This window comes from Mastigoproctus giganteus, chromosome 4 (genome assembly GCF_048544385.1).
Source record: "Mastigoproctus giganteus isolate SK-2022 chromosome 4, ASM4854438v1, whole genome shotgun sequence".
In the NCBI taxonomy this organism is placed as follows: Eukaryota; Metazoa; Arthropoda; class Arachnida; order Uropygi; family Thelyphonidae; genus Mastigoproctus; species Mastigoproctus giganteus.
The window spans coordinates 139095464-140248896 of record NC_143578.1 but is presented as its reverse complement, the minus strand read 5'-3'; the positions used below and the strand labels follow the sequence as shown (position 1 = coordinate 140248896).

Below are 1153433 nucleotides of genomic sequence, written 5' to 3'. Positions count from 1 at the left end.
TTCTACAACTCAGTCTTGTCTTATATCTCTCAAAAAGAATCCTTCTGCTCCTTTGCTTATCATTAGTGACACTCCGATTTCTAGACAAAAATGATACATCTCTTTTGGGAATTACCCTCACTTCTAATCACTCTTGGCACAAGCACATTACAAACATTGCTTCCTCTGCATCTAAAAAACTTGGTTTTCTCTTTCGCTCTCGGCGTTACTTTTCTTCCAAACAGCTGCTCACTCTGTATAAATCGCAAATCCGCCCACCCTAGATGTTCCCACATCTAAGGTGGTGCCTCCAAAACCTCTCTCGGGCTTCTTGATTCCATTCAGAAGAAGACAGTTAGGTTAATTAATGATTCATCTTTAACAAAGTCCCTCCACTCGCTGTCTCATGGACGTACTGTTTCTGCTGCATGTCTCTTCTACAGATACTTCCATGGGCACATGTTCTTCTGAATTGGCTTCTATAATTCCCGCTCTCTCTTTGAAAACAGTCCGAACACGGGCCACCACCAGCCAACATCAATTTACCGTCCAACACCAAACTCACAGAACCAACTTTTCATCTTCCTCGTTTATTCATTCAAGTGCCGTTTTCTGGAACAACCTTCCTTCATACGTATTTCTTGAAAATTACAGTCTACTGAAGTTCAAGTCCAATGTCAACAAATAACTTCTTTCGCCTTCTCAACCTCCAACCCAAGCACGGTACTAAGTACTATAGGTTCTAGTAACTGAAGTGTTTGGGGTTTACATAAAAAAAAAAAAAAAAAAAAAAAAACTCTAGATGGAATCAGATTGGTCCACTTGATATCGATGGGTCAACTGTTGATGATCCTGTGCAGGTAGCTAACAAACTACATGAATATTTTGCACCGACATTCACACATGAGGTGATATCAGCGAGGGGAATGCCCGAGGTGTATTCAAATCTGGCAGTAAGCTAGAGAATCTTGTGATAACTGAGAGTAAAATGGAGGAGAAATTGTTGAAGATAAACAGAAGAACGACAACTGGGGTGAATGGGATCTATACAGTTATATAAAAGGAGGCAGAAAAGGAAGCAAGCAAACAATAAGCCATAATTATGAGAGCTTCCTTCGACTCAGGGGAGGTACCCACAGACTGGAGATGTGCAAATGTGACTCCAATTCACAAAGGAGGATCAAAGGCTGACACAAGTAATTATAGACCTGTGAGTTTAACTTCTTTTCCAGGAAAATTAATGGAGGCACTGGTTAAAGAAGCACTGCAGGATCATCTAGACAAAACTTCAGTTATAGCTCGGACACAGCATGGTTTTATTAAGGCGAAGTCTTGACTGAACAATATGATTGGATACTATGATGCAGTCACAAAAGAAATGGATGCAAGGAATAACTTTTATATTATATACTTGGATCTTAGAAAGGCTTTTGATACTGTTGCACATGGAACACTGCTGCACAAGTTAGGCGCCTCCGTAGCCAGGTGGGAAGGAGCAGCAGTGCGTAGCACACGCTTCTTGATTAAACCGGGGTTCGAGCCCGTCACCGCCAAATACGGAGGATGCGGAAAGGTTAAGGAATGACCACCGCATATACCCGGAGCAATATGGCCTTAGTTGCTAATGCTCCTAAAAAACCAAATAACAAACAAACAACAGCTGCACAAGTTATAGCAGTGTGGCTTTGGAGGCAAATTGCTGCTATGGATAAACGGTTTGTTGAGCGTAAGAAGGCAGAGAGTGGTAATCAATGGACACTGCTCATCGTGGACTAATATTATGAGTGGAGTCCCTCAGGGTTCAGTGTTGGGTCCATAATTGTTTTCTGTACTTAGGAATGATATTGATGTCCAAGTTTCCAGACGATACAAAGGTTGGCTGGGCTCTCAAGGACACTGCCGACACTATGCTTCTGCAACAGGATCTGGAAAGGTTGAGCAGATGGGCTAAGAGGTGGCAAATGAGGTTTAACGTTGACAAATGTAAAGTACTACGTATGGGAAACAGCAACCCCAGAGCAACGTATCGACTCTGAAGTACTACACTGATTGTGGTAGAGAATGGAAAGGACCTGGGGGTAATTGTGCAGGCAGATATAAAGTTCTCTGAGCAGGATAGACGGGCTAAAATGTAGGTCATGGTGTCTTGTCAATGATATACAGTAATTTTCTAGCAGGGATAAGGAGGTGGTTATTCCCTTGTATAAGGCAATGGTCGGGCCACACGTATAGCACTGTACACAAGTCTGGATGCCTCATTTCAAGAAGGATGTAGTGCTGCTGGAACGAGTACAGAGAAGGGCAACGAGATTAGTGAATGGAACAAAGGGGTGCTCTTACGAAGAAAGGCTTAAGTTTTGCAAATTACAGTGTCTGGAGACTAGGCACCGGCGAGGTGATCTGATAGAGGTGTATAAATCCTTGAATGGTTTGAGCATGCTCAATGCTGATGGGATTCTTCCTCTTGCTCAGAATAATCATCTGAGAGGGCATAAATTCCAATTGAGGAAAGACGGATATAGGATAGACGTACGGAAATTTACCTTTAGCCAGCGGGGTGGTTGTTTGGTGGAACAGACTTCCATCCCTTGTCGTGGAAGTTGAGAGCCTAAATAAATTTAAGGCTCAGCTGACAGGTATTTTGAAAGAACACAGGGGTGAAGTGGGTTTTATTTTTTTTTTTTGGCTGGTGCTCCATAAGCTTGCTTTCTTGCATCATATGCCTCTATTAATGCTAATATAAAGTGCTGAGGCGCTTGTAATCCTCTTTATCAGTAATATTATAGTCAATACTAAACTGGTCAAAGTCAGCAGGTATTCCAAGGACGTCTGCGATGTCTCAGGAAAGAATGTACCATTTCATATTTAATGGGCAACTTGCCACAGATAGTAAAGGGGGCTGCAGTAGAAATCGTCCGGCGGGCCCTGGACGAAGGAAATAAATAGATTCTTTGCGCCTGTTGAAAAAGTCTGCTAACAACGCAATGACGAATGCAAGTAGCCGAAGCCCCAGCAGCGTAACATACTGTGGGGAGAAAAAGGTATTTATAATGAATTAATAGAGTAGAAGATTTAATACTCAATTTTTCCTTACAACCCTTTGGAGTTTACCTGTTAGCACTCTAATTTTGTCTCGGACGTATCTGGCGTGTTGAATGAAATTTAGTTTTTCATCCAAGACAACACCCAGGTATTTATATGAGTTTTCAAATTTAACATTCGCTGTTCCAGTGGGAAAGATTATATTGACTCGCAATATGACAATCCCATGGGGAAAGGCTTTTGTGCAACGCTCTTCAATCTATTAAAGATCCAATGTTTTATGTCCACGGATACGATGTGGCCAGTGCCAAGGGTTGTTCGTGTTCTGTTAGGCACAGTATTTTAACTTATGATCAAATTTTGGAGAAAAGTAAACAGTAGATGTGACTTACAATGAGAATCTGTTGCCTTTGAACAATAATAAGTGATTAGGTTGAATTGTTCAGTTAACAATGGAATGTACATTTGACATAATACGTTACGTCACTGCTCTAATGTATATATACTGTGGGTGTAGTTGTCTCCTTGACTTGCTACTCGATATTCTGATTAGAATATCGAGGCTGCAAGTGATATCCAGTGGAGTGAAAGAGGTGACGCGAGAAACTTTAATGGGCTTTTTTCATACCGTGGCTGAGTTAGTCGGTCTCGAGAATAGAGAGCAACGTTTTTTCCCCTCCCCACAGAAACTGGAGTTTTTCGTCCAGCAAAAGAGAGAAATCGACCATAAAACACACTCATTTCCCAGACATAAGACACAGAGCGCGGCGGACAAATTTAATTATTTCGGTTGGCCCAAAAATAAGTTTTTTTTTTTTTTTTTTTTTTTTTTTGGAGTTAAACCGGTGATGAAATTTGGTCGAATAATGTAAATCTACTTGTTTTTCATACTACATCTGTGTACAAAACTTAAGGACCAACACTATTTCTAAAGGCTACAACCACAAAATCTTTACTTAAAATACTCTTTGCTGGTGAGGGTGGATTCAGTCTCCGCAGCGATTCTGGACGTCAGCTAGTCTGGAGAGAAGTTGGCACACGGTATCACCCCGCAAGCATCAATGAAAGGGATCGATATGGCGGTTCTTGTCTGGGGAGTCGTTATCTTGGATGGACGTACGCACACCTGCAGATACTGGAAGGCGGTACTGTAACCGGTGCACGCTATTGTACTGAGGTAAACCTTCCCTACGTGCGTCTGTTCCGAGTTGCCACGGTAATCTGTTCGGTCCATAAGATTTGTGTATCGCTGTATTTGTAAGCGTACATTCAAAATTAGAAGTTGTATGAGTGGAATCACCTTCAAATCTTAGTACGTTTCAGGTGATTTATTATAACAATATCATGTGGGAGGGTGGAGCAGAACTCCGTTGAGGAATTGGCTGACGAAATTGTGCAGTTTGGCTTCAGCTGTTCAATTTTGTAGTCTGAGGTTGGGAGAGGTATATTGGAGTTGGAGGAGTGGCGAGGGTTTTCTGCATGTGGTAATTAGTGGCGAGGAAGTGGTGGGCAGTTAATTTGCGTACATTTCAAATTTCACAACTCTTTCTTTGTCAGTCTTTTATCTGCAGGATTTTTGGGTAGGGCGAAGATGTATTTGAATGTGTATTTGCGAATAAGCGGTTCTTCGAAATCACCTGTGCTGTGCTGTGCACGTTTGCTAGCAATCATCGCGATTCTTGAATGGAGTGCTGGATTTCTCAGCACGATATTAGTACAATCCTATTTCCGTTACACAGTGGAATGTCGTTAATACAAAGTTCAAGGGACCTAAATTTTCGCGTTTTGTAATAACGAGATTTGTAGTAAGGAGGTCTCCCAAAAGTGGAAAGACATAAAAAATGTTTTTTATTATTATTTTTTTTGTGGTACATAACTGTATATCTAAGAATAACAAAATCGAAAATTTATTTAGATTAAAAAATAAAACGATGAAAATAAAATAAATAAAATTATGTACCCAGAATAGTACACTGGCGTGCAAAATATTAGGACCAGTCACGTTTTCACCTGTAACTTCTCATAGGAATGATCTGGATATGCGAAAAGCATACCAAAGGAGCCTCGCGAGGTACGGAAATGATGAAGGAAATAACAACGGAAACAAAACGTTACAGAGGGCCTTTGTTCAAAAATGGCAACATAGCACTGGCTGCCATGATAGAGATGAATCACTGCCAAAGATGGAACAAACGGAAGCGGTGGTCCTCAGTAGGAGTTGTGGCCATCGAGTTGTGTCGATGCAAGCTTTGCACCGCCCGTTAATACTTAGAACAATGCTGTCGAGAATTCCTTGCGATAATATCGTCCATTCCTCTGTCAGCGTTCGCGCACAGCAGGCTTGTCCAACCCGCGGCCCAGGACGGCTATGGATGCGGACCAACAAAATATTGTATACAAACTTTGCGACTAAAAATACCATTAATAATACTACAAATACAATTTTAACACGCTATTAATTTATAAGCGATGAATTTTTGAATTTAACACGTTCTTTAGCAATGAGAGATTCATAAAATCATTCTCAAATAATTGTATTTATTCAAACTTTTATCTGTTTATAAAAATTTTATTTAAATAATATTCTGGATGCTTTGGCGATAGACAAAAGTATTGATGCAACTAATACAGCTCAATTGGAAATTTTTATTAGAGGTATTCATGACGAATATAACATCACTGAAGAAACGGCTTCTTTCGTGCCATTAAAAGACACAACTAAATACGAATACCTTAAAGCGATTTTCTTATCTGGTACAGTTACTGACGGTGCCCCGGCGAGCGATGATAGGTAAAAGAGATGGACTTGTAAAATTAATAGAAGATGATGCAATTGCCTCCCAAAATTTACGTATGATGAAATATCACTGCATTGTACACCAAGAAAATTTATGCGCAAAAGCTCTAAAGATGGATAACGTCTCATGCAGATTGTCAGCATCAAGACTGTAAATTTTATAATGGCCAAGGGATTGAATCATCGCCAATTCCAGGAATTCCTTAAATTTATGAATGCTGACCATGGGGACATCATTTACTTTTCAGAAGTAAGATGGTTAAGTCGAGGTAAGTTGGTTAAGTCGATGATTTAAAGATTTTACGATTTGCGAAATGAAATCAGGTCGTTTATGGAATCAAAAACAAAATTTGTGCCAGAACTGATCAGAGAGAAAACTGGACAGCCAGTTACTAAAAACAGTAGACAAACCATAAGATGGAAGCTTGTTTAGAAGACCTTTATGCCAAACGCGATCGAAAAGCCTTTGAGATGTCAAGAGCAACTACATGTGTTTCACCGAACCTTTCCCTTGACTTAGTCCACAAATGGGTAACATAAGCCAGAATATCACCAGTGGATCGACACTGACGGAATCTATACTGGCGATCGTTGGTGAGTGGAGAAGAGTTGGCGGTTAATTGATTTCTCCCTTACTTTAGAAAGAGTAGAAGTAATTGCAATGGGACGATAATTGGATGCGAGGGATTTGTCACCCTTTTAAGGAACTGGCTGGATATCAGCAAATTTCCAAGCAGAAGGAAAAACACCTTTGGGAAAAGAAAGTGAAAAATGGCTGCAAAGAATAGGAGTAAGTTCCGGAGCAGAGGTTTTGAGAACAAGTGGAGAAATACCATCGGAACCCGGAGCTTTCGAAGCACCAAGATTCGTCTAAATCCTTTTGGCATCCTTTTCACGGAAGACCACAGGAGACATTGAATGGAGCGTGTTTGGGAATGGTGGGAGGTGTTTTACAAAGATCATTAATACATGAGTTGGAAGAAAAATGGGATGCTAGCAGGTCAGCCTTATCCTTGGCTGAAGTGACAACAGAACCATCTGGTTTGGACAGAGGTGCGAGCAGAGATGGGCAAAAGTTGCGGCCAATAGCTTTGGCAAAGACCAGAATGCTCGGCTACCATTAGGGCAAGAAGCAAGTTTAGTTTTCTACTCTTTGCCTTTTCAAACTCCGGTTTGGACTGATTAATAACTGCTTTACAATTGTTGCGAGCTTTGGTGTAGGCAGAAAATGAAACTGAAGAATTAGAATTAAGCCAATTACGATATGCAACATTCTTCTCTTGAACAGCCTTAGCACATTTATTGGAAAACCAAGGTTTAGATAAAGGACGAGATTTTAAAGTGGAGTGTGCGATAAAGGATTCCATTCCTACAAGAATAATTTCACTGACACGATCTGAGCAAAGGTTAACATCAGAAGTTTTGAAATAGTAATCCGACCAAGGAAAAGAAGAAGAGAAGTCTCGCAGATCATCCCATTTTGCATTCTTGTAATGCCAAACAACACGAGGTTGGCAATAGCCATGAGATAAATGTTCCATGGGAGAAGAGACAATCACCAAGTTGTGATCTGAAGTGCCTAAAGGACCTCTCACTTCAACCGTGTACTTAGAAGGGTTGTTTCTGAGAAAAAGATCAAGCATATTGGCTGTATGATTAGAATTATCCGGTATTCTTGTAGGTAAATGAACAATCTGGGCAAGGTCATTATTAATTGCAAAAGCCTCAGCATCTCGACCAGCTGGGTCGGTGGGGTAAGATGGTTAAGTCGATGATGGATAGATTTTATGATTTGCGAAATGAAATCAGGTCGTTTATGGAATCAAAAACAAAATTTGTGCCAGAACTTGACGTGAAAATTGGCTCACAGATTTGGCATTTTTAGTAGACTTGACCGCCCACTTAAACGAGTTAAACATTCGTCTTCACGGTAGAAACCAACTAATCAATAGAATGTTTCAAACTATAAGAGCGTTCGAAATGAAACTGTGAACCTATGGCAATCTCAATTAAGGCAAGCAATTTTATGTATTTCGACACGTTGGCTAAATACGGTCCTGTGAACAACGAAAAATATGTAGCCTTCTTTTCGATTTGATACAGGAATTTGCGAACTGGCTTCAAGATTTCCAGTAAAATCATCAATCTTTTGGTATATTTGCGACCCCCTAAACATATTACCTGCCAATTTTTAAACAGAATGCTGAGCTCTACAATCTGACATTCAACCTAGAGAAAACTTTGATCATGACTCTTCACTGGACTTGTATAAAATATATCTTCCCAGAGAAAAATATCCCTCGCTTTACAATCATGCCTTATTCATGTCATCGCTATTTGGAAGCACCTACATTTGCGAGCAGCTATTTTCATGGAGGAAGCGCACGAAGAATAAAACTAGATCCAAAATATCTGATGAGCACTTTGAGAACTCACTGAGAATTGCAACTCCTTATGTCGAAGCATTAGTGTCTCAAAAACAATGTCAAACATCTCTCTAATTTCATGTTGCTGTCCTGTCTTTTACTTTTATAATAAAAGGTTCGCGAATTAATGAAGTTAGATGTTAACTGTATATTCCCAAAACAACTCGTCTTCTTCCAATGTGGCCCATGGAAGCTAAAACGTTGGATGGATACCCCTGGAGTAGAGATTTAATAAATAAATTATTAAATAAATATTCATTTATTGCAAATACAGCAAGCCCATCACAGCACATGGCTAGGTGCAGATAAGAATACAAAGGAAATGATATAAAGTATATGTACATAGCAAATTTTATATAGATATTAACAATGGCTAGGAATTTTAGTTTGCAGAACAGGGCATTTAGCTTTCCATTGCAATTACTAGGTTGGATTGTTTTTCTTCATTTCATCGGGGATCTGACTCCTGTAGGCTTCAGAGTTGATTAACCTGTTGCAATCAATGTTGTGATGATTTATGAGATGAAGAGATGCATTGGGGAACATTCTGTCCATTTGTTTGAGCCTGGAGAGATTGGATTTGAATCGCTGGTTTCTTGCATTTTCCCTGTTGGGGGCAGCTATTATATTGGCTAAGTTTTGGTGAATCGCATGCAGAGGTGATTAACTTTGCAAGAAGCATGACTCCAGACTCGTTGATCATCTGTTGCAGAGGCCTTATTTTTAGGTTTTTATAAAGCTGTTGCCTGGGTATTGTATGGGGAAAAGAAGCTTACTATTGAGCCATCTAAGAACCCAATATTGTAGGGCAAGGAATTTCTTGACGGTTACTTGAGGAGCACCAGACCAGATTTCGGAAGCATAGGACAGAATGGGAAAGATGCATCTTTGAACATGCGTAATGACTGTTTTTCTGTCTTGAATCGCTGCTGTTTCTTGTTTGATTAACCATTTTGCTTTTTGAACTTTTTGAGCAACATATAAATAGTGGGCATTAAAGGAGAGATTTTTATCAAAAACAAATCCAAGGCCTTTGTGAGCGTAAACATTTGGGATTGGGACATCTGCAATTTTTATTTCTATGTGGTTGGGTTGTTTCTGAAGGGAATAAGTAATTTGAGCAGATTTGCTTGCATTTATATTCAGATTGAGATCTTTCAGATACTTGATGATTTCACAAATCTGTGAATTCGCATCATTGATAACTTTGCGAATTTCATCACTGGCTTTGGAGGTTATAAATAACTTTAAATCATCAGCATATGCCAGTAGATTTGGATTTTCTTGTAGAAGTGGGTGAAGAGATGCTGAAAATATAGTACTGGAGAGAACGGCTCCTTGGGGAATGCCTGTTGAGGTTGTGACGAGAATATCGTCAGTACTAGTGGGGAAGAGGAGAAGTCTGCAATTCAGACTGTATTGAAGATAGGAAATAATCATTGTGTCAACGAGAAAGTGATTTTTTAGTATTTGAAAAGCTTTTTTGAGATCTATGTTGTCGAAAGCACCTCTGATGTCAAAATAAAATACATCGCATTGTGCCTTATCTTGAAACGCAGTTTGGATGCGTACAATGGTGTCAGCTAGGCTTGTTGTTGTGGAGCGCCCTCTGGGACCAAAATGCATATTGACAGGTACATTGGCGAAGATTGCATGTTGAAGATATGGGAGCATGATTTTTTCAATAATTTTAGTGATTATTGACGAGACAGCAATTGGTCGATGGCCGGGATGTTTATTTCTGCAAGCTTTTTTAGGAATCAGCGTAATCCTGAAAGTTTTCCACTGTCTTGGAAGGAATGGCTGGCAGATGCACCTGGAAATGATATGCACTAACGAATCAATGATGTATACGCATGGGACAATCTAATAATAAAACCAGGGATGCCGTCAGGACCTTCACTACTATCAGGGCGTATTTGGTTTAACTGCACGCTGAACTGTATTTTTGTTCACAAGTTGGTTAATTAGCAGGGCTTGATTCGGAGACACATCATGTTGCACTCTGTCTGCTTGTTCATAGGAATTAAATGATATAAATCTCTTTTGTATACCTTCAGTGAAAATGTCAGACCTGCTTGTTTCCACATTGCATCTTATCCATTCAAAAAATAGATCATGCTGTAAGGTAGCTGCTGTTCTTGTAGAAAGTGCTCTTTTATTGTGCTTTAGCGTGGACATAACATAATTTTTGTATGACTGAATTTTTTTGAATTGAAACAAAGCTCTGCTCTTTTTATATTTTATGTGTTCTGATGAAGTGCCGTATTTCTTCCACTGTCTGTCTGTGGTATTTTTGCTTACTTTTAAAGTATGGTTTCAGGTGGGATTTGAACCAAGGTTCGGAGTGAGAAGATATTCTAACAAGTTTGGATGCCGACTCCGTTTTCAGTTGATTCAGCCATTTTATAAGAAGAAAGGTGGCGTCCTTTATAGGAATATTTTTGAGAGCATCCCATGGGTAGTATTTCAACAGCTGCAAAAACTTTTCTTTCTGAAGGAATTTAATTGATGATATTCCTTTAGTGATTTCCAGAGGGGGGGGAGGGGCGAGGATTCTCGCAGCAAACTGTTGCTTGCAGTTCTATACTTTTGTGGTCAGATTTAAATGTAATGTTCGCACTAAGTTTTTCATGCAGTGAAAAGTTAGAGTACACAAGATCAAGCGCTTGATTACCTCTTGTAACAGGGACGTTGAATTTTTTTGCTCCTAGAAATAAAAATGAGTCGGACAGCAGCTTCATTTGTAGATTATATTTGGGCAGGGGAAGGTTAAAGTCGCCCATTATAATGATTAGCGTGAGGCTTAAGAACAGTGGTGATCCAGGTTATTACTTCATTAATGATGTCATCAGTAGGTCCAGGCGGAATATAAATATTATAAATTTGAAGCAGAGAATCCTTAACTTGGATTAGTAGGGAAATTCCTTCAGAGTTGTACGTGTTCAAAACTTTAAAATTGGATTTTAAAATTATTGCTGTCCCACCACCTCTACGATTAATTCTTGATGCCATCAATGGCGTGTAGCTGAGATTCTTCGGCAGTAGGAAAACATCTTGTAAATATTCCTGCGTCCACGTTTAAACTAACCATATGATGTCATGCGATTCTTCAACCATTAATGAAATAAACGTAGATAGGATGTTTGCAAACAGATGTATTAGATGGCAAGTTAAATGATGGATTAGGATGAGAATTAGGAATATTATTCTCTAGCTATGCAGAGAATTCAGCAGATTGAGAATTAGTTGGTAACTTTTCACTAGAGTTGTTGACCGATCCTCCAATAGCTCCATAAAATGGCATGACGAGTAGACCATTTGGCCAGATATCAGGATTTAGATAGTGTTGTAGGTCACAATCCTTTAGCTCAATTCTAAATGATGAATACGTGGGATGTGTGGGGGGCGGGTTATGATTTTCTTTTTCTACCTTATATTCCCTTTAATTTTTATTTATTATAATTTATCCCCTTGTTATATGTATATCCCCGTAGTCAAACCTCCCACTTTAGCACCTGACTTGTTTGTTTTCAGAAGATTCCCAGACTCAAAGGGGACCCCAATTATATTAGGTATTCCTCCACTGGATTGGCTGAGTTTCGTAATGACAGACACAAACACATGAATGTAAAATAAAACAATGTTTATTAACATATCATACAGAAAACTAGCAATAGCATCTAGTCAAACAATATTCGGTTGGTAACTTGTTATTACACTAACCTTTATATGTGTAAATATCTTGTTTTAAACTCAATTATTTCATCATCAGATATCCTATACTAATACACATTATTATTCATTATGCCATGGTGTCTCTTCATGTTCTTTACAGGGACTTCGATAGGTCGTGGCATTCACTTTACATAAATTCTTCCCACTCTTCTTCTGAACAGTCTGTATAGTAAACCAACAACTACCAGCCAATGAACTGGCTCACAAAAGCCCTTCAGAGTTCGTATCCCAATTTGTATGGAAATGCATTTATTCAATCAGGCACATTTCATGCAATTAGGTTAACAGGAAACATTAATCAATTCAATTTAACAATACCCTTCGGAACCGTTAATCCACAATTCCCTTATATATCACCTATTAATCAGCCTCTACTCAAATCAGATATACTCTCCATAAATCAACTCATAATAAATTAAAATACAACCTTTAATTTCATACTAACTAGAAAAACCTTTCCCAATCTTAAACAATTCTCAGTTAACTATTATATCCTCTCTTTCTAACAAGCATTAATATGTGGGACTTCACTTCAAATTACAGGCTACGTCTGTCTCAAATACATTACACTTTATTACATATATTCATTACTTAAACCTCCCTCTTTAACTATATATCATTTCTCCTAAAGTCCTTCCCTTATTAAATTAGGTACACCTATTTCAGTAAACTCTCTAACACTTACGTGGTTTGCCTGGACCTTTCCTCCTTACTCTGCTTCTTTTCATATCGGTCATTCGGGTACTGGAATGCGGGGGCGCTCATTCGGGGATCTCGGTGATTTTATGGTGTTTCCCTACCGGGTACTGCGCGGCTGGAATCAATCAATCAGGATCGCATACCCGTTACTGCTCGGCATTTCTTCTTCCTCCCTACGGTTTCCATGTCTACAGGTGAACATTCCTTAGTGCTGTCGTGTTACGCAGAATTTCTATCACTACTTTCATCTTCCTTAGGGCTGCAGCTATCACCCAAACTGGACTACTACTCTGCTTTGTATCGTTCTCCAACTCATTCAAATCATTCTCCAGACTGCTCCGAGAACTTCTTCCGACTGCTCCGAAAACTTCCACAGAATGCTCCGAGCACTTCTTCCGACTGCTACGAAACCTTCTTCCGAATCTCCCTCTCAAAATTCCCTCCACTTTCTTCCTGGCCAATAGGAGATCTGCGCATCATTTTCCCTGTGTTCTCATTTGTCTCCTCTCCTCTTCCGTGGGCGGGTCTTCCATACTCTTTGTGTCCCAACTTCCGTGGGCCTCGAACATACGAGAACAATCCAGAAAGGGAAGCGGAAGTTCCTGTCACTTGAGAAACGTCACAGCTCTTCCCGTGACCTCACGCTCGCATACCTTGCGACTTCGCCCACACCTGCTATCGTTTCAAAGTGAAATTTTTAAGAGGGCCAACTTAAGCGCTCTTGGCCCTTACTATGGTGCATCTGCCTCTGTCTTAATAGGGATTTGTCACGGTTTATTACTTTTACTGACTCGTCAAAGAAATTCCATACAAACAAGCTACAACTAAACAGGGAGTGTCTGGAATGTACTTTTGAATTCCAGTGCTCCTTAACCCATGTTGTTTTGACCAGAAAACCACTATTCACATTACAATTAAATTCTCATAATATTTAACCAATTTTATTAATTAATGTAAGGACGGGTCCTTACAGATGTTTCGTTCTTATTTTGAACGCTCTACCTGAAATTTCTAGCTCTAATAGAAGCTGGTCCATCTTTCGCCTCAAATGTGGTACTTGCGCACATGTCCATTCTGATATTCTCTGTCAGAGACTTGGCAATTTGGACTCTCCTCCCTTTCATCTTCTCTGGCTTAACATCTCTCTACCTCATTGTGTCAAATTCATCTGTTGACTCTACCGTTCTCCCAAATCCACTAATCACTTGGAGCTCTTTGATTTCCTCTCTTTGCAACTGGACTTTCTCCAGTCCAACTTTCCTAACAGTGAGGTAATTTTCCTTGGTGATTTTAATGTTCACAACTTCAGCTGGCTTCCGTTTTCTAGTCACATCGACCCAGCTAGTCGAGATGCTGAGGCTTTTGCAATTACTAATGACGTTGCACAGGTTTTTCATTTACCTACAAGAATAACGGACAATCCTAATCATACAGCCAATAAGCTTGATATTTTTCTCAAAAACAACCCTTCTAAGTACACGGTCGAAGTGACAGGTCCTTTAGGCACCTCAGATCACAACTTGGTGATTGTCTCTTCTCCAATGGAACCTTTATCTCATGGCATTTCACAACGTCGTGCTGTTTGGCATTACAAAAATGCAAAATGGGATGACCTGCGAGACTTCTTTTCTTCTTTTCCTTGGTTGGATTATTATTTCGAAACTTCTGATGTCAACGTTTGCTCAGATCGTGTCAGTGAAATTATTCTTGCAGGAATGGAATCCTTTATCCCACACGCCACTTTAAAATCTCGTTCTTTATCTAAACCTTGGTTTTCCAATAAATGTGCTAAGGCTGTTCAAGAGAAGAATATTGCATATCGTAATTGGCTTGTTTCTAATTCTCCACTTTCATTTTCTGCGTACACCAAAGCTCGCAACAATTGTAAAGCAGTTATTAATCAATCCAAACCAGAGTTTGAACAGGCTAAGAGTAGAAAACTTGCTTCTTGCCCTAATGATAGCCGAGCATTCTTGTCTCTTGCCAAAGCTATTGGCCGCAACTTTTGCCCATCTCTGCTCGCACCTCTGTCCAAACCAGATGGTTCTGTTGTCACTTCAGCCAAGAATAAAGCTGACCTGCTAGCATCCCATTTTTCTTCCAACTCATGTATTAATGATCTTGGTAAAACACCTCCAACCATTCCCAACACGCTCCATTCAATGCCCCCTGTGGTCTTCCTTCAAAAGGATGTCAGAAGGAGTTTTACGAATCTTGATGTTAAGAAAGCTGCAGGTCCCGATGGTATTTCTCCACTAGTTCTCAAAACCTGTGCTCCTGAACTTACTCCTATTCTTTGCCGCCTTTTTTCACTTTCTTATTCCAAAGGTGTTTTCCCTTCTGCTTGGAAATTTGCTCATATCTAGCCAGTTCCTAAAAAGGGAGGGTGACAATCCCCTCCCATCCAATTTATCGTCCCATTGCAATTACTTCTACTCTTTCTAAAGTAATGGAGAAATCAATTAACCGCCTACTCTAAAACTACCTACAAACCTTCCGTCTGACCAACGGTCGCCAGTACGGATTCCTCCAGTGACGATCCACTGGTGATATACTGGCTTATGTTACCCATTTATGGACTAATTCAATGGAAAGGTTCGGTGAAACACAAGTAGTTGCTCTTGACCTCTCAAAGGCTTTCCATCGTGTTTGGCATAAAGGTCTTCTAAACAAGCTTCCATCTTATGGTTTGTCAACTCTTTTTAGTAATTGGTTATCCAGTTTTCTCTCTGATCGCTCACTGAGGGTGATGTTTGATGGCACTCTGTCTTCTAATTTCTCCACTAATGCCGGTCCGCCCCCCAAGGTTCAGTTCTTTTCGCCACTCTTTTCCTCTTGTATATTAATGACCTCCCATTGACTGGAAATCCTATCCAGAGTTTTGAGGATGATAGCACATTGCATTCCACTTTCCAATTCGAAAAACCTTGCCCTGCTCAATCAGCTTTAACTTCTAGAAAATTTGCTACCAATTCCTTAGATGCCGAACTTCAGATAAAGGGGCAAAGACAACTTAGTTGATTTCAAACCTTCTACAACTCAGTCTTGTCTTATATCTCTCAAAAAGAATCCTTCTGCTCCTTTGCTTATCATTAGTGACACTCCGATTTCTAGACAAAAATGATACATCTCTTTTGGGAATTACCCTCACTTCTAATCACTCTTGGCACAAGCACATTACAAACATTGCTTCCTCTGCATCTAAAAAAACTTGGTTTTCTCTTTCGCTCTCGGCGTTACTTTTCTTCCAAACAGCTGCTCAGTCTGTATAAATCGCAAATCCGCCCACCATAGATGTTCCCACATCTAAGGTGGTGCCTCCAAAACCTCTCTCGGGCTTCTTGATTCCATTCAGAAGAAGACAGTTAGGTTAATTAATGATTCATCTTTAACAAAGTCCCTCCACTCGCTGTCTCATGGACGTACTGTTTCTGCTGCATGTCTCTTCTACAGATACTTCCATGGGCACATGTTCTTCTGAATTGGCTTCTATAATTCCCGCTCTCTCTTTGAAAACAGTCCGAACACGGGCCACCACCAGCCAACATCAATTTACCGTCCAACACCAAACTCACAGAACCAACTTTTCATCTTCCTCGTTTATTCATTCAAGTGCCGTTTTCTGGAACAACCTTCCTTCATACGTATTTCTTGAAAATTACAGTCTACTGAAGTTCAAGTCCAATGTCAACAAATAACTTCTTTCGCCTTCTCAACCTCCAACCCAAGCACGGTACTAAGTACTATAGGTTCTATAACTGATGTGTTTGGGGTTTACATAAAAAAAAAAAAAAAAAAAAAAACTCTAGATGGAATCAGATTGGTCCACTTGATATCGATGGGTCAACTGTTGATGATCCTGTGCAGGTAGCTAACAAACTACATGAATATTTTGCACCGACATTCACACATGAGGTGATATCAGCGAGGGGAATGCCCGAGGTGTATTCAAATCTGGCAGTAAGCTAGAGAATCTTGTGATAACTGAGAGTAAAATGGAGGAGAAATTGTTGAAGATAAACAGAAGAACGACAACTGGGGTGAATGGGATCTATACAGTTATATAAAAGGAGGCAGAAAAGGAAGCAAGCAAACAATAAGCCATAATTATGAGAGCTTCCTTGGACTCAGGGGAGGTACCCACAGACTGGAGATGTGCAAATGTGACTCCAATTCACAAAGGAGGATCAAAGGCTGACACAAGTAATTATAGACCTGTGAGTTTAACTTCTTTTCCAGGAAAATTAATGGAGGCACTGGTTAAAGAAGCACTGCAGGATCATCTAGACAAAACTTCAGTTATAGCTCGGACACAGCATGGTTTTATTAAGGCGAAGTCTTGACTGAACAATATGATTGGATACTATGATGCAGTCACAAAAGAAATGGATGCAAGGAATAACTTTTATATTATATACTTGGATCTTAGAAAGGCTTTTGATACTGTTGCACATGGAACACTGCTGCACAAGTTAGGCGCCTCCGTAGCCAGGTGGGAAGGAGCAGCAGTGCGTAGCACACGCTTCTTGATTAAACCGGGGTTCGAGCCCGTCACCGCCAAATACGGAGGATGCGGAAAGGTTAAGGAATGACCACCGCATATACCCGGAGCAATATGGCCTTAGTTGCTAATGCTCCTAAAAAACCAAATAACAAACAAACAACAGCTGCACAAGTTATAGCAGTGTGGCTTTGGAGGCAAATTGCTGCTATGGATAAACGGTTTGTTGAGCGTAAGAAGGCAGAGAGTGGTAATCAATGGACACTGCTCATCGTGGACTAATATTATGAGTGGAGTCCCTCAGGGTTCAGTGTTGGGTCCATAATTGTTTTCTGTACTTAGGAATGATATTGATGTCCAAGTTTCCAGACGATACAAAGGTTGGCTGGGCTCTCAAGGACACTGCCGACACTATGCTTCTGCAACAGGATCTGGAAAGGTTGAGCAGATGGGCTAAGAGGTGGCAAATGAGGTTTAACGTTGACAAATGTAAAGTACTACGTATGGGAAACAGCAACCCCAGAGCAACGTATCGACTCTGAAGTACTACACTGATTGTGGTAGAGAATGGAAAGGACCTGGGGGTAATTGTGCAGGCAGATATAAAGTTCTCTGAGCAGGATAGACGGGCTAAAATGTAGGTCATGGTGTCTTGTCAATGATATACAGTAATTTTCTAGCAGGGATAAGGAGGTGGTTATTCCCTTGTATAAGGCAATGGTCGGGCCACACGTATAGCACTGTACACAAGTCTGGATGCCTCATTTCAAGAAGGATGTAGTGCTGCTGGAACGAGTACAGAGAAGGGCAACGAGATTAGTGAATGGAACAAAGGGGTGCTCTTACGAAGAAAGGCTTAAGTTTTGCAAATTACAGTGTCTGGAGACTAGGCACCGGCGAGGTGATCTGATAGAGGTGTATAAATCCTTGAATGGTTTGAGCATGCTCAATGCTGATGGGATTCTTCCTCTTGCTCAGAATAATCATCTGAGAGGGCATAAATTCCAATTGAGGAAAGACGGATATAGGATAGACGTACGGAAATTTACCTTTAGCCAGCGGGGTGGTTGTTTGGTGGAACAGACTTCCATCCCTTGTCGTGGAAGTTGAGAGCCTAAATAAATTTAAGGCTCAGCTGACAGGTATTTTGAAAGAACACAGGGGTGAAGTGGGTTTTATTTTTTTTTTTTGGCTGGTGCTCCATAAGCTTGCTTTCTTGCATCATATGCCTCTATTAATGCTAATATAAAGTGCTGAGGCGCTTGTAATCCTCTTTATCAGTAATATTATAGTCAATACTAAACTGGTCAAAGTCAGCAGGTATTCCAAGGACGTCTGCGATGTCTCAGGAAAGAATGTACCATTTCATATTTAATGGGCAACTTGCCACAGATAGTAAAGGGGGCTGCAGTAGAAATCGTCCGGCGGGCCCTGGACGAAGGAAATAAATAGATTCTTTGCGCCTGTTGAAAAAGTCTGCTAACAACGCAATGACGAATGCAAGTAGCCGAAGCCCCAGCAGCGTAACATACTGTGGGGAGAAAAAGGTATTTATAATGAATTAATAGAGTAGAAGATTTAATACTCAATTTTTCCTTACAACCCTTTGGAGTTTACCTGTTAGCACTCTAATTTTGTCTCGGACGTATCTGGCGTGTTGAATGAAATTTAGTTTTTCATCCAAGACAACACCCAGGTATTTATATGAGTTTTCAAATTTAACATTCGCTGTTCCAGTGGGAAAGATTATATTGACTCGCAATATGACAATCCCATGGGGAAAGGCTTTTGTGCAACGCTCTTCAATCTATTAAAGATCCAATGTTTTATGTCCACGGATACGATGTGGCCAGTGCCAAGGGTTGTTCGTGTTCTGTTAGGCACAGTATTTTAACTTATGATCAAATTTTGGAGAAAAGTAAACAGTAGATGTGACTTACAATGAGAATCTGTTGCCTTTGAACAATAATAAGTGATTAGGTTGAATTGTTCAGTTAACAATGGAATGTACATTTGACATAATACGTTACGTCACTGCTCTAATGTATATATACTGTGGGTGTAGTTGTCTCCTTGACTTGCTACTCGATATTCTGATTAGAATATCGAGGCTGCAAGTGATATCCAGTGGAGTGAAAGAGGTGACGCGAGAAACTTTAATGGGCTTTTTTCATACCGTGGCTGAGTTAGTCGGTCTCGGGAATAGAGAGCAACGTTTTTTCCCCTCCCCACAGAAACTGGAGTTTTTCGTCCAGCAAAAGAGAGAAATCGACCATAAAACACACTCATTTCCCAGACATAAGACACAGAGCGCGGCGGACAAATTTAATTATTTCGGTTGGCCCAAAAATAAGTTTTTTTTTTTTTTTTTTTTTTTTTTTGGAGTTAAACCGGTGATGAAATTTGGTCGAATAATGTAAATCTACTTGTTTTTCATACTACATCTGTGTACAAAACTTAAGGACCAACACTATTTCTAAAGGCTACAACCACAAAATCTTTACTTAAAATACTCTTTGCTGGTGAGGGTGGATTCAGTCTCCGCAGCGATTCTGGACGTCAGCTAGTCTGGAGAGAGGTTGGCACACGGTATCACCCCGCAAGCATCAATGAAAGGGATCGATATGGCGGTTCTTGTCTGGGGAGTCGTTATCTTGGATGGACGTACGCACACCTGCAGATACTGGAAGGCGGTACTGTAACCGGTGCACGCTATTGTACTGAGGTAAGCCTTCCCTACGTGCGTCTGTTCCGAGTTGCCACGGTAATCTGTTCGGTCCATAAGATTTGTGTATCGCTGTATTTGTAAGCGTACATTCAAAATTAGAAGATGTATGAGTGGAATCACCTTCAAATCTTAGTACGTTTCAGGTGATTTATTATAACAATATCATGTGGGAGGGTGGAGCAGAACTCCGTTGAGGAATTGGCTGACGAAATTGTGCAGTTTGGCTTCAGCTGTTCAATTTTGTAGTCTGAGGTTGGGAGAGGTATATTGGAGTTGGAGGAGTGGCGAGGGTTTTCTGCATGTGGTAATTAGTGGCGAGGAAGTGGTGGGCAGTTAATTTGCGTACATTTCAAATTTCACAACTCTTTCTTTGTCAGTCTTTTATCTGCAGGATTTTTGGGTAGGGCGAAGATGTATTTGAATGTGTATTTGCGAATAAGCGGTCCTTCGAAATCACCTGTGCTGTGCTGTGCACGTTTGCTAGCAATCATCGCGATTCTTGAATGGAGTGCTGGATTTCTCAGCACGATATTAGTACAATCCTATTTCCGTTACACAGTCGAATGTCGTTAATACAAAGTTCAAGGGACCTAAATTTTCGCGTTTTGTAATAACGAGATTTGTAGTAAGGAGGTCTCCCAAAAGTGGAAAGACATAAAAAATGTTTTTTATTATTATTTTTTTTGTGGTACATAACTGTATATCTAAGAATAACAAAATCGAAAATTTATTTAGATTAAAAAATAAAACGATGAAAATAAAATAAATAAAATTATGTACCCAGTAGAATAGTACACTGGCGTGCAAAATATTAGGACCAGTCACGTTTTCACCTGTAACTTCTCATAGGAATGATCTGGATATGCGAAAAGCATACCAAAGGAGCCTCGCGAGGTACGGAAATGATGAAGGAAATAACAACGGAAACAAAACGTTACAGAGGGCCTTTGTTCAAAAATGGCAACATAGCACTGGCTGCCATGATAGAGATGAATCACTGCCAAAGATGGAACAAACGGAAGCGGTGGTCCTCAGTAGGAGTTGTGGCCATCGAGTTGTGTCGATGCAAGCTTTGCACCGCCCGTTAATACTTAGAACAATGCTGTCGAGAATTCCTTGCGATAATATCGTCCATTCCTCTGTCAGCGTTCGCGCACAGCAGGCTTGTCCAACCCGCGGCCCAGGACGGCTATGGATGCGGACCAACAAAATATTGTATACAAACTTTGCGACTAAAAATACCATTAATAATACTACAAATACAATTTTAACACGCTATTAATTTATATGCGATGAATTTTTGAATTTAACACGTTCTTTAGCAATGAGAGATTCATAAAATCATTCTCAAATAATTGTATTTATTCAAACTTTTATCTGTTTATAAAAATTTTATTTAAATAATATTCTGGATGCTTTGGCGATAGACGAAAGTATTGATGCAACTAATACAGCTCAATTGGAAATTTTTATTAGAGGTATTCATGACGAATATAACATCACTGAAGAAACGGCTTCTTTCGTGCCATTAAAAGACACAACTAAATACGAATACCTTAAAGCGATTTTCTTATCTGGTACAGTTACTGACGGTGCCCCGGCGAGCGATGATAGGTAAAAGAGATGGACTTGTAAAATTAATAGAAGATGATGCAATTGCCTCCCAAAATTTACGTATGATGAAATATCACTGCATTGTACACCAAGAAAATTTATGCGCAAAAGCTCTAAAGATGGATAACGTCTCATGCAGATTGTCAGCATCAAGACTGTAAATTTTATAATGGCCAAGGGATTGAATCATCGCCAATTCCAGGAATTCCTTAAATTTATGAATGCTGACCATGGGGACATCATTTACTTTTCAGAAGTAAGATGGTTAAGTCGAGGTAAGTTGGTTAAGTCGATGATTTAAAGATTTTACGATTTGCGAAATGAAATCAGGTTTTTGAATTTTGAGAAGGAAAAAAAAAAAAAAAAAATGCATCTGATAGATGAAATATGTAATTAGGTGTGCATTAGTGTTGTGTTTGCGTTGTGTGTTAGCCGGCACCTGGCATTTAGCAGTAGGGGGCTGTGGCAGGTTTGTGTCACAGCCCCTCACTCCCATCCCTAGCCACATGGAGGCAGCCAGGATCTACTTTATCTTAGGAGGACACGGACTGATCCGGTCCTGTGGTTAAGTTTTTGGATGTCTGATGTCCCATCAAGTTAATCCTGTGTGGCCGGGTAATGCATCAGGGAAGGTCCCCTCAGAATTACCAGGGCACACTTTTTTGGTTTTTTTTATTTCCCCTTAGATATAAAATAAAATAAAATAAAGTAAATAAAACAATTAAAATAAAGTAAAGTAAAATAAAATAAATAAAACAATTAAAATAAAGTAAAGTAAAATAAAATAAGATAAATAAAATAAAGTAAAATATATTAAAATAAAATAAGTAAAATAAAATAAATTAAACTAAAATAATATAAGGACGATCATTTACTTTTCGATATCCCTATACCCCATCTCTCACAGGGCTCAGTCCTGGCCAAGAGTGGGAGGGATGTACTATTCCATCTCTTGCAGGGCTCAATCCTGACCAAGAGTGGGAATGATGTGATCAGTTCATATTGGTACGCAATCTGGCATGGTAGTGTCCATTTCTTCTTGTCTTTCTTTTTCCCCTCTCTTCCATTTTCCTTCTTCTTCTTTCTTCCCTTCTTCCCTCTTTTCTCCTTCTTTCCTCTCTTTTCTTTCCTCCTGGATATGTCCTTGTGTGTACCGTTTCCTATACACTCTAGATATTCCTTTGGCTCAGGCACTGGCAGATTCATCTGGTCTTGTTAAGCCTGGCACTTGTGATTTATGGTACATACAAAGTTTATGACCATTGTTATGGTTCTCTGAGATGTTAGGATTGTAGGTAACATCAACATGCTTTGTTCTCATTGGCACATAACCTCTTGTAGGTGAGAGTGCTGTAATGCCTGGAACTTGGATACTGGGGATGTAGGTCTGTATCTTGCCCCTTGGTTTTATTTTTGTTGTTTTCAATGTCATTGTTCGTGCAATACTACTGTGATCTGGGATTATTCTTCACCATTACCTATACACTCTAGGTGTTCCTTAAGTTCAGGCACTGACAGATTTACCTGGTGTTGGTGAGCATTGCACTGGTAGTTTATGGTTCTTTCGTAGAAAGAGTTGTGAAATTTGAAATGTACGCAAATTAACTGCCCACCACTTCCTCGCCACTAATTACCACATGCAGAAAACCCTCGCCACTCCTCCAACTCCAATATACCTCTCCCAACCTCAGACTACAAAATTGAACAGCTGAAGCCAAACTGCACAATTTCGTCAGCCAATTCCTCAACGGAGTTCTGCTCCACCCTCCCACATGATATTGTTATAATAAATCACCTGAAACGTACTAAGATTTGAAGGTGATTCCACTCATACAACTTCTAATTTTGAATGTACGCTTACAAATACAGCGATACACAAATCTTATGGACCGAACAGATTACCGTGGCAACTCGGAACAGACGCACGTAGGGAAGGCTTACCTCAGTACAATAGCGTGCACCGGTTACAGTACCGCCTTCCAGTATCTGCAGGTGTGCGTACGTCCATCCAAGATAACGACTCCCCAGACAAGAACCGCCATATCGATCCCTTTCATTGATGCTTGCGGGGTGATACCGTGTGCCAACCTCTCTCCAGACTAGCTGACGTCCAGAATCGCTGCGGAGACTGAATCCACCCTCACCAGCAAAGAGTATTTTAAGTAAAGATTTTGTGGTTGTAGCCTTTAGAAATAGTGTTGGTCCTTAAGTTTTGTACACAGATGTAGTATGAAAAACAAGTAGATTTACATTATTCGACCAAATTTCATCACCGGTTTAACTCCAAAAAAAAAAAAAAAAAAAAAAAACTTATTTTTGGGCCAACCGAAATAATTAAATTTGTCCGCCGCGCTCTGTGTCTTATGTCTGGGAAATGAGTGTGTTTTATGGTCGATTTCTCTCTTTTGCTGGACGAAAAACTCCAGTTTCTGTGGGGAGGGGAAAAAACGTTGCTCTCTATTCCCGAGACCGACTAACTCAGCCACGGTATGAAAAAAACCCATTAAAGTTTCTCGCGTCACCTCTTTCACTCCACTGGATATCACTTGCAGCCTCGATATTCTAATCAGAATATCGAGTAGCAAGGCAAGAAGACAACTACATCCACAGTATATATACATTAGAGCAGTGTCGTAACGTATTATGTCAAATGTACATTCCATTGTTAACTGAACAATTCAACCTAATCACTTATTATTGTTCAAAGGCAACAGATTCTCATTGTAAGTCACATCTACTGCTTACTTTTCTCCAAAATTTGATCATAAGTAAAAATAATGTGCCTAACAGAACACGAACAACCCTTGCCACTGGCCACATCGTATCCGTGGACATAAAACATTGGATCTTTAATAGATTGAAGAGCGTTGCACAAAAGCCTTTCCCCATGTGATTGTCATATTGCGAGTCAATATAATCTTTCCCACTGGAACAGCGAATGTTAAATTTGAAAACTCATATAAATACCTGGGTGTTGTCTTGGATGAAAAACTAAATGTCATTCAACACGCCAGATACGTCCGAGAGAAAATTAGAGTGCTAACAGGTAAACTCCAAAGGGTTGTAAGGAAAAATTGAGTATTAAATCTTCTACTCTATTAATTCATTATAAATACCTTTTTCTCCCCACAGTATGTTACGCTGCTGGGGCTTCGGCTACTTGCATTCGTCATTGCGTTGTTATCAGACTTTTTCAACAAGCGCAAAGAATCTATTTACTTGCTTCGTCCAGGGTCCGCCGGACGATTTCTACTGCAGCCCCCTTTACTATCTGTGGCAAGTTGCCCATTAAATATGAAATGGTACATTCTTTCCTGAGACATCGCAGACGTCCTTGGAATACCTGCTGACTTTGACCAGATTAGTATTGACTATAATATTACTGATAAAGAGGATTACAAGCGCCTCAGCACTTTATATTAGCACTAGTAGAGGCATATGATGCAAGACAGCAAGCTTTTGGAGCATCAGCCAAAAAAAAAAAAAAAAAAAAAACCCGCTTCACCCCTGTGTTCTTTCAAAATACCTGTCAGCTGAGCCTTAAATTTATTTAGGCTCTCAACTTCCACGACAAGGGATGGAAGTCTGTTCCACCAAACAACCACCCCGCTGGCTAAAGGTAAATTTCCGTACGTCTATCCTATATCCGTCTTTCCTCAATTGGAATTTATGCCCTCTCAGGTGATTATTCTGAGCAAGAGGAAGAATCCCATCAGCATTGAGCATGCTCAAACCATTCAAGGATTTATACACCTCTATCAGATCACCTCGCCGGTGCCTAGTCTCCAGACACTGTAATTTGCAAAACTTAAGCCTTTCTTCGTAAGAGCACCCCTTTGTTCCATTCACTAATCTCGTTGCCCTTCTCTGTACTCGTTCCAGCAGCCCTACATCCTTCTTGAAATGAGGCATCCAGACTTGTGTACAGTGCTATACGTGTGGCCCGACCATTGCCTTATACAAGGGAATAACCACCTCCTTATCCCTGCTAGAAAATTACTGTATATCATTGACAAGACACCATGACCTACATTTTAGCCCGTCTATCCTGCTCAGAGAACTTTATATCTGCCTGCACCATTACCCCCAGGTCCTTTCCATTCTCTACCACTATCAGTGTAGTACTTCAGAGTCGATACGTTGCTCTGGGGTTGCTGTTTCCCATACGTAGTACTTTACATTTGTCAACGTTAAACTTCATTTGCCACCTCTTAGCCCATCTGCTCAACCTTTCCAGAACCTGTTGCAGAAGCACAGTGTCGGCAGTATCCTTGAGAGCCCAGCCATCCATTGTATCGTCTGGAAACTTGGACATCAATATCATTCATAAGTACAGAAAACAATTATGGACCCAACACTGAACCCTGAGGGACTCCACTCATAATATTAGTCCACGATGAGCAGTGTCCATTGATTACCACTCTCTGCCTTCTCCCGCTCAACAAACCGTTTATCCATAGCAGCAATTTGCCTCCAAAGCCACACTGCTATAACTTGTGCAGCTGTTATTTGTTTGTTATTTGGTTTTTTAGGAGCATTAGCAACTAAGGCCATATTGCTCCGGGTATATGCGGTGGTCATTCCTTAACCTTTCCGCATCCTCCGTATTTGGCGGTGACGGGCTCGAACCCCGGTTTAATCAAGAAGCGTGTGCTACGCACTGCTGCTCCTTCCCACCTGGCTACGGAGGCGCCTAACTTGTGCAGCAGTGTTCCATGTGCAACAGTATCAAAAGCCTTTCTAAGATCCAAGTATATAATATAAAAGTTATTCCTTGCATCCATTTCTTTTGTGACTGCATCATAGTATCCAATCATATTGTTCAGGCAAGACTTCGCCTTAATAAAACCATGCTGTGTCCGAGCTATAACTGAAGTTTTGTCTAGATGATCCTGCAGTGCTTCTTTAACCAGTGCCTCCATTAATTTTCCTGGAACAGAAGTTAAACTCACAGGTCTATAATTACTTGTGTCAGCCTTTGATCCTCCTTTGTGAATTGGAGTCACATTTGCACATCTCCAGTCTGTGGGTACCTCCCCTGAGTCCAAGGAAGCTCTCATAATTATGGCTTATTGTTTGCTTGCTTCCTTTTCTGCCTCCTTTTATATAACTGTATAGATCCCATTCACCCCAGTTGTCGTTCTTCTGTTTATCTTCAACAATTTCTCCTCCATTTTACTCTCAGTTATCACAAGATTCTCTAGCTTACTGCCAGATTTGAATACACCTCGGGCATTCCCCTCGCTGATATTACCTCATGTGTGAATGTCGGTGCAAAATATTCATGTACTTTGTTAGCTACCTGCGCAGGATCATCAACAGTTGACCCCTCGATGTCAAGTGGACCAATCTGATTCCTTCTAGAGTTTTTTTTTTTTTTATGTAAACCCCAAACACTTGAGTTACTAGAACATATAGTACTTAGTACCGTGCTTGGGTTGGAGTTTGAGAAGACGAAAAGAAGTTATTTGTTGACATTGGACTTGAACTTCAGTAGACTGTAATTTTCAGGAAATACGTATGAAGGAAGGTTGTTCCAGAAAACGGCACTTGAATGAATAAACGAGGAAGATGAAAAGTTGGTTCTGTGAGTTTGGAGTTGGATGGTAAATTGATGTTGGCTGGTTCCGGCCCGTGTTCGGACTGTTTTCAAAGAGAGAGCGGGAATTATAGAAGCCAATTCAGAAGAACATGTGCCCATGGAAGTATCTGTAGAAGAGACATGCAGCAGAAACAGTACGTCTATGAGACAGCGAGTGGAGGGACTTTGTTAAAGATGAATCATTAATTAACCTAACTGCCTTCTTTTGAATGGAATCAAGAAGCCCGAGAGTGGTTTTGGAGGCACCACCTTAGATGTGGGAACATCTAGGGTGGGCGGATTTGCGATTTATACAGAGTGAGCAGCTGTTTGGAAGAAAAGTAATGCCGAGAGCGAAAGAGAAAACCAAGTTTTTTAGATGCAGAGGAAGCAATGTTTGTAATGTGCTTGTGCCAAGAGTGATTAGAAGTGAGGGTAATTCCCAAAAGAGATGTATCATTTTTGTCTAGAAATCGGAGTGTCACTAATGATAAGCATAGGAGCAGAAGCATTCTTTTTGAGAGATATAAGACAAGACTGAATTGTAGAAGGTTTGAAATCAACTAAGTTGTCTTTGCCCCTTTATCTGAAGTTCGTCATCTAAGGAATTGGTAGCAAATTTTCTAGAAGTTAAAGCTGATTTAGCAGGGCAAGGTTTTTCGAAATGGAAAGTGGAATGCAATGTGCTATCATTGGCAAAACTCTGGATAGAATTTCCAGTCAATGGGATTGAGCAGGGCAAGGTTTTTCGAAATGGAATGTGGAATGCAATGTGCTATCATCGGCAAAACTATGGATAGGATTTCCAGTCAATGGGAGGTCATTAATATACAAGAGGAAAAGAGTGGGGAAAAGAACTGAACCTTGGGGGGGGCGGACCGGCATTAGTGGAGAAGTTAGAAGATAGTGTGCCATCAACCATCACCCTCAGTGAGCGATCAGAGAGAAAACTGGATAACCAATTACTAAAAACAGTTGACAAACCATAAGATGGAAGCTTGTTTAGAAGACGTTTATGCCAAACACGATGGAAAGCCTTTGAGAGGTCAAGAGCAACTACTTGTGTTTCACCGAACCTTTCCATTGAATTAGTCCATAAATGGGTAACATAAGCCAGTATATCACCAGTGGATCGACACTGGCGGAATCCATACTGGCGACCGTTGATCAGACGGAAGGTTTGTAGGTAGTTTTAGAGTAGCCGGTTAATTGATTTCTCCATTACTTTAGAAAGAGTAGAAGTAATTGCAATGGGACGATAAATTGGATGGGAGGGGTTTGTCACCCTCCCTTTTTAGGAACTGGCTGGATATGAGCAAATTTCCAAGCAGAAGGAAAAACACCTTTGGAATAAGAAAGTGAAAAAAGGCGGCAAAGAATAGGAGTAAGTTCAGGAGCACAGGTTTTGAGAACTAGTGGAGAAATACCATCGCGACTTGGAGCTTTCTTAACATCAAGATTCGTAAAAATCCTTCTGACATCAGCAGGAGTGGGGTCACTTTGAACCAAACTGACACCAAATACGGAGGATGCGGAAAGGTCAGGGAATGACCACCGCATATCCCGGAGCAATATGGCCTTGACCGGGGGACGGCCGCTAAGTGGCGCTGCAGTCGAAACATTCCCCGCCCACTAGAGGGCGCACCAAACTTACCAGGGGCGCGGCCGCTTGTTGGCGCTGCAGTCGAAATTTTTCCCCTGCCAGCTAGAGGGCTCACTAAACTGACCAGGGGGGCAGTCTACCCTGCCCGATAGAGGGCGCACCAAACTGACCGGGGGCCGTCTACCCCCGGCCGCTAGGGGTCGCATTAAACTGGTTGGGGGAGGTCTTCCTTCACCCGCCAGGTGGCGCTCCCATCGAAACACTTTGAACCGATTTTGTCAGCGGGTGGTCTTCCTCCCTCCCCACCAGGTGGCCCTGCCATCGAAACACTTTGAACTAATTTTGTCAGCGGGTGGTCTTCCACCCTTCCTCTCCACACCTTCGCCACCAGGTTGCGCTGCCACCGAAACACTTTGAACAAAACTGACCGTGGGTTGTATTCCATCCCTCCCTCTTCTCACCCCTGCCGCTAGACGGCGGCACTGTTGCACAATTTTAAAACATGCATGGTGTAACATGTCTTATGACGTCATAATCCTTTCTAGTAATTCTTGGAATTCAAAGAGAGGGTTTTGTTCCCCCATGAATATGAAGGCTATTTTAAACATGTTATTTTTGGGCAATAAATTAATTAGTGCTATTTTGAATTGTTTTTACTTTAAAGTTTTCATGAACAAATCAATGGTATTATTTGAACATAATTAAAGCAGTTTAACTAATGGTATTTTTTAAAGTATTCATGAAGAAATCAATGGTATTATTTGAACATAATTAAAGTATTCATGACCAATATTTTAAACATGTTATTTTTAGGTAATAAATTAATTAGTGCTGTTCATGAACAAATCAATGGTATTATATGAACATAAAATATTATTCATGACCAATATTTTTAACCAATGGTATTTTTTAAAGTATTCATGAACAAATCAAAGGTATTATTTGAATATAATTAAAGTATTCATGAACAATATTTTAACCAATGGTATTTTGTCAGTTGAAAGTGATTTTAAATATAACTTTTAAGGAAGACAGAATTATAATGAACGAAGTCTTTTATTGAACACTGTTAACAAAATTATTTACAAAGGAATCATTATTCTGATAAAATCTTGACACAGCTCTCTTTTCAAAGACAGTCCACAATTCTCCCATTACAAAAAGTATGAAAAGTACTATATAGGTAAGTATCTTCTGTTGCAAGGTTAGTGTTGTTTTACCTGCAATAAAGAGAACATGTTAGAAGATTATTATAATCCTACTGTGGTGGGGAGCTTTGCTAGTGTTAATGCTTTACAAAAAAATACAAAATTACCCAAACATACTGTGAAAGAATGTTTATCGGGACATATGTGAGACACAGACAGCAACGAAGAAATTTTCCTCGTAACCAGATGAAAGTTTCTGGTCTTCACCACACATTTCAATGTGATTTAGCCAACATGTCAAATCTTGCTAAAGCAAATAATGGTGTTCATTTTCTTCTCGTGTGTATTGATTGCTTTTCACGATATGGTTGGGTAAGACCATTAAAATCTAATCATTCAGAAGAAGTAGTTAAAGCTTTAAATCTATTTTTAAAAAAGAAGTACCATTTAATATTAACACTGACCAAGGAAAGGAATTTACTAATAAACAAGTGCGTGCATTATTCAAATCTAAAAATATCCACTTTTACTCCACTAGAAGTGAAAAGAAAGCTTCTATGGCAGAAAGATTTATTCGAACATTAAAAGAAAAATTTATAAATGGGTTACATATTCAAAAAATGATAAATATATTCATGTGCTGCAAAAATTAGTGAAAACTTATAATGAAACTGTACACAGATCTATTGGTATGGCCCCCTGTAGATGTCTCCATGCATAATGAAGAAACAGTTTATGCTAAATTATATAGACCCCATCCAAAAGTTTCGGAACCCAAGTTTAAAATCGGTCACCATGTTGTTCTTAGTCATGGTAGCCATAATTTTCGAAAAGCGTTCAGAGGGAATTGGTCTGAGGAGGTGTTTTTCATAGCTCAGGTAATCAAAAGGCGCCCTGTAGTATATAAGGTTAAAGGGAGAGATGATGAGGTGATAAGAACATTTTATGAACATCAGCTACAGAGAGTCAGTTTTGATAACGAGATACCTGAAAACGTGTATCTGATTGAAAAAGTACTTGGGAAGCGTAGTGCGTGGCCAGAGACAGTTACTTGTGAAGTGGCTTGGATACCCTGCATCCTACAATTCTTGGGTACGAAGCAAAGATGTTTTACCTAACCCTACCAAGTAATGCAAGTATGGACATGTATCCCGATAACACCCAATCACGTTTCAAAGTTCAATTACCCCAGGAAATTAATCTGAGTGGGAAGTGGGTGGTGGCACTTTCTCAAATCCATCTACCAGAAGTGTGGAACAATATCACAAAAGGATACGATGAATTTAGTGTACTTCGTGATCATTATGACTCTGAACAAATTTTACATGTGCTTTCTTTAAAGTATAAAAATTATCAACATCTTTTAGATGAGTTGAACAGTGTTCATCCCCTTATTTCATTTATAGTACAAACAAAGACTGTTGCAAAATATCAATTTTCAGTGAATGTGCATGGAAAAAATAAAATACAACTGCCCGAGAAACTAGTAAAATTATTTGGCCTTCAAAAAGCAGGTGTATGGGGGAAAGGCTGCCGTGTATTTTCAGATACATCTGTAGGTGAGAGTGTATTACCTATCAAAGGTCAAATTTCTTTTGCCCCAAGTGCAAGAGATGTTGTTTTTACTCTTGTTACTGGTGGCAGTTACCAGATGTGCGTGCTTCCACACGGAAACTATAAATCCATCTCTAGTATTCTTGATGCAATGTTGAGTGTCTGCCCGAGTTTAAGTGGAAATTTTAATTCAGACGATACCCTGACTGTACACATACCAGAAAACTTTTCATTAGTGTTTCCACAAGATTCCCCAGGTTTAGGTCTTATGCTTGGCTTTCACCAGATTGGTACTAAATTGAGTGGAGCTGTCAGTGGGAAGTACCCTGCAGATATAAAACGGGGTGTCTCAGCGTATTTTGTTTATTCCAACCTGATTCAGGACCAGATTGTAGGCGATACGTGTGCTCCACTGTTACATGTTGTTCCCTGTATTGAACAGAACACATTTACATATGAAAACCCAGACTATTACCCCCTTTTGAGACACAGGTTTCACACCGTGTCCATCAGTATTTGTACAGACAGTGAACAGTTTCTAGAGTTCAGAAGTGGGAAGACTTTAGTGAAGCTTCATTTTCGCAAAGATGAGTGAATACATTGATTACTACACGGTACAAGCGGGAGGTGGTAATACATTTGCCGGACAACCTTTGCAGCGTGGGTACGGACTTGGTAGCATTTTTCGTTCAGCATTCTCTTTTCTAATACCACTTTTGAAACCCGCTGCCCGTTTTGTGGGTAAGCATGTTTTAAGAGCAGGTCAAAAAGTGATTGGTGATGTTTTGGAGGGAGTGCCCCTCAAACGATCCTTTATAAACAGAGCATCGGAAGTCGGTCAGTCCATTTCAGACAAGGTTCTGAACCAGAAAGGAAGAGGGAAGAAGAGGAAGCGCAGATATATTTTTTAAACATGGAGCTTATAACGTCAGAACTAGACCTATTTCAAAAACCGGCTATTAACCTATCTATCGAACGTTCATCTTATGTGACTTTTCAACCACTAGGCAGTGTGGATAGTGGAGGCCCCATCGAATTTTTTATTCCCGGTACTTCCGAAGAATATTTAGATTTTTGACAAAACATTTTTACATCTGAAAGTTCGTGTTACACATAGTGATGGGAAAGAGATAGATTCCACATCTGTGAGTGTGGTGAACAATTTTTTTCATTCCCTTTTCAGTCAGGTCAATCTGTTTTTAAAAGATAAATTAATCAATGCATCAGCAGATACTTATCCCTACAGGGCATATTTAGAAAAACTTCTGAATTATGATCACGGTGCCAAATGTACCCAATTAACAACAGAACTGTACGTGAAAGATGACGTTGCAGATGTCAGTGAAATGTTCACCAAGACAGAATGCAGGATATGTAAACGACAGGATTCAATTGCAAAATCAAGGAGTGTGGAACTTCTAGGTCGCCTACATCTGGATTTGTATCACCAGGCAAGATATATCATTAATAATGTGTCACTACGTATTCATCTAGTGCGAAGTAACCCAGAATTCTGTTTATTGGCCATCACCACAGACATGAAATGCAGAGTTCATATTCAGGAAGCAACCCTCTTCGTGCACAAAGTAAGATTAAATTTAAAGTTCTGTTAGCCCACTTGACTGTGCTTGAAAAAAATCCTATTCACTACCCCATAAACAGGGTGCAAGTCAGCTATTACTCGATTCCTAAAGGTATGAGTGATTCTACAAGAGACAACATCTATCTGGGCGACATTCCTTCTCGTTTAGTTATAGGTCTAGTTGCAAGTGAAGCATTCAATGTTCGTACAGTCGCAATCCATTCAATTTTGCCCACTTCAATTTATGTTATCTGGTAGTGTCAGCTGATGGTATTCAGCATCCAAGTCAACCTCTGAAACCAAATTATAAAGAGGGTCATCACACCAGATCATACCTCTCTCTTTTCACATCACTGATCAAGTGGACACGTGATGTGGGTAATGATATTTCCTATAAAGGATACCTAGAAGGTAATATGTTGTATGGATTTGACCTCTCTCTTGACCATAATGCCGTAGGCGAACACATCAATACTCATAGACGAGGAAGTGTACGTATCGAACTGAAATTTTCTGCTCACCTACCAGAGAACGTTACAGTGGTGTTGTTCGCAGAGTTTGAAAACATCCTTTCGATCACCAGGGATCGCTCGGTACTTCTGGATTATTAACACTGAACAGATTGAACAGATTTTACAGATGGATGTCTACACACGGAAATTTCCATTGGGAGTGTGTGCACATGATGAACTACCTACACGGATGCAACCAAAACCGTGTCTCCTTGTAGTCAATACAGATCCCTCACATCTACCTGGGCAGCACTGGTGAGAACAGAGAGGGTGGAATACTTCCCTGGTCAGTTTCGTTCAAAGGGTTTCGATAGCAGCACCACCTGGTGGCGAAGGTGTGCAGAGGGAGGGAGGTAGACCACCCGCTGACAAAATCGGTTCAAAGTGTTTCGATGGCAGTGCCACCTGGCGGGGGATTAAGAGCACCCCGGTCACTTTCGTGCGCCCTCTAGCGGGCGGGGGATAGACCGCCCCCTCGTGAGTTTGGTGCGCCCTCTAGCGGGAGGGGGGAAATGTTTCGACTGAAGCGCCACCTAGTGGCCTCCCCCTGGTCAGTTTATTTCAAAGTGTCCCCACTCCTACTGACATCCTTTTGACGGAAGACCACAGGGGGCATTGAATGGAGCGGGTTGGGAATGGTGGAAGGTGTTTTACCAAGATCATTAATACATGAGTTGGAAGAAAAATGGGATGCTAGCAGGTCAGCTTTATCCTTGGCTGAAGTGACAACAGAACCATCTGGTTTGGAAAGAGGTGAGAGCAGAGATGGGCAAAAGTTGCAGCCAATAGCTTTGGCAAGAGACCAGAATGCTCGGCTATCATTAGGGCAAGAAGCAAGTTTTCTACTCTTAGCCTGTTCAAACTCTGGTTTGGATTGATTAATAACTGCTTTACAATTGTTGCGAGCTTTGGTGTACGCAGAAAATGAAAGGGGAGAATTAGAAACAAGCCAAATACGATAGGCAATATTCTTCTCTTGAACAGCCTTAGCACATTTATTGGAAAACAAAGGTTTAGCTAAAGAATGAGATTTTAAAGTGGCGTGTGGGATAAAGGATTCCTTAAATAATTTCGCTGACACGATCTGAGCAAATGTTGACATCAGAAGTTTTGAAATAATAATCCAACCAAGGAAAAGAAGAAAAGACGTCTCGCAGGTTATCCCATTTTGCATTTTTGTAAGGCGAAATAACACGACGTTGTGAAATGCCGTGAGATAAAGGTTCCATTGGAGAAGAGACAAACACCAAGTTGTGATCTGAGGTGCCTAAAGGACTTCTCACTTCGACCGCGTACTTAGAAGGGTTGTTTGTGAGAAAAATATCAAGCTTATTGGCTGTATGATCAGGATTGTCCGGTATTCTTGTAGGTAAATGAAAAACCTGTGCAACGTCATTAGTAATTGCAAAAGCCTCAGCATCTCGACCAGCTGGGCCGATGTGACTAGAAAACGGAAGCCAGCTGAAGTTATGAACATTAAAATCACCAAGAGAAATTACCTCACTGTTAAGAAAGTTGGACTGGAGAAAGTCAAGTTGCAAAGAGAGGAAATCAAATAGCTCCAAGTGATTAGTGGATTTGGGAGAACAGTAGAGTCAACAGATGAATTTGACACAATAAGGTAGAGAGATTTTAAGCCAGAGAAGATGAAAGAGAGGAGATTCCAAATTGCCAAGTCTCTGACAGAGAATATCAGAATGGACGTATGCACAAGTACACTTTTGAGGCGAAAGGAATCACACAGCGAATGATTTGGGCATCTGAGATGAGCAGTTGTTGAATCAACCGGTAACTGAGATTCTGTCAGAAAAAGTACATGGGGTTTGGTCGACTGCAAGTGGAAATGGACATCGTTGAGATTAGAATTGAGACAATGTATATATGTGAAATGAATTAGAAAATGTTTGGGAGGTTTAGATCTTTTTGCAGATAAGCTTGCTCAATAGCTTATTCAATAGTAAGAAAAAAGTGACTGGGCCATACTGTATGAAGTAATGAAATTTTTTGGATTTGGCGTACACATGGTAAGAATATACCCAGATCCATGACATAACGTGGCCTCGACAATGCTCCCCGCATACACACTATTCGGACTCCCTCCACTCACTGTCTGGCAGAGTAGAGGTAGCAAGATTATACACTAGCTGATCCGGAAGCCTCCTAGAGAGTTACCAATAGGTTCGGTCCAGTGTACTAACTAGCGGTCTGCCTGCGAACACCGTTTTAGAGCTGTACCCTCGAAATGTAAGGAATATTGGTTCTCGCCACGATGTTCAACATAACCTCAAAAGTCATCAATCATACTGCATGTTAGAAGAGATCGGGAAGGGTTGACCGGAACTTAGCTCTAGTGAATAAACATAGGTTTCACCACTTCAAGCCTCCAATAAGCAAAGTGGTGGTATTGCACCGGTTGATGAGAGTCATCTACCTCCTACTACTGCCTGGTAACATAGAGGGGCGGCATTCCTCCATGTGGTTTGGACGCCACACCTCGACCGCTGCTTACTTTGGTTCACATCTGGGTGGTCACCCACCATATACTTGTCCATGGAGGTTATACCCAGGATTACTAACAGTCCCACCATCGTAAAGGTGCAAGCAGTGGATTTGGCCACCACAGTCCGTCCGGACGTTTCTGAAATTGGGTGCACTTGACTTGAGCGTCACCCGAATATCAGTTCCATCAGCGTTTTAGACTTCCCGGTAGCAAGTACAGCTTCTCTGGCATAAATAAGAGAATGTTTGTGACAACCTCAAGGACCAACATAAATTTACATAAGTAAAGAACTCTTTGTTGTTTTTCTTTGCATCCCTTGCTAAAGATTTCTCGTAATCAGCCTTCGCCCGCCTAACCTGCTTTCTAACTTGGTTACGGATCAACTTGTATCTATCATAGACTTCTGTGTCACATGTTAATTTATATGTATCCCATGCATTCTTCTCCTCTGGCATATGTCTCATTAGTTAATCTCACATCCATCTAGGCCTAAACTTTGAACAATATTTCTTAGTTGGGATGTAAAGCCTAGTAGCTTCCTAGATAAGTTCTTTGAATGCTTCCCATTTTGAATTTGCTGTAGGTAACATCATCAGATGGTCCCACTGTATAGAATTTAAATACTGTCAGACCATCTTAGTCGCCTTTACGAAAGCAATAACCCTTTCCTTTACCCCTAATGGTAGTTACCTTTTTGAGTAAATCCCACTTCAGCACACTGCCACCTAGTGGTTCATTTACCTGCAGATTTTTAATGCATGAAGAATCACTGCTGATAATGAAATCAAGAGTATTACTCCCTATAATTGCCTCCCGAACATGATGACGTAGAAAACAATCGTCCAATAAATCCACAAAAGCCTTGCTAGTGTGTGAGTGACCAACCCACAAATTCCACTCAATATCTGGGAAATTAAAATCCCCCATTATAAGACTCTCTGATTTACTGGCCCACTATTTTCCTGTACAGTTTCTTATTATAGTCATTAGGCCTATAGCACACTCGTACTCTCAATTTTGATCTCCCAATGCTTATGTCACACCAAACTGACTCGACACTGCACTGCCCAGCAATGTCCACTGGCTTCACTTCCTTGGATTTTATGTGTTTCTTAACTAATAGCATAACCCCTCCTCCCTTCCTATCCTGTCTATCCTTTCTGTAGACGTTGTATTCCTCAAATTCCAGTTCTGCTTTCCTTATATCTGTGTGACACCACGTCTCTGATATCCCAAAAATATCTGCTTTTGATGTTTTGAGGAATACCTCAAATTCATCAAATTTATTTACCGAACTCCTAGCATTGGTGTACACGCAAGTATACATGTACCTGTTCCTATTCTTAGCTACCCTAACACAACCCACGATGACTCCCAGCAGTCTCGGAAATATCCTGCCTCTTGTTTTTCAGGCTTCTGCCATTCCAGTAGAAGCAGTGCAAGAATCACTTTCACCTCTGCCAGTGGCTACTCTTAATCTTTTAGTCCTTGTATCCACCCAAGCTAGCAGTTTTCCGACCCACCTAACACTGCGTCGATAGCATCAGCAAATATTCTTGCACCCTTTCTCTTTAAGTTTATCCCATCCTTGTAGAATATGTCTCTTCTTGGCAGACCGAATGGTCACATAGATCGACTGGTCGAATTACTACCTTGTTTTTTCCCAGTGTTCAGGAAATTAATAATAAAAATAAACCCTGGCTGCACCCAGGTTTGTATACTACGTTTTTGCTTTCCGGACGTGGCAGTCTAAATTCAAAGCCATTTGCTCTGGGTTTGACTGTACATGTAGTACATATTATGATTGTACATATTATGTAGATATTATAATGCCTTTTCAATTATAAACTGATGTTTATAAAGTTGGAATTCCAGACCTTTTTAAGATTTTTGCCCGTTTTGCAGACTATATTTTCTGCAGACGCAAACGTGTTCTAGGTCTACCAGATTAAATTAAAATGTAAATAAATGTTTGGTACTGTACCTTTTCCCTTTAATTTTAATTCCCCTAAATTAAAACAAAAATTTAATTTAGTTTTTATCTGAATCAGTTTTTCAGATATTTAAAGTTGATTTTACTAAAAGAATTTATTTTCAGTGTAATTCTGTTCAATCTTATGTGGCTGGTCTTGCTGACCAATTGTTTTTCTGGGCTTGAGATGTACATTGCCAATGAAAGCTTTAATTCTGATGGTAGTTTGATTTGATATCAGGAGATTTCCGTTATCGTAGGCTACGATAATTTTAATGAAATTGTGTGGCTGATGTTCTGATCATATTCTGTTTATAGGCTCAGATTTATCGTTAATTTCTTTCGCAAGCTCTAAATTGTAGCTTAATAGATTAATTTCAGGATGTTTTCCTGTCTCTGTTAATATATATGAATAGTTATAATGAACTGTTGTGGCTGGTCTAGCAGACCATATTGATATCTCACAGACTGTTGAGATTTTGTCATAATGATTTTAAATTCAATCCGCAACTTAACTGAGTGTTAGTTTAGTGTCCAGTGTGACACATTTCTTTTATACTCCCTGTTTTAATTTTTTGATGTACCCAAAGATATATCAATTACCTTACTACTTCATATTCAAAATTCTAAATTCATTAGTAACTTTTATTTTAACTCTTCATTCTTCCTTGGGAAACTCGGTTTTCCGATTCCTCGATTGTTAAAATTCGCTAAACGTTGTTCCTGGCTGCCTCCTCGTGGCTAGGGATCGGAGTGAGAGGCTGGGACGCATTTTGTTATCAGCCTCTCTGCTAAATGCCAGGTGCCGGCACACACAGAACATAACCAGACACACAAGTCTTTATTCTTTCTTTTACTTTTAGAGGAATTTATTAATTTTTTTTTTTATATATATATATTCCGGCAGTTGGCGTTATGCCTTACATACGGAGGATATAAGGGAAACCCTGGATGGCTCCAATAACGTACATAAACACTTAGAAACTTAGTCCTCCTGGAGTTCTGTATCCGTGGTGGTACTGGTCACATCATAAACAAGGACTGATGGATCGGCGGGTTGCTGGACAGGCCAGCTGCCTGCAGTGCTGGTGCTGTGTAGATTTTCCTTGTTGATGGCTTCCAGGAGGATTCCTCGGTTGCGAATGACTCGTAGCGATTTTCTTTTAGTGATTTTTAGGGTGGATTGGACCAAATCTTTGACCTACTTGCTTGTCTTAAGTTGGGAGCATTCAGATGTACGCAGCAGGAGAATGCGCTGGTCCTTTTTAGTGGCTTGTATCCGCTGGAGGACTGCTTATGGTTGCTGACTAATGAGGGATGGGTGTGCTGACCCCAGGACAGCAGCATAGGATTTTGGTGGAATTCCACTTTGTTTCTCCTTGATCATCTTGATAGGCTCTGGGCCCTCACTTGTGGGCAAGGGTAGCTTTGAGATGGTACCAAGGACTTGCTACAGGATAACCGTATATGAGGAAACTTCCTCATTAGCAGTCTTCAGCTTAGCATTTTCAATAAGGAGGGCTGTGGCTATTGACTCTTAAGTTTTCCCACTTCTCCTGAATGGAGTTGATCTGGCGAATCTGTTTGTTTCCTGGTTCAGAAAGTTTTCCAGGCTCTTGTGCAACATGGAGTCGACCTGGTGGAGTGAATCTGCATCACTGGAGTCCAGCCCAGGCACTGAAGCAGTATCAGGGATGGAAAGTCTACTAGAAGCTGGAAGGCCTGAAGCAATCAGTTCATCCAGGGTAGTGGGAAGAAGTGGAGCTCCAGATGCTGTGGCAGAATTTGCTGGAGCAGAAGATGTAGCGAGAATGTGAGCAACTGGTGGGGCCAGGATTGGATGTGAGGACTCAACCAGGGAGGCTATCCGTGTCTGTTTCTGCTAGTGATGAATTTGTTGCAATAGTGGCAGCTGTCAGAATTAAACTGCTGTGATTGGGGTCTGAGGGCTGCTTGATTGGATGAGTGGGTGGGGAAGCTGGATAGAGGACTTGAAGATGGGGAACAGGGGCTGCTGAGGCAAGAGATTCCAAGACGGAGGCAGCAACAGGGGTTCAAATGCTAAAGTCTATCTCAGCTGGGGGAGGCTGGAGTGGATCAGCAGTAGGGATCTTGCTGTTTTCACCTTCTGCAGGCAGGTTGTTTAAAGACGAGAGAGGATGGGCCTGGGACCTTCTCTTGGATTCTTCTTTCCTCCACCTTGGTTTACCTCCTTACTTAGGTGAGAGGAGGTGCTAAGGGTCATAGGTCACTGTCTGTCGCAGGGTTGGTACAGAAATTGCACTATCCCCGTTCGACAGTATCAAGAGTGTGTCGGGAATGCTGGTGGATGAACGTGGCATCTACGTCTGTCTCGCATTATTTCAGCCAAACAGAGACACGTGTTATTGTTAGAGCGGCTCCTAGAACGTTACTTCAAATCCATCTCGTATTACTGCAGGTGTCAACTCATTCTATAAGCTAATGTGATGTTTGTCTATTTTATATATGATGTGTTGTTGTTAGTGCTGGCCTCTAGGCTATGTAGATACCGCTCTTGCAAAGAATTTGCTGATTTATAATTGGCTGTGCACTAAGTGATACATAAAATAAATAAATCCAGTTGAAATTATTATTTTAGGGCTGCCGTATTTGAATACATTAACCCGTATATGTGACTCTTGATTGCATGTGTTCTGTGGTTGATTTGCCTGTTTTTCTGGATGAAAAAACTTCAGTTTCTTGGAAGAAAACCTTGCTGTCTACGCCTCAAGACCGACTTACTCAGCCACGGAGTGAACAAAACCCATTAAAGTTCCTTGCAACATCGACGGGCTTCGATCCCGTGCCTTTTCCACCCGGTGTGGGGAGAACGATGACGATACCAACGTGCAACCCTCGCAGACAATAAAATAAATAAATAAATAAAAACTCGTCAATTGTATCTACAAACACCACATTAATCCGAGTTAATTATCCAAAGTTAAAGCAGTTTTTTAACTGTGGAAGCACACTTCTTCTTAGATCAAATGCAGCTTTAGCAAAGGTTTGTAACAGCTGAAGTTTATCTCGTTCCATCAAGAGATGAAACGCCTGTCCAGGAATCAAATTCACCAGATCACTAATTATTGATCGCGGACTATCATCAATATTACATTCACACAAAACGTGAAACCAATTTTCCTGGCTCCACAAAAACACAATTCACTATTTGTTAATCCCAGAGCACATAGTTTCTCATTCAGTTAGACATGGCCTATTATTATACACCAATATATTTTTCATGAAACCCCCAAACATGAAAAGTATCAGTACTTAGTACCGTGCATAAGATACTTTTGAATTGTCAGGAAATATCTGTGAAAGAAGGTTTTCCCAAAAAAAAAAAAAACGTAAGTTGAAGGAATAAATAAGGAAGAATAAATGTTCGAATATATATATATATGTTAAATGTCATTTAAAGTCAAAGTTACAGTTGATGGAAAATAAAAAACAAAAATGAATAAACGACGTGTGGAAAATGCATTAAAATGCGCAAAGCAGCAGGAAAGGATGTAAAAGTATAAAACCATATAAGAATAGATAAGGCTGATAAAGTTTGCATAGATGGAGGTAAAAATTACAAAAAATGCCAACGACAAAGGTAAGGACAGTAGAAAAGAGAAGTAATCTAGATTTTAAAAAAGTGAAAGAATGTTAATATCCTAAAAGTTATGATAAATTAAGAAAATTGTGGGCAAAATTGCAAAGTAAATTTATAAAACGCTTAATGATAGTTATTCTAACATTCTGATTATTAAAATTTTACGCTTTTCATTTATTCTAATCAGCTTCTGCAATAAACGCAACTGATCCCAGCTCTCCTCATTAAAGATATCCATACTAAATGTATAATATTGACATTAAATAAAAAAGTGGGCAGATAATGCCCACTTTTTTTTAATGAAACGTTTTAGTGGTAATTATTAGCCTTAAAATCAACAGATGCAATTAACTTTTCTTTTTTTGGTGTTTACTAGTTCTGCCCGATTCTGATTTAAAAAGAAAGGAGCTGCTGCGAACGAATCAGAAGTAATATTTTCTAAGAAGATTATGCCTTAGTGGTCCTTTTGTTTTCGATACGAACGGTGATTGCTGCCATTGTAGTTGCAAAATACTCCTTAGCATGTCTTTCCCGGCTGATAGACGGAATCAGATTAACACATCAAGATACAAACATTTTCTTCTTCAGAACCCAGAATTCCTTTTCACGAAAAAGAAACAAAAAAGACACGATGATTGTACATTTTAGACAATGCAGTTAAAGGTATCTGAAGGCAGTTGAATGTTGAATCCAAGCAGACTGGCTCACTAAACACGATTGAAATAAGTATCGAATTTAAAAATTGTTAAATGTGCTAGGGTAAGTCAATATGACGAGTATTCTGTAGTATCATTATGTAATTACAGTACCTATATACTAACTACATTTCTAAATTATTGAAGTTGCCATCTTGTTTCACTCTTTCTTAATCGTTTGTTATCTTTTAGTGTTCATCTAAAAGTCATCATATCATATCTGAAAGGTGTTTGAATGAAAACCTAAGTGGGGGTCACAAAGGGTATGAAATTGCATATTTGGGCAATAAAGATTTATGCATTTAAATATACAAGGTGATTTGGAGTTCAAAATTTAATGGAGTTCAATTTAAAGAAGTTGTTCTCCACGAAAATATCAACAAAATTCCGAAGATATTTTTGATCTAAAGTTTCGCTATATGTGAAAAATTTGTGACGTCATTTCTGCTATTGAATGCCCGTGCATAAATCACTATTGCTTCTCGTACATGTCCGATCAAACAAATAAACGCATTAACTGGTAGGCGTGTCAATTTTGTAAAGTACTTCTTTTACGATCAGGAATCAGTGTTATGATTCTTTCCTCCCTAAAGAATGGGCAACGATCCTAAAACCAATGTGCTAGCTGCGAGGTTGGCATGTTTTGAAGACATGCAGTCATATTAACATGCACATCGCACACAGAAAATGTCGCAATATACAGACGAAGAGGACAGGAAGAGATGAAGATAAAGAAGGTGGATGACAGTCATCCTTACTGTCATCCATCTAAAAATATGTGAGTCCACCAGACGGGAGTTGGAGTAGGGAGACTGGGATTGCAGGGGATTAAAGTTATAGGAACGGAGCGCCCTATGTGGCAGGAGAAGGAGATCGCACTGTGGACATGCAGTACTTCTCTGTTATTAATCCCACACCGGCCAGGCAAGCTGAAGCCGGTATCAGTAAGTCCCATGTCATGCATCAGAATAGGAAGCATGACAGGACAGGGGTTTCCTGTTAGGTTGTCCCCTCTGCAGTTAGAACAGCGCACACGCTATACATGCACTCAGCCCAACTAAACACTTATCATACAATTGCACAATTACGGGGTTTTTTTTAATAAACATATTTAGAGGCGGACTGAAAGATCCTCTCACACATTTATCATCTTACTTTCATCGTCGTGCAGATAGGCAGGACAAAAGTAGAACCTAACATTCATATGGTCACCGCAGTTTACACAGGTGACCTAACATTCACTCACGTTTACGGAACTTAACCTTCAAGGATAGCTAAGAATATATACATAATCATGATACAACTTTTAACACTCATTCTCCATTTTTACACACTTATCCTACTCAGTACAGTACCCTGTACTAGGTACCCTGAAAAAAAGAGAGTTTTACTGATTACTTTTCTAAGTGGGGGTGTCACACTCTGGATATTTGTAGTATGGTTACATCAAAAACATTTGATGAAACATGGCCATGTAATGCGCTTGGTTGAAAAGCAAGCAAAGCCAGCAAGGTTGAAAAGGATTTGAACCATCTACGAATAGGAGTTACCATGCAGCAGAGCAACGTTCATTAGGACCAACATAGCGATGTGAAGATATATGATTCACAGTTGCCTACACTTTTCTCCTCTGATGGAATGGAGAAACTGGTCAGTCCGAGTTTACTGCATTGAAAAAATTATTCAATTTTTTCCGATTATTCCCGATTCGAATCCATAAAATTCACAATTTTGCGCAAGTCGTCCTTAACACTGTATAGAATGTCTAGGACAATTAATATCTCTACTTTTTAACCAAAAACAGGTCCAAACCATGCTGGCTGAAGACAGCTAAATCAAAAATTTACCACAACATCTAGATTGTGCTTTATGCCCATCGTTTTATACCCATGGACGAAAAACGTCGGAGAATAAGAATTAAATCACGTTCTTTTGAAGTTCAAATTTTTATCTTGGCAGTGTTTTCATTCCACCTTAATATTCTGCTGTGTCAAGAACTTTATGGACCTCTCTTTGCCATTACACCTAAGATGTTTCCTTCTACGCCCACAGCGCAGCACTTTGTTTTTTTTTCTTTTATTTTGAAATGTGCTGTTGCCATCAAATTGAATTCTTGAAGACATTTGGTGTGATCCTGTCTTCACGTCTCCAACTGCTGTCCAATTTAGGTCGGTTTCCATCGCAAATGCTTTTCCTATCAGTGTTCCACTTTTCCAATGACAACTTACAGTTCCCAACGAAATGCGATATTACCTTTGGCCCTGTTGCACGAGATACATTAGAAATCTCTGACATTTCTTTATCAAAGTTGTGCCAGTAGAAACCCATTCTTTCGGCATTCCTTTTCGAAAGTGAAGTATTCGAAAACTACGACATTTTGTAGAGGCGTTCGAAAAATCAAAGTTTTATAGAGCGAAACTGTAGTCAGATTTCTGTTCAGCAGCTTTTCGAGAGAAAAACACTTGTACTTGTGGTCGATAAAAATAAATTTAACTAGTTATTTTTGAAACAGAAATAACTAGTTGAATTAGGAAATAGCATTAGAAGAAACGCTGATCAGTATAATCAGCATTTCTGAATTTAAGAAATGCTGAATTATTTAAACTTGATTTCAGTGTATTTGAGGGTGTATTTGTATTTCTTTATTTGGCTGATAGTTTTAAATGTTCAAAAATAAAGAGTTACACCGTCTAAATTACTACTTCGATTTAAGTACGAAATTAAAATTAATTTAATTACACTTAAATTTAGGAACTTAAGGGGCTTCATTCGCTGAATATTCTCTATTTATTTGAGTGTCCTGTCGATAATATTCTAGATATTATAACTAGTGACAAAACTGATACCGAAGTGGTGGTAATTTCTGCGTGAAGATCTATTGGAAAACCTAAAAGATAAGTTGCACATAAACTAGGGCACTTGGGCACTACGTTTATTTATTAGTATTACGGATGGAACAAGTCTCCTGTTGCTGTGCTGCTCCTTCATGAATTACGCTGATGCCTGTAATTATAATTTACATAGCATTTAAGACCACAATTGGATCGATTTGCAAAATCGAATTCGACCCAATATTACAGCATATTACAGAATAATTTAAGAGATAAAACTCGGCCCCTCCACCTGAGATCGGCTAACTGAAGCCCGAATTAAGGAACCTATTAGAATTTCTCCTGTCCATGATGGGATTCGAACTAAAACGCGTGACAAGTGGCAAAACTCCTATATTATCACGGAGGGCAAAGAAAGTCTGAATTATTGTACCATCTGCATGGGGGGGGATTTAATCAGCTTTTTCCACCCAGTGGCTAAGTTTGTCATTCTTGCAAAGAAAAACAGGAAGACCCGCAATGTATTGCGGGTCTTCCTGTGTCGCGGGCAAAATTTAAATCAATTTATGATTCACATCAAACTAATTATTGAGGACATCTTGAAAAATTCCATTCTCTGTTCAGAATGTTTGTCCAAGTGTATCCGTAACCACATAGGAAATACGAATAACCAGGGCTTATTCGTATTCAGAAGCATTGTCAAAAGATCGGTTTCTTTTCTCATGTAAGGTTCTTATGTCTTTCTAGGGAAAAATATGCAAGTATTTCAACTGGTTTTTGATTGTATGTTCTGACAACTTCAGCGAAAGGGGGAAACTTGATAAATGTAGAAGGATTATAGAAACAGTTTATCAGCAATAAATTCTTCCTACTGAAATAGTTTGTATAAAGGATATAATTCATATCTCTTATCTCGCATGTCACGTAATAGCATCATTTAGATGATAAATGGCTGTAAATAAATGCAGTGAATGTGCGGAATGATGGCAGTGGGGAAAAATAAAACTATGTCAGCCGTGGGAGAGAAAAAAGCTAAAATAACCACCGTGAAGTCATTTATGTCCGAGTTCAAACCATCAGCTATAATTAGTAACTTATCTTACAGGAATTTTGTTGCCATAATACGACATCCCCTTTGAATAGGGAGAAAGGGATTGCTAGAAAACAAACTTCAGAAGTTTTTCCCGTGCAATAGATTATTTGCATTTTATAGCGGACTGTCAATTCACCACACAGAGAAAAATGCTTTTATTATTGGAAGAATATTTCCATTATTTTTCTCTTTGACAAATGACTACAAATAATATGAAGACCATCTATTTTAGAAAATTGATTTATTTCTGGTTAGAGTTGGTCTGGTATTGTTGAAGAGTGATGTGGTTCTGTTCGGAAAAATATTTCTTTTTTTATGTCAGCTTAATAAATAATGCCTTTCAAAACAGAAGAATAGAAAATATTAAACACGCATATCTTTTTCAGTTTTATTTAGACCATAAAATAATAATCCCACTGCGAAAATAACTTTAAATTTAATAACACTCGTAATGATCAGGGAACAGACTTCTCCCACGTTTTATTGCAGCATTTGTTGATTAATAGAGTCATCTAATTTAACATACACACTTATAAATAAAACATGGAAGAACAAATCCCACAATCTTCAACCGACCTTTCTGCTGCATTGTTTGATACGCAACAAACACAGTCCCTTCCCAAAACATGGAAGAACAAATCCCACAATCTTCAACCGACCTTTCTGCTGCATTGTTTGATACGCAACAAACACAGTCCCTTCCCGGATCTGAAAGGCCACATGTGGCTAATATAGTAGGTTTTCTTGGCCTTGTGCCCACATTTTTTGGGACAGATGAAGACCCATCTGTCCAATATTTTTTTGAAACTTTAGAAAGCGTAGGGGAACTAGCATATTGGCATGATTTTGAGCTCTTATCTATTTGTAAACGAAAAATTTCGTTCATTGGCAGCGGAATTTCTAGCACAATCCATTGAATTACGTAAGGAAAAAAATTATAACGTGTTCAAAAATGCTTTCTTGGCCCATTTTGAGAAAACGGAACCCATAGTCACTTGCTTAAGCGAATTCACTAATACTGTGCAAAAACCTATGGAAAATGTGACTAGTTTTGGCGCCAGAATTACGAATTTGGCAAGAAAGGCGTTCAACATACAGAATGAAACTCCCAAGGCAAAAATGATTTTAGATCAGGCAATGTTGGCCCAGTTCCTTAGGGGTGCTTCGAATAAAAGTAAAAGAATGGTGCTTTCACAAAATCCATTAATTTTCCAGCAAGCAATTATGATCTTGAAATGTGAGGAGATAAATGAACTTCTTACAGAAACAAAACACAGACCAGTCAATGCCATGTATTGTCAATCTAATAATGAAGCAGTAGGTAGCCAGCAGGAAAATTATTTTGAAAAATTTATTAAATCTTTGCAAGATCAGATACGAGACCTACAACAATCGTTATATACTCTATCAGTAAATAATGTTATGCAAAATAAGTTAGAAATGCAAGGTAGTACTAATAATGGAATTAATCCATGTCAAAAATGGAGCACTAGAGCATTATGCATCTTCCCCTTCTTGTGACCGCGAAGCATTCCCTGTAAGGCACTTACAGTTGAACAGGGCGTTGCCAAGAGACGCTAGCAATACTCGCGATTACAGATGCTACGGAGGGCCGAGTTATGCCGGGAAGCAAGCATTCCGTAACCAAGCTAATGCTACAAAAGGCAGCGGCTGTTGTTTTGCTCGATGCGGCCGCCGATGCAATGCTTGCCCGATGCCAAATTGTTCTCCTCCCCAGTGCGCGAGGTACACTGCGCGCGAGTACACTACCTTACAAAATATTGGACGCCTTATGTTAATACACAAAGTGGTAATTTTGATGGAATTGGGTTTAGAAATGCAAATAAAATGTATTATAATAATCGAAATAGGACTAATATGAACTCTTACACAGGGGTAAGAAAAGAAATACCTAGAAATGAGTTTAATCAGGTACAAACTCATCCTAAAGCGATTTTTGGTAGGTTAATGAACCAGGTAGGCAATGTAAGTTACAGACAAGGGAGGGATAGAAATTTCTGACATAAAAGTGTGTCTGAAGTAAATAGAAGGGACTATCAACGTCATAGAACTGTTTTACCACGTCAAAATTATTATAGAGGAGATAAATCTTATGCCAACCACAAAAATGTACAACATAAAGTTTATATTCTAGATAACGATTCTCAATTGCCGTTGATCATGGGATCAGTTCAAAATGTTGAGGCTAAATTTTTGGTAGATTCAGGCGATAGCATAACATTAATAAGTACAGACTTATTTAATAAAATTAAACATGATAAATCTCTAAATCCAAGAGCTCCAAACTTGACTGTAACTGGTGTTTCAGGGTATGTAGTACACATCCATATAGAAGTTACAGTAAACATTAAGCTGGACAGTGAAAGTTTTTAAGATAATGTTTTGGTAGCTAATGGGAATTTCAAAAACCAATATGATATAATCTTGGGATTAAATGTTTTGAGACGTATTTCTTTCATAATTGACTTAGGCAAAGAAATGGTTCAATCAATCCCATTGAATGTTTAAGAGAAGTAGGTGTTAGGGAACGAATTATGAGTTCTAAACCTGTGATAGCTAAGCTCACATGTAAACATGTGCTACCAGCAGCTTCCGAAAGGGTTGTGACAGCCTATTGTAACCAGCTTGCTGTTTCCACAGAACAACTGGTGTTAACAGAGCCTAATCATAACCTAGGTCATGAGGACTTAGCTGTCCATTGTTCAGTGGACAAAGTACGGTCCGATGGATTGGTATCAGTCCTGGTGGCAAATTTGTCGACTGAGCCATTACATCTTCCAAAGGGGATGGGAATTGTTAGTCTGGAAAGGGTTGAAAATAATCCAGTTACTTTTGCAGGTAAGGAAGTAGAGGAAACTAAGACATCTCCTGTGACTTTAGAAGATTTTGATCTTGATCATTTGACTGGTGATCAGAAGCATAAACTATCAGATTTGTTGTATGAATATAGAGATGTTTTTGCCAAGTGTCCAGCTCAGCTAGGAAATTCAAAGGTATTTAAACATAGAATTAAGCTGACAGACAATATACCACTTAAGCAGTCAGCTTATAGAGTTCCTTTCTTCTTGAAAGATGAAGTTCGAAGGCAGGTGAATGAACTTTTGGAGGCAAACATCATTCAACCCAGCAACTCCCCATATTCAGCGCCAATTGTTTTGGTTCGCAAAAAAGATTCTAGTTATCGTCTTTGTGTGGATTTTCAGAGATTGAATGTGAAAATGGTTTCAGATGCATATCCGGTCCCGGATTTGAATGAAATTCTTCAACTTCTAGGAAAAGCGTGCTATTTCACTTCGCTCGATTTGCAAAGTGGTTTTGACCAAATTGAAGTGCACCCCGCGGATTGTCACAAAACCGCTTTCACCACTGGTGAATCGTTATTCGAATTTTCCTGAATGCCTTTTGGCCTTCGTAACGGAGTGGCATCGTTCGTGAGAACTATGTCATTGGTGCTTTCTGGCCTGGAAAATCAATCGATATTTGCTTACCTCGATGATATAATTATCGCTTCATCCGATCTTGATTCACATTTTTTTGAAGTTGCGAAAGCTTTTCCAGCGTCTGAGAGAATACGACCTTAAGCTAAAACCTAAGAAATGCGAGTTCCTGAAAGAACAGTTAAAATATCTTGGGCATTTAGTCAGTTTTAAAGGCATTCGTCCCGATCGAGAAAACTTAGTCAGCGTTCGAGACGCTTGTCCCCTGCAGAACGTAAAACAAGTGCGATCTTTCCCAGGAATGGTGGGATTCTACAGGAAATTCATTCCCAATTATGCGGAGATAGTGAGACCCCTCACTTCGCTAACAAAAAAGAAACACCTTTTGTTTGGGACTGTTCCACGCAGCAAGCTTTCGATCAACTGAAAACTGCCTTGACAACTGAACCTCTGTTTTTTCCCTGACTTTACAAGACCATTTCTCTTATCAGCTGGCTCCTCGGTATACTGCGTAGGGGCCTGTCTGGAGCTTCAGATGGATGAAGATTCAAGACAGCCAGTTGCCTATGCTTCTAGACTATTAAAGAAGTCAGAATTGAATTATAGTACGACAGAGAAAGAAGCTTTGGCTATTGTTTTCACAGTAACAAAGTTTAGACCTTTTTTAGTGTCCAATCATTTCACCCTGATAACAGATCACCAACCCTTGAGTTATTTGCTCAATGTGAAGACTCCTTCCCCCCGCTTAGCGAGATGGAGCATGCTTTTACAAGAATATGATTTCCAAATTCAGTACCGTCCGGGTAAAGTACATTCAAACGCAGATTTTCTTTCAAGGCCAGTGTTAGAAGAGGCTGAAAAGAAAAAAAGGCCGAGGAAGGCTAAAACAACTGAGTTAGTTGCTCTCATATCAGCTGATTTCACCATGGAGTCACTGGTAATGCCCCAGCAACAAACCAGAAATTTAATTAAAACCCTGCAAAGAGAAGATCCAGTTTTACAAATGTTAATTGAACAGTTGGAAGGAATACCCCAGGCATCAGCAAAAATCCCAGATTCCTTCTATTTATCCAAAGAGGGAATACTATATCACTACACTTTATCTGACCCTGGAGCGACAAGAGAAGAGCCAACAGAACAATTAGTAGTCCCCGTTGGCTTGAAGACAGAGGTATTGAAAGCATGCCACGACAACACTCTTAGTGGCGGGCATTTGGCTCTACAGAGGACATTAGAGAAGGTAAAAAAGAATTTTTTTTGGATTGGGATCTACAGCGACATTAAGAACTATATTGAGTCATGTCCATCGTGTATGGAACGTAAAGGGTACAATCCTAGAGCGAAAGCAGCTCTGATGAGAGTTCCCAGTGAAAATTCACCTTGGGTGCGAGTGTCATTAGATATCCTAGGACCACTTCCTATGTCCTTGAGAGGACACAAATATCTATTGTTAGCAGTGGATAATTTCACTCGTTATGTTGAAGCAATTCCACTCCAAACTCAGAAGGTAGATGAAGTAGCCACAGCATTTATAAACAATGTGATTGCAAGACATGGAATACCTAAATACATTCTCACTGATCAAGGTACAAACTTCATGTCCTCATTGTTGCGACAAGTGTGTGAGAAATTGGACATCCATCAACTCCGTACATCTAGCTTCCACTCACAGGGAAACGCAAAAGTTGAACGTTTAAATCGTACCTTAGCGAACATATTGTCACATGTGGTGAATCAGGCTCAGACGGATTGGGATCAGATGGTTCCATTGGCTGTGGCTGTATATCATGCGGAAACTCATAGTGCTACTCAAGAATCCCCCAATTTTTTAATCTATGGCAGAGATTTAGTGTTACCTTCAGATTTATGGCATGCAAAATTAAGGCAAAGTTATGCGTCATCGGAGAACTATTCAGAACAAATGTGTGTACGACTTAATAGAGCTTATGAAATTGTCTCTGAACATTTGGAGGAAGCAGTGCAGAAGCAAGAACAACGTAGAGCAGCAGTAGCTGTTCTTCTCTTTCTTGGTGATTCCTTTCTACTTCTTTTTCTCTCTCCGGGTAACTCGGAATTTTTTTTTTTTTTTTTTGCTGGTGCAACATATGGATAATAATAATAATAATAATAATATTCGAGTAGGTTGTCTTGTTTACCTTTTCACTCCTAAGGTGAAAGTCGGTACCACGAAGAAACTGGCTCGCTTGAGTACAGGACCTTACAGGGTAATCAGTCAACCTTCATTGGTCAACTATGAAATACAGAATATAAATAAGCCTAAGGACAAGCAGATTGTACATGTTGATAGATTGACAAAGGTAGTAAATAGAAAAGTTTTTCCTGAACTTAAAGTAGAAGAGTCAGAAGAATCAGAAGATGAACTACAGGATCAGTCTTGTACAGAGACAGTGCCAAAAGAAACATGGATCTTTGATGAACCCATCATTGAAGAATGTGCTTTAATCCCACCCATAGACCCCCAACCTGTGTATTTTCATCCAAATAGAACTGCACCTATTCCAGAACCTTTGACGACATCTTCAAATGAGAACCAAAATAGGCCGTCAGTGATAAAACAGTCTGAAGAGACAGTTGAATCCACCCATAGGCCAGCACAGACACATGACTATAATTTGCGCAGTCGTAGTCCTGTAACTCACACACCATATGTGGTAACCCTTAATCCACCGTCACAAAATGAAGCCAGAATTTCTGAATCAGCTTCTAACAGTAGAGTGGAAACAGAACAGGGAAGCTCTTCTCATGAAACGGAGATGCAGAAAGATCAACCAGCAAATCAAAATACTGAAGAACAAGGAACTACAGATCAAGCAGAACAACTGAGTGGTATAGATAGGAATATTCAGTGGATGCTAGGTCCACTTGCTTCGAGACTGGATTCACAGAATAGTGATCAGGGCTTTGATTTGGCAGGTATTATCAGAGATGCCTGGAAAGATTAAAAAAAAAGTAAAATTGAAATTGGTGAGAAAGAGAAAACAGTATGAGGAAAAGTTTTGTTATTGTGTTTCATCCGTCTTTAAAGTAAAGGAGCCAGTTCTTAGAAAGGGAAAGTTACACAAGAATGATGATTCCAGTATCATGATAAATTGATTCATAGTGTCATGAGATGAATATTGCATTCGGCTGGAGATGATTTGATTATAAAGTTAGGAGATGCATTAAGTGAAGCTTCTGATTAATTAAAGTATCAGACTCATGAAATTTATACTTCCTAGGGGAAAAGAAAGGATAGCTTTCATCAAACTCTATCATTGTGTTTCTCAGCAGTTTTGTTGTGGATGATAGAGTGAGTAAAGAGGATTAAAGGATGAAGGTGAAAGCACGGAAAGAGATTCTGGATTTCAAATAAACGCAAGAGTTATTTTCAGGAGTCAAAAAAAAAAATTAAGGGTAAAAGAATATAAGTATAAGAACTCCTATTCAAATTTGACCATTGAGAGAATATTTTCTTATGGAACCTATATTATCACCCTCTTCCCACAAAACATGTTGCAATTATAGGCCAATGTAAAGAGGAAGGTTGCAGTTGGGACTAGGGCCTTATGGGTGCACCCCCTAGTTTCTTTTTGTTTTCTCTCTCTCTCATTGCATGGCTAAAATTTCAGTCCAAGAGAAATGATCCTGAAAAAAAAAAATCTATATATATTTCGGTGTTTTCTTCTGAAGATTGGATGAAATAAGTGGCCTGAGGATGGTTGGTTCTGTCCAGTTACTGCTTGTTTTGTCGTTCCTCAGGAAGAGAAGAGTAAAGTTTAAGAAATAGTAACACCTGTATTTCAAGATGAAGATAAGAGGATCTTTCCTTGTACCATTCTTAAAAGAATACTCAGCCTCATCCTGAGTTAAAGTTTGGAAACAATATAAATCAGAGTAGTAGTTCCATAAATAATTATTTTTTTTGAAAGAAGTATATCCACTAATTGCAGTTTTATCACATATGACGTTAGAAGAGTAAGTGATATTGTGTTAAAGTAAAAAGGGTTTAGACAGTACACATATTGAGTCTATATCAACTACAATAAAAAGAAATTGGAAATCAAGCTGTTGAAGTATCAATCTTGTGCTCTTGCCTTTGCAAATCCAAACAGCTGATAATTAAAACAGTGCGTGGATTGAGCAGATCAGAGCTCATTTTTCAAGTTTAGAGAATGGTTTCCAATTCCTTTTTATGGGAATCTTGTTAATCTGTCATGAGTGACTAGTGTGTTTCAGTTTCACAAATAAAGTAAGAACCAAATTTTGAAAATAAATGAAAGGAAATAAGAAAGTGACAGTTTTGGAATGTGAACAAGTACAGGAAGAGTGAGTGGAAAGTATGTAGGTGAAATGTAAATGACTTGAGACCTCACCCCCTCTCCTTCAAGTTGAAACAAAAAGCGAAAAGATGAATAAAGGTTGTGAACCTGTCATTTGAACATATTGAATAGAAAGAAGAAAAAAAAGAGAGAGAGAGTAAATGAGATCCACTTAACATTTTACCCACTTCTTTCTCAGTTGATTCGATGAGATTTTTCAGGATGTCTTAGTTTTTTTTTGTGCACGACGGTTGATTTTCTTCAGAATGCAAGAAGTTCTCCCATTCAGAACAGTAGTGACTTTAATCTTTCTCCTGCCCCGACATGACGTTCATGCCAGCCGTGAAGGGTTTTTTCCCAAATCACTCAAGGAACATTATGTTGTCTTCACAGCCGACAAGTGTACTCAGGCCTGAACTTAAAGGATTTGTCAAGCCAAGAACTCTTTCGATCCAGAGAGGTAGTTTGCGACATCAGAAGGTGCTGAACTGTTAAACTGTACTGGTCAGTTGATATAACTGTCTAAATTTTTAGAGTTCAGTTTGTAGTCTTATAACATTGCAAGTTATAAGTTGGAACTTGCAGCCATATTTATTCAATGTATTCTTTGATTTTTTGTTCTTCTTGCAAATAATATATAGAATTTGCAATTATATTTGAGGATTTGTATTATATAATCACTTAGTGTTTGATGTTTGCTATGTTTTCCTTTTAAAAAAAATAAATAAAATAGAATAAGTGAGAACTGTTCACGTGTTAGAAGAATATTTTTTTTTGCTGTTTGCTTGATATATTTACAAATGCATTCATTATAAAAGAATGTCTAGTGTATTGTGTACTTGTATTGTCTCGGTTATTAAATGTCATAATGAATAGTATGTCTAGTTTTATATTATACTAAGTATGTTAAAACAAGAATAGATATTGATTCTTTGATTTTTCTGTTGCATGTAATGCTATTGTGTCGAGTCAATAATACGATTTAAGGAATTGTGTCCAGAGAATTCTTTGAGAAGAAGTTCCAGTATTTTCCCGACCAACAATGAACAATCCTATCAGTATTACAGTGCTTCAATTGTCCAGTTCATGGAGAACATTCAGTGCAACAATATCTAAACAATGTTAAAAAAAAAACAGAAATAATTGAATAAAATAAACATTGTTACAATATAGACATTGCACATATGATAAACATCTCTTAACTCTTGTGAAAATAGACTTTCTAGTATGTGATATTTGTTTAAAGTCTGTGGAGACCAGGTTGTCGGTTCAACCATGGTAGGATTGTTGGATGTGAAAATTTACATAAAATTATCATTGTTTGTTATTAGAGGACTCAGAGGATTTTAAAAAATTGTTGTTAGACACATTATTTCTTTTTTTTGGGTACCATTTATTATAGTTAAGAGCAAATTAATTTTGTAAGAGGAGAGATGTCTGTGACTACATTTTTTTTAATACCAGAAGATTTCATGTTTCGAACTTACTTCATAGAAACTCATAAATTTTGAGCATGTAAAATTATTTTTTTTCTTAGGCACAAAATTTATCGCGGTAGGATAGAGGAGTGTAAAAAGGCAAATATTTTCATTTTTTAGCCCTTTTACTTGCTTTTAAGAAGTAATTTCACCTCATAGTGCCAAATACTTTTTTCAGTGACCTGTACAACTAAAGGATATAGCGATAGCATCACTTTGACGGAGCTTAAGCTTTACTTTCGTTTTCATTCACCCCAGGGGTTTCGGTTGCTGTAATAGGACACCACAGTGACATCACCTGTTCTCCTGTGAGCGGACAAGAGCGTCGATCACGCAAGGTCCAAGAACAGAGTAGATTGATATATGAGTAGAAATTAGCAGGACAAGACACAGCATGTCTTGTGTAATGAGACCTTTATAAACATATTAGCTGTCACTTTGACACTCCGTGCATGGTACAATATCCATTTAATTCCCCCCCACATAGTTGACTCGTGAGAAGAAAACAATTCTTAGGGAGCTCAGAGAGGGGATGCGGAGGTATATATATATATATATTGGAGAGGGGAAAAATAATAGGAATGTTCATGGGTGAAACATGACAGGAAGAGAAGAGCAGTGAGGTTTTGGCCGATTTTTCTCATTGTGTGAAGAAGAAGTAAAATAATAATTACTAGGAAAAGATGAGAAAAGAACCATATTGATGTCTAATACAGATTTCACCCCCCCCCCCCCACCGAGGCGGTGCAGAATATTTTCGGGTAAGTCAACCCTTATTGTTTAATAACAAACTGTATTAAATTACCCAAAAGCCGAACCTACCATCTGCATACGTTTTAATGCATTTATAAGACATCTTTCCTCACATGTATATATATATACCCAGACAATTGTTGAATCATTTTCTTAGTACTTAGTTTTAATAGATAATGTGACTTATTAATTTAGTTGTCCAAATACTAATTACACTATTAAGTTAATATAATTCCCTGTTCTAGTATTTGAACAGTGTTATGTTATGACGAACACAAATTATTTTGTTCTTGCTTGAGAATTAATGTAAAAGCCCCATGAAGAACATTGCAAAATTATAATATTGCTAAAGCAAGATACTGCTTGTATCCAGTTAGTTTATCTAACAATTACATACCAATTAATCTAACTTATGTACCAGTTATATTGTACTCATTTGTATACATATATGTTAAATAAACCTTGTTTGTTTGTTACTATTTTGTTCCCTGACCATTCTATCTAATTACATGCAATTCACTGAAAAAACTTGTAGGAGAACCATTAAATGCAAAGGCCAATACACAAAAAACTTTGAGTTTGAACACAACGCAATTTTGTTGCTGCGAGTTCGCTCACTCTGACATTTTGAGTGAGACTTGAGGGCGCAGGATTTTATCCTAATTTAAACTGCTAGATAGATCATTTAAAACCCAGGGTTTTCTGGAGTCACATGGTATTGTGTGGTCTTGCTGGAAGCCGAGTGATTCACGAGTACATTGATAGGCAAGCGCATAATATAAGGAAAACTCTGTGGAAGATTTCATGAAAAACTACTTGCTCCTTCGACTGGAAAGCTCCTTGGACAAGAACTATCACCGCCTTAATTTGTCAGCTGCTAAAACAGCAAAATATTTAGTTTCTTTGCATTTCTTTCTACACGAAACAAGGTGTGAACATTCAAAAACAGGTCCCAAAATTGTAAAAATAAACATAACCATTTAATACCGTCATGTTGTTTTAATTAAATTTCTTGAAAGGGGCAATTTATTGATATTAACCAGATCAACAGTCTGGATCACAATTACGAAGGCTTTCACAATTACCTAATAATATATGCCCACTAATGACATCTGCACTAATGAGTCTAACCTCTGTTACCTCCAATATTTATGGTTATTGCTCAGAGTTAATTAGGTTGGACCAATGAGAATTTGTTATCTAAATAACAATAACGAAACGCTTGAATTAAGAGCAGTCTCATCTCATTAATTTACGTGCCTTAGATGAAGAAAATGTTTTACAGGGGCACCAGTCATTGTTTTCCTATGTAAATATATCCTTAAAGTAATGACTCGACTACAACACCGATCAGAGATCTCGTGACTGAGAATAATGGAGCAGCTTTTGTTCCTGGTAGCACATAAGAGTGCAAGAAGTGGATTTTCTTCGATCTTAAACGCCATATTTCAGGCATTTAATAATCAAATCTGTGACGGCTGCTTATACCAGTCTTCTGAAACAAGTCTTCAACCGGACCTTGAGAATTGCACTTTAACAACAAAGAATAAAGTTGAAGAACAAAGTTAATGAGCAATATCCTCGTGGGTCATTAATGATTACACTGAAAGTCTCGCGATAATTGCTGACCCATCAAAGAGAAAGCAATCAGTTCTGCAGTCTGTGAAAACAAAGTGCCAAAATGTGCATTTCCTTCTGATACTTCAACTTCGGAATTGATTAATAACTTTCACATTTTGACACTCAAACATTGACAAACACGTTAAGCCCTTGTTCTTCAGTGAAAAAAAATTGTTTCTCAACACATTTGAGTAGAGAAAAGTAGTCCCAAGTACTAACACAGCAATCTGAGAGGATGCAGAATTTCTGTTTTCCTCCACTTTAATATTTTCTCTGCTTTCATCTTTGTTTTTTCAATATACTGCCTGAGCAGCATGGATCCAAGTAGTTTGTGCGAAGATTAATAAAAAAACGTACTTCAGCTGACCTTATTTCGTAGGTTTTTGCGAAAGAACATTTTTTTTTTGTCGCCTGTAAATCGATTCTGTAGCTATCTCCTAAATTTCACCCCATGCATTACAGCCTTAACTTGAAATTGGTTTTTGATTGTCTTGTAAAGCTTTTTCCCCCTTACAATGTTTTAATTTTTTTCGCTAATCCTACGCACGTGCTTTTTAATTAGACACCTAAGTGCAGTTGTCATAGCAACGGGATGTAATAAACGCGGAAACTATGGAATAGAACGAAGTGACTTAGGTGTGAGTTAAATTTACAGATATCGAGGTTCCATATATCCTCCGAGACGATAATTACATCAATAATAGGCTATTTACAATGAGTTAAGGGGTTTACTATCCAATACATCACCATCCACGGGACGGAGAGTCTCCAGGGAATGATGGTGTTTTGATTATCCCCTTTTCCATGTTCAAAATGCGGGCACAGCAATTTGCGGAGAAGTAGGGAATAAATCTCGTTGGACACATAGTGGACAGCACCTTATACTGCCACCGCGTCAATTATCCTGATAACGTGCGTGTGTATGCTTTTCATATTTTATTCGCTTGCCTTTCGTCTGGAGTATTCGTTGCTGACAGAGTTTTAAAACTGCATCCATCAGAAATGTTGATCTCTTCAACAGAAATTCAACATACTAAGATTTGTTGAGTTCTGATCCACGGATTCTTAAATGAAAGAGTCCATGGGAGGTGAGAAGTCGTCCGAAAATTGAGTTTTAGGACCACCTATTTCATTTATAAATTTTGAAACTAGCGTAAATGAAGTGAACAGAGTGGAGGACAAAATTGGAGGGGAAGGAAGATAACTGTAAGAACCTCCCCTCTTGTACTATCGATAAACGTTCATCGGATCATTCATACGGAAGTGTTCTACATATCATATTGAGGTAAACTTCTCTTATTCTTTTACAAACCATCGATAAATGTATCACTGTTAATGAGGAACTTAAGGACACGTAAACTCTTCTCGTCTGAGGCTTTTAGCCATAAATCCTATACGCATGACAGAACTAAGAATACCAACGTTGTTGAACTTCTTAATTCAGTCATACATGTAGGATTTGTGGCTCATCAGGGAGGCTAATCACTTTCAGGGCTGTTTGAAAGAGTTGATATAGAAGAATGTGTTAAGGATGTCTTGAAAAGGAGAACCCATCTATCCGATTTAGAGTCAGATGCACTACAGGGATGTGGTTTCTTCCCAACAAAATGCAGTCTTCGGACAATAAACGTAGTGAACTTACACGACTCATGTCCTGAACTAACGTGGCGCTGATTTAACCACTCTAACGCTAACTATATTCCATTTGCTTTTAGTTTTTTTTCCAATGTAAACAAGGTTTGTTTATTGATTCCAAATGCTTGGTTATTGTTAGGATAACAACGAAAATCCATCAGTGAATTACGGATTGGTTTGGGGGACTGTTCAGGGGTGATCATTAATTCTTCAGCGTGGACTGGAGTAGCAAGTGGAGTCACTCAGGGATCAGTGCTCGGGCATCTCTTTTGTTTCTCGCTTTCCTAAATGATACTGTTGGCAGGGTGGCTACCGATCCAAACCTGGCTATGTGGCGACAAAATGATTTAGACGGACTGCGTGTGTGGTCTGGAAAAATGGAAATTAGCGTTCTAATTCTCCAACTAATACCAAGTGGGAACATGCAGATATGAAAAGGAACTCTTTTTCATTTGTGCTAGTTTCATAATTTTATATTCTTAATTCTTTTCTTACTTTTTTTCCTTTATCAAAATCAGTGAATATTTCGCATTTGAGCACTTATTTTCAGAAAAAACGCGGCAGAACGGCATCAAAGATCGCATTTCATTGATAACATTTCCAACATAAAAGTTTGATTCTTATGTTATGAAAGGAAATGCAGGAACTGTATATTTCTTTCGTGAGTTTGAAAACAAAGTCACGTTTTCTTTTTCTTCATTTTCACTGTTTACTTCTTCGACCCAAATCCACCTCGGTAATCATTCCGGGCTTCTTTTGGGATTATTTTAACGGCTTTGGCTTATGATTACTTCCCTTTCGTCCTTCGTGCCTTATTGAAACAGTGGATCTCGGCTAAGCTTTTTTTTACGTCTTATTGAAAGCTTAATTAATGTGTCCTGTCCTGAAAATACTAGCGCAGTACGCACAAAGATTCCGCTAATGCAAGGTCCCCATTAATTTTCCTCAAAAATGCAGTCGTTTTTAATTTCAGCTATTTCTTTAGGGCTCTGCTTTTATTTTATTGTTTCTTTTTCCAGAAGTTTCTAAAGTCGACGTATAAAAGAAGCCTTTCATTATTTTGGTTTTAATGATGCCTAGTTATGCATCGATTAAAGCTCGACATTCGCATAGAAATTGTTGAAAACACTTTTTCAAATATAGAAATATAAGGAAAATCATTGAAAAACAGGATCACATTACAATAATAAAAATGAAACGACTTCTTAAGCATGGCTTTCTGTTCACTTATTCAATATAAAATATATATTGTCCAGCCAAAATATTGGAAACTCAATCCAATTTTCAAGACTCGATGCATATGCGTCAGCTGTTGTTTTCTTGTTTCTTTGGAAGCATCAGCTGTTGTTTTCTTGTTTCTTTGGAAGCATCAGCGACTTACGCTGCCTGCCTCATCTGGACACTTACATTTCTACAAATAACCTTCATTCACAGAAAAATTAATAACATGTGTTGAAACCTTTACTTTAGCTTTTATGACAGTCTCTATTCTATTCTTCGTCGAACACTCTCTACCAGTTTTCTGTAAATATCCTCCGATATTTTTCGCCATTCGATCTTCAAAACGGGGACAAGTTCAGCTCTCTTTCTGGACACTCGCTCCACATAATGAACCCGACGATCCACCTCAACTCAGAGGTTCTCGACAGTATTGAGGTTAGGTTCATGTCCTCAAACCAGTCCGTCACAATGCGATACACCTCACAACACTATAGATAGCCTTCAGTATTCATGGTTTTGTTGAAAACACCAACGGTCCAGAGCAGTTAGCTTTCGCTGGACATTAACCAGTCTGATAGCACGACTATCAGATGGCTAGACTACGTATAGTGACTTATCACTCCAAAGCATAGCTTTAAATTGTTGTAAGGTCCAGGAAAGGTGGACCTTACACCACGATACACAGAGTATAGTATTGGTCGGAGTGGTTAATGGATTGTTGTGGACATCTGCACGACTGTGGTAACCCATATCATGCACCGTCCTAAGCACTGTACTGGCATGTAACCCAATTGTCTCGATGACAGCCTATGTTGCCGTAACAACGTTGACCTGTTGATCTTAGAAAGGCTTTTGATACTGTTGCACATGGAAGACTGCTGCACAAATTGGAGCAGTGTGGCATTGGAGGCAAATTGCTGCTATGGATAAGGGGATGGTTGAGTGGCAGAAGACAGAGAGTGGTAATCAATGGACACTGCTCAACGTGGACTAATGTTATTAGTGGAGTTCCTCAAGGTTCAGTGTTGGGTCCGTTGTTGTTTTCGGTGTTTATGAATGATATTGATGATGGGATATCAAGTTTAATGTCCAAGTTTGCAGATGATACAAAGGTTGGCAGGGTCGTTAAGGACACTACTGACGCTATGCTGCTGCAACAGGATCTGGAAAGGTTGAACAGATGGGCTGAGAGGTGGCAAATGAAGTTTAACATTGACAAATGTAAAGTATTACATATGGGAAACAGTAACCCCAGAGCAACGTATCAACTCTGCGGTACTACACTGACAGTGGTGGAGAATGAAAAGGACCTGGGGGTAATTGTGCAGGCAGATATGAAGTTCTCTGAGCAGTGCAGACGAGCTGCAAGAGTAGCTCATGGTGTCTTGTCAATGATATACAGAAATTTTTCTAGCAGGGATAAGGAGGTGATTATTCCCTTTTATAAGGCAATGGTTAGGCCACATCTTGAGTACTGTATACAGGTCTGGAGGCCTCATTTCAAGAAGGATGTAGAGCTGCTGGAAAAGGTACAGAGAAGGGCAACAAGATTAGTGAATGGAACAAAGTGTTGCTCTTACGAAGAAAGGCTTAAGTTTTGCAAATTACAGAGTCTGGAGACTAGGCACCAGCGAGGTGATCTGATAGAGGTGTATAAGGCTTTGAATGGTTTGAGCATGCTCAATGCCAATGGGATTCTTCATCTTGCTCAGAATAATCATCTCAGAGGGCATAAATTCAAATTGAGGAAGGACGGATATCGGATAGATGTGCGGAAATTTGCCTTTGGCCAGCGGGTGGTTGGTTGGTGGAATCGACTTCCATCACTTGTTGTTGAAGTTGATAGCCTAAACAAATTTAAAGCTCAACTGGACAGGTATTTCGAACGAATGGAGGGTTGAAATGGGAGTGGAGTTTTTTTTTTTTTTTTTTTGGCTGATGCTGAATAAGCTTGCTTTCTTGCATCATATGCCTCTACTAATGCTAATGCTAATGCTATAAGCATAGAAGTCTTTGCTGGTTTTCTTCTCATTCTTTGCCATAGACTTCTCATAATCTGCCTTAGCATGCCTAACCTCCTTTGTGACTTGATTACAGACTAATTTATATCTACCATAGGCTTTTTGTATGCATACCATGTACTTTTCTTCTCTGCCACATGTCTCAGTAGTTCATCTGACATCCATTTAGGTCTACACATTGAACAGTATTGTTGGTATGAAAAGCTTAGTAGCTTCTTTGAATACTTCCCTGAATGCTTCCCATTTAAAATTTGCTGTTGGTAACATCATCAGTTGGTCCCACTGCATAGAATTTAAAAACTGTCTGGGACCACTGTAGTTAACCTATCAAAAGCAAAAGCCTTTCACTTTAGCATTGAGAGTAGTTATGTCTTTAATAAATTCCACATTTAGTACACTGTGATCATTGTCACTCCTTGGGTCTTTTATCTGCAGATTATTAATGCATGTAGAATCATTGCTGATAACTAAATCAAGCATATTGCTTCCTTTGTTGCCTCTTTAACATGCTGCTCTAGAAAAGTCATTCAAGAAATATAAAAAAAGTCTTCATAGTGTGCGTGTGTGCGCAACCAAGCCAAGCCAGAAATTCCAGCCAATATCTGGAAAGTTAAAATCTCCCATTATAAGACATTCTACTTTACTACCATACTCTGTTTTGTTGTTTGATATACTCATCACACTGATGAGGCTTATAACACACTTCTACTCTCAGTTTTGTTTTCCCAGTGATTATATCACACTTGACTGGCTTAGCATTGCACTGGTCACCCATGCCGACTGGATGCACTCCTTTAGGTTTAATATGCTTCTTAACTAAGAACATAGCTGCACCACCCCTCCTTTCCCGTCTATTCTTCCTGTATGCATTATACTCTCCATATTGAAATTCTGCATAACTTGCTGCATAATGACTGCATTATCACTGCATTTGATGACTGAGACAGTACTTAAAATACATCAAATTTATTTACAATGCGCCTAACATAAGTGTACAAGCACATGTTCTTACTCTAAGCTATCCTTACACCATACATTCACTGATTCCATGATGACCCAGAGCAGGGCTTGTGAAATCCGAGACACTTTGCTTTCCAGGCTGCTTCATTTTTCAATAGGAGCAGTGCAAGAATCACTTACACTTCTGCCTGCGGCTCTAGTTAATCTATTAGTTTGTGTATCCCGCCAAGCTAGGAGTTTTCAGACCTGCCAATCTCATGCCTCTATGGCATCAGCAAATATTCTTGCATCCCTTTTATTTAAGTGCATCCCATCCCTGTAAAAACAGTCTCTCCTGTTAAGAAGCATAGACCTTAACAGGAGGTCTATGCTTCTACCCCATGAACCTTGCATATTCTCTCCAGGGCCAAAATGATTGAAAAGGCTATCAACATGTACTCCCTCCAGATCCATATCTGGCCAGAATTACAGACACTTTCAAATCTAACCCTAACTCACACCATGTTCTCAGCATTGCTCTGTACGTATAAAATAAGTCCTCAGATCTTCTACTCTTAATATTTTTGATTCCAATGTGTACAACAATATCATCTTTTGTGCCTTTAAAAATGATATCTGCTCTACAACATCATCTACTTTTGGCCCTGGGAGACATACCATGGTCCTATTCCACCTATCCTTCTTGGACAACATATTTTCCATTTCCCTGACAAAGAGTCACCGACAGTAGTCACCTACTTTTGAGGTGCCTCCATAGCCAGGTGGGAAGGAGCAGCAGTGCGTAGCATATGCTTCTTGATTAGACCGGGGTTTGAGCCCGTCACCACCAAATACGGAGGATGCGGAAAGGTCAGGGAATGACCACCGCATATCCCAGAGCAATATGGCTTTAGTTGCTAATGCTCCTAAAAACCAAAACAACAACAACCTACTTTTGAACAAGCACATTCTGTCTTCGAGATTGCCTATGTGTTGCCTGATGCACAAGTGTGAGCTCTTGGATTGAGTTGGGCAGCTGAGAACTTGATGGATTCCAATTTTAATTCCTGGAAGGGCATCTACCTTATCTTCAAGCACTCATAAATGCTAAGCTGGTGCCTATATTGCTCTGCTTTAAGGTGATTTAGTTTTATTGGGAGACTGTTGTCAGGGAAACGTGTAATATTTTTTGTAATAATAAAGATAGGTGGACCAGAACCGGAGTATTTTACCAGGAGCAACAATTGATGATGTTACCAGGTTTTAAGGGTGGTAAGAGAGCATTATTATTCATGTGAGGACAAATGATGTTAAACAAATACAACCTGAAAAAAATGCCACAAGTTAGGTCAGAATGTTTACATGTCTGCAATTCTACCCAGACATGGTAGGAGGGATTGTATGCTTAAAGCCTTGTGGATTAAGTTGAGACTTGAGGGAATCTGCAAGTGTAGCCAGCACTTTTAGGTACAAGGAACCTATTTTGGACAGATGTTATTCATTTGAACAAAGGTAGTGTAACTATTTTTGCCAGTGTCATTGAGAATACCTTAAAGGTTCAGCGAAACTGCTAGGTAGGGGCAGAGATGGGTAATATAGATCTACTAGAGGGAGAATATTCTTGATCTCATAATTTCATGAATTAGATGACATCACAGGGCTTAAAGAACATGAACCGTTGGCAGGTAGTTATCATGCAATCATCAGTTGGAAGATGAAGAAATGTTGCAGTAGTTAAAGGCATGGGTTTTAATTTTAGAAGTGGGACTTTGACAGTTTAAGTTGCTGTATGGCATCTATTAATGTTGTGAATTGCAGAGTGAGGGAGAATACACGTGAATTATGAAACCTGTACAGCAAAAATCACAGAACACATACATAATTTTAAGAAATTATTGCAGCAGGAGGAGGAGAAAGATGCTAAAACGGATGATTCAGAGCTGGCCTCAAAAAGAGCAGAAAAAGATAGCATGGGACATTTACAGAGTGATCCTATAACAGCTGAACTTTGATTTGTATTAGCACCACAGATAAGTTTATATAGGCCAAGGCTGTGTATTGTATGAGAAAGCACTGGCTAAGAGAGCAAAGATTGGGCAGAAGGAATTTTTGAAGTATGTGAATGCAAGGAAAAAAAAGGTGAATTGGATTGGACCTTTGTGCACTGCATGTGGGAAATTTTATACAACCCAGCTGATGTTGAGGATGAATTCAGCAGGTACTTTTATCTGTCTTTACTGAAGAAAGAACCCTTCATGCTGAAAAGAGGCTACCCTAATGCTCAAAGTGAGGCTGAGTCATATGAAATTAGTGATTTCTAAATTACAGATGATTGTCTATTAGAAAAACCTTTGAGCATTAGGGCAAGTAAGGCTCCTGGAATTAATGGCATACACCAATTAATTTTGAGGGAGGCCACCAAAGAATGTATTGAACCATTGAAGTTGATTATGAGGGCATCTTTTGACTCGAGAGATTCCATTAAATTGGAGTAGTGCCAACATATCACCAATACATAAAAGCAGCTCCAAGAGCAAAGTTGGTAACTACATTGGTAGGGATGCAATGAATAAGAGCAATCCAGAGACATTTAGATAGATATGGCATTCTGAATAACACACAACATGGTTTTGTTAAGGGAAATATGTTTAACTAACTTAGTAAACTGTTTTGTCAGTTACTCATGAGTGGATGTAGGGAATAATTTCAACATAGTTTATTTTGATTTTAGCAATTTATTTGACTTAGTCACTCATGAGAGTTTATTGTATAAGCTGGAACATGTTGGGATTACTGGAAAAATTCTAAGATGCATTGCTGGGTGGTTGCAGGACAGAAGGCAGAGGGTTGTCATTAATGGATATCCTTCATATTGGTGTAAAGTCAGAAGTTGGTTCCACCCAACATTCGGTTCATGGACCATTGTTGTTTCTGATTTTCATAAACAAAATTGGCGATGGGATAGAAGGCTTGATGTCAAAATTTGCAGACAACATAAATATATTGGTAGAGTAGTTAATGATCAGTACCAAGCAGTGCTCCTTCAAGATGACTTTGAACAGTCTACAAGAATGGTCAGAATAGTGGCAGCTGTTTTAATGCAGCAAAATGCAACCCTAGGTGCCAAGTGATATAATGATCCAGTGATTTTCTAAATGATTTCTAGAACATTATCTGAAAGAATACAGTTTTGTTCAGTTGTAAAAGTTTTCTTACTTTCCAATTAATTATAGTAAACTGAGTCTTATGAACTGTAAGTAAGTTTCAGAAAGGAAAACCACTGTTCTCTTTTTTCCTTTAAACTAACATACTAACTTTTGTACTACTTGGTCTAGCAGCACTGTGTCTGGCTCCCTGTGGCAGGGCCAAGAACCTGGTTAAAGAAATTCACTCCCCAGGGCTGAAAGAAGCAAAGATGAATAACACTGTGTTTCCACCTTTATCACCATCGAGCCCAAGACTAGAGGAAAATGATAAAAAAAAAAAATTACTTTTCTCAACCCAAGAGATTGAAAACAACCCCTCAAGAGGAGATATCAGCATTCCTCATTCTGCACTCTCTATTGGCCCCAAGTGCCAAGCGAAGTGATCTAGTGATTTGAAAGCATCCTTTCTATAAACGAGTAGTTTAAGAGATTTCTAGTCTTTTCTTTCAAAGTTATTTATTTTTGGCTGCTCCTAAATAAAGAGGCAAGCTTTATACCAAGAAAGGAAATACACCTTTCTTTTGTATTTATATAACTAACTTCTCTAGCACAGTAACCACTAACTTCTTATTGCTTGGTCACTGGTCTCACCTCTCCTGCCTCCACATGGTGGGGCTGGTAACCTGAGTATAAATTCAATACTCAGGGCGAAAAGGAGCAAATGTGGATCCCTTAATATATGACCGACTGTAGAGCCTACATGCTCACGTGAACTTGAGTCATCTCAAGCAAAAAGAATCAAAAAAGATGTTTCTTCACCTGATCTGCCTGCTTTCCTAATTTTACATTCCTTGTCTATAAAACCTCTTAGCAGCTTCTATTTTTGGTGCAGAAAAGCATAGAGAATGTAGCAGGACTCCAAAAATAGAACGACTTTGCTCAGGAGATCTCCCTATAGAAACATCTAATCACACTCATTCTAGGCAGCTCCTTAAGTAAATGACCTTTGGAGGCCTTCCCATTTCATTAACCCCACATAGAACATTAAACACCTCAAAAGGGATAATTTCAGAATGGGATCTCCTTAATGTTCCCGAGGAAGAAATTGCTGAAGAACTTAAGGCACAACGCATCAACAGTGCCAAAAGAATAATGACCAAACAGGATGGTGTCTTTACACCCACAAGAAATGTTATCCTTACCTTCAATACCCAAAATTTCCCAGCATCAGCTAAAACTGGCTATGTTTCCTGTAAAATCCAACCATATATTCCAAATCCACTTAGATGCTTTAAGTGCCAGAAGTATGGTCATTCTTAAACAGCATGTCAAGGTAAGATATTTGCCCCTTGTGTGGCTCACCAGACCACTCCCAAACAATGTACAGCAAAAAACAAAATGTTCCAACTTCCAGGGTGTTCACCCTGCATATTCTAGAACTTGCAAATCATGGAAAATAGGAAAAAAAATACTGCAGTACAAGGCAGGAAAAAATGTATCATACCAAGAAGCATGTAAACCATTGAAAGACAACTACAATTAGCAATAAATAAAATTTAAACTTGGACAAATTGCAACAGCTGTCAATTAACTGAGGGGAAAACAGCAGCAATACACTTCTGTAAATTGCAATTGCTTCATCCAGAACCTGTATTAAAACTGAAAGGCAGAGAAATACCGATGATAGACTCGATAAGACTATTGGTTTGATTTTTGATACCAAATTAAATTTTCATAAACGTGTAACCTACCTACAAACTACGCGCCTCCAGAAGTTAAACATCCTTTGTGCAGTATCCCCAACGTTTGGGGTGCTCACTGGCAGTCATTGCTGAATTTATATTGTGCTCTAATCCATTCACGATTAAATTATGGAGCTATAGTATATGTTTCAGCTAAAAACAGCATCTTACGATCTCTGAACACCATCGAACACAGTGGCCTTTGATCCACACTAGGTGCCTACAGAACCTCACCCTGCGCCTCCATAGTCAGGTGGGAAGGAGCAGCAGTGCGTAGCATACGCTTCTTGATTAGACCGGGGTTCAAGCCTGTCACCACCAAATACGGAGGATGCGGAAAGGTCAGGGAATGACCACTCCATATTCCCGGAGAAATATGGCCTTAGTTGCTAATGCTCCTAAAAACAAATAACAACAACAGAACCTCACCAGTTCAGAGCTAGTACATGGAATCCCCCATTCTGTATATTAGAAGACAAAGCCTACTATGCCAATATGCTGTCAAAATAAGAAGTTCTCCATATCATCATTGTGGGGTATACCTCAAACAGGCCTGCTGGGATGCAACTTCAAGAAATAATACAGAAATGGGAAATTGATCTCAACAAGTTTGAGCAATGTTCAAATATGCCTTTACCTCCATGGGTGAGAAATGATATGGACATTGATCTATACTTCGCTCAATGGTCAAAAATGGCCTCCCGAACTATTTAGCATTAGCATTAACAAAGGCACATGATGCAAGAAAGCAAGCTTATATAGCATCAGCCAAAAAAAAAAACACTCTTATTAGCATTAGCATTAGCATTAGTAGAGGCATTTGATGCAAGAAAGCAAGCTTATGCAGCATCAGCCAAAAAAAAAAAAAAAAAACCCACTTCCATTTCACCCCTCTGTTCGTTCAAAATACCTGTCCAGCTGAGCCTTAAACTTATTTAGGCTATCAACCTCCACCACAATGGATGGAAGTCTGTTCCACCAACCAACCACCCGCTGGCTAAAGGCATATTTCTGCACGTCTATCCTACATCTGTCTTTCCTCAATTTGAATTTATGCCCTCTCAGGTGATTTTTCTGAGCTAGAGGAAGAATCCCATCAGCATTGAGCATGCTTAAACCATTCAAGGCCTTATACACCTCTATCAGATCACCTCGCTGGTGCCTAGTTTCCAGACACTGTAATTTGCAAAAATTAAGCCTTTCTTCGTAAGAGCACCCCTTTGTTCCATTCACTAATCTTGTTGCCCTTCTCTGTACACGTTCCAGAAGCTCTACATCCTTCTTGAAATGAGGCCTCCAGACCTGTATACAGTACTCTAGGTGTGGCCTGACCATTGCCTTATACAATGGAATAATCACCTCCTTATCCCTGCTGGAAACATTACTGTATATCATTGACAATACTCCATGAGCTACTCTTGCAGCCCGTCTGCACTGCTCAGAGAACTTCATATCTGCCTGCACAACCACCCCCAAGTCCCTTTCATTCTCTACCACTGTCAGTGTAGTACCACAGAGTTGATACGTTGCTCTGGGGTTGCTGTTTCCCATGTGTAATACTTTACATTTGTCAATGTTAAACTTCATTTGCCACCTCTCAGTCCATCTGCTCAACCTTTCCAGATCCTGTTGCAGCAGCATAGTGTCAGTAGTGTCCTTGACAACCCTGCCAACCTTTGTATCATCTGCAAACTTGGACATTAAGCTTGATATACCATCATCACTATCATTTATAAATACAGAAAACAATAATGAACCCAACACTGAGCCCTGAGGGACTCCACTAATAACATTAGTCCACGATGAGCAGTGTCCATTGATTACCACTCTCTGTCTTCTCCCCCTCAACCACCCCTTTATCCATAGCAGCAATTTACCTCCAATGTCACACTGCTCCAATTTGTGTAGCAGTCTTCCATGTGCAACAGTATCAAAAGCCTTTCTAAGATCCAAGTATATAATATCAAAGTTATTCCCTGCATCCAGTTCTTTTGTGACTGCATCATAGTATCCAATCAAGTTGGTCAGGCAAGACTTCCCCTTAACAAAACCATGCTGTGCCTGAGCTATAACTGAAGTCTTGTCTAAATGATCCTGCAGTGCTTCTTTAACCAGTGCCTCCATTAATTTTCCTTGAACAGAAGTTATACTCACAGGTCTATAATTACTTGTGTCAGCCTTTGATCCTCCTTTGTGAACTGGGGTAACATTTGCACATCTCCAGTCCATGGGTACCTCCCCTGAGTCCAAGGAAGCTCTCATAATTATGGCTAAGGGTTTGCTTACTTCCTTTGCTGCCTCCTTTAATATAACAGGAGAGATCCCATCCACCCCGGGTGCCTTTCTTGTGTTTATCTTCAACAATTTCTGCTCCAATTTACTCCCAGTTATTTCAAGATTCCGTAGCTTACTGCTAGAGTTGAATACACCTCTGGCATTCCCCTTGCCGAATAACTCCTCATGTGTGAATGTCGATACAAAATATTCATTTAGTTTGTTAGCTACCTGAGCAGGATCATCAACAGTTGACCCATCAATATCAAGTGGACCAATCTGATTCATCCCCTTCCTTCTAGAGTTTACATAAGTAAAGAACTCTTTGCTGTTTTTCTTTGCATCCCTTGCCAAGGATTTCTCGTAATCTGCCTTCGCCTGCCTAACCTCCTTTGTAACTTGGTTGCATATCAACTTGTATCTATCATAGGCTTCTGTGTCATGTGTTAATTTGTAAGTATCCCATGCATTTTTCTTTTCTGCCATATGCCTCATTAGTTCATCTGACATCCATTTTGGCCTAAACCTTGAACAATATTTCTTAGTTGGTATGTAAAGCCTAGTAGCTTCCAAGATAAGTTCTTTGAATGCTTCCCATTTTGAATTTGCTGTTGGTAACATCATCAGTTGGTCCCAGTGTATAGAATTTAAATACTGTCTCAGTCCATCGTAGTCACCTTTACGGAAGCAATAACCCTCCCCTTTACCCCTAATGGTAGTTGCCTCTTTGAGTAAATCCCACTTCAGCACACTGTGATCACTGCCACCTAGTGGTTCATTTATCTGCAGATTCTTAATGCATGAAGAATCACTGCTGATAATCAAATCAAGAGTATTACTCCCTCTAGTTGCCTCCCGAACATGCTGATGTAGAAAACAATCATCCAATAAATCCACAAAAGCCCTGCTAGTGTGTGAGTAACCAGCCTTCAAATTCCAGTCAATATCTGGGAAATTAAAATCTCCCATTATAAGACTCTCTGATTTACTGGCCCACTCTATTTCCCTGTACAGTTCCTTATTATACTCATCAGTCATTAGGCCTATAGCACACTCCTACTCTCAATTTTGATCTCCTAATGCTTATGTCACACCAAACTGACTCAACACTGCACTGTCCAGTGATGTCGACTGGCTTCACTTCCTTGGTTTTTAAGTGTTTCTTAACTAATAGCATAACCCCTCCCCCTTCCTATCCTGTCTGTCCTTTCTGTAGACGTTGTACTCCCCAAATTGCAGTTCTGCATCCCTTATATCTGTGTGACACCACGTCTCTGATATCCCAACAATAACTGCCTTCGATGTTTTCAGCAATACCTCAAATTCATCAAATTTATTTACTAAACTCCTAGCATTGGTGTACATGCAAGTATACCTGCACCTATTTCTATTCTTAGCTACCCTAACTCAACCCATGTGTTTACTTGTAACGCAATGGCTCCCAGCAGTCTCTGAAATACCATGCATCTTGTTTTTCAGGCTTCTGCTCATTGTAATAGAAGCAGTGCAAGAATATCTTTCACCTCTGCCAGTGGCTACTGTCAATCTATTGGTCTTTGTCTCGCCCCAAGCTAGCAGTTTTCCGACCCACGTAACACTGCCTCGATAGCATCAGCAAATATTCTTGCACCCTTTCTATTTAAGTGTATCCCATCCCTGCAGAAGCAATATCTCCTGTTAACAAATACAGTCCAGGCTGAAAAAAATTCTACCCCTTGAGCCTTGCACAATCTTTCCAGGGCCGAATTGATCGACAAGGCTCTCATCATATACTCCCTCCTATCGTGTCTGGGCAGAATTGCAGACACTTTCAAATTCAACCCTAATTCTCGGCTTTTGTTCAACAGTGACCTGTACTTGTTAAGTAATTCTGCCGGTCTCCTACTCTTAATATTATTAGTGCCAACGTGTACAACTATATCACCTTTTGTGCCCTTAAAAGATGATATTCGCTCTACAACGTCATCAACCTTTGCCCCATGGCAGACATACCCTGGTCCTGTTCCACCTAACTTTTTTTGCAAAGCATGTTCCCCGTTTCCCTGACAATAGAGTCACCAACAACTACTAGTTATTTCGGGACCAGCGCATTCTGCCTTGGGGGTTGTCGCTGTGTCACGCGATGCCCAAGTGCAAGCTCTGGCGTTGATGTGGGCAGCTGAGAGCTTGATGGGCCCCTCAATTTAGTTTCTTCGAGGACATCCACCCTGTCCTTCAAGCTCTCATATAGGCCCACAAGAACGCCAGGTTGTTGCCTGATATCGATACACTCCTTGCATCGCACACACAAAAAGACATCCCCGTACCCGATTGCTCTGCAAACATCAAGCAAACAGTGCATTTTATAAGGCTGTGAGTCAGAGGACAACTGCCCCCTCAGTTCTGCTCTGAGCCACAGCACTTCCATTAGCTTGAGCCTTTTGCTTTGCTGCTCCGGTCTGAGTCAGGATTCTATTAATTTATTAATTAATTATAATTAATTATGTTATGTTATTAATTATTTTAATTAATTAATTTATTTATTTATTTATTTATTATTTATTTATTAATTAATTAATTATTATTTCACTCATTTACTCGCTCCAAATGTTTGTCAAGTTCTGCCTTGAATCTATTTAAGCTATCATCTTCTACAAGGACAGATGGAAGTTTGTTCCAGAAATCAACCACCTGCTGGCTAAAGGCAAACTTCTGCACATCTATCCTACAACTGTCTTTCCTCAATTTGAATTTATGCCCTCTGAGATGATTATTCTGAGCAAGAGGAAGAATCCCATCAGCATTGAGCATGCTCAAACCATTCAAGGCTTTATACACTTCAATCAGATCACCTCACAGGTGCCTAGTCTCCAGACACTGTAATTTGCAAAACTTAAGCCTTTCTTTGTAAGAGCAACTCTTTGTTCCATTCACTAATCTTGTTGCCCTTCTCTGTACTCGTTCCAACAATCTACATCCTTCTTAAAATGAGGCCTCCAGATGGTTCAACCTGTATACAGTACTCAAGGTGTGGCCTGATCATTGCCTTATACAAGGGGATAATCACCTCCTTATCCCTTCTAGAAAAATTCCTGTATATCATTGACAAGACACAATGAGCTACTCTTGCAGACCATCTGCACTGCTCAGAAAACTTCATATCTGCCTGCACAATTACCCCCACGTCTTTTTCACTCTCTACCACTGTCGGTGTTGTACCACAGAGTTGATATGTTACTCTGGGATGCTTCCCATATGTAGTACTTTACATTTGTCAATGTTAAACTTCATTTGCCACCTCTCAACCCATCTGCTCAACTTTTCTGTGTACTGTCAGTGTACTGTTTCGCAGCAGTGTACTGTCCTTAGTACACTGCTGCAACAGGAGCAGTGTACTGTCATTAGTGTCATTAACAACCCTGCCAACCTTCGCATCATCTGCAAACTTGGACATTAAGCCTGATATACCACCATCAGTATCATTTATAAATACAGAAAACAACAATGGACCCAACACTGAACACTGAGGGACTCCACTAATAACATTAGTCCACGAAGAGCAGTGTTCATTGATTACCACTCTCTGTCTTCTCCCCCTCAACCATCCCTTTATCTAGCAGCAATTTGCCTCCATTGCCACACTGCTCCAATTTGTGCAGCAGTCTTCCATGTGCAACAGCATGAAAAGCCATCCTAAGATCCAAATATATGATATCAAAGTTATTCTTTGTATCCAGTTGTTAGCATTAGCATTAGTAGAGGCATACGATGCACGAACGCAAGCTTATTCAGCATCAGCCAAAAAAAACAAAAAAAAAAACACACCACTCCCATTTCACCCCTCCGTACGTTCGAGATACCTGTCCAGTTGAGCCTTAAATTTGTTTAGGCTATCAACTTCAACAACAAGTGATTGAAGTTGGTTCCACCAACCAACCACCCGCTGGCCAAAGGCAAATTTCCGCACATCTATCCGACATCTGTCCTTCCTCAGTTTGAATTTATGCCCTCTGAGCTGATTATTCTGAGCAAGAGGAAGAATCCCAACGGCATTGAGCATGCTCAAACCATTCAAAGCCTTATACACCTCTATCAGATCACCTCGCTGGTGCCTAGTCTTCAGACTCTGTAATTTGCAAAACTTAAGCCTTTCTTTATAAGAGCAACCCTTTGTTCCATTCACTAATCTTGTTGCCCTTTTCTGTACCCATTCCAGCAACTCCACATCCTTCTTGAAATGAGGTCTCCAGACCTGTATACAGTACTCAAGGTGTGGCCTGACCATTGCCTTATACAAGGGAATAATCACCTCCTTATCCCTGCTAGAAAAATTCCTGTATATCATTGACAAGACACCATGAGCTACTCTTGCAGCTCGTCTGCACTGCTCAGAGAACTTCATATCTGCCTGCACAATTACCCCCAGGTCCCTTTCATTCTCCACCACTGTCAGTGTAGTTCCGCAAAGTTGATACGTTGCTCTGGATTTACTGTTTCCCATATGTACTTTAGTACTTTACATTTGTCAATGTTAAACTTCATTTGCCACCTCTCAGCACATCTGCTCAACCTTTCCAGATCCTGTTGCAGCAGCATAGCGTCAGTAGTGTCCTTATCAACCCTGCCAACCTTTGTATCATCTGCAAACTTGGACATTAAACTTGATATACCATCATCAATATTATTCATAAATACAGAAAACAACAACGGACCCAACACCGAACCCTGAGGAACTCCACTAATAACATTAGTCCACGTTGAGCAGTGTCCATTGATTACCACCCTCTGTCTTCTGCCACTCAACCATCCCTTTATCCATAGCAGCAATTTGCCTCCAATGCCACACTGCTCCAATTTGTGCACAGTCTTCCATGTGTAACAGTATCAAAAGCCTTTCTAAGATCAAAGTATATAATATCAAAGTTATTCTCTGCATCCAGTTTTTTTGTGACTACATCATAGTATCCAATCAAATTGGTCAGGCAAGACCTGCCCTTAACAAAACCATGCTGCGTCTGAGCTATAACTGAATTCTTGTCTAGATGATCCTGCAGTGCTTCTTTAACCAGTACCTCCATTAATTTTCCTGGAACCGAAGTTAAAGTAACAGGTTTATAATTACTTGTGTCAGCCTTCGATCCTCCTTTGTGAATTGGGGTTACATTTGCACATCTCCAGTCTATGGGTACCTCCCCTGAGTCCAAAGAAGCTCTCATAATTATGGCTAGGGGTTTGCTTACTTCCTTTGCTGCCTCCTTTAATATAACTGGATAGATCCCATCAACCCCAGGTGCCTTTTTTATGTTTATCCTCAACAATCTCTCCTCCACTTTCCTCTCAGTTATTACAAAATCATATAGCTCACTGACAATGTTTACTTTACCTATGTCATTCTCCTTCCTGAATAACTCCTCATGTGTAAATGTAGATGCAAAAAACTCGTTTAGACTGTTAGCCACCTGAGCAGGATCCTCAACTGTTGAACCATCAATATCCAGTGGACCAATCTGATTCATCCCTTTCCTTCTTGAGTTTAAATAGGTAAAGAACTGTTTTCTGTTTTTCTTTGCATCCTTTGCCGAGGATTTCTCATAATCTGCCTTTGCCTGCCTAATCTTCTTTGTGACTTAGTTACAGACCAACTTATATCTATCATAGGCTTCCATGTCACCCATTAATTTGTATGTATCCCATGCATTTTGCTTCTCTGCCACATGTCTCATTAGTTCATCTGACAACCATTTAGGCCTAAACCTTGAACAATATTTCTTAGTTGGTATGTAAAGCCTGGTAGCTTCCAAGATTAGTTCCTTGAATGCTTCCCATTTTGAGTTTGCTGTTGGTAACATCATCAGTTGGTCCCACTGTATAGAATTTAAATACTGTCTCAGACCATCATAGTCGCCTTTACGAAAACAAAAACCCTTTCCTTTACCTCTGATGGTATTTACCTCCTTGAGTAAATCCCACTTCAACACACTGTGATCACTTCCACCTAGTGGTTAATTTATCTGCAGATTCTTAATGCATGAAGAATCACTACTGATAATCAGATCAAGAGTATTGCTCCCTCTTGTTGCCTCACGAACATGGTGATGTAGAAAACAATCATCCAATAAATCCACAAAAGCCTTGCTAGTGTGTGAGTGACCAACCCACAAATTCCAGTCAATATCTGGGAAATTAAAATCCACCATTATAAGAATCTCTGATTTACTGGCCCACTCTATTTCCCTGTACAGTATCTTATTATACTCATTTGTGTCATTAGCATTAGGCCTATAGCACACTCCTACTCTCAATTTTGATTTCCCTATGCTTATGTCACACCAAACTGACTCGACACTGCCCTGTCCATCGATGTCGACTGGCTTCATTTCCTTGGATTTTATGTATTTCTTAACTAATAGCATAACCCCTCCTCCCCTCCTGTCCTGTCTATCCTTTTTTTTATACACATTGTATTCCCCAAATTCCAGTTCCGCATTCTGTGTGACACCACGTCTCTGATATCCCAACAATATCTGCCTTTGATGTTTTGAGCAATACCTCAAATTCATCAAATTTATTTACCAAACTCCTAGCATTGGTGTACATGCAAGTATACAAGCACCTGTTCTTGTTCTTAGCTGCCCTAACACAACCCACGTGTTTACTTGTTCCTCGATGACTCCCAGCAGTCTCTGAAATATCCCGCATCTTGTTTTCCAGGCTGCTGCTCATTTCAATAGAAGCAGTGCAAGAACACTTCCACCTCTGCCAGTGGCTACTGTTAATCTATTAGTCCTTGTATCCCCTCCCAACTAACATTTTCCGACCCACCTAACACTGCCTCGACAGCATCAGCAAATATTCTTGCACCCTTTCTATTTAAGTGTATCGCATCCCTGTAGAAGCAGTCTCTCCTGTTAACAAGTACAGACCAGGCTGAAAAAAAATTCTACCCCCTTGAGCCTTGCACAATCCCTCCAGGGCCGAATTGATCGACAAGGCTCTCATCATATACTTCCTCCTATCGTGTCTGGGCAGAATTGCAGACACTTTCAAATTCAACCCTAATTCACGGCTTTTTTTCAACAGTGAAGTAGTTCCTTTGTGACTACTTCATAGTATCCAATCAAATTAGTCAGACAAGACTTCCCCTTAACAAACCCATGCTGCGTCCGAGCTATAACTGAAATCTTTTCTAGATGATCCTGCAGTGCTTCTTTAACAAGTGCCTCCATTAATTTCCCTGGAACAGAAGTTAAACTAACAGGTCTGTAATCACCTGTGTCTCCCTTTGATCCTCCATTGTGGATTGGGATCACATTTGCACATCTTCAGTCCATGGGTACCTCCCCTGAGTCCAGGGAAGCTCTCATTGTTATGGCTAAGGGTTTGCTTACTTCCTTTAATATAACTGAATACATTCCATCCAATCCAGATGCTTTTTGTGTTTATCTTCAACAATTTCTCCTCCACTTTACTCTCAGTTATTACAAGGTTATCTAGCTTACTGCCAGAGTTGAATACACCTCTGGCATTCCTCTCCCTGAATAACTCTTCATGTGTGAATGTTGATGCAAAATATGCATTCAGTTTGTTAGCTACCTGATCAGGATCATCAACAGTTGAACCATCCCTATCAAGTGGACCAATCTGATTCATCTCCTTCCTTCTAGAGTTTACATAAGTAAAGAACTCTTTGCTGTTTTTTTCAGCATCCTTTGCCAAAGATATCGTAATCTGCTTTCGTGTGCCTAACCTCCTTTGTAACTTGGTTACAGACCAGCTTATATCTATCATAGGCTTCTGTTTCACATGATAATGTATATATATCCCATGTATTTTTCTTCTCTGTCACATGTCTAATTAGTTAATCTGACATCCATTTAGGCCTAAATGGTGAACAATATTTCTTTGTTGGTAATTAATTTTGATTAATTTTTGATTAATTATTTATTTTTGATTAATTAATTTTCATTAATCTTGAAAAGCCTAGTGGCTTCCAAGATTAATTCTTTGAATGCTTCCCATTTTGAATTTGCTGTTTGGTAACATCATCAGTTGGTTCCGACATATAGAATTTAAATACTGTCTCAGGCCACCGTAGTCACCTTTATGAAAGCAAAGACTCTTCCCTTTACCCTTGATGGTAGTTACCTCTTTGATTAAATCCCACTTCAGTACACTGTGATTACTGCCACCTAGTGGTTCCTTTATCTGCAGATTCTTGATGCATGAAGAATCACTACTGATAATCAGATCAAGAGAATTACTCCCTCTAGTTGCCTCCCGAACATGCTGCTGTAGAAAACAATCATCCAATAAATCCACAAAAGCCTTGCTAGTATGTGAGTGACCAACCCACAAATTCCAGTCAATATGCGGGAAATTAAAATCCCCCATTATAAGACATTTATTTACTGGCCCACTCTATTTCTCTGCACAATTGCTCATTATACTTATCAGATTCATTAGGCCTATAACACACTTACTCTCATTTTTCCTTTCCCAGTGCTTATGTCACACCAAACAGACTCAACATTGCATTGTCCAACATTAATTGGATGCACCTCCTTAGATTTTGTGTTTCTTAACTAACAGCATAACCCCTCCTCCCCTGTCTATCCTTTCTGTACACATTGTACTCCGCAAATTCCAGTTCTGCACTTCTTATGTCTGTGTGACACCATGTCTCTGATATCCCAATATCTGCCTTTGATGTCTTGACTAGCACTTCAAGCTCATCGAATTTATTAACTATACTCCTAGCATTGGTGTACATGCAAGTATACATGCAACTGTTTCAACTCTTAAATACCCTAACATGGCCCATGTATTGACTTGTTCCACTATGACTCCCAGCAGTCCTGGAAATTTCCATTGCCTTGTTTTCTGGGCTGCTGCCCAATTGCATTTTAATAGAAGTAGTGCAATAATCACTTTTACCTCTACCAGCAGCTACTGTTAATCAATTAGTTGGTGTATCCCCTAAGCTAGCAGTTTTCCATATCATCCTTTAACATCCAACTGCTTCATGCCAACCATACTTTGGAACACACTGGGAAACTCTTAATCTTACGGATGGCTCTGTCACACTCTCATGTTGGTGCAGCAGCTATATTCCCTTTACATGTGATTTCAAAATCTCTTCCTCTTGCGTACAGCATACTTTCTGCAGAATTATATGCCATCCAACTTGCATTAAGTGAAATAGGCCAACAGTCATCACTTTCTGCCCTAATATATTCTGACTCACTCAGTGCTGTATCTGCCATACATTTTAAACATCATTCTCGTCATCCTGTCCTACCAGATTTTGACTGTACTCAACATCTGTCAAAAACCACTCTAAAATAACTCGCTTCTGGATCCCAGGACACTCTGGATAAAAGGCATTTAAAACAGCAAGATCAGCTTCTGAACTGCCAAACAATACAAAGATAGTTCCATACTCTAATTTTAGACCAGTAATTATTAGATCATGTGAAGCTGAATGGGCTCAGATATGGAGAAATCAAATCAACAGTAAACTGCAGGAAATTAAACGAAATCCATGAACACGGGGCTCAAGCATCAGGAAAATCGCAGAGGAGAAGAAGTAATGCTTGGCAGACTAAAAAATGGCCACACCCACTTGCACATTTTCATTTACTAGCTAATAAAAATCCCACTCTCTGTTTTCAGTGGCAAGTTCTGCTTACAGTAAAACACATCCTTTTTGTATGCCCATGCTTCAGAAATTCCAGATTCCTTTGCTTCAACAGATATTAGACAACTCTGCAAATCTAGATGAACTGTTTAATTTTATTCGACAAATCCAATTTGATAAACAAATCTGAAAAAAAATTGATTTACATAAAAAAAAAAAAAAACCTGGAAAGACACATCTTGGCCTTTGTTGCCCTTGTTTCTTAAAACCTTTAAACAAAACAACATCCCAGCCCCGAGTGCCAAGCGATAGTGACAAGCGATTTTCTTTCTGTGATTTATAGTGTGCTCTCTAAAATGATAGTTTTGATTCTTTTGTAGTGTATTTATTCCTTTGTTTACTTGAATTGGTTCTGCACTTTAGAGGTCAAAAGTAAGAACCAAGAAAGGAAATCCACCTTTCTTTTCTTAGTCTTTTTATATTTATTATTAACCAACTCTACTAATTTAAACAACCATTTGGTCACTGGTGGCACTGCTCCTGCCTCCACATGGCGGGGCTGGTAACCTGGGTGATAAACCAAACCTCGGGGCTAAAAGGAGCAGAGATGGAAACAAATGACTTTCCACGTTTAGAGCCAAAAAGCTCTCAACCAAATGACAACCGTGACACTGACCATGACTTCTCTCTCTCTCGAAGAGAATGAAAAAGGACACTAGCATACAGGAATCACCAGCATTCCTAATAATACATTCTCTGTCAGCACAACCTGTGAGCAAGCTCTCCCCTTCTTCATTCAGAGGTGCCTCGAACATGCCGCAAGTTCACCAAAAATGGTAAAATGTCTCCAATCTGGAGATTTATTAATAGAGACCACCAATTCTCGACACTCTGAACTCTTATTACGTCTGACATCCTTGAGTGGATTCCCAGTTCAAATCACACCACATACCATCCTCAATCCTTCAAAGGGAGTGATCACTGAATGGGATCTATTGAACGTTTCTGAAGATGAAATAGTCCAGGAACTCAAAGAACAAAAAGCCACTCAGGCAAAAAGGATCATGATCCGAAAACATGGCAGTTTAGTTCCTACCCGGAGTATAATTTTAACTTTTGGTTCTCCAAACCTACTAGCTTCAGTCAAGGCAGGATATTTAAACTGTCATGTTTGGCCATATATCCCGAACCCCCTAAGATGTTTTTAATGCCAGAAATTCAGCCATTCTCAGATAGCATGCTATGGAGACACATCATGTGCAAACTGTGGGTGTAAAACTCATACGTAAACAGAATGTAAGGTTTCAACCCCAGTGTCCGAATTGCAAGGGCAACCATCTGGCATATTCCAAAAACTGCAACCTCTGGAAGTTGGAAAAAAATACAAACAAAGTATAAAATTAAAAATAAAGTTTCCTACCAAGAGGCAAGAAAACAAATAAAATTAAGTATGCCAAAATGCACCTATGCTTCTGCTACTTACAGTCACCAAGCAGTAGCATGTCAGACAAAAGTGTCCATCCCTCCAGACCCATCGCTCTCAGACTGGGCTCGATCAGTCCTCTCGGTCCAGCATCCATCTTCACCAAACGTAGTAGGCCAATGAGTAATACGTCACTGACAGTTCCATCGCAGAGAGTTCCCCGTTGTCAAGCAGTGGATAAATTACAGAAATCTAATCCTGTTGGGGTGATGCAACCTCCCCTATCAAGCATGGACACAGAAGATACCACCAACTTAGAAGACCTGCTTGAAATACATGCAGATGGTATATGGAAGAAGGCAATGACTCAAGATGCCCAAATTTTTCAAGAAAAGAAAAATCAAAACCCGACAGATATAAACAAGCCACTCACAAAAAACAAACAGACTCCTCTTCCGCTCACAAAACCAAATAATGGAGCAAATCGTACAATGGAATTGCAGAGGTTTTTGCAGCAATATTGATGATATCTATGAACTAATTCACCATTATAATCCTGCTGCCTTATGCTTGCAAGAAATGAATCTTGTAATTGGGACTAGGTCAACAAATGACCTAGTCCCATAAACTGATTATAGACATAATATACGAATCTATGGAACAATGTCCATTGTTCCATAGATGTTTTTCTATGGACTATGCTTACTAGACATTTCTGTGGAAAATGCAACCAAATAATAAGCTATTCCAAATAAAACCTGAACAACAATTATGGACTTCTAGCCTTCGTAAAAATAGAAAAGAAGAACTAATCTTAGCCAGAACTCGTATAGGTTACACATCTCTATCTGCTTACAGGAAATGATCCTCCGCAGTGTGCGCACTGCTCACAACCACTTACAGTAAAACATATACTCCTTGAATATAACTTGTTCAGCAATGCCCGACGAATGTCTTTTAGTTTCATTACCGATCTGCAGCGACCTCTCTCTCTCTCTCTCTGAATAGCATAATAGGTAAAAAAGGAAATCTCTCTGAATTCTTTTTCTATTTAAAACAAATAAAAATGTATGACTGTTTCTAACTGCTCACAGTGCATTTATCATAAGTGACTCAATTAATTTGGGAGGCGCAATATGGCCTAAGTAGCCCTTATGCCAGAAAACACCACAACAACAACAACAACCCTCTCTATCAGATCAGCCCCTGAGTAAATTATCTCCATTCCTTGTGTAGATATGATTAAGTTTGCTGCAAGTTCACCGAAATCATAAAGCGAGACCACGAAATCCCAATACTCTGTGAAGCTATTAAAGCTGACTACTTTTGGTGGACAACCAATAAAAGTTACTCCCCATGTCACTCTAAACTCCTCAGAGGGAGTAATTGTAATATGGGACTTATTAACTGTACCAGATGAGGAAACTATGTGAACAAAGAGTCATCCAAGCAAGGAAAATCATGACTCAGATACAGTATTCTTGTTCTGACTAGGAGTATAATTCTCACTTTTAGCTCTCCCATCCTACCAACATCTGTCAAATCAGGCTATTTCCATTGCCATGTTCATCCTTACATCCTGAACCCCCATCAGGCGTTACAAGTGCCAAAAATAAGGACACTCCTAAACTGCATCTCGAGGTGAGACAGTATGTCCTAACTGTGGATCAGAGGAGTACAATCAATATGATTGCACTTACCACTACTCATTTTCATAATTGCAAGGGTAATCACCCAGCATTCTCCAAAATATGTGAAAAACAAATAATCAAAACAGAGCCAAAGCTTACATATCCTGCAGCTTCTCAGCATTTTCTCTCAATAGGAGGTATTGGAACAGTTGTTACAGTCCCTCTAAATTGGCAATTGGCAATCCCAATTGGCAATCGGGACATTCCTTTGCAATCCAGTAATACTCCAATTACCATTTCAGCTGATGTATGTTCCTCCGATATCAAAACTAAAAGTAACAGAAACCAAAAAACTGCACCCACTGCTTTCAACCACTGGAATGGATATTGATGAACAGAACAAATCAGATGATTGAATTTTAGAGCTTCGTGAAACAGGTATGATGGACATGCCAGACACGTCCCTTCTTTCCTAAGAAAGACAAAGCAAAGGTAGATCAATAGAAGCAAGCTACAACTAAAAAGCAGTCAGAAACAAAAACTACCAAGAATGGAAAGAATACACAAAAGATGATTTACATGATCTTATCAACTATATGAACCAGCAGGCATATGGCTACTGTTAACTTATTTAAATACACAAGTGTGTCCTACCATTAAAAATTCACTGTCTTGAGACGAAATAGGAGTACTGATTGCCAGCCTGTGGAAGGGTGACAGTTCTTGTTAGAAACAATGTTCCATCTGAACATGTCTTCAGACTCCTTTCGAAGTAGTGCCACTGCACGCTGTAATTAGTATTACTCTTACTATAGCATCTATATGTATTCCTCCTAATTTCTCGTTATCCTCAAATGATCATGATCTAAAAAATCTAATAGACCAGCTGCCATCTCCATTCTGCTTACTTGGAGACTTAAATGCTCGTCATCCATTGTGGGTATCTCCAACAATTGACAAGAGAGGTAAACCAGTACTTCTTTATGCTTGTCAACTTACCCTCTTGAATACTGGTGAGCCTACATATATTAATTTTTCTACATGATCCATAAGTTCAATACACCTTTCAATCTGTTCTCCTTCCATATATATGGTAGACTGTTCAATAACGGAACATTCGAGCTAATGGCACATTGAGATTGGATGTTTACATGCAGAGCAGATGTCTTGCAATGCAAAAAAAAAAAAAAAACCCGTCAAGTCGTGATTACTGTATTTGTTTACATTCGTCATTTTGAAAGTGAATTCTGTACTGATATCATGGATTATAACGCTGTTTTCATTTAAATTAAAAACCCCTCACTATCTCTCCTAAAGTTAATAAACCTCGTACAGAGAAGAAAAGAAGAACAACATTAAAACTTAGTGACAAACTTGATATGGCCCAAACTATTACATTAGGGCAGTTGTCAGCAACGAGGCCTACTGACTCTTTAACTTTTAGCCCGCATGAAGCACAATATGAAATGGAGTTAGAGGACTTAAAAATCAAGCTAATGTAGGCTAAAAGTGAATGAGTCCCAGTTACATGCTAAAATGCCTTAAAACTGAAATTGAGGATTTGGAGAGGCAAAAGACCCTTGCAATTCTACACAAATGGATGGTGATAGATGAGTTGAAAAAGCAAGACCAAATTGTGTTTGATGCGTGGAGTAGCTTACCAAACACACATAAATTTGACAATATTTGCATTTGGACTTCTCTCAGTTTTTGGTTTGACAAATTTCTGTGGGAAAATATTTTTGAACATGAACTAGATTAAAAATAAATCAAGCAACCGTCTGAACAATGCGAGTCTCTCGGCATGTTTAAAGATGAAAATTATGGCATATTCGCATGATGTTGAGAGTCTCTCTCAAGGAGTTCAGCAACAAAAGTAACATTGATTTGTACGTAATTGTATGTTTGTTACGTTTTTTCAGTATTAATAAATATTTCAAAATATATTTTTTTTTAATAAAACACCTTCCCACTCTGTTCCATTTCTTTAAAAAAAAAAAAAAAAAAAACCTCCCCCAAGCTTGAATGGAGGTGTGGCTCTTCGGATTCTCTTTTTTTTTTTTTTTTTTTTAAATTAGATCAAAAAATGGCTCTTCACTCAAAAACGCTGCCAACCCCTGCATTAGGGTCACGTGGGAAGTTAATTCGTATTCTTATATGTATTGTGTTTGTAAATTGCATGTATTCTCTGGTTGTCCAGCTACTTTGCTGGACAAAAACCCCAGTTTTTCCCCCGGGGGGGGGGGACCTTGCTACGAGACCTACTGACTCAGCCATGAAGGAAAAAGAAAAAGCCCATAAAAGTTTCCCACGTCATCGACAGTATTCGAATCCGGACCTTTTCCACCCAGTGTGGGGAGGACAGTGACAATACCACTGTACTACCACTCAGATTAAACTTGATATAAAAAAATAGAATGGGGCATAAGCAGGAGTGTATTAATGGCAGATTATACATTGAATCATCAACATGTTTATGTTTTTTATGTGCAGTTAATAAAATTGCATTCCTAATCTATTTCTTATTTAGCCTCATTATTTCTGCATTACATATATTAAAAATAAAACTTTCTAGATAACGGAAAAATCGAAATAACAGCATCTTGAATCCCTGAAGGTGCCATTCTGAAAGTCTACAGTAACAATATAGAGTGGTCTATTCTTGATAACCCACTAAATAGTGATCATCTACTGATTCTCTGCAAGCTCCAAACATGGGTAACTCTCCTACATCACATTACTCCACTTGGAAATTTCGTAGGGCACAATAGAATGAATATGCATCTCATGTCCAGTTTGATGAAATAGTCAAATCCCATCCCATAGATAATGTCACTGAACATATAACTAATCCGATATTATAAGCTGCTGTCTCTGCAATTCCAAAATCCTTAAACTGAAAATCCTAAGAGCCGTGTCCACTGTGTCCTAGGTTGCTGATAGAAGCTCCCTCCTACATATCTATAGAACCTTAATTGATGAATAGGTAATTGATGAATAGGTAGTTGATGAACCATCGTATTTACGTTAATTGGTACATTTTTTACTTGTCCAATGATCCCATATTGTCCATGTTCATAAGGTAAACGATGAATTTGCATAAAGGGTAATCGTGATGATATCAACCGCTCAGTTACAACATCAAGTGGAGGCAAATCAGTAGGATACGTTGGATATATAAATCCATTTGACGTGGCCATAGTTATCTGTCCCTCTTTTAATGAGGTATGACATGTTTACACATCATGAAAGTACTCACTTCTTGTAAGCCGATCGGGCTAGCCGGATGGGTATAGTGCCTGCCTGGCAACCCAAAGGTTGCAGGTTCAAATCCCGTTTTGGGCTTGGATCAAAGTGCTGCAAAAACCTTGGGAGGTGCATTATGACCACAGAAGCCGATGTGCCAACAACTACCAAAAAAAAAAAAAAAAACTTCTTGTAAAGGAAATTCATTTTGAAGTAATTCAAGTGAAGTTGTTGGAAATGCTTTCAAATCTGATTCAAACCATAAACGACCACAAACATTACAACTAAATTCAAATGGGTTTTTGTACACTAGTTTTTCAAACTCATTGCTAGCTCATTGTCACTACACTTGTTGCGTAGACGCTATAGAAATGTAATCAGGAATCTCATTATTAGCTATTTCTAACTTTGCTTTTTTTTGTGCATGATATTCCTTCATTCGTTCTGCTGGAGTTTTAAATTCCTGATAAGTATCAGGCACAGTAGAACTCTGTAGTTGAATTTTATTATGATTCTGAATAGTTTGAATTTCTAATTTCCTTTTCTTCCTTTCATGATATTCCTTCGTTATTTCAGCTCGAGATTTTTTGGGTGCAGTTTGAGAAGTCCCAGGCATTCTTGTTGAATTTCATCTGGATTCATATTTCTGTCCAGTTTTCTTTTCTTTCTTTCTTTCACGATATTCCTTCATCTTTTTTTTTTTTTTTTAGCTTGTTTTCTTGTGGACAGTTTCAGAAGTTCCAGGCACGGCGAAACACTGTTGTTCAATTTACTTCCCTTTCTTTCTTTCATGATATTCCTTCGAATGATGGGCTGTAGATGTTGGCACAGTCAGCCACTCAGGTATTAATCATTATGCTGATATAACGGTACAACATAGCACGTCACTGCTCAAATGTACTTGTTGTGTCACTGCATGCAAAAAAGGCACCTCCGTAGCCAGGTGGGCAGGAGCAGCAGTGCGTAGCACATGCTTCTTGATTAGACCGGGGTTCGAGCCCGTGACCACCAAATATGGAGGATGCGGAAAGGTCAGGGAATGACCACCGCATATCCCCAGAGCAATATGGCCTTAGTTGCTAATGCTCCTAAAAACCAAATAACATAGCATGCAACAAGTACAATGCATGTGCCCAAAAAAAGATGTTTTTAACGTCAGGTACAATGCATGTGCATCAGGCTTCGGGATGATTTTATATAACAATTTCTAGGTAATGTAACGTTTTTTTTTTCCAAATAACGCCGGTAAAGACATCTTTAACATCAACAACAGCAGCATCAAAATGCAAAGTTTTACACTTGATGGGATTGAGTTAAAAACAGTAGATGAAGAACGGGATCTGGGAGTTACAATACAGGCAGATATGAAGTTTTCTGAGCAGTGTAAACAGGCATTAAGGAAAGCTCATGGTGTCCTATCAGTGATTTATTGAACATTATCCTGTAGAGATATAGAGGTCATAGCCCACTGTATAAAGCAATTGTATGGCCACATTTGGAATATTGTGTTCAATTATGGAAACTTCATCTGAAAAGAGACATTGAGCTTCTTGAAAAGGTCCAAAGATTGGCAACTATATGGTGAGATCAGAAAAACGGTGGCCATTTTTCTGATCTCAGGAATGACTCCATATATGTGGGCTGCAGAGCGTAGTAACTTTGCGCTTCAGGGGTGACCTGATTGAGGTTTATTAGTAAAATGAACAAAGGCAGAATTTTCACTGTTATAGAGAATTACAGAACTTGGGAGCATAAATTCAAATTACAGAGGAAGAGGTTCAGACTACATTGTAGGAAGTTTTCTTTTATTCATCCAGTCATTGATTGCTGGAACAGGTTGCTTTCATAGGTAGTTGAGGCTGACAGTTTGAATAATTTCAAAGGTCCACTGGAAAAAATAATTTCAAAGTTAAGTTGAATTTTTTCAAAATAATTTCAAAGTTAACTTTGAAATTAAGGGGGGTAGCAAAAATTATAAAATGAATTATAGTGTGTTATTGCAATGCTAACACATGTTAGTTTATTTTAATTTTTATTAAAATGTCAATATCAATTTTTTTTGCATATAAATCTCCCCCCCCCAGCACGCTCGCTCGCTCTCTCTCTCTCTCTCTCTCTCTCTCTCTCTCTCTGTGTAGTTATGAGCATTTATGAAATTATTTTTAATAAATTTCAATTAATTTTGTAGAAGTAGAAAACTACAGCTTGGCTCAGCATGCATTTATAAAATCTGCTATGGTCGAAGTAAATGTGAGTTGTAATTTTTTTTTTCTACCTTTATTTTATTTAAAACATGTTTGCTTGAATATACAAATATTGTAACAAATATCATACCTGGTATGATTTTAAAGTAATTAGATTTATTTTATTGTACAGCCCTACATTTGGATTTGGAGAGTCATAAAATTGAGTGATAATTTTTTCAGAAGAAATTATAGGAAATTCGTATATGGTGTTATGACATGGTCCAAACATTAAAACTGGTTTATGTAGGTGAAGTTTTATTCAGAGTATTTAAATGGTTTAAACAAAAAAGACAAGGTATTAATGATGATATATGAAATGGATGTCCAGCAACTCATAAGACTGATAAAATGTTCCAAGGATGAAAGATTTAATACTATTTTAACTTTAAATATACCTGTTGAGTAGTTAAATATAACTGGAGATTTGAGTCAAAACTAAAAGCAGCAAAATATTGAAATTTGTTTTGATCTTTCTAGCAGAGTTTAAGAAGGTGGTTACCTTTTCTAGATATTTATAACTAGTAATGAAATATTGGGTATATTGCTATGACCCAGAAGCAGAATGTCAGATTACTCAAAAGTCAAGAAAGCTTACATGAATTCTAAAATCAGAATTGAAGGCAATGTTCATTTGTTTGCTATCCGGCATTTTTCTGCTATTCATCTGTGATAGTCAAACAGTTCATCAGACGTACTATTTGGATATAGTAAAACGGGTAAGGAATTCTATTTAATGGGACTGAGAACACTTTCTGAATGGCAGATTTGTACAAAAAATTTTAAAAAACATGCAGTTTTGTTATTTTCTTCTTTTTTTTTTCTTTTCCAAATTGTCACACCGGTTTCCCCAACAGTGTTATTCTATTTTCAAAATTTTAATTGAAAGGAAGAGTGTGAAAGTATGTTCCCCTATTAAATCCTTTGGGTATCCAGTTAAAATGTAATCCTTCCCAAAGGAATGACTTTGAAGGAGATAAACTTGATTGCTGTATGCTTATATAAAGGTATGCTTATTATAAAATTACTCTTGTTACTTTATGGTTGCACCTCATTAAGTGTTGGAAAGTGTTGTAACATTTCAGTAGAATTTTCTGTTCTTCTAAGAATGAACTTAGATAGCTGAAATTAAAACCTCAACTTAACCATAATCTAAAAAGGAAGATCAGTAGCAGTTGGAAAAGTAGGATCAGTAGCAAAGGAACTCAACAGCAAACACAGGAGTATAATATGTCTGACTCAAGAAGTTTCAAAATGTTTAGATAGTAGGCATTTTTAGTAACTTTGGCCATTGGGCATGAATGTGCACAATTCCCTTGCTCTCATAGAAAGTGATGAGCATGGTTTTGATTTTTGACCTTTCTTGACAGACTTTTTTGGCTTTGGGGGAGTTTTCCGACTTCCAGTTTGCCATTTGTCACTTTGTTGTGGGATTGCACTGAAAACCACTTCCCATCAGTGGTGAGCTCTGAACATTTTAATAATGGGATCGCAGTTTTGCTGACTTTTTTGATGTGAAACATCCTTGGAGGGGGGGGGGGTATTTACCAGGTAAATCTGGTTGGCCACAAGTGACATCATCCAGTGCATCTGCCAGAGGTGCTTCCCATGATCACACTCACTAGTCATGTGATTAGAGCACATGATGCATTTTTCGTGATCAGTACGATATCTCGAGTTAACTTTTTAGAATTTTTGAATATTATGATGTCACAATCATACTTCCAGCAGTTACTACTGCAGTAAGTATGATTGCAACAATACAAGTATTTGTCAACAATTTCTTTTTTTCATTTTGCATTTTCATTGCATTCCATTGTTAAGTGCCCCCAGCAGCTGCACATTGCTTCAACTACAGATCGTGTACCTCAATCGACACTGTTTTTCAGAGACATTTAGATACATTGCAGTTGTAAGTATACGTCTCTTACTTTAGTTATCATAAATCCATTGTACCTTGTCTTCCACAAATTATGGAAATGTGTGAATGATGAATAAAATATTTACAATACAAAAGCTCTTATTTTGTAATCAATATATACAAATCCAAATACCTAAAAGAAACATGGAGAATGTTTCGCATAAAACCATCTACTGCACTTGCTCATCACACATGCCACTTTTTATTCTTTTTTTTACAACTAGGGAAATATAATGAGTACATTTTTTTCATGATAAAATTTTAATATTGTCAATAAAAAGTAAGAAATATTTCCCACATCACAAATAACATAAACTATCACAAAACATTCTACAGTATAAAAACAAATATTACATAAGAAACAAACTATTCTAGAAAGGGTTCACAAAAGTCACGGATAACATGAAAAAAATTATTACACAAATATTCAAGAAAAATTTATTCTAAAATTTGCTATATAGAAGTTACTTCTTTATTAATATTTGTTGTTGATCTTTTGCTTTGTTCAATAGCTGAGCGATGACTACAGAGGAAAGATTTGACATAATGTTCTGGATCAAATTGAAGCAATAGCTTTCCATTTAGGTGTATGATCATCATACCTGCAATGTATTTAGTTGTCAAAGATGTTCTTTTTATTGTTACAATATTACTCATTACGCTGAAAGCTCACTCAGTGCTGTTAATCGCAATGGTTTCAAATATATTTCTGGCTTTTTTAATTGAAAATGGAATTTCACTCAATTTTAAACATAAACTACTTTCGACAAAATCTCTAAAATCATTAATTTTTATTTTATATTTTATTAGAAAACTTAAATTTCTTATTCGCCTTTTACCCTCTTGCCATAGAGATGAAAGTTCTTTCATGCTCCATGTTAGCATATGTTTAAATTTTTTTTAAATTCCTTATTGTCAATGATATCATTATTTTCTTTATTTAATTTAAAATGACTCTGTTGCATTAATAACCGATCCTTTAAGGATAAAGCAATGTAGTTTAATAACTTGTCATGACGTAATTTTTTAAATTTGTTCTTACTTTCGATTTTGATTCCTTCAAATTCTTTGACTTCAACGTGCTCTCAATTTTAGCTTCATAATTTCCTTCAGAATTTTTAAGATTAGCAATAGCATTGATGGTTTTCATTTATCTGCTTTTACTATAGTGACACTGTGACTTTGTAAAGCTTCTGAAAGGTAAGAGACCTCCTGTAGGATGTCGATCATTACTGCCAAATTGTTAAGAAATTCCAGATTTAAAAGTTAATTTAATAATCCTGATTATTTAACTTCTGATTCAAAATGTTTGCACAAAACAGGATAATTCCTCCAAACCACAATTGCCATCCACAAGCTACAAGCTGCTTATCGAGGTCCAAACACATGGTCGATCTTTATAATTTCCGCATCAAGTTCTTTAGTAATCGTCCTTAAATCACACTGGTTTCTTGGAGATCGATGATATTATGCATACGGGTTTTTTTTTAATCATTGCCTGTATGCCATTATATTTTGGAATATTTTCTTCACAGTGAACGCCTTGATGCAGCTTCAAAATCTTGCAACATTTTATCTTCAGAAAGTTTATTTAATATCTTATTTGTCCTCATTCCCCCCCTTTCAATGTCGCTACTGTCACTAGTTCTTTGAATACAGTACTGTTCAAACTGTCGGAATCACTTGGATATTCAGCTACTGTGACTGTGTAAACTTAGATAGGAGAAATTTACTGAAAGGCGTAGATCACTCACTTCTCCAAAAAACAGATGCCTGCTTTCCGGAGTAAAGGAAGACCACAAAACAGGTTGACCAGAGACTATTATCCTTGTCAGAAATACATCTTAATCTTCTGACTGGCTATGGAAAGCATACTGACTAGCGTGACTTCTCGATAGGTAGGATGTGTGACTGCATAGATTTTACGGGCACCACTAACATTACGGAACAATAATCCCTTTAACCCTTAATTTGTGCTTTCTATCTGCCTAAATTGCCTAAAGGCCAGAGGCGAGAAAAAATGCATACAAAGTTAAGTCTCTCATAATTTGTTCATTATATGGAAATTTTCTTCATTCTACAGAAACTGTTTTAAATGTAATTACCAAGGGGGAATTCAAAAAAATTCATTATAAAGAAGTTCGTTAAACAGAAGTTGTTGTTGACCATCATGTGGAACAAACCGTACACAGACCTTCATTTTCTTCAAATCTTGGGTTATTATTTGTCAGATGGTTTCCTTATTAACAATTGATCTTCTGAAATCATTCAGAGTGTCACATATCAGTCACTTGTAATGGTCTCTCACACCTTTTCAATCAACTCGGGCATTCAAACCATTTTTTCTCGGCCCAGATGTTCATAATCTTCCAGTGATTCTCTTCCATGGTTGAAATGTTTCTGTCATTCAAACACACATGCACAAGACAGGCAATTCTCTCCATACACTTGCTTCATCATTTGAAATTTTTCAATGGCACTTTTGCCCAGTTTTCCAAACACGAATCTCAGTGTTTGCTTTTTGTTCCATTGTCCCTCCACAGCACAGACACAATACAGATGTGCAATTTAGCTTTCACTGTATTCTGAAATGGTGTAAATTTCCATTTACCTTGAACTGCAATGCTTGAAGAACAATCACTCTTTCATTTCATGTTTACTTCTAGTAGATGGCAGCACTCATCGCATAACATCAGTCTCGTTTTCCAATTGCTATACTGTTTTAGTTGCAAAATTAAAACATGTGCTAGGTAGCATTGTTTACTGTAATGGCTATTATTTCCTCAGACTTGTGTGGTGCACAGTTAATTCGGTCTTTCAGTAGGATACCAAAGAAATATGTAAAATTTCAGAAGACATATATGCAAGATTATCCACGTATTGATAAATCTGAAAAAAGGGTAACATGTTTGCTTTGCGTATCATATGTAAATTGGATATTTCAAATTGTGGGAAAGGTGATATAATTGGATATTACAAATGAATAATCATAACAGTGTTATGCTTATTTCATGTTGCCCTTCATGGTGACAATGATGTTCTACATGTCAAATAATGATGTCAATCATTATCACTATATTTGCATATTTTGTTAGAGAAAATAATCACTTGGACACAAAATGCACATAAACAATACATAAACTAGAACTGGCTGGTAACCAAAACTAAACTAAAACAACATTACTGAAAGTGTGCAACTAAAAGCAACTCCTTTCAGAAAATAACAGTCCCTAAATAAAGTTTTATAAACAACACTTCAATAATCTTCAATTAATAAAAACCACTGAGGAGCACTCCCTTTCCCATAACACCACCACCAACACAGTAGAATGTATAAAGTGTATATTTTTGTAATGTGCAAGAAATTGTACATGTTACAGTAGTATTTTACAGGCATGTATACTGGAAACTTGTGCCAATACAAACAGCTACAAAAATGTCACTATTCAGATCAAAATGTTCTTCTGTCTGCAATTCTGCTTATTCACAATAGGAGGGATCTTAATGAGAGCCTTGAAGATTAACTCGAGACTTGAGGAACTCTACAAGGCTTACAGGAAGAAATTTTTCTCAACTTTTCCTGTCTTAAATGGTAAAGCAAATTATTTAATAAAGATTATATTCATTTGGACAGAGGAGGAGCAAGGGTCCCTGCAAAGTCATAGCAGAAGCTTTAAAGATTTAGGAGAACTGCTCACTCACTGAGGAGGGACAGGAGATCTACTGAAAAGTTGATTAATGTCATGCATCGGGGTTGCACTTTCATTCTCCCCAAGGGTATTTGCAAGAGACCCCCAATGTAATGAATGTACGAGAAGAAACACATTAACCAATAAAATTTGCTTATGCAGTTATAAGGGTAAAAAAGTAAAAAAAAATTAACCTGTTTATGTAGTAATGCCAGTAGTGTTTTTAGCAAAATGAGTGAATGTCAGCTGCTGGACAATTCTTCTAAACCTAATATTGTAGAGTCAGCTGAGGTGGTGCCATCCTGAGATTAGCAACAAGGAACTTTAATTATGGTGATTATAATGTGTTCAGGATAGATCAAAAATTGGGGGAATTTAGCTTCTTAGTGAATTGAAAACAGTCAGATTGTTACCAGTCTTATCATTTCATTCTGCTTATTCAAAATAGGAGTCAAAAATGGATGTCTTTAACTTACCTCTTATTCATTGGAATTTATGTTCAAATAAACAAAGCAGGATCAGTTTCTTGAACAACCTGGACAACTTTTTCTCTGAAATTTTAAAATTTTGGAGCAAGTCTGGAAGGCCCAAATATCCTCAACAAGCTCACTGAGATATTATCAAAGAAAGAACAGTGAATGAACCATTTACAGGTAACTGCTACATTCTACAATGTCATGAAATGGGCAGTGGCTGAGGAAATTTCAGTGATCAAAGGCAAAAGAGAGGGCTTCAAGATTAAGAAATAGGACTATAGAATGCTGAAGGTACAAGTGTTTTAAAAGTCACAAACATATTTGTTCCAGGGTAGAGAATAACAAAAGAAGGATGCCAAAATGGATGACAAGAGGAGTTGGCAGATCCTTCACAGCTAAAGAAGGAAGCATATGATAGTTACAGATTATCATATAACACTGTTACATATGAGAACTATAAGCAGATAGATAGATAAGGCTCCTCTGTAGCCAGGTGGGCAGGAGCAGCAGTGCGTAGTACACACTTCTTGATTAGACCGGAGGTTCGAGCCCGTGGCCACCAAATACGGAGGATGCGGAAAGGTCAGGGAATGACCACCGCATATCCCCGGAGCAATACGGCCTTAGTTGCTAATGCTCCTAAAAAAAACCAAAATAACAAAAAAATAATATAAGCAGATATGTAAAAGTACTGTAGCTAAGTGAGTACAAAGATATGTGAATGCAAAAAGAAGACAGTAAATCATATAGGTCTCCTCTGGGACCTCTGAAATCAAAATGTCCAAAATGGTGAAATCATTGACAATTGGGCTACAATTTTAGTTGAGTTGAACAGATACTTTGCATACATTTTTACAGTAAATTTTTTTAAATTTTATGCTTTTACACATTTGAGCCAGGGGTAAACAGACAAGGGGTGTCAGATTGCTGTGAGATTAATGATTCCTGAGAGACATCTGAAAAACTATTGAGGATGACAGTCGGTGGAATTCATCCAGTTATATTAAAGAATGCAGCAGTAGAGTGCATCATACCATTCGTAATGCCACCTAAATCATCACTAGTCTAGGGTGATTGCTTTGGACTGGAGAAGTGCAAATGTCTCGTCCATTCATAAGAGACCTTCACCCCTCTTGTGAGTGAAGGACTAAGGTGGAGATAAACCACCATAGTTAGACTTCTCTGGTGGGTAGGGGCTCACATCTGGTATGGGCTTGGCACACCCAGGGTCCTGAGCTGGATATCATCATTCTTCTCTTTCTTGGTGATTCCCTTCTCTCTCTTTTGCTCTCGGGGTATTTCAGAATTTTTTTTTTGTCTGGTGCAGCATAAGCCTCAGGCTTCCTTACACCATATAGCTAATAATAATAATAATGTAATATAGGAACACCTTGATAAGAATGAAATCCTAAAGAGATCACAGTACAAGTGTGCAAATCGAAAGTCTTACCTGACAAATCTAGTTAATTACTGTATTGAAATCATAAAGCATTTAGATTCAGGAAACAATTTCAGTAATGTATACTTAGATTTAATTAAAGCTGCTGTACAAACTGGAGTGACTGGGAAGACCCATCAATTGATCAATGACTGGCTCAGCAAAGGAAAAAACAGGAGTAGTAATCAGTGCACATTATTCAGAGTGGACTGCTGCAATGAGCAAGGTCCCTCAGAGTTCGGTTTAGTGTCTCCCCACTTGATTCTGATTTTCCTCAATGATATTGATAAAAGTATGAGTACAAAGAAAGTTGTCAAATATGTTGATGATGTAAACGTACATATAAAAGAAATAAATGATTGTGACCAGGCTACGCTGTTTCTGGATTAGATTGGCTCATTATGGCTTAGATTCGTAACGTGTATCATCCAAATTATGGCAACTGAAGTTTAATCCTGCTAATAAATGTTTACATCACAAGATGTGATCAAGTTCTAGTCTGCTGGTCTCTCAGCAGCACACTTGAAGCCATCAGAATTACTAGCAGTATTTCTGTAACTCATATCTAAAACCTTGGTACTGTTCTGATGGCTATCTGTATGGTTAAGAGAATTTTATGGCAAACAGCACAATTACTAAATCTTGTTCCTTTTCAAATATCCCAAAGTATTTTAAGTTTACCTGAGTTTTAGTTGAATCTGAACTGTTACACAAGTGTAGAACTTAGATTTAATTTATCACCATTTTATTCTAATTGCCATTTTTGAAACCATCTAAACAATTTATCTAGGGAATTTTGAATCTGTATACCCATTTTACTCTTGTAAATTTCCCTTGTATCATCAGCAAATGTTGAGATTAACTTTATTATGTCCTCATTAGAGTTACTAATGAATGTTAATACAATAATGGACCAAGTACTGGACCTCATTGAACTTATTTTATGACTAATCCAATTCAGAGCAGTAGTTGTTTTATATGTGTACTTACATTTATGACTACAGGAATTCCGAAAAACTTTCTAATTTGTGAATTTTCTATTACAGTTTTACTGCACAGCTGTAAAAATATAACTTGAGTATTTATTTGTGTTCCAGAATGCTGAGGCCTGGACTAATCTTGGAGTGTTGTATTTAATAAATGAAGATAACAAGGTAACTGTAATTAATATTAATTAATTCTTATTGGTTTTATTGAAAGTTATTTTTTAATTCTATTAAAGTATTTTTTTTATTGTCCACAGTAAAATTTTTACTGTGGACAATTTTACAGCAGGTAAAATTTTTACAACTTGACTATAAAAGCAGCTACTATGACATTGCTTAGTTAACAATGGTCCGTGCATGCCATTGAATGCTTGCAGTATCCCAGAACTGTAGATGGCCTTTAATTCCCCCAGCGAGTGTGTTGGGGTATGCAGTTCACTAATAATTTTTAGTGGGGGGGAAGGCAAGAAATAGTTTAAATTGGGGGTATTTTAAAATTATATTATGAATTTTGATACTGTATTCAATCATAAGAATAAATAATATCCTCTGTAACAACAGTCTTGTTATCCTAAAATAATATATTTCTCCTGAACCCTTATAGTCAGGTCTTTGGAGAGCAAAATAGCTGTAATGAAAAGGAAATTGAATATCTAAGGAAAGTTAAACACAGGTGCAATGCTGTTTTAAGGATTTTTTTACATCTATAACTTTCTATTTAAAAAATAATTATTGGTGGAGTGGCTAATCATATTTAAATTTTTAGAAACCCTGTTCATAGAAAGTCATTACCCATTCATTCGTTTGAACTTTAAGATTTGTCCTGAGATGGGGAAAAGAGAGAAAGAGAGAGAGATTAGTTTCTTGTGCTTCTGTTTTATTCTGTTCTGTGTTACCTGTTGGAAATTAATGGTTCTTAATAAAGTGCAGATGCATATTAATAAAAAATGTTTTTATTGTTATATTGAAAATAGGTGAACTTCAACAAATTGGTGATTAATAACACCATGTAACAAATTTTTATTTATCTTTGTTTCTGTATAAATTTAGGTATGTTGATTCCAAATTGCATAGCATTAATGGTTTGCTGAGAAATGAAAGAAAAGTAAATATGCAATAATACTATATCAGATTTATTAATAATGTTAAACTTCTGTACTAAATTGATTATTAGTCTTTGCTACAAGTAAGCAACAAGCTAAAAAAAATCATATATTAAAAAGATAATTAAAATTAAAAATTTATTTTAAAAATAAACCCACCAAAGGTTAATCAAAATAAAATTTCCTTAAAAATGTATACAGCAGACTCTCGATTTACTGGGATCAGATTAACTGGGACACTTCAAGATTCCAAATAAAAAAATAAAAAAAACAACCAGAAATCATAATATTCAAGTAATAAATAGAATAGGTATAAACAGATGTTTTGCAAGTTGTAAATAAGCGACAAGTGGCATTATAAGTCAAAAAAAAGAGACAAATGTTTAGTTTGTTTTAGTGCATTGCATCGATTGTTGTGTTCCGTTGCACCACAAAAATACAAAATTTGTTTCGTTATTTATGTAGGGATGTCAAAATTTTTTGTTTAGAAATCGCAAAAATGATGGGTAAACGCAAAAGATTTGTGCTTTCAGTTGAACAAAAGTTTGAAAACAGTGCCACCATTAAATCTCCAATGAACCATTATAATGTTGGGGACCAAACCATGTGCAACATCGTAAAAAATATAGGAAAGCTATAGACTTAAAATCAACATCGCAAAAAATAAAGGGAAGCATTGTATTGGACATGCGAGTAGTGCGTGGTAAGTTTTTTATCTATTGCCATATTTTTTGACGTAGGTTGCTGAACATTTTTCAATACAGTAAGTCCCAAACTTATGCAACTATGGATTTATGTATTTTTTTTTTCAGGTTTGTAAAATTTAAAATAAACAAAAAAATTAAATAAAATAAGCAATCAATAACAACGATCACTGCACGCACAAATGGGATACAGAGTAACAAGCAAAAAAATAGGAAAGAAGAGAAGATTCTTACAATTTATTTATGGGTTTTTTTTTTTTTTTTTTTTTTTTATATGACTGAAGATTTCAGTGAAGGGGACACACATTTCACCATAATACATAAAAACAGAATTCCAGCTATTGGTATTATCGCAAATTCAATAAGATCAAGTTTACTTCACATTTATAATTAGATGCACGAACAGAAAAGCCCAATAACATGGAAAGAGCAAATTGTTTTTATGGTAGTGACCTCCAGAAATGTGCTTTAGCAAAATGTGAGCTCTGGTGGGTGACAGCGCTACTAGTAAATCTACCAACCAAAGGAAAGTGATCGATTTGGATCAGAAAATTAAACTAATAAGAATGTATGCAAATGGTCAAACATTAACAAGTATCGCGCGGAATTCAGATATTGTCAATAATAATATAATAGCAATATGTTACTAGTCATTCCCGAGTTATGTAAAACTCAACGAAGTAAGAAGTCCTGGAACGTATGTCAGGGACTTCTGTATTTTTGGATTAACCGGGAAATCGATTATCCAGGATTTATTTTTTACCATCTATCCCGGAAAATCGAGAGTCTACTGTATTTGAATGTCTTTGTCTTTCGTGATCAGTGCAACCACCCTAAACCAAGAAACAATTCTGGTCACCCATCATTCCCTCCATTACATTTCCTTGATGCCTCTTTTTTAATTGACTCTGTGTCCTGGTGAAATCTCTCCCTATGCTCTTCATTAGTTTCCCAGATTCAGTCTGAAAAAAATAAGGTGAAAATGCAAATAATGATGTTTGCCTGACATTCTGAATCCATTTTTCTGTAATTGTAATTCAACTCAACTAGTTTTCTGTAATTTTCACTCTTAATGTTATTACCAAGAAAGCCATTTACTGCAAGGGCTATTGGGCATTTCACTCAGCATCAGTTATTTTGTCTTCCAAGTCTTATGAGGTGAATATCTGCTTAGCTTCACTTTTGCATTAGAGAATATGGAAACGTAGATCATCTTATGCTTGAAGGTACCAACTTGTGATGTTTTAACAAGTTGTTTGACATATCCCAGCTACATATGGAGTGGTGGTGGTGGTGGCAAGATTCTTTCTCTGAACCAAGGGATTGTTTACCACACCATATGTGCTAGGCTACAACTCAGTTCTGGCAGATGACCATTCTCCCCTATAAAGGTAAAGGTAAACTGCAGCCATTATCAACCCACTACTGCAGGATGGAAGCCACCTCAACGATTCATGTTGAGGGAAATGGACCATATTTAGCAGTCAGGGGTTTGAACCCCGGTCTACTCGAAGAATGTGTGTGCTACTGCATTCCCGCTCCATAGTACTGATCTACTACCCTGCTGTCCCTTAAAAGTGGAGAGTCCATATTTAAGGGAACTTACTGAAACTATCTTGCAAATTTGAGAAACCTTGAGAAACCACAAATAGCTTCAAGTTCTCAAATATCCACTACCAATTCCTTAAATGCTGATCTCCAAGCAATTCTCCAGTGGGGCAAAGATAACTTAGCTCATTTCAATCCTTCTAAAACTCAGTCCTGTCTTTTATCTCACAAAATATTTTCTGCTTATCTTTGATGACACTAATTTCTAGGCAAGATCACATATCTGTTGGGGATTACCCTGATTTCTAATCTCTCCTGGCATAAGCACATTACAAATATTTCTTCCTCTACATCTAAAAATCGGGGTTTTCTCTTTTGCTTCTCAGAGTTGCTTTTCTTTCAAGCAGCTATTCACTCTGTACAAATTGCAAATCTGCCTTACCTTAATATTGTTCCCACATCTGGGACAGTGCCCCAAAACCTCTCTATTCCGAAGAAGGCAGTTAGGCTAATTAATAACTCATCTCTGAGTCTCTCCACTCTCTGTCTCATAGACATTCTGTTTCTGCCACATGCCTTTTCTATAGATACTTCCATGGGCACTATTCTTTTGAAGCGACTTCTATAATTCCTGCTCTCTCTTCCAAAGCAATCCAAACATGTGCTGCAACCAGTCATCATCATTTTACTGCCCAACTTCAAACTCACAGAACCAAGTTTTCTTGTTCCTCATTTATTCATTCAATTTCCAATTTCTGGAATAACCTCCCTTCATATGTATTTGCTGAAAATTACAATCTACAGAAATTCAATTCTAATGTCAACAAGTATATTCTTTCATCATCTCAACCTTCAGCCCATGCATGGTAATAAGTACCATACATTTTAATGCCTGTCATATTTGGGGTTTTTATTAAAAAAATAAATAAAATAAAGAAAGAAAAGAAATCCAGAAGAAAAACCCCAGAATATTTTAGTACCAGTAGACATCCCTTTTATTTTGGTCATACTTGATCATCTTTAACACATGCTTAACATTTCTGCAGTCTTCTTTAATATGAATACTGCACATGAAGAAATTGACAACTATATATTCCCATTGCGACATATCTTTCAAACTTTTACTCTAACGTCTGTAAAATAGTAGTTGGATTCTGAACTGTTTAAAAATATTCATAAGTGACATGGGTTTTTCCTATATGTGCAAGTCCAGCAGATTCCACTTTTTTTAAAAGAGTTGTCAGCAGCTCTATATTGGATTTGGCGAAACCCAAGACCTCCTCACTAAGTCATCTAGTTGTTGCTGATTAGAGACATGTGGCATTTTGCTTGAACAGGGTTCTGAGATATAATTCCAATAATCATGTTCACATAATACATTATCCATTTCTGAAGATATTCTTCTTTGGAAGGTGGATTGGGAATTGATAGATCTTCATTGTGAGGAACCGAAGCAATAATGGATAGCACATTAGGATACACTAGAGTTTTTCAATCTGCAGACTTTTTAAACTGATATATCTACAAAAAATAAAACTCTCTCCAAATTCAAGTATAGAAAAAGGCACATGCTTTATACTACTGCAAAACCATCTCTCTAATGTTGACTCACCACTACTGCATCAGAAATGAAGTGCTTACAACCAGTCTTGACCAACCAGGCATACCAAAATAAGCCTAGTATCCACTGCAAAACTTAGTGCAACCAACAGTTTTGTGTTTTGCCTGCTTCAGCCCTATAAATTATACAAAAAAAAAGAGAAAACCTATTATAGAAATACTATAAGTGCTTCTATATCACAATATTCGTATGTATAAATGTTGCATAAACATACAAATGTAAAACCTTCAATTTATGCCAAAATATTGAAACTAGACAAAATGACACTGTTGGATTAAGCACACAAAATGTATCAAAACATATAAACATAAATAATTTTTTGGGTTAAAGTTTACAAACAGGTACGGACACCTACCTTGAATGTTCAGTGGGCGTGGCCTGCCTGATGCCGTGTTTGACAGGCGTTGATTCTATTCCTTCTATTCTATTCCATTTTATTCCTAGTACCCTTTGTACATTGATTTTAGCACTACTTCGCATGCCACTACTTCTATATCACAATATTCGTATGTATAAATGTTGCATAAACATACAAATGTAAAACCTTCAATTTATGCCAAAATATTGAAACTAGACAAAATGACACTGTTGGATTAAGCACACAAAATGTATCAAAACATATAAACATAAATAATTTTTTGGGTTAAAGTTTACAAACGGGTACGGACACCTACCTTGAATGTTCAGTGGGCGTGGCCTGCCTGATGCCGTGTTTGACAGGCGTTGATTCTATTCCTTCTATTCTATTCCATTTTATTCCTAGTACCCTTTGTACATTGATTTTAGCACTACTTCGCATGTCACTACTTCTATATCACAATATTCGTATGTATAAATGTTGCATAAACATACAAATGTAAAACCTTCAATTTATGCCAAAATATTGAAACTAGACAAAATGACACTGTTGGATTAAGCACACAAAATGTATCAAAACATATAAACATAAATAATTTTTTGGGTTAAAGTTTACAAACGGGTACGGACACCTACCTTGAATGTTCAGTGGGCGTGGCCTGCCTGATGCCGTGTTTGACAGGCGTTGATTCTATTCCTTCTATTCTATTCCATTTTATTCCTAGTACCCTTTGTACATTGATTTTAGCACTACTTCGCATGTACAAGTGGGTGCCCGCATTTTCTCAGACTGCTATTGCTGACATTCGAAGAAAGCAGCAGTGGAAGAGCGCCATTGATGTACATTCTCTGAGACTGCCGGTTGCGAGTTCGAAGAAAAGCGCAGGCATAACGCCATTGATGTCATGTGACCAGCTTACTAGAGCAATGCGCAGTCTCAGAAGTTGTCTCCGCACGTATGTCACATGACCAAAACGCCATGGGTCACGTGATCGGAAGTGACGTCATAATCATCACGTGACCTCTCCGGGGAATCAACGCCTGTCAAACACGGCATCAGCCAGGCCACGCCCACTGAACATTCAAGGTAGGTGTCCATACCCGTTTGTAAACTTTAACCGAACTTTCGTCCAACTCTATATTACAGGTAAAATTTTATTGTCATTTTTCTGTTGAATATATTGCAGACATCACAAAAGGCTTATCATAACCACAGTAAGCCATTCTCCGAGTAAGGCTAAACTGTGTATGTAGAAACTTCACGAGGTCAAGGTTGCCACACAATAGCACCGTTTTAATCCCTCAATCAGTAAGTGGGGTAAATTCCCTAGTGGCCTCCTCCCTAACATCTAACGGCCTGGAAGTTCAAATAAGCCCACTGAGTGTTGCCTTGGAAAATCGTCTTAAAGTAACTACTATTCGTAGCTTAAACTTAAGTCATTTGAAAGCAAGATATTTTACGTTCACTATACTGTAGAAAATTTGTGGAATTTAACATGCCAAGTCCTATTCAGAAGAATACCATATGCGCCGCAAAAAGCACGTGCAGCCAGTGCCAAAAGCCTGTAGCGTTCACCGTGCAATGTGTCAGCTGCTTACTCAGCTTAGGGGCTTGTTGTGTTTATAATCTTTCAAAATTATCATTAACTAAGCGAAAATCCTACTTGTGCCAAGCTTGTAAAACACCTGTACGTAAAAAAGTACAAGCAAATAAAAAGACGAAATCGAAAGGAATTGAGACCCAACACAATAACTCCGCTAATATAGATAAAGCGAAGCTGCTGTCAATAACAAACGATGGGAACAGTAATGTCAGTCCTGCTGTTGTGTTAATCTCAGAGAACTATGTAAATGAAAACGAAACTCCATGTGAGGAGCCAACCATCAGTGAAGATTCTATGCATGGAGACGTACTAATTGGGCAGAAAACAGATAGTTTGATATTGGAGAAAACACCCAGGGTTTATACTAACGACAAAAAAGCTGGCGAACACAGTACACCTGCCATTTCTACACCAAACTGCAATGAATTTTAATACTGGAATACAATCTCCCGTAAATAAGAGTTATGTTGTTAATGCTAATGGCAATCTTACAACCCACACTAAGCCAGTTGTCTCCAGAACACAACTCCACAGAAATCGATGTAGAAGACGGCATAATAGTGATACTATTGTATATGCCAGCCGTCATGATGTAAACCTGGCTGATGTTGGTCTTAACAGTGAAAAGAGTATTGTAAACTTAAATGAATTTCAATATTCAATAAGGCAGTCCCAAATAAACAACAGTGCGAGTCTAGATGTCCCAAGTGAAACACCGAACTCGGTTGTGGAAGCTTGCCTAGAAACCAAGAAAAAATCTGACCATCGACAAGCAGTTGCCAAAAATCTAGATCTAATCGTGAATGAAATAAGGCATCTACAACCACGAAATCAAGCTGAAACTGAGCATAATTCAGAACGTGACACTTTATGTTTAGCCCTTCCAAACTTTGAAGGTCGCCCACTGGAGGAAACATGTCTCTTCCCTGAGAGTATTGGGCATATAACCTTCCTGATAAAACGTCTAGGGGCACAAACTGAAGATCTCAGGGATGAAGTTTTATGCATGAACAAAATAAAACCGTCAAGCATATGATAACAGACCTCTTTGAACTATATAAGTCTCACAACAACCTTGAACAGGAGCGATTGGCAAATCCGAAGCACTTCATTCAAATGGCTGAGACTAATGACGTGTCACAAAGAGAGAGCCAGCATCATCTCAAAAATGAGAAAGGATAAGTGAGCCTATCGAAAGTTAATGATCGACTACACAATACTTCTTCCAGAAAAGAACACCCTACCTCTATACACACAATTGCCTGTCCTGACCACCTAGCACAACTCTCAGGGCACCTTAGCCGGTCGGAACGAGTGCTTAGGGAGCTGACCGTACCACTGCAAACCAACTTTAGTAATCTAACTAAAGAAAACCAACATTTAAGATTCCAAAACCAAGTAATTTTAGACAAACTAAATGACATAGCAACACAACTGCATGACTTCAAACAATTTGTTAGTGAAATGGCAATTCCAACAAGTCAACATTCACTAAAACCAATATTAAACCATACTAACCCCAACAAGCCTCAAGAGGATAGTATGCCCACTCTGGATAGTATGCCTGCTACCACTGAATTTCCGCTCCAAGTGAATGTAGGAGAGAATGCAAACGAATGTAACGAACTTCAGAAAAGAACAAAAACATGCCAACAACAACTCGCTAAACAAAATTCCTACTCCACTAGGCTACCATGTCAGCGAAGACGTGATACACCAGGTTCCCCAACTGAAGCATCATGTGCAAGAGGAATCATAGTCTGCACCCAGACCTCTGAAAGCCCTAAAACAAGCATAACGGATTCGACTTTAATTGAGTATCCCACATGTGCGGAGACAGTCCAAATTCCCGTAGTCGAAAACCAAAGTAAAAAATTTAAGCATGTCCCATCTAAAGCTAATCTCTCTCGGTGAACTACTAATGTATCAGTTGATACGAACCTCCCATTGATTACTCAGGAAAGAAGACTGGCGGACATATACCATATATCAGCTGTTCGCACCAGAGAAAGGATCTTCGTATCCAGACTGGGCCCCAAGACAAGAACAGAGAGTATCAAAAGTCTCTTTTTGATGGAATATGGGTTTGAAGTGGACGTAAAGAAATTAAGAACGAAACACCCATGCTATGCCTCCTTCCTAGTGATATGCACATCTGACGCGACTAATACTGTCATGAAACAGAAGAACTGGCCTCCAGGAACACTGGTAAAGCCTTTTAAAGAAAGATGCCACGTGAGGGCGCACAGACAAAACTCACAATCTAATCCAACGTAGCAACTAATGACTAGTTTGGAGACGGAATCAAAAACTATGCAATGGCGATATTTCCTACAAAATGTCAGGAGTTTATCTAATAAGCTCCACTCCCTCCAAACGCTTTTAACTCTAAGAGAAACTGATCTCATCTGTTTAACGGAGACCTGGCTGACAAATGAGCGACAAATTGATATACTTCTTAAAACTACCCCTTACAAAGGTATCGGAAACAGTAGAGGTATGGGAAGAGGAGGGGGCGTCCAAATATTCTTTCCAATCCAGTGGCAGGCGACTAGAGTTAAAATAAGCCAGTCTAACAACTTTGAAGCTTTGTGTGTAACGCTGATGAACCGACAAATGAAAATACAACTCTGTTTGGTTTACCTCCCTCCTGACCATTCTGAAGTTACACGGATTGAACTTCAGACCTGGTTAGTAACAAGCTTAGCTTCTACTCAACAAACTGTTGTAGGTGGAGACTTCAATATGCCAGACCCAAGACATGTAAAAGCTCTACAAGACTTAACGTTAACCTTGAATTCTTTAGACCATAGGAGACATATCACACTGCCAATGAGAAAAGGCCAAGCTTTAGACCTAGTATTCCATAACTTCCCCAACTGTAATAACATACCCAACCCCTTCACATTCTCATCAGATCACTCATCTATCACCTGTACCTTCTCTATACCAACGTTATCGGAAAAAAAAAATTAGAAATTACTATTCGGATACTCACTCTGATCTGATTTTTTCTCCAAAATTCCTGAAACCTGATATAGTTATCAACCATCTCTCAACCATTAATTGGGTTAATTTATCGTCGCTATCTGTTGAAGAAGCAATCCAGACCCTAGTTGAGCAATTGAGACATATCGCCACGATCAGAGCGTCTAAACAAGTCAGAATTACTGAGAGAACCCAGCGGTGGTTCCATTCGGATATGAAAATTGCCTTTAGAAGTAAGCAGAGGGCACATAGAAAATGGTTAAAACCGAGAAGCAGTACAGACCACAAAACCTTTAAAAGAGAGAGAGCTCGTTTCCTTCGCTTCAAGAGAGGAGCACATCAACAGTATATATTATCCCAAATTACAAAAACCAGGAGAATTTTCCCAAAGCGCAACAACCATCTCAACATGGATGAAAAGCTATTTGAGGAGTGGACTCGCATTTCTTTCGATCATCAAGATGCGACCACTGAATTTTCGCCCCTACCTAGTGTAAACCAGAACACTCTTTCTGCCATGAATGATGTTATTAGCACTAAGCAGCAGCTCACTGACGCCATAAATGGCCTGCTCAACAAAGCTACTAAGGGCTCTGACGGTATACCGCTGTTTATAGTTAAGGTGTGCTCTATGTACATAGTGGATCTTCTCTTAAACATTTTCCAGAAGATTCTAAAGACAGGCACCATACCGGAAATCTGGAAATCTTATTATGTCAAACCTGTCCCTAAAATTGGAAATCCCAAGATGCCTAAGGACTTCCGTCCAATCTCCATAGGATGCACATTATTAAAGATATTTGAAAAACTCATACACCCAGTGATTATTCAACACTGTTTTGCTCACAGACCACCCTACCTCCACACAGTCCTGCACCATAGGTCCACGACCTCTAATCTCCTCGATACTCTCTTCAGAGCACAAAAAGCCTTGAATGACAGAGAGCCCAACTAGACATAATCTTCTTCGATATCAAATCTGCCTTCGATACTGTCTCCATTCCTACTCTTATACGCATCTTAATAGAATATTTCAAAGTATCTAACCAAATTGTCAGCATTCTGAAGTCCTTACTACAGCGGAGACACTTAATTATAACCAACGGAACTCACCAGAAAACAACTTATGCAACGAGGGGTGTACCTCAAGGTGGGGTGATGTCGACAACCCTCTTTGCAATCCTACTTGAACCATTCCTCGCAAAAAATCCAAATTTCAGTTCCTTCGCTGATGATCTAAAATTCTTTATCAATTCAAAAGACCCCAAACAGATCATCATCATCATCAGCCATTTTCAATCCACTGCAGGATGAAGGCCTCTCCAGCAACTTTCTAGTTCCTTCTGTTTTGAGCACTGGCCATCCATTTACTACCCAAAAGTTCATGAATTTCATCTATCCATCTCCGCCTTTGTCTTCCAGGTTTTCTTCTACAGGTTTTCTTCTAGCTCCTCTTGGGTACCATTCTGTTCTTTTCTTAGTCCATCTGTCATCATGTCTTTGAGCTATGTGTCCTGCCCAAGCCCATTTTAGTTCTTTAGTTTTGATAAGAATGTCCTTTACTTGAGTTTGCTGCCTAATCCATGTGTTTCTCTTCTTATCTAACAGTCTGATTCCCAATATAATTCGTTCCATTCTTCGCTGTGTAGTTCTCAGCTTCTCTTCCATTCTTTTGGTGAGTGCCCAAGTTTCACTTCCATAAGTCATGGTGGGGAGTATACATTGATTCATTATTTTACATTTCAGGCAAACTGGGATATTGCTCTTCAGTATGTGACTATATTTCCTGAATGCTATCCATCCAAAATTTATTCTTCTCTTGACTTCCAGCCATTAACCCAAACAGATACATGACATTAACAATGAAACCTCCAAGCAAATTCAACAGTTAATTGACTTTTTACAGCAAGCTGGACTCCAACTCAATAATGCCAAGTCAGCGCACATTACAATCACAAAGAGGAAGGTCAAGAATGACATCCGAGTTATGGTTATTGGTGAGTCAGTCCCCAAAGTTTCATTTCATACTGACCTGGGACTAACGTGGGATGAAGACTTAAATTTCGAGAAACACTTCCTAAAGGCAAAGAAGAAGACCTATGCTGCTTTCTGGGCTATCCGCCAAGAGCTCGCAGGCCGTCACGACACCAAACTGATTGGACAATACATTAATAGATTTCTCACACCCATACCACTATATGCCCCAGAAATCTGGTCCTCTGCATCTACCTCTCGATGTAATAAATTTCTATCAATGGAATATTGGATTCTGCGGTGGCTGAACCGTCTGGGAGGGAACCCCTTCACAATCTCGAAATCCATTCTCCTAGTCAACCTAGGCATGACCACCTGGAAGCTCATTGTCCTCAAAAAAAAATCTGTCAACGCTTACCAAGCTGCTAACTCGCCATATTGATGCCCCATCAATAAAAGATATCATTGCACCAACAAGAGGAAGAAATAGAAGCCATCCCCCACTTAGGATGAAGATATCAAACTTGGGCTCCCTAAAAGGAATGTTCCCATGTAACACCATTGAACACTTCAACACCTTCTCCATTGATCCGGTAAAGTTTGAAGTCAACAAAACCTACAGAAATTATAGACCAAATCTGGCCTAAATCACCAGGATTGCTGTGAAAATTGAGCAGTTTTTATTAGAAATTTGATGATATGGCCAAATAAAATGCAATAATGTAATGAATAAATAAATCTGTTATGTTAGTTACTGATAAAGAAGTCAACCTATGTATTTAACTCTTCAATTATCAAGATCTATGTTAATTCAAAGGGAATACATTTAGTAAATGTATATATCTATTTAATAGTTTTTATTATACAATAATTATAAAGTAAAGAGCTGAAAATTTGTACAAAAGTGTATAATGTATATTTTATAATTTCTGTATACCCTTCTAACCACTTGCTGTACAGGGGGTGAACCTTGTGTTAACAAACTGATAGTAAATAAAAAAATAAAAAAATTATTTACACTAGTTCAAAGATTTTCTAAAATAGTGGGATATCAAGAAGATACTATTGAGGTTGAAATTACTAATTGCATCTTCATGTATCAAACTAAAGATGGTGAAAGAAGATGAACCAGAATTGCTTTTGATGAAACAAAAACTAGAATTTGTCATTAATAAAAAAGGTCTACAAAAAAACTAGTCCAAAAAGATCTCAAAATTACCAAACAAGAGATGAGATTATTTGAGGAGGCAGAAATTAGAGGGAAATATTTGTAATTGGCATATCGATAACTCTTCATCATTCTTCCAACAAGTGTTGATTTAGAACGAACTTTCTCTGCTGCAAGTAATATTTGCACAAAATTTGCTCATGGGTGAACCTATCAGTGCACTTTGTTTTCTAAGATCTCATTTTTTAAACAAAGGTATGAAATAACGTTTGTATTTTTCAAAATAATTATATATGATTATATCAGTAAACATGTTAATTTCTATCAGAACGAAAATTTGTTTTTTATGTTATGTTATAGAACTTTACTTGTTTATATATTTTTTACCCAAAATAAATATTTTGTTTCACATACCTTTTCTATTTTGAATTCGATTTTTGTTATGAAAAATACTAGTTGCAAAAAAAAAAAAAAAAAAAAAAAAAAAAAAAAAAAAAAAACGAAATTCCGTTTTTTTTTTTTTTTTTTTATTGCAATCACTAGTGTGTGTGCGTATGTATGTGTATATGTATGTATGTATGTATGTATATATATATATATATATATACACATACTCTACTACTCTCCTTCATTATTTGTCAACTAAGAAAACTAAAAATTGTTTGTGTATAGTATCTGTTCGTTCATTTCTGTTTGTGCATTCTATCATAATTTTCTCATATGTAAGCAATCAACAGTAACCTTCAAATGATTTAAATAGATAGATATATAAAACAACTACTAGCTATTTGTGTACTAGCCTACACTATGACCATCAGATGAGTAGCAAGCAACCTTCTTACCAAACTAGGCACCTCCGTAGCCAGGTGGGAAGGAGCAGCAGTGCGTAGCACATGCTTCTTGATTAGACCGGGGTTCGAGCCTGTCACCACCAAATACGGAGGATGCGGAAAGGTCATGGAATGACCATCGCATATTCCCGGAGCAATATGGCCTTAGTTGCTAATGCTCCTAAAACAAAAAAAAAAACAAATCTTAACAAACTAACAGTTATAGAGTTCTTTGGTATTGCCAAATATACCACAGATGTTCTTGTTTATACTCTAGCATGAACACTATACTATGTCAGAGAAGTTTACAATTATTTTGACAATGAATACAATCACTAACTGTAATTATCAGTCATGCAAGTCATGAACCATAATCCACTCAACCACACATGTATTACTTCACTCTCATGCTTGACTACTCAGCTCCATCAGGCCTTCAAATAGTTCTTGTTTCTACTCCAGCATGATCACAAGGTCAGAGGAATTACAATTAATTATTCTAACAAAAGAATATTGTTATTAACTGTATTTAGCAGTCATGCAGCTTAAACCATGGTCCACTTAAATACCTGTGCAGTACTGCACTCTCACTCCTGACCACTCGGGCCAAAAATGTTCTTATTTATACTGTGGCATAACTGCTAGGTCAGAGGAGTTCATAATTATTTTGATATGAATACAGTTGTTAACCATTTTTAGCAGCCATAGTGGGCTTGAGCCACGGTCCACTGCAATGTGTGTGCATTACTGCACTCTTGTGCTTGACTACATCATATAAACTCTTGGCTATATCATTTTCAGTGGAACAGAAGTTGAGCCAAAAGGTCTGTAATTACTCATGTCATGTTTTAATTCCCCTCCTCTTTGTGAATTGGGAATACATTCGCACATCTCTAGTCCACATGGAACTCCCTTGAATCCTGTGATGAAAAAGTGCATTCCTCCTTTGATTAATCCCAAACTGTAATTGTCTTCAATCTTGGGCATGAATTCTACAGCTTTTGAATGTAGTTGTTTCTGAGAAAGCCTGAATTACATGGCCAAATTAATACCCATATTAATATAAAATGAATCATTCAACACCCCATTATCTTAAATCTGTGCATGCATTTTGAAAGGCTACAATCCTCTGGCCCACTTTTTTTTTAGGCAGCATATGGGAAAATATAAATGGGTGAAAGTTGCTATGGGGATCTAAAAGCTCTGAAAACATTCACAGAATAGTAAATGTTCAGTAAATGGTTACCTGAGCGTAATACTACATGTACAAATTGCGAAAGTGAGTAATACATCACTTATTATCAATAAGTTGACTGCTTCATGAATAGCAATTATTTTTTTTTTCCTATCCACCTTACATAACCAGAAACAATATGCTGCTTTTGCAAATGGCTAGATGGAGAACTAAATTTGTCAATTCTTCAGATAATTTTCATTTTCCCAGCCTACAAAATTTACCCACGAAATGGGTACTACTAGATAATGGATTGCTAGATTTTGGAGCTTCATCTGCAAACATTCATATATCCAGATTATATGAATGCTTTTCTACTTTCTTTATGGCAGGTATTGCTAAGAAATTTCCTCATACATATATATTAGTGGCAAACAGAATATGGAAGAACCGTTCTCATTGACACATGGCCAGATATACCGATGTGGATGTACTGTACTCAGACCATTGATGTAAAGCTAGTTTATTTTTGATAAGAGTGATATCAGTTTTTTTTTTTTTTTTAACCTGAACCTTCTGTGTACATGTCCCAAATATCTTTTCTTGCTAATTTTCTTTAAATGATGCAATATTTTTATTGTGATTTACTGCAAATTATAAGAGATTAATGTTGAAAGTATATTTAGATGCAAAGAAAAAGTAAATAAGCCTGCCTTTATTTGATCATCCACCCTGATGGGTAGAAAGTTACCCGAAGAAAGGGCTTTGAAAATTGTACTCATATCAATCACATATACTGTTCTGGAATTTTCATCCTGCAAACCAGAATTCCCTGTTTCTGAGGTCAAAAATCAGATAATAGACCAAGGTTAAGATATAATAAAAGAATGACTGGGGGGGGGGGGGAAGAGAGAAAAAGCATAAAGTCTGAAGTGAGAAGGGGAGGTAAATTATTCAAATCCTAATAAATAAAAACTGCTTCCAATTCAACAACAATAAAAGAGATCCAAAAATTAAATTTTATAATAAAAATGACATCTGCATTTGTAGCTGCAAGTAGATGTTGCCTAAGTGGCTATTTTATTCAGGTGCATGTGTAATGGTAGATTAAATTTAATCCTGAACAATGTGCAAATTTATTTGCTTATATATATATATATATATATATATTTTTTTTTATGTACTGCAAGCTACAGCTTTCAGAAATATTAGTGATAAAAGGACAAGATGGAGACAGATATTTCACACACACAGCTCATCAAAGAATGCATTCCTTCATGTATAGTCAATCACAGAGGCTAGTCCATGATCACGTGTTTGCCACTGAATAAAAAAAAAAAAACGTAAAAAGGATAATACTTATGATTTTACATCAGATAGAATGTTTAATTAGAATTGCCGAAATAGCACCTTCATTTGAATGGAAAATATTTAAACTAGGAAATGGTACCATAAATGCTCATAGTATTTCAAAGACTAACTTTTAGAAAGTGTAGAATAATAAGCAGCAATTTATTGCTTTTCTAATGCTCAGCTCTTCGGACACAACTTTTTAAGAAAAGTTATTGGTGCATTACACTCTTTGCTATTAAAGCTCCCAACGTGAGAAAAGTTAATTTTAAAAGTCACTGGCCGACCGGGCTAGCAGGGTGGGTAAAGTGCCTGCCTGGCAACCCAAAGGTCGCGGGTTTGAATCCCACCTCGGGCTTGGATCAAAGTACTGCAAAAAAAAAAAAAAAAACCTTGGGAGGTGCATTATGGGCACAGAAGCCGATGCGCCAACAACTGCCAAAAAAAAAAAAAAAAAAAAAAAAAAAAAGTCACTGAAATAAATATCCTTGAAATTGTAATCTGTCCCAAGTTCTGTTTTTGCTTTCCAGTCAATTTCAGAAATCTTAGTTTTACTAGCCTTAAGATACAGTATAGGTTGGAAGGGAAAAGTGAGTATACCATACCCAGTACAGTATATTTTGTAAGAGGAAATAATTTTAGCTTTAATGTACTGTACAGGTAGTTCTCAGCTTTGTGAGATAATTCATTCCTAGCATGCGCTCGTAAAGCAGGAATTTATTTCCCATAGACATATGGTTAAAAATGGGAGTTACGTTCTCAACAATGAAATTAGTTAGCTAATTAGTTTGTTTAAACAATGATTGATTTATCAAAAGAAATGAAAACATAGCCTGTAAAATCAAGCAAATTATAATAATAGAGAAATTATTTACGACTTACAAAAATGTTAGTAAACTTATAAAAATGTTAAACAATGTTTATTCTTCATCATCATCGACTAATGCACACTTGTTGATCACTCATTATTGGCTCGGCACTCGTTGGTTTGTTGCGCAAGGTCTTCTTCAGAAATGCTTCATGAGGCGTTTATTTCCAAGATAATCTTCTCTTTTCTTTATAAATTTCAATAGCGTGCATAAGCATTTTAACTAACACGATTCGCGTGGAGTAACAAGTTTACAAAGCTTAAAAAAAGGAATGAAGGGAAGATTCTGAAAATTTATTTATGTTCTTTATATGATTTAAGATTTCAGTACAGGGGAAACACATTTCACCAAAATAACGTAAAAAACCACACAATTCAAGCTATCGGTATTTTTGCAAATGCAAAAAGATGGAGTTTACTATCAGTTTATAATTGCTTGCAGTAACAGAAAAGCCCAATAAACCGGAAAGTGCAAATTGTTTTTATTGTTTTATGGTCGTGACCTCCAGAAATGTGCTTTAGAAAAATATCACAAAGGCGTTTAAAATTGATTCTTATAACAGAACATATGATAACAATGAAAGTGTAGTGCATCATTTTAATGATTTAAATTGGTAACTAATACAATTTACAAACCATGCTCACGACCTTTTATATGGCCTTAAGGTCATGCTCGTGACCTAAAAATGACATTTAAGAGAGATAAATAGTTTAATTATATAGCGAAAATTTCAACTTCCGAGATCTTGAAACGAATTACAAAAAAACACAGTGTTATTGGGTTCACATTACGATATTTTAATGTTAGGATGGTGTCTCTGGAACTGATTAATATCGTAAAGCAGGGTACACTGTATTGTATAGCTACGCACGTGGTTTGGAATGCGGTATTTATGAATGTTTAACATTAATTTTTTGCAATTAATGTTCATATTTTCGATTTTGTTGATACTTGGGGGGAAAAAAAAACTCGTAAACCCGGGAACTCGTAAAGCAAGATCTGCCTGTACAATAGAGTATGTAAAGCATATTTACTGTATTTTGCATGTTCACGTTCTCTCTCTCATATACGGTACTATGCACAATAGTTTGCAGTATAAAAATTCTATATATAAAAAATATATTAGAATGATGATTAAAAAAATAAAAATAATGCCAGCAGCATGGCAAGACAGAAAGAAGAGTGAAAATTATCAAAATTAAACATAATGATCGAACCAACAGGGAGGGAAGAGAAGGGTAACAAGAATAGAAATATTGCAGTAGAAACTCCAAGATAGATTTTCTAAATTAAATAATAATCAATTAAATTTTGAATGCCAATTAAACAGAAATTTAATGGCGCGCCCCCTCTGACGGGCACCAAGTCCAAATTTATGTGAAATATCACCAGCAGAGATGTAAACCAACTACAATAAAATAAAACAAAAATAAACCAAAAATAGACTGACCATTATGCCCCATCTCAACAGAAGACCACAAGGCCAATAATGGTCAGGGAATCACTGCATGTCGATCGCTAGACAAACTGCCGCAAAGGCGAGTCAATCGAAAGATTAGTCCGCCACCCGATACCAAGATCGAACCGCAAATGCAGAGGATGTGAATAGCGGTGGTCCTGATGCAGCGAAAATTAAAAATAGGACAGATACAAGCACTCCAATGCAAAGCCACACCACTGACAAAAAGTAATCTTCACCAGATTATCCAGTTTTTAAAACAATGTCTTTCTGAAAATTTAATACCGAAATTTGCTAAATTTCGGCTAAGTTTGAAAGTCCAAGGAATAAAACAATTAGTCCTTACTCCATCAAGCAACATAGTAAAACTAGCTTTAAAATCTCAATTTAATCTGAAAAAGATATATTTTAAATAGATTCAACGTTATCGCAATATTTTTAGAAAACACCTAAACAGTATTGTTTGGAATAATCTAAAGCAAGCCATTCAATTAAAAATTGACACCCAATCCACCACATTAGGGAATAGACATAACCTAAAATTACAAGCCCTTAGGGGTTTTCCTCATAACAGAGGTCATTATTCGACACGTAATCGTTTTGAGAATCAGAGTGCATACCGAAACACCAAAAATGCAGATAAAAATTCCCACACCTTTCCCAATAGAAATCTACCACATATTAATGACTTCCGGGTGAACAAACAAACAGACAATGTCTATTTACACACTGGTTCCCATAACGACCCTAATCTATCAGATAATGTAAAGAACTTATCATCTGTTATGCTAACTTCTCAGCAAATAGCCCTATTAAATAAAGGTTTAAATTATAATTTACCACACAGATTCCCCTCCCCCAAGAAACAAATGATTATTGATCTTGAGTTCGCTCTTAGAGATTTGCCTCAAAAAAACGTATTAATCCAACAGACTAATCGAATCATAAACCAAACTAAACTATCTCCTCAATATCAAAACGACATAGAGAAGAAGCTAAAGCTTTACACACTTAGACAAAACCGTGATATCATTATTCAAAAGGCCGACAAAGGCGATACAGTAGTTATTCTCAATAAAGGAGACCATATAAATAAATTATAAGCCATTTCAGACACAACGACATATGAAGAGGTTGCACCATCAGAGTTTAACAGCCTAGTTAACAAATATAACAAAATGCTCACCAAGTATAGGAAAGATGACCACATCGCTATGGCCCAACTTAAACAAATTAAAGCCCACACATACAATATCCCAACCTGATTCGGCCAAGTAAAATTACACAAAACAGGATACCCAATACGTCCAATTGTGTCATATAAGAATTCAGCTTTTGCTTCCTTAGCCATGTTCATCTACCCAATTCTAAAACCACTTCGAGAACTCCTAACATATAACATAAAAAACTACGATGCTTTATTCATGAATCTTAAAGATCTCCATATCAAGGAGGATATGAAGTTATATTCACTGAATGTGACTTCACTATACACTAACGTTTTTTTTTTTTTTTTTTTTTGGTAGTTGTTGGCGCATCGGCTTCTGTGGCCATATTGCACCTCCCAAGGTTTTTGCAGTACTTTGATCCAAGCCCGAGGCGGGAATCGAACCCGCGACCTTTGGGTTGCCGAGTAGATACTTTACCCACTCGGCTAGCCCGGTCGGCTATATACACTAACGTAAATGTACCTTATGCCTTAGACATAGTCTGGGCCTACTTAAACGATGATAACATAAAAATTAATAACACCAGAATCTTCGAACTAACAAAACTATTAGTAAATGCTAATTACATTCTCTTTCAAGAAAAAAATATACAGACAGATTTTCGGCCTCCCAATGGGCCTAAACATCAGTGGACTCATTGCTGAACTATACTTAGACAAATTAGAAAAGATCCATCTTGATCCATTTATACCACAGATCATATATTACGGAAGATATCTGGATGACATCCTAATTATCACAGATCATTTGACCATAAACAATATTCTACAGGTTTTTAATAACATTCATCAGAGATTAAAATTTGAATTAGAAATTGAAGCAGAAACCCACCCCATAAATTTCCTTAATTTTACCATAAACAGATTAGACCAAAAACTAAATTTCAGCATATATGGAAAACCCACTAATAAGGGGATGCTTTTGCAGTTCCACAGTTATCATCCCCAACCATACAAAAAAATCGGTCATGCTGAATCAATTTCTTAACGCCTTTAAATATTCTTCCACCCAGATTTCTCTAACAGAAATAAAAGAATTACTAGAAGATTCTCAAATAGGGGTTACCCGCTAACCTATATAAACAAAGTTAAAACAATAGCCCGTGAAAAAATAAACAACAACCTCGCAAAAACATTGCACAAAAATCCAACAAGACCAAAATATGTTTTATCACCATTCCATATGTCGAGTACTGGTACAATAAACTTAAACAAATATGCAAGGGAACCGACATGAAAATCATAGCAAAACCCATGAACAAATTATACACATTCTTCAGAAATCGACCTTCAAACACCACATTCCAATCACAGCATGACCTGGTATACAGCATTACATGCAAAAACTGCGACGCTGTTTATGTAGGATCTACCATGGGAGTGGCACAGCTTTGAGCAAAACAACACGAAGCTTCTGTGCGGGTGGGTTGTTCAAATGCATCGGAACTTTCGTTCCACGCAATAAATGAACGACATTCATTCGGCTTTAATGAAACAAAAATTATAAATATTCAACATAACTACCACAACCTACTTATTACAGAAACCTTGGAGATGAAACTTCAATCAATATCCATAGACCTTTCCTATTGTCTGACGATTGGTCACTTATATGCATGAGTGAAGAACAAACACTACAACATAAGACAAAAGTTTCGGATTAATTGTGAGTTGCTCTATTCCTGTGAACATGACGCCCCAAAAAGTTCTAGTTCAACTTAAGGAATGTAGAAAATAATCCCCCCCCCCCATATCCATTAAACTTTTTAGACCCCTAAATTTAACTCTAATGTCAAGCTACAGGACCGAAGAAAATAATCGGTCCATATTTATTAAGCGGTTTAGACCTTCAAAATTTAATTTTATGTCAATCCACATAATGGTTTCCTTGCTGCCAGAGGCATGGTGTTTGAAGACAGAAGTCTTGAGCGCTCAATGTTGAGACCGAGGGGTCTGAACACTACGGTTCTGACAGTGGGGAAGATGCCCATGTTTTGTAAAATTGATATCACCTTCCCAAAGAATTATTAGCACGTTGGACTAAGAGAGTTGGTTGGAAAAGAAGCTTCCTATATCTAAAATAAAGGTAATCCCTGTTGTTTCATAATATAATAGAATATAGGAATTATCGAGCACTTAATAGCTCTCTATTATCAAATATAATACAGCATAAGGCAATGTTTCGGGCACTGGAAAGACAAGGCATAGATACCCCATATATTATGATTTTGAAGAAAATATATGAAAATGCTATCTCCTTTATTAGACTAGACAAAGACAGTAGCAAATATAAAATTGAAAAAGGAGTTCGACAAGGAAACACAATATTTCCGAAGTTGTTTACTGCTGCCCTTGAGGAAGCTTTCAGATTAGACTGGTCGCAGAAAGGAGTCGATGTGAATGGAGAGTACCTAAACCATCTACGATTTACAGATGACAATGTGATCATAAGCTATGATCCAAAAGAATTAGAGGAAAATCTTAATCAGTTATGCAGAAGCAAGGATTTCGGACTAAAGTTGAATATGGCTCAAACAAAAGTAATGATGAACAAGTATGCCACACAGAAAAGGATATAATCATTGAAGGAGCAGTAATTGAAAAGGTGGATTCATATACTTATCTGAGCTGTAATAATGATAAATGGCTGGAAGTTAAGAGAAGAATAAATTTTGGATGGATAGAATTCAGGAAGTATAGTCATACACTGAGGAGCAATATCCCAATTTGTCTGAAACATAAAATAATGAACCAATGTATACTCCCCACCATGATTTATGGAAGTACAACTTGGACAAACCAAAAGAATGGAAGAGAAGCTGAGAACTACACAGCGAAGAATGGAACGAATTATATTAGGAATCAGACTGTTGGATAAGAAGAGAAACACATGGATTAGGCAGCAAACTTAAGTAAAGGACATTCTTATCAAAACTACAGAGCTGAAATGGTCTTGGGCAGGACACATAGCTCGAAGACGTGATGACAGATGGACTAAGAAAATAACAGAATGGTACCGAAGAGAATGACGGAGATGGGCAGATGAAATTCATGAGTTCGTGGGTAGTAAATGGATGGCCATTGCACAAAACAGAAGGAACTGGAAAGTTGTTGGAAGAGGCCTTCATCCTGCAGTGGATTGAAAATGGCTGATGATGATGACGACATTTAGGTCATTTTCCCTTCTAATGAGTTCTAAACCTCTGGTCCCTTGAAAAACTTTTCATCTGGGTTCTATTGCACACACACTCCTCCCCCCCTTCCTGTTACGTTACCACCCGAAATCTGGAAAATTCCAATATCTGGATCAAGTCTGAGGTTGCTGGAATTGGGAGGTTAAAACTATACACAGACCACCTTTTGCCTGTGTGACAACTTCACCACTGACATTCTCACAATATTTAACAACTTGCTTGCATGAGTTGAATCCAATAACACCAGTGCATTTATGCAAAAATCACTTTATATAATTGATTAAAACAAAGACTGTGTTAATAGTTATTTAAATAATTCGTACCCTATGATTTCTCATCATTTTGTGGATATGTTATTTTACCGAATAAATTTATTGATTTTCAGCAGAAATTCACAAGAAGGCCATTTTGTACTTACTCTTGTTTTGGAATGCAGATAAGATGCTTTCCCTAGGGTTAGTCAACTTGTAAACATGCCACTTATTTGATCAATGAATAAAATATAAAAATCACCAACAGCTATTTTGGCAGCTTTTTTCAACATAGGCATTAGGCAAACATTTTTTTTAAACAAGCATTAAACAATTTGTTCCATGTACACTCAAATATAGGAAGATCCATTTTGATGAATTTGGAACAGCCTGGAAAGGAATTTTTCATTCCATGTGTGTTTCAGTGAACCGTAAAAAGGACAGCTGTGATACTAATGGATGGATAAATAAAAGGTGAAAACCTAAGAATTCATACCTACAATTTTGTGTCACGGATCATTTTTGTGATAATCAAAAATATCCAATGTTTAGTATTGGCAACATAATGCAGAGAAGCAAAACTTAATACAATACCAGCCAAATAAATAAAATATTCATTCCCATACCACTCAGCAGAAGTTTATTACAACAATCAACTGCACTTTGGTGAAATGCAAATTTATATGAACTTCCTTTTCCAATTTGTGCCCCATCTGAGAAAGAGTAAAGGTGTCATCAGCATTTAGTTTGCTTATACACTTCAAATTAGGTCCCCAATTTATGGCAAATTGGCCTCTTAATTTTATACTACTATACTATAAACACAAATGGTAATGCATTTGTTTAATGGTACAGTAATATATTTACTAAGACAATTCGCAGTTAAGGTGAGGTTCATTCTATCACAAAACAATTAAAATTCGTGGCATTGGTATATGGTAGTATCTCATGTTATATGAGATATTGTTTGCAAATCAGTATATTATTCAATGACACAGACCCATTTTCTTTTTAAAAGTTGAAAGTATTAGTTGCATTTACTTGACAGTTTAAAAATCTGCTGGCCAAAAAAAATACGAGGGGTCAAGAAAGCCTTATCTGCATAATTTTGAAAAGGCCAAAATAATATTAACCATTTTATAATAATAATAAAAAAACTTTCTACTATTTATTTTAGTAATATATATATATATATATCAGGTCTAATAAAGGTATTTAATGATAACATTATTTCATATATTTTATAATTTAACTGATCTGCAATCATAGGCATTAGGCAAACCTTTCACAATTAGAAAACATTAAAGATATCTGGCTAAACTAATCATCAGCATAACATTCTTTGTCTTTATTTTATTTTGCATTAGTATTAGCGATGTGGTGGTGCTTTGCGTCATTCTGGCTAATGAAAATACTCTTCACATATTAGCTGTTATGCGTCATGTATAAAAATCTTACTTTCATCAAAGTAATTATGACTACTATTCATATTATGCAACTGAATGATTTTTCATAATCAAATGAATTGTATTTTTTTTTTTTTTTTTTTGGTAGTTGTTGGCGCATAGGCTTCTGTGGCCATAATGCACCTCCCAAGGTTTTTGCAGTACTTTGATCCAAGCCCGAGGTGGGAATCGAACCAGCGACCTTTGGGTTGACAGGTGGGCACTTTACCCACCCGGCTAGCCCGATCGGCAATGAATGGTCCATCACTACTCACACCACACAGACTTAATATGCATGGTTAGTTCTGAATCTGGGAATGTGGTTATCGTGTATTGCTACATTTAACAAGTAACATGATGAGCCCTTCATTCCATTGCAACATAACATAGTCCCCTATTTCAAAAGCATTTCTATTAATCCAGTTATGTTGGCATTAGTTATCATAAACAGAAATTAAAATACATTTTAGTGACAACACTCCTCCTGACATTGCTGTTACCCATCTGTCGACAAATTCAGAGGAAACGTTTTGTGAAACTTACACTTGCTCGACATTTCAAATATCATCTTTGGCATAAAACTCTTCTAAATAAGCTTCTGTCACATGGTTTTCCAACTGTTTTTTTGTAATTGGATATCCAGTTTTCTCTCTGGCTACTCACGGATGATGGTAGATTGCACTCTGTCTTCTAACTTCTCCAGTAATGCTGGTGTTCCCCGAGGTTCAGTTTTTTCTTCCACTCTTTTCCTCTTGTATATTAATGACCTTCTTCCATTGACCAGAAATCCTATTGATGATGATGATAGCACATCGCTATTTTTTTATTTTTTGGACTTTTTTTTTTTTTTTTAGCATCAACCAAAAAAAATAAATAAATAAAATAATTCTCATTTCACCTATTCATCTCCCACTGCAATAGTTTGTCTAGTTCTTCCTTGAATTTATTCAAGCTATCAACTCCTGCAACAACAGATGGAAGTTTATTCCTACAATCAATCATCCTTCCTCAATTTGAATTTATGCTGCCCCACGTGTGTATATTCTAAGCAAGAGGAAGAATCCCATTTCAATCCAATCGCCGTGCAGGTGTATAGTTTCCAGACACTAAAATTTGCAGAACTTTGGATTTTCTTGGAAAGAGAACTCTACTGTTCCCCTCACCAATCTCGTTGGCCTTCTTTGTACCCATTCCAGTAACCTAACATCCTTCCTAAAATGAGGCCTCCACGCCTGTATTGCAGTACTCAAGATATAGCCAGATCATTGCCTTATACAATAGGATAACCACCTCCTTATCCCTGCTACTGCTACCAAAGTTCCTCCATATGTCATTGAAAAATCGCATGAGCCATCCTGGAAGCCTCTCTGCACTGCTCAGAGAACTTCATATCCGACACAGCACAATTGCTATCAGATCTTTTTCATTTTCCACTACCCTAAATGTAGTACCACGTAGCTGGTATGTTACTCTTCTATTATAGCTGTTGTCAGAGAAATAGGAAATACATGTGCAAAAAGGATGAATGGAATAGGACCAGGGTATGTCTGCCGGAGGCAAAGGTTGATGGCATATAGTAGATATCATCTTTTAAGGGCACAAAAGGTGGTATTGTTGTATATGATGTCTCTAGTTAAAAGTAGCCAACATTAAGAGTAGGAGATTTGAGAAATTATTTAACAAATACGTGGCAATGTTGAGAAAAATCTTGAGTTAGGGTTAAATTTGAAAGCCTCTGCAATTCTGGCCAGAGACAAATAGGAGGGAGTACACAGGGAGAGACTTGTCAATCAATTTGGCCCTGGAGAGATTGTGCAAGGCTCGTGGGGAAGAATTTTTCTCAGCGTGGTCTGTGCTTGTTAAGAGAGAATGCTTCTACAGGGATGAGATATACTTAAATGAAAAGGGTGCAAGGATATTTCTTAGATGATGTGAGAGGCAGGATTAGGTGGGTTGGAAAATTGCTAGCCTCTCTTGGGGGAATACACAGACTAATAGATTAAAAAGAGTTGCAGGCAAAATTGAAAATGATTCTTGCTCTGCTTCAATTGCAACATGCAGTGGCCCAGCCAACAAGGTACCAGTGATTTCAAGACCTGCTGTGGGTCATCATGGAAAAGGAAATACATGGGCTGTGTTAGGGTAACTAAGAGTAAGAATAGATGTATGTATACTTGAATGCAGGCCAAGTCATCAAATGCAGACATTCTGGGGATATCAGCGATGTGTCATTCAGACATAATGGATGCAGAATTTCAATATGGAAAGTACAGGTATACAGAAAGGATAGATACACCAATGCTAGGAGTATAGTAAATAAATTTCATGAACAAACCCCAATAAAGAATGAACAAACCCCAAGCATATAAAAAATGCAGAATTTGAAAGAGTACAATGTGTATAGACAGGATAGGAAGGGATGAAACACAAAATCTAAGGCAGTGCATCCAGTTGACATGGGTGGCCAGCACAATGTTGAGTCAGTTTGGTGTGTCATAAGAACTAGAAAAGTAAAAATGAGAGGAGGAGTGTGTTACAGGCTTAATGACTCTGATGAATACAACAAACAACTGTACAGAGAGATAGTGGGCCAGTAAATCAGAATGTCTTATAATGGGGGATTTTAACTTTCCAGATATTGACTGGAATTTGTGGGTTGGTCACTTGCACACTAGCAAAACTTTTGTGGATTAACCAGATGGCTGTTTCAACAGCAGCATGTGCAAGAGACAACCAGAGGGAGTAATACTCTTGATCTGATTATCAGTATGGATTATTCATGCATTAAGAATCTGCATGAAAAAAGAACCACTAGGTGGCAGTGATCACAATGTACTGATGTGGGATTTACTTAAAGATAAATTAACATCAGGGATAAGGGTTTTTGCTTTTCTAAAAGTGATTATGGTGACCTCAGACAGTTTTAAATTGTATACAGTGGGACCAACTGATGATGTTTCTAACAGCAAATTATAATTGGAAAACATTCAAGAAATTAATCTTGGAAGCCACTAGACTTTTCATACCAACTAGGAGATACTGTTCAAGGTTCATATAAATTATCAGGAGACACAGAAGCCTATGGTAGATATAAACATTTGTAATCAAGTCACAAAGGAAGTTAGACAGGCAACAGCAGATTACGAGAAATCTTTGGCAATGGATGCAAAGAAAAACAGCAAAGGCTTCTTGTGTAAACTCTAGAAGGAAGGGGATGAATCAGATTGGTCCATTTCATATCGATGGTTCGACTGTTGATGATCCTGCTCAGGTAGGTGACAAACTGAATGGGTATTTTGCATCTACATTCATACACATTAGGAATTCTGTAGAGAAGTGGAGGCCAGAAGTTTATCAAACTTTGTAGTGAGAAATGACTTTGTAATAACTGAGAAGAAAGTGGAGAAGAAATTGTTAAAGTTAAACATAAGAAAGGCACCTGGAGAGGGATGAGGTCTATCCAGTTATAATAAAGGAAGTAAGCAAATCCTTAGCCTTAATTATGAGAATATCCTTGGATTCAGGGGAGGTTCCCATGGACTGGAGAAGTGCAAATGTATCCCAATTCACAAAGGGGGATCACAGGGTGACTCACCTGTTAGTTTAACATATTTTCTGGAGAAAGTAATGGAATCGCTGGTTAAAGCACTGCATGATTTTTTTTTTTTTTTTTTGATTTGGTAGTTGTTGGCGCATCGGCTTCTGTGGCCATATTGCACCTCCCAAGGTTTTTGTAGTACTTTGATCCAAGCCCGAGGCGGGAATCGAACCCGCGACCTTTGGGTTGCCGGGCAGGTACTTTACCCACTCGGCTAGCCCGGTCGGCTCCACTGCATGATCATCTAGACAAGACTGCAGTTATAGTTCAAACACAGCATGGATTTGTTAAGGGGAAATCTTGCCTGACCAATTTGATTGGATACTATGATGTCACAAAGGAACCGGATGCAAAAAATAATTTTGATATCATAGGAGTAGGAGTGTGTTATAGGCCAAATATTGGATTTCAGGAAAGTTTTTGATACTGTTGCTCTTAGAAGGCTGCTGTACAAACTGGAGCAGTATGGCATTAAGGGAAAATTTCTGCTATGGATAAAGGGATGGTTGAGTGTGAGAAGACAGAGTGGTAATCAATAGACACTGCTCTTCGTGAACTAATGTTATTAGTTGTGTCCCCCAGGATTCGGTGTTGGGACCATTGTTGTTTTCTACATTTATCAATGATATTGATGAAGGTATAACAGGCTTAATGCCCAAGTTTGCAGACAATACAAAGGTTGGCAGGGTTGTTAATGACACTAACAATGGTATTTTGGCTGAGACAGAATCTAGAAAAGTTGGGCAGATGGGCTGAGAGGTGCCAGCTGTGAAGGTTAACATTGACAAATGCAAAGTACTCAATATGAGTAACCCTAGAGTAACGTACCAACTGTGCAGTACTACACTAAGGGTAGTGGAGAATTAAAAAGACCTGGGAGTAATTGTGCCATCAGGTATGAAGTCTTCAGAGCAGTGCAGACAGGATTCCAGAGCAGCTCATGTGGCCGTGTCAATGATGTATAAGAGCTTTGCTAGTAGGGATAAAGAAGTTATTACTGCTTTGTATAAGGCAACAGTCAGGCCACACCTTGAGTACTGCATACAGGTCTGGAGGCCTGATTTAAGGAAGGATGTAGAGCTGCTGGAACGAATGGAGAGAAGGGCAAGATTGATGATGGGAACAAAGGGGTGCTCTCACCAAAAAAGGCTTAAGTTATGTAAATTGTAGTGTCTGGAGACTAGCCACATGTGAGGTGATCTGATTGAGGTGTTTAATGCGCTTGGAATGATTTAAGCAAGCTCAGTGCTGTTGGTATTCTTCCTCTTGCTCAAATTATGCACTTGAGAGTGGGCATAAATTCAAATTATGGGAAGTGTGTTTTTTTTTGGCTGATGCTGTATAATCTTGCTTTATTGCATCACATGCCACTACTAATGCTAAAGGACAGGGAGTGGTTATGCTCTTAGTTAAGAAGCACATAAAATCTAAGGTAGTGCATCCAATTGACATGGGTGGCCAGTGCAATGTTGACTCAGTTTGATGTAGCAATAAGCAGTGGGAAAACAATGAGGAGTGTGTTATAGGCCAAATGACTGTGGTAGAGTACAACCAACAGCTGTACAGAAAAATAGAGTGGGCCAGAAAATTAAAGGAGAATTTTAACTTTCCAGATATCAACTGGAACTTGTGGGTTAGTCAGTCACAGACTAGCAAGGCTTTTGTGGATTTATTGAATGACTGTTTTCTACAGCAGAGAGCAATACTCTTGATCTGATTATCAGCAGTGATTCTTCATGCATTAAGAATCTGCAGATAAAAGAATCACTAGGTGGCAGTGATCACAGTATTGATGGGATTTACTTATAATGATGTAACTACATCAAGGGTAAAGAAAAGGGTTTTTGCTTTCATAATGGAGACTATAGTGGTCTCAGGCAGTTATTAAATTCTATACAGTGGGACCAACTGATGTTACCATCAGCAAATTCTAAATGGGAAGCATTCAGGGAAATAATCATAGAAGTTACTTGACTTTTTTGTACCAACTAAGAAATAATTTACAAGGCTTAGACCTATGTCACACCAAAATGATAAAACGTTGCACTGGCCACTCATGTCAACTGTATATACTGCCTTAGATTTAATATGCTTCTTAGCTGGGAGCATAAATGCCCCATCCTGTCCGGTGTATCCTCTCTGTATTATGTTGTGGTCTCCATATTCAAGTTCTGCATCCTTTATGTCTGTCACATCATGTTTCCGATATCTCTCAACCTGCCATTTGAAGACTTAATCTGCACTTCAATTTCAGAAGCTGACAATATTTTAAATCAAAGTTTGATTTAAAATATTGTCATTTTGTTTCAACTGGATTTTAGAGTTTTTAACAGATTGAATGTTTATTGAGCAGCTGCCATCTCAAAACATGATGAATGCCACTCATAGATATAAGTATCCTGATGGGGGGAGACATATATACACTGAGTGATCACTGAATTATGACCACCCCTATGAAAACCGAATGCGACCCGTTGACCACATGAGGTACGAGAGTGCAGAATTAGTCAACTTCATAGCATAGATAAGGTTCAGTAGGTAGTGAAATTCCTAGCGTGATGGTTAAAAGGAAGGAAGGAAGAAAAAAACACGTTATTGTACAATAAAAACTGATTTGTACTTCGTAACCTTAGTTATTATAGTTTTTGGTGCCGACCGCTTCTCGTATTGTCTTTCTACTTTATTATTGTGTTCACTGATAAATCTGAATTCTGCACGACACTTGTTAATGTTTGGCCATTTTCATACAGCCTTATTATTTTAATTTTATAATCCAAATAGATTGCTTTCCTTTTCTTGGTAGATTTACTAGTAGTGCTGTCACTTATTCTCTTAGTCGGCACCATGATAACAGTCAAAATTAAATCTTCTGAAAAGAACTTCACAGGGTTAAGGCGAAAACTCGCTATTATCACCCCACGCGAGCTCACATTTTATTAAAGCAGATTTCTGTAGGTCACTGCCATAAAACAATTTGCAGTTTCCGGGTTACTGGGCTTTTCTGTTAGTGCAATTAATTATAAACGGGTAGTAAACTTGATCTTACTGCATTTGCGATATCGATAGATGGAATTCTGTGGGTTTTTACATTATTATGGTGAAATCTTCAGTCATATAAAAAAAATATAAATAACATATTCCCAGGGGCTCACATCTGATGAGCATGGGCTTGGCACACCCAGGGGGTCCTGAGCTGGATATCATCATTCTTCTCTTTCTTGGTGATTCCCTTCTACTTTTTCTTTTTCTCTCTCTCTCTCTCTCTCTCTCTCTCTCTCTCTGGGTAAATCAGAAATTTTTTTTTTTTTGGCTGGTGCAGTATAAGCCTCAGGCTTCCTTGCACCATATGGCTAATAATAATAAGTAACATAAGTTCTGAGTTATAAGTTGGGGACTTACTGTATCGAAAAGTGTTCAGCAACCTAGCGATAGATAAAAACAAAAAAAAAAAACTTGCCACGCACTACTCGTGTGTCCAATATGCGAGTAGTGTGTATTGGATACACATTTATTCTTTACGATGTTGATTTTAAATCTAATAATTAAACTTCCCTTTATTTTACACATGGTGTATGGTTTGGTCACCAACATTATAATGGCTCATTAGAGATTTTACGGATGCACCGTTTTCAAACTTTTGAATAATTTCAAGTTTTTTGTTTAACTGAAAGCACAACTTTTGAGTCTGCCCATCATTTTCGCAATTTATAAAAAATAAAAATAAAATAAATAAAAAAAACAATAGTTACTATAAAAAAAAAATTGGAAAATAAATCTCAGTCACAGTTCTACTCTAAAAAGATTCAGAACCTCCCTGGCTATCCACTGTACTTTGTCTCCAATCTTACAAAATTGGGAAAAAATAATATACCCAGTCACTATTCAGATGTTACATGCATTCCTCAAAATAGAAACAGTCATCAGAAGGTAAAGGTGAGGAAACAGATACAGCAGAACTATATGCTTTTAAACTAGCATTAGATGGTATTAGTAACTATCATTTTTCTACCCTCATCTATACCAACTCTTTTAGAACAATAATCCTTCCTCACACTCACTGATACTGCACCTTAAGATTCAACTCGATTTTAAAAAAAGGGAAAAAATAAGTTGCTAACTGTTGGATTACTACCCACGTTGAAATCTCACAGATTGAGCTTCAAAAAAAATCTATATCAAGATAAGTGTGATAACTTTCAGTTTGTGCCCTATACAAATTATAGCTATATATAATATATATAGCTATAATTTGTAGGAAGTATATACTTGCTACAATTTTCGTAGGAGTATACTTCCATTTGGGCATATCTTTCTAGAGATCAAGTGTAAAATAAACTCTATAGAATTAAAAAGATGTTTTATGGTCTAATTTTCATTAAAATCAGCGAGAAGTCATATTGGCAAGACTGTTTTCTAGGTACACCTTTCTTATGCACAACGCTTGCTCCTAGGGAGAGTTACTTCTCTTTACTATGTAAGTCAGGTAAAACTTACATTCCGATAGATCATCCATCATTATTAGCCATCCAAGCTATCACCTAATCATTGGCAAACCTGCAAAGTTAGGCAAACTTGCTGCATATCTTAAATTTCTTCAAATGATTGATAGATTCTCTTTGATGATTTAACCATCATTAATTAAAATATATATAGAAATTGGGCCTCCACAGCCGAGTGGTCAGGAGGAGTGCAATAGCACATCCTCCTTGAGTAGACCAGGGTTCAAGCCCCTGACTACTAAATATGATTGATCTGCCAATCCACACTGGACCAATGTGGCAAATTATGGTCCATTTCTCTCAACATACATGTTGAGGAGACCTCCATCATGCAGTGGATTGATAATGGCTGCATATTTATATTTGTTTATATACAAAATTATTCTCTGACAGATATATCTCTTCCTTATTAGCCATTGTGCCATGAAATTTTATTAACTTCTAGATGCTTATGTCATATAGCCATTCTTTATTTGTAAATTTCATTATTTATAATCAATGCAACTTACATTCACATCAACATCCCTGCATAAATAATATGAAATGCTGTGATTTTTTGTTTTCATTCAATGGTGACTGTCTCTAAGTTTCAATAAATCATGTCTGTACATCCTCTACAAATGAAAAAAAGAAAGAAAATAAACCTGAGGATTAACTTCCAGCACTTGTTAATGAAATGAAATAGTAACACGAGGTATGCTTCAATGTTTTGTTATCGAAAAGTTGAGCAGCAGTTCAAAAGACATTTATTCTCATTTTACCATATGTTCTAACAGTACAAAATACTAAAATGCTATCTAGAAAAAGAGGGAAAAAAGTATGTAAAATATCTTAGAGAATTAGATGATAAAATTTTTTTAATCACACAAGAGGAACCTAAATATTAGGTTTCTTGAAAATGCAAGACCACTTCATCCTTGTGTAATTCTACCAAATACTAAAAGCTTAAAACTAACATATTAAATGAATCTGTTGTGTTGTGCTGGTCAATTTATACAGGGACATTATATTTATTACCAAGAATATATTGTTGACACACACACACACACACCACTATTGCCAGAGATCAGTTAACTACAACAAAAAAGAAGCCTTTAAGCATTCTTAGTTTCTGATGGGAGTTTAATCTAAAAACGTGACAAAACCACCATATTGTCACATAGAATCCATAAATGCACATCTGTCAAGGATTGCGTGCATTCAAATTCAGGGCGAATCTGAATTCATTTGCTTTGAAGCATTCTGCTTTCATTATTTTCAAATATTTGGAATAAAATGCATCACAAATGTAAAAATGTTAATTTCCTTTTTTATTAAAATATATACTGATGACTAAGTTTTGGTCCAAATATGAAATACACTGAGGTTTTTTTTTGTGATTGCCTAAAGCAGGGCATTGGCAACCTATGGTGTGCAGGCATAGGTTGCCAACAAGGTCTACAATGTGGTTTCACCTGGCCCACCAGTCCATCTTGTAAGAAAAATATATATTTCAATGATTTCCCCTTCTTGCAGTCTCACAGTGAATTAGCATCTGTCGTGCAAGTATTAGATTTAAATGTAGCTTTGACAACTTATTCACTAACAATTATAACTAAAAAAAAAAAAACAACCTGCTATAATAGACTTCCAGATGCACCATCCTTCCTGCTGCAGTGGGCATGTCTAATTCCACAGGCGCTTCCGTAGCCAGGTGGGCAGGAGCAGCAGTGCGTAGCACACGCTTCTTGATTAGACCGGGGTTCGAGCCAGAGACCACCAAATACGGAGGATGCGGAAAGGTCAGGGAATGACCACTGCATATCCCCGGAGAAATATGGCCTTAGTTGCTAATGCTCCTAAAAACCAAACAACAACAACTAATTCCACATTATCTCTGTACAAACAGGAGAAGAACTGAAGTCATTAGTAAAATGAAAATGAAGTCATTTTCATGCTTAAAAACATGTCAATCTTATACTAAATTTTGCTTGCTCTTGATGAAGGCAGTAACACTGCTCAGTTATTCGTATTCATGCAGGGAATCAATGCAGAATTTTACACTGCAGAAGAATAGTTGGACTTCCGAGGTTAAAGGGGTGTTTTCAATAATTTTTTATATTTACAAAAAATATTGTAAAAATATTTTTTACAATATAATATTTTCTTAAACTTAATGAAACACAACAGTCTTCACTTAAATAGGAAGACTTCTTTCCTATTTAAGTCTATTTCCTAATGACTGGTGGTGTATAAAACATGGTTGGAAGAAATTCAACTGTGCACATCAAGACTGCAATGGAGTATTCTAATTCAAATTCTGTCCAATGCAAAGTTTGCTACTTCATACACCAGCAAATATTATGCAGAAAAGCTACAAATTGGAAATCTGTAATGGATACTGTTGTGCTAAATGTAAATTTAATTAGAAAATATGCACTAAACCAATCCCAACATTTTTATTAGAAATTGAAATAAGGTGTCAAGTAAAGGGAAATTACAATAGTTTTTTTTTTTTTTTTTTAACTCCTCCATGAAATTCAAATTTTCCTCACAGAAAAAGGAAAGTTTAATTGGAAGCTATCTGGTGCAGATGTTTTGGGATGTAGTCTTTCTAGAAAATATAACCCAGCATCAAAATAACCTGAACTCCAAACTAGATGAAAGGAAAACTAGTTTGTGACATTCTTTCACATATAACCTTTCAGACCTTTTGAACTGAAATTGGAACTCTGTTAAACAGTTGAGTGAAGTAAATCTGTTCTGTTTCCTTGTTGCAAAAGTATATCACAAGAAAGAAGTAGCACAGCTCCTCACCATAGATTTCAGAGTAGTTACAGAAGGAATATCATATAGGATTTCAGGATTTTGAAGAAACTTCCAAAGAAATTTGCTTTTCAGAACCATTTGACTTTTGAAATAGAAGCATCCGAAATTTATCAGCTTGAAGTGTTTGATGTGTAAACTAAAAATGAACTGAAAGAAGCCTTCCACTCAAAATACTTGGGAAAAGTTTTACAAATTTCTCTCAGATTCCAAACATGCTAATATCAAAAGATGATGCAAAAAAATATTGACATATGGTGAGCAAATTTTCAAGAATGAAATTTGAAATCGAACTTTTGTTTAATACAAAAGTTTGATTACAAATTTTTGTAATCAAAAATACACACACACATTGCCAACTTTTCAAAAGATGTCTATTTTCTTGCTGATAAATTTTAGCAGCAATTCTCTCAAATACAATGGAACATCAAGGTTTTTAATTTATTCAAGATGTTTCTTTGAGTTTTTTGCTATATAAGCTGTAAACATTTTAGTGCAAACGATAACACAAAAAAAAAAAAAAACTTAAGCTGTTGTATGTATTTATGTATGTGCAATTAGAGACAAAATTCTGTACTGCACAGACTTAACATATCTTACAGCTAGATCTGTCTTACACTGTTTAGTTCCTATTTTGTTGTTTAACAAAAAATGAACAGAAATGGAACACTATATATTTGATAAAATTTTGCTGCGTTCAGTTAAGTGTAAAACCCACATGTCCCTTCATTTCTCAATAGTGAGATCCACTGATAAAAAAGCATTGCCAATCCCTGCATGTAATGTTATATTAACATAAAAAATACTGCACTCCAACTAAGGAACCCACAATAACTAAGTATACCATAAAATAAATAATAATAAGCAATTATTTATAATAAATAATTACAATTTATTGACCTCGCAAAACAGTTCATATTAAGGTTTCAAAAAATTTACTGACCTTTCCTAAACTTTAAAATTCTTATTCAATCCTGACAGAGGCGGATTTAACGGTGGGTGCACCCCCTGGGCCCCGACTTCTGAAGGGCCCACGCAAAACCCCAACAAATTAGTTGAACTAATATGTTCAACTATTAGTTCAAAATTTTGTGATTATTATTATGCTATTATTAATTATATTATACATATATTATATTCAAATTTTATCGGAAATAAAACATTAATAGTACATAATATTTTTTATTTATTTAAAAAAATGGTTAACATGTGTTTTTATTTTCCCTGTCTCTCTCTCTCTTTTTTTAAGGGGCCCAATATTTTCTTCTGCGCCCAGGGCCTCAACCGACCTTAATCCACTATTGAATCCTGAATCTGTGAAGGAATGGAACACAATTCCTTCAGAGTCCCAGATATTAATTATACAAAATAAGCTTATTTATAATATTATTAATTTTCTTATCTTAATTTTAAATAGATTTAAATGCATACAAATTGAGTATGGATAGAGGAACTACAAATGAAATACTGTAATTATTTCTTTACTTTTATTTATTTTTAGAACAGCAATTTCTCTTTCCTTCTTTCCCTTACCTTTAGGAGGACCTACATTTTGGAAAATAAGGGAGGGAGAATAAAAGCTGTTGTAAACTTAGATTCTTAGAAAAGGCTTTTAATTCATAAGAATGCATACCCTGCAGTTTAACCAAAATTTTTAAAAGGAGAAATTAGGCCAAAACTTTTCTTGAAAGGTACTAGTAAGCTATTGTTGGGAAAAGTGATTTATGAATGTAAAATTCCTAGAACAGTTTGTGGGATTGAGACTTACCATACAAATCTTCTTAATGGGTTAAGCACTAATACAGATTGCTGCCAAAAGTGTATATTATCCATCAATGCAAAAGTGATGGCTTTTTTTAAAAAACAATATATACAAAATGATGTTAAAAAATATATTTTTTAACATTATCATTTTATAATGTTAAAACTGACAGGTAACTAATTTGACTTTGAAAAAGGATGGCTCACTAGTTACAAAGCATTGAAGTCCAGAGGATATAAATACATAAAATACTAAACATCCTTGAACTGTACAAAAAGACCTTGAATCACTGGAAGCATCACTGTAATGATCATTACATCTTCTTAAGCATCACAATTTATGTTATCTTAAATATGCTGCTACTTATAAAGCTTTAATTACATTAAGCAATAAAGAACAACAGCTGGTACAAAGCTGTAATGTGGGCTGGGGCATTTCAGTCAGATTGCTATCTAAATTTAATGCCAGCCATCCAAATACATTGAAGTTTTTTACAGACTGTACTCTGATAAAGTGGTGCAGCACTCACCAGAATTTTCACTCAGTAACTCCAAACAGTACAATGCAGGCAGGCACCAACTACAAATGCATATGCTAATTTCATGAAATATTGTGCAGCCAAGCAAGCCCAGTGTCTTCTTTTAAGTGCAAATCAGAAATAAAAATTTTATTAAGTGATCCCCATTTTCCTAAACTAACCAACATAACAATTTCATTAATATAAGTTAGGTGAGGAGAAAATATATATATATGTGCACTTATTTTTTGAACTCATATAACATGGTCCAAGTATGGAGATTTCACCTAACAAAAAGACACCCATATGAGGAAAGACTGAATATGTGCGCTGCAGCAAGGCACCTCAGAGGAAGGGAGACCTTGTTGAGGTCTATAATGCATTGAGGAGGGGCAAAGTAAAATGAATGAAGGCAAAATTTTCAGTTATGATTCCAAAACTAGAGGCCATAAATTCAAATTACAGAGAAAGATTTAGACTGGATTGTAGGAAGTTTACTTTTACCAGTGAGTTGTTAATTATTGAAATACAGTAGAGCTTCAGTTATCCGGAATAATTAATGTCAGACTTTTGGATAGCCAAATTTTCTGGATAATCAAACCTAAGGTAAGATTAAATAAATTCTGTTATAATGTATCAAGGTAAAAAGACTTAAACATCGTGAAATAAAAAAAAAATTATTTAATTAAAAAAATAATAATAACTTATACATAGAAATGCACATATTTACATATGTCTGTACCAGATGGTTATAAAATAAGTTTCCCTATTCAAGAGACCCTAGTGTCAAAACAGATAGAGAGATAGCGCTGTAAAAATCGGTGGGTATGTCATTTAGGTTATGGGGAAGCGATTTGTAGAAGAAAAAAAAAAAAACGTTCAAATTTCTGCCACCAGGTAAAAAATTGGCACTGTAAACATAAGATGGAATACTTAACTTAGGATTAGATTTTAATATCAGAACTTAGAAATCTACAGATATTGTTCTATGTGCTTTCCTTCACTTGAGATGACATTCTGAAAACGGAGGACTGCATGCAACAGAGTTTTGCTTAGCAACTCATTGGGGATGTTGGCTACATGCTGTTTAATGCTTGCTTTCAAATGGACAAGCATCTGCATGCCACCACGGTAAACTGTCTTTCAGGTATCCCCATAGTCAGAAATCACAGGGATTGAGATCGGGCTGGCCAGAATTGCGAAAAGTCTCTAGAAATTATGCGATCATTTCTGAATATTGAACAGAGCAGTTCCTTCACTTGTGGATCAATGTGGGGAGGGGTATCATGAACAACTCCAAGCATTGCCTTTCTTGCAGAGTGGGAATAATGTGATCTTTTAGAAGAGCGCACAGTCCCATGCACTATTTACCGTACACCTTATAGGGCCGTGAGGTGTAGACTCTTCAAAGAAAAATGGTCCAATTATAAACTCTGCTGTGAATCCACACCATACTGTAACGTATGGACTTTGTAGTGGCCTTTTATACACAGCAGACAGACAAGAAGTTCCCCATATTCTGAGTTTTGTGCATTTACAGCCTCACGAAGAGTGAAATGTGCCTCATCAGACCACAAGATCATTCTAGCCTATGTATCGTCAAGTTCCATACGACCCAAAAATCACAGAGAAAAAGCTATTCGTTGTTGCTGATCACAAGACCTGTACAAGGTCTTGTGATCAGCAAGATAATTTTATGTACAGTAGACCAAGGAAGGTTCAAGTCTCTTGACACACCTCTGGCACTACTGACTGGTAGTGTTTCACATTCTGACCATTGCAACCACCACTTCATTGACTACCTCCATTCGGATATGTGATCGTCTTCTGCCTGGAATTACACCTAACTCCCCGGTCACTTCAGATTTCTTTATTAGTTTTCGAAGCCCACTGATGTCAAAGGTCCTTTAAGTTTCCAATATTCACGTAGTGCTGCATTAACATTACTATTATTCTGGTAGAACAGTTTTACTAAAAGAGCATGTTTCTTTTTTGTAAGAGCCTTTCTGCTTTTGTCTAACAGGATGTAATTTTCATAAGCAGTGTGTCTTGAAGTAAATGACAACTTTTACATATATGCAGCGGCATTTTTTCCCTGATGGTGAAAATTTGAACTAATTTTTTTTCTTCTACAAATCTCTTCCCCATACCCTAAATGGCATACCCACCGATTTTCTCAGCACTAACTGTTTTGACACTAGGGTCTCCTGAATAGGGAAACTTATTTTATAACCACCCAGTATATTTGGATAGGTATTTTACTGCAAATTTTATGTATAAAAAAATTTAAAGTAATTTTTAAAAATAATGTTTGATCATTTTCGGTTTCGTTTGTTGTGACCTTATTTTTTGATACTAAATTTCAAGTCCTTAATGATATCACTTTGATTATATTGCATTCTTCCTGTTTTACTGCCCATTTTAGTGCTGTTTCTTTTCGTTGACTGTAAAAAGACCGAGAAAAATAATAAATTGCACAGTCTCGGGCTGATATTATACTTATTGAATCAGGAACTAAACAAAACAATATGAAATGAAGAGAACAAAATATGCCATGGAAAATTGGGTTCACGGAAGCGATTGACTAAACTCTATCACTTGTGGTTTCCTAATCCAGCATTTCACCAGATATACAAAGTAAAAAACAGATAGAAATACTCTCATAACATAATAAACATTTGTCTCAAATACTACCATTAATAAAAAAAGAAGAAAAATCAAGCCTTTCAAATTATTCCGGATAACCAACATTCTACTGTAAGTTACTTCCATGGCTAGTTGAGGCTGACAGCTTGGAGAAATTCAAAGGTCGGCTGGATTACATATTCGTGGTGGAAAACATAAGTTTGCTTATTTTCTTTTTTTTATATATATTTATTATTTATTTTATTATATATTTCTTTGGCTGGTATAGCAGAATCCTGTGGCTTCCTTGCACTATATAGCTAATACTAATACCTTCCCCCCCTAATAATACTAACACCTAGTCTTAACAAAAGTTGTATCATTGGTAACATTGGGAAAATTTTCTTGGAGAGTGGCACTCATTTCCACATTATTTCACAAATGTTCTTCAAATGCAAATGCATAAAAAATCAATATTTATTACAATAGTAGAGCATTAATTATTGTACAAGTAGGTCATAGTCTCATTCTGTACACAGGCAAACTAGGTTTGCTACTCAGTGCATCAATCTCAATCATCAATTTCTTAAATAAATGGCAATATACTTCTGCATTGAAGCAGTTGAATACCAAGATAACTTGTGTCAAAGCACTTTCACATGTGACTGATGCATTATCTGTATGATACTGCTTTGCCGTTCTCATAGCACACAGTTGTGCCCTAAATTTACTTGAGTTTATTTATTTTACCTGCTGCACCATCTCAGATCTCACATACTGGATACATCTCATCACTGGGATGTTCTGATCTTCACAGTGTCTACCTGTCCACTAATGAGATCACAAACAAAGTCAAAACATGATAGACTTATCATAACAGAGATAAGCTGAAATTGATATGGTTCGCTTCTTCTGTTTTACGTTGTATTTTCTCTTCTCACATTCTCTCTCTTTCCTGGCTTCAACCTGTTTGTTTTTTTTATCACAAAATTAAAACTGCAGTAGTGACACACACTTTAAATAAACAGCAATATTCTTCCCCACTGGACCTGTGCAATACCAAGGCAACACTTGGCAAAAGTGCCTCCACAATATAAGATCAAGGTAAAAAGGTAAACTGCAGCCATTATCAATCCACTGCAGGATGGAAGCCTCCTCAATGATTCATGTTGAGGGAAATGGACCATAATCTGCCACGCTGGTCCAGTGGGAGGTTGGCAGATCGACTGTATTTAGCAGTCAGGGGCTTGAACCTCCGGTCTACTCAAAGAGTGTGTGCTACTGCACTCCCACTCCTGACCACTCGGCTACGGAAGCCAATAGCTACTAAGTAGCAAACCTAATTTGCTTGTTGCTTTGTATAGAATGAGGCCTTTGTTTTAAATTTACTCGAGTATTTTGTACTATTAGATTATAACTGGTTGTTTTCACAGCAACATATACAGCACTTGCTTTATTTGCAAGGTGATTGTTTGTATTTCACCATACATTTTAATTTAGCAGCATCCAATTAGTATTTTTCATTTGTTACAAAGTACATTTACTACTGCCAGCCAAAACTCAGTAAAGTGGTTTGCCATTGTTGAGCTGAGTGCTGTTTCAAAGAATGTCAGGCTATTCAGGATAACTATACCAGACAGTTTTTGAGCCAAAAGAGACCCAAACTTGGTATGTAAGAACCTCATATAATAAATGTGACAGAGTACACTTTTGGCAACAGTGTGTTGGCAACAAAATCAAGCCCAAAAAAATCAATGTGTGTCACAGTTTCAGAAGTTTTATTTTTATTACAGATACTCACTACGTCATTATCAAAAAAATCAGTTTGAGGATGTTTCTACACCTAGAAATTACATCCTAAGTGGTTTTGAAAATTAAAAAGAAGAAAATAAGAAATTATATACACATATAGATAGATAATTGATGTGACTGATATATAGATAGATAAAAGTATTCAACCACCTCAAAAGGTACAGAAGAATTATTTTTTTTCCATCAGGCTTATAAAGTATTTCATGACTCCAATTATGCACCAATAGGCACAATTCGAGTCATGAAACCAAAGTTATAAAATAAGATCTATTCTACAGTAAAGAAGTAACTTCTTTGCTTTCCAAATTATTTTAAGAAAAATGATTTACTGCCAGTCATTACTTATCATAAACTATCAGTATATACAATAGCAGCAATAATTATTCATAAATATTGAAATTATAAAAATAAACACATCATACCACTTGTAAGATGTGATGCACCAGCAACTAGGTCGTTACTAGCAACTAGTGTCCTTACAAAGTATGCTTTGTAAGGACACTACTACTACTGCAGCCAATATTCCAAGTTAACTCACTGATGAATGGGAAATAAACAAATAAAAAGTAAAATATTTTTAATTTATTTTCCATTCCATCCATTCTTTGTAGAAGTTGATAGCTTAAATAGGTTCAAGGCAGAACTAGACAGACATTTGGAGGGAGTGGATGGGTGAAATGAGAAGGGTGCTTTTTTTCTTTTTTTTTTGACAGATACTATATAAGCTTGCTTTTCGCATCATGTGCCTTTATTAATTCTAATGCTGAAAAAAAAAAAAATAAATAAATGAAAAAAAAAGATCAGTAAGTTAGCTTGAAATATAAATATAGTTAGGTATTTATAGCTTAATCTAGTTGCTAGCACTTAATTTCTTACAAGTGGTATAATAATACTTAATTACTGTATATATTTTCAATTTTTAATCATAAATTACGTTTGTCTTATACATTTTATTCATAAACACCTCAGCTATACAAAACTTCTCAATGAAAGGAAAAAAATCTTTGGAGATGAATTTGTTTTGTACATGAAGAGATTTCAGTTCTCTCAAGACTTGATTAACCTGAAAAAAAAAAAATTATCAAATTGAAATAACATAAATAGTGATGTATTAGAAAAGATTACAATTTTATAAAATATGGAAGTTCATTCAAGTTCACTTGATAACTGTATAACCACTGTGGTCCTGAAAGAGATGTTCCATGAAGTGTATCCAGCCATTGTCCTCCAGGAATATAGATATGTCTAGATCGAGCTGCTTTTTCCAATACTGGGGCCACCAGAATATTATTACCAACAAGAAATTCTGAATCAGTGGACAGTGCACTAGGATCATCTGGCATAAGCCACCAGAGTGGCCTGATTATAGGAATACCATTAGTGATACTTTCCTTGGCAAGTTTTACTATTGTACCTGAATACTTTTTATGTAGCTTCACAATATTTCTAGCTATCTCAGTTACATTTTCGTCATAATCCCAAGGGCAAATAGAAAACTGCATCGATGGTAAAAAAACCGTTGCTTGCATCCACCGTATAAACAGTTCTTTGTCTGGAAGGACTGCTGAATCCCAGTTGTTTCCTCCTATCATGTCTGGAAGTATGAATGGATATCCAAATAGTGAAAAGTACAATGCAGTAGAAATAACAGTTTTGAGCCCATTATCATAATTCCATGAGGACATTCTATCTAGCATTCTTACAAAAATTGGCAAATTTTGTGTTTTGTGGGCTGTTTCAGCATACAACTGTGAAAATTTATTAGGCATATGATGTACACCAACATCATGAAAAACAAAGCCTTCAGAGAGCCAGGCTACTTCTCCAGCATCAAATTTAAAGCAGTCTATACCATATTTTTCCTGCAAGTTCTTTAATCTTAGGATAAACCAGTTTCTTGCAGCTGGATTGGTAACATCAAGATAGCCACCAACACCATTCCACCAGTAAACAAGTAATGGTTCACCAGAAGAATTTTTTATCCAGAAGCCATGTTTTTCACCTTCTTTAAAAATATCACATTCAATATTACCAAATGGATGAACCCAAAGGGTTACTCTAAAACCTAACAATTTTAGATGCTTAATTAAATCAGCAGGATTAGGAAACTTTTCATTATCGAAATCTAATTCACCATAACATGTTTCCCAATAATCATCTATCTCAATTTGACTATTTGGAAATTCTTGATACACAATTTCTTTAGCATACTCCAGGACTTTTGATTGATTAATATCTCTTTTATATCTGGCCCATGTTGACCATATGGGATATTCAAACATCTGTTCATTTGGTATATCACGAGGTTTTTGCAATACAGAGTTCATAATATGCTGATAGACTTCTTTAATACTGTGACCAACACATATAGTATATTTCAAAGATGTCTGAACAAGTTTCATAACATATGGAAAGTGACCAGTAACTGCAGCAAAACAAATTTTCACTGCCACTACTGTTGAAGCTTATAAACAGTGGACTAGTTTCATTAACAATAATAGCAAAGCCACCTGATGTTAGCCAAAAATGATCAATTACACCACCAAAATGATGGTGATAAAAATCACCAGTAACATAAGCGGACATTGGATAAGATTGATTTTGTAAAGGCCAGCGTTGTCCATTCATTTCTCCACCTCCAAACCAGTTTTCATCTCCAAGTATGAAACAATCCATAAATTCTGAGGAGTAATTATCCCAGTTTATATCATAGCATGTGACTGAGTCATCTACTGATTTTTTCAATGAAATACTCAGCCTTTCTTTTGAGGCATATTGAATACAGATTTCATCTTTACTATTATCACATTCTTTATATTTAACTGGCTGTCTTGGTGGAGGTGAACCTAAATAACCTCGAAGTATAGATCGAGAAGGAGCCTTCACATCTAGTAGCAATTTCTGAGACAAGGTTAGTTCCAGACTACCCAAATTCAAAGTTTTTGGTAGGTGAAAAATACAATTATTGCTGAATTCTGGATGGCATTTCTCATGATGATTTCCGTGGATTCCAGCTAACAGCAGTAATTGATATATCAAAAACTCCAGGAAAGGCATTCCTGTAATCATACACAAAATAAGTTATAATATAATATACAGTATAGAGAATATAGTAACAAAGAATATGAATATTTATAAAGAAGGTAGAGCAATGCACTCACTTTCACTGTAAATATTTTTCAAATATTAATTAAATATACATAAGATCTAAAGTAAGGTACTCAACCTTTTTTGGGTAGGGGCCAAAACAGATAAAATGTTAAAGGGTGGGCAAAAACAGTGGCCATGTAAATGGTTCAATTATATGTTTTAATTTTTAAATGATCAACATTTATATTTACTGTTAAATACAAAAATCCAACAATTATTAGGTGACATTAGTATGTATAATAATTGTTGGAAAAGTGTCATTATTGTAATAATATTCATAAATATTGAGGAGATATATAAAGCATCATGAGAATACAGTACACAAAAATCAAATGCAGCAGTGCCTCGCAATTCGACTATAATCTGTCGCTGAATTAGAGTCGAATTGCGGGTCAATATTTTCCATATAAGTTTATGGAAAATTGATTAATTCGTTGTCAGAGAGAAATACACAGTATTATTGACTTTACTTCTACCATATAACAAACGAAATTACAAAATACATAATGAGTACATACATTTCATTGAGCCTTAGATGTTGGAAGGATGTTTTATTTATCTTGTTCTACCCTTTCTCTTCTCCTCTTGGCTTTAATGGGGATGAGGAATTGATCAAGGGTGGACTGTCTCTCCCTCTTTTTCAAGATAGCCTTGAAGTGATGCATAGTAGCGTTGTTAAACAAGTCTGTCATTCTAGTTACAACAGCAGTGTTGGGGTGCCATTTTAAACAAGCAGACTGCACCTTCTCCCAGTGGAATAAAATTTCGTTAATGGCAGCTGTTGGCATCGGCCCTTTTTCCCTGTCTTCTTCTTCTTCAAGTGAAATTTCCTTTTCTCTCTCTTTTGCTTCCTGTTCGCTGAGTGTTTTGAGTTCTTCCACGGTTGGTTCGTCATCGTGATCCTCCACAAGCTCTTCCACATCAGCTTCATCAACTTCTCCTATGTCGAGGTTCTCCGCCGTCGAAATGATTTCTCGCATGGCCGCAGTTGCTTCTGATTCTTCAGCGGCTTGGACTACATTGTTGTCATCCCGAAAAAAGGAAGGAATGAGTTTCTTCCATGATGCGCAAAGGGTCCTCTGTGTCACTCCCTCCCAGGCAGTTTTAATAAAGGAAATGGCGTAAAGAATATTGAACTGTCTTCCATAACTCCTTTAGTGTCTTATCAGAAGAATGAGTCACGTCAAAAAGCTGTGAAAACAAAGCCTTGGTGTAAAGTTTATTAAAACAGGCAATTACTTCTTGATCCATGGGTTGGATTAGTGATGTGGTGTTTGGAGGCAAAAACTGGACTTTGATGAAATCAAAGTCAATTTCAAGAATGTTTGCCAAGTCTTGGGGGTGGGCACTAGCATTGTCAAGAATCAGTAGTGCTTTCAAAGGTAAATTGTTGTCAATGAGGATTTTTTTTACGCTCGGGGCAAACTCCTCAAAAATCCAATCTTTGAAGACTTTCTGGTCTACCCAGGCTTTTGCATTGGATCTCCACATCACTGGCAGTTTGGACTTGATGATTTTCTTCCCAAAGCAGCAAGGATCAAGAAGTGGCTTTACTTTAAAGTCTCCGCTTGCATTTGCTGCCAATAACAAGGTAAGCCTATCTTTCATAGGCTTATGTCCTGGGAGCGTCACTTCTTCTTGCATGATGTATGTTCGATTTGGTAAGCGCTTCCAAAATAACCCAGTTTCATCCCCGTTAAAAATTTGCTGCGGCAAGTAGCCTTCCTTCATGATTAAATCTTCAAATTTTTTCACAAACTCTTCTGCAGCCTTTTTATCTGCACTAGCTGCTTCCCCATGTCTGAGAACACTATGGATACCTGTTCTACCTTTGAATCTGTGAAACCACCCACGACTTGCCTTGAACTCATCGGTTTGATCTGAGATACGTCCTGGAATTTTCTTCTGCAATTCATCAAAAATTAGCCTTCTGCAATTCATCAAAAATTAAATTAGCCTTCTCACAGATCATTGCCTGAGTTACTGGATCTCCTTTCATCTGTCTTTCTCTAATCCAGGTAAGAAGCAGCTTTTCCACTTCTTCATTGATTAAAGATCTGTTTCTGTCAGAAATTTTCATTGCTCCAGCAAACACCTATAATCTTGTCTCTTTGTTGCCAAAAAGTTGCCACGGTTGACCTAGGGACGCCATACTCTTGAGCTACATCTGTAATTGTTCTACCTTTCTGCACTTTTTCTATAATTTCTTTCTTCTTTTCTATGCTCAACCAAGTGTGTTTCGTTCCTGAATTATTCCGCTGTTCACTTCTCTTTGGACCCATTATCAAATTTCACTCAAAAAATAAATAACTGCCAAAGCACAAAATTTTTTACTTTATGAGAAATGCAAAATTATAAATTAGCACAAACAACTAGAGCAAACGTGAACTCATACTACGATTATTAACGAGATACTAACCCCGGGGGCTCACATCTGGTGAGTATGGGCTTGGCACACCCAGGGTCCTGAGCTGGATATCATCATTCTTCTCTTTCTTGGTGATTCCCTTCTACTTTTGACTTTCTCTCTCTCTCTCTCTCTCTCTCTCTCTGTCTGTCTGTCTCTCTCTCTCTCTCCCCCTCTCAGGGTTACTTGGGAACTTTTTTTTCCCTGGTGCAGCATAAGCCTCAGGCTTCCTTGCATCATATGGATAATAATAATAATAATGTTGTCTCATAACTGATGGCATACCTGTGAGGGCGGCTAATATAGCTGAACGATTGAGGGATCTATTCTCGCTTTATCTATCATTGGTTAAATGTTACTCCCGCTCTTTAATTAATACCATTGGTTAAAATGTATGAAGCAGCCGTCACTATTTAGTGCTATTTAATAACGTTAAACGCAGTTAAGTAGTCCAGTAAAGAATTCTATCGTGCAATATCATGTAGCATTTTCGCCGGCCCGCGAAATCCGACTGTCGAATTGCGAGGCACCACCTGTACACTGAATTCTGGTTATTTATAATCACAACAGGAAGCCAAAAATTGATTCAATTAAATGGATAATTCAATTATCTGGAATTTTTTTTTATTAAAAAAAAATTATTTTTTATTTATTGTAATTATAAATTTTACAAATCACATGTAGTAAATTAATTTGAAAGAATACAAATATGTATAATAAAATAATACAAGCCAATAACAGTTAAAGAAAAAAATAGGTACGGTATCTTGCTGAGAACATGGATGAAATGATACATAATTTTTTAATTTCATGTTTGTCAGTCACAGCTAAATCCTTTTTGTTCTGCTTCAACATTTACAACCTGTGAACCTTCTGCACCTGTGTCTCTTTTGCGTATTCCATAATATGTTCACCGGCCAATTTGCATGTTGTGTGGACTGGAAAAAAATAATAAAAACAGGGGGGGGGGGGCTACTCTGCCTGATATTTTCTAACTCAACCTTAACTGAAGCAGTGTGTTAGAAATTCCACTGGTCTGTAATGGGACTTGAACCCAGATCTCTCCAAACAAATGGCAAATGATGTACTATGCCAATTATGCTGCAGCCATTGCAGTTAACATGGGGTTTGCAATCATCATCCTTCCACACCACATGGAAAAAGCCTAAGTTAAAATCCTGACTTAACAGGGAGAAACTTTTATTTGCTTTTTGTAATAACGTTACTTTGTTAATCTGTCTCGGCTGAGAGTTATGGTTTTATCTCCAGGAAGCTCTGGTTTTTCATCCACCAAACAAGCAATCCCTGTGAAGAATAAGCACAATTCAGAAACATGATATACTGATGCCTCATGGCCTTAGTTGCTGTGCTGCTTAACACACACACACACACACACACACACCACCAAAATATAACAGAGGATGTAGTTATCCAAAACTAATATCATATGTGTCACAACTTACAATACTCAACTGAATAATAAAGTATAACATACAAAATTTGTATAAAGGGTGTTTCAAAAGTGATGGTCAATAATTTAAAGGTGAACTGTACAGACTACAATATGGGTCCTTAAGTGAATCGTTTTTGAGATATTGCACATTTCTAGTTGGGATCCACCACTGATAAGGTGAACTGTACAGAGTTGGGATCCACCACTGACTTGTTTGTTTAGGTTAGGTTATGCTCATTCTCTCCCTTTCCCCTCTCTCAATGCTCTAAGATTTAGCAGGTATACTAGTACTTGTTAAAGGATAGCCAACATGGAAAGAGGTTACAGCAACGAAGTGTATGAATACATGCATTTCATGTATGGTAAAGCTAACTGGAGGCTGCACATTTGTACCAAGATGCATTTCCCCTCCGAAGGCAGCCCAACAGGCACACATTCATCAGGGTACATCGACGCCTTAGAGAACATGGGCACTTCGCACATGGAGTACGAGCAGGTAGGCCCAGAAGCATAACACCTGATGTTGAGAAAAGGGTGTTAGAAAGAATAGAACAAAACCTAGGAATTTCGACAAGGAGGGTTGCTCTGCAAGAGCATGTACTGAGTCATAGCAGTGTGTGGCGAATTTTATATAGCCAATTACTGTACTCCTACCACATCCAGTGTGTACAAGGTCTCAGCAATACAGACTACCCTCCCAGAGTGAACTTCTGCCAGTGGATGCAACAACTGTGTGTCCTGAACCCCCAATTTTTAAACAACATTTTGTTCATTGATGAAGCTGGGTTTACTTGTGATAGTATTTTTAATTTTCATAACTGTCACGTTTGGTCCGACGAAAATCCTAATACAATTCACGAGTCATGACATCAGCAACGTTTCTCGTTGAATGTCTGTGCAGGACTACTAGGAGACCGTCTAATTGGACTACATTTTTTGCCAAACAGGATAACAGGAGAGCTGTATCTTCAGTTGCTGCAGAATGTTCTTCCAGACCGCCTTGATGATGATAATGTTTCACTTCAGCAACGCCAAAACATGTGGTTTATGCACGATAGTACACCGGCACATTTTTCTCGAGTTGTGACTCGGTATCTAACTAGAAGGTATAGTCAGTGATGGATAGGTAGAGGTGGGACTGTAATATGGCCTCCCAAATCACCAGACTTAAATCCTATGGATTTTTGTATCTGGGGTCATGTAAAAAGCTTGGTATACACTTCTGACATTAACACAGTTGAGGAATTGCAGTGTTGGGTTGAAGAAGCCTTTCAGCAAATCAGAAATGTCTGAGAGGATTCACAACTCAATGCAGGGAAGACTAAAAGCTGCATACGGATGCAAGGACAGCATTTTGAACACCTTTTGTAACGTCCTATAACATGTAACATCTGTAAAATTCTGTGGTGTTGAAACCAAAAATTAAAAATGTATTATCTTATGTTTAATGAAACCACCCTTAGCAAAGGATTCACAGCTTTTTGCTAAACTAGTGCTCCCATAGCCAGTGGTGGATCTTAACAGAAAATGTGCATTATCTCGAAAACGATTCATTTGCAGCCTGATGTTCACTGGGACTTTTTTGCTTATTTTAGTTTGTACTTTTCACCTTTAAATTATTGACCATCATTTTTGAAACACCCTGTATAAAGGCAGGTGAAAGTCAAATTGTGAATAGAAAGGTCATTTTAAGAAAAGCGACTGTTATCATTAGCAATCTAGAATTAATTTAATTACATTCTATAAATTCCATTTATAGAACAAAGGCAGCAGATGGTAAAGAAACACAGGATGGTTATCATGTGATCACTTCTTACAGATAGAGTAAGATATTGCATTCAGGCAGTGGGAGCAAACAACATGATTACACACATACACTATATTGCCAAAAGCAACTTCATATCTATGTGTTTCAAAGAACCTTTTGATAAAATATTTATTAACATGGATAATAAAAATTATGCAGTTATCATTGTTACAGACAATCAATTTTATTTAACAGTAAGCTAACATTTTAGACCATTCCTCCTTCAACAGACTGCTCAATTCAGTTACCTACTGATTGCAAGCTGATCTGACACTAATGTTCCAACTCATCCCAAAGATGTTTGATAGAGGCTAAGGTTGGAGCTCTGGTTTAAAGAAATGAACAAACCTTTGCAGGTACATGTCTTCAAAACCAAGTGAAAAAAGATTGCAGTATTACATCATAACTGTTCAGAATGTCGATGCACCACATGGTCTGACCAATGGTTCGAGTCAAATTCAAGTTAAAACTCAAGAAACAACCCCAGATGATGATAATGGCATCTATGCTTTTGATTATTATTTGTAGTAGTAATGGAAAATTATGCAAGGAAGCAAGCTTATATACAACATCAGTCAAAAAATAATATGTCTAATCCTTCCTTAAATTTATTCAAACTATCCATGAGAAGTTTGAATAAATTTAATTTCCACAACACCAGATGGTAGCCTGTTCCAACAATCAGTTACTCTCTGACTGAGTGCAAATTTGTGCAATCTGTCCTGCAGCCATTCTTTTTCAATTTATGTTTCCTGGTGTGTGTTGTCCAAGAAAGAGTAAGAATATCATCATCATTAAATCACCACACAAATGTCTAGTTTCCAAGCATTGCAATTTTCAAAACTGAAATATTTTTGTGATAAGGGCACCACTTTGTGTTCTTGACTAATCTGATTGCTTTTCTCTACACCCATTCCACGGGGTTCAAAAGTTTTATTAAAATGAGGCTTCCAGATCTGTATGCAGCACTTAAGGGTGCAGCCTAACCATTGCCTTATACAATGGGATAATTACCTCCTTGTCCCTGCTAGCAAAGTTCCTATATATATCATTGACAAAAACCCCAAGAGCTTTTCTAGCAGCTGTCTGCTCAAAGAACATCTCAAACTGTACAATTACCCCCAGGTCTCTTTTGTTCTCCATCATCCTGCATGTGGTACCACCTAATTGGTATGTTATTCTGGGAATACTGTTGCCCATATGTAGTACCTTGCATTTAAAAATGCCAAACCTCAACTGCCCCTTCTCAGTCCATACTATTGCCACAAGACCTAATTTTTTTAGGTCTTGTGGCAATAGTATGCCTTGATTCATGTCATTAACTGCCCTGCCAACCTTTGTATCATCTGAAAACTTAGACATAAGCTTGATATGCCTTCATTAATAAATATTGCAAATAGTAAGAGGCCCTGCACTGAACCCTGAGGGACTCCACTAATAATATTAGTCCAAAAGCAGTGCCCATTTATAACTACCCTTTGTCCATAGCAGTAACTTGCCCCTAATGCCACAATACTCCAATTACACTGTATTCTTTCATGTGGAAGTTTCAAAAGCTTTGTTTAAATCTAAATATATGTTGTCAAATTATTGTTTGCATCACAGTCACTAATCAGACAAGATCTCCACTTAACAAATTCATGATTCCTATATAATTCCATTCCTGATAGAATGATCGTGCAATACTTCTTTAACCACAGACTCCATTATTTTCTCTGCTTACAGTTCAATAATTGCACATTGTCCTTTGATCCTCCTTTGTGATTAGGAAACACATTTATGCACCTTCTTTATCCAGCTTGGCTGGATTCAGAAGTTTCTTCTCTGAATCATCAATAGTTATGGCATTCATATCTAGTTGGGCAAATATTTTTCATCCCTTTCCTTCTGCTGTTAACACGTGCAAAGAATTCTTTGCATTTTTAGGTAAAGAATTCTTTGCACACATTAACACCTTTTACTAATCTTCCTTAGCTTGCCTAACCTCTTTAGTGATCTGCTTGCAGGCTAGTTTGCACTTACTACATATTTCCTTCATGCGGTGTGCTAAATTATAATCATCCCATGATTTGTCTTCTCTGCCAATAGTTTCATCAGTTCATTTGACATTTATTTAGTCTAAATGCTGAACTATCTCTTTGCTGATATAAAAAGCTTAAGAGCTTTTAGATTACTTCCCTGAATGTCTCCCATTTAAAATTTGTTGTTGGTAACATCATCAGTTGGTCCCGCTAAATAGAATTTAAAAACTGTCTGAGACTATGGATTCCACAAGATGATGCAGTGTCCTGTGGTAATGTTATTTGTTTGTTTGTTTGTTATTTGGTTTTTAGGAGCATTAGCAACTAAGACCATATTGCTCCGGGATATGCGGTGGTCATTCCCTGACCTTTCCGCATCTTCCGTATTTGGTGGTGACAGGCTCGAACCCCGGTCTAATCAAGAAGCGTGTGCTACGCACTGCTGCTCCTTCCCACCTGGCTACGAAAGCGCCCCTGTGGTAATGATACCCATGTGTTGCACAATGTGTCTCGTAATGCCTGCACATTGTTAGGTGGATGGTCATAGCAGCATTAAACATTATTTTCCAGTAGATCCCAAACATGCTCGATTGGGTAAGTTGGGTGGCAATAGAACGTTGAAGAATTCGCTGTAATGTCCCTGAAACCAGTTAGAAACCTGGTGGACCTTGTGCCATAGTTTGTTATCTTGTTGATAGACACTGGAGTTGTCTGGATACACTGTCACCATGAAGGCTGATGATAAAATGGTAGGTGTTCCCATCAAGCCATGGTTAACAGTGATCAGATAACCCGGGGTGTGCACGAAAACAGTCCCCAAACCACCACCACCACCACATCCATCCTGCCGAAAGAGTGCATCCAGATGCCATGGCTTCATGTTACTTTCTCCAAATGCAGATACATCCATTCAGCATCTCTGTTGTGCTGAATGGATGTATCTGCATCCATTCATCTCTGTGGTGCTGAATGGATGCAGATACATCCATTCAGCACGACAGAGATGCAAATAGGATTCATCAAACCAATCGACAAATTTCTACATGTTGGTGGTCCAGTGTTACAGATACTGGCCTTGGTGATTCCCTTCTACTTTTGACTCTCTCTCTCTCTCTCTCTCTCTCTCTCTCTCTCTCTCTCAGGGTTACTCGGGAACTTTCTTTTTTTTTCCTGGTGCAGCATAAGCCTCAGGCTTCCTTGCATCATATGGATATTAATAATAATAATAATAATAATAATAATATAATAATGCTAGACTGTGTGGATCTCCTTTTTATGATTGATGTTTTACAAGCACTGAAAAGGAAAACCTTATCAAAATTTCTTGGCCAAATACTGTTTCTCCTTCAACTGATTGTGAGGTGGTTCAGTCCATGTTTTTCATGTCCGACACAGAAACAACTGTGCTCGGTGTCTTTGCGTGAAGTACCTGGGTTAAGTGCAGAGTCAACATGCAAAATCCCAAAAACCTTAACATTGAGATCAGTTTCATCCAGGCTTAAAAAGAAAGTTCTGGAATTTCAGCAGAATAAAATTTATTGCTCAACAGGGTTAAGGATAGCTTTACTGCAGCACAATATGCATTCCTTTTATCCCAAATTTGGTCATGTGCATGTAGTTTGAAAGACAGAAGGTGGACAACCATAGACAAGGCTTTTGGTCTTAATATTTATCTTCATAGCCCAAGTACTAATATTCAGAAGGAAGCTGAATTTACCAAGCAGAAAACCCCTGAAGCATTCAAAATTGAACACTGCTAATACACCTGGATTCTGCCCTGTTTAAGGAAGCAAATAACAGCTATGCAGAAAAAAGACAAACTGTGCATACAAATAAAAAAAAGTGCATTATCTAATTGTGAAGATAATGATGCTGCTGCTGTTCTTCTTCTTGGCTTCTCGAACGATACTCCTGATACTTTGCTTGGATCACTTTCACGAGGATGATAATGATCCAGTAGGTCTAGCTGACAAAGTGAAAGAGTCAGAATCGACCAGGTACAGTGACGATATGGATATTTATGATGAAAATGCATTGGCATAGGTCTCAGGTTACCTAGCCAGAAATATTTGAAAGAGCAACAATTGTGAAACATATAAAGATTTACTATTAGGCCCAAAAGATCTTGATATGTCAGCAACCTTGCCATCTCTCCCTGTAGTGTTTAGTGAATTTTGGGTACAATGCCGTCTAAAAATATGCAACCCTGCTCGAGCTGCGAAAAACTTTCCGACTGCCTAATAAAATGTTCTTCATTATCATGCCAGCTTCTTTTTTGCAATTTTTGTAGTGGCATTAAAGACCTAAAACGGACTGCGCAACTTAGGAAATCAAAATGGAGATGTGTAATCTGCCGCAAGCAAAATAGGGATTCATCAGATACAGCTGACATATTAGCTGCTCCCTTAGTGCACCTGCCTCCCTCCCCCACAGTCTCTCCCTGTAGAATGCTGAATGTTGGTAATGACGTCACCACACAGATCAATTCCACTCTTAGTGAACCCGCTACGAAGAACAAGTTTTTGCCTGGAGTTACTGATAATTATCCTCAAACGGAATCACAGGCTCAAGTCAGCTGCGCTTTCTGCGGATGTAACACTGAGAAACTTGAAACTATTGAAGGCATTCTAAGAAAACTGTATTCAGAAAATAGCTCGCTAAGGGAACGTCTGAGCCAGCTCGAAGATTATCAACGAAAGTCCTTGAGCCTACTACAAGGTCTCTTGCCCGTGAACACTAGGCTCCCTTGTCCGGGCCCACTGGAACGCCATCTCCCACACCTGAGTCATCCCTACTACCCGAAACGGATATAGTTACACTCTCTAAAGACAGCACCTATAGCGCCATGCTAAAATCAACGAAAAGGAACTCTGACAATGCAGGCATGAATGGAGCACAGCAAGGCCAGATGCCCGGACCTCAACCTCAACCGCCGCAAGCATCCCCACGCCAACGGTATTCCAGAAACAGCAAAACCACCTTGATTGGCACGAGAGTAGTTAACACTAGCCTCAGAATACGAGATCGCCAAGATACCAGCAATACTCATGCAAATATCTTCATTAGCAGGCTGGATCCGTTGACAAAAGTTCAAGAAATTCAGGTACTGTTGATGGAACTAGGCATACCCGGTAAGCCTTTCAAAATCAATACCAAGCATCCGTCTTATGCTTCCTTTAGGATTCAGATTGATGGGCCTAATTACCAACAATACCTGAATGCCGAATACTGGCCCAGAGGGCTGTTGGTAATGCCGTACTATGGGACACCAAAGACCAAGAACTTATCAAGCCCGAACCCCATTCCACAACAAGGCATAACTACAACAGCATAGCTACCTGTCCTCTCTAGCGGAGTCTCCCAAATTATATCCGAGAGCGAGTGCAACTTACGGATGTCTAACGTGGAGATGACGAGCGAACATCGGACCGATCGCATTCCAGTCAGAATATCCAGTAAGAGGGCTCATCCAACGCGACATCGATCCCGGGATGAGATTTCAGATCATTATGTGAAAAGCAAATACGGTTCCAAGAGTAATCTCATCTTAGTACAACCTTCTGTCGAAATAAAAATTCGATGTTTCCTACAAAACATCAGGAGTGTCAAAAACAAATTGGATGGCCTACTTGATTTGCTTTCCTGCTCAGACTACGACTTCGTCATTCTGATTGAAACCTGGCTCAGAGATGAAATGGAAATTGCTGCCTTCACCTCAAATCTTGGCTATCACACGCTGGCTGCTAATAGAATTGGGAGACGTGGTGGCGGTGTAGCAATCTGTCAAAGGAGTTCACTACCCCTGATTAAGGCATACACTTATCCAGGAAGTGACATAGAAGCTGTTCGTGGAATCTACCGAATTGCTGGTTTGTCGATCTCTGTGTGTGCCGGGTATTTACCTCCACCAGTTTCTGAGGATTCTGTCCTTAATCTGACAGCATGGCTGTCATCCACAACCAATCATCGGCAAAAGCTCATCATCCTCGGAGACTTTAACCTTCCACTGCCAGCCACAAAGAAGCTCCTAGATACTCTGTCATCGAACATGTCGGATTTGGGCATTGGTCTTATTCATGTTCCTCCCTCACACGGCGATGTCACCCTGCAGCGCATCTTCTCAAACTGTTTAGTAAAGGAAACCCTGACCATAACTGAGAACTTCCTCCCGTCCGATCATGTTCCGATTGCTGCGATGATATCTATGCAGGCACCGAAGGATGAACGTAGAAAAGTACAAACTACAAACACGGTCAGGAGAATATACAATCCCAAATACATCAACATTGGAAAAGTTACTACCCTTTTCCAACTTTACCCATGGAACATACTGGCTGAGCTTAACATAAATGAGGCTGCCTGCTGGCTTTCGAGATGGATGGAATTCATTACAAGGTCTGCAATGTCCAAAACTTGCATCCTAAGTCCCCACTCAAAGCCATGGTGGAATGACTTCCTGACCAAGGCCTTTAGGGAAAAACAGGCAGCCCATGCCTCTTACAAGAAGTCGCCTTCACAAGAGTCATACGCCAAATTTTCCAAAGCAAGGATGGATTTCCAGAAGACGAAACAATTTTCTATTGACAAGTTCATGAATGGCTGGCTATCCAGGGGAAAACGTGTGTGGTCCACTAGTCAGACTTGCACCCCTCCATCTTTTGATGTCCAGGAATGGTGTGAGCATGTGCTGCGTATTAAGCGAGATCACCGTGAGTCCCAAGCATATCCTTGGAACGAAGCGTTTAACATTTCTTCACCTACTAGTATTACAGAAATTTCCGAAGAACAACTAATAAAAATAATAAATTCTCTACCTGACAAGTCCACCATAGGAATTGACGCAATACCTCTTTTTAGTCTAAAAATTGCTTCTTATTTCATCAGCAAAGAGCTCACTCAACTCTACAACAAAGTTCTCAAATTTGCACAGGTACCTTCAAGCTGGTTAGCATACAGAGTCGTGGCAGTTCCGAAAAAGCCTCATGCGAAAAGACCGGCTGACTTCAGGCCAATATCAATTGCCTCTCCCTTCCTGAAATGCCTCGAGAAGTGCATCTATAAGGATGTAGCACTCGCAATCTTTGCGCATAGGCCAGAACATACCCATTATGCCATGCCTAATAGATCTACCGTAACCTGCCTACAGTCATTATCACAGAAAATACTTCACGCCTGGAATGACAACGAAGATCTTCACACCATTTTTCTCGACATGAAATCTGCTTTCGACTCAGTCCAGATAACACCCCTTCTTGCCTTACTTGAAAGATTCTACGGGATATCCGGAATTATGCTCGAGATCCTCAATAATTTGCTATCTAGGAGAATGCTTCACTTCAAAGGTGATGGCATTACAGTCACTAAAAGCGTCGAAGTCGGGATCCCACAAGGTGGTTGTCTCTCAGCCTTGTTATTTGCAGCAATATTCGTTCCACTAATGGATCAAATTCCAGCCTTCCTATCGTATGCTGATGATATTGTTTGCTACTTGCCATGCAAACGCCATGTTGGTGATTCACAAGAAAGACAAACCTCCTCTGAATCTGTAAACAGCTACCTAAATACATTCTATAAGTATGCTAAATTTTTTGGCCTGTCAGTCAATCCAGAGAAGTCAAACTATCTCATCTTTACGCCAAGTCGAATGACTTCTACTGATACTACATCTTCTCTACGTCCGGAACTGGCAGGAAAGGTCCTGACTCCCACAGACAGCGTCAAATTCCTAGGAGTAATCCTTGATGCCAACCTCACCTATAAAAAACAAATCCAAGCTCAGTATTCCAAAGCCCTGAGAGCGTTCTGGGGAATGAAAATTGATCTGTGCAAAACGCACAATAAGCAAATAATCAAGAAATACCTTTCCACTTACTTCTGTCCTGTACTCTCCTATGCCGTGGAAGTTTGGTCGGCGGCACCACCCACCAGCCTCAGGAAACTATGGGGCCTCGAATTCTGGGGGCTGAAGTGGGCCAACTCGTGGTCGCACCAGATCTACACAACATCTAAATCTACTCTCTGCTGCAACCTGCAATATACGCCCATAATCCACAGAGCCCATGTGCTAAAAATAAAGTCATTCCTTCATCTGTGCTCAGCTAAGCAGGATCACATCAACATCTGGAACACGGTTGGTTGGCGTTTGCAAGGCAGACATCTCCGTAGTACTCCCTCCCTGTGCTCAAGGCTCCAGCGGTTACAGAATTTCAGGAGACACTTCCCTAATGTGACTCTGGACACTCTCAACTCGCTCAACATCGACATCGACCTGTGGACTATAGACAAGGCATATCGCGATGGCATCTTGGCCCATCTTGCTGTTTGTGAAGGACATTTATGTAAGTGCCGATCTTAGCTAGCCGATGTCATTTCATGTTCTGCTCAACTTGTAGTCAGCTTTCGCTGTAATTACTACTTCATTCATTTTACATTCTGATTATCATCTTTGCTTTGATCTATTAATTATTATATAGTTATTGTTATTTTTATTATATATATATAATTTTTTTTTTTTTTTTTGTTTTATATAAAACAAAATCACTTGTATAAACAACAAATTGTAAGATTCCTCTGGATTTCTGTGTACGGAATCATTATTGTATAAAATTTATGTTAATAAAGAATCTTATTATTATATTGACAAATTGTTGTTGTATTTTAAAAATTTTATTGTGAGTGGGTATGGATTGAAATGGCCATCAAAGGAATTGTTGAATACAATGATATGTGTATCAAATATCATATTTTCTGAAGTTGATTTGGTATTTCATAAAGAAAACTTTGTGAAAAAACTTTATGATAAACCTGTTTTATTGACTTGCAGTGGATTGGGAACCACAAGCACAAAGATAATATGCAAAAAGTGCTTATTCAGTCTTTTTTAAAATTATGTTAAAACAAAAAGTGGAAAATGTGAACTTGGCTTACCGGTCTAGTCAAGCATCAAAATCCTTTCAAAAAATTCAAATATGTTAAACACATGTAACTGGGAAATGTTAAACTTGTGCTGTTAAAGCTAGAGGGAAAAATTGTGTCCTGATTTTTTATTAGAGATCAGTTGTATCAAAGCAATATCAACTGATAAATAATTGATTAACTGACCATTCTGAACTACATAAAACATAACAAATCCACAAATAAGATACTGTACAACTGAATAATTTGGATGGAATTCTATTGTCTGGTGAACTCCAAATCACTGAACTGTCTTCTTCTAGCTTTCAGAGACATTCCAAAGTAATCTTCAGAATGTCTCTGAAAGCCAGAGACCTGAAGAACATTGTAAATATAAAAAATACCTGTTAACTTTTTATAAAAATAAAAAAAAAAAAAAAGGTTCAGAATTGGCATCATAGTTTAAAAAAAAAAAAAAAAGGTTCTGATATTTCTTGAAGATTACAGCTCCCATTTGTTTTATTATTATTAGCATATGGTGCAAGGAAGCCTAAGGCTTATGCTGCACCAGACAAAAAAAAAAAAAAAAAAAAAATTCCTGAATTACCCTGAGAGAGAGAGAGAACAAGAATCAGAAGTAGAAGGGAATCACCAAGAATGAGAATGATGATGATATCCAGCTCACGACCATGGGTGTGCCAAGCCCATACTTACCAGATGTGAGCCCCTGGGGTTAAGTCTAGTGAACTATCCACAAGAAAGTCTTTATCATGTTTCAAAGTCTTTATTTGTATCAGTATCTTTCTTACAACTCCAGTATCAAAATTATCTGAAAATTATGCTGGAGTTGTAAGTAAGATACTGATATTTGTATTTGCAAAGGAAGCAAAGCTTATCTCTCAGTAGCAGCATGTCATAGCATCTTTACAGTTTATGAAATCACTGATTGTATTAATAGATTTCAGAGAAATTTCAAGTGTTCATTTGCTAAGTTATTTATTTTCAGCTCTTCTAAATAAAGAAGTAAGCTTTTCGAAAAGAAAGGAAAGGTACCTTTCTTCTTCTTGTATATAGAAATAACATACATAACACACTAACCACTAATCTCTAATCGCTTGGTCACTGGTGGCACCGCTCCTGCCTCCACGTGGCAGGGCCGGTAACCTGGAGGAAAAGTTATCCTCTGGGGCTAAAAGGAGCAATCATGGATTATGACAACTTTCCAGTACTTGAGCCTAGACGCTCATGTCATGACTTAAATGAACCCGAACGTGACGAATCACAATCTAATATACTAGGCAAAAATGAGAATCAGCAGGAATATCCAGCGTTCCTCATATTACATTCTCTTTCTGCCAAACCTGTGAGTTCACTTTCACCATTTCTAATCCAGAAATGTTTGGAAAGTGTGGCTGGTTCACCGAAAATGGTGAAAAGACTCCGATCTGGAGATCTTCTAGTCGAAACAACTAAGCACCAGCATTCTCAGTCTCTACTGAAATTATCAACTTTCGGCGGAATACCAGTACAGGTCACCCCTCATGCCACTTTAAATAGTTCTAAAGGAGTAATAGCAGAGTGGGACCTGATGAATGTCACTGAAGATGAGATAGTGGAAGAACTAAAAGATCAAAAGGTAGTTCAAGCAAAACGGATAATAATTAAAAAAGATGGTGAACCTGTTCCCACTAGGAATATTATCCTCACATTTAGTACACCAACCTTACCATCATGTGGATACCTTAATTGCCGAATACGTCCCTACATTCCGAACCCAATCAGATGTTTCAAGTGTCAAAAATTTGGACACTCGCAAACAGTATGTCGAGGAGACGCCATCTGCCCAAACTGTGGTTCTAAAGTTCATGCACAAACGGACTGCAATGCAGAAACCCCACAATGCCCAAATTGTAAAGGCCAGCATCCAGCATACTCAAAATCATGTGAACTCTGGAGGGTAGGAAAAGAGATTCAGAAATACAAAGTTGAGCAAAAGGTCACCTACCAGGAAGCTAGGAAAAAAGTTATGCTCAGTATGCCAAAAATTACCTATGCTGCGGCAGCCAAAAAATACCAGTCAGCTGCAACACAAACGGCAGTCACAGTACCTCCATCCATCTCAATTGCTGATTGGGCTCGATCAGTGCTGTCGTTCCCACAGCAGCCACCTACAGAACAATGTAAAGTGACTTGTGCTAACAATACTCCGCTAACAGTCCCACCAACTGCAACTGATACTCTACCAGAAAGTGTGAAATTGAAAGCATCATCCCCAAATATTGCACAACAACCATGCTCAGGAAATATGGACATTGATGCTGGTACCCTGCATGATGAGACAATATTAGATTTACATGCAGAAGATGATATGGACATTGGGCGTCCTAACTTCCCAAAAAAAGAAAAGATGAAACCAGAACGACACAAGCAGGCTGGATATAAAAAACAGACAGAACCATACCCAATCCCAAAAACTAAATAATGCAGAATATTATACAGTGGAACTGTAGAGGTCTACGGAGCAATATATTTGATATTAATGACCTAATCAAACAGCACAGTCCGATCAGCCTCTGCTTGCAAGAAACCAATTTAACCCCACAGGTGACTCCAGTGATTAAAAATTATAGTATCTGTCAACAAGACAGAAGCAATACTAACTCAACCAGAGGAGGCGTAGTCATACTAGTTGACAACAAAGTTCCTACAAAACAGATCTCCCTGCAGACCACATTAGAAGCTGTAGCCGTACGTATTGTTTTAAATTTTACTTTAACCATTGTCTCTGTATACCTTTCCCCAAACAAAGAATTCACAGCGAAAGAACTGGAAGACCTTATAAAGCAGCTTCCATCTCCTTTCATTCCACTAGGAGATTTCAATGGGCATCACACTATGTGGGGATCTCCCCAGATAGACAAACGAGGAAAACTTATTGAAACAGTTCTTGACAGCCAGAATCTCACATTATTAAACACTGGTGCTGACACTTATATTCATTTTCCCACCGGAGTATCTACTGCCATAGACTTATCAATATGTTCCCAAAACTATTCCCAATCATTCAGTGGATAGTTTCAAGTAACCCACTAAACAGTGACCATTACCCAATTATTTGCAAATTGCAAACAAACAGAACCACACATATAGCCAGCCGCATAAAATGGAAATTTTCAAAAGCAGATTGGAACAAGTTCACAGATTCAATTTCCTTTGATAATGAAGTTATCAAAAGCCAGTCCATAGATAAAGTTACAGACCACATTACTGCACAGATAATAACAGCTGCAACCTGTGCTATACCAAAAACCACAGCCGGTCCTCGCAGACATGCCAATATCTGGTGGAATGATGCATGCCGTGATGCTAAAAAGAAAAGAATAAAGCATGGAATCGATTTCGCAAGTATCCAACAACTGAAAACCTGATTAATTTTAAGAAACTTAAAGCAAAGGCACGTTATGTGCAGAAAAAAGCCAAAAAAGACTCTTGGATCCGGTTCGCTTTCACTATTACTAAAAATACAGAGATTAGAAAAATCTGGAATAAAATCAAAAAGCTGAATGGTAAACTGTTCCCCGACAAGTGGTAGATGACTTTCATCAACCGGTGAAATACCACCGCTTTGCTTATTGGAGGCTTGAAGTGGTGAAACCCATGTTTAGTCTCTAGAGCAAAGTTTCCGGCATCCCCCCCCCATACTTCTCCTTCAACCCATTTAACCAAAACATGGTACCAAGTACTATAGGTTCTAATACCTCTCGTGTTTGGGGTTCACATAAAAAAAAAAAAAAAAAAGAATCAATGCCCATTATAAGCTGGAAAGGGAAAGACTTCTCCTCTCCAATAGAAATTGCAAATGCCCTGGCAGATTGCTTTTTCCAAATCTCTGCAGCATCAGCATATGAGTCTACTTTTAAACAGCTAAAAGCTAACGCAGAAAAGCATAACCTGAACTTCAATACAAGGGCATCTCCTCCATATAATCAACCTTTTACACCATTTGAACTAGAAAGTTGTCTAAATAGGTCGGGTGATAGTGCACCAGGGCCGGATGGGATATTCTATATAATGCTTAAACATTTAAACAAAACAAGCTTTGAATTCATTACTAATATACTTCAACCGGATATTCTCAGATGGCTACTTTCCTCTTTCTTGGCGTCACTCAATAGTTCTAGCCTTTGCTAAACCTGGAAAGGATCAATCAGATCCACGAAACTATCGGCCAATATCTCTCAGCAGTTGCCTTTGTAAGACACTAGAAAAAATGATCCACGCCCGTTTAGTATGGTATCTAGAATCTCACTCGGTGATGAATAAGAATCAGTACGGATTTCGGAAAAATCGGTCAACTCTAGAACTTATGGTCAAGGCAGAATCCAACATACGCAATGCTTTTATCCGTAAAGAACATCTAGTCATGATTTGCTTGGATATCGAAAAAGCCTTTGATACCACCTGGCGGTACGGCATACTTCAAAATCTGTATGCCACAGGGCTCCGGGGTCAGCTACCCCTTATCATACAGAGTTTTCTAGAAAACAGGACCTTTCAAGTGCGTTACTGCAATTCACTCTCCCGTACATTTGTCCAAGAAGAAGGGGTCCCACAAGGATCAGTTCTGAGTGCAACGCTCTTTGCAGTTAGGCTAAATAATGCAACAGAAAATATTCCGGCTAATGTTGACACCTATTTATATGCAGATGACCTTACTATATCCTATCATTCACAAAGCATGCGCTCCATTGAGCGACAATTGCAGCTCTCGATAAACAAAATAGAGTCGTGGGCATCCCGCAATGGCTATCGTCTCTCTGCAACAAAAACAACTGCTATCCATTTTTGCAAAAAGCGTCAGCTCCACCCAGATCCGGAGCTAATATTAGGAACCCAAAAAATACCACTTAGCAAAAGTATCCGGTTCTTGGGCCTTATACTTACCTTTCAGGCACATATACGACAAATACGAACTCAGTGCATGAAAAAGATAAATATCCTCAAAGTTATCTCTTCCATGACATGGGGAGCCGATCGCTTCACTCTTCTACATCTATATCGAACCTTAATAAGATCTCGTCTAGATTATGGAGCCCCAGTTTATGATTCTGCACGAAAGACAGCATTGGCTTGGCTCAATCCGGTCCAACATAGTGCTCTTAGGATTGCCTTAGGGGCCTTTAAGACATCCCCAGTGCAAAGTATGTATATAGATGCCAATGAACCTCCACTACATCTTAGGAGAAAAGTATTGCTTCTTAGTTATGCAGTCAAATTACGTAGTCACCCGTCTCATCCCATCTGGACATATCTTTTTGAACCGCAGTGGGAAAACTTATATAGAAATAAACCCAACGAAAACAAACCTGCTGGTATTCGGCTACAAGAGGTAACTCAAAATTGGAACATCTACCTTGGAAATATTTTTCAAGCTACAGATGCAGTACAAGCACCATGGGCAATGTATATACCTCATTGCGACGACTATTTTCTTTAGTGGGGAAAACACTCCTTATCGAACCACAATCTTAGACAACTACATGCGAATCATGCATTGACCAACGCTCACAGTCTTCAGATATACACGGACGGCTCCAAAACTGGTATATCCGTGGGAGCTGCAGTAATGAGTCCTACATGCACTGATTCTGTCCAATTACCACTTGAATGCAGTGTTTTTACGGCCGAACTATACGCAATCAAAATGGCTTTAAAACTCCTTAACGATGTTCCAAACACCCAAGTAATAATATATACAGATTCTTTAAGTGCGGTGAATGCCCTACAGAATAAATCACAACATTTGCATCCATTTCTCTCACAAATCAGGTCACAGTTATGCCAACTGAACAAAAATAAGCGGACTGTCACGTTTTGCTGGATACCGAGCCACGTTGGAATTCCAGGAAATGAGCGTGCAGATGAAGCAGCAAAACACCCCACTTGCTTCGATTCCATCCCAGTTCCTTTTTCTGATTATAAAGCAGTCATACGGCGGATATGTACTGAGATGTGGTCTGAAATGTGGCATAATCAAACAGGTAACAAACTTCTTAAAATAAAACACAATCCACAGCTGTGGAGATCCAGTTCCCGATCAAACAGGCAGGAAGAGGTCGTGCTGGCAAGAGCGCGAATTGGCCATACACATCTTACACACCTATTTCTACTGCTAGGAGAAGATCCTCCACTTTTCCCGCATTGTAGTTCCATACTTACTGTAAAACATATTATCATTGAGTGTACACATTATCATTCAGCTAGAATCGCATGTTTCAGATCTTTAATTAGCTCACAAAAACCTCTGCAACTAAGCCACATACTTGGAAATGATGCCACTTTATCAGAACTATTCACTTTTCTAAAAATGATCAACGCATACAATCACTTCTAGAATAGTTTCCTTTCCTATATTGACAAACACTCCAAAGTAACAGGCGCAATATGGTCATAGCAGCCCTTGCGCCAGTAAATCCCACTCCAACAACAACAACAACAACAACAAGCTCGTTCATACGAGAGTATTTGCAACAACGGGGATATTCATTACCAAACAACACTCGAGTAATGGATCTCATTCATACGTTTTATGACAAGGGCAAACGTGAAACTATAAATGAATTGGATTGTATTAAGAAGAATGGGAAAAAATTTTCTATAACTTTAGATGAGTGGACTAGCAAAAGATATCGCAGATATTTGAATATCAACGTACACCATTTTGCGGAAGATTTTATAAAAATCTTCCGCAACGGAAGATTTTTATAAAATTCTGAGATGCCACAAATTTTTAACTTGGATGTAGCAACCGACATGTAGACATGTATAGTATCTTACGTAAGGCCGCTCCCAAACGCCAGTTCAACTCCGTCATGTTACACTGTGATGTAACAAAAATTCCGCAGAAAGGCCATGATTGTGTATAATGCTATGTTCGTGCCGTGTATGTGTTTGTTATGTTGTTTAGTTGTTTCTGGCCGCTTTGCTATCAAGAAGCAACAAGCACCAGGGTGGTGCGTCCTGATAACCATCTACGCCGCGAGCAGGCGGGCCACAACTGAGCGCGAACCGCGGCAAACCTCGAGTGTCACATACTGAATGTCGAAATCATTCAAAATATGAACAAATAAAATTAAATTTAACAGTAAATTTAAAAAATTCAGAAAAATTAAAGATAAAAATAAGTAAAAAAATAAAATAAAAATAAAATTCTGTAAAAATAAAGATAAAAATAAGTTAATAAAATTGAAAAAAATAAAATAATAAAATAAAAAAAAGGAAATAATAATAAAAAAAATCATCTCGCACCAGTGTAAGGTGGTGCAAGCAGATGACCCCGCCTCAGGACCAGCCTGAGGTTAGCAGTAAATAGAAGTCAAGAAGACACAGTGATGTCACTCGGCGTCATACACGTTTGTTAACCAACTGTCCAAGTCGAAGATGGTACTTGAGCTAAAAAAAATGGTATTAGTGACGATGGTGGTATCACGAGAGGCGATGATAGAGATGCTGATCTGGACTGGAGCTAGAGCTGGAACAGGAGTAGTTCCTGAAATTGGGGCACTACTGATGATTTATCCACGTCTGGCAAAGGCTTTATGTGCAAAATCTTGCAGAAGATTAAATTTTTCTTTGGAGTCCAAGAGAGAAGACTCATTGCCTGGGGAGAATAGTTGACACATAGCAGACAGAGGTTGACGAAGATCCAAGTAATATGGACAGATGAAAAGAATATGCTGCCAGTCTTCTGGGCTGCCACAGTTACAGAGGGGAGAATCAGACAGGTTAAACTTAGCAAGTTTAGCACGAAGGGAACCATGACCAGTTAGAAGAAAAAGAGTGCGGAGACTCGGACTGTACCATTTTAGAATAGACTTGTAAGGCAAAGGACACAGATGGAATAAACTTTCTTTTGACCATACAAGTCAACTGGAATGCCATGTCTAAGGTAATAGCAAAAACCTCGATAAGCGATTGGGAAATCCAGAGGTAGGCAACCGTTTAAAACCTGGAGCGCAGCTGTTGAGACAGTGCGACAGGTACGACTCATCATTAAGAGCATACGTCTTTGGATAGAGGAGAGTTTCTCTTGGATGGCAATCTTCTTAGTATACCAAAATCAGGCGCCAGTGCCATAGGTACAAATCGCAACAAACACCACTTTGTACAAAAGACGAAGGGTGTGATGGTTAATACCCCAGGATTGATGCGAAAGACGGACAAGCATGGATGTATACTTCGCTATTTTATCATGAAGGTGCAAGATATGTTTCTGGAAGTTTAACTTACGATCTCAAATAATATCCAAAAATTTATGTGAGTCAACCATGGAGAGAGAACGACCAAAAGGTTTAACAGTCGGAGGCCTGAAAATGTTAAGGTTGCCCTTAAGATAGAGAAGCGTAGTCTTGTTAGGAGAAATGGTAAGTTCATTAATAACGGACCAAGAACACAGATAATTCATAATTCTACTGGCAGTAGTTTCCAAAGAAGCACGAGAATTACCAAGGACAAGAAGGGTTAGATCATCCGCATATGCTATTTTAGACGCATTGGGAGTTGAACGGAGAAGCCACTCATCTAGAACCAAATCCCAGACGAGTGGACCAAGTACCGAGCCTTGTGGGCATCCTCGAGAGACAGAACGCCCAAGTTGCTGAGTTCCAGAAATGACTTGTACAGAACGGTGGAGAAAGTAGTTGCAGGTTTAGTTGTAGAGTTGTGAGGAGCATCGAGCAGCCCTGAGGCGAGCAAAGAAGCTGTCCCACCAAAGGGAGTCAAAGGCTCCAGAGAAATCTACGAAAATAGCCATAGCATATTTAAAAGCGCAGTTGTTTACTCTGGAGAGAAGTTCAACCAAGGCCTCCTCAGTTCCACGGCCTGTACGAAAGCCAAACTGGTCAGAGGACTTTAATGAGCGTTCAGTAAATAGACAATCTAGATGGGCAGCAATGAATCGCTCAAGAGCTTTACCCACGTTGCCATATTACGCAGTAGGACGATAGGCCTTAGCAGAAATAGTACTAGGTTTGGGAATTAATTTTAACAATGCCATCTTCCAAAGGACAGTAAAAGTTGCCTCGTTCAAGCATTGTGACAAAGACAGAAGGATAGAGTTTGTGTAGTCACTTAATAAAAATGCCCTAGAGGTTATCAATTCCAGGAAAGTTATTATTATTAATTTTGGAGATTGCGAAATCAACCTCTGCCTGGCTGACGCAGGGAGTGGATTCAGAAGAAGGATAGGCACTGTTGAGAGATCTAATTTGTTAGTGAATAGGAAGATCGCAGCAGGGGTCATCTGAGGGAAGAAGTGCATCAAGTATGGCATTGATAAAAAAAAAAAGAAGTCCAGTCCAAGTCAGAGTTTCAGCATTGTGATAATCAACAGACTGGTAAATTTCTGGAGGGTGAACCTTGTTTCTAGAGAGATAATGAACCAGACTACAAGGGTCAGAGTTACCTGAGGTTAAACCAAATGTTCTCCAAGTGGATCTTTTACTGTCCTTTATGGCCTTGGCATATTGCCTTTTGAGGTTGCGATATTCATTTTTTAGCTGCTCAACGTCTGTGGTTGGCCAGCTCGTACGATGTCGTTGGACCAGCGAGCACGATATACACGACGGCGTAAGATGGACGAGTCGTGACTCCACCACGGTGTTGGATGTTTAGGCAGCTCTCTCCTCTTAGCAGCACGAGAGCAGACCTTAAACAAAGCATCCTGGACACACTTTGCATAGTCAGATGCAGAGTAATTAGCATAGTATTTATCATAGAGTCCGTGAATGAGAACTGAAGAGCATCATCAAAACGAGGCCATAATATACGTTTAAAGGAGAAGCGGCGAAGGTCCTGCAAAGGAAAAGAAGTGTCTGGAGAGGAAGACTTAATCACAAAGGTAATAGCTCTGTGATCACTAGAGCAAATGCCACAGTTAACAGACCAGTGAGAAACAGTGGTAGCGTTGACATATGCAGGCAGTTATGTCAATATTGCTCTCTCCAGATGTAGACCTGAAGATACAAGGCATGTCAGGCTGGTTGAGAGTAACAAGGTGATAAGAGAGTAGGAATTCTTCGATGTCTGCCTTTAGAGTCAGAGGAGGATGAGAACCAGAGTAGAGACTTCGCATTGCTATCTGACATGATGAAAAGATTTGTAGATCCAACAGTAGCAATAACATTATCAAGGTATTGAAGATAAACAGTGATATCAGAAGTAGGTGGACAGTATAAATAAACTAGGAAATAAGAAGTGCTAGAGGTCGAAATATGAATGCAAACAGCATGCTGTGTGGTAAGGCTATTGATTTTGACAACATTCAGATTGGCGTTTGTGATAACAAATGCAGAGCGTGGCTCAGCATGATCGGGCTGAACGACACTCATGGACAGAGGATAGCCAGAAACTTTACCTTCATGATAATATGGTTCTTGAAGGGCCAGTACAAATTGGTGAAAATCCAGGTATTGCCACTCTGGGCATTAGGTATTAGGTATTAGGTATGTTCGGGGTCTGACGGCACCTGGGATTTCTCCCATCTCCGCGTATGTTCTCTGTATCGGACAAGCCAGAGATTTAAAAGTGTGTGGGATATGTACTGTGTAGTTTGTTGTGCCCATTGTTCGTCCGGCCTGTTAGCCGCCGGGCCCCTAGCGAGACCCGACGTTACCAATACCCGCCACGGGGAAATTGCGAACAGAATGACTGGAGTCCTTCTTTCTAGATTTGCAATTTGCACATACTGGAGGTTCAGATATACTTGGGCATTCGCTAAACACATGGCCACTCTTGGAGCAGTGACCACAAGTGGGGGACTCCTGGAAGTGGGGGACTTCCACGTGTCCCCCACGTCTCCTGGGGGACACGTGGAAGTCGTATGGCCGAAGCCTAGGCAAGTGTAGCATTTTGTCACCACCACAAAAGATCTAAATTTGTGGGCAGTAAACCCAATGGAGAGACGCTGTAATTTGAAAATTAATTTATATAATTAATATATTTATGGCCCAATGTACATTATTTTTGGATATAGACTTAGTGATAAATCGAAAAGACAATTCCTTGGTAAGATCCTCAAGTGTAATATCGAAGTCTTGCAGATTTTTGAAGTGAAGATCTTCAAGAAACTGTTCTTTGGATAAACCCTTCTCCACGTCAAAAATATGTATGGCGGGGTCAGATTTTTAGTGGGTGATGAGAAGATCCCCACTTTAGACAAGGCTGGTAGAGATGCAATCTTTGCTGCATCAGCCTCAGAGTCAGTTTCTTTAACAACGCCCTTATTACGAGTAAGCCTCATAGTTTTTATTTTAATGTCCTTCGCATTTTCCTTCAATGCCTTGGTCACTTCAGATTTGACAGCTTGGCTTGTACCCAGATTAGAGTTTTCTTCTGCCTTTAGAATAATAATATTCTGTTGGGCAGGAGCCGAAGCGGGCTTAGTTGCAACAACCGACAGGCAGTGGAATTTTTTGCTGGTATGCAGTGGAATTGATTTTTCCTCCAGTGGATGCGAGATTCTTACCTGTCACTTTCGTTTGACAGTACGCGTATTGTTGTGGCGCGCCTCCCCGTGGCGCGGACGGGCACTAGGAAGCATCCATCCCGGCGATCGCTGCTCCCTAGCAGCCAAGTGGCCAGATCCAACAAAACAACAGAACAAGACACTTCGCAGACATAACACCACACTCGTATCTGGCCATATCACAGGGCTCTGTACTCATTATGGTGCCGCTGTTATGAAAAAAATTGGCCAATTATCACCTATAATTATTCAACTATGCTATTCACACGCCATACACTTAGCAGTTACTGATGTGTTATATAAAAATAAAGAAATTGCTGAAACCGATGTATACCTTACAAGTGAGGAACCGGAAGATAACGTAGGGTGTAAAGATGACTATGGCGAAGATTTTTAAAATTATTTTGATCTAGATAACGACTGTGAATTCCCTATGTTGTCTTACAATTACAAACAATCAATTTCCCAAATTAGAAAAATTTGCAAATTTTTTAGAAAATCTCCCGTAAGAAATAGCATACTTCAGAATTATTATTATTATTATTATTATTATTATTATTAGCTACATGGTACAAGGAAGCCTGAGGCTTATGCTGCACCAGCCAAAAAAAAAAAAAAAAAAAATCCCGAGTTACCCTGAGAGAGAGACAGAGAGAGAGAGAGAGAGAGAAGTAGAAAGGAATCACCAAGAAAGAGAAGAATGATGATATCCAGCTCAGGACCCTGGGTTTGCCAAGCCCATACTCACAGATGTGAAATTATGTAAAACAAGAAAAAGGAAAGGAATTAAGTTTGATTGTTGACTGCCAAACGAGATGGAATAGTTTAGAGGTCATGATTGAAAGATTTATAACATTAAAAGAATGTGTTGTTTTAGCTTTGAATGATATTGTTGCTTCTCATATGTGGAATGAAGCTCAATGTCCTAAAATTATGGAGCTTCTTAAAGTGTTGGGACCAGTACGTCTAGCAGCTGAGACCTTAGGGCGGCGAGATGCCAGTTTATTAACAAGTGAAGGCATATTTGAATTTCTGTTAAATGAACTAAAAAAATTGAAGACTGAAATTACTTCCAAATTTCCAAATTATTAAATGCGGCAAGTTACCACAGCGCCACTAGTGTGAAAGTCAAGTAAAATGTGCTCCTATTTTTTGAATGTGTTTGTGCGTCTTTAGCAACCCCTGAGCTGGAAAAATATGTGTCAGTGAAAATATATGAGGTGGTGAGTCTAGAGGTTAAGTTTTGGGAGTTGGGGCTGAATATTTACTCAGAAATAACTGATTTAAATTTTACAACAATTTGTGCTCTCATTTCATATAGAGAAACATTGCTCCATAGGAAAAGCATTGTAGAAATCCTATAGTGAATTTTCCCATAGAAATTGCATTGGTCCATAGACTTTACATGGGACAAGATGGCTGCCTGGCTTTAATTCTTTTTTTAAGTGTCCAGGGATACACCATAACAGGGATAGCGACACCTATCTGTGGTAGTTATATAATATCAGGTGGAATTTTGTTATAAAAATTTCAATATTCAATGTTTTCCTATGGATGGACTTTTTCCCATAGGTTAACATAGGATTTATGGTGGGCTGGTTTTGGGCTAAAATTAGCAAAACTTTAAAACTCAATATCTGCTTAACAATTGGGATTGAGGTTCTCATCTTTGGTAGGTGAGTTCTTAAAGAAATTACTTATTTTCAAGATTTTTTCTAGCTCCATCTGGTGATTAGGAGCTGAGAGACAGGAACTAGGTTCAGGAAAAATCAAAACTTTTTTGCTGATTTCGCCCATTGGTTAACATTGGAAAATATATATATTTTGAACCAGATTTTTATTGTAGGTGAGAGGTAAGTGTAAGGAATAACAGGACAGTCAGGCAGAAGAGGATCCCTTTAATAAATAAATAAAAAACTTTTATTACAGGAAGAAGAGCACTTATTAGAGATAAGGAGAATCGTGGTAGTTTTCTTTAAACAAAACATACATTATGGATATAGAATCTAGTAGGGAGATAGCTGGGGATTTGGATATAGAGGGGGGTGTTCTCTGGCGAGTCTGGGGATAAACTAGAACCCCGTAAGAAACAAAAGGGTAAAAATGTTGTTACATCAATCAAGGGAAGTTCTAAGGGTGATAAAAGTAAAACTAAACGGAAAAAATCTGTTTCTATTGACGTGGAAAAAGGTAAACGCGATTCTGAGGGAGGTACTTCTACTGACTCGGAGTCATCAGCGTTAAGATCACCTGAGGTTTTTAAAACATTAAAAGGTCGTAAGGTTCCTTTGACCCCTAGGGTGGTGCCTCATGGAGACAGGGATATAATCAGTAATATAGACAAAGATAATGTAGTTTGCCCCCCTAAGCTAATTGTGGACTCATCCACGTTAACGGAGCTAGAGGGAGTAGACCTGTCTGATCCTTCCAGTTCATTTGTATCAGATAAGAATCGGAGAGAAGTGACACAGAGATGGGAATCGATATTGAGCTCCCCACTTGATGATGATCCCGTTTCTGGACAGGTCCAGGAGGTCTCTGGAATATGTTCTGCGGTTTCAAGGATTAAAAAAGGCCTCACAGATTTTTTGTTTTCTGAATCCAGCAGGGTTACTGCTGTTGCTGCTAGTCGCATCTTGGGCTTTTGGGCAGATGTGGAAGCAGTGAATACGACTCTACTAGTGGACAATGAACGCTTAAAGGTACGCTCAGCCGAGCATGAGACTTGCGCGGAACTTTTTAGTAATTTGTTGACGACGCAGACTGAGTCAGGAAGTTTGAATCCTAGATATAAAACATTTGCAAAGGTTGTTGGAAGTGGTTTGATTGGAGAGGATGAACCAGTTTTATCGAAGTCAGTCGGGAATCGTGAGAGTGCTCGCGGTTCTGTTCGCGGGACTCCTGAATCCCGGTCTGACCCTAATAACTTAGTTATTTTTCGTCCATCAGAAGGCTCTGAGATTGACTCTAGTCTGAGCGGGGGAACACGTTCCGAAACTGAAGCAAGGGACCAACCAGAGAGTTTGCCATCTACAAAGGACACCGGAGAAGAGAAGTCAACAGAAGTTCCTTTGGATCCTACCTTGCCTGAAGGCACAGTGTATGAAAAATCTCTAGCCTTGAAGACGGCATTAGAGAATGTTTTTAAAGAACCATCAAACAGAATTACAACAGGTATTAGATCGCGGATTGCAAACATTTTCAGTAAGATGGAAGCCATGCTGATAGAGACCTTCCTAGAAAATGAAAAGGCAAACGTGAAGATACAAATCTACGAACAATGTGGGGTAAAACAAATGCAACAGCGTGCCCCCACATATGTCCAGGCGCTGAGGAATGGTTTAAACCAGTTACAACCAAAGGAAGAAGGGCAACAAGAAAAAAGGCAACCACTCTTGAAAACACCAAACTTGGTGGTTCTCAGACCGACAACTCTGGAAAACACTGAAAATGTCCAATCCAGCGAAGAACTAAAGGTTAAATTTATGAAAGAGATGAAAGATGACTTGAGGACTACTAGAATTAAAACAATAAGAAAAACAAGAAGCACAGGACTAATAATAGAAACAGAAAATAAGGAAGATATACAGGCAATAATAGAAAACCCAAAACTTGTCAAGTTAGGGCTAACAGCGGAGCCGCCAAAAAAGGTGGGCCTTCAATTATAATATTTAATGTAGACCAAGACGTAACGCCTGAACAACTAGCAACTGAAATTGTCACCAGAAATCTAAGGAATTTAGCCCAGGAAGAACAACAAAAATGCATGGTAACACCAAAGTATTCAACCGGTACCAGATCGGGAACCAATAGGAACTGGGTAGTTGAACTAGACCCATCTGCATGGCAACAGCTGAAAAACTGCAATAGAATATATATAGAATGGGGATCCCACCGGTTCCGGGAGCATGCAGCGGTGCCGAAATGCTTTCGGTGCTGCAGGTTCGGACACACAACCCACACCTGTACTCAGACAACGCCTACTTGCGGCCATTGCTCTGGCAAGGGCCATGAGTACAAAATTTTCCCTAACAGGGAACAGGATCCAACCTGTGCCAATTGTAAAGCAGCCAAGATGGAATACACACATTCGATCAGAGATCCAAACTGCCCGGTCTATATCAAAGCAAAGGGTCAATACCAAAAGAGAATCGACTATGGAGACAAACAATAAGAAATATAATACATCCAAAATAGAGATCATCCAACAAAATGCGCAAAGAGCCAGAGCAGTGGCAGAACAGCTAAGGATAAAAGCTGACGAAATCAATGCAGACATTCTCATACTCCAGGAGCCGTACACCCACTCTAAACAGGTGTGTGGATACCCAATCACATATAAGATAGTACACGAAGAGGAAGATACCCCTCGGGCGGCGGTAGTGGTACGCAACCCAGACTACACAGTCACGAAAGTTAAACAACTATGCTCGTCATGGGCAGCTTGTGCCCACGTATTGACGCCGCTAGGCCAGTTCTACATAGTGGCACTGTACTGTAGACCGGGGGAGGACATTACCCCAGCTACACAATACCTTCAAGTTTTGGTAGACATGCTCCCGGACCAGAAAATAATCATAGGGGGAGATGTCAATTGCCGATCCCCCACCTGGCACAGCCTGACTCCGGACAGAAGCGGAACTCGGAACGGGCAAATACTAGACGAATATCTTTCCAACTCCCCGATCATGGTACTAAATAGGCCGCACCAACTGCCCACGTTCTGTAACACACTGTGGGAGGCCACGATCGACGTCACGCTGTCCACTAGGAACGTCGCAGGCTATATAAAGGATTGGCTTGTTCGGGATTCGTGGACAACGTCCGATCACAGAGTGATTACCTATCAGATAGCAAGGTCACTTGACAGAGCCCCAATATCCAAGCAAATACAAAGCCGCTATGCCATTCGCAAAGCAAATTGGGAACGTTTTAAGGAAATCCTAATACCAGCAACGGCCCAACATCTAACTGAGACAAATCAGCTCGAGGAACCCAATAAAACCCAAACTAAAGTAACCAAGATAATAACAGAAGCCAGCAATGTAGCAATACAAAGAAGAAGCCCGATCCGGGGGGCTGTCCCGTGGTGGACCCTTGAAATTCAACAGCTCAGACGGGAAACAATTAAAAGAAGAAAACAATTCCAACGGGCAAGGCGCACATGGCCGGCCCATGAGGTTGAAGCTTTAAGGGAAAGATATAGAGAAGCCAGAAACAGCTACACAAATGCGATCGTCAAGAGCAAACGCAAGGCCTGGGAGACCTTTGTTAGCACAACAGGGAACACCGAACCCTGGGGTGTGGTATACAAGATAGTGACGAATAAACTTCCCAGGGGGGAAGTCATTTCAACCACCCAGACACCACAAGGTGATTATACCACCACGTGGCAACAATCTATAAGCAATATATTGGATGCCATCTTCCCGAAACCAATAGAGCCAACACTGCCAGAGCAACTTATCATCTGTCAAGATAATGAAGTTTACTCAACAGACACTCAGGAGCCACCCTTCACACGGGATGAACTACGACAAATGGCAACCCTGATAAGAAATAATAAATGTCCAGGCCTGGACTACTTAGAACCCGAAATTATTAAGAAGACCGTGGAGATCGTTCCGGACCTCCTCTTACACCTATATAACAGCTGCTTGGCTAAGGGCATCTTCCCCAAAAAATGGAAGACAGCAAAGGTAAAATTAATCGCCAAAAATTCGAACAAACCACCCCACCTGCCAAACTCCTATCGGCCAATAGCCCTACTGCCGGTTGCAAGCAAACTGCTTGAAAGACTACTCTGCACAAGGTTAAATCAGCATTACCAGGCAGCGAAACTCATAGAGACATCGCAATACGGATTCAAGAAGGGTTCGTCTACTGTGGAAGCCTTGCGTAGCTTATCGGAATTAGCAGCAAACTGCAATAATAAAGATCTTCTGGCCATCTCCGTTGACTTCGCTGGGGCGTTCGACACCATTTGGTGGCCGAGCGTACTGGCAAGACTAAGGCTGGCACAAGTGCCGATCAACTTATACTCCATAATTAGGTCATATCTCTCCGAGAGACGCATCATTGTGGAAGCACCTTATGGTAGAGTGAATCGTGATGTCCACAGGGGCTGTCCCCAGGGTTCTGTTCTGGGGCCGCTCCTGTGGAATATGGTGTTGGATGGGTTCTTGGCTTTGCACCTCGGTGAAGTGCGCTCCCAGGCCTTTGCTGATGATTTGGTCCTCACCATTGCTGCAGATAGTCGGGCCCAGCTAGAGGAAAAGGCCAATCAGGCAATGCTGTTATTGCAAAACTGGACAAGAACCCACTGCCTGATGATATCAACAACAAAGACGTCCTCCATCCTGCTAAAAGGCAAGCTTGATATACGTAGACCGCCACAAATAAAGGTGGGACCAACCACAATAAAATTAGTGACCCAGTTAAAATATTTAGGAGTTATACTGGATGGTAATCTTACCTTTAAACACCATCTAACTTATATCAGAGCCAAAATCAAAAGATACTCTGGATTGGTGGCTAGGATCGTCAGGCGGGACTGGGGGTTAAACCAACGCACCCTGTCATTGTTTTATAAAACAACCTTCCTACCGATCATCACTTACGCCTCAGCAATATGGTTTTCCAAAACAGGAACTGTAGTAAACCGACGCATCCTTGATGCAACGCAAAGAACAATCCTACTGACAGTTACACGTGCTTGTAGGACAACCAGTACCCACGCGCTGCAGGTCTTGGCCGGAGCTCTTCCCCTTGACTTAGAGATCATGCGTAGGGGAATGAACTACCACATAGAGAAAGGAATACCTTGTACATACCATGGCTATACTGTGGACGTTAATGCACCACAAAAAATTGAAAAGACAAGGCTGCAAAAACACCTGATGCAAGTTTGGCAGGAGCGCTGGGCCAACTCAAATAAGGGAAATATCACCAGGAAATTCATTCCGAACATCGACAGGATGTACCCCAGTCCCCCAACTTGGTTTCAACCTGGCTTATACACCACCTATTTATTGACTGGTCACGGGGCCTTTAGAGCCAAGCTGGCAGCTCTGGGGATTGAGGTGGATCCGAGATGTGCCTGTGGGGAGCTTGAGTGCTGGGAGCACATTATGTATGATTGCACCCATTATGAGGACCTCAGGTGCAGACTGATCACTGCAATACACTACCTCCCCAAGAACTTGGAATCACATCTATTGGACTCACTTGAGGAATACAGGGAGCTAAAGGAATATGCCCAAAAACTATTTGGTAGGCGTAAAACACTGATAGCCATCTACAGAAGAAGATAAATAAATAAATAAAAAGTGGCACAGAACACGCGTGGAGAGGACTGAAGGAGAACCTCGCCCAGGAACCTGCTTACTACTAAAATCAGCGATCGCAAGAATAACCCCATGGAGCTGGGGATTTTCCCATGATGAAGAGAACCACAGCCATAGCTAACAGACCAACAATGGACCTGACTAGTGTTCATAGCTGAGGAAAAATATGGCTACCAATGACAGAGAAGATAGAGAAACTCCAAGTTGCTGCCTCAACGGAGCCATATGGCTCTATGCTCTGCACTCTCTTGTGCAGTGCAATTCTTTTACTCCCACACCCGGCAGGGGAGGGAGGTGACGGCTTGCTGTCGCCTCTCTTCCCTGCCACACCATTTCTTCCCTCTGGTGGGGCATGGGCATGCCTCACTGAAAAAATTGGGGGTCACATACTCTATCGACCCTCTTCTTCCTATTTCACCCCCCAGCCTTCACTCTCCCCTCCCAGCACTTTTTCTTGCACAGCGTATAGCCCTACACGTCCAAATTTAAAATACACCAAAAAATTTCGCCCAACCTTTTAGGCACTTCAGAAACAGGCTTTCAGCGTTAAACCCCATATTAGTGCTTAAATGTAAGTGATTTAAAATCAACCGCGGTCATAGTGCTTAAATGTAAGTGATTTAAAATCAACCGCGGTCATTCCTATTTTATTTTAGGTCCTAGCCACTAAAATCCCAGGAAAGTAAGTGGCAGGACCTGCCAGAGTACAATTGACTCAATGGTAACACCCGGCTAGCCTCCACGTGGCGAGGTATGGACAACGTCTGGTCCCATTAGGGGCCTGGCGGCCAATTAGCCGGATAAACAATGGGCACAACATATAACACTACTCATGACCCACACACTTCTGAATCTCTGGCTTTGACAGGGTACTGTCACCGATACATAGAACATTCGCGGAGATGGGAGAAATCCCAGGAGCCGCTAGACCCTCAATATACCTCATACCTCATACCTCATTATTAAATGCTTTAGAAGTACGAATTCAAGAAAGAAGAAAAGTTGGATTGGTAACTATTTTGCTATATTTGCAGAATCCACAAAACATTTCAACAAAGAAATCTAGTGTATTTCCACTAGTTTCAAAACTCGATATTATTAATTTATTTGGAAAAATATTGCCTAGAATATATCCAAATTCTTGTATGGAAACAGATTCCGATGATGTATATATCGAAGACGGAGAAACTATTAATCAGGGCAATGCTCTAAAAGAAGTCATGGAAAAATCAATTCATAGGTTTCTTGAGGAACCTGAAGAAATAATATCAAATACAAAAACACTGAAGGCCGAATTTTCAGTATTTGAGGCAACCAATAAAAGAACAAAGAATTTAGATTTATTATTTGACGCCCTGGAAACGATAAAACCAAGTTCAGTAGCCAGTGAGAGGCAATTTTGTACCTAGAATAAGAACAAGATTAAGTAATCCTTCAGTGGACATTTTAGGTTTTTTGAAATCATATTTCCTGAAGAAAAATACTAAATGAAATAAAAATTTATAATTTATATTTTGTACGGATTTTAGCTATTTTAGTTTTTTTATTTGGTTTTGTATGGAGTATATTTTATTTTGTTATATTTGGTTTTGTACGGAGTATATTTTATTTTGTTATATTTGGTTTTGTATGGAGTATATTTTATTTTGTTATATTTGGTTTTGTATGGAGTATATTTTATTTTGTTATATTTTTGTAGTTCCATAAATATTAATTCAACTGAAAAATTTTTAAATAAGTATAAATACTTTTTTACTGTTTTAATTATATATATATATATATATATTTGTTTTTTTTGGTAAAACTTCGAAAACCGGTTTAACCGGGTTTTTTTTGGAAATACTGGAATTCGAAAACCGGTTTTGTCAAAAGTCGGTTTTCGTATAAACCCTTGTAAAAACAAAACTAATTTCCACGCAAATATCAATGCTTCTTTCTATCATGCATTTGCCACGTACAGTCTCTAATAATGCCCTGCAAGTGCTTGCTGGCACACTTCCTTTAAATCTACATATTGTTTATTTGGGCATGTTAAGTAAATTAAAAAAGAGCTTGTCTACTACCCAACTAGACATTACTTCAGACCCGGCTAATAATCTCAAAAATGAGAAAACAAGGATCTGGACTTGCTTGGTAGAAGTTTTGCAACAACGCTGGAATACTGGTGAGTATGGAGAAGTAACGAGAAAATTCATTCCGAAGGTTGAATTATGTGGATTTTAAAACTATGAAGCTGTGGTTTTCTCCCAGTATGACTCTTCATATTTACTGACAAGACACAGCTCACTCAGGTCAAAACTGTTTGAGAGGGAGCTCGAGCCAGATCCTTGGTGTACATGTGGAGAAGCAGAAACTTGGCTTCACGTTTTGCTTCACTGTCGTCTCTATTCTGATGCAAGACAGATACTAATGAGAAAAATTCCTGAATTGTTAGACAATAATATTCACCTGCTTGTGGATGGTCCAGGAAATTTTGAAACCTTCCAGGATTTTGCGACTAAAGTGTTTCTCAAGAGACTTTAACTAAGATCCCAAATGGTAGATACAAGTTAAGTGGATAATTGTTCCCTTTCCTTGAGTTTGGGTTACCCTTGTCGCATTGAGAATTTACCCTGCTTTTCCTCCAGCGTTTTTATCTACAGTTAAGTTAAAAATTTAGACCTTAACTTCTAGAAACAATTACAGATTTTGTTTTTAATCCTGTTTGCTGAACAGTTGGTTACAGACCAGTAATAGTTTGTATGGTGACATACTGAAGACTGAAAAAGGGATAGTACTTAAACATGAACACTATTAATTTAATCCGATTTTTATTTGTGTTGGATGAATCTTAAACATTGCAGATATACATATCTGGCTGAGCTAGTTCAGGTAGATATGTAACTCTATAGTTTTACCTCAGAGGTGAATGATTGAATATTAATTTATAACTGACTTTTAGCAGAATGTGTGGCAAGGCTTCTTTGTGTGACATAAAATTTTGAATAACCTAAAAATGTGATACAATGGAATGTGACATTTGTAAAATTTGAAAATACTGCGGCCTTCAAGTTAGAATGATTAAAAAAATCATTGGCTTTTTCTTTCAATTATTATGACTAGTACTATATACGATCTCCGCAGCCGAGTGGTCAGGACCGGGAGTGCAGTGCATATGCTCTTTGAATAGACCGGGGTTCAAGCCTCTGACTACTAAATAGGTCGATCTGCCAATCCGCACTGGACCAGCGTGGCATATTATGGTCCATTTCCCTCGGCATGAATTGTTGAGGAGGTTTCCATCCTGTAGTGGGTTGATAATGGCTGCACTTTACCTTTTTTTTTTTTTTTTTTTACTATATACGAAGGGCCTCTCTTTTGTGATTCAATCAAAATCAGGTGGGGAATTTATAATACACATCCAAATGTATCATCCCTGTTTTCACAATCTATTGGACCTTTCTGGATAAACATGCGACTCGGACTGGTTTATAAGGAAGGCTGTTTGTTTGTTTGTTATTTGGTTTTAAGGAGCATTAGCAACTAAGACCATATTGCTCCGGGATATGCGGTGGTCATTCCCTGACCTTTCCGCATCCTCCGTATTTGGTGGTGACGGGCTCGAATCCCGGTCTAATCAAGAAGCGTACGCACTGCTGCTCCCTCCCACCTGACTACGGAGGCGCCTATAAGGAAGGCGTATGAACTACATGAGTTATTTGTTCTCAACATGGCATAGAGACGACCAGACTGATTTCAAGAGTGCTGTTATTGTCGTGCGTCACATAACACGCTTGGCGTTCCGTGGAATTCGATAATGTTATGATGGAATGAAAGAGTGACAGTACCACGAGCGTTCAACAATGCGATAGTACCAACACTGTTGAGAATCGAGGGCGTGTTGTTACTTCAATTGACTAGAGGGTACTCGAAAAGGTCGTAGGCAATCTCGTCAGATATCCATGGGAAACTCGATTAGGAGTTTAAGTCACGTGTTCCACCAAGGGTCTAAATTGAAAAAAAACAATTTCAGGCTCTTCATGAACCTCATAAGAATAGCCATAACCTGTACTTTCAATACACCTCCCCCATGTTTCGTGGAGGTGCCATAATCGTACCTGTAGGATCGGGCCGGATTTTAAATGAAGAAGGGTCGCAAATCCGTTACAACTACACACTATTCAGACACGAGTGTTAATGGAAGACACCACACTGAAAAAAGAGAGCACATTATTGTTTAGGTGGATAAGTGAGTTTTGAAACAGAAATGGCGTTTGGTAATCCAAGTTTTTGAATGTAATCCATATTTTAGATCAATGGCTTTCAACCGGAAAAAGAGTAGAAACGATTGAGGAAAAAATGAGAGTATGTCTCTTTGATATTCCACCTGATATCAAAAATATCTGTGAATCACACCAGGCACAAATATTTAATTGAAAAGTTAGGTAAACTAAATGTTTAATACCTTCCATTGTATGGTGTTTAATTTTGTAGTGATGATTGATAATTGATGTTTATTTAGTACCTCTATATAAAGAATAAAATTATTATAAAAGTATATACAGGGTGTTTCAAAAGTGATGGTCAATAATTTAAAGGTGAACTGTACAGACTTACAATATACAAAAAAAAAAAAAGAAGCCTAGTAAACATGGGTCCTTAAGTGGATCGTTTTCGAGATATTGCACATTTTTAGTTGGGATCCACCACTGACGAGGTGAACTGTACAAAGTTGGGATCCACCGCTGACAAGGTGAACTGTGCAGAGTTTGAATCCACCACTGACTTGTTTGTTTAGGTTAGGTTATGCTTATTCTCTCTCTCTCTCTCTCTCTTTCCCCTCTCTCAATACTCTGAGACGTAGCAGGCATACTAGTACTTGTCAGAGGATAGTCAACATGGAAAGAGGTTACAGCAACGAAGAGTATGCGGACATGCACTTCGTGCCAACAGTAGTACACTCGAGGCTGCACGTTTGTACCAAGAAGCATTTCCCCGCCGAAGGCAGCCCAACAGGCGCACATTCATCAGGGTACACTTAGCACATGGAGTACGAGCAGGTAGGCCCAGAAGCATAACACCTGATGTTGAGGAAAGGGTGTTAGAAAGAATAAAAAAAACCAAAAAAAAACCCAAACTATTATATTTAGGCCACCCGAATAATTAAATTCATTTGCCGTGCTGTGTGTCTTATGTCTGTTAATTGCGTATGTTCTATGGTCGATTTGGTCTGTTTTGCTGGACGAAAAACAGCAGTTTCGGGGGGAGGGACCTTGCTATCTACACCTGAGACCGACTAACTCAGCCACGGAGTGAAAAAAGCCCATTCAAGTTCCTCGCGTAATCGACGGGATTCGAACCCGGGCCTTTTTCACCCGGCATTGGGAGGACGGTGACGATACCAGTGTGCTACCCGCGCAGACGATGTTAGAAAGAATATGAACTCAAACTCAAACTATTATATTAGGGCCACCCATTATTTCTAATATATGCCCATATATGTTATATGTTATTTTGTCTGTAAATTGCGTGTTTTCTGGTCGATTTGCCTGTTTAGCTGGACGAAAAACCCCAGTGTCTTGGGGGGGGGATAACCTTGTTATCTACGCCTGAGACCGACTAACTCAGCCACGGAGTGAAAAAAGCCTATTAAGTTCCTCACGTCATCAACGGGATTCGAACCCGGCATTTTCCACCCGGTGTGGGGAGGACGGTGACGTTACCACTGTGCTACAGTGCAGACAAGTGTTAGAATGAATAGAACAAAATCCAGGAATTTCGACAAGGAGGGTTGCTCCTGCAAGAGCGTGTACTCAGTCATAGTAGTGTGTGACAAATTTTACACCGCCAGTATCTGTACCCCCTACCATATCCAGCGTGTACAAGGTCTCAGCAACACAGACTACCCTTCCAGAGTGAACTTCTGCCAGTGGATGCAACAACAGTGTGTCCTGAACCCCCAATTTTTAAACAACATTTTGTTCACTGACGAAGCTGGGTTTACTCGTGATGGTATTCTTAATTTTCATAACTGTCACGTTTTTAATGCAATTCACGAGTCACGACATCAGCAACGTTTCTCGTTGAATGTCTGTGTAGGACTACTAGGAGACCGTCTAATTGGACCACGCTTTCTGCCAAGCAGGCTAACAGGAGAGCTGTACCTTCAGTTCTTGCAGAATTTGAGGAATTACAGCGTCGGGTTGAAGGAACCTTTCAGCTAATCAGAAATGACCCAGGAATACCCGAGAGGATTCGCAACTCAATGCAGAGAAGACTACAAAGCTGCGTACGGGTTCATGGGCAGCATTTTGAACACCTTTTGTAACATCTGTAAAATCCTGTGGTGTTGAAACCAAAAATTAAAAATGTATTATCTTACGCTTAATAAAATAACTCTTAGCAAAGGATTCACAGGTTTTTGCTAAACTAGTGCTCCCATAGTCAGTGGCTGATCTTAATAGAAAAGGTGCATTATCTCGAAAACGGTTCATTTGGGGCTCGATGTTCACTGGGACATTTTTGCTTATTTTCGTTAGTATTTTTCACCTTTAAATCCATCATTTTTGAAACACCCAGTATAATTTGTATTATGAATTGCAATTTTGTTTATAATTATATTTATTTTTTTATTCAAGTAAAAGAAAAGGAAAGGTTACATCCACCCCTAGACAGCAAACATTTGCTAGGTGAGTAAACATAACGATAACAGATTAACAATATATACATTAATACAAATCAAATTAATTACAGCAGGCCAAGACAATGTTTAAGATAAATGTTCTACATAAATTCAGCATCTCTCGAAGCACGGTGCGGGAGAGCAGGCAAGTTGTAGAAGGCTGTCTGGAACAGGAGGGGGAGCGCAGTTTATCCTCAAACACAGAAGTCTACGGAGAGCGGAGGAGACTTGAAACATCTAAAATTGCAACGTTGCGTTGGTATCGCAAAGACTTTGGATCTGTAGATCTTGTCCACGCAAATTGCCTCGGGGTTAAAATTTAGGTCGTTCAGGAGTCCAATTGTGTTTGCTGGAAACATATCACTGAGAGATGTGATTTGGTTGAGGTCGGATCCTAGACATTTCGTGATTAATTGTTCTTCTGTTATCTTTGTGTAGAATGATTAGCCTATAGATGATGGGAGCATCTAGTCTACCCGAAATAAGCTTGGAGAGAGTAATAATATTTCGAGTAGTGATTATTTGTTTCCAGGGACGCTCATTCCATGCAGTATGGCCCTAGAGATAGTAAGGATATGTCCTGAAGTCCTATTGAGGGATCGCAGCAGCCAATACTCAAGCCAAGAACTGCTGCAGGTAGGTTGGAAGAGCGGAGGACCAGATTTCCAATGCGTAGAGAGCAACGAGTAGAACACAAGTTTGGACAAATCTAGTTATTAGCTTCTTATTACCGTAACCAACGAGCTCCTGTCGAGCAGACCAAAGGGCTGTGAAGAATTTGATTTTTGCTTCCTTGAAGTGCTCGAGAAAAGACAGGTTCGAATCCCAGACCAAACCGAGGTTCCTATGGGAGTTGACAAGCTTGATTTAATATCTATTTATGAGGCGTGCATTGGGATTATTCGTTTCCTCTTTGCGAATGTGATCCGAGCAGATTTTTCCGCATTTAGCTGGCGTACAATGTAATGCAGAAAGGTGTTTATCTCATTTATTTGTTTTATTGTATCTGTTTGGACTGAAAGCGTTTGTTCTGAATGATCTGAATGAATGAGGAGCTTCAAATCATCGGCGTACGAGATCATGTTTTGGAAATTTGCCAGCAGAGCTTCCAAAGCAGCTGCAAACAGTGCTACTAACAAAACGCCATCATGTGGAACCCCTCTGCACATAGTAAAGGAACGGGAGAGACCATTGTGCTCTAGAAGGAGCCGTCTTTTCCGCAAAATTTTATTGAGTACGGCGAGGAGGTTATCGGAGATACTGAAGTAGTTCTTCAGGATGTTAAGTAAAGATGTGATGGAAATACTATCGTATGCAGATTTAACGTCAAGATAAATTGTCAAGCTGTGTTCGAGAATTCAATGTTTCTTGTATGTGAAAGAGAGTTTGAAGGAGATTGGTGATAGTGGATCTTCCAGTGACCACATTGTGAAGGTGGCAAGGTCTGTGATGGAAACGGTGCTACATAAGTTGAGTTAGGATTGCCTTTTCAAAAACTTTAAGGAGCGAAGACCCCACTGAGTTCGGACGAAAATCTTTCGCAGTTTTTGGCCAGGGATTCTTCGGAATTTGTTTGACGCAGTAGTGTGTCCAAATCTGGGGTACGGTTGAGGTTTGCAACATTTCATTAAAGATGTGTAAAAGAGCAACCACAATGAAGACGCCGGATATTTTAATGATAAACAAGGGAAATCCACCAGGCCCGACAGTAGCTGTGTTCGATAACTCGTTTATTTCTTTCATCAGATTGGAGGATGGAGATGGAGATGAGAGGATTCGATTCTTTCTTTACACGACTCTTGTCAAAGGTATTATCGGCCCACTCAATGAAAAGGCTTTCATCCATCTTAATATCTTCGTAATGCTTTGCAAATGGCCGCTTTGAGCATGCTAACCTATTAGCCATGTATCTATTGTTGGCGTGTCGATTTTTCTTCAGGAAAAATGCACGTTTCTTTTTAAAGCTAATAAAATCACTTGTAGATTCAGTACTCTTCCATTTCCTGAAGCCGCGTTGCTTGTCTAGAAAAGCGGGCTTCAGAACTCTTGAGAACCATGGTTTTGTCCATTTAGAGATTCTGATTGTTTTTGAAGCTCTTTGAAGAGGCATTGCCTTGCCTTCAGGAAGGAAGTAAAACATTAGTGGCTTCTTCGATCGGCAGGATGGAAAGTGCTGCCCAGTTGGCTGAGGCGAGAAAACTCATTATGGCATCTTGCTTGATGAAATTAACTGAGAAAATGGTTTTCTCAGTTAATTTAATTCATTTTCTCGGTTCATAACTGAGAAAATGATTTCATCATCCCTCTTTTACGTTCTCGACGAGAACGTAAAAGCAAACGTGAGTGGCTTATAGTCCGAATTAAAAGTGAAGCTCGGTGTTGTGGGCATCAAATCTGCAGTACGATAAAATAATAGGTCTAAGGCTTTAGTCACTTTTTGTAGGCGTGGCTCAAGGAAATCCAACCCTAAATTTTCAATAAAGGTAATGAAGCCTCTTCTAGTATCCGAGTATCTTGGGGGTGGGCATATTGAAGTCCCCTGTAAGAAAAGTAGGTTTATCAGAGGCGAGTTAGGTCGCAAGCTGTGATGAATTCATCGCTGGAGTCTTGTGTATGATCAGGTGGGAGTTAAATTAGACAAATTTGGATCAGGTGATTTCCGAATGTAGCATTGGCATACAAAGTGATCAGAACTGCTGGTTCCAGGCAAGAGAGTGAAAAATTAGAATGGTAAATAATCATAACATTCCCCCCCCTTCCCATGCGATCGTTAGTAGCTGCGTGATAAGATGAGTTTCTGAACGACATGTCGAGCTGTTCATTGAATGACAGCCAGGTCTCTGTAAGGCAAAAAGTCCCAAATTCCTCAAGAAACAAGAGTGGTTGTAGGGAGTGGAGCTTATTGCAGATTCTCCTGACGTTTTGAGTAAAAATTGAGCAGAGTCTACCGGTTCTAACGTCCTCTGATTCCTTTAGTTGCTAGCGAAGATTTCTGGCGACAGATATTCGAGAATTTTCCCGAAATTCCCTGACCCTTCAGCCGAGCGGCCACAAGTGAGGGTTAAGAATAGAATCTAAATCAGAGGCGAACAAGTTACATCGAAAAATGCATAAGAAGAGTGTTTTGTACGCATTTTACGGACCCTGGTGTGCACTGGTTTTACGGACACCTGGTGTCCAGTCTTGCTTAAAATCAAATTCCAAACGTCGTGCGAGGCTGTACCAGGGTCAAGACTAGTTACAAAAAGATGCGCTAATCCAGGGGCCGATGTGATTTCCGAAAAGCCGCTACCTACTCCCAGGATGAGACCATCACTTGTGGTTATAGTCTCTACTCTCTTGTCGATGCTGGAAGTGGACGTAACTTCGACGTTGGGCATCAAGGAGAATGTGGCATCAGCAGGAGCCACTTCATGAGGTGGTGGTGGGAGAGACCAGACACCCTCGCTCATTGAAGGGAGATTCACCTTCACACAATTCGATGCTGTTTGTACTAGATTCTCCTGATCGGTGAGCAAGAAGGGCTAATTTTTGCTGGAGGTTGAAGAGCAGCTGGCCAGGAGCACCTAGGATGGGGAGGAAGTGCTGCAATTTGAGCCCAGGTGCCAGTGAGGAGCTCGTTCAGAGGTATATGGCTAGGTAGTGCGCCGGTAGGGTGAAGCTGGCTGGAGGGAGCAGCTCTCCCATCGATTCTTTTGGTCTGGGAAGAATCGATAGCAGAAGGTCGTCTTATTGAAAGAGCATCCGGATGTTTGGCTGTAGCAGAAGACTGCCTGGTACGAGAAACAGGAGATGGAGAAGCCCTGGTAGGGATGGCCATTGTTGACTGCATGTGGAGTGCACTGACTCGATCGGGTTTCCAATTATGTGGGGAAACCCGATCGAGTCAGTGCAGTTATGTGGGGAAACCCGATCGAGTCAGTGCAATTATGTGGGGAAACCCGATCGAGTCTAATGCATGAAGCATTAGATATAATCTAATGCCTCATGCAGCTGTGTGTCAGTCAGGTCCATCACCACTTTATCAAGCTGGCATCTTTTCTCTAAAGACTTCAAGAATTTACAGTATTCTGTTTCATTAAGGAGTGATTCTAGGGCACTTTCATTTACACATGAAGCCCCGTTAGGATTATTGGAAATCTCCTTGACAGAAGTGCTGGATACTTGTCCCTACCGAGTGGGTCCTGTCTGAGGGGCTACATTTAATTTCTTGGTTGGGCTGAGGTTATGACAGCTGGTAGGTTGCCTGCTAAGGGTTTCCTGTAGAGTACAGTACTCGAAATTCTATAGAGAACATCATACAGTTTGCCTGTAGCTTGCTCAGGTGATGCGGTGTGTTTTCTCCTAACATCCTCCTGAACTCAAAAAAATCAAATTATTATACTGTATGAGGGTTACCCGTAAATGATTACATTAACCCGTATTCGTGTCTGTAATTTGCGTAGTTCTCTGGTCGATTTACCTGTTTTGCTGGACGAAAAAAAACCCAGTTTCTGGGGGGGAAAAACCATGCTAGCTACGCATGAGACCGACTAACTCAGCCACAGAGTGAAAAAAGCCCACTAAAGTTCCTCGCGTCATCGACAGGATTCGAACCCGAGCCTTTTCCACTCCGTGTGAGGAGGACGGTGATGATACCACTGTGCTACTGGCACAGACCCTCCTGAACTGTCTGTATCATTTGCATAAATTCCTTTTCTTTCTTAAGTACATACATGTGTTTTCATCAAGGTAAGATCTTTGCGCATCACTACCAGGTCCGTTTGTTGGGATATAGTAGGAAGTTATATATATATATAATGTATTTTATAGGTGCGAGGTCCAGTCGGTGTTACCTGTTCAAAAAAATATGGTCCAATCATGAATGTGGCCGTAAATCCACACCACACTGTCACTTTTGGAGAACGCAACGGCACCTCTTGGATAACTCGAGGGTTTCTGTTGCCCAAATGCGACAGTTGTGCATATTCACTTGTCCGTTTAAGCAGAAGTGGGCTTCATCACCCCAAAGGATGTTCCCTGGCCAAATGATAGTCACTGTCATTCGCGCCAGAAGCTGAAGTGCGTATGTGAAACGATTATCTGCATCACCATGCTTTAGCTGCTGTTGCATGTGCATTTTGTAAGGATAGCACCGCAACACCTGACGCATTACTAGCCTTACAGTGGAATACGGCATGTCCACTTCACGAGAAACAGCTGAAACACTTGCGCTACCACATGGAGATTGACTCGATAAATCCACGACAGCCATAGCCACATCTTCAACACGAGAGGAGTTCACTCGTTTTCGACCTCTACCTGGTTGAACATAGTGGCATAGTGTTTTGTGGAAGGCGCCACCGGTGGTTTTCCACATTTGCACCATGATACTTTATGAAGTATCACGGTGGAAAGTATGAAGGGGCCTCCGTAGCCGAGTGGGCAGGAGCGGGAGTGCAGTAATACACGCTCTTTGAGTAGACCGGGGTACAAGCCCATGTCTGCTGAATACGGACTGCACCAGCGTGGTAGATTAAGGTCCATTTCCTTCAACATGAATTGTTGAGGAGGCTTCCATCCTGTAGTGGGTTGGTAATGGCTGCACTTTACTTTTTTTTTTTTTACTTTATGAAAAATTACAGAATCTCTGTAAAAGCCAGTAAAAGTGTAATGTCTGGTTTGTGACAGAGTAGTGCTATGTTCTGTTGTTCTGTCTCTGGCTGCTTGGCCGCAGGGCCCCTAAGGGAACCCCACGTTGCCCGCCACCACCACTGGGAGATGAGCCAGGCTGCCCATTATACTCTGGCTGGCCTCCGCCAGGGTTGCCTGAGCTTTCTGACGGAGACCAAGTAAAAAAATAATAATAATAAATAAAAAAATAAATAAATAAAATAAAAAAAATAATAATAATAAAATAAAATAATAAAATAAAAATAAAAATAAAATAAAAAGTTAAAAAAATAAATAAAGTAATACATTAAAAAAAAAGAGAGAGAGAGAGAGAGCTAGAAGAGAGGATTGAAGGGGTAATGAATTTGGGTGGGTTGACGGGAGAATTAATCCACCCTAGTTTAGGCGAAGTATAGGAAAGAATGTGGGTTTAAAAGTCACAGGGGACAGGCGCCCCTGTGTAATTGCCAATAGCATAGTGCCTGTAGATCCCGCACTAAGGTGTAAGGTGTAAGGTGTATTTAGCGTCAGACTGCACCAGGGGTTTCCCCCATCTCCGCGTAGTTTTCATTGTGGGTGTACCAGTTCACTGGAAATGCCAGAGATTTAAAAGTGTATGGAAATTGTATATGTGTAGTGCCGTGTACCGTTGGTCATCTGGTCGTTTAGCCGCTGGACCCCTGCTGAGGCCCAACGTTGCCCAACCTTCGCCCCGTGGAGGCAGACTAGGAACCCAATAGTTTTAGATTAACTCTGGCAGGTCCTGCCATCTAATTTCCTGAGATTTCAGTGGCTAGGACCTAAAAAAAAAAAAAAAAAAAAATTTTATTGTATTTATATTGCATGCCTATATGCGTGCATACAAGCACATGTATACACACATGCACATATGTACAGCATACATGTACCAACGTCAATCGTGGGGTTGACGTCACGTGAGTTGGGTGTATATATGTGTGCATACAAGTACATATATACACACATGCACATATGTACACACAACGTGCATACACATACCAACGTCAATCGTGGAATTGACGTCGCTTCAGTTGAGCCAGAACGTGGGTGAAGATATTTTGGATGTTTATAAATTTAGGTGTGTGGGGCTTCGCTAGCGTGAAGATAGAGAGGGGGGAGGCTGAAGACTGGGGGGAGAAAGACAGAAGTATAGAGCCAATAGGGAAGAGAGCCCCAAGTTTCAGTGTGGCATGCCCATGCCCCACCAGAGTAGAAATAAGGGGGACGACGAGGGAATCGTCTCCCCGGGGGAGTAGGGTTTAAAGGTGAAGGGGGCTAGGGTGCCCTCTTCAGGCGGCCGTGAGGCTTTGGGAGCTAGGCTGCAGTTTGTTGTTTGTTGTCTCTATTTTTGTCCACTTGATTCAGATTGGGACACTCATGAGGCAATCCCTGTCCTTTTTTTTTTTTTTTTTCCGTTGATTCTCTTTTCTTCTTCTTTTCTTTATTCCTTTCTTTTCCATTCATTTTCTTTTCTTCCACAGTTTTCTTTTCAAGGAGTTGTCTCTGCCTTATGCGATTTATGTTACTGTATTATCAGTCTCGGTGTATGGCAATTAACACCCTTCTCCTTGTGAAGAGATCCTGTGCATACTGGGAGAGCGCGCGGTACTCCTCTTCCGTGTCAATGAAGTGATGTTCAAGTCCTTTGGGGAGATAATGGATTTTCGTGATGAGGGTGCATCTGAGGTCTTCGTATTGTGGGCAGTCGTAAAGCAGGTGGTCCCAACTTTCGACCTCCCTGCACGTGCAATTTGGGTCATCGACGAGGCAGAAGCTGAAAGTTTCTGGTTGAAGGATCCATGTCCTGTGAGTAACGAGGTCAGGTGCAAGCCCGGGAAGAACCAGCCCGGTTGTCTTGGGTATATTTTGTTCAGTTCTGGAAAGAATTTACGAGTGATCTCGCTCTTTGTCGTCTCTGTCTATCTTTGTTGCCACTCCTGAAGGAGGTAGGTCTGTAGCCGTGCTCTTTCCGTTTTTTGACTGCTTGCTGGGTTGATTGTGAAGTCCTGATGATTTGCGGCCACTCCCTTTGAGTGCACGTAGAGCAGTCCTGCTTTCACAGCTTCTAAATCCAGGGGTAGCGCTCCAGCAAGCACCTGCAGTGCAGGTGTGCTTACCGTGCGGCAAGCTCGTGTGGTTGTCAATAGGATGGTCCTATGTGTCATATCCAGGATTTTGTTGTTGGTTACTAGTGATGTTTTGGTGCACCATACTGCAGCTGCGTAGATTATTGCTGGGAAGAACGCACTGTGGTCAGTGCCAGCAATCCCACACCTAGATCGGTGCCAGCAATATATCTTATCCATTTCGGGTTTGCAAAGACTTTTAAATCCCGCACTCCGAGGAGTGCCAGCATCCCGCACCTTGGATAGTGCCTGAAATAAATCCTACCGTATTCGGGTTAGCATGGTCTCCTAAGTGCAAATGTTTCCTGAACGTAGGTGGTTAAGGCCTTATAGGTATCTTCCTCGAGTAGCAGAGTGAATTCTTGATTGCGAGGATTTCTCTGTATTGTGGAATTTAAGCCTAATGTTGTGGTAGCTGGGCACTCATACATGAGGTGCCCCCAGGACTCCTCTTCGCCGCAGTGGCAACGTGGATCATTCACGATTCCCATGGCCGTCAGTTTTTGTTGGAAGGATCCATGCCCGGTTATGATAAAGGTCACATGGAGGCCAGGCAAAAACCTGGGTGGAGGTTCTGGATGAGTTGAACTTATAGATGGCAGGAATCGTTTTGTGATGGCCCTTTTGTTGTAGTGTCCTAATCGTGTCGCCATATCTCTTGTAGATGTTGGGTTATCCGTTGTCTTTCCTGCTCGGTGCCGTTTGTTGTGTCAAGTTGAAAATTAAGCAGTTGGGTTGAAACTCCCTTCCATAAATTATAAAATGCCCTCTTTTAACCACTTTTAAGTACAGTGGCTGGTATCCAGTTAATACCTGCAGAGCAGGGGAGCTGATGGTGCGGCACGCCCTGCAAATTTAAAGGAGCATGAACCTCTGGATTGAATCCAGCTTACGTTTGTTTCTTGCTAGGATGGCTTTTCGGTCCCAGTTGGCACGTATACCGCTTGGTATTTGAGAGTAGGAGCGTTGTGTTTCAGCCCCCAGTCTGCCCTGCTGACCCACCTTATCATAGCACTGTACCTTGAATTTTGTTGGCTAGATACTTTAGGTGGTGGTGGAAGGTAAGACCCGAGTCTAAGAAGATACCTAGGAGCTTGACTTCAGTGTGCAGTCGTATGGGTGTAATGTTTAATTTTATTGTAGGCGGTCTTGTGATTTGTAGCCTGCCTTTAATGAGTATGGATTTTGTTTTCTCTCCTGAAATGGTAAGGTTGTGTAGGGCTGCCCAGTTCTGGAAATTCACCAGTGCTCTATTTGCCATTGTCTTCATGGTCGCCCTGGTATTAGCACATACCAAAAGGACAAGATCATCCGCGAAGGCCAAGGGCTCAACTCCCCCCAGATCCATGCCCAGGAACTCGTCCAGCCAATAGACCAGAGGAACGGGTCCTGCGGACAGCCTCGATCGATGTACCTAGTCACTGTCTGGAATCTGTTGGCAACTTGGACTTTTCTACCACTTAGACATGACCTTAAGCTGTTATATAGGTTGTTGGAAACATTTAATTGCCGAAGCTTCCGAAGAACACTGGGCCACCATAGTCGATCAAAGGCCCGGCGAAGTCTACCATGATTGGAAGGGACTTAAAGGCTGTGTGGGTTGCTTGAGTGATTAATCTGTTGATGGCATCTTCTGTGCTGCAACCTGCTTTCAATCTAAATTGCTTGTCACTCGGATGTTTTTGTTTTTCATATCTGGCGGTTAAGCGAAATAGGAGCAGGCGGTCTTGTAACTTGGCCATTATAGTGCTCTCTATAAGGCAATCGGACGGTAGGAAGTTGGAATTTGTAGTGGCTTGTTGGGATTTTTCAATATAAATTTCAGGGTTGCCGTTTTCCAGGATGTTGGAATGGTGCCTTCTGTCAGGCACCTATTTAGAAGGCTTAGGAAAGTAACAGGATAATATTCTGCAAATTTTTTACCCACATCCACTTCCAGCAGATCTGCACCAGGTGTTTTTCCTTCTTTCATTTTGTTTATTGCCAAGTACATCTCAATGTTAGTGTAGGGAGATTCCACAGAGGCAGGATGATAGTTGTGATTTTCATCTAATATTTCTTGTTGTTGTTGAGTCATAGCTGCAGCTTCAATGGGATAAATGGTGTCTAGAATATTGTTAATGCTATTCTTCCAGGTGTAAGTAGAGGAGCCATCCATCTTTAGTGTCGTGTCGAGTACCTCTCCTCGCTGCAGTTTGTTTGTTACGATCCTGAAAACGATGCCCCAGGGGTCGTTATTCCCAGAAGTGGATATCAGGGTTTGCCACGTTTGCTTTTTACTTTTACGTATTAGCTTTGTGTATTCATTTCTGACAATGCGGTAAGCGTCCCTGGTGGCATCTACGTCATGGGGAGGTAGCCTTGATCGAGCCTGCTGAAACATTTTTCTTGCATGGTGGACTCTTCTTCTGAGATCCTGTAGTTGGGGATTCCACCAGGGAACTGCATACCGGTAGGGCCTTCTGCGTGGGAAGAAGAGATCACATGCAGAGCTTATGGCAGTGGTAATAATCCGTATGCAATCGTCTAAAGGGAGTGCTTCAGGGAGTGGAGTGTCTTCAGGGAGTCTTCTTGTTAGCTCAGTCCGAAAGCGTTGCCAGTCTGCCTTTTTTGAATTGTATCGTATCACATTTCGTGGGATCGGAGGGATCCGTTCTACAGAACGAACCAGAGAAAATGATATCGTTCTGTGGTCCGACGTGGTCCAGGATTCTTGTACAGTCCATTTGGCTAGTTTGTTGGCAATATCTGGGGTGGCTGCTGTAACATCTATGGTGCTCTCCCAATGGGGGCCGCTGTAAGTTGGAAGTTGATCTGGACGGTTTATTTCTTGTCTTTTATCTGTCAGGAGTGCGACTATGGCAGAGCAGAAATCTGTAGTTTGCATCCATGGTTATTAGTAGTCTTCCCCCCGGGAGGGTCTCAAGAGCCGTATGAATGGTTGAGATCGCTGGGGTGATGTCTTCACCAGGGTGAGTATATATTCTGAGTATATATACAGGACCAAGGACCCTAACTGATTTATGATTTGTACACAGGCACTGTTGCAGTGCAGAGTGGTGTAATTTTTGTTGTGCTGATTTCTGGGTTCCTGATGAGTGTTGCTGCCCATGGGTTGTCGGTTTTAGAGTAGAATATTTTATAAGATGCAGGGTAACCTGTGACCACACCTGAGCGAACATACGGTTCCTGCAATAAGGTAACATCAATTTGGTTTTCCTCTATTTTAACTTTTAGTTGGTCAGCTACCTGTCTAGCTCTTTGCGCGTTCAGTTGAACTGTTTTTATTTCACCTGGTTGAACACCAAGATGTCCTGCGCCGACCGGGCTAGCCAGGTGGGTAAAGTGCCTGCCTGGCAACCGAAAGGTCGCGGGTTCGATCCCGCCTCGGGCTTGGATTAAAGTACTGCAAAAACCTTGGGAGGTGCATTATGGCCACAGAAGCCGATGCTCCAACAACTACCAAAAAAAAAGATGTCCTGTCGCTTCAAATTTCGCATCATTTTGCAGACAGCACAAACAGTCATAGATCCACGCTTTATGCGCTTTTGACGCCGGAGTTCTCTGATAACCGCAGCTGCACAGTTGCGTTCTGATAGTACATCTTCACTAATAGCGCCTTTTCCTGCAACGTTGTTGGTATTGCTGCTGTAGTGCAGGCAAACATCTACTATGATTTTGAAGAGACTGCTTTGCTTTTATACAGTACAGTAGAGCTGAGTAGTGGTGCTGTGGCAATAACTTACGATTATGCAAATAACGTAAGTTATTTGCAGAATCGTAACTAGGATAGTTACGCGCGATACAATGACAAATTTTATAACTGTTTTTTTTTTTTTTTACCAATAAATGGCGAGCGCAATTTTTATTGTACCTGTTGTCCAATTTTTTCTTCAGTACGAGCTTTAGAACTCGCTCTAGATAGGGATCGCCCTCTACATAGAGATACTTTAATTTTAACAACCTTGTATATATATATAAAGAGATTAGGGAATATGAAAGTCAAGAAGTTTAAGCTTGTAATTTAAAATTCGGATAGAGCTCGAAAAATTGAATAAGACCAGCATGATAACTTATTTTTCATGTACATGCTGAATGGTCAGATGTGAGAATGCAAAAGCATTTGCATTTGCGTGAACGCGGTTCAAGTGTACATGACTACTCAGGGGCGGGCCGTCCCGAGGTGAAAGGGGTGCACTGCACCCGGGCGCCAACGTTCAAGGGGCGCCCAAGAACCTGAAACTTGCATACACATACGAAAAAAATTTTAAAGGGGGCGCCAAATTTCGATTGGCACCTGGACGCCACATACTCTAGGAACGCTCCTGTGACTACTAAACACGGGCAAAGTTCTTGTTTTTTATCGTGTGATCTCCTCTGATCTTATGTGGAAGTCTTCTCAGTAGAAACAGAAGAATTATTATACGACAAATTACGTGTATAAGACGAGTTTTGCAATGGATGGTTTTTTTTCCCTTCATTATAAATTACGAAGTATTAAATGAAATTACATTGAGGAAATACTGATTTGCTTATGTAGAGTCGGTCTATTTGAGATGGTGAAAGCATAATTTTTTTTTTTCTGTTTTTCTAGGCGTTTTTTTTTTTTTTTTTTTGTCTAAGAGTCGTTTTATCAATGATATAAATTTACGAGTTTGATTTATTTGATTAAACATAATTAATTTGTAACAGGCATTATTGTAAGTTTACTTATATTTTGATTAACATAACAATGATTATACTAGTATTTTTTGTGATGATCTCGACGGTCGAAATCACTGCAAAACTTCATACACAGACTTTTGTGGCAGTCCCAGAATATAAACATAAAATGTTTGTTGCTTTTATTAATGTGTACTTAGGTTTATTGTGTTATCTTGTCATAATTGCATATGCCAGGAACAACAATTCATGACCAATAATGAATGATACACGTTGAGTAATTCAAAATCTAGCACATGCACACCATAAAGGACTTCTACCCCCTCCCTGTAGATCCAATAAAGTCGTCCGTTATAAATTATCTACTTTAACTCTTCGCATAGCACACTACAATTCGAAATTACGATGCAGCACTGGAAGAATGAAATTTAGGTATAACTCGAATAACGCACAGCGTTGCCTGTATGCGTGTAGCTAAGTATTGTGGACTGGTTTTCTTTGTCGTTCGAACACCCTTCTCTTCACAATGCGCCTTCACAGCACATAGTTGGCACGGAGCTTCCTCTCTGGGCTGTTTTTATTGTCTGTCGTATATTTTTGTAAATATTTCTTACGTTCGAACAACCTGCTGTTGGCTGTGCTCAGCCCCTTCCCATCCCTTCTACTCTTGCCCTCTCTGACAATGCTTCGGTAGCGCAAATCTCACTTCTCCGCGGGGCGCCAAGCGCACAAGCACATCACGAATCGCGAACCACATCGCTACATGCTTATTGACGTCGTCTTTACCAGGGAGTAAACGCTGAATTTTTGGCATCTTCCCGCGCTATTTTTAGATTCCATGTTCCCGCCAGTTGGTTCTCTGCTGTTGCTGTCTGCTAGTGCGCGCTTCTGAAGGATGCTTCTCCCGTAACTGGTTGAAACGGACACCTACCTTCTCGCCACCGGAAGAAGCTATTACCTGTCGAGCAAGTGGTAGTGGGGAGTGCCGCCGCGCTAGTCGAGGAGCTTGATGTGGCAGTGTCTTAGCCGTAAGCAGCGTGGTCTGCTCCGCGGTTGAGTTTGTTGGTCGCTAGCCACCAATCAGTAGCCATAGATATTGAAAGAGGGAATGATGCTCTTGACATCTTCTCGCAGACATTAAAACACGTGCTCTGCATCAGTGTCTCTGAAGAGTTTTATCTTTCTTATGCGTGTTCGTTAAGTCTCGATATTCGTCAAACTGGAGGAGGTAGAAGACAAATTAAAGATGACAACGAAGACGAAAAAGAGAAAGCCAAATCTTAAGTCAAAGTCTAATGTATCAAATAAGGAGAAGGGGGCTTCTAACTCCATGAGTAGGTTGCAGCTTTCCCTGCTCAATAGTGGATTACTACCTGCTGCCGAGGAGGAGAAAGCGACAGCACTCATCCCTCAAAAGCCAATCGAACTGTCAAAATTTCCTAAACATGTGGCACTCCTCCGGAAATACGAGGTTCTATTGCGTATCGAATTTCAGGTACAGTGTTGTTTCCTTTGCTTTAAAGTGCTTAGATAATAAACCCTACAGGTAGTTGTGCATTTATCAAATCTGGCATGCCTTTCTCGAACAGATGACAGTTGTTGTGATAAATGTGCAGTTACCGTATATAAGTCCACATTTGAAGCATTAAAATATTGTAAAAAAAATTTAAGATAGACTTATACGCTGAGCATAAAATTCTGAGCCTGAATTAAAGGTACGTGCGAGGTTAGAAAGACACGAATTAATACTGGAATTTTACAATTTATTGTACGCATTTTTACACATATACACATTGTTGCTCACTTTTTAAAAATTAAGGATTTGTTTTAAATAAGAAGAAAACAGTTAATGGAAGTCGTTGGAAGTTATATTTTCGGGTTTACTTTTCAAAAACTGGAAAAGTAAACTTTATTAATTTTTTATAGCAAGCGCACTTCCATATTGGCCTGACGTAGCCGAGTGGTCAGGAGCGCGAGTGCAGTAGCGCACGCTCTTTGAGTGTACCCCGGTTCAAGCCCGTGACTACTAAATGACGATTAACGTTTGTATTGATTGATTTATTGTAAACTCCTCTGATCTGGTGGCGTGCCGGAGTATAAACAAGAACATATCGAGGCATTAGTTACAGAAAAATCAATTTGTAGTACAACACTAAACAAGGAATGACTCGGTAACATAACCAGTGCCTCCTAAATACACTGAAACCTGCAAATTTTGGTTTCTTGACCTTCTACATTAGCGAGTGCGGTATACGCTTACCACTTTCTTTACAGTTTACCGCTCAGTATAATAAAATTAAGAGGCCTCCGTATCCGAGTGGTCAGGAGGGTGAGCACAGTAGCATACGCTCTTTGAGTAGACCGGTCACTGATTGATAAATACGGTCGATTTGCCAAACCGCACTGGACCAGCGTGGCAGATCATGGACCATTTCCCTCGACACGAATTGCTGAGGAGGTTTCCATCATGCAGTGGGTTGATAATGGCTGCAGTTTACCTCTTTTTTTATTTTTTTATTTATAACAAAATGTAACAATGTAAATTTTTAAAAGAAAGAGGCAGAAATAATTGAAGTAATGAGCAGGCAGTGATTTTTAAAGCAGGTTTTACTGTCATACACCGCGCACAATGCAAAAGATTACTGAAAAAAATGGGGGGGGGAAGAGCTGCTTATACGGCGAATATATGAATTATTAGGAATTTAAGGTAAAAAATGTAGGCAAAAACAAATATGGAGGTCTATTTATACAGAGGAATATACGGTAAGTGACTCGAGAACCATATTTTGTAGACTTGATTTTTTCCTATTTTTAACGCGTTTGTGGTGTAGTGATCTGGGGCTGGAGTGGTGTCAAACAATAAAGTTCATTTTTCTTTACAGACGAGAAAACATGATATAAACAAAATTGATGCTTTTTATGAATAAAATCTCTTTCGCTATTCGGGATTCAATAATTCAGAGGCTGGCCGTCCCGACGGTGCACTGCACCCGAGCGCCAACGTTCAAGGGGCGTCAGAAAACCTGAAACTTACATACACATATTAAGAAAATTTTAAAGGGGGTGCCAAATTTCAATTAGCACACGGGCGCAAAGTTGCGATTGGGGCACGCGGGCGCCATATACCCCAGGAACGCCCCTGCAATAATTTATTGGTTTCGCTTGTTAAGTAGAATCAGTGTTTCTCTCCTAGACAGTGATTTCTGACAGATTTGAAAACATGATAATTTTAAATTGCCGTAAATGATATTAGGGATCAATGTTTTCTACCATTGTACCAAACGCAACTCCAGACTTAAAATCTTTGCAACCGAATATTTTTATTTAAGCTAGGTTTGCGTTAATATCCAACTTTACCAGAAGAAATAAAAAATTGTGTGTACCGAGCACGCGTAGCGGAAGTTAAGTGAAATTTCTTTAGGCGAACATTTATCACTTGACCAAGGATCCCATATTGACCGTATGAATGCCGCAGGCGACGAAACTGCACGAATAGGAGTCTCGGAGACATGATACTTTCCATTACCAAATCTAGTTTCGGCAAGTGCTGTGGCATTGGATGATATTTAAAGCCATTCGACTTCGACAGAACCGGAATCACTTTGTTCTTGTGAGAGCCACGACAACTGTTACAGGCCGACATTTGACTTACATCCTCATTTGGAAATGCTGTTTGAAGAACAGAGTGATCTCGAGCTGCTACAGTCTCTTGAACCAAAGACAATATCTTGAACCAAAGACAATCACACACGGAACAGACTGAACCGAAATAATTATTCAGGAATGTACGCGTAAATTGTGCGTGGATGCTTCGGTGTTTCTTAAAATCCTGTTATTTACGCCCGGTAGTACACGTTGAACGATTTGGTGGAGTTCTTCTGGCTTCGCTTTTCGTTTACAACTGGGCTTCAAGGATTCCGTCGTTTCCACGACTCCTTCCAAATTCACTTCTAATATTTCTGGGGAGATGTAAGGCTCTGAAGATGTGGATGGGTTCTCCGGTTTCTTTGTTCAACTCCATCGCACGCTGTAATTTCTTCCCCTGTCTAAATAGCTTACATCTCTCCTTTGTACTCAATGGAGGTGGTTTCGGTGGTCGCATTGCACGTATATGTGCACTACAGGGTGTCTCAAAAATATTGGTACAAACGTTTAAGGGAGGTAGGTAACATCTAAAGGAATGTGAATCGCATAGGAACCCATAACCGGAAACATCACAGTAAGTCGGTACACGGCGCTGTTCATCAGTTCGCGAGATGGAAAATTTCCGGTTTACTCATTCAAGCAGTAGTCGCCGCACGAAGAGCATGCATCGATATACGAACTGTGAGCTGGCAGACATGCACCTAGTGTATCGATTAGCAGAGGGCCCACACGGTGTGCGCCCCCATGCGGCACATAGTGGATAATGTTTTGTGGAGGGCGCCACCGGTGGTTTCTCACATCTGCACCATGGTACTTTGTGAAGAGTTTACAGAATCTCAGTAAAAGCCAGAAAAAGTAGGGTGTCTGGTTTGTGACAGAGTAGTGCCATGTTCTGTTGTTCTGTCCCTGGTTGCTTAGCCGCAGGGCCCCTAAGGGAACCCCACATTGCCTGCCACCACCACTGGGAGGTGAGCCAGGCTGTCCATTATACTCTGGCTGGCCTCTGCCATTGTTGCCTGAGCTTCTTGACGGAGACAAAAAAAAAAATAATAATAAAAAAAAAATAATATATATATATATATATATATATATATAAATAAATTGAAAAAAAAGTAATAAATAAATTGAAAAAAAATAAAAATAAAATAAGAATAAATAAATAAATAAAATAAATAATTAAGGTAACAGATTAAAAAAAGAGAGAGAGAGATAAATAAATTGGAAAAAAAGTAATAAATAAATTGAAAAAAAAAAAAATAAATAAAATAAGAATAAATAAATAAATAAAATAAATAATTAAGGTAACAGATTAAAAAAAGAGAGAGAGAGAGAGAGAGAGAGAGGCATAGAAGAAGAGAGGATTAGAGGGGGAATGAATTTGGGTGGGTTGACAGGGGAGAATAAATCCACCCTAGTTTAGGCGAAGTATAGGAAAGGGTGTGGGTTTAAAAGTCACAGGGGACAGGCGCCCCTGTGTAATTGCCAATGGCATAATGCCTGTAGATCCCGGACTGTGGTCAGTGCCAGCAATCCCGCACCTAGATCGGCGCCAGCAGTATATCCTACCCATTTCGGGTTTGCGATGACTTTTAAATCCCGCACTCTGACGAGTGCCAGCATCCCGCACCTTGGATGGTGCCAGCAATAGATCCTACCCTATTAGGGTTTGCAGGATTATGTCTGCTTTGTTCCGGGGGTATGGAGAGTTATCCCACCGGTCCAGTTTATTTCTTGGGCTCTGAGTTCTGCAATTTTAGCTCGCTTAAGTGCAAATGTTTCCTGCGCGTAGGTGGTTAATGCCTTATAGGTATCTTCCTCCAGTAGCAGAGTGAATTCTTCGTTGCGAGGGTTTCTCTGTATTGTGGTGAGGAATTTGAGCCTAATGTTATCGTAGCTGGGGCACTCATACGTGAGTTGTCCCCAGGACTCCTCTTCGCCGCATTGGCAACGTGGATCATTCTCGATTCCCATGGCGGTCAGTTTTTGTTGGAAGGATCCATGGCCGGTGATGATAAAGGTCACATGGAGACCAGGCGAAAACCAGGGTGGAGGTTCTGGTGAGTTGAACTTATAGATGGAAGGAATCGTTTTGTGATGGCCCCTTTTGTTGTAGTGTCCCAATCATTTTGCCATATCTCTTGTAGATGTTGGGTTATCCTTTGTCTTTCCTGCCTGGTGCCGTTTGTGGTGTCAAGTTGAAAATTTAGCAGTTGGATTGGATCTCCCTTCCTTAAGTGATAAAAAAAAAAGCCCTCTTTTAACCACTTCTAAGTATAGTGGCTGACATCCAGTTAATACCTGCAGAGCAGGGGTGCTGACGGTGCGGCACGCCCCGCAAATTGAAAGGAGCATAAACCTCTGGATTGAATCCAGCTTACGTTTATTTCTTACTAGGATGGCTTTTCGGTACCAGATGGAGGCACCATAACACACAATTGGCACGTATACCGCTTGGTATATGAGAGTAAGAGCTTTCTGCTTCAGCCCCCAGTCTTCCCTGCTGACCCTCCTTATCATAGCATCGTACCTTTTGAATTTTGTTGGCTAGATACTTTAGGTGGTGGTGGAAGGTAAGCCCGAGTCTAGGAAGATACCTAGGAGCTTATGGGCATAAAGTTTAATTTTACTGTAGGTGGTCTTGTGATTTGTACCCTGCCTTTAAGGAGTATGGATTTTGTTTTCTCTCCTGAAATGGTAAGGTTGTGCAGGGCTGTCCAGTTCTGAAGTTTTACCAGTGCTCTATTTGCCATTTTCTTCAGGATCCATGGCCGGTGATGATAAAGGTCACATGGAGACCAGGCGAAAACCAGGGTGGAGGTTCTGGTGAGTTGAACTTATAGATGGAAGGAATCGTTTTGTGATGGCCCCTTATGTTCGTCCTGGTGTTAGCACATACCAAAAGGATAAGATCATCAGCGAAGGCCAAGGGCTCAACACCTCCCAGGTCCATGCCCAGGAACTCATCCAGGACAATAGACCAGAGGAAAGGGCCAAGCACAGAGCCCTGCGGACAGCCTCGATCGATGTACCTAGTCACTGTCTGGAATCTGTTGGTAATTTGGACTTTTCTACCAGTTAAATATGACATTAAACTGTTGTATAGGTTGTTGGAAACATTTGATTGTCGACGCCTCCGAAGAATGCTGGGCCACCATAGTCGATCAAAGGCCCCAGCGAAGTCTACCATGATTGCAAGGAAGTACTTAAAGGCTGTGTGAGTTGCTTGAGTGATTAATCTGTTAATGGCATATTCTGTGCTGCTACCTGCTTTGAATCCAAATTGCTTGTCACTTGGAAGTTTTTGTTCTTCATATCTGGCGGTTAAGCGATATAGGAGCAGGGGTTCTTGTAACTTGGTCATTGCAGATAGCAAGGTAATCGGGCGGTAGGAGATTGGAATTTGTGGTGGCTTGTCAGGATTTTTCAATATAAATTTCAGCGTTGCCGTTTTCCAGGATGTTGGAAAGGTGCTTTCTGTCAGGCACCTATTTAGAAGGCTTAGGAGAGTAACAGAACAGTATTCTGCAAATTTTTTGATCACATCCACTTCCAGCAGATCCGCACCAGGTGTTTTTCCTATTTTCATTTTTGTTTATTGCCAAGTCCATGTCAATGTTATTGAAGGGGGATTCCACAGAGGCAGGATGATAGTTGTGATTTTCATCTACTATTTCTTGTTGTCGTTGAGTCATAGCTGCAGCTTCAATGGGATAAATGGTGTCTAGAATATTGTTAATGCTATCCTTCCAGGTGTAAGTAGAGGAGCCATCCATCTTTAGTGTCGTATCGAGTACCTTTCCTCGCGGCAGCTTGTTTGTTACGATCTTGAAAACGATGCCCCAGTGGTCCTTATTATCGAAAGTAGATACCAGGGTTTTCCACGTTTGCTTTTTACTTTTACGTATTAGCTTTGTGTATTCATTTCTGACAATCCGGTAAATCTCTCTGGTGCATCTACCTCATGTGGAGGTAGCCTTGATCGAGCCTGCTGGTACATTTTTTTTGAATGGTGGACTCTTCTTCTGAGATCCTGTAGTTGGGGATTCCACCAGGGAACTGCATACCGGTAGGGCCTTCTGCGTGTAATGGAGAGATCACATGCAGATCTTATGGCAGTGGTAATAATCCGTACGCAATCATCTGAAGGGAGTGCTTCAGGGAGTGGAGTGTCTTCAGGGAGTCTTGTTGTTAGCTCAATCCGAAAGCGTTGCCAGTCTGCCTTTTTTGAATTGTATCGTATCACATTTCGTGGGTTCGGAGGGGTCCGTTCCACAGAGCGAACCAGAGAAAATGATATCGCTCTGTGGTCCGACGTGGTCCAGGCTTCTTGTACAGTTCATTTTGCTAGTTTGTTGGCAATGTCTGGGGTGGCTGCTGTGACATCTATGGTGCTCTCCCAAAGGGGGCCGCTGTAAGTTGGAAGTTGATCTGGGCGGTTTATTACCTGGTCCCCATGCGGCACAACATCGCTTCGCAATAAATGTGTGGGCAGGTATGGTCGGTGACTGCTTAGTCGGCCCATACCTGTTACCATCCCGCATGAACTTCGCTAAATATCGGATCATTCTTGAACGAGTTCTACCAGGGCTACTTGACGATGTTCCAGCAAATGTGAGACTCAACATTTGGTTTCAACATGACGGGGCGCCTGCCCATTATGGAAGGTGTGTTCGTGACCATTTGAACAGGCGTTTTGAGCGTCGATGGATTGGCCGTGGTGGATCCGTTGCCTGGCCCCCACGCTCACCTGATTTATCGAGCTTTGATTTCTTTTTGTGGGGGGAGGGGCTCAAATATATCCTGTATGAATCGCCTGTGGAGACGGAAATGGATCTCGTGGTGAGACTCGTCTGCGCTGCTGCTACTGTCAAGAAACTCCAGGTGTGTTCGACCGTGTGCGCCAATCCATGCTGCATCGGTGTCACGCATGCATTGCGTCTCATGGTGGAACCTTCGAGCATCTGTTGTAACATCATGAAATGCATCCATCTCGTACTCCATTGTTAATATAATGTCAAATAAATGTTTGCCACTAATTACTGTCTTGTGTCATTTCTGCTTCTTGTGCCTCTGCTACTACTTTCACGTGCGTTTCCGGTTATGGGTTCCTATGCGATTCACATTCCTTTAGATGTTACCTACCTCCCCTAAATGTGTGTATCAATATTTTTGAGGCACTCTGTACACGCCTTACAACGCTGACTATTAGTCTTCGGCATGTTGAATTATAAACTCTTTTCTGTCGAAATTTTTTATTAAATGCGGTGGAGAATGACGAAAGAAATAGCATGGCGCAATCAGTAGGGGTACTGATTGGATCATGCGTCGCTCGCATGATCGGAGCGACGCATATTAAATGGCGGGACGGATGAATCATTTCGTGTCGCATTTTCTTGGCTATTTTTGTCAATCCATGGACGCATTGCACGTGTACGTACTCTATACTCCTTACAACGCTCACTACGGTGGACTCCCGCTTTACGATTGGATCACTTTACGACGGACACTCCATAACAAAATACCGTTCACTATACGATATGTGTGAAGTAAGTGCCGGTCATTGTGATCACGTTTACGAATTGAATTTTAATTCTATTAACAGCGATTCTAATAAGCGAAAATAGGAGGAATATTATCCACAGGCTATATTTAGTTTTATAGATTTACACTTAATTATCTTACCAATTAAAAAAATTAAATGATACGTAAAAATCGGAAGAATATTTTTCACAGGTTAACAAAAAAAAAAAAAGAAGGCAAAAATTAAACCGAAGACCTATGCAGCAATGTGGCTGGGTACGCCAAGAGCTCACAGAAATACATGCTCCTCAGCTTATCATTTGATATGTCCAACGTTGCCTTTATCCCATTTCATTATATTCCTCCATCATCTAGTCCTCAGCGCTAATACCCACTTTATCAAATTTCTTGGGCTAGAGCAGGGGTGGTCATTTATTTTTCCTCTCGGGCCGGTCACCTATCTGCACACCTGTTCGTGGGCCTGTGTGTGTGAAAACTTCCCCATCGTCTTAGTTTTTCATTAAGTGTGTTTGCATAAGTAAAATACAGTACGTAAAATAGTGCAGCATTGATATATAGCATTATATAATTAAATATAGCATAATTATTTAGCTGTATCAGTTCCGATTTATTTTTCTTTGAACAGAAAAATTAAAACCCTTTGTTTTCCGGTAACAGCATGTGGTTGTATGCAGAAATTCGATTTTGATATTTTTAAGAAAGATTCGATTGAAAAAGGGCGAATTCAATGAAAAAATACATTAAGTAAACAATTTATTTATTTTTATGGAATTTGTTTTTCATACAGAAAAATACATAATTCGGTGTTCAATGAATTTGAACTTTGATAAATAAATTTAAAAAAACAAACACATTTAAGATAATATCGAATTTTAAACGTGTTAAGGCAATCTGCGGAAAAATTAGCTTTATTATAAATACTTAATGCGATTTGTGATATCGAAGATTATCCTTTACTATTTTATCTACGTCAAAGTTGAGTCCACTTGAAATTCTTAGAAGTGCTTGAAGGTTGGAGTCTGTCATTTGTGATCGATATCTACTTTTGTTAAAATTCATGTTGGAAAATGTTTTACTCACCCTTTAGACTCTGAAGGGTGAGTAAAACATTTTATTTTATAGTTCCTGGTGCTTTTCAAACCTCTTTTACATTTCCAATCTTCAAATCTCTTTAACTAAACTGGGCTACGGGATTTTTTTTTCGTAATCTTTCAAAGTCCCGCGGGCCGGATAGAATGCCACAGCGAGCCGTATCCGGCCCGTGGGCCGCCTTTTGCCGATCTCAGATGGAGGGAAAATTGGCAACATCTTATCCACGAATGCGCCTGCTCTCAAGACATTAGGAATGAGCTGCGAAATGAAGTTCCATTCTTCATCAAATTGACCAACTTGTTCTGAGCCCACATCACCTGTCTGCACTGGAGGCTTTTGCAACTGCCAGAAGGAAAGATATGCTTACAACTAATGCGGTATCCCCATAACCTCAAGCACCATTCAAAGATCAACCTATTGACCTTTTCAGGTATATTATTATTATTTTTTTATTTCCTCGTCCTTTTTCTGTTTTTTTTTTTCCTTTTTTTTTTTTCACTGGTTGGGTTTTTTTTTTTTTTTTTGCTGTTGTCCCTCTGGAATGGACCCCCTCTTGGCCCACCTGCTGGCAACACCAGGTGGGTCAGAGTCTCTTTTGAGATAGGTACGTGCTATACTGGGACTAGCCCATCTTCCCTCGGTGTGAACGAGGACCCAGAATCATCATTCCAGACACATTTTGGCCGTTTTCAGTTTATTATTATTAACCATAAGGTGCAAGGAAGCCTGAGACTACTTATGCTGCACCAGCCAAAAAAAAAAAAAAAAAAAATTCACAAGTTACCCTGAGACAGAGAAAGAGAGAGAGAGAGAGAGAGAGAGAGAGGGGGGGGGGGAGTTAGAAGTAGAAAGGAATCACAAAGAAAGAGAAGAATGATGATATCCAGCTCAGGACCCTGGGTGTGCCAAGCCCATACTCACAAGATGTGAGCCCCTGGGGATCTTGGTTCTGGTCTTCACAGAGACACGAGTTGGAGCTGAACAGTTGTTCCAGGTGCAGGCTTTTACGTATATACATGTCCATATGTCTGCCGTGAGTTGTTCGGAGTTTCTCAGCCCGCACAACATGCAAATAACTCGTGAAAACAAGCTTCTGTGTACATAATAGACATGAGCATATCGTCTGAGATGCTGAAGTTTCGTGAAAACAATAAAAAATCGGACATCTATTTCAATATAGTCTTCTTCGCTTCTGATAGACCTCTTTCATCGCGAAGCTAATCCCTGGACACTATCACGATTTCTTTCGTTTCTTGTTGAACAACTTACGCTCTACTTTTTGGGCCTCGTCATATGAGCGGAAATGCTTTTCCCTAACGCCACTTTGGATAAAAAAAAAAAGAAAAAGGCGTTGTATGGACGAATAAACTTTGCTGTTCATGCCTGAGACCGAATAACTCAACCACGGAATGAAAAAAGGAGAAAATAGCCAATAAAAGTCCATTGATGGTGGGATTCGATCCCGGTCCTTTTTTACCCGGTGTGGGGAGGACGGTGATTATTACCACTGTGCTACCGCGCGGACACTCTTTTTCGAGTAGTCTCTTGGGGACATGTTAGGAGAATACGACAGCACTTCAAAACGAGACATTTAATAGGTCCTTGAGGCACTGTCACGCTATAAACAAATCCCTTGAACCGGCCCTTGCTGTTTAGTCAGGATCGCAGGTTCGTAACCATCAGAATATGAAGACTGGTGCAAGTTACCTCCGTCTTCGTAAAACCCTCCGAATAATCCTAAACATGGCTGACATCGCTTTTCCAGATGGCATTTTTGGCTGCAAGAAGCCTTATGTGATGTCACTCTTTATTGGCTCGCGTACTTTCAAGCCGAAAGTACTCAAAGATAATTTATTCTCGTTCTAGGAAATCGTCTGCCTTTAGCGTTTCAGCTCATTTGAGAGTTCACGAAGGATCATCCAGGCTCGTTCTTTAGTGAATCTCAGCTCGTTATGGATATGATAAATAGATCTGATGCTCTTACAGGGTTCTTCATTCACGTCTTTTAACTTAATGCACTAGTTTGTACGAATGAGCCTTTCCACAAAAAAACGTTATCTGGCTTGTAGTCGAGAAGAATCTTGTAGAACCTGGGCCCAGTTTTTAAACTTTTGGCCATACTTATAGGCGTGAGTCATTGTGACAAACCGTTCTCATCGTTAATATCAACCATTCTACGATAAATTTGGATGATTTTTATCTCTTCTACATTCAACAATAGTATAACCGCTCTCATCTTCAACTTAATACAACTTTACTTACACTGAGTGGACAGAAATCATGGGATACCTACCTAATAACGGGTAGGCCCACCTTTCGCCCGAATAAGGCCAGTCACACAGAGAGGCATTGAATTCACTAGTTTACGAAAGCGTTACACAGGTATTTCCATCCATGCTTTCTGCACAGCTGTTCATAATTCCGTCGCATAATTCTGGGTGGAGGATCCAAAGCTCGAACGGATCTTTCCACAGTATCCTAAAGATGCTCCATAGGGAGTATTGTCCTGCTGGAGGAGTCCATTGCCCTGTGGGTGCCCGATGACCATGAATGGGTGCAGATGGTCTGCAAGATTGGACGCGTAACCTGGATCGTTCAGAGATGCGTCTAGACTTACGAGAGGTCCCAACGTGTGCCAGTTGAACACGCACCAGACCATTACCCACCATCCACTTGCCTGAACAATTCCTTGTTGACATGACGGGTGCATAGCTTCGTGTGGTTTCCACCAGATACGTACCCTCCTGTCCGCTCGAAATAACGGAAAACGGGACTCATCGGACCAGGAGACCCGTCTCCAAGGGCCAGTGCCGATGTTCTTTCGCCCCAACCTATTGCGGCTAATGATCGCCTGATGGTCTTGGTGGAGACATTCTGGCATCTCCCTCGTTGAAGTCGGCGGCTATTTGTGCCACTGTCGCTCTCCGGTTAGCTCAAACAATGCGAGACAGACGTCGACGGCCACGTTCAGCCACTACCTTTCTCCGCCCACAGCTCTGTCCACGGTGATATGTTATTCATGAAATGGCGTATTCCCGATACACTCTTGATACTGTACAACGGGGGTAGTGCAATATCTATACCACCTCCGTGATAGAATAACCCATGCGTCGGACACCCACTATCATCACTCTTTCAAAGTCGGTTAACTCACGACGTTTTTCCATTCTGACATCGAATTGCCATCTGCATGAATGCAGTGTACCTATATACCTGCCAAGCGGTGGGTTCGTCCACTAGCGAGAGGGGGGTGACAGCGTCGCGTTATCAGGTATACCATGAATTTTGTCCTTTCAGTGTACAATGCCACTTTGAATCGTGCAGTTGCAGTTTATATGCTGTAATAACAAATGACAGTGGAGAAGCTTTTTTTTATTCCGACTCTTTCCGTGGCCCTCAAAATAGTCTAATACATAAGTTTTCAGGATAACAGAAAAACTGTTCCTCGTGGTATCTGATGTTTGATCTTCAGTATTATTATTAGCCATGTAATGCAAAGAAGCCACAGGCTTTTGCTGCACAGCCAAAAACAAACAATTAAATATATAAAAAATTAAAAAGAAACAACCTATTTTTTTCTATCTGACCTTTGAATTCCGCAACCTGTAACCTCAACTACCCTCAGAAGGTAATTTATTCCAATAATTAACAACTCGCTGACTAAACAAAAAAAAAAAAAAAAAACTCTTCCTACCATCTAGTCTAAACATTTTTCCTTGTAATTTGAATTTTTGGTATCTAGTCATGGAATATTTTTATAACAGTGGAAATTTTCGCCTTTATTCATTTTACTCTCTCATCTCAAAACCTTATATATCTGAATCAGGCCCCTTCTAATGTGCTTGAATAGCTTTTCAGCCCACATATTTGAAGTTATTATTCATATGGATGCTCTTTTGCAGATCTCACAAAATAAGTTGCCTGTCTTTGGATACTTTCAAGAAAATCGATGCCTGTTTTCAGGCGCTGTTTCCAAACTTGGACACAGTGTTCCAATTGCGGTTCTACAATGGGAAGTGTATTGTTTGCAAACATGGATCCACTTCCTACAATATGAGGGAAGTGCATTGTTTACAAACATCGGATCCGCTTCTCGCTGTATAAGTGGAAGTAGATTTCTTACAAACATCGGATCCATTCAGAACTTTGTACATCAAAACTTGTAACAGATCAAAGGTTAAATGTCACAATTAAGAATATATGGCTAGTTATAACTATTAAAATGCTCATTGATGATTTGAATCCTCCTGATGTGCGGGAAACCTGAATCATGCTGTTCAATCGAAACCTGCCCACTGAGCCAGCAAGCAACGCCTTCAACTCTGAAAATTTCTGCCAACACACGCTACCTGCAGTGCAAGCTCTCAACAGTGACTTTCATAGATTTGTTAGGAATGAAGTCTACAGGCGAGAAGTGCTCATAGCCTGCAACCAGTAGATTAAAATAATCCATGACACATTACAGATCAAGGCCCATTATGCCCAGTACGTTTGTAAACTTGTTTGCATCTGATGTGTATTGTTGAGACTACCATTGTATTCACCAAGGTCAGATATTTCGATGTGAGCCTGTTCTTTTAATTTTCCTTGTTTAATTTTACTTAAATCAGAGAAATAGACTCCCGGTTCTTTTTAATCAAAACATTCCGTATATTACAATCATATCCGTCGTTCTAACATGTTACAGCCTATACAGTGACCTCTCCTTAGTCAAATGCTTTGCTAAAGTCGAAACTATTTTCTACATTAAGTTCATGACAACTGGGTCAAAACAGCTAACCAACCCATCTCTTAGGAATTTTATTTCTGTCTAAATGTCCCTGTATTATCCTCTGCCATTTCCACCCTGATTTTCGCTACCACTGAAGTTTGATTGATCGATGGTTACCACTTCACTCTTAGAACCACCTTTATGCATTGGTAGTGTACGTTGGCCCTTCTCAAATCAAGAGGAATCTTTCCTGAGTCCGGTGATCAGTGATTCCTCATAATTAAGATTACTTGACATCATCAGCTCCAGTAGCCTTACTTACCTTTAGGTGCACGCGCATTTAGCTGTAATACAATTAACTGTACGAGAGCAATTGTTTGCTATCTCGTCATGCTACAACACTTTTGTTGTTTGTTGACCAAATGATCTTGTGTCATCGTGGAACGGAGATAATTTTGATTAACTTCACGTTTTTAAAAGCGGCCTTCCGCGCTGACCATTGATACTGGCAACCTTACAAGAATTCCCAGCGCCACAAAAAGATTTGCCAATGATGCCGTTAAATTATTTGGGCACATCAGTTGCAAGATTTCCGGTTAAAATAACTGTTTTCGAAACGGTTCAAGAATATTTTAATTCTTCGTATAAAACGATGACAGAAAGAATTTCTAAATCAATATTGGAATTGATCGTCATAATTTACGATCAACTGAAACCCTTCTTTCAATTACTGGATTGCTCTATTTAAAAATGTTGAAAAAGCGGATCCTAAAATTTTCTTTATTTATCATTTCAACTTATTCTTGGTTCATTATTAAGCATTCTTTATCGGCAGCGAATTTTTATCAAATTTTTTTTCTCAGATTCAGTTTTCTTTTTCTTTTTTTTTTCTCAAATTCAGACTCAGTTTCCGATTCAATTGCCAATTTTATTTCCATTGGCATTTAGATTTATTCGAAATCTAAATAGGCATTTAGATTTATTCGAATGATTGTGAAAGCAGGGGAACGGCTTGTGACAAGTTCAAATTGACCTCTTTGAGGGCTTTGCTTGTAGTGTTTATTTTGTTCAAAATGTCATACCAAACAATTAGGCAGCACATAAATTTGCTTTAATAGTTTTTTCCCACTGTCAAAAATTTGGACCATAATTGCTAATATAGAATTCCTTTTTCAACCAGTTCATTTGCGTCTTGTTGATTGAGAGCTATTTTCTGTTCCTCTTTCAATTTTTGGCGCTTCTCTAATCTTCGGCGCCCTGAGTCAATGCCACTTTGGCTCGCCCCTGTCGATCAAAAGCCTTTGAAATGTCAAGGGCAAACAAGAAATCATTATACGAACAGGGGATACATATCAGATACTAGTGAACCGCTCTTCACATTCCTGGAAATGAATATGGCCCTGGCCAAAACGAAGGAGGGTAAAACCGAAGGCTTGGATTTGCTGGAAGTTGACATAGCAAAAAAGTTCGCAGAACACTATCCTATAACTCTCTTAAGTTTATTTAATAGATGCCTAGCTGAAGGAACATTTCCTGACTTCTGGAAAATTTCAACAAATTTCAAAAGTTAATCCTAAAACACCCGAAAAAACCACCTCAAGTACCGACTTCTTACAGGCCAATAGCCCTTCTTCCTGCTTTGGCCAAACTCCAAGAACGTGTTTTGCTCTCCCGTCTCACCGACTACTACAAAAAGTAACAATTACCATCTCCGCATCAATTTGGTTTTAAAACAGGCTGCAGTACAGAAGATGCTATCCACAGATTAATCTCTCTAGCTACCCAGACAGAATCTAAATACGCTCTAGCCATAATGGTGGACTTTGCGGGGACCTTCGATCGACTATGGTGGCCCAGCATACTTCAAAGACTTCGGCAGGCCAAGACGTCCAGCAGTCTATATAACAGTATAAAGTCCTACCTCAGCAATAGAACAGTGCAGGTAACCAACAAATACCAAACAGTCACCAGGAATATACTGCGAGGCTGTCCTCAGGGCTCTGTTCTTGGGCCATTTCTTTGGTCCATTGTCTTGGACGAGTTCCTGGGGATGGATCTCGGCGAGGTGATCTCGTACTGGTTGTTCATTCTGGTACAAGAGCCGCATTGGAAGTACAAGCCAACTTTGCACTGGGAAAACTTCAAGACTGGGCTGCCATACACAAATTAACAATCTCCAGTGAAAAAACAAAGTCAATCCTTCTAAAAGGAAAGCTCCAAATCCGACGGCCACCAGTGATGAAAATTAACAACACCCCAATCCGTCTCTACACAGAAATCAAGTATCTGGGCCTATATCTAGACGCCAACTCATCCTTCCATCCCCACTTAAAATACCTGTCAGCTGAAATCCGAAAATACACTGCAATGATAAGGCGAATTAGTAGAGCGGATTGGGGCCTAAAGAATAAAGCTCTATCATTAATATATAAGGCAGTATATGTCCCGATTGTGTGCTATGGAGCCTCCATCTGGTGTGAAAAGGCAATCCTGGAAAGGAACAAGCGCAAGCTTGATTCCATTCAAAGATTTATGTTATTATCGGTTACCAGGGCGTGTTGTACTGTCAGCACCTTTGCATTACAAGTAATTGCAGGATACTTACCTCTCTATCTGGAAGTTGTCAAGAGGGGTCTCTTCCAGCGCCTGAAGAAGGGAATCGCAACGCAATTGTTAAACCTGCAATTGAACCATGCAAATGACCCTAAGAAGGAAAGAAGAAAAATTGCAGACCACCTACAAAACTTCTGGCAAGAAACATGGGACACAACGCCTAAAGGTGCAATCACCAAAAGGTTTATTCCCTCAATTAGTCGGACTTCCCCAAAGCCTCCTCCCTGGTACTCGCCTGGATTGCAAGTCACCTTCCTGCTTACAGGCCATGGACCGTTCCAGCAAAAACTAACAGCCATGGGAATAGAAAATAACCCATATTGCCACTGTGGTGAAGAGGAGTCCTGGGAACACCTTATGTACGAGCGTCTCAATTACGACAACGCCAGACTTCAATTTCTCACAGAGATTCAAGGAAACCCCCGCAATCAGGAGTCAACTTTACTTCAAGAAGAGGCCACATACCTAGCCTTAACACGCTACGCCCAGGCTGTTTACAATTGTAGAAGAGCAAGACTTGCGGAACTCGGGGCAGAACAGAATAACGTGCAACCCCTGCGATTCCCTACTGGGATAGGATAATGCAATTTACTCTGGGTGCAGGATACTCACAGGAGCACCTGCCCCTGTAATTTTCAACTCCCTTCTCCATCCTCTTCCTTAGAGTGGACTGCCTTCCCTCTTTGGTCCACTCCAACTACTGTTCCCCACATTTGACCTCTTCTTCTTCTCTTACTCCCCCCATATGCTCTCTTATCTTTTTATTTTATTTTTTTTTACAGCCTCAACTTTTTTTTTTTTCACTCTTCACTTTTTTTTTTATTATTATTTTTATTTTATTATTATTATTATTTATATGGCTTCTGTCAGGAAGCTCAGGCAACCCTGGCAGAGGCAGCCAGAGTATAATGGGCAGCCTGGCTCACCTCCCAGTGGTTGTGGCGGGCAACGTGGAGTCCCAGTAGGGGCCCCGCGGCCGAGCAGCCAGACACAACGACAGAACAAAGCACAATACTACATTAACTAGACATTACACATTTTTTTTTTCTGGCTGTGCAGTAGTTCTGCATTTCATCACACAGTACATATGGCGCAGATGTGGGAAACCACCGGTGGCGCCTGAACCTAAATACTATGCCACTATGCTACTATGTTTCAGTTTCACCAAACTTTTCCATTGAATTTGTCCATAGAGATAACATGAGACAGAATATCATCAGTGGATCGACACTGACGGAATTCATACTGGCGATCGTTGATCAGATGGAAGGTTCCCAGATAGTTTAAGAGTTGGCAGTTAATTTATTTCTCTATTACTTTAGAAAGAGTAGAATTAATTGCAATGGGACGATAATGTGTTAAAAAAAATCACTGATTTCGTACGTGATTTTTTTTTTTTTCATGCACATGCTAAAAGAATAAACCTGATGTGAATTAGTATCCTACAGTTATCGTTTTTAGGTGATTGGTCTATTCGTAGGTTCGTTCTACACTGCTACTTTACGTTAATCCTGATTGGCATGCTGCCTAAATATTCTAAAACATGCATGCATTTCGAATTTTCACGTTCCATAGACGCTTCGACTTCTCGGAGCCTGTAATATTAAGTTAAGTTAAGTTTAAGTTAATACAAATGCTATGAAAGAAAAGTTAAGTCTTGCAAAGGGACATTAACGACGCTCCTATTCCCGTTTAAATTTTTTTAAATATTCATCCATTTTAAGTTGTTCGCCATTTATCAGGCTAGTCCAAATAATTTAAGGGTCAAACTTGAAGTGAAGCTTGTATAACAGATCCTTGGCAAATTAAAAGGCGAAGGTGCCAAACAACTGTTACCGGAGGCTTTATATATATATATATATAATCACGTGGATAAAGCGATGTTGTTACTGATTACAGACTTGCTTCTTAAATTTAAAAGCATGCATTTCGAATTCTCAAGTTGCGTACACCCACAGAATTCTCGAATGTTCGTAATATTAAGTTAATATTAATCTTTTCCCGCTAGTTGGGTATCTCTTACAAGCAGAATAGGAACGGCATACGGAGCCCGACGTGCCACTATGCTGTTCGGGTAGAGAGACTCAGACGTTGCAGTATTAATAAAGTATGTAGTTCAAACACGGTTAGGACATTTTTCGAGAGTAGTTTTTTGCATCGTATCTTGTCATCGCTGTTATTTAACTACCTGTTGTTGCGCTTTATGAGGGACTTCAATGCTAAGGTTGAAAAAAGACAAAGCAGCGCAGAAAGGGGAACTATAGGAAATTTTGGAATTGGTGAAAGAAATGAAAGAGGTGAAAGGCTTGTGGAATTTGCAGAATCTCAAGGACTGTCAGTAACGAACACTCTTTTCAAGAAAAGGGTGAACAGAAAGTGGAAATGGAAGAGTCCAATGGATTAACTAATGAAATCGACTTCATCCTCACTAACAGAAGATATATTGTGAATGATGTTACCGTCCTGAATAAGGTAAATGTTGGAAGTGATCACAGAATGGTAAGATGTACACTTGATATAGATAAAGGAAAGGAAAAAAACTGACTCGAGTAAATAATACAAAGGTCTTTGAGATAACAGAAGAGGAGAAAAAGCAGTATGTACTGGAACTTAAGAATAAGTTTGAGCTTCTGCAGACTGCTCAGGACCAAGATATCTACGAGGAATATTACAACTTTCTGAAAGTGATAAAACCCAAGAAACCTATAGGAAAAAAGAAATCCAAAGAAGAAAAAAATAGTCAAGAAACACTTGTCATGATGAATCGAAGACGACAAATGAAGAGTAAGAAAAACACTGACAGGGAGAAAATTGAGTATACTGAGTTATGCAAAGCCATTAGAAAGAGACTCAGAGAGGACATAAGAAAATTTAACACAAGAAAAGTAGAACAAGCATTAAGGGGAAACAAAGGACTTAAATCAGCAGGCATGAGCAGTAATACAGAAAGACAAATGATACTGAAACTGAAGAATAGTGATGGTGTACTTATAAACAGCAGAGAACGCATAATTCAAATAGCAGAAGACTACTATAGAGAATTATACAAGGGGCGGGGGAATGATACCAGCAGTGGGGAAGATGGATTGCAAAATAGCAACACATACGACATACCCGATATTCTTCCTGATGAGGTAGAACATGCATTGAAGAAAATGAAGAATCGGAAAGCCCCAGGGGAAGATGAAGTTACTGTAGAGTTGTTAAAATTGGGAGGAAGAGACATAACACAAAAACTGGCAAGGCTCTTCACAAAGTGCATTAGAAAAGGTGTGACGCCTAAGCAGTGGAATAATGCAATCATAGTTTTGCTGCATAAGAAAGGAGATAAATCAGAAATTGGAAATTATAGACCAATTAGCTTGTTATCCCACATCTACAAGTTGTTCACAAGGGTCATTACTAACAGATTAGAAAGAATACTTGATGAGAATATTACAGCTAATGGAGAAAGCAAATAAATATAAAACACCATTATGCTTGGCATTTGTGGATTATGAAAAGGCATTTGACTCCATACAGCATAAGGCAATGTTTCGGGCACTGGAAAGACAAGGCATAGATACCCCATATATTATGATTTTGAAGAAAATATATGAGAGTGCTACCTCCTTTATTAGACTAGACAAAGATAGTAGGAAATTTAAAATCGAGAAAGGAGTTAGACAAGGAGACACAATATCTCCGAAGCTGTTTACTGCTGCCCTTGAGGAAGCTTTCAGAAGATTAGAATGGTTGCAGAAAGGAGTCAATGTGAACGGAGAGTACCTAAACCATTTACGATTTGCAGATGGCATTGTGGTCATAAGCCACGATCCCAAAGAGTTAGAGGAAAATCTTAATCAGTTACTCACAGTTAGTAAGGATTTTGGACTAAAGATGAATATGGCTAAAAGAAAAGTAATCATGAACAAGTATGCCACAGAAAGGGAAATAATGACTGAAGGAGCAGTAATTGAAAAGGTAGAGTCATATACTTATCTGGACAAGTAATTAGCTGTAATAAAGATAATTGACTGGAAGTCAAGAGAAGAATAAATTTTGGATGGATAGCATTCAGGAAATATAGTCATATACTGAAGAGCAATATCCCAGTTTGTCTAAAACGTAAAATAATGAACCAATGTATACTCCCCACCATGACGTATGGAAGTGAAACTTGGGCACTCACCAAAAGAATGGAAGAGAAGTTGAGAACTACACAGCGAAGAATGGAACGAACTATATTGGGAATCAGACTGTTAGATAAGAAGAGAAACACATGGATTAGGCAGCAAACTCAAGTAAAGAACATTCTTATCAAAACTAAAGAACTAAAATGGTCTTGGGCAGGACACATAGCTCGAAGACATGATGACAGATGGACTAAGAAAATAACAGAATGGTACCCAAGAGAAGCTAGAAGAAAACCTGGAAGACAAAGGCGGAGATGGATAGATGAAATTCATGCGTTTGTGGGTAGTAAATGGATGGCCAGTGCTCAAAACAGAAGGAACTGGAAAGGTGCTGGAGAGGCCTTCATCCTGCAGTGGATTGAAAATAGCTGATGATGATGATGATGTTGCGCTTTAAAGAAATAAACTAGATTATTGAAACTGCTAACTGTGTTTTCTTAAGAATTTTCCATGAATAGCATATGTCATAAAATCATATATACGCTAGTTTATGTCATCTAGTTTGCTTATCTTAACATTTTATTTGATTCTCATCCCTCCTTATTCTGACCAGATAGACAAAAACTACATGCCACTCTCCGAGAATATGTAATGAGATATAGTATCTTTTATGCCCCCTCCCACATTCACAGTTCCCTAGAGAATTCATAGACCTCTCTAGAATCCTGGCTTCTCTTCCAAGTCCTTGTGGGTAGTGAGAACAGTGTTGCTGATCTCTTACATCACGTGTAAAAGTTTTGTGTTCGATACCGTGACATCCAAATTAAGAAATACTATCGTGGCTATGGGAGAAATTTTTTATAGAATTTGTCTGTCATTTCTTGGTTTCCGCATTGTATTTTATGTCATCTATGAATATCAAGTGTGTGTGTGTGTGTATGTGTGTGAGAGAGAGAGAGAGAGAGAGAGTGCAGGTGTTTCCTTTCTTCTTTAAGGGTATATCCGTATTTGCTATTATTGAGTATAGTGGACAGTGGGTTGAATTAGAACCATAGTGGGCTTAGGGAACTCCCTGGAAGATTCCCTGCTCTAATGGGGATCAGTGTCGTCCTGATGTTCTCGACTTTAATAGTGGTTCTCCACAGTTGCTTCTAGAATTGTGTCCGTGTCTGGTTGACTTTGTAGATCTTAAGCGTGGCCTGTAAGGATAAATTATATGAGCTTTGGCTCTGCAATTCCGATTTTCGTGAATCTAATGCGAAGGAGGACTGGTCTCACCGGGCTCCCTTTCCCGGTGCCTTTCCACCCTCTGCGCCTTTCTCCCCCTCTAGCGCCCCCTACTTTCTCCTGGTGAGGCATGACTTCTGGGGTTGCCTACACTATCATCCCCATATTTCTACCTTAATCCCCCAGCCTTCAGTCTCCCACCCAATCTATCTTTATGCCAGCGAATGTCCCCCCCACACAAAAACTTATGTCCAAATTACCGTTCGCCCATATTTTCGGCCTTTATTATGCAAGCGATATCCCCCTCACGTAACGATCATCAAAACGGACGATGATGGATACATGTATCGCATATATATGGATCTGTCTGTATGTACGTGCATATAAAAGAGCGCTCTGCCTCCACGGGGCGAAGGTTGGGCAACGTTGGGCCTCAGCAGGGGTCCAGCGGCTAAACGACCAGAAGAACAACGGTACATGACACTACACATATACAATATCCATACACTTTTAAATCTCTGGCATTTCCAACGAACTGGTACACCAACAATGAAAACTACGCGGAGATGGGGGAAACCCCTGGTGCCGGCTGAAACTAAATACACCTTACACCTTATTGTTTGACTATGCGCTCTCTGAAGATTTTAGACGCATTCTACCTTCAGCTGTTCCGGACTTTTCTGCAGGACATTATTCTGGGCAAGAGAACATCTTTCTTATCTTCAAGACTATGCCTCCGCTGTGTTCTCTCGTCGTAAATCTCTTCATCCTGCCAACTATAATGCAAATAACGTGAACTGTTCCTAGGTTTGTGAATACTATATACATGTATATATATTAGGTTTTGCTACGTACAAAGTTAACAACAGCTTCGGGTTTTTTTCCCTTGGGGAGAATTCTCATGTTTTTTTTTAACCTAACGCCACATGATTTTTTTTTTACTCGTATGGAATGGCCCCCTCCCCTTCCAGAGGAATTTACCTAAACATTTGGCAATATCAGGTGGGACAGAGTCTCGAATTGAGACAGTTCGTTCTCTACTGTGACTTGTCCACCTTCCCGTGGTCTGTACGAGTACCCAAAATCATGCCTTCAGGTGACTGATGATTTCGCGTAGCCAAGCGGTCAGAACTATAAAACAGCACAACGTACATAATACACAGAAATCTATACTAATCACGTATTTGGTCCATTTGCAGTGATACTAGCCTTCACAGAAACATGAAGCGGATTTGAACTGATGTTCCAGAGCCGCCCTTTACAAAACATGTATTCCTGGTGTTGACGACATGGTCTTGGATGGCAAGCATGAATCCTTCGGTTTCGGAGCTGCGCTTCCAGTTTGTAAGACATGCGGTGGAAACCGTCTTATCTATGTAGTCTTGATGAAGATCATTGTAGTGTCTATCATGGAGTTCCTTCTTCGCCCCCATCTTTCTGTCTTTGTTTCTTCTGTCTCTGTGAGTGGGGTCGCCTTGTTAAGGTTGCGTGTTAGTGTGCATAGTGTTAGGGTCGGGCCCCACCTGTGGTTCCCACATCTGCGCCATGCGTACGCTGTGAAGAAATACAGTACTACTGTAAATGCGAAAAAAGTGTTGAATGTGTAATATTATGTTGGATTTTGCTGTGTGTCCTGGCATTTGGCTGCAGGTCCCCTTGAGGAACACCACGATGCCCGCACACACCACTAGGAGGTAGCCAGGCTGCCCATTATTTTCTGCCATGGTCGCCTGATCTTCCTGAACGGAGGCCAATTCAAAAATAAGGTAGAGTGCGGTAGTACAGGGTATACGGAAGAAGAGGATTGTCATTGGTTTTTAGAAGCATCGACTACTTAGCCATGTTGCTTCGCGTACACTGTCTATGAATTGCGTGTGTTCTGAGGTCGATTTTCTGTTTGCTGGATGAAAAACCCGAGTTTCCGGGAGAAAAATCCATGCTACCCTCGCCTGAGACTGACTAACTTAGCTACGTTGTGAAAAAGACCCATAAAAATTCCTCCAGTTATCGACGGGACTCGAATTCAGGTCTTTTCCACCCGGTGTGGGGAGGACGGCGATCCTACCAACTGTGCTACGTATGAGGGCAAGAAGAGGGGGGATGAAAGTAAGAGTAACGGGATGTAACGGGAAGGCATCCGACCATTGGAACCTACCCAACGATGTGGCTGGGTTAGCAGGCAATCCTACCCTGAATGTTCCAGGGTTAGCAAGTAGATGTTGGTAAAAGGTCGAGTCGAGATTATATTTCCGATTTGGGCAAGTTCTTCACGGGTTTGTATCCCTGGCTTCAGTGGGATGTAGAGTCCTGCGCCTAGGAAAGAGGTTCTGTGTGTACTCCGTTAATAATTTGTAGCATTGTTCGTCAGAAATGAACAGGTGCTCTTGTCCTTGAGGTATCGTGGTTTTTTTTTTTTTTTTTGTTCTTGAGTCAGGGTGGCACCTAGGCAAATGCCCATCTCCACCTTGAACACCTGCGACAGTACAAAACCTCTGTGAAACGGCCTGAAAGAAGTGTGTCAGGCCTCTTCGAACTAGCGAGCTGCCAACACCTGGGCAGCTGCCGCCTAATGCTCGTCCCAAGGTCGAGGAGCCAGGTCCGGGTTCATTATTCATTGTCAGTGCTCAGCCCACTAAAATCCCGGACCCGCCGGATATAGTGCAATACCGGTGGGTGCCAGGTATCGTGTTGTGTGCTGTTTATTTACCTTTCTCATGGCTTGGTAGATTGCTGCTGTGTTTTCCTGGACGCAATCCCGGAGGTTTTTAATCGCCGCCTTCTCTTGTTCAATGAGGTCAGTCAGATCCCCCCCCCCCTTCCCTTCCTCCTCCTTTACGGACTATGGTCAGTTGGTGGCGCTTCGTCATCATTATCCTGGTCGATCTCATTATCTTCTCCAGCTCAGTGTTGATCCAGTCTAAAAAGACCCATAAAAATTCGATTTTATGTTTGCTGCGTAAGTGCTGTGAGGTTCCCGCCATTTAGCTTTGATTTTTGTCATCAGTCTCTGTTAGTATTTCTCATCCAGGCAGGCCTTGATCTCCTTGTGTTCTAACTGATGATGAGCCTGCATCATCCCCAGATATTTGTAGTTTCTCTCCCTCTGTTATGGTGTCAATATCTTCACCGATCTTCATCTGTTAGTTTCCTCTGACCGGATGTCCTTAATGCAATCCATTGGTTTTGCATTTGTCTAAGCCAAATGATTGTTATTGAGCATGGGTGACATTGGGTTGAGTGGTAAATAGAGCCATGGTGTGCTCCAGGCCTCTTTTGAAGGGGATCAGTCTGTTCTTGATGTTCTCGACCTTGATAGTGATTCTCCATTTCTTCGTGGCTGCTTCTAGGAAGTGTGTCAATGTCGGATTGATCTTCAGCTTCTCTATCAGCCAGCTATTGGGCACGGAGTCGAAGGCACTGCGTTAGTCAATGTACAGGTTGCAGTGCTTCGTGTAGGCTTGCTCCATAATGCAGCGTCAGTGGTCAATTTCTCCTTGCATCCTTTGCTCATCTGCTTACGTCCTTCTTTTGATCGGCCATGATATCCCGGCTCTATAAGTGGTCTGAAATCTTCTTAGTTTTGCAGCTCATCAGGACCTTGTACATTGTTGAGAGACAGCTGATTGGTCTGTTCTTCAACGGGTTTGTGGTGTTTTTGTCCTTAGCCTTCAGGTAGGTAATTCTTTGAGTCAGAGACTCTGGCACTGTGCCAAAGTGTCTTATTATCTGGGTGAACTGCTCCGTATGTTCTTGTCTCATCCTTCCTTCCTTCTTTTTTAGTGTATCCGTACCATGTGTGCAGCTGAACTTATTTTACCAGTAGTTATAGATGTTATCTGTTCCTGGGGTTCGCTAATTGTGGGACTTCCTGATCGATTGTTATACTTCTTCCTCCCGAATCTCCCATTCTGTCAATTCTTGTACATCTTTGGTTTTCTTCTTTTCTAGATCTATCCAGGGGATAGATGGCCGTTATGGCTAACTTCGTTGCTCTATAGGTTACTCGAGAACTCCTCGAGCGCCTTCTGGTTGGGGAGTCCGTTGCCTTCCTTGTTCGATTTTCCTGTAGAAGTCGCTCTGATTTTCATCAAATTATCATCATTATTATTATTATTTGCAGTAGTACTTTAGGGGCCCAATCATTTAAGGAGTGCAACTTTATTTACATTGATGTCTTACATGAAAATAGAGTTAAATCATTTAATATGGACAACGTCTTCGCAATTATGAAGTATATCGATTCACTTAAACTAACGGAAAATACTTTCATACGAGTAAAAATGTCTACAGTTAAAGTAACAATTAACAATAATGTAATATAGACATAAATATATCAAAATACCAACAATTACAATAACAGATTTGACAACATCGAATTTTAAATTTAATACAGTATATGCACTGAGTGATCACTGAATTATGACCACCTACCTAATATTTCGTAGGTCCTCCTTTTGCCCTCAGTACAGCAGCTATTCGAAGTGGCATTGATCAACAAGATGTCGGGAGGTATGGCCAACCAAGCTGGGTGTAATGCGGTCAGCAGTGAAGGTGATTGGTGTATCCAGACGCCTGATATGCTTTTCAATATTGTCCCACAAGTGCTCTATGGGATTGATATCGGGGGAAGTTCGGAGGCCAATCGATATAGGTATAGGTATATTTGGGTCTAACGGCTCCTGGGATTTCTCCCATCTCCGCATATGTACACTGTATCGGACAAGCCAGGGATTTAAAAGTAAATGGGTCATGTGGTATTTAGCATGTTGTGCCCTTGTTCATCCGGCCTGTTAGCCGCCGGGCCCCTAATGGGACCCGACGTTACCATACCTCGCCAGGGGGAGGCCGGCCGGGTGTTACCTATATAGTACTCTGGTGGGTCCTGCCACCTATTTTCCTGGGATTTCAGTGGCTAGAACCTTAAAAAAAAAAAAGTGCTGTTCGCGGTTAGTTATTAGCATTTGGTAGAATAATTTAGATGCTTGCGAGGGGCTATACTCTGAAATAATATTTTCTATATGCCTAAATGGGTCGGGCAGGAAATTTTGATGTAGTTAAATTTGGACGCGTAGGGCTGAAAATGCTGTGAAAGTCAACAGTAAAGGGGGTGTGAAGACTGGAGGGAAGAAAAGGAAGTAAGGGGCCGATAGAGAGGATGGCCCCGCGATTGCAGTGGAGCAGGCCCCTGCTCCACCAGAGGGAAGAGATTTGGGGAAGGGAAGGAGTTGGGGCAAAGCCCCCTCTCCCCACGGGAAGGGAAAGAAAGCACCGTTCAAGAGAGAAACAGTGTATGTTGAGTCATACAAAGGGTACTAGGAAAGTTTTGCAATACAGCTTTGTTTATTTAATTTTTTCAAAGTAATTTCCTCTACATTCAATACACCTCTCCATCCTCCGAAACCAATCTTTAAACCAGTTCTGCCAAGTTTCACTAGGGAGTGAAGCACACTCGTTTTCCCAAGCCCGTAGAAGGTCCTCATCACTGGAAAACCGCCTCCCTTTTAGCTTCATTTTCACATTCGGGAACAGTGCAAAGTCGCAGGGAGCATGGTCTGGACTGTAGGGAGGGTGCTCGAGAAGTTTCAGTCCTGTCGTGGTCAAATATTCGGTGCAGGCTTTGGCGCGGTGAGCTGCAGCATTATCGTGATGGAGGTACCAGATGTCCATTCTTGACTTTGGCCGCAGGTTCTTCATAGATCCAATGACTTTAGGCAGGCATTGTTCAGTATACCACTTAGCTGTGACTGTCTTCTGCGTGTCCAAAACGACACGTTCCACAATTCCACTCGATTTGAAAAATACAGCTATCATTTTCTTCTTTACAGATCGGGATTTTCTGACAATTACGGGTGTGTCGTCATCATCAAAGACCCAAACTTTGTTTTGAGCCTTGGTCGGCAGATCGTAATAGTACAGCCAAGTCTCGTCACCTGTCACGATGTTGTTCACATACCGAGATTGTCCCTTATCAAACTTTTTTAACATCTCCCGGCACCAAGTCACACGCCGTGTCATCTGCTCTTCAGTCAGTTGATGCGGCACCCAGAGAGAACAAAGTTTCTTCACGTGCAAATGATCTTGCAGAATCGAACGAATTGCTGGTGCATTTAGGCCCAAAGTATCCTCTATCTGTTGGTAGGTCACTCGCCTGTTTTCGTCAAGCATTTTCCTCACAGCAGTAACGTTTTCCTCCGTAACTGACGTTCGTGGCCTTCCCGGCCTTTCAGAATCCTCCAGAGTGAAATTTCCCCTTTGGAATTCTCTATACCACCTGAATATCGTTGTACGATGTGGACAATCATCATCTAGTGCAAGAGTCATTTCTTCTAAGCACTGGTCTATGGTTAAACCACGCACGAAATTATACCGCAAAACTGTCCTTATCTCATTTCGTGACCACGATGCCATCGCAAGCACTTTACACTCTCACTACTAATGAATAACTGAGCCCATCGACTTGGCGCGGTGGCTACTATGCACGTATGAACATGTCTCAACATGCAGCAACAAGCAGCTTCCTGTGATTCATTGTTGCGTCATATTGCAAAACTTTCCTAGTACCCTTTGTATGACAACCTTGGATGTCCTTTAGTCCAGGTGCCCAACAGGGCAAGATGAGGTTCTTCTGGTCTTCTATGGTGTCTTTGAACAAGTTGAGTCAGAGTCTTAGTTGTGTTTCCATTACTCTGGGCCATTGAGGGATGGCTGTTGTCTCGTGATTTGTGAACTTTTGGAATACCTCCACTCAAGGGGAGGGCAGGGTCCGTTGTCTTGTGAACAGATTTTGCGCAAAAAGTGTGAATCCTTTGTAGGTCTCTTCCTCTTGTAGAACGATGTCCTCCTGGTTTCGAAGAAGCGAGTGAATCTTGGTGTATAGTTGACATCTGAGGTCCTCGTATTGGTCACACTCGTATACCAGGTGCTCCCAGGACTCCTCCTGTCCACAGGAGCACCGCGAAGTAGCTGAGATTCCAATATCATATAGCCTCTTTCTAAATGAGCCATGTCCGCTCAGGTAGTTTTGAGTCCGGGCGAAAACCAGGCTGGGGGGAGTGGATAAACTTGTCCTACATCCGGTATAAACTTCTTAGTAATGGAGCCTTTGTTAGTGAGGTTCCAGCGATTTTGCCATAGTGATTTCACGTGTTGCAAAATCCGTCTGTTCTCCACGGTTTTAGATTTGTTGGGTCTGTGGTGAATCCTATATGAGAGACTATTTTTCCTTTGGAATGTTGGTACAGCAACCCCCAGCACGCAATCTCCAAGTCCAGGGGAAGGCATCCCGCCAGGACCTGGAGCGCGTGGGTGCTCACAGTGCAGCAAGCTCTTGTCATTATGAGTAATATCGATCGGTGTGTCATCTCTAGTTTTTTCTTGTTGACAGCTGTGCTAGTCTTTGTGTACCAGGCCCCAGCTGCATAGGCTAGTGCTGGGATAAAGAATGCCTTATAGAGGACATCGAGGGCCCTCTTCTCCAGGCCCCAATCTTTCCTAGTGACTCTGGCCAGTAGGCTCGCATATCTTCTTATTTTTGTTCTCAGGTAGCAGAGATGTGGTGGGAAGCTAAGGTTTCTGTCAAGTATCACTCCGAGGTATTTTATTTCTGTTAGCAATTTTATGGTTTTCCCGTTTATCTTAATCTGCAGTGGTCTTCTAGGGTCAAGGAATCCTTTGAGAAGTATTGAACTTGTTTTTTCTGAGGAGATAGTAAGGAGATTTGTACTAGCCCAATTTTGCAAGTCGCTAGTGGCCCGGTTTGCTATGATCTCCAGTCGTGCCCGGCTGTCAGCCTGCAGCATCAGAACCAGGTCATCCGCATATGCCTGGGTTTTAACATTTGGAATATCCAAATTAAGGAACTCGTCTAGGACCATGTTCCACAAGAGCGCCTACCCCAGGACAGAACCCTGAGGTAGCCCGTGTGGACCGGCCTAGAAACAGAGGCGTATGGAGTGGTAACAGTGATTCGCCTGTTTTCAAGATAGGATTTGAGGCATCGATATAAGTCTCCTGTGATATGAGCCTTCCGGAGCCTGCCCAGAACAGCAGGCCACCAGAGAGAATCAAAGGCCCCTGCGAAGTCAATCGATATTAGAAGGAAGTATTTTGTGTTGCAGTTTTTAGCTGTTTCAATAATATTTTCCAGAGCCTCTACAGCCGAGCGCCCTTCCTAAAGCCATAGTGATTAGGCGACATGAGGTTTGATTCTTGGAAGTGGTTCTCGATTCTTTGGTAGAGAAGGCGCTCGAAGAGCTTGCTGAAGATTGACAGCAAGGCGATTGGCCTATACGACCCTGGCATTCCTTGTGGTTTCGTCGGGTTTTTTAAAATGAGTTTTATTCGTGCCGTTTTCCACGAGGCCGGGAAGTGGCCCACCGAGAGACATCGGTTGAGGAGTCCCAATATTATGTTCGGTATAGTTTCTACCACCACCTTGAGCATCTCGGGCTCAATTTGATCTATACCAGGGGTCTTTCTATTTTTAATTCTCGCTGCCGCTATGCTGAGTTCCATTGGTGAGAAGGCAGGTTCAACAGCTGTGGTTGTGTATGAGTTATTGTCCTCACATAGTTTTCTTTGTTCCTGGGTTTGAGGCTCGGTTGCAGGAAGGAAGGAAGTAAGATATGGTCCAAAACATTGTCTATAGAGGATTTCCATGTTCTGGTATAGGTTCCCTGAGCTGTCTCGTTTGCCGTTACGACTTGACCTCTGGGGAGTTTGTTTGTGGTCACCAGATACACCACTCCCCAGGGGTTAGCATTTCCTTCTGTATTTACTAGGTTTTCCCATGAGGCTTTCTTTCTTTTCTTTATTTTAGCTGTGTAGTCATTTCTGACCTCACGGTACTGTTGCAGTAGTACATCGACCTCTGCCTGTGGCCAGGATCTACGCGCCCACTGAAATGCCGTGCGGGCACTATTTACCCTTTTCCGGAGATCTGTGAGCTCTTGCGACCACAAGGAACTGCTTTGAGGGAAGGCATCTTCTTCTTGATGGCTATATCTGCCGCTTCTGTGATTATTTTTGTTACCTCTCGCTGCTGCCGGTCTAGGTTGAATTCATTGGAGTGGAAGTTTTCTGCTTTCTCCGTCAGCAGCTGCTTAAAAAGTTTCCAATCCGCTTTTGATATGGCGTAACTTGGTAATAAAAGTCGTGTGACGTGTTGCGTTTGGAGTGATCGGTGGAGGTTGTAAGTTAACACTCTGTGATCTGAAGTGGTCCAGTGTTGTTGTACCTCCCAAGGAGAGAGGTGTCCTGCTATGGAATGACTTGCAAGGGTTAGGTCGATATTAGCTTCCCACATAGTGTTCGAGAAGGTGTGGGGCTGGTTTGGTCTGTTTAGAATGGATAGGTCGCTGCTTGATATGTACTCCTCTAGGCGCTGGCCTTTGTTTGTTCCTCTCCGTTCTGGTGTCTCACTGTGCCAGGCAGGTGATCTGCAGTTTGCATCAAGGCCTAATATAAGTTTGGCGTTTGGTAGTTGTTGCTGCAGATTCTGAAGATATTGTATTGTAGGAAGTGTCTTCTCCTGGTCGGGCATAGATGGACACTACGTAAAATTCCCCTAGGGATGATGCTATATGGGCGCAGACTGCCCAGTTTGTGCACAGGTCTGTTATCTTAGTTACAGTGAGGTCAGGATTACAAACAGCGATGGCAGCCCGAGGAGTTTCACCATCCACTTGGACAATTTTAAACTATAGTGGGTACCCTCTAACTTGATATTTATGTGTATAGGGCTCTTGTAGAAGAAGTAGGTCTAGCTTCTCTTCTTTAGCTTTCTTAACTAGCTGTGCTACGACAGCCTTGGAGCGTTGCGCATTGTGTTGTGCTATCTTCACCTTTGACATGTTATAGTAGTTGTTATTCGATATTTCATTCATTCATTCATTTATTAATTACACACAATATAGTCTCAACATTATGTACATAAAAGTATATACATGATTTATATACAAGATATATTTACATATAATTATATGCTCTGACAAACATTAAACTCTCGTGTGTGTGTGCAAGTATGTTCTTATTCAGGGTAGCTCCCAGGCATAAGCCCAAATCTATCTTGAGAACTTGGGAATATGTAATCTTTACAAAGCAGTCCTGAAAAAGTGTGTTAAATTACCTGAGTCTGATTTTACTGTAGCGCAATTCGCACTTGAAATCCCGCACCCACTGGAGGTAGTGCAATACCAGTGAGTGCCAGCAATCCCGCGCCCCGGGTTGCCCATACCAGGGAGCCAGCAGGAAAAAAAAACACATATAATAAAACAACAATAATATTCAATAGTCTGGATGGCACAACTATAAACCTCAAAAATCACAGTTCAACTAAATATTTCCTCAGTTGCTGTTTCACGTGCACTGGAACCTCCAAAACCAACAACGGGGCTATCCAGCAAATCTCCAACTTAACGCCATGGATAATATAACCTTTAGATGACCAGACCCGACACAATGAATCAGATCAAGCACCCCAGAATCCAGAATGGAGCATCCATGATCGCAGCACAAAAGACAACTAACCAGAGCACCAGACCCAACACCATGAATCAGGTCCAGCACCCCAGCTGCTAGCCAGATGTAGAAACAAATAGTGAAACTCCATAAGACAATCAAGTCACTAGGTTTGCCTCTCAAGAAAGGCTCTGAGAACAGTTCTTCTTGCAAAAACAGCAGCTGAAAACTCCTGAAATAAATTAAAACAGTCACGATTTGCAATAAGCAAGTGAACTGTATCAGATGATAAGTCAGGAATATGCGCCATCAAAATCCGCCTTTGGTCTTCATACTCCCGACATAAAAAAATTACATGCATCCAAGTCTCCTGCTCGCCACATGTACAGAAAGGATCTGTCTCCAACCCTCTCTCATATAATTTGGCCCTAAGTGAGCCGTGTCCTGTTAACAAATAAGAAGTGTACATAGAGGGCATAAACCAAGATGCCACGGTTTTTGCCAATGCATAGTTCACCTGGGGAATATATTTCCTCGTCACAGCTCCAACATCACCACTTTCCCATCTGGTCTGCCATAAATCCATTAATTTGTTCCATATTCGTTGTTTTTCTTCTTTAATATTATTCTCCAAATCGATTGTAATATCCAAAAACGTTATTGATGTACCCTTTTTCAATTTGTACAAAAACCCTCTGTAGACAATAAATAAATTCAATGGCATGGTACCAGCAATTACCTGTAGGGCGTTTGTAGACGCTGTTCTAGGTACTTTCAATAAAGTTAATAACATAGTTGTTATTCGATATGCTGGAAGTCAGAACTGTGTTCCTCAAACGATTCCTGCACGAGTGCAGGATGGCTCGGCGCATTGTCATCTTGGAAGACACCATCGCCATTCGGGAAAAAGTGTAACATAGCGGGGTGTACATAGTCAGCAAGCAGTTGACGATAGTGGAGACAAGTGATACATTGTTCCAAGTTACTCAAGTTACTGCCACTGAAACATGCCCCCCACCATACAACCGTCTCCACCGCCTGCACTTTTGATACCATGCATGATGAATGAAGAGCCTCATGTTGTTGACTCCAAATCCGTACACGACCATCCACGGTGTGGAGTAAATAACCTGACTTATCCGACCAGCACATCTTCTTCCAGTCTTCTAACGTCCAACTTGCATGCTCATTGCACCAGGCTAGTCTTTTACGCCGATGAACCTTGGTTAGGCGATGATGCCGTTAGGGTCGTCTGCCGGTATAGCCCATACGTGCGACGCATGGTCGTGCCAGAAATTGTTCCGGGTTGGCCCATGTTGTATTGGGTAGTCAACTCTTCAACAGTGCTGCGCCTATTCGAGTCGTCGGAGCCGGCGCTCACCTCTAAAATCAACCTTTCGCTGACCTATGCAGTTTTGCCGTCGGGTCGTTGTTTGACCATTTTGGCTCCAGTACTGGTACACTTTAATAACGGCGGCTCTCGAACACCCCACAGTTCAGCCGTTTGGGAAATCGAGGCACCAGTTCGTCGAACACCGACAATCTGTCCTTTATCAAAGTCCGATAAATCCTTCCTTTTACCCATCACGCTTGGAATTTTACTACCTATCGAACCACTGACACCTTATCTCTGGTACGTAGGTCGACTAACTGCGCACTCTCGTACCTCATGTGGTCAACGGGTTGCATTCAGTTTTCATAGGGGTGGTCATAATTCAGTGATCACTCAGCATATATATATATATATATATATATATATATATATATTTTTTTTTTTAATCCGAGAAGTAGTTAGGTAATATTATAAATGGATCCAGTTTGTATTGTTCTTTTAGATTTAATTGAGTAAGGATGAGGTAAACTGGCAAGGTTATGACAGACCTGTTTCCTTTTGCTATGCGCTGATCCGTCGATGCTCCTATTCTTCTAACGTTACCATAGCCTTAGCGACCTGTCAAAATAACTATTTGTACCCTCTGTTGTCAACTACTACCAAACTTTTAAGTTTACACACAATGTACTTGGAAATAATGCAAATTTTGAAGCACTGTTTAATTACTTGATCATAAGCATAAATATATATAATCGCCTCTGATAACCATAATAAGCAAGACTCAGTGATAAGTTAATAATGAAAAGGCAGCATATGGCCCAGAAGGCACTTGTGTCAAAAAACCCACAACAACAACTGCTTCCAACCGTTCGAGCATCATAACCCCCCATATGAACGGCGATTTGTCGTTTTGACAACCCAATGATCTGACCTATTTGAACGTGCATCAGCTGTACAGAATCTCGCCTTACACCTGCAAAGATATTCCACGCTCTTAGATTGTCGGGCGCCTCCGTAGCCAGCTGGGCAGGAGCAGCAGTGCGTAGCATACGCTTCTTGATTAGACCGGGGTTCGAGCCCGTGCCCATCAAATACGGAGGATGAGGAAAGATCAAAGAATGACCATCGCATATCTCCGGAGCAATATGGCCTTAGTTGCTAATGCTCCTAAAAATCAAATAACAACAACAACTTAGATGGTCCCTCGCTCACCATTTTGTATGCCTGATAATGTTTACAAACATTTTTATAGTACTTTCAGATTGCTACGTTAGGTTACTTACAGATAGAACGTAAACCCCTGGCTTAGTGCCGTGAAGGGTTTGTAAAGGTAGGGTACCTCCGTGTACCTAGGAACCTTACAATAAAGATCATATTTATTTATTTATTTATTTATGTATGTATGTGGCCTGCTTTCCGGGATAAAGAACTTTCTTGTAGCTTAAACGAATGATTTAAGTTAATGGTTGTGTTCAATGGCGTGTTCAATATAGGTGGTTGTGTTCAATGGCGGTCTCAGGTAGGTAGGGGCTTAGGAAGCTATAGTCGCCTTCTGATCAAATTAATGTGAATTTTTTTACTGCTGCCTGATGATTAACGCTACATGATTTCCTGTAACATTGATAGCCCCCCTCCCTAGCCTTTGGAAAATCCTGATTCCCCAGAAAAGTGCTTTAGCCTCTCATTAGAAAATCCTGGAAAACCGCCACTGGCGCTGGTCAACCTGATTTCTGCATGCAACGGCCCTACCCTTTGAGTGGTAACAGACGCGTTATTGGATATTCTACTGCGCTGATCATGCCAATAGTTTACATCCATTTTTTTTAAGGTGGGGAAAATTTCAATGTCGATCAGAGTATAATACCTATAATTTTGTATTCTCGGGAGCAATTTCTATTTACAGATGCTTAATTTAGATGCATACTTCCATTTGCCTCAGTGTGAGTATGGGCTTGGCAAACCTAGGGTCCTGAGTTGGATATCATCATTCTTCTCTTTCTTGCCTTCTAGGTGATTCCCTTCTACTTCTGACTCTCTCTCGCTCTCTCCCACCTCCCCCCTCTCTTTCTCAGGGTAACATGGGAAATTTTTTTTTTTTTTTGGCTGGTGCAGCATAAGCCTCAGGCTTCCTTTGCACCATATGGGTAATAATAATAATAATAATAATAATAGATCTAGAACGCAGGAAAACCAAGGACGTAGAAGAAATGAGAGGGTGGGAGATTCGGGAAGAAATAAAACAGACGATCAAGAACTCTCACAACTGGCGAATTCCAGGTATAGATAACGTTCACAACTACTGGTACAAGAAGCTCACTTGCACACACAAGCACCTGGCAGAGCAATTCACTCGAATGATAAGGCACCGAGAGACAATCCCGAAGTTTCTCATTCAAGGAATCACATATCTGAAGCCTAAAGACGACGATACAAGAAACTCAGCAAAATATAGGCCCATCACCTGCCTCCCAACAATGTACAAGATCCTGACCAGCTGCATAACCAGGAAGATATCAGACCACTTGGAGAGCCAGAACATAATGACTGAACAGCAGAAAGGATGCAAGCGGCTGAGCAAAGGATGCAAGGAGCAGTTAACTACAGATGCCGCGGTTATGGGGCAAGCCTACAAGAAGCGCCCCAACATGTACACAGCCTACATCGATTACCGCAAGGCCTTTGACTCCGTGCCTCATAGCTGGCTAATAGAGGCGCTGAACATCTACAAAATCAATCCGATAGTGACAAACTTCCTAGGAGAAACGATGGCGAAATGGAGTACCACCATTAAGGTCGAAAATATCACAACTAGGCCAATCCTAGAGAGGTCCTCTAGGCACTTCAGATCACAACTTGGTGATTGTCTCTTCTCCAATGGAACCTTTATCTCATGGCTATTCCCAACCTCGTGTTGTTTGGCATTACAAGAATGCAAAATGGGATGACCTGCGAGACTTCTTTTCTTCTTTTCCTTGGTCGGATTACTGTTTCAAAACTTCTGATGTCAACGTTTACTCAGATCATGTCAGTGAAATTATTCTTGCACGAATGGAATCCTTTATCCCACACTCCACTTTAAAATCTCGTCCTTTATCTAAACCTTGGTTTTCCAATAAATGTGCTAAGGCTGTTCAAGAGAAGAACGTTGCATATCGTAATTGGCTTGTTTCTAATTCTTCAGTTTCATTTTCTGCCTACACCAAAGCTCGCAACGATTGTAAAGCAGTTATTAATCAGTCCAAACTAGAGTTTGAACAGGCTAAGAGTAGAAAACTTGCTTCTTGCCCTAATGGTAGCCGAGCATTCTGGTCTCTTGCCAAAGCTATTGGCCGCAACTTTTGCTCATCTCTGCTCCGACCTCTGTCCAAACCAGATGGTTCTGTTGTCACTTCAGCCAAGGATAAAGCTGACCTGCTAGCATCCCATTTTTCTTCCAGCTCATGCATTAATGATCTTGGTAAAACACCTCCCACCATTCCCAACACGCTCCATTCAATGCCTCCTGTGGTCTTCCGTCAAAAGGATATCAGATGGATTTTGATGAATCTTGATGCTAAGAAAGCTCCAGGTCCTGATGGTATTTCTCCACTTGTTTTCAAAATCTGTGCTCCTGAACTTACTCCTATTCTTCGCCGCCTTTTTTCACTTTCTTATTCCAAGGGTGTTTTTCCTTCTGCTTGGAAATTTGCTCATATCCAGCCAGTTCCTAAAAAGGGTGACAAATACCTCCCATCCAATTATCGTCCCATTGCAATTACTTCTACTCATTCTAAAGTAATGGAGAAATCAATTAACCGCCAACTCTTAAACTACCTAGAAACCTTCCTACTCAACGATCGCCAGTATGGATTCCGTCAGTGTCGATCTACTGGTGATATTCTGGCTTATGTTACCCATTTATGGACTAATTCAATGGAAAGGTTCGGTGAAACACAAGTAGTTGCACTTGACATCTCAAAGGCTTTTGATCGTGTTTGGCATAAAGGCCTTCTAAACAAGCTCCCATCTTATGGTTTGCCAACTGTTTTTAGTAATTGGTTATCCAGTTTTCTCTCTGATCGCTCACTGAGGGTGATGGTAGATGGCTCTCTGTCTTCTAACTTCTCCACTAATGCCGGTGTCCCCCAAGGTTCAGTTCTTTCCCCCACTCTTTTCCTCTTGTATATCAATGACCTTCTTCCATTGACTGGAAATCCTATCCATAGTTTTGCCGATGATAGCACATTGCATTCCACTTTCCATTTTGAGAAACCTTGTCCTGCTCAATCAGCTTCAACTTCTCGAAAATCTGCTACCAATTCCTTAAATGCCGATCTTCCGGTAATTTTCCAGTGTGGCAAAGACAACTTAGTTGATTTCAACCCTTCTAAAACTCAGTCTTGTCTTATATCTTGCAAAAAGCATAGGAGCAGAAATTCTTCTGCTCCTATGCTTATCTTTAGTGACACTGCGATTTCTCGGCAAAATGATATATCTCTTTTGGGGATTACCCTGACTTCTAATCTCTCTTGGCACAAGCACATTACAAATATTCTTCCTCTGCATCTAAAAAACTTGGTTTTCTCTTTCGCTCTCGGCGTTACTTTTCTTCCAAACAGCTGCTCACTCTGTATAAATCGCAAATCCACCCTGCCATGGAATATTGTTCCCACATCTGGGGTGGTGCCCCCAAAACCTCTCTCAGTCTTCTTGATTCCATTCAGAAGAGGGCAGTTAGGTTAATTAATGATTCATCTCTAACAGAGTTTCTCCACTCGCTTTCTCATAGACGCACTGTTTCTGCTGCATGCCTCTTCTACAGATACTTCCATGGGCACTGTTCTTCTGAATTGGCTTCTATAATTCCCGCTCTCTCTTTCAAACCCACAGAACCAACTTTTCATCTTCCTCATTTATTCATTCAACTGCCGTTTTCTGGAACAACCTTCCTTCATATGTATTTCCTGAAAATTACAGTCTACAGAAGTTCAAGTCCAATGTCAACAAATATCTTCTTTCGTCTTCTCAACCTCCAACCCAAGCACAGTACTAAGTACTATAGGTTCTAATACCTCTCGTGTTTGGGGTTCACATAAAAAAAAAAAAAATCCCCATTAGAAGAGGAATCTTTCAGGGAGATGCTTTGAGCCCACTGTGGTTCTGTCTAGCACTCAATCAGCTATCTACCATGTTCAACGGATATAACCTCAAAGAAGGAAGGAAGAACCTGTACATCCTCACCCACCTGATGTATGGATGACATCAAGCTCTACGCGGGAACCGAGAATCACCTTCAGAACTACTCCAGATCACCGAAGAATTCAGCAATGATATTAGGATGGAATTTGGTCTAGACAAGTGCAAGACCCACGGATTGCGTCAGGGAACATTAGTCAACCGAAACTACCAGCTGCAGAGTGGTAATTAGATCGAAGCCATGGCAGAGGGAGAGGCCTACAAATACTTGGGGATGATGCAGGCTCAGCAGTTAGAGCACAAGGAAATTAAAGCTTGCCTGACCGAAAAATACTATCAGAGACTGAGAAGCCTGCTGAAAGCAAAGCTGAACGCAGGGAACATAGTTAAAGCCATAAACACCTATGCAGTCCCAGTACTAACGTACTCCTTCAGGGTCATAGATTGGACTAACACCGAGCTGGAAGATATCATGAGAAAGAAAAGGACAATGATGACCAAGAGCTGTCAACACCACCCAAAATCTGTCGTGGAGAGACTGACAATTGCCCGGGAAGAAGGAGGAAGAGGCCTGATAAAGCAACAGAAAACAGCGATAGTTAACCTGAAGGATTACTTCCAGAAACACAAAGCAGCACTCCACCAGGCCATAAGGAAGATAGGCAAGCGGTATACCCCACTCAACATAAGCGAGGAGTCGCCACCCTCCCCCACAACCAGAGTGCACAAACGAAGCTAGAAATATGGGCAGAGAAGACACTCCATGGCAGACACTACAATGATCTCCATCAAGATCACATAGATAAAATTGCTTCCAACGCATGGCTCACGAGCGGGACGCTCTTCCCCGAGCATGAAGGATTCATGCTCGCCATTCAAGACCAGATAATCAACACCAGGAACTATAGAAAATACATCGTCAAGGAGCCCGGAGTGTCCGATGACACATGTCAACGATGCCGCCTGGCCTCAGAAACGATCCAACACAACACTGCGGGATGCAAGGTGATCACCCAGACTGAATCCACTCATAGACACGACCAGGTAGCCAGGATAATACATCAGAAGCTAGCGAGGAAGTACCAATTGATTGAAGAAAGTGGACCATACTACCAGTACGAACCCCAGGCAGTACTAGACACCCCAACCCACAAGCTGTACTGGGACCGCGCCATAATAATGGACAGGACAATCCTGCACAACAGGCCGGACATAACCCTTGTGGACAAGAAGGAAATGGCTACATATCTGATTGACATAGCGGCACCCAACACTGGCAACCTACAGAAAACCCATGGGGAAAAAATCAGAAAATACACGAACCTAAGACAGGAGATCAAAGAGATGTGGCATGTGAAACAATTAACGACCATCCCGATCATTGTGTCAATCACAGGTATGGTGGCAAAGACTCTACATAACAGCCTAGCAGCAATAGGTCTCCCAGCGAATGCCTACAAGGAACTCCAGAAAGTAGCAATCCTGAACACCTGTAGGATAGTCAGAGAGTTCTTCGACAAACAGTAACACCATACATAACAACAACCACCCTGTGTAGTTTGTAGCAATACCCGTCACGAGGTGAAACCCCCAATCAGGGAGAAATAATATAAGAGCAACAATAATAATAATTTAGTACAGAGAATTTGGAAAGTATCATTATTATTAGTAGCCATATAGTGCAAGGAAGCCTGAGGCTTATACTGCACCAGCTAAAAAATAAATTTCCGAGTTACCCTGAGAGAGAGAGAGAGAGAGAGAGAGAGAGAGAGAGAAGAATGATGATATCCAGCTCAGGATCCTGGGTATGCCAAGCCCATTACTCACCAGATGTGAGCCCCTGGGGATAATGGGAAAAATGTTGAATTTCTATTGGTTTGATTATGAAATTTGTAATGGTTCGTCATACCTTTCTAAAAGAACTATATGTAAAATTTAATGAAACTTCAAAAAGTTCTTAAAAATTTGACAAGAATGGGTGTCTTGAATAGATCCTAGCATGGGTTCGTTAAGGGAAATCATGCTTGGCCAATCGGGTAAATGATTGTGATGTGGTCATTAAGCAGTTAGATGCAGGTGTCAATTTTTACATTATATATCAAGACTTTAATAAAGCTTTTGATTCTGCCCCTCATGAAAAGTTGCAATATAGAGTGGAAGAAGCTGGAGTTATTGGTAAAATTACTGGCTACTGGTAACTACAGGCTGGATTACAGGCTGGCTAAAAGAGAGGAGACGCAACAAGTGGGGATCCCACATGGATCAGTGTTGGGTCCCCTCATATTCCTAATTTTCATAAATGATATTAAAAAGGGTATTCAAGGTAAGCTGTCGAGGATAAGGATCCAAGGCAAGCTGTTGATTCATAATCTGAGCTATGCCGCTTCAAAAAGACTTGGATCGGTTGCATATATGGTCTGAAAAATGGCAACTAAAGTTTAAAGCTTCTAAATCTAAGGTTATGCATTTGGGGAATAGAAATCCTGGAGGTTACGTATAAGCTAGGCGGAGAGGAGCTAAAAATCTGGTTTAAGACTTAATTGTTATAATTAAATCTGGCATTAAATTTTCCATGCAGAGTAAACAGGCGGCTGGGAAGGAACATGGTGTCTTGTCTGTGATTTTTAGGGCATTATCCCTCTTTACAAGACGATGGTTAGACCAAATTGGAATATTGTCTTCACGTCTGGAGGCCGCTCATAAAAAAATGACATAACGTCTGGAGAGGATTCCGAGAAGGGCGACCAGAATGATGAAGAGTGCAAGACAATGCATATATGAAGAACGGCTTAGAAGGTGTGAACTGCAAATTTTGACAAAGACTTCTGAAGGGCCATCTGTTTGAGGTGTGTAAGGCACTGAAGGGATTGAGTAAAATGAATGAGGTAGAAGGTGTGTTCTCCCTCGTAGGTGAGATACCAACCAGGGAATACAAATTTAAAATATCAGGGTTAAAAAAAAAAAGCCTGGATCTCATGAAGTTCACTTACGAGCAACAGGTTATTTAATGTTGGAATAAGTTGCCTCCAAGCGTGGTGGAGGCAGTGAGTCCGGTTATATTTGAAGCAGATTTAGACGATTAACTTGGGGAATGGGCATGGTATGAAGATTCTGTTTTATTTTATTATTTATTTATTTTTGTCTGATCCAAAAAAAAGTTCGATTCCTTGCATAATTTTACTTACTAATACTAATTTGAATTTAAATTGGTGGAAGAAAAAAAACAAACAAACTACAAGCTGTTCTTCGAGGTTAATTTCCATGCTCTGTTTATATCGTTGCGGTTCTCGACAGGAATCCTAATATTCATATTTTGGATAAAAACTCATTTGGACTAGTAGCGAAAGGTAAGTTGCCTTAGCATAACGAGGCTGAAATTCTACTTTATTAGAGTTCATCATTGGTAGACTTTCAATGAAGGGAGTTTCGCATAACGGGTCTACAAGTTGTCCACGCATGCTGTGTTTTCAGCTGCTGCGAAGTTACAACTATAACTCAACCTTACTAGTTATACTTGCATAATTACGCATCTAATAGGTTTTTAATTATACTGCCCAATTTACTCCCCTTGTCATTATCTGAAAATTGAGATTAATGATGAAACTTGAACGTTCAGAAGAATTGTGAATTTTATGGAGGTTCAGCAAACGCACTTCAAGTGAAAATAGTTTAATAACAGATAACGGCCTTTCATATTAAGGCCGCACTTTTGGGAGGAAAAGAGGATGATACATGGTTATCCATAACGAAGTACGAAATGAGAAGACACTAATTAAACTAGATAAGTAACTTTTTAATTTATTGTGGGTAAGAGGTTACAGTCCAAGTCAGCTTCTCAACAATCATGTGTCCTTCTTGAATACAATAGTTTCCCCACTTGTCACTCCTTTGGAGAGGTTTAGATTTCACTCCTGTCAATGACTTGGCAGAATTTCTCAAGTCCTGTTTAGTTGAGGATGTCTTCAGTATTTGTTGTAGCAAGGTTGTGCAGAATTAGCATATAAAAAAAAAATTAATAATAATAAAATGAAAAAAAAAATAATGACCTATTTTTTTAAGGTCACTGAAATCTTTTAAATAATGTCTTTTTCTCTGGCCTTCTTTTGCCTTTAGTTGCCAATGGGCCATTAGTGACAAAATCCATACCAAATCAAACCAAATCCAAAAAAAAAAAAAAAACACATCTCTTATTGTCTATCTATTTAGCTGACAACATCAGACGGAGAGGCTCCGGTTGCCAAGCGTTCCGTGGCCAAGCGATTCTAGTGCGTTTCTGAAAGCATTTTCTATAAAGAGCATTTAAGCGAACAGTTTCTATTTTTAGTTTCAAAAACCGTTTTCTTGATTTCTATATCAGAGTAGCTCTTTCGTACTACAAGAAGTAGGCAGAGGCCCAGAAAGGAAAACCACCTTTCTGTTTTTTTTCTATTAGTACTAACTTACTAACTCAGCCGCTTGGTCACCTCGTGGCACTGCCCCTGCCTCCCCGTGGCGGGGTCAGAAACCTAGGTAGTAAAGCAAACCCCTAGGGCCAAAAGGAGCAAAATATGGATTTCGACAACTTTCCATCGATTCAGACAGCAATTCAATGGATTTGCACCAACCAGATGATGATGCAACCAACAGAAAGAGACTGAAGACGGATGCTTCCAGAGTAGAACATCCAAGTTTCCTGATCTTGCATTCTTTATAGAATCAGGCCATAGGCAATCTATCGCCATTTCTCATACAGAAGTGTCTAGAAAGTGTATCAGGTTCCCCGAAAATGGTGAGACGTCTTAAATCTGGCGACCTACTGGTTGAGACCAGCTCCAAACACTGAGTCCCTTCTCAAACTCACCACATTCGGTGGAATTCCAGTCAAAGTGTCACCACATGCTACACTCAATACCTCCAAAGGTGTCACTTCAGAATGGGACCTAATGAATGTCTCAGAGGAGGAAATTGTAAATGAATTACAAGATCAGAAGCAAAAAGAATTATGCTGAAGAAAGATGGCGAACTTATCCCAACTCGCAGCATCATACTGACATTTAGTTCACCAAACCTACCTTCATCGGCGAAAGCCAGGTATCCGAACTGCCGCATTCGCCCGTATATTCCAAATCCAATAAGATGTTATAAATGTCAGAAATTAGGACACTCCCTAACGGTCTGTCGAGGTGATGCTGTAGGCCCTAACTGTGGCTCGAAGGAGCATGCCCAAGCTGATTGTAAATCATCGTCCTTTGCCCTAATTGTAAAGGCAACCACCCAGCCTTCTCTAAAACATGTGACCAGTGGAAATATGAAAATAAAATAAAGAAGTACAGGATAGAAAAAAAAAAAGTCTCATTTTCATAAGCAAGAAAACAAATACAGCAACTGATGCCAAAACATACATACGCTGATGCTGCTATAAGATTTCATACAGTATCAGTTCAGACTGATACATCAATACCATACCAAGCAGCTCTATTTATGAATGGGCTCGATCTATACTCTCTTCCGTACCCCAGTCCTCAAAGCAATAGACTTCAAACAGATCTAGTAACACGCCAATAACGGTACCACCTGAACCCGTTAACAAACAGCATGCCGAGTCTATTTCCCCTATGGACACAAATGAGACTTGCAATCAAGAAGAAAATTAAACCATTCTGGAAATCCATCCAGAAATCAAATAGATACCTGTTTTTTCAAAGAGAGAAAATGAAAGTTGACCGCCTGAAACAGACTTCCAAAACGCAGACAGACACAACTTCTCCACTTAAATCCAAAAATTTGAAAAACATCGTCCAATGGAACTGCAGAGGCGTTCGCAGCAATATTGACGACAATCACGAGATAATTATGAACAGTTGGAATCTATCTGCTGTCCGATCCTTTTCCCTAGTATTGAGTGGACAGCTCTGGATGATCCGCTCAACAGTGACCACTACCCAATAATCTGTAAAATACAAACTTCACACTGCATAACTTCAGAAACCAGCACAAAATGGAAAATTTCCAAGGCAGATTGGACAAAGTACGCTTTTCATGTATCCTTCGACAATCGGGCCATTGAATATCACCGAATTGACAAAGCTGCCAACCATATTACAAAACAGATCCTAGCAGCTGCATCTGTTTCCATCCCACAATCACAGTCGAGCATCCATAGACGCAGAAACTATTGGTCGAATGAGGACTGTAAGAATGCAAAAAAAGAAAAAAACCGTGCGTGGAATTTATTCCGCAAATATCCTACCACTACTAACCTTATAAACTACAAGAAAACTTACAGCTAAGGCCCACCATATTAGGAAGAAAGCAAAAAAATACGCTTGGGTTCGATTCGCAAATGAAATTAATAAAAATATTGACATCAGAATTATATAAGGCAATTAAATGGAAAATGTCCCCCATTGTCCTCCCCACTTATCACCTGGATTGGGCTGGAGCTATCTACTGCTGCAGAGATTGCAGATGTCCTGGAGACAGAATTTTCACAGTTATCTGAATCGACGGCATTCGTACCATCATTTCAGAAGATTAAGACTTCAGCCGAAAAATCCCATCTGAATTTCAGAACCAAATCTTTTCTACCGTACAATCAACCACTCACTATGTTAGAACTTCAAGAGGCTCTATCCAATGCAAAGAACAGCGCTTCTGGCCCAATCACTATCTTCGCTACTAATCTTCTGTAATCGCATCTTCATGGAGCATTCATTCTCCAGTTCCTGGCTTCACTCTTTTGTACTGGCAATACCCAAACCAGGGAAAGATCTCTCTATTCCTAATAATTATAGACCTAGAAAAAATAGACCTAGAACCCTAGAAAAAATAATACACCGTCAATTAACACGGTTCCTAGATTCACAAAATATGATATCCGATAATCAATTTGGTTTCAGAAAAAACCGATCATCCCTGGATCTCATGATCAAAGCAGAAACAAATATCAGGAATGCATTTATCCAAAATAAACATCGCGTCATGGCATGTCTCGATATAGAGAAGGCCTTTGACACCACTTGGCGTTTTGGTATCCTGAGAGATATTCATTCCCTGGATCTGAAAGGTCACTTACCTTACTTCATACAGAATTTCCAAAGCAGAGAACCTTTCAATTTCGCTATCGGCAAGTCCTTTCCAAAACATATATACAAGTCCTTCAGGGCTCTGTTCTTAATGCAACCTTGTTTGCAATAAGAATAAATCAGATGACCAAAATTATTCCTCATACAGTTCATACCTTTATGCTGTGACCTGACTGTCTCTTGCAGTTCGCAAAACACGAGCTTACAGTTGAGAGGCAACTGTAAACATCAATTAATAATATCGAACTATGGTTGGCACAGAATGCCGACTGTCTTATCAGAAATGAAGTGTCATCCATTTTTTTAACAAATGAAAGATGCATCGAGATCCGGAAATATACTTAAGAAATCAACCTGTCACTGTTGTGAACACCATTCGTCTTCTTGGTGTGATTTTTGATAATAAATTGAACTTTTCAGAATACATCAAACATCTACGGACTGTTTGCTAGAAAAAAATGAACTTACTAAGAGTTATCTCTTCTACATCATGGGGTGCAGATCGTTACACCTTACTTCACTTGAATAGAGCCCTAATCAGATCTCGCCTTGATTATGGTGCCTCGGTATATGATTCTGCTAGGGAAAGCGTGCTAGCACGGCTTGCCCCTATAAAGCAATCTGCCCTCAGGAATGCTGTAGGTGCTTATAGAACATCGCCAGTACAAAGTCTTGAACCTCCCCTCAAACTCAGGAGAAAGATATTACTTCTGAACTATGTGGCCAAAATTCAAAGTCTAACAACTCGCCCCATTGAGCCAATACTTAATGATTCACAGTTCTCAATGCACTATAGAAATAAAACTAAAGCAGCTCAACCTACAGTATCGGATTGCAGGCATTATCACAAACCTGGAATATACCCAGAGAAACGTACCAACTGTGTGGTACTACACTTAAGGTGGTAGAAAATGAAAAATACCTGGGAGTAATTGTGCAGTCAGATATGAAGTTTTCTGAGCAATGCAGACAGGCTGCCAGGGCAAGTCATGGGGTTTTGTCAATGATAAATAGGAATTTTGCTAGCAGGGAAATGGAGGTGATTGTCCCTCTGTATAAGGCAATGGTCAGGCCACGCTTTGAGTACTGCGTACAGTACAGGTCTGGAGGCCTCATTTTAGGAAGGATATAGATTTGCTTGAGCGTGTACAGAGAAGGGCAACAAGATTGGTGAGGGAAATGAAGGGATCCTCTTACCAAGAGAGGCTTAAGTTCTGCAAATTGCAGTGGCTGGAGACTAGGCACCTGCGCGGTGATCTGATTGAGGTGTATAATGCCTTGAATGGGTTGAGCACGCTGAATTCTGTTGGAATCCTTCCACTTGTTCAGATTACGAACCTAAGGGGGCATAAATTCAAATTAAGAAAAGACAGATGTAGAATAGATGTGCGGAAATTTGCCTTTAGCCAGCGGGTGGTTAATTGCTGGAACAAACTTCCATCTATCGTTGTGGAAGTTGATAGGTTAAATAAATTCAAGGAGGAACTGGACAGGCATTTGGAGGGAATGGTGTGATTTTTTTTTTTTTTTTGGCTGATGCTGCATAAGCTCATACACTTGATTTCTTGCATCACATGCCACTACTACTACTACATCTTGACAAAATCTTCCAAGATTCAAACAGTGCAGATCCTCCATGGTCTTTTATTACAGCATCCTGCGACAGCTATTTCCTAAACTGGGGAAAACATTCGCTTGCAAATATCAATATACAGCAATCCATACTGCTCTCACACGAAATTATCCACATTTTACGAAAGTATACATTGATGGATCAAAGACTGAAAGTGGAGTCGGGGCTGTAGCAGCACCTATAACACTATCTCTGTTTCCTTGCCCACTGAATGTAGCAGTTATACAGCAGAATTATGTGCCATCAAGCTTGCCTTAGAAAATATTCTCCATCTATCCATCCAAAAAGTGTAATATATATACAGACTCATAGAGTGCACTTTTATCCTTGCAAAATTATTCCTCACCAACACATTCTGTAATAACAACAATAAAAACTCAGCTGATGCATATCCATGAACACCAGCAAGTAGCTATCTTTTGTTGGATCCCAGGGAATGAAAAAGCGGATTATGCAGCAAAACAATCATCCAACAAAGCACCGACAGATTGTTACGTTCCATATATTGACTACAGATCCTATATAAGACATGTGCGTATTATATGTATCTAAGGAACAGTGGACACTTCTATGGCAAGCGCAACTGCAGAACAAGCTCCTTCAAATAAAATCTGAACCACAGTTATGGGCTTCCAGTTTCCGTGTAAACAGAAAGGAAGAAGTCCTCTTATCCAGAGCACGAATTCGTCACAGTCATCCCACCCATCTTTATCTACTCACAGGAGACGATCCTCCGAAGCGTACGCACTGCAACTCTTTTCTCACAACCAAACGCATTCTCGTTGATTGTACACTATACACTAATGCCCGAGAAGCCTCACTCAGTATTCTACGAAATCTTCAAGAACCTTTAGCACTTCGTCATATCATAGGCAATGATGCAAATCTTCCAGAATTTTTGTTTCCTTAAAGGGATACAGCTATATGATCGCCTCTGACATGGTTTTAATCACTATGTCTGACCTCCATACCGTTGATAGGCGCAATATGGCCCTAGTAGCCTTGCGCCAGAAATAACAATACCAATCAGGCGAAGAGAATAGGGCTTTTCATCGAGAGTTATTTTTGGTTGTTTCAGTCCACATAACATGCGGATTAGCCTGTAAACACGGTGGTGAAATTTGGTCAAAGTCGTTGATACCCTTAAAAACTAATAATACATCTGCTAAAACATTGGTAACGTTTCTGGATTCCAGTTGAATCCTGTCATCACTCCTTAAAACGAATAAAAAGTCTGATTGACTGATCCCATCCATAGGCTTTTTTCAGGCCTGATGACAGAATTCAAGATATAATACAGAAATGTTGCTAATTGTTAAAGTAGATTGTTATTTATATAGCGCATTAGCATCTTAGGCCACATGGTGGTGTGTGTGTGTGTGTGTGTTCAAGGGTTGATTTGCATGTTGTATGGGCTAAAAACCCGGAATAATTCATGGGGGAACCCCACCTGAAATTGCTAAGCACATCCCTGATTGAAGAGGCCTTCAAGAATTTCTCCAGTTTCCGACGGGATTCCAACCGAGTGACAAATTGTGAAATCTCTTTATCGAAATATATTTTTCAAAATATATTTTATTCATTACAGCCGTTACGTAGACACTTCATCGAAACTAGTTTTAAAACCTGTTTGCAGAATAAGGACCCTGAAAAACACGATTGCTTCAGAGGAGCTGGGATTCTGTGGGCCTGATCCAGCCCTCGGAGCAGTTTTGTTAGGCCTGTGGCTATATTTAACTTAATATCCATCTTGTCGAAATGACTGACTTTGTTTTTATCTCAAAATTGCCATATTTATTTTAGAATACTATGAAATTATTATAATCTTTATTTTTAGTTCATCACAAAGAAATAAATTTTTTAAAATACTTATTTAAATTTTATATACCTTTTCTTTCTAGAAAAGGTTTTAATCTTTCTCTTCTTTTCTTTAAATTCTTTATAAATCACTGCTGGAAAATTTTAGTAACATATAAAAAGAACCAACATTTTATTCTTTTAAGTGCTGTTTCTTTATATTAAGGTCTGCTTCCCGACGATCATAATGAGTTAAAAGATTTCCTGGGCAGATATAGGGAAACGATTTGGAAGTGGTTAATCCAAAATTCAATAACATCGAGTAATTCCTTTTCTTAAAACCATGTGTTATAGCGATAATGTGCTTTTTTTGTGTGTGGATGTTATTTCTATTTGGCCCAAAATTGGCAATATTTTTCTAAACTTAATTTTTGTATGGCGGCTACATTATCAGATATAGTCTGAGCATATTATCCAGCTCTATGTAGAAATGCGTAATACAATACACTGAAAGGAAATCATTGGATACCTGGTTGTTGGTCAACGCTACGCTGTCACGCCTCTCGCTAGTGGACGAACCCACCTGGCAGGTATATAGGTACACTGCATTCACGTAGATGGTAATTCGCTGACCTTATGGATAAACGTCGTGATCAATCGACTTTGAAAGAGGGATGAGAATGGGTGCCCGACGCACGGGTCACTCTATCGCGGATGTGGTATAGAATTTGCACTACCCCCCGTTCGACAGTATCAAGAGTGTATCTGGAATACGCCATTTCTGGAATAACATCTCATCGTGGGCGAAGATAGGTGGTGGATGAATGTGGCCGTCGACATCTGTCTCGCATCGTTTCAGCTAACCGGAGAGCGACAGTGGCACAAATCACAACCGACTTCAAAGATGTAGGTGTCAGAAACGTCTCCGCCAAGACCACCAGACAATCATTAGCCGCAATAGGTTATGGGAGCCGCCGACCTGGGCGAAAGAACATCGGCACTGGACCTTGGATGACTAGAGACGAGTCTCCTGGTCTGATGAGTCCCGTTTCCCGTTATTTCGAGTGGGCAGGAGGGTGCGTATCTGGCGGAAACGAAGCTATGCACCCGTTATGTCAACAAGGAACTGTTCAGTATTTTCTGTCGGATTTTTTTTGTCGACGGTTGGTAATGGTCTGGTGCTTGTTCAACTGGCACACGTTGGGACTTCTGGTACGTCTAGACGCATCTATGAACGGTCCAGGTTACGTGTCCAATCTTGCAGACCATCTGCACCCCTTCATGGTCATCGGGCACCCACAGGGCAATGGATTCTTCCAGCAGGACAATGCGCTTCCCCACAGAGCTATGTCGACTAGAACATGGTTCCAAGAGCATTCCGCACATTTTACCACTATGTTGGAATAGCCTCCTCGTTCACCGGACATGAACCCTGTGGAGAATCTTTGGGATGTTGTGGAAAGGTCCGTTCGAGCTTTCGATCCTCCACCCAGGAATGCGACGGAATTATGGACGATTGGAAATCAAGCATGGATGGAAATACCTGTGGAATTGTTTTGTGAACTAGTGGACTCATTGACTCGCCGTCTGACTGCCCTTATCTGGGCGAAAGGTTGGGCTACCGTTACTAGGTAGGTATCCCCAGATTCTGTCTACTCAGTATACAGTAGTTCTAATATAGAACTACATGAGGGGGAAAATATCCTTAGTGAATTAAAGTGAGCTATGCAACTTGATGCTCATAATAATAATAATATAGAAACTAACTGAATTCTCATTGCAATAGTATTCGTATTAATCCAGAAAATGTCACTTGGAGAGTAGTAGTCAATAGAGCTTTTGAAGATACTGCTCCAAGAACAGCTACAAAAAAGCCTTATTTCTTAACATGGTTTTATTACTTCAGTTATTATTTTCTGTCGGATTTGTTTTGTCGTTCTTTTCCAAATGACATTGCTTTGTAAGCCTCTGAAGGCATATTGTGCTCGAAATATGTCATCATACGTACGCATTCATTTATTTAGTAAAGTAAATAACTTTGTTATAACGGAAACTCGCACTTCCACGCCTTATCACACTCTTGTCATTCCAGTAGATATAATTTGTTTTAAGTTGAGTTTTCAAAGGAAGAGTTCCGAAAATTGAAAATAAAAACAACCTCGTTGTTTGTTGTAAAAATTGTCGTAGCAAATATGATAAGGGAGTTCGGTGTTCGTTTTATATTATTTGTTCATGGGCGGCGGTATTCTGCAATTTTTTTTTTTTTTTTTTTTTTGTAACTATAATGAACAATACAGAAGAGAAGAGTAGAGTTACTGTTCCGTTCTTTTCTTTTGAACACCTCATTAAGTGAAGTCTAGCAGGAATCGCCCAACGTGGAACGGTTTAATTTACCTGTGTAGACATTTTTTTTTTCTCCTAGAGGTAAAACCGTTTCATCTGCTCTCGCGTTACGATTACCTTCCTTCCTTCCACAATGGTTACTATTACCTTCCTTCTACACCGTGTGGAAAAGACCGGAACTTTTGTTGAGTACCTTCCAGAGGGGAGGTACTTTCATGGGTTTTCTTCTTTTTCATACCTTAGCCGAGTTTATCTGTCTCAACTGAGGTTTTTACGTTTTTTTTTTTCCCTGAGAAACTCGAATTATTCACCTTGCAAAGAGGCGAACCGGCCATAGTACACACACGCGCGCTGTTTGTTTGTTGTTTGGTTTTTTTTTTTTTTTAGGAGCATTAGCAACTAAGGCCATATTGCTCCGGGATATGCGGTGGTCATTCCCTGACCTTTCCGCATCCTCCGTATTTGGTGGTGATGGGCTCGAACCCCGGTCTAATCAAGAAGCGTGTGCTACGCACTGCTGCTCCTTCCCACCTGGCTACGGAGGCGCCTCACACACACGCGCGCGCGTGATTTACAGACATTATACATGGATGCCTCATTGCCCTTAGCTGTTGCCTTGATAAAAAAAAAAAAAAAAAGAAAGAATAAAATAAATAAATTAATATTGGAAAATAGTAGTAAATAGAACTTTTGAAGATCCTGCTTCCCCCCCCCCAAAAAAACAAACAAATACAAACAAAAAATAAATAAATAAAAAGAAAGAAAGAAGTCTTATTTCTTAACAAGATTTGTTTAAATTACTTCAGACACTTTAATTCGTATTTTCTCTTTGGATTTGTTTCCTATATATTCTCATCACTAACATTGGTTAAAGATATCTAGTGGCGAAATTGAAATATTTTATTTTAATTTTATTGATATTGGAGACTATTCATCTCGTTCCTTTTCATTAGCCAAAATTTCTTTTTTAATATTATTATTTTTTTTTGAGTGACGGTTTACTTCTTTCCTCCTGTACTCGAATTGAGCTGGAACACACATGAATGCCGTTTGCTTTTCCTTTTTTTTTTTTTTAATTAAACTAAAAGCTTAATTTGCACGGAAAAAAAAATAATGAAATCGAAATGTCAAACATGGCCCGATTACAAATTTGGTAATATATTCGAATATCTTCTTAATATATTATATAATTAATTTTGAAAACGAAATGCACAAGGCATAATCCTTATGAGTTTTGATAATTAACTATATAATATCGGTGTAAATACACCGTAGTTAACCCATAAATTTGAACTACGTATGTAGAGTAAAAGGCATCGTTTTAATTGTTCAAAAGCTTCGAAAGTTCGCCTGGGTGGTGGTGGCATCCTCTGAAAATAAATAGCAGTAGTCTTCTCTACTAGAGAAGCGTTATTTATCTGAAGTAGTGCAATAGCAGCTATCTCGTTGTGAAGGCAACCACAATACGAGATACAATTAAAACGATGCCTTCTACGCTACTTAAGTAGTTCAAATTTATGGGTTAACTATGGTGTATTTACACCGATATTATATATATAATTAATATATTCTTAATTAATTGTAACCTGAATTTCAGAACCAAGTGTATATTTTTGTATAGTTGGTTCTACTTTCGACAAAAAAAATCTCTCATTTTTATTTTCAGCTAATGGCATTTCAGTTATTACCTGACAAATTTTTAATATCTGAAATTCATCCTAATTAAAATAAACAAATAATACTTGCTTTGATTTTCGATTTTTTTTAAACAAAACTGCACTACCAAGACTTTTAAGTAATTCCAAATTCGACTTAATTTCTTCACCACTTCAATTTCCCAAATTAAAGAAACCTTTACATTGTTTCCTAAGTGCAGTAAAAGCCTTCTTATCCGACGTGATCGGGACAGGTAGTGGGTTCGGTTAATCGATAAAGTCAGTTAAAGCGGAGAATCATAAAAAAAAAAAAAAAGTATATGTACATACGTACGTTACGAATTTTGAGAGTAAATGGGCCTATAGTACTGTGATCCATTGCTTAAATATAAATACGTATGTATTTATATTTAACGAAGAGCCTAAACGAAGGGGCCCGTTTAGCCTCGAAAGCTACAAACCGTTTGTAATTAAATGTGTATTAAATTTTTTTACTGTACATACGTATTTATATTTAATAATTTTATTTTCAGGTAAAACATATACATGCCCATTTATTTACATGCAGTCAGAAATTTTTAGCTATTAAAAAAATGTGAAATAATGCTACTTTTGTAGCATATTTACTTTTAGGGTCCGTAGTCTTTTAGGGTCTACAGGACCATTATAATGCACTCGGTTGTTTGTCTGTCTGTCACGGCATTGTATCTCTGGAACCACTCAACCCATTGACTTGAAATTTTGCATGGGTTTGTACATTATGTGGTCCAACATAACGCCATATTGATCGTTGTTGAGTATTTTTTTAACAATTTTCAAAGCTGGAGTTGTCCTGGCAAGGAGGTACTCAGAGAGCCAGTGTTGAGGCGGCGGTGGTGGGGAGGCACCTGCGCAGAGTCTTGCACGGCTCTCACCTGCCCGTCACTTCTCCCCCAAGACTTTAATCGCTTCTCCAGGAAGAAGGCGGAGTCGCTTCTGCAACCCTTGTCATTGACAACAAATGGAAAGACTCAAATGACAAAGTTTTCGTTGGTTCCTTCCTCAGTTTTAGGCCAAGCCGGGATACTAGAAACTTTTTTCAGTTACCATAAAGCTCTCTATTTGAGATACTACACTAACGACCACTCGTGACTATGGACCCTTCATCCTGAGTGCCCGGCACTCAGTAGTTGACCATTTTTTTTTTTTTTATTCTTGATATTAGAAACACTCAACACTGGCCATTATTGGATATAATGTAAAGCTGTATCTAGCGCGTTTTTTGCGGCTGCATGAGGAATTAATACTGGATGTGAATTAATCTCATATTTAGATCCATCTGTTTCTGTCGCGGTGCGCGCGATTTCTATATTGTCCATAATTTCAAATCCCAATGCCACAATGCCTTCCATAATTGGAAAGCATTGTGGAATTAGGATTTTAATTAATTAATAAACAATACTGGCCATTATTTATTAACTGATTGTTTATTAGCTGAAATCATTTAATAAACTGCATTCTTCCATTATCTTCTTACAGTTAAGGACTTTCGTTAGCGTTGTCAAAATAGGACTAAAGTTTTCTAAAAATTCAATAAATGTTGAACTTGGAATTTTGTTTCCATACCAGTGCTATTGTAAGCACACCTTTGACGTTGATGATTTTTAAGGATTTTCTAAGGCCTGTCTTCTGTTTTTCCAGAAACTGACCTCAAAAACGTCTTATATAAACTCTTCTTTAAACGTTCTAACCCTCCCCTCCTCCGCTCCATAGGCTCTCGTAAGGGAATGTTATCCAGAAAGTGAATAGTCAATTTAGGCAGGTTTATTTAATTCAAGTTTCTTTACAGGAAGCATAAATTCATGAAAAAAAAAAATTCTCTGAATAATGCAGACTCCAACCTTGTTGGTTTTTGTGAGTAGTAGTAACTGGCAGAAATGAACGATTTATATTTTTAAAAAACTCTAGGATGCAGGCCGCTACCTTGTTGCTCCCCTTTGATTTTTTGCATCCTGGTACGCCACGCTCCACCTTTTTTGCCATCGTTTTTGTAGGTAACATATAATTTAGATCTGTTTCATCCATATTGTGTAGAGTCGTTTTCCAATAAATATTTCTCAATTGATAAATGATCTTATTTCTGTAAATTTTTGAGCAGCAGAGTAATCAGCGGATAATCTCTACCGCTAATACTCAATGTATGAATACCATGACATTCTCTCTAACGTTCTAAGCCAATCTTCCCTTGTGAAACCTTCTGCTCAGTCTTTTAATGGAAAACCGAGGCCTTTTCTTTGATGCTGCCTTGATGAAATTGGAGTCCGCTGATTGGAGTTCCGCGTCGCCTTTCTTGCAAAAACCACAGCCATAATGCATTGTCTCTGCTAATCGCTGATTTTGGTTTCTTCAAAGTGCAGTAAGAACCTAATGACGCTTGTGAAATAACCTGGATGCAAAATCTTAGATTTTTTATAGTTTTTATCGAATCTTTCACATTTATCTCTACCACATCTAATTTAACAGCAATTTTTAGAGACTCGACATTGTAAGCCATAGTGTTGGGAGCGTCGGTTAATCGGGCGATTCGGTTAAGCAGTTAAAAGGGCTTCTACTGTACCTCAACTGAAGATTTTTTTTTAGACCGAGCTTATAACGTACCTAATCGATAACATTTCACGTCAAGCTTATTAATCCTTTTACTTTACCCTTTGTTTTTTGCAAAATTTAGTAATTTAATTTTAAATTGTTCCAAGTACTGGTTATGTAATTGAAACATATATCTATATATAAGGACAACCAAGTGAAACCTCGATTTACCACATGCACGTAAAGAGGCAATGAAATCGGCCTTTCGATTACCAGTACGCACATGCCATAGAGAAAAACTTAAGTACCTATAAGGGATGCACGGTGTACCGTGGTAGTGAACAGTAATAAAATATATGTCACTTGTCTGAAGGGCTGGCTCGTGTAACGAGTCAGTGAGGCACTAGCTTCAAAATGCAAAAAAGTACGAGAATAAATAAAAATACCAAGATAATCCTTGCTTGTTATTTCACACTTTCTAAGTTTCTCCATATAAATAAAATTCAAACAATTTCCAGGAACGATCTCCGAACTGCCTTTCTTATTTCATATCAGTACCTACATTCTCCTGCAATACAGGAAAAATTATGGAGAGAAATTATAGAAAATAATGTGTTACAGGGGCGGCGAAATTCAGATGTTCCTCGGCGAGAAAATACCTGGCGCCTCCACTGCTTGTTTGTACAATAATGTCATGCGTGGTGCGAACAAAATAAATGAAATTGAGCTTCTGATCATGCAAACAGTCCCTGATATTGTTGGGCTCCTGAAAAAACAACCATTTTGAAAAATAGTGCCACCCAGACATAAGCGAAGAAACATGTTTATGGCAAGATGGACAAGAATGATAGGGATGTACAAGGGAAGGTTGTGTTTATAAAATGCTGCCTAAAAGGGACCGGATTATGGGGACTAAGAGTTCCCATAATCTATGTATCCCCATGATTGCCAGTTGATCCAAGTCAATGGATCAACTGAGTGATTGCCATTTATTCCAACATATGTTTTTTCTCTGTATATAACTCATGTCCTCTAGCTGCATAGCTGTAAAAGGACATTTCTTCGGAAATAAATTGATATTAATAATAATAATAATAATATTGTTCACAGAAAGAACACTGGGCTCAATGTCCCTGGCCTGATTCTTGCCAAGGCTCTAGGTAATATCAAGGATATGATAGTGCGGGAACCGATAGCGAATACGTGTCGTAAAATGCGTACTGTCCAAAATAAACTTTGCCGTAAAGAAAAGGCGAAAGCAGATTGATGTATTCCTTGGACTCGATTAATTGGAGAGACAACTGTGTGGTATGGGACATGAATGAATTTTTAGGAGAGTTTAAGGGATTTATCCTGAAAGCTGCAAAATAAAGATGCTAAAATGTATGTATGGAACTCAAACCCTTGTGGGTAGCACAGTATAATTGCCGTCCACCTGACACCGGTGGAAAGGACCTGAGTTCGAATTCCGACAATAATGCGTGGAATTTTTATTGGTCTTTTTTTCACAACTTGGCGATTTTTTGAACTTAGGATCTAAACAGATCTATTTATGAACGAAAAATTGAAACCTGTTCCGGAACTGTCAGATCTCAAATGGTTGCGGAACCTTGACTTTTTAACAGATATATGTGAACACCTGAATTTTCTTAATATCAAACTACAAGGACGAGACAAACTTGTCAATGAATCGTATTATAATGTCAAAGCATTTTAAACAAAACTGGATTTATTTAAAAGTCAACTACTTCAAAACAATTTTTCACATTTTCCACGTTGCAATAATTTATCTCAAAATATGCCTACTTGTAATTTTCCACTGAAAATTTTGTTCAAAACGTTGATTTGTTGCAGGAAATTTTGCGGCTAGATTTTCTGATTTTAAAAATAATCCAATGGTGTTTGTACTTTTTCGAAATGCGTTTGACGTACCCGTCAACGATGTTGATGAGAATTTCACAATTAGAGTTGGTAAATGTTTAATCTAATGATGCACTGAATACAATATTTAAAAATGAAACTCTAATTCAATTTTATTCAATATTATCTGAGTAAGATTATCCAAAGATGAAAAATTTTGCAAGAAATGTTACATCAATTCTGGGAACTACATATATATGTGAGCAGACCTTTTCAAAAATGAAATATGTAAAATCAAAAATACGATGACATCTAACCGACCCGCATTTAGATGATTTTTTAAGAATTGGAACTACTACTTTAAAACCTGATATTGCGAAACTTAGTCTCATTCATCGCATTAATTAAAATTTTGTTGTATTACTAGATGTATTTTTGTGACTAGTACAATAAATGAATAATAATTAAAATTTGATATAAACAAACTGGTATATTTTATATTACATATCCATCGATTTATTTTTGAATCTGTAGATTAGTTTAGTTTATCTATTATGAGTTCTTCTTGACATGTTGCCTGCCCATTTCAGATTAAAGCGCTTTGTTCTTTCAGTGATGTTACCGATGTTGGTTTGTTGGCGAATCTATGCACATGTTTTTCAGTTTCTTTTGGTTATGTTCAAAATTCACTTCTTACTCAGTCTCTGTAAAGTTTTGACATTCAATGTCCATGTTTCGTAACCAAACATTAGGACAAGGAGGATATATTGATCAAAAACTGTTCGTTTGAGGCAAGTCTGTCTTGAAGACTATATTTAAACCCTCCAAATACTTGCCATACCAATTTTATGCCTGTTAAATTTCCATTATAATGGTTTCATCTGTTGAAATTTCTTGTCCAAGGTAAACATCCTTTCCACTTCTTTCAGTTCTTGTCCATCGGCCATGATTTTTGTTGGTCTGGTAAGTGTGTTGAACATAACCTGTGTTTTATTGATATTCATCTTCAAACCGAACTTCTTGCTTTCATGCTACAGTTCTTCGGATCATTGGCAAAGAGAATGATATTATTTGCAAATACTAAGTGATTCAGGTAATCTCCATTTATCTTTTAGTCCTTTATTATCCCAATTTAGCTTGCAAAACATTTTTCTTCCAAACAGGCAGAAAATAGTTCTGGGGAGATTGTCTCATTGTCAGACGCCTTTTTCTATATTGATCTGAACTTGATCATTGTTGACCCATATTGATGCAGTCGTCTTTTCACATATTGATTGAAAAATATTGACATAAGCTCTGTAACCTGGGTTGATTAGGGGGTTGATTATTGCTTGTTTTGTGACTGAATCGAATACTTTTTCATAGGTTATGAAGACTGTACATAATTGAAGATTGTATTCATTGTGCTACATTAATTTTGCTGCAATAACTTGCTACATTGTTTGGATGTGATCCATTATACTGGAGCCGCTTCTGAAACCTGCCTTTTCTTTGGGTTGTACCACATTAAGTTGTGGTTATTCTTCTTGAAAGTATTTTGTGAAACCTTGTAGATAACTGGCAATAGGCTTATTGGTGGTTGTTTTTTAAATCTGCAGGGTTTTTTTTCACAGGTATTTTGTTAAGTAGAAGGAATTTTGAAAACAATCTGGTTAGAGCTTTTAAATACAGGCTGGCCTCCAGCTTTGAACATTTCTACAGTGACTTTATCGGGTCCTGCTGCTTTGCCATTTTTCATCGATATTATAACATCTTATACCGAAATTTCTGGTAGAGCTTCTGCATCTTTTATTGATTCAGTAGTTGTCCTTTATCTTTATAAAGATTTTAATACAATTCTTCCACTCGTTTTAGTGTTTGTTTTTGCGCAATCCTCAAGCTTCAAAGAAACCATTTGGCTCTTGTGTGTCACCATTTTTCGTTGTACTTTCAGTCCTTGATTTTCTTCTAGTGTTCCTCTGACAAGATCAACTTTGAACTTCGCATTTCTTCTTTAATGCGCTTTCTTATGGTCTTGCGCATTTTTACATATTCTACCTTGTTTCTTATGTTACCATTTTGCTTCATTTCTCGTTGTTGTTTTTGTTGTAGGGTTTTAGGATCATCAGCAACTAAGGCCATATTGCTTCGTGTATGTTGTCGGTAAAATGATTTATTTCTCTTCGTTTTTTTTTCATCATGGAGATTGTTTCTTTTCATATTCTCATTAGTTTTGATTGTTTGACAGTTGGTGCAAGGACATAGGCAGTGTCCATAATAGTCTCAATGACTTTGTCATTCTCGGTTGAAATATCTGTCAGAAAGGTCTTGCAGCACACGATAATGATTGGGCCGTCTAGTTTGAAGTTTTGATGATTTTTCAATAGTTGGTTAGTTTCGAGCTTCTTCACTTTAGTTAACTTGACCAATTTCTTTCGTTCTTTCTGGCAATCAATTTTGATTTTTTCTCTCAATAACCGATGGTCGCTTCCAACATTAACATGGTTCAAGACTGAGCAGTCCGTGAATATCGTTTGTCAGTATGAAGTCTATTTCACCAGTAGTTTTCGTTGGGGGCCTTTTTCTTGAAGAATAATTCATGATGAACAAATTTTGTCCCTTCGCAAATTCAATTAGTAAGATTGCCTCCGTCATCTCTTTTTCCCAGTTCCATATGGCCCGACTGATCTTTCCCTATTTTGGATCTTACCTAATTCTCGCATTGAAATCTTCCATTACAGTTTTATAGTGGTAGTCGTCTCTTTGTAAAGGCACAATATATCATCATAAACGTCTTTAACTTCCTCATCACTATGGCTGCTTTCAGGAGAATATACTGGAATAATTTAAAGAGAACAGCGATTATTTATCTTAACAATACAGCAAGAATTGTTTTGGTAATACTCTCTACTTTTATAGTTGAATCTGTTAGTGTTTTGTTGATCAGGAACCCAATTCTACCACCCAGTCCATTATGTATTCCTTTGTAATACAGTCAATGTTTGACTAAATCTTCGCCTTTTCTTTGAATTTCACATACACAGTGATGTCCTAATTATTCTTTTTTAGCCTTGTAATAGTTCTTCTAGGCGTGAGTCTGTACTCACAGACCGAATGTTAAGTGTTCCAAAGTCCAACGGTAGCATGATTCAGCCCGGAGATTCTAAGCACCCTTTACCATTGAGCTGCACCCCTGCCTTAGGTAGTAGTTCTCACCCCTGCCTTAGGTAGACCTGTCGGGAATGAGGGCCGTATATTATTATTTATTTTTTTTTTTGTTAGTTGTTGGCGCATCGGCTTCTGTGGCCATATTGCGTCTCCCAAGGTTTTTTTTTTTTTTGCATTTTCTACTCTGATCCAAGCCCGAGGCGGGATTCGAACCAGCGACCTTTGGGTTGCCTGGCCAGCACTTTATCCATCCGGCTAGCCCGGTCGGCGGCCGTATATTGTTGTGAAGCCATGTTGAAGGAATATACCGTAATCTGCCACGCTGGTTCAGTGCGGGTTGGAAGATTGTGGATCGATTTAGTCTGGTGTCTTAGCTTTGATCTGTTCATCATGGGTGACCCTGCTTGGAGTATACGCCCCCAACTGCATAGTTCTCAGCTTCATTGATATACACAAATATTTCCCCTGCGATAAGGCATCGATCTATGAAAGTGTATTCTAGTCGTATGTGTGTGACTGCGTGCCACAAATGATGCACTATAGCAAAAAAAATCGTGTGAGTGTGTGTATATGATGCCGAGTGTGTGAATATGATGCTTCGTTTTTGAGAAAATCGACTTTAAATATTAGTTGAGTACGACACCGTTGAGCGGATCTCGACACCGACCACTATTTTCTCTTCTGTTTACAGGGTCCAGTGCGTACTTTAACATGGAACATGTAAATTAAAATGAGACACGATATTTCCTTTTATTAGTTTCAGAATTGTTGGAAATGTTGCCCATTCTGTTGCATACAAAGCTGGGCTCTTCTTACTAGATTATCTTTAAGCCTTTTCAGTGTGTTTCGAGTTTTTAACGTTTCGAACGCCAGTATAATCCTTTCCTTCAATTGTACAAGACTGATGATGATTTCGGAATACGAATGTTTTGATATTACCCCATAAAGTAAAAGTCTAAAGGTGTCAAATCCGACGACCGTGGTGTCCAAGCGATTGTTCCCCCACGACTGATCCAACGTTCGTATCGCTCATTTAAAAAAGTTCCTCACTTCTCGAGTAAAATGAGCTGGGGCACCATCATGCTGGAAAATCATAGTTCTTCTAGTATCCAGAGGTACATTTTCTAATAGTCCGGGTAACTCGTTGCATAAGAAGTGTAAGTACGATGTACCCCTTAAATTATCTGGAAGGAAATAAGGTCCCACGATTTCGTTACCAATTATACCAGCCCAGACGTTCACGCTCCACCTTTCTTGAAAATGCGTTTCAACAATAACGTGAAGATTTTCAAGTGCCTATCAATGCGTATTATGTACGTTGAAAATTCCGTGTCGTGTAAATTTGGATTCATTAGTCCATAAAATTCGTGATAAAGTTGTGGATGCATAAGTAACCATTGGCAGAAAGCCATTCGTGGAACAAAATCACGAGCTCTTAGTCCTTGCACTCTCTGGACATGAAACGGATGCATCCTGTTCTCACGTAGTATGCGAATAATTGTCGATCTGTTTATGCCGAAAAGAAAGATTTCTCGTACTAAGACGAGGATTATTATTGACATCCGCCATAATTTCTTCTTCTTCTGTATGATTAGGCAGCCGTCGACGACGTCTGTGATTTTGATGCAGAGAATGGAACGAACCACAGTCGGACATCGTTTGCTCTACTCTTTGAATTACTCACCTGTGCTGGATTACAACGATTGGGATATCTGTCTCTCTGTAATCATTTGCTGCAGCAGAAGCGTTCCCAGCACATGCTCCTAATTCAAAGAGCATGTCCCTGTATTCGCGATTACTGTACCTTGCCATATCGATGGGTTGATAGAAACTGATCGTGAATACTGATAATAATTAAGATACTAAGACTGATGATAACAAATGATGACATTGTATCATAAACACGCCGCCAAGTTGGGACATTGTATATAAACAGAAGAGTAAATAGTGGTCGGTATCGAGATCGGCTCAACGATGTCTTAGTCAAGTGCACGCGTACTCAACTAATATTTAAAGTCGATTTTCTCAAAAACGAAGCCTCATAAGAAAAAAATTTATTCTGTAATTTCGACTTATTTTTTATTCTTTTGTATTTCTTCTCGTCTTAGGCCATTTAAAGGATCAGCCTCTTGCCTGTTGTACCACGAATTACGGACCACCCTATATATATATATAGGGTGGTCCGTATATATAATATATATACACACACACGCGCACACTAAACTTTCAATTGGCTTTCAAAATAAGTTTGCTTGTTTTGTTATCCAAGAATGGAACACTTCAGACTATGAAGTGTCGGTGCATTTGTCTGTAAATTGCATGTATTCTTTAGTCGGGTTCCTCTTTGTTTGCTTAATGAAAAACCTGAGTTCCCGGAAGGAGCATCGGCAAGATCAGTGTTGAAGAGAAACGATCGTAATCGCTGTGCTATCCGCGAGAGTGAAAAGCTTCAGTATTTAAATAAATAAATAAATCTTTATTATTGATTTTTCCACAGCGACAGGCAAGGCTAGAAGCATCAATTTCCCTTGCAATCTTAAAACTCCTGTTCAATTCCTCCCCTCCCATTCTTTTTGCCAATTAAAGCTGAAGTTGCATGGGTGTCATAACAAGTATCGGGCTTTTTTTTCTGTCGTTATCCATTACATTAATTCCCAATTGTTTATTATTTCTTCTACAGTACATTACGACAAATTTACATAAAAAACAATGAAATACAGAAGAAGAAAATAAATTCCTTTACTGATTTCAAACGTACGTTCCTTGAAGAAATGGAATCCAAGACGAATTCGTAAAACTGCCTAATTAAATTATTAATAGCTTAAAAGCTTGTTGTTAATTTTTATGTGCGTCAGCGAATTGGGCCATATATATCCCCTTCGAAGTGGAGATTATTATACACTTGCGTAATCGATGAAACCCACTTGTTGAACCGCTCCCTGAAATAATTTCTTGATGAGTCGTTGTGGCCACAGATTCTCGACCTTCCTTCTTTAATGCACGTGTTCCATTTGAAAATTTCAGTTTTCTTTGAACACTTGTCACCGTATAAACTGACATTTCTATTACCAGTCTCTATAGCACTACTACCATGTCGAACACAATAGCGAATAACAAAGCATTGCTCAGTTAGTCTTTCATTATGCAGCTCACACTAACAGCAGGTAACTTAAGACCACTTTGCAACTATTGGACAACATGTCAGAACTTGAAACTGTCAGCGTATTTTTGGATATACACTTTTTCCATGAAATATCGTTCATCTCGCGGACGAGTAGTCTGATTTAAGGGTTAGCTATATTCTGTTAATATTCGGACACCAGTGCTTTCAAAAAAAAATTAATGTTTATTAAAGAAAGTCTACTGTTACTACTTACTGGTGTGGACTTACAGCAACATTAGACCTACTAATGTTGCTACTAAGGTGTACTGTTGCTCATGGTGACAGTTGCGATTCTTCTGGGAATATTTTCAACCAATTTATTGTAGTAGGCTTGATATTTTGTCCCATCCCCTCTTTGAAAATGAAAATCAATCCTCATTAATACAGTCAAAAATAAAACAAGTTGGCCCTGTCTTCTACTGCGGCATTATTATTCTGTTTAATAATGAAATAATAAACTCTTCTAGAATCGAGCTCATCCCAAAGATTCTCTGGATTTAAGTCATAACTTAGCTGGCCAGGCAGATCCAACGGCTTTCTCCTCAAGCTGGTCGTCTACATGTTTGGGTTGCTCTAAATATCTTTATATTGGCAAGGTCCATTGCCATTGTAGTGCCACAGTGTAAGTAGTATGGAACTTTTCACAATACTGATATAGAATATGAACGAGAAGGCTCTAGGCCAGTGTTTCCCAACGTGGGTCCCACGCCCCACATGGGGGCAATTTGATTGTTCAGGGGGGCAATTCAAAAATTGCTCGTCTAGAGTTTAAAACAACCGCCTACTATGATTTAACTTGTACAAAAGAAGAATTGTTTTGTACAAGTTAAAATTGTTTTCCTCTCCTCGAATTTGCAGGAGAGGAAAAATAAACTTCACACTCTCATATAAACACGCATATACAGTGAAACTTCTCCTAACGGACACCTCTCGTTAACGGACATCTCTCTACAACGGACATTTTCAAATTCCCCAACTCACCTCCATTGGTTTTAACGTGTTTGCAGCTTCTGTCTAGCGGACATTCTCTGTAACGGACGCGGACAGGCAATCTGCACTGTTTCGTTTAGATTAGCACTTAATTTGATCTCCCCTTAACGGACAGCGGGCGAGCTCACGGCCCTTTTTCTAGGAACTTTTCTTCCACGTATTGCCTCAATCGTGTGTTTATTTTCTATTTCCGATTCTCTGAATTTTATCAAGGTTTACGTCGCGGTTCTAAACACTTTTTCAAGAATTTTAAGGCACATCAAAACTTCTGATGAATTCGGTGTGTGCAGGGAGGGGGGAATATGGTCGGCCTTTCGTCTTTTCAGTTTTGTTCAGTGTCGTGTGAAGTGCACAATGTCTTCTCGTAAACATTTAACTTTAAAAGATAGTCGAACTCATTAATGCGTATGATCGGCAAAAAAAGTGTGTGGAAAATTCAAAATCGGAAAGACGCAGGTAAGCGACATCCTAAAGAAAAAAAAATGAACTGCTCAAACAATTTTGGCAACACGTAAATGATCAGGTTCAAAAATCATTCCCGAAAACTGTTGGACTTCAAATTTGTCGCGCACTTGCTAAAAAAATTCCCATTAATGGGCCTGTTATTAGGGAAAAGGCTTTGGAGGTTGCGAAATCTATGGGAGTAAATGAGTTCAAAGCTTCTGTGGGATGGCTAGACAAGTTCAAAACTCGGAATAAAATTTCTTGGAAAACCGTAAGTGGTGAAGGTGGATCTGTTGATACTGGGGTTGTAACAGAGTGGACCATCAAATTGGAAGATTTATGTCGTGATTTTGAAGCTAAGGATATTTACAACTGTGACGAAACAAGATTGTTTTTTAAAGCTCTTCCTGAAAAAACAATGAGTCTAAAAAACGAAAAGTGCCAGGGCGGAAACATTTCTAAGGAACGCTTGACTGTACTATTGTGTACAAATATGCTGGGAGACTTTGAACAACCTCTTGTTATAGGAAACCCGCAAAATCCTCGTTGTTTCAAGGGCATAAAGTTGAATCTTTTGGATGTTGACTGGAAGTCTAATAAAAAAGCGTGGATGACACGAGATATCATGAGCGAATGGATAAGTCACTTTAACCAAAACATGATTCGTCAAAACAGAAAAATTATTCTTTTCATGGATAATGCTGGATCTCACCCGCACATTGAATTGTCCAACATTCAAATCGTTTTTCTGCCACCAAACACATCTGCAGAGTGTCAGCCCTTGGATCAAGGGATAAAAAAAAAAATTTAAACTTCACTACAGAAAACGTGTTTTAAGACATCTCATTGCAAACATGAACGATGTAACATGTGCGAGTGACCTTGCAAAGAAAATCAGCATCCTAGATGCGATTCAATGGATTTCCTCTTCAGTAAACGCAATTAGAAAACAAACTGTCGTGAACTGTTTTGTAAAGTCTGGCTTCTCAAACGCAAAAATTGAAGTTGTGAACAGCAATGTGGAGCACCAAGAAGAACAAGAACTTCAACATCTATTGATAATGTACGATACTTCCGCTACAAGTGACCCTGGCTACAAAGATATAGACTCAAACCTCACTACAGAAGATGGTGCTCTAGATATCAACGACATTATCATCGATATTTTTCAAGAAGTTCCTCATGAGGATGACGAAATGGAAGGAGGTCATTCTGTCGAAGAACATATTAACGACGAACCACCGATGAAAATAGAAGAAGCGCTCATACAAATCAATCGTTTAAAAATGTTTTTCGCCTCTGAAGAAGATACTGAAGGACTTTCGATGGTTTCTTCACTCCAAACAAATGTTGAAAACAAAATTATCAGCCGGAAGAAGGTGCAGAAGAAAATAAGTGATTACTGTATGTATTTTTCTTAAGATAAAATCATAATATGTATATTATTTACAAAAATATTGTGCAAAATCTGTATATAATTTAATTTAATTTTACATTAAACGTTTAACGATTTTTCTTTATCTCTTGTGTATGTAATTGTATATTATTTACAAAAATATTGTTCAAAATCTGTATATATTTTAATTTAATTTTACCTTAAACGTTTAACGATTTTTCTTTCTTTCTTTTTTTTTTTCTCCCTCAGACTTCTTGTTAGCGGACACTTCTCTGTAACGGACACATTTTCGTTCCCCATGGCTGTCCGTTAAAGGGAAGTTTCACTGTATTCGAATATACAAATATTTATTACTCACGCTAAAACTACAATAACGAAGATAGCTGCGTGTCACATAATAGTAAATAATAAATACTTTATTATAGTGCACTTATCTCATTTTTGACAAATTAGACTTATCTGCTTGTTCACAGAGACCACAGATTTAATAGCCCGAATTCAGTAATTCGTGTGATTTATTCATTCAAAAAGCGTACTAATAATTAATTTTGATATATTAAAATAAAATTAAATTAACTGTAATGCATAGTTTATTTTTAGTTTTTGATTTATCTTATATTTATTTCTTTCAGTTGCGCAGTAAAATGAGTAGTGCAAGTAAAAAAAAAGTTCGTCAGTATTCAGAGGAATACTTAAAATTTGGTTTCATACCCGCTGTCCACGATCAAAGGTCACCTTTTTGTCTTTTATGCCAACAATGCTTGACCAACGAATCAATGAAGCGAGGTCGTCTTGAGGCGCATTTGAAGGCGAAACATAATGCTCATGTAAATTCAGATTTAGATTACTTTCAAACTTTAAAGAAGAATTTTGAAAAAAGAGCAACATTAAAGTCTCTGTTTATTGCTCATACTGCAACTGTCAATCGTACTCTTGAGGCTAGTTATGAAATTTCTTTACTCATTGCTAAATCTGGGAAAAATCATACTATAGGAGAGAATTTAATCAAACCATCAATATCAGCATTTCTTAAAACAGTTCTGGAAAAAGATGACAAAGACGTGAAAGCTATGCCACTCAATAACAATACTGTTAGCAGAAGAATAGATGAAATGAGTGAAGATATTGAAATACAACTTGTTGGAAAGCTGAAAACAAGAAAATTCTCAGTGCAAATGGATGAATTAACTTTGAGAGACAGTGAAGCCGTACTGATAACTTATGTGAGATATATTGATAAAGGTAATTTTGCTGAAGAAATGTTATTGTGTAAATCATTAGAGAGCACCACTACCTCCAGAGATATATATAATAAGCTAAAAAATTACTTAGATGACAATAATATACCAATGAAAAATATAACATCTTGCGCTTCAGATGGTGCTCCTAATATGATGGGCAAGAAAAATGGCTGCTTAAAATTGATGAAAGATGAGAATCCAGAAATGCTTCTTGTGCATTGTGTTATTCATAGGGAAAACTTGGTAGCTAAAAATATTTCGCCTGTTCTTCATGAAGTACTAAAATCAGTTATAAAATGTGTCAATGCTATTAAAGCTAATACCAAATGTGAGCGTCTCTTCAAGCTTTTTTGTGAAGAACAAAATGGAGACCATGTGAGACTTTTACTTCACACTGAAGTAAGGTGGCTCTCGAAAGGGAACTGCTTGAAAAGATTCATGGAACTATTTGATACTATTAGTGACTTTTTAAGTGACAAACCTGAAATGAAGCATCTGTTAACGGTCGATGGTAAAGCATTTGTGAGTTATTTAGCCGATATCTTTGAAAAACTAAATATATTAAATAAACAACTTCAAGGAACAAATAAAACTCTCGTCGATGCAAAAGCGAAGATATTTGATTTCATTACATTTATTGAATTATGTCAAAAATATATTTGTAACAAAAATTTTGAACAGTTTCGTTGGCTGCAAAAATGTGAAGTGACTGATACCGCTGTACTTGTTATTGTCGATCATCTGAAAATTCTGTCCGCTGATTTAAAAGAAAGGTTTTCTGATTTAAAACAAATTGATTTTCCAACCTGGATGATGCAACCAACGTTAGTGGATTTGTCTGATGTATCAATGCAGTACCAAGAAGAACTCTCAGAAATGCAAAATGATGAGTCAGTTAAAACTTTATTCAATATAAAAGGAGCGATGGCATGGCTTTGTGATGAAACAGAAATTAAATACCCAAATTCAACCAACTTTGCAAGAGAGCTATTGTTACCGTTTCCAACTTCATATTTAGCTGAATGTGGATTTAGTGCCATAAATGATTTGTTCCTAAAGAAAAGAAATCGACTGGATATCACAAAACGGGGAGACTTGAGACTGAAGCTGACTAAATTGGAGCCCAATATAAAATCTCTCTGCGGCAAGCATCAAGCACAAGGGTCTCATTAAATTTAGTGCACTCATCTAGACGTGACTTCACATGGAATGTTGAAATTCTTAAATTATTAAACAATTAAATAATAATTACTAAAAATTAAAATATTATAAAAAAATCTTTCATATAAATTATTTTGTACTTGAATTTTAGTTGTCCATTATATGTTTTGAAAATTTACTTACTGTTTTTTTCTTAATAATTTCCTAATGATTTCTTCCTAAAACCTAAGTTTTGTGTCCTGAACAAGTTGTAATTAGGCTTCATTTAGGGAATAATTCAATTTTTGAATATAAAAAATATGTATATCGGTGTTTCCCAACGTTACATAGGGGGCATCAGAATTTTAGAAAGACTTAGGTGGGGCATGGTAAAAAAAAGGTTGGGAAACACTGCTCTAGGCACCACTACTATGATACCAGTCCAAATCAAGCTGTCCCACATCTTGGGATGCAGTTCCAGTCAATCCTATTGATATGTATGGGCTCTGATCTCGCTGTTTGTACATAACTGTAGATATGATGTAGTCATTCTCTCCAGAGATCATCACTGCTGTTAGTAAGCAAGAAAAACTGACTGACAAAGCACCCGGCAATTCAAATTTCCTTGACATTCCAAGTTTTGAACTGCGATCTTGCATTAGACTCTAAGCTGAACAATTTGTGATGCAACTCGTCGATAATAGCATCTGTGAGTCTTTACACTTTAAAGCAGCTCGTTATTTGCGTATCACATATCGTTCTTATTTACTAGCATCTGAAGGATGTCCAAATACTTTTAAGTGTGTAACTTAATTAGGAATTTATTTAAAATGCGGTTAAGTTTCAAACTTTTCCCTTAAGTGCAGCATTTTGGAAACTGTTTTTAAGTATTTTACGCACTTAAAAAGAAGTTTCCCAAAATTGGTGAATTCTTTATTAGAACTCCTTTTCGTTAAATACTGGTGAGTGCGTTTAATTCAATTTTCTCATCCTTAAAATTAATATTTTGTCTCTTGCAATTTTCCGAGTTATTTCATTATGAATATTTCTGCCAGTGCCTTAATACTGGCAACGATCTATATCTTTCATTCCGGATTTATTTCTGGTCTTCTAATGGACTTGATTCCAACAGCGCCTCTCCATGCCGTCCTGTGTAGTGGAGCCGTATGGTCGTCAGAAATGATACGAGACTGCCAATTTGTATAACAGTCAGTACATTCAATATGTCAAAGGAGGATCGATATTTGGTACGTCTCCAACTTCCTTTTTATCATTTATTTATAAAATTATGTGCGCATATCACAGGCCATTTAAAGAAATTTCAGACGGATGCTTCGCTCTGACCTTTTTATGAAAGTACTGCTCTTTCATTTGTTTCCCTCCCCTCTCTTCATTTTCCATTACTTTTTACTTTCCATGTTGGTTGTAAATTGCCCGCCCAATGTGCAGTCATCTTTATGGTCACATTTATACATTGCGAGTAGTTCTTTCCTTCATATAAAGAATTCATAATGAGCTAAAACGACATTTTCATGTCCTTAACTTATATTTTGTATGTCTTGATAAGCACAGTCATTGTGTTAATACGTTGTAGTAAAATTATGCGTAGACATACATCCGTTCTTAGTAAAAACCGTAATTTAAGTGTCTCAAGTTCTTTCCACTGTTGTGCATTATTTGTAAAGGGAAATTTCCAAAGTTAGTTGCCTGTTTTGCAGTTTAAAATGCCGGCGTTCCCAGCATAAAACACTATTAAATACGACTGATTTTCAATCGCCTTAGCACTTGACGAAAAAGTTCCATTCGAAGCGAATTCATAACATGAAAAACTCATTTTTCAAAATTAGAAGTCTATACCCTTCATATATTTATGTTTGTAGTCTCCATAATACACTGCTCGACAAAATTAAGAGAACACGTAGAAAACGTGATGTAACTCGTGCAGCTTGCGATGAAGCCGGAACAAATTTGAAATGGTGGTGGTGTACCATAGAATAAATAAGAAATGAGCTGACAGCGAGAAACTTCGGGCAGGTATAAAGGACATTTATAGGAGTTGTATAAGAATTACCAAAAAAGTCATATTACAGAAGCCGATACAAGAGGCTCGAAAATATGGTCACGTGACATCAGTACGGCGTATGATCCCCCTCCAACGGCTAAACAGGCATTACAAGGGTGTCTATAAGATTCTGTTGTCACAAATATCATTCTTCCACCAGCACCAACTTTAGCTCACCAAGTGACCGAGGAGTTTGCTGTTTGCATGCAATGCGACGCCCAAGGGTATCTCACACATGTTCGATTGGATTTAAGTGTAGCGATCGTGCTGGCCATGGCAGTCGTTGGATATCTTCAGTTTCAAGATGTTACTCCCCTACTTGAGCTCTATGTGCATTGGTGTTGTCGTGCATGAAAAGAGAAAATATGGGCCAACCGCATCCCTAAAAGGTTGCACATTGGGTTCGTGGATCAGTTCTCGGTGCCACTGCGCGGTCATAGTACCTCTATAAAAAAACATGGAGGGGTGCGACCGTCGATCATTATTCTGCTCCATCGTAAGCGTCTCTTTCTCCGATGGTTTAGGGATGGTACCGCATTCCTCGTTGTCTCCAGATGAAATTACGTCTAGAATCTGTTTGTGGGCTAAAACAGGACTGACCAGAGAACAGAACTGTACGCAATTTTGTCCTACTTCATCGTAAGCTACACGAGTTTCATCACTTTTTCTAAAAGTTCCGTAAATTTTGTCGAGCAGTGTATAACTGTATAGTTTAAAAGCAGTAAAACTATAGTCCTTTCAAAATTTTCTCCAAGAGCTTGAAAGTGCACAAGATTAAAAAAACGTCAATTCCGCTTTCGGATGAAATCGGAATTTCATCCGAAAGCGGACTTGATGTTGTTTTTACCATCGAAGTAATCAGAGTCGTTTAATGAATTCTTCTTAGGTCTAATATTAAATCGAAGGCATTATCGTTTAGTAAAGATTAGAATTATGTAGTTCTTGCGCTATAAATCAAGAAATGAATTTACGCACTTAAAAAGTGTTCTAGGGAAGCGCTATAGACTGAAAAGCTGATGCTTTTGATTTACAAAAGAGCTTGTGTTAGGATATTATCCATAAAATTAATGAAATATAGAGATCACGAAGAAACACCTGAATTCGCTAAGATTGGAAAAGGTTGAACACCATCTACACCAGCCGCCTCCGTAGCCAGGTGGGAAGGAGCAGCAGTGCGTAGCACACGCTTCTTGATTAGACCGGGGTTCGAGCCCGTCACCACCAAATATGGTGGATGCGGAAAGGTCAGAGAATGACCACCGCATATCCCGGAGCAATATGGCCTTAGTTGCTAATGCTCCTAAAAACCAAAAATAACAAATAACAAACCATTTACACCAGCTAAAACGTGGGTAGACCTGAAGCATGCGATCCGATCGAGGAGTAGAGGAAGAGGATTTGTGAATTAAGAAAAGAACATGGATTACCTTGCTTTGGTGTAGATAATCATGGATGCTATGGAAAAGATAGTTAAGTTGGAGGATGTGGAAAGTTTGGGCATGAATTTAAATTGAGAAACACATTGAAAATAGGCACTTAAAGCAGGTTATAATTATAATATACGAGTGACTGAAATACTTCAACACGTGGAAGGAGGTTCATAATTTTTTAGTGTTAGAAATGTCCGTTTTTTTTTTTTTTCTTTTTAAAGAACATACAAGATTGTTTTATTATTTTTTTTATGTAAACCCCAAACACGAGAGGTATTAGAACCTATAGTACTTGGTACCGTGCCTGGGTTGGATGTTGAGAAGATATTTGTTGACATTGGACTTGAACTTCTGTAGACTGTAATTTTCAGGAAATACGTACGAAGGAAGGTTGTTCCAGAAAACGGCAGTTGAATGAATAAATGAGGAAGATGAAAAGTTGGTTCTGTGGGTTTGAAGTTGGACAGTAAATTAATGTTGGCTGGTGGCGGCACATATTCGGACTAGTTTGGAAGAGAGAGCGGGAATTATAGAAGCCAATTCAGAAGAACAGTGTCCATGGAAGTATCTGTAGAAGAGGCATGCAGCAGAAACAGTACTTCTATCAGAAACCGAGTGGAGAGACTCTGTTAGACTTGAATCATTAATTAACCTAACTGCCCTCTTCTGAACAGAATCAAGAAGGCTGAGAGAGGTTTTGGGGGGCACCACCCCAGATGTGGGAACAATATTCCATGGTAGGGAGGATTTGCGATTTGTACAGAGTGAGCAGCTGTTTGGAAGAAAAGTAACGCCGAGAGCTAAAGAGAAAACCAAGTTTTTTAGATGTAATGTGCCAAGAGAGATTAGAAGTCAGGGTAATTCCCAAAAGAGATATATCATTTTGCCTAGAAATCGGATTGTCACCAAAGATAAGCATAGGAGCAGAAGAATCCTTTTTGCGAGATATAAGACAAGACTGAGTTTTAGAAGGATTGAATTCAACTAAGTTTTCTTTGCCCCACTGGAGAATTACCTGAAGATCGGCATTTAAGGAATTGGTAGCAGATTTTCGAGAAGTTGAAGCTGATTGAGCAGGGCAAGGTTTCTCAAAATGGAAAGTGGAATGCAATGTGCTATCATCGGCAAAACTATGGATAGGATTTCCAGTGAATGGAAGAAGGTCATTAATATACAAGAGGAAAAGAGTGGGGGAAAGAACTGAACCTTGGGGGACACCGGCATTAGTGGAGAAGTCAGAAGACAGAGAGCCATCTACCATCACTCTCAGTGAGCGATCAGAGAACACTGGATAGCCAATTACAAAAAACAGTTGGCAAACCATAAGATGGAAGCTTTATGTCAAACACGATCGAAAGCCTTTGAGATATCAAGAGCAACTGCTTGTTTCACAGAACTTTTCCATTGAATTAGTCCATAAATGGGCAACTTAAGCCAGAATATCACCAGTGGATCGACACTGACGGAATCCATACTGGCGATCGTTAATCAGACGGAAGGTTTCTCGGTAGGTACAAGATTATTTCTTAAACAGACGTTAAAACCTTGCCGTGAGGGAAGATAAACGCGATAATGTGTTTATTATAGAACAGCAGAGGACCCTCCGTGAGAGTATAGTGGTTCATCACTCGATTGGAGAGATCTAGGTTTGAATACCTCGACGCCTTGGAAGAATTCTTATAGGTCTTTTCAGTACCCCTTCTCAGGAGGAGGGATCGTCCCTATGAGTTATGGTTTTTTATCCCGATCAACATGCAAATTGGCCAATTAAGAAATAAGACGTGATATCTACTTAGGTATCCAGATAACGTGTAGAATAGGCAATTAAACTCGATTTTATTTGCCAAGATAATAGAAAAGATGCTAGTGAATAAATTGCCCTTTCACAAGGTGAATTGTCTACTGATTGGTGGAATCCAGTGATGTTGAGATATAGAACGATTTTTGAAATCACCAGAAGGGTTTCACGTCATGAACGCTGCTATTTTCAATGAAACCAAGAACTAAGAATATATCTGTACTGCAATTTGGGAAGAAGTTTGACTTTTCTTCGAAGCGAAGAGAAAACAGGTAATGCTGAAACCGATTCGTTAAGGATGAACCGCTAGACGATTCCCAGTATCTCTTATAGTGTAATGCTAAAAATATTTAGAATACCCAATAGTTTTTCATAGAATTATCAGAAGTAGTGAAAAGTTAGTAAACACCAAGTTAGCAAAAAGAAAAAAAAATTAAATTACAATGCGACTTGGTTTATAAACAATTTGGAATGTAATAACTGCATTTGATTTACAGATATAAATTTGTATTTTTAAATCACAGAGATTTTTATTTGTTAAAAGACACGGAGACGAAAAATTAGAAGACGTCATATTCTCCTCTTTTAGCCTTCGAACGAAATCGTTGCGATGTGAAGCGTAGTATCGCCACAAGCACGTATGACGTCCAATGTCATACTTCGTGTACTCGCTACTAATGCAATCGACAAGGATGCTTGCCCTGGCATCCATCATATGTGCCAATTTTAGCGCCCTTTTTTTGCCATATCTAACTGCTTTTTGCCCCATGATTGATTAAAAGCTGCCTCTGCGGTTAAGGATTAATCGTATTGGCTATTCACTTCTGTACAGTAAATTTTTTTTTTTTTATTAATCCTCAAATGGAAAAAGTGCAGGTGTTGCTTTCCAATAAACACGATTTATAAGTGCCACGGTTTTTATCGTAATTATTCCTTTCGCTCTTGCGTGTAATATTCAGAAATCTTGACCACAAGTTCTTTTCTAAATTACAACTGAGTAACACTCGGAAGCGCTCTTTTATTTAAAGGACACCTTACTAAGTTCTTTTCATCTGTAGAGCGAAAATAATTCCAGGAATTTTTCTTAATTTTATAGAAACTAATTGAGGAGCTCACTTGATCCGGAACTACAGTGCACGTTTTTTGGAGGGCGGTGCTGTTTCACGGATCACTGCTACATGTTAATTAAAGCATCCAGTGGTGGTCACTATCCTTCCCCCAACCCCGGGGTTTCGAAAATAGCCTTCATCTACTAACCAAACACGCGAATAATAAGATGATAAAGTTAAATTTGGATTGAGGATTATGTAATTATTAATTAGTTTTGCGTACTCCTTTCAACGAAATTTCGTTATAAGGACAACCGAAATTTACCACCAATATTCGGTTTGCGAGATCCCTTACTTCGTTATGATGACACTTTAAAAAATTAGTTTCTAGAAATGTTAAAATAGAGCGTCGTCAAATAGCAGCCTTACAAACCGATTAAAAATTATTAATCGTGACTTTTCTCGCCAAACTGAAGTGTCATTTAGTAAGTAGAAGCACTCTACATGTTATTTTCAATTGTTTCTGCTTACGTTGTTTATTAATTGGTTTCCTTTCAATTGTCCATTTTGAAATCGGTCTAAAACTGTCGTGAAAGAAATAAGCGGCGTGGAAAGAATAAAAACATCAAAATATGACAGAGCTTGACGAAAATTGTCGTCGTCGCTTGCATTGGTACCTAATCGGTGTGCTGCAAGATTCCAGTGAGTTCAATGGCAACCACTCTTTGGGTGTGCGCACAAATAAAGCACCTTTTTAAAAACTCGTGCAAGAAAAAGTTGGAAACAACTGGTTTAGTGGTATTCAGGATTTGGAGAGCTGTCACACGATGTACATAGAAACATGTGGAGACTTCAATAAAGTCTGTACTAATGCAGCAGTACCAGAAATCAATGACACCTAACGGCATGTTACAAGCTTTTTGCCATTTATAAGCTGCAGTGACCGTCTTTGTTGAGAAAGAGGAACACATGCAAAGGAGCAGCACAGTAACCGCATACGAATGGTACTAGCTATTACAAACCAAAGAAGAAGAGTATGCAGATGTTAAGAGTCTTACGTTTTAACCGACTCAACCACCTACACAGGAGAGGCTTCATTGTCTGTGACCATCTAAGATAAAAAATGTATTTTTATATTCTACGATTTTCCTTTTTTTTTTCTGAATGTCTTAACAACTTATTACGCAATTTCGAAATGAACAAAAAAATTCGTATTTCGAGAAGGAAAAATCCTATGAATAAATAAAATAAAGCACACGACAAATTATTATTCACTAAAATATACACTGTGCTGCCACGTTATTAGGTACACCTACCTAGTAGCTTGTTGAGCCTCCTTTAGCCTTCAAAAGGGCCTGAATTCGTCTAGGCATGGATTGAACAAGATGCTGAAAACGTTGTGCAGGAATGGAGTACCATGCAGACATGAGTGTGTCACGCAGTTCCTTGAAATTCGACGGAGGTTGTAGGCTTGCAGCGAACAGCCCTTTCCAGCTCATCTCAAAGATGTTCAAGAGGATTGAGATCCGTGAACTGAGCGGGCCACTGCAGCAAAGAAAAATTATTGTCGTGTTCCTGGAACCATTCCATAGTGATTCGGGCTTTGTGCACCGGCGCATTATCCTGCTGAAGTAAGCCCATTAGTTGTAGCCCATTCGCGACAAAGTGCGACTAGTGGTCCGTTGCGTTATTTTGTTCTGTGCACCAAAGTTATATTCTGACGTGATGTGCGACATTGTGGCCCGTCTGCTTTGCTTGCACAATTATAGCCATCCTCCTCTGACCTCTCTCATCAAAAAGCGATTTTCTTCCACAGGAGTGCCGTTGAGAGGATGTTTTCTGTTCGTTGCGCCATTCTCGATACACCCTTGAAACTGTATTGCATGAAAAGTTCAAGAGAACTGCCGTTTCAGAGATGCTTTGTCCAGCACGTTTTGCACTTACTACCATGCCACGTTCGAAGTCCAGTAGATCACTCCTTTTCCCCATTCTTGCTACGGTTTGTACGCTTTAACTGATACTAGAAAGGTTGTTCTGCTGCATTTATATCCACAAGTGTGGTCATGTGATTTGCAACGTTGTGGGACAAACCATTTGTGTGCACAGCAGGGGTTTACCTAATAAAGTGGCAGCACAGTGTATTTGGGTTCTCTCTTTCATCAATGTCGATTTAACCAAATTAACTATCGGTAACGTATATCTTTAATTATTAAATAATTCTTGAAAACATTGGATTCGTGTTCTTTTACTTTTTTAAAAGTGGAAAGTGACGTTACCTAAAGATATCTAACTCACCTAAACCACATTTTCGATCGTTTCTTTCTTAAAATTAAGTACACCATTGAGCAGAGAAAGTGTTCTAATTTATTTAATATCGCTAATAAAATCATCGAAATCCATCCAAAATATATCAGTTCCAATTAAAAATTCAGAAAATAAAGTTCACGAACCGGATGAAAGCTGGGATAAATTTGTACTTTTAGGTCTCGTACATTCACATATGTTTACTCGAAGCTAGGGTTTAGGGCAGTCACCAAAATCTGCAGATGAAACTGTTTCTGGTGTTGGTTTTTTAATTGCAGCCGGCTTGTTTACATTTTGCCGTCAAGATATGGAATCTAGGGAAAGGAATGCAATCTTCAGGGCAGCTCCTGAAAGTTAGTTAAACTCTGCCTTGGTACACTGAGATTATTGTTATTAGCCATATGGTGCAAGGAAGCCTGATGCTTTTGAAGAGGACTTTGGAAATTCTCTGGTCTTAGACAAGAATCGAACCTAGACCTCTCCAAATAGGCAATGAGTGGAGAAACCACTATACTGTCAAAGAAGACAGTAAGTAATTTTTTTCTTAATTGGGCTCTCTTCATGACGATAAACGATTGTTTGGGAAAGTGCCCACTTAATTACTATTCATGGGATACCTACCTAGTAACTGGAAGGCCCACATTTCGCCCGGATAAGGGCAGTCACACGATAATGCATTGAGTACACTAGTTCACGAAAGCGTATTCCACATGGGTATTTCTATCCATGCTTGCTGCACCGCTGTCCATAATTCCAACGCATTCCTGGGTGGAGGATCCAAAGCTCGAACGGACCTTTCCACAGCATCCTAAAGATGCTCCACAGAGTTCATTTACGGTGAATGGGGAGGCCATTCCATAGTGGTAAAATCTACGGGGTGCTCTTCGAACCATGTTCTAGTCACCACGGCTCTGTGGGGAGGCGCATTGTCCTGCTGGAAGAGTCCATTGCCCTGTGGATGCACGATGACCATGAAGGAATGCGCATGGTCTGCAAGGATGGATACGTAACTTGGACCGTTCGGAGATGCGTCTAGACGTACCAGAGATAACGTGTGCCAGTAACCCTTGAGTCGCGCACCCACTATCATCCCTCTTTCAAAGTCGGTCAACTCACAACGTTTATCCATACTGACATCGAATTTCTGTCTACGTGAATGCAGTTATGCAGTGTACCTATATACCTGCCAAGCGGTGGGTTCGTCCGCTAGCGAGAGAGGTGACAGCGTCGCTTTGTCCAGGAACCAGGTATCCCATGAATCCTTCATTTCAGTAAAAATTGCCCATTATGTAGTGAGTTTTGGAACATTTCTTGAGTGCGATATGGAATCTTTTAATTTCTGAGTCTGAATGCATCATATAACTTGTTTGTTTTTAATGGTAGTCATTCAAGTCGCAAGATTAAAAACACTTGGCCGTCGAAATGCCGATAATTGAAAACGCCAACTGGTTAAAACACCGACAGGTCAGAATGCCAACGCATGTAATAGGGAATAACGCAAGTTTTTTGCTAGTGGTCCTGACTATTTCATCACTTGCCAGTTGGATTTGTATAGTCTATATCATTCTTTTAGAAGGTAAACTTTTATTACCCTTTTTGTACTGAAATTTGATTTGCAGACAGCGTGATGTGGCAGTGATAATAGAAAGCGGTTTTACTGCTTTCTATCATCACTGCCGGGTACCTTCCACGATGCTAAGCGGGGACAAGCTGCGGAAGTAAACTCAGTCCAATTCTTGTGTTAAGTGCGAATTGCGGAGAAACTGCTTGTATACAGTAATTGATTTTCTTATCTGTGAGCATAAAATGCCCGTTTATGTAGACTGGGAAATACAGCATGATCCCAAAACCAGAAAAAAAAGCTACTTGGGCTTTTGTGATGCGTAAACATGTAAAGAACAAAAATCAACGTGGTGGCTGATGTCTTACACATTCTATTAAAGAAATAGGAGATGATTAACAGAAACTGTTCAAGGGGATCAACCTTGGGTCATTTTGTCCTGAATTTTTGATCCATACTTTTCATACAACAGTGGAAACCTGCTGTTAAATAAAAAAAAAAAAAAAAAAGATTTTTTTTTTCCTGTGCAGTGTGATTCATAGCGTGCGTTCCGTACTTTTCAGGTTCTTTCAAGATGCGAAAAGGATGGAAACAAGTTAGTGCACGTAGTGCTTTACCTTCTGGCACGTTCGTGTTTTGTCCTTAAATTTCTTGATTTTTTAAAAATTTTTCTGTGGTTAGTAGAAGTGAAGTCTGGATACACCAATCGCCTCCATACCTGCATTGCTGACCGCATTACACACAGCTTGGTCAATTAATTACTATTTATAAGGAGATAACTAGTTACCATAAATGAAAACATACGTTTTAAATTATAGTAAGTAGTTACTAATTCTCTAAACTTAGCCGTTCAATTTAATTACAACTGTATAATATTTATTACTCTTCTCCCATATCCTTCTAAGTTTCTTCTCTCTCTCGTTTATTTGTTATTTGGTTTTTAGGAGCATTAGCAACGGCCATATTGCTCCGGGGATATGCGGTGGTCATTCCCTGACCTTTCCGCATCCTCCGTATTTGGGGGTCACGGGCTGTATATATATACACTGAGTGATCACTGAATTATGACCACTTAACTAATACTTCGTACGTTCTCCTTTTTCCCTCAGTACAGCAGCTATCCGATATGACATTGATTCAACAAAATGTCGGAAGCGTTCGGGAGGTATGGCCAACCAAGCTGTGTGTAATGCGGTCAGCAATGCAGGTATGGAGGCGATTGGTGTATCCAGACGCCTGATGTGCCTTTCCATAGGGGTTGTTCGGAGGCCAATCGATATGCTGGAAGTCAGAACTGTGTTCCTCAAACCATTCCTGCACATCAAATACCCGATGGCTCGGTGCATTGTCATCTTGGAAGAAACCATCGCCATTCGGGAAAAAGTGTAACAGAGGGGGGGGGGGGTGTACACAGTCAGCAAGCAGTTGACGACAGCGGAGACCACTGATACGTTGTTCCACATGCACCAGGTGTCCAAGTTCCTGAGCCAGTAAAACATGCCCCACACCATACAACCGCCACCACCGGCCTGTCCTTTTGGTACCATGCAGGCACCTCCGTAGCCAGGTGGGAAGGAGCAGCAGTGCATAACACACGCTTCTTGATTATACCGGGGTTCGATCCCGTCACCACCAAATACGGAGGATGTGGAAAGGTCAGGGAATGACCACCGCATATTCCCGGAGCAATATGGCCTTAGTTGCTAATGCTCCTAAAAACCAAACAACGAACGAACAACAACGATACCATGCATGATGGATCAAGAGCCTTATGTTGTTGACGCCAAATCCGTACATGACCATCCACAGTGTGGAGTAAATAACGTGACTCATCCGACCAGCACACCTTCTTCCAGTCTTCTAATGTCTAACTTGCATGCTCTTTGCACCAGGTGAGTCTTTTACGCCGATGAACCTTGGTTAGGAGAGGATGCCGTAGGGGTTGTCTGCTGGTATAGCCCATGCGTGCGACGCATGGTCGTGCCAGATATTGTTCCAGTTTGGCCCATGTTGTATTGGGTAGTCAACTTTTCAACAGTGCTGCGCTTGTTCGCCTGTACGAGTCGTCGGACCCTGTGCTCGCCTCTAACATCAACCTTTCGCTGACCTTTGCAGTTTTGCTGTCGGGTCGTTGTTTGACCGTTTTGACGCCAGTCTTGGTATACTTTAACTACAGCGGCCCTCGAACACCCCATCAGTTCAGCCGTTTGGAAAATTGAGGCACCAGCTACTTGAGACTGACAATCTGTCCTTTATCAAAGTCCGATAAATCCTTCCTTTTACCCATCACCCTCGGAATTTTACTACATACTAAACCACTGACACCTTATCTATGCTACGTAGGTCGACTAACTCGGCACTATCGTACCTCACGTGGTCAACGGGTCGCATTCAGTTTTCATAGGGGTGGTCATAATTCAGTGATCACTCAGTGTATATTACTTGCTAGATTTCTATTGGTCCAATATTAATGAAATTTGGTATGCTTGACAAATATTTTTAGAATAGAAGGACAAAATATAAAATTTCATGAAAATCCGTCCACTGGTGGTCTCTTTGTTACATGCGGAAGGACGGAGTGGTGAAGAGAATAGGCGCATATACACTGAGTGATCACTGATCGCTTGTGCGATCGTTCGCACGGATAAGAGCTGCTATTCGCCTAGACATTGACTCCACTAGATGTCTGAAGACGTCCCTAGGGATTTGCAGCAGCCATGCTGTCTGCCGGACTTTCCAGGTACTGGAACAGATGACTGTTGTGCCTATACGCCACCGACAAGACGTCGTTTCCAGTATGGAAATAACTGCCGCACAAGTTCTCACAATCAGGCCCTTTTCTGAACTGCATAGTTCGCTCTATAAATACTGCGAGCTATGCAGCATAGTCCATTACCGATGGTGTGCTCAAAATTCAGTGACCACTGAGTGTATATATGCTAACGTGCCTAAAAATTGGCTGTGGAGTTTTGAACGATAAAAAATAAATAATTCCTGAACCCAGTGCTCTGCATTGAAACTACATCTATTATCCCATGGAACATCTTAGATGGTTGCGAACTGAGCATCGCAATCGATCTAATGACCAGATGGATCCACACTAATGCCTTTCATATCGCTACCAAGGTCGTTACCATCACCCCGCGCTCCAGAGCGTGGTGGACTTCCCAACTCAACAAAAGTTTCCACTCTAAACAATCACTACACGCCAAATGGAAAGAATCTGGTGACATCCAAGATCACATTGCATTCTCCAGAGCTAGGGCCCAATTGAACAGACACAAACCAGCGGAAATCAAGGAGCAACTTGAAAGAACCCTAAAAAAGAGGAACCGTTCTACAAAACAAAGGCTCGTCCTCCCAATAGCATCGACCTGATTGAGTGGCTTGACTACGTCGCCAGATTTTCTAAACAGCTTCCAGCTCTATCTAACCTGCCAGGCTTCAGTCACTCTCATCCCACTGATGGTCTCGCTAAAATCCGAATTTCCAAGAAACAACAGAAACAGGTTATTAATGCTCTCCCTTTCACAGCAACCACCGGTGACGATGGCATCCCTCAGTTCATCATCGAATGCTTAAGTGTCTTCATCGTCGATCTGCTCTTCAATCTATATAACAGATGCCTTGAAGATCATTACTTTCCACCACAGTGGAATAGGTACGGGCCTCTTCCTAAGCATCATCAATCAGCTCTCCCTAGTCAATACAGACCCATCCCTTGCTCCTCTGTATTGCTAAAAATTCTGGAGAAAGCACTACTACCATCTTTGAGGGAGAGACACATCACTGCCATAAATAGAATTTCCAAAGAGACCTTCCAAGGTAACAGGGGAGTCCCACAAGGTGGTGTCCTCTCTACTACTCTCTTTGCAACAGCACTGCATCCTTTCCTGACCCAAAATCAAAAACAATTTGTCGTATATGCAGACGACTTGAAATTTTTCATCACCTCGAAATACCGAAACACATCCTTACAACGCAACAACGAAGCAAACTCTAAAATCGCCGAGTTGCAAGAATACCTTAATTGCATGGGGCTCCGACTAAACGAACACAAGACAGCACAAATGGTTTTCACCAACAAGGTATTAAAGAACCACATATCAATAAGCGTGAATGGCAGCGTGGTCAAAAAAGTCAGGACACATATTGATCTTGGTCTGAAATTGGACGAAAACCTAAACTTCACACCCCATTTCGGATATGTAAAGAAGAAAACTTACTGAGCACTATGGACCTCCAGACAGGAACTGGTAGGTATCAGGAACCCTGACCTTGTAAAACAATATATTTTAAGATGCGTCATCCCCTATCCCGCTCTATGCATCTCAGATTTGGTCTTCTGCCCTAGATGCTACCATCAAGGCTTTCCTGGGTTTAGAGTACTGGATGCTGAGATGGTTAAACAGGATCACTACGCAGCCATTTACAATCTCAAGAGCCATATGCCAAAAAAAAAAAAAAAAAATCAAATTACTATATTAGGGTTACCCGTAAATGATTACATTAACCAGTATTCGTGTCTGTAAATTGCGTGTGTTCTCTGGTCGATTTGCCTGTTTTGCTGGACGAAAAAAACCTCAGTTTCTGAGGGGAAAAACCTTGCTATCTACGCCTGAGACCGACTAACTCAGCCACGGAGTGAAAAAAACCCACTAAAGTTCCTCGTGTCATCGACGGGATTCGAACCCGGGCCTTTTCCACCCGGTGAGGGGAGGACGGTGACGATACCACTGTGCTACCCACGCAGACAGAGAGCCATATGCCAACTTGGATGTCACACCTTGGTCTCACATAATTGTCATCAAGAACATTCTCACGCTTGCAAAACTGCTGACCGGGAGACTCGACCCGCCGAAAACTGACTACCTGCTGACTCGGTTACGTATGACGCAAAGGTGGGCGAAAGGACACCATCCCCTCCACTCAGTAGCGCGCTCACGCAGCTGGGAAACCTTCAGCGATTTTTTTCCTTTTAACACCATTAAGATGTTCAACCAGACCCAGAAAAGCTTTGCACAGAGAAGAGGTACAGGACTGAAATGTTTCAAAATGCATTACTCCACCTATAAATGTTGAGTGAAGCCCACAGATGAAAACAAAACAGAATGCAGGAAATGAAGAATGAACTGGTCGGGACTGTTTATGCTCCTGTTATGTTTACATTATACGTCTTATCTTTCTGTGAACTCGCTGTAAATAGTGGTGTAGATGTGAACATTCTCTAATTCCTAGTAAAATTACAAATTATGTTTGTGCTCTCTTTCTATCTGCCCGTCATGTAAAATAAGGCAATGATATGTGTAATATAATTTATTAAGACAGTGATATGTATAAATTATAAATGGATAATTATGTATATAACTTATATTTGTATATATGAATGTGCACCCCCTGGTTAATAGCCGTAAGCGGGTGTCTCTTAGGAGAAAATAAAGATAATAATAATAATAATCCATCACCCACCATATTCCCTGTGACAGTCCTGAGCAAATACACTACGGGATCTCTGGAAGATCAACTATAACTAATCTTCCAACGACCACACTGCACATTTTAGAAGAAAGACAGGAGCTGCCAATTATATACCTTGACATCCATTCTGCATTTGACGCCATCTATATACCCCAGCTCCTACATCTGTTAGAAAGCTATTTCAATTTCCGCGGCGATGTTCTCTGGTTCCTAGAATCTCTTCTATCCAAGAGAACCTTTGTGCTAAAGATCGGAAAGAAGACCTTCATGCGTCAGATAACTGCTGATGTGCCTCAAGGAGGGGTCCTGTCCGGCGTTCTCTTCACAGCAATTTTGGTGCCTTTTGTGGCCAACAGATGCAATTGAATCATATATGCTGACGATGTCAAGCTCTTTACTAGGATATCGGCAGCTGAAAGCACTCAGCAAATCAACAGGAAACTACAGGACATAGCTGACTACCTCAACGCATTCCACCTCCAAATTAATCCTCTGAAATCGGCATAAATCATTATCTCACTAAAGGACAGCCCAACAATGTTGGAGCCTATGCTCAATGGCTCCTCAGTTCGAAGTGTTCAGACGCACATAGATCTCAGGGTCGTTTTCGACTACAAGCTGTCCTTCACCGATCACGGTAACTTTATGCATTCGAAGCTGACTTCATTACGCTGGGGAGCCAAGAGAGCTTGTTTTTAGACACGAGGCCCATATCATATCAAATCTATCCCCGACAGTACTGTATGCTTCAGAAATATGGGCCTCGGGTCTAAAAACAAGCTCTTAAGGTTATACTTTGTTAAACAGATGAGTACATTTCAACCTGAAGAGGCGGACAGTCTTTTTCATTCATTGCTTGTTTTTCAATCCTATTTAAATGTTAGCCGCATTGTATATTACGTTTGTAAATACCCTTTACCTTTTCAATTATAATTCAAATTCATTGATCCCTGAACAAACATATAAACCCCTGGCCTGTGGCCCTGATGGGTAGGTAGCAACATAAACTGTATTTTGTATATTATTATTATTATTGCAATAAAGATTCTTCTTCTTCTAATACTCATTTTCTCTGAATGAATCTGCTTATTATTATTTTTTATTTTTTGACATTGAAAACTCCATAGCCACTTTTTAAAACTGTAATAGCCACTGCTACGTAACTTTTCAGATTTATATGAACTTTTTCATCGTTTTCGTGCCCTGATTCGATTATGAACCTACTGCCCACATTTCGTGAATCACTACCCTGCGTGCCTTCTTTTATTCCATTTCCCTCAGGAAATGCAAAGTATTACAGCATCCATGAACTTGTACACCGACACAGGACTGCTAAGTAGAATTTTTTTTTGTTCGTTTTTCAGCTGGAATCAAATGAATCCTTTAAATGAAAACTGGGGAGGGGCTGAACTATCTTTTAATCGGAAAATATTCATAGAATTTTTCGTGAAAAAAATTAACTTGTGGCTGATGTGCACTTCGGATATTTCGAGGTGTACGCAATCAGCAATTCATCATTTCTTCGCACATTTGTCAGTTATGTTAAGAAAGCGGACAGTTTAATTGACTACTCACCAGTAATGTCAAAATGTAGGGCGTTTGTCCTTAACAGATGAGGCATATTTGGATGTACTGAAGGGATCAATAAACAGAATTGTTACGCTCTCCAATGCAAGTATGTCTCATCGAAAGCTGAGAATATCGCCATTTTCCTGGCTAATATCAGGAGCAGACTCGTAAACAAAATAAATGTTTCTTAAGTGTTTGCTTGAATTTTCTGAGAAACATGAGAGGAATTAGCAACTACCTGCGAGGGCAACTTGCTCCAGCTATTAACGACTCGCTGGCTAAAAGAGAATTTCCAACAATTTAATCTAAATCCCAACCTCCATAATTTGAATTTATGACCCCTACTTCTGGAATTCTTTAGAACAGTGTGAATTCCACCTTCATTCATTTTAATAATCCAACTCAAAGCCTTGTAAACCTCGATCAGGTCACCACTGAGTGCCTAGTTGCCAAGCTCTGTAGCCCACATAATCGGAATCTTTCCTCGTGTGTGGGGTGATTGATATATATATTCCACCTACAGTTTCACCAAAGAGGCCTCTTGTATCACTTTCTTGCGTACTCCGATGCCACTGTGAATAAATGAGTCCACGCAATATAAAATTAACTGGTACTTTATTTTAACTGTATAATTAAAAAGCTATAAAACTGCAAAAAAGTCGTAAAATAAAATTAAAGTAATGACAACTCAGGAGCTTTCCAAATCTTAATCTTTCTTTCTCAGCAGACAAACGTTTGTTGCAATGTACATTAAATATTTTACAGGAACACAGGCACCCCCTCCCCCCGTCACCACAGCGACAAAAAGGGACTCTCAGATTCCTACTACCGTACCACGGGAAACGACTACGTTCAGCTGGCTGCCAACGAACTTCCCTCTTGAGAACTACAGATTCAAAGGCTGGATCCGTATGCATCCTCAATTACGGTTCATAACCCGCTCTTCTATTGTAATATGAAGGCTTTCAAGTCACTTCCGATCATAAAACTTATGCGCGCTGCCGAAGCCTATTATGGCCGTGTTGCCCTTGCGCCGTAAAGCCCATAAACAGACAAACAGCGCTCTGTCGACAGAAACTTTTCTCCCACACAACACATCATCTGAGCGATCAAAATTGACCTTTCTTTATGTTCCTTCACGAAGCCCTATTTCTCCTGCATACTATTTCCCCCGGTGCGAGTATCTCTCCTACGTACTGTCTCGCACTGGGGAAATTCTTTTTATACTCTTTTAGTCCTCTTTTTTTCTTCCCATTTTCAATTTCTTTGCTATCTCATCTTCTCTTTCTATCAGTACCCCACTCACTTCCAGATAGCCTCTGGCTATTGAAGGTGAGATGGAGCCTGCTTCTCCCTCTCTCTTTTCCCCTTTTCATCCTGCCTGTGTTCTTTCTTCTTCTCATCTTCTAGCCATTTTTGATTTTGATCTTTATCTTTTCTGCGTCTTGGTTCTTCTGCTCCTGTGAAATGTAGAGGCCATGCACGCGTGTCACATATAGACGAAGGGTGTGCACACGTAGAAGGCAGGTAGCCGCTTACCGGAAATCAGCAGCGACATGCAGCTGCAGCTTCTAATTGACTATGAACGCATAGAAAGCAGTTGACCAGTTCAACTTTTCGGTAAGCGATGGGGTAAAGTTTTACACTGGTCAACTGCTTTCTGTGTATTCATAGCTAGTGAGGAGCTTCAGCTGTATGTTGCTGCTAGTTTCCAGTAAGCGCCTACCTGCGTTCTACGTGTATGCACCCGAAGGCAGGAACATTCCTTGTGTTGCTCTTCCCTGGTTGCAAGGTGGCCAGTCAAACAAACATATCATAACACTGCTCGTCAAAACCCCATTAGAACACGACTGGCTTAGCAGTGTTCCTAGCTTATGTTCCTAAATGTACCTCGCACTCTGTGCATTGGACCTTTTGTAAGACCACAGTGCAAAGTTTTGTAAGAGGAAGCTCTACACAGCACGTATTATTCAGCTACAGATTTTTGCCAAACTAAAAACCTAATTATGTGTACCTAGAAATGCAAAAAAATCAAAACATTAATAGGCTTGGTTCAAAAAAGGTACGCCTAACAATGGCAATTTCGAGTTGTCATAGTTACGCGTTCGAATAGGAAAATTTTTCTTTTCTACTTTCAGCGCTTATTCGCACATAAAGCTTTCTGGTATTCCTCAGCTGAATCGAATTTCGCATTTTCTAACACATTGTGTAGCTGTTAATTAAATAGTTGTTTTTTATAAAAAAATATATTTTTCTTTACTTTTCTCTTACACAGCGATATCACTTACACAACATTCATGCAACGTTTTCCAGTCAATGCACATTTTTTACTTTTACGAAAGTACGAACTGATTGTGTTCCTACAGGCCGATAACGTTTTTAATTCTACATTAACGAATAAAGTTTAAGATTTCGATTTCTCGAATATGTTTCCCATGCATAAACATAAATATAACGCGATGCATACAATGTATTTGTGTTCCCCGTTACGTAAGTGCATATGTGTGTAGCCTACAGTCAGTTGCACTTTCTTCAATCAAGAACACTGAATGCATAAGTTAAAACATACAGTATTTTAAACATTTTATTTTTACCCGGTGATGTCACAGAAACGGAAGACTTAACTTTTAGAGAACAAGTCGCTGTTATCAAGGACTTCACCAGTAAGCTGTCACAAAATGAAATAAAAAAGAAGTGTGGATCACTGAGTGATCACTGAATTATGACCACCTGCGGTCAGCAATGCAGATATGGAGGTTATTGGTGTATCCAGACGCCTGATATGACTTTCGCCTTTCCATAGTGTCTCCCACAAGTTCTCTATGGGATTGATATCGGGGGGGGGGGGGGTCGGAGGCAAATCGATATGCTGGAAGTCAGAACTGTGTTCCTCAAACCATTCCTGCACAAGCGCCTGATGGCTCGGCGCATTGTCATCTTGGAAGACATCATCGCCATTCGGGGAAAAGTGTAACATACCGGGGTTTACACAGTCAGCAAGCAGTTGACGATAGCGGAGACCACTGATACGTTGTTCCACATGCACCAGGGGTCCACGTTCCTGCCAGTGAAACATGCTCCACACCATACAACCGCCACCACCGGCCTGCACTTTTGATACCATGCATGATGGATCAAGAGCCTCATGTTGTTGACACCAAATCCGTACACGACCATCCACAGTGTAGAGTGTATTTAGTGTCAAGCGGCACCAGAGGTTTCCTCCATCTCCGCGTTGCTTTCATTGTAGGTGTGCCAGTTCACTGGAAAGGCCAGAGATTTAAAAGTGTATGGGTATTGTATACGTATAGTGTTATGTACTGCTGTTCTTCTGGCCATTTAACCGCTGGACCCCTGCTGAGGCCCAACGTTGTCCGCACTCAGTTCCGTGGAGGCAGGCCAGGTATACCAGAATTATAATTATTTACTCTGGCAGGTCCTGCCACCTAATTTCCTGAGATTTCGGTGGCTGGGACCTAAAAAAAAAATTTGATCTTTCGCGTGGGGGAGGGGTAATAGCGCTAGGATTTGAAAGGCCGAAACTATTGTTTGGACATAATTAAATTTGGACGTGTAGGGCAATCGTTTGTGTACAGATAGGGTAGGGGAGGGAGACTAAAGACTGGGGGGAAGAGACAGAAATATGGGGTCAATAGGGAAGGCAACCCCAATAGGTGTAAGTGGGGCATGCCCCACCAGAAGGGAAAATGGGGGTGGCGAGGAGGGGAGGAGACAAGAGGACAGTCACCTCCCCCCTGCCAGGGAAGTAGGGTGAAACGAAAGCCAGGAAAGAGTGTCCAGCTCAGTCGCCAATTGGCGCACTGGCAGCAAATCTAATGTTCAAGGTGGGAAAAAGATATGGGTCCAACAAAGCAGTCGGAACCAGTGCCCCCCATGTCATTCATGGGTCATGTATCCATCCAGGTAGGTTGAGTTGTCACGTTTATGGGTTATATACCCGACCAGGGTAGAGCGTCTCTTTTGCATCCCGGAGGCGTCTGGTCCGTTGATCCTGTTTCCGTCATCAGGGAGGGCGGTCCAATACCTTTTCCATCAACTGAGCCCATCGTTTCTGTGGTGTGCGTCCTATTCAAGTAGGTTGTTTGGGTCAGACAATTTGGGTTTCGGTGCTGGAGTATTTGCTCAAAGTCCGGTTGTTATCGAAGTTTAATGTCTGCTATAAGGCATATTGCGCCCTCAGTTCCTGATTGCAGAACGGGTCCATCCACGGTGTGGAGTAAATAACGTGACTCATCCGACCAGCACATCTTCTAACGTCCAACTTGCATGCTCTTTGCATCAGGCGAGTCTTTTACGCCGATGAATCTTGGTTAGGAGAGGATGCCGTCTGCTGGTATAGCCCATATGTGCGAGCATGCGACGCATGGTCATGCCAGATATTTTTCCAGATTGGCCCATGTTGTATTGGGATAGTCAACTCTTCAACAGTGCTGCGCCTGTTCGCCTGTACGAGTCCTCGGCCCGGCGCTCACCTCTAACATCAACCTTTCCCTGACCTTTGCAGTTTTGCCGTCGGGTTATTGTTTAATCAATTTGTTGCCAGTCCTGGTACACTTTAACTACTACGGCTCTCGACACCCCACCAGTTCAGCCGTTTGGGAAATCGAGGCATCAGCTCGTCGATCACCCACAATCTGTCCTTTATCAAAGTCCAATAAATCCTTCCTTTTACTAGCATGCTCGGAACTGTACTACCTACTGAACCACTGGCATTATCTATGCTACGTAGGTCAATTAACTGCGCACTCTCGTACCTCACGTGGTCACTGGGTCGCATTCAGTTTTCATAGGGGTGGTCATAATTCAGTGATCACTCAGTGTATCACAATCGCAAGTGTCGTGAATCAAAACAAATTAGGAGGCAATCATGGATCAATTTATAGGAAAATGCTAAACCGAGCAAGAAAAGACAAAGAGAATCAACCAGAAAAGATGTCTGCGAACGAAGCCCTATTTCGCTGGTACATCCAAGCCCATGATTTTAGGACTTCAATTTCCAGTTATTCTCTTCTAAAAAGAAGAAACTTTAGTTAAGCAACTGGATGTTTAAGGAACATTTAATCGACAATGGATTCATGGATGGTGTCAGCGTCGAATGATTCAGTTCAAAAAATCACATGCTGAAAAGTAAAGTCACGAAAAAGGAGGCAGCGGAACATTAGCTACGCAATGTTTGGCCTGACAACCATGACCACTACAAAGCGGAGGACATCTATAATTGTGATGAAACTGGGGTCTGTTACAGTGCTCTCCTGGACTGTCGTCTCGTGTTCTCAAACAGGAACAGATAAGAGAAAGCTGGTCATCATCGGTGAATCAGCCAATCCAGTATGCCTGCGTGAGTGACAGCGAATACCAGTGAAACACAACTGCTGTGCCTGGATTATCCCTTCTGTATTTAAAGAGTGGCTCATAGAATTCAACAAAGACATGGCTAGCGAGAGCGTAAAGTATGTGTCTTGATAGATAATTGCGCATCCCACAGAACTGACGTTAAGACCCAAGCCGTGGAAATTGTGTTTCTCCCCACAAATAGGACCAGCGCCACATAACCATTAGATCAAGGAATTATTAAAAGTTTAAAACACTATCACCATAGTAGTATGATGGCAAATTTTTTTAGCCAGACTGAGAGCGGGAGATTTGATAGTGCACCAAAACTTGCAAAGTCTGTTACAATACTTGATGCGATTCACCTCCTGTCGAATGCATCCATTCTAGTTAAAAATCGAAACAATCCAGAATTGTTTTATATCTCGCCTCGCCGCTGATGCGTCCGAAGTTTTTGAGGGATTTTCAGAGGAGAACGTATCCGAAAATATGGATGAAGAACTGTACAGAAGATACGCGGAAGTAGACGGCGAGGCACCAGCAGAAGGGGAAATCACGGATAAGGAATTGTGTCGGTCTTGGGAACCAGGAAAGTGAAGTAAAAGAGGGAGGAGAGGAGGAAGAAGCTGTTACTGATCCATCAGTACAACTGAGCTGTGATGGAAACGGTAATCACACCATCGGGAATCATTAATGCTAGAAGACTGCTGCAACTGGGAAATTCTTTGGCCGCTTTAGAAAATGGGATAAGAGAAGAAATGTGAAAATCTACTAAGCAAAAAAGCTTTATTAGATTTTTTAAAAATAGATATAAAAGACCATCAGCTATTTTCTTACTGAGAATGATTTCAATATTGTACAAGTTCGTTAGGGTGAAATTGGAGGTTAATTTAAAAACTTATTGTATCGTTTAGTCATTTTGTAGACAATGTATTACCTTCATTATTAATTCGCATTACTTGTAGTTTCAATGGATTTACTTGTAGTTGGTTTCTGTATGTTTTTTTTAATAAACGAAAAGATACGAAACATTTCTTTATTTATGCTATAAATTTAATCTATCATTACATGAGCAAATCACTATGTATATTCGTACGGAAGATATTCATTCTGTTAACACTTATATCTTTGGAGCTGTGGCAACTCTCAGCTCGGGAACCTGTAAGGTCCGTCCCGATAATCGCATATTTTACTTTTAAAAAATCGCTGCGCAATTTAAGCGTTACAGTCTGGTCTGTATTAATTGTAAAAGTACAGCATTCTGTTTGAGACTATCGGTTGGACTGTTTACTTATAATACACAGACGTATCACTATGTTCGAATTGCTTATGTTCTAAGGCCAGTGTCTTTTTGGAAGAGTGAAGCACATGCAGAAAAAGTGGGCTTCTTTGCATTATTCGTCCTTACCAATATTAATTATCGGGATAAGGCAAGTTGTTTTTTTTTATTTTAAACTTTTAATTTGCCAAAGACAATTATAGTTTTGATCAAGCTAAGGATGCCACTAAGCATGCTTTGATTTGCAAACATCTTTTGAAAAAGTGAGAAGAAAACCAATTTTGAAAGGAATTGTATTCGATTAAAGCCTTAATTGTACAGGCAAACTGTACAATATCGACTCTTGTCTGCATTCAGCGTAGGAGGTATTCGTTATACATTATTCCTTAATAAATTCTTTTATTCGTTGATGAATTTCAGTTTTTTCTTTTGTAATTCTTTACAGGATGTGTGTATATGTAAAGGGCGTCTCCTAGAAAGCCAGTTCAACTCCGCCTCGTATCTCTGAAGAATAGTACCACAATAAAAGGGCCAGAAATGTGATTGGTGTAGGTTTGTGCGTGTGTTCTGTTCTGGCCGCTTGGCTACCCAGAAGCATCAATCTTCTGGAGAGATGATTCTGGGTACTCGTCCACACCACGGGAAGGTGGTGTGGGACGAGTCTATTTAAAGTCTATTTTTGTCCATGTAAAGCGCGTACTGTCTCAATAGACTCTTATCCACCTGGTGTTGCCAGAAAGTAGGCCATGATCCTCTGGGGGTTCATTCCAGAGGGGGGGGAACTACCCATGGTGCTGGATACGGAAAAGAAATGAATAAAAATGAAATAATTAATAAAGTAGAACAAAATAAAATATGTATAATAAAAATAAGATAAAAAATAATAATTATTATAAAAATAAAGAAAGAAGGTAGTGGTGCTGCTAAAAAAAGGAGAAAAAAAAGCCGGTGACTCTAATACGAAAAAAAAAAACAAAACACACTTAATTTTGTCTGCGGGTCTAATCCAGAGGAAAAATTACACTTCTTCAGGATTGGAGTTTACATATTCAACAATTATTAAAGCAGATCTAACCAGCTATGCACCAACAGGGCCATCGTGCTGCCTCCTGTTGAGATCTGTCGACACTGAAGAACGCCTTCGCAGAAACACGCCTTGAGCGAAAGCCTGAAGAATCTGATATGACTCCGAGATCCACACGAACAGAGGTCTGTTTGTGATAAATTGAACCTAAAATGACTCTGGTTCATTGATCCATGTCCTGTCAACAGGTAGGACGTGAATATGTCCATGCAGAACCACAATCGAACTCATTTATCCAGGAGAAATGAATGATAGGATGCAGTACTAACGGGAGCTCCGTCCCATCGCGACTGCCAGATATTAACTAACTCGTTCCACAGTCTCCTTCTTTCTCTTTTAGTATCATCTTGGAGGTTAATAGTTATTCCCAGAAATTCAGTCTCAATCTGTTTTTTCAGTCTGTATAAAAATCCTCTATAAGTAACCTGCAAGTCTAAAGGTAATGTTACAGCCAGTACCTGCAGAGCTTGCTTCGGTACTGTCTTGCATGCCTTGACTATACATCACAAGATGGTTCTCTGCTAGGATTTTATATGAATTATCTGAATTTTATATCCTTTACGGGATATAAAATTCAGCTGCGATTTTGTTATTTATAGTTCGGTATGTTAATCTTGATGTACGTGACGTATCTTACTAATATAAAAGCGCCGTGAAAGTTTGACTTAACAACTTCGGCATAGCAGCTGTGTAAATATTTAAGCTTTGCGCACTCCCTGCGAGCCCAACGCTTTTGTGCTTTTTTTTAATGATTTATGGCATGAACAGTTGTTGGTTGTTCTTGGACTTAGTCCGCGTTTTGTGGGAGAGAGATTAGTGGCTGTGTGATAATCTAATTGCAATTTTGAATAACTGTTTTTTTATCCTTCTGCCTGCTGGGGAAACTTACTCAAACTTTTTTAAGTAGGACTGAATTTGTCTAATGCGGTGATATAGATTTCCCACCTCCCTTCTTCCGTAATTTTCTGTTTTTTCTTATTGAAAACAGACAAACTGGCCTTGAGCATAAGCATTTTAGACAACATGTGATGGATGACACTTCATCTCTTGTCGTGGTGCTAATACAGAACAGCTTAATACTACCTAATAATAATAACAGCTTAATACTTAAATAGACTTAAATTAATGTCACTTGTGGAGCTTTTATGGGTGATGTTAGGAGCTGGGAGATAGGAATGTTTATATCATCCGTATAGGTGATGATGTTCTAATTGTTGCGGACGAGGGGTGCGATGACTGTAAATAATAATAATTCAGATAGGACTGCCCCGTCCCCTTAGGGCCAGGGCAGAAATAGCTTTCTTTTGGGTTTGGCCACAGATGTCAATTGTATTACCCTGTTATTAAGAAACGATGCTAGGACCAGAGGCTACTTCCATGGATCAGATAGCAGGACTCAAGAAGGCAAAAGGGTGCAGGGACATTGATGGCTTCAAATGAAGCTTCGATATCTAAGTATGTGATGTACACATAGCTAATATGATAGCTAAGGAGTAAGTAGTTAAAGATGCTGCCGAGTGGTCAGGCACGAGGGCACAGAAGTGTGCTTTCAGTGAACGCGGTTCATGTCTGCATGACTGGCAAATACATTGCTGTTTCACGCATTCTCTAGCTTGTGAACTTCTCTGAGCGTGGTCATCCCAGAGTATAAACAGATTTATTTATTGAGGCTGCCGTAACTGAGTGGTCAGGCACGAAGGTGCATAAATACGCATGCTTTGAGTGACCGGGATTCAAGTCCGTTACTACTAAATACGGTGCCCTCTGTTTGACCGGAGTATAAACGGAAATTTTACTTATTTTTAGTAAGTAGCTACATCTAGTAAAGTAGTAATTAGTTAAAGTAGTAAGAAGCTACATGCAGCAATGTAGCTAGAGTAGTAAGTAGCTAACTACATGCAGTAATGCAGCTAAAATAATAACAATGTGATATATTCGATAAGCGTAATATCCTCGGAGAAATACGAAATGTGGAGGACGATCTAATATTAATATGCCGACTATGCAAAGACTATACAAAACTGATTCTGTCGTTTCATGCATATATATTCATTTCTGACAGGTTTTGGGCCACATTACTTAATCGAGGGTAATTTTCTGCTCCTTCAAAAGATCGACGTCAAGAATCTGGTCTTATGCCCAATTGAAGTTGGACATAGGACCAGGAAAACTTGGGTATAAGACCAGATTCTTGGACATAAGGTCTTAGCATTGATCTTTTGAGGGAGCAGAAAGATTCTCGTGATCAAGTACCTGAAGCAGTAATGCACTTCAAATTGCTTATTTTTTTTCTGCGTTAAAGTATCCCCTGCAGTCCCATATCATTATATCAATTTTTTTTCGTCATAGAAAAATTTACTCAAAAAATATTTACCCAGTCACAGCAGTTTCTTTGGAAGTCATTGCCCTAAGTGAGCAGTTTAAATCCTGCTGGCTGAACACACACACACACACCAAAGTACGAATTATCAACAACGAATATAAACTTATTATATTCGTTGTTGATAGTTTAAGAGATAATAGGAGAAAGAATGGAATACTTTTTACTAATAGTAAAGCTCGATATATGATTCCGTGCAATTTTTTTAACATTGTACATTATAATTTTTTAAAATGTGAGGCTATGTTGTTTTATTAACGAGGTAGATAACATTTCGAGTGACTCTTGTATATACAAGGGTCACTCAAAACGTTATCTACCTCGTTAATAAAACAACACCAGATAAAGGAAGAACCAGATAAACTTATTGGAGCGGATAGACATGTGATGTGGGAAGTTTTTTTTTGTTTTTTTATCGATGCAAGAAAGCAGATATGCTGTATAATTGCTTTCTTGCACCATTAGACACTATTACTAATAACATTAATCCAGTGTAGATAGCGAGAAATGAGAAAACGAAAAATGTGGTGACTGAATAAATGAAAGCGTGATTTGAGAAGAACTGCAATCATACAGGAACACCTGTATATGTATTAGCCGCTTACCCGAGTTGTCCAAGCCATAAATTTCTAAGCGTTAACCAATGTGCTTTTTCTTAAATTTTTCGGTTACTATGCCGTATACATTTAGATGTATAAAAATTTAAACCGATTTCTTTATGTGGATATGTACAAAAATAGCAAATTGAAATAAATTAATTTCGTAGTTCAAAGTTGGAAAATAGCTGAAATAACAGGCAGGTATTAGTATATATGAGAAAAATGTAGCCGAGTTGTCCAGTGCTAGGGTATCCTGGAAGTTGAGGAATCGCGGTTCAAGCTCGCTTAATTACTAAATACAGTGCTGTTCTTTCATTCTCTCTATCTTGCGAACTCTTCTGACCTTATATAGTCATCCAAGAGTATAAACAGATTTATTTATTTATTTTAGAATTACGTAGAAGTGACCTGTGTTTAAAGGATATTATGACAAAAGAATCCTTGCCTGCTGGTAAGACTACCTAGTAGAGATGTTTCTCTGGGGACATTAATTTAATAATATATCTGAGCGAAAAATTGCACTTAACAGCTGCGGATATTTACGGTAATTATCGCCGAATATAATTACCCTAATGATGCAATAATAACGTGACAGCAGATCGTCTAATATTGAATTTTGCGTCGGATTTCCTGAGGCTGCGTATTCTGCAGGAATAATGCTATAATGGAATTACAGCGTTATTCCTGCACGAATCAGTAGCCTCATCAATGCAGTATTGATTATTACTGTATATGTCGTATTTAGCCGCATATTTTTCCCCTATTGTAATTCTTCCCTCTCTATTAGGATAGCGATAACAAAAATAGAACAAATGTTAAAAGTGTTTCTTTGATATAGGCAGCTAACCAGGGCCGACGCTAGTCTATAGCGCCACAGGCAAAAGAAATCCTTAAGTGGTGCTGAAAGGAATCTGTAATAGGACGCGTAAATGCGCCCCTAACTACGTGCATTTAATTTTTAATATATGAAACCTTGCTAGATAGGAGTACATTTGTATGTAACTTGTTTTCCTTCGTTCTTTCGCTCTTTATTTTATTTTATAAAATGATCTCCAATTCTTAGTTTTTCGTGTTCGGAAACTTCAATCCAGCGGCGCACATCTTTAAATACTTTTATTCTGAGAAAACCGGATGTTGAAGTATGATAATATTTTAGGTTGTTTTTATTTATTTATTAAAGAATTTTTAAACGTATCTACAGTTCAAGTAGCATTTGGACCGCCACAAGTGAGAGCCATTTCTCAGAGTACGTAATACTTAACAACATCGGGTTGAAGTGGTAGCGTCACTGAATAGAAATGCCGCGCAAAAAGTCTGCTAAGTGTAATTACATTCTTGAGATTTTTCTAAGCCTGGCTCATTATTATGCTGTTTGTGTATCAGTTGAGTTATGATCCCCACTCCAGCGGCTTGAATAAGAGCTCGTGTAACAACTAACAGCATAATTCTTCCTTTCAAAATATACAGCATGTGGCAGGTAATGAGGCATGGATTCGGAAACCCTTACTCCGAAAGTACAGGCGGCCGACAGATGTGTCGGAATCGCCGTCACCATGCTGTTGGAGAGCGCGCGCACACCGTACAAGCGAGCGCACATAAATGCGTCATTTTTTTTCTCTTTTTTTTTTGTTTCTATATTTGGCTCTTTGAAATTAGCGTTTATCCCCAAGCGTTATCTCTTTCGGTACTGCCGTGATTTCAAAATAAGCTTTTTTCCTTTCTCTTTCTAATAGGGACTATAACTGTAGGTTACTTACATAATGAAGGGCTGCTCTTCTTCTTTATTTGAAACTACGACAAAAGCTTTACCAGCTATACCTCCACAAGCTATGGCATTATCCTTTATGTTTTGTTAAAGGCTTATTTTTGTTATCTTACTTTTCCCAGCAATGCCCAACGCCTTCATGTTTTAAGTTTAGATATTAGCAATTCGATGCCTGTCGTAATACATAGCTTATTTTCAAGTCATTTGGAACGAGAGATTTTAAAAGTACAAAACGTGTATAAAGTGATACCCAGTTTTCTTTATTTCATATTTTTAAATTTGCATCTATAGCTAACTTATATATTCTTACTCGATATGCACCAATGGTTGAAACCTGGCTTGTGGAACTCTCGAAATAGCTTGAATCATATAAGATCCGAACTGCATTTTCCGTGATTATGTCTCGTGCCTCAGTTTCTCTTCTTTCAAAAAACTGAAATCGGATGAAGAAAATCCAGAAACTTGCACTTAGTATGAGACGTAATTTTTAACTTAAAAAATGTAAGTTCAATTTTAGCAATGAGCAGTTTTAAAAGTATCCATTTTATTCATAAACTTCATATGCATAATGCCTTTTTTATTATAACCGGAAACACAAAAGGTATTAAAACCTATAGTATGTGAGTGGGTACTAAATACTATAGGTTAAGAAGATGAAGGATGATACTTGTTGACTTGAATTTCTGTACTTTTTGATGGTCTCTTCTCCAATGAAGTTTTTCTCTCGTAGCCATTCTCAACCTCGTGTTGTTTGGCATTACAAGAACGTAAAATGGGATGATCTGCGCGATTTCTTTTCTTCTTTTCCTTGGCCGGATTACTGTTTCAAATCTTTTGATGTCAACATTTTCTCAGATTGTCAGTGAAATTATTCTTGTAGGGATGGAGTCCTAAATTCCAACACCACCTTAAAATCTCGGCATTTATCTAAACGTTGGTTTTCCAAAAAATGTGCTAAGGCTGTTCAAGATAATGTTGCATATCGCAATTGAATTGTACTCAAATCTCCAGCTTCATTTTCTGCCTACACCAAAGCTCGCAACAACTGTAAAGTAGTTATTAATCAGTCGAAATTATATTTCGAATAGGCTGAGTAGAAAACTTGCTTCTTGTTCAAATAGTATTCGAGCATTCTGGTCTGTTTGCCAAAGCTATTGGCCACAACTTTTGCCCATCTCTATTCCCACCTTTGTCAAAACCAGATGGTTCTATTGCCACTTCAGCAAAGATAAAGCTGACCTGCTAGCATTCTACGCTTCTTCTAACTCGTGTATTGATGATCTAGGTAAGCCATCTAATACCAATCCCAGTACGCTCCATTCAATGCCTCCTGTGATCTTTCGTCAAAAGGATGTCAGAATAATTTTGAATAGTTTTGATGCCAGTGGCGGCTCGTGACTCTGATGTACGGAGGTGCTGCTTCTTTTAAGAAGCAGCACCTCCATTTACATTAAATTGCCTTGGTTATAAGACATGTAGACATAGATGGTAATAATAATAATAATAAGCAAGTTAAAAATACTACAAAACATTAACTGGACCCTTACCATTAACAGACTTCGGTAATCTCGAAATTTTATTTAAAAATAAAATCCATTGTTCGGTTTTGATTAATAATAACTTTTTCATTCGTTTGGTTCACTGTTCAAATAGGCACTGCTCTCTTCGCAGTTCCTTTGACTCGTTTAATCAGCTCTAAAAAAATGCGTATTGGCAACCGGCCCAACTAGCAACCATTGACTCACAGGAGCTAAAATGTGGAACTGTGTAGCGCACAGTTTCACCTACGGTTAAACTTCAAAGTTGAAAAGTATTTCATGTTTTTATTTGTTTATTATTGAAATGATTATTGGAAATAGAGGATGAGTATACTATATGCGGGACCTGTTAATAAAAATATTCATTGCGTTGCATTGTTCTTCACAAAATTTCATATAACACTGTTGACTGTATATTTAGAATTAAAAAGCTGGGGGTGCTGCAGTTCCGCAGTGTCTACCAAACAGCCGCCCCTGGTTGATCCTGAAGCACCAGATCCTGATGGTATTTCTCCACTTGTTCTCAAATCCTGTGCTCCTGAGCTTACTCCTTTGTCGCCTTTTTTCACTTTCATATTTAAAAGGTGTTCCCCCTTCTGTATGGAAATTTCCTCATATCCACCCAGTTCCAGAAAAGGGTGACAAATCTCTCCCATACAATTATCGTCCCACTGCACTTACTTCTACTCTTTCTAAAGTAACTGAGAAATCTATTAACCGCCAACTCTTAAGCTATCAAGAAACCTTCCATCTGATCAATAATCGTCAGTATGGATTCCCTCAGTGTCGATCCACTAGTGATATACTGGCTTATTTTGCCCGTCTGTGGACAAATTCACTGGAAAAGTTTGGTGAAACACAAACAGTTGCTCTTGACATTTCAAAGGCGTTTGACCGTGTTTGGCATAAAGATCTTCTAAATAAGCTTCCATCTTACTGTTTTTTGTATGCCGACCGGGCTAGCTGGGTGGGTAAAGTGCCTGCCTGGCAACCCAAAGGTCGTGGGTTCGATTCCCGCCTCGGGCTTGGATCAAAGTACTGCAAAAAAAAAACCTTGGGAGGTGCATTATAGCCACAGAAGCCTATGCGCCAACAACTACAAAAAAAAAAAAAAAAAAAAACTGTTTTTTGTAATTAGGTTTCCAGTTTTCTCTCTGTCCGCTTACTCCGAGTGGTGGTAAATGGCTCTCTGTCTTCTAACTTGTTCACTAATGCCAGTGTTCTCCCAAGGTTAAGTTCTTTCTTCCACTGTTTTCCTCTTGTATATTAATGACCTTCTTTCATTGACCGGAAATCCTATCCATATTTTTTCTGATGACAGCACATTGCATTCCACACCCCAATTTTAAAAACTTTGCCCTGCTCAAACAGCTTCATATTCTCGAATATCCACTACCAGTTTCTTAAATACTGATCTCCAGGTAATTCTCCAGTGGGACAAAGGTAACTTAGTCCATTTAAATCCTTCTAAAACTCAGCCCTGTCTTATATCTCACAAGAAGGATTCTTCTGCTGCTGTCTCATCTTCGATGACACTCAGATTTCTAGACAAGATCACATATCTCTATTAGGGATTACCCTCACTTCTAATCTCTCTTGGCATAAGCACATCACAAATATTGCTTCCTGTGCATCTAAAAAAACTGGGTTTATTCTTTCGCTCTCGGCATTACATTTCTTCCAAATAGCTGTTCACTCTGTATAAATCGCAAATCCGCCCTGCCATGGAATATTGTTCCAACATCTAGGGCGGTGCCTCCAAAACTTCTCTCAGGCTTCTAGGTTCCATTCAGAAGAGCGCAGTTAGGCTAATTATTGACCTATCTCTACAAAGTCTGTCTACTCTCTCTTCATAGGCGTTCTATTTCTGCTGCAAGCCTTTTCTATAGATACTTCCATGGGCACTATTATTCTGAATTGGCTTCTATAATTCCAGCTTTATCTTCGAAACTAGTCCGACCACGTGCCGCAACCAGTTAGAATCCTTTTATTGTCCGTCTTCAAACTCACAGAACCAATTTTTGTCTTGCTCATTTATTCCTTCATCTGCTGTTTTCTGGAACAACCTTCCTTCATACGTATTTCCTGAAAATTACAGTCAATAGAAATTGAAGTCTAATATCAGCAAGTATCTTCTTTCATCTTCTCAATCTTCAACTCATGCACAGAGGTATTAGAACCTATGGTACTAAGTATCATAGGTTCTAATACCTTTCGTGATGTGGGGTTTTAATAAAAAAAATTATCAACTCAGTAGAGCGTATGAATCCTCCCTGATAAAATACTTGTTCCGCAACATTGGAGGGAACAGTTTTCACACAAAATGGAATGTCTTAGTTGTTATTGATTTGGAAAACTCGCACCTTCAGAAAGAGTGGCTTCGGTGAGAATATCATTGTAAAACATGTTCCAGTAAACGAATGTGATAGCAACATTATGAGATGGGATACTCTGAAGGGGCATATCGATTTGTTGCAATTTGTTAAGGTTGATAATGATGCTGCTGTTACGCAACACTTGAAGAGCTTCTGGACGCCAAGAAAAATTAAGTTTTGTTATCATTGATGAAAGTTAAAAAGCACATACGCTACTTTCTAAAACCGAGCTACAAAATGAATTTAGCATATTAGAGAACGTTTGTGGTTTGCAGTAACATTGATAACAAAATATCGGTTGCATTTGATAATGACTGCGCCGTAGTTAGGTTAGGTTAAGATTTCAATTTAATACAGCAAATTTAATTGGAATCCTTCTTTAAATTATTAGATAATTTATTAAAGAGTTAATTGGGTTTTGTGTTTCCTTAAATACACATGCCGTGTTTCTAATTTCACTGTTTTTGTGATGCTAATTATATACTGTGTTTTCATTTCAATTATATTGTTTCTTTTTATCGTATTTCTCTCGAAAAAAAACTAAACAAAATATAATTCGTATTATTATTAGATAAAGTTGAAATTAAATTTAAGGTTAGTTTAAGTTAAGCTGTATCTTGTTATTGTATACTAAAGAAACTGGTCAAGTTCTGACGGCAGACCTCATTATCACGAACTATGTTATTACAAAACCTGAAACTCTAATTCCCTTGAAATTAATATTAACGAGATTCTACTGAAATTAATTACATTTTTCCTAAATTTAAATATAAACGAAAGAGAAATCTTGAGTAGTCCTTCGTTACAGATTTCTAACCGGACAGTTCAGATGATTTATTCATGCTCTGTTGTTTTCTAGTTTCTGCATCCTTTATGGATGTTACTCTGATGTTGCCAAGTCATTAGGGAAAACGAAACACAGGCCATAGTCAGAGATGCTGTATGTTCGTTGATAACGTCACAATGATAAATTCATTTGACTGTATCCGCAAAGAAAAACTCAAATGCGAAATGCTGGAGGTTTGTGGTAATACATTTTCGATATTTACTGCCACACAAAAAATGCCACTACGATATTATCTACAGAGAGATATGGGATATCCATGAAATATTGTAGGGAAAGAGTTTTAGGAATTATTGATAAAATGTGAAATATACACTATATTGTCAAAATAATTAGAATATTAACAACCGTCTTCTATAAGGTCAAATTTCATTCAATCGGAATAAATCTGCGATTATGGTCATCTCGTTAAAACCGTCCTTACAGCTATTCAACTAATATGCGAGAGTACACAAACCACACTTCATAGTTTCCGATGTTTTAAACTAATAGCTGTTTTTAACTCAGTTGTTTACTGATTTTAGAAATGTTATTCATGTTTTTTTCTATCACGTACTGTTTTTTCACAAATCGCTTAAGTTGATGCCATGCGTTATTGAAATATTAAGTTAGAAGTAAATGTTGGAAACTTATAAACTAAATCTTTATATGTTGGCAACGCTGCCTTCAGTCATTTGTTTCTTGTTTGTTTGTTTCAGGCATGTTGCCTGATTGTATTATTATTATTATTATATCATACGTCCACACAATAAAGATCTCTCTCTCCCTTCCCCTCCCTCTCAATTAGGGCATCATCATTATCATATGTATACTCAATGAAGTGTTTCCTGGCGCAGTAAGCGCAACAACGCAGTTAAACTATTTACATCGACCTATTTAGCCTTCCCTTCTAAATTCCAGCAGAGAAGTTTACAATCCCTAGCCCCGTGGAGGCAGGTCGCTACTACCCTTTAAATTTACAACTTTATACACTGTTCATATAAGGATCTTGATTGCTTTGATCCAATGACAATCAAAACTCTAAATCAATTTAGAAGTCAACAAATTTAACGATTCAAAAACCAGAGATCAATTGCACCATATTTTACAATAATATTCATAAAAACTTATAAATATACACAATTATACAAGCAACGACAAGCAGTTGCAACACAATACTAACATCCGCAACATGCGGGAATAATCACTTATCGACTGAAGTGTGCCAAGCACAACACACTTATATACAGTACTGTACATTTTTATAACACTTAGGAACTGAGCCTGACTATTGCCAAGAGCAGCTCATATCGGGGGAGCCCAACAGTCAAAAGGAGCCCAACACTGCCTTCTGAGCAGCAGGAGGGACTGACCAGGAGAAAGCTGTACCAAGAGTTAGTTGTTATGGAAACTATCCATAGACAAACTTGCTTTTTATCACCTCTAGGTAATTTTTGTAGATAGGGCAATCCCTACTACGAACGGTCAGTAGCACCTCCGCGCTTCAAGCAGTTCGCACAGGTAGGCCGCTCCGCCTTTTTAGGGCAATCCTTCAGAAAGTGGCCCTCCCTAGCACAATGGCCACACACTGCTTTAAATTTACAGTTCTTTGCTTGATGTCCGAAAGCAAGAAATTTTAAACATTTCACAGTGAGGTAGATGTCTCGGACCTTGTAAGACGACCAGTGCAGAAATACTCTGCCTTTCTCGATCAGGATATTCCGCAGCTCTGTGGGAACCTCGATGATCCAATTCTGGGTGTCTTTGTTTGCAACCTTTGCAACTGACCGAACAATAGTACTCGACTGGAAATGTGCTCTATCAATCCCACAAGAACTGAAGTTCCATTCGAACATCTCAGACAGGAAATCTTCTTTTTAAACATAGGGATCTACGCCATAGATAATGAGACGTTTGCCTGGTTTCTTAGGGACTTCAGTCTTCATTCCCTTTACTCTTATCGTCTTACAGTTTAAGACTTTCTGGGCATCCTCTTTACTGGCTACTTCCAGCACCACTCCTGTGTCCTTTATGGTTTTCAGACGACGAACATTAACACTCTTCAGAACAGGCTTTACAGACTGTAAAACGATCTGTTTCACATCCTCACTGGTCTTTAGAGAATCTGTGTCAGACTTTATTAGAACGGCGTGCGCTTCTGTCTTCTTAGGTACTAAGCTCGTCTGGCTTCGCACGACATCCGCGTACGATGTGGGCGCAACGTTTACTGAGGACTGACTCATCTTCAACATCGCCTTTAGCGACTGGTCCTCGGCATATACGTCGATAGCCTTGGCTTCCAGCTGGTCCCACATACTAAGAATTTTATACATCGACGCTCTATTGACTTTGTTCGAGTCATTGAACATGTAATCATGGAGCTGCTGGCGCACAACTTTTAAATCTTTAAAGTTTTCCTGTGGATCTCCATCCTCATCGGAGGAGTCCTCTCTGAGCCGCTTCGCGGCAGTTCTCTGGATCGTCTCGATAACCGACGAGTCATTGGAAGAGTCTTCCTCCATAAAGCATGCACGGTCAGCAGCAAGTCCCTCGTGCACTACAACGTCCATCACCTCACTGCTCTGCTTATTTAGACTTAGCTTAGCCCTTTGCTCAGCTGTAACTGTCAGTTCCTTAGACATATTGCAACAGTACTTTTAACAATATGGTTTAACAGGCCTATGGAAACACAATGTCCGATTCCAAGAGTCCCGCACTACACTGATCACTTTTGATCGAAAACGTCCGCCGATCAAGGCCTACTTAGCCGACCAGGACTCGCTTGGTCGCCCACCCCGGACTGCGTGGAAGTAAGGCCCACCAGATAGCAGTAGTCACTGCACAGTATAACAAGAAGTCTCTTGTGGAAAGCACTAATCACTCTAATAAACGCTAGATCAAAGCAACAAGAACACTGTGCACCCAGACCGCCAAAATGGTACCGGGACTCTCAATTAGGGCAGAGAGAGAGAGAGAGAGAGAGAGAATTTTTTTTTTTGTTTTGTTAATTGGGCCACTGAAAATCAGGGTTCCGAGAAAGCGCTCGTACATTAGCCGTCACATTTTTCTTCTAAACCAAGCCCTCGCATTCCGAGCATCATTGTTTTGTGGAAAAATACAAGATCCTGCACCATAAAATACTGCATCAATGTTGGAAGAACGTAATTATCAAAGATATCATAATATCGCTCCTTCTGCAAAACACTAACACAAAAAGCATCAGCCCAACACCAACCATCCGTCCCTGCCATCAAGATAGCCAATATCGTGCTTCAACAGTTCGAAGAGTACAGTTCGTTTTAGATATTATCTGTATTGACATCATACCCAATTTCTTTTCTGATTAAAACAGCGTATATCGAGATTAGTATTTCCACCTTCCAAGGGTGTCCACTAAGCATTATGCCCATCGCTATTAATGAAATTCAGTGAAAGGTTTTCGCGCTGCGACTCATCCGTGGAGCCACGTTGATGCAAGGCGTACAGTACATACAGTGATAACTACCTCTCTGCATTCTCGACTTCTCAGGTAATGTTTTGGTAACTTTGCCTTTTTTTTTTTTAACAACAGGATTAAGTGTTTTAGATTTCTTGTCAAAGCCTTGGCACGAAGAATTGCTCTCCACTTGAGAATCTTCTAGTTTGAAGATCTTCAGAAAGCTGGCCTGTGCCAATTACGTCACCCGTCCACATTCAAACCACATGGCATACTAACTGTAAATACATTACATCTACGTTTTGCAGTTTGATTTATATTTATTGTTACTTCACTGCGTATCCAATAATTTGCATAAAATGTACTGTTTTTCTCCGTATTCTTGGAAACACTGCATTTAACTATTTATAAAACACTTTTATATTTCTCTAAGCTTAAATTTCAACAATCTCCTCTACACTCCGTAATATTATATTGCTATAAAAACACTCAACGATTCAGAATTGCATTAAGCTAAATTTGCTCCGCGATGGGGATGAAAAAAAATAAAGGACTTTACATTAACAATAAAAATAAAGAGTACCCATAAATAAAGCGATGTTCAGAACGTAGGCTGCTGAACAACCAATAAATTAGAAATGTTCAAAGGCCTGATTTATGCAATAATTATACGAATCACCTTTGTTCATTGTTACTGTTACAGAAAGAACAAGACAATGAGATAAAAATATTACTCGACAAAGAATTTTCATAAATGAAACACTTTTTTTTATTTTTAAAAATAAATTTATACTTGAATATCATAAAAGAAGCCGTGCCAGTGCAGAATTTCTGTATTATAAGCAATAAATAACCTCTTCGTTTATAAAATTAAGATTTCTATTCCAAAAGAGAAAAAAGCAACTTTCATTCTTACTGTTTTATCTATAATTTGCCATTTGCCATTCTTCAATGAAAACGAGTTATTTATACTGCCAGCATAAATTAAGTTCATTGATAATAATTGTACCGTTGGTGCTTGCGCACCTTTTCTTTGTGTAAATTATTTATTTATTCAGTTGATTGCAAGTTACAATCGTCTCTTGTACGGCGTGCAAGTCAGAGGGGTATATTTACAATACAGAAGATAAATTTACAAAAATATTTACAGTTTAATAATAAAGGAAATACAGTATGTATATTAATATAAAAAATTTTGTTCTTCATTGCTGGATGTCTTCGTAGAGGAGCATTCGCAACGCTAAAATTTATTAACTTCGTACCCGAATGTCGTGATGACAGCAAGTAACTAAAAGACGACGGGTTCCAGCTAGTAGTGTTGCGACTCAGTTGTTGATTGGTAGGTAGTCTTTCTGTAGGCCTTATTGGAGCATAGTTTTTCACAGTTAACCTGAAACCAGTTTAGGGTTTCTATGGTATTTAGTGAGAACATCCTGTTTAAACTTTTCAAGGAGTTTAGATTAGAGCGAAGTGGCCTAATTTGCAGGCTGCATTGCCTAATTTGCAGGCTGCATTGCCTAATTTGCAGGCTGCACGATTGCCTCTGATTTCTTGGATGCGAGATGATGCCTGTAAGTACTGGGGCATCATATCTTCCTGTCAATAGCTTGGCCAGGATACGAATATATTTTTTGTCCAAATGACAATAAACATCCACAGTGTCCACTCCATATTTTCATGGGGGAAACCCCTGGTGCCGTTTGATACTAAACACACACACACTTCATGTTTTCATACAAAATTTCCCCTTCACTGTCTCCAAAATGCCTCTGGAGACAGTGAAGGGGAATTGGAAAATCTTGTTTAGCCACCTGAGTATCCAATATTCTATGTTTAGGAAGGTTTTAACGTACGTTTCAGGAGCTGAGGACCAGATGACCGAAGCGTATAAGGCAACCGGGGCAACGCACCTAACAATATATTCCTTCACCAGTTCAAAGGCCGCCGTAGCCTAGTGGTCAGGCGCGCGGGTGCATAAGTACACGTGCCTTGAGTGACCGGGGTTCAAGCCCGTGACTACTGAATACGGTGCTGTTTCTTGTATTCTGTCTATCTTGTGAACTCCTCTGACCGTTTGGTCGTCCCGGAGTATAAACAGAAAATTTATTTTATTTTATTTTGAACCCCAGATAATTGAGAGCCAGATGGCGGTTAGTGTTTTCTTACTGGTGAGAGTGAAATGCTCAGTAAGGGATACCTTGTCGCAGGTAATTCCTATATCCTTGTGATGATCGACTTTTTGGATGGGTCTGTCATTTAAGAGAATGGTGATGTTATGTATTTTATACTTTCTGGAAAAGGACATCTGGCAGTTTTAAGAGGGTTAATTTCGAGACGAGGAAGTCGGCCAGATTAGTTATCTGCTGTGTAGCTTGTAGAGCAACGTTATGCTCTCTATCATTACTGCTGAATGGGAAGAATATTTTCAGGTCGTCCGCGTAGGTTAGGATGTTATTGCAGATTCAGAAGAAAGGATCCAGGGCTGCGGCGAATAGTATCGCAGAGAACACACCTCCTTGGGAAACTTCTCTAGTTACTGTGTAATTGACGCTGAAATCTTCATGCTATACTATTATGATCCTCTCTGTAAGTAAATAATAGTAAGTTTCCTGTAATGCAATAGTGAGATTCCAGGAAGTGGAGGAGAGGTTGGATCACTCTCCTGTCATAAGCGGCTTTGATGTCCAGGAATACGACATCCATTTGGCTTTTACTGTTCAGGGCGGTATGGATCCTGCAACTTGTCTCTAGGAGGTTAGTAATAGTAGACCTGTTTTCAATGACTGAGTGAAGATAAGATGGACGATGGCCAAAACATTGATTATTTATTTGTTTGATTATGGATTTCTTAAAATTTTTTAATAGGTTGCATCCTAAGGATATAGGTCTGTAGTCTTTCCAGATTTTAAGTCTACTGGTTTTAGGTATTGGTTTTGTGTGGTACGTTTTCCAGGCATTAGGGAGAGTGGCTGTTTCAATGATGCTATTGAAAGTATGCGCTACATATCTTAATAATGAAAAGAGGGAATTTGTTTGAGCCTGTGGTGCACTTGTTTGGTAGGCCCCTGTGACCGCTGCTATTTCTCTACTAGAGATAGATAGCTTATCAAGGGGGTCCGATTGGCTATTGAGATGAGGTTAGCTTGAGCAAGGTGGTATATTACCATAATCTCTAAAGGTGTAATGTGGAAGCCTTGTTTCGAGTTGTTAGGTATTCTCTTTCCTACTGCAAGTTTTTCATAGATTATTTTATTAACGGGCCTGTCGTCTAATTCTATTGAATATGACTCTTTTCATTTTGAAAAAAAAGTACAAGATTTTGGGGTTCGTGATTTTCGCCATTCTCGATAGGTTTTTTGCTTGCCATTGAAAGATGATTTCATTTGCTTGGAGAACCAGGGCCTGGTCCACGAAAATTTAGAATGGGCGAATAATTGGCGGGACACCCAATTCTATATAAACTTCATTACTTTCAATGCAAAAAAAAAAAATGTCTTCATGATTAGAAACAAAATATTACAATACAAAAACTTGTTTTCAGTATATATATATATATATATATATCAGTGCCGGATTAAGGCCAATTGATGCCCTAAGCACCCAACTCAATGGTGCCCCCTCAACCTCGGCTTCTCCATTGCTTAACTTAGAAGACATTAAGACTGGATAAGTGCTGAACGTGAAATAAGAGTTTGAAAATTTATAACACTTTTTCAGTTTTATTCCAGCCATGACCCCACAACTATATTAAATAAAAACTTTTGGTTTTTTTAAATTTTTATTTTTTTAACAAAAACACTAAGTAGCAGTAAAAAATATAAGAAAAAATTTACTTATTAAAAAATTTACTTCTTATTATTTATTTACTTTTTAAAAGGTTTTCTTCTAGATTTTTTAATTGCAATGTCTTTGATCAAGACCTCAAAACTAATTTGGCGTAACAAATCTGTTTCTATACTTAGCAGAGACAACTCATCCAATTTGTCTTGTCGCTTAACTGTTCTCCTGGGATTTTTAATGTGCTTGAGTTGAGAAAACGAACGCTCAGCTGTGCAATTTGTAACCATTAATGTTCAAAAAATACGTAAGGCAATATCTACATTTGAAAACGCACAATTCATTTTGTCTTCTACAATTATTTTATAAAGTTTAGCATGACTGAATCTGGTTTTCACATTTTTTGTTGCACTGAGTTTATGGCGCACACTTAAAATCAACATCTGGTAGTACTGTATTTCCTTTACAAGTGCTTCAAATCTTTCCAAGTCATCTCTTAAAGAGCATAGTTGGACAGCTAATGACCCATACAGATCTGCACATGTTTTTAAGTTCACATCTTCACTTTGCAGAACTTGACTTGCTCTATGAAACTTTTGCAAAATCTCATCCCACACGATCAACATGAAAAGAAATTCTACCTCTTGCATCCTATTTGCAATATTGTCTGCTTCTCTTCTAGTGTCTCCCTTTTGTGGCTGGTCTTCAGCTAAACACTCTAAAGCTTCCAATATCTTAAAGAAACACTTCAAAATTGCTGCTGTTGCCATTGCATATACCTCCCATCTGGTATTAGAGAGGTATTTTAACACGGGTTCATTTCCAAGACAAGCTTTAAGAATTTTCCACCGGCTGGTTGAGGCTGAAAAAAAAAATGTATACAGCAAATGCACAGAAGAGAAAAAAATAACTGTCACCTGACAGCAGTCAGCAGCACCTACCAGATTTAGTAAATGGGCTGCACAGGGTATATATATATATATATGGCAAACTTATTTTCTTCTAAAATCTTTTGCTGCACCCCCTTATGACCAGACACCTACATTTTGAAAAATTTAGTTTGCAAATTTCACGTAAGAACTGCAATACCTGATTTGCCATTTCCTCACCAGTATGGATTTTCGGTTCCAAAAGGGTTAAAAGGCGTTTAATAGGCTGCCTATCTTTTAAGCATCGAAGTACACCTAACTGATCTGTATGTGATAGATTTGGTATTGAATAAACTGACATGATAAAATAACCAAAAGAACTTACTTCGTCAATAATGAACGCGTGAACCTTTTGAGCCATTAAGTACAATGAGCTCCTCACAGGTAGTCTTGTACAGATAAGGATTTACATATTTCGAAATGTGCCTTGCTAACAAAACTGACTTATGAGCTCAAGCAGCCCTGAAAGATTTCCATTCTGCAGCGAACCAAAATTTTCATCTGTTCCTCGAAAAGATAGGCCACGTTCTGCTAACGTACGAATAACAGCTGTTACACGCTCTAAGACATGTTCTCAGTAATTGATTTCTTTAATTGTTTTTCAAACTCTTCGAAAGCCCAGACCTTGTCTGCGAGTTAAGTATGTTAGCATAGAGTCTCGGTGAGTAGTGCTTCTTTCATTATGAGCAATTACACTAGCATTTCGCCAGTCATTGAACCCTTCTTTTTGAACAAAACACGAGGAACATTTAGGAGAAAAAAGTTTACAAACAAAGCAGTAAACTGACCCTGTTGATGGTGAAAACAATAACCACTCTCTCTGGTATTGCTCACCATTGGCTTTTACCCCAAAGAAATGTTTTTGTGAACAATATCTTGTTTGTTTACCACTTTTGAAAGTTCGGAAAGATTTGTCATATGGGCCATTGTGGTGTTGACAGTCACTGGATCCGCAAACAATCCAATAAACCACATCATCAGCAGAAAAATCTATCTCGCCACAACCCTGGATCTTTTGCTTTATTTGCTTCATCTTTTTCAGACTGAATCATTTCACCTTGGTACCTTTCATTTTCAGCAATCTTTTCAACTTCAGTCAGTCTTGTAGAGCAACTTGCCTCAACATTTACACTAGATATATGAAGAGGATTTACGGGCAAAGTGTGGTCAGTAGGGAGACTCGTGCCAGTTGAGCCAGCCTGTGACACCTCAACATCATCATGATGTTCTGATCTTGAAGTTCACCGAGCGGTACTGATAAGTGTGGAACTTTGTTCATCTTCAATCTTGTCTTAGTCAGATAGTTACAAGTCTTAGTCACAAGCAAGTAGCTTCTGATGGCGGAGATCCGTTTTGATTTGGAAGCTCAGGTTGCGTAACTTTTGTGAAGAAATTAGTCAGCTTTCCAGTTTTGGCCACTAAATCCAAAGCCTTTTGTCGATTCTTTTTAGCTAGTTTTCTCTTTTTTGCACAACTTAATTGAACATGTTTCGTCTTGGGTCTGAATATTTCAGAATAATATAATCTTAACATATATAATAATTAAATATATTAAAGATAAAATGAGTCACAAAAGAGCATATTATATTGGATTTTCCAGGATGACACCAAAAATATCAGTACTCTATGGGGATAAAAACTCCAACTTAAAATATGATGATTTTGTCCTTAAAACAATAAATGCTAATTTGCCGTTGAAAATTTAAAATTTTAAACACAGATGAATTTTAAGAAGTATTTAAACGTAAATTGAAATTTTAGAATATAAATATTAAAAGAAAAAAGTATATAAAGTGCTAGTCAAAATTTAAAAAAGGTCTCAATTTTATTTAAATGACTGAAATAATATCCAAGCCCATGATCCGCTTAAAAACTTGAGAGTGTGGAGCCAAATTTGCAATGTGAATTTCTTTCTACTATAGGTTTAAACCTGTTGAATTGTTAATATTCTTATATAACTAGCATTTTCAGTATTTTAAGTCGTTGTTCAAATTTTTTTCATTTCTTTTCAAACCAACCAATTAACAACTTAGGTTGCTCACAAATGACATGTTACTAATATTCAATATCCCCATTCCATCCGGAACACTTCTTAGCAACAGCTTTATCCATTAGTATTAACGAAATACTTGAAGATTTTTTTTAATGAAAAAGCTTGTTACATAACATTCATAAACTCTCCAGCCCTCCTCACCTCCTATCTGTAACGCACCGTAATATCTTATGACCCCTCTCTCTCTCTCCAATTAATTTGTGAATAGTCTTTAAGAACTGCATTTAAGTAAAGGAACCAGTCAGTAATACTTTCACAATCCTCTGAAAACAGTTGTTGCGAAAACAGTGTTTCTTTTTCTTAGAATTTTCAGAATTTCACTTGAAATTGACCCCCTCAAATATTTGATGAGATTAAATTAACTTCCACAAAGAAAATATGGACTCGAACTTTTTTCCAACACGCTCTTTTGTCACTCTTGTTTGTCTCGCTAACCACGCGTGCATTCCTCGTGTACATTTAGAGCATGACCATTCTCGGATTTCGGGCTTGTTGCACAAGTTGTTTTTAAAGCAGACCAAGCATTCTTTGAGTGTACTAAAAATTGCAGTTAGTATAATATCGGGTTATTTTTATAATCTTATAATTAAAAAATCACATGAAGTGACGATTTTGAATGCATCTAAAAGCCATAACTGATATTATTACTTTATTGTAAACTAATTATTACGAATACTTCCTATTTTTTTCTGATTTCGCTTTCTCAGTTCAACTTGTCCAAATACAGAAAAATCATAGATAAGATTAATACCAGTACAGTTGCTTTATTGGCTGATGAATAAATTAAGTGTGAATGGAGGTTATGTTTCAAAACTGAAAGTTGCAGCTAGAACTGTAGAATTAGATCACTCTGAATAAAGCCATACCTTTTTTCAACGTTACTCATCGCAGATTTGCTTGTATTCAAGAGTAATCGAGGAAAAATACTCTGAAAAATAAACTGAGGAATGGAACTCTCTTTTTTTTCTCTCTCTCTTGGAAGCTATTTTTTCTGAGATTAACGAGGGAGCATATCCACCATTTCCGAAAGGTTGGAAATGGTAGATGGTTCATCCGAAAAGAAGTAACGATATTTTCGAAAATATTCAGCATTAATTAGGCTGACTGTTTTTATGGACACGGATTATGGTTGTTATCAGAGGAACAATGTGACCAGTGTCGTTATCTATTATGTTCTAATATTTTTCAGTTCCACTGCATCAGCAGGAGTAGATTGACACCAGAATTTGTGCGTGGAATGTATGCAATCGGCCTTATAATTACTGGCTGTCTTTTAGTATTTGATTAACAGAGTCAGTTCGGGTTCCACCATATGGGAATATATCACATTTTCCAATTTAATTAGAGACTCTCATCTTGATTATTGGCCAATCATGAAAGAGACGCTCGATCGAATGGCTTATGAAAAGCATTTGAAGCAAATTTACTTCCTTCTATCAGCGTTTACAGAGATAAACAAATTATCTCTAAAGAAAACCGATACCTTTTATCAAATGACTTCGAAAAAGGGGAAATTTCGGATTTTATATCTCACTTTTTACTTTATTTCATAGCTTTTCAACATATACACTAGCTTTTATAATATAGATTCCCACCCTTTCCCTCATTCACCAGAAAACTTTCTAGAGGTGTTTATTATGGACAATTATTAGCACATCGAAAATATTACTGTCCTGCAAGGAAAATTTAGTTATTATGCTTTTCTCTTAATGTTTACTTTTACTCTTGAAAAGCTTATTTTCCATAATATAATAGTAAGGTTTATTGACATATCTAAACAGGTTTTCCATTAAGGGTTAAAAGAGAAAATTTACTCAAGATACATGCATGTTCTTTATATATGTACTGAAGTTTTAATGTATGCATATAAATTGAAAACTAATAAACGTATTAATTTTTTGGTGCACTTTATTTGGTTTTTCTGAAATATTGTAATCAGATTGCCGAAGGAAGGCATACGCCGAAAATGGCTGCGAAGCAACCGTATTTTTCCTCTGTCTACATAATCTGCTTATTATTGATAGAGTTACATGAATATATAGCACACAATGTGCTATATATTCATGCAACCATTAGCGCCGCTAATGGGTAAGTGGCACATAAAACCAATGATACTGTCAATTTCTCATTCTTTGGTTTAACCAACAAAGCATTAAGAATATGGTGAAAGAGGGCAAGTAAAAGAACGCCTCTTAATGATCAAGTTCCTTTGTTTCGTATTGATCGCGCCAGTCTTTAACCGCCATCTACTAGTGGTAATGGGTTAATGGCCTCGCTGTCCATCGCGACCTCACAATAAAAAGGAGAAAACTGGGGCACCAAACAGTTTTAAATGAGGCAATTCTTTCAACAGACCAGACTTTGCATTTAGATTATCTAATGTATGAACAATGCATGTTCTACTTAAGGACAGGCAATGTTAACAAATCAGAAAGCTTCAGCTTTCTGATTTGTTAACATTAATCTGATTTGCTTAGATCAGAAAGCTGAAGCTTTCTGATCTAAGCAAATAAATACGCACGAAAATAAGAGGTGCCAGAATGCAAAAAATTAACACTGCTTTTCAATACGTATTCAAAGAAGAATGTATAAATAGACGACTAACGAAATAAAAAATAAGCATTTAAAGAAATACAGCGAATTAAATATTTAAACGAAAGCAAGGGAAAAAAAGTACGGTGTGCGCTACTCAATGACCACAATCAATTAATTTACAATCATACTCAATGACCACAATCAATTCGTGGAAATGCATATAGGATTTGTAATAAAATATTGAGAACACAGCTTTGAAAATGTCAAGCAAAAGAAATGCAAAATTACCGTTTATTTAAGAACTGTAAACCTAGAATTTAACTAAATCTAGAAAATGAAATAAAAAGAAATGTCAAAATAAAAAGAAGAGAAGAGTAGAGTAGTATTTATAACTGTGTGCTGTTCCAGGAATTAGACGTGTGGATAATGATATCAGGCGAGCTCCCAATAAATAGAGCACCTTAAACAGGAATGAATTTACAGTTGGGCCGAATAACAACGAATTATATGGTTCGTCAGCTTTGGCTTCAATTTACACGGAGTTGGTTGGTACTTTATATCCGTACACTTTATGCTGAGTTGGACGCATCAATCTTTGAAGGTTCAAGTTCTGCTGTCCTTGACCGTTCAGCAGAAGGAAAACAGCCAGACATCTATGCCAGCTATTAACCAATAAGATAAAGCGTATTTAATGCATTAGATTAAATGCACGGCATCTGTGCCTATATAATGGATTAATCTTCGTCAGCTCTTCACAAACAGCTACAGAGCACCAGCAAAATATTTTGTGTTTGTAAGGGAAACAGATAAAACTATTTCCAACTATGTTTCCGGTAAAGGTTGACATATAAACAAAATGTTAAAGAATATTTTTAAAACGTTCTTCTCCATATGGGCTTTTATTCAGCCTCACGACGTGTACTGGTACCAAATGTGTGGGGTGGTTGTTATGTCCGGCTATTATTATTCGTCGAGGAACTCTCTAACTATCTACTGGTGTTCGGAATTGCAGTTTTCTGAAGTTCCTTGCAGGTGCTCTCTGAGAGGCCTATTGCTGCTAGGTTCTTATGTAGGCTTTTTGGCACCATACCGGTGGTTGACATTGGGATCGGGATGGTCCTTACTTGTTCCATCTGCCACATCTTTTTGACTTCCTTTTTAAAGTTTGTATACTTCCTGATCTTTTTTCTGATCCTTATTATTGTTATTATTATTATTATTATTAAGTTTTTTCTTTTATTTATATTGCTATTGAGATTTTAATAATCCCTGCAATTACGACAGCATTACGACAGCACTATATTCAAAAATTAATACCGTTCAGATGAGAATAAAAATCGGCTTTGAGCACTGCTGTTTGTAGACCTGGGAGTTCGGCAGTCCTCTTAGAACAGTTCATCAGATGTAAACTGCGCTGGTGTATTTGTGGAATACTACATTCCCAAACTCACACCGTGCTATTTCTCTTTTGCGCCCTTTTATTTATTTATTTGTAAATTATAAAGATCTACTCATACCTTTTGATAGGAAAATTCTTCAGCCTCAAATTGCTCACATCAAATTGCTCCAATTAATACATTATGCGAAAGGACTAAATTTATAACAATATTATGCTTTAAAATATTGTTAATATATATGGGTTTCTTAAAAACTAATCTTGTATTCAATTTCCATTATCTACTCACTGCCAAAAGGAAGAGCAAAGAATAGCCGATGTACATCAACCCACCCAAAACTAAACCAGTCAGCAATATCAGACTGGAAATAGAAGTCAAAATTACTTAAAATATTTTTGACTAAAGTTCTTTATAAGGGACTAGGTTATTTCGGTATGATCCGTGCTCACAAGAAGTAAAGTGACACACTTAACAATTTAGTCCTTTCACATAATGTATTTGATGTGAGCGTCGGGCTGAAGAATTTTTCTATCAAAAGGTCTGAGTAGATCTTTATAGTTTATAAATAGTACTTAAGTAGGAAGGATTGAGCTTCATTGCTCTTATATTTTGAAATCTAAAATTATTTATTTATATACAGTATATACACGTTTGTCAAACACAGGGCACATCCACCCTAAATAAAGGTGAGAACGCTAGGAGTTATAGAAAATACAAAACAGTAATAATTAATACAAAACTAGAATTAAAATATGTACAAAATTTACATTAAGAAAATAGAGTAAGGAGCAAATTCATATAGATAGATGGATTAAGAGTAAAATCAATATTGTAATTATTCAATTCCTGAAGGAAACGAAACAGAGGACTACCAAGTAAGTGATGAGTACGAGGCAGTGAGAAATTAATTTCATAACGAGAATTCAAACGGGGTATAGAGAAAGGTATTTGTTCAAGAAGAGATGGAAAATCGATAACAGAGTTTGTGATATTGTAGACAAAAAGAGACCCATGGAGTTGTCGTCTGGAGTGAAGAGGAATGATTCTGAAGTGACTACAAGGAGCTCCATAATTTCTACAGTGAAAGGCAATGTGATTTCGATAGCATAAGTATTTAATGAATTTAATTTGAATTCTCTCAAGTCTGTGAGAAAGATATTCCTGTTGTGGGGACCAAATAATATCACAATAATCAAAAATGCTGCTTGTAGAGAAGAATTATAACTTTGTCACTCTTGAAAACAGAGGAAGAACGCTTGATTAATCCAAGAAGTTTAGAAGTGTAGTGTGTGTTTTGTGTCAAACGGCACCAGGGGTTTCCCCCATCTCCGCGTAGTGTGAGATATTATGTGATCAACGTGGGAAGAGGGATGAAGGTCAGATCGAAATAGTACACCTAAATCCTTGAACGTATCAATTTTCAATTGCAAGTATATACCTATACTTGCAATTGAAAAAACTACATGACTTCAGAATTTCAGACTCACCCCGCTGCCACTGTGGAGAGGATCAGACGTGGGAGCACCTTGCCCACAGCTGTGAAATCTACGAGGACTTCAGGAGGATCCTAATAACGAAACTACGCTTCAACTACCAAAATCAAGAACACCTCACCCTACAGAATGAAGAAACTTACCGAGCTCTGACTCAATTTGCAATGGACCTATTTACCAGGCAGAAAGCGCTACCACCACCTTAGTTTCCGAATCAACAGGTCATAACAACCATGACTGCCAATTGTTGCTACGCATCATTGAGCCATGGATGCTAACGCCTTGGACCAACTTGTACAAGACTTGACCAGCAGTACAATCAAAGACAGGGTCCACACATACCTTGACAAATTCCTCATCATTGATTTCTGGACCAACTTCTTTCGACCAGATGTGACACATCTCATCAAGAAAAGGCCTACCATCGATCCCTGGACTTGACCATCAATCTTGGACTCCCGGTTTTGACCACTCCTACTATTCGTTATCACGGACTACTGGACCAGCCTTCAGTCTGGATGCGACACAGACTCACCAAATGGAGTCCCAATGACGACACCTGAACTAGACCTTACTGAACATGACCCATCCACCATAGCAGCACTCACACTGCTGGATTTCCAGCAAGTTGTCAGCTCCAACTGACTGGCCGTGCTAGCTGTACCTACCCTGAACTTGCGGGGTATATCTCTCTCTCATTTTTTTTTCGGCTTCTTTCTTCTGTTTCCTACCATCCGTTCTTTTACTCCCCCCCCTATTTTTCTCTTACAGAATGTTTTTTTTTTTTTTTTTTTTTGTGGGGAGGTGGTTTTCGTCTACCCGCCACCCCACTCTTCTCTCTGGTGAGGCACTGGGCATGGCACACTGTAATCAGGGGCCATCTTCCCTGTGGGCCCCTTTCTTCTGTTTCCTACCCTCCAGTCTTCTGCCTTCCTCCCTTACTTTTCTCTTGCACAACGTGTTTTTTTTTTTTACATATATATATATATGTGTGTGTGTGTGTATATATATATATATATATATATGATCCACAGGTCTAAATCTAAAAACATCAAAATTACTGCCTGACCTATTTGGCCCTAGAACAAGTTATCAGCGAACAACCCTACGCTCTGTTAAAATTGCAACCGTTGCTCAAGAAACAGCGATCATCTCATTCTCAAATCTGGTCCTAGCCACTGAAATCCCAGGAAAGTAGGTGGCAGGACCCGCCAGAGTACTCTAGCTACAGTGGTACACCCGGTAAGCCTCTCCGTGGCATGGTGTGGTAACGTCGGGTCCCACTAGGGGCTCGGCGGCTAATAGACCGGAAGAACAAAGGGTACAACACAATACACAGCACATGACTCCCACACACTTCAAATCTCTGGCCCCGATACAATGTACACCCGCGGAGATGGGAGAAATCCCAGGAGCCGTTAGACACTAACATACCTTATACTTGCAATTGAAGAGTTTCCAATATAATAATCAGTAAAGACGGAAGGTCTACTACACAATTCGAGCGAAAGCGACATAATTTATAATTTAACGGGTTTAGAAACGAGTTATTTTTATCGAGCCAGAGTGAGAGGGAATCAAGACAGGACTGGAGTTCATCGCTGTCAGTTGAAGAACAAATAACTGTGTAAAATTTAATATCATCTGCATAGAGTTGCCACTCAATATTAACGGACTGAAATAAGGTTAACAGGTCATTAGTATAAACAATAAAGAACAGCGGACCAAATTGTGAGCCTTGAGGAACACCTTGCGAAACAGTAAACGGAGTTGATGAAGTACCATCAATTATTACAGATAGTTTACGATTTCTAAGCAGTGAATCAAGCAAATCTAGTAAAGGGGATCGTAGACCATAAGATGACAGCTTGAACAGCAAAAGATCGATGTGGACAGAGTCAAATGCATGTGAAATATCAAAGAAAAGCGAATGAATTTGATTTCCTTTTTCCAAATTAGTTTGTAGGAAATGAGAAAACAGGGCAAGATTTGAAACAGTTGATTTCTAGGAAGAAAAGCATACTGATTACTGATGATTACTGATAAAAGGGTGAAGATAGGAACTAAGATATTTATAAAGTAGGAGTTCAAAGCTTTTCGCAATTGTATTCAGTATAGTAATAGGTCGGTAGTTATTAGGCTTAACTTTATCACACTGTTTTTTATAAATCGGGATGACATAAGCCTCTTTGAACGATGAAGGGTAACAGCCATGAAGAAGACAGTAATTGAAGAGATTTGTAAGAACTGGAGCTAAAGACAAACTATTTTTCTTGAAGAAAAGAGCAGGGAGGGTATCGAGACCAGAAGTGAAATCTTTAAGCCGAGAAATGGCTGACTGGACGTCATCAGTAGTGAGAAATAATCTATCGAAACTGTCATTACTATTATATTCAAACGGATAACAGGGAATAGAACGTTGCTGTTCGGAAGAAACAGTGCGTAGCAAAAATAAAAATATTAGCAATACCAAGAGGACAGTTGATAGAGATATTTGAATCATTAATTAGCACAGGAATTCTAGAAGATCTCAATAGCCTTTTGAGATAGGACTCCAATGGTCTCGAATTGAAATTCCGAGTAAGTTCGGCTTCAAATTAGTGAAAATAATGAAAATATTGAGATTTAGTAATTCTCTTAACATGGCGTCTGAGTTTTAAATACTTTTTGTGGAGGTAATTTTTGCGACGAATTAAATACACAAGCTTGTTCGACATCCAGTGAGGGAAGTTACTACGATTAGCGGAAGAGAATTTGATGGGAACGAACTCAGAAATTACAGAATGGAGGATTAAGTACTGATAATGAACGTAATGATCGATCGATTCAAAATTATGGATTGGAATCCAGTCAAGATTGCCCAGACATTGATTTAACGAAATCCAGTTTATGTGCCTAAAGCTAAAAAGTATTTTAAAAAAGAAACCACGGGATAACACAGTGGTTGCGATAGCTGTCCTTCCCTATTATGTAGAAAAGCCCCGGGTACGAATCCCACAAAAAGGGAGGAATTTTTTTGTAATTTTTCCCCCCTCTTCTTCTTCACACTAGCCGATGTAGTCGGTCTCGAGCGAGGGTTACACGGAATTTTTAGGCTTTTCGCTGATCATGTAATACGTACATTCAACTAACAGACACAATATGCTGCTACTCCATAACCTTAGTTACTTTGGCGAAAATCCAACAATGTCACAAAGAAACAGGGGAAGAAGTTTTACTGTTTCCGGAGAGAGACAGCGTGGAGAGATCATCCGTTTTAGCTCAACGTTTCATACGCGTATTAAAGCAGTTACGAGTATGAATACAAGCGAACCACGTCGGTAGTTTCGACGTCATACACCCAGCTTGATAAGCTGGGTACATATCACATTATAGCTGTGCAATCCATTTATTATTTTATTCAAGATATAAATAACTCCATTCTGGGAATAAGACTTTCCTCTAGACTCAAAACATCGCAAATTGTTTAAATATGAAGGCAACATGCAGTCTAAAGGGACTCCTCCTGTGATTCCGCTGTTTTATGTTCCGTTAAAGACGAAAATAGCATAACACAGGACTGTATATTGAGTCTGAATGGATGGACGGTTTTCCACTGCATTCAAAAGCTCCTTTGATTTTGTTTCATGTCGGTTTTCAGCTGTTTTTCTTTTAGACGTGCATTCTTGCCAACGTTGCTACTACGGTAGTAGACTCTATGGATATTACCAATTTATTCTAAAATTTACATTATCTCTGTTTCAAAATATGGGACGTGATGTGACATAAATTCTCTATTCATGTTTATTGTTTAGAAACATCCATATGTGAGTAGATTGCTTTGTGTGCGAAAAATCTTCCTTATAAATCTGTAAAATATCCACAAGCAATGAGAAGAAGCATAAAGTTCCTTTATGCTTCTTCTCATTGTTTTTGATCTGTCAGTGGAATAAATATACCTTAATGCTATTTGATTCAAACGATGTAACATTTCAATATATTTTTGATAGTATATGGACTGTTTGTAAAACCCACTTCAGGGTAAAAATTGTTTACTTTTATTTGAGAAAGGCAGCATTAATTTTTAAATAAAATCTCTGAGACTGAAACATTAGATTACACGGAATTTCCATCATACAATCTAGTCATCTTTCCTTTATTGCTTCCAAGGGATCTAGAACGCGTTTGGCTCAGTTCCACCGCCAAGATCAGTTCCAATAACAAAATTGTGCGACGTCAATTTGGCGTCACTTCATTTGTGTAGCATTTAGAATATTTTATTACTAATATAGTTGAAAAATCATGCGTTTCTCCACGATTTTATTCTTTAATTTCTACAAAAGTAAATAAGTTTAGTTAAACTTACACTTTACAGAGCTGCTTTTCAGTTGTTTCTCGAAAAATAACCGTTAAGTTATTTAAAATTATAAATAATTCTTCTAAATAATTCTAAATAATAAATAATTCTTAAATAATTATAAATAATTAGAAATATTTCTTTTAAAATAATTTTAAATTAAATAAATAAATAAAGACAAATATTCGATAGAAAATGTAGAATCCAATGATTTGAAAGAGAAGAGACTCCGTTTTCGGAGTCCCAAGTATTTTCCAGGGAAATATTGCCTGGAAATATTTCCAGGTGGGGCAGCATATAATGAGTAAACCCCCCTTAATTTAAGGATGTCAGTTTATCTATTGTGAATACTGGTAAGCCTTTGAAGGACGCTCCTCCTCCTCCTCCTCCTCCTATTGTAGAAATCTTGAACAAAGGTTTTATTTCGTTCTACTTACGTTACTTTTTTGTATTAGTTTTTATTTTTGTATCAAAGTGACTTTTAACTTAACTCGCTTTTTTTTTTCTCCAAGTAACGTAATAAGTTCTTGTAAAAGTAAGAGATTCATATATTCGTGTTAATTGAGTTCAGAACTAATCCTTATATTTTTTCAAAATAATTTTTACCCTTAACAAAAAATCTAAACGAAAAGTATATTTAAAAAAGCCATTAATCAGAGGATTAGATGGGATTTCTGGATCGTAAATGTTTTAGGCCTGGAAAAATTTTCAATATATTTTTGAAATTTATCCCATCAGTTTATCGCAGCAGTAAACGGAGATTAAAGCGTTTTCAAAATAGATTTACTTGGTTTTGAAAAAGTACAGTATCCTCGCCAGAGTACGGATACTGTATTTAGACAGCAATTCTCTTTCAAATCATTGGATACTATATTTTCTATCGAATATTCTCCTTTATTTATTTATTTTTTGACTAAAAAAAATAAGTGTGTGGATATGGTATATGTGCAGCATTGTGTATCATTGTTCATTTGGCCATTTAGCAGTTGAACCCCTCTTCAACGGGGCCCACGGTTGCCCCCACTTAGCCCCGTGGAGGGGCTAAGTGTGTGCAACCAGATACCCAATAGTTTTGTATTTTACTCTGGCAGGCCCTGCCACCCTAGCCACTGAAATCTCAGTGGCTAGGGCCTATTATGAAAAAAAAAAAAAATGGGGTAGACGCTAGAGGTTTAGATAAGGCCGAGATGCATTTTAAATGAAGATTATGTTAAATTTTGAGGTTGGAGTTTAGCAGCTTTGCATTTGGGACGTTCACAGTCGGTAAAGGTAGAGTGGGAGGGAACATTGGGGGAAGAGGTAGATTGTGACTGAAGGTTGGAGGGAACAGGTAGAAGTATGGGGACGAAAGAGAAAGCAACCCCAGGAGTGTCAGTGGGGCAAGCCCCACCAGGGGAAAAAGGAGGAGGAGGCAGGGGAGGAGAGGACACAGAGGCCCGTATCCTCCGCCCTCACTGCCTAGGGATGGGGTTTTAAAGGTGAACTGGACGAGGAAGCCCAGTTCAGATCGCCAGGCGACGTGCTGGCAGCAGAGCTGCTGTGCTCGTGTCCAGTCGTTGCGTCGCACATGGGAGAAAGAGTCCCGTCTGGAGAGATTGTTGTCTAGTAGGGTCCGCATAGGTGGAGATGGGCCGTCTATCCTTTACGATGGAGGTTCAATCCTGGGAGAGAGAGGTCCCACCGCAACGGTCATAGTCTGGTCCAGTTTGGATGCTCAGTTATGTGCAGGGACCCCTCGGCTAACGGCGCTCATCATTTATTGCGATTTGTGTTCTCTTTCTTGCATATAAGTCTTGTGTAAATTTGGTGAGCGCACTATACTTGTAGAAGGTCCAGGAGATGGTGTTCTCCGTCCTGAGGTAAGTAAGTTTTTCTGTTAATTAGGATTCCACGTAGATCGTCGTACAGCGGGCATTGGTGTATCAAATGTTGCCAGCTCTCACGTTCCCTGCATGGGCAGATCCTCCAGGAGTCCAAAGGCTGCAAGTTTTTTATTGAAAGTTCCGTGACCCGTCAGGAGATAAGTGGCGTGCAGTCCTGGGTGAAGCCAAGGCGGTGATTTAGGGTAAACTTTGTGTATATCCGAAAGAAATTTCCGTGTCACTTCTCCTTTGGCGGTGTTTGTCCAGCGGGTTTGCCATTCTTGCTTCAGATGCTCCAATAATCGGTCTTTTCGGTCTTTCTATCATTTGCAGGTTCGATGGTGTACCCCATGAATGTGACGGGCATCCCTTTAGATAGGTAGTATGACAGGCCACATCTGACAATCTCCAGGTCCAGCGGGAGAACCCTGCCAGCACCTGCAGCGCCTGCGTACTGACAGTCCTGCACGAGCGGGTTGTTGTTAGAAGGATTGCTCTCTGCATTGAATCAGTGAATCTTTTATTTACGGCCATGGCTGTCTTGTGGAACCAGATTAGAGCAGCATATGAGATCGCTGGTATAAATGTAGCCCTATAGTAGAGAGAGAGAGAGAGCCCCAGTCGCGTTTTGTAACACGGGCAACCAGTGCAGAATAGTTTCTAATTTTTATTCTTACTTGCTTGAGGTGATGTTGGAAGGAGAGGTTGTTGTCAAGGATGACACCTCGATATTTCATTTGAGTGGTGAGCTTTATCGTGGTTCCTTTTATTTTAATTAGTGACAGTCTCCTGATTTTTAAGGCTCCTTTGAGAAGGATCGACGTTGTTTTTGTCGGTTCAATTTGTAGGAAGTTCTTTTCCGCCCATTGTTGTAGTATCTCTAGGGCGTAGTTTGCCTATATATCTCCAGTTGGGCCCTGGTGGCTGCCGCCACCATCAGTGCAAGGTCATCTGCGAAATCTTGACACTACTTCCCCCAAGTTTTGTGTCAAGGAAGTCGTCAAAGACTATATTCCAAAGCAGGGGGCCGAGAACGGACCACTGCGGATATCTTCTATGGATATTTCTTGTTATTCTTTGGAAGGGCGCTATGCAGTGGCGTAGCTACCATGTAGGCAGACAACGCAATTGCCTCCGGGCCCGGGCCCTTTAGGGGCTCGGCGTCTTTGGCTGTCTCCTGTTTTTGTAATTTTCATTAATTAAGTAGGGACCCGAACATGTTCTTTGCCTCCGTGCCCGAAAAAAGCTAGCTACGCTAGTGGCGCTATGACTTCAATTCTTCTTCGGGAGAGGTATGTTTTGATGGTATTGTATAGGTTTATGGGAACATGCGCTTTACGGAGTCTGCCAAGGACGCTCGGTCACCAGAGGAAGTCAAAATGGGTATAAGATCTTGAAAGTTTCGCTAGTTTCGCCTAGTTATTTTGTAATGAGTATTTGTTATTTAATTGTGGTCGATTTGTAGGGTTTTATATTGTTCAAAAGCAAAACCTTTGATAACCCTGGGTTAGAGAGGCATATCAATCAGTTGCTACTAACTCCGTTTTAATTATGGGGACAGGAGTTTGATATATATCAAGCTCAGAGTATCAGAAATTAATTAATTCCTATTTAAACTATTACTGTACAAAAAATGTGCAATATCTAAGGTCGAGTGGTGATTATCAACGGACGTGACGTGGAAGTCTTCTTAATACAGTATCTATCCTACCTTTTAAACAGATACCAACGTCCCAGTAGCTGGGATGACATCATGACCTGGAAATCCAACCATCCTACAAACTGGTTTCTTAGTCATCTTCCTCGAATGCATAGCAAAATAAGCGTGACGTTCGTTATGGTTAGCCAAAATCAATTCTGTGATGCAAAAAATGGAGCATAAGCTTCACCGAGGTTTATGACTGTTCCGAAGGGACACAATTAAGAAGCATTACGAATCAAGTGGTGACAGATATGACGTTCGTTCACGGAAGTTAGGTGATAAGAAACTGAGTGAATTAGAACAGTTATTGAGAAAGCAATAATTAGCCATATGCTTGTAACACGAAAATGGAAACAGCGAAAGTTAGAAATATCGACTTTCTTTCCAAAATTCTTTTTTTCTTCCCTTTTCAAAGTTTCGTGGGAGCTAGTGGCTAATAGCCATTTACTTCCCACACAGGGGCAGTTCAACTGTGTCTGACTGTTACCTCCACTCAAATGTATAAAAGGTAGTTCGAAATTAGAAGGATATTTCATAGACGTTTTACAAGGTTTATAAGGAAAGGGCTAACATGGTTTGCCCTCTTGGAAACTTTTTTTCTTATATCCCTTAAATTTATTACAGAATACAATGAAATTCACAGACGCAGTATGTACCGGGTGGTTATAAAATAGTTTCCCTATTGAGGAGACCCTAGTGTCAAAACGGTATGGGGAAGCGATTTGTAGAAGAAAAAAAAAGTTAAAATTTCCGCCACCAGGGGAAAACGGCGCTGCATATATGTAAAAGTTATCATTACTTCAAGACACGCTGCTTACGCAAATGACATCCTGTTAGATAAAAGCAGAAAGGCCAACGCCATCGTCAATAACCATTATGGCTCTTACAAAAACGGAACGTGCCCTTTTTGTAAAACTGTTCTACCAGAATAATAGTAACGCTAATGCAGTACTACGTGAATAACGGAAACTTAAAGATTTGCGTAAAGGACCTTTGACCTTGTCAGTGGGGCTTCGAAAACTAATAAAGAAATTTGAAGCGACCGGGGAGTTAGTGTAATTCCAGGCAGGGGAAAGACCACGTATTGGAACGGAGGTAGTGGATGAAGTGGTGGTTACAATGGTCAGAATGCGAAACAATACCAGTCAGTAGTGCCTGCCAGAGGTGTACCAAGAGACTTGAACCTTCCTTGGTCTGTACGTAAAGTGCTTTGAATAATTTTACGCTGGTTCCCATACAAGATTCACGTAGTTCAAGGACTAGAGTCTTGTGATCAGCAACAACGAATAGACTTTGCTCTACGATTTCTGGCTCGTATGTAACTTGACGATACATGGGCTCGATTGATCTTGGAGTCCGATGAGGCACATTTCAATCTTCATGAGGCTGCAAATGCACAAAACTGCCGAATATTCTAGTCCATCTGCTGTGCATGAAAGACCACTACAAAGTCCATACGTTACAGTATGGTGTGGATTCACAACAGAGTTTATAATCGGACCTTTTCTTTGATGAGTCTACACCTCGTGGCTCCGTAAGGTGTACGGTAACTAGTGCACGGTATTGCGCTCTTCTAAGAGATCACATTATTCCCGTTCTGCAAGAAATGCAATGCTTGGAGACCGTAGTGTTCATGCTAGGTGGTGCCCTTCCCCACGTTGGTAGACTAGTGAAAGAACTGCTCTATTCATCATTCTCTAGAAATGATGCGATCATTTCTAGAGACTTTCCGCAGTTCTGGCCAGCCCTCAATCCCACAGATCTCAATCCATGTGATTTCTGGCTATGGGGATACCTAAAAGACAGAGTTTACCGTGGCGGTACTCCTAAGTTAAGTATTCCATCTCATGTTTGCGGTGCCAATTTCTCCCATGGTGGCGGAACTAATTTTTTTTCTTCTAAATTGCTTCCCCATACTCTAAATGACGTACCCACTGATTTTCACAGCGCTGTCTCTAACTGTTTTGACACTAGGGTCTCCTGAATAGGAAAACTTATTTTATAACCTCCCGATGTATACCTTTAATGTAAGGCGGCGGCGGCGCTCGAACGCTAGCCCGTTCTCCACTCATAGACAAAACATATAGATACAGTCTGCACTTATTTGACCGCAACCTCATACTGTTCCTGGAGATTTCTTGGAATAACGTTAAAAGATAACCGCTATGCGCTCCCAGGCAGTACGACAAAAGAGGTCTATGGCCACTAGCAGTATAGCAGCTAATTCGTGACTTTTCGATAATTTTTAAAGGTGGCAATGCATTTTACTATTTTCAATAGCAGTTGATGATAGCGCAGATGTGGATGACATTGCATGAATAGCTTTGTGTTCCCTCGAATATGAATATGACATGACTGTCAGTGAAAGACAGTTCACCGAAAAAGGATATCTTCAAACTACAGTTCGGTAATTTAGATGCCAACTGGAAAAGAGCAGTGAATGCCGAAACTGACAGATTTTTTTGGAGTAAGTAAAAGTGGAATGCGTGGTTAAACTTTGGACAATGACAGTGCAGGTCGTGCATATTCTGCACTTCATTGCACCTTGAATCACAAAACTTTTTCGACTAGTAATTGTCTGTAGTGGCATTAAACCAGCGAATTTTTAATAGAAATCAGCTTCAGGCTTGAAACCATTAGAATTTCAATCTTCGCTTAGAGGAGAATTTTCTTTAGCATAGTATTGAATATTATGATTTTAAAATAGCAGTCATTAGCTACAGTTGTTTAATTTACAATATTTGATAATTGCTATTTTAGTAATACAAGTTCGAAGAATGTGTACTAACTACAGTAACGAAATCTTTATCATGAATGATACGAAGCAGTGTAAGGAAATGGCTAATTTACTCCTGGTTAGTGTTTTAGCTTTAATCAGAAGATTGGAGGGAATTTGGAGGGGAGCCTCAGTATCTCGACCCAGCAGGTCGAGATACTGAGGCTTTTGCAATTACTAATGACCTAGCACAGATTGTTCATTTACCTACAAGAATACCGGACAATCCTAATCAAACAGCCAATACGCTTGATCTTTTTCTCACAAACAACCCTTCTAAGTACACGGTCGAAGTGAGAGGTCCTTTAGGCACTTCAGATCACAACTTGGTGATTGTCTCTTCTCCAAAGGAACCTTTATCTCATGGCTATTCCCAACCTCGTGCTGTTTGGCATTACAAGAATGCAAAATGGGATGACCTGCGAGACTTCTTTTCTTCTTTTCCTTGGTCGTATTACTGTTTCAAAACTTCTGATGTCAACGTTTGCTCAGATCGTGTCAGTGAAATTATTCTTGCAGGAATGGATTCCTTTATCCCACACTCCACTTTAAAATCTCGTCCTTTATCTAAACCTTGGTTTTCCAATAAATGTGCTAAGGCTGTTCAAGAGAAGAATGTTGCATATCGTAATTGGCTTGTTTCCAATTCTTCAGTTTCATTTTATGCCTACACAAAAGCTCGCAACAATTGTAAAGCAGTTATTAATCAGTCCAAACTAGAGTTTGAACAGGCTAAGAGTAGAAAACTTGCTTCTTGCCCTAATGGTAGCCGAGCATTCTGGTCTCTTGCCAAAGCTATTGGCCGCAACTTTTGCCCATCTCTGCTCCCACCTCTGTCCAAACCAGATGGTTCTGTTGTCACTTCAGCCAAGGATAAAGCTGACCTGCTAGCATCCCATTTTTCTTCCAGCTCATGTATTAATGATCTTGGAAAACACCTCCCACCATTCCTAACACGCTCCATTCAATGCCTCCTGTGGTCTTCCGTCAAAAGGATATCAGAATGATTTTGATGAATCTTGATGCTAAGAAAGCTCCAGGTCCTGATGGTATTTCTCCACTTGTTCTCAAAACCTGTGCTCCTGAACTTACTCCTATTCTTTGCCGCCTTTTTTCACTTTCTTATTCCAAAGGAGGTTTTCCTTCTGCTTGAAAATTTGCTCATATCCAGCCAGTTCCTAAAAAGGGTGACAAATCCCTCCCATCCAATAATCGTCGCATTGCAATTACTTCTACTCTTTCTAAAGTAATGGGGAAATTGATTAACCGCCAAATCTTAAACTACCTAGAAACCTTCCGTCTGATCAACGATCGCCAGTATGGATTCCGTCAGTCTCGATCCACTCGTGATATTCTGGCTTATGTTACCCATTTATGGACTAATTCAATGGAAATGTTCGGTGAAACACAAGTAGTTGCTCTTGACATCTCAAAGGCTTTTGATCGTGTTTGGCATAACGGTCTTCTAAACAAGCTTCCATCTTATGGTTTGCCAACTGTTTTTAGTAATTGGTTATCCAGTTTTCTCTCTGATCGCTCACTGAGGGTCATAGTAGATGGCTTTCTGTCTTCTAACTTCTCTACTAATTCCGGTGTTCCCCAAGGTTCAGTTCTTTCTCCCACTCTTTTCCTCTTGTTTATTAATGACCTACTTCCATTGACTGGAAATCCTATCCATAGATTTGCCGATGATAGCACATTGCATTCCACTTTCCATTTTGAGAAACCTTGTCCTGCTCAATCAGCTTCAACTTCTCGAAAATCTGCTACCAATTCCTTAAATGCCGATCTTCAGGTAATTCTCCAGTGGGGCAAAGACAACTTAGTTGATTTCAACCCTTCTAAAACTCAGTCTTGTCTTATATCTCGCAAAAAAGGATTCTTCTGCTCCTATGCTTACATTTAGTGACACTCCGATTTCTAGGCAAAATGATATATCTCTTTTGGGGATTACCCTGACTTCTAATCTCTCTTGGCACAAGCACATTACAAATATTATTCCTTTGCATCCAAAAAACTTGGTTTTCTCTTTCGCTCTCGGCGTTACTTTTCTTCCAAACAGCTGCTCACTCTGTATAAATCGGAAATCCGCCCTGCCATAGAATATTGTTCCCACATCTGGGGTGGTGCCCCCAAAACCTCTCTCAGGCTTCTTGATTCCATTCAAAAGAGGGCAGTTAGGTTAATTAATGATTCATCTCTAACAGAGTCTCTCCACTCGCTTTCTCATAGACGTACTGTTTCTGCTGTATGCCTCTTCTACAGATATTTCCATGGGCACTGTTCTTCTGAATTGGCTTCTATAATTCCCGCTCTCTCTTTCAAAACAGTCCGAACACGTGCTGCCACCAGCCAACAGCCATTTACTGTCCAACTTCAAACCCACAGAACCAACTTTTCATCTTCCTCATTTATTCATTCAACTACCGTTTTATGGAACAACCTTCCTTCATACGTATTTCCTGAAAATTACAATCTACAGAAGTTCAAGTCCAATGTCAACAAATGTCTTCTTTCGTCTTCTCAACCTCCAACCCAAGCACGGTACTAAGTACTATAGGTTCTAATACCTCTCGTGTTTGGGGTTCACATAAAAAAATAAAAAATTTTTTTCTTTTTATCAAGAAAGAAAGTCTGATTCTTTGGTGTGAATGATGAAACAAATCACGTCGTAACCGTAAGTCTTAAATTTATGTTTTCGTCAAAATATTCCTTATGTATTTGTATTATTATGATCGTTACTGAAGATGTTTGCAATTCAACAGAAAATATGAGACAAAGCATTGGAAACATAGAAAATCCAGTCTTTAATTAGATTGATATACACTGTCAATAAGTATCTCAGTCCGAAATAATGCGTAACAACTAACTGGGCTTGAAGCCAAAACCTCTTGGTGGCAAACTGAAACATATCAAAAGTTTGCACAAATGAAGACCTGAGTAATTTTTGCAAAAACGTTCCAGTTAAGGCCCGGTGTGCTTTATTTTTGGATATGAAGCTTGCTTTGCTTCTGCCTCCTTTTCAGTTACTTGTCCTTTGATTTTCAACTTTCAAAAAGTATTTTCAACTTGCTATTTATTTATCTTAATTTCTGGTGTAGTATAAATTATAATGAGATTTCTAAGTCGGTGCCACCGATCACTGAGGAAACTGCCATCCTTGTAGCTGCCAAATACATTGTAATTTTCTAATGAGGGGCAGTCCTCGTAATATTTTGCACACACCATCGATGAAGTTACAGTAGATCTGTAGCATTCTAATGATGGTTGTCTGCGGTAACGAATGGAAACCTTTTTTTTTTTTTGGCTGAATGAATAAAATTATTATTTTATTTATTTATTTTTTGTGAACTTCGGCTTGTCATTGTAAAATTATTCTGAAAAGTTTAAAGAAAAGTTTGAACACGTCAGGAGCAACGAAAAGAAAAGAAAAAAATATATTTTTCTTAACTCAAACTATGTATTTAATGACTCTACAGGTTAAATGAAACTAAATGAATTGATGTCTAAACGCTCATGAAAACAAAAAGCCCGAAATTTATACAAAAACATTGTACTCTTTGATTCAGGCACAGCAGTTAATGGGAAAGTGAGAATGATAAAAATCGTTGTGGCATCATCATCAATCATAAGCCTAAAGCGAAAGATGATATAAAACATTTTTTTTGTTTTTTTTCCCTCTCTCGTAGTCACTGGGATGTGAAGGCCAATTCCTTTCGTTCCAACACAGCATGAAAATGAGACTCGTTACATTAAATTGGGCCATGCTTTATTCGATGCAGACATTAATCAAACAATATCAGATTACAAGTATACCCCTTATCAAATGCTTAAGAGGATATTGAAAATGCATTAACAGTAATGATTGAAATTTTAAACACGCTCAAATCAGAAAGTAATCGATGAAAACAATTTTGACCTATAAAACTAAATTTCTCAATAATTGATAGATAAAAGCAGTTGTAGGCTTATCAAACTAGCAGTCAGTTGGTTGACAGTGATGGATTTATGGATTAATATTTTTCATTTGCGTGCTTCATGACTCGCACAAATGAAATTACAATAAATGCCCAATTGTTTAATATTTATACCAAGTTTGAAAAGTGCAGTACAACTCAGTACATAATATAGTAACTTAAAATACCGTTTTTCTACCAGACATTTTGGACACGTAACTTCTCATTGTCGTCTTCGCGAAAATAAAATAATTTTTTGTTCAATTTTTCCTTTATTTACTTTACTTGATGGTATGTTTGTCTGCTAGAGGAAGAGGGGAGAGAGAGAGAGAGAGAGATTCTTCCCGAAGTGGGCAAGTCATGCTGCATCAGCTAACACGGCCATTTGGATTAAAGTTAAATTAAAAACAACATTCATGTCGCATAGAGACTGCATGACGTTAAAAGATCGTGAGCGGTCTTTTAACGTCATGCGTTTTTGTTCTTAAAAATATACATTTGTTTATACACTATATATAAACATACACAAAATAAATGCAAGCATATCATTCACACAAGAAATTTCTGAGGGTTTAACATTAAATGTTTTCATTGATGTTTTAGGTTGATTAAATGGAAGTTGAAAGGCTCATAATAGCTTGACTTCATTAGATTTCTTCAGAAAGAGTCACAAGCTTAGTTCTAGCGAAGCTGGACCATTTTCTGTGTCATCAGAAACTAGTTAAGCTTTTCTAGAATAGGTAGAATTGGATTTATATAATATTATCAGAAACAAAATGACTTTAATTATACGTTTAAGAGACATACATGAATATCATTTTAAGCTAAACAACATGTTCTTTATTGCTGCTATTAAACCTAATCACTGAAAAGTGGAAATATAATTACAGTATTTTCTTTTCTTAAAGTAAAAGCAAGCAAAGCAACTTAAAATTTAACGTAAATTTTAAAGTCAAGATTCGCGACAAAAAGAAATTGGGACGCTATTGTTCTAGACCAGGGGTTTTCGAACTGTGCGTGGCATTTCTTTTTTTAAATTTTGCCTCAGGTTTTAAACGTTCGTTTTTTTTTTTTTTTTTTTGTTTATTTCCAATGCAACAGTTTTATTTTATAAAGAAGTGAAGCTCTGTCCCTGTTTTATTTGATATAAAGATTGAAATTTTATTAAACGCAAGTGATATTTTAGTGACATTTTTATTTCTTGTCGAACTATAGCCCAGATGAAATCATTCGTTTTATTTATGGGGGTGCAAGGATTGACAAATTCATTTATCATCATAGAGGGTAGCGGTATAGCAAAGTTTGAGAACCTCTGTTCCGGATCAATGTTCAACTGTAGGTACCCGAATCTCTAAGACCTTCAAGCTTATTTAGTAAACCTTGGTTAACTCTTTGACAGTTTCATGACGTACCGCCACGTAGCCTCTAAGGAGAATGGCTCCCATAAATTGCGGCAACACATTTTTGACTCAGTGTACTCAGAGTACTGAGTCAAAAATTCTTACCGGGGAAAACAAAGAGCTCCGGCCCACTGGGGTTTCCCCGGTAAGTCTTATGACCAGTCCTCCTCTGCGCGTACTCCTGGAGGCCTAAGACTGACTAATGCGTCTCTATGTTATCAGATGGTACCCTACATCGTGCATGCTATAGCGGACTCCGAAGGTACCTAGAAATTTCGAAAAGGTGGAGTGTAACAAGCTATGTTTTGCCTACCTCATATGCTGGCGTGCTTACTAACAGCCCTTCTAGTTATACCTACGTCCCATCTGGAGATATACAAAACTCCCTCATTCCAGCAGCCAACCCCGCCCCATATTCCTCAGGATGCCGCCGAGCTACCAATATTGATCGCCCTCCCCATCATGCTATTATCACTAACCAGGCCTCTTTATCCTGCCAAGTAACAGCCTCCAAATCTCGTCTGACACTGGCCGAGAAATATAATATCTCCGTCGTTCCCACCAAAGCCAAGATCTTCGCCTCCAGATTTGGACCTGGAACCTCTCCTGAATCTATTAGGAGAATGTTTATTAAGGAGCATAACCTCTCAGTTCAGGTTAAACGGCTTAAAAGTCGGCAAACATCCTATGCCTCCTTCCTTATAATGTGCTCACCCGCTGTCTACAAAAAGGTTGTAGATCCTGCCTCTTGGCCCCAAGGAATTTATATCAGACCATTTTCTGAGGAAAACAGACCCCATCAACAATCTCAACTAATTCATCCTCCTCTATAGCAATCAAGGCCTCAAGGAGACAAGTATGAATGCTTCACGCTCCGGGTATCGTCTCAAAATGTGCGCAGCATAAATCGCAATTATACTAGTGGTGAACCACATCGGCATCATCAAACTGATTCCATCAGCCTGCGATCACCAGTAATAAACAGTTCGGGAATGCTCATCCCAACATGGGTCACGAATCGACGAACTCGAAAGCCTGACATCAATAAAAACAAGGCATGTGCCTTAAAAAAGATCCCCCGGAATTATGCAGTCAGAGTCTTGTATTGTCAATATTTAGAAGCCTTCGCAATAAGCTGGATACCGTTGATCAAATTCTCCTAGCCAGTGATATCGATATCCTCTGTGTCACCGAGACCTGGCTGGATAAAGAGCAGGAATATTTTATATCCTGTGTTCCAGCTGGATATAAATCTGCTTTCACTTCCAGAGTTGGGCAAAGAGGAGGTGGTGTGGCAATTTTCTTTAAGAGCTCACAAACCTCACTCATTCATCAAGTCTCTAGCCAAACATCAGCGTACGAAGCGCTTGCTGTTACTCTCAGCTACCATAGGGTTCTCATAGATGTAATTGTTATATACATACCCCCAGCACCTTCCTACCAAGCCATCCATGAAATATCTAACTGGATCATCGACCAGCTTCATCCTTCAGCCTTGCACTTCGTATGTGGAGATTTTAATCTTCCTCCTCAGCTAGCTAACCTTCAGCAAATGCTCCTATCAAACTTATCTTGTACAGGGTTACAAATGATCAACGATCTCCCGACAAGAGGTAACAACCAATTAGATCTCATCCTTGCTTCTTTTCCCTGCACACCTGATTACCTGCCAGAGACTTATTTCAATTCGGACCACAAGCCAATTGGTGTTCTTTTACACATACCTGCTCCAAACTTCAATATTGTGAATTCGACTAATACCAAAGTAATAGTAAGTCCCAGGTTTTTGAGTATTTCTAAATGTGTTGAGGCTGCCTCTGTCATCCCATGGACAGTCTTAGAAAATTGTGACCTAGAAATTGCAGTGAATTTGCTGACTAGCTGGCTTAAGACTATTGCGACATTTGCAGCATCAAAGAGAATTTCCATCATGCCTCGGTCCAGAGCATGGTGGACTCCCCATCTTAACATGAGCTTCAAGTTAAAGCAGCATCTGCACAAAATGTGGAAGCAGTCGCACAGTATCCATGACAGGATAGCCTACTCCAAAGCTCGCGCAACATTTAATAAGCAGAAGTCAACAGCAATTAAGCATTATATGGATAGAACCCTTCGTAGCGGAAAATGTCCCTACTCTGAGCGGCCTTCTGATTTCCCCTTAAATCTTGAACCTGACCAGTGGCTTGACTTCATATCAAGATTTGCTTCGAACACGGAACAATGTCCTGATCTTCATACTCCAACAACCAGAATCCCGACTGACACTCTGTCGGCAGTATCAATCTCCAGGGAACAGCTTATTGCTGCCATTAATTCTACATCAGCTTCTGCGACGGCAGGTGCTGACGGAATCCCTCAATTCATTATTAAATGTCTCAGCCCATATATTTTGGATCCCCTTCTAACTATTTTTAATGCTGTTTTGTCAACCCACTTCTTTCCCCACCAGTGGAATATCTACCTTGTGAGGCCTGTCCCCAAAACTCAATCTCCTTCACTTCTTAAGCATTACCGGCCAATCTCCAACGCCTCAAGTCTTCTAAAGCTCCTTGAGAAGGTACTTCTCCCCGTTCTAACTAAACAACTTCTTTCACATCAGCCTCCTCAAATCCATTACTCCCTTCCTCATAGATCCACTGTGACTAACCTCTTAGCCACCACCAGCTCTATCCTCTCTGCATTTGAATCCCAAGCAGAGCTTGCAGTCACCTATGTAGACCTTGAAGCAGCTTTCGACTCTATAAACGTTCCTGCAATGCTGAAGCTACTTTCAGACCACTACCAGATCAAGGGAGACACTCTACAGTTCCTCACGTCACTCCTTCGAAACAGAATAATCCAGGTCCATGGGCACATATATGAGCGAAGTATCTCTTCAGGCGTGCCACAGGGTGATGTCTTATCTGGGCTCTTGTTCACAGCACTTATCTCTCCACTTGTTGAGTCCAGGTATGATATCTTATGTTATACAGATGATATAAAGCTCCTCACACCGATTTCTCCTTACGATGATCTTCTCATGATAACAGGTTCAATTAATAATACACTGACGGAAATTAAAAACTACCTCAACCAGTTCGGATTAAAAATAAACCCAGAGAAATCTGAATTTATGATATTCTCTTTAAAGAAAACGCCTTCTTATATTCAGCCCATTCTGTGTAATTCTCCAATTCCCATTGTCAATAAGCATACTGATCTCGGGGTTGTGTTTGATCCTAAGCTCTGCTTCAGTTACCATATAGACAAGCTCCTCACCCTGGCAGCTCGACTCCGATGGATTGCCAAACAGCATCTACATTATATAAATGAAGTCACAACTACTAGAAAATATATAAAAACCACTGTATGCTCTCCGCTTTTATATGCTGCAGAGGTATGGGCATCAGCTGCAACTAGCACAATCAGGCCACTTTTTTCTGCTGAGTATTGGCTCTTAAAATGGGCCATAAACAAACACAAACTGCCTCCACAGCTCAGGACAACTGAAATGGCCAGCTTAATTCAAATTCACAGGCTCCCCACGCTGATTAGGGTGAGACGTCTTACCACGACTATCAAAATGATGGTTGGCGAGATTTCGGCACCATCATTCTGGGACCTGTGCTCATGGAGAATCCCTCAGTCTTCCCTCAGAGCGACTCCAACTCTATGCCCACATCACAGCCGTCTCCACCTATCAGATAGGTTTCTGCCTTTTCAGCTACTTTCGTGTGCCCAGTCCTTGGATGCTGACCTTAACAAGTTCGCTTCTGACAGAGAATACAGATGTCGCATCCTTGAATTGTACTTCCCTGTCCCTGATCCTTCTCCTCGAAGCTCGTCTTAATGCTGCAAGCCATCAACACCACCTGATGTGAAGATGGTATACTAACTCTTCAATATGACAGTTAGTAATTATGGACTAACTACTTCTGTTCAGTGCAAAGAACGTTGCCTGCTTATACTACTATATGTATATGAAATTATCCGTTTCCGCCCATATCTTCTTTATATATTGTATTGTAAATAACTGTATGATACTTGGAGTTTGGAATTGTACTTCCGCATATGCATTTCCTATGTTTTATATATCAATGTTCCCTATTTATATTGTATTATTACTGTTAACCCCTGGCCTGGTGGCCGTGAAGGGCAACATTGCAATCTATCGAATTGTATCATTATTATCATTATTATTGCAATAAAGATTTCTTATTATCATAAATAGTGATGATAGGTTACCTGTGATAACTATCAGTAAGGTTCACCCCACTTCGCGTCAGCCGTGTACAGTGATCAGTTCCTGTTGAAATAGAAAAAAATTCTTAAGTATCGTTCTTAGTGGAAACATGCCGTTGTACCGCTGACCTCTACCTTTGAATATTTTGTCTACTGACCTCCATTTTGACAATATTGCTGGCTTCACCTTTAGTAACTGGTCATAGTAATCCGCATCTAAATCTTTCTATCCATAAGAAATCGATGAAATTGACATGGTTTTCATTCAAAAATTCACAACGTTCTTCTTTGCCACATTTTCACGACATTTATTGAAGGAGTTTCACTATTTATACGTTTGTGATTGTGATAAATATTTATGGCCATACGGAGCTTTAACCCTATTTGGTAAACGTTTTTTGGTACCCTATTTGGTAAACGTTTTTTGGTACCCTATTTGGTAAACGTTTTTTGGTACCCTATTTGGTAAGGTAAACGCTTCACCCGATTTCGCATTTTCGTTCGACAAAAACTTTATAACAGTGCTCTGAGCAACAGAACTCGGCAATTCCCTTTCAGTGATGCCGAGTACGGATTAAATTAGTCTTGTCATTCCTACTGGTTATCCCCCCTCCTAACTGATGGTTACTTCTCCATCCTGAAATATCACCGTTGTTGAATCTACATCTGTCTTTCTTAATAAGATTCAATAAAATACATTCTCAATCATATTCGAGCCACTCTCATTTCATTAAGTTTACATGCCGGAGAAATGTTAAATAAGGAAAAAATTTTCAATACTATTAAGAGGTGGCAAATTACAGTTTCTCGAGAAACGGAATCTTTTATTTATTTGTTGTTCCAAAGAAGCCTTTCATTTTTCAATGGCTGTTCTATTGAAAAGTTATCCTGTGGAGATGGTTTCATACGATTATTTGATTCCACGTTACACATTTTCATTCGTGGATCTCTCTCTCTCTCTCTCTCTCTCTCTCTCTCTCTCTCTCTCTATAGTAAAAAAGAAAAAGCAGAACCACCGAGCTGTGTTAGACATAAGCCACTTGTTTCTCTGCTTAGCCACCAGTGCTAAAAATAGACTGTAGTCTGTGAGTAATCGCCACGTTGTTCGATATCAAGGAAATGTGAAAACAGGGATCTTGCGTTCAATGCCGATATTGTTCACGCTTTTGTTTTCGGTTTACAAATAACCCGTCTAAATATATTCATGCTTTAAGACCAAGAAGAATTTTATTACACTACTTCACTGCTCTAGTTGTTTACTAGTTTATTACACTAGTTGGTTAATACAAATGCTACACTATAGGTTAAGTCGATACCACCAAGAATGTGAGGAAAGTATCATTGTACCTTCAAAAAGCTTTAAATGGAATCCTGTAAAAAATTAATTTACCACTTTGAATTTTAGTGAAATTGCTCTGTGTAAGATTTTGCCAGAATTAATTTATCCGAGTGAAAATGTTACATTAAAGATTTCCTACGTTGTGCGTTTCGATTTCTCCCGTCCCCTCAGGGTCGTTGGAGAGTTCATGGCCTTGATAAAGATCTAGTTGTGAATAAGGACGAAGGTTTTAGATAGATATTATCTACGTCTTCAAATGAGCCGAAATCGCTGGAGCATCTTCTTTATATCAAAAGCATCTTCTTCATATCACAAACCCAGCCACTATCAAGAAATACATCCAGACCGCCATTTTCCAACGAGTTCTCTACGGTGTAGAAATTTGGGGTTCCGCGACCAAAATTACATTAAAACCATTGTATGTAGCCGAGTTTTGGTTACTCAAATGGACCACATGGAAGTCACAGTTACCTTCAGAGCAGGGAACTACAGCGATGGCCACGACTCCCGGTCTGTAATGATTGCCAGTGAAGATGGAATTTCACTGTGAAAACCCTCAAGGAAAAGATCTCTGTCCCCAACATCTGAGACATGATCTGCTGGAGAGTTCCTCCTCATGCGCTGAAAGCAAAGCCACAGTTGTGCTCGACCTATGGGAGACTGCACATGACTGAAAGATTTCTTCCCATACAAATGCTGACAATTATACAATCTCTGGACGTTGATCTGTACCAGTTTACCTGCGACAAGCAGTAAAATCTATCTTTGAACTGTGAAGAAACTCGAATTCCTGTAATCTAGATGTATGGTGAAGTGGTTCACATGGTATCTGTTCCTTTGTTGATTCAATTTTGTTATCATTATTGTTATTATTATTAATAATTATCATTGTTATTATCTGCTTACTATATCTTATAGGTTTCACATGGGCAGGGGTTTCACATGAGCAGCCATACTATCCATGTGAAACCCCTTGCAGCATGCTGTGATGGGTACATTGTATTGTACCTTTACGTACAATAAAGAGTAACAAAACACTGTTACTGTTATTATTATTATTATGCGAGTTTTTGTCGATCTCGAGCTTCTTTACTTCGTAGTAGGATCGTCGTCTTTTCCACACCGGGTGGAATAGACCCGAGTTCTAGTCCCGTCGATGACGGAGAAATTTTTACGGGCATTTTTCACAACGTGGCTGAGTTAGTCGGTCTCAGAAGAGGGTAGCATGATTTTTTCTCCATGGAAACTCGAGTTTTTCGGACAGAAAATCGACTTCAGTCAATTTACAGACAATATATAGGGTGCAATATAGCCTTAGTCGTTGATGCTCCTAAAAATCCAACTACCACAACAACTTCGTAGTATGCTCGCATGATTGAAGTGTTTATTTCGATGCTCCACTTCATGCATTGGCTTTTTCTTTCTTTCATGGGTTGTCACTAGCGCAGCTGCGCAGGTAGCATTTCCAGTTAGTTGGGATGGACGGTCATGCCCCTCGCTTGTGGCAGCCATACGTCAGACAGTGCCACCTGCTCCACTGTCGTCCGCCGGAGACTGTCTCCGACTTTTCGAATCGACCCTTCTACTTAACACCAGTGACTTTATCCTGCGTCACACTCGATGCAGTATGTTAAATATTTCTATTTCTCACCCTCTTTCCAGCTATGGATATGGACCTGTTTAACTTTGGCTTTTGCAACTAGTGGTGGGTGGTAGTTATTGGGACCGCACTCATTTGTGCTCTGTCTGCGGCTTTCGCGTTTTTTTTTTTTTTTTTATTTCTCTAGCAATTTTTTTTTTTTTTTAATTTTAATTTGGATCCATGATGTTGGTGGTGGTCAGTTCAGTCTCGTTACCACTGGGTTAATCCTGCCCCTTTCTATTATTATCAACTGTCATCATCATCATCTGTTTGTTTATGATTTTGTCCCTACACAGCCTGACAGCAAGAAGGGAATGATACTAATTTAATTGTGTGCATTTCTGGAAGATTCAAATATGGATCCAAATTTGAATTAACGTTAATATGCAGATTTTCATGGTAACTTCGTTTTACGTTATCCTGATCCCTCTTACTCTTTACTATACTGGTATACAAAACTTAAGGACCAGTCAGGTTTTCACCTGTAGCTTCTCATAAGAGTGGCCTGGATATGGGAAAAGTATACCAAATGGACCAAAGGATTTCTGAGGTACAGAAATGATGAACGAAACACCACCGACACAACAACGGAAACAAAACGCTACAGAGAGACTTTATTCAAAAAGGGCAACATAGCACTGGCTGCCATGATACAGATGCATCGCTGCCAAAGATGGAACAAAGGAAAGAGATAGTCCTCAGTAGGAGATATGGCCACCCCTAATATCGATGCAGGCTTTGCATCGCCTGTCCATACTTAGAAATATGTTGTTGATAAGTTCTTGCGGTAACATCGTCCATTCCTCTGTCAGCGCCATCTTCAGCTGGTGAACATTTTCTGGTGGGTGTGGACGTGCGTCTAGGCATCTCCCCAGAGCGTCCCATATGTGTTCGATGGGATTTAGATCGGTGATATGGGCAGGCCGATCCATACGAACAATGTCCTCACTTTCCAAAAGCGTATCAACAGCTGCAGTGCGATGGGATGTGGCGTTATCATCCATAAACACGAACTCGGGGCCAATTGCACCTCGGAACAGGGCGCCTCCGTAGCCAGGTGGACAGGAGCAGCAGTGCGTAGCACACGCTTCGTTTTAGACCGTGGTTCGAGCCAGTGACTACCAAATACGGAGAATGCGGAAAGGTCAGGGAATGACCACCGCATATCCCCGGTGCAATATGGCCTTAGTTGCTAATGCTCCTAAAAACCCAACAACAACAACCACCTCGGAACAGACGCACATGGGGAAGGATTACCTCAGTACAGTAGCGTGCATTGGTTACAGTACCGCCTTCCAGTATCTGGAGTTGTGAACGTCCATCCAAGATAACGCCTCCCAGACGAGAACACCTCGACCGCCGTATCGATCCCTTTCAGTGATGTTTGCGGGGTGATACCGTGTGCCAACCTTTCGCCAGATTAGCTGACTCCTACAATCCAACAAGGACCGACACCAGACAGCGGGATCCATTGCAAACCAGCTGCAGAGGACGCAGGATATCGCGATTTACTGTGGTACCTTACCCCATTGCGCTGCTGTCTCCAGTCCTTGTGTTCGATGCACAACTGTAAACGGCGTCTCCGATGGGCAGATGTTAAAGAGACACAGCAAACTGGCTGTCGGGCAAACAGTCCACCTTTGTGGAGTCGCCTGGCCACAGTAAACCGCGATATCCTGCGTGCTCTGTAGCTGGTTTGCAATGGATCCCGCTGCCTGGTGTTGGTCTCTCTTGGCCTGTAGGAGTATATAGCGGTCATCATTGGGCGTTGTTTTTCGTGGACGACCACCACTGGTCCTTCGAACAGCTGTACTTGTCGTTCTGAAGGCTGACCACGCACGTGAGACGTAATGCTATGGGCGATACCGTACTCTGCAGCCACCCTCCTCGCACTTCGACCTTCCTCGAGCTTCCCAATTATTCGACCCCAGGTAAAGTCATCCAGATGTTGTCTACTGGCCATGTCGTTGTCTGTAGCACTGTATGAAACCAATCGAACGTCTGTAACAATCGTGCTCACCATTCGGTAATTTGCACATAACTGCTGCTTTTATCTGTTTATGTGAGTCCTCTCATCACGATTCAAATTTTTGCACGTGCACCAGCTTTCTACTGAACGGCCACAGTTATGCAAATCGCCACAGGCTGTTTCGTTTGATTTTGTGGTTGTAACCTTTAGAAATAGTGTTGGTCCTTAAGTTTTGCACACCAGTGTATTATTACTGTTACTATTATATTGGTCAATGAGGTCTCTTACTATTACAGGTGTTAATTTTTGGGTAGTCAGTTGGTCAGAAAATTAGAACGTGTAGTATATTTTATGATGCGACTTGTCTCCAGCAGAGTAATATTTTAAGGTTTGGCAAACGCATATTTTCATATCGTGAAAGGTTTTCTGTTCACGTTGTTAATCTACCTGAATATTTAGTATTCAGTTGTAATACATTATTAACTCTTTCTTTTAGTCGTCACTGTACATTTGGTTGTTTTTTAGGTAGTAAAGAGATTAATTATTATTTATTGGGGAGTAGTAACTAATAACTTAATCAGTACATTAGTTTTACCAATGCAGTAAAACCTTCTTCTCTTTGATGTATCAGCAGCAGCACTCGTATTGAACAGGAGCTCTTTCGGTTCGTAATACGTATCAGTTAATACCATGTACATATTTGAATATTAAAAATAAGTTATTTTGTTAACGAGTTTTTCATTTCGACCGTGTGAACCAGAATGAATCGCGTTATTATAACATGGGGTGCCAATTTAGAATGGTTACTAAATCGCCCAAGTTTCGTTAGCAAGATAAGATACAAATTATTCTAAAAAGGCCTTTACCCATTTTTCGTTATGAAAATATTTTCAACGTGTGTTGTGTAAAAATTAGTTTTTTTTCAACTTTCCTGGTTTTTAATATAAATCCATGTAAATGTTTTTTTTTTTATTATTATTCTTTTTCCTCTTGTGGTTTCATTGCTACATATAATCGAGTCAATTGTATAATGCAGTTTATGAGAAAATTGCTTGTCAAAAGATTTATATTTCATGGTAAGAACACAAAGTGTAATAAAGTGTATTGATGTCTAGCGGCACCAGGGGTTTTCCCCATCTCCGCGTTGCTTTCATTGTGGGTGTACCAGTTCACTGGGAAGGACAGAGATTTAAAAGTGTGTGGATTTTGTAAATGCGTAGTGTTGTGTATCGTTGTTCATCTGACCATTTAGCCGCTGGACCCTTGCTGAAGCCTAACATTGCCGACACTTGGCCCCGTGGAGGCAGACCAGGTACACCAGTATTGAGAAATTATTTACTCTGGCAGGCCCTGCCACCTAGTTTCCTGAGATTTAAGTGACTAGGGCCTGTGAAAAAAAAAAAAACGCGATGCTCGGTGGGAGTTTAGTCAGCTGAAGTAGAGAAGCTGAATGGAGTTATGAGGCGCAATTAAGGTAGAGTGGGAGCGGAAGGATGGAAGGAAAAGACAGAAATATGGGGACGATAGGGAAGGCGACCCCAGGGAGGATCAGTGAGGCATGCACATGCCCCACCGCAGAAGGAAGATAGGGGGCAGCGGGGAGGGGAGGAGACGGATAGACCGTGCCCTCCACTCACCCGCCAGGATAGGGAGGGAATTGGGCCAGGAAAAGTGCACAGCCCAAATCGGCAGCCGGCTAAGCTGCAGTCACAGTCATGGTCGAGGAAGTGTCCAGTCCGGGTAGATCACATTTTGACTTATAGTAGGTGCCGTCCAGCGTTGTCTTGTATGGTAGTTTCCACTCATTTGTGAGTTCGAGGTTCCTACTAGTCGGGTCGTTCACAGTAGTGGTTAATCTAGAACATGTGGTGACCGGTTTCAGGCCTATGATTCCTTTTGTGGTTTGGTTGTCTGATTTCTGTTGGTTCAGTTTATCAGTTGTTTTGCTTGTTTATTTATTTTATTATTTATTTATTTATTGTAAGGCGGTCCCAGCTAGCTTTCCTGGCATCCCCGCCACTAATCACAATACTGTACAGATATTTACAGACTTAATCACTAATTCCCGCTCCATTACAAGATATTAAAGTTTTGCACTTCATGTTCCGGCACAAGTATAAGAGATTGAAGAGCTGCAGTTCGTATAAAATGAATTTGGAGTCGCTGCTACGGAAAGTAGTTAGTGAGAAATTGCCGTCAGTGCATACAATTTCAATGTAATGTCCAGTCTGAGAAAGAAAAGTCTTTTTAATAAATGAAATATTACTAGGAGAGCTGAATTTCACACCATGGAAGTATTCTCCAAAGTAAATTGCAGTCAGGCCGGAAAAGTATTCTTATCAGTAAATTGTAGTCAGAAGATGAACACAGATCTGTTGCAAATGCATCATCTTCATAAGCGTTGAAATATGTTTAGTTAGAGGTTGACGTTTCCAATCGACTCGTCCAGTACAGACTTAAAAGACCACTCAGTGATGAAATGCACAACCTGAATCACCTATCCTCGTCGAGTACTCAGACTTGAAATACCAGGGAACCACCTGTCCTCGAATACTCTGCCTTGAAATACCACTCAGCGAAGAACCTGCCCTCGAATACTCTCTGTGAAAGAGCACTCAGTGATGAAATGTGGACTAACCAGGGATGCTTGTCTGGCCTATTTGTACTAGTCCTCTTGAATCATTAGTGATTATTTAGCAAAGCTCGTGCCTGTAGTATCAGGAACTGCATCACACAGCTGTCGTTCGCGGCACAAGGTTGCTGTAATCTAATGATCTGTAATCTCCTTGCTGTAATCTAATGATCGATATATGAAACAGCTCACTTTAGGACATCATGTTGTAGGAACTGGTGACACCTTGGAATTACAATTTCAGTATGATTTAGCCGGAGGGTCAACTCATGCAGCAAGGATCATTCAAGAAAATTTTATTGCTGTCACGACATGATTGAAATTATTTTCAATATGATGTTGCATGGTTCACGTTTCAAGGAAGAAATAGTCACCTACTACTGAAGAGGATGAGTCCTAGTTTGGTTCCGTAGTTAGGTCCAATTTTGTTTGCTTCCTTTTGGGGTCTAGGCTGTCAGTCACTCCAGCCAAAGCGCTCCAGTTCAGGAAGTATTTGCTTATTGTCCTACATGGGGCAATGTCCCGTCCGAAAATTTGAGTCCTACTTGGAGTGTGACCTCATCCAGGTTTACCAGAGTGCACTAGTTGTATTCATCGGAGTCTCTGTCAGTTGGAGGGTGGAAATAGCATTGTCAGGTGTAGGCTCTTGGTCTGATGATTCTTGGCAGTATTATGGTTGCGGCTCGATCCTTTTTCGAGTGAAGAGATCCTGGGCAAAAAGCTCGAATGCTTTGTAGTTGTCTTCATTTTTCGGGATACGTGCTCCTGGATCCTAGGTGAGTACTGTAGTTAAGTCACAAGGCGACAGCGGAGGTCGTCGTAAGGGTGGCAGCCGTACATTAAGTGGTTCCAAATCTCTCGTTGGCCACAGTGGGAGAAGGCGGTTTCCCTTAGGCCAAAGCCAACAAGCTTTCCTCTGATGGCACCATGCCCCGTGAGTAAGTAGGTGGCAAAAAAAAAAAAAATTATGATATTAGGGTCCCCTGTAAATGATTACATCTACCTATATATTTATTTTGTTTGTAAATTGCGTGTGTTCTCCGTTCGATTTGGCTGTTTGCTGGACGAAAGAACCCCAGTTTTTGGGGTAAAAACCTTTCTATCTACGCCTGAGACCGACTACCTCAGCCACGGAGCGAAAAAAGCGCACTAAAGTTCTTCACGTCATCGACGGGATTCGAACCCGGGCCTTTTCCACCCGGTGGTGGGAGGACAGTGACGATACCTGACGTAGCCCAGTGGTCAGGAGCGAGAGTGCATAGCACGCGTTCCTTGAGTGGACCGGGGTTCAAGCCCGTGACTACTAAATACGATAAATACTTGTATTGACAATTTATTGTAAACTCTACTGACTTGGTTGTCGTGCCGGAGTATAAACAGAAATTTTATTTATTTATTTATACCACTGTGCTACCGCGCAGGCAGTAAGTACGTGGCAAAGAGCCCGGCGACAGCCAGCATGGGTGCTTGGGGTAGATCATTTGGATATTTGGGACAAATTTTCGAGTGATTTCCCCTTTTGCCAAAGTTTCCCATTTGGTTTGCCAGACCTGTTGTAAGTGATCGATGAGGCGTCATCTTTCCAGTTTCATATAATTTGCAGGATTAGTTGTGAAATTCAGGTAGATGGCCTGGAATGCATATTTAATATGCTGATTTTGCGTCACGCTTTGTTTTACTCTTTTATTTGCGCCTTTGGTTGTGGGCGTAAGCAATCGCAGACATTTGGTTAAACGATAGGATTCCAGCATAGAATTTGCAATCTCACCGATCACTTACATGGTACGAATGTTAACTAAATCAGTCGGAAGTCACACATGAGCTGTAGTGACGTATCCCTCTTTCTCTCTCTCTGTTTTGTTTGCCGTTATGATATTAGACCTTGAAGCCTAGAACGAGTTTTATCGTTTAGTAGATTGCTTGCATGATCTAGAATAATGCGCCCATAACTGCACCAGTTATTTTAAGTGTTATCAGTGGAAGTGTTTTATGCCATTCCCACAATAGCTATTGCCCACCATTATCGATTTTTTTCTCAGCTTTCATTAATCCAAATAGTTAGCAGTTTCTGATTTCTCCCTTTCTTAATGGAAGGACAGTTTCGTGAAGAGTTCAACGTAACCATATCTCAACCCTCAGAAATGGTCTCTTAGCAGAACTAGCAACGACAACTGAAACTGAAGGAGTGCACTATACGATACAGTATCTAACACTGATAGCTCTGTGTTAGATATTGTATCATCGAAGCTCTCCTTGACCTTTAGTGAACTTCTTCTGATTATGTGAGTCATTAAATTATGCCATTAGACTCGAAAGATTGGAATTAGAAGGAAGAATAAATATTTAATATAGTTAGAGAAGGCTTGTATCGATGGCTTGTCCTGTTTTGTATCACAGATTAGGTTAGAGATCAGTCCTAAACCCGAAGATGGAATTCAAAATAAAATTTAAACTTAGTATTCTGTTTTTGTTCTACTTGGGAATTTTTTGTACGTTAGCTACTCAGGCCATAGTGCGGTTGTTCCTACAGTACTGCAGTTCATGGTTTTATTGTGCATTATATGTAAGTGTTCTCGCTCTGGTCTGCATGATATGCGGTTTAAAAAAAAAAACCACACACAGCTAACTGCACTTTACATTATTCCTTAATAGCAGATCCCAATCCTTATTACTTACTTCTATCTAGGCAATGGTAATCCAGTTATTTAAATTACTAGAATCGGTGTTGAATCCAAACCTTTGAAAGAGGGGAATAAATCCCAGGGCTCTTTCCCCTCTATCTTTACCATTTCAACAGTGAGCCAAGTTTTATTGCATATCTGAGTAATTTTGAATATTTATATTCAAGCTTGATTTTCGTAGGTCCACAGAAGCGGTATTTTATAAGTGCTCTATAACGTCTGTCTCTTACTACTTTGCGTAACTCGCAGCTTACGTATTTCTCTGGCAAATTTTCAACTTTAGGTTAAGAATTTAGGCCTGAACAACGAATGTGCAGTAGTGACGACATGAGAAGTCACTAAATTATAGGCTCACTGTGGGGTAATATGTTGTTTAGCTTGGCTGCTTCTCTGCTGTGCCATTGTATGTGTAAAAACTAATTTCTAGGAGGAGAGGAAGCTGTCATTTTTCAATTTATACTTCAGCTTTTGAATAACTTACCAAATCAGAAACATGGAAATAAAAACAAAATAAAAATATTCTCCAAGAATGGACCAAACACAAGATTGTCGAGAACCACCGTCAATTCCCAAATAAGTATGAAGTATTCAACCACATTTAATGAAACTTCTGCCAAAATAGCTAATTCCAAAGTCAGCTTTCATATTCTTCCGATATCACTATTTGCTCGGATAAAAATTCTCATGATAAAGTCAGTTCTTGAATCCAGTTATCGATCCAATTATTATGTGGTTGATATCTCGCACGCAGAGGAAACGATGCCCTTGAAGAAACCTATTTAAATATCATTTATCGTATTTAGAACCTTATCCTGAAATCGCATACTCAGTGACAGGAGAGTAATTTATGGAATTTATCTTCATGTCGGCAGAATATGGGTAATGATACTCAAATTTAGCATTCGGTTTTAGCATTTTCAAATTCTTCGAATTCTTTTAATATCGCTGAGTTGACATTACGTTTCAAGTAGAAATATTAATGATGAATTCTGTGATTAGTCCATGTGGAGTCATGTAAGGAATATTTAAAAACCGATTGGCCAGTGAGTAAGGAAACTTCCATATTAACGTTTTTTTCGATTACTTTCACTTGCAATTTTGAATGACTTTGTGTTATTTCTAAAAGGCTGTTATACAATAATTATCAGATTACGTTGAGCGTATTCAAATAAAATTTATCCGACTTATGTTATAAGAAACAAATATTAAAGTGGGGGCACTTTGTAGGCGCAGTCGTTACACGGGCCGCAGAGGGGGGTGTCTGAACTAAAATGCTGCCCTTCTACGAATTTAGATAAATCAGAAATGCAAAGAAAGGGAGAAACAAATACATATAGCGTTAGGTTCAGGCTCCATCTGTGGTTTCCTTTACAGTGCAAGGATCGGGTAACCTCGGGATCCGATCCTTGCCAGACTTTGGATTTTTCTCGAATTTGGGTGGTGTTTAAAATAAAGGCCGCGAATAATATTGCGAAAAACATACAAATGCAGCTTTTTTTTTATTTTTATATTAAACTGCGCTAAAAATGTAAGAAATGTCCGTTTTCTGTGGTACCTTAATCTTAACTTAAGCATGTCTAACAATAATAAGAATAATATTCTGCATTGGATTTTATTCTGTTTGTGAAAGAAACTAGGAGAATATGTTTATATGTTTCTATTTGTGAAAGAAACCACGAAAATATGCGTTTCATTTCAAGGTAATTGATATGAAAACATAAAATTAGCATAAAATAAAATAGTAAACTCAGAATCACAGTATTAATATTAAAGGAAATATTAAAGCAGTTAACTCTTAAATCAAATTTAAAGAAAGATTCGAATTTAATTTCCACAATTTATGTCTTGTGTGCATTCTGAACAACGACGCAGTCATAATCTTAATAGAGCACCTCAATATGCACCTTAAAAATTCAGACAGAGGAGTTTGCTGTTAAAGTAGCAAGGTTATAAATAAAAAATTCAGACAGAGAAGTTTGTTGTTAAAGTAGCAAGGTTATAAATAATGTCTTAATCCAGTCACTGCATAAAACTGGTGGAATCAGGAGGTACGTTCTTCAACTTAATTGTTTCAGTAAAATATGCTGTATAACAATCTAGATTTATTAAAATATTCCTTTATTTATGAAGTCCCTCCTGCTCTTAATAACCCAAGGGTGAAACGTTACGATCACCAGTAGAGCACTTCTATTAATTAATAATCGCACGAAAGTTGACTAAATATATTTCAAACCATCTTGGTTTGGAAAATTTCCCAATCTCCTGTGGGTTCAGTTCTGTATGCTATCTGCTAAACTTAACGGAACAATGATTCTTTCTGCACCTCATTTCCACCGTTTCTTCTCAAACAGCAAGCTATGACCGTATTTTATGTGGTCCCAAACTCTTCTTATAGAATATGTATGGAATATTTCATTTAATCCATATATATTCATATATCATCCGCATATAGTATAACATTTATGCTACCTCAAGACCGCCGTGGGCTTCACGTACCGTTATGTCACCGAAATTTTGTAACCTCGTGACTCTAACAGGGATTCAGAGTACTATACTGTTCGACAAAAATAACAGAACAAAATTTTTTCATGAATATTTTATTGTGAATAGTGTCACTAAAGGCGAATATTTGATATAACAGGCATCTTGGCATGCAAATTCCGAATATCCCATAGAAATCGATGTAAGCCCTTACAGAGCCGCACATTATACAAATTATTCGTGCTTATAAAAACACGGGTTGCGACCACATCACCTCATTCCCGTTTTTTGGCTTGCTCTGTGGGCAAATATGTTAAACGTGTCTAATATATATTTCTGCTCCGTAGTGCAATTTAGTTGCAATAAAATTTTATGTTATCATTACCTAACAACTGTGCATTGTATAGCATCATGTTTGTACACAGCTATAACAATTACAGGCAAACCAAAGCTTGCACATGGGGTATCATTATAGAGTATATCTCATATTGTGAATCACTTCACAATGAGTTATCTTACTTCTAAACGTCAAAAAAGTAACTTATTTGAACTTACTTTTTTAATTAACTAGGTTCGTTATTTGGAAATTAGTTACTTTTAAAAATAACTTATTCGTTACTTATTCTCAGTGGAGCGCCATCAGCCAGACGCCACTGATAATTTCAATTCGAAGCCCACCATTTCTGAATTGGCAAAGAGACTGGAATGCACCTTTTAGGTGGTGCATGCCAATCTCTTAGGTCTCCAGTTTTCTCCAGGTTACATTCTAATATAGTTGAATCTCTTGTATTTCACCAGGTAGTTCTGCACAGGTGCTAGATAGTTTGGTATGAAATTGAATATCATTTCGACATCCTTCGGATCACAAAAAGAGCCAACACGGAAGCCTATTAATGTCTGTGTGAAAACGTTTTGAGTTGTTCTTTCAACCAAAAAAACCTTTTCACTTTATTTATACAAAGACAAACGGTTTATTTAATAATACTGTATGTGCCCACTCCACTTTCAATCTATATTGAAAGCTTTATTGCAAAATAAGGCAATAAAGGGCAACTTATGCGGCATCACCCAAATATATATATAAACTTGCAGCTATCATTTTTTTATTTAAATTTATGTTTTGTACGTCTCCTCAGATATATTAAACGTGATATCAGCATGTAGCTTACTTAATTATTTTTAAGCCTTAAATACTTCGCCTTGTTCACTACTCAGATGCCTGGTTTCCAGACGCTACAATTTACAGAACCAGTCTTTCTTGGTAAAAATATTCTTTTTCGCCTACAACTAAGCCTTTTACTTTTCTTCGCACCTTTTCCAACACAGTTTTGTCCTTTCCAAAATGAGGTTTGCCAACCTGTAAATAGTATTCCAAATGTGACGTAACTATTACTTTATATAACTAAATAATCACCTTCTTTTACTGCCAAAGTTCGTGTATATTACTGAACCTCATCATGGACCGTATGTCCAAGAAGCCTGTTTGCGCAGCTCAGAGAATTTCATATTGGATTATACAAACACCATTAATATCTTTTTATTCTTTTTCAAGTTTGGTGTTAACGAAACGTATGTTATTTTGGGATTACTGCAAGTCAAATGCAGCACCTCGAATTTATAAATATTAAACCTCAGTTGCCATTTTTCTGTCCATATGGCTAGTTTATCTAGATCTTCTTGAAGCAGCAGACCCTCATTAATGTCATTAACACACTGCCTCTTACCACCCCTCTATTCATAGTAGAAAGGTACTCTAATGCTGCATTGCTGTAGTTAATACTAGCACCATTCGTGTGAACGGTAATAAAAGCTTTACTGAAATCTTAATATATGACGTTAAAACTATTATTTACATCCGTTTCCTTTGTGGCGGTCTTATAGTAGCTAATCATGTTGATCAGGCGGGATTTCCCTTTAACAAACAATCCATGCTGTTATGGTTCTCAACAAGTTACTTCTTCAACTATTGACCGCATTATTTTCTCTGACACAAAGTCAGCCCAGAGCAATTATCCAAACAAGGAAACATTGGGCGAAGAAAAATCCCTCAAGCGACATCTGTTCAGCATCTCGGAATGATGACATTTCAAATCCCAAGTTTCGAACAAACCAGGAGCTATTCCTACAATCATTTTTCAGTCAATATATTGCGCTTTATACAGTATGCTGAAATATTCTGTATGCTTTTAGTTCTGCTACTGCTCTTGTGAAATTTAATACACAAGAGCAGGAGCAGAAAAAAAAACACAAGAGCAGGAGCAGAAAAAAAACACAAGAGCAGGAGTATATTATAGACGAAGTAACGTGACTTGTATAATGAAGTGCGTAACAACAGACGTGTAATTAGGCCCTTTATTCATTGAACCACTCCTGTGAATGTGGATGCAAAATGGTCTATTCAGTTTGTCAACAACCTGGACAGGTCATCAATAGCCTCTCTCTCTGCCATGCGCATCCATTGAAACAGTGCGATTCATCCGTTCATGCAGCAGCAAAGAATTCTTTGATAGAAAGAATTCTTTGATAGAAAGAATTAGAAAGAATTCTTTGATAGAAAGAATTAGAAAGAATTCTTTGATAGAAATAATTATAAAGAATTCTTAGAAAGAATTCTTAGCAAAGAGTGCAAAAAACGTAGCAAAAGTAGCAAAGAATCTTTGCTACTTTTTTGTATTCTTGGTCAGAGACTTCTCATAATCTGCTTTCATGCTTACCTCACCGAGAAACTTGATTGCGGACAAGTTTGTACTTAATTTAGGATTCTTTGTCTTCTAACAATTTAAAATCATCTCATCCATTTTTTTCTCTTCCACTAAACTCATCAGTTCATCTGATCCATTTAGGTCTAAATCTTAATTAAAAACAATAAGAGGGCTCAACTGTCTTATTTGGTATAAACAAGCTTAGACCTCTAGTATTACCTCTCTGAACATTTGATCCTTGTGTTTCATCTAAAACAGAATTTTAAAAAGTTTGAGTACATTACAATCATCTTAGCGAAAACAAAATCCTTTTCGTCTACCCTTGACAGTAGTTATTTCTTTGAACAAATCTCACGTTAATATATTATGAGCATTTCCGCCTAGTGGCTCACTTAATTATCGACAGTGATTCATCATTTAGGTGATGAATCACTGCTGACAATTATATCAAACATATTGCTTTCTCCTGCAGCCTCTCTAAATGCTGGTATAGAAAATAGTCATCTGAAAGTGCAGAAATGTTTTCACGCTGAGTGAGTTGCCAAATTACGAGTTTCAATCTGGGAAGTTAAAATGCTTTTTATAAGACATTCTAGTTTACTGATCCATTCTCATTTACTCGTTGCGTTATTGGGCCTATGGTATCTCCTGTTCTGATTTTTTTTTTTTTTTTCGCGTGGCTTATGTCACTCCACACTGATTCAATATTAAATTGCAGCAAACTGCCTTTACTTGTTGTGCTACTTAGGATCTGGGTTTCTTAACTCTCCCCCCCCCCCCCCCCCCTTGCAATAATTTCTGTACATACTGAATTGACGGAAAAGTGCTCGTAGGGATAACTCTTGATTGGTTTGCAATTTGAGATTTTGAAACATTTTTCGGAAAATGCTGAACGGCTGTGTGGCCGAAATTAAATTAGTGACCCTCACCTGACCGGATGGTAATTTTCCCGGGATCTTTATTCCCTCAAAGACACAGTCCTGGTTTGGATTATTTCTCTGGGCTACCATTCATGCGGTGGATTTGCGGTTCGGATACTTGATCTGGACTGGGAGTCCTGTAACCCCTGTCTTTCTGTTAGAATCTGGTGCTCTGGTATAGATTCTTGTACTGGACTGGGCCATGGTACTGGATTACAGTTGTTTGCCTTCAGGATTGCTTGGGGTTGCTTCCGTGCTTGGGATTTGCGCCGACAAACTCTTGATTGTGCTTCCTTGTATGATGATCGTGTTGGATTGCAGTGCCTGCTGGATAGGGATGTCTTCGTTGCTGAATGTTCGACTCAGGTGTTGCTTTAAAACGAGAATTGTGTTGACGTGTACATTACTGGCCATCATCTGACCGGATGGTAATTTTCCAAGAGTTAGGACTGTGGGATTCTGCTTCTAATAGTGCTGTCGCATGTTTCTGGCAACAGGGACGTACCTGTACTCTCTTTCCGGTTGCTCTCGTCTTCTTCTTGTTGGGTGATTACTACGTACATACCGCTTACTCTCTGTTATTTCTCCTGTCCCTCTAGACTGTCTGAGTGGGTAGCACAGTGGTTATAATCACAGTCCTCTCCACACCGTATGAAAAAGGTCCGGGTTTGATTCTCGTTAATAACGTGAGGAACTTTTATGAATTTCTTTCACTCTTGCGAGTTAGTAGGATTCAAGCATAAGAGAGCAAGATTTCTTCCAGGAAACTCGGGATTTTCGACAGATAGGCAAAAAATTTACTAGCAAACATTCACAACTTATAAATATAATACACATGGGCATATAAGTTAGTTCTTCAGTTGCCCTAATATAACAGTTTTTTTTCTCCTTCTAGACTTGCTTTCTTGTCGACTTTTTCTTTGTTGATATTTTCTTCTTTTCCTTGTTGATCCTCTTGGCAGTACGGGATGGGATTTACTTCTGTAGGAATCAACTGTACAGACTTACCTATGGGTTTTTTTTTGGGTGCGGGTTAGTTCAGCTGATAATTCGCAAGGACGGTGAACAGGAGATTATGAGTTTCCACAATCAAGAAGATTACTCTTACAATCTGACTTGAAACCCACCTATTTCTAAGTTTAGTTGTACTTACTTGGGCTTCATTATTTCTTTAGGATAATGATAAGGTTTATTATTATCTCTCTTTTTTTAAATTATTTTTATTTCTTTTATAATAATAATTATTGAAGGAGTCTACTTGGGTAATGCACACACATCATTTCTACTACCAAGATAGTACTAATGCATCGTTTTACATATATCTCATATTGCGAATACCTTCACAACGAGTTGCCATGGCATTGCACTACCTCGAATAAGTAACTCTTCGCCTATGGAGAAGAATAGCGTTACTTGTTCTCGACGGATACCACCACCACTCAGACAGCACCATTTAGAAACTTATTGGATTCTCATCGGTGGGTGGGCAGGTACCTTGTTGTTATAATAGTGACAACCTAGTTATGAAGTATAACTCCACAATATGAGAGAAGCCCGATGGTGTGCGTGGTTTAATCTAAAAGATATTTATTGGCTAATTGCTTAAGAGCATGAAGGAGTTTTCATATGCATTGGTAATGCACATACATCATTTCTACTACCAAGGTAGTTTTAATGCATCGTTTTAACTTGTTATTCTCTCATTCTCAAACTTGTTAAACTGTGCTGGTAGTAGAACTACTTTGGTAGTAGAAATGATACGTGTGCATTACCCATGCATAAGTAAACTCTTTCATACTCTTAGGCATTTAGCCAAGAAATATCTTTTAGAATACTAATTATTATTTTAATTAATTATTTCTTTTTATTATTATTTTTTTTAAAAAATGGATTTCATTGTTTTGTTTTATTTTTTTAATCTAAATTTAATTATCGATTATGCTTTGTCCATTTAAGGACAAGGTTCTTTTACATTTTTAATGCTAACTCTTTTGGACAGGATTCACTGGTCCAGTTTATTAGAGACGGTGTTTTCACCTGCTCGTACTCTGACTTGGCTTCCTGTGTACGGGAACTGCTGGCATCCACTGGTATTGCACTATCTTCAGTAGATGCAGGATCCTTTGTGGCTTTGACGACCTTATGTCATAATAGGCCATGCGTTATTGAAAAGGGCGGTTCCCAGAACGTCAGCTGAACTCCGCTTCTTGTCACTGTGAAGTACTACCGTCACTACAGTACTACCGTCAATGGGCCAGGCATGTGATCACTATGTAAATAGCAATCACCCGGAAAGCTGCTTCTGAGTACTCGTCCACATCCACACCACGAGAAGGTTAGCGAATACATCAAATAACTCTCAATGTGTCATTTTTGAGACGATCTTCACCTACAGGACGCAATGCCATACCAGTGGGTGAAGCGGTTATTCTCTGGGGGGGGGGGCCCATTCCAGAGAGAGAGAGAGAATAGGATCCCATGATATTAAAAAATTATATCATTAATTTGGGTAGCTACCCTAGAAATTAAAAAAAAAATCACACATCCACTACAATTAACTTTCTTCAATACAGTATTGTATTACTGTATTGCACTTAAGCAGCCAACAACTCATCTTCTAAGGACCTCGTTAATCAAAATGTTCACTTCATTTTCCCCACAACAAAGATGAAACTGTTGCATCTTCAAATATGTGCAGTGCAACAACTTCTTAATAATCATGTAATTACTTGGTTCTTATCATTCTCCAACTTGTTAATTATAATAAAACAATGATCACTTCATCCATAGTCTAATCAGAAACTGAACAGACGCATGATCTCGGGGGAAAAAACAAACAAAAAAAACATGAGTGTTCATTTCCAGAATAAAGCACTTAAGAGCTCAAAATACTTCCGTTGTGTTCATTATCATTCTCTAAATCGTTAGTTCCAGACAAAGCTGTCTATGTCGCATGTTCACCCACTGATTTAGCTGCTATTCTTAACTCTCATTTGTGACCTCTTGGCTCAAGGGTCAGGGAATTTCGGGAAAATTCTCGAGTCTCTGTCCCCAGAAATCATCGCTAGGAACTAAACTGTGCTCAATTTTACTCAAAACGTAAGGAGCATCTGCAATAAGCACCAATCCCTATGATCACTCTTGTTCTTCGAGGAATTTGGGATTATGTTCCTCACAGAAACCTGGATGTCTTCCAATGAACAGCTCGACACGTTGTTTAGAAACTCATATTATCATGCAGGTACTCATGATTGTTTCGAAGAAGAGGAGGAGGTGTTATGATTATTTTCCATCGAAATTTTCCACTTTCCTGCTTGAGGAACAGCAGCTTTGATCGCTTTGAAGTTTTGTGTGCCACTGTAAACATGTGGAAATCACTTGATCCAAATTTGTCTAATTTATCTCCGACCTAATCATACACAAGACTCAAGGGATGAATTGCAGTCATGGCTCGCTACCCACCTGACCTCTGATTAACATACTTTTCTTACAGGAGATTTCAATATGCCCAGCCTTAGTCACTCTGAAACTAGACGAGACTTCATTACCTTCCTCGGAAATTTAGGGCTGGATTTGCTTGAATCACAGCGTACAAGGGGAAACCAGACGTTAGACCTAGTAGTCCATCGTACTGCAGATTTTACTCACACAAATACCGACCTTTACTTTTCATTCAGACCACAAACCACTCAGCTTTGCTTTTTTACGTTCCCGTTGATGCGTCCTAAGGATGATGAAGTCCTAACCAAAACCATTTTCTCAGTTAATTTCATCAAACAAGATGTCATAATGAGTTTTATCACCTCGACCAACTGAGAAGCACTTTCTATCCTGCCGATCGAAGAAACGGTCTTGCTTCCCTCCTGACGGCAATGGCAATTCAAGAAGCTTCAAAAACCGTCAGAATCTCTAAATGGGCAAAACCATCATGGTTCTCAAGAGACCTAGCCCGCTTTTCTGGATAAGCAACGTACTTTCAGGAAATGGAAGAGTAATGGAACCACAAGCGACTTCGTTAGCTTTAAAAAGAAACGTGCATTTTTTTTCTGAAGCAAAAAAGGCAAGCTAACAATAGATACATAGCTAGCAGGTTGGTATACTCAAAGTGGCCATTCGCAAAGCATTACAAAGATACTCAGATGGATGAGAGCATTTTAGATGACGGGGGGAACAATACTTTTTGGTGAGAGTCACGTAAAGAAAGAATCTAATCCTCCCATCTACATCGAGATGGGAGAATTCGAAGCTGACGTCGGGCCTCATGGATTTCCCTTGTTTATCATTAAAACATCCTGTGTCTTCATTGTGGATGTTTTTTTTACACATCTTTAATGAAATTTTGCGAACCTCGTCGGTGCCCCAGATTTGGACACACTACTGCTTAAAACCATTCCAAAGAATACGAGACCAAAAACTGCGAAGGATTTTCGTCCGATCTCAGTGGACTCTTCGCTCCTTAAAGTTTTTGAAAAGGCAATCCTAACTAAACTTATTGAGTACTGTTTTCATCACAGACCTTGCCACCTTCACATCGTGATCCCTGAGAAAATACTACCACCAATCTCCTTCAAACTCTCTTTCACATACAGGAAGCTTTGAATTCTCGAACACAGCTCAACATAATTTTTCTTGACGTTAAATCTGCATGTGATTAATAGATTTGGACAAATCTATTAACTGGGACTTTCCAAACTTGTGTTGTACCAGTAGCTCTCTGCGCATCGGAAATCTGGTCTTTCGCCCCTCCAATCTCCTACTTCGTTCTTTTGAGCTTGAGTATTAGCTTCTACGATCCCTTAATAGGACTTCAGGGCATCCTCTTACTATCTCTAGCACTTTACTACATTCGCTGCATGGAATGACCCCTTGGAAACAAATCATCAGCACTTGCAACTCTCTCCGAGCTTATTTCGGGTAGATTATATGCGCCCAACATCGATAGCCCCATCACCCTGCCCAAGGTTAACAGAAAAGTATCTAACCTCCAAACATCTATGATCCGACCTGCCCTCAACTAAATCAGCTCTCTCTCTCTCAATCATATATTCCATAAAATACGATTGGACTCCTGAACGACTTTAATATTAACCCGGAGGCGATTTGCGTGATCAAGACCTACATATCAAAAGTTTTTGCTAACACTTACGCCATCTTGCAATTTAGATGCTTCAATTCTCCTTCGCTCTCCGCGGGCTTCTGAGTTTGAGGATGACCTGCGCTCCATCTCCTATTCCGGACAGCTTTCTACAAATTTCCAGCACCCCTGCACCCTTCTTGGAGGGATGCTGAATGTATTTAGAGCTGTATTTAATTTGACTAGATCTCTGTATCTTTTATATTACTCAATGTATATATTGTTTTAATCTCTTACAGTTGTGTTATCCTCCTAGAAAATGTTTGCTGTCTAGGGGTATATGTATAACTTCTCCTTTACCTGAATAAATAAATAAATACTGATGCCGTTAAAAGACGTTTCCTTTTGTGAAACGCGTCTTTCACAAATGTGTGAAAAGCGTTTATGCTTGATGTATTTTCAATTATCAGAGATTCCTAAACCAGAGAAGCCACTCCAATGCAACTTCAATGCGCGTCCTTATCTCATTATAACACAGACATTCATAAAGCACATGACTCCAATTTTCTATTCCTCCGCAAAAACATAAAAGCGTATGGTTTAAATCTAGTTTATGCAACTTCTCATTTAGTGACTCATGCCCAGAAATTAAACATGATATTCAACAAATAAGAAACTTTTGGGAAATTTCCAAAAAATTTCAACAAATAAGAAACTAATATCTACCATTAATTTCTTAAATTCTGATCCTCACACGATTTTCCAGTTGAGTCATGGATAACCTCGTTAATCTGAATACTTTGAAAACTAATCATGTTTTAATAAAAAGAAATATTCCCATTCAATAACCGTGAGATTAGACAAACCAGTTTTGATATTTGAAACCTGTCTTAGCATCAGACATCCAAATATCTTATGCTGAGACAGGTTTAAAATATCAAAACATCCGAATATCGTTTTCAACTTTGTTACTTGTATATTATTTCTTCTTGATTGGGGGATCCACCACGTGACGGATATTGCTACCAAGTACACAGGGTGGTTGCTGTTGTTATGTCGGGGGTTACTGTTGGTCGAGGAACTCTGACTATCCTACAGGTGTTCAGGATTGCGACTTTCTGGAGTTCCTTGTAGGTGTTCGCTGGGAGACCTATTGAACCAATCCACCATCCTATAGTAATAAAAGTTCAGCAACCGTTTTCGTTCAGATTTATAAAATAGTATGTACCAAGTATTTACGTACTACAGTATATAAAATTCAGCACAAAGTTTTGGACATTTGAGCAATGACTGAGACCATAAAGCGAAGGTCCTCTTCCACCAATATTGCTTTGGATAACTGAGAATTGGCAAGAATTTTGCACGTAGCTAAAAACGAACTTAAGTTTGTTACCAGTTTCATATTGCGAAGCAATTCGCCACGAGCTACCTCAGTCTTGCACTTTAAATAAACAGCACTGCTACCTCAGGAAAATAATATCGCAATTTATTGGCATTTAATATTACTACTCAGATGGCCGTTTCCGCGTATCTTTTCGTGGGAATTTAGGCATCACCGGCGTAGAACGTCGTTGCCAACTCACGTACATTACCGATTAACGAGGCTGACGTAAGGGTATATTTAGTTCAGTAATAAATAAATGAAAAAGTTAATGTAATTTTTTATAAAAAGCTTCAAAACTTAACGCTTTTTTTTTCTTTTTATTCTGCCTTTTCCACCACCACCATCTTACAGATTTTTATTTCGGCGTCAGGCCGTAATGACGAGACAGATTTACTCACCTGCCGACTAGGGAGCTTTTTTATAGCAGAAACGGAATTTTTTGTCTAGTTAACGGCAGCTTGCCATTTTATATTATGCTCCAAGTGTATATCCTGCCAACAGAGACGAGCTCCTTCCGTAACTAATGGATCACTGGTATACGATACTGGTGTGAGCTTGGTATATAACGCGAGATTAATTCATAACTAAGTACGCTTTAGTAGACAGCGTGGCATGTTTGCGTAATTATAGGATGTCATGTGAAAGTGCACAGTCGGCAGAGCGAGTACATGGCATCCTGCAGAATAGCTAATTAATGGCTACAAATTAATTATCTAAGAGTGGAAAAGTTTGGATAGGCAATTAATATTTAAATAGAAGAAACAACGAAAGAATAATAATTAAAATACGCACCAAAAGATCTGTAATAAATAATATTTCTGGGAGTTAAAAGCGCTTTGCTGTAAGTTGTTTTTTGTGCGTTGTGCGTGCACTCGTGAGACGTTGGCATGAACGTCAAACACACCACGGACAACAAAATAATAAGTAAAATTAAATAAATTGGGTTGGAAATTGAAGTGACTCAAAATCCTTGACATCTAAAGAATTTTCAGATCGTTTCACAGATGTGAGCAGTGTTTTTTGTTGTTATTTTCAGTCACAATCCCCCATAATCCGCAAAATCTTCTTTATTCGACTAGATAAAGGGGATTTTGAGGCCTGAACGTTGTTTTATATTAACTGAAGATGGGTAATTGGTGGTGAGATCTTTCAGGATAAATACCATTTTACATTAGAAGCCGTACTAAAATCGAAACAGCAGTGTGAAAGTTATAAAGGAGTTAGAAAGGAGCGGTAATTAGCCTAGTGGTCAGGCGCGCGGGTGCATAAGTACACGTGCCTTGAGTGACCGGGGTTCAAGCCCGTGACTGCTGAATACGGTGCTGTTTCTTGTATTCTGTATATCTTGTGAACTCCTCTGACCGTTTGGTCGTCCCGGAGTATAAACAGAAAATTTATTTATTTATTTATTTTATAAGCTGTACGTATCCAAATATTTATATACATCCAGATTCATAAATAGCGGTTTCTTTATTCATCCCTTTTCTCCGTTCTACGATAATAGGATTACTGTCCTTTATTTTGATATCTAATTTCAGAATTTTTATAAGACTGCATCTATTTTTCATAAAGATTTATGATCATAAAGATTATACAAAGTCCAATATGTACGAATATTGTCATGTAGTACATCGTTACATTGAGATTTTTTGCTACGCTGGTGATTTTAAAATGTACTAAGTGATTAGCAGTATCATCTGGAATTCAAAAGAAAGGAGAGTAAATTTTGAAATACTCCTGGTAACAAAACTTTCGTATAAAAAGAATGAAATAGCTTCTTAATTATTGATATCATTCGTGTTTTCGTTTATTGATTTGGATGTTATTTTATGCACTTTCTAATCTGCATGGAGTTCTAAAATTGGAAGTGTACGATGTTTTTTAATATTTGTTTATTTTTTTCTATAAAAACTTATAAAGCCTTTTGGCTAGAAAGGTTACATTTCCACGCAAAACAGTATCTGAACACAGATGACTAGGTTGGTTAATTCTTTGTGGTATTTAGCATTAATACACACTGAAATACCGTCGTAAATTAGTAATATTATATTAATCAGTTGACTGGATCACTGCTATAAAATCGTAGCATCGATACACAATTGGTGAGATGGGTTGCACTTACAGTATGATAGTCCGAGACCAGGAAGAGCTGGCTTTCCAATATATTCACACCGCCACATGAGCGTTGTTATTATCTTCAAAGTAAATCATGATCAGAACCAAGGAAATGTGAGAATGTGCGACAATACTTATCTGTATAACATTCTTGTACATCTTGTTAACTTCAAGGCAGAACGTGACAAGGGAATGACGTTAATCGGGAATTTGTTTAAGGCAATCAAGGTTGTTGGATTTAGTGTGCCAATGAGCATTCCAAGTACTGATGAGCTCCGTTCTTCATGATGGTCTACTAAGGGATGTCAATTCTGCATGTTGCTAGTTGAGAAAAGGCAGAGGTTCTTAGCAGCAAAATATTGGTTCCAGGGAATAGTTTGAGTGTTGGTGGGTTGGTTAACAGGATTCTTCCTGTTATCTCAGAAGTATCCTACAAACCAACTTGAAGGAAATCTGTTGCCTGGTCAAATTTTGTCTTGATAATGGTTATCCGAAGTTATATGCGACTAGTCTACATTAATGCAATATTATTTAGTATATTGGGCTTAACTTTTGGTAGAAAATAGGCTTGTCTTTTCTCTAAGTCAAGGGTTGACTATTTTAAATTTTTGAGTATTTATCTCAGTAATACCTTTCACACGGTATTGATCTGTTTTATGCGTTTTGCACTTGATTCACTGGTTTTCGTTGATAAAACCCGTATTGTTAAAGTAATAATTTGAATTTTTTTCGACTATGGACCGAAACAGATAAAAGGTCACGGATCCCATAGCTTCTCGTAGGTATGGTCGAAGGCTGCAAGAACAGTTTCTTTACAACCAATTATGTATTTTTCGAAATAAATTTAATTTTCTTTATCAAAATTTATATTTAAAATTATTTTTTTATATATTTAATAATTAAATACGAAAATCTAACAATTATTACAAGACACTAAAAATATTCTATGCTTATAATAATATTGCTAAATACTGAACAAGCTGCGTAATACCTCATATGGTTTCAGATTGATTTTTTCAAAACGGATATTTTAAAAGTCAATTTGAAATTATAATTTGAGCCAAAAGCTGGAATGAGAAGGAATAAGCTACGAAAATTGAATGAAATCACCAAAAGATTTGTTATGATTTTCGTTAATATAATCGAATGACTGAAATATGATCGAAATAATCGAATGATTTGCTACGATCCAAATAATCGATTGTGATCTCTCGATTCCCGACCATCACGAGTTGTCGCTGTAAATTGTACGTGCTAACGTGTTCGTTTGTGGTAAAAGAAAGATAGATCTCTGCTAGAGACTTAAATCAGAGCCGAGTGAAAAGACCAGAGCCTATTTCTTCGAATATCAACGGGAATGGAATCCAAATTTTGATAAATGGATGATAAGTGGCGGCACCACTTTACTTCCACGGAGGCTACTTTAATGATTTAAGCGCGAGCTGCATTTTAATGGATTTGAAAACTGGAAGTCGCTTCTGAAAAAAGTATGTCGATGTCGCCGAATGCAGCTAATTAGCGCGCGTTGCACTTACTGGTTTCTCTCTTTGCAAGCACGGTCGACATATTGACCTTTCATCAAATGGCAGAGAAATTTAAGATCGGAGAATTTGTCATTACAAAATGCTTCGTGCGATTTGAGAGTTATACCCATCCCAGTGCTAGCCTGTACCTTTCTCTTTTCTTTTCGCATTTTATTTGTGAGTATTTCTTTTCGTGTGGTTTCCGACGTTCACTCGAAAATTCCGCTGATTTACTCCGAGCTAAAATATTTCGGGTCAAGAAGGGAGCAACAAATAAAAGGATGCCTTACGTAACCTGATTCAGGGAGAACTCTTACATTGCAATAAAGTAGGTCGTAGAATTCTAGCAGCGAGAGCAGATGGAGACCTTGAGTCTGTCGGATAAACAGGACGAGTTGCGTGTATTGACACTGTGACTCAGCTGAAGGCGGCGTGACGGTACGTAACACCGATAACACACTAGAACTCAGCGTTGTGCTTATTAGAGGTGGTATTTTATCTCACTACCTGCACTTTTTCCCTTTCACTGCATTGTAAATTATAACGTGTGGCAGTTAATGCTATTCAACTTTAATAAAGACAGTTGCCTATTTGAACTTCATATTTAGTTCTACAACTGAAAAAAACAAACAAAAACATAACCTTAATTTCTATACAAAGATTCAAGGTTCAAAACCTTAATTGCGATGCAAAAATTGTCTTCAGTTTGACATACGTACGTATATCACGTGACAATTTCCAAATTTTTCAGAAATATTTTTCAGTATTTGTTATAAACTAATACATTAACTAGGTCTCCACCTCTCTGTGCAAAAATATCCAGGCAGGCTAAAAAAAATAAAGTAGTTTTAAAAGTACAGTATCAAACAATAGGTTGTCCTTTTAAAACTGTACTTCCCCACAAAGTTTGACTGTGATCTCTGGTTTATTGACTATGTATGATGTACTGATATGAAGCAGACAGCACAATATTCATAGTTCAGTGCATTAGTTTGCATTTTTAACATTCAAAATTTTGTATTGTATGATTATCTGTAATTCGGGATTTTCTGCTGCGTAATTTTTTGGTAATACAATAATAACAAAAAAGGTACGCGATTAGTCCAGTGGCTATGACGTTGAACTCAAATATGATGTATCCAAATTAGAATTTTTTCCCGAAGCGGGAAAAAAAATCCCGAGGAAAGAAAAAAAATTTCGATGGAAAAATCGCGAAAGTCGCTTCACAGGACCTACCTCCCCAAAAGATCAAAGTGAGGGCTGAGGCAGAGAGTAACGCTATCTGATGTCGCTCCCAATAAATGTCACCCATCAATGGCTGCAAAAGCCAAAACTAAACAGGTCCACCTCCACAGCTGGATGAAGAGAAGTAGAAATATTGAACATACTGCATCGAGTGTAGCGCAGAATAGTCACTCGTGTTCAGGCCTTAGGCAGAGGGGTTAGTTCGAAAAGTCGGATACAGTCTCCGAGGGAGACAGTGGAGGGAGAAAGCGGTGCTGTTTACCCTATGGCTATCACAAGGAAAGGGCAAGACCATCCAGCCCAGCCAACAAACAAAAAAAAAAAAAAAAAAATCCGTAAAAGCGAAAAAGTTTAAAAATTATATTTTTAAACTTTCCTCTCCAAGTGCATGGAGAGGTTGGTTTTGTCCAGTTAATATTATTATTATTACAATTGGTCGAGGAACTATTTCATTATCCTAACAGGATCGCGGCTTTCTGGAGTTCCATCATGTAAGTGTTCTTTGGGTGTCCTATTGCTGCTGTATTTTATGAAGGCTCTTTAGCAACGGTTGTTGACCTCGTGATCGTCATTAATAATAATAATAATAAACATAACAACAACCACACTGTGTACCCATCCAGGTCCGCAACACCAGATGGAAGGCTGTTCCAACAACCAACCACCCGCTGAAGGGAAACTTCCTCAACTTGAATGTGTGCCCCCTTATGTAAGTAGTCTCAGCAAGTGGAAGAATAACATTAACAATCAGCTTACTCAAACCATTCAAGGCTTTAAGCACCTCAGTCAGATCTCCCCGCAGGTGCTTGGACTCGAGACGCTTCAATTTGCGGAACTGAATCTTCACCAATCTGGCTGCCCTTCTCTGCACCCGTTTCAGTAGTTCTACATCCTACCTAAAGTGAGGCCTCCAGACCTCTATACAGTACTCAAGATGCAGCCTGACCAGATGCTCATGTCGTTATACAAACGGATAATCACCTCCTTTTCTCTGCTAGCAAAGTTTCTGTATATCATTGAAAAAAATTCCATGAGCTGTCCTGCACTGTTCAGAGAATTTCACGAATGACTGCACAATTATATTCTCCACTACCCTGAGTATAGTACCAAAGTCGATTAATCTGGGTTACTGCAACCCATTTGCAGTACCTTGTATTTGTCAATGTTAAATTTCCAATTCCATTTCTCAGCTCATCGACCCAATTTTCCTAGATCTTTTTGCAGTAGCTCACCTTGATGACTGTCGTTAATCACCCTGCCAACCTCTGTATCATCTGGAAACTTAGACATTAATCCTGATGTACCTTCATCAGTATCATTGATAAATATTGAAAACAACAATGAATCCAGCGCAGAACCCTGGGGAACTCTACTAATAACATTAGTCCACGAAGAGCAGCGCCCAATGCCGCATTGCTCCAGTTTGTACAAAAGTCTCTTTTATGTGCAACAGTACCAAAAGCCTTCTTGAAATCTAAGTATATGATGCCAAAATTATTTTTTTGCATCTAGTTCCTTGGTCACTGCATCATAGTAACCTATCAGACTGGTTTTACAAGACCACCACTTGATAAATCCGTGCTGCGATTGCAGTATAATTGCATGTCTGTCCAAATGATCCTGCATTGCTTCTTTAACCAGTGATTCCATTATTTTCCCTGGAATAGACATTACGCTAACAGATCTGGAATTGCTCATGTCGCCTTTTCATCCCCCTTTATGAACTGGGGATATATTCCCATTCTCCAGTCCATAGGGACCTTCCGTGAATCAAAGGATGCTCTCATAATTATGGCTAAGGGTTGGCTTACCTGCTCTGTTGCCTCCCTTAATATAATTTCGGATCCTTCAATTTCGTGTCGTGTTAAATTATGAGAGAGAGAGAGAGAGAGAGAGAGAGAGAGAGAGAGGGGCTTAATTAAAGCAGATTCTGTAGGACAAATTCCTAAGATAACTTTCTATACTCTTATTGCATTTTGAATAAGAGTATAGCACTCCAAAAGTGATAAAAAAAACGTAAATACATATCCTCTATAAATAACTTGTTATAATTACTAAAAATCTTAAAAGCGAATAAAAAATATATTCTGTATAGTAGAGTAAAAAGTCCAAGATCAGGCTTGTAGCGGAATGTAGTACTTATCACTACAATAGACAAGTAAGCGCGTGTGAGAACGAATAAGCCCGAATTTAACAGAACACACAGATATTCGTGGTTTTCTAATGTCAGCATGTTGGAGAAGAAAGCGCATATTGTTCTCGACACTAAATGGGCAGATAGCCAGCAACATGCCAGGCGCACAAAAGATATCAATGCCTTCTTGTTACGTTCATTGGCAAAGTTGTAACGCAGCTGTTCCGCTGTGAACCGGATCTTCTACATGTAGATGTGCACGTCGTATTGTGAAACAACACTTGGATTTAGGCAGATAAAACTCGGTGACGAACCCGACCGTGACATCTATAACTACGGTTGTGTACTTTACATAAGTGGATCATATGAATTTACCTAAATTTTCACTTTTTTCCAATTTTACTTTTTTACAAATTTAGGTTTTTATTAAACTGCAGATTTCGTAAAGAAAGAAAAGGAGAGGGAAAAAAAAGCCTAATGGCATATCACGATACGTCTAATAACGTTGATTATAACTGGGATACTGAGTTAAGTCTCCTTTAATTAGTGTTAGTATTTAATATAATAGATATAATACCTCTCTCTCTCTCTCTCTCTCGTTTTATTCCCGTTGTCAAAAGTCGCCTATCCGATTCTCTCTTCCTTGTGTTTTGGCAATACGCTCTGCCTCGGCGACCCTTTCAGACCAATTTATTCCAAAATTCTATAACCTACTGCCCGAAAGTAAACTTCATGAGATCAGATCTACTGTTACTCCTTAAGATTTTACCGCACCACGGGTTGGTTTTTTTCCCCTCTGTCGCTCCTTTCTTTTCTTCTGGAATGGGCCACCATTCCAGAAGAAAAGATGTCTCCAAAGTGTCCAGTTGTTAAGCTTTATAGACCCATGTCTTCTTACCTGCTCCTCATGGGAATAATGCTTATCCGCTCTTCACCAATTTCTTTGCACTTTCTCCAGAAGCTCTGCATTTTTTAGATGCGGCTTCCAGACATCATTCTCAATTTGGTCGCACCATTCTCCTTCTCTCAACTTGAAAAACTCCGATAAATCAAAGCCAGAACACCATGTGCTCTTTAGCGGCCAGCTTACAATGTACGTTGAATTTCATGTTTCTGTATCATAACCTCCAAATCTCTCTCTCATCCTGTACATCATTTAGCTCGTTTCCGCCTAATTTGAACTCCTGGGTGTCTCTTCCTTAAGTGCAATGCTTTACATTTAGAAGCATTAAAATTTAACTGCCAATTTTTAGACCATACATACAGTCAGTCCAAATACTTTTGAAGCAGCATCCTCTCAACCTTTAAGTTGCCAGAAAACTTTTACAACGTCCTCTATTTCTTTATCAATGATCACTCATGAAGATAAGAATGGGTTGAGTAAACTCAATGTTCATGGAACCCTTCCTCTTGCTCAGACTACACACGTGGAGGCATAAATTCAAATTGAGGAAGGAAGGATGTGTGGAAATTTGCCTTCAACCAGCGGGTAGTCGATTGTTGGAACAAACTCCCATCTTCTGTTGTGTAAGAGGGTAGCGTGAATAAATTCAGGGAAGAACTAGACAAAATTCGAAGGGATGGGCGTATGAAATGGGAAGCGTAGGATTTTTTTGCTGATGCTTCATAAACTTTCTTTCTTGCATCATTTGCTACTACTTCTACTGATACTTAGAAACAAGAGAGGTCCGAGCACCGATCCTTGAGAGAACCCACTTGCCAGTCCACTCGGAAGAATAGCCATTTATGATCACTTTCTGATTCCTGTCTTCCAACCACCTCTAATTCACTGATAAATCTTTCTATCAGTTATCCCGATCTGCCCTAATTAATTACTTCTTATGGTAACTGTATCAAAAACCTTGCTAAAATCCAGATGTATAATATGAGAATTGTTTCTTGCGACATCGGTGTAACCTCGTCATCGTAATTTAACAGATTTGTCAAGCAAATCTTCCATCAACGAAACTATGCTGGCGTAATTTAGAATAGCAATCTTATCGAGAGGGTCCTATCGCGTCTTTAGCCATAGATACCAAAATCTTAAAAAACTACAGAAATCATTTACTGATTTATATATATATTCTTTGACGTTATGGAGGTGTGGAGAGGGACGTAATATTTAGTGCATTCTCGCAAGTGACACCAGGGGTTCCCCCAATTTCGCGTTGTAACTCTTGTGAAGTATACAGAACTCTGTAGAGGCTAGGTAGTGTAGTGTTAGTTGTGTTGGTCGAGTTTTCGATTGGCCACTTAGCCTAGGGGGCTCTTGGAACACCACCGACCCGTAGTTTCCGTCCACCGGCAAGGGGGGATCGCATTAATATTACTAATGATTGGATTCGGTCCAGCCTCCCTTTTCAGTATTAGTAGATGACGATCCGTCTCCGGTGTTTACTCTCTCTCTCTCCGCCTCAACAACTTTTCGGATACCTCTCATACCATTATTATAAACCTCCTCTCCTTTATAGAATTTTTTTCCACCCCGTGATGGGTATGGTACCAAGTGCATGGAGTGGTTGGTTGTGTCCGGTTACTATTATTATTTTTATTACTATTGGTCGAGGAACTCTCTTACCATCCCGTGATGGATATGCAGTAGCCTCCCAGAGGACACTTAGATGGAAATCTAAGTGTTCTCTGGTAGTCTATTGATAGGCTCTTCACTCTGTGTTACTTGCTCTGACAATATTTCACAGGATATGTTGCCAGTGAATTAAAACGGCTGACTGCTTAGTTTGGAAAGAAATTCTTTAGATATGAAAGGTTGGACAGTACAAAACGAAACGTAAGAAAGGGTTACTATTACTGCGTCCAGCACGTGGAGTAGAGATAAAGCCTTGAAGACTAGGGCGTCAGTTACACCGGTAAGCATTGAGAAAGAAGAAGAATATTGCTGGATGCTATGCGAACTTGCCAGGGAACGATATTTAGATTTGGTATATAAAACAGTTCTGGATATGGTGAATGGGTTGCCCGTAACCTATTCATCCATCGCATTATCCGATGCTCGAGAGGAATCTATTCACATACGAAATCTATTACATACGGCGAAGCAGAAGACCAGACTGGAGATGCATAAAGTAATATAGTGTTTTGTGGAAGGCCCCGCCGGTGGTTCCCCACGTTTTCGCCATGCTACTTTGCGAAGGAATAGAGAATATCTGTAAAAGCCAGAAAAAGTGTAATACTGGTTTGTGTAAGTAGTATTTTATGTTCTGTTGTTGTGTGTCTGGCTACTTGGCTGCAGGGCCCGTAGTGGGACCCTGTATTGCCTGCCACCACCGCTGGGTGGTGAACTGAGCCCGGCTGCCTATCGTACTCTGGCTAGCCTCCGCCAGGGTTGTCTGAGCTATCTGACGGAGACCAAGTTTTAAAAAAAATTGAAAGGAGTAAGTAGGGAAATAGTGAAGAAAGGTGTCAGAATGTGGTTAAATAAGAGTAGGTCAGGGAGAAGAGTGCTTACTATAGATAGAAACAAGGTGGAGTGGGAAGGGGACTGGTCCCAGAGGGGAAGTCATGGGAGACAGATGCTCCCTTGGGAAGAGTCATATGGGGTCCGTCACACTCTGTGTGGGTACTCCAGTGGATTGCCAGAAGGAGGGGTTAGGAAGAGATGATCCCACACTCTTATCGATATGTCAGAAATTCATTAGTTGATAGTACATAGTACTGTGGTCTCAGAGATTTTCGGTACTCCAGTTGGTCTTAGTAGGGTTGATCCCGTCACAGAACTTGATTCGTGTTTGCACTTTGGATATTGCTCAGGTGGGTAGTTTGTCTATCTCCTTTGAAACACGGGCTGTAGTAGCGTCTTTCTGTGAGGAACAGGTGCTCAGAGTTTCATGGATTCTGGTGATGAGTCTGGTCCGGCATTCATCATATTCAGGGGAGAGGTACATGACGTGCACCCAGGTCTCGCCTTCACCACAAGTGGATTGCGAGTCATTCTCAACAACAAGGGCTGCTAACTTGTGTCTAAAGGACCCATACCCAGTAAGGAGAAACGATACCTGGAGCCCTGGGGCTTACCAGGGAGGAGTCTTTGGGCTAGTGAGTCATGGTAGAGATAAATGTCCTTATGATAGAACCTCTGGTCGTTGTAATCCAGGATTCTTGCCATGCTTTTTGTTGTAGCTTGCAAAAATTCTTTTCCTCTCCTGTTAGGGATCTTTTGTCAGGTTCAGTTTGATTCGAGCGACATCGGGGGGAACACATTTCTTCATTCTATAGAAGACTCCTTGTTTGATGACCTACACAAACCCAGCTAGGACTTGGAGGGCAGGGGTGCTTACGATGTAGCAAGCTCCTGTGATTATAAGAAGCATAATGCGTTGTATTGAATCTAGCTTACTTCGATTTATATCCAGGGTGACCTTGGTAAACCAGAATATTGGCAGAAAAATTGCCTTGTATAGTAACTTAAGTGCTCGTCTCTTGAGCCACCAGTCCGTCCTGCTGATCCAGGAAATCATAGCCATATACGTCTTTATCTTAGAGAATAAATATACAAGATGTGGGTGAAATGTCTCTTCATATCTATTACTGTGCCAAGGTATTTGACTTCCACATGCAATCTGTCTTGATTGTTGGTAGTAGTCTAGAGATCCCTTAAGAGAATTGATTTGGTTTTCTCCTCGGAAATAAGCAACCGATGTAGGGAGGCCCATTGCTGTAGTTTGTTTAATTGTTGGTTGCTGCGGGTTCCGAGCTGAGCGTTTGTGTCAGCGTGGACGAACAGGTCATCAGCAAAGGCAAGGATGTCATACAATCAGTGTCATCCCAAGGAATAGGACGATTGACCAGAAAAATGATCCCAGGACCGAGCCATGAGGGAGAAACCTCGAGTAACAGGACTAGATAGTCGATGGAACCTAGCAGCTATGGTTATTAATCTCTGGGTAAGGTATGTTTTGATGGTATTGTAAGGGTTTCCCGGAATCTTAGAGGACCGGAGTCTCTGAAGAATGTTGGGCCACCAGAAGCGCTACGAAGTCGACTGTAATGGCCATGGAGTACTTTGAAGTTGTATTAGTGGCAGTTGTTAAGAGGAAATGTAAGACATCTACAGTGTTGCATCCCTGTTTGAAGACAAACTGTGATAGAAACGCAAGACTGGCTATTGAGTAATACTTCTCTAATCTAGAAAGCAGTAACCTTTCCATGAGTTTTGCTAGAACCACGAGGAGGGCTATCGGTCTATATGATTTCGGGATTTTCAAGTCTGGGCTTTTTAGAATAATTGATGTGCATCTTTCCAGACAGAAGGTTCTGGGAACTAGTTTCATTCAAGCAGCTTTTGATAATCAGCAGAATTCCCCCTCCCTAACTCCTATACCTTTTCGCTATTCCCTGTACACAATGTACTAAATTAAATCCATCTTCTTCGATATAGTACCATGTTTCAGTTATTCTTACAATATCAGTATCAATTGATCTGACCAAAGCTGAGGTTCGCTCATTGTATTCACTTATAGCTATCACCTGTCTATGTAGTATTACTAAGCACACATACACATACACACACGCATACACATACACACAGGTTTATTTTCGTGTTTTTTCCCTAATACGTCTTGTGTAATTATTATTATTATTTGTTGTTGTTGTTGTATGGTTTAAGGTGCATCAGCGACTAAGTGCTCCGTGTATATTGTCTGTAAATTGCGTGTGTTCTGATTTTCCGTTTGATGGATGAAAAACCCGAGTTCCCCGAAGAATAAACCGTGCTACCTCGCCTGAGGCCGACTAACTCAGCCACGTTGTGAAAAAGACCCATAAAATTTCCTCCCGTCATCGACGGGATTCGAACTCAGATCTTTTCCACTCGGTGTGGGGAGGAGGACGGCGATCCTACCAACTGTGCTACTCACGAGGGCCTCTAATTATTTACCCACGTCCATCTCTGTGAATGTCACCTTCTCTTCTGAAGTTTGTTTTTCCTAATTCATTGGGTCTTTCCATCTGTATAGAATACGAATTATCCCACAAGTACTCTCGAGTAGGGTGAGAGTATTACACTGGTTGAGCCCCTTAGCTGAATCTTACTAGAGACTTTTTTAGCTCCCCTTGGCTTTTGTTGAACCTCTCTTGTTCAAGTTAATTCCATCCATACAATATAAATTTTATCAATTAGAACTTGCAGTAAGTTCAAAAGAAAAATCAAAATATTTCTGTTTTCAAGGTTTTTGAAGAATAATTATTTTCAGATATTTTACAGAAAAATGATGTCTTGATCACGACGTCATTTTTCTGTAAAATCTGGATTTATTACTAAAATCGTCGTAGGCAGACAACAGATATAACTCATTGATTCTATCAAACTGGATCCGTCCCCGAAATTACTGTTTACGAACCAAGATAATGGACCAGATATTTTCTTGTATTTCATTCGCCCTTCGTAACATTTCCAACGCTTGGACATAATACAATATCTAAGTATAAAGATTCAATTCAGAACAGTAACAGCGCACAGTAATCAATGACTTTCATCCTCCCTTTAAGTTTTCGTTTCCACTAGCGGTACTCACGCAAAGGACACTCTCCCACAGCTCATACATTCACTCGCCGTTGTTGAAAGAATTCTTTCTGAAACCACAATGAGATTTTGTTTTCTAAACCACCCATCTACCGTTAGGGTTAACACATCCACAACCATTCTGACTGTGAACTCTGTACAAAGACTCGCACAGAAAACGAATTCAGTAAACCGCGTACCGTAGTGATTTTACAGCTGTGTCTGCTTGTACTATCTCCTTTCGCATCCCTGCCTTTTTATCTAGTACAGTTGTTATAATCGACGTCTTTCCACACTTTGTGGAAAAGGTCTGAGTTCCAATCCCATCTTGAAAGAAAGGGACTTTTTTTTCGTTCCATGCCCGAGTTAGTTGTTTTCGGATGGGGGGATGTTTTCTTCCTCTCGTGGAAAGTTGGAATTTTTCATCCAGTCAAATAAGCAGCAAGCAAACTAGCCATAAGATATGCGAAATTTAGGGGCACAGTCCCATGACGTTTCATGATTTTGGTTAGTTCAGGGAAAGTTTGAGTACAGTTTCTCTCCTAACCTACTGTATAAATATCAACTATTATGGTCAAGCTAAGGTTTTTATAAAACCAGGGTAGGTAAAACATATCTGCTAACTTTTAAATAACTAGTTCTTCGTATAAAATAAGCCTCAAACCTCGCGCGCTATCAGAATTATATCCTACTACATTATTCTTAACAAACATTAAATTTAGGCGCATGCTTTTATCGTAGCAAGCGATAACTCTTTAATGGGGCACTAACGTTGGATCCATAAACGACCTTTAACAAGTTATTGCATCAATTTTAAGCATGCATTGAGCGCCAGGATAATTTACTTAAAGGAGCTTAAAGAGAATAATAATATACATGCGTTTCATAATCTATTATGACTGTTCGGTTCTTTGCCGCGGACAAGCGCGAGGCTACATAAGTACTTGTGCTTCAGTTACCATGGTTTCCAGAAGTCCCCAAACATTTAGAGAAGCGGGCCACATGAATTTTTGGAACATTTGACCGGCCAGAGAAAATTCCTAATTACTGAAAACTACATTCTCTGCATAACTTTAAAGTTATGCAGAGAAAACAAATTTTATACCTACTTATATCCACAGATTCAAAAATAAATCGATGTATATGTAATATAAAATATACTAGTTTGTGTTTATAAAATTTTAATTATTACTTATTTATTGTACTAATCACAAAATACAATCAGTAATACAACAAAATTAATTATTACTTATTTATTGCACTAATCACAAAAATACAGCTAGTAATACAACAAAATTATAATTAATGCGATGAATGTGGTTGTAGAGTGCGATTAAGTTTCATAATATCTGGTTTTAAAGTTCCAATTGTTAAAAAGCGGGTCAGTCAGATGTGATCGTACTTTTGATTTTACATATTTCATTTTTGAAAAGGTCTGCTCACATATATATGTAGTTCCCAGAATTGATGTAACATTTCTTGCAAAATTTTTAATCTTACTCAGATAATATTGAATAAAATTGAATTAGATTTTCATTTTTAAATATTGTATTCGGTGCATCATTAGATTAAACATTTACCGACTCTAATTGTAAATTCTCATCAAAAACGGATTTTGAAAAAGTTCATACACCTTTCAATTATTTTTAAAATCAAAAAATCTATCCGCAAATTTTTCCTGCAACAAACTAAAGTTTTGAACAAAATTTTCAGTGGAAAAATTACAACTAGGCATATTGTTAGATAAATTTCCCCAACGTGGAAAATGTGCAAAATTATTCCGAAGTAGTTGACTTTTAAATAAGTGCAGTTTTGTTTCAAATGCTTTGAGATTTCATTGGCAAGTTTGTATCGTCCTTGTAGTTTCATATTAAGAAAATTCAGGTGTTCACATTTATCTGTTATAAAGGCAAGTTTCCACAACCATTTGAGATCTGACAGTTCCGGAACAGGTTTCAATTTTTCGTTCATAAATAGATCTATTTCGATCCTAAGTTCAAAAAATCGCTTCAACACATTACCGCGACTCAACCATCGTATTTCAGCGTGGTACAACGAACCACCGTATTTAACCTCAATTGTTTAAAGAAAATATTTGAATTGCCGACGGTTCAGACCAATCTTGAGAATAAAATTTACAGTTGACATGACTGAATATACGCTCAAAATTTTTCTCGCAAAGACTGCTGGTGATTATACAATGAAATTGCATTGTTTTTTTTTTATATTTTTACTCTCAAGATATTTATGAAGCTGACCCATGAACCCAATTTTAGTACCGACCAGATTTTTTTGCGCCATCCCTCGTAACTGCTTATAGCAAATCCCAATTCAATTTGAGGCCGTCTATTGCTTCTGACACACTTAAAATATATTTTCACCTGTTGTTGTATCTTTCAAGCTTTTTGATGCAACTAGTTCTTCAGTTACTGCAAAATTTTGATTTACACCTCGAATATAAATTAGTAATTGAACTGTATGGCTTGTATCTTCACTCTCATCAATTGCTATTGAAAAATGTGTGAATTCACTAACTTTGTCTACTAGTTGATTTTGAATATCGGTTCCATAATCTTCAGTTCTTCTCGTTACAGTTGATGAAGATAAACTTACAGACGCAAAATTCTTTAATTCTCCATCCGTAAAGGCCCTTCCTTCTTTGGCAATGATTTGGGAGGTTAGAAAACTAGCTCTAACTGCAGATAAATTTTGATGAGTAAAAGTTGTAATCTTCTGTTGTTGAGTTTGAAAAGTTTGGGTTAGTTCTTGGAGCTTTTTCTGCCGCAAAGATCCTTGAAATTTATCGTAATTTGAGGCATGTTTTGTGGTGTAGTGTCTTTCACATTATATTCTTTGAACACCGACAAGGCTTCATCGCAAATAAGACACGCGCAAGTATGATTGAACAATGCAAAAAAGTAATTAATTGGCCACCGCTCATTAAAAACTCGACACCCAGCATCAACTTTCCTTTTTTTCGACATCAACTTCGACATGATTTTTATGGGGTCACTGGAATAAAAAAAATACTCGTCAATATTGAAGTAAGCAAGCACTGTCGTGTCTTAAAAATTTATGGAATAGTTTAACATAAAGGTTATTATATTCATATCACTCTTATATCACGTGAAATTAATATAGTTTATTATGCTGTTTGCCTAACAAACTACATTATTATAATATAAAACTATATTGTTAATTATAATATAATTTAATAAGGTGACGTTTCGGGTATCTTACTGATACCCCACATGAGACTTTGCTGATACCCATCATCAACAGAAAGGGCTACTAATATTTTAGGATATACAGTTACAATTACTAATAATACAATTACAATTTTTGAATTACGATTCTAAAGTACTACGTTTTGAATTGTTTTTACAATAGAAAACAGGAAATCTAAGGCACACTAAGATTAAATTCATATCAGTCGACAGCCTCCTCTTGCTGATGCTACCAGAAACTTTATGTGCATACAGACTGCCAGCAGTTAATTTAGAGCAGAGGGATTAACTCCATTAACTAATAGGATAGTGTCATGTTTTTTCATACATCAGGGATTCTTGTATAGTAGAAATCAGGGGTGACTTTTGCTCCTATACTCTGTATATCAGGGTTCATGTGCCGGCTGGTTCAGGATCTTACCGATACCAATCATCAGACCATGCTGCTGGTGCCAGGTTTTATCCTGGATCCGGGACTCCTTTGTAGTGGAAGCCTAGGGTGACCTATGCTCTTGTACTCTGAACATCAGGGTTGGTGTGCTGGCTGGAAAGGGATTAGGAAATCCTTAATTACTGTCTCTAACGCCTATTGCTATTTAATGACAGGGTCAAGATTAACGGATTACTTTAACAATGTTTCAAAGAGTAGCTTTGAGTGGAAATAACAGAATTAATATCTAACATGACTAAGCTGACAACACAGTGGCGTCAACCCTATTGATTAATAATGTTGATTATCAACCAACGAATGTTAAAATAATCTGTAAAATGTGTTTTTCATAAATTTTATTGTAATCTAATATAAACGTTAATTTTTACCATATAATTGAAATATCCGCGGGCCGGATAAAATTCTTTCGCAAGCCGTAGTTTGGGGACCTCTGGTTTAAGCCAATGTGAATACTAAATACAGCGGTGTTCTTGTATTCTTTTTTACTTGTATTTTGTAAGAGGACAAACTGATGTTTGCTCAGAAAGAAACAAAAGTTGTATCTATTAACTGTTGTTTTTATTACTTGCATATTCTGCAGAGGTACTTTAGCACGTATTACATATTGAGAAAGGATATCTGTGCTCATAAACATCTGAAAGCAATAGCAGTTCCACGAAGCGAATGTTTTCCTCTTGTTCATCAGAGAGAAGCATCTTTGGTCTTTGTGCAAACTGTTTTTCATATCATTTCAGTAAAGGCAGATGAAAAAAATGCTTTTTTTTAATGTAAAACTGCTGATTTATTTTACGTTATCTTTATAAATCGTAGATATCTCCATTTTGTTTTTCATTTTAAAAAGAGAGACATTATCAATTTATAAAGGCGTCTCCACGGGATATTTATTTAAGATGACATCATTTATTTAAATTTAAGTTAATTTTATTTGATACACCCAAGATGGACTCATTTACCAATCTCATTTAAGAGTGAAGCATATCATCAAACTAGTCAGTAGAACATCGAACTTTACCGAGTCACATTAACGTTCTCTTAAAATCGAATTGAAGTTCAACTGAATAATGCCAAATTCCAGTAGTTTATTGCATTATCTGTTCACTCAGAGATTACCCTTCCACCTCAGAGGTAGGCCCTCTTTAATGACAGGGCCAAGAGAGGGCCTACCTCTAAAAAAAACGAAGGGTTTTTTTTTTTTTGGTTGGACTCCAGTCCTTTTTAAGAAACTTTTAATTAAACGAAGTTGGTAAAGAAGCCTGTTATCTTAGATCCGCATTTAAGAACTGATGAAACAATGGTAAAAGTACACCGAGTTATCCCGAGTAATTTTCTCTAAAATGCACTAAGAACATTCGTTATCTGTACATGATGTGGCTACAATTAATATCTAAAATAAATTTATAATAGAAATTATGCCTAACCTTTATATTACAAGACCTATTTTGTACAAGACGAGAAATACTGTGCTGTCGAAAATTTACAGAGTTATGTAGAGAAATAAAAGAAAACTCATAATACTTCTCTCGTTCTCTGCAATCCGTACCGAGCAACCAGAATGATAGCCCTTTCCGAAACGATTATCTAAAGATAACCCTAGTACGATTGTCATTCCTGACCGGTGTCGACGGGATGAGAATAAACGGTGCTGACAAACAGACTGACCTATTTGTCAGTAAAATCTCGCATTGTTCTACTCAGAGAATCTTCTCAGAGGCAGGCCATCTGTAATTTACTACATGATTTCTTAAAATCGTCTCATGTTCAAAAGAAAATTTAACTTTAGATTTTATGAAAAATATCTCATTAGCAGATTCAAAATTGACACTAGTAGGGTGGAAGAATAAACTTTTTAGGAAAAGTTTAATTAAAAGATGTTGATGGAAAGAGTTAATCTGTAATTTGAGAACTTTTTACCAATTTTTTGGTTTCTTTTTTGTAATAATTTTGTAAAACTCTCACGTAGATTGTCTCCATACAAAGCTGTGGTTATCTGATTTATCGCCTTATGCTAATAAGGAATATTTCCCTTCTTCATCTAAGTTAAAGAACAAATAATTCATTTTTTCTGTCTCTCGTTAATTGTATTTCACGAAGTGGTCGGCTCTTTTTGTCCCACTAAAAAAATGGCTACAAAGCGCGAGGTGTCTCATCAGTGAAACATCCAGCACAATCAAGGCCAGTAGGATCTACACGATACTCCGAGTATCGGGCAATCAGTGTACTGTACTTTTATAAAGAGAAGTAACTTCTATTCGTATTGCAATACTGAAGATGCATGAGTATACTCGTAACTATTTATGTGGGTACTGTACCCATAAATTGTCTAAAGCGTTCAGGGGAGCCTATGAAAAGAAAACACGGAACTTACAAATTGCTAGCATTTGTTTCCTTCAAACAAGCTGTAAGTTGTTTCCAGCGAAGTAGTTCTGGAATACTCGTAAGTGCATTTCCAGCGAAGTAGTTTTGAAACACTCGTCATCATCATCATCTTCTGTCAAGGTCTTCTGAATGGCTTAGTCACTTTTTCTAGGGGGGGGGTGACAATTTGACCGCCTGCTGTGTCCTAATATAGAAAATTATGTAGTAGAGTAAAAGCCTTGTTTAATGTAATAAAACCTCGATTTTACGATTCATTTATTTTTAAGTACATATTTTTAATTTGAGTACATATTTTTATGTTCATATTTTAAGTACATACGTATATTTAAATTTAGAATTTTCATTTCCTGAATCTCACATTTATTTGCCATGTTTGTCATCACTGGAAGAAAAGTAACAGAAAATAGCATTTAAACTGTGTTGTGGATCTTCTCTATGGGTACTTTTTGTTATAACTGTATCAAAACAAAACCTATATCACTCCTTTTTTTGGTATTGTCTTAGCATCATCAATTGAGTTTTTTGGTATTGTTTTAGCATCACCAATTGATCAACCAGTGGTATATATAACTAGTGTTAAATATTTACTGTAGGCTTACTTTTTGTGACTATTTTTATTTTTAAATAAAGATTGCAAAATGGTCATCCTCTTTTGACCATCAAGAGCTCGTTCCAGGAGTTGGATTAGTGACACCTTTTTTTTCTAGGAGGCATATTTTGAAGGCCTGTTGTGTTCCAGCGTGTCCTCCCCCCCCCCTTTTTTTAAATAAAGTGTTGAAGGTCTTTTATTTTAATAGAGTAAAGTGTGGATTGGCCCTGGCCAGTCTACCCTTGCCCGTAGAATAATCATGACGGTTATATTTCACTTAACGATTACCAGTTTCAACGCACTGTGATGAGGACGGATGTGTGCCCCCTTCCTTATCTTCAGCATCTCGTCTTCATCATTAATACGGCAGTACCACTTCAATGCGCGTATTTATTTCATGATTCAGCGGTTTAACACGTGAACACGCAATGTGTAGATGCGACTATCAGCACGCTGTTGTGTTTTGGAGTAGACTTTAACGGTCACTCGTTGCTGCCTATTTTCGCACATATACTATGATGAGGTGATGCGTGGGAAGAAACGGAAAGGCTGTTTCCCCCAGCGATGAGAGGATAACCTGAAGCGAAAACATGCATGGAGGGCGACAAAGGATAGTTTGCTTTCCTTAATCCTGTTGAAATTAAGAAAGAAAAAAATCCCGGAACTCTTGGATCAGAGATTGTGTGTTTTTGCAAACATAGGTATTTCACCTATATGGTTTCATCACTTATTTAGTGCTTATTCAGACACCTACAAAAACAAATCCGATATTTATACGCATTATACAAAATAATTCAAAAGTAATGGAAATTTATTTATATTTAAAATGTATCATTTAAAATAATTTATTTAGTTCAAATCAGTAATTAAACATTTGGTATCAACGTATTGTTTTTAGTTTTAAAATTATTGTTGCGTGTGTCGAGTATATTAGGCTGTTTTACAAAGATGGTATCGCCATTAAAACATTGCACTAGGATTAAGCAGCACTTAAGAATTCGATTTTTAACTGTATTCAGAAATCTAGTACGATAGGTGTGTTGACGAAATAAAATATTCCAAAACAAAAGCGTTTGTATAGTAATCACACGACCTGTGAGTACCTGTAGCATGTACTCAACAAGAAATGAACTTCGGGGAATCGCCTGAGGGAATTTCCATTGAACGAAGTATTCGATGTGGATTTTGTAATAACCATTATTAAGGTAAACATTAAACTAACAAAATATTAAAGAATGGATTTTAAATCAACAAATTATTAAAGAAACGAAAACTATATCTACAACTGATCTTGAAATTTTCAAAATTTAAGATCAGTAATAGATCTTAAATTTTGAAAGTACTTTTAGTTGGGTTCACTTTTCGAAATATCTTTATATCATGGATATTTCGCAAACTCCTTATGTCCTTATATCATGGTGTAAGTGTTTATAATCATTACGCCAGAAGAAAGATGATAACGACTATTTTTATTTTGAATGAATGATTCAGTTCAGAGTTTAAAATTCTTCCCGATTTTGTCTGTTCTTGAACTTCTTTGTTGTAATATTCTGTTTTTCTAGTCATGTACGTCTAGACGCAGTAGATCGATCATGTTTTACATGTCCCGAAAGGATGTGCAAAGCAGTGATAGATAAATGGACAGATTGATTTTTCGAACATGTAGAGAAGATATAAGAATAATAATAATAGGGAAAAAAGCTTTAAATAGAGGGTTTAATCAATAAAACCATTAAAGGAAAACAAGATAGATACAACAATAAAATTTAAAAAAAAATTTATATATATATAAAAGTGTGTGTGTAAAAGATAAATTTATAGAATCCCCTCAGACGTAATGGAACAAAATAAATTTGCGTATATATCTACCTAGTATATTCGTGTGGCTCGATATACCTTCATTGGTTAACGACCCGCATGAATCAAAAAACATAAAACCGTTAGTTGAAGAACCATTAGTTCCATTACCGCACTAACGGTTCTTTTCGAGACAGTTAAATTCCATCTGAACAGTAAAAATTATATGCGACCCTAAGAAAGTAGAAAACAAGTTATTTAATGCACGTAGTCCGTTACATTTCAGAAGCATTAGAAAACAGCAATAATTCATGATCTTTAAACAAAAGAAAATAAAAAAACAATAAAAAAGCAAAGTTGTTTATTATTATTATTATTATTATTATTAGCCATATGCTGCACCAGCCAAAAAAAAAATTTCCCAAGTTACCCTGAGAGAGTGAGTGAGCGAGAGAGAGAGAGCGAGAGGAATCACCAAGAAAGAGAAGAATGATAATATCCAGCTTATGCTCGAACTGAGAGAATTTCGTTCCTGAGCATCTACCATATTGGTAACTCAATTTTGTCCTCGTGGGTAGCACAGTTGGTAGAACCGCCGTCCTCCCCCGACAGGGTGGAAAAGATCTGAGTTCGAATCCCGTCGATGACGGGAGAAATTTTTATGGGCCTTTATCACAAATTATATGATTTAGTCGGTTCCAAGGGAGGGTAGCATGGTTTTTTCTCCCGGAAACTCTGGGTTTTCGTCCAGCAAACCAAAAATCGACCTAGAACACACGCAGTTTACAGACAATATACACGGAGCAATATGGCCTTAGTTGCTGATGCTCCTAAAACCCAATAACAACAATTCAACTTTCCAATTAGTGCACGAATAAACATAATATCCAGTGCTTCAATATATATGGATAACCTACATGACATGTATAAAACAATAAATAATAATTGCCGATAATGAAATTTGAAATGTATCGACAAATCGTTCTAATAGGATCAAATATAAATTTTTATGAAAATCCATCCAATGGAAGTCGGATTCTTAAATGGGGACAGATGGACAGTCCGATTTTAATTAAATTTGGGAAAGCTCGAGAAATCTTCCTAAAAGAGCCAACTATGAAATGTTATGAAACTCCATCCAGTACGAGTCCAGTTATTATTACATAGACGAAGACAATAGGTATATTTATGCATATATACTAACGCGCCTAAAAAGAGCTATTTTATCAGTTGTAATAAGCATTCACTACAGTTGGAAAGAATGGAACAAAAATTGATCAAACGCGGTACCATAACTAAACCCGTAAAATTATAAACTTTATAAGGTTGAAAAGTTTAAAAATAGGATTAGCCAGTGTTAATGGCTGTTAGAATAAATCCCACCTACGTCTCCGTAGCCGAGTGGTCAGGGGCTGGAGTGCAGTAGCGCACGCTCTTTGAATAGACCGGGGTTCAAGCCCCTGACTGCTAAATACAGTCGATAACCCGCACTGGACCAGCGTGGTAGATTACGGTCAATTTCCTTCAACATGAATTGTTGAAAAGGCTTCCATCCTGCAGTCGGTTGATAATGGTTGCAGTTTACTTTTGAGGAGGCTGGAAATTTAAATTTAAAGAACTGGACAGGGACTTCATAGAAATATTAAACCAAATGAGGGTAGATGATGTACTATTACCACACTCAGAATATTTGATACAAATATCTCGATCCTTGCATCGTAAAGCATCGAAATTGGGATTTATCGATCCTTTTCCCAAAACACAGATCGACATAAAACTTAATTCCAGCATATTGCTATTTGTACCTAGGATATGAGAATTCGTAGCAGGATAAATATTTAAATATTCCTTTACTATTTATGTATGTATAATAATAATAAGGGGAGCGACGACACAGTGGTCTACCAGCCTGATGGAGCCGGGTTCGAGTTTCGTCTTGGCGGGAGCGAACTTGTGAACATCACACTGGGAGTCCGGCATCATTATAATTTAAATAGTAATATTATAATTTAAATAGTAATATTATAATTTAAATAGTAATATTAAAATTTAAACAGTAATTAATAATAATAATAATAATAATAATAATAATAATAATAATAATAATAATAAGTATGAGTGTCTGATGAATGGCAGCACCTGGAACGCCAGTTCAACTCCTCCGTATTTCGTTGCGTGATACAGGACATGCCTGGAGGTAGAAAACAAAAGTAAACATGAAAGAAACCATTTCAGGTTAAATTAGGAATACAATTTGAAGAAATTTTGTTTCCAGTTAGATTTTCTTTAAAAATAGGAGAACCATTAGAGATAGATAACCTGAAAATTATACAACCTTAAAAAAAAAGTTATGCAAACTTTTTTAAAAAAAGTTATGCAAGAAAAAGAATTTTGCAGATGTAAAATATGGTCTCAGGGTCCACTACTTTCGGTAATTGGATGAACTTGAGGGCTTTTTAATAGCGCCAGCCCTTCCCCCGTGTCGGCGGAATACCTCGCCATTCTGCCACTCGTTTAGAGAGGACTGGGTTCGATTCCCGTCAAGGACTGGAGGAATTTCTAAAGTCCTCTTCAATCGCGGTTGTAGCTAGCCGATCTCAGAGAAGGGAGTAGGGTTCCCCTTGAGTTATTCAGGGTCTTTTCAGTCCCGCACAACGTGACAGCGCCATGTCGCTGTCTTAGAGGGAAGAGGATAATGTAGCTTTTGATCCATCCTGCAATCGTCAACTAATAGGTTGTATATACGATTACTGTCATCACGAATGAATGACTTAGCGTTCAGATTTTTACTGAACGTTTCAAACTGACTGATGAACGGCCCTGTCTAAGCTATTTGAGCCAGTTCAGTCATAATAGAGAATAATCAATAATCAAAATTTCGTGCATTTAGCATTTTTGGTAATCTTTTATGAACATTGCTATGATTCCGGATCCGTTTGTCATTGTAGGAAAGGGCTTTTAACTTAAGAACAGTGGGGTTTAAGAAAAATCAGTGTTATAAGATAGTTTAGTTTAAGTGCATCCGACAGGTCATGAACATATCCGTCCTTGCAAATACACTGTTACCAAAAGTATTGGAAACTAAGAGAAAACCGTAATGGTAATTCACAAATTACATTTTAATACGGTGTAGAGCTTCTATTGGCTTCTGTTCAAGAAATAGTTTTGGTGGTCAATTTCCACCTGCATCATATTTCGACAAAATTGTATATCCACTCCTCCAACAGTTTTTAATTGGGAAAATGATGTTAGAATCCATGCCCACCCTCGTCAGTTTTTTTTTTTTTTCCATGATTTTTTCAGTCCCCGACTGAGACTCTCGGTGGGCCATTTCATCCGTATTAGTTTATTCTCTCTAACGAAACATGTCTCACGCCGATGTGACACTCCTTCGCCTACCCCCCTACACACGCTTTTATTTTAGTGAACCATGAATAGCCAAACTAATGGAAAAAAGTCCATCCATAAATCTCTTTTCTGGGTCTTTTCAGTATTAAACAAATCGAGTCTGAAACAGTGAATTATCAAATTCACTGCTCCATTGATAAATTCCATTGAGTTGATAATGCCATTCTTCCGAAAATTTCAAAATTTCAGAAGTATCACATTTTATTTCTTTCATATTTCAAATTAGAAATATGAAAGACATACCGGTATTTTAAATAAATAAATTTTTATTATTTTCTTTTATTTTCAGATTTCACTTCATGCGTCTGATTTTTGGTGGATCTATTTTTCGACATGCAAATACTTAACCTTCAAGGACACTGATTAACGTTCAAATACTATTATTAAACTAAACAAGAGCCAAGTATAGTTATCCAACATGTTACCTCTCTCAATAAACAAATAATATTCTATAATCCAAATACTTCTAATGTAAGAAAATTGCTTCATTGCTTTGCGAAACATTTCGAAGTGAAAAAAATAACATTCCACATTTAACTACTACAGCTTGCCGAAGTAGGATGAGGCACGAAGCTGCATGCGATGTCTAAATTGCTCAAGGTTAGAAGTTAATTCTGAAATGGGAATATGGAACACTATCCAAATACTCATCCATCGTCTGTGACCTCGGCCCTGATTTTATTTCTCCTCATTAATGGGAATGTTTATTTACATACGCATCTTCACAACGATAACATCTTTCTCGCAACGCAAACTTGAAAAACTCTGAATCACTTAGCTGTCCAAAAACTTCAGCGTGGTACACGAAACTTTTTTTCAGGAAAGCGTTGCTCTAAGTCGATAATTTCCTGCGGAAGATTCTTTGAAACCTCATCGACATCGTAGAAAAAAAGAAAAGACAAGCGAATTTCTTTTTCGATTTTTTTGAAGTCCTAGAAATGACGGGAACTTCTTTGTATAGGTCTCCAAGTACGTCGCTGTACGTTTCAGCTTTCTTGAACTCATTCCAGCGTTCTGTATGGAAGAAATATATTATTTTTCAAGTGTCTGACTAAGAAGAATTTTAAGAATTTTGAGGGAGAAAGGCTTTTACTAATCGTCCCTGCTCCCCAAATATCTTGGAAACAAAAACACCCCGAAATTTCAGGTTCAGTTCTACATTGCCAACATGTAAAGTCATTACGTTTATTTATTCGTTGATTCATGTATACTGTATGTTAATTTACGTTGAAAATTGAGATCTGCGAGTCCCATTTTTATGTTTCATGTGATACTCTCACGGTTAATGCAATAAATAAGCATCTCTCTCTCTCTCTTTCTCTTTCTTGTGTAAAACGTTTGCGTTCGATTCTCATTGCTATATGAAGTCGATATTACTTCCTAACAGGACAGGAAGAACTTGATGGACTTTTTTTTTACATAATGTCCGAGTTGGTTGATTTAAAGCAAGAGTTGCATGTTTTGATTTTTGTTTGTTTTTTTATCTCCCAGGAACGTGGATTTGAATCCCGCAAAATAGCCATACTGATCATAAAATCCATGCCATTTACACTCAGGATTTACTAATTGATTTAAAACAAGCCCCCTCCTCCCCAAAAATCCATGCCTTTCTAGTTAGAGAAAAGAAAACATAAGTAAAAACAAAGTTAGCCTTTTCCCATAAATAATGTTGGGTTTTAGGTGCATCAGCAACTTAGTCCATATTGTCCCGCATATAATATGTCTCTAAATTGCATGTGTTTTGTAGTCGATTTGAAAATCCCGATTTTCGGGAAGGGGGAAACATGCTACCCTCGCATGAGACCGAGTAACTCAGCCACGTTGTGAAAAAGACCAATAAAAATTGTTCGCGTCATTGATCGAATTCGAACTCGGGTATTTTCTACTCCGTGTGGGGGAGATGGTGATTATACTGACTATGCTACCCACGAGGGCCCATAAATGAGTGTAGATGAAACGCATGTTATATATTAGAAAAGGTTCAAGAGCTACCAAATGAATGAAATCATATACATTATTTTATGGGAGAAGATGGTCTGAGTATTTTAAAATATCCTCGGCAATTTTTAATGTTCGGATTGGGAACTTTGATCTACTCAGTTTACCTTGTTCTGTTGAAACCCATATTGAAGATCTGCGAGCGATGGAAGCAGATCCCCAGAGAATAACTGAGGAAATTATTCAAATGCTCAATAAAAGATGTATTCATGCTCAGCTCAGCAGGTTTAGAAAAGCCAAGTTATAGATGACTGAGTTTCCTACGAAACTTAGGAATTTTCAACTAGTATTTCTTCGGGAAAAGCAAGCTTCTAAAATATTTATCAAACAAAGTGGACTGAAGAAGAGAAATAGGTGATTATGAGAGCAATTATAATAAAAGGTAGTAGCTCGCAAAGATCTCAGGATGGTTCCCTTTGCTACAAAAAAAGCCAAAAGGCCAAGTAGCATCAGAGGAATGCTTCTAACAGCACGGTCAGCCTTTCAAAAAAACCCAACTTAGACTACTAGAAGCTGTGTTAACTGTATATGTGGAGCTGAAAGTTTTCATTCGTGCTATCAGTTAATATTGACCTGTTGCAAACATATTGTTTACCCAATACGCAAGAGGAAACATATTTGCAGTCGACGATGTCCATACAGAACTTGGAATATATGTTCTAGACATAAGTTCCGAGAGATGACTGTGAATGATATTGATAAAATTAACATATTTGCTTTGTAGCTAAACAGTCGCTTAATTATGTAGTATCATCGAGTATACCAGCATGACTTATTGTTAACCTAAAACTAATTTCTAATATTGCAACTCTCTTTGTTTCATTTTGATATTCTGGGGGTGGAATGTGTAGCTTCATTTGAGTCACTTTGTTCACGCAATGGCCTAGTCAGTCGGTATCCGGAAAGAGTTGCATGGTTTTTCTCCAGAAAAGTTCTTTTCATCCCGCAAAAGAGGAAACCAACCACAATTTTCAAATGTAGTACAATGATGCCGCACGACTTCAGTTGGCGTCTATTATAAATAATTTAATACATGATCGTTTAGTGCCATTTTATTTGCCACGCATACTGAAAAGGATGCTGTTCGAGTCCCACTGATTGCAGGAGCTCTTTGCATATTGCGAGCCAATTAGTTGGTCTCGGTCAGAAGCTTATGGTTTTTTACTCCGTGAACCCCGCGTTTTATCCAAAAACAGGATAACTGCATACAATAGACGCCTTTTAGACGTCATATACCGATTCTTCATAGTTTGTTTTGCTCGTTTAAGAGGAAGCAACTAATTTATTACTTTCACTTTTATTCTCTGAAAAAAGACTTTAATTCACGAAAATTATGGGGTACTGTGGCTGAATGGATCAAATCTACAACAGCCTGAAGGAAAAAAAAACATTTATTGAGGTCTTCGAATCGTGTAAACAAATGATGGATCTTCGAACACCCTGATATTTCGTGCCCTTGGCGACAATCTTGGTGAGAAACTTAACCTTATTATCAAAATTAGTCTTAGAAATTGAAATGCAGTTCGTGCAAGCTTCTAGTATTTATTTTCACTTGAACTGTAGAATTAAACCATGAACAGTGTTAAAAAACAATACAAGTACTGTCCTATTGCGTACTCTCTGAAGTTTTCACATTTTTATATTCAAACCATTAAATAGTCTCTTCTATCCATCAGAAATCCATTTTATTTTCAGTGAGTACAACTGGAGAAGTATACTTGTGTATTACGTCTTTATAAAAGTTTCCAAAGTCTTTGATAAACAGTTAACTGCGACTACCATAAAAAAATCTTGACTATTAACCAATTAAAAAAAATATGCGTCGTCGGAGTGACGATGTAGAAGGCAAGTGGAAAAAAAAAATTCTTTCAAGGAATGCCGGAGAGATTGATTTGGCTGATGCTATTTATAGCATTCTGACGAATTCACTAAGCTAGCGATGCGTGCAGTGAGTAATCATGCTATACTTGTGACCCATTCAAAATGTTTAGACGTTCATAGTTAACGTATTACTTGGTCAACGTAGCACAAATTGTAACGCAAATTTTTGCTATTTTCAGTGAGTTGAATTGAGTACCAGTGGAGTTTAATCATCACTTAAACTCCTATAAGTGCTCAAATTAACCCACACGTCTAATTTAGTTTGGTTCTGTTATGCGGTACTTGCGAAAGACGCGATTAGAATTAATTTGGGAGAAAATTGTAAAATAATTTGCATTGTGTTCGTGGGCGCATGCGTCTTCAGTGAAGATAACCACGCAATGAATTTTTTAACCGCATTCCCTGCCCTTTTCTATTTATGTTTTCTCGTTGCTGTTTCCTGCCATTATTTCAAAGATGTATTACCCCGAGGAGTCACTACATCATCTTGGATGTTAGTAGACTCATTCGTAAGTTAACAGGAAAACATTAAACTGGTGAACAGCGCTTCGTCTGCGTAAAGCGAATTCGTAATGTTATATTTACTTGTGACCCATTTTCATCTCATTTTCTTCTTTGAAAACAAAGAGCATGATGTTATATTCACAGTGAAGACTGACCTTTCTCTTGTTTGGAATGGTACACATCTTTTTAAGTTTATGAAGACTTTGATAAATATTTAGTGAATGAATGAATGAAAACTCTTGAAGAAATAACAATGTAAGCATTCATCAGCGTGAGGTTTCCTCAGGTATAGAGCCCTGTGGCATACAAACAGGCCCAGAATGCAAGCAGAAAATTTACAAACACAATGCGAGGTGTGACCAAGAAGTTTGGGAATTGAAATCATATTCTTGGAATAGCTTACCAGCTATTCTGATGGAACTCCTTGACATTGTGCACCGATTCTAACGCTTTTGTAAGCATTTTTGATAGCCTTCTTTTGGAATTGTTAATGTTTCGTTCTGAATAATTTCCTCAGTCGTTGCCAATCTGTGAAATGATTTTAACTTCGGGAACAAAAAAAATTGCTGCGAGCTAAATCCGGCGAGTGTGACCTATGTAAGGCCATAGTGTTGGAGTTTTCGCAAGAACTCTTGAATGGAAAACGTCGAGTGTGCAGGAGAGTTGTCCTGATGCAAACATTTCTCCGAACGGCTTTGCGTAATTGCCGGAGATCTGTTTTAGAGTATTCCCGGTTCATTGCTTGACAGGACAAATTCATGATGAACAATGAATCGAGAAATACGATAAACACGTTCTTCATTTCTGATTGAGATTGTCTTGTTCTTTTGAGCCTTGAAGATAATGAAATCCTTTTTTTGGGAGGATGCAGCATTTGTTTCCGAGTCATAGAGTACCCTCACGATTCGTCACTAGTAATGATGAAAGAAACAAAGTGTGGGTCAGCATCACGTAGACGAATATCCTTACATGCGAGAACTCCCGGCTTTCTGTGATCATCAGTGAGGATGAGAGGCAAAAACTATATGAATCCCAATTCTTGTACGAAAACTACAGACAATATCCCATAAGGAATATCGATTTCACTAGAAACTTCGCGAATAGTTAAACATCAGTCAGTCCTAATCAAATCACGAACACGAGACCGAATCATTGATTTTTGAAGTTGAAGGGCGGCCAGATCGAGTATCATCTTCTGCGGACAAACGGACTTCTTTAAACTTTGCGAACCACTGAAAAGTCTTTGAGTTACACATAGCATCTTTTCCGAAAGCTATTTTTAACAGTTTGTGGGTTTCTGTTGGCTTTTTTTTTTTTTGCACTGTAATTTAAATGCAAATTCGCTGCTCAGTAAAATCACTCATTTCAGAATGGAGAAACAAAAGAAACAGGTGATTCTCAAGTGTTATTATGTCTAGATGAGTCAATGAACGTGTTTCGGCAAGTTAGCAGCTTGTTGCAACATGTTCAACCTTACAACTTGTTGGATGCCGCAATATCAATGTACGAAGGCAATCTTCTCTCTTTTTGCTTTAAACAGCCCAGCTAATTCCAGAGTCTTGGGTGTTGGAATGGAAATGCCTTAGATTACGAAGAGAAAAGAGAAAAAAAACTTAAATTAGTCGAATCTTTATTACAAATTAACGAAGTTATTTCTGGTGACTATCTCTCAACATTTCGTAATATATTGCATTTTATAATAAATTCAATTTTATTCTGAAGGTATGTTTTTATATCAGAAGTGGTAGAACTTTTCGTATGCTAGTGATTTATTCTTTATTATCCTGGTTAATTTATAATTGCTTTTTGAATATTAGCTGATTCCAGATAGTAAGGCATTTACTAAAGTTTGGAAACACTTTTTTCGGGAGCCAAAATGCTCTTCCACATAGGACTCGGCTGATCGAAGTATTCTTCAAAGTGAGGACAATCTTCGATGAAATGCTACTCAAACATCCACTCTTAAATCTAATTGAGCATTTTATCGTTATAATTTAACTTGTAAATATCCTAAAAGTTAAATTATTAAAGTTAAATTAAGTCTCTTTAAAATTTCAGCATATTGGTCTGAAATAAAAAAAAAATATATATGAAAATTTGCGTATGAGCTTTTATATAATCCTGATATTGTTCAGAGAAAGACTGTTCTGCTTACGAATAGAATACGCAAAATTAAATCCCTGGTTTTAGAGGGTATTTCGCTCGCTTTTTGAAAGCAGCTATTAGCAAGGGTAAAGAGCCAAAAGGTAACAGTAAATGACATTTCATTCTCATTCTGAGGCAACGAGAAATATCTCTCAGAATTTAAAAGAAATTGTCTTTATCGCAGTTCGTTTCTGAACCAGCCTTAAGAAATTGTGTGGATAAGTGTTTCTTTGAATCGTCATTAACACGGCCTGCTCTGACGCAAGTAGCGTTCATTCTTTGCACCCCCAACTCTATTTTCTACAATAAAGTTTGCAACTTTCTCAGTTTTTTAAAGGTAAGCGGTCATAAATTCTTTTTCTCTAAAGAACCGTTGGTCGTAGCACTGAGTCTTTTCTCCCGAGTAACATTTACAGGGCATTTATGACTGCCCGAATACGTACACTTAAATGTGAAGACGGAATACGTCTTCATATTTAAGTGCGAACTAAATATGAAGCCGAATTGAATTGTTTTTCTTACCTTTTTTATCTTGTTACTCTGAGAAGCAACTTAACGACAGACATAATGCAGCTTTTTCTTTTGTTTAGACAACATAAAATGCATAACCATTTGTGGGCACTTTTCAAAGTATTAATTTCTATCTTAAAATCGATATTATAATTCTTCAGCTTCAGCATAAAGAACTAAAATAAAATAAAAAAGCAAAGTAAGATCTAGTCTTCTTATTTCCTGATTATTCCTCTCTCTCTTTTTAATGCTGTAGTAGGCGTGGATTTAAAATTGGCATTACAGTATATGATAACATCCGAAATTTTATATTTGTGCCTCCTCCACAGTCTTGTCACACCCACGAGGGAGAACAGAGCTTCCTCATTCATTTTGTTAATCCCTTCAGCGCTTTATCCATCCGATCAGATCTTCTCTTAGAGTCTAATTGTCAAACTTTACGTGGGGGTGGATTTGTACTCGTCAACAATCTGGTAACCCTTAGAATCCTTTCTACAAGTTCTGTGTATTTTTTAGGTGTGGTCGCCGCAGTAACAGCTTTCGTCGCAAGGACTGTTTGTAAGAAAGAATATTTAAATACCTTCGACATTGTAATTTCTTTTTAACTAGAAATTTAAAGTAAAACTTTTAGATTTTCATAATTATTTCATATCTTGCATTATTTAAATTAATCTGGAAAAACTATAGGTATGTTATGAAGGGCATGTAGCGACCTATAAACAGAACGCATCCTGTGTCTCACTAGAACAATAAATAAATCACCCTTGGGTAGAAACAGTCGCAAAGAATTAGATTATAGCTTCAGACATAACTGTTTCCTTCAGACCTAACCGTTTCCGTTTCTTTTTTGCTCGTTCTGGATTCCTTTGACGTCATCAATAATTTGCTGGTTTATGTCTCTGCTGGCCAGCACATTCAAACTGAGAGCTACGTCATTAGATTATTTCCCTTACTGAATTAACTTCACAATACCGACTTCAGTGTAGTCTCTTTTGAGGTTTAATTATCTAGGAGTAGAGTTATTAGTTCAATAATTTCATAATTACTGCTGATATGTTTTCTACAAGGTTTAATCGGTATGGCAGCCCTCGATTAAAGTAAGATTTATCTAATTCTATATTACACAAAGGACGTGCTGTTGTCATTGCCCCCTTCTTTTGTATTTTCATCGTTCTGGTTCATTCTGTTAGCGAATTGTTGAATATTTCACGTCCACTTTACTTGTGACGATTGCCATACTAAAATGAGCATCTGATTTCAATAAAAGAATATTTTGGATTCATTTCGGTTTGACAGTCTAGATAACAAGAATTTTGCAAGATATGGGTTTGCCAAAGATGAATGGTCAGGCGCAGATACTTAGTTCTGTACGTCGTTTGTTCGAGTCTCCACGAGGCCACAGAATAAGCAGTCCATTATTAACAGTGTGTGTAGTGCTGATGCTGCAGACAGGCTGTGTGGAATTTAACTATTGTTAAAATCGTTGGCTGAAATTGTTAAAATCGTTTAACTATTGATTAAAATCGTTGGGCTGTGTGGAATTTAATAGTTAAATTCCACACAGCCAACGATTTTAATATTGGTGGTAAAAACGAACTTGGCAATCTTCGTTATTACGTGCGAAAATTTGTATTTAATCAAAATACATTATTAAAACCAAAATGTCATGTAAATTAATAAAAGCTGCACACACGTCTTTAAAATAACTCTTCTTCTTACCATTAGTACCTTACTTTTAGTCATAAATGCTTACAGGTATAAATAAATTTTCAGTTAAGTGCTTAATATTCTTCTTATTCCTTAGGAAGAATAATTATTCTTTTATCCTCCAATGCAGAAGTATTTTTTCTCTGAAGCACATTCATTGAAGTTCTTTCTGCTACACCAGGCATGCATTTAAAATTGGCAGTACAGTACATGACAAAATTTTCTCTGACTTTGTTTTTTGTCATTTTCTTATATTTAAATGCATTGAACCATTGTTTAACGTTTTACCATTAGTACCTTACTTTTAGTCATAAATCTTTACAGGTGTAAATAAATTTTAAGTTAAATGCTTAGTATTCATTGAAATTGGTTCTACAAACCTGTTCGACCACTAAGTATACTCTCTCACACCCCGAATGTGTCTGATATATTAGTAAATATCTGTGATGCTAATATTTTTAGCTGCACTATATTTTGTGTGATCTCAGAGATCACCAAAATTATTCAGGATTTCTTACCACAGGTGCTGCTTAATTTATTTAGAATATTTAAGTGAACTTTAATAATATTTACATTTATAACTCCTCCCGCGAAAATTTTATCCAAGAGTCCAAAAATGTGTTCTACCTGTCTTGTTTCCATGGTAACCAGACATGAGTGGGATGGACGACTTTATGGATACTGTATATATGCCGAGATGACACCTAGTCAATCGCTTCAAGTTATTTTGCTTCTTATATTGTACATTAGAAGTGCATAATCCTGGTACTTTTTTAACAGCAAAGCAGGTATGAGTAATACAGACTTCCCCCTTCTTCGTCAGATGCCAAAGAAAGGGGGGGGGGGATACTATTACTGATAACCTTCTGCGCATTGCATTGCGAAGTTACAATGCAGTGGTAGTCTAGGCAATCTTCCTGCTGATCACTCGATCTGCTTATCCTACTAAGTGATGTTGCCACCTGTAATAGTATATTGCATAAATCTTCAACCGCCGTTGTAAATGAATATCGTGGACCAAGGAAAAATCGATACATATTTAGTCGGAAACTTATTCATATTTGAATGATACTGTCTAATAAACATATAACCACATAATAATTAGTTTAGTTTCCCAATTCTACACACTAAACAAAAATAAAAATTAGTATTACAACAAAATTCGCATTTGTTTGATTCGTTGTTTCAAAGACACATTTCAGGGGTTCCTACTTAGATAAGTTTAATCTGCTTCGCTTCCATTATTTTTTCGATATACATTAGGAACCATTATTCTTTAAGAAACTAATGATCGAAACGCCAACAATGCAATTTCTCTAAATGGCCAATCCAAACTCCCAAAAAATGATCGAATATTTAAGTCGCAATTATATTGTATTTAAAGTTCGGACAACGCTTCTACCACCTCTAAATAGTTTATTGCATCACTGAGCTGGGTCCACTTTATTTATATTAAGCGCTGTTTACCTTTTTTTAATGCATTTCTTCTTGAAAATATGAACTTAGCAGTTGTCTTCTCACCAACTTTCATTTATTCGTGTGCTATCAAAAAACCGACACAATCTGGGGAAAAAAAATGTCATAAATATATAAATAAACGAACATTTTCAATAGAAAAGTCATGAAATTTCTTTGACATTTGACTTAGAACGGGCGAAACTTTTATGCGCTTATTGTTCACACCATGTGGATGAGTTAGTCGGTTTCAGACCAAGGTTGCACAAATTTTCTCCTGGTAGCTCTAGTTTTTAATTCCTTAAACAGGCAGCCGACTTTTACGTAAAATACGTGAGATTCTATGTTCTGATGCGAGCTTTGGAACATTTAATAAAAATCGCAACCCTCGCGAGCCTAAAGATGTGTGGAACTTTGCCTTTAACCCATGGTGACTGAATGCTGGAACAAAGTTCCATGTGATGTTGTGGCAGTGGAGAGCTTGTATAAACTAGGCAAGCTATTGGAGGGGTTGGATAGGTGATATATATATATATATTTTTTTTTTTGGCTGATGCTATATTAGTTTGTTTTCTTGCATCATTTTCCGTCATTAATACTATTATAAGTTATCTTATAGGAAAACAAGTCGTCGTTAGTACCATCACTTGAACTTGCAATGTTCCGATGAAATTTACTGACTTTGAAAAACAACAGTTGGAATCACAATCTTCCGGGATGAATATCAACTTTATTTTCACGAATCGAGTGAACATTTAAAAACAAAATTATATGAATTATATGAAACAGTGTCCAGGAGGAAGGAGCTGAGTTATAAAAGCTGGAACTCACATAGTCCATTAGGTTCGGTAATGCTGATTTGCTGCTTACAGAAACTTACAGGATAAAATATCGCTGAATTCAGTGATATTTTATACTTGCGTTTCTATGCTTTTTTATTTTGTGTTTTTATAGTCTTTTTTCTTTATTTATATTTAGCAAATGGGAAAATCTACGTTTCCACAACTCCATAGCCTTTGTTATAGGATTTTAGGCGCAGCAACGACTTTGACCATATTGCACCGTATATTGTATCTATAAATTTCGTGTATTTGGTGGTCGGTTTTCTGTTTGTTGGACGAAAAACCTCAGTTTCTGGGAGAAAAAACCATGATACCTTCTCCTGAGACCGACTAACATATCCACGTTGTGAAAAAGCTCATAAAATTCCTCGCGCCATACGAACTCAGGTCTTTTCCATCCGGTGTGGGGGAGGACGATTACACCAACTGTCCTACCGACGAGGGCCAACAGCCTTTCTAGTAGCAGTGATGAAGGTATTCTAAGCTTTTCTTTAGATACTTTTAAATGTGTTGTAAACCGTTGATCTTTAAGGTTACAAGATAAATACTGTCTTTCCTCAACGTAATAGGTGGTATGCTATTTATCTCCTCTAAAATCTGCCTTCTTGAAGAGATAACAGCATGCCGGTTATAAATTTATAATCAACTTAACAGCTAGGAAATGAATTTTCCAAGATGGATGTTCACAGCTTTCAACAGCATTCCCTTTAAGGATGTAGGCACTTAGAATTTCGTGTAATATACCCATATTTGATCTTGCCTCAATCATTTGGACTTTAACCTTTGAAACTGTGATTCTGTATACCTATGTTTGCAGAGAAGCAGTGCAAAAATTTAGAGAAAAAAGCAATTCTCTCAACGTATCCTCAAACAAAAGAGTAGCAATGATGTGCAGTGTGACTTAATTGACTTTAACTCTTGATAAATTCAACTATTTAGAATGCTTTTAAGTCGGAATCATATTAGTAATGTTGTAACATAACCATAATCATCAGCACTTGAACGTATGATTATTTTTTTATTACTATCTGTTGTAGTACATATGAATCGCCTGGCACGTACTCCATGAAGGGTATTTGTCACTTACCAGTATATATTTCATTATTATAACCCTATGATAAGAAAAATAAAGATTATTTGTTTTTAATCCATTATACAAATCACTGGTGATACTACATTTTGAATACTGCGTTTAGATCTGAAGGCCGCATCTGAAGAAAGATATTGAATTTCTTGAATAGATCCAAAGACGGGCAACTCACTCGTCTTTTCCCCAGTTGTCTGGTGGAAATAGAAGAGGGACGTGCCTATGAAACGTAACTACAAAGATGTGGGTTGCGGAGCCTGGAAACCAGATATCTCCGGGGAAATTGATTGAAGCTTACAGGCGCTGAAAGGGGGGACAAAATGAACAGTGGCAGAATTTTCACATTGAAATGGGACACAGAAACCAGGCGGGACATAAATTCGAAGTGTTGGGGGAAACTAACAGACTACATCTAAGAAAGTTTACGTTTGGCCTGCATGTTGTCGATCACAAGGAATAAACTACTTGCTTCGTTTGTCGAGGTTGGCAGTCTAGCGAAATTTAAGGAGCAGATAGATCCGTAACTGGCAGGGTGGGGGCAGTATGATACAATGGATATGTAGGTTATATCGACAACTTTATTTATTTATTTTATTTGATCGTTTTTGCTGATGCAGCAAAAGCCTAACTTTCTTGAAACTTTTGATTTTTACTAAGATACAATAATATAAAATTTTACAAAAGCTAAAAAAGGTAGCATTAAAAAAAACTAGATTACTATTTTGGTGTCGTCGTTAGAACTTCAGTTCCAGGAAGAAATTTAACAGACTTAAGTTTCTTTCCTAATCATTCCATCGACGTTCATATCAATTTCAATAGTCCAGTCACTTAGAATGGCTGTTCCCTTTTTCCAATTTTCTGAACAAATTATTCCTTCCCTCATTTTGTAACTGTGTATAGATTATTACTTAATGCCTATTTAGAAAGGTCTGGGTTCGAGTCTCTCATATAAAAATTTAAAATTGAATGCAAAAATGGGGGTATTGAAGTTTCAAGAAGTTGTGTAGCGTGTGTATTCTCCTGAACGAATAAGCACATTCTACACATGTCACTGTGAACTTCAAGAACATTTTCAGCTATTTCATCTTTATGAATAGTGACGTAATATGTTGTTACTGCCATGGAAAGGAGCATATTTTGCTATTTTTATCGTGTAAGTTACCATTTTGCTTCCAAATTAGAAAACAAGCCTGGTGCATGACTGCATGCTCGAAGAGGAAATTAAGGTTTCCATTTTTTACTTAAGGCATTGTACCACTCTGCACTAATTTGTGGGTGTTTTACAAAACTTAAATGAAATAAAAATTCTTGTATACAAAACATGTGTAAGTAAGCGAGTACTGTACATGTTTTTTTTTAAATATATGTTTTCTTAAAAGAATAAAAGTCGGTGTTTGAGACCAAATTACCAGCCTCCTCTTGAGTGAACGTGCAAAATAAAATATATAATAATGCAATCAATTTTATATTTCATTTACGGTAATTTTTCGTTTCCTCATCATGTATACCGGGGTTTCCTACCTGTGGAAGAGAGATGATTGCTATCGCAATAATGTTAATGTTATCATATCGAAACAGAAGTATGTCTGTCTGATTTTCTGTACTTTGTAACTTCCTTAACATGAAACCAATGCTTTTTCGTAATTCTGGAAGTTCTGTTAAATGTGAGGATTAAATTCCTTCCTAAATTCCTTTACTTCCTTCTGAACTAAATCGTATAATGTTAATTTAACTAGCAAAGCTTATTTCATTTTCGAATCTCCTTTCCCTCCCACCACATTTAGTTATTCTCTTAATTGAAGATGCTGTGATTTTGACCACATAATTTGTTAGAACATTTTGAACAAGTAGTGCTTGCCACAAGTAGTTCGTTTTAAAGTTTAGAACTTTTAACAAGTGAAAGCTCTAGCGTTTTCCTTTGTCAGTAAGATTTCTCTGAAATCACTGAGTACAGGTGTGTTATTTAGTTCTTGTTTATACTCCGGCACGACGACCAGTTTAAGTGAACCGAGCTTGAACCCCAGTCCACTCAAAGAGCGCGTGCTACTGTATTCCCGCTTCTGACCTCTTGGCTACATCAAGCCTAGTTTTGTACGTTTGAAATGGTTCCCTTTTATATTCTCACTGAAGTTAACTGAAATGAGATAAGGTTAGTCACCTGCAGTGAGCAGTCTATACTTTATCACTCCTTCATATCTCCTGAAATCTAAATAGCTTTATTTTGTAATTCCGTCAGAATCAGAATAACGGATCTTCTTGGATAGATTAATTTTTGCGCCAAAGTCAAGTTTTGTTCAAATATGTTACCCTATATGGACCAACTTGATAATAAAATCCTAGAAAGACTAGATTGTTTTTAGTGAAATATCATAGCGAAATCACAAACATAATAATAAAATGGAGACAAATAGTCCCAAGCCCAATCGATATTAAAATTTCTTCATTGCAAACCACCTCATTGTTACTTGATGTGCTGATCGCAGACCCAATGTAACTATTTTTCAGAGCTTCCCTGCTTCCCCACCTCCGAAATGGTCGATCTTGCTCGATAACTAATTGAAATTATCAAAGATACGACAGCAGAACTCAATTTCCATTCAGTTGTACAGGGTAGTAATAAAGCTTAGTTATTTTTAAAAAATTATAACTGCAAAATTAAAGCCCGTTCAAAAATACACTTTCGTATATATACGAATCAAGTATTTTTGAAGCAAAAAATGTTTTCACCAACAGAGGGGCTAAAGTGTCTTTAATTTATAAAATCCAATATACGTATTGGCAATTTAAAAGGTTCGGAGGGAAGGGAGTAGTAATTTTAAGAAGTATGGGCATGAGACTCTTGATCACCCAGAACTTTTCTTTAGGGAGAGAGGGTGCGACTGAGAAGATCAGAGCCGCTGCGTTGACCTGGAGAAAATTACTTGTTTTTCATTTTTGATTCAATCCCTTTGGTGGGATCGGGGGGAAATGGAAGAAATATTTTTTCGATAAGATGGTACGAGACTTACATTTCAACTAATGCAGCTCCTAAAGAAACCATTCGATGATAAGGTCAATTCTAATCGATGTCCTGGATGATATGGAATTGGCCACCCTACTCGCTGGATCTGAATTCCTCTACAGGAATAACATATCGCCAAAGAACCGAAAGGTGAAATCATAGATGCTGTGGAGGGCATGTCTGAAGAAACATTGGCTGAAGTTATAGTAAACTTCAGTCACTCTCTGCGGATAGTTTTTATGCACAGAGATCGCACATTGAAAATGTTTTTACTTGAATCATGAACTGTCATGTTTTTTGTGTTAGCTTTTTACATATTTATCTTTATAAATTTTCAGTCTGCTCAATCCTTCGGCTCAATGTTTTGGAACTTTTGGTTACAGACCACTAAAAAAATCAAAAACCAAACGAATAATTTCGTGAGCGTCGTGATGTTGTTAGTAATGTGCAAATGAGAAAAAAGAAATCCAAAGTTTTAAATTTTGAACGCTCGAAAGACGAATTTAAAGTAAGCAAGGTGTGCCAAAAGTCTGACAAAAAAATCAAAAATCAATTACATCGCAGAAGAATGCAGTTTATACAATAATCCTGTAATGTAATTTTTTATGGAATCAAACTTCATTTAGTTACAAATATCACCAAAAGGGGTGATATTTGTAACTAAATGCACAGTGTGCAAATTACTCTAAAAGGCGTGATCCGCTTGATCGGTCATTCATTTTCCGATAATCATCATATTATCGTTGCCCGATCAACCCTGCTGATTAAGCTGCACTACAGGAATTCGGTGTCTGCGGCAGCTACTTTGACGGAAGTTTTCTTTCGGCATATGACAGGCGGAATCGGAACAGTATTATAACCTGGGTTATCTAGACCCGTTAATATTGGAAGCAGGACGCTAGAAAGCTATTCTACAAAAGTGACCATCAACATCCATATAGTTGTGACTGCTGCTGAAGAGCGCATCAATGAAATGGCCGCTTCAGTGATGGTTAGAACAGCCAACATACATCCATCAGGTTTCCCACTACGACACTGTGTTCAACATAGTATCTTGATAAAATGCAACAAGCGCAGCAGTTGTCTTTTATATCTGTTACCCTTATGTTAAATTCGTACGATGTAGATTGCCTCTTGCATATGTCTTGCCGCAAACGGCAGTCATATTGAACGTTTACTGAGAATATTGCATAACCAGTGGCAAAACTACCACATCGACAGATCCACCACTGCGAGGTGGTACCGAGGAGTTTGGGAACCCGATGGCTAGTTTGGTTGTTAAAGATAATGTTGCAGGGATTCATTCAGAACTCTGGCTTAGAGGCCCGGAATTTATAGTTTCACCACTGCATACAACCAAGGTTTTTGCTGAAACTTGCACTGTCGTCCTACAGACTAAACGTGGAAGCGATAACCTCAAAATCAACCGGAATTTAACTTTTAATAAATGTTATTTTCTGGATTTTTCGAGTGTATAATTTGGAATACGAGTACTGCATTCCAAATAATTAAAGAAAGAATGTGCTCTTTACATTATTTATGGTACCATGTCCGCTTTGTATCCTCCTCTTTGATATCGGAGACAAGAGTCACGAAACGTTACACAGCGTAGTTGTCAAAGGTTGTCTGGGACCGTCTACACATAATAAATAAATAAAATTATTGTATTCCTTTTCTTATCGGGAGTTCATTATGACATGCAATTAGGAATCACCCCATATAGAAGTCTCTTATTCAAAACGCTTTCCAGAAAATAGTCTCAGGGATATGGGAGAGCACGAAACGTATTACATCATTTACATTTATCAAATGGCATGAAAATTTTGACATGCTGGAAGCTGAAAGGTAGTGGCAGTTGCAGTACACACGTTCATGCGCAAAATTATGCATATCATTTTAGGTTTCCCTGGTGGTAGCAGTAAAATGGTGGTGAATATTTTGTGTGGGTGGAGTTCATCTGAAATGCTTGTATCGTTATAGCTTATTTCTGTGAGGATTTGAGAAATCAGCCATGCATGTGAGCGCATAAGCGTTTTCGCGAGGGCCGTGGTGTTAGTAATAAATCGAATGTTCACCCCTCAACTGATGCAACATTTAACTTACGCGAAGTGAGAATGACAAACGTCCAATATGGAAACGGTGGCTGGTGAAGTTAGAATATCATTTAAAAGTTGCTACACCATCCTTAATGAACATTTGAACAATACATTGAGTTTGTTAATCCAGAATCGAGTCCCTGAAGTGACTCGATTCTGGATTCTTGTATTTTGTCGATGATGCGATTGTTTTTGTCCACAAACCAAACAGCAGACATCCGAGTTAGATGTAACCTAAGCAAGAAATTTTGAACGGAAGTGAACTCAAGCAAAGTAATATTGAAAGGCTGGTGATGTTAATATATTTTCTTTCTTTCGAAAGATAAATTATCATTCTGGGAATATTTTATGTAGAGAAAAGATACAAAATGACAGGAACCGCAATCATTGACATCATGTAGTCTTTGGAGGTAGCTGTTCAAGAGAAGTTGCAGTATTCTTCTTCTTACCACTGCGCTCGTGAAGTTCTGAGATTCTTATAAGGGCTTTCCTTCAAAACACGAGTATCCCGCAATTTATATGACAAAAGTTGTTAAACGCGCGAAAGTCATTAAGCAAATTGTTAAAGTTTCACGCGCTTTTCCTAACCAATTGCGCAAACAATTTCTTTCTGTCGCGTTAACTTTTGCTTAATTGGAATTTATGTTGTCAAGTTGATATGTGTTCATTGTGTCTTCGTTCAGCGCTTTGACTGTTAACTTTTACCCTGAAAGGCCATTTCGTGCCACTGTCTTCAGGTATTTTGTTTGTACATATCGAAAGAAAGACTAAATTGTGAAACGAACGCGAGGATCTGCATTCTCTTGTGTTTTTCCATATTTTCACGAATACGGAGAGGAAGGCAGCATTTACTGGAAGTAATTTCAACGTCCCTCACGACGACGACCCCACAGTAACGTAAATCTAGAGTACGAACTCTTCCAAATGAAGATATAGACAGCGATAATGACGTTAGATTCGTTTCCTTTGAGTTACCTGCATTCCTCTGCACAAGTCTAGTTGACATGGCCGAGAGTTTCCAATTACAAGAGTGATGTGACGCAAACCGAACAATAGAAATGCTTGGCACAAGTCTTAATCACAGCGTCACGTTTCAACCAGTAACTGTAAAAAACAGAAATCGAAGTTTTTCTGTCGGGTGTTCATGCTGTGCTCTGGAAGTTTTATAACGGCAAGTACTTTTTACGGCCCTCTCACTCTCTCGCAACTTCCTCGTTTCTCTTTCTCCAAAGTCAGACTACTTTTTGCATTAGTTGAGACGTTTCGTGAAATTACGAAACTTTTTGCGTTTCCTTTGCTCCGTGTTTCTGGCTACAAACTGCATCATCTGCTCGCTAGGATAGTCTGCGTGCTCCAGATCCATCCGTCATTCACGGTTAGCGTTTCACCTTTGCCTTCCACTCTGCGTTCTTTTCCAACTAAACTCATTACAATAATTTATTAATAAGCACGCGCAAGCAGACAATATCGGAAAAGAATAAAAAGATTGGTAAACAGAGATATGAACGCAGAACTGAAGAAAGCAATTACTAAAATGTTTTGGAAGAAGTCCTTTCGTAGTTATCTCCAAGCTGAAATCCATAAGTTGGAACAATAGACAATGCTATTCAGGGATGTGCTATATGGAATGATGAAGAAGGCACGTGGGAACGTTGTGATCCACTTTATTTCCGGCTGACTAGTTCAGTTATTAGTTCGGCCACTGTAGAGCTATGTAATAAAAGTATTGCCCTTGAACACGTTCACTTTCTTGTGCTGCTCATTTAAGCTACGATCAAAACCAATCGAAATGCTTCTAAATAAAACTCCGCTGCACTTTGCTCGTGCAGCTATACCTTACAACTGGAAGATGTCTTTAAGCAGCGAAACACAAGACAAGCAGCAAAAATATTTACGTACGTGATGCACTTAAGTTTTTTGACGTAAATTTACTTTATGAAAACTCCTCAATTTTGTAGTTTGCTGTTCGTCCATTTGTGTGCTTGAAGGTTGCTTCTACCTTTACTTTAATTACAACATAAATTTTGTTCACTTCCAAAACTACTTTTTTTTTTCATGTTCCTTGTACCTTCTTGATATTTTTAGGCGCGTTAGCATATATACATAAAGCGCCCATTGTCTTTACGATGACCGTTCGTCTGTCTATCTGGCCGTCCGTCTGCGTGTAGTAACTCGACACCCAGTCGATGCATTTTCGTGAAATTTTATATTTGGTTCTTTTGGAAAGATGTATTGAGCCTTCCCAAACCAAAGACCGTGACTCTGTGCGCGCGCGAACAATCTGAAGGCTCTTGGAAACATCTACAACTATTCGTATAACTTGAAACTGTACATTATTAATTTCTGCTCAGTTAATGAATTAGAACCTTCCAGTTACCCGGAAATTATGTCTCCATTTCCGAGAGGAATTCAAGCTTGCGATATTTTTTAATTTCTGTATTGTGTTCTTTTGACAGTATTAAATACTTCTGAGAAAGTTAAGAAGACAGTTTCAAACACGAGTTCGAGTTAACAGGGCACTTGCAGTACCATGGAACTATTATTAGTTTTCCTTCGTTTAATTTACTTAAAAAACAACTAAACTTTCCAACTTCATTGCCAGCATAGTAGTTGCGACTTTTGTTCTTCCATTCCGCGGTTGGACAAGAGGAAAAATTTAGGTTCCCTCCCCCCGTGACTGAAATCTATTTGCGGATTTCCATGAGGGTTGCATGGTTTTTATCCCTCAAAACAAGAAAGCAGAGAATACACTACACGAAATAAAATTTTTATCCATATTAGAGATATTTGTATAGGCATAGGATGGCGTTAAAGGCAGAGTACAGTATGTGGATTTTATATAATGAACATTTCAAGTGCGCACGTGTAAGGTGGGCAGGATGCATTAGTCAAAATTAGCGCAGCGTGACGTAGTGTAGTTACCAACTGCAGGAGGAGAATCTTCACCTTATATTTTGCATTAAATCTGTGTACTGGAGAAATTGACCGAGATAAACAACAGTAAAACACTGTTGCCAGTCCACCGCGGGCTTGCCAAGACCCGAGAAACACAATGAACTCCTCTATACAGGGACGGCTGCGAAGGTGCTTAGACATGCTCACTACAGTTCCGATCTTTCCCTGCCATACATCTTTCCTTAAAACAGTTATAAAAAGTAAGCGCTTTCATGCTGATTACAATAGAAAATCTGGGAACGATGTATTTTATTAAAAAAGCCTGAATCCGAAATGAGTTTCCCACTAAAGGAAATTGATAGCAAATTAATAATCGCGATGCACAGATGAAAACAAGGATTCGCTTGTTCCCGTTTTCTCTGATGTATCTAGTCGGAATCGGTATTCTCACAATAACGTTCTCATGTGACGTTCAGCATTCCGAGTGAGCAGCTCCCACACCGCTATGAAATCTACTCTGTCAACGTCTCAGTCAAACGGCATACATTTCTTAGTGTGACTGAGCCGTCCATTTGCGGATTGTTGTGTTGATCTAATTGATGCCGAGACTGGCTGGCGTGCCAATATTTTTTGGCAGAAGATCTCTGCAGTCAGCATTTTCTTTCTAACCGTTTGTACTTTCGGCCTAGCTGTTACTCGGAGCTGTGGTTTGTCGCGATCCGAACAGACAACGATGATGACGTTGTGCAGACTATTTGCTCTTCTATACCACGGAACTCATTTGAATTTACCACCTCCTTTCAAGAACCGTTGTTTTTGTTATACAGCGGTGTATCAGTAAAGTCACTTCCACGTCGTCCTGAAACTTCGGAAAATTGCATACATAATTCTGGAACATCCAGGACTTTTTTCTGGATGTTTATAATAATTCTGGAACATCCAGGACATACAGGTATACGCATTTTTTAAATACGTATACCTGTTATAAACTCAAATCGGTGCTACTTTGCCTTTTGGGGCTTCCTCGTGAGTGAATTTGTCGCTTACCACCTACCTACATAAAAAGGGTCACAGTTCATATAACATCAGAAATAGAGAATCTTACTTGAGTTCTTTACAAAGGTGCTGAATTAACTTTTTCAGCTGGAGGGATTACCCTAGAAATGCAGTAACTCCTCGTGGCCTGAATTATCTTAACATGTATCCAACCAGATAATCTGTCCTCAACGTTTGGATATGTTTTATATATTTTCTGACTTGGAGTTCATGTTATGCATATCGTGTTTTTGAAAAGCTGTTTGGGGTTATGGCCTTTTAGACTGTGACCTCAACCAACGCCATCCACAAAAATTTCGTAGTCCATCTAGGAACACTACCGAAGAGTCAACCAGCTGTTCGATGGTAACAGTTGACCTTTGTTGATATCGTCACTTTTCTATCGCGTTCATGACGGTGGAACACATATCTGTAATTAGAATCCATGACGTGCGTAACTCATGGTTCTTGCGCATTACGATGATGATAAGTCCATTCGTTTAATAGCTAGTAATAAAGAAACATTGAACAATGCTTTCCGGATGTGGTGTACTTAAAGAACACTACATCTGGACTGCCTATATGGCTTATGATCACATGAAGGCCATATAGACCGTCTCTGGTCCTAAATGGCAATCCATGTATAAACAAAATTTAAATTTATTTAGAAAAAATTCGTTTTTTCTAAATAAACAGACCCCTTTCCATCATTTCCTTTCTCTCTCTCTCTCTCTCTCTCTCTGGGTATCTGTGAATATATGTTCTTTGTATAGATAAAAATATACTGTTTAAATATATTTCATGCCTGTATTAAATTAAATCCATTTTTCTGAAAGAAAGTGCGAAAGATGAATGAATTCATATATTTCAGAAAGATATTCAGGGAATATTATACAGTACAACTCTAGATAACATCTATGATATTTTGCATTTTACTATTAGTTTTATTAAAATTTTAACATGAGATACCGTTTGAATTCATATCTCCTGTGAGGAAATTCGTGAGAATATGATCCCTTTGCATAGGTAAAGTATTAATTGTAATGCACTTATTCAAATAGAAACTTTAATTTGAGAATCCTTTCCTTATTTTGCCTTTGAAAGATTTTATGCAATCTGAATTCTTGCCAAACTGCTTATAAATTTTATCTGTTTTGCTTCTATTGCGTATTATTCTATTCCCAAGGTTTTTTATTGTTTTGTAGTTTTTCATCTGGTGTGAATAATATCAGGTGGTAATCTAGCCGTTTTTGACGATTTATAATTACAGAAAATAAGCTCTCAAGATTTATCGCTACTCATACCAAATACAAAGAATGGAAATAGTAAAATACAGAGGTATACAATTAAAATGCCATCTAGTTTGCAAGACAACAAGATTTTATCAAAACGAATACATTATGTAATCTTACTCAAACTGTAGGAAATGGAAGAAGTTTTTCGTTCACCTACTTGTTTTGTGAAAATGCTGCACGGTAATGCAGTGATCAGTTGTCTTATTTCTTCATACATTGCTCACATAACAGGATTGCCCAATGACAATGCAGGTTTAGGAATCCTACATTTCTTGCGCATTATGAAATAAATAATATAGATAATTATATTTACTGATTTTTTTAACCTATTTAAACAATTTACATAAACTGTAAATTAAACATGTGGTCTTTCTCACGATCAAATCGAGACATAATGCAAAAAAGAACGATTGGTGTAGTCGATAAAACAACGTCCTACATATATAGATAGTAAATTAGTATTTCCGATTAACTCAATGCCTTACTAATACATCCAATAAGACATGGAGTTAAGCGGTTCAGTTTTTGGATTCCACTTTTATGGGATTCCTCTGAAATTCTTGAATGTTTGTGAAATTTGGAGTGGAGGAATAATGGTGCGAGCTGTAATTAAATTATGGAGGAATTTTATATCTTGAATATTATTCTTTCCTCTAGTGGTTGAATATTGAAAAAGTTGAATATAATATCTTTGTATAAACATTGCTTCGCGATTTGTGAAATGACTGAAGAATTTCTTTTGTAGTTTTCTAATTTTTTTTGTTGTTTTTTTTTTTTTTTTTTTTTGCTTGATAAGACTTACCTTTGGCACGGGCCTGTTTGGATATTTATTACTGAACGGCCTCCGTAGCCGAGTGGGCAGGAGCGGGAGTGCAGTAGCACACGCTCTTTGAGTAGACCGGGGTTCAAGCCCCTGACTGCTGAATACGGTCGATCTGCCAACCCGCACTGGACCAGCGTGGCAGATTATGGTCCAGTTCCCTCAGCATGAATTGTTGAGGAGGCTTCCACCCTGCAGTGGGTTGATAATGGCTGCACTTTACTTTTTTTTTTTTTTACTGAATGTGTTTGGCATTGGAAAAATGATCTGAATGGAACGCACGTTTATTTTGATGTTACAAAATAAACACATTCTTCTCAACGAAAAAGCCCATGGCACGCGTGGTAACTGTTTTCATTTGTATACATGCAAAATAAACTCTCGCTTCTTTTCTGGACTTCGGAAATGACAGATAGCATGCACTGACCCAACCAAGCTTTTCGTCCGTAAGATCCTGATGGCGTACCTACTTTAGTCTGATGGTATTTTGGTATTTACTATCAGTTAAAATACTTTCATAGCCAGGGTGCATGCCAGGATTTTCCTCACCATCTCCCTCCATTAGCGCGGGACACATCAACAGGGAGTCACCTGAACTTTCATCTAGGATACTTGAGGCACTCTAGACTCTGAATAGGTTTCAGTCTCTTCGTTCCGAGTTTCCAATACCACTATACGACACAGCCAAATTTCAAGCTCTTCTGCTGCAAAAAAATGAGCATTACGCATGTGATGTTTTCGCGTACAGCACGTTTTCGTAATATTCTAACAACTTCGGCGACCATATGCATTTCTTTTGAGTTTAACGGACAGTCGGATTTAGTGAACAGACCCTTGTATAATCAGTTAAATCGAGGTTTTATTTTATTATTCATTCATACTTTGCTTTCAATGATAATTTTCAGACCTGTGACGCAGGGCATCCTTCTTAGATACAGCGTGCTTCCTATTAAAAAAAAATCAAAATTAACATTATCATCAACTGCATCTACAAGATAGAAAATTTTCACCTTACCAAAGAAGATACAGAAGATTATTCAAATCACAACCAAGTCATCGACTAGGTTGTGATTTGAATAATCTTCTGACATAGGAATTAGGTTTGGTTCAGGTATTAGCATAAGAATTAGCTAATATTATATGTATTAGCATAAGAATTTTCATGTTATTTTTTCCCATGACCCAGTACTCAACATTTAAGAAGTTTAAGGTGTATTTAGAGGTAATGCATATCTTAAACTTCTAAAAACGGATATATTCATTTTGAGATGGATATAATGCATTTTTAGAGGTTTTTCCAGATTTTGGTTTCGAATCTCGTTATACCTCCCTACCTCTCCCCTCCAGAAATTCTTTTATTGGCAGAAAGACTACTGACAGTCTTATACCAATCTTAACTTTTTAAAGGCTTTCACTTTTTTAATGCCTGTCCTTTATAGAAGGAGGTCGGCAGCTCGTATTTGAACAGTTTTTCTATGTTTAGGGGAAAGCCGATCCAGCGAATGCGTCTAATGAGTACATCGCTTTTATCATCTGTTTTAATAAACATTTTCAAGTTGTTTCGAGGATTCTCAGGAAGATGTTGTATTGCAGTCTTAAAGCTTAGTGTATATTCAATAAAAAGCACCAAGTTAGTTCTTCCTTGTTGAGTTTTTTCGAATTATACGCATTGTTTCTAATAGTGACCCTATTTGTAATTTGGGATGGTGTGGAAACAGTGAACGGATAAAACTTTGAGATGATTTCTTTTTTAAACAGTTTGTGAAGCGCACAATCTATTGAAATCAGTCTACAATTCTTCCACGACTTGGTTTTCTTCTGATTCCTCTTCTCCCCTTGTTCGGATCGGTGAGCTCCTGTTTAGTTCAATATTTTTTCAAGCTGTGGGAAAAATTGACTGTTTGAAGAATCTTATTAAATATTATATACACGAAGCTCTATAATAAAGTGACTGCACTTGTAGCTCTAAATTTTTTAAAATAAAGACAGGAAACCCGTCGAGGCTTGCTGCTGTGGCTTTATTTGGGAGTTCATTAATCATGTTCGTTAAAAGAAAGCCTTCAGCTGGAAACAGTTTCCGAAAACTCATTTTAAAAGCAACGATTGCCATTCATCAATAAATATTTCAGCTAAGTGAAATAACTTGATTACAACGTCGCTTCCATTATCGTGACCTAATTAGAGATGCCTACATTCAGGTGTGGTTCACCAAAGTTAAAAACAGCTGTTTGTCATGAGATTAAACAGTATTCCTAATTTCAACCGAATCGGCTATAAACTGAACATTTTAAGCGTTCCTTTTTGTGGATGGATACAGTGGCACGTCGATTATTGAAGCGAAATATGTAATTTAAATATCGCCTTCAGCAGGTACTATACCACCCAAATATAGATCAGAAAATCGATAATTTTGGCAAGGAGATTAGGAAATCAGTACAGTAATTAAGAACATCAAGGAAATCAAAGAAATCAAAATGGTTTAATCCACAGTTAGTGTTGATAATTGGAAATTGAACCCATTACAGTTAGAATTGTCTGTATTTCATTTTATTTCAGTTTTAAATCTTAATAATATAAAATAAGCTTACAGATGTGCAATAAAAAATAATCTAAGAACAGCAGTTTCCATAGTTTAATCTTTGTCCTTTAGAAATCAGGATTTATTTTAGTGAAATTAGTGGATGTATCCGGACTTTGCCCGAATTATTTATTATTGTACATCAGTATATACTATCGTAAATATTTTATAGTTTATACTATCGTAAATATTTTATAGTTTATACTATCGTAAATCAGAAAAAGAAAAAAAAAAACATGCAAGTAGATTATCACTAAAGCAGTTCGAAGCATCATTTTCGATCATACAAACACTGAAATGCATGGTTTAACTGTAAAATGTTCCATTTACAGTACGTCACGCTAAACAAATATCGAAATCAGATTATTCCAATAAATTTTATAGTATAGGAAGATGTCATAGACGTGATATAATTATTAGCTGCGTGATAAAATAATTCATCAGTAATTTAGAATAATTCTCACAAGCTCACTTATTTGAAAGTTTCGTTTGAGTCTTAGAATTCTCATTCACCTCTTCAGAGTACGATTCCCACCATCTGGATAAAATTCATTAAGAATATAAGCGGATGTGAGCAGCGGAAGACTGACTCGTGTAACGGACAAAAATTGACTGCTTCGCTAAATTTATTTCTGCCTGCTGGCTGCGGAAATGTCACTACCTTAATGCCGGTACTGTGTGGGTTGTTGAAACTCTTCAGAGGTACTTAATGCTAATAGAGATTGACACACGCGCGCTCTCTAACTACCCCTCAAAGCGGCACCGAAATGCAGCGCTGTGTTTCTTTAGTTATTAATGTATAACTTGTTGCATTCTAATTGCGACGAATCCGTTTTTCTTTTATCAGTTACCCACGTTATTTTTCAAATATTATGTATGATATATATTTTTAAATATATCAATTAACAAGAGGGACAGAAGAAATAGAAACAGTATCTTTTTCTTCTGTTTAATCGTTTGTTAATCATAATAACATCACCTAAAGTGACTAAGTCACTAGTTCTTATGGTATGTAGATAACAGCAATTAATTGTACAAGGTATCCGAAAAAACACCTTTCTTAATAGAAAATTCCATAAGTTTTGAACAGATGCATATTTATATTAACTGTTTTCACAATTGCAATTAATTTGCCCAAAACGTTTTTATGTAAATCAATTTGAATGTGTGCCCTCCTTGTAGCTCTGAGGATGGCAAATCTGCACACAACCTTCCGCCGTATCTTACGAGAAGTTGAGTACAACATTAGCATTTCGGGTGAAATCGAAGATATGGCTTCAATTAATCTTTTCTTCATTGTTGGAAAATTAGGAACTGTTGTTACGAATATGTAACATAAATTGCCAATATCCTTAACAAAACTTCACATGAAAAAATCAAGCGGAGTTATGTCCGGTTAACGAGGGGGCCATTCAATGGATCCACCACGCAAGTTGGAAAAATAACATAAAGAGCGTACAAACAAATACCAACAAAGCATGACCCCCCCCCCCCCCGCCATCAACTGATATTCCTCCAGTTGTGGAAGCATATAATTCTCTAAAAGGTTAAGACCGATTGTTACATTAATTGACTTTTTAGAGAAAACAAATTGGACCAATAATCTGATCACGACGAAGCCCGCACCACATGTTCACCTTCGAACTATCACATATTTTTTTCACGCACAGCATGCGGATTCTAACACCGCAATATGCGAACATTGTGCTGAATGACTCACACGCCCTTCAGATTCAGCTCAGATCACGATATCCAAAAGAGAGAATTAAAAACGATATTCAAATTTTTGTAAGCGGCGAACAGGTCCAATGTATCCAGGCCTCACCTGGGACGAAAGGCCCACTTGGAAAGTGGGCCTTTCGTCACATCGACAGAATTAAGAAAGAAGACCTACGCGACATTGTGTGATGAACGAGCAGAGAACCAACCTCCTACTTAAACAGATATCGAATGAATTAATTAGCATATTGGGTATTAAGATGGATGAACAGGGCGGTGGGCAACCGTATTACCATTTACACCCCCTTAACTTCCTGGCATACTCTAGTAATCTCGTCTTGTTTTCAATAATGTTTTCCGTTTTGTCAAATCTTCTTTATTTATGTTTATCTTCACAGAACCTAACGCATGTCATCAAAACGGTCCCCACTTCTACCACCATCCCGAAATGTTGACACCTGACATAGTGGGTCCATTGATTGATGCCGCTATCCCCATACCTTTATTTTCGTCAGCATGGAACTGTTGGAATTGATTCATCGGACCAAATGACCTTTTCATACTTCTCGAGTGCTCAGCGTTCCTGTGACCGATGTATCCGTAGCCGCTTGTTTCTAGCTGACAAGAATGTAACCCGGTTAGGTTGTCTACTGTACCCTATTAATGAAAGAATCCGACATATTTTGCATTCCGATATATCCCTTTGCACACCACTGTTGCAGTGCACGTTTCCCAACAGCCTGGAATCAATATATTGTCCAACCAATCCCCAAAACACAAGGAGCGACATCAATTTCACAATTCAGGCCAATAATGAAAGCCTCATGTCTCCTCAAAGTCATGGAGAAATGCCTTCTTCCCATCCTAATCAACCAGGTTCTGCTATGTGAATCACCATTCATTCGCTATGCCTTGAAACGCAGGTCCACCATTACCAACCTACTGCAAATCACCAACACCATTCTGGGGGCTCTACAAGATAGGGCTCAGTTGCAATTGTTTATCTGGATATCCAGTCTGCATTCGGCAGCATAGACATCCAGCCCCTTCTGCAACTTTGTGAGGACGGATAACAGATAAAAGGCAATATACTGGAATTCTTGAAGTTGCTACTTACGACCAGGGTCCTTCACTTGACTGTGAATAAAAAATCTTTCACAAGGAAAGTTTGTGTAGGTGTTCTCCAGGGCGAAGTTCTTTCATGGCTCCTCTTTACGGCTGCCATCCACCCATTCCTGTGCCAGCAAACAGAATTTATCAGTTATGCAGACGACTTGAAGCTCCTCTATCGGATCAACGGGACCGCTCGACCTGATTCTGTTTCTGAAACTATTGTTAACAGCCTTAAGAATCTGATTACATACTTGGCACAGTTTTCTCTTAAGATAAATCCACACAAATCTGCACAAATTGTGTTTTCACTCAAATCAAACACAACGCAACTAAACCTGGAAATCCACGGAAACCCCATCACCCCAGTCACCAAGCACAAAGATCTCGGCGTTATATTCGACCCTAAACTCAGTTTCAAACACCATGTTGCAGACATTCACAACAAGGTCTGCAGATCAAGATGGCTTGCTAAACAACACCCCCTTCATGTCACAGAGCCTGAGTACACGCTCCAATACATATATCGGTTTCTGCAGCCAGTCATCACCTACGGTTCAGAAATCTGGGCGTCGGCAACGAAAACGACTTTAAAAACCATTGCATCCGATGAGTACTGGCTTCTTCGGTGGGTTCTCTTCAAGCATAAACTGCCACCACTTTTAATGTGTTTTCACTCACACATACTTCAGATATTACCCAACTTCTAAATAACAGAAAAGTCTCCAAACGGATATTCGCCCTCTGCCTGCTCGTGTCAATTAAAATGACAGCGTGTGAAGCCAATACGCCAAATTTTTGGCAGATGTGCAATTGGAGGATTCCCCCGAAACCCTTAAGAGCCCTCCCCTCTCTGCAGTCTGTGGCATGGAGGCTCAGGATAGGGAATAGATTCCTGCCCATGGAGATGCTCCACAACGTCCAGGAGATGGACGTGGACTACAAAAAGTTCATAGAGTAGAGAATGAACAGAAATCGTACAGAAGACGCATCAACAGGGAACAGCTTTCGTCTTCAACCGAGTGACCGCCATCGTTTTTTCATCGCTTTTAATGTGTTTTCATTTCCATGTTAATATCAATTTTAAATGTAAATTATGTAATTATACGTTTTATGTTCAAATATATGTTTTATGTAATTTTTCCTGTATTAGTTAAACCCCTAGCATTGTCGCTGTTGTGGGTATTATTGCATCAGGCAATCATGTAACCATTCACCGCCTGCAATAAAGATATTAATATTTGACCCATTATTGCCAGTGTTATATCATACGATTCTTTTGACTCTTCGTCGGCCCCTGACATCAGCAGACCATTTTTGGACACACGAGTGCCGTTAACTGGATGGTTTCTAGTTGTTGGATCATTCTAGACACTGTTCTGCATAAATACCATAAACGATCGGCAGTGTATGTGATGCTTGCACCGGCATGTCTGGCACCGACTATCATAGCTGCATTCAAAGTCAGTTAGGTCGCACTGACAGCCCATTCTTTCATGAATTTCGCGCTATCCATCGGAACAGAATCCAGTAGTATCTGACCACCTACTTTTAGCATGTGCTGTCTCTGACACTGTGGTAGAGTCCTTGAATGATGGAGGTATACCTAATATACTGCCCACTGAGGGTATATTTGCGTTAATAATAATGTGAAGAACAAAATAGAATGATGAGCGATGGAGTAAAAATTCTGGAATGTTACAAACCAACTTAAAACGCTTTAATGCTGGTAGGCGAGCTAGTCAGTCTCAAACTGGGGTGTAGGATTTCACACGGAAATTTACACTCCGATATGCAGGCAATTTGCAGACAACTTATATGCGGACTCCTCGTGACCTTAATTGCATCGACGTATATCCAAAATATCGATTAATCAATCCTTAAGTCAGCACAATCTTCAATTCAATTTCCATAACAATGAAACCATACAAATTGTTTCTTTATGTACTAGAACATCAGATTATCCAACAATCGTCAAAATATGCAACTTCAGGGAAACGTAATCATGGTGAACGTGTACAGGTATATACAGCTTCAGGGTGAACGTGTACGACTTTTAGGTACCCATTCTAAGTCTGTGATTGATTTTTCTTCATCACGTCAATCTCTGTATAAATGAAAAATTAAAAAAAAAAAAATTTACTATCAGTAAAAAATAAATGTTTCGAAAATTCAGACAGTTTTCAGTACAGGATATTACGAACAAATGCTAATATGCACAGATCACCTCACTAAATCAGTATTTTATTTAGTGGTCGCTTTTTGTTTTGAAACTTTTCTGCTCTTCATATGATTTCGTTTTCAAACACTAACAATAGTCTTACATTATTGCCTCATTCTGTTCCTGGTATACCTTTCTCCACAGTACTGTATTTATATCTTGGCAGAACCTTTTACCCTCCTCTTCGGTCACAACACCAAGGTTCTGTGGAAAGTATTCAAGATGGCAGAAAAATAAATCTTCCCATTTATCTTGCACAACCTAGTTTTATGAACCAAGTAAACATTGTTCACAATCTTCCCCCTAGTCATTTAATTTATAATTGCCTAAAAATGTTTTTCACAATACTTTTTAAAGCTAGTCATACATTTAATTTTAAATTCCTCTCATTTGCTTAAAGCCTACTTTTTGCTACAAATTGCCACACAGCTCTACAACTGAGTATTCAGTAGAATCGCTTTGTACAATTTTACACAATTTTATATTTTTGTACAAAGATATTGTTTGATTACAGTCATTTTGTTTATCGCAAATCAAAGGCCGTATTACGTCATATAACGCTTCTATTGCATCAGACGGTAATTGCAAAGTATTGAATCAGCCGTTTCTATAAATACGGCGTTGGAAGGAAGGGTATACACACTCATTATATCCTGTTTTGCGGAGGTGTAAGCATGGCTCCATATGTTCGGTTGACACACCAAAAAAAAAAAGTGTAGCTGTTGCTCCGTTCCAGGAAGGGCTTTCTACGCGTGCTATAATAAAATAGGCTGCCACCAGTTAACACTATCCCCGGTGCTGAAATCACAGCATAAAACCTGTGATGTGAAGAGAAGACCTGGATCAGGCTGTAAGAGAATTACAACGCCTTTCCAAGATCGATATTTGAAACTTCGCAATCGCCATGCTAGTGCTGCTGATCTAAAACTGGCCTTTGAGGTGGCCTCTGGTGTTGAAACAAGTGCACGAACTATCCAAAGATGGCTTTCGGAATGTGGTCTGCATGCCTATCGGCCCAAGAAGAAGCCTTTGTTGACTCAACGAATGAGGAAGAAGTGACTTGCTTGGATTAAAACGCATGTTTCATGTACAAAAGAGCAATGGGACATCGTCATCTTTTCTGACGAATCGAAATTCAACCTGCGTGGCTCGGATGGGAAGCGATGTCAGAAGACAAAAATCGGAGGCATACCATCCTGACTGCATAACACGGACTGTAAAGTCATCCCCCCTTCCAGGTCAGAATGTCTGGGGATGCATAACAAGCAAAGGGGTGGTGCGAATTAAGTTTATTAACGGAACCATTAATGCAGAAACCTACACTGCTGTCTTGGAGAAGTGCCTGAAAGCCGTTATTAGGGATCACCACACAGACGTCCGAAACTGAATTTTTTAACAGGATTCAGCACACAGCAAAATTGGTACGTTTTATGCTATTTAGATTTAATGATGAGTTTGTCTTTTCATCTCAGGAGGCTTAAAACATACACCAATGTTTTCCCTCGTTTTTCTCCCTTAAGGTGCAGTCATACCACAGAAATGTTGGCATTACAGTGTTGGACTGATCCGGCACCGGTGCAGATTTGAACCATATTTAAAACTGCTGGTACATAATGTCGTCTAAAATTGCTCAGAAGCCAACAAGTAAGATTCAGCTTCAGGAGAGCATTGTAAGGGTGTGGTACCACGAAATTAGGCAACCGTATATCCAGAAGTTGATTAACTCTATGCCATATCGTTGTAAGGCTGTAATTGCAGCTCGAGGAGGAATAGCAAAATACTGAGGACTTATTTTGCTGATTTACAGTACATAATACTATTAAGACGTTAACTTGTCATTCAGTTTGTTCACGTAAATGCAATAAAATGTATGTTTGGTTGTCACGATTGCCATTTGCATGATTTCTCATATTCCCATTAATTATCCATTTTACCCTTTGGGAAGATATTAATGGCAATTAGGTATATGAGGTGGAGTCGTTTTATTGGATTTCGTTCAGAGATATATGTCTCATCTAACAAATGCATTTCGAAAATTTCTGTTCCGACTAAGTCAGACATGTTTAGAAAAAAAGGCCCTTAAAAGTTCTTCGTGTCATCGAGAAAATTCAACCCAAACCCTTTTCATCCGGTGTGCAGAAAATGATGATTATATCCAGTGTGCTGCTACCCTGGAGAGCACCTCCCAGAAAATGTGGTTTTTCATCCAGCAAATTAAGCAAAATGACCATAAAATTTACTGACAACCATAGCTTTAGCTGTTTCAGTACAATCAAGTCTGTAAATTCTCCGTGAAAACTGCGACAGCACATTAAGGCTATGAGGCTTTCTATCAGAAAAGACAGAGTTAAGACCCTTTCATTGCATTGTGGTTGCTACAGCACAGATAAAGAAAAAATCGGCACAGCGTACGATTTATAAGATCACAATTTACAAAGATTTCAGAAAATTAGTATTCATTTTCATCAGTGGTACATTCATATATTCAAACCGAAAAGAAAGATTCAACTTGCAATTATAATAGTTTATGTACAAGTTGATGTAATAGTTTATGTATTTACTAGTGACATAAGGTGACATTTGCTACTTGCATCATTTTCAACGCCTGCCATGTTGGATTATTACAGTAAAACGTCCCTTATCCGCTGTGAGTAAAACAGTTATCGTATCGTTTTTAGGTTGCTGAAATACTTTACAATGACATGTAAAGTTTGATGTTGTGAATCTCTCAGTCCTCGTGAAAAGTGTCATATGTTTGTGTGTTCGGTACTATCTGAACCTAATTAGGAAAGTTAGCTAGATTGGCTAAGAAGTCGAAATTGAAGTTTAACATTCAAAAATGTGTGTTAAACTTTAATGTATATAGGTTGCTTTATATGCGTATCAGTAATTCCAGATTAACGTACCAACACTGTGGTAACACACTCAGGACAACAGAGAATGAAAAAAACCTGCGGATAATTGTGAGTCAGATATAAAATTCTCTAAGGAATGCAAACAGGCTGCAAAGACAGTTCATGCGGTTTTGTCAATGATATACAGGAATTTTCTAGTAGGGATTAGGAGTGATTACCCCATTGTATAAGGCGATGGTTAGGCCACATCTCGAGTACTGCATAGAGAACTGGAAGCTTAATTTTAGAAACGATATAGATCTGTTGGAGCAGGTGCAGAGAAGAATAACAAGATAAATGAGGCGAACAAAAGGAATTGCAGCGTATATAAACTAGACTCTTGCGAGGAAATCTGATTGAGGTGTTTAAGGCATTGAATGGACTGATGGTCTGGAATCATTCCTCTTGCTCAGACAACACGCACATGAAAAGAGATACATAAATTTAAATTGGAGGATAGATGCAGGATAGATGTGTGGAATTTGTCTTCAGCCAGAAGATAGTTGATTGTTGGACCAAACTTCCAAATGATGTTTTGTAAATGAGTAGTTTGAATAAAACCAAAGAAGAACTAGATGGAGTGTTGGAGGCGGGGAAGTGAACAGGTGATACGGAAACGGTTTTTTTTTTTTCTTTTTTTTTTTTTTTGGCTGATGCCGTGTAAGCCTAATTTCTTACGCCATTTGCAACTACTAACACTGTAAATTAGCAATTGGCTCGCAAAAAACGCTTCACAGGCTAAAGTTTACGGAGTGTAGTCTTTTCAATGTCTCTGACTATTTTGTGATATAAATAAGCTTACTCAAGGAACGTCAGGAAGGCGTTGATCTAAATGGATTCAACTTACACAGAGTAGCCTTAAAATTTCAGACTCGGAGACTGCAACCAGTACTCAGTTTATGAATAATAAAAATGAGTACTCACAATAATATGATCACGTTTATTTATCACCTGCACTTAAAAATCATGTTCCGAATTGCCATGAAACCACTTTTCTCTAAACTTTTTAAAAGTCGTATATTTCTTTTTAAGCCAAGGTGCCGTTTGTAAAATAAGTGAGCTTTTTCATTAATTCTTAGTCGTGTCTGCTTCAAGAAACTAGTCGGAGACCTACAGTGGAACCTGTGCATATCATCATCCCTTTAAGGAGTTGCGAGTCGTGCAACTCATTTAAGCACGTGCATGCCGGGAGACACCATTTATCAAAATCGGTTCTCTCTCTTCGAATGGAAACATTAGCTTTAGTGCGAACGTTCTTGTGTCATGTGATAGATATACGTTTTGAATTGCTGTTTCATGTCTCGTGCATTCAGTCTAACCGACTGATCGGCGACGGCTATGTATGGCCAATTCATATCTTCTGCGACCCGTGTAGTTTTTCTCTTACTTTTAGCATACATCTGTCCGGTTTGTTGGATTAAAAATCCTGGGAGAAAAAGCCTGAGGCTAGTTCAGCCCCACTCAAAAATAAAAAAATAAAAACCTTTATTAGTTCCTCCAGAGCCTTTATTAGTGCCTTAAATTCCTTTGAAAATGTGAAAAAATTTGTGCTGTTTCAAGCCTACAATAATGTATGCCGAGATCAGTTGGCATTTTCCTAGATCTAATAGCTGTATTTTTGTATGGATGGGATAATACAAAAACATTAAGCACCATTAACGTGTATCGTTAAGAATATGGAAGAACAGCTATATTTATGCTAAGAAAAAGAGAAAGAGACGTACATATAACATAACTCACAATGAAGCGTGCTATTTAGAGTTCGTTGTGGGGTCACGATTCTCAAACTGTAGCATTAGAGCTACTCTCCAATGGCATCAATATTTGTGCCACATTAAACACAATGCACTCTTGTGGCGAAATGAAAATGTACGAACACATGGTTTCAGCTTTTAGCTGTCAGGGTGCAGTTAAACACACTAGTCAACAATTTTTCGGGACGGTTCGTTGATTACAATCTCAGTCATGTGGATAGAAAGCTGGCAACTCTAGCGCCAGTCGAAAACTCATCTGTCACTGCAGTTATGTGAGACCCAGCATTGTCTTGATGGAAACAGTTGTCTCTGGACTGTTGACCTCTACGTTTTGACATTATTGCCGGCTTAGCCTATCCTTTATCCCAATAGCAATCTACATTAATAATAATAGCCTTCGGCACAGTAAGAAAATCAAAGATGACATCTTTTATATCCCAGAATTCTCAAACGTTCTCGGTTTCCGAGCATGGATTTCATTTGACACACTTTCACACCTTCATTGAAGGCTGTGCACTATTCGTACGCTTGCGATTGTGATAAATATTCAGCGCTACTGCAGCTTGAAACCTGGTAAAACTGTTTAAAGCCGTTTCGTGTTTCCATTCAACAGAAACTTGAAAGCAATGCGTGAACTTAGCATCCTGGAAAATAATTCTTGATCGTTAAGGAAATCAGACTGGACTGAAATCTTTCACTCCAGAAGAGTACCCCAACAAGTTGTCTTAAGAAAAACTAAACCTGCAATATCTCAAAGTCGGCGAATCCATAATAACTCCTGCAAAAAAAAAAAATAATAATCACGAAATCTCTTACCAGGGATAAGGTTGCAAATCAACTCGATGTTATTCGATATGAGGGAGTGCATGATCGTGTTATCTTAAGACTTCTTAAAGATTTCTTAAAGACCTTTTCAGTTGGGGCCGTAGTTAATCGATTTCAGACTCAGGCAGTAGGTTCCCCCACACTCCCACCCGTACAGTAATGGCGTGGATCTCGTCCAGAATAGTGGAACTTCTAAGATCATTTCTGAAATAAAGTAGTTAGACTGTGTGTGCGGAAATGAGTATCCAGCAAAACAAGCTACTCGTTATACGAAGGGATCTCTACCAAGAGATCCCTTCGTAGCTGATGTAAGCCTTTTGGAGAAAGTGAGGGGGGGGGGGAGAGTGGTCAACGATTCGAAATTTTTCTCTCCAGTGCATCACATACATCTTCAATATATTCCTGATCCGAAGAAAGTCCTTCACCGATTGAGCTTTGAGGTAGAATTTTATCATCTGTTAGATGAAAGGTTAGAGCAGTGCTACATATTATGTTGAAAATGCGTCACGGGCCACTTAGGTGGAGGGGAATCCGCAAACTACCAGAATCACTATCCTCTTCCTCCACAGATCAGCTCTTGATGCTATCAAAACTACGTAAAGGAAATTTATGCAAAGCGCTTGTAATAAAAAAAATTAAAACAATTTTACTTTTATAAAACAAATTTAACATAGGTTTGCGAGTAAATGTTTGGTTTTTTGGAGTTGATGTCATGAGAAGTTCATTGGTGACCTTGTTTTTCTGCGCGATTAAAACTAAAGGTCAATAAATATGAGCCGTTAAAAATAGAAAAATAGAAACGCGGATCATTTCTGTTGAAAAAATAAAAGTGGAATCTAAACTGCATTGTCAGGACTTTCCAAACCTTTCTGCGGCGCTGTGTATCTGCCAAGAATAATTTGACTATTACTTACCTTTCTAAGTTGATGATGCGCATGCATCGGTTTTCAACTTCCTTTGTGCCGGGTAAAAAACTGGTAAACAAGAAGGGAAGATGAGCGTTAATAGTTTCAAGCATAACCACGACTATTCGAAATTGACTAGGTTGAGTATTAGCTTTCAAAGAGAAAGAACGTGTCCACAGATTATTGAATTACAATTATGAATTACGTGATGAAATAAATATAATTTTCATTTTTATTAATCAGCATATAAAATGACAGGAAATAGGGAACGAAAACAATGGTGATCGTTGCCAAAATATGGCGACATACTTTGGATGTTCTGCTGTGGTATAATGTTTTGGCTCATCGGTGTAGATTTCACCAACGTTTCTTGTTTGAATCCGCTATTAAAAGTAAAAATTCCAAATTATCCAACGTAATTTGGAAGTATTCAAAATAACAGTTTAAATATTACAACTGTGTTTTTTTTTATAATTACATATAGTTAACAGCCATACCTCACAACTTGGTAATCCTTCGGCTAAGATATTCACATACACACTGTTTACTTGGCTGCAAGCGCTACTCCAGCAGACGTTTACTCCATTTAAGTAAGGTTAACTGAGTTCATTCGTTTATCCAAATGTTCTGAAAATGGTGTACGTTTGATTCTGAAGTTGATGTTTGCAATGTTAGGATTTAAAAGAACCAGACGGCTCTTTTATGTTTTTTTTCAGGCTTCGTCGACTTGGATTTTCTTTTAAAGATGATTTTCGAGTTCAACTGTCAATATAAGTCGTGATTTTATATTTAACTTTGTTTCAGATGTAAGAAAGGCAGTGAAAACCTCAAAAGTCATTCTTTATATTCTAATATCATTTTACCTTCATCTCACCTTTTGCTGGGTTACTGTAATCTGTCCGACTTTCAATGTACACTGCAGACCGAACTGAAAAAAATCTCTTTTTTTTTAAATAAACGACGCTAACCGCGAAAGGTATCTTTCATGCTGTATAGAAATGGACTAGGTCGAATTCCCATGGCATCTGAAGTTGAGAAGTACTTCCCATCCCAATGGGATGTATTTCTCAACTTCAGATGCCATGGGAATTCAACTTTGGCTTTTTCCGCGAACAAGGCCAAGTTTGTCGGTCTCCGACGAGGATTATGGGGTATTTTCTTTTCTCCGAGAAATTCAGATTATATTTTTAGATTATCTTTTCTCCAGTCTTCAGATTCTTCAGATTGTATATTCAGAGCAATCTAGGTGACGTTTTCAGGAGTCAAATATCAAGACTGGAAGAAAAAAAACGAAGGTAAGGGGGTTTTCCCTGTTTCCTGATAATCAATATGCCATATGTTTATATGAAAAAAATATATAAATAAATAAATAAATATATTATCCAACATAAGGAAAACTTATAAAATTTTGTAAATTTTTAATATTTGTAATTTTATAATTTTGTAATTTAAATTTATATGTACGAAAATTTTGCAATTCTTTTCATATACCTTAACATTTAGACCGGATAAATTCTTTTCTATAGAGCCATACTGCATATTGATTGTCACCTAAAGAAATAAACTCGTGATCATTGTTTTTCCCTTTTAATTTAGACTGTAGGTATAATTTAACATTATTTTACTTGCGTATACACCGTTGATTTATCCTGGGTATTTCTTTCAAATAAGCTTTACTGTTCTTTACTATACTGTGTGTGTGTGTGAAGTCCTTTCCTTTAAGAAAATTTAAAACTCCTCGATGATGTTCTAGAAAAGGAAAATAAAAATGAATTTTAAAACGAAAATGTCAGGCACAAACTCAAAAAACGTACAAAACTTTGACAATAGATACAGATAAAATAATTCAGATAACTGTAAAGGCTTATTATCATGGTGGATGTTTTTGACGCATTTTAGATTAAATTGATAATCTGAAACAGTTGCTCTTTCTACATGGATGAGTTCGGTCTGAAGCCTGTGGGTGAAGGGAGGCGGAGAGATAGAGAGAGAGAGCGAGAGATGAGCTGTAGCTGTCTGTTAAAGATGGGGCTTGTATTATAAGACCCACCAAGGTCACAGAAAACTCGCAACACTTGGCACACTGATGTGCTGTTGTTGTTATTACAATTGGCAGGATATTTGTCGGGATGGAGATCTTTCCGCTCTTACTGTGCCTATTTTAAAGTATAGGTTATCCCTGTCACAGCTGTAAATGTTACAGTATTAAAAGACATAGCGAGGAACATAGCTTTCTGGTGCGGAGTATAAGTTCTGCGTGTGCCAATTATCACCAGTTTTTTTGTCTTTTTATTTTTTATCAGGAGCACTTGCCAGGAGTCCTTGTGGTTAATAGTGTAGCAAGATCTCTGAACTATATTCGATGATATCCCTTTATATGTGAAGTGGAATGTTAAGTGCAAGCCCGGTGTACAGTCGCTTACTAGAGTTGACAGTTGTGACTGTGTACATGTTTCATCCACAGTACGCATTCCTTTAGAAATTCCATCTGTGTCATGTGACTACACCTCTTAAAATCCTCCTGTTTATGCGATCTTGAGAGGGAAAATGAGGCTGAGAAATGCGAGTAAGTAGAGGTATTCCTTTGCTGCCAAAAGAAACATCACTAGAAAATTACGAAACTCCAACAACATTTTCCATAACTCTGAAGTGTACGTACGAACTTGGGTTTTGCTCTTGAGTCGTGGTAAAGTAAATAATACTGATTATGGAGAACCAGAGATCGCGCATACATCGTGGAGGAGCCCTAGTAGCCATGTACGGGTGATAACCATGTCCGCATGATGCAATGCTGTGTAGTCACGGCTGTTGACATGTTTCATCTCTCTCCTCAAGAGCCACTGCACGTAAATCTTCTTATATGCAAACAAAACACTTCGAGCTCATTTTACTCGGAATTCAAAATTTCTTCTAAATATAAACTTTGTGACGTGCGCATATCCAACTGATATAAGTGTTAATGACATGATAAGGATAAACTAGTTGCTTAATTATATCTAATCGCTTTCTCACAATTAGACTTTTCCATTACGAAACACACTTGTCGATATACTCTTAAAAGTGTTTTAACCTTAGCTCATCTACTCAAGTGGCAAATAAATTTACAACAATAGTAGTCTCTGACGCACAAAATATTTCTGTTCTTGGACATGGTTTTGATGAGCGTAAAAGCCTCCGCAATTTAAGATATTTGTGCACCCTAATATTATAAATTATAGAGGATTAAGCTTAAAATAAAAATATCAAATGCCTTATTTTGTTTTCATGGTACAGGGAAGAATTTTCTAGCGTTCCAAACTAGAAAATTGAACCACGGACTAAGGAATTTGTTTCATAACGAGGTACGTTTAGCTAATAATCCTAGAAATTTGGAGGAGCACTTGGAAATCAATTCAGAAAGATCAGTAATATTCCATAGAGTGAATTGGTTCTCATAATAAATAAGTATCTAACATAGAGAAAAAACGACTCTTTATGGAACCTTGACTAGCTAATCGAAGCCTCAGGTACAATTATTTCACTGCTAAATAAAAATATTAATCTTTGGTGAATATTTAAAGAAGGACATTCTTCTTCTCTCAGTGGGTTTTTACAAAGTATATGACAGCATAAATGAGAGATTGAACGGTTCCTAATAATAACAGTCTTTTGATTTTATCTCTTTGAAAGTCGCGCTGATTAATTTTGAAATCCATCACTGTCGATTTGCCAATAATTGATTTCAGAATATTGTAATTAGTTGTTTGATAATTCACACACGTACAAGAGTTCAAACTAATGCTTTCTACTGTTCACTAGCTACTTAATGCAGTGTTCGTAAATTATAAGTGATACGTTGCTGCCTGCTTATAATTGATGAGATGTTATGTGCAGTTAATATTACGTTCATTATTATTTACAATAATAATAGTTGCACAACACCCACAAAGAGGTCAAATTATTCATATCTCTCTCTCTCTCTCTCTCTCTCTCTCTCTCGTGTGTGTGTGTGTGTTACTCCCCATATCCGAGCTCGAACACTGATGGATTTATAAATCCTTTCAAAACATTGTGTATTCTCCACCACCTCTTCCGTGGCAGAGTAATAACTCAACCAACTGTTTTTAATCTTATGTAGAAAGCCCTGGCTTTTATGTGCGTCAGAATGGTAGGCACATCATCCGAAGAGCTATACAAGCAGATTAGAGATCCGATATACTAACGTCCCACGATCTTTATAGCCTCGGTACTTATCTGAAAACATTACAAATTAACTCAAAACATTATTATCGAGATTACAGTGTGTTTAATACCCACTGCCATGCCACCCCTTGCTGCAACTGGGATTTGCCGAAATGTAAACTTATATATGAATGGCTCGAGTACTACAATTGTACTGTACTCGAGACTATACAGTAGGTGGTAGGCTGGCAATGCCTATCACATTATTAAGTATTTACACACTATTTAAAAATTTTAAAAGCTATTCTAGGTGAAAAAGTGTTAGATAGTTCCCGAACCATATCGTTTAGTGTTCAAAATCTTCTACATTTCCGCGGCCAGCTGGGCTCAAGTAAAATGTCATTTTCAAACCATCCTGCAAAAAGAAAAAGTGGTTCATAACGCTTGTGCATCTTATTGGAACTTAGATACTGCAAGGTTTGTGAAGAATGATGTTGCTTGGAACATTTCCAAGCAGCTTGATCAGTCAAGTAAAGTCAGTTAGCCTTGATTTTCTTGTAATAAACAAAATAAAGAAAAAGATTTGAATTGATTCTTTCACTGCATTTGATAAACTTTGTGTATTTCCAATACTATGATTACATGCATTTCAAATAAATTCCAAGGCACATGCTTCTTTAGGAAATATCTCCTAATTGAGTTAAACATTTAGTAGATACATGAAACCGAGGTGCAATAATTTCTTGTTTGTGAATTTTTGACACATCGACTACTTTTGCCCTAGTGCGTCGATTCATGTTGTTTTGTCGTTTATTATGTCCGTATAAGTGTGTTCGTGGACCGATTTAACAGACCGGACATAACCCTTGTGGACAAGAAGGAAAAGGCTACCTATCTGATTGACATAGCAGTGCCCAACACTGGCAAACTCCAGAAAATCCATGACAAAAAATCAGGGAGTACACGAATCTAAGAGAGGTTATCAAAAAGATGTGGCATATGCAAAAATAACGAACCATCCCGATCCTCGTATCAACCGCCGGTATGGTGCCAAAGACCCCACATAACAGCCTAGCAACAGTAGGTCTCCCAGAGAACACCTGACATAACAACGACCCTGTGTACTCGGTAGCAATACCCGTCACGGAGGAACCCCCAAACAGGGAGAAATATTATAAGAGAAGCAATAATAATAATAATAATAATAATTGTTATTATTATTATTCCAACAAAACAGAATATTTTTACTGCTCCCATTCCAACAAAGGAACCATCCAATGCCGACAGGGCTAGTCGGGTGGGTAAAGTGCCTGCCTGGCAACCCAAAGGTCGCGGTTTCGAATCCCGCCTCGTGCTTGGATATTACGAGGTGCCGTACTCTCCGGTTGGATCTCCCGGCCACGGTACAGGAAAGAAGCAGGGAAAAAACTGGTTCCTTCGTGTATTGCTCACATCATACGATTAAAAACAAAAAAAAAAAAAAAAAACAAACGTCATCCAATTCCGCTTTGAATTTAGCCAGATTCACTGAGTCCATCATATTGAAAGGAAATTTATTTCTTTGTTCTACAATCCGCTGCTAATAGTTGAACTTCATGAGATTCATTCTTTTGTTATTCCTTGAGATTTTATATTTGTTTCTCGTCCACAAGGGAAACAGATCTTTCTCGTTCATTTTGCTCAACCCCATTAGTGCTTTATACACCTCAGTCAGATCTTCCCTTAGACGTCTCGTTGTTAAACTTTGCAGTTCACTACTTCTAAGCTGTTCTTCATATCCATCACTTTACACTTGTTACCACCAACTGGTAGTTTGTAATATTTCTCTGAGCTCTCTCCAGACGTAATTTGTTTTTTGTTTTTTTATAAGGTGGGTTTCCAGACCTGAATACAATATTATAAATGCAGTCTGACCATCGTCTTGTAAAGATGGATAATGACGTTCTTCTCCCTAATAGTAAAGCTCCTATTAGAAATCACAGAGAGGACACCATATGTCTTCCTTTAGAATTATGAATAATAATTATAAGGGATGAATTCATAAGAGGAATTATTTTATTCTTAACAAGACAACGTTTCATATACTTTACAAAACTCACCTTAAGACTAGAACTGGAAATGAATTACGTATAAATAGAATTATGAATACCGTTTTTGTAGACATGCCACTTCATTTTTATCATCGGGAAAAGTCCGAATCAATTCCAACTCAATTACTGCTTTCCTTTTTGTGTCCTTCAATAGATTAAGTCCTTTACTGTGTGCCCTTGTGACTAGCACAGTCGCTATAAACCCTGTCCTTCTACATTATGTGGAAAATACCTTGAGTCGAATCCTATTTCGACGAGAGGAACTTTTGTGACCTTTTTCACACCGTGATAGCTGGTCATAATTTGTTCTCTTAAAATTTTTCTTTAAACATATTCTTCAAAGAATGGTTTTCTTTGTGGGTCAGATTCGGCAAGTACAACAGATAAATTACGCAATATGCTATGATATCAATTCTTTTACAATGGTATTTGCACTTTTATGGGATGTGTGAGCAACAGAGGATATTTATTATTTTTTATCCGTCTGTTGCCTTTGCTTGCAATCACGGAATTGATACATCCAATAATTTCTTATGTATGGTCTTAAAGAAATTATAGGATGCAAATACCATCAACGAATAAATGCTCATTAAAGATTTCCATTTAAAAATTTCCATTTCCATTCTATTAAATAAGATTTGTTCTATTACCTACAGGAAGATGCTCATTTTCCAGCACCGATATAAAAGAGCTAATAAAGCCCCGAAGCTCCAGTGATGTCCCACTTTCAACTTGAAGTTCGTTACTGGCTCAATTACATTTCCTGCCCTGAAGTGTTTAAATATATTTTTCCGTTGTATAATTTTCTGAATTTAAGGCTAATATAAGAACAGAAAACGAGTCTAATAATTAGAGAATTCTGAAGAGTGTGATACGAATAAGCCTAAGGCATTGAATTTCAACAAATATTGCAAACTGAAACGATGCATGTGTTGGCTGCTTCTCGTCATCATCTTACAATCATCTTTCCTCAGCCGTCTTGAGATTCTCATTTGCCTTGCGACGTTTCAATTTGCATTAGACCCAATGCTTCGAAGTAGTGTCGCTGATCTCATTACGAATACCGCCAGCAGGCAGAAAGTTATGTTAGTACATGTGGTTTTCGCAACACATGAAGCCTTTGTATACTTTTCTTTTTACCGAAAGGGATTCTAATAAACATATACTCTCCATCTTTTTCTCCCTGTTCCGCTTTAAGATATTATGAATTCTATTCTGAATGGGAAAGAAATTATGGCACTGTTGAATTTTTATATAGATGCAAGTAAATGCTATCTCGCAAAGGAGAATAATAATAATAATATATTATTATTTTATTATAAAATAATTATTATAAATATTATAAATAATAATAATTATTATTATTATAAATAACATTGTATTAATTATTATAATATATGAAAAATAATAATAATGAATTTTACACGGTTATTTGATAAACTTAATGTCGTAGTGACTTCCCTGATAGATAATGTTTTACAGAAAACCTCGTGGTATATACCCCTCTCAAAGTAATCTGTAAAAACTTGCATTTTCCGAGTGGTCAGGGGCGAGAATGCAGTAGCACACGCTCTTTGAGTGAACCGGGGTTCAAGCCCATGACTGCTTAATACGATTAACGTTTGTATCGATGATTTATTGTAAATTCCACTGACGTTGTCGTGCCGGAGTATAAACAAGAACTTACCCCTTTCGAGATAGCTTGTTGGACATCCTCTTAGTGAATGAACAGCTTTTCAGAATTATGTTTTCCTAATACTATTTAGCACATCACCACGTATAAACCAACAGTCGGATTTGCGTGTCAGTTATGGTATTTGTTAGGTCCACATTTGGAGAGGAACTCCTCAGTCATAATTCGATTTATGCTTGACTTCCTACCTCTCGGTTTTGTCTAGATTTTCAGACGAAAATTAGAGTCCTAACTGTATAGGGATCACTCCGCAGTCTTTGAGTTAGAGAATTCAATATGACGAAGTATTATTAACACTTGCGAAATCTGAAGGCGTTTTCCTCATTAATTTTCACTCTAATTTTTTGCTAGACAGTTAGGATTTTAATCTTCCTCTGTAAACATACAATTTCTCTTTAATTACGCAAAACGAACAATACCGCTCGTATTCCAAACACGTCCATGTCGAACTAACCAATGTAGATTTGTAGTTTGACTTTATACGTGTTCTCTGAATAATTTTATAACCATCTTCACTACACTATGGACATTGTTTAGGCATCTTCTGGTATTATTTTATTCTAGAAACTTGTGGTTTGAACTTATTCGCAATAAATGCAGTTTCTTTTAATTCTTTATTGATTTATTAGCTAATCATGATAATACAGTTCTTACTATATATGATAAGTTATCTTTGTATAGTGGTTAAAAGTCATTACGTACGAGCGAGTAGGTTAAACTATTTTAAAGTGACATTTACCCCCCCCCCCTAAACTCCATGAAGTCTAAACCTTCAGAAAAAATGAAGATTTTTTAAATAATAACAGCGTGTTTCGCTGTGAACATTTTTTCTGGCTGTATGTCAACTTAAAGCGTTCCGTTCATATTTACCAGTAATTAATGCGATTTTCGTATATCCTAATGTTAAAAATGTCGTCAGCATTAATATTTCATACTTAGATGGTACAGCGTAGGAATTAAACTTCTCACGTACATGAATGGCTAATTGAGAAAATAAAGTGAAGAGCGAAGGCTGTAAATCGTGACATTAAATGTAAAATTAATCACGGCGTACTACTTTGCGTGTTTTTTTTTTTTTTTTTCTCCAGCGTTACCACATATTTAATAATATCAAAGCACGGGCTTAATTAGTTGTCGCAGAATCCGGGTCATTGCCCGTCTTTATTAAGGAGGAGTGGATTATCGTGTTTACTTCTCTTTGAATTGTCCTTTCGTGTTTTACGACAGCACGGGCAAGGTTGCCAGGAATGCGGTAGGATCAAAGTGAACAGTGTAGAATTCCAAACACTTTCTGTAGATGGAAAAATTCCACATGTTTATCCGAGCAATAATAATTAAAGGCTGTTACGATTAATCCGCAGCCCTTACTTTTTTGGGGCGTAGCGATCAAATAAAAACAAAGAATATCTGAAACACGAGCGGCAAAGTGGGCGTATTTGCACTTATCTAATGAAAACGAAGCAAAGAAATATTGTTTCCAGTATCGCTGTAACGGAAAAAAATTTCGATTGTTTTTTTCATTAATTGATTGATCTGTGGTTGTAAAGCTTTTCCTGGATGGATTGATTCCGTTCTTTTTTCTGAAAATCTAAAAAAAACTCACGTGTACTATAGTGTTCACAATATTGAGGTCTCGTATGGAATAGGTTAGGATATTCCAACGGGTTACTTGTGGTTGGAGTTAGGAAGGGCATCGGTATCCTGTTATCAGAGACCCCTACCCTTCCCTTCACGAAATTTAAGAATCAGTAGAAAGAACAACAACAAAGAAATAGGTGTATCTCATAGAAAATTATTGTAGTCAAGTGACATCCGTCGTGTTTTATCAAAAAATAAATAAAAATAAAATAATTTGACGGTGTGTAGGTGTAAGGAGTCGCCTTTTTATTTGAAGTATCTAAGTCTTTCGAGAGTTTACCGCTCTCTTTTGTGGAAGAGGATTCATTCACTCGCTGTTCTGATCAAACGAAACCCTGTTCTCTTATTTAGAAACCGCTAAGATACATTTTAATATGCAGTTACAATAATATTAAAAGAATGAAGACAAAATTTGCGCAACAGTCAGAAGATAATGAGAAATGGTTATGATTATAGTTTTGTGATGAATCTTAATGAAACTCGTAATTTAGCTTACAAAAATATGTAAGATTTGAAACGGACATTTTATGAAATGGTGAGTTTGGACACGGTTATCAGTTACTAGGAAGAAAAATAACGCTGAGAGCGAAGATTGAACAAGGATTGTAAATGGAAGTTCCAAATGGAAAAAAAGTATGTTATCTAAAAATATGATGCAACTGCAATCATATATATGCGAAAGCATTTTTGTGATAAATAAAATAGGTTTGGGTTTTAGAAAGATTGACGTTTATCTTGTCCAATGCAAAATATTCTATTGGACTGTTTGTACACTACCAGCTGTGTGAGAGTTTTTGATTTACAAAAAGAAACGAGCAGATGAAAGAAGAACACCTTGAGGTGCTTTTCTATCAGCATAGGGCTGAGGGTACAATTTATTTAGAAAGTCTTTATGCTAAACACAGTGCATTGCCATGGAATTTCATGTGCTTGAGTTTCTCCAAACTTTGACTCATGAGTAGTCGCTGAAGAAATCCTGCGAATCGGCCGCAATATCGGCATTTATATTCTTTTCATTTTCTTTCTAAAGTACACAACGTCATATTTTTCACAAATTCTCACAAATAAAATGCCACCTTATTTTGAGCTTATCTGTTTTTCTTTTACATCTGATGTATTTACATATCCTACATTTCACTTCGACTGAAGGGAAATACTCTCAAAAACTGTTTTGGTGGTTTATTTCCGCTACTCGTTATTACTTTAATGTAAAATAAAATTATAACGATCCGAATTATAACGTGCCTCAACCGAAGACGATAATAATAATTTTCGCTATGGTTTTTATCACGCCTTCAGCATTTATTGTACAGACAATGTTTCTGAGAGTTCGGTATTTTATGATTTCATTTGAAAAGGGTTTCAGATATTTTTAAAGATGAATTTAGATTATCGATTTCAGGAGCGTTGTTCGCATTGAATTTCAAATGCATACGATATTCGGAAATGAAACGATCCTTCATTGGACAAGTGGATGGTCTCTCTTATAATTCTTAAGTCTCAAATTGTAAGTGCAGTAAAGATTATTATTATCATCATATTAAGGATCAAATACAACATTTAGACCGAGCTGATATTCTGCGGAATGCTTTGAGAAGTGTTCCCTTCACATTTACTGGATTAATGCGACAATCTCTTGTACACTCTACACCATGTTAAGATGTCGTCAGTGTGATAATTCGATCTTCAACACCGGAAATAAGCTGTTAATTTATTTGCAGACGTTTTCTTACTCACTCTGATGTTGATCGCTCTCGATTTTATAGAGCCGATGTTTCTTAACAGCAATGATTAGTCGCAGCAGATCGTATCATCTGGAATTGAATACTATACGTGTTTGAGGATAACAAAAGTAAATTGCTGAAATACTAAAACATTACTTTGATTATTAAAGTAATGCATAATTTTTCAAAATCGAATATCTTTAATATGTATCTGAGAGAGAGAGAGAGAGATTTGGCCTTAGAACATACGCAATTTACAAATACGATATATTTATAATTCATACTTTAAGTTGCCTTGGAGATAAATGAATACAACCGCATTCCGATGGTTTTGACAGCTTATTTCTGCTGTTTAATTTTAAAGAATTGAATATATTATTTAATAATGAGGCACTGGATCTACATGTAGTTATTTTAAAGAAGCATTTATAAACCACGAATTAAAATAATATTATACTGTTATCATTAGTTGGTAATTTGCTTATGTTTGGCGTCTGGACAATTTATTTCGATCGATGACGACCTGTATATTGAATCTCTTTTATTCAAATTTAAATAAATAAATGCAGTCATCGTGTGTATGTGGCATATACAAAAGCTCCGATAAAAAAGTGTGGAGCTACTGCCACTTAATTTTGTTCACTAGCAATGAGGAGAGGGAAATGATCTCATCGGATTCAAACGATGTATAATTGTCGTTGCAAGCCTTACGGTGCAAATGATTTGTCTAGTGTTCCAAGACTGCTGTTTGAGTATACCAAAAAAGAAAAAAAAACCGACCGACAGAAAATGTAGAGCTAGGGTGACAGATTGAGATATGTATATATCGCGATTGGAATAGATTAAGTGGCAAATGCTTTCAGTTCATGGAATTCGCAACCCGTCATGTCCAAAACTTTGCAGATAACAGACTATGATAGTAGAAGACTCCACACCTTTGACCAGAAGAAAAGCTACAATGCAGTGCTAAGTATGAAAAGACTGAACTCATAAGGAATGGAGAATGGTCATGTAGTCCGTTGAATCTTACTTTACACTGTTCCGAAGTATGGATGAAACAGTGGACAAACCTTATTGAAGTAATTAAGCAAAGAACCACTAGTATATGCTTTGGGGATGTGAGCATATTTTGTCGTATTCTTGTCCGCCGGTCCCACTGTAGAGAGTAATGTGGACAAGACAGTTTACAGAGTTTACCGAACATAATCGGAGGCCAAGTGCATCCAGCAATGATTATTCTATCCTAAACGCATAAACGTCGATTTTTGATTTTTCGTGGGGGGGATACAATCTAAGAAATATGTTTAGAATCAGTGGGAGAAGCGAAACAGTACTTTCGTGTTAAGCAGGCCGTGGGGGATACTGCTCTTCTCCATCCTAAATTGTCACCTATGATCTTAAGTCAGCTGGAATTTTTTATATGGATAGTGAATATAAATATAGTGATTTTTTCTTTCAAATAGGCCCAGTAGTGTATCCCCAGCTTCTTTAACAAGTGGTTTACTTCGATTACAATTTTAGTGCAATTTAATAGCAACAGCACATCTCTAAAATATTAACACCTGTTCTACCGGATCGATGCGAATCGGTGAGTGATGTTACTCACCGATTCGCATCGATCCCCCAACACAGAAAGAATATTTGCTTAGCCTTCCAAAAATTTTATATCTGCCACTGTTAAAGAAAGAGAAACTTTCTCTATTCCCCCTCTGCGTTATATGCACTTGAGTACCACTGCTGGAATTGTGTTGCACAAGGAAGATTGAAGTAATTCCTTCACCTCCATTATCTTTAATTAAAAGCAAGCGAATATCAAGTATTCTGTTCTCATCGGTACTTTTGCGCAGCGATTTTAAGAAGCAATATTTGGAATTAAACCACGACTGCCAGAACGATGGAGAAACATGGTGAAAAGAATAAGGAACTCTCACTTTAGTTTTTCTTAACAGGTGTTGCTGAAATCTTCTCGTCAGTTAAAATCAAAATTCAAGAACATCTGAAACGTTTTTTTTATGAGGATAAGCTGTTCTAAGTCCTTTCTCGAACGCATCCAGCTGAGATTAAATCAACGAGTTTGTTTTACAGTGGCGAAATTTTAAAATCTTTCTTTTTTTATCGATGGGTTTTGTTCAAGAGAACGTCCAGAATGTGGCGACAGAATAATCCGCGAAAGAGGATAACTCTTATCGATAACCCACTTTGGTGAGATGTGGAAGAAAGTAGATTGGCTTTTCGCCAGCATCAAAGTAGGCGAGTGGCTCTTAAAGCATTAGCGTTGGCACCATATGAGTCAGTATTTGGCCGAGATCACCGTTTTGGCTGGCCCCATCCCTAAACTTTAGTACAGCAACTAGAGAGAGTGAATAAAAAGAAATTGTTACAAACAGGCATAAACTTTCTTGTCAACAGGAGATAAATCATTTTTCTATAGTTTAATTGGTTTTTGCTTAAGGAACAAGATTTGTTTAAGGTTTTTTCATTATTCAAAGATTTTTTTATTCCAAGTATCCTTTTTTGAAGGCATATTGTTCTTCTTAATTAATTGTGTTGGGAATAGGACATTATTAAAAAGTGTGGTTGAATTCGGTAATTTTTCCCGGAATAGAAAAACTAAAACTGCATTAGAAATTCAAAATGAATAGAATTTTTCATCTTTAATTTCCGCATAGAGCACACACACATTCCAAGATATGTATTGAACATATCTCGGAAGTATCTCACATATAATTTTTAAATCGCCAAAATAAAAAAGAAAAGAATAGAAAAGAAATTATACAAGCATCATACGGAAATTACACGGCATAATATGGTATGGTTGGAATCTGAGTCTACAAATATCAGGAACTATGGAAATCAGGTAATCCTGATTTCCATAGTTCTTGCTAATTGATTACTATTCTGGAAAAGTAACTGAGGTGGAAAGAGGTGACTACGGGAAGGAACCTCACGGGAAGGATAATTGGTGGATACTTTCACCCTAAGCGAAAATCAGCCCACATTTGCCCGAAGAGTACTCAAAGAACTGGAGAGGTTCGGCAGCCGTCATCCTCTCCATTAACCATATGTTTTCAGCCAAAAATCGGAAGCAAACTCCAATGGTATTTGAGTGTGGAAGCAGCTGCTTGAGTCGATGATTTCTTTATCGCCAGTACTTTATAAGATGTAGAACGTTTTCACGAGATGAACTGGGGGCACTAATGTGTCTGAAAAAAAAAATTCGAATCGCGTATCCCTTATAATATTTCATTTTATTCAGGAGAAGACCACTTTTAAGCTGATAATGCGTCTATCCATCACTTTGGGCCTGTCTATGAGTGGTTCGAGGAAAAGCGTGGTGAATTTATTTACCTTCATATTGGAGTCTCATTGAAAATCTCTGATGCGTATTAGAACGTGCTTTTACAGGAATGACATCATTGCAGTGATCATTGATACAGCAGTGCTCAAAATTATACTTCGGCCACTGCTTGGATCCATGAGAGGTCAAATTCAAGTTGTACTTCAGATACGGTGGAGGTCTTAGAAGATAATGAAGATTTCTGAAATAAATGCAATTGCGAGTAATTATATCCAATATAGAAATGTTTCCGTTTTGTAATTTTGAGTATGTTTAAAATATTAGCTATAACACAGCGATCAGAATAACCTCTGAGGCTTTTGATATCCCTACTCCAACGCCTTGCGAAAAATCGAAGGTTATGAAATGGCTTCAAATGTTTGAAATACTCTTTTCTATATAATACCTAATGTTACATATCACACAGTACGACTGTTTTTTTTAAATAATATCTAATGAAATTTAATTCTCTCATTTCATTATAAACTAATCTTATTTCTCTGTCACGAAGAGAACATTAAGAATAAAAATGTGTTTCTTCTCATCTCATCTGTTTGCGCATCTTCTTCATTTCGCTTTCTCTTAGACATGTCGCTGTAGAATCCTAATTAGTTTTGGAAATCTTAACAAAACAAACTAAAAAAGAAAGACTGTTCGAAATTGTGAACGAGACAACTCCTCTACGAAAACCAAATAACCGTTAGACGAATGGTAGATCACGTTGACTTCTTTATAAAGTGGACAGGTAACGTGAAAAGTTTGTGAAAGAGAAGTCGTAAAGAGAAGTTACTAAAGAAATAACGGCTTTTAATGTCGCACTGTAAGGAATGTATACCTCAATAGAGAAGTAAGTGCGCAGTATTCTAGCTGAGCTTGTGGCAAAAATAGAAGTTTCGTTCATAACTTACATCCTAAGTGTTTCCACTAATACAGAGACAGGCACGAGTCGCTGAACTTTCAGACCAAGTTATTAAAATTATTGTATAATTTGAAATAAAAATGTTTATTCGTCGTCAATGACAATAAGTAATCATCCACTGACATCTCTCAATTTTTAAAATGGTTTACAATACTTAAATCCTCTCGTTTCACTATTTGTTCACATATCATGTTTCTTGTACGTGGACACCACACTCCAGGTTTTTTTCCTTCGAATAAGCTTCAGCTCTTCCTCTATTGTAAATGGTTTTTAATCCCTACTCGTGAAAAATGACCAAAATCAATTTACACGCATGGATCATGTTAGTATAGAATAAGGTTCTTTGTCTACTTGTTACTAATATGATTACGGTTGCTCGGTGTGACAAGGACGGATGGCTTTATCATGAGCTGTCATTTCCTCCATGATAGCTTGGCCTTTGTACTCGTTCCATTACTCATGTGGTTGAAACTCCTCGTACGATCGGTGGTAATAGCCTTATTTCCTCGACTGTCATCGGTATGCCATAACATATATTACAACAACGGTGGAACAAGGGATAGATTATTGGTTTTAAATAGATTTTGGGACCTGTCAATTCGTACTACACATTTCTCGATTTTAAAAATTTAATGGAAAAACTCTATTATATTTGTCAGCTAGGCACAATGCATATCGACGTAAATTTATACAAGCTTGATAGAAAGACATTATTTATGTGAAATCCTTACGAGAAATATTTTACTGGAATGTCACATAAACAATTCCACCGATGAACCAAGAGTTTCGCAGAATTTTTGTAGAAGTTTATTGTTTGCCAAACATATTCTGCTGAACTCACTATTACAATTGAAATATAGTAATGTTCCACTCTTACTCAGACTAAAATCTCTTATATTCAGCATCGCATACTGATGAGAAACTCTCGATGTCCTCTCGCTACTAAATTTATTGATCATTCTAATTGTTGTTTCACTGTTCTCATCCCATGAAGTATTAGAGATGGTACCGCCAGTGTCATTATAATTGGCGACCACTTCGTTCCTGGTACTACTGTAAGAATGAATGCAACACACGCAAATGTCTCTAATTTATTTTATTTATTTATTCGATTATTATTTTACAGAAGATGAGAATAGCCTCTCAACCTGATCACTGCGTACTTCTTTATCAGGTTTGAGTGGCTACAAATGCAGATTACAGCGATAAAACTGCTTTCTCTTAATTGTTTTAAGTTCCTAATTTGGCAGAACGACAGTATTTGTCTCCTCATTGCTTTCTTTTTCCCCTTTGATGTGTATCTATATTATTGGATTGACACGCACGGTCTTAATTCCAGAACAAATTGAGATCTTGGAAATATTTTCCCCACATCACACGAATTTGTCGAATTCTTGTCTTCAGCACTCTCGCGGCATTTAATCTTTGTGCGAACAATAATTTCTAGTTCCTTTCGCATCAACAGAATTTCTCACCTACCTTCATCTTGATACCTTCGAATTCCATTTGAAACTGTGGACAAAAAATCTAATGAATACACTGAAAAGGCAAACCGACATTCTCTCATAATATCCTTTTTAAACTTAGTTTTGCTTCGACGATTAGGACTCTCACAAGTATAGTACAGCCATCAGAGCACTTTCATGAAATCAGAGCGCAATGGTTATATGCCTCCTTCTGTTTCTCATTAAACACGAGTAACACCAGCAGTTTTCAGGTACCCTACTCATTCAGGCACTCCATTTATGTCGTGAATTCCAAAATGGCAGGCCATTAGCTTTCTCCTGTTATTACTGGGAAGCATGTAACTGACAGAATTTAAACCGTTTCGGTAGCATAATTCTGCGAGAGTTCACGAATGAACTTGGTACCAACCACACTCCAGCAAATCTTGTATTTTGGGATATCGATTTTACTCTGAGAGTTGAACAGTTGCTGTGCATTGTGTGAAAGTGCCTTTTGCAGTTTGATGTGCTTCCTAGCGGGAACCAAAGCTTGTTTCTAGGCGTAGTTTATTGTAGTTGTTTTGAAATTCTCTTTAAGACCAAAAGCTCATAAAAAGAGACACTCGGAATACAAATGTAGGTGTACTTGATTGCGTAATCGCCAGCGTGAGGTTGCTTTGTTCTCATGCTGGCAGTAGCTCTTAGGTCGAACTTTCTCACCGTAGGTTTGCATAAAAATAATTTGGGAGAGTCACTTAGTATTGTACTTTCCTATGTAAAAGATGACGAAGTAGACAGAATAATGACACGTTCATTATTTCGTATTACTAATTAGCTCTTTTGAAATGAACTATATTAGGAAATTTCTTGGAAATCTTTATTGGAATAATACTAATATATACAAGACACTGCAATATTGCCCTTCACAGCCAACAGGCCAGGGGTTAACGTGACAGTGACAGTGACAGTTCCAGTTCAAAGTGCACTACAATTATAAACAACACAATAAATACAATATACAAATAAAATATACGAGTAGGTGGGTAAAAATAATTTTATTTTGCAATACAAAACAGGTGAAGATACAGAATAAACCATTGCTGTTCATAGAGAGAGAGGGAGAGAGTCAAACGACGTGAAAATGTTAGCATAAATACAAAGTGTATCATTACTCATCATCATACTGAATAAGTTAGTTAGCAGATATTGTTGGCTTTAATTAGCAATAAGATAAGATAAGCTTAGAGGAGAAGGATCAGGGACAGAGATATACCAACTAAAGGATGCGGCGTCTGTATTCCCTCTCGCAAGCAAACTTATTAAGGTCAGCATCCAATGACTAGGCACTTGAGAATTTCTGAAAAAGCAGAAACCTATCGGACAAGTGAAGGCGGCTGAGATGTGGACATAGATGTAGAGTCGCTCTGAGAGAAGGCTGAGGGACTCTCCAATATCACAAGTCCCAGAATGATGGTGCCAAAATCTGGCCAACGATCATTTTAACGGTCATGGTAAGACGCTTCACCCTAATCAGCGTGGGGAGCCTTTGAATTTATTTGTAGCAAACTGGCCATTATAGGTGTCCTTAACTGTAGAGGAAGTTGTTTTGTTTTTGTTTATGGCCCATTTTAAGACCCAAAACTCAGCAGCAAAAAGTGGCCTAACTGTGCTAGGGGCAGAAGATTCCCATACCCCTGAAGCATATAAAAGCAAAGACACTACCGTGATTTTTATATAGTTTATAGTAGTTGTGACATCATTAATTATATTGTAAATGCTGTTTGGCAATCCATCGGAGTCGAGTTGCCTGGGTGAGCAGCTTGTCCATGTGATTAAACAAAGCTTATGGTAAAACATAAAACACAACCCCAAGATAAGTATGCTTATTGATGATGGGGGACAGGAGCATTATACAATGTTGGCTGAATATGGGAAGGGGTTTTCTTTAAGGAGATCATCATAAATTCAGACTTTCTGGGGTTATTTTTAGTCTGAACTGGTTGAGGTAGTTTGCAAATTCCAGAAGTGTGTTAATATTTGATGAACTTATCACAAGAAGATCATCGTGTGGAGCATCTTCATGTTATCAGCATAACATAAAGTATCATGATTGAACTCAACAAGTGGGGAGTTAAGTGCTGTAAACAAGAGTCCAGATATGACACCACCCTGTGGAACGCCTGGAGAGATATATCGCTTGTATATTCGCTGATGGACAGTAAGCCGAATTATTCTATTTTGAAATGACGTGAGGAACTTTGCATTCGAATTTAAACTGCATATCATAATTTAGAAGTATAAATTAAAGTATATCATCTCCAAAATTAATGCCATACTATACAAACCTTAAAAGCCTTTAAATCCTTTTGCTGTTCATTTTGAAGTGCAACCAAACCAAACTAAATAATACAAACCAAACTAAAAATAATACCCGAAATCTCGTTAATTCGATATCGGATAATTACACTTTGCATGGATTTTACTTTTACTTCCAAATACTGCTAATTTTTAATTCTAATGTGATAATCAACTCCATGCACGGCTCTGCAACCTTTTCATGTTCGACATACCAATTGAATCCGTGCTTTCCACATAAAGGGAGGGAGGATTTTTCAGCTTCCCTGCTGTACTTTATTATTTCTATAGCAGGAGTCTGGTAAAGTCAGTCCTCTGTATAGGCTGAGTGCTTTACTGTTTTGTTTTGTTATCTGTGTGTAACGTCGATTAAAACTGGCATATGGTTGTCGTATTCGGTATGTTTTCTTCCGCAAAGCTCTCCACTGAATGCTCTCAACTGGATTTTATTGCACAGCTGTAATATCCAACCAGTGTTGTTTAAAATCTTATTTAGTTCTCCATACATTTTTATTTATATGAGCACCATAGAAAGCCTCTGGTCAGTTCGCAATGGAGTTTTACTTTCATAAGGTGCAATAAAGCGATATTTTGGACATGAACAGTATTCTGGGTGAAAACAGTGAACATAACTTAGGTCCAATGACTCTGCGGCATCGAAAGGATTTTTCTGTTCATTAAAGTAGTGAAAAAAGATTTTGCAAGTGAGGAAAAAAAATTTAACTACGTTCAAAAGTTAAATTTACAATATTCATTTATTGTAAATTAAATAAATTTTGTGAAAAAGTTGAGCGTTTTTGAGAAAAAAGTTGAGTTTGCGAAGTGGTTGGGTTGGGATGCTGTAATGGTCTTACGTTTGCGAACTAGTCTCACGTCTGCATTTATATTGTGTTAGAAAAAAGTGATCTGCCCTTTATTGACGTAACTCTCATTCAGTAATTAGTTTTATAATGTGATATCTTTGCAGAGTTATAAACTGGAATGTGGTTGTTGTTGTTGTAGGTGTTTTAGGCGCATCAGCGAGTAAGGCCATATTGCTCCGTGTAAATTGTGTCTGTAAATTGAGTGTGTTTTATGGTATATTTTCTGTTTTGCTGGACAAAAAACCCGAGTTTCCGGCAGAAAAAACCATGCTACCTTTGCCTGAGGCAAACTAACTCAGCTATTGTGAAAAAGACCCATAAAAATACCTCCCGTTATTGGCGGGATTCGAATTCAGGTCTTTTCCACCCAGTGTGGAGAGATTCTACCAAATTTATTACCCATGAGGGCCGAGGGCGGAAAGGGTGGGATAGACACTACCTCCAGTACCTGAAAATTCTTTCTAGCTCTTTGAACAGCAATGTGATCTTTCTAGCTCTTTGAACAGCAATGTGATCTTTGATCTCACCTTAAAAATTAGACTGTCGGGTTATTCGAACCCGTTTGATTCATTTGCATCCTTCGATTTCGAATTAACTACTTATTCTTAACTTTTTATTGAACCTTGTTGAACCTTTTTTATTCGTGAACCTTTAAATAGTAACTATACTGCGAGTTCTACATTCACTAGGCTGGATCATCTAACGGCATAACACTGGCTGTCCAGTACTTTGTTTTACACCGAAGAGGTGCAAGCTGCATCGACTTGGTCCACTCTACAACTTGATCCATTATACTTTGTATAATGAAAGGAATACACTTCATCCCTCTTCAGTTTGTTCCATACATAAGGAGGTGAGGCTGAAATATGTTCTTTCTGTACCGTTTTTATGTATCACACTTTTGTGATGTATTGTGTCATATTCACATTATTCACCTACGAAATATTTTCAAAAAGTGTCATATGTAAATTACTCTTAAGATATATGAGAGTACTACTTTAGAGCCCTCGTCAATCAAGTTCCATGTTAAATACAGGTGTCCATAAAGTTCCTATCTATTTTTGTGAAATAACGATAGAGGGTTAACATTTACTGAATAATTAACAATTCAACTTGTGTCCCATCAGTATCTCTACCCAGCTCAAACCACAGCATTTCTAAACACATCTTGGCCATTACGATGCACTGACGTAAGTTTTGCAGACTTACATGTAACCTTCATTTGATAGACATCCGATTTAATAAAGCTCCATGCAAAGAAATCTGAGGGGGTTAAATTTCTGAGGGATCTAAGGCGGGGTCTGCGCGATGTGGCACGAACAGACGTGGGTGGCTCTTTCGTGATGACTCCTCGTTTCTGCATCCAATTTTCAATTTGTTCAACAATTCGCGTATTGTCTTGTCTGTTGTTCCTTCTTTTTTAAATCTTCTTTTGAACCTCTCTCTCTCTGATTTCGTTACATTTCTTTCCCTGGATTCTCAATATTACCACCATCACAGGCTCCTCTACTTTCAGGGGTTTCTGCAATAAAAATAAATAAATTTAAATTATTTCACAAAAATAGTTGGGGTTTTATGGACACCGTATGTAAAATATTGTTTGCTTATTAATTTATTTCTATAATACCAGGCCAAGCAAATGTGTTTGCTTGGCCTGGTATTATAGAAATAAATTTATGATCCAAAGAAAAATAACAAATAAGCACAGTGTCCTGCTGACGTATTACTGAACTGTTCAGCTGCATTGGAAACCTTAGCTACGTCTTTGACGTCATCAGCGGAAGTCCAACAGCGCAACCTACCTGTTTTCGCGTGGTTATGAAGTTGGGGGAAAAAAGTCAGCTGATAGCAGTCTAAGTGTGTCTCGTGAGAAATTGCGATCCATGCGTAAACGCTTCATGTAGCAACCGCCCAGTCTAAAAACAGCCCGAAACGCTGGGAATCCACGTCTTTGTCCTGAGAAGGGAGGAAGCGAAGTACAGCATACAATACAAGACACGAAGCGCTGTGGGGTTCTTTAAAAATGTACTTCTTTCTTATGGAATTTATTCGTATGTATGAAAGGAGAAGAGCGTTTGATGAATTTGGGGAATTCGCGGATTAAAGAGAAACAGCTCTGAAAGACGAATGAAGCGAAAGGTGTGAACACATTATCCTTCTCCTTTTCCCTGTAGTCTCACTAAAAATGTTTCTATTCGCGCTATTTTCGGTCTCTAGGGGGATTTTATTGCATTATACCAACACCCTTTCGGTCCTCGCAGGCTTATTTTCTGAAAACAAGTGGAGACAGCTTGTTATAGTAAGAATAAAAATGCATCATCTGAAAAGTTGTCAACCAAATATTATTCAATGATTCCGAATTTATTGAAAGTATTGTTTCACGGCAGTAGGAAAATAGGCACACATTCTTGTTGAAAATTATAATGGCATTTAATTAACAATCGAAACACTTATCTAAAACAGACTTCCTTAAAATATAAATTAGTTAAGTCATCAGGATCTTGTTCTCTGTAAAATCCTGCTGTTGATATCAAAGTACCAGAGACAGTATAAGTTTTGTGAGGAATTTTTAGCGCATTGATTACTGTGGTCGTTATTAGCCGAATTGAAACTATTTATCGCGTTGTATTTTATTGTCTTGTTGTTGTTGTTGTTGTTGTTGTGAGGTTTTTTGAGCATATAAGGCAATATAGCCTTAGTCAGTGACTAAGGCTATATTGCTCCATGCGTGTGTTCTCTGGTCGATTTTCTGTTTGCTGGACGAAAATCCCAAGTTTCCGGAATAAAAAATACATGTTACCCTCACCTGAGACCGACTAACTCAGTCACGTTGTGAAAAAAGTCCATTAAAATTCCTTACTTCATCAACAGGACTTTAACTCATGTCTTTTCCGCAGTGGGTAGGGAGGACGACGATTCTACCAACTGTGCTGCCCACAAGGGCATTTTATCGTGTTTATTATGTTTTTAAAAATGTACGTTTTTTCCAAACTGAAAATCGTGAAATAGCCATATTCCCTCGGTCTGAGTGCGGTATGTCCCTTACAATTAATTCCTTGTGTCATCAGAAAGCATACGGATAATGGAAAATAAAGCTGAAATTGCTATTTCCTGTCAAATACTCAAAAGAGAGAGAGAGAGGGGGAGGGTTGATTTGTATTACACACAAAATGACAGAAAGAACATTTCGGTACTGGTTAATTTAAATGATTTTAATAAACGCTTCAAACACTAAAATTTTCTGGGTGCTTCTGATGGAAATTTAATTTAAATTAAAAATTTAATCTAATTGCAATTAGCAAGGGTGAAAAGAAATTCTTAAAATTTCTTAAAATGCGAGATAATCTTCAGATCTCAATTAAATTTCTTAGGGTTTGAAAATCTCTTTGTCCACGCGCGAGCGACTGAAACGAATGTTTCACATAAGCACATGCAAAAATGGTGCATTTAGGCTAAAAAGATATTTTGACTGGAAAGTCAGAACACTAGAGTGTTCAGCAGAGGTGAAATTTGAAATTTCGTCCTTCTCCGTTACATTTTTGAATGGGCGCATCTTGCACTTCAGCAACCATTCTACACTACTTGACAAAATTAATAGAACGAAATGTTTTTCATGAATATTTTATTGTGAGCAGTGTCGCCGAAGACGAATATTTGATATAATAGGCATTCTGGCATGCAAACTTCTATCGCTGATGCTCCTGAAACCCTATTGCAACAACTCCACAGTTTGTCGCCATACCCGCCATCTACTGTCCACTCTGCACAAGAAACGTGATTCATCGGAAAGGCCAGCTTTTTTCCAGTCTTCAATGGTTCATATCCAAACTTTAAGCATCATTGACGATGGGTAAGCATGGATATCTGACAGGGCGCCTATAACAGGTTCATACGGGGGGGGGGATATTCGTTGGATCATGGTCCTGAACACCGTTGATTGTTCCCTGATTAAAGTCCATGGTCTTAAAAAAAAACTGTTATATTAGGGTCACCTGGAAAGTAACTTTCAACTACCCATGTGTACGCCTTGAGTAGAGGATGTAGAGTTGCTTGAACCAGTACAGAGAAGCGCAACAATATTGGTTAGGGGAACGAACGGGTGGTCTTATCAAGAAAGGCTTAATTCTGCAAATTGCAGCGGCCGAAGACTAGGCACCTGAGGTGATCTGATTGAGGTGTATAAGGCTTTGAATGGGTGAGCAGGATCAATTCTAATGGGATTTTTCCTCTTGTTCAGGTTACGAACCTGAGGGGGCATAAATTCAAATTTAGAAAAGACAGTTATTGAATAGATTGTGCAGAAATTTGCCTTTAGCCAGTGGGTGGTTGATTGCTGAAACAAACTTCCATCTGTCGTTGTGGAAGTTGATAGCTTAAATAAATTCAAGGAGGAACTGGACAAACGCTTAGAGGGGAATGGACATGGAAATGATTTTTTTTTTTTTTTTGGCTGATGCTACATAACCTTGCTTTCTTGCCTCACTGCGCAATTTACAGACACAATAGTAGTAGTAGCAAGCTACTACTACTATTGTGTCTGTAAATTGCTTGTATTCTCTGGTTGATTTTGCCTACTGATGGACGAAAACCCCCAGTTTTTCCAGTGGGAGGGAACCTTACTATCTACGCCAGAGATGGACTAACTCAGCTACGGAGTGAAGAAAATCATTAAAAGTTCCTCGCGTCATCGACAGAATTCGAACCCGGGTCTTTTCCACCTGGTGTGGGGAAGACGGCGACGACACCACTTGTGCTACCCGCGCAGACAAAATCCACGTTTTTCTGTTCCTCCGGTTTCCCCACTATCGGCTCGCATAAGGTGGAACAGTCCACCTTCCCCATGACCATCGATGAGGCGTGGACGCCCGCCATTGACCTGGCGACTTGTACTCTGTCCGCTGTCCATCTATTCTGGGAATACCTTAACTGCATTATTCCGCGAACAGCCCACTAGATTCGCAGTTTCCGTAATACTGCCAGCCTTTCACTGTACCCAACAATCATCCCTTTTTCGAAGTCAGTCAGATCACTTCCTTGCTCATGTCGATCAAGTACTTCATATGGACCGAACCTTAGAATCACATTTACCGGTTCTTACCGCGATACATATGCCACCATGTGGTGAGAAACGGCTGATTGGTAAAATACGAGTGTGGGCGTGGTCATAATGTTTTTACCAGATAGTGTACAGTGCCACGGACTACAATCAATGAATAGGACAGGTTTACGAATAACAGTGTATGCATTACTATTCTCAGTTTTATTGCGCAAAATATAAATTATACTGTCAGCAGGTTCGGATCTTTTTCTCCGCACATAAAGGAAACCCTTCACAATTGATGTAATTTACAAAAAGAATAAAATAAATAAAAAGGAAACTGTGATTCGATCCTTTCCCTAGAAGCAGGTCTACCCCAAGCAGCATGTCGTACGCCACGAGAGCAATCAACAAGCGCACTCAGTGGAAGGGAACTCCCAGTAAACTCTCCGGCTCAGGCACCTTTGCGAAACCTACAACCTCACAGCTGTGACTACCCGAGCCAAGCTGTTCATCACTAGGCTGGGGCCTGCTACCCAGGCCACTGCTATCAAAAGCTTCCTAGACAAAGAGCTCGGCATTAAGGTATATGTTAGAGCCATCAAAACCAAATTCTATTCTTCAAAATCCTATTCTTCTTTTGTGCTTTCTTGCCCCAGAGCTCACCTCCACGAGGTTCTTAACCAGCAGTCTGGCCGACAGGTGCTTTAATTAAGCCATTTATTGAAACAAAAAATGACACCAACCACCAATAGCAATCAATTTTCAAGAGACAAATGGATGGCACACAAATGTCATTAACACTCTTTATATAAAACGTTAGGAGCCTCGCTAACAAGCTCCATACCTTGCAAACCCTGCTCCTTCAGGAAGACATAGATTTCATCTGCATCTCGGAAACTTGGGTAGATGAGGGGAAGCACCCCGAGGTCTTATCTTTTCTGGAGTTTGCTAGATAGTGATAACGCGTGAAGGAGAGGAGGCGGAGTTAACATCTTCTTCAAGATCTCTTTCAGACAGCTACATATTCGCAGCAGTAAAACGCCACACTACGAAGCAGTCATTGCAATTTTCAGCAAGAATGGAAAAAGGATCCAAATCGGTTCGTGTATCTCATGCCAGGACACACCCCATCAATCAAAGAAGACCTTTTTGCATGGTTATCCTCCCATCTTCTGGCGGAAATCCAAACAACCATTTTAGGGGATTTTAACATGCCTTTGCCAAGGTTCAAGGAGGCAAGGCAAGACATGAATACCATGCTTATCTTGGGGCTTACCCTCCTGGATGCTCCACCGACCAGGGGTAATCAGGTCCAGCGTCTTTCACAATTTCGAGAAAATTCAAATCATTCCCTATAATTCCAAATTCAAGTCGGACCAGCTCCCAATTGTTATTGAATCTGCTCAGGCACCTGCAACCTCAGTCTCAGTGAGCAAATTCCCGGACCCAGTGCGTATTGTCACTACGTTCTCAACTGACGTGATCAAGTCAAATGTTATCCTCACTGAACTGAAAGCATTCAATTGGAACAACCTCTACTCCAAACCTGTGGACGAAGCAATAAATGCTCTTTCTAACAAATTGAAACACATAGCTCTCATTGGTGCGTCGAATGCATGCAAAACCTCCCCAAAACGAAGCGGTGGTTCTGCCCTGAAGCAAAGCATGCTTTCGATCTAAAACAAAAAGCCTATAGAAATTGGAAAAGGTCCGGATCCCTGCAAGACCACATCAATTACAGCAAAACAAAGAGCGAATTTCCTGCGCGTAAGGAGGAGGGGCTCATCTTCAGTATTCTCAAAGAAGGCTCAGGCATTCTAAACGCATCGCTACTACACGTGGACGTTGAGGTGGTACTGGATGAAGAAACCTTCAAACAGTGGATACAGTCAACTCTGATCTGGAACAACATCCTCCCCTCCCTATAGCGACCATCACAGATACAGCTAGGACCTCACTTACGTAGTTACGATCTCGCGAGATATGATAATGAAAGCAATTAACAGCCTACCCAAAAAACCTACAGTTGGTCCCGACGGATTTCCGCTCTTCATTCTCAAAATTTGCAGTGCCTAATGTGATCGACCTTTTGCATACCATATTCAACCGCATTCTACAGTCTGGTTTCACACCGACAATGTGGAATATCTATTACACCCTACCAGTACCGAAAACTAACAAATCGAATGTCCTAAAAGGCTACAGAGCAATCTCCATATCCTGTGGGCTGCTGAAAGTCTTGAAAAATCGACCCAGCCCATCTTAGTCGAACACTGTTTCAACAGACGACCATAGCATCTCCATACTGTTATTCCTAGAAGATCCACAGTGTCTAATCTCTTAATGACCAGCTGGGCAATCCAAAAAGCCCCAAATACTAAGAAACAACTCGAAATCATATTCCAGCTTTTGACACACTTTGCACAAGAGAGCTGGTGAAAATTTAGAAACATTACTTCAGAATCGAAGAAAACCTACTTGTTATTCTAAACCAACTTCTTAACAACAGGAAAATTATTATCGAATATAATAATATATTGGAGAGTATCATCACGACCTCTGTCGGCATCCCACAAGGGGGAGTTCTTTCCTCGTGGTTCTTTGCCACTGCTTTAGAACCCTTCCTTGCGAAGCACCCAAACTTCCTCTCATACGCTGACGATCTCAAGATGCTCGTCGCATTAGATGATCCAGCAAAGGTAGATGCAGTCGTCTTTAAAACACAGAACATCCTGGTTGAACTTCAGGATTATCTGCGATGTCTCAGACTAAAGTTGAACCCTCAGAAAGCAACGCAAATGACCTTCACAAAAAAGGAAGACAAAGAATGAAATTACACTGAAAATCAACGGAACCGTCATTGAAATGGTAACCTCTCACACCGATTTGGGGTTGAAGTGGGATGACAGACTAACCTTCAAAGACCATCTGAAAATGGCCAGGCAGAAAACGCTTGCTGTTCTCTGGGAAATCCGACAGGAGCTGATCGGTCTTAGGTCTCTAGAGTTCATCTTGGATTACGTCCAAAGAAATTTGATTTCCGTACGCTCTATGCATCTGTGTTTTGGTCAGGGGCTCTCCTGCTCAACTGAAGAGATTCCTTGGGACAAAGTACTGGCTCCTGAAATGGTTAAACAGGATGATGGATCGCCCTTTTACCATCTCTCCGAGCGTGCTCTATGCAAACCTCGGCCTGAAACCGTGGGAAACCATCATCAAGGAGAGGAACCTGCACACATTGGCTCAACTTCTTTGTGGCCTAATGGATTCACCCGACATCTGGGAAGTGACGACACTTCCCGTTCAAGCATATTGATTATTTCAATAATCGACCAATTAAGGACCAATTTTTATGAATGCGATAAAAAATCGTAGTTTAATAGCGCACGCTGTAATTAAAATATGAGTTTTTTTTTTTTAATGTTGAACTTAATTACCTTTTTGGGATTTAACCGATCACCATCAATGTGCGTCGAAGGGTAATAACTTAATTTGTTCACTCTTTCGGTTAATTAGTTTTTTTTTCTTCCTTCCTCTAAAGACAGATGTTTGCTGGATTTTGCCTATTTTTTCTCTCCCCAAAGAAGACTAAAGCGTCAAGACTAATGAACAATTAAATTAAATTCCTTAAAAAAAAAACACTTGCAATTATAAGACAGATTAACATTCTTTACTCTATATGTAATAAATAATTTTTTTCGAAGAAGTTATGTTTATCTGCATTTCTTAATATTTATTTATGAATTTAGGTACGCTGATTTCGAATATGACCTTTGTTTTTGCAGAGCATCAACGGTTTACCTAGAAACAAAAGAAGTCAAATAAGCATTCTATTATACATTATAAAACAAGGACGGTTTTATAATGAACCTGTTCATGGACCTATTCACGATATTAGCGTCAAGTTTTGCATCTAAAAGGATATATCATTCGAAAAGTTTCAACCAATAACTGAATGTGTTAATTTTTAAATACAAAATTCAGTAATGACAGAAAATTTCAACGAAATGCTCTAATTGAGGGATATAAATAAAAACATGTCACGGAAAGAAATCAATTTCCTTCCAAATTCCACAGCAATGTACGATATATTTGAATCACAAATACCACAAACAATTCGATTACAGAATCCAGCACACCTCCGGGTAAAGTAAAATGCCTGCTTTGCATATTAATAACTCTTAACATTTAGAAAATTGTTTTTTAAAATATCTTTGAAATAAGTCGACTTTTTAAAAGCATTTATTACCATAATAAACCAACGCAAATCAGTACTTTGAACCTTAATCCGGTTACAAAATAGTAATCTTTGCTGCAAGTAAACAAGCTAGAAAAATCACAAATTAAAAAGTACAAACCTTCCTCGGATTAATCTAAAAATTTCCTTAAAAATGTACATTTGAACGAAGATATGGAACCACTACTACGTCAAGCCTGTGCCTAAATCGAAGAACCCGAAAGAACCCAAAGACTTCCGACCAATAACCATTTCCTGTATTCTCTAAAATATATTTGTAAAAAGCCATACAGTCCGATCTAGTCCAAGAAAGATCCACTACCACCAACTCGCTTGACGTCTTGTTGGAAACTCAGCATGCACTCAATAATAAAGCGCAGCAGGACATCCTCTTCCTGGATATAAACGCGGTCTATGATTATTTGGCATTACCTGCACTAATACATATACTCAAAAGCTACTTTAACATAGAGAAGAAAGCACTGGAGATTATTAAGACGGTCATTAGCCCTGGATAACTAAGTTTGAAATAAGTCGACTTTTCAAAAGAATTTTTTACCATAAATTTACCCATAAAAACCTTCAGGCAGCGTACACAAATAACAGAGGAGTATCTCGGAGGATTTCTCTCTGTGACCCTATTTGCAGTAGCGCTGTAATCTTTTTTGGCCCATCTCCGGAATCCACTTCTATTGCAGACGACATATGTTTCTTGACATAAAAAGATGCTAAGCAGATTCCCAACTTGCAGAACAGACAAATCACCAAATTCTTGGCGATTTCTTACTTAACCTCAATTGAACTGGAGTTTAACCCATTGAAATTTGCTAAACTCGAAGTGACAAAAAAAACAGGAAAGAAAAACAACATTGACACCCAAATAGGCGGCGCCCTAGTGAAGAAAGTTTCCCCCCACACGGACCTGGACCTTACGTGGGACGAACTTTTGGAAGGTACTTTTATTACATAGATATACGCAGCCATGTGGGCGATTAGGCAAGAGCTGGTGGGGGAGGAGTAAGGAATCCTCCCCCACCAGCTCTTGACCTTTGGTACAATACATCCAAAGATGCCGCTTTTCGATCCCAATCTATGCTTCGATATCTGGTCCCCTGCTCCAAAAAGAGCTCAGCAGATACTGTGGGCAAGAATACTGGATCCTGATGTGTATAAACCGGTTAACTGGGTGACTGTAGTTCTCCACCCTAATCTCGCTCTAAACGACAGGAGTGAAGGAACTGTGACAACCAGTTTATCATAAAAAATAGCATCCTTCTGCCAAACTTCCAGTAAGCATGCTGCGGTACTCTTTGCACCTGCAGAAGGTGCATAAGCACACGTGCCTTGAGTGACCGGAGTTCAAGCCCGTGACTGCTAAATACGGTGATGTTTCTTGTATTATCTCTACCTTGTGAACTCCTCTGACCATGTGGTTGTCCCGGAGTACAAACAGAAAATTTTCATGTTTATTCTCAGAGAAAAAATAATAACACACACGCAACAACACAGAGTGGTTATCCATTTATCGCGCAACCTATTCAACTGCAGGTCAACTGCTACCAATACATGTGCTCTGTTGCCATAGTTGCTTCGGTAATTGCGTCACAGAGCTCATGATGTCATCGTATATGGAGCGCGATATTTCATACGGCAGAGGGCATGTTTTTTTTTTTTAATTTAGTTAAAGTAAAAGTTACATTGACCTCTAGACAGCAATCAAATGCTAGGAGGGTATATTTTTTCCGAAGTTAAGTGAGTTATAGAGAACGTATAATATTTTTTACACTTGTATTACAAACTTGAATTATACGTATACTGTACATCCCTTTATTTTAACATTAAACGTTGGTACATCTTTTGATGTAGACGTGATAGAGGCTTGTTATGGTGATTTTCGGAATCAGCACGTTTATTTCCTGCAGAATCATATATTTTCATTGAGATAAAGATACAATATGCCCCAAATAATATTTTTGTTGGCTAGTGTAATCCAAGCTTAAAGCAAAATGTTGAGAACTATATTTGCGTCATTAATGAACGTACTTTTCTTAGAATTGCATCAGACATATGAGTGAAACATGCTCGTTAAAAGTTTTAAGTTCTGTATTCGTATTTAATAAAATTTTGCTGTATTTAAAGTGGGTTGCATTTTAATGAGTTCATATGAAAAATTAATTCCAGACCCATGATTCCCGTAAAGTTTGGTTTTTAATCCAGCAAACAGGCAAAATGACCAGAGAATGTATTGATGTCTCATGGTCTTCGTTGTTGCCTTAAAGCATAACTCAATCAGTCGGTCAAATACTAACCAACTAGTCCATGTATTTTTAATACATGGCAAGTGAGACCTGTGTTAAATCTCCACAAACACGACTCTCTCTCTCTCATTTGTATCTCCTGTCTGCAGTTCGCTCATTAAAATTTAACTAATCTAAACATTCAACAGTAAAGCAATTTACGATTTATAATGAACATTTCACATACCAAGATCAGAGCTATTACCAGACCAGATGTAAATTCTTCAATTAAAACTTAAGTTCTTTTTCCACCTCACTAATCAGGTAAATAATTTAAGACAATGGCTCTCAACGGTAGATCGCTAAGTAACAAAAAACAAAAAAAAACACGTCATGTTAGGTCCACCGAGAACGATCTCATCTGCCTATGTGTCATGTCCATAAATTGCATGTGTTCCTTTGTGGTTTGCATGTTTTATTGGACGAGTCCAATTAACTCAGCGAAATCCAGAAAAATTTCCTCACATCACTGACGGGATTCGAACCCGTGCCTTTTCCAACCAGTGTGGGGAGGGACAGTAATTATAACTACTGTGCTACTCGTACAGACAAATTCAGACGAAGACGTGTGCAATTACCTTTCTTGGGGGACAATCACTGACTTTCTCAGTAGAAGACTGACAAACGTAGTTAAAAGATATTGCCATATGCTTACCCTATTGCTATATTTAGTGAATAATTAATTTTAGTTTAAAATGTACAATTTTTGAATATGTCAGCAATAGCAGAGGAATCTCCACTAGGAAAGGAAGGAGGTATTCCGTAGTTGAGTGAGCAGGCATCTCCGGAGATCAAGGACATGACGAGCAAATTCTTACAGGGACTGGAAATTTTCTCCGGTGCTCAGGAAGTCCGGTTCAGTTTCAGGGTAAGTGACACCAGTGAAGAGAAGGTTCTGTCGAAGATCTAGGTGATAATAGTGGTATAGAATATGTTCCCAGTCTTCTGGGGCGCAACAAGAACAGAGTGATGATTCAGCGAGGTTGAAAGTTTAGCATTAAGAGAGCCGTGACCACAGAGTAAGAAGAGAGTGTACAGACCAGGGCGGAACCATGAAAAACGTGACGTCAGGGATAAACTTTAAAGTAACAAGCCCCTTAGAACTTTAAAGTAACAAGTCCCTTAGAAGTAGCGGACCATCTGTCTTGCCAACGCTGCATCAAAAGATTCCAAAAGTATGTTTTCTCAGCCTTGGGATCTGGAGTGATATTGATATTAATGCCTAGGTAGGTCACAGGGACCGATGCCTGATGTAGAATAAAATAACTAGAAAGGCAGGAGATATTATTATGGACAAATGGACCAATCTTGTGACAGTAACAACAGCCCTCCTGATAGAAAATGAAAACCTGAAGGTCATTCATCATGAAATTAATACACGAGCTAATCTTCTAGACAAAGTAATACAAATCTTTTCTACCTTGACTCCAAATAAAATAGGTTATGTTCAAGAGCCAGAAGTTCAGGCCTCTGCTGTTGGGGTAGTCCAAAATTGAGAACCCTCTGTTACATGGTGTCCCTTCTGTTAGATCTTATGCTGATGTTGCCTGTAATGGACTACAGTGAAGGAACAAATAGCTAAATCTAGTGAGAATGTACTGACACTTAGAGCGTTAGAAAACAGAAACCTTAAAACCAATTTGAAACAGTCAAAATAAAATCAATTAGATTAGAACGCAACAAAGGCGTGGTTTTGGAAACAGCCTCTATAAGTCGGATTTAATTAGTATCGCTTCATCTGATTTCTTATCCTCTGCAGAAATCTCGACGGGAGTTCCCAAAAAAGGTAACTCTTCCATACTGATCATGGTTGTTAAGTACTATTTTATAGTATACCGGTTTACATACAAAATTATTAGGTTAACCCTCGAAATGCAGTCAAGTGTTTTTAACTGGCTGCCGATCGACATAATTGCTTGCCTCTGGTATAAAAACGATGGGGCGTGGCTTGTTTTAGAGCAGATCAGAACCGATTATTCTGATGGATGACAATAAGGATTACATTGTAAGGTATTTATGGAAAAAAATTTTGAAATAAGGTTTTTCTTTTGAACGGGGCATTGCATAGTCTAACTAGAATTAGAGATATTTCTGATCTTTGAAATTTTTGCTGAACTTGACCGTTTTTCTCTTCGGGGTTAAATATTGATGCAACGTTTAGGTTCTGTATCAGTTATATGTAATGCCCTAATAAACTCTCCGGAGGAATCCATCAGTACAGAAGAAGTTCAAAATAGGAAATCATCGTACAACATCAGAAAGCCTTTTACTGCATTCATTTTCAGAATGATTTCGTTTAGTAGACGTTCTGATCGTGAGTCAAGTAAACGTTCGAAGCGCAACTTTCCAATGCTTTCTTGAGGAAAACGCGAAAACATTCTCTTCCTAATTATTGAATGGGAAGACACATGTCCGTGGGGATCCATGAATACGTAGCAAACTTCAACCTGACTATATTGGAGTGTGGTTTCAGTAGAGGTTTGCACAAAAAATAAAAACGTATTCCGAACACGAGGGTTTGTGTATTGTATAGTTTGACTTTGTTAACCCAGCTGTAACTGCGTTATCAAAACCAAAACTGTATATAGTGGGTAGTTAGCCATATTGCAAAATGTACTTGGTTATAACAAGCGCTATAAATGCTAGCACAAATAGACCACACGAAAAGGGAAGCCAATAAAAATGTTCTACTAAAAGATAAAAGCATTTTCTCCTTCTATATACCAAACTCGTGGTAGGTACCTAATCAACTCTATCTCTAAACTGAAAGTGCTGCACAGCGCTCAGCATAATCAATAGAGTTCTTGCAAAATATATCTCTACTATATTAACGTACCATGATGTTACGGTTCAGTTATTGAACCGATACATAATACGCGTCTTAATGGGATTGTGCCATTTCGTGTTCATGCCAGAATTACTCCCATGTATGAATGCAAAATAGTTTCATGCATTTATTCAAGTTGAGAGCAGGGAGATGGATATAATTTATTTTTAACCGGTATAAGCAGTAATTATCTTTATATTTTTTGTGCGATTAGTAAAATATGACCTCTAGTGAAAATAAAATTTTGTCTCTCTCTGTAAGAGAGAGGGCTAAGTCCTGAAATTAATCTCCGAACATTTGAGCCATTCGCTGTGGAAAAAAGATGTGGAACTATTCGAATGATCCATGAACGTCTATTTTCAATGTGAAATCACAAATCTTATCTTCGCAACTGAAAAAAGAGATAATATAAGGTTTGTCTTTCTCATCCTGATTCAGTCTTTAATTCCACTCACATGGGAAGTCTGGGCACCATTAATGGTAAAAGCTGTCCACGCTCTCAAAGCATTTCCTCCAAATCTTTCTATTTCATCATCATGATGTTATTACGTGTTTTCTCCAAATGATCGATTGTCCATAGACGATCAGTTTGTGAAAAACCCCATACATATACATCATGTGATATGTTGATGACTTCGCTTCAAAGACTTTTTAAGCCGGAGTTAAAGCAATTATATACAGTTGCTAAATCCCAGAGAAAAATCTTTTATACAAACACCTTGTATACACACCTGAATCATGGAAACAACCTACCCGGAAACGATCCTTCATTTGATAATAGTAATTTCTAATTCAAGTTGATGTGCAGTTTATTTCATATGATGTCATAGCAATATTTCGATCGCGAGTGACGTCACATTTTCTGGAAAATTTCCTACATAAACTGCTTACTGCATTGCGACACTTAGCCATCTTTCCACCTCTGGCTGAGTTTGGCATGCTTCCATTCTCTCCACTGCCCACCATCCATGGAATCATCTAAACATAACCTTAATTTTAAAGACATGCCAATGTGACAAAACTTAATGATGCTTGATTTCAAATGATGTGATTTTTATGATTGTTAGTTTCTCACCTCCGAAAGAAGTTGTAAATTGATTCAGTCCATTATATTCAAGCATAGTTTTATCTATACGCCCAACTCATGGTACACATAAGCCCCTATTTTTATAATATAACTTATATTAATTTTTACAGAACAAGGAAATTTAATAAAAAGGCTTTAAAAATCTTTTCAAAAACGCATTTAATTCCAAATTGTGATGCTATTGTGATCATCGTGAGTCACTATAATGAGGAGAAGAACAATAGGAGGTTCAAAAATCATTCACTAGGCTTACCGACTCCATACTCACTATGACCTTGAAACGTTTATTTTTTCCCCTCCTTATTGAAGAACTTGTCTTTCAGTAAGCATTGAAATGATAGTCTGGGCTATCTGCATTACGAATAAGTAGTCACACTTTCGTAGTGAACTATTTCAGTTACTCAAAGTGTGAAAACCCACCACTCAGTGATGGGTCACACTTCGAGTGCCTTTCAAAAGTCCGTTGTTCCTCCGGCCATTTAGCTGCAGGGGCCCCTAGCAGGAACCCCACGTTTCCCGTCCATGCGAAGAGCCCATCCTCCACTGGGGGAGACTGTTTCGAACAGGAAAATATTGATCGTGGAAGAGTCCACCGGGCGAAAAAGTTGGAATGGGAGGTGGAGAAGGGAGATAGGGATCGCAGTAGACTAATATCCTAGAGCCAGGGTGCCCTATGTGGTGGGGAGATCACACCACGGACATACAGTGCTTCTCTGTTAGTAATCCCACACCGGCCAGGCCAGCTAAACCGGTGTCAGCAAATCACACGTCATGCCTCAAAAGAGGGGACGGTGAAGTCTGCAGGGCAGGGAGGGAGTTTCCTGGTCGATCTCCTGCGCTGTAGTCTAATTTGGGAACCTGTTAGAACAGCACACTCTACATGCACTCAGCCCAATTTCACACCTGTCATACTTACATTTACACAATTACACTGTTTTTTATATGCGTATTTAGGAGCAGACCGAAAAACAGCACATAACACAGCACTGTCTCTCACACATTTATCATCTTACTTTATCATCGTACAGACAGCAGGGCAGAGATGCCCCCTAAATATAACAAGTACGAAGACACCACTTTTTTTTTGTTTTTTTATACTAATTACAAACATTTATTCAGGTGACATAATATTCGCACACATTAATATAATTTAACCCGCAAGAATAGCTAATTTAAAGGATAAAGAACATCGTGTATAGTCTTATTTGTAATGCGGCTCTGGGGATTTCCTGCAATTCCTCGTCAGGCAATGTGATGAATTTAAAACTCTGTAAAGGCCAGGTTTATGTAGGTTAATGAGTGCTTGTGTAGTATTAGTGTGGGGGTTTGTTGGTTGCGTTGTCCTTCCGACCTCTTACTTTAGTGGCGTGTGTTTTCACACAAACCCTCTAGTTTACCGTCCAACGCCACGGGGAGGGGGGCCGGGGAGTAGGGAGCGTAAAATATTGGTGAGGCAAACCCTGTGGTAGCCAAGGCTACAGACAGGGAGAGCCCCAGTAAAAAAAAAAGTGGAAATAAACGGTATTAGTGGGAAGACAGTTGGAGGGGGGGTAGAGAAAAAGAGGAAGTCAGTAGTGTAGGCGCCTGGTTATATATAGGGACCCAGGACTGGATGCCCATCCTGCACTAGGGGTGGGAGTTTACAGGTGGTGAAGTTACCCACTAGGCGAAAAGGGGAAGAGTACCACTCAGATTGGGGGGAAATGCTCCCTTAAAGGTGTAGTGAGAGAACAACCAACCCAGGTGGAAGGAGAGAAAGTTCATACGGAAAGAGATCCCTATGATGGAGCGCCTCTTTGCTGCTCACACTGGTCAGGGATAAGTCCTGCTGACAAGTTTCTGCGTCCCACACCACACCGGCTAAATAGATACGACGTGGTATCTGCTTGGAAAGGCAGGGAGCCATGCTAGTCCATTTGCCCTCCATTCAGTTCAAGGGGGGGGGGGGAAGGGGAAGACAGGCAAATTTTACCCATTCAATGGTCATTCGCTCTCTGCTCTCATTTTGTTTTTTTTTTTACCTTCTGATTTTGTTAAATTTAAGTAACTTAAAGAGGTATAGAACAAGAAGTAACGTAAGTAGTAAACTTATAAATATATGTATTTTATTCTTTCACAATCACAGGATACTCTCATTCATTCTTCTAGCATTCATCTCATTTGTTCGGCTCCTTCTTACTGGTCTGCGCTCCAACTTACTAGTATTTTTCAGTTGCCGTGCAGCCCCGGCTGCATTTCATGCAGGCTAGGAAGGACTACAGTGCGTTGGTGTTTTTAGTACATCGATCAGGTTGCGTTAGTAGCTTAAGCTAAATAAATTATAAATATATATATATATACATTTTTTTAAACAGTGTATTCATGCAGCCAGTTACATGCAGTCCTTCACAGCACACGCTTCTTGATTAGACCGGGGTTCGAGCCCGTCACCACCAAATACGGAGGATGTGGAAAGGTCAGGGAATGACCACCACATATCCCGGAGCAATATGGCCTTAGTTGCGAATGCTCCTAAAAACCAAATAACAAACAAACAAACAAACAGCATTCCTTCACTCTCTCCCATTTACTACAACACTCATTTACTCTCTCTTCCTCCCTTATTGAATCACTCTCTTTCACCAAAACTAACATTCATTCTCTTTTACCACAACTTCTTTTTCACTCAATCATTCAGTGTCCAGCACATTTACTCAGTCTTTCAAACTCTTTCACTCATTTAATTCATTCATACTTCTTTTATTCTACATTGCATCCCCTTGCTTACTAATATTTTTCAGCTAAGTTCCTTCCACAATTAGTAGTGCTCCCCCCCCCCCCAAGGTCTCTACACATGACAGGGTGTTCCTGGGGTAAAGTCCGGTCAATCCGATTTTGTCAAGTCAAGTATCTGTCAGAAAGCTAGGAACAATTACCCTGTCAGGTTAAAATGTCGTCATCTGGGCGTTGTGAGGAACAGGGCATTTTTTGGTTATTGATTATTGTTTGGCTGCTGGATTGGGGCTAAATTGCTCTTCTTTGGATGTTCCTTCGCATTTCAAATATTTTTGTTTGAAATTTGTGAAAGATTTGTAATTATCTTCTTCTATTATAAACAAGTGTTCTTGTCCCTTAGGAAGGGGGCCAATTTCTGCTATTAATTGGTTTCTTGGTATGTCATATATTATACATTTATAGAGAATGTGTGTCCAGTCTTCACTCTCGCCACAGGTGCAATTTCGGTCATCATTGAGCCCTAAGGAGGTTAATTTCGTCTTTAGGTAGCCGTGACCTGTAAGTATAAAGGTAGTAAAGAGTCCAGGGGCTAACCATTGTCGCTGGTTTCCTGTTCTCAATTTGTTTGTCATAGCACGTGGAGCTTTGTGGCTATTCTTTCCCTTTCAGCCTTGATGTTGTTGGCTGTGTCAAGGGCTTTCCCCAGAAATTCTGTGGGTATGCCCCTTTTGAGTCTATGGTATAAGCCTCTTTTGGCTACTTCCAAGTAAAGTGGGAGAGCGCTAGCCAGCACCTGCAGCGCAGGCGTGCTTACAGTACAGCATGCTCTGGTAATAGCGAGAAGTATTGTTCTCTGAATTGATTCTATTTGTTCCTGTTTCTGACTACTGTATGACCGTGCGGGTAAACCACGCACCGACTCCATAGGTGATGACAGGAAAGAACACTGCTCGGTATATGATTTCCAAGGTCTAACCATAAAACAGTTTATTTAGTCTTCTTAAGGCGAGTGTTTGATGTTTACTAAATTTGCGCTCTTTTAAATTAGTATTTTCTGTGATTTTCGCTATTTTATCTACAATCGAATAGAAATGCGCAGTACTTCCAGATAATTCTGACTGCTGCCAGCTCTATAAATTTTGTCATTATAGCAATTTCATTTTATTAAAAAAAATGTCAGTTAGTATCAGAAATAAGTAAGTCTACTTAAGAGTTCATAAATAGTTTATTCATATGATAATATCGACTGTATGTGTCCCTAAATTAGCGAGTTCAAATTACTAAACATCAAAACCGAATATGTACACTGAAAAATGCCGACAATTCAAAACTCAGAAGTACAAAGTAGTTAAAACTCGAGCTATTCGGGACACCAAATGTTCAAAACATCAACTGGTTAGTACCAACCCATTTCGTTCAAGATAATATTTGATTGGTTATAAATTCAAATCTTCGCCATTATTCCCAACCGTGGCGTGTTGTCTTTATAAAGATAGGCGGAGGAGATTTTGTCTGATATATTTTGACTGCAGTATTAATACATACATTTTGCGTAATGATGGCCATCCGTTGACATTTTAATGTTAGATTAAAAATGGCAAAGATTGTTGCTGTCAAAATTTCAGCATACTCAGGAATTAACCCACGCCTAACTGTTTTGTTTTGGTCGTCAGCAATTGAATTGCTGACAACTTCAGGAAGAGGAAATGTGATTTCATTTTAAAATCACTAAACGTTACTGAAGTAGGCGTTGCTTTTAAAAAAAATGCCAAATTGTTAGAAATTCCAGTAATAAATCAATTCAGACATTTTAGGATTCTCCTCTAAATTCATTGCTTCATTTGATCTGATATGAATTATAGTCAGCTTTCAGCTCCTCCAGGAAGAGGTGCTGACCGTTAAGTTATAAATTTCTCCTGTGGACTACCAGCAATAGTAAATGAAATCAGTTTTCTAATCTTTCCTGCTGTTGAACAGGTACGCAATATATAAAAGTAATCTGACTCCGTGGAAGTCAACACTTATTTTGTCTGAGAAAAGTTCGTGAGTAACTTTTACTGACAAGACAACCATAAAAGCTCAAATGTAACTTTTCCATTAACTTAGTGGGAATCCTACCAACGTTTTAAGGAAAATTATAAAGTGAACAGAACTTGTCCGAAAACATCGGGTAAAGTTCTTTTTTTAAATCTTCTTTTTCTGTGGTCTTAAACCGGGATCTTCGCGTGTTTTCTCTTCGTCGAAGGAAAACATCTATCGCCCGACAGTAGTCATGTTGAGAATGAAACTGTTAGGATATTTTTTTTAAACGCTACCTCTCCTGAGAAAATGTACACAGTAAAGAATTTAATAAAATGTCTGTGTTTTTTTTTCTGAGCGTGTGAAAATTGCACTTCCGTTAATTAAAGAAAACATTTGATAGCAGCTATGTTTTCACTTCGCTTCGTCTAAAAAACTTACCGAAATGTACTTTACTGTCAAAGGAATGCTTATAATTTATTAGTAAAAGCCACGTACCACTCAGACTGATTGATTATCTCCTAGAATACTCTTCGTTTTCAAAACACAGCTCAAGGTGTGTAATTCCTAATCCCATCCATCATCGGTAATTCAGCATAGGATTTTAATAAATTAACGATTGAAATCGCTTATTTAAATATTTAGATAGCTGAATAATACGATAATGTTTTCCTTTCTGATTAGTTCTTTAAAGTCAGAAAAATCTGTGGTGTTTTTGTACAGAATACTAAGAATTGATACTGCGCTAATTGCACTTTTAATGTTATTCGGGGATTTATTCGCAACATGTTAGTTCCTTTAATTTATTTCTTCTTGGATGGTGGATAAACTGCAAGAGAATAATACCATCATAAAATGGTTTTGCAAAAAAAAAAAAAAACTAAAGTCAATTTCCATTGGGACGCTGTTTTCTCAGCATTTTGTTAAAAATTTCTCCAGTTCTTATTTATGAAGCCGTTAATCTTCATTTGATATTTAATCGGTAATTAAAAAAACGACAAATTCCGCCATTACTCTTGTTTTTCAAACTGTTTTTTATGACGAAATCTGAATTTAATTCAAACTGAAGTATGTCAGTTCGAAATGTTTTCCAAATTGGTGGTAAATCAAACTTAATTGAGAAACTTGTTTAAAGTACAACGCTATTAATCAGCAATGTAATGTACAGTTGTCCTTAAGAAAGTGTGAACTTCACTTACTTCGATGCACAACAGAAAAGTTTCCTGTGGTTGAAGTAATAATAATAAGAATAAAAGATTTTTGTCTCTTCAGTTTGGAAGCCATTAGGAAATTTAAAAGGACTGGTGATTTTTCTTTTTTTACCTTAATTAGACGTATTACAGATTTGAAACTTGGAATTTTCTTTTTAATTTATCCAGTATCCATTATTTCAACTTTAAAAATGCTATTAATAGATGTTAAAACTTTTCAATCCCTTCGCGTTCAGAGTTGGCATCGTAAGAAATGGCATCGCAAAATTTTTAAAAAAAATAGGAGAAAATGAAAAACTTTCAGAAGGTGGTTAAAGTATGCAAAAGTAAAATAAATTTAGTTTTTAAATTCAGATTTTGTATCTTTGATTTTTTTTCTCTCATCCTCTGATAATTATTGTTTGATTTCAACTAACCAGAATGGCGCTGACACATCGGATTTTTATATTTTATTTTAATAAAGCAATTAACTTATTTCAAATGATAATGCTTTAAAATGCTAATGTTGGCATTCATACTTTTTTATAGCCGTTCGGTGATAATTTTTCATGTCTTTTAATTGGACCTTAACAATATAAAAATAAGTAGCTTTTCGTATAACAAAAGCTGGCCATTTTTAGATTAAATTCTCTTAATACAAAATGCAAATTCAGATTTGGATTCCTAGTATTCTGATAATCATTTATGCAAATTATTTCAAAGCATATAAAATGAATGAATATAGTTTTTGTTTTTAATATTTCAAATTTAAATACGAAAAAACTGAGTAGATAAAGATTAACTACATAAAAAGTTAAGGAAATGGTATAGTTTTATTTTAATTTCTTTAAAATGAGTTTCATATACAAAAAGGGTGCTTTGGCAAAGCCATTTATGGTCATTGAAGAAATAAGCAATATTTAGAAAAATACTGCTTCTTTCAGCTCCTGGAGGATTCAACTCTTTTCCCAAACTTAATTCCATCTTGATTTATCATATGCAGGAAATTTCCTCTCCAGCGAATGCATCCAAACGTTTGTCGTTTGGCAGAGATGTTGAAAATCCTTCCATATGTATGTTGTTTGTATTTTTCTGTTGTTTCGCCAAAGCAGCTAATGTTGCTTGGGCAATATGTTGACGTGATAGCGTCAGGTATCAACAAGTTGGCAAACGTTGGCGGCGGAGGCTGCGAGTCTGATTAAGTTTAAAGCAGAATTCGATGATTACCTTGTGGGAATGAGAACAGTATAAATATTCTCGTATTTGAATTTTTATTATTAATGTTTTATTTATTTATTTTTGTTTGATGCAGAAAATGTTCGCTACATAGCATTATTCGTCCTTATTAATACTGTTATGCTGAAGGTGCGATCAACAGAGCCTATCAAATGGCCCGATGAGGTGGTATTTATCAAAATTATTTCCACAGGATCCTTTGCTATATAGCTATAAATGTTTCAGGTTCGTGCGTTTTTATTTGCTAAATTTAAGGACGACCTGAATAATGAGAGAGTTTTTCTTCGTCCTGTTAGAAGTGTAGCAGCAATGCTGATAATCAAACAAGACCAGTTATTTTCCAATTACATAAGCAATTTTTTTTCACGATAGCGAATTTGCCAAACTGATTGTCCCTTTCGAACATCTAATATGGGTAATTAATTGAATTAAAGCTTTCTTTAATTCAAAACATGGACTCTCTCATTTATAATGTTGCTAGTAATTAACATATCATATTGATTTAATTAATTGTGCCTTCGTTTGCTTATAACACTGACTTTAAAAAATTCCACAATTTTCAAGCAACTCGATTTAAAGTTTTAGTCAACAATGAAAGTTTTTGGAGAATAAAACGGTTATTCACATTAAGTTACTTTCTTGTAGATTGCCCTTTTATTTTTTGTTATTACTTTATTTTATTTATTTATTATTATTATTATTTATTTTTTTTTGAATAAGCACAATCGACCCGAACATTTAATGAGAATCGTCAGTCGATTTAAAGCTGTCTTTCATGTACAATATCAGCTTTGATGAATATTATCACTTTAATGCTTCTCTATTTCCCGTTTAAAGAATTGAAATATATAAAAATTCAGTTGATTCTATATAATCGTGATGTTAACTAATAACCTACGTTTTCATAATAATGTATTATTTAGTTGTGTTATTAATTTATATTTTCTGTTCAACGTTCGCACACTGCCTTAAGTGGGTTTCTGTTTTTATAAATACCTGTACTCACTTTTCCAACTAATTCTAGGAAGCTTTCTTTAAACACAATATCAAATGATTGAAATGTCCTCTAAACTTGTGAAAGTTTCATTAGTAACAATAAGTGTTCTTCAGTATCAAGAATACCGATGAAATCACCGTTTTGTTGTTTTAATTTTACTTCATTTCAAATACCGAAACAGCGCCATGAAAATATCGTTCTGCTCAGTAGATCTTTTATACACAACTGATTGAAAATAAGTCGTTCAGTGTGCGGATCTTTAGCTGTCCAGCGGAAAGTAACTGTCGTCACTGAAGAGCAGAAAGGTCGCGTCGAAGTCACGTCTATCCTGTGGGAGGAGTGCCTTGGTCTACTTGTTACTTGATGACATTTAATGCCCAGTTATAAATTATAGACATAAATCATTATTAAATGTGTATTCTTCACGTATCGTTGACCACTGTTTTGTCTTGCCATTTATTATTTTCACTAACTTTTACAAACAAAAAGTAAAACCAGTATACTGTTATGGACCACAACAGTATAATGGTTCCGTGATTCAGTTTCCGTCGACGATTGGAGAAATTCCTGAAAGACAATCCTCATATCGTAGAATCCAAATATAAAAGTAAAATTAGCTACACAAGATGACTGATGGCTGTTATCTGTTTTAAAATATATGTTGTTAAAACGTCTGGTTTCTCTATTTATGCTAGTACAAGAAGGCCTGAGCCTCAATCTGTGCTACAACTGAGCTACTAAATTTGCTATCGAGTGCATCGATCGAAGTGAAATTAAATAGAGAGACTATTTAGTCTCGCTATTTAAATAGATACTTAAAATTAGATACATTAAAATATATACATAGTTTTTTTTCTATTATTTGGTCTCCAACCTCGTTGAACAGTATGGCGGGACTTATAGAAGACACCTTAAAAATCACTTTTTATTACATAAAAAATATTTCCTTGATTTGTTGAGCTTTTAAAATAGAAATTTATAAGTAATTCCGATGATTAATTAATCAAGTTAAGTTTTTCTTTATAATTATATGATAATAAACGCATTATCATATTATATGGGTCTTAACTACTCATGAGTAATAATAGACCAATATCAAAGCTCAATTCTTTTGCAAAAATATTTGACACAATAATATATGCATACCTTTCTCAACATCTCGAAACATACATCGGAGAAGAGAAACGTAGGTTTTGTCAGAGATACGTTATTTGTGAAAAATCTCACTGTGTTTTGGCAGTTCGTGACTGAAACCGTTGATCTAGGCTATTGGGTCGATGTGGGTTACCATCGTGCTGTTCCAGACGTTAGTACTGCTCATTTGGGACCAATCAGGCAGTTTGACGACTAAGCAGATTGAGAGTGTGGAAACATTTTGCGCGATATCTCTTCAACAGAAATCGACTACTTTACAGGACTAAGCTGAAACTCACTGATAGTCTACTTTGGTCTTCAGCCTCTGATTACTCGCATAAACAAGGTTGATATTATACTGCTTTACCAAACATTTACAGGAAACCACACCTTATCCGGACTTCTACAGAAGGTACTCAGGCAGGTAATATCTTCAAGAATCGTGCGTTCCAAACTAATTTGGAAAGAACAGAATCATTAATAGGGACTGATCAATATTGTAAACATGACTGAAAGCGTTAGTTCATTCCAAGAACGAGTTAACTTCCTTCAGTAGTTGAGACAACTCAGAAATGTTGTCTATTTTAGAATATTTTCAAGTACATAATAATAAATTGTGTCATTTTATCCGATTCTTTTTTCCCTCTTTTAGTAATTTATACCTGTTTATTCCATTATATTGTATATTATACAATAATGTTTTATATTTAATATATTTATTTACTAGAATACCACTCTAATTTATTATATTTATTTAATTTTTATGTTCTGTTATCCTGAACTCGTATCGTACGCTATCGTTGACTTTACTGTTATGTATGATATTATCAATAAAATGTATTTGTTAGTTTAATTTTATTTACATTTAGTGTTCATTATATTGAGTTTTATGAATTTTGAAACCATTGCTGCTGTTTAGATAGAATTGTATTGCGTGTTGATCAGTACTCTCATTGAAGTAACAAGCTTGAGCACATTTGATCAAAACGTACATTTGGATGAGAAAATGCAACATTTTTGGAAACGTTTTGGGTACACCTTCAAAAGCCTATTAGCGCCTTTTTGATGATTACTTTTCCGATTTTTAAACAAGGGTTTATGGGAGATATATTCTTTCCCAAAGGGTTGTTGGGGGAACAGTTCGAAAAGGGAAGTAAAGATATTCTCAAACCTTTTTCACATTACCAATTCATTCCCTTTTCTGGTTTTTCAAGAACATGTGGGGGACATATCTCCTATCCCAAAAGGTAATAAAAATCGTAAAAATATTTCTTTGTGCTGTTCAAATTAGTTTCGCTATGAAGTCAGAATAATAATAAAGTTTCTGTTTTTCAATAAAATTTCAAAATCTGTGGATATCATTTGTGGGTTGAATTTGTACGAAGTAACTTTGTCTGTTCTTTTTTATTTATTTATTCAGCTTGAGGCAAGGGCCTCATTCGGGAGGACAGGAAAATGTGGTAGATGGGCTCACATTAGATTACAGTAAAATTAATTATTTAAAGTACAACAATATTACAAATTAATTACAGTATAGCTATTTACAAATGATATTTATTTTATCTGTAAATATTTATTAATATTTATTCAGAGATAAAATATAAACAACTAACATATAATTAGGATCACCTCATCCTTTTTGTACCATTAGAATTCAACTAACGAGAAGATCCGGAGGCTGGTTCTGTACCTTCTATCCGAGCAAAGCCTTTCGGAATCAATTTGTAGATCGTTGTACTGAGAAACTATGTTAGTAGGTAACATGAAATGCAGGAGATGCAAGCTAAATTGTGCAGTGCTACGATAGTGGATCGTCGCACAATGCTGACTTCTCTCCTCTTCCTGCTAATTACGATGACGTCATCCATGTTCGGAGAATCAAGTGCATGAGCTGACTAAACGTCAGGACAATGCGAGCGAGCCAGCACCAGAAATTTCTACGGCGCAAAATCCAGGCTGGAGTATAATTCTGGTGTGAAATTGTGAACGGTTTCCTTGCAGCCTAGTTTAGCCATCTCATGAACCAATATTCGAAGTTTAGGGTGTCGCCTCAGATGAGATGGAAAGGCAGACAGACGCCCAGGTCACTGATGAGTACAGCATTGTAGGGACCACGCATCTCTAAGCACAGTGGACAATGAGTCCTGGTCGCAACAGCCAACAGTGAGTTCTTGTTTGATGGACTACATAGCCGCGCAGTATTTAACCTTCAAGTCTTTGGAGGAACATCTAGGAACACGATATCTATTCGCGACTTACTACTAAAAGATTTTTGAATGCGGAGAAGGGTATCCAGAAGATTGGTGATTGTTGACTTTCCGCTTAACACAAAGTACAAGTACAGAGGTCTGTGGCTGAAGCAGTAACTGGTCTGTGCTGCTTGAATCACCTCAAATATTTTAAGCAAGTCCGTCTTATTGAAATGTGCCAAAAATACTTCGGCGTCTTGGATTTCTGGCTTTGGAAACAGGTCTGACAATTTAATTGTTTCAGATTCTGGTATATGGGCACACCTAATTATCTGCTGAAAGATATGAAAGGAGGAGTGTATCTATGGCGATGGTGCTGCACACCTTGATAATGAACAAGAGAAAGCTGTCAGGACCGATTGTTAACTTGTTCTGCATTTTGTTTATGATAGTAACAAGCAGCCTGCCCTATCAATAGTGTCGTTACTGTCGAGAGAGCAGGCTGGTTTGAGGATTTGACAGTTTGAATGATGAGTAGCTACAACTGCTAAATGCATGTTGAATCCACTCATTAAATATGGATTTATTAAGACACCCTTTTTTGAATTGTTTAGAGATTTGATTTGTTTGAATTGTTTCAGACGACTATATATCGTACGTGGGTGTGCTTGCCGTGTAATTTCAAGAAGTTTGCCCTCACTTTCTTGAAGGCCATGCGGTCTACGTTTCAGCTGGTACTAACGTTTTCGGAAAACTCTCTGCTTTCTTTCCAAGGTCTCTTTTAATTCTTTATTGAATCAGCAATCATTCAATTCGTTCTTGGGAACATTCTCACTTCTTTCGAGGCACCAGCTAATGCAATTCTGGGCAATTCGTTACAAAAGTAATAATCGCTTCCTCAGTGAAATGATCTTATATTTTCTGATAATTCGCTGCTCTTAAATGCCGAAAAATTATAACCGGCTTCATAAACTCTTAGAGGTCAGAAGACCCCCCCCCACCCTACGTTCAATTATTGGAGGGTCCATTAAAATATCAGCAGGAAATTTTCAAAGGTTACAGGTTGGTGATAAGAGGTTAGCTTGAAGTTCCCGTAGAGAATGAAGAGACCAGGAATGTTTATATGAGATCAATAGCTTGATTTCCCCCTGTTGGTGGGATACAATCCTGGGAAGCCCCAGAGTTTGTCAGAGTTTCATCGAGACTTACTTTGGTTTCATGATGCCTGAGTTGTGGAATGTTATAGTCTACTATAACTAGAGTTGGAAAAGCTGATAGGAGGGATTATCCAAGTGAACAGTTCAGTCCAGTCCCCCTCATTGTGGTCGGACGAGGAATAAATAAGATCAGATTTGTATGATGAAGTTAGCTACTTTAAATGAAATGCACTGGGACATGAAGGCATTGGAAATGCTTTTAGCTACTCTGAGTTGTTGGGACGAAGTCGAGTAAAAGAGAATGGCGCTCCACCTCGTCAATACTGATGTAGTTGTAGCACGATAGTTTGATGAGGATATCCGGTGTTTTTCTTGTTGAGCTAGGATTCTGAGGCACATAAAAGCGAAATCTGCATGAAACAAGAGTTTTCTTGGTCAACTAATTGCTACCTGGTGTTGGTCTCAGTCGGGTGATCGCTCTCCACTTTGAAACTCTGGAACTAAGTGGCCATATTAATGCGTGGCTACATTAATGGCCATATAAATAAATAAATTTTCTGTTTATACTCCGGCACGACAACCAAGTCAGTAGAGTTTACAATAAACCGTCAATACAAATATTTATCGTATTTAGTAGTCACGGGCTTGAACCCCGGTCCACTCAAGGAACGCGTGCTATGCACTCTCGCGCCTGACCACTGGGCTACGTGCGTGGCTATATTAATGGCCATATTAATATGGCCATTAATATAGCCACGCACAGAGCAAGATTTCTCTGTGCGCTGAGTTTGTTTGAGGCGGAGGTAAATTTTAGAGATTTCGACTAGAGCATAACCGTCCCTGAATTTTTTTTATTTTATAGTGCCTCCTAAAGGAAAAGCTAAAATAACGCTCCCGTTGAAGTTCATTACAAGAATTCTTTGCTGTTATCCAAATATGTCAAAACAAAAAATTACAGTACAGAAATCAAAAGAAATATTCTTCAATGCAGGATTAAAGAATATTCTTACTCCAGTATAAGTTTGAATAACTTTTTATTCAATTAATGTAATATTTTTGAGTAGATATCATGAAAATAAGGCTTCATAATGATAACCTTTGACATAGGTTTCTACTCGTTTTCATCAGTCTTTATTAGATTTTAAGTGAGCAATGTATCTGCTTCTCAAGTTCACCGACTCGTGTTATGATACTATGCCGAAAACGTCAGTTACAAATCTGCGTTAACACAGTCGCGTTCAAACAAAAATACGAACTTGTCAACAGCCAAAACTAACGCTCCTCTGAACAAGACAATTGTAATTAGTGTTAGTTAAAATAGGTAGTTAATTATGATTATATCAAGTATATGAACCATAAAATTGGCAAATAATTAACAACTGGCAAATAACTAATAACTAAACTAAACCATGGCAAATAAATAAACCATAAAATTGGCAAATAATTAATAATACAGCTGTATGATACCCGACATTTTTCTTCCAGATGAAATGAGTTATAGGATATAAAGGAAAAAATCGCTTCCGTTGCACTTTGTGTATCTCGATAACGAAGTACACTGCTCGATAAAATTAACAGAATGCATATAAAACGTAGTGCAACTGGTGAAGCTTGCGATGAAGCGGGATAAAATTTGATATGGTTGTGTACCATAGAATACGATAAAATGAGGAGTCAACGAGAAACTTCGGACAGATATAAGAGCAATTTTTAGGGTGGGTGTGTATAAGAATTACCAAAAAGGTCACATTGCAGAAATATTGTCACATAACATAATTACGGAGTATGATCCCCTCCAATGGCTAAACAGGCCTAACAGCGGTGAACTATGCTCGATATAAGGGTGTATATAAAATTCTGTGGCAACAAATCCAATTCTTCCCCCAGCGGACCTTAGCTCAACAAGTGACCACACAAGTGAGTTAGCTCGACAAGTTGACTGTCGGCGTGCAATGAGACACCCAAGGGTGTCCTACGCATGTTCGATCGGATTTAAGTCTGATAATCGTGCTGCCACAGCAGTCGTTGAATATCTTTAGTTTCAAGACCACTTGAAACTAAAGATATTTAGTTTCAAGTGGTCTTGAAAAGGATCCCTCCACCACTTGAACTCTATGTTCAGTGACGTTATTGTGCATGAAAAGAGAATCTGGGCCAACCGCACCCCTAAAAAGTCGCACATAGGGTTCGAGGATCTGTTCTCTATACCTCTGTGCAGTTACGGTACCCCAATCAAAAAAATGAAGAGGGATGAGGCCGTTGATCACTGAGAGAACACTGCCTCCATAAATGTCCCTTTCTCTGATGTTGGAGGGATGATAGGCTACAACGGGACTCATCAGAGAACAGAACTGTACCCCAATTGCCAGGACTCCAAGTCACATGTTAATGGTACCAGTTTCGACGAGCTCTGCGGTGGTTTAGGGTTAATGGGTTACACACCATTGATTTCGTTGAGTAGAGTCCACTTGAATTGAGCCTTCTTAACACAGTCCTGTTGGAAATGTTTCACCTGTGGCCGCAGCAACCTCACGAAACAGTTGATGACAGGACATCGTAGGGTTCCATCTTGCTGTTAGAGCCAGATAGCGTTCTGTTCTGGTTGACGTAGCCCTCGAACGACCTTAGCCAGCTCTTGTTGTAATGGTTCCTGTCTCCTAAAACTGCTTCCATAGTGCCGAGACGACACTGCGTGGCACATTAAGTCAACGTGCCACTTCCGCCTGCGACTGCCCAGCTTCAAGTCGTCCAAAGAATCATCTAAACGACGATGATTTGCCACCTGAGTACAGTACTGGAGATGTGGCTATCTCACTGACTAAGCCAACAAACGGAAATGAAGTGATGTGGTCGCAACCTGTGTTTTTATACATATGAATAATTTTGCATAATATGCGGCTCTGTAAGGTGGTAGATCGATTTCTAATGGATACTGGGAATTTGCATACTAGAATGCCTATGATATCAAATATTTGCCTTCGGCGACATTCTTCGCAATAAAATAAGTTTTTAATAAATTCAAATAAGTCTTAACATGCTTATGTAAAAAGAATCCAAAAAAAAAAAAAAAAAATTGGAAAAAAATACCTCTGTAAAAAATATCTTGGAGAAGAATATCTGGTATCCGGAAAGATATCTGTTTTTTTTTGTTTTTTTTTTTAATTCATTATATACATAAACTCCCGAAAATAAAATATATTTACGAATACTGTACTGAAATGTTGAGCTGGAATTTAAGAATTTAATTTAAAAGTTTTAACAATCAGCAAAGTTGTTGCTGATTGTTAAATAACAGTTCGGGATGAAAAGGGAAGTATTCAAGTGTTGAGGAGCGGACCCTAAGGTTTCCCCCCATTAGCCTGAAAAGGGAAATAAAGTGTATTCAGGGTCAAACGGCATCCAGGGGTTCCCCCATCTCCGCGTAGTTTTCATTGTGATTGATATAGTTCGCTGTAAAGGCCAGAGATTTGAAAGTGTATGGATCTTGAGATGTGTAATGTCGTGTACCGTTGTTCTTCTGGCCGTTTAGCCGCCAGACCCCTGTTGAGGCCCAACGTTGCCCACACTTCGCCCCGTGGAGGCAGACCTGGTACCCAATAGTTTGAATTTTACTCTGGAAGATCCTGCCACTTAGTTTCCTGGGATGGATTTCGGTGGCTGGGACCAACACACACACACACACACACACACACACACACACACACACACACACACACACACACACACACACACACACACTTTGTTGATCGATTGCATGGGGAGCAGTTTTCTTGAATTTGAAAGGCCAAATTCAAGAGAGACAAATTTCAAAAGTGTGGGCGAAATCATAATTTGGAAATTTAGATTTAGGTGTATAACAATTATTTAGATTTATGGTGTCAGGTGGGGCATGTCCATGCCCCACCAGGAGGAAACTTGGGGGTAGCGAGGAGGGGAGGAGACAGGGGAGACCGTCTCCCCCCGCCAGGAAGAGGGAAAGACAGGCTAGCCAGGCAAGATCGCCAATCATGCTTGTGCAGAAAACTCTTCTGTCACTTTGTCATGTGGAGGTCATCTTGGGACAGTGTCCAGACCGTACATTCTAGGAGTCCAGTTTGTTGTGTGGTCGAAAGTAATTCATGGGATAAGTCCCGTCCGTGGAATATTCTTGTTTTGCTCCCTTTGCTCTCTTCTGTAGTCGGATGGCCTTCTATGTGGTTTCCGTTCAGAGGTCCTGAGTGGCAGATGATGCCGTTTTCTGTGAATCTTATTGTGTGATGATCAATAATCATGGGACAGGTCCCGTCTGTGGGGTGTACTTGTCTGCATTTCAAAAATGTCCCACATTAACAATACATTTATTTTTCAGATGTCATGCAAAGTAATAGGGGATAAAGATCCAATCGCTGAAACATTTCCTATCGTTGGTAACAATTTAAAAAACTAATATTTTTCCTGTTAAAATTGTAAACTGTGAATAGTATTATCCCTATACGATTCCAACCTTTCAAGTAATTTTTATGGATAAAATAATGAAAAAAAAAAGGTGAAACACACTAACGCATTTCCTTTTTAACATGAATAGAGACTGCCCACATTTTTTACACTTTAAACTAATTTATCGTCCCTTTATCTTCTATAGGTTGCATCAAAGGGAGAGAACCACAGTACAAGACATGCTTCGAAAGAAGCCAACGAGCCAAAGAACAGCAACAGAAGACTATTACCTTGTAAGTAATCTTCAAAATAAGAAATTTTAATAGAAATCTTTATTGCAATAATAATGATAATGGTAATACAATGGATACATTGCAATAAGCCCTTCACGGCCACAAGGCCAGGGGTTAACAGTGATATTACAATATGTAAGAAAGGAAATTAATAATTAAATATAAAATACATATATGAACGAATCAAAAGTAAATAGAGCCCAACACTCAAAGTATAACACAATTATAAACATCACAATGAACAAAGAATATACAGGTGGAAAACTACAAGGTTCGTTGGTAAGCCATCTTCATGTCGCATTTCTGGATTGCGGCGTTAAGGCGAGCTTCAAGGAGCAGAATCAGGGACGGGGAAGTACAATTTAAGGATGCGGCGTCTATACTCCTTATCACTAGAAAACTTATTAAGGTCAGCATCCAAAGACTGGGCACATGGAAGTAGCTGATATGGCAGAAACCTATCGGATAGGTGGAGACGGCTGAGATGTGGGCATAGAGTTGGAGTCGCTCTGAGGGAAGGCTGAGGGACTCTCCAAGAGCACAGATCCCAGAATGATGGTGCCGAGATCTTTCCAGTGATCATTTTTACAGTTGTGGTAAGGCATTTCACCCTAATCAGCGTGGGAAGCCTGTGAATTTTTATCAAACTGGCCATTTCAGTTGTCCTTAACTGTGGAGGAAGTTTATGTTTGTTTATGACCCATTTTAAGAGCCAAAACTCAGTAGAAAAGAGTGGTCGAATTGTGCTAGGGGCGGCAGATGCCCATACTTCTGCCGCATATAGAAGCGGAGAGTATACCGTGCTTTATATATCTTCTGGTGATCGTTACTTCATTAATGTAATGCAAATGCTGTTTGGCCATCCATCGGAGTCGAGCTGCCTGGGTGAGCAGCTTTTCCATGTGGTTACCAAAGCAGAGCTTAGGATCAAAAACAACCCCCAAATCAGTATGTTTCTTGACGATGGGAATAGGAGAATTGCATAGTGTTGGCTGAATATAGGAAGGCGTTTTCTTTAACGAGAATATCATAAATTCAGACTTTTCTGGATTTATTTTTAGTCCAAACTGGTTGAGGTAGTTTGCAAATTCCAGGAGTATATTGTTAATTGATGCTGTTATCACAAGAAGATCATCATGTGGAGAAATCAGTGTGAGGAGCTTCATATCATCAGCATAGCATAGAGTATCATGCCTGGACTCAACAAGCGGCGAGATGAGCGCTGTAAATAAGAGGCCGGATAAGACACCACCCTGTGGCACGCCTGAAGAGACACATCGCTCGTATGTTTGGCCGTGGACAGTAAGCCGGATTATTCTATTTTGAAGGAGTGAAGTGAGGAACTGTAGAGTGTCTCCCTTGATTTGATAATGGTCTGAAAGTAGCTTCAGCATTGCAGGAACATTTATTGAGTCAAATGCTGCTTCGAGGTCTACATAAGTGACTGCAAGCTCTGCATGAGATTCAAACGCAGAGAGGATAGAGCTGGTGGTGGCTAAGAGATTAGTCACAGTGGATCTATGAGGAAGAGAATAGTGGATTTGATGAGGCTGATGTGGAAGAAGTTGTTTAGTTAAAATGGGGAGAAGTATCTTCTCTAGGAGTTTTAGAAGACTTGAGGCATTGGAGATTGGCCGGTAGTGCTTAAGAAGAGTAGGTGATTGAATTTTTGGTACAGGCTTCACAAGGTAGATGTTCCATTGCTGGGGAAAGAAATTACTTGACAAAATAGCATTAAAAATAGTTTGAAGGGGACCCAAAATGTATGAGCTAAGACATTTAATAATGAATTGGGGTATTTCATCTGCACCTGCCTTAGCAGAAGCCGGTGTAGAATTTATGGCAGAAATAAGCTGTTCCCTGGAAATTGATACTGCAGAAAGCGTGTCGGGGGGGATTTCAGTTGTTGGTGTCTCAAGATGAGGACATTGTTCCGAGTTCGAGGCAAATCTGGATATAAAGTCTAGCCACTGGTTAGGTTCAAGTTTTTGTGGGAAATCAGAAGGCCGTTCAAAGTAGGGGGTTTTTCCTCTACGAAGGGTGGTGTCCATATAGTTCTTAATTGCTTGAGATTTCAGCCTGTTGAATGTTGCACGGGATCTAGAGTAGGCTATCCTGTCTTGAACACTTTGCGACTGCTTCCACATTTTGTGGAGTTGCTGTTTTAATTTGAAGCTCATATTAAGATGGGGAGTCCACCATGCTCTGGACCGAGGCATAATAGAAATTCTCTTTGATGCTGCAAATGTCGCAATCGTCTTAAGCAAATTAGTAAGCAGATTTACTGCAATTTCAAGATCACAGTTTTCCAGGACTGACCACGGGATGGCAGAGGCAGCCTCAACACATTTAGCAATGCTCAAAAATCTGGGACTAACTATTACTCTGGTGTTAATTGAATTCACAACATTGAAGTTTGGAGCAGGTATCTGTAAAATAACAATAATTGGCTTGTGGTCCGAATTAAAATAAGTCTCTGGCATGTAATCAGGTGTGCAAGGAAAAGAGGCAAGGATGAGATCTAGTTGATTGTTACCTCTGGTCGGGAGGTCATTAATCATTTGTAACCCAGTACAAGATAGGTTTGACAGGAGCATTTGCTGAAGGTTAGCTAGTTGGGGAGGAAGATTAAAGTCTCCACAGACAAAGTGCAAAGCTGAAGGATGAAGCTGGTTAATGATCCAGTTTGATATTTCATGGATGGCGTCATATGAAGGTGCTGGGGGTATATATATGGCAATTACATCTATAAGAACGCTATTATAGCTGAGAGTAACAGCGAGAGCTTCATATGCTGTTGTTTTGCTAGATACTTGATGAACAAGTGAGGCCTGTGAGCTCTTAAAGAAAATGGCAACGCCGCCTCCTCTTTGGTCAACTCTGGAAGTAAACGCTGATTTATACCCAGCTGGAGTACAAGATGTGAAAAATTCTTGGTCTTTATCAAGCCAGGTTTCTGTAACACAGAGAATATCGATATCACTAGCGAGCAAGATTTGATCAATGATATCCAGTTTGTTGCGGAGGCTTCTAACATTCTGGTACAAGACTCTGATTATGCAAGTTTTTTGGATCTTTTTAAGGCATGTGTCTCTAATATTTTTATTCAAGGCAGGCTTTCTAGTTTGTCGATTCGTGACCCACGTTGGGATGAGCATTCCCGAACTGTTATTTATTGGTGGTTGAAGGCTGATGGTACCAATGTTTTGATGCCGCTGTTTGTCACCACTTGTATAATTTTGATTTATGCTGCGCACATTTTGAGAAATTGCCCGGAATGTGGGGCATTCATGCTTGTTCCCTTGCAGCGTTGATTGCTATCGAGGAGGGTGAATTAGTTGAGGTTGTTGATGGGGGCTCTTTTTCTCAGAAAATGGTCTGATATATATACCTTGGGGCCAGGAGGCTGGATCTATAACGTTTTTATAGACAGCAGGAGAACACATTATAAGGAAAGAGGCATAGCGTGTTTGTCGGCTTTTAAGCCGTTTAACCTGAACTGAGAGGTTATGTTCCTCGTTAAACATTCTCATTATAGATTCAGGAGATGTTCTAGGTCCAAATCTGGATGCAAAAATCTTGGCTTTGGTGGAAACTACCGAGATGTTATATTTCTCGGCCAGTGTCAGACGAGATTTAGAAGCTGTTACTAGGCGGGGCAGGGAGATCTGGTTATGAATATTAGCGTGATGGGAAAGGCAATCAATATTGATATCAGAAAGGCATCCAGAGGAATTTGAGGCAGGGTTGGCTGTGGTAATGAGGGAACTTTGTTTATCTCCAGATGGGACGTAAGTATCGCTAGAAGGGCTGTTGGTAAGCATACCAGCATATGACGTGGGCAGAGCTTGATGGGCGTTTATTGAATTACTGTTTAGTTCTGGGGCTTGTAGGGAGTGTTTACTATTTTCTGGTGGTTTCTCTGGTTGGGGTACTTCTTCATAAGATTGCAGCTGTGGTTGGTCACCAGCCTTCTGCTGAGGGCGTGATTGGGCCCTGTTAATGTGCTCAGTCAGAGTGTCTGGAGATCTATCTACTGATTGTCTCGAGTGAATTTGAGCATGGGAGCCAGGCTTTATAAGGCTAGGAGGTTTGACAGTTTGTGTAGATTTTGTCCGTTTATTTATTATTGGTGGCTGAGATGTCAGCTTTCCATTTTCGCTCACCAAAGAGCAGAGGTCAGAGAGCATATGTGTGATATGTTTATTTTGGTTCCTCAGCGAGTAAACTTCATCCTTCAGATCCTCAATTTGGGATCTCAACTGGTGAATTAGGAGGACCAAGAAGTCTACGCTGTCTGACTGTAGAGGAGAGGTCGACACTGTAGCTTCGGCGTTAATTCTTGGAGATTCATCTTCACGTTGAAAAGTACCTGTTGTGACTAGCGTCTGGTTTGAGGTGGAGGACACATTAACGACCGAGGCACAATTTTGATCATTAGTTTCCGGTGGAGACTTGGACTGATTAGCGCTGCATACACCGTGGTTGGCAATCCCGTCAGGTAGTGTTCCGTTGACCACTGTTTCGTCGCATGCGATGGTCATAAGTTCAGGCAAACCAGTAGTTGAATGTTGAATGAGATCAGTTAACATCTGGTCGATAGGGCTAGTTTCAGTCTGGGATAGAGGAAGTTCAGATACTTCAGCGTCTTCTCTAAGGCATTTATCACATGCGAACCTTCTCCGACGTAGTTTAGAAAGATGTGCGATGTCTGTTTTAACTGAGTGGGCACAAAAGTTTAATTTGCATACATGACATCGAATGGTTGGTTCCTTCCCGTCGCGGCAGGCTAGGCAGACGAATTGTTGCAAGTTACTCTGTTTCTGTGACATGCCTGATTTAGGGTCTTTAAATTGCTTGGAAGTAGTGAACAATGTTCAGTTTTATTAGTTAGTTTTTAATTCCGAGTAGTTTGTTTGCTCTGGCACTATTAAGCTTGCAGCTTTTATATTCGCGTTTCCAAAGAGATTACTGAGAAAACACAAGAAAACATAAATGGTTGTGACAGGTGTGCTAAGCACAAAAGACAGAAGAGAGGGCGGATTTCCCTAGGGAACTCAGTAGTGGCGATGCTTTCTAACTTGGTCAAGGTTGACTCATTGTCCACTTAAGCCTTCAGGGTAGTGGGGCGTTTGCTAAATTCTTGAGGGCTAAAGCGCTGTGCATACATCGTAATGAAGAACTTCAAACGTGAGCAGAATAATTAAAAATCAGAAATACCTGTTTATTATATCACAAAGATGATACCACATCAAGCTTGAGCAGAGGAAGAGGAATTCATTGGTAGGCGAATCATTTCATAACGTCAAGTATAACTAATCTAAAACTTAATTAATATGAGGAGCGTAAACGAACACCACATGCCACAACTCGCGCACGCGCATAAAAAATTACATTGCCACTATGCCTTAAGGGGATTCCATAAGTAATGGCACGTCTGTTAGGTTAAACAATAAAGAATGGATCAATTAGGGCTGCCATTTTCTGTATTACACGGAAATTTCAAAATTGTATCTATTATAAGACCAGTGAATCGTGTTTATTTAGAATTACGTGGTCAGTGCGCATCTTGCTAATTTCTTAGCTGTAAGACAGGCTTTGGAGCTCTTATGATATGTATTCTCTGTTGTGCCTTAGGAAGATAATAAATCACCTCACGTGCAATGCCGGAAGTCCATATGATGTTAGTTTTTCTTGATTTTAAAATAAGTTTCTTGTAGAAACGCATTAGTTTCTTTCTTTTTTTTTTTTTTTTTTTGACAAGAGATACCATAGATGTTTGTTGTTCAAGTAAGATTATCTAGACGGACACTGGTGGTATTGTCACTATAAATTCACTAAACTGACTTTAGATGCATAAAATATCATTCCATGAAATAATCTATCGCAGGCTTTATTGCGAACTTTTGCATATTTTAGGGCTTTCTTTTACAAAAATAAAGGAGGAAGCCCATCTGCCTTTTTTTGTTTTCACAAAGAGAAGCAGACTCATAAAACCGAGGTCTTTTAAAGGAAACGTATGAGTGCGATTAAATGTACGGTGTTGGTTGATCACAAGTAATGAAACCAGCTGTTTCTTATGTGCTCGCTTCAGGTCGATGGCGGAGCAGCAGCAGACCGTAACTAGGACGCGGTGATAAACTAGAGATTGATAAACTGGGATGGCAGAGACATATATGAAGAGTTCCGGATATATTAAGTAACTGCTGGTGATTTTAAATGAAGATGTGTGATTAGCAGAACTTGACAACTAAATCGTTTATTTGCCTGGAGTGTCGGAGAAGATGGAAGAGGCGATTAAGTTCAAGACGCTTGGCTGGAAATATGAGCCATTTCTGCTTTTTTTAAATCTTTACTTTTACTACTTGTCAATAACTTAAACCCAGCTTTCTAAGCCCACAGCAGTCTGAGATCTGTATCGAGTAAGAAAGTAAGTTTAGTAATCAGAATCATGTTTTAAACGAACTAAGCTGACTTCGCTGTTTTTAATCAAGTACAGATGCAGAGGCATTACTGTATTGTATAAATTATTCCTAATGCAATAGAGGACAACAAAATTTTTGAAAGCAAACAAATTTGCTCAACAAAACTTACTTCTTAATTGGGAAAGAGCAATAAGTCGTAAAACATTTCACGCAACAAATAAAGCCATATAATATTTGCCTTAAACTCAAAAACTCTCAATAGAGTATTAAGAGATGGCTTTGGAATTAAAATTTCCGTCCAATATTAATTTAAGAGAATCATTTTTGCGTTGTAACTAACTCAAATTGTCAGATCAGGATGGATTGCGGTTTCCATTTCTCTCCTCGCCGCAATGGAGATATCCACTTCTACTATGGTAGAAGGTTAAACAATTCAGGATGATGTTTGCGCATTCCAAACGTGTGCTTCTAATCCTTGAACAATGTATTGGCGGCAGTATTCATTAAAGTATCCCAAGCGATGAGACTAAACCCGCATAGAAACAGTGCGAATACCAAGAAGGTGTATCGTGAGCGTGCACTGCGAATGCAGCGAGCAATAGAGAGGATTTCCGAATCCGGCTCAACATGATCTACACAATCACGCGCTAGTAAGGCTCTTCCACGAGAGTCTATCAGTATTCTCCTATGTACTCCTTTGTTATAATGCCTCCCCTCCAACGGCAGTTTCCTTATTAGGGGACTAATCGAGAAGAAAGGGATATTCCATCTGGAGGATGTTCCATCTGAGGGATCTTTTTTTTTTTCCTCGTCCATAACACAGTGAATGCGTTTATCAGATACGAATCGTGCAGCATTATAACCCTAAAGACACTCGCTGGAAGAGCTTGACACTGTCCAAACTACGGAAATGCCAACTCCAGCTACGGCAGAATTGGATAGCGCTTGATGTAAATTTCCAAGCAGTACGGCATTTTTAAAGTTCAAATTAAAAACTTTGAAACTTTTGAAAATATTCGAATGCTGCACTACTTTTTAGTTTCATTTCAGTTCGCTTTATACAATAAAGCATTAAATATAATTGCCAAGTCGCTTATATTTATTAAAACAATCATTTAAATCAAAATAAAAACGCACGCTAATGCACACATAATGGTTAACGTGTGCAATCACAGCAATACCCACATTAATCATAATGCCTACTGATCATTGTGGAAGTACAATTGCTATATGTTTTAACTGTGACTTACGCTGTTTCATGCAAGATACGCCATATATGGTGCACGTATTTGTATGCACACCAAAATATAGTGTATAATGAAATGGACGATGTAGCTGAAAAACTACCTCCCCATCTCTAACTTGGAAGATCTAACCGTACATAATCCTTTATGGAGAAATTCCGATGAGGTCATATAGCATAATAACTCATTGAAAACAACAACTCAGATGATGGATTACCTGAGTATATACACTATAGGCCGACCGGGCTAGCCAGGTGGGTAAAGTGCCTGCCTGGCAACCCAAAGGTCGCGGGTTCGAATCCCGTCTCGGGCTTGGATCAAAGTACTGCAAAAACCTTGGGAGGTGCACTATGGCCACAGAAGCCGATGCGCCAACAACTACCAAAAAAAAAAAAAAAACCTTTCTATAGACACTAGCACTGCTTTTGATGTCACTATACGTTCCCTCGTCTTATATTCTATTCTAACAAGGAAAACAGCCAATTGGACAATGATCGCTGTCCAGTCCACTGGACAGCGATCATTGTCCAATATTCGTTATCTTAAAAGCAGGACTCCTCTAACGCTAAGTTGAAATTCAAAATGTGAAACTTGAAAAAAGAGCTGCGAAATTTAGCTCGCTTTTTCATGTGTTTTGGATGTTTTTTCCATGAAAAATATTTGAAACACACGAAATACTGAAGATGGCGCTTGGATATCAAAAAATGGGCAGAACTCAAACTTTTGAGGGGTTTGCAAAATTCGAAAATTGGTTGACCTCCCTTCAAGATGAAAAACGTTCTGGAAGTATCAGATCAGATTTAAAATTACACGAGTTTATCAGCTGTTTCGCTCGCGAGGCGTCTCACCATCCATGACCTCACAGAACTACTGGAGACGGTGGGGTAGTATTACATTACGTTTAGTTCTGGAGTTAAAGGTACTTGCATTTTGAAGAACGTTTCGTGGAAGTTTGTAGCAGTTGATCTACCACCGGTAATATGTTGAAGGTAGACTGGTATTTGTCTAAAATGATGCTCTATTATCGTCTTGTGAATGGCTTTTGAAAATGAGCAGTCGAGAGATAACGGTCCGAAATCTTTAGACGATTTAAAGCCTTAAATTCTTGGGGAATAATTTCACAACGTATGTATTCCAAATAGATGATGGCAAAACCAACTTGAGAATGTTGTTAGAAACGTACAGGAGAGCGTTAATTTCAAACTTTCTAAATAGAACAGCGAGTCCTGTATTTATTTTAATTTGACATTTTATTTATGAGAGCTTGTCATGTAATATTAAGGGCTCAAAAGGTTGATTGGAGGGTGCTTCAAAATTTAGATTAAAAGAGATTTCTTGAGTTTTCTGAAATTTTTCTGTCCATCAAGATAACCGCATTCATTCGTAACTAAAACTTTTTTTTTTTCATAGGGCACACTTTACTTTTACTCGCGTGATACACGCTATACCAAAACTTCTGACTGCCCAACTGATTAAGTGAAACAGCCTACTGTTTCAGTTCAAACCAAATTGTGAGTATATCACTTACTCTCAAGAAAGAGCACGCCCTTCGTCGACGACTGTTTCAAGGGGAAATACAAATTTTCTAGTAACAGAACCTGCTTAATAGTAATGTTAAGTAAAAACACTCTGTTGATCCGCCCTCTCAATGGCAAAAAAAAATTAGGCACATTTAAACATGACCGACGTTTTATTATCACGATAATTTTCTAATTTATCTACAAAATAAGTTTGAACTTAAAACAACAGAAGTGAAAGTTATAGATAATTTTCAACAGTCTGAACAGCTCAGTTAGTAAGCGATCATGGTTTTATTGATATTCTACTGAAGTTTGTGATTAAGGGGGGTGGAAAGGAGAGGTCACGTACTAGCAGACTACTAATAACACTGTTTAAATAAACTACAACCTTAATAAATCATTTTTTTCTCGTTCCAGTCGACTACAATCGTGTTGTGTTGGAAGCGCTTCCTGGGATCCCAGACTCCGACTACATCAATGCATCTCACATTGACGTAAGTACCTCCTAGGCACCTGTTTCGTTCACACAAGTAGGCATAGCTCTTACTGTAGCTATTAAGAAAACGAATAAGTTTGTCTATAGAAATAACAAAAATGAAGGACCCATAATATATAATCATTTAAGGGCACGGACCAATCATTAATTTGTTCAGTTTCGTGCAGTGGCGAAGTAAGAGAGAAAATAACACGATTCTGCTTCTTCGTTCACTTAAGTTCTTCCAGTGCGTTTCATTTCCATTATTTTAATGAGTTTCGTGTGGAAAGAAAGAGTCTTCCGATTATTTTTAGCCCGGAAGTAAATTAAACGAGGCATCAAATCACGTAATTTGCAGATTCGTTACCCAGGGTTGGGATGCGTCCAAGAACCACGCTTCACATGTTCTTTCCTGTGCCAGATATTTGGCTCTTCTTGAAGCTTACCATAATGGATTTGACGAATGATTCCTTCTCATAGAAGATAAGAAAACTTTTGTTATGTGAAAAATTAAATAGTGAACAAACTTTACATGTGTTGCGTAAAACAATCATTTTGAACGTTTCTGAGATTAAACTACAGAGTAGGTTATCCCTAAGTAATGTTGTCTTTTCGCATTAACAAACAAAAAAACATGTCTTATTTTTACTTATATCTCCGCAAATCATGAGGAGGTTTTAATGAGTTAATTTATACGTTTTATGCTTTAAGGACGTGAGAAGAGTCTTCCTGTCGATGTGGGCTACCGGAAGATTCTTCTCACGTCCTTTTTGAATGCTCTATTTACGAGGACCTAAGATTAGCTCTTAAGGCAAACAGTTCCAAACTCGCTTCTTGGATGTGAGGAGATACTCATATCTATCAATAATTTCCAGGCCCTTCAAACCGTCTGCAATGCTGCCTTTAGTCGCAGGAAGACTTTCAACCTCAGTGTTAATTCTAGAAATCAAACTGAAAACACATCATAAATCATAACACAGCTTGTTGCTTCGTCTGTCATCCTGACGACGTCATCTACAAAATTGTTGTAGTTGTCAAGAACACGCAAATGTTTTAACAAATTCTGCACTTTTCTGGCTCATCCTTTATCAAGCCTCTCTGCAACTAAATCCTTCCTCTGCTCAGTGATGCCGTCATCAACCAGTAATTTCTGTTTCAGATCTTGTTTTTAGATGACATTACTACTGCTGTTTGACTGTACACCTCTTCTCTTTGTGGACTACTTTGGGCAGCATTGGATACAGACAAAGACATGGATAAAGACATTTATTTTTTTATTTAATTTTTTTTTTACTTTATGCTATTTTTTCTTCATTTCTTCGTCTTCTGCTGCCTGTTTTTTGTAATGCCTGATTTTTACAAACTTGTTTCCTCACATCCAGGAAACAAGTTTGGAATTGTTTGCCTTAAGAGCTAATCTTAGATCCTCATAAATGGAGCATTCAAAAAGGACGTGAGAAGAGTCTTCCGGTAGCCCACATCGACAGGAGACAGCATTAAAAAGTCTGAATTGGTAAAGCGTTAAAAGAACCATGTACAGTTAGTATGTAGGAGGTAAACAGTGAGGATGAAAACCATTTTGTGGTGGATGATGAAAGTAGTGTACTTATGCAAGGAACGATTTTTTTTTGTAATGGCTCCTTATTCTGTAGAAATCCATCTATTCTGCCAGGTGTTGACTAACAAATTCCAGCATCCGGTTCGTTCAGTTTTTGGATCAGCATGAGGGTTAACAATGATTCCCTGAAATTCCGTAGAAATGCCTCTGCGGATGTAAAAGCAAAGACCTCTAAATACAACATGCAGATCAAGCGGTATAGTTTCCGCAAGTCTTCAGAGCTGGAGTTGATACTGTTCGACAAACGTGAAGTAGGCCAAGAAGAAAACAACGTTGAATAGTGGATAACTTCGTTTGTACAGTTTTCAGTGCAGTACGTCTAAACCAAAGACTGGCAGCATAGGTTGTAATTGGGATTATGGCAGCATTATAAAAAAGATGTAGGATTTTGGTGTTCAATCCCCAGTCTTGTCTGGTAATTCGGAGAAGCATTGCGGTAAAATTTTTAACTTTGACGGACAGGCATTGAATATGTGCAGTAAAGGAAAAGCGGTCGTCGATGATGACTCCTAGAAATTTGGTGCTAGGAGTCATCATCGACGACCGCTTTTCCTATAGTGCACATATAAGTGGTCTGCAATATTTCTTCTTTCCTGTTTAGGGTCATTTGTATGGTCCAAGTGCAGATTCAACAGTTGGGATTCCCTTCTTCAGGCGCTGGAAGAGCCCCTCTTGACAACTTCTAGATAGAGAGGTAGGTATGCTGCAATGACTTGTAATGCAGGGGCGTGACAAAACAGCACACCCTAATAACCGATAGTAATATAAATCTTTGAATGGATTCAAGCTTGTGCTTGTTCCTTTCCAGGATTCCAGAGTTTTGAGGCTGTAAAAAAGTGCCTTGAATGCACTGTTTCTTCAAAAGCAAAAGAATTTTATAAATATGGTGATGTACTTTATAAGTATTAACATGCTTATTGGAAGGTGACATAAAGCCATAGAGAACATAAAAATATATACATGAATAGATGTAATTGCTTTTTTTCATTTTTTTAAAGATGTTTATGGTGAGGAAATTCTAAATGCGAGAAAATTCCAAATGCAGTTCTAGATGTGACGTACATGAAAGCATACAGTGTTCTACTTTTTGGCATAATCACCCATCGCATTCAAGCACTTTGTCCCTGGCATTACTTTTGCAATGACCCTATATACTGCCCTATCATTAATATCCCGACACTCCTCCATGGATGGGGAAAAAGGTCTTATGTATGCAACACGTCACAGAACCTCCTATAAATATGCACACTGGGCTTCGACAGACAATTGCAAAATTGGACTTGCAATATGACACGTTCAACAGAATTACTTTTAACCGTTCAACAGAATTCCTTTTAACAGTTCAACAGAATTTATTACCTCAACAAATGCTAGACCTCCGATTAACATGGTGCAAGGAGCGCGAATTCTGGACTGTAGAGCAGTTGGAAAACAGTCTATGGTCAGACGAGTCGAGGTTCGCACTCTACCATTATCGACAAAACCATGAATGCTGTGCAATACCAGGACAGCCTGGACAATTGTGCACTTTCAACATTATGGCAATACTTCGGGGAAGGCCCATACCTGTATCGGCAAGACAGTGCACCATATCATACTGTTTGGGTTGTAACAGAGTGGTTTGAGGACATGGGTGTGGAAAAGTTGGATTGGCCAGCCCAGAGTCCTGATCTGAACCATATCGAACATCTTTGGGATTATTGGATCGTCGGATACGTTCACGTGGAGATCGCCCAAAGAACAAGGCCGTACTGGTGGCTGCGTTAAAGGCCGAGTGGAGGAACATATCACCTGGTATTTATAAAAAGCTGGTTGAGAGTACGCCGCAAAGATTGAAGGCCGTCATAAAAGCAAAAGGTTTCAGCCCAAAATATTAAATAACACAATAAAAGCTTTTTTTTTTGCCTAATAGCAGGTTTCCGGATATTAATGGTAGGGCAGTGTATATCAGAATGGCGGCAGAAACTGCGTGGAAATAATCATATCTACTAAAAGAAATCTTTCAAAAATGTGTTTCATGCTAATGATTCGAATTACGATGTGAAGAACTTATGGTACTTAATAACACTGAGACGCTTTTCCACGTGATTTGTTTTAGTTTATTGGTATGCTAAGGACAATTGGTACAATACATCACAAATAATACCAATGCAGCCAGGAATAACGTACAAAGAGAAGTTAACAAATTTTGTCAAGTTAATTTTTAGAACCTAAAAATCCAGACCTGGAGACGGATTTCTCTATTGAAATCCGAAAGGTAGTCAATTTATTTAGTCATTAGGATTGTTTGTGATCTAATTGTAACAACTACCCTTTGCGTACCAATAAACTAATTAAAATACTTGACGTGAATACTCTCTTTATTAAATCTTTCTTACTTAACAGTACTACTCTACGTAATGTCCTTTTAGAGTTTAGTTAATTGAGTAGGCTTATCGTTATAGGGACAGAACAACCATTTAGCAAATATCGTAAACCAACACTTATCTCTTTAGAGATGATTACAACCGAGAAAAAAAAATCTGCTGCGCAAAACAGAATCCTAATGAAATAAACTATCGGTAAGTAATGATGTGTTCTTCTGATGCCAGATGTACCGAAGATTATTCAGATATACAGAAGAATCTGTAAAATAAATATACAGAAGAAACTGAAAATAGCACCAAAAATCATTACACTTGATTATGATATTATTTTGAAGTGCATACGTATGAAAAACCGATTACTAATCTTGTAAAATAACTGAATGATCTCACAAGACGACTATCATATCACTTTGAAATCATGTTTTAACGAGTTAGTATGGTAATAATACAGAATGGCAAAATAACGCTCACCGTTGATCGGCTCGTTAAAGAACGTGCTGTAGAGTCTCTTTTGTGCATTGTATACCAGACTCCAATTTTCCACATTTCTCTTTAAATTCCTGTCGATTGTCCTCAGAGCTCATAACGTACTTTCCGAAATATACCGCAGAGTCCAGTTAGCATCTCTTAATTTGCTCTTAGTTAAGAAAAGTTTTTGTTAGAGAAGTTTTTCTTAATTAAAAATTATCCTATTTTGATCACAAAGATATTTAACGACTGTTCAACTTTCTCTTTTGTCTGGTGATTAAGGTCGTGTAAAAATGTAATGAAATCTACGACTCAAACTAAGTGTAGTTTTAAAAGTCAAACCCTTCCATGTTCCCAGTTGTAACAGCTCTCTGTCTAAATTAAAAGAATTAGTTTTCGAGCGATTAAGAATGATTAACGGGCCGGTTAATGTTATCAATCCTTTAGACTTTTCCAACTAATTTTGGCAAAGTCTAAAGGATTGATGGTATTTGCTGTCAAAGTTCAACCACACTGAGCATATTCAAAGAGGTTTTAATTATATGATGACAGCAGTGGAAAGAGAAATTTTCTTTTCGTTTCTGCATTGATGCTACAATATCAGGAAGCGGCTTTTAGGAAAATGAAATAGGAAGTCACGTTAGAAAGTCCTTGCTGTTCCTCTAAAAGTTCTAAATTAGAGGAACTACAAAATTTGGTTTAATGAGGTTTAAATGAGAGCAAAATGAAAACGTCAACTGTAATCTTCTTACTGTATTTACCCAAAATTTTAACCCCTCACAAGAACATCACATCTTTTTAATATTTTTCTTAGCACAGAAATATTTATAGGGAACAAAATTTCTCAAATACTTGTAGTTTAAAGAAACTACATCACGCTAAAACTACGATAGTGTTGAATACAGCGCACCTCTCAGTTGCAGCTAAGTTAGTAACTCAGTTGGTGGCTCAGTTAACTCTGAATAACTCAATAACTCTGAAAGACAAAAATAAATTATCACTGTCAGCATATCTTACTGCATAAATTCTATTTCACTCACTCATTCCCTCGTCAGATTCAAACTCGACTGATACACTTTAGCCTTAGAGAAAAAAAAGCCCAAAATGGATAGGTTTCTGGACTCTGGCCCATAAACATCTTACCAGGTTTCATATCGAACACAAATCTATCATAAAAACGGACATGTGAAAAGCAGTGGTCACACATATCTTAAAATTAACTCAACAATAAACTTTTATAAATAAAACCCGATCAAGTAACCAAACGCATAGATATGAGGATGTTGTTCTTGGAGGAATACTCGTTCAATTCATCTGTTTACTCACAAAAGATAAACTGCCGCAGTGTTCTAGGAGTAACATCGAACTTACAGTCAATCAATGGCGAGAAATGTTTTTTAATAAGAGTCTTTCATTTCAACAGAAAAGTAAAGCCACGTGCCTTAGCACACCTAATAGGAGATAATACAACTCAGAACAGACTATTTACGGACAAACCTTTGAATAAGTGGTCAGTTTTCTAGGTATACCCATCATCACGTGTAAAGCAATAACTGAGATAACGAGGGGACAGTATGTGTGTGTGTGTGTGTCTGTATGTGCAATTTAGCAAGAGAATGAGCCTAAGTGGCTTTGAGCGCAGTATGATATTTAGCGCCAGATGTGCTTCTCCATTCACTTTAAATTTATAAAACAAGCGAACTGTGGAATGGCTCCGAAATACACTATCCTCTAACGTTTATTAAAACACCTTATTCGTGGGAAGTAGACGTTAATTTCAGAGGTCACATGACAGATATACAACAGTATACCATATAACAACAGAATATAAAATCACGCACACTCAGTGATAGGGAGATGGAACACAATGGCACGACTGTTTAGAAACATCGAACAGCAAACGAAGGCAGAAATAACGAGGCCATTGGTCCCAAACCAGACAGTCCATCGATAATACCCTCCTCAAAATATATATCGACAATGAAACGGATAGCGAGAGGAAATCACAATCACTATTAATGAGCTGACAGTTAAGAGAATTGGAAGTGTAGGACAAGCAACCATCAGAAAAGCACCTCATAGAATGGTTATCATGGTAGGCGCAGCTCGTCGTAAGTGGAAGCTATCTCCCAGCAATCAATAAAACCCCCCAGAGTATGTCGACAATGGATTCGGATAATGAGAGGAAAACGCAAAGACACTGAATCATGTCAGCTCATTAATGTAGAGTGATGAATCGCACTGCACAATCCAGGTATCAAATGGATGCAGCAGATTGCGGCGTATTCCCAAAGAACGGTTTCTTTCAGAATGTACGAAGAACGAAATTCAATGGAGGCAATGTGATGGTGTAAGCTTATTTTACGTGGATTGAACTTGTTGAGCTGGCTGTCATCGATGAAACCAGGATTGCAGCTGTCTGAATTTGCATTCTGCACAATTTTTTTTCGCATTGTGGCAATGTTTTGAAGTGGGCCTACTTGTAATAGTATGACAACGCTCTGTGGCACAAAGCACGGTCAGTACGTCAGTAGTCTTAGTGGACAATAATTTAGTGAACCCACTAGTTCGGAGCCCAGATCACCTTTTAGATATCTCGAACAACTTTAGAATGGTTTAGGACAACAACAATTGAGAACCAGGACAAGAAGCCTCAATTGACGCAAAGATCTAGCTGCATGTTTAGGGAAGGAGTAAAGCAAGGCTCCACATACCAAAAAACTTGTAGAAGGTATCCTCCAGAGAGTTACTGATGTTAAAGTCAGTGATGGTTGACATTAAAATTTATTTTTTGACTAGATGTTCTTTCATTTAGTGCTCATTTTGTTTTTTAATGTTTTATTATTTTTATTTAGATGATTTTTCATGTAGTACTGTTGTAATGAACATTCTGGAGGATAGCGCAAGTTCCAAATAACCCGATAACGTTGCCCCTAAATTTTGGACACTCTTTGCGATCCGTTATCAAGTCAGATACACGTCCGAAATTGTTCTTCTCTGCAAGCAACCAAATCAATATTGAGAGCAACACTATCTAGTTATTTGGCACTAATTTCTGTCATTGTACTAAAAAAAAAACTTACCTAACATTTCGGTCAGTTGTTTTAAGTTACCAACGCCATGCCTTTCATAAAAGATTTCTTTATACATTTGGTTAACTTGCAGTAATAAAACTCCAGTATTGGGTGGAGAAACCTACACCTCCACATTGCCCACATTGCGTTTTTAGCTGCCATAATCCCTTTTATCTTTAACAACTGTAGCCTCTTTCTTCATATTCCACTTAGAACCGCATGGTACTTTCTGTTAATGGCTCCTGTGCTGTTAGCCCTATGACATCAGGTTCGTGGGTCTATGTGGTTCATGGGTAATGACCAAGTCTAGAATATTCTTACCCCTAGTATTTTCTCTAACATGCTGATACAAATAATAATTACCTCGTTGATTTAAAAAGTTTTGGCCGCCATGGTGAATTTCCCTCCCGCTTGCTCCAACTAATAAGGGGCAAACTGAAATCACCGATATGACATTCACGCTTGCTAGCCCATTTCATTTGCATGTAGAGTCTAGTCATGATCTGCTGGTCTGTAGATTATTTCCACTGTCCTTTTATCTTTGCTTCTATCACATCTAAAAGATTCTGTGTTGGCATACGTAAGTTCTGAAATCTGGGAAAGCTTTCTTCGCGCTCAGGCTGTTTCTGCTAAGAAGCATGACCCCTTCTATTTTTCCTATCCTTCCCAAGTACTTTATACATACCACAATGAAACTCATCATTCTCTACTTCTGGATGATCTCATTTCTTAGTCCTGTTAGGTCAACGTGGCCACGTGTGAAAAAAAAATGCCCATAAAATTACCTTCGTCTCGACGGGATTTGGACCCAGACACAGGCCTATCCACATAATCATAACTGCAAGGGTTCCAATTCAGCTGTAAAATGATAATGGAACAATAGTCTTCGACATTAATCTTTAATGAGTTATAAACAATTAAAGTTGAGCTATATTAATACATTTTTCCTTTTCTTCTCCGTCTAAAAAAAAATACTTCTAGAAGAGTTTACACATTCATAGGGATTGCATATACAGTAAAATGAATTATTAAGGCCAGACGAACTTCTAGCACTACAGTCACAATGGGCCGCGTATTATTTATTTTATTTTTTTATGTGGCAGCGTACGGGCTCGAACCCACCACCTCCTTATTTGTGACCGCACACTCTAATAACTGGACCATGGCCCTATACGTAGTTAAGTATCAGGTGGGTGGTGGAGCCATTTAACGAGCAGCAATATTAAAAAGATGTCTACACGCAGTGATAAATGACATCATTTCGTAGTCCTTTAAAGACTTTTCCATAACTCAAACTAATTACGTACTTGAGGCAAACTGCATAATTAAATGTTCCTTTGTTCGTCTTGTTGCCAATTACCTTTCGATGCGGATGAAGGAGTGCGCTAATTTGACTCGCATTGGCTCCGCACGCGATACGTTGCTACTCGAAGCAAAGCAACGTTACGTGTTATCCCTAAACACTATTTAAGTTGCTGTGTTCTGCTGCCTTGTAATTGCATGTCTAGTTCGCTTTCTTGGTGGGATCAGTAATTTCAGATTACAGAATTCATAGCAGAATTGGGCTCTCTCTCTCTCTCTCTTTCACGCACTTGCTGGATCATTATGCTAATTTAGTTGGTCTTGCTTGATTTTAAAAGAATACTATGATAAATATGATATGTTACTAAGATCCACACGTTAGCTATTAAAAATACTGTACTGAAGCTGTAGGGGTATAAAAGAAGAACCTTGCTACACTAAGTAATCACCCGTAATTGACTAGCTCCATAGCTGGCAGTATAAAATGCCGAACGGCTAGAGAAGTGATAATTTGCATCTGATCGCGCAAGTCAAACTCATAAAGTAACAGTTATGGTTAAGGTGTACAAAGAATGGCGTAGAACGGTACAAACCACCTGCCGCCATAACAGAACTGTAAAGGACTATGTTTGACGGATGTTCTTGGTGAGCGAAGGGTGCAGCGCGTTATACGGACTCAACGACAGATCACTGTGAGAAAACTGACAACGCAGTACAATATGAAGAACAATATCCCAATGGAAGAACAATATCCCAAATGATGATGCGCCGCACACTCAGACGTATGGGAACGTCCACAGCAAACGATCCAAGATACTCTCTCTCTCCTCACCGCTGATCATCATCGATGGCGAATGCTGTGGTGTCATCAACATGGTGGTTGGACACTGGAGGACTGGAAACGAGTGTGCTAGTCGGAGGAGTCCAATACTTGGGGAAACACGCTGACGGACGCCTTTGTATGTGGTGCATGCAACACGAGTCCTTGTATCCATCATTCATGGTTTCCACTATTGGAGGTAGTTGCTTAATATGGGGAACGTTTTGCTAGCGAGGACTAGGGCCCCCAGTAAGTGCTGACCAACATTTCAACTGGTTATGTCTACCGGAAGCTCTTAGAAGACCATGTGTACACTGCCATGTTGTTTTTTTTTTTTTATCCCGGACAGAAACAGGTCCTTCCAAAACTATAATACGCCGCGTCATCCGGACCGCACTGGTTCGAGGAACACAGTGAAAACATCCCTCATTTTTATTGGTCTCCAAATTCGCCTGACCTCAATCCAACTAAACACCTGTGGGTTGTTTTGGAACGGGAAGTGAGGCGTGTGGACACATCATCCGTCATCCATTCCGACACTGTGTGTGTGGAAAGCGTTGTAGGCAGCATGACTGTTGATCCCTACAGACATCTTCAGACATCTAGTGGAGTCAGTGCCTTGGCGAATGGTGGGTGTTATCCGTGCGAACGGTGGTCCAATGGGATATTAGGTAGATGGTCATAATTCAGTGTATGTTTATTTTCTTATACATTTTATCTTTATTTTATTCTATCAATTCCTTTACTACCTTTTCTTTAGTTTGTTCTATCTAGAATACCCTTCTCATTGGTTAAATGAGAACACTTTCGTTGGATCCCTGCTCTTATACAATTTCATTATAAAGGAACGACGTGCTGAACAATGGCAATGCATCTTAAAAAGCCAATAAGAAAGATCTGAAACTATGGAAATCCAGTGTCTGTGAGAAGAGATAGGAAGGAGTTGTACTAGTTCGACGATGAATGATCCACCACAATGCACAAACTTCAATATCCAGCTTACTGTCCAACAATAATTATTGATTGATTGCCCCTTACACAACAGGAGATGTCAAACTATTTACGTCAAACATGGCCAAACTCTTTACCATCTTCAAACGGGGATAACTTTACGACGCGGTAGAGTGTAGAATGTGTTTAGTGTCAAACGACACCAGGGGTTTTTCCCATCTCCGCGTGCTATACATTGTGGGCGTGAAACAAAACACTGTCAATGCCAAAGGTTTAAAAGTGTATGGATTTTGCACATGTGTAGTGTCGTGTACCGTTGTTCCTCTGGGCATTTAGCCGCTGTGCCCCTAATGGGACCCAACGTTGTCCACACTCCGCCCCGTGGAGGCTGACCAGGTACACCAGTATTATAGTTATTTACTCTGGTAGGTCCTGCCACTTAATTTCCTGAGATTTCAGTGGCTAGGACCTAAAAAAAACCGTTATAGATAGGGGTCAGCCAAAAGGAGTACTATTTATGCGAATTGATATTATTAAATTTTTGGGTGTAGGGCTCGAGCAATTTAACAATGATTCGGACACTAGTAATTGTAAATTAGAGAAAGGGGTGAGGAGACTGAAGGCTGGGTCCATAAAGAAGATAACCCCAAAATCAGTGTAGCAGGCCCATGCCCCACCAGAGGGAAAACCAGGAGTCACCTCCCCCTCCCGGCCGGGGAGTGGAGGAAAAATACCACGCAAGGGAGCGTGGCTAGGAAGGCCTAATGGCACTATCTGAGCTGTGCTCGTGGTTGTGTCACTCCTGGGACGAATCAAGGAAGAAGATGTATGGCACTATTCCCGTGGAGATTTACGGTTGAGGTAAAGTTCGTTGCCTAGCAAAAAGGTCTTGGGCAAACTTGGAAAAGGCGTGGTAGTATTGCTCGTGTTCCAGAAAATGGTTTTCTTGATCCTGCGGAAGGTAATGAATCTGTGTAATGAGAATGCGTCAGAGATCTTTGTAAAGCGGGCAGTGGTACATAAGGTGGTCCCAGGTTTCCTGGGATCCACAGTTACACAGAGGGTTGTCTGTTATATGGAAATAAATCAGTTTTGCACGAATGGAACCGTGCCCTGTGAGAAGGAAGGTGGTTTGTAGGCCTGGGGAGAACCATGTCGGGCATTTGGGATAAACTGTTTGGACTTCTGGAAGAAATTTTCGGGTTATGGCCCCCTTTGTAGACTCCATCCATCTAGTCTGCCAGACCTGCATGATAAATCTCTTTTCTTCTGCAGTCCTTTTGTTGAGTTGGTGAAGTCTAATATTGTGTCCGATTTTCCTTTGGAGAGTTGATAGAGTAGACCTGTGCGGAAAATTTTTCTAGGTCTAAAGGTAGTACACCTGCTAAGACTCGTAGGGCATGGGTTGAGACTGTGCGGCAAGATCGTGTTATTGTTAGCTGGATGGAGCGCTGGATGGTTTCTAGCTTTCGGCAATTGACGACGGTCTGCGTCTTTGCGACCCACGCCCCGGAGGCGTAAGTGATGGCAGGGATGAAACTGCCTTATAGAAGAGGGCCAGGGTACGCTTTTTGAGGCCCCAGTCCCGCCGGATTACCCTGGCCACTAGGGCAGTGTAGTTTGTGATCTTCTTGCGTAAGTTGACAAGATGCGGTAGGAAATATATATTTTTGTCGATGACTACTCCAAGTTATTTCATTTGGGCTTGCAGTTTTATGGTAGTGCCATGGATCTTTATCTGCGGCGGTCTGATTAGTGCAAGCGGGCCCCTCAGTAAGACAGATTAGGTCTTAGCAGGTGAGATGTTCAGTTGGTTATGAGTAGCCCATTCTTGTAACACTGTCAGCGCACAATTTGCATAGGTCTCTAAGAGAGCCCTGGGGTCTGGCCCCAGCATCAAGATCAAGTCATCCGCGTACGCTTGTGATTGGACTTCTCCAAGGTCGATGTTCAAGAAGTCATCCAAGACGAAGCCTCGGTATATATGTCTTGAAACGTGAGTGTACGGGGTCTTCACCATGATGTTTATATCTGAAAGATAGCTACTGATGCAGTTATATAGGTTCTCGGCGATGTTGGCTCGTCTGAGTCGACCCAGGACACTCGGCCACCATAAGGCGTCGAATGCCTCGGCGAAGTCCACGGATATTGTCAAGAAGTATTTATTGTTGCAGTTTGTGGCTGTGGCTATAATATTTCCCAGTGCATGAACATAGTGGACATAGTGTTAGTGTTATGCGGTTCCCGTGGTTTCCCACAAATCCGCGTTAAATACTCTGTTAACATAGCAAAGCCAATCAGTGTGGGTTATGTGTGAGTAGTGTGTTGTTTGTGTTGTTTGACTGGCCTCTTCGTTACTGGGAGGCGCGATCACCAGGAAGGAGCCTCCCAGCATCTGTCCACTGGCACGAGGAGCCGGACCCGGGAGTAAAAGACATCTGGCGGGTCGTCCACACTCCTGCAGAAGCGAGAGTGGGGAAGGTCAAGGAAAGAGCAGAGAAGAGACTGGAAAGTGGAAGACAGGCAAGATAGCGAGGATGACAGAGCGTAGGCATCCTCCCAGGCGAAAAGAAGCAGGAAGAATGCTAGGTGCAGTTCTGGGAGTCCTGAAGAAAGACTGTGGGTAAGAAGAACAGAATAGGTAAAGTTCAAATTAAAGAGTCCAGTATCGTCACAATGGAGAATCACGGAGCGGCGTCGACAGGGCTGGCCGCAATTTGCAGTTTCATGTCTGGAAGTTTCCGGTGCTGGGTATCAGTTGCTGTCTAGAGGAGGTTATCCAGGAGTAGTGTTCAGGAGTTGCAGGTGATGCCAGCGACGACGAAAGACCTCGTTGGCATAACTGGTCAATGCACGGAAGGCATCATTAGATTCCAATAACTTGGTTTCTGGCCGAAGTGATGTAGTGTGGAGGTCTAGGAGTAGTTGGATTCTTAGATCTAAGTATACGTTGCATGAGTGCATCACGTGATCCCAGTCTTCAGGTTCTCCGCAGGTACATGAACAGTTGATTTTCCTGGCTTGAAACCAAATTGGTTTGGAGCCGCCAGCCCTGGTGGCTTTCTAATCTCTGGCGAAGGAGCTGCTCAAATACTTTGCTCAGGACGGACAGCAGAGCAATAGGCCTATAGGATTCTGGCTGTTCTGGTGGTTTGGACGGATTCTTGAGTATTAGGAGGACTAATGCAGTTTTCCATTCTGTATGGAATGTCCCACGTTTCAAGCAGTGGTTATAGAGGTTTAGAATGAGATCAGGTTCATACTCAATGACTTTTTTGGCAATTTCTGGCTCAATTAGGTCTTTTCCGGGAGATTTCTTAACCGCAATTCATATTGATAAAACTGTACATTTAGCTTTACGGTATTTAGGCGTATTATGGCCTTGTTGTCCTTGCCTCATGAACAGTCCTAGCAGCCTGTATGAGGTACTGAAGATGAGGCCTTGCCAGTGGTATACAGAAATTAGCGAATAGGGACAATAAAGGAATTATGTCGTGTGTAAGTCATTGATTAGGTCTCATCTTCAGTACCGCATAAAGGTTTCGAAGCCTCATTTCTGGAAGAATATGAATCTGTTGTAATGGATACAGAAAAGAGGCAAGATCAGTTAGATGAACAAAAGGACAGTATTATAAAGAAAGACCTCAGTTCTTTAAATTATAGAGTCTAGAAACTAGGCAGCTTTGCAAAGCGAACTGACTGAAGTGTTTAAGGCTTTAAATAGGTTTAATTAGTAAGCGAAATGCTGATGCTATCCTTACTTGTTTTCGAATAACAAACAAGGGGATATTATTATTATCATTATTATTATTTTAGGGTTACCCGTAATTAAATACATTAACCCGTATTTGTGTCTGTAAATTGCGTATGTTCTATGGTTGATTTGCCTGTTTTGCTGGACGAAAAAACCCCAGTTACTGGGGAGAAAAACCTTGCTATCTAACTCAGCCACGGAGTGAAAAAAGCCCATTAAAGTTCCTCGCGTCATCGACGGGATTCGAACCCAGGCCTTTTCCACCCGGTGAGGGGAGGACAGTGACGATACCACTGTGCTACCCGCGCAGACAACAAACAAACAAGGGGATGTAAGTTCAAATTGGAAAAGGACAAATGTCCGTAAATTTGCTTTTAGATAGAAAGAGAGTGATTAATTGTTGGTACCGGCTTTCGCCTAATGTTATAGAGGTGGATCGTTTGAATACATTTAAAGAAGGATTGGACAAATTATTGGAAGGGATAGGGAAACGAAGTGGGTACATTTTTTTCACTAATACTGTATAAACTTTCTTGCGCTACTAATATTAATAATGTGAATAATGCTAAGTATAACAGGTTCTGCTCGTAATACGCACTGCGTGCTGACTTAATAGTATCCTATATCTCCCGTTGTCTTCCAGCAGAACGATATTAAAAAAAATCCTGAAACTTCATACATGTACTCCCCACCCCCAACTTCCACCTCATCTATATCAGTGCATCAAGAATAGCCAAACTAATAGAACAAACTTATCTGGGAAAAGAAGTAAACCTCACAAAAAGCTTAAATATACGTGGCCTCACTTTCAGTAGGAATGACGTTCATTCCCATCTATGGTTTTCAAATCCCACATAATTTTACTGAAAAAATTTGAATTATCGATTTCCTAAAATACTGTTCATCTTATTGCTCCTAATTGTTCGCTCCGTTCGCTTAAAAGGCGTCCTGATCTGGAATTTCCTCTTTTTGATCTCCTCTGGCTCAAAACCACTCTGTCGCCTTCTGTCAAATTCATCTGTTTCTACTATCTTTCTCTCAAGTCTATAAATCAGAACTTTTTGACTTTCCATCTTTAAAACTCAGCTTTCTTCGGTCTAACTTGCGTAATAGTGAAATAATTTTATTTTGCAATTTAATTTTGGTAACTCCAGCTAGAGTTATCTTGCACCGACTCAGCCAGTAGAGATGCTGAGACTTTTGCATTTACTAATGATCTTATAGATCTTTTCTTCGCCAACACAGTTAATATTGGCTACTACACAATATACAGTTAATATTGGTTCTCATATATACACCAGTTCACAATGGCGCCTGTCTCCCGGTGGCTATTTTCAGCCTCAGGAAGGTTCGCATTACACTAGTGATAATTAGATTGATCTACGCGGTTTCCATTCCTCTTTCCATTGGTTAAACTATTTTAAATCTTCTACTCTTAATCTTCTACTGCTAACCTTGGTTTTCTAATACTGTTCAGAATAAGAAAATAACGTATTGCAATTATCTTACACTCTGTGTGCTAATTGTAATATGCAATTAGCTCATGGAGTGCAAGAGGTTGCAACACCTCTTGCAGGAGAAATGATTGAAAGTGCATGAAATCAGCAGGCAGATGAGTTGCACTGAGATATATAAATGATTGAAATATGTGAGCAATCGAGCGAAAGCTTCGGCTGATAAAAACAACCTTAGCTCGTGCAGTTCAAAGCAATACTAGTGACGCAGTTATCAGGTTTCTGTTTCTCAGGTGCATGGAGATTATTCTGTTTCTCAGGTGCATGACTTCAGAGTGCATGGAGATTGTATAGAATGCCGAGACGTCACGTTTGACGCCGATATCCGCAACTCAGCCACTTCGACAGAGGGAAGATTAATAGTGGCTGCGGAAAGGTACGAGTGCTCGTCGAATAAGTAGACAGAAGACACTACAGAACGGCAGAGCAATATGGCCTTAGTTGCTAATGCCCTTAAAAACCAAATAACAACAACTACAGAACGGCAGGATCGTCTTACCGTCGACAGGTTTACACCGCACCTACAACCACGCTGGCTGCCATTCAATCAGCTGTGACATCAGGGTATTACCTCATCACCTGTCAAACCACTGCACCCCGATTGGTAGAAGGCGACTGCCGTGCATTCCGGCACTGCGTCGATTGCTCCTGACCACCTCCCATCCCCAGCAGCGTCGGAATAGTGCTGCGCACGGCCACCTGGGATACAAAGTAGCATCAAGTGATCTTCAGCGATGAATCCCGCTTCTGCTTGGGGCCCGATGATCGCCGCATACACGTAGTGGTAAACATAATGATCCTAGAGCCATTGTTGAATGCCATGCTGCACGCCCAGTTGGTGTTATGGTGTGCGGAGCAATCAGTTCTGACAGTCGGTCGTCGTTGGTGTTCATCAACGGCAGTCTCACTGCTCGCCACTATGTCGCAGAGATTCTTGAACTCGTCGCTCTTCCATTTCTTACTCGGGTGCCTGATGTCATTTTTCAGCAGGCAAATCCCGAAAAAATACCGCAGGGGTTTCCTCTGAGTGTCTTCCTGGTTTTGACATATTGTCTTGGCCAGGCAGGTCCTCTGGTTTCTCTTCCGTCGAGTACGTGTGGATAATGATTGGAAGACATCTACAGATCCAGCCCCAGCCATCACAGACACGGATGTTCTGTAGGAGCAGGTGTAACAGCCTTGGTGAGAATTGCCGCAGGAGACTGTTGGCCACCTGTTCTACTCAATGGCCGCTAAACTAACAGAATCAACTTTTTCTCATTTATCCCTTTGGTTTCTATTCTTTGGAACAATCTTCATTCACGTATATTTCCTGAAAATTATAACCTACAGAAAAACAACACTACTGTCAACAAATATCTTAGGCAGCAATACACGGTACTGTGGATCCAAATCGCTTTTCTATATGTCGTGTTTCATGTGCCATATTGATTTTCAAAGCGTAGTTCAGATTTGCAAACGAATTAAAACTGTTACAACATTATGGGCTGAAATTTTGTGACGCCTCGTATAATTTAACTGCCATAAAAAAATTGGAAGCACGAATTTCAAAGCAGAAGGTGTCAGAGAAATTTGGTTACTGATATAACATACAATTTACTATTTGCGACTGATGTAAGATGCAAATTAATATGAAAAAGTTTCTATTTTTATTCTGGCACAAGTAGATCAGAGGGGTTTACAAATAATTATTTTGACAAGATGTCACTAGCCATATTTAACGGTTACGGGACTCCAACAATGGCCAAATCAAACACGGGTACACATTTCAATTTAAATAAAATAATAATAAATTTTCTGTTTTTCCTCCGGGACGACCACATGGTCAGAGAAGATAGAGAGAGAATATAAGAAACAGCATCGTATTTAGCACTCATGGGCTTGAAGCCCAGTCACTCAAAGCACCTGTACTTAAGCACCTTCGTTCCTGATCACTCGAACGAAGGTGCTTAACTCTGCTATGTCAGACCAAATTAGTAATAATTAATATGCCAAAAAAAAGTAATAATCTGCACAAAGATTATTTCGTATTTCAACAAAAGAGAAGTAGTATCTTTTAACAGATAAATGTTGTATGTTTGTAATATGTTTCATGCATGTACAGTATATATTTATTTGAAAATGAAATGCACAAGACATAATCCTTATGGGTTTTGGTAATTAACTATATAATATCGGTGTAGATACACCATAGTTAACCCATAAATTTGAACTACGAATGTAGTGTAAAGGGCATCGTTTTAATTGTATCTCATATTGTGGCTGCCTTCACAACGAGATAACTTCGAAACGATCGTCTGGGTGGTGGTATCCTCTGAAAATAAATAGCAGTAGTCTTCTCTACTAGAGAAACGTTATTTATTTGAAGTAGTGCAATAGCAGCTATCTCGTTGTGAAGGCAGCCACAATATGAGATACAATTAAAACGATGCCCTTTACACTACATACGTAGTTCAAATTTATGGGTTAACTATGGTGTATCTACACCGATATTATATAGTATATATTTATTACTGTGTAGTCTCAGAAGAAAGTTGTTACTCGAAGTAATATTCTTCTTTTTTTTCCTTCTGGCGCTATAACGCAGGGTGGGTCTTAGCCTTTTCAACGATGTTCCACCAGTAAGCCCTCCCAGAAGTAAAACTTCTCCAATTTCTTATTCTCATGACTTTAAGTCCTCTTCTACATCATCCATCCATCTTTTCGGCGGTCTTCCTCTTGACCTCCTACCGATAGGTTTCCATTTCGTTACCCTCTTAGTTTTTCTGCTGTCATCCATTCTCATAACATGTCCCAACCAGGCAAGTCTCTGGCTCTTCGTAAATCTGACGATGTCCGCACCCTGAATAAGAATGTCAATTTCATGGTTCATTCTGATCTCCAGGATCCATCAACGTCTTGTACGGGCCCAAAGACTTTTCGCAAAATTCTACGCTCGAACACTCTCAACAACTACTCATCTTTACTCGTTACTGTCCAAGCTTAACAACCGTAAGTTACAACTGGTCTAATGAGCCTTTTATATATTAATTTTAATTTTAAATGTCTGTTCAATACTCTGGACTTCATTAGTTTTTCATGTGCATAGAAGCATCTGTTTCCACTCAGGATACGCGACTTAATTCATTAGTAATAGAGTTGGACTGGTTTATCTGCGAACCTAGATAGGAGAAATTTTGAACATGCTCAAACGAGAAGCTGCCTGGTTCTTAAAATTTCCGTTGTTATCTGCCGTTCTCTCCGGACTTCCATATATTTTGTCTTCGCTTCATTTATCATAAGTCCTCTTCTTTGTGCTTCACTGTCCACTGGACACTCTTTCTTCCAGTGCTTCTTTAGGCCTACTGATAATAGCGACATCATCAGCATATACACAGACCTGCGCTATCTTTGTGTCTATGTGTCCAGTCACTTCTAATTTTCTGACAGACGCCTCTAAAACCAAGTTAAATAATATAGTAGAGAGTGCATCGCCCTGTCTAACACCAGCGTTAGACAGGGCGATTAATCTACATTAACGCTCAGCAATGTAATACCTCTATAGTTAGAGAAAAGCAGTTTATCACCCTTCTTGTGAATCGGCTGTATGATTCCAAGTGTCCATTCATCGGGGATTTTTTCCTCAGACCATATTAATAGTATCAGATTATGTATTCTTCTCCATAGTGTCACTCCACCGTTCTTGAGCAACTCTGCAGTTATTTCATTAGCTCCTGATGCTTTTAAGTTCTTTAAACGCTTAATAACTTTTCGAATTTCTTCGAAGCTAGGGTCTTCAATGCATGGTTCTACTGTATAGTACAATAACTGTTTTGTTTCAGTCTTACCTCCTGTCAAAATGCTCTCAAAATACTCTTTCCACCGTTTCAGAACCTCCTTTCTCTCAGTCAGCAAATTCCCTTCACTATCGCTACATGCAGTAACTTTTGATGGGAATTCCTGTGTACTTTCTTTAATCTTCTTATGAAACTTTCTACTTTCCTTCTTGTTGTAATGTTCCACTATTTCATCGACCTTCCTTCTCAAAGCGTCTCTCTTTTTCTTTCTACATATCCTAGCTGCGGAAATCCGTTTTTCCTTGTAGTGTTCACTATTCGATCTGTTATTCCGCTGTAAACATTTCACCCTGGCTTGTCTCTTCAATTCTACTGCTACTTGACACTCATCATCACCATTTCTCATTTATCGGCCTTGAGGTCTTGTGCTGCACCCAGAATTGCAGCCTTTATGCAAGTCCATTCATCTTCAGTCTTGTCACCGTTTTCCTGTTCCTGCAGTGTTCGGGCCAACTCTGCAAGGTACTTCGTTTCAACAATCCTATCTTTAAATTTCTCTACATTCCATCGCTTAGTTTTCCTAGCCTTTCCTCTTTCTACCTAGAGCTATTTTATACTTCAGTCTGGCTCTCACTAGAAAATGATCAGAATCGGAGCTGGCGCTCCGAAAAGAACTGACATTTTCAATTGCAGTAGCCCACCTCTTAAAGACCAGTACATGATCAATCTGATTAGCCTAATTTGTACCAGGGATTTTCCATGTACCTTTTTGAATATTCCTTCTTGAAAATCAGGTACTCATGACCTTAAAGTTGTTGGCAGCAGCAAATTGTGCTAGAGCTATTTTATTATTGTTTGTTTCTTCATGGAGGTTGTGTCTCCATGAAGAAACAAACAATAATGGTCTTAGAGCAGCTTTAGAATTGAAGTCAGAGATAATTACAGTCTTTGAATTCTTTCACACACACAGCCTGGAATTCATCGTAAAATCCATTGCAAAATCGTCATCCGCACCTTCAGTTGGAGCGTACACATTAATGAAGGTTACATTATGGTTTCCTTTAATTCTAGGGCTACAAATTCTCCCAAACACTGGTGTGAAGGCAAGTACTGATCTGCGCATTCTCTTAGAGATCAGAAATCCTACACCCCCTGTTCTTCCTGTCTGTCATCAATTCCAGAGTAATACATTGTAAATTTCGACTTATTAATCACACCTTTACCTTTCCACCTAACTTCTTGGAGAGCAACAATATCCATCTTAGACTTTTCAACTTCCTATGCTATGTTGTTCATAGCCCAAGCCTGCAACAGGGTACGCACATTCCGAGTTCCAAATTTCAATACCAAACTCGTGCATTATTTCGAGACCTGGTCTGTTTTCGTAAGGGCTGTCCGGTTTCATTCGTCAAGTTATACGTAACGGTTAGATTTTTTACAGGGCAGGGTTGTCAGCCATGCGCCCAATCCCCAACCTGGAGGATCAGGATATCTCTTTTCGTCTGTCTCTTCACCTTCGATCTGTTCGGCTTGGGGCCTTACCAGTAGCTAAGTTACCACCGACATAGCTTTCAGGATCACTAGAGCTCACAAGCCCCACCACCACGTCAAGGTAGAGATACCATTGGTGGGGACTCGAAGTAATATTACAATTGGGAAATCACTTTCAGTAAAAGAAAGACATTTCCATATCTGCTCATTGTGAACTGAGTGGTTCCATAAGCGTTTATAACGATATCTGAATAGTAAAAAAAAAAAAAAGATCCCTTAAGGAAAGAGAAATCTTGAATTTTATCTTAACAGTAAAATTTATTTAGCCTCATCTCTTTTGTGTTGGCTTAATCTACCACAACTTTTTTACTGGTTTTTCAAAGTAAATACTGACCAAATGATTTTCCAAACTAATCTGAGTGAGCGCCGAGATTTAAGTTTTGATTAAAAAAAGTTGTAGTAGATATTAATACATTAAGTATTAACATCTAGTTTAAGTTTGGCATTACACTGTAAATCGATAATATCCAATTGAAATTCCGCAGCCACTTGTGTTGTGTTTTAGTTGTTTTCAAAGGCCAATTTCAAATTTTCAAATGTAGTTTGATATTTCTTAAAATCCAGTTTTAAAAAGTTTCATCAAATGTTTTCATCTGATCGATCCGAAAACATAGATGAAGAATAATATTTATTCCCAGCGAAACTGTACTGCCTTTGAACTCTGGACAATGATTTTAATCGTTTTTCCCAAATCTTCTCAGTTTGAATGATTTTGTCAGCTGACATGACTTTGACACACTCAAATTCTCCTCGAACCTTTTCATGTAGCTTGTGTAGATGTTCTGATGTCCACCAGAAAACACAAATACAGAAGATAATTAGAATTAGATCTGATACAGGCGATTTCTGAAAGTTCGTAAATTAACTGATTTCATCGTTCAGTTCCAAAAATATTTTGGAACTATCTCACTTGTAAAAACTGCACAGTATTCGTTATTCCAAAACTAATTCCTTTAAATACTCTTAAATTTGGCAGTGAACTGAATTTAAATTGATTTTTTATCACAATACTCATAAATAAATCCGTAGTTAAATTTGGAACACTCAGATTTTCCAGTTGAATGATGCAATGAAAAGAAGTAACTACAAAATTTCTTTAAGAGTTAATGCCTTCAGCTTTCACTGGGGAAAGCTTAGAGATCTATTTTTAATTCTATCCTCGCCTTTGTTTCAGTAGTGGCGAGTCTTTAAGCGTCAGGAAAATGATGCGAGCCGATTGCCTAGGGCTGCTTTCAGTAGTTTATCCGTTCTTTCTGCTACGTATCGAACTATACCGCTTTATTCTTAATACGTACAAATAATTGCGAAGCCTTGCTGTTTGCCAGCTGATCTTTCGCTTCTGTAAATAAAGCCTTCTATTTATATTGCTTGTAATCTGCTTCGTGAAGCATTCCAGAGTTACATATAGCAGTTATTTTTCGTGACAAAAAGGAAAATTTAATGCATACTAATCAGTGTCAGAATTTAAGAAGCAAAGTAAACTTAGCCTTTAGAAATATTGCGTGCATTAAAAATAAAAATATAAGAATTCCCATATGATCGAGTTTATAAAAGATCCAGTAACTCGTGAATATTAAAAAAAAAACCTATTGTCTTAACTAATCAGCAGTTATTTCCTCGTTTACTGTGTGCACTGAATTTTCTTTTTACCGTCAATTACATGGGACGTCAAAGTACACGAAACACTTCGGGAGTGAAATTCTATTTAAATATGTTTCATTGCCGAATCCGGAAATGATTTCTTTTAACAGAAGATTGTGTTTGCCAGTCGCTCAGAAAGTTGAAGTGCGTATCTGAATGCTTCTATTCGACAACAACAGAGGCGAGGTACACTCACGTTAGTTTGATGCGATAATCCTCCCTCCTGGAGGTTTATTGCAGAGTTATTTTTCCTAAATTGACAGAAAATCCGCTTAGTCTGTCATATACGAAATATTAAAATCAGGTTTATTTTTAAAAATGCTATTAAAAATAAGACTGTTCCTGCTTATATTCATACAACAGCATTAGTCAGGTTTTGAACCATATTTTGAACTAATTATTTTTTTTTACAATGAGTATTATTATCATTAATCGTATTCAACGATCATGTGAGCTCCAACCACGGTAATGTTGTTGTTGCTGTTGGGTTTACAACAAAATTGTCAGATTGCACCCGTCCCTGTGGAGAGACACTGTACAGATTAACAAAAAAGAGTTTAGAAGAGAATATATTAATCAGTTTTAGACAGTGGGAAAACTCAGATAAATTGGAGTTTTCCCCAGTAATTTGTCTAAGTTGAAGAGACTCGATTAAGTTAGAGAGAGAGAGAGCGGAATGATGTTGATCTTTCAGACTGATTTCCATAGCTGTGGATTCTGTTTTATATTTCGTAACTTGTTATTTAACTGTTTATGCCAAATTTCTATCCATTTTTCATTGCATACTCGGCGTATGACTGGTTTTTAGTCTGTGTAAGGAATCTGGATATGGTCATTGTCAACGGGATTTCTTGATGGGGAACCCCCAGGTGCCGTTAGACCCTAAACACACTTTACCTGGTATTTTTGCCCTGGGATCTGATATTTGAGTTCTTGTTTGATTTATAAATGGATGCTGAAAGCGAGAATTGCCATGGAGGGCTGTCACTGCACTTAAAGAGTCTGTATAGTCTTCGGAGTGAAATTATTAGCAAGAACGGTCAAACCCATCTTAATAGCATAGAGTTCTGCACTGAAAACACTGCATTCCTGTGGTAATGAGGCAGAAACTGTTGATGTTGGTAGGACCACAGCTGTGTCACTTTTGGAGACGTCAGTATAAATTTGAAAAGTTATGCATTTGCCGAGGAGTGGCTGATATGTATTTTCTAAAAGGTTTGATTGTTCAGGGAGTGTTTTCCCCCAACGTCGGAGGTTGTCATCGCATGAAGGTACAGAGGCGTAGCGATGGGGGGGTTCAGAGGGGAGCAGTTGCTCCAGGCGCCAAGCTTCGGGGGCACAAACTGAAGGAATTTCTATCACATTCACATTATATTATCACACTCAGGGGCGCCAGGAAGTATGTTGCCCCCGGGCGTAGACGATCCTAGCTACACTAGTGTGAAGGTATGCACTCTTTCTATGGAGGTTGTACATTTTCTCTGTCTTGATGAGAATTGCAACCGTTAATGCATTTGAGTTCACGTGGTTCGGCCTATATTTATATTTAAAAATATATTATCTTTATATAAGATTCCTGCCTTTGAAATAATCTCCTCTTTCCATTAATTTTTATGGGGATGTTACCCTCCCCATTTGGAGCACATTCATCAATTAAATCGAAGATGGGAGGGGGGAGTACTTGGTCAAATGAATTGGCTCTTGTAGACGGATTCCTGTAGGTTTGTTTTCATGAGGTTTATTTCTAAAAGGGTGTATCCATTGAGGATCACAGAGGCGTGACCAGATAGGATGAAATGGAAGGCTATGTATTTTAATCGCATAATTGAAGAGCAGCATCTTTCTCTGAAGGTAAAGTGGAGGTTCATTGGCTTCTAAGTACTGTATAGGCTTTGGACTGGCGAAGTCTTGAACGCCCCAAGAGCAATACTGAGCGCATTATGTTGTACTGGGTTGAGACATGCTAACAGAGTCTTTCGAGCGGAGTCATAAACTAGGACACCATAACCTAATCGAGATCTGATTTCGGTATTGGCCGAACCACGGTGAACTCGAACGCATTAACGGCTGCACTCCGGCGTTGACCATTCTTCTACGTCAATATTCTTATACGCCATTTTTAAATAGAAAGATTCATATTTCATCCTGCTGTTCTGTAGCATATTTTTAAATCTCCCAAAACTCATCAACCATGATTGATGAGTTCCTTTGATTTTATAAAAAAAAATAACAAACACATCTATAACAAGTACTCCCCCCACCCCACTTTCGATTTAATTGATGAATGTGCTCCAAAAGAGGAAGGTAATGTCCCCATAAATATTAATGGAAAGGGGAGATTATTTTAAAGGCAGGAATCTTATATAAGCATAATATGTTTTTAAATATAATCAATTACAATACTGTATAAATAAAATATCTTAAAATTAAAAAAAGGAATAAGATATTAATTTAAGATTTTAAGAATAAGATTTTAAGATATTTTATTTACACAGTATTGTGATTGATAACTAGTGGATGATGTGGTGCACCTCCCCCTCCTCTGGGCTAAGTTTTTTTTTTTAAATTACGCTTTCTTAATCACGATTCTTAACTTCCGATTTTAGTTTCAATCAAAGATTTCCCACACCACTGTTTGATCATTCCTATAACCATAACGGATTATTGAGGTGAATGCCGTCTTTTTATGAAACTTTGACTAAGTACATATTTCTTGTCACGAACTTCGGCATTTTAAGCTTTTGCTAACTCTAATCACGGTAATATAATATGTTTGAGAAATATAGAATGGCAAATTCGAATGCTTAAATAACATCAAAAGCGCTTTTCCAGAAGAAAACGTGGTAGCAAAGCGTTTAATAAAACTAAAATCAAGAAATAGGAATGTCTGCAGTATTCCATCACAACACAATTGCCAGATATCAAATTGGCGAAATTTTTTAAGAACACCAAGCGTGTTCTTAAAAAATGTAGGTTCTTTTCATTTAATCAAAATTCTTTTTGTTGTTTGTTTCCCTTGCCAATTCTTTAAACTCTATACCAATAAAGTTTGATACTGAAGGTAAGATGGATCACATATTCTCAAAACAAAGTTGTTTAAGTCTTTTCAAGCTCTAGGAGTTTTATTTCTCTTGCGCGTGCGTCGATGCACATTCAATGAGGGTACTGATTCTGCGTTTAAAATAGTGTTCGTCGTTGAAGGTAGCAGCTTTACAGCGAAGCCAGAAAAGCAAACAGTAGATCTGATCTATCGTTTGCCATTCTGCTACGCTCCCCGGCAGTCTTTTAACCAGACATTCTTGAGTTTGTTCCCCTGATCGAACAGGCACAATTCTGTGCATTGCATACTCAGACAAAAAGAGAAAAGAAATTCAACCAGAATATTCGGGAAATCTTCTCGTGATTTTCCCTTTAAAAAAATAAAACTCGAATGAAATAAAGGGGTACATCGTGTCTCGAAATATCCCGTAAGATATGCTCGCATGATTAATGAATTAGTTTGCACCTGCACCGAAGTTCTAATCCTGGAAAGTTCTTTCTGCGTGTGTGAAACAGCAACATTATTCAGTCGTATTTGTGCCCTTATTAATCAAAAAATTAAAACTTGAATACAGGGTGTTTAAGCCGCCGATTGCTTACACTTTAATTATCCCTGGGTATACTTTAGAGAACAACATATAGTTTCGTTTATGTGCAAATCGGAAGCTACAGATGGCAGCGCACAACGTGCTTATGCGATGTCACGCAGTAACACCATTCACTTCCTGAACAAGCTCTGCTGCACAGACGCTTTATTGTAAAGCGATATTTCTGAAATAGACAGTATTTCAAGACACAAGGGTTACCAAGTAGGTTCACCACTATGAGAGTCATTTAAAAATTTCGTAAGGGTTCAGCTAATGGCCTGCTTGTGAGTTTGATGTTATCATAACTGGTCTGAACGTCTACTACTACACATAAACACGTTTCGAACGTTAAAGTACATTCACTCTAAAAGGCCATAAAGCTTTATTTCCACCAAGTAATCCAAGCGCGGTCGGTTTTGTTTAAAAAATTAAGGATTCAGCAAGGTAAAAAAATTATTTCGTTACTTACTTATACAAAACAAGCCTAATCAATTATATCAATAGTTTTGGTACGTTTTAATTTTTTTTTTTTTTTTGTTATACTTGTTATATTAGACAGATTAAAAACAAAAAAAAAAATAAAATAAAATTACTACTGCATTAACGATTATTTTAAAAAATATATTATCTTTAACAGAATAAAAAAAATAAGTTGCAGGCTAAACAAGCTTTAATGTATAAACTTTTGTACATTAAAATTATTTTTCTTTAATTGATTTTAGGTTTATTAAATTAAGCAAGCACAAATTATGAAAATGTATTTTAAAGTCTTATAATATTTATAATAATATATTTCAAAAACTATTTTAAATATAAACATTACATAAAAATAAAAGATTACCATAAAGATCCGAAAAAAATGCAATAACTTTATTCATAAAGGACAAAGATTTTACTTCGGAGTGAGATCTTTGTCCTGGGCTTAATAAGACATGAGATTAAAAGGCACGACATATATGGAAGGTTGATTCAGCCTTTTGATAACGATCTTGACATTAATCCTGCTTGTGACGTATGGCAGCAATGTAATTTTTTTTTTCCCACAGGCGCAGTCCCAAACCTTATGAACAGATGTATCAGTTGTAGAAGTTTTAATGTCGATATGCCTCGGAAATTGGACCCATGGTTGGAAGGTTACATAACCGCACTTTCCGAAGACGAGTACAGTAATGCGAAAATTATTGATAGGTGCAAGTCGAAAAATTTTAGTGTATCGAAGTTCGGTATCCATAAGGTTTTGAATGGCAAAGGAAAATTCCGCGAAGCTGCTGCAAGTCGGCGGAAAACACCGAAGAAACTGCAGCCTGCTCCAAGTCGAACGAGGGAGGTAGTACGAAAAGTGCAGTCGCTCGTTGTCGGTGAAAATCCAAAAACCCAAAGAGCTGTAGTGTCACGTGTGGGAACATTCCAGTCAACCGTTTGTCGCATAATGAACGAAAATTTGCAACTGGAGAAGAAGCACAAGGCCCTCGTACACTACCTAGGAGCAAGGCACGTTGCAGAGGGGTGGATCAACGCTCGAAAACTCTACGAAAAATATGACAGCTGAAAGGTAGAAATTCGTAGCAACATTGGACGAAGCGTGGGTATATCTCTCCTATTGCAAAAAAATTCGGGCAATTTATTACCGTCCACAGGGTGACAAGGCCTTTCCAACATGGGCGCATCAGTGCAAGGAAAGTTTTGGCCGAGGTTTTATGGTTGTAGCCGGTTTTTGTTATAACGGCAAAATTTGAGTTGCGTAGAGTCGCTAAAAACGTGAAAGTCAACTCAGTGTATTACCAGACTGAAGTTTTACAGCCGTTGTTTGAATGTGAAATGCCCACATTGTACGGTTCTGACGCTGAAAAGGTCTAGGTTCACCAGAATAAGGCATCCAGCCGCAGTCACGTTCCACCCATGCTTTTTTGCGGGAAATGGAAGCGGTGACAGGTATTCGTTCAATCCCGTTTGAAGATATACCTGTTAAATCACCTGACGCTGCACACATAGATTTTTGCGCATTCGAACTTTTGAAAAGGGCTCTCGGAAACCGCCACCCCAGAACTGTTGAAAGTTTTTGGAAAGTCTGCCAGCAGGAATGGGACAAGATTGACTTGGCAGTTTTGCAGCGGGCTTTACTTCAACAGAAATTGCGATGCCGTGCGATAATCCATGAGCAGGGAAAACAAATAGAACACATTCGGTGGTGGCGGCACGGAATTTCGTAGTTTTAAAGGACTGTCAAAATCGTTATCAAAAGGCTGAATCAACCCTCCGTATATCAGGGCAGATCTCTGTGCAGCTAGTAATTGCCTCTGTACCACTGTTTGGCTGACAGCGAAGCCCCATGCCCCACATGCATAAGTGACAGTCGGTATAAATATTCGTTTTATAACAGATATCAAGTGCTTTCCCTTTTATTCTCCGCTCAGTTCTCTCTATTAATTTCTCATATACATATTACCTTCTCTCGTATATATTTAGCATGGGACAAGAAGCTCAGTTTGTCATCAAACGATGCACCAAGATACTTAACCTCAGAAACATAGTCAATAATCAACTCTCTCAATCTTATTGTAGGATTTCTATTTGAGCTCAAAGAGCCATTCAACAACATGCATTTTGTTTTAATACGAGGTATGTCAAATATGTGTTGCTTCCCAGCTTGTATTCTGTTCAGAGCTTTCTCTGATTTTCTTTCTAATGCCAGTCTAAAGTTCCATTAAATTACCAATAATACATCATCCACCTAGCTACAAAGTCATAATCTTCCCGGTCCTGATTTAATAACTCATCTAGTAAGTAATTCCACATATAACAGCCCAAAACTGAGCCCTATGGAGCTCCACTTTTCATGTTCTTTTCAACTCTTACAAAATTATTTATTATTTGCAGAATAATCGGGTTTTTCGTCCAGCAAACAGCAATTCGACCACAGAACACTCGGAGTTTACAAACATATTATATATGGCTCAATATTGCCTAAGTTGCTGATGCGCCGTATAGGATATGTCTGTAAACTGCATGTGTGCTGTGGTTCATTTGCTGTTTGCTGGACGGAGACAGAGACCACCCAACTCAGTCTCCGACCAGTGTGAACCAGAGTCGATCAAGAAATGGCTCTCCATTTCTTGATTGACATCGTAAATTATGATTTCAGATCCAGGCTTCCGTGGCACTTCCAGCTTTATTCCTATTTCCTTTATTTTTCCATAGTCACTGATCGTTTTAATATCATCTTTTGTTTACACTTCAATAACGCCTCCTTTATCTCTTATTGTCTGCATTCTTCTCACTTTTCCTAATGCTGGTTTAACTGACTAATATTCCTTTTTCACATCGTCACTTGTTTCTAGTTTATCACTGTCTGCCTTAATAAAGACAGAATGAACTTCCTTATTCACTTCTGGCTCTCTACTTTGCACTACAGTCACAAATGAATCCTGTACTTTTCCTATGATTTCACAGTCTTTAATGCGAGCTATCAAATCTTGAATTTCAAATTGTTGCATTGTGCTCGTGTGAATGGTGCATATATTGAACCAATTTTGTAACAGTTTCATATGGATCCAGACTTATGAGATTGTTTCACAGTTCCCCATAGTTCTCTGTGAAACAGGGAACTGTCAATTTTAGATTTGGTTTATTAGTGAGATATATATTCATATATATAACACTAAAATTAATTTATTAGAATTTACGTGTGTAAAGTGTTTCATTTTATTAATTAAACAGATATTAATTATAAAATTAGGGTTGCACAACTGACATCCAAATAAATATTTTTTCTGAAAAAAAAAAAAACAGGAAACGTTCTTTTTTATTCTTTTAGTATCTTCCAGCTATTCCCTAGAGCATTGCGATATATGTTTCGCAAAACGTAGAAATATATAAGAAATTTCTGACAATGTACATACTCCTCAATAGAGGAGCGTGAGAAATTATTCCGATGGCATACGGATCCTCGGGCTAGCAAAGGTTCAGACGGAATTCAGACGCACTAAAAGTATAAAAAAGTGTGGCCTACATCGTCTACTATGACGAATACATGCGTTTGGTGCAGTTCCAATATCAGCGCAGTAACGATTACATTTACGACTGAACTGAGTAAATATATATATATATATATATATATATATATATATATACAAATGTAGTTATCGCACTTCCGAACTTGACGTTTAAAACGAAAGGAATCTTTTCAGAACATTTTAAAATATTTTGTATCTTGTTAAAGAGGTTATGCACTTGACAACTCGTTATCTGAATTCACAGTACTGCCACTAAATACTGTGGAATGGTTATAATTAAACTGAACTCCATTAGAAGCACCTAAACAGAGTAATTTGAGTGCTAATAGGACGTAGCCCAATGACATCGATTTGAAAATTCATATAAATGGTATAGGACAATGCGAAAATGAATCACAATTTTGTTTTAAGAATGATAAGAAACACTAAAATAGCCGCTATACTTAATCAGCATACCAATGAAATGCAAGCGAAGAGGACACGTAGTGGGGGGGGGGATAAAACAGCAGGTATGAACATCACAACCCACTCGATAGATGATTACAACAGTACTTCGTGGATGTACAACTGAGTAAGTTCACGAAGAACAGGAACTCCTGTGATTCTTGAAATATGACACTTAAAAGAATGAGATTGAGTGTTTATTCTGCCAAAATGATGAGCAGATGATATGTGTCTGCAGCCCGTAGTGGGGCAAGCCCAGATTCAGGTTTAGTTGCATTCTGATCTACAGGTTATTGTCTGCCGGCCATCACACGATTATTTTAAATCCAAAAATCTCGAACCATTATTACCTGGATAAAAAATATATGAATGAAATAATTTGGGACGATAAAATAAATTTTTCTAAACAAAAAAAAGCAAAATATTCAACTTATATCAGTGTTATCTATCTTTTTTTTTTTACTTACAAAGCATTAACAAAAATACAAGAAATGAACAAAAATATAAGAAATCGGTCGTAAAAGAGACAGCGGAAAACAAGGAAAATACAAGTAAAATCAATAAAAGACTTTCATCCCAGATTTTTTAAAAAGTGGAATCGGTTTATTATATGGTCATAATAAAACTTTATGTTCGTTTTCAATAGCCCAGAGTAGTAACTAGGTATTCCTGCTCCCCCGTCCTTGCCTAAATTTTATAAATGTACATTTATTTATAATATTTATAAATATTATGAATTAGTAATAAATACATATATATATTCGGTCTGTGATAGCCAGTAACGATTGATAATTTATAGGCGTACTTGTTTATTATCCTTCCGTCTGTAGTTACGAAGTCACCACTTTAAAGGTGCAACCTTAGTCGTCATTAAACATGCACTAACTACAAATGGTAAGTACACGTGGCTGATATCGTGAGGGAGGATAATAAACAAGTACCGTACAAAAATGTATGGGTTCCATAGATGGCGCAAGAGCCAAGCATCTGGATGATTTAAAGAAGCCAAACACATTTGCTCCCACGGCTCTAGTTGGCTTGAAATGCCTCAAAGGATTCTGCGAAGGGCTAGTTTCGGTGAATGCCTGTAATTGTCGGATATGGTGTAAGGTCAATTAGCTTAGACATTTGGTTCAAAAGATTCATTTCAAATATTATGGCACGATGAATGGAAGCAAATTAATAATTCATCTTTGTAGGTTTCTGTATTCAGATTCCGACGGAAACGATGCAACTTCAAGTTTAATTATAAAAAACGAAATGTTGTGCAATATATCGCAAACTAAGGCAAACTGGAATACGATAAGATCTTTGATAGCGGCATGCAATAACTGATAGCGTTATTGCCGAATTGCGTGTACGCATCAGCAGTTTTTCGTAGAAGGTTTTTTCTAAGAAGCAGATCTTCAGAAAAGAATTGCTTGTCTGGAGAAGTTTCTGTCGTTGTTCAAAGAGGTTTTCATGTCCACGTGATAATCTTGCTAAAACTAGAGATCCAAACTGACTGTTGTAGCTAATGTTTCCTCTGTTTCGATAACTGCACCGAATAAATCACCGAAAGTAGTCGTAATGCATAAGCAGTAGGTAGGCAGATAAGCGATTAGTAATGACTGTAACCTAATCGTAAATTGGGTTCCTGGAATTAGTCGATAGGAAAAGAATGACGCATTAAGAAGGCCACCGTACAACTTATTCACATCCATCACTTCTGTTGATTCAGTGTGTTACGCTTCTATCCTCGTTCTCCCGTCCTTTTTGTAATGTTAATGATACTTAACTGAAAAGTGTTTGACGGTGAAAGTAACCGCCAATTCCTTTTGTTTCATATAACAGACCGCAGACATCCACGTACAGAACAAAGCCTGTTAAGTAATTCTGAAAGAATATGAGAGCTGCTTTGTTTAAACTAGTTGATTAATCCGATGCCATCGAGCCGCTGGTTCTCCAAAGTAAAGATTATTCATCATCTTCTGGCTTCTCAGCGAGGTGGTGTATTTAACCTTTACTCTTTGCAGGAAATCAACGTACAACAGAAACTTTTGCTCTTGCTAAAGCATTTCTAAAATGCGCAGTTAAAGCAAGCTTTGTTTTGGTACCACTACACTCACCCTGCGACAACCAGCAATTTTTGTTTGTCAAATATCCTACAAAGGAGTGGATATTCACTTTGAAAATATTCCACTGTTAGAGAACGCTTGTTCTATTTCGACTATAGTGAAAATTTGGTACGGTGTGTGATGCTATGCTTTGTATGATGCTATGGTTGCTATGATTTGTAACCTTCCACAAGTTAAAAAGTATAGTCACCTGCTCTCAAATACGCCACACAAAGAATCGTGGACAGGCTTGTGCGAGAAGGTGAATCATTCTTGAACTCTGCGCTTTGAATAGTATTCTATTGAAGCTTAATATCTTAGTTATAAGAAAATATATCTTCGAGGGGTATTCTTGAATGGTCTGTCACCAATAAATTCCGATTTGTTAACCCTCCTTTGTGGCATTCATACTTGCTATAATTTGCTCTGATAATGACAGAACAAAAGAAAAAAAACCTGGTGCAGTTCTCAGCCTCTCATTCCACATGAAAACTCATAGGTTTTTTACTCCATGGAAGTCAACATGAATTATTTTATAAAGAAAACATATCACTGAACCATTTCCTCCCAACGCATATGTTAAGTGAAAGGCAGAGATGGCGATAGGAATAGGAATAGCAGTCGATCCCGTTTATTAGGAATGCATATTTTGAATCCTTTCCACACTTTCTACTCTAAACCAACAAGTCTGCGCAATTCTTTCAGCTGACACATTTTTTACTGAGCATATGCAAAATGATTGGAAATTTTAAGGGTACATTTCTGCTAAGTTGAAACACTTTGTAGATTGAGTGGCAATTGATATCAAGTGAAATGTATCCTTAAAGAGGATCTTACTGGCCTAGCTGGCGCTACTTTGCCTGCCGAGTGGAATGATCTTTCTTCGAATACCGTTGATGAAGGATGAGTTTCTTTTCGGCGATTTCTCACGTTAGTAAGTTTAATTGATCTCAGACGTAGGTCGCTGAATTTTCATCCTGCAAACGTAAAAAATAGACCTTTACAACATATGCAGTTTACAGATACCGCATTGAGAGCATGAGTTGTCATCAAGCTAATAGGCCCAAGCAACCTAATCGTTCATTATTATTTTTTTTTATTCTGGAAAGTGGAATGATGCTTCGTAATTGATAATAGTTTGGTCACAAATTTCAGTGGAAACGGTACAATGTAGATGGCATAAACGGCAATTACAATAACGGGTCATTAAAATGTGAAAATATAAAATTGCACTGATCTTTTATACATTATTAAAAGTAAACCATGCACTCCAGCCCAACTGTTTACACAGCCCCTTGCAAGGAGATCATCAGGAAATCAACACAAGGCATGTCATAAGTGGCATCAGAAGAAAACATAACATCTAGTAGCGGATTTCAGGTAAACAGGGCGTTGGTACCCACATTATTATGGATCCTGGAACACTTTATGACTTCAGTTAGAAGCGCTCAGGCATTCCTAAGGTTGGTGAGGCAAGCATTTTAATGATCAAGGAAAGAGCATCCCACGGAGCGAAGTACGTTTATGTGGTTCCTCTAATTTTTATCTTTCATAAACTTTTGCAGGTAGTCGTCTATTTTATAGACTATTTCGAGAATCTTGTTCTGAAAAATTCTGTCGAAGAGGTCTAGTCTACTGGCGTGAGTGACTATTCTCGAAGAGGAATTGAGTGGCGGTTGTAGGATCCTCCAAGAACACGAGTCTGAGATATTGGATATTTTTTCCATGAATACCATTTTCCTTTCATTAATGAACGAAAATGTCCATCTGATTGGTAAGGTAACTATCATATCAGTGGCCAATGCTAAACTATATTTCAATCACGAATCATTGGTGTTGGGATCGAGTTTGCTTTGGCCCATGTCGATAGCCAGTACTCTTGGCGTAGATTCTCTTCAAGTAAGAGGGGGTTGCTGAGGTCCAAATTTCGGTACCGTGTGCGGTGTAAATTGTGGTAATTTGTAACCTTGGTAGGATGGAGGGGAGGAAAATCCCTAATATGAAGCAGTTACTATTTTGGAGTTATCATGAGTTGCTATTTTGGAGTTATCATGGAGCTATTTGGAGTTTGGAGTTTCCAGTTATCATGATGTGGTTCATAAATGATATTTGGCATCAGTGACCACTCCGAAGTCAGCGTAGCTTGAACATGAGGAATGCTGGTTCTTCCACGGTAGAGACTCAGTTGTGAAATGCTGGATTGAATGAGATGATCTGTGCAGATTTTAGATGATTTATTTAGAGTTTAATATGCCCGTGCACTGATAATTGCAGTTTTCTTTAAATTTTCTTTAAATTTATTTATTTATTTATATTTATGGCAATGAAAGTAGTCTGCTTCTTTCCATTAATTTAACTAAATACTAAATCTCTGAATTAAGCGTATATCTCCTGATTTTTCGGATGCTTTTAAGGGCAAGGAGTTTTTCTAATAAAGTAAGTAGCCAAACGCAACCAAAGCATCAACTTTACTACTGTGGTAGGGTATGCAACATTTATAACTTCCCACGGGATGTTGCACGACTAATGGCTTTATACCTTAGTTTCCAATATGCGCACAAAGTGCTTTTGTTGTGCTGAAATTCTAACTTATTGACCCACTTTTACGCCTTTGAAAACATTAACCATGCTCAGATACGTCACTTGGAGGAAGAGATAATGCGAAACTATTGTAACCTTGATCTCTGAAGCTCAAGCTAGTCTTTCTGCTAATGCATTTCTATAATCATTCAGTGCTATTTCACTTTGTTTTCCCAACAGATTTTTGTTGAGAGGCACATTATTTAAAGGTTTTCGATTAATTTTTAGAAATAAAACTATTCGTAAAAGCAAAAGTGTCGTAGGAAGAAGCTTTATATGACATTCAGTAACAAAAGAAAGAAAGAACATTTCTCTTCTTTTTTTTTTTTTTTTTCGAAAGTATGAATTAACATTTCAGGCTTCCGAAAAATATATTAATTCTTATTGTGTAAAAAAGATCGCTTGATTTTATTTATGTATCAGACTGCTATCATAAAAAGATAAATCTATTTTGCAATAGAGGTAAGAGAATCAAGTTTTCAACCGTATGGCCGAAACTTTTTGCGTTATTTTAGGGTTAGATTGTTTACAGAGCTCTGTTTTTCTGATTTATATTAAAAAATACAGTGAACATTAAATAATGTACATTTATTCTTATAATTATTGTTTTCCATTTTTTTCCCAAAACTTGTAGGATCTTTTTTTTTTAGTTAAAAGCAAACAACTTTTGGCTAAGGCAATTGAATGTTATTTCTCAGGATAGAACAGTGATACATTGTATCTTCTCTTTTATGGTAAAAATATTATTGGAAGGTGACCTTAAGATTTCAGCCCTTGACCTATCACCTGATTACCAATATTTTAAATTGCCACTGATCTGTTGTATATTACGGCGTATAAGTCGACCTTTGAAAAGCTAAAAAAATCATATGAAATTTTAAAGTAGACTTTATACGCAGAGGACAAATCTTTTATTTTGAATTAAAGACACGTGCTTAAAAGTAGAATACATGAAATTTATTAAACATATATTTTTTCTCACATTGTTTTCACATTGTTTCTCACTTTTTAAAACCGAAGAATGTTTTTTTTTTTATGTGAACCCCAAACACGACAGATAATTAGAACCTACAGTACTTAGTACCTTGCTTGGGTTGGAGGTTGAGAAGACGAGAGAAGATATTTGTTGACATTAGACTTGAACTTCTGGAGACTGATATACGTATGAAGGAAGGTTGTTCAGAAAATGGCAGTTGAATGAATAAACGAAGAAGATGAAAAGTTGGGTCTGTGAGTTTGAAGTTGGAAAGTAAATGGATGTTGGAGGCACGTGTTCCGACCGTTCTGAAAGAGAAAGCGGGAATTATAGAAGCCAATTCAGAAGAACAGTGCCCATGGAAGTATCTGTAGAAAAGGCATGGAGCAGAAACAGTACGTCTATGAGACAGCGAGTGGAGAGACTCTGTTAGAGAGGAGTCATTAATTAACCTAACTGCCCTCTTCTGAATGGAATCTAGAAGCCTGAGAGAGGTTTTGGGGGCACCGCCCCAGATGTGAGAACAATATTCCATGGTAGGACGGATTTGCGTTTTGTTCAGAGTGAACAGCTGTTTGGAAGAAAAGTAATGCAGAGAGCGAAAGAGAAAACCAAGTTTTTTAGATGCAGAGGAAGCAATATTTGTAATGTGCTTGTGCCAAGAGAGATTAGAAGTCAGGGTAATCCCCAAAAGATATATATCAACTTGCCTAGAAATCGGTGTGTCACCAAAGATAAGCATAGGGGCAGAAGAATCTTTTTTGGGAGATATAAGACAAGACTGAGTTTTAGAAGTATTGAAATGAACTAAGTTGTCTTTGCCCCACTGGAGAAATTACCTGTAGATCGGCATTTAAGGAATTGGTAGCAGATATTGGAGAAGTTAAAGCTGATTGAGCAGGGCAAGATTGCTCAAAATGGAAAGTGCAATGCAATTTGCTATCATCGGCAAAACTATTGATAGGATTTCCAGTCAATGGAAGAAGGTCATTAATATACAAGAGGAAAAGAGTGGGGGGAAAGAACTGAACCTTGGGGGACACCAGCATTAGTGGAGAAGTTAGAAGACAGAGAGCCATCTACCATTACCCTCAGTGAGTGGTCAAAGAGAAAACTGAATAACCAATTACAAGAAACAGTTGTTGGCAAACCATAAGATGGAAGCTTGTTTAGAAGACCTTTATGCCAAATACGATCGAAAGCCTTTGAGATGTCAAGAGCAACTGCTTGTGTTTCATCGAACTTTTCCATTTAATTTGTCCATAAATGGTTAACATAAGCCAGAATATCACCAGTGGATCGATACTGATGGAACCCATGCCGGCGATCGTTGATCAGATGGAAGGTTTCTAGGTAGTTTAAGAGTTGGCGGTTAGTTAATTTCTCCATTACTTTAGAAAGGGTAGAATTAATTGCAATGGGACGATAATTGAATGGGAGGGATTTGTCACCCTTTTTTCCAAGCAGAAGGAAAAAAACCTTTTGAATAAAAAAGTGAAAAAAGGCAGCAAAGAACAGGAGTAAGTTCAGGAGCATAGGTTGTGAGAACAAGAGGAGAAATACCATCAGAACCTGGAATTTTCTTAGCATCAAGATTCGTCAAAATCGTTCTGACATCCTTTTAACGGAAGACCACAGGAGGCATTGAATGGAGCGTGTTTGGAATGGTGGAAGGTGTTTTACCAAGATTATAATCTTGGTAAATCACCTTCCACCTTCATGTATTAATAATTATTAATGGGATGCTAGCAGGTCAGTTTTATTCTTGGCCGAAGTGACAACAGAACCATCTGGTTTTGACAGAGGTGGGAGCAGAGATGGACAAAAGTTGCCGCTAATAGCTTTGGTAAAAGACCAGAATGCTCGGATACCATTAGGGCTAGAAGCAAGTTTCCTACTCTTAGCCTGTTCAAAATCTAGTTTGGACTGCTTAATAACTACTTTACAATTGTTGCGTGCTTTGGTGTAGGCATAAAATGAAACTGAAGAATTGGAAACAAGCCAATTACGATATGCAACATTCTTCTCTTGAATAGCCTTAACACATTTATTGGAAAACCAAGGTTTAGATAAAGGATGAGATTTTAAAGCGAGTGTGGGATAAAGGATTCCATTCCTACAAGAGTTGCGCCTCCGTAGCCAGGTGGGCAGGAGCGCGGTCTAATCAAGAAGCAGTGCGTAGCACACGTTTCTTGATTAAACCAGGGTTCGAGCCCGTCACCACCAAATACGGATGATGCAGAAAGGTCAGGGAATGACCAACGCATATTACGGAGCAATATGGCCTTAGTTGCTAATGCTCCTAAAAACCAAATAACTAACTAACTCCTACAAGAATAATTTCACTGACACGATCTGAGCAAACGTTGACATCAGAAGTTTTGAAACAGTAATCGAACCAAGGAAAAGAAGAAACGAAATCTTGCAGGTCATCCCATTTTGCATTCTTGTAATGCCAAACAACACGAGGTTGGGAATAGCCATGAGATAAAGGCTCCATTGGAGAAGAGACAATCGCCAAGTTGTGATCTGAGGTGCCAAAAGACCGCTCACTTCGACCGTGTACTTAGAAGGGTTGTTTGTGAGAAAAAGATAAAGCGTTTTGGCTGTATGGTTAGGATCGTCTGGTATCCTTGTAGGTAAATGAACATTCTGTGCAAGGTCCTTAGAAATTGCAACCTCTCGACCAGCTGGGTCTATGTTACTAGAAAACGCCAGCCAGTTGGAGTTGTGAACATAAAAATTACCAAGGAAAATTACCTCACTGTTAAGAAAGTTGGACTGTACAAAGTCAAGTTGCAAAGAGAGGAAGTCAAAGAGCCCCGAGTGATTAGTGTAGTTGGGAGAACGGTAGAAAAAACAGATGAATTTCACAAAATGAGGTGGAGAGATTTTAAGCCAGAGAAGATCGAAAAGATGAGATTCCAAATTACCAGTCTCTGACAGGGAATATCGGAAAATACCACCTTTGAGGCGAAAGGAATCATACAGAGAATAATTTGAGCAATTGAGATGACCACTAGTTGAATCAACCGATAAATGAGATTCTCTCAGAAAAAGTACATGGGGTTTGGCAGACTGCAGGTGGAAATTGACATCGCTGAGATTAGAATTGAAACCACATATATTTGTGAAATGAACTAGGGAGTGTTTGGGAGGTTTAGATCTTTTCGCAGATAAGCTTATTCTATTAGTTTAACAATTCATGGTGTATGTATTCAATAGTAAGAAAACGTCGGGGGGGGGGGGACATGCTGTATGACGTAATGAAATTTTGGATATGGCGTACACATCGTAAGAATATTAGCATTAGCATTAGCAAGGGCGCATGATGCAAGAAAGAAAGTTTATATAGCATCAGCCAAAAAAAAAAAAAAAAAACACCCCCTTCTCATTTCACCCATTCACTCGCTCCAAATGTTTGTCCGGTTCTGCCTTGAATCTGTTTGATTCAACTTCTACAACGACAGATGGAAGTTTGTTCCAGCAATCAACCACCTGCTGGCTAAAGGCAAACTTCCGCACATCTATCGTACAACTGTCTTTCCTCAATTTGAATTTATGCCCTCTCAGGTGATTATTCTGAGCAAGAGGAAGAATCCCATTAGCTGCTCAATCCATTCAAGGCCTTATACACCTCAAACAGATCACCCCGCAGGTGCTTAGTCTCCAGACTGTAATTTGCAAACTTAAGCCTTTCTTCGTAAGAGCAACCCTTTGTTCCTTTCAGTAATCTTGTTGCCCTTCTCTGTACTCGTTCCAACAGCTCTACATCCTTCTTAAAATGAGGCCTCCGGACCTGTATACAGAAGTCAAGGTGTGGCCTAACCATTGGCTTATACAAGAGGATAATCACCTCCTTATGCCTTCTAGAAAAATTCCTGTATATCATTGACAAGATTCCATCAGCTACTTTTGCAGACCGTCTGTACTGCTCAGAAAACTTCATATCTGCCTGCACAATTACCACCAGGTCCTTTTCATTCTCCAACACTGTCAGTGTAGTACCACACGCATATACCCAGATCCTTGACATAACGTGGCCTCGACAATGCCTCCCGCATACACACTACTCGGACTCCCTGCGGTCACTATCTGGCAGAGTAGAGGTAGCAAGATTATACACTAGCTGATCCGGAAGCCTCCTAGAGAGTTACCAATAGGTTCGATCCGGTGTAATAACTATAGTGGCCGGCCTGCGAACATCGTTTTAGAGCTGTACCCTCGAAATGTAAGGAAGATTGGATCTCGCCATGACGTCCATCATAACTTCAAAAGTCATCAGTCATACTGAATGATGGAAGAGATTGGGAAGTGTTGATGTTCCTCATTAATGTTCCTCATCAGACTAAAACAGTTCATGTAATGTCAAGAGTTACATTTTCAGGTATCGTGCATTCTTTGATTTCTTAAAAAGTAAACTTTCCAGATTGCCAATTTCTTATAACAAACTCGCTTCCATATTTCCTTTACAGAGTAAACATAATCAACACCTGCTATGTAAGATAATAACATCAGTTAGAATCCCTCCACTGTCATTTCTTTCTTTTTTTTTTTAACTTTTGTTGTTTACGATTTCATGATATTATTAATCATTCTATAGTAATAATAATAATAATAATAAAATTCTTTATTCATAGAAATGTAGGACACGATTCCCGCTACAGGCAACCAGTGGAATCTTACAATTAAGTGGACACATTACATTCAATACATAAAAAACTCTGTGGGTACACAGCAAATACATAGAATACATAGACAGTGCAATATACATAGCTAATATTGCAATAAATAGATTTTATAGTTATTATAAAAGATTGATTATACAGAGCTTATATTGCATTATAGTACATAGATTTTATAGTCATTATATAAAGATGCATCACATTGAGATAGTCTGAACACTTTCACTGGGAGTTATGACTAGTTCCGCTGATAACTGCAGGAATGCTGAATGCACTTGACTATGGATTTGCGCTTTTCTTCTCTGTAGAAGAGAATCTCTGGACCACACATCCAAATCAATGTTTGCGGAGCTCAGCGCGTCGATGATGCTGTTTGGGAAGTGCAGCTTGAAGGTCAAGAGCTTCTGCAGGTGAGAACAGAGCATTGGACGGTTTCTGAGGGCTCTACCAAGAATCTCCCATCCTACGATTTCCCAGATATTAATGAAGTCGAGAGCAGCGGAGCACAGACTAAGCGCCATTGTGAGCTTCCTTGCATATGCCAGGTGCTGGGCCGGGGTGTATCTCAGATTTATGCAGAGCTGTGATTTGAATGTTGTATGGGGTAGGTGAGCCCAATTGTTGGCCCACTTCAGGACCCAGAATTCCAGACCCCAGAGCGTCTTCAGACTGGCCATAGGAGCAGCCGACCAAACTTCAATACCATAACTGATCATAGAACTAAAGTAGTAGAGGAGAAATTTTCTGACTGTTTCCTTGTTGTGCGCTCTACAGAGATCAAGTTTCATACCCCAGAAAGCCCGTAATGCTCTTGAACGCAGTTGCTGGATTTGTTCCTTATACGTTAGGTTTTCGTCCATTACCACTCCTAGGAATTTTACTGAATGAGTGGCGACGAGAACATGCCCCGCAATGGAGGGCTGCAGAGAGGCTGCGGGATTGAGGTCTGCTTGTACTCAAGGTGAGAAGATGACATATTTGGATTTTTCAGGGTTTAATTGAAGCCCAAAATAGGTAGCGTGCTCATAGAAAGAGGAGAGATGTTTGTTCAGGATGACAGAATTCGATAATTCCTCTGCCTGATCTGGTGAGGTGTTAGCCGGGCTTGAGAGGTAACATACAATGTCATCAGCGTAGGCCATAAACGCAGATATTTCATTCATTAGTGGAATAAATATCGCTGAAAAAAGCAGTGCCGACAACGATCCACCTTGGGGTATACCGACTTCCACCTGTTGTGTGATGCAGTTATTCTCTTGCTGGAAGATAAGGCACCTCTTGGTCAGCAAATTTCTGAGGAGCTTCGAGACATTACCCGTCAAACCGTAGTAGTTCTCCAGGAGGCACATAAGTGGCTTAACTTGCACTGAATCAAAGGCCGCTTTCAGATCAAGAAAAACAGCATGCATCATAACATAGCCTTGCTCCCAGGCTTGAAGGGTTTTCAAATTCAGAGCCTGTATGCATGTTATCGGCGATCTTTGTGAGAGCGCGTAATGTGTATGCTGAGGTCTCTGGGCAAGGATCTGATTGGCAACCACTTTAAACAAGCACTTCTCCAGGCATTTGAGAAAAGGAGAGGAGATTGAAATAGGCCTATAGTCAGCAGTAGAGGTCGGATTCTGCACCTTTGGAATTGGGATAACTCTATAATTTAGCCAAGCGTTTGGGACGACTCCCTGTTGTAAAATTCAGTTAAACAACTTTGTCAGCTCATCACTGATGAAGTAGGAGGCAACTTTAAGGCAAAAGGTGGGAACAGTCACTTCCCATTGATTTCTTATTGGACAGAGAGTTGATGGCTTCGATTAGTTCCTCTTCGCCAATTGTCACTTTAGTGAGATTAGTTATGTCGTAGTGTGCACTGTTCCAGGTGGGGAGTCCGCAGCTGCACTGTCTGTTTTGAAGAACCGGATTACATGACCGCACCATTCGGCCAGGTCTAACGATTCTGCTGACCGGATGTGATTGGCCGACTAGGATCGCTGGCCACACGCTATCCTCTTCTCCATGAACGAGTTTATAGCTTGTTTCTTGGATTTCTGGAAACTGTATCTGACTATTGAGTACGCTGAATATGAACTTTCTGTGGGTGACTCTTGAATTGGGCATGTAGCCGTTGTTTTTCTTTAAACTGGTGCATAAGAATGCTGGACCACCACGGCTTCGAGTGTGGGCAGATGACGCAAACTCTTGACATGGCCACTCTAGCAATGAAAGACAACCATTTCTGAAGCCAAAACGCAGCTTCCTCTATATCGAGCCTAAAGAGATCTATTTTGCTGTTTCAATTTTTAGGTATTTTGGATCATATACAGCACTCCTTATCTTTTCAATCGAGTTCAATTGGTTTGGTTGGTTATAGCATTCTTTCAACAGGATGAGAGAAGCTTCAGTTGGCCTGTGGTCGGAGGGAAATGCCGAATTAGAACTGATTACAGCTTCAACACTCCCATGGCTGGAAAAGATTCTCTGTAATGTGGCTTCTCCGCTAGAGGGGGGACATAGATGCAATGGATGTTGAGACTCGACAGATCCGAAATTAACTGATCGAGGAGCTTTGATGCAGCTGGCAGGGGCAGGTGCTTCAACCTGCTTTCTGGTTGCACTTTCTGGTTGCACTTAATAGAGGTAAGGAGCCATGCCCATCACTAACTTGAAGCTCTTTTGAATTGAAGTATTTGTAGTCAATATAGAAGAGAATGCTCTGGATTAGTTTCAGTGATTTGCTTCGAGTGTGAGTACATATCAATTTTAGTTACTGACGGCTGTCGTGTGGTCGCGTGCTTGTTCACAGGTTTGTGTATTGCGCCTTCAAATCCACACACATACTACCAGGAAAAATTCAGGGCCCATCGTAGGGTGTGGTTGCATAACATTCAGCTGTTAACCAGTTATCATTTGGCTATCCTGTCGCATAAATAGATACGCTTATGTATAAAATGTATGCACATGGGATGTAATTTTTAATAAATTACATCCCATGTGCATAATTTTAATTTTTTTATTATTATTTTCAACATGTAAATGAAACGGAAACTCAATTATTCAATATTGAAAGTACAAAATCGACACAGCGATAGTAGGAACTATTAAAAAAAGTTCTTCTGTAGTTGAAAGGAACAAAAATTGAAATACGTCGGCAAGATTTTGTCGTCCTAATATCTGCTCATCAGCATCGGTTTATTTTTAACAAGCTGGGAAAAGAATGAACTTCAGAGATTAAGTTCTATAGAGAAAAATTGCTATTTCTGTAACTGTCACAGATGGCAGATGTGCTTGCAGCCATAGGAAAGTGAATTAGTATTAGTGCAATGAGCATTATTGATTAGCAGCAATCGGACAGGACGTAACCTTCCTTAGCTTAACGAGTGGTAACTGGGTTAAATGTGATCTTCAACTCTATCACAGAAGAAAAACCAGCTTAACAAGCTCTCCTTTCTTGCTGTCATTGATTATCACTCAGTTCGTCTCATCCAAGTTTATAAAAACTGATCTTTCGTACTTTTTCAGTCGACACCAGCTGAATACTTACGGGATAAGTGGATTTGGCACTTAAAATTTCTGTCAAATAAAGAAACATTTAATTTTTTATTATTATTTTCAACATGTAAATGAAACGGAAACTCAATTATTCAATATTGAAAGTACAAAATCGACACAGCGATAGTAGGAACTATTAAAAAAAGTTCTTCTGTAGTTGAAAGGAACAAAAGTTTGCTTACATTCAGAGCTTGCCATATGGCAAGAGGAATGTAGACAAATTTATTGTTCATTATTATCAGCCATTTTCAATCCAATGCAGGATGAAAGCCTCTCCAGCAACTTTCCAGTTCCTTCTGTTTTGTGCAATAGCCATCCATTTACTACCCACGAACTCATGAATTTCATCTGTCCATCTCCATTGTTGTCTTCCAGGTTTTCTTTTAGCTCCTCTTGGGTACCATTCTGTTATTTTCTTAGTCCATCTGGCATCATATCCTCGAGCTATGTGTCCTGCCCAAGACTATTTCAGTTCTTCAGTTCTTCACTTCTCAAGACCATCTCAGGTCTATTTATTGTTACTGCCACTAAAAAAAGATGCCTTTTCCACTATCCGGCAATTTTTACGAATCCCTCCCAGAAATAGAGTAATAAATCGTCGTGGAATGTTCCCTCGCGAATAGCACAATTAATATAATCACCGTCCTCCTCAAACTGTGCAGAAAAGATCTGAGTTCGAATGCTGTCTGTAACGCGAAGAATTCTTGTGGGCTTTTTCTCAATGTCGTCGATTTATTCAGTCTCGGATGACAGTTTTTCCTCCCGGAAATTCAGGATATTTACTCAGCAAACTGGCAAATCGACCACAGAATCACGGAACTTACAGACACAATATTCTGTCGCCTCATAGCCTTAGTTATTTTGATGCTAACATGCACTGACACACACATACACATGAGGGAGATAAAGCGCTTGTGACACGTGACTGTTTGAACGTATAAATATTGATCACAAATATTAACATGGGCAAAGCGTAAAACCAGGTTTACATTTGAGCATTGGCATACAGAAACCGTACGACGAATGTTCAAATGGAAACATAATTTTAAATTTTAATGTAAATTTTAAAATATACATGTAACTGTCAATTTTAAAATTTAAATTGTAAATATAAAAACTGTAAATTTTGAAATATAAATAAATATAAATTTTAATGTAAATATTTAAATATCATTGTATTGTGTTAATTATTTGTCTCTGTTTGGTGTGCGGCGCTGTCTACACGCATGGTTATCGGTTTTTTAACAAGAGGCCTTCTTAAGAGCTTTGTTTAACAACAGGCCTCGTTAAAAAAAAAAGTAACATGATATGCACTTGTGGGGACAACCGTTTTCAGAACACTGCACTTTGAATCGAAACGTGCTCAACAGTTACTAATAAAGTTTTTATACGGCAGTTAAATAATTAAAATGGAGTGGAGTGGAGCAATGAAATAATTTTTCATTTCATTCATCTGTATGAAAGCTGTAGGATGGCATATTCTTACCACGATTTACGAACAAATAATGGATGATTGTAAGCGCGCACTCCGTTAATGCGAATGCTTCTGGCGTCAACACACTTCCACCCTGACACTCGTAATATAACGTATATGAAAGAATAATCATTGGACATAGCTTTAGACCTTACAGAATTCGACAGACGTCGCATTATTGGAGCTCCTGTGAAGGTGATGAAATCCAATAGAAAATCAAAGGGCGAAGTCTCTCAGGTATATTCAGGATAGTTACGAACGCAGAAAATGTTTTCAGAAACACGGAAATGGAAGCCAAACTAGCCAAACGGTCAAAAATATAATAATGGGGGAAGAGTTCAAAAGGTATTGGAAATTTGCAGGTGGTTCAGGAGCAGCAACATTAAAAAGAACTAATGTGTAAGGAATTGAAATATGAGTTTGCGAATCTGGAAAGAATCGAAACCTCTCATTTCACCACTCAGCAGAGTACGAGAACTACCGAGAATTACCTCACCTACCCGTGTGCTCGTATATTATGTCTGTAAATTGTGCGTATCCTCTGGTTCGTTTAGCTGTCTTGTTGGACAAAACCCTAGTTTTCGGGAAAGAGAACCACGCTGTCCTCGCCTGAGACCGAGTAGCTCAGCCACGGAATGAAAAGTCCCAGTGCCTTCGTCACACCAAACTGACAGAATGTGCACTGGCCATGCCCATGTCATACCGATAAGAATGTGCCATGTCCATGTCTCTGTCACGTTTTCATGTTATGGCTTCGTGCTTCTTTTTTCTTTCCAAAAATTGTGAATTTTACTTATCTAAATATACTTGACTACTTTCCTTGTAAATTAATTGCTTGAAATATAAATGACGACCAGTAAACATTACAAATGGATAAAAAATAAAATATTTAAACTTTATGAACACCTATTTGGATTTAAGTAAGCAATTAACCCATAAACGTGGAGGCAAAAATAGGAAATCGTACTACTTGCAGTTATTTTTTCCTCTTATGAGCAGAATGGTCCTCCCTTATCAGAAACTAGCAATAGTCACTCATCTTTGCTGGATCCCATCGTCCTTGATACCACTGTTCCATAGTGTGGATATCGTGGTGGAATCGTTCCCCCTGCTCGTCACTGACAGATCCCAAGTTGCCCGGAAAGAAGTCCAGGTGCAATGTAGGAAGTGTATCATCTTCAGCGACATTCGGCATCCTAACATTAGACAGTTATGCAACAATTCTTCTATCAACTCTTTATAGTTCTCTACTTTTTTATTCCCTAAAAACCCGCTAACAAAAACTTTGAAGAATTTCCACGCAGCTAAATGCAGTGGCGTTAAGTTTAGTTTCAAGGATTTCATCCTTTAAAAGCGTCTAATTTGTGGGCCTACGAATATACTATCCTTCAACTTTGCATCACTAATTTTTGGAAACTGGTTTTTTAAGTACTCGAAACCTTCATTATTTTTGTCTAGAGTTTTTACAATTTTTTTCATGAGACCCAACTTAATGTGCAAAGGCAGGAGAAGCACCATTTCAGGTTTCACCAAAGGCTTGAATTTGATATTTATTTTCCCAGGAACGTATTCTTCTTTGATGGGACATTCCTTCACAATATGTTCTACTGCTCAACTGTCCAATAAACACAGGAAACAACAATACTTAGTAAAATCACCCTGTAGTCCAAGCAACAAAGCGATTACTTTTAAATCACCACAGATTTTCCAACAATATCCCTTATAGTTTAAGGCGTTTAATAGCAATGACATGCTATCATAGGTTTCTTTCATAGCCACTGAAAGAGCCACTGGGACTGACGGTTTGATATTACCATTGTGTAGCAAAACTTCTTTTAAACTGAGTTTAGAAGAATCGATGAATAGTCTCCATTCTTCAGGATTGTTTTCAAACTCTAGCTCATCCATCAATCCGTTTACATCTTTGCAGACACAAAGAGAACCTTCCATTTGATAATAACCCGCAAACTTTTAATTTCGGTTTCTGAACACAGAAATCCTCGTGGTTTTTACCAACAAATTCCACTGTTGCATCCTAATAGCTCAGCCTGTTGCTTTGAAAGATTTAAATCCCTGACCAAATCATTAAGTTCATTTTGTTCAATTAAATGTAAGGGTTTGTCATTTTCAGGATTGTAACTAGGATAGTCAGACGTTGAAGGGGCAGGTATGGGCTCTAGTGACTCTTGCTCTTCTTCTGGAATAGTGATTTCTTCACAACTAGATGGAGGAACAGGAATGGGGAGCTCCAGTGTGTGTGGCACTGGTCTTATTGCAGGTTGTGGTATTTTATTTTATTATTGCAGACGGAAGGTTGGGGTATTTTATTTTTAACTTATTGCAGATGGAGGGTTTGGGTATTTTATTTTAACTCTATTTTTACTTGAAAACCCTTTAGTATTTGTGAAGCAGAAATAACAATCTTCGAGGTGACTTGTTGGTTCTCGCCAGATCATCGGAACAGCAAAAGGCATTTTAGAATTGTTCCCCTTTATTCATTCAGTCAGATTTACATAGCACGTTATATAGCACACGTGCGGTGCCCACCTTTTATATTTATCACTCACGTGACAGCCAAAATAAAAATAATAAGCTTGTTTCAGCTTGTCTGCGATTGATAGTCGTTGCGCCTTCACTGTAAATTGCCCACAAACATAGCGAAAACTGTTTGGCGAATTAACGCACGCACTGCGTTTTCGCTCCATTTCACGAATTTTAACAAGACCAAAACGGAACTTTATAACACCACAACCTACCACTAGATCTTACAAATCGACTCTAACCCTAAAAATGTAAATTTAAGGGCTAAAGACAGCTTGTAAATGAGTTGCCTTTCACAGAGGCGCCTGGCTGCCAGAAATATAGTAGAGTTCAAACATGCTACCGCATAATAAGAGCAATATCACTTACAGCAGCCACTCCTCGGGACCATAAAACTAAAAAGAAGTATTAGTATACCATTAAACAACACATTTATGTCTCTTTTGTTACAATAAATTCGACCGGGAAAGGTACAGAGTGTGATATTGGACAATTTTCATTTTGAAGCTATTTTACGTTTTTTTTTTTTTTTTTAACTGTTTTTGCATTTTTCACAAAAAATGTGACGTGATAGAAACTTTTTTACTGTCGTATTCGTAATCAGCACATAAAAATTAACAAAAAATGCTTACTTTCACCCGTGTTAGCAAAACCTTGTTGACCAGTGCATGCTTATTTGTTCCATGATGAACCACAGTAGGGTTTGAAATCCCCGGTACCTTGTTTACTGGGCTGCTGCATGTCCCAATAGGAACATTGCAAAAATCACTGCTGCCTGCGACTCTAGTTAATCTATGCATCCCCCACAAGTTAGCAATTATCCGACCCACTTAGCACTGTCTTGATAGCGCCAGGAAATATTCTTGCACCCCTTGTATTTAGGTCTATCCCATCCCTGTAAAAATAATCTCTCCTGTTAACAAACACAGAGCACAAACCTCGCTGTGAAAAATCTACTCCATGAGATTGAAGAGTCTCTCCAGGACCGAAATGATTGATAAGGCTCCCAAGGTGTACTCCCTCCTATCGTGGGACAAAGAGGAATGGCGGTTCTGGTTCCAAGAAAAACGAAAAATGGCTGTTTTGTTAATTTTACTCTCCACAGTAACCTAAGAAATCGCCCTCTCTGGCATTAATTTCTACATTAATTAATGTTAAAATTGTACCGTGTATATCATTAATCAATTAAAATTATTAATAGGTTACCGTATATATCATTAATTAAAGGCAGCATGCAATGCTTCAGAACAGTGCACTGTTTCAAAATATTTCATGATGTATATACAGATTAATCATTTGTGCATACAGTTCAAAAAATAAGATTAATAACTAAAGGAATGATTTTCTTTGTATCCGTGTGTATTCACCATCCTGGAAGGCAGGTGATAACGATTGCTTACGGTTCCGGAAGGGAAGTCACACGTACAACGAATGCGAAGTGAATTGGTACGCTTAACGATTTTGGCATGCCTACTCGTACGCGTTCGTGCCAGTAATTATTGGCAAGGACTACATCATTTACGGAACCTGGCCCTCACCTGTTCTAGCAGGACACTGAACTTTATGGCAACGTAAACTGTAAAAAGAGCCAATTGTTGAAACTGTCTTCCTGATGATTTCAGCAAGAGGCGGAAAACAGTCTGTTTTGAAAGCCTACTTGTTGATTTGCAGAAAATACCCGTTATTAACGTAGCATCAAAGTTCTTGGTGACAGGGTAGTATAACCGGCCATTTTCGTTACAAAATTCGGAATCCATTTTCAGCATCAACAAAGCCCTCGTGGGTAGCACAGTTGGTAGGATCGGCGTCTTCCCCACATCGGGTTTTTCCACCCGATGTGGGGAAAAGACCTCGTTCGAATCCCGTCGATGACGGGAGAATTTTTATGGACAATCCACCTTTTTCAAAACGTGGCTGAGTTAATCGGCCTCAGGCGAGGGTAGCATGGTTTTTAATCCCAGAAACTCGGGTTTTTCGTCCAGCAAAACAGAAAATCGACCTCAGAACACACGCAATTTACAGAGAATATACACGGAGCAATATGGCCTTAGTTGCCGATGCTTCTAAAACCCAATAATAATAATATTCAGCATCAACAAATTCTTTGAGTTACTACAAAATCAATAAGCATTACGACCATATGGCTACTGAGACAAACTACACGCAACACTAGCTGAAGATATCTTTTTTGTTTTTTACAGCAAACTTTCTAACGACTGTCTTTAGCCTGAAAGGTTTAAACAGGGATGTAAGAACAATAAATTAATTAATTCATGTTAATTTGGTAACATGAATTGCATTGTTGCCACAGCATCCTCAGTGGAGAAATATGAGCAATCTTAAAATAGATACAAATACCAAATGGAATCGCAGTTGTTTGATTTAAATAAAAGTTTTCAGCCATTGAAGTCGAATTTATTGATATGGGTTTCGTTTATGTTCAGAACAATCGTGCTGTTATTAGGAAGCGCTTAACAGTAATGTATTTTCAATCTCCATGGATCACTCTGACAACGATATGGATTCGTTCACCTTTCATAGTCGACTAGAAGTGTGTGTGTGTGTGTGTGTGTGTGTGTGTGTGTGTGTGTGTGTGTGTGTGTGTGTGTGTGTGTGTGTGTGTGTGTGACTGCTGGAGCTACCGGGAAATAAAGTATAAAAAATATATTGCAGTAGACATTCCAACTAAGATACGACTTACGTTATGAATCCAGAACACCGTTAACTGAGGGAAACGGCACATCTCACGAGGAGAAGCCTCTTTCCTTCGATGGTTTCAAATAGTCAGCAATATCGATGAAAATCTCTTATTGAAATATTTGGCTTTCGGCTCAGATTTGAACTGCTATCAGCTTCCGGATTTATCATACCTAAATCACAGTTTATGACAGCCAAGTGGATCCTCGAGAACTAGTCTAACACGATGTGACAAATTATTCTTATAAGGTTATTTTGACATTGAGCAAAACATTAAAATTTATAATGGTCGACAAAAGATGCGTAGAAATATCCACATAGTTTACATGAGATTTTAAGACTATTATAAATTTCGAAAGAGCAATAAACATTAAACTCTTTTTTTTCTAATTAAAAAATCCTTACACGAAATAAGAATTTAAAATCAAAATTACAATTTATTTCATTTTATGAGTGGCATAAGTGCACAGTCTTTTCTAAAAGAATCAACTGCTTCTCGAGAGTCCATAATTAAAACATCATTTTGAGATTTATATTATTAACGATGATGTGCTGTCTTGCGAACAACTAAGCAAGAACTGGTAGTTTTTCCGAACAAAAAAATCCTAAGGCAGTATGCCACTATAAGTAACATACCTGATTTATAACCCAGATAAGCATCAGCTTTATGCATCAGCTGTTATTGTTCATGATTCAGCTTTTTTTATGTCACTTAAATTCATAATTCTAAAGCTGGTCCTATATCCATCAAAATAGAATTCAACAGCCATTTCATTCAATCCAAAGATGTGCACTTTCGCAGTAGACTTGCAGTTCTCTTCACTTTCTGTAACAATACGGAAGTTCGTAATACAGGAACTCCCCGACTTACGTAAAGTCGACTTTACGTAAGTTTTTGCCAGCTGGTGAAAGCTTAAAAAATCGTGGGAACGTATTTTGCATCCCGTAGGAATAAATGGAGGTATCGTGAAAATATCGTATTGTGAACCCAATAACATATTATTTTTTTTTTGTATTCTTGGAAGTTGAAAATTTCGCTATATTACTAAGCTATTTATCTCTCTAAAAAGTCATATTTATAATGGACATTGCACTACACGTTCATCGTTATCATATGTTCACATTATAAGAATAAATTTTGAATGCCTTTGTGATATTTTTCTAAACGTTTCTGGAGGTCACGACCAAAAAACAATAAAAACAATTTGCAGTTCCCGGTTTATTGGGATTTTCTCCTAGCGCAAATCTGTTATAAACGGGTAGTAAACTCGATCTTATTGCATTTGCGATAACCAGATAAGTGGAATTCTGTGGATTTTTACGTTATTATGGTGAAATATGTTCCCATTCTGAAATCTTCAATCATATAAAAAAGCAATTTTCAGAAACTTCTCTTCATTTCTATTTACGTATTACAATGGTGAAGGGAAAGTGCAAGTGGTGGTAGTGCCAGGAAACGAAACAAAATTGACTTAGAAATGAAGATGAAAATGATTAAGAAGTACGAAGCAAAGACAAAGTTTGTCATCTATTGCAAGGGAATTAGGTCTCGCTGCTTCAACAGTGAATACTATTTTAAAGGACAGTGCGCGTATAAAAGAACATGTCAAAGGATCAACGCACTTAAGATCAACAGTGATCACAAAACAGCGTTCAAGTGCTATATCGAAGAAGGAACAGCTGTTAATAACATGGATGGAAAATCAGATTCAGAAGTGAGTGCCCCTGAGTCTAATGACCATTCAAGCAAAAGCAACAAGTATTTATAAAGATATTAAGGATAAGTACGGGGAACTCCAAGCCAAGTTCGTGGCAAGCAACAGGTGGTTTAATAGCTTCGCATTAGTTTCCAAAACATTAAAGTATGCGGTGAAGTCGCCAATGCCGATTCTGCAACTGCACAGAAATTTTGTGATGTGTTGGAAAAAATTGTTGATGAAGGCGGCTATTGAACGCAGCAAATTATTAACACTGACGAGACTGCTCTGTATTGGAAAAAAATGCCGGATCGAACATACACTGCCAAAGAGGAAAAGACAATGACAGGTTTCAAGGCATTAAAAGATAGGGCCACGCTCTTGCTTGGGACTAATGAAGCGGGAGATTACAGATTAAAACCACTGCTTGTGCACCATTCTGGAAATCCTCGTGCATTTGCCCTTAAATGCACGAGGATTTGCCCTTAAATGCACGAGCATCAATAAAGCCACTCTACCCGTGCATTTCCAATCGAAACAGAGAGCATGGATAACAATATCTCTCTTTGAATATTGGTTTTAATGCTACTTCATTCCCGAGGTTGAAAATATTTTAAAGCCAACGACGCTCCTTTCAATATTTTGCTTCTATTAGATAATGCTGCTGGACATCCTACGCATCTAGATGATTTCAATTCGAACGTGAGAGCCATATTTATACCGCTAAACACGACTTCACTCTTCCAACCTATAGATCAGAGTGTTATTTCGAATTTAAAAGCATGCTATTTACGCACACCATTTACTCAGGCATTGTCTGCAGTAGACGGTGAGAAAAATTTTATGTTAAGAGACTTTTGGAAATCTTACAATATTTACCACGCCATCTTAAACATTAATAAAGCCTGGGCGGAAATTACTAAAAGTTGTTTAAATGGCGCATGGAAGAAAATATGCTCACGGTACGTAAAAGTGTTCGAAGGATTTGAAAAAGACGAATCATTGGTTGCAGAGCTATTTCAGTTGGAGGTTGATGCCAAAGACGTGGAGGAGTTAATAGGGGAAGAAGAGAATGAATTATCTAATGAAGAACTTATTGACTTGCAGGCAGCGATAGTGAAAGAAGAAAATGTTGACGAAGCTCAAGATGAACCAAATGAGAAGCCGAGACGCTTCATCACCAGAGAGATGGCAATGGCATTTCGTAAAATTGCATTGTCAATGGCGAGGTTTGAGAAGATAGATCCTGACAGCGAACGATTCTTAAAAGTTAACAGAGGGGTGAACAAGCAAGATATCTTGCTTGCTTTGTAGCAAGCAAGATATGCTTGCTTGCTACAAAGAAATCTACGATGAAAAGAAAAAAGACACCGTCCAGTCATCCATTAATATGTTCTTTCGTAAGGTTGAGCGGCCGACTCCTTCTAAATCTCCACAGCCCTCAATCTCCGCAGCGGCGTACTTATCAGCTGAAGACGTCGATTCCGGCAACGATGCTCGAGAGGTAAAACGTACTGACGTATGCCTATCTCCTCTATTTTTTTTGTGATTTTATAATTTTGAAATTTTTTAAATTGCACGCTTTTGTAATTTTTCCTGCGCATGAGATAAAAATTGAATAAATACAATAAATTTCTATTTACATGTTCATTGAACATTTCTTTTTTTTATTCAATCAATTCAGCGAGCACAGTTGCGAGTGCTGCACAAGCATGGAGGAAATTCAGACTTACGTAACGTTCCGCGGAACGCAACTCTTGTGTAAGTCGGGGAGTTACACAATACGCATTTAAGGCGCTTTCGATTTTCATTTCTCAAATTAATTTATTTTTTATTTTCTGTGATTAATAGATATTACATTCGCTCAACTTTTTGTAATGCACTTTACTCATTTTCTTCTGGATTTTAATAAAAATTGAAACTCGACACACATTGCACGCTTTCTGATATAATAAATTAAACATATAGCAAAATCAAATCACTGGGTGTGTTGTCAACACTTTTGTAATACATTTTACTTATTTCTTCCTGTGTTTTAATAAATTGAAAATATAACACGTATTTCACGTTTCTGCTATGATTAATATTATAAGCAAATAGTAATAATTCATGATTTGTATGTTTAGTAAACTGATAACAAAACGACTTTCTCAAAAATAAATTTATTAAATTTATTTTTGATAAATTTAATAAAATTAATAAATTTATTAAATGCATTAATAATTTAATAAATATTAATATATTTCTTTATTAAAATAATGTACGTCTGCATCTTGCTAGGGGTGTTGCGACACTACCGTGTTGGTTGTGTGCAGGAAGTTGCAGTCAGTGGTTTCAATCTGTCATTTCCTTGCTGCAACGGGCATATATTCCAGGCCACCTGCATTTTCTCGTTGGTTATTTTGTTTGCTATAGTTGTTGTGGCCATGGCAAGCAAAATAACAAACTGGAAAGCAAATATGATTTAGTATCAGCTATGCAAAACATAACTATTACATTATGGTCACTCGCAAAGTTATTTTCATCTACACATGTGTACTGTCTGAGTATGTTCTCTGGTCGATTTGCCTGTTTTGCTGAACGAAAAGACCGAGGTTTTCCAAGGGGGGGGGGCCTTGCTACTACGCCTGAGACCGACTAACTCAGCCACTGAGTGAAAAAAGCCCATTAAAGCCCAAAAAAGCCCGGGTTCGAATCGCGTCATCGACGGGATTCGAACCCGGGCCTTTTCAACTAGGTGTGGGGAGAACGGTGACGATACCACTGGCCTACCCGCGCAGACTATGCCCGACATAGCTGATACCCGGTGACTGCCCGCATTTTCGCTAATTCTCACTATAACGTGGTTCGTATAGATCGCTGAGGCAGGGGAAGTGCTAATTACGAGTACCTCATGTTTAAAATGGCTTGTTACTGTTATTGCTGTACCCTTCTCCATATAACTATATCAACAGTTGAAAATGTCTATCATACTATCCGTGAAATCTTTATTATCGTTGCCACTAAATCGTTTCTTATAATCGTTAGTGATTTTAATCTTCCGAAAAACAACTCAAGGATATTATTGTATTGTAAATTCTTATATTTTATGACTATACTAAATTTACATTTATAATATATAGCTACCACATTCGGTGCTAACTGTATAAATGTCGTTTTTGTCTAATGAAATACTGAATTGTTTTTGAAAACCTCCAAACGCAAAAAATATTAGGAGAACGAAAGATACATGCACGGTAATAGGACCATAATACTATGGTACTTCGCTCCATTGGTTCTAAAACCGGTTAAATATTGAGACAGAAGAAAATACTCGTTTAATTACACTTCAATTTCTGTAAATTGTAAATTTTGGGAAAAAAATGCAAAGAACGGTTGTTCCAAAGAACTAAAGTTGAAGAGATAAATGAGGAAGAGAAAGAAGCTAGATCTATGAGTTTGGAGCTAAACAGTGAATGGATGTTGGCTGGTTGATGCACGTGGAAGTATCCAGAGTTTGGATAGAAGGAACTTTATAAGAAATGGGTCATTAATTAACCTCAAGGGCATCTTTTGAATAGATATCAATATTTTTTGGTTATGGCAGTTTTTCCCTCCCTGTATATGGGCAAACAGGAGAGGGAGTTTATCAGAGTACTGCTAAATTATGTGTAACTGACAGCGGGGTTGCCATTGGTTGGCTGGGACCGCTTTAATTAAAAAAAAATTAAAAACTTTGAACAGAGTCTAGAACCTGAGAGAGAGAGAGGTTCTAGGAGTCACACCCCACATGTGGGACAATGTTCCATGGTAAGGCGGATTTGAGATGTGTACAGAATCAATAGCTATTTAGAAGAAAAGTAAAGCTGAAAGCAAAAATAAAACCAGGTGTGTTTATGCAGAGGAAGCAATACTTCTGATGTGCGTATGCCAAGAGGGAGAGAAACATGAGAAGTCAGGTAATCCCTAATAAAGATTTGTGGCTTTGTTTAGAAATAATCGAGTGCGATGAGCAGTAATCTCTTTATTCCTTGCAAGAAATAAGACAGGACTGATTTTAGAAGGATTGAAGTTAACTAAGTCTTCTTCGACCCATTAGAGAATTACTTAGGCATCAGCATTTATGAAATTGGTGGTGGATATTATCAACAAAATTATGGATAGGATTTCCAATCAATGGAAAAAGGTCGTTAATATACAAGAAGAAAAGAGTGGGAGAAAGAACTCCCACTTGCTGGAGGAACACCAGCATTAGTTAAACGAATGCGATATGTGGGCCCGTCACAAAGAAGTTGTCAATACGGCCGTTGCCGTTTGGCAGTCTCGGAGTGTATACGTAAATATATAATTGACCAAACTGAGCCGCCTTCTATCTTGGTACTAAAAATTTAAAACCAATACATCTAACAGATAGTAATATATTTTGATAGCATTTATTGCTTCTAAGTTTAATGAGATTTAGTGCCAACAAGAGCCAACTGACTCTTCCCATAAGTATAATGGGAATATAAATGTGATTATATTCACAATAAGAGCAATGTACGTTTCATTGGCTATCGACTTTTTGAAGGTACAAATAGCATTCTTCGGGGAATTTGCTCTGTCACTCCACTGCCCTTAAATACATACGTCAGAAACTCATGGAACTCAGAGGGTAAAAATGTTTAACTATAATCAAGGGTTTACAGTCAAACACTCCTAAAGGACTTGAAAGATTTTAGATGGGTAAAATTAGATGGCGTTTCTAAAAACTAAAATTTCTAAATTTTAGATTTTAGATATCGGAGAACTTCAAATTATATAGATAAATTGTTGGTGATTGTTTACGTTCGAAAATGTAAGTATACATTAAATATATGTCATGATTGAATATATGTCAAAGTTCTTTGTCGGGATAACGTCATGGCAGAAAAAAAGTGGGGGGTTTTTTGTGTACAGGTCTTCTGTTGCATGTTGCTGTAGTTCTGGCCACTCTGGGATGAAATTAACGATGAATCCGACGCGTACTTATGTAGATTTACAAAAAAAATGATATGTCGAATAGCCACTGTGTGCGAGTGAAGGAACAACGACATTCTGGATACCATGTAACCAATTTGCAAAAAAAAACGTGATGGAAATCACGAGGAAAAAAATTTTAGATTTAGCTCTGTTCGAAGTCTATTTTCTGTTGTTCTGAGCTCAATAATTATTGTTATGTTTGTTAACACTCTTTAGCAACACATTAATTTTGTATGCATTAACCTGATGTTTCCATTCTTTAGGGAATCCTCAAACCAAATGCTTACATCGCTACTCAAGGTGAGTTGTTTTCCAACGTTCATAATTCTCATTTAAATATTCAATCACAGTAGCTCTTTAGCTACAGGGTTATAATTATCTAGTAACCTCGAGCCATTTTTTTTTTAAATTCTCGCTAGAATACACCTCTATCCTTTTGTAAACATTTATGTAACCAGTAAATTAGCAATTTTAAGTAGCATTTTCCCCATTTATCCAAAGTTCAACACGAAATTTTATATTTTCTTCATTACACAAGATTTTTAAAAAACCAGTGCTTTGTATAATTATAAATATTACTATGCCTTTCTGATTACATCTTCATAACTCGAGTTCCTCATTTTATTATGGTCAGTGGCTTATTTGATTCTCTTTCAGTTGTCGTTCTAATTTAGTCTCCTTTAGTTAATAAACTGCCATGAGATGAACGTGGGATGTCATTACGAGCCTCCATTTTTGCTAAAAGCTATGTCTGATATGATCTAAAACTAGATATATGCGACATGGCTGAAATAGCAATACAATAGAGAGTTCTTATAATAAAACTTTTATTACAAGGGGACAATCAGCTATAGAGAACAGTCTAAGTATTTTGACTCTTTATCAAACATGTTATCTATCAATAACTAAGCATTTTGAGATAAGAAGTGCTGTAATAATCCATCCCTAAATCGGATTATTATCTCTTGGTTTTCCTCAAAGCGGAAAACCAAGCTCAAACAGAAAATAATACTGGGGATCAGATAAATCTTGCTGCTGTCTCTTTCTCCGACCTCTATTATGTCTGCCAAATTATCAAAAACTGAAGATCAGACAGTTGAAGGAAGAGGATGAATCAGATTAGTCTACTTGATATCGATGATTCGATTGTTGATGATCCTACTCGGGTAGCTGACAAACAGAATGAGTATTTTGAATCTACATTCACACATGACGAGTTCTGTAGGGACGAGTTCTTCCGCAAACGTTTATCAAACTTTATATTAAAGGAGGCAGCAAAGAAAGTAAGCAAATACTTCGCCACAATTATGAGAGCATCCTTGGATTCAGGGGAGGCGCCCACAGACTGTAGATATGCAAATGTATCCCCTATTCACAAAGAGAGTTCAAAGGGTAACACGAGTAATTACAGACCTGTTAGTTTAACTAACCGTGGATTAATGTTATTAGTAGAGTCCCCAGGGTGCAGTGATAGGCCCATTGTTGTTTCTATATTTCTCAATGATATTGATGAAGGTATATCAGGCTTAATGTCCAAGTGTGCAGACGATACGAAGGTTGGCAGGGTTGTTAATGACAGTAATGACAGCATGCTGCTGCAACAGGATCTAGAAGAGGTGGGCAGATGGGCTGAAAGGTGACAATTGAAGTTTAACATTGACAAATGCAAAGTGCTGAATATGGGTAGCAGTAACCCCAGAGAAGCCTACCAACTGGGTGGTACTACACTCAGGGTAGTGGAGATTGAAAGAGACCTGAGGGTAATTGTGGAGTCAGATATGAAGTTTTCTGAACAGTGCAGACAGGGTGCCAAAGCAGCTCATGGGGTCTTGTCAATGATATACAGGAATTTTGCTAGCAGGGAAAGGAAGTGATTATCCCCTTGTATATGGCAATGGTCAGGCCACACCTTGAGTACTGCGTACAGGTCTGGAAGCTTCACCTTAGGAAGGATGTAGGATTGCTGGAACGAGTATAGAGAAGAGCAACTAGATTGGTGAGGGATCCATATTGCTTTGGAAGAGAGAATGGTAATTATAGAAGCCGATTCAGAAGAACGGCTCCCGTGTAAGTAGCTGTAGAAAAGGCATGCAGCGAAATCCCATCAGCATTGAGCAGGCTCAATGATCGGCTTCTCCCTCTTACTCAGATTGCACACATGAGGAGACATAAATTCAAGTTGAAGAAAGAAGTTGTAGAATAGATGTGCGTGTAAATTTGCGTCATATGCCTCTACTAAGGCTAATGACAACTGTAGGAGCCTAATTAATAAAATCGATATAGAATATCGCTTTTCTCTCTGTAATTCGATGCTTACACATTCTTTCTAAAATGTGGTTACACAGTGAGATTTTGCATTCGGAAGTAAGCTGTTTGGGCTATACTGTTCTCAAAAGAGACAGGTTGAAGGAGAAGTGGAGTCGCCATCATTATCTCAAACAAATATATGATAAAAATGCGTATGACTTTCCAGAATCTGGAAGGGATCTTTTGTCAGCTGACCGTTCATAAATAATTATTCTCATTTCAGCTATGTACCTTCCGCACCCGATTGATTTACTTACAGTGACATGACAGAGACAATTACAATCGCTTAGTGAGTTTCAAACGTTTTACCATTTTCATCAGCCTGACGAGGTTTTCTTGTTTGGAGACTTCAGTATTCAACATTATCCATCGGGCATTGAAGAGTTACCTATTACAGCAAGGTTGCTCTGTGACACTAAGTCTGAATTTGGTCTTAATCAACATAACAAACTCTGCCCTAGAGGCAAGGCATTACTATATCTCATCTTTCTTGCAAGCAGATCTTAGCTATCGAAGTAATTTCGTTACTTCCATCTAATCACAAGGCTGCCAAATAAGCATTGCACTGGAAGCTAAAATAATTGCTACTGTCGCAGCCAAGCTAAACTTTAGAAGAGCTGACTGGCAATTAATAAATCGCACTCTTGATAGTATTGATTTTTTCTCGTATCCACTTATAAATGACGTCGATGCGACTACCAATTATCTGAAGAACACAAATTCCTCTATTGTAAGGACTTCGTACCTCTCAATAAAACTATAAGAACAGATTTCCACATTGGTTTACGGCAGACATTATTACTAAAATCCGATCTAAAGAACATTGCAGAAAAATTTTCAGGACGACACAGGAATGAACCTTACATGTTTTTATGAAACTCCCAAACACGAGAGGTATTAGAACCCACAGTACTTAGTACCGTGCAAGGACTGAAGGTTGAGAAGATGAAAGAAGATTCTTGTTGACTTGAATTTTTACAGATTATAATTTTCAGGAAATACATATGAAGGAAGGTTGTTCCAGAAAACGGAAGATGAATGATTAAATGAGGAAGAAGAAAAGTTGGTTCTGTGAGTTTGACGTTGGACAGTGAAAGGAGGGTGACTGGTTGCAGCACGTGTTCGGACTGCTTTGGAAGGGAGAGAGAGAAAATGGGAATTATAGAAGCCGATTCAGAAGAAAAGCTCCCATGGAAGTATCTGTAGAAAAGGCATGCAGCAGACACAGAATGTCTATGAGACAGAGAGTGAAGAGACTTCGTTAGAGATGACTCATGAATTAACTTAACTGCCCTATTTTGATTGGAATCTAGAAGCCTGAGAGAGGTTTTAGGGGCACCGCCCCAGGTGTGTGGGGACAATATTCCATGGTAGAGCGGATTTGCTATTTGTACAGAGGGAACAGCTGGTTTAAAAGAAAAGTGACACTGAGAGCGAAAGAGAAATCACAGTCTTTTAGATTCAGAGGAAGCATTATTTGTAATGTGCTTATGCCAAAAGAGATTAGAAGTCAGGGTCATCCCCAATATATGATCTTGCCTAGAAATCAGATTATCATCAAACATAAGCATAGGAACAAAAGAACCCTTTTTTGCGAGATATAAAGCAGGACTGAGTTGGCCGTAATATGGTATTTTTTTACACGTTCGTCTTAATTTATCGAATGTTTTTATTTGAGAATTGGCATTTAAAACGGCGTAAAGCAGGTTGTTATGTTTTACGCCGTTTTATAGTCTGGCTAAACATTTAATACTTAGCCAGATTTTAGATAACAGACAATATGTCTGATGTTTGTAATCATTTACGTCTTGTTAATTTATATAAACATATTTGAACTAGTCCTTTCATATTTTGTGATATATCTCTATTCATTTTGACATGTGGTAACCTGTTTATAGATTTCAGTCTTTTTTTTTTGTTTTTGTTTTTTAATTCTGACTGGGCACGTTATTGCATAAACAGCCAAAGTACCATTAAGTGCGCAGCGTGACACTACCGTCACACTGATGGAAACCTGAATGTAGTACCGTCACGCTACTAACTCATTATACTCATAAATCACCGGCTGTTGTCTTTGGATGGTGTTGGCCATCCGCAATTGCACAAATCGACAAACCAACAACGTGACATCCAACATAACACCCCCACCCCTCTTGAAATCAATTAGGTCTGGTCTATGGCACGTACACCAGAATAACTGACTTGTATGGCTCGTACGCCTCCTTACATACCTGTGTAACTCAATTGTTTATCTTGGAAAGTCAGATATACTATGAAAGCAGTGAGGTCTGGATACTTTTTGTAGGCTAGTGTGTGCTACAAAGTCGGTGTTTTGCTTAAGTGTTAAAAACCAGTGTGTGTGGTGACACCTGTCATAGAACTGCTTGGGCGTGGCCATAGCTGGTCCAAGACAAGAAGGTAACAAGTGACTGAAGATTGTTATTGCATACATCAAGATCCCAGTGAGGTTGTGTGGGGGAATGAAATTACTATTAGTCCAGGATCCCCCAGTAACCTTATTTTAGGGCCTTTAAAAATGTGTGCGCCAGGGTCCTAGACTAACTAAATTCCCACATTGACTTTCTGTATTGTTCCTCCTAGAGGAGCATTTAGCCAGGTCTTGTTGACACTCTTGAAGTATTGCCAGATATTACCAGAAGTTGTCAACTCTTCAAGAGTGGCAACTCATGATAATCACCGTAATTCTCACACCAGGTGGAAAAGGTGCATTTCAATACCATCAAAGAGCAAGGATGAGGAAATCAGTCCCAGGCGAAGGCAATTAAGTTTTCCTCACGGAAAGGTTTTACGTCCAGCAAACAAGGGAATCGACCACCAGAACACGTAATTTACAAAAATTGCGTGTTCAAAAATTTACAAAAATACGGTGCAATATGGCCTAAGTTGCTGTGCCTAAAATTTATAAAAACAATATTGTTTTGATTTCAAGTAATTCGAGGGACAACTGCCTTTACTCCACCACCCTCTTTCTGAACGTTCTTGGTAGAAGGAAAAAAATGAAAATAACTGGAAATTTTTCGTTTCTAGTTCGGCTGATTGGCTTTTGGAAGTTTTCAATGTAAACACAGCCACCTACATAGACGAGATGCACCTACATAGATGCAAACATAGACGAGGCAGTTCTGGTTTGCCTTCTTTCTGTTTCCTGACATTTGATCTCGAGGTTTATTGTCCTCTGTAAAATTATTGTCTTTACCTCCAGGAGATGTATTACTTTCTGTTCGTTGTTAAAGAGTAACGCAATTCTGCAGTTTTTAGTTTCTATTTCAACTGCTTTTCTGATTTCTTTCTGAAAGTGCAATTGTTGTTCCAAAACATTTTCATTGACCCTCTGTAGAGGTGAAATCCTAGAAATGTTTGCCAAATTGAAAAAAGCTTGTGAAACTTACGTGGCAACAAATTAAAGTTTCTTTTCTTTAAACTAATTACCTACAAAATGCCTAAGATATCGTTTTTTTGTACTTCAAAATTAGCCAAACCTACGAAATAATTAAAATGCAATCATAATATGTTATTTTCATTGTTTTTTTCAGGCCCCAATGAAAATACTATTGCGGACTTTTGGAGGATGGTGTGGGAACAAAAGTCTTGCGTCGTAGTAATGCTAACTAAAGTCTTTGACTTCATAAGAGTAAGTTCCATTTTTCAAAGGAAATTATTTTAGTAGTTGTGTCATGTTATGTTTAGGATTTCTGTTGTGAGATTAGGTAGAAACATAAAGGAGCATCAACAGATTACAACGTACATTTCATACGTTCGACAATAATATATTAACATTACAATTTCATATGTTAAACTAATAACATTAGTTGGGTCCCCCAGGAAGTGAATGAAAGGTATAAATAAAGTTGCACGAGAGGTATCATCTACACTTTCATCTACGAGAGGTATCATCTACTACACGCCAACTAGAAACATGCTTAGTGAGTTTGTTTTCTGTGGACAGGAATTGTCATGGAAATTCTGAATACACTTGTCTGTGGTCTTCACTTCAATCTGTGAAGCGAAGACCACAGATACGCAGAATTTCCACGACAACTGGTATTACTCCAACAAAGGTATGGAGGATTTTGCACAATAGCAGGTTTAATACATATCACCCCCAAAGAACATAGAGATCTTACCCAGCGATCACGCCAGCCAAGCAATTTCGAGAAAAGCTGCAACAGTTACAAATTCTGCTCACGGATGAAGCTTAATTTACCCGTTATGTTATTAATAACACAAAGAACTCTCAAAAGCTTGTAGAGAGAGAGAGAGAGAATGCTTTAAGGAATGTATTTAAATGGCTAGTTACTAAACCATTTAAGTACTGTACATTCCTTAAAGCATTCTCTCTACAAGCTTTTGCTGCTGAATTTAGAGTAGTTCTTTTGCACTAAAAGAAGTAGGCAGAGGTCCTTAAAATAAAATCACATTTCGTTATCTAGTGTATGCTAGATAAAGAAAGGTAATTTTATTTTAAGGACCTCTGACATACTAACAAACTCTCTCATCTGTTTAGTCACCTTGTGGCATTGCTCTGCCTCCCTGTAGCAGGGCCAGAAATATGGGAGATAAAGTGCGAAACTCCAGGCCGAAAGGAGCAAACAATGAACTATGTAACCTTTCTACCGATTAACACTCCAAATCCAGCTTGCATGGATTTGCATCAACCTCGCGATGACCTGTCTAATCCAACGAGACTAAGAAGACGGATGCTCCTCCAATGGAACAAGTTTCTTCATATTGTATATTTCAATAAACAAATCCGTAGACAATCTACCACTATTTTCTATATAGAAATGTCTTGATTTTTTTTTTTTTTTGGTAGTTGTTGGCGCATAGCCTTCTGTGGCCATAATGCACCTCCCAAGGTTTTTGCAGTACTTTGATCCAAGCCCGAGGCGGGAATCGAACCCGCGATCTTTGGGTTGCCAGACAGGCACTTTACCCACCCGGCTAGCCCCGTCGGCTAGAAATGTCTTGAAGAGTGTAATTTGTTATCTGAGAATGGTATGACAGCTTAAATACCCAAATACCACAAACATTCTGAGTCTCTTTCCCAATGCACCGCGTAGGATGTAGTCCCAATCAATGTCTCCACATCACACTCAATACTTCCAAAGTGTCATTAGCACACTGGTGTGCAAAACTTAAGGACCAACACTATTTCTAAAGATTATAACCACAAAATCTTTACTTAAGGTACTTTTACTGATGAGAGTAGATTCAGTCTCAGCAGCGATTCTGGACGTCTGCTAGTTTGGCGAGAGGTTGGCACACGGTATTACCCCGCAAACATCACTGAAAGGGGTCGAGGTGTTCTCGTCTGGGGAGGCGTTATCTTGGATGGACGTACACAACTGTAGATACTGGAAGGCGGTACTGTAACCGGTGCACCCTACTGTACTGAGGTAATCCTTCCCCATGTGCGTCTGTTCCGAGGTGCCATTGGCCCCGAGTTCGTGTTTATGGATGATAACGCCACACCCATCGCACTCCAGCTGTTGATATGCTTTTGGAAAGTGAAGACATTATTCGTATGGATTGGTCTGCCCGTTCTACCGATCTAAATCCCATCGAACACATATGGGACGCACTGGGGAGGCGCCTAGCGGCACGTCCACACCCACTAGAAAATGTTCACCAGCTGAAGATGGCGCTGACAGAGGAATTGACGATGTTACCGCAAGAAATTATCAACAACATTGTTCTAAGTATGGACAGGCGGTGCAAAGCCTGCATCGACATTAGGGGTGACCATATCTCCTACTGAGGACCACCTCTTCCCTTTGTTCCATCTTTGGCAGTGATGCATCTGTATCACTGCCAAAGTTGCCATTTTTGAATAAAGTCCCTCTGTATAGTTTTGTTTCCGTTGTTGTGTCGGTGTTGTTTCCTTCATCATTTCTGTACCTCACGAGGTTCCTTTGGTATGCTTTCGCCATATCCAGGCCACTCCTATGAGAAGCTACAGGTGAAAACCTGACTGGTCCTTAAATTTTGACCTCCAGTGTATTAATATTATAGTGGGCATGGTGTGTTTGTTAGGCGGTCCTGTGGTTCCCACAAATTCGCTTTAAGTACTCTGTGATGATGCAATACTTTGCAAAGCCATCCGGTGTGGATAGTGTGGTTTATGTGAGTAGTATGTTGTTCGACTGGTCTCTTAGTTACCGGGAGACACGATCACCAGGAAAGGACCTCCCAGCACCCGTCTACGGCACGGGGAGCAGGACCAGGGACAATACAGAAACGTTTGTCGGGCTGCCTGCACTCTTGCAATAGCGAGAGTGAACGGAACTAGCAGAAAGGAGCATTTTACAGAAGCATTTTGCATATGGAAGCAGCAGAGTGGAAGGTATCCCCCACAGAGGAGAGAAAAATACTTAGTGCAAGATGGGGATTGGGGATGTCCCTATAAAAGTGCTTGGGGTGGTGTAGGAAAGAGGATGTGCAAAGGCGTGAGTAGAAGTTCTTCCTGCTGCGATGAGTCATCTGGGAAGTTGAGATATCGGTTGGCTATGACTATGGAAGAGTTGATTCACTGGTGCCCGAGACTTGTCTGATGGAATGATCAGGGTGGTGTAGCAGAGCAGAGCAGACGTTGACAGCCAGAAGGGCTTCTAATCCCACCAGGGTATACCCTGGTTAACTGGAAGAAGTGAATATGATGGTGCTTTCAGATCAGTGCCGTCATTCCTACGAGGAGAATGTCCATTTCGGTGTTTATTCAGTTCTGGTTGTGGCCTGTGATGAGGGAAGAGCAGGTGCGAGGAGTGGTAGAGCTGTTTCGAGAACGTCTGGCTTGGATGTGTCATTTGTAGGATCAGACGTGGAGAGATGATATCAGCGCTTATGAAAGACTGCAGAGGCATTCTTTCTAAAACCTTCTAAAAGCTAAAAACTTTTCTTTTTTTACCTTCTAAAAGCTAAAAACCTTTCTTTTTTACCTTCTAAAAGCTAAAAACACTTCTTTTGATTCTAACAGTTTGCTTTCCGGACTGAGTGTGGTTAAGTTTAGATCCTGTAAGATTCTACCTGGACCTACGTTCATGAGTTACTTGAGTGCATTGCGGGTACCTGTCGTCCAGTACTCCGCATTCACATTGGGCATCATTTATCAGCTCAAAGTCCTGAAGTCGCTTTTTGAACGATCCATCCCTGTCAGAAGAAAGGTACATTAGTATTATTAGCATGCTAGTAAAAGAAAGATAGTATGTACATTAGGGAAGAACCAGTCAAGTCGTTTGTTGAGGTGAGAGACACTAGGTTGAAATAGCTTGGTAGTACTGCCTTTGGTGAAATCATCCCAAAAAATTTGCCAGAAGGAGACAAGTTCCTGCCAAATACGCCAGAGTTCTTGTTTTGTAACTGCATCGACAACAGTTTTTATTCCGAGGGATTCCGCTTCTTTGTTCTTTCTGATAGCTTGGGAAGGCCCGGTGAAGGACACTTGGAGGTCAAGAGGGATGCAGCCGGTGAATACTTGTAGTGCTGCTGTTTACGTCGTTCTACATGCCCGAGTCATTTTTAATAACATCAACCGGTGCATCTGCAGGATCAGGTTTCTAGTGCTGATGATGAACAAACGATAGAACCATACGGCAGCGCCATATATTACGATCAGTACAAAGACAGCTAAATAAAGAAGATAGAGTGCACGTCCCTTAAGACCACAGTCTTTGCGGGTGAAGCGAGAAAGCATACCGATTTAATTTTTGGTCTTCTCTTTCGTGGACTTTAGATGTGACACGAAAGTTCTGCGACGGATAGATTAAGCGAGGAAGCGGATTTTCCTGCATCAGCCAAAAAAAAAAAAAAAAAAAATCTATCATTCATACTTTCCCTGTGACTGAAAAGTGGCTATCCAAATCAGCTTTGCCAAAGTATCCGTAGCCAGCATCTAATAATCTACAGCACTCTGCTCGAAAGTAAATTTCATGAGATCCAGCCTTCCAGCCTTCTATTCCTCTCAAAAGTTTTGAATTTGTGGCCCCCTTGGTCCTTTTCTCTTCTGCTAGTGAAAATATACGTCCTTCATTATTCATGCTGATATACCCCTCAAGTCCTCGTTCTCAGAGATGTCTAGTTGCCAAGCTTCCTGATTTTGGTTTGGTTCGGTTCAAATTTTGGTCTGCTTTCATTCAACACCACTATTAACCATATTATGATACGGTTAATCATTTTCCAATATGGCGGCCTCGGCTCTGTTTATCGGTTCGTTTTTCTTTTTCCTCTAATGATGAGTACCAAAGGTCAACTGAAAACAAAATTAAATTTGTTTGAAGATAATAAAGGTGTAATCTGTGAAGGAATTCTTGACAAGGAACCAAAAATTTAACAGTTCTTCTCTCTCTCCGAATGTAATGATGGAAATCGTCTCCTAACAAAGAAAAGCAAAAATAGCCCTGCGACTTCTCAAAAGTTAAGTAAATGTTTTACTGCTCAGAATCCAAGAGTAATTTATAGTTTTGTTTTATCCGTAATTAGATATTTTGTGGAGCATGTATTATCAAGAACAAGATCCGTCGCAAGTCAACTACGTAAGACTTGTGACGGATATAATATTGTTGATTCACCAAATTTCTCCTATAATGAAGTAAAATTAATTCAATCCATTCACCAAGGGGAATAACAAGTAAAGATTCTCCCTCTCCATCTTCCCGATGATATCGAAGAAGGGTTTTCTATTCTTTAAAGAAAAGAATAATAATGTAATAGACATTTCTCATATTGAAAGGCTAATGTGTTAACTTACAAACCAGATATTTTACTTCACAAACTAAGTTAAAACTAGATTTGGATAATAAGCTTTCATCTCTTGATAATGTAAACGAATTTTTAATTAAGCAGATGATAATACTTATTATATCATGAAGTTATTTACTAATAGTGACCCACTGAGAACTCTTATACCTCCTTAATAAGTAAAGAAATATTAGAATTCAACAAGTTCCATGAACAAGATAAAGCCAACTTTGGGCTTTAATCTCTAACCTTGAGAGTTGGTTCCTATCTACCCAATATTTACTCAGAAATAAGTTAAAAATTATTTGGAAGTAATGAACCAATTTATTAATGAAGAAATAAAGAATTAAATAACCAGATAATGGAGCTCTCAAATATGATAATAGGCCCTCTCCATAAGATTCAAACCAAACTTCAAGAGATTAATAAAATCAATGATATTTATGAAGAACAAAAATATTAAGGATCTTCTGCTTCAAACTGAGCAGTCCAATAAGAAATATTTAAGACTAGAAATAAGATTATATCCAATAAAGCAAAAGGAATATAAGGAACAAATATAAGGATTATTGCCCCACTCATATTAAAATTTCATCTGTATGATCATTAAGATTTTATTAAAAGGTTAATATTTGTGTTTTTTTCTGTAAGGTCAAATGTATAATTCAGTCAAAACCACTTATTTCCAGTTATGACATTGACAATGGAGCTCAGATCTCACCAGGGCTAACTTTAGAAGCAATTCCAAAAGTTAAGAACTAAATACAAACAAATCACAGAAAAAAGATAGATCCCATATCTACTTCAATGGTTCCAGATTACCAAACCAGTGCAACTCTAAATACAAGACAAATATTTACAAGTAAAAACTCAGAAACTTATGCTTCAACACTGAAAAAGGACAACAATAAACTGAATAGATGAACTCTAGAAACTTGTACATCTTAACAACAAATTGTTAATAAGGGTAATAAAACAAAATTTGAAATAGGAAAACCTGATCATGGGCTTCAGTATCTGCCCAATGCCACTAATATAAATTTCATTGGACAGGGTAATAGGGGGGGAAACATACTAGTGGATCCAAAAATGGTTTATTGGCATGGTTCTAGAATTGCACCCTCTGTGGAGGAGGAGGCAGATCTTGAACATTATTTGAAAAACAAACTGATAAACAAACTCAAGACTTAAAAGATGAAATACCTTGGCTCTAACAGAAACCTGCTATCCTACCTATTGGATTCAAAAATATGGTCAGAAAATTTTTACATAATTAGGAAAGACAGAAAGATTAAAAACTAGAGGAAAGGTGGAGGTTGAACTCTATTAGTTCATCAGAAACTGAACATTATGGAAACTATCAACTTAAAATATTTAGACTGCACTTACACCATAATAAAGATATAAATACCCTCTAAATGTAAATAAAATCAATGTGGAAACATAATTAACCAATTGGTTTCAATATATTTATCTCAACCATAAATAAAGCATTGCTTCAGAGGCTAGGACAACATCTGGAGGCCATTATTATCTCTTCAGATTGGAGAGTAAAAACTATAGTTATACCAATAGGAACAAATTGAATGTAGGGTTCAGTATACTATCCTGCGATAATAAATCTTCAGTTATTTGAAATGCATATTCAGTAGATGTAACCTGAAACAAAAATGAAACTTACCCACCAGAGAAAAGAGGCTCTTAGACTTAATCTTCAGTAACTATGAAATAAAGATAACACAGACTAATATAATTTTTTCTGTGATCATCAAACATTGCATCTGCAGTTTGAATTAAACAAAAATAAAAAAGAAGGTAAGTAATCAACTTACATATAATTTTAGAAAAATAAGCCTCCTGGAATAAAGTAAGAGGAATGATTGTGAAAACAGACTGGCAAATTTATTTTAATACACAGGGTCCCAACACCCATCTGAAGATTGCTTATGACAGATATATGATCAGGTTCTGACTGATATTTGATGTCTTGATGACATTCTGATATCTTCTGAGACTCTAAACATTATTCCCGTTAAATCAACTAGTAAACACTATGAGACATATCCAGTTTTGATTCATATGAATTTAATACCATTATCTAGTAAAACAAAATGCGTATTAAGTACAAACTGTCTAAAAATCCATATTTTCTGCTTACAATTTTTTCTTCTCATTGGGGTCATCCTTAACTTTTAATACTGATGGAAATTTCCATCAGTATTACAAATTACTCCTATTATGCCTCCTCTCAAAAAAAAGGAAAAGATAATAACCCATTCACTTTTAGACTCATACATAAAGCTAACCCTGAGAAAAATAAAATTATATAGCACATTTGAGCAAAATTGGGCCTGTTCATCCTGGTTTTTTCACTGGTAGGTAGATCCACCCTTGGATAATCTAGTTTATTTAAATTTTATATCAGTAATGCACTTAATAGGAACAACCAACCAAATTGATAGCATATACTTGGAACTTAAGAGAGCATTTGAAAGCATCCCCCATTCTTTAATTTATTCTAAAATATTTAGAGCACATTGACTGATGGAGCATTTCTTCCTAAAAAGACAAAGCAAAATACTATGGGAAGGTAAATACCCACACTTTTTTTGCATTTAATGGGAGTTTCCACAAGGGTCTTTCCTTGGCCCTCTTTGATTTGGAATCTATCTGAATGATATTCAGGATGGATAACTGGAAGCGAACTTCAAATTACTAACATATGAAGATGATCTGAAACTATACAAGAGATTTTATCTGACTGACACTGTGGAAAAGGGGTTACAAATTAACTCATGGATAGAAAGTAATGGACTAATAATTAACTTAGAAAAATGCCTACCATGTCTATTGTTGATTATTGATTCCCAAATAGATTTATTTGGGAATCCCCTTTTCATCCAATAAGGCATTGACAAGTTATATTAGCAAAATCACATCAGCTTATAAAACTTTAGATCTACTGAAGATAATGTTCTTTGACTTTAACAATCCTCATTTAATAAAAGTAGCCTTCACTATGACAGTAACCTCTACCATCTACACAGCAATGTAGTCTTACTGGAGTTACAGCATGGATTCCTTAAGGGACAATCTTGTCTGACCATCTGATTGGATACTATGATATAACAAAAGAACTGGATGCAAAAAAAATAATTTTGATACCATGTAATTGGATTTAATTTTGATAAAAATAATTGTAATTGGATTTCAGGAAAGATTTTCATACTGTTGCACATAAAAGACTACTGTACAAATTGGAGCAGTGTTGCATTAAGGGAAAGTTACTGCTGTGGATAAAGGGATGGTTGAATGGGAGAAGACAAACAGTGGTTATTAATGGACACTGCTCTTCGTGAACTGCTGTTTATTAATGGAGTACCCCCCCCATGGTATCCTGTGCTAGGCCCATTGTTGTTCTTTTGTATATTTATTAATGATATTGTGAAGGTATATTAGGCTGAATGTCTTAAGTTTGCAGATGATATAAAGGTTGGCAGGGTGGCTAATGACAGTAATCAAGGTACACTACTGTAATAGATTTAAAAACATTAGCCAGACAGAGAAATGACAGTTCAACAATTGAAGTTTAACATTAACAAATGCAAGGTAGTGCATATGGGTAGCAGTAATCACAGATTAGCTTACCAATTGTGTGGTAATGGAAAATGAAAACAAAACTGGGGTAATTGTTGCAGTCAGATATGAAGTTCTGTGAGCAATGCAGACAGGCCACCAGGACAGCTTCTGGAATTTTGCCAATGATATACAAGGAGATGATAATCCCATTGTGCAATGATTAGGCCACGTCTTGAGTACTGTATTGAGCCTGTAGGCCTCATTTTAGGAAGGATGTAGATCTACCAGAACAGGTGCAGAAAAGAGCAATGTTTTTGTAAAGTGAATGAAAGGGTGGTCTTACCAAGACAGGTTTCATTTCTGCAAATTACAGCATCTGGAGACAAGGCACCTTTGTGGTGATCTGCTTGAGGTGTTTAAGGCTTTGAATGGATTGAACAAGCTGAATATATAAATTCAAAGTATAAATTCAAATATAAAATTCAAAGTGAGAAAGGATGGACGCAGGATCAGGTGTGCAGAGGTTTGTCTTCAGCAGTGAGTAGTTGATTGTTGGAACAAACTTCCATCTGGTGTTGTGGAAATGGGCAAATTGAAGGAAGAACTATCCAAAATATTGTAAAGAATGAACAGGTAATGTGGGAGTTTTATTTATTTATTTTTGGCTGATGCTTTATAAGCTTGTTTTTATGCATTATATGCCACTACTAATACTACTAACACTGCTGCTGCTGCTACTACTAGAATATGCATCACCAGTTTGAACTCCAAGCGCCAAATGCCTCATCAAACAGTTGGAGAATGTTCAGAAATCCATGATCCTAATAACCAAATTAAATTTAGCTTTAGTTTTTAAATCATGATGGACGGTGTAAGTTTTGTAAGTTGCTTTCCATTCAACAAAAGATAACAATAGCAGATTCAAAGTTATTACACCTACGAATCAAGGGTAAACATGATGCTCCTGATTTTTTTTATTTGGTTAATTTTAGATGGCCACTCAGAAGACAGGATCTGTTTTCTGAGTTCAACTTTTTGTATACATCTGATATTCTAAAAAATGAAACGATGAATTAGGAATCACTAAAATAGTAGAGGTTGAAAAGAGGAAAGATAAAACTAGTATCCACAACCCCCCCACACTTTTCCATACTGTAATCATAAACGTTTTTAGCACCACTTTATTTGACAAATTTCAACACAAGTACTGTTTAGTATCCTAAATTCTTTTATAATTTTTAGCAGTTTAAAGTACCTCTTAAATTTACTTTTACCTTCATTATAAAACAATATACTGCATTTTATTTTATTGGAGTTTCTTTTTAATTTGTTTATATTTATTATTATTAATTTTTAAACATTTAAAACTATTATTAAACATCTACAGCGGCACCTAATAATGGAATGTAACGGAAGTTTTACAATGACGTCACACTACTCACGTGACTGGCGAGAAATGTTATGCGAAATACTGATATTACAGCGATAACATACGGGACCACGGTAGCCTTGTGGCAACGTTGCCGGCTTGCTGAATAGCTGATCGGGGTTCGATTCCAGCTGTACCCTTATGGGAATTTTCTCAGGGACATTGAGTATTGAGTTTGGCTGTCTCAAACCGTGGTCGTGAGGTTTTCCCCGGGATTGACTCCGGTTTTCCCCTCACAACAGACAAACCGCCCTTCGCGACGAAGGGTACATGAAAATTTGATAGGGGTAGGAACGCGAATAGACTGAACTCCGCAGCGGACTTTACTCTTGAAGGAAGGGGGTCAGTGGGGCAGCTGCGCCACCACCATTAAGGTGGGTTGCGGGCAGTGTATTTAACGATATGTTCTGCTCCTTAAAATAATGCATTGCATGCACTAAGGCAGTGGATTTCAGCTGCAGCTGAAATCCATCGATTAAAATGCAAATAATTATGCTGTTCAGCAAAAATCAGTTGCTGGTGTTTGCACCTGCTGCAAAATATATACAATAATAATAATAATTACAAAAGAAAAAGAAAAAAAGTTAGTTAATGTGCGCAGACCATTTCATTTCAGGCGCGTTAGCAAACGTTAATAAGCACTATTTATGCGCGGTTGTGACAATGTCACAACCATATTATTGTCACAATTATGATCGCGAAGTCATACTATTCTACAAATGGATTAAGCTAACGCCTTCCAAGCCACCATGGATGTTTTCACATAAAACATCTTTCGTGCGTACAGGGTACACACGCTTTAATTTTTTAATTTAATTTTATTTTTATTTTTTAACTATTTTATATGCATATAAACTTTTTTCACATAAATAATGCTTTCAATTACAAATGAATTTCCAAATATTTTTATCTACCTTACATATTTCTAATATTCAATGTATAAAATTACCTGTAACACCTTTTGCAAATATGTTACTTAATTTCTTAGATTTTAAGTACTTTTTTATGCATTTTAAATATTTTTTGTACTTTATATATCTTTATTTTCATGTACAGTAGTTTATACATTTTATTATTTAAAAATAACTAAATGCACAAGGCATAATACGTTAAGAGTAAGAGTTTAATATCTATATAATATCGGTGTAGATACACAACAGATAACTCTTAAGAAACTACGATGGCAGTGTGAGACGCATCATTTGCTCTGTTATCTCATATTGTGCTCTTCCTTCACAACGAGTTTCCATGATATTGCACTACCTACGCTTCACTAATAGAGAAGACTATTGTTACTTATTATTCTCACTGAGAATAAGTAACAATAGTCTTCTTATTATTCTCACTGAGAATAAGTAACAATAGTCTTCTCTATTAGTGAAGCGGACGTAGTGCGATACCATGGCAACTCGTTGTGCAGGAAGAGCACAATATGAGATACAGAGCAAATGATGCCTCCCACACTGCCATCGCAGTTTCTTAAGAGTTATCTGTTGTGTTTCTACACCAATATCATATACATTTTATTATTGAATTTTATGTAGCGTTTTACAACTTTTATCTTATAAGTATTTTTTACATTCATTGTATGTAAATTATTTTTTATTCTATTATATATGTACATATTTCTCCATTTATAAGGCAAAAGCTATTTTTGGTGGAATAAAAAATACACAAAAATCTAATAGCGTCCCTCACCATTCTGGGGCTCTTCTCTGAACCCATTCTAGAATTTCCATATTTCTCTTCAAGTGTTGCCTCCAGACCTGACCTCAATACAGTATTCTAAACACGCTCCACCGGTCTCGCCACGGAATGCCATGAAATGATTATGCACATCATACCACCAAACATCCATCCAGTACAGCCTCGCCACATATATTACCGTTTGCTGCTAGAGATCCAAAATACGAGGTGGGAGTAAAGTTTCTGGACTTGTGCAATAAAAAAGGACACAAAGTGAGGGACATCAAAAACTGTTTTATCTTTATAGTTAATTGTTATATCTTTAAAGTAATCGCCACCTGAATGATTGCACTTATTACACCGTTCTAAGTTTCTGAAAAGAGTTAGCGAAGGCGTCCAAAGAAATGTTATTCAGTTTGGCTTTACGTTTGTTTTCTTTATGCTCGCCACCTCTTGAAACCTCTTTCATTTGAGAAAGGTTTTCAGTTTGAGAAAGAAAATTCCACTATTGTTAGATCGGGAGAGTAGGGTGGATGGCTGATTTGCACAATGCCATGTTTCGTCAGAAATGTCTTCAAAACAAGCGCAGAATGGATGGTGGGTATTGTTATACAACAAGAACCAGCTGCCTTTCTCCCGAAATTGCGGCCTCACCCGCGAAATGCTTAATAGTCTTGAAAGCACCTGTAGCATTAAATCTCTCAGGTTAAAATTCCTTGTGATCACACCTTGTTTGTTGAAAAACGTGATCAGCATCATCTTGATCCTTGGCTTCTGTAAACGAAACTTTTTGGGCCTTGATGATGGCAATGTTGTTGAAGTCCGCCGCGTGCTCTGACCTTTCGTCTCCGGGTCGTACTGAAACATCCGCCATTCCTCTCTATTCGAGGAAATTAGGATTGTCTTGATAAGTCTGGATAAAGTCTTCGAATGATGACACTCTTCGTTGCTTCTGATTCATAAGGTTGTGCAGCACAGACCTTCCTTTTCCCTAAATCTTCATACAGAATTTGACGAATCGTCTCCTTATTCATATCCAACTCATCAACCATCATTCTGATGGTCAAACGACGATCTCTTTGCCGCAGTTTCCCGATCTTTTGAAAATTGCCCTCATTTCGAGATGTTGATGGATACCCACTTCTTGGGTTATCGCGAACGTCTTCACGTATGTCTTTGAAACGGTTATGCCATTGAAACACACTGGTACGACTTAAAATTTCATCACCATAAAAAGTTTTTAACATTTCGTTCATTTCTGTTGCAGTTTTTTCCAGTTTAAAGCAAAATTTTATATTCGTTCCTTGCTCCGTTGCAAAATCGTGATAGGGAAGGTTAACACCACTAACGAAATGATTGTTACTTGCAACTTGTCAGCCTACACGACATCTCTATACCAACATCTGTTGGAGGAAGTTTGAACTACATATATTATCGAACTCATTGAACGTGACACAACAGCACCAGTCCAGGAACTTTATCGCCGCACCTCATATATATAAGAACAATGGACTCTTATGTGGTGAACTGAAACATATAACAAGCTGTTTCAAACCTGAACTGCTATGGGCCTCCAGATTTCATTTAAACGGACAGGAGGGGAAAAAATATGATATTAGAGTCCCCTGTAAATGATTACATCTACCCATTATTTTGTCTGTAAATTGCGTGTGTTCTCTGGTCCATTTGCCTGTTTAGATGGACGAAAACCCCCAGTTTCTGGGGAAACGGACAGGAGGAAGTAATGCAGACCCAAATAAGTCGGTCATGTTTTCTTCTTACGGAAAATTGTCTTCAGCGGAGTACGCCGCTGGGCACCACTCACAATGAAGCATACACTTGTTGACTGCACCTTATACACTCAGTGATCACTGAATTATGATCGCTTGTGTCATATCGCGTTGGGGTCACCGTTCGCACGGATAGTAGACGTTATTTGCCTAGACATCGACTTCAATAGATGTCTGAAAACGTTGTAGGGGTCTGCAGCCATGATACCTGCAAGGCTTTCCACAGTATAGGAATAGATGACGGTTGCATGTCCGTACGCGTTATTTCCCTATCCAAAACATCCCACAGTGTTCAGTTGAATTGGGGTGAAACTAATTTGGAGGACATTCAAGATGGCTAATATCTTCATTGTATTCCTCGAACCACACGTGCACAGTGCAGGCCTGATGACACGGCACATTATCGTCCTGAAAGATACCGTTTCTGTCTGGAAAAAAATGCAATATGGCAGGGTGCGCATGGTGTCCTAAGAACTGCTAGTAGACCTCATCAGTGAAACGTTGATCCATAAGCACCAGGGGTTATTGTTCTTTCCAGCAAAACATGCCCCGTATTAAGCAACCACAACCACCTGCCTGGACAGTGAGCATCATGCACGAAAGGTACATGGACACGTGTTTTTGCACCAAACACGAAGTATGTGGACTCATCCGACTAGCACACTTGTTTCCAGTCCTCTTGTGTCCAACCAGCCTATCGTTGACACCACAGCATCTGCCGTCGACGAAGATCAGCAGTGAGGAGAGGGTGTCTCTTGGTTCGTGTGCTGTGGAACCCGATCATCTGAGTGTGCAGCTCATCGTCATTTGGGATATCATTCTTGCATTTCCCGTATTATATTACGATGTTGAGCATACAACGCGCTGCACCCTTCGCTCACAACTAACACCCACCATGAGATATCTTTTACAGTTCTGTCGGCGGTTTGACCCGTTCCGTACCATTCTTTGTACACTTTAAGCACAGTGGGCCGTGATCAACTAACAAGACATGCCGTTTCCAATATGGCAGCACCCGATGCACGAGCTCTCTCGCAATCATGCCGTTCTGAAATTCTGTGATATCTTTTACTGCGTCCCATAACGGCTACTTTATCATCTTGTACGACCAGATATAAATTACTGTTGCCCTAGCGTACGAAGCCTTTTTATACTGCGGGTTTTGTGGCTCAGTGATCACTGAGTGTACAACAATAATGACCGACATTTCTCGCTCAGTTTCCTCCCCATTCTAAAAGAATCTTTGGCATTCTGGCATATCATAACAACGAACAAATCTCTTGGAGTTTTCTGTATTCTAAAATGAATTCAATAACGAGAACGATTCTGTCTGTTTCCTTACAGAATTCATGTATTCCCTTGACAGCGTTGAAAAGCACAATACAGCCTAAGTATGACGTGAGCCAGAAATAACAGTAACAATTCTCACTCTTGGACGCAAGAAAATCCACACGAGATAGAAGAAGGCGCAATATAGCCGAAGCTGCTCTTGCGCCATTAAACCCCAAACAACAACAACAACAACAACAACGAGGTAGAAGAACGTAATTTTCAGTAAATGTGCTTTGTGGAGTAGAACCACATTTAATCGAGGAATTTTCTAGAAAATGAACTCCCGCTGTATTATGACACACAGGAATGAGAATAAAACATAGAGCATCGCATCTCCATATTCAGGCAGAGCAGTTAAGGATTTTTTGCAAGAAAATTATCAAGGAAGATATACAGGTACGGATGGACAGGTGGTACGGCCAGCTCGCTCATCCAACTTAAACCCATTAAATTTATTCCTCTGGGATTGTAAGAAGATTAGTGGCCATGGTAGTAGGCTGGAAATGAGGCAGCAGTTGGTAAAGCTCATAAACGAAGCCACTGTTGGTATCACCAAGGAACTGATGTGCAAGCGGTGGAAAAGTTTAATGGAGCCTGGCTCATTAAATATGCAGTCATAAAGTTACATTTAATTGTATGTAAATTGTAAGTACAATAACAACAAACTAAAAGTTAATTGAAACCTTGATATACTTGTGAAATTAAAGTGATAACAATGAAAGTGCTAAAATGAAAATTAATTTTATGTTCATTGCCACATCACTCTGTCGCTTAACTCGATAACGGTATTTATCGTTTATGTGGCAGCATTTTTGTTCTAAATCACTTCTAGAACATAAGCCTAAAATTTGTCCATTGTGTCGAGGAACACCCCGTATATCGATGAAATCGTAATTCGAAGTTGATTTTTTACGATTCGAATTGTAATCAATTAAATTTTACTCTTTAACTCTCTCAAACCTGGCCGCCCTGTTGTCTTCCTGTTGAAAACATTTGAAAACATCATGTTTTCAACGGGAAGACAACAGGATGAAAACATCCTGTTTTCTCTCCCACGGTTGGAAGACAACCGTGGGAAAGGTCAGGGAATGACCACCGCATTTCCCTGGAGCAATATGGCCTTAGCTGCTATGCTCCTAAAAAAACCTAAAAAAAAGAACCTTCTGGAGAGGGTTCATAAAAGGGTTGACCAAATTAGTGATGAGTACAAGTCGATGTACATATAAGGAACGACTTAAGAGGTATGGGCTGCAAAGTTTGACATCTAAGAGGTGATCGGGCTGAGGTTTATAGGGCACTAAAGGGCTTGAGTAAACTGAATAAGGAAGATCTGTTCTTATTCGTAGGTGAGACGAGAAATGGGAGCGGGCAAAAATATAAAATCTCAAGGAATATCAGAAGCTTGGATCTCATGAAGCTCACCTATAAACAGCAGGTTGGTGAACATCGCAATAAGTTGCCTCCCAAAGTGGCAGTGAATCTGAACAAATCCAGAGCGAAATTAAATGGCCACCTTGTCGAAATCAAAATTTCTGCCAACTTTTTTTTAGTATTAGTTTTCTATTTTATTTTATTTATTTATTTATTATTGTTTATTTATTTTTTATTTTGTCTGATGCAGAAGACGTCCGCTTCCTTGCATCATTCGCCTTATTAATACTAATAAATAAGGAACAAGTTAATACTAAATGTCATCAAATTATAATCAATTATATTTTACTATATAGCTTTCAAAAAATATCCTCAATCCCCTCAAACAAGCAGCGTTTCTTCTTAGGTGGGAAGGGGTGGGAATATGCCCAACCCCAACCCCTTGAATAAAAGGCGGACTCGCGGAGGATGTTTGTTCCGTATTGGTTTCTGAAGCCCTCGATTATCCTCACTCACACAGTAGAAAATTCTAATATAAGATCAGATTCTATTTAAGGCGTTACTTTTGTATCCATCCATTAGCAGCATAAAATTACAGGTCAATGAGGCCAGCATTTACAATTCTGTTTAATATTCTTGTATTTTCGAAATGGCACCAGACCATTTATTCTTTCGATATTTTCCCCACATTGCGAAAGGTTTGCTTTCTCGCTGGCTGATGTCTGTTTTCTTTTTTCCGACCTATAACTGCAACATCGGAGTTTATTACATTGCTCTGAGTTCGATAACTGCCTGATCTATCTTTTGGAACAGACGTTGCAACAAACGAGACTTCATCGGCTCACGCAAAGTGATGTTTTGTATAAGCTGATAAGCCATTCAGTGGTTCACCATCTTAAGTCGCTATTGAAAGGACTCAGACAGTGCTTACTGAAATGAGTTAATTACGAAGGTCAAATCACGGAACAATCACCAGCCAGTGGTTACCGAGACAAGCAAACAAATGAGCAACGGTCAGTGAACAGAAAGCGAAAATTTATTTAGCTTTGTATTAGTCGTACACAATTCTGCCATTAAGAAGAGCGATTGCCGAGTATTCAACGTATCTGGGCTTCATACTGGGACCCTTTCAAGACGCTCCTAACACCGGAGCCAGCTTCCCTCCAGGGGTGTAATTCTGGCTAGAGTGTGTCCTGGATTCGACAGTCTCTGTATCTTCGTAAACCCGTTTATAGGTTGGGACAGAATTAATGGACAGTTCAGCATACTAATTCGTTCTGAGACAGCAAATCATCAGCTCTCACTTGCATAAAAACATGTAACGAGGTTTAAATTACCATGGGTTTCCAATTTGAGTGATTATTACATCGTATCTCTGAATGATCTGTGTGAGTATAGTGGCTTAGTAACTATTACCGATCTGGGTTCGAATCCCCATCACAGAGCAAAGTAACTGAATTTCTGAGAGACATTTTTACTCGTACTTAACTCAGTTGGTCTGAAGCAGTTTTCCAAATGAAGGTTTGGATTCCCTCCCTTCTTTACAAATAGGCAAAACCGTTCTTGAACACACACACACACACACACAGACACGCCTAGCTGCGATCTGTACACACGAAAGGCGCTTGGAAACTGCCTTATTAATCTGCATTTCTCAGGAGTTAAAGGACCTGCTTTTGATTGGTGTGAAAATGAATGAATTGTTTCTCGATATTCGTTTTGCCTGGATTACTGAGTGAATATAATTAGCGACCAGTAGCTACTTCTAGTACATGAACCAACCAATGAGGTGATTCATAGGCCAACACAGAACTACACGCTGTTCGATTGGCAACCGCCAAAAGTACGAAAGATAACTACGTTTCGTGTTAATTTGTTGTCTCTCTCTTCCCCCCCCCCCCACATCAGTTTTCGTAACTGCTAACGATGATGTCACATCTGGATTCCGAGTGAGCTATTTGCTTATTAGAAATACCAGGTTGATTCATATAATTAAGATAAAACTAATAATGGTGATAATTACCCATTTTGTTGCGTTGAATTCCAATATGTTACTGGGATATTTCACAGTTAGATAATCGGATTATCTTGGCGCAATTCATGAATAAAGACTTGTCAGGGAATAAGGATGTACATACTGGGGTATAAAAGTAGCAGAATTTTATTGAAAACGCGAATTAGTAAAAAAAAAAAGCTCTTTTGGAAAAGATTCCTGCTCAAAATTGAGTTTATCTTTCTCACCACCAACAAAAGGATTTTGTTCGAAGAGAAACCGAGACTCTCATCAGACCTATTTTTCTTTTTGTAAACATTATTGTGCCCTCAATCACCGCACAAAGAAACACCAACTTATTTTTGGCTTCTTTTTTTTTTTTTAAATGCGATGGTGAGAATATTATGATGCGTGTTGCTATAGCAACAGTTCGGGCTCAGCAGCAGCTTCGTGATGCGAAGAGTAATTTAGCGTAGATTGCAGTTCGTTTAATACAATAATATTAATCATAATAAATTAGCGATAGTATATTAATCTTCATAGTTTTGATGAACCTGAATTATAATTAATGTCATCTGGGTCTTTCTTTCAAAAATTAACTTGCGTAGTAACGCAGGAAAACGCACTGCGTCGCTAACCCATTTTTGACATGGCTGATATGGATGCACCTGCTACATTGGTGTTTGAATTGGTGTAGGTGCAATTTTCGTGTCAAGTATAGCGGCATTTATACCTTGGAAAGACTGCTCGTCCTCCCTTAATATCATTTCTGGTAAAATTACTTTTTGCTAACCGCATAAAATTTTGAATGCATCCTTCTGCTCATTCCGCATTCAAAAATTATATCAGCTGAGACTCTCACGTTTTAAAATGGCATGCAAAAAGCTTCCCTTTAAGAATTTACACTTTTGCCTTTTTTACAGTAGTGCAGAGCTCTCTAGTCACCTGTAAGAGAAAAGGTAATGCAGCTCTCTGTCAAGGGAGCGCAAGTAACGGTTACTGATGAAGATCGATATGAGATATTCTACTTTCTATTTATAGCTCGTTCTCTCCTCTGTCATACCGTAGACTCTAGTTCGGCGAACGCTGAACCATGAGAGTGTACTGAACTAGTGCTAGTGTTTGTATCTATTTATAGACACAAGCTCGTGTTTCTTGAGCTAGGTCATCTAGAAGTAAATTACATGTGGCACAATTTGATGCATTTTTATTGCCTTGTGAGCAGTTGTACGTCCTTTGTCGTACAGCTTCGGAATTGCATCGAAGCCATATTGCCGGTCATTTTGCTTTGCAGAATAAAGAATTAATTTAATGGGGCAAAAATGCACCGGGTTGCACACGAATTTCTAGTACGAAAATGTTATAGTCGGATGTTTGCATAAATGGACATTTTTTTTTGATTAAATGAAAGATGTACCTATTGTGTACAGATGCTGAAGCAGTGATATTGTATTCATTTATGATTCAAGAAGAACTCTATGTACAATGCTGGTCTGATAGCGATCAATACCGAACTGCAACGAAATGACCCGATTTAGAAAGTATATAAAAAAACTGTTAGGTTACTTAATCTTGAAAAAAAAATGGAAACTTCTACCTCACCTCGATTCTTCCAGAGCACTTCCCCATTCTTTGGTCTAGTTTTTAAAATTTACAAAGATGAATGATCTTTCTGTCTACTTCATGAGACCACCAAACAGTGCGGAAACACTCGAGATGATAGAGGGAATTTTTAGGGAAATGAATAACGTAAGAATTTGTTTTCTGTAGCTTAAATTATGGTCTGATTTTACGACATGTGTGTGTGTGTGATTCTCTTTAATCAGAGATTTCATAATAGAATTTTGGATTATGCAATTCTTAATACTGAAAAATGTACAACATTAACCAGCAGGAAGTGTTTTAGTATTTATTGAAACGGGTCGCTCATATCTGTCATTTTCAGTGCACTCTTATCTTCAGTCTTCTTACCTCTAATACTCATATGCACATGCATCGAAAGAATTGAAACGTTCTAGAATAATAAATAGTTATTTTTTATCCGTCTTCTGTGAGAAATTCAGCATTTTGGTATGTCATATTATCAGTTTAATCAAACACATAACTTCACTCATAATGTCACAACCCTGAGACGTTTGATTCTGATGCCCATGCGCTCCATACCACCCATCATATTCTAGGCCACATCCTGAATACGTCAAGAGTTTCTTCTCTCGATGTATTATCTCTAATATTGAGATGATCTCTCTTTAATAGAGCATCTCGGGGGGATACTATCGAGAATTAAATTTACCTCAGCAAGCTTAGAATAGAAGCACAGTAAGTGTGGAGAAAAATATTGTTTGTCTCACTGATATGAGGGGATAAACCATATTGATGTTGCTCGAGAGTAAATTATTTCATTTTGACTTGGAAATATAATCATTTTTGTTGTGGATAAACGTTGCTATGCATGATTTAATATCAATGTATAAATTCATTCTGGGGTGCGTCAATTTCAACGACCCGCAGTGTACTTCAGAGGGTTATTGGTATCAAGTAAAGTTCATGGGGCTCATAACTGATATTAAAATTTATTTTTTTCCCATTTATTGTAACAGTACAGTGTGGGATGGCGTACACTCTGCTTGGCTTCTTTACTAGGATTGACGTTTGGACCATGGAACAATCTATGGAAAAATATATAAATCGAAGAGGTCACATGGCGTGTGATTAAAAGAGCTATAAAGCCATCTGATGCAAGTAGTCCACAAATTGGTAGTACACCAGCAACGAAGAACAGACAGGATCCCATGGACTTTTAAAGAGATATAATCGTCAGTGCGCGATTAGCAAATTATGTCTACAGTAGGGTGTATGGTTTCACTCAGTGAATGTTGAAAGAAAGACTGGCCCATTTGAGTCTTTAACAAGGGCAAAACCGCCTGGAAAACCTCTACATGAACAGCTGCGGCCGAAAATATAAGGCGAGGGAGGGAGAACTCGATGTCTTCAGCGGATTATCCAGTAACATGTCTGACATTTTTAACTTTTTAAAAAGGCCCATTCAGGACTTGGCATCGTTTCTTGCCCAAACCTAATTTTGTGTTGCTACCAGAAACGCAAAGAATGGACACAGGAGGCACTTAACGTTTCGCGATGAGTTCCGATATGGAGGAAGCCGCACAAAGCACTGGAGCTATTTTGTTTTGTATTAACGGTATCGTTTGCTTTATTGAGGGAGGCGATAATGACGTTGAACACGTTTTCCAGGTTTACCCTTATCCTCTTATTCTGTTGGAGGATGAGGATCGTAAATGTTAAAGCATATCTGAACATCGTTGCGGATCAGCTACACCCGGCAATGTTACTCCCCCCCCCCGTCCTCGTGGACTTTCAAAATGACAATGCAGTCATCTACTGTACCAAATGAATCGGTGGAGAAAACGAGGGAGACTTTAAGCACTGCTATGCACATCCCAATTTCTGCATGTTAGTCCCATTGAACATTAGTATGATGAATTGGAGAGGGATATTCATTCACCCCAATTCTTTGCCCATATCATGCCAGGAAGTGAGAAGAGTTTTGTTTCATGAGTAGCCCAGTATACCGTGTCATTTTCAACTATCCTACGTCGGAGCAGCGATTCAGATCAACTGCGGTAGAAAACACTATGTAGCTCATGGTGCTGGTAAAGCGTCAGGCAGTATACCATCCAGTGTCTTGGTCTTGCAAATTTAGATTTTGATTAATTTAATATACTGTATTTGATTTTACTATAAGCTATGTTATGTTCATTTCATATACACGCAAGCCTATGTATAATTATGTGTTTTTGGCAGGTTATGTGTGTACAATATTGGCCAATGGAGTGTGACCATCCTGAAACTTTCGGAGATATCGAAATTACTATGCTTTCTGAAGATAGTCTGTCTAATTATTTCGTTCGTAGGTTTCGACTGAAAAGAGTAAGTATGAATTCTTTGCAGTTATAATTCCACCAAATATTCAATTGGAAAATTAAAACTTGGTTCGCAAACTGAATAAATGACAGTTTATTCGGTTTGGTTTTAGATTATCTCCTCGTATTGAATCCCTCTACTAAAATTGGAATGTCTGCGTTTGAACTTCAACTATATTAATTTTATTGCTTATAATTGCGTTCTGAATGATATAATTTTTTTTATTATCAGGGATGTTTTTCTTAATATCGCCATAAGGCGTTTGTAGCTACTTTGGATCACATTCGATACACCCATGCACAGAAGATACTTTCGTTCTGTTTCCACAGCGGTCCTTTATTGCTCTTTGGTTACATAACTAGGAGTGCCGAGAAAACAGATTTTTAGTGGAAATCCTTGGAAACGATTGCAAATAATAGACGACTGGTATGATTATTTTCTCAATGAATAGTAGCGCGTCATTGGAAGACACTTTCAAAGCGCTTATTTTTCGTAGTTATTTATAAGTCATGTTCATATTAACCACATTGACTTTCGCTTATTTTCGTTAAAAGTGTTGTTCTTGTGCCATGATTGGCTACGTATAATATATGTGGATACAAATTAAAAACAAATTAGGGGCAAAAATAGTTATCTTTATTTAATTCATTTAATCGTCTTTTGTATGAAATCTGTTATGAAACTCTACCGAATATTTTTGTCTTGTATATTGAAATTCACTAGCGTATAACTGTCATATAATGATGTGAAAAATTGTGAGCAAAAATCCGCCCTACTCTGGATCTTTTTTATGTATACACACACATATATATATTATTTTGTTTTGCTTTATCATCTCTATTGGGCAAATTTTTCTAACCTTATGTAGATGTCCCTGGTGAGATGAGGTGGGGGGTTCTCCAATTCAGTAAATCGCTGATGAAAGGTCCAGTTGCAACCTTTTCCTCATAATTTGAACTATGACCCCTAGTTTTAGTGTTATAACCCTGGAATTTCATCTTCATTCATTTTACTCAGGAGTTAGCCCTCAACAAATTCTTTCCAATTATCTAAATGGATTTTGATTTATTTCCTTTGAGCTATAGCCCGTGCATTCATCGTATGGGTGCCCTTTCATTCACCAAAGCGCTCGCCCATCTTTGGGTTTTTTAAAGAAGCCGGATGCGTTTTTAGGTGCAGGCCCAATAAATAAATACAATATTCGAAATGGAGTCTCATCATTGCTATCTTCAGTGGGAGTCCTTCATTATTTCGAATAGACTCGCCCTGTGGATGCTCTTCCTCATAATAACCCATTGTATCTGCTAAGAATAAATAATATAGCACTGTTGTAAATTCCGATGTGTTCTTTGAACTTTCTACGTCTGGAATTGTGTGGTTCTAACTTTTGACTCTGCAACCAACACGGTTCTTATTCTTTGATGTTTCATTACTCCCATTTTTGTTTGAAGTCGTATTATCACATAAATTTGCATTGAAATTGAAAAAAAATATTGCATACACAAAATGTAAAATATGCTGAATAATACTTGAGTATGTGTGGCAGGTATAGTGTAAAGGAACTGAATGTGAGACCTTCTCCTAATGAGACCACGGTCTTTCTGAGGACAAGTGCTGTACTCTGTGAACAATCAACGAAACCTGTGCGTAGCGATATCTTGAGGTCACAGTCAATTTGTTGTTTGTATCTGAAGCATATTCATCCCCTTATGCATGCTCAGGTAAAATTAAGCTATCCAACTGGATTTTTGAGGCCTACTTGTTCATATGGAGGCGTCATTTTAAATCATTTTATTGGTCATTTAATATAATAGATTTTTTTTGCATTTCTTTGCGTTTTATATCAAGTTAAAAAAAGTCATTTTTGTCATGTTATAGAGTTTGGAAAAAAGGATCCCCCCCCCGTACCGCGTTTCCCCTTATTCTGATATAAGGGTAAGGCTTTGACATAATTATAAAAATTGCCCTTTGTATCATATTTAAAGAAGCAACTGCTTCACATACCACTAAGAACTTCTCAAATGTCGCGTGCCATGACAGTAGAGCTTGACCACAGATTTACTTTACATCCAGACAGACGGACAATGCTATGTCTTGACATGATAGGACAGAGTCAGATGTTATCGAAGTTTCCATTATGGCCAAGAGTTGCAGAGTTGGCAAGCGTGATATATAGAAATATTTGGACTTTTATCGTACTACTATTACCATTTTAGTACCCGCGAGGACGACTTCTATGGTAATAATTTTATTAACGTACTTAGTGTTTGCGGGCAAACATCTCGTGGCCGTATGGAGGATGTTAATGTTATTATTGCATCCATGAAACAAAGAAACTGAAGATATGAGATACTAGTGTGTCAGTTGGTATACCTGTTTTCTGGATGAAAAACCCGACAACAACTAACTTGGCTCCACCCCAACAAGATACTTTTTAATGAGAAATATAAATGTAAAACAAGAATTAGAATCTTTTACTAGATATCTGTATTATGACAATTCGAAAATTGTAGATCTCTTAAAGTACCATTTATAACTGACACAATATAATAGCGTAGCTATGTCTTGACATGATAGGACAGAGTCAGATGTTATCGAAGTTTCCATTATGGCCAAGAGTTGCAGAGTTGGCAAGCGTGATATATAGAAATATTTGGACTTTTTTCAGAACTATAATAAATTAAATTAAGCTACGCTATTATATTGTGTTAGATATCTGTATTTAACATTATAGTTCTGAAAAAGTGAACAGTGCGGGTGTGGCTTCGGTAAGTTCGTAATTGGTCACCAATTGGTGGATACATATGCTATCGTATGCCAAGTTATTTCAGTGGCACTACAAGGAGGAAAGCTGCTTTGCTAGATTTTCATTCATTTCCATGTGAGGCTAAAGCCTGATAAGGGATTTAATTCGAGTTGGACTGGTTCCACAGTGTGTAGCCTACCATGGTGTCTGAAGAATGTTTCTTGATAATGTTATTCTAAACAAAACTGATAAACTTCTGAGATAGCTCTTTTGATTTATCCGCATAAATGCTCAAGCGGAATGAGATACGGGATGTTGACTGACAGCGTAATTCTCTGCCGTTTTGCCAGTCGTTGACGACGAACTCACGATTTTCCTGGCACTACGTTTGTGATTATATACAGAGTGCGCGTGCTGTTATTTTTATTTATTTGTTTTTTTTTTATCTGTTTATTGCAAATTACCCTGACACAACAATAAATGCTTACAGTTTTTTTTTTACTTTATAATAACAATAAATTAATATGTTCGCAGGTTTTTTTTTTCCTTCAGTACTTGTTACAAAAGAAATTTAGTCTATTTCTTTCCTTTCCTTTTACGTTGAAGTTGCCTATTCTTTATATTCCTGGTATTGCTCCTGTTTACTCTAATTTTTACGTTTATCCGTATTTCTTTCGCTTGTAAATGCATTAGTTTACTCCTCAGGCTTAAAACATTAAAGTATAAAATGTTAAAGCTTTACACATAAACATATAACATCGGAATGAAAACATTGATCTTCGCATTATGAAGTTGATATTGTTAGTTATTTTCACAAAGTTCTTTATTTAGCCAAGTATAAAACGTCTAAAAAGATAAGTAAAGCTAGTAATTATTATTTAACTCTACTTATCTTTTTAAACATTTAAAAGTCTTTCAAAGATAGTGTCCATTATTTTTTCCGACACCTGGCAGATAAATATCAACAAACATCGGGACCACCTCTGCTCCCTGATTTAATTTTATACCGTAATCCCCCTTTCACAAAGGATATGTAGAATCTCTCAACTGTCATTACATAACTTTGTATGTTTTTGTAAGTACATCCCTTCTATACCCTCTCTCCTAATTAAATTTTCTTAATCTTATCTTACTGGTTTACTAAACCAACTTTATTTTCAAGAAACATTCTCTGTAGAGCACTCATTCTTTTAAATTCAATTCCAATTTCTTTATTGTTTCTTCTGTTTTCTTCTGAGAACATCTGATTCTCTGTTAATTGCCTTATGCCACTTAGGTTCAGTGCATCAGCTTGCCCGTTGCTAGGTTTTGCGAGGGTATTTAGCTTTATTTTTGTAACCAAAGCTTCCAAGGCTTAAGGGTGAGGTTAATGTGTAATATGGATCTCGACCTGCTGTTGTGTTTGTGCTTCACTTTGTTCAACTTTGAGTAGCCGGTACTTCGCTACCAAGATCTTCGGAATCTGTTTAGGTGGGATCGATGACCATATAAATCCTTCATGCATAGCAACAGGAGGAAGACCTCTCCATGTATGGAATTATGATGGCAGTGGTTGCTGTTTTTTACAGTACATATGCATTTTATGCCATATTGCGCCAATATATGATGATTGCATAAATGTATGGTTCATGAGCTGATGTAGAGATGTGGGTTCGAATCTTTTCGGTGACTGTCCTGCTTGGCTTATTACTTCCGTCGTATTTTTAATATGCGCATATTGTGCGAAACCTGGAAAATTTCTGACGTGAATTTTTACATCGTTTTATATTTTCTGAACAGTTGAGATTGGAAAAAAATAATGGGAGTTATATTTTTGCTACGAATAAGGAATTCGATCGAAAATGATTGAAGTTAAAGATAAGAACTAAAGTTTACTAACTGGACTAAAATATTTATTAGTCAGAGAATATTCGAAGTAAAGTGATTTACTTCGAATACGTTTAATTCCAATTACTAGCTCAACTTAACACAATTTAGTTTGCAGAGGAAGTTGATAAATGTACTTGTCTGATAAGGTGAGGTTTCCTTCAAGTTTAGTGATATTGAAAACCTCCCCCAAGTACATATTGAAAATCTCCCTCAAGTACATGACAATAGAATTCTGGAGACCAAGGGGCCGTATTAACCAGAGATATTTTATGCGTTAACGAAACACCATTTTGTTATACAAAACAGTGAAATCCACCATAGAATGCATGTAATTTATAGACACGATATAGTGACCTCTAGAGTCCTTAGTGGCCTATGTTGAACAACCAAAACTCTGAGATCTTCAAAAGACTAAATTCGACACTTCAAAATATGAACAATTAATACATTTTTTTTTCATTTAATGTAATTTATTAAATGCAGATACTGTGGTGTCAACTTATTATTTTATTTTACATGAAATTCTCCTAGATATAATAACAGTATAACGAAATTATTAATTTTCTGGTTATTCTGTGATAAAATCGTGGCCTGACATAATATTAAGTTGTAATAAAATGTAATTTTTTGGAATTGAGGTTTTCTTGTACGATGTATAGGAATAAAAATGCGTATTTATTTATTTAGATTCGTTTCAATGTATCGTTTCTGTAAACTCATTGAAGTTTATGTTGTGTAATAAAATAAACTTTTACTGTTCATATAAATTTATATTAATGCTTTTTTTTTCTGTATCCTTGCGACATTAAATTCCTATCTAGAATTGCCTCCCGTAACTTTTGCTCATTTGAGACGTTAGGGAAGTGGGCCAGTGAAAACCGTCGCTGGCATTCTTCTAAGTAAAGATTGAACGACTACCTTGATATAATTTAAGTAATCCTGTTCTCTGGAATGAGCCAGAAGATTCTGCGTCTCTCCGCAATGCAGTAAAATTTAAGAAACCAATTAATGTTTCTGTTGCATTCTAAAACCATAAAATTTTATGGTCTGTAAATTTAGGTTAGACAATTGCCATTGTTTACTGGGAAAGCGTCCCCTTGAGAAGCAGCGACTCTGTATACATGGAAGTATTGCGGGAAAGCCAACAGCGAAACTTGCTGTTGACAAGTACGGTATTTTAGGACAAAAAAGCTTTGCTTGATCACCGTATTCAAGCAGGCACTGGTTTCTGTAGACGCTTTTATTATGAAGCCGTTATACTTAAAAACCCGTAGTATCTTAAAAACCTATTCACATTACAAATAAATGTGTAAATTACAATAAAGAAAGAAAACAGTTACATACTGGAACCTTACACAGAATAACTCGTAATTGAGGTGTAAACATCTCGATACAATTCTTATGAAACTCGCGACGTGTTGTAATCAAGAAAAAACAGTCAGTCATGAAGCGAATATGGCAAAATTCACTTTATATTTTTATTTAAACAACAAAGCATTGCTAAATTAGACAAGTCAATTGGTGGGCAAAGTTGCATTGTAGTAAAATATGAACAGCATATCAAAAAGACAAGAATTAACGAAATAATCCAGAAACAGTCCGGAAGAACGATACTTCGAATGGAATGTGCAGAACGTTTTGAAGACCGTCAAGAATGGACACCTGTGATAAGTGAAACAAATTTTAAGACACTGACGTGAAGAAGGATTCAAAGAGAAGACACAACCAAACCTTAAGAAGACAAAAGGTGGTTTGTTCAGTCCTTTTCGATGTTCTTGCTAAACGTCGCATCTTTAATTTAATATTAACCCGCTGTATTGTATTCACTTCTGACAATATTTGGAGAACAGGCTTTTGCAAAAATGTACTGATCCGAATACTGAATCTTAGGTGTTCGCAGCAAAAATAGATTTTTAATCACATTTATTTCGTGGTTGTTCTGGTTAATAAAGTCACTTATGTCCTTTGTAGTTCAGTTACTTGTCTGTTTCTCGTATAAATATTTATTATTCGCTTGTACCAGATAGTAGACGGTTTCAAGAAAAGATAAGCGGATGATGCGAACCGCCAGATTTAAAGGTGTTTTCTGTATTAAATATATTTCATATATTTTCTGTATAATAAAGGGAAATTGTATAATATTTTTATATAATTATATATAAAAATAACTTATACCATTATTAAGATATATATTTAAATTTATACCATTTTTAAGATAAGATATACACTGAGTTGGCTTTGCATTAGCGACACCTACCTAATACCTCGTGGGGCTGACTTCTTTCTGTAATGCAGCCATAAACGTGTTGCCGTGGCCTCCACAAGGTGTTTCGGGATATCCGAGGTAATGCTACCCATACCTTGCACAATATATCCAGTAATTGATTGCAAATTGTCAGGTGGATGATCGCAGCATCGAATTTCCTTTACCAGTAGGTTCCAAACATGCTCAATTGAGTTGAGATTGGGTAGTCATTGTAGGATACAGAATTCATTGTCGTATTCCTGACGGTTATCAACTTGCCGGGCTTTGTGTCATGGTGCGTTGTCTTGTTGATAGACGCTGGAGTTGTCTGGATATACTGCCATCATGAAGGGGCATACTTGTTCAGTGACGACAGAAAAGTAGGCGTTCCTATTGAGCCATTGGTTACGGTGAACAGAGGACCGAAGGCGTGCCACAAAAATAGTCCCTAAACCATATATCCCCACCGCTTGCAGCATGTTGAACACATGAACAGTGCATCCAGATGCCATGGTCTCATGCTGCTTTCTAGACATGCTGATTCGCCCATAAGCATGATACAGTTAGAGAGAGGACCGATCAGATCAGGCGACAGATTTATATAAGTAAGTGGTCCGGTATTGAGGTCCCGTACCAGGTGCAGTTTCTTGTGTCTCACAGTAAGCATGGGTACCCCTGAAGGCCGTCGATTTTGATGGTCTGTATTGGTCTCTCTACTGTATCGGTGGTGAAGTGGGTCGCTGCTGTGCTATCAGACGAGACACACGGTGCTCGTCATTGGCGTCGACCACACGTGGCTGTCCGACGTGTGATCTTTCGCTGGTTGTTCGGCTGCTGCTGAGCCAATCACGGTAGACTTGACACTACAGAACTCGAGCACTTAACCATATTGTTTGCTGTTGAGATACTGGAGGCTGCACGTCTTGTTCCCACTATCATTCCACGTTCGAAGTAAGAAAGATGCCGACGCCAACCCATTATTCTTCGCAGACATTTAAAAACTGATCTGTTCAAACGACAATCTTATATTAGCAGTTCCCGACTTTGAGCCTTCACCAGTGTCACAGACCAGTCCATTCTTAGACAATGGGATGTTGCTAATGCAAAGCGAACTTGGTGTATATTTCATTAATTCTGACTTTCTTAAAATGGAAAATAAACTTTGCCCATTGTTAAGATATTGATTACAAATTAATAACATCAGGAACTTGTATCATTTTCTGAACTCCAAAGCATAGCTATCACGTGATATTGTACTGTTAGATATTAAATATTATCAATTAATAGGCATATCTTAAATTTGCCATTCGAAAATAATCATGATTTCATTGTTGTCTAGATCTAAACCTACAAATTTATACTTCTTTTCTTTTTCAATTTTAGGGAGAAGAAGAAAGAATTGTTTCTCATCTTCATTATATCAGTTGGCCCACCCATACTAGTCCTTTTCCTAGTGCTCTCTTGGATTTCCGGAGGAAGGTCCGGTTGCATATAGCCAGGTACCCGAACAACGGGCCACTGGTCGTTCACTGTAGGTAAGTGTTAGTGATGTTTTTGATGAGTCAGGAAAAACAACTTTTGACACGATCTTGACGTTCATAGTAAAAACATGTTAAAAGAATTATAACAGTAAATGTTGTCGTCTGTTTTCTTTAGAAAAATGGAAGAATTATAGAAGACTGTACAGAATCACTTATTTAAATTAATGCAGTAGGAGATCTTATTATTGGATGGACAATAACGTGAAATTATGTGAAGATGATATTTACTATGCATAAATATCAGCTAGAGTGTATTATCTATCTGTTCTGGTTGCAGTATAACTATAATCTATTAATTAGCAGTGTGGAGCCTACGTATTACATTAAGTCCAGCATTCCTTTCTCGTATTAAGAACGTTTCCTTTTTCTTCAACATAAGGGCTGAATCTACAGAATTTCAGTGGTTTTTTATATTAGAGAAATCAAGTTATACATGCAGGAAATTAATAAAATTGGTCTTTAATATAAACCAAATGATTCAAAATGTAATACGAATAAAGTAGCCCGACCATCATATAATTAAGTTTGATATGATACTTTGATATGTTTTACGTGAAAACATTTGAACGAAGCAAAATACGATTTGTTTATGTTGTTGTGTAGGGCTCGATAAAGATGAGATTCAATTTTTATTTTCTTTATTTAATCATACAATCCGGTGCTTTCTGGACTGATTCCATCAAGGATATTTTATCTATCTACGTATCTACTAGATATAGTTTGAGCATTATTGATTTAATGTTTAACTTTTGTGTTAAAGGATACATAAAACGCGTGTCCTGCATACCATTTACAATACATAGCTATATACTTATTATTTATTCGTGTATATACAATAAGTGTACACTTTACAATATTTATATTATACAGAATAATACAATTTGCAAACTATTTTTCCACCACTTGAGCTACTATAAAAATAAAACAACCCTTTGAACAATAAAATTAAAGCAACGAAAATTTCTCATGCAATATCGAAACTAGCCTCTTAAGTTTGTGTTCGTATAGGTTGTCCTTTGTAATGTCCTTTGAGATGGATGTAAATCCATCCCAAAATAATTGAAATATCGTGTACTTCAAACGAAAGCCAAGTACAGCTTTTGTTCGAAGTTTTGGAGAGCCAACTCTCAATATCCCAGCCTTCCATGTGAAGAATTTTAAGAAAACCGTTGAGCCTAAAACAAACAAAATGAAAATGCTACCTGGCATTGCAGGATAAATGGAAACTTGAATTTCTCCATATTTTTAGCACAGACGATTAACAGAAGATTTTATGTTCAGCGACGAGTGCAATTTACATTCGATTGACCTTCTACAATAAACAAAATGTGGAATCTAAGGAAATTAGGAAACTACATACTTTTATGAAGCTTACACATGGAAATCTGAAGATTACTTTCTGTCACAAATAGGTTAATTTTTCTTTTTGGGGAAAGACCGTCACCGGGATCACATATCTTGACATATTACAATATTTTCTTCTAACACAGATTATTTAGGACTACCTGGATCACCAATTTGTATACCCAGAAGTTGGTGCATTCCCCTTATGTTCATGGAACTAGATGGTCCGATTTCATGTCCAACACGATCCTCAGACCTCACTTAGGCTGAACATTTTTCCCGGAACGGGGAGTCTCCTTAAAAATTATCAGTTTATCAATTAGTATTGGAAGCAGATTTATACGAATTTAATAAAGGAATCAGAGTTTCTGTTGGTCGCGTAAAACCTAACATGTGAAAGCGTGTTTAGAAGCAACATTCGCCCCTTGACTGGGATAGTTATAATGTAATCAACGATGAAAAGAATTCAAAACCAGGCTTTCTCTCAGCGTTTGGTATATTTTACTAAGTTCAAATTACAATGTGGTCGCCTGGTTACTTGTATGTGTTAATTACTAATGGCTGAATAAAGCCAATATTTTCTAACTCTTATGAAAATGGCGTCCATCCTATTTGAAGCCACAGACGGACTTAGAACAAAAATCTGACTTCACAGACCTGTAGGCTGTAGAGAGAGAGAGAGTGAGTATGTGTGTGTGTGAAACGATAAGTTAGCAGAACATTGACATAATCAACACCATATTAAGACAACAAATCAAAGGTAATGAAAGAAAAGTTTGTTCATACATATTACTAAAGAGAATATGTATATGTGACCAATTTATGCATGCGTTACGTAAATTAGTATTAGTAGTGACAAATGATGCAAGAAAGCAAGCTTACAGAAAATCGGCCATAAAAAAAACTATCTAATTCACCTGTCTATCCACTCCAAGAATTTATCTAGTTGTTCTTTGAATTTATTGTCACTTCTAGAACTTCCACCAACCACCAGCTCGCTGAAGGCAAACTTCCGCACCCATATCCTGCAACAATCCTTCCTCCGTTTGAATTTATGCCCCTTCAAGTGTGTACTCTCAGCAACAGGAAGAATGCCATCGGCACTGAGCTTACTCAATCCATTCAAGGCCTTAAATACCTCAGTCAAATCTTCTCGCAGGTGCGTAGTCTCCAGAACTGAAGCCTTTCTTGATAAGATGACATTTTTTTGTTCCCCTTACCAATCGCGTGATTATCCCATTGCCTTATGCAATGGGATAATCACCATCTTTATTCCTGCTAGCAAAGTTCCTGAAATATCCTTGATAAAACTCCATAAGCTGTTCTGGCCTGTCTGCACTACTCAGAGAACTTTGTATCTGACTGCACAATTACCCCCAGGTATTTTTGACACACTTCTATTCAAATTTAAATACTGGGAGATGAAAACAAACCTGGATTATTTTCATTTTCCACTATTTTAGTGCATTTCATACACGAATTAATCTATCTTCAGAATTGCATCAAGTATTTTGTCTATAATGTCCGATCAAAACCAGCCGATAGCTGATCGCCACACTAAAATTTACGGCGCATATTTACCTTTCGTGACCCACAATTCCCATCCATTCTCTTGATTCCGGTTCTGCCAAAGTTTGCAAATATATATAGCAAAGGTACTTTCACTCTATTTATCTTTGCCTCCAGCGACAAGCACACCACATCTCAACTAGGGCTGGGTCTCGTCGCGTGATGATTGCCTCCGTTGTCTTCACTGGTCGCGGCAGTTAATTTCCTGTTTAAACGCTCGTCTGTTGCGCTGTTCAAGTGTATGCATTCCAGATATGATTTTCAAATGTACTGGGTTAGATCACGTCAGGTGACGATTGTCTCTCCTGTTTTCAGTGAACCCTTTAGCTTAAGGGCATTACTATCCCTTTCTTTTGTTTTTTTAAAAAAAATATGTTAAAATGACGTTGAAATACTTCACTTAACTTCCCAATTAGGTTATCTACCGCTTTCCCCTAGTACCTGTATCAATCTCAGGCTTACCTGTATTACAACTGTTATTTGTAATGCTATAATATCGAATTAATTAATTGAAATTTACAACTTTTAGTGCTTCACTGAATTATTACTTTCAAATAATAACGTTAATCTTAATGTACGTACTGCAAAACTGAATTTACACAAACACTTATCGTTGACATATAACATATACTCATTTGGCCTTGCATTAGCAACACCCTCATTATGGAAGAATGGACTGGTCTGCGATGCTGGTGAAGGCTCAAAGTCGAGAACGGCTGATATAAGATTGTAGTTCGCACAAGTGGCAATCAGTTTAAGTGTTTAAGAAGAAAACTGGGTCGACTTCGAACGTGGAATGATTGTGGTGGCAAGACGTACCAGTATCTCGACAACAGCCAACGTGGTTGTTAAGTACTCCCGTTTTGTGGTGTCACGAATCAACCGTGACTGGCTCAACAGCACTCGAACAACTAGCCAAAGGTTACACGTGGGGCAGCCACATGTGGTCAGCGTTGTGTATCTCGTTTCGTAGCACAACAGCGACGCAGCACAACGCAACTGCAACTGTGCACACTGTTAACCCCCAGTTGAACATAGGAACAGCATGACTAACGATCCACATGGAGTATGCAACAGAAAATAGGTCGTACAGGATATGGCAGTCACGGGTATCCATGCTTACTAAGAGACAAGAAACTGCGCCCGGTATGGGCACGTCGACAGTAACACTGGACCACTGGCATATTTAAATCTATCACCTGGTCTGATGAATCTGGTTTCTAACTCTATCATACTGATGGGTGTGTCTGCATTTTGAGAAAGCGACACGAGGCTATGGCACCTGGATGTACTGTTGGTGTTCGGCAGGCTGAAGGCGGTCGTGTTATGGTTTGGGGACTATTTTCGTGGCATGCACCAAACCCTCCAGTCATTGTTAATCAGCGGCACGATGGAACGCCTACCTTTCTGTCGAGGCTGAATATACAAGTATACTCCCATTCATGAGGACAGTGTATCCAGACAACGTCGGCGTCTATCAAAAAAAAAAAAAAAAATCTCCAAACTCAGTATATCTGGGATCTACAGGAAAAGGTCATTCGATGCTGCGACAATCCACGTGACAGTGCGCGGTCATTACTAGACACGTGCAACGCATGGGTAGCACTACCACAGAATACTTCCAACACCTTGTGGATTCCACAAGGTGCTGCAAGTATTACAAGAGGAAGGCATAGACTTATAAAGGTGTGGAACCATTTTTGAAATGACACGTATAATTTTCAGCCATCGCCTTGTAGTTATTTCAATTCAGTCATGTCCACGTTCTTCACTTACTCTTATATATAGACGGATAATTCAAACTCATGCAAGTGAGGTACAGCTCCTTTTGTTAGTGCTAATTTAAGAAAGCAAGTGAAATGTATAGTTAGAATTTTTGGTTCTAGTTGAATTAAAATCTTGTGCTTTCAGATCATGAAGCTGATCATAGGGTATTAAAAAATGTTTTATATACAAGAGTGGACAAAATAATAGAAATACCTGTTATAAGAAGTACAGGTATGTGCTAATATGGTGTTGGGCCACCCTTTGCTGTTTAAGCAGCTTGTATTCTACGTGGAATAGATTGAAATAAATTCCTGAATTGTCTTAAGAGGACCATTCTTCGTGAAGGAACGTTTCAAGCTCCTTGAATGATAGAGGAGGAGGAAGAAATCTGCTTCTCGCTTTCCTCTCCAAATGTGCCTACAGTGGCTTAATAACGCTTAAGTCTGGTGATTGCGCAGGTCGTGCAAATGCTTAGCCTCAGTTTTATGCTCCTCAAACGAAGAATGGATGCGACTGTGTGTATTGTAGCATTATCATCTTGAAACTATGCCTTCCTCTTCGCATCGTTGCTGGGAAACCAAGTTTTCGCTCTGGGATGAACCTGGTGACTCAGAATATCAAGGTAAACGGTGGCACTAATTCGCTCGTTCAGGGTGATGATAGGACCAAAAGAATACCAAGACATTTCTGCTCAAACCATGTTTGATCCTCCTCCATATTTAATGGCACAAGAAGGTCAGGAAGATCTTCTTCCCATGGCATTCGCCAAACATGAATTCCCTGAAGTTGGAAAAAAGTGTGAATGATAATTCGCCTGAAAATATGACGTTTCCAATCATCAAGTGGCCAGTTTTTGTGGCCTTACACCATTGCATCCTTTTTCATCTCATTATCATCAGTAACGAGAGGCTTGGCAATAGCTTTATGAAGTTCTCGCCGAAATGTTTTGCTATAAACTGGATTGCTGAGACTCACATTAAGTTCTGCAGCAGTTTTTTTTTTTTTTTTTATGTTTTCGAACTACAATAAGTTTCTGTGTGCGGCAGTCTTTGACCTCTTTGGAATTCAAAGTTCGGTAATTTTTTTCGTGTACCTTTTCATATCACCTCTACATAACATCAGCTTTTATCGTTCCTTTCACAGTACTGCCTCTAAAAAAAACAAAAATAAATAAATAATAATAATCGCAGCATGTTCATGATATGAACATATCAGGTGTTTCCATTATTTTTTCCACTCCCTGTAGTTTGTATTATGAATGAAAGAATTTTTTTCTAATGCAGTGTTTTCTTGCAGTGATGGTTGTGGTAGAACAGGAGCTTATTTATGTATTGACAATAACCTGGAGCTATGTGAAGAAGATGGTACTTACGATATCTTCGGCTACACGGCAGCGTTGAAGCAGGCTAGGAAAGGCATGGTGGACACAGTGGTAAGTCAAAGCTCGCAGTTCTGTACACTCTTTAACGGCAGTGAAAAAGAAAATAAATATTTATTTTTATTCCCTCATACAATCATCCAAAAGCAGTTTTGTTTTTAGAAACCTGTGGATACTGGCTATCCCTTCTCATGTCAAAGCAAAAAGTACATACTTCAATTCATGAACTCGCGTTAATCGTCATGTGACTCGCTTTACTTTAATGAGTTAATGTTACCTTAGATTAAAACCAATGCTGTAGGTGATTTATATTAAACTACAGGGAACATATTCAGCGAGTGATTAAATGATGTACATATATACAGTGACTGATTTGCGTATTTTCCTGAATGAAAAAACATAAGTTCAAAGAAAAAACCGTGCAGCGTTCGGTAGAGCCAGCATCCTCTCATAATCGTAGGTGCATTATGTTTTTTAGAAGATTTGTATGTTGTTCGTCTAAGCAACTGGAATGACTCACGGGGAAAATCTCTACACCATGCGCGCGAGATCAGCTAAACATAGCCTTCAATTTAAAAATGTTTCCAGTTGTCGAAGGAATCGAACCGAAACTTTTTCAAAGGAGTGACAAGTGGCGAAACCACTATACTGCTACGGACAACAGCTACCTGCGAGAAAGTGAAGCGTATTCAGTGAGTGCGAGCGGCGATATCTCAGGAAGACAACCTGTCAGTCGTAGGCCACTGTGACTGACTTAAGAAGCACTTGTATAATAATATCTCTTGAGTACTGAACGCAAACTTACCTTCACTTTATCCTGAAATAATCCATAACTAAGATCTACCACCAAATTGCTCGTGAAGCGCTCAACTTTTGCTTCCCTCAGTAGGCCAGAGAAAAAAAATCTAAGAAACACAAAAGTAACTAATGTGAGGTAATTAAGAATCGATTGTGCTTGTTAGACACGTTGTATTTGTATCAGTTGACATTAGATGTTATGACAGCCATCTCATAGAGAAATGATTTATTACACTGCCGCGTGATTGTATGAAATAAAGAGACCACAACTATCTAAATAAAACACACGCTGTCCGGATTTATTATGTCGGCTTCCACAAGTCACTTTGAATTTAAAAGTGTAAATGGGCAAATATTCAACAAACGCTGACATTCACACTTAAAGCAAAAAGATACATATTCGACCAAATGTTGCTCTCCAATTGCATCCGGCTTCTAGAATTTCTTCTTAGAGAATCCCTCTGCAAATTTGAGACGAGAACCCGTCAAATGTGAAAAATTTTACTAGTTGTAAGCGTAAAAAAAGTAAATATGATAATGGGAAATATTAAATAAGAAAGGTTTTCAGTTTTATGGTCATAGAAGTTAATTTATTGTCATTGGTTTTATTAATGGATTTCTCGTACAGCACAGAATGAACCAATATGAATAGAGATGTTAAAATTAACGGTTGTTTATTGTTATTTTTTCGACTAAATAACCATATGAGTAGGCATATGGTTGTTCAGTGGTGTAAACTTTTTCTAACCTGAACAGATCAAATAATTTGAAGTTGTACGTTTTCTTTTCCTTAATAATCTAATTTTAAGTGCCTTTATGGGTCTTACTAATATTTTACAAAAACAAAACTACCTGAAGTTCATAAATTTATAGTCTTCTTGATTTTTCTCCTTTGATATCTGTCTGTCCTGAACATTAAATCTATACTACTTTACACTCTCACCAGTTGCAAGTTTACCTTACTACACATAACCTAATTTAATTATATAACAGTTCTTAAGTATGTTGACTTTCAAACCTTAATGGCAGCGTCATCAATAACATTATTCCTTTGAATAAAATAATATTTTAACACTCTGAGCATTATTTTTCAGCATACAGTTAGAATTTTCTAACTGTATGCTGAAAAGGGATGACATTTTGTTCCTGTAGTATCGTTTTGCTATCAACTCATTAACAAACTATTTTAGCCATGATGAAGTGAACATAATATTCATTTAGTTTTCGGGCCAAATACTTCTCTTTCTTTGCAGTAAATTTAAATTCATGGTTTGACCACCGTCGCTACATGAATTCGATATCCATCAATTAACGATCACACTTGTAATTGCTTCCCAACCACATCAGAAGAATATAAGTGTTGATTTCTTTCACAAAGTTCAACAATCTCTTTTTATAAATTTAACTTCTGGTAGTACTGTAGCATTTCCTGCATAGCTTATAACTCTCCTTCACTCTGAATGAAAAGAAAATATTTTCGTGATGAAAATCGCGTTGTGCACCATGTTATAATGGAAATTTATTTTGTCAATTCTAATGAATTACGAATGCACACATTTTTTAGTGAGAACAAAACCCATGTTTGTAAGCTGGCTGCATAATTTCGTTTTTAAAGCAGTTTTAAAGCCATTGTCGAAACGTTGTAATGGATACAGAGCTGTAAAGGATGTGTAACACGCATGTCCGTAGTTGGACTCCTGCCATCACATGAGCAAAAATGCTTTAACTAACATTTAAACTGCGCGGGTAAAACCACACTGAAATTCAGTTCTGTAAACATACTGTGTCTACAGCAGCAAGAAAAGAGTAGGTGATCCCCTTGGCCAATGTTAAGACTACCACACTCCTGTAGTCGGCTCGAAAAAACTAAAGTAAGCAAAAACTGCTCTTTGGAATCTATTAGACTCTAGGTAATTTGACGAGCACATAGTAAAGACAGTTATGCTTGATGGTCAGATGGCCTTAGTTAATTTATTGTTGTTAATTTTGGCGAACCTATAATGTTTTTCATTGCGTTATGGCCACCCTGCAGCAACTCGCGCACTTTTAAAATCCGGTGTGATCTTTCCTTAAACTCGTTCTTAAATAAAAGGTATTTTCTCTTTCTGAGATTAAATTCATCACATATTTCAAGCTATTTTGAAAAGAAGTGTCAATCCAACTTGGTGAAACGATGATGGAAGGTAATGGCGGAAAGCATTAAGGACTTGAATCGTCAAATCATAAGCTACACTGTAGTGTGACTTATGATATTCTCCTCCCGTTCTAGAATAGAGAAATTATCGCGTTCATTAGAATTGATAAAGGCAATCTAATATTAGAAATATTATTCTATTAATCAAGAATTTCTAATATTTCTCATTATGGGCGTAATGGCAAATATGTTATCCCTGGGAAATATATAGGGATAACGAGTTAAACTTTTCGAGAAAGTAGACATTGATTGACAGAATTAATGTTACAATGGTGGAAATAATGCAAGACTACCATCAACAGCTTTGTTTGAAAAGTTGTTGGCTCTCCACGGGGCCAAGTATGGGTACCCATGCTCCACCACCAGAAGGAAAGAGGGGACGGCAGGGAGGAGAAGACAAGGGGACCGTCACCTCCCCCCGCCAGGAGAACAGGGGAGAAACAGGGCCGTGCAAAGGAGTACGGGTTCAGGATCGCCACGTGGCATTGGCAGCAATGCTGCATGAAGTCATAGTTGGCAGAGTCCAGTCCGAGTAGGTCAAATTCGAGTAGTGCAATCCTGGGACAGACAGGTCCCGTCCGGGTAGTGAAGTCATTTCAGTAGTGAGCTGCATGAAGTTTGTATTTGGTAGAGTCGATCCGAAAGGCTCAAATCCGGGTAGTGTCAATCCTGGGACAGACAAGTCCCGTCCAGATAGTGCAGTCATTTCAGTGGTGAGTCAACTTGGTGGGGACGAGGCTGGAGCGGCAGTCATGGTAGATCGAGGTTATATTGAGGCTGCATTGTAAAGGCACGATTATTGTGCAGGTTGAAAGTCTTCACGGGGATTGCAGTATGCTGAAGCAAGTAGTGGTCTGGACACATGGCTGATTAGGCCGGTTGTCTTTGTCTGGTTGGGTCTGATTCTGAGGTTGTGGTAGGGTTTTCCGCCTTGTGAAGAGGCGCTGAGCAAAGTTAGAAAAGGCTGTATAGGTATGGTGGTCTTCCAGGAGATGTTGTTTCTGGTCTCTCGGTATGAGATGGATTTGTGTGATGAGAGACCTGAGGTCATCATATAGTAGACAGTCATCAATCAAGTGGTCCCAGATCTCCTGGGCACCACAGGTGCAAAGGGAGCTGTCGGAAAGTCCAAGAAGGTTGTTTGCTGCGAAAGGCACCATGCCCTGTTAGGAGGTACGTGGTTAGAAGGCCTGGGGAGAACCAGAATGGTGATTTGCATATGTCCGGTATAAATTTGCGGGTGATGGCCCCTTTGGTGGATTCAGACCATCTAACTTGCCAGGTCTGTTGTAAGTAGGTTAGGAGTCTGCTAACCTGCTTACAACAGACCTGGCAAGGTAGATGGTCTGAATCCACCAAAGGGGCCATCACCCGCAAATTTATACCAGACATATGCAAAGTATATCCCAAATCACCATCCTATTTCTGGGTGGTGGTACCTACCGAGAATAAGTAACAATAAACTTCTCTATTATAATGAAGCGTTGCTTATTCGAGGTAGTGCAAAACATGGTAATGCGTTGTGAAGGATGATCACAATACGATATACAGATGAAATGATGCCTTTACACTACTTTGGTAGGTTTCTCTTTATGAGCTATCTGCGGTGTTTTTACACCAATAGTAAAGAAATATATATACCCATGGGAAGCTTGAAATCATGCATAGAGTCACTGTTGGCAGAACGAGCGGCTTCCAGCTCACCCGAACAAATTAGGAGCTAATTTAAGGTCAATAAAATTTTTCCCTATAATATTTAAAACTACGAGAAAGTAGATTTCTTAATGATAGTCACTTAGTATTTTTTTATTATTATATTAATCTGTTCCTATTCTGGGAGAAGGGGTTCATGTTGAAAGAGACAGGGGTGTGATAAAGCGACTAAAAAATCTGAAATTTTATCGATATCTTACCCCCCTCACCCATTTGATTCGTAAACAATATTTAATATATGCGACCTTTTAAAATAATGTACCAATTTGTCTTTTTATTTAGGAACAGTACAAATTCATATACGAGGCATTAGAAGAAGCTCGTTACTGTGGCACCACCTGGTTTCCAGTTACTGAACTAGCTCAGCAAATGAAATATAAGTCTGCGAAGAATCCAATCACCAGACAGAACGAATATCAGCGAGAATATCAGGTGAGCTATTCACAACTTAATTGTAAATATTAATTTTGAAACTAGGAGGGAAAAAATAATAATAATAATGAAAATTCATATGAAATTCGGCAGAAAAAAAAAAAAAAAAAACACTGTTGGATCGCTGCCTGCCAGCCGTCCGAGTCGGCAGTTTAAACTGCAATGTACGTTATCAAAACTCAGACCTTTTTTGTACTTGGGTACTTCTTTCCAGAAAATAATGAGTATTTTTTTAGTAAATTTGGTTGTAAATTTCTGAGAATGAATTATGCCCTTCTTATTATTCATTACAACCTTATATAGCTGTCGAGTTTCGTAACATTCCTCGCGTTTAAAGTAGGCGACCAGTTGTTCCGATAAGCGGATGCCTTTGTTCTGAAAAAATGTCTACAGTTGATAAACAGTGGAAGATTAGAAGATACTGGAAACAAAATTATTAAAAATTTATAGAAATATAAATTTTCCATCTATTGCTGAAAATAATTTTATTGTACTATCGATTTTATCAATAAAATGCGGACATTTTTAGGCTTTTCTGATGAATCTCTTTTTTCTTATAATAATAATGCTTCTATTTAAAACGATTAATAAATAAAATATTGTTTGTCTCATTCTAGATTTTATTGCTTTCTTACAGAAAATATGCAAGATGTCATCGAAATTCTCAATTGGAGACAGAGCTGGCGGACATCGAGTAGAAAACAGGGAGAAAAATAGGAATATGGCCACTGTACCACGTAAATATGTTTTACTATTGTAAGGCAGACGAAATGAATTTTTGCATAGTAACTGGACCAGCTCCGTCCATTTTATTTTGCTGTTATCTACTTCAGTGAAGTACACATACAGTAAGCAAATGTATATCAAAATTATGCATTCATTTTAAGGCTTTTTTTTTTATTTTAAAGGATTGCATCAAAGATGTTAATTACAATTTTATTTCTGTAAAAATGGTTTTACAGATCTTTTGACTGTTTTTTACTTCAACTCCCTATTCTTTATTGGACATACCGTGCTAAATTTCCCGCCGTGCTATTAAAAATCTTCGTTTCCTTTGGAATATGCACAATAGTATCAGTAATGCAGTATAAATAGTATAGCAGTAAAGCAAAGAACCATGTTTGGTCGCATCCCTTGTTCCTTTCCAAACTGTGCTTAATGAAAAATTTTGACAACGTAATTATTGGGGATTTAGCGTTAGAAAGAGAGCAATTAGCCCCCTTAGAAATACAAGTACTGTACTAAGCAGCAAGACGTATTTACAGACAATCAGAGCAGTGGAGAATGAAATAGAAAATAAATAAAACACCATGAAGCAAAAGGAACGTAATCATATCCACAAATTTTAATTTAGTATCAGGATGAACCCAAGTTTTAATAATTATAATAATATTAAGCGTTCTTAACCGTTTGTCAAATCGAGACGGCTTCGCCAAAGGTATTTTGATATTGCATCGTAAACAAACACCGCCTTTCCTTGCAGACGCATTAATTAACCTTTATATATAATGTGATACTGTCATCCACCTTATACACTATCTACCTACGTGTATTGTAACATCTCACTCTTGAAAAGTACCAAATCAATTCCAGATGATACCTAAAATGATAGCAGCTGGCAGCGCTAGTTCAAAGCAAGATATAAAAGGCGCGCAAGGCAAGAAAACTTTCAAATTATTATTTTAACGGCACAGGAACTCATCGCTAATGTCAGTGTTTAAGTAGAAAATGTGTTATATGTCGATTTGCATGTTTTGTAGGCTGGAAAATCTGGAGTAAATTATGAGGGAATCCTACTGGCTCCAAGTGAGATGGGCTGTAGTTAGGTTTCACTAAAGAGGATTTTAGAAATTCCTCCAATCGTCGAACCAGATCTCTCCAAACTTGTGGCGGACGGCCATCTATACCGTTTCCAGTGGCGCGTTATCCTATAAGCAAAAACGACATCTGACTAGGGCCCCAAAATCGTTGTTTCAAAAACTCATTGCTGTTTTTCACTAATATTTTTAAGTGATTTTTATCGGAAACTGGACTTTCTACCTGGCAAGGTCAATGGATTTTACTTGAAGATTAATTTGAAAATTACGTTTTTTTTTTTCAAAAATGGTTTTACCGATTTTGATGAAATTTTATATTTAGTTCTTACGTCATGGAATTTGTTTTTGGTATGAAGTATTTTTGGGTCTAACAGCACGAGGGACTTCTCTCATCTCCGCGTATGTTCATTGTATCGAGGACAGTCCGCTGTCAAAGCCAGAGATTTAAGTGTGTGGATCATGTGTTGTGTAGCATGCTGTGCCCATTGTTCGTCTGACTTATTAGCCGCCGGGACCCTAGTGGGACCCAGCGCTTTCATACTTCGCCGCGGGGAGGTTATCCAGGTGTACCAGTTGTCAATATACTAGGACCTCTGGCAGGTCCTGCCACCTATTTTCCTGAGATTTCGGTGGCTAGGACCTAAATAAAATAAAATAAAGATAAAATGATCGCGGTTGGTTTTTTTTAAAACAGAAGAAATGGGTCGATAGAAGACCCCCCCGTGAGGCAGTGGAGCATGCCCCACCAGAAGGAAAAGTGGGTGGTGGTGGCAGGAGAAACGCCAGATGGGGTCGTACGCTGAAAGGTTGGAAGGAATTTTTATGTTTTTTAAATTTGGACTCGTGGGGCAATACACTGTGTAAGGAGAAAATGCTAGGAGGGGAGGCGGAAGACTGGGGGTAGGAAAACAGAAGAAATGGGTCGATAGAAGCCCCACCAGAAGGAAAAGTGGGTGGTGGGAGGAGACAGCAAAATGGCACCTCTCCCCCTGCCAGGGAAAGCCGGCTGAGCCAGATGGCTGGGCCTTGGGTGGCAGCCAATTGCTGCAGTCATGGTCAAGTATTGGTCCAGTTCGGTCCTGGTTTGTCACGTTTCGTTTGTCTTGCTCTAGGATGGTATTTTGTGTAGCTCCTGGTGATGGCACAATAGCGTCAATTCGTGGGCTCTTTTGTATGGCAATCCCCTCATAGGTTGCATTTATATTTGAGGTGATTAAATTTTAGTTATTGTATTGTCATGTTTCAGTTTTCTTGCGTTGAGATGGTCCCAATGATATGCAGGGACATGTCCAGAAAGTGCATTTCACGGTTTTGCATTCCTTGACGTTAGGATTAAGCTTTTTGTCACATTTGAGTTTTCTTGCTACCAGCAGAAGGCAGGGCAGATCCAGATGATATTTCCACGTTTGCGTTTCTTGGTGGAAGGTTTCAGTCTTTTGGTCTACAATTGAGGTTGCGGGAATGTCCTTCTCCTTTCAAAGAGATCTTTGGAAAACTGAGCAACTGCCCGGTATGTGTCCTTCTCTGTTATTACAAGGTGCTCCTGGTCTCAGAGAGAGAGACACAGATCCTAGTGATTAGCCTGCGGTTCAGGTCCTCATAGAGAGGGCAGGTGTAAAGTAAATGTTCCCACGTTTCTCGGGAGCCACAGTGATGTATCGCTGAGTCCAAAACCGTGAAGCTTGTGTCTAAATGCCCCATGACCAGTGAGCAGATGGGTGGTATAGAGCCCAGAGGCGAACCATGACGGGTATTTAGGATATACCATTTGTATTGTAGGCAGAAATTTGTGCGTGGTTTGTCCTTTGCTGGACGATTCCCAGTAGGCTTGCCAAATCAGCTGGAGGTGAGCAGAGAGGCATTTCCTTTCATTTTTAAGATCATTTTAAGGGTTGGTCGTAAAGTCAAGCCAAGTGGCCACCCGGCCTGTTGCCAGCTGATAAAGTAGTGCAGGTTGGATGATCTGCAGGTCCATGGGGAGGGATCCTGTAAGGACTTTGAGTGCGTGAGTACTGACTGTTATAAGCTCTTGAGGCTTCTAACAGTCTGGAGACAATACGGGTATTTAGGATATACCTAAATTGACCAGCTGTTGTGGCCTTGTGGAACCAGATTCCAACTGCGTACGATATTACTGGTAGAAAGATGGCTTTATAGACTGATGTATACGATACATTTTTTTTATCAAGAATCACTCAGAGGTGTTTTGTTTCAATTCAGTAGTCATCATGATAGTTACACCCTGAATCCTGATTTGGAGCGGTCCTCTGAGCAGAATGGATCTTGGTTTCTCTGATGAAATTTTTAAGTTATTGCTTGCAGCCCAGTTCTCAAGGGTGTCAATTGCCATGTATAATATCTTCTGTACAGCCGTTCTGGAACATTAGTTTAGCACCGCCATTGTGCTCTGTGAAGATAAAAGACTCTGTAGAATGGCCAGAAACTGTGTAGTGTTGTGTTTGTGCAGTCTGTGTGTTATGTTTAGTTGTTTCTGGTCATTCTGCCACCAGGAAGGCCAGGATCTCCTGGAGAGCCTACCCGGTGTCCGTCTACACCTCGAGGAGGTGGGCACGACTATGTATGTCCCTAGTCCCATGGAGGTTGATCATTGCAATCTTTGTCTGCCCCAGGAAGGGAAACGTTCCGCACCCACTGGAGGTAGTGCTATGCCAGAATAGCGGTAATCTCCAGTTGGGCTCTGGCATCCCCAGGAAGCATCAGAACCATGTCATCCGCATAGGCCAAGGAAACGACGTCGGTGAGAGCCCTGTGGGCAGCCTCTGAACACCTCTTTTGTCACGGAAGAGTATGGAGCTCGCACAGTCGTATAGTTACATATCTGTTAGATAAGTATGATTTCATACATTGGAACAGGATTTTTTGGAAGGCTGGCCTTCCGGAGCCGGCTGAGGACGCTTGGCCACCATAAGGTATCAAACGCCCCAGCAAAGTCTATTTCAATAACAAGGAAATATTTGCGATTTGTTGAAGTTGCAGCTTCATTGATGTTTTCGAGGAAATTTAGGGTTGTACAGCTTTTCTTAAAGCCAAACTGATTTTGCGATTGTAGGCCAGCTGCATTGTAATGAGTTTCAATCCGATTTTTCAGAAGTTTTTCGAACAGCTTGCTGAGTACGGAAAGGAGTGCGATTTTTGGTGTCACAATAAAAATGAACAATTTCATTTTTATTGTGACACCAAAAAAAATTCCATTTTTCCTTGGGCCACATGAAGGTATAACGCGCCACTGACCATGTCAACTTACTCTGGAGTTGGTAGCTTTGTTCTTATCAACGTTAATGGTAGCTTGGGAAAAAAAAAAGTACTTCATTTTATATCAAAAAAGCATAAAGTGATAAAAGAACTATTGTAATTGGAAATTACTGCAATTTTAAGATAAAGGATAGATTTATATTTCCTTTATTATATAATTATATTTGAAAGAATGAAAATAGACAGGCATTCTAAAGCAAACAAAATATAAGGGACTTCACTATGAGTTTGTCGAATTTTGAAAGATTCACTTACGTAGATTGAAGTCTTCTCCATTCCTTTGACGACGCCTGCAGTGGAAAGATTGTTAGGTAAATTCGTCAAAGTGGTTCTGATATTTTAATGGGCCAAGTCCAGAAAGTTTTATTACTGCTTATTCATGAGTTCTAGACTGAAATCAGAACTAACTAAAGAATCGAAAATAAGTGGTTATGACATTCACGTGTAGTATTCACGTATTGTGTAGTATGATTTCGGTGGGTGGTAGAAAATGACAAGAATAAAAATTTTGGTGAACAAAAAATCGTACAGCAGGTGCTTCAGGCATTGCTAGGCTGCTTTCCCTAATAGTAGACAGACAGCTGATGCGCACTGTGAAAATATTGTGTAGTATGATTTCGGAACCAAACATCTGAAATCTCTTCTCATGAAGAATCCCTCAAAGCACGCCATCCATGTTTACAGCACATGTCACTAGCTCAGCTCTTGATTGTGAGTTGCACAAATTTCTATGCCGTCCCCTAATAAATCCTCCTAGTTAAGGTTCATATCCAGCAAATTAGCTTGATACTAAAATTTTGCTCCCCCACCTCTAACTAATACTCTCACCCAAGACCATTCCTGGAGTATACCGTTATCTTCCCCTGGGAAGATAATGGTAGAGCGGTCATTCATTCCACCCCAGGGATGCGTGGTCGACAGTTGAAACGGACAGTAATATTCTTGCTGAAAAGCATTAAGGGTTTGAATTGAACTGAGAAAAAGTGTAGGACTAACAACCACCATAAAAACATTTCATAGAAGTATTTAATGAGATCGACCAGCTGCACGTAAGCCGATGATGTTCTCCAACAATGCGCATCACCGCCTATATTCGTACAGAGAACGAAAGCTTTGGTCACTACAGCAGTAGTAGTGACCAAAATCATCCGCGACAATCCAAGCATTGTATGCCCAGAGAACGATTCCAGCACACGAGAATCGAGGCAGTAATGAATTTCGGTGGTGGCAGTCAGAAACCATCACAACTAAACTTTAAATCGAAGCACAAGCCCTGGAGAAATAACCTGGGGCTTGTGCCATGTTATGATCCATCCAATTTACCTTTTATATATGATTTATGCTATTATTGAATCCTCCCAGACGAAGAATGTTTGTTTGGTGCAGGAGATTTTTTTGGAGGGAGGAAGAGTTTTTTAATCGGTTATAATTCGAATACAGTTAATAGTTGGAACGCACTGCGTTGGCCTTCATTAAATGAAAATCACACAGACACATTATTTAACATTGTTTTTTCATCCATCAGACGATTATACAAAATAGAATTTCAAATTACATATTCATGCTCTATAATGCAATAGTGCTTTTCAAACCTTAAATTTCAGTATGTCCTCGCACAAGTAGGCTTGCCTGCGTTCGAACAGTATTAAATGTTTTTTGACAGTAAATACTATTTTATTAAGGAAAGATTTCAAAAATGAAGTATTGTTGAAAATATACTTTAAAAATTTATATGCAAGATGAGTTTGAAGGTTCATTTCCTGCACTCCCCCCTTTGACTTTATCCAGGGAAATTTTGGAAAATATGAGAGACAGAAAATGAGAGGAAAGACGGAACGTAGCGAGAGGTTATTGTTGGTGTTTAGAAAAAGAAACCTCCGGCATAATGAATAGAAGAGGAAAAAAACACAATACGTTCGTTTGTGATCAACGTATCTAGAATTTATTTCAAGGAATCTGGTGAATCTGCAGTAAGTGCTCATGGTTGTATTAATATTCTTCTCTTCCTGAGTCCATTTTATTATAGAAAAGTAGAAATTTTATTTTCTGGGTAACTTAAATGAAAATGTATTTTCCTTTTAATCCAGCTTGTGGGAAATTCTTTCTTGAATAAAAAAAATAAATAAATTAATTAATAGAAACACATTCATTATTTCCAATAAAACAATGAAATCACTTATGAAATCAGATACACTGCACTCAGTACGCGAACTGATGTTCCTGTAGTAGTTTAAAGTATAGAACTATAAAACCGTAAGCATCTGGTTGTGCAGAATATTGAGACATGTTTGCAGAAATATCCAAATAATTCAATGTGTTACTTGGGTTTTGTTCATTCTTTTCAGAATGAATAATACCTTTAAGCCAGTCAAGTACACAGGAGGGGTATAACGTAGAAAGAGAGAAATAATATTAATTTTACTTAATCAATGTTATGTGAATATTAACTCATTTTGTTAATCAGTGTTATATATTCTAAACTTGTTTTTTTTTTTCTCTTCAGCAGACAACTTCAGGCCCTACCTCTCATCATTCCAAAGCAATGATAGTACCGACTACATCAATGCTGTCTTTGTTGACGTAAGGGATACTTTCCAAGCCTGCTCTGCCTAAGTTAGATTAGTTCTTAGAAGTCTAAAATTTGTAATAGTTTTCTCAGCCGCGATTTTACTTCGCAATGCGTCCTGGAACTGTGCTGTTAACTACTTTTGTTAATCTCCAAGCAAAAGTTAAAGTGTTAAGCATGAACAAGGGTACTTACTATACAACAGGTTAACGGAGTAATTTAAGTAGGACCACATTGTCATTAATTCTGAGTAGCTAAATTTAGTATTGTGTTAGTTTGTTTTGAAATGTTAAACACCTCAACGCTAAAAAGCGTTAATAGTTATAACAGTGGGTGAAATTTTTCAAAATTCGGAATATAAATTTGCATAAGAAAAAAATTCTCTTGTGTTCATTCTTTTCCCATCTGCTCTGGAGTGAACGTACTTTCTTTCTGGATTGAAAGTGTCTTTCTTCACAATAAATCCGTCAAAGTAAATGCCGATCTCAAATGCAGTAAGCATTATTTTTCTTATTCCAGGGCTATCCTTTACTTGAATGCAGGAAAACGTTCTGTAGATTGCCATTCTATTTCGCCGACGTCTCAAACTCAAAAGGATTCCTTCACATGCTTTAGCTTTGGGTCTCATTGCAAATGTGGCTCTGACGGTAGTGTAGCACTGCTGGGAAAAAAAAATAACAGTATATAATAAATATTTTAACCATTTGTACATTCTTTATTTATTAACTATTTGTACAAGGTATTTCAGAAGTTCTGAAACTCAAAGTTGAATTTCATTTTATATATATATCGGATTACGAGCATTCGGTTCCAAAAGTATCCGAGCTGCTCTTAATTTATTTCTTTAGTGAATGGGCTTTGGTTTATACCTGCACAAAGTAACAAAACATACGCTGAAGATGTAGTGTTTAACTGGCTTTTTCTTGTCGACTAATTCTCGAACATCTAAAACGAATAAAGAAAACGTGGAGGGCAGAGTCGAATCAGAATTGATTCGAAAATCTTCTCGAGGACTAACAAAAGAATACACTGAAAGCTTTGGTATCGATCTGACTTTCCCTTATCAAGTAACGCCCAAACATCCAAAATATCTCCATTTATCTATTTAAAAAAAAAACCCTCAATTTAATTTTGAAAAAAAAAAAGCCGAATTTCTATTGGTCCCATCTTAATGAAATGAGAGATGGCTCGACACATCTTTCTTTGAAATTTCATTGCCAAAACCCAGGGTTGTAAGTAAGCGTTTTTCTTTGTGTAATTATAGATAGTATAGCTTATGGAAAGTATTCGTCAATATAGTTATAGTGTAGTTATTTTATAGTTTGTTACAAATAGTATAGTTTAGCAGTACTAAGAACAGCTAAATCCTAATAGTTAATGTTAATTCAGCAGCGAGAGTAGCCAATTTAGACTGGTTATAATGTATAACAGTGTAGCTTTCCACATTCTAAATTTTATTTCGTAGCTTAGGATATTTCATAGATTGAAAAGTCATTTTAAGTACTTTGTACAGGGAATTTAGTACTCTTGCTATGAATCGTCCACTATTTAACAACATTTCGTTGTTCGTACATATTGCGTTGTAATGTATTTCCGAATTTTAAATTACTAATTCCCAACCTTTAGTCATTCTTTCATTTACAAGAGGCTATATCCTGTTAGGAAATACTGGTTTAATAATAAAAAGAGCACTTTCACTGTTTTACATAATGGGAAATAAAACCTCAGCGTTGTTTAACAACATAATACTTTAACATACGTAAAAATATTAAACAGTAATACTTGTGTGTACTAAATTTCAGTTTCGAAATTGTATATAAAGAAAACTCATTTTTAAGTGAGACACTGAAATAACAATATCAAACAATCAAATCCTCACGCTTCGGCATAATATCATCTAGCGATGTGATATGCACTATTGAATTTTCCGCAGAAGTTATAACAGTGGTGAAACTAACTCACCACGGGAGAAGCATAGGAATTAAGGAGCCGGGTTTGATAAAGTTGTTAAAGATTACGTGGAGTCGCTTGACTCGTGGAGGAGGCTCGTCCTGTTTGTTTACTACTGATACATGATTTAAGTGGATAGCACTGTTGTTATCCATGAAGTAAATGTTACCAAATATGAAATTGTTTAAAAATCAATTGCATATTTTGTGGATTCGAGCAAATGAAAATTAATTAATGAATGTACGTGTATGTTGACCATTCAGTAACTGGTAGCCTCAGAAATACCACCTTTGATTGTTGGAAACTGAACGTACAATCGGCAGGAGCAGACATTGCTATCAATCCTTCATGGCAGATTTCCAACGGAAACTGAAAAAAAAAGTTACGATGCTCGCATAATAAATGGCTACAATAGTAGAAGATTCTGGCACGCCAGTCGAATAATTCTGTTATTGTATAGAAATAAAAGTAAACCAAACATCACTGGAACTGAACAGAAGTATTCTGTCACCGTTACATTGTACAGATGGCAGAGCAGAGGTATTAAAAAGAAATCAAGAGTTCTAGTAAAGCATGTTTATGGACATTAGTGTAATCGCCATCCCTGGACGAGGCATAGTTTATTGGTACTAAGACCTGTATAGATGATAGTGACCAATTTTAATGGGTCACGAATCTTTTGTTACCTTTCACCGATTTTTTGTTATTAATTTACCGTTGTTGACGCATTATAGCTGTACCAATAAACACTAAACTAAACCTATGTACATGAACGTCCTCGCTGATATTCCTCTACTTTCCTGGTCCATATATCAATCGAATCTTAACCGACGAGTATTTGTGGCGTCAGGTCAGAACGGCCGTTAGTGTATGGGCCTGACTTTATCTATTTGAATCCCAAAAGCTGGACTACTCACTTTAACGTTGTATGGACGGCTGTCCACGCGTTTCCTCTATATAATGGAATCAGCTGGTTCAAATATTAAAGAACTTCCAGGTTGAATCTAACAAAGAATAACAACCTGCACGAAGGTTTCAACAACGGTATGATTTATTAGGTTTACAACATTCCGTCAACGCAGGCAGCAATCTACGAATAGTATATATTCAAGTCTTAAAACATTAATGAATTTACTTATAATTTCTTGACTTTACCAATTTTAATTACCGTTATGACACTCGAAAGCTTACTGTGATTAATAATCATTTAATTAAATATTATTAGAAGTGTAATTTCTTCAGTGTTTTTATAGAGCATTAAAAAAACTAATTAATGTAATTTATTAGCTGGTAACCAGAGTTTAACTGTACATAATTTTCATAAATTTCCAAAACTCGTTCTTTATCCATTTTAGGGATTCATGAGGTCCAAGGAATTTATTGTAACCGAGTGGCCAATGCAGAGAACTGTACCTGACATCTGGTCTTTGGTTTACGACCATGACTGTAATTCTGTTGTGGTGCTATGTAACCCTCAGCAATCAAACGTAAGTTCATCTTATATGTATACTGAAACTAATTCAATGTAGTATGCACATTTTAAAATATAAACATGTACTTTTAAATAAGCCGAATATTCCAACCTTTTAACAAAGCATTTCGCAAGCATTTAGATTCTGGTGTTATGTGATGTATTATAATTATGATTTTTAATCATTCATTTATATCATACCAGCATTATACTAAAGAAAGAAGGCATTTATGCCTTAATTCTACAATCTGCAACAAATTTTATACGTTGTGGCATAGACACCAAAGAAGCATGCAGTTAGCAAATATTAATATATACTATTCAATCAACAGTGCCTATGGTATCAAAATACTTTAACTCACCAGTGAGTGATTATAGTACACAAATCAAAATGGGAGAAAGCAAAACTAAATTCTAATTATGTATTATTAATTTATATTCCTTGATGGAATGAAAGCCACATTAAGCAAAATTACACAGTCAAAGCCTGTATATTAGCTCTGATAATTTAATGGTAATCCATAACATACCTATTTGCTGTTTTGTAGCATTCGCAAAAGCATGTTTAGGCTGGCACAGTATAGCTTTGAAATGCTCAACTAAAGACTAGTAAAGTTTATAATCCAGAATTATCTAGACAGAAGTAGATTATCAAGATAATTGTAGTTTGTTTAGGGGAGCCTCATGTTTGACATCACTTAGTATAAAATGGAACAGTAGCTTTCGAGGCAAGTTACTACGGATAGTTAAGTAGGAAAAGGTAGAGTAGTTATAGCCTAAATACCTAGTCTGCTTAATTGACTACTGTTATGAGTGTAATGCCAGTGTTCCTTACTGCTCCTAATATTTACTAATGACGTTTATGTATTTTGCAAAGTTGGTGTCTACGGGATACTTACTAAGGTGAGCCAGCCAGTGATTAACAGCAATCAGAATATGCTACTTCAACAAGCCCTCGATCAATCATTTAGATGATTTTAGAAGTGACAGAAAAAAAGTACTGGAGTTACTGAGATTGTTAGGTCTTGCAACCTGTAGCAATAATCCGAGAGTAGTATATCTTTTGGTTAGCATCTGAAGATGATTAAAGACTTGAAAGTTAACAGCGTGTTAAGAAGTTCTCTGGGCAGTATATAGATGTGCTGATAGGGCTCATCTTTGGCAGTGACAAAGAGGCAATTATTCCATCATAATGCGTCCCTCATTAGCAATTGCCATATTTGGTTAGTGTTTTGCGCAAGAGGCTAGGACGATCAGTTCATTATGGAGAGTTTCAATATTACGTTTCATGTATACAATGAAATTTTCGTGTTGTTAGCCTCTTCCCCATTCAGTACATTCTAGTCGAGTAATCTATTTTAAAATTACTGGTAGCTCCTCGTAAGTAAATATGCTTTGTATTTGAAGAGCGAGTTCGTTTGTGTATTTAAAACAGTCAGACTATCCATTCATCCTTGTACATAAGCTAAATTGGTCAGGAGGCCTACTGTCAGGCCTATTTTTCATGCACAAAAGTTTCATCCTTACAAAATAGCCGTTGTTCAATGAGCCAGTGCAGACTACTCAATTTTCGTAAGCGTTTTATGAACAATACCTGAACTTGAAAAGCAACTATTCTATGAGTGATGAAGCACATTTGAATGGTGATGTTAACAAATATAATCATTTCTTTCTGACAGGCTCTAAAGAAAGGATTATGCCACATCAGAATACACGCTTGCAGATCCCATTTTATAAAAATGGGACTCTTCAACAGAGGCCAAACTGAATGCCACTTGCAGACAGGTTGCTACAACTGACTTCGTTTTGGAGCCAAGGGTATTTTGTGAGGTGAACGAACCCAGACATCAAGGATTCGTTCATCTTATCATGTAGATGTTATTTTTCTGGTTTCTGCCGATCCAAAAAAAAAAAAAAAAAAAAAAAAAGACCAAATGCATGCAACACAATCAATGGAATATCCATGTCGTTTTGGCCCAGGATTACGTTCAATGAATTTGCAGTAGGCGTCGAATTCCTTAAAATAACAGTTAAGTATAATGTGGTTAAAAATTATTCTGATTGTACTACAATCAGTATTATTTTTAGTGATGAAAAAGTTAAGTCCTGTATGGATACAGGACTTCTCACAATGCCGAATAGCAATGCTAGATTTACTTCTCCATGATTACGTGGAGAAGTAAAGCGATAGATTATGTCACGTCGTAAAAAATAATTGCACTGTTATTAGCTGTCAAATGGCATTTATGTAAACACTGGTGTTTCAGTATTTTACAAGGTATTGTTTTTTTTCCTAAATAGAATCATCCGACTTTCTGGCCGAATGAAAAGGAAAAGAAAAGAAAATTTGGTACCGTTTTCACCATTGAAGTAGTTTCCTTTAACCATTATCCAAATGTCAAATCCTGGATATTTAGGATACTTAAGAAGGTAAATTTTGAATTTTTTATGGTTAAAAAAAAAAAAAAAATTTACACCGTAGTAAGAGGTAAATTGTTAAAAACCGCGTTCTCTGCGATTGGAAGAACAAAATAAATACATAAATTGCGCACATGTTCCGTTGACGTTTTGAACAATTTGGTGTGCTATTCGTCGAAAGGAACTTGGAAAAGCCAAAAATGGGCTCTAATAACAAGGTTGATCAGTATAATCCTAGAATTAGGTCTTTCAGGAGAATCAGCAGAACTGGAAACTTGCGCACCCTGCCGCTAAAAGAATACATGTATTTAGGCGTCAATCTTTTTTTTTCTTCTGAAAATTACTAGCTCTTAGAAGAGAGCTAAATAATGAGTCAGTATGTCGCTTGTAGAATGATGAATACTAAATCTTTGTACGAATCAATAATAGTTAAATGTATTTCGAAGATCTCGGAAAATTTCAGTTGAAAAAAAATAAAAATTTCATATATCGAAATACGCCAGCCAAGCTTATATTTTGTGATATAAAAATTGTCACAACTTAAAAATGTTTCTGAAGTAGTTCAGCTTTGTTAAATAATTTTAACAAATATAAAAAGATGTGTTGCGATTAAAAATTACAACGGCAAAAACTTTCATAATTTATAAGTTATTACAAATTTGTGCGCACGTTTTTCCTGTATGTGTAAATTTTGTTACTCTAAAAGATAGCATCTCTTTATGAAATAAAGATAAAAAAAATAGTTTCTTGCTATGATAATAAATTTTAAAAAAGTTAAGGTTTTTTCTATTTCAATTAAAAATAACTATGTACTGTATTGTAATACAATGATTAATTAATATATTGCATATAACTAAAAGATGATACTTTATAAAGAAATACTGTACATGACAGTGGACAAGGAATATTAGCTTTTTGCTTAAACGTGAGGCAAGTTCATCGCAATGTGACACTGAAGTGATCACATAAATTTAGCCCGATGCGTTCACCTCTTGGCAGTTTGTAGTCTGCCTACATCCGGTTTCGCATGGCTTCTTGAGTTATAATCAATCGAAACTCGATTTTGAGCAGGTTAAGATTACCATAAAAAACTTGCTTCTTATCCAATCAGCAGTTGAGTATTTTGTTGATTGTTAAACATTGGGCCCCAACTTCTTTTCGTCCATATTTCTGTCTTATTACCTGATAGTACTATTTCTTCTTCAGCTGAGGACAAAGCAGACTAATGGCATCCTGTTTTTCTTATAACTCCTGTATGGACGATCTTGGTAAATCGTGAGTTGTACTCTGGTAGCATTTCCAACCGAATTCTAAACGGTCTTGATTTCAAGAAAGACGCCACGGGCATCCGGAGCTTTCTCCTCCGTGTTACCTTTCTACTTTGATATTGGTGTTTCTTTTAAAACAGTGTTTTTCGTTCTACTTGGAAATATGCTCATATCCAGAAGTTTTTAAAAAGATTGACACATCCAACAAATCCATCTGTTCCAATTATCTCATTCGGATTGCACTTACCTGTAATCTGTCCAACGTAATGGATAAGTCTCACTAGCCAACGCTTAAGTTCTCTCGAAACTCACATGAGTAATTGCTAATATGAATTTTAGAGTTGATCTGCTGGATGAATTGATGGAATCCATAACATCTATAAATAAAGAAACCGAAGTATAGCAACCTTGCGATAGCTGTTATTGTTGCCGGACATCGGATGCGTTTTGTTAATCTGCCTTTCGTCATAGCTGACGAACATTGTGAAATCTGTTTACAGTGATGGCCGCCATTGTATCTAGTAATTTTGAAGAAAGTAAATTAGTAATTATCTAGAAATTTAGTTTTGTCGAGATGCGATTTAGCAGAACTCTTCGAAACCTCATAAGAATCAACGTAAAATAATTGTGGCGATCAACTGTTTAATAAAGGTCAATTTTTCCTTGTAGAGGTGATTATTCACCAGTAAATCGCCATCAGTCCAAGAAAACTTCTCTGCATCTACCATAAAGGCATTAGTAGTATAATTAATTTTCTCCAGAGTACGTTCCAAGCAAAGAACCCGGGATTGAATGTTGAAGGTGCGAAGAAGCACCACACCACAACTATCATCTATTGGTTGTTGATTATAAAGTTCATTTTAAGAAAACCTCAGTTTTAAATTGAATCCAAATGAGAGGGGGGAAAAAAATTTGAAAAATGACAAATCAGCCCCATCACATGCGAAGCTTACTTAGTATGAAGGCTGCTGGTGTCATAAGGTCAGCATGACACGAATTCACTTAAGTGGTACAAGAAGTTCCATGGAACGTCTGAGAATAATCTATAATTTTTGTATAAAAAGTATATTAAGTTCTATGTAGGTCGAAATCTTCATTATTTTACAAATTCTCATTCTTGATATATCTGCACACCATGAAGCTAAAAGAATATTTAAGATCCAAAGATTCCCTTGCAGAAAGGTGGATTGAGGAATATCATCTTGACTGATGAGCAATGATATCTGCTTTTGTTTAACTTACAAATATGATATTATGCAATACGATTGCAATTGAACAGTTTTGCAATTAATGAAACTAATGGTGTGGACTGGTAAGCCCAGAAGTAACGCAAAAATCTCCAGGTTCGGAGAATGTGCCCCTGCCCTGTAACTGAGTATTTGTTTAAACTGAAAAGCTGATTGTTCTTAGTGGGAAGTTACGCACAGGCGAGAAAGTTGGCACTCCTGTCATATGTTGACTGCATGATTTTAAGAAGCAAAATAATAAGACCGTGACTAAAGAAATAAGGTTACAAAGTAACTATAAGTTACAAAATAACCTTATTTTGTAATAACTGTTTAACTCCATAGTCAAATATGCTAGGCAGGACCCTTATATGCGAGATTGAAACCTTTTTTAAATGAAGTAGTCTCTATAGACCATTTCGCTATGAAATTTAATTGTATACATAAAGAGAAGCCTTCTTCGGAATATTTTGTTTTGTTAATATTTTAAATTGCGAGCACTGTTTAGTGCTCGCAATTTTAACCATAGCATAAAGAGAAAGATTTAATTTTCCTTAACACTCGCAAAATAAAGTACGTTAATTTGAATTTTCTTGTGACACTGTCACCAAAAGATTTTTATATCTCAGACGAAGTTTTATTAGATCCTTTAAATTGAAATAGCTTTATTCGCCTTTTTATACAATGAAAGTTTATTTAAATGTATTCTAACTACGTAAAAATAAGAAAATTCGTTCTTCCAAATTTACTAAGATTTATTCTGTTGCAACATGAATTCTAGAAATTCAACAGCAATAAGATGTGTTTCTCAATATAAACGAGAAGTAATATTAAGAAAATTCCTGATTGTCTACGAATATTGTCACTGATCATTTTTTCGATCGTATATTCCTTGTCTTCTGCTAAAGACGCTGAAACCATGAAGTGACAACTAATCGCAGCGTTCGGTCTGCTGTGCGTGTCAACCAGAATGTTATGTAGATGCTTAAATACGTGTTTTCGAAAACAGTGAATATTTAAGTGAAAACAGTTTGGAGATAGAAAAATTGTTCTCTCAACACTCATTTCTTGCTTTTACATGGCTCTTTTGAAAATCAGAGCTGACCCCGATGCCTATTTACTGGGGATACTGAAGGTTTACAAAGACAGTGCCCTACATTATGCAATTGCAAGAAGTCGGTTCCAGCTAATTTCAAAGGAACTGATTAAGAAAAATTTTGTTAACCCAGAATACACTGCAGCAAGTCAGCATCCAAACTCACAGAACCAAATTTTCCATTTTTCTCTTCTACGTGTGGAAGAAATAAAGAATTTCCAGAAAATTAAAATTTACAGGAATTCAGGTGCAATGTCAAAAAGTATTTTGTTTTCAAATCATACGCGGTAACAAGCACTATCGGTTTTAATAAAGAAAGTGCCTCAATGCACAAGCTCCACTAATTATCTCATAATTTTGGGCAGTGCTATGTAAACCTGACGTTGGCTTACATTTTTTACGTTAATTTTTACTAAAGATGTTGGACAGACAGCTTGTGTATTAGAGATCCGCTAATATTAGCTAGTCTCGAATACAGGAAGAGTATTTTGACCATATTATTTTCGATTGTCAATATTATCAAGACTGCAGGCTTGAACTCCAGTTTGTTTAGGTACCTTCACAATGGGAAATAAACCTGCACTTATCCGATCTAAAGCAGCATTTATAGCACTGAGCACGTTTGCGTCACGTGCTTTTGAAGAGAGCAGTTGAGAGTTGATGATTGGATACTCATTGTAACCAAATATACTCTGCTGGACATTGGTGTTTTTGTATATAGTGTGAATTCTTGGTGTTCTTATGAAGAACGCAGAACCTGTTTATAGAGATTGGAGTAAAAAAAAAAATTCCTGTCTCTCCGAGAAAGTGCCTGGAGCAATGTTGACATATCTCTAGAAATCTTGTTGATTCTAGCTCCTAGGATGGGAATCCTCCATGGCATAAGAAGTCGGTCCACTTCTCCACCTTTATTTCCTTTACTTCTTCTACCTATTGGAGGGTTCCTCTGCTTCATCCTCTCCTTTTCTATTCTTTCCTACCTATCCAGCTCCTAAACTTCTCTAGCCTTTTCATTTTATCCTTATTTGGGCTTTCTTGGGTCTTTTGCCCTGGGTTAGCCTAGCAGGCGATATTCATTTTATTTATCGAGTAAAGCGGTCCCTAGCCAAAAAAATCTGGCAAATCCGCCATACGTATTAGAAATTGTATTGTATAGTAAACAATTATTAACAATTGCAAATTACACTGTGCAATGGTGATCCCTCACCTACAGCACAACCTGTGCAAGTAGGCTACAACAGAAATCGATGAAGAGACCGTCCACAGATAAGCACATGCATCACATCTTAGAGACTGATCATCGCAATGGGCTGGACAAGTAGACTACAACAGAAACCGATGAAGAGTAGATCCTGGCCGCCTCCACGTGGCAGGGATGGGATGTGGTGACCAAGTGTTACTACTTTTTTTATGAAAACCCCAAACACGAAAGGTATCAAAACCTATAGTACTTAGTACCGTGCATGGGTTGAAGGAGAAGTATGGGGGGAGGGAGGCGCCGGAAACTTTGCTCTAGAGATTAAACATGGGTTTCACCACTTCAAGCCTCCAATAAGCAAAATGGTGGTATTTCACCGGTTGATGAAAGTCATCTACCAACTTGCCATCTGCTAAGAGCCAGGTACTGGCCAACAACACACTACATACAAATGGGGCCGGTTTTGGCGTAAGCTTCTACAAAAGATGTAGAACGGCAGCTAAGGGTAACCTTGAACAACACATGAATATCCCCTTAGTTTCAAATACACAAGTTGTCTGTCCAACATGTCTAGTATAAAACTTCGAGACAACAGGATTCCCATGAAGTTTTTTATACTATGTTAATTTTACTGAATGAGCCCATGTTTCGGTAGGTGAGTTAGAAGTAATTAAATTTGAAAAATAGCATTAATATCGAATTGGCTACTTGAAGTAGCCCCTTATTTTATCTGTATCTTTCTCAGCACAATGGGTACAATCGCTATTTCCACATAGCGGAAGAAAGATCCAATTGGTGCCATTATGCAATGACTTTTGCTGGCTTTTCAAATTGTGGTCGAGTAAATGTAAGCCCACGACCCCAGCAAATGAGGTTTGCATGCCGTAAAATAGGCAAAGCGACCATATAATACATGATAGTTTTTGCTGCCACAGCACTCATTGTCAACAAGTTAGATTTTTTGACCTTAACCTTTGGGAGCAGGAAAAATATTCTTTTCAGTACAATGTTAGGTGATAAATGGGAAGGAAGTTGTTTTCATTTTAAAATTGATAGAGTCCGCACTGTAATGTTTTTTGTAGGTTGTATCACTAACAGAATTGATGTCCGGCGTCAAAGCAGAACCGAAGACAACTCAGCTATTCTGCATTACCTGTTGGCCTGCAGGTCACAAAGTGCCTACGTCTACAAATTCTTTTGTAGAGCTCATGAACATGGTTGAAAGATGGAGACAAAGAACAAGCTACGGACCTATCGTGATCGTTTCCAGGTGGGTTTAGGAGGAAATTGAAATGGTTGTTAAGTGTTCAGATGAAACATAGCTTTTGTTATTTACACAGAATCAATGAGTAATGCCGAACAGATAACGATGTTCTGTTCGGCTGGCGTGGAAATGAGGGGTCAGATGCTCAACAGGGTATGGATGATATCTAATTTGAATGTCCAATATTTACGCGGACGATGTCTAGACATGGCGATAAATAGATTTCTGTTGAGCATTTATGATCATGGGATAACCTAGATTAAATATTGTGTAAAATGGTTCTTAGGGATGCAGCCTAAAACGTGGTATTTCAGTTCATCTGCTTTAATAGTACCACAGCAAGATGTGATTCGATAGCTCTCAATTTTTGCTGGGTTTTCCAATTGTCAGTGGAGTAAGTTAAAAATGTCTTTCTATGAGGGCAGATCTAACGGAGCTCTTAACAGTTGCAAGGTTGAAGCAACGTAGCTGTAGCAGCTGAAAAAGGTGGTTTTACTTTGTTATGAAAACATTACATATTGAGATACACAAGACAGTTAAGCAAGTGTTTCTACAATACATGCATAATTGTCGTGGTGCGATCGTGACTGGCTCTTAATGTCAGTCAGTTGCATTTTTAGTGTATTGCAAAAGTCTGTTTCATTTGAACTAATATTTACTAGTATGAAGTTGACATGTTAATTTGTGTAGTGTTCCGCAAACTTTGCTGAATACCTATTATTAGAAGTTGACAACATTGAAATAGGCACAAGAGTTCCCCTTAACAAACCCATAGCTCGGACAGTCAGTTGGTATGCAAAAATTAGCTTGCATAAAACCGAGAAATTTCAAAAGAGTTTAACCAAAGTTTACTCTTGAAACCTGTTTCCTTAGACTTAGGGAAAAATAACTAAAAGATTAAAACAGAGGTATTTATTTTATCTTGGGTAGATTGTACAAATTGTATTCAAAACCTTTGAATAATATCTAGTTAGTTTTATGTTTCGATTCCTCTTCGGAAGAGCTTTCGAGTAATAAATTTAGTGGAGCTTGAGTTAGGTTAGAATTTAAATTTTTAACTTTAGCCATGGAAAGCTGGATATTTCAGTAACGGCTTATTCCACCCCCCACCCATGGTCAAACAACCACAGCAACGGAATGTACAGCTACTGCCAGCAGTGACCAAGACACCGGAAGCCACACCCTGCGACAACAGGTGAATACCTCAAGGTCCGTAACTGTTAATACTTATGCCGTATCTAATGGATTATGCTTGACGCCAGCAAAAACCTCTCGCGACCAACAATAGTACGCACGCGGTCGAACAACGCTCTTACAAATGAAGCAACCGCTATTACTTCCCGGTAATTTTCGCTACCAAAGAAAACATCCTCTTAGAGCAGTACCTTACAGCGATCGCGGAGAAGGTACCACAGTTAGTTAGTTAGTTAGTTAGTTAGTTAGTTAGTTAGTTAGTTAGTTAGTTAGTTAGTTAGTTAGTTAGTTAGTTAGTTAGTTAGTTAGTTAGTTAGTTAGTTAGTTAGTTAGTTAGTTAGTTAGTTAGTTAGTTAGTTAGTTAGTTAGTTAGTTAGTTAGTTAGTTAGTTAGTTAGTTAGTTAGTTAGTTAGTTAGTTAGTTAGTTAGTTAGTTAGTTAGTTAGTTAGTTAGTTAGTTAGTTAGTTAGTTAGTTAGTTAGTTAGTTAGTTAGTTAGTTAGTTAGTTAGTTAGTTAGTTAGTTAGTTAGTTAGTTAGTTAGTTAGTTAGTTAGTTAGTTAGTTAGTTAGTTAGTTAGTTAGTTAGTTAGTTAGTTAGTTAGTTAGTTAGTTAGTTAGTTAGTTAGTTAGTTAGTTAGTTAGTTAGTTAGTTAGTTAGTTAGTTAGTTAGTTAGTTAGTTAGTTAGTTAGTTAGTTAGTTAGTTAGTTAGTTAGTTAGTTAGTTAGTTAGTTAGTTAGTTAGTTAGTTAGTTAGTTAGTTAGTTAGTTAGTTAGTTAGTTAGTTAGTTAGTTAGTTAGTTAGTTAGTTAGTTAGTTAGTTAGTTAGTTAGTTAGTTAGTTAGTTAGTTAGTTAGTTAGTTAGTTAGTTAGTTAGTTAGTTAGTTAGTTAGTTAGTTAGTTAGTTAGTTAGTTAGTTAGTTAGTTAGTTAGTTAGTTAGTTAGTTAGTTAGTTAGTTAGTTAGTTAGTTAGTTAGTTAGTTAGTTAGTTAGTTAGTTAGTTAGTTAGTTAGTTAGTTAGTTAGTTAGTTAGTTAGTTAGTTAGTTAGTTAGTTAGTTAGTTAGTTAGTTAGTTAGTTAGTTAGTTAGTTAGTTAGTTAGTTAGTTAGTTAGTTAGTTAGTTAGTTAGTTAGTTAGTTAGTTAGTTAGTTAGTTAGTTAGTTAGTTAGTTAGTTAGTTAGTTAGTTAGTTAGTTAGTTAGTTAGTTAGTTAGTTAGTTAGTTAGTTAGTTAGTTAGTTAGTTAGTTAGTTAGTTAGTTAGTTAGTTAGTTAGTTAGTTAGTTAGTTAGTTAGTTAGTTAGTTAGTTAGTTAGTTAGTTAGTTAGTTAGTTAGTTAGTTAGTTAGTTAGTTAGTTAGTTAGTTAGTTAGTTAGTTAGTTAGTTAGTTAGTTAGTTAGTTAGTTAGTTAGTTAGTTAGTTAGTTAGTTAGTTAGTTAGTTAGTTAGTTAGTTAGTTAGTTAGTTAGTTAGTTAGTTAGTTAGTTAGTTAGTTAGTTAGTTAGTTAGTACAAAGCAATGTTTCGGACACTGCATATTATGATTTCGAAAAAAAAAAAAATGAGTGCTACCTCCTTTATTAGACTAGACAAAAAAAAAGTAGCGAATTCGACAAGGAGACTATCTCCGAAGCTGTTTACTGCTGCCCTTGAAGAAGCTTCCAGAATATTAGACGTCGCAGAAAGGAATCAATGTGAACGGAAAGTACCTAAACCATTTACGATTTGCAGATGACATTGTGGTCTTAAGCCACGATCCCAAAGAATTACGAAAATCTTAATATGGCTAAAACAAAAGTAATGCTGAACACAAATGCCACAGAAAAGGAAATAATGATTGAAGGAGCAGTAATTGAAAACGTGGAGTCACTTATCTGGGACAAGTTAGCTGTAATAATGATAAATGGCTGGAAGTCAAGAGAAGAATAAAACTTTTGGATGGATAGCATTCAGGAAATAGTCATATACTGAAGAGCAATATCCCAGTTTGTCTCAAACGTAAAATAATGAACTCCCCACCATGACTTATGGAAGTCAAACTTGGGCACTCACCAAAAGAATGGAAGAGAAACTGACAACTACACAGCGTAGAATGAAACGAATTATATTGGGAATCAGACTGTTACATAAGAAGAGTTTGGATTATGGATTAGGCAGCAAACTCAACTAAAGGACATTCTTATCAAAACTAAAATGGTCTTGGGCAGGGCACATAGCTCGAAGACATGATGACAGATAGACTAAGAAAACAACAGAATGGTACCCAAGAGGAGCTAGAAGAAAACCTGGAAGACAAAGACGGATAGATGAAATTCATCAGTTTTTGGGTAGTAAATGGATGGCCAGTGCTCAAAACAGAAGGAACTGGAAAGGCCTTCATCCTGCAGTGGATTGAAAATGGCTGACGATGATATGAATCGAATACTTAAATTCATCCATATTGTACTTTAATTGACACCTCCACTACAAGTTAAAAGCACCACTAGCTTCACTTAATCTAAGAAATAAGTATTTGTACGGATTAACGTACGCCAAAATTATTGCTGTTTGAGTAAAAACTCAATGGGGAAAAAAAATAATAAACTACACACTTCACATATAAATATTGCCTAAAACTTTCTCATTCACGGCCGACCATTGCACTCTCGCATAACCTAGATAACTATTACGATTATTTTAAAATTGCAGCGTTTGTCGTATTATTGACACTTAAATTGTCAGTATCCCGCACCAACGTACTCTCGCGAACGTCCTTCAAAGTATCAGGTACATTAAGCTAGTTGTATTCGCAGAGACTACACCAAAACCGATCATTTTCTCTCATCTGATCCCTACACCAGGACCCTCTGCATCATTCCAAGAGTACAAAAAATAATTGTGCCAAGCACACACAGCGGAAGTTAATTGAAACTTCTTTAGGCGAACATTTATCACATGACCGAGGATCCCGTATTAACAGGGATGAATGCCACAAGCGACGAATCTGCATGAATGGGAGCCTCGGAAATATGAGACATTCCATTACCAAATCTAGTTTCTGCGACTGCTCTACCATCGGATAATATTTAAATCATTTCGCGCGCTTCGACAGGCCGGAATCATTTGTTTATTGAGAGAGCCACGACAGCTAGTTATAGGCCGGCATTTCACTAACATCATTTGGAAATAACGTTTGAAGAGCGTGAAGGAGCTGCTACAATCTTCACATCGTTCTTGAACCAAAGCCGATCACACACTGAACCGAAATCATTATCCAGGAATGTACATTTAAACTGTGCATGGATACTTCGGAGTTTCTTAAAATCCCGTTGCTGTTCATTGCGCCCGCTACGTAATGAACAGCTTGCAGTATTTTTGGCAGTCGGTTTTGGCTCCTTCGCTCACGACTGGGCTTCAACGACCCTTCATCGTTTTCATTTGCAGTATCAAATTCCATGACTCCTTCCAAATTCACTTCTAACCTTTCTGGCGATATGCAACGTTCTGAAGATCGTATGGATTCTCCGGCTTCTTTGTTCAACTCCATCGCACGCTGTAATTTCTTCCCCTCTCGAAATAGCTTAGATCTCTCCTTTGTACTCAATGGAGGTGGTTTCGGTCGCATTGCACGTATACGTGCTCCATACACGTTACAAGATGAAATGCACAAGGCCTATGGTTTAAGTAATTAACTATATAATACCGGTGTAGATACACCATAGTTTACCCATAAATTTGAACTACGTATATAGTGTAAAAGGCATCGTTTTAATAGTATCTCATATTATGGGTACCTTCCCAACGAGATAGGTGGTATTATGCCTTGTGTATTTCATCTTCTAATACATTATTATTTAAACACCATTTGCCATCTCATATTGTAGAAATAAGTTGGCAACTGATGGCATGTTGCATTACCAGGGTATCTGCCCACTCTCTGATGAAGCCAAAAAGCTTCGAAACAATCGTCTGGGTGGTGGTATCCACTGAAAATAAATGACAGTAGTCCACTACAGAAGCATTATTTATTTGAAATAATACAATACCAGCTATCTCGTTGTGAAGGCACCCACAATGACATACAATTAAAACGATGTCATTTAAACTATGGTGTATCTACACCAGTATTATATAGTACATCACAATGCTTATTATTCTTCAGCATGTTGAATTAATTTTTTTTTCCGTAGAAAATTTCTTATTAAATACAGAGAAGAATGACGAAAGAAATAGCATTACGCAATCAGTAAGGGTACTAATTCCGTGATGCGTCGCGCGTGCCTGATACCACGGTGGGGAGATGAATCATTTCGAGTCGCACTTTCTTGTCAATACACAGACGCATTGCACGTGCGCTATACAACTCACTACAATGACCCGCGCGCTTTACGATGCGTTCACTAAACGATCAACTCACTTTACAATGGACACTCCGTATCAAAATACCGTTCACTACACGATATGTAGTAACAGCCGGGCATTTAATTTAGTAAAAGCATAAGACAGTTACAATGTGCATTATTTTAACAAATCTCAAATACTAATGTACTTTAGATTTGTAAAAATCTACGTTTACATTAAATTTGAAATATAATAATTATTCAATCGTAAGTCGTGATCATGTATTCCGTTACTAATGGAATTTTAATTCTATTAACGGCGATTCTAATAAGCGAAAATAGGAGCAATATTTACCACAGGTTATAAAAGTAACGACAAAGCACAGATTAACACTATTACCTTACCAATTAAACAATACGTGAAAATCGGAAGAATATTTTCCACAGGTTAAGAGAAAGAAAGTAATTGCATCGGATATTCCCAAGTGGTCACCACTCCCAATTACTAACCGAGCCTAACTTCGGTGATCGCACGAGAACTGGGGCATTTGATAGTTAGCTGTTCATAGTGCCTGTATTGCATTACTTATGTCAACAGTCGCATTTTCATCGCGTTTTCTGCCGATCCACGAACGCAAGTTATTCCCATTTGAAAACTTGCCTAGAGCGCGTCTAAAGTAGTGTCACTTGCAAAACTAAATACCCGTAACGACAAATCCTAAATTGGAACTAAATATGAAAATTATTGCAAACCTTGCAAGAATCAGCCTCTACAAAAAGATGCTAAAGTTAATCTAACTATGGTCAATTCAAGTCAACCTTGTCCAAATCAACTTGTAAATAAAACATTTTACAGAATCAAAATTAAGCAACATTGGCATAACAAGTTTTGAGTTTTCTAATCTGATGAAGGAGTGTTTCTGTTATTTGGGGTAACCCAGTGAAGACTAAAAGGAAAGAAATAGAAGCCTCTATAAATAGTGTATTTTATACATCTATAGTAAGAAATGATGTCAATTCTAATATAGTCAGCTAAAACGTTTACAATAGTAAAAAAAAAAAAAAAAAAAACATTAAAGAGCCCACACGCTCGCCTATTTTGCTAATATTGGCCAGTTCTATCTTGTAACCTCCCGACTATTTAGTCACCCTGGAGTATAAACAAATTTTAAAAATCCCCTTTCCAGTGGGGTTACGAACAGAGAAAAACAAAATCACCTAACTCAGATTTCTTAATATGAATGAAATCCACAATATCCTCCGGTCTAGCGAAGGATGAAACGCTAACCTAACGTTAGCATGCATGCAAAAAAAAAAAAAAAAAAAAAAATACCAAGCTACGAGTATTCACTACATTACAGGATCTCACCGACTTACGTAATATCGACTCTACGTAAGTTTTTGCCGGCCGGTGCAAACTTAAAATCGTGGAAACGTATTTTGCACCCTGTAGGAATAAATGGAGGTATCATGAAAATGATTTTTTTTTTTTTTGTAATTCGTTGGCAGTTGAAAATTTCGCTATATTACTAAGCTATTTAGCTCTCTAAAAGGTCATTTTTATAAATGGAAATTGCACTACACTTTCATCGTTATCATGTTCCGTTATGAGAATCAATTTTGTGCTCATTGTGATATTTTTCACAAAGACCGTTTCTGGAGGTCACACTAAAAAACAAAAGCGATTTCCGATTTATTGCGCTTTTCTGTTAGTGCATCTAATTATAAACGTGTAGTAAAGTCGATCTTATTGCATTTGTGATAATCCCGATAACTGCAATTGTCTGTTTTTACGCTATTATGGTAAAATGTGTTCACCTCATTAAAATCTTCAATCATATAAAAAACTAATTTTCAGAAACTTCTCTTCATTCCTTTTTACGTATTACAATGATGAAAGGAAAGCGACCAACAAAAACTGCAACCGGTGTAGTGCCAGGAAACGAAACAAAATTCATTTAGAAATGAAAATGATGATTAAAAAGTACGAAGCAGGACAGTTTGTCATCTATTGCACTGGAATTAGGTCTCGCTTTTACAACAGTGAATACTATTTTAATGGGCAGTGCGCGTATAAAGGAACATGTCAAAGGATCAGCGCACTTAAGATCAACAGTGATCACAAAACAGCATTCAGGTGCTATATCGAAGATGGAACAGCTGTTAATAATATGGAAGGAAAATAAGATTCAGAAGCGAGTGCCCCTAAGTCTAATGACTATTCCAGCAAAAGCAACAAGTATTTATAAAGATATTAAGGATAAGTACGGCGAACCCCCGCCCAAGTTAGTGGCAGTCATCGCGCTGGTTTCCATAACTTTAAAGTATGTGGAAAAGTTGCCAGTGCCGATTCTGCAGAGAAGTTGTAATTTGTTGGAAAAATTTATTGATGAAGGCGGCTATATATCGCAGCAAATTTTTAACGTTGACGAGACTTTTCTGTACTGGAAAAACTGCCAGATCGAACATACATTGCCAAAGAAAATACAATGCCAAGTTTCAAGGCATCAAAAAAGGTAAGGACCACGCTCTTCCTTGGGGCTAATGCAGCGGGAGATTAGATTAAAACCACTGCTTCTATACCATTCTGGAAATCCTCGTGCATTTAAGGGCATCAATAAAGCCACCTTACCCGTGCACTTCCGATCGAACCAGAGCATGGATAACAATATCTCTGAGGATTGGTTTAAATGTTGCTTCATTAGAGGTTGAAAAATATTGTAAAGACAACGACGTTCCTTTCAAGATTTTGCTTCTATAAAATAATGCTCCTGGACATCCAACGCATCTAGGTGATTTCAATTCGAATAGAATGGAAATCTATAGATCAGGGTGTTATTTCGAATTTAAAAGCATACTATTTGCTCAGGCATTGTGTGCAGTAGACGGCGAGAAAAATTTTACGTTGAGACCTTTGGAAATCTTACAATATTTACCACGCCACCTTAAACATTAATAAGGCCTGGGCGGAAATTACTAAAAGTTGTTTAAATGGCGTATGGAACAAAATATGCCTACGGCACGTAAAAGGCTGCGAAGGATTTGAAAAAGACGAATCATATTAAGAGGTTACAGATAAGATTGTAAAGGTTACAGAGCTACTTCAGTTAGAGGTTGATGCCAAATACGTGGAGGAGTTAATAGAGGAAGAAGAGAAGGCATTATCTAACGAATAACATTGACTTGCAGGCAGCAATAGTGAAAGAAAATGCTGACGAAGCTCAAGATGAACCAAATGAGCAGCCGAGATTCTTCATCGCCACAGAGATGACAATGCCATTTCGTGAAATTGCATCAGCAATGGCGAGGTTTGAAAAGATAGATCCTGACAGCGAACGATTCTTAAAAGTTGAGAGGGGTGAATGATATGCTTGCTTGCTACAAAGAAATCTACGATGAAAAGAAAAGCCACCGTTTAGTCATCCATTAATATGGTCTTTCGTAAGGTTGAGCGGCCGACCCCTTTTAAATCTCCACAGCCCTTAACTTCCACAGCGGCGTACTTATGAGCTGAAGACGTCGATTCTGGCAACGATGCTCGAGAGGTAAAACTTACTGACGTTATGCATGTCTCGTCTTTTTTATAAATTTCAAGCTTTTGTAATTTTTCCCCTGCATGAGATAAAAATTGAATAAATAATTCTATTCACATGTTCGTCGAACATTTTTTTGATCCAATCAATTCAGCGAGCACAGTTGCGAGTGCTGCACAAGCATGGGGGAAATTCTCCTACTTACATAGAGTCCCGCGGAACGCAACCCTTTCGTAAGCCGGGGACTTCCTGTATTTCTGCGCGCATTAAAAAAAATATATACTTTGTTTATGAAACAGTGGACAGTAATTATGAGAATTCTAAAGCTGATTACTCAACATGAATCGTTGAGGAGGCTTCCATCCTGCAGTGGATTGATAATGGCGGCAATTTAGCTTTATATCACTGAATATTCCTTCACTGATACGCGAACCGAACCCGATTTGCTTAATCTGATTCACTCATTATCATCACTGCATACACATCCTTCTTGTCTCAGGTTATGGAAACAATGCAATTCAAGTAAACTAGTACAGAACATAATACACTTTAACTATAATTTTCTGATTTATTCTAGACTAAACTATGAGGTAGTAGTACTAATAAAGTAACAATTATTAGTGTTTCCCCGTAGTCCGAAACAGCACAGCAGTTAGAAACTGACTATTCGCTAGATTTCTCGTTTCTTCTTGACAGATGTATTATGCTCCTTTCCAAATCGGAGAATTTAATCCTAAAATATTGCCGAGTCAGAAGCTCGATTTACATTTTAGACAATTCTGAAAAAATAAAAATAATGTCAAAAAAGGCAACTTCAGAAATGAAATTATACAGCAAAATTAAAGGACATCCCAATTCCAGTGTTTGTTAACACGCTTAACCCTGCAAAGAGTTTTGCATAGCAAAAGGTTAGTTTAAAGAACGATTCTTCCCCTAAGTTAAAAAAAATATATAAGTACAGAGAAAGTTTACTCTGAGTGTATTTCAGTGTACAGTCTTGTTTGACTAAACGGGAAATCTTCTAAAGGACTGAAGTGAGAGATAAAAAAGGCAGGAAAAACATTTCATAGAAATAACAAACACATTTGATCACTTACCACATTCTAACAGTATTGAATGTTAATCAATAAAGAAAAAGAACTCCCATAAGAACACCCTTTTATTTACAAGACTATAACCAACCTAATTAACTGGAGGCGAGGGAGAATGTTAGCCAACAACTCTTTGCCTCAAAACCAAAAATTCGGCAATAAATAAAGCCTTAACACCAGAAAACCTACTATAAGCCAAACGACGCCTTAACAAATTTTAAACATTCAGTGACAACAGTTGAAAATTTAACCTAACAAACATGTGCTGTTTATGAAGTTCTATTATCCGATAAAATATACGAAACCAAGCCAATTTTAATTAAGAAAACTACAATTACATATGCGAACTCGTAAAAGCATTCCCACAGCAAAGGCTGAATAAGATAAGGTACATGATTGCCTCCAATACAAGGTAGAAATAACGGGAAAACGCGTGGAAATGAAGCCACTTTCACTACGCTAAAAGTTATTCAAATAAAAGACGAAACCATGGAATGTGACCAGCACATCACCGATTTAATGCGAGGCAAAGAATGAAATAGGAAAATGTACCTCAGATTTTACGAATGGTCAAAGAAGTAATTCGAACTATGAGAAAACTACACCTAAAGAGGAAAGTTCACAACCAAATGCGAACATTGAATTTACTTAAATTTAAAAAAAAAAAAAAACTTGCCTGACAGAATATTTCGATGAATGGCCGAAGACGTGTGAACAATCTGCCGAAAGCACCATCATCAACGCCAAGGACTATCTCTTGATTCTGAAACACCAAACGAATACATCCACTAGTAAAGAACAAACTGGAAACGTCCTCCATACTGTACACAATCCTCTCATTCATTAGATCTTATACTGAAAATCAACATATTCTCTATCTTCAGTGGATAATGGCCAGCCCCAGAGACTATCTCCTCCCAATCTTTATACACTTGCATTATCAACATTTAGCTCCGATATGTTTCCTGATTAACCGCCTATTTTTACCACTAACACCACAATTCGATGCACTGATAAACACTGCTCGCCTTTGCCACCAAATTGCAGAACTGACACACTTTAAAAAGGGCAGCCAAATGAACCATAAACAGAGGAGCATGCGCACAGGTCAAATACGGGACACTGTGACTTGAGAATATTTGAATAATGTAACAATGAATTTACATCGTTAAATCGATGTAAATTCATTAATGATAAGTATTCATTAATGATGAATAAAAATAAGATTAAACTGAAAAAAACTGACTAAACCAAAATAACTTCTATTATGTTTCATAAACTATATATTAGTTATACAGTATTACAAAGTAAATACAGTAACATGATTCCAATATAACAAACGAGGACAGTGCTCATGTAATAATTGATGAACAGAAGGGGAAAGGAATAAAAGGATACATGTGAAAGTAAACAAAAGCCACTTAACGAGGACCAATCATTCAAGTTTTCGGTGACGGGGATGGGGAGAGTTAAACTTCTCCCACCCCAAAAATTTCAGTTTACATACAATTTAAAGTAATAATTACACACTACTGCTTCATAACCTTAATCGCTTTGATGCAAAAAGGAGTATTTTTTAATCTTTAGCACGGCTGAGTGTGCAACTCCCCTAAATATGATATAATCCGGTATTAATAAAGCCCCGAAAATGTGCAAGGGGAAAAATGGCTTTAATGGTCCAAAAGCGTTCCCTCATAAGGCATTATATCTGTAGAAGTGTAGTTCACGGGCCGGTTTTCGTGATTTATACGGGTTAATAAACCCGGAATAACTCACAGAGAAAAACACAGTTTCCGCCTGAGATCGAATAACACAACGTCGAATGAAGAGGACTTTTGGAATTCCTGCAGTAATCGACGTTAATCGAAGCAATGGAAGCAAAAAATTAATAAATAAATAAACATCATATTAGAGCCACACGAGAATTACCTCATCTACCCGTGTGTTCTATCTGTAAATTACATGCGTTATTTGGCCAGTTTACTTATTTTGCTGAAGAAAAACCAGAGCTCCCGAGGAACAGGGGGGCATGCTATCTTCGCCTGAGACTAACTAACTCAGCTACAGAATGAAAATATGTCATAATATTCCTCGCGTCAATAAAAGCAAGCTCCTTCAAAGCAATAAAAGCTCCCTCAAAAAAAAAAAAAAAAAATGCTCTTTCCCAGCCGAAAAATTCTATTCCAGCTTTTCCTTTAAAATTGCGCAAACTTCAACCACTAAGGAAGTCACTTTATTTCAGCAGTAAATAAAATACAAACCAAATGTTAATTTCCATATACCTAAAGTGTAAATTTTCCAAACACCTTGAATATTATCCTCCTAGCCTACTTTCCAAACTTGTAACATTTTTGTAGTTTCTCGTTTATTTTATAATGGAATTATAACACAATCTCCTACTAGAAGCAAAAGATATGATAAATAATTTAAAATAATTGATAAGAAAGTGTCACTCTTCCCCGTCACCCATTTTTCGGCAATCACGCAACAACGCCCAATTTTCTATCCCCATTCAACCCCTCTCCCCTGGTACGCATCATCATGATTTCTTATTTTCCAAATTTAGGACCTTACATTTGCAAGTATGAAAACAGAACTTCCATTTCTCCAAGCAACCATGAAATCTATTAAAATCATTCTGAAGTATAGTTAAGCCTAACGTTTAATCAAGTATAGTTAAGCCTACCGTATATTTAATCACATCCCGGACGTTCATACCATCTGCCCATTTTAACATCACATCCCTTATTCCCTCGTCGATATCATTCAAAAAAAAAAGAAGAGTGTTCTGTTTAAAGAACAACATTGCAACAGCAATGTTGTATAAGCAAAATTCAAATGCTTTATTGAAGTCCAAGTACATAAAGGTCAAATTGTTTATAGCATCATTTAGCCATTGTAATCCTAATACAAATCATCATGTCGTAGTCACAACGGAGTCAGAGGCAGGGAACTGGACATTTTCTGCATCTACCAAATGAAAAATTAAAAAATAAAATAACCGTAATTTTTTCATCATAAAAAATTACCACAATTTCCACGTTCAGCTTTACCTTCTGTCGTATTATAGACCTTTCGAATAAAATACCTACCAAGGAGAGATCCGCACCTCTTACTCCCTAATATTTTATATTTGTACCCCCTGCTTCTTTTTTGTCTTCCCTACTAGTGAGAACATACCTCCCTTGTTCATTTTTCTGATTCTCTTCAGGTTTTGGTTTAAGTTTGATATCTTATAGGCAAAGAAGACCATAATGCGACAAGTACAATCTTAAAACAGTAAAAATAGGGCAAGTTTTAAAATAAAGCAAAGTACTATTAAAGTATACAATAAAATGCAGGACCGTTGAGATCAACTCGAACCTTACAGCTAAAATATATGAGGTGGTCAAGAAGTTCAGGGACTAATTTTGTATCTGAAAATTCCGGCAACATCGGAATTGCGACTCGTCGCAACATGTTCACTTAGACATAGTAACGCATGATCGCCCATTAATCTGCAGTCAGAATTAACGCACATTGCACAGAAGGTGTTTTTAGCTTCGCCATTTTAAATGAACGATTTCACTCGGCACCAAATATGTAACAAATCTGATTTCTAATTAAAGAAAACAGCAACAGAAACGCATAAAGTGTTTAAAAAAAGGCCTTCAGAAAAACATGCTGTGCGTTTCAAAGACTTTTCAAAAGTTCGTAAAGTTTACAGGGCCGCTTCTCTGCGGAAGGTGATCTTCCTTTTGGCCTCTCTTCAATCTCAAGAACCAATGATTTAATAACTCGTGTTCTGATCACAATCACGAATTTAGTAGTGAAATTGGTAATTCTCATGAGACATATTGATCAATATTAACAAGATTTGTGAATGCTATGTGTTTCAGCAAAATCATCCTCTCATCCTCACTGATGATCACAGAAAGAGACGAATTCTCGCATGTCAGGATCTTCCTCAACCTGAAGCTGCTGCTGACACACACACTTTGTTTCTTCCATCATTACCCGTAACAAATCGTGTATGCACCTGGAAACAAAGCCTTACTTCTCTTAAAGCCTTAAGAAGACTCCAGGGCCCAAAAACCAAGATAGTTTCGATCATGCAAAATGTAAAGGTTATGCTTTTTTAAATGAAATATTCCCTGACTCAGAAGGCATTTTTCATTACGAATTTGGCCCGCGTGTTCAAACCAGGAATACCACAGAATTGTTTTACAGCATTTGCGCAATGCTGTTCTGAGAAACCGCCCGGAAAAGTGAGCTCTCGGGAATTAGCGTTAACATCATGACAACGCCCCTGCACATTCGTAGCTTTTCCTTCAAGAATTTGCAAATATGTATGGCGGTAAGGGACCACAACTGTGGCCCCGTATCAATCATACTTACCACATTTAGCTGCCTGTGTTTTTTTTTTTTTTTTTGTTTTTTGTTTCCCAGCTGAAAGCGCCATTGAAAGAAAAAATCTCGAACGACTGAGAAAATTATTTACAATTATTCTTCCAATTCCAAAGAAAGCTTATGGGGAATGCTTCGAGAAGTTGCAGAAACATTAAAATCTGCTACATAGTATGATAATATTCTAAATAGCCGACAACCTTGATAATTTTCCAAATATTACTTCACTCCCAACTTTTTGATCATACCTCCTGAGTTAAATGAACTGGTACAAGTTCGCCATTCGTAAAAAGGTAAAACATCTAATACTGTTGTCGTCAGTTGAAATCTGTCTGGATGAAGAGGCGCAGGCAGCTATTTAAAAGCAGTAAATCAGACCCACTATTCATTCTGAAATATAGACAGTCCAGCACTGTACTTGAAATTAATAAAAGTTCGGAAATTAGCAGCGAAGGAACCTCTGTTACTTCCCTGCTAGTTTCCAAAGGAATGATTACTGGCCCTAATAGCATATATATATATGACATCTTTGCCACTTATTACTCTAAAATGAACAAAATGAAACTATCATCAAATCTTCAGGGTTTCTCTTGATATCGTTTCTTTTATTTATCAGTTAATCTCACTATCTGAAACTGATCTTAATAACACCCTAGAATCGTTAGCTAAGGATCAGGCATGAGTACCAGACAAAATTCCTCTAGCATTCTTTAAGTTTCATAGCACCTTACTGAGATTTTTTTTTTTTTTTTTTTTTTTGGTATAGTCAAAAATTGAACCAAAAGGTTTAGAACTTTCGTTGAAACTTAGAATAATAAGCTACCTATGATTTATCCTTGCAAGGCAAAGTCTTCTGTAAATTTCAGAATGGGCATAAATCACAGGTAAATAATTATTGTTAATTTTTTAAAAACACAATTCTTTGCGTATTGCAAAATACCCTTCTATACTCAAAGAAGCTTATAGCATTTATTCTCACACAAAAGTATCTAAGTTTCTAATTAGTAATTATCGACCTAGTTCATTTAAATTTTACAGTCAAAGTATTTCATACTATGATAATTTGCAAATTAACTCCTTAGTTTAACGATCGTTTTTCTCCTATTCCACACGATTTTCGAGCTGGGGCATCAGTCATAATAAACTTCTACTGCTTTTGGCAACATAGATTTTTTGTGCATACATCAGGATAAACGGATCGATGTGATTCACGAAGATCTGCCTACAACCTTTCGCTCCGTACTGCACGATATTGTCTTAGAGAAACTGGAATCGCATGAAATAAAAAATCCATTTTCACTGGTTTACATTCAGTCGAACTTCCTTTACAAAGTACTTTAAAAATGCTATTAGACACCTATATTAAGGACTTAGCGTTAATATCTTAATACATCAAATTATCCGTAGATATTATCTCTCCTTTGAATTTCTACTCTTTATTTTAAAAAATGTCATCTTTTAAACGTTCACATTTTCAAATGTAAAAGAAAATTAATGCCCATTGCCCATCCAAATAAAAAATCAAAATTCTATAAATACGAAATAAATAATACACAAATACACTAAGTAAAAGGTAAAAAAAAAAAAAACACTAAATACACTAAGTGCCCGTCTCTAACTCTAAGGACTAACAAGTAGTATTTATTTCCAGTGATTAATTCACCGCACGTATAGTAAAAGTCACTAAATCAGCTTGGCTTATAGAACTTTAGGATTCATTCAGATCATTCAAAAATGTTCAAAACTCCTCTCATATTTTGTCACTTATATGCAACTTTCGTGTCACCTAGAAAGAATTCAGCAAAAAGCGATATGAGTCGCATTAAGTTTCGATTCGATGAAGATTTATCGTGGGAAATTTCATTTCATATACTTACAAAGGTATAATTATGTTCCCTGTACAATCGTCGCCTCTTGATAAAATCTAGGCTTTTCTGTAAACAAATAAATAATAAACTTCTAGATCTTGAACAAACAAACTATTTAAATGTCGTTGTACCAGCTAAACTGTTGCGCACACATAATCTCTTCCTAATAAACCACCGAAAAAGAAGAAGAAAATTCAGTCCCCTTTAACCCCAGGGGCTCACATCTGATGAGCATGGGCTTGCCACACCCAGGGTCCTGAGCTGGATATCATCATTCTTCTCTTTTTTGGCGATTCCCTCCTACCTCTCTCTCTCTCTCTCTCTCTCTCTCTCTCTCTCAGGGTACTGAAATTTTTTTTTGGCTGGTGCAGCATAAGCCTCAGCCTTCCTTGCACCATATGGCTAATAATAATAATAATAATAATAATAATAACGTTTTTAAATGTGGTAAATTTTATTTTATTTAGATCTGTTTCAAGATACTACACGCTGTTTCAAAGTATTAATCTGTGTCTATGGCTTCGACGTTTTCTTAGTCATTAAGTAAGAATAACACAATTTAACTGTACGTATTTATTCATATCTGTATACAAGTACTGCCTTGTGTATATAAATATCTGACAGAATCAAACCTCTAATGTTACATTTTCAAAGAGATTTTAACTTGGAAAGTGCATTTACGGCTCCCCCACAAAAAAAAATAATAAATAATTGCAGAAGTTTTTTTTAATATATTTCTTAACGATCAATGCACAATTAACAAAATTCATTGTGGAATTAAAAGGCATAACAGCTATGTTCGATTTCAGTACGACAAGAAAAAAAAATTCTTTTATCAAAATGTTTAAGATTTCGTTTCTTTTTATTACGGTTGAATACAATTTTAGATGATAATGTAAGAGTCTAGCAATTTGTTGTAATTGATATCTTACATTATCAATTATTGTAATGTAAGAGCGTAGTAATTTATTAATCTTTATAGTGCAACCCTAATAAAAATGAGAATAATCATTCCGTTTTTAATTTTTCATTTGTATTAATTAAAATTTATAAATCTGCAAACTATTAAACTCTGGATGGCGAAAAACCTCGATTAGGCGCCTTTGTGCGGTGCACAACCTAAAACCAAACGCATCCTGCTTGGAGACTATACAGCAACTTTGATTAGGAGATACTTTGAACACTTTGGTATAAGTGTGGGTTTTCTTCTGAATCTCGGCCAATACTCTACGCTTAAAGATGTAAACATGATTGTGATCAGTTAAGGTAATCTTTTTTTTTCTTTTTGATTCCATACGCATTCAGAAAATGTTATTATATAAGTTAATGTACCTATAATATCCCTATCAGCTTTGTCAGAAATCACATCTGTGGCCCAATACATCCCAAACATTGGGTTCAGTTCAGGAGTCTGTAGGTCACTGATCGCTGTGATCTTCAGATGTTATTCTCTCCAAAGTAGACGTTCATATGAAATGCAGCTTATCGTATTACAAAGCGTAATAGACGTTTCCATGAAACTGCCCCAATATTAAAGCAAACAGAATTGTTCAGAACGTTTCTACAGGATGCATCATTTAGGGTTCAATACACTGGGACCAGTCTACCTGCTCCAGTACACTAGAAACGCCTCCAAGCCAGGCCACACAGTATGCATTTACCGGACATCCTCCGCCCTCGCGGTACCACAGCAGGCCTCAGCACACCGGGCAGAAACAGCCTGCAATCGAATCCAATCAAAAACGCGAAGAATTTTTATCAGTATGGGGCTTGGGTTATTGCCTCAGGCGAGAGTTAGTATTGATGAGGCCAAATGACTCAGGAAGCAGACTTTTCTAAGTCAACCAAAACAATGTGTCTCCTAGTTATTGTCTCGTCTACAAGGAGAACACGCCTTTTTCATTCAATTCACTCAACACTTTCAGGGCTTTATACCCATCAATGGGATCCCGACCCCCTCAGTATCTAGTTCTGAAACTTTGTACTCCACCCCTTCTGAGCCATTCTTCATATGTGCATCGACTTGCCCTCATCCATCACTAGTCTGGTCGAATTTCTTTGAACCAGCTTTAGAAGATCTAAGTTTTTTCAGCTGGGGGTCTCCAGACCTGAATATTCCAAATGAAGTCTAATCATAGTCAAAAATAGAGGAACAACGACGTTCTCCTCCCTGCAAGCAAAGTTCGTATAAAACATAGGCATGACACCATGTGCCTTCCTAGCCGCCTATTTACACTTCATGGAAATTTTCATGCAGTGAAATGGGATCATAACAGTGTTTTTCATCTTGAACCACTATTAGCTCTTCTTCTCCTAGCTTATACGTAATTCCAAGATTTTTGTTCCCCAAATTTACGTTTAGCAGCATTAAACTTTTATTTTCCATTTTTCGGACGACCATGTGTGTAATCGATCCAAGTCTTTTTTGAAGCATCATGGATCGGCACAAATTGTTAACTACCCTTCCCACCCTCAATTAATAACAAACTTTGACAGCTTCCCTCCTGAATATGAATATCATTTATGAAAAATAGAAATAGGAGGAAACCTAACACCGAATCCTGAGGAACCCCACTTGTTACAATGATCCACCCTAACGACTAACCATTTATGATGACCTCGGTGTCCTATCTATTAGCCAAAGGTTCCGGTTACTGATATTAACTTACGCTGGAATCCATCTTAGAATCCTACTAGTAACTTCAACCTCTTCCTGTTTATACAAAAGCATTTCATATGAGATGCTGGCAAAAGCTTGAATATTTTTTTTTTTTTTTTTTTTTTATGAAAACCCCAAACACGAAAGGTATCAAAACCTATAGTACTTAGTACCGTGCATGGGTTCAAGGAGAAGTATGGAGGGAGGGGGATGCCGGATTCTAGATATATATTTTAAAAATCCAGCTGTTCAATTACTCCATCACAGTAACTTACCAGATTGATCAGGCATGACCTCCCTTCGAACTCATATTGGAATCTATTCAAGATACCATTCTTGTCTAAATGATCTATAATCGCATTCTTATCGGCAGACTCCATCATTTTACTTAACAAGTCGAATTCACTGGCCTGTGTGGTTTCGATGTAAGAAGTGTGAGGATATTAGACACCAACTCAGTGTTGTTATGAACCTTTAAGCTCTCACTTTGTATTTGATCACCAGGCAACAGAGTGAAAACCCACAGGAGCTAGGAGTTGTCAATGACTATTTTCAGGAATACAGGAAAATACATTGTGCAAAAAAGGTAGGTGGAACCAGGACCAGGATATCTCTGCCGGGGTGAGCAAAAGTTGACGTCGTGGACCTGATGTCATCTTTTAAGGGCACAAAAGCTGATATTCTTGTACACGTTGGCACTAATAACATTAATATTAGGAGATCTGCAAATTTACTTAACAAGTACAAGACAATGTGGAAAAAAAGTCGAGAGTTACGATCAAATTTGAAAGTGTCTACAATTCTACCCAGACACGATCGGAGGGAGTATATGATAAGAGCCTCGTCAATCAATTCGGCCCTGGACAGACTGTGCAAGGTTCATGGAGTAAAAATTTTCTCAACGTGGTCGGTGCTTATTAACAGAGACTGCTTCTACAAGGATGAGATACACATAAATATAAACGGTGAAAGAATATTTGCTAATGCTATGAAGGTAGCGTTAGGTGGCTCAGAAAATTGCTAGCATGCGGGGAGGAATACACACAGACTAATAGATTAGATTAATGATAGCGCAGGCAGAGATGAAAGTGATTCTTCCACTGCTTCTATTGAAACGAGCAGCAGCCTGGAAAGCAAGGTGCTGGGGATTTCAAGGACTGCTGACAGTGATCATGGAACAAGTAAATACATGGGCTGTGTAAGGGTAACTAAGAGTAAGAAGAGGTGCATGTATACTTGCATGTACACTAATGCTAGGAGCATAGTAAATAAATTTGACGAATTTGCACTGCTGGTCAAGAAATCAAATACAGACATTATTCAGATATCCAGACGTAGTGTCACTCAGATATAACGGATGCAGTGAATATGGGGAGTACAGTGTGTACAGGAATGGTAGACAGGATAGGAGGGGGGGGGGTATGCTCTTTGTTAAGAAGCTCATAAAATCTAAGACTACATCCAGTTGACATGGGTAGAGAGTGCAATGTTGAGTCAGTCAGATGTAACATAAGCACTAGGAAAGCAAAAATGAGAGTAGGATTTCATTATAGGCCTAAAGACTCTGATGAGTACAACGAACAACTATACAAAAATAGAGTGGGCCAGTAAATCAGCATTCCTTTCAATGAGGGATTGCAACTTTTCAGATATTGACTACAACTTGTGGGATGGTCACTCACTATCAAGAGTTTTGGGGATTTATTGGTTGACTGTTTTCTTTAGCAGCAACAAGAGAGATTAATATGCTAGATCTGATCATCAGCAGTGATAATTTATGCATTAAGGATCTGCAGATAAAAGAACCACTAGTTAGCAGTGATCACAGTGTATTGATTTGGTATTTATTTAAAGATATAACTATAATCAACAGTGAAATGAGGGTTTTGCTTTAGTGGTCTCAGACAGTTTTTAAATTCTATATAGTGGGACCAACTGATGATGTTACCTTCAGCAATTCTAAATGGGAAGCATCCAAGGAATTAATCGCAGAAGTTACTAGGCTTTTCGTACCAACCGAGAAATACTCTTCAAGGTATAGGCCTAAAGAGATGTTAGATGAATTAATAAGACTCGTGGCAGAAAAGAAAAATGCGTGGGATGCATAATTATCAGGCGACACAGAAGCCTATGATAGATATAAACTAGTCTGTACTGAAGTCACCAAGGAGGATAGGCAAACAAAGGCAGATTACAAGAAATGTTTAGCAAAGGATGGAAATAAAAATAGCAAAGACTTCTTTCCTTGTGTAAACACTAGAAGGATGGGGATGAATCAAATTAGTCCACTTGATATTAATGGTTTGACCGTTGATGATCCTGCTCTGGTTGCTGACACGCTGAATGAGTATTTTGCATCTGCATTCAACATGAGGAATTCTTTAGGGAAGTGAATACCACAAGTTTATCAAACTCTAACAGAGGGCTAAATGATTTTTAATAACTGAGAGGAAAGTGGAAGAGAAATTGTTGAAGTTAAACGTAAGAAATGCACCTGGGGTGGATGGGATCTATCCAATTTTATTAAGGGAGGTAGTAAGGGAAGTAAGGAAATCTTTAGCCATAATTATGAGAGCATCCTTGGATTCAGGGGAGGTCCCCCGCAAATTAGAGATGTGCTAACGTATCCTCAATTCACAAAGGGGTATCTAAACGTGACATGAGTAATTAGACTTGTTAGTTTAACTTCTGTTCAAGGGAAAATAATGGTGTTACTGGTTAAATAAGTAATGCAGGATCATCTAGACAAGGCTGAAATTATACTCCAGGAAGATTATGATTTGTTGAGGGAAAAACTTGTCTCACCAAATTGAGTGGATACTACAATGTGGTCACAAAGGAACTGCATGCAAAAAAAAATAATTTTGATATCATATACAGTACTTGGATATCAGGAAATGTTTTTATATTATTGCACATAAAACACTGCTGTACAAATAGGAGCATAAAAGCCTGGGAGCAGGCAAATCGATAAAATAGGAGCAGGCAAATCGACCACAGACCATTTACAGGCATTAATGTATATGGGGCAAAAAACGTCTAACCGGTGATGCGCCTGAAACTCAACGACAACAGCAGATGCAGACAGGGATGTTGGAAATCTAGCAGATTGTGACAGATCTCTTTCCCGTCGGTAGTTTGGGAAGTGTGTTTTTAGCGCCAAACAACTAAAGCTGTAAAGCGTTAGGTAATTGTGTCTGTGTTACTTTTATGGTGTATTCTGTGGTAGATTTTCCTGTTTGCCGGACAAAAAGCCCAAGTTTCCAGGAGGTGAAAAACAATGCAACTCTCTCTCTCTCTCTCTCTCTCTCTCTCTCTCTCTCTCTCTCCCCTGACATCGATTAACTCGCCACATCGTGAAAAAAGCCCCAAAATTCCTCCCGTCATTGACGTGATTCGAAGCCAGGCCTTTTTTTATCCGGTGTGGGAAGGACGTTGATTATATCTTCAGTGCTACCGTGAGGGTCGAAAGTAGGTGGATCTGTGAATTCTCACGTTCTTCTAATTCCACCCTATTGATGCGTCTGAGTATCTTCCTGTACCCATTGTGGCCAACAGCATTCAACCGTTTGAGAATCACGATCCACACAAACGCTGATTTGCTGTGTTAACCATCCAGCTTCAGAACGGGATAGGAGAACATAACTTAACGTTCTCCTGTCCCTTTTCAAAGTTCGTCAGTCGAACATGACTTAGTCTTACTCATGTTAGTATGTTAGCATTAAAATTATATAATGATGCAAGGAGCCAACTTATTCCGCATCCGCCAAAAAAAAAAAATATCTTTCATATTATTCCCATTGTCCAAAAGTACCTTTCCAATTTCTCCTTGAGCCGGCCACTTGTTCCCACTTTCCACAACGCGCTGCGAAGGTAAAGTTTAAAAGATCTAGTCTACTGTTGCTTTAATATTTTATAGTTCTGCATGCTATTTTATAGTTCCGTCACTTACAGTGACAGTATTCTTCCTCATTCGTTTTACTAATCCTCAATCATTTCAAATCTTTAGGACCTTATACACATCAAATCTTTCCGCAGTTGTCTGTTTGCTAAGCTCTGTTGATCACATCTAAGTGTTCCTCATAGGGATAATGGTTAATGCCACGCTGTAGAATGCGCAAAGAAGTTGCCCTTCTCTTTGCATATTCTCTAGATGTTCTATATCTTTCTTTAGATTCTACCTCCAGACCTGGAAACAATATTATTGCAGGTGTGGTCCAAATCCCTTTGAAGTAACAAAGCCGATCGTTAATTACCCTCACAACTTTTAAGTCGTCAACAAATTTTGACAGCTTCTCCTGTATTCTTTCATTAGTATCATTTAAAAAGAAAAAACAGGTCGGAACACTAATTGTTGAAGGACCTCTCCTGTTCATTCTGAGGGATACTCATTTATGATTTTCTCTCTCTCTCTCTCTCTCTCTCTCTCTCTCTCTCTCTCTCTCTCTCTCTCTCTCTCTCTCTCTCTCTCTCTCTCTGTCTCATCCTTCAGTCTACCCCTGTCTCCATTGCTTTAATTTATACAGTAATCCCTCATGAGGAACCATATCAATCCAAATATATAATGTAAAAGTTTCATCCAACTTCTTTAAACCTCCGTCAAAGTATGTAATTAACTGGATTTGTCAGGCAAGATCGCCCCTTTATGAAACCATACTGAAACCTACTTTGGATGCCATCCTTGTGGAGATAGTCCTATATTACATCTTTAAACATACACTCCATAATCTTATGAATCATACAAGTCAGAATCAATGATCTATCACTGCCTATTACTTCTTAAGCCACTTCCTTTAAATTGGAAAAACGTTGGCACTTCTCTAGTCCATGGGCTCTAATAATGATCGCATTAACACTATAAATGGTTGATTGAACTCACTTTCTGTCTTTTTCGGTATGACTAAATATACACGACACACCACAGGGGTATTATGCTCTCAGCCTTAGTAGCTTTTCAGATAGGCGCTTTTCTGTTATCATCGTGTCACTGATTTTACAGCAGTTCAACAGAATATTACTGTTTCCAGTCCCACTAATGATTTCAAAAGAAATCACAATATATATTTCACACTCCTAGACAGAATTCTCTCACCATTATATTTTTTCTGCAAACATTTAAACATCTGTTCATAACATCTTCAGATTCCTACGTTATGGTAGTAACAGACGAGTTCTACTGCGCTGGTCAGCTTGGCATGCTAATCATTTAAGTTCATACACATCACAGTTATGCAAATTTTCCAGGAAATCTGACAGTTTCTAAGTGGGGAAATTTTAGTGAAAAACAGTGTATCTGCATATTTTGCAGCCATACATAATTTTCTGCAGCCAGAAGGATATCCAGGGGTATGACAGAGAGGACTTGGAGGTCTCGCACGAACCTCTTTTTAAATTTCTGAGGATTATCCGAGTTCCTTGTTAAAAAAAATATATTATTTTTTTTTAATAATAAAAATTGAACACATCACTTGAACTGGGGATGACCGTTAACTAAAATTCTCAAGCGGGCCCCTCGTTAACAAACCAGCAGGACCACCCTGGGGATATTCCCCGAATAAGGTACTTATTAGCTATCTTTTCAATCCTACCTTAATTAATGATAGCATGTTTATTTGTTGCTCACAAAAGAACATATTTTTATTGCAGTAATGGAAGCAGTCGAGCAGGTGTATACTGTGCTGCAGCTGTCGCTATAGAACAAGCTATCGAACATGGGGAAGTCGATGTGTTCACTGCTGTAAAAACTGTTCGAAGACACAGGCCACAGCTGATTGAAAACATGGTACGTAAAATATCCCTACTTTAGCACAGCATAGTTATCAAGGTGGTTATTCTCAGTAGATTTAGAATACACATGTTCAATGGCATCTCTAAAATGTGCACTTTTCCTCCTTTCAAAATTGCCTATAAAACCAAAACCAATGCGGTATTGCTTCTTTTAGGACATAAATTTGATAATTCTCTTTTCTTACTACTTGAAAGAATTAAAGATTCCGAAATAATTACAGTATTTGTATATACGCTAATGTTCGATTTTTTTTTTCAATTCGAAAATAATTTTTTAGATATCATTTGATGTCCCAAATATCGTTTCTAACACAATAAAATCAGCCATGCCATGCCATAACTCTAATACTTACATTTCGTTATAAAAAAATATCAAAATTAAAAGCAAAGAAACTAACCGAAGCATCTCAGCAACGCATGGAATGTTTTAAAATGAAACACATTATTTAACACCTGTACTTTTGCTTATGAATATTTGTTATTTATTATTATAATGGCTCTTATAATGGAATTACAGGAAAATCTTCATCAGTTATGCAGAGTTAGTAAGGATTTCGGACTAGAGATGAATATGGTTAAAACAAAAGTAATCATGAACAAGTATGCCACAGCAAGGGATATAATCATCGAATGAGCAGAAATTAAAAAGGTGGATTCATATACAGTAGTACTTACCTTGGATAAGCCATTAGCTGTAATAATGATAAATGGCTGGAAATATTCTTGTTTATACTCCGGCACGACCACCAGATCAGTGGAGTTTACAATAAATCAATCAATACAAACGTTAATCGTATTTAGCAGTCACGGGCTTGAACACCGGTCCACTCAAAGAGCGTGTGCTGCTGCACTTCCGCTACCGACCACTCGGCTACTTCAGGCCTAATCAAGAGAAGAATAAATTTCGGATGGATAGCATTCAGGAAATATAGAGGAGCAATATCCCAATTTGTCTGAAACGTAAAATAATGAACCAATACTCCCCACCATGACTTATGCAAGTGAAACTTGGGCACTAATCAAAATAATGGAAGAGAAGCTGAAACCTACGCAGCGAAGAATGGAACGAATTATATTAGGAATCAGACTGTTGGATAAGAAGAGAAACACATGGATTAGGCAGCAAACTCAAGTAAAAGACATTCTTATAAACACTAAAGAACTGAAATGGACTTGGACAAGAGATATAACTCGAAGACATGATGACAGATGGACTAAGAAAATAACAAAGTAGTAGTAGTAGCAGTAGGGGCATGTGATGCAAGAAAGAAAGTGTATGAGCTTATGCAGCATCAGCCAAAAAAAAAAAAAAAAAAAAAAATCACACCATTCCCTCCAAATGCCTGTCCAGTTCCTCCTTAAATTTATTTAACCTATCAACTTCCACAATGACAGATGGAAGTTTGTTCCAGCAATTAACCACCCGCTGGCTAAAGGCAAATTTCCGCACATCTCTTCTACATCTGTCTTTTCTTAATTTGAATTTATGCCCCCTTAGGTTCGTAATCTGAACAAGTGGAAGGATCCCATCACAATTCAGCGTGCTCAACCCATTCAAGGCCTTGAATGGGTTGAGTACAAAGTTACAAATTTAACAACGTACCCAAGAGGAGCTAAAATAAAACTAACTGAAAGAAAGGCAGATGAAATTCAAGAGCTAGTGGGCACTAAATGGATGGCCATTGCACAAAACAGAAAGAACTGTGAATTTTCTGGAGAATCCTTCGGTTTGATCTTCCTACCTTTAAATCATCAGAAAACTTTCACAGCTTCTACACTCCCTTATCGGTGTCATTAAGGAAGATAAGAAAGAGAAGTAGCCTAGCACTGATCCCTGAGAAATTCCACGTAACTACACTAGTTCCCGCAGATGAATTCCCGCTTATGACTATTCGCTGTCTCCTACCTTTTAGCAAGCCCTTGATCCAACGAAGGATCTTACTAGTAATCCCAATTTAATCTAGCTTATATACTAGCCTTTCATGGGGAACCGCATCAAAAGTTTTACTAAAGTTTTTTTCTTATATCCACATATTTTATTACTTCATAATAATTACCTAAATTAGCCAGGCAAGACTTCCCCCTTCACGAATCCATGCTCTGATCCATTAAGGATACCATTCCTATCGAGATTGTCTTGTATTTTATCCTTAATCAGAGACTCCATGATCTTTCCCACCAATTAAGGTCTATAGTTACCCATTTAGCAGATAAAATTGAAAATCTGATTGTTTATATGTGGAATTTAAAACTTCCACATATCAACGATCAGATCGCCAACTTAACGCATAATCTGTTATAGTTAAAACAAAACTAGAAACTTTTACAATGTGTACAAAAGTATAGATAAGAGATGCTGCAATAATAACAAATATCTTTTTGTTTTCTGTGTCATATTTTCCTTAAAGACATTGATGAGGGAGTTAAGAGGAAGTTTTCAAATTTTGTTGATAGTTTAAAGGCAGGAAAGGTGATTCTTACCTTCAAATCATCAAAGGTGTGGTCTGAAAAATGCAACTGAAAAAATGCAAAAAATGCAAATGTAAAAGTTTAAATTAAAAATTTTGTACCTAAGGGATAGAAATCCAGGAGTAACATTCTAGCTACTGGGAGTGGAGAGTGGAAAGCTATTCTGGGAGAAAAAGACTTAGGGTTACTATTGAGTCAGACATGTGAATTTTCCATGTAATCAGGCGACAAAAAAAAAACACATGGTGTCCTGTCTATGATATATAAGAACTTCGCAAGTAGTAGGGAAATGGATGTAATTGTCCCTTTGTATAAGACGATGGCGAGACCTCATTCAGAATATTTTGCATTTCGGACTTTTAGAAAGGCAACCTTGCAGAGGGGCACTAATCCACCGTATGGAGAACGACTTAGAAAGTGCGTACTGCAAAGCTTGGCAACTAGGCATTTTAGGTGGGGGGAGGTGGGGGAATTCTTAAGGATTTAAATTCCTTCAGAGATACAAATCTCAGAAGGCATCAATAAAATAAACGAAGGAAGTATATTTCCACTTGTTACAAGAACGAGGTAACACATTTGGGGAGTAACAGGAGACTGGATCTCATGACGTTTACTTTCGGGCAGAGTGTTGTACGTTATTTGTATGAATTACCTGCCAAAGCGGTCATGGCGGAAAGTTTGGTAAAGTTTATAGCGGAATTAGTTAGTTACTTTTTTTTGGCGACGTAGAAGATATGAATGATACCTTTTTTGTTGTTCTTGTTCTTTTTTTTTTTTTTTTTTTGGCAGATGCAGAAAAACTTCCATGCATAATTTACAATTATAATACTATTACCTGTATTTCTGCTGATGACAGTGATATCCTGGGCATATTTCCTAAAAACCTGCTTGTCCGAGAGGATTTAGTAGCTTGAGAACACTGGATGCAGTCGACTGTGTTATTCCTGAAAACGGGTTTTGAATTATGGTCGCTTTCTCACATCCCAAAATTTTCTTCCCAGTTTTCAAATAGTAGTTTCATTATTGTTAATTCGGTTTCAAAAGATAACTACTATACTCGTACTTTGTATGCTTTGTTAAATAACATATTTCTTGGCGTCCAGCAGTTAAACATTTCAACTGGCCTTTTTTCAATAACGTGGAACATTTTTCTTGATAGTTATAATACAGTTGAATGCAAATAATGCCACACACACACATGCATGCATGGCATTTTTACAGATTCACACTTTTTATAAAATAATTATAAGAATGTCACAGAATAGATGGCTCTCATCAACCGGTGCAATACCACGACTTTGCTTATTGGAGACTTGAAGTCGTGAAACCCATGTTTAGTCTCTAGAGCAGTGGTTCTCAAACTACTGAGATCTACGGACCCTTTCAAAAATCAAAAAAGGTTTGCGGACCCCTATATATAACATATGCATATATATATATATATATATATGGTCGACCACGTTTCGCGGACCTCCTGGAACGGGTGAACGAACCCCAGTTTGGGAAACGCTGCTCTAGAGCAAAGTTTCCGGCATCCCTCACCACTTCTCCCTCAACTCGTGCACGGTACTACTAGTACAGAGGTGTTATTGCAGGACTAACTAGTACCACTACTAATACTAATATAAAATATCACTAATAATGCAATACTATAATATAATATGAACATGTTCCAATACTAATACTAGATTATAGATGATTCTCAACAACCAATGCAATACCACCACTTTGCTTATTGGCAACTTTAAATGATGACCCATGTTTAGTCACCAGAGAAAAGTTTCCGGCATCCCCTCACTTCCCATTTCCTTCAACCCATGCATAGTACTAAGTGCTATAGGTTTTGATAACTTTCGTGTTTGGAGTTTTCATTCCAAAAAAAAAAAAAAAAAAAAAAAAAACGAATAATTAATTTCATCATTTTTAGCTCTCCTGGATCGGTAAAAATTATGTGGGACCATTCATTTTTTTTTTTTTTTTGTTAAGTAAAGCGGCCCCTAGCCAAAAAAAAAAAAAATCTGGAAAATCCGCCATGCATATAGAAATGGTATAGTACAGTATACAATTATTAATAATACAAATTTCACATTCACATTACAAATAAATATACTGTGCAATGATCATCCTCTCAGCAACAGCACAACAATCTGGACAAGTAGGCTACAGCAGAAACCGATGAAGAGACACTGTCCACAAGCATCACATCCTAGAGACATCATTGCCAGTAATCTCCAAAAGATAAATAGTTCAACGAACAGCCATCTACCAGCAGTCAGAGAGCTCAACAGGAGTTACCCATATTAATCAGCAAAACCAAGCTGGAAGAACATTTTATTGCAGGACCAGAGGAAACTAAAAAATAATAGAAAGTGCCAAGAACCATCGACGCGATTCGACAAGGAAAAAAAGTAGCCGCTGAGGCAAATGCAGTCAAAGAAGAGAGGGGTGTGATCAGTAAAACTCCTAAAAATCTACGAAGAAACAGAATTCTTAGTGAAGAGAAAGGATTGCAGCTTGTTTAAAGGATTAATTGAATTCAGGACGTAGATGACTTGGTTGTGGGATTACTAGAAAATTCTTATATGAAAATTTTTAATCACACACTATACCCTCGTCGATACACTCAGAACCAATTCAGCACTGTGTTTTCAGCAATATCGAAAATCAGTTTTGCCGCGATAAAAGCTTATTGTGCATGCAAGGAGTGATTAAACGAATTGTTGGTACAAAACTTCTGTTGATAACAGGACTTGTACAATGTGTTTCATTTGTACTGATTATGATAATGCGTATGGACTCAAGAATATATATCATATATATATATATCATATAAATATATATATATATCAAGAAAGAATATACAAAAACGAACTACTTTCACTTATATCCGCATTTCTCATATAAAGACATACTTTTGAACATACGTTTCCGTAATACTGCCATCCTTCAACCGGTACTCAACAATCATTCCTTTTTTGAAATCTGTAGGATTAGGTCCCTTGCCCATGTCGGTCAAGTACTTCGTATGGACTGCGTGCCACGAATCTGCAGTATCACATTTATTAGTTCTCACCGCGACACTTGTGTCACCAGACGGAGAGGAACGGCCCACTGCAAAACCAGGAGGTGGTCATAACCATGATGTTTCGACTGGACAGTGTATGTGTCCGTTTAGGCAGAACTAAGATTTTTTTTTAAACGAAAATTATGTGCACATTAGGTACTGTTATTGTTAGATAATGCAACTGTACATATTCTGAATCTACGGATCAGATCATCATTTCAGGGAGTCATACTCAGCCTTGAAGCTGTGTATGCTTCACGGCTGAGTATGTACTAGTTTTGTACTAGCGTTTTTTTTTTTTTTTTTTTTTTTTTTGGCGAGTCTGATAGTGGGAAGGACACAAAAGGACAAAAGGCATTAGCCAATATTAAAAGCTCTAACATAAAAAGTTATATTTTCAGCTTGGATACAAGTTGGAAAGAAGTACAACGAAGAACCGCATAAGTGCATGAAAAGAGAAAAACAGTAGTAAGTGCATGGGTAAAAAAAATTATTAAAAGATGGCATTGTTCTTGTTGATTAAGGTAGAATCAAATGTGAAGAGTGTCAAATATGTTGCTCACCAGTTTCAAAACGATGAAAATGAGACCAGAAATCAAATGATAATAGAAGAAAAAATCGCAACCGCAATTCAAGAGAGAAAGATCTGTTGGTGAAGCGGGAAGAAGTGAAGAACTAAAAGTTATATTACATTAAGGAAGACGCTACCTCGATTATCTTTTGAAATTTCATAATTCTTACAAGGAATTCAAAAAAAATTTTACGTTCTAAGAGAAATGAAGATTGGCGTTATGCACGTCCGGCAGTACAGCAGGAATTTTACTCAGAAAATTTTCAATTCTTCTAAAAAGACAATACTGGAAAGGGACTGGAATTTAATCATTTGTATATGATTAAATTTCTAGTTATTAACATTTAATACATTAAATAAAATGTATTGTTTAAATAACTGAAATTAATTACTAATTAATTGAAACATCGTGAACATCAAATCTGTTTATTCACCTCCCCCATTCTTCGAAAGAGAACCTCAAAGATGAGCCATTACACTGTGGGGGGGGGGGGTATAAAAATTTAAAAAAATGTTATTACTTGTCTTTTGTTTTTTGTGTTTGTTTGACTTCCACCTTACTCAAGCCACAATCCCACCCCACAAACCCAAATCTGTCTGCAATTCACAGAAAATTCTATATTCTAGGGTGTTTAAGGCGGGTGTTAGCAGAACGTTAAAGACACATTTATTTACAAAAAATTACAACCTTTAATCGACATTATATACAGCATTTACATAAAAAAAAACAAATAATTACATACAAGCATACCAATTTCCATATATTTGAACCCTACTACACTATCTCGCACTCATCAACTATTCACAATTTACAAATTATTAACATCAGTTGTATCTTACTTAATATGAATCCTCGATGATTACTCAATCATTCTCTTACATTACCAATTTTTATCACTTACATCAGTAAACTCATTTCAACTCTTATTACTCTTTCTATATTTTTGTTTCTAGCCTTTAACACAATGGTTTTCAACCGGGGTGCCGCAACAACATTCCAGGGGTGCCACGTAATTTGGGTTAAATTACTTAAACTTATTATTATTTTTTAATTTATATGTTTATTTCATTATAAAAAGGTGTACGGTATCTTTTTAATTTTGTGGTGATTTATAATTGATTATAAATTGATTACTTAGTACCTCTATATAAAGAATAAAATTCTATACTGTATAATTATATTATTGTAATAAATATTATATAACATATATATATACATATATATGTGTGTGTGTGTGTGTGTGTGTGTTATACACAGAGAGAGAATCAATCAGATCTAACAGGCAGAAAATTGAGTAGGGGTGCCGCAAAATAAAATAAATTACTTAGGGGTGCCGTTATTAAAAAAAGGTTGAAAACCACTGCTTTAACACATGAAATGTATTACCACTGGTATCCTCTTACCTCAGCAACATTCACTATAGATCACCCATTCTACCTTAATTATCATTTTAGTCATCCCTCTTTACTCTTGAGGTTTCTCTATTAATAAAATTTCTTTCTCTTTACACCTCAACTGGTATGTTATCTTGTGTTGGCACCTGGCCTAATTTAATGATATAGGTTAACCTATCCTTACAGTAACCTTAAGGATAAGTTAATCCTTAACCTATCCTTACCCTACCCCTATAAATATAATTTCTTTACTAATTCCTTTATATTATTACTTTCTTTTATTACCCCGGGTACCACAGTTTCGTTATTTCATAATCATTAGCATTCATAACAAATTATCTCAACCTTAGTAACTAACTTGCCTAATACAACATGAATGTTCCTTTTTTAAAAGGACTATCACTCAATTCCTTACAGAGCTAGATTATGAGTCCTTGAGTTCAGGGTTCAATGAAAAAAACAGGAACAGACTTACGTTCCGAAATAGCCGCTACTTCCAATTCCCTTGTGCTCAGGATTCCTTCGTGGCAGACAGGCTTTCTTCCATTTCTTGGGCACTCTGCTTTCCTTAGTGGCGGACAGGCTTTCATTCTTTTCTTGGCTCACATATCTGCACAAATTGCCACTGTCACTGCCTTCCGATGCCAGACCAGGCTTTCTTTCTCGCACGTTAACCTTAAACTTAACCACCGCCTTCACTGCCTAGCACTGCCCTCCGAAGCCGGACAAGGCTTTCCTTTCTCACGTTTTTTTACTTTTTCTTCTTCATCTTGCTACCACGAGATGTGAACTCCGACCACCAAAAAATCTACTTCACTTCAACCCGCAACTCACAACTTTCTCTCCTTTAGACCACACAGAAGTCAGATACAGAGTGGACACTCGCTCTCTTTTTTCCCCCGAACTTTTCTTTTTCCCTCAAGTTTGGAACGCCTTTCCCAAGACTCGCGACCAATCCTCATACTCTGTTTAATTTTTCATTCCTTCCTATTTGCTAAAACATCTCACCCCAGCTGTCTCCCTAGCGCACAAACCAACCCTTCTCTAGAAATTTCTTTTTTTTTTTTTTTCCACACGGCAATATGACCTTTTCGTGCTTGCGGGTCCCCTCCAAAACACTCATTTTCCTGTTCACACTTTCTCTGCTAAATATATCGAACTACCGAAATATCAGCCACCCTGACGGCGTTTTCTTTTGATGCGAACACTGGACGTCCACTAATTTCCTGTTTACTTCTTAAAGGTGGCTTAGATCAAAAGAGATGCTTCGTAATCCCGTTTCACGGTCCTATTGTTCTTGCCCTCAGCACCCCTTTCACGCCTGTTCTCAAATGGCACCCTCTACCTAGTCCTGCTGTCCCTGTTAGCTCTCTTACATTATTCGAAATTACTTGTTTCCATTTAGCCACTATTTTAATTCCCTAAAACTGTCCATTACTAATCCAGTGTTCTTCCAACTTTAACCTTTTTCTACATTCAACCTAAATATTCTATCTTAATATTTACTATCTTTTATATTAATATTCGGCCATTAATACTAATTTTCACTTTTCATTGCCCTTCCTGGATTTATTTTAGCTAAATAGATATTTCTATTATATTTGTAAGATCTTACAACACGTTGTTCCCGACACTATATAATTTATTCTTTAGTTAGTTTCTACGAAATGCAATGCTATTATTTCATCTCAAGTATTATTATCTCAATGAGTATTATTTCATCTCAAACTGCGAATTCTGCAATTGAAACAAAAAAGAGTTATGTTTAAAAAAATTCCAATTTGGAATCATTGGGTGTTGGAACATCGTGGAACTGCTTTCTTCTATTGCTGGTAATATTAATGGAAGAAATATTGACGTAATCATTCCGTGTGTGTTATCTTTTCTTGACACATATACCATATTTGCAATCCTTTTTGAATACTGAAAATTTATATTCTTAAACATAACGAAATTTATTATCTAAGAATTACTAATAACAATATTTTATGCGGTTTTTTTTTCTTTTTTGCAGACAGAATATAAGTACTGCTATGATCTTCTCCTCCATTATACAATGAACTGTCTGAACAAAGAACAATAAGGGAAAATCAGGATACTTCTTTGCTATGTAATGATCATGGATGTCCAGAATTGATTCTCATCGTTCCAAGTTCTACTGGCGATTTTCTCAATATTAGCTGTGAATCAAGATCATCAATATTTAGTGCTTGAAGATCCATTTCTGATTTGTGGAATAATTTAAGCACTCAAGCGAGAATATGGCTTCGAATGAATGTAATAAAATTACATTACCCTTTTTCACTGGACGTGCATAGCCCTGGAGTGGTTGAGTGCAGAAGGTTACAAGCATGAGAAGTCAACTTAAGTCACTCCAGCACAAAATCTGAAAGAATATGTGACGGTATTACTTTAAAAAAACATCAGACAAGTCTTTTCATTTCTCCTTTTCTTTTCAGTAATTTTCTTTTCTCCTTCTTATTTATTTATTTACATATGTTATGCTGCTCAAATCCTAAGTTAATAAGCAACTGCTTTAAATTTGTTACTGATTGTAATTTAAAATATACACCTGTGGGTTAAATTCCAAATTAAATTTAAGAAGGAAGAATAGATTTGAATAGCCTTCGTTTCAGGCAGTTGATTGTCATCCTGGGATTTGCAGTTTGGACCATCTCTCCTCCCCCTCCTCATATTCCTTTTATATTCTACGTATAGTATATATTAATTATTAACCTAGTGGTTTTCATTCTTCCACCCACTCTGCATCTATGGAATGAAATCTCAGTTATTTTGCTGTTATCCACAGCAGTCTTATTTTCCTTTCTTGTCCATATCTTTGACCTATACTATGTCTTGAGCATGCTTCCACTCGTATTTCATTTGTCATTAAGCGTCAAAAAATCGCTCTGTATTTCCACTAAAATTTTTCTTTTCCCTTCCACATTCCATAGCCTCTGTTTTCAAAATACTTATGGGGCCCTCTGTAAGTTTCGATGCCGCTTCACAGTATTTATAATTCATTTACAGACTCATAATACAGCGGCTTCAGAATGTGTCTTTCATTCTCACACTGGGAACGTAAGGAGTTATGACTGCCAAACTTCTAAGATGAATTTTTCTTATTAGCTTATTCTTTTTGTGTCCAGATGGTATCTCATGTAATTCTTCTTTTCCATATTATAAAAATTTATTACTAACCTTAAATCTGTGTCATAATGTGGCATTTTCAACTGAAATCGAACTAAAGATTTTCATTATTCAACTTTATTTCTTTGTATACTATCTTTCCTAATTTAATAATATTTCTTTCTTTAATATATATCGCTATCTATCTATATTTATATATATGTGTATCTTTAATAATATCTCTGTCTTTTCTCTTTAATAAGTATTTTATTAAGCTTGTGCTCTACACTTCAACATATGACATTTTTATTTATATACATATTTTTTTCCGAATAAACGCTCAGCTAGCTTTACTATTTTCTTTCTTTCTTTCTTTTTTCATGTCGTGTAAGTTTGGCAGTTTCCATTTCTATTCCTCCAGCAATATTACTCCAAATGAACTTTATATCTTTATTTTTTCATTACTCTGTCATAAAAACTCTTTCCTCCTTATCTCTTGAATGAGCGAACGTGTTTTTCACATTTCGTCTCGTGATGTTTTGACACCCTTTATTTTTACTCTTATACTTGAATTATTGTTTTATTTTTTTACCCATAGCTCTTTCACCTATATATCTTTCCTATAAATGAACCCAAATGTATACACCTATCAAAACAGGTGTTCAGTTTTCATATACATTTCAGCATACAACTATCATTGTAACGTTGTATGCCTGAACAATTTGATATTCAACTTTTAATGTCAAAAGTAGTCCAACATTCATAAAATCATGACAGAACTGTCAGCTAAGCGTTGACTTTTCAGCGAATCTGAAGTAGGGCAAATACCAAAGCATGAACGCCCATGAAATGTTTTAAGTTTTTATAAAACCGATAGAACTCAGTGTTTGCCCTTTCGAAAAGTGTTGAATAAAATAACCTCGCAAAGTACGTCTTTAATGTTCGTACACTAAGTGTTCCACAGGAATACTAAATTGCCACTATCCTGTAACATTCCTTTTTATCCTTTTTTGCCTTTTGTTGTTATTGTATTGCGAGCACAAATGTTTATATAACTCAAATGAGGGATATTTATTTATGGATCTCAGAATTTTAAGGAGATGGAAAACTTTATTCTATTCAATTATAATTGATTATAATGACACAGTAGATACAATTATATGTACAGATTTAAAACTATATGCGAGCACCTCACGGCTGTAATATATTAAGCTTTGAGAATTAGATTAACTTTTTGCTATATTCACAATTCAATTTACAAAGGTGATTAGTATTTTTCACTGGAAACACAGATAGTCATTTTAACACTTAACATGTATATTGAAATAAACTTTTGCTTCCAAAGCTAATAGAACTACTTTATTAAACCAAGATCGTTTATAAACTGATTGTATGATGATTCCGGATCATAATGCCTTATGAAAGAGAATCAACTTTCAATATTTTTCATTATTAATTCACCTACAAAAATTTTCGAGAGTACTTTAAATGAACAAAAACTTAATATTGTCTATTTTGGTCTTTTTGAATAACCTAATGGATAGTTATATACAAATATATATGTATGCTTTTCTAAAAATTTCAATATAACTTTCCAAAACAGGGAATTTTATAAATATTAAAAAATAAATTTTTACAAAGTTGTAGAAATAAGGAAGCTCAGAATATAAATTGCACATTTTAATTTTTCATATACAATGACCGCTTCAATAACATTCTATTGTAAATTGGATACCATATAGACCTATATAAGTATACGTAATCAGCAATTCATATGTGTTAATTTCGAAGTTTTCTTTAATGAGCAATATGCATTCGATAGTTCTAAATTCTAAATTAATTTTAATGCATTTATGTATTGTGGGAGAAGTGTTTCCCGGAATTTCTCTCTTAAATCCGAGCGACTACTTTACAAAAATCGCTTTCCTATTTGCGAACCGCTGTTCTTGTTCTGAAGGTGTACGTACCTCTGACGGTATTTGGTTAATTTTAATATTAACAAATTAGCAGAATTTAACAAATGTTTCGTATGTCTGTCAGTGACACGTCTTCCTTGTGTTATGACTTTTATAAAAGTAAGATAGATTTTTTTTTTTCTGATTTTTGGATAATAACCAGAACAAGTATCAGGCTTCCTGAATTTTATGCCCTAAGAACAAGCACACAATTTACTCACAATTGCACCTGTTGTGATTCAAGGTATTTTCCCACCCGAGGCATACTGAATTTGCTAAACTTTTATCTCCTCTGGGGAGTACTGCCATCTGTTAGGCTTTTATCAAGTAACAAAACGACCAATATATGTACAGTATTCCTTTATACTGAAAACCATAAAGTGTAAAATGACGAACAAATTGAGGAATATTTTCGTAAATTTTTATTTATTTTCACACTTTTCTGCCACTACAATTTTGCCGCCTGAGGCCAGTTTGTCAATCAACTGACTCGCCTCGCAGCTCTGTATCTTTTATACAACTAAATTTACAGAATAAACCAGTTATCACTAGTATCTTGTAATACTGGCCAGTGTATACTATATAATTTAAAGAGTATACATAATTTTTTCACTTTTTTTTTAGTATTATGTTTTTTTCTTAACGTCTCCCAGAACGGGACAAGATTCGCTTTTTCTGCCCAATAAAAACGAGTTTGTGCCGAAGCAACATACGTGGGCACCAACATTTCGTATCTGGAAATTATATCAGTAAGCCTGTTTCGAGGATAAAAAAAAAAATTAAAAAAAAAGAAGTTATTTTCACCTTATAGGAAGTAGCCAACTTTGATCGGTAGGTAACGGGAATCGAACCCAGACAACATTTCGTATCTGGAAATTCATGTATTCTATGATCAGTAAGCCTGTTTCGAGGATAAAAAAAAAGAGAAGTTACTTTCACCTTATAGGAAGTAGCCAACTTTGGTCGGTAACGGGAATCGAACCCAGACAACGACGCGATGTGAAAGAACAACTGCGCAACTTCCAAGAGCCCAGTGGCGTCGAGCAGGGCATTTTAAGTTCTTACTAGAACGGGGCTTTTAGGGGTGTTGTTATTTGGTTTTTAGGAGCATTAGCAACTAAGGCCATATTGCTCCGGGGATATGCGGTGGTCATTCCCTGATCTTTCCGCATCCTCCGTATTTGGTGGTCACGGGCTCGAACCCCGGTCTAATCAAGAAGCGTGTGCTACGCACTGCCGCTCCTTCCCACCTGGCTACACAGGCGCCGCTTTTAGGGTGACACCACAAAGGATGAATTTAGTACATGTATATAAGAGTGATAATGCGTTTGCTTGTATCACTTTAATGCAGCCAGTGTTCCACTGCAGGTTTTTAATAATTATCATTTATAATAAATAAATAAATTTATTTATTTATCAAAATTACAGCAACTATTTGCACAATGAGAGCATGCGTGAAATATGATGCCTGTAAAATTAAAATGGCAATAATATGATTCCACTAATTATGTTCAAAATATAACTCTGAAACTTCTGAATTCTGTTACTAAAATTTTCACAATAAATGCAGCTTAACAAAATAAAACGGACCGAAAATAACGAGCTTAAATATTACATTAAAAATTATTAGTTTCGCGTGCATGGACATCGGAAGGTAAAACAAAGGCAAAAAAATTAGCAACACGAACTAATCCCTGTAAGTCATTCGCTTGGATTTAACAATGAGAGTATATTCAGTGGATAGTACTCGTTCCACAGCTGAAAGAAAGAATGGATCTCAGGCAGAACCAGACTCGAAGGTTCCAACTCAAAATTGTCTAAACTAGATTTTTATTTCAACTTAAGAATAATATAATGTGACTAGTGGTCAACAGAACGACATGTTTTGAGGTTTTCGTACAATGCGCAAAGCCATTTCAGATAGCAGTGGCTGTTCGAAATTCGAATAAAATTTCCTAATTGCAATTTTGTTTGCATTATATTTTTATATTGTAAGCTTAAAATGTATCTCTTTATGGAGTGTTATTGACTGGTCATAATATCTGTGATTGCCAGTTGCAAGAACTCTCTGCGGCTTTATTATATAGGACCCGAACTTTTATATTTCCTTTAAAAACCTCATAGCATTAGCATTAGTAGAGGCACATGATGCAAGAAAGCAAGCTTATACAGCATCAGCCAAAAAAAAAAAAAAAAAGAAAACCCTTCCCATTAAACAATAAATATGAAAACAATTCTGTTATATACACTAAAAATTACTATTTTCTAAAGAAATTATCTTTTTAATTTAGTGAAGAAATTCATAATTTTAATGTCATATTCATAAAAATGAAACTGGTAAAACCCGAAATACTTTTGATGTTTACTGAAGTGTACAAAATTTGAAAAAAAAAAAATGTTTTTATATAATTTTTTTAACAAATTATGTCAACTGTCAAGGGAATGATCATATTGCCTCCACGAAAGAATATGTGCCGGTCTCTATTATTGCAATTTCAAAGTGTGCTTCTTGTTATTGACTATTACTTCCTTCCAAATCATAAAATGGGGAATAATCAGAAATCAGGGATGCTTAAAAACATAAGAGAGGAATAAACGATAACGTAGACACGTACTAACTTGAAATAATACATTATAATATATGCAAATATAAGGGATTTTATTTCTGAACGCTGCGCATCCGAACATAAGCTAACGCGACGTGATTGTTCACAATTACATAAATGGCACACAAAGGCGCAATTATAAGTTTGCAGAGTCTAAACGAAATACCTGTTTACGTAATGGTACATTTATAAATTTTTCCCTACAGATGGAATCTGTACAAAAAAATTCAAATAATGATGCTACAAACAATAATATGTAAATGTTTACCCTCCAAAAAAATACCTATAAGGATACTGCCTTTTTTATTTGTTAGCAATAAAGAAATTTATATATAAATACAATTTCACGCTTTTTTAATTAAAAATAATATAATGGCTTACTCTATTCTGGTAAAATAACCTTTCCGAGGCCTCAAGCTATGAGAGCTATAAAAAGCCATTGTACGTGTGGGGCATAGTCTCTTTCTGTAGATAACTTTGAGCAAAGTAGATTTGTTACCTAGTGCATCGATTTCATATTGTTCAGACACTTTTCTACGATTTGCCTTGGTATTGCACTACTCTAAATAAAAAGTAGTACTTCTCCAAGTATACTGCTATTTATTTAAAATGTGGTAGCATAAATTTAAACAAAGAGCAGTATACTTCTACATTTCAGAAATGCTTTTTATATTAATTAGTGCAATACCAAGGCAACTCGTGGAAAAATGCCTCCACATTATGATGAGAGCGACGCACTAAGTAGCAAACCCTATTGCAGAAGAGGCCATGCCCGATATGTACGAAGATAATGAAATTACTGCAAGAGAACTTGAGCAGAAAATTATCATGGGGCCCTAAGTATACAAGGCCTACAGAAGGAACCCAAGAGAAATCTTTAAAATAATGATATTAGAAACGTTAACTTGAAGCAATTTAAATCAAAATATGTAATAGTTTAATGGTTGTAGCATGTGCTGTGTTGTAAACCAACTGCTCTGACCAACCAACCTATTTCAAAAGACAGTGCAATTAATGAACCTGCGGTAGGAGTTGTCACGGGCCCTACCAAAATACAGATTCCGCAAATTAAATTGTTTAGTTGATACTGAATTTAAAGAGATTGTCAACCTCGAAATCAACTGATAAATACTGTGCTCTTTCTGAGTGTAAAATTCTAATATTTTTACACAGTGAAAGCTTGAAAAAGACCCAGCAAAAAGACGAGGAGGTCAGTGCATTCAATTCATATTTTAATTTCATAATTTATTTAATTTCTTAATTTCTGTGAGAACACTAATACGTCGTGCCAACTTACGCTTGTAATTACTGACTGAATTTTTTAGTTTTCTATTATACTAGGAAAATGAACTCATTAATATTGTTTTAAAATTGAATTTTAAGGGGAAGATTTTTTTTTTTTATCCTATGGATTCATCGGATCCAAGAAAAATTAAAATTTCGGAGAAGGATCTGACATAGAAAGCGACAATTTGTTTGGCATACTTATTGCCATTAGGCCTTATATGGTAGCTGGTGTATAACCAACGTTAATAAATTATACTACACATATATATCCCAAAAAAATTAGTAACTAGGGAGGAGGAAGGACATGTGAATAAGAGAAATGTTTGTAACGTCTAATCCTAAACTAACTTTTTGTTTTCTGCATTCAAAAAAAGGCCGTATAAATAAGCTGTTACTGAATTACTTCATATGTACTTGTAACTACTCACATACCGCACGTACATTATTCATAAAATAACACTTTCTAAGAGCTGCCTTATTTACAACTCATTTCATTTGCTTCGTTGACTACTACTAAAAATAGCAATCAAAAATAAACATCATTAATAGCGGCCGGCACAAAGAGTTTTTAAAATCCAGAGACTTCGATTTCGAGGTTCATTTTGAACTGAAATAACAAAATGTTCTATCGCTTGCAGTAAGCAGAGACTCATTGTTGTTAAATACGAAAATGATAATCTTACACAATTTTTTTAATTAATAATAATATTGCAATAAATGCACGTATAATTGACTGAAATTTTGTTGATGAATACTTCTGGATTTATCAAAAGCAAGCCCTTAAAATTCATATTTTTTAAGGTGAACACAGGATGATTTAAAGTTCAATCTTTCTAATTTATAACTTATTTTTGTTACCAAATCATTTAGAATCTTTGACATTTTTTGCTTATACTAATAAAAATCGAAAAAGATCATTTATATTAAGTTTTGTGTTTTGATCCCACATTTCAATTATTTTGCCCATTTGCTATTTTATTTCCTGACTTATAAAGGACTGTTTTATTCCTTATTTTATTTTTTTAAATAAACTGCAGTTTCCTTTGTACCAAAAGAACAGTTATAATTGGCATATACAGTATTTCGAAATATGTTTAGGGCTGATATGCAGTTTATCAAAATCAAAGACAACTGAAAACAATGCACGCTATTTTGCTCAATATTTATATTATATTAATTAGTTTAGCGAAATACGTAGGCTATAGATTGATATAATAATTATTATAAAATAATTTCACGCCTTTGAATATGATATTATGTGGCACAGAAAAAACAATAATCTAGGCCCTGTAGCTTCCAGCCTGTGTTAAAGCAATTGTGCCCACACATTTACCTTTAATTTAGCATTTTCTTACTGAGTATCTCAATTGTTAAATACCATGAATGAAAACTGAATTACACATATGACTAATCCAATTTTCATGATGTATTAGTAATCCTAAAATCTCAATTTTCTCAGAGTAATAAATATCACAGCATTTATTTCTGTTTTAAATTTATAAAGAGAACTGTTTTATAAGTTAGAAAATTCAGTTTCTCAATACTGCTGTACGAAACCAGAAATTTCCTTTCCATATTTTGTTAAATACTTTTCCTGTAAGTGACCTGTAAATTATGTATTTATGTGAAGATTGTACAAACGTTTTTCATGTGCCACCTAATTTGGACAGTTTTGTGCAATAAATACTTTTGAACGAAGCTTTGTTCATTAACTCAAAATTAAGGCAACTTTAAAAACTTAATAAAAATCATACATAAAAAATAATAAAATTCTTGTACTAGGGAGTGGTTACAACCTTTCTGAGTCCAGCGCTTACCTTTCACAAAGTAGTATTTTCTAACGCCCCCTCATATATACAAAAAATAATATTACTTGTACAAGTATCAAAGTGATATTACCTCGTATAAAACTAGTAAAAAAATTGATAGTGTATTCATGAATATCTAAGGATTTCTAATTTTTATTCCTGTCAAAATAAAATATATATAATCAGGCCCAGAGAGAAGTGGGGCCATTTGGCCTGGGCCTAGGGCCTAGAGGGGCCCTAAAATTTAGTCTCTTATGTAAAAAACATGATATGAAAGTGACTGAAAAAACGTTTCAAATTAACTTAATTAAAATTTATCATAAAAGGGTCATTCTATTTGTGAAGTAATGTTATAATAATATGCTTTATGATCGTTTATCGGCCACTGCTCAAAGAAGTGGAAGAGGCTTGAAGATAGAAGGAGAGAAATGAGAATGTATTCCATGCTCAATTTTTTTCTGAATCAAGTCTTGAAATTTCTTCCCAGGGTGATTTTAAAAATATTTCTATATTCCACATCTTGGAATTATTCCATGGAAACTGTTCCATTTAATATGAGCAGAGGCGGATTTACCGTGAAGCTAATGAAGCTTAAGCTTCGGGGCCCCTCACCTGCACGGGCCCCCTTACCAAGGCCCTAGAAATGTGTTCACATGGTCATATGCGTTTGTAAATTTTGCAAAAGTAAGATATTTTAAACACAATCGGTTAAGACCGATGTCTCCACTCCGACTTCCCCTCCGTCACACTTCTATCTGCGACTTTATTCAACAAAATGAAACAAGTTCCTGTAACCTGCCGTCCGTTTAACAACATTCCCCGTCAGTCGTATAACAACGCAACTGTTATGAAAAGTGAGGAAAAAGAGCTGCAAGCAGGGGCGTAGCTACCGTATAGCAAAAGTAGGCAAAGCCTAGAGGCCCTAGTGAATTAAGGGCCTACTTCACCAGGGCCCATAAACAGATGCAAGTAGGGGCCACCTCTACTACTCTAGGGCCTATAGACAGACGCAACATGTAAGTGCACGAGGTTGGTGAATGTTATGGAGGCAGTTGTCAATAATTAATTGCATTTGCAGTGACGTAATTGCCTCGCCTCCTTCTCCCATTGGCACAAATAAATATCACAAGGATGAAAACTTTTTTAATTAGCATTAGTAAAGGCATAACTGGATAGATCCCATCCACCCCAGGTGCCTTTCTTATGTTTATCTTCAACAATTTCTCCTCCACTTTGCTCTCAGTTATTACAAAATCATCTAGCTAACTGCCAGAATTTACTACACCTCTGGCATTCCCATCCCTGAATAACTCCTCATATGTGAATGTAGACGCAAAATACTCATTTAGTTTGTAAGCAACCTGAGCAGGATCACCAACAGTTCAACCATCGATATCAAGTGGACCAATCTGATTAATTCCTTCCTTCTAAAGTTTACATAAGTAAAGAACTCTTTGCTGTTTTTCTTTGCATCCTTTGCCAAAGAATTCTCGTAATCTGCCTTTGCCTGCCTAAGTGACTTGGTTATATCTATCGTAGGCTTCCATGTCGCCTGTTAATTTTTATGTATCCCATGCAATTTTTTTCTCTGCCACATATCTCATTAGTTCATCTGACATCCATTTAGGCCTAAACAATATTTTTTAGTTGGTATGAAAAGCCTAGTAGCTTCCAAGATTAATTCTTTGAATGCTTCCCATTTTGAATTTGCTATTGGTAACATCATCAGTTGGTCCCACGGTACAGAATTTAAAAACTGTCTCAGACCGCCGTAGTCATCTTTACGAAAACAAAAACCCTTCCCTTTAGCCCTGATGGTAGTTACCTCTTTGAGTAATTTTACTCCTTTGATGGTAGTTACCCACTTCAGCACATTGTGATCAATGCCACCTAGTGGTTCCTTTATCTGCAGATTCTTAATGCATGAAGAATCACTACTGATAATCAGATCAACAGTATTGCTCCCTCCCTCTAGTTGCCCCCCGAACATGCGGTTGTAGAAAACATTCATCCAATAAATCCACAAAAGCCTTGCTAGTGTGTGAGTGACCCACCCACAAATTCGAGTCAATATATGGGAAATTAAAATCCCCCATTATAAGACAATCTAATTTACTTGCTCACTCTATTTCTCTGTACAGTTGTTTATTATAGTCATCAGAATCATTAGGCCTATAACACACTCCTATTCTAAAACTTGCTTTCACAGTGCTTATGTCACACCACACTGACTCGACACTGCTCTTCCACCTATGTCGACAGGCTGTACTTCCTTGGATTTTATGTGTTTCTTAACTAATAGCATAACCCCTTCTCCCTTCCTATCCTGTCTATCCTTCTGTACACATTGTACACTTCAAATTCCAGTTCCGCATTCCTTATATCTGTGTTACACCATGTCTTTGATATCCCAACAATATCTGCCTTTGATGTTTTGACCAACACCTCAAATCTCAAATTCATAAAATTTATTTACCAAAATCCTAGCATTGGTGTACATGCAAGTATACATGCACCTGTTCCTATTCTTAGCTACCCTAACATAGCGCATGTATTTACTTGTTCCTCAATGACTCCCAGCACCGGAAAGACAAGGCATAGATACCCCACATATTATGATTTTTAAGAAAATATATGAGAATGCTACCTCCTTTATTAGGCTAGACAAAGACAGTAGTAAATTTAAAATTGAGAAAGGAGTTCGACAAGGAGACACAATATCTCCGAAGTTGTTTACTGCTGCCCTTGAGGAAGCTTTCAGAAGATTAGACTGGTCGCAGAAAGGAGTCAATGTGAATGGAGAGTATCTAAACCACTTACGATTTGCAGATGACATTGTGGTCATAAGCCATGATCCCAAAGAATTAGAGGAAAATCTTAAACAGTCAAAATCTTAAGGATTTTGGACTAAAGATGAACATGACTAAAACAAAAGTAATGATGAACAAGTATGCCACAGAAAGGAACACAATGATTGAGGGAGCAGTAATTGAACAAGTGGAGTCATATACTTATCTGGGACAAATTATTAGCGGTAATAATGATAAATGGCTGGAACTCAAGAGGAGAATAAATTTTGGATGGATAGCATTCGGGAAATATAGTCACATACTGGGTGGGGAGCAATATCCCAGTTTGTCTGAAACGTAAAATATATATATATTTTTTTTTTGTTAGTTGATGGCGCATCGGCTTCTGTGGCTATAATGCACCTCCCAAAGTTTTTGCATCTTACTCTGATTCAAGCCCGAGGCGGGATTCGAACCCGCGACCTTTGGGTTGCCAGGCAGGCACTTACCCACCTGGCTAGCCCGGTCGGTCTAAAATAATGAACCAATGTATAGTCCCCACCTACCTTCCGACGGGACACGGGGCCATTAGAGACAAAGTACAAGGATTTGGACTGAGTGATACGCCGTTATGCCTCTGTGATGAACATGAAACGTAGGAGAACCTAATGTACAGTTTCCCACTATATGAGGACCTCTATTGCAGGTTCATCACTAGAACACAGCTTAACCTCCGTAATCAAGAATACCTCGCCATAACTGAAGTTGACACATACAAGGCGTTCGCGCAGCTGGCCCAGGACCTCTTCACAAGAAAAAGGACGCTCCCACAGCCTCAACCACTGCAGTAAACAACCATGCCGTGCAGACCAGCACAAAGTCTACACAACCACGGAAACCTACCCACATGATGAACTGACACCAGGGTGAAACAACCAAGGAATTAAACCTCACAACTGAGTCTACCTGAAGTGACAATCTCTATGACAACCCACAGATGTATCCACCTGACGTGACAATCTCATTCAACGCATTAACATGATATGAATAAGGTAACTGGACCTGACCTGGAAGTGACCAACTAAAAAAAAAAAAAAAACCCGATTAGACAACCTCATCCAGCACAAGCATTTGACAACCTGATCAAGACAACAAGACTACCATGCAAGGACTCAGAGAAATGACTGCAGCACATTGCTGCCACCTAGCCATATGGCGATCTGGACTGGTAACTTTGACCAGCCTGCTTTCACTCCTATTCCTTGGCGGGGGGGAGATGGCTCGCTGTTTTCTCCTCCTCCTCCTCCCATCCCCTCTTTCCCTCTGGTGGGGCAGGGGCATACCCCACTGACTGCAGGGGGCCATCTAACCTATCGGCCCCTTACTTCTCTTTCTCCCCCCCCCCCAGCCTTCAGTCTTCCTACCCTTCTCTTGACTATACACCGCGATAGCCCCACGCATCCAAATTTAAATAAACACCAAAATTATTGCTCGCCCCATTAGGCCTCTAGAACTTGTCATTTCAGCGAACAAACCCCACATACTACCTCTTAATAGCGATCTTGCAATAATACCACCACGATTATCTTTTTTTTTTCCCCAGGAAATTAGGCGACGGAACCTGCCAGAATATAATAAATTTCAAGGTACACCTGGCCAGCCTCCTCGTTTTTTTTTTTTTTATTTTTTATTTACATACATTTTTATTACATATATACACAGATATCCTCGTTGGCATAGTACGGACAACGTCGGGTCCCATCAGGGGCTCGACGGCCAATAGGCCAGAAGAACAATGGGCACAACATACGGAAGGCCGCCGTAGCCTAGTGGTCAGGCGCGCGGGTGCATAAGTACACGTGCCTTGAGTGACCGGGGTTCAAGCCCGTGACTGCTGAATACGGTGCTGTTTCTTGTATTCTGTGTATCTTGTAAACTCCTCTGACCGTTTGGTCGTCCCGGAGTATAAACAGAAAATTTATTTATTTTATTTTTTACACAGCACATGATCCACACACTTTTGAAATCTCTGGTCTTGACAGAACTGTCCCTCGATACAGCAAACACTCGCGGAGATGGGAGAAATTCCTGGTGCCGTTTGACCCTCAACACACTTTGTACTTTGTATACTCCCCACCATGACTTATGGAAATGAAACTTGGGCACTCACCAAAAGAATGGAAGAGAAGCTGAGAACTACACAGCGAAGAATGGAACGAATTATATTGGGAATCAGACTGTTAGATAAGAAGAGAAACACATGGATTAGGCAGCAAACTCAAATAAAGGACATTCTTATTAAAACTAAAGAACTAAAATGGTCTTGGGCAGGACACATAGCTCGAAGACATGATGACAGATGGACTAAGAAAATAACGGAATGGTACCCAAGAGGAGCTAGAAGAAAACCTAGAAGACAACGGCGGAGATGGATAGATGAAATTCATGAGTTTGTGGGTAGTAAATGGATGGCTATTGCACAAAACAGAAGGAACTGGAAAGTTGCTGGAGAGGCCTTCATCCTGCAGTGGATTGAAAATGGTTGATGATGATGATGACTTCCAGCAGTCTCTGAAATCCCTCGCACCTTGTTTTCCCAGGCTGCTGCTCATTCCAATAGAAAGCAGTGCAAGAATTGCTTTTACCTCTGCCAGCGGCTACTGTTAATCTATTAGTCCGTGTGCCCGCCCCCCAAGCTACCTTTCTGTCAGTTTTCCGACCTACCTGACGCTGCCTCGATAGCATCAGCAAATATTCTTGCACCTCTATTTAAGTGCATCCCATCCCTGTATAAGCAATCTTTCCTGTTAACAAGCGCAGACCAGGCTGAGAAAAATTCTACTCCTTGAACCTTGCACAATCTCTGCAAGGCCAAATTGATCGACAAGGCTCTTATCATATACTTCCTCCTATCGTATCTGGGCAGAATTGCAGACACTTTCAAATTCAACCCTAACTCTCGAATTTTTTTCAACATTAACCTGTACTTGTTAAGTAATTCCGCCGGTCTCCTACTCTTAATAGAGCTATATTATTATAATACTTGAAACAAATGTTTCGTCAAAAATATCACAAATTAGAATAATTTTAATTATAAAGAAACAATATTTCTTTAATAAATAAACAATAATATATAGTTAAATATATATAAAAATATAAATATATAGTTAAATATATTATTGTTAATATATTTTCGTCTTTTAAAAGCAAGATGATAAACGGATTGGAATAATCAAAACATAAAATCGAAAACGTTGGCAATTATTTAATCTTTCTTTTGGCGCCCCTTTCAGCATTTAATCTGAGACAAGAGCCTCGTTCGGCTCACCGTCGGCACGGCTCTGCGCGCGCAGCTCATTCTCTTAATCTCGTAGGAGAAAAAGCTGCCTCCACAGTACCTGAAATTGTTGACTTGACTACTTCGGTATTTTGCAATAGTTATGTTTTCTCTTTGGGTTCGTCTCGTAGATGGAATATTTTAAACAGCCAACTTGGATTTTTTTAAAGAGTGTAAGTGTAACGAGATTTTTTTTTTTTTTTTTTTTGGTAATTGTTGGCGCATAGGCTTCTGTGGCCATAATGCACCTCCCAAGGTTTTTGCAGTACTTTGATCCAAGCCCGAGGCGGGAATCGAACCCGCGACCTTTGGGTTGCCAGGCAGGCACTTTACCCACCCGGCTGGCCCGGTTGGCGTGTAACGAGATGGCCTGCCCATTATCAAGCCTTGCAACAACGACATTTCAAGGACTCGTATATGAACGGTACCTTCTTTTGTCACTTTAAATTTATTCATTAAAGAACTGAAAGAAAATTCAGATAAAAAAATTAATGGAATATGAAATCTATTGATGAGATCAATAGAAATAATTCTGACATCGAGAACCGAATTGTAACAACAAAAATTTCAGATCATACCAAAAGCAGTAATTCATTAAGAGAAAGAGTTAAATTTCGAATAGAATTAATGAATAGGCTCTTGGATTATTTTATGATCTAATTTATGAAGACGAGTAAATCACATGAACACATTATAAAAAGATTTAAATTTCTTGCTGATTTGACATCGACGAAGATATCATAAAACTTATAAAATGCCATTACAACGAGGACATCGACAACAAACTGATTTAATGAGTGTCGTAGATTCAAAGAGTATTTAAGATTAGTTACTGCACAAGAAAACTTGAAATTCCCTGAAATCTTACAGCTCATATATGAAAGAAACTTGAAGGTTTTCCCAAATTTGACAACAATCCTAAAAATTTACATGGCACCAATAACGACTTGGGAAGCCGAAAAAACTTTACTAAACTATCAATAATAAGAAACAAATTTCGATCAATGCTAGAGGAAAGACTGAATTATCTTTCTATACTCTCCATAGAGAATGATATTGCAAAATCGTTGTCATATGAAGAGGCGATCAAAGAGTATGGCAGCCAAAAAATGTAGGGAAAAGGAAATATTATAGAGGTGTGTCAGGCAGTTAAATAAAAATATTATATTATTTTTCTGGATTTTGTGATGTTTGTAGTATTTGTTACCTTTTTTAAATTTATAATTTGTTGTGTTTTCTTTTCTCATTCTAAAGAAATATTCACTTTCGTACCTAATTCTTTTTCTTAAAGAGGGCCCCAAAAATTGTAAAAGCTTCAGGCTCCGCAAAACCTGGATCCGCCCCTCAATATGAGACATTTAAAAATCAATGAAATGTATGAGACAATATGAGACGTAAACAAATACATCTTATAATTCCTTATGGAGGTGGTTTGTGAGAGAATTTTTATTTTTTTTTTTTAATAAACATGGCCGTGGGAAATAAGAAAATTTCAACCTTGAACCTTCAGTATATTTTCTTTTGATGCCATTTCTTTTAAAGCTTAATCAATTTTACATAACAAAAACTCCCTCCCTTTGAATTTATAAATAAGTGTATCGAATAGTATTTCTGTTTATTTCCTTGGCTGGAAACGATATGGCGACAACCATAGAATTACAAGAGAAAAATTTGCCGAAATGAATGACAAAGAGATTTAATTTCTCTAACATTATAAGGTGCAAAGTGAGCTGATGGACAAATTCTCGTTAAAATTGATATAAGCTGCTTTAATGATTAAATCCTGCGGACCTTTCAGGATTTAACAGATGAACAAATAAAAGCCTTAGCACAAAAAATTACAACAGAAATATGCAAAGGATATAATTCATACGAAATATGCGATGAACTGATTTTTATGAAGAAAATTTACAGATCAAACTTTAGTTCAGGACTAACTCTAGCGATTTTTGCTACAAAACATATGTTTGTTTGTTATGTGGTTTTTAGGAGCATTAGCAACTAAAGCCATATTGCCCCGGGATATGCGGTGGTGGTCATTCCCTGACCTTTCCGCATCCTCCGTATTTGGTGGTCACGGGCTCGAACCCCGGTCTAATCAAGAAGCGTGTGCTGCTCCTGCCCACCCGGTTACGGAGGCGCCACATACAGAACATATGGAAACTAATCTAATTGAGTTGTTTCCAAATTTGTTCATATCACTTATAATATAATTGAGTCGACCCGCTTCTGTCACTTCTGCGAAAAAAGTTTTATCGTCATAAAGAGAGTGAAAAAATTTTAACAGGTCTACTTTAACAGATTTTGTTTGAAATAAGGCTACTGGGTCATCAATTCTTAACTTAAATTCTGACACTGCTCGGCCAAAAGAATTTTTCAAATACAATAAAGGAATTAAAAAAAAAAAAAAAAAAAAAAAAAAAAGCTCGAAAAGCATTTTAAACTAAGTTTAATTCCTTTCAAATTTAAATTTGGGTAATGTCATTCTTCGCGTAAAATTATGTCTCAAATAAATTATTTATTTATTTTATTTTTTTTATGAAAACCCCAATATGATAGACTTAGTACCGTTCACGGGTTCGAAGTTCAGAAGACGAAAGAAGATATTTGTTGACATTTGACATGAACTTCTGTAGACTGCAATTTTCAGGAAATAGGTATGAAGGAAAGAAGGTTGTTACAGAAAACGGCACCACCAAATACGGAGGATGTGGAAAGGTCAAGGAATGACCACCGCATATCCCGGAGCAATATGGCCTTAGTTGCTAAAGCTCCTAAAAACCAAATAACAACAAATACAGAAAACGGCAGTTGAATGAATAAACGAGGAAGATGAAAAGTTGGTTCTGTGAGCTTGAAGTTGGACAGTAAATGGATGTTGGCTGGTGGCGGCACGTGTTCAGACTGTTTTGAAAGAGAGAGCGGGAATTACAGAAGCCAATTCAGAAGAATAGTGCCCATGGAAGTATCTGTAGAAAAGGCATGCAGCAGAAACAGTACGTCTATGAGACGTATTGTTTCTACCATGCTACCCTCTTCTGAGACTCACTAACTCAGCCACGTTGTGAAAAAAAGCCCATAAAAATTCCTCACGTCACTGACGTGACTCGAACTCAGGTCTTTTCCATCCGGTGTGGGGGAGGACCGCGATTCTACCAAGTTCCTTGAGAATAGATAAATAATCACCAATCTATTTCAGTACCCTGACGATGTTTAGCACATTTATACAACAGACATTTCAAGCGCATTTAGACAGATCTTTCGTGAACTTTAATTGGCAAGCTCAAAATCGATGGTATTCAGAAATGCCTCCTGGCTTGGCTGGAAAGCAACTTTACTCATCGTGTACTTACTGTTATTGCTAACTAAGGATACTACATGTCTTCCTTCCGCTCGAGCGGTCATCCCCAAGGATCTCCACTAGTGCCCTTACAATTTAATGTTTATACAAATGATCTTTCTAGTTGCATATCCATTCTACATGCATGTACCCATGGCGCTGTTTGTTGATGAGGTGTAACTGTACGATAGCATCGCAGATTATACTGATTAACAATGACTTCCGCTTTCTCTAGACCAGTGTTTCTCAACCTTCAGTAGACCATGGAGCACTACAAAGTATTTCTTCTCAGTTTCGGCGGAGCACGAGAAAAATATGTACATTCTTTTTTACATTTTAATATATATAAATATTACATTAGTGTAAAAACGATCCAGAAAATTAACTAAATAACATTAGCATAATGTAATATAGAACTACTATAGCATATTAGTGAGAGAAAGAGCCAGAAAATGACTAAATCGGATCTCACTCATATTTACACAAACAATCCTTGTAAATAAATTACATAAAATATCATTTCTTATCAAAGAATCCTAAATGAAGAGTACTTCTGGAGCACCGGTTGAGAAATACTGCTCTAGACAAAGTATTGTCGAAATAACGACACATTGAGATCGGACGTATATATACAGCACAGATGTCTTGCAGTGGCGAAAAAAAAAAAGAAAACGGCAAGTCACGTAATTACTGTATTTGTTTACGTTCGCCAATTTTCAAAGTGAATTCTGTACTCCTATCACGGATGATACCGCTGTTTTACATTTATTTAAAATTTAATTAATCACTATGGCTCCTGAAGTTAATAAACCTCATACAGAGAAGAAAAGAACAACAGGGGCTCACATCTGGTGAGTATAGGCTTGGCACACCCAGGGTCCTGAGCTGAATATCATCATTCTTCTCTTTCTTCTACTTCTGACTCTTGTTTCCTCTCTCTCTCTCTCTCTCTCTCTCTCTCTCTCTCTCTCTCTGAGGGTAATTCAGATATATATATTTTTTTTTTGGCTGGTGCAGCATAAGCCTCAGGCTTCCTTGCACCATGTAGCTAATAATAATAAGAACAACATTAAAGCTTAGTGACAAACTTGATATAATCCAAACTATTACATTATGGTCACCCGGAAAGTTAATTCATATACCCATGTGTATTGTGTCTGTAAATTGCGTGTGTTCTTTGGGCGATTTGCCTGTTTTGCTGGACGAAAACCCCCAATTTCTGAGGGGGGGGGGGGAGAACCTTGTTATCCACGCCTGAGACCGACTAATTTAGCCACAGAGTGAAAAAAGCTCCTTGCGTCATCGACGGGATTCGAACCCGGAATTTTTCCATCCGGTGTGGGGAGGACTATGACGATACCACTGTGCTACAGCGCAGACTAAACTTGATATAATAAAGAAAATATAACGGGGCGTAAGCAGGAGTGTATTAATGGCAAAAATATAACATTGGATCGTCAACATGTTTATGTTTTTTATGTGCAGTTAATAAAATTGCATTCTTAAGCTCTCTATTTCTTATTTAGCCTTATTATTTCTGCATTAAATATATTAAAAATAAAACTTTCTAGACAACGGAAAAATCGAAATAACGGCACCTTGAATCCCCGAAGGTGCCGTTATTCTGAAAGCCTACCGAACATCAGCTGGCAGCTTCAAATTGCTTATCTACTAATCAACAAACAAACAGTTACTTTCTTTCTCATCTTCCAGATGAAGTCTCAAACTAAACCAATACTCAATAACAGCGGTTCTCAAAGTGTGGTCAATAATATGATCCGCGGAGCCCCTGGGGGGGGGGGGTCCGCGGATCACATTATTTTTAGGCCACCCGAATAACTAAATTCATCTGCCATGCTGTGTGTCTTATTACATTATTGTCACCCGGAAAGTTAATTCGTATACCCGTGTTTATTGTGTCTGTAAGTTGTGTGGTCGATTTGTCTGTTTTCCTGGAAGCCCCAGTTTCTGAGGGGAAAAAACCTCGCTATCTACGCCTGAGACCGACTAACTCAGACACAGAGTGAAAAAATCCCGTTGGTATCGTCACCGTCCTCCCCACACCAGATGGGGAGGACGGTGACGATACCACTGTGCTACCATGCAGAACATAATAATACTAAGACGTTATACTAAGACTTTGGGGTCCTCAATAATTTTTAAGAGTGTAAAGGAGTCTGAGACCAAAAAGTTTGAGAACCGCTGCTCTGTACTGTATTATTGCGTTCCACATTCAAAAGTGACCAAGTTAAGGATGTTGGCATCCTATTTTTTTTTTTTTTTTAACCACGAAACTTTGTTGTTGTTGTAGTGTTTTAGGAGCATCAACGACTAAGGCCATATTGCTCCGTGTATACTGTTTGTATATCGTGTTCTGTGGCCGATTTTCTGTTTGCTGGGCGAAAAACGAGTTACCGGGAGAAAAAGCCATGCTAGCTCTGCCTGAAACCATCTAACTTAGCCACGTTGTGAAAAACGTCCATAAAAATTCCTCACGCCATCGACGGGATTCGAACTCAGGTCTTTTCCATCCTAGGAAAACTGTGTGGGAAGGATGACGATTCTACCAACCCACGAGAGCAACGAAACTTTGGGATACACATTAATCATATCGTTAGCAGAGCATTTCGGCTAACAGGTTTCATTAATTAAGAACACATTCAGATTTAAAAATTACAGACACACAGTTCTGCGGTTCAAAGCTACAAGAATTCCTACGCATGAGTTTGGACCACAAAGGAAAACCAATGCACCTCTGTGGATTTTCTTATGTGTTAAATCACCTTGAACTGCTTCATTCAACAGGAACGAAGTAGTTCAACGTAATTTTATAAGGTGCACTGATTCTATAAATCTACTTTAGTATTGCACAATCTGCTATGAATCACTTTGTGCCTAATTTCATCTCAAACTATTTTACCTCAGAAGAATTCATTTCAGACCTTAAATTTCGGTCAAAACTCCTCTTGGGGAAGTATGAATATCCTGAAATACTTAAAAGCATCCGCTTTCACGGAACTTCCGACATCTCTCCATGCTTCATAATGCAGCTTTCCCATAGGCACACTGGAAAATGCTGCTCGCTGAATGGACTCTCCAATATTACAAACAAGGCCAACATAGCCAGTGGCGCGTTTTGTCTTCATGAGGCCCAAGGCAAAATGGAACTTGGGGGCCCCATATAAAGAAAAAACTAATAAAGAACATTTTCAACTTCATTTTACTGTGACAACAAAACAAATTATATGATATAAGAATCAAATATAAATTTTAATAAAAATCGGTAAAACTATTTTTGAAAAAAAAATGCAACTTTCAAATTAATCTAAAAGTAAAGTTCATTGGCCTTGACAAGTAGAAAGTTCAGTTTCCGATAAAAACCACTTAAAAATATTAGTGAAAAACAGCAATGAGTTTTTGAAACGGTCCTTGGGGATTCCCTCTGGTTGGAGCCCTAGGCAGATGGCTTTTTTGCTTGTAGATATGTGCCTATGGGTATATGCCACCAACTCTGGGAGCCTTATTAGCCTTCATGCTCAAAACGTTATTCAGTAAAAACCGATGCAAAGTACCTATTCAATTATTGTGCAACCTCAGCTGGGTTATCTAAGACCTGGGTTATGTAGAAATGCTTCCATTTCTATCTTTTGGCTTGTCTCTGAGAAGCAGTTTCGCTCTAAGTTGCCCTATATTTTTGCCACGACTATATTTAAAGAATAATAACTACACCTTACCAAAAACTATTTTTATCTGAACAAAGATGAACCCCTTGACGCCATGCTAGGGAAGCAACAATCGAAACACTATTCCACCATCATGAGTTCGACTAATTCACAGCAAGAGGTCGTCACTCGATCGAGTCGAACAAACGTCATGGATTCAGATTTCATGTAAACTATGGGAAAGTATGATTCTCAGCAGAGAAATCAAAGTAATGCCAGTAAGGAACATACCTTTGGGGTGAAGTCGGAAATTGATAACTACGGAGTGGTTGTTCTCACATTCCTTTTTAATTGTGTCGGATTTCGGCGATGGTGACAATAGTCCCTGAGATTTTCTTTTTCCCACGAAGTAGCCTTTTATCCAATAAAAGGATTCCAAACCCAGAAAGAGGGGGCACGTATATATATCGAGGGGAGACAAAGGAGAGGGGTAGGTTGTGATCGTCAGCTGGTCATTGTCATGTTGGAGTTGGAGAGTTGTTGAGCTGATCCAGAGTCGGAGCATAGGTCTTGTTGGTGTGAAGGTTGTGTCTACTGATGTGAGAAAGTTGGAAAAGAAACGCAGAAAGAAGATAATCACAAGCAGAGACATGATATTGTTATCGACAGATCGCCCTGGAGAATCCTCCAAACCTCGCAGATCGCCCTGGAGTTTGCTAGTAAGTTTGCTCCTATATTTATAACAAACTGAAGGAAACTACCAAACAATAACACCTACACCACGCCCTTTTTTTGTATTGTAATCACCAACTGACATCTCTTGTAATAAGTCACTCGTAATAAGACGCTCCTGCATGTTTGCCCATTCCAACTGCATGCAATAACTCCCGTCATATTCTTCACAATCTTCTGGTCTGCAGATTACTCACATGCTTCCGACTAAATCGCACACAACAGATTCTATGCTGGCGGACGCAATTTCAGACTCAGCAAACCTCTTTTTACACTCAGGCTGCTTCTCATAAGAAGAATGACCCTTCCACCCTTTCTGTCTTCTCTATATTTCCTTAATACATTATATATACCGTAGAGCAACCCATCATCACCAATTTCTGTGTGGCGCAACATTTCTGTTAGCACTATTATATCAGCTTAATTTTTTCTAACCAAGAGTTCAAATTCAGCCATTTTATTGACAACACTCCTGTAGATACCGTTGGTTTCCAAAATGGCCGCCTCTTACTCACACGTGCTGTTCATCGCTCCGTGAAAATGTGTCTGGATTATGCGTTTTAAGTTTAGTATGGTAATTAAATTGTGTACTGAAGGATTTATCTACATCAGTGGATCACAGTGGTGAGATTTGTTTTCAGTTTTATTGGGTGAGATAGTGTATTTCAACTCGTTTTTGATTCAACGCTGGCAACAATGTGTCAGCTCACCATGGCGGCATTGTTCTAGCATTGGAGAGAGTGGCATTCCACTTATTTCCCTGCCACCGCGGTTGAACTGCACTCTTGACTGGGGAGGGTGACCCCCTGTGTGATATATTGAATCACAATTTAACAGAAAGCTTATGAGAACTAGAACCTGTAGTGTCTGCTAAGGAAAATATGTTTAATCTAAATTTTAAGCATTTGTATATTCCAGTTAATTAACAGTTGAAACCAACAGCAAGCTTAATGTTCATTCAACGCAGCCGAACCCAGTGATATTCTGCTTAAAGGCAACACGTCACTTAAGCTCCTGGCAAGGTCAGGTGGCGACAGGGTTGTTTCTCCCCCACTCCCACCCACTGCTGCATACTTTCTCCCGTAGTCATCGAACGGAAGAAGTTCACTACCACTACAGTTACTGAACAATAACTTCTAAATATCTAATGTGCTTCCCCCACCACCCACCCCACGTGGAACCTAAAATGTTAAAGACGCGATTGATAACCATGCACCATAGACAGAAATAACACCACCGTTGTACTTGTTGACCCAAAACCTACTAAAGGTAGTCCCAGCTCCCTGGTGTTCTCCCCCCCCCCTCCTCAGTGACCTGCGGGGGTTAGCTGAAACTTTGACACGCCATATCTCGGCTTGGACTTGTGCTACGAACTTGTAGTCAACGCTATTTGCAATCTTGTGAATCACTTTCCACAACGATACGCATTACATTCGTTTATCTGGAATAGCTCGGTAATCCGAATTTTGGTTCAAGATGCCACAAGAAACTGATAGCAACACCGCCAAAATAAACACTGCTCCGCAGGAAACAGCAGGCAGTACTCTATTGGAAACTGTGCAGCTTGAGTATACAGAGGAAACGAACTCCACACCCAAGCGGAAAAATAATAAAAAACAGGTCGTCGAACAGAGCGACAGAGAGACAAGAAGCCAGCAAGGAACAAGAGGAAGTCAGAACATCCTCTGCTCTCAAGCAGAAAATACCAACAATGTAAAGCAGGACGAAAATAGCGAGTGGCTAGATCCGACTCTCCCAGAGGGGACGGTACTGGAAAAGACCCTCGCCCTCAGAACAACGTTAGAGAACCTCCTGAAAGATACCAGCAACAGAATAACTACTGGACTTCGAGGAAAAATAGTGTCCATCTGGACAAAGCTGGAGACAGTCCTACTACAAACCAACCTAGAGTGCGAAACAGCTAAAGCGAAACTAGAGGCCTTCCAATCCGTGGGAGCAGACCAAATGCCACAGCGCACTCCCTTGTATGCGCAAGCGCTGAGGACCCGACCGACTGCTGACCCAACTGCAAGTGCGACTACAGCGATGAAACGCAGGACCCTCCTGCCAACACCACATTTGGTAATACTGCGCCCGACCTCCACAGACGAAAACAGTAGCAGCGAACAGGTCAAAAATCTAGTGGTCACAAAGTTGGCAGACGACTTCAGAGATACCAAAATAAAATCGGTAAGGAAGACCCGAAACGTAGGGATTATCATCGAGACTCAAACAAAAGAGGACGCAACAAAAATCCTACAAAATGAGAAGATTCAAACACTCGGACTTGAAGCCCTACACCCTAGATGCAAAGGACCTAGCATCAGAATATATAACCTCGACGGCGCCTCCGTAGCCAGGTGGGAAGGAGCAGCAGTGCGTAACACACGCTTCTTGATTAGACCGGGGTTCGAGTCCGTCACCACCAAACACGGAGGATGCGGAAAGGTCAGGGAATGACCACCGCATATCTCGGAGCAATATGGCCTTAGTTGCTAATGCTCCTAAAAAAAAAAAAAAACTAAAAAAAAAAAAAAAAACTATAACCTCGACAATGATCTGACACCAACTGCTCTCCAGGAGGAACTGTATTACAGAAACCTCCAACACGCACATCCGGAAGAAGAACCCGCCAACTTGATTATTCCCAAGTTCAAGACGAAAGCCAGAACAGAAAATGCTTACCACTGGGTCGTCCAGTTGTCACCAGCGGCCTGGGTCACGCTTAGCCAGACCGACAGAGTGTTTATAAACTGGGGCAGTCACCGCTTTAGGGAACACGTTGCTGTCCCTAAGTGTTTCAGATGTTGCCGGTTTGGGCATACCACTCATACCTGTGCCCAAACCCACCCCACTTGTGGCCACTGTGCAGAACGTGGCCACGACTTCAACACGTGTCCGAATAAAGACAAGCCGCCGACCTGTGTAAATTGCAAATTCCATAAACTACCAGCAGAGCACTCAGTTAGGGATAACGAATGTCCAGTGTACTGTAAAGCAAAGAGCACTTTCCAAATGAGACTAGATTATGGCCACACGCCCTAAATCCTATAACATCAACAGGGTTAAATTCATACAACTGAACGCACAACGGTCCAAAATAGTAGCAGCGCAGCTCACAAAGAAGGCGAACGAGGCAAATCTCGACATATTCCTCATCCAGGAGCCATATGCATATCGCAAGGAGGTCAGGGGTTACCCCCTGGCCTATAAGATAGTGCAGGATAACAGAGAAACACCCTGGGCCTGCATATTGATTCGGAATCCAAATATAACAGCAACAAAACTAACCAACTACTGCACTTCCTGGGCTGCATGTGCCCATATTATCACGCCCCTGGGTGAATTTTATGCGGTATCGCTATACTGTCACTCAGGTGAAGATATACTTCCAGTAACCAGACATCTGAGGAGCCTCCAGACAGACTTCCCAAACAGTAAAATTGTCGTGGGAGCGGATGTGAATTGCAGGTCCCCAGCGTGGTTCAGCGAGACCACGGATAGACGTGGAGTACATAACGGGCAACAACTTGAAGACTACTTAGCAAATAGTCCGTACACAGTCCTCAACCGGCCAAACAATCTGGCAACGTTCTCTAGTTCGATGGGGGAGGCCACAATCGATGTCTCTCTGGCTACCAGATCCCTCGCTGGCCACCTAACATCGTGGACCGTCCAAGAAAGCTGGACCACGTCGGACCACAGGGCCATCACGTTTGAGCTCCAGCACTCCCTTAGTCGACACCAAGCAGTGAGGCAGGCACAGCCAAGATATGCCATAGAGAAGGCGGATTGGCCACTCTTCCAAGCCACACTGACCACAGCAGCCCAATCGTTGAATATCATTGGACTCAGCCCGGATCAGCACCAGATGACGGTCGCTGGTCTCATCACTGAAGCTGCCAACACCTCTATCAAAAAGAAAAACCCAACCCCGGGGGCTGTACGCTGGTGGTCTCCAGAGCTACAGAGGCTTAGGCAGGAGGTGCACAGGAGAAGGAAACTCTTCCAGCGGGCAAGGCGCTCCCAGCCGGCAGCGGAAGTGGAGGCACTGAGACAGAACTTCCGAGATGCAAGGAACCTATACACGGCAACCATACGCCAGCGTAAGATGCGCAGTTGGGAACACCTTGTTTCTACCACTGGGAATGATAACCCCTGGGGTGTGGTATACAGAGTAACCACAAACAAACTCCCCAGAGGTGAGACCATACCAGCGACGAGGACACGGCAGGGTACTTATACCCGGACCTGGCAGGAAACAATTATTAACATCATGGATACCATGTTTCAAGACCATCTTGCCCCCTCTACCCCAGAGCAGATAACCCTCTGTGCAGACAATGAAACCTACTACACGACTGTAACAGAAGAACCTTTCACCAAACTTGAACTGGAAACAGCTGCCATGAGGATTAGAAACAAGAAGTCTCCTGGTTCTGATCTTTTGGAGCCAGAGATTGTCAAGAAAGCCGTCGAAACCATTCCAGAGGTGCTTCTTAATCTATACAACCACTGCCTCAAAGAAGGCCTGTTCCCCCAGGCCTGGAAAACTGCAAACTTGTGCCTCATTCCCAAAAGTCCCAACAAACAACTGGACCTTCCGGGGTCATACAGACCCATAGCACTGTTATCACTCCTGAGCAAGCTCTTTGAGCACTTATTAAGAAACAGAATAGGGATCCACTACACTGCAGCCGGCTTGCAGTCACCCCGACAATATGGATTTAGGAAGGGATGCTCAACCTTGGATGTCCTGAAAAATATTACAAATGCTGCAACTACCTCAGATCAGAAATACTTTCTGGTCATAGCAATAGTCTTTGCTGGGGCGTTTGACACTTTATGGTGGCCAAGCGTCCTGGCCCGACTCCGGAAAGCCAACCTACCATCAAATCTGTATCAAGTCATCAAATCCTACCTGTCGAATAGGTTCGTGACAGTCAGAGCACCATATTGTTCAGTAACAAGAGAAGTATTCAGAGGATGCCCACAGGGCTCAATCCTGGGCCCACTCCTATGGAACTTGGTTCTAGATGGCTTTTTGAACCTGGAACTCGGCGACGACGTTCCCCTAGCCTATGCGGATGATGTGGTTCTGATGCTGCCTGGAGGATCTAGGGCGCAACTGGAGAACACCGCCAACAGAGCAATAGAAACTCTAGAGGACTGGGCTAACAACAATAACTTGAAGATCTCATCCTCGAAGACAAGATCTATATTATTAAAAGAAGCCCTAGACACCAGACGACCCCCTCAAATCAAGATACAAGGTAACACAATCAAGCTTACCACCGAATTAAAGCACCTTGGAGTCGTACTAGACAAAAACCTGAGCTTTACACCACATATAGTGCACTTACGGAAGAAAATTAGAGGATACTCCGCACTTTTTGCGCGAATCACACGCAAGGAATGGGGTTTGAGGCAGAAAACCCTCAGCCTCTACTATAAAGCTATTTTCCTGCCAGCGATTACATATGCTTCTGGAATATGGTATCGCAAGGCTACCACTGCAGTGAACCGGAAAAAATTGGAGACTACACAGCGACACATACTCTTAACCATCTCGAGAGCATGTAACACTGTAAGTACCCACGCACTCCAGGCTCTAACGGGATCCCTCCCTCTGGACCTGGAGATTGTTAAGCATGGGCTACTCTATCAACTGACCAAAGGCAGAACGGCAACATGCCTCGACTACACCATAGATCTGTCAAATGATCCCAAATTAGAAAGGAACCGTCTCTCCGCTTACCTCCAACAAACTTGGCAGCCCCGCTGGGAGACCTCCAGCAAAGGTGCAATAACTAGAAAATTTCTACCCAACATACGGCTGGTATACCCGAATTATCCACCGTGGCTCTCACCAGGACTCTACACCACCTACCTGCTGACGGGACACGGGGCCATTAGAGACAAACTACAAGGATTTGGACTGAGTGATACACCGTTCTGCCTCTGTGGTGAACGTGAAACGTGGGAGCATCTAATGTACAGTTGCCCACTATATGAGGACCTCTATTGCAGGTTCATTACTAGAACACAGCTTAACCTCCGTAATCAAGAAGACCTCGCCATAACTGAAGTTGACACATACAAGGCATTCGCGCAGCTGGCCCAGGACCTCTTCACAAGGAGAAGGACGCTCCCACAGCCTCAACCACTGCAGTAAACAACCATGCCGTGCAGGCCAGCAGAATGTCTACACAACCACGGAAACCTTCCCAGATACTACCATGCAAGGGCTCAGAGAAATAAATGATTGCAGCACATTGCTGCCACCTAGCCATATGGCGATCTGGGCTGGCAACCTTGACCAGCCTGCTTTCACTCCTATTCCTTGGCGGGGGGGGGGGAGATGGCTCGCTGTCTTCTCCTCCTCCTGCCATCCCCCTTTCCCTCTGGTGGGGCATGGGCATGCCCCACTGACTGCAGGGGCCATCTACCCTATCGGCCCCTTACTTCTCTTTCTTCCCCCCAGCCTTCAGTCTCCCTACCTTTCTCTTTGACTATACACCGCGAAAGCCCCACGCATCCAAATTTAAATTAGCACCAAAATTATTGCCCGCCCCATTAGGCCTCTAGAACTTGTCATTTTAGCGTACAATCCTATGGTAATTTCGGAGAACAAACCCCACATACTAACTTAATAGCGATTTTGCAATTATACCACCGCGATTATCTATCTTTTTTTTTTTTTTTTTTTTTTTTTTTCTATAGGACCCAGCCGTTGAAATCCCAGGAAATTAGGCGGCGGGACCTGCCAGAGTATAATAAATTTCAAGGTACACCTGGCCAGCCTCCTCGTTGGCATAGTACGGACAACGTCGGGTCTCATCAGGGGCTCGACGGCCAATAGGCCAGAAGAACAATGGGCACAACATACTACACAACACATGATCCAAACACTTTTAAATCTCTGGTCTTGACAGAGTACTGTCCCTCGATACAGCGAACACTCGCGGAGATGGGAGAAATTCCTGGTGCCGTTTGATCCTCAACATACTTTGTACTTTGTAGATACCGTTGTATGCATGGGTAGCATAATGGTATCGTCGCCATCCTCCCCACACTGGGTATAAAATGGCCCGGGTTCGAATCCCATCGATGATGACGCGAGGAACTTTAATGGGCTTTTTTCACTCCATGGGTGAGTTTTTCGGTCTCAGACGTAGATAGCAAGGTTTTTCCCCCAGAAACTGAGGTTTTTCGTCCAGCAAAACAGACAAATCGACCATAGAACACATGCAATTAACAGACATAAGACACAGCACGTCAGATGAATTTAATTATTCGGGTGGCTTAAATATAATAGTTTTTTGTAGACACAGTTGAGTCCAAGTAATCTTCCCTAGTTTACTACTCTGACACACCACTTGAAGTTATTTATGCTTGTACTCCAAGCTTTAACTTCTGCCTCATTTGAAACAGTGTTACCCTCAGAATATCTTATCAACATCAGCTCTTGTGACAATAATAAAGAATTCATGTGGGTACAAGCATTACTTTGACCCATATTATCAGACAAATGCGGATCTAAATTACCCTTCCCAGTTTGGACATGTTGCATTTCCATGACATGCTGTCTGTGAATGATCAAATTTCTGGTATTTAAAAGATCTTAGGAGGTTTGGAATAGATGACAGTTTCATTAACCTGCTTTGACTGAAGCTGGTTGGTTTGGAGAACTGAAAGTTAAGGTTATACTCCAGGTAGGGAGTAAACTGCCATCATTTTGCGTCATGATTCATTTTGATTGAGTTACTTTTTTGATCTTTAAGTTTCTGAACTAATTCATCTTCAGAAACATTTAATAAATCCCATTCAGTGATCACTCCCTTGAAAGAATTCAGTGTGGTATGTGGGATGACTTGATCTGGGATCCCATTCAGGGATTTGTAAGCCATAATAGTTCAGAGTGTCGTGAATGAGGGGTCTCTATTAATAAATCTCCTGATTGGAGACGTTTCACTATTTTCAGTGAACCTGCGGCATTTTCAAGGCATCTCTGAATGATGAAGGGGAGAACATGTCCACAGGTTGTGTTGACAGAGAATGTATTATCAGGAATCCTGTCTGGCAGCGTCCTTTTTCATTCTGTTCCAGAGAGAAATTCATGATCAGTTTGATTACTGTAACTTTGTTAAAAGCTCTTGGTCTCTAATTTGGAAATTAATTGGTTTCCACTTCTGAGCTATTTTAGCCCTCAGGTTAACGGTCTCACCACATGCAGCCAGGAGTTGTGCCAACAGTGACAAAGCAGTTGTTGAAGTTGGTAGAGTTCTTTAGTAATAAATATATAAAATAAGTAAAGAAAGGTGGATTTCCTTTCTGAGTTTTTGCTTTAGACCTTGTAATCACAGGACCACTTGATGTAAACAAAAGGAAAGGTCAGAATGGAAAAGAAACAACACTCTATCACTTTGCGACATAGCAATAGTAAAAGAGGCATGTGATGCAAGAAGGCAAGCGTATGAGCTTATGTAGCATCAGCCAAAAAAAAAAAAAAAAAAAAAATTGCACAACCATTCACTCTAAAAGTTTCTCCAGTTACTCCTTGAATTTATTTAAGCTATCAACTTCCACAATGACAGATGGAAGTTTGTTCCAGCAATTAACCACCCGCTGGCTAAAGGCAAAATTTCAACACATCAATTCTACAACTGTCTTTCCTCAATTTGAATTATGCCTCCTTCGGTTCGTAAGCTAAGTAAATGGAAGAATCCCATCATAATTCAGCGTGCTTATCCCATTCAAGGCTTTATACACCTCAATCAGATCACCTCACAGTTGCCTAGTCTCCAGCCGCTGCAATTTGCAGAATTAAGCCTCTTTTGGTAAGAGGATCCCTTCATTCCCCTCACCAATTTTGTTGCCCTTCTCTGTACACGCTCAAGCAAATCTACATTCTTCCTAAAATGAGGCCTCCAGACCTGTAAGCAGTACTCAATGCGTGCCCTGACCATTGCCTTATACAGAGGGACAATCACCTCCTTTTCCCTGCTAGCAAAATTCCTGTATATCATTGACAAAACTCCATGATCTGCTCTGGCAACCTGTCTGCTTTGTTCAGAAAACTTCATATCTGACTGCACAATTACTCCCAGGTCTTTTTCATTTTCTACCACTCTACGTGTAGTAGCACACAGTTGGTACGTTCCTCTGGGGTTACTTCTACCCATATGCAGTACTTTGCATTTGTCAATGTTAAACTTCAGTTGCCACTTCTTAGCCCATCTGCCTAAATTTTCTAGATCCTGTTACAGAAGCACACTGCCATTACTGTCATTAACAACCCTGCCAACCTTTCTTTCATCTGCAAACTTCGACACTAAGCCTGATATATTTTCATCAATATCATTGATAAATCTACAAAACAACAGTGGACCCAACACGAAACCCTGTGAGATTCCACTAATAACATTAGTCCACGAAGAGCAGCGTTAATTGATTACCACTCTCTGTCTTCTGCCACTTAGCCACTCTTTTATTCATTGTAGCAACTTACCCTTAATACCATTCTGCTCCAATTTGTACAGTAATCTTTCATGCGCAACAGTGTCAAAAGCGTTCTTGAAATCCAAGTATATGATATCAAAATTACTTTTTGCATCCAGTTCCTTTGTAACCACATTTATAGTATCCAATCAAATTTGTCAGCTAAGACTTTCCCTTAACAGACCCATTCTGTGTCTAAATTATTGCTGCCGTCTTGTCTAGATGATCCTGCAATGCATCTTTAACCAGTGACTCCATTGTTTTCCCCGGAACAGAAGTTAAACTAACTGGTCTGTAATTACTCGTGTCACCCTTCGATCCCCCTTTGTAAATTGGAGATATATTTGCACATCTCCAGTCCGTGGGGACTTCCCCTGAGTCTAAGGAGCTCTCATAATTGTGGCTAAGGGTTTGCTTAGTTCCTTTGCCGCCTCCTTTAATATAACTGGATAGACCCCACTACCCCAGGTGCTTTTGTTAAGTTTAACTTCAACAATTTCCCCTCCACTTTGCATTTGTCCCTGCGAATATAGAATATTCACTTGACACATGGGGCCACCAAGAATGAGGAAGATTTCCATAAAAATGCAATTGTTGTTTGTCTAGGAGACCAGTGATCTTATTTTCATAGCCCCCTAGACCACTTAAATCTAGCACTGCTAAGGTATTTTCTATATCTTTATGAAGTTCATCGTGAACCATTGCCTAATTTCATAAGAAATTACTTTCTTGGCGTATAAGCACCAAGGAATGGTATTTCTTTCATCGTCACTGGAAACATAAATCCGAAAATTCATCATCTACAATAGGTTGATTTTGTAGTTTTGTTGGTAACTATTTTTCAAATTGCTGCTTAGACTCATATTCAAATTAAAATTATTATTATTATTATTATTATTATTAATATCCATATGATCCAAGGAAGCCTGAGGCTTATACTGCATCAGGAAAAAAAAAAGTTCCCAAGTAACCCTGAAAGAGAGAGAGAGAGAGAGTCAAAAGTAGAAGGGAATCGCCAAGGAAGAGAAGAATGATGATATATAGCTCAGGACCCTGGATGTGCCAAGCCCATACTCACCAGATGTGAGCCCCCGGGGTTGCATTGACGACATTCTCATAACTATCGACACCTGTTCGTCTACCTTCTTTTTCTTTACCACAGACTTGTCGATTACAAATACAATTACTGTAAAAACCAATTTCAAGAATAACAATGTTTCTGCAATGCTGTTGTCACAGTAGGCCTGACGTAGCCGAGTGGTCAGGAGCGAGAATGCATAGCACTTGTTCCTTGAGTGACTGGGGGTTCAAGCCCGTGACTACTAAATACTATAAATATTTGTATTGACGATTTATTGTAAACTCTACTGACTTCTTTGTCGTGCCGGAGTATAAACAGAAAATTTAAATTTATTTAGTGGCAGTAGCTGTGTTTTTGAAGCCTTAGAGAGTAAGGCCATATTTCTTGGTGCGTATTGTTTGTAAATTGCGTGTGCTCTGATGTAGATTTTATTTTTGCTGGAGAAAAACCATGCTACCCTCGCCCGAGACCGACTAACATAGCCACGTTGTGAAAAAGACCCATAAATGTTTCTTCCGTCATGGACGGGGCTCGAAATTCGGTCTGTTGTCACAGTTTCCCATTAATCTACTGTAATTGTTGGGGTTTCACTGATGATCATTATGATCGCTTCTCACCACTCAATCGGGTATTATTCCTTCCTTCAGACCCTACTCTCTATTCATAACACTTCCTGCTGACGAATACTTTTAACTATACTAAATTTGCAACTTTTTATTTACAACACCAACACAGGTGTATGCACAGTGATAGCAGGAAGTTAAGGATGGCTAGAAATCTGAAAAAACATTTTTTATGTTAAATAATTGTACAATCATATATTGTGCCTGAAAAACTACCAGTGTGAAACATATAAGCTCCATTGCAGACAAAATTGCCGAGCGCACCACTAAACACTAATATTTCAAAAGGGAAAAAATTCTTAGAATAAACCAAAACCAACTAATAGCTCTAGGAAATACAAGAGGCAAGCAATATTACAAAGGGTAAAGACGTCGAGGAATAAAAGTAGGACATTTAATATCTCTAAGCAAAGAGCTTTCCTAGCTCTAGACTATAGCCATTGTCCCCGAGTTACCCGCTATCTCAGGGTAACTCGGGAATTTTGTTTTTGGCTGGTGCAGCATAAGCCTCAGGTTTCCTTGCAATTTTTATAGCCAATAATAATAATAAATAATAATAATAACAGAATCTCCTTGCACTCAGCAAGAGACTATGCCGATATAAAGAGGGCTCCAAGAGGAAAATACACAACTGAATCTTCGATGAGGACCAAAGCGGCATCTACAGGAATCTCGGAGAAGATGGGAAAGAAATGAACGGAACACCCGAGAAGAAGACAATTGAGAAGTTCTGGAAACATATGGAGAAGGGAAGTAAGACATAACAGCCGAGCCACCTGGATAGAACTAGAACCAAAAAAAACCAAGGGCGTACAAGAAATGAGAGAGTGGGATATTGGGGAAGAAGAAGTAAAACAGATGATCAAGAACTCTCACAACTGACGAACTCCAGGAAGAGATAATGTCCACAACTATTGTACAAGAAGCTCACTTTCACACACACAAGCACCTAGCAGAGCACATCACCCACCCGAATGATAAGGCACCCAGAGACAATCCTGAAAAATCTCACTCAAGGATTCAGATATCTGAAGCCTAAACACGAAGACACAAGAAACCCAACGAAATAAAGGCAAATCACCTGCCTCCCAACAATGTACAAGATCCTGACTAGCTGCATAGCCAGGAAGATTACAGACCACTTGGAGACCCAGAACATAATGGCCGAACAGCAGAAAGGATGCAAGGAGCAATTAACCATAGCTGCCGCGCTTATGGAGCAATCCTACAAGAAGCGCGGCAACATGTACACAGCCTACATCGATTACAGCAAGGCCTTCGACTTCGTGCCTCATAGCTGGCTAATAGAGGCGCTGAACATCTACAAAGTAAATCCCATAGTGACAAACCTCCTAGGAGAAACGATGGCGAAATGGAGTACCACCATTAAGGTCGAGAACATCACAACCAGGCCAATCCACATCAGGAGAGGAATCTTTTAGGGAGATGCCCTGAGCCCATTGTGGTTCTGTCTAACACTTAACCCGCTATCTACCATTCTGAACAGTAGCAAGTACGGATCTACCATTCTGAACAGTAGCAAGTACGGATATAACCTCAAAGAAGGAAGGAAGAACCTGTACACCTTCACCCACCTGATGTACATGGATGACATCAAGCTCTACGCGGGATCCGAGAAGCACCTTCAGCAAATACTCCAGTCCAACGAAGAATTCAGCAATGATATTAGGATGGGATTTGGTCAAGACAAATGCAAAACCCATGAATTGTGTCAGGCAAAATTAATCACCCGAATTTACCAGCTGCAGAGTGGTAAAGAGATCGAAGCCATGGCAGAGGGAGAGGCCTACAAATACTTGGGGATGATGCAGGCTCAGCAGTTACAGCACAAAGAAATTAAGGCCTGCCTGACCGAAAAATACCATCAGAGAATAAGAAGCCTGCTGAAAGCAAACCTGATCGGAGGGAACACAATTAAAGCCATAAACCCCTATGCAGTCCCAGTGGTAACATACTCCTTCAGGGTGATAGACTCGACTAACACAGAGCTGGAGAACTTCATGAGAAAGACAAGGACAATGATGACCAAGAGCCGTCAACACCACATGAAATCTGCCGTGGACAGACTGACAATTGCCCGGGAAGAAGGAGGAAGGGGCCTGATAGACTTCACTGAGCAACAGAAGTCAGTCATAGTTAACCTGAAGGATTACTTCCAGAAACACACAGCAACATTCCACTAGGCCATAAGGAAGATAGACAAGCGGTATACCCCACTCAACCTAAGCGAGGAGTCCTCCCCCAACCAGGAAGTACAAACGAAGCTAGAAAGATGGGCAGAGAAGACAATCCATGGCAGACACTAAAATAATCTCCATCACGATCACGTAGATAAAATTGCTTCCAATGCATGGCTCACGAGCGGGACGCTCTTCCCCGAGACTGAAGGATTCGTGCTCGCCATCCAAGACCAGGTAATCAACACCAGGAACTATAGAACATACATAGCCAAGAAGCCAGGAGTGTTCGATGACACATGTAGACGATGCCACCTGGTCTCAGAAACGATCCAACACATCACTGTGGGATGGAAGGTGATCATCCAGACTGAGTACACTCATAGACACGACCACGTAGCCAGTATAATTCATCAGAAGCTAGCAAGGAAATACCAGTTGACCAAAGAAAGTGGACCGTACTACAAGTACGGACCTCAGGCAGTACTAAAGACCCTAGCCCACAAGCTGTACTGGGAGCGCGCCATAATAACGGATAGGACAATCCCGCACAACATATCGGACATAATTCTTGTGGACAAGAAGGAAAAGGCTACCTATCTGAATGACATAGCGGTATCCAACACTAGCAACCTGCAGAAAAGCCATGGGAAAAAATCAGGAAATACACGAACCTAACACTGGAGATCAAAGAGATGTGGCATATGCAACAAGTAACGACCATCCATGATCATCGTGTCAACCACAGGTATGGTGCCAAAGACCATACATAATAGATTAGCAGCAATACGTTTCCCAGCGAACACCTATAAGAAACTCCAGAAAACTGCAATCCTGAACACCTGTAGGGCAGTCAGTGAGTTCGTCGACCAACAGTAACACCCCAGGGGTTCACACCTAGTGAGTATGGACTTGGCCCGCCCAGGGTCCTGACCTGGATATCATCATTCTTCTCTTTCTTGATGATTCCTTTCTACTTCTGACTCTCTCTCTCTCTCTCTCAGGGTAACTCAAGAATTTTTTTTGGCAGGTGCAGCATAAACCTCAGGCTTCCTTGCACCATATGGTTAATAATAATAATAATAATAATAATAATAATAATAATAATAATAAAGACATGACAACAGCCACCCTGTGTACTTGGTAGCAATCCCGAGTGGTGGAATCCCCAATCAGGGAGAAATAATATAAGAGCAATAATAATAATATTAATAATAACCCCTCCCACCCAGACAGTACAAGAAACGAAGTTAGAAAGATGGGCAAAAAAGACACTCCACGGCTGACACCACAATGATCTCCATCAATAATAATAATAATAATAATAATAATAATAATAAAGACATGACAACAGCCACCCTGTGTACTTGGTAGCAAGTACACAGGGTGGCTTGCAAGTACACAAGGTGGTTTTATCTATGTGACCATCAAGGTCACATAGATAAAACTGCTTCTAATGCATGGCTTACGAGCGGAACGCTCTTCCCCGAGACTGAAGGATTCATGCGCGCCATCCAAAACAAGGTAATCAACACCAGGAACTATAGAAAATACATTGCCAAGGAGTCTGGAGTGTTAGATGACACATGTTGACGACGCCACCTGACCTCAGAAACGATCCAACACATCACCGCGGGATGCAAGGTGATCACTCAGACTGAGTACACTCATAGACACGACCAGGTAGCCAGGATAATACATCAGAAGCCAGCGAGGAAATAACAGTTAATCGAAGAAAGTGTACCGTACTACAAGTACGAACTCCAGGCAGTACTAGAGACCTCAACCCACAAGCTGTACTGGAACTGCGCCATAATGATGGATAGGACAATCCCGCACAACAGACTGGACATAACCCTTGTGGAAAGGAAGGAAAAGGCTACCTATCTGATTGACATTGCGGTACCCATCACTGGCAACCTGCAGAAAACTCATGGGTAAAAAATCAGGAAGTACACGAACCTAAGACAGGATATCAAAGAGATGTGCCATATGCAACAAGTAACGACCATCCCAGTCATTGTGTCAACCACATGTGGTAGTAGTAGTAGTGGCATGTGATGCAAGAAAGCAAGTGCATGAGCTTATGCAGCCTCAGCAAAAAAAAAAAAAAAAAAACCACGCCATTCCCTCCAAATGCCTCTCCAGTTCCTCCTTAAATTTATTCAACCTTTCAACTTCCACAACGACAGATCGAAGTTGGTTCCAGCAATTAACCACCCGCTGGCTAAAGGCAAATTTCCCCACATCTATTCTACATCTGTCCTTTCTTAATTTGAATTTATGCACCCTTAGGTTCGTAATCTGAACAAGTGAAAGGATCCCATCAGAATTCAGCGTGCTCAACCCATTCATGGCCTTATACACCTGAATCAGATCACCGCGCAGGTGCCTAGTCTCCAGCCACTGCAATTTGCAGAGGATCCCTTCATTCCCCTCACCAATCTTGTTGCCCTTCTCTGTATACGCTCAAGCAAATCTATATCCTTCCTAAAATGAGGCCTCCAGACCTGTACGCAGTACTCAAGGCGTGGGCTAAGCATTGCCTTATTCAGAGGGACAATCACATCCTTTTCTCTGCTAGCAAAATTCCTATATATCATTGAAAAACCCCATGACCTGCCCTGGAAGCCTGTCTGCATTGCACAGAAAACTTCATATCTGACTGCACAATTACTCCCAGGTCTTTTTTCATTTTCTACCACCTTAAGTGTAGTACCACACAGTTGGTACTTTTCACTTGGGTTACTTCTACCCATATGCAGTACTTTGCACATGTCAAGGTTAAACTTCAGTTGCCACTTCATAGCCCATCTGCTCAAATTATCTAGATCCTGTCGCAATAGCACACTGCCATTACTGTCATTAACAACCCTGCCAACCTTTGTATCATCTGCAAACTTCGGCACTAAACCTGATATACCTTCATCAATATCATTGATAAATACACAAAACAACAGTCGACCCAACACCGAACCCTGTGGGACTCCACTAATAACATTAGTCCTCGAAGAGCAACACCCATTGATTACCACCCTCTGTCTTCTCCCACTTAACCATCCTTTTATCCATTGTAGCAACTTACCCTTAATACCATTCTTTTCCAATTTGTACAATAGTCTTCCATGCGCAACAGTGTCAAAAGCTTTCCTGAAATCCAAATATATGATATCAAAATTAATTTTTGCATCCAGTTCCTTTGTAACCACATCATAATAACCAATCAAATTTGTCAGACAAAACTTTCACTTAAAAAACCCATGCTGTGTCTGAATTATTGCTGCAGTCTTGTCTAGATGATCCTGCAATGCATCTTTAACCAGTGACTCCATTATTTTACCCCGAACAGAAGTTAAACTAACTGGCCTGTAATTACCCATGTCACCCTTCGATCCCCCTTTATGAATTGGGGATACATTTGCACATCTCCAGTCCGTGGGAACCTCCCCTGAGTCCAAGGATGCTCTCATAATTATGGCTAAGGGTTTGCTTAGTTGCTTTGCCGCCTCCTTTAATATAACTGGATAGATCCCATCCACCCCTGGTGCTTTTCTTATGTTTAACTTCAACAATTTCTCCTCCACTTTGCTCTCAGTTATTACAAAATCATTAAGTATCCTGCTACAATTTGATAACCTTCTGCCATTTTCAAACCTTAATAATTCCTCATGTGTGAATGTAGATGCAAAATACTCATTCAGTTTGTTTGCTATGTGAGCAGGATCATGAACAGTCGGACCATCGATGTCAAGTGGACCAAACAGGTTCATCCCCTTCCTTTTAGAGTTGATATAAGTAAAGAAATCCTTGCTGTTTTTTTTTAACATCTTTTTCCAAGGATTTCTCGTAATCTGCCTTCGCCTGCCTAACCTCCTTTCTGTCCTGATTACAGACTAGCTTATATGTCCCATGGGCTTCTGAGTTGCTTGATAATTTAGCATTAGCATTAGTAGAGGCATTTGATGCAAGAAGGCAAGCTTATGTAGCATCAGCCAAAAAAAATAATAATAAAATAAAATAAATAAATAAATAAAAAATAACCACTTCCACTTCACCCCTCTGTTCGTTCGAAATACCTGTCCAGCTGAGCCTTAAACTTATTTAGGCTATCAACTTCCACGACAAGGGATGGAAGTCTGTTCCACCAACCAACCACCCGCTGGCTAAAGGCAAATTTCCTCACGTCTATCCTACATCTGTCTTTCCTCAATTTGAATTTATGCCCTCTCAGGTGATTATTCTCAGCAAGAGGAAGAATCCCATCGGCATTGAGCATGCTCAAACCATTCAAGGCTTTATACACCTCTATCAGATCACCTCGTCGGTGCCTAGTCTCCAGACACTGTAATTTGCAAAACTTAAGCCTTTATTCGTAAGAGCACCCCTTTGTTCCATTCACCAATCTTGTTGCCCTTCTCTGTACTCGTTCCAGCATCTCTACATCCTTCTTGAAATGAGGCCTCCAGACCTGTATACAGTACTCTAGGTGTGGCCTGACCATTGCCTTATACAAGGGAATAATCACCTCCTTATCCCTGCTAGAAAAATTCCTATATATCATCGACAATACACCATGAGCTACTCTTGCAGCCCGTCTGCACTGCTCAGAAAACTTCATATCTGCCTGCATAACTACCCCCAGGTCCCTTTCATTCTCTACCACTCTCAGTGTAGTACCACAGAGTTGATACGTTGCTCTGGGGTTGCTGTTTCCCATATGTAGTACTTTACATTTGTCAATGGTAAACTTCATTTGCCACCTCTCATCCCATCTGCTGAACCTTTCCAGATCCTGTTGCAGTAGCATTGTGTCAGTAGTGTCCTTGAGAACCCTGCCAACCTTCGTATCGTCTGCAAACTTGGACATTAAGCTTGATATACGATCATCAATATCATTTATAAATACAGAAAACAATAATGGACCCAATACTGAACCCTGAGGGACTCCACTAATAACATTAGTCCACGATGAGCAGTGTCCATTGATTACCACTCTCTGTCTTCTCCCCCTCAACCACCCCTTTATATGCAATTTATATGCATCCCATTCTTTTTTCTTCTCTGTTACGAGTCTCATTAGTTCATTTGATAACCATTTAGGCCTAAACCTTGAACAACATTTTTTAATAGGTATTAAACTTTTAGTAGCATCCACGATTAATTCCTTGAATGCTTCCCACTTAGAATTTACTGTTGGTAACATCGTAAGTTGATCCCACTGTACAGAATTTAAAAACTTTCTGAGACCACTGTACTCACCTTTACGGAAGCCAAAGGTATGATGCCAAAGACCCTACATAACAGCCTAGCAGCAATAGGTCTCCTAGCGAACACCTACAAGGAACTCCAGAAAGTCTCAATCCTGAACACCTGTAGGATTGTCAGAGAGTTCCTCGACCAACAGTAACATCAGTCATAACAACAACCACCCTGTGTACTTGGTAGCAATACCCGTCACGAGGTGGAACACCGAAGTAGGGAGAAATAATATAAGAGCAGCAATAATAATAATAATAATAATAACTATGAGGAGGGGTGACCTGTATCAGCAAAACTCAAACTGAGGGTTGGACTAAACGTGTTTTTGCGACGCAGTGTTTAGGACTATTATATCTAAACAACCAATATTCGGTTTTGATTTATTTTGCTGTGTAGAAATTTAGAATGAACAGGTGGCGCATGATCTTCCCGATTGTTTATTACGCTTGCGGAAGGAATGATGTAGTGTGTGGTCATGAGGAATTTGCATTGAAGTACTGTATTTGGATTTACGCTGCATTAAAACGACTTCAGAACATAACGATGGAATAAAAAAAAAAACCTACGCTGCAAAAATAATGCAGGTCATCAAAAAATGAAAGAAAAAAAAAGAAAAAAACCGCTTCAAGGATGTCAATTTAAGCCTACTTTTCCGGAAGTAAATTTATTTTTGCGGAAGTAGTATGTGGTAATTCGCAAGTTACGTATAATTTCGCGAGAACGCTTCTTGGTAAGGTTTTCTTTTCTTTTTTTTTTTTTTAAGTTTATAGTGTTTTCTGATGTTATTATTTTGTACTGTGGACAGCTGGAGTTATTGAAAATGGGTTAAAATATTAAGAAGAATAAGAAGCAAATTCAAAATTAAGAACAACTATTACCGATACAATATGTTGGAGGCTTCGTTGTAGGAGTTACTTTGACAAGGGATATTCGGCCTGCTTCATGTTCTGAGATGCAGTGTGATTATATTTCATGTTATTCTCAAGATAAATACTGCTGTTCATCTGTAATTAAATCTTATGATTTGATTCAAATTTTATCAGCATTTTCCATTTAATGTCACGTCATATTTCCTCTGGAATAAAAATATTTTGATATTCATTTGTCTCTTGCCGCTGGAAAATTTGACCGAGGTACCTGTATTAATCTCTTTCAGACAAGTGAAAGTAATAGGTTTTCCATCTTTGCTCTAAGTATCTGGAATTATCTCGCTCTAAATTTACGAAACGTGCATTCTGGAACAGTAAGTATAAAAGTAAATGAAAGGCTATTTCTAGTGATATTCGATGAAACAAAGTCTGGGGGTCAGTTTTGAAGCAGGCATTATTATTGTTTTTTGGATAGACTAGTTGAAATTTTTTTGTTTACTTAGAACAGCAATGGAAGAACACAGTGTTGAAAGTTTGGCTGAAGTTTTTCGCTGCTTTATATGTATGGAAAAGCTGAAGGATGCCCATTTATGTCCGCACTGCTCAAAGTTGTGTTGCTACGTTTGTATCCGAAGATGGCTAACTGAACAGCGGTCTCAATGTCCCCACTGTAGGGCATCTCTTCATTTACATGAATTAGTCAACTGTCGTTGGGTGGAAGAAGTTACTCAGCAGTTGGATACGTTACAACTAGTCGGGGCATCAAAAAATGATATTCCTGAAAAAGAAACTTGCAAGACACACAAGGAAAAGCTAAGTGTTTATTGTTCAAACTGTAAGCAATGTATCTGTCATCAGTGTGCTTTATGGGGAGGAATGCACACAAGTCATATTTTTAAACCTCTTGATGAAGTATACGAACAGCATGTCACTCAAATAAGAGAAGAATTTTCCCATTTACAACAAAGGTTGGTAGAGCTAATTAGTTTGGTTCATGAGGTGGAACGTAATGTGGAAAGTGTCAGGGCTGCCAAAGATGAACGTGTTCATGAAATTAGATATGCTGTTGAACATATGATTTCACGTTTAGATTCTCAACTAAAAAGCAAGCTCTTAACTTTAATGGGACAGAAAAACTCAGTGAGCCAAGAAAATGAGCAATTAGAATCCTTGTTACAAACAGTTGAACAGAAGTTGAATACTTCAAGTAAAAGTGAACTCGTTGCACGTTCTGAAGAAATACTCAATATGATGGCAGAGGTACAGCGTAAACCAATGACTAGTTTTGTTACTGCCCCTGTTCCAGCTGATTTTCAGAGTGAAATGGTACCCCCATATGACAGCAGTACATTTGTTATGCATAATTTTAGTGTTCTTCAGCAACGAGCTGATCCAGTGTACAGCCCACCACTTGTAGTGTGTGGTGTGACATGGAGATTGAAGGTTTATCCTGATGGCAATGGGGTAGTTCGAGCAAACTACTTATCAGTTTTTCTTGAATTGACTGCTGGCTTGCCAGAAACATCTAAATATGAATATAGAGTTGAAATGATACACCAAGGATCAAGGGACCCAAGCAAAAATATTGTTCGAGAGTTTGCATCTGATTTTGAAGTTGGTGAATGCTGGGGCTATAACCGTTTCTTTCGATTAGATCTTCTTGATAGTGAGGGATACTTGAATACTGAGAGAGACACTTTAATACTTAGGTTTCAGGTACGTTCGCCAACATTTTTTCAAAAGTGTCGTGATCAGCAGTGGTATATCAATCAGTTACAGGCTGTTCAAGCACAATATATTGCTCAAATTCATGATTTAAAAGAAAGACTGTCAATTGAACTTTCACGAAATCAGGCAGCTGTGAGCACTAAAGGAGAATTAAGAGATATTCAACATGCTATTCAGGAACACCCAGCATCAACTACTGCTCCCCCTACCAGTACCAAAACATCATCTGCTGTGCATACAGCACTGTTAAATGGCCAGTCATCCCCAGTACTGTCTCCAGTCGCAGTATGTTATTCTCCTGTTTCTCAGTCTTTTACTGTGATACCTTCACCAACTGGTGTGTCACCTTTTTCTTTCTGTATTGACAATACCCATGTAACTCTAGATAGTAATGCAAGTGGGGAGAGAGACACTAATAATATAGACATGACTGTAAAAGGAGATGAAAACAGAGAAAAGCTTGAACAGGACAATAGTATTAAAAGTACAGATCAGTTTGCTCAAGGCCCAAATATGTTGCTTTCTTCAAACACATTTCAGAACTCAAATTCTCAGACTTATAGCCAAAATGACACAGTTTCCTCTAGGGCTACTGCAAGACAATGTGGCCAAAGTTATAAAGATATGTTGGATTCCTATGATGCATCTTGTGAGGCAGACTCATCAAGTTCAGATGATAATGAAGGTCTCAGTGAAGGCCATGGTGAAGAAACAACCACTGAAGTTGGAATTAGTGGTGCAAGAAATAATCCATTAGAAGATAATGATGAAAATGATGTTGATGTGGAAACAATGTCTGGGGACAATGATGTTGAGTACAGTGCAACAGCAGGGCTTCATCAGAGAACAAACAAGTGGAATTCAGTGTCTTGTTCAGATTCAAATACCCTAGTTCAAGTATTACCAACAGTTGGTGACACTGGCAATATTATGGGATCAGCAGTGGATGATGAATCTGTATTGCTTAGACTTTTAGAAATGCAAGACAGAAACCCAACTTCTTGCAGAGGCTGGAATTTAGGTGATCTTTGTAGACCTGCAAGTAAACAAAGGAAGGATACACTTCCATGTGGACACTCTTTATTACTCTCAACTCTTCTTGTAACAAAAGGGATAAGTGCAGAAGCTGATTCCTCATCATTTTCACAATCTTCTACATCTCCACACTCAGCTATGATGCCATCATCTCTTTCAAAGCTATCTTCTGCCCGCAAAAAATGGGATGGTGGTGTCAACTGTTCACGTCCAGCTGACTTTGATGCACTGGAACCTTCAACTCCTTTACCTGAATTAGAAGATGGCACTACAGTAGAGTGTTTTTCTCTGGTAGAATTATCACCTGATACGGCTTCTAAGTCTATTCCAAATGTGTCCAGATTAATGAGTTGCAGCAATGAAGTTACTAAGCAAGACCATTGTCATCAACAGTTAAAGAAGAGTGAAGCCACTGAAACTGGATTGCAGGGTCCAGTCAGCCTCAGTGCATCTCTACTTTCAAAAGTGGAATCAAATAATGAAGTGTTCACTTGGGCCTCCCATAAGCCCGTTCCTAGTCCAAAACCAAACTGGGCTGCATTGCAACAATCTGCCACTAGAAGAGATTTCCATGCACCAGAAAATGGAGCTGCTAGAAGCCATGGGACTGGAGGGAGTAATGCTACTAGCAAAGTTTTAAAAGATAAAGGATGCAGAAAAGAAGAGGTCATAAGCAAAAATTTGTCAAGTAGTAGTAGCTCAGTTGATGATGATGATGATGAAGTATTATCGTGTAAAGAAGAACACAGTCCATAAGTTATTCTGACTACTCAAAATATATTGGACATTTTATATATATATATATATATATGTATGTATGTATGTATAGCCTATATATGTGTGTGTGTGTATATATATATGAATGGTTTGTATGTGTCCAAACGTACAGGATAAAAATCCATGTTCATTTCAACTGTTTACCATTCTTTCATTAATTTTTATATATTTTTTCATAGTATTATTCAAAATAATTGTATATAAAAAAAAAATACTCAAAAGTGAAAGAAAAGCTTAAAACAATTTTTTTTTGTAATAACTTCTGTTTTTTCATTGTTTTTTAAATGTCCTGTCACTGTGATATGATTATTGTAATATCAAAGCTGATTGTATCAAAGCTTTACAAAAATTTACATTGAGAATAAACTTTAAATATGTTTTTTCTATTATGAATGGAAAGTCGTATATTATCTACAGTATTTATATAGTAAAGAATAATGGTTATAAGTAAGGGAATGTAAGCAGGGGTGGCTTAAATAAGGGCTAAAGGGACTATAGCCCCTTGTGCTCAAAATAATTTTAAGTTTTCTACTGTCACATGAATGATTCCCCAGGAACATGCTTTAGTTCTCCCCATTTAACTTCTTTACTCCCTATCTTTAGAAAATCTTGGGACTGCTGCTAGGGTATAAGTAAATTAGAAGTATATAATTAAAAAGAAACCATGTGGAGGGCAAAAAATATATCAGATAATTTATTGTATTATTAATTTTTGTTAGAATTTGTCATTGTTTACAGATGTTCAGTATGAGCTGCTTATAAATGATGCTTACATTTTTTCCACACTTTCTTGTAAGAAATTATGGTCATAGGTACTACAGTTTGATGATTCCGATTTCACAGATTAGTGGTTTTTGGGGGTGGGGGGATCTACATGCAATCTTTAATAAAACTAAGATTAGTAAAAACACAGAGCTGCAAGGCTCAATAACTTCTACATTGTAACAATATATTTAAAAGAGTAAGATATTACCTCAAACTGTTGCATAGAATGCTTCCAGTCAATGCTCTCCAAATGTAACGAATAAAATACAATAAACAGATAAAATAATTTAATGAATTCTTTTACTCACAGAGATATGACCGATTTGATGCGCAATGGAATCGAAAACCAAGCACTCCTCATCCGACCCCGAAACACATCAAACGAACTCAGCAAGACCACGGGTGTGAGAAGATATTGTGTCAGAACAAATAATTAAAAAATTAAAATCGGAAAACCGCTTCCGAGAATAAATAATTAAAAACACAAAAATTAGGATGAACAGGAAGGGAAAGCTGTGAATTTCGTTTAATTTGTGTGTTCATCTAAATTTTTAATCGCAATTTTAATTTTTAATTGTGTTTTTAATTATTTATGCTGTATTCTGATTTTAATTTTTTAATTACCGTATTTCCCCATGTATAAGATGCACCTTAATCTTGGGGCCTGAAATTTGAAAAAAAATGTATTACATAAAGTTATTGAACTCAAGTTTTATTCATCATAAAATTCATAACTGTCAAAACTCCCATCCATTAGCTTGTCCTCATCTGTCTGATGACGAATCACTGTCTTCATATATTGCCTCGTCCTCAGTTCCATCTATGGCATTTGAAATGCCACACTTCTTAAATGACTTGACAACGATCTCAATCTTGATATTCCAGGATCTTTTCACCCAGGTACAAACTTCTCCTATAGTTGGTTTTCTTCTCTCTTCCTGCTGGTGTCAAATTGTCCCCAGAAGACTTCATCGATTGTTTCCATTCGCCTCTCATGTCAGCTTTGAAGGGTTTGTTAATGCTGACATCAAGTGGTTGAAGCTGGGATGTCAAGGTATGATGGCAAGTTTTGTTTTTTGCTCTGCAGCAAACTTCTTTGTATTTTTTGTTATGTGTGCCCTGAACTAATCAAGCAGAAACCCATGTTTAGTCTCTAGAGCAAAGTTTCCGGCATCCCCCTCCCCCATACTTCTCCTTCAACCCACGCACGGTACTAAGTACTATAGGTTTGATACCTTTCGTGTTTGGGGTTTTCATAAAAAAAAAAAAAAAAAAAAGCACCAATAGGGCAGGTTTGCGTAAGAGCCCACCTAGTCTCCTGCTCCAAACTTTCTCAAACCAGATCTTCATCCCATCCTGATCCATCCAACCCTTGTCATGAACGTGGACAATCACTCCTCAAGGAATGTCTTCTTTTGGCATTGTTTTGCGTTTGAAAATCAGCATAGGAGGCAGCTTGGTTCCGTCGGCACAATAAGCTAGAACAACTGTATAATGGCTCTTTTCATGTCCACTTGTCTTCACAGTTACAGTTTTCACCCCCTTCTTATCAACAGTTCTGTTACTTGGGACATCAAATTAAAGGGGGACTTCATCCATATTTGCAATCTGTCCCAACTCAAACTGATGTGTCTTCCGACATTGAATGGCAAAACGATGAAATTCAAGGAACTTCTGCTCATAGCTTTCAGGCATCTTTTGGAAAAGTCTGGTGCGTCTACGCATGCTCAGTCCATTCCGTTTGATGAACCTGAAGCACCAATTGTGCCCTCCTTTGAAATCAGTAACTTCTTTTTCATCAGCAGTTCTTCTTGCCTCATGCTGAACCATCTTTGTGGACACAGGAATTCTAATTGCCCTTTGCTCCTCAATCCATATCTTCAATTCCCTCTCTAAATCAGGCAATTTTGCTGACTTGCCTCTCATGGCCTTCTGCCGTGGCGTTTTCGGTAGGGTTTCTTCTTCCCGTAGCCAGTCTCCGATTGTTTTCTCAGTTGGAGGAGGACCAAACTTACGTTCAGCAGCACGATTTCCATTCACTTTTGCAAACTGGATCACTTTTAACTTGAATTCAGCACTGTACGAAAATCTTTTCTGAGCCATTTCTGGGCAGAATGTGGTAAAACGTAACCTAATATACCGGTAACAAGTGCGAAACAATGAGCGCAAAGACAACAAGCACGAAAAAAGCGGGAAATGCGAGTAAAAAAAATCTACAACCACTGTATAAGACGCACCCACTTTTTAGACCCCAAATTTTTCGAAAAAAGGTGCGTCTTATACATGGGGAAATACGGTATTTATTCTGACACAATGTCTTCTCATGCTCATGGCCTTGCTGAGTTGGTTTGATGTGTTTTGGGGTTGAATGGGGGCTCTCGGTTTTTGATTCTGTTGCACGTCAAATCAGTCATATCTCTCTGAGTGAAAGAATTCATTAAATTATTTTATGTTTATTTTATTTTATCCGTTACATTTGGAGAGCACTGACTGGAAGCATTCAACACAAAAAATTAAGGTAATCTCTTACTCTTTAATAAAAATAAAAAAAAAAGCCCACTGCTGTCATATGAGACAATCTGTTGGGGATGGGAAAGAGCATTCTTTTACCTTAGCAGTTAACCCATCATTTAAAAAAAAAAGTAGCGTGGAATTCTTTTCTAATGTTAATGCTTGAAAGAAAAGGTGAAGCACATTGGTCTGCTTGATTTGAATTGGAAGTATATTGATAAACCTATACACATTGCTGATAAAATGAATAAATATTTTGCATAATACATTCACATGGGAAGAAGTTTTTAGCATTGGCAATACCAGGAATATATCAAATACTGACTATAACTAAAAGAGAAATTGTTACTGCTACAAGTCACATGGATGCTGATGGAATCTATCCAATTATTTTAAAGGAAGCATCAAAAGAGATAATAGTACCTTTAGCTGTAATAATGACAGCATTCACACATAGTTGTTCAGGAGGGGTCTACATACTGGAAATGTGCAATTATCTCTCAAATTCACAAAGTTGACTCAATTGGAAAAGTGAGTATCTATAAACCTGTAACTTTTGTGCCAGTAAAAATTATGGTGTCTGTAAGTAGTACAAGATCACTTAAATAGGAATGGGCCAGTAAGGCAATAACAGCATGAATTTGTTAAGGAAAGGTAATGCCCAACCAATCTGATCAGCTAGAATGAGGTTGCCATGAAGGAAATGCATTCAAAGAATAATTTTGATTTCATCTACTTTGATGAAGCTGGTAAAGCTTTTGAAACTGCCCTGCACAAACAATAGTATAAATTGGAGCAGTGTGTCAGAGGAAAATTGTTACTATAGATAAAGATGGCCACACTACCTGTTTTTAATATTGATCTGGGTTTCAAGTTTGAAGACTAAGTTTTCTGATAATACAAAGGGTTGGTAATGGCATTGATAAAGTTATGACTGCTGAAAAATAGCAGTGAAGGTTTAACATTAATACATGCAGTGCACTGCATTGAATAGCAGTAATTCCAGAATAAGATACTATTTTGGTAGTGCCAAACTCAAGCCAGATAGTATTGGCAAACGATGCAAGAAAGCAAGCATCAGCAAAAAAAAAAAAAAAAATTACCAATTCACCTATCCATCCCCTCCAATGGTGTGTCCAGTTCTTCCTTGAATTTATTCAAGCTTGTTCAATCCATTCAAACCAATAAACATCTCAATCAGATCATTTTGCAGGTTTTTAGTTTCCATATGATTCAATTTGCAGAACTGCAACTTTTCTTCTAAAAAGAGCACATATTTATATTTTTTGTTCACCTCTGTTCCCCTCACCAGTCATATTGCTCTTCTCTGTACCAATCCAGCAGCGCTACATCATTCATAAAATGGTGCCTTCAGACCTGTATGCAGTACTCAAGATGTGGCCTGCCCCATAGCCTTATAAAATGGAATAATCACTTCCTTAGCCCACTAGAAAAATTCCTGTATATCATTGACAAAACTCCATGAGCTGCCTTGGCAGTCTGTCTGCACTTCTCAGAGAACTTCTTATCTGACTGCTCAGTTATCTCCAGGTCTTTTTCATTTTCCCTTACTACACAGTTGGTATGTTACTATGGGGTTGCTGCTACCCAAATGCAGTACTGTACTTTGCATTTTGCAAAGCTTGCTCAATTAATTCAAGGCTTGAATCAATCAGATTGAGGAGATCTGATCTGATCACAGCTCCAAAGACTGCATGCAGAATTGAAGCCTTTCTTGATAAGATCATCCCTTTAATCTCACTATTCTCTGCATCAATTCCAACAGATCCACATCTTCCCTAATATAGAGCAGCATATTCAGGAGAATGGGATAATCAACACATAATCAATGGGACAATAAACAGAATAATCAACTGCTTATCCCTGCAGACAATTCCTATATATGATTGAAAAAACTTTATGGCTGTCTTGACAGCCTGTTTGTGCTACTTAAAGAACTTCATATCTCATTGCACAATTACCCTGGGTCTTTTTCATTCTCCACTACCCTGAGTGGAGACTAATGTAACAACTGTGGTACCACACAGTTGTTACATTAATCAGGGTTATTGCTACCCACATACAGTACTTTGCATTTGTCAATGTTAAATTTCAATTGCCACTTCTCAGCCCATAATTGAAAATGGATTGACTGTAATATTGTAATATGAAGTTTCTGAGCAGTACTGACAGCTCATGGGTTTCTATTAATGACATACAGATCTCTGCAAGAAGCATAAAAGTGGAGATTACTTATTCCATAGTATAAAGCAGTGGTTAGGCCACATGTCAAGTAATGCATATAGGTTTGGAAACTTTATTTTAGAAAGGGTGCAGAGAAGAATGAGGAGCACAAAGTTATTTTTAGCAAGAATGATGCACAGTCTAGAAAGTAATGGGTATCTGTGAGGAGGCTTGGCTGAAGTGGGTTTGAGTAAACTGTATATATGCTAATAATATTTTTACTCTTTCTCAATTTAAATTAGAAAAGGGTGATTGCAAAAACTCATCTTCAACCAGAAAAGTGATTGATATTTTGAAATGACCTCTCAACTAGTTTGAATAAATTTAACCCTTAACTACAGCTGTATTGAATTGCGACACTAACACAGATGCCACTCTTTTTACAACTACCTGAACTTTCCATTTTTATGTTTTATTATATGTGCATGTTGGATCCTTAAAAACCAATTATCAGTGTTTACTAACAACTTGCAGAACAGTAATTTAATATAAATTTATGCCTTTTTTTTTTTTTTTTTTTTTTTTTTTTTTAAATGAATGGATAACATGACATGAAATGTATGGACTTAGTGCAAGTACCTTCAGACTTTTTGGTTTTAGTTGGGATCATATCCTCAGAATGATCTAATTAGGATTATCTAGTTTCATTGCATTTCAATTCAGAAATCCTGTTTGAAAATCCATTACTCTGTCAATAAAATGGAATGGCAAAGAGATAACAAAAACACAGATTTAAAAAAGGCACAACTTACGTACAAACTGCTTTACAGCTGATGCTCATACATCCAGCATTATCCCAATAAACATGATTGGGAATGTAGTCCAATGTCATTTGAAGTTAATAAGTATTTAATTCTTTAACTCAAAGTAGCTCTTGCTAGGTTGAGTTAAAGTCAAAGAGCAAGAGCACTGAAAAAAAAATTGTGCTTGTCTTACAGACAAGTAGTTTATAGTTAAGGGTTAAAGGGCTAGATTAATTATGAGGCGGCAATGGGCAAATTAAGTTTTGTTTTCCCCAACCCTGAATGGTGCAGGGTTGCTTTCTGGCACCATTTTGTTAGTACTAATCTAATGACATTACAGATACCACACAGTTCATAATGTGAAATTTTGAGGCTTTCTTTACAGTTAACAAAGAACCAGGCTGGTTTATACACTTTGAAATGTATTCCTTTGGAATTTATCAGGGGAAAGTTTATAACAAGAGATAGTGTGGAAACCATGAATGGTTCCATGACTGGTGTAATACAGTGAATTTGCAAGAGAGTTATGCAAATTAGCTCAAACGTTGATTATATTTCACTGTATTATTAATGGGGGGGCATTGCTGCAGAAATTTTTTTATTGAAGGATGGTTGTTATTTCAAAGGTGAACTTCATTCAGTGCAGTGGTTTGATATCTATTCAGCAGTGAGTAGTACTGGTAGTGACATATCATGCAAGAAAGCAAACTTACTGTTCAAGATTTAGGCCTAAATATATGTCAGATGAACTAATGAGACTTGTGGCAGAGAAGGCCTGCTAATTTCTATGCATGGGATGCATAGAAATTAGCAGGTGATATAGAAGCCTATAATAGATACAAACTAATCTGTAATCAAGTCACAAAGGAGGTTAGGCAGGCAAAGCCAGGTTAAGAAATCTTTGACAAAGGATGCAAAGAAAAACAGCCAAGACTTCTTTACTTATGTAAACTCTAGAAAGAAGGGGATGAATCAGATTGTTCTACTTGATATCAGTGGTGTTCGACTGCTGATGTTTCTGCTCAGATAGCTGACAGACTGAATGAGCATTTTGCATCTACATTCACACATGAGGAATTCTGTAGAGAAGTGGAGGCCAGAAGTTTCTCTAACTCTAATAGGGAGCTAAGTAACTTTGTAATAACTTAGAGGAAAGTGGAGGAGAAATTGTTGAAGTTAAACATAAGAAAGGCACCTTGGGTGGATGGGATCTATCCAGTTATATTAAAGGAGGCAGCAGAGGAAGTAAGCAAAGCCTTACCATAATTATGAGAGAATCCTTTGTTTCAGGGAAAGTCCCCACAGACAGGAGATATGCAAATGTATCCCCAATTCACAAAGGGGGATAAAATGGTCACACAATTAATTACAGACCTGTTAGTTTAACTTCTGTTCAGGAAAAAGTAACGGAGTCACTGATTAAAGAAGCAAAGTAGGATCATCTAGACAAGACTACAGCTTAGTTCAGACACGGCATGGGTTTGTTAAGGGGAAATATTGTCTGACCAATTTGATTGGATACTATGATGTGATCACAAAGGAACTGGATCCAACAAATAATTTTAACATCATATACACAGATTTCAGCGGCCTCAGTAGCCAAGTGGTCAGGAATGGCAGTGCAGTAGCACCCGTTCCTTGAATAGACTGGTGTTCAAGCCTCTGAGTGCTAAATACTGTCGATCTACCAACTCTCACTGGACCAGCGTGGCAGATTATGGTCCATTACCCTCAACATGAATCGAGGAGGCTTCCATCCTGCAGTAGGTTAATAATGGCTGCAGTTTACCTTTTACTTGGATTTCAACGAAGCTTTTGATACTGTTGCACATAGAAGGCTGCTGTAAAAATTGGAGCAGTATGGCATTAAGGGAAAGTTGCTATTATGGATAAATGGATGGTTGAGTGTGAGAACACAGACAGTGGTAATCAAGAGACACTGCTTGTCATGGACTAATGTTATTAGTGGAATGCTCTAGGGTTCAATATTGGGACCTTCTATATTTTTCAATGATATTTATGAATAACAGGCTTAATATCCAAGTTTGCATATGATACATAGGTTTGCATGGTTTGTTAATGACTAACAATGGTATGCAGCTGCAACAGGATCTAAAAAAGTTGGGTAGATGGCCTGAGAGGTGGCAGCTGAAGTTTAACATTGACAAATGCAAAGTACTGCATATGGGTAGCAGTAACCCCAGAGTAATGTACCAACTGTGTGGTACTACACTCAGGGTAGTGGAGAATGAAAAAGACCTTGGGGTAATTGTGCCATTAGATATGAAGTTTTCAGAGCAGTGGAGACAGGCTGCCAGAGCAGTTAATGGAGTCTTGTCAATGATATACTGGAACTTTGCAAGCAAGGATAAGGAGGTGATTATTCCATTGCATAAGGCAATTATCAGGCCACACCTTGAATACTGTATACAGGTTTAGAGGCATCATTTTAGTAAAGATGTAGAGCTGCTAGAACAGGTGCAGAGAAGGGCAACAAGATTGGTGAGGGGAACAAAGGGGTGCTCTTACCAAGAAAGGCCTAAGTTCTGCAAATTGCTGCTTTTGCAGACTAGGTACCTGCAAGGTGATCTATCTGATTGAGGTGTTTCAGGCTTTAAATGGTTTCAGCAAGCTCAGTGCTGATGGGATTCTTCCTCTTGCTCAGATTACGAACCTGAGAGGCATAAATTTGAATTGAGGAAAGACAGTTGCAAAATAGATGTGGGGAAATTTGTCTTTAACCAGCAAGTGATTGATTGCTGGATGAAACATCCATCTGTCATTGTGGAAGTAGATAGCTTAAATAAATTCAAGGGAGAACTCGGCAAACTTTTGGAGTGGATGGGAAGTGGGTATTTATTTTTTTATTTTTTTTTAATTGGCTGAAGCTGTATAAATTTACTTTCTTGCATCATATGCCACTCCTAATGCATATACAGCATCAGCCAAAAATAAATAAATAAATCTTTTCATTTCACCTATCCATTTGCTCCAAACGTTTGTCCAGTTCTATCTTGAATCAATTTAAGCTATCAACTTCCACAATGACAGATGAAAGTTTGTTCCAGCCAATCAACCACTCGCTGGCTAAAGGCAAACTTCCACCCTTCTTCCAAAACTTTCAAACTTCCACTCGTTGGCTAAAGGCAGTCTATTCTGCAACTGATCCTTTCCTCAATTTGAATTTGTCTCCTCAAATCAACTGCACAATTTGAGCAAGAAGAAGAATCCCATCAGCACCGATCTTGCTGAAATCATTCAAAGCCTTACAAGACCTCAATCAGATCACCGCACATGTGCCTAGTCTCCAGACACTGCAATTTGCAGAACTTAAGCTTTTCTTGGTAAGAGCCCCACTCACCAAGCTCGTTGCACTTCTCTGTACTTCTGCAGCTCAACATCCTCGTCCTTCCTAAAATGAGGCCTCCAGATCTGTATGCAGTACTCAAGGTGTGGCATGACCACTGCCTTATACCTAAGGAGAATCAGCTCCTTATCCCTGTTAGCAAAGTTCCTATATATCATTGACAAAACTCCGTGAGCTGCTCTGGCAGCCTGTTGGTAATGGCACAATTACCCCAGGTCTTTTTCATTCTCCACTACTTCTCAAGCCATTCTGCCCAACTTTTCTAGGTCCTGTTGCAGCAGCATATTGTCAATAAGCCTGATATACTTTCATCAATATCATTGAGAAATATAGAAAACAACAATGGTCCCAACACCGAACTCTGGGAAATTCTACTAATAATACTACTAATTAGTCCACGACAAGCAGTGTCTATTGATTACTACTCTCTGTCTTCTCACACTCAACTGTCCATTTATCCATAGCAGCAACTTGTCCTTGATGGCATACTGCTCCAATCTGCACAGCAGTCTTTTATATGCAAGAGTATCAAAAGCTTTCCTAAAATTGTAGTATATGATATCAAAAATTACTTTTTTCATCCAGTTCCCCTGAGACCACATCATAATATCCAATCAAATTGGTCAGACAAGATTTCCCCTTAACAAACCCATGCTGTGTCTGAACTATAACAGAGTCTTGTCGAGATGATCCTGCTTTGCTTCTTTAACCATTGAGTCAATTATTTTCCCTGTAACCAAACTAGCAGGTCTTAATTACTTGCATCCCCCTTTGTGAATTGGAGATACAGCTCCTCTCATAATTATAGCTAAGGGTTTGCTTACCTTCTCTGCTGCTTTCCTTAAGATAACTAGATAGATCATATCCACTTGGAGTGCTTTTCTTATTGTTAACTTCAGCAATTTCTCTTCCACTTTCCTTTCAGTTATTACAAAATCATTTAGCTTCCTGTTAGAGTTGGATAAGCTTCTGGCCTCCACTTCCCTACAGAATTCCTCATGTGTGAATGTAGATGCAAAGAACTCATTTAGTTACTCAGCTATGAACAGGATCATCAACAGTCGAATCATTAATACAGTGGACCGGTCTGATTAATCCCCTTCCTTCTAGAGTTTACATAAGTAAAGAAGTCTTTGCTGTTTTTCTTTGCATCCTTTGCCAAAGATTTCTTATAATTTGCCTTCACTTCCCCAACTCCTTTGTGACTTGATTACAGATTAGCCTATATCTTCCATAGGCTACAGGCTTCTCTGCCATGAGTCTCATTAGTACATCTGATATCCATTTATGCCTAAACTTTGAACGATAATTTTTAGTTTTTATGAAAAGCCTAGTAGCTTCCATGATTAATTCCTTGAATCCTTCCCATTTATAATTTGCTGTTGGTAATATCATCAGTTGGTCCCAATATATTAAATTTAAAAACTGTCTGAGACCGCCATAGTTACCTTTACAAAAGCAAAAACCCTTCCCTTTATCCCTGATTGATGGTTGTTACATCTTTAAGTAAATCCCACATCAGTACACTGTGAACACTGCCACCTAACAGTTCCCTTATCTGCAAATTCTTAATGCATGAATAATCACTGCTGGTAATCAGATCAATTGTATTACTTCCTTTGGTTGCCTCTTGAACATGCTAGTGTAGAAAACACTCATCCAATAAATCCACAAAAGTCTTGCTAATGTGCGAGTGGCCAAAACACAAGTTCCAGTGAACTTGTGAGTTGGTCACAAGTCCTCTGTACAATATTTCATTGTACTCATCAGTGATTAGGCCTAAAACACACTCCTACTCTCATTTTTACTTTTCCAGTGCTTATGCCACATCAAACTGACTCAATATCGAACTGGCCACCATGTGAACTGGTGCACTGCCTTAGATTTTGTGTTTCTTAACTAATAGCATAACTCTTCCTATCCTGTCTGTCCTTTCAGGCCCATTTTACAGAATTTCTGTATTTCATCACAGTGACACTAGGTGGAGATGGACATTAGTCTGGGAGCAACCATAGACAGGGTATGCATACGTACATGTCCTCTCTGTATGATTACTTCTTGGCCTTTTGACTAAGTTCAAAGTGTCCTTTCTATACGCATTGTACTCCCCAAATTACAATTCTGCATTCCTTATATATGTGTTACTACATCTCTTATATCCCCTATAAGGGGGTATAGTCCCAAAAACTTCTTTTTTTTTTTTCATGTAACCATGCACTTATTATTATTATCATTAGCTATATGGTGCAAGGAAGCCTGAGGATTTTGCTGCACCAGCAAACAAAAATTTCTGAGTTACCCTGAGAGAGAGAGAACAAGAATCAGAACAGAAGTAGAAGGGAATCACCAAGGAAGAGAAGAATGATGATATCCAGCTCAGGAATCTGGGTGTGCCAAGCCCATACCCACCAGATGTGAGTCCCTGGGGTTCATGCCTGCCAGTAATCAAATATTTTTTTGGAAAACTTCCAATAAAAGGTTTCCAAAGACCTCCAAAAATTTTTGTTTTTCAATAAGTACAGTCAAACAGGTCTAGTGTGTTTGGAATTGTAATCAAACATTTCCACATGGCACGTTCAAATTCCATCATTTTTAGTTTGTATGACAATTGAGAAAAACAAGTTCTTATCTGAAGCAGCTTCATGCAACTTGGTGTGCATGCTCAAAAGATGGCTTTATAATCCTGCTCACAATTGTATAGCAGTAGCTAAATAATTGTTCAGATAATAGATAATTCTTGAATGCAATTAAATATTGCATCCAAGAACTATGTTATTAGTTGATATTTATGGATGCAGTTAAATATTGCATTCATAAATATCAACCCTTCCCCATCTCTTCCATTATGCAGTATGATTGACGACTTTTGAGGTTATGATGAACATCGTGGCGAGATCGAATCTTGCTTACATTTCGAGAGTACAGCTCTAAAACAGTGTTCACAGGCCAGCCGCTAGTTAGTACACCGGACCGAACCTATTGGTACTCTCTAGGAGGCTTCCGGATCAGCTAGTGTATAATCTTGCTACTTCTACTCTGCCAGATAGTGACTGGAGGGAGTCCGACTAGTGTGTATGCAGGGGGCATTGTCGAGCCACGTTATGTCAAGGATCTGGGTGTATTCTTACCATGTGTACGCCATATCCAAAAATTTCATTACTTCGTACAGCATGTCCCATCCACCATTGAATTTTCTTACCATTGAATACACCACGAATTGTCAAACTAATAGAGTAGCTTATCTGCGAAAAGATCTAAACCTCCCAAACACTTCCTAATTCATTTCACAAATATATGTGGTCTCAGTTCTAATCTCAATGATGTCCATTTCCACTTGCAGTCTGCCAAACCCCGTGTACTTTTTCTCACAGAATCTCAGTTATCGGTTGATTCAACTACTGCTCATCTCAGTTGCCCAAATTATTCGCTGTATGATTCCTTTCGCCTCAGAGGTGGTGCTTGTGCATATGTTCGTTCTGATATTCCCTGTCAGAGACTTGGTAGTTTGGAATCTTCTCTTTTCGATCTTCTCTGGCTTAAAATCTCTCTACCTCATTGTGTCCAATTCATCTGTTGTCTCTACCGTTCTCCGAACTGCATTAATCACTTGGAGCTCTTTGACTCTCTTTGCAACTTGACTTTCTCCAGTCCAACTTATCTAACAGTGAGGTAGTTTTCCTTGGTGATTTTAATGTTCACAACTCCAGCTGGCTTCCGTTTTCTAGTCACACCGACCCAGCTGGTCGAGATGCTGAGGCTTTGGCAATTACTAATGACCTTGCACAGATTGTTCATTTACCTACAAGAATACCAGACAATCCTAACCATACAGCCAACACGCTTGATCTTTTTCTCACAAACCCTTCTAAGTACACAGTCGAACTGAGAGGTCTTTAGGCACCTCAGATCACAACTTGGTGATTGTCTGTTCTCCAATGGAGCCTTTATCTCGTGACTATTCCCAACCTCGTATTGTTTGGCATTACAAGAATGCAAAATGGGATGACCTGCGAGATTTTTCTTCTTTTCCTTGGTTGGATTACTTTTTCAAAACTTCTGATGTCAACGTTTGCTCAGATCATGTCAGTGAAATTATTCTTGCAGGAATGGAATCCTTTATTCCACACTTTACTTTAAAATCTCATCCTTTATCTAAACCTTGGTTTTCCAATAAATGTTCTAAGGCTGTTCAAGAGAAGAATGTTGCATATTGTAATTGGCTTGTTTCTAATTCAGGGTTCAGTGTTGGCATTCGAGGTGAGCGGACGTGCTTAGTCAGGGCTCCTCAGTTAAGTGGTTTACTTTTGGATAGTGGTTTTAAATATTTGATTTATTTAGATATTGTTGGATTATTTTGTTATAGGTTTTCCTGTAACAGTTTGATTTTAATAATATAGATATAATTTTTTAAAGTTAACTTTCAATGATATTTATATAAGTTTATAATGGTAGTTACGAGATCTGCCTTAAACACATCACAGGGTATCATGACTCATACGGAAATAGCCAATGGCGATTTACGGGTGAGTAATGATTTAATTTGTTGTGGAACCTGTGGAATGTTTTCCAAGGTCCACCTGGTGACTAATCCTACCTCACCTGGGGATTCTTTTCTTTGTGATCGATGTAAGGAGTGCACTGATCTTAAATTACAATTTGGTGAACTGATGGAACAATTTGAGTCCCTAAAAAAATGGGTGCTTGCCCTCGAGATTAATGCATCTGGGAGCTCGTCAGGGACTCAAGACTCCAGCAATTTCCCAAGTGATGCACACCCGATTCGAGCCTCAAGACAGAAAAACCAAGTGCAAACTACTCTGGTTAAAGAGGACATTGTTTTATTAGGAGACTCCATTGTCAGGGAAACGGGGAATATTTTTTGTAATAAGGATAGGTGGAGTAGAACCAGGGTATGTCTGCCGGGAGCAACTATTGATGATGTCACCAACAGATTGTCAGATTTTAAAGGGGGTAAAGAGAATATTATTATTCATGTGGGGACTAATGATATTAAACGTACACGAGCTGACAATTTGTTGAAAAAATACAGTACCATGCTGAGGAAATGCCGCGAGCTAGGCCACAATGCCTATGTGTCTGCAATTCTGCCCAGACACGATAGGAGGGATTATATGTTAAGAGCCTTGTGGATTAACTCAAGACTTGAAGGAATCTGCAAGGCTTTAGGGGGGAAATTTCTATCAGCATGGCCCACACTTGTAGGTAGAAGGAATTTGTTTTGTAGAGACGGGATACACTTACACAAAGGTGGTGCAAACGTTTTTGCCAGTATTATTGAGGATACCTTAAAGGTTCAGGGAAACTGCCAGTTAGGGGGGGATGTGGGTAATACTGACATGCGTTTATCTGATAATATTGGTCAAAGTAACTCTTGCACATACCTTAAGAGTTCTTATCTGTTACCCCCAACTGGACGTATTATCTAGATGTTCTGGGGGCAGAAACGTTTCACGTGAGCGGGTAGCTAATATCAGGGAAGAGAGCCTAAAAAACTTCAAGGGTTGTTAAATATACAAGAACAGTAAATCTTAATTGTTTATACAGTAACATTAGAAGTGTCGTCAATAAAATGAGCGAATTCGAACTGCTGGTTAAAACAAGTAACGCGGACATAATAGGGCTTACAGAGACGTGGTGCCACCCGGAAATTGGGGATGATGAGTTTAAGTACGGCTTGTATAATGTATTTAGGAAGGATAGGGTAGATAGAAGGGGTGGTGGGGTGATGCTTCTTATCAGAAGCAGCCTGAATGCGACGATAGCTTTCCCGGATTCAGACATTTCACATGCTAGTATAGAGTCTGTATGGTTTGAGATAGTTGGAAACAAAGGTATAATGCGAGTAGGAGTAATCTACATACCAGGTGATTGTGAAGATTATGACAAAAGCCTCTACATGCAAATGGCATGGGCAAGTAAGCATCAATGCCTTATTATGGGCGATTTCAATTTGCCTCTAATTGATTGGAGTAAATGGGAAGGAAACTCGACATGGTGAATAAAATTTTTAAATCAACTAGATGACTGTTATTTGTATCAACATGTTAGGGAAAGTACTAGAGAAAAGAATGTCCTAGACCTCATCATCACACATCAATCAGATGACATAACAGGGCTGACAGCAGAGGAACCAGTAGCAGGAAGTGATCACGGAGTTCTACGGTGGATGATGACGAGAGAGGTAGCAGAAGTAAAAGGCAAAGGAATGGGTTTTAATTTCAGAAAAGGAAATTACGATGCCTTAAGGTACTACATGGCCTCTATTAATTGGGTAGATATTGTGCAGAAAATGAATACATTTGAACTGTGGTACGCATTTAAGGCATTAATCATAGATGCCTTGAATGCGTATATACCATTTAAAAAATACTCCACGAGGAGGGTTCAAAGTTGGATGAATAGTGAAGTTGCCACATTACTTGAGCAGAAAAAGGTGGCATGGAAAGGTTACAGAGCAATAAAAAGTACTGAAGCCTATAACAGCTACAAGGTGATGTGTAATAGAGCCACCGAAAAAGTTCGACAGGCAAAGGCAGTTTATGAGAAATCACTAGCAAACAGAGTAAAGAGGGGGGATAAAGAATTCTTCACATATATAAATGCCAAGAAGAGCAGGACAAACCAGATTGGACCTTTACGTAAGGGAAAGGGAATAGTATTAAATACACCAGCTGCCGTTGCAGATGAACTCAACAGTTATTTTGCATCGATATTTACAAATGAAAACCTTTTATGGCAATGGAAAATTGTGTGAGTGAAGTTAAAAATATGTAATTAATGATACTGAAATTTCGCAAGATTATTTAATGAAAAAACTTTCGAACCTACAGACCAGTAAGGCTCCTGGAGTTGATGGAATATACCCTATAATCTTAAGGGAGGCGACAAGCGAGTGCATTGAACCATTGAGGCTAATTATGCGAGCATCGCTAGACTCTGGAGAGATTCCCTTGGATTGGAAAAGTGCAAATGTATCTCCCATACATAAGGGTGGCTCTAAAAGTGAAGTTGGAAATTATCGACCTGTCAGTCTGACTTCAGTAGTAGGGAAAATCATGGAGGCAATGATCAAGGGTGAATTCAGGATCATTTGGATCGAATTGAAATTCTCAAGGATACTCAGCATGGTTTTGTAAAGGGAAAATCATGTTTAACAAATCTGGTTCGCTATTTCGAAAGGGTCACTCACGAGCTGGATTTAGGGAATAATTTCGACATTGTTTATTTAGATTTCAGCAAAGCTTTTGACTCAGTCCCACATGAGTGGTTGCTTTATAAGCTGGAACAGGTTGGAATCACTGGGAAAATCCTTAGATGGATAGAAGGATGGCTTCAGGGCAGGAGGCAGAGGTTTGTGATAAATGGCTATTCCTCAGATTGGGTTGATGTAAGAAGTGGGGTTCCCCAAGGATCAGTATTAGGACCACTGTTGTTTTTAATTTTCATAAACGACATTGATGAAGGGATAGAGAGCATGATGTCTAAATTTGCAGATGATGTTAAAATTGGTAGAGTAGTTAATGATCACTGTCAAGCTGAGCTTCTTCAGAGAGACCTAGATAGACTTCAGAAAATGTCAGAAAAATGGCAGCTATGCTTTAATCCAACAAAGTGTATGGTATTACACCTGGAAAACAGTAATCCCAAAATAACTTATTCACTTGGTGGAGTTCAACTAAACCCAGTACTGGAGGAAAGGGACTTGGGTGTTACGATACGGTCAGACATGAAATTCTCTGAGCATTGTAAACAAGTTGCAAGGAAGGCCCATGGTGTCCTATCGATGATCTATCGAACTTTTGCAAGTAGAGATAGGGACGTGATAATCCCATTATATAAGGCTTATGTTAGACCACACTTGGAATACTGTGTTCAAGTATGGAGACCGCACCTAAAGAAAGACATCGAGCTTCTTGAAAGGGTGCAAAGACGGGTAACTCGCCTGGTGAGATCGGCAAAAGGGCGTCCTTATGAAGAAAGACTTCGAATATGTGGCTTGCAGAGTTTGGAAACTAGACACCTTAGAGGAGATTTGATTGAGGTGTTTAAGGCTCTGAGAGGCATCAGTAAAATGAATGAGGACGAAATTTTCAAGATTATAAATGATGCTAGAACTAGGGGACATAAATTCAAGTTACGGGGGGAAATGTTTAGATTGGACTGCAGGAAGTTTTATTTTAGCCAGCGAGTTATAAATTATTGGAATAAATTGCCTTCGTGGGTGGTAGAGGCCGACAGTTTGGGGAAATTCAAAGTTCATCTGGATAGTACTTTCAGGTAAGGGAAGCGCATAGGATGATAGGTTTAATATCTTTTTTTTTTTTTTTTTATTAATTATTATTATTTATTTATTTTTTATCATTGTTTTGTTCGGATTTTTTTTTTTTTTTTTTTTGGTGCAGCATAACAATAGGCTTTCTTGCACCATGCGGCCATTACTAATACTAATTCTTCAGTTTCATTTTCTGCCTACACCAAAGCTCACAACAATTGTAAAGCAGTTATTAATCAGTCCAAACTAGAGTTTGAACAGGCTAAGAGTATAAAACTTGCTTCTTGTCTTAATGGTAGCCGAGCATTCTGGTCTCTTGCTATAGCTATTGGCTGCAACTTTTGCCCATCTCTGCTCCCACCTCTGTCCAAAAAAGATGGTTCTGTTGTCACTTTAGCCAAGGATAAAGCTGACCTGCTAGCATCCCATTTTTCTTCCAACTCATGTATTAATGATCTTGGTAAAACACCTCTCACCATTCTGTGGTGAGAGGTGGTTTTCGCCTCCTGTGGTTTTCCATCAGAAGGATTTTGACGAATCTTGATGCTAAGAAAGCTCTAGGTCCCGATGGTATTTCTCCACTTGTTCCCAAAACCTGCGCTCCTGAACTTAATCCTGTTTTTGCCGCCTTTTTTCACTTTTTTATTCCAAAGGTGTTTTTCCTTCTGCTTGGAAATTTGCTCATATCCAGCCAGTTTCTAAAAAGGGTGACAAATCCCTCCCATCCAATTATCATCCCATTGCAATTACTTCTACTTTTTCTAAAGTAATGGAGAAATCAATTAACCGCCAACTCTTAAACTACCTAGAAACCTTCTGTCTGATCAACGATCGCCAGTATGGATTCCGTCAGTGTTGATCCACTGGTGATATTCTGGCTTATGTTACCCATTTATGGACTAATTGAATGTAAAAATTCAGTGAACAAGCAGTTGCTCTTGACATCTCAAAGGCTTTCGATCATGTTTGGCATAAAGGTCTTCTAAACAAGCTTTCATCTTATGGTTTGCCAACTGTTTTTTTGTAATTGGTTATCCAGTTTTCTCTCTGATCGCTCACTGAGGGTGATGGTAGATGACTCTCTGTCTTCTAACTTCTCCACTAATGCCAGTGTCCCCCAATGTTCAATTCTTTCCCCCACTCTTTTCCTCTTGTATATTAATGACCTTCTTCCATTGACTGGAAATCCTATCCGTAGTTTTTCCAATGACAGCACATTGCATTCCAGTTTGCATTTTGAGAAACCTTGTCCTGCTCAATCAGCTTCAACTTCTCGAAAATCTGCTACCAATTCCTTAAATGCCGATCTCCAGGTAATTCTCCAGTGGGGCAGAGACAACTTCGTTGATTTCAATCCTTCTAAAACTTAGTCTTGTCTTATATCTCACAAAAAGGATCCTTGTGCTCCTATGCTTATCTTTGGTGACACCCCGATTTCTAAGCAAAATGATATCTCTCTTTTGTGGATTACCCTGACTTCTAATCTCTCTTGGCACAAGCACATTACAAATATTGCTTCCTCTGCATCTAAAAAACTTGGTTTTCTCTTTCGCTCTCAGCATTACTTTTCTTCCAAACAGCTGTTAACACTTTACAAATCGCAAATCCACCCAACCATGGAATATTGTTCCCACATCCGGGGTGATGTCCCCGAAACCTCTCTCAGGCTTCTTGATTCCGTTCAGAAGAGGGCAGTTAGGTTAATTAATGATTCATCTCTAACAGAATCTCTCCACTCGCTGTCTCATAGACGTACTGTTTCTGCTGCATGCCTCTTCTACAGATATTTCCATGGGCACTGTTCTTCTGGATTGGCTTTTATAATTCCTGTTATCTCATTCAAAACAGTCCGAACATGTGCTGCCACCAGCCAACATCCATTTACTGTCCAACTTCAAACTCACAGAACCAATTTTTCATCTTCCTCGTTTATTCAATGAACTGCCGTTTTCTGGAACAATCTTCCTTCATACGTATTTCCTGAAAATTACAGAGTACAGAAGTTCAAGTCCAATGTCAACAAATATCTTCTTTCGTTTTCTGAACCTCCTACCCAGGCATGGTACTAAGTACTACAGGTTATAATACCTCTCGTGTTTGGGGTTTACATAAAAAATATATATATATATATTTTAATTCCATTCAAGAATTATGACTGTTCACTGAACTTTTTGATCAATGTTTCACACTAAGTCTAATGAGATAAACATTGTAAGTTATCTTTCTAGGCTTGGCATGAAACTACAATAAAAAGATAGATTATTGTCTGACATGTTTTTTTTTTTCTTGGCTGATGCTGAAGCTTGCTTTCTTGCATTGTATGCCTCTAGTAATGCTAATGCTTTCTGATGTTCATTTGAAATGAAAAATAATAATAATAATAATATATATTAATGAACAATACTTGTGCTGCTTTCCTTCTTGTAGTATTGCTATAGAATCTTTCAACAAACTGGTTGAAATTGCTAAGTCTACGGGTTCATTGTCTTTCAGCAGCTCCAAAATGAACTTTACTGAAAGATCACTGATTTTTACAATCGTGTCAAATAAAATGTTGTAGAGGTTTCATCGTGCAAGAGCTGCTATGCCAGCTATCTGCCTCAGCTGCCTTTAAAGGTAAACTTATTGAGATCCTGTGTTCTGTTTGACACTACAGATTGTATATTTGTGGCAAATACTAGTCAGAAAGAGCAGTAGCCAATAGAAATAGAGTATATAATATCATTAATTTTAATGATTCCCTTTGGGTCACTTAAAACATTACCCCCCCCCCCCCCCATTATGTCTATGTTGCAAGCTTTGCAGACAACACTTTACCTGTTCCTTGTACAGATAACACTTAGCAATCTTCACCAATCTGGTTGCCTTTCTTTGAGCCCTCCTAGAAGTCGTTTGCTTTTTCAGATACAATCTCCAGACCTGTGCACAATATTCCAAGTTTGGTCTCACCATCATATATGAAGAATAATGACATAATTTGGCTTTAATAATTTCTTTAAATGAGATGTTTTCTTTTTCTAGAGATAACCTGTGCAGTCTCTATACTGAACGAGGCGACACATCGCCCCATGTCACTGGTTTCTTTTAATCAGTTTTGACTATATTCACATTTATTTGCATTTTTTTTTGTCTCTAATTGTCTGAATGCAAAGGTTTGTATTTTTTTGGCCAGTGTATATACACATGCATAGAGACAATTACATTGGACCAATAAATCAGATTGTCTTATTATTATAAGGAGGATTTTATCTTTCCGGATATTCACTAGAGCTTGTGGGTTAGTCACTCACACACTAGTAAGAATTTAATGGATTTGTAGGATGACTGTTTTCTGCAGCAGTATGCCACAGAGGCAACAAGAGAAAGCAATACACCTAGTCTGATTATCAGCAGCAATTCTTCATGCATTAAGAATATGCCGATAAAAGAAGTACTAAGTGACAGTGATCACAGTACCCTGATGCAGCTCTAACTACTGTTGAAGGCAAGGAAAAGGACTTTTGCTTTTGTAAAGATGACCACAGCGATCCCCAAACAGTTTTTAAATTCTCTACACTCAGTTCAACTGATAAAGTTACCAACAGCAAATTCTAAATATGAAGTAATTGCAGAAGCTGCTAGGCCTTTAATATCAACTAAGAAATACTGTTCACAGCTTAGACTCATATGGGTGTTAAATTAACTAATGAGACGTATTGCAGAGAAGAAATATCTTACATAATTCCTTAATTCCGAACAATATCTAGACCTAATTTCTTTGTACTGTTATTTATATACTTTCATATTCCCATTCTTCTTTGATACCTTCTTCTTGCCATTATTACTTGCTGCCTTAATTGAGATAACTCATTAGACTTCTTTTTCATTGCTATATTAACAACTGTTAGCATTAGTAGAGGCATTGATGCAAGAAAGCAAGCTTATACAGCATCAGCCAAAAAAAAAAACACCTTCCAATTTCACCCATCCATTCATTCCAAATGTTTATCTAGTTCTGCCTTGAATTTATTAGAGCCAATTGCTGCAAATCTATTCTGCAACTATCTTTTTCAGTATGAATTTTTGCCCCCTCAGGTGCATAATCTGAGCAAGAGGAAGAATCCCATCAGCATTGAGCATGCTCAAACCATTCAAAGCTTTGTGCACCTCAATTAGATCACCTTGCAGGTGCCTAGTCTCCAGACACTGCAATTTGCAGAACTTAAGCCTTTTTTGTAAGAGCAATCATTTGTTCCCTCCCCAATCTCGTTGCCTTCTCTGTACTCATTCCAGCAGTTCTACATCCTTCCTAAAATGAGGCCTCCAGATCTGTATGCTGTACTCAACTTGGCTTGACCATTGCCTTATAGAAGTGGATAATCACCTCCTTATCCCTGCTTGCAAAATCCCTGTATATCATTGACAAAATCCCATGAGCTACACTGCTCTGAAAACTTCACATCTAATGAGACAATTACTCCCAGATCTTTTTCCATCTCCACTACCCTGAGTGTAGTACTGCATAGTTGGTACATTACTCTGGGATTACTGCTACCTATATGCAGTACTTTACATTTGTCAATGTTAAACTTAAACTTTAGTTGCCACCTCTAAGCCCAACTGCTCAACTTTTCTAGATCCTGTTGCAGTAGTATACTATCATTCATGTCATCAACAACCCTGCTAACCTTCGTATTGTCTGCAAACTTCGACATTAAGCCTGATATATCTTCATCAATATCATTGATAAATATAGAAAACAACAATGGACCCAACACCAAACCCTGGGGGACTCCACTAATAACATTAGCCCACAAAGAGCAATGTCCATTGATTACCACTCTGTTTTCCTCCACTCAACCATCCCTTTATCCATAGGAGCAACTTGCCCTTAATGTCATACTGCTCCAATTTGTACAGCAGCCTTCGATGTGCAACAGTGTGAAAAGCTTTTTTTCCTGAAATCCAAGTATATGATATTAAAATTATTTTTTTCATCTAGTTCCTTTGTGATCATATCATAGTATACATTCAGATTGGTCAGACAAGACTTATTCTCAACAAACCCAATGTGTATCTGAACTATAATTGCAGTATTGTCTAGATGATCCTGCAATGCTTCTTTTACCAGTGACTCCATAATTTTCCCCAGAACAAAAGTTAAACCAAATCACCTTCCACATCTGGACACCCATGGTGGCAGACCTAATGGCTGACATGTGTGGTCTCTTATGTACGGCGGCTCCTGAATGGCAGCTCAATACTGCCGTAGTGCACTGCTGAAAAAGGGTTCTATACAATGATCATAGTGGTGTGTGTTATGTTTAGTTGTTTTTAGCCGCTTTGCTACCAGGAAGCAGCGATCATCAGGAAGGCTGCTTTTAAATAATCTGCACCACGAAGAGGTGGGCCAGAATTATACACTGTTTGTTTATTTTTTGTTGGATTTTGGGTGCATCAGAACTTGGCCATATTGGTCCATATATATTATGTATGTAAATTTCATACATATGTTCTGTGGTTGATTCTAGGAGAAAAACCATGATACCCTCACCACAGACTGCCTAACTCAGCTATGTTGTGAAAAAGGCCAATAAAAATACTTGCATCATCGACGGGATTGGAATCCAGGTCTTTTCCACCCAGTGTGGGAAGTATGCCGATTCTATTAACTCTGCTACTGCTATATACTCCAACCTAATAGTAAGTAGATCCATTTCCCCTACTGCAGTAGAGAAATGGACCTACTTACTATTAGGTTGGAGTACATAAAGCAGCCACTCAGTGTACTGGGCTAATGTCAAATATTCTTACCCTAGGAAGAGGAAAAATAATTATATGTATGCGCAATGATACCATATTACAAAGGTAGAAAAGTCTTGGTCAGGCTCAAATACAGCGATTTTTTTTCAATTTACAAACATCACACATTCCTAAGAAATATAATGTAAATCAGGCACTATTTTCTCTTTCATATAATAGAAGGACGTTTGCCGAATGCTAAATTTCATCGCGCATGCCCATCCTATTGTGTTCTTAATGCATTCTTTATTCAATGTATATTTTGCATGTGCATATATTCTACATGGTGTGGAAGAACAGTAATTCCTTCAGATAAGAAAAAGAGAACTTACATTGTATATTAATCAAATAAACAAAAAGTTTAATTGAATTAATCACTCTTTAACCATGTGAAAGATGTTTTCTGAACCTCCATTATTACATATTTAATTAACTAACCAAATTATTTAACAAAAACGTAGTTTCACATGGAAAGAGACCCTCAGCCCTTTGCAAGGTCCCATGATGTGGCTGCCCATGTTAAGCAAAGAAACTAAACAAATCTATCCCCAAAGACAAAAGCAGACTTCCAAAATAAGAAATTGATTGAAATGACAAAATAAGAATATCTTAAAAGAATAAGGATATTACAGATATGATTTTTACAGGGGAGCACTCATAGTGAACTGCTGAAAACAGCATATTATGCAAATTAAAAAAAAAAAAAGTTCAACACAAATATTCTCTGACCCCTAAGTAGCAGGAAAAAAAGTAAAAACTACAGAAAAATGAAAATAGCAAACAGGCTTTAAATTAAATTAAATTAATGCAGATCACAACTTAACACCATAAATCTATCTCTCAGAGCCCTAGCGAGCAACACAGTGCATATAAACATTATACCCTCCCACCCACATCAGCAGAAAAGGTTGATTTCGAATGATGTGAGGAATTTTTATGGTCTTTTTTCACAATGTAGCTGAGATAGTCTGAAGTAAAGGTTGCGTGTTCGTTCCCCCCCCCAAGAAACTTGAGTTTTTAGTCCAGCAAACAAGCATATCGAGAGGTCAATCAAGATGGGTGGTATCTTCACCGTGTTCCTCGAACCACTCGTACACAGTGAGGACCCAATGGCACATCTCATCATCTTGAAAGATCTTGTTTCTGTCGGGGAGAAATTGCAACATGGTGGGGTGCACAGTCTCCTAAGAGCTGCCCGCATACGTCACCAGTGAAGCTTTGGTCCATATGCACCAGGTGTCCTGGTTCCTGCCAGCAAAAACACCTCGTATTAAGCAACCACAACCACCTATAGTGGATACCATGCACAACGGATCCATGGACTCATGTTGCTTGCACCACACAAAGGTGTCCATTGGTGTGTTGCACTAGGTATTTAGACTCATCCGACCAGCACAGTCATTTCCAGTTATCCATTGTCTAACCGCCGTGTTGACAACATAGCATTTGCCATTGACAATAATCAGCAGTGTGGAGGGGGTATCTCTTGGAATGTCTGCTGTGGAACCCCATATGTCTTTGGTGTGTGGCACATCATCATTTGGGATATTTTGTTTTTGCATTCCCCATATTCTGTTGCTATATAAACTGTCACACACTATCCTGCCATTCAGCCCATACAATGCACTGCACCCTTTGCTCACCAAGAACATCCGCCTTGTATAATGCTTTACAGTTCTGTCAGAGGGAGGTGGTTTGAACCGTTCCACCCCATTCTTGTACACCTTAACCACAGTGGGCCATTACAACCAACAAGATGTTTCCAATATGGCAGAATCTGACACACAAGCTCCCACAATCATGCCCTTTTGAAACTCTGATATCTTTACTACTCCCATAAGGTAACTGCTCTATCACTTTGACTTGCACAAACAGATGCTAATTACCACTGCTCTAGAGTACAAAACTGTTCGGCTTTTTATGCAGCTGCTATGTGGCATAGTCCATTATGGATTGGGTGATCATAATTCAGTGATCACTGAGTATGTTGAGTCTTTAAGTTACATATATATACACACACATCACGATATGATCGAAGTTGGTGATGTACCTACAACCTAAATAATTATCTCTTACTGAATCATGCTATGGGACAACTGGCTTGAAAAAGAATTTACCATTCAGGCACCTGAAGTTCAGACATCCTTCAATACTAATACATGAATACTTCTCACACACTGACATGTGCTCCGTTAAAACTTAAAACGTACATTTATAGCTTTTGTACTACCTCAAAGCACACAAAGGTTGTTCCCAGTTACACAAAGGCACCATATCTCCTGTCCTATACAACTCCAGAGTTAAAACCCTTTTAAGGGATTTTGAAAAGGATGCTACAGTTGACATATAAATATCTGCTCTCGAGTCCATCATACCGTGCTTTCAGACCTTCCACATATGGTATGTAAGTTGTAACCAGTATAATTTTATTTTCTATTCTGAGATCCCACGCCAGAAAACTGCAAAAAAATCAGCTGATTAACAGTCAAGCTACTCATACCGAACCATCCATGTACAACCACCCACAACTGCTGTGGAAACGGCACAAAACGCAATTTTCAACCTTAGACAATACAGGCGCCACCTGACCCCGAACATAGAATTGCAACTGGTTTGCTGTAATCAGCCATAAATAATGCACCAGAACAGATCAATACAGAAGAGACAGAACATGATATTGCTCAGATATAATGTATAAAATTAAATGGTACATTTCCCCCTGGCATTGCTGATGCAATGGACATCATGGCGAGATCCAATCTTCCTTACATTTCGAGGGTACAGCTCTAAAACGGTGTTTGCAGAACGGCCGCTAGTTAGTACACCAGACCAAACCTATTGGTAACCCTTTAGGGTGCTTCTGGATCAGCTAGTGTATAATCTTGCTACCTCTACTCTGCCAGATAGTGACTGGAGGGAGTCCGAGTAGTGTATATGCGGGGGAGGCATTGTCGAGGCCACGTTATGTCAAGGATCTGAGTATATTCTTACCAGGTGTACTCCATGTCCAAAAATTTCATTACTTCATACAGCATGAAGTCCCCTCCCTTTTTCTTACTATTCAATACACCATGAATTGTCAAACTAATAGAGTAAGCTTATCTGCAAAAAGATCTAAACCTCCCAAACACTTCCTAGTTCATTTCACAAATATACGTGGTCTCAGTTCTAATTTCAACGATGTCGATTTCCACTTGCAGTCTACCAAACCCCGTGTACTTTTTCTAACAGAATCTCAGTTATCGATTGATTCAATTACTGCTCATCTCAGTTGCCCAAATTATTCGCTGTATGATTCCTTTCACCTCAAAGGTGGTACTTGTGTATATGTCCATTACGATATTCCCTGTCAGAGACTTGGTAATTTGGAATCTCCTCTTTTCGATCTTCTCTGCCTTAAAATCTCTCTACTTCATTCTGTCAAATTCATCTATTGTCTCTGCCGTTCTTCCAACTCCACTGATCACTTGGAGCTCTTTGACTTCCTCCAGTTCAACTTTCCTAACAGTGAGGTAATTTTCCTTAGTGATTTTAATGTTCACAACTCCAGCTGGCTTCCATTTTCTAGTCACTGACCCAGCTGGTTGAGATGCTAAGGCTTTGTCAATTACTAATGACCTTGCACAGATTGTTCATTTACCTACAAGAATACCGGACAATCCTAACTGTACACCAAAATGCTTGATTTTTTTCTCACAAAAACCCCTTCTAAGTATACGAGTTCAGAGGTCTTTTAGGCACCTCAGATCACAACTTGGTGGTTCTCTTCTCCAATGGAGCCTTTATCTCATGGCTTTTGCCAAACTCGTGTTGTTTGGCATTACAAGAATGCAAAATGGGATGACCTGCGAGATTTCTTTTCCTTGGAATACTGTTTCAAAACGTCTGATGTGAACATTTACTCAGATCGTATCAGTGAAATTATCCTTGTAGGAATGGAATCCTTTATCCCACACTCCATTTTAAAATCGCATCCTTTATCTAAATCTTGGTTTTCCAATAAATGTTCTAAGACTTCAAGAGAAGAATTGTTAGAGATCGTAACTGGCCTGATTCCAATTCTTCAGTGTTGTTTTCTGCCTACACCAAAGCTCGCAACAATTGTAAAGCAATTATTAATCAATCCAAACGAGATTTTGAACAGGCTAAGAGTAAAAAACTTGTTTCTTGCCCTGGTGGTAGCTGGGCATTCTGGTCTCTTGTCAAAGCTATTGACTGCACCTTTTGCCTATCTCTGTTCCCTACTCTGTCAAAACCAGTTGGCTCTGTTGTCACGTCGTCCAAGGATAAAGCCGACCTGCTAGCATCCCAATTTCTTCTAACTCGTGTATTAATGATCGTGGTAAAACACCACACCATTCCCAATACGCTCCATTCAATGCCATCTGTGGTCTTCCATCTAAAGGATGTCAGAAAGATTTTGACGAATCTTGATGCTAAGAAAGCTCCAGGTCCCATGGTATTTCTCCACTTGTTCTCAAAACCTGTGCTCCTGAATTTACTCCTGTTCTTTGCCACCTTTTTTTCACTTTCTTATTTCAAAGGTGTTTTTCTATCTGCTTGAAAATTTGCTCATATCCAGCCAGTTCCTAAAAAAGGGTGACAAATCCCTCCCATCTAATTATCGTCCCATTGCAATTACTTCTACTCTTTCTTAAGCAATGGACAAATGAATTAACCGCCAACTCTTAAACTACCTAGAAACCTTCCGTCTGATCAACGATCAGTATGGATTCCGTCAGTGGTGATATACTGGGTTATATTACCCATTTATGGACAAATTCAAAGGAAAAGTTCGGTGAAACACAAGCAGTTGCTCTTAACATCTCAAATGCTTTCGATCGTATTTGGCATAAAGGTCTTCTAAACAAGCTTCCATCTTATGGTTTGCCAACTGTTTTTTGTAATTGGTTATCCAGTTTTCTCTCTGATCGCTCACTGAGGGTGATGGTAGATGGCTCTCTGTCTTCTAACTTCTCCACTAATGCTGGTGTCCTCCACTCTTTTCCTCTTGTTTATTAATGACCTTCCATTTACTGGAAATCCTATCCATAGTTTTTCCGATGACAGCACATTGCATTCCAGTTTGCATTTTGAGAAACCTTGTCCTGCTCAATCAGCTTCAAATTCCTTAAATGCTGATCTTCAGGTAATTCTCCAGTGGGGCAAAGACAACTTCGTTGATTTCAATCCTTCAAAAACTCAGTCTTGTCTGATTTCTCGCAAGAAGGATTATTCTGCCCCTATGCTTATCTTTGGTGACACTCCGATTTCTAGGCAAGTTAATATATCTCTTTTGGGAATTACCCTGACTTCTAATCTTTCTTGGCACAAGCGCATTACAAATATTGCTTCCTCTTTGTCTAAAAAACTTTATGTTCTCTTTCGCTCTCGGCATTACCTTTCTTCCAAACAGCTGTTCACCCTGTACAAATCGCAACTCCGCCCTACCATGGAATATAGTTCCCACATTAAGGGCGGTGCCCCCAAAACCTCTCTCAGGCTTCTAGATTCCATTCAGAACAGGGCAGTCAGGTTAATTAATGACTCATCTCTTACAGAGTCTTTCCACACGTGGTCTCATAGACGTGCTGTTTCTGCTGCGTGCCTTTTCTACAGATACTTCCATTGGCACTGTTCTTCTGAATTGGCTTCTATAATTCTCGCTCTCTCTTTCAAAACAGTCCGAACACGTGCTGCTAACATCCATTTACTGTCCAACTTCAAACTTACAGAACTAACTTTTCATCTTCTTTGTTTATTCATTCAACTGCCGTTTTCTGAACAACCTTCCTTCATATGTATTTCAATCTCCAGAAGTTCAAGTCTAATGTCAACAAATATCTCTCATCTTCTCAATCTCCAACCCAAGCACGGTACTAAGTACTACAGGTTCTAATACCTCTTGTGTTTGGGGTTTTCATTAAAAAAAAACACCATTAAGAATAGTTCAATGCAACTGCTGGCCTTGTTCGAACAGCTGGCATAAATCGCTAGCTTCCAGAACCCCGCGACCAGGGTGCCATAGTGAGTCATGAAAAAAAGTGGTATACCATTCTACTCGGGGCCAGTAAAATTAATCCCAAAAAAAAAAAAAAATCAGGCAATTGTCTACCATTAAAATTCCTCATCACATTGTTGCCATATGACTAGATCATACAGCCTTTAGGCATCCTAGAAATACTCAGACTGATAGCTTATCCACACTTACAAGATCCATTTATAGTTATAAATGGATTTTGTGCCAATTTATAATCATAATTATAGTATGCGCACCTTATATAAACTGCAAAAAACACTCAAAAGCCTGTGCGAAATTGGTTAATAGAAGTGCCGTTCTATATTCTTATATCTAGCATAAAAGCTTGGAGCTCGCAGAAAGTGGTTATTGAAATTCACACCTTTTATCACTAATGTCGGAAACCTGAACACTCCAAACAACATCCGGGAACTGCTGCCGCCAAAACTGTACGAGCTTCCAAAAAGTCTGCCGATCAAAATATTGGGTATCAAGTAAGGATCAATAAAGGTGGTAGGATTCATTATGGTTCGATTCTGAACATCTCAGTAGCGTAATGCCATAACTAATTCCTGTGTAATTAGCAGTCGCTCCGCTCAGTCTAAAGTGCAGCAGAGAATTCCCCAATATGCCACTCTTCTCATAAACCCAGCCACTCCCATAAAAACAGTTTAAAATATGAAAGAGCTGGTCCAAGCAAAATACCCCTCAAGGATATTTAGAATTATTCGATCCACAGATTAGTAATTTACTCTGTGTACTCGATTCTTTTCCGATAAATGTCTTTTGGAGCACTGATCAAAAAAGAGACTATGGGATTATTCCCTTACTGAACTTCCCAGAAATGGACTTACGTTTCCTAGTGCATGCGTAAACTTTAATAAATCTTACAAATCTCCTAATACTAATACCAATCAACAATTCTATCTTACTCATCCCATTACAGATTAATTACTAAAACTCCCAACAAATATTAAGATATCTATCCTGACTGCATGTGTACTAAATGCTAGAGGCATAGTAAAAAAATTCTATGAATTTGAAATACTGATTAAGTCGTCAAATGCAGACATTGTCGGTGTATCAGAGACATGGTATGGCTCAGATATAAGGGATGCAGAATTCCAGTATCAGAGACTACAATGTGTACAGCAATGACATGACGTTAAGATATGTATAGTATGTACAGTGCCTGAACATTAGTTCAGCTCTATCTTATCACACTTTAATAAATACAGAACTCTGTAAAAAGCCTCCGTAGCCAGGTGGGAAGGAGCAGCAGTGCGTAGCACACGCTTCTTGATTAGACCGGGTTCGAGCCCGTCACCACCAAATACAGAGGATGCGGAAAGGTCAGGGAATGACCATCGCATATCCCGGAGCAATATGGCCTTAATTGCTAATGCTCCTAAAAACCAAATAAACAAATAAACAAACTCTGTAAAAGGCTAGAAATATGTAAATTATCATGTTTATGCAGTTGTGTGTGCGTTGTTTATTTGTTTCTGACCACATTTCCACCAGGAAGGCGATCCTTCCTGGCGGAAAAGTGGAAAGCCTGCCCAGTGCCCGTCTACACCAAGGAGGGCCACAATTAAGTGTGAATTGTGGTGAACCTCTGGTATTACAATCATTGTCGGCCCAAAAGGGGGAAATCCCGCACTCACTGGAGATGACTGTTCTATATCAGTGAGTGCCAGCAAAAATCCCATACCCATTAGTCACACAAACTAATGGTACCAGCAAAAAAAATAAATAAATTTCCATTTTTGGAACATCATTGACAAATGGATTCATATAGCACTGTATGAATAAATATAGCATGTACATTAAAGTCAACGAGTCAAAGTCATCAACAATGTTTAAAAGCTGGTAGGTTTTAAGCAGAGGTGTATTGCTAAAAAAATAGTACCAGAATGCTCGTCATAAGAAAAATAGTACCGGAACGCTCGTTCTCCAGAAGACTATATGGTAACGCCATATCGACTGTACAGTAACTGAATCAAACATCAGACTCACAGTTCATAGAACAACTAGTTCTAGCATTCAGCTCATGGTGAATCAAAATGCAGCGTTCGCACGCATCACAGTATATCTCATTCGTTGGATCTCTTTATCTAACACACTGTACTATACAAATGTTCAAGTTTCATTGTGAAATTTATATTTTTGTTTTTAAATAAATTTTTAAAGTAATCTATTAATTTTAAAAATTACTATTAATATATATATTTTAGTAGTAATGGGTAAAATAGATATTTCTCCCTCCTCTTTGATTATGCCATTGTTTCATAATATTAGGTGTATAAATTTAATGATTTTACTGTTATGATTTAGAAAAAAGTACTGGAACGTTGTTCTGGTGCGTTCCTGCCTGAAAACACCACTGGTTTTAAGTAAAAACTACAAAGTTCAGAAGTCTAAAAACTTACAGGTGTTGGCTTATACAATTTCTAGAAGTTTAGTACGGTATTAGTTAAGAGAAGTCAAGAAATGAGGCGAATGATGACGTATTACAATAACCTTAAAACATAAGAAATTCTTAACTATAAAGTGTGCGTTAGGCTTCAAGAAGCCAGGGAAGTACATAAATAGCTATAAAATAAAAATACATCACAACGAAGCACTTATATTGGGGATTTAACAGTAGCCCTTTAAAATTAAAAGAAGAAAATATATTTAATAATCAGGATTGATAAATTGTGAACGGCAACTAATCTTTTCCAATGTTTCATATACTTTTGAAGTGCCTGAAAGTTTATGGGATTTTGAAAAATTTTTGGTTTCTGACAAATTTGGATAGTTCCTGTAATTTGGAAAAGTTCAGTTTTACATATTGTTAGCGAAGGATGTGGATGTTCCGTGGTTGTTTTCCATTAATATTATTACTAAATATATTACCACTCTTATACCGCTTGAAATTCATAATATACACTGTGCTGCCACTTTATTAGGTACACCCCTGCAGTGTACACACATAGTTCGTCCCACAATGTTGCAGGTCACATGACCACAGTTGTGGATATAAATGCAACAGAACAACCTTTCTAGTATCAGTTAAGCGTACAAACCGTAGCAAGAATGGGGAAAAGGAGTAATCTAACGGACTTCGAACGTGGCATGGTAGTAGGTGCAAGACATGCTGGACAAAGCAACTCTGCAATGGCAGTTCTGAACTTTTCACGAACCCACCGCAATTTCAAGGGCATATCGAGAATGATTCAATGAACAGAAAACACCCTTTCGACGGCACTCCTATGGAAGAAAATCGCTTGTTGATGAGAGAGGTCAGAGGAGGATGGCTAGAACTGTGCAGGCAAACAGACGGACCACAATGTCACAATACATCAGAATACAACCTTGGTGCACAGAACAATATATCGCAATGGACCACTAGTTGCACTTTGTCGCGAATGGGCTAAAACAGCTGACGGCCACATCGCGTACCTTTGTTATCAACGAAGAACAAGAGAACACGCCTCCTGTGGGCACAGCAACACCAGCACTGGACTATCGAGGATTGGAAAACTTGCTCGGTCTGACGAGTCAAAGTTCCTGGTGCTGTTGTTATGTTGTTGTTATTTGGTTTTTTTAGGAGCATTAGCAACTAAGGCCATATTGCTCCGGGATATGCGGTGGTCATTCCCTGACCTTTCCGCATCCTCCGTATTTGGTGGTGACGGGCTCGAACCCCGGTCTAATCAAGAAGCGTGTGCTACGCACTGCTGCTCCTTCCCACCTGGCTACGGAGGCGCCAGCAGTTCCTGGTGCATCATGTTGATGGAAGGCTCAGAATTTGGCAAAAACAACATGAATCCATGGACCCATCATGTCTGACGACCACTGTGCAATGTGGTAAGGGCAGTGTTATGGTGTGGGGAATGTTTTCTTGGCACCGTGTGTCAAGAAAACATTGATACCCATAGATTGACATTGAATGCCACATTGGGTCCATTGATACCCATAGATTCACATCTGAATGCCACATCCCACCTAAACGTCGTGGGTGACCAAGTGCATCCGTTTATGTTGACAGTTTATCGTGTCAGATGGTTACTTCCAGCAGGATAATGCGCTGGTGCACAAAGCCCGAATCACTATGGAATGGTTCCAGGAACATGACAATGACTTTTCTTTGCTGCGGTGGCCCGCTCAGTCTCTGGATCTCAATCCTATTGAACATCTTTGGTATGAGCTGAAAAGGGCTGTTCGCTGCAGGCCTACACCTCCGTTTAATCTTAAGGAACTTGAGATTCAACATTTTCAGCATCTTGTTCAATCCATGCCTAGACTAATTCAGGCTGTTTTGAAGACTAAAGGAGGCTCAACGCACTACTAGGTAGGTGTACCTAATAAAGTGGCAGCAGAGTGGTTTGTGCATCAGGTTACTGGGAGCATCGGCAAGAGGGGTATGTCAGCAGTACGGTCTGATGATGGGTATTAGTAAGAAGCCTGAAACGTTATCTTATGAATAGTAATTTAGGCGAATAGCTTAATAAACTATATTAATTTCATGTGGTATAAGAGTGGTAATATATTCAGTTGTACAATTATCATTAAATTTCCGATAATATAGTACATGTCTTTGTGGTCTAATTGACCACACAGACAGGGTGACAAATTAAAATAAGCTAACTTAAAGTGTTCGTGTCCTGTAAAAATATAATTCACGTACAGTATAACATGGGTGTGAACAATTTTACAGTGTTCTTATTTACAAATATAACTGAAGATATAAATTTACCCCAGGGGCTCAACATCCAGTGAGTATGGGCTTGGCAAACCCATGGTCCTGAGCTGGATATCATCATTCTTCTCTTTCTTGGTGATCCCCTTCTTTCTTTCTCTCTCTCTCTCTCTCTCTCTCTCTCTCTCTCTCTCTCTCTCTCTCTCTCTCTCTCTCTCTCTCTCTCTCTCAGGGTAACGCAGGAATTTTTATTTGTTTTTTTTTTTGTCTGGTTCAGCATAAGCCTCGGGCTTCCTTGCACCATATGGCTAATAATAATAATAATAATTTATTGGTGACTGCACATTTACGGCCACCTTCCTGCCTAGCTGTCATGATCTCAAGAGATCTGTTTTCCTTTTCAGGAGAGGTATTAAAATTTTATTCCGTAAAAATTAATTGTTAGACCTTTTTTTGATGTAATAAGACAGACCAGAGTAGACAAGTTATAGATCTAGGGGTAAGAAGCCAAGTAATACCTGGAGAGCAAGAGTCGAGACAGTTTGACATGCCCTCAAGAAATCTAAAAGGAAACTGCATTGAATGGAGTTTAATTTAGACTCAGCCTGGCGCGAAGACCAATGCTCCTGCAGAATAGGTCACTACAGGAATTAAGAATGCCAAGGTGTCAAAGAAGTACCAAATGAACAGAGATTCCATTAATTTTAAAAAAGTGGCAAACGAATTTGAGACAGAATTCCTTTAAAGACTATCATTTGGGTCGTTGATACAGAAATGGTTAGTTTATTTTCAACTGATCAGTTGCAAAGTTCTTTTAGGACGTTATTAGCTGTATGTTGCCTTTTGAACTTACTGTGTAAAAAACAGTGTGAAAAAGCAAAACCAAATCAGCCACATAAGCTAGAGTAGAATAGTTTGGAAAAATTTTTGAGTAACCACGTATTTAAGACAGAATGCCAGATCAGGGGTCCAAGTATAGACTCCTAAAGACAGCCACAGAAAACATTTTTTGACAGCCAGAAAATTAGATGGACATAGTTATAAAATGATCTGAAGAGTAGTGACACACGAGCTTAAATAGATTGTAAGGACAATTTAGGGACTTTAAGACCTTGAAAGTGCTTTCCAACCAGCGAGTATAAAAAGCTCCCTCAAAGTCAACGAACATAGCTAATTCATACTTTGAAAGGACACAATTCATGGGATAACTGGTCCTGGGCAACACGACGCTGTCACCTCTCTTGCTAGTGGACGAACCCACAGCTTGGTAGGTATATAGGTGCACTGCATTCATGTAGATGATAATTCCATGTCCGTATGAATAAACTTCGTGAGTTAACTGACTTTAAAGGTGGGATGATAGTGGGTGCCCGGCGCATGGGTCACTATCACAGAGGTAGAGAAATTGCGCTGTCCCCATTTGACAGCATCAAGAGTGTATCGGTAATACACCATTTCCGAGCCGACCGGGCTAGCCGAGAGGGTAAAGTACCTGCCCGGCAACCCAAAGGTCGCGGGTTCGATTCCCGCCTCGGGCTTGGATCAAAGTACTGCAAAAACCTTGGGAGGTGCAATATGGCCACAGAAGCCGATGCGCCAACAACTACCAAATCGAAAAAAAAAAAAAAAAAAAAAAAAACACCATTTCCGGAATAACATCTCATTATGGACAGCACTGTGGGCAGAGAAAGGTTGTGGATGAACGTGGCCGTCGACATTTGTCTTGCATTATTTCAGCCACCAGAGAGCGACAGTGGCACAAATCACCACCGACTTCAAAAAGGAAGGTGCCAGAAACGTCTTCACCAAGACCATCACACAATCATTATTAGCCACAATAGGTTATGGGAGCCACCAGAGTCCCATTCCTAACACTATGACACAGGACTTTACACCTTAACTGGGTGAAAGAACATCGTCACTGGACCTTGGATGATTGGAGACAGGTCTTCTTGTCTGATGAGTCCCGTTTCCAGTTATTTAGAATGGGGTGGGTGGGTGTGTATCTGGCGGAAACTGCACGAAGCCATGCACCCGCTATGTCAGCAAGGAACTGTTCGGGCAGGTGGATGGTCGGTAATGGTCTGGGACATGTTCAACTGGCACACGTTGGGACCTCTGGTACATCTAGCTTTGAACAGGCCAGGTTACGTGTCCATCCTTGCAGACCATTTGCAACCTTTTATGGTCACTATACACCCACAGGGCTATGGACTCTTCCAGCAGGACAATGCACCTCCCCACAGAGCCGTGGTGACTAGAACATGTTTTGAAGAGCACTCCGCAGATTTTACCACCATGGAATTTCCTCCCCATCCACTGGAAACAAACCCCTTGGAGCATCTTTGGGATGCTGTGGAAAGGTCCGTTTGAGCTTTGATCCTCCACCCAGGAATGCGACGGAATTATGGACAGTGGTCCAGCAAGCATGGATGGAAATACCTGTGGAAAACTCGTGAACTCAACATCTTCTCATGTGACTGCCTTTATCAGGGCAAAAGGTAGACTACCCGTAACTAGGTAGGCATCCCATGATTTCCATCTATTCCCTGTATTTAGGTGAAGCATAGCATTTTGTATAAGACGGAAAAATAAACTAGAGCATCTTCAGCAATGTGACCCTGTCGAAATTCAAATGGATTTGATGCATAGACATTGTTTTCTGAACGTAGGTCAATAGACATTGTTTTCTAAAAATAGGTCAGTTATTTTAAAAGATATAAGGCTTTTCAGAAAGGTTTGTACATTTTTTTCCATTTATTAATACACACTGTTTACATACATTCATATATGTACAAAACTTACAGATTTATATACAATTATATATACGTTTCTATCATCCAGGGGGTGTGTGTGTGTGTGTATGTGTGGTGGCTCCAAAGCAGTAGTAGCCCATCTCCACCATTGTTCTCTGTGTTGGTGTAGAAACTCTACTCTACTTCACCACCAGGGAACAGCAAACACCTGGGCAGCTGGTGCTCGTCCCCAGACACAATGAACCTGACCTAGGTCTACTGTGCTATATGTGCTTTGTGCACAAAAGTTTGTGCAAAGTGTGTTAGTTGTCTGACGACACCAGGGGTTACCCCCATCTCCGCGTTGTGTACTCTTGTTTGTGTAGCACAGAACTCTGTGAAGGCAAGAGATTTAAAACGTGTGTGGTGAGTGGAAGGATGTATAGTGTTGTGTACGTTGAAAAGGTTTGTACAGAAAGCACACACAGGAAGGGGATATGCTCTTAGTTAAGAAGTACTGCATATTAAATCTAAGGCAATGCATGCAGTCGATATGGCAGCCAGTTAAATGTTGAGTCAATTTTGTGTGACATAAGCACTGGGAAAACGAAAATGAGAGAAGTTGTTATAGGCTTAATGACTGTGATGCATATAGCAAACCAGAGCCGGAACTAGGGTGGGGAAAGTGGGTGTCACTGCCGAGGTGGCAGACATAACGGTGTATTTACAAATTTTTGAAAAATTACAGATAAACTAAATCAACATGAGAAATCAGAGATTCACAAAGGAGCATTTAAAAAAATGTGTATGGTCAAATTAAGGCTGAAAACCCAAAGTTCTGTTAAAAATTTACTACAAGGGGAAAAAAAGAAATCAAATTGCAACTAATAGGCCTATAGTAAGCTTTCTTTTAAATTGTGTGTTTTTTTGACAAGTCTATATTTGCCATTAAGGGGCATTATCATAATGAATCACATGGAGGAAAATCTACAGGTGGGGGAAATGAAGGACATTTCTTAGAACCAATAAAATTTCTTGCTCGCTATCACAATTAGGATCTCTCAAATCATTTGCAAAAGTGTAAACACAATGAAACATAATTATGTAAGCCCCCAAATCCAAAACGACTTCATTTACTCGTTAGTACAAGAAACTTTAACATCGATTATCGCTGAAAATAGAAACGCAAAATATTACAGTTTAATTGTAGACTTCATGGTAGATATATCTAGACTGGCCCAATTTTGTCTTTCGTTATGGCTATCTTTTGCTTCACTAATCCGGATAACCCTTTCCCCCAATTAACCCGGATTAGCGAGGGTTTACTGTACATTGTGTCATACAACAAGTGCTTAACTAGAACAAATTTGCCTCAATGCAAACACACGTCATGGGCCCTTCCCTGTTAACCCAACCCCAAAAAGTGAGGAGCAAAAAAAAAAAAGAAAAGCTCAACATTACCCGTTATTTCTAAAAAAAAAAAAAAAAAATACCAGAAATATTTTCATTTTACTTTTTCTGAACAAAGAAGTAAAATACCGGAAAGATGGTAATTCTGTTAACAACTGCCTACCTACTTTTTACTTTATGTGATTATTATTTTTATTAATGGGTATTAATGAAGCGAGAATTAAATATTGATAATATGTAATAATAATAATATATCTAATAACGATCACAACATTAATAAAATACACTAAGGGGCTCACATCTGGTGAGTATGGGCTTGGCAAACCCAGGGTCCTGAGCTGGATATCGTCATTCTTCTCTTTCTTGGTGATGCCTTTCTACTTCTCTCTCTCTCTCTCTCTCTCTCTCTCTCTCTCTCTCACACACACACAGGGGGTAACTCGGGAATATTTTTTTTTTTGGCTGGTGCAGCATAAGGCTCAGGCTTCCTTGTACCATATGGCTAATAATAATAATAATAATAAAAACACAAAAGCGCAAATGATGTTAGCAAGCATGTTACTGATCATTAAAGACAATGTATGATGCATGCAATTTAATTGTAAAGAACGATGATTTATAGATATAAAAGTTAATATTTTTAAAAACATTGAATAAATACTTAAGTAAGTTGGACAATGTATATCGCGGTATTACTTTGCTAAAAAACAAGCGCCAAAATACCAGATTTCGGGGGTGGGGATACAAGGTACCTGCTGACCAGGGTCCTGCAGATAAAAGTCCCTCTGGGCGGCAGTGATCACAGTGAGTGATGTGAAATTTAAAATTTAATTAAAGGCATAACCACTGTAAAGGGAGAGGCTTTTGCTCTCGGCAAGGTGATTACAGTTGTCTCAGACGGTTTGTAAATTCTATACAGTGGGACCGTCTAATGATGTTAGCAACAACAAATTTCACAATAAAAGGATTCAGGGTAGTAATCATGGAAGCTAATAGGCTTTTCATACCAGATATAAAAAAAAGTACCAGATTTAGACCAAAATAGATATCAGATGAACTCAGTGGAGTATCCAGGTATCATCGTAAGGAGGGGGGCATTGCGACTAGACTTTTTAGTTTTTTTTTTTTTTAGAACGCCCCTGTTTTCTTTTTCTTTAATTTCATATTTTTGGTTAGGGGAAGCAGATACCCCCTCTGCCCACCCCTGAATATGCCCCTGGATGAACTGATCAGACACATGGAAGAGAAGAAAAATGCATAGGATGCATATAAATTGTCTGTGGCATAATCCTATGGTAGATATAAAATGGTCTTCAATCAAGTCACAAAGGGGATTAAGCAAGCTAAGGCAAATTACAGTAAGTCTGGAGAGGAATGCCAAGAAAAGTAGCAAAAGTTTCTTTACTTATATTAGTAGTAGAAGAACCATCGACGATTAGTAGTAGTACCATCGACGTCATGTCGATGGTTTAACTGTTGATGATCCTCCTCAGGTTGTTGAAAAACCGAGTAGGAATTTTGCATCTACATTCACGCATGACGAGTTCATTAGAGAGGAAAATTCAAAACGTTCATCAAAATCTAACAGGTAAATAAAGGGTAATGTGATAACTGAGAGAAAAGTGGAAGAGAAATAGTTGAAAGTTAACAAGAAAAATGCATCTACTGCGATGGGATCTATCGCGATGGGAAAGAGCATTTCTGGATTCAGGGGCGGTTCCTATGGACTGGAGATGTGCGAATGTATCGCCAATTCACAAATGAGGATCAAAAGGTTATATAACAGAGAAAATAATGGAGTCATTGTTTAAAAAAGTAATGCAGGACCATCCAGATAGGAAATATAATTATTCGGCAGTCGCAACATAGATTGGTTAAGGAGCAGTCGTGGTTGACCAATCTGATTGGATACGATGGTGCAATAATATAGGAACCAGATACAAAAAAAAAAAAATTGTATCATCTACTTGAATTTCAGGAAAGCTTTTCATACTGTTGCGCATAATAGACTGCTGTAGAAATTTTAACAGCGTGGTATTAAGGGCAAGTTACTGATCTGAATAAAGGGATGGTTGAGTGAGAGAGGACCAACAGTGGTTATTAACGGATACTGTTCTTCATGCAATAATGTTATTAGTCAAGTTACACCTGGGTTCAGTGCTGGGCTCGTTGTTGCTTTATACATTTATTAATGATATTGAAGAAAGTATATCAAGCTTAATGTCTAAGGTTGCAGATGATAGAAAGGTTCGCAATCTGGTTAATGACAGTAATTAGGACAGGCTACTGCAACATAACTAAAAAATTAGACATATCAACTCAGAAAAAAAGCAGTTGAAGTTTAACATTGACAAACGCAAGACATTGCATATAGGTAGCATTGATCCTAGATTAACATACCAACTGTGTGCTTCTACACACAGGTCAGTAGAAAATGAAAAAGACCTTGGCTAATCGTGCAGTCAGATTGATTTTCTCTGAACAAAACGGTCTGGATGCTATGAGAGCTCATGGGGTTTTGTCTACGATATACTGGAACTTTGCTAGGAAGGATAAGGAAGTCATTATTATTATTATTATTGTTAGCCATATGGTGCAAGAAAGCCGGCGCCTCCATAGCCAGGTGGGAAGGAGCAGCAGTGCGTAGCACACGCTTCTTGATTAGACCGGGGTTCGAGCCCGTCACCACCAAATACAGAGGATGCGGAAAGGTCAGGGAATGACCACTGCATATCTAGGAGCAATATGGCCTTAGTTGCTAATGCTCCAAAAAAACAAATAACATATATAACATAGCAAGAAAGCCTGAGGCCTATGCTGCACCAGTCAAAAAAAATTTCTGGATTACCCTGTGAGAGAGAGAGAATATCCTGTTATATGAAGCAATGATTGGGCTGTATCTTGAGTACTGGTTATAGGTCCGGAGGCCTCATTTTCGAAAGGACTTAGAACTGCTCGAATGGGTTTAGAGACAGGCAACTAGATTGGTGAAGGCAACGAAATGGCAGTCTTATCAAGAAACGCTTCATTACTGCTATTCGCAGCGTCTGGAGACTAGACACCTTCAAGGTGTTTAAGGCTTTGAATGCATTGAGCAAGCTCAATGCTGATGGCATTTTTCCTAAATTCAAATTGAGGAATGATCGTTGTAGGTTAATGTGTATCTGCACATTCATTAAAAGGGGAGGAGAAATGGGAGCGTAATTTGATATATAAGGAGCGAGTGGCGGGATATTTTGCGTCGACGAGCTCGACAGCAGTGATTTATAGGTAAATTGCAGAGTCGTTTTATCTTTCTGTACTACGTTTTAACTGTAGTGTTTATGTTTTTCACCAGCCCAATATGGATTCACCCAGGGCAGATCATGTGAAGATGCCCTCTCTGATTTGATCCTGCATCTGGAAACTTCGCAATCCAAATATGAACTCGCTCTGTTTATTGACTTCGAGGGGGCCTTCGATAATGTATGGTGGGAAAGTGCACTGGAACGTCTTCGCACAGCAGAATGTCCAAACAATCTTTACTGGCTGTTCAGAAGCTACTTCTCACAACGTACAATAGTAGTTAAGTCAAAATATCGCCAAGTCCTTAAACCCATCCACCGTGGGTGTCCCCAGGGCTCTGTCCTTGGGCCCTTGGTGTGGAATATGGTGCTCCAGAGCTGGCTCAGTAACAGTTTTGAAAAAACGAAAATCATAGCATTCGCCGACGACCTCACCATCGTGGTCGCTGGTCATTCCAGAGCAGCCCTCGAATCCACAGCACAGCGAGTACTCAACCATCTCTCTACCTGGACAACAATCAACAAATTGCAAATCAACCCTGCCAAAACTAAGATGATGGTATTTAAAAACCGACTCGACTTACGAAGGCCTTCCCAGGTCAAAATCAACAGAACCCAGCTAACCTTCGTAGAACAGACAAAAGTCCTGGGAGTAGTAATAGACAACCGCCTGTCTTTCTTCCCCCATCTACAGCATCTGAGTTCCAAGACCAAAAGGTTCTCCGCCGCAATTATACGGATCTAAAGAAGTGAGTGGAGACTATCAAAACGAACCCTTCTTCTTTATTATAAAGCTGTCTTTCTCCCAATAGTAACCTATGCTGCCGGGGTCTGGTTTCACAGAGTTCCCATCATTAAGATGAAAGAAAAGCTAAACTCTATACAAAGAGCTATGTTACTGGCGACCCATCGAATCTACCGTACAGTCTCTAGAGCAACTCTCCAAGTTATAGCAGGCACCCTCCCTCTCGACCTTTACGCAATCTACAAGGGGCTCTGCTATCGAATTAAAAAAGGTATTCCGGCAACGATCCTGGATATAGAACTCTCACTAACTACGGATATAGAGAAGGAGAAATCTCGATGTCTCAATAAACTCTTCAATGTATGGCAGACCAGATGGGATTCTTCTACTGTAGGGGTTGTAACTCGGAGTTTTCTTCCGGAGGTAACCTTTGCAACCACTAAAAATAACGCCCTATGGTTCTCCCTCAGCCTCGAATCTTCCTTTCTCATTACCGGACACGGTTCTCTAAATGAGAAACTGCATACACTGGGACTCATTGACACTCCCTACTGCTTTTGTGGACAAAGTGAAAGTTGGAAACACTTGCTTCTGGAGTGTGTACATTACAACGACATCAGAAACCGTCTCCAGAATAAGATCCAGGACTTCCCACCAGCAGATCTGCATCAACTGATATGTACCCAGAACAACCTCGAAGCCTTCCAGACCTTTGCAGCTGAGGTATTTGCCTGGAGGAGGACACTGATCGCCAATCACCGACGTGGAAATGCCGATCATTAACAATGCCAACTGAAAGTCACTCCTCCTACTGACTGTTCTTTTTTTTTTTTTCCTAACCTCCGTTCTGCACTGTTTCCCTAGAACTAGGAGCAGCCTTGGCTCACCTTTTCTTCTTTCTCACTCTGTGCAAGATAGATAACCACTCTCCCATTTTTTTTTTTTTTTCCCATTCTCTCTCTGCTGGCACCCGACTTACATCTTCCTCTTCACTGTAGCCAGGGTGTGGGATTAATATTATTTATTTATTCTTTAATTATTTTTATTTATTATTATTATTTATTTATTATTTTTTTTATTTATTATTATTATTTTTTTATTATTTATTTTATTATTTTTTTTTTTCATATACTTAGCTTCAATTTTTTTTTTTTTTTTTTTTTTCCTCTAACCTGCGTTCCGCACTGTTTCCGGGTCCTGCCCTGGAACTAGAAGCAGCCTTGGCTCACCTTTTCTTCTTTCTCACTCTGTGCAGGATAGATAACCACTCTCCCATTTTTTTTTTTTTTCTTACTCTCTCTCTCTCTCTCTGCTGGCACCCAGACTTACATCCTCCTCTTCACTGCGGGATTAAAATTATTTATTTATTCTGTGATTATTATTATTATTATTTTATTTTATATTTTTTTTATTATTTTTTTTTTATTATTATTTTTTTTTTTTTTTCATTTACTTAGCGCCATATTTTTTTTTTTTTTTTTTTTACTCGCGCTCTGTTCTGACACCTGGGATTTGGGCTGTCATTAGTGCCAGACAGCTCTCTCTTTCTTTTTTTTTTTTTTTTTATCACAGGGAATTTATTTATTTATTTTATTTATTATTATTATTATTTATTTATTATTTTTATTTATTTTTATTTTTATTTATTTAATATATTTTCTTTTTCACCACGGGGAATTATTATAATTAATTATTTTACTTATTTTTTTTTTTTCTTGCACCACGGGAAATATATTTTGTTTTTAGTTTATTTACTTTTTATTTATTATTTATTTATTTATTTTTTTCCCTCTCTGGAGTGGGCTCCCAGAGAAATCTGGCCCACCTTTTGGCAACATCAGGTGGTTCAGAGTCTCGTATCGAGACAGTACGTGCTCCATTGGGACTGGCCCACCTTCCCGTGGTGTGGACAAGTACCCAGAATCATCTGTCCAGGTGACTGATGCTTCTGGGTAGCCAAGAGGCCAGAACAGAACAACAGAACACACACATAATACACACAAACCGACGTCACACACATCTGGCCCATTTGTAGTGATACTGTTCTTCACAGAGATACAAGGCGGAGATGAACTCACGTTCTAGGAGCCGCCCTTTACAAAAACACATGTCCACATGTAGTGTTTATGTGTAACTGGGAGCACCCTTCTATACTTTGTGAAGTGATAAGGGTGAAATCAAGTCAGTTCATAGACATTAATGTGAGTATATTTCAAAGTGTGAAAGAAACGTTGATGTACTAGAATTGGAGGATTCCATAACTTGCTTGAAGCCGACTCCAGATAGCGGATGAATGATCGTTCATCTGCTTAGGCAGTTGTTCCAAGTGATGATTCAGTAAGAGATAAGATTTAGGTCTAAGTTGTGATTTGCATTAATTTAAGTTAAGATTAACAGTTTGATCTGTTCTCAAAGACTGTTTGCTCTTCTATTTTTTTTCCTGACTTATAAAAAAGTCTGACATGCATTCTCTCCTCCTCTACTATGGGTCGGAGAATGTGACTGCATTAGACTTTTTTTCTCTTCTTTTTTAAATTTTTTCATTCGTATGACAGGCAGTGGACACACGGTCTGGAACACAGAGTAGTAGTAACATGTTACTATTCTGTGGTCTGGAAGTTCTGCTTTTGTCTTTGGGGATGGTTTTCTTTGGTATTTTTACATAAAATGGGCAGTTTGTTATTTGGTTTTTAGGAGCATTAGCAACTAAGGCCATATTGCTCCGGGGATATGCGGTGGTCATTCCCTGACCTTTCCGCATCCTCCGTATTTGGTGGTCACGGGCTCGAACCCCGGTCTAATCAAGAAGCGTGTGCTACGCACTGCTGCTCCTGCCCCCCTGGCTACGGAGGCGCCGACATAAAATAGGCAGTAGCAACGCACAAAGCTCAACGACGGGTCCTAACCAAGGTGGAAGGGGTTCGTTGTTATTCAATTAATTTGGTTGATTCGTTAATTAGTTTTATTCTTATTATTATTATTTTAAATATGGTAACAGCAGCCTGCACCATTACTTTCACATGGTTTAAAAAAGTGATTAATATAATTATAATTATGTTCTATTCTAATAAATTGTTTATTAGAACAGTAATTAAAATAATCACTTAATTAACTTATAATACGCTAATCAATGACTAGCACGCGAAACAACGGGGGGAAACGGATCTTCCCTGGAAAAATTTCAGCTATGCCTAGCGCCACAGAGTTAGCGCCAAATATACTAAAGCGGAGAACTATCGCTTTACCACTGCAGAATCGTTCGGCTTAACATTTCATAATCATCTGGCTCAGAGGTTTTCGCAGGTGATTATAAGTTAATTACTGTATTTGTACCACTAAATTCCTAACAGTAAGTTGGTATTATATTTCAGATACGCAAAGATGTATTACAAAAAAGACAGATCTGTATGGTTGTCGCTAATCATATTACTTCTGAATGAAAGGGTTCTTCAAAGTTTTGCGCAGTATGTAAATAAAGTGTTACTTTTGGGACTATCACTGTGTTTATTGAAAAGATACGAAAACCTAGGAATGTTTTGCCTTCTGTGCAGCATTAGATTTTAGGCTAAGTGTCATCGTTTATTCCCCAAATGTTTAAGATGTATTTTACACTTACACTTCTTAATTAAATACACACGTCCACAGCTGGTCACTGTATACCTTTCACTCTTTCTGTCAATTGTTACCCAATTGGGAAACAAGTCAAGAAGGGCGAGATATGGAGTCTGTTTGCTGCAATTTTCCCTTTACCATATTTTATTGTTATACTCTTACTACGTAAATTTTATTAAATTAATTAAAGTTACAGAGCTATTTCCATGTTATTGCACTGTTTTCCACAAGTCCTCATTTATTTAGTTTTCTTCTACAAGGTGTCTTGATGTGTTTAATTTTGTTCAGCAATTTTGTTAAAATTAAGGAAATTACTTTTAGCTAGTAAAAAAAAAAAATGTAGTTTTATTCTCATTTCTTGGAAGATTGATTGGTGATTGCTGGAAATTAATATATTCCTTGCATAGTTTTTAAAGTATTTCTAAAAATAAAATTATAATTGTTAGAGGTGGTTTATATATTGGAATTACACTTAGTTCTTGAATTAGATGGAACTTTATCTTCCTTTTGATGACTATAACCACACTGAAATAGGTTCAGCTATCTGTGGGACATGATTATGCAGTATTGGGCTTCAGAGAGAATGGCAACCAATTCTAAGGATTGTGGGGTGAAGTACTTATTAGGCTAGTTAAGTTCATGAATTATGCTAAACAATCTATTACAAATCACATTAGTTTATATCTGCTTTCTTTCAATTTCTATGTGGAACTATCTATTGGCTGTAAAATAAAATTTTTCTGTGTAGTGTTAAGAAAAAGAGTACTTTTACTTGTCAGTAAACTATACATTTTCTATTCAACAGATATCAGAAAATTTTCAAAATTTTAAATTATCAGCATATTGGGATTGTAAGAGACTTAAAATTGCATGCAAATTGTTGTTCTCTGTAATATGCTTAGTATCATATAAATATTCTGTTGCATTAAAAAACTGCTCTTGATTATATCAAAGAATCACTGTTATATAAGAATAAACAAGGATGAAGGCAAATCAAGAAATTCTTGTATTAAACAAAATGTTATGAATTGGGCATGTCACTTAGTAATTTCTATTTTTTTTTTTTTTTACTCAGCAGGACTGAATTGTTCTCCAATGTATTGAATATGTAATCATGTTTAGTTAGATATTATGCTGCTTTCATGCCATTGCTTGCATGCAAAAAAAGGCAATTAGTCAAATATTCTATGCCATTTTTGGCTATTTGCTTTTTCTTCTATTTTCCCTATTTTTATAATTTGCAATTTAAAAAAAAAAGGGAAAACAGTAGGCATTTGTAAAGTGTTTACATTTTGAGGCCCCTCAGCTGTAAATGTAAAAGCCGTTTTAAGTCCTTTTGTTCTATAAGATGATATCAAAACCATATTTTTTTCTGAATAGGTGCCACAGCTACTATACTATTGTGCACAACAAATTAGCTATTAGTGATAAATTATATTTCACTGCACGTAGAAATGGTTGTTAGTTCAGATTTTTTTTGACAGTTTTATTTCTAGCCATAATCAAGTTGTGATAAAAGATGATCCTGTAGCACTTATTTTCTGTCTTCAAGCAGCTAATTCAGTTGGGCTCTAACAATCAGCTGCAAATTGACCCTGGAAAAATTTGCAGTTATATTAATCACAGGAGAAAATGCTTTGAAGACATATACAAATACTTCCAATTCTAAGGGTCCATGTAAAGTAAGATGCCACTTAGTTCTCACCTTAACACCTCTTAAGACCTGGAGAGGATGTTCAACAAAACATTTCCTGTTTTTCTGTTTTGTATATATTTAATTTTATTACTCAGAGTCATTTACTACTGTTCATCTTTTCATTATTTAATGCATTCTTTTGTTGATGTATTGTATCAAAATGTATTGTTTATTAGTTAAATTCAGTATCTTTAAAGCACATTCTCAACTGTTCTGAGATGATTTGTATTTGGATAAACAATAAATAAATCGATGAATTTCCTTTTCTTTTTTTTTTTTAATTTTTTGCTTATTCTGGAAATTATTTTCTGCCACTTTAGTTTTCATTAAATGAAGAATACAGTAAATGTGACATTCCCCAGATGTTCCACTTCGTAGGCAAAATGCATAGGCATTACTTTCTGTAAACACTGCAGGGACAATCCCAGTTAGAGGATAAAGGGGATATAGTCTCCATTCCTTATGATCAAACTAATGGAATTTTTTTACTGTTACAAGTTGATGAAAGCTTAATAGTTAGTCCCTAGAATGCTGGCTTAGCCCACCCTCTTTGAAAATTCTGGGGAACTACCCATGTAAACAGGTACTAGCTTATTTAGCATATCTTGAAATTACCTCTTAACTGGTAATTAAACTTTATTAAGTAATTAGTTATATGGTACAAGGAAACACTAAGCCAGGAATAGAATGCACATGTGACACAACTACCACTCATGGAAATGGCACATTGTAGTTCTTCAAACAGTGCAAAAAACAAGAAAAACTTTTTTTTTTTTTTTTCATATATTTGGTGCCAAACAGAGCTAGCTACAAGCAAAGATAACAAGTGACTGCACAAAGAGTGAGTATCCTCTTTCTCCCATTGTGCATGTTTTTTTTTTGTTTTTTTTTACTTTATTCTTCTCTCATTCGATGTTATTAAAAAAGAAGTTTAATGATTTATAGGCCCCTCAGCTGCAAATGTAAAAGCCGTTTTAAGCCCTCTTGTTCCATAAGATGATATCAAACCCAATATTTTTTTTCCAAATAGGTACCATGTGTGTGTGTTGTCAAGGTATTAATTTTTCATACTCATAAGCCAAATAAGAATCAATAAAAGGAAACTTACTGAGATTTTTGATAAATGCAAATTTAATGAAGATAAGCGAAAAGATGAGTTTCTGTTTATTGCAGCCCCAAATGGAAAACCAAAATGACCTGGTACATGGGACTTTATTAAAAATAATAACAGATTCAGTTTAATTCCTATTATATGTAATACCAGTATAACCAGGAAAAAGAAGAAAAACAAATGATGCATGATTGTAACCAACTATATCACCTTTTGAGATAAAGTATATAAACAAATTTTTGGTTTGCCAGTGGGACTGACCCCGAGTGGTTTGATATCAGAGGTCTGTCTCTCAACGATTGAGCACATACATTTGACACCTTTTCTACCCTGTATCACATAATGGCGCACTATGGTCATAGTTGCCGATGCGCCCAATAAATCCCAAAACAAACAAACAGTATCACATACTATGAGCAGTATTTAGACAATGTTCTTGTTATTACTGATAGTAGCACTATCCAAGACATTTTACATTCGTTTAATAATATTCATTTTAGACTCAATTTTACATTGGAAAGGGAGAATATGGATACTAAGTCATTAAATTTTCTAAATTTCACACTTACGCGGGACTCGAATAAAATCCAATTTAACATCCATCGTAAACCTAAAAACACCGATATGCTTCTGCATTATAACAGCTATCACTCGTTCACTTACAAAAGATCTATTATCTTTAATCGCTTTCTGAATGCCTATAAATATTCAATAATGGATTCTGCTTTGGGGTAAAATACAAAATTAACCGGCAGATTCTTAAACAGGAGTTACTCCCTGTTTAAGAATCTAAGGATAGATTCTACACCAAAAAACTACACCAACCAACAATTGTAATAATAAAAAATACTTTATTTCTATCCCATAAGTTGAACAGTGGCACAAACAGCTTAAAAGATACCAAATTTAAAATTAGGGCCAGACCAATACGGAAGTTACACACTATACTGAACAATTGCTCAGTCCTTTCCTCGTTTGCAACAACACAAATGACCTTTTCTGGCAGTGATTGCTACTCGTCTTACTAAGGTTCTACGTGGTTTCCTCTGAAATTTCGTGTTAATCAACATGCGGCCTCAATTCAGCAGCATCAGAATTAGCCTTTCATGCCGTTAACGAAAAACAAACTTTTTTTTTTTTTTTTTTTTTTTTTTTTTTTAGGAGCATTAGCAACTAAGGCCATATTGCTCCGGGGATATGCGGTGGTCATTCTCTGACCTTTCCGCATCCTCCGTATTCGGTGGTCACGGGCTCGAACCCCGGTCTAATCAAGAAGCGTGTGCTACGCACTGCTGCTCCTGGCTACAGAGGTGCCCTTTTTTTTTTTTTTTATTTAAAGAGCCAAAAATACTTAGGGTCCAATGTGATTATATGAGACTTAATTGCAGAAACAGTTGAAATTAAATTTAATTCACTAGTCCTATCTAATCTCCAATTCAAGGTCTTTTATGTGCATGCACGAAGACATTGACTTGGCGCATTATAGACTTAGATGCTAATGTGCCATAAAACTCTAAAACAAACAAACAAGCATGAAGACAAATAATCCCTATTTAAGAATCGTGCTCACCCCAATTCTTTAATTTTCATTCCTGGTCAAAAAGCATCAGCTTCAGGCAGGAAAAATGTTTTACAATATTTTCGTTAAATTATTTTAATAAATTTTTTACTTAATTTTTAATTGCATTCAATTGATTTTTAATTTTCAATTTCTTTTTTACTGTAATTTAATTTTTTTTCCGACTTTTTAATTGTTTTCAATTAAATTTTTACTGTAATGTTATATTTGTTTTAATTTCTGAAGAGTATCATACGGAAGTGTTTTACGTATCATTTTCAGGTAAACCTCTCTTATCCTTTAATAAATATTAGTATTACTACTAGTAGTACCCTCCTATGCATGGTACTACTACTACTACTACTAGTAGTACCGTGCATAGGAGGAGGATGGGATGCCTGAAACTAACATGGTTTTCACCACTTGAATCCTCCAATAAGCAAAGTGGTGGTATTGCACTGGATGAGTCATCTGGGAAACACAATTGGATTCTGTTTCCCAGATGACTCCAATTGAGAAAATAGCCAGGGTTTACTTCGCTTAATTGGGACATGCCGTTTAATCGGGGCAGGAGACTGCAGCACTCAAGATTACCCTACGATTGTCTCCGACCATACCACATGGTTCGGTTGGATTTCTGGAGGTCGCAATCAAAAAAACAATTAGCAGTCCCCTGTTTATTTGGGCTTTTCTGTTAGTGCAATATATTATAAATGGATAGTAAACACGACCTTATTGAATTTGCAATAATCCGATAGCTGGAATTCTGTGGATTTTCACGTATTTTCACGTTATGGTGAAATGTGTTTCCCCTTCCATGAAATTTTCAATCATACAAAAAACAAATTTCAGAATCTTCTCTTCATTCCTATTTTTTAAGCTTCATAACTCGTTACTCCATTCTCACTTGCGAGTATCGCATTACTTGCAATTTGTGTGTGTGCCGTCTTCTTTGTTATTGATTGCTTACACTACCCAACATGATTTTTACCTCCAGCAAATCAATGGTTGTTCTGGTCAAGTTTTATGTACAGAATTTAAAATCAATCATAAAAATTTCCTATCATGTCTCAGTTTTAAGATATAGATAGATAACTGGATTCTGTACAAAGATATCATTATTGTTTGAAATACAATTTTTAAACTTATTAACTTTTGGTTGGTTTTGTTTATTGGGCTAAAAGTTAAGCAAATACATCATTACGGTTCTTGCAATATAGTATATTTTAATTTTGGTGCACTTTACCAGACAAGTCAGTATTTTTATTAATTGTATTACACCATTCAACTGTTCAATATATAGTGTATAATAAACTATGCTACAAGAATTCACCTTCTGTTCAAATTTACCAATTGCTTTTACTGTTTTTAGGTTAATGCACTGTTAAAATGAAGAAGACAAAGCACAGAACTTGCGTTAATCACCCAGACAACTTCTGCTGTTTGTGGACACTTAACCCCAAAAACTCAGAGGAAGAAAATATACATCACAAAAGTTGCATATTCATTGTACTTCGGCTACAAGATCAGTGACCAAGAAAAAAATTGGGCTCCACATATCTGTTGTATTACTTTTACAACGAGGAGGGAAAACCCACGAAATGCTGGCGAGGTGTTGGACGACCACGGCTCATCGATGCTAGAGATAATCGAAGGCTCTCCCAGATGGTACGTGGCTGTGGCACAACTCGCCGATAATTGCAATGCTGGTGATGGGAGTAATGTGTCACAACACATACATTGAACCCTGCTGAAAATGGGGCTGTGTAGCCGCAGGCCGCTCTGAGTGCCCGTGCTACCATAGTTTATTGATGACAGGACCTACAATGGGCACGCGAGCATCGAAACTGGACTTTGAGTGATTGGAAGGAGGTCGTCTGGTCCGATGAATCACATTTCCTGTTGCACCATGTGGATGACCGAGTACGTGTGTGTCGCTTAGCTAGGGAAGTGATGGCACCTGGCTGCACCATGGGACAAAAACAAGCCGGTGGTGGTAATGTCATGCTTTGGCTGATTTATGCTGGGTACAGTCATCCATGTGCCAGGCACTCTCACATCTACCACCTACCTAAACATGCTGAAACCAACCAAAGATCACCGTAATCTACCAAATCAACCATGAATAACCTAGCCATGTAAACCACTACACAATTTCCATGGACGGACACTCGGCCAACTGAACCAAACTACTTAAGATAGGACTACATTCCATGAAAGATAAACACTGATTGGGCTGGACCAGACCCTGGATGTGACAACCACAAGCAACCCAAGGAACTGACCAAAAGCAGATATATTGCTACTACGTGACAATCACGGACTGAACCAAACACCTCGATTTGATAACCACGGACTTGACCCACGGACTCGACCAAATAAGTATATTGTCACCAAGCCTTATTGGCGATCTGTGCCAGTTCCCTTGTCTGGCCCACTTTAGCCTCCCTGGTGGCGGGGAGGTTGACAGGCCTCCTGTCCCCTCCTCGTCACCCTTCTTTTTCTCTCCAGTGGGACATGGGCATGCCCCACTGACATCTGATTGGGGATCGTCTTCACTATTGACCCCATCTTTCTGCCTTTTTCCCCCCAGCCTTCAGTCTCCCTCCCTCCCTCCCCTTTCTATCTTCACGCTAGTGTACGCCCCACACATCAAAATCTAACTTTGTCCAAATTACTTTTCGCTTACATTTTGGCCTCTCAGAGTTCAAGCACTCGCCCCACGCAATCGATTATTAAATAATCACTATATGTATATATAGATTTATTTATTTTTATTTATTTATTTACTTTTTTTTTATTTACTTTTTTTAGGTCCTAGCCACTGAAATCTCAGGAAATTAGGTGGCAGAACCTGCCAGAGTAAATACAAACTATTAGGTACCTGTTCTGCTTCCACAGGGCGAAGTGCAGGCAATGTCGGACCTCAGTAGAGGTCTGGTGACTAAATGGCCAGAAGAACAATGGTACATGGCACTACACATTCCAAGATCCACACACTTTTAAATATCTGGCCTTTACAGTGAACTGTATCACCACACAAAGTAAACTACGCGAAGATGGGGGAAACCCCTGGTGCCGTTTGACCCTAGACACACTTCACCTAAACATGCTGTACGACGCAATGCAAAAATGTATTCGGAATGTTTTAAATTAAGCCAGTTATCCAAATTGTGTGCCCAAGGAGTAATATTCATCAGTGGATCACAGCAGTGAGATTTGTTTCTCCTTTTATTCGGTGTTTTAGTACATTTCAACTCATTTTCGATTCAACGCTGGTAACGTGTCAGCTGACCATGGCGGCATTGTTCTAGCGGTGGAGAGGGTGGAAAACTACATATTTCTCTGTCACTGTGGTTGAAGTGCACTCTTGACTGGGGAGTGTGGCCCCAGTTTGTTTCTAAACAGAGCACTGATCGTGTCCCAACAGTTCTCTGACTTTTGATTTTGCTATTCTGATCATAATTATGCACAGAACTAAAACGTCCACATTTCCCTCTTGAACGAACAACGCCCGAGGACACTAAGTTGTGAGTAATCTCCCAACCCTCAACCCTTTCCTGGAAGTGCTCCCTCAGTCAAAAGTTCAGGCACTCTCCGAGTTAATCCCTGCCCGGGGCTTGACCTGTGGCAAAATAGGAAACGACTCACATTCCGTCTGAAAAACAGAAAGTAAAATCCTCCACAGGCAGCAAAGCTATAGGGCGGCTCCACTTATTCTGGCTGCCAAGTTAAAGAAATTAAGACTACCGTTCCATTTACACCAAAGAAAATGGATTCCATAAATCATTCCAACCTCGTTAATCTGAAGACAACGGAAACGGATGACAAAGCAGGAAAATCAAGAGCATCGCAGCCACAGATGGCAAACAACGAACTTCGAAATTATAGAAAGTGAGGACATTGACTTTGCACAATCTGGCTCCACTACAGCCAAAGGAAAACAAAAAATATGACACCAAAAATGGAAAGAGTGACTCGCTTCAAAAGTGAGAATAAGGATCCTGCTGAACAACCTGTGATACAGGCAGACAACATCGGGGAGGAAACCCCCGGATAAATCGCAGGGCACCCCTTTAGACCCGAAACGGCCCTGGAACAGTCCCTTGCCCTGCAAACGGCACTAGAGAGCTTGTTCAAGGAGCAAACAAACAGGGTTTCAGTGGTCCTTAGGGCAGGGATAGTCTCCATCTGGATGAAGATGGAGACGATATTAGTCCAGACGCAACTTGAAAAGGAAATTGCCCAAGCCAAACTAGGGTCCTCCAAATCAGTGGAACAAACCAAATGCCACAGCACGTTCCCACATACTCACAGGCGATGAGGAACAACATAAATACCACAAGTGTGAATACCGACACAGGATGCCCCAAAACAGGGCAGAAGTAAACCCTGCTAACAATCCCCACCTGGTAGTTTTGAAACCAGCAGCACCGGAAACACATAAGTCTAGTGAAGCAGTTAAACAGACCGTCATGGACAATCTGAAGGACGACTTTAAACACACAAAAATAAGATCCATCAGGAAAACGATAAATGTTGAGGTGATCATTCAAACTGAAACGGAACAAGACATACAAGGGACACTATAAAAACCCAAAATATCCTCGCCGGGGCTGCTTGCTGAACAGCCTAGGAAAAAAGGGCCCCGCATAATGATACATGATCTAGATAATGATATCACACCTGAAGAGTTAGTCCAAGAAATCTAAAGGAAAATCTCAATGAATTGCAACGGGACGGAACGCCAGAGCAGCGCTCACACTGAAGTTCAAGACCAGGGCCAGGACTGGGTGTGCTGTCAACTGGGTTTTGGAGCTGTCCACAGCTGCCTGGAAAGCCATAAAGCAACAGACAAGGTTATATGTAAATTAGGGCAGTCGCCGCTACAGGAAGTATGTGGCTGTCCCCAAATGCTTCAGGTATTGTCGTTTTGGTCACACAACACACAACTGCAGGCAAACGTACTCTACATGTGGCCACTATGCCAAAGATGGCCACGAATATAGAGACTGTTCAAACAAAGCTAAAGCCCTGGTCTGCATCAACTGCAAGGCCCTGAAGCTGCCATATGACCCTTCTATAAGGGATAGCGCCTGCCCAACATACAATAAAACAAGGAGTACACAACAGCTACAGATAAACTATGGGGAGTAATCCAAAACAATACAATCACTTCGGGATAAAAATTGCACAACATAATGCACAGGTTTCTAAGACAATTGCTGCTCAGCTAGTTAAGAAATCCAATGGAAAAAACCTGGACATGCTCATACTCCAGGAGCCGTATGCACATAATAAAGGAGTGAGAAGTTACCCCCTAAAGTTCAAGATTGTCCAAGTGGAAGGGGACACTCCTTGGGCGGCTGTCATAGTTTGTAACCCAGACCTCACGGTTACAAAAATAACCGACCTTTGCACAAACTGGGCAGTATGTGCTACATTGCCTCATCACTGGGGAAATTTTACGTCTCTTCGGTCTATGCCAGACCGGGAGAGGACATTCTCCCTGTCACAATGTATCTACAAATCCTACAGCGCCAGCTTCCGAGTGGCAAAATTATTATTGGAATGGATGCAAATTGCAGGTCCCCGGCCGGGCATAATGAGACGCCAGATAGGAGAGGTACACACAATGGACAGCGACTGGAGGAGTGCATAACAAGCAGTAACTTCACTATCCTGAACCTACCAAATCAGCTTCCCACGTTTTCAAGTACAATGTGTGAAGCAAACATTGATCTTACCCTTGCAAGCTGCACAATAGTAGGACACCTCACCACATCTGATGATAGGGTTATAACCCTCAGTCTGCACCGAACCCTAATTCCAAGCCAGATCGTCAGACTTCTCTCGCCAAGGTACGCCATTCCCAAGGCCGACAGGGATCTCTTCCAACGGAGGCTGATGATGGGAGCAGAAAACATCCGAACTGAAGGCCAAAACTTAAATGATCTCCAGCAGCAGGTGACAAAATTAATCACGGACGCAGCGGACATAGCCTTAAAAAAGAAACACCCGGCCCCCAGGGCTGTTCCCTGGTGGTCACCAGAACTAACTGAGCTCAGAGACAGAGCATTCCAACGAGCATGCAGAACCTGGCCACAGGCAGAGGTATCACGAGGCAAGAAATAACAACACGGTCAGGATTAAGCAGAAGAAAAAAGAAACATGGGAAACCCTGGTCGGTGCAAATGGCAATGCGGACCCATGGGGAATTGTTTATAGAGTTGTCACTAACAAGTGACAACTCTATAAACAATAGAGGGGAAGTGTTTAAAGCCACTCTGCTCCCAACAGGGGAAGTGGTTACAGCCACCGAAACTTCACCGGGAAGTTATACGAGAACCTGGAAGTCATCATTTGATAACATATTAGATCACATCTTCCTACCTCAAACTGAGCCCGAGACTGAGGAACAGAGAAAACTCTATGAGGAAAACTCCTCATATTGTACCACGGCAGTTCAGCCGCCGCCACCCCCCCCACCCCCCTTTACAATCATGGAGCTGAGCACAGCATCAGCAAACATCAAAAACAGGAAAGCCCCTGGTGATGATAGGATTGAACCAGAGATGCTCAAAAAGGCAGTAGAGAAGATGCCAGACGTCATTCTAAATCTCTTCAATCGCTGTCTTTCAGAAGGCTATTACCCTAATAAGTGGAAAACAGCAAGAATAAGACTTATACTTAAGAATCCAACCAAACCCCAGGATAAGCCAACATCGTACAGACCCATAGCTTTGCTTTCTACCTTGATCAAACTTTTTGAGCGGCTTCTATACCCTAGATTAGAGACTCACTTCCAGGAAGAGAACATGTCACTGAACCAGTTCGGATTCAAAAGAGGACGGTCAGCGGCAGACGCTTTGGAAAACATAACTGAGACAGCAAAAAACTGCGATATGAAGTATTTTCTTCTCTAATCAATAGACTTTGCTGGCGCTTTTAATTCTCTCTCTCTGGTGGCCTGGAATCCTGGCCAGACATCGGCGCACCCAAATTTCAGTCAACCTGTTCTGCTGCCTTAGATCATACTTGGCTGACAGAAGGATTACAGTGACTACTCCCTTTGCCACTCACTACGTTAGTCGTGAAAGAAGAATTGTTGCGCCATCTCTTAAATTAGTCATAAATGTAAGCTTTAACGGAGGATTCAACAAGCTTTAGTAGCATAAGCTGTAACTACCGTTTACTTTGCTCAAAGTATACATTTGCGGATTCTCACCAAAGGATAATGGCTAAGGGTTTAGAAGGTGCAAAGGACAAAGGTAAGATTAGAGAAAGAAATTTGGATGATAAGTTATCATCCAAATGTATGGACAGATGTATGGGTTTAGTTGATGATATGAAAACGTGGGAAAATACAATAGTTATGGAAACAAAGGACAATAAAATATTGTTGGGTGGAAAAGAGTGTGATTTTGATGTCAATGGGATATTGGTGAATGAGTTTTGCTCTCTCACAGCAGGGAATAATCAAGACAGTGAAGGGAAGTAACGATTGCTTAGGATCTTCAAATGACAAGGTTGTTCTATATGCAATCTGTTCAGAAAAATTGAATAATCTTGGAGAAATTAGTGGAGTTATAAATAGCGAAAGAGATATGACTGGATTTGGGGAGGAGGAAGTTGATAATGGAGAGGATAAATATAGTGAAATCTACATGTCTGTGGCAAGTAATGAGAAAATAACAGATGCAATATCCGCTGGAACAATGTAAAGAAGTTCTTGAAAGGGTAGGCCAAAGAACGTTAAGAATAAAACCGATGGAACATTAACTAAACTAGATACTGAAGAGGAAAGCAGAAGTGAAGGTTTGCAGATGACTGGTGACTTGGGGATGGTTACTCCATTATATTCCAGAAGTCGGTCTCTCGGCTGTTTTAGAGCAGTTAGTCTTCGAAATAGATCTAATAGAATGGATGACAGTTCAAGGGGCACCCCTATCTTGCGGGGCACGGCTACGTCGTCATGCAGTAGATCCCCTCAGCCAAGGAAAAGTGCCAAAGGTTAACGTGTGCAACATTCCAAAGTAACAGTTTGAAAAATACTATGCACAATGTTCAGAAGGATCTTGACTTAGCCAAAGCAAATAGGAATTTGGAGAAGTTGATGAAATGCACAACAACTGTTTCCCTTGGTTTGTCTCCATGTGATGGAACAGAGTATGCTAGATCAAGAGGATTTTTACCTGGATCGTGCGAGGGAACCTGTAGATTTAGCTGAGAAAATATCATTTAAAACATTTAGTGAGCTTTCTCTCTGCCTGCGTAAGGACCTGGAGGAATTTCGTTTTCGGGAAAAAAAAAGGTGTTGGTATGAGGATTGTAAATGGGGTACTTTCAAGATGGCGTGCACTTGAAAGTGCTCAACATGATGTTGGCATTGAAAATGAACGTCTAAAGGAGAAGGTCACTGACTTGGAGAGGGTACTAGATGTGAATGAGAAACAACTGAGAGAGAGAGAGATCCAGATCAAGGAAGACTGGCTTACTAAGGAACTGGTTAATGCTTCCTTGTTGGGAGCAGAAAATAAATGCTTAAAAGATAACATTACATCATTGGAGGTAAAATTGGAGGAATACAAACAAAAAATTGAAGGACTGAAAAATAAAGATAGTGATATGGTAAGAGAACTATATAGTAAGGTAATCCAGCATAGAACACCTCAGAATCAGGTGAACATCGAGGAACGAGGACAAACTAAGGGCAGAAATGAAAGTCAGGTGTGCTCGTCTTCCTCATCATTGGATGGGACAGGAGGACATGTTCTGATTGTGAAAGCAGCTGAGAGATCAAGATTGAAAAATAGTGATGAGGTGCGTTTAGCAGTAACTAAAGAGCTTAAAAGCAGCTTAAAGAAAATTAGGATAAGGAAGCTTCGGAAGATTAGGGATAATGGTGTGGTATTGGAGATGCAATCAGAAAAGGAGCTACAAGAGGTAAAGGAATGCGAGAGTATTAAACGATTGGGCGTGATTCTCTCAACTCCAAAAGAGCCAGGGCGAAAAATAATAGTATGATGTGGAAAAAACGATGAACAAGGAACACCTGTTAGAAGACTTATACAACAAAAATTTACTAAATATGAACATCTCTAGGGAGGAAGTGAAGATGGAGATATTTGTCCGTTTTTGTAGTATTAATAGAAGCAAAATCAGGAAATAATTGGGTCCTCCAGGTGTCAAGGCGTATTAGAAGTCATTTGTTACTGCATGGTACGATTTTCATTGGCTTCATGTCGTATAAGTTCAATGACTTTCATTTAGTTACTTTGTGCTACAATTGTCAGGGTTTTGGTCATACAGCCAGAACATGTTATCGCACAGACCCTGTCTGCAGCCACTGTGCAGGTATAGGACACTCCTACACATTCTGTACTCATCAGCGAGAACAACCGATCTGTTCCAATTGTAAGGCAAAAAATCGATCTGCAAATCATTCTGTAAGGAGTAAACGGTGTCCAGAATACTTGAATGCACTTAAGTTGGTTAAAGAAAGAGCACGGAATTTGATAACGTTAATGGCAGATATTGATAATTACTAAATTTTTAATCAGTACAATGCAAAATCGAATGGTAACCTACGTATACTACAGATTAATGCTCAGAGATCAAAATCGGTGGAGGATGAAGTTAGACTAGCGTGCAGCAGAGAGAATATTGATATAGCCTGCACACAGGAACCATACTTAGTGAAAGGTCGGCCTACAGGATATCCACTTTCAGCACGTGTACTCCGTGCAGATGAACCAGACTTAAGAGCTGCAATTGTAGTGTTTAATAAGGACATAGTTATTACTGTCATAAATTCGTTATGCTCTTCACAGATGGTGTGCATAGGGGTAGCGTCAGATCTTGCATCATTCTATCTATGTTGTATGTATTGTCATCACTCCACAGATATTAATTTCTACATCAGGTACATGGAATTGGTTCGAAATCGCTTGGGTAGTAATTCAGTAATATTTGCGATGGATTCTAACGCAAGATCAGCATCGTGGTTTGACAGAATTACAAATGATCGTGGTCGTCAACTAGATGAATTCTTGGCTTGTTGTGGATTATTTATACAAAATCTACCAAATTCAGATAGTACTTTCTTCACTGTTAATGGAGAATCAAATATTGACTTGACCATCTGTAACGTAAGGGCAGCTGGTATCATGGACGACTGGCGATTAAGAGCAGACTGGGTCTGCTCTGATCATCGGGCCATTGTATTTTCTGTCAGGGACATAACAAAACTAGCTCCATCTCAAGAAGAGTTACGACGATTTGCTATCGAAAATATTCATGTCGGACTTGGGAATCTGGGTATTTGAGCATTCACTCAGATGTGTGGAGAGAATGCAGTGGAGTTACTTCAGCGCTCTCTCTTTGAGGCTTCCAGCACATCTATGAAGCAAAAGAACTGTAATAGGATTCCAGTTAAATGGTGGTCTGGTGAGAGTTAAGCCAACTTCGGAAGCAGGTTCATAAAGCGCAGAAAAGGTACCAAAAAAGGAAGCGTAACAATGGGAGGAGGAAGTTAATGTACTTAAAGTAGAGTATCAGAGAATACGGAGTGCATACGTACGTATGATATCTAAATGAAAAGGTATGTACTGGCAAGACTAAAATATATAATGGAGATACAGCATACTCTATTGGACGTATTGACCTGGAAAGTACAAGTTGGAAAGAAAGTATGTCTGCGATTTTGGATCATCTGATTGGAGATACTATCTCTGAGCAAGACGATGAGGAACAGATGTTGATGAAAAAGCTTAATCATGCTTACTCTGGAGTACACGACTAGGATCCCTTTAAGCTGATTGAACTCTGTGATGCAATACAACGCATAAGGAATAATAAATGCCCTTCTTGGGATCCTTCTTGAAGCTTTTAATAGCTGCCTGCGTGATGGGGACGTTCCATCACCATGGAAGGATGCCCTATTAAAGCTGATACTGAAGGGACCATCTAGGCCAAAGCATGATCCACGATCTTATCGACTTATTGCCCTCCTCCCTGGATTAGGAAAGGTGTTTGAAAGGATGCTGGCGAGACGGATTACCGACTATACTGAAAAAAACTTAGGCTGGTCTGGCAGACAATATGGTTTTACTCCAGGTCGTGGAACAGAAGATGTGCTTCGGGCATTGCGAAACTATATATTAGGCTCGAACAGTAAGTATGTCCTTGGAATCTTTATTGACTTTGAGGGAGCTTTTAACTCCATTCAATGGAGCAACGTTCTTATGATGTTGAGACTTGCAGGCTGTTCAACTAAGATCTTTAGGGTGGTAAAGGACTACTTCACGCACCGTACAGTGACTGTTAAGTAGTCGGTTGATTCTATTGTACGAGAGGGGACCAGGGGTTGCCCACAAGGATCGGTTTTTGGACCACTAACGTGGTACCTAATTTTGGAGGACTGGTTGCGTAGGGACTTCGAGCATACAGAGATGGTGGCATATGCCGATGATCTTGTGTTGCTTATTGAAGCGAATACACGGATGCAACTTGAAACCAGTTCACACCAGGTTTTGTTTGAACTTAATAACTGGTATAGGTCACAAACTGTCTGTATCAGGAACCAAAGGATCAATTTTCCATAGAAGACCCCCGGTTGTTAGAATGAATGGGTCGAGCCTAAAATCGGCAAGGCAATTAAAATATCTAGGCATTATGTTTGATGGATCTTTGACTTTCAACTCGCATGTTATTTATCTATCAGAAAAGATGAGGAAATTTATTCGGATGATTACTCGAATCACTAGAGTTGGCTGGGGAATAAAAGGTAAGGCGCTGAACTTGCTATATGAATGTGTATTTATCCCCATAGTAACGTACGGTGCACCAATTTGGTTTGAACTGTAAGTGGAAACGTTTTACTAGAAAGCTCAGTTCCATTCAAAGAGTAATGCTCCTTAGGATGTGCATGGCATGCAGAACTAGTGACAGTGTTTTCTTTGATAAGCGGCATCGGTGCTTTCGCACAACTCCGCATTTGAATCTCTTGTAAAGTAAGACAGTACTGTCAAGGCCAGATAGCATATGTTAGCTTATGTTCATGTTTGCTTAGTGTGGGTTATGTTGTTCATCTGGCCGCTTAGCCTAGGGTCTGTGGAACACCACAGACTGCTAGTTACCGTCACGGGCACTGGGAGCCGGACCAGGAAAGTGGGAGGAACTCTGGCTGGCTGACCCTGGGGTTAGCCTGAGCTTCCCAGGGAGAGCAAAAAAAAAAAATTTCTTTTTTGAAATAGGAGAAGGGGTGAGAGATTGAGGAGAAGAAAGAAGATAAGCAGAACTATGTTGACCCCAGCTTTGCAGATTGTGACTGGAAAATTGCCTATTGATCTGCATTTATTGTATTGTGCATTGGCTTACTTCATCCGCCGTGGCATTCCCTGTTCTTTTCTGAATATACAGATGGACATTTTGGCATATCCCAGGAAGGAAAGGACAAGAATCTGGGATGCTTTGGTAAAAGTCTGGCAAGAGCTTTGTAGTGTTCGTGATAAAGGGCAGATTACACAAAAATTTTTCCCAGATTTAAAAAATGCAGCCTCGATAAAATTCAAATGGCCCAAACTTACAAGCTATGTTCTTATTAACTGGTCATGGTTCGATTAATGCAAAGTTGCATGATTTAGGAATTAATGAGAGATCTAGTTGCCATTGTGGCAAAAGAGACTCATGGGAACATATTATGTTCAATTGTGAGGAGTACTGTGATCTACGAATTGAATTGGTATCTCGGGTTAGTAATCTCAATCTTATGGCAGAATGCTGCGAGACAATTCTAATTGATAAACAGGAGACCTTCTTGGCTTTCCAGCTGCAATATTTCTTAGACGGAAGACTCTTCTGCATCTGGAAGCCTTGGATTTGTGATGCGGTATGGTGTATGCCGAATTACCTAGAATTCTGTGAAATCGTGGAGGCTTGAGTCTGCTATATCCACTGCAACTCCATCTCCAGCTCCATGTGCTCAATTACCTAAAGTTCTGTGAAATCGTGGAGTCTTGAGTCTGCTATATCCACTGCAGAGGAACAGAGTCCAACCGTCAAGAACCGTTTGTTCCTGTGGCTACCGCATACATTCCTTACTATCCGGGAGTTACTGAGCATCTAGCGAGAATTTTGTGTGGTTATAAAACACGCTGTGTGCAGCTTCCTGGGCGGAGGTTGCAGGTTTCCAGGTTTCTTATCGTTTCTATCGCTTTTAATCCGGTTTATTTTAGTATATTTTATTGCAAGGATTTTATTACAGTTTTAATGTTTTCACAATGTACATAATTTAATTTATTATAATATCAGTTTTTGTAAATACATAGTGTAGTAATTTTATTTATTTTATTTTAATTTGTAAATTTTTAGTTACAGTAAAATACTTATTCTTATGGTTGGTGTACGAGTTTATTTATTGCTAAGATATAGGATTAGCTTAGCTATATAGATTAGCTTATACCTGCTGTAGGCTTCTCTGACACTTGCTAATTTATACGCATTCCACGCATTTTTCTTCTTTGCCACGAACATCATTAGTTTATCTGACATCCATTTAGGCCTAAATCTTAAACAGTATTTCTTATTTGGTATGAAAAGCACAGTAGCTTCCAAGATTAATTCCCTGAAGGCTTCCCGTTTACATTTCACTGTTTTTAACATCATCAGTTGATCCCGCTGTATAGAATTCAAAAACTGCCTGAGACCACTGTAGTTACTTTTACGAAAACAAAATCCCTTTCCTTTATCCTTGTTGGTAGTTACCTCTTTTAATAAATCCCACATCAGTAGACTGTGATCACTGTCACACCTAGTGGTTCCTTTATCTGCAAATTCCTAATGCATGAATAATCACTGCTGATAATCAGAACAAAACCATTACCTCATCTGGTTGCCACTTGAACATGCCGCTGTAGAAAACTATCCTCCAATGAATTCGTCGCAAAAGTCTTGCTAGCGTGCGAGTGAACAACCTACAAGTTACAGTCAATATCTGAAAAGTTAAAATCCTCCATTACAAGATTCTGGTTTATTGGCCCACCATTTTCCTGCAAAATTGTTCGTTGTACTCATCAGAGTCATTAGGCCTATATAACACAGTCCTACTCTCATTTTCCCTTCCCAGTGCTTAAGTCACACCAAATTGACCCAATTGCACTGTCCACCCATATCAACTGGATGCATTTCGTTAGATTTTGTGTGTTAACTAATAGCATAACCCCTCCTCAGTTTCTACCCTGTCTATCCTTTCTGTACACATTGTATTCTCCAAATTCCAATTCTGCACTGCTTATATCTCTGTGTGACACCATGTTCTGATATTTCAACAATATCTGCCTCTGATGCCTTGATCAGCACTTCAAATTTATTTACTGTACTTGTAGCATTGGTATACATGCAAGTTTGTTTGTTTGTTATTTGGTTTTTAGGAGCATTAGCAACTAAGGCCATATTGCTCCGTTATATGCGGTGGTCATTCCCTGACCTTTCCGCATCCTCCGTATTTGGTGGTGACGGGCTCGAACCCCGGTCTAATCAAGAAGCGTGTGCTACGCACTGCTGCTCCTGCCCACCTGGCTACGGAGGCGCCATACATGCAAGTTACATGCACCTGTTCTTACTCTTAGAGTAAGAACAGGTGCATGTAACGCAGCCCTTGTATGTATTTGTTCCATGATGACCCCTAGCAACTCCTGCAGACCCCAGCAACTTGCTCTCTAGGCTGCTTCTCATTACAATAGAACCGGTGCAAGAATCGCTTTCGCCTCTGCCCGCAGTTCCAGTTAATCTTTTCGTCTGTGATTCCCCCGAAGCTAGCTGTTTTCCAATCCACCTAACACTGCCTCGATAGCATCAGCATTCTTGCACCCTTTCTATTTAAGTGTATACCAACCGTGTAGAAGCAGTCTCTCCTGTTAACAAGCACAGACCACGCTGAAAAAATTTCTATCCCATTAGTCTTGAACAATCTCTCCAGGGTGGAATTCATTGACAAGGCTCTCATCATATTCTCCGTCCTATCGTGTTCTGGGCAGAATTGCAAATACTTTTAAATTCAACCCTAGGTCGACTTTGTTTCAGCATTGACCTGTACTTGTTAAGTAAATCTGCGGATCTCTTACTCTTAAGTGGGATATCTACCCATGGTATACCTACGTTATCGCCCAAATGCCGCTAGCCATTGAGGATTGAAATGCGTGCCACTCTACAGTTTATAGCCATTGTCAGTTTAACTGTTCAGGCAGGTGAACGGTCGATAATGGTCTGGGGCGTTTTCAACTGGCACACGTTGGGACCTCAGGTACGTCTAGACGCATCTGTCATTAGTGCCAACGTGTACAACAATATCACCTTTTGTGCCCTTAAAAGATGATATCTGCTGTACAACGTCAACTTTTGCCCATGGCACATATACCCTGGTCCTGTTCCACCATATACACTTAAATGACGGAATTTGTAGGATACCTAGTTCCTGGGCAACGCGACGCTGTCACCCCTCTCGCTAGTGGACGAACCCACCGCTTGGCAAGTATATAGATGCACTGCATTCACGTAGACAGTAATTCCATATCAGTATGGATTAATCGTGAGTTAATCGACTTTGAAAGAGGGATGATGTAGTTGTCCTACGCATGGGTCACTCTATCGCGGAGGTGGTACAGAATTTGCAATATCCCCGTTCGACAGTATAAAGAATGTATCAGGTTTACGCCATTTGCCATTTCCGAAATAACATCTCGTTGTGGGCAGCGCTGTGGGCAGATAAAGGCGGTGGATAAATATGGCCGTCGACGTCTGTCTCGTATTGTTTCAGTCAACCGGAGAGCGACAGTTGCACAAATCACCGCCGACTTCAATGAAGGAGGTGCCAGAACCGTCTCAACCAAGACCATCAGGCGATCATTAGCCGCAATAGGTTATGGGAGCCACTAACCCACCGGAGTCCCATGCATTGCAAACACCACAACACAGGCCTCAACGCTTTAACTGGGCGAAAGAACATCGGCACTAGACCTTGGATGACTGGAGACAGATCTCCTGGTCCAATGAGTCCAGTTTCCAGTTATTTCGAGCAGACGGGAGGGTGTATCTGGCGGAAACTGCATGAAGCTATGTTGTTATTTGGTTTTTAGGAGCATTAGCAACTAAGGCCATATTGCTCCGGGAATATGCGGTGGTCATTCCCTGACCTTTCCGCATCCTCCGTATTTGGTGGTGACGGGATCGAACCCCGGTCTAATCAAGAAGCGTGTGTTACGGACTGCTGCTCCTTCCCATCTGGCTACGGAGGCGCCGTACGAAGCTATGCACCCGTCTTGTCAACAAGGAACTGTTCAGGCAGGTGGACGGTCGGTAATGGTCTGGGGCGTTTTCAACTGGCACACGTTGGGACCTCAGGTACGTCTAGACGCATCTGTGAACGGTTTGGGTTACATGTCCATCCCTGCAGACCATCTGAATCCCTCATAGTCATTTTGCATCCACAGGGCAATGGACTCTTCCAGCAGGACAATGCGTTCACTACAGAGCGATGGTGACTAAAACTTGGTTCGAAGAACGTTCTGCAGATTTTACCACCATGGAATGGCCTCCCCGTTCATCGGCCATGAATCCTGTGGAACATCTTTGCGATGCTGTGGAAAGGTCCGCTCGAGCTTTGGATGCTCCGCCCAGGAATGCGACGGAATTATGGACAGTAATGCAGCAAGCTTAGATGGAAATACCTGTGGAACGCTTTCGTGAATCAGCGGACTCAATGCCTCCCCATGTGACTGCCGTTATCCGAGCGAAAGTTGGGCCTAATGTTTGGGCGATAACGTAGGTATCCGATGATTGCTGTCGAATCCTGATGATCCCTGATGAAATCATGGGATACCTACGTTATCGCCCGAATGCCGCTAGCCATTGAGGATTGAAATGCGTGCCACTCTACAGTTTATAGCCATTGTCGGGTCGAACAATGGTAACAACCGGGTCGAAAAATTCTTGAAAATATAAAAATTGGCTCGCGCGAGCCAGCTCACCACTGGTTTTATCTGCACGTCGAGAACAGATAACATCATGGAACAAGTAAACACATGGGCTGTATTACGGTAACTAAGAGTAACATTAGATTCATGCTTATTTGCATGTACACCAATGCTAGGAGCATAGTAAATAAATTTGATCAATTTGATGTACTCATTAAGTCATCAAATGCAAACATTGTGGGGATATCGGACACGGTGCCACCTAGACATAAAAGATGGGATGCAGAATTTCAATATGGGGGAGTACATGTATACAGAAAGGACAGACAGGCCAAGAGAAAGTGGTCGGTTGATTTAGTTGAAGTAGGGGGTTTTAGGAGCATCAGCAACCAAGGCCATATTGATTATTACTGTCTGTAAATTGCGGGTATTCTGTGGGCGATTTTCTGTTTGCTGGACGAAAAAACCCGCGTTTCAAGGAAAAGAACCATGCTATTCGCCTGAGACATACTAACTCAGCCACGTTGTTGAAAAACACCATAAAAATTCCTGACATCATTGACCACAATCTAACTCAGGTCTTTTCCACCCAGTTTTGGGAAGTCGACGATTCTACCAACTGTTCTAACCACGAGTGCTCTGGGGTGGTTGCAGTTATGTCTTAGTTAAGAAGCATATTAAATCTAGCGCAGCGCAGCACATCTAGTTGACATGGGTGGTCAGTGCAATATTCAGTCAGTTGAATGTGACATAAGTACTGAGAAAAGAAAAATATGAGGAGTGTGTTTTAGGCCTAATGACTGGGAAGAGTATAACACACAAACTATATGGAGAAATAGAATTGGTCAGTGAAACAGAATTTCTTATAACGGGGAATTTTAACTTTACAGATATTAACTGAAACTTTTGGTTGGTCACTCACACACTAGCAAGACTTCTGTGGATTTATTGGATGACTGTTTTCTACACTAGTATGATAAAGAAGAAGAAGGGGGGGGGTGAAAGCAACAATCTCGATCTGATTATCGGCAGCGATTCTTCATGAATTAAGGAACCTGCAGATAACAGTCCCCTTGGTGGCAGTAATCAGAGTGATTGATGTGGGATTTAATTAAAGATATAACTACTGTTAAAGGTAAAGGAAAGGGCTTTTGCATTAGTAAGGGTGACTACAGTGGTCCAGACAGTTTTTAAATTCTATACAAGGGGATCATCTGATGACGTTACCAACAGCAAATTCTAAATGAGCGGCATTCAGAGTAGTAGTCGTGGAAGTTACTAGTCTTTTCATATCAACTAAAAAATACAGTTCCAGGCTTAGGCCTAAATGGATGTCAGAGGTCCGATGAGAATTCTAGCGGCTGAGAAGAAAGATGCATGGAATGCATACAAATTACCGGGTGATACTGGAGCTTGTTGTAGTTATAAATTCGTCTGTGATCAAATCAAAAACAGTGGGAAGGGTTTTTTTTTTTTTTTTTTTTTTGGCTGATGCTGTATAAGCTTGCTTTCTTGCATCATATGCCTCAACTAATGCTAAAAAGAGCCTAGGTAAGCTGAGGCAGATTACGAGACGTTTCTGGCAAAGAATGCCAAGAAATTCAGCAAAGACATCTTCAGTTATATTAAGAGCAGAAGGAAGGGGTTGAATCGCATTGGGCCACTTGATATCAAAGGTTTCATTATTAATCGCCCTACTCAGGTTGCTAACAAACTGAATAGGTATTTTGCATCTACATTTCCACATGAGGAATTATTTAGCGAATGGGATGACAAAAGTTTATCAAAAAGAGGAGCTAATTTTGTGATAACTGAAAGGAAAGTGAAAACGAAATTGTTGAAGCTTATCATAAAAACATATCAGCGCCTAGGGAGTATGGGATCTATCCAATTATATTAAGGGAAGCGGAAAAGGAGATATACATACCCTTAGACATAATTATGAGGGTATCTTTGGTTTTTGAGATAATTATTTATGGACAGGAGATATGCGAATGTATCCCCAATTCACAAATGCGGATCAAAGTTTGACATCACATGAGTAATTACAGACTTGTTAGTGTAACTTCTGTTTTGGGGAAAATAAGGGAGTCACTGGTTAAAGAAGCAATGCAGGATCATATCGACAAGACTCAGTTATACTGCAGACATAGCATGGGTTAAGGGGAAATCTTGTCTGACCAGTGAATGGATACTATGATGCAGTAAGAAAGGAACTGGATGCAAAAAATAATTTTGATATCATATACTTGGATGTCAGGAAATCTTATGATACTGTTGCACAAAATAGACTGATATACAAATTGGTGCTGCATGACATAACAGGTAAGTTACTGCTCTGGATAAAGGGATGGTTGAGTCGGAGAAGATCTTGATCTGATTAGAAGACAGTGGTTATTAATGGATACTTCTCTTCATGAAGTTATGTTATTAGTCAACTTCCCCAGGGTTCAGTGCTGGCCCATTGTTGTTTTATATATTTATTAATGATATTGATGAAGGTATATTAAAGACTTAATATCTAAGTTTGCAGATGATACAAGCTTCGAAAATCTGATTAATGGCAGTAATTAGGGGTAAAATCTAAAAAATTAGGCAGATCGGATGAGAAATGGTAGTTGAAGTTTAACATTGACAAATGCAAAGTACTGCATATGGGTAGCAGTAATCCCAGATAACATACCAACTGTATGGTATTACATTCAGGGTATTGGAAAATGAAAACGACCTGGAGTTAACACTGCAGTGAGATATGAATTTCATTGAGCAGTGGAACCAGGGTGCAAGGACAGCTCATGGGGTATTGTCAATGATATATGGGAATTTTGCTAGCAGGGATAAGGAGATGGTTATCTTAATTTACAAGGCAACGGTAAGGCTTCATCTTGACTACTAAAAGATGAAGCCTTACCGTAGATGGGTGCAGAGAAGGGCAACAGGATCGGTGAAGGGAACGAAATGGTGATCTAATCAAGAAAGACTTCAATACTAAAAATGACAGCATCTGGAGATTAGGCACCTGCGAGGTAATCTGATTCAGGCTTTTAAGGATTTAAATTCATTGAGCAAGCTCAATACTGATGGCATTCTTGTCTTGCTCAGACTACACACATGAGGGGGGATAAATTCAGGAAAGAGAATTTTAAATTAAAGAATTTAGAATGAGGAAAGATGGCTGCAAGATAGATGTGCGAAGGTCTGCCGTTAGCCAACGGTTGGTTGTGTTGGAACAAAATTCCATCTGTTGTGGTGAGGTAGCCAGTTTGAATAAATTCAGGGAGGAACTAGACAAATTATTGGAGTGTATGGATATGTGGTATGGGAATTTTTTTTTTGGGTGATGCTTTATGAACTTGCTTTCTTGCATCATACGCCGCTACCAACATCAGGCAAAAAGTGTTGCAGCCTTTATTTGTATTTAATTTCAAAATTGAAAGTAAGTTATTTCAAGGTTCTTTTGGACAAACGATAAAGGCCCACTGTCCAGCAGACCAGTTTGTGCACCACTTGCACCTTTTAATTGCGAATTTAAAGCTCCAGTATCGAGTGCATACGAAAATCTTTGTAGCGGCTGAGGCTGAAAATAGTAAATTTTTTAAACTTATAGTTAGGATGCGGACTGGCCGTGGTCATTGTAGAGAGCCGTAACCATCGTATTTGGCACTGTCCCGTGCGCACCAAAATCAGAGGAACAAAAATACAGTTATTTAAAAATAACAAAATGTGTATATGTACACTGAGTGAGCACTGAATTATGACCACTTACCTAATACTTCTTAGGTCCTCCTTTTGTCCTCAGTACAGCACCTATCCTATGTGGCATTGATTCAACAAGATGTCGGAAGCGTTCGAGAGGTATGGCCGACCAAGCTGTGTGTATTGAGTTGCAATGCAGGTATGGAAGTGCTTGGTGTACCCAGACGCCTGATATGCCTTTCCATAGTGTCCCACAAGTGCTCTATGAAATTGATATCGGGGGAGTTCAGAGACCAATCGATATGCTGGAAGTCAGAACTGTGTTCCTCAAACCATTCCTGCACAACAAGTGCGCGATGGCTCGGCGCATTATCATCTTGGAAGACATCATCGTCATTCGGGAAAAAGTGTAACATACCAGGCTGTACACAGTCAGCAAGCAGTTGACGACAGCAGAGACCACTGATACGTTGTTCTACATGCACCAGGGGTCCAAGTTCCTGCCAGTGAAATATGCCCCACACCATATAACTGCCTTCACCGGCCTGCACTTTTGATACCATGCATGATGGATCAAGAGCCTCATGTTGTTGATGCAAAATCCGTACACGACCATCCACGGTGTAGAGTAAATAACGTGACTCATCCGACCAGCACACCTTCTTCCAGTCTTCTGACGTCAAACTTGCATGCTCTTTGCACCAGGCGAGTCTTTCACGCAGATGAACATTGGTTAGGAGAGGATACCGTAGGAGTTGTCTGCTGGTATAGCCAAAACGTGCGAGTGTGCGATGCATGGTCATGCCAGATATTGTTCCGGGTTGACCCATGTTGTATTGGGTAGTCAACTCTTCAACAGTGCTTCGCCTGTACGAGTCGTCGGACCGGCGCTCACCTCTAACATCAACCTTTCGCTGACCTTTGCAGTTTTGCTGTCGGGTCGTTGTTTGACCATTTTTACGCTAGTCCTGGTACACTTTAATAACGGCGGCTCTCGAACACCCCACCAGTTCAGCCGTTTGGGAAATCGAGGCCCCAGCTCGTCGAGCTCTCACAATCTGTCCTTTATCAAAGTCTAATAAATCCTTCCTTTTACCCATTACGCTCGGAATTTTACTACCTACTGAACCACTGACACCTTATCCATGGTACGTAGGTCGACTAACTCCGCACTCTCGTACCTCACGTAGTCCACGGGTTGCATTCAGTTTTCATAGGGGTGGTCATAATTCAGTGATCACTCAGTGTATATCTTTATTTATTCATGCGGTTATTTTCACTTATTATTAAGCACCGAAAAACGAGTGAGCGTGAGGAACTTATTTTATTTATTCATTGTTAATAAACATTAACAATGAATATACAGGTAGGAACTAGGGTGTATAAAGTTGTTTGTTCTTCCCTGTCACTTGAATACCTAAATTTACAGGTGTGTTTTAGAGTGACCACCGTTTTGATATTAAATCTGTACGCTGTCACAAACCGGACGGAGCCTCCTGTTAAGTATGGTCTAGGAGACCATACAGAGAGGTGGTTGACGCAACTCAGCCATTCTAACTCCCCCACTTCTCCCAGATATACACCACTAATTTTTCTGTCATAATTGCGTCTCTTTTTCTAAGTTTGGGTGCACTATTCAGAAGAAGAAATATCTACAGCAGTGGATAAGCTATCATACCAGCAGGTTCGCTACTCCCGTGTAAACCGAAAGAGTTAGAGGCCCGAAGGTTGACAAGGTATGGTTGTTTTACATCATGTGGGAGCTGCGGAATTTATCATTTTACCATTGTTGGGGTGGGTATAGACAACGGCTAGTTCATACAGAATGGTTGATACAAATCACGTTGGGAGATGTTTGGAAGTATTTTGCAGCCACAATTTATACTTTGATATTGGCCGCCAAAAACGGTTCACAATAAAGTTGTCAACTCCTTAGTACTGTACTCTATTCTAACTACTGGGGGGGGGGACACACTCTCAACGATAAACAATGTATACTTAATTAATTACGCTTACGATTAAGGCAGCACCGCCTGTAATTTTAAATATACCTTCTGAATGGTTAGATCCGGGTCATTCAACTGTATAGAGGCGTGGCTCCTTAGTCTGCATGGTTAATACTGTCGTGCTCTGATTCGCGGCTCTATCTGTAAGCCTATGTCAACAGTGTTGGTGTTGTGATCTCTCATGTTCGCGATTCAGCCTTGTACTGTTTATTGTAAATACCGGTCTTGTGTTTTGAGGATTACTTGAAATATGTGAAATAATTGTTACAGAATTAATTACAGTTTATAACAATAATGTATAAATAAATGTTTCAAGTAAGTGTAGACTTTTATGATATAACTTCTTTTGGCTTATTGTTTTATTCAAAAAAGGTTATCGCAAGGTTACACACGATGGAATGAGTTGGTTGCTTTCAAACTAAACAGAATCCCCCCCCCCCCAGTAGTCCAAAATTGCTGTGTTACATAACGACGTTTTGAATAACACTCGCATCTTCCATTCTGCCAAAACTACTATAATGAGATCTAATTATGTCACACTTTAAAATTTTAACTGAAAAGGTTTTAGGCTTGGAGGAACACATTGTTCAATATTACGTAGAATTTTTTCTTAGGGATGATTTTCTGTAGTGATTTTATGCAATAGTATCTTGGAACTTGTGATGCAGTATTGATTTGGGAAGAGCGCCTTACATTTAAATTAATTTTAATTTACAATATAACTCGAATAATTTTTAAGAGCCCCTTAAAAATTTGTTTATCTGACATTAGTTTTTAATTAATTAAGGTAAACTATAACAAAGAACTGTGACTATCAAAACAGTATTGTGCTTCGCGCTGTAATAATAAATTAAGTCATTATTTTTTCAAGTTCTGGGGACCCGAGTACGAAAATTAATGTTGGGGAAAGGGAAAGAATGGTGGAGAAGTTGTTTTTTTTTTTTTGCCCCAATTGAGGTGGGTAGGTAATTGGGATTTGGAGTCCTTTACAATATGTGACCCAAGTACATTGCACCCACTGCCCTCGACAGGCCCTGAGGGTGTACAGCATAGGAGAACTGGAAAGATCCAATCCTAGGGCAAGTAAGAGCATATGAAAATTGTTCCCTTTACAGATAATGTAGAACCATGTAAAATAAATAACTCCATTCCTGAGCTGCCTCTTGATCCTTATAACATAACTTTTATGATGAACAAGAAATAACAATTACTGCAATGCAAAAAAAATAATACATTTCAAAAATCATAATCATAAAAAAGTCATGCAGCTATAATGAGAAACAAATTAAAATGTCACAGATGGGGGGGGGGGAGAAACCTAAAATACAATACAGTAAAGTCATTTAAGCATTACAATATTTTTATTCAAGAGGAAAAATATTTAAACTATCGGAGGGGATGGACATGTTATATATGGAAAAGGTTTTTTGTTTTTCCTGATGACATATAAGTTTGCTTTCTTGCATCATTTGCCACTATTAATATTCAGTTGTCGTTGATGGTTTCCTTCCCCCCTACTTTTGACAAAAGTAATGATACTGACAATCTTAAAAGAAAGTGAAACTCATAATGTTTTGTAGATAGCATTCATGAGATGAGGCTAAGTAATATTGTGCAATATTGCTAAACTTCGTGTGAACAACTAAACCTTCTAAAAGAAATCTAACTATTCAAGATGCAAATTTCTTGAGTGAATCACTAAACATTGCTAGATTTTCAAACTGATTTGTTTTTTATCACATGAATGACATGCAGAAAGCTGATTGGTGCCTCAAGGAAATTTACTAGGTGAAGAAAGACTGAACACTTAATAACAACTACAGTGTGACAATTTCAAATGATGTTGTCAGATTATGTGACAACAACTTTGCCTGCAATTATGTGGAGTGGGGCTACAGCTAAATTCACATAATTTATAAGTTTTATTCAATCTCATAGTGAAGTAAATTGTACCCAAACAAAATTAATGAAGCCGAAGTAGAAGTAGTGATAGTTGGTATTTTGAAACTACTTTGGGCACCATTTTCAAGACAAAGGAAGCTGGTGACAATAGGACTACTAATACATACTGACAGTGTACTTCATTTATCTGTCTGATGAAGCTGCCACCATTTAAAAATATTGCTCTACAGCTTATTTGTCAACTTTGTTATCTTCATCCTGTTTTTATTTACTGAAGTAGGCATGATATGGCTGTTGCAGCAGAGCTGTGCCGAGGGCGAGGCGAATGAGGCTTTAGCCTCACGTGAAAACCTGAAAAGGGTGCCAAAAGAAAGATTAAATACTGTAATTGCCAACATTGCCATCATTAACAGTAGGGTGCAATTTTTCATCTTGCCTCAGGTACTAAAATGGGGCATGGCCCTGGTTGCAGCTCTTGCATCATTAAACTTATATAACAATAACAGTTCCATCTAGAAGATTCAAAGTGACTAAGTTATTATTCTTGTCATTTTATGCAGACTTTTATTCTGCATTTTATGCAGAATAAAGTTCAACTCGTGGATCCAGATTGCTCTGATCCACGAGTTGAACTTTTAATGTCATTCAGAGGGGGACACTACTTTTGAAGATGAAATGATTTGACTATTGTATGCTGAACACTTGGTTGGTTATTTGATGTCCAGTGGCACATTGGCAACTAAGGCCATAATGTGGCAAGTCAAGATAAAAAAAAAACACATCAAAATATATATTTGATAATTCTAAACAGGTTACCACGTCAAAAGAAGGAAATGCATATCAAAAATATAAAAGGATAAATTCAAATATGCACGTATAAATTAAGGGACTGTAAAAAGTTAAAAACAGCAGACAATGTCTCTATAATCTAAAATCAGGCTGAGTGTAAATGGTTCAACCAGATTAATAAAATGTGTAAAATATAAATGATGTGCAATGGTAGAAACGGGACATTCCATGAAAATATGAATAATGGTTAAAATAGTTTCCATTCTCACACATAGGCGAGTCATCTGCCCTCAGCAAAAAAGAGTGTCAGATGACTGTGACCTATACGGAACCAAGTAAGAACAGCTTCCTCTCTTTGAACCCTGCTCAGGGAAGACTGGACTGCCATTGCTTGATTACAGGCTTAATCTGGCCATAGTTTATTTGTAGCTTACCTGTGTCAAGAACCTTGTATATAATTTGATGCGTGTTATTTGCCTCTAGTCTGTATAGGGAACCGACTGGTGATGTTATCCAGGGGAACGCACGATTTTGTGGCAGTATCAGCTGATTCATTTTCACTGATCGCAGTGTGGATTGGGATCCAGCAGAAGTGGATTTCAAATTCTGATCGAATGAGAGAAAAAAGCATCTACTGAATACAGGACAAGACTGGATGAGGTTTATACCTCACTGATAATAGAGCCTGTAACAAGCCTGATGAATCACTGTATGTAGTTTATCTTTAGTAATTGCTATCTTTAATGTGATCAACAGCTATTTCTATTGCTTGCAGCTCTGTGGTATATATGCTACTTTCTTGTGGAATCATGTTGGATACCATTTTTTGTGGGAGGGTGACAGCTGATCTCACACATGATTCTGACTTCGAGCCATCTGTGTAGACCGGCAGGAAGTCAGAATGCTCTACTCTACATAATGCAGAGTTGCTGGTTCAATAGGATTGAGATAACTTGTGGGTGGCAGCCTCTTCCCAGATCTTGAGGAAGAAATCACAAGTTGGAAGATGAGCATGCCAGGGTGGAGGAAATTGCCTTGGTGACTGGGCAGTATTGTCCATTGTCATGTTTAGTTCACTTAACAGCCCTTGGATTCAAATATCAAGAGGTTGGTTGGCAGTCTGATGGGTGTTGTAGAGATTTTCCCATCATGGCTCAGACTGATGTATACGTGAGGTGATTGGGCAGGGACTTCAATTTGAAAGCATACTGCAAGGACAACTGCTTATGTCAAAGAGAAAGAGATGGCTCATTTGCTTCAATATCGAGGGTTTGGACAGGAGATGTATAGAATGCTCCATTGGCAGTGCAGATGGCCTTGGTGATGGACTGGATCTGACCATCGATGGGCACTATCTCTAGAAGCATAAATCTGGGAACTGTAATTAAGATTAGGGTGGACAAGAACCCGGTAGAGCTAGAGTAGGGTATGATCTGCACTCCACAAACTTGATGAAAAGGCATGAAGGATGTTAAGCCCTTTGATGCATCTTGTCCTTAGCTGATGAATATGTTGTAGAAATGTCAGCTTCATCTCAAAAGTAATTCCCAGGATGTTATTGTTTGTTATTTGGTTTTTAGGAGCATTAGCAACTAAGGCCATATTGCTCCGAGATATGCGGTGGTCATTTCCTGACCTTTCCGCATCCTCCGTATTTGGTGGTGACGGGCTCGAACCCCGGTCTAATCAAGAAGCGTGTGCTACGCACTGCTGCTCCTGCCCACCTGCCTACGGAGGCACCAATTCCCAGGAATTTGATTTTGGCTACCCACTGGGATGTTGTTTTGCCTTAATGAAAGTTAGGATGAAGGTTATGTTTGCAACAAAAGTGTACACAAACAGGCTTCTGTAATAAATATCTGAACTCATTAGCCAATGACCAAGATGTAATCAATTGATTTTTGCAGTTGCCTTTTCAATGACTCATGTTTCATGAATGACAAAATATCATAAAATCATTAATTTAGAGGGCATACCTCTAAAAGTTTATACCAGTTTACCACTGGTGTAAGTTGTTCTGTGATAGTTTATTTTGATGTCAATGAGCTTGACACTTAGAATGGGTCCTTGTGAGATTCCCTCCTCTTGGCAAAATACTTGAGAGAGAATGTGTGGACCCTACAAAACTTGAAATCAGCAATTAGAAAGTTTTTAATAAAAACAGGAAGGTTACCTCTAAGACCAAAGTTATGGAGGTCTTGCAATATGCCAGATTTTCAGGCTGTGTTTCCAGGCTATGCTTTTTTGATATCAAAGAATGCTGCTACGAGATGCTCAGATTTAATAAAAACATAACAAATTATGTTTCAAGTGTGATTAAATGATCCAAGGTGGATCTGCCTCTTCAGAAGCCATATTGTCCTGGAAAGCAGACAATTTGTTTGCAATTACCATATAAGGCAAGCATTAACCATTCTTTCCTGGACCTTTCTCAAATAGCTTGTCAGAGCAATGGGATGATAGTTATTTGGATTTCTAGGATCCTTTTTGTGTTTTTGGGAAGGCAAGAACAATTGTCTTCCTCCAGGAATCTGGAAATTGTTCGCAAGAAAGTCTCTTAAATAAACTAAGAAGATTGTCTTAGATTGTCTTGAAAGGTGGTTTATCATTTCATAGTGGATGTCATCTGGCCCCACAGTGCTTCCTCATGAGAGAGAGAATGAGTGCCAAACTGTGTAAAGAGCTTGTTATACAACAAGCCCTTTTGCAGTGTGATGGTTAGTGAACATTTTTTGCTTTTCTCTTTTAGGGCCAAGAACTCTGGGAAGGGGGAAAATGAGGTTATTGCAGAGAGCTTTTTGCAAATGTTCTACAGTATTTGCAACTGTAGGTGGATCTGCAATTGGACATACACTGTGCTGCCACTTTATTAGGTACATCTACCTAATAGTGTGTTGAGCCTCCTTTAGCCTTCAGAACAGCCTGAATTTGTCTAGGCATGGATTGAACAAGATGCTGAAAACGTTGTGCAGGAATGGAGTACCATGCAGACATGAATGTGTCATGCAGTTCCTTCAGATTCGATGGAGGTGTAGACCTGCAGCGAACAACCCTTTCCATCCCAAACATGTTCAGTAGGATTGAGATCCGCAGACTGAGCAGGCCACTGCAGCAAAGGAAAGTCATTGTCATGTTCCTGGAACCATTCCATAGTAATTCAGGCTTTGTGCACTGCCGCATTATTATTCTGCTGGAAGTAACCATCTGACTGGGGATAAACTGTCAACATGAATGGATGCACTTGGTCAGCAACGATGTTTAGGTACGATGTGGCATTCGGACATGAATCTATGGGTATCAATGGACCCAACGTGTGCCAAGAAAACATTCCCCACACCATAACACTGGCCCCACCAGCTTGCACAGTAGTCGTCAGACATCACGGGTCCATGGATCCAGGTTGTTTTTGCCAAATTCTGAGCCTTCCACCAATGTGATGCACCAGGAATTTCAACTCGTCAGACCAAGCAACTGTTTTCCAATTCTCAATAGTCCAGTGCTGGTGTTGCTGTGCCCACAGGAGGCATGCTCTCTTGTTCTTTATTGATAACAAAGGTACACAACGTGGCCGTCGGCTGTTGTAGCCCGTTTGCGACAAAGTGAGACTAGTGGTCCATTGTTATATTTTGTTCTGTCCACCAAGGTTGTATTCTGACGTGATGTGCGACATTTTGGCCCGTCTGTTTGCTTGCACAATTCTAGCCATCCTCCTCTGACCTCTCTCATCAACAAGCGATTTTCTTCCACAGGAGTGCCATTTGAAGGATGTTTTCTGTTCGTTACACCATTCTTGATACAAACTTGAAACTGTGGTGCGTGAAAAGTTCAGGAGAACTGCCATTTCAGAGATGCTTTGTCCAGCATGTCTTGCACCTACTACCATGCCACGTTCGAAGTCCATTACATCACTCCTTTTCCTCATTTTTGCTACGGTTTGTGCGCTTAACTGATACTAGAAAGATTGTTCGGCTGCATTAATATCCACAACTGTGGTCATGTGACTTGCAACATTGTGGGACAAACCATTTGTGTGCACTGCAGGGGTGCACCTAATAAAGTGGCAGCACAGTGTATGTGGACAGTTGTCTACAAAAAAAAACCACACATTTTTCTACACCTGCTTCTGAATTACATTTCCACTGCATTTCTGAAGTTTATCAAACTTTGCCAATCATTGTTCGAAACAGTTCAATGATCATCTATTAGTATTAGTAACGGCCGCATGGTGCAAGAAAGCCTATGGCTTATGCTGCACCAGCCAAAAAAAAAAAAAAAAAAAATCCGAACTTTTGTTTGGATTTTAATGATAAAAACAAAAAATAAAATAAAATAAATTACTAAATAATAATAATTAATAAAAAAAAAAAAAAAAAAAGGAAATTAAACCTATCATCCTATGCGCTTCCCTTACCCGAAAGTACTATCCAGATGACTTTTGAATTTCCCCAAACTGTCGGCCTCTACCACCCATGAAGGCAACTTATTCCAGTAATTTATAACTCGCTGGCTAAAATAAAACTTCCTGCAGTCCAATCTAAACATTTCCCCCCGTAACTTGAATTTATGTCCCCTAGTTCTAGCATCATTTATAATCTTGAAAATTTCGCCCTCATTCATTTTACTGATGCCTCTCAGAGCCTTAAACACCTCAATCAAATCTCCTCTAAGGTGTCTAGTTTCCAAACTCTGCAACCCACATATTCGAAATCTTTCTTCATAAGGATGCCTTTTTGCCGATCTCACCAGGCGAGTTACCCGTCTTTGCACCCTTTCAAGAAGCTCGATGTCTTCCTTTAGGTGCGGTCTCCATACTTGAACACAGTATTCCAAGTGTGGTCTAACATAAGCCTTATATAATGGGATTATCACGTCCCTATCTCTACTTGCAAAAGTTCAATAGATCATCGATAGGACACCATGGGCCTTCCTTGCAACTTGTTTACAATGCTCAGAGAATTTCATGTCTGACCGTATCGTAACACCCAAGTCCCTTTCCTCCAGTACTGGGTTTAGTTGAACTCCACCAAGTGAATAAGTTATTTTGGGATTACTGTTTTCCAGGTGTAATACCATACACTTTGGTGGATTAAAGCATAGCTGCCATTTTTCTGACAATTTCTGAAGTCTATCTAGGTCTCTCTGAAGAAGCTCAGCTTGACAGTGATCATTAACTACTCTACCAATTTTAACATCATCTGCAAATTTAGACATCATGCTCTCTATCCCTTCATCAATGTCGTTTATGAAAATTAAAAACAACAGTGGTCCTAATACTGATCCTTGGGGAACCCCACTTCTTACATCAACCCAATCTGAGGAATAGCCATTTATCACAAACCTCTGCCTCCTGCCCTGAAGCCATCCTTCTATCCATCTAAGGATTTTCCCAGTGATTCCAACCTGTTCCAGCTTATAAAGCAACCGCTCATGTGGGACTGAGTCAAAAGCTTTGCTGAAATCTAAATAAACAATGTCGAAATTATTCCCTAAATCCAGCTCGTGAGTGACCCTTTCAAAATAGCGAACCAGATTTGTTAAACATGATTTTCCCTTTACAAAACCATGCTGAGTATCCTTGAGAATTTCAATTCGATCCAAATGATCCTGAATTCACCCTTGATCATTGCCTCCATGATTTTCCCTACTACTGGAAGTCAGACTGACAGGTCGATAATTTCCAACTTCACTTTTAGAGCCACCCTTATGTATGGGAGATACATTTGCACTTTTCCAATCCAAGGGAATCTCCCCAGAGTCTAGTGATGCTCGCATAATTAACCTCAATGGTTCAATGCACTCGCTTGCCGCCTCTCTTAAGATTAACGCAGTTAGCAGAAGCTCTTCAACTACGCAGGCTCCGGTCCTACATCGCAGAAAGAAGGCTGCTGTTCACCATCAAGATGGCCACCGGTAAAATTACAGAGCCGAACTTCTGGGATCACTGCTCTTGGCGCATTCCTCCCCCTTATCTCCGGTCTTCAGCACAGCTGCTAGCAAACCGTAACCGGCTAGTACTAACTGACAGATTCCTGCCAAAGCAAATGCTGCCCTCACTGCAAGCCATCGACGGGGACCTCCAAGAAGTGGTCAATAATAAAAAATACAGGAAGGGTATCCTCGTCGAACTGAAAATGTAAAACTGTGCTTTGTTAATAATCTGATTTATCTTTTTTTCTCATGTGTATCTCTTTTGTAAATATGTTTTGTTAACCCCTGGCACCACCATGCCGTGACGGGACTAATTGTATGTCTATCATTGCTGCAATTAAAGATTCTATTCTATATTATAGGGTATATTCCATCAACTCCAGGAGACTTACTGGTCTGTAGGCTCGAAAGTTTTTTTCATTAAATAATCTTGCGAAATTTCAATATCATTAATTACATATTTTTTAACTTCGCTCCCGCAATTTCCCATTGCCACAAAAGGCTTTTCATTTGTAAATATCGATGCAAAATAACTGTTGAGTTCATCTGCAACGGCAGCTGGTGTATTTAATACTATCCCCTTTCCCTTACGTAAAGGTCCAATCTGGTTTGTCCTGCTCTTCTTGGCATTTATATATGTGAAGAATTCTTTATCCCCCCCTCTTTGCTCTGTTTGCTAGTGATTTCTCATAAACTGCCTTTGCCTGTCGAACCTTTTCTGTGGCTCTATTACACATCACCTTGTAGCTGTTATAGGCTTCAGTACTTTTTATTGCTCTGTAACCTTTCCATGCCACCTTTTTCTGCTCAAGTAATGTGGGAACTTCACTATTCATCCAACTTGGAACCCTCCTCGTGGAGTATTTTTTTAATGGTATATACGCATTCAAGGCATCTGTGATTAATGTTTTAAAAGCGTTGAATTGTATTCATTCTCTGCGCGATATTTACCCAGTTAATAGAGGCCATGTAGTACCTTAAGGCATCGTAATTTCCTTTTCTGAAATTAAAACCCATTCCTTTGCCTTTTACTTCTGCTACCTCTCTCGTCATCATCCACCGTAGAACTCCGTGATCACTTCCTGCTACTGGTTCCTCTACTGTCAGCCCTGTTATGTCATCTAATTCATGTGTGATGATGAGGTCTAGGATATTCTTTTCTCTAGTACTTTCCCTGACATGTTGATACAAATAACAGTCATCTAGTTGATTTAAAAATTTTGTTCCCCATGTCGAATTTCCTTCCCATTTACTCCAATCAATTAGAGGCAAATTGAAATCACCCATAATAAGGCATTGACGCTTACTTGCCCATTCCATTTGCATGTAGAGGCTTTTGTCATAATCTTCACAATCACCTGGTCTGTAGATTACTCCTACTTGCATTCTACCTTTGTTTCCTACTATCTCACACCATACAGACTCTATACTAGCATGTGAAATGTCTGAATCCGGGAAAGCTATCGTCGCACTCAGGCTGCTTCTGATAAGAAGTATTACCCCGCCACCCCTTCTATCTAACCTATCCTTCCTAAATAAATTATACAAGCCGTACTGAAACTCATTATCCCCAATTTCCGGGTGGCACCACGTCTCTGTAAGCCCTATTATGTCCGCATTACTTGTTTTAACCAGCAGTTCGAATTCGCTCATTTTATTGACGACACTTCTAACGTTACTGTATAAACAATTAAGATTTACTGTTCTTGTATTAAATGACCATTGAACTGTTTCGAAAAATGATTGGCAAAGGCTTTCCCCCCCCCCCCCTTGATTTGTCTGCTGATACAGATTTATAACTTTAGCCTTGCTTATTTACTGATGATAAGTGCTGGATATTTTTGAGCTGAGCCATCCCGTTAGCATCCAAAAGTGATGTAACTCTCCATTTGCTCTTCTTTCTTCAGGTAAACAGCTCATTCACTTTTAAATGCAAATATCTTGCCTGATAAACATTTAAAAATAGCAATTTCTTTACATTAAAAGCATCATGAAACTGATACCTCTGAATCAATCCTGGCAGTTTGGAAATCCATCTTTCGTATTTGTTTCTGTTTACAGAATGGTCCTTAGATTGTTTGATGTTGTTGTTGTTTGTTATTTGGTTTTTAGGAGCATTAGCAACTAAGGCCGTATTGCTCCGGGATATGCGGTGGTCATTCCCTGACCTTTCCGCATCCTCTGTATTTGGTGGTGACGAGCTCGAACCCCGGTCTAATCAAGAAGCGTGTGCTACGCACTGCTGCTCTTTTCCACTTGGCTATGGAGGCGCCTAGATTGTTTGATATTTTAAGAAGAGACACTTCTTAAAAGTGTCTATTCTGGAAAGCAGCAAGCCGCCCTGTAAAATTCCAAATTTTAAGTATTCATGCATGATAAATTTAGCATTAGCATTAGTAGAGGCATATGATGCAAGAAAGCAAGCTTATACAGCATTGGCCAAAAAAAAACCCTTTCCATTTCACCCATCCATTCGCTTCAAAAGTTTGTCCAGTTCTTTATTGAATTTATTTAAGCTATCAACTTCCACAATTACAGATGGAAGATTGTTCCAGCAATCAACCACCTGCTGGCTAAAGGCAAATTTCTGCACATCTTTTTATTTGGTTTTTAGGAGCATTAGCAACTAAGGCAGTGTTGTTCCAGGGATATGCGGTGGTCATTCCCTGACCTTTCTGCATCCTCCGTATTTGGTGGCCATGGGCTCGAACCCCGGTCTAATCAAGAAGCGTATGCTATGCACTGCTGATCCTGGCTACAGAGGCACCTTCTGCACCTCTATTCTACAACTGTTTACAAAACAGTTCAGCCATAATTCAAAGCAAAGCTCCTAACATCAGGATGTTGTTAACTCTTGTTTAAACAAGTTAAAATGCATTTATCAACATGCTTGTTAGTAGAATAAAATTTCTTATTAATTACATTTCTACGGCATCTTCTGAAAGTAGACTTATCTTTCAGTATATGACAATGCTGGTTGATATCTTCATACCCCTTGGCAATGTCACACCTTCTTTCATGCTATTCTCGGTTTGAATGATTTGTGCCTTCTCAAATAGTTAATGTGTTAAAAACATCATTCAGTGACATATTTAATTGTTAAATGAAAACAAAATACTCTTTTATACAAAATACAAAATATACAACAATGATCAAATTGTTAATGTTTGTATGAAGGCTAATGTATATTATTATTATTATTATTCAGGTTGTTACTGGGATTTATTAATTTATGATCCTGTTCACTTTATGATGCTGTTTCGGTTATGATGACATCAGTATGTAGGAGTTCAAAAACAAAATATGAAAGTTAACAATAATCAGAAGGCTGCTATGCCTTACCTGTGAGAAGATCTACCAGCATACAGTAACCAGCAATTTATTGAGTGTTTTGTTGTTTGGCACACATACAGAGTAGTATGTATACTATTCTATGGTGAGTTCGAAACAAATATCCAGGACATACCCGAATTTACTTTCATGTTATCAAAGTTATTTTACCATATAAATGGTGCAGATTCAACAAAATAAGAAAAAAAATTCAGTTACTGATGAATTCAAATTATCCGGGATTTGAACTAAGTTTACTATGTATATATATGTACGTGCACACACAGTATGTTTAATTATAAATAATAAAAAAAAAGTAATTTTTTTCTTACTGTAATAAGCACTTTATAGTACAATGCACAGTAGGGCTTCACTGGTTGTGGGAGTTATGTTGATGAAGATGGCTGAAAATTTCAAATCCGGAAACATCAAAGTGAAAAACCTATGAGAAAAGCAGATTAAGTTCTCAATCAAGATATTTTTTGTATAAAATATATTTTAGTACTGTATTAATGTGTTTTATACATTGGATTCTGCCAAGTGCACACTGAACAGAAATCTGTAGATTTCTGTTCAGTGTACAACCTGGCAACTTAATGAACCCAAAATTCTGCAGGCCCAAAATTAGTAAAGTCAGACACATAATTCAAGATTTTGATGAGTGGCTGTTGTATATAGGAGTAAAATATGTAAAGAAATTTAAAAGCCTTTTCATCATTCATATTGCCATAATTTTAATAAATCTGCAATCCATAAATCTGCAATTTCTATTAATGAGAATGGTAATGTAGCCATTTGCAGTTTTTGAAATTGGAATCATTTTATTCAATTTGATTCATTCAAATGAACTGGATCAATTTTGATTCAGATGATTTGCAGATTTCGAAAAGTGCAAATGAAACAGAACTTGATTACCTGATAGGTGGGCTTAGAGGATAATACAGTAGCCCAGGTAAATGAGTGATTGACAAACAGATCAACAAATGCAAAACTACTGCAAAGTTTTCTGACTGCCTATAACTAGAAATTGCCAATTAGCATTAGCATTTAGTAGAGGCATATGATGCAAGAAAGCAAGCTTATACAGCATCAGCAAAAAAAAAACCTTCCCATTTCACCTATCCATTTGCTCCGAATGTTTGTCTAGTTCTACTTTGAATTTATTTACGCTGTCAAATTCTACAACTACAGATGGAAGTTTGTTCCAGCAATCAACCACTTGCTGGCTAAAGGCAAATATCCGCACATCTATTTTACAATTGTCTTTCCTCAATTTGAATTTATGTCCCCTCAGGTGATTAATCTGGGCAAGAGGAAGAATCCCATCAGCATCGAGCTTGCTCAAACCATTGAAGGCACCTTAGTCAGATCATCTCGCAGGTGCCTAGTCTCCAGACACTGCAATTTGCAAAACTTAAGCAGTTCTTTGTAAGAGCAACAATTTGTTCCATCCACTAATCTTGTTGCCCTTCTCTGTACTCGTTCCAGCAGCTCTACATCCTTCTTGAAATGAGGCCTCCAGACCTGTATACAGTACTCAAGTTATGGCATGACCATTGCATTATACAAGGGGATAACCACCTCCTTTTCCATGCTACAAAAATTCCTGTATATCATTGACAAGACACCACGAGCTACTCTTGCAGACTGTCTGCACTGCTCAGAAAATGTCATATCTGACTGCACAATTATCCCCAGGTCCTTTTCATTCTCTACTACCCTGATTATAGTACCACACAGTTGATATGTTACTCTGAGGTTACTGCTACCCATATGCAGTACTTTATACATTTGTCAATATTAAACTTCAGTTGCCACCTCTCAGCCCATCTGCTCAAATTTTCTAGATCCTGTTGCAGTAGAGTCATTAGTGTCCTTAACAACCCTACGAACCTTTGTATCGTCTGCAGACTTTGACATTAACCTGATATACCTTCACCAATATCATTAATAAATGCAGAAAACAAGAATGGACCCAACACTGAACCCTGGAGGACTCCACTAATAACATTAGTCCAGAAAGAGCAGTGTACATTGATTACAACTCTGTCTTCTTCCACTCAACCATCCCTTTATCCTTAGCAGCAACTTGCTCTTAATGCCACACTGCTCCAATTTGTACAGCAGTCTTCCATGTGCAACAATATCAAAAGCTTTCCTAAAATACAAGTACAGGTAACCCTCGTATAACACAGTAGTTAGGTTCCTATAAAATGTCGTGTTTGGTCTTTTCCTCTTCCCGCTGACCAGGAGTCTTGAAGAGAACCACTCTACACGTTCGTTGCCACCTAAGTGATGTAATAGGGCTTATACCTCCTCGATGGTAAGCCCTGTTATGTCACTTAGGTGGCAATGAACGTGTAGAGTGGTTCTCTTCAAGATGCCTGGTCAGCGTGAAGAGGAAAAGACCAAACCCTCCAGCACATGACAGTAAGACGAAACAAATGGCCCTCACTCCCCAGCGGCTTTCACTCCCCCTCTTATGGCAGTGAGAGGATCAGAGTGGAAACAGAGGGTACTAAGAATCTCTGGGTACGAACAGGCTGGCATGCACAAACTGAACTGTTAAAAAACAACGTAAGATCGCTCATCGGTGAAAACAGGATATTAGAGCTGGAAAAGGAACTATAAAATGTGAATTGGAATATTATCGGTTTGGCTGAAACAAGAAGAAATAAATGACTTATAAGTTTATCAAGTGGAAATCTGCTGTATACCAATGAAAGAAGTGAAGGTGGAGTTGGCTTTCTGGTCCATTTTGGAATTCAAAAGTACATCACCAAGTACATTTTGGAATTCAAAAGTATATCACCAAGGGTGTCAAGACTACTACTCAGGATTTATAAAGAGGTATAAGCTAAAGGTTATAATGATTTGTGCACCAACATCAAGCCATGACGATGAAGAGGTTGAAGAAATGCACCGAAATTGAGTCTTCTAGATGAACAGAAAACTCACTACACTATCATTATGGGGAGCTTCAATGCTAAGTTGGAAAGAGACAAAACAGCGCAGAAAGGGGAACTATAGGAAATTTTGGAATTGATGAAAGAGGTGAAAGACTTGTGGAATTTGCAGAATCTTGAGGAATGGCAGTAATGAACACTTTTTTCAAGAAAAGGGTGAACAGACAGTGGACTCGGAAGAGCCCAAATGAATTAACAACTAATGAAATCGACTTTATCCTCACTAACAGAAGATATATCGTGAATGATGTTACTGTCCTGAACAAGGTAAATGTTGGAAGTGATCACAGAATGGTAAGATGCACACTTGATATAGATGTAAGAAAAGAAAAAAACTGACTCGAGTAAATAATACAAAGGTCTTAGAGATAACAGAAGGGGAGAAAAAGCGGTAAGTACTGGAACTTAAGAACAAGTTTGAGCTTCTACAGACTGCTCGGGACCAAGATATTGATGAGGAATATTATAACTTTCTGAAAGTGATAAAGCCCAAGAAACCTATAGGTAAAAAGAAATCCAAAGAAGAAAAAATTAGTCAAGAAACACTTGACTAATTTTGATGAACCAAAGACGACAAATGAAGAGCAAGAAAAACACTGACAAGGAGAAAATTGAGTATATTGAGTTATGCCATTAGAAAGAGACTCAGAGAGGACATAAGAAAATTTAACACAAGAAAAGTAGAACAAGCATTAAGGGAAAATAAAGGATTTAAATCAGCAGCCATGAGCAGTAATACAGAAAGAAAAATGATACTGCAACTGAAGAATAGTGATGATGTACTTATAAATAGCAGAGAAGGCATAATTCAAATAGCAGAAGACTACTATAAAGAGTTATACAAGGAGCAAGGGAATGATGCCAGTGGTGGGGAAGATGGATCGCAAATTAGTAACACATACAACATACCTGATATCCTTCCTGATGAGGTAGAACATGCGTTGAAGAAAATGAAGAATCAAAGCCCCGGGGGAAGATGAAGTTACTGTAAAGTTGTTAAAATTGGGAGGGAGAGACATGACACAAAAACTGGCAAGACTCTTCACAAAATGCATTAGAAAAGGTGTGACACCTAAGGAGTGGAATAATGCAATCACAGTTTTGCTGCATAAGAAAGGAGATAAATCAGAAATTGGAAATTATAGACCAATCAGCTTGTTATCCCACATCTACAAGTTGTTCACAAGGGTCATTACTAACAGATTAGAAAGAATACTTGATGAGAATCAACCGAAAGAGCAAGCTGGCTTTAGAATAGGATTCTCAACTATGGATCACCTTCACGTAATGTCACAGCTAATGGAGAAAGCAAATGAATATAAAACACCATTATGCCTGGCATTTGTGGATTATGAAAAGGCATTTGACTCCATACAGCATAAGGCAATGTTTCGGACACTGGAAAGATGAGGCGAAGATACCCCATATATTATGATTTTGAAGAAAATATATGAGAATGCTACCTCCTTTATTAGACTAGGCAAAGACAGTAGTAAATTTGAAATTGAGAAAGGAGTTCGACAAGGAGACAATATCTCCGAAGTTTTTTACTGCTGCCCTTGAGGAAGCTTTCAGAATATTAGACTGGTCGCAGAAAGGAGTCAATGTGAATGGAGAGTACCTAAACCATTTACAATTTGCAGTTGACATTGTGATCATAAGCCACGATCCCAAAGAATTAGAGGAAAATCTTAATCAGTTATGAAGATTTAGTAAGGATTTTGGACTAAAGATGAATATGGCTAAAACAAAAGTAATGATGAACAAGTATGCCACAGAAAGGGATATAATGATTGAAGGAGCAGTAATTGAAAAGGTGGAGTCATATACTTATCTGGGACAAGTCATTAGCTGTAATAATGATAAATGGCTGGAAGTCAAGAGAAGAATAAATTTTGGATGGATAGCATTCAGGAAATATAGTCACATACTGAGGAGCAATATCCCAATTTGTCTGAAACGTAAAATAATGAATCAATGTATGCTCCCCACCATGACTTATGGAAGTGAAACTTGAGTACTCACCAAAAGTATGGAAGAGAAGCTGAGAACTACACAGTGGAGAATGGATCGAATTATGTTGGGAATCACTGTTAGATAAGAAAAGAAATACATGGATTAGGCAGCAAACTCAAGTAAAGGACATTCTTATCAAAACTAAAGAACTAAAATGGACTTGGGCAGAACACATAGCTCGAAGACATGAAAACAGATGGACTAAGAAAATAACGGACTGGTACCCAAGAGGAGATAGAAGAAAACCTGGAAGACAACAACGGAGAAGGACAGATGAAATTCATGAATTTGTGGGTTTTAAATGGATGGCCATTGCACAAAACAGACGGAACTGAAAAGTTGCTGGAGAGGCCTTCATCCTGCAGTGGATTGAAAATGGTTGATGATGAAAATGTCATGTAGTGCGAAACTGTGTTGTACGGGACTAAGAACCAGTACAAAAATGGGGATTGCGTTCCAAAACACACCATATTTTTATAAATTGGAAAATTACTTTTTATTAAAAAAAAGTTACAACTGAACAAACACCTTACAAACTATGATATACAGGTAGCCCTCATTTTGCACTGGTCTGATTTGCGCTGATTCGCAATTGCGCTGGTCACTAACCGCAAGGCCACGAATATTTATTTTTGAAATTTTTTTTATAAATTGAAAGTTTAAATCGTCAAACAAAATTTATCGCATCGTACTGTACTAGGTATCATGCACTGTTCACATGATCTGTACACGTGATCAAGGACAATCTGAGCCAATCACAGATAGTACATTATCAGATTTGCAACCGATGGATCAGGGGATAATAGCCACCTTTAAAGCTTATTATCTACGGCAAACATTTACAGAAATGGTAAAAGCTTTAGATGAGTTCAACATTACCATCAGAGAATACTGACGGTCGTCTGATGTCTTAAAGGGCATCAATCATATTAACAGTCTGGCAAGAAGTGACTGTCAATTGTCTAAATGGAGTGTGGCATAAACTTCTCCCAAATTTCATGCATGACTTTAGAAGATTCGAGCCACAACAGAATGTTGTAGAAAACATCAGCAGTCTAGCACGAGAGGCAGAGTTAGAAGAAGTTACAGTTGAAGATTTAATTCAGCTCTTGAAAATTCATGCAAGACTCTTTCAAATGAACACCTTGAAGCGAACAGCAGGAGGAAGACAAAGAAGAAGATACTACTCTAAAAATTATGAAGACCCGTCATCCACAACCAATTCTTGCAAGTGTAGAGTCCCTCATTAATGAGCTCTGTGACATTGATGACGACTGGGAGAGGAGTGCCACAGTTAAAAGTGGTGTCATATCAACCCTGACCCGTTATTTTGAAATTCTTAAAAAAAGGAGGAAGAAATACGGGCAATCAGCACTTGCTTCTTTCTTCAAAAAAGGCAACCTCCTCAAACCAGCGCCTTCAACAGAAGATCTTCAACCAGGACTTTCAAAAACCAACTAAAAATTCGGCATTACGCCAAATTTGTTTTTCACTGTCAAAATGTTTTGTAAATTATTAATTTTTATTTTATGTAGGTTAAAAATAAAACACTTTTTTAATTAAAAAAGTATATTTCTGAACTTTAAAGATGTCACTATTGTAAAGGGTAGGTAAAATGTTTGGTGCGTGGAACCTAACTCTGTGATTTCCCATTAACTCTATTATATCCATCCAACAAGATACACAACAGGTAACCATTAACAGATACACTGTTAATGGTTACCTGTTGTGTATCTAGTTGTTAATAAAATAAAATAATAAAAAATATAAAGGGTTCCATTTGCACCTGTCCTCCCACGAATTTAACCCCGGCGTAAATCATTGGTTACCTGTATATATGTCAGATAACGTACTTTCATCTAATTTTCTTGCTCTTCATCGCTGCTAAGCACAATCAAACAAAAACCTTTTCTCTGTTGCAGAATATCTTCACCTTCTGAACTTTCTTCTGCATCATCTACATTTCGTGTATCTTCTGCCCCCTTTAAAAAATCAGCAATCTAAATTTGTTTGCCTTTGCTTGATAGATTTTTGTAAATTTCTTGGTATAGATCAAAGCATATTCGAAGCTCCCTTTTGAACTTTGTACTCCTTTCACATGAAGGATCTGCATTCTGCCTTCCCATATGCTTTTTAGTGTAAAATTCGGAACTTCAGAATTTTGATCTGCTCTATCATCCTCTTAACTTATTTGGTTTACATCCGATGCCATTTCCACCAAATCCACTTTGCCAGCTTCTTTCTACCGGTAATTCTTGAACTTCTTCTGTGGTCTTATCATCAAAACCTTCCCCTCCTACCGACTTAACAAGTTCTACTGTCATGTCGATTCTGTTTTCTGCCAATTTAACCATATTTCTCAAATGAGGTGACTCTGGCCATACATTTTTCCAACATGCAATTAATGTTTATGGTTTTACTTCTTTGCTCCATAAAGCTATGATTCCGATACAATCCACAATTGAAAAATATCTTTTGAGGGGTGCTTTTTTACTTTCATTAAGCATAATTTGTGGCTGGAATTAAATTCACAATAAATAAATTATTCCAATACGGTTCTTAAGAACAATGTTTTAGTAATACATACCCGGAAAAATTTATAAACAATCAAATAAAAGCTAAAATAACCTTACGAAAACCTTAAAAGTCACGAACTGCACTTCGAAGTTAGTTAATTTTTTGTGGTCTCAAATAAGCACAAGTTAAATAGCACAGAACCTAACATGGGGATTTCCTAACAAAATAAAATAAGGGGATTTCCCAATAACTTTTTTTTTCATAATGACTAGTGAGTCAACATCTGGGATTCACAAAAAAGAATGGAAATGTTGAAAAATTATATCCAACATAGCAGGATTTCCCTCGCAAAAAAGCTCAAAAATGCTGTGTTATGCGAGGTTTGCCCCAATATTTTAACAGCATTAGAGCGAAACTGTGTTATATAAGTACCATGTTGTGTGAGAATTGCTGCAATTTATCCATAGTGTTAGAGTGAAACTGTGTTATATAAGTACTGTGTTGTGCGAGGATTGCTGCAATTTATCATTCATTATTATTTTTTATTAATATTAGCTATATGGTGCAAGGAAGCCTGTGGCTTATGCTGCACCAGCCAAAAAAAAATTCCCAAGTTACCCTAAGAGAGAGAGAGAGAGAGAGAGAGAGAGAGAGAGAGAGAGAGTTATAAGTAGAAGGAAATCACCAAGAAAGAGAAGAATGATGATATCCAGCTCAGGACCTTGGGTGTGCCAAGCCCATACTCACCAGATGTGAGCTCCTGTTAGAGTGAAACCGTGTTATACGGGGGTTGTCTGCATATGATATTAAAATTATTCTTTGCATGCAGTTCCTTTGTGACCACATCATAGTAATCAACCAAATTGGTCAGACAAGACTTCCCCTTAACAAACCCATGCTGTGTCTGAACTATAACTGAAGTCTTGTCTAGATGATCCTGCAGTGCCTCCATTAATTTCCCTGGAACAGAAGTTGAACTAACAGGTCTGTAACTACTTGTGCTACCCTTTGATCCTCCTTTGTGGATTGGAGTCACATTTGCACATCTACAGTTCATGGATACATCCTCTGATTCCAAGGAAGCCTCATAATTATGGCTAAGGGTTTGCTTACTTTATTTGTTGCCTCCTTTAATATAACTGGATAGATCCCATTCACCCCAGGTGCCTATCTTATGTTTATCTTCAACAATTTCTCCTCCACTTTGCTCTCAGTTATTACAAAATCATTTAGCTCACTGCCAGTGTTTAATACATCTCTGGCATTCCCTTCCCTGAATAACTCCTCATGTGTAAATGTTGATGCAAAATACTCATTCAGTTTGTTAGCTACCTGAGCAGGATCATCAACAGTCGAACCATCAATATCAGGTGGACCAATTTGATTCATCCCCAGATGTGAGTACATTACTTCCTAAACTTTACTACCTAAACTTCTAGAGTTTAGGTAGTAAAGTACTCTGCTGTTTGTATTTGCATCCTTTGTTCAAAGATTTCTCGTAATCTGCCTTTGCCTACCTAACCTCCTTTGTGACTTGATCTACCGTAGGCTTCTCTGTCACCTGTTAATTTATATGCATACCATGCATTTTTCTTCTCTGCCACATGTCTCATTAGTTCATCTGACATCCATTTAGGCCAAAACCTTGAACAATATTTCTTAGTTGGTATGAAAAGTCTAGTAGCTTGCAAGATTAATTCTTTGAATGCTCCCCTTTTAGAATTTGCTGTTGGTAACATCATCAGTTGGTTCCATTGTGTAGAATTTAAAAACTGTCTGAGACCATTGTAGTGACCTTTATGGAAAACCCTTCCCTTTACCCCTGATGGTAATTATATCTTTAAGTAAATCCCACATCAGCACACTGATCACTGCTACCTAGTGGTTCCTTTATCTGCAGATTCTTAATGCACAATAAATCACTACTAATAATCAGATCAAAAGACAAATCACAGAGACCAACCCACAAGTTCCAGTCAATATCTGGGAAATTAAAATCCTCCATTATAAGACAATCTGATCTACTGGCCCACTTTATTTCTCTGTATAGTTGTTCATTATACTCATCAGCATCATCAGGCCTATAACACATTCCTACTCTCAATTTTACTTTCCCAGTGCTTATGTCACATGAAACTGACTCAACACTACACTGTCCACCCATGTCAACTGGCTGCAGTTCCTTAAATTTTATGTTTCTTAACTAATACCCCCTCCTCCCTTCCTATCCTTTCTGTACACATTGTACTCCCCAAATTCCAATTTTCTGCATTCTCTATATCTGTGTGACACTATGTCTCAGATATCCCAACAATATCTGCCTTTGATCTTTCGACTAGCGTCTCAAATTCATCAAATTTATTTACTAAACTCCTAGCATTGGTGTATACGCAAGTATACATGCACCTGTTCTTATTCTTAGCTACTCTAACACAGCCCATGTATTTGCTTGTTCTGCGATGACTCCTAGCAGTCTCTGAAATCTCCCATTCCTTGTTTTCCAGGCTGCTGCTCATTCCAATAGAAACAGTGCAAGAATCACTTTCACCTCTGCCAGCGGCTACTGTTAATCTATTAGTCCGTGTGTCCCCCCAAGCTAGCAGTTTTGTGACCCTAACACTGCCTAGATAGCTTCAGCAAATATTCTTGCACCCTTTCTATTTAAGTGTATCCCATTGTTGTAGAAGCAGTGTCTCCTGTTAATTAAGGCCAGTTGTCTGTAGACAAGTGGCCAGCAGGCAAAGTGCAGAGTTATGCAAGGCATGTGTGAATCTGTGTGACACTATAAATTATGGTAAACTGCTTCGATCCTGTATAGCCATCCTGGATTATGATCGAGTGCCTTACTCATGATGAGCAGGTTATTTTTATTTGGTTTTTTTTAGGAGCATTAGCAACTAAGGCCATATTGCTCCGAGATATGCGGTGGTCATTCCCTGACCTTTCCACATTCTCCGTATTTGGTGGTGACGGGCTCGAACCCCGGTCTAATCAAGAAGCCTGTGCTATACACTGCTGCTCCTTCCCACCTGGCTACAGAGGCGCCTCATGATGAGCAGGTAAAAGGACAAAATGTAAGGAAACAAAGATGCTGGCTATGATCCAGAACACAGGTCTCAAAAACTTAAAATTAGCTCAAAAAACAGGCTTAAAGTGTATTGTCACATGGTCACTACAACACATTTTTCCTCAGTCCAGAAGAACAGCATGAACTAACTCAGGTGTGATTTCACTGTGCAGTGACAATTCAATATTTAATATGCTCAATGTTGTGGATTTTCACAAAGTTCAGCATCTTAAAGATTGAATTGTCACAGCTTGTTCTCAAATTTGGCATTTGAGAAGGTCCCACATGTCCAGTGTAAGGTCACAGGATTTTGGTAGCCATTCCACTTGTACCCACCATTCAATTGACTGTTGAGGGAACTGCTCATTCAGCCATTTTTCTGCAGCCATGTAACAAACAGGCAAAATGCTTCTAGCATTTTGCAGGAACCATTCAGGATATTTGCCCTGAATGGTTCCTGCAAGATGGTTGGGAACCATTCAGAATATTTGCTCTACTTATTGACAATGCTTAAAATACTTGTTCTTAAAAATTAACACCAGGTGTGTATGGGCTTGGCACACCCATGGGCCTGATTTGTATATCATCATTCTTCTCTTTCTTGGTGATTCCCTTCTACTTCTGATTTGTGTTGTTTCTCTCTCTCTCTCTCTCTCAAGGTAACTGAGAAATTTTTTTTAGCTGGTGCAGCAAAAGCCTCATACTTCCTTGCACTATATGGCTAATAATAATAACACCTTCCCTGTCATTGTGTCTTGGAAGAAGAAGAAAAGAATGGACCAATTAATGTGATATTTCCCCGACAACACTGTAATATAATATGGCTTACCAACCTCCTTGCTTCTAAATGGTCTAATCCAGTTAGGGTTACTTCTGGACCAGTAATGCATGTTTTGCTGAATAACTTCACTAGCACATAAAAATTTAGCCTCATCACTGAAAGGCACAGTTGTTTTGAAACCAGAATAATTTTGCTTTGGGTCCAAAGTCCATTTACAGAATTTCATGCATCAATGAGAATTATCTTCACTCAGGCAAGGATGTCACTGATTTTTCTTCAAAACTTAGTGAATATTGGATTTTGACTCTTCAGATTCCATAGGCATGCAGCACAGACTTGTTAGAGCCAAATCCGAACCTTCCATGAACTGCTGTCACTGTTTATATATCAGAAACTCTGTAAAAGTACACCACATTCTTTGTCTCCTTGAATTCTTCCAGCAACTTGCACAAATGCAGGAATGGGTCATTGGGCTGTTCTGGATGATGTGCATCGAATGTACTTGCAACTTCTCACAAACTGTGATCTCAGTATGTTAGAATTACATCCATATGCTCACCTTTATTCAGTGCAATCAGAAGCAGTGTATGCAGCATGTTTGATTTCTTAAGAATGGAATTTTTTTTCTGTTATTAATAAAATTGAAGGTAAATAACTAATTGTCTTATTAATCAATTAACTAAATAATTATTTTCACTTCCCTTCACTTCAGAAACCTCACAAGCTAATATTCATTCAACATTTTGTAATCGCAGCATGTGAAATACAACACTTATTGCATGCTCTGTGATATATAAATTAAACAAATAGCAAACTATCTGAGGTGTAGTATGCCAGTACTGTGATTTTATAATGCACTTTATTTTTTCCTGGATTTTAATAATTGAAATACAACACATGTTTAATGTTTTTGCTTTGATTAATATAGTAAGAAAATACAATGAACTTTAAAATTTGGCACCTTTGGGGATTGAGAGGTGCCAGGTTTTAAAATTTTTTGGATTTTAGAGAGGTAAACTAGTGATTGGGAAGTTTTAGAGAAAACGCCCAATCACTGCTCAAGCACAGTTCAATAAATATCAAGCATGAACAACTAATTACATATGTAAATGTTTATAATGGCTCTCTTGCTATTTTATCTGTTTTTTGCAGGATTTAAACTACATGGATAATGTAATGGTGTTAATTCTCAAAGAATAATGAATAATAAACAAAAGAATAAACTTGTTCTGTAATGTGTTGCCCTGGTATTGCACTACTTCACCAGAAAGCTTTAGCTATATTACAACTTTGAAAACTGATTTCATATATTATCACACAGCAGCTCGCATCAAACAACTTCTTTACAGTTGTTTTGTCTGCATATTGTCACTACACTGTGTAATATCTGATGACAGACCAGACAGCCCTAAAAGCAGTCTCAGCTTTTAAACAAATTGCTAATGAACCTTTTGGAGAGGCTGTCTGCTTAAAAGTAATGCAGTACCAAGGCAACTTGTTGCAAAGTTAAGTTTGCTCTGCTGTAGGAATTGATACCATTGCATTATTTATGCATTTTAAATCTTATTGGCCACAAAAACAGATTGCAGGCTCTCATAAAGAAGTGTTACTCTTTTTTGCCTGAATTGTTATAGACAATTCATTGATACAAATGCCAGAATGCATTTGTATCAATGCATTTGTATCACTCTAGAGCCTCTCCCTATGAACCAACACATCAAGGAAAAGGAGGGTACCCCCTACTTCCATCTGCATATAACCTCTTCCACTGAACGGATTTTCAATTTGGATTTGAAAATATATATATATATTTTTTTGTAAAATGTGCTGGATTTTAAAGAACTCCAGACTGTAAAGTGCTAGATTTTACAGAGTTTATTCTAGTGATAATTTATGATGTATATATTTAGTAAACTGATAGCAAAATAACAGCTTCTTGCAACTTATGTTTGAACTGACACCATCACATTTCTGTGCATTCACCATACTGCCCTTTCATTCCTCCAAATCAGTGCGCAGCAACAAACACAATATCCAGTGCCATGAATATGTAATATGTGGATAGCTTTTGATATATATGAAAAAAAATAAATAATAAATAAAATAATTGCCAGATTCTATTTGTCCAGTTTATTGACAAATAGAAATCCAGGAAATCTTTCTAAAAGAGCTAAATAAAAAATTTCATGGAGATCTATCCAGTGCTTTAGCTACAATATATGATATATGGATAACCTTTGTGAATGTATGAGAAAAAAAATAATTATTATTGTCAGACTTCTGTGTGTTCAATTTTAAATGGGTAAAATAAGGAATGGCTCAACAAATCTGTTTAAAGACCCAAATATAAAATTTCATGAAAATCCGTTCAGTGGAAGAGGTATTATACGCAGATGGAAGTAGGGGGTACTCTCCTTTTCCTTGATGTGTTGTTTCATAGGGAGGGGCCCTAGAGCGAAAATCAGTGTGTATAGGAAACCCATGTGCTGGAGCAAATATACAGATTACAATACGGCACAAGCCAGCCATTACAAGAATAGTGTCATTAGGGCCTTACTGGATAGGGCTGGGTCCCATTGCAGTGCCTCTGAGGATAGAAAAGAAGAAATTAAACACATCATAACAGATCTCAGGAAATGCTGCTATCCAAGAGGGCCTTAGATAAATATATCTTGGAAGTGGGACACAGACGTAGAGAGCCGTTTGCACCCATTGCCACTTTTTTTTTTTTTATGAAAACCCCAAACACGAAAGGTATCAAAACCTATAGTACTTAGTACCGTGCATGGGTTGAAGGAGAAGTATGGGGGGAGGGGGATGCCGGAAACTTTGCTCTAGAGACTAAACATGGGTTTCACCACTTCAAGCCTCCAATAAGCAAAGTGGTGGATTTCACCGGTTGATGAAAGTCATCTACCACCTTGCATACATTCCCTATTATCTGGGCATCACTGAGCGAATCGCTCGACTGTTACGCAATTTCCAGACATGCTGTGTGCAGCTACCAGAATGAAGGTTGCACACAGTTGTGTCAAAGGTTAAGGATCCCATATGTATGGAATGTATAAGTGTGGTCGTATACGAGATAAAATGCCCGGATTGTGGGGAGTGTTATGTTGGTGAAACAAAACGGCAGTTTAAAGATCGTATGGGGGAACACACTAATGTGATAAAAACCGTGGACTATGGGAAATCTGCTGTGGCTGAACATTTTTGGGAAGAGAATCATCAAATCTCTCCTGTTGAGGCTGTTATCGTCAACTGACCGTTCACACAGATTTTGGGATCGCAAATGGCTCGAGAGCTTTCAAATTAGCTCTTCTGAGCATAATACTATTAATAGGGACAGGGGAATCCGTATTCATCCCCTGTTCGAAGCTGTGGTTCTTGGATGGGATGAACAGTTCTGCGTGGCACGGTCCCGAGCCATTTCTGGTTCCAGTGCGCATTTGGAGAATACTGTCCATGCTCCTGTGGTAACACATGCTGTCTGAACTGTGATCCTGCTGATATTTAAGGATGTACTGCACGTTAAGCTTTACTGTTGATAAAGGAGGCCTATACCCCTTAAAGCTACGGTTGTATTTTATCTCTTTTATTCCATGATCTATGTTGTGTTTTAATCCATTGTATATTCCATATTTTATTTTATTGTACAGACATTTTATTTTATTATCAGCTTATTTTAATCCAGTTGTCACTATACTGTTTTATTTTAATAAAATTTTATAACGGTTGGTGTAGTATTATTGCAGTTATTATGAGTGCTATGTTATTACCACCCAAGTGCTATGTTATTCGGGAATTACTGCTACCGAAATGCAGAATCTTGCATTTATCTTGTTAAATCTCAATTGCCTTTCAGCTTGCCATACAGGCAGCTGAAAAAATGCCACTGAGATTTCCCATCCCTAGAGGCCTATTTGAAGAACATGTTGCTTGAAAATTACTTGGATTGATTGCAAATATAATCCTAAATAATAACTGAAGTATAATTCTTTTAAATGCAAGCTTGGGGAAAAACACACGTGTGCACGTATCCTGCAAATTTCCATCCTTTTCCAATTTAAATTTATATCTGTGTGTGTGTGTGTCATCTGAGATAGAATAAGAATTTTAGTCTCAGATGGGGACTAAAGAGAATACACCCACCATGGTAAAATGTGAATTTTTTTGCTGCTCTTCATGATGATGATGAATAAAGCTCAATGATTCCATATATTAATGCTTTTGCCTCCCCCAAATCCTGGAATCGTCACTGGCTATGAGCATGTTTACTCAATTCAGATGCCTAGTTTACAGAACTGAAGTTTTATTTGGTAAGAATATTTTTGCTGTACAGACAAGAACTTCTTTAACTATTACCTATATTTTTACTTTTTTGTTGTAACATAAAATGAGTGTTGCAAAATTGTATTCAAGATGTAGACTAACTATTACCTTATACAATAGATTAACCACCTTTGTTCCTGCTGGAAAAATTCCTGTATATGGGCAGAACCCCATAAGATGACCTAACACCCTGTTGGTACTGCTCAGAGAACTTCATATTGGATTATACAATTGCTCCTTGGTCATTTTCATTCTCCTTAAGTTCAGTACCACCCAAGTGCTATGTTATTCTGGAATTGCTGCTACCTAAATGCAGAATCTTGCATTTATCTTGTTAAATCTCAATTGCCTTTCAGCTTGCCATACACACAGCTAAAAAAATTCAACTGAAATTCGACATTGTTTCATCTTAAAGTGGCTATTAACAATTACAGTAAGGAACAATTCTGTTCATATGGAATGGCATACCCAAATTATTGTCAATAACTACCCAGCTCACTTTGTGTCATCAGTAAACTTGTACATTAGAGTTGATATGCCTACATCAGTAGCATTAACAAATATTAAAAATAGTAATATGCCCAAGAACAAATCCTGTAGGATCCCATTCATAACATTAGTGCACAAAGAGCAGTTGACATCAGTAACCATTCTGTCTGCTACAACTTAACCACCTCTTTAACCACAATAACTTGGCCACAATGCCACTCTGCTCCAATCTGTACAGCAGTCATGTGAAACTGTATCACAATCTTTACTCAGTAAAGTTTGTCTATATATATATATATATATATATATGTAAAATCTAAGTATGTTTGTCAGAATTAATTTTTGCATTGAGTTCTTTGTTATTTTGTGACTACCTCATAGGAACTAATTAGACTGAACAGACAAGAACTTTAACAAATTTATGATGTGATTGGTGAGTATATCATCACTCGCAGCACAGATTCTTGTATATATATTCCTGTCAAGATGATCAGGCACTATTTTAACTATTAACTCCATTATTTTTTCTGGCAAAGAAGTCAAAATTATGTCTTGATTATTCACTTTGCCCTTTCATTCCCCTTTGTGGATAGAAGAGACATTTATACATCTCCAGTCTGCAGGAACAGCCTCTAAATCTAAGGATGCCCTCATAATTATGACTAATGGTTTGCTTACATGTTTTTTAAAATTTATTTAAATAATAAATAAAAATCTAGTACAATAAATAAAGACTATTTATTGTATTAGACAGTCCCATCAGGCTTTCCTGGCATCCCTGCCACTATTCACAATACTGTACAGATAATTGCAGACTTGCAGCACAAATTCCTGCTCCATTACAAGATACTGAAGTTCTATACTTCATGTACCCACTCCATTATAAGGCATTAAAGCCCTGCAGTTCATGTAATATGAGTTTGGAGTCTGTCACGAAAAGTAGCTAGTGAGAAATTGCGGTCAGTGCATACAATCTCAATATGATGTCCAGTCTGGGAAAAAGGCTTTTTAATAAATGACATAAAATGAGTTAAAAGACCAATTAGCGATGAAATTCATACCCAGAAGCACTTATTGAGTACTCTTACTTGAAAGTGATCACCTTGACTCAGTGATCACCTCTCCTCGAATACTCTGACTTGAAAGACTACTCAGTGATGAAAAGTGTACTAACTATGGATGAACTGGCCTATTTGTACTAGCCCTCTTGAATCATTAGTGATCGTCTACAAGCTGCCAAAGCTTGTGCTTGCAGTGCCAGGAATCGCATTGCACAGCTATTGTCTGTGCCACAAAGAACTACTCTGCAGTAATCTAAAGATAGCCAAATGAAGAACCTTAGGATATCATATTGTAAGAACTGGTCACTCCTTGGAATTTTAATTTCAATATGATGTAGCCAGAGGATCAACTCATGCAGCAAGGATCATTCAAGAAATGTTGTAGGAGCTTTTTACTGCATGGTGTAAATTGTTTTCAATGTGATATTACATGGTTCACGTTTTTAGAAAGAAGTAGTCACCTTGTACTGAAGAGAATTCTAGCTTTCACCTCCACAAGGATACAGCAAAGTAGTCGCCTCCTACTGAAGAAGATGTGAGTTTTACACGAGTGTCGTCTGTGGTTAAATTACTTTTTTCATTTTGCTTTCCGCAAAATGAAAGATGTATATTCTGCATGTATCTGTTTCAGTTACAAAAAACTGGAATGTGCTAGGAAAATATCCAACGCAGCACGGAACTACAGGGGTCATCTTATTTCACACTGCTCTCACACAAGAATCCTGTTTTGCTGTGAGCGATAGTGACATTTGTGCATTTGTCTTAGAGGCAATGATTAAGATTGCAATCCAGAGACATTTAGATAGATATGGCATTCTGAAGAACAGACAACATGGCTCTGTTAGGGAAAATCATGTTTAACTAACTTAGTAGGCTATTTTGACACAGTTACTCATGAGCTGGATTTAGGGAACAATTTTGACATAGTTTATTTAGATTTTAGCAAAGCATTTGATTCAGTCCCTCATGAGAGGTTACTATATAAGCTTGAACAGGTTGGGATTATTGGTAATATTCTAAGATGGACTGCTGGATGGCTGCAGGGCAGAAGGCAGAGAAATGCGATTAATGGACATTCTTCAGTAACGTCAGGAGTGGTGTTCCTCAAGGGTTGGTTCTTGGGCCACTTTTGTTACTCATTTTCAAAAATAACATTGACAAAGGGGTAAAAGGTGTGATGTCAAAATTTGGAGATGAAGTAAAGATTGGCACAGTTGTTAATGATCAATGCCAAGCAGTGCTTCTTCAGGATGACTTGAATAGACTTCAAAGATGGTCAGAGAAGTTGCAGCTATGTTTTAATGCTGCTAAAGGTCTTACACTTGAGGAATAGCAACTCGCAATATGATGTAGTGGTGGGGTTGAATTAAAATAAGTGGAGATGGAAAGGGATTTGGGAGCTACAATTCAAGCAGATATGAAGTTTTCTAAACAGCATAAACAGCCAGCCAGGAAAGCCCAATGTTTCCAGTCGATATTTATTGAATGTTATCCTGTAGAGATAGGGAGATCATAATCCCACTGTATAACTGTCAACTTTTGTAACGACTTAAACCAGGGGTCTGCAAACTACGGCCCACCCCTCTTTTTAATCCGGCCCGCGGGTTAATATTGTTTTTTTACATGAAAAAAATTAAAAATAAATCAAATTACGCGCTGCAGATTTTTTGAACTCAGAGAAGCAATAGAAATTTTTCTAAATGAGAAAAACTGCCCACAATCACTATTATCTAACAATAGCTATTCCATAGCTATTGTTAGATAATAGTGATTGTGGTCAGTTTATCTCATGAAAACAAAAGAATGGCTATGGAAATTATCATTTGCTACAGACATCGTGGGATATCTTAACGAATTTAACTTAAAATTACAGGGGAAAACAGTGCTCATATGTGAAACGTATTCTATCGTAAAGTCATATCGTCAAAAATTTTCATTGTTTGAAACACAAATCATATGAACCAAGTTTGACTATTTTCCATGCTGTAAAAAATTTCAAATATTAGCGAAATTCCCATTCCCAAAAAAATTCGCAGCAGATATATTTTCTGAACTTAAACTACAGTTACAACAGCATTTTTCGGATCTTGATGCAAGTGCAAAAGACCATATTTCAAAATCCATTTGGCTGTATAATTCCATCAGACCTTCAATTGGAAGTGATTGATCTGCAAAATGATGATGTACTAAAGGTTAGGTTTAAAGAAATGGATCTAACCCAATTCTATAAATATCTTTCGGAAGATAAATACGGTCAATTAAAATCATATGCACGGGGAGTTATATCTGTATTTGGGAGTACTTACCAATGTGAAAAGACATTTTCGAAAATGAAATATGTAAAATCGCAATACAGATCATTATTAACGGATGACCATTTGCAAACAACTTTAATGATAGGAAGCACTAACTTCGAACTCCAGTATGATGAAATATTTCAGAAAAAACAATTACATTCATCGCATTAGTACAAAATTTAACCAGTTCTATAATATGTTTATTAATAAATGGAAATATTTTATTCAGTTTTTTGTAAGTGTCAGAATGTGTATAAATATGTAAAATATCACTTCTTAATATAAAGATTTTGAACCTGTTTTTTTTTTTTTTTTGTTGCTCTATGAGTAGAATTACCCATGTAATTCTACTCATATAATTTTCATATAATTACCCATGTAATTCTACTCATCTTCGAGCTTGCTACCTGGCCCCAAGCCTAAAAATTTTATGATCTGGCCCTATCCAAAAAAAAAAGTTTGCCGACCCCTGACTTAAACCACTGTTTAAGCTGTCAACTTCTGTAATGACAGATGGAAGTGTGTTCCATGCCCCCTCAAGTGCATAATCTGAGCAAGAGGAAGTAGCTCATCAGCATTGAGCTGAATCCATTTAAAGCATTATACACCTCAGTCAGATCACCTTGCAGGTGCCTAGTCTTCAGATGCTGCAGTTTGCAGAACTTGAGCGTTGTTTGGTGAGAGCACCCCTTTGTTCCGCTCACCAATCTTGTTGCCCCTTCTCTGTACAAGTTCCAGCAGCTCTACATCCTTTCTAAAATTAGGTCTCCAGACCTGTATGCAGTACTCAAGGTGTGGCCTGACAACTGACTTATACAAGAGGATAATCACCTCCTTATCCCTGCTAGCATAGTTCCTATATATCATTGACAAGACCCCCCCCCCCCCATGAGCTGCTCTGGCAGCTTGTCTGAGTATAATACCGCACAGTTGGTACGTTACTCTGCGGTTACTGCTATCCATATGCAGTACTTTGCATTTGTCAATGTTAAACTTCAGTTTCCACTTCTCAGTCCATCTGCCTAAATTTTCTAGATCCTGTTGCAGCAGCACACTGCCATTACTGTCATTAACAACCCTGCCAACCTTTGTATCTTCTGCAAACTTCGACACTAAGCCTGATATATCTTCATCAATATCATTGATAAATACAGAAATCAACAATAGTCTCAACAACAAACCCTGCTGTACTCCAGTACTAGCATTAGTCCACGACGAGCAGTGTCCACTGATTACCACTCTGTCTTCTCCCACTCAACTATCCCGTTTATCCATAGCAGCAACTTTCCCTTAATGCCACACTGCTCCAATTTGTACAGCAGCCTTCTATATGCAACATTATCAAAAGCTTTCCTGAAATCCAGGTATATAATATCGAAATTATTTTTTGCATCCAGTTACTTTGTGACCACATCTTAGTATCCAATCAAATTGGTCAGGCAAGATTTCCCCATAACAAACCCATACTGTGTCTGAACTATAGCTGCAATCTTGCCTAGATGATCCTGCATAGCTTCTTTAACTAGTAACTCCATTACTTTCCCCGGAACAGAAGTTGAACTAACAGGTCTGAAATTATTCATGTGATGCTTTGATCTCCCTTTGTGAATTGGGGATACATTTGCATTTCTCCATTCTGTGGGGATCTCCTGAATCCAAGGATGCTCTCATAATTATGGCTAAGGGTTTGCTTACTTCCTTTGCTTGCCTTCCACCCCAGGTGCCTTTTTTTATGTTTAACTTCTACAATTTCTCTTCCACTTTCCCCTCAGTTATTATAGTCATTTGGCTCCCTATAGGATAAACTTCTGGCCTCCACCTCTCTAAAGAATTCCTCCTGTGTGAATGTAGATATAAAATGCTTATTCAGTTTGTCAGCTACCTGAGCAGGATCATTGACAGTCGAACCATCGATATCAAGTCGACCAATCTGATTCATCCCCTTCCTCACATAAGTAAAGAAGTCTTTGCTGTTTTTCTTTGCATCCTCTGCCAAAGATTACTTGTAATTACCTTTGCCTGCCTAACCTCCTTTGTGACTTGATTACAGACTAGTTTTTATCTACCATTGGCTTCTGTGTTGTCTGATAATTTATATGCATCCTATGCATTTTTCTTCTCTGTCAGTCTCATCATCCACTTAGGCCTAAATCTTGAACAGTATTAGTTGGTGTGAAAAGCCTAGTAGCTTCAGATTAATTTCCTGAATGCTTCCCATTTAGAATATGCTGTTGGTAATATCATCAGTTGGTCCCACAGTATAGAATTTAAAAAGTGCATGAGACCACCATAGTCACTTTTACAAAAGCAAAAACCCTTGTAAGAAGTTTTCTTGTAGCCAGCGAGTCGTTGATTGATGGAACAAGTTGCCCTTGCAGTAGTTGAGGCTGACAGTTTGAATACATACAAAGGTCAATTGGATAGTTTTCTCATTTTGCAAAAAATTATACAATTGTTACCTGCCTGAGGAGGGAAGCATATACAGTAAGATCCCCATATCTGTGGGGGATACGTTCCAAGATCTACTGTGGTTGGCTGAAACCGCAGATATAAGCAAACACCTGCTGACCCCATATATAACGTGACTTTCTTGTACATACATACATATAATAAAGTTTAATTGATAAATTAAACACACAGTAAGACATTACCAACATTAAATATGGTAATAATAAAGTACAGCAGACTCTCGATTTACTGGGATTGGATTAACCGGAACACTTCAAGACTCCAAATTAAAAAAAAAAAAAAATCAACCAGAAATCATAAAATTCAAGTAATAACTAGAACAAGGCGTAAATAAGCGACAAGAACCGGCGTTATAACTCGTCATTGGGAGATTAGTGTACCTATTATCTTGCAATTCCCGCTGTCTTCACACCTACCGCTCAAAACAAAAATAAAATTTTGCATCGATATTTACAAATGAAAAGCCTTTTGTGGCAATGGGAAATTGTGGGAGCGAAGTTAAAAAATATGTAATTAATGATACTGAAATTTCGCAAGATTATTTAATGAAAAAAACTTTCGAGCCTACAGGCCAGTAAGGCTCCTGGAGTCGATGGAATATACCCTATAATCTTAAGAGAGGCGGCAAGCGAGTGCATTGAACCATTAAGGCTAATTATGTGAGCATCACTAGACTCTGGGGAGATTCCCTTGGATTGGAAAAGTGCAAATGTATCTCCCATACATAAGGGTGGCTCTAAAAGTGAAGTTGGAAATTATCGACCTGTCAGTCTGACTTCAGTAGTAGGGAAAATCATGGAGGCAATGATCAAGGGTGGAATTCAGGATCATTTGGATCGAATTGAAATTCTCAAGGATACTCGGCATGGTTTTGTAAAGGGAAAATCATGTTTAACAAATCTGGTTCGCTATTTCGAAAGGGTCACTCACGACCTGGATTTAGGGAATAATTTCAACATTGTTTATTTAGATTTCAGCAAAGCTTTTGACTCAGTCCCACATGAGCGGTTGCTTTATAAGCTGGAACAGGTTGGAATCACTGGGAAAATCCTTAGATGGATAGAAGGATGGCTTCAGGGCAGGAGGCAGAGGGTTGTGATAAATGGCTATTCCTCAGATTGGATTGATGTAAGAAGTGGGGTTCCCCAAGGATCAGTATTAGGACCACTGTTGTTTTTAATTTTCATAAACGACATTGATGAAAGGATAGAGGGCGTGATGTCTAAATTTGCAGATGATGTTAAAATTGGTAGAGTAGTTAATGATCACTGTCAAGCAGAGCTTCTTCAGAGAGACCTAGATAGACTTCAGGAATGGTCAGAAAAATGGCAGCTGTGCTTTAATCCAACAAAGTGTAAGGTATTACACCTGGGAAACAGTAATCCCAAAAAAACTTATTCACTTGGTGGAGTTCAACTAAACCCAGTACTGGAGGAAAGAGACTTGGGTGTTACGATACGGTCAGACATGAAATTCTCTGAGCATTGTAAACAGGTTGCAAGGAAGGCCCATGGTGTCCTATCGATGATCTATCGAACTTTTGCAAGTAGAGATAGGGACGTGATAATCCCATTATATAAGGCTTATGTTAGACCACACTTGGAATACTGTGTTCAAGTATGGAGACCGCACCTAAAGAAAGACATCGAGCTTCTTGAAAGGGTGCAAAGAAGGGTAACTCGCCTGGTGAGATCGGCAAAAGGGCGTCCTTATGAAGAAAGACTTCGAATACGTGGGTTGCAGAGTTTGGAAACTAGACACCTTAGAGGAGATTTGATTGAGGTGTTTAAGGCTCTGAGAGGCATCAGTAAAATGAATGAGGACAAAATTTTCAAGATTATAAATGATGCTAGAACTAGGGGACATAAATTCAAGTTACAGGGGGGGGATATGTTTAGATTGGACTGCAGGAAGTTTTATTTTAGCCAGCGAGTTATAAATTACTGGAATAAGTTGCCTTCATGGGTGGTAGAGGCCGACAGTTTGGGGAAATTCAAAGTTCATCTGGATAGTACTTTCGGGTAAGGGAAGCGCAAGGATGATAGGTTTAATTTCCTTTTTTTTTTTATTAATTATTATTATTTTGTTTTTTTTTTTTTTTGGCTGGTGCAGCATAAACCATAGGCTTTCTTGCACCATGCGGCCGTTACTAATACTAAAAGAAGAAGAAAAAAACGAGACCAAATGTTTAGTTTGATTTAATGCGTCGCATCAATTGTTGTGTTCCATCACACTACAAAAGGACAAATTTGTTTCATTTATGTCAAGGATGTCGGAATTTTTTTTTTTTTTTATATAGTAACTATTTTTTTTGTTTAGAAGTCACGAAAAAGATGGGCAAACTCGAGAGTTGTGCTTTCAAATTAAACAAAAACTTGAAATTATTCAAAAGTTTGAAAACGGTGCATCCGTTAAATCTCTAAAGAACCATTATAATGTTGGTAACCAAATCATATGCGACATTATAAAAAATAAAGGGAAACATCGTATTGGACATGCGAGTAGTGTGTGTTAAGTTTTTTCGTTTTTTTTCCGTGGTTAACCTTGGGTAACTGAATCAGCGGATATGGGGGCACAACTGTAATTTGTATTTTCTTATCTATGTGGTGTTTTTTTTTTTTTTTTGCCAGTGAAGCAAAAGCTGGTGGCTTCCTTGCACTATATGTTTATTATTATTATTTATTTTACAGGGTACGCAACCCACCATTAACTGGGATGGTAGCACAAGTCCTATGATTACTGTGACTGCAAAATTATCCATTCCAATGTCCAGTGGTCTATTTATCCCAGTCACCCACCCACATTTTTTATGTAAGTCATTTCATCAGTTGTTCTTGCTTCATTTGTAGCAGAAACTGTCTTCTCTTGAAAACCTGTACTGCAAAATTTTGGAAAGCCTATAAGTCTGTTCTTGTGTTTACATACAGAGCTTCACATACAGAAATCAGTGCTTGCACATTGGGTGCTCCATCAGTCAGTTCCTCTCGTAGAACCTGGTACTCATGGCACCTACAGAATATGTATGCAGTCTTCTTTTTCTCCAAAATTATACAACAAATGTGTTAAAATGCCTAATTCATCGAATTTTCTAAAGAAGGACCTGTGTCCTTTAATCAGGAACGTTGAATACAGGTTTGGTTGAAACCAATTTGGCATACCCTTCTGAAACTGTTTAATGTGTGGAAGAAACTTTCTGGTTATTAAACCTTAAGTGCAATTGTTGCAACAATTGCAACTGATAACAATTGCATAATGACAACAGTTAAAAACTCAGAGGAAAAATATATGCTGTCAATTTCTATTGACTTTGCTGGAGCATTTGACCCACTCTAGTGGCCCGGTGTCCTTAGGTGACTCCACCAAGCAAATTCCCCAAACAACCTCTATAAGGTAATAAACAGCTACCTTACAGACAGAAGTGTCTCAGTACGTACAAGGTTCCAGGAATTGACATGTCCTGTGAATAAAGGCGGTCCACAGGGTTATGCAGGTATGATTGCCAGGATCAGTCGAGCAGACTGGGGGCTCAAAAGAAAGACCCTTGCAATCACATGCCGTGCAATGTTCCTAACTGTTATCACCTATGGAGCTGGTGCATGGTTCACCTGCTCTAGCAGCCATAGTAAGAAACAGGAATAAATTAGAATCGATACAAATGACAATACTACTCACTATTACCAGAGCATGTTGCACAGTAAGCATACCTGCACTACAGTTGCTGGCTAGAGTTCTCCCACTTTACCTGGAAGTAACCAAAAGAGGCTATATTATAGACTTAAAAAGGGCATACCCACAGAATTTCTGGGGATAGCCCTTGATACAGCCAACACCTTCAATGCTGATAGAAAAGAATAGCCACAAAGCTCCATGAGCTATGGCAAACAAAGTGGGAGCAGGAAACCAAAGGTCCAATTACCAAAAGGTTTCTGCCATGGGTGGCAATGGTTAACCCAAAGCTACCTAAGTGGTATGTCCCTGGAATTTTTAACAATTATGTTGACAAGTCAAACTCCCTTAAGGCAAACTAACCTCCTTAGGATTGACTGATGACCAAAACTGCACCTGTGGCGAGAGTGAAGACTGGGCACACATTCTATATGAATGTATAATTTATGACATCCCCAGAACACAGTTAATATAATACAGCACAGATTAGCCCCCTTCCCAGGGGAGAAGAACATCTGTTCATCACAGAAGAGGATAATTATAAAGCCTTTACAACCTTCACACAGTAAGTATTCGAAATGTGCAGAACTATGCAAAGAATGGTAATTTAGCCCTACAGCAATTAAACAATAATAATTAAAATTGCCCACGTTTCCCACCATGCCCAGACAATGACTTAAAAACTGTCAGGATAGCAGTATTTGTGCCCTGACATGACAAAACTGGATTGACAAGGGTTCCCCCCAGGACTATCCTCCCATGTGTGGGAACCTGGGGCACCACACCAAATAAGTTCTATTGCTACTCAATTCTAATCTCAACGATGTCCATTTCCACTTGTAGTCTGCCAAACCTCATGTACTTTTTCTGGCAGAATCTCAGTTATCGGTTGATTCAACTACTGCTCATCTCAGATGCCCAAATTATTCGCTGTATGATTCCTTTCGCCTCAAAGGTGGTACTTTTGCATATGTCCGATCTGATATTCCCTGTCAGAGACTTGGCAATTTGGAATCTCCTCTCTTTGATCTTCTCTGGCTTAAAATCTCTCTACCTCATTGTGTCAAATTCATCTGTTGTCTTTACCGTTCTCCCAACTCCACTAATCACTTGGAACTCTTTGACTTCCTCTCTTTGCAACTTGACTTTCTCCAGTCCAACTTTCCTAACAGTGAGGTAATTTTCCTTGGTGATTTTAATGTTCACAACTCCAGCTGGCTTCCGTTTTCTAGTCACACCGACCCAACTGGTCGAGATGCTGAGGCTTTTGCAATTACTAATGACCTTGCACAGATTGTCCATATACCTACAAGAATACCGGACAATCCTAATCATACAGCCAATACGCTTGATCTTTTTCTCACAAACCCTTCTAAGTACGTGGTCGAAGTGAGGGGTCCTTTAGGCACTTCAGATCACAACTTGGTGATTGTCTCTTCTCCAATGGAACCTTTATCTCACGGCTATTCCAAACCTCGTGTTGTTTGGCATTACAAGAATGCAAAATGGGATGACCTGCGAGATTTCTTTTCTTTGGTCGGATTACTGTTTCAAAACTTCTGATGTCAACATTTGCTCAGATCGTGTCAGTGAAATTATTCTTGCAGGAATGGAATCCTTTATCCCACACTCCACTTTAAAATCTCGTCCTTTATCTAAACCTTGGTTTTCCAATAAATGTGCTAAGGCTGTTCAAGAGAAGAATGTTGCATATCGTAATTGGCTTGTTTCTAATTCTCCAGTTTCATTTTCTGCGTACACCAAAGCTCGCAACAATTGTAAAGCAGTTATTAATCAATCCAAACTAGAGTTTGAACAGGCTACGAGTAGAAAACTTGCTTCTTGCCCTAATGGTAGCCGAGCATTCTGGTCTCTTGCCAAAGGTATTGGCCGCAACTTTTGCCCAGCTCTGCTCCCACCTCTGTCCAAACCAGATGGTTCTGTTGTCACTTCAGTCAAGGATAAAGCTGACCTGCTAGCATCCCATTTTTCTTCCAACTCATGTATTAATGATCTTGGTAAAACACCTCCCACCATTCCCAACACGCTCCATTCAATGCCCCTCCTGTGGTCTTCCGTCAAAAGGATGTCAGAAGGATTTTGACGAATCTTGATGCTAAGAAAGCTCCAGGTCCCAATGGTATTTCTCCACTTGTTCTCAAAACCTGTGCTCCTGAACTTACTCCTATTCTTTGCCGTCTTTTTTCACTTTCTTATTACAAAGGTGTTTTTCCTTCTGCTTGGAAATTTGCTCATATCCAGCCAGTTCCTAAAAAAGGTGACAAATCTCCCCCATCCAATTATCGTCCCATTGCAATTACTTCTACTCTTTCTAAAGTAATGGAGAAATCAATTAGCCGCCAACTCTTAAACTACCTAGAAACCTTCCGTCTGATCAACAATTGCCAGTATGGATTCCATCAGCGTCGATCCAGTGGTGATATTCTGGCTTATGTTACTCATTTATGGACTAATTGAATGGAAAGGTTCAGTGAAACACAAGTAGTTGCTCTTGACATCTCAAAGGCTTTCGATCATGTTTGGCATAAAGGTCTTCTAAACAAGCTTCCATCTTATGGTTTGCCAACTGTTTTTAGTAATTGGTTATCCAGTTTTCTCTCTGATCGCTCACTGAGAGTGATGGTAGATGGCTCTCTGTCTTCTAACTTCTCCACTAATGCCGGTGTTTCCCAAGGTTCAGTTCTTTCCCCCACTCTTTTCCTCTTGTATATTAATGACCTTCTTCCATTGACTGGAAATCCTATCCATAGTTTTGGCGATGATAACACATTGCATTGCATTCCACTTTCCATTTTGAGAAACCTTGTCCTGCTCAATGAGCTTCAACTTCTCGAAAATCTGCTACCAATTCCTTAAATGCCGATCTTCAGGTAATTCTCCAGTGGGGCAAAGACAACTTAGTTGATTTCAACCCTTCTAAAACTCAGTCTTGTCTTATATCTCGCAAAAAGGATTCTTCTGCTCCTATGCTTATCTTTAGTGACACTCCAATTTCTAGGCAAAATGATATATCTCTTTTGGGGATTACCCTGATTTCCAGTCTCTCTTGGCACAAGCACATTACAAATATTGCTGCCTCTGCATCTAAAAAAACTTGGTTTTCTCTTTCGCTCTCGGCATTACTTTTCTTCCAAAGAGCTACTCACTCTATAAATCGCAAATCCGCCCTGCCATGGAATATTCTTCCCACATCTGGGGTGGTGCCCCCAAAACCTCTCTCAGGTTTCTTGATTCCATTCAGAAGAGGGCAGTTAGGTTAATTAATGATTCATCTTTAACAAAGTCTCTCCACTCGCTGTCTCATAGACGTACTGTTTCTGCTGCATGCCTCTTCTACAGATACTTCCATGGGCACTGTTCTTCTGAATTGGCTTCTATAATTCCTGCTCTCTCTTTCAAAACAATCCGAACACGTGTCGCAAGCAGCCAACATCCATTTCCTGTCCAACTTCAAACTCACAGAACCAACTTTTCATCTTCCTCGTTTATTCATTCAACTGCCATTTTCTGGAACAACCTTCCTTCATATGTATTTCCTGAAAATTACAATCTACAGAAGTTCAAGTCCAATGTCAACAAATATCTTCTTTTGTTTTCTCAACCTCCAACCCCAGCACGGTACTAAGTACTATAGGTTCTAATACCTCTCGTGTTTGGGGTTTACATAAAAAATAAAATAATAAAATAATCACGTAAGGGAGGGAGATGTACAGGCAACCAGGGAAGCAGATTAGCTGAAAAATATCAGTAAGCTAGTAGCAAGAGGATGCAATGTAGAATGAATGAGAATAAAAGACAATGAATAGGCTGGGCACTGAGTGAAAGAGTGAAATAGGAATTATGATAAAAGGAAATAAATGTCAGTTTTGGTGAAAGAATGAGTGACCAAGCATTAGGGAAAGAGAGAGTGACTGAGTGTTATGGTGAATGAGAATGATGAGAGAGCAAATGTAATTGGCTGAAAGAATACAAAGTTAATAATAACTTAAATCACTAGGTATACAGTGGGGCCCCGACTTACGACAACATCAACATCCGATATTCTCAGGAACCGATATACCTTCCATACAATCTTTTATTTTAAGGATCGATGATATTTGCAGGTACTGATGGCTTTCCGATGTAGCTGGAACGATACATGGGTTAAAATGTTCAGACGAGTGGTGCATGGAAATCACTCATACGATTGTTCTCAACCAATTAGCATCTTTTTTATTGTTCAATACATGGCGCACAGAATATCACTTGTACGATTGTTTCAGATCTATGATGATCTGAAACTTAAAACTCCATCAACCAGTGGCTGTGCCATGCACTTTGAAGCCTTTAAAGCCAGCAGAGGCTGGTTTGAGCACTTCAAAAAAAAGGGCGAATATGAAAAGTATTGAAAGGTATGGGAAGGCATCCAGTGCCGATAAAAAGCAGCTGAGACCTTTAAAATTGAATTCCAAGGGTTTGTTGATCAGGAGGGTTATCTTCCCCAACAGGTTTTTAACATTGACGAAACTGGCCTCTTCTGGAAGCGAATGGCCAGGAGAATGCACATCACTAAGGATGAGGCTAGTTTACCTGGACATAAGGCTATGAAAGATAGGCTCGCTCTCTTGTTGGGTGCCAATGCATGCCTCTTGAGATTTTAAGCTGAAGCCTTTGCTTGTGTATCACTAACACACCAGAGTATTTAAACAACAAAAGGTCGACAAAGGCATGCTGAGAGTGGTTTGGCATAGTAACAAGAAGGCCTGGGTTACAGGATATGGCTTCTATGAATGAGAGTGCGAAGTTTTTTATCCTTCAGTGAAGAGTTATCTTGAGAAAAATAAGCTTCCTGTGAAGGCACTGCTGCTGGATAATGCACCAGCCCACGATCCCAACTTTGTTCAATATCTTAAGGCACAATTTGACTTTGTTCAAGTCAAATTTCTACCACCCAACACCACCTCCTCAGCACGTCTGTAGCAGCAGTGCGTAACACACGCTTCTTGATTAGACTGGGGTTCGAGCCCATGACCACCAGTCACAGAGGATGTGGAAAGGTCAGGGAATGAACACCGCATATCCCCGGAGCAATATGGCCTTAGTTGCTAATGCTCCTAAAAACCAAATAACAAACAAACCTTCTCATCTTCAACCAATGGACCAGCAAGTGATTGCAAACTTAAAGAAAATCTACCAGATGAGAACCCCTGGGGTTAGGTTAGGTTATGTTACCCTTAGTAAACCAATGGGTCTGGAGGTTGGTGAAGAGGATGTGGAGGACCTTATTGACACTCATATCCATGAGCTAACAACAGAGGAGCTACAAGAGTTGGAGAAAATTACGGAGAGTGACACTGGAGAGGAAGAGGAAGAAAAAGACACCCAAAAAGTGTCAGCTGGAGAGTAAGACTGTCATTTCTTGTTGGGGGCATTTAAGAGAAGTAGTTGTTGTTTGTTATTTGGTTTTTAGGAGCATTAGCAACTAAGGCCATATTGCTCCAGAATATGCGGTGGTCATTCCCTGACCTTTCCACATCCTCCATATTTGGTGGTGATGGGCTGAAACCCCAGTCTAATCAAGAAGTGTGTGTTACGCACTGCTGCTCCTTCCCACCTGGCTACGGAGGCACCAGAGAAGTAGTTAAAAAAACACCCCGACATTAAAACACTGAACTCATTATGTGCAAAATATAAGACGAAGTCATTTCTTATTTCAGGAAGCTACAAAAAAGTCGTAAGAAACAGTCCACTTTGGACAGTTTCTTTGCCAGTAGCAACAAAGGACTGAAAATACACTTGACGCTTGATATAGTCCCACCACCACTACGCCACGCCACCATTGATTTCATCAGCTCTGCACTTCAAGTCTAGTAGCACCTCCGTAGCCAGGTGGGCAGGAGCAGCAGTGCGTAGCACACGCTTCTTGATTAGACCAGGGTTCGAGCCTGTGACCACCAAATACAGAGGATGCGGAAAGGTCAGGGAATGTCCACCGCATATTCCCGGAGCAATATGGCCTTAGTTGCTAATGCTCCTAAAAACCAAATAACAAACTTCAAGTCTAAGGTAAATGCTAATTGATTGTTTGTTTTTTATTTTAAGATTTTTTATGACTATTTATTAAATAATCTTTAAAAACACTAATTTTTAATGTAAAAATGAAGTATAACATGAAGTATAACGAATTACAGGAAATCAATGTACTGTATTATTGGTTTCAACTTACAATATTTTCAATATACAATGGGTTTCATGGAACGAATTACCATTGGATGTTGGGTCCCGACTGTATACTAACAAATATTTACTAATGACAAACACTATTACTGCATTCTCCCCTGGCCTGTAAAAAAAACTTGTGGCTAGGCCTGCGCCACAACTGGTTTGGTTTGGTTTGTTTTGTTTGGATTTTTTTGGCACATTAGCAACTAAGGCTATAATGCGCCAAGACTAGGTAATATTTAAAAAATTTAAACTCTCGGTGACCTAATTAGTAAGGCCATCATGTCCAGATATATAATAACAAAGATATAAAAAATAAATCAATAAAGAGGTAACAATAACATAAATTTTAAATACAATTAAAAACTTTTATTGATTTAAAATAGCTATAAACAGCAGACACGTTGTCATTGTCGGATAAAATCTGACTGAGTGTATAAGGCTCAGTCAGATGATTAAAAGCGGTAAAACGGATATTATTAAAATCTGGACAGTCAATTAAAAGGTGTCTGATTGTTAAAATTGTGCCACAGGACACACACATAGGAGGGTCATCAGACCTCAGCAAAAACGAATGAGTTAAATGACTGTGTCCTATGCGGGTCCGGGCGAGAACAACTTCCTCCTTACGATTCCTGCGCAGAATAGACTGCCATGGTTCAATTACAGGCTTTATACAATATAGTTTATTCTCAGTCTGTCTATTCCATGAGTCCTGCCATTGGGAATGTATGTTTTGGTGTATTATTTGCCTGTAGTCTGTATAGGGGACTGACAGGCAGCGGTTATTATTGGGAATTGCTGATTTGGCTGCGGTGTCAGCCAAATCATTTCCCCTAATCCCAATGTGGCTGGGAATCCAGCAGAAGCGGATATCATATTCACGTCGACGGAGGAAGTGAATCTTCTGCTGAATACTAGACAGAACTGGATGAGGATTATATCTCACAATATTAAAGCCTGTAACATGCTGAGAGAGTCGGAATATATAATGAACCGTTGGTATTGGCATTCACTAATGTGATCCAAGGCTAACTCTATAGCGTGCAGCTCTGCAGTAAATATGCTGCATTCAGAGGGAATCTGCTCCGATGTAGAGCTGTCTGTAAAGACAGCAGCAGATCCCACATATGATTCCGACTTCGAACCGTCTGTGTAGACTGGTGCGAAGTCGGAATATTCAGTTCGGTGTGCTGAATGAAGCTGCAGGTAGACAGATGATGGAGTGTCCGACTTTCCCCAATTTCTAAGAGACAAGTCACATGCCAGGACATGAGCATGCCAGGGTGGAAAGGGTTGCTTTGGTGTTTGGGCAACCTTGTCTACCTTGATATTAAGTTCTTTGAGTAGCTCTTGGAGACGAATACCAAAAGGACGATTGGCAGTCTTATGGGTATTATATAAATTTTCCCATCGTGGCTCAAAAACGAATGGCCACGTAGGATGGTCTGGCAGGGATTTCAGTTTTAAAGCGTATTTTAAAGACAACTGCTTACGTCGAAGCGATAACGGTGGTTCGTTTGCTTCGACATATAAGCTCTGGACAGGAGATGTGCGATATGCTCCAGTAGCAATACGTAGGGCCTAATGATGGACGAGGTCCAGCCATCAAAGGACACTGTCTCTGGCTGAGGAATATACCTGGGACCCATAATCTAGTTTGGATCGCACAAGTGCACGGTAAAGCCGAAGAAGGGTGCATCGGTCTGCTCCCCAAGATGTAGAGGAGAGCGAGCGGAGAATATTAAGCCCACGTGTGCACTTTGTGCGGAGCTGACGGATATGATCCAGAAAGGTCAGCTTTTTGTCAAATCTGAGTCCCAAGAATTTTGTATTCGCTGCTACTGGAATAGCATTTTGTCCGAGCCTTAATTCAGGTTCAGGATGAAGATTACGCTTACGAGAAAAGTGCACGCAAACGGTCTTCTCCGGCGAGAACCTGAAGCCATTAGCAAGTGCCCAGACTATCAATGGCTTTCTGCAGTTGTCTTTCAATAACTCTCATGTTGCATGACTGACAAAAAATGCTAAAGTCATCAACATAGAGGGCACTATTTACAGTTGGAGGAAGTTGTTCTGTGATTGAATTTATTTTGATGGCGAAAAGCGTGACACTTAATACTGATCCTTGTGGTACTCCCTCCTCTTGGCTGAAGGAAGGAGAGAGTGAGGATCCCACGCGAACTTGGAAAGATCGATTGGCTAAAACGTTTTTAATAAAAATTGGGAGTTGCCCCCTAAGACCAAGGCTATGCAGATCTTTTAAGATGCCAAATCTCCAAGTTGTGTCATACGCTTTCTCCATGTCAAAGAACACCGACACCAAGTGTTCGCATTTTAGGAAAGCATCCCGGATGGATGTTTCCAATCTAATAAGATGGTCCAAAGTGGACCGGTTCCTTCAGAAGCCGCACTGGATGTTGGAGAGAAGGTCATTTGATTCTAGATACCATATTAAACAAGAATTAACCATTCTCTCCAGGATTTTGCACAGACAGCTAGTCAGAGCAATAGGACGATAATTGGTGGTGACTTTTGGATCCTTTCCTGGCTTAGGAAAGGCAAGAACGATTGCCTTGCGCCAGGAGTCCGGAAACTGCCCTTCAATAAAGATTCTGTTATATAGAAGGAGCAGATTATCCATAGATTTTGGTGAAAGATGTTTAATCATTTCATAATGGATAGCATTCAGGAAATATAGTCACATACTGAAGAGCAATATCCCAGTTTGTCTGAAACGTAAAATAATGAACCAATGTATACTCCCCACCATGACTTATGGAAGTGAAACTTGGGCACTCACCAAAAGAATGGAAGAGAAGCTGAGAACTACACAGCGAAGAATGGAACGAATCATATTGGGAATCAGACTGTTAGATAAGAAGAGAAACACATGGATTAGGCAACAAACTCAAGTAAAGGACATTCTTATCAAAACTAAAGAACTAAAATGGTCCTGTGCAGGACACATAGCTCGAAGACATGATGACAGATGGACTAAGAAAATAACAGAATGGTATCCAAGAGGAGCTAGAAGAAAACCTGGAAGACAAAGGCAGAGATGGATAGATGAAATTCATGAGTTTGTGGGTAGTAAATGGATGGCCAGTGCTCAAAACAGAAGGAACTGGAAAGTTGCTGGAGAGGCCTTCATCCTGCAGTGGATTGAAAATGGCTGATGATGATATAGGAGTGGCAGCTGATTGGTTTTTCTGTGCAGGTTTTTGAGAACTTAAGAGATAACGCGCGATGGGAGTGAAAGACTCCTTTGGAGGAATGGTCATGTCCATCTGAGCTCCGACGGAACATCTCCCTGCTACCTTCTGGGCGTAGGTAGGTTTGTTGATATTCAGGGGTTTCACCGATTTCCTTGCCTCCTGATACGATATATTTAGCTCTGCCTTCAGCCGTTGAATTTCTTTTTCTTCTTTCCACATCTGGCATGCTCGTGAGTAGGCCGGGTGTTCTCCTTCACAGTTAATACAGGTGGGTTTTGCGCCTGAACATGCTGTTGTTTCGTGGTCCTTTGCACCGCATCGAGCGCATGCAAGGACTCCACGGCAGGCCATTTGAGAATGTCCATACTTCTGTCATTTAAAACACCATAAAGGGTTCAGTACATATGGACACACTGAACGATTGATGTATCCAGCTTTAATCTCATCAGGAGGTTTAGGAGAGTTAAAAGTCAGGATAACGCTCCTGGTTTTAACAAGTTTTCCATCCCTTCGCGCAGTAATTCTCTTGACGGCAATAACTCCCTGTGGTTTTAATTCCGAGCAGATTTCCTCTTCTGTTACGTTGAGAAGGTCCCACTCCGAAATGACACCTCTCGATGAATTGAGTGTTCTGTGTGGTGTCACTGTTATAGGTATTCCTCCGATTGATGTTGTTCGGAGTAGATGTTCAGATTGCCTGTCATTTTTAGTTTCAATTAAAAGGTCTCCAGAAAGAAGCCTCTTAACTGATTTGGGTGAACCTGCTAACCCATCTAATCCTTTTTGAATAAAAAAGGGCGACATTTTACCAATCGGTGTTTCATTGGTAGAATGCATAATTAAGAACTTGGGCCAGGCCCTGATGGTAATTCGGTTCGCTGCCTCTTTTTAGCAATAATGCTATCTGCCTCTCTGTCTGTATTTTCAGATAGGGACCGGGTTGGGGCCCCTGAAGAAATATGTTTATCGGGATTCATGAAGTTTTGAAGTGGTTCAGTGCCGGGGCTCCCCACCCACCACGGAGCCCACAGGGGCGCTCGGGAGTGGGACGCCAGGGCTACCCAGACACCATACCCGCACCACCGCCAGCCTGAATCCTATCCCTCGGACCATGAGGGTAGGGGCATGGCATTGACACGGTTGACCCTCGCAGGCGAGCCTACTAGCCGATTGATCCTATCCGGGCCTTCCAGGACCTCCCGTCTTGTCGAAGCAGGGGCCAACGTGGTGTATTGAAGCTGGGCCCCTCAACCACCAGGATCCCCCTTTCCGAATTTCCACGGGTCGCAGCGCATGGCAAACACACTGGATTCCATTGATGTAAGCCTGGAACCTGGGCTGTGGGCGTTGGATCCCAGTGATGCTAGTCTGGGAGTCCAGCAGCGTCACTGGGAGGCGCCCTCACCACGTACAGGTGCCCACGTCGAGGGGCGCGCCACAACTGAAGAATAACAGTGAGTTGAGGTGCCCAGAGAGTGCAGCGCAGAAAGCAAGAGTCGAATAAATGAAATGAAAGCCAGAGGAATGAATGAGAGTGTAAGTGTGTGAGAAAAAGAACAGAAACCATAAATGTTACCGTTAAGTACACACTTACCCTAGTTTTAATCTTTTATATTCTTGCTTCTTGCTTATTTAGCTTAACTATTGTGCATTAGTATTTAAAATTACATTACACACCAATGCATCCCCCCCCTGGCGTGTGAGAAAAAGATTGAATGAGTAAGTGAAAAAAAAAAAATATATATATATATATATTATAAATTATAAATATATATAAAACCTAACAGGGGAAAAAAATTATAAAATAAAAGAAAAATAGAATGCAAGTAGAGTGAGAATGCAGATTGTGAAAGAAGTAAATATGTGTCTATCCCCCGCCCTGGTAGTGGGGGCAGGATGGGCATTTTAACCATCCTACTGAATTCAACACTTACGTGGACCTGACAAAGATCACCGACAGAGTCATACTGCAGCTCTGCTGCCGACAAGCTATTTGGCGATCTGAACTGGGTACTCAAACTCGGTTCCCCTTTAATACCCCTTCCCCAGGAATGGGGGGAAGGAGACTTTTCTCTATCTCCTCCCCTCCCCACTGACCTCTTTGGGGATGCCTACTCTATCTTCCCCATCCTTCTATCTGTTTCCCATCAGTCTTCATTTCCCCCCCCACTCTAAATAAACTGACCGAACATGTTGCTAACAATGCCACCAAATTCTAATCAATGTCTAAATCCAACCACTTTCTCATAAGCCTCTTTCGGCCTTTCCAAATTATAGTGTTCACCCCCCTTTTTTTTTTTTTTTTTTTTATGGGCCGGGCCACTGAAATCCTCGGAAATTAGGTGGCGGGGCCTGCCAGAGTACAGTAGACTCGATTTTCCAGGATAGATGGTAAAAAAAAAAAAAAAAATTCCCAGATAATCGATTTCCCGATTAATCCAAAAATACAGTAAGTCCTCGACATATGTAAGAGATACGTTACAGGACTTCTTACGTAAGTAGAGTTTTACGAACTCGGGAATGACTAATATAATATTGCTACTATATTGCTGATATGCCAAAATTACAAAAACCACATGATATCCTCAGAAGAATGAAGAAAAATAGTTATATATTTTTAATTAGTTCAATTAAATTATCTGGGGACAGCGGTGAAGTAGCCGGAGTGACACATAAGAAAAGAAAACATAAAAGGAAGAAAAAATGCATGTTATTGTACTGTGAAAACTGATATGTATTTCGTAGCCTTGATTATTATAGTTGACTTCATTGGTGCCGATCCCTTCACCGCTTCTCATATTCTGTCTAACATGATGTATTCTGTTTAATGTAACGTAAGTTCCGAAGCTCTGTAAGTCTTGGACTTAATGTATCGAAAAATGTTCAGCAACCTACGTAAAAAGTATGGCAATAGATAAAAAACAAAAAAAAAAAAACTTATTATGCACAACACACGTGTCCAGTATGATGCTTCCCTGGTGCCGTCAGACAACTAACACACACATTACACTTTAGGCGTTTAATTTTATTAGTACATAATTTATAAATTAAGTTTCCAGGGTCACTGTTCCCACATAAACTTACAAGTTCTTTCCACGTATTAAATTTTTCTTTTGTGATCATGCACGCGTATCTTCTCAGCTGTTCGTTAAATGTATTTGATCTTCTTCCGCCTGACATTTGCTTCTTTGCGTAGCATCGTCAATTTCTAAGGAGTTGACAGTGCTATGCAATCTACTTAAAACTGCCAATTTGCTTAAATGTTACACCTTTAAGTAAATCCCACATCAGTACACTGTTATCACTGCTGCCAAACGGTTCCTTTATCTGCAGATTCTTAATGCATGAATAATTACTGCTGGTAATCAGATGAAGAGTATTACTCCCTCTGGTTGCCTCTCGAACATGCTGCTGTAGAAAACAATCATCCAATAAATCCTAGTATGCGAGTGACCAACACACACGTTCCAGTCAATATCTGGGAAGTTAAAATCTCCCATTATAAGACATTCTGATTTACTGGCCCACTCTTCTTCTCTGTACAGTTGTTCGTTGTTTTCATTAGAATCATTAGGCCTATAACACACTCCTATTCTCAATTTTGCTTTCCCAGTGCTTATGTCACACCTAACTAATTCAACATTGCATGGTCCACCCATGTCAACTGGATGCATTTCATTAGATTTTGTGTGTTTCTTAACTAACAGCATAACCTCTCATCTCTTCTTATCCCTGTGTATCCATTCTGTGCACATTGTACTCCTCAAATTTTAATTCTGCATTCCTTATACATGTGACACCAACATATCCCAACAGCATCCACCTTTGATGTCTTGACCAGCACCTCAAATTCATCAAATTTATTTACTATACTCCTAGCATTTGTGCATGCAAGTATACATGCACCTATTCGTACTCTTAGTTGCCCTAAATACAGCCCATGTATTTACTTGCACCATGATGGCTTCCAGCAGTCCTTGAAGTGCCAAGTACCTTGCTTTCCAGGCAGCTGCTCGTTCCATAGAAGCAAGTGCAAGAATCACTTTTGCCTCTGCCTGTGGCTACTGTTAATCTATGAATCCCCCCAAGCAGTTTTCTGACCCACCTAACACTGCCTCAATAGCATCAGCCAATATTCTTGTACTCTTTCTATTTAAGTGTATCCCATCCCTGTAGAAGCAGTCTTTCCTGTTAACAAGCACAGACCACAGTGAGAAAAATTCTACCCCATGATCCTCACACAATCTCTCCAGGGCCGAATTGATTGAAAAGGTTCTCATCATATACTCCCTCCTATTGTGTCTGGGCAGAATTGCAGACACTTTCAAATCTAACCCTAACTCGTGACACAAAGTCTGCAGATCTCCTACTCAATGTCATTAGTGCCAATGCGTACAATAATATCACCTTTATTATTAGCTATATGGTGCAAGGAAGCCTGAGGCTTATGCTGCACCAGCCAAAAATAAATTTCGGAATTACCCAGAGAGAGAGAGAAGTAGAAGGGAATCACCAAGAAAGAGAAGAATGTTTGTGCCCTTAAAAGATATCTGCTCTACAACATCAACTTTTACCCAGGCAGATATTATCCTAGTCCTATTCCACCTATCCTTTTTGCACAATAAATTTCCCATTTCCTTGACAGAGTCACTCACAATAAGTAGCTCCTGTGCGACCAGCACATTCTGTCTTGAAGATTGATGCACAAGAGTGACCTCTGGCATTGATTTGGGCAGCTGAGAGCTTGATGTGCCCCCATTTAAATTCCTTTGAGGGCATTTGCCCTACTCTTCTAACTCTCATAGACACCCATCAGAATGCTGAGTTGGCACCTAATTTCTTCACACTATGTGCACTTAGCACACACACAAAGACATCCTCTTTGGCTAGATCATGTCCTATTCCAGAAAGTCCACAAACATTTCACAACCACATTTTTTTTTAGGCTTTGACATTGGAGAATCACCCATGTCAGTTCTCTCCTGAGCCACAGCACTCTCACTACTTTGTGCCCATTGCTTGCTGCTAGGCAAGTATCAAATAATTGGATTAAAAAAAAAAAAAAGTCAAACCTTCTGGATTTTGGGATTCCAAATTCAGTACATGGTGCCATACTGTACTTGTAATAGTATCAAGTGATACTTGTAAAAGCTGCCAATGTGAAACATACGAGCCTCCCCCCAAACTAGGTTTCTGAAGGCACCACTGCTTTGACTGGCTGAGGCATCAATAAGTTCTGTGACATCTTTTGGGGTGAGGGATGTCAGCATACAGTGTGTGGTGATTGAATCACAGAGGAATAGCACTTGTTTTTTCATGGAGGTGGACAGAATGAGGTAATCTTTACTTTTTTTTTCTGGGGCAGGTGTTTACCTCCAGATTTATCAACAGCACATTAATTACCTCTCTGTGTTGAATAATTTCTGTGTCATGGCACCTTCTTCAGTTTGTGTTGGATGTACGTTGGGATTGATTCCCTGATGCAAAACCTGAAAATGATGTTCCATTCTCTATGTTATGTAACAGTTTCTGAGAAGTGCTGCTTACGGCATGCTGGGATGTATGACTTCAACTTCTCCAGACATGTACGTACTAGTTGTGAGCTGACTTACAAATAGCATTACAGTAATGCAGGCTTTAGTATTGGATTTACTCTATGGACTGGGCGTATTACTTCAGTTAGTCTTTACAATTTGGTACCGCTTCCAATTGATTGTTGCAAGTAGCAGCGATTGCTTGTGAAAGAGGTTAAATCCAACCAAATTATTTTATCCCCAGGGGCTCACATCTGGTGAGTGTGTGCTTGGTACACCCAGGGTCCTCTGGATATCATCATTCTTCTTTTTCTTGGTGATTCCTCTCTCTGTCTCTCTCTCAGGGTGGCTGGGGAATTTTTTTTTTTTTTTTTTTTTTGGATGGTGCTGCGTAAGCTCCAGGCTTCCTTGCATCATATGGCTTATGATGATAATAATAATAAGTTTCTTAGTCCTTCACCGGTACCTTTGCATCACAGTGGGCAAAAAACTGCTGTTTATTTCCCCTTGGTGATAACAGGTGGCCTTTCTGAGCAGTGTGATGGCCCTGGGAACGGTTACTTTTCTTCCTCCCTTAGTTGCACCCCTGAATAGAAGAGAACCCACTGTTCAGGTCTGACCTGACAGACGCTTTTTTTTTTCTTTTAAATTAAAATTTTAATTATTACCTTTTTTAATTTGAAAACGGTGTTTTATTAATTAGGATTTATATAATTTATCCCACTTTTCATTGTTTGAGCTGTAGACGTTTTTCACTCATATGTTATACACCCCCTTCCTTCAATTTCCACTGTTTCATTTGGAACCCTCCTAAAAAAGGCCAGTTTCAGAAAAATAAACCCGTGCATTCTTCTGGAAAAAAGAGAATTCCGGATTACTGATTGAGCAAAGTACATTCACTTGCAAGACGTATTTCAGATGCGAAGCAAACAATTAATCTCTTATAAATCTAGTAAATCGAAAACAGAAAATATTTCATCAACATTAGAGACTGTCTGTGGGTAAAGGTATATGGTAAGTTTAATTTTATTCTGAAAAAAAAAAAAAAAAATATATATATATATATATATATATCAAACTAGTGTCTGTCAGAAACTGCGCTAGCGTCCTTGCTACTCGCGAGGTCGGCACATAATTCTCCGGGTTTCAATATAGAGAAGGAGATGATGGGGTTGGGGACAAAAAAAAAAAAATATATATATATATATAATGTGGGCTTACTAAGACTTCAGTTTCTTCGTTCCCACTATGGGAGGGGCCCCTCCGAGTGTACTTTTCGTAACCATCGTGAACCTCGGAAAGAGTGTGTTGCCATTCATATTAAATTTCCCTTTTGAAAATTTTGGTGTACTTTGCTCCATAAAGTACTGCAATTGACTAATGGCAGACAAGTTTTGTTGTAGAAATATGATTCAAAATACCGACACTGCAATTTATTGGCTTCTTGCATTTCTGAATTTCATACGACGGACGTCAGGGACGCGTTGTCGAAATGTGCATCTGCTCCTATGGGTACAAGAGCCCAAAAGGTAAACCGGAAACCATGTTCATATTTTTCACCTAGACCCACTGAATTTTAGAAACTGCACTGTTTTTCGTAGTCACCACCATGAATAACATTGCCAATTTATACTCTCCCATCCCCCTTTCCAACGTTTACGAGTTAACGTATTATTTTGTGGTTTTAAATCGCTATTAGCCACTGCCTAATTCTTTAAAATTTAAGGTGAAATCTGGAAGATTAATCACGGTACTACTCTGAAGTTGTTCATTCATGATTTAAGTTGCAGAGAAGTATCACGCGCATGCTTGAAGAAAACGCGTATAACATTTGGTTGAAAAGTAGACGTTCCTGTTGTAGTGGATGAACGTCTTGAAAACAGTTCACGTGAAATGTGTTACCGACATGCATATATATATATTTTTTTTATTTTATTATTTTTTTGTGATATATGAACACAGAAAGAAATGATCGAGTGTTCTGAAGTACTAAACAAAACATTAAATTTCTTAATTATGTATTTTCATTAATATATCCATTATTAGATTCAATGAAAGTAGTCATTCTAGCTGTGAATTGCGTAAGTTTCCACTCTTACTTCATTATAATTGGCGTTCTAAGTGGATTAAGGAGGAAGATCTTGTGTGCTATTCGAATATGAAGTTTTAATTATTTTTAGTCTTTCTTGCTCATTTTATTTGCTGACAACTCATCCTTGAACAATCAAAGTAAGAATTTCTGTTAAAAATTTCCCATTGTCACCCACCATCACTCAACGGTATAGTACTTGAGATGATATGCATGTGCGACTTAATTTCAAGAAATTTTCTTCACAAATTTTTCTACACAATGCAGAAATTTTTAGAATTTTTGTGGAAATTTGTATAGAAATTTTTCTCCATAAAGTTCTCCATCCAAAAATTTTATTATCAATCCTTTACATTATTGAAGTAATATAAAGTTTTAAAAAAATGAACAAAACCAATAAAGATACAACTGGCATACCCTGCCTGGTACTGAAGAAAAATTTCCCCTTGAAAAAAAAAAAAAAAAAAAATCCATATATTATTGCTGTATTCACCAATGAAACTATAACCCAGGGGCCCAGATCTGGTGAGTATGGGCTTGGCACAACCAGGGTCCTGAGCTGGATATCATCATTCTCTCTCTCTCTCTCTCTCTCTCTCTCTCTCTGGAGCAGCAAGCCAATGAGTGATGACCTTGAATTGCCTGGTGTTTTTAATTTTTTCCCAGCCCTGCTTTAGAATTTCTGTTCCCAATAAAATAAAAAAAAAGATTTAAAAAAAAGTAATATGACTTTTTCAAACTTATAACATCAAATATAGTTATCCATCCCAGAAATTTGGCTGGATAAATGCATGGAAAATTAGTTCAATGGTTGATAGTTCAGTGGTTGATGGACATTTGTTGAGAAGCTTGAATAAATTACACAGAAAGTGTCATTACTTGCTATTATGTCATTTTTTTATCATAATTTTCACCTTTTATTTTCAGTAATAGAATAATAATCATAAAACAATAATTATGAGGAGATTATAGCTCTGAAAGGCATGGTGAGAATAATATATACAAATAAAGTTAATTATACTAGATATGAAGGCCTTTTACAGATGTACAGAATTCAGGCCATCTACTCATGGTTGTACATTCTTAAGGCTGTTTGGCCATTGCTCTTGTTCTTAAGGACTAAGGTTGTCAACCATCCCAATTTGAGCAATTGTGTCAATTTAGAAATGTGAGTCCGACACAATTCCTTATGTTAAGCAGAATGACAAAAATAAGATATTCAATATTTTATTGATTAAATACTCTGATTGAATACTTTGAATTTATGCCCTGAGAGGGCATAAATTCAAATTGAGGAAAGACAGATGTAGGATAGATGTGCGGAAATTTGCCTTTAGCCAGCGGGTGGTTGGTAGGTGGAACAGACTTCCATCCCTTGTCGTAGAAGTTGATAGCCTAAATAAGTTTAAGGCTCAGCTGGACAGGTATTTCGAACGAACAGAGGGGTGAAGTGGAAGTGGTTATTTTTTATTTATTTATTTTACTTTATTTTTTTTGGCTGATGCTGCATAAGCTTGCTTTCTTGCATCAAATGCCTCTACTAATGCTAATGCATCACTAGTTAATTTGATTAAATTAACAAATTCATTTTAGCAAATCTTTAAGTTTTATGAAGAATGTGTGGAAAAACAAATGAAATAGACACTCTTAATACTGCTGAAACAGGATCATGGTTAAATGCAATTTTAATTTTATTTGTACACAGTTTAGGAAATACCTCAACACATTGTATGGGAAGAAACTGCTCAAAAAATCAAATTAAAGGGCAAATATGTATGTATATAATAAACCAGGGGTGGCTAACCTTTTTCCTGCAACATCAGTTGTATAACTTTTTATTTATGTACTATTTTTTTTTTTTCAAAAACTGTGGTGGGCTAATTATGGCACATGTGCTGCAGGTTGGCCACCCCTGTAATAAGCAATACAAATTAAATAAGCAACAACTGCATTACAGTGTAAGAATTCATTTTTGTTTCAGTAACACTGGTCTGCATTTTAAGAAATATTCTCTGTTGTTTTACTTCTTATTTTATTAGTAAAGGGATGATGGGGCGATTATGGAATTTGGATTTTTAAATAACTTTTTTGTTTAAAATGAATCACGTGAATGTATAATGAAACAACGTGTATTATTGTTTCTGATCCCACTTCAAGATTGAAATGGAATCAGAATTGATAATAGAAATAAAATATTTGCATTTACTCTTTTCCCTACTTCACTAATCCCTCTGCTTTATGCTAGAGCATCATGTCTATACGTAGCCAACTACTAAGTAGTTGAAAGATGGCATCATTGAAGTATAACTGTTTTTTTTTTTTTTTTTTGTTAGTTATCGGCACATCAGTTTCTGTGGCCATAATTCACCTCCCAAAGTTTTTTCATTTACTCTGATCCAAGCCCAAGGCGGGATTCGAACCCGTGACCTTTGGGTTGCCAGGCAGGCACTTTACCCACGCGGCTAGCCCAGTCGGCACTCATATTGTGAATACCTTCACAACGAGTTACCATAATATTGCACTACCTCGAATAAGTAACGCTTCACCAATGGAGAAGACTACTGTTACTTATTCTCGGTGGTATCTGCGAATAAATATAGAATAGGAGAATATAACTATATGTGGTAGAGGTCATAATGTATTGATATTAGATTTATTCATAGAAATAACATGTCAACGGGAAGAAATTGTTTTTGCAAAGGCAGACATTTTTGAAATTCTTTTCATTGGGAACAACTGATGTTGATGTTGTTATTTTGGTTTTTAGGAGCATTAGCAACTAAGGCCATATTGCTCCAGGGATGTGCTGTGGTCATTCCCTAACCTTTCCGCATCCTCTGTATTTGGCAGTCACGGGCTTGAACCCAGGTCTAAGCAAGAAGCATGTGTTATGCAGTGCTGCTCCTGCCCACCTGACTATGGAGGTGCCAAGTGATGTTGATTACAAATCCGAAATGTTTGGGGAGATGATTACAGAGGCTACCTAAACTTTTTATACACCTAAAATATTGTTCAAGGTTTAGATCAAAATGAATGTCAGATGAACTGAGGAGTTTATGTCAAAGAAAATTATATGAGAAGAGTATAAATTGTTAGATACACATAACTGTACACATAAATTAGTCTTTAATCAAATTTCTCAGATGGTTTTAGGCATGCTAAGGCACATTATGAAAATGTCTTTGAGTAAGAGCAAAAGAAAAGTAGCAAATAATTCTTTGCTTATGTTAATATCTGAAGAAAAGGGATGAACCACGTTGCATCATATGATATGAATGACAATTATTGATGATCTTCTACAGGTTTCTGACAAATGGAATAAATGTTCTGCATCAATGTTCACCCTAGAAGTTTTTGGGGATAGGATTAGCAGAAATTCACCTAATTCTAACTGAAATTAACTAACATAATTCTGACTAATATTATGAAAGGAAGCTGGAAAAGAAATTGTTAAAAGATAAAAGTTAATAAAGCACCTTGGGCTGATAGAATCTATTGAGTTATATGAAAAGCAGTAGCTAAGAAGGTAAGCAAACCTTTAGCCATAATTGTGAGACCACCCTTGAATTCAGGGGGATGTCTTTAGGCTGTTGATATGCATGTCTCTTCTATTCACAAAGGGAGATTGAAGGGCAAAGTGAGCTAATTTCAGACTTCATCATGGAAAGCAGTGGAGCTTGTGGTCAAAGAAGTAATGCAGGATCATTTTGACAGGAACACAGCTATACTGCATTCACAGCATGGATTTATTATGGGGTTATTTTGTTTTTCTAATCTGATTAGCTACTATAAGGTAGTCACAAATGAATTGGATGCAAAAAATTAACTTTGACATCCTGATTTTGGTAAAGCTTTTGATACCCCCCCCCCCCTTTCCATGTGCATAATTGCTATACTGAGAATTATGGGCAATTTTCTGCCATGGATAAAGAGATGGTTGAGTGGCAAGGAGTTATTGGTTATAGATGATCAGTGCTCTCCTAGGACTCATGCCACTGGATAGTGGCTCAGTTGTTGGGCTTCTTATAGTTTTCAATATTTATTAATTATTTTGAAGATGGCATAACAAGTTTAATGTCCAAGTTTGCTGATGATACCAAGTTTGGCAGGGTGGTTAATGACATAATTAAGAGATGCTATTTCAGCAAGACAAAGGGCTGAGAATATAGCCTACTAAGTTAGTTAAACAGTTCCCTTAACAAAGCTGTGTGTCCTTCAGAATGCTTTATCTATCTAAATGTCCCTGAATTGAACTCTTAAGTTATAGTATCTGGTCTGTAGTTACTGACTTCACTCTTAGAATTGGCAATCTTTATCTTTATGTATTGGCAATACGTTGGCACCACCAATCCAAAGGAACCCCCACCCCCAAGTCCAAAGATGCCCTCATAATTAATCTCAATGGTTCGATACACTCTCTTGCACTCGCTCTCAAAAACTACTGGGTATGTGCCATCAACCCCGGGAGCCTTACTTGCCTTTATGCTCAAACGTTTTTGTAATAAAAAATCATCTGTAATTACAAAATCACTAATTTCATATGGCTCATTCTCGCTCGCACAGCCTCTTCTCAGCATAAAGGGCCTTTCATCAGTAAAGACTGATGCCAAATACTTATTCAGTCCATCTGCAACCTCAGCGGGATTACCTAAGGATTTCCCATATCCAGTGCACAAGGGTCCACTCTGATTAGCTTTCTTCTTCATTATATTCATATACACTGTATATAAAAAATTCCTTATTCCCATTCTTTGCTCTCTCTTAGCCAATGCTTTCTTATATGCAACCTTGGCCTCCCTAACCTTATTTGTGGAACTGTTACAGATCATCTGTTGTAGGCTTCAGTACTTTTCACAGCTCTTTAACTTTCCTATGCTATCCTTTTTCTGCTCTATTTGACCAGTCAGCTCTGCATTTATCCATTTTGGCATCCTCCTCCTGCAGCATTTTCTTAATGGTATCTATGCGTTCATGGCTTCTGTGATTTTTTCTTTAAAAGTATTCTATAATTCATCTGTAGTTGCCCTTATTCGGCAATCAATTCAATTCATAGATGTCATATAAAAGATATTGCAGTAGGTAAAGGCAAGGGCTTTACCCTTGCCTTTACCTACTGCAGCATCTTTCTTCTTCCAACTGACGATTACCTGATCCTTTCCTGACAGTTGGTTCCCCTACTTTAATCCCTGTGATGTCATCCGATTCGATAGTAATGATAAGGTCATGAATATCCTGACCCCTAGTACTTTCTCTAGCATGCTGGTACGAATAATAATCATCTAGTTATTTAAAAAATAATTTCCCCATGGTGAGTTTCTCTCTGTGTATCCCAATCAATCTGTGGTAGAATAAAGTGGGCAGCTTTAATCTGTGGCAGATTAAAGTCACTCATAATAGGACATTCACGCTTTCTTGTCCATCCATCTGCATGTAAAGATTCTCATCATATTCTTCACAGTCTTCCAGTCAGTAGATTACTACTACTCTCATTATACCTTTGCTTCCAACTAACTCACACCACACAGATTCTGTAATGGCAGATGTAACTTCAGACTCAGCAAAAGCTCTTTTTGTGCTCAGACTGCTTTTGATGAGAAGTATGATGCCATCACCCCCTCCTATCTACCCTATCTTTTGCAAATACGTTATACATACTATAGTGGAATTCGTCATCCCCAATTTCCGGGTGGCACCACATTAGCATTAGTAGAGGCATTTGATGCAAGAAAGCAAGCTTATGCAGCATCAGCCAAAAAAAAATAAAGTAAAATAAATAAATAAAAAATAACCACTTCCACTTCACCCCTCTGTTCGTTCGAAATACCTGTCCAGCTGAGCCTTAAACTTATTTAGGCAATCAACTTCCACGACAAGGGATGGAAGTCTGTTCCACCTACCAACCACCCGCTGGCTAAAGGCAAATTTCCGCACATCTATCCTACATCTGTCTTTCCTCAATTTGAATTTATGCCCTCTCAGGTGATTATTCTGAGCAAGAGGAAGAATCCCATCAGCATTGAGCATGCTCAAACCATTCAAGGCTTTGTACACCTCTATCAGATGACCTCGCTGGTGCCTAGTCTCCAGACACTGTAATTCGCAAAACTTAAGCCTTTCTTCGTAAGAGCACCCCTTTGTTCCATTCACTAATCTTGTTGCCTTCTCTGTACTCGTTCCAGCAGCTCTACATCCTTCTTGAAATGAGGCCTCCAGGCCTGTATACAGTACTCTAGGTGTGGTCTGACCATTGCTTTATACAAGGGAATAATCACCTCCTTATCCCTGCTAGAAAAATTCCTATATATCATTGACAATACACCATGAGCTACTCTTGCAGCCCATCTGCACTGCTCAGAGAACTTCATATCTGCCTGCACAACCACCCCCAGGTCCCTTTCATTCTCTACCACTGTCAGTGTAGTACCACAGAGTTGATACGTTGCTCTGGGGTTGCTGTTTCCCATATGTAGTACTTTACATTTGTCAATGTTAAACTTCATTTGCCACCTCTCAGCCCATCTGCTCAACCTTTCCAGATCCTGTTGCAGCAGCATAGTGTCAGTAGTGTCCTTGACAACCCTGCCAACCTTCGTATCGTCTGCAAACTTGGACATTAAGCTTGATATACCATCATCAATATCATTTATAAATACAGAAAACAATAAAGGACCCAATACTGAACCCTGAGAGACTCCACTAATAACATTAGTCCACGATGAGCAGTGTCCATTGATTACCACTCTCTGTCTTCTCCCCCTCAACCACCCCTTTATCCATAGCAGCTGAATAACTCCTCCAATGCCACACTGCTCCAATTTGTGCAGCAGTCTTCCATGTGCAACAGTATCAAAAGCCTTTCTAAGATCCAAGTATATAATATCAAAGTTATTCCCTGCATCCAGTTCTTTTGTGACTGCATCATAGTATCCAATCAAATTGGTCAGGCAAGACTTCCCCTTAACAAAACCATGCTGTGTCCGAGCTATAACTGAAGTCTTGTCTAGATGATCCTGCAGTGCTTCTTTAACCAGTGCCTCCATTAATTTTCCGGGAACAGAAGTTAAACTCACAGGTCTATAATTACTTGTCAGCCTTTGATCCTCCTTTGTGAATTGGGGTCACATTTGCACATCTCCAGTCCACGGGTACCTCCCCTGAGTCCAAGGAAGCTCTCATAATTATGGCTAAGGGTTTGCTTACTTCCTTTGCTGCCTCCTTTAATATAACTGGATAGATCCCATCCACCCCAGGTGCCTTTCTTGTGTTTATCTTCAACAATTTCTCCTCCACTTTACTCTCAGTTATTACAAGATTCTCTAGCTTACTGCCAGAGTTGAATACACCTCTGGCATTCCCCTCGCTGAATATCTCCCCATGTGTGAATGTCGATGCAAAATATTCATTTAGTTTGTTAGCTACCTGAGCTGGATCATCAACAGTTGACCCATCGATATCAAGTGGACCAATCTGATTCATCCCCTTCCTTCTAGAGTTTACATAAGTAAAGAACTCTTTGCTGTTTTTCTTCGCATCCCTTGCCAAGGATTTCTCGTAATCTGCCTTCACCTGCCTAACCTCCTTTGTAACTTGGTTACAGATCAACTTGTATCTATAATAGGCTTCTGTGTTGCCTTCTCTAGTTGCCTCCCGAACATGCTGATGTAGAAAACAATCATCCAATAAATCCACAAAAGCCTTGCTAGTGTGTGAGTGACCAGTCCCCAAATTCCAGTCAATATCTGGGAAATTAAAATCCCCCATTATAAGACTGTCTGATTTACTGGCCCACTATTTCTCTGTACAGTTTCTTATTATACTCATCAGAGTCATTAGGCCTATAGCACACTCCTACTCTCAATTTTGATCTCCCAATGCTTATGTCACACCAAACTGACTCGACACTGCACTGTCCAGCGATGTCGACTGGCTTCACTTCCTTGGATTTTATGTGTTTCTTAACTAATAGCATAACCCCTCCTCCCTTCCTATCCTGTCTATCCTTTCTGTAGACATTGTACTCCCCAAATTCCAGTTCTGCATTCCTTATATGTGTGACACCACGTCTCTGAAATCCCAACAATATCTGCCTTTGATGTTTTGAGCAATACCTCAAATTCATCAAATTTATTTACTAAACTCCTAGCATTGGTGTACACGCAAGTATACGTGCACCTGCTCTTCCTCTTAGCCACCCTAACACAACCCATGTGTTTACTTGTACCCCCATGATTCTCAGCAGTCTCTGAAATATCCTGCATCTTATTTTCCAGACTGCTGCTCATTCCAATAGAAGCAGTGCAAGAATCACTTTCTCCTCTGCCAGTGGCTACTGTTAATCTATTAGTCCTTGTATCCCCCCAATCTAGCAGTTTTCCGACCCACCTAACACTGCCTCGATAGCATCAGCAAACATTCTTGCACCCTTTCTATTTAAGTATATCCCATCCCTGTAGAAGCAGTCTATCCTGTTAACAAGTACAGACCAGGCTGAAAAAAATTCTACCCCTTGAGCCCTGCACAATCTTTCCAGGGCCGAATTGATCGACAGGGCTCTCATCATATACTCCCTGTCGTGTCTGGGCAGAATTGTAGACACTTTCAAATTCAACCCTAATTCACGGCTTTTTTTCATCAGTGACCTGTACTTGTTAAGTAATTCCGCCGGTCTCCTACTCTTAATATCATTAGTGCCAACATTTAGCCAATGAGTGAGCAATGTTTTTATTTTATTTATTTATTTATTTTTTTTTTTTTTTTGGCACATGAGCAACTAAGGCCATGATGCACTAGGCCCACTTAACATTTGAAGAAATGTTGTTATATTCCATCATTCTATTTGTGTATACTGTGCACACAACCTTTATATATTTTCTTTTAAAAAACAAAAATAACTAACTTAAAATAGATTGTTCTCCAATATTTTGATTAATTAAAATTTTAATAAAACTTTTTTTTGATAAAGTCTATCATACCAAAATATGTTACACAAATAGCGTGTATGTTGTTATACTGCATAAAACTACGAAAGATTGTTTTTTATGGCAATACATATTGAATTTTAACACAGCAATGTAGGTAGAAGTGAAAAATATAATAAAGGAATCTTAAAAGTGTAATGTGCTCATCATTTAAATAGTTATTTTTAATTATTTTTCTGTTTTGGTTGCAAATATATATGAATTGCCCACTTTATGATTAAGTAACAAGCAGTTCAAGTTCTCATTGATTTGGGCATTGGCAACTAGAGACTAGTTACTTCAGAACTCATATATATCATCAACGTAGAGCTTGAAGAACAGGGTAGTTGCCCTTGAAAGAGTTAAATTGGGGTCCCATCAAGCTCTCAGCTGCCCACGTCAATGCCAGAGCTTGCACTACATCATAGCTGCAAACCCCAAAGCAGAATGTACTGGTCCAACAGGAACTAATTATTGTCAGTGAATCTAGTCAGGGAAAGGGGAAATACATTGTGGAAAAAGAATAGATGGATTAGGACCAGGATATGTCTGCCAGGGGCAAATTTTGATGTTGTAGAGCAGATATAAACTTTTAAGGGCACAAAAGGTGATACTGTTGTACACGTTGGCACTAATGACATTAAGGAGATTTGCAGACTTACTTAACAAGTACATGGCAATGTTGAAAAAAAGTAGCAAGTTAGAGTTAAATTTGAAAATGTCTGCAATTCTGCCCACACATGATAGGAAGAATTCTTCAAATAGGCCTCTGGGGTTGGAAACATTCCGATTCATAACATCTGCAATATAATACACCAACAGTATAAGTGAAACAAGTATAAAGTAGAAGAATACAGTATAATAAATAATAAATAAATAATAATAAATAAAGTATAAAGTTGCTGATGCTATCGAGGCAGTATTAGGAGGGTCGGAAAACTGCTAGCTTGGGGGATACAAGGACTAAAAGATTAACAGTAGCCACTGGCAGAGGTGAAAGTGATTCTTGCACTTCTTCTATTGGAATGAGCAGACTCCTGGAAAACAAGATACAGGATATTTTAGAGACTGCTGGGAGTCATTGCGGTTCAAGTAAACATATGGGTTATGTTAGGGTAGCTAAGAAAAAGAACAGGTGCACGTATACTTGCGTGTACACCAATGCCAGGAGTTTGGTAAATAAATTTGATGAATTTGAGGTATTGCTCAAAACATCAAAGGCGGATATTGTTGGGATATCAGAGACGTGGTGTCACACAGATATAAGGAATGCAGAACTGGAATTTGGGGAGTACAACGTCTACAGAAAGGATAGACAGATAGGAAGGGAGGAGGGGTTATGCTATTAGTTAAGAAACACATAAAATCCAAGGAAGTGAAGCCAGTCGACATTGCTGGACAGTGCAGTGTCGAGTCAGTTTGGTGTGACATAAGCATTGGGAGATCAAAATTGAGAGTAGGAGTGTGCTATAGGCCTAATGACTCTGATGAGTATAATAAGAAACTGTACAGGGAAATAAAGTGGGCCAGTAAATCAGAGAGTCTTATAATGGGGGATTTTAATTTCCCAGATATTGACTGGAATTTGTGGTTTGGTCACTCACACAGTAGCAAGGCTTTTGTGGATTTATTGGATGATTGTTTTCTACATCATGTTCGGGAAGCAACTAGAGGGAGTAATACTCTTGATTTTATTATCAGTAGTGATTCTTCATGCATTAAGAATCTGCAGATAGAGGAACCACTAGGTGGCAGTGATCACAGTGTGCTGAAGTATGATTTACTCAAAGAGGTAACTACCATCAGGGGTAAAGAGAAGGGTTATTGCTTTCGTAAAGGCGACTACGATGGTCTGAGACAGTATTTAAATTCTATACAGTGGGACCAACTGATGATGTTACCAACAGCAAATTCAAAATGGGAAGCATTCAAGAACTTATCTTGGAAGCTACTAGGCTTTACATACCAACTAAGAAATATTGTTCAAGGTTTAGGCCTAAATGGATGTCAGATGAACTACTGAGACATATGGCAGAGAAGAAAAATGCATGGGATACATATAAATTAACACGTGACACAGAAGCCTATGATAGATATAAGTTGATCTGTAACCAAGTTACAAAGGAGGTTAGGCAGGTGAAGGCAGATTACGAGAAATCTTTGGCAAATGATGCAAAGTGTTCTTTACTTATGTAAACTCTAGAAGGAAGGGGATGAATAATATTGGTCCACTTGATAGATGGTTCAACTGTTGATGATCCTGCTCAGGTAGCTAACAAACTAAATGAATATTTTGCATCGACATTCACACATGAGGAGTTATTCAGCGAGGGGAATGCCAGAGGTGTATTCAACTCTGACAGTAAGCTAGATAATCTTCTAATAACTGAGAGTAAAGTGGAGGAGAAATTGTTGAAGATAAACACAAGAAAGGCACCTGGGGTGGATGGGATCTATCCAGTTATATTAAAGGAGGCAGCAAAGGAAGTAAGCAAACACTTAGCCATAATTATGAGAGCTTCCTTGGACTCAGGGGAGGTATCCATAGACTGGAGATGTGCAAATGTGACCCCAATTCACAAACGAGGATCAAAGGCTGACACAAGTAATTATAGACCTGTGAGTTTAACTTCTGTTCCAAGAAAAGTAATGGAGACACTGGTTAAAGAAGCACTGCAGGATCATCTGGACAAGACTTCAGTTATAGCTTGGACACAGCATGGTTTTGTTAAGGGGAAGTCTTGCTTGACCAATTTGATTGGATACTATGATGCAGTCACAAAAGAACTGGATGCAGGGAATAACTTTGATATTATATACTTGGATCTTAGAACGGCTTTTGATACTGTTGCACATGGAAGACTGCTGCACAAATTGGAGCAGTGTGGTATTGGAGGCAAATTGCCGCTATGGATAAAGGGGTGGTTGAGGGGGAGAAGGCAGAGAGTGGTAATCAATGGACACTGCTCATCGTGGACTAATGTTATTAGTGGAGTCCCTCAGGGTTCAGTGCTGGGTCCATTATTGTTTTCGGTATTTATAAATAATATTGATGATGGTATATCAAGCTTAATGCCCAAGTTTGCAGATGATACAAAGGTTGGCAGGGTTGTTAAGCACACTACTGACGCTATGCTGCTGCAACAGGATCTGGAAAGTTTGAGCAGATGGGCTGAGAGGTGGCAAATGAAGTTTAACATTGACAAATGTAAAGTACTACATATGGGGAAACAGTAACCCCAGAGCAGCGTACCAACTCTGTGGTACTACACTGACAGTGGTAGAGAATGAAAAGGACCTGGGGGTAATTGTGCAGGCAGATATGTAGTTCTCCGAGCAGTGCAGACGGGCTGCAAGAGTAGCTCATGGTGTCTTGTCAATGATATACAGGAATTTTTCTAGCAGGGATAAGGAGGTGATTATTCCCTTGTATAAGGCAATGGTCAGGCCACACCTTGAGTACTGTATACAGGTCTGGAAGCCTCATTTCAAGAACAATGTAGAGCTGCTGGAACGAGTACAGAGAAGGGCAACAAGATTAGTGAATGGAACAAAGGTTACTCTTATGAAGGAAGGCTTAAGTTTTGCAAATTACAGTGTCTGGAGACTAGGCACCAACGAGGTGATCTGATAGAGGTGTATAAAGCCTTGAATGGTTTGAGCATGCTCAATGCTGATGGAATTCTGCCTCTTGCTCAGAATAATCACCTGAGAGGGCATAAATTCAAATTGAGGAAAGACAGATGTGCGGAAATTTGCCTTTAGCCAGCGGGTAATTGGTTGGTGGAACAGGCTTCCATCTCTTGTTGTAGAAGTTGATAGCCTAAATAAATTTAAGGCTCTGCTGGACAGGTATTTCGAATGAACGGAGGGGTGAAGTGGAAGTTTTTTTTTTTTTTTTTTTTGCTGATGTTGCATAAGCTTGCTTTCTTGCATCATATGCCGCTACTAATGCCAATGCTAAAGTTATAGAATTCTTTAAGCATTTCGCTATTTTTATATTTTGTGAAACTTTATTAAAATAGAAATAATATTAGACTGGATTAAATTAAAATGATAAAAAAAAATACACTATACAATAAAAGCGATAAAAGCAAACGTAGCTTTCAGAGGCAGCCGCTTCCTTTATCAACAGTAAGACTTAACTTGCCATGGTATATCCTTAAATACCTGTAGGATCATAGCTCATTATCATAGGATTATGGGCAGTATCCTCCAATGTGTGGAAATGGCTCAGGAGCATGCCAGGCAGAGCCATTCATCCATTCAAGAATTACAGTTTCAAAGAGAGGATGAATATGGATTCCCGTCTCTATTAATGGTGTTATGTTCAGAAGAGCAAATCCGCAAATTCGAGCCATTTGCAGTTCCAATATCCGTGGAAAGCAAAGTGCTGAGGATTTCGAAAACTGCAAGGAGTCATCATGAAACAAGCAAATACATGAGTGCTAGAGTAACTAAGAGTCAGAACATGTGAATGTATACTTGTATGTGAGTGTATACTACTAATGACGTAGCACAGATTGTTCATTTACCTACAAGAATACCGGACAATCCTAATCATACAGCCAATACGCTTGATCTTTTTCTCACAAACAACCCTTCTAAGTACACGGTCGAAGTGAGAGGTCCTTTAGGCACTTCAGATCACAACTTGGTGATTGTCTCTTCTCCAATGGAACCTTTATCTCATGGCTATTCCCAACCACGTGTTGTTTGGCATTACAAGAATGCAAAATGGGATGACCTGCTAGACTTCTTTTCTTCTTTTCCTTGGTCGGATTACTGTTTCAAAACTTCTGATGTCAATGTTTGCTCAGATCGTGTCAGTGAAATTATTCTTGCAGGAATGGAATCCCTTATCCCACACTACACTTTAAAATCTTGTCCTTTATCTAAACCTTGGTTTTCCAATAAATGTGCTAAGGCTGTCCAAGAGAAGAATGTTGCATATCGTAATTGGCTTGTTTCTAATTCTTCAGTTTCATTTTCTGCCTACACCAAAGCTCGCAACAGTTGTAAAGCAGTTATTAATCAGTCCAAACTAGAGTTTGAACAGGCTAAGAGTAGAAAACTTGCTTCTTGCCCTAATGGTAGCCGAGCATTCTGGTCTCTTGCCAAAGCTATTGGCCGCAACTTTTGCCCATCTTTGCTCCCACCTCTGTCCAAACCAGATGGTTCTGTTGACCTGCTAGCATCCCATTTTTCTTCCAGCTCATGTATTAATGATCTTGGTAAAACACCTTCCACCATTCCCAACATGCTCCATTCAATGCCTCCTGTGGTCTTCCGTCAAAAGGATATCAGAAGGATTTTGATGAATCTTGATGCTAAGAAAGCTCCAGGTCCCGATGGTATTTCTCCACTTGTTCTCAAAACCTGTGCTCCTGAACTTACTCCTATTCTTTGCCGCCTTTTTTCACTTTCTTATTCCAAAGGTGTTTTTCCTTCTGCTTGGAAATTTGCTTATATCCAGACAGTTCCTAAAAAGGGTGACAAATCCCTCCCATCCAATTATCGTCCCATTGCAATTACTTCTACTCTTTCTAAAGTAATGGAGAAATCAATTAACCGCCAACTCTTAAACTACCTAGAAACCTTCCATCTGATCAACAATCGCCAGTATGGATTCCATCAGTGTCGATCCACTGGTGATATTCTGGCTTATGTTACCCATTTATAGACTAATTCAATGGAAAGGTTCGGTGAAACACAAGTAGTTGCTCTTGACATCTCAAAGGCTTTTGATCGTGTTTGGCATAAAGGTCTTCTAAACAAGCTTCCATCTTATGGTTTGCCAACTGTTTTTTGTAATTGGTTATCCAGTTTTCTCTCTGATCGCTCACTGAGGGTGATGGTAGGTGGCTCTCTGTCTTCTAACTTCTCCACTAATGCTGGTGTCCTCCACTCTTTTCCTCTTGTTTATTAACGACCTTCCATTGACTGGAAATCCTATCCATAGTTTTGCCGATGATAGCACATTGCATTCAATTTTCCATTTTGAGAAACCTTGTCCTGCTCAATCGGCTTCAACTTCTCGAAAATCTGCTACCAATTCCTTAAATGCCGATCTTCAGGTAATTCTCCAGTGGGGCAAAGACAACTTAGTTGATTTCAACCCTTCTAAAACTCAGTCTTGTCTTATATCTCGCAAAAAGGATTCTTCTGCTCCTATGCTTATCTTTAGTGACACTCCAATTTCTAGGCAAAATAATATATCTCTTTTGGGGATTACCCTGACTTCTAATCTCTCTTGGCACAAGCACATTAAAAATATTGCTTCCTCTGCATCTAAAAAACTTGGTTTTCTCTTTCGCTCACGACGTTACTTTTCTTCCAAACAGCTGCTCACTCTGTATAAATCGCAAAACCGCCCTGCCATGGAATATTGTTCTCACATGTGGGGTGGTGCCCCCAAAACCTCTCTCAGGCTTCTTGATTCCATTCAGAAGAGGGCAGTTAGGTTAATTAATGATTCATCTCTAACAGAGTCTCTCCACTCGCTTTCTCATAGACGCACTGTTTCTGCTGCATGCCTCTTCTACAGATACTTCCATGGGCACTGTTCTTCTGAATTGGCTTCTATAATTCCTGCTCTCTCTTTCAAAACAGTCCGAACACGTGCCGCCACTAGCCAACATCCATTTACTGTCCAGCTTCAAACCCACAGAACAAACTTTTCATCTTCCTCATTTATTCATTCAACTGCCGTTTTCTGGAACAACCTTCCTTCCCACGTATTTCCTGAAAATTACAATCTACAGAAGTTCAAGTCCAATGTCAACAAATATCTTCTTTCGTCTTCTTAACCTCAAACCCAAGCACGGTACTAAGTACTATAGGTTCTAATACCTCTCGTGTTTGGGGTTCACATAAAAAAAAAAAAAAAAAATGTACACAAAGGCTAGGAACATTGTACTTAAATTTGGTGAATTTTAAGTGCTGGTGAAGACATGAAATGCAGACATTGTTGGGATATCATAGACGTGGTGTGGCCCAGATGTAAGGGATGAAGAATTTGCATATGGATAGTACAATGTATACAGAAAGGACAGACAGGATAGGAAATGGGGGAGAGGTTAGGCTCTTAGTTAAGAAGAACTAAAAATATAAGGAGTGCATCCAGTTGACATGGGTGGCCACTGCAATGTTGAGTCAGTTTGGTGTGATATAAGCAGTGCTTTTTTGGGACGGTACTCAACAGTATGCCGTACTGGCACCTTTAATAACAGTGACGTGTGACATTTGGATGCAGTGCAAATTTGTAATATTCTGTAAATTTTTTTCACGTTTACCTACTATTCAAATAAGCTTAAAATTATTTAACTAAATTTGTATTTTTCGCTGTCTTTTGTTACGATATTTTCTATATAAAACTGTATAACCATTTTTATAATTCTAAATTACTCAGTCGGATCTCTGTTTAATGAAGTCCTTTTGTAGTGAATTATTTTGAATTCCCTTGTAAGCTACATTTAAAATACTTTCCGTTGAGCGAAGAAAATTTTCATAATGTAAACGGATTAGGAGAGAATTAACTCGGTAAGCACTGTTTGCATTTCTGGCCTTCAAGCAATTTTGTGCTGCTGCGCGAATTAAGAGAGCTGAAGGTTTGGTTTGGTTTGGATTTTATTGGCGCATTAGCAACTAAGGTTATAATGCGCCAGAGCTAAAGGAATTACCATTCTACAACTTAGTGGTACCTGGTAAAACCTATCCGACCACCTGTCCCATATATGAAGTCACACTGGTCAACAGTGAACAGATCAAGGGGTATTCCCAATGGGCTCTGGTCCACTTTCTACTGCATTGGTGTCCAAACTTTTCCCATACAGGGGGCATATTCAAAAATAATTCAAAGTTTGATTTCTTTAGTGTGTTACATTTTCAAGTAAAATTGAAAATATTTGAAAATTTTATTAAGTACAATACACAATTACATTTACTGAACAAAACATTTAATGAGAAAATTTTTTTGATAATTAACAAAATTTAAAATGCTGTTTTAGTTCACTTTCGGGGCAGGCCATAGGTTGATTCACAGTGGCGGGCCACTGTGAATCAACTGTAAGTGCTCTGTTTGAGAATTAGGAGAGAATGATTTTCTTTTACCCCGACAAATAATAATCTGTTGTTTCACAGAAGTGCGTTATCCACATTTTCCCTATCTCTGTTTCATGGTCCCAGTACTTGATTATCCAAAAGACACTAATATTTTGGACAGTTTCAAAAAAAAAAAGAAAAAGAGAAAACATTCATATTTAAGAACTAGTGACAATACCAATGATGAGAGAAGGAAAACGAGGACAACGAAAGTATTAAAACTTCTAAATATGAATTGTTGCCATTTGGTGAAAATGAAGTTAGAAAATTGTCAATTAGGTTACAGTTAAGTGAAATAGATACAATTCATGGATTTTGGGAATACCTAATTGAAAAGATGGTTTCGGAAGAATTGAAGCATTTGATAGACGCTCTGAGTATGATACCAATTTCATCGAGTGAACGAGGATTTTCACAAATGAATCTGATCGCTAGCCCAACCAGAGCTTCACTGATGACAAAAACAGTTTCTTCACTACTGATTCTTAAAATTGTAGGCCCATCACTGACCTGCTTCGATCCAGCAAAATATGTCAAATCGTGGCTGCTTCGAAAATGTCATTCAGCAAGAGAGACACAAAAAAGGAAGAAAAGAGGTCGGCATAGGGTGTTGTCGGATGAGAACTTAATAAAAATTTGGAATATTCTACAAAAACTTTATTATGAAATTATTTTTACTTATGTTATATTTAGGGTCCATAGTTTAACGAAGGACCCTTATAATGTTGCTCGGTTGTCTGTCTGTCCATCCATTTGTCACAGCATTGTATTTCTGGAATCACTCAACCTATTGACTTGAAATTTTGCATGGGTTTGTACATCATGTGGGCCAATGTAACGTCATATTGATCATTATTGACAAAAATTTGTCAGAGAAATGTCAACAACATATAGCTTATTATACACCGTTGGAAAGAGTACAATGAGTAGGTTTAAAATATAATTTTTTTATATTTTTTAAATTAAAAATGGCGGCGCCAGACAGGAATATGCGAGTAATTTTTGTGTCCCCCTGCCCACTATTTCCGGTGCTAATGGAGCTAAAAATTTAAAAATCATATTAGCCGTGTGTTATTCGTTGCTTATCAAGGGAAAACCATTCCGATTGAAATCTATCATTTACTTTTTTGTGTTAAAAATTAATAAAACAATTTTTTATTGCACTCCGATAGCGCACTTCTTTGTACCAAGTAACTCGCCTTTTGGTGACAAAAAGGTTGCTAAATAGTTAGTTAATAATTCTATAAAGATAATTTATAAATTTTAGTTAGTTAATAATTCTATAAAGATAATTTATAAATTTTAGTTAGTTAATAATTCTATAAAGATAATTTATAAATTTTAGTTAGTTAATAATTCTATAAAGATAATTTATAAATTTTGCGACGAGAAGTATTTTTTATCAATTTTCATAGCTGGAGTTGTCCCGACAAGGAGGTACTCAGAGAGCCAGTGTTGAGGTAGCGATGGTGGAGAGGCATCTGTGCGGATTCTTCCACAGCCCTCACCTGCCAGTCGCTTTTCCCCCAAGACTTTAATCACTTCTCCAGGATGAAGTCTGAGTCTCTTCTCCCACCGTTGTCATTCACAACAACTGGAAAGACTCAAATAGGTGTTTTCATTAGTTCCTCAGTTTTAGGCCAAGCCGGGAGTATACTAGAAACTTTTTTTCTCAAATAGTAACTTTTTTCAGTTACTATTTGAGATACTACACTAACGACCATTCGTGACGATGGACCCTTCATCCTGATTGCCTGGCACTCAGTAGTTGACCAATTTATTTACTTATTTTTTTAAATACAGGAACTCCTCGACTTACGTAATACTCAACTTATGTAAGTTTTTTCCGGCCAGTGCAAACTTAAAAAAAATATGGAAACGTATTTACATAAATATGATTTTAGGTATTGTGAAAATATCATAATGTGAACCCAATAACACATTTTTTTTTTTTTTTTTGTAATTCGTTCCAAGTCCGTGGAAGTTGAAAATTTTACTATACTAAGCTATTTATCTCTCTAAAAGGTCATATTTATAATGGAAATTGCACTACCCTTTCATCGTTATCATATGTTCCCATTATATGAATCAATTTTTGAATGCCTCATATTTTTCTAAAGCAGGTTTCTGGAGGTCACGGCCAAAAAACAAAAACAATTTGCATTTTCCCAGTTTATTGGGCTTTTCTGTTAGTGCAATTCATTACAAACATTTAGTAAACTCTATCTCATTGCATTTGCGATAATACCGATAACTGAAATTCTGTGGGTTTCTACAATCCAGTATTAGGTTGAAATGTGTTCCCCTTCGCTGAATTCTTCATCCCTATTTACGTATTACAATGATGAAAGGAAAGGGACCAATGGAAAGTGCAAGTGCTGGTAGTGCCAGGAAACAAAACAAAATTGATTTAGAAATAAAGATGAAAATGATTAAGAAGTACGAAGCAGGACAAAGTTTGTCATCTATTGCAAGGGAATTAGGTCTCATTGCTTCAACAGTGAATACTATTTTAAAGGACAGTGCCCATATAAAAAGAACATGTCAAAGGATCAAAGCACTGAAGATTAACAGTGATCACAAAACAGCATTCAGGTGCTATATCGAAGATGGAACAACTGTTAATAATATGGATGGAAAATCAGATGCAGAAGCAAGTGCCCCTGAGTCCAATGACCCATTCAAGCAAAAGCAAGAAGTATGAAGATAATATGGATAAATACGGCAAACCCCAAGGCAAGTTCGTGGCAAGCAGTGGGTGGTTTAATAGGTTCAAGCATCATGCTGGTTTCCACGACGTTAAAGTATGCGGTGAAGTCGCCAGTGCAGATTCTGCAGCTGCAGAGAAATTTTGTGATGTGTTGGAAAAAATTATTGATGAAGGCAGCTATTCAACGCAGGGATAAGGAGATGATTATCCCATTGTATAAGGTAATGGTCAGGCCACATCTTGAGTACTGCATACAGGTCTGTAGATCTTATTTTAAGAAGGATGTAGATCTGTTAGAATCAGTATAGTGAATGGCAACAAAGGGGTGCTCTTATCAAGAAAGGCTTGAGTTTTTAAAATTGCATCATCTGGGGACTAGGTACCTGTGAGGTGATCTGATTGAAGTGAATAAAGCTTTTAATGGATTGAGCAAGCTTAGTGTTGATGAGATTCTTCCTCTTGCATACTACACACACAAGGGGGCACAAATTCAAATTGAGGAAGGATGGTTTCAGAACAGATGTGCAGAAATTTGGCTTTATCCAGAGGGTGGTTCATTGCTGGAACAAACTTCCATCTTTTGTTGCAGAAATTGATAGCTTAAATAAATTCAAGGAACAACCAACTATTGGAGGGAATGAGTAGATGGAAGTGGGAAGTTTTTTTTTTTTTTTTGCTGATGCTGTATAAGCTTGCTTTCGTGCATCATTTGCCACTTCTAATGCTAATGGTAATTTAAATGGTAATTTAAATTCTCCCAACAAGGTAATTTAAATGGTAATTTAAATTACCTTGTTGGGAGATATGGTGGATATGCACCTTAAGAGAACCCTAGGGAGTCCAACACAAACTTTTTGGACATTTTTTACTACTTACTGAGCTGCAGAGATGTATTAGAAATGTTAATAAATATGAGTGTTTCTAAACATTAGAACATAGTGTTTCCTTTTGTTTACTTTTTTTTTTAAATTTAGCAATACAGTCATACAGATGTGTTCTCCTCTCTTATATTGTTAATTAGCTATGTATTAGTCAATAAACAGCCAATTACTAATACCATTTTGAATTTTTTGGTTATTTCTCAATCTTTTTAGATATGCCTTATCTGTTTCAACATATATTATGTTCTTATTTTTTAGGCAAAGTTGAAAGAAAAAAATTACCAAATACATTATAATGAAAACTAATAAGGAAATGCTTAAAAATGTTGAAGACAGAAAACAGGATACCTCTAGTGAACAAATACAGAAAAAGGATGTTAGTGGACACAAAGACAAGAAGCTCAGAATAAGACTTTATAAGGAACAAAGAGATTCAAAACTATCGAAGAAAACAAGAAATAGTAAGAAAGGTAAAGTGAATAAAAGTGAGGCGTTGTTAAATGTCTGAGTGTTATTGAAGCTTCTGTACTTTTTTTTTTTTAATAATAAAATATTTTTGTAACAAGATGATTCTTTCTCAAACAGCATTCTTTAGCTATAATAACTGTTTATACTGTGCATGGATACTGTTGCAAGTAGTTTACAGCTTCATTGTGCTGTTTTTTTTTGTTTTTTATTGCAGCTGATGTACCAGTTAATAGTGGACTATGCATGCATTTTTTGTGCATATGGATCTCTGTCTTTTAATATGCATACTACATATATTACTCTAATAGCCACAGTTAGCCCAACTTTTTTTATTTTAATGGTTTTAATGGCTAGTTCATTTTCCATTTAAATCTGTGCAAGTATAACTTTCCAATAAGCAAAATACAGAGATATGTTAGTGATATGCTCAAATATGTGCGCAGTTACACATTGGTGTGAACAAAAATAACCAGATTTCATTGGTGATTAAAATTGTGTAAACTGTACTTTGTTGATTCTAACTTTAATCCTGACATAAACAAATACATATCAGTGAGTAAAGCTCTCATTGTTATCAATGAGGGCTTTAGGTTGCTAAGTTGCTAAACAATATGGTGGTACTTCAGCAACTGACCAGTCAGACCTTTACTCAATGACACATTTGTTTATGTCAGAATTAAAGTTAGAGTGAGTAGAATAAGTTCTCTTGACATACTGCTTAAGTTTTTTCAAATGCTGCATTTTCATAAAATTCTTTCCTGAATGTATTATTTTAGCAATCAGGAATAAGGTAAAATTGTTTATTGTGTTGTACTGCAAAGAGGAAAAGAATTATCTATATTAGTAACCAGTATGGAAGAATGCTGTTGTCTGGTATTTTTCCTATTTTGGTTTTAACCACCTCTCTGTGAATGAGATCAATTCAAATACAGTTTTAAAGATATTCATATTGATAAAAGCTGCTGAAATATTTAAGGTTTGCATTGTCACCAGCAGATGGTGCTAAAGATGCAATTTTCATTTATCAATAGTTCAACTCCATCTAGTTTTGAAATTTGACCATAGTGATATTTAAAGTAAAAATTAACAAATGATTGAGAGGAATTACCTCAAATAATGACTTGTAGAATGCTTCTAGAAGCATTCTACAAGTCATTATTTGAGGTAATTCCTCTCATTCATTTGTTAATTGATTTATAACTAGAACATGTTGAGCTTTGTTGCCCTTACATTTATTAAAGTAAAAATTTATCCGTTTCTTTTAACAAAAAATTAACATGACCCCTTTTTCATGGGGAAGGAAAACATTCACTCTCACACACAAATAGCAAATCCCTAAACTTGGACCATACTTTTGATTGTTGCTTAGGCAGCTGGCAAAAATAGGATCCATGTTAGATTTAAAAAGAAAAAGGATAACCATTTCATGTAGAGATATACACAGCTTTTGTTGAACAACTTTGCTTTAAAGCATCAGTGTTGCACAAAAGCACATTTTTTTTTATTTTTGTTTAAACTATAATGATACAAATTTCCACTACACATGACATTCATAAAGCATTACACATAAGAAATGTGTACAATGGGAAAATACAAGGTATGGCAATAAAGTTCCTGGACTGGTGCTGTTGTGCTCATGTTTGATGACTAAAAATAAGTAGAAGTGGTATATTGTAGTTCAAACTTCCTCCAACAGATGATGGTATAGAGATTGTCCAGTAGGCTGATAAGTAAATAAGTAACAACCAGTTTCATTAGTAGTGTTAATATTCCATGTCATGATTCTGCAATGGAGCAAGCAATGAACGAATATCAAATTTTGATTTCAACTGGAAAAAACTGCAATAGAAACATATGAAATGTTAAAAGCTGTTTATGGTGAAGAAACATTAAGCAGTTCAAAGATGGACATGAGGAAGTTTGTGATGACCCAAAAAGTGGCCATTTTTCTATCTCTTGAAATGAGGACAGAATTACAAAAGTTCTGGAAATTGTGGTAAGAGATTGCCATTTGACCCTCAGAATGATGGCTGATGAGTTGGATATGAATAGTAATAATAATAGTATTCGCCAAGTGCAAGTAAAGTGAGTGCAAGGAAGCCACAGGCTTTTGCTGCACTGGCAAGAAAAAAAAAGCCAAGTAGATAAGAAAATACAAATTATATGCTTCCCTCCTCACACAGGTAACTATCCAGTTGACTTTCAAATTTATTCAAACTGCCAGCCACAACTACTTGTGAGGGCAACTTGTTCCAGCAACCAACGACTCGCTGGCTAAAAGAAAACTTCCTACAATCTAATCTAAACCTCATTGAATTTATGGCCCCTAGTTCTGGAATATTTAATAACAGTGAGAATTCTACCTTCATTCTTTTTACTAATCCCTCTTAGAGCCTTATAAACCTCAATCAGGTCACCTCTGAGGTGTCTGGTTGCCAAGCTCATGTGCCCACATAATCTGAGACTTTCCTCCTATAGCCATCCTTCTGCCAATCTCACCATTCAAGTTGCCCGTCTTTGGACCCTTTCAATAAGCTCAATGTCTTTTTTCAGATGAGGTCTTCATACTTGAACACAGTATTCCAAATGTGGTCTTACAATTGGCTTATACCCTGCAGCCACTCAGCAATCCATCTTAGAATCTTACCAGCAATTCCAACCTGTTCAAGCTTATATAGCAACCTCTCATGAGGGACTGAGTCAAATGCTTTATTAAAATCCAAATAAACTATGTTGAAATTGTTCCCTAAATCCAGCTCATGAGTGATTGTGTCAAAGTAGTCTACTAAGTTAAACATGATTTTCCCTTAACAAAGTCATGTTGTGTGTGTCCTTCAGAATGCCATATCTATCTAAATGTCCATGGATTGCACTCAGTCATTGCCTCTAAGATTTTTCCTACCGCTGAAGTTAGACTAACTGGCCTGTAGTTACCAACTTCACTCTTAGAACCGCTTTTATGTATTGGTGATACATTCACACTTCTCCCATCCAAAGGGATCTCTCCTGAGACCATAGATGCCCTCATAACTAACCTCAAAGGTTCAATACACTACCTTAAAACTACAGGGTATATGCCATCAACTCTGGGAGCCTTACTTGCCTTTATGCTCAAAGGTTTTCTAATAGTCATCTGTAATTATGACGTCACTAATTTCATATGGCTCAGCCTCAGCATGAAGGGTCTTTCATCAGTAAAGACCAATGCAAAGTACCTATTCAATTCATCTGCTGTCTAAGACTTTCCCATACCCAGTGCACAAGGGTGCAATCTGATTAGCTCTTTTCTTTGTTGTATTCACATATGTGAAAAATTCCTTGTTCCCATTCTTTGCTCTCTTAGCTAATGCTTCTCATACACAGCCTTGGCTTTCCTGACCTTATTTCTGGTACTGTTACATTTGTCATTTGAATTAAACCTCATCCTAGTTTCCTCCTGGGCTTTTGCTCATATGCAACTAGTTCTCAGCTGTGAGTTGATCTTAACTGTTTTCAAAGGTTAGTATGTTAATCATATTAATACAAAACACAAATGAGCTCAAATAACAATTAACAATGAAATAGGAGCAACCATTTGGCCACGTGGCAGGGATAGCATCTCCACCCCAACCATGAGGAGGTGGGCCATGCTATCCAGCAAACTATACCCAGCATACTAATGCACCTTTCACAAAATCGACAAACCTGCCGAATATAATTCTATCGTTACACAATTCCAGCAGTGTGGAGAGAGAGAGAGAGAGTATCCCTCCCTCCCTCCCTCCCTCCCTCCCTCCCTCCAGCCTGCCTCGCTCAGAGGTCTGAGTAATAAGGACAGTCCAGTACAATGTGAAGGCTGGTTTCTGGCTCTCCCCAAGAGTATAGGTCTGAGATCATGAATCCCACTGGAGCAACCTCAACCTCAGGCCATATCCATTCAGGACACAGCAGACAGCCAAACCAAACCGGAGCCAAGGCCATTGACGGTACATGGTATGAACAGAGGGAATAAAAGCGCATAAGAGTCAACCCTTCTGAGAACTCGTCCATTGATTTTGCCATATGGCCTCTAATTCACCATTGATTCTCCTCTGCTCAGATGTTAAGTTCAAGGCAACATCCGCCAGTCCAACCTGGCACGACCAGATGGCAAAAGCCAGTCGAGGAACCTCTCTGTTCAAGGAATACCTCAGGTAGACCTGGGCTACCAGCAGATTAGCTGGAATTTTACCAGCTAATACACATAATGCATCAGTAGCCACTGTTCTGTGATGCTGAGAAGAGCAGACCTCTGTGCAGAGAGAAGGATCCACCGAACATGAGTTTTCTCAACTCTCCCCTCCAAAGCCCCAGTTGCATATGTCAGGATATGCGGCTGGGGATTGGGACAAAGTTGTTGTCATAAAGGAGGTGGAGGGCTCCTCCCCTAATGCCCCAATCCACACGAGTGACATGCTGAAGCTTGACATATGTTCGTTTCGCTCTCTGCCACAAGTAATTGGCATGAGCCAAAAATGTCAGTCGCTCCTCAAGGCACACTCTTAGATACATGACCTTACGACCACTTGAAGAGAGGTCTCCCAGAGTGGCAAACAGGGGCCCGTCCAGTTGAGGCAACCCCTCAGCAACACAGCTAGTGGCTTGTGCTCAAAAACATGTAGCTTATGCAGGGAGGCCAAGGATAGCAGTCTGGCTAAACAGGCTTGCGCCCACTCCTCAAGCTCCTTGTGGGAGTTTCCCCCCACAAGAAACACCAGGTTGTCTGCATAAGCCACAATAGTAGTTCTTTCAACATCCCCAGGACTGAGCCCTGTGGGCAACCTCTCTCTCCACAGACCTTGTTTGGTCTATGTAGGATGTTGTAACTGTCATCTGCCTCTGGTGGAAATAATCCTTCAGCAGGCAGTACAGATTCCTGGGGAAAGGGATGCTCTAGCCCTGCGAAGGACATGGCCCACCACAGAGCATCGAATGCCCCTGATAGTCCATGAACAAGCCCAGGACATATCAACCAGGACGTTCATTGGACCAGTTAATCACTCTTGATATGGCATTCTCTGCCAAGGAGCCACTCTTGAAGCCATACTGGTATTGAGACAACAAGCCCTGGGCCTCACAGTGAAACATCAGATGCACCAAGGCAAGTCACTCAAGCAACTTCCCCAAAACTGGAAGAAGTGTAATAGGCTGATATGAATATGGCTCGTCCATGGACCTCTCCGGGCTCTTGAGGACAATTCTCAAAACTGCCCTCTTCTGCTTTACTCAATAAAAAAAATAAATAAATAAATGAAATGTACAGTTCATTGGCTATCACTATCTGTGATTTCTCAACATCATTCGATGTTTCTTTATATAAGAAACTATCTAATATCACTAAAACAGATTCATCCCAGCCCAGGGTCTTACCCTGGTCTGTACTCATTACACTGAATTTTCTCAGTTATTAGTCAATATGTGGAGGACCAGGGATCAGCAGATCCCCTGTTTGCAACAAAATTCTGCCAGGAGGCTCTCTCTTGGTCTCGGCTGTCCTCCGAGTATAAGACCCACAAACTTATTGGTAGTATCCTTTCAGGCCTTGCAAGTTAGAAGAAAAATTCCTACTTTCTCTTTGAAGACGTTTCCTTGCTTGTACTTGTTTTAGTAAGTTTGTTAAGTCAGGTGACCACCACGGAACAGACCGCTGAAGACACCATTTCTTGAGAGAAACAGCACAAACTTGTTGCACTGTCTTTTGTCACAAATTCTGTCTTCTCTGAAGCAGAGAATTGGCCACTGTACACAATTTTCACAGAAAACCCACACCGAACTGAGGAAACGCTCCAAATTTAATTTCTGTGTAAGATACCTGCCAGTATCTACCCAAGCTCTCATTGGTACATCACTGACTATGTCAAAAGTAATGACTCTGTGGCCACTGGTGGATGTGGTCTCACGAACCTTCCAGTTCTTAACCTTTGTCACAAGAGAACTAGTACTTAGTGTTACGTCGATGTAAGACTTGCCTGCCAAGGAGGAGAAAGTGGGGAGTGATCCTCATTTAGCACCATCGTCCCTGAGGAGGTTAGGAACTCTTCAAGCTCCTGGCCTCTATCATCAGAGTTCCATTCCTCCCCAAAGACTGGATCTGGAATTTGAGTCCGTCCCACAATGTCACTATAGATTGCTGTGTGATTTTTATGCTGTGTTTTTTTGCCTAAAACAGTAGATTACTAGACCTCACATACCAGTCAATGATAAAGCTAAATATATTACAACGGTTGTCCAAAGTCTGGAGAAGCTGGCAAGATTCCTTTATATTACGAGTCTTGATTAAAATTTATATTACGAGTCTTCATAAAAAGAAATCAAGACTCCTGAGATAAGTTTATCCATTTTATTTTAATTCCTTTATGCACATGCAATATTCAGAAAGTCACTTCTATTACTGCCTGCTTCACATCCAAGACAAAGATACAGCAATTGCTGACCATTTGTCTCCCTGATTGACTAAGGATCCTTACTCGTCCCTACAGATACAGGTAAGAACCCATCCTACACATCAACTTTTTCTCCCTGCTACTCCTAACCCTATCCTTGTTTTCCTGTTTTACCCAAAAAAAAAAAAAAGTTAAAAACACTGATACACCTAAAAATTTTTCTTTCTTGATCTAAATATAACTTCCCACAAATTGTACCAGGCTTTCACAACGGAAACTTTTGTACATTGTTTTTGTTTTGAATTATTTTGTTAATCCTGCTTGGAACTAAACTCATCTGCAAAATAAAAGGGGATGATATTCCCATGGACATTTAATTCCCCCCCCCCCAATGGTCACTGGACAGTTTTGTCTCATCACAGAAAAAAGAAGCAGCTCCAAAAGGGGAACTCAGTATAAATGACAGCATACAAATTTCAATTTATTCTAAAGAAGATTTTATGTAGAATCTTTTAAGTACTTGCCCTCAGGGTGCTTCTCAAGATAAGGGTTCTGTTTCATTGCTTCCACGTTCTGCTGTTTTGAGTGCTGACAGGACTGAGATGATTCTTCTCCTAATGTGCAAGACATTATCTCCAAATGTCACAAAAAATTCAGATTATTTGACTAATTTGTTAGTAGAGTTACTAAAAGTGCTATTAATTTTATACTTGATAAGTGGTCATATGGAAGCAATAAAAACTTAAGTGATTATTGACAATGAAAATTTAAGGGCTCGTACTGAGGAGCTCCAAAGCAAAGTTGAACTCCTCAAGTGCATTTTAGTAAATGCCAGTATACTCTACTGCACATGCATTTCATAATTGGATCGAGTCTTCTAATTGTACCATAGGATCTTTAATTACTGCTGATATTATACATCCCTCCTTTTCTTCAGAGGCTGTGCTTATAGGTACAGGTAAACCTCAAGGTTACTGCAAAACAGAACAATTTAATTTTTAAAGCTTCAGAAAGTTGTGAGCTCAAATACAAGCCAAGGTGTTAGAAACACTTGTTTCTAAAGCACTGAAACAAGAATTTGAAGACAAAGGTGAAATCACATTGTATGACTAGAAGCAAAGGATTTGTGATTGGGACAGCTACTGAATGATCCAATCTCGTACAGCTTCTTCTCAGACACTTTCGGATGCAGGAATCTTGTCTGACAAACCCAAATTAACTAATTCAATACTATTATTATATGACAGCATAGGAATTAACTAAAGAGGAAATAACTGATGACCTCTCTCATGAAGAGGTTGCATGTCAGACAATTTTTTTGATTCAACATTTCTACAAAATCTAAGTATACAGTGAACTGAATTATGGGATTTTCACTGAGAATATTCAGTGGAATGCCTGTAAGTTTAAGTTTTTACTGTAGTCACAAAGTGCCTGTATTTCCCATAACTTACCATCGTGTGATGACATCTTTGTTGTTCCCTCACAAGGAGGAAACTCCATGCTGCATTAACTTAAGAGGTGTTGGAGAGAATTGCATCATGTCCAGAATATATTAAAGCCCTAGAACAATTATAAATGAGTACACAGCATGAATATATACAACTTATATAAGTTCTGTTTCATAGAAGTTAGATCTAAATGCAGTTTATTTCTATCAAACTTCTTTAAATAAATGTACACAGCATTCTCATAATGTTCGTGATGAAATCAGAATTACTGCTGAGAAAAATCATGTGGACTTAATCTGTATGCTAGAACCCTCCTTTTCTAGAAACTCATTTCATCATTATTCTAAAATAATGGGTGTCTCAAATCTTGAATTATCTCTTGATTAACTCTTGAATTATCCTCATCTCCATTTGATCCAAAATCATGCATTGTTATTCTGAACCCTATCATTCTCAATATAGAAAGTAGATGTGTTTAAAAAAGATTGAAAATCTTGGTGGCATCAAAATAACGAACAATTTTACATTATTTCTTGCTGATTTTTCAAATTTTTGCACACCAGATTCAGGGTTAGTAAAAACTATGATATATAATGGTAATTTCTTTCCTTTACAATCAATGTTCTACATGTATATTGGTTACAGTTTCATGTGTCTCTTGTTCCAACTTATATCAACACATTTCTCTCTATCAGTTGATTTCAACTCTTCTATTATGTAGAAGACTACATAATAAAGGAGTTTCAGTTAAGTGTACTTGAATAGGCTTTCGATATTCTTGGTTCTGCTATAATTATAATAGCAACAAATGAAAATTTCCCAACTTTGGTATAGTGATACTATTGACAAACAATTGTGGGAAACTACTCAAAGATTCATATTTGCCCATGACTTAAATAACCACCTTCATAACATTTACATTCACACATGAACATGAGGAGTTATTAAGGATTGAAAACGCCAGAAGGTTATCAAATTGTAGCAGGGTGCTTAATGATTTGTAATAACTGAGAGCAAAGTGGAGGAGAAATTGTTGAAGTTAAGCGTAAGAAAGGCACCTGGGGTGGAATGATCTGTCCAGTTATATTAAAGGAGGCAGCAAAGCAACTAAGCAAACCCTTAGCCATAATTATGAGAGCGTCCTTGGACTCAGTGGAGGTGCCCACGGACTGGAGATGTGGAAATGTATCCCCGATTCACAAAGGGGGGACAAAGGGTGACACGAGTAATTACAGACCAGTTAGTTTAACTTCTGTTCTGGGTAAAATAATGGAGTCACTGGTTAAAGATTCATTGCAGGATCATCTAGACAAGACTGCAGCATTAATTCAGACAGCATGGGTTTGTTAAGGGAAAGTCTTGTCTGACAAATTTTATTGGATATTATGATGTGATTACAAAGGAACTGGATGCAAAAAATAATTCTGATATCATATACTTGGATTTCAGTAAAGCTTTTGTCACTGTTGCGCATGGAAGACTACTGTACAAATTGGAGCAGAATGATATTAAGGGTAAGTTGCTACAATGGATAAAAGGATGGTGAGTGGGAGAAGACAGAGGGTGGTGATCAATGGGTGCTGCTCTTCATGAACTGATGTTATCAGTGGGGTCCCACAGGGTTCGGTGTTGGGTCCACTGTTGTTTTGTATATTTATCAATGATATTGATGAAGGTATATCAGGCTTAGTGTCGAAGTTTGCAGATGATACAAAGGTTGGCAAGGTTGTTAATGATAGTGATGGCAATGTGCTACTGCAACAGGATCTAGAAAATTTGGGAAGATGAGCTGAGAAGTGGCAACTGAAGTTTAACATTGACAAATGTTAAGTACTGCATATGGGTAGAAGTAAACCCAGAGGAACGTACCAAATGTGTGGTACTCCACTGAGGGTGCCAGAAAATGAAAAAGACGTGGGAGTAATTCTGTAGTCAGATATGAAGTTTTCTGAACAATGTAGACAGGCTGCAAGAGCAGGTCATGGGGTTTTATCAATGATATACAGGAATTTTGCTAGCAGGGAAAAGGAAGTGATTGTCCCTCTGTATAAGGCAGTGGTCATGCCACGCCTTGAGTACTGCGTACAGGTTTGGAGGCCTCATTTTAGGAAGGATGTAGATTTGCTTGAGCGTGTACAGAGAAGGGCAACAAGATTGGTGAGGGGAATGAGGGGATGTTCTTGCCAAGAGAGGCTTAAGTCCTGCAAATTGCAGCGGCTGGAGACTAGGCACCTGTGAGGTGTATAAGGCCTTGACTTGAATAGGTTGAGCACGCTGAATTTTGATGGGATTCTTCCACTTGTTCAGATTGCGAACCTAAGGGGTCATAAATTAAAATTGTTGTTGTTATTTGTGTTTTAGGAGCATTAGCAACTAAGGCCATATTGCTCCGGGGATATGCGGTGGTCATTCCCTGACCTTTCCGCATCCTCCGTATTTGGTGGTCACAGGCTCGAACCCTGGTCTAATCAAGAAGCGTGTGCTATGCACTGCTGCTCCTGCCCACCTGCCTACGGAGGCGGCATAAATTCAAATTGAGGAAAAGACAGCTGTAGAATAGATGCGCGGAAATTTGCCTTTAGTATTAGTAATGGCGCATGGTGCAAGAAAACCTATGGCTTATGCTGCACCAGCCAAAAAAAAAAAAAAAAAAAAAGAAAATTAAACCTATCATCCTATGCGCTTCCCTTACCCGAAAGTACTATCCAGATGACCTTTGAATTTCCCCAAACTGTTGTCCTCTACCATCCATGAAGGCAACTTATTCCAGTAATTTATAACTCACTGGCTAAAATAAAACTTCCTGCAGTCCAATCTAAACATTCCCCCCCCCTCCCCCCGTAACTTGAATTTATGTCCCCTAGTTCTAGCATCATTTATAATCTTGAAAATTTTGTCCTCATTCATTTTACTGATGCCTCTCAGAGCCTTAAACACCTCAATCAAATCTCCTCTAAGGTGTCTAGTTTCCAAACTCTGCAACCCACATATTTGAAGTCTTTCTTCATAAGGACGCCCTTTTGCCGATCTCACCAGACAAGTTTCCCGTCTTTGCACTCTTTCAAGAAGCTCTATGTCTTTCTTTAGGTGCGGTCTCCATACTTGAACACAGTATTCCAAGTGTGGTCTAACATAAGCCTTATATAATGGGATTATCACATCCCTATCTCTAATTGCAAAAGTTCGATAGATCATCAATAGGACACCATGGGCCTTCCTTGCAACCTGTTTACAATGCTCAGAGAATTTCATGTCTGACTCTATCGTAACACCCAAGTCCCTTACCTCCAGTACTGGGTTTAGTTGAACTCCACCAAGTGAATAAGTTATTTTGGGATTACTGTTTCCCAGGTGTAATACCTTACACTTTGTTGGATTAAAGCATAGCTGCCATTTTTCTGACCATTCCTGAAGTCTATCTAGGTCTCTCTGAAGAAGCTCAGCTTGACAGTGATCATTAACTACTCTACCAATTTTAACATGATCTGCAAGTTTAGACATCACGCCCTCTATCCTTTCATCAATGTCGTTTATGAAAATTAAAAACAACAGTGGTCCTAATACTGATCCTTGGGGAACCCCACTTCTTACATCAACCCAATCTGAGGAATAGCCATTTATCACAACCCTCTGCTTCCTGCCCTGAAGCCATCCTTCTAAGGATTTTCCCAGTGATTCCAAATTGTTCCAGCTTATAAAGCAACCGCTCATGTGGGACTGAGTCAAAAGCTTTGCTGAAATCTAAATAAACAATGTCGAAATTATTCCCTAAATCCAGCTCGTGAGTGACCCTTTCGAAATAGCGAACCAGATTTGTTAAACATGATTTTCCCTTTACAAAACCATGCTGAGTATCCTTGAGAATTTCAATTCGATCCAAATGATCTTGAATTCCACCCTTGATCATTGCCTCCATGATTTTCCCTACTACTGAAGTCAGACTGACAGGTCGATAATTTCCAACTTCACTTTTAGAGCCACCCTTATGTATGGGAGATACATTTGCACTTTTCCAATCCAAGGGAATCTCCCCAGAGTCTAGTGATGCTCGCATAATTAGCCTCAATGGTTCAATGCACTCGCTTGCCGCCCTTAAGATTATAGGGTATATTCCATCAACTCCAGGAGCCTTACTGGTCTGTAGGCTCGAAAGTTTTTTTCATTAAATAATCTTGCGAAATTTCAATATCATTAATTACATATTTTTTAACTTCGCTCCCACAATTTCCCATTGCCACAAAAGGCTTTTCATTTGTAAATATCGATGCAAAATAACTGTTGAGTTCATCTGCAATGGCAGCTGGTGTATTTAATACTATCCCCTTTCCCTTACGTAAAGGTCCGACCTGTTTTGTCCTCTCTCTTCTTGGCATTTATATATGTGAAGAATTCACAAAGAGGGGGGATAAATCCCCCCTCTTTGCTCTGTTTGCTAGTGATTTCTCATAAACTGCCTTTGCCTGTCGAACTTTTTCTGTGGCTCTATTACACATCACCTTGTAGCTGTTATAGGCTTCAGTACTTTTTATTGCTCTGTAACCTTTCCATGCCACCTTTTTCTGCTCAAGTAATGTGGCAACTTCACTATTCATCCAACTTGGAACCCTCCTCGTGGAGTATTTTTTTAATGGTATATATGCATTCAAGGCATCTGTGATTAATGTTTTAAAAGCGTACCACAGTTCAAATGTATTCATTTTCTGCACAATATCTACCCAGTTAATTGAGGCCATGTAGTACCTTAAGGCATCGTAATTTCCTTTTCTGAAATTAAAACCCATTCTTTTGCCTTTTACTTCTCTACCTCTCTCGTCATCATCCACCATAGAACTCCGTGATCACTTCCTGCTACTGGTTCCTCTACTGTCAGCCCTGTTATGTCATCTGATTCATGTGTGATGATGAGGTCTAGGATATTCTTTTCTCTAGTACTTTCCCTGACACGTTGATACAAATAACTGTCATCTAGTTGATTTAAAAATTTTGTTCCCCATGTCGAGTTTCCTTCCCATTTACTCCAATCAATTAGAGGCAAATTGAAATCACCCATAATAAGGCATTGACGCTTACTTGCCCATTCCATTTGCATGTAGAGGCTTTTGTCATAATCTTCACAATCACCTGGTCTGTAGATTACTCCTACTCGCATTATTCCTCTCACACCATACAGACTCTATACTAGCATGTGAAATGTCTGAATCCGGGAAAGCTATTGTCGCACTCAGGCTGTTTCTGATAAGAAGCATTACCCCGCCACCCCTTCTGTCTACCCTATCCTTCCTAAATACATTATACAAGCCATACGTAAACTCATCCAGTTTCGCCAGTTTTAGCCAGTGGGTGGTTAATTGCTGGAACAAACTTCCATCTGTTGCTGTGGAAGTTGATAGGTTAAATAAATTTAAGGAGGAACTGGACAAACATTTAGAGGTTGTGTGAATTTTTTTTTTTTTTTTTTTTTTTTTTTGACTGATGCGACATAAGCTCATACACTTGCTTTCTTGCATCACATGCCACGATTACTATTACTATTCCAATTTTCCATTTACCTTGTCTGGTTCAATGGGAGAATCAAGTGTAGATATCACATTATTAACTAATGGAATCTCAACAAAATTTCTGACTGGACAGTGCATATGGATCACCTTTGATATATCTATGACACCCATACTAAGTTCAAAATTTCTCCTCAAGATCTTGTCAGGCATTCAATCGGAAATATAAAGGGGAAATTTTGTTCTTCTATTCAGCAGGACTTCTTTCCTGATAACTTGCCTACTCTTGACTCACTTTTGGTGACAAATTTTGCTGTATGTCCAAAATACACTTTTAAAAGCCACACTCTGTTTGACCATAAAGAGTCTTAGAACCTGAAAGTGTCCCTTTTGAAACCAAGTCCACCAAGCCACAGGAATTGATTTCTTTTGATAAGAATTTGAGTCTAGAAAGACTCAGAAATTCTTATTAAAAGAAATCATGTCAAGTCTATAATTACAGAAATGTTCTTCTTGGCAAAATCTGTATTTGACTATAGGAAATACTGATCTATGATGATTATTGTACAAATTAAGTAAGAATATACTCTCCAGTGATATACAATCCATTATTACTAATGATGTTTTAATGGCATGACTCTGTCAACTCATCTCTTTCAGCTCTTTCCATCTTAATCCTTCTTGTGATTCAGCTGAACATCTTATTTGTACAGTGAATTCTCATACAGGAACCAGTAGAAGACTTATTCTGACATCACCTTTGCCACGAAGAAGGTTATTAAAAAAATAGTTTACTCCTAGTCTTTGTGTTTATTTTAAAAAACACTAAATTCTATAACTATTAGAATTTGGAGTGTGGTTTGGTCTTGTCACCTCAAACTTATGTTCTTGTGGCTAGAACATAAGTTTCTAGAACAGAAAATTGGGCATGAATGCCCAGTATACATTGATTTAAGAATCACACTAGGATCTTCTTCTCTCTTTCCCCCCCCTTTTTCTTACGAAAATCCCAAACATGAAAGGTATTAGAATGTATAGTACTTTTTACTGTGCATAGGTTGAATGTCAAGAAGACAGAAGCTACTTGTTGACTTGAATTTTTGTAGATTGTAATTTTCAGGAAATACATATGAAGCAGTGTTCTCCCCAGAAAATTTTGCCAGCCGGGTGGGGAAGTCTAATACTTTGCATAGTATGTTTGAATTAATATTGATCGAGATCAGTGAGCAGTACCACACAGTATTGTAAGAATCGCTTAAATTCACCGGGCAGTGCACCCATTTGATAAGTCCTGGGGAGAACACTGTGAAGGAAGGTTGTTCCAGAAAACAAGTTGAAGAATATATGAGTAAGAAGAAAATTAGTTGTTGAGATGAAGTTGTACAGTAAATGGATGCTGACTGGTTGCAGCATGTGTTTGGACTGATTTGGAAGAGAATGGGGGAATTACAGATGCCAATTCAGAAGAACAGTACCCGTAGAAGTACAGGTGACCCCTGCTTAACACTGATAATTTGTTCCCGAAAAACAGTTGTTTGTTATTTGGTTTTTAGGAGCATTAGCAACTAAGGCCATAATGCTCCGGAGATATGCAGTGGTCATTCCACTGACCTTTCCGCATCCTCCGTATTTGGTGGTTACAGGCTCGAACCCCGGTCTAATCAAGAAGTGTGTGCACGCACTGCTGCTCCTGCCCACCTGGCTACGGAGGCGCCCCCGAAAAACAGAGTGCTAAGCGAGCACTGTATTCCCGTAATGTAGCATATATATTTGTGAGTCGTGGTCTATGCCATAGGATATTTCCTAATCAATAATAAACAGTAGTGAAAAGATGCACAAATGTCGGTCAAAATATTTAATATTAAAAATCTGTACATATAAAATATTCTCCATTACATACATATATAATTATGTGGTAAGTAACTACATTATGTATCAAAATTAAACTTAAAATCATGAATTTATTAATCCGATGGCCCTGGGCTATCGAGTTTTCGTAACTTTGGCCATCTTCCTAGTAAACTAAAAGAGGTTTTACTTTAAAATTCCCGCAACATTACCATTCAACAATAAAGTCAACCAATCCTTCATGCTTTTGAAGCCTGGCATGTTTTTTTTTTTTTTTCTTTCGATGTGAAACTTCTTTTAGGCATTCTTTCCAAAAAAGTCCTGTTTCATCTATATTAAAATCTTGTTGAGAAGTTTAACACCACTCTTCAATAATTTTTAGAAGTTCTTTTTGAAAGTTTTGGCTCCTTCTTGATCTGCACTTGCGGCTTCCCCATTATCTTACCAGCCCTTACTAGCTTTAAATGGTTCCACTTTTTTTTTTTTTTTTTTTTTTAAAGTGAGCTTTCTTCAGATCATCATATAGGCTAATCGCTTTTTCTTTAATAATATTTAACTTAACGGAATTGTGCGTTGGATATTATCTTCAATAAAATTATTTAGAAGTCTCTCCATTTCGATTATAATAGCTGACCTAGTTGCTTGCATTGGAACATTTGTCTTTCCCACTGCTAAAATTAATTCTTTATAATTGTTCTTACAGTTGAACCTGCCAGTCCTAAATTATTGCACACATCCACTTGTCGTTGAACGGAATCGATTCGCTTCAAAATGTATAATTTAATTTTCAAATTCAGTATTTTTCTTACCTTAGTAGGCTTCGTACCGTGTCCAGACGTTGTCCCTTTTTAATTCTTATCTGCCATTGTTAATATTCGAAAATGTAACTGCATTGCATTAATTATGATACAATGTTCAAATAAACTATAGTGCAATTAAATTAGCATGGGAGAAAATTTCACTGAGTGTGAGAAAATTTCGCAAGTCAGCATGGGAAACTTTGCTATTCATTTTCAAGCTATCAACTACGTCAGATGAAACGTTTTCATTAAACCTGTTTAATGAAGCATGCCATTTTTATACACGGGTAAAAGAGCGTTATAGTGAGTTGTGATAGCGTTAGAGTGAGATATGGGTTATAATATAAAAACAGCATTATAGCGAATCAGCGTGGAGCGAACCGCGTTATAACAAGGGCCTGCTGTATCTACAGAAAAAGTGATGCAGCAGAAACAGAACAACTATGAAACAGAGATTGGAAAGACTCTGTAAGAGATGGACTATTAATTAAGCTGACACTAGAATCTAGCTCAACTTTTGCTCCAGGACTTGAATCTTCTTTTGTGAGCAAAAAGTTCTCCTGCTAAGCCTTTCAAAACTATGCTAAAAATATCTTCAAGAAGAAAACAACTGCTGGCAATTTGAATGTTTCTTACTCTGGAAACAGCATGATAGCATTATCCTCTGACTCTAATACATGTAATGATACTACTGACAGTTGAATGGGAAGGTACATTTTACTGCTCATTCTTATTTACCAACCATTCATAATACCATTTTCTAAATATTATAGGCTCTTGAATAACACCTGCCAGACTCCAGATTAATAAAAACTGATTGAGACACTGACTGGAATAGGAACTCCTACAGACTGTGATTTTGCCACAGGATCGTTCCTGTTTATGACTCCTCATTCAACTTTGAGTGCTGATAACTTCCTCTACTCCAGAGGTTCCCAACCTCCGGTACACGAGGATGGAGCTACTGGCACATGGGCTGTGACTGAAACCACCTGCAGTTTCCCTCATGGGAGAGTAAACTTTTTAAATATTAATATCTCACTAAAGCCGAAACTTCTTATTTTTTACAGTTCATATCTATGCATGTATTTCAGTCTTTCTTCTTTGAAAATATACCTCTTTTTTTTTCTTGTATTTCTTAATTAATAGAAGTTTATCTCTTTACTTCCCCTCTTTTTTCTTCTTATTTCATATGGTCAGTCTTCCTTCAGAGGTTGGTTACTGAACATTAAAAGTAATGTTTGCAGTTGTAGTGATTAACGTAGGCCAACATGGATTAGGAGGTATGATCCTGATTATATAATTTATAGCTTCTGTATTAAATCAGGCACAGAAGCAGAACCAATTCCGCAGTGTGTTGTTTGTTATGAATTTTGAAACCTTCATTTCTTCATTTCAAAGACACTTAACAACAGAACACAAATTTAAAGACAAACCTCGTGAATTCTTTCATAGAAAGATGACTGAACTATGCGCTCGGAAAACGGCTGTCTTCCTTCACTGATGTTAATTCCAACACAGTGAAAGCATCATATTTAGCAAGTTTATGTATTGCTAAGTGCAGAAAAGCTCACACTATTGGAGAAATATTGGTATTACCAGCAACCAAAGATATTGTAAAATGTATCTTGGGAGAAAAGGCAGCTAAACAAATTAATGTTTCATTATCAAATAATACAGTAAAACGCCGAATAGATGACATGGCATCTCAAGTAGAAGCCATTCTACTCGAAAACTTAAAGAGCTCATTTTATTCCCTGCAGATTGATAAAAGCACGGATATCTCAAATTTGGCCCAATTGTTGGTTTATGTTCGATTTCAGCACGAAAACGAAATGCAGGAAGACATACTATTTTGCAAACCAATATGTGGAAAAGCAATGTCCAATGAAATATTTAATGTAATTAATGATTATTATAAGAGAAATGACAAACTGGATAAAATGTGTTGGAATTTGTACGGATGGAGCACGTGCAATGGTTGGAAAGCTATCTAGTGTAGTTACCAAAATTAAGACAGTGGCACAGGCATGTAAGTCTGTGTACTGTGTAATTCATTGTGAAGAAATATGCCATTTAATATAAAAAAAGGTTCTGGATGAAGCAGTAAAGACAGTGAATTATATAAAATCTCAAGCTCTTAATTCCCGATTATTCAACATTCTTTGCGACAAAATGGGGAGTGCTCATAAAAAACTGTTACTCCACACAGAAGTTGAGGTGGCTTTCTTGAGGAAAGGCCCTTAATCGTCTTTTCGAGTTGCGCTCCGAGTATATAATATTTTTCAATCAAAAGATCCCAAAAAAGATAATTTCTTGAATGAAGAGTAGTTATCTATCTAAATAAGAATGGTTATCTAAATAAGCTAGTCCACATAAGCAGACTAGCTTATATTTCCAGGAAGACTTTACAGCACAGATTTGAATTAGGAACTATTTGGCATTTTCGAATGAGATCCCAGACCATTTGATATACAAGGAGTCATACATAGATTTAGTGTCTGACGGAGGCTTAATGTGCAAAGATGCACACTTGATATAGATGTAAGGAAAGAAAGGAAAAAACTGACTACAAAGATCTTTGAGATAACATAAGATCTTTGAGATAACATAAGAGGAGAAAAGGCGGTATGTACTAGAACTTAAGAACAAGTTTGAGCTGCAGACTGCTCAGGACCAAGATGTCGACAAGAAATATTACAACTTTCTGAAAGTGATAAAGCCCAAGAAACCTATAGGTAAAAATTAATCCAAAGAAGAAAAAATTAGTCAAGAAACACTTGTCGTGATGAACCGAAGATGACAAATGAAGAGCAAGATAAACGCTGACAAGGAGAAAATTGAGTATACTGAGTTATGCAAAGCCATTAGAAAGAGACTCAGAGAGGACATAAGATTTAACACAAGAAAAGTAGAACAAGAATTAAGGGAAAACAAAGGACTTAAATCAGCAGCCATGAGCAGTAATACACAAAGACAAATGATACCGAAACTGAGGAATAGAGATGGTGTACTTATAAATAACAGAAGACTACTGTAAAGAATTATACAAGGAGCGAGGGAATGATGTCAGCGGTGGGGAAGATGGATCGCAAATTAGTAACACATACAGCATACCCGATATCCTTCCCGATGAGGTAGAACATGCGTTGAAGAAAATGAAGAATCAGAAAGCCCCGGAGGAAGATGAAGTTACTGTTGAGTTGTTAAAATTGGGAGGAAGAGACATGACACAAAAACTGGCAAGACTCTTCACAAAGTTGAATAATGCAATCATAGTTTTGCCGCATAAGAAAGGAGATAAATCAGAAATTGGAAATTATAGACCAATTAGCTTGTTATCCCACATCTACAAGTTGTTCACAAGGGTCATTAATAACAGATTAGAAAGAATACTTGATGAGCATCAACCGAAACAGCAAGCTGGCTTTAGGACAGGATTCTCAATTATGGATCACCTTTATGTAATATCACAGCTGATGGAGAAAACAAATGAATATAAAACACCATTATGCCTGGCATTTGTGGATTATGAAAAGGCATTTGACTCCATACAGCATAAGGCAATGTTTCGGACACTGGAAAGACAAGGCATAGATACCCCATATATTATGATTTTGAAGAAAATATATGAGAATGCTACCTCCTTTAATTAGACTAGAAAAATACAGTAGCAAATTTAAAATTGAGAAGAGTTCAACAAGGAGACAATATCTCCAAAGTTTTTTACTGCTGCCCTTGAGGAAGCTTTCAGAAGATTAGACTGGTCGCAGAAAGGAGACAATGTGAATGGAGAGTACCTGAACCATTTAAGATTTGCAGATGACATTGTGATCATAAACCACGATCCCAAAGAATTAGAGGAAAATCTTAACCAGTTATGCAGAGTTAGTAAGGATTTTGGACTAAAGATGAAAAAGGCTAAAACAAAAGTAATGATGAACAAGTATGCCACAGACAGGGATATAATGATTGAAGGAGTAGTAATTGAAAAGGTGGAGTCATATACTTTTCTGGGACAAGTCATTAGATGTAATAATGATAAATGGCTGGAAGTCAAGAGAAGAATAAATTTTGGATGGATAGCATTCAGGAATTATGGTCACATACTGAGGAGCAATATCCGAATTTGTCTGAAACATAAAATAATGAATCAATGTATACTCCCCACCATGACTTTTGGAAGTGAAACTTGGGCACTCACCAAAAGAATGGAAGAGAAGCTGAGAACTACACAGCGAAGAATGGAACGAATTATATTGGGAATCAGACCGTTAGATGAGAAGAGAAACATATGGATTAGGCAGCAAACTCAAGTAAAGGACATTCTTATCAAAACTAAAGAACTAAAATGGTCTTGGACAGGACACAGCTCAAAGACATGATGACAGATGGACTAAGAAAATAACATAATGGGTACTCAAGAGGAGCTAGAAGAAAACCTGGATGACAACGATGGAGATGGACAGATGAAATTCGTGAGTTTGCAGGTAGTAAATGGATGGCCATTGCACAAAACAGAAGGAACTGGAAAGTTGCTGGAGAGGCCTTCATCCTGCAGTGGATTGAAAATGGCTGATGATGATGTTTAAGAGTTCAAACTTAACAAAATTTTGGTTATCTATTCGCCAAGAATATCCCCTACTTTCTGAGTAGGCATTGAAAGTTTTAATGCCATTTAATTCGACTTACTTGTGTGAGGCTGGATTTTCAGCGAAAAATGCAATGAAAAATAAATATAGAACTTCGATGAATATTGAATTAGATCTTCGACTGAGACACTAATCAATCCAGATATCCATTCGCTAGTAAAAGCAAAACAGATTCAGCCATCGCATTAGATCTAGTAGCAAACGATGATTTTTTTTTTTTTTTTTTTTTGGAATAAAAATGATGGCAAGTAGAAATATTTGCTTTGGAATCTGGTGATTTTTTTTATCTTATTTTCTTATTTGGATGTATTATATTGCTGGATTTTGAATTTAAATATTTGCCTTTATTTGGAAGATTTATTATTTAAAGTAGATGTATTTCTTTCTGTAATTGTGGATTGTATGTAAATCTACATTTTGAAAGTAAAAAAAAAAAAAATTTGGTTTTTGTTATTAAAATTATAGTTTGTTAATAAAAATTATAATTGCTGAATTAATGAGTTTAAATAATTTTAAATTGTGTAACAATCTTGTTAATAACCTTAATTCCTTTTTTAACTGGCTTATTATTATAACCATTAGCATTTAATATGTAGTAAATTTGATAGTTTTAAGAAATAATGAGAAAAATTCAAGTAAAGAGAAATGTTTAAACCACATTTTATATGACAATATAAACACCTCATTTATAAATTGTATTTTCTTAATTAATAAATGTTTTTCTGTTTTTAGTAGAATAGCTCGGTTTTGCTTACCTAATTATTTATATGACTTTTCAAACAGACTTATGTACTCATTAATTAACACACTGGTACATCATAATATACCATTGTGGTTGACTGGTACGCAGGCTTATAAAATTGGGAACCTCTGCTCTAGTCTATATTGGAATACTGTATTAAAGTATGGAGACCTCATCTGAAAAAAGACTGAGCTTCTTGAAAGGGTCCAAATTTGGACAACTCAAATTATGAGTTTGGCAGAAGGACAACCGTATCATGAAAGACTCCAATTATGTGGGCTACAGAGCTTGACACCCAGATGCCTCAGAGGGTCACTTGATTGAGGTTTTTAAAGCTCTGAGCAGGATTAATAAAATGAATGAAGGTGGAATTCTCTGTTATAAAGAATTCTAAAATCAGGAGTCATAAATTCAAATTACAAGGGTTTAGATCAGATTGTAGGAAGTTTTCTTTTAGCCAGCGAGTCCGTTGCTGGAAGAAGTTGCCCTCACAGGTAGTTGAGGCTGGCAGTTTGGATAAATTCAAAAATCTACTGGATAGTTATCTGTGTGAGGATGGAAGCATATAATTTTTATTTTCTTATCTACTTGGATTTTTTTTTTTTTTTTTTTTTTTTACTAGTGTAGCAGAAGCCTGTGGCTTCCGTGCACTATATGACAAATACTGTTACTATTACTATAGCCCCCCCCCCACCCCCCAGTGGTTGGATATTTGCTGGTTTACTACTTTAGTAGTGGGCAGGATCTTCTGCTGATGTTATTGGCTTGGCTTCCCTGTTTCACTGGATTGCTTGTATCATGTAGCACTTCCTTCAGTGGATGCACAATTTTTTTATTTCATTTTTATTTATTTATATTTTTTTGCCTTGTGTAAAGCAGAATGTTTATAGTTGTAGCCTGCCTCCTTCTAGCAGGATGGGTACTGGGAAGTAACCTTCCTGGTAATCATTGCTTCCTGATAGCTAAGTGGTCAGAAATAACTAGATAATACACACACATAGCAGTACAAACATAGTACTACACTCATTTCAGGCTATTTTACAGAAGTTACCATCACAGTGTACCAAGGTGTTGATAAGATGTTCATCTGTAGCATGATTTGATCACGCGTGTAAATTATGCAATGGCCAACTGATTGCTTGGGGATTGTCTCAGGAAAAAAAAAAATCCATTTGGTATCCATAGTGCATTGACCTGTCTGAGGTGAGGGACGGTGAATGTTGGGCAAAAGGATGCATAAATAAGATGTTTGTTTTTTTTTTTTAGCATTAGTAGAGGCATTTGATGCAAGAAAGCAAGCTTATGCAGCATCAGCCAAAAAAAAAAATAAAAATAAAGTAAAATAAATAAATAAAAAATAACCACTTCCACTTCACCCCTCTGTTCGTTCGAAATACCTGTCCAGCTGAGCCTTAAACTTATTTAGGCTATCAACTTCCACGACAAGGGATGGAAGTCTGTTCCACCTACCAATCACCCGCTGGCTAAAGGCAAATTTCCACACATCTATCCTACATCTGTCTTTCCTCAATTTGAATTTATGCCCTCTCAGGTGATTATTCTGAGCAAGAGGAAGAATCCCATCAGCATTGAGCATGCTCAAACCATTCAAGGCTTTGTACACCTCTATCAGATCACCTCGCTTGTGCCTAGTCTCCAGATACTGTAATTCGCAAAACTTAAGCCTTTCTTCGTAAGAGCACCCCTTTGTTCCATTCACTAATCTTGTTGCCCTTCTCTGTACTCGTTCCAGCAGCTCTACATCCTTCTTGAAATGAGGCCTCCAGGCCTGTATACAGTACTCTAGGTGTGGCCTGACCATTGCTTTATACAAGGGAATAATCACCTCCTTATCCCTGCTAGAAAAAGTCCTATATATCATTGACAATACACCATGAGCTACTCTTGCAGCCCATCTGCACTGCTCAGAGACCTTCATATCTGCCTGCACAACCACCCCCAGGTCCCTTTCATTCTCTACCACTGTCAGTGTAGTACCACAGAGTTGATACGTTGCTCTGGGGTTGCTGTTTCCCATATGTAGTACTTTACATTTGTCAATGTTAAACTTCATTTGCCACCTCTCAGCCCATCTGCTTAACCTTTCCAGATCCTGTTGCAGCAGCATAGTGTCAGTAGTGTCCTTGACAACCCTGCCAACCTTCGTATCGTCTGCAAACTTGGACATTAAGCTTGATATACCATCATCAATATCATTTATAAATACAGAAAACAATAAAGGACCCAATACTGAACCCTGAGGGACTCCACTAATAACATTAGTCCACGATGAGCAGTGTCCATTGATTACCACTCTCTGTCTTCTCCCCCTCAACCACCCCTTTATCCATAGCAGCTGAATAACTCCTCCAATGCCACACTGCTCCAATTTGTGCAGCAGTCTTCCATGTGCAACAGTATCAAAAGCCTTTCTAAGATCCAAGTATATAATATCAAAGTTATTCCCTGCATCCAGTTCTTTTGTGACTGCATCATAGTATCCAATCAAATTAGTCAGGCAAGACTTCCCCTTAACAAAACCATGCTGTGTCCGAGCTATAACTGAAGTCTTGTCTAGATGATCCTGCAGTGCTTCTTTAACCAGTGCCTCCATTAATTTTCCGGGAACAGAAGTTAAACTCACAGGTCTATAATTACTTGTGTCCGCCTTTGATCCTCCCTTGTGAATTGGGGTCACATTTGCACATCTCCAGTCCATGGGTACCTCCCCTGAGTCCAAGGAAGCTCTCATAATTATGGCTAAGGGTTTGCTTACTTCCTTTGCTGCCTCCTTTAATATAACTGGATAGATCCCATCCACCCCAGGTGCCTTTCTTGTGTTTATCTTCAATTTCTCCTCCACTTTACTCTCAGTTATTACAAGATTCTCTAGCATACTGCTAGAGTTGAATACACCTCTGACAGGTTTTCCCTGTCTTACATGTGCCTGTGTGTGTGTGTGTATATTTATATATATATATATATATATACACACACACACACACACACACACAATTAACTTGTAAAGTCGGTAACTACTGTATTTTCTTTTCTTTTTTTCAACTTCTTACTTACCACTACGTTTGTTTTGGCTTCTGCATGCACTTTTTCAAATTGGCTTCATTATTTTAATAACCAAATGCTATGTATATTTCATATCAGAAACAGAGGCCTTACTTCTTGCTATATTTCCTTTGTTTTTGGCTGCTGACCCTTGATGAAGAAGTTAAAATCATCGGATCTACAGTATTAAGTACTACTTGTAATATATTACTTTTATTTTTCAGGTACGTAATGATTTTTTCCATTGTTACTACTTCCAGTTTTGTCGGTTATTCTCCATTTTTTTCTACAATCTACACACACACACACACACACACACACACACATATATATATAAAAAAAATCTTGTGTGTACCCGGTTACGCACGAAAGATGTTTTCAACATAAAACATCTTTGACGAAAATCAGAACCGTTTTAAAATCGAAGAGCTAGAACCAAAGTTAGGAACAATGTAACATTTTATGCTCATGCCCGCTATTTATTCTACCAAATCAACGTTTGGAAGAGGTTAGCGAAATCTAAGTCGATAGCCTAATTACCCATTTGTTGAATAGTATAATATCACAATCACGATTGCAATGATACAAGTATTTGTATTGTTGCAATCCACATTTTCATTACATTCCATTGTTAGGCTATAGATTCATTACATTCCGCTATAGATGTTTTCGCGTCAATAATTTTCTGATTAGTGAAAGGGACTGAATGCCACACTGCTATAGCTGAGCGCTCAACAATGCCGAAATAAATTGCAGAGCATTGTCAAGAGTATCAAGCAAGCCATCTTAAGAAAATAAAGACTGAGATAGCAATGAGTGCGTGAGAACGACAAAGACTACTGAGATTGCATAAAAGACAAATAGAAAAATCGAGCATTGGATTTAGCAGCGCTTTCAACCAGCAATGCTGCTCCATATAACAATGATGTACCCATATGAGTATTAATTATGTACAACTGGGCATTTCTCCAATTGCAGAGCAGATGAGTTTAAATGATCAAGCTTCTTTTCCTTACACCAACTATTATTTACATAAGAACGTGCATTGAGAATTTGAAAGGAGATTTATGATTTCTGTTCTGTATGCTACAATTGCGATCATCTATGGTTCAAAAACAACAATGAAACCAGCTGCTAAAGATACACCATTGATGCGCACTGAATTTCCTGATTTTGAAGTCAACGGGATCCTTGTGTGTAATAGCTGCAGAGGATCACTTAAGAAAAACACAATTAAAGCGCTATCTAATTGTCAAATGGCTTTGTCTACCCAGAAATTCTGTTGCATTTACCGAAGTTGGATTTAGTGAAAGAGAGGCTTATTTTTTCCTCACTTACCATTTGTGCAAATAAGGCGCCTGAGACATGGATATGGACAATATGGCATTCTGGGCAAAGTGATCAATGTGCCTGTTTCGGTCAACACGGTGGTCCATCGCTTGCCAAGGGAGATTAACAACGATCATTATATAAATGTGCATATAAAACGCAAGAAAATACACAAGCTGAGCTATTTGATCGGGTTAGTAAGAAAGCGAGTGGTTAAAACGCGACTTCTATATTTGGTCAACACACTTCGCTATCAATTATATCAAATCACAATAGATCAGTCATTCTTTGATGACAGTCACATGGAAATTAATTTGGCTAAAGACGACATAAGAGAAGCGGTTCCGATTAAGGAAAGTCTCATCGCCCAACAGCAAATGTTGTTGTCAAGCGAGGATAAATATTTTAGAATCACCCCAGGAGAAACAAAAGTACTGCAGAGCCTACTGTTTGATGTGCACAGAGAGGAACTATCCTTTCCCAGCATTTATCTTGGACAATTCAGAACGTTCAGGGAGAATTTACAAGCGACTTCATTCATGATGGCAACGAGCGAGCTCAGACGATCTGACTAAAGCTGTATTACTCCATATGATCTCCTTTACGTAGCAATGAAAATAAATGAGATTGAGAATGAGAAAGTACATTTCTGGCATTGCAAATGTCTAAACTCATGTCAAAACAATTTTTTGAACACTTTTGAATATTTTAATAGGTGTCTCATCAGATATTATTAGCCTGCTACTTCTTGGGGCATCATGCATACTTCCCATCCTTTAGTGGAGCAAAGACCAGAATTTATCATTATTTATTTTTTTTTTTTTTTTTAGGTTTCAAGAATTGAGGCAGAAGAATCATTTTTATAATAAAAAAATTAAGGTAACACCTTCTTCCTTTCAGAGTCATTAAATGGTGGACACAGTGTTCATCCCATCTATCACCCAGATTTCTTTTTAAATGCCCCTACGTAAGATTTTTATTTTATAGTTGTATAATGATTAGCTGATACCTACCCTGTATACCCGAAAAATTAAGATTGATCATTGAAAGTGATTTTATGCCCAACCCTGTACAGAGTGTTCCCATATAACTAGAAATGAAAATTTACTGTATTTCATTACAGAAAAAGCTGACATTTCCAGATTTTCTGGGGATGGAATCAATTTCAAAGCTAAACTTATAGGAATTGATGGAGTAAATGATGCAAGAGGAGACAAAATGTGCCAGGAATCATTACAGCGATTAAAAGTAAGTTGATGTATTTTAAAATTAAAAATAAAATGGTAATAATATAAAGTAAAACTTACTAATTTGGAGCTTTTTTAGGCCTTATGAGTAGCATTGTGATTATAATTGCTATTTTTCCATACTTTATTAAAAAGGCCCACATTCAGACCCACATTCATTACAACATAATGATGTAACTTTTATGGTTTTTTTTTTTTCAGAATGTGGTCAAGTTAATCAGTCTCAGGAGAGCACAGAAAGTTTATTATAATTAGACAAATATGGTTTTCTGCAAGACTATCACAGAAAAGGAAACACTATATACCATGAAACAAGTATTATTTATTTCAATATTGGGGTACCTTAGTGTACAGATAGCAATATTGCACCTTTGCTAAGAATTTAACCTAATTGTAGCATTTATTTGTTTCATAGCAAATAATGTAACAGTGGGTAGCAAGGTTTCTTCTACTGGAAACGTGGGGCTATTTTATCCAGCCACTACTTCCATGGTGCAAAGTTGCTTTGCACCATGGAAGCATCGCTATAATGAAATATAAATTACAATATTCCTATATATTAAATGCAAGGTCCCTGGAAGTCTAATATCTAAAACCTTTATCTTGCACACATTCATTACATAATATGGCAATTGACGATGTGCTTAAGAAAAGAGTACAGTCAGTCCTCGTATAGCACGATAGTTGTGTTCCTAGAAACCCTCGTGCAATGCAAAATCGTGCAATATAAACAACAGGCCCTATGGGAAAAGTAGGGTTATGTGCCGACCACCCAAGATTGAACACATTTGTAACCAAAACATTACCAAATACAATAAATAATCGGGTCATTTTAATCGTTATAAAATACGTAATAAAAATAATATTATAATTTTTAAATATTTTTATTATTATTATATTATATTTTATTATAATATAATAAATAATAAAAAATACGTAAGTATTTTTTACGAATAAAATACGTATTTTATTACGACTATTATGTAATAAAATATTTCTAATGCTTTTGCTTCTATCGTAAGCAAACTTGTGTTTTGTTTGATTTTTCTATCCAAACAGATGACAGCTGTTCCATCTCTTCCAATTCTTTGTGTCTTAATCTAATGGATTTTAATTACACTTTGAGTTGTTCCTGCTATGAAAGTTGTTTTTACTTTCTCTGCATTCTTTCTAATTCTCGGCGTTGCCTCATTTAGGTCTGTAGCACGTGCAATATCACATGGTCTTTCATTTTGCCCAAAGCGTTTCACAATTTCATATTTTTTCTCTATCGACAGAGGCGGACTGGCCTTGCCTCATAAGCCTTACCTGGGAAACCCCGGTGGGCCGGAGGCCGGTGTGATTTTGGCCATAAACCATAGTATGAAGCCACTATAAATTTTCCCGGGTAAGAATTTTTGACCCAGTCCGCCTCTGTTCATCGATATTGCTTTTCTTTTTCTCTCTGAATCTGCAGTGTCTTCACCAGGACGCTTCCTTTTCACACCTTTTAATTAAGAATTTTACTAATTTTTAGGGAATAAAGCACAATTACAAAACGAGGAGGCACGCTTGATACACATACACAAAGCTGCGCACGTGTAGCAACTGAATAAACAACACCGTAAAGGTAGAGATACACTACTAACACATTTCTAGGGGTTACTACCATAAAACAATAAAAACAATTTCCAGTTACGTTTCTGCTAGTGGAATCTGTTATAAACTGGTAGTAAACTCGATCTAATTGCATTTGCGATTATACCAATAGTTGGAATTGTGTTGGTTTTTACATTATTATGGTGAAATGTGTTTCCCCTTCACTGATATAAAAAACAAATACATATTCAGAAACTTCTCTTCATTCCTATCATGTTGCGTTCGGTTGGGGTGATTCTGCGTTCGACTGCCATTTCTTGTAAACACAAAGACGAATCGTGCATAAGCGAATTCGGTTCGTGTTATATAAGATATCGTTCCCCTATTTATAATTCGTGTATGATCGAATTCGTGTAGTGTAAACCCGTGTTATACGAGGACTGACTGTAATTCTCTTCTTTCCACTACATTTGAGTCAACTTGTTCAATTTTATGTTTGGTTGCCATTGGCAAGTTTTAACACACTCAATGAAGTGCACGTCGTGGAGGTAGCATTTTAGTAGTTTTAACTTCTTAAAGAAAGAAAGTCTTCTTTCTTTTAATTGAATTCACCACATGAAAATTTAAATATGCAGAATAAAGATGAGTTACTTTTGAAGATGTTTCTAAATCACTTTTGAAATTCTACAACTAAAAGACTGAGCTATAATTCTTCACATTATTATGTATTTATTTTTGATAGTTCTGGTAGAGAGCAGAATAGGCTGGGACTAATATTAATAATTATAATACAGTAAATACTCTGTAAAAATCTGGTATATTTTATAATAAATAAAAAAAAATAAATCCAGTAATATTAAAAAAGCAATCTGGCACTTGCATCACTGATTATGTTTGTCTTTAAGAATCCATACAGAAAAGGGTGACATTTATTTCATGATTAAACAGCTTACAAGACTAACTTGCCCTTCAATCTGTTTTTGTTGCCAGCAGGATTTAAAATCTATAGGTAGTATGTAATCATCTTAATTTTCACAGCAAAACAAACTTGCCTTTGCAACAAGTTTCCCTGGTATTGCACTACTTTCAAACAGCTGGTCTCTTTGACAGACTGCTATGACAGCCTGTTTCAAGACTAACTTGTTCCTCATCAGATAGCAGATGGTCTATAGTGATAACATGCAGCCAAAATGGGTGTAAGAAAGTTGTTCAATGTGAGCTATCATGGGTGTACAAAATCAGAGTTTAAAAGTTTGTAATATAGCCCAAGCTATCTGTTTTGTATGAGTGTTGTCATTATAGACAAACTGGTGTCTAATGAGGGCATGAAATAGGTGCCATCTTTAAAAGAAACAGCGAATTAACCTTTTGGCTAAGGCATCTGTTGGAAAGTACTGTACTATCAGAACACTCATTAACAAGACAAGTTTGTTCTGCTGTGAAAATTAATTATTAATTTTCACAGCAGAACAAATACTGCATATTAATTCTATTGTATTAATATGCAGTATTCAGTATAGTTTGAATCCTTCTGGTCACAAAAACAGATGAATGGGCAAGTTAGTTTTGCAAACATTTCTAATTCTCTCTTTTATTTAGTAAAATTCATAAATTAATGCAAACTGCTCTTGCAAAGTACAGTTATATGGCTAATAACACAGTACGTGTACGAGCAGATGGTCCATTTACATCCTTTTACAATGGCTGGGAGCAAGTGCCCAATATGGGTATAGCTGGAAAAATATGCTTCATTAAATACGGTTAATCGTTTTCCATAAACACAACTTACTGACACCTGCAAACAGCAGATTTAATTCCACATACCTAGCTCCGTAGCCGAGTGGTCAGGAGCTGGAGTGCAGTAGCACACGCTCTTTGAGTAGACCGGGGTTCAAGCTCCTGACTGCTAAATACAGTCGATCTGCCAACCCGCACTGGACCAGCGTGGCAGATTATAGTCCATTTCCCTCAGCATGAATTGTTGAGGAGGCTTCCATCCTGCAGGGGGTTGATAATGGCTGCAGTTAACTTTAACCTAGAAGAATAGTTATTTATTTATTTTTTTATCCTCCAACTCAGATTTTTTTTTCTCTAAGCACATTCATTAATATTCTATCTGATACTGTATGAAATACATGGGTTGTGCTAGAGTAAGAGTTAGAATAGGTATATGTATATTTGCATGTACACCAATGCTAGGAGTATAGTAAATAAATGTGATGAATTTGAACTGCTGGTCAAGACATCAAAAGCAGATATTGTTGGGATATCAGACGTGGTGCCACACAGATATAAGCAGCACAGAATTAGAATTTGGAGAGTACAATGTGTACAGAAAGGAAGGAGGGGTTATGCTGTTAGTTAAGAAACACGAAATCTAAGGAAGTGCATCCAATTGACATTGGTGGACAATGCAATGTTGAGTCAGTATGGTGTGACATAAGCACAAAGAAAGGGAAAATGAGAGTAGGTGTGTTATAGGCCTAATGAATCTGATGAGTATAATGAGCAATTGTGCAGAGAAATAGACTGGGCCAGTAAATCAGAATGTCTTATAATGGAAGATTTTAACTTTCCAGATATTGTCTGGAACTTGTGGGTTGGTCACTCGCACATTACCGAGACTTTTGTGGATGACTGTTTTCTACAGAAACATGTTCGAGAGGCAACCAGAGGGAGTAATACTCTTGATCCGATTATCAGCAGTCATTCTACATGCGTTAAGAATTTGCAGATAAAGGAACCAGTAGGTGGCAGTGATCACAGTGTACTGATGTGGGATTTACTTAAAAGATGTTACTACCATCAGAGGTAAGGGGAAGGATTTTTGTTTTCGAAGAGATGACTACAGTGGTCTCAGAGAGATTTTAAATTCTATACAGTGGGATCAACTGATGATGTTGCCAATGGTGAATTCTAAATGGGAAGCCTTAATGGAATTAATCTTGGAAGATACTAGGCTTTTCATACCAACTAAGAAATACTGTTCAAGGTTTAGGGCTAAATGGATGTCAGATGAATTAATGAGGCTTGTGGCAGAGAAGAGAAATGCATGGGATAGCATATAAATTATCAGGCAACACAGAAGCCTGTGGCAGATATAAGCTAGTCTGTAATCAAGTCACAAAGGAGGTTAGGCAGATTACGATAAATGTTTGGCAAAGGATGCAAAGAAAAATAGCAAAGAGTTCTTTACTTATGTAAACTGTAGAAGGAAAGTGATGAATAAGATTGGTCCACTGAACATAGATGGTTTGACTATTGATGATCGTGCTTATGTAGCTGATAAACTCAACGAGTATTTTGCATCTACAATTCACACATGTGGAATTATTCAAGGAGGGGAATGCCAGAAGTTTATCAAACTCGTACAGGGAGCTAAGTGATTTTGTAATAACTGAGAGCAAAGTGGAGGAAAAATTGCTGAAGTTAAGCATAAGGAAGGCACCTGGGGTGGATGGGATCTATCCAGTTATATTAAAGGATGCAGCAAAGAAAGTAAGCAAACCCTTAGCCATAATTATGAAAACTTCCTTAGACTAAGAGGAGGTTACCATGGACTGCAGGTTTGCAAATGTGCTCCTAATCCTCAAAGGGTGACACAGGTAATTACAGACCTGTTAGTCTTACTTCTATTCCAGGAAAAATAATGGAGTCACTGGTTAAGGAAGTGGTCCAGGTTCATCTAAACAAGACTGCAGTTATAGTTCAGACACAGCATGGGTTTGTTAAGGGGAAGTCTTGTCTGACAGGTTTGATTGAATACTATGATGTGGTCACAAAGGAATTGGATGAAAAGAATAATTTTGATATCATATACTTTGATTTTAGGAAAGCTTTTGATACTGTGGCACATGGAAGAGTACTGTACAAATTGGAGCAGTATGGCATTAAGGGCAAATTGCTACAATTTGGGAGAAGTCAGAGAGTGGTTATCAATGGACACTGCTCTTCATGGACTAATGTTATTGGAGTCCCCCAGGGTTTGGTGTTGGGCCCATTGTTGTTTTCGGTATTTATCAATGAAGGTATATCAAGGTTAATGTCTAAGTTTGCAGACAACACGTTGGCAGGGTTGTTAATGACAGTAATGATAGTATGCTACTGCAACAGGATCTGGAAAAATTGAGCAAATGGGCTGAGAGGTGGCAACTGAAGTTTAACATTGACAAATGTAAAGTACTGCATATGGGTAGCAGTAACCCCAGAGTAACATATCAACTGAGTGGTACTACACTCAAGGTAGTGGAGAATGAAAACGACCTGGAGGTAATTATGCAGTCAGATATAAAGTTTTTTGAGCAATGCAAAAAGGCTGCAAGAGTAGCTCATGGTGTCTTGTCAATGATATACAGGAATTTTGCTAGCAGGGATAAAGGGAGTGATTGTCCCTTTGTATAAGGCGATGGTCAGGCCACACTTTGAGTACTGTATACAGGTCTGGAGGCCTCATTTTAGGAAAGATGTTGAGCTGCCGGAACGAGTACAGAGGAGGGCAGTGAGATTGGTGTGAGTGGAAGAAAGGTGCAAGTTCTGCAAAATGCAGCTTCTGCAGACTAGGCAGCTGCGAGGTGATCTAATTGAAGTGTATGAGGCCTTAATGGATTGAGCAAGCTCAATGCTAATGGGATTCTTCCTCTTGCTCAGATTACTCCCCTGAAGGGGCATAAATTCAAATTGAGGAAAGACAATTGTAGAATAGATTGCAGAAATTCGCCTTTAGCCAGTGGGGTGGTTGATTGCTGAAACAAACTTTCATCTTTTTGTAGTGGAGGTCAGCAACTTAAATAAGTTCAAGGCAGAAGTTCAAGCAACTTAAATAAGTTCAAGGAAGAGGTGTTTTTTTTTTTTTTTTTGGCTGATGTTATATAAGCTTGTTTCTTGCATCATATGCCTCTACTAATGCTAATGCATGCATTTAAAATTAACATTACAGTGACAAGATTTTCTGTAACTTAATTCATTGCCATTTGTTTTCATTTATGAAATTGAACTATTGTTTATATCTGTTGCCACCGGCACTACCTTTTAATCATTAAATGTTTATAGATGTCAGTACTTTAATATTCATTAAAATGTACTTTGCTAAAACTGCTCAGCCACTAACTATAGATCTCCGAAATCCGAAAGATTTTAAAATCTGGCACCTCTCAGTCCTCAAGAATGCTAGATTTTAAAGAGTTTGGAGTATAAGGGGTGCTGTTTATAATTAACGGCAAATTGGACTAAAGTAAAAGTGAATATAATAGTTAAATGTTTGGAAAAAAACTATTAAATTGATGATATTCTTACTGATTTTTATGAAATTAAAGAGATGAAAGTGTTAGAGTACATTGGGGTTTATGGTGCAAAAACAACAGATTATAATGTGCCAGGCCAAAGTCATAATTTCAAATAAGAAACAAAGATTTTGTTAGTGTTTTAAATAGGTTACCTCATCAAAAAATTATGTACAGAATGGAGTAAAAGGCAGTAATAAAATAAAAATAAATTGCCTTTTTTGTGTGTATAGAGATTAATAATTTGTAAAAAATTAACTGCTGACACATGGTCATTGCCAGATAAAGTCTGACTGAGTGTATAAGGCTCAGTCAGATGGCTTAAAGTTGTAAAACGAGCATTTATAAAATTATATATTTATGTTAAAACGTGTTTAATAGATACAATGGTATCAAATGACTATGTTCTATGAGGAGCTGATTAAGAACAACTTTCTCTTTACAATCCCTGTGCCCTAGTTTGATTACAGGCTTAATCTGATACAGTTTTTTTGTTTGTTACCTGCCAATGCCACGAATATTGCTGCTGCTGCTGCGAATATATCTCATTATGGATTATTTGCCTATATTCTGTATAGGGGACTGACAGGCCAAGATTATTTGTCGGGACTGCTAATTTGGCTGAAGTATCGGCCAAGTCGTTTCCGTTAATCCCTATGTGGCTGGGGATCCAGCAGAAGTGGATATTGGATCTGCCTTCATAGAGTGTGCATATCATCTGCTGAACCCAGAAGAGGGGTTGTGTGAATTGTGTATCTCATCGCTGATAAAGCCTGATAATGTCCTCAACGAATTCAGTGTATATAATAGACTGTTGTCATTGGTGAGTTCTTATATGATCCAAGACTAACTCTATACATGCAGGTCTGCAGTATATATATTCTGTATTCAGGGGAAATCTGCCCAGATATAGTACTGTCTGGAAAGACAGCAGCAGATCCTGCACACAATTCTGACCTCAAGCTGTCTGTAAACTGGCAAGAAGTCAGAATGTTTGGCTCCGTGTTCAGAATAGACAGGAGAAGGACTGAAGGTAGACAGACAGAGGATCAGACTTCATCCAGTTCTTAGGGGAGATTATTTGCTGGTATTTAAGTATGCCAGGGTGGTTGTTGTTTGTTTGTTTGTTTGTTTGTTTTGGGATTTATTGGGTGCATCGACATCTGTGGTCATAGTGCGCCATTATTGTTGGTACTGGGTTTAACGACACAAGGGCTACCGAGGCCAAATTGTGTCTGTTCATAGTTTTTTACATGCAGCAATCATTAGAGATGTTAAATTATATGCTCCTGTACCAGCTGGTATGTTTTAAATACATTAAAAGTTCTTCTATATTTGCTTCATTTCCTAAGGAGTGATAAAAATCACGTGAGATGTTCAATGTGAAGAGTGGCTGAAAAGTGTTTGACCAGATGGTTGAATGTAAGGGACAATCAATGAGAAAATGACAGACTGTAAATTGTCTGTGACAGGATGAGCACTGAAGTGGTTTTCTCTCAATAATATGAAGACATGAGTATGATGAGTGTGCTCAGTTCTCAGTCTTACCAATATCCCCTTCCCCCTCTCTCTCGTTTCGTCAGAAGCCAGAGAACCACAGCTTTGGATCTTGTTTTATCTGGTAAAGTTTATTTACAATCCCTGTGCCATAGTTTTTGGTGTTACTTTTCCAGATCTGTGACTGATTGTCATAGCATGCTTTGCAAATGATAGGCTTATAGTCAGTGTAAGGAACCTGAGGATGTTGTAGAGAGCGAGTTGAGGATGTTTAGCAACAAGGTCGGCACTTTCATTTGCCAGAATGGCCAGGGATCCAGCAAAAACTGATTGAACACACTCCAGGAGAATAGCTGGGAATGAATTTATTTCAAGATAGGTGAGAAGATAAATTCTTCCTTATGACAGACAGCACCAAGGGAAGCGATGTAAATTATGGTAGGTGAGATGGAAAGATTGGTAATCTTACTATGTGCTAACTTGATGGCATCTAATTCAGCAGTGAAGACACTGCAGGCTAATGGTAGTGAGGCTGTAACTAAGTGAAGGAAACACTGCAGCAGCACCTACCATACTGGCAGTTTTCAATTCATCAGTATAGATTTTACAGGCATGAAGGTCAGAGTAGTGTGAGCTGAGGGCAACTACTTGATATTGCAAGGAGGTATGACATTCTTCCCCCACTGCAGAAAATGTACATCATAAGAGGCAGAAACATACATCCAAGTTGGGACAGGTGCAGTTGTGTCCTGAAAAATATCACTTAAATCAATATTCCAACTCTGAACAAACTCTTTAATCCATAAGGAAGGTCTATTTTCATTTGGCTTACTCTCATAGAAGAAATCCCACCAAGTATTATAAAGATACTCTCAACTGAGGTACGATGGAAGACTTGGATCTTAGCAGCATAGTGGAGCAGTAATGTTTTTCTACAAAGATATAATGGGGGATCATGTGCTTCAATATAAAAACTTTGTATTGGAGAAGTCCTGAAAGCTTCCAGTCCTCAGGACACTGTGCTGGATGACATTTAGACATTGTAAAGTAGTGCTCCCGGCAGAATCATATACTGGACAACCATAATCTAGGCATGAATGGATTAATGTTTAATAAAGATGCAGTAAAGTATACTGATAATCTCCCCATTACATGGACGAGACTGATCAAAATATGTCGAAATGCTTTAGACAAGTATTTCGTAAATGAGTGAAGTGAGCTTGAAAATTAAGTTTGCTGTCTAATATCAGTCCAAGAAATCTAACAGTAGTAACAAGTGGGATTGGAGTATCGTTTATTTGCAATTCAGGGTCAGAATGGTGAGCCCAATGCTTGCAAAAGTGAGTGGCAGTGCATTTCTTTTCTGATAGTTGATAACCATTCTGCTGCTGTTGTTTGAGAGCTATTGGCACAAGAGCAGCTTAGGCTATAATGCGCCTAGTCTAGGTTAGAGAGTTTCATATTTCAACATTTTTCATTATGTTGTTTAGAAGAAAGCCAAGATTTTTTTTTATAATTACATATCTTTTTTTTAAATGTTATACTATTAGTTTTTATATGTTTTGGCAGTATCCTATTAACTTAAGGAAAAAGAAAATGTCGTTAATATTTGGCCGATCATCTAAAATTGTTTTAAGCATTAGGTTGTTTTTTGCATTCATTATTGTTTAAAAAGCTCTTATATATTCTCTGTTAAATCTTGGACAGTTCACCATGAAGTGATGTACAGTGAATGGAACTTGACAGTTTTGGCATTGAGGAGAGTCTTCACCTCTGAGTATGTAAGAATGAGTCATAAGAATTTGCAATCGAGTGACTCGTTCTTATGAGTCACTCGATTGCGAATCAGGGTATGCCTGATTCGCAATCGAGCAAGGATCACTTCTTCATGTCTGTTGGATTGGCTGCTAGTAGTCCATGGTCGAAATGTTTGTTTAATTACATGAAGTTTGTTGTTAGTTTGATCTTGCCATTGTTTTGAACTGCTTTGGTGGATTAATTTCGTTTGTTTGTTATTTGGTTTTTAGGAGCATTAGCAACTAAGGCCATATTGCTCCGGGAATATGTGGTGGTCATTCCCTGACCTTTCCGCATCCTCCGTATTTGGTGGTTGTTTTTTATTTGGTTTTTAGGAGCATTAGCCACTAAGGCCATATTGCTCCGGGATATGTGGTGGTCATTCCCTGACCTTTCCGCATCCTCCGTATTTAGTGGTGACGGGCTCGAACCCCAGTCTAATCACCGTATTTGGTGGTGACAGGCTCGAACCCCGGTCTAATCACCGTATTTGGTGGTGACTGGCTCGAACCCCGGTCTAATAAGAAGCTTGTGCTCCTTCAGCACTGTTGCTCCTTCCCACCTAGCTACGGAGGCGCACAATTAATTTGGTGGACTTGTAATCGGAATATGGTATTGAGCAAAAGGCATAGTCAGATGTAGCAGCCTCTCTTGCCGCTTTGTCTGGTCTTTCATTTCCAGTTATTCCTGTATGGCCTGGGATCCAGTAAAATCTGATCTTGTGATTACTTTTAACAGCTTTGTTACTGAATGTTGGACCTGTTGTAAAACTGGGTGTGTTTTGGTATTGGCATTCTGCAAGGCAATAACAGAGCTAAGCGAGTCAGTGAAAATTATGCTGTCTGCTATCTGTTTACAAGAATCAAAATGGCTTATAATTCGGCTGTAAAGACACTACATTCTTTTGGGAGTTGTTGGATAAGAGTATAGCCTTCGAAGTGAATCGCAGCTCCTACACAGATCTCTGGTTTTTGACCCATCTGTGTATATGAAATGTGATGTTCATATTGTTCTTTGTATGCTGCATGTAGCTGCTGATAGTTTGTTCTCAGGAGAGTTGTTTTCCCCCCAGGATTTAAAATGCAGGTCATATGCAGGTTGAATTATGATCCATGTTGGAATGATCTCTGCAGTCGTACTAGTTATGCTGTTATAATTATGCTCTTGGGCTTAACAGTAAATCTTTTAGATGGATGTTGGCAGGTCGGTTCATTTGTGGATGGGCTTGGTATAAGTTTTCCTAGCAAGATGAAAACAGAACCTCTCTATTTGGATGATCGGTGATGGATTTTATCTTGACGGCATAGTGTAATAATAAGTTCTGTCATCTAAGTTGTAGTGAAGGTTCATGGGCTTCTGGAGCTCCATAATCCAGCTTGGAATGAATGTCTTAGTTGCTTAATATGTTCAAGGAATGTCAGTTTCTTATTAGCATAGGCACATAATGCAAGAAAGCAAGCTTATATAGCATCAGCCAAAAAAAAGATCTAAGAGAAGCCCTAAGAATCTTATGTGTGGTACAACTGGGATCATATATCTGTCCAGTTTAAGTTCAGGATCAGGGTGTAAGTTTTGTTTCCTACAGAAGTGTATATATGCAGTTTTTTGTGTGGAAAACCGGAAGCCTTTTGTTTGTGCTCATTTACTCATTTTATTTATTGCTCCTTGTAGCTGCCATTCTATACTTTGCATATTCTGAGAGTGATAGGAAATACTGAAATTGTCAATGTATAAAGCGGTATCAACAGGTTTTGGTATATGTTCAGTTATGGAGTTTATTTTGATAGCAAAGAGGTAGTGCTAAGCACGGATCCCTGAGGCATGCCCTCTTCTTGGGTGCAGACTTTTGAAAGAGCATTCTACAACCTAACTTGAAATGGCGTGTGGCATAAGAAATTTTGAATATATTTAGGAAGATGTCCAAGTAATCCAAGGTGATATAGGTTTTGGATAATTCCACAACACCATGCCATATCATAAGCTTTTTCTACATCAAAACAGATCATTACGTGGTGATCTTTTCAGATAAAGGCATTTTGTACACTGTTTTCTAATTTGATAAGTAAATCTAGTGTTGAACGATTTTTCCTGAAACCATGCTGTGCTGGAATGTGAAGGTTATTTCTGTTCAAAAACCATGTTAGACGAGCATTGATAATTTTCTCCATAACTTTTCCCAGGCAACTTGTTAGAGCTATTGGACAGTAGTTACATGGGTCAGAGAGGTCTTTCCCCGGTTTTGGGAAAGCAAGAATTATTGCATAACACCAACTGTCTGGAAATTGGTTTTCTAGGAAGATTTTGTTATATAGTTCTAGTAATGCCATTTAGGATTGATCATTGAGTTGCTTTAACATCATATAGTGAATTTGGTCTGGTCCTACAGAACTTTGCTTTGTCTGTGATAGAGCATGTTTCAATTCATGGAATGTTAAAAGTAGGTTGTACTCTTCATCATTTCTTGTGGAAAAATTCGGTTTATGCCTTTCTATTCTTGCCTTGTGTATTTGAAAACATAGTATATGAGGTGGTCGCTGATATTCTGACGAAGGGATAACCATTCTGTGGAGTCCAGGATTCTATTTTGGTTATGGCAAGTTGGAGCTGCTGTTCGATGGTATTGCGACTGACAGGAAATGGTAAGGAAATCTACATATAAGTTTCAACATCATATAGTGAAATACATATAAGTTTCAACAGTTTTTGGGATATCTTGTGTCATGCTGCTAACTCAGATTGCAAGTAGTGTTGAACTAAGTATTGATCCCTGTGGGACTCCTTCCTGAAGTGAGATGCAGAGAGTATGTTTTTATATCAGACCTGAAAGAATGCAATTGCTGGAAATTTTGAATTATTTCAGCCAAATGGCCGTTAAGCTCCAGATGGTAAAGATCCATAATGCCATGATGCTAGGTAGTGTCAAATGCCTTTTCAAGATCTAAGTTGACTATGACTAGATGTTGTTTCATGACAAAGGCATTGTGGATATGAGATTCGGCTTTTATGAGTACATCTAGGGTTGATCTGTTTTTCCGAAAGCCATACTGATAATCTGACAGGAGATTCTGCGACTCCATGATCCAAATGAGCCTTATATCAACCATCCTTTCAAAAATTTTACCCACATAGCTCGTGAGAGATATGGGCTTATAATTTTGAACCAGGGAAGGATCTTTGCCTGATTTTGGTAAGGCAAAAAGCAATCCAATGATAAAATGCCGCCAGGAAAGAGGATAGGCATTTTCATAGAGGATACAATTGTAGAAAATCAGGGTACACAGGTCCTCTTCAAGTAAATGCTTCAGCATAATGTAATGAACACCATCTGGGCCTGCAATACTGTTGGAAGATCTGTTTAATGATTCTTTAATTCTATTAATGTAAAGGGTTGGTTGTAAAAGAAGGTGCAGTGAGTGAAGAAGTTGATTTTATACCATTCTGCACCTGCTTTGATGTTCTGGAAAGAGGATGCATACGAGGCAGAAGGAGAGATTGTGGCAAACAATTCTGCTAATGCATTAGCAACTTCTTCAGGAGTAAACATGTCTTTCCCTTTCCAGTGAAGTATCAGAGAGGCAGTGGAGCAAACTTGCCACTTAGGGCCTGTACTCTTTTCCAGATGAGCTGTGTGTTGGTGTCTTTTGTGATGGTTGAGGCAAAAGCAATCCAAAAATTACGTTTAAATTTCTGTCTAATTTGTCTTTCTTTAGCTTGAAGTCTTTTATAAACAGTTACCAGTAGTAGGATACTTGCGGAAATAATTCCAGGCATGGTTTTTCTCCAGTTTGACATTAAAGCAATCTGTATTCCACCAGTGATTTCAGTGAATGCAACGTGCCTTTGATTTTGGAATACAAGCATTAGCTGCAGTCAGAATCTGATTTGTTATGTAAGTAGTTACATCATCAGTAGGTCGTTTTTGAACATAAAGTCTGTCTAGAAGTATTTTGGCAGAATATCCATCCCAATTTGCCTTCTTAAACTTCCAAGTGGATCATTGATCAGGATTTGGAGTTACCATTTGTAATGAGCAAATAATTGGAAAGCAAACACTGTTAAAGGGATCGGTTAATATTGACCATGTCATGATTGGAAATACGGATAGCAAACAAATTGACAAGTCAATTACAGAAGTAGAATCCAGAGTTTAGTAAATTAAGATCATTATTATTCATAAAGTCTTCCATCAATTTGCCTCTTGTATCCATTGCAGTAGAACCACTCAGCGGATAGTTGCCATTAAAATCACCAATAAATTGGAGTTGTGTAATGAGGTTGTAGAGTTCTGAATGGGAAAATGTAGAGATGATGGAATATAAATGGAAACAAGAGTAACTGAAACACTCACTGCAATATGATCTGCCACAGCTTCTAGGCAGGTTCGTAATTTGGTGGGCTTGGACAGTGTGTTAGAATTAATAAGAATAGCTACTCCTCCACTGCCCGAACCTTGCTTACTCGCGCCTGGACACACTCCAGCTCCGCAGATGAAAGACGCAAAGAGATCACCAGGGTCAAAGTAGACCTTACGAGGTGTGGCTACCCCATTGACGTCCTCGACAGGTGTGATCTACAGACACGTGACAACGTGACGACCAGCTGCAACACCAACAGTGACGAGCCATCCACGAGGGCATTTATCCCATACTACCCCAACCTGTCACAACAGATCGGTAGAATCCTAAGAACACACGGGATAAAGTGCATCCAACTCCCAGGCAAGAAACTGCGTTCTCTCATTTCCAACGTGAAAACACCTGTCCCCACCCTTCTGCAGAGCGGTTTGGTCTATCGCATCTCTTGCCGTGACTGCACTAGCTGCTACTTTGGAGAGACTGGACGTCGACTCGAGAAACGTCTCTCGGAGCACAAAAGAGCGATCCGTTTAGCGGATGTAGAACACTCAGCTATCGCCGAGCATGTCTGGACAACCCACCACGACATCGACCCACACCGCGATGTCGTGGTGGTAGACAGATCCCACCATTACCTAAAGCGTACCTGGTTGGAATCGTTAAATATAAAATCTTCGGATAAATCCTTGAACAGGAACAGTGGTTGCCAAGTCAACCCGATCACAGAGTCAGTAGTTCTATCATTGGACAAACGCTGGCCACGTCATCATGCGTCACAGCCACAAACGTCAACAAACAATTAAACCTCGCGTCTCACGCACCTGGCAGTGCACATCTCTATTCCAACTGCCATTCATGTATTTTTAATTCTGAGGAAGGCTACCATATAGCCGAAAGCTTATATATTTCTTCTTTTATTTGTACGCTCTGTGTGCAACTATAATAAATTTCTTAGCTACTCCTCTATGGGCAGGAGACTGGGCTTCTATCTTGTCTGTACATTATATAATTTGAGAATTTTGGTGAAACTTGCAGTGACAAGAACGTTTGTTATATGTATACACCTATGGAATTGAACTGAGCAGGTAAATCATTTAAGTCATCATGACTGCTTAGTCCTCTGCAATTCCATTGTATGATGTTGTGCATCATTTAGGTTTAGCCAAGGAGATTCATATAACTCTTTTTTTGTATGAAGAGCATTTTTTTTCCATTCTCTTTTTTTTTGAGATGGGGCATACAGTATCCATAGTTTTATTAGCATGAAATTCTAGTATGGGTTCCTCAATTTGAGTATACATCTACTTCCATACTGTTGGTGGGTGATTTGAATTTCTTGCTGTCTTTAGTAGTTTTAAATTTTTCACTGTCATGTGAAATCACTGGCATATCAGTTGGGATGCTAATTTGAGCCGTTGGTTGCTTTGCTGGTTTTAGTTTGAGGCATGTCTTTTCCAGAGTTTAATAGTATAGTTTTAACCCAGTTAGCTAGAGATGTGCTGGGGGGGGTATTGATACATCAATTTGAGCTGCTGTTGAATGAAAGCTTCGAGTGTGAGATGCATAAGGAAACTGGGCATGGCCAACATAACTTGTCTCCATGCCTCAGGGTATGTGACTTTATGTTCTATTTTGTATTTTTGAATTTTCTTCCCTGTTTTTCCACATTTCACATGATTTAGAAAAGGCTAGGTGACTAGGTCATTTGTAGTTGGGACACATGATTTAGAAAAGGCATTTGCAGTTCAGACAAATGGGAGTGGAGGCTGAACAATCTGCTTGTGTATGCTCCTTGGAACCAAAAATAGGGTAAATGGCATCACCTCTACATGCCTGCTGGGAATGCCCATATTTCTGGCATTTAAAAAAAAAAAATTAATGGAATTTGGGATGCAACCAAAATCAGCAGTTTAAATAGCCAGCTTTTACTGAGGACGCAAATCTGGGGTGCTGAAAGTAAAAATGATGGATCAAATTGGAAAGAGAATCTTTTTTAGTCATTATACAGTTGCTGCTGATTACTTTTTGATTGTTGAGTTCCTAAATTAATTTTTATTCAGATACCGTAAGTAGGCCCTACTCTGATGACACCTTTCAACAAATTTAAGGTATAGTGGGGAGTGATAAATACCTACAGCCCACCAAATGGAGTTGTTTTGAGCAGCCACTCCTCGGAATGTTTTGAGGTGGCTGTTTCAACCAGGAGGTCCCCAGATTGTAGTTGTTTAACCATTCTTGGTGATCCAGCGATGGATTCCAAATATCTTTGGAATTGTAATAACTTGCCCACAGGCTGGGGGGGGGGAGAGAGAGTATCACCAGAAAGTTTGACATGTCATTGCAATGCACTTCCCTTTGAAGCCTTTTTGGTTGGTTAGAGTCATTGACATTGGACATTTCTGGTTTTGAGCTTGTAGGCTCTGACGGTGGAAAGTTATTTAAGTCCATGTTTCCTCCTTTTAGCCCTGGGAGAGGGACTTCCTTCTCCCAGGTTACCTGCCTCACCATGGTGGAGCCAGGATTGGTGCAAACCAATGATCAAGTGATCAGAAGAATAGGAGAGCAGCACATTGCAATCGGAGTTAGCAGTAATGTTGCAAGCGAGGTTAGCAGTGACAATGCTAGCGAGGGAAGCAGTAACTTTGCAAGTGGAGGAGGGTTTATGAAAGCATTAGTACTGGCCCTAGGATAAACACTAGAAAATTGAACTAGTGAGATCGTGGGAGCTATCGCTTGGCACTTGGGGCCATGCCAGGGTGGAAGGGGCTGCTTTGGTGATTGGGCAACCTTGTCTACAGTGACATTAAGCTCTCTGAATAACTCTTGGACACGAATACCAAATGGACAGTTGGCAGTTTGATGAGTGTTTAAAGATTTTCCCATTGTGGATCAAAAACATGTCCACATGAGATGGTCTGGCAGGGGGTTCAGCTTAAAGGCATAGTGTAGAGACAACTGTTTTTCATCAAACTAACAAGAATGGTTCATTTGCTTCCACATAGAGACTTTGGGAACAGATAATTCTGGTAGACACAAAGACCCATAATCTAGTTTTGATCGTACAAGTGCACAGTACAGATGGAGTAGAGTGTACCAGGCTGCACCCGAAGAAGAAGAGATGGTGAATGTTCAATTATCTCATCCACTTTGTGCGTAGATGACAAATTTGTTGGAGAAATAAACTTTTTGTTAAATATGAGTCCCAAGAATTTTCTCTCCAGTGTTACTGGAATAATTTGTCCACATTAAATCAGGTTTGGGGTGAAGATTAGTCTTGTGACAAAAATGGACACAAACGACCTTCCCCGGTGAGAACCTGTAACCATTGGTTGTTTTCCGGGAGTTAAGGCAGTCGATGTCTTGTTGTAGTTGTCTCTTGATAACCCTCATATTGCACAACTAGGAAAATATGCTGAAGTCGTTTTCAGAGTACAGTGTTTATGGTTAGTGGAAGTTGTTCAGTAATGGAGTTTACTTTAATGGCAAAAAGCATAGTACTTGAAACTGATCCCTTCAGTACTCCCTCCTCTTGCAGAAGGTCCGAGAGAGGGCGGATCCTACTCCAACTCTGGAAAAAATGGGATTAAAGGTTTTTGCAAAAATGGAAGGTGACCACTTAGACTGAGGTTATAAAGATCTTTTAAAATATCTAATCCCCAAGTTATATCATATGCTTTTTCCATATCAAAGAAGATGGACACTAGATGCTCTCTTTTTAGGAAAGCATCTCAAATAGATGTTTCCATCCTAATTAAGTAGTCCAAAGTGGACTTATTTCTTCGGAAGCTGCACTGAATATGGGGGAGAGAAGGCCATTTAATTCTAGGTATACCATAAAAGATAAGCGTCAACCATTCTGTATAATATTTTGCACAAACAGCTAGTTAGAGCAATAGGACTGTAATTTGTTGGAAATTTAAGATCCTTTCCTGGCTCCGAAAACAAGAATAGTTGCCTTGTGCCAGGTGTCCAGAAACTGCTCTTCAAGGAAGATTCTCCTGTATAGAAAGGGCAGGTAGTCCACAGATTTTGGTGAAAGGTGTTTAATCATTTCATAAGGGATGTCATTTGGTCCAACAGCACTTGTCTTTATAAGGGTGAACTGTTTACAGCTTGTGTATAAGTAAATGGTCCATTATATTGTTAAATACCTTTGATGTAAAATTAAGGGCCTCTTACTCAATTTTGTGTTTAAGGACCAGAAACTGTGGGGAGGAAGATGATGCAGAGATGTTAGAAAATGTTTACCCCAGGAGCATTGACTATTGCAGTTAAGTCTGCAATAGTGCATCCATTGTATTCCAGGACTGATGAGGGGTGTACTGTGTATTTTCCTTTCATTTTCCAAGTTTTGGCCCAGACCACTTTACAGCTGGTTGCCTGAGTAATAAAAGTGAAACAGATTCGGGATTCCTTTTCGCAGTGAAATGGGTCCAGCTCTGACATCAGATATAACATGCTTTAGTGATAGTAATGACCATATATTGCAAGTAAGCCACTGGTTTTTGCTGTACTGGTCAGTATGGGGAGATGAGTAGTTAAGAAAATACAAATTATTCGCTTCCCTCCTCACATAGGTAACTACTCAGTTGACCTTTGAATTTGTTTGGTGAATAAACCCCTTCCCATATAATTTGAATTTACCCTAGAGTTCTGAAATTTTCTATAACAGTGATTATTCTGCCTTCATTCATTTTACTAATCGCTTTCAGAGCCTTATAAACCTGTCATGTCACCTCTGAGGTGCCTGGTTGCCGAGCTCTGTAGCCCACATATATGAATCTTTCCTCAAGGTTGCCACTGTGTTGCCTCATAATAAAGGGCAAGCTCTGGCATTGGTGTGGGCAGCTGACAGCTTGATGGGTCCCCCAATTTGAAAAAATAATGGCTAGCATTATTTTCCCAAACTAAATATTTTTATGTTTGATATTATAGTTTGATGAGGTTAAAGGTTGATTTGCAAATTTTCTTGCACAACTGGCATTCCTACTTAAGGGTGCATTACCAGATGAAGATATTAGCATACATGAATGCAGATTTTTTCTAGTGTGATGATAATATATTAGTTAGCCGAGTCAGTGTCCTAATTCAGCTAACTAATGCAGGCAAAAAATGCTAATTAAATCAGGATATAAAAAGAAAAATTGTTATTTGAATTTGCATATTTCAGATAAGAAATTATTATTATTAAAATTGTTTATTGCCAGAAGGTTAGTTTTACTTTCTTACTGTTTGAAAAATGTGTTATAGAACTTTAGTAATAATACCAAAGTAATAGTTTTTTTTTTAGTATATAATACCAAACTAATTTCTCTTTGATGTGAATATGAATAATCATATTTTGTAGGCAGCAGTAAAAAACTCTGGAGAGCATAAATTGAAGATTACCCTAAATATATCTTTGAATGGAATTAAAATTACAGATGACAAGAGCACAGTAAGTTCCTACCTTCATAAATTTTATTTTCTCCATATAAAATTGAATCCTAAGGACTTCAAAAACTTAAAATTATACAACTAACGTACAAGTAGTGCAAACACATTTCCTTACATTGAGAAATAAAGTTAAATCTTTAGTTTCAAATGAATAGCACCTCTCTGTGAAGAGTGGCATACTGCTATTTTATTTTCAGTACTATTGCCCAGACACACTGTTTCAGTGATTATTGTCCTTTCTTTGGTGGGAAAGTAGGCACTCTCAGGGTAGAAATCGATTTTAAAACTTTGCATTTTCTGTGTTATGGATAATTTCCATAGCTGGAAGCCTTTTAGTTCTCTCGATTTAACTCATCTACACCTTTTGGTATTTTATTTCATATCGAAGAAGGTTCCAAGCCACATTGTCAAATCCTGTATTCAAATCCAGAGATGAAGGGACAATAATCACCAAAACAGCTCATTTGGGCAGTAATACTGACTGAAAATAAATAATAGTATACGTTCCTTCATGGAGAAAAGCTATTTATTTGAGGTGAAAGAGTTAGGTAACGTGATTTGCTTCACTATATGAGATGTATGATGCTTTTCTTATCCTGTGTTATTTCTACTTTGTTTTATCCATTTTAGTTTTGAAATGGGTAAAGTAATTATCAAATATATATACAATATTGAGGTAGTTGTTCTTGGTTGTTCTACTGTTAGGGAAACAGTAAATTTATTGTGCAAGAAGGATAGGTAGAATAGGACACGGGTATGTCTGCCAGGGAAAAAAGTAGATGACATTGTAGAGCAGATATCTTTTAAGGGCACAAAAGGTGATCAACGTGATATTTCACTAATGACATTAAGGGTAGGAGATCTGGACTTATTTCACAAGTGCAGATTAACGTTGAAAAAAAAGTTGCAGGATTGAAAGTATCTGCAATTCTACCCAGACATGATAGGAGGAGGAGTGTATGAGAGCTTTGTCAGTCACTTTGGCCCTGCCTTCTGCAGAGCCAAAGTGATTGACATATGCAATTGAAGTGACCGACTGTGCAAGGCTCATGGAGTAGAATTTTTCAGTGTGGCCTGTGCTTGTTAGCAAGAGAGAGAGAGAGAGACCTTCTACAGGGATGGGATACACTTAAAAGAAAGGGTGCAAGAATATTTACTGATGATATCAAGGCAGTGTAAGGTGGTTCAGAAAACTGGTAGAGATTGGGGATACACAGACTAATACATTAACAATAGCCGCAGGCAGAAGTGGAAGTGATTCTTGAACTGGTTTTATTGGAGTGCAGCAGCCTGAAAAGCATGGTGTCAGGGATTTCAAGGCCTGCCTGCAGCAAGTCATCCGTGGAACAAGTAAATAACATGGGCTGTGTTAGGGTAACAAAGGGTAAGAACAGGTGCATGTATACTTGTACATACCAGTGCTGGGAGCATAGTAAATAAATTTGATGAATTTGAAGTGTTGGTCAAGTCATCAAATGTAGACATTGTGGGGATATCAGAGACGTGGTATCACTCAGATATAAGGGATGGAGAGTACAATGTGTACAGTAAAGAAAAACAGGTTAAGAGTGGGATGGGTTATGCTCTTTTTTTTGTTAAGACTCTCATAAAATCTAAGTGCATTCAGTTGACATGGGTAGCCAGTGTAATGTTGAGTCAGGTTGGTTTGACAAGAAATGCTTAAATGAGTGTTATATGTTTAATGACTCTGATAAGTACAATGAACAACTGTATAGTGAAATACAGTGGCCAGTAAATAAAAATATCTTATCAAGGGGGATTTTCACTTTCTAGGTATTGACTGGAACTTGTGGCTTGATCACTCACTCACTCACACACACACATACTATCAAGAATTTTGTAGATTTATTGTATGACCATTTCTACAGCAGCAGCATGTTATAGAGGCAACAAAAGAGTAATAATCTAGATCTGATTATTAGCAATGATTAATTATGCATTAGGAATCTGCAGGTAAGAAGAGCCACTGGTTGCAGTGATCACATTATACTGGTGTGGGATATAGTTAAAGATGTAACTAGCATCAAGAATAAAGGGAAGTGGTTTTGTTTTTGTAAAAGTGGCTACAGTGGTCTCAGACAGTTTTTAAATTCTATACATCAGGACCAATTGATGTTACCATCAGCAAATTAAAAATGGGAAGCATTCAAGGAAATAATCATAAACGCTACCAGGCTTTTCATACCAACTTAGATCTAAATGGAAGTTGGCTGAACTAATGAGACGTGTGGCAGAGAAGAAAAATGAATTGGATGTATATAAATTATCAGGTGTTACAAAAGCCTATGGTACATATAAACTAGTTTGTAATCAAATCACAAAGGAAGTTAGGCAGATTATAAGAAATCCGTCACAAAGGATACAAAGAAAAACAGCAGAGTTTTTTACTTATGTGAACACTAGAAGGAAAGAGATGAATCACAGATGGTTCAACTGTTGATCCTGCTCAGGTTGCTGACAAATTGAATAAGTATTTTGCATCTATGTTCATGTATGAGGAATTCTTTAGGGAAGTGATGCCAGATGTTTATTGAACTAACAGGGAACAATGATTTTGTAATAACTGAGAGGAAAGTGGAAGAGAAATTGAAGTTAAACATCTGGTGTGGATAGGACCTCTCTAATCATATTAATGGAGGCAGCAAAGGAAGTAAGCAAACTGTTAGCCATAATTATTCAGAGGATTCTGAGGAAGTCTCTGTGTACTGAAGATGTGCAAATGAATCCCCAATTCACAAAGGGGATCAAAGAGTGACATGAGTAAATACAGACCCATTAGTGTAATTAACTTCTGTTCCACGATAAATAATGGAGTCATTGGTTAAAGAAGTAATGTAGAATCATCTAGGCAGAAGTTTCAGTTACATACTTCAGTCACAAAATAAATTTGTGAAAAATAATTTTGATATCATATACTTGAATTTCAGGAGAGCTTTTGTTACTATTACAGATAAGACTGGTGTATAAATTGGAGCAGTGTGGCATTAATGGTAAGTTATTGCTATGGATAAAGGGATGGTTTCATGGGAGAAGATAGAGTGGTTACCAATGGACACTGCTGTTTGTGGACTAATGTTATTAGTGGAAACGGCCCCGAGTGCCAAATGACCTTTCTAGTGCAAGTACTAGTGTTTTCATAAACCCTCTACCACCTGCAATGTTACTGCTTTCCGCTAGCAACATACTGCTCTCCTCTACTGTTGATCGCTTGGTCACTGGTTGGCACCGCTCTTGCCTGCATGTGGCGGTAACCTGGGAGAATAATCACCCTCTCCCAGGGCTAAAAGGAGCAAGCATGGATATAAACAACTATCCACCTCTAGAGCCTTCAAATTCAAGGCCAGATAAACCCAATGATGATGACTTGAACCAACCGAAAATGCTCTGAAGAGAAATGCAATGCAATGAGATGCCAAACTTTCTGGTGATACACTCTCTATTCAACCAGCCTGTCGGCAAGTCGTCACCATTTGTTATACAAAGATATTTGGAATCCATTGCTGGAACACCAAAAATGGTTAAACGAGTCAAAACACTCAGGGTGGCTGCTTAAAACAAAAACTGCCGGTATCTATCACTCCGCACAATATGTTAAATTCGTCCAAAGGTGTCATCACAGAGTGGGACCTGATTACAGTAACTGAAGAGGAATTAGTGCAAAACATAAATGACCAAAAAAGATGGAAATCTTGTTCCAATTTGTTCCAAAATTTTAACTTTCAGCACCCCAGATTTTCCATCCTCAGTAAAAGCTGACTATTTAAACTGTCAAATTCGCCTTATATCCCTAATCCCATTCGTTGTTTTAAATGCAAAAAATATGAACACTCCCAACAAGCATGTTGGGGTGATGCCATTTGTCCTATTTGTGGTTCCAAGGAGCATACACAAGCAGATTATTCAGCCTCAAGTCCCGTTTGTCTCAATTGCAAAGAAAGTCATCCAGCATTTTCCAAATCATGTGAAATGTGGAAAAGAGGGAAGAAAATCCAAAAATATAAAATACAGCATAAAGTCACATATCCTGAGGCACGCAGTCAGGTTATGTTGACCATGCCTAGTCGTTCATATGCATCTCACACTCCAAGCTTTCATTCAACAGCAGCTCAAACAGATGTATCAATACCTCCCAGCATATCTCTAGCTAACTGGGTTAAAAGTACATTATCTAACTGGAAAAGACACACATTAAACTAAAACCAGTGAAGCAAACAACACTCCAATCAGCATCCCAGCTGATACTCTGACAGTCCCACATGACAAAGAAAAATTAAAAACTACTAAAGGCAGCAAGAAACCATCCACCAATAGTATGGAAGTTGATGTACACTCAGATTATGAGGAACTGATACTAGAACTTCATGCAAGTGACACTATGGATACAGGACAGGACACCCCATGTTCCCAAAAAAAGACTGAAAAATCTGCTCCTCAAACAAAAAAACAGTCAGATGAATTATCCTCAGCTAAATCTAAATGAACCCAACATCTTACAATGGAATTGCAGAGGCTTTCGTTGCAACACTGATGATATTCAAGACCTAATTAACTGATGTTCTCTGGTTGCCCTTTGTCTACAGGAAACTTACCTAACCTCGCAAATTTTTCCTTCGATAAAGAACTGTCGTCTTTGTTGAAGAGATCAAAATATAGCTAATGCTGCCCATGGTGGTTTGGCAATCCTAGTTTTTTTCAAAGATCCCAACTAAACATATCCCACTTCAAACTGAACTAGAAACTGTTGTTGTTTGTATAATTCTCCATATTGCAATAACACTTGTCTCAATCTACCTACTGCCAAACCGTACTTCCTCTTTAAAAGATCTTGAAGACCTCTCCATACAGATACCTCCACCTCTCTGTATATTAGGGGACTTTAATGGGCACCACCCCTTATGGGGCATCCTAAATTAGATAAACGGGGTCGACGAATTGAAAGCTAAAATTTTAGAGGCACTAAATCTCACCATACTCAGTACTGGTGCACCGACACGTACAACTCCCAACTGAACACACCTCAGCAATAGATCTTTCAATTTGTCCTTCAGTATTGGTCCCGACCATAGAGTGGTATGTAATAAATGATCCCATAGGCAGTGACCACTTCCCAATAGTATGCAACTTTTTGATAGCACAGATTCCTTTAACTCAACTCTGCAGAAAATGGAAATTTTAGGGTTGAATTTGAAAGTGTCTGCAATTCTGCCCAGACACGATAGGAGGGAGTATATGATGAGAGCCCTGTCGATCAATTCAGCCCTGGAAAGATTGTGCAAGGCTCAAGGGGTAGAATTTTTTTCAGCCTGGTCTGTACTTGTTAACAGGAGAGACTGCTTCTACAGGGATGGGATACACTTAAATAGAAAGGGTGCAAGAATATTTGTTGATGCTATCGAGGCAGTGTTAGCTGGGTCGGAAAACTGCTAGCTTGGGGGGGGGATACAAGGACTAATAGATTAACAGTAGCCATTGGCAGAGGCAAAAGTGATTCTTGCACTGCTTCTATTGGAATGAGCAGCAGCCTGGAAAACAAGGTGCAGGGTATTTCAGAGACTGCTGGGAGTCATTGCGGTACAAGTAAACACATGGGCTGTGTTAGGGTAGCTAAGAATAGGAACAGGTGCATGTATACTTGCATGTACACCAATGCTAGGAGTTTGGTAAATAAATTTGATAAATTTCAGGTATTGCTCAAAACATCAAAGGCAGATATTGTTCGGATATTAGATATGTGGTGTAACACAGATATAAGGAATGCAGAACTGGAATTTGGGGAGTACAACGTCTACAGAAAGGATAGAAAGGGAGGAGAGGATATGCTATTAATTAAAGAAACGCATAAAATCCAAGGAAGTGAAGCCAGTAGACATCGCTGGATAGTGCAGTGTCGAGTCAGTTTGGTGTGACATAAGAGTAGGAGTGTGCTATAGGCCTAATGACTCTGATGAGTATAATAAGAAACTGTACAAGGAAATAGAGTGGGCCAGTAAATCAGAGTCTTATAATGGGGGATTTTAATTTCCCAGATATTGACTGGAATTTGTGGGTTGGTCACTCACACTAGCAAGGCTTTTGTGGATTTATTGGATGATTGTTTTCTACATCAGCATGTTCAGGAGGCAACTAGAGGGAGTACTCTTGATCTGATTATCAGTAGTGATTCTTCATGCATTAAGAATCTGCAGATAAAGGAACCACTAGGTGGCAGTGATCACAGTGTGCTGAAGTGGGATTTACTCAAAGACGTAACTACCATCAGGGGTAAAGGGGTTTTTGCTTTCGTAAAGTTGACTACAGTTTTCTGAGACAGTATTTAAATTCTATATGGTGGAACCAACTGATGATGTTACCAACAGCAAATTCAAAATGGGAAGCATTCAAAGAATTACTCTTGGAAGCCACTAGGCTTTTCAAGCCAACAAAGAAATATCGTTCAAGATTTAGGCCTAAATGGATGTCAGATGAACTAATTAGACATGTGACAGAGAAGAAAAATGCATGGGATACATATAAATTAACATGTGACACAGAAGCCTATGATAGATATAAGCTGGTCAAAGAAAAACAGAAAAGAGTTCTTTACCTGTGTAAACTCTAGAAGGAAAGAGATGAATCAAATTGGTCTACTGGATATTGATGGTTCAAATGTTGATGATCCTGCTCAGGTGGCTAACAACCTAAACAAGTATTTTGCCTCTACATTCACACATGAGGAGTTATTCAGGAAGGGAAATTCCAGAGGTGAAGTAAACTCTAGCAGTGAACTAAATGATTTTATAATAACTGAGAGGAAAGTGGAGGAGAAATTGTTGAGGATAAATATAAAAAAGGCACCTGGGATCTATCCAATTATATTAAAAGAGGCAGCAAAGGAAGTAAGCAAACCCTTAGCCACAATTATGAGAGCTTCTTTGGACTCAGGGGAGGTACCCATAGACTGTAGATGTGCAAATGTAACCCCAATTCACAAAGGGGGATCAAAGGCTAACAGAAGTAATTATAGACCTGCGAGTTTAACTTCTGTTCCAGGAAAATTAATGGAGGCACTGGTTAAAGAATCACTGCAGGATCATCTAGACAAGACTTCAGTTATAGCTCGGACACAGCATGGTTTTGTTAAGGGAAAGTATTGCTTGACCAATTTGATTGGATACTATGATGCAGTCACAAAAGAACTGGATGCAGGGAATAACTTTGATATTATATATTTGGATCTTAGAAAGGCTTTTGATACTGTTGCACATGGAAGACTGCTGCACAAATTGGAGCAGTGTGGCATTGGAGGCAAATTGCTGCTTAAGGGATGGTTGAGGGGGAGAAGACAGAGTGGTAATCAATGGACACTGCTCATCGTGGACTAATGTTATTAGTGGAGTCCCTCAGGGTTCAGTATTGGGTCCATTGTTGTTTTCTGTATTTATAAATGATATTGATGATGGTATATCAAACTTAACGTCCAAGTTTGCAGCCGATACAAAGGTTGGCATGGTTGTTAAGCACACTACTGACAGTATGCTGCTGCAACAGGATCTGGAAAGGTTGAGCAGATGGGCTGAGAGGTGGCAAATGAAGTTTAACACTGACAAATGTAAAGTACTACATATGGGAAACAGTAACCCAAAGTAACGTATCAACTCTGTGGTACTACACTGACAGTGGTAGAAAATGAAAAGGACCTGGGGGTAATTGTGCAAGCAGATATGAAGTTTTCTGAGCAGTGCAGACAGGCTGCAAGGGTAGCTCATTGTGTCTTGTCAATGATATACAGGAATTTTTCTAGCAGGGATAAGGATGTGATTATTCGCTTGTATAAGGCAATGGTCTGGCCACACCTTGAGTACTGCATAGAGGTCTGGAGGCCTAATTTCAAGAAGGATGTAGAGCTGCTGGAACAAGTACAGAGAAGGGCAACAAGATTAGTGAATGGAACAAAGGGTTGCTCTTACGAAGAAATTACAGTGTCTGGAGACTAGGCACCGGCAAGGTGATCTGATAGAGGTGTATAAAGCCTTGAATGGTTTAAGCGTGCTCAATGCTGATGTGATTCTTCCTCTTGCTTGGAATAATCACCTGAGAGGGCATAAATTCAAATTGAGGAAAGACAGATGTAGGATAGATGTGCAGAAATTTGCCTTAGCCAGCGGGTAGTTGGTTGGTGGAACAGACTTCCATCCCTTGTGGAAGTTGATAGCCTAAATAAATTTAAGGCTCAGCTGGACAGGTATATCGAACAAATGGAGGGGTGAAATGGGAGTGGGTTTTTTTTTTATTGACTGATGCTGCTTAAGCTTACTTTCTTGCATCATATGCCTCTACTAATGCTTATGTTGACAGATAGACATCTGGAGGTATGGATGTGTTTTATAGATTTAGAAGAGGCTTTTCATTGGATATAGTTGGTGAAATTATTGGAGATATATGGGAATGGACTGTGGTGTATTTGAAGGACAGAAGTTTTGCTGTAGAACATTTTGTCCTTCTGCAGACAAAACAAAAAAGTAATAGTTAGGGTTGGACAAGGTAGCACAAAGTGTGGAGATATGATGAAAATTGAATGAGTAGTACACAGTACTACTGCCCATTCTATCAGCACCATGATCAATCTAAATTGATCATGGTGCTGGCTAGGACAGACAACACACCCCCGTCCATGATCAATCTAAATTGATCATGGACGGGGGTGTGTTGTCTGTCCTAGACATATTTAATATATATGTAGAAGAAATGGTCAAAGAGGCATTTGATAAAGAAATTATGGAATACAAAAGAATTGTATGATAGGGAAAGGGTATTAGTATTAGCTGTGTCTACATGGTGCAAGGATGCCAATGGCTTATGTTGCACCAGCCTAAAAAATAAAATAAATAAATAAAATAAAAATAATAATAAGAAAAAAATTTAAAAAATCTATATATTAATATGGAAGCCATTTTCTTGAGACGGCCATTGTGAATGATAGGCCTAACCGATCAGGCTGAAAGTGGTCTCAAATTGAAGGTATTTCTTCCTAGATGTGCAGAAAAATGTGAAAATATAAAAATTCAAAATAGTTTTATTTTACGGAACGGTCAGTTTTGTCTACTAGCGCTGCCTACCTTAGCCCCATTACGCTGCCATGCTACTCTGACTGATCGTGTTGAATGTACCTTGCAGCAAAGAAAGAACACGAGATTTTGTGTTCCTGCCAGCCTAACCTTTTCTGTGGCACTACTACAGATCAATGTGTAGCTGTTAAAGGCTTCAGTACGTTTTAGTGCTCTGTAACTTTTCATCGCCATCTTTTTCTGCTCAGGTAATCTGGCAACTTTACGATTCATCCAACTTGGAATATTCCTTGTGGAGTATTTTTTTTAATGGTATATAAGCATTCAAGGCTTCTGTATTAATGTTTTAAAGGTGTATACCATAGTTCAATTGTATTGCTCTCTGTGAGATATCTGCCCAGTTAACAGAGGCCATGTAGCATCTTAAGCCGTCATAATTTCCTTTGCCTTTAACTACTGCTACCTCTCTCTCTTCTGTCCACCATAGAACTCTGATCACTTCCTGCTACAGGTACCTGGCCGTATTAGGTCATCTGGTTCATGGGTGGTGGTGATGAGGTCTAGAATATTCTTTTCCCTAGTACTTTTCCTGACATGTTGATACAAATAACAATCATCTAGTTGATTTAAAAAGTTTGTCCCCCATGCAGAGTTTCCTTCCCATTTGCTCGAATCAATTAGAGGCAAATTAAAATCCCCCATAATAAGACATGCACACTTACTTGTCCATTCCACTTGCATAGAGGCTACGATCATAATCTTCACAATCACCTAGCCTGTAGATTATTTCCACTGTCATTATTATACCTTTACTTCCAATTATCTCACACCATACAGATTCTGTACTAGCATGTGAAACGTCCGAATCCAGGAAAGCTTTCATCGTGCTCAGGCTTCTTTTGATAAGAAGCATGACCCCACCACCCCTTCTATCTTCCCTATCTTAAATACACTGTATGTACTGTACTGAAACTCATCATCCCCTATCTTCGGGTGGCACTACATTTCCATAAACCCTATTATGTCAGCGTTAGTTGTCCTATCAAGCAGTTGGAAGTCACTCATTTTATTGACAACTTCTGACGTTACTATATAAACAATTAAGACTTAGTGTTCTCGCATAGTTAACTACCCTGACACACCCCCTTAAAGTTATTTGAGCTCGTTTCTCTGGCATTAGCTGCCTGCTCATTTGAAGCATTTCTGCCCTCAGAACATCTTGTTAACATGTTCTGTTGTGGTAACAAACAAGAACTCTTGAGGTATGTATAAGTGTTACTTTGACCAGTATTATCAGATAAGTACATATCTATATTACCCTTGTCCCTCCAAACTAGCAGTTTCCCTGAACCTTTAATACCTTTAACCTCAATAATACTGGCAAAAGCTCTTGTACCACCTTTATCTAAATGACAAACTGATTGAAGTTTGTCATTTAGACACAAGCTGATTGAAAAGCTTTCTGGGGGGGGGGGGGAAGGCAATTTCTGAGTCCTTCAAGTTTTGAGTTAATCCACAAGGCTTTCACAGCATATAATCCCTCCTATTATGCCTGGGCAGAATTGCAGACACAGACATTGTGACCTAACTCGCAACATTTCTTCAGCGTGGTCCTATATTTGTCTAACAAATCGTCAGATCGTGTATGCTTAATGTCATTATCCCCACATGAATAATATTCTCTTTTCCCCCCTTAAAATCTGACAGTCTGTTGGTTGACATCATTAATAGTTGCTCCCGGCCGACATACCCTGGTTCTAGTCCACCTGTCCTTATTACAAAAAATATTTCCCGTTTCCCTCACAATGGAGTCTCCTGATGGAACTAAGTCCTTTTGAACCATAGTAGTTTTCACTAGGTTATTCTGTTCTGGGGCCTGAATTGGGAGTGCATCACTTAGTAGGTTACCTGAGTCTTGAGTACCTGACGTGCTCCAAGTTGCATTATTCTCGAGGGCAAACACCCCTTTCTTTCAGTGACTCAAATTATTCTAGCAATGCACCAAATTTTTATTGATAGTGTTAGATTTGCAGTTAATAAATAATGGCATAGAGCAGTGATTTTCAAACTTTTTTTTTGACTGTGACCCACAGTAAGAAATTCATTTTACTTCCCAACCATAATACCTCAATACACACATGTTTATATAGATATACACTGTGTGATCACTGAATTATGACCACCCCTATGAAAACTGAATGTGACCCATTCACCACGTGAGGTACAAGAGTGCACAGTTAGTCAACTACGTAGCATAGATAAGGTGTCAGTGGTTCAGTAGGTAGTAAAATTCCGAGCTTGATGGGTAAAAGGAAGGATTTATTAGACTTTGATAAAGGACAGATTGTGGGAGCTCGACGAGCTGGTACCTCGATTTCCCAAATGGCCGAACTAGTGGAGTGTTAGAGAGCCACCGTTGTTAAAGTGTACCAGGATTGGCGTCACAATGGTCAAACAATTACCCGACAGAAAAACTTCAAAGGTCAGCAAAAGGTTGCTGTTAGAGTTAAGCGCTGGGTCCGACGACTTGTACAGGTGAACAGGCACAGCACTGTTCAAGAGTTGACTACCCAATACAACAGGGGCCAACCCGGAACAATATCTGGCATGACCATGCATCATACACTCGCACGTATGGGCTATACCAGCAGACGACCCCTATAGCATCCTCTCCTAACCAAGGTTCATCTGCGTAAAAGACTTGCCTGGTACAAAGAGCATGCAAGTTGGATGCTAGAAGACTGGAAGAATGTGTGCTGGTCAGATGAGTCACATTATTTACTCCACACCATGGATGGTTGTGTACGGATTTGGCATCAACAACATGAGGCTCTTCATCCATCATGCATGGTATCAAAAGTGCAGGCCGGTATAGGTGGTTGTATGGTGTGTGGCATGTTTCACTGCCAGGAACTTGGCCCCCTGGTGCATGTGGAACAACGTATCAGTGGTCTCCGCTATCGCCAGCTGCTTGCTGACTGTGTACACCCTGCTACGTTACACTTTTTCTCAAATGGCGATGATGTTGTCCAAGATGACAGTGTGCCAAGTCAGCGTGCACTTGATGTGCAGCAATGGTTTGAGGAACAATTCTGACTTCCAGCACATTGATTGGCCTCTGAACTTCCCTGATATCACTCCCATAGAGCACTTGTGGGACACTATGGAAAGGCATATAAGGCATATCAGGCGTCTACACCAATCACTCCCATACCTGCATTGCTAGGGCATTACACACAGCTTGTCTGGCGGCCATACCTCCCGAATGCTTCCGACATCTTGTTGAATCAATGCCACGTAGGATAGGTACTGTACTGAGGGCAAAAGGAGGACTTACAAAGTATTAGGTAGGTGGTCATAATTCAGTGATCACTCAGTGTATATACATCATCATTATTCTCTTTTTTGCTTTCTTGGCAATTCCCTTCTACTCTCTCTCTCTCTCTCTCTCTCAGGGTAATGTGGGAATTTTTTTTTTTTTTTTTTTCCGGCTAGTGCAGCATAAGCCTCAGGCTTCCTTGCACCATATGGCTAATAATAATAATATGCAATGTTGGTCGCAACCCACTAATGGGTTGCGACCCACATTTCGAAAAACACTGGTATAGAGTGTGGTACTTTATGGAGCAAAGCCTCCATAGCCGAGTTGTCAGAAACGGGAGTGAAGTAGCACGTGCTCTTTGAGTAGACCTGGGTTCAAGCCCCTGCTAAATATGGTCAATCTGCCAACCTGCACTGGACCAGCATGACAGATTATGGTCCATTTTCCCTCAGCATGACTTGTTGAGGAGACTTCCATCCTGCAGTGGGTTGATAATGGCTGCAGTTTGCCTTACTTTATGGAGCAGAGTGGAGAGTCATGGATATTGAAAATGGAAGATATTAGAAGGGTAGAAAATTGAGATGTGAGGAGGAGGAGGAGGATTAAAAAGATGAGATGGGTTGATAAAGTGAGAAACAAGGTGGTTTTAAGAAGGGTGGGTGAGAAAGTATGCTTGACTGAAATAGTCAAAAGGCTGAAAATAAATTGGATTTGAGATATGTTACAAGATGAGGGATTGATGAAGGATGTGATGAAGGAAAAAGATGAGGTGGAAGAGGCACAGAGGGGGACTGAGCGAAACTATGGTAGATGAATGTTGCCAAAAGGTGCCTATCCAATTCTGCTTTGAATTTACCAAACTATCAACCTCGACCACTGTTACAGACAATTCATTCCAGTGGTCTACAACACATTATCCCAAATCAAACTTCATGAGGTTCAGCCTTCAGTTACTCTCCAAAATTTTATATTTGTGTCCCCCCCCCCCCTTGTTCTTTCTCTTGCCATTGAAAATATATCTCCTCAGTTCATTTTGCTGATATAAAAAAAATATATAACAAAATAATCCTGATCTCATTCCAACCTTGTTCAAATATTATATAAATATTTGCATTCACTCTTTCTTTTTTTTTTTTTTTTTTTTTTTTTTCCCTGGCTACACTAAGCTCTCTACTTCTTAAATAGACTGTACGGGGAGACTGAGTTCGTTCTCGTAGTGGTAGAAATGTATCTTTCTTAGACAAAACAGCATACACCTTCTGACACAGCAGTTTACACTGCATGGATAATTTCATGTCTTAACGAATCGTAACCCTCAAACTCCATTGCATTTAACTCCTCTGCATCCCTTGTCACCTTCCAGAGTGCAGTAAGCCTCGTATATGTTTTTTTTTTTAGGTTACTTGCAAATGTTCATAAGTATAATTTACATTACTAATTTCTTTTTCAGTTTCTGTTGTTTAAAAACTGTTTCTGCATATTACAAACTGCCTGAAACTTAGCTAATCATTTCTCTCATTAGTTTAAGTATTGAGGAAAGAGTTTTGTTGATTGCATGAATTTTCCCCCACAGTCAGTGAGGGTTACATTACCTGTAATTTAAAAATAAACTCAGGAGTGTCTACCCTAAAAACATATTTCAGGTCCTCTTATAACTACCCTGCTTCTGTACAGAATTCCTTTAAAGAATTTTTTTTTTTTTTTTTTTTTTTTTAGTGTTTTGGTCCATATAAATTCTGATACTGTTGTATGATCTATACCTTGACAATGTCACATACATCTGCCCATAGATAAAGGAATTTTCACTGGAAATCATTATTGTTATTATTATTATTTATTAGCTACATGGTGCAAGGAAGCCTGAGGCTTATGCTGCACTAACCAAAAAAAAAAAAAAAATTCCCGAGTTACCCTGAGAGAGAGAGAGAGAGAGAGAGAGAGAGAGAGAGAGAGAGAGAGAGAGAGAGAGACAAAAATCAAAGGGAATTATACTCAGAACTCAGGTATGGTGGGTATAGTGGTTGAAACTTGTTGATGGTGACTGGAAAGAAATGTTATTGGAAATGAACCTCCCATTTATATTGCATTGCAGTATAAATGTTGCCACTGGTGTACAAACAAATTAGGTATCTGGATGTGACAGAACCAGCTTTGTCCCCCACGAACACCTCACAATAAGAATCCTGAAGTGCAACCTTATGCACAATCAGAAGTGTCCCACTTCAGAGTCTGTAACAACATTCAAACAGCACCAATCTTTGGTCTCATTGTGTAGTGGAAATCCAAATGGTATTATTGTATTAAGATAATTGAGTGCATAGTGCAGCATGACATCACTGTGTTTATCAATGGTGAAATTGATAGTTTATTATTATTATTACTACTGTTGTTGTTATATTATTTCTTCCTGATGGGGGATTTTCCACCCCGTGATGGGCACTGGTACCAAGTGCACAGGGTGGTTGTTACGTCTGGTGTTACTGTGGTCGAGGAACTCTCGCGACTATCCTACAGGTGTTCAGAATTGCGACTTTCTGGAGTTCCTTATGTGTGTTCTCTACATAACTATGATCCTACATAAAGGCTGTTATGTAGGATCTTTGGCACCATATCAGTGGTTGACACAATGATCGAGATGGTCATTACTTGTTGCATATGCCACATCTCTTCAATCTCCTTCTTAGGTTCATGTTCTTCCTGATCGTTTCCTCGTGTGGGTTTTCTGGCAGTTGCCAGTGTTGGGCACCACTATGTCAATCAGATAGATTGTCTTGTCTGTTATTATGGCACGGTCCCAGTATGGCTTGTGTGTTGGTGGTCTCTAGTAAGGCCTGTGGTTTGTACTTGTAATATGGTACACTTTCTTTGATCAACTGGTATTTCCTTGCTAGCTTATTATTATCTCATGCTTAGCATTAAACTATCAGAGATGTCATCAGAAAAACAGTTTTCCAACAGAGCTGGGGAATGAATAAGTAACATAAGCAAGTTCTTTAGAACAGGCTAGGTTTTTTAGTAATAATAATAATTAAAAAAAAAGAGAGGAAAAAAGTTACCTGTTTTGCCAACATAACTTATAAACGGTGAATGAATTATTAAATTTCCTTGCCCTATGTTAAAACTGGCAAAACATATTTGGACAGATTCAGAAGATAAAAGTAATTCATTTTATATATTCAAACATTGCACTGATTTTTCATTTACAAAATGTCTGTGTAAACTGTTCACACCAAACTGCAACAACAGGAGGCCCAGGGAATTATACGTATATAATTTAAATTATGAGCATACACAACACAGAGATTCAACTATGATTTCAAGAGCAGCATTTCTATATACTAATAGAGCCTAGCAAGCATTCAGTAGACCAATGTTCATGAAAAGAAAGGGCTACAGGTATATCATAACAGAGTTCCAACAAGGGATGATTACTGAGATCAGATTGCCAGGAGAGAAAGTCTCTTACATGGTTGCCTTCATCTATTGTTCCCATCTGTGCATTGTGTGTATCAAGAATGGACCAGCTGTGAAAAAATCAACACCAGTATTTTCCATGAAAGGCCAGCCATATGTTAGTGACCAAAGAGGCAAGAGAAAGATCCAACTTCCAGAAGACAGCCATACCACAGTGGAGCAGCTGGAATTGTGGCATAACCCATTTCAGCTTGGACTATGCAATGGACACTAGCATAGTTTGGCTACTGCAGTCAATGGCCCACTTGAGTACCCCTATTGACAGGCTCTCACATGCAAATATACCTACAGTGAACATGGGGGGAGAGCCAATGGACAGGGCAGGTTGGCTGGTCCAATGAATTGCATTTCCATCTGGATGATCCAGATTGAAGTGCAATGTGGTATACTCTTGAATCATGCTGTGCAGAGGGGGGATTTATACAAGTTTGCAGTGGCATGTCTGAATGGGAGACCGAGGTCCATAGCTGATCATGTGCACCTGCTTATGGTTACTATCTTCTCTGATCACCAAAGTATCTTTCAATAAGACAACATTTTATCACATGGCTACAACAGTGTTTGACTAGTTTCATGAGCATTCCTCCTCCCATGGTCACCAATCTTCATTCCAACATGTGTGGGATGTTGTGGATCCAATACCATCAAATACCTGCAGTTGTGGGATGCAGTTGAATATGGGTTATGGGTTACATACCCATGTACATCCTCCAGCACACTGGAGTCTATGCCATGATATATACAGGCCATGCTGCACACTAAAGCTGGCATAACTATATATTTAATGTGCTCCTAATGCCAAAATATTTCAGTGAATTCTTTTTCTTTTTCACAGGTAGCAGTGGTATTGAACTAGTTTCATGGGTATTCTGAAAGAAAACTCATTTATTAATGTGAAAAGTGGAATTTTCTGTCTCTGGCTGACTTTCAGAAGTTGGTTCATATAATGCAAAGATAATACACAGATAGTCTTGCAATCTTTCATTGTTTATAGAACAGAGTGTGTTGCATTTAATTTCAATCTTATGGTATAAATTGACCCAAGCATGAAGTGGGAGCATACCAGGTTTCTTCACATTAAGAAACATGTTCAAATCAACATCAATTCAAAACTGCATAGTACCTACCTCTATTTTGAAAATATTCTTTTAACAAAGATGATTTTAAGGACTATCCATCACAAGAATAAATTGTTTACATCTACCAGAAAAATCTTCACCTAGTGATGTGCTAAATGGATTTTTCACAAATATCATTATTTCATTGTCCTATTTCATATCTTGAAATAGTTTATCAGAGTTGTTCTTCAGAATGATTAGTAAATTTAGTATTAGTATTGGCAAAATAATGCAAGGAAGTAAGATTTATTTAGCACCAACCAAAAATTGACATATTCAATTTTAAAAAAAAAAAAAAAAAAAAAAAGAGTAATCAGTATCACCCCCCCAGCTTTCATTTACCTGTTTCTGTCAATTATTTGTCCAGTCATTTCAAAAGAGTACTCTTCCAAAAGAGTAGCTGGGAGTTTAGAATGACCGACCGTTGGGTCAGTCATTCTTTGACTAAAGAAATATTTTCAGACATCGATTCCACAATTATCCCCTCTACTTATGCTCCCTTATGTATTCCACATAACCATAAAATTTTCTTCAACATTTAGTTTACTATTTTTTTGGATCCCTTTTAGATGTCTTACGAACCATATTTTGCATGCCACTTCCATATATGGAATTCCATAGTGGAAAAACTAAAATTGAAACAGTGTGGAAAATTAAAATTGACACCCCTCGATCATCCTTTATTGGTCATAACATGCTTAGTTCTTTGTGCTTTTAATTTATTATGGTATGTCATGACTCTTCTGGAATCCTTAGAGAACTCCTTGGAGCATCACGATCCACTGATTTGAATGCCACCACTCTAGAGTGGTGGCATTCAAATCAGTGACAGAACAGGTACCCCTTGCCCAAACCCCTGCACTAACAAGTGGTTTTTGATGGGAGGTGCATCTTTTTCCTCATCATTTGAAAATATTTGCATAAATTTAGGTAAGGTTGCCAGTTAGCACAAGCAAATTGATTTAAACCAGAGTTTCTAACTTTTATACCTTGTGCCCCCCCCTTCCTTTAAATATTTAATAAATTTAACACTATATATGCTTCAATACATTTAATTGTAAAGATTGTAATAAAATACACTCCATGCCTGGATTAGTGTGATGGTTTGTCCATATTTTGTTAAAATAGTGCTTCATGAAAACAAACATTTAAGTAGTTATTGGTTATTTACAAGATAACCCAAGGAAACATTTTTTTGTATATTGATGTATGTGTGTGAAATTTAAGATTTTCAGAAATTGAGAAATTTAAGGCAGACTGCTTTAAGAATGTATGCATGTATGTATAGGAGGTGTGACAAAGTTTCAAGAATAATTCATTTAAAAATTTTATTTTGAAAATTATACAGAAGTTAGGCCATCGCCTTCAAAGTAGTACTTCACTGTACACATGCATTCCATTGATCGTAACATTTCTGGTACTTACTTTCTGGTATCTGTTTTAATACCTGCATTACATTACTCTGAATTTAAGAAACTTACTGAAAATGCACTCCTTTTAGGCCGACCGGGCTAGCCGGTTGGGTAAAGTGCCTGCCTGGCAACCCAAAGGTCGCGGGTTTGAATCCCGCCTCGGGCTTGGATCAAAGTACTGCAAAAACCTTGGGAGGTGCATTATGGCCACAGAAGACGATACGCCAACTACCAAAAAAAAAAAAAAAAAAAAGACTCCTTTTAGTCAAGGAAATAAAAAGAAGCCACAAGGAGACAAATCAGGCGAATACGGAGGGTACTGCAACATTGTAATCGATTTTGAAGTTAAAAACTTTCACTACAATGGCAGAATGTGTGGTAGCATTGTCATGATACAAAATCCACGACAAACCAATTTCAGGTTGAACCTGGTTGACTCGCTTGCGAAGCCTTTCCAAAACTTGTAGGTAAAATTGTCGATTGACAGTTTCATTAGGTGGAACAAACTCTTTGTGGACGATTCCTTTTCGATCAAAAAAACAAATTACATGGTTTTCACTTTTGACTTTGACATTTTTGCTTTTTTGGGTCTTGGCGAGGAGGCTCCCTTTCATTGTTGACTTTGCCTTTTTGTTTCGGGGTCATAAGCAAATACGCTTTCATCCCCTGTAATCATGTGAGAAAGCAAATCTCGCACATCTTCAATGCTTTCCATTGTCGCAACCAAATTTCTTTCTGTTCATGAGAGAAGTTTTTCGGTACCCACATTGCACACACTTTCCTCATCAACAAATTTTCAGTCAAAATTAATCTAACACGTTCCTGATTAATGTTTAGTTTTTTGGCAATCATTCTTGTGGTTAACTGTCTATCACCTCAAACAAAATCACGCACACAAATGCTCAGCATCTTCGACGGATTCACATCCTTCTCGAAACTGTTCTGCCCAATTGAAAATTGCGTGGTTTCGACATGGTATCATTTCCATAATCTCTAGTCAACTTTTCATAAATATCTGTTGATGATTCGCCACTTTTCACCAAAAATTTTATCACAACTCTTTGCTCTAAATTGCATTCCATTTTTCACCTAACACAGAACTGAAGCACATCTTTACACGAACCAACTTGTACAATGACTGAAATGACTGACGACATTTACCCTTTGCATGCAGGTTGGGGAGTCCAGGCTACACAGCGGGAGGACATAACGGTTTACAGTGTGGACACTTTGACGGAAACAAAATCATTCTCGAAACTTTATTGTCACACCTTGTATATGTAAGTGCATTATATACCTGGGTGTTTCTAAATAATACCAACAAAATTATAATGGTAGTTCTATATACCAAAACAAGTAAAAAAGGTCATATAAACTGTGCCCAATTCCAAATGGACACAGCTTATATGAACGGAATTATGAATGGCAAAGAAGGAAAAATGATTAATAATAAGTTGATATACTTCTCAAAACCTTTACTTACACTTTATTTATATAATATATGCTTAATTTTCTTCATACGTCAACCCGTGGAATAGCAGAACGATGACAGATGATGATGCTTATTCTTATTTATTTTTTTAACCATTGAAAGCTCCATTGCTGTTTTGGAACATAGAACTGCCTCTTTAATTTTGTTGGTGTAATTTAGAAATGCCCTCTTATATGTACAATATAGTTCATACCCTGATTTAATCATTATTATTATTTATTATTATTTTTTTATTTATTTATTTTTTTTTTTAATAGGAGGTGATCCATCATCACCCAGTTCATAAAATATCTTTCATTTCTCAAGATATAAGTGATGCCAGGGCATTTGGCTATGTATTCGGTTGCCCCAAAACAGGCCATCAGTTCTTCGGAATAAAAACAGAAAGAGCTGTATGTACCAAATTTTATTGTATCAAAGCAAAGAAAGAAAGAAATTAACAGCCAAAACTTCAGAAATTTTGGTTTTAGTTTCTTTTCTGTTTTGTTATTTAATTTCTTATACTTGGTGGACCAAAATTGTAGTTCAATTAAAATTAAGTGTACTGTGATACAGGTGTGCAAAAATATATATATTTCCTTCAAATAGAAATTATCTTGCATGATTCTGATAAGTACAATGCAGTTGCTGATCACATCTGCTCAACATCTAATAGCACTCTGTTATAATTAGAAAATCCTTCAGATTACCAATTGGTTGGTTGGTTTGAGTTTTATTGGTGCATTAGCAACTAAGGCTGTAATGTGTCAAAACAAAGTCATATAAAAGATAATTAAGGTTTTAAACCTAACCACTTAGGTCACTATGTTAAAAAGTTTAATGATTTTAAATATGGCTGACAGTCATTGTCAGATAAAATCTGACCGAGTGTACAAGGTCAGATGACTCCCACATATGGGAGTCATCTGCCCTCAGTAGGAATGAATGCATAACATGACTATGTCCGATGTAGAGGTAAGCAAAAACAACCTACTCTGTGGTTCCTGCACACACACTAGACTTCCATTGATTACAGGCTTCACATCTGGTACAACTTGTTTGTGACCTTGTGACCTGCCAATGCCAAGATTGTTGCCACTGGGAGAGTATTGCATATTACTTGCCTCCTCTAGCCTATACAGGGAACTAAGAGGTTATGGTTGTTCTGGTGATCAGGCTGCAGAATCGGCCAATTTGTTACCCTTGATCCAAATGTGGCTTGCGATCCACCAAAAATGGACATTCAGAAAGAGAATGTAACATCTGATGTATCCTGCTTAGGAATGGTTAAGGATTATATCTCATGTCCAATAAAGTCTGTAGTATACTTAAAGAATCAGTGTACACCATACACCCTTTGGTAATTGTGGGTTTTAATGTGCCCAATAGTAAATCTTGAATATGAGTCCCAAAGGAATGATTGGCAGTCTTGTGGCTGTTATAGCGGTTTCCCCAACGTGACTCAAAAACAGATGCCCATATGGGGATGATCTGGCAGGGAGTTTAGCTTAAAGATGTACTGTAATGACAGTTGCTTTCATTGAAGAACCAAGAATGGTTCTGTTGTTTTGATATATAAATTCTGGACAGGAGATGTTTGGATCGGTTCAGTAGCAATATGAATGGCCTGATGATGGAGTGAATCAAGCCATTGTAGTAGACTGTTTCTAGCAGATTCATACTCCTGGGGTCCATAATCTAATTGAATGTATGAGTGCATGATATAGTTAAAGCACAACAATTTGCATCCCACTTGTTGGAGGATATAGCCTGTAACATGCAATGTACAGGCTCTTTTTGTGCTGTAAAAGTATGTTGTAACAAATGTGTTGTAAAATATCAACCTTTTATTGAATATAAGTCCCAAGAATTTTGTTTTGGGTGCTACTGGGATTATGTTTTGTCTGAGCTTCAGTTCTAGTTCAGGGGGAAGGTTTCACTTCTGACAAAAGTGGATGCAAACAGTCTTCAGGAATGAAAATCTGAATCCATTAGCCACTGCCCATGAGTTGACACAGTCAATGGCATACTGCAGTTGCTTTTAAATAATCCTCATGTTGTACGATGGTGAAAAGATGCTAGAGTTATCAGTGAAGAGAGTATGTTTATGGTTGTAGAAAGCTGTTCAGTAATAGAGTTAACTTTGATAGCAAAACACGTTACATTTAGGACTGATCCTTGAGGAACTCCCTTTTCTTGGTGAAATGGCATGGAGTGAGCAGATCCTACATGAACTTGGAATAATAAAAATGGCAATGTGTCCCCCAAGACCAAAGTTGTAAATATCTTTTGAAAGTCCAATCCTACATCATATGCAATTTTCCATATCAAATGAAATCGACACTTAGTGCTTGCACTTCAGGAAAGCATCACAGATAGATGTTTCCAGTCAGATTAAATGGTCAAGTTTTCACCTCTTTCTTTGGAAGATGCACTGTGTCCTGGAAAGAAGATCGTTAGCTTCTAAATACCATGAGTTGAACATTGACCATTCTTTACAGGTTCTTTCACAAGTAGCTGGTCAGAGCTATAGCATGATGATTGTTTGTTATATCTTTTGGATCCTTTTGGTTTAGGAATGGCAAGTACGATTGCCTTGTGCCAGGAGTCTGGAAACTGTTCTTCAAGACAGATTAGACAATGCATAGATTCTGATGAAAGATGTTTAATCATCTCATAATGGATGTCATCTGGCCTGACAGACTCTCCTGAAATAGAGTGGGAGTGCCACTTCCATTTCCCATTGTGTAAAAGGGTGATTGTAGGGTTCACAGCCTTTTGAGGACAGCTTAAATTTTTGATTTTTGCTTGAGGGCTAGAAACTCGGGGTTGTAAAATATTTTGGAAAGCACTTTAGTGAATGTCTCCCCAAGAGTGTTTGCAATTGCAGTTGGGTTTGCAATTGCACATCCATTTTTCTCTAGGATTAATGAATGGTATGATGTGTATTTGCCCTTCATTTTCCAGACTTTGTCCCAGACAACTTTTGGTGTCACCACCAGGCTGATGGAAGATGTAAAATGGTTTCGAGATGCCTTTTGACTCTGATGTCTAATGTAATGTGCTTTGGCACTTGCACATTTAAAGGTTTAGATTTTCTGTGGTAGGATATTGATGAACTATTCCCCACACCTTTTTTTGTGCCTTTCTTGCTGCTCTGCATTCCACCATAGTTTTGGAAATAGTGGAACCTGAGCTGATGTCTTAAGAATTGCAATTGCTTCTACTGGGACAATGCTTTCTGTGATGTACTTAATTGCATCATTGCTGATTGTGGTGATATTAAATGTTGTCAGATGTTTGAAAGGATTCCAGTTGGCATGATCGATCTTCCACTGTTATTTCCTAGACGAGTGGCATGGTCTCCCATTGCAAAAGGTAGATATCATGGGGAATTGATCGCTAACTTCTTGATTGGAGGGAAACACAGACTAATAGATTAAGCACAGAGCTGCAGGTGATTCTTGCACCACTATTGGAAAATGCAGCAGCCTGGACAGCAAGGTGTTGGGGATTTCAGGCCCTGCTCTTGGTCATCATGGAATAAGTGGATACATGGGCAGTGTAAGGGTAACTAAGAGTAAGAACATATGCATGTATACTTGCATGTACACTAATGCCAGGAGCATTGTAAATAAACTTGATGAATTTGAAGTACTGATTAAGTCATCAAATGCAGACATTGTAGGGATAGCAGGACATGGTGTCACTCAGACATAAGGGATTCTGAATTTGAGTATGGGGAATACAATGTATATAGGAAGGGTAGAGAGAACAAGAGGTTTGACATGGGTGACCAGTGCAATGTTGAGTCAGTTTGGTTAATATAAGCACTGGGAAAACATAATTGAGAGTAGAAGTGTGTTATAGGCCTAATGACTGTGGAGAGTATACCGAACAGCTATACAGAGAAATAGAGTTGGCCAGTAAATCAGAATGTCTTATATTGGGGGACTTTAACTTTCCAGATGTTGAATAAAACTTGTGGGTTGGTCACTCAGACACTAGCAAGGATTTTGAAAATTTCTTGGATGACTGTTTTTTTTTTACAGCAGCATGTTAGAGAGGCAGCAAGAAGAAGCAACACTCTTGAACAATATGCTAATGTAATTGAAGAAAACTACTATGAAGAGTTAAGGGAAATGCTTTTGCAAGGGTTACTACAGTGGTCTCAGACAGTTTTTAAATTCCATGCAGTGAGACCAACTAATGATGTTACCAACAGCAAATTCCAAATTGGAAGCATCCAGGAAAGTAATCACAGAAGTTACTAGGTTTTTCATACCAATGAAGAAATATTGTTCAAGTCTTAGACCTAAATGGATGTAAGATGAACTGTTGAGACAAGTGGCAGAGAAGAAAAGTGCAGGGGTTGCACTTTTCTTTGTTATCAGATGACTCAAAAACATATGGTAGATATAAATTAGTCTGTATCAGATGACTCAAAAACATATGGTAGATATAAATTAGTCTGTAATCAAGTCACTAAGGAGGTTTGGAAAGCTAAGGCAGATTATGAGAAGTCTCTGGCAAAGAATGCAAAGAAAAGCAGCAAAGGCTTCTATGCTTATGTTAACAGTATAAGGAGGGGATTAAATCACATCAGGCCATTTGAGATCAGTGAGTTAACTGTTGCTGACAAATTGAATAGATATTTTGCCTCTACGTTCACACATGAGGAATTCTTTACAGGAGGGGATGCCACAAGTTTATCAAACTCTAATAGGGAGCTAAACAATTTTGTTATAACTGGGAGGAAGTGGAAGAGAAATTGAAGTTAAACATAAAGGCACCTAGGGTGGTGTGGTCTATCCAATCATATTGAGAGAGGCAGCAAAGTAGGTAAGCAAGCCAATTAGTCATAATTATGACAGCATCCTTGGATTCAGGAGGGAAGTCCCTATGGACTGGAGATATGTGAATATATCCCCAGTTCATAAGGGTGGTCAAAAGGTGACATGAGTAATTACAGACCTGATAGCTTAACATCTGTTCCAAGGAAAATAATGGAATCACTGCAGGACCTTCTGGATAGGAATGCATTTATAATGCAGTCACAGCATGGATTTGTGAAGGGGTGGTCTTGTTTAACAATCTGATTGATTACTATGATGAACTAGATGCAAAAAAAATGACTTTGATATCATATACTTGGATTTCAGGAAAGCTTTTGATACTGTTGCACATAAGATTGCTGTTGGAGCAATTTAGTATTAAAGGCAAGTTATTGCTATGGATAAAGGGATGGTTAAGTGGAAGAAGACAGAGTGGTTATCAATGTGCACTGCTCTTTGTGGACTGATGTTATCAGTGGAGTCCCCAGGGTTCAGTGCTGGGTAGCCCATTATTGTTTTCAATATTTATTAATGGTATTGTATATCAGGTGTAATGTCAAAGTTTGCAGATGATACAGAAAAGGCAGGGTGGTTAATGGCAGTAATCAGGGTGAACTACTGCAACAAGATCTAGGAAAATTGGGTCAATGGACTGTGAAATGGCAGTTGAAGTTTAAAATTGACAAATACAAGGTACTAGATATGAGTAGCAGTAATCGCAGAGTAACTTATCAACTGTATGATACTACACTCAGGGTAGTGGAAAATGAAAAAGACCTGGAGGTAATTTTGCAGTTCAGAAGAATGGTTGCAGGATAGATGTGTGGAAATTTGCTTTCAGCCATTGGGTGGGTGATTGTTGGAGCAGGCTTCCATCTGTTGTTATAGAAGTGGATGGTTTGAATAAATTCAAGGAAGATCTAGCAAATTCTTGGAGGGTACGGATGGGTGAACTGTTTTTTTCTGGCTGATGCTAAATAAGCTTGCTTTTTTGCATCATTTGCCACTACTACTAATACCGTATAGGTTTTCTTCAACCTCCCATGTATGCTTAGGAGGGAGAGAAGCGGAGGTAGATGGAAATATCAATAGCAGTAAATGCACAGGTTGGCATGTGGAAAGTGGTATTGCAACCTGTATTTAGAAGGACAAAGTTGTCGTTTTCAAGCATGCACTCTATAACCCAGCCTCTTCATTGATGTCAGTGCTACCACACAGAGTACTATGCTCAAAATACTCTAGTAATAGAAAAGGGAACAGCAATTGTTTAATGAAATCATCAAGGTCTGCCTTTGGGATGTCATTCTCAGGTAGCAGATAGTCAGAAGGAACCCTACTGTGAAATGAATAACTATGGCCTCTACGTCAGTAGTCAGTGGCATAGGTTGAAAGGGGGGTATAGTTACCCACAAGGATAGCAACTCCGTGGGCAGTTTCATCCCCAGCTCTTGTTGTTGTGGGGGTTTCATGGTGCCTAAGCTACTTTGACTATAATGCACCTATTCATTAATTATAAAAAGGAAAAGAGAATATCTTAGTCTGAAAAGTTTTTAATCAGAAAAGATTAAAAATTACACTTTGCTTGAGGAAGTGGAAAAATTTAGAAATTATTATTATTATTAGCCATATGGTGCAAGGAAGCCTGGAGCTTATGCTGCACCAGCAGGAAAAAAAAAAAAAATCTGAATTACCCTGAGAGAGAGAGAGAGAGAGAGAGAGTCAGAAACAGAAGGGAATCATCAAGAAGGATAAGAATGATGACATCCAGCTCAGGACCCTGGGTGTGCCAAGCCCATACTCACCAGATGTGAGCCCCTGGGGTTCACACACCTAGCAGCACATAAACTAAAAGATAAAGGCTCATGCTGACTTAACCCTTGGGTAGTCTTTAGGGTGTTTGGAAGCCGTCAGGGGTGATCAAAATTTTCATTTGAGAAAATGTGGCATTAATAAATCAGTGACTCTTCTTTCATTTCAGAGGTATTATTAGGGATAGGTAGCAAGAAAATTGTTTTTGGAGCAGCAGCCTTTGAATGATCAAGAATTAAATACCACATGTGGTGTTTTTGACACTAGTGCCCCAGAAGGGAGTTGAGTCTAATGTGGTTAGTGGTTGTATGGAATTTTGTTGTAGCACCAAAATTTAAATACCGGTATCCCTTGCATTTAGCATTAGCATTAGCATTAGTAGAGGCATTTGATGCAAGAAAGCAAGCTTATGCAGCATCAGCCAAAAAAAAAAAAAAAAACCACTTCCACTTCACCCCTCTGTTCGTTCAAAATACCTGTCCAGCTGAGCCTTAAACTTATTTAGGCTATCAACCTCCGCCACAAGGGATGGCAGTCTGTTCCACCAGCCAACCACCCGCTGGCTAAAGGCAAATTTCCGCACGTCTATCCTACATCTGTCTTTCCTCAATTTGAATTTATGCCCTCTCAGGTGATTTTTCTGAGCTAGAGGAAGAATCCCATCAGCATTGAGCATGCTTAAACCATTCAAGGCTTTATACACCTCTATCAGATCACCTCGCTGGTGCCTAGTCTCCAGACACTGTAATTTGCAAAACTTAAGCCTTTCTTCGTAAGAGCACCCCTTTGTTCCAAATATTGGCCTTGTCTTGTCACCAATCAGATTCGAGTATTATTGGTTGATGAAGTGATGACCAGTGATTGCAGGGTTGAAATTCTGTCTTGTTTATAATAGAGGCAGTCAATGAGAATGCGTTTAACAGTCAGATTTATATAACATTGTGGACACTGTGGTGGCTCATTTTCCTGTGAGTAAATGAATGTGGGTAATACTCCACTCAGGTGAGTATTACCCATTCTTGCTCTTGAAAGTATCACTTCTTCTTGTCTTGATGTACGGACACTGGAGTGCCAGATTTTTGGATCTGGTTTAATCTGAAAGAGTTTATTAGTTTGAGGATGCCAAAGTGCTGTCCATTCTGATAGGCATGCAGCAAGAATGATTAGTGTATAGTCTGATGCTGGAACAGGGATATTGGTTAAATCTAAGGTGATTGGATTTTTTGCAAGCTTTATTGGCCAGTTCATTGCCCAAAATACCAGAGTGTGCTGGAATCCAACAGAAGGTAACCAGTTGGTGGCGTTCTTCAATCTGCAGTAATCTTATTATATTTATAACAGAGTGAACTTTAACTGAGAAATTACACAAAGCTTTGATTGAGCTGAGGGAATCAGTGTAAATTGCACATTAAAAATAGAGGTCAGAATAGAGATTTTGTAAAGCTAGTTTAATTGAGAGTTTATCTGCCCCAAAGTTTGAATTGGATTTAGAGCCATCTGTGTATATTTGGAAAAAATCAATATATCTTTGAGTATGAACTGCATGAAGTTATCTGATATTTGATACTTGCAAAATATTCTTTCCCCATTCTAGAGATGAGACATCGACATTCACTTGATTGTATATATCTCCAGATCTGTCCTTTTGAACGATAGTACAGCTACACATGTAAGGGTATTCATTTCCCTTTAAATATATCTCCTGTAAGCAGAAGCATGTTTGGCTTTTATTTATGCATTAGGGCTTTGATGGCTTCATTATTTCAATGAAAATCACAGCAGTTTCATTGCAGAAATTTGTGTACATTGCTTTGATTTTCTGGCTCTGTCTGTGGGCTTATGAGGTTTTTTTTTTTTTTTTTTTTTTTTTCCTTCTGTGTTATTTGGTTTAGTTAGATGTGGAGCAGTAAGTGGTATCAACATGGCAGTGGCAGCTGATTGAAGAAATCAGCTGCCACTGAAGAAATAACATTATCAGCATTCATATTAGTTTTTATTTTGGTGTGCCTCTGCTCACCACCCACCATACCCGCACCACTGCCAGCCTGAATCCTGTTCCTCGGACCATGTTAATGCCTAGGGACTTGGCGTTAACATGGTCGACCCTTGCAAGCAAACCCACTAGCCAATTGATGCTGGGCGAGCCATCCCAGGACCACCCAACTTGTTGAAGCAGGGGCTAAAGTTTGTTGAAGCTATGTCCCCTCAACCATGAGGATCTCCCTTTCTGAATTTCCACAGGGCGCAGCACACAACAAACATTCCGGATTCCTATGATGCTAGCCTGGAACCTAGGCTCTGGGCTTTGGATTTCAGTGATGCTAATCTGTGAGTCAAAAACAATTAGTGGTCAGAAGGATTTTGTAATTATAACTTATACCCCATAGAAAGTCATGAGTTTTATCACCTACATAGAGGAGGAAAAAAAAAAAAAACCAGGAGAGGGCATACCTAAAGACTTTGAAGGCCACTTCAGTAGCCTTTCAGGTTTTCAGATCCAAATCATCACCTTGGAAAGCTGTCAACTTCAACAACGGATGGAAGTTTGTTCCAGCAATCAACCACCCATTAGCTAAAGGCAAATTTCTGCACATCTATTTTACAACTGTCTTTCCTCAATTTGAATTTATGCCACTTCAGGTGTTTAACCTCAGAAGGAGGAAGAATCCCATCAGCACTGATCTTGCTCAAACCATTCAAGGCCTTATACACCTTAATCAGATCACCTCACGGGTGCTTAGTCTCTAGTCGCTACAATTTGCAGAACTTAAGCCTTTCTTTGTAAGAGGAACCCTTTGTTACACTCACCAATACCGTTGCCATTCTCTGTACTCGTTCCAACAGCTCTACGTCCTTCCTAAAATAAGGCCTCCAGACCTGTATGCAGTACTCAAGGTGTAGCCTGACTGTCACCTTATACAAAGGGATAATCACCTCCTTATCCCTGCTAGAAAAATTCCTGTATATCATTGTTTCAATGATATACAGGAATTTTTGAGCTACTCTTGTAATCTGTCTGTACTGCCCAAAAAACTAACTTCATATCTGACTGCACAATTACCACCAGGTCTTTTTAATTCTTCACTTCCCACGATGTAGTATTTCACAGTTCGTATGTTACCCTGGGGTTACTGCTACCCATATGCAGTACTTTGCATTTGTTAATGTTAAACTCCAGTTGCTACCTCTCAGCCAATCTGCTCAACTGTTCAAGATCAAGTGGTGTTTGTATGTCAGAGTATGGTCCACAGTAATTCCAAGATAGATTGGATACTTGTGTCTTAAGCAATGGTTATCTAGATGGATGTTCGATTCTTTTTGGCTTGCTGCATGGTATAGATGAAAACAGGATGTGACAGTTTTGGAGATGCTTGGTATCAAATGCCACCTGTTACTGTAATCAGTAATATCTTCCAGGTCTGAGTTAAGATGTTGTTTGATGGTTTGAAAGCTCTGACATATATAAGCATGTCTGGCATATATAAGCTTTTATATGCCAGACATGTCATCTGCATATATAAATTTCCTTGATGTTGTTCTTTGCTGGTCATTTGTGAAGATGTTAAAGCAGGTTGGAGCTAACACTGACCCTTGTGGCAGGCCATTTTTTTTTTGAGATTTCCATCTACTGCATTTGTCTCCCAGGTTAATCTGGAATTGAGGAGGAGGTTTCTTTGGAGGAGCTTGATGGTTTCCACTGTCCAGCGAGGTAGTGTTTGGGCTAGTTTGTATAGAAGGCCCATATGCCAGATAATGTCATAAGCAGCAGTAAGATCCAAAAAGATTGCTCCAATTTCCTCTTTAATTTGGAAGCCATTCTCAAATATAAGTTGTTAAGGCTAGGACTTAGTCACAAGTACTCCTGTTTTCAACGTGGGATGCAATTTGTTGTAAGATGACTCTTCAAGAGTTTATAACCACAACTTAATAAAGAAATGGAGTGATAGCTGGAAGGTAATGAGGTATCGTTTCCTGGTTTGGGGACGGCTATCACTTTGGCTTTTAGCCATATCTTACATATTCTCTTCCCAGTAACAATGCGAGATAGAAAATATGCCAACCATTTAGTTTTTTTTTGGCCCAAGATTCTTGAGAAGCTCTGGGGAAATGTTATCTATTCCACAGGCTTTATTGCATTTCATCTTTGATAGTGCTGACATGGTTTCTTCAGTTGTAAACAGGGTAAATTTCTCTTCATCTCTTTTGGATCCCTTATACTTTCTCCATAGGGCCTTAATTTCCTTCTCGAAATTCTTGCCATGCTTATAGCACAAACACATGGCAAGAATTTCGAGACACAGATGAGAAGCAGTTTTGTTTGGAGTCACTAGCTGGTTATTTTGCAGTGGTCACTCAGTACCACCTAGCTTTCTAATTCAGGACCACCATACTTTTCTGCTAGATTGTGTCATATCCAGTCCTGTTAAGAGTTCCTCCAGATGTCTTCTGTGATTAGTTTCTAATTCCTTTAGAAGCTCATCTCCATCTTCAGGATTACCTGTAGTTTCAAACATCTTCAACAGTTCAGTGCTACAGTTTAGGCATGGGATATATTTCTTGCGATAGCCATCAAGTATGGACTGTACTGCTGTCTTGAATATAGCATTTTTAAATCTATGGTAAGCACATTCTATTGAGGTATTATGGGGAATAGGACTAATAGAAACATCAGAGTGATTGATATCTTGGCCAGTCAGCTTTCCTATAGTTCCAACGTGGTTTGGGGCAAGTATTCACAACAGGAATATCAGTTTTGATATCAGTAATAATGGGCAGTGTTGACTGTCCAATATTTTCTGCAAGACTATGATTTGTACTGAGTTTGACTGGCCATTTTTTGTAGTGGACCAAGAAAGATCAGGAGAACAGCATGCGGAGAAGAAGGTTAGAGGTTGTTTTGGATCGTGAAGGAGGTGTAAGTCCTTTCAGAAGCCCAGTTTGCTAGGAGGTCTCCATGCTGGTCTGTAGAGTTGGTAGAACTTCGGGTGGTCGGGGGATTCCTGGTGGCTTACACACATTTGCAATTGTGTAATGGCCAACTTTAATCATGTCACAGAGTTCTGAAGTGACTTTTAAAGATTCAACTCCAAGGACTGGATTTAAGATGATTGAAATTAATCATCTTAAATCCAGTAATTGCAAGTCTAGTATGTGCTGCTGTGTCTACATGGGTCCCTTGGAGGCAGATATTATCTGCTTGTTCTCTGAAGGCTAGGACTTCCAGTAAGGATCTTTTTGTAGCAGATAGATATAAAAATGCTATATTCAAGTCAGCGGTTCAGTCCATGCCCTGTGGCTATCACAAGAAATATATCCCATGCCTAAATGTTAAGTTGAAGAATACGTAAAGCACACATCTTTGTTCTAGTCAGGATCACTTGGATTTGACTTGCTAATAGCAGCTTCAGTTTCACCAAAGAAGGTTACTCACAGGATGAGAACCTAGCTGCTGTGCTTCTTTAACCAGTGACTCCATTATTTTCCCTGAAACAGAAGATAAACTAACAGTCTGTAATTACTCGTGTCACCCTTTAATCCCCCCCTTAATTCCTCATGTGGGAATGTAGATGCAAAATACTCATTCAGTTTGTCAGCTATCTGAGTAGGATCATCAGCAGTCGAATCATCGATATCAAGTGGACCAATCTGATTCATTCCCTTCCTTCTAGAGTTTGCTTGAAGATGTATACACTGTTTTTCTTTGCATCCTTTGCCAAAGATTACTCAATCTGCCTTCGCTTGCCTGACCTCATTTGTGACTTGATTACAGCCTAGCTTATATTACCATAGTCTTCTGTGTCTCCGATAATTTATGTGCATCTCATGCACTTTTCATCTCTGCCATGAATCTCAGTTTATCTGACATCCATTTAGGCCTAAACCTTGAGGTATTTCTTGGTTGGTATGAAAAGCCTAGCAGCTTCCACTATTAATTCCTTGAATGTTTCCCATTTAGAATTTGTTGTTGGCATCATCATTTGGTCCCACTATATAGAATTTAAAAACTGTCTGAGATCATTATTGTCATCTTTACAAAAGCAAAAAAAACCTTTACATCACGGTAAACCTTAAACTTTTACCCCTGATGGTAGCCATCTTTGAGTAAATCCCACATCAGTACATTGTGATCACTGCCACCTAGTGGTGGTTCCTTTATCTGCATATTCTTAATGCATGAATAATGACTGGTGTGTGTGTGTGTGTGTGTGTGTACTTTACAGCGTGCAAAAGCAACATGGCCATAATGTGCCTACCTATGATAAAGTTCAATGCTCTGTTTTTTTTTTTTTTGGTTTTTTTTTTTCCAATTTGGATTGCAGGCGAAGTTTAGAGTGCTTTTTAGAGTTATCTCTCTCTTTAAGAAAGTAAAGATTTTGTCCACATGTGGCATATCTGCTAGGAGGTGGGCAATACTCAGAGTATTTGTTGCTAAAAATGAGGCAAAGAGAGTTAGTTGCGTGTTGTACATTATTATCATTATTATTAGCCATATGGTGCAAGGAAGCCTGAGGCTTATGCTGCACCAGCCAAAAAAAAAAAAAAATCCTGAGTTACCCTGAGAGAGAGAGAGAGAGAAGTAGAAAGGAATCATCAAGAAATAGAAGAATGATGATATCCAGCTGAGGATCCTGGGTTTGCCAAGCCCATACTCACCTGATGTGAGCTCCTGGGGTCAAATGGGACAGTCAATGAGTCAGTATGCTGGACTATAAGTTGAGTGTTTCAGTTTGTGCAGTCTGGTGGGTCAGCAGCCGTAAGTAGATAGAGATGTGTCAAGTGTGTGTGGCCTATCCATAATCAGGCTAATACAACTTCATGAAATCTTTTTTTAATGCCAAGTAATTTGTTATTGGCCTAACTCTGCCAGATGTGTTGCTATTGTTCAAGATATTGTTTCTTTATAATGTACTTGTAATCAGATGCAGGTGTAGTAAAGGCTTGGGCTATAGATTCAGTAGCAGTTTTGGCAGCTAGGGCAGCCTGTTCATTTCCAGAAGTTCCAGCATGACCAGGGATCCAACAAAAGAGAACTTGTTTCTTCTTCTGGTTTAATTTAGTCAGAGTATTCCAGATCTGTCTAAGTATGGGGGTTATCATTCTTCGGATTCTGCTGTATAGTTTGGAGAGCACTAATGCAGTCTGTATAAATAACACTGTGTAATATGGTTGTTGAGAGAGCTTAATTTAAGGCTATGTGGATAGCACAGAGTTCTGCAGTATAGCTACTACATTCAGTAGGGAGTTTCTTGGATATAGTAATGTTAGGAAATACTGCTGCTGCACCAACATGATTGTCAGTTTTATACCCATCTGTGTAGATTGGCTTGTACTGGCCATGCTGGGTTCTCAGTGCTGCATGTATTTGTAGTATGTTAAATTGAGATAAGGTGTGTTTTCCCCAAGCTGTCAATGAAAAGTTGCATGGTGGTATATAGTATGTCCAAGGTGGGATTGTATGAGAGGCGGTGGACTGTATCTTATTTAGGTTAAATTTGCCAGTTGGCCTGCAGTGAGCAAAGATGTACCCCGGTTGGTGGGTTTATAGAGGAATAGGCTCTGCATAGGTTTTCCCATTTAGGAGAGAAAAGTCCATTCCAAGTGGGGTGGTTTGGATGCCCTTTGAGTTTTGCTGCATAGTGTAATAAAAGCATTTGTCTGCATAGCTGCAGGGAGTGTGCTTCAGCATATAGGCTCTGGACAGGTGATGTACAGTACGGTGCAAGACGAAGAGCACTGTGGTATACAGGATCAAGCCAACAATAAAGCACTTGGTCTAACAAAGCTATAAACTACAGACCATAGTCTAGATGTGACTGTATTAATACATGGTAGAGATAGAGTAGTGTGTAACCGTCGGCTCCCCACATTGTGCCTGATAGGACTCTTAAGACGTTAAGCTTTTTAAGAAAGTTAATCCAGAGCATTTTTATATGCTCAAGGAAAGTGAGTTTTTGGTCAAATATCACACCAAGAAAGCGGACACTAGGGACCACAGGTATGATTTGATTTTCTTCTCAAAGTTCTGGGTGTAAATGTAGGTTATGCTTCCTGCAGAAATGTATCCCAACAGTCTTTTGGGGTGAGAAGCGAAAACCGTTGTTTTGGGTCCATTCAGCTATTTTGTTGATGGCATATTGCAACTGTCTTTCTACCATTTGCATATTAGGCGAATGGCAGGCAATACTGAAGTCATCGGCATACAGGGTAGTGGATATTATTTGTGGCAGGTCCTGTGTTATTAAATTCATTATTTTATTAAAGAGTGTAGCACTTAGCACTGATCCTTGTGGGACCCCTTCTTCCTGTATGAACTTTGAAGATAACCCCAGGGGCTCACATCTGGATATCATAATTCTTTTTCTTGGTCCCTTCTACTTTCTCTCTCTCGGGGTAAATTTTTTTTTTTTTTTTTCTTTTTCTGGTGCAGCGTAAGCCTCAGGCTTCCTTGTACCATATGGCTAATAATAATAATAATAAGTGGTTGTGAACATGAAATGAGTGGTGGTGTAGGAAATTTCTGATAAACTGTGGTAGGTATCTGCATAATCCCCAGATCGATATAGATTTCGCATTATACCATATCTCCAAACAGTGCCAAAGGCTTTTTCAATATCAAAGAGGACCACGGCAAGATGTTCTTTCTGTATGAAGGCATCATGGATGTTTACTTCTGTCTTAATTAGAAGGGTGAGTGGATCTGCTTTCACCGAAGCCACACTGCCACTGGATTTATAAGGTCATTTTGAGCTAGAAACCAGGATAGTCGGGTTGGTTGTTTTAGGATTTTATGGTGCATTAGCGTCTAAGGCTATAATGCGCCAAGTCAAAAAGGTGTGAAATATAAAAGTATAATATTATAATTGTTTATATATTATTGTAAAGGAGTATACGATATAAAAAGTTTATAAAGCATAAAACGATAATAACATTCTAGATAAAGTTATTTAGATTAATAAGTTGTAAAAACTTAAATACAGCTGACATGTTGTCGTTGTCCGATAAAATCTATCTGAGTGTATAAGGATCAGACAGATGGCTAAAACATAAACGACGATCATTATAAAAATACGGACATTCAATTAAAATATGACGGACTGTTAAAATAGTGTCACAATTTCTACACATAGGACGATTGAGTTGATCATTTTTATAGAAAAAACTGAGTAGACTATTTAATACATAGGGGGGAAAAAAAAGGTAAACTGCAGCCATTATCAATCCACTGCAGGATGGAAGCCTCCTCAACAATTCATGTTGAGGGAAATGGACCGTAATCTGCCACGTTGGTCCATTTCAGGTTGGCAGATCGACCGTATTTAGCAGTCAGCAGCTTGAACTCCTGCTCCTGACCACTAAGCTACAGAGGCCTTAATACATAGAAATACATAGAAATGCACTCTAATTATTATAAACATAAAATTTGCTGGTTACAAAGATGCATAAACGGACAGAATAGCCCAAGTGCTTTTTCATATTCTAAGTAGCCCACTAGTGTTTGTTATATTAAATACGTTAAGAGCACTTTTTTTACATTGCATAGCAATGTCATATATAGAACAGCTTCTTTTATTGCCAACTATGTTGGATGCACTGATTCCTACTATTAGATGAGGAGGGGGTTGCACATGTCATAGCAGTGTCTCATCTTTCAAATTTCAGATTAGTTTTTTGGTGATGCCATTTGTTTGAAAGTAGTGCAATACCTTTCAGAAACTCATGGTAAAAGAGTATTCTGTTAGTATTAGCAATGACAAATGATTTAATAATTTTTTTATTCTTCCTTAAATATATTTAAACTACCCACTTCCACAGCAACTGGCTGAAAACAAAGCTTTGCATATTTTTTGCTTATTGTGCAGCAAAAGCCTGTGGCTTTCTTGCACTATATGGCTAATACTAAATATCTATCCTGCAACCATCCTTTCTCAATATAACTTATGCCACCTTATGTGTATGTTTGGTCCCAGTGAAAGAACTACCTAAGACCATTATAATTACCTTTGAGAAAGCAAAGTTCTCCTTTACCCCCTTCACAGTAATTATATCTTTAAATAAATCCCACATCAGTACAGTATGATCACTGTATGTACCTTGATTTAACATACAAGGCTCATCTACCAGAGAAAAAAATAGAAAATTTCATTGTAAAAGCTTATTTGTAATATTTATTATACTTTTATTCCTTATAGCCCCAAATGAGAATTCATTTTACCAGCCCTGCTCTCAATAGAAAACAATATAACTTTGAATAGCAGCAGTGTTAACCAAAATCTGAATATAATTCCTAAATAATAAACCTTCAGAATAAACTCCTTCAATACCTTCAGAACACATGCATACAGATGCCTAGTGAATTCTCTAATAGTATATTGTTATATATTGCAATTGAAAATGAGCAGGTTTCGCAATTTTTTTTTTCCAGGCTTCACAGGTGGTAATTGCATTGAGAGACCTGTTTCAAGTAGTATTAGAAATGAAAAAGCTAGAAATTGAAAAGGTAATTCAGCTTCAAAAAGATTGGCAGAATGAACTTAAAGAGATTAAAGAAATGAAAGAAGGAAAGGTATAATTTGAATTTATTATATAGTTATACATGATAATTTTTTTTGTTGTAATGAATATTGTTGATAGAGAAAAATATTCTCATAGAGAAAAAATCTTAAATTCCTATTCATTTATAACTGATAAGAATATCTAAAACATAACTGAATTTCTGAAGGAATAAATAATATCCTTTTTTCCAAGACAGAATAGAGGAACATTAAACATTATGCATGCATGAGAATAACTTGCCTAGGGTTTATTACAAGCTTGTTTCAACTACAGTAGAGCATCAGTTATCCGGAATAATTAATGTCAGGCCTCTTCCCGATAGCAAAATTTTCTGGATAATCAAACGTAAGGTAAAATTAACTAAATTCATTTTTTTCACACTATTTAAAGTCTTTTTCTTTTACTAAGGTAAAAGAAAAAGACTTTAAATAGTGTGAAAAAAATGAATTTATTTAATTAAAAAAACAATAATAATAACTTATACATAAAAATTCACACATTTACATATGTAGGCCTATCTATATTCAGATAGGTTTTTACTGCAAATTTTATGTAGAAAAAATTTAAAGCAATTTTTTTAAAATAATGTTTGATTGTTTTTTGTTTCGTTTGTTGTGACCTATTTTTTTTGCTGCTAAATCTCTCAAGTTCCTTAATAATATCAATTTGATTATATCACATTCTACCCATTTCAGTGCTATTTCTTTTTGTTGACATTTTACCATAAAAAAACATAAATAATAAAATAAAAAAAAAAAACACTGAGAAAAATAATAAATCACACAGTTTGGAGCCGATATTATTCTTACCAAATCTGGAGCTAAGCTAAACATAATATGTAAAGAAGAGAACACAATATGTCATGGAAAATTGGGTTCACAGAAGCAAATGACTAAACTATCACTCATGGTTTCCAAGAAAATCCATCAGTCTTAATCCAACATTTCACCAGATATACGGCGTAAAAAAAAAAAGACAGAAATAAAACTTGTAGCATAAAAAATATTTAACTCAAATACTATACCGTTAATAAAAAATAAAAAATTAGCCTTTCAAATTAGTCCGGATAACTGACGTTTTACTGCATTTTAGAATTGCTTTTGCCATAAATTTTTGATTCTGAAGTTCTTTCCCTTGAGGAGATCAGTAACTTTTTTCTACTTCTTTTGGATCACAAACTGAATTTGGAAGAGCATGTATTTGTATTAGTAGTACTAGCAATATGATGCAAGGAAGCAAAGCTCATACAACACCAGTCAAAAAAAAAAAAAAAAAAAAAAAAAAACATTTCTTCCAGTAGTTTTTCCCAATTTGTTTTCAGTTTAAAATTTTTGTACTCCTTGTGTGCACCATTTGAAAAGAGTAAAGATTCCACACCATTCAGTTTACTTAACCCTTTAAAGCCTTAAAGAAGGTATGGCTATTAAATAAAGAAACTGCATGCACAGTCACTACACTACCTTTCAAAAAAAGGCACAGTGTGTTTTTGCAGTTTTCCAGAAAAAAATATAGACAAAAGAATCAAACAATGACTCAACCTCAAATTTTTAACAAAACTTAAAAGAAAACACCAACTGAAAGTTATGAGTTGTTACATCAAGTTTATGGGAAATATACTTTGTCAAGAGCTTGCATGTTTGAATGGCATAAAAGATTTTAAGAAGGAGAAAATGTGGAAGATGATGAATGACCAGGTAAGGACATTGATTAGAAGTGATTGTCATTTAAGCATTAAAATGGTTGCATCAGAATATGGACAAAGAAATATACAAATTTTAACTGAAAATTTAGACATGAGAAAAGTGTGCCAAGATGGTGCCAAAAATTTTGAATGAAAATCAAAGAATGAGAAGACTCCAAGTTTGTGAAGATGTTTTTAAAAAATTGAAAATCCAGACTATCTGAGTACTGTAATTATTTGCGATGAAAGTTGGCCATTTGTTTTTGTTATAGAAGCTAAAAGACAGTCAATGCAGTAGAATACAAAACAGTTCCTAAGACCAAAAAAAAGCAAGAATAAAATCAAAAATGAAAACGATACATCTTGTTTTCTTTGATATTAAAGGAATTATGGCTGAATATATCCCACCAAATCAGATTGTCAATCAGATATACTACACTGAAGTTCTGTGTAGTATATCTGATTGACAAGACTACATGAAGAAGAGACTTGAATTGTGGAAGGATGGTTGGACGCTACATCAGGAAAATGCTCCAGTATACAACATGATCTCTGTTTGCCAGTTTCTAGTCAAAAATCCTTGTGCCTTACTCTCCAGACCTAGCTCCTTACAATTTTTTTCCCTTTCCCTAAAGTGAAAAGTGTATTTAAGGAAACCCATTTTCAGTCCAATGAAAATCAGAAAAAAAAACAAATTAAGTGTTAAAAGGGTTTTCAGAAGATTACTTCCAGAAATGCTTCTGTGCTTGGAAGAAACATGGAACAGTGCGTGCAAGCCCAAGGCAATTATTTTGAAGGAGGTAACTTGTAAGGTATGAAACATTTCATTATATTTATTTTATTGCAACAGACTCAATTATTAACAGCCACACTTTGTAAACTTTGATTAGAACACCACATAGATGCCTAGTTTACAGAGACTACGATTTACAGAATCGCAGTCTTTCTCATTAAGAGCAATTGTTAGTGCCCCACTAATCTTGTTGCTCTTCTCTGCACCAACTGCAACAGATAAATGTACTCCCTAAACTTGGGTTAGGAAATGGGAACGCTTTTTTTTTTTTTTGGCTGATGCTGTGTAAGCTTGCTTTCTTGCAACATATGCCTCAACTAATGCTAATGTGGCCTTCTCAATCACTGGGATAATCACCTCTTTGGCCCTACTGGCAAAGTTCTTATATATCATAGATAGAACACTATGTGCCATTCTAGCAGCCTGTTTGCAATGCTGAAAGAATTTCATGTTGAAGTGTAAATTACAAAAGGTCTTTTTTCCTTAACTACCATCAGTTTCATGCTACCAAAATGGTATGTTATTCTAGGATTACTACTGTTACTGAAATATAGTAATAATGTTAAACTTCAGTTGCCATTTTTAATGCCCATCTTCTTAGCTTATCTAGATTTTCTTGAAGTACCATGTCATGATTATTGCCACCTTTGTATCATTATAATTTTGTATCATTACCTTTGTATATCAGTACCTTTGTATCATTATAAAAACTTAGACAACAAACTTAAAATACTTGCATCAATATCATTAATAAAAATTAAAAACAGTAGAGGCCCAACACTGACCACTTGTGGTACCCAACATGTCACATTAGTCCATGAAGAGCAGTGACCATAATAATCACTGCCTAAAACTTGACTGTCCCTTCACTTATAGTAATAACTTTCCCAAATGCGACATTGCTCCAGTTTACAGTTATCAGAAGCTTTACCAAAGTCTGTGTATGGTATGGCAAAATTATTTTTTTTACATGCAGTTCCTTTGTAGTAGCTAATCAGATTAGTTAAAGGGATTTCATGCCTGATATCTCCTTTAACAAATCAATGCTGTGATTACATTATGGCCCCACTCCTGTCAATATGTTTTACATTATTCACAGTTGACTCCATTAATTTTTCTTGAACAGATCAAACTTACGGGTCTGTAGTTACCCACACCCTTTGAACCACTCTTGAATAACAGATATATTTGCATGTCTCCAATCTGCAGGTATCTCTCCTCAATCTAAGGATGCTCTTGTTATTATAGTTAAAGAGTTAACTACCTCTTTTGTTTCTTTTAATGTAATTGATGTGCATTATTAGCTGTGGCAATTTCTCTTCCATTTTCCTTTACATTATTATAAAATCATTTAACTTCCAATCAGTGTTAGATAGACTTCTGCTAACCTTGTCTCTAAACACTTCATGTGTGAATATTGCTGCAAAAATTTATTCAGTTTATCATTAGCAGTCTGTACAATATAACTGATGTATACCATTCATATTCAGTGGACTAATATGATTTATCTCTTTCATCTAGCATTAACATATGCAAAGAATTCTCATAATGTGCCTTATCCTGTGTAATCTCCTCAGTAACTTGATTACAGGCTAGCTTGCATTTACTGTAGGATTCAGTATCCTGACACTATAAATATGTGAGGACTACAAAGAGAGCACACAGAATGATTTTTTTAAACAATAAATTTTAATTATGTTAAATATTACCTTCAAATTTCATTAGAATGTACGTGATACCTCCCCAGCTGTATTTTTTTTTTTTTTTAAATCAGAAATGTTCTGCCGAGTAAAAATCTTTCCATAACTAACCTTTATTTACAGGAAAACTAATAACATATGCTGAAAAACCTTCAGCCTTTATGACAGCCTCTAATCTTCATGGAACAGTCTCCATCAGTTTTTTGTTGTGAATGCCCTCAAATATTTTCTGCCATTTTGTACTTGTGGCTTCCACTTGCTTTTGAAACCATAATGCCTGTATCATTTAAGTTATTACATGATATGCCATTCTTTCCTATAAACAATGTAGAATGTTGTAAATTATTTGTGTGGTGTGTATCTTCTCTTTTAAAATTATTTAAAAGAAATTAAAATTATTTGAATCTGCCATGGTTATTAGTTACATTACCTTTCATTTGTGGAAATAATATCAGCAGCCATACAGTGCTATTGAACATTACTGATAACTGATCTTTGATAACAAATAGCCAAACTCGCAAAGTTATCACCAAAATATCTATTCCTGTTTCATTTATCACTTTTTTTTTTTTTTTTACATTTCCTGATAATAAATTTATTGCACATTTGTTTGTGTTTTTTTTAACTTCTTTTTCACAAAATTGTTGCTTTCCACTACAATTTTTTTTAAAAGATTATTTGTCATTATCTGCAGGAGATGTGACAACTGTCCTTGTACAGCTAGCTGTTCACACATTGTAAATGTGACTACCAAATTTGACATCCCATTTGTTTTTTCCTTCAAATAAAATCTGTTTGCATTGGTTTCAGAAGTATACACTGATAACGTTTCAGATAAAACTGACAAGGGGAACAACTTCCCCAGTGAGGTAAAAAATGAGTGATTAGGCAAAATTTCAGTAAATTTAGAAATAATAAAAGCTAAATGGTAATACTTAATCTAGTTTTAACAAGATTAAAAAATTTCGGTGCAAATAAGACGAACATCCTAAACCTAAAAATAAGCAAGATAAATCCCAGTGCATTTTAACACATATATGCTAGTACATATGTTTTAATTGAAACATTCCATATATATATATATATATATTTAAAATCAACATATATAAATCAAACAACCCTTGTATCATAAAGCAATGCTGCAAGGATTCTTTGATAAGTTTCTAGCCTTTGGTAGATACAGGGTGTCTATAAATTATTCACATGATTATGAAGCTCAATTAAAATTTTATTATAATAAAATGGCACAAAATGGTTTGCTGCAGTTAAAGCAACTCAGAGTTTTTTTTTCTCATGTGGTTGGCAGCCCTGATCCCAGAAAACATTGTGATAGTACAGCATTAAAATAGCGACACTGCAAGAGATGATGAAGAAGATTTGTTTTTCTGGTGAAAAGCAGCTGAGGCTGTAGTGTACCACAACCATGCTATAAAATAGTTAAGGATTTTTGATAACCTTTCAGAAAGGTTACCACATTGAATTATGTATACAAATGTAGTAGTAGTAATGCCAAATGATGCATATGAAGTATATAATTTATATAATTTCAAAGTTATTTTTTGCATCCTGTTTCTTGATTGCTGCATCATAGTAACCTGTCAGGTTGGTTATACAAGACTGCCAATTAACAAATCCATCTGTGTAGTATAATTGCACACCTGTCCAGTAGTCCTGCATTACCTCTTTAACTAGTGATTCCATTATTTTTCATGTAACAGACAAGCTAATTTTCATGGAACAGACAAGCTAATAGGTCTAATTACTCATGTTTCCTTTTGATCCCCCATTATTAAATGGGGATACATTCACAAATCTCCAATCCATAGTGACATCCCTTGAACCCAAAGATGCTCCCATAATTATGGCTATGGGTTTGCTTACCTCCCTTAATATAATTGGATAGATTCCATCCACCCCAGGTGCCTTTTTTATATCCATCTTCAACAATTACTCTTCTGCTCTCCTTTCAGTTATTACAATGCCATTTAGATCCTCATTAAAGTTTGATAAACTTCTGGCATCCACTCCCTAAAGAATTCCTCATGTGTGAATGTAGATGCAAATTACCTATTCAATTTGTCAGCAACCTGAACAGGGTCATCAACAGTTGATCCATAGTCATCAATTGGCCCAATGTGATTCAACCCCTTCCTTCTACTGTTAATATAGGCATAGAAGTCTTTGCTCTTTCTTTGCATACTTTGCCAGAGACTTCTCATAATCTGCCTTAGCTTGCCTAACTTACTTTGTGACTTGATTACAGACTAATTTATATTTACCATAGGTTTCTGTATCACCTCATAATTTATGTGCATCCCATGCATTTTTCTTCCATGCCACATGTCTCAATAGTTCATCTAACATCGATTTGGGTCTAAGCCTTGAACAGTATTTCTTTGTTGGTATGAAAAGCCTAGTAGTGTCTTTGACTAGTTCCCTGAATAAATCCCATTTAGAATTTGCTGTTGGTAATATCATCAGTTGGTCCCACTGCACACAATTTAAAAATTTCCCAAGACCACTGTAGTCACCCTTTCGAAAGCAAAAGCTTTTCCCTTTACCCTAGTTATGTAAAATTGAATTCCGAATTAGTATACTGTGATCACTGCCACCCAGGGTCTTTTACCTGCAGTTTCTTGATACACAAAGAATCACTGCTGATAACCAAATCAAGAGTATTGTTTCTTCTTGTTGCCTCTCTAACATGCTGCTGTAGAAAATAGTCATCCAAGAAATCCACACTAGTCTTGCAAGTGTGTGAGTGACCAACCCACAAATTCCAATAAACATCTGGAAAGTTAAAATACCCCATTATGAGACATTCTGATTGTGAAATTGGTATTCTTATGGGACATGGCAATCACAAGATAATTCATTTATGCCAAGTTTGTGATCATTAGAAGATAGTACAGTTCTTATATGTCCTGATCTTCATCAACTGAACAACACTGTTTCTTCTATATAACTGGTAATGAATCATGGATGATGTAGGGCTATGACATGGAAACAAATGCCCAGTCCTCTTAATAGTACTAGTAGAAGCAAATGATACAAGGAAGCAAGCTTATACAACATCAGCCAAAAAAAAAAAAAAAAAAAAACTTCTCACATCATCTGTCTATCCCCTCCTTGAATTTATTCAGACCACCCACTTCTACACCAATGGATGTTTGTTCCACAATCAAGTAACCTCTGGCTAAAGGCGAACACCTATCCTGCAACTGTCCTTTCCCAATTTAAATCTATATCCCCTTTTATGAGTTATCTGAGAAACAGCAAGGATACCATCAACATTTAGATTACTTAATCCAATCAAATCCTTAAATACTTCAGTCATACCTCCTTCCTTGTGTCTAGTTTCCAGATGCTGAAATTTTCAGATTTTAAGTATTTCTTGGTAAAAGGACCCATTTGTTTCCCCCTCCTCACAAATCTCATTGCTCTTCTGAATCCTTTCCAACAGATCCATATTCTTCCTAAAATAAGGCTTCCAAACCTGTATGCATTATTCAAGATATAGCCTAACCACTGCCTTATACTAAGGAATAATTACACCTCCTTATCCCTACTGGTAAAATTCCTGTATTATCATTGACGAAACCTCATGAACTGTCCTAGCAGTCCCTCTGCACTGCTCAGACATGTCTGACTCTATAATTACCCACAAGTCTTTTTTGTTCTCTACTACCCTAAGTATGTTACCACACAGATGGTATGTTATTCTGGGATTACTGCTACACCGTACTTTCCATTTGTCAATGCAAAGTACTTTGACAAACCTCAAATGGTGCTCATTCCATCTTAATTTTTCTACATCTTGTTGCAGTAACATACCTTGATTATTGTCATTAACTACCCTTTTAACCTTCATATCGTCTGCAAATTTAGACATTATGGTTGATATATCTTCATCAATATCATTAATAAATATTGAAATTAACAATGGCTCATCACTGAACCCTGGTAAACACCACTAAAAACAGAAGAACAAAAAAAGCAGTACCCATTGATAACCACCTTTTGGCTTCATGCACTCAACCATATCTCTATTCATAGCAGTAACACAATGACACGCTGCTCCAATTTGTACAGCGGTCTTTCACGTGGAATCGTGTCAAAAGCTTTACTGAAATTTAAATATAGGATGTCAAAACTGTTTTTCATTTAGTTTCTTTGTTATTATATCCTAATAGCAGCCAATCAGATTGGTCAGACAAGATTGCCCCTTAACAAATCCATGTTGGAATTGTAATGTAAATGCATTCCAGTCTAGATGATCCTGCATTAATCAGTAACTCCATTATTTTTCCTGAAACAGAAGCCAACTTCCCCAAATCCAGAGATGTTCTTGTTATTATGACTGAAAGTTTCTGTATCTTTTTTGTTGCTTCTCTTAATATAATTGGATAGATCCCATCAGCCCCAGGTACCTTATATTTACATTTAGCTTCAACAGTTTTTCTTCCACTGTCCTCTCAGTTATCACACAATCATTCAGATCCCTCTTAGAATATGATATACTTCTGACATCACCATCACTAAAAAAAAATTCTTCGTGTATGAATGTAGAGATGGAAAATATCTATTCAGTTTGTCAGCAACCTGAATAGGATCTTCAACAGTTGATATAATTCATAACTAGTGGACCAATATGATTCATCCCTTTGCTTCTATTGTTAGCATAAGTAAGGAAGTTAAAGCGAAGGTAAAGAAAGCCAACACGAGAACCATGGGAAACTTACCGGGCAAAATAGTTTCCAGCTTCCACAGTTTCTCCCTGCATTCTTGGTAAACAGATGGTGCATGTTATCGGTATTTGCAGTAGAAGCTGATATCAATGTATTGATTAGTTTTTTTTTTTTTTTTTCATTATTAAAAGCAAATTATTGGAGTTCATGAGTGGGCTGAAATTTACTTACGGGTACTCCCTCCAGACTGCCCCAGTTTTAGGGTGTTTATCCAACCCTTCCCGCTGTTTTAACCTGATATGAAAACGACTTCTACAGATGGTGCGTGTTGTAGGTAGTGGCTGTAGAAGTCGTTTTGCTATCAGGTTAAAACAATGGGAAGGGGGGAGATAAACACCCTAAGACTGAGGCAGTCTGAAGGGTATACAAATAAGTAAATTTCTGCCACAGAGGCATTGCACTCATTAACTACGATAATCTGCTTTTAATAATGAGAAAAAACTAATCAATACTTTGTTATCGACTTCTACTGCCACTACCGATAACACGTACCATCTGTTTACCGAGAATGCAGGGAGAAACTTACCGGGCAAAATCGTTTCCCGATTTTGTCCGGTAAGTTTTCCCGAAGTTCGCATGGTTCTCATGTTGACTTTCTTTCCCTTTGCCAAAGTTACTTCTTCACTAGCTTCTTTAGCATTAGCAGTGGCACACAATGCAAGAAAGCAAGCCCATACAGTATTAGCCAAAAAAAGGAAAATAGAATAAATGGTAGTATACTCAAACTAAAATTACATGCACTAAATTATATATACAGTGGTGGGCAAAAAAAACTGCACCACCTTAAAAAAGTAACATTTGTAGTGAAATGTATAAGATAGTGTTTGATTGGTCTTTTTTTTTTTTTTTTTGCAAAGAAGGTATTGCATCAGCCGTTTCTATAAATACGGTGTTGAAAGGGTATACGTGTTTATTAGTATCCTGTTTTGCAGAAGTGTAAGCATGGCTCCATATGTTCAGTTGACACCAAGGGAAAAAAAAAAAAAAGCGTAGCTGTTGCTCTGTCACAAGAAGGGCTTTCTAGGCTGCCACCAGTCAACAGTATCCCAGGTGATGAAATTAAAATGTGAAACCGGTGATGTGAAGAGAAGACCTGGATCAGGCCATAAGAGAGTGACTACACCTTCCCAAGATCGATATTTGAAACATCTATGCCTTTGTAATCGCCATGCTAGTGCTCCTGATCTAAAACTGGACTTTGAGATAGCCTCTGGTGTTGAAACAAGTGTATGAACTATCCAAAAAACGACTGTCGGAATGTGGTCTTCATGCCTATCGGCCAAATAAGAAGCCTTTGTTGACCCAATAAATGAGGTAGAAGCGACTTGGTTGGGCTAAAATGCATGTTTCATGGACAAAAGAGCAATGGGACACAGTCATCTTTTCTGACAAATTGAAATTCAGCCTGCACGGCTCGGATGGGAAGCGATATGTCAGAAGATGAAAATCGGAGGCATGCCATCCTGACTGCATAACACCGACTGTAAAGTTCCCCGCAAGTCATATGGCCTGGGGATGCATAACAAGCAAAGGGGTGGGATGAATTAAGTTTATTAACGGAACGGTGGATGCAGAAACTTACACTACTTCTTGGAGGAGTGCCTGAAACCCGTTATTAGGGATCACCACACAGACATACAAAACTGCATTTTTCAACAGGACTCAGCACCTTGCCACACAGCAAAACTGGTTAAGTTTGTTATTTGATTTTTAGGAGCATCATCAACTAAGGCCATATTGCTCCGGGAATATGCAGTGATCATTCCCTTGACCTTTCCGCATCCTCCATATTTGGTGGTGACGGGCTCGAACCCTGGTCTAATCAAGAAGTGTGTGCTATGCACTGCTGCTCCTTCCCACCTGGCTACGGAGGCGCCTGGTTAAGTTTTATGCTATTTAGATTTAATGAAGAGTTTGTCTTCTTGTCTCACAAAACTTAAAACATACATCAATGTTTTCTCTTGTTTTTCTCCCTTAAGGTGCAGTCATACCTCAGAAATGCTGGCATTACAGTGTTGTACTGACCCGGCAACAGTCAGATTTGAACTCTATTGAAAATTGCTGGTACATAATCTCATCTAAAATTGCTCAGAAGAAGCCAACGAGTAAGATTCAGCTGCAGGAGAGCATTGTAAGGGTGTGGTACCACAAAATTGGGCAATTGTATATCCAAAAATTGATTAACTCTATGCCAGATCATTGCAAGGCTGTAATTGTAGCTCGAGGAAGAACAACAAAATATTGAAGACTGATTTTGCTGATTTACAGTACATAAAACTATTACGTTAACTTGTCATTTCAATTTGTACACGTAAATGCAATAAAATATATGTTTGGTTGTCATGATTGCCATTTCCATTAATTACACATTTTACCTCTTGGGAAGATATTTGTGGCAATTAGGTATATCAGGTGGAGCCTTTTATTGGATTTCATTCACAGAGATATATATCCCATCTAACAAATGCATTTTGAACATTTCTGCAACCCACAGTGCAGTGGAAAACATTATTTGCAAAATTCACAATTTAAAAACATCTGACCTGTGGTCATTGTCTAATAAAATCTGAGTGTATAAGGTCCAATCAGATGTGTGAAAGTGGTAACACATATTCCAAGCATAGGTAAAATTGAAGCAATCAATTAAAATTTTTTACAGTTAAAATGGTGAGTCCCACATAGGAAGGTCATCAGTCCTCAGCAGGAACAAATGTGTAAGATGACTTTGCCCTATGTGGAGTCAAGCAAGAACAACTTCTTTGCTATTCCTGTGCAGACTAGACCGCTATGTTTCAATTACAGGCTTTAGCTGATATAATTTATGTGTTGTCTGTCTATGCCACAAATTCTGCCATTAGGAGTGAATCTTGTTGTGTATAATATGCCTGTAGCCTGTATAGAAGCTGACAGTCCATAATTATTAGTGGAAATTACTGATATGGCTGCAGTGTCAGCCAAATCAGTAATTCCACTAATCCTACTGTGGCTAGGAATCCAGCAGAAGTGGATATTGAATTTATGTTCATAGAGAGCATAGTGCACTTAGTCATGTGGATCTCTTCTGAACTACTGATTTCTCTGGGTATATCTTCCAATTCATCTAATCTGAGGCATATGGAATAGCACTTTCAATATCAGTGGTCAGTGTGGTGTCCTCAGGATTCTGGGCTTGATACATGTCTAGAGGTATGGATCCAGGTTTCTCAGGTGAAATTAAAGATTTCTGTGGAGATAACTTCTGACAGTGGGTACAGACGTATTTCTCGTTAGCTAATTTTTGACATCTCAAAAATGTGAGAGCATCCTGAGCATTTTCCGTATGGAGACCGGCCACATTCACTTTATTACAGATTAGTATAAGTTTGACCTTCTTCTGTTAGAGCAGATGCAAAGAAAGAAAGTGACTATTGTTCATGACGTATTGATGTTAATAATGACAACTCCGATAAGTGTCCTCAGGAGTTCACCGAGAGTGAACAGTTGGCCTTCATTAATTAGAGAAAATGAGATTTCTTTAGACTAGGATTATTGAGCTAACTGTAGTTGACAAATGCTATGAAGGGATATGTGAATACCAAGGGCCATCAAGAACCTCGAAACATGAAAAATAAATATAAATTATCTATTTACCAGCACAAACATTGTTCATGATAAAGCTGTATTTACAGATGTGATGGCACAGATTCCAGTGATATCTTATTGTCATTTGAAGGAATATTATTTATTACTTGAAGTTCAGCAGAGCACAAAGCAGTGCAACTGTTCACCTTCACAACACATGATTCCACAAGTTCAGTTGTAGATTTGTATTTCATGTATTTCAAGTCATGTGTTTCAATGTTACATTGAATTACTGTTATAATAGTATATTAATGGTAATTCTATTATAATGGTAATTCAATCTTAATACTTTAGACTTATTATCCACAATTAATTAACTTATTGGAATTGTATATATTTTAATTGTTATTGTAATATTCAAATTTGTAACCCTTTATATTTCTGTCCCCCAACAGCATGGTCTGATGATGGTTATTGGTAAGATGCCTGAAACGTCACCTTAAATTGTGTAGTGATTTAGTCAATTAGCTTAATAAGTTCAGTTGTAGATTTGAATTATATTATTAATTTCATGTGGTATATGAGTGGTATTAATTATAGTAATAATTTTAATATTTTATTTTTTTACTGGATTAGTTATATAAGAAATCATACAAAACATGGGTCCCTATTTTTGTTTATGGACTGGGACCTAATTCTTAGATCTGCCACTATGATGCAATCATAATAACATGCACATTATCATCTAGTTACATCACACTGATTCTTTCAATTTGTTTCATTTATACACACCTAATATAAATGAAATATTTAAGAAATTAGCGTGCCTAACAATTTAGTATATTTTATTGTTTAGAAAACTCAATAAATAAAGGTCACAGGATTATATTTCAACACACAGGCAGCGAAATAATTTGAAAATCATATGCATCATTGCATTTAGTTGCCATCTTTAAGGACTTGTTCCTTCAAAGTATGTAGTGTATGCCCCCAGAGGTTAATTGTCACACTGCATATACTACATCAAAAGTTTATTCTTACCATAGTAAGTAAGCATACACTCAGACACATGGTAAACTTATACTGAAGTCTGAAGCGCTGTTGGGATGGCTGTTTCAAGACTACTGGTCTTTTATTCAATTTCTCAGTTAGTGAAATGGATAATCTATTGACTATGAAATGAATAACCTATTAAATCTAAGTGTACAGTCATGCTGTATACAAAAATAAAACTTCCAATTAAACACATAACAAAGGCTACATTTATCTTTAACTCCTAATACTGGGGCTCAGTAATTAAAGTGTAATCTGTCAGTTTCAGTGCGGATATTGAAATAAGAGACTAGTTTTGAAATAGCTGCCATAATGCAATGGACAATCTGTCTTTAAAAAAAGACATTGTCCTTTTTTGATGTAATCTTCTATAGATATTAGCAACATAAATCATCTCTACAATGTGCACATGTCCAAGCTTTGAACAGATTTTTGCCCACTGTTATTGAAGAGGGAAGCCCCCTCATCATTCTTAAAGATGGAAATTGAATGTATACAATTTCCAAATTAATCAATGCATTAACTTTGTGAAAAATGATAGTTTATGCAAGTACCTCCAATAACAGAAGTGTCATGTAGTTCAAGATTTTATCAAAGTTGTTGCTCTAAATCCAAAAATACCTCTAGTCCCTACCCCTTCTTGGGACCTCTTTACAATATGTTGCCCTCCATTTTTAATCATCCTGTAATTTGTTTTAAGTGCAAGGTATTTATATATGGCCTTATTTTCAGAATAACTCATTTGAAAATGGAATTACCAACTTAAATGAAGAAACTGCTATTGAAAAAGTCCCAAAAATATCAGAAGAGCCAATTTATTCAGTGAGTACCAGTATAAAAGATTTTACATAGATTTTACTGTTTTATGTTTGTCATTATTTCTATGATACTCCATGTTTACCATTAACCCTTTCACAAGAGAGTTTCTTGAAAATGTGTGGGTGCTCTGTAGTTGGTTTCCTGTAGAGGTGTGCTTTGTGGAGAGAGTTTCTTCATGAAATTGAATTTTTCAAAATTAAAAACTTTGTGCATAAATGCTTTTAAATAATTTATTTTTATTTTGAGATTATTAAAAGTTGACTTCCTAGCATTGAGTAAAACTGTCAAAAATCAATAAAAAATACTTTATTTTTGAAACAGTATTATCCTCTACATATATTTATGTATCACTTAATTCAATTATTTATTATTTGCATCATCCTTTGTTTAGTAGAATAAATTGCCTGGTGAAAAAGATGTAAAAGTAAAGTTCTTGTGATTAATTGAAACTCAGAGACATAATAGGGAGTTTCCTGGCGCAATGAAGGAAAAAAATGGGGTATAAATTAAAGCTGAAGTGAAACAGATATATGATAAAAGAGATATTAAATGTGATGTAATCTCAAAATTGAAACTGACACAGGGAACATTATTGAATTGTAAGAAAGCTTAAGCGGTTTAGTGTAAGGAAACTGCTTTATATGTATGGTTATAAGGTATTAAATCATTGATACCTACTGCTTGATCAGATGTCTGCTGTTTGAAGTCCAAAGGATGTTTCTTTGGACTGCAAACTAGAATGAAAATTCTGTTGAATAAATCAATTACAAGAAAATGGCATACGAATTTGGCACCAAACTACATACAGAATTCAAGGGATCAGATTCTTACCAGATTAATTCAAGAATTAAACTAGATAGATAATCTGCAAAACTTTTGTAGGGAATCAGCTTTTATCAGCAGTGAAGATAACTGAAGCATAGAAGGCCACTGTTCTATTCCATACAGTTACAAAATGTGAATTTTTAATATTATAGGAGGTGTTTCTCAATGTTTCCCACAAAAACAAATTTCTTTTGAGAATGAGTTCTGCCACAGAGAGGCAAGCAGAGTTATTAAGAGGTTCTTACCACTACCTTGAAAAATATTAGCATTAGCAGAGGCATATGATGCAAGAAAGCAAGCTTATGCAGCATGAGCCAAAAAAAAAAAAAAAAAAACCCCTTCCCATTTCACACATCTATTTGCTCCAAATGTTTGTCTGGTTCTACATTGAATTTATTTAAGCTGTCAACTTCTGCAATGACAGATGGAAGTTTGTTCCAGCAATCAACCACCCACTGGCTAAAGGCAAATTTCCACACATCTATTCTACAACTGTCTTATCTCAATTTGAATTTATGTCCCCTCAGGCAATTAATCTGGGCAAGAGGAAGAATCCCATCAGCATTGAGCTTGCTCAAAGCATTTAAGGCCTTATACACCTCAATCAGATCACTTCGCAAGTGCCTAATCTCCAGACACTGTAATTTGCAAAACTTAGCCTTTCTTCATAAGAGCAACCCTTTGTTCCATTCACTAATCTTATTGCATTTCTCTGTACTCGTTCCAGCAGCTCTACGTTCTTCCTAAAACGAGGCCTCCAGACATGTGTACTCAAGGTGTGGCCTTATACAAGGGGATAATCACTTCCTTATCCTTGCTATAAAAATTCCTGTTTATCATTGACAAGACACCATGAGCTACTCTTGCAGACCATCTGAACTGCTCAGAAAACTTCATAACTTATTGCACAATTACCCCCAGGTCCTTTTCTTTCTCAACCACCCTGAGTGTAGTACCACACAGTTCATACGTTACTCTGGGGTTACTACTACTACCACCCATATGCAGTATTTTACATTTGTAAATTTTAAACTTCAATTGCCACCTCTCAGCCCATCTGCTAAACTTTTCTAGATCCTGTTGCAGTAGCGTACTGTCATTAACAACCCTATCAACCTTTGCAAACTTAGACATTAAACCTGATATACCTTCATCAATATCATTAATAAATACAGAAAACAATAATGGACCCAACACCGAACCCTGTAGGACTCCACTAATAACATTAGTCCACAAAGAGCAGTGTCCATTGATTACTACTGTCTTCTTCCACTCAACCATCCCTTTATCCATAGCAGCATGCCCTTAATGCCACACTTCTCCAATTTGTACAGCAGTTTTCCATGTGGAACACATTTGTACAGCAGTTTTCCATGTGGAACAAAAGCCTTCCTAAGATCCACACATCTTAGGTATATGATATCAAAGTTATTCTTTGCATCCAGTTCCTTTTGGACCACATCATAGTATCCAATCAGATTGGTCAGACAAAACTTCCCCTTAACAAAACCATGCTGTGTCCAAACTATAACTGAAGTCTTGTCTAGATGATCCTGCAGTGCTTTAACCAGTGCCTTCATTAATTTCCCCTGAACAGAAGTTAAACTAACAGGTCTGTAATTACTTGTCACCCTTTGATCCTCCTTTGTAAATTGGAGTTACATTTGCACATCTCCAGTGCATGGGTATCTCCCATTAGTCTAAGGAAGCTCTCATAATTATGGATAAGGGTTTGCTTCCTTTGCTGCCTCCTTTAAAATAACTGGATAGATCCCATCCACCCCAAGTGCCTTTCTTATGATTATTTTCAACAATTTCTGCTCCACTTTGCTCTCAGTTATTACAAAATCATTTAGCTCACTGCCAGAGTTTAATACACCATTGGCATTCCCCTCACTGAATAACTCCATGTGTATATGTTGATGCAAAATACTCGTTCAGTTTGTTAGCTACTTGAGCAGAATCAACAGTTGAACCATCAATATCAAGCGGACAGACCAGCTTATAGCTACCATAGGCTTCTGTGTCTCCTGATAGTTTATTTATATCCCATGCATTTTTCTTCTCTGCTACGTCTCATTGGTTCATCTGAAAATTTAGGCCTAAACCTTGAACAGTATTTCTTAGTTGGTATGAAAAGCCTACTAGCTTCCAAGATTAATTCTTTGAATGCTGAATGCATTTAGAATTTGCTGTTGGCAACATCATCAGTTGGTCCCACTGTAGTCACCTTTATGAAAGCAAAAACTTGTCTTTACCCCTGATTGTAGTTACCTCTGAGTAAATCCCAGATCAGCACACTGTGATCACTGCTACCTAGTGGTTCCTTTATCTGCAGATTCTTAATGCATGAAGAATTACTACTGATAATCAGATTAAGAGTATTACTCCCTCTGGTTGCCCCACAAACATGGTGCTGTAGAAAACAATCATCCAATAAATCCACAAAAGTCTTGCTAGTGTGTGAGTGGCCAATCCACAAGTCCCAGTCAATATCTGGGAAATTAAAATCCCCCATTATAAGAGGGAATCTGATTTACTGTCCCACTTTATTTCTATGTACAGCTGTTCATTATGCTCATCAGAGTCATTATGCCTATAACGTGCTCCTACTCTCAATTTTGCTTTCTCTGTGCTTATGTCACACCAAACTCAACAGTGCACTGCACTATCCACAATGTCAACTGGCTGCATTTCCCTAGATTTGATGTGTTTCTTAACTAATAGCATAACCCTTCCTCTCCTGTCTATGCTTTCTGTAGATATTGTACTCCCCAAATTTCAATTCTGCATTCTGTGTGGCACCACATCTCTGATATCCCAACAATATCTGCCTTTAATGTTTTAACCAACACCATATATCATAAATAGAGCTATACTATAATGACAGAAATATTTAAATCTTCATTGTGGCATGCATTCCGCATGGTAGAAAAGGTGATATTGTTGAACATGTTGGTACAGGGCAATGTTGGGAAAAATCACAAGTTAGGATTGAATTTTGAAGTGCCTACAGTTCTGTCTGGACACGATAGAGCCTTCTCAATCATTTTTCTACCCTGGGAAGAACATGCAAAGCTCATGGGGTAGACTAACAGATTAACTAGAGCTGCAGGCAGAGGTGAAAGTGATTCTTGCACTGCTTCTTTTGCAACATGCAGCAACCTTCAAAGCAAGGTGTCAGGAACTTGGCCCTGCTGTGGATCATCATGGAACAAGTTAATACATGGGCTTTGTTAGGGTAACTAAGAATAAGAACACATGGATTTAAACTCTGCATGTACACAAATGCTAAGAGCATTTGTATGAGTAAATAAATTTAATGAATTTGAAGAACTAATTAAGTCATTGGATGCAGACATTATAGAAATAGCGGAGATGTGATGTCAATCAGACATAAGTAACTCTGAATTTGAATATGGGGAGTACAACGTTTACAAGAAGGACAGACAGGAAAGGCTATGCTCTTAGATAAGAGGAATATTAAATCTAAAGCAGAGCATGCAATGAACAATGGTGACCAGTGCAATGTTCAGTCAGTTTGGTGTGACAAAACATTGGGAAAACAAAATTGAGAGTGGGAGTGTATTACAGGCCTAATAATTGTCATGAGTGTACCAAACAACTAAATGGAGAAATAGAGTGGGCCAGTAAATCAGAATGTCTTTTAATGGGAGATTTCAACTTTCCAGATGTTACCTGGAATTTGTGGGTTGGTTACTCAAAACTAGGAAGACTTGTGTAGATTAATTGGATGACTATATTCTACAGCAGCATGTTAGAGAGGCAATGAGAGGAAGAAATACTTTTGATCTGGTTATCAGCAGTGATTCTTTATTCAGAATTTGCGCAAGTAAAAGACCAACCCGCTGGGTGGCAGTGATCACAGTGTCCTAATGTGGAATTTAATTAAAGACCTAACTACTATCAAGGGTAAGGCTTTTGCTTTTGTAAGGGTGACTACAGAGGTCTCAGACAGTCTATAAATTGTGTGCAGTAGGGCCAAATGATGTTACCAACAGCAAATTCTAAATGGGAAGCATTCAAGGAAGTAATCATAGAAGTTACTTCCTAACATAGGCTTTTCATTCCAACTCAAAAAATAATGTCCATGGCTCAGACCTAAATAGTTGTCAGATGAACTATTGAGACACATGGCAGAGAATAAGCGTTGAGGGATGCATATAAATCTGTAAAGTCACAAAATAGGTTAGGCAAACAAAGATTTCTATGTTTATATAGCATAACAGTAGAAGGAAGAGACAATAACATTGGGCCACTTGACGTCAATGGGTTAACTGTTGCTGATCCTGATCAGGTTGCTGACAAATTGAATTCTTATTTTACATCTACATTCACACAAGAGGAATTCTTTAGGGGAGAGTATGCCAGAAGTTTATCAAACACTATCAAGGGGAGCTAAATGACTTTGTGATAACTGAAAGGGAAGTGGAAGAAAAATCGTTGAATCTGAACATGAAAAGGTGCCTGTCGTGGATGTAATCTATCCAATTATATTAAGGGAGGCAGCAGAATAGGTAAGCAAACCGTTAGCCATAATTATGAGAACATCCTTGGATTCAGGGGAGGTCCCTATGGACTGGAGATGTGCAAATGTATCCCCAATTCATAAAGGTATCAAAAAGGTGACATGAGTAACTACAGACCTGTTAGCTTAACATCTCTTCCAGGGAAAATAATGGAGTCACTGGTTAAAGAAATAATGCAGGGCCATCTCTGGATAGGAATGCAATTATACTGCAGTCACAACATGGATTTCTGAAGGGACAGTCTTGTCTAACCAATCTGATAGTTACTATAATGCAGTGAACAAAGAACTGGATGCAAAAAATAAATTTATATTATATACTTGGATTTCAGGAAAGTTTTGACACTTACACATAAAAGACTGCTGCACAAACAAGAGCAATGTGGCATTAAGGTAAAGTTACTGCTGTGGATAGTGTATAGTGTGTTTAGGGTTTAACGGCACCAGCAGTTTCCCCCCACCTTCACGTAGTTTACATTTTCATGTGATACAGTACGCCGTACAGGCCAGAAATTTAAAAGTGTATGGATATTGTGGTATGTAGTTTTGGTGTACCATTGTTGTTCTGGCCATTTAGCCACTGGGCCCCTGGTGGGTCCCAACATTACCCACACTAAGCCCCGTGGAGGCAGACCAGGTACACCAGTAATTTGTTTTACTCTGGCAGGCCCTGGCCACCTGGATAAGGTATGTTCGTGTCAAATGGCACCTGGGATTTCTCCCAACTCCGCGTGTGTTTCGCTGTATCAAGGACAGTACACTGTCAAGCCAGAGACTTGAAAGTGTGTGGGCTGTGTCTGTGCAGTGTGATATGTTGTGCCCATTGTTTGACCGGCTTATTGGCCAACAGGCCCCTAGTGGGGCCTGATGTTTCCCCTACACTGCCACGTGGAGGCTAGCCGGGTGTATCCAGTATCACAACAAATTGCTCTGGCAGGTCCTGCCACCTAGTTTCCTGGAATTTCAGTGGCTAGGACCTTAAAAAAAAAAAAATTATGCATTTGACATTAGTGCTTAATGGGATTGCTGTTAGGAAATCGCTGGTTGGGTTGGAAAAATTTTGATGTTATTAAATTTAGACGTGAGGCTATACGCTAGATAAAAGCTAATAGTGTTTGTTGTCTTAGAGATTTAGACGAAACCAGTGGAATTTAGACGTTGATTAGATGGTCACCTGTATAAAGGGATGGTTAAGTGGAAGAAGAAAGAGTGTGGTTATCAATGAGCATTGCTCTTTGAAACAAAACAATGAATATGAAGATACGCCTCACTATTTTTTCCAATTTATATTTAAATAACCTATCGTTAACAGGAAATATATATATATATATATATACACGAGATGTGACAATAAAGTTTTGAGAATAATTCATTTAAATTTATTTTGAAAATTATACAGATATGAGGCCATCGCCTTCAAAGTAGTTCCCTTCAGATGCATTCACAACATAGGATCCATTGATCGTAACATTTCTGGCACTCACTTTCTGGTATCAGTTTTAATACCCACTATACATTACTCTGAATTTCTGAAACTTACTGAAAATGCATTCCTTTCGTGACTCCTTTTAGTCAAGGAAATAAAAAGAAGTCACAAGGAGACAAATCAGGTGAATACGGAGGGTGATCGATTTTGAAGTTAAAAACTTTCACTACAATGGCGAAATGTGCGGGAGCATTGTCATGATGCAAAATCCACGATGAACCAATTTCAGGTCGAACCCGGCTGACTCGCTTGTGAAGCCTTTCCAAAACTTGAAGGTAAAATTGTCGATTGACAGTTTCATTAGGTGGAACAAACTCTTTGTTGACGATTCCTTTTCAATCAAAAAAGCAAATTAACATGGTTTTTCACTTTTGACTTTGATATTCTTGCTTTTTTTGGGTCTAGGCGAAGAAGCTCCCTTCCATTGTTGACTTTGCCTTTTTTTGTTTTGGGGTTGTAAGGAAATACCCAGCTTTCATCCTCTGTAATCATGTGAGAAAGCAAATCTGGAACATCTTCAATGCTTTCCAATATCTCCTGAGAATGTTGCAACCAAATTTCTTTCTGCTCGTGAGAGAAGTTTTTTGGTACCAGCTTTGCACACACACACTTTCCTCATCAACAAATTCAGTTAAAATTAATCTAACACATTCCTGATTAAAGTTTAGTTTTTCAGCAATCATTCTTGTGGTTAACTGCGTATCGCATCAAACAAGATCATGCACATGGACAATGTTTTCATCGTGTCAAGTCGTGGAAGGATGCTCTGAACGCTCAGCATCTTCGACAGATTCACGTCCTTCTCGAAACTGTTTTGCCCAATTAAAAATGCACGGTATCATTTCCATAAAAACTCTGGTCAACTTTTCATAAATATCCGTTGATGATTCGCAACTTTTCACCAAAAATTTTATCACAACTCTTTGCTCTAAATTGCGTTCCATTTTTCCTGGAACTAAACACACATCTTTACACGAACCAACTTGTACAATGACTGAAACGACTGACTACGTTTACCCTTTGTATGCAGGTAGAGGGGGATTCAGGCTACACAGCGGGAGGACGTAACAGTTTACAATGTGGCCACTTTGACGGAAACAAAATTATTCTCGAAACTTTGTCACACTTCGTATACACACAAATGTACGAAATTCAAATCCAAAATGCATTTATGACTTCCTTCAAGTGACCACATTTTCATGTGAAGCAGAAGTGCACCAATTGGAGAAGAACCTGTTAAGCCTCGTACTACTGATTTGTTAATATGCACGCTATACATGAGAAAGCTACTAAGAAAATACAATTAGTGTCTTTGTCTGACAGTACAGCCCAAAGAAGAATCGAAGCTTGTTCGTCGTTAGGAATCAATTCGAAGACCAAGGTCCTGCAAATTTTTTACAGTTTAACTAGACAAGAGAATTGATGTTACTAATCTTGCCATCCTTCTTGTTTTTGTTTGATGAATTTATGAAAATGAACTTCGGGGATATCTGTTGCTATGTAAGTATGTAATCACTTATTAATTTGTTTAGCAATAGCTTATGGCAGCAGTATATAAATCACTTAAGATACATGCTGAAGAAGAAATCTTTCAACTTTTAAATCAGTTTTTTTTACACAGTATCAAATTTACTGGCAAAAATGATCAACATTTGTACTCATAATGCAAAGTCAGTGATTCAAAGAACTAAAGGAATAGTCGCACATATGAAGAATGTATTCAAAAATGTACAAGTAGCCATTGCTTTTGCCCAGACTAGCATTAGCTGTTAAGAAGATGCCAAAAATTTGAAATGTGTGTTAGATAATGCAATTAATGTTGTTAATATTAATGAGCCAAGAGCATTAAATAGCAGACTTTTAAAACTGATTTGTAATAACAAGAGTAGTGAGTATGATAACTTGATTTTGCTTTCCCAAGTTTGCTGGCTGCCTTATGGCAAGATACTAATGTATTTCAATTGAGACAAAAAAATTAATTTTTTTTTGTTTATAAAGATTCATCCTTAGCTAAATATTTCTCAGACAATTTTGGTTTTGTTAGCAGCTGTTGTATCACTCTGACATTTTTAATGAACTGAATGAGATCAATTTATTCAAATTAAATTTTCATCAGTGGAATTGAAACTAAATTAATTTGAATGTTTTAATATTCTGAATGTATATCTAACACAAGTGATTACAGACCTGTTAATTTAACTTCTGTTCTAGGAAAAATAATTTAGTCACTGCTTAAAGACTCACTGCTGGATCATCTATACAAGACTACAGTTATAGTTCAGACACAGCATGGATGCAAAAAATAATTTTTATATCATATACTTGGCTTTTAGGAAAGCATTTGATACTGTTGCACATGGAAGACTACTGTACAAATTGGAGGAGTATGGCATTAAGGGCAAGTTGCTGCAATGGATAAAAGGATGGTTGAGTGAGAGAAAACAGAGAGTGGTAAACAACGGACACTTCTCTTCTTGGACTAATGTTATTAGTGGAATCCCCCAGGATCCAGTGTTGGGCCCAGTGTTGTTTTGTGTATTTATCAATGATATTGATGAAGGTATATCAGGGTTAATGTCTAAGTTTGCAGATGATACGAAGGTTGGCAGGGTTGTTAATGACAGTAATGATAGTATACTACTGCAACAGGATCTAGAAAAGTTGAGTAGATGGGCTGAGAGGTGGCAACTGAAGTTTAACATTGTAAAGTATTGCAAATGAGTAGCAGTAACCCCAGAGTAACATACCAACTGTGTGGTACTACATTCAGGGTAGTAGAGAATGAAAAAGGACCTGAGGATAATTGTGCAGTCAGATATGAAGTTTTTTGAGCAGTGCAGGCAGGCTGCAAGAATAAGTCATGGTGTCTTGTCAATGATATTCAGAAATTTTGCTATCAGGGATAAGGAGGTGATTGTTCGTGTTTAAGGCAATGGTCAGGCCACACCTTGAGTACTGCATACAAGTCTGGAGGCCTTATTTTAGGAAAGTGTAGATCTCTGGAATGAGAACAGAGAAGGGCAACACGATTGGCAAGTGGAACAAAGGGTTGCCCTTACCAAGAAAGACTCAAGTTCTGCAAATTGCAGCATCTTGAGACTAGGCACCTGCAAAGTGATCTAATTGAGGTGCAGTCAGATATGAATGGTTTCAGCAAGCTCAATGCTGATGGGATTCTTCCTCTTGCTTAGATTACTCACCTGAGGGGACATAAATTCAAATTGAGGAAAGACAATTGTAGAATAGATGTGTGGAAATTTGCCTTTAGTCAGCAGATGGTTGATAGTTGGAACAAACTTCCAGTGGAGATCGAAAACTTAAATAAATTCAAGGCAGAATTAGACAAGCAGTTGGAGTGAATTTATGGGAAGTTTTTTTTTTTTTTTTTTTTTTGGCTGATGCTATATAAGCTTGCTTTCTTGTGAAAATCTACTAATGCTAAATTACCATTTAGATAAGTCTGTTGTGACAGTTACATTTTATCAAGCCTTTTGTTAAATTTTATTGAATATCATATGATTTATAGTATCATAAATGTAAACTTTCATTTTAAGCCTGCCAATAATTTATGTATTTCTTATCATTATTTTAAAGTAAAAAAATAATTGAATCAGAATTGTCACTCTGAAATAAGGAGTATTTCCACTCTAAAATATGCAAGTGAAATCTGTAAACACTTAAAATTTATTTTAATGAAATTGAATTGTAGGAATTTTCATAAAAGGAACAATACAATTTACATGCAAGTTTGGAGAGAGTACTGTATTCATTGCCCCCCTTCATCTTTTTTGTAGGATGTAATTTGGAAAACAGATGATGATAGTAAGTCAGTGGAAGATGACAACAAACAAGATATTTCTACAGAACATATCCCAGTTGTCAATGACAGTGTGAGCATTGGGAATCTGTTAGATTTACAAGTTGAAATGGATACATTGCAACAGGTATACTTTAGAATCCTCATCACTGTAAATAAATCAGTAATGCACAAATATTTTGCTATATAAGAAGTAAATATATCAGAAATAAAAGATTATATAAGTAAACTGATATATTAACTATACTTTTATGGAATTGACAGACATCAGATATTACTGGACTATATCCAAACTTTGTAATTATAATTATTGTTGAGATGAACTATTAAATTTGGAACACTAATCATGCCATAAAATTATTTTACTCTATGAACTCTAGTTATATAATACATTTTCTTAGTGGATTTGATTACTATGTAAACTACCACCCAAAAAAGTATTCAGACATATGTCAATTTCAAATTGATGTCACTGCCACTCACTCTAATAGCACATTAGTTCCCCTTTGGCAGCTCTGACACAAAACTGCACTCTTCTGGTTAGATTTTCCAACAACAAATGATACACTGGAGCAGGTACAGTCTGCCATTCCTCCTATGGAATAGTGACCAGTTCTGCTACCAGGGTGGGATGTTTTGGTATGGTCTTTACCAGATATTTTAGTTCATCTCGTTCCGTATGGTTCAATTTAGGACACTGTGCTGGCCATTACAACTTTTATACATTTATGTCCATGAACCAGTCTCAAAAAGCACTGATGATTTGGCACCAGGCATTATCTTGTTGAAAAAAACGTGGGTCTGTATCAAAGAACTGCCACATCATAGTAGTAGTAGTATTTGAGGTTTTTTGCAACAAGGGCCTCTTGTGCATGTTCAACCACATCACAGTGAGTATGAAATTATCCAAAATGTTAAGATAGGCATTGGCATTTCCCTGCAGAACCACCAAAGGCTTAAGGCCAGACCATGAGAAACAGCACCACACAATAATCCACCTCCTTCAAACTTCATTCTTGACACAGTGCACTCTAGCAGCAGATGTTCTACAGATGTATCTCTTTTCCACATCCACTATCTCATCAAAATAGGGTGTATCAAGGTTTGTCACTGCTCAAAAGAACCAATTATGCTATTTGTTGCATCATACGAGGTGAAACTGCTAATTTTAGTTTATATTTGGCTTATGCACTACTGCTCTCCTATGAAAACTGAGGCTGTGGAGCTCTGTACATAATGTACTCATACAGAATGCAATCCCTGTTGATGCCTTACTGGTTGAAAGATCACCTCCTAGTTGATCTTTCACAGGAATCTGTGGTGACACTGCTGTACTACCTTCCAAGTACCCCTGTTCATGTGGAGTGATCTTCCATGGTCTTCCTTTGTGTTGCTGGATGGTGGTTACTATCACACTTTCATAATAAAATTACCAAAATTTGATTTTGGAGAGTGTAGGCTGTCAGCAGTTGCATGAACCAAGATTGCAAGCCAGCAATCTGACATTCAACAATAATAACCCTCTCAAATTCAGTTAGCTTGGCTCATATCCTTCCCTTACATAGTAGTCTAAGTCACTTGCTTATTATCAGGTAAGGTTGAGCAGCCTGTGAAAACAGGAGTGTCTGGATGGTATTTGTATTTGATTTAATATTACATTTAGACAAGTATTTTAAGGCTTTAATCACACAAACACACAACTTCTTAATACAGTGGACCCTGCTTTACGATTGGTTCACTATATGATCAAATCATTTTACGATGAACTCTCTATAATAAAATACCATTCACCATACGATATGTAGTAAGCACCAGTCGTTGTGATCATGTTTGCAAATTGAATTTTAATTCTATTAAATGGCAATTATAATAAGCAAAAATAAGAGGAATATTATTCACAGGCTATAAAAGTAAAGATCACAAATCTACACTTTTTTACACTACCAATTAACAAAATTAAATGATATGTGAAAATCAGAAGTATATTTTCCACAGGTTAGCAAAATAAAAATAAATTTACGCTTACGTACATAATTAATACGTACAGTAATATGTACATACTACCTAATTGATAATATTTCTGTTCACTGACATTTCTTTTTTTTTTTTGGTGGGGTTGTAAAATTTAAAACAGTAAAAAAGATAAGCAGTGAATAACAAAGAACACGGCATGCACAAATTGCAACTAACATGATACACGCAAGTGAGATACAGAGTAACAAGTTTGCAAAGCTTAAAAAATAGGAATGAAGACAAGATTCTGAAAATTTGTTTTTTATATGATTGAAAATTTCAGTGAAAGGGAAACACACTTCACCATAATAACAAAAAAACCCACAGAATTACAGCTATCGGTATTATCACAAATGCAGTAAGATCAAGTTTACTACCCGTTTATAATAGATTGCACTAACTGAAAAACCCAATAAACCAGAAACTGCAAATTGTTTTTCTTGTTTTATGGTAGTGACAGAGAAATGTGCCTTAGAAAAATATAACAAAGGCATTCAAAATTGATTCTTATAACTGAACATATGACAATGATGAAAGTGCAGTGCATTTTAATGATTTGAATTGGTTTTTTGAAATTAAAATGGCTGATTTTACTAACCAGTGATCATGTTAACCAGAACCTACTTATTTCACTGTACGATGGGCTCACTATTATCTCCAACCGAACCACATGGTCCTTCCTCTCAGCCAATAGCAGCATTTGTAAACATGTTGGCTGCATGTTTCGTTTTTGCATCCTGTAGTTGAAGTGATTTTTTGCATTGCTTTAATCAATACATTGGTTTTAATCAATATGTATGATTTCTATTATAAAAAGCAGCTTTTAGAGAGAGATAAATAGCTTAGTTACATAGTGAAAATTTCAACTTCCGAAGTCTTGGAACAAATTAACAAAAAACGATGTGTTAATGGGTTCACATTACAATATTTTCTCGATGTGATAGTCCGATGTAATTGGTTTGGCAACTGCTTACTATGATTGCAGAGTTGGGCTGCCCTCAAATGCCTTTGTCATCTAAAATAGACCAGCAAGTGGCTTAGTTGCCTCTCCCTCCACTTCACTATTGGGGGAGGAGTTATTTGTTAGCATTTGAATAACACATGGTAGGAGACAGTCATTGCCTGGCAACTGATCAGAAGGTCACAAATTGCAAAGTGATATTAACTAACCAGAGTAAGACACTGTCAGTTAGTCAATTTTTTTTTTTTTTAATACCAGTATATGATCCTTTTCTTAATGGATTACAGTACTTAATATTTACTTTTTTATTTATTTTTTTTTTTTATGAAAATAACAAATATTTAAAAAATTTGTTTTTTACATCTCATGGAAAAAAAACATTGCAGAATCAGGTTGTTTGCTCTCTACTGAATAGACTACTGAATCCTAAGATTTTGTCAACATAATTTTATCTTCTACCTTTCAGGATTCATCAAGATTTCCACGTTAGCTGTGAAATCCAATTGGATAATAACAGCTGTAACCATCTCCTTTCAAGATTTACTGAACTTTCCATGGCAAATGCATTTTTAAAAGTAAATGGAAAATAACGGAGACAAAGGAGAGCTGCTTATTTCATCTTATTTCATCATAGGCACAGAAGCAAAGCAGTAGTGAACTAATTTGTGTTATGTACTCAAAACTAGAATTACGAAAGGATTTCTGGCATAAAGTAACACTGTGATATAGAAAAATGCAAGAGCAGTGGCAGGATCAACCTTTGGCTTCATGTGACTACAGAAAACCATTCTACGAAGTTAGTATAAACATTGGAACTGTGTTCACATTCAGGATACAACTGACTTAGCCAAACTTATTAGTATTGAAATTGTGGCTTTGAACATGCTGTCAAATTCATATACAGGTATATAGTAGTAGTAATGGCAAATGTTGCAAGAAAGCAAGCTTATAATAGCATCAGTCAAGAAAAAAAAAGAAAAGAAAAAAACAGTTCACTCATCTATACCCTCCAATAATTTGTCTAGTTTCACTCTTGAATTTATTCAACACATTAATTTCCACAACGTATGGAAGCCTGTTCCAACAATCAACTTCCTGCTGGCTGAAGGAAAACTTCCACACATCTATCCTGCAACCACCCCCCTCATACATGTAGTCTCAGCAAATGAAAGAATACTAGTAACATTCAGCATACTCAATCCATTCAAAGCTTTCAGCACCTTAATCAGATCTTCCCATAGGTGCATGCTGGTCTAGAGACACTGCAATTTGCAGAACTGAAACCTTTCTAGGTAAAAGCACCCTTTCGTTCCCTTCACCAATCTGGTTGGCCTTCTCTGCACCTGTTCCAGCAGATCTATATCCTTTCTAAAGTGAGGCCTCCAGACCTGTATACAGTACTCAAGATGCAGCCAAACCATGGCCTTATACAAAGGGATAATCACCTCCTTATCTCTGCTAACAAAGTTTCTGTTTGCAATTGACAAAACCCCATGAGCTGCCAGGCAGCTCATGGGGTTTTGTCAGTGTCTGCCTATCTGCACTACTCAGAGAATTTCATGTTTGACTGCACAATTACCTCCAGATCTTTTTCATTATCCGCTACCCTGAGTTAAGTGCCACACAGTAGTTGATAAGTTATTCTTTGGTTACTGCTACCTATGTGCAATAGTTTGCATTTGTCGATGTTAAACTTCGACTGCCATTTCTCAGCCTATTGACGCAATTTTCCTAAATCTTATTACAGTAGCTCACCCTGTAAACCTTGGTGTCATCTGAAAACTTAGACATTAAGCCTGATATACCTTCATCCATAACATTGACAATATTGAAAACAACAATTGACCCAGCACTGAACCCTGGAAAACTACACTAATAACATTATTCCATGAAGAGCAGTGTCCACTGATAACCACTTTCTGCCTCCTCCTCCTTCCATGTAACCTTCCCTTTATCCATAGCAGTGACTTGCTCTTAATGCCAACATTGCTCCGGTTTGTACAGCAGTCTTATGTGCAACAGTATCAAAAGCCTTCCTGAAATCCAAGTATATAATGCTTGGTCACTGCATCATAGTAACCTATCAGATTGTAAACAAGACCACCCCTTAACAAATCCATGCTGTGACTGCATTATAATTCCATTTTTGTCCAGATGGTCCTGCATTACTTTAACTATTATTAACATTATTTTCCTTAGAACAGATGTTAAGCTAAAAGACCTGTAATTACCCATGTTGCTTTTTGATCCCCTTTATGAATTTCAGATATATTTGCAATTCTCCAACCCATAGGGACGTCTCCTGAATCCACTGATGCTCATAATTATAGCTAACGGTTTGCTTACCTCCTTTGCTGCCCTCTTTAATATAATTGAATAGTTTTGGGAACACAAAACACAAACCACCACGGAAAATATAGGAGGAGAGACAAAACCTCTTAATTCTTCAATGAGTCTGGATTTGTTCATGATGATACTTTTCAATTCTTGATGAACACTACCAATCCAGATTCCCAAAATTTTCAAACCAAAGCCAAAACAGGCACACCTCATACGGTCACAGAAGAATGGTTCCTGACTGTATGAGGCATGCCTGTTTTGGCTTTGGTTTGAAAATTAATTTCAGAGGAAGTCTATGGACTGAAGATGTGCAAATGAATCCCCAATTGATCTTCTGTTAAATTTTACAACTTATCTCCTTATATTTTTGTTCATGCCTGTTTTTGTAACTTCTCTTTTCCATCAGCTGTAATATCTCCTTTGTCATCTTTGGCATTAGAAACCTACAGTAGATTTAATCTAGTCTGCAAAAAATCACAAAGGAGATTTGGCAAGATAAAGCAGATTAAAGAAATCTTTAATCTGCCTTATGCCAAAGAATGCAAAAATAAGCATCAAAGACTTCTTTACTTAAATAACTGCTAGAAGGAAGGGGATGAATTACATTGGTCCACATAATTGAATGGCTTAACTGTTGATTATTGTGCTCAGGTAGCTGAGAAACTGAATAAATATTTTGCATCTACATTCACACATGAGGAATTTTTTAGGGATGAGGATGCCACAAATGTATCAAATTCTAACAGGGAGTCTGGGAACTGAGAGGAAAATGGAAGAGAATTTGTTGATGCTAAATGTAAAAAAAAAATAAAAAAAAAAAAAACCCGGCAAATACTGAGTGCTGGGCACTCAGGATGAAGGGTCTGTAGTCACGAATGGTTGTTAGTGTAGTATCTCAAATAGAGAGCTTTATGGTAACTGAAAAAAAGTTTCTAGTACCCTGGCTTGGCCTAAAACTGAGGAAGTAACAAAAACATTGTCTATTTGAGTCTATCCAGTTGTTATGAATTACAAGGGTGGGAGAAGCGACTGGCAGGTGAGGGCCGTGCAAGACTGTGCACTGGCATCCCCCCCCCCCCCCTCCACCACTGGCTCTCTGAGTACCTCCTTACCGGGACAACTCCAGCTTTGAAAATTGTTAAAAAATACTTCTCGTCGCAAAATTTATAAATGACCTTTAGTTTACAAAGAAGCACATTATCAAAGTGCAATAAAAAATTGTTTTTTTAATTTTAACACAAAAAATTAAATGATACATTTCAATCGGAATAGTTTTCCTTTGATAAGCATTGAAATTTTTAAATTTTTAGCTCCATTAGTGATGGAAATAGAGGGGGGGAGGACACAAAAATTACTCACATTTTCCTGTCTGGTGCTGCCGTTTTAATTTTTAAAATATTTTAAAATTATATTTTAAATGTACTGGTTGAGCTCTTTCCAGTGGTGTATAATAAGCTATAGGTTGTCGACAACATTTTCCCCCTCACATTTACCCCTCCCCCACACACACACACATTTCTCAGACAAATTTTTGTCAACAATGATCAATATGGTGTTATGTTGGCCCACATGATGTACAAACCCATGCAAAATTTCAAGTCAATACATTGAGTGGTTTCCAGAGATACAATGCTGTGGCTGACAGATGGAAAGACAGACACCCGCATGACATTATAAAGGTCCTTCGTTAGACAAAGGAACCTGGGGTGGATGGGTTCTATCCAATGATATTAATATAATTGTACAGATTATAATATAATTGGAAAACAAGAAAAGAGGTACACAAAAGTTTAGCTATAATTATGAGACAATTCTTGGATTCAGAGGAGGTCCCTATGGATTGGACACCATAGAGCAGTAAATCCAATATATAATTTATATGCTGCCAGTGATAACTTAAACTATTTTAAAGCGTCCAAGTTAGAAAAAATGGTGGTAGAAAAAAAAATTTTTTATGATAGTATGTCTTTTTTGTAATCATATTAAAAGTTTAAAAAAGATGAGTAATATCTACTATAAAAGTTTTGACTTTCTCAACTTCTATATTTCTTTTAAAGTTTTTTTATATAAGATAGTGTCCAGTATACCAACAAGCAAATATCTCATTTTGTTCCTTTAGAACTTTTAAGATTTATAAAAATGTCCTTTTTGAACCCAGGGTATTGAACAAATGGACAACAGTATAGCTGCATCAGCATCATTTGGATATGAAATCCCATTTCCTGAAGATAACACTCTCTCAAGTGGCAACTCACTTGTCTTAGCACCGCAGAAGGTAATTTTTTTGTAATTCTCTTACGTTAAAATTCCATATCAGTGATAATATAATGGGCATTATAGAAATTGGAATAAATTTAGTTTTATGAATAGAGGCATTAGTTCTTGCAGGTGGTACTGAGCTGAACTTTGTCTACCATTAACTCATCAGTGGTGATGTTTTTTTTTTTTTTTTTTTTTTTTATGTAAACCCCAAACACGAGAGGTTTTAGAACCTATAGTACTTAGTACTGTGCTTGGGTTAGAGGTTGAGAAGATGAAAGAAGATATTTGTTAACATTGGACTTGAACTTCTATAGACTAATTTTCAGGATATACGTATGAAGGAAGGAAAGTTGTTCCAGAAAACACAGTGGAATGAATAAACGAGGAAGATGAAAAGTTGGTTCTATGAGTTTGAAGTTGGACAGTAAATGGATGTTGGCTGGTGGCTGCACGTATTCAGACTGTTTTGAAAGAGAGAGCGGGAATTATAGAAGCCAATTCAGAAGAACAGTGCCCATGGAAGTATCTGTAGAGGCATGCAGCAGAAACAGAACGTCTATGAGACAGCAAGTGGAGAGACTCTGTTAGATGAATCATTAATTCACCTAACTGCCCTCTTCTGAATGGAATCAAGAAGCCTGAGAGAGGTTTTGGGGGCATCACTCCAGATGTGGGAACAATATTCCATGGTAGGGCAGATTTGCAATTTATACAGAGTGAGCAGCTGTTTGGAAAAAAAGTAACGCCGATAACGAAAACCAAGTTTTTTTAGATGCAGAGGAAGCAATATTTGGATAATGTGCTTATGCCAAGAGAGATTAGAAGTCAGGGTAATCCCCAAAAGAGATATAATTTTGCCTAGAAATCGGAGTGTCACCAAAGATATGCATATGAGCACAAGAATCCTTTTTGCAAGATATAAGACAAGACTGAGTTTTAGAAGTGTTGAAATCAACTAAGTTCTCTTGGCCCCACTGGAGAATCTGATCGGTATTTAAGGAATTGGTAGCAGATTTTCGAGAAGTTGAAGCTGATTGAGCAGGGCAAGGTTCCTCAAAATGGAAAGTGGAATGCAATGTGCTATCATCGGCAAAACTATGGATAGGATTTCCAGTCAATGGAAGAAGGTCATTAATATACAAGAGGAAAAGAGTGGGGGAAAGAACTGAACCTTGAGGGACACCGGCATTAGTGGAGAAGTTAGAAGACAGAGAGCCATCTACCATCACCCTCAGTGAGTGATCAGAGAGGAAAACTGGATAACCAATTACAAAAAACACTTGGCAAACCGTAAGATGGAAGCTTGTTTAGAAGACCTTTATGCCAAGCATTATCGAAAGCCTTTGAGATGTCAAGAGCAACTACTTGTGCTTCACCGAACCTTTCCATTGAATCAGTCCATAAATGGGTAACATAAGCCAGAATATCACCAGTGGATCGACACTGACGGAATCCATACTGGCGATCGTTGATCAGATGGAAGGTTTCTAGGTAGTTTAAGAGTTGGTGGTTAATTGATTTCTCCATTACTTTAGAAAGAGTAGAAGTAATTGCAATGGGATGATAATTGGATGGGGAGGGATTTGGCACCCTTTTTAGGAACTTGCTGGATATGAGCAAATTTCCAAGCAGAAGGAAAAACACCTTTGGAATAAGAAAGTGAAAAAAAGCGGCAAAGAACACGAGTAAGTTCAGGAGCACTGGTTTTGAGAACAAATGGAGAAATACCATCGGGACCTGGAGCTTTCTTAGCATCAAAATTCGTCAAAACCCTTCTGACGGAAGACCACAGAAGGCATTGAATGGAGCGTGTTGGGAATGGTGGGAGGGGTTTTACAAAGATCATTAATACATGAGTTGGAAGAAAAATGGGATGCTAGCAGGTCAACTTTTTCTTTGGCTGAAGTGACAACAGAACCATCTGGTTTGGACAGAGGTGGGAGCAGAGATGGGCAAAAGTTTGGCTTTGGCAAGAGACCAGAATTCTCGGCTACCATTAGGGCAAGAAGCAAGTTTTCTACTCTTAGCCTGTTCAAACTCTAGTTTGGACTGATTAATAACTGCTTTACAATTGTTGTGAGCTTTGGTGTAGGCAGAAAATGAAACTGAAGAATTAGAAACAAGCCAATTACGATATGCAACATTCTTCTCTTGAACAGCCTTAGCACATTTATTGGAAAACCAAGGTTTAGATAAAGGACAAGATTTTAAAGTAGAGTGTGGGATAAAGGATTCCATTCCTGCAAGAATAATTTCACTGACACGATCTGAGCAAAAGTTGACATCAGAAGTTTTGAAACAGTAATCCGACCAAGGAAAAGAAATCTCGCAGGTCATCCCATTTTGTATTCTTGTAATGCCAAACAACACGAGGTTTGGAATAGCCGTGAGATAAAGGTTCCATTAGAGAAGAGACAATCGCCAAGTTGTGATTTGAAGTGCCTAAAGGACCACTCACTTCAACAGTATACTTAGAACGGTTGTTTGTGAGAAAAAGATCAAGTGTGTTGGCTGTATGATTAGGATTGTCTGGTATTCTTGTAGGTAAATAAACAATCTGTGCAAGGTTATTAGTAATTGCAAAAGCCTCAGCATCTCGACCAGCTGGGTCGGTGTGACTAGAAAACGGAAGCCAGCTGGAGTTGTGAACATTAAAATCACCAAGAAAAATTACCTTACTATTAGGAAAGTTGGACTGGAGAAAGTCAAAGAGCTCCAAGTGATTAATGGAGTTCAGAGAATGGTATACACAACAGATGAATTTCACTCAATGAGGTAGAGAGATTTTAAGCCAGAGAAGATCAAAAAGAGGAGATTCCGAATTGCCAAGTCTCTGACAGGGAATATCAGAACAGACATATGCACAAGTACCACCTTTGCGGCGAAAGGAATCATACAGCGAATAATTTTGGAATCTGAGATGAGCAGCAGTTGAATCAACCGATAACTGAGATTCTGTCAGAAAAAGTACATGGGGTTTGGCAGACTGAAAGTGGAAATGGACATTGTTGAGATTAGAATTGAGACCGCATATATTTGTGAAATGAATTAGGAAGTGTTTGGGAGATTTCGATCTTTTCGCAGATAAGCTTTCTCTATTAGTTTGACAATTCATGGTGTATTCAATAGTAAGAAAAAGTGGGTGGGACATGCTGTATGAAGTAATGAAATTTTTGGATATGGCATACACATGGTAAGAATATACCCAGATCCTTGACATAACATGGCCTCGGCAATGCTCCCCTCATACACACTACTCGGACTCCCTCCAGTCACTATCTGGCAGAGTAGAGGTAGCAAGATTATACACTAGCTGATCCGGAAGCCTCCTAGAGAGTTATCAATAGGTTCGGTGTACTAACTAGCGGCCGGCCGGCGAACACCATTTTAGAGCTGTACCCTCGAAATGTAAGGAATATTGTATCTCACCATGATGTTCATAATAACCTCAAAAGTCATCAATCATACTGCATGATGGAAGAGATGGGGGAAGGGTTGACCGGAACTTAGCTCTAGAGACTAAACATGGGTTCCACCACTTCAAGCCTCCAATAAGCAAAGTGGTCGGTATTGCACCGGTTGATGAGAGTCATCTTCCACCTAGTAACATAGAGGGGCTGCATTCCTCCATGTGTGGGTGCCACACCTCAACCCCTGCTTATGTTGGTTCATACCTGGGTGGTCACCCACCATGTACTTGTGCATGGAGGTTATACTCAGGATTACTATTAGTCCCACCATCGTGAAGGTGCAAGCAGAGGATTTGGCTGTCACAGACTGTCCGGACTTCGTCGAAATTGGGTCCGCTTGACTTTAGTGTCACCCAAATATCAGTTCCATCAGCGTTTTAGACTCCCAGGTAGCAAGTACAGGTTGTCTGGCATATCTGAGAGAATGTCTGTGACAACCTCAAGGACCAAGTGGAGAAATTCCATCGGGACCTGGAGCTTTCTTAGCATCAAGATTCGTCAAAATCCTTCTGACATCCTTTTGACGAAAGACCACAGGAGGCATTGAATGGATTACCAGATGTTATGATATAACATCTGATAAAGCTTTTTCATTAAATAAACATGTGAAGTTTCAACATCATTAATTACATTTTTTTCATCTTCACATCCATAATATCTCATTGACACAAAGGGTTTTTCTTCTGTAAACATCGATGCAAAGGAACTTGAGTTTATCCGCAACTTCAGCTGGGGTATCTATACTATCCCATGTCCATTACGTAAGGATCCGATCTCGTTTGTCCTTTTCTTCTTTGCATTAATATATGTGAAGAATTCCTTATCCTCTTTGTCAGCAATTTCTCATAATCTGCCTTTGCCAGCCTAACCTTTTCTGTGCCACTATTACAGATCAACGTGTAGCTGTTAAAGGCTTGAGTACTTTTTATTGCTCTGTAACTTTTCCATGCCATCTTTTTCTGCTCAAGTAATCTGACAACTTCATTATTCATCCAACTTATTTTTTTAATGGTATATAAGCATTCAAGGCTTCTTTGATTAATGTTTTAAAGGTATATATCATAGTTCAATTGTATTAGCTCTCTGTGAGATATCTACCCAGTTAATAGAGGCCATGTAGCATCTTAAGCCATCAATTTCCTTTGCTGAAGTTATAACCCATTCCTTTGCCTTTAACTACTGCTACCTCTCTCTCTTCATTGTCCACCATAGAACTCTGTGACTTCCAGCTACTGGTTCCTGCACTGTCAGCCCTGTTATTTAATTTGGTTCATGGGTGATGATGAGGTCTAGAATATTCTTTTCCCTAGTACTTCCCCTGACATGTTGATACAAATAGCAATCATCTAGTTGATTTAAAAAATTTATCCCCATGTTGAGTTTCCTTCCCATTTGCTCCAATTAATTAGAGGCAAATTAAAATCACCCATAATAAGACACTTACGCTTACTTGCCCATTCCATTTGCATGTAGAGGCTCTCATCATAATCTTCACAATCACCTGGCCTGTAGATTACTCCCACTCTCATTATACCTTTGCTACCAACTATCTCACATCATACAGATTGTATAATATCATGCGAAAAGTCTGAATCCGGGAACGCTTTCGTCACACTCAGGCTGCTTTTGATAAGAAGCATGACCCCACCACCCCTTCTATCTTCCCTAGCCTTCCTAAATACATTGTATGTACCATACTGAAATTCATCATCCACTATCTCCAGGTGGCACACCACATTTCTATAAGCCCTATTATGTCAGCATTACTTGTCCTAACCAGCAGTTGGAATTCACTCGTTTTATTGATGATACTTCTGATATTAGTGTATAAACAATTAATGACTTAGTGTTCTTGTATAGTTAACTACCTTGACACACCCCTTAAAATTATTTAAGCTCTCTTCCCTGATATTAGCTGCCCACTCATTTGAAACGTTTCTGCCCTCAGAACATCTTGCTAATATGTTCTGTTGCAGTAACAAACAAGAACACTAGATATATGCAAGCGTTACTTTGACCAATATTATCAGATAAATGTGCGTCTATATTAGCCTTGTCCCCCAAAACTAGCAGTTTCCCCGAACCTTTAATTTATCCTCAATAATACCGGCAAAAACTCTTGCACTACCTTTGCTTAAATGTATCCCAACTCTACAAAACAGATTCCTTCTACCTACAAGTGCAGACCAAGCTGATAGAAAATTCCCTCCAAAAGCCTTGCAAAGTCCTTCAAGTCTTGAGTTAATCCACAAGGCTTTCAGCATATAATTCTTCCTATCGTACATGGGCAGAATTGCAGGCAGACATTGTGACGTAACTTGCAGCATTTCTTTGGCATGGTCCTATATTTGTCTAACACAGTGGTTCCCAAACTACTGAGATCTACGGACCCTTTCAAAAATCAAAAAATGTTTACAGACCCCTTTAAAAATCAAAAAAAAGTTTGCGGACCCATATATATATATATATATATATAGATGTTTCCCTGTGTGTATGTACACTGGGTTTTCCGAAAAGAAAATTCAAAGTTATGTTTAAAAGAACTCAACTTTATTCTTATTTTTACATAAATATATAATAATAACTTAATTTATCACCAACTTGCTATACATAGAACGAATAATTTCACTAATTCCAGAGGGTCCATTTCGTGGACCCCGTAGAACTGGTCTACGGACCCCAGTTTGGGAAACGCTGGTCTTGCAAATCATCAGATCGTGTATGCTTAATGTCCCCACATGAATAATAATATTCTCTTTACCCCCCTTAAAATCTGACAGTCTGTTGGTGACATCATTAATAGTTGCTGCTTTCAGACATACCCTGGTTCTAGTCCACCTATCCTTATTACAAAAAAAATTTCCCATTTCTCTGACGATGGAGTCTCCTAATAAAAGTAAGTCCTTTTGAACCAGAGTAGTTTGCACTTGGTTATTCTGTTCTGGGGCCCCGAATCAGAAATGCATCACTTGGTAGGTTACTAGAGTCTTGAGTCCCTGACGAATTCCCAGTTATATTATTCTCGAGGAAAGCAAAAGGGCAAGCACCATTTTTTCAGTGACTCATTGTTCTGGCAATGCACCAGATTTTAACTTAAGATCAGTGCTCTCCTTGCAATGGTGACAAAGGAAAGAATCTCCAAGTGAGCTAGAATTATCCACTAGGTCAACCTTGGAATACATGCCACAGGTTCTGCATAGGATAAAATCATCACTCACCTGGAAATCACCATCAGCTATTTCTGTATGAGTCATAGTACCCTCTGACAAAATGTTCAAGGCAGATCTTGTAATAACCATTGTAAAATTTACTAATTATTAATAATAGAAACTTTCAAAAAATTATATTTATAATATTTAAAATATCAAATTATTACAGAGGGGGAGAACTTTTCAAAAAAAAACTTTACAATATACTAAATAACCTTTGAAATCCTTCTATAATCCTGTTTGATACAGGTATGTTCATAGCTACATCTTACTGCCATATAAATAAATAAATCGGTCAACTACTAAGTGTCAGGCACTTAAGATGAAGGGTAGTAGTCACAAATGGTCATTAGTGTAATATCTCAAATAGAGCTTTATGGTAACTGGAAAAAGTTTCTAGTACCCGGCTTGGCCTAAAACTGAGGAACTAACAAAAACGTTGTCTATTTGAGTCGTTCCAGTTGTTGTGAATGACAAGGGTGGGAGAAGCGACTCAGACTTCTTCCTGGAGAAGTGATTAAAGTTTTGTGGGAGAAGCGACTGGCAGGCTAGGGCCGTGCAAAACTCTGCACAGGCGCCTCCGTTTCACCGCAGCCTGAACACTAGCTCTGAGTACCTCCATGCCAGAACAACTCCAGCTTTGAAAATTGTTAAAAAATACTTCTCGTCGCAAAATTTATAAATGACCGTATAGAATTATTAACCAACTATTTAGCAACCTTTTTGTCACCAAAAGGAAAGTTACTTAGTACAAAGAAGTGCACTATTGAATTGCAATAAAAAATTGTTTTTTAATTTTAACACAAAAAGTAAATGATAGATTTCAATTGGAATAGTTTTCCCTTGATAAGCATCAAATAACACATAGCTAATGTGATTTTTAAATTTTTAGCTCCATTAGCGATGGAAATGGAGGGGTGGGGAGACAAAAATTACTGACCTTTTCCTGTCTGGCACTGCCATATTTAATTTTAAAAATATTTTTAAATTATATTTTAAACCTACTCGTTGAGCTCTTTCCAATGGTGTATAAGCTATAGGTTGTTGACAAAATTTTTTTGTTGCCCCCACATTTTATACCCCCATTTCTGAGACAATTTTTTGTCAAAAATTATCAATATGGCATTATGTTGGCCCACATGATGTATAAACCCATGCAAAATTTCAAGTCAATATGTTGAAATCCACAGATACAATGCTGTGACTGATGAATGAACAGACAGACAACCGAGTGACATTATAAGGGTCCTTCATTAGACTACGGATCCTACAAACACTTTGTATAAATATAAAAAACTACTTTTTTCAAAAACGAGCCTATCTGCCTTTTTTCAGAAACGAGCCTATTTCCGTGTTTAGCACACCAAAATCTATAAAGTAAACTACTTTTATGACTGTAACAAAATAAGGCCCAAAATTTGTTCGGGATTACCAGTTAGGGGTGGCCTACACAAAGAATAGAAAATCTCAATACAAACACCCCTTAAGATAGATAATGATAGATATCAATCAGAAGGCAAGTACCTCATATAAATCAGCACCCCAAAATCTATAGAGTAACGTATTCATGCCTGTAACAAGATATGACCCAAAATTTGTTGTTCAGTGTAATCAGTATAAGAAACTGGGATGGAATCAAAGTCAGTAGGGTGCATTGATGTTTGATCTTCATGCTCATTTAGCATTAATTAAGGCATATGATGCAAGAAATCACACTTATACAGCATCAGCAAAAAAGAAACTCAAAATTTCACCCATCCATTCGCTCCAAACGTTTCTCTAGTTCTTACTTGAATTTATTTAAGCTATCAAATTCCACAATGACAGATGGACGTTTGTTCCAGCAATCAACTACCTGCTGGCTAAAGGTGAATTTCCACATATCTATTCTGCAACTCTTTCCTCAATTTGAATTTATGCCTCCTCAGATGTATAATCTAACCAAGAGGAAGAATCCAATCAGCATCGAGCTTCCTCAAACGATTCAAGGCCTTATACACCTCAATCAGATCACCTCTCAAGTGCCTAATCACTAGACTCAGCAATTTGCAGAACTTAACTTTCTTGAAAGATTCAGCGATTTGTTCCCTTCACCAATCTCGTTGCCCTTCTCTGTACTCTTTCCAGCAGCTCTACATCCTTCCTAAAATTAGGCCTCCAGATCTGTATGCTGTACTCAAGATATGGCTTTACTATCACCTTATACAAAGGTGATAATCATCTCCATAACCCTGCTAGCAAAATTCTTGTTTATCATTGACAAGACCCCATGAGCTGTTCTGGCAGCTCAGAAAACTAAATATATCTGACTGCACAATAACCTGCAGGTCTTTTTCATTCTCCACTAACCTAACTGAGGTAGTGCAGAATTGGTACATTAATCTGCAGATTGCTGATTAAAAACTTCAGTTGCCTACTCTCAGCCCATCTGCCCAACTTTTCTGGAGCCTGCTGCTGTCACATACTGTCATTAACAACCCTGCCAATCTTCATATGATCTGCAAACTTCGACATTAAGCCTGATATCAATATCATTGATAAAGTGGCTATTGATACCACTCTGTCTCCTCCCACTCAGCATCCCTTTTTCCATAGCAGCAACTTGCCTTTAATACCAAACTGCTCCAATTTGTACAGAAATCTTTTATGTGCAACAGTATCAAGAGCTTTCCTGAAATCCAAGTATATGATATAATTATTTTTTGTATCCAGTTCCTTTGTGATCACATCATAGTATCCAGTCCCCCCCCCCCCCGCCAAAAACAAACCCATGTTGTGTCTGAACTATAACTGCAGTCTTGTCTAGATGATCCTGCAATGCTTCTTTGACCAGTGACTCCATTATTTCTCCACAACAGAACTGACAGGCCTGTAATTTCTTTGTGAATTGAGGATACATTTACACATCTCCATTCCATGGGGACTTCCCCTGTATCCAGAGATGCTCTCATATAATGGCTAAGGATTTGCTTACTTCCTTTGCTGCCTTTTTAATATATTGGATAGATCCCATCCACCCACAAGTGCGTTTCTTATGCTTAACTTCAACAATTTATCCTCCACTTTGCATTTGGTACTTAAGAGTTTGATAGACTTCTTACATTTTCCCTTCCTATATAACTTCTCATGTGTGAATGTAGATGCAAAATACTCATTCAGTTTGTCATCTACCTGAGCAGGATCATCAACAGTGGAACCAACGATATCAAGTGGACCAATATCCATTTCATCCCCTTCCTCTTAGGCTTTATGTAAGTAAAGAAGTCCTTGCTGTTCCTAAAGGTGATTACAGACTGGCTTATATCTATAGGCTTTTGTGTGTCCTGATAATTTATATGCATCCCACGCCCTTTTCTTCTCTGCCACGAGTCTCATTAGTTCATCTGACATTCATTTAATCCTAAACCTTGAACAGTATTTCTTAGTTAGTATGAAAAGCCTAGTAGCATCCAAGATTAATTCCTTAAATGCTTCTCATTTAGAATTTGCTGTTGGTAACATCATCAGTTGATCCTACTGTGTGGAATTTAAAATCTCTCTGAGACCATTGTAGCCAACCTTTATGAAAGCAAAAACTCTTCCCTTTACCCCTGATGGTAGTTGCACTGAAAGGACAGAATTCGCAAGATACCTGGGTAACGCAACACTGTCAACCCCTCTCGATAGTGGATGAACTTACTACTTGGCAGATATATAGGTACACTGCATCACTACATTCACTTAGACAGTGGGCGCCTCCGTAGCCAGGTGGGAAGGAGCAGCAGTGCGCAGCACACACACACACTTCTTGATTAGACCGGGGTTCAAGCCCGTCACCACCAAATACGAAGAATGTGGAAAGGTCAGGGAATGACCACCGCATATTCCCGGAGCAATATGGCCTTAGTTGCTAATGCTCCTAAAAAAAAAAAAAAAAAAAAAAACTTAGACAGTAATTCGATGTCAGTATGGATAAATGTCATTAGTAAACCGACTTTGAAAGAGGGATGATAGTGGGTACCTAATGCATAGGTCACTCTATTGTGGAGGTGGTACAGAAATTGCACTACCCCGGTTCGATTGTATCAAGAGTGTGTCGGGAATACGCAATTTCCGGAATAACATTATTCGTGGGCAGAGAAAGGTGGTGGGTGAATGTGGCTGTCAACATGCGTTTCACATTGTATCAGCCAACCAGAGAGCGACAGTGGCACAAATCACTGCCGACTTCTAGGACGGTGCCAGAAATGTTTCCACCAATGCCATCAGGAGAGTCCCATTGCTAATACCATGCCACAAGATTCTACGCCTCAACTGGGCCAAAGAACATCAGCACTGGACCTTGGATGATTGGAGACAGGTCTCCTGGTCCGATGAGTTCTGTTTCCAGTTATTTTGAATGGATGGGAGGGTGCATATCTGGTGGAAACTGCACGAAGCTATGCACCTGATATGTCAACAAGGGACTGTTCAGGCAGGTGGATGGTTGGTAATGGTCTAGGGCATGTTGGGACCTCTGGTACTTCTAAACACATCTCTGAATGGGCAAGGTTACGTGCCCATCCTTGAAGTCCATCTGCATCGCTTTATGGGCATCGTGCATCCACAGGGCAATAGACTCCTCCAGCAGGACAATGCACCTCCCAACAGAGCAGTTGTGACTAGAATATGATTCGAAAAACATTCTGCAGATTTTACCACCATGGAATGGCCTCCCAGTTCAAAGGACATGAACCCTACGAAGCATCTTTGGGATGCTGTGGAAAGGTCTGTTCGAGCTTTCGATTCCCCACCCAGGAATGCAACAGAATTATGGACAGTGGTGCAGCAAGCATGGATGGAAATACCTGTGGAATGCTTTCGTGAAATAGTGGACTCAATGCCTTGCCATGTGACTGCCCTTATCCAAGTGAAAGGTGGGCCTACCCGTTACTAGGTGGATATCCCGTGATTTCTCTCCACTCTGTGTACATCTTTGAGTAAATCCTACATCGGTACACTGTGATCATTGCCACCTAGTGGTTCCAGTGAGTGGGTGCGAGAGTGCATACGAACTGGCGAGGTTTTTACGGCTCCAGCAAATAGAGAAGTTTTTGCTTTTTTATTGACTTAAATTGGCTTATTAATTTATTTTTTAGAGTTACTTTATATTCCTAGTAACAATACTTTAGTTTAAATTGAATTGAGATAGAGATTTTGTAGGTTATTACTTAGTATCGGTAAGGGTATCAAATCCACGTGTGGACAGGTTTTGCAGCTCCCACGAACAAAAAGTTTTTAATTATACTTAGCCGCTTTACTGACTTAATTGTTAGATTAAATTATTTTCTATAAGTAGTTTATAGACCTAGTCAAGCTCCGTGGTTTATTTTGAACTTAGATAGCGCGATTTGGAAAGTAAATAATACCTGATGTCTGTAGATTAACCGTTCGTAACTTGACACCATTGTTATAAGATACGTGTGCTAGAATAGGGTTTAACGGAAAACTAGATAGCAAGTATAGTAGTGTCAATTAATCAGTAAAATTTATTAATCTTATTAAATTTCATTGTCAATTAAATTGTACTTTTTTAACTAAATAAATATAGCGACCTAGTTATTACAAACATAACATCAAAAATGAATACATATAAGTTGAGAGGGGATAAGAAAGTCATAACGTAACTCGGAAATAATATTCGATACCGAAATACATATATATAGTGTTATAACTGCATTGTGATATAGGTTTAGGGTTATATTTTGTATTGAAATTTTATTCAACTTGAATAGAAATCATGACTCAGACCAGAGCAGCAAAGCAAAAGGCTCAAACTAATGGAAGTGCTGTGGTTTGGAGGAGAACTGAGGAGGGCAGTTGTCCTCTGAATCACAGTCTATTGAAATGCACTGCTTGTTCGATGTTTGTGGAGCATCAAGAACAGGACATGATATTGCCAAGGGTAATGTCTTTGTGTGTGCACGATGTAAGGAGTGCGAGGAAATCAGGCACCAAGTCGGCATTGTTATGGGCTTATACGAGAGCATGAAGGACAGGGTGGATGCCCTTGAAGGATTTAAATTGAGGGGCTCATCAATGCCAGAACTTGCACTTGAACATCATGCAACACAGCGGCAACCCCCAAGACAGAATGCACTGGTCCCAAAGGAACTAGTTGTTGTAGGTGACTATTGTCAGGGAAATGGAGAACATATTGTGCAAAAAGGATAGATGGAACAGGACGAGGGTATGTCTGCCAGGGACAAAGGTTGATGACGTTGTAGGGTAGATATCATCCTTTAAGGGCACAAAGGGTGATATTGTTGTACACGTTGGCACTAATGATATTAAGAGTAGGAGAACGGCAGAATTACTTAACAAGTACAAGACAATGCTGAAAAAAAGCCATGAGTTAGGGTTGAATTTGAGTGTCTTTTGCAATTCTGCCCAGACACGATAGGAGGGAGTATATGATGAGAATTCGGCCCTGGAGAGATTATGCAAAGCTCAAGGGGTAGAATTTTTTTCAGCCTGGTCTGTGCTTGTTAACAGGAGAGACTTCTTCTACAGGGATAGGATACACTTAAATAGAAAGGGTGCAAGAATATTTGCTGATGCTGTCGAGGCAGAGTTAGGTGGGTCAAAAAATGCTAGCTTGGGGGGGGATACCCAGACTAATAGATTAACAATAGCCGCTGGCAGAGGTAAAAGTGATTCTTGCACTACTTCTATTGAAATGCAATTGAGCAGCAGCCTGGAAAGCAAGGCAATGGGAATTTCCAGGACTGCTGGGAGTCATAGTGGAACGAGTAAATACATGGGCTGTGTTAGGGTAACTAAGAGTAGAAACAGGTGCATGTATACTTGCATGTACACCAATGCTAGGAGTATAGTTCAATTCGATGAGCTTGAAGTACTAGTCAAGACATCAAAGGCAGATATTGTTGGGATATCAGAGACATGGTGTCACATAGACATAAGCAGTGCAGAACTGGAATTTGGGGAGTACAGTGTGTATAGAAAGGATAGACAGGACAGGAAGGGAGGAGGGGTTATGCTGTTAATTAAGAAACACAAAATCTAAGGAAGTGCATCCAATTGATGTGGGTGGACAATGCAATGTTCAGTCTGTTTGGTGTGACATAACCACTAAGAAAGGAAAAATGAGAGTAGGTGTGTGTTATAAGCCTAATGAATCTGATGAGTATGATGAGCAATTATGCAGAGAAATAGAGTGGGCCAGTGAATTAGAGTGTCTTATAATGGGGGATTTTAATTTCCTAGATATTGACTGGAATTTGTGGGTTGGTCACTCACACACTAGTAAGACTTTTGTGGATTTATTGGATGATTGTTTTCTACAGCATGTTCAGGAGGCAACTAGAGGGAGTAGTACTCTTGATCTGATTATCAGTAGTGATTCTTCATACATCAAGAATCTGCAGATAAAGGAACCACTAGGTGCCAGTGATCACAGTGTGCTGAAGTGGGATTTACTCAAAGAAATAACTACCATCAAGGGTAAAGGTAAGGGTTTTTGCTTTCGTAAAGGTGACTACAGTGGTCTGAGACAGTATTTAAATTCTATGCAGTGGAACCAGCTGATGATGTTACCAACAGCAAATTCAAAATGGAAAGCATTCAAAGAATTAATCTCGGAAGCTACTAGGCTTTTCATACCAACAAAGAAATATTGTTCAAGGTTTACGCCTAAATGGATGTCAGATGAACTAATTAGACATGTGACAAGAGAAGAAAAATGCATGGGATACATAGAAATTAACATGTGACACAGAAGCCTATGATAGATATAAGCTGGTCTGTAACCAAGTTACAAAGGAGGTTAGGCAGGCGAAGGCAGATTACGAGAAATCTTTGGCAAAGGATGCAAAGAAAAACAGCTAAGAGTTCTTTACTTATGTAAACTCTAGAAGAAAGGGGATGAATCAGATTGGTCCACTTGATATCGATGGTTCAACTGTTGATGATCCTGCTCAGGTAGCTAACAAACAATGAATATTTTGCATCGACATTCACACATGAGGAGTTATTCAGGGAGGGGAATGCCAGATGTGTATTCAACTCTGGCAGTAAGCTAGATAATCGTGTAATAACTGAGAGTAAAGTGGAGGAGAAATTGTTGAAGATAAACATAAGAAAAGCACCTAGGGTGGATGGAATCTATCCAGTTATATATAAAGGAAGCGGCAAAGGAAGTAAGCAAACTCTTAGCCATAATTATGAAAGCTTCCCTGGAGGGAAGCTTTCATAATTATGGCTAATCCACAAAGGAGGATCAAAGGGAGACAGATAATTACAGACCTGTTAGTTTAACTTCTGTTCCAGGGAAATTAATGGAGGCAGTGGTTAAAGAAGCATTGCAGGATCATCTAGACAAGACTTCAGTTTTATCTTGGACACAGCATGGGTTTGTTAAGGGTAAGTCTTGTCTGACTAATTTGATTGGACACTATGATGTAGTCACAAAGGAACTGAATGCAAAGAATAACTTTGATATCATATATTTGGATCTTAGAAAAGCCTTTGATACTGTTGCACATGGAAGACTGCTGCACGAATTGGAGAAGGGTGACACTGGAGTCAAATTACTGCTATGGATAAAGGGATGGTTGAGTGGGAGAAGACAGTGATAATCAATGGACACTTCTTGTGAACAAATGTTATTAGTGGAGCCCCTCAGGGTTCAGTGTTGGGTCAATTGTTGTTTTCTGTATTTATAAATGATATTGATGATGTATATCAGGCTTAATGTCCAAGTTTGCAGATGATACGAAGGTTGGCAGGGTTGTTAATGAGAGTACACTGCTGCAACAGGATCTAGAAAAGTTGAGCAGATGGGCTGAGAGGTGACAAATGAAGTTTAACATTGACAAATGTAAAGTACTACATATGGGAAGCAGTAATCCCAGAGTAACGTATCAACTCTGTGGTTCCACACTGACAGTGGTAGAGAATGAAAAGGACCTGGGGGTAATTGTGCAGGCAGATATGAAGTTTTCTGAGCAGTGCAGACGGTCTGCAGGAGTAGCTCATGGTGTCTTGTCAATGATATATAGGAATTTTTCTAGCAGGGATAAAGAGTTGATTATCCCCTTGTATAAGGCAATGGTACTGTATACAGGTCTGGCGGCCTCATTTTAAGAAGGATGTAGGAACGAGTACAGAGAAGGGCAACAAGATTGGTGAATGGAACAAAGGGTTGCTCTTACGAAGAAAGGCTTAAGTTTTGAAAATTACAGTGTCTGGAGACTAGGCACCTGCGAGATGATCTGATTGAGGTGGATAAAGCCTTGAATGGTTGGAGCATTCTCAATGCGAATGGGATTCTTCCTCTTGCTCAGAATAATCGCCTGAAAAGGCATAAATTCAAATTGAGGAAAGACGGCTGTAGGATAGATGTGCAGAAGTTTGCCTTTAGCCAGCGGGTGGTTGATTGCTAGAACAAACTTCCATCTGTCGTAGAAGTTGATTGCTTAAATAGATTCAAGGCAGAATTTGATAAACATTTGGAGCGAGTGGATGGGTGGAATAAGGGTTTTTTTGGCTGATGCTATATAATCTTGCTTTCTTGCATCATGTACCAATGCTAATGCTTTATCTGAAGATTCTTAATGCATGATAATCAGATTAAGAGTATTACTCCCTCTGGTTGCCTCTTGAACGTGCTGCTGTAGAAAACAATCATCCAATAAATCTACAAAAGTCTTGCTAGTGTGAGAGTGATCAATCCTCAAGTTCCAGTCAATATCTGAGAAGTTAAAATCCCCCATTAGAAGACATTCTGATTTACTGGCCCACTGTTTCACTCTACAGCTGTTCATTGTACTCATCAGAGTCATTAAGCCTATAACACACTCCTACTCTCATTTTTCCTTTTCCAGTGTTTATGTCACACCAAACTGACTCAACACTGCACTGTCCACCCATGTCAACTGGATGCACTGCCTTAAATTTAAATTCTGTGTGATACCATGTCTCTGATATCCCAACAATATCTGCCTTCGTTATCTTGACCAGCACTTCAAATGTATCAAATTTATTTACTATACTCCTAGCATTGATGTATATGCAAGTATACATGCACCCATTTTTACTCTTAGTTACATTAACACAGCCCATGTACTTACTTTTTTCATGATGCTCCCAGCAGTTCCTCAAAGTCCCAGCACCTTGCTTTCCATGCTGCTGCTGCTTGTTCCAATAGAAGCATTGCAAGGATCGCTTTTACCTCTGCCTTTGTCTACTGTTAATCCGCCCCCCCACCCAAACTAGCAGTTTACCACAAGAAACCTTGGGTTACACCTGGACGGCATTGTGCCAGAAGGTTGTGAATATTTACAGACTAAGTTGTAAGAAACATATGTACAATATACAAGAGTACATGCTTGCTTGCCCTAAGAAATTTACAGAATTAAACATACAATTGCATGGAGACAAGAACAAAGTGTTTGTCATATACAAATAAGTAAATAAAAAAACAAAACAAAAAGCAGTTAATCATGTCCAGGGTAGGTAAACATCATAGATTCATTATCTGGTAACTTCTTAAGGATTTCATTCCTGTAGAGTTTGTCTTCACAGAACCTATCAGGGTGTATCCCAAATTTATTGAAGATCCAAAGACAACTGGCTGGAAACATGTCTCTCAGGTAATCAATGCTTGACAGTGTAAGATGCAGTATGAGACAGGAGTTTGGGTGCTTCACTCTTGCCTTCTTCAGTGCAGAAATTAATGTGGATACTGATGGAGCATCAGTTCACCCCATTATAAGCCATGCAAGCATGAGGACATTTCTTGTTATGATGAGATGTCTCCAGGAGTGGTTCCCAGATTTGCTTGTAGGATAGATCTGGAGATATAGGATAGATCTGGTGGCCTACCACTTTGTTCATCCATTTAAGCAACCAGTACTCCAAACTAAGATACTTGTTTAGGTATGAGACAGATGACCAAATTTCGGAGGGGTAGGAGTAACACACTTCAGGATGTGCTGAACAAGCAATGCTGGCTGATGCACACCAACGAACTTCTGATGTACTGCCCAAAGAGCCGCATACATCTTCTGCCCTCATCCTGAGGAAATGAAGTTGAAAGGTGAGCCCAACATCCCAGGTGAGGCAAAGATCATAATGGGAGGTCACTTTTTTGCACCGGCTCCCCACTAACAAAGATTTGGATATCATTTTTAATTCTTTTTGGTTATCGGTTGTTTGTTATTTGGTTTTTAGGAGCATTAGCAACTAAGGCCATATCGCTCTGGGGATATGCGGTGGTCATTCCCTGACCTTTCCACATCCTCCATATTTGGTGGCCACGGGCTCGAACCCCGGTCTAATCAAGAAGCGTGTGCTACTCATTGCTGCTCCTGCCCTTGGTTATCGGTATTTGGAAGGGCTCAGATGCAGCCCATTTGTGGCCAGATAATTTTCCAAGCTAAATATCTGCCTAGAAGCTTGTTGGTTGATATCATGAATCTGATGAGGATGATTAGAGCTCATGTAGAACTTCATCAGCATAAGAGACAAAGTTAGGATTCTGAGCTAGGAATGGCTCCAAAACTGCTGCGAATAGGATAGCTGAAAACACGCTCCCTTGCAGTATGCCTCTTGTGACGTCAGTAGTTACCTGGAAGTCATTGTGGATCACAGACAGGTGTCTAGGAATTAAATTGACTTCAAAATTTGAAGTAAGGTGCCAGACCGAAGTAGTGTTTCAGAATAGTAAAAAGAGCCGGAAGGGGTATTCTATCATATGCCAATTTAATGTCCAGGAATATGATATCAGTCTGTTATTTGCTGTTAAAAGTCTGTTGAATTCTGAAGAGGGTATCAAGAAGAGTTGTAGTTGTCGATCTCTTGTGCAGAACAGTGTTCAGGTACTCGGGCCTGTGTCCAAAGCAGTGCTGGTTAATTCCTGGCTGAATCACTTTTTCAAAAATTGAATAAAGAACAACTGATGGACATTGGTTGCAGGTCTTTCGGAGATTTCTTGATCTTTGGAATGGGCTTAACATGGTAAGTTCTCCAAATTGAAGGAACTATTCCAGGTTGCAGAATTTCTCTGAAAAGGTGAAGCAGAAGGTCAACTATATATGTGCTGCAAATTTTGATGATAAAGAGTGGGAAACCATCCGGACCCACAGTAGCTTTGTTGGGTAATTTATTAATGACATCAATTAGGGTCTCTCTAGACATTTCGAAGTTAGTCAACTGTGCCCTAGGTAACTAATCATCCTGGGAGAGAGGAATCAGGATCAGGAAAATCTGCCTGCAGAAAGCTGAACTGTGCCCATTCCTGGACAAGCTTTTGGTCAATGCTAGATGATGATGATGCATAAAGATCTTTCTATCCCTCTTCAACCTATCCAGAACAGCTTGGTTAAGGACTTGCCTTTTCTTTTTCAAGAAGCATGCTCTTTCTTTCTTAAAGATGCAATGGTCTGAGGGAAGTTAGGTTTTTTGCCATTTCTGGTAGGCCTTTTGCTTCCTGATGAATGCCATCTTAGTTTCCTTATTAAAACACCGATTTGACCTGTTGCCAATCCTGACTATTCTGGCTGCACCATGTAGTGCAACTAACTTCAGTGCGGACAAGAGCATAATGGCATCTCCAACGACTCCGAATATAGATGTCCCCAGTCAAACCTATCAAGTACCGGAGAATGACATCTGGCTTCAGATATTTAGTTGAGATGGCCATCCTAGGCAAATCAGTGGAGTACTTGTCGGTGAACGCAAGGGAATTGCTCTGTAACGATAGTCGACATGCAATTGGTGAGTGATCAGACTGGAATCGCAAGTTGCTAGGTAGGAGTTTGATGTCTTACAAGTTGTGGAAGATTAGGCCCAGTGCTCGACTCGCTCTAGTTGGTTGCGTCGCTAACCATGTAAGGTCAAAGGTCTGAAGAGTGACCTCAAGGCCCACAAGAGCATCCCTATTCCAGTGGCAAGTTCAAATCACCTACTACAACAGTTGGAAATTTAGGCACTAAATTGGTTGCTAACCATGTGAGCAGCTCAGATCTAGTCTTTGTTGTGGTCTGGGGGAATGTAAACCAGACTGCCTCAAAGTTGTTTGACTGGCTCACTCGTGTCCTTATTGGCTGGAATCGATTGTTAAATAGGATTTCAAGCAGCTAGAATCCAAGATGATATGCTTCGCATTCGCAGGGCAGGAAATGATAAAGGAAGAGTAGGTTGGATATCATGTTTTGATAGCCTTTGCAACTAAGTTGATCCCATGCTCATGGGCAAAGAGTGCGCTGATACTTTTTGCTTTCATTGCTGGTCCCAGTCTGGAAATAAAAATTCTCTCTCGGGTCAGGACAGCTGAAATATTATTAATCTCCTGAATAGAGGGACCAAAGCAGGTCACGTGGAACTGACCTATTTGTCTCCTGGAATGGAATGCTGTTCCCTTGCGATTTCACAGTCAAAGCACCTTGGGTGCAAGCCATTTGAAGGTTATGTCTGGGAAATTGCACATGAGAAATTTCAGTTGATCAGAGAGACACAAGGCATCTGCTTAAGCACAGACCCCCCCTCCCTGTTTTGCCGTGGATGTTCTCTCATCTCCATCGTAACAGTGATGAGGCCAGCTCAGAACCTGGCCACCAGACTTCTGACATCTTCTGCAAGGTTGGTACAGATTAGATATGCTAGGAATCGTGCGCTTATCCTGGGTAAAAGGACTGTCAGCCTTCAAGGTTGGGCTGCACTCATGGGGGCAAGGGTGTGGAGGATGAGGACCCAAAGGGTTCAACTCCACAGCCAGGGGTAGGATCTGTTGAATTGTCCTGTCTGCAAAAAGAGGCCAACTGTGCAGTTTTTGGGATCTGTTGTTCCTTGCTGGACATGACCAGTTTGGGGCTGAAAGTCTTGGAAATGCCTCATCCCATTCTCGTAAGTGCTATTTAAGTGTATCCTGTAGAAGCAGTCTCTCCTGTTAACAAGCACAGGCCACACTGAGAAAAATTCCACCCCATGAGCCTTGCACAATCACTCCATGGCTCCCTCCTATCATGTCTGGACAGAATTGCAGACAATTTCAAATTCAGTCCTTATTTTTGACTTTTTTTTTTTTTTTCAACATTGCCCTGTACTTGTTAAAGAAATCTGCAGATCTCCTGTTCTTAATGTCATTAGTGCCAATGTATACAACAACATCACCTTTCATGCCCTTAAAAGATAAGATGGTAAAAGTTGATACATCAGTAACTTTTGCCACAGGCAGACATACCCTGGTCCTATTCTACCTATCCTTTTTATACAATGTATTTCCCATTTCCCTGACAATAGAATCACCAGCAATAACTTGCCCCTGTGGGAGCTGCACATTCTGCCTTGAAGATTGCCGCTGTGTTTCCTGATGCACAGAGTGAAGTGTGGCATTGAGTCGGGCAACTGAGAGCTTAGTGGGCCCCATTTTAATTCCTTCGAGAGCATCTACACTACTCTTCAAGCTCTCATAGACACTCATCAGAATGCTGAGTTGGCACCTGATTTCTTCACACTCCCTGTTTAGAACACACAAAGCATCCTCCTTGGCAATATCATGTAGTGTTCCCAATAGTCCACAAACATTCCACAAGTTGCACATTTTTTAGGCTGTGATGCATTGAGAATTGCCCCCTTCTCCCAGAGCCACAGCACTTCTGCTACTTTGTTCTCCTGAATTAGCATTAGTAGAGGCATATGACGCAAGAAAGAAAGCTTATATAGCATCAGACAAAAAAAAAAAAAAAAAACATTTTACCCGTCCATTTCCTCCAAATGTTTGCCTAGTTCTGCCGTGAACTTATTTAAGTTGTTGACCACCACTACAACAGGTTGAAGTTTGTTCCAACTATCAACCACCTGCTGGCTAAAGGCAAATTTCCACACATCTATTCTTCGATTGTCTTTCCTCAATTTGAATTTATGTCTCCTAAGGTGAGTAATCTGAGCAGGAGGAAGAATCCCATCAGGATTCAGCTTGCTCAAACCATTCAAAGCCTTGTACTCCTCGATTAGATCATCTCGTAGGTTCCTAGTCTCCAGATGTAGCCATTGCAGAAATTAAGCCTTTCTTGGTAACAGCAACCCTTTGTTCCACTCACCAATCTAGTTGCCCTTCTCTGTAGTCATTCCAGCTGCTTTACAGCCTTCCTAAAATGGGGCCTCCAGACCTGTATGAGTACTCAAGGTATGGCCGAACCATTGCCTTATACAAAAGGACAATTACCTGTTTACCCCTACTAGCAAAATTCCTGTGTATCATTGATAACATACCATGAGCTACTCTTGCAGCCTGTCTGCACTGCTCAGAAAACTTCATATCTGACTGCTCAGAAAACTTCATATCTGACTGCACAATTACCCCCAGGTCCTTTTCATTCTCCACTACCCTGAGTATATTACCACCCAGTTACTCTGGAGTTACTACTACCCAGATGCAATACTTTACAATGTTAAACTTCAGTTGCCACATCTCAGCCCATCTGCTCAAATTTCTAGATCCTGTTGCAGCAGCATACTGTCATTACTGTTATTAACAACCCTGCCAACCTTTGTATCAACTGCAAACTTTGACAATAAGCTTGATATACCTTCATCAATATCATTGATAAATACAGAAAACAACAATAGTAATATCAATATTACTACAAACAACAATAATATCCATTTTTTTGTACATATTAAACTATGTTAACTTAAACGGTTTGTGTATTAATTTAATATTGTGAACATGAACTTTCCCAACCTTAGAGGCCTTTTTGAAGAAAAATAGGCCCAACACCAAACCCTAGGAGACTCAACTAATAACATTAGTTGAGTCTCCTAGAGTTTGGTGTCGGGCCTAGCCATTTTCCGGTTCCAAAATCTGGAACCGGAAAATGGCTAGTGTGTTTAAGAATATGTTCGTCTGGACATTATAGTCTTAATAGGGATAAGGGCTGTTGTATTCATCCACTCTTTGAAGCACTTATCCTAGGGAGAGATGAACAGTTTAAGAGTGGTTCGTTCCATTTCTGGTTCCAACCACAAGTGAACCGTGTGCAGGTGCCTTAGTTCATGTCATGGACCTGCTGGGGCATATATGCATACATATATAGATTGTCAGATAACCTGCAACAGTTGTTGCTGATGAAGGCTGCTGCCGAAAGCTCCTGTTTTAGTGGTTTTTAGTAATTTTAAATATCTTTTAGCGCTTTTAATTTTATATTATATTGCATTTTATTCTTGTTCTATACCATTTTATTTCATTTTAATATACAGTCAGTATGTGTATTTTTGTTTAATAAAAGCATTTTATCGATTTGAGTCAGTGTTTTAGCAGCATCATAGATGAATCAAATTACAGCGTCTGGAGACTAGGCACCTGTTTGGTGATCTGATTGTGGTGTATAGGGTCTTGAATGGGTTGAGCAGGCACAATTCTGATGGGATTCTTCCTCTTGCTCAGATTGCAAACCTGAGGGGGCATAATCTCGAATTGAGGAAAGACAGGTGTAGAACAGATGTGCGAAAATTTGCCTTTAGCAAGCAGGTAGTTGATTGTTGGGACAAACTTCTATCTGTCATTGTGGAAGTTGATAGCTGAAATAGATTCAAGGAGGAAGACAAACTTTTAGGCGGAATGGATATGTGAATTTTTTTTTTTTGGCTGATGTTACATAAGCTTGCTTTTTTGCATCACATGCTCTGCTACTACTACTACTGTACTGCAACGGGATCTAGAAAAGTCGGGCAGATAGGCCGAGAGGTGCAACTGAAGTTTAATATTGACAAATGCAGAGTACCGCATATGGGTAGCAGTAAACCCAGAGTAACGTACCAACTGTGCAGTACTTCACTCAGGGTAGTAGAGAATGAAAACGACTTGGGGTAATTGTGCAGTCAGAAAAAAAAGTTTTCTGACAGTGCAGACAGGCCGCTCATGGAGTCTAGTGAATGATATACAAGAATTTTGCTAGCAGGGATAAGGAGGTGATTATCCCTTTGTATAAGACAATGGCCACACCTTAATTACTGAATGCAGGACTGGAGGCCTCATTTTAGAAAGGATGTAGGGCTGTAGAAATGAGTACAGAAGAAGGTCAGTGAGATTATTGAAGGGAACAACGGATTGCTCTTATCAAGAAAGATTTAAACTCTGCAAATTGCAGCATCTTGAGACTAAGCACTGGCGAGGTTATCTTGTTGAGGCGTATAAAGGCTTGAATGGTTTGAGCAAGCTCAGTACTAATGGGATTCTTGCTTAGATTATACACCTTAGGGGACAAATTCAAATTGATGAAAAACAATTGTATAATAGATGTGCAGAAATTTGCCTTTAGCCAGCAGGTGGTTGGTTGTTGGAACAAACTTCCATCTGCCATTGTGGAAAGTGATATCTTAAATAAATTCATGAAGTGGACAAACCTTTGGATTGAATAGATGGGTGAAATGGGAAGGTTTTTATTTATTTTTTTTTTTTTTTTTGTGGCTGATGCTATATAAGCTTGTTTTCTTGTATCATATGTCCCCGCTAATGCTAATGCTTAGTGGGGTCATTTGGTTTTTAAAAGACAAATAAAATGCAAAAAAATTCAAATTTCATTTTAACTGAAGAATTCTGCATGTTTTCTGTTTCCTAAGATCACAAAAACAAATTAATGTATACTGAGATGCTGCCAGCAAAAACATGCAACTCCACACCCCTATCCTACATAGCCTTAGACTATTGTTGTGGCACTTAACCCTCGTTATTGCACTTCTGAGAGCTGACTCCAGGATACAAAGCCCTTGAGTATTTCAATTAACACAGCCCTGACTCAAGGTTCTCCAAAATCCATTCATTCTTTAATGACAGAAATTAATTCCAGCATCCTCCATGGCAGCTCGGCACAATATATGTCACCATCTGCTACTTATTTGGAGAAATCGGGCGTAAATTGCCATTGATAACTGTGGAGGAAATTTGAAGTGCTCTTCATCAAGGCTACAGTTAGCTGATCTCTGGTGGAGGGATTGAGTAGGTTTTTCTTTGATATATGGAATTTTCAGCCTGCCAACATGTAAACAAAAATGTGCACTGTAATATATGTACACATATAAGCAACAAGCTCAGTGCCATTAAACAATAATTTGAATTTGTTACTATTCCAATGGAGAATTAAAATAAATTGCTGCTTGTTTTCTTTAGTGTTGCTAAGAAAAATAATTATAATTTTTTTAAAAAATGTGATGAATAGAAAAATACTTAGAAGCCTTAAAGCTGTGCCAATACCTTTTTGTTTTCAATTCTTTCACATTGTTCCAGTGTGGAAATAATATTTTTTAAATTGTGTTTGCAATTGATTTCAAATTGCTTTGCTTTAAATATTATAACTTTGTTATAAAGTAAAAAATTTTTCTAAACAAAACTAGATCTAGCAAAAAAAATAAAGTTTTAGTTTTGAATAGAATAAACTGACAATTTTTTTAACCTATAAGAGGCAGATTCACTAAATACTGTATAACAAGTTATCCCAGATCATTCTTGGCATTTTAGTAATTCCAAATAGCAACAAGGTGAAATAAAACTAAATTAAGATCCCTTTCTCATGACAGACAAGACATCTTTCTCTTGGCTGACAGCTTTCTGATGACAGCCAAGTCAATAGCAGTGCCATTGTTATTAGCAAAACTTGGGCTTGACATTTCTAAATAGGTGCAAAGTCTGCTATAGCAGTATTTCTCAACCTTTAGTAGACTGCAGAGCACCACAAAGTATTTCCTACTTTAGGTGGAGCACCAGAACAAATATGTATATTTTTTTACATTTTAGTGTATATAAATATTACATTAAGATAATAATACTCTAGAAAAGGAGCTAAATAAGATTTCACTCATATTTTCACAGATAATACTTTAATTAAATTATGTTTGTTTGGGAATTTTTTAGGCATATCAGCATCTATACCCATAGTACGCCAATTAAATTATGTAAAAATTCATTCCTCAACATAGACTCCCAAGTGATGTGTACTCATGGGAAACGCTATTTCTTGAAATAGTCATAATCAGTTGACTAAGAGTAATATTTAAGAACATACTGTGAAATAATTTTGTGGCTGTATTTTAATATAAAATGTATATTCAGTGAAATTTAACTTTAGTGTGGTGCAAACTTTTAAAAACCTGCTTTTTCTGGAAAAAGTTTTCCTCCTGCCTGCAAATACCTAATGTCCAGCTCTTTGAAAATTAAAAGCTGAGTTATACAATATTACTATTCCAACAAACTCTAAAAAAATGCACAAATTTGTACTCTCTTTCTCTCTCAACAATTTTTGGGGATTGAAAATCTTTAACCTTACTCAGAGACAATTACCAAGAGACAATTGAGAAAATAAAGAGGAACAAAAAAATTATTATATAAGCTGAGTTTATCCAACAGATACAAGTGGAAACTATCAACTTCATCAGTAGATGAATGATGAAAATAAAATCAAATGTTGAAATTAACTGACTACGTTTTTTTTTTTTATTTCATATTTTTTATTATTTTCAATAAGAGCAATTAGTCATATAGTTTAATTTTTTTATACTTTTTGCAGGAATTTTCATATATATACATATAAAAAAAAACTCACAGATCAGAAACAATCCTTTGCTATACCATGTTGCCCTGAATTTTGAGTCGGCAGACAGTCACAGTAAACCATAGTACCCAGAATTTTCTTTTCTTTTGAGTCATTCATATTAAAAACACCTTCAGAATTACTGACTCCCAAGACAGGTTTGAAGAATAGCAAGTTTCACCTAGCTTATTACTGTCAATGAAATGTACATAGGGTATTAAAACGTATCTTCATGTACATCAGTGGTTTCATCAACTGAAGGACAAAAAAATGCTTTTTTTTAAAAAAATCAGCTGCTGCTCAGAAATAGATGAAAAAAGTCAAAACACTATGTCATTTGGATGCAGAATATTTTTTGACTGTTTTTTTTTTTTAATCAAGTTTCACTTAGTATTGTTGAAACTACTATTGTCAATTGCTGCAATAAGACTTTCACAGCATTTGTGTGGAGGTGTTTTTTTTTTTTTTTTTTTCCCCCACTTTGCAACTCAAAAAAATAAAATACTTAAAAGGAAGCAAATGGAACTTTTGATGGAAGCTAAGATAGTTGTAGTATGGTTTTAAGTGCATTATCAACTCAGGCCATATTGAAGGTGGCACCAGCAAGACAAATACAGTTCATGTTTTCTTTTTGCATAACTTAAATTTGTCCATTTCATAGTTGTTCAGAAACCAACTTTACTCTTCATAGTAGTGGGAAATGCTCAAAAGACAACCTTATGATCCAAATAAAATCTAAATAACGAACAGAAACAAACCATGCAAACAGATATTGAATTTATAGGCACCAGCCGTGACATATTTAACTAACTGACAGTCATCAGTGACCTGTGCTGACTAAATCAAGTGTTGCGGTTGATTTAGAAGCTTCTTTAGGGTGGTTCACTAAGGATGCAACCTTCTGGACTCAGCTGCTCATGGCAAATTCAGTATCTCTGTGCTTTCACATAGAGAGAGCATTTTTCACAAAAGGTATCATAAATAATTAAACAATAATTATAGTTTGATTCCATCCCCCTTCAAAATTCACACATATGGGGGGAAGGAAACTTACATTTTATCTTAATTAGGGAGGAAATCAGAACAAGAATACCTTTACTAGTAGAAATATATGTAGCAATTACAATGCTATAAACTATTATTGTATACCATGATATTTATTCTTAGAAGTGAATATTTGGTGTTCTCTCCTTTTTTTTTCCCTCTGTATAGGTGGAATTTGTTCCTTCTTCCTTACAAGAGGCTGTATCACCATCATCACCCAAATCAATTTTAGAGCCTGGTGATGCAACTATTCTGGAATCCAAAAATGACTCAGTTAGTTTACATTCACAGTCATCTTCACTAAGTGAAACGGCATCATCATCATCATCAAAGCATCCTATACAAGACAGATATGCAGTTTTTTCAGACATCAGTTCTCTATCAAGCGTGTTCGAAAATCCCATTGTTGTAGATTTTCAGCTACCAAGCCTCTCTGATGAATGTTCACCAGAAAACCCTGTCACCCCAGGAGACAGCGATTTATTAAATGAACCTGACTTTAATATGAATGAGAAGTCAGTTGACTTATCTGTGTTTGCTGAACTGGATCCACTTGGAAAAGATCACCCATATATTGATAAAAAAGACTTCTTTCATGAAATTAAAAATCCTCCAAAAAAGGTTCTTAAGGATTTAATTGATAACAGTTTGGGAAAGCAGGACAGTGTTTCAGGTTCCGATGCATTTATCTTGCCAAATAATGATAAGAAATTTGCTGAAATATCGGTAAGTTTTCCTACTATAGCTTTTCCTCCTCAGTTGCCTCCTAAACATTGTACAACTCAGTCCTCACCACCACCTTCACCTGATCTGAAAGAATCATCAGCAGAAAGTACTTTCAGCAAAGAAATAAATTTAGCAGATACACTAGTGACAAGAAGCCCATTCAATCCATTTCATACCAATACATCTGACTTGGAATCTCATAGTTCACCTCCAGCAACACCACCTCGATTACCAGCAAAAGGGACAGAAATCTTGCTTAATCAGCCTCCATCTCCTCCTCCCCGACCTCCTAGCAGAACTTGTGCAACACCAACACCACCTTTACCTAGACGAAAACCTCCACTGGTAACAACAGGAAAAGCATGGTTCTCGTTTGATCAAGATTCATCTAATCATTGGCATACTGTCACTTTTTATAATGAAATTAAATCTCACAATTCCAGTCCTCCACTTCCAGCACCTGCAAGAAAACCACCTTTGCCTAATAGATGTGAATCTCCATCATGCATTAGTATAAGTGCCAACAATAGCCCATTTGTTGTCCGGCGGCATCTGGAAAAACACCTTTTGAATCCTGAATCGAATCAGGAGTTATTTCCACAGTCATTTAAGAATGAAAATACAGGAAGAATATCTGATCCTATCATTAATGAACAAACAAATCCATGGAATAATAATTCATTTATCTCAGATTGTGATAAAAATCAGGAAACCTCTTCACTTATCGGTAATATACCTCCGAATTTATCATCTTCACTAAGTTCATTTGCATGTTTTCCTTCACCACCACTTCCACCAAAATCTAATTTCATTCTTCGATCCAGACTCTCTAATAAATCTGTTTCTACATCTGGTGATATTTTTCCTCCAGAACAAGTTGTTCATAATTCAGGTTCAGTGGACAGCTCAGAATCTCATACAGCCGAAGCATTTACTAAAGGAAACATCCACTCAGAATCTCATACAGCCGAAGCATTTACTAAAAGAAACATCCACTCAGAATCTGAATCTCCAGCAATAGGCAACAGAAACAGTGATGTGAATACCTTTCCTACCAATGTTCAGAAAAAGTTATCTACAAGCGAACAAGAAAGAGATGCTGAGAAGACAAAGAATGAAGAATTACCAGTGATTAGTCCAACTAGTCCAAACACTATATTTCGACGCAAGAGTGATCCTTTTGCCGATGAATTTTTCGTTTCACTACCAAAGAAATCTCTAGATTCTGGTAGTTCTTCATTTGCAGGAAAAAACTATTCAGATATTCATCAGAATGGTTTATTAAATGGTTTCGAAGTAACCTGGCCGAAGTCAAAGGTCTGTATTAGCTTTCTTAAATAAAATTTTAAATTACTGTTGCATTTACTGTAGGGTTTATTTTGAATCAATATATTAAAAAGTTTCCAATTTTACCTTTATTATTAACATTATTAATTTTACCTTTATCGATATTATACAGCTAGTAAGGCATAGATAAATTAAAGTGTTATTATATGAACACCTTGGAATTATAAAATAAAAGGGGAAAGGGGAAACAGTTCCTCTCAAAAGCAAGAGGCAGCATGATGCCTTCATATAATTAATCAATGCCAATTGGTATTTGGCCATAATGAGAAATGACTAAGCTACTGAATGATAAAGTATGCATTCATTAGCATAGCGAATACAGGAAAACAATAAAAACAACCACTACACAACTCTGGGTTCTTACCTAATCTGAAAAAAGTTTTCTACGAACTTCGTTTAAAATCCTTAATTCTTTTCTTTCCCCCCCCCCTTATACCCATATCATCCTAACCTTTACATTTCTAAAATTTAATTTCATATATATATATATATATATCTGATATTTCAAAATAAAACATAAGCCAGTAGTATGGCAAAAGTAGAGTGAAAAATTAACATAAAAATAACGTAAAATAAAATAAACCAAACAGGGAGGGAGAAGTAAAGGTAATAAGACAAACAGTAGCCGATAATCCCCTATATAATTTAGCACTTTAAATCCAATTAATAAAACCGATATAAAATTTAAAATAATGCCAATTATAATATGATTTAGCCGTACCCCCCTCGAAGGTACCAGTTCCGAAAAATGTGAAATATCACCAAAAAAAAGGGTTCAAAGAACTACTAAAAGAAAAACAAAATATCAAAATAATAGACAGACCATTATGCCCCATATCGACAGAGGACCACGAGTCCAATAATGGTCATGGATTCGCTGCATTTCAATCGCTATACAAATCGTTGCAAAGGCGAAAAGATCGAAGAACCAAACCACCCATTCCTCCTCTGATCGATCCACCAATGCAGAGGATTTGCACGGCGGTGATCCTTATGCAGCGGGAAATAATTTATAGAACAGACAGCACTCTAGATCAGAGCCACACCACTGACATAATGTAAGCTTAGCCAGCTTATATAAAGGAAAGAAAGGAATAGATGGCGGTATAGGCGCTTCTTATTTAGCATTTAAACTTTTAAGCCATTATTTAAATATATATATATATATGAGTGTATGTGTTTTTTTCTTTTTAATGGCACTTTGACATAAGTATTCATTAAACTATAAGCTAAAATCTAACCTATTATGCATACTAATAATAATAATATTATTTACCCTGATAGTACCCATTCAATTCTTCTAGAATAAATTCCATACATATAGGTATTACGGTACTTACATACGAATAAGGGGCCTTATATAAATACAAACTACACATTAAATATAAAATATGGACACAAAAAACGATATCACAGCATAAATTGCACCCCGGGACCTTAAATGGCCACACAGGACCCATTTCTTCCTAAAAACGGTCACATTGCATCCAATGCTGCCACACCACTAGGGATTAATACAATAAGCAAAGAAACAAAAAACCACATACAGCTAAACAACGAAGAAGATAGTATATACACGCACCAAAATAGACCGCTAAAATTCATAAAATGTAGTAGCAAACTTTGTAAGACCTGTCCTTACATGCACAACGTACACCATGCAAACACAGAAAATGAACCAACCTTCTGTCACACAAAAAACGTCATTTATTTAATAACTTGTAAAATATGTGGTATACGATACATCGGACAAACTAGCATAGAACTCCACCTTCATATGAACCTACACTGCTCACAAATTAACAAATACAATGAAAACGCCACAAAAGACGACAAACCCAGCAAAGCAGACAAATACAATAACGAAATAGAATATAAGCATTTCCAAAAGCATAATTTCACCAACACATCCATTGCCATTCTGGCCATTATCGTAAACAATACCAAGAGAGATAATACCAACATATACCAATATAAACAATACCAACATGTCTTCCAATCATGGAAGACGTATAAATCCCTATACCCTTATGGATTAAACAATCGGTTCAGCGGCAGGAACTTCACATACACTAGCCCCGATAAATGTACTTACACCATTTTTCAGCTCAGCAAAAACTGGCAAAATAACGGAAACAAAAACGGTAAAATATTACAAGAGTATAATAAAAACAACTATAAAAAGCCACTAAATATCAAAGACTTTGAAAAACTCCTAATAGAATGGGACACTGATCCCATAAATAAATATTAAAAACATACACAATACTCTATTCTCAATTAAAATAAGCAAGCTAAAAGCCCTAAATAAAGTATACCAAAAGCAAAAAACACAGAACAAACACCTCAACCATACCCTTGAAGGCATATTCAAATTCAGAATAGGCATAAATTATGCCGACCACACCAAAATAGAATACTGCTTAATCAAATTCCTAACCCGATCATACGACAAGGTAAGAATAAGTAACATCATAAATAATAATAAGAATTACCCACCCGTTAGAAACGCCCAAATTAACAATCTGCAACTACAAAAACATGATAGATAAAATGAATGAAGAAGACCAACCGTGTTACTGCCAAGAAAGTAAATATAAAGACTTCATTAATACACATTACAACCATATTATCACAGGCAACCTCAATATTATCGAAGATAATGCACTTAGAGAGACTATGAAAAAAGGGCACAAAATTCAGACCAAACACCCCAATCAATTTTAAAAAAACATACGAAAATCAGTATACACAGATCTATTACAATTTGCATTAAAAGCCGCATACAAACACAACGAACCTATAGAATTGTTCCAAAACTGGATAAACACCACCACTGAAAGCATATTAAACAGTTTCAAAGAAAACATAGCACTACAAAAAAATTATAAACAAGATAAACAAATTAAACTAAGAAACTTCAACAGCAAAATAAAAGAAATACAAAACAAATTCATGATCACAAGCACAGACAAAGCAAATAATAACTTCAGCATTATATGTAAAAAATACTACATAGAAGCTATCAAAGAAGAATTGAATCACAATGACACATACAAACTTATAGACACCAAACCAAACAGCATCAGCAAAAAAATCTTGGCTACGCATAAAAAACTTAAAATAAAAATAGACAGGATGCAATACCCTTACATATATTGGATACCAAAATATCACAAAGTGCCAACAGGAAAAAGAATTATTACATCAGGCAAAAATAGCTATATAAAGTATTACAGTAAAATAATGGAAGATAAATTAAAAGACATCACTAATGAAATAAAAAACACCAGAATTATCAACGACAACAAAAAATATATTTGGACTATATCACAAAAGAAAGCAATAACATAAAAAGTATATACACATACGACTTCAAAAACCTCTTTACAAGTATAGCACACGGCAATTTAATAATAGTACTCCTGCTATACTACCAAAAATATCACATCATAAAATGCAGCAAACAATATTGGAATAACCTCGTCAAACTCTGTGTCAACGGCAACTATGTACTAATGGGAGATAATATATACATGCAATGCAGGGGGATAGCTATGGGTTCTAGCAGTTCATACTCCATAGCTAACCTATACCTGCACCACTATGAAAGCAGCATCACAGACAATATTACATTTTACAGATTTATTGATGATGTACTTGTGATCAACCATAACAATTTTGGAACAGTAACACAATATATTTATCCAATAGACCTAACCATTGAACGGACAAACCCGGATAACAACCAGCAAGCAGTCTACTTAGACAGCGAAATCGCCATCAGCCATAACGGAATATATACACATCACTACGATAAGAGGGACCACTTTAACTTCAATACAATAAAACTCACCCACTGAGAGAGCAATAGAGCAAAACACATACACGGAAACACAATCAGAAATCAGAAATCAAACAAACAGGTTTGATTAGAAACGAACCACCCAAAAACCAAATAAACCCCCCCCCCCCCACCACACACAGCAGACATTAGCATAGGATGTCGGGGCCTGAGGCTAATGCACCAACATGACACAGTATAAGGTAAGTGCGACTGCACAGTAAAATGCTTCGCTACCTATATAACAATTAGAAGGCGGGAAATAAATCCCTTTCTAAACTGCAACTTCCTCAGGACCGCAACAGTAGGTAAGAGCCTTCACAATATCGGATACTTACCCGTTTGGCTTTGTGTCCCCTATCACAGTTTGCTGTAGAGAACGATCATAAAAATAAGTAAATGAGATATTTAAAATGTAAATTTAAAATGTAAAATTGAAAGTTAAATTAATATAACAAAGGCAAAACTGGTATAGGGGCAACAGAAACGGGTAGGTATGAGACATTACATCAGATGGGCTGTCAATCCACTCAAAGCCCCCGAAGAAGTAGGGGATTGACGGCCACGTGATGGAATGTACTATATTATAATATATGTAAGTAAATATATTGATGTTTAAAATTAATATTGAATTAAACATAATATTAGCTGAAGGTAATGAAAATTCATTATCACATACTAATATACTTCATAAAATTAATATGTATAGGCCATGCTGGATTAAGTTAACCTAGTTGGGCAAACTTGATCACCAGATTCGGAAGCACAATAATATTTATATGTCAAAGCGCCATTAAAAAGAAAAAACACATACACTCACATATATATACAGGCATGTATAATGTCCAATTGGCATAATTACACAAAGTATTCATTAAACTATAAGCTAAAATCTAACCATTAATACTTTATTGTACAATAATTGTAATAATACAGGAACTCCCCGACTTACGTAAGGGTTGCGTTCCACGGGACTCTACGTGAGTCGGGGAATTTCCCTCATGCTTGTGCAGTACTCTGCAACTATGCTCACTGAATTGATTGAATCAAAAAAGAAATGTTCGACGAACATGTAAATAGAATTATTCATTGTATCTCATGCACATTGTATTTCATGTGCATGAGTTTATCTCATGCACATTAAAAATTACAAAAGCGTGCAATTTAAAAAATTTAAAAATTATAAAATTACAAAAAAAGAGAGGAGACAGGCATAACTTCAATAAGCTTTACCTCTCGAGCATTGTTGCCAGAATCTACATCTTCAGCTGATAAGTACACTGCTGCGAAGGTCGAGGGCTGTATAGGTTTAGAAGGGGTTGGCCACTCAACCTTATGAAAGAACATATTAATGGATGACTGCACGGTGATTTTTTTCTTTTCATCATAGATTTCTTTGTAGCAAGCAAGCATATCATTCATCCCTCTGTTAACTTTTAAGAATCGTTCCCTGTCAGGATCCATCTTCTCAAACCTCGCCATTGCCGATTGGATTTCACAAAATGCCATTGCCATCTCTCTGGTGATGAAGCATCTCAGCTCCTCATTTGGTTCATCTTGAGCTTCGTCAGCATTTTCTTTTCACTACTGCTGCCAATATGTTATTAGTTAGATAATTCCTTCTCTTCTTCCTCTATTAACTCCTTCACATCTTTGGCATCAACCTCCAACTGAAGTAGCTCTGCAACCTTTATAATCTTATCTGTAACCTCTTCATATGATTCATCTTTTTCAAATCCTTCATAGCCTTTTATGTGCCATGGGCATAGTTTCTTCCATGTGCCATTTAAACAACCTTTAGTAATTTTCGCTCAGGCCTTATTAATGTTTAAGATAGCATGGTAAATATTGTAAGATTTCCAAAAGCCTCTTTAACGTAAAATTTTTCTCGCCTGTCTACTGCAGACAATGCGTGAGCAAATGTTGCCCGTAAATAGTATGCTTTTAAATTCGAAATAACACCCTGATCCATAGGTTGGATAAGTGAAGTCGTGTTTGGTGAGTTATAGAAATATGACTGTCACGTTCGAATTGAAATCATCTAGATGTGTAGGATGTCCAGGAGCATTATCTAATAGAAGCAAAATCTTGAAAGGAACGTTGCTGTCTTTACAATATTTTTCAACCTCGGGAATGAAGCAGCATTTAAACCAATCCTCAAAGAGATATTGTTATCCATGTTCTCTGGTTTTATCGGAAATGCACAAGGATTTCCAGAATGGTACACAAGCAAGGGTTTTAATCTGTAATCTCCCGCTGCATTAGCCCCCTATCTTTTGATGCCTTGAAACCTGGTGTTGTATTTTCCTCTTCAGCAATGTACATTCGATCTGGCATTTTTTTTTCCAATACAGAGCAGTCTCATCATCTTTAAAAATTTGCTGCGTTGAATAGCCGCCTTCATCAATAATTTTTTCCAACACCACAAACTTTCTCTGCAGCTGCAGAATCGGCACTGGTGACTTCACCGCATACTTTAATGTTGTGGAAACCAGTGCGATGCTTGAACCTATTAAACCACTCGTTGCTTGCCACGAACGTGGGTTGGGGTTTGCCGTACTTATCCTTAATATCTTTATGAATACTTGTTGCTTTTGCTTGAATGGTCATTAGACTCAGGGGCACTCGCTTCTGAATCCAATTTTCCATCCATATTTTTAATAGCTATTCCATCTTCAGTATAGCCCCTGAACGCTGTTTTGTGATCACTGTTGATCTTAAGTGCATTGATCCTTTGACATGTTCTTTTATACGTGCAATGTCCCTTAAAATAGTATTCACTGTTGAAGCAGCAATAGATGACAAACTTTGTCCTGCTTTGCACTTAATCATTTTCATCTTCATTGCTAAATCAATTTTGTTTTGTTTCCTCGCACTACCACCACTTGTACTTTCCGTTGGCCGCTTTCCCTTCATCATTGTAATACATAAATAGGAATGAAGAGAAGTTTCTGAAAACTTGTTTTTTATATGATTGAAGATTTCAGTGAAGAGGAACTCATTTCACCATAATAGCGTAAAAACCCACACAATTGAGTTATCGGTATTATCGCAAATGCAATAAGATCGATTTTTACTACCCGTTTCTAATTAGATGCACTAACAGAAAAGCCAAATAAACTGGAAAATGCAAATTGTTTTTTTTTTTTGCTGTGACCTCCATAAATGTGTTTTCAAAAAATATCACAGAGGCGTTCAAAATTGATTCTTATAACGGGAACATATGATAACGATGAAAGGGTAGTGCAATTTCCATTATAAAAATGACATTTTAGAGAGATAAATAGCTTAGTAATATAGCGAAATTTTCAACTTCCAAGGACTTGGAACAAATTACAAAAAAAAAAAAAAAAAAAACCAGTGTTATTGGGTTCAACATTACGATATTTTCACAATTCCTCCATTTATTCCTACGCGGTGCAAAATACGTTTCCACGATTTTTTTAAGTTTACACCGGCCTGCAAAAACTTACGTAAAGTCTAATTTCCGTTAAGTCGAGTATTACGTTCCTGTATATGGAAATTTCAAGATATGAAATTGGTATGCATATATGTTGGTTATTTATGTAAATGTAGTTATATAATGTTCATTAAAAGTTTGTTATTAATGTAAATTTTTTGCGTTGTCTTTAATGTTCTTGCTGACACACTGCCCTACACACTCTAGAATTTGGAATTTTCTGAGAATTGCAGTACGATTTGTGTTTTGTGGGCTGCTTGTCAGTTCAATAGGGTGGAAGTCAACAACAAAATGTTACAAATATATATATATAACAAAAGCCCCACACTAAACAATACAGTATGTGGCAACTAGCCATTGACCAATCCTCTTACTACTGTGTTCATTCTAAAGTTAGTGAACAGAGTAGTGATGTGAAGAAAGTAAAAGCTGGAATAAATTTAAAGGATTAGACAAATTGGAAGAGATGGACAAATGGAGGGTTTTTTTTTTTTTTTTGCTAATGCTGTGATTTGCTTCTTTACATTATTTTGCCAATACAGATATTAATTTCTCTATAATGAAATTTTTGTGCAGATTTAGACATTTTCATTTAGAAATGTTAAACTGTAATGAAAAATTATTGATTCATGGGTAATGATTCAAACACCCTGAGGTTTTTTTTTTTTTTTTGGTTTTTTTAACAATGCATAAACGAGGTAATTTTTTTTCCAAAAAACTAAAATAAAATGCATTTTTTATAAACTTTCACAGTGATCCTGAGAAAGTAGGGAAGTTTAGAAAAGGTAGTACGAAACTAATTTTTAATATATCATCCTCAATCTATAAAATCCAGTAAAAAATTAATTTTATCTAGTGATGGTTTAGAGAAAAAAAATTGCTTTCCTTTGCAATTTGAGTAGCTTCCTTTATTATTTGGAGGAGGCTCTCTAAGATCTCCGTCATACCTTACCGTGTGTGTACATGTCTGTTTATATGAAGTTATTAAAAAAAATAGTCATTCCTTGTCAAAGATTCAGGCTTATTTTTTTTTTTTTTAGTAGCTTTAGACCCACTTTTTTTTCTTTTTTTTTTTTTTCTTTTTTTCTTTTTTCATAAATTATTTTGAAAATAAAATTGCATATTTAACTAGATGTCTTACAGTACTATTATTTAATTGCATTTTTTTAGGAAATGTATTCCCAGATGAACAAAATAACAGATGAAGAAACATAACACTTAATTACTAGTAAGATAAAGATTAATTTGTGATGTTCACATAACTCGAAGTCAAGTGTATATTAGTGTTTCCAGGAGCAATATGGAAATATTATGTTTTCAGATTTTATTTGTGTAAATATATAAATATAAATAAATATATTCATTCATGTTAACATAGATTAACACTGATTATGGAAATTTATGATACAAACATTTGACTGTATTCAAACACTGCATTTCATGATAGAGGAAAACCACAGTTCTTTGTCTTCCAGTTTTCCTGCTAGGTTGTCAGCTGTATTTGTTAATGAATTAGTTTTATATCTTTTGTGAATATAATTACATTACTGCCCAAAATGATAGGCCATTTATTTTTAAGTATTATTAATCAATTTTTTTTTACAGTTTAATAACATTTTATATCATTAACACTGAGAACGAAAGCAAGCTTCAACTAATATTTTCTAAATTCCTTTTATAATGGGGCTTTGTTATTGTGCTTGTTGTCCTAAATCAGTACTTATGGCAAACCCAGAAGAATGAAGAGAATAAAAAGTGTGGTAACTTTTCCATGAATGAAACAAATTAAAGAAAAGAGTTTTTTTTTTTTTTTTTTATAAACATGAAATTTCAAGGATTTATTTTACAAATAATGAAATTCTAAGTAGGATCAAATGTTCCGGAACTTAATTTTTTTATTAAAAAAAAATTGATTTAATAATTACGCATCAAAATTTGAAAGATAATTTTGGCTATTTACACATTTTTTCCTTTACTTAGTTATGAAAAAAAAAAAAAAATGCATAAATAGCCAAAATCATTTGATCAGTTATTTATTTGCAAAAAAGTTTTCTTTGAAGTCCATTTTTAAAATATCTTTGATAGCATTTGTCACAGGTGCCATAACATCTGCTTTACTGGAACCCCTCACCCACCCCCTTAAGTTCTTAATTTGAAAAAAAATCACATGGCATATGGGTAAGTGATTAAAGAGGCTGTTGTAAGAGTTACAAAGTGTTTGAAAAGGTATTCTGAAAACTTAACATAAGGAACAGTCATACAGTAACTGCTTTCCAATTTTTCTCTGGCTACAGATTAGATGTCTTCCTTCTGATTGTATCTCAAGTATTGAATGATTTCTAAGTATACAGTCAGGCAGCATATCATCCTGGGTATAAATTCATGATTAATTATACTTTTTTTGTTAAAAAGAAAGATAGTTCTAGCATAAGTATCTTTTGACCTGTCAATCTGATTTTTTTTTTTTTTTTTTTTTTTTTTAATTTCTTGAGAGAGGGGGAACTTACATTCAGTGGATGGAAATTAGCAGGTTGTAAAGATGTTTCATTACCTATGACTATTATTTTTCTGTATTTCACATTTAAACTATCAAATATTATGGCTTGTCAGCTACTGTATGATATGCTAACTTTAAAGGCTTTACAGGAGTCATTACCTTTGCAGGTTAATTCCAACAAGATATAACTACAATATAAAAACACTTACTCCACAGTATTTACTTGTATGAAACGCATCATGTTCCAAGGCCTATACCTATCTCCTGATCATTATAGGTCCTGGAACATAATGCCTATACTAATCGTTTGATTGGTGTACATCCCATGGAGTTTGCATGCAATCAAGCGATTGGTGTAGGACTTGGATATAATGCTCTTCGTACAGGTGAATATTGTGGAGTAAATGTTCTTAAACTATGTAGTTATATCTCAATTAAGAAGCTGTTTTCAATTCTTATTTGACAACTGGCCTGAATAATGCTAACATGGGAGAAAAGTTTACCATTTGTTGATGTGTAAAGTCAGTATATTTCTTTGCTCAGAAAGTGACATTTTAGAAAATATATACAAAATCACTTAACATCAACAACAAAAAAAAATAAACCAATGTGTATGTGTAATCAAACACCACCTATTGCAATAAATTACATATTGTGGGAAAACCAAAGTGTTTAGATATATATATAGAGCTTTTTTGGGACGGTACGGCATACCGGCACCTTTATTAACAGTGACGTGTGACATTTGGATGCAGTGCACTTCGAAATTTATAATATTCCATAAATTTTTTTCGTGTTTACCTACTATTCAAATAAGCTTAAAATTATTTAACTAAATTTGCATTTTTTACTGTCTATTGTTAAGATATTTCTATATAAAACTGTATAACCATTTTTATAATTCTAAATTACTCAGTCGGACCTATGTTTAACGAAGTCCTTTTATAGCGAATTATTTTGACTTCCCCTTGGAAGTTACATTTAAAATACTTTCCGTTGAGTGAAGAAAATTTTCATATAGCGAACTGATTAGGAAAGAATTAACTCAGTACGCACTGTTTGCATTTCTGGCCTTCAGGCAATTAGTCCTGCTGCGCAAATTAAGAGAGCTAAAGCATTCTACAACTTAGTGGTACCTGCTAAAACCTATCCGACCATCTCTCCCACATACAGAGGAGTCGCGCTAGTCAAGAGTGAGCAGATCAAGGTGTATTCCCAGTGGGCTCTGGCCCACTTGCTACTGCAGTGGTATCCAACCTTTCACACATGCAGTGGCCATATTCAAAAAAATTCGAAGTTAGATTTCTTTAAGTGTGTTACATTTTCCATATCTTGTTGCATGTAAAAGTAAAATTGAAAATATTCAAAAATTTTATTAAGTACAATACACAATTACATTTACTGAACAAAACATTTAATGAGAACTTTTTTAATAATTAACAAAATTTAAAATACTGTTTTAGTTCACTTTCTTCGTGGGCCATAGGTTGGACACCTCTGTGAGTCAACTGTAAGCACCCTGTTCGAGAATTAAAACAGTGATTTTCTTTTACCCCGACAAATAATCATCCATTGTTTCGCGGACGTGCGTTATCCACGTTTTTCCATAAATTTTCCTTATCTCTATTTACATGGTCACAGTACCTGAATATCCGAATGACACCAACATTTTGGACAGTTTCAAAAAAAAAAAAGAAAAAATTCAAATTTGAGAACTAGTGACAATGCTGATGACGAGAGACGGAAAATGAGGACAACAAAGGTATTAATCCTTCTAAACATGAATTGTTGGCATTTGGTGAAAGTGAAGTTAGAAAATTGTCAATTAGGTTCCAGTTAAATGAAAAAGATGCAATTTGTGGATTTCGGAGATACCTAATTGATAAGGTTTTGGAAGAATTGAAGAATTTGATGAACACTCTGAGTACGATACCAATTTCATCGAGTGAATGTGAAAGAGGATTTTCACAAATGAATCTGATCGCCAGCCCAACCAGCGCTTCGTTGATGACAAAAACAGTTTCTTAAAATTCTAGGCTCGCCGCTGACCCGCTTCGATCCAGCAAAATATGTTGATTCATGGCTGCTTCGGAAACGTCATTCAGCAACTGACACACAAAGAGGAAGAAAAGAAGTCGGCATAGGACAGGGGTCGGCAACCTGCGGCTCGCGAGCTGCATGCAGCTCTTTTAACACGTAACTGCGGTTCTTTAACTTTACAGCTCATGTGAAGCACGATTTGAAATGGAGTTAAGAGGACTTAAAAATCAAGGACATGGAGAGTGCAAGACTAAAATTAAAATGCCTTAAAATTGAAATTGAAGATTTGGAGAGGCAAAAGGCTGCCTTTTCAATTCTACACAAATGGACGGCGATAGATGAATTTAAAATGCAGACCAAATTGTGTTCGATGTGTGGAGTAGCTTACTGGACCCACACATAAATTTGAAAATATTTGCGTTTGGACTTCTCTCAGTTTTTGGTTCGACATATTTCTGTGAGCAAATATTTTTGAACATGAACTATGTTAAAAATAAATCAATAAACCATCGTCTGAACAATGCAAGCATGTTTAATTAAGACAGATTCACACGATGTTCAGAGACTTGCTCAAGAAGTTCATCAGCAAAAGTTACATTAATTTGTACCTAATTGGATGTTTGTTACATTTTTTCAGTATTAATAAATAAATAATATTTCAATATATATATATATGTGTGTGTTTTTTAATAAACACCTCCCCCACTCCTCCCAGCTTGAGCGGAGGTGCAGCTCTTTGGATTCTCTCTTTTTTTTTTTTTTTTTAATTAGATCAAAAATGGCTCTTCACTCAAAAAAGGTCGCCGACCCCTGACATAGGGTGTCAGATGAGAACTTAATAAAAATTTGAAATATTCTACAAAAACTTTATTATGAAATTATTTTTACTTATGTTATTATTTTTTACTTATTTTACTCACATTTTACTTATTTTTTTTATATACTTGAATAATAAATTTATGCTTAATAAACTGTGTTAATATACTTAATTTGTTGTTCTTATTCTAAAAATGTTACTACTAAAGTAACAATATCAGAAAAAAATTTTAGAGTACTTTTCATATCCTTTTAATTTTCAATTTTTCCTGATAGCAAAGAATGAGTACTGGCACCTATTTTTTTACAAAAAAAGCACTATATATATATATATATATATATCTGATAATTAAAATAAATCTGATATTTAAAAAAATAAAAACATCAGCCAGTAGTACGGCAAAAATGTAGAGCGAAACAAACGTAAAATAATATAAAATAAACAAACAGGGAAGGGAAAGTAAAGATAATAAGACAAAAAAGTAGTCGATAATCCCCTATATAATTTAGCAGATTAAACCCAATTAATAAAAACAATGTAAATTTAAAATAATGCCAATTATAAATAATTTAGCGGTACCCCCCTCGAAGGTACCTTTTTGCCGTACTACTGGCTGATGTTTTTATTTTTTTAAATATCAGATTTATTTTAATTATCAGATATATTTGGGCTTCATGTGGAGGATGTGCATTTGCTGCCTCTAATGATAGCTTCATATTTATATTTATTTATTTTTATTACTTTTGCCTAACTTTTACATTACATTATATATATAGGGGGGTTTTTTTGGCAAATTCAGTCCTGTAACTTTTTGATCAAACTTGTATATTTGATACAAAAATATAAATTAATTTAAGCTAGGCACCTCTTCCCCATGGCTTATTAACTCAGGAACAGTCATGTCAGTTGCTTGATACCCTCCTTTTTGTCAAATTAACTTTTTCAGAATCTGTTTTATGGCACTATCTAGCTGCTTAGAAATATATTGGCTTTTAATATTTTTATTTGCAGTTCGAAATAGTGACTTGGGCACCAGTTCAGCAGATGGCATGATGTGTGTCAAACACCACGGTTGTTATTAGTGAAACGTGAAAATACTCAAATGTTTGTTTGTTTTGGTTTTTTATGGCACAAAAACAACAATGGTTATAATGTGCCATACAACGTACTCAGATGCAAATTGTTTCAAAAGCGTAATATAAATGCAGATGATAATGAAAAAGGACAGAGATTAAAGTTCTTGGGAAAATATAAGCTGCTTAGTTGTGCTTTGGAGGCTCCTTAGTGGTGTACCAACTACTTTGATCACAGTGTACCAGTTCATTTTATAGATGCAACTTGGTTCTACATTTCTTTAAACCATGTGTTCATGTGCAAGTTGTGCTAATTGAGATAATTAGAATGTATTAGGAGGAAAAGCTGTGATTGGAGAAGCATAATAGGTACTACTATCCCCCAAAACACAGGTGACAGTCAGGGTCTGTGGTCATTTGAATATTTCTACAGTCCATAATGGAGTCTGAACCCAGGCTTCTGTAAAGTGGCAAATTCACTGAATGTTAAATTGATTAATTAATTGAAACTTTGAAAATGAATCAAGCAAATTGAAGATAATGTATTTGACTGTTATCATACCTGCCAACACCGTGGATAAGTGCAGACTCTACTTTTGACTACTTATGACCACTTACTTTCTCAGTCTCAACCATTGCAACAGTTTTGCTCAGTCTTTTTCACCAAAAAAATAAATAAATAAGCTTCACTGTTAAATTTAATATTTTTCTGCTTACTTTGTGCTTATTCCTTTTATTTTTATTAACAAATTGTCTATCAGTGACTAGGTAACAAACTAGCCATCAGGTGTGCTAGGGTACATTAAAATGTGGAATACACTAAACAGTTATGCAAAGTGTTCATCATAAATTTCTTTGTGTAGTGCAAAGGTAATCAACAATGTCCTTGAGTAAGGTGCTAAAGAAATATTGTTGTTGTTATTTGGTTTTTATGAGCATTAGCAACTAAGGCCATATTGCTCCGGGGATATGCGGTGGTCATTCCCTGACCTTTCCACATCCTCCGTATTTGGTGGCAACGGGCTCGAACCCCGGTCTAATCAAGAAGCATGTGCTATGCACTGCCCACTTGGCTACGGAGGCACTGCTAACGAAATGTGTCATATTGAAGACATATAAGCAATATTTTCCATGTGGTATAAAATTTGGAAAAGGTGACATGTTTGCTTTATGTACATATGATTTTTACATTTATAGCAAGAAGAAAAACCATGTAATCAGACATTTGACAAGTGAACAATGTGAAAATAGATGTAGATTTCACACTGAACATGATAGTGTCATGTTTGTTGAAGTTTATTTGCATCATTTCTATGATAAATGAACTTCCTCTGATCTGTACTAATCATGCAGGCATGTTGTTCAGAAAGGAGCAGTCAAGTATTTACTCTCACCTAGAAATATTTGATCTACGGAGTTGAAACAATGGCAATTTTGTCCTTCTCTATGTAGCTACTTTCTAGAGCTACACATTTTTCCCATCTCTTGAAAAGCTCTTTCAGGCCTCTTGAATAGAACTTTTCACATTGAGCTGAACTTCCACTTCATTAATTACCTCCTCATCAGTCTGAAACCTGCAGCCCTGTGATGATATCTCCATTTTAGGGAAGTGGAAGAAGCCTGAAAGTGAGACTAAGAGAAAGGGGTTAATTGTGCAATCAGGAGAATAAGGTGGGTGCTTCAGATTTTCAAAGCCACATCTGATTAAAAATTCCACTTTGAGAGCAGCTTAGTAAGCAAGAGCATTGTCAGCTAGGAGGCAGACACCTATGGACAGCTTCCCATGTCTCTTCAACTTGATAGCCTCTCTTAACTTTCCCAGGAGGTTTCTCTACTTCCCATTGATGCTGTTGCCTTTTGGGAGGTAATCTGTAAGTATGACACCTTTAGAGTCCCAGAAGACTGACCACATTGTGTTGGCAGAAATTGAACCATGGCTTTTTTGGAGGTTGGCAAAGATGAATTTCCATATTTCCCTCATCCATCATAATTCGGTTAAAAAAAAAAAAAATCATTGTTCTCTCTGCAACATTCCAGTAATTATGCAGAACACTCTTTCCTGTGGTACTTTTGAAAAGGTATCAACAATATTGAAACCCAACAGGCTGCAAATTAGATATGTGAAGAAACTCATGCATTATGCTGTAAACAGATCCACAGCTAGTCCTTGAAAACAGATGAGGCTATAAAATTTATAGCCTCTTATGTTTTCTAGAACTAGCCATTGTACTTTAATCACAATGGTAGGGTCTGTGGCTGAGCTGGGTCTTCCTTCTGTTGGGTCATCATACACACAGCTTCACTCACACAAACCATCTTTTCCAAGTTTTCACATAATCAATTATGGGCAGTAATAACTATGAAATTTTCATAATTGCTTATATGGAAATTAGTCAATTATGAAATAAACAATTAAAAAACTGGAGAGAAAAAATAAAAATAATGCAACTATTACGCAAATGGTAACAACACTTTAGGTTTGATAATATGAATTGAATCCCTGCAATGTCACTTTTTTCCTTTTTCAGTTTGTGTTATCAATTTCATAATTGACTAATTGGCATATAATCAATTATTGAAATAAACTGTTAATTATTCAATTATGCCCAGGGGCCTCCCCGTAGCCAGGTGGGAAGGAGCAGCAGTGCGTAGCACATGCTTCTTGGTTAGACCGGGGTTCGAGCCCATCACCACCAAATACAGAGGATGTGGAAAGGTCAGGGAATGACCACCGCATATCCCGGAGCAATATGGCCTTAGTTGCTAATGCTCCTAAAAACCAAATAACAAACAAAGCAATTATGCCCATCACTGATCCTGATCATATACAGCTTTCATCTTCTTGTGGATTTTGTTTTGCTTCTTTGCCCTTCAAATGAAGAAATTTTATAATAGGTTGGACCTCAACCTTCTCCGGTATACTACTCGCATATTCTTAGCTCTAGTTCAATAAGTGAATAATCTAGAAAAACAAATAAATAATACAATAATTTTTAAGACTGTAGTAGTAGTAGTAGTAGTAGTGTGTATATGTAAAAATTTTTACTTTTTATCTCATCTGTCTAACTTATTAGGTCTTCCAATTACTAGCAGATGGCAACCAGAAACACAGCTATCAATGATTATTATTTGGATATAGCCCTTGATAATGTACCATGCAGTGTACCTAATATGATAATTAGCTATAATAATTTTAGTGTTATTTGATATTTTATTTATTTATTTTAGGCTTCTTTTTTATTTATAGCTTAGGGCAGTGACATACCTTTCCATGCTGGTTTCCAGTTTTTTTAATATGTAGTTTAAACTTTCCATATTGTATATTCTCTAATATCACAGTCTGATGTAACATTTAATCTTTTATTCGATAACATTAATCAGCTCTTAAGTTTGCATATTATCATTCTTCATTCATATTTTAAATTAAATCCTATTATTGACTACCTCTCATATGTTTCCTGAAAAGGAAGTAACAAAAAAAATAAGGGTATGAAGAACAGCAGGCATTGTTCAAAAAAATGACTGAGCGGAAAAGAGATGTACCATGCAGTGTATCCATATAGTCCTAAATACAGGAAGTGCAGGTTATAGTGATCATGTTTGCAAATTGAATTTTGACTCTAATAAACGGTGATTCTAATAAGCGAAAATCGACAAGTATTATCCACAGGCTATAAAAATTAAGATATAAAGCTTGTTATTTATTTGGTTTTTAGGAGCATTAGCAACTACGGCCATATTGCTCGGGGGGGGGGGGGGAGATATGCGGTGGTCATTCCCTGACCTTTCCGCATCCTCCGTATTTGGTGGTCACGGGTGCTCAAACCCCAGTCTAATCAAGAAGCGTGTGCTACGCACTGCTGCTCCTGCCCACCTGGCTACGGAGGCGCCAAGATATAAAGCACAAATTTACACGTTATAACCAAACTTTTATTACCAATTAAATGATGCGTGAAAATTGGACGAATATTATCCACAGGTTAGCAAATTATACTTACGTACACAGCTTAATTAATATACATATTAATTAAACATAACACTTTGTAATATGATTATAATTTTAAATAGTCGCTTTAAATAGATTGCTTTAAATTATCACTATATTCACGATCAGTTGCACTGTTTTCTTCTAACGCTCTCCTCAGAAGAGCATTGGAAGAAACTGGTGCATGTCTATAGCTTCATAAGTTTGACGTTTTGTAACTGGAATTTGTTTGGGTTCGTCCTTATTTTCCTTCTCCTTGGCAAAATTATCAGTAACAGACTGGGCAATTTCTTCTTCTGTTAAAGCTGTAGAGTACCTACCCATTTATAGCAGATTGTACAATCTGCTATAAATTATTGCAATTGTTGATTATTTGAAAATAATCAACAAGCTGTAATTAATGTGGATGAGCATGACATAGGAAAGTGTTACAACTGTGAGTATTGCAATGCAAGATATTGGGGACACGAGTTAAACACATCGAATAAATACACTAAATGCTGTCATGATGGAAAGGTTTCACTTGACCCACTGTCTGAGACATGGTATCTGAGACAGCTCTCTATTATGAGAGCTGCTTACAGGGGATACACGTGAAGCAAATAACTACAGAAAACATATACGAGAGTACAACTCAGCAGTGGCATTTGCATCAATGGGCGCAGATATTAAATCACTGCCTGGAAATGGTCCATTCTGTTTTAGAATACACAGCTAGATTTACCATTTGGTCTCACTGCTATTATCCAAACAAGGCAAACAAACCAGGATATGAACAACTTTATATTTTCAATTCTGCTGAAGCAACAACAAAACAGTTTCAACAACAAGGGTGTATGGTCGAAGTAATGCAACAATTGAACGAGATGCTGCGACAAGTTAACCCATTTACTGAGTCATATAAACAAATGCATCAAATAACCCTGGCCAATCCAACAATAAATGTGCACGTGGCATTTACAGAAGATCCGGACTTAGATAAGAGACAATATAATACACCTACATTCAAAACCGAGGTTGCTGCAATATTTGTTGGAGAAGATGGAGAACTACCTGCAAACAGACATATGCATATATCCCACAGGTGACTGCTATAGAATTATATCACCACTAAACAAGAATGGTGAAGACCGAAGGATCTAGATTAAACTATTTACGCCATAATCAGAAAGATGGTGTATGTTACGCCGGGTATATCTAGTTTGTTTATAATGATCTATATTCTCCTAACTTATGTTTATAATTTATTATTATGTTCATAGCTATTTTAGGAATTTTCTGGACACATTTTGCTTAGCTATTATGCGAATGATTTCTTCTTCTTCAGCAACATTTTCGTAGATATCTGGCTCTGCAAACATTAACATGAAATCCTCAAAATGTGACGATGTCATCGTGGACAAAAGTATATTTTAATAAGTTTGAGTTTAGAAAACTTCTTTCATACTGGTAATATTAACCTGACAATGGTGATGATTCACTTGAGAGGTGCCAAATTCTCTTTTTTTTGAATATGTCATTTTTTTTTAATGGATTGCAGTACTTACTGTGTGTATGTTTTTAGTTTTAATAAAAAAATTAAATTTTATTAACAAGCTGTAGCAAAGCTTGTTACAAAGCTTGTAGCAAAGCCTGTAGCAAAACTGTAAAAAATCAAAGCATGGTTTGATTTTTTAATTTAAACAGAAATATAAATTCTGCTGAAACTTGCACAAAAATGTTTTAGACATAAAACAGAAAGTCTCTTCTTTTCCATTTTAAGTGCATGAAATTTCAAACATGTCATTGCACATGTTATATATATAAATATATGATTAAAAAACATTATGTATTTGGTACTATTAGTTGCTACCAGTTTTCAATACATTTTCAGGTTTATTTCAAATTTGGTGCATTGCATGGCACATGAAATTTGTACTGTATTAAACTACACAAGAAACCATGCAGAAAAGTTCTGCTACTATGGGAGTAGCAGAACTTTTCTATAGAGTTAAATTCTTTTTACAGTTATCTGTAGAATAAAACTCAGTATTAAATTTGAAAGGAAGAAAAATTCATAAGGTGCTAGATCTGGGAATACTGTGGATGGGAGACAACATTCATAGTTTTTTGTTATAGAAATTACCGAAACAGCCAAAACAGAGTGAACAAAAAATATTGACACGATACAGAAACAAATTGCCACTGCTCCAGTTCTTAAAACATTTTTACTGCACATTCTCTCAGTAGATGCATCCTATAATAGATGCTACAGAAGATCTTTGTAGAAATATTGGTTCACACTTGTCACTGTGTGCCAAATTCCTAATTCTTAATTCTTTCACTGTTGAAAAACAATCATCATGCTCTTCATAGTGGAATCAAATTGTCTGGCCTTCTTTAGATATGGTTTTATTGGACTCTTCCCTTATTTTTTTTTTTTTTATGAAAACCCCAAACACGAAAGGTATCAAAACCTATAGTACTTAGTATCGTGCATGGGTTGAAGGAGAAGTATGGGGGGAGGGGGATGCCAGAAACTTTGCTCTAGAGACTAAACATGGGTTTCACCACTTAAAGCCTCCAATAAGCAAAGTGGTGGTATTTCACCGATTGATGAAAGTCATCTACCACCTTATGAAGACTACTACTGCTTTATTTTAGGATTGTCCAATAAATCCATGTTTTATCACCTGCAGTGACCTAAGAAAGGAATTTTGGGTCGAGATATCTCTCTCTCTCTCTCTCTCTCTCACTCCAGTTTTCACTTTCAATTAATCTCATTCTTTCTCCTCCAAGAGCAAATTTTAACGTGTACATTTCCACAAGTTTTTCTTGGTTTGATAGTTAGTTTGAAACAGAACTCTGCACACATGCCTTTCTTTAAGTCAGTAATTTTTTTGAAGCCACAAATTAGAGAACTACACCTTATTTTACATTAACACTGCTTAGTATTATCAAGCAGTATGATATGTTGCAAACTGTTGAAAGTGATGAGCAGCACTTACAACAGCACTTGAATCACTTGAAATAGCAAATGACTCAAGTAAATAACAGATTGCATTCTATTGCTCCCTAACCAGTGGCCAGCCTAGAAACTTACCAATTACACCTTGTACCTTTAATTTTGAATATATATTTTTTTAATATGGAAGTTAGAAAAAATTACCCTGTTGACAGGTGTGAGAACTGATATTATTATTATTATTATTATTATTATTATTATTATTATTATTAGCTATATGGTGCAAGGAAGCCTGAGGCTTATGCTGCACCAGCCAAAAAAAAAAAAAAAATTCTCGAGTTACCCTGAGAGAGAGAGAGAGAGAGAGAGAGAGAGAGAGAGAGAGAGAGAGAGAGAGAGAGAGAGAGAGTCAAAAGTAGAAGGGAATCAACAAGAAAGAGAAGTATGATGATATCCAGCTGAGGACCCTGGGTGTGCCAATACTCACCAGATGTGAGCCCCTGGGGTTAAATATATAAATATACACACACACACACACACACACACATATATATATATATACACACACACACACGTATCTGTGTGTGTTTGGGGGGGGGGGATACATGTCTGTTCAAGACACCGTTCCTATTCAATAGCCCAATAGAGATTTCTCAGATTTTTAATAAACACTGGGGAAAGGGACTTTAATGGGTTAAATATGAAATTTAAGTTGTTGTTATAAAGTTTTAGAACTGAAGTGAATTTATTCATGCATACCTGGTTACTTTTTCCAAATATTGATTTGCTCCTGGTAGTAGACCTTTCAGTATAGTAGTTATGCCACTGATTGGCATGCAATCACTGAAAATCAGTATTAAATTAATATTTAATCCTTGTCAACTGACTTGTTAAAATAATTCAAGAATTTGGAACAATAAGCTCTTTTATTAAAACATAATTACTAAAGGGCATAGTGTGGGAGCTTTCAAAGTATGATAAATGAGGAGATCATTACCATTTTAGCTAACCCCCCCCCCCATAAGTTTTATTAAAACTTACTAAAAAGGTACAAAGTCCTCAAATTTACCAAAAATACCTCAAGTATGGTTGGAAGTGCCCACATTGTGCTGTTTAACAAAGAACCACCAAATCCCTCTTTCCCATTTTATCCCCCCCCCCCAAAGAAGAGTCCTGTAGAAGACCCAAAATACAACTGAAAGGGTTTTGGTGAATAAAAAATAATTGCTGCCAACACACGTTAAGTGTCTCCTCATAAAATACTTTCGCATGAATTTCTCATGAATTTCTGATATTTTAACAAGTGCTAACAGGCACAGGCATGGCTCACAAAATATTTAAGAAGAACTTCAGAGCTTTTTGAATAGTTTTTATAATCAGGTCCTCTACTGAGGTTATAAATTGTGCATGTCATTTTAAGAACATTACCTTGCAAAGAATTTTATTTAAATTTTAAGAAATAAACAGTGTATATTGTGTTCTATAATTAAATTACAATGGTAAATTCAAGTCTTATACCCTACTTCTCAAATTATTCATTATAATGTAGTTTTCAAAGATTTCTGCCTAAACAGGATACTGAATATGATTTATTCATAAATTTTGATTGATTGAGTGAATAATGAACACAGCCATGTGTGTATTATACAGGTTAAGGAACAAGTTCTTTCAGAGTTAAGAACTTTTTTTTGTTCGGATTTTTTTTTTTTTTTTTTTTTTTTTTTTTTTTTTGGCTGGTGCAGCATAAGCCATAGGCTTTCTTGCACCATGCGGCCATTACTAATACTTTTACAAATAACATTCAGTAAAGTTAGGCAAGTTTGTTGCCATTAATCCTTAATTATTTCAAAAATATATTAATCGTACACCTTCCCTCCCTCAAAAAATTCACTGCTAATAATGGATACCTCCATTATTTGCACTGAAAAATAAAAATGGAGGGTAAAAACTTGTTATCTATGAGAAATGCTTCTTGCCCCAAATTTTATAAACGCATGAAAGTCATACAAAGATAAATCATCCCCCATCCAATATTATATTAAAAAAATGGGTTGTTCATAAGGTTATTTCAGAATGCCCATTGCATAGCTGCTGGGAGATTCTGCTGTGTAAGAGCATTTACTTTTTCAATTATTATATATAAGCTGTAATTTAGTTATAACTAAGTGCACAGCATATTAAATAAATGATATTTGTAGTTTAAGCAAGCTACATTTTAATATGTACATAATGTATTGTCTTAGAATTATAATGGGTGAGATAATTCTCTCAGTCATTAATGGTGCTTTCTTTCCAGTTGATACATTCCGTGAATTTCTAAACTGAAAAGAAATGAGTAATTATCTCTTAGGAAAGAATATATTCCAATGCTGTGTTTTTAGTCATTAGCCATTTCAACATTTGTAATTCTTCCCAGTGTGCTGTAATGATAACTAGATAAGAAATATAGAAGAATTATTATTATAATCCTTTTCAAGTAACCATGCTTATTTATTTTGTTTAGATCTTATTTTATTTTGATATCTGTAAGGTTTGTAGTTTTATAGACTAACATGTGTTTCAACTATGCCATTAGTTTTTTTTTAATCTGTGTTCTGCAGAACTCTGGGTTTGAAATGAAATAATCCATTTGAAATTACTAACTTTTTAAATTTTTAATGAAAAACTGTACATCACGCTTTGTTTTATTATTTTATTAAAATAAAGTAATATTTTAACACTGTTTTTATGTAATTATATTTTTGTTATGCATCATTTATGAAAAATTATTCTATAATTAGGTAACCCTAAAAAAATAATCTGGGGCTGATAAATCAGATTTGTGGGCCAGCCAATTAACGACCTCCCCCTCCCCACCAAAGCATGAGATAAGGCAGTTTGGAAAAAGATCTCTTCATTTGTTTTCTCTTAGTTTTGGAAAAAGATCTCTTAATCCTCATTGTTTCTCTTGCTTTGTGGGCTGTGGCACATTATCCTATAGGCAAAAAAGACATCTGCCCAGGGCCCCAATCAGAGAGGGCCCCACAAAATCACTGTTTCAAAAACTTATTGCTGTTTCTTACTAATTTACGTGATTTTTATCAGAACTTTCTACCTGCCAAGGGCAATGAACTTTACATTTAAATGGTTTTACCAATTTTGATGAAATTTTATACTTAGTTCTTCCTTAAATAGTTGAGTTAATTTAAAAAATAAAGACTGTCTTGTATGTAACTGGCACCCTTATGCTTAAAAGAGTTAAGAATTATATTATAAATTAATTTGGCAATCATTTATATTGAGAATGATATTACAAACATGATTGATTATAATGAACTGATATACAATTCATCAGCCCAAAAAGTTCAAATAAAGTAGTGTAAAATTACTTATTAGATTGTGTATGTATTATTTCTGCATTAAATATTTTTCTTATGTGATATATTTTCTTTGTTTTGTTGTCACAATAAAATGAAATTGACAATGTTCTTTATTAGTTTTTTCTTTAGATGGGACCCCCAAACTATTTTTCCTTGGGCCCCATGAAGTATAACGTGCCACTGGCTGTGGCCTCATCCTGTCAAAACCATATGTTTACATGACCAAACTGTCACAAAACTGGTTCTAAACAGTTTCAGTACAGAATGGATTGTCATTCTGTACCTTTCTCCATTAATAGTTTCTATATGACTTTTTCTCAAAAAAGTAAAGATTATAACTGTTGGAGTAGAAATGACACACCACACATGTCATGGTTTGGATGTATATGTAATTCAGAGATTACTCTGGGGTTCTCAGCCTCCAAAATTGCAGGATTTTGGGTACTGAGAATTAACCCTTGCAAATGAAAGGAAATGTGCTCCATCACTCATTATCAATTAGGTATGAAAGCATAAGTTTCAATATCCAAGAAAGTACACACAAATCTTAGTTTTCTTGATCCAATGGCTTTAATTCTTGTGCCAACTGGAATTTAAGAGGAAATGCTTAAATCCATTTTCAAAACTCACTCCAGATACCTAATTGAGCTGAGTGTCTCTGAATCTATGATTTGTTTTTCATTAACAATTTTCTGTATACTTACTCAACAGTTGCTGGAGATCTGATTGATCATGGCCTTCCAAGTACATCTTACATTCTCAACTGTTACCCTAACCTGAAGCTGAGCAACAAACCTCTGAATAATGAACCTAATGCTGGCACTATTCAAGAGTTGAAATGCCAAAGATAAGCTCTTAAGGGTCTATACAATGGAGCAGTCATTTCTAAAGTAAAAATATACAACTTTCACTCCTTGCTTTATATTTTGCCATGGTAAATTTCCAAGGATTGTTTTATATATGAAAAAAATAATTTTTTTTAAATATTTAAAAATAAAAAATTTAGTTTTCAAATGGGTATGAGACTTTTGGGCCACCATGTGTGTATGTAACTTTTTTTTTAAGCTATTCTTCAAAATGGAGTGCTTGAAGATGTTCTTCTAAAAGGTTCCACATACCAAAAAAAAGATTGAGAAGTACTCATTTACCACTGACATAATTATATTACAAAATGTTAAATTTTAATTTCAATATAAAAAATTAAATTTTCTACATAAAAAAAAAAAATGTTAGTATACCACAAAAAAGTACCTGCTGAGAAAATGTATTTTAAGTGTTTGTAATTCTTTTGCTTAGTTAATGATTTCTGGAAAATCTTTAAAGTTGATTTTATTATTTATTTCACCTAAAAGAACCCTGGAATGTGGCAACTGCCAGAACAAAGAAAAACTATTGTGAATCAAAATTCCAGCAAACTTTTAATAATTCCAAGTTTGATATTATTGCATTTCATCAGCTGGACAGTGTCTAACTGTGTATCAAGCCACAAACTGTTAAAAAGAAATATTCTGTTATTGTATATACCACTGTATAATCTTGTTATTTGCTTGGCTGTACATAACTCAGTATTTTTCTCACACCTTCCTTTTTTTTTTTTTTTTTCCTCTCTCTTTTAAAAGTTTTTTTAAACTAAACCAATTAAAAGCACTACCTTTTGTGATGCTTTTGAAATGTTCAAAAATAAAGAATTTACACTAAACTGCTTGTTTATTATTAAAACTTTATATCTTTAAAATAAATCACTATTTTTCCATAGGCACTACTACCATCCATTTCCTCCTCTCTCTCTCGTCTCCCCCTCCTCAGTAACAGGATAGTTGCTGGACTGACAAGAAAAATGTCAGCTTGAAAGAAAAAACTAACAGTAAACCAAGGACAAATCCAGCCTTCATGTTCCAGGATTCATTGTTAATATAATATTTTTTGTTTTTGGGGGGGGGGGGGAATAGAAACTTTGTTCACAGAAAATATAGAAGCAAAACACTGAAGAATATGCTTTCAGATTAATGGGTCAAATTAACCTAATTATATCCTCCCTAATTCACCCTTGCAATATAGAACCTTGGGTTCCTAAATTAGAATTCCTAAATATTGTACCTGGTCCCATAAATTCAGTTATGCTCCGTTCCTTAGGCTACACAAAAATGATACTGCATTTCTTAATTACACAGAAACGTTAATAAGCACATTCAGTGCATGATAAAAAAGGAATAAATAAAGTTCCAAGCTTCATAGTTAATATCTATTATTGTACACTAGAATGCTTTCACTTCATATTTGAAGCATTGCTAACACTTTTTCCCCCCAAAGGAATGGCTCACCTGTCTTATCAAAGTAATCACACCCACCTGTAAAAAATCCTCTGTGGTTGGAAATTGTAACTTAAGGGTAACTTGGATGTGGTCATAACTGATAACATATCTACACAGAACTTCGAGGAAATTACATTCTCTTCTTCGCGGTGTGTGTGTGTGTGTGTGTGTGTGTGTGTGTGTGTGTGTGTGTGTGTGTGTGTGTGTGTGTGTGCGCGCGCGCACATGCATGCTATTAGATTGTAAGGACACCTTGATTCAAAATACAGTAAACCCCCGCTATTCGCGGTTTCGCGATCGCTGATTTAATATAAAATGAAACCTAAAAAAAATGTGAATTTTAAAGTGCCGTGAACATTTTCCGCCATAAAAAAACATGGGCGTGGCTAAAATTATCTTTCCCGGTCAAAACCGCTCAGTGGGTGGGGGGAGAGGGGTGAAAAAATCGCAAGCGTGGATATTTCTCGCTAATCTTTTTTCAGTATGTGTTATGCGCTTGCCATGGAAGGTTTCGTTGTTTGCTTTTAATTTATATGCTTATAAATTGAATAAATGTATCAATTTATAAATTGATATTCTTACAAAAGTGATAAATCTACCGTTTTGCAGTGTAAAACAGACTTTTTCGAGTGTGTTAACGGAAGAAAGTGAGTTTATTGTGAACAAGTTCTTTCTAACCCGTACAAAAATATGGCTACGAATAACAAGGGAAATGTGAAAATATCAAAGAAGGTGATGACATTAGCGAATAAAATTGAGTTATTAGACAAAATTTATAATGGTGAAAGTGTCTCCTCAGTGGCAAAACATTATAAAATCAATGAGTCAACGGTACGATCAATCAAAAAATCGAAAGAAAAAATCCGCCGTAGTGTCCGTGAAAACGCGCTAATTGCTTCAAAAATTTGCTCTGTAACTCGTGATGTTAAATTAGAAAAAATGGAAAAATCTTTAAATCTGTGGATAGAAGACCGAACTCAAAATAAAATTCCGTTAAGTTCACTCATCATTCATGAAAAGGCAAAACTCCTTTATCAACACTTTAGCGAAACTGGTGACAGCACTGGCGGGATAAGTTTTTTTGCTAGCAAAGGCGCTGGTTTGAAATTTCTAATAAATATTACATTTAATATTAAATTGTTTCTTATTTTCATTTCGATGCCATATGCTTTTACACTTTACTATGTACTGTCTAGGTACATGTAATACATACATAGACAAAATTTTAGACTAGTTTTTCTTATATATTTCATACTTTGGAACGGAACCCCTTTATTACTATGGGAGCCATAACTCAGTATTCGCGACATTTCTCAGGAACGTAACACCCGTGAATAGCGGGGGTTTACTGTAGTCAGATTCTGGTATTCTGAGAATCTCCAGCTTATGCACCATAAGAATTGGGACATAAGCTGGAGATTATACAGTACAAATCAAGGGTTTACAATTACAGTTAAATCCTTGATTTTATAGACTAACAGGGGATAGAGGTGACCATTATTGCCAAATGTCACTTAAATTGTTCTTTTTTTGAGATCCCACAAAATTGACAACTTAAAACATTTACTCTGTCTATGTTATGTATTAGAAATAGAGAAAAGGTTCAACAATAAAAAAACATGCTTTTATTTATCTTGACTTTATCAGTATGTACATATGTAATAGTACTCACACAGTTCAGTTTGTGTACAGTAAATCAGAAGTTTACTGTACTGTCATAATCTGTAATAATGGTTTCAAAAAGTGGGACGTACATGGTCATCTACTTACAGATATTCAATCTACAAACTTTTGCCCACATGAACATGATGTGGGCTTCATATTCAAAAATGTACAAAAGTTTTTTAAGTTCAAAATTTCAGTCATGAAACTGCTATCGACAGAAGGCATTGCAATTTTAGCACTTTTAGGCATGCCCATGAAACATACTGAACTGCTCGGTCTGCAATACCAAACCATGTTTACATGTGTTGTGCATGCATGCAATGATTTTTTTTTTTTTTTTTTTTTTGTAAAATTTGAACTCTTTATATCAGCAGTATGCCCTTAGAAAGCAAAAAAATTTATGAAAAAATGATTGTGCACACTTAATAAAAAGAAAAAAGTGCACTATAACCATGGAGGAGAAAACACAATAGAACACTTATGATAATGATTGAAAATAGCCATTATCATAGTGTGTAAATTGCTCATAGTTTTGATGTGAATCTAAGACAGATAACTACTGGAACATTTAACAATTATTAAGGACAAAGGATTAATTATACATTAAAGCCTCTGCACCAATGAAGTCTATAATTATTAGAAACAGATGAGGTATAGTAACGGAAGAGATGATAAAACTTTTAATTTTGTGTTTGGTAGATAATCAAAAAATTTCACTGATATGAAAATTAATCCATGATGACCTTAAGGCTAAATTTAGTGAAAGTTCTATGGAGAAAATAGTACTAGTCACCTAATCTAACCTAACCTAACCAAGGTTGGTTTCTGAAGCTAGAAATAACCTTCATAATATAAGGTGAGTGGTGAGGCTGCCAGTGCAGACAATGCTGCAGCTACTAACATTCCTGAAACTTTGGCAGAGATAATTTTTAAGAGGCACTCTGTGATGCACACAGAATTTTCAATGTAGAAAAAATGGTTTGTATTTGGAATGGATGCCTCAGAGAATGTATATTACCAAATCAAAGAGGAAAAGTATCCTGGTTTTAAGGTATCTTAAGATAGGCTAACATCCTGCTGGGTGGTGATGCAGCTGGTTACTGCAAACAAAGCTATGTCAGCCTGGCACTCAGAGAATCCAGGGACCATTCACAAAGGGAATGTACAAAGCTACTCTATGTTGGAAATCTAATGATATTACCAACCAAAGAGTATCCTGGTTTTAAGGTATCTAAGACAGATATCTTAAAACCAGGAACAAAGAGGGGGGCTTAGGAATTAACATGAAAAAGTCTTGGACTTTATCTATAGTCCCCTCTAGTGATGATAAAAATATCAAGGTGGATAGCTGTAGCTTAGGCCTGGAGTGGTCAGGAGTGCAAGTGCAGTAGCACACTCTCTTTGAGTGGACCAGGGTTCAAGCTCATGACTAAAAAATAAGATTAGCATTTGTATTGACAGATTTATTGTAAACTCCACTGATCTGGTAGTTGTGCCGGAATATGAACAAGAACATTTTTTTCTTGGTGACCTAAAGGAATGCAGTAACTTTGCTTCCAGCCAGCAAAGATATTTGTGGGTTGGTTTTACTCCTTCTGTAAGGGCACCTGCCTCAGCTCCCTGGATGACCTGCTGGTGCAGATTAGGAGAGCACCACACCAAGCAGAGGCTGTTTATCCTGCACACTTATCTTATACCTAGATTTTACCATCCTTTGGTGCTAGGCAGGATAACGGCTACCAGGTTGAATAACTTGGATGCCCAGGTGAGGTCTGCCGTAAGGCAATGCTGTCTCTCCCCCATGATGTGGTTACTGGTTATTTTCATGTGGACATCACAGAAGGGGGGGGTCGTGGAATCCCATCCTTTAGATGGACCATCCCCCTCTTAAAGAGATCAAGGTTGGAGAAGCTGCAGTTCTCCCCCCTTGGCTTGAACCAGAGAGCTTGCTAGTATTTTAGCTTTCAAAGAAAACTTAGATATACAAACAACTTGCTTAAGGATGGTTCTATGTAGCACAAGTCAAAGGCGTCAGTGAAGGAAGGAGTGGTGGAGCCGTCTCTTGCATTCATCATTTGATGGTGATGGCCTTAGAGTCAGGAAAGGTGCACTCTTAACATAGGTGGGTGGTTGTGAGGACCAAGCTCCTATTCAGCCATGCTTCTATTGACCTCATTCGTACGAGGATCAATGCTCTCACTACCCTCTCCAGGTCATCTCTAGGATGTAGTATGGAGAGAGCATGCAGGGCTGGATGCGATGCGGCCGAGAATTTGCCCACATTGCTCAATGATGCTTCAGAACAACACAGACAGAGTTAAAAGGCACAACTCAGTTGTGAACTTAGTTTCCAACAGGCTTCACCAGAAAGAATAAGAGGTTAAGAGTCTCAGTTCAACACACAGGAGGGTTTATGGAAACCCAACCTCCTGTGTGCAAGGGATAGCTCTGTTCCTTCTTGACGCCAAGGTTTTGGGCTCAGGCAAAGACCTCGAGCATAGTCATCGTATTAAGCGTAATTATTATAATGATAATAGTCACTTGAAGGAGTTAATAGCTCAGATGTATGGCACACAGCCAGTCATATCTACCATTACTGTTATAAGGGAGTTTGGAGCAAGACATCTGCTGACTTACTCCTTAAAATGGGTTTATCATATCAACTTCCAATATTAAATCATTGCAGTCCGGGCTATCCAGGGGATGTGGAGCTGCTGGAGCTCATCAGTGAATGGCCACGGTTAGATTCCGCTGATGAACCTGGATATGTTAACGTTGTCAATAGAAATTTGTAAGGTTCACCTTTGCCATAATGAAGGGAAGATAATAAATTTAAAAAAATGGAAATCTAATGATATTACCAACAAAAAAGGGGAAGGGTAACCTGGTTTTAAGGTATCTAATACAGGCTAACATCCTGCTGGGTGGTAATGCAGCTGGTTACTACAAACAAAGATTTGCCAGCCTGCCACTCAGAGAATCCAAGAACCATTCAAAGGGAGTGTGCAAAGCTACTATATGTTGTAAATCTAAAAACTGGCAACACTCAATTTTTGTTAACAGGTTTTACAAACAGTTTGCTTCAGAGGTAAAAGTATAGTGTAACAGCCTTTAAGGGTCTTGTTTATGAGATGTCTCTGAGCATCATTCTTTCCTTGATGATCTTCACCCTAACATGAAAAATGTATTCTTGCCACCTAATAGGTTAATGTTCATATTCATTGTCAAAATAATAATTGATTATAAATGCTTCAGACTTAGTGATTGTGCAAGAGTATAAACAAGAGCTTTTTTATTATATTTCTTCTCCTTATGGTTTTTTCCCCATCCCCCATGATGCATACTGGTACCAGGCACATGGGGTAGTCATTATATCTAGCAATAATTATTATTGGTCAAGGAACTCTGACTATCCTGCAAGTGTTCAGAATCATGGCTTTCTGAGTTTCCTTGTAGGTGTTCCTGGGAGGGCTATCACTGTTAGGTTTGTATGTAAGCTCTGTGGTACCATGCCAGTGGTTGATACAGTGATCAGAATAGTCATTACTTGTTCCATATCTCTTTGACTTCCTATCTATAAGGTCTGTATACTACCTGATCTTTTCCACGTAGGTATTCTGGAGGGTGCGAGTGTTAGGCATTGCTGTGTTGATCAGGTAGGTAGTCTTTTCCTTGTCAGAGAGAGAGGGTTATGTCCAATCTATTGTGCAGGATCAACTTATCTGTTCTCATTGTGCAGTCCCAGTACAGCTTAGGGGTAGGCACCTCTTGTATAACCTGTGGTTTAATACTGTATACTTTTATCACTTAGTATTTCTTTGCTAGCTTATGATTTATTGTCCTGGCAACCTGATATGTCTATGAGTGTATGCCATCTGGTTGATCACCCTGCATCCCATGGTAATTTCCTGGATTGTTTCTGGGTCAAGGTGGCATTATCACTCTGGGGTCCTTGCCAATGTGTTTTCTGTAGTTCCTGGTGTTGATTACCTGATCTTGGATGGCAGCATGAATGCTTTAATTTCAGGGAAGAGCATCCCACTAGTGAGCTATGTATTGGAGGCCTTAACTGAGTAGTCTTGATGGAGGTTATTGTTGTGCCTTCCATGGAGTACATTCTTTGCCCATCTTTCTGCCTTTGTTTCTTCTGTTTGGATAGGTGGGGTTTCCTTACACCTGGTAGATTAACACTGTTTTTCTGAAAGTAATCCTTCAGGTTCTCGATCACTTTATTCTCTTATTTGACCAGGTCTATCAAGCTTCTTCCTCCTCCTTTCTGGGCTATGGTTAGTCTCTCAACAGCCGCCTTTGGATATTGTTGGTGATTCTTTGTCATCACTGTCCTGGTCCTCATGATTTACCCAGATTGGTGTTAGTCCACTCTGTGATCCTAAAGAAGTATGTTAGTACTGGGACTAATAAGTGTTTATGGCTTTAACTGTGTTCCCCCCATCCATTCAGCTTTGCTTTTAGCAGGTGTCTGAGTCTCTGATGGTACCTCTCAGGCTGGTGGGCCTTGGTATCCTTGTGTTCTAGCCATTAGATCTTCCATCATCCCTGGGTATTTGTGGGGGATCTCTCTCTCTCTCTCTCTCTCTCTCTCACACACAGCTTCAATCTTTTTTTTTCCCCCCAGCCTTTAACAAGTATTTTTGGCTAACTGGTTTTCCCTGATGAAATTCATGGATCTTGCATTTGCCTAGTCCAAATTCCATCCTGATAGTGCTGAACTATTCGGTGATCTGAATAGCTGTTGGTGTTGCTTCCTGGTTGCCATGTAGAACTTGATGTCCATCTACATGTGGGAGAGGGTGTACAGGTTTTATCTCCCTTCTTTTAGGATATACAGGGTGATTATAAATTATTGTCAGGGTTTCCGTGGTCTATAATTTTCAAAAGAAACAACAAAATAAAACTGCTTTACGGAATATGAAAGTGTAACTCAAAACGTATTATTTGGCAGCGCTGTACCCTCCGCATTGATGTCTGGGAGATATTGATGGCATTACTTCAAAATGGAGACTGTTCAAGAGAAATATGCGTACTTCGGTTTTTCGAAACAAAGTCCGTTATCACAATACAACATCCTTACAGAACTTAGTATGGAAAAGATCCACCTTCAGATAATGCTATCTGACATTGGTTAAAGCAATTTCAAGAGACTGGTAGTGTTCTGCACCAAAAAGGAGCGGGAAGACCGAGCACTTCGCAGGAATATGATCAAATCCGCAAAGCATTTTCTTGAAGCGCACAAAAATCAACTAGACAAGCTTCTTTGCAGTTAGGTATACCACAAATGACTCTTTGGAAGGTTGTTCATAACCACCTTCACAAACTGCAGATTGTGCATGCTTTAAAGCCAAACGATAAACCCTGCAATTTCCAATTTGTCCAAGACAAAATGTCTTGGACAAATTCAAGACTTTCAACAGCAAAGCTGATGAAAATTACCTTTGGAGTGATGATCAATGTCTGGTGTGCTTTGTCATGTTCGGACGTTTTGGGACCCTTTTTCTTTGTGGAAAAAAAGGACAGTGGTGACCTATCTGGACATGCTACAGCTGTATCTGTTACCCCAGTTGGAAAATCATCAGCCAAATGTGGTGTTCCAACAAAAGATGGTGGACTGCCAAATTGGGCTCTTATTGTCTGAGAATTTTTTGACATGCATTTTCCTGGGCTCTGGGTTGGGCATGGTGGACCAATTCTGTGGCCTCCATGCTCACCCGATCTCACGCCGCTTGATTTCTTTCTGTGGGGATACATGAAGTACACAAGACACAAAACACCCCTGTGTACAAGACCCCTGTGACCTCCCTCAATGAACTGAAGCTCAGAATTGTTGCTGCAATCAAAACAGTTACACCGCAAATGCTGGAGAACACTTGGAGGAAAACTGAATATTGCTTGGACATCTTACGTGCCACTAAAGGTGCGCATGTTGAAGTTGTTTAGCATTCTGCAGTTTTATTTTGTTTCCGGTTTGAAAATTATAGGCCACAGAAACCTCAACAATAATTTAGAATCACCCTGTGTGCGTGCGCGCGTGTGTGGTCTGATTGTGTAGTCTGTTTGATACTAGCAAGAACTGCGTGCACACAGTTCTTGCTAGTATCAAACATGAGTTATTGTTAATACAATGCCCTTGTCCAGCCTATGGACCAGGGCAACAGAAGAGAATAGTGGGGTGACACGAAATAAGTTTTGGAAATACCCAAAACATTTCAAAAGCTGCAAAGAACTAATACTGCCGGGAATGAAATTAAAGGAACAAATAAGAATGGGGTGTAGAAAAAACTGTCCTCAGTGTACAAGTGACAGAGATTTGAGCAAAGTGTGGAGACAGTGACCAACAACTTAGTGGATACTGGTAGAATTACATAATTCGTGAAGCGTTACTTATTCAAGGTAGTGCAATATCATGATAACTCGTGAAGGTATTCACAATATGAGATATACTTAGATGATGCCACTTTGTGACTACTTAGTAGTTGGCTACATGCAGACATGATGCCATTACACAAACTTATACATTGGATACTAGTAGGTAACTATATCTGGAGATGGATTAAGCTGATGTTTTGGAATTTATTGATAGACAGAAAGTACCTCACCAACCAAGAATTAATGTAACATCTGTCAGAACAAGAAGCAAAGTCAGCCAAGTGGAAGAGGCAACTGCACAACCCAGAGGGATTCAATTGCAGCAATATGTCTAAATGTTTCAGCCTCTTTGAGGAAGCCTTGGAAAAAGAACCCAATGTCGATCATTTTTCCAAAGTTTCTGGAGGTATTCATAATGTCTATGCCTGCTGCATGATCATATATGATGAGAAAGAGAGGATAACTTTTCAGACATCCCTTGATCTTCAAGAAATAAATGCTCAACCAGTACATCTACAGCAGGGAAGCCACTTCCATAAGCATTGCCATGCAAAGGTACTTGAGGATTCCAAGTGCAAAATGGATTAAGGGGCTCGTTTATTTATGTGGAGACTTGGATGGTTTCCTCGATTGGGTGCCCTCTAGATCAGGGGGCCCTGGCATGGCACATCCAATGCATCTGCACAGCCCTGCCCATTAGCCCAAAAATGATTTCTCTAGACCCTGATTACACAAAACCATTATCTTCACTTTCTCAACACCAACTCTCTCACTTTTTGAAAACCTCTTCAGAGTTCTGTGCTACACAAACAGAGAACACAATGCGGAGATGAGGAAACCCCTGGGGCCATTAGGCATCGAATACTTTACACTTACCTTCACCTTCTTCCAATTAAAATCACTCACCTGCAACCACCATCAGTCCCAGCATGCAAAAAGTCACTAATACTAAGATAACAAAATAGTTCATTTACAGTATAATACAATAATTACATTATGTACAGTGTATATTTATGACATTGAAAGAAACTATTGGAGGGGCTGGTCAGGTGGTGTAGGATTTTTTTTTTTTTTTTTTGCCAATGCTGTATACACTTACTTTCTAGCATCATTTGCCACTCTAATACTGATAATACAATCAAAGTACTTTATAATGCATTTAGAGTGTGCTTATAAGAGTGAAATCTGACTGTAAATGAACCTCAGGAATGCATTACATCAAGGCCCATTTATATGATCACAGCCTGCTCTCTGTAGGTGGTAACTATGCTTAAATATAATTTGTCAATTTTGTTGTAATGCAGTATTGATAAAGATTCAAATTCTTTTCCTTTATGTGTTTAATTTGAAAAAAAAATGTTTTACATCGTAATGCATTCACAAACATTATGCATTTACAAAATCACTAGATCTACTAGTCACATGTTGGCCATGTTAGGATAATTAGAATTTAGAGTTTCATTTGCTAGGAAAATCATTACACTGCTATTTGCTGCTGTCCACCCCTCATTCTAATGCTAAATTTAACTGAATGACAAACTAAGTCCTCATAGTAGGAAGTGCTTTTATTGCCTGGCAGAGGAACACTTTAGAAATAAGGAACTCGAGCATTTATATAGAATTTACAGTAATTTTCCTAAACAAAATTTTGTAGAGGCCTGCCACAATGGAAATTTTTCTTTAAATTACATTATTTGTGTCTCCTGTTTAGGTTATTCTACACAGCACCATGGATAAACATTACATCTTTGCCTCAAGAATCGGAGACTGTTGTTTCAGATGCAGCATCAGAACATAGTACCAAGTTGGTCATTGAACCCATAAGTAAATAAACAAGGAAAAATCATCCTGAAGTTCCTTTGGACTCTGAATCTGAAAGTAAAGCCAAGATGGCTTCTGAAAATACAAATAAACCCTCTGAGAAAAGAGGAACCGAGGAGTCTATCGATGTTGCTTCTGAACGATCACCCAAGTTCACTAGTGAGCATTCGACCAAATCTGTGGACAAAAAAATGCCCTAAAATAGTTATTTCTCAGTGTGACAAGGAGTCTGCACCTGAGGAAAAAGTTAACTCTATGCCAGACACCAGTATTTCCAATCAGGAGACGGTAACCTGATAACAGTGTGGACACCAATCAAGTCACAGCTGGTACAGTGCAGCACGCCTCCTTTATGGAGGACCAGAACCTAAATGAGTCCCTTAATGCTAATACAGTATATACCACCATGACAAAAATAAGAGAGCTTTGGGAGAGTTTCTTGCTGCTGATTCCAGAAAAATAAAAAATGCCTCAAACTGTATTCAGGGACTATGATCTGACCAACAACGTCAGTTACAACGGCACTTATAATTGAAAATGAGACTGAAAGCGAGATCATCAGAACTACAAATAAGGGCTTAGCTTTTTGACAACTTGTTTAAAGAAAAATCTAAAAAAGGTTCTTTTGCCAATATGGTTAGGGGCTTTGCCAGTTCTGGACGTGGTGAGATGGTCCCACCTGAAACCCAACATTTGTCACAAGTTTAAAAAGACTCGGGCTTTGTCTGCTTTAAAGATTACAGATGAATAATCTTCGAATATCGGAATAATGTTAGTGACCCAAACAACATTATAATTATGGGACCGTCATCTGACTGTAGCCTTGCGTCCAGTCAGGAAATTTGAAACATAGTAACTGTGATGATCAAAAAAGGGCATCTTAACATCAAAATAAAAAGTATTAGATTGCTTAGAAACAAAGGCCTCTTAGTCGAAACAACTAAGCCAGACAATGCCAGAGTTATTAGTAATTCGGCTACCTTGTCTGCAGCAGGTCTAAATATGGAAAAACCTCGGCTCCGAAATCCCACGGTTCTAATAGATGGTGTACCCAAAGAATACACCAAAGAAGACATTTTAAAGGATTTATTTCTTAAAAATTTCAAAAATTTTGGGATTGACCAAGGAACAACATTTCGCTTTAGCTCAGGAAATCGTGTGATTAACTGGGTCATTGGTTTTACACCCAAGTTAATGAAGTTTCTAATGCAGAATGACTGTATTTATTTAGGGTTTACATCCCATAAGCTCTGCCGTTTTATGGTGGTCACAAGGCGCTTTGGCTGCTTGGCATATGGTCACTCAACACAAAATTGCACCCACAAAACAGTTTCTTGTGGCCACTGCTAACGGCGGCCACATATTCACCGACTGCACACATAAGGAAGATCTGCCTAAATGTGTGAACTGTAAAAGAAAAAAACAGGGACTATTAGCACTCCATTTGCGACAGCAGCTGTCCGAAGTATGTGAAAGCGATAGATATTATTATTATTATTAGCCATATGCTGCAAGGAAGCCTGAGGCTTATGCTGCACCAGCCAAAAAAAAAAAAAGTTTCTGAATTACCCTCAGAGAGAGAGAAGTAGAAGGGAATCACCAAGAAAGAGAAGAATGATGATATCGAGCTCAGAACCCTGGGTGTGCCAAGCCCATACTCTCACCAGATGAGAGCCCCTGGGGTTAGTCAAAAAGCGTACCCAGTATGATTAATACAGCCCATAGGAATCTAATCTTAAGTAATATCACATTTGAGAGTATCAAAATTCTTCAGATAAACAGTCAGTGCTCTAGAGTGCCAATAGATGAGATTAGAATAACAGCATTTGAAAATTTTGACATTCTCTGCATACAGGAACCCTTTCATTCTTCGGGGGCCCATAAGGTTATGAGTTTTATCACCTCGGAAAGAATCATTCATTCACTTGACAAACCTCCAAAAAGTGCCATAGTTATTTTAAACAATGATCTGGTTGTTACCAACATTACGAGTTTATGCATGGACACTGATTTGTTTCATGATTTCCAAACATTTCATAAGTTTTTACATTGCATCTCTCTACTGTCTGCCTACTGAAGACAAACGATGGAGAGTCAACTGACTCTCCATCGTTTCTTACTCTACAACAGCAATATAATGATTCCCAGCCACAAGACCTTAGACGTTTTTTAATGAATACCACTAACCAAAACAAATTCAAAGATTACCTTTTCACCGCAGATGTTATAAACAACTTAAATGCTTTGACGGCACTAGCATTTACATATTTCGTCCAGACCAAATTGTTTTTGGCAATGGAGTTGTGAAAATGTCTTCATTTTTACTTAGTTTGGCTCACCTTTAGAGTGAGAGCAGATGTCCCATAGTTGTGTCACTGGCTGTATGTGTAAAACAATCGGGGAAAGGCTGTGTTTTACTTTCGTTTTCAAGTACAATTGACGCCACACGAGACAAGGAGTCATGAAACATTACCCCACTGTTACGTGTCCGCTAGTTAGTAGTGAGAGATCGTGTCTTTCGTGATTGTTATCTAAAATATAAGTAGAACTGATCAGACTTTAGATCTAGTGATTACAGTCTAGAGAAGCAACCTGATACAAATATGAAGTTCCCCTATATACTCCTCATGAATTCCATTTTGATTACGTCAGGTCTCCTAGATGACAGTCCCTGTGTTTTCTTCCCCCCCGACAAAATTAACCCGAGCAAATGCGGGGGGGGGGGCTCGAAAGAGGGGGAACTATATATAGTGAGAAAGACAAAGAAAAGGGGTAATTGTGGTTGGTTGCATATTCTGATGACTTAGAGCGGTGGTGGAAAAGCGGTAGGGAAGTTTTAGGCAGAGAAAGGCGTATTGTATGAAGGAAGAAGAGGAATATCCGATGGATCGTTGTGAGAAATCTAAAATCTCTGATATGAGGCAGAAGCTGGTCGGTAAGTTATCCCTCGCTGCTTGATCGCATACCAGACTAATTTGACCAACATCAAATCCTACACTTTACTTAAATATTAAGCCCCTAACAGACATTTCTCCTCCTAGGGATACAGTATGACGAATACTGAGTATATGTATTATTACCTTAAAATGTATTATTAATGCAACCCATTATTAAATGTAATATTGTTAATCATTGTTGAACTCACATGTTAATTAGACACCCCCCCTGCATTGTCGATGATTACTTACGTTCCTTCTCTCAGATTTACATGTCAACATTAGTCCTAGAATATGTTATTAATACTACTCACTATTAAATGTAGTACTACCATCAGATTTACATGTCAACATTTTACCTATTAATACTATTAAATGGAATACTATCAATTATTGTGTAGTCAACTCTACAGAGTTACCTAAATGTTCGGACAGCAAGATGCCTATTAACGCATTTCAGTACGAGTAATGAATATCTAATAAAGGCCTCACAAAGAACACAAACTAACTAATAGACATGTACCAATTATGTTTCGACTTTTAGTATATTGTGCAATCTTCGGTATATCACGAAGAAGGTACAGAGTCATACTCTTTAATACTGAGGTACTCTTTAATACCAGCCACTGCTTTGATTCATTTGTATCATATATGTCTATGTCCAATAAATCATGTTTTGTTTGTTTACTCCTGCCTCTTGACTATTCCCTAGTTATACATAAGTCACTGAATAAGTTATTGTAAAAGAACCATTGTTAAGCGGCCACTCTAGAGAACCCTGCCAACTGGAAAGGGAGACAAAGTGGAAACACCACACCTCTATATCGTGAGTTTGCCCATAATGCCTAGGGGAGATCTTGAGGATAAGAGATTTTGTCCTAACTAAATCGCTAACCGATTAGATGAAACCCAGGCCTCCTGGAATGCTAATATTAGTGATGAGTTTGTCCGGAAACCATTTTATACACTTTGAATATTGAGTAATTGTATGAGTTGATTGTCTTAATCGTTAGGTGATAAAGGTTATCTGGCAATCACACTATAACGGAAAGCCTGTGGAACACTTTCTAATCGTCACCAGGATTTAAGTGTGTTTTTGCGGGATGAAAAACCGTTTTACAACATGAATGCCAGTAAACGTCTTTCGATTGCTGTAAGCAGAGGAACAAAGTGACCATAGAAGAAACCAGAAAATAGAAGAGAAAAAAAGGGGGCTTAATACCCTATTAGAAAGAAAAACGTCCAGCACTAGTGGTTTTGTGGGTATACATAGAATGGTTAGAGGCATTTTCTCTAATTTTATCTTTCCCTTTCAGCAATACAAACAACACAGATGTCTCCAGGTGCATGCATATTAGTAACAGTTAGCAACTAGAAGCATTTAGTACTAGTTTATTCATAAGAACCAAAAAACATTTCAAAAAAAAAATTTTCAAAAAATTTTTTTTTACAGTTGTATTAATGCAACCCATTATTAAATGTAATATTGTTAATCATTGTTGAACTGACGTGTTAATTAGACACCCCCTGCATTGTCCATGATTACTTACATTCCTTTTATATGTTGGAACACGTATTATTTTAGTAGTGTCATTATACCTTATAATTTCTTTCAGCTCAACGGAAAGGTAGGTCACACTATTTTGGGGGTCCCACAAAATATAGATAGGCTCACCCCAGTTCTAACCCAAATATTAATAGAGTCACTTAATTTTACCCAGACACAAGACACTCAAAATGGAAGGTCAGAGCCCCCAGACTACGGTGGACCTATCAGCTCCCCCCTTTGAAATGCAGCAGACACAACAACCTCCTCCCGAATCTGGCAGGCCGCATGTGGCTAATATTGCAGGCTATCTTGGCCTAGTGCCCACCTTTTATGAAAAATCTGATGAGGGCCCCTCAGTACAATTGTTCTTTGAAACGTTAGAGAGCGTTGGAGAGTTAGCCCTGTGGCGGGACACTGAGTTATTAGCAGTCTCTAAGGCAAAATTTCGTTCCTTTGCCTCTGAATTTCTGGCCCAGTGGACCGAATTATGCAAGGAAAAAAGTTATAGCGCGTTCAAAAATGCCTTTGTGGCTCAATTTGAGAAAACAGAACCGATTGTTACATGCTTACACCAATTTTCAATAGCTGTTCAAGGGCCTACCGAAAAAACAGCCTGTTATAGCGCCAGAGTTAAAAATTTAGCCCGACTAGCCTTTAAAATGGAAAGCGATTCACCTGAGGCGTTATCGATACTAGACCAAGCTATGTTGGCTCAATTTCTCAGGGGAATTTCAAATAAAATTAGGAGAATGGTACTTTCCCAGAATCCTTTTAACTTTTTCCCAAGCAGTCACAATTGTGAAGAGACAATGAGCTTTTAGAAATGAAACATAAGCCAATTAATGCTATTTATAGTCAAACTAACAGCGATGAAGTCGGTAGCCAGCAGAAAAGTTATTTCAAAAATTTTATTAAACCTTTGCAAAACCAAATATTAGACTTACAACAGTCATTGAAAGCATTATCTGTAAACAACGCTACTCTGGATAATTTACAAATGCAAGTCGTGGCTATTAGTCAAAAAGACCGTTGTCATAACGATATTACCACAGACTACTTTCCCTCTCCCCGTGAGGAGCGAGAGAGAGAGATGCCAAGTCGCACTGTGCTATGCTAGGAAGCATGTTTACCGAAATCCCGCCGACATAGCAAGATCTGGGGGGAGATGCAACACTGATAGTGGCCTTCCTAGTAGCTACCACCTGACTCCAATTCCTTCCCCTCGTCAGTGTATGTACCATGGAGTGCGCGAATACACTGCATTACCAAAAAATGGGTCGTCCTATGTTAACAGACAGGGTCACAATTTTAATGGAAATAGGGTTAATAATGCAAACAGAAGGTACTATAATAATCAAAATAGGCCTAATATGAATTTCTACACAAGGGAAAGAAGGGGAACACCTAGAAATGAGTTTAAACAGATACAAACTCAGCCTAAGGCGATTTTTGATAGGCCAATAAGCCAAGTAGGCAATGTAAGGTACAGACAAGACAGATAGATATTTCTGACATAGCTGGGTGTCAGAACAAAATAAAAGGAACTATCAACGTTATAGAACTGTTTTACCCTGTCAAAATTATTGCAGAGATGATAAACCCTATGCTCATCACAAAAATGTACAACACGGGGTATATATTTTAGATAATGATTCTCAATTACCGTTGATTATAGGATCAGTTCAAAACGTTGAGGATAAATTTCTTGTAGATACAGGCGCACGCATAACATTAATAAGCACAGACTTATTCAATAAAATTAAGCATGATAAATCTCTAAATCCAAAGGCTCCAAACCTGACTGTAACCGGTGTTTCAGGATATGTGGTCCCCATATATGCTGAAGTTATGGCAGACCTTGAGTTGGACGATGCAACCTTTAGAGAGAATGTTTTGGTAGCTAATGGGAATTTTAAAGGGAAGTATGATGTAATATTGGGGCTAAATGTTTTAAGACGGTTTTCATTCACAATAGATTTAGGTAAAGGAATAATCCACTCAGTTCCTTTGAACGTCTGTTTAAGGGAAGAGGGTATTCGGGAGCTCTTCATGAGTTCTAAACCCGTGGTAGCTAAACACTTGTAAACATTTACTGCCACCATCTTCAGAAAGGGTAGTGACAGCATATTGTAACCAACTTGCTGTTTTCAACAAACAACTAGTGTTAACAGAACCTAATTCTAACCTAAGTCGTAAAGACCTAGCCGTCAGACGTTCGATTGATAAAATGGGTCCGGATCGGAAGGTCTCAGTCCTTGTTGCAAATCTGACGACAGAGCCTATACACCTCCCAAAGGGAATGGGAATCACTACCCTGGAAAGTCTTAATAATAGTCCAGTTACTTTTGTAGGTAAGGAAGTAGAGGAGAATAAGACATCTCCTGTGACTTTACAAGACTTTGATCTCGTTCATTTGACTGGTGATCAAAGGCACAGACTATCAGACTTGTATGAATACAGAGATGTTTTCGCTAAATCTCCATCTCAGCTAGGTAATTCAAAGGTGTTTAAGCATAGAATTAAATTTACGGACAACATACCAGTGAAGCAATCAGCCTATAGAGTTCCCTTTTTATTGAAAGATGAAGTCCAAAAGCAGGTGAATGAACTTTTGGAGTCAAACATCATCCAACCCAGTAACTCACCATATTCAGCGCCAATTGTTTTAGTCAAAAAAAGAGACCAATCATATCGTCTTTGTATTGATTTTCGGAGGTTGAACTCTAAAATGATTTCTGATTCCTACCCTATTCCGGATATGGCAGAAATCCTGCAACTTCTCGGACAGTTACGCTATTTTACTTCTCTTGATTTGCAAAGTGGATTCCACCAAATTGAAGTTCACCCCGCAGATCTTCATAAAACAGCCTTCACCACGGGTGAATCCTTATTCCAATTCCGAAAAATGCCTTTTTGGTTAAAAAATGCCCTCAGCTCGTTTGTGCGCGTATGACCTTGACATTACAAGGCCTGCAAAAAGACTCAATTTTCTCCTATCTGGACGACATAATCGTCGCATCAGTCGACTTTGATTCGCATCTTGGCAAATTAAGGAAAGGCTTTCAACGCGTCTGAGAGAATATGACCTTAAGTTGAAGCCAAAAAAAGTGTGAATTTCTGAAGGAACAGTTAAAATACCTCGGTCACTTAGTCAGTGGAGACTGTATTCGTCCTGACCCAGACAATGTTACGGCAATTCGAGACTGTCGACCTACATGGATAGTCAAACAAGTCCGATCTTTTCTTGGAATGGCAAGTTTTTACAGAAAGTTCATTCCGAATTATGCTGAAATTGCTAGACCTCACACAACTTACAAAGAAGGGAGCACCTTTTGTTTGGGATTGCTCCACGCACCAGGCTTTTGACCAGCTGAAAACTATTTTGATCACTCCTCCGCTATTGGTTTACCCAGATTTCACAAAATCTTTCGTTCTTTCGGCTGACGCCTCAGCCTATGCAATTGCTGCATGTTTAGAAGTACAAGTGGATGAAAATTCAAGACAACCAGTTGCCTATGCTTCAAGGCTGTTGAAGAAATCTGAAGTGAACTACAGTATGACGGAAAAGGAAGCTTTGGCTATTGTTTTTGCAGTAACCCACTTCAGACCTTTTCTGGTATCCAATCATTTTACGCTAATAACTGAACATCAACCGTTGAGCTTTTTCTCAATCTAAAAAATCTCTCACCTCGCCTAGCACGTTGGAGCATGCTGTTACAAGAATACGATTTTAAAATTGTTTACCATCCTGGTAAAGTACATTCAAATGCAGACTTTCTTTCAAGACCAGTGCTAGAAGAGGATGAAATAAAGAAAAGGCCGAAGAGGTCAAAAACAAAAGAGTTAGTCGCTCCCATATCAGCCGATGTAACCATGGAATCACTGGTGATTCCCCAGCAACAAACCAAAACTTTAATTAAAACCCTGCAAAGAGAAGATCCAATCTTAATAAAGTTAATTGAACTGCTGGAAGGAATACCCCAGGCATTAGTGAAAATCCCAGATTCCTTTTATTTAACTAAAGAGGGAATACTTTATCATTATACTTTATCTGACCCTGTAGCCATGCAAGAAGAGCCCAACGAACAATTAGTAGTCCCAGAAGGCTTGAAGGCATGCCACGATAATGTTCTCAGTGGAGGACATTTAGCATTACAGAAGACATTGGAGAAAATAAGAAAAGATTTCTTTTGGTTAGGGATATACAGTGATGTCAAGAACTATACTGAGTCATCTCCATCTTATATGGAGCGTAAGGAATACAATCCTAAGGCCAAAGCAGCCCTGATGAGAGTCCCAGTTGAAAACTCACCTTGGGTAAGAGTGTCCCTGGACATTCTCGGACCTCTTCCGATGACTTTAAGAAGAAATAAATATTTGTTGTTAGCAGTGGATAATTTTACTCGTTATGCTGAGGTGATCCCACTCCAGACTCAAAAGGCAAAGGGAAGGTGCAACAGCTTTTATTAATAATGTGATTGTGAGACATGGAATACCTAAATACATTCTCACTGATCAAGGTACGAACTTTGTGTCTTCCTTGGTCCAACAAATTTGCGAAAAACTGAACATTCATCAGCTTCACACATCTTCTTTTCACCCCCAGTGCAACGCTAAAGTTGAACGTTTGAATCTTACTCTAGCAAATATACTGTCCCATATTGTTAATGATGCCCAGTCGGATTGGGATCTGATGTTTGTTTGTTTGTTTTAGAGTTTTATGGTGCATTAGCATCTAAGGCTATAATGCACCAAGTCAACGGTTCCACTAGCAGTCGCTGTGTATCATGCTGCAACTCAGTGCTACTCAGGAATAGCCTAACTTTTTAATTTATGGTAGAGATTTGGTGTTACCTTCTGACTTATGGCATTCCAAAGAGAGACATTCATATGCATCTTTGGAGAACTACTCAGAACAGATGTGTTCAGCACGACTTGGGAGAACTTATGAAATTGTTTCTGAACATTTAGAAGAAGCAGTGCAGAGCAACAATAGCCGTAGATAAGAATATTCGTGTAGGAAGTCTTGTCTATCTTTTTACTCCTAAGGTAAAAGTGGGTACTACAAAGAAACTGGCTCGCTTGAGTACAGGTCCTTACTGTGTATTCAGTCAAACCTCACCGGTCAACTATGAAATACAGAATCTGTAATCCAAAGGACAGACAAGTTGTGCATGTAGATAGACTGACAAAAGTAACAGAGAGGAAAGTGTTTCCCAAACTTAGAATAGAAGAATCAGAAGATAGTGAACCACCAAATCGAACATGTGCAGAGACAGTGCCTAAAGAAACATGGATCTTTGATGATCCCATAGTGGAAGAGTGTGATTTGATTTCCCCAATAGACCCCCGACCTGTGTATTTTCAACCAGTTAAAACTGCATCTATTCCATCTATCCCATTGTCCATTCCTTTGATGGGAGATATCCAAATAGGAATCAGAATAGGCAATCAGAGATAGAGCAGTCTGAGGAGTCAGACGAAACTGCCTGCAAACCAACCCAGTCGCATGGGTATAATTTGCGCAGTCGTGATCGTGTGACTCACACTCCACATATAGTAATTATCACCCCTCCAACCCAGAGCAAAGCATTAGTTCCCGAATCTGTCCCCAATGCAAGAGATAAAACAGAACAGAGTAAGCCCCCCAGTGAACAAGGAAATGCAGATCAAAATGAACAACCAAATGGGGTAGATCGAGCACTACGGTGGTTGCTAGGTCCGTTTTCCTCAAGGTTAGACCCACAATATGAGGACAAAGATTCTAATTTGGCAGGTCTTATTAGAGAAAGCAAATGGTCAATCCTCTTTGGGGAATAACACGAGAGTGATAGTTTCTTTTCTCCTTCTAGGTAGACTATGGTGTTCTGAAAATAGTGACCTTAGAAACATTTGCAGTGTTGTCCAACGAATGTTGAACTGTGTTAAGGGAAACATGGAGTGTGCATCTGTGAAACGGCCAGACCCTCCATGTCTCTGTGTAAACTGAGTTCCTCAGAACAGCTGTTCCATTATGAAGGGTGGAAATGACCAAACTCATCAGCTGGGCTGTTTCTGCCTGAAAGCCTCCACCTACCCTAGGGTCTCTTCAAGCATTCTCAAGAGTACAGAACGATCTATCCTACTACCCATTCAAAACCAAGAAGATCTGGGGGTTGCTAAGGTGCAACGCTTCAGTTGTGGAGCCAGGTGGCTGTCACTTCCCACCCCTTTGGCTCAAGGATCAAGCCTATGGAAATTTAGACCTCTAACGGGAAGAGAAAGGATAGGTTGTTGTTGTTATTTGGCTTTTAGGAGCATTAGCAACTAAGGCCATATTGCTCCGGGAATATGCAGTGGTCATTCCCTAACCTTTCCGCATCCTCCGTATTTGGTGGTGACGGGCTCGAACCCCGGTCTAATCAAGAAGCGTGTGCTACGCACTGCTGCTCCTTCCCACCTGGCTACGGAGGCACGCAAGAGATAAGAAGAAGCAATTAGCCTGGGGACAGCTGGTTCCTCCCAGTTACTATTTGTTTTTATCATTTTTCCAGAGAAAAGAGTTAAGTGAAAAAGAGATAACATCTGAATTTCAAGGTCAAGATAAGGGGATCTTCTTGTGCTATTTCAAAAAAAAAAAAAAAAATTAGTTTCACTCTGAGACAAGAATTTGAAGCAATAAATCAGATTCCTAGCTCCATAAACAATTTTTTTAATAGAACTTTACCTACTAATTAAAACTATTACGTATGAAATCAAGGGAATGATTGATATTGCATTTATGTAAGGTCAGGACAGAACAATACATAGTAGTATCAACTACAAGGGAAAATAGAAACGAAACTGCTGTAGTATGTATTCGTGCTCGTGCCTTCAAAAATCCAGACTACTGTTTAAAAACATTGTGTTAAGTATGGTAACCTGTGTTTTTTTTTTCAAAGTAAGAGAATGAAAGAAGATAAAGAGGAAAAGTTTCTTTATTTGCCAAGTCTAAGGAAGAACAAGGTCTTTGAAGCTCTCAATAATAATTGGGTTGAAAGCCAGAAGAAACAAGAACCTGATTAATCTCCTACACCGATAAAGCTGTGGAGGAAAAAAAATATCAGTGTTGGAAAGGAAAGTTTAATCAGTGTAAAATTGGAATCATAAGAAGTGCCTACACCACAAAGACATCCACTTAGGAAGAATCAGGATACTGCTTTAATCCCTAGCAAGGACTACTATCGTTTGAATCAATTCTATTGGTATTATTTATGAGACATGCAGTGTTATTCACCCCACTTAGTTGTTTTCCTTGGAGAACTGAAGTACAGTGCAGCTTCAAGAGGAGATAGACTTAATTGGTTGAGCTCTGTCTATAGGAGACCCTATTCCTTATCACTGTAGTGGACATTAGAGATTTCTCCTACCCAGACTGACTGGTGAGAGTGATGTACCACCTGACTATCAAATGACAACTAGAGAGGACAATGATAAATGAATGAGCAAGGAGGGGAAAAAAAAAGGAAGATGTTTTCATTCCATTTTTGACGAATGCCAGATATTATTAAGGTTCACAGCATTCAAGTAGTTGTAAAGGTAGACCCTGATTTAACCTTCAAATATTCTTGTCAAGTGATTTTATATATTTGTTACAATGATCCATATCATTTCATTAATGCATTTACATGTTATGCTGATATCTAACTATATATATTCAATTTTATTACCTATATTTGAGGCATGTATACCTAATAAATATTAAGTGAATGTCATATATGTAGTCACTATTATAACTGTTATTACTTATGTTTAGTACAGACAGAAATGTATCATCTGTCAGAATTAATTATCAGTTATCATATGTTCTTTGTTACACAAGTAATCATTTTATCAGTTAATCAAGTATGTTTACTCTATGTAGTTAAATTTTACCATTGCAATTGTATATTTCTTCGAATGTTTTTTTTTTTAAACCCTAATCCTGTGTTTTCAGAGATGGCTAGCCTACAATGTATTCAGCTAAATTATATGACTATACAAGTTGTTAGATAGCATTATATGTGTAGTGTATTGTCTTTTGATGTCGATTGTCATAGAAATGAATCATGTCTAGAAGTTAGTATACATCATACTTTGTAATTGAAGGTCGGAGATAAAGTCAGATATTAACTCTTTGTATTTTTATTTGTTTCATGCCATGTTAATGCATTGAGCGACATCAAATGAATTGTGCAACATGGAAGCTACATCCTACATGTGCCAGAAGAAGTAAACACTCAGTGATCCCTCAGACCTATGATAGACAATTTCTTCAGTACATCAGAACTATGGCTTTCCAGAATTAACATTCACGAACAGGAGAACATTCTACAACAGACTTAATAAAGAAAACTGTGTGAATCCAAAAGACATTTTCACAACAATTTGAACATTTACCGTTTTATGAACAGAACATTACATCTCATAAATTATGGTAATGATTTTTGGTGTAACTTTAAGGAATCTCTGTTGTAGAGACTGCTTTGACCAAGGTAAGACTGTTATATACAGAATTTTACTCAGTTGATGTTGATTGTCTATAAACACCCTAATAACATATTGAAGACTGTTTTTACATGGTTTTCTTTACCACTATTTGTAGTAATTAAGATTAATCCAATTGAGTAAGAGGAGATATGTGTATTCTTTTTTTTTCAACCTAAGGCTCCATGCTCGATCTTTGAGGTGGTATAAGGCTTTAAATTTTGGGCCCATGAAACTTTCTTTCAACGGCCAAAAATCTATTCGGGGCGATAAGGAGTGTGAAAATGTCTTCATTTTTACTTAGTTTGGCTCACCTTTAAAGTGAGAGCAGACGTCCCATGCTTGTGTCACTGGCTGTATGTGTAAAACGATCGGGGAAAGGCTGTGTTTTACTTTCGTTTTCACGTACAATTGACATCGCATGAGACAAGGAGTTGTGAAACACCCCACTGTTATGTGTCTACTAGTTAGTGAGAGGTCGTCTTTCGTGATTGTTATCTAAAAATAAGTAGAACTGATCAGACTTTAGATCTAGTGATTACTGCTGGACAGTCTAGAGAAGCAACCTGATACAAATATGAAGTTCCCCTATATACTCCTCATGAATTCCATTTTGATTACGTCAAGTCTCCTAGATGACAGTAACTGTGTTTTCTTCCCCCCGACAAAATTAACCCGAGCCAATGCAGGGGGGTAGGCTTGAAAGAGGGGGACCTATATATATAGTGAGAAAGACAAAGAAAAGGGGTAACTGTGGTTGGTTGCATATTCTGATGTCTCAGAGCGGTGGTGGAAAAACGGTAGCGAAGTTTTAGGCAGAGAAAGGCGTATTGTATGAAGGAAGAAGAGGAATATCCGATGGATCGTTGTGAGAAATCTAAAATCTCTGATATGAGGCAGAAGCTGGTCGGTAAGTTGTCCCTCGCTGCTTGATCGCATACCAGACTAAATTGACCAACATCAAATCCTACACTTTATTTAAATATTAAGCCCCTAACAGACATTTCTCCTCCTAGGGATACACTATGCCGGATATTGAGTTATATAGCACTTGAACCTTAAAATGTATTATTAATGCGACCCATTATTAAATGTAATATTTTTAATCATTGTTGAACTCACATGTTAATGTGAGTTCAACAATGAACTCACATTGTCAATGATTACTTACATTCCTTCTCTCAGATTTACATGTCAACATTAATCCTAGAATGTGTTATTAATACTACTCCCTATTAAATGTAGTAGTACCAGTCAGATTTACATGTCAACATTTTACCTATTGTTAATACTATTAAATGGAATACTATCGATTATTGGTAAACAGACAAGTCAACTCTACACAGTAACCTAAATGTTCGGACAGCAAGATGCCTATTAACGCATTTCAGTATGAGTAATGAATATCTAATAAAGGCCTCACGAAGAACACAAACCAACTAATAGACATTTACCAATTATGTTTCAACTTTTAGTATATTGTGCAATCTTCAGTATATCACGAATAAGGTACAACCAGCCACTGCTTTAATTCATTTGTATCATATATGTCTATGTCCAATAAATCATCTTTTGTTTGTTTACTCCTGCCTCTTGACTATTCTCTAGTTATACATAAGTCACTGAATAAGTTATTGTAAAAGAACCATTGTTAAAGCAGCCACTCTAGAGAACCCTGTCAACTGGAAAGGGGGGGACAGAGTGGAAATAGAATGCCTCTCTATATCACAAGTTTGCCCATAATGCCTAGGGGCAGATCTTGAGGCTAAGAGATTTTGTCCTAACTAAACTGCTAGCCGATCAGATGAAATCCAGGCCTCCTGGAATGCTAATGTTAGTGATGAGTTTGTCCAGAAACCATTTTATACACTTTGAATGTTGAGTAATTGTACGAGTTGATTGTCTTAATCGTTAGGTGATAAAGTTTATCCGGGAAGCACACTATAACGGGAAAGCCTGTGGAACAGAGTACTCAGCCAAAAGATAGCAGACCAAACGAACTTCTGTTCCTTGGTGGTCTTCAAACTTAAGTAACCTGCGAAAGCAAGTACAACACAGGTTAGAAAAGAATTCCAGCATCATAGGCACCTTTCGGCTGATGATGTCAAAACTTATAAGGAAGTTAATAGCAACCGCAGGAAAAACCATCAGAAGGCAATAGCCAACTCCAAAGAAACATGTTGGCAAAATTTCGCTACAGAAGTTGAAAACACAGAACTGTGCGGTTTGATTTACCGTATCTCAAGGAACAAAATGGTTTGAAGGGATGCTTATAACACAGTTAAAGTAAATGGACAAGAGACTCAAGACTGGATGTCTACGGTGAAGACCATAATTAATAACCTATTCCCCAAAGACATATCGTGCCATACCTAGATTTCTGTCGGCTCCGGGTGAAATATTCATCTGTAGCCCCCCCTCGCAAAAATTAGAGGTGGAATTCGTAAAATTGAAAAAAAAAATTATTCAAATCATAATTATTTATTTAAACTTTAACGATTAGTACATTATTTATATAAACTTAAGTTTTCACGATTACCTTACGTCTTACGATATTTACTTGATATCTATAACGTCTGATGTTTTTACATCTTTTAGTACATCTTGTTCTACTGACAGAATGGCCAATCCATTAATTCTTTCTTGGCCAACTGCTGCTCGTGAATGTTTTAATCGTTTTGAGCCTTGAAAAATCTCCCCAGACGCAACCGTAATTGGCAATTTAATAATATTTGAAGAGAAATGGTGATGTTGGGATATAATTGAACTAATAAATAAATAAATAATTCAACTAACAAGTAAATGCAAATAATTCTAAGCAACCAGACTTTTTCCCTTTTAAAACATGTTGCAAAGATTGAATTTCTTGACGAAACTCTTTGGCATCGATACCATTGCTCCCGTCTTCACCAGTGAGAATTCCTTCAAGGTGACATTTCGTTTCTATTGCACTTTCAAATAAATTCATGAAGTTTTCTGATTTTACAATAAGATGAAAAGCCGAGTATATTTCATTCATGTGATCAAATCTTTCTTGTAAGCTAACGACGGCTACCTCGATCATTATATTAAAAAATTCCGTTTCAAACATTTTGGTTGGATCAACAGGGCGTTCATCTGATGAATTTTCATAGGTAATGGTAAAATCGCGCTTTTTTCTAGAAACTCACTTCTGGTAACACTGACGGTACTTGCAACTCAGTTGCAATGTCTATAGCTTTATCCATGCACAATTTAAGTCCTGATTTTCTAAATTCGTTTAGTTCACTACAAGCACCTACTATCAATATAATTGATAGGTGATAAAAAAAATTAAAATATCGGAATTCGATCCCCCCTGCATTCCCGGGCCGCCGCCCAGTCTGCTCGTACCTAGGTACAACACTGTTCACCTGAACAGATGCAAATACGTCAAGATAATGAAACTTATGTAGGACCATCGGACCCTTTACACTCCTGGACTTGAGTTCCACAGTGGCAAAGCTCAATGGTAAGAAATGTCCTGGTATTGACCAAATTGAGAATACAGTACAGTCAGTTAAATTTTTTGAAGTTTATCCACAAATTGTTTTAAATTTGATGAATAAGTGTTTACTCGTGGGGATATTCCCACATCAATGGAAATTAGCTCACCTAAAGATACTGCATAAGTCCGGAAAATCAACATCAGACCTTCGGGCCTACAGACCTATTTCGCTTTTAGCCAACCTGGGGAAGTTGAGTGAACGTTAGCGCCCAAATCCAGAAAATGTTATAAGAAAATCAATTATGTTCAGAAGCACAATATGGCTTCAAGAAAGGGCGGTCGACTGAAGAAGCTATAAATCTGACTAACTATGTCTCCAACTCACCTGCTAAATACATTCTTGCTGTGTTTGTGCACTTTGAGGGCGCGTTTGACACTTTATAATGGGAAAGCGCTCTCGGGTCCTTGAGATCCGCAAACTGTGATGCATACATCTATAGTGTCTTGCAATCATACTTTAGTGACAGATATACTGGTGTTCAAAGAAAGTGCATCACCCGTTAAAATTGTAATTGTCGTCCAAATAACGTAAGTATATGGCAATATTTCTTACAGATTGCATGAGATATGATTGATAAAGCGTAGGTGATGACGTGATATTGCATCAGCTGTTACTTTCAGCTATATAAGCATGCTCTACAAGAGGTGCCATCATTCCTTGCTTGTGTCAGGATGGAGAGTTATGTGCAGTGATGCCACGAAGAAAGAGTGCTATTGTTGCTTTACATGAGGAAGGATGTTCTTCCCAACATGTCGCTTATAGAATATCTTGTATTCAGTCGACAGTGAGTAGATTTCTTTCCAAACTCTCGGCGCCTCCGTAGCCAGGTGGGAAGGAGCTGCAGTGCGTAGCACACGCTTCTTGATTAAACCGGGGTTCGAGCCCGTCACCACCAAATACGGAGGATGCGGAAAGGTCAGGGAATAACCACCGCATAACCCGGAGCAATATGGCCTTAGTTGCTAATGCTCCTTAAAAAAAAACCAAACCATCTTTCCAAACTCAAGAATACTGGTTCTTGTTGCATTATGGCCAAAGTAGCTTATGCGCCATAAAACCTCCATATCAACTGGTTCTTGCTGATAGGAAAAAAGGAACCGGATGCAAATGAGTCTCTACGCCAAGAGGACCGCGTTTTGAAACGCTTATGCCTTAAAAACCGTAAAGCGTCTTCGTCTGAGCTGAAAAGAGAATGGGAAGAACATACAGGAGTGGTAGCAAGTGCAGTAGACGCCTCTTCAAATATTGACTTGTAGCCCGTCGTCCTAAGAAGAAGTCCCTCCTCACACAAAAAAATGAAAAAGGCCCGATTAATTTGGTGTAAAGGAGCATGTCAAATCCCCGAGCAGTGGAAGTCTATTTTCTCGGATGAGAAGAAATTCAACCTGCATGGCTCTGATGGAAGACAAAGAATTCGCCATAGACGTGGTGAAGAATAGCATCCAGACTGTATGGTGTCTACAGTGAAATTCCCTACCAGCCAAATGATAGGGGTTGCATTTTGTATCGCGGAGTAGGTCACCTGCAGTTTATAAAAGATTCCGTAAATGCCAATACCTGGCTATATTGGAAAGCAAATTGCTGCCAACCATTAGATACCATTTCAACCTGTCAAGTAACTGCATCTTTCATGGCCACTCTGTTCCTTCTGATCGTGCCAAAAGTGTAAATAGGTATTTCTGTAGTTACTTTAGCTTCATTTCTGCATTAGAGGTTCGACAGTAATGCGTTTACAATTGTTACAGGTGAAAAAAATGGTGGGAAGAACGGTTCATTACAACTCTTAGCTGGCCAGGAAACACCCGGACCTGAATCCTATGGAGAACTTAGCATCGTGTGGAATCTGCAGTTGCCAGAAAGAAACTAAAGACCCTTTGTGAATTTCAGGAAACCATGATTCTTGTTTGGAACCACGAACAATCAGTTGATTATCTTCAGAAATTGATCTTGTGAATGCCTCGACAGTGTGATGCTGTCATCAGGGCCAGAGGCGGTTCAACTAAATATTAGTTTGCACCTGATGAACTTTTCATTTTGTTTTCCATTTAAAATGATAAACTAAAGCAAATTGAGGCCTTCTGATAACATTTCAGCCATAATTGTCATGTTGTATAAAGGTTGCAAAAGCTCATTTTGAGAGCACCTGTCAAATATTACTTAGCTTTGCCTTAACTATTAATAAATATCTTTTGTTTATATTTCTATTTGTGATGCTTGTCATTAATGTAACATACCATCGCGAAAAAGGGTTAGAAATGTGAAATTCGTAGGTGATGCACTTTCTTTGAAAACCAGTGTATATGCGGAAATGATTTTATATTTCCTTTCTTTGATGGGTCAGTGCTAATGGTTCAAGTAGTTCTAGTACTTTGGATACAGTATCGAGAATTGTTGTTACAATGAGAGAAATTTTAGTTTTCCTACAGGGGTTCTTAGCTGCTATAGTACGATCTGCAAACATTCCGTCGAACAATGAAATTACACATCCAGCTGATTATATACTATAGGAATGCATTACCGAATGATAACTAAATGATGCCTCTGCGAATGCCATATCATACTCTAATTCACTATTTAAAGTTTAAAAAATATATAATAAATATTTGACGAAACTTCTATTGCTTTAATGTTTGCAGTATGATTTTTTGATTAACGCAAGCAGTATTAACGTTGCTTGCGTTCTTTGCGGTAAATATTTACCCAGATAAAGTTTCAACTAATAAATTCTATAATTTTGATTAATGCAAGCAGCGTAAAGTGTCTCGTGCTACATCGTTTTCTCTACCACGTATCTGCTGATTGTGAAAGTAAAGTTATTGCAAATTGAACATCTTGCCATAAACTTGCCTCTTCCAGACCGAATCCAGATGTATTTTAAAATCCAGCTTTTGTTAAAACATACAAGTATCTTCAACTTCTTTTCTGGTGTTCTTGTTTTGGATTCTGAATCTAAACCATTGTCAAGATCTTCCTTTGCAGACATTTCACTGGAGACTAGGGTTCAACCTACAGAAATTAATTTGTTTTAACTACATAAAAGACATTGAACTACATATAGCACAGGCACAAGTTGAGTAGTGAAGCAAGCTGAAAAAATGTATAGGCTAAATCCAGATCTTGGGTACAAGTTGTCTCTGCGCAGTGGGTGTGGTCTTAAACGTATTGTACGGTCAAGTTCTGTGATTATTATGAATGCCTTCGATATCGTTAGTCAGGATGTTTATCCCCCGCCTTACCGCTGTTTTTATATCGGAAAACGAGTTCCCTATTTAAAAACAGCGGTAAGAGATATTTTAACAAAGATTAGTTTTTACGCGACTTCGGGAAGGATTTAAGGAAAAAAAGGTAGTTATTTTTGAAAAATCGTAATTATTTTTGCTCATTTTAATTCCGTATTGCCGTTTCTCTTTATCTAGACTGATGTTTTTGGTGTGTTCATGTGGGCGTGGAAAGCTGTGAGTGTCACCTGCCAATCACTGCTTTGTTTCTGTCCGTTAGTGAAATATTATTATCATTATTATCAGCCATATGGTGCAAGAAAGCCTGCGGCTTATGCTGCACCAGCCAAAAAAAAAAAAAAAAAAAAAAAAAAAAAATTCCCGAGAAGTAGAGAGAGAGAGAAGTAGAAAGGAGTCACCAAGAAAGAGAAGAATGATGACATCCAGGCTCAGTACCCTGCACTTGGATCCAAGAACTGGAGCTTTACCAATATGTATGCTCTGTTTATACAGTTTATCAGCTTGATAGTAAACTGACAAAATCATTTTACGTACCGTGTGGTCGATTATGTTAACTATAAAAGAGTCCATTCTCGTAAAGCAAACTACGCGAGGGGGTGGGAATTGAAACAGTGTTTCACTTCCCTTTAAAGTTTCTCTCTTCGTAAATACCTTTTCCTAAATCACATAACTTGTCGCGTAACTATGTTCCAAAAATGTTATGATTATACACCAGCTCACTAACGCCATCTATTTAGACAGACACTTTCAAAATGATTTTTTTTAGTCTTGCGGGATATCTGGCTCTATTACCACATGCGGCAAAGATAATGTTAAGAATATTAAAGAAAAGGAAAACATGAAAGAAGAACGCAATACTGTAGTTGTGATGAGAATGCTAACGAAGATATCTGAAAATAAACTAAGTGAAGGGAACCAAAATAAAAACAAAATGGTACCAAAAGATTTTTTATGAACAGAGTATAATCTCTGGTAAGCAGACGGGACAAATGCATAGGCAACAAAGCCATCTGCCTAGCTGCCAAAGTCTACTTGAAAACTTTACTTGAAAATTAATTTTTTTCAAATGGTTTTACCGATTTTGATGAAATTTTATATTTGGTTCTTATGTCATATAATTTGTTTTGTTGTTACAATAAAATGAAATTGAAAATGTTCTTTATTAGTTTTTTTCTTTAGACGAGGACCACAAATTCCATTTTGCCTTGGGCCCCATAAGGTATAACGCGCCGCTGGATAAATGCCTAAATTGTAGTGGAGCTTTTCGTTTTTTTTTTCTCCCTGAAAAATTCTCCACCAGTTATTTATTTCAAAACAAATAAATAGCGTTTGCATTTGATCAACCCTCGTGTTTGTGATGAACTTTAAGACCTTGGTTTCCAGATATTTGTCGCAGTTTTCATTACAGGGAAACGGCCGCCGTAGCCTAGTGGTCAGCCGCGGGTGCATAAGTACATGTGCCTTGAGTGACCGGGGTTCAAGCCCGTGACTGCTGAATACGGTGCTGTTTCTTGTATTCTGTGTATCTTGTAAAACTCCTCTGACCGTTTGGTCGTCCCGGAGTATAAACAGAAAATTTATTTATTTATTTTATTATAAATATAAGATTTCATTTACAGTATTTTGCAATTTCATTTTCAGTGAATTTCACAATTGTATTTCATTTAATGATCCAGAAAATTTTCGGGAATATTAAATTAAAATAGTATTTTCTGTTCATATTCCAAAAGAGCCACATAATATCAGATAATTTATTAAATATATTGATATTAACACAAAGGCTAATCAAAAATATTAGTTTTCTCATATTATTTGCTTATATTTAATTTCGTAAAAATTTTACATTTATGTTTTTTCTGGAAATGAAGGTGCACTATATAAATAATAAATAACAGTAGAAATTTTATAATCCATTATTTTTTATTAATTTTTTTTTATGAAACCTCCAAACACGAGAGGTATTAGAACCTCTAGCACTTAGTACCGTGTTGGGTTGGAGGTTGAGAAGACGATGTTGTTGTTGTTGTTGTTTGTTTTTTAGGAGCATTAGCAACTAAGGCCATATTGCTCCGGGATATGCGGTGGTAATTCCCTCACCTTTCCGCATCCTCCGTATTTGGTGGTGACGGGCTCGAACGCCGGTCTAATCAAGAAGCGTGTGCTACGCACTGCTGCTCCTTCCCACCTGGCTACGGAGGCGCCTTGAGAAGACGAAAGAAGATATTTGTTGACATTAGATTTGAACTTCTGTAGACTAATTTTCAGGGGAGGTTGTACCAGAAAACAGCAGTTGAATGAATAAACGAGGAAGATGAAAAGTTGGTTCTGTGAGTTTGAAGTTGAACGGTAAATGGATGTTGGCTGGTGGCGGCACTTGTTCGGACTGTTTTGAAAGAGAGAGCGAAAATTATAGAAGACAATTCAGAAGAACAGTGCCCATGGAAGTATCTGTAAAAGAGACATGCAGCAGAAACAGTGCGTCTATGAGACAGCGAGTGGAGAGAGACTGTTAGAGAGGAGTCATTAATTAACCTAACTGCCCTCTTCTGAATGGAATCTAGAAGCCTGAGAGGGGTTTTCGGACCGCCGTCCCAGATGTGGGGAAAATATTCCATGGTAGGGCGGGTTTGCGATTTCTACAGAGTGAACAGCTGTTTGGAAGAAAAGTAACGCCGAGAGCGAAAGAGAAAACCAAGTTTTTTTTAAATGCAGAGGAAGCAATATTTGGATAATGTGCTTGTGCCAAGAGAGATTAGAAGTCAGGGTAATCCCCAAAAGAGATATATCATTCTGCATAGAAATCGGAGTGTCACCAATGATAAACATAGGAGCAGAAGAATAATTTTTGCGAGATATAAGACAAGACTGAGTTTTAGAAGGATTGAAATCAACTAAGTTGTCTTTGCCCCACTGGAGAATTACCTGGAGATCGGCATTTAAGGAATTGGTAGCGGATATTCGAGAAGTTGAAGCTGATTGAGTAGAGCAAGGTTTCTCAAAATGGAAAGTAGAATGCAATGTGCTGTCATCGGCTAAACTATGGATAGGATTTCCAGTCAATGGAAGAAGGTCATTAATATACAAGAGGAAAAGAGTGGGAGAAAGAACTGAACCTTGGGGGACACCAGCATTAGTGGAGACGTTAGAAGACAGAGCCATCTACCATCACCCTCATTGAGCGATCAGAGAGAAAACTGGATAACCAATTACAAAAAACAGTTGGCAAACCATAAGATGGAAGCTTGTTTAGAAGAATTTTATGCCAAACATGATGCCAAGCCTTTGAGATGTCGAGAGCAACTGCTTGTGTTTCACCAAACTTTTCCATTGAAGTTGTCCATACATGGGTAACATAAGCCGGAATATCACCACTGGATCGACGCTGACGGAATCCATACTGGCGATCGTTGATCAGACGGAATGTTCCTAGATAGTTTAAGAGTTGGCGGTTAATTGATTTCTCCATTACTTTAGAAAGAGTAGAAGTGACTGCAATGAGACTATAATTGGATGAGAGGGATTTGTCACCCTTTTTAGGAAATGTCTGGATATGAGCAAATTTCCAAGCAGAAGGAAAAACACATTTCGAATAAGAAAGTGAAAAAAGGCGACAAAGAACAGGAGTACAGGTTTTGAGAACAAGTGGAGAAATACCATCAAGACCTGGAGCTTTCTTAGCATCACGATTCGTCAAAACCCTTCTGACATCCTTTTGACGGAAGACCACAGGAGGCATTGAATGGAGCGTGCTGGGAATGGTGGGAGGCGTTTTACCAAGATCATTAATACATGAGTTGAAAGAAAAATGGGATGCTAGCAGATCAGCTTTGTCCTTGGCTGAAGTGGCAACAGAACCATCTGGTTTTGACAGAGGTGGGAGCAGAGATTGGGAAGAGTTGCGGCCAATAGCTTTGGCAAGAGACCAGAATGCTCGGCTACCATTACGGCAAGAACAAGTTTTCTACTCTAAGCCTGTTCAAAATCTAGTTTGGACTGATTAATAACTGCTTTACAATTGTTGCGAGCTTTGGTGTAGGCAGAAAGTGAAACTGAAGAATTGGAAACAAGCCAATTACGATATGCAACGTTCTTCTCTTGAACAGTCTTAGCAGATTTTTTGGAAAACCAAGGTTTAGATAAAGGACTAGATTTTAAAGTGGAGTGTGGAATAAAGGATTCCATTCCTACAAGAATAATTTCACTAACACGATCTGAGCAAAATTTACATCAGAAGTTTTAAAACAGTAATCGACCAATGAAAAGAAATCTAGCAGGTCATCCCATTTTGCATTCTTGTAATGCCAAACAACACTAGGTTGGGAATACCCATGAGATAAAGGCTCCATTAGAGAAGAGACAATCACCAAGTTGTGATCTGAGGTGCCTAAACGAGGACTCACTTCGAAAAAGATCAAGCGTTTTGGCTGTATGGTTAGGATTGTCCGGTATTCTTGTAGGTATATGGACAATCTGTGCAAGGTCATTAGTAATTGCAAAAGCCTCAGCATCTCGACCAACTGGGTCGGTGTGACCAGAAAACGGAAGCCAGCTAGAGTTGTGAAAATTAAAATCACCAAGGAAACTTACCTCATTGTTAGGAAAGTTTAACTGGACAAAGTCAAGTTGCAATGAGAGGAAGTCAAGGAGCTCCAAGTGATTGGTGGAGTTAGGAGAACGGTATACACAACAGATGAATTTGACTCAATGAGGTAGAGAGATTTTAAGCCAGAGAAGATCGAAAAGAGGAGATTCCAAATTACCAAGTCTCTGATAGGGAATATCGGAACGGACGTATGCACAAGTACCACCTTTGAGGCGAAAGGAATCATACAGAAAATAATTAAGGCAAATGAGATGAGCAGTAGTTGAATCAACCGATAACTGAGATTCTGCCAGAAAAAGTAGATGGGGTTTGGCCGACTACAAGTGGAAATGGACATCGTTGAGATTAGAATCGAGACCACGTATATTTGTGAAATGAACTAGGAAGTGTTTGGAAGGTTTAGATCTTTTCACAGATGAGCTTACTCTATTAGTTTGACAATTCATGGTGTATTCAATAGTAAGAAAAAGTGGGGGGACATGCTCTATGAAGTAATGAAATTTTTGGATATGGCGTACGCATGGTAAGAATATACCCAGATCCTTGACATAACGTGGCCTCGACAATTCCCCCCCCCCGCATACACACTACTCGGACTCTCTCCAGTCACTATCTGGCAGAGTAGAGGTAGCAAGATTATAATATACACTAGCTTATCCGGAAGCCTCCTAAAGAGTTACCAATAGGTTCGGTCCAGTGTACTAACTAGCGGCCGGCCTGCGAACACCTCAAAAGTCATCAGTCATACTGCATGATGGAAGAGATGGGGAAGGGTTGACCGGAACTTAGCTCTGCAGACTAAACATGGGTTCCACCACTTCAAGCCTCCAATAAGCAAAGTGGTGGTATTGCACCAGTTGATGAGAGTCATCTACCACCTAGTATTGCCTGGTAACACAGAGGGACGGCATTCCTCCATGTGGTGTGGGCGCCACACCTGGACCCCTACTTACGTTGCTTCACAGCTGGGTGGTCATCTAGTGTGCTTGTGCATGGAGGTTATACCCAGGATTACTAACAGTCCCGCATCGTGAAGGTGCAAGCAGAGGATTTGTCTGTCAAAGACAGCCCGGACTTCGCCAAAATTGGGTCCATTTGACTTGAATGTCACCCGAATATCAGTTCCATCAGCGTTTTAGACTTCCAGGTAGCAAGTACAGGTTGTCTGGCATATCTGAGAGAAAGTCTGTGGCAACCTCAAGGACCAAATAGTTATGATCTCTAAGTTTCTAAATAAAATATACTTTCGGAGAAAAAAAATTACTTTGGGGCCATAAATAATTTAGGCGTCGTTAGCACATCGAAAATGTCCACACATTTTGGACAAATTGTATATTTGTATTTTGTAAATTTCTATAACTAATTTGATGTTTCATTATTTGTAATATTATCGTTGTAATTATATTACAAATAATAATGAAACATCAAATTGGAGTTATAGAAATATACAATTTCATGGAAGGTTTTAAAAGTCACGCCGCAGTTCTAATGGAATGTTGGGTAAAAGTAATGCCCTTCAAGAAATATCTTTATTGTAACGTATCAGGAAATATATAAATAATACAGTGCTTGTTACAATAGCCCATTACAGAACTTTGGCCAGGGGTTAATACAAGTGATAGATACAGGAATTAAATCTTCTCTAACCCCCCCCCCCCCCCATTTCTGGATTGTATGGTAAAATGAATGCCTGGCATCTTGACTGCAGACAGCTACGGAAACGGACCAAGGGCGTTTTTCCTAGTAGGAGTTAAAACCGGTTTCTTGTCTATGGGAAGGTCATTTCCCCATGCAAACAAGAGAGACTGCCATGTAAGGTGTATAGCGTCATCGGGAGAAAGATACACCACGTCACACTCTTCCACAGGGCGGATGTGTCAAACTCGGACAGCCTAGAGATACAGACTAACAATGGGTAAGTGATTTTCATAACGCTGACTTTTTGTGTTTAAACTTGCAAAAATATTTCGATCAATAACTTAAATGTTTCATTTCGTGAAATACAATTTTAAAAACCATACACGAAGTCGTAAAGTTTCTGTAAATATTCATTGTTGTTCCATTCGATTTCCTTCCATCATAGTATATGTAATCCATTTTTACATTCGCTTAGGACCATCAAATAGTGGATTTCTGTTAATAAATTAATAGAAATCCAATACTGGATTATTATAAGAAACAATTTTAAAACTTCTGAAACGAGACCTGACTCCTGGATGAAATTCGTACAAATCTCTTGGGAAGGTGTCAGGCAGTTTCTTTCAATCAGTGACGGTCATAACCCAGTGTAGAAGATCCTCGTTAGCCTTTTTTTTCCCCACAAATCAAATTCAAGGTAATATTAGCACTAAAATTTAGTTTATTTTTATAGGAATGTAAAGATATTGAGAAGTAAAACCACATTTTATTTATGAAATGTAAGACAATTCTAAGAAAAGGATTTTTCATTAATATAATTATGTAACAATTTATTTTTCCTCATTTATTTTACGAAAACCAACATGAAATGGTTAAAATGAAACCGAAAAGTCACAAAATTTCTCATTAGTTAGCCATTTCGTGTTAAATGGATAGCAATGCTAAATTCACTCTTTCGCCAATCCTTTCTTGAAATCATCATACTACTAAGTATTATCATTTTCAGCTTTAAGAAGCTTCCACCTCCCAACACCGATACGGGTGAGATATGAAAAATTCGTACGTTTGCGAATGATAAATTTAAGCTATTTTTAAAAATGTATTCTAGAATTTAAAGTATCGATCTTATATTGTTAAGTCTCTAGTTTCCTTCCGCGGATTTGTACAAGTTATATAATATTGCAGAAGTCCTTGTTACAATAAAAAGAGCATTTATTTGTTTGTTTTTCAATATTTGAAAAATATTTCTTGGTACAGATCCATCACATCAATATCTCCTTTTTTTTTTAAATATCTGTTAATCTGCTCTATGTTCTTGCAAAAATAACCTTTTCCTTGTCAATTATTCCTTAAATTATTCGGAATGTAATATATATATATATATATATATATATATATCGTTACAGATCTTCAAAAATAGATCTTTAATTTAATGGGTTTAGATTAGTATCAAATATTAAAAAATAAGTATTAATCTTATAATGTGGAGGGAATGTTTAATACATTCGCCTAATGTTCAAAATCGAATTTGTTTATTTTTTCCTTGGTCAACAAACCTAGAGAGATTGTTTTTCGAGGATTTCTGCAATAACTCTTGATCACAATGAAGAATCCAAGAAATCTCCATGAAACGTTTTTCCGTGAAAATTTGATTCAAGATGCAGTGACATGATTTTAAAGTTATTGTTTTTCTTTAAACAGTTTACTAGCTATCTTTACTTTTAATAAAATATTTATTAAAATTGTTGTTGAACATATGAATCTGATTTTATTTTTGAGGCTTAAATTGGATTTCAAGACTTATTTTTGAGCTTTTGTTGTCATCAAATTCCTTTCCCCGATTTTGAAACTCAGGGAAAGCGGAACTGGTGTATATTTTTCAATCTCATTTTGATCAAAGTGAATGGCGAGAAAAAAAAAGGAGCCTACTCCTTTCATATATGATGATTAAAAACCTACGACTTCAAATGACTTTTAAAAACATCATTCCTATGAGGTTTAAAGCAAAGGATGGAGAATAAACTGAATTTATATATATATGTATATACTAAAGAAAAATTCCAATAATCTCGCATCTGAGTGGGAGAGCACAATTCACAGACGATTCTTGCGAAATTTGGCTAAGGCTCATCAAACAAATTTTCCAGCAATTATTTATGGGTGGGGATGAAACTTGCATTCGTTACTATGATGAAAATTCATTACTATAACCACAACCACCCATGGGGTGACATCCAAAAGGGATCTCCTGGCCGTAAAAAAATTTTGAGCGCATACCATTAGCTGCTAATGGTTATCGTTATCATTAATCATTAAAGAAAAAAAAACTTCTAATCATTAGAGAAAAATGCGATGCCATTCAATAAATATCACTCCCTTATTTGTCCCAAAATTATGCAAAAAGGAAGCTCATATAGCATAAAAAAAAAAAAAACCACCACAGCCATCCATCCCCTCCAAAAATGTCTAGTTCTTCCTTGAATTTATTCCAACTACCAATTTGATTCAAAAACCTAAACATTTAGGTTCTAACTGTTGTCATCCACCTATTCTTCTGATAGGAGGAGCCCCTTCAGATTATGTTTCCTGCAGTGAAAAAAAAAAAAAAAATAGAAAGAGTAATAATTTGGGACAAATAATTATATTATCATGCTGTGGAGGAGTCGTTAGAGAACCAAAGTAGTTAATTCAAAGAAAGAGTATGTAAAAGATGCGAAAACGTTGCGCAAAATGTTGTGTAGCCTTAGAGGTGACTACGCCGAATAAAAGTTAAATCAACGTACAATATCTATTAGGGTAGAGACTTAAAATATATCGCAAATATTTTGCTAAGTGTACTTCACTTAGCAAAAGTTGCAGACTTTGGATAGCGATAGAGGCGACAATTGTTTTCTACAGCAGCATGTTCGAGAGGAGTAATACTCTTGATCTGATTATCAGCAGTGATTATTCGTGCTTTAAGAATTTGCAGATAAAGAAACCACTAGGTAGCAGTGATCACAGTGTACTGATGTAGATTTACATAAAGACAACTAACATCAGGGGTAAAGAGAAGGATTTTTGCTTTGGTGACTCAGACAGTGCTTAAATTCTATACAGTGGAACCATCTGATAATGTTACGAACAGCAAATTCCAAATGGAAAGCATTCAAGGAATTAATCTTGAAAGCTACTAGGCTTTTCATACCAACTAAGAAATACTGTTCAAGGTATAGGCCTAAATGGATGTCAGATGAACTAACGAGACTCGTGGCAGAGAATAAAAATGCATATAAATTATCGGGCGACACAAAATCCTATGCTAGATAAAAGCTGGTCTTTTAAGTGACAGTGACCACAGTGTACTGAAGTGGGATTTACTCAAAGAGGTAACTACCATCAGGGGTAAACGGAAGGGATTTTGCTTTCGTAAAGGTGACTACGGTGGTCTGAGACAGTATTTAAATTCTATACGGTGGGACCAACTGATGACGTTACCAACAGCAAATTCAAAATGGGAAGCATTCAAAGAATTAATCTTGGAAGCTACTAGGCATTTCATACCAACTAAGAAATATTGTTGAAGGTTTAGCCCTAAATGGATGTCAGATGAACTAATGAGACATGTGGCAGAGAAGAAAAATGCATGGGATACATAAATTAACAGGTAACATGGAAGCCAATAAGCTGATCTGTAACCAAGTCACAAAGGAGGTTAGGCAAACAAAGGCAGATTACGAGAAATCTTTGATAAAGTATGCAAAGAAAAACAGGAAGGACTTGTTTACTTATATAAAGATTCTAGAAGAAAGGGGACGAATCAGGGTGGTCCACTTGATATCGATGATCCTGCTCAGATAGCTGACAAACTGAACGAGTATTTTGTATCTACATTCACGCATGAGGAATTCTGTAGGGAAGTGGAGGACAAAACCTTATTAAACTAACAGGGAGCTAAGTGATTTTGTAATAACGGAGAGTAAAGGGGAGGAGAAATTGTTGAGGTTAAACATAAGAAAGGCAGTTCGGGTGGATAGGATCTATTCAGTTATATTAAAGGAGGCAAGCAAACCCTTAGCCATTATTATGAGAACATCTCTGGATTCAGGGGAGGTCCCCATGGACTGGAGATATGTAAATGTATCCCGAATTCACAAAGGGGGATCAAAAGAGGATACGAGTAATTACAGACCTGTCAGCTTAACTTCTGTTGCGGCTAAATAATGGAGTCACTGGTCAAAGAAGCATTGCAGGATCATCTAGATAAGACTGCAGTAAAAATTCAGACAGCCTGGGTTTCTTAAGGGAAAGACTTGTCTGATAAATTTGATTAGATACTATGCTGTGGCCCCAAAGCAACTGAATGTAAAAAATAATTCTGATATCATATATTTGGATTTCAGGAAAGCTTTTGATACTTTTGCACATGGAAGACTACTGTACAAATTGGAGCAGTATGGCATTAAGGGCAAGTTGCTACAATGGATAAAGGGGTGGCTAAGTGTGAGAAGACAGAGTGGTAATCAATGGACACTGCTGTTCGTGGATTAATGTTATTAATGGAGTCCCCCTGGGTTCGGTGTTGGGCCCATTGTTGTTTTGTATATTTATCAATGATATTGATGAAGGTATATCAGTTTGCCGATGATACAAAGGTTGTCAGGGTTGTTAATGAGAGTAACTGCAACAGAATCTAGAAAAGATGAGCTGAGAAGTGGCAACTGAAGTTTAACATTGACAAATGCAAAGTACTGCATGTGGGTAGTAGTAACCCCAAAGAAACGTACCAACTGTGTGGTACTACACTCAGGGCGGTAGAGCATGAAAAAGATCTGGGATAATTGTGCAGTCAGATATGAGGTTTTCTGAGCAGTGCAAAAAGGCTGCAAGAGTAGCTCATGGTGTCTTGTCAATGATATACAGGAATTTTACTAGTAGGGATAAGGAGATGCTTATCCCTTTGTATAAGGCAATTGTCAGGTTGCCTTGAGTACAGGTTTGGAAGCCTAATTTTAGGAAGGATTTAGAGTTGCTAGAACAAGATTGGTGAGGGGAACGAAGAGGTCCTCTTATCAAGAAAGGCTTAAGGTCTGCAAATTGCAGCGTCTGGAGATTAGGCACCTGCGAGGTGATCTGACTGAGGTGTATAAGACATTGAATGGGCTGAGCAGGCTCAATGCTAATGGGATTCTTCCTCTTGCTCAGATTATGAACCTGAGGGGTTCATAAATTTAAACTGAAGAAAGACAGTTGTAGAACAGATGTGCGGAAATTTGCCTTTAGCTAGCGGTGATTGCTGAAACAAACTTCCATTTGTTGTTGTGGAGGTTAATGGCTTAAATAAGGAAAAATCGGACAAACTTTTAAAGCGAATGGATGTGTGAAATGTTTTTTTTCTTTTGTTTATATTATAATATAAGCTTGCTTTCTTGCATCATATGCCTCTACTAATGATAATGAGTTTGGAATAAAAGATTTTGTGCGAAAAAATATCAAGAAGAGGGATTTTCAGAATAACAGTTACTGAAGAAGTGTGTGCGGGGTATTTATTTTTTTTTACCTTAATATTTTATTTATCTTCTTTAACTTTTCCTTAGTATTATTCTTCAACAATTGCCCTGACAATCTATGCCAACAGCTTCCCTCAAAATACTAAGGCTCACATTGGAATCTGCTGGTTATAATTCTCTGTGATTAGAACGTCCAATAGCCGGGAGATATTTTCTTTATAAATATGTATATTTCGTCTAAATTTCCAGTTTCTCGTGAGCAAACAAGGTGTACACAAAATAGAAAGCAAACATTTATTATAATAATGATATACTAGGGGGCTCTGTCCCCTGCTCGCTTCTTTCGCACGGTCTTAAGCAGAGGTCTTTTCTCTATATACATCACTTTAGTTTAAGGAAGTTGGAATCAAGGGATTTAAGGAAGAAAACTTTAGAGCTAGGAGAGAGTTTTTATTGTTACAAAACAGATCTCATCTCAATTCATAATGCATCTTTGAATACAATGTTCTTTATACGTTTAGGTCCTTTGTTGGCCCGTTGTATGCGTATACCAGCCTTGCTTGTGGATCTCGAAAGAGCTACATATAGTTGTCCGTGACTGAAAACAAATTCTCTGGTATCGACCACGAACAATCCGACGTAATCAAAGTCGGTCCCTGTGATTTATTTATCTTCATTGCGAACGCTACTCTGACAGGGAACTGGAATCTCTTCAGAACGAAAGGCATATCCGTGTCCCCCTCTCGTGTCTAAGGTGATCTTAGGAATATGAACGATGTCTCCTTTCCTGTCGCCTGTGAGCATCTCGCAATGGAGAATCGTTCGTTGTATCTGCCTTACATTCAAGCGGATTTCGTTACACAACCCGTCTGATATGCAGAGATTCCTGATGAGCAACACCAAACAGCCCTCTTTCAACTGTAGATCGTGAGCTGATAGTTCAGAAGGGTCAGACCGTTGATGTATTCCGGAGGATACTGCCGAGAAAAGTTATCGTTGTCGCCCGATTCGTCTCCACCGAGACAGAGCGCCTCGTCAATTGAAAGACATCATACGGCATCGCCAGGAAGATTTGAGATCACTTTATCGTTGAGTCTTCTCGCGTCTTCGTTCCTAGAAGCAATGATGGCCCGTTTACCGATCTCTTCTGTAGTGAGACCTCACGGATATCTGTATCACGTCTTCACAAATCAGATCATCAGTGATCTCCAATTCCTTGATCCTGTTCTCACCTATGTCCAGCAGCCATCTCGTGAAACCTCCTAATCTGTCTCTCATGTTAATTATCAGTTTATATGTTTCTAAACACAGCCATAAATAACTGTTCTTTAAACAACTTTCATATATTTGCCTCCACCCTCCCTTTTTTACCACAGATAATACCTGTCTGAAATCTCCACCCAATATATAAAAAAAAAAAAAAAAAAAAAAAACTTATCTGCGAAGAGTGTCAGTATCGAAAAAGTTTTCGATACTGACACTCTGTTCGCAGGCAAGTTTCTCATTGTGCGGTCGATCGTCTTCAACGCTTGCCGAGGGATCATAGAAGCTTAATCCCACCATATGAGGATTTGTATAAGACATACCTGTCGAAACGCACTGATCGATATCTAATCAGGAAATGACCTATGTAATGCATGAGCAATATTATTGCATCCGAAAGAGCAGGACTAAAATATTTACAAAATGCTAAAATATTTACAAAAATACAAACTATATTCGGTCCCTTCATCAGCTGACATTACAATGGAACGTTAAATGATGCCGGACGTGGTGATGTATTAGACAGTGAAACACGTGCACGAGGTTAGTGAACGTTATGGAGGCTCGAATAAGTGACGTAACTGCCCTGGCCTCTTCTCCCATTAGCTTGAATAAATATCACTACGAGGAAAACTTTTTTAATGTATAGAGAGATATACCATACAAAATTAAGAATAACTTTCAAACTTTTGGTCCTATAACTTTACTTACTCTTGTCTTATTTTGAATAATTTTATTAACTTTCACTCATTTAAATCTTCATAAATCACTACGAGGTGAAATTGGATTGGTGATTTATCTTTAAGTCCAGTTATTTAATATAGCAATGCATTATCTAAAAATGACAATCTATATATGTAACCACAATTAATATTCTCAAAATTTGCCTCTGCTTTACAATAATATTTCAGTACGTAAAAATGCCTTTTAATGTTGCTGAATTCGAACAAAAATTTTTGTGCACTGCAAATATAAACTTACATATTACTTTTTATTCTCATTCAAGCTTTCACGATATTTCCGTTTAATTCAAATTCGTAGTGAACACATTTGTAATTCAATTCAGTTATTTCTTGATCTCCTATATTAAACTTTATTTTCCATATTCATTTTATCTCTACTTAATTATTACTTCCCCCTTAATTTCTGGTTCTTTTAAATAAATACTATATATGAACGATATTAGGGGTTAGTTTTGAATTCTATAATAACAGTATATAAAGAAAGAAAAGAAAAAAAAAAAATCTTTATTTGTCCTACCAAATATAAACATAGTAGTACGTATGAGACAAATTCCCTTCAGGGAATTTGTCTCATACGTACCAGATATTTCCAGCTTAAAAAGAATCTATACAACACTATCAGAATTTGCCAATATTAGAATGCTCTCTAAACCGACTGACTGCCTTTTAAATGAATGTGCGACTCAATTCATAACAAAACATTAATTTCTTCTTTCTAGTTCTTTATGACGCTATCGCTACACAATATTTATAATTGTTAAGAACAATATCACTCAATTCAGCTCTCTTTTACTCTAAAACTCCGACTCGAGATCATTAACTAAGCCAGCACTGCTACTGGTTAAACTACCCGCCCTCCTTCTACCTTATGCATCACAATCCACTAAATTCCTCTTTAGTGGATTGTGATTCTAAATTCCTCTTCACTATTTCAATCCACTAAATTCCTCTTCAGCTAGTTTTTGAAAAATAATAGAAAATATTCACAGCGACAAGTTTTTCTTACTTAGTCATATCACCATGATAGTTTAATGTAGCTAACGCTTCACCCAAGTGAGATTTGTTTTTGCACAATGTATTCAAAACACGGAAGGATAATTTAATTTTAGTTTGTAGGGCAGCACTCGGAAATCTTCCTCTGTCGTAGAAACTTGCCCACATTTTGGCCTGTTTCAGTAATGTAGAAAAGAATATTATACTAATAATGCATACCATATGAAAAAGTCAGCGATGCAACTCCAGCATTTTCCTTACATCGCAGTCAGATGCGGAAAACTATATGACAAAGTACAGCGAGAGCTTCAACAAGATTGCCAATAATAACAACATTCCACACATCTTTCCTTTCAGTTTATTACATATCTAACCAGGAGGTCGAAAGCCAGAACAGGTGCAGGGCAAAAAACCACCATAGCAAACACGCAGATCCGGGTTCGGGACAGCTGGCGGCCCACCCAAATGTATCGACATACTATTGAAAATCCTTGGCTTGAATTATCTTGCTATTTAGTTCTCTACTGGTTACACCTATGAATTGAGGCAAAGGCATAAGAAAGGAATTCTAGATCACTACACTTCAAAGGTAGCATTGTACAGAGAGCAGACTAATCGTATTCTGTCGTATGCTCTGAGATTTATAATTCTGCTCGATATACTTACACAATATCTCAAATACATCGTTTGTGCTATTACTACTGCGCTGAACGTTTTAAAATCTAGCAAACCAGAAATCGTGTTTAAGTTGCCATGCCTCTAGTACGAGTTTACTTAGTCGAATTAGCCATGTGGATTTCAAAATTAAACAGTGCTTTGATTCTGTCATCAAATATATTAAATTCTCCCAGACTAAGAATTTTTGTCCAGTCAGTATTTATTTCTGTTTCCCACAAACAATGGAGCCTCTTTTTTCACATACATTAATTTGAAAATATCTGAACTTCAGAATTCTGCTTCTGTTCCAACACAAGGATTTTCTGGAGGTGGATTATGGCGGTTTAAATTCTGTATTTTACAGAAAACGAAAAAAGTCACGTTTTTTTTTTCTTAAAAAGTATTTCCAATGCACCAATATAGCGGGCCTCTCTTATGAAATTACCTGTATACAGTTCACCCTGAAGTACCAAGGTCGACAACTAGCTAGTATCTGACAGCCTATTACAAACCGCTTCAGTGATATGCTTGAAGTCACTTACGGTTTCAGTTTTTTTAAACATTTGCGCTTTAACACAGATAACTGTTTTATTTTAATTCACGTTGTTGATATTATGTTACCAAAAAAAAAAAATAAAATAAAGTGCTTTTTGGTTTTGTTCGCATACTAGCTATTTTAGTGGTGGTAATTGCAAAATACCTCTTCGCATTCATTTGCATACGCCCCCTTTCTGTAGTTAGATGATGAATAATAAGATTTCAAATTCACGACATCCTGCATACCCGGTTTCAACATTACCTCATTAATTTAACCGATCACGCACGTTCTCTCCAAGCACCAGATGCATATAGCTTAGTGAGGTCCATACAAAACTGCACGGATGGCCTTGGCTAACTTTAAAAGCCAGAACAGTTATTAAACAAAACTATTCGTGCAACAGTTTTAGGGAAGAAAATGTTTCAGAAGTTGAATGCAAAAATATTTCTTCGTTTTCTTTTGTCTTCCATGATAATTCTCGTGTGTATGTGTGTGTGCGCGCGTCAGAGAGAAACTTATCAAACTAGACTTCTAATGAAATATACTCCTCCCAAGTGCATAATATTTTTTAATTGGAAAAAAGTGTTATACAAGGTTAAAATGGCCTTTTAGTGTAAAAAAAAAAACTCTTCCCATTTGATATTTTCCGTTTCTGTTTCGTAAAATTAATGAGCAATTTTAAGAAGGCTCTGGTTATAAATTCACTATTTTTCTAGTTTAGAGTATCACAACAAGTCCTTATAATTTGCAAATTATTGGTTCGATTTACTCTTCTGAAAAACACAGATGATTTCTTACGACTTGTCAGACTAAATAATTCGGAATTTTGAAGCCTATATCCAAATATCAAAAAAGCTCTTCACTTTTATAAACGTAATGAAATTATTCCATGAAAAATGATACTTTTATTATAAAAACTTGTCGCTTTTATATAAAATTGATAATGATTGTCATATTTTTAAAATTATAAATTAAGTTTTTCCAAGTCTAACTCTATTAGGTGCCTGTCGCCAGTATCTCATTCACCACACCCTTGTTACGCCTCTGTTGCCAGGTGCAGAATTAAATGAAGAAATATGAATGCTAACAAGCAATCCAAAACCAATAAATGAAATTTAGGAAATCCCTTATTTTTAGGCACTGAGATTCTAATAGATTTATTTTCTCAAGAAATAATTTAAAATAATGGGTAAGAAAGACAAATAATAATTTAGCTATCCCCTCAGAATTTAAAACTCTAGCATATCCAATCCGAATTAAGCTGTCACAAAAAGCCATTTGATTTTATTCTAGTTAAAATTTCTCATAAAATTAAAACAAACTTAAATCATGAAATTTTAATAATTCCATTAAATTAAAATTCTGAGAAACAAGTTTAATCTTAGAGTATCTTTAAAATATCGTCAGTTTTGATTAGAGAACAGGAACTACCCGACTTATGTAATACTGAACTTGCGGAAATTCGACTTTACGTAAGTTTTTGCGGGACGGTGCAAACTTAAAAAAATCGTGGAAAAGTATTCTGCATCCCGTAGGAATAAATGGGGGTATCGTGAAAATATCGTAATGTGAACCCAATAACACTGTTTTTTTTTTTTTGTTTTTTTTTTTGTAATTCGTTCCAAGTCCTTGGAAGTTGAAAATTTCGCTATATTACTAAGCTATTTATCTCTCTAAAATGTCATTTTTATAATGGAAATTGCACTACACTTTCATCGTTATCATATGTTCCGTTATAAGAATCAATTTTGTATGTCTTTGTGATATTTTTCTAAAGCACGTTTCTGGGGGTCACGACCAAAAAACAAAAACTATTTGCACTTTCCGGTTTATTGGGCTTTTCTGTTCGTGCATCTAATTATAAACGGGTAGTAAACTCGATCTTATTGCATTTTCGATAATACCGATAACTGCAATTGTGTGGGTTTTTACGCTATTATGATGAAATGTGTTCCCTTCACTGAAATATTCAATCATACAAAAAACAAATTTTCAGAAACTTCTCTTCATTCCTATTTACGTATTACAATGATGAAGGGAAAGAGCCCAACGGAAAGTGCAAGTGGTGTGGTGGCAGTGCCAGGAAACGAAACAAAATTGATTTAGAAATGAAAATGATTAATCTATTCCAAGAATAGATTGTCATCTATTCCAAGGGAATTAGGGCTCGCTGCTTCAACGTTGAATACTATTTTATAGGACAGTGCGCGTATAAAAGAACATGCTAAAGGATCAACGCACTTAACATCAATAGTGATCACAAAACAGCGTTCAGGTGCTATATCGAAGATGGAACAATCCCCTGAGTCTAATGACCATTCAAGCAAAAGCAACAAGTATTCATAAAGATATTAAGGATAAGTACGGCGAACCCCAACCAAAGTTCGTGGCAAGCAACGAGTGGTTTAATAGGTTCAAGCATCGCACTGGTTTCCACAACATTAAAGTATGCGGTGAAGTCGCCAGTGCCGATTCTGCAGCTGCAGAGAAAGTTTGCGATTTGTTGGAAAAAATTATTGATGAAGGCGGCTATTCAACGCAGCAAATTTTTAACGTTGACGAGACTGCTCTGTATTGGAAAAAATGCCGGATAGAACAAACATTGCCAAAGAAGAAAAGACAATGCCAGGTTTCAAGGCATCAAAATATGGGGCCACGCTTTTGCTTGGGGCTAATGAAGCGGGGGATTACAGATTAAAACCACTGATTGTGTACCATTCTGGAAATCCTCGTGCATTTAAGGGCATCAATAAAGCCATCATACCCGTGTATTTCCGATCGAACCAGAGAGGATGGATAACAATATCTCTCTTTGAGGATTGGTTTAAATGCTGCTTCATTCCCGAGGTTGAAAAATATTGTAAAGACAACGAAGTTCCTTTCAAGATTTTGCTTCTATTAGATAATGCTGCTGGACAACCTACGCATCTATATGATTTCAATTCGAACGTGAGAGTCATATTTCTGCCGCCAAACACGACTTCACTAATCCAACCTATGGATCAGGGTGTTATTTCGAATTTAAAAGCATACTATTTACGGGCAACATTTGCTCACGCATTGTCTGCAGTAGACGATTAGAAAAATTTTACGTTAAGAGACTTTTGGAAATCTTACAATATTTACCACGCCATCTTAAACATTAATAAGGCCTGGGCGAAAATTACTAAAAGTTGTTTAAATGGCTCATGGAACAAAATATGCCCACGGCACGTAAAAAGCTACGAAGGATTTGAAAAAGACGAATCATATGAAGAGGTTACAGATAAGATTGTAAAGGTTGCAGAGCTATTTCAGTTGGAGGTTGATGCCAAAGACGTGGAGGAGTTAATAGAGGAAGAAGAGAAGGCATTATCTAATGAATAACATATTGACTTGCAGGCAGCAATAGTGAAAGAAGAAAATGCTGACGAAGCTCAAGATGAACCAAATGAGCAGCCTTGGTTCTTCATCGCAATGGCATTTCGTGAAATTGCATCGGCAATGGCGAGGTTTGAGAAGATGGATCCTGACAGCGAACGATTCTTAAAAGTTAACAGAGGGGTGAATGATGTGCTTGCTTGTTACAAAGAAATCTACGATGAAAAGAAAAAGCCACCGTCCAGTCATCCATTAATATGTTCTTTCGTAAGGCTGAGCGGCCGACCCCTTCTAAATCTCCACAGCCCTCAACCTCCGCAGCTGCGTACTTCTCAGCTGAAGAAGACATCGATTCTGGCAACGATGCTCGAGGGGTAACACTTACTGACCTTATGCCTATCTCTTTTTTTCGTAATATTTTAATTTTGAAATATTTTTAAATTGCACGCTTTTGTAATTTTTCCTGCGCATGAAATAAAAAAAAAATTGAATAAATACAATAAATAATTCTATTCACATGTTCGTCGAACATATCTTTTTTTGATTCAATGAATTCAGCGAGCACAGTTGCGAGTGCTGCAAAAGCATGGGGGAAATTCCCCGACTTACGTAGCGTTCCGCGGAACACAACCCTTACGTAAGTCTGTGAGTTCCTGTAATCACAAGGAAAGCAAGGTCGGACTTAGCGGCCTTTGTCTAAGAAGCATCAGATGATAAAAATCTAGGTGCAGTGGAGAGGTTGCTCCAGGACCAAAAATGAGGGTGGGTATTCGAAACAAGTCAAGTAGGTCAGGGAGCAAAAGGGCTCACGATCTTTCAAAAGTTTTAGGGCCACATTAGAATTGTGCGCCAGAGTCCCACAGATTTACTGATCATTTAAAAATACTGCCCACAAAATGAAATTTATTACGTGGGCATCCAGCTTTTTTTTTTTTTTTTATCGTTATACCCAAGACAGTTTTTTTAGCTTTTAAATGCAGTTTTTGGTGATTAAATATATAAAACATCTTGATATTATGATTTTAAAACGTTTTCTCAGCCCTTTGAAATTAAATGCCTATGAATTTTATACTTCAGGCCAACATAAGATTTTTCGCCACTGTTGTTTCTCTAAACTGGAAAGAAAAAAAAAACGAGTAGATAAGAAAATACAAATTATATGCCTCCCTCCTCACATAACTATCCAGTCGATCTTTGAATTTATTCAAACTGCCGGCCTCAACTACATGTGAAGGCAACCTGTTCCAGCAATCAACGACTCGCTGGCTAAGAAAACTTCCTACAATCTAGTCTAAATATTTTCCCCTGTAACTTGAAATTATGCCCCTGAGTTCTAGAATTCTCTATAACAGTGAAAATTCCGCCTTCGTTCATTTTACTAACCCCTCTCAGAATCTTATAAACCTCAATCAGGTCACTCTGATGTGCCTCGTTGCCAAGCTCTGTAGCCCATATATACGGAGTCTTTCCACTTCTTTGGAGCCTTTCAAAAAGCTCAATTTTCTTTTTCAGATGAGGTCTCGATACTTTTCTGTATGACAGTGAGTAATAATGAACTAACTACTTCTGTTCAGTGCAAAGAACGTTGCCCGTTTATATTACTATATGTATATGAAATTATGTTTCCGCCAATATCTTCTTTATATATTGTACTGTAAATAACTGTATTATACTTGGAGTTTTGAGTTGTACTTCCACATACGCATTTCCTTATGTTTCATATATCAATGCTCTCTATTTATATTGTATTATTACTGTTAACCCCTGGCCTGGTGGCCGTGAAGGGCAACATTGCAATGTATCGAATTGGATTATCATTATTATTATTATTGCAATAAAGATTTCTTACTTGAACACAGTATTCCAAATGTGGTCTTACAATTGCCTTATACAGCGGGACCATGCCCTCCATATCTCTACAGGATAATGTTCAATAAATCGTTGATAGAAGACACCACGGGTTTTCTAGCTGCAATCCTCAGAAAACTTTATATCTGCCCATATTGTAACTCCCAGATCACTTTATTCTTTATTGTTTTTAATTCAACCCCACCAAGTATATAATTTATTTTGGGATTGCTATTCCCCAAATGTAAGACTTTGGATTTTGCTGCATTAAACCATACCTGCCACTTTCTTGCAGCCTATTCAAGTCATTCTGAAGGAGCGCTGCTTGGTACTGATCATTAACTATTCTAGCAATCTTAACGTCGTCTTCAAATTTTGACATCAAGCCTTCTATCCCATTGTCGATGTCGTTTATGAAAATCAGAAACAGTGGTCCGAGAACAGAGTTAGACGTGGGGTCCTCACTTCTGACTTTACGCCAACCTGAAGAATATCCATTAATCACAACCTTCTGCCCTATAGCCACCCAGCAATCCATCTTAAAATTTTTCCAGTAATCCCAACTTGTTCCAGCTTATACAATAATCTCTCATTAGGGAACTAAGTCAAATGCCTTGCTAAAATCCAAATAAATTATGTCTAAATTGTTCCCTACATCCAGCTCATGAGTAACTGTGTCAAAGTAATTTATTAAGTTAGTTAAACATGATTTTTCCTAAGATGCATTTAGGGCTAAAGCCTCAAGCTGCGAGCAAATTTAGACTATGTATATATTAAGTGCAATAGCATCATTAATACACAGCCATTTCTGAATAAACAGAATATTTATAAGGCGGCATCGTTTTAATTCACAATATTCTCATATTGTGAATACCTTCACAACGAGTTGCCATGATATTACACTACTTCGAATAATTAGCGCTTCACCTAAGGAGAAGACTAATGTTACTTATTCTCAGATAGGTACCAACCACCCAGACGGCACCGTTTCAGGGCTATTTGGCCCTTCTTCGGTGGGTGGGTAGGTACCCAAGTCATGCAATGATGGCAAAACAGTTATGAAGTATAACTCCACAATATGAGAGATGCCTGATGGTATATGATGTATTTAGACCAAGATGCATTTAGGGCTAAAGCCTCAAGCAAATTTAGAAATGGCTGTGTATTAATGATACTATCGCACTTAATATATACATAGTCTAAATTTGCTCGCAGCTTGAGGCTTTAGCCCTAAATGCATCTTAGTCTAAATACATCATATACCATCAGGCATCTCTCATATTGTGGAGTTATACTTCATAACTGTTTTGCCATCATTGCATCACTTGGGTACGCTTCTTGATTAGACCGGGGTTCGAGCCCGTCACCACCAAATACGGAGGATGCGGAAAGGTCAGGGAATGACCACCGCACCGGAGCAATATGGCCTTAGTTGCTAATGCTCCTAAAAACCAAATAACAAAAAACCAAAAAAACCGGGGTGACCCGTCAAGCCCTCCCACCAAACAGACATATGCTAAGGTGGTAAAGATGCACCCAGAAAAGCACGACAGGTTAACCTCACGGTCAGCAGTTAAACCTACCTCTCCTCTAGTCAGGCGGTTAAACCCACAGTCAGCTGATATGGTTCAATCAATTGACCCAGGCATCAATGTTCCTCACGCAAACAACTCTTTACCAGACACCAGATCATTAATACCTCGAAGAGACCAACACTCACAACCAGGGCTCCCACTCACAAATTAAAAAAAAACTTAGATTGCAACTTAAATAAACCCAAAAAAAACCTAGTTTTCATCATATAGTATAGCAACACAAATAAGATAAAACTTACCATGCAAAAATATCTTTTATTTAATTATAATCAGAATTTTCATCCCATTCAGTTCCCTCCACATTTATTTTTTGAAGTTCTTTCATTTTTTTCAAACGTTCTTCGTATCTTTTATGACAAGTTCCTTGTATGACTTCTTTTACCAATTCTGATTTAGGTTTCTATGTATAGCAATTTTGATTAGATCTATTTATCGCCTGTTTTGCCATTAGTCGATTTTTCACAGTTTCTGGTTTAAGGGAGTTTGTGGCTTTTGTTTTTATATGGTTTACTTGGTAGAAGATTCTTTCTACGCTTGCCGAAGAGTGAGGTAAAATAGTTAGACTGGTCGTAAAGTTAGATAAAATCTCATATTTAGAATTATTAAAGCCATCTTTTACATTACGTAACAGATACCAAAACTCAGGGATGGTTTTGTAAGAGAAATCTAAATCTTGATTTAAACGAAATGATCTCCATTCATCATCTAGAAGATCTAGTTTGTCTTCAGAAACAAGGTGAGGGAACTGCATTGCTAAATGGAAAATTGAGGATGGCGAATTGGCACGATCATGTATCACTGCTGGGTCAAGAACATTGAGACTGGCAATAATTCCATCATCATTTAGAGGAAATCTTTTTCTGATTTCCATACAAAGTTCAACAAGAAATTTTAAACAATCATTTTTAAACCTGCTTTCACTGTCACCAAGTGGTGTTGAATTTAATAGGGCCATACAACGGCCTCCCAAATATATTTTATTCAGAGGCTTATGATTTATTGCATTGCTTGGATCAATTTCAACCAGCTTGCACGAAGTAATGACTTCTTCTTTTATGAAAAAACTAAGAATATTTTTATACTCAATTGAAACCATTGAATGAAGTAAGTGCAATCTGAAATGCTCAGATTGAAATTCAATATTCAGGCAGTTTATTTTCTCCAGTACATATCCTAAAAACAACAACATATGCTTGATTCCTTTGGTGATCATAGTATTGTAAATATTCCCCGCACCATCGATTTTGTCAATTTTTGATTGAGACTGAAAATAAAGAACTAACGCATCCCACTGCTCAATAATAATTTTTATTACATTGCCACAGGATAATCAACGTGTTTGTGCTAATTTGGGGATTTTATGCTTAGCAGTATCTACAACATCTTGAATCATTTTGAACTCGTTTAATCTTTTACTACTACGGAAAAAATAACAAGAGATATCTTTTATAAATATTTCTAGATATGATGGTAGTACCTTGACTGAATGACTAGCACATAATGCAAAAGAATGGCAAACACATCCCATTATAAATACTGATGGTATATCCTTTTTTAGCAATGACTGGAACCCACTCTTAGTACCCATCGTAGTGGCACAATTATCACTTCCAAAGCCAACGAGAATACTTATTTGAATGTTTTTTTCTATGAAAAGATCTTTTACAGCTTGATAAAGCCCTTCTGAAGTATCGTTTTCGACACAAACAGTGTCAAGTAATACATCTACAACATCAAGTTTTTGAATATCAAAATATCTAACAACAACAGCTAGAACTTGCGATAAAGATAAATCTGTACTTTCATCTATTATCATTGAAAACTTGTTGTTTCTGCATATGTTAGAAATGTATATTTTTTCATGATAGGCTATGCCATCTTGTATAAGATAAGAGACTTTAGTCGCCTTTATCGGAACTTGTTTTGCAATATTGCTATCATGAAATGCTTTCTTACATGCTTCTATAAGGTGATCACATTGCGCAAATGGAATATTATGCTCAGAAATGAGTGCAGCAATTGTTAACTCTGCCTTTGCTACTTCTTCATTCTCCGTAGGTTTACGTTTTGTGAAGAACGTGTCTAACGTTGAACTTGTCTTAGCAATATTTGCACTTTTTTATGTTTAACTGTATTTTTATGCGCTAGTAACATCGATTTATTGGCATTCTTTAATTTCATTTCACAACAAATACAGTAAGACGCACCTTTTTCATTACTGTCTTCTTTCAACCAATCCTTTAATTCCGGATCTTCTAACCATTCATTTCTAAAATTTTGAGTATACCACCGTTTACTCATCTTTCTCTGTGGGGAACAAGTTTCAGACATTGTGGGCAATTTGTGGGTATGGCTAGTTAGCAGTTATCTTATTTAAAAATGTTCTATAAAATAAAAAATAAATCACTAATCCATTAACATAAAATATAAATAGTCACTACAATTTAAATTTATTATATCATTGTATTTAGTACACGCATAAATGTAAAAATCACACCAAATAATGCAATAATACCACGAACGATCACGAAAGACTATGCAGTAAAGACCGCCTTCCGCCTGCTCAACAGGCTGCGCATACATGTTAGTAACACGAACATGTATGAACATGTAAGCGTAATTTCATAGTGTAGAACCCTGCGAAAACTTTGAAATCCCTTTACATTTGTAGTATTTTGTACAAGCACTTGAGATATTACAAATTATGATCAGTATTGTTAGAATATAAAATTAAGAAAATTGTAAACTGTTATTAAATGTATTAAATTTTATTGTATTTACAAGAAATAAAAATAAATTTTGACTTAAAATTAAAAATTACCGAAAAAACCCAGATAATGAGATATTTTTGTGAAAAAAACCTATCAACCCAGATGACAATCAAAAAACCCAGATCTGGGTGGAAAAACCCAGGAGTGGGAGCCCTGCTCACAACGCCTGTCTTCCATTTATAATATCACTGCTGTCCCAACTCGCGGGAAAATTTTCGTCTCAAGATTGAGCCCAGCTACAACGGGCGAAAACATCAAGATGATGTTGGACACCGAGTTCGCAGCACAGGTAGAAGTGAAACCCGTCAAAACAAGACGCCCAAGTTATACCTCATTTGTAATTTTCTGTTCTCCGGATAAACAAAGCATAATTCTAGATCCCAAAATCTGGCCACCAGGAACCCTGGTTAAACCATTCATTGACAGGGTTCATAGAGAAAATTTCACCATCAACGAAATCAACCATTCGACATAGCAACCAACAGATCAGGAACATATGAATCCGAAATGCCTTCAGCTCAGTTGCTTCATTCAAAACGTCAGAAGTCTCGCCAACAAACTAAACACACTTCAATCCCTGCTCCTCATGGAAGAATATGAAATTATATGTATCACAGAAACATGGTTACCCAAGAGCAATCACCTAGATACCCTCACGCAGCCAACAAAGTACAGATCTCTAGAGAATTCCAGAGACGACAGAAGAGGAGGTGGAGTCGCACTGGTGTTCAGAGAACATTTTCAACCCACTAAAACTAAAACCAGCCAAACATCTAACTTTGAATCTCTTTCCACAGTGTTATCGTTCAAGGATACCCAGATTCAAGTCTGTGTAATATATTTTCCCCCAGATCATACTGAAGATTCAAGAGTGGAGCTACACAACTGGATAGCTACAAACTTAGAAACAAACCTCAAAACCATAGTGACCGGTGACTTCAACATGCCTACACCACGCCATGAAGAAGCCAAAAAAGAACTGGACGCCATATTTGTTGCCCTGGGCCTCGTACAAAGTATTACCAGCCCAACCAGAGGTAATAGCACACTCGACCTCGTATTCCATAATCTTGACAGCATATCTATGATCACCTCTTCTTTTAAATTCTACTCTGACCACAATCCTATCACATGTGAAATCGCCTTACAAAAAAATCACAATCATCACTTGCCAAGAAAAGAAAACCAACCTGAGAGAGAACTCACCTTTTCTACTAAATTCCTGAAACCGGATATCATCCTCAGACGTCTCAGAGAATTTAACTGGACACACCTATTCACTGTCCCTCCTGATGTAGCCCTAAGCCACCTAGCCGAAGAGCTTTATGGAATAGCCAAAGAGGGAGCTGCAAAAAAAATACGCATCACCTCCAGAACCTCTGTATGGTTTAATTAAACAATCAAGCAAACTTTTCTCCAGAAACAGAAGGCTTACAGACGATGGAGAAAATCAGCTGACACCGAAAACTTCAGCGCCTATAAAAAGGCAAGGGCTCTCTTCTTAAGACAAAAACGACTTGTCTGCAACCAGTTTGCCCTGGATAAGCTGAAAAGATCTAAAAGACTCCAGAAACAGAGCCATAAGCAAATCAATATGAAGGAAGAAATATTTAAAGAATGGACTGAGCTTACTTTTCAACAGACCGACCAGTCACATGTTCCACCCCCTGTTACACTTTTTGGCCCTCTCTTCAAACCTCCAATATCACTCATAACCATAACCCGTAACCATCTGATGGAGGTCATCAAAAAACTTCCACTGAAAGCTGTTGTGGGTCCCGACCGGTTTCCTCTGTTTCTAATCAAAATCTGCAGTACATATATTATAGACCCACTAGTCCATATTTTTAACAAAATCTTAGAAAGTGGGGAGATTCCAAATATCTGGAACACATACTTTGTGCGGCCAGTCCCTAAATGCAGGGACCCCAAGCGGTCTCAAGATTTCAGGCCGATTGCCATCGGCTGTGGGTTCCTAAAGATATTTGAAAAAGCAATCCAGCCCACCATTGCAGACCACTGTTTCAATCACAGGCCTCCGTACCTCCACACTGTGATTAAGGGGAGATCTACTAACAGCAACCTCCTAGACACCCTTACCAGAATCCAGAAAGCCCTCAACAACAGGACACAGCTTGATGTTATTTTCTTTGACATAAAAGCGGCCTATGACAAAATAGATATAACAGCTCTAATCACCATTCTCCAGCAGTACTTTAACATCACTGGAAGGATTCTCCGTATCATTAAATCAATCCTGGAGCATAGACATCTCATCATATCACATCGCAGATTTCAGACAACTTACATTACTAATAGGGGTGTCCCGCAAGGGGGAGTCCTATCACCAACCCTATTTGCCGCAGCGCTGGAGCCCTTCCTTGCATCCCAAACTGACTTCCAATCATACGCCGATGATCTGAAACTTTATATTACATCCTCTGACCAAACTCAGGTTCGTAGCACTACCTTGCAGGCAAATAAAACCATACATAACCTTCAACAATATTTGGCTTCCATCGGACTACAGATTAACCAAACAAAGACAGCTCAAATGTCCTTCACCTGGAAGAAGTCACGCAATGACATTAATCTTACTATCAATGGATCACCCATTCAGAAAGTTAAAACGCACAAAGATCTCGGATTAGTGTGGGATGATGGGCTGACATTCCAGACTCACCTCCTGAACACAAAAACAAAAATGTACTCCGCTATGTGGGCGATCCGCCAGGAACTAACGGGAATTCATGACGCCGACCTGGTAAAGAAATATGTTGTCCGATGTGTCTATCCTATACCTCTCTATGCCGCAACCATTTGGTCCTCTGCTCCCACAACACACTTCAACAAGTTCCTCAGCCTGGAATACTGGCTCCTGAAATGGCTCAACTGGCGGACTGGCAACCAATACACCATTTCTAGGGCTCAGTTCTACATAAATCTGGAAGTCACCCCATGGAAACAACAGATTGTGGCAGCAAATCTTCTTACACTTGCTAGACTAATCACAAGACGACTCGACACCCCTGACATCACTGATTTAATAAAAACTCCACGCATTGCCGGAAGGAATCAAATGGACCCAAGGCTCCCACTCACAATCAGCTTGAACAACCTGAAAGGATTGAGACGCATGTTCCCAGGAAACACGGTAGATTTGATGAACAATCTAGCCATCGACCTGGATAGATTCTGCGAACAGCATTCATACAGACGTCAGAAACTAAAGAACACATATGCAAACATACACTTATGAGATGCCACCACAATGCATCCCGTTAAAGATAGGTGAAGCCATCACTGGTCCTCTCTTACTTAGAATCTACTACTCCAAAGACGCCTGGCTGCACTATTACGTTCAAGATTGAAGAATTGAAAAGATACCACGTATAACAACCGGTGAAGGACTGCCTCATTTCTTTATATTTTGTATATTTCCCTCATGCTTATGTAATTTATAGCAATTTTGAGAAAATAATATCCTTTAATTCTTTTAATTATGTAAAATAATAAACACTAAGTTCTGTACCTGTCGGGTTAAGCATACATGGGCCCCATGTAACCGCCAGGCACATATCCCTGTCTTAACCTCTGTGTCTTAATATCACCTAGGGGTGTTAATATCACCCCCCTAGCTTCTAGCTGTCCAGGGGGTGGCTCTTTGGCAGAGCAATAAACAGATTTAATAAATAAATAAATAAATAAATAAACAAAACAAACATTACTTGGGTACTTACCGAAGAAGGGCCAAATAGCCCTGAAACGGCACCAGGGGAAGCCTGATGATGTCCGGAGTTTCCAAGAATAGGTAACAGTCTTCCCCACTGGGGAAGCGTTGCCTATTCAAGGAGTTTGAGTTTTTGAGTGGTGTGAGTTGGAGTTACTGTCCCTTTCATTCTTCTACACCGTTTCTTTTCCTCTTCCACTCCTACTATTACTTACCCTCTACCTTTTTGCTTTTCTAAGTCTAATAGGGACAAGTGGATAGTCGAGTTATTATCCCACACATATACAAAATAGCCCTGAAACGGTGCGGTCTGGGGGGCCTGATGGCCACTGAGTTTCCTCGAATAGGTAACAACAATCTTCCCTACTGGGGAAGCGTTGCCTATTCGAGGAATATATGAGCTTTGTGTGTGAATTGAAGGAGCAACTGTCCCTTTCTTCCTTCTACGGCATTTCCTTCCTCTACCTCTCCTACTATCACCTTCGTACATCTTTATCTCTTTTCTAAGTCTAATAGGAATATTATGAGAATAACCGAGAACTTTATCCCATACCATATTTCAAAACGGTGCCATCTGGGTGGTGGTATCCATCTGAGAATAAGTAACATTAGTCTTCTCCTTAGGTGAAGCGTTGCTTATTCGAAGTAGTGCAATATCATGGCAACTCGTTGTGAAGGTATTCACAATACGAGATATAACTTAAAACGATGCCGCCTTATAAATATTCTGTTTATTCAGAAATGGCTGTGTATTAATGATGCTATTGCACTTAATATATACATAGTCTACATGATTTTTCCTTAACAAAACCATGTGTGTTATTCAGAATGCATATTCTGATCTGATTATCAGCAGTGATTATGCATGCATTAAGAATTTGCAGATAAAAGAACCACTGGGTGATAGTGATCACAATATACTGATATGTGAATTACTCAAAGATGTAACTACCATCAAGACTAAAGAGAAGGGATTTTGCTTTCGTAAAGGTGACTACAGAGGTCTCAGACAGTTTTTAAATTTTGTACAGTGAGATCAACTGATGATGTTACCAACGTTGAATTCTAAATGGAATTTTGGAAATACTGTTCAAGGTTTAGGCCTAAATGGATGTCAGATGAATTAATGAGGTTCGCGGCAGAGAAGAATTTGTTGCATTAAAGCATATCTGCCACTTTCTTGCAGCCTATTCAAGTCATTCCGAAGGCTAAAACGTATGGGATGCACAAAGTATGGTGACGCAGGTATAAACTAGTCTGTAATCAAGTCACAAAGGAAAACTCCTTTGTGACTTGATTACAGGCAGGCGAAGGCAGATTACGAGAAATCTTTGGCAAAGTATGCAAAGAAAAACAGCAAAGAGTTCTTTACTTAAGTAAACTCTAGAAGGAAAGGGATGAATCAGATTGGACCACTTAAAATATATGGGTTGACTACTGATGATCATGCTGAGGTAGCTGATAAACTGAATGAGTATTTTGAATCTACATTCACACATAAGGAGTAATTCAATGAGGGGAGTGCCAGAAGTTTATCAAAAGCTACAGGGATCTAAGTGATTTTGTAATAACTGAGCAAACTGGAGGAGAAATTGTTGAAGTTAAACATAAGGAAGGCACCTGAGGTGGACGGGATCTATCCAGTTAAATTAAAGGAGGCAGCAAACCCTTAGCTATAATTATGTGAGCTCTCTTGGACTCAGGGGTGGTCCCCATGGACTGGAGGTGTGCAAATGTATCACCCATTCACAAAGGGGGTTCAAAAGGTGACACAAGTAACTACAGACCTGTTAGTTTAGCTTGTGTTCCGAGGAAAATAATGGAATCACTGGTTAGTATTAGTATTAGTAACGGCCGTATGGTGCAAGAAAGCCTATGGCTTATGCTGCACCAGCCAAAAAAAAAAAAAAAAAAAAATCCGAACAAAACAATGATATAAACAAAAATTAAATAAATAAATAAATAATAATAATTAATAAATAAATAAAAATAATAAAATGAAATAAAAAATAAATAAAAAGGAAATTAATCCTATCATCCTATGCGCTTCCCTTACCCGAAAGTACTATCCAGATGACCTTTGAATTTCCCCAAACTGTCGGCCTCTACCACCCATGAAGGCAACTTATTCCAATAATTTATAACTCGCTGGCTAAAATAAAGAAGCATTGTAAAGAAGCATGGTTAAAGAAGCATTGTAAGATCGTCTAGACAAGACTGCAGTAATAGTTAAGATACAGCATGGATTTGTTAAAGGGAGGTCTTGTCTGACGAATTTGATTGGATACTATGATGTGGTCACAAAGGAACTGAATGCCAAAAATAATTTTTGTATACTTGGATTTCAGGTAAGCTTTTGATACTGTTGCACATAGAAGACTGCTGTACAAATTGGAGTGGTATGGCATTAAGAGCAAGTTGCTACAATGGATAAAGGGATGGTTGAGTGGGAGACGGCAGAGAGTGGTAATAAATGGACACTGCTCTTCGTGGACAAATATTATTAGTGGAGTTGCCCAGGGTTCGGTGTTTGGGCCCATTGTTGTTTTGTATATTTATCAATGATATTGATGAAGGTATATAAGGTTTAATGTCCAAGTTTGCAGAAGGGATTTTGCAAAGGTTGGTAGGGTTGGTAACAACAGTAAAGACAGTATGCTACTCCAAATAGATCTAGGTGGGAAAACGGGCTGAGAAGTGGCAACATTGACAAATGCAAAGTTCTGCATATGGGTAGCAATAACCGAAGAGAAACGTACCAACTGTTTGTTATTTGGTTTTCAGAAGCATTAGCAACTAAGGCCATATTGCTCCGGGAATATATGCGGTGGTCATTCCCTGACCTTTCCGCATCATCTGTATTTGGTGGTCAAGGGCTCGAACCCCGGCCTAATCAAGAAGCGTGTGCTACGCACTGTTGCTCCTGCCCACCTGGCTGCGGAGGCGCCAACGTACCAACTGTGTGTACTACACTCAGGGAAGTGAAAAATGAAAAGGACGTAGGGTAACTGTGCAGTCAAATATGAAGTTCGATGAGCAGTGCAGGTGCCACGGCAGGTCATGGAGTCTTGTCAATGATATATAGGAATTTTGATAGCAGGGACAGGGGAGTGATTATCCCGTTATACAAGGCAATGGTCAGGCCATACCTAGAGTACTGCGTACAGGTCTGGAAGCCTCATTTTAGGAAGGATGTAGAGTTGCTAGAACGAGTACAAAGAAGGGCAACAAGACTGGTGAGGGGAACAAAGGGATGCTCTTACCAAGAAAGCTTAATTTCTGCAAATTGCAGCGCCTGGAGAGTAGGCACCTGCGAGGTGATCTGATTGAGGTGTATAAGGCCTTGAATGGGTTGAGCAAGCTGAATGCTGATGGGATTCTTCCTCTTGCTTAGACTAAGAACCTGAGGGGGCACAATTTCAAATTGAGGAAAGATAGTTGTAGAATAGATGTGCGGAAATTTGCCTTTAGCCAACTGATTGGTGGAACAGACTTCCATCTTTTGTTGTGGAAGCTAATAGCCTAAATAAATTTAAGGGTGAGCTGGACAGGCAATTTGGAACGAATGGAGGGGTGAAATGGGAGTTTTTTTTTTTTTTTTTTTTTTTTTTGTTTGGCTGATGCCTGATAATCCTGCTTTCTTGCATCGTATGCCTCTACTAATGCTAATATCTATCTAAATGTACCTGGATTGCACTCTTAATCATTGCTTCTAAGATTTTCGCTACCACTGAAGTTAGACTAACCGAAGTTACCAACTTCGCATTTAGAACCATCTTTATATATTTGTGATACATTGGCACTTCTTCAATCCAAAGGAATTTCTACCGAGTCCAAAGATGCCCTCATAATTAACTTCGTTGGTTCAATACGCTCCCTGGCAACCTCCCTAAAAATTACTGGCATTATGCCATCAAATCCAGAAGCCTTACTTGCCTTTATGCTCGAAAGATTTTCTGTCTTTCAAATTAAGTAGTTGTATTCCATATTAGGTACTTTAAAATGTGTAAAACTGATATGTTTCGAGTAAATATTTTGCGATAAAATATGAAGTAGAATTCATATTAAGCATATTGTTTATAGAATGTACAGTAATCATATTGTAAATGTATTCTAAATGTGGTGCGCCACCACGTTTAGAATTAGAAGTTCTCACAAAAACTTCATTTTATACAAAATATAAATGTATTGCATATTTAGCGCCTTTCCTATAATATTTCTGTGCATTTAACTTTTAATTTTCATAAATGGTCACTAAAACAAACTGTTAATACCCAACCATAAAATGCTCGAATACGATGTATTTCTGTGTACGATTCGGATTCAAGGACAGAATCATCTATTTACTTCCCATAAAGCTGATAACAGAGTCGAAGTTAAAAATTTCAGGCTATGTATTCTTTATATTCACTCAACAAATATTTTTTTTCCTTTTCTTTTTATACATTTTCTATAAGCACTGTTCTTAATTACTCGCTCTGTAATAATGATTTAATAACCTGTTGCTTTTTCTCCCACACAGTCATACACATACGTTTGACCTACTTAAAACCACTTTAAAAATTAACATTAAAAATCAACCCACCGAAGAGACACTCCTAGAGTCAAACTCGCTGCAGTTCAAAAGGATACTCCGAAATGAGGAAGCATAAAGGTATTATACAACAAAGCTAATTTAACGCAATTGTTGATGAATTTAATCTTTCTAATGAAGTTATCTGCATACTAACGCTTTTCATATTACTCTTGATTAACCTAGTTTAGTTTAATAGTACGTTTTACTTGATTTTCCAAGAATAGCACTGGATTGCGGAGCAATTATCAAAAATTTCAAATATTGAAAAGAACAAATTAAAGGAAATGTTAATATCACCTTCAACTTCGTTGTCTTTTCTGTCTAAGCAAATCTATTTTCGCCTCTGCTTTTGCCAAATCTGGGGGGAGGAAATGCACTCTCTCACAATAGTTTGAGTGTACGATAAAGGGTAAAATATGGCTGAAATGAAAAAGCAGTTAACTTCAGTCAGTCTAGTGCTTGATGCGACTGATCCTCAGAACATGAATACGTTGTTTGGATAACTGGCGTGCCTAGAAAATAATCTAAACACAATATCGCCGGCTCTTGCGATATTCTGTTATACCGTGTACTATGTCAGTACAAATATGTTCACAAACACAACCTGCACAGATAAAAAGATAATTCAGGGGAAGGAAGCCCTCTCTATCCGTCTGAACTCTCGTGGTAGCACAATTGGTATAATCACTGTTCCCCCCCCCCCCCACACCGGGTGGAAAACAGCTGTTTGATACCGTCTGGTGGAAAACAGCTGTTTGACGCGAAGAACTTTTATGGGCCTAATCACGTCCTTTTGAAAATGCCTTTAATTCCTCAAGTCAGCGGATTCTCATACCTTTTGAAATTAGTGACGAACTTGTTCAACAATAATGGGAGATCAATATGGAAGCGATCGATCACAAAATTAGACAAATTTACTAGCAATTCGGAATTTCAAAATTCTGTTTTAGTATGCCCAAACAGCAAAAGATATCCAAAGAATCACAGCTCGTCAAAATTAGCTAAATAAATAAAGAAGCTGTGAAACAGTTTATTTCATAGAAAACTTTTCTAAGAAGTCTTTTTCTAAACTGAAAACAACAAAAAAAAAAAAAGAAACTAAGCAAACTCATGAGAGAATTATTCGATTCAGGGGAGGTCTCTATGGTTGTTATTTGGTTTTTAGAAGCATTAGCAACTAAGGCCATATTGCTTCGAGGATATGCGGTGGTCATCCCTGACCTTTCCGCATCCTCCGTATTTGGTGGTCACGTGCTCGAACCCGGTCTCTATGGATTAGAAATTTTCAATTTTCTCCACAATTCATAAAAGTGGGATGAAAGGATAAATTGAGTAATTGCAAACCTGTAAGCTTGGCTTCTTTTCTAGAGAAACTAATGGAGTCACTGGCTATGGTAGTAACGTAGGACCAACAAGACAGGAATGTAATTATGTGGCAGTGGCAGTCAGATTATGGCAGTGACAGCATAGAGGCGATATTTTCTAACCAATCTGATTGGATACTACATTAACAACAAAACTGAATGCAAAAATAATTTTGACATCATTTACTTAAATTTTAGAAAAGCATATGATACTGGTCCATACCACCCAAATGAAAAACTGCCGCACAAATTAAAGCAATGTGGCATTAAGGGCAACTACTGTTATGAAAAAGGGAATGGTTGAATGAGAGACTACAGAGTGGTTCACAAAGGACTGCTCTTCTTGGAATAATGGTTGTTAGTGAAGTGCGTTAGGGTTCAGTGATGGGCCCATTGTCGCTTTCAATTAATGATACTGATGAAGACATATCAGACTTATTATCAAAGTTTGCGGCAATACCAAGGTTCGTAGGGTAGTAAAGAACAGTAATCAGGGTATGCTACTGCAACAAGATCTGGAAAAATTAACAGTTGGCCTGAGAAGTCGCAATCGAAGTTTAACATTGATAAATGCAAGATACCGCATGTGGGTAGCAGTAATCCCAGATTACGTGCCAACTGTGTGGTACCACAGTGAAGGTAGTAGAAAACCAAAAAGACCTGGGGGCTTTTTGTTATTGTTATTTTTTGGTTTTAAGAAGCATTAGCAACTAAGGCCATATTGCTCCGGGGAGTTGGTCATTCCCTGACCTTTCCGTATTTGATGGTCACAGGCTCGAACCCCGTCAATAAGCGTGTGCTACGCACTGCTGCTCCTGCCCACCTGGCTACGGAGGCACCATTTGTGCAGTCAGACTTGAAGTAAGGCGAGCAGTGCACACGGGTGCTAAACAGTTCATGGAACTTTTGTCAATGATATTTATGGATTTTGCCAGCGGGGATAAAGAGGTATTATTCTGCTGTATGAAGTAATGATATTTGTTGTTGTAATTGAGGATTTTTGGCACAAGGGCCTCCTGGGCCATATTGTGCCTGTTCATGAATTTCTTATGACTGAAAACTGTATATTATGTCTTTCAGAGATGGTTATATAACTTTGTGCGTTTCAAGTATTGAAATAGTTCTTCAAAATTTGCATTTTTGTCAAGTATGTGTAATAAAACAGGTTCCTGCAAATTGGAAAGAGAATAGAAACTGGATTTTCGGATAGTTACGTACTGAGGGCATTCTATTAGAATATGTTTAATTGTTAGCTGGGTCTGACAGATGAGACATTGAGGATTCTCTCTCATAAGCAAGAACAGATGCATTGTATAAGAATGACCAATTCGAAGTCTTGCCAAAATGACTTCTCGCCTTCTCCTGAAACTAGAAGTTCACAGCTGAGATTCGTTTTTTAATCTGGAATAGTTTATTATTGACTTGTGAGGTAATGATAAGGCCACATCTTCAGTATTGCATACCGGTCTGGATGTTTGTTATTTGTTAAAGGGTTTCAGGCGTACAACATAAGCGATATCATTATGCCCGTAAATTGCGTGTGTTCTGTGATCGATTCGCCTGTTTACTGGACGAAAAACCTGAGTTTCCGGATGATAAAACCATGCTATCCACACCTGAGACGGAGATTCTACCAGCTGTGCTAACCGCGAGGGCTACAGGTTTGGAAGCCTCATTTTAGGAAGGCGTGGTTCAGTTGAACGGGTGCAGAGAAGGGCAACGAGATAGTGAGTGGAACAAAGGGGTACTCTTACCAAGAGTTCTGCATATTGCAGCGTCTGGAAACTAGGCACCTGCTAGCAGACCTGACTGAAGTTTTTAAGATTGTAAATGGATTAAGTAAACTAAATTACTGGATTACTTACTCTAGCTCAGCTAGCACACGTACGGGGGGGGGGGGGGGGGGCAAATTTAAATTTGCTTACAGAATAAGTGCAGAAGTTTGCTCTTAGCCAGCGAGTAGTTCACTTCCATCTAGTGATATGTACGTGGGTAGTTTAAATAAATTTAAGGAAGAATTAGACAAATTATTAATTAGTGATGTAGTAAGTAGGGTTTTTTTTCTTTTTTTTTTTTTGCTGATGCCATATAAGGTTTCTTCTATGCATTATTTGCCAATTCTAACACTGCATGTTGTGTGGTCAAAAATGAATGAAGCTTGATAGAATTATTTCATAAACCAAAAACATAATTTCGGACAGACGTATAGAGTTGATTAGAATAAGCAGATAGAAATCAATAAATACACCATTTTCTTCATTCAGCTGCCGATGATTTTCGTTAAGAATCATTTCGTGACGAGATTCAAATCTGCCCTATGAATGGTAACAGACCGAGGCTTTTGGGCTTGGAATATCCTGCCATTTTGAGGATTTGTTCAATTGTATGTAAATAAAAAAAATAATAAAATAAATAAACAAGCACATCTTGTAACTGATTGAAAATTTAACCCCCTTGTAACCAAGCCCTTCAAGGGGATAGCTGCAAGCTTAAGCATTAGTTTAAATGTGCTATCAATCAAAATTCTAAAGAAATTTATTTGATTCACCATTCCAAAAAAATTTGTGTTATTATTATTATTTTAAACCTGTTTTCATACAATACTGGTATCACATCTCTTTGCTATATGTTTGAAGTTACTCTGCTATACGTTTGCGAACTAGATCATACTGTATAAAATAACCAAAAGTATGATATACAATTCACTGTATCGTACATGAATCTTTTTATTTTTATTTTTTTAATGAAAACCCCAAACACGAGAGGCATTAGAACGTGTAGCACTTAGTACCGGCATGGGTTGAAGGTTTAGAACATGAAAGAAGAATACTTGTTGACTTGAATTTCTATAGATTGTAATTTTTAGGAATTCCGTATGAAGGAAGGTTGTTTGAAGCTGAATGAATAAATGAGGAAGAAGACAAGTTAGTTTTTGTGAATTTTAAGTTGGACGGTAAAAGGATGTTGACTGGTTGCAGCACGTGTTAGGATTGCTTTGGAAGAGAGATTGGGAATTATAGAAGCGATTCAGAAAAACAGTGCCCATGGGAGTATCTAGAGAAAAGGGCATGCACCATAAACAGAAAATTTACGAGACAGAGTGCAGAGATGAGTCTAACTTAAACTGCCCTTTTTTGAATGGAATCTAGAAGACTGGGAGAGGTTTTAGAGGAACCACCCCAGATGTGAGAACAATATTACAATATGGCAGATATGCGATTTATAGAGTGAACAGCTGTTTGGAAGAAAAGTAACAGCGAAACCCAGATTTTTAGATGCAGAGGAAGCAATACACTTATGCCAAAAGAGATTATAATTCAGGGTAATCCCCGATACATGATATTGCCTAGAAATCAGAATGCCATTGGGGAGAAGCAAGAACCAGAATAATCATTTTTGCGAGATAAAAGACAGGATTGAGTCTTATAATAATTGAAGTCAACTAATTTATCTTTGCCCCACTGCAGATAGATCGGCATTTAAGGAATTGGTAGCAGATATTCCAGAAGTTGAAGCTGTTTGTGCAGGGCAAGGTTTCTCAAACTGCAAGGTGGAATGCAATGTGCTATCATCCGCAAAACTATGGATAGGATTTCCACAACAGAAGGTCATTAATATACAAGAGGAAAAGAACGGGAGAAAGAACTGAACCTTGGAGAACGCTTGCATTGGTGGTTCAGAAGTTAGAAGACAGAAAGCCAACTACCAAATTACAAAAAACAGTTTGTAAACCATACGATGGAAGCTTATTTAGCTTCCATCGTAAGGTTTACGATGGAAGCTAAAGCAACTGCTTGAGTGTCACCAAACTTTTCAATTGAATTTGTCCAAAGATAGGTAACATAAGCCGGAATATCACCATTGATCGACACTGACGGAATCCATACTAGTGATCATTGATCGACTGGAAGGTTTCTAGACAGTTTAATAATTGGCGGTTAATTGATTTCTCCATTAGTTTAGAAGTAAGTGCAATGGGATGATAATTGGATGAGAGCGATTTGTCACCCTTTTTAGGAACTGGCTAAATATGAGCAAATTTCCAAGCAGAAGGGAAAATACGAAAATACCTTTGAAATAAGAAAGTGAAAAAGCAACACAGAACAAGAGTAAGTTCAGGAGCATGGGTTTTCAGAAAAAGTGGAGAAATACATGCAGGACCTGGAGCTTTCTTAGCATCAACTTTGTTCAAAATGTCTTCTGACATCCTTTTGACGGAAGATCACAGGAAGCATCGAATACAGTGTACTGGGAATGGCAGGAGGTGGTTTACCAAGATCATCAAAAGCACGAATAGGAAGTAGGATGCTAGCAAGTAAGCTTTATCTTTGGCTGAAATGGCAATATGTTGTTGTTATTTGGTTTTTAGGAGCATTAGCAACTAAAACCATATTGCTCCGGGGATATGCGGTGGTCATTCCCTGAACTTTCCGCATCCTCCGTATTTGGTGGTCACGGGCTCGAAATGGCAATAGAACCATCTGGTTTTGACAGAGGTGGAAACCGAGATGGGCAAAAGTTTCGGCCAATTTTGGCAAGAGACTAGAATGCTCGACTACCATTTGGACAAGAAACAAGTTTTCTCCTCTTAGGCTGTTCAAAATCTAGTAAGGACTGATTAATAACTGCTTTACAGTTGTTACGAGCTTTGGTATAGGCAGAAAATTAACCTTAAGATTTGGATACAAGCCAATTGCGATATGCAACATTATCTTGAACAGCATTAGCACATTTATTGGAAAAGCCGAGGTTTAAATAAAGGACGAGATTTTAAGGTGGAGTGTGGAATAAAGGATTTCATTCTTACAAGAATAATTTCACTGACACAATCTTAGCCAACGTTGACATCGGATTGAAAACAGCAATCCGACCAAGGAAAAGACATCTCGCAGATCATCCCATTTTGCATTCTTATAATACCAAACTTTTGAAAACAGCAATCCGACCAACGAAAAGACATCTCGCAGATCATCCCATTTTGCATTCTTATAATACCAAACGACACGAAATTGAGAATGGCCACAAGAGAAAGGCTCCATTGGAGAAGAAACCATCACTAAGTTGCGATGTGCCTAGAGGAACACTTACCTCGACCGTGCAGTAGAAGTGTTGTTTGAGAGGAAAAAAAAAATCAAGCGGGTTCGCTGTGGTTAGGACTGTCTGGTATTCGGTATTGGGAACTCGAAGGTTTGCACGGACGGTGCAACCGGACACGGGGTGGAGACGCGAACGCGTTCCCAAAATGGCGTCCGTGGTGATGCGAGAAACCCCTGGTACCGTTTGACCCTCAACACACACAGAACTAAGTGGAATTGGACATCATTGAGATTAGAACTGGGACCACGTATATTTGTGAAATGAACCCGGAACTGTTTGGAAGGTTTAGATCTTTTCGCAGATAAGTTTGTTCTATTAGTTCGACAATTAATGATGTATTCAGTAATAAGAAAAGGTGGAGAGGGCATGCTGTATGAAGTAATGAAATTTTTGGATATGGCGTACACATGGCAAGAAAACACCCAGCTCCTTGACATAACGTGGACTCGACAATGCATACACACTACTCTAGCTCCCGCCAGTTACAATCTGGCAGAGTACGGGCAGCGGGATTATACACTAGCTGATACGGAAGACTCCTAGAGAGTTGACAACAGGTTCGGTCTGGTGGACTATCTAGAGGCTAGCCTGCTAATACCGTTTTAGAGTTGTAGCCTCGAAATGTAAGGAAGATTGGATCTCGCCTTGTCCATCATAACCTCGAAAGCCATCAATCATATTACATGATAGAAGAGATTAGGGGGGAGAGGTTTACCGGAGCTTTTCTCTAGAGAAGAAACATTGTTTCCCCCACTTCAAGCCATCTACGACATTACATTGGTTTGCACCTAGGTGATTATCTCCAGTATGCTAGGTTCCGTATTTCAGCACTTGCAAGTGGGGATTATACCCAGGGTTACTATCAGTTCCACCATCGTGAAGGTTCAGCAAAGGATTTGGCTGTCTCAGACGACCGGACTTCGACGATATTAAGTCCACTTGACTTGAGTATCACCTGAATGTCAGTTCCTTCAGCATTTTGGACTCCCAAGTAGCAAGCCTACTTTGGCATACCTGACAAAAATGAAAATGGTCCTTGAGGTTGCGTTGCGACAACCTCAAGGACCATCTATACCAATATCACACACGATTCTTTCATTATATAACCTGGAACATTCCAACAATTCTTTGTATTTTATTCCATGTTGGATTGTACGTAATTTTTCAGCTGTAACCTGTATTTCAAGGAAGCTGTTTTCCTTTATTACAAGGCAGTGGTGAAACTACAAATTCTGTACAACCCTCCCCTCCACGCGAATCTCGAAAGCCCTTCCCCTAGGCCTAGTCGTACAAAACCAACCACTCTTCATCCCTTTTCCCCTCGGTGGGGAGCCTAATAGTACAATATTGCAGTTTCCACACATTTGCAAAGTATATTTTAAGAATTTCTGCCTTCTTTACATTTATCTAAAATTGTTTTATTTTACACTCATACCAACATTAACTGACTAATGACAGCCTGTAAATCAATATGAGCCTGATCATGTCACCCTATTCCACAGTGGTTGATATATCGTGTCAAACTAATGGCTGTGATGGGTTCTATTTTGTGTGCATTCTATTAGTTCACTCACTCTCTCAAATTTTAAATATAATAATTCAATAAAGATTATTATTTCACAAATAATGAGCTTATGATTGCCTGAACAAGCCATTTAATTATATTTGTTAGTGATTCTATGGCATTTTACGATAAATTAGTAGCAACTAATTTGTTCTTATTTAATTGCAGCTCATCTTGCAGTCAAAGCATTTTTCGTTCTTATGGTAAGTACAATAAATCACTGGGATTATATATACCGTTCATTAGTCTATTGCATTTATTTCCTTATATTTCGATTACTTTAAAATCTATAAATGAATTAAAATTGAGATACTGCTATTTGGTAATGATTAATCACAGTATTCAATATGGCAGATGCCAGAGGAGAAAACAATACGAGTATCATTCACCTGGTTATTAGAATTAGAATGGTTAAATGATAAAAGGAAGCGACTTTTTTTTTTTTAATTTTCTCTTTTGGTAGATATGTGTAAACATGTATAGTATCTTATGTAGAGCGGCACCTGAACTCTTACCTTGGTACACTAATGACTACAGTTCTCTGTAAATGGCCAGAAGAGCGCGTGTGTGTGTGTGGGTGTGATGTTATGTTACGTTTGCGCAATGTGTGTTGCTTAGTTGTTTCTGGCCGCTCTGTCACCAGGATACACCGCGGGATGGAAGATAAGTGTGAATCGTTGTGGGCACTAACAATCCTGTACTGAATGCCCAAAGCAACTTTGGGATCATTCAAAAAATAATAATAATAAAATTTAATTAATTATATGATAAAAAATAAAATAAAGAATTCCATCAATACCAACAGAGCCCAAATGCAACAGAACAAAAAAAAAAAAACAAAAAAAAAAAAGAATAATAATAAAAAGTAAAATAAAATAAAAAGGCCAACAAAAATAAAATCCATTGACGAAGTCTGTGATCAGTGGATGGCCGTTCCATGCCCAGAAGCCCCAACCCGGGCACCAGAAAAACCTCACCTCAAATACAAGGTCAGGAAGAAAGAGAGAGAGAGAGAGAAAAAAAAAGAGGGGATGGAGTGATTCTGCATGCTTCCATTGTTTTGGAACATTTTAGTTTCGGGACCATAGTGATGGATCCAAGTTTCGTTCATGGTGACTAGCCGTGAAAAAAAAAAAAAAAAAAACTGTTGATGGACGATGTCCTCCACATACCGTCCACTAATTTGAAGCTCTGTAGCTAGTTCTTTGACGCGAATACGGCGATTTTCCAGGATTAATGCCTTAATTTTTGCAACACACTCCTCTGTTACAGCAGTTGCTGGGCATCCTGGGATTTCTTCATTCATGCACTGAGATTCTTACACATTTCAATTATTTATACCAATATGCAACAACACTGTAACTTGGGTAATCTTCTCCATAAACAACGAAAATTTCTTCGTGGATTGTTTTCCCTTGCTGAAAGAGGAACGGAATCACTGATCTGTATTCCACTGACACTTCATCCAGAGCTGCAAACAAAAAGAATGAATTGTCAGATGGAATCCAAAATTTGTGTGGTTGCTATAGAAATTAAGGTATCAAACGAAAAAAAAATCATATTTCCATCACAACTACTTCTGGGTAATTCAGGTAATCTCTGAAATAGCAGTTGAATCAGAGGCAGACCCAAACTTTTTATACGCATGTAATATAAAGACGTGTCTGATTGAAAACTAATCTCCAATCTCACTTGAATTTTTAACCATATTAGATTCATATACAACACGATTAGTTACCACATAATCACTTAATATAAAACAATATTTGTTCCGATTTACTCAGGCTCTGGGGCTATTTTCCCTCGTGAATCAGACACCGGGCTGTTGTGCAACGCATAAGCAAAATTTGTCACAATACGACAACGCTAAGTTAACGGGTATAAACAAAATAATCGAAAAAACATCTAAGTATACCCAACCACAAAATTATATTCATAAATGAAATAGGATCCTGCATTTTGGGTAACAATGAGCTAAAGCATGAAACAAACTTGAAGATGAAAGAGATTTGGTAATGAGAAAATGAAAAGTGCCATTACGTGCCGCCTGGTTATCAGAAATGCACAGAATTCTGTCAATGATATACAGCAGGGGTGGGCAACCTTTATAAATGGCGGGTCAAATAAAATATCTCAGAGGTACACGCGGGCCAAATTTTTTTTTAGCTTTCCACGATTTTTAGAATTATTAAAATGGTGTATAATAAAAAAAAAATAAAAAAAAGTCATAAGGGTAACACATCTTTGCAAGATTTTACCCTCAGTTGAAGTTGGATAATTTTAGTGTATCTTATGCAGTGAAATCTTATTTTATTAAAAACTGAGAATATAATCAAACCATGGTTAAAATCATCATCATATTCGACGTGACGCCAGGACAATAAGCCATATGTACTAAAATCATGTCTAATAAGTAAATAATTAAATAGGAATTTTACATTGACATATATTCAGCAATATATAAACTTTAATTTTAAAACATTTAGACTTTGTGGTCTTATCATGAACATAACTTCTTAAACCTTGTAAAATCAAACTATAAAATTAAAATATTTTGACAGTCATTTAGCCCTTCAGCACATGAAACTCGTTTCCTGTGCCACCGGTTGACATCTCTAGCCGCTAGAAGGCATGCCTTCAGGCCTCTAATTTAACTAATCTAATCTAATGAATTATGTGTCTCCTACGCTTAAAAACGTTATCTGCATTTTTATGCACTGATTACGAAAATATTACATTACTCGCCATGGTACAACTAAACAAAGAAAAAGTAACATACAACAGGCCTTAAGAAAATCTGCTGAATACGACCTGGCGGATTTTTCAGTACACGAGACCAATTAGGCGACATTTGGCGTTATAATGGCCAATGGCCGCAGGCCTCATACATTTCAAGCCAGATCTTTGCAAGATGATTTTTTTTTTCTTTGTAAAAAAAAAATTTTTTTTTACTTTTATACAAAAAAAAAACTATAGGAACAACGGTTACTTATTGTATCTATCTGATATTGTTGTAGCACTTTTTTTTTTTTTTTATTTAGAGTAGTGCAATACCGAATCTCTCGGTATTGCACTACTCTAAATAAAGAGAAGTAAACTGCGTTAGAGAATTAAATTAAGTAAAATCCCATGGAGAAGTAAATTGCCATTTATTTAAGTGTTTCAACCCTTTTAGGGGTCTCGCCGATGGGTTAGTAGCCAATGAGGAGGTCCGAACGAATCAGTGACGAGACAGGTACAATACGTGACATGGTGCAGCAGTTAATATTGTATAAACTCAAACAGATTCAAGATGCTTTTGCACTCGATTTATTAAGCACATCGCATAAATGAAGCATCTCAATTAATAAACTGTTATTAAAACTTAACACGGAAAAATTAAGCCATACATTGGGAATAAACCGATTACATTAGTCTGAAATATTTTCATTATCACAATGCACAGAGGTGTTTTTATACTGAATTATACTTTCGCACTTACCTTTTGTGTATAACAAGATATAACAGGCGAATCTGCACCGTTCTGCTCAGAGACTATCACAAGGGAAAGGAATAAATGAAAAAAAAGTCTTTCCAGAAATATTTATATGAAGGAGAAAATGCATTAAGGTAACGTGTGATTATTTTATAGTAAATTTAGTATTATTTTCAGATCCCTATATAATACGTAACACCAACTGTTAAATTTGTCTTATCAGGAAACAATGCAAATTAAAGAACTTAATGATAAATGTCAGCGATACTGAGGAACCAAAGAAAGAAGGCATACGAAGTGGGTAAAATTATGATTATCAACACAATTTGGCATATACCCGCTAATAGAGACCACCCCATTTGTTTGTTGTTTGGTTTTTAGGAGCATTAGGAACTAAGGCCATATATATATATATATATATATATTTTTTTTTTTTTGGTAGTTGTTGGCGCATCGGCTTCTGTGGCCATAATGCACCTCCCAAGGTTTTTGCAGTACTTTGATCCAAGCCCGAGGCGGGATTCGAACCCGCGACCTTTGGGTTGCCAGGCAGGCACTTTACCAAAAGGTCATTCCCTGACCTTTCCGCATCCTCCATATTTGGTGGTCACGGGATCGAACCCTGGTCTAATCAAGAAGCATGTGCTACGCACTGCTGCTCCTACCCACCTGGCTACCGAGGCACCCCCCATTTGTTTAATTACGAAGTGACATGATCAGGTAATGGCAACTAAATGATGTTAGTGTTCTAATATAGATCACTCACTTTAATTATTAGCTCTCCGGAATGATACATTTCCACTGAGAATTAAAATTTATTCCACAATTCATAATTTTGTATGCAAACTTATTTTGCTTATGTACACCTCATCTGAAGTTCCGCAGCAGTGCGTGCGCCACCAATCAGAAAACGCCCCTCCCACAACTTGACTACGATTTATTGATACTTGTGGGATTGTGAACCTTGGTCTGCTCAGTCTGGTGTTGATGCAAGGAAGTTCTCGCATCAACACCAATTAAAAATAAAAAAAAAAATAAAAAATATATATTGCTCACAGTTTCTTGTAAATAAGTATTTCTGTAATTAATCTATTCTTTCCCAACCTCATGTAGGTATTCGTCTTTGTAGGGGCAGATATGATGCGTAAGAGCATTGTTTTTGACCTAAAGACTCCAAAAGTGTTCTATTGTCCTCAAGACAAACCGAAGAATTTAGAAAAGATGATTGTAAAAGCTCGGCCAATTGAAAAACTGTGCGAGTTCGACGGAAAGGGTTTGCCTAAAGAGTACAAGTCAGACTGTTACAATGATATTGATGAGAGTGAATACGCCTGTGAAGAGAAAGACCGAATCATGGTAAGGAAGTGTTCTCGAACTAACTGATTTTTCTCATTCTACACTGCAGAGTTTTTAGGTAACATTGAATACTTAAAACTTGGTTATAGGCAACACTATCCTTAGCTTCTCCAATGTTTATTTTCATTATGTCACCAACTACTGAAATTCTCTGACAAATTCAACTTCCAAAAGCATTCTACCGACTGGCTGAATCCCTTGCAGCAAAATGTAAATTCACATACAATAGTACTCTATACCTTAAGTTCGTGAAGAAGGCTTCCTACTATTGTTATATTACACCACAGTTATACGAAAAAATATTACATATTCACTGTACCATTCTCAAATTTGAAAGTCTTAAATTCAAGCGAGATTTTTTTTTTTTTTTTTTTTTTTTTTATGAAAACCCCAAACACGAAAGGTATCAAAACCTATAGTACTTAGTACCATGCATGGGTTGAAGGAGAAGTATGGGGGGAGGGGATGCCGGAAACTTTGCTCTAGAGACTAAACATGGGTTTAACCACTTCAAGCCTCCAATAAGCAAAGTGGTGGTATTTCACCGGTTGATGAAAGTCATCTACCACCTGTAAATCTAGATATCAAACACTCATACGATGAATTATTCTTTACACAACCGGCCCTAAATCGAATTTGAAAAAACTAAAGTATATTCGAAATGAGGAGATCAATTAATAAGCGTTGCTCCACATTTCAGCCGCTTTCGATTATAAAATAAGGGGTTAAAAACTTTGCACAATACTCAAGAAATGTTTAGCAGAACTTCACATTATGTTCAAGCAGGCTCACGGAATAGCATCTGTGGAACCCTGTCTTGTAACCGGCGATTTAAAAATGATTTGGGGGGGGGGGGAACCTTTGGCATGATTTGGGTTAACCGCAACTCTCCCTCTGTTTTTACACAGCCCTGAGTAAAAGTGAGGTGGGATTTGTGTATCAGTACTTCTTAAGGTTTTTTACTTCTTAAGGTGCACCCGCTGGTATTGCACTACATCCGGCGGGTGCGGGATTTTAGTTGTTTGTTTGTTTGTTATTTGGTTTTTAGGAGCATTAGCAACTAAGGCCATATTGCTCCGGGAGATGCGGTGGTCATTTCCTGACCTTTCCGCATCTTCCGTATTTGGTGGTGACGGGCTCGAACCCCGGTCTAATCAAGAAGCGTGTGCTACGCACCGCTGCTCCTTCCCACCTGGCTACGGAGGCGCCGGGATTTTAGTGCATTGAACACTGACAGTGAATAATGCACCCGGATCTAGCTCGAGCTTGGGACGGGCCTTCGGCGGCAGCTGCCCAGGTGTTGGCTGCTTGCTAGTTCGAAGAGGCCTGACACTTTTTTCAGGCCGTTTCAGGTTTTGTGCGGTCGCAGGTGTTCAAGGTGGAGATGGGTATTTGCCTAGGTGCCATCCTGACTCAAAAAAAAAAAAAAAAAAAAAAAGTACTTCTTAAGGAACGATAGATCTTTCAATCCTAATAACTGGCTCGAAAGATAAGGGACGATCAAATGATCGACGGATTTTTTCATCTACAATGCACCTGCTCGCACTGCGTATTGATGGGAAATTTGACGTAAAGCGGATCCATCAGATGGTGCATTCTCATGATTATCCCGAATTGATTCCGCCTTCTGGCTCCTTGTCCAAAGTATCAAAACTTAACAGGGGTATACTCAAGTTTACAGTAACCTTCATGTTACGCTGTGAGACGAACAGAAGGTTGCGTGAAGGATTGAACTGAGAAAAATAGTTGCAATTAGAAAGAAAAAAAAAAAAAAAAAAACCACATAAGAGGGAGTGTTTTTAATTGATTTTCATTTATGTTTGGTGAAAAAAGATTAGGTTTTTAAGTGATTTCTGGAGGGAGTCAAGCAAAAACCGGTCGTTGGCTACAGACAGGGGGTTCCGTAAACTTGAGTTTTACCCCTTAACAGAAATGGGCACATCTTTGCCTTTCGGGGGAAGTTCAGTACGGTCGAGGACTCGTGAAATCGATATCAGTAAATGAATTCCAGAAATTCTTCCAACAGTTGGTCAAGAAAACTTTTAAGGGGTCAAAAGCAAACTGGTACGTTCAATTTTAATTTGTTATTAAGTCATTCCTGGAACATTCTAACTACGCATCGTGTAGAAGCTAGCTTTTTTAAAATTAAAGTATCAAATTTAATTTTAACTGTGAATTCTACCTGTAAAGTAATTTATAGGATCTTTAAGAAAATGTTACCAAACCACTTTAAAAATGACCTTTCATAGACATCTACCTGCAAGTAAAATTTGATTTACAGACTATGTACGAAATAAAATCCATCGTTTGCAACAGCTTTTTTCTGTTAATAGAACCTAACCGATATATGCCATTATATATTAATTGTCAAGGATCAAATGTCACAAAATAAGCGATAACGAATTTTATAGTCAAACAAAATACATTTAAATATAAATTTTTTAGAGTTCAGTGTAATATAACTTTCATTGCAAGATGACTCCCAACACTAACGTCTTCATTAATTAAAAAAACTTTTCACAAAATAACTTTGTTTACTTAAGCATGGTGAGGTGGCATATTGCTCTAAATATCAGAAAAGGGGTGGCAGTCAGTAATGTCATGTTAATTCTGCCATCATGTTTGTACTTCATTTGCTTGTTATATATTTATCTTCTACAGTCTATGAAAGTTCATCACTACCAAATACTTCCATCAGTATACAAAGAACTTGCTTAGTTGAGAAACCCCGTTATTCCCAAGGCAACTCATAACTTACTTACTTCCTTAAAGCCAATCATGACTTACTTTGTTTTCAACTGGAACACTCGATTAGTGAAGGTTAGTAAGTAGCATTAAACGCACTTCGATATTTAAAACTGACGATATTATTTTATTATTTAGGAGATTTCCTCTCTCTCTCTCTCTCTCTCTCTCTCTCTCTCTATATATATATATATATATATATATATATATATATATATATATATATATATATATTGCGCAGTTCACAAAGCAAAGCTAATAATAATCAAACTTATAACAAAAATGCATTATTTAAATTTCAACTGCACATTTCCAAATTTCAATATTTGCTTACCGGTAAAAACAAGTCTGAGTTTTCGGCTGATAAAGATTTCAGCTATTGTTCTTATTATTATCTGAATTAACGCACTTTGAAAATTTCACTTTTCTTCACTACACCAATTTCGAGATACAAACTGCACCAAACACCAAATTCAAGAAACCAGCACCACGCAAACCAAAGTTTTACTGCAAATACACATGGTTCGAGATTAATAATAGCAAAACTTCCGTTAGTGTCGCTACTAAGACTTTTACATAAAATTTCATATAATATACTGTACTTTCTTATTTCGTTTTCGAAGGGATCAATACGCAGTATATTTACCGAAATTAATTAAAGAAAACAAATTTTACTTGAAATACTGCGAACTGCTGTGAATGATTTCACACATTTCTGCAACATATCAAAAAAAAAAAAAAAAAAAATCACTCAGAACCCTCAAATTGATCGGCTCTCTCAAAGGGTGCTCTAATTCTTTTATTTTCATGAAAGTTAACTCACTAAATTGAGTCAGAGTCCAAAAGGCAACACCAATTGTACCTATTCTACTATGTATGTACCTATTCGAAGTACAGCATAATAATGAACTGTTGTTAAAATTTCTGAGTATCACTTTTAGTCTTTTAGAAACTCTATTCCCCTGGAAATAAGTTCCTTCAACTTATAAAATATGCAATTCTACTTACATGTTTATTTGGAACTCTAAGCGGCTCGCACAATGAATACAATTGCTCTTCTTCCACACTGTGTGTGGCAAAGCCCGGGATTCACTTGCTGTCAGTACGATGGGAACTTATATCGGCTTTATACAACATACTCACCGCGGCACATTGCCAGAGAAACATCGGAATAAAGCAAGAAAATAACGTGAAACAAACTTATCATAACTTTTAAGCATATACACATAGTCTTACCAAAACTCATGACAAAGCTTGGGGAAACTGTTAGCTTGGGGGGGGGGACTCACAGACTAATAGATTAACAGTAGCCACAGGCAGAGGTGAAAGGAATTCTTGTACTGCTTCTATTGGAATAAGCAGCGGCCTGGAAAGCGAGGTGCTGGAGATTTCAAGGACTGCTGGGAGTCGTCATGGAACAAGTAAATACATGGGTTGTATTAGGGTAACTAAGAGCAAGAATAGGTACATGAACACCAATGCTAGAAGTATAGTAAATAAATTTGATGAATTTGAGATTCTGGTAAAGACATCAAAGGCGGATATTGTTGAGATATCAGAGACGTGATGTCACACAGATATAAGGAATGCAGAATTGGAAATTGGGGAGTACAATGTGTACAGAAAGGATAGACAGAATGGAAAATCAAAGGAAGTGCATCCAGTTGGCATGTGTGGACAGTACACTGTTGAGTCAGTTTGGTGTGCTTATCTCACTCCAAACTGTTCAGCCAGTTTGGTGTGACATAAGCACCCGAAAAAAAAATTAGAGTAGGAGTGTTTTATAGGCCTAATAACTCTGATGATTACAACGAACAACTGTACAGAGAAATAGAGCCGGCCAGTAAGTCATATTGTCTTATAATGAGGGATTTTAACTTCCCAGATATAAACTGTAACTCGTGTAGAGGTCACTCGCACACTAGTAAGACTTTGTGGATTTACTGGATGATTGCTTTCTACAGCAACATGTTCGAGAGGCATCCAGAGGCAGTAATAATCTTGATCTGATTATCAGCAGTGATTATTCCTGCATTTAGAATCTACAGATAAAGGAACCACTAGGTGGCAGTGATCACAGTGTACTGATGTGAGATTTAGTCAAATATGTCACTACCATCAGGGGTAAAGGGAAGGGTTTTTGCTTTCTTAAAGGGGACTACAGTGGCCTCAGACAGTTTTTAAATTCTGTACAGTGGGACCAACTGATGATGTTACCAACAGCAAATTCTAAATGGAAAGCATTCAAGGAATTAATCTTGGAAGCTACTAGGCTTTTCATACCAACTAAGAAATACTGTTCAAGGTTTAGGCCTAAATGGACGTCAGATAAACTAATAAGACTCGTGGCAGAGAAAAAAAAATGCATGGGACGCATATAAATTATCAGGACGCACAGATGCCTATGGTAGATATAAGAGTAAGTCTGTAATCAAGCCACAAAGAAGGTTAGGCAAGTAAAGACCGATTACGAGAAATCTTTGCCAAAGGATGCAAAGAAAAACAGTAAAAACTTCTTTACTTATGTAAACTCTAGAAGGAAGAGGATGAATTATCAACAATCGATGGTTCAATTGTTGATGATTCTGCTCAGGTAGCTGACAAACTGAATGAGTATTTTGAATGAGGAATTCTATAGGGAAGTGGAGGCCAGACGCTTATCAAACTGTTGCAGAGAATTGAATGATTTTGTGATAAGTGAGGGCAAGGTGGAAGAAAAATTGCTGAAGCTAAACGTGGTTAAGACACCTGATGTGGATGGGATCTGTCCAGTTGTATTGAAGGAGGCAGCAAAGGAGATATAAGAAGGTCCTTGGTCGTGATTATGAGGTAATTCTCGAACCAAGGGCATTCTCGAACCCCAGACAGACGTCTATCTACTCACCTGGCCTGACTCCTCGTGAAGTGGACCGATTCTGGAAGGTCTCAATCTATGGTGACAGAGCCTTCCGTTAACAAACTGTACATATGAACAACATATTACTCACGGCAGCTCACGCTACTGACACACTCCTCTGGCCTTGGAAGAGTTTTTTGCTTCACCACGCAGACAGGCGTGCACTGGCTCTGCATTATAGTGACACGCACTCCTCTGGATAAACAAGCCCAGTTCACTTTGAACTGGAGTATAAATATCCATAATTGTTATATCCATACCATTTGGACATCGGCGTGGCGTGCTGTTGCGATTAAGCAACTAAGGGTATGAGGCGACTGTATATTGTGACTGTAAATTGCGTGTTTTGCGCTCGATTTGCCTGTGCTGAATGAGTCTGCACGTGTAGCACAGTGGTATCGTCACCGTCCTCCCCACACCGGGTGGAAAAGGCCCGGATTTGAATCCCGTCGATGACGCGAGGAACTTTAATGGGATTTTTTTCACTCCGTGGTCGGTCTCAGGCATAGATAGCAAGAATTTTTCCCCCAGAAATTTGTTTTTCGTCCAGCAAAACAGGCATATGGACCAGAGAACACATGCAATTTACAGACATAATGCATATATGGGTATATGAATTAGCTTTCCAGGTAACCCTAACGTAATTATTTGTTCACTGGATGAAGCAAAGCAGGCAAATCTACCCGAGAACGCACGCAATTCACAGACCAATACATATAGGTAGTTGAAAGTCCTTAAATATCCAGGTGACCCTAATATAATATAATTTTTTTTTTTTTTTTTTTTGTTGGATGAAAAATCCATTTCGGGAAAAAAACCATGAACCTTGATCCCCTTAGCCTAAAACCGATTAGTTTAGCCACGTTGTGAAAAAAAAACCATAAAAATTTCTCGCATTATTGACGGGATTCGAACTCCGGCATTGTGACTCGTTGTGGGGAGTTTGATGAGTATAACCACTGTGCTACGCGTGAGGTCTGGACATTGGAAAATTCTCCCTATTACTTTTGGGAAGTACAGTCCTGTTACATTCCCCAAAAGTAATCAGCTGGTGGTGGTTTCATCGTTCCTTCTTTGATTGGACGATTCTTCTTTGAGGACATTCAGCCTGGAGCATCTTTCACCTGCTCCGTTGCAGGTCAGAGATGCCGGAACATGCTTCGTCACCATTTCTGAGCTGCAGCAATGGGGATACCGGAATCCATGATGTTTATGTAAATTAGGCGCAACCTCATATTTCTCGATCTTTGCAAGAGATCTTTTCCGAAGACATTTCACCAATGCTGAAATCATTAATCGATGTTGGCCAACATCGTGGCCTCACCGTTTACCTGAACTAACCCGATGATTTCTGGCTGTGGAACATGGTGTATCATATGATCTGTATTCTCACTGACCTGAAGGGTAGCGTCACTCGCAACGTGGCTGCTATCATTCGCGGCATGTTACCGTTCAACCATCGAAAGCAACTGGGCTTGCATGGAACACATTGCATTTACCAACGGCACACACTTTGAACACACATTTGGTAGTTGATATCTGAAGATAACAGCGCCATTTCTTCTCTTGGCGGAGAATACGAAATTTTTTTCTGCCATTCATTTCTTCATGTTGTGGTCTACTTCATCAAATTTCATTTTAGTATGACCATCAGATGGTGCTCCAGACGGCTCTGAACAGGGGTTCCTGTATGGTCAAAAAATTCAATATTGAAAGACCTTTTAAAGCTACATTTTACATGTTACAACTTTAATGGAACAAGTGAAGAAAAATTAAAAGGGTGTATTTTGGGAGGCTTTCTTGCCTTCTCTAGACCCCTGTCTCACCAAAACCTTGGTCTATTATAATTGTTTGGTCTGTTGTATGAAAACACTGCTAAGCTCAGAGTCTGTGACTTATCGCTCGACAGCGAAATGTTCATATTAAGAAAGAGAAACTTTTAGGAAAGATTACGATATCACTGGAAATGAAGTGGAGAGGAATTATTTATCTGGTTTATTCTTATCACCAAAGTGCAGACCTTAAACTGTTTCCCTGTGCATTACTGTTTTGATACCCAAACGGTAAATTATAAATAGAACTTCGTTATGTGTATTGTAATGCATTTTAATTATTTTAAAAAAGTTTTTCAGAATAATATATTACTCACTTGTATAATTGTAGTCTTTTTTTTTTTTTCCACTGGTGTGTTCTTTTCTCAATAACGTATATCTGGTAAAATTTTTATTAATTATCTGCTTGTTTAAAACAGAATTAACTTTTTCTATTTTTGTTTTTTCTATAGTTGCGCATCCATCCACCTAACGATACAGAGACAACAACTTACGCACCGACTACCCCAGCGTCTAAACGAGGATACAAGAAGAAAACGCACTGGTCATAGATTTTGTTCCCTGCCGTGCAAGGCGTGCTAGTATATGCAGAGAAGCCTTGATCTAATCAGACAGAAAGCCGTTTTGGTTAAACTTCTTTTGTGGAAGTCCCAAGCGAGCATGCCTTGCGCACGATTTTCTTATTAAATGTGTTAGTTATATCTATTTATTAAAGAAATAACAATAATATATAAGGAAGAGGTAATTAGTAATTCTTAAAAAGATTAGCGTTCTTACAGGTTTACAGTGTTCGGAAGAAGAGTTCTTCTTTGTCAGTAATAGATACTTACCTAAACAACCAGAATCTTAATTGCAAGTAATAAACGTCAATTCAATCAGTCAACAAAACTGCTAGCCAAGTACATATTTTTGTAGTTCGCTCATTTAGCGTATTATACAGCAATAAGTTATACTTTACTTTGAAAAAACAATGTGGATCATTGTTCCCATTTCATGTTATTCTGGTTTAGTAATCGCCTCATCGAATTTGACTCTAAAATTACTTACGCGAAACATGGAAATAAAGCTGGCATTAGACCATGAATTACATGTGATCACTTAACTGATGGACATATTTTGAAAAATGACAGTATTTCATCAGCCTTAATACTGTCTAATTTATTTTTTCTGATTTTGTAATAAAAATTATTCAAGTGTATGAAATTGTAATTCATTTTTACACAATATATATATATATTCAATAGAAAGATGGACGCTGCGTGCAAGGATTATTTTACCTACATACAGAGAGAGAAACAACATGACGCCGCCAATCGACCATAGCCGCAATGGAATTGGCGCCGTTGCCAATTTTGTGAAACTGGCAACATCAGCAATTCTCTCAGATAGTGCTATTATCTTAATACAGTCAGGAGCATCGGGGGGGGGGGGGGAGAAATTCATTAACCTTCCCGGACGCCCTATGGAGAAAACAGACCGGCCAGGGCACTGTCCCCAAGAACTGTGCTGGCCACAGATGTTCCCAGTTGATATTCGGCAGCTTTTCTGTGACATCTACCATATTTGAGCAGTATCATCTTATACCACACATAATTTTATGTAAGATTAGATTAACATTCCTAAATATTGGTGCTAATAAATAATTTTAATCTGAGTTTTCAATTATTTAACTGAAAGAAAACATCTTTTTTTGCATAAACTGAATTTCTATTGCAGCTTTTATTCAAAACACACACACAAATAATTAGTTTGTTTTATGAGCCGTTATGAGTTTTATGTTCCTTTAGTTCTGTAGTCATTGTCAGCAAATAAAGTTAACAAACGGAAATGTTCCAGTTATTCTGTTGTACAGAAATCTAATAAACGTGCATTTTTTTCCTATTTTGTCGAATGAAAGTTCCATTTTTAAAAAAATGGGGGGCAATCATACATTTTCACAGCATCTACAGCAACTGAATTCCCCACGCAATTTCATAAAATAAATTGAATATAAATATTTAAATTATATTTATGGGTAAATGAATTATGAAGCATATTTATTTAGTAAAGCAGTTCTCCGGGCTTAGCCCAATCCCCTTTTAAATTTTTTCTGAACTATTAGTAACTAACTAACAAACAAACAAACAAATAAATAAACAATCTTTATTGTGGTAAATAACAATACATACAGATTCCCTTAACGACTATGGAATGTTTACAATCTAAGTGATACAATAACACACATGAATAACAACTATTACGTTAACAGGGCCGTAACACAAGTCAGAACAATACAAAATTACAATGGTTTTTAAGTTATATACAAATAAACCATGGATACACAAAAAGAGATGATTGCCTTTTGGGGTGGGGCTGATTAGGAGTATATAGTGTATATTACGTAGAGAAACCGGGGTTCCCCCCAACTCCGCGTTAGTTTCTCAATGAGTTCTCTTTAAAGCGCATATTGTGTATGATGTGTGTGGGTAGTACAGAGTTATGTTAGTACGTTGTTCATCTGACTACCAAACTTAGAGGGGGCCGTGGTGTTTATTAAGAGTACACCCTGAGGATAAACAGGAGGCATCAGATGATGGATATAGCAGCAGTTTCAGGAGAGTAAAGTTTTTTATGGACCCACGAACGCTTCCTCATCCAAAGCAGAAGGGCACCGACATTTTTAAGGTCTGTAAAGTTGATTATGGGGGAGGGATCTCTATGGTAAACGAGAATGCGTTTTCCTCTACTTTTTTTTCACAAACTTATGCAAATCAGCTTTTATTTTACTAAGGGTCTCGAGCATCTGATTCGGAAGATATCTGTCAGAGAAGGCTAGTCTGTTCGTGTGAGTGATAAGCTTTGAAGAGGACCTAAATACAGGTTGTGCAATCTCCAGGTGTACGAGTCTCATATGTTAGTTTGAGAGATAGATCCAATCTTGCCGTGAGGACTATTCTCATTTCATTAATAAAGGAGGATATCCTTCTCACTGGCGAGGTAGCTGCTGTTTCAGTGGTGGTGATAAGGGATTAAAACAGAGTTTGGAATTGCTCACTTCCGTAGCCAGTACAATACTAACCGGAACGACGTAGATTCTCTTCGTTAGAGGGAGCTCCGTTAAACTCTAAACTTCGGAACCGAAGAGAACTGAAATATAAACTGTAGGGACTAGAAACTCTGATGATGGAGGTGTCTTGAACATGAAGTAATTATTCCTTAGCAAAAAATTTTCTGAAATGGTCTTAGAAAAGCAAATATAATTTACATTCATTAGGTCTAGTTGTCTTTTGGTGGCGAGGAATGATAATTAGTTTGTAAATAAAATAATTTTATGCAGCTTGCAAAATATAATCTACCTGTTCGATCAAGATCATGGTGGTCTCCATCACTCAGCCAATGTTTTAAAAGGAAACAAGAACTGCACAAGCTGAGTTCCCTCTAGATCAGAATAAATACTCCGGAGCTCGTGCGAATTTAAATCGAAGAAAATTGGTGGCAATAAAAGAGTACCTTGAGAAAACATTTTCTAAAGAAGCTCGTCAACATATAAATCAGAATCCGGATTTTCCCCAGCATCTTGAATCTGTGGCAGATGGAGTTTACCACAAAATTTAATAACTCATTTCGAACATCAACACAGAGATGAAATGCTGACAGAAAACCTGACAATAAACTGGGCTTTTTTTTCCACGTCAAAGATACAATGAACAACGTGCAACCAAACGGGGCAACTGGAACTGATGGAATACCACAATTTATTTTAAACCATCTAAGCCCATTCATAATTCATCAACTAGTGTCCATATTCAACCGGATCCTTGCATAGAAACATTTCCAAACATAACGGAGCCAATATACGAGGCATGAATTAAAAAGTTCCGGTGAAGAAATTAAGAAAGAAATGATGAAGCTTACAGGATTTCGGATGGATGCCTTCGAAGTAGTCTTATTGACAACGATTTCAACGCTTCTGCAAATTGTGGAAGCAGTCCTGATAGGCTTCTTTTTTAATTACTATTAAATCCTTTCTTATGCTGAATAATTCCTCAGTCGTTGCAAATCTTTTGGAAAAGGGAGCTAAATCTGATGAGTATGGAGGATAAAGAGACCGCAGCAATAGAATGATTCACAAGAAATTCTGGAACAGTATGCGCCGAGTGTTTATGGGCTTTGTCATTATGCAAGTACCAAATTCACAAGCCCAATTTTTCGGCCGTTTTCTTCGAACAGAATTTTACAATATTGTTGTAGAACTATTTTGTAGTATTTCTGGTTCACTGTTTGACCATGAGGGACAAATTCATAATAAATAATGCCTTGTGGGTCAAAAATACGATAAGCATGATCTTTGCATTTGATCGAAATTATCTTGATTTTTTGGGACTTGGATAAAAAAAAGTTAAAGTGCGGCCATTATCAACCCACTGCAGGATGGAAGCCTCCTCAACAATTGCAAATTGTTGAGGAGGCTTCCTCCTCAACAATTGCAAAATGCTGAGGGAAATGGACCATAATCTGCCACGCTGGTCTTGTGCGGGTTGGCAGATCGACCGTATTTAGCAGTCAGGGGCTTGAACCCCGGTCTACTCAAAGAGCGTGTGCTACTGCACTACCGCCCCTGACCACTCGGCTACGAAGACCTCTTGATTAAGACGAAGTCTTACTCCAAGAAGTGTAGGTTTTGTTTCGAGATCATGGGCATATACCCACGATTTGTCATCAGCAATGATGAAAGACACAGAGTGTCGGTCAGGAGCAGAACGTTGGCCAAGATCCTAACATAAGAAAATTCAACTCCGTCTTAAAGAAAGAAAGTTCAACTCCGTCTTTGTACACTGTGATGGTTACAGAGCACTGTAACAGGTCAGAAATGTGTGTAATGTTATGTTCGTGCAGTGTGTGTGTGTGTGTGTGTTGTTGTTGTTGTGTTGTTTCTGGCCGTTTTGTCACCAGGGAGGCGATCACCTGGAAAGCCTGCCCAGTGTCCGTCTACACCACGGGGAGGTAGGCCACAACTACGCATGTACCATGGCCAACCTCAACAGTCACGCACTGAATGTCCAAAGAGAGTTTGGAGCCATTCAAAAGAACCCCGTGACAGCGCGCGTGCACGTGCACACACACACACACACACACACACACACACACACACACACACACACACACACACACACACACACACACACACACACACACGAGACAGGACAGCAGAAGACGAAGAAATAAGAAAGAGAATAACATAAACTAAAAATATAAATAAAAAATAATAAAAAATAAACTAAAATAAAACAAAAATAAAAATAAAATCAAATAAAGCAAAATAAAAATAAAAAATAAACTAAAATAAAACAAAAATAAAAATAAAATCAAATAAAACAAAATAAAAATAAAAAATAAAATAAAACTAAATAAAATATTTATCCACGTCTTTCTGCAGTGCTGCCCAAAGTAGTCCCCAAAGAGAAAAAGTGTACTGTCAAACATGATCAGCAGGAACAAGTTCTAGATATAATTCTGAATTCTGTTCATCTGGAGTGGTATCAGAAGTTTCTGGTCGATGACGGTATCATTGAGCAGAGGATGGGTTTAGTTGCAGAGTCTTGATAAAGGATGAGTCAGAAAAGTGCAACATCTGTTAAAACCTTTGCGTGTTCTTGAAAACCACAATTCTGTATATGACGTCATCAGGACGACAGACGAGGCAACAGGCTGTATAATGATTTATGATGTGTTTTCAGTTTGATTTCTTGAATTAGCATTGAGGTTGAAAGCTTTCCTGCGATTAAAAGCAGCATTGCAGAAGGTTTGAAGGGCCTGGAAATTGTTGACAGAAATGAGTATCTTCTCACTTCCGGGACACAAGTTTGGTACTGTTGCCTTAAGAGCCAATCTTACAATCTTCGGTCCTCGTAAATGGAACATTCAAAAAGTGAGGAGAGTCTTCCGGTAGCCCACATCGACAGGAGACTGTATTGGAAAGCCTGAATTGGTAGAGTTTTGGGTTAAGCGAACCATGTACAGTAAGTATGTAGGAGGTAAACAGTGAGGGTGAAAACCATTTTCTGGTGGATGATGAAAAGATCCTAACATGCGAGAACTTTCTCCTCTCTTTGATTATCAGTGAATATGTATGACTTGGCTGAAATGCATCGCTTATCCGCAAATATTAGTCTGCGCGTGTAGCATAGTGGTATCGTCCCCGCCCTCCCCACACCGAGTGAAAAAGACCCGGGCGTGGGGAGGGCGCAAGGAACTTTTATGGCTTTTTCACTTCGTAGTTGAGTTAGTGGGTCTCAGGCGTAGATAGCAAGGTTTTTCGTACAGCAAAGCAGGCAAATCGACCACAGAACAGATGCAATTTACAGACACAAAACACATGGGTAGTTGAAAGTGATTTTCTAGGTGACCCTAATATAACAATTTAACTTTTTTAGTTTTCCCCAAATGTTAAATTTTATTCGTATGTCCACAAGAAATATCAATTTTACTTCTAGGATAGTTAAACTCGTTCACTCGTGATCAGATTGTAAGCAACTGAATCATGGTTTCTTGATGTTGAAGGGCGGTCTCAACGAGGATTACCTTCATATTCAAGCGTTACTATGTCTAGATGAGTCACCGAAAATGTTGTGACAAGTTGAAGTTCGCTCTGATGCCGCAATTTCAAGATAAAAAGGAAGAAAACCAGTCCCAAATTTTTTGATTACGCCTCGTATATTAAAACCGTCCCAAATACCACACATTCAAGAGGTGGCAGGGTTGTCAAGGACACTAATGACAGTACGCTGCCGCAACAGGATCTAGAAAAGTTGAGCAGATGGGCTGAGAGATGGCAAATGAAGTTTAACATTGACAAATGTAAAGTACTACATATGGGATGCAGTAACCCCGGAGTAACGTATCAACTCTGTGATACTACACTGACAATGGTAGAGAACGAAAAGGACTTGGGAGTAATTGTGCAGGCAGATATGAAGTTTTCTGAGCAGTGCAGACGGTCTGCAAGAGTAGCTCATGGTGTCTTGTCAATGATATACAGGAATTTTTCTAGCAGGGATAAGGAGGTAATTATCCCCTTGTATAAGGCAATGGTCAGGCCCCACCTTGAGTACTGTATACAGGTCTGGAGGCCTCATTTCAAGAAGGATGTAGAGCTGCTGGAACAAGTACAGAGAAGGGCAACAAGATTAGTGAATGGAACAAAAGGATGCTCTTACGAAGAAAGGCTTAAGTTTTGCAAATTAGAGTGTCAGGAGACTAGGCACCTGCGAGGTGATCTGATTGAGGTGTATAAGACCTTGAATGGTTAGAGCATGCTTAATGATGATGGGATTCTTCCTCTTGCTCAGAATAAACACCTGAGAGCGCATAAATTCAAATTGAGGAAAGACAGATGTAGGATAGATGTGCGGAAATTTTCCTTTAGTCAGCGGGTGGTTGGTTGGTGGAACAGACTTTCATCCTTTGTTGTGGAAGTTGATAGCCTAAATAAATTTAAGGCTGAGCTGGACAGGTATTTGGAAGGAACGGAGGGGTGAAATGGGAGCGTTTTTTTTTTTTTTTTCCTGGCTGATGCTGCGTAAGCTTGCTTTCTTGCATCATATGCCTCTACTAATGCTAATGCTAAAGTGTGAATCACTGGAGACCCATCTGCCATGCGTCATTGCGAGTTGCCCCTTGTCACAACATGTTCGGTGACTCATCTTGAAATAGTAACGCTTGAATCCGAAGATGATCTTCACTGAGGCCCCCTTCAACATAAAAAAAAGTGATTCACTCGCTCGTAATCTGATCAGGAGTTATCGATGTTTAATTATCCGAGAAGTAAAATTGTTATTTTTTGTGGGCAAGTCTATAAAATTTGACATTTGGGAAAAGTGAAGCATTTCAGCCAAATCAATGTCTTGCGTCTTCACTGACGATCAAAGAGAGCGGGAAGTTCTCGTATGTTAGGATCTTCACCAACGTGCTGCTCCTGACCTACATTTTGTGTCTTTCATCATTGCTGATTACCAATCGTGGTCATCATTGCTGATGACCATCAGCAATGAAGTCTTATACCAAGAGACTTGGGCTTTTGTTTTCAGGTCACAGCTATGATCTGGAAACAGAAGGCCAGTCCTCTTGGTATATAAGACTTCGTCTTCTCTATGTCCTAAAAAATCAAGGTAATTTTGATCAAATGCGACGACCATGCTTATCGTATTTTTGATGTGATACATTCTTGCGGGCACCTAGAAAAATTTCTAGGTGCCCGCTTTCCACGCTCCCACCGCTAGTCTGTGCCGAACACTCGGCACGGCGGTAGTGTGATTAGAGCGCGTGATGCATATTTTCGTAACCCGTACGATATCTCGAGTTCTAGTGAACCAATTTACAAAATTCAAACGCTATTCGTTTAAATTTCGTCGAACTAACTGCGTCAGAAAAATACAATAAAACAATTTTCGAAAATAACATGTGAATGTTCAATGATGTCACAGTCGAGAGTATCAAACAAGAATGAAAGCGATAGGACCTAAGAAAATAAAGACGAAGATAGCAATGTGTTAGAATGAAAGAGACTATCGGGATTGTGTTAACGATTGGCAAACAATCGTTAACACAATCCCGTTAAGTAAATCAAGCGTTGGATTTAGCAGTGCCTTCAACCAGCAATGCCGCTCCACCAAACAACTGGTAACTCCTATCATTGTTTGGCGCATAATAGCCTTTAGCTGCCATTGCAACATAAACAACCATCTAACAATGATGTATCCGAAGTGACTATTAATTATGTACAGCGGAACATTTCTCCAATTGCGGAGCAAATGAGTTTAAATGATCAAGCTCCTTTTCCTTACGCCGACTACTATTTACATAACAAAGAACATCGAGAGTTTAAAAGATTTATGAAAAATTATTTGTTCTGTATGCTACATTTATGATCGTCTATACGTTGAAAACGAAACAAAGAAACTAGCTGCTAAAGATGCACCGTTGATATTCACCGCATTTCCAGATGTTGACTTTGGCAGAATCCTTGTGTGTTTGTTTTGGTTTCTGTTTTATTGGCACGAAAGCAACATTGCAGATGGCCATTCCATAAAAGAGATAAAGGATTTTTATCTTTGTGTGTAATAGCTGTAGAGAATCACTTAAGCACAGCGTTCTGCTCTGTCTGTCTGAAAACCCTCAATTTCAACTACAAGGTCGGGTACCTCAATAGACATTTTCCAGAAATATTTAGATATGTTGCTGTTGTTGTCGGGTTTTAGGAGCATCAACGACTGAGGCCATATTGCTCCGTTATATACTGTCTGTAAATTGCGTGTGTTCTGTCGTCGATTTTCCATTTACTGGACGAAAAACACGAGTTTCCGGGGGGGAACCATGCTACCCTTGCCTTAGCCACGTTGTAAAAAAAGCCCATAAAATTCCTCTCATCGTCAACGGGACTCGAACCCAGGTGGCCTTTTCCACCCGGTATGAGGAGGACGGCGATTCTACCAATTGTGTTACCCACGAGGGCTAGATAGGTTGCAATCACAAGTATACGTCTTTTACTTTAGCTATCATAAATCCATTGTATCTGAGCACCTTTTTCTCACGGAAGAAAACTTCTATATAGCTCTCACTGAGTTCGCTCAAGATGTATTCCAGAGAAGGCGTTCTACCCATTTGAGGCACACATTATCAATTCCAGGACAACCCAACTGATGACACTAACTCTTCGCACTTTTCTTTTCTTTTATTTTCCTTTCTTTTTTTTTTTTTTTTTTTTTTGCGCCTGACCTTTGGGTTGGTCGGGTGCAGCTGAAATCTGGCTTGCCAGATGTAGTATGACAACATGGCGCTCTCCTTTGCAGACCTCCCTTGTTCTGCAAACTGTCTTCTTTATCCTGGCAATGGGTGGGCTCCCAATGCCAGGGGTGATTCCCACTTCTCCTTCTCACCTCTTTGCTCCGCTGGAGGATACTTTCCTTCCTCATCCTCCTCCTTGTTCCCACTTTGATTCTACTTCTCATACTATCTTCCCCACTCAATCTCACCATTTTTTTTATTTCTTTTATTTTTATTTATTTATTATCATTTTTATTTTTATTTTTTATTTAATTATTTATTTATTATCATTTTTTATTTTTATTTATTTATTTTTTTTTTTTTTGTTTGTTCTCTGTCAGATAGCTCAGGCCGCCCCTGACGGAGAGCAGCCAGAGGACTGTGGAAGTCTGGCTCACCTCCCGGTGGTGGTGGCAGGCAACGCGGAGTCCCACTAGGGGCCATGCGGCTAAGAAGCCAGAACATTACAACAGAACCCAACACAAAACTCTTCACATAAAACACACTACACTTTTTCTGGCTTTTACAGAGTTCTATATACATCACAAGAGTACTGATGGCGCAGATGTGGGAAACCACAGGTGGCAGCGCCTTACCCAAACACTATGCATCTTGTCTTCGTACACTCATTGTTCGTAATCAAAGGAAGCTCACCTCCATTCAGCGTACAAATCCTTCTCACTATGAACCGTGCCTGCTGCATGGTAAACAACCCAGCGCTCCAAGTGCTGATGGGAGTTCTCCCTGTGGACCTGCAAAGGCATTCACTACCGGCTCGCAAAGGGACTCTCTACGACCATCCTGATTTCACTACTAACCCAGAAAACACCGTCAAAGAAGAAGAAAAGCGTCTTGCAGTCCATCTTCTTAACGCCTGGAAAAACAGATGGAATACCACCAACAAAGGCTCCATCACTAAAAAATTCTTACCTCAAATAGCCGAGATCTATCCTAAAGCTCCAGCATGGTACAGCCCAGGTTTGTACACCACTTTCCTGATTACAGGCCATGGATCCATAAATCACAAACTTGCTTCTATGAACTTCGTGGATGACCCTCGGTGTCTTTGCAGTGAAATCGGGGAAATGAGCATGTTCTGATCAATGAGAAAGACCAGTATCGCGCTTTCTCTGCCTTCGCCCATGATCTGTTCACCAGAAGAAGATCACTGGTACAGCGTCCTGGAACCAATGCACACTGATCGACATCCTTTTCTCAGATTTTGAACATCTCCACCTAAGATTCGACTGGCTTAACCCAACTGTGAACATCTTCACCTAGATTGTGACCAATTCCACCTACTGGACATGACACTCAGGTCGCTTGAATTGTTTATCCCGTGTCTCTCTGGATCCGTGCTGTCTTTTCCACCCTCTCGAGGGCCCTCTTCTTCCACTTTCTGCTTAGGTGGGAGAAATCTCACCCAACCCGCGGAGGATGCCTTCCCTTACATCCTCTGTCGCTCTATCTATACTTCCTTTCCTTTGCTCTCTTCGGTACATCCTAATCTCTATCTTGTTTTTTCTTTTTACTTGCTCTCTTTCCAGGAATCTCAGGCGACCTGGAGGAGACTAGCCAGAGAATTATGGGCAGCCTGGCTACCCCCTAGTGGTGTGTGCGGGCAACGTGGGGTCCCTCCAGGAGCCTTGCGGCCAAAAACCAGGACACCCAACAGATCCCAACACAATACTTCATAAACAACACTTTCTGGCTTTCACAGAGATACTGTTCATCCATGTGCACACTCTATAATTCTAGAACAGTATGCGCCTCTTATAATAAAATAGGCCCGAACACTATACATTCAAGGAGTGTGAATCCCCATCTCCCATGATTCCTACGTTCTTAAGGTCCCTGGTAAAACGCTCGTCTCCAATCTGTATCACCAGATTCTGTTCTATCAGCCTCCACAAGTGAACTACTCTATTCCTTTCAAATCTGCAAAAACAAATTTCCCAATGAAAATGCACTCAATACTTAAGGCCTTTGAAGAAAAATCAGATTGCAATTACCTATACATACTGGAGGCCGTTTTCATATATTAGGTTTGCCTGCTTTTTTCAAGTTACAGAAAGCTACTATGACATTAAAGGTAATGTACTGGATTTTTCAAATCCTGCAAAGTACGCCATTGCAAATAAAAGCTAAAAACCAGCCAGTCACGAAGGAAGTGTATTTATTCTGGAACGCTGCAAGGAGAAGTGCTGTTTGGGCTCTTCTTCACAGCTACAATCATCCCTCTAACAAACAAAGTAGAAACCCTATTATGCTAAGCAAGTGACATTATTATTATTATTATTATCCATATGATGCAAGGAAGCCTGAGGCTTATGCTGCACCAGGAAAAAAAAAAAAGTTCCCGAGTAACCCTGAGTGAGAGAGAGAGAGAGAGAGAGAGAGTCAAAAGTAGAAGGGAATCACCAAGAAAGAGAAGAATGATGATATCCAGCTCAGGACCCTGGGTGTGCCAAGCCCATACTCACCAGATGTGAGCCCCCGGGGTTAAATTACTTAACACTTACCTAATCTTGATATTAAAAGGCTTTCAACTGCTAACTCAATCAAACCAACAGATGATCACGGTACAATATCGACAAAATAAATCTTAGCCTAACAAATTTGGAAAAAAAATACCTTGCATAGTTTAATCTTGAAATTAAGCCAACTAAATCTACAAATCCTGTTTTTGCTGAAGCTTGTCGACGATATGATTCAGCCCATCCTGAGTGGCGAAGTTATTCTCGTCGTTGAGAAACATACAGACCCCTGAGACAATGTTTGACTGAAAGAGCCGTTTCAACAACCATCTTGAATATCTTGATATTAAAAGGCTTTCAACTCTAAATGATGATAAATGAGTAACATCCTATGCATTTTCATCATTACATCTGGGATGTGTGTGAATTAAAAATTCCTCCTCCAACTTCTACCCCGGTTCTTCACTTCCAACTTACCGGATTTCATTAAGTGGATTCAAATGCTCAGACGTCATCAGTCTCTCGATACAGACCACGAGAAATTTGTCTCCGGCAAAATGTATAGGCGTTGAGTCTTGAAATGAACATCCTTGGAAGGAATGTTTATCTCAGCTTAAAGTCTTATCTTGTCTTATTTGTCCTATAATCTGGCTTTTTTATTTGCCGATGCCAAGTAGATGAAAGTCAGGTACTAAGCGTCGACATCAGGTTCTATACCCTACCTGCAAATAAAAAAAATAAAAAAATTAAGTCTGTTCTATTTACACCCGCACATAACAAAATTAAGAACTCAATTTTTTTTTTACATTTCATATATGTATCTTAACAAAAACATCATTTTCTATCTGTAAATAAGAAAACAATCCAGCACTGTTCTCAATTATCACATTTCTCTTTAAGAATCCATGAAAAAAAAAAAAAAGTTAATATTTCTTTCCTTCTTTCTTTATAAGGTATTTGCAGGACTGTTTTTGCGACCATCAGGATTTAAACTGCACAGATAATGCAATGGTCATAGTTCTCACAGCACGTACGTTCCAAATGCAAGTTTGTTAACTTGCTTTTGTAACGGATTGCCCTAAGTAAAGCACTAATTTCAAAATGGCATCACCAAAAGGTTAACTGGCCATTTGTTTAAAAGATGAAGCTGCTATGACAGCCTGTTTCAGGATTAATTGCTCCCTCATCAGGTGACAAGTGGTCTATAGTGACAACATGTTTCGTTTAAATGCAGATAAATAGAATGTGGTGGGGGGAGGGGGATTCTCTCTACGTATTTTTTATTTTTTGTTATTTCCCCTGTATCTTAATATTGCCGTCAAAGTCAATTATTGTTATATATTTTGTAATATGTTACAAATATGTAATAAATTTTGTAATATGTAATATGTTACATGAGGATGTAATATATTTTAGTACAACAGCTCCCCTCAAGTACTAAGATCCACAAACTAACTGATTGTGTTAAATATCAGAATTTCCAGGATCTAAGGGATTTTTCCATATATATATATATATATATATATATATACATTAAATTAGTAATATGGAAGGTAATCATTAATACACTGACATTAACAAACAGTATTTATGGTCTAATGCACTTGCGGTTGGCATCCATAATGTGTTGTTTATTAGCATTAGCATTAGTAGAAGCATATGATGCAAGAAAGCAAGCTTATGCAGCATCAGCCAAAAAAAAAAAAAAAAAAAAACCACTCCCATTTCATCCCTCCGTTCGTTCAAAATACCTGTCCAGCTGAGCCTTAAATTAATTTAGGCCATCACTATATAATTTAGGCCCACAACAAGGGATGGAAGTCTGTTCCACCAACCAAATACCTGCTGGCTAAAGACAAATTTCCGCACATCTGTCTTTCCTCAATTTGAATTTATGCCCTCTCAGGTGATTATTCTGAGCAAAAGGAAGAATCCCATCGGCATTGAGCATGCTCAAACCATTCAAGGCTTTATACTCCTCTATTATATCACCTCGCCGGTGCCTAGTCTCCGGACACTGTAATTTGCAAAACTTAAGCCTTTCTTCGTAAGAAGCAACCCTTTGTTCCCTTCACTAATCTTGTTCCCTTCTCTGTACTCGTTCCAGCAGCTCTACATCCTTCTTGAAATGAGGCCTCCAGATCTGTATACAGTACTCAAGGTGTGGCTTGACCATTGCCTTATACAAGGGAATAATCACCTCTTTATCCCTGCAAGAAAGATTCCTGTATATCATTGACAAGACACCATGAGCTACTCTTGCAGCCCGTCTGCACTGCTCAGAAAACTTCATATCAGCTTACGCAATATCCCCACAGGTCCTTTTCATTCTCTACTACTGTCAGTGTAGTACCACAGAGTTGATACGTTACTTTGGGTTACTGTTTCACATATGTAGTACTTTACATTTGTGAATGTTAACCTTCATTTGCCACCTCTCAGCCCATCTGCTCAACCTTTCCAGATCCTGTTGCAGCAGCATAGCGTCAGTAATGTCCTTAACAACCCTGCCAACCTTTGTATAGTCTGCAAACTTGGACATCTTGATCATCAATATCATTTATAAATACAGAAAACAATAATGGCCCCAATGCTGAACCCTGAGGGACTCCACTAATAACATTAGTCCACGATGTGTACATTGATTACCACTCTCTGTCTTCTCCCCCTCAACCACCCCTTTATCCATAGTAGCAATTTGCCTCCAATGCCACACTGCTCCAATTTGTGCAGCAGTCTTCCATGTGTAACAGTATCAAAAGCCTTTCTAAGATCCAAATATATAATATCAAAGTTATTCCCTGTATCCAGTTCTTTTGTGACTGCATCATAGTATCCAATCAAATTGGTGAGGCAACACATTCCCTTAACAAAACCATGCTGTGTCCGAGCTATAACTGAAGTCTTGTCTAGATGATCCTGCAGTGCTTCTTTAACCAGTGCCTCCATTAATTTTCCTGGAATAGAAGTTAAACTCACATGTCTATAATTACTTGTGTCAGCCTTTGATCCTACTTTGTGAATTGGGGTCACATTTACACATCTCCAGTCTATGGGTACCTCCCCTGAGTCCAAAGAAGCTCTCATAATTATGGCTAAGGGTTTGCTTACTTCCTTTGCTGCCTCCCTTAATATAACTGGATAGATACCATCCAACCCGGGTGTCTTTTTTATGTTTATCCTCAACAATTTCCCCTCCACTTTCCTCTCAGTTATTACAAAATCATCTAGCTCACTGCCAGAGTTTACTTCACCTCTGGCATTCCCCTTCCCGAATAACTCCTCATGTGTGAATGTAGATGCAAAATACTCGTTTAGTTTGTTAGCAATCTGAGCAGGATCCTCAACTGTTGAACCATCAATATCCAGTGGACCAATCTGATTCATAGAGAGAGAGAGAGAGAGAGAGAGAGAGAGAGAGAGAGAGAGAGAGAGAGAGAGAGAGAGATAATCTTTAATGCCCTTCACGGCCAAAAAGCCAGGGGTTTACATTTTTACAGGCTCCCGAAACTTCCGGGAAAATAGAACAATTAATTTACAAAAACAGGTAATTTTACAAAAGAAAACATATTTTGATACAAAGTAGAGAACTCCTTACGAGAGTTAGGTCTGATTGAGCTGGCTTAACATCGAGATAAGAGCACCAGCTCAATCAGACAGGAACAGATGCAAGGTACACATGTCATTGCTGATTAGTCCTACTAGACATAATTTTTTTCCTGTAAGTCCGGTCAACAGCGAATTTGTTCAGGTCGGCGTCAAGTGCCTGGGTTTGCTTGAACATCTGCTGAGGGGGGAACCTGTCCGAGAGATGGAGTCGCACTGAATGCGAGTAGACTCCTTCTAGAGTTTACATAGGTAAAGAAATCTTTTCTGTTTTTCTTTGCATCCTTTGCCAAGGATTTCTCATAATCTTCCTTTGCCTGCCTAATCTCCTTTGTAACTTGGTTACAGACTAGCTTATATCTATCATAGGCTTCCATGTCACCCATTAATTTATATGTATCCCTTGCATTTTTCTTCTCTGCCATATGTCTCATTAGTTCATCTGACATCCATTTAGGCCTAAACCTTGAACGATATTTCTTAGTTGGTATGTAAAGCCTAGTAGCTTCCAAGATAAGTTCTTTGAATGCTTCCCATTTTGAATTCGCTGTTGGTAACATCATCAGTTGGTCCCACTGTATAGAATTTAAATACTGTCTCAGACCATCGTAGTCGCCTTTAAGAAAGCAAAAACCCTTCCCTTTACCCCTAATGGTAGTTACCTCTTTGAGTAAATCCCACTTCAGCACACTGTGATCATTGCCACCTAGTGGTTCCTTTATCTGCAAATTCTTAATGCATGAAGGATCAATACTGATAATCAGATCAAGAGTATTACTTCCTCTAGTTGCCTCCAGAACATGCTGATGTAGAAAACAATCATCCAATAAATCCACAAAACCCTTGCTAGTGTGTGAGTGACCAACCCACAAATTCCAGTCAATATCTGGTAAATTAAAATCCCCCATTATAAGACTCTCTGATTTACTGGCCCACTCTATTTCCCTGTACAGTTTATTATTATACTCATCGGAGTCATTAGGCCTATAGCACACTCCTACTCTCAATTTTGATCTCCCAATGCTTATGTCACACCAAACTGACTCGACACTGCACTGTCCAGCGATGTCCACTGGCTTCACCTCCTTGGATTTTATGTGTTTCTTAACTAATATCATAACCTCTCCTCCCTTCCTATCCTGTCTATCCTTTCTGTAGACATTGTACTCTCCAAATTCCAGTTCTGCATTCCTTATATCTGTGATATCCCAACAATATCTGCCTTTGATGTTTTGAGCAATACCTCAAATTCATTTACCAAACTCCTAGCATTGGTGTACACGCAAGTATACATGCACCTGTTCCTATTCTTAGCTACCCTAACACAACCCATGTGTTTACTTGTACCGCAATGACTCTCACCAGTCTCTGAAATAGCCTGCATCTTGTTTTCCAGGCTGCTGCTCATTCCAATAGAAGCAGTGCAAGAATCACTTTCACCTCTGCCAGTGGCTACTGTTAATCTATTAGTCCTTATCGTATTTTTATAATATTATGGTGAAGGTTATAGTAAGATAATCATATTAAGATATATACCTAGATAGATCTATAGAAAACGCATACGATAATATAATGTACAAAAGTTAGTATACAATCGGATAATATACAAAACTTATCGCTGCTTACCCACAATCTAGGTGACTTCGTCTGGGGTCAACCATCCAAACTGAAAGTAAAACAGCGATAGTTCTCTGTCTCTGTGATGATCAATATGCACCAGTGTTGAATCCAAAGTGTTTGCACCGGAAGGGGTGGGGGGAGAGAATGTAAACTTCGAGGGTACATGCACCGCGGGGGGGGGAAGATTGTAAACTTCGGGGCAGTAGATGTAGTATATGTGTATATTTTTTATTATTATTTAATATTTACAACATATGTATATGTTACAAAGAAATCTGTATGAATGTCATAATAAGAGAATATGAGAAAACAAAATAGGAAACAAAAGGAAATATTTATTTTTTAACATCTAAATTCTAATAGTCAGTTCACAAAAACCACATTACTGACAACAATCACAGTTTAATAATATGAAAACACCGATTAAAATTTGCAAAAAAAAAAAAAAAAAAAAAAAAAAATCATACAAATTATAATCAAACATGCAAGTATTATAATAATCTTATTCTTCTTCTTTGCTCTTTCTTTGTGTATGTATCAATCATTTAATTTATTATTTTTACCGAAAACTCATTCGGGCCTTCTAAGCGTATCTTTATGAAATCTTGCAATATTATAGTACATATACATATATAATAAAAAGATTATAAAATGTACCGTTTATAGGCTGCGACCAGTCTTGTTTGCGCAATACAAAGGAAGAATTAGCCACAAGTAGACTCTTGCTGTGAAGAATAACAAATAAAGGTAATCTGAAAACCATAAAGCGAAACTGCCGCCGATTGAAATAGTGGCTGCAGTACACTCCTTTCTCTGTCCAGACATAGTTTAGCCCTTTCCCTGAAAGCCGCGGGATATCTTCTAATTGTAATTGCATCCGTCACTGAGGGACCAATTCAGAAGAACTTATTCACTGCCTGCAATCCAGTCGGTCTTGTTTGCGATATAGAAACAAAGAATTAGACCGTTCAGGTCTGTGTTTGTGTGAAAATGAAGGGAACCATAAAATGAAAATGCCGACAATTGAAATAGTGGCTTTTAGTTACAATTTCTGCAATCAGAAATACTACCTATTTAATTATCTTGAAATTTTCGTGTTTTTTGAATTATAGTGATTTTTTTCGCCGTGTACCATTAGTTGCTGTGATTTTTTTGTGTTGTGTTTATTTGATATAACTGTATTGAATTTGTTTTATAATTACAACATTGTGTAAACTGGCCCTTAAAAAGAGCGCAGTAAGAAGAAAATTTTAATTAAAATTACCAACAAAAAATGTGGTGAAAATTTCAATGTCCGAGGTCTTTGAAAGAGTATTACAATAAAAATTACTATTTTTCGCAGGACTGGGAATTTCATTCCACCAGGCGTGAAACTCATCCCCCTGGATTCACATTGATCCGAACTAAGGCAAAATCAATTTTGAGGTTGAATAACCAATAATATAATTTGGTGTAATATAACATATAATAGAATTTTATTAAGGGTTTATTTAACCCCTTAAATTTATTAAGGGGTTAAATAAACTGAATTGTCTAAACTATAATACATTACGAAAGATTTTTAAAAATACTGCATAGTGCTCATTGATCATCTTTCACCCGACGGAGAACGAAGGATATGAGTTTAGAAATTCAAGTAGCCATAAGGCATATTTACCTAGGAATAAGGCATATTTACCCTGTCCAAGCCAACAAATCACGTGTAGCCTATACAGTAGTCAAAAAGGAAATAGTGTTGTTTGTAATATATGGCCCTCTAGCGAGAATTACTACATGGTGAACCCTGTGTGTTGGACGCAGTAAAATGTGTGGTAGAAACGGTATAAATAGCCAATTAGTTATATTAAGTTAACGCAAAAAGAACCATGGCGATAGCGAGGTGGGATAAATGGCAATGGAGTAGGGGTAACAGTACCTGAACTCCACGAAGGCGGAACTATAGTAGTATGTTTAGAAATAGTTTCTCCTACATTCTCGGATTGCCCTAATAATTTCGGAGAAATAAGAACGAAGAGTATAGGATAGCTTAAATTTTCCCCATAATATTATAAAAATACGATATAATAAAGTCATTTATTATACAAAACTACTTACAAGTAGTTCTGTATACTTACTGAAGTGGTATTCATTTACATTTAATCTATTAATTTTTCTCATTTAATTTGTTAATACATAATACATGCTATCATTTCCATAATATTTCTCTGAATTAACAACATCAACTTTCTCTATAGCTGCAAACACTAAACTAATTCAATCTTAATCACTTCCTCGTGTTTCTCTTAATTTAGCAATATCAGTTCTCTTTACAACTTTAACCAATAAAACAACTCAATACAAAACAGTTTCTTACATTTCGCATGATTTCTTCAACTTCAACCTTACTCTAAAATAATCTACAATTTTATCTAAGCATCCTTTCCAATACGACACAGTTCAAAGGTCTTACGTTCCTTCTCTTTCACGGTGGGTTTTTTTTGTGCGGATTCCTTCCACAGAGTGCGAAGAAGAAAACTCTTCTTAGTTGAAGTTTGCCATATAGCTCTTCCAGTACTATTTTATTTCGGGAACAGTTCTCTGTTAATATTGAAGGAAATTACCACAGCAGTAGTAGGAGCCAGGGACACTATCTGACTGGCCTGTTACTGAGCTTCCGGAACAACTTCTAGCACAGGAACATGCCCGACGACAGATAAAGTACACTTTCTCTAATAACGTTACTACTACTTAAGGAGTAACTGGACAAGACAGGTACATTTTACTTTACTCTTTTCGATAGTTTCTCTCCTAACACTAAGATTTCTCCCCCCCCCCCCCAATACTCTGCTAAAACAGCCTCTGTAGCGCACGGCAGAACTCTTCACTACATAGCGGAATGCTCCCAGAACTGGGCTCCGAACTGAACCCAGAATAACAACACCACCAACAACAAATACTTTTAGCGCGAAAACCTTATATATTTTCTTTTTATCGAAGATTCGTTCTTTATTTTCCGCTTCCAGAGGAAAATAAAGAACTCTGTATCGGCGTAGTCTCTTGCTGAGTGCGAGGAGGTTCTGCTTCAGTGTGTTTAAGTATTCTCCTATTCTCTGATTTTTGGTCTCGTGTTTGATGTGGACGTTGTTTCTCTTGAGGATACTCTTCACTTTTCAAATCAATTTCTTACTCCTATTACCCCGCTGGTATAGCCTCAATTGGCCTAACTTGACTCTTAATTCTTCTATCTTCTGCTGAAGTCTTCTTTCCTAATTTGGAGGTTCTCTTTTTTTTTTTTTTTATCGTTTCTTCGGCTCTTCCATTAATCCTAGTGGCTGCTATGGCAGTGGATGGCTGCCAGTGTTGCACCATTGTTGTTGAGGTAATATGGTCTTATTTGTCGATTGAGGTGATCTATGACTCTCCGCAGGATTCTATTGGGTTTCTGCTTCAGCATCACATGGAATCTATTCTTTGTACTTGTTTCTAATTGGTCGTTCACGTCCTGCTTGATTTTTTCCAAGGTTGCAGGAACTATCGGGTTCTACCTGACGGTTGCAGGAACTATCGGGTCCTTCTCTAGTCCGCTATCCGGTGACTTGAATATACGAGAATTGTTCCAACCACTAAGCCTGTACATTGTCATATTGTTCTCTGGCTTAGTTATATCGTAGTATATTCGCACGATGAACGTATTCATTTCGATGCTCCACTTCATGCGTTGGCAATTTTTACATCCAGGGTGGTCACTAGCGCAGTTATGAAGGAAGCAATTCCAGTTGGTTGGGATGGATGGGTGGGCTTGACCCTCCCTTGTGGTAGTCATATGGGGTACAGCGCCACTTGCTCCACTGTCTTCCTCTGGATACAGTCTCCGAATTTTCGAACAGACCCCTTTACCTAAGGCCTAAAGGCGGGTGACTTTATTCTGCGCCACACTCCAGGTATTCTGTTTGAGGATGTCCACATATTCTTCGATCCGCTGATTATAGATCTCGTGTATTATGTTCACATGAGTGGTTCAAAGCGTGAAGTGGATAATTATAGACCTGTCAGTTGTTTAACCTCTGTACAAGGGAAGTTTGTGATTAGGATTTTAGGTGCATGAGCAACTTAGGCCATGTAACACGTCTGTAAATTGCGTGCGTCCTGTAGTCGATTTGCTGTTTGCTGAACGAAAAACCCGAGTTTCCGGGAGATAAACACCATGCTACTCTCGCCTGAGAAGGACTAATTCAGCTACGTTGTGAAAAAGCCTCATAAAAATTCCTCACATCATCGACGGGATTCTAACTCAGGTATTTTTCACCCGGTGTTGGAGAGGGCGGCGATTCTACCAACTGTACTACACACGAAAGCATGCTAAGGAAAATAGCGAAATTGTTAGTTTAAGAAGTTATACAAGGTCACCTTGATAGGAGTGGAGTCATAAGGTAATCATAGCATGGGTTTGGTTAAAGGTAGTTCATGTTTCACAAATATGCTTCTACCATTAGGTTCTCACAAAGGAACGGGACGCGAAGAATAATTTTGACATCGTCTGCCTAGATTTCAGTAAAGCCTGTGATCCTCTAGCACATATATGACTGCTGTAACATGACATTAGGAGGAATTTACTATTATGGTTGAAGAAATTCAGGCACTATTGATGGAACTAGGCATACCCGGTAAGCCTTTCAAAATCAATACCAAGCATCCGTCTTATGCTTCCTTTAGGATTCAGATTGATGGGCCTAATTACCAACAATACCTCAATGCAGAATACTGGCCCAGAGGTCTGTTGGTAATGCCATACCATGCGACACCAAAGAACAAGAACTTATCAAGCCCGAACCTCATTCCACAACAAGGTATAACTACACCAGCGGAGTGTAGCGGAGTCTCCCAAATTATATCCGAGAGCGGGTGCAACTTATGGATGTCTAACGTGGAGATGACGAGCGAACATCGGACCGATCGCATTCCAGTTAGAACATCCAGTAAGAGAGCACATCAAACGCGACATCGATCCCGGAACGAGATTTCAGACCATTATGTGGAAAGCAAATACTGTTCCAAGAGTAATCTCATCATAGTACAACCTTCTGTCGAAGTAAAAATTCGATGTTTCCTACAAAACATCAGAAGTGTCAAAAACAAGCTAGATGGTCTACTTGATTTGCTTTCCTGCTCAGAGTACGACTTCGTCATTCTGATTGAAACCTGGCTGAGAGATGAAATGGAAATTGCTGCCTTCACCTCAAATCTTGGCTATCACACGCTGGCTGCTAATAGAATTGGGAGACGAGGTGGCGGTGTAGCAATCTGTCAAAGGAGTTCACTACCGCTGATTAAGGCATCCACTTATCCAGGAGGTGACATAGAAGCTGTTCTTGGAATCTACCGAATTGCTGGTTTGTCGATCTCTGTGTGTGCCGTTTATTTACCTCCACCAGTTTCTGAGTATTCTGTCCTTAATCTGACAGCATGGCTGTCATCCACAATCAATCATCGGCAAAAGCTCATCATCCTCGAAGACTTTAACCTTCCACTGCCAGCCACAAAGAAGCTCCTAGATACTCTGTCATTGAACATGTCGGAAATGGGCATTGGTCTTATTCATCGCCCTCACACGGCGATGCCACCCTGCAGCGCATCTTCTCAAACTGTTTAGTAGAGGAAACCCTGACCATAACTAAGAACTTCCTCCCGTCCGATCATGTTCCGATTGCTGCGATGATATCTCTGCAGGCACCTAAGGATGAACGTACACAAGTACAAACTACGAACACTGTCAGGAGAGTATACAATCCAAAATACATCAACATTGGAAAAGTTACTACCCTTTTCCAACTTTACCCATGGAACATACTGGCTGAGCTTAACATAAATGAGGCTGCCTACTGGGTTTCGAGATGGATGAAATTCATTGCAAAGTCTGCAATGTCCAAAACTTGCATCCTTAGTCCCCACTCAAAGCCATGGTGGAATGACCTCCTGACCAAGGCCTTTAGGGAAAAACAGGCAGCCCATGCCTCTTACAAGAAGTCGCCTTCACAAGAGTCATACGCCAAATTTTCCAAAGCAAGGATGGATTTCCAGAAGAGGAAACAATTTTCTATTGACAATTTCATGAACGGCCGGCTATCCAGGGGAAAACGTGTGTGGTCCACTAGTCATACTTGCACCCCTCTATCTTTAGATGTCCAGGAATGGTGTGAGCATGTGCTGCGTTTTAAGCGAGATCACCGTGTGTCCGAAGCATATCCTTGGAACGAGGCGTTTAATGTTTCTTCACCTACTAGTACAAAATTTGTAATACAGAAATTTCCGAAGAACAACTAATAAAAATAATAAATTCACTACCTGACAAGTCCACCATAGGAATTGACGCAATACCTCTGTTTAGTCTAAAATTTGCTTCTCATTTCATCAGCAAAGAGCTCACTCAACTCTACAACAAAGTACTCAAATTTGCACAGGTGCCTTCAAGCTGGTTATCATACAGAGTCGTGGCAGTTCCGAAAAAGCCTCATGCAAAAAGACCGGCTGACTTCAGGCCAATATCAATTGCCTCTCTCTTCCTGACATGCCTCTAGAAGTGCATCTATAATGATGTAGCACTCGCAATCTTTGCGCATAGGCCAGAACACACCCATTATGCCATGCCTAATAGATCTACCGTAACCTACCTACAGTCATTATCACAGAAAATACTTCAGGCCTGGAATGACAACGAAGATCTTCACACCATTTTTCTGGACATGAAATCTGCTTTCGACTCAGTCCAAATAACACCCCTTCTTGCCTTACTTGAGAGATTCTTCGGGATATCCGGAAATATGCTCGAGATCCTCAATAATTTGCTATCTAGGAGAATGCTTCACTTCAAAGGCGATGGCATTAAAGTCACTAAAAGCGTCGAAGTAGGGATCCCACAAGGTAGTTGTCTCTCAGCCTTGTTATTTGCAGCAATATTCGTTCCACTAATGGATCAAATTCCAGCGTTCCTATCGTATGCTGATGATATTGTTTGCTACTTGCCATGCAAACGCCATGTTGGTCATTCACAAGAAAGACAAACCGCCTCTGAATCTGTAAACAGCTACCTAAATACATTCTATAAGTATGCTAAATTTTTTGGCCTGTCAGTCAATCCAGAGAAGTCAAACTATCTCATCTTTACGCCAAGTCGGATCACTTCTACTGATACTGCATCTTCTCTACTTCCGGAATTGGCAGGAAATATCCTGACTCCCACAGACAGTGTCAAATTCCTAGGAGTAATCCTTGATGCCAACTTCACCTATAAAAAACAAATCCAAGCTCAGTATTCCAAAGCCCTGAGTATTCCAAAGCGTTCTGGGGAATAAAAATTGATCTGTGCAAAACGCACAATAAGAAAATAATCAAGAAGTACCTCGCAACTTATTTCTGTAGTGTACTCTCCTATGCCGTGGAAGTTTGGTCGGCGGCACCACCCACCAGCCTCAGGAAACTATGGGGCCTCGAATTCTGGGTGCTGAAGTGGGCCAACTTGTGGTCGCACCAGATCTACACAACATCTAAATCTACTCTCTGCTGCAACCTGCAATATACGGCCATAGTCCACAGAGCTCATGTGCTAAAAATAAAGTCATTCCTTCATCTGTGCTCAGCTAAGCAGGATCACATCAACATCTGGAACACGGTTGGTTGGCGTTTGCCTGGCAGACATCTCCGTAGTACTCCCTCCTTATGCTCAAGGCTCCAGCGGTTACAGAATTTCAAGAGACACTTCCCAAATGTGACTCTGGACACTCTCAACTCGCTCAACATCGACATCGACCTGTGGACGATAGACAAGGCATATCGAGATGGCATCTTGTTCCATCTTGCTGTTTGTAAAGGACATTTATGTAAGTGCCGATCTTAGCTGGCCGATGTAATTTCATGTTGTGCTCAACTTGTAGTCCTTTTTCACTGTAATTACTACTTCATTCATTTTTTCATTTTGACTATTATCTTTGCTTTGATCTATTAATTATTATTTAGTTATTATTATTATTTTATTTATTTATTTTTTTTTATAAATCAAAATCACTTGTATAAACAACAAATTGTAAGATTCCTCTGGCTTTCTGTGTAAGGAATCACAAGTGTATAAAATTTATGTTAATAAAGAATCTTATTATTATTATTATATAGTTAAATCTTACAAGACAAAGGGTGGTTATAAACGGCCACTGCTGTTCTGAACTAATATGATGAGGTGGAGTTGCGGGGTGGTTGATTCTGGATCCCTCACTGTTTTTAATTTTTATTAATGACACTAATGTAGGTATTTCAAGTTTGGTGTTTAAATATACCGATGATACAAAGGTAGGCACAGTGGTTAATGACAATTATCAGAGTATGCTATTTCATAAGGATCTAAATAAATTACGCAATGAAGTGTAAAATAACACATGAGATAACGTACAAGGTACATTTGGTCATCAGTAATCCCAGAATCACAAACTATTTGAGTGGGGTCAAACTCAAAGTAGTGGAGTATGAAAAAGGTACAGCCGTAATTGTATAGTCTGGCATGGAATTCTCTCTCTCTCTCTCTCTCTCTCTCTCTCTCTCTCTCTCTCTGCAGTGCAAACAAGTTTCTAGAACAGCTCATGGAGTTTTGTCAATGACATGGACTAAACAGTGATGGAACTTTGCCAGCAGGGAAAAGAGTCTCATGGCTACGGAAAGTTCATTTTTGGAAGGACATAGATATGAAAGAGATAATGTTTCTTTATCTGAATTTACGTAAGGAGTTAAGTTATGGATAAAGAAACGTTAAATATTTTAATTCAGACAAGTATAAAAATTTAAACCAATATACGGTAAACACATATGGACAACCCGAGGCCCGCGGGCCGTATCTGGTTCTCTACTTCTTTTGATCCGGCCCTAATCTATTTCAGCGAAGTTTGTCTGATTCATGGTGGGAGAAAACATGGTGTGTTCTACTAACTCACATGAAGCTGACGTCATATGACTTGCGCAAAACACACCATGTTTTCTCCCACCAAGGTCTCTTTCTCACTTTGACTAGCGGCGTGTGTGAACGTGTTACAACGTGTCAGTTCGGTGCCTGCATTTATGTTTGTTCTGTTCAGTGCGTGCGGTGTAGAAGACAGTTTGTTTGACAGTTCTGAATATCACTTATAAATTTGGGACAATGTCAGGGGTTATGTCAAAAAAAAGAAAAGTAGATGCAGAGAATCGTCAATTTCAAGACAACTGGACGGAGGGTTATTATTTTATTATGAATAAAGGATTTCCTGAATGTTTGCTGTGCAAGGAATCCGTATCTGTCAATTTTTGGTGATCCGAGACATGCGGATCACAAAAAAATTGATGGACAACTACGAAAAGATGAAATACAGAAGTTGAAGAAGAATTTGGATACCCAGCAGCAAATGTTCAACAAGCAAAAGAACGCAGCACCACAGCATTGTCAAAGCCAGCTTTGTGGTAAGCAAAAAAATCGCTAAGCATTCTAAGTCATTTGGTGAAGGAGAATTTATCAAAGAATGTCTGCTGGATGTTGCAAGTATAATATGTCCTGAAAAGAAAAAAGACTTCGAGAATATTCGTTTGTCGAGACGTACTGTTGTCCGACGGATATAAATTATGGCTGATGATATCAAAAAAAGTTTAGAAGAGAAGATTACTAGAATGAAAGCATTTTCAATTGCTTTGGATGACAGCACCGATGCCTCCGATACAGCACAACTAGCAATATTTCTTCGAGGAGTTGATGCGGATTTCAACATCACAGAAGAATTATTGGCACTTCGGCCGTTAAAAGGAACAACTACCGGTGAAGATATATTAGAAACAGTCAACACAGTCTTCGAGAGATTTGGGCTTAAATCGAGTTCACTATCTGGCATATGAACTGATGGAGCCCCTGCAATGGTTGGTGCACGGAAGGGATTTATTGGAATAGTTCATGAAAGAGCAATAGAACTACAGATCCATCAGGAAAATTTAACAAATTTTCACTGCATTATCCACCAACAAAATCTGTGTGCAAAATCGATTAAATTCACAAATGTTATGGAAGTTGTAGTAGCCAGTTAAATGCACGTGACTTTATTAAGTCACGTGCATTTAATCACCGCCAATTTAAGGAGTATTTGGCAGACCTATTTTCGGATTATGAAGATGTGTCTTATTATTGTGAAGTGAGGTTGAGTAAAGGTAAAATGTTAAAACGATTTTATGATCTGAGACAAGACATTGCAGATTTTATGGACGTAAAAGGAAATACAATTAACCAAGTAAAAGATGATGAGTGGGTGTGTGATTTAGCATTTCTTGTATATGTCACCGGATACCTAAACGAACTGAATCTCAAATTGCAAAAACAAGGACAATTGGTTCATGAACTGCACGGACATGTCAAAGCTTTTTGTAATAAACTAAGATTGTTGGAAAGTCAGATAAGAGCTAAAAATTGTTATCATTTTCCTACTCTAGCAACTCATAAAAATATCCCTTATAATTGTTATGGAGAAGAACTGAAGGCACTAAAAGAGCAATTTGATACAAGGTTTGCCGACTTCCAAAACAAAGACTCCGCATTCGCTATATTTGCTCGTCCGATGGATGCTGGTGTAAATAATGTACCAGAAAACTTACAGATGGAACTTATTGAGCTTCAGGCGGATTTAGTGCTAAAATTACAATTTAACAACGTTGCTTTGACGGATTTTTATAAATTTTATTTGGTGGAAGAAAAATATACAAATTTACGCGCCTTTTCAAGAAAAATAATTTGTCTTTTCGGCAGCACATATATGTGTGAACAGTTTTTCCCGAGGATGAAATACAATAAATCAAAAATTCGGACAAGAATAACGGACGAAAACCTCGAAAATTCTATGCGATTATCCTTAACTAATATTAACGTCAATATTGATAGTCTCGTAGTTCAAGTAAAAGGCAAATCTTCACATTAAATTGTTATGTCGTTCATTTTATTATAAAATCTATGTAGAGCTTTATACTAAAGCATTATATTATAAATAAATGAAATATGAAGTAGCAACTTGTTTTAATTCATTTAATATCAATTTATTTTATTTAATAATTTGGTCCGGCCCTTGACGTGGAGACAGAACGATAATTTGGCCTCCGAATTAGGAAAGGTTGCCCATGCCTGGTATAAACGAACACAAGTTGAAATATTACATTTCATTGAAACAAACAAAGAAAATTGTACCAAAACGCTTTGTTATTATTATTATTATTATTATTATTATTATTATTATATATCTTTTTATTTCCACATCAGTGGGTCCCCGGAATGGCCTGGTTCGGCTAGAAGGGTGTACATTACAAATATTTAAGGCAATTTAAAAAAATTTCAAGTGCAAAAAGAAAGGAAAACATATTGTATTTACAAGTAAGCTAACACAGACACTGAAGTTTCAAAACTATGAAAGTGGCACAGTCAATATTTTTAGTTTATACGCTTCGAGCTGCAGAAAGCTAACGCATCAATTCCCAGGGAGTTATATGGTACAAACATATTCGCCGGAAACACTGATCCTAGGTATTGCAGGTTTTTTAGTGAAGATCTAAGACAAGGTGTTGCACTGCACTGGATTCGTTCGGTGGTCCGAGCATTTGTCGTCACTTCCCAAATGTCTGGTGAATCCGTTCGGCCACAAAGGAGTTGTGCCAAGGTGTGCTGATTCCTCTCCTTGATGATGGTTTCCCATGGTTTCATGCCGAGGTTTGCATAGAGAGATGGTAAAAGGGTAGCCCATCGCACTGTTTAACCATCTCAGGAGCCAATAATCGGCCCCAAGAAATCTCTTGAGTTAAGCACAGGAGGTCCCCGACCAAAGCACACATGAATAGAGCGGTACGGGGATCAAATTTCTTTGGACGTAAGACCGACCAGCTACTGTCGGATTGCCCAGAGAACCGCGAACGTTTTTTTTTTGCTTGGCCATATTGAGGGGGTCTTTGAAGGCTAGTCCGTCATCCCACTTCAGCCGCAAATCGGTGTGAGAGTGAACCTTTTCGATGACGGTCCCGTTGATTTTGAGTGTCTTTTCATTCGTTGTCTTCCTTTTTGTGAACGCCATCTGAGCTGATTTCTGAAGATTAAACTTTAGCCCGAGACGTCGTAGATAATCCTGGAGTTCAACTAGGACATTCTGTGTTTCAAAGGCGACTGCATCTACTTTTACTGGGTCATCCGATGTGACGAGCACCTTGAGATCATCAGCGTATGAAAGGAAATTTGGGTGCTTGGCAGGAAGGGCTCTAAAGCTGTGGCAAAAAATAACATAGGAAAGAACTCCCCTTTGCCGACAGAGGTCGTGGTAGTGGTGCTCTCCAATCTATGGTTATATTTGATAAGAATTTTCCTGTTGTTAAGAAGTTTATTTAGAACAGCAAGCAGGTTTCCTTCGATTCTGAAGTAATGTTTCAAAATTTTAACCAGCTCTGTTGTGAAAAGTGTGTCAAAAGGTGCTTTTATGTCCAGGAATAAAATTTCAAGTTGTTTTTTAGCATTTAGGGCTTTTTGGATTGCCCACCTGGTCATTAAGATATTATGGACCTTCCAGGAATAAGACAACGTGGACCTTCCAGGAATAACAGTATGGAGAGGCTGTGATCGTACGTTGAAACAGTGTTCGACTAAGATGGACTGGATCGTTTTTTAAAAATCTTTTAATAGCCCACAGGATATAGAGATTGCTCTGCAGCCCTTTAGGCCATTCGGTTTGTTAGTTTTTGGTACCGGTAGGGAGTGGTAGATATTCCACATTGTCGGTGTGAAATCAGATTCGAGAATGCGGTTGAAGATATTATACAACAGGTCGATGACGTAGACACTGCAACTTTTCAGAATAAAGAATGGAAATCCGCCGGGACCAACTGCCGGTTTGGGCAGGCTGTTAATCGCCTTCATTACCATATCTCTCGAGATCTTAATATGCGAAAGCAAGGTCCTGGCTGTGTCTGTGATGGCCGCTACAGATCAGGTGGAAAGTTGACTGTGCCCACTGTTTGAATGTTTCTTCATCCATTACCACCTGACGTCCACGTGTAGTAGCGATGGGTTTAGAAAGCCTGAGCTTTCTTTGGATATGCTGAAGATAGGCCCTCCTCCTTACGCGTAGGAAATTCGTTCTTTGTTGTAATAGACATCGTCTTGCACGGATCCAGGCCTTTTCCATGTTCTGTAGCCTTTTTGTTTTAGGTTGAAAGCATATTTTGCCTCAGGGCTCTTAACATCATCACCTTACCCTGCTTTCCTCTATTAAAATTATCATTTTTCTTAAGTTGGACAAGAAATTAAGACGCCAAAAACTGGAAAAAATTCGCAGTTCATGGCGCTCTTGTCCTACTTTACTAGGTCTGAAAATGAGATTTACTAAAATCCCAAAATGTTGCCAACACTGATTTAAGTTTATTTATCGAGCTGAGTTTATGTACTGAGACTAATTGTAGAATTTCAACAGATTAACTCAACACGAAGTGTAAGAGTTTATACCAAGTATTAAAATATGTATAAGGCTTCTATTTTAGCAGTTTAATTTTCTGCAGAGAAAAACTAAGTGCTGTTCTTTACAGGAGATCTTTAACCAAATAATAATAATCCCGAGCAACAGACCGGACGTAACCCTTGTGGACAAGACGGAAAAGGCTACCTATCTGATTGATATAGCGGTGCCCAACACTGGCAACCTCTAGAAAATGTACGAGGAAAAGATCAGGACGTACGCGGACCTAATACAGGAGATAAAAGGGATGTAGCATATGCAACAAGTAACAACCATCCCAATCATCGTGTCAACCACCGGTATGGTGCCAAAGACCGTACATAACAGCCTAGCAGCAATAAGTCTCCCAGAGAACACCTACAGGTAATTCCAGAAAGTCGCAATCCTGAACACCTGTATTAGTAAGAGAGTTCTTCGACCAACAGTAACACCAGACATAACCACCCTGTGCACTTGGTATCACTACCCGCCATGAGATGGAACCCCATCAGGGAGAAATAATATAAAAAAATAAATAATTTATTTATTTTGAATAATTATTTGATTAAAATAACTTTAATTAAATAATTAGCTTGCTCTGTGCTACGCACGAACTGCGCGTATGCTACACCTTACCATAATCTTTTATAGCTATTGTAATTGTAGTATAATTCCTTTATCCTAAATTCGTTGAGATAAATCTCTTATTGAAAAATATAATACAGTGTATACATAGAGTGCTTTCCATAGAAATTTGCCCACCCTCCTTCCCTCGTCCAAAATATATGTACTGATCAGCCTGCCACTTTCAAACACGGTTCCTTGTTTCATTTACCCCTCCCCCATGTAAATTTTTTTACACTGCTCACTTAAACACTAGATTAATTAAAGAGATTTCATTATTTTACTACTAGATGGCAGCACAGTCATGCATCTTGTTCTTCCAGATCTGTTTTCCAAACTTCTTGATGGCGATACGTTGTGTTCTTAGCAAACATTATCCAACATCAGTGGCCAAACTACTGTACCGCCAAGTCCACCACAGCAGGGATTCCAATGTATGTACACTATGTACTATAGGGAGAGTAGATTGGCCCACTCCACCAAGGGAGAGGGCACAAGAAAATTCATCCCAGACATTGACAGGGTGTACCCCCAGTACCCTCCCTAGTTCCTCCCAGGACTGAACACAACCTATCTGATAACAGGACATGGCCCTTTCAATGTCAAATTGACAGCCTTTGGGCTGGTCGATAGACATCTCTGCTTCTGTGCAGAGGCAGAGATCTGGAATCATTTGATGCATAGATGCGAATACTACGAGGATCTACGATGCCGCCTAATTATCAGGATTAGACATACGCTGCAGGACCAGGAGCTATATCTCCTAGACACGGAGGAGGAATACAGGGCACTTTCGCGATTTGCCCGGGACTTGTTCTTCAGAAGAAAAACACTACTTGCGATTCACGGACCAGACTAATTAAAACAAGATAATAAACACCTCATAACTTGGATGCTAGGATGACTTCATTCTTGACCTTCCACGACTTGACTAAGGCCGCAGCTCTGCTGCCACCACCAAAGAACCAAGAACATCATCTCCTGGACACAGAAGATGAGCATACACCATTCAGCTGATATGCGCAAAATGCCTACAGCTGAAGAACTGAACTTGCCTTCCACAACGACCGACAAACCAGGACATTGACTTTACCTGACCAAAACTGAAAGGAACAGGAGAAAACCCACTTAAATGGACCAAGAACGAGCGAGAGTGAAACCCACTAGGACAAGAGTGAACCGAGAATATCCCCAAACGATATTGGACGGAGTGCAAACTCCAACCCTCCTATTGCACCTTGGGACACAGGGTTCGACTCGGGCTCATATCTAGAACTGAGACAACCAGACTTGATCCTGAAACTGACTGAAATAACCTTTGAGAAAACGAAACATAACCAAGTGGACTGGAACCCCAAACATCACAACTGAACTGAGCAGCAGCAATTGCTACCACATGCCCTATTGGCGACCTGTGCTGGGCTCTAGCCCAACACACTTTCATTCCCTTCCCTGGGGGGGCGACAGTGCTCCTGTTCCCTCCTCTCCTAGCCACCCCTAATTCTTCTCCTGGTGGGGCACGGACATGCCCCATTGTTCTGCCTTGGGACGCCTTCTCTATCGTCCCCACACTTCTGTCTACCCCCCAGTCTTCAGTCTTCCTCCGTACTCTGCCTATATCGCCAGTGAACGCCCCACACAATGAAAATTTTTTTTAAAAGCGTCCAAATTCTCACCGCATACGTGAACCCCTTTCGGCCTAACTAGATTCTAGCATCCATTACCCCCTATTTTTTATTTATTTTTTTTTTCCATAGGCCCTAGCTACTGATATCTCAGGAAACTAGGTGGCAGGGCCTGCCAGAGTAAATAATTTCTCAATACTGGTGTACCTGGTCTGCCTCCACGGGGCCAAGTGTGGGCAACATTGGGCTCCAGCAGGGGTCTAGGGGCTAAATGGCCAGAAGAACAACGATACATAACACTACACTCATACAATATCCATCCACTTTTAAATCTCTGGCCTTCCCAGTGAACTGGTACACCTACAATGAAAGCAACGCGGAGATGGGGGAAACCCCTGGTGCCGTTTGACACTAAATACACTTTACACTTTGTACTATAGGGAAGCAAGACGGTTAGTTCGTTATGGTTGTTAAAGAGTGCAAAGGGAGAGGGAAAGAATTTGTAGTTTTTGCCTCCTTCCACTACGCACACCAAAATTGTGTTCTTGAAACATATAACAAATCGCTAGTGCAGAGGGTCCCCAAACTTTCTCGGTTCACGGTGCCCTCAGGTGTCCCAGTAATTTTTCACGGCGTCCCTAGGTCAAAAGAAATACTTAACACAGTGATTTTAAACCTTTTAATAATCCGATTAAAATATATATATATATACAGTATATATACAGAGTTGTTAAAATTAAAGTATCCCTATGTAGAGGGCTCTGGAGCGAGTTCTAAGGCTCGTACTGAAGAGAAATTTGGAAAACAGGTACACTAAAGAATGCGCTCGCCATTTATTGGTAAAAAAAAAATCAGTTACAAAATTTGTCACTATATGGCGCTGTGGCAATACAAATCACTTGAACAGCGCTACAATTGTTCAATGTGTCCTCCATTTTGGTCAACAACAGTTTCCATTCGAAGAACAGCATTTTCTACAGCAGAACGTAACATGTCAACTGGAATAGACAGCACATGACGTCTAATGCTGTCCTTCAGATCTGCCAGAGTTTGACATCCTTCCCGATACACCTGGTTCTTCAAAAACCCTACAACTAGAAGTCGCATGGTGTGAGGTCCGGTGATCGGGGTGGCCAAGATGTCTGGAAACAACGGCTGATGACCCGTTCGTCTGTAAAGTGTTGCCTTATCAATCTTTGGACACAACGGTGGATGTGGGGTGGCCCATCATCTTGCATGAATATGGTATCCCGAAGGCACCCACGATGTTGCAGCTCTGATATTGCGAAATTTGCCAACGTTTCATAATATCGCTGTCCAGTGACGGAACAGGTGCGGGGTCCAGTCGGTGTTACCTGTTCAAAAAAATATGGCCCAATCATGAATGTGGCCGTAAATCCACACCACACTGTCACTTTTGGAAAATACAACGGGACCTCTTGGATAACTCGAGAGTTTCTGTTGCCCAAATGCGACAGTTGTGCGTATTCACTTGTCCATGTAAGCAGAAGTGGGCTTCATCACTCCAAAGGATGTTCCAAGAGGATAAGTGCGTATGTGAAACGAATATCTGCATCACCATGCTTTAGCTGCTGTAGCATGTGCATCTTGTAAGGATAGCACCGCAACACTTGATGAATTACTAGCCTTACAGTGGAATACGGCATGTCCACTTCACGAGAAACAGCTGGCACAATTGGGCTACCACATGGAGATTGACTCGATAAATCCGCGACAGCCATAGCCACATCTTGAACACGAGAGGAGTCCACTCGTTTTCGACCTCTACCTGGTTGAACACCAAGATGTCCTGTCGCTTCAAATTTCACAATCATTTTGCGGATAGCACAAACAGTCATAACTCCACGCCTTAGGCGCTTCTGACGCCGGAATTGTCTGATAGCCGCAGCTGCATTGCTGCTGTTCCGATAGTACAGCCTCACTAATAGCGCCTTTTTCTGCAACGTTGTTCGCATTGCTCGGTAGATGTTTGCCTGCACTTACTTTGTAGTGCAGGCAAACATCTACTGTATGATTTTGAAGAGACTGCTTTGTTTTTATACAGTACAGTAGAACTGAGTAGTGGCGCCATGGCGATAACTTACGATTACGTAAATAACTTAAGTTATTTGCATAATCGTAACTAAGATAGTTAAGCGCCATACAGTGACAAATTTTGTAACTAATTTTATTTTTCCAATAAATGGCGAGCGCATTCTTTATTGTACCTGTTGTCCAAATTTCTCTAGTAAGAGCCTTAGAATTCGGCCCAGAGCCCTCTACATGGGAATACTTTAATTTTAACAAATTTGTATATATATATAGGGTTGTATATTTATTTATTTATTTATGTATATTTATTTATATATATAATATTAAAAATATTAGTTATATGAGAGTTATTATAATAATATAATTATAAACAAAATTACGATTCATAATACAAATCATATCTACTTATATAATAATTTTATTCTTTATATAGAGGTACTAAATAAACATCAATTCTAGATCGTCACAAAATTAAAAAGATACGGTACAATGGATACCGTACACCTTTTTGTAATGAAATCAATATATAAATTTCAAAAAAAAAAAAAAAAAGTTTAAGTAATTTAAACCCAAATTACATGGCATCCCTGGAATGTTGTTGCAGCACCCCGGTTGAAAACCACTGAGCTATTGTAAGGAATATGGATATTAAAAAGTAGATACAGTAAATTCACAGACCAGCTAATGAGCATTTATTCATCCACGAAGTTACCGCAATCGGTACATTTTAAAAATCATATAAACAAGTCAGGTAATGTACTCAGTGCATTTAATTTTTGATTTCGTAAATTTAATTTTTTTTCATTGATTAACAGAAGTGAAAAGTAAATAACAACTACTTATCATAGCATTAGCTTTAGTACAGGCATATGATACAAGAAAGCAAGCTTATACAGCATCAGCCAAAAAAAATAAAAAAAAAACCCTTCCCATTTACTCCAAAGGTTTGTCCAGTTCTTCCTTCAATTTATTAAAGCTAAACCCATGTTTAGTCTCTAGAGCAAAGTTTCCGGCATACCCCTCCCCCCATACTTCTCCTTCTACCCATGCACAGTACTAAGTACTATAGGTTTTGATACCTTTCGTGTTTGGGGTTTTCATAAAAAAAAAATATATATATATCAACTTCCACAACGACAGATGGAAGCAATTTGTTCCAGCAATCAACTAACTGCTGGCTAAAGTCAACTTCTCACGCATCTATTCTACAACTATCTTTTCTTAGTTTGAATTTATGCCCCCTCAGGTGCGTAATCTGAGCAAGAGGAAGAATTCCATCAGCATTAAGCTTGCTCAAACCATTTAAGGCCTTATAAACCTCAATGAGATCACCCCGCAGGTGCCTAGTCTCCAGCCACTGCAATTTTCAGAACTTAAGCCTTTCTTGATATGAGAAACCCATTGTTCCACTCACTATCTCTTTGCTCTCCTCTGTACTCGTTCCAGCAACTCTACATCCTTCCTAAAATGAGGCCTCCAGACCTGTATGGAGTACTCAAGGTGTGGCCTGACCATTGCCTTATACAAGAGGATAATCACCTCCTTATCCCTGCTAGCAAAATTCCTGAATATCATTGACAAGACCCCTTGAGCTATCTTTTGCAGCCTGCCTACACTGCTCTGAAAACTTCATATCTAACTTCACAGTTACTCCCAGTTCTTTTTCATTCTCCACTTCTCTGAGTGTAGTACCGCACAGTTGATATGTTACTCTGTGGTTATTGCTACCCATATGCAATACTTTGTATTTTTTCAATGTTAAACTTCAGTCTGCTCAACTTTTCTAGATCCTGTTGCAGTAGCGTGCTGTCATTAGTGTCATTAACAACCCTGCCAACCTTCGTAATATCTGCAAACTTGGATATTAAGCCTGATGTACCTTCATCAATATCACTGATAAATATAAAAAAAAAACAACAACAATGGGCCCAACACTGAACCCTGGGGAACTCCACTAATAACATTAGCCCACGAGAAGCAGTGTCCATTGATTACTACTCACTGTCTTCTCTTATTCAACCATCCCTTTATCCATACCAGAAACTTGCCCTAGTCTGTAATAATGACATACTGCTCCAATTTGTACAGTTGTTTTCCATGTGCAACAGTATCAAAAGATTTCCCAAAATCGAAGTATATGATATCAAAATAATTTTTTTGCATCCAGTTCCTTTGTGACCACATCATAGTATCCAATCAAATTGGTCAGACAAGACTTCCCCTTAACAAACCCATGCTGTGTCTGAACTATTGCTGCAGTCTTGTCTAGGTGATCCTGTTTCACCACTTTACCCAGTGACTCCATTATTTTCCTCTGGAACAGAAGTTAAACTAATAGGTCTGTAATTACTCGTGTCACCCTTTGATCCCTCTTTGTGAATTTGGGATACATTTGCACATCTCCAGTCCGTGGGGACCTCTCCTGAGTCCAAGGGTGCTCTTATAATTATGGCTAAGAGTTTGCTTACTTTATTTGCTGCCTCCTTTAATATAACTGGATAAATCCCATCCACCCCAGGTGTCTTTCTTATGTTTAACTTCAAATATTTCTCCTCCACTTTTCTCTCAGTTATTACAAAATCCTTTACCTCCCTGTTAAGGTTTGATAAACCTCTGGCATTCTCCTTCCTTAATAACTCCTCATTTGTGAATGTAGATGAAAAAGACTCATTCTGTTTGTCAGCTACCTGAGCAGGATCATCAACAGTCGAAGCATCGATATCAAGTTGACCAACCTGATTCATCCCCTTCCTTCTAGAAATTTTATATAAGTAAAGAAGTCCTTGTTGTTTTTCTTTGCATCCTTTGCCAAAGATTTCTCGTAATCTGCCTTCGCTTTCCTGACCTCCTTTGTGACTTCATTACAGACTAGCTTATATCTTACCATAGGCTTCTGTGTCTCCTGATAATTTATGTGCATCCCATGCCATTTTCTTCTCGGCCACGAGTCTAATTAGTTCATTGACATCCATTTAGGCTGAAACCTTGGACGGTGTTTCTTAGTTGGTAGGAAAAGCCTAGTAGTTTCCAAGGTTAATTCCTTGAATGCTTCATATTTAGATTTGCTGTTGGTAACATCATCAGTTGGTCCCACTGTGTGGAATTTAAAAATTGTCTGTGTCCACCGTAGTCATCTTTAAGAAAGCAAAAACCCTTCCCTTTACCCCTGATATTTTTCATTACTAGTAGCTCTGGCTACTAGTAATGAAAAAAAAAAAAAAGTTTAACTAAATATAGTTTAACTAAATTCAGCAAATATTTATTTAAATACGCGAACAAATTGAATAAAATAGGATTGGGTAATTAATTGTTTAAGAAGGTGCGTAAAAGAGCGGAAAGAGAACCTTGACCCGGATAAGGGCAAAGACCGTTTTCCTCGAAACGGCCGAACCAGGGGAATTATACGGCGAAACGGACAGAATGGGTTTTAGATTGTCAAGGGCGAAAGGATTGATTAATCAGGGATTAGACAAAAATAAGGGAAGGAGAAATGAGAACATAATTGGGTATATAAGGAATTGTGTGGCAGGAAAATGAGTTGGTCTTTCTGGTAAAGCTTTGGTGGTGTCTGGAGGTTGTGTAGTAGTTGTATACCGGGGAGTATGCCGAAAAGGGTTTGGGATCAGTGAAAATTAGCTGAGTATGAGCAAAGTAGGCTAAAAGGGTTTTGAGTGATGTTCGACTAGCCGTAGTTAAGTATATGTGAAAGGCTATGAAAACCAGGTGGTCCGCTAGCACCTGAGTTCGGTCTGATAGTCCTAAAAGGAGGAGGAGGAAGCATAAGAATGGGATCCCCCGAACTGCAAGGTGCAAAATGGAAAAATCGTCCTTTGATAACGGAACTGGCCCAACCTGGAGATGGGAAAAAGTACTGTAAGTACACTTTATTCATACTATGTCTAGTTTTTGTCCTGAAAAGAGGAATTAAACCTTAATTTAAGAACTAAAGGAAAAGGCACGCTGAGTTCCTGCTAAGAAAACACTCAATTAACAAATGTAAAAAAAAAGGGGGAAAATTTATCTGATTTCTAGATAAATGCTGAGAACTGGTATTATTATTTGCTGAAATTAATAGAAAGCTTAGAATCTGTGCATACGAAAAGGGTGTATTTGTCATAGACAACTTGTTTGTGAAATTAATCTTTATTATCTATAGCAATAATGTATAAACCCATGCCTGAAAACTTTATATTAAACAAGTTGAATTTATATTTGTGTCTGTGTCAGTTTGTTTACTCTACCCTAGTTGACTTAAGATACCTGATTACCGTAAGCAGTCAGTGGCCCAAGGTAACATAAAGTTAACCTAAATAAATAACAGCAGGTAAACAAAATATATATTTTGTTTACCCTGCTGAAATAAATAATAATATAGTACAAAGGAATGCCTACAGTAGTTACATCTTCCAGTAAATCTCGAATCAGTACACTGTGATCACTGCCACCTAGTGGTTTCTTTATCTGCAGATTCGTAATGCATAAATAATCGCTGCTGATAATCAGATCAAGAGTATTACTCCCTCTGGTTGCCTCTCGAACATGCTGTTGTAGAAAACAATTACCCAATAAATCCGCAAAAGCCTTGGTAGTGCGCAAGTGACCAACCCACAGTTCCAGTCAATATCTGGGAAATTAAATTCCCCCATTATAAGACAATCCGATTTACTGGCCCACTCTATTTCTCTGTGCAGTTGTTCGTTGTTCTCATCAGAGTCATTAGGCCTATAAAACACTTCTACTCTCAATTTGGCTTTCACAGACACACAGACACAGGTGTGTCTGTGTGACACAGACACACCAAACTGACTCAACATTGCACTGGCCACCCATGTCAACTGGATGCACTTCCTTAGATTTTGTGTTTTTTAAGTAACAACGTAACCTCTCCTTCCTTTCTGTCCTGTCTATCCTTTCTGTACACGTGTACTGCTTCTATTGGAATGAGCAACAGCCTTGCTTTCCAGGCTGTTGCTCATTCCAATATAAGCAGTACATGAATCACTTTCACCCCTGCCTGTGGTTGTCATTTTTTTGTCATTGTCATTTGGTTTTTAGGAGCATTAGCAACTAAGGCCATATTGCTCCGGGATATGCGGTGGTCATTCCCTGAATGACCTTTCCGCATCCTCCGTATTTGGTGGTGACGGGCTCGAACCCCGGTCTAATCAAGAAGCGTGTGCTACGCACTGCTGCTCCTTCCCACCTGGCTACGGAGGCGTCCTGCCTGTGGTTACTGTTTGTCTGTGAATCCCGAAGCTAGCAGTTTTTCGACCACCTATCACTGCCGCGATAGCATCAGCAAATATTCTTGCACCCTTTATATTTAAATGTATCCTATCCCTGTAGAAGCAATCTATCGTGTTAACGAGACATCTTGTTACCAATTAACGTAATGCTCACTCAATGTTTTGTATTACATTACTAAAATCCTTCTGAATTCTTAATAAAAATTTAGATTCAACACATATATCAAGGATCTGCTATTTAAACAAATAGCAACAGGTGCCTCAGGTTGTATACAGTCGATAATTTTGTTATATATTTTAATTATTTCCTCTTGGAAATAAATAAAAAGTTTATAACGATCGAAATATAAGATGTATTTCGCGAATATAATTAATGAATTATGCAATTAGTAATAAGTGACGATTATTATATTTAGTGAACTGATAACAAAAGTTGAGATCCACAAAAAACAACTACTTCATAAACTGAAACCATTTATTTTTCAATGCATTTGTAATATTGCCCATTCATTTCTGCAATCAGCGCACGACAACAGAAATAATAACCAATACTTCAGATACAATATACAGTACGGTCTAGATTATCCGGGATTATCAGAGTTGTGAATTAACTGGGATCTCTATCTGATCCTCAGTCAGATTAAGTCCTATAACAAAAAGAATAGGAGGATTCCTTCACAGATGTTGTCTGCTTACATTTTGTAATGTTGCTTTACAACTGTACGGTTAATTTTAATATTCTTCTGTGAGTTTTTCTTTTAATTTGTGTCCATAAGGTGCATTTATCACCTTAAAACAGAAAAGGGTTATTCTTCCGCTATCAATAAATAAACAAATTTTTATTGAATGTACCACAGCCTATAAATAACACATGAAAATGTAGTCTGTAACGGCAGGAAGCCAGGAGCTAACAGGAAATATAGTATGATAATATAAGATAATTGCATTATACATTGCATAATGAAACATCTATAAGTATATAAACTATACATACAACTAAGTACGCATAATCTCCACCATCCTAAGGCATTCAAAATGAAAAGGTGTAAAAGAGTTCACTGACGACCGGACAAACCAGTACGACAGGTAGACAAGAGGCCCATGTATTGGAACCGGCAACGAAAGCAAGCACCATAGTTTCAAATAACACTCCTACGTGACAGCCGCATCAATAGAGCCATAGACCACATCAGCAGATTAGAAGGAAACATGTAGAAGAGCCCGCCTACAGACATTGTATGGAAAACTTCCAGAAATCACAGTCCAGTTTTTGGATAACAGGCAACGTATGGGCCGACAGGAATCGCACGGAAGGTCACTTCTATTAGCGTTCAGTACCAAGAAGAAAGCGATCTCAGCTGACTTTGGGGGATCCTCCAGGGGCATGTATCCCATATGCAAGGGTTAGCCAAGAAGACTAATTTTTTTCTTCCGTGTGAGTTACGGAAGTCGGGAATACTTAGGCTACGGGCCATCTCCGTTGTGGTCAACTGCGAGAGGTGAGATTTCCACACTGTCCACTGAGCATGAAAAAGATGTTAAAGTTTCAAAGTGAATGAGTCGCTACACGACTACATGGAACAACAAAGAGCTGCCGCTCTCGCTGACAAGAGGATAAACCAAGAGGATTCGCAGGAGGATAAACCAAGAAAAAAGCGAACTTCACTGTTTTTGTTTTTTCAAATATTATATGTATGTATTCAATTTCATGTCAGATCTACTACTTACCTGTCGCGTCAGCAGTTGTTATCTTCACCATATCCGTCCGCATGTAACAGCTCAACTCACAGTGGACAGATTACCATGTAGCAGTAGTATATTTTTATAAGAGAGAGGGATCTTCAATGCAACTTTAAAATAAAATAGCAGCGTATACAATATGTTACAGCCTACTCATCATGGTCACAGGCCAGCAGTGGTAAAAATGAATTTATTTAAGTTTTGTATTTTTTTTTTTGCGGATTATTCGGGAAAAATTATTTACCAATTACTACATATAATCAGGAATCTACCGTATATCGCGAGTCTATTTTATATTTATGCAAATAATAACTTCCAGATTTCGGTTTGTCTGATTTTAATGAAATTTCACATCTTTAAATTCTTTCTGAAAGAGCTTAATATAAAATTCCATGGTAATCTGCACACTGAGTTGAGTTGTCACATGCGGACGGATACGGTGAAGATAACAACCGCTTGACGCGTATGCGAAAGCGCCTAAGGACATCTGCACCACCCAGAGGCAAAGAGAGTATGAATTCAATAATTGAACATTACAAAAACGAATTAAATAAAACAATAAAGTTTTTAAAGACAACACTTTACATTAAAATAAACTTGAAAATATTTTTAGAAAGTTGAAAAATACTGCATGTAACGTTTACATTGCACTAAAAGGGACCACAACAGGCACTGAAGTCTGTCCTTCGCAGAGTAACCGCCATTTAAGTATCGGTTATCTGAATAAGTGTATTTATATCGTCATAACCGTAATCCATCCATTATGGTATCTAGAACCAGAAATGTGATGAAAAATGCAGACAGAAGATGAATATTTGTAAAAAGAGTAGAAATAAATCAGTCAACTAATGAGTGCCGGGCACTCAGGATGAAGGGTCCGTAGTCATGAATGGTCGTTAGTGTAGTATCTCAAATAGAGAGTTTTATGGCAACTGAAAAAAGTTTCTAGTACCCTGGCTTGGCCTAAAACTGAGGAACTAACGAAAACGTTGTCCATTTGAGTCTAAAAAGTTGTTGTGAATGACAACGGTGGGAGAAGCGATTCCGACTTCGTCCTGGAGAAGTGATTAAAGTCTTGGGGGATAAAGCGACTGGCAGGTGAGGGCCGTGCAAGACTTCGCGCAGGCGTCTCCCCACCACCGCCGCTCCAACCCTGGCTCTCTGAGTACCCTGGCTCTCTTTCAAAGCTGGAGTTATCCTTGCCAGGACAACTCCAGCTTTGAAAATTGTTAAAAAATACTTCTCGTGGCAAAATTTATAAATGACCTTTATAGACTTTATTAACTAACTATTTAGCAACCTTTATGTCATCAAAAGGAAAGTTACTCGGTAACAAAGAAGCGCGCTATCAAAGTGCAATAAAAAATTGTTTTTTTTTTTAATTTTAACACAAAAAATAATTGATAGATTTCAATCGGAATAGTTTTCCCTTGATAAACATCGAATAACGCATAGCTGAAATGTGATTTTTAAATTTTTAACTCCATTAGCGCCAGAAATAGAGGGGGGGACACGAAAATTACTCAAATTTTCCTGTCTGGCCCCGCCATTTTTAATTTTAAATATATTTTAAAGTTATATTTTAAACCTACTCATTGATCTCTTTCCAACAGTGTATAATACGCTATATGTTGTCGACAACATTTTGTCCCCCCATTTTACCCCTCCCCCATTTCTCAGACAAATTTTTGTCAACAACGATCAATGTTGGCCCACATGATGTACAAACTCATGCAAAATTTCAAGTCAATAGGTTGGGTGGTTCCATAGATATAATGCTGTGACAGCCGGACGAACAGACAGACAACCGAATGACATTTTAGGGGTCCTTCGTTAGACTACGGACCCTAAAAAGTAACTCTCGTGCGTTTAGAAAAGCATAAGCGGCGCTAAATTTTCAATGATAAAAAGCGTTATTTTCAAACGAACACAATGTATACAATGGTGTTATTAAAAAGTTTAACTTCCCGTGATGGCATTTCATTATATAATGTAGGCACTTATAACAGTAATGGCGGTTGGCTGAGCATTACTTAACAGTGTAAGAACCTGTACGAGTAGCGCCCATCCAACTGACAACTCCCAATCTCCATAGATGTCGGAAACTTGGCTTTTATAAACAAATACTTTTATTTATCGTAATATCAATGAGATATTCATATGCTTGATGAGAGTAACAATATTTTTATATATGAGGAAATACGGGATAAACTCACGCATTTCTCCAAATAACAATTTAAACTTCTCTGTGTACATGTTTATATTCAAATTCACAACATCAGAAGCATGCAGTAAAAAGCGCAGCACAATTTGTAAAGCGTTTTTAGTTAAGCTGCGATATTCGTTTTGAAACAAAATCCAAAAGCTGTTATTTTGTCTCGGCATCAAACATTTTTTTAATTTCGTAAACTCTTTAGTGAGCTTCATTTTATATTTCCATAGCCCGCAAAGTGACCAGAGGAGTGCTCATCTGTAATATAATTATATTTTTGGCATTCTATATACCAGTGTTACAGTTAACAACGCACCACGCATTTTTGTGGGTGAGCACTGAACAGATCTCATAGAATGTATAACTGGTCTCATGTAGATTACACGAGGACCACAGTTTCTCTTCTTCTTCCAGAAGGGATAAAATTGTACTCGTAATAGGAACGAGTACGATAAGAGTCTCTGTCACGGACAGTACTACAATGATATCTAACATTTGTACGTCATTTTTTCTCTGTGGCAGGACAGAGTCGGTGTCACGGGCAGTACAAGAGGCCCATCATATTCTCGATATGATCATCAAGATATCGCCAATAACCTGAATAATATCACAAATATGATGGTACCAAAACAGTTTGTAGTTAGTGACCATAGTGGATTAACGAAAAATGAGATTTTGGTAGTCTATGGTAAGGACAAGAGTTTTAATTTGAAAAAAAGGGGATTATCGTGGGCTAAGGAGATTCTCGGACTCTATTTACTTGGGAAAAAACACACAAGAGGGAACGTGCAGTAGAATTATGTGGTACTCTCAAGACTTTCATCATTCGAAGCCATTGTGCATTCATTCCATTAACGATTATAATGAAAAATGAAAGGATGTAGCAAAGCTTAATAAAGCAGGGGAAGGTAGCATTGGACAATTACGGAAAGCTCAGATTCATATAATACTCAATCAATAATAAGTATCAATAATAATAATAATAAATATCAATAATAAGTTGATTTGTAGCCACAAAACAAAAAATACTATTTTTTTTTTTTTTTGTTTGTTTTCAATCACTCTCCATACTTTTTTTTTTCTTTTGCGCCATTAATTATACGTAGGCGGGTTGCTTTATTGGGACGTCATATAAAAAAATAGCAAATTCATTGATCAGAAAAAGGAAAGGATGAAGCAAACCAGTTGTACATTCTAAAGAGCTATTCCAAATTAGCAACAGATAGTGCAATCGGAAGACCTTCTGTCATTGTTCTATTTTGATATCTAACCGTTGTACGTCATTTTTTCTCTGTGAATCCGATAAGAATCTTTTGTCTAGGAAATACCGGAAAACGTATTTAGCAGTTCCTCTTTTAAATATCCGAAAGCGGCTGTAAGCAACGTGCACAGGAATATGCGTACTTCTTGTGCGATCTGGTACTTCCTCTAAAAGGAAGTCTATTAGATAGTTTTAATCGTACTAACAAAAGTGAACTAGGCTGAGAATACCTAGGCTAACAGAATACCACCTGACAGCCACAGGTGGTATGCTGTTAGCGATAACTACTCAAACTGCTTTTCATAATAAAGGGTTCTTTCTTCGAGATGGTGGTAGAGAATAAACAAAAAGATAAAACGAGAAAAAATGAACTGAGAAAATGAGGAATTAAAGAGAAAAAGTGGGCAAAATGGAAAGAGAAATATAAAGTAAATAGAATTATAGAAAGAAGCGGTAAGAGTAAAATCAGCAAGCGGTTCCACACTAAGCAGTAAAGGTACTGTACGTTTAACTCTGGCAACACATCTACAGTTCGACTACAGCATACTCCATCCAAGGTTTAAGTCTATCATTGTTCATGCAGGCACTTTAGCTGCACAACTTTAATTAGTTCGTTACTCGCAATCTTTCTTCCGCTGGCAGGTGCGTTCAGTCCTTTAAGCGAGCTCCACCTCGTTCTTTTTTCCGCCCTGTCGGCGAGCATCAAAGGTTCCCCCGTGTTTCTGCTGAGGTCATGTGATCCACCCAAAGCGACCAAACTGGGCGACCAAAATCGGGCTTCGGCTGTCAGCTTACAACTCTCTCTCTCTCTCTCTCTCTCTCTCTCTCTCTCTCTAATCAGCGTCGTCAAGGAGACACGTGCCTGTCCTACATATGCCAAACACACAAAGGAAGCCGCGTTCTAACTGATATAAGACGAGATGAGCTATCAGCAGCTCACATTTCAGTGGTGCGGTCAACGGCTTCCTCAAACATTGAGAGGCGATACGAATAGCGGATTTAAACTTGGAGAACGTTGTAGCTAACAACATATTTCCGTATAAACGTTTTAACTAATAAATATTTTCGTAGTCTACAGGTAATTAGCATTCGTTAATTATAGCGTAATTAGCGTTCTTAAAGTTTCGAATTTCTTCAGAGGATGCATATTTTAAATCCCAGCTTATATTTAGGTTTATCAGAATGATTTCCACGTCTACAGTTGAGCAGTAATAGTAGCAGAGACGTTATATATTTTAAATAATGTTAGAAGCGAAGCTATCCAGTTGCCAATTTTCAAAAATCATAACAATCGAATTCAGATTTTTATTTATCTAACGGAGATACGCTTTTATTTTAATTTAATTATTTATTTTCTATATTCTGTAAAACTATAGAAAAAATATCATAATAGAAAAACTTTTTATCATTTAAAAATTTCTTTTGGCAAAAAAAACTTTTTGGTCATATAGGTTAAACTTCGAAATCGTGTTCTTTAGTCTTCTGACGAAAATTTCACTGTTTTAGGTTTCACTAATACAAAATGTTTACTAGAATAACCTGAGATAAAAATAAATAAATAAATAAAATAAAAACCTATCGTTATATCCCTATCGAGGCAGCTCGATAGGGATATAACGGCCGATTTCTTTGGTAATTTTTCTTTTAGAAATTTTCTAACTTCGAATACATGTGTAGGAAGTCCACCGCGCATAAATAAAGATGTCATTTGGCAAATCTTCATTATTCGCACATCTGGAGACACTTTTCTGCAAATTTGATTCTCCTATCTGGATCATCCTGATTAAGTGCATTACGCAATTTTAGAATATAAACTTATATTATGAATCGTTAAAATTCTTCTTACTGAAGTTTCGAGTACATTTAACTTACCCGAAAGTCTTATGGGTTGGGGGGGGGGGAAGGCGATTCAATTAGAGCTCACTTAATATACTCTGAATCGAATCTTCGGTTCAAGTCGAATGTGGTTTAGAGAGAGATTAGCGGAATTCCTGTTCTCCTTAAAACGCTTAGGCTCTTCAGATGGTCGTTCCATTTGAACGTCTGTTCTTGTTTTACTACAAGAATTCTTAGTAAATCAAGGTTGCTGATTCAGCCATGATACACAGAAAACTTTACTTCTTCCTGCAACCGAAAAAAAAAAATGATTTTTTAAATATAAAATTATTCTTTCTTTGGCTCATCCTGTATAGTACAAATACTGCCAGCCAAAAGCTTGCAACTGTTATAATTAAGAGTGACATATAACCTTGGCTATATATATAACCTTGGCTATATGACAAAGCTATTAAGGTGTTATTAAGTGTCAGAATTGTGTTATTGTGACTGTAATTGCGTGCATTCTTCGGTCGGTTTGCTGGACGAAAAACCTGAGTTTTTCGGGGGATAAAATCGCATAATCGTCGCCTGAGACTGATTAACTCTTTTATTAAAACAGTAAATAGAAATATTTATTAAAGCCACGTTGTGAACGGAAAAAAAAAAAAAAAAAAAACCATAAACGGCACTGACGAGATGCGAACTCGAGCCCTTTTAATCGGTGTGGAGTGGTGATTATAACCTCTGCGATATCTGTGTGGGCGGACGGGCGGACGCACTTTCAAACGTATCGTAAAATTTCTTTATTCACTTACTCGCTGATGTAGTACGATGAAAGATTTTTCTTCTATCACAGAACCCGACATGAGATTACGTGCTTCTTAACGTGCTTCAGAGATAAAATCTGCAGTTTCCGCTTGGCGTTTTTCCGTGTGCACATTTTTTCTATTATACTATGCATATTTATTTACCTTATCTTCATTTAAATATGGTGCTTGAACTGGTGAATATCGGTTGGCAAGAACTCTTCGAGCTTTTCTGCTAATATTGTCAGACACAGCATTATCACCACTGCCACAGCATGACAATCTGCGAGACGAGAAATTCATAACCACATTGAAAAAAAATGAAGAGAACTTACACAGGTGCTTCGTGGGCGTGGTGTCTCAGAAAAGTATGAAAAATTTCGACATAAGCAGATCACCACTTTCAACGATATCAAAACAGGGTAGGGTATGATAAGAAAGGGGCACCTTTCTTATCATACCCTGTAAATGAAAAATTAATTTATAAAGATTTAGTAAAGTTCTGAATTGAGCTATTTAATGAATGAATTTATTAACAAATAATTTAACTAATAATTATTACAACTAGTTAGTAATAGCTAACTATTAGTTACATGCTTTGTTTGACAGAAGAGAAAGAAAAAAAAAAGGAGAGAGAGACGAGGAACTTCCAATAAAGCCTGGGTTGGTCTTATTGGTCATATCCTCTTCTGAAATTCAGTATGTATTTTTCAGAAGCGATTACTCAAACATAAATAAAGTCAGTTTTGTTTTCATTACTTAGAATATGAATCAATCAAGATATATATACACACACACACGCACACACACACACACACACACAAATTCAATAGATGTAGCATAAAATATCACGACAGATTAAAATTCAAACACAAAATTGGCAGTGAATATCTGCAACATATATTTAAAAATCTTTTCACTATATCTCGTGTATTGCTCTGTATATCTCGCGACAACCTAAAAAAAGGTATTCAGTGAATATTATAATACATATAATGGGGTTATATCTTGCGATAAGTATTATTGGGACAATTTAATTGCTATATCAACAGTGGTAGTACAGTACATAGCCAGCATACGGGTATAGCTATGGGCGCGTGTAGTTCCTGTATCGTAGCTAATCTGTATTTGCATCACTATGAAAGTAAATTTAGTAAAAGTACAATACTTTGTGGATATATAGATAACATTATTGCTATTAATGAGCCTGAGCCTAATTTTTTACAGGATATTGCTATTTTTTAATCCTACTGAATTACAGCTTGAGTGTACTAATATACAGAATATGTTAGCAGCCACATTTCTAGATATAGAAATGGCTGTTAGCAGCCACATTTCTAGATATAGAAATATTTTAGTTTCATTAAAAGAATTTATTAATATGCTTAGGAGAAATTATTTCCCTCTTAAATTTATAGTAGTGGCATGTAATGCAAGAAAGCAAGTGAATGAGCTTATGCAGCATCAGCCAAAAAAAAAAAAAAAAAAAAAAAATTACAAAACAATTCCCTCTAAATATTTGTCCAGTTCCTCCTTAAATTTATTTAACCTATCAACTTCCACAACGACAGACAGAAGTTTGTTCCAACAATTAACCACCCGCTGGCTAAAGGCAAATTTCCGCACATCTATTCTACATCTGTCTTTCCTCAATTTGAATTTATGCCCCCTTAGGTTCGTAATCTGAACAAGTGGAAGAATCCCATCAGAATTCAGCGTGCTCAACCCATTCAAGGCCTTATACGCCTCAATCAGATCACCTCGCAGGTGCCTAATCTCCAGCCGCTGCAATTTGCAGAACTTAAGCATCTCTTGGTAAGAGGATCCCTTCATTCCCCTCACCAATCTTGTTGCCCTTCTCTGTACTCGTTCCAGCAGTTCTACATCCTTCCTGAATTGAGGACTCCAGACCTGTATGCAGTACTCAAGGCGTGGCTTGACCATTGCCTTATACAAGGGGATAATTAGATCCTTATCCCTGCTAGCAGAATTCCTGTATATCATTGACAAGACCCCATAAGGTTCTCTGGCAGCCTACTGCTCAGCAAACTTCAAATCTGACTGCACAATTACTCCAAGGTCTTTTTCATTTTCTACCACCTTAAGTGTAGTACTGCACAGTTGGTACTTTTCTCTGGGGTTACTTCTACCCATATGCAGTACTTTGCATTTGTCAATGATAAACTTCAGTTGCCACTTCTCAGCCCATCTGCCCAAATTTTCTAGATCCTGTTGCATTAGCACACTGCCATTACCGTCATTAACAACCTTGCCAACCTTTGTATCATCTGCAAACTTCGACACTAAGCCTGATATACCTTCATCAATATCATTGATAAATAAACAAAACAACAGTGGACCCAACACCGAACCCTGTGGGACTCCACTAATAACATTAGTCCACGAAGAGCAGCACCCATTGATTACCACCCTCTGTCTTCTCCCACTCAACCAACCTTTTATCCATTGTAGCAACTTATCCTTAATACCATTCTGCTCCAATTTGTACAGTGGTCTTCCATGGGCAACAGTGTCAAAATCTTTTCTGAAATCCAAGTATATTATATCAAAATTATTTTTCGCATCCAGCTCCTTTGTAACCACATCATAATACCCAATCAAATTTGTTAGACAAAGACTTTTCCTTAACAAACCCATGCTGTGTCTAAATTATTGCTGCAGTCTTGTCTAGATGACCCTGCAATGCATCTTTAACCAGTGACTCCATTATTTTACCCGGAACAGAAATTAAACTAACTGGTCTGACTCGTGTCACCCTTCGATTCCCCTTTGTGAATTGGGGACACATTTGCACATCTCCAGTCCGTGGGGACCTCCCCTGAATCCAAAGATGCTCTCATAATTATGGCTAAGGGTTTGCTTATTTCCTTTGCTGCCTCCTTTAATATAACTGGATAGATTCCATCCACCCCAGGTGCCTTTCTTATGTTTAACTTCAACAATTTCTCCTCCACTTTGTTCTCAGTTATTACAAAATCATTAAGCACCCTGCTATAATTTGATAACCTTCTGGCATTTTCAAACCTTAATAACTCCTCATGTGTGAAAGTAGATGCAAAATACTCATTCAGTTTGTTTGAGCAGGATGATCACAGTCGAACCATCGATATCAAGTGGACCAATCAGGTTCATCCCCTTCCTTTTATATTTTTGATAAGTAAAGAAATCCTTGCTGTTTTTCTTAGCATCCTTTGCCAAAGATTTCTCGTAATCTGCCTTCGCCTGACTAACCTCATTTGTGAATTGATTACGGACTAGCTTATAGCTGCCATAGGTTTCTGTGTCGCCTGATAATTTAGATGCATCCCATGTATGTTTTTTTTCTCTGCCACAAGTCTCATTAATTCATTTGACAATATTAGGCCTAAACCTTGAACAATATTTCTTAATAGGTATGAAACTTTTAATAGCTTCCACGATTAATTCCTTGAATGCTGCCCACTTAAAATTTGCTGTCGATAACATCATCAGTTGATCCCACTGTACAGAATTTAAAAACTGCCTGAGACCACTGTATTCACCTTTACGGAAGCAAAAACCCTTTCCTTTACCCCTGTGGTAATTATTTCTTTAAGTAAATCCCACATCAGTACATTGTGATCACTGCCACCTAGTGGTTCCTGTATCTGAAAATTCTTAATACACGAATGATCACTGCTGATAATCAGATCAAGAGTATTACTCTCTCTGGTTGCCTCTCGAACATGCTGCTCCAGAAAACAATCATCCAATAAATCCACAAAAGTCTTACTAGTGTGCGAGTGACCAATCCACAAGTTCCAGTCAATATCTGGGAAGTTAAAATCCCCCATTATAAGACATTCTGATTTAGTAGTCCACTCTATTTCTCTGTACAATTGTTCGTTGTACTCATTCGAGTCTTTGGACTGTAACACACTCCTACTCTTATTTTTCCTTTCGCAGTGCTTATGTCACACCAAACTGACTCAACAGTGCTCTGTTCGTCTATATCAACTGGATGCACTTCTTTTGATTTTATGTTTTTCTTAATTAACAGCATAACACCTCCTCCCTCCCTATCCTGTCTATCCTTTGTGTACACATTGTACTCCCGAAGTATCTATGTAGAGCTGTTTTTATAGCTATGAAAATATGGCATGAAAGTATTAACCTTTATACAGTGGTTAAAAAGTTAGGGATATACTAATAGGATGTCTTTTTCAGATTATGTGTATATATGTACATATTAGGCACTTTCCATAGGACTGTTGATCTGTCTCTTAAGCTCTGAAAAAGTTGTACCCATGGTTGATCAATGGGAAGGAATTAATTTTTAATTGTTTGTAAATTTATATTTTTTATTAATATCTTGTTTTTCATCATTTTATATGGTAATTGGTTTAAGTTTCTTTTCACCTTTGGCTTCTGTTACTCATGGTTCAATTTCTCGATTGGTTTCTATTACTTAAGGATTTTTTTTTTTGTTTTTGTCAAAAATAAAATAAATTTCCATAAATAGATATTGGTAATTTTAAGAATTAATATTCGGACATTTGAGTTATGTTCAGAGGTCACTGCTGTCAACATTGTTTTAATTTATGAAAGAGGGAACCGTTATCTTAATTGGTTGTAGAGGGAGCTTTGAATGAAATTTCTTTCATTTCCTGCAGCAGCTAGGGCTTATCCACGTTTTTGTAAGTTCTGATGCATTGAAATCCTTTGCCAAAGATTTCTCGTAATATTGGTAAGGATTGCTTTGCTCTTTAAGATTGTTAATCGGTACTTCATGCAGGCAATTTTAATTACTCTGGCTTTTAATTTTAATTTCACTTCAGATACATAAATTATTATAAGTACATGCTTCTTTACACAGTGAATTATCAGGAACCTTGCTGAGGGACGGGGCTTTACATCCCCGGTAACTTTCCGAAGTAATTTACATTCATTTTCTTTCTTTTGCTCTTATCAGTTTACTATCTAACTAATATCTTATGCCTCAAAATCTATTAGAGTATTCGAGGGAGATTGAGGTACTATTTCTATCCTTTCAGCCTTTTCCTTTCGCCTCAGTATTTATACCTTTGCTTTGCTTTTCACAAGTAACAGATACACTTGTATATTTTTCTTAAGTAACAGAAACACTTGGTTATAATTTTCTCATAGATTATGGAAACACTTGTGTATATATATATTTTAATAATGTTTAAATTAATTATTTTAGTTTTTGCTATTTGTAGAGCTAGCGGTTATTTTTGCCAGACTGCCGTTAATTTCATACAACGTAATTTCAGGTAACTTATTATTAAATGAACTTATATCAACTCAAATTTCAACTTAACTTATGATTTATACTATATTTAGTATAACATAAATATGGTAGGCTGGCATATAACTAGCAGAAACAGATAGTTTTGGTTGTTATTAATGGCATATATTGAGAGGCGCTAGCTCCATGATAACGTACCTTTCAATGTAAGCCTTATTCAATAATAACTGCTAAAATTTGGTATTTTAGATTTTGTATTTTGTAAATATGGAATTATTATGATTATTATTAGCTTAGTTTTATATAGAGGCTGATAGGGTCCTTTGTATGTTGCAAATATTCACTGCCAATTTTGTTTTTGAATTTCAATCTGTCGTGATAGGCACCATTTTATGCTATACTATTGAATTCGTATATTCTCAGGCAAGTGTAATGTCATATCATTTCTGATGGCATTAATCTGTTCTTACTAGTAATTTTATCTGTTTTAAATAAATAAATAAGTATATTTTAAATTAATATATATATATATATATATATATATATATACACTGGTGTGCAAAACTTAAGGACCAGTCAGGTTTTCACCTGTAGCTTCTCATAGGAGTGGCCTGGATATGGGAAAGCATACCAAAGGAAGCTCGTGAGGTACAGAAATGATGAAGGAAACAACACCGACACAACAATTCTTTATTCAGCCTTCCACAAAATGCGTTTCTCGAAAATCGAATGATTGACAATGATAAATGCTGGCAAAATAAAATTGCCAGCATGCATTCATGGTCCAATTCCAAATTCAATAATTTACCTTTCCTACTTACTCATTTATTCACTCTATTGCTAGCTGAACCCCCCTAAATATATACGTTTTCTGAAAATTACAACATACGTGAATTGAAGGCCTGTGAACCAAGTTCTTTTCATTTCTCAACCTTCAACTGCCGTTTTTTTTTTTTTTTTTTTTTTGAAGGATCATTAGAAAACAAAAAAACAGACATGCGAATTGCAAAATCAATGAAGAACGAAAATGAAGATAGTTCGCTCCACAATATACACAAAGCACAATCTATCTTTACTAAATTTACTGTTTTTGCTGATTTGATGGTTTCGTCACTTCCCATCTCGCTTAGAGAGGTCTAGATTCGAAACCAGTCGGAGACGAGAAGAATATTTAAAAGCCTCTTCACTGGACTGTAGTTAGCTAATCACAGGTGGAGTTATTTCGGATTTTTCAGCCTGTACGACATGTAAATCAGCTAAACGAACATATTATGATCTTATATCCTAAAGCGCTGTTTAAATAATAATGGCAGCAGCAACAACAACATCTAAATTCCCTATTTACTGCATGCCATCTTAAAGGGTGTCATTTTCAGTTGGTCTAGAGCAATCATTCACCGAATTTTCGTATAGAGTACACCGAACTGACGTATTCATAAAATTGTCTCATACACGGATTTATGCACTGAATTGTTTTATACCAAACTGACGCGATCTTGATGATTGCTATAAAAATCAAATCCTTTTTATAGGTCGACGAACAAGAGCTTAATGGAGTAATCGAATTTTTCCTAAGGAATTTTTACAATTTTTACAGTGCAAGCCGGCGCCTCCGTAGCCAGGTGGGAAGGAGCAGCAGCGCGTAGCACACGTTTCTTGATCAGATCGGGGTTCGAGCCCGTGACCACCAAATACGGAGGATGCGGAAAGGATGCTCCCCCCCCGCCATACCACTATGTATGCCGGGGGGGAGCATTTTCGAGTCAACGCTATGCCAAAGCGCTGGTTATATTCTTGCCACGTGTACGTCATATCCAAAAATTTCATTACTTCATACAGCATGACCCCCCCCCCCCCACCTTTTCTTACTAATGAATACATCATGAATTGTCCAACTAATAGAACAAATTTATCTGCGAAAGATCTAAACCTCCATCACTTCCTCGTTCATTTCACAAATATACGTGGTCTCAGTTCCAATCAAAACGATATCCATTTTCCACTTACAGTCTGCCAAACCCAACGTACCTTTTCTGACAGAATCCCGATTACCGACTGATTCAACCACCGCTCATATCTTACTCGCTATATGATTCCTTTCGCTTCAAAGTGGCGCTTGTGCATATGTCCGTTCTGATATTCCCTGTTAGAGACTTAGTATTTTTTGGAATCACCTCTTTTCGATCTTTACTGGCTTAAAATCTCTCTACAACATCCTGCCAAATTCATCTGTTGTCTTTATCGTTAACCCAACTCCACTAATTACTTGCAACCCTTTGACTTCCTCGCTTTGAAACTTAACTTTCTCCAGGCCAACTTTCCGAATAGTGAGGTAATTTCCCATGGTGATTTTAAAGTTCACAAGCCCAGCTGGCTTCCGTTTTCTAGTCACACGGACCCAGTTTGGCGAGATTCTGAGGCTTTTGCTACTAATGACCTCGCAGAGATTGTTCATTTATCTACTAAAATACCAAACAATCCTAACCACACAGCCAACACACTTTACGTTTTTCTCACAAACAACTCTGCTAAGTGCACGGTCGAGGTGAGTTGTCTTCTGGGTGATGATCTCTTGCGGCCCCCCACTGCAAACATTACAACCATCCCGGGCGGAAGTTGTAGCTGCACCTCCTCCTACACTTGTGGCCCAGAGTTACTGCAGTAAGCCTCGCCATCCTGAAGAAGGTAAAACGGGAACCCCAAATGTACTAAAGAGAAGGCGATCGTTTAAAATGGGCACCTCGGCCACCTCCAGGCTGCAGGCGATGAATCCACCAACTGTCCGTCTTCGACGAAGTCTATTCGTTTCCCGACTGGCCCCAAATACAACTCCAGATGATATCGCGTCATACATAATGCATGAGCTGCACTTTACTGTGTCCGTCACACTTCTTAAGAAAACACCCCTGCATACATCGTTCAAAGTTGAGTGCGATGCACAGAATTTCAGCTCCATATCAGCGACTGCTCTCTGGCCGTCTGGATCACTACTCAGGCCATACTATGAACCTAAATCCAATATCACCCCACTCCTAGCCATGGCTAATGCGCTATCCCACCAAGACTGCTCCCAAGCGTGACGGTTTGATAGGCATTCCTATTCTCAGAAGCCCCAAAACCAGGAATCAGGGTCACACGATGATGAGCCCTATACATACCCCGATGACAAAACCTCTCATCAATCTCTGCAATACCACAGCTACAATGAAATCCACCCTCAGCTCATACCAACTATTGTAACTAACCGTGCTAAAAAGCCAACAAAGAAAATAAATAATGTCCTCGAATCAGCACTCGTGAAGGTCTCGTGTCACCTTACACTCAAGATTTTTTATCAAAATGTTCGTAGTATTCGGAATAAGCTCGAGACACTTGAGCAGATGCTTCTGTCCCAAATGGCTGACGTCATCTGCATGTCTGAAACCTGGCTGGAACCACAACAAGAATCAATTGCCTCCGCCCAAGCTGCTGGTTACAAATCTTTCTTCACCTCCCGCTCTCATACCTGTGGTGGGGGCGTTGCTGTTTTCATAAATGCCAGTAAACTTGAGTTCGTACATGTAGTCTCCAGCAAATCCAATCTATTCGAAGCATTGATAGTAACGGTCAAGATCAACTCTTGCTTATTAGATCTCGGTGCAATATATACACCCCCAACCCCCGATGCTCAGACAATCAATGATATTGCATCCTGGCTAATAAATACGCTTCACACATCTGCTATCCACCTCATCTGTGGGGATTTTAACTTACCACCAAATCTCCAACATCTTCATGAGTCACTTATGGCTAAGATTGCACCTAGTGGCCTCAGGATCATAAACGAAGGCCCAACTAGAGGTCTTCATCGCCTGGATCTCATATTATCGTCTGGTTCCTGTAGCGTCGACATTAAACCCGAAACTCACTTTGAATCCGATCATGAACCCATCGTAGTCCTATTGCAGCTCCCAACGCCCAACTTTAATGTCTCCCACTACGTCAAAAGGAAGATCATCATCTCTCCCACCTTCCTACAACCGAACAGATGCCTTTATGCAACAAGATTAATTCCCTGGGAAGTTCTCGAATCAGGAGATCCGGAACTGGCTCTAGACATATTAACTAGATGGTTGCACACTGTTACTATGTTCTCAGCAGCTAAACAGGTCAGTATCTCCGCTAGAACTAATGCTTGGTGGTCTTCGGAGCTAAATCACAGTTTCAAGTGCAAACAGTCCCTCCATAAACAATGGAAACAGTCTGGTACAGCATATGACCGAACTCAGTACTCCAAAGCTAGAGCACTGTTTAATAGACTGAAATCGCAAGCCATTAAAGAATACACTGACAAGACCTTATCCAAAGGCAAAGTGCCATATACCCATAACTCTGAACCAGATTCCAATTTCAATCCAGTTGAATGGATCAACTATGTAGCCAGATTCCAAGACAACATCACACAACCATATGATTACCAACCAGACCCCATTTCAAGTCCAGATGATGAGCTGTTTTCTATTCAAATCGATCGACAGCAGCTTCGTCAAGCCATCAACTCGCTGCGTCCGTCATGCACCGCTGGCATCGATAATGTCCCACATTTC

The 1153433-nt window shown here is 38.3% G+C and overlaps 5 protein-coding genes and 1 long non-coding RNA gene across 12 annotated transcripts; 4 read left to right on the top strand and 2 right to left on the bottom strand.

Moving 5' to 3' along the window:
- Positions 1-141098: 141098 nt before the first annotated feature.
- Positions 141099-142304, bottom strand: LOC150087099 (alpha-galactosidase MYORG-like). Its single transcript, XM_090372374.1, has one exon. The coding sequence runs from the start codon at positions 142302-142304 to the stop codon at positions 141099-141101; it is 1206 nt and encodes a 401-aa protein (XP_090228500.1).
- A 54089-nt stretch (positions 142305-196393) lies between these two features.
- LOC150087098 (receptor-type tyrosine-protein phosphatase kappa-like) lies at positions 196394-649692 on the top strand. 2 transcript variants are annotated; one of them, XM_090372951.1, is made up of 16 exons: positions 196394-197193; positions 474821-474908; positions 484515-484591; positions 543023-543059; positions 548621-548718; positions 570823-570948; positions 579186-579337; positions 585320-585455; positions 590389-590538; positions 591176-591275; positions 598132-598208; positions 601500-601631; positions 603917-604045; positions 609904-610091; positions 634773-634908; positions 644427-649692. In XM_090372951.1, exons 1-16 carry the CDS (start codon positions 196945-196947, stop codon positions 644493-644495), a joined length of 1944 nt encoding a protein of 647 aa, XP_090229077.1. In that variant the 5' UTR covers positions 196394-196944; the 3' UTR covers positions 644496-649692. The 2 variants fall into 2 exon arrangements, with proteins under 2 accessions (XP_090229077.1, XP_090229078.1); XM_090372952.1 differs by lacking the exons at positions 609904-610091; positions 644427-649692 and having other exon boundaries at positions 634773-634894.
- On the bottom strand, positions 598606-817702 carry LOC150087096 (uncharacterized). Its single transcript, XR_016546901.1, has 3 exons — positions 817170-817702; positions 775646-775755; positions 598606-598855 (listed from the first exon to the last, which is right to left on the bottom strand). It is a non-coding gene; the product is annotated as an uncharacterized LOC150087096 (long non-coding RNA).
- Positions 686494-690120, top strand: LOC150087097 (uncharacterized). Its single transcript, XM_090372944.1, has one exon. It carries the CDS (start codon positions 687099-687101, stop codon positions 690105-690107), a length of 3009 nt encoding a protein of 1002 aa, XP_090229070.1. The 5' UTR covers positions 686494-687098; the 3' UTR covers positions 690108-690120.
- On the top strand, positions 763570-1010131 carry Dab (DAB adaptor protein). 5 transcript variants are annotated; one of them, XM_090372948.1, is made up of 12 exons: positions 763570-763679; positions 838947-839158; positions 866061-866185; positions 886038-886127; positions 906267-906401; positions 923056-923196; positions 937455-937544; positions 948196-948345; positions 955691-955807; positions 983251-985125; positions 993630-993687; positions 1009292-1010131. In XM_090372948.1, the coding sequence occupies exons 2-11, from the start codon at positions 838984-838986 to the stop codon at positions 993672-993674; spliced, it is 2943 nt and encodes a 980-aa protein (XP_090229074.1). In that variant the 5' UTR covers positions 763570-763679; positions 838947-838983; the 3' UTR covers positions 993675-993687; positions 1009292-1010131. The 5 variants fall into 5 exon arrangements, with proteins under 5 accessions (XP_090229074.1, XP_090229071.1, XP_090229075.1 ...); XM_090372945.1 differs by lacking the exon at positions 1009292-1010131 and having other exon boundaries at positions 993630-993749; XM_090372946.1 differs by lacking the exons at positions 763570-763679; positions 1009292-1010131 and adding an exon at positions 817994-818029 and having other exon boundaries at positions 993630-993749.
- Positions 1010132-1047499: 37368 nt separating this feature from the next.
- On the top strand, positions 1047500-1097105 carry LOC150087094 (uncharacterized). Of its 2 annotated transcripts, none has more exons than XM_090372943.1 (4): positions 1047500-1047609; positions 1083089-1083123; positions 1087509-1087751; positions 1095677-1097105. In XM_090372943.1, exons 1-4 carry the CDS (start codon positions 1047606-1047608, stop codon positions 1095773-1095775), a joined length of 381 nt encoding a protein of 126 aa, XP_090229069.1. In that variant the 5' UTR covers positions 1047500-1047605; the 3' UTR covers positions 1095776-1097105. The 2 variants fall into 2 exon arrangements, with proteins under 2 accessions (XP_090229069.1, XP_090229068.1); XM_090372942.1 differs by lacking the exon at positions 1047500-1047609 and adding an exon at positions 1074894-1074973.
- Positions 1097106-1153433: the final 56328 nt, after the last annotated feature.

Coding starts and splice junctions, on each gene's coding strand:
- LOC150087099 (XM_090372374.1), bottom strand. CDS start 142,304: ATGAACTCTGTATTGCAAAAACCTCGTGATATACCAAATGAACAGATG.
- LOC150087098 (XM_090372951.1), top strand. CDS start 196,945: ATGACAACGAAGACGAAAAAGAGAAAGCCAAATCTTAAGTCAAAGTCT. Junction 197,194..474,820: donor TATTGCGTATCGAATTTCAG/GTACAGTGTTGT, acceptor TATCTTCTATAG/GTTGCATCAAAGGGAGAGAA. Junction 484,592..543,022: donor TCAATGCATCTCACATTGAC/GTAAGTACCTCC, acceptor TCCATTCTTTAG/GGAATCCTCAAACCAAATGC.
- LOC150087097 (XM_090372944.1), top strand. CDS start 687,099: ATGGAAGAACACAGTGTTGAAAGTTTGGCTGAAGTTTTTCGCTGCTTT.
- Dab (XM_090372948.1), top strand. CDS start 838,984: ATGAAAACTAATAAGGAAATGCTTAAAAATGTTGAAGACAGAAAACAG. Junction 906,402..923,055: donor GAATAAAAACAGAAAGAGCT/GTATGTACCAAA, acceptor TTTTTTTTCCAG/GCTTCACAGGTGGTAATTGC. Junction 923,197..937,454: donor AAGAAATGAAAGAAGGAAAG/GTATAATTTGAA, acceptor CCTTATTTTCAG/AATAACTCATTTGAAAATGG.
- LOC150087094 (XM_090372942.1), top strand. Junction 1,083,124..1,087,508: donor AAGCATTTTTCGTTCTTATG/GTAAGTACAATA, acceptor AACCTCATGTAG/GTATTCGTCTTTGTAGGGGC. Junction 1,087,752..1,095,676: donor AAGAGAAAGACCGAATCATG/GTAAGGAAGTGT, acceptor TTTTTTCTATAG/TTGCGCATCCATCCACCTAA.